Source organism: Ochotona princeps, chromosome 12 (assembly GCF_030435755.1).
Source record: "Ochotona princeps isolate mOchPri1 chromosome 12, mOchPri1.hap1, whole genome shotgun sequence".
NCBI classification, from domain to species: domain Eukaryota; kingdom Metazoa; phylum Chordata; class Mammalia; order Lagomorpha; family Ochotonidae; genus Ochotona; species Ochotona princeps.
Window position 1 is genome coordinate 2,768,423 of NC_080843.1, and position 1,101,401 is coordinate 3,869,823.

The following is a 1,101,401-nucleotide window of genomic DNA, read 5'->3' on the forward strand; positions in this document are numbered from 1 at the left end:
CTGATGGTGGACCCCGCGGAATGGTGATCGGGCATCTGGCCTTCTTTGCTTCCGACTTCCTGCTGACATCAGGCCATAGTCCTACTCCAAATCCACCTACTATTGCACAAGCTTCCGCCACTTACTGACTGGCCCCTCTTTGTTTCTCCATCCTCAGTGCTTAGAACAAATCAGGCATTTCCATCTGAAGTTATCTGAAAAGTAGAGAATTGCTATAAACATAGTATATGTAAACCTTTGCCCATAAAAATGACAGGATACCTCAGTAGATTCCTGTAACAAGATGAAAAAAATACGTAATTTTTATAACATATGCAAGCACACACACAAATTAATTTTAAATAAAGTTCCTCAAACAAGCTCCACAGAGCTTCCAAGATCAGCAAATGTTGCAATGGGGAGGTTTACTGTGTTCCTACTACCCCGAGAGGGCTCAGTTTTTGAGTGACTCTGCCTGCCTTATCCAGCCACTCCTGATGATCAGTGTCCAGGGGCCAGTGTGAGTGACTCGCTTGTCAGCAGGCTGCACTTGCCACCGGGCCCTTTTGGCTTTGGCAGTGTTGTTTTCTCTGTGGCCCTGCTACATCACACTCCACTGCCTGCCATTCATTCACCCAAGCTCTGACGGGCATCCCTCCTCTGAGAGGACCTGTGCCCCTCTCTCACCCAAGCTCTGACGGGCGTCCCTCCTCTGAGAGGACATGCGCCCCTCTCTCACCCAAGCTCTGACGGGCGTCCCTGCTCTGAAAGGACATGCGCCCCTCTGCGTCCTCTTCAAGGCCCTTTCCTTGTCCTTCCGTTGCACTTTTCACTTCATCTGATAAACCTTGATTTACTTGTCTTTTCTCCCCACTCAACACAATTATGCTTGAAAGCAGAGGCTGTGTTTTATATGCCTGTGTGCCATCAGCACTTACTCTAGTCTCTAGCAGCAATATTTGTAGAATTAATGAATTATTTATGAGTGAATAAAATCAAGTAAGAAATAAATGTGACTTGGAAATCTCTAGCTGCTGTGTCTGGGTGTATAATAATAAGATAGGATAAGTGGGTGTAGAACGAAATTTGGATAGGAAAAACTGAATTTGGTTCTGATTGCATTGAATATGAGTAGACATGTAGATGGGTAATACATTTAATAAATATTTATTGAAAAATCTACTGATTATTAGGCACAATGGTATGTAGTAAATGAGGTATTACATTGCCCAGGCAACTCAGCAGATACACAGACAACCAGTTAAGCCAAAATCATTAAAAGAAAAAAAACAGTAAAAATTCAAGAGATAACTGTTAGTGGACGGACACCTTGTAGAACAACCTCATGGAGTAAGTCAGGTGCAATAGCTTCCCTGCATTCAGACTGAAGCCTAGTTATGGCAAGGGCATTCTTACTTAGCTTCCTTCCCTTGACTGACATGGCTGCCCTCACTCCACTTCTGAACACGACTTGCACCGTGAGCCTCCGTCTTCGGAGCCTGGCGCTGTGCCAATCATCAGCATTGTGGTATATCATCAGCTGGTAACTGAGTTCTGAATGCACTTCACCCAGACACTCCAAGCCCAGCCCCACGTTCCTTCGCACCATGGTTTTGTCTCAGGGAAGCCAGGGCTGCACCACTTCTCCCTGCTGGATCACACATCTCCCAAGATTCGGAGCTAGTTGTGTGACATGTGATCCTAAGTCTCTCATGGTGTACAATTGAATTTGCATGTTCTTCCTTTTAAAAATGCTCAGCAGTGGAAAATATCTTTACTCTCTGGAATCCTTAGTGCAATTAGAATTACTATTGGACTTCGAAGCATCAAAAGCACACACACACACACACACACACACACACACACACTCTTAAAGAAAGTTCTGTAAAAGTTTGTGAAAAGAAAATAAAATGCCTATTATTTATAAGCTTGAATTTTAAAGTCACACACCTGTACATTATAAAATGCAAGGGGGTATGAAAAGACATTCATTGCATGCATATTATAAAAAGCTGTGAATTCCAAAATTTTTTTTTCTTTTCTCTGAATAAGCTACTTTTTTCCATTTCATTTTCCACGAACTTATTGAAGCACCTGTTTTCATGCATGCCTGAGAGAAAACAGTGTTTGCTCTAAATTGTGTTCATCTATTTCAGTATCCTGACCTGAAGAGTGTTGTTTAGAAGATCGGTATTTACTGGATGCAGTCTTCTTCGTTTTCCACCTGCCTTTGAAAAATGAAAATGTGATTATTAGAGAACATTATTAGTTGCTGTCTATCAATAATGTAACAGTTTATTTTCTGTAAAACAGGAAATGTTTTAAAATTCATTTCATTCTTCTCTAATACACCTCAAGTTGTGAATTTCCTGTTCAGATTTGTAACTCACATTTTTCTTCACATATATGAAACATTTTTATCTTTTTCTCTTGGAAGAAACCTGCCTTCATCTGTCATGGAGCAAAATTGAGAATTATGGCAGACAACGGTGTTTGTGAAAGAAGAAAGAAGGAGTATTTCCTACAAGTGTCCTTATCTACACTTTTGTTGAGTTAATGAGCAAACTAAGTGGAAAGGTAATGTCTCATTTTCAAAATATGCTATTTCTTACCATTGAAGATTTTATTAAACCACATAATATTCTTGCATTTTGAAGGTTTTATATTAGCTCAGTAATATGGCAGCTACTGCTTGTACATTAGTAATAAAACATTTAAAAGTATCGTGAGCATTTTTAGTCCTCAAATACAAATTCTTATGAGCTTTTCCTTTATTGTAATCTTGGATAAACAACCTACTATCTTGATATCAATTTTACCATTGGTAAAATGTGACAATGTCTGTGTTAGTGGACTGGTGTAAGAATAGAGTGAAGAAATACTTGTGAAAGGGCACATGCTGTGGTTCCACAACTACTTCTTAAAACACCCCTGAAACCTTGTCAGTGCTACACCTGTTAGTGCTGCATAAGTAGCACTTACAGTTCATTACTAAGAATTAATTCAAAGATTGGATATTAATATTTTGGCGTCTTACTTATGCTCCTTAAATGATATGAATTGTTTTGAATTAGTCCTCAGAATTGATGGTTACAAGGATATTTCAAAAAGTTCATGGAAAATGTATTTTACAGAAAAACTACACATAGATTTTATATTTTTTGCATCAAAATATATCTGTTAATTCTATTGAAGGACTCACATTTATATAGAACTGTAGCCGTCAGAGAGGTGGCTCTCGATGCTGGCCTGGGGGTGAAGAATGGTAACTTCTGTGGGTATTTTCCCCAAAGAAGCATCTGAGTGTGTGTGTTCACATGAGGAAATTACTATACTCCCAAAATAGGAGGTCTAGGGTTAGTCTGATCCTGGAGCACTGAGAACCCGTGGAGCCTTCATAATGACACGGTTTTCCAGTCGGGCAGATGTCCTCAGGTGTCTGTGCCCAGCTTCCCCCTTGGTGCATGCTGACCCAGTATTTGGAGGGGCAAGTTGCACTGTCCCAGCCAAGACTAGCTGGACTCAGACTCCTAGCCGACTGCATGCTTCGTACAACAGTAATTCTCTTCTGTTCATGGCCCGAGTAGTCTTACAGACCCAGGGGCCTCTTCTTTCCAGTGTTTCAGTGGTGCTACATGAAGAGGGTATCAGCAGAAAAACGGTTCAGGTATGGGTTTATTTTATTGTTTTGGAGAATTTGTGATATGGTTATAGCTGCAGGGGGAGTGGCACTATGCGACTGGCAATCAGAATTCAACTGTCTTCTGGGTTTCTGAAATTTCAGTCCTCTTACTGTTTTCTCTTCTGATTTTATAAGGTTATGTTTATTGCTTCACATGCAAAGCGAAGAACCAAGTTCCCTTAACTTCCCTCTGCATCCCTTGATGTTCACATGATAACAGGTTCAGGACCCTAATTTGGGGTTTCTCCTCTGGGTGACATGATTTTCTGTATCCCTGGAGCCACTGGATGCCAACCATGTACCCAGCCATTGCTGTAGTTAACAAAAAAGCAGGAAAAAAAAAAACCCAAAGATTTCCTAGTGCTGTTTGAGATCACGATCATGCTCATGTGAGAATAACGTGTATACGGGCTTCAAAATCAGACTAAAACAGCCACATCCAAGGAGTGTATGCAGGTGCACCTGCTGTAGGTCTGAGGAGTGGACCAATGACCTGGAGGAAGAAGGAGTCCCACAGGAAAATGACACATGTTCATATGCAACGTTTTCAAAATGTGTCCAAATGTTCGTGTCACAGAGGATCCGTGCATGAGGTCTAAAAGCGTTCTTCCACTTGCCCCCATAGAAAATTTGTAGATGTTCTTTCTAAACAGTAATTCATAGTTGGAGCCCAGAGGTCTGGAGTGAGGATTGGGTGGGGATTGCCAAACGTGCAAGAGACCCAGTGCTAGTGAGAGCATTGGCATAATTGCCATCCTGGGAAGAATCCACAGCGGCCGCCAGAGGAAGAGAAGGGCCTGGTCTTCCCTTTGCTGGGGAAGCTCCACAAGAGGCTGCCATGCTTCTTGCCTAGCTCTTGTGCAAGACTTGCTGGTGGTGTTTGGATATGCATTTGTCAGCACCTGCTGAAGAGCTGTACTCAAGAGTCAGCTCAAGGATGCTGAGGATGCAGACGGTTGCTATGAAGAGCAGCAGAGCTGTCTTCACCAAGGTTATTTATTTTGAAACCATGTCTTTGAAAGTGACATCTGTGACATTTTCTTATTTCCAACTGTATTTGATATCCACTCAAATTAAAACATCTCTGGGGAAATTTCTTTGAGAATTTTCTTTTTTCTTTCTTTTTAAAGGACAGAGTTACAGAGAGAGAAGGAGAGACAGGGAAATGAGCTCTTCCAAACACTGGTTCACTCCCCAAATGGATGCCATAACCAAAGCTAGGCTGGTTCAAAGCTATGAACAAAGAGCTTCTTCATGGTCTCCCAGGTGGGTGCAGGAGCCCAAAGACTTGGGCCGTCTTCCACGGCTATCCTAGCCAGGTGCCTTCGCGGGGAACTGAATCAAAAATGAGTAGTTGGGGTTCAAACTGGTGTGCCTTTGGGGTGCAGGCACTGCAGGCGAAGGCTTAGCCTGGGATTTGACAGCACTGTCCCTGTAAGCATTTTCTGCACAAACAGTGCAATGCATCATTTAGGTAGGGTGATTAGTAAGTATTTGGAAGCTTTAGAAATGACTTTGATATTTCATTGTAGAAAAGAAAGTGTTATTTTAGGCATCTGAAATAAAACAGATCTTAGCAGTTTCACTGTCAATTTTATTTCTATATAATATACCACAAAAGAATATTTCAAAGACATAACTCAGATGTTTCAAATTATTGCTTATTTAGTAACATAAGTAGGCATTTCCCTAAACTAAAATATCCAGAAATTCGCCTGCCACATGCCTTACTATTTTTATGAATATTGAAATATTAATTTCATCTTATGGTTCTTGTTAGATTGGGGCTATTGTCTCATGCTTTGTGCACTAGCATAACTGATTTTGTGATATGCATGGAATAAGGTTAATTATTCTTTTATGTTACAACACAATTACAGAACAAGGCTCACAATAACATTGTCTTTACATGGCATTTAGAATGGGAATGCTGTAGCTTAGGGTTGAACTGAATATTAACCCAGCTGGGATTGGAAAGCACAATGTGGTTATGTTGTTGTGGCTTAGCTCAAGATGCAAACTCTGAGACTGTACCCAAGTGTAGCAGCACCTGTTTCCCAGCAGCACACGCTTTGTTTCTCAAACACCGGATTGTGGACGCTGTGTCAAGCGGGAACGTGAATCTGAAATGTGTCTAGTACAATATCAGTTTGTGTTTTGATTTGTGTAACGTTGCTGCACTTTCTGGCAGGTCCTCAGCAGCTTGTCAGCAAGCAGCAGCTGCTGTGCTGGGCCTCTCCTGTCAGTGTGAGTGTGTAGTACCTGCACTAGAGCTCTTCTGTGCAGGCTGAGTGCTGTGGCTTTGCAACATTGAAATTCTCCCTTTCTGGAACTTCAGGTTGCACCAGGGGTGACACAGAAGGCAGCTGGGTAGTTGCATGCAGCTGGGGCAAAGGACTTGAGAGAGGAGAAAAGGAGACACGTTAAGCTACATCCACCCTGGTCCACAGAGAGAGGACATTGTCGCTCTCAGCTGCCACCATCTGTTCCAGGAACAAGCAGACATCACCTGTCTGTGAAGGAAAGGCACATTGAGCACCCAACATTGGCAGCTAGGACCCAACTGATGTGCAAGGGACTGGTGAAAGTCAGTAGGCTGCCCTGTGCACCATTTCTAGTCACCAGTTTCAGCAACAAACCCGTTTAGGCTAGCCTTGTGCATTAGCAGGGATCTGCCTACATCGTCGTGGTGACGTGGAAAGCTAAAGAACATTCCCTGGGAATTGCCTCTGCAAAGAGGAAAACAGATAGACAATCTGGAATTTGGAAAGCAGTTTGAAAGCTTGTTCTATCTGTCTATCTATCTATCTATCTATCTATCTATCTATCTATCTATCTATCTATCTCTTGCATATTCCCTTATGTAAGTATCTACCTTATTGACATAGGCCATTCTTTGCAATGAAAAGTGAATATCGCATGCTGAGACACTAATAAGAGAAGATCCATAAAGTTGTTTCGAGAAATAAAATCTACACATTTTCTGAGGCCCAAATTTTATCCTCGGTTAATAGGCCGAAGGACTTTAATACGTAATCTGAAGGACTTTCTCTATGGTAAACATGTACAGCTACTTCTACAATATTTACTCTGTAGTTTAAAGATATCTTAAAGATAATTACAAGGCAATTTTTCCAAACTGTTATAAAATAACTTGTTCTTGCTCTTGTAGTAAATTGGTCAGAATCTCATCCAATATGTTCTGAGTTACAGATGAAGAGACGGAAACCCAAGAATACAAGGAGAAAAACAAAGAAAGGAAGGCATGAAGAATTGAATCTCCTTCTTGGAAAAAAATGGGATAATAAAAATGTTAGTGGTAAGAAAAGAATTGGTTAGTTGGTTATACTGGACAGGTGTGATTGAAGAAGCCCTCTGCTTTAAGCTTTAGGCAGTAAATGTTCCCGAGCCGACATAAGCACCTAGACAGAGTACCAGCACGCCTCTGTGTGGATGTTGCCTTAAGACAGGTAGCCAGAGTCCGGAAATGGAGTTAGTGCCATTCGACAGGAAGAAAAGGAAAGATAAATAGGTCACCCCTTTAAGCTGAGTAATTTTCCAGTTTTTCAAATCAGTTATTGAGAGCCACATAGGCCTGGCTCTGGCTATGGCGCCACCCTCAGTGCTGTTCTGTCCTAAGCACACAGTGGTGCCCCACTGGAGCGCAGTCAGGAACATGGAGGAGGGGGGTTTGTTCTGGGAAGACAAGCCTGCTCAGCGCCTACACCTGCTCCTCCGAATGCCCGAGGGCAGAACCCAGTCTTTGGAATTTCTTCAGGGAAAGGTATAGATAGAAGGAATTGAGTTTAGGTGACATCCCCCATATTCTTTATATAAAAAAAATATTTATTTGAAGGCAGATTTACAGAGAGAGAGGGGAAGATCTTGTATCCACTGGTTTTTCTGCCCAGATGACTGTGAAGGCCAGAGCTGGGCTGGTGAGACGCTAGGAATCAGGAGTTTCCCCACGGTCTTCCACATGGGGAACAGGGCTTGAGAGCTTGGACCATCCGACTCTGCATTTCCAGGCACATTAGCAGGGAGCTAGATGGTAAGTGGAGTGGCTGGAACTTGAGCCAGTGCCCGTATGAGATACCAACATTGACAGCAGCAGCTATACCTGCTATGCCATAACAATAGCCTCTATTTGTTCTTCTTAATTAAACATACTGGACATAAAATTACATACAATGATGGATAGCATTAGATGCTTTGATACATGTAAACATTTTGTAATGCGCAATCTTGGTCAATATGTTTATGTCATCCAACGTTTATGGTAAAAACACTCCGTCCCACATATATAACATACAGTGGAGATACTGAAAATGCTAAACGTTGGGTGCATTCGAGTAGTGAAATTGAGTAGTATTAATTTCCTCCACTTAAAAATTATTTTTCCAAATTTAGCATGATAAAGATGTTTATCTTTTCTTCCTCAGACATTTGATAAGTAGTTATACCACAGAGGTAATATTTTTATTACTAAAAAATATGTAGAATCAATGTGTGTCATGCGACTGAGCGATGTCAGCTTCTCTTGGTAAGTTTCTCTTGGTTAACAATGTTGTATTTACACTTGAACTTCCGTAAATATGATGGTACTCTGGGGAGTATTAAGACTCATGATCTACTGTTGAAGCAGCTGAGAAGAGATGTGCACGTTCTTTAAGTGTAAAGTTTCTGATCATGATTTTTAATCCTCTGATACATATTGAGTCATAAGTTTTATGGAAGACCTGATAGTAAGCTTAATAAAATAAACAATAGGAAAATGTATAATGATAAAAAGAGGAAGCTCACATTTTGCCACTTTTCAAGTATTTTCCCTCTATAGGGTGTATCTGAGAAATGGGTTTAGAGTATTCTTCTTCAGAAAGATATTTGGTTGCTATTTTTTGAAACTGGATGGTTCTGGTTTTCTTGCGCATTTGCTCTATTTCATACACATCTCCTCCTTTACACTCAGAAAAACCCAGTCACTGACTGCTCCCTCCAAAACTAGACACACGTGATTGCCAGAAGCATTGGTTGCCTTAACAGAGCTGCAGAGAGAACAATTCTTGGGAGATCAAAAGGATGTTTCTCTAGCAGAGTAGAAACTCGGGAGTTTGAAATAGGAAATCATCTTTCAATTATCTTATCATTACCAACATTTTAAAAGGAAAGTTTGGTTCAACATTTTAACGAACATTTACTTGTTATTTTAAAAATTATTTCTGTTTGAGTGGCAGACACACGTGGCGAGATGGGGCAGATAGACACACACAGATGCCTTCTGTCTGTTAGTTCTCTCTCAGCTGCCCACAGTAGCTGGGCCTCGGGCTGAAGCCCAGGATCCAGGTCAGCCCTCTGGGTACTGCAGAAGCGAGCAGCTGAGGCCATCAGGGCCCCTTCCAGACCCTTCTATACGGGATCTGTGCGTCTCATGATACCTGCTGCACAAAACTGCCTCCTCCAACATATGGCTTTTAATTTGTTTCAGATGTGATCCACTGGATTCCTCTCTGCATTGCCACCTAAAGTGGTGTATGTATTTCTCCATGTTTCCTGCGTGCAGACCAGCAAGTGCTGCACGAGCTGGAATCCCGACGTCTCTGTAGCTGATTTCTAAGTACCAGTTTTTAAATAATGAAAGTGGAGTAAGTGGGAAGAGGTATAAACCTGCAGTGTGCCCCATTGTTAGGGTGGCTGACACCTGCGTCCCCAGCCAGAAGCTGGTAAGTGAGGGAGGTACTGCGCCCACAGTAGCAGATTCAAGGCTGCAGCACGTCACGTCAGAGCTCCTCAGATGCTGGAGCTCTGACGTCTCTGCTCCTACCAAGGCTCTTAGGTGTGTGTAAATGCCGCTAATATGTATTTCCTGAATTTGGGCAATAAAATCATGCATAACTATTTGCACATGTAAATTCTGTAACAAAATTCATTTAAAGTCTTTTACTTTATCAGGTAAGCTGATGTATGAGCGTAACTATGAATGAGTGGTCTGTATCTCTCTCAAGCAAGAATCTAGAACTAAAATAATTGGTCCGGTACTTGTAAATTCTGTGAGAGAAATGAGTTTAAAATAAAAGCCACTTCTGAAGAGCAAGACTTTCAGGTCTTTTAGGTGATATCTTTATTACTTTTGTGTTAATCATTACTGCATGTAAATTTACTGTTTCAGCTTCATGCCTAACACATCATGGTTAAATATTGCAAATCTAGGTTTCAGTTTAGACATCTTCAGCTGGCTGACACCCTTCAGCTCTCAACAGCTGCAGAAGGGAAACGCCAACACAGAAAAGGCCCAAAGAAGTTACAGAAGCAATTTTTTTTTTTTTTTTTTTTTGCAGTTAGCTTTTCTTGAACAGGCAGTTAGACCAAGAAACCTAAACTAATAATAATAATAAAATCAGAAAGTTCCTTTGGTGATTGAGTTCACTGAATTCCCAGGAACTGAAAGTGCCCCCCCATCTTAAGCTAAGTGTAAGCTTTTTTCTTTCTTTTTCTTTTTGTATTTAATAATGAGAATGATTATAAATACATATAATGTTGATGATCTAGTTTCTGGTTTCTTTTTACTCAATTAGTTGCCTCTAAATGTTGCAAATTAACTTCAATTTATAACTTAAAGTATTCTCTTTCTTAATTGTTTTTTTCCCATACTCAGATATTCTGCTACCCACCAGCCACATGTAACTATGATATCAACTACAAAAAGCAGTGAAATTTTGAAAGTTATAGCTGTATTATAGTAATTATATAAATAATTTTAATAATTATTACACTTCTGCTGCAACTCTGATAATCTAATGTCTAATAAATCCCTTTAAAAAGGTAAATAAATACTAAACAATAAATATCGAGTTTCTGATTTAAATAAATCTCTCTATGATGGGGATCATCTTCATGATATGAAAAGAAAAATATTCCAACTTAGAGGTAAAAATAATCTTCTGGGACTACGGGTAGTTGGTGGTGAAACGTGACTTGTCCTGCCCCGATGCAGTGTGTTTCCTCGGGACGGAAGCGACAGGCGGGTTCCAAAGAAGGCCCCCTCCCGTGAGCAGGTGCCCGGTGTGGATGCGGTCTGGGGAGCTGGAGTCTATGCAGTCTGCATCTCTGTGGGTTCTACAGAAAGCCAGTTTGAGATAGCTGCAGCAGCAGCACTAAGAAAACGCATAAGAATTGCCCAAAATATGGAAATGAGGCAAAAATGTGATGGACACATTCTTTTAATGTTGTCTAGGAAGGAAGACCAAGGAAATGTGAAGAGTTCAATTTACTATTCATTGCAGATTCAAAAATCCTACACTAAGTAAGACTATGTTAGCTTGTGGGTTTTTGTCTGATAATACGCAGAGGGTGTTTCTCTAAAGTTAGTGGGAAGGTTATGTAAATTATTCTTTTGGACATTAATTAGTTTTCAGTTTAACCCAATTATCGCACCTTTTCATTGCCTAATAATTCCTAAGTCTTTTTTATAATTTTAAATTTTATTATTTTATGATGCAGATCTATACGCTCTGGGATTTCTCTTCCTCGCTCCAATCCCCACCCCGACTGATTTCTCCTATATTATTACAATAGTATACTCCTTCATAGAAAGTTCTAAGTCCATCATTCTGCGATTTACATGTATCCTGACATTGCCGGTTCAGACAATGGCAGAGTCTAGCATCCCATTGTCAAGATATATCCAACTGTTCCATTGGGAGTCCATCTTGGATTTGGAAGTAGAGATGCACACTGCATTGTATCTTCACATCTGAATATGATAGTCTCTATTACACAGTTACTGCACATACTCTTAAATGAAAAGTCATAAAACAAAACCAATAACAAAAAGAAAGAAATGTACAACAACATGAAGTTAAATAACATGCTAATGAAGGACCAATATGTCACTGCAGAAATGAAAAAGAAAATCAAGATCCCTCTTGAAGAAAATGATGCTACTGTATGACCAATGAGTCAGCGAAGAAATTAAGAAAAATAGCTGTTTTGAAGAAATGAAAATAAAAACAAAATTATCAAACCTCCTGAGATGTAGCAAAACCAATATTGAAAGGACTGTTGATCTTGTATTTTGCATGAAGATTTCCTTATATCAGAGAGAACTATGGAGTTTCTCCTTTTGGGATTGACTTATTTTGCTGAGCATAATGGTCTCTAGTTGGGGCCATTTGCAAAAGGTGGGATTTCATTCTTTTCAATGGCTGAGTAGGATTCCATGGAGTAGATGTACCGCAGTTTCTTTATCCAGTCCTCTTTGGACAGGCATCGGGGTTGTTTCCATGTCTTTGCTATTGTAGATTGTGCTGCTGTGAATATAGGATTACAGATTCCTTTCTCATGTGCCGGCTTCATTTCCTTTGGAGATATTTCCCAGAAGTGGGATAGCTGGGTTGTATGGCAAGTTAATTTTCAGTACTCTTATGCAGCTATCTCAAACTGACTTTCTGTAGAACCCAAAGAGATGCAGACTGCACAGTCAAGTGACTCCAGCTCCTCAGACCGCATCCATAAAGACTTCAATAGTGATTGTACCAGCCTATCTCCCACCATCAGTGAACGAGGGTACCTTTCTCACCACATCCACGCCAGCTGATGTTGTTAGTAGAGTTCTGAATGTAAACCAGTCTCACTGAATTAGGTATAATTTCAATGTGGTTTTCATTTGCATTTCCCTGACAACTAGGGAGCCTGAGCATTTTTTTCATATGTCTGTTAACTGTTTGAACTTGTTCTTTTGAAAAATGCTCATTTTCTTTGCACATTTCTTCACCAGGTTGTTTTGCTGTTGCTGAGTTTCTAAAGCTCTTTCAAAGTGATTATTTTTCCTAATAATAATTCCTAGTTCTTTTTCTTTTTTTAAGTTTATGTTGAAAAAGCAGAGTTACAGAGAGAAAGGGAGGGATGGACAGAGGTAGAGATCTAAACAGCTTTGATAGCCAGAGCTGGGTAGTCCAAAGTCAGAGCCTAGCTTTATCCTGGTCTCCCACGGGAATGCAGCGGCCCAAGCACTTGGACCATCTGCCATTGCTTTCCCCGACATGTTACCAGGGACATGGATCAAAGTGGAAATAGCAGGACTTGAACCAGGGGCATTTTTCTTTTTTTCTTTTTTTCTTTTCTTTTGTATTTTTCTTTTTAACAATTGGGTCATCGTATCCTCCTAGCTCTAGTCATTGATGAGTTGAACAAGTTTTTTCATATAAACTCAGTTTATGCCACTTTAAAACCTTTTTTAAAAATTACATGTCAGAATTACACTTTAGTGGCAGAATGACAGACTTATGAAGGTTCATGCAGAACTATGCTTGTGATAAGAGAAGGGGAGTTTGTGTGGGAAGGGACGTGTGGGAGCTGTATCATAAAATAAAAAAAACAATCAAGAAGTGCAGGAAGCCTACTGGACTTACCTGACTGAATGATCAGCCGTGCGTTCTTCAGAATGCTTCTTTTGGGATGTTTGATTTCAGGTGTGTCTTTTCATGTACCTGTGGGTGAAGAATGACTCCATTGTGGATCCAAACAGGTGTGATATTCATGGGAGTGGGAACTTGTGTAAGAAGGGCTGTATATCTTGCTAGTTTGTAAATGATAGTATATTACTTTATTCCGTCATCTAACTCTTGATTTTATTATATGAAGTATTAAGTGAATTATTTTGGTGAATAGCTGTACTTACTATGGATGATTGGTTGAATGTTGAGAGTACTACTGGCAGACACCAACAGCCATGTACACAGTCTATTACAATGAGTTTTTGCAGGCAAAGACAGAAAAATACATGGTTTGCCATAAGGTTTTGTTTCTTTAGAATAAGAAATGGTAGAAATAAAGCCAGAAGGAACAGAGTTGAAGAAGGTACACACAAAGAAATATTTGTTTTCATTTGTAAGAACTGTAAGTTATGAGTCTGAAAACGATACTTGTTCTAATTTTTACCCAAACGATCCAGTTATTTATAAGTTTTTTTCTGGTGAGTATTTTGTTAATTTAAAATCTAAATTGAATTTTTCTCTATGAAAACAACCAGCTGAATTTCCAAGTCTTAGAGGTGAGCAACAGAAGTTGTTAATGCTGACGTGATCTTCCTGGGGAGCAGGGATCTTGGATCTTGCCAGAGTAGTTTGTTTAGTGTTGACTTTATTCTGATAGTGATGTAAAAAATGCTACACAATTTCCTCCATTTTAAATAAGTGCAAACACCTTCCCATCATGTATGCAGTCTGTTTCTTTGCTCCTATTCACTGCTGGGTAATACTCATTTTGTTGATTATGCCACCCAGGCTTACTGTTTTACAATTGGAAGGACAGCTAAGTTATTTCCAGTGATTGGTAATTATGAGAAACCCAATGTAAACATTCATGTTTGAGTGATTATGTGAAAATGCTGCTTAACAGTAAGATTTCTGGTTCCTATGCTATTCATTTTCTATTGTTGTCATGGCAAATGAATATGGAGTGGCTTAAATAACACACATCTGTTGCCGTATGGTTCTCCCTGTGTCACAAGTCCGACATGAGACTCTAGGCTGCATCTGTTGGTGGGTGACCCAGGGCAGGAAGTGCTTCCTTGTCTCCCCCAGTTGCTGTGAGTTGAAGGCCTAAGATCCACTTTTCCTTCCTGGCTTAGGGTTGAGAGCCAGCTCTGTACTCTAGAGGAGACACCAGCATCCTTGCGTTGTCGGCACATCACTCTCCCACCAGGTGCAACTTCACAGGACATTGCAAAGCTGGTATCCAAGACAGATTAAGGATTTACATTACGAAATAGATGAGTGTGAGGTACTCCTCAGCGTTCTCCACACATTGCTAATTTTCATAAATTTTAGCCCTTCTAGCTGAAGTATTACAGCTATTTCACTAATTCAATTTCATTTTTACAATTTCCTTAATAGTTAATGATGTTGGGAATCATTTTTTGTGCTTATTTCCCATGTAGAAATTTAATGTGAATTTAAAATGAATCTCTCCATGATTCATTTTCTATTGGATACTTATATACTTAATCTTGAAGTTTATGAGTTTGTTCATATATTCCTGATAACAATTATTTTATCATACACATGATTTTGCAATTTTTTAAAGCATATGGGTTTTTTCTTCATTCTCTGAACAGTACAACAGAAAGAGGAAAACTTTAATTTTGAAGTTCAATTTCCATTTCTTCTTCAGTGAATTCGTTTTGGTTTCATATCTAACAAAGTTTTGGATCCAAAGCCACAGATATTTTCCCCAGTGTTTTCTTTCATGTATCATATAGCGTTAAGCTTTATACTTAGACTTTTGAGTGAATTTTCTCCTGGTAAAAAGTGTTGATTGAAGTTGTTAGACGTCAAACTGTTCTAGTATCACTTACCGAAAAGACATGAAATACATGAACAAGAGAAAATGCTATGAGGATGTGGAGATATTGGTACGCATTTCAACACAGGTGGAAATGAAAAATAGTACTGCCACTGACAGCGATGGTATGGCATCTTTAACCTAGAATTACCTCATGCTACAGCAACTGCATTCCTGAATACTTTCCAAAAGAAAGCAGGAACTCCCGAGAAGATGCGTATGTTCACGTTCATACAACTGTTATCTACTCTAGCCAAAAGATAAAAACCACACAAATGCCCATCAACACACAAATGTATAAAGAAAATGTGTTGCTAATGTCCACTGACATTACAAACAAAACTCTGCCACATTCTGTGGGGTAGAGAAACCTCCAGTACACTATGCTGAGTAAAGTCAGCCAGACATAGCCTTTACATGAGATGTTCAAGATAGTCAAATTCTTGGAAGCAAAGAGTGGGATAGTAGTTACCATGGATTAGGAGAGGAAGGGAATGGGGAGTTAGTATTTTAAAAATACAGAGTTTCAGTTTGAGATGATGAAAGAAACTACGGAATTGAATAGCTTTGCTGGTTTTATAATACTGCAAATGCGCTTAAAGCCACCAAAATGTGCTCTTAAAATTTTTCAGTGTAAGCAATTACACTTTTAAAAGTTATTTTTCTTTTTGTTGCAGTTTGAATTATTTATTGCTAAATTTTCCAGTAGGTGTGTATATGTCATGTGTAGTAACATGTCATACATGCTAATACATATTTCACAAATACACATATAAATCTATTTTGTCTTTAATAAGATGTAATTTATTTTGTGTTTTAGACATTACTCTGTAGAAATTTAGCTTGTTGTGGTTCTTTTTGTACAGTTTCTATCTCCATTTTTGTAGCACCTGAAGTAGATACACAATAAGTGCAAGTATCTTTTAAGTTTTTAGAATTGTCAAAATATTGTATCCTCATGAAGGACGCATATTTTCTGGCTTCCTTGCATACCTGGTGGTTTTTTTGGGGGTATGTATTCCTGTAAATGTTAAAGAGCTATGTTCTGAAACATAGTTGAGTGTCACTTGGACACCGTTTTATCATTCCAGACACTGGCTTGACATCTTCTAAGCAGGCACAGTCCACAGCAGTCTCCAACTGTGAAACAGCAGCTGTTTTCACAGTCCACCCCCACACCCTGCACACCACAGTTTACAGTCTGGCTCGTATGAACAGGCAGTGTCTACCACCCTGGGTAAGCACAGGGCACCACCCACTAATGCCTCTAGTGGCTTCCCTGGCTGCCACGCATTCTCTCAGAGGCATTGGCCCATCAGATGAGCAATCTCTCTGGACGGTGAATTGATTGTTTTGTATATAACATGCACATGGTGATCCCCTGATTTCTCCGTCTTCCATGTGCTGTTGGTGTCTTTCCCTGCATGCCCTGTGATCTGGAGAGCAGAAATGAAGATGTCCCAGGAGTCCCTTTGCTCTTAACGTTAAAGGTAGACCTGGACCTGGAGTGGAAGACTTGATGTCTTCTTTCAAAGCTCTTTAATATATAGTAGAAGAACCACACATTGTCTAGTGAACATTGGAAAATAATGGGACAAATACTTCTAAACAACTCAGAACTACGTCAACACAAATATTCCCCGAAATTGGCCCTATAGGAAACAAACGTTGCAAAGGCAACAGTGACAGGAAATTGTGATGGATATTTTCTGTGTGTCACATCAGTACACCTCTTTAGAATAACCTTGTAGCATAATATAATAATGTTTGTTACTTATGAAGAATATTAATAGATAGCTAAAGAAGTTTCAAGACATCAAGAAGGCTCCAAGAAACTAGAAAGTGGATTTTTTTTCCTAGTAAAACAAAAGATTGTGTCTAGTTTTTTTATTTCAGCTTTTCCTAAAAACACAAAAATCTGAAAATGCACTTTGCAATATTTAACGTCTTGTAAGCTTAGTTGGGGAAAGAGGACATCAGCACCAAGTGAATTAGTGTTTGTACAATGATGCAAATTGATCCGTCATGTCTCTCACCAGGATGTGGTCCTGTTAAAACACTGTAAACCAGAGAGAACAGGATTGTTTAGCATAGATTTTGTCTTTTCTGGAAAGGAGCAACAGTTATGTTTAATTCAAAGACTGGAAACTCTAGTAGTGATCCCAGCTGACATGGGACTTCATTGAATAGTTTCTGGGAAGGTATCACACAGCAGCTAGGAAGCACTTGAGGAGGAATCCCTGGAGTTGAGAGTTGACAGCATCAGAGGCTTGACGCTTAATTGGAGAGGCTGAGGTTTTGTAACAAGAGATAGTTCTTCCAACTGTGTTCATGTTTAAAATCCTCCATACCTTAATACTTGTAAGAAAAGGGAAAGGATTGCATAGACCAGCAAAAGCAAAATACTGAAATGGAAATCTTTTCCTTTAACATGCAAGGAATGTGATACAAACAGAAGCTGGCAGTTTTTGTTTTCTAGATTCTTCTTAAATCCAGTGCTATTTTTTGACAGTTTTTAAAGGCTCTCTTCCTGGCCATGTATGAAAGCGTGACCCTCAAGGGCAGGGAAGTGATGCATTCTATGTCACTGGTTCATTTGTGCAGAGTTGTTTGATCTTGGGAAGTACACAACACATACGCTTTGAATTTGAGATTCATGCTTTGGTTTAATTCAACTTCATTTTTTATTGAAAATTAAATGCAAGAAATACTTGAAATAAAAATTATAGCACTTTTAGATTTGTGTGAAAGTTGCGAAAGTGGTTCACATATAGCAACCCAGTTTTTTTTTGATTATTAAATTTTTTTATTGTATTTTTGTTGACAATATTTACATAGTTAATTACGGTAAAAAAAAAAAAGGTTCGGGGGTATAGGGAAGTGGGTAATAGTATTATGTCCATATTGTTTCCATCATGTATCTGAGGTATAGGGGGGTATTGACGGAGAAGCCCCACCCAGTTTCCCACCCACCCCAAGTCCCGGATGTGGGGCATGCTCTGAGATCCTTGTTCAAATGGTTTTAATAGTTCTCCAGTTGTGAATCGCTGCCAGTTTCACTCGATGAGGTCGTCCACTGATTGACACAGTCCATCATAGAGTCTTCATTTGCCCAGTATTTCGCTGCCAACATATAGCTGAGATGGTTGATTGACTTGCTCTGTCCTCTGTCTTTTCTTGGCTAGGGTTCTGAGTCCTGCAGTTCGATTGGGGAGATCTCCAAAGAAACTTTGAGGTATTCCCAGACCAGATTCTTGTATGTTCTAGCAAGCACAGGGCCCGGCACAGTCCATTGCAACCCAGTTTCATCCATTATCAACTGTGAGCTGCCATTTGTCACCCAGCTTTAATCACTAGGGAAACCTTTCATTAATTCAGTGCATTGGTGATAACCAATATTGACAAGGGTATAACAATTGATTATTAATGGTTAGAATTATAACTTTAATCAGGAATTCAGATGGTTGTTTGAAATATAATTTTACTCAGTACATTCAATAATACTTCTTTGAAATATGAGGTTCTTTTCCCTTTCATAAACCAAAGTCATAGGCATCTTTCTGTATCAAACCCTGAGCCTGAAACTGCATCATACAGCAGGCCGAAGCAACCGGATTACGACAAATCTCTCAAGCATCATAATTCTTTTTCATATTTCTTCCTGCACTTTGGCTGTTTGGACGGTGGGTCAGCTACAATACCATAGTCTTCCCCAAGGGAAAGTGTGAAATAGGAGAAAGAAGAGAAAATATGTATTCACGGGCATGAGATAAAATGTGCAAATTTTACTCCGCTTCCACCCTCAACTCTTTGCCTGGTTCTCTAGGCTAGCGGTAAAAAGAGAGTCCAGGGGCTTCTTAGCCATGTACCAAGTTGCTGGATACGTGAATGAGGGTGAGGAGGCTGAAGAGCTGGGATAGACAAAAAGACTTAAAAGGCCCAGAATGAAGGTTGTGTGTATCTCAGGCTTTGCTTCTAGTCCTGGTGGCTGAAAGATGGACACGGGGACAGAAGCTTGAAGCAGCCTGTAAGAGTGATTTACACCACAATGTTATTTGGAGATTTAGTCCTCATGGTCTCACGTAAATAGGTGATTAGAAATTGATCTACTTAAGATGCTTAGAGGTGTGGACTTGGACAAGGAATTAGAGTATGTTAGATGGTCAAGTGTGTTTAAACTCTTGCGGTTTTATAAGGAGAGAGAGGGAGATTACACATTCTGTCCCTTCCCATGGGATGCCCTGTGCCAGCTGAGGCCTCTGCCAGTGAGAACATCCCCAGGGCTCAAGTCCAAGACCAACAGAATACTTTCATAGCTATAATGTAGAACCATGTGGATTGATAGCATTCTGCAAAACATAAAGGGTCAACGGATCTGTGGACTGCTGTTGAATGATGAATGACCACATCCTGAAGGAAACCTATAGATGTTTTCACAAATGGCAAGCAGATACCATCTTCTCCAGGGCAAGGAACCTCTTGCTCTCCACAGGTGTCCTGTGAGTGTGAGTGTTACCAACTACCACCAGCTTAGATGGAACTCTTGTGGGAGAAAGTGTTACTTGCATTTTAATTAAGATTACATTGACACATTTAACTGTAGAACTACTCTTTTTTTCACTTAATATGCTTAAGTAAAAACTTCCCTGAATGTTTTGTTTACAAATTAAAACTGAGGAATTTTGGTTGTCCCTGGGATTGTCTATATTCAGAACCTGTGTTCTTTAAATGTTCCATGTGTCTAAGTTATCTTTTACCACTTTCAAAGATACAGGATATTTAAAGAAGTGCTTAAATTTATCGTGCAACTGTTTTTAGATGCTAAAATGTTCTGACTGCTAATGTGATTGCTTGCCTTATTTAAATAACAGCTGTGCACTAGTATACCATATCTTCCTTTTGTCTTGCATCTTTTGAGCTACAGCCTAAGGAAATGGCAGTACAGTTGCTTCTGGTATGAGTTATTGATAGAAACAATTATTAGCAGGAAGGCTCAGGAATAAGTTAACCTTCTTTTGAGCCTTCTATGCTTGCAAATATTGAAAGTATCAATGGACTAATACATGCAACAGCCTCCTGGAGCTGTGATCAGGTGTGCGAGGGTGAGCAGTCTACATCAATGAAATACAAACATCTCCCCAGGGTCCTCAAAGTTCACTCTTCTGAAACGGACATTTTTCACTTTCCCTGTAGTTTCCTGTGGGTTATACTGTTGCCAGCACTTAGAGAACTGACCTCCAGCCACAGAAGCACCAGGTAAAAACAGTTGCCAACAGTGAGTTAGCACTTCAGATAGAGCATTGCGGTAAGCTTTGCCATGTGACAGCGTATTTAACCTTCACAACAAGTTGTTAGGTATTTAATGTTTGTTTGTGTCAGCTATGTCCTGTGTGCACTCACAAGGTTTTTGGGTGAGAGATAGATTTCTTACTATCTTAGGTTTAGTGGGAAGCACGCAATTTCACCATGTGTATGTTGCACTTGTGGGCCATTTGAATGAGAATGAGGGCAAATTTCTGAAATATGCTCAGTCTATATATAGTAGTGAAGGAATGGAAAAATGAACTTCTCTTTCTAGTCGTAGGCAATTAGGTAAACCTCTCACCCTCCTCTTCTGAGAGTGTGTTTTGAAGGCATCTGCCTTACATCCTCAGAGTATGAATGGATTTCTCCATGGAAATGGCAAATGGTATCACAGGTTTCATTTCCTCCACTCCAAAATGTAAATAGAAACTCAAGAGTTTGAGACAGGTGAATATTCCCAGGCTCACCCTGTCAGGGCAGTGGCAAATTCACTTCTAAGGCTTCCTTGAGTTGTAGTGTTATCTGCACAGCAAGCTGCAGTTGCACAGAAACATAAACACATAAACACAAACACTCTGAAGTTGGGGAAGTTGCTCAAGTTAACTTGCCCTGGGTCAGTTTTTATGTTTCCAAGACACATAGAATTTTTACCCTAATCTAAATTTAAATTTAAGGCTCAAGATCATAAATATTACAGTGTTTTGCTTAGTTCTTGCTAAATAAATAAAGCAATGTGTATAACACCCATTCCTAGTTACCATAGTTGATTTTAATTTCTTGTATCTTTAAAATTTTTGTCATAATGGATAAGAAAGCAGCTGTATGTTACAGATAGTGTAACATGACAACTTTTTCATTCCCGAGGATGGATCTAGGTTAGGGAGAAAGAAAAATTGATAAGGGAATACAAGGATTGCTAAGTAAAGAAAAATATCAAATGCAAAATCTAATACAACACAATAAAAGCAGAAAATAGTATTTTGTGATTCCTGAACTGAGGCAAATCATTTAACGGATGGAATGATAAGACCAGCCAGTTGCACTGTGTTTCTCATAGATATCCATGATGAACATACCATTCTAAATTTATCTTTTGCTCCTGTATCTAAACTTTTATTCACATATTTGAGATGCAGAAAGAGGGAGAGAGAGACAACAGAGGGGAGACAGAGCTGTCTTCTACTGGTTGACATCCCAAACATCCTTAGCAGCCAAGGGGTTGGCAAGAGGCAGCAGGAGAGGGCCAAATGCTGACCCAACCTGTTTCCTAAAAGCCCTCTTCTCCAGAGAAATATGAAGTATGAGGAAGCAAATAGATGGCAAAAGCAAAGCAAGTGTTACCTCAAAAGGAATTACTGCTTTTACATAGCAATCTTCTGCAAAGATTAATTATATACATTTCACGATGCCTTACGCAACATGCTTCTTCAAAGACTGGCATCTTCCTGCTTTCTAAGGTAGCACTGTTTTCTCGGATCTGAAGTTTGCCATAACAAATGCTTAACTGATGTAAGAGGTGGGAGGTGGGTTCAGGTTCTATGGGACCTGAAGCTTGTGTAACTTGGGCATTCAACTTCAAGGATAGAAATCTACACATCTCGAAACAACACTACAAGGATAGGGGTTTTGGAAGGATCTATGTGAGCAGATCACCATTAAGTTTAAACACATCAACCTTGGCTCAAACAGATACACTTTTTGAGATTACATTTTATTCTAACAGTTTTAAATAATTTTAATAGGGGCCAATGTTATAGTGTAGCAGGTAAACTTGCCTGTTCTGCCACATCCTTTGGGGACACTAGGTTTTGTTCTGGCTGCCCCACTTGGGATCCAGTTCCTTGTTGGTGGCCTGGGAGCAAGTGGCAGAGAATGACCCAAGTGTTCAGACCCCTGAGCCCATGGGGGAGAACCAGATGAAGCTCCTGGCTTCTGGCTTCGGCCTGACCCAGCCCTAGCTGTTGTGGCCATCTAGGGAGTGTACAAGCAAATGATCCATAGTCTTAGGCTATCTTCCATTGCTTTCCCAAGCTATAGTCAGGAGGTTTGATAGCAAGTGGAGCATCCTGGACATGAACTTTTGCCATAGACAGAGACTAAACCTACTATACCTTGAAGGTGATCCCTCAAGATCTTAATAATAATTTTAATAGTGAATTTATAGAGCAAATTTAGAAGTGGCCAGTTTCTCAGGTAAATGGCACATTTCCTAGCTTTGGCGGTGATTTGCATTGTCCTAGGATGCCAAACACTAGAGTTAATGAACTGTAGTCACATTCTACTGTTACAGGAAGACTCTGATTTATCACCTGTGGCTAAGAGCACCAACTAATGGTGATCTGACCATTCTGCCTTGTCATTGCATAAAATGCAGTGCAGCAAAACAAAGTTATGTTACCAATCACATGTATTATGTAACATTTTGCTAAACATTTTCAAAATGTTTTAATAATTAAGATAATGTTTTATTTCATTGTGTTTTTGGATTTCTAATTTTAATGTTTGCTGATTTATTTGAAAGGCGTGGTTACAAACAGAGAAGTAGAGACAAACTTAAATATACTGGTGTACTACCCAAATGGCTGCAATGGCCAGCACTGGCCCAGCGCAAAACCAGGAGTCGGGAACTTCACCTGGTCTTCTACATGAGTGTGGGGCACCAGGCAATTGGTTTGTCTTCCACTGTATTTCCAGGCACATTAGCAGGGAGCTATAATAAAAGTGGTATATCTGGAACTTAGTATCTATAGAGGATGCCGGAGGCTTAGCTTGCTATTCTGCAATGCACACCTTTAGTTTACAAATTTGAGCTTGTTTTTATATTTCTGAATTTTCCTCAATAAGCAAACATTTATTTCATAAATACAAATTGTTTTGTAACAACAATGAAAGGAGAGAGAAATGTCAAATCCACAGACCAAAGCCAACGAAAAAGATGGTTATACCAGTGAAACGCTACAAATAGAACATACAACAACAGTTATTTTTTTAAGGTCTTTCAAAATTTTGCTTGAAGGTCACAATTACAGAGAGAGGGTTAAAGAGATAGACCAAGAGATATTCAATGTGCTGGTTCACTCCATGCCTGGATGTCATGGCCACAACTGCGCCAGTCCAAAGCTGGGAGCAGGAACTTCTCCTGGGTCTTAAGGTGCAGGGTCCCAAGGCTTTGGGCCGTCCTTGACTGCCTTCCCAGGCCACAGCAGGGAGCTGGATGGGAAGAGGAGTGGCCAGGACTAGATACTGGAGCCACAGGCACATGATTAGGCTGCTATGCCAACATGCTGGCCCCACAACAGTTATTTATAATCCTTAAAAAGTTTGCCATAGTGTAGCTTCTGTGTAAGAAAATTCTTGGTAACGTATGTGAAAACAATCACTTCTTGAAGTAAGATAAAACCCAACTGCCCTATTTTTGTTGTGTCTCCTTTGCAGTAATAGTAAGCTTTCTCTCACTGGCAGGAACATTTAAGTTCATTACGTGTTATAAAGGTGGGGGAATCATGTGCTTTCCCCGTGTGCACCCAAACTCTTCTATTCTCCCACAGGAAAGATTTCCGATCATTTGTGTAAACTTGAGAATATCTTTTTTTATGTACCATAAAACCTCATTTCAGGTCTTAAAAAAAATCTGTTACATGAGCTTCTAGCTTATAGGGTGGTTTAATCTGTGAAAAAGTAAAAGCACATAGTATTTTTGTATGAAATGTACTCTAATCAGTAGGGAATTGCCAAGAGGACATGGGAGTGAAGAGACAGAGCTTCAGTAACATGTCATGGTAAACAGTTTTATCTAAAATCCAAACTGTTTGTAAATATTTGCATCTTGGTTTAAAAGGCCCAGATGAAAACTTCTAAAAGGACATATAAACAATCATTTGGGGGCTTGGCAGCGTGGCCTAGTGGCTAAGGTCCTTGCCTTGATCCCATAGGGGCCGCTGGTTCTAATCCTGGCGGCTCCACTTCCTCTCTCTTTCTCTCTCTCTCCTCCTCTCAGTATATCTGACTTTGTAATAAAAATAAAATAAATCTTTAAAAAAAAAAAAAACCTTAAGTAGAAATGTAAGAGATCACAAGTGGTTTTCAAGTACAATGAAACAATCATTTGATTTTAAGACAATGAGAGTAGAATGGAAGAAGATTGTAAAATATTTAATAAATAGTAATAAAAAGACAGACACCTGAGATTTGGAAATGTGCTTCATCTGTTTAAATAAAAGTCTAGCATTATTTAAGATACTTTCTTCCCAATCTGCTTACTAAGAGTATCAAAGTGTGATGTCAATGTTTATTCAGAAAAAATATATAGAAGAATGACACCCATGCATAAAATTTGACACTAACACTTCAACTCATCACAAAGTAAAATATAAATAAACACTAAATATAAAAAGGTAATAATGACAAAGTTCTGTGGTTTTTTCTTGAAGATTAAGTTCTATTTATTCTGTTGATTGATTAGTTGGTCAGTTGGTTGATTGAAAGCAGGGAGAGAAAAATATCTAGCCGCTGGTTCCCTCCTTGAATGCCTCTGACAGCTGGGAGTGTGCTCGGCTGAATGTCAAGGACATTGGCTCATCTAGGCCTTCTGTGTAGGTGGCTGGGACTCCAGGGTCTTGACAGACCCAGGCATGCCTAGGTGGGCTCCAGGCACCCCCAGAGGTATATTAATTGCTGTGCACGCAGAAGGGGTTAAATTCTATAATGTGAAAAATGCTCTTTGAGAATGAAAGCACAAAGGGAAAACACAGATTTCTGGATGATACAATTTTACCGTGTCAACTCAGTTGACTTAGATATTTGGACATTAAAACTAACTAAAGATAAAATTATAGGAAGTTGATGTTCTAAGTCCCAGTTAATTCATGTCAAGGATATGTAATTTATTGTCTCAGAAAATTTAAATACTATTTCCTTTTACCTTCCATTTAGAGTAGCAAATATAAGCAATCAGGAAAACTCATAGAAATATCCCAGCAGTTTGGGGAACAGTGACAGATCACTGCAGTGCAAAACTTGACAAGAGTGAGTTCTCTCTATCTGGGGCCAATGTGCCCTCACTCTTATCCAGAGGTGTCACATCATTTTGTAGAAACAACACAACAGTCTATTTAATAGCATATTTTGTAACATGTACATGCATTCTGACTGAAAATTAGTGTTTAGAATCTCTCCTAGAAAGATTCCAAGTACAAAGTGGCATTTGACAGGCATATGTAGACAACGCTCATTTGTAACACCCAAAGGGAGGTGGAAATGGAAGGGAAATTACAAAGAACTAAAGTGTAACAGAACAAAAGGAAAGGAAAACTCCGTTGCTCTTCAGTAGGAAAATACCCGCCTGTGCTGCCTGAGTTTATGTGTGGCAGAACTGGTGGTCTGCATGCTGTACATGGACTGGTAGTGATGCTGACAAGGAATACAGGTGAAAACATAGAGAACTATGCACGATACAAACTCAGTTTTTGGTAAAGCAAATGACAACTGTGTGCTTTAATTCAACTGCATGCTCAAATATTCGTATATATTCATAGCTGTATGCAAGTTTACCTTGCGGGTTCCTGGGGAGGAGATGTGACCTGAAGAAATAGGGGGACAGTGCTCTCTTTTGGCAACTGACAAAGTTTATTTCCAGGGTCTCAGTTTTTATACATTTCATGAAACAATGGTTCCAACATAACTCAGAATTAGATCATGCCTAAGAACACAGAGACAACAAAGAAGCTAACAAGGTGACTTAGTCAGAGTTATTGTAACAGGGAATAGATAATACTGTCCATCCTTGATTGACTAGACAGAGCACAGATGTCCGCCTGTCTTCAGGGAGAGCATGAAAAACACATCCACGGACTCACTGGGGGCAGGAGCACACTGTGGGGGAGAGGCCTTCCGCCTTCTCTTTCCTGGAACCTCTTCTCAACAAGGTCCCACAGGCCTCCGCTGTCCCAGCTTTCCTACGGGCTGTATTCCAACAGTTGTGTATGCCAATTTACGTATAAATAAGTGGGGCATGGAGAGTGATGGACTGTTTATTTTGTTACCAGGCTGTAGATGTGAAGTTGGACATGGGCAGGTGGGGGAAAGGATGTGCAAGAAGTTAGAAAGACACAGGGCTGGTTGTTTGTGAGCTCATGTATTCTGAATTCATCCAGGTAGATGGGTAAAGGCATTAAAAATTGAAAGAAAATTCAAATCTTCTAAACTCAGGGACCATTTAAATTATCCAGATTTCCTCCAATCAAAAGTTTGATTCAAATTTCATTTTCTAAATGCCCAAATAAGCTCTTTCTTGTAGCACATTACTTAATTGCTTTATTTAGATGTCAGTTCTGCTTTTTCTTGTTTAAATAGGGATTATTCTCAGCACATCTCAGAAAAGCATAACGTTATTCAAGTAACATGATCAGAAGGATTTAAATAATATTGCAGAAAGATTCTAGTAGCAACACACACATCCCAGTCTTCCAATCATTTTAACCAGTAAGTGATTAGCCTGAATCTAGAGAGAAAACAGCTAGACACAGAGGGCATGGCTTCCAGTCACAGTTGCTGGCTTCCCCCATTAAAAGGGAAGGATTTTGTGTGTTTCAACTTTGGTTTGAAGCAGATATGCTTGGGAGCTTTTCCTGACATGATAGAGTGTGGAGTTCCAGAAAACTCTCCTGTGTAGAACAACCAAATGGCTGGGTCAAACATTTGGGAACATCTTTTTCAACCGTAACTAAGAAAATAAATCTTCTGAGTTGCTGAACAAAATAGATGTATGGCTTAGGGAGAGGAAAGAGACCCGTTCTGTCAGTATCTTCCACTGCTAGGGCCCGAACCTTTGTCTCAGTAAGGTTAAGTGGAATGCAGAGTCTGCAGGGTGAGGTCCAGGGTGAGAGAGGACAGCCTGATCAGGCCCTCTCACAGTAAGGGGACCAGTAACAACAAGGTGGCCACACCAACGACAGCGGCACATCCCCCTTACTATTACTGATTGGAACCCTGCAAACTTGTTCACTCGATGACACAGTATGTGGCTCGTGAATGATAGATGAGAAGGCGATTTGAACACAGCTTTTGGAAAACACAGAGAAGGGAATTCCTCTACCCAATAGACCAGTGGTATCCAGGGAAAGGATTAAGAGACAAAGGTCCATTCAGACCAGGCTTTCTAGGGACATGAGTATGGGCCCCTGCTTTCTTTGCATGAGTGAGTTTTGGTTTTGGAATTACCCTAGTCAAGCCCCTCTAGACAATATTGGCCATGGAGGTTCTTACCTACCGGAGAAGTGAAGAACTCCTTCAATCCAGTCATGATGACTTCCTCATGCAGCACTAACGACATCAGCAGCTTTCTGATCAAGGACTCCTCCCGGCAAGGGAGGCTGAGAAGAGGCTGGCCTGACTTTCAGAACTTGTTTCCTTGATCCATTGCACAGAATCGCTTTTCTTTAACATTCACCATATTCTTCTTCCTCTCATGTGCATGGGCTAACCTCTTACCCAGCTGCCTCGCTCTGCAGTAGGCAGTGACACCTTGCTTTTCATTCACTTTTCATGGAGCAAAGAGATCTCAATATTCTAGCCACACCCAACTTCATGTGAGTTTGGATTCTGAGGCAAAAGAGAAGAATCTGTGGACTGCTCCTCCAAGGAAAATGAAAAATCCGACCGAAACACCAAGCGTTCCAGTGTTTATTTGTTCTCACGGTTATTGAAGCTACATAAGTACGATTTCTGTTGGGTATAACTGAACCCAAGTGCAGGTCTCTCAGCATTGCCACAGTTAAAGTTCCAAGGATCAAAAGATTTCAATAAATGCAAGAAAATAAGAGTGCAGCACTTATAAAATCCTTTGTTATCACAATATGTCCTCAGACTTTCAAAACTATGTTAACAATTTACATTTGACTAAAATGTATTACATTTTATTATTTCATTGAAGAAATAAAAACAATTGTCAGCAACTTTACAAAAAAAGAGGATGAGATGATGGGAATGACTACCTACATCTAAGAGAGAAAAGACAGAAGGGAAGAAAGGTAGAACTCTTGGAAAAATAGACATAAAAATGAAGTTAAAAACTGCGGAAATAGTTGTGTATATTAGTATAAATTACTTGTTGATTAGCATAAAATTAGTAAAACTGTGTCAAATAAACTCTGTAGTTTATTTACAATAGAGAAAAAATATAAAAGAAACATTTTGAGCAATACAGGACAAAGGCATTCAGGTGATGAACCGATTTTAAGAGTAACGTGTGGAGAGAATGAGCTAGAGAAACTTCCTAAATTAACTTTTAGCTTCAGCATTGCTTTACAGTTCAACAACAGAAACTTGTGAGTTTGTACAATCGAGTTCTCATCCACCACATACCCATCTTCCCCTATGACTAATGCAGTACTATGATGTGCGTCTCAGTGAGTCACACCCAGCTACCTCTATTTTTATTTTCTCCCAGCCTCTAGTAACTACCATTCTGTGTTCAGAATTTTGTGAGAAAATAGTTGATATTCTAGAATTGATTAAAAAAGCACTGTGTGAACTTCTGTTGTTTCTGTATGACTATTCCTATTTCCAAAAAAATACCCACTTAGTAACTTCAGGCAACATAAGTTTATTATCTTAGTGTTCTGGAGGCTTAAACTCTAAAGTGCATTTCCTAAGCCAAAATGAAGCCTTCCGCGTGCTTTCTGGAGACTTGATGGGGGAGATTTGCCCTTCCTTTGCCAGCTTTTAGGGGCCACCCATGTCCCTGGGTGTTTGGTTCCTTCCTTCATCTCCGTGCCGGTGGCATAGCCTCTTCATCCTCCCTGGGGCGCTGACACCAGGGCTCTGACCCCGGCTGCCTCCTTCCGTTCTTCACTGGAAAGGAGCCTGCATGCAGGTTCAAGTCCTGGGGACTGTGAGCACCGAGAGGCAGCACCCAATGGCTCAGCTGCATGGGTCCCTGTCACCCACCCGTGTAGGAGACCCAGATGGCGTTCCAAGGCTCTTGTCTAGCTATTGTAATGAACGGGGGCGTGAACCAGCCAACTGAAGATCTCTTTCTCTGTCTCTCTCTGTAATCTCTCTTTCCTCTAATCTCTCTTTTCTCTCTTCTTTATCTCGCTATACCTTTCAAGTATATTTAAGAAAATGAAAAATAACATTGGAAAAATACACAAGAGTAGGACTACAGACTTCCGGAAATCTTTGCACAAATGAGGGAAGAATACTAGAAAGATTATATAGCCCAGTTCTCCCAAACATGGAATCAAAGATTGTGTCTAATCATGCATAGATATATCCAAAATTTATGGAAAGAAGAAACATCCAGTCTCAGTATGTTGCCTTATATTAAAACCTGACCAACTACAAAATGGTAACAAAATGTAGGCTAATCAAACACACGTAAGTAAACACTAAACAAAACAATGGCAATTTGAATTCAGATTTAGATTCAGATTATATCAAGCTGAATTCATGAACTATAGAATTGGAATAACTTAAAATACATAGTAGTGTATTAACTGATGTGTCACTTCTATAAATTTAGAAAATGCAATCGATGAAGCTGTTAGGATGAGCAGAAGCAGCTCCTGGTGGAGCTGAGTGCATCAGAGGACAAGGAAATGTACATTGGATCACCAAGCAGCAGGCGAGAACGGTGCTCTCTGCTTCCTGCCTCCGTCTGGCCACAAACAACAGGAGAGCGCTTCACCAGCCCCAATGCTGTCTTTGCCGAGGTCTAACACAAACTTCGATCCAGAAATGTTTCAAATGCCGAGTCTGCGCAGGTCAGACCTGCCATGACGGCAGGTCACACGCATGTGCAATCTGAGGAGCTGCCGCTCTCCGTCCCCCACACCTAATGTGTGAAAGTCCAGTGCTGTGCACCCTAGGGGCATGTCCCTCGTGGGTCACGCTGCCATGTGGAAGTGGTCCCAGGCTGTCTCCCACCAGGAAGCAGTCTCTCTTTGTCTCTGTCTCTCTCTGTCTTTTTCCTCCCACCTCCTATCTTGCTGCTGTCTCCTTCCCAAAGCCTCCTGGCTGAACTTGCCTGATCTGCTCCTGTGTTGGACCAGTGAGCCTTGCCTGGGAGCTCTCCCAGTAAAGCTTGTTTTGAACTGCACTTTATTCTGTATGGATTTTCTGGTTCTGAATCCAAACTAGAACCATATAGTAAAACTCTAGCATATGATAATCATTCATGGATTTTAAACAATGCACTTCTTAAATTGAGGAAGAAATTACAAAATACTGCTTTTTTTTAGTACATTAAAGGTAAAATTCTGAAATGCTTAAAAAAAGAAACAATCAAGCTCTGTTATCATCCCTTCTATTTAACATTGTGCTATGCATCTACTTAATGAGTTAAGATAGGAAAAGCAAAAGTACTGGAGTCGCCAGTTGCCGTCCAACAAGAGCACTATCCCGTGGATTAACTGCTGTACCACAGCAAGTCTCCAGACAGGTTCTTCAATAAAGTTAAATATACGTTACCATCTAACCCACACACATCTGGGCATGCAACCTAGGGCAGAACAACCGTGTGCTCACAGCTTCACACACACACACACGAGCCAACCTGCACAGAAACATTCATAGTAGCTTTATTTATGTTAGCCTTAAGATGGAGAGAGCTCAGCTATCCTTCAGTGGGCGGATGGTTGAACCATGGTGCATGTACTCCATAGAGTACCACTCAGAAACAAAGGGGCTCCTGGAACTCCCAAGAACTGTGGACATTCAGACAGTGATACTGTGACAAAAGCAAACTGCATCACTCTGCTTATATGACACCTTTTTCATGGATTTCAACATTATTTTTTTAATAACATGTAATCTTTGTAAGTTTTGCGGGGGAAGAGTACAATGTTTCAACACGTGTATCCTATGTAAAATGATCAACCCAGGCAATAATGTTCCACTGTGTGGTCTCCTTTTTGTGTTTGGATCTTCCTGGTCTCCCTCCTCCAGTGTGTTCTGCTGCACGTCATGTACCACTGTGAACTCTGCTCACCTACTGAGCTACAACTGACTGCTTTTGATCTAACTGTATGTATAACACTCTACAAAACAATGGAAACAGAGAAGATTCGCAGCTGCCAAGGTTTAGCGAGGTTTATCCAATGGGTAGTTCCGAGTAATACTTGAAAGTGGTTGTAAAAGAACAAAATTTTAAAAATCCACGTATCTTGGTGTTACTTTGCAATTATTTTTCTGGATGCTGCTCCTGGGAGAAATCAGGTCAAGGGTTTAAGGAAGGTCTGTGTATTATTCCTGTCAAATGAATGTGAATTTATAGTGAGTTCGAATTCAAATGTAATTAAGAAAACAAACGCTGTCCACATTTGAAAAAAAAATCTTCTGTGTGGTATGGTCGAAGGCTGATGTTCCGGGATGTGAGGGAATACTACAAACACTAAGAAGACAGGAACTCGGAAGATGGGCAAGGGTATAAACCAGCATTTATAGACATGCATGTTTATGAAAACTAAATCTAAACAAATGGCTATTCCGAAAGGGAAAATAACATAAGGATTCTTATATATTTCATTTCAATTATGTGAAATATTCAGAAATTATAGTATTTTTACATCCACTTGATTAGTAGATTAAAGGAAGTTTTTCAAAAACAGGTATTTGGGAGCTAGACAATAGCATCATGCTCTGTTTCTGCGGTTGTGGGTTGTCATCCAGGTTTTAGTATTTCAGCATTAATGTGTGATTGAAGTTGTTAATTTCTATGACCTGAAAATTCCAGTCAGAGGTAAATTTACCAAAAAAACTGCCATATACACAGCATAGCTCATACTAGAATGTTCTCACTGGTAAAATTGTGCAAATAAAAGAAGAAAACTAAACAATCCAAATGCTTATGAATGTGTTTATCCGGAAAAAAACTAGGTAAAGAACACATAATTTAAGATTAAACATTTAGTAAAATACGAAAGAAAAATGAGGAAATATAAAGTGAAACTGGTGGTTATTTCTGAGAACAGAAAAAGTGACACAGTTTCGGAGAATTGGGCTGCTTCGGGAGCACTGCCAACTTCTCATCTCTATGCTAGGAAGATACACTGTTGCTCTTCTTCAGCCGTGTGTCCACCTGCAGTGTATGCTGTTTGCTGGATATGCTCCAGGTGAAGGCCTGTAAGAAGTTAGCGGGAAATGGAACTAAAAGTGCAGCTTGCTTTGGTGCAAAAGTTTTTGGAAAGCCATGCATAGTTTTCTTCCTGAGACGCCTTCCTCATGAGCTTTCTGAAGCACTCTTGATGTATGGCCACCTCAGAGCTAGGACATAAGCCTTAGAGCCATTTTAGCTGCTCACCTAAGTGACAGAAAGCAGTCTCACCCCCTCGAGGTCCTCTCAAGGCCTGGCGTTGTCTCTTGAACAGCCTTGATCCTGACTGTGCAGGCCTCAGTTCCTGGGGACACGATACTGACGGTGGCTCCCCTCCCAAGCGGATTCCCACACAAGCCTGTTCTGTCTGTGACTTCTGGTTTTACTTCCTGTTTGTCTTACTCTTCCTGCCTTACACATAGGTCTAAAGGTAACATTTCCTACTTCTAAAGGTAAAAACAGTTCATGGAAGAAAATTTCTGTAGTCACGAGAGAAATACTTCTTTTTCCCCTTCCTTGTTCACCGTGCCAATGGCCCTGGGTGATGACACAAAAAATATTAATAAAAATCCAAAAAAAAAAAAAAAACCCCCAAAAAAAACCAACTTCATGGGATCAAGACTGTGTAGATCCCGCCTCTTCCAAACACAGGCACCCCACTTCTCCCTGAGACTCAAAAAAAAAAAAAAAAAAAGAAAAAGAGTCAACTAGAATGTTTACCTTTTCGGTCAGTTCCATTTCCTAAATTTTGTCGAACACCAAGCAGCAGCTGGCTTGGCAGTGGAGTGATGACCTCAAGTCCTCAAGGATTAATTTCCTTCCTGGCCCTGGGCTTAAGAGCAGTTCTGCACAGCTGAACTGGGGGTGGCTGCAGTAGGCAGCCGCTGGCTCCAGACACCACTTCCAAAATAGTCCCGGAGACTTGGTAATCAAACTATTGTTCCCTTCCCAGCACTTGAAGCTTTCTTGTTGCCATTGTGAAAGGAGTTTAATTTAGATGGAAATTTAGCTTTCTGAGACACTTCCCTTACATTGGCCCCTGAATGAAGTCCTTAGAGCAAGACTCTGTAAGCCCCAATCGCCTTCCTTGATACCTCCACCACCTACCTACAGAGATCTGTTCTTTAAGCTCCCGAAATGAAATTCAGTAGTTAGAGGCACAGCTTTGTCAAAATGAAACTTCAAAGATAAGCTTCTGCTCACTTCCAGAATTTAAAGAGAATGGTTTTTAATAGTTTAGTATTCAGCGAGTCAAACACTTAAAACCTTGATTTGCTAGATAGTGAATTGTTTCTCTTTGTCGTAAGGTGAATTTTCCCGTAATTTATGTGGCGTTTTGGTTTTCCTCCTCTGCAGCATCCGACATCAGGTATAATGTGATGTAGATTTCGGGTTTGCCAGGGCTCCGTGCTCTCTGCCAGCTAACAGTGGGGCACGCTATTTGCCTCACCCTTCAGATTCTTGCAGCCTACAGCTTCCCAATGCCCTCCTGCGCACTGTGTGGAGCTAACACAATGTACACGTTTTCAAGGCATTTAACAGCCTGGAACTCCTTTCCTCCCTTCAAAAGTGTAGGTTCTCCTTTAATATTGTTCTTTGAGACTGAAAAGATAGTCACACGTGTGCTCAGGTACAGAACTAACAACCCACACCTCTGTTCTTTCATGATATGGAAACACTCCTGGGCAGATAGACACAGCTTTGCTCATGAAATTCTATTTGCAGGGACTCTGTGAAAGCCAAAATACGGTAAACACTGGAACAGTAACAATAAGCTGGAAAGTCTTCACTAATAAAGATCAGTTTGCTAAATGAAAATACTTTAATCGCCATAAGGAAACACAAAGAGAATGCGTGATAGAAAAACTATTTGCTTACATATAGTCATATTTTTGCTGATAAACCTGGATTGGCATGATGTAATTTCATAGTAGCCCATGTAAATCATTTAATATTGGTCCTTGTTTTATCACTGTCCTAAAGGGTTCCTCCTGTCCAATATTTGACCACTGACTGGTTTAGTCCACCTTTAACAGTGTAGACACATTATTTCTACTCACAAACCTGCAAATGGATTTAACAAGTTTGTTAGCAACTTTTGTGCAAGGACACCGATCTGGGTGTAGACCATTAATGTGGTTATTCAATGATAGTTATGCTTAATAGGCAAGAGACTGTCTTCAGTACTTTAAAACATGAAGGCTTGGAATTTTATCAGTATTTGGAGTAGATAAAACTCTTTTAACAATTATGACATTGAGGGTATTGTCTGAAATGCTAATAATATTGAGAACATATTATAAAAACTGGGACTGTATGTTTGGCGTAGCAGCTGACCACTGGGTGACCGATCCCACATCAGGTGCGTGGTTGGTCTGCTACCCATTCCACCGTCCTGCTCACATGCACTCTGGCATCACTGGGTGATGGCTCCGGTACTTAAGCCTTGGCCGCCAGCGTGGGACACAGATGTTGGTTCCTGACTTCTGGTTTTGACCTGGTCCTGTTGCAGTTGTTGTGAACACTGGAAAAGCAAATCAGGAGATGTTATCTCTCTATTTTATTCTGTCTCTAACTCTCCTTTGGACTGTCAACTAAATAAACTCCACAAACTTAAAAACACTATTTATTTATCTATCTCTGAGACCATTGTGCCATCTGCTGAAGAGGTAAAGAAATGGGCTGGCATTGTGGCATAACAGTAAAAGCCACCCTCTGTGACACTGGCATCCCATGGGAGCCCTGGTTTGAGACCTGGCTGCTCCACTTTCAATCCAGCTCCCTGTTAATTACTTTTAAAACACGTAGCTCTATCGCTCTGCCTAACACTTGAGGACACAGTAGGTAGGCTCCATCTGTGCACCAGACAACAGGCTTTAACCTTGCATCTTCCTTTTTTTCAATTTATTTATTTGAAAATCAGAGTTTCAGATAGAGAAGAGAAGGGAAGAGAAGAGAGGGAAGAGAGGAAGAAAGAGATGTTTGCCCTCGCTGGCTTATTTCCAATGCTCTCAGTGGCCAGGGCTGGACCAGGCTGAGGCCAGGAGCCAGAACCTTCTTCAAGGTCTCCCACGTGTGCCGGAGTCCAGCTCCAGCTGAGTCTGGAACTCGGGAAGGGTGCGTGGATGAGGCGTGAAGAGAGAAAGAAAGGAGACGGACCACCAGATTCCTTGATCGTAGTGAACTAAGCGAGAAAGCTGTCCGCTTTATTTATACAGAAGCAGTACAAAGTTTTTTCTTAGGGGCATATTGACATAGCTTCAGGGGGGCACAATTTACAACTTTTTGAGAAATGATTGAGGAAGGATTCCACATTCCTAGCTTATCTTGACTTGCCAGTCTTCATCTGCTCTCCTCAGGTCTGGGCTATAACCTAGGCACCATCTGTGTCAACCAGACCCCTACCTTGAATTATGTATGAGTTAAAAGGACTGGGGCCTTGGTCTATGGGGATTGGGGTTATTGACATTAGTTGGCCATAGGTCTGTAAGCTCACACAGTTTGTTAACCAAACAAGTAAAGCAAGGGTAAAGACTACGGAAAGAATTGCAGTTAGCAATGAGCTAAGTTACTCTATATAAGTTTCAACTCTACAATGGATGAGTGAGTGTTTCCAAAGACAATTCTACAAATTGTTTCAGTATTAGACAAGGCATTATCCATTCCAACGTTGCAACCAAGAGTTTCTCAGTAGACAACACATCTTATGCAGTAATACACTCCTAATACAATTCTTATTCAACTTATCTATCACTAAATGGGAGAAATACATCAAGAGAGAAAAAACATGAAGATCTAAGACAAAAAGTTTTAAACATTACATTCCTCTACAACTGCAGGCTCTACAACTTCATAAGTGATCAAACAATAATCAAAAATATATCTTTATGATATTAGTGAAATCACACTGTATTTCCTCTAGCTAAAAATTTATGAAAACAACTAAAACAACTACATTTTCTAAAGAATTGCAAGGACAGGCTAACCTTTAAGACCACAGTAACCATATTTTTTGCCTTAGCAGGATAGGCTTCAGGGTTACAGTAGCTAGATTCTTCGTCATAGCAGGATGGCCTTTAGGGTCACAGTAACTATATTCTTTGTCATAGCAGAATGACCTTTAGGGTCACAGTAATAGGATAACTTTTAGGGTTCCTCTTATCAAACCATTCCCCAGAAAGCATGCTAAATATCTGGGCCAGATTTTATGGCAATGGGTAAACAGCACAGACTTAATTATACTCCTGTGTGTAGTTAAAGGCCCACTCACCAGGACATCCTCAGTAACATTAACTCTTAAGCTCATGTTGGTTGTAAAAGCCATCTCACAGGGGCAGACAATGCCTCAATAGATTACAAAATTCTTAGTGGGGTGGTTGAGTGCCCATGCGAAGGGGAGTGAAAACTGCGTCAAGGTGGTCAGAGATGAATCCACTTAGCCCTGCTAAGCAGCTGGTAGCTCCCCGGGCCCTGCCAGTCAGGGAGCTGTTCTCTTCACACCTTCGTGTTATTCATACCTACTGCATGGACTCCATCACACGTGGGTGGCAGAGGCCCAGAAATTTAGGCTTTCTTCTGCTGCTTCTCCCAGGTCATTAGCAAGGAACTGGATTGGAAGTGGAGCACCCAGGATGTGAACTGGTACCCATGTGGGATGCTGACATGGCAGGCTAAGGCTTTACCTGCCATGCCACCATGCTGACACCCCCAGCGTGTTTATGATGTTGGATTTCTAATTTCTGGAATTGGGAGAAATAAAGTCTGTTGTTGATACTGCACAGCTTTTGATACTTTGATAGCCCGAGTCATCTAACACAGAGGGATTGTTAAATACATACCAGATCCCCAAACACTTATGCATGTATTTCTACATAGTATGAGAATATGTGTTGCATTTTCATGTGATCTATTCATCATGCTTTTGCGTTTGTGTTTGCTACTGAAGTGTTTGAAGTCTTTCTTTCCAGGTTCACTCATTGGTGAGGCAGAACAGTGGGATTCTTTGCAGTGAAAATGTTGCAGACAAAATTAAGGCTGCTTCTTGGGCCCCTGCAACTTGATAGGGAAAAACTTACATTTTTTTTTTCCATTAAGCATACTAAGATACTGTGGTGCTCAGGGGCAAAGAAGTCACTAAGTCAATAAGATGGCGACTAACAGTCCAGGTCACTGGTGGGCAAGATGGCGGCCAAGGACAGAGTCCTGGGCTTGAACCAGGGCAGGAGTCACGTAGCTCCAAGGAAATACTGATTGGCCAGGGCCATCTCGCTCACCTATCCCTGGCCTATGGGAGGTGGCTTCCGCAGTCATTCTCCTAGTAATTGGCTCCTAGTTTCTCCCCCCCTGGAATTCCCGAAATTCCTGGCCTGAAGCTCTCCTTACCCTATATAAGAAATTCAATTTCCCCAATAAATCGGAACTGCTTAGACAGAACCCCTGTCTGTCTGTTTGTGTCTCGCGGGCCAGGAGGCTGGGTGGCGGGCAGCAGGCTCATCCCCTCCAGCAACAGGGTACTAAAGGAATCTGTGGGGGAGACCCCGCAAGATACCACCCTGGAACAATACTTACAATTGGGGAAAACCTTGACTTAATGCTGTTGCTCACATAGTCCTAGAATTTGATCTCAAATTTTTGACAAATTACTATACCATGGATTGGTTGCAAACCCCTGAGGAATCAGTGTAAAATGAAAACGATAGCTGGGCAGAGGGAGGCTTGTTCAACCATTGTTAGAAATATGGCGGCAACAGCAGGAGAGACGTCCACCCCCAGGCCCTGTGTGGCTGCCCAGCTCACACCCACAGGGCCACCACTCATCACACTTGACTTCTGTGAAAGCTCAACTAGGAAAGCCCAGGGGAAAAATACAGATTATGTCTTGATGTAACAGAAACTTAAACTTTGGGTGGGCTAGGAGAGGTAGGCTAGCAGGTCAGGTGACAAGTTCTCTGAACCTTCTCAACTCAGCTTTCCAATCGGCCCTGCCATGTCACAGCCTCATCTTGCCAGGTATCAGCCTCATTGCCACGTGCAACAGAGTGGATTGACTGACTTTTGCACATGAAGAACATGACTCTGCTCTTAGCTCTGCATTGACTTAGACATGTCTATATTCTCTTTCCCACTTGAACTGTTGATACAATCTTGACAACTAAGTTGTTTCCATACCATATGGGTCTAACTATTGGCACTAGCTATCATTTAAAAAAAAACCACAGAGCTGTTCGTATGAAGTCAATGGCATAACAGCATCAATTTTTTCCCTTCAAGTTATTCCAAGCATATCAATAGCTAAAGTTAGGGAGTGTATAAAAGTAGATATGAGAGATCTAAAGGTAAGCCTAGTAGCGGTGCTAAACTAATGAGCTACTATGGGAGCTACTATGAAAATGGCAAAGTTAGGTTGTTTGGTCCAAAGAAAAATGGTTGGCACTGTAGGCATTTAGCAAGGAATATGGAATTTTTACCAAGAAGCAATGTCTGAGACTAGGTTCCACTTTCCACTTATCATATAACATAATTACTCCAACATTCACTATGGGATATCTAAGGACAATAAATCGAGCACAATGTCACTAAACAAACATTTTAAAACCCCTTTATTCGACAATTTGAAGTCCTCCACACTGATTAAGCTTCCTTTTGCCTTAAATGGTGTTAGGATTCCTTGTCCTTGGCATGTAATTGCCATTTGGATTCTGAAATTACTTTAAGTCAATCAATAAACATGAAAATACCTACAAAAATGACTAGCAATTACTCTTCTGTTGAACAAGATAGAGAAATTATGGAATATTATCATTAAATCTACCCTCTCCAAAATCAAAATCAAGAACAAGTTTTCTGAAGTATAGTGCCCATCTTTCAAAATATTCAACAGAAATTATCTATCATTATTTGAAGATTTTCACTAGTTTTTAAGTTTCCTTTTGCAATTATATTTTGTCTAAACTTTTTAGCGTGTATCAGCTCAAACTATTGAGATAACATTGACTGATTTCAGAATTCAGCTTAGACAAAAGTATATAAAATGTTGCCCTTATTCTTAAGATGCATGTATTTATTCGAAAGGCAGAGTTTCAGGAAGAGAGGGTTAGATGCTTTCCCAAATGGCTGAAACAGTCCCGGCTGGGCCAGGAGCCTCATGGATGGCCCTGCACTTGGGCCATCTGCTTCTGCTTTTCCAAGGAGTACTAGCCAGGAGCTGGGGCAGAAAGTGACAGCTGGGCCTCAAAGCAGTGCTCATACGGGTTGCTTGCACTAAATGGAGCAGCTCATCCACAGAGCCACAACACTGCCTGGCCTCTGAAATGCTCTCTCTTTCTTCAAACTGGAGACAACATTTTCAGCTTAGATTTCTAAGAAATTAATACAGATGCAATTATATCAGGTATTTAGGGATCACTGGGCTGGTGGAAGCTTAAAGTCTAATTAAAACAGCCTCCTCTGGTTATGATTATAGCGCATGAAGCCTTTGACGTGAAGTCGCTTCCCCTAGAGCATTGCACGAGCCGCTGGTGAAGCAGTGGTATTGCTGACTACATGTGAGTGACGTCTACAGCACACGCCCTCCTTGAGGAAGTGAAGAGAGTAATAACAGAAGGTAGCGTATCCAAGTTCTTCAGTATGATTTAGTCATTTGATTTTCCATGACACAGAAAGATCTTCAAGCATCTTACACTCAAGGTTGTGCGTGAAAACTCAAAAAACAATAAAGGTGAATGTATAATGTTTGAAAAATGCTGGTGAATTCTGAGTAATAAAACACAGCTTCTGGGGTACATCTAGTGTCTCCCCCATGCTGGAGTGCCTGGTTTGATGCCTAGCACGCTGTACTTCCAGCCCAGCTTCCTGCTAGGGCACCAGCCAAGAGGACCCAAGTTCCTGGGGTCCTGCCGCCCCTGTGGGCTCCTAGCTTCTTCCTGGCCTAGCCCGGACGTTGAGGAAAATTTGGACAGCAGATAGAAGACTTCTCTTCACTGTTGTTCCATCTTTGTCACTCTTATAAATGATAATTAAAACTAGTTTTTAAGTTAAATTTTTAAAAGAGGTTCTTTCCTTTCCTTTGAAAGAATTTTTAAATGAGAAGTTTGAAGAATCCCGTGCTCATTTGTCAGAATCCCATAGGGGGATGGTACCAGAGTTGCGGCATAGCCAGTTGGGCTGCTGCTTGCAATGCCAGCATTCTATGTGGCTCTGGCTTGAGTCTCAGCTGCCCCATTTGCAATCCAGCTCCCTGTTAGTACATCTGGGAGCACAGCAGAAGTTAGTCAGGGTCCTAACACCCCTGTCACTCATGCAGGAAACCTGAGTGAGGCTCTTGGCTCCTGGCTCTGTCCAGGTCCAGCCTTGGCTGTTGTGACCATCTGGAGAGTAAATCAGCCAATGGAAGATTCTCTCTCTCTCTCTCTCGTGTGTGTGTGTGCCCCTCTCCTCAACTCTACCTTAAAATAAATAAATAAATCTTGAGAAATATTTTGTTTTTAAAAAAGAATTCCATAGGTGCTGGAGAAGGCAAGTGTTTTCAACATTTCCCCCCAAGAAGGGGTGAGGGAAGCCAAGCACCCCTTTTGCACTGGTACTGTAGAAGAAGGTGTTGTCTCAAGGTTAATGACAAGTAGCCAGGAAGCACAACAAATGTCTTCTGACTCTGTGATTCAAGTTTTCCCATTATCTTCCTGAATTCTCATGAGCGTGATTAAACTCAAGAAGACATGAGTGTGATTGTTTTTTTTTTTAACCCAGCAAAACAGGAAAACAGCCCAGATCAAAATATTAATCAACTGAGTCAATACATGATATACAGATGTGCAAGTGGCGATCCCTCAAAAACTCGGAACAGATGTTAAGTTCTCAGATCGCCGAGACTGAGCATCTTCCTGGCACCTCAAGGGGTGGCTAGGTCACTCCGGTTGCATTTGGGTTATCACTCAGGATCCAGACAGAGGACATTCAAAGGCGCATCAGACTCCTAAAGCTTAGTCTGAGAAGGCACTTGGAAGACTATACCCAAGCCAGAGGTAAGAAGGTGGCATTGATATGAGATAGGCATCTTGATTTGTGGAGGATGTGTCTGTCCTGCTCAGGGACAATTATTCACACAGATATCCTGACATGCACTGGCCACAGTGATAAAATCCAATAAGAAGGGAGAGATGAACAAGGGCAGAGGGACGGAATAAGCCAACATAGGTAAGGAAAGATTGTGTCACCCTGTGCGAGTAAGGACTGGATGTTTCCCCATGTGTGGGAGCCTTGGGCTGGAATCAGAGCCCATGTGTTGAAACTCTAGGCTCTTTTAGCTGTCGAGATACTATCTGTGGAAGAGATGACCAAAGAGGAACCTGGACTTGATGAGTCCAGCTTTGGCTAAGGTGCATCTGCAGAGAAGCAGAGCTGAGAACTCTGGCTGGTAAAGTAGTGACTCAGGTAAGTTGGCCCGGGGGTCAAAACTCCACAATTGACATTGCTCAAAAACAAAGGAAAGAGATACACAGGGCTTGTTCTGTTGTTTTCCTTTAAGTATTATTTCCAAAGACATATATGTATGGCACATTAATTCACTAGGATCATAACCTGCTATTTTTCTCTTTGTATTTTTCCTCCTCTCCTTCATATACATAGCTAGGGCCTTTTGTTGCCCCTTTGCTATATATTACAGAAGTAATACATACTTACAACTAATAAATAATTCAAGACCTAAACTAAGAACAAACTACCATGCACAGAGCAATAATAATCCTAATCTGCATGGCTAGCCTAAAGAAGTCAGCACTTCTACACCAAAACCCACAAAACTCTCTTGAGAGAAGACAAAGGAGATAAAAATAAACAGATACATATCCCGTGTTGGTAGATTGAAAGCTCCAACATTGTTAGCAGCACCTTTCTCTTTAAACTGATACATGGTTTCAATCCAGTAGCCACCTAAACTCCAACACGTTTCTCTCCTCCATCCCCCACCCAAATAAGGAGATGCACAGCACGAAGAAGATCTAACACAGGCTGGAAAAAGACAAAACCAGAGGACTTCCAGTTACCAATTCCACACTGAAGATGAATCCTCAGCTGTCAAGACAGTAAAGACAGACATATGACGAGTGAAACAAAATCGACAGTGTAGAAATAAATATTTATATTTATATATTCAACTTATTTTTGACAAAGGTGTCAAAAATAATCCCTGGGGAAGAAGAGTCTGCTAAACAGATGGTGCCAGAACAATTGGTATGCACATGTAAGAAGATGAACTTAGCCCTGTGTCTCACACCACCCACAGAATTAACTGAAAATGGATCATGCACTTGAGCCAAGTAACAAAGACAATGAAACTTACAGAAAAAAAATATGAGAGAAAAATGTTGAGGCCTTGGGTTAAGGAACAGTTTCTTAAATATGACCCTGTAAACACAGTCCAGAAAGAAGATGAAATTGCACCAAAATTTAAAATTCAAAGTGCTAGCACTGGGGGGCAGGAGGTTGCACTGTGTCCCCTAGTGCTGGCTTCAGTTCCGTCTGCTCCACACCCCCTCCAGCTCGCTGCTAACATGCCTGAGAAGGCAGTGAAGACGGCCGAACTGCTGAGGCCGCTGTGCCCATGTGGAAGAGCAGAGCAAGCTGGTTCCTGGCTTCAGTCTTACCCATATGTAGCTGTGGCGGCCTTTTGAAGAAAGAGCCAGTGAGTGGAGACTGTCTCTGTGTGTGTCTGCCGCCCTCTCTCTGTCTGGGTCCCTTTCTCCCTCTTTCCTTCTCTCTTTCTCTATGTCTTTCTCTCTCCCTCCCTGTCCTCCTCTTCCTGTAACACTGCCTTTCAAATAAAAACATGTTAAAGAAATGGTATTAGAAAAAGAAAACTAATACATTGGGAGAAAATAGTTACAAAAACAAACTAAGAATTTGTTGTCAGAATGTAAGCATAACCAGGTGGAATCCAGCAGCGAAGGCCGTGTTAGCTTCCTGGGTCCAGGACTCATGTGCTCACAGAAGACTCACGCTCTGAAAGGCTCAAGCTCTCGGCATCCTCATATCCTTGACAGTATTTTAGCAGAAGCTCCTCAAATTAGGCGTAAAGAAAGCAGGTGTCTGAGGTAAGGCGGCACTTCACCAGGTTATTTCTATTTGTTTTTTTCCTTGTTAAGAGTCTTCCTTTCTGTGTGCTTAGTTACAAGAATATAAATGAAAAGCTGTGTCATGTTACAGCTGTGCTCAAACAGCCAAACGAATCCATGCAAACTTTTAACTCAGAATTTCCAGTCTGTTCAGCTTCCTGAATTCATTGCAGATGCTGCAGAATATCCTCCAGTGTCTTATTAAAGAAAAAACAAACAGCCCAGGTGGTAGGTGCCACCTGCCCAATTCTGCTGGGCCCTGCAGGGGAGCCACAGGAATCCCAGCCCAACAGCTAGCCTGGCAGGATGAGCAGCAGCTGCCCCCAGGTCCCGCTGCAGGAGTTACTCCACTCACAGTTGACACCTGGTGACAGACAAGAAGGAGGACGAGGTGCCAGACAGGATAAGTGGCACTTATTTTGAAACTGAAATCCATAAATTATGCTATATTAAACACACTTGTGAAGGCGAGCTGGCGTCCGCTTCGAATGACGGCTAGGTTGAGGTTGAGTTGCCTGGAGGCTATCAAAAGCGTTTTGTTAATGAATAAGGTGCATACTGAGGAGCATTTATTTTCTAGGAAGTGTAAATTTATTTTCTGTCAGCTTCGTTTGACACAAGACTGTTTCTCCTTTTTCATTTTTATTTCTTGAAATTCTCATGCAGTTCTTTCTCAGCCCTTCAGAAGGAACCCACAGTTGCAGGACATTTGTGCTCCTTTTGAACACACACAGACACACACCACCACCACCAACAACAACAACACTTGATGAACTGACCTTGGCAACCCATGGGCCAGACTCTTGGATATTCCCTTGCCCACAGGAAACCAAAGTGAGAAGGGTGAGCAATGAATGTGTGGTGGCCACGGCGCCTCATGGGCAGTAGGGCTGCGGCAAAACAGGAGGATGCACCTATCAGTATTTTGCTGCAGCCAAGCAGCCATTCAGTCTTCCTGAAGCTTTCATTTGTGAATGTCAGATTTAATCAACATGCTGCTCTTTTATACTTGCTTATATGCTTTTCAGTAGAGACAAAGGGGAAAACCTGGAATGGAGACTAGACCACAGGCGGTACAGAAGAGAACTGCAGTGAAGGTCAAATGAATGAAAATCCAGGCTTCTGCATTTTGCCACGTGTTTTCTACCATGACAATGCCCTGTTCATGGAATAATTCTATTCATTCTTAGAATCTCACTCAGACGTCATCTTCCTCAATCAGTGACCACAACGGTTTGTTGCACTGTTACCTTGGCTAAACTAATGCTCTTTGCCTATAATAAACAATGTGCTTGTTTTCAAGTTCACCTTCCACTGGGCACAGGGAGAAGCTCATGGAGTTACAGCTATAACCAGTTTAGGAAGCTGTGTTAGTCAAAGACCAGTCAGACTGGGGTGAATGATCTGACCTTTCCGCATCAACATCCAAGACCTTTCACATTAACCAATCCGTAGACTTCACCTTCGTAACAGGGCGTTTATAAGAAGTGTTAGTTGTTAATAATGTGTTTTTGAGACTGGGGTACGTAGAGATTGATATTTCTGTAGATTTGTCCCCTACAACATATCACGTTGTCTTTGGTAGATTTTACTGACTAGTTATGAACAGCTTTGCTAGTGTTTCAGGGCTTCTTCAGCTAAGTGCCGGAAACCTGGCGGCTTAGAACAACACGATCCATTGTGTCCTATCCTAGCACTGGAGCTGGGATATCTGAGCTCAAGATTCCAGCAGGGACATACTCCTCAGGAAATCGGCCTCCCTGAGGGTGACTGCAAACACTCGCCAACACTTGGCTGATGGCTGCCTCATTGCAATCCTAACTTCATGTGTCTTCGTGTCTTCACTGGCCACTATTCCACACCAGCTGGGTTGGTCTGTGGACCCGGTCTGCTTCGTCTGAAAGAACCAACAGCTGCAAGACGCCATCTCCAAATGAACTCACACTCTCGCGTGGCAAGGGCTGTCCGTCCCAGAGAGCACATTCTAACCCGTGCAGACCTGTGTATTCTTCCGAGGTGTTATTTTTCTAAATTCTTACAGAGTAACTTTAACATACATTCTTACAGCAATGGGCATGCAGTATCTTCAAAGAGAAGATGTAAAATATTAATTAAAACCTCCAACTTTCATCATGCTTGCTAATAATGAAGTGTATTATTTTTTTTCTGAGTTTGATGTATCTAAGATTTAACTTATGTACCGTGTATGCTAACAAATGAGATTAATTTAGCATATATATTTTCAATGATTATATATTTTTCTATTTTTTTTAGTAAAGTTCCTTTATTTACTTATTTAGAAATAAATCTAGATTTGCTGATGTTACTAAGAGCAACCTTCAACAATTGGACAACATTCAAACATCAGGTGATAAGAAAAGCATGAAATATTCCATGAGGCATTAATAAAATAAAACTGAATGTTCAAATAGTTAAAACATTTCAACGAATACCAGTTCCTTACTTGGATATTGCATTGTCCTGCCTTTATCATTTAGATATTTAGTTCAGTTTTATTTTACATTTTGCTTATAGTTGCAGTACATTTCCTGTAGCTAATTTCTAAACCAAGACATGACTTTTTAATTTCTATCTTATGAGGCTCTTAGGCATAGTAAATACTAAAATTCAAAAGAGTGCTCACCAACAAGGCAGCTATAGCATCTTTGCTGGAACGACCATGTGACTCATGGTCCGGCAGGCCGTCCTAGGACTGGGGACTCGAGTAAACGGTAAAAGAGAGGCTAGTGTAAGGTGTCGTTCATTTTGTAACAAAGACTAAAAGGAAAACTGCGACAGTCAGCATTCTCCATAGAATATTATATCTACGCAGTTCTGCAGGTTGAACATGGGTAGAATGTGGGCTCATAATTTAAAACTGCAGCAGTCAACTCCAAAGTTGGAAACAGGCATGATAGCCAGTACCTTCTTATTCCTGCTTATGTCTTCTGTGTTGGTGAACTCATTTCCAAGGAAACCAGGCACTCGATGTAAGCATGGTGGAGAGGAATCACCACTGATGATGAATAGCACTTGAATCCTCTGGACAAGGTTTGCACAAAGAAGATGTTTGTCTTTAAGCTGTAATTGGGCCTAACATTCTCTAAGATTTAAATTGAAAAAGCCAGCAATAGTCGTTAGCTTGAAATTGATGGCTAGTGGCTACAATGATAGCTAATACACGTGTTTGACAGGAATTCAGAACCAACACCAAAAAGCTTCATCGCGTCCCGAATGCCTCAGAATGAAAGCAGGTCCTCTTCCATGATGTTATGTTTTATTGCGTGTCAATCTGCTGTTCCAGCCATAGATGGTTGAATAAAAGATAACGCCTACCCAAGTGCAACAGCAGCAAGCAGGATACCCTAGAAAACATGCCTGCAATAGAATGCTCGAGATTGGCCCAATCAAACTCCCAAAAAGACAATTTCCATTTGGAGGAAACAGAACATTTGGTGAGAGCCAGATGAATACAACCAGTTTAAACAAATATGGAGAATAATAGATTCAACATTATGGCAAGACACAAGTTTTGGAAGGAGGAGACACCTTCTGTTGATGCAAAAAAAAACCATGTTTCCTCCACAATGGCCAGATGTTGTGCTTGGAGAAGTGCTATCCTCATTGAGGCCTAGGGGTAGCTCTGTTCTTTTTTTTTTTTTTTTTTAATATTTATTTATTTTTATAGGAAAGGCAGATCTACAGAGAGGAGGAGAGACAGAGATCTTCCTTCCGATGGTTCACTCTCCAAGCGGCCGCAACGGCTGGAGCTGAGCTGATCCAAAGCCAGGAGCCCGCAGCCTCTTCCAGGTCCTCCCACGTGGGTGCAGGGTCCCAAAGCTTTGGGCTGTCCTCGACTGCTTTCTCAGACCACAAGCAGGGAGAGAGATGGGAAGCGGGGATGCCGGGATTAAAACCAGCACCCATATGGGATCCTGGTGCATGCAAGATGAGGACTTTAGCCACTAGGCTAGTGCGCTGAGCCCAGCTCTGTTCTTTTGTTTATTTTTCATGTGATGTTGAAGGCCTCACATCAAAAGTCACTTCAGCACATCTTCATTCTTTGACATTGTGTGATTTAAAGACGAGCTATGCCGTGCTGGGACAGTCACTACACTGCAATGGTAGAGCATACTGCTTTCATGAACAGGATGGGTGAAAGTGTTCTCCTTGTGTTTGTATTTGTCTTTCCAGGATTGTCTTTAAAAGTGCAGAAATATATGGCAGCAAGAAATAGAAGTTTCTGGAAAAAAAAAATTCTGAAAGGAGCACATCCGTTTCCAAATAAATATGACTACAAATGTATTAATAAGTAATTCCAAGAAAAGTAAGTTTTTATATGTATTTGACAAAATTTACTTCAATTTAAAAACTGTATTTCATCAAGAGTATATTGTTTTCGAAAAAAAACATTAAAAAATCTGGCAACATGTTTTCTAAACAGTTTTATATCTAAATAGGGTTTAGTTTCCTATGAAGGTTACAATAATTTAAATAGACATTGAGATTTAGTTAATTCTCATGCCCCAAACATTTGTATATTTTTATTAACATTTACATTTTGTTAACAGTTTATTTCATAATAACTTAGATACACAAAATAAAAATTATGATGTAGTAACACAAAGATTAGACTTTTGTGAATACATTTTTGATTAGATTAGTTGAGCTAACGTCTGTTCCACAGCTGAGGGCTTGTGGAGTCAGGGGACCTGCTGGTTGAGATGAAGAGCGAGGTGAGAGGATTGTCTCCACCTTCCTGCTTGCGCTGGGCGTCAGGGGACAGAGGGTGTGTCACTGCTGGTTGTCAGACTGCAATAGTTCAGCTCCCAACCATTTAATGGGTGATTCCATATTTAAGAAATGTTATCAGTAGAAATATTCAAATTTTGTTAAGTAACTTCATTTTTGTCTTAAGTACGTTCACCCCGAACAATAGTCTTTATCTTTACAATGAAATAATATTGCTTTATTCCATACTAAGGCGTCAACACCCAAATTTAGTATCAAGTGAAATTTGATATTGCTGTAGTAAAAACAACCCCAATTTTCACAGTATAATCTCACTAAGTATTGTTTTGATCCTTGAACTCAGTAGTACTAATTTAAATTCAGGCAAAGCCAACCACCTAAAGGTCTTGTTGAATTTGGAGATTCACACCAATTTACAATGGAGGAGTATTATCCACCTATATTTAATCTAAACCAGGCAACTCTCTTATCTCACATAATAATGATAAGCAAACAGATCTATAAATTGCTTTTTGCTCTTTAGCAATATTAAATCAATTTTAGAATCAATATTGTGCATATCTCCATTATTAAGAATGTGAAGGTTTTTTTTTTTTTTTAAAGAATTACAGAGAGTGGAGAAAAAGCAAGGTCTTCCCCTGTTGGTTCACGTCTGCAAGGGTCAGGGCTGGGCCATGTGGGAGCCAGGTGGGCCACGTGGGAGCCAGGTGGGCCACGTGGGAGCCAGGGTTGGGCCACGTGGGAGCCAGGGCTGGGCCACGTGGGAACCAGGGCTGGGCCACGTGGAAGCCAGGTGGGCCACGTGGGAGCCAGGGCTGGGCCATGTGGGTTGCAGTGTTCCAACCACCTGGACAGTTCTCAGGTGCTTTCCTAGATGCATTGTCAGGGAGCTGGACCAGACATGGAGCAATTGGGACTTGAATAGTCTCCTATAAAGGATGTTGGCATTGCAGCAAGCGGCTCAATCCACCATGCCAGTGCTGGCCCCTGAAATAATGGTAAAGAAAATCTGAACATAACTTAGAAGTCGGGAACACTCCTCAGTTTCCTGACGAGGCCTAGAGTGCACTGGTATGCAAGAGACAGTGAGGTGACTGGGGAGAGAAGAGGCTGCAGGGACACAGGAGTCACACCTGGCAATCCCTGGACCTAATCTGGGGCTTGTGGGACTCAATTTTGTCACCTCTAAAGGCAAAGACATCTTTTCGCTGTTTCCAAAAGTTACTGTGGAAATCAAATGAAATTAACAGGTGTCTAATTTTAACAATTCAAAATTGGGAGGGAATTACATGTTCTAAGATGAAGAAAAGACATATGGAGTACAAATAAGACACTGATGTTCTTTTCAAAGGTACTTTCAGAATTAAGAATATTGGTGATGACATTGAATAAGACATAAATTAAAATGAATAATTAAAACATTGGGTTGCATGAACATTAGTGAGTTTGTATCTGAAACGTCACTGGTTTTTTGACTTTAAACAGCAGGAAAGTCCAGTGTGTTTCAGGAACTCATTTCAGCCGAGTTCCTGGTGCTCATGTTGGGGCTGCACTGTGACACAGGTCAGCAGCTCGTGGAGGAGGACTGTTGTGAAAGTAGGGTTGCTGCCTCTTCCATGTTTGTCTTCAGCCATGATGGTCCATGTGCGTAAAGACAAAATCAGGTTAAAACCAAGGCTGGAACTGTGCCTAATCTTTTCATGTTTAGATTCTTTTTTTTTAAAGATTTATTTATTTTATTACAAAGTCAGATATACAGAGAGGAGGAGAGACAGAGAGGAAGATCTTCCGTCTGATGATTCACTCCCCAAGTGAGCCGCAAGGGGCTGGTGCACGCGATCCAATGCCGGGAACCAGGAACCTCTTCCAGGTCTCCCACGTGGGTGCAGGCTCCCAATGCATTGGGCCGTCCTCAACTGCTTTCCCAGGCCACAAGCAGGGAGCTGGATGGGAAGTGGAGCTGCCGGGATTAGAACCAGCTCCCATATGGGATCCCGGGACGTTCAAGGCGAGGACTTTAGCCGCTAGGCCACGCCGCCGGGCCCTCATGTTTAGATTCTACAGTTTTTCCATTCAAGCAAAAGGTGCGGTGATCACCACGTCCAACTTGGGTAAAGACACAGCCGAGCAGTTGGGGCTGCATAGTTCACTGTCCATGGTATGCTGTGACTGTCAGGAGGCCCCTGCATCTGCTCACAACTGCAGCCACATCGATGGGGCTATAGTTACCAGAAGAAGCAGGTCACGGAGTAGATTCAGAGCTAGCCTTGAGGTTCTGAATGTCAGGGCAGTGCTCTGGTCATAGATTATGAAAACTTGCACAGGGCAGAGCAGGGCATTGAAAAACAAGATCATCTACTGACAGTGCTTGAAACTAGCTACTGAGATCTCTCGTTGTGGCTGGGATCCTGTAAATATTTGTTCTATCTGTACCCAAACTAGACAGCTTGACATTCTTTGGTCTTCTCTCTTCGATTTATGTCTGAAATATGATTTATAACTGTGCCTTTCAGACTTGCTTCCGAAAACACTCTACTAAATTTTGAGGTGTACACACCTCAGAGCTGTTAATTAAAAGTGCCTGCTGATATAAATAAACACATATGCTGCTGATTACCCACACTTTAGGAGGTCAACAGTGGGAACTACTGCGGTGCTTCTGTTAATTGTTGTCCAAAATTTTAACACGAACTGTCTAATGATCTCTAATGCTCTTGGCCATCTGGACTTTGGAGTTCACTTGCCAGTAAATCACCAACCTTCAGAGACAGAGGAAAACAAGTCTTCAAAGAGAAATACATTTTCGGGTGTAACCCAGTCATCTATGTGTATTTCTAGCTGTTAGTTTCTCTACATTTGCTGTGTCAAATCTAATTTAAGTTATCCACCAGATTTAGTTGGATGGTAATGAGTTTGTCCTATCCCAAATTGGATGTGATTGCTTCTTTTACGTAAACAGCAGTAGATGCAGTTGGGACTGGTTCATAATGCATTTTACATGCATGGCACTTAACAAAGAATTCTTATATTTACTAAATATGGATCATAACCCAGCATATTAAATAGTAATACGCTTTGTCCAGTTGCACAGTGAGTCACTTAAGCTGATGACCATGTGCAGAGCTTAATGTTCAGACAGTCTAAGTCACACTTCGGGATTTTTGTCACCCTGTAAGTATTACAACGACACAGTATAAGCTCGCTTTTCATTACGCTGCCCCTTCCAATGTATGTGTTATATAGCATAAATCACAGATTTACTAAAGCTAAAGGATGATAACTGATAGAATGTTTTAGGGAAATCTGGTTTGCTTTTCTCCTTTTCTCAACACAGAGGCAGGTCTGGGCACATGGGAACAGATCTTTCATCTCCAGGTGTTTTTATAGAGATTTTGTCATTCACTGTCAGTTAAAAAAAAAAAAAGAAATAGGAGGGGCCAGATTTGTGCTACTGACATACTGTGAGAAGAGGAGGACAGCTTTCTAAAACTACTCTAAGCCTCATTATGGCTTTTATTTATATTGCCATGGTGGTTAATGACCCTAACCATCTTTTTATGCGTATGTTGGGCCTTTGTATGTCTTTGTTGGAAAAAAATACCTGTACATAAGCTTAGCTTTAGTTAGCAGGACTGTTTTTGTCATTTTTTGGTTTCTTGTCATTCTAATATATTCTACATTTTAATATAGTCTACATATTAATCCCTTGTCAAATATAAATTTTGCAAGAAGTTCCTTTTCATGTTATTGAATATTTTCTTTGCAGTGTAGATTCTTGGCTTAATGTGATCCCATTAGCCCATCTTTGTTTCTGTTTTCTGTGCAGTATCCATCCAGGGAATGTTTCTATCCAAGGAGTTTTTACCGATGTCGAATCTTGGAGTGCTCTTCCTGTTCCTTCTAGTTATTTGATGGTTTCAAGGATCAGGTTTGTATCTTGAGCTCGGGAGTGCTGGCTTGTAGTTCTGCATGTGGAGATCCATTCAATGATAAGATTGTCCCTTCTCCAGAGTGTGGTTTAGCTTATTCTTCAAGGATTAGCTGTTGCAGATATGTGGATTAATTTCTGGGGTTCCTATTCTTTCCATTGGTCTGCATGTGTCAATATCAGGCTCTTTTTTTATGTCAATATCAGGCTTTTTTGGTTATAAGTACCCTGCAGTATGTCTTGAGATGTGCTATTTTAATGCCACCATTTTATTTTGTTGTTGTTGTTTTTAAGATTGCTTTAGCTATTTTAGTCTCTTGCATTTCCATATGATTTTTTGTCTTTTTTCCTTAGATTTGATCTCAGTATCATTGATATTTTGATTGGGATTGCATTGAATCTGTAAACCACTTAGAGCATATGGGTATTTTGACAATAGCAATTCTTCCAATCCATGAATATGGATGATTTTTAAATTTGGGGGGCCTTCTCAAACTTATTTGCTTAATTGTTTTTAATTTTCATTAGACAATTTTTTGAATACTTAGTTAAATTTATCCCAATTTTTAAAAGATTTTCTTATTTTATTGGAAAGGCAGATACACAGAGAGGAGGAGAGACAGAGAGGAAGATCTTCCGTCCGATGATTCACTCCCCAAGTGACCAAAATGGCCGGTGCTGCACCGATCCGAAGCCGGGAACCAGGAACTTCTTTCTAGGTCTCCCACTCAGGTGCAGGGTCCCAAGGCTTTGGGTCGTCCTCGACTGCCTTCCCAGGCCACAAGCAGGGAGCTGGATGTATCCCAAAATTTTAAAATGATTTGTGGCTATTGTGATGGTGCTGATCTTGCAATTTCTGTCTGAGCCAAGCTGTTGTTTCTGTGTGCAAGTCCTTTTGATTTGTGTATGTTAACTTCATACCTTGAAGCTTTAACAGGCTGACTTGTGGTCTAACAGACTGTTGGTTTCAGCCTGTGGTTTCCTGTGTGCATAGCATCGTATCATCTGCAAAGAGGGATGATTGACTTTCTCTTCCCCATCTGTATCTCACGGACTTATTTTTCCTGTCTAATGGCTATCAGAAAAACTTGAATGAAAATAGAAATTGACATAACCAACTCTAGAAAATATGCAAATACTTGGAAAATACATAATATAGTCTTTAGTGAACTTTTGGTCGTATTTGTAGAAGAGAGTTGAGATGACAACACGGCATATGAAATCTTAAGGATAAAGTAAACGCAGTGTTAAGAGGAAAGTTTATAGCAGTCAGTACCTACATCAGGACATTGGAAAGGCATCTAACAGTGCTTTCCAAAAGCAAGAACAGAAAAGCAAGAACAGACTAAACCCACCCAAAATTAGTAGGAGGAAATACGTAAATAAAATTTGAGAATAAACAAAATTAAAATAAAAAAATGTGTAAAAGATCGAAGAAATGAATAATTGTATTTTTAACAAAAAGATTAATAAACCATTGACCCAATTAAGTAAAAAAAATATATAGGAGATGGTTTAAATTTAAAATATCAGAAAAAATTGGGGCCTGAGCAGTGGCATAGCAAGCTAATCCCCAGCCTGTGCTCTGGTCCCGGCTGCTCTGTTTCTGATTTAGCTCCCTGCAGGCAGCCTATTCGGCTAGGTGTTTGCTGTATCTTAAAATGTTTTGCTCATTTCCTCCACTAATCCCATACTTGCTGTTTCATTGGTTATTTTTCAGTGTACTCTTTTTATTTTCCTCTCATTTACTTTATTTCAACAATTGCAGATTTAGTAATTTTCTCCAGTGTGTATCTGGGAGTTACAATATACATTCTGTAATCTGAAATTTACAATAAATTTGTCTGCATTAATACCAACTTAGATCCTGTAATAAATAAGACATCTGCCCCAATATGGCTCCATCCCTTTTTATGATTATTTTCACAAATTATCATCTTGATACAATACATACTTTTAGCATAGATTTATAATTGTTATAGTCACTTAAAATCACTGCTAGAAGATGAATTATTTCTTCATGAAAGGTAAATTGAAATTATAATCACCAGTACATCAACTTATAACTTTATTTGGAAATAAGATTCTTGCTGTTGTAGTCAAATGAGGGTAAACTCATTAGGATTGTTTTTATGTGGTTTGGCTGGTGATTCTATAAGAGGTGAAATGACTATGTGAAGGCGTAGACAGAAAGGTTGAAGGACCGTCCACTACAAGAAAACAAACATCAAAGAAGCTAGGAGGGGGCAAGAACACCTTCCTCAGAAGATTCCAAAGGAATCATCTAGATATTAGGCTGCTACTCTACACAACTGTGAGACAGAATTCCTTCATTTAGTCTGTCTGTATCAGACGTGGTTTTACTTCAACATCTATAGTTCCTGCCTACAATTTGTGAAGTAATTACTCTGAATGCATTCACAACCAAAGACACTTTTATAACACCAAGATTATGTCTTATTCAGAAAAAAAAAAGAGCAGGAGAAATTTGGATTGTATTTCTTCTGGGATCCGAAAAGTCCTGACAACAAAAATAGTATTTCATTCAGGAGTGAAATACAGTAAAAGGTTTAGCAAGGCTGAGGGGCACTGGAGAAGAGTTCTAAATTAGGCCTCTTTGCCAAGGCATGAAAGCATGGCATGAGTTATTCTGGGAAAGATGTGTTCAATATTTCAGGATATTGTTGGTTGGGATGCAGAGAGAATATTGATTGTGGCTCCAGCATTTACAAAGATGAGACATGCTCCATGAAAATGAGAGAATTGGAGGAAAACTGGTGCTTCTGGGGGATAAAAATCTGATTTGTGCCACAGCACAATTCAGACACAGTCTGGACCCTGGTTCACCCCATCCCATGACAGCTGTTGTCTTGACCGATGAAAATGGCAGCTGCTACAATCTGAATGCCCCCACGAAGGCATATGTTGAAATGTAATCCTCAGTGTGAGAGGAAGGAGAGAGAAACCTTCAAATTAAGTGAGTCCATAAGACTGGGACCCTCAGAAGCAGGCCTCCTCACCCAGATGCACATAGAGTATTTAACAGTCCGCTGTGGCCTGCAGAGGACATCTGGCAACATAACATGACTGAAAGGTTCTTCTTTTGTTTGTTTGTTTGTTTGTTTGTTTGTTTTATTAATTTTACTCATTAATTACATTGTGTTGTAATTTCGTAGGAACTGGGATTCTCCCCACACCTCCCTACACCCTCCCCGCATGGTGGGTTCCTCCACCTTGTTGCTTAACCATAGTTCAAGTTCAGTTGAGATTCCCTCTTTGCAAGCATATGCCAAGCATAGAGTCCAACATCTTATAGACTGAAAGGTTCTTAAATACAACCCTCAGAGCATGTTCCACCTTGGGGACCTTGGGATAACACTGGGTGGCTGTTCCCCATCCCAGGTACTGAGGCGGTGGGGAGACAGGTGTGGCTTTTCCTCTTGTCCTCCCTCACTCCTCACCAGATACAGCAAAAAGGAAAGAAGATGTGGAAGTAGTGGTCTCACCCACTTTCCTCTAACCCTTGGCCCTTCCCACTCTAATCAATTGTGGAAAAAATCATCAAAAATAAGATAAATAAAAAAAAAAAGAGTGCCCTAATCCAATAGGACTGGTTATATAGGAAAGATTTTTTTTTAAATCCATTTGCTTAGCTATCCTAGAGGATGAGGATTTAGGTTCCTATAGCTGCAGCCTTTGTTGCTGAGCTAACAGTAATGAAATTCTGGGCAGGAGATGGGTTGGCTCATTTTCTCTTTCTTGAGGCTCTCTGACTTACACAGTGTGATTTCATACTGACTTGCAGGCAAACTGCCACACTCCTGTCGAGTGATTATAATGAAATGATGTTTCGCAAAAATCACGTAAGAAGAGTAACCTCCAGAACAGGTGATAATGAGAGGAAGAAAAAAGAAAAATAAAAGAGGAAAACATAACAAAATATACCACCTTTTATAAAAAGGAAGTAAGTGTGGTAGCTGGGAGGACTAAATCATATTTCAAACATTTGGTTTATTCTGTGGAGGTTTGAACATCTCGAAGGGGAAGTGACATCCCTTTCCACGTGGTAGAATGCTGAGGAGTTCAAGGAAGACACATCTCAGATACTGAGGCCTCGACAAATGACATACAATATAAGGTCTCTTCCTCCCTTGGTTGTACATCATATTTTTCATATTTTTGGAGGTCTTGGTAAAAAAATGATACAAATATATTGAAATGTGTTGCAGCTAGTTATCCGAGTACCTTTCCATTATGATACTGCACAGCATTGATTCTTTACTTTTAATACTGAATTTTAGAAAAAATGATAATGCCTTTCTTCTGAATTGAGTATGTCTTTCTCTATCCTAGAGGATGAGGATTTAGGTTCCTATAGCTGCAGCCTTTGTTGTTGAGCTAACAGTAATGAAACTCTGGGCAGGAGATGCGTTGGCTCATTTTCTGTTTCTTGAGGCTCTCTGACTTACACAGTGTGATTTCATACTGACTTGCAGGACAGAGCAGGCAAAGATTTTTATTTCCTTATACATCCATGTGTTTCTGCATACATAATGACAACTACACTATTTTGCTATATGTGTTTTTATAAAAGCGTTGTAAATTCCAAAATAGCTGCTTTGAATAGTCCAAGCAATAGCCCTCTGAGAAAATATGGCTCAAGAGGCAGTGGAATCAAGCAGAAAATTGAAATGGGACTCAACCTATGCTAATAGCAAGAATCAGTTATAGAATCTAATCACCTGATTATTTCCCCTTCCGCTTTCGTGTATTAAGCATTGGCTGCAGAACTGCCTAATGCTCTTTACATAATAAAGGTTACCCATATTCATGTAGGTGCTCACTAATATTTATCTTTGCATCAATAATCTCCTGCGGGTTTGTGCAGTCCAGTACAAGCGTGAAGACCTGAACACTGAAATCCCTTTGCAAACACGCGGCTGGTGCTCCTCAGCGGCAAATGCATCAAGAGCCTGTGCTTGCTAATTTGCTCCTGCGCTGCATGTTGTACTGGCCCGTCTTCTGCCTGGAGCTGCAAGTGTCCACACGCAGAGCAGAGAGTGCGGCTGTCAACGGAGGCAGACAGCTTGTGCTCATATTTTCTCAGTACATTTCTTGTCATGAAAATGTCTCCTTAGTGACTCACTAAGGTGATGAGCCGATTAAGCCAGAATATTTTTGAGAGAGGTCCCAAATATCAGTTAGAAATGTATACTCTTGGTTAAATCTACATCTCAAGAGTGACTTTCTAAAACACTGTTTTGAGTTTTAGTCACTCCTTCCTCAGACACTCCATCAACCACACCCACCTTTGTTGATACACACGTTATGCTGACTCAAACACCTGTGTCTAAACATCAGGAATGACATCATCCGGAGCCGTAAAGTAGGTTAATAGCAGGTTGATTCATTTAAATGAGTCTTCTATTGCACAGGACAGTCTGAACGCAAACAGGAGGGAGGAACAGCCAGACCTGGGACTGAAGATGCAATTCATTTCTGTGCTAAATGAAGATAGCACAGTTAAAAAATGCTTCAAGAAAACAGTGGGCTAAAATCCCAGTTTTGATGCCTCTTCTCCAGATGAATTTTGGTCAATTTCTAAATTATACTTTTATTTTTTAATTACAAGTTATTTTCTAAAGTATTTAAAACAATTCATAGAGCATTAAGGATTTACCTACCTTCATCTTATGTTAGTATTGTTAGTTATTTTAAAAAGTTTGGAGAGTTCTAGTTCATAGGATATTACGATATTATTACGATATTATTACGTGCAGCTAATTCCCACAACCTGGTTCTTTACCGTGAGCTGAAACACCAGACGCAACGAGGTATCTTAGGAGATTTATTCCAATGAGGCAGGAACAGGGTGGAGGGGAAGGAGGAGGGGAGGGGGGAAGGGAGGTCGGAGGAAGACGGGAGAGCAAAGAAAAGCAAGAGAAAGAAGAGAGAGAGAGAAGAGAGGGGTAAGAGCGGGGTAAGAGCGGGAGGGATAAGAGCCTGGATAAGAGAGGGATAAGAGAGGGATAAGAGAGGGAGGGATAAGAGAGGGAGGGATAAGAGAGGTAAGAGAGGTAAGAGAGCGAGCTGCACCTGGGGGGGCCTTTTGTCTGCCAGGTGTAGGGGGTGGGGATTGGGAGGGATTGAGGCCAGGCCCCCAGGGGATTGGCGCCTGCAGGTGAATGCCTAGGGATGATTGGCAAGTGGGCAGAGTTGGGGAGGGGGCTGGAAGATTGGGGTGGGATTCTCAGGTGGAAAGCCAGGTTACATCTGATTGGTGGATAGCTAGGCCGGCGCGAACTTCCTGAGCTGTGAGGAAGAAGGAATGGCGCCGTCCAGGGAAGGCTATTGGAATAACTCCTTACAAGTATACCTAATATGTATCATTCTTTAATGTTGTTTTTAATATTGCATTATAAATGACATACATCCATGATTAGCAAAATACGGAGTATATAATTAGGAAACTATTTCCATGTATTTTAGATGAATAAATGGAGAGATTGAATAGCATCATTCAAACATCAGTAAGATTATTCCCAAATGGAAGGATAATTTATAAATATACAGGACAATCTCATTAGCTAAGAACATATTAGCTCATACAGGATTATTCAGGAGATGAAAAAGGAACCAAAGAAGTCATTTTTTAAATGATTTTTACCACTCACGGTATTTTTATTATATTTACTTTGGTTTCTAAAACATTTATGTAAGACGTTTGAATGCAGTCAAGCGAAGCAAGGAAGTTTGCATGTAGTTGTTATTTATCAAACTTTGTCATTGTTGATAGGCTCATATATAGGTGGAGAGAAGTCTGTAGCTGTAACATACATGTTTTCCACTTAGTCATAAATCATGCTAGGGCAATTTGCACAAAAATCTGCACATAATAATATAAAGAAAAATAAGTCATGACAGGAACCCCTTGGAGGGATATTCTGTGAATGTTGATATGGTAGCTATATGGAGAGCCTGGAGGTCACCCCAGCCTGCACTTCCTGCCTGGAGGTCAGCCTGGTCTGCACTTCCTGCCTTGGGGTCACTCTGTTCTGCACTTCCTGCCTTGAGGTTACTCCAGCCTGCACTTCCTGCCTTGAGGTCAGCCTGGTCAGCACCAGATGGCTTGAGTTCACCCTGGTCTGCCCCTCTGGCCTTGAGATCACCCCAGCCTGCACTTCCTGCCTTGAGGTCAGCCTGTTCTGCACTTCCTGCCTTGAGGTCACCCCAGCCTGCACTTCCTGCCCTGAGGTCACTCTAGTCTGCACTTCCTGCCTTGAGGTCACTCCAGTCTGCATTTCCTGCTGTGGGTTTACTTGCTGCCTTGAGGTCACCCATTGTGCATTTTTGCAGTAGTACCTCTTGATAATTTGATGACAGCTGTTGCCCCCTCTTCTTTGCAGATGGATCACAGCAGCAGCTGTCCACACTTTAGGTAAACACACTTCCGTGCTGAGTTTCGTGGGCTTCTGAAGATGGGCTGATAGAGTGGTTGTTTTTGTATAACTCCCTTCATACCCTGTTCATTGCTCAAAACTGCTGAGCCCTGAACCTTGTAGCATGAGTACCATTCTCATCAGTCTTAGTAGAGAGTAAATTAACTTCTCTGCTGCTTCTGGTTCCTCGTGGTTCTTACTGTCCTCCACCAAAGTGAGACTTCTTGCTCGTCTTCATATCAGGTTCCCTTCTCCATTCTGATGGGACCTGCACCCTCAGTCCACATGTGGCACCTAAAATTATGGTCTGGTTGTAGATATGCATCTCCTACCTGTTTTATGCCGCTTGTCTGTAACAAAACACTCCCTTCTGTGATTTATGTAGACCCTTACTTCCAGAATCTCCTGTCCTAGTGATTTCCCTTTCTTCATACGAAGAGCTTCCCATGGGGGTGTTCATCCTCAGATCCCGAGGCGCCTGGCCTGCTCATTCTTTGAAAGGTCGAGTGTTTTCTTAATGGCTTAATCCAATGATGACTGAGTCGCATTGAAAGCTAGTCTTAGTGTATGGTGAGAGATGTGGGTCTATCTTTTTGTTTCTGCAGGCTATCAACCAGTTGTCCCAAGAGCATTTATTGAACAGACCTTCCCATTTGCCTGGATTGTCGTTTGTCTTTTTGTCAAAGATTATTTGGCTGTATTTGTGTGGGTTCCCTTCTGGTGTTTCTATTCTGCTCCATTGATCTTCTTCTCTATTTTTTTTGCTGGTACCAGGCTGTTTTGATAACCACTGCCCTATCGTATGTCCAGAGGTCTGGGACTGTGATTCCCCCTGCTAACTTCCTGTTCTTGAGTATGGTTCTAGCTATTCATGTTTTTTTTGTGTTTCCAGATGAACCTTTGAATCATTGTTTCCAGATCTGTGAAGAATGTTTTGGGCAATTTGATTGGGATTGCGTTGAATGTATATATTGCTTTTGGCAGTATAGACATTTTAATGATATTGATTTTACCTATCCAGGAGCATGGGATGTTACTCCATCTTTCGAGATATTGTTCAATTTCTTTTTTAAGCAGTTTGTAGTTTTCTTCAAATAGGTCTCCTACATTTTTGGTTAGGTTTATTCCCAGATACTTCATGCTTTTCTCAGTTATTTTGAATGGTATCTTGCTGGTTAGGTCTTTTTCCATCTTGAATGGGCTGTTCGCATACACTATGGCTGTTGATTTTTGTTCATTAATTTTGTACCCTGCCGCTCTTCCAAACTATCGTATAAGATCTAGCAGTCTCTGTACTGAGTCTCTTGGGTCTTCTATGTAGAGAATCATGTCATCTGCGTATAGTGAAAGCTTGACTTCTTCGTTTCCCATTTGGATTCCTTTGATTTCTTTTTCTTGTCTTATGGCCTCAGCGAGTACCTCTAGGACTATGTTGAACAGCAGCGGAGAAAGCGGACATCCTTGTCTTGTTCCAGATTTCAGTGGGAAGGGTTCCAGTTTTTCTCCATTCAGTATGATGCTGGCGTTGGGTTTTTCATATATTGCTTTGATTATGTTGTGGATTTTTCCATCTATACCTACCTTGGTTAGGGTTTTTAGCAGGAAATTGTGTTGGATTTTGTCAAAAGCTTTTTCTGTGTCTATTGATACTATCATCACTCCACTGCTGGTGGGGCTGCAGGTTGGTACAGCCTCTATGGAAATCAGTATGGAGAACATTCAAACAACTCAAAATCGACATACCATATGATCCAGCAATAGCACTCCTAGGAATATACCCAAAACACCTGTTTTATGAGAAGCCAACATGCACCCCTATGCTCATAGCAGCACAATCAGTAATTGCAAAAACATGGAAGCAACCGAAATGCTCATCAGCAGAAGACTGGATAAGAAAGCTATGGTTCATCTATTCCATGGAATACTACTCAGCTATTAAAAAAAAAAAACAAAATGCAGTTCTTTGTGGCCAAATGGGCCAAACTGGAAACATAATGCTAAGGGAAATGAGCCAATCCCAAAAGGTCAGATACCACATGTTTGCGTTAATTTAAGATGATATGATGTTATGTAAAACATGTTATTTTATGTATATTATGTTATATGGTGTGTATAAACTAAAACTGAATTGACAATGAGGTGATCACAGAAGATGGTTAAGAAATTGCAATTGTTTATAACATATTGGTTACTCAATACTATAACTATTAGATACACACCGAAGTTAATTGCTGCTGATGGTATGTTGGAGCCTTTAATTGATCGGGTTGGTAATCTGATGGTTCTGCCCTCAGACCGGACAGGGTCTCCCCAGGAAGCTGAGGAACTAGACTGGACTATAAGATGTTGGACTCTACGTTTAGTTTATGCTTGCAAAGAGGGAATCTCAACTGTACTTGATCAGTGGATATGCAACAAGGTGGAATATTCCACATGGGGGGAGGGTTTGGGGAGGGGTGGGATGATTCCCTGTTCCAACGAAACTGTATCACATAATACAATGTAATCAATGAATAAAGAAAAATAAAGTTAAAAAAATATATAATATGGAAAAAAAAGAAAGCTAGTCTTAAAATCATGCTATTAACTTGAAAATATTACCTGTTTTTTTCCATTAGAACTACTTTTGAGAAGTTTAATGCTGACATAGTAGAATTCATTTTCTGTATAAGGAATAGTTCCTTCTTCTCTGGTAGCATTGAAAAAGATCTCTCTTTTTTTCTGCTGGCTTAAATTTCATGAAAATATGTCTTGGTGTACTTTGTTTTTGAGTAATTAGAAGACTTTCAGTTTGCCAAAAATGTTTTTTTCTTTCATTTATTGAAATTCATAGATACTATTTCTTGCTTTTAATTTTTTCCTGTTGTCAATACTTCTTTAGGTTAATGCTCATGCCTTCCTTGTGTCCTCGATTTTTCCAAACTTTTTTTTTGCATCCCTAATTCTGTATCTCTTCCTAACTTCTACAGTAATGAATCATGATTTTTTCTCTTTCTTCCTTTCTTTTTTTTTTTTTTTGAGAATCTTACATAGTTGATTAGGATACAAAGGGTCAAGGGCTATGGGAAAGTGGATCAGATCATTGTTTTTACACTAATATCATTTTCCCCCTGTATCTGGGGTCAGGGGAGAAACAAAGGGAGAAGCCCCACCCAGCCTCCCACCCTTCCCAGGTCCCCGATGTGAGGCGTGTTCTGAGGGTCCTGCTCAAGCAGTTTTGATAGTTCAACAGTTCTGAATTGCTGCCAATCTCACCATTCTAAGCATGATAAAATCTATTCAGAATCCACTGGCTGACAAAGTCTCTTCATGGTTGGGGTTCTGAGATCAGCAGTTCAGTTGGAGGGATCTCCAAAGAAACTTCATCTGAGATGATCCCAAACCTGATTCTTGTGTGAGTTTGCCAGTTCAGAGTCTGGCACAGTCCGTTGCTCCAATTTAAATTTTGAATTCACTGATTTGTGTTTTTTAAAGCAAAATTATCTTAAAGAATTTATTCTTTTTTCTTTTTTTATTTTTCTTTTTAATTTATTAATTACATTGTATTATGTGTCACAGTTTCATAGGTACTGGGATTCTCCCCACGCCTCCCCAAACTCTCCCACCATGGTGGATTCCCCCACCTTGTTGCATAACCACAGTTCCAGTTCAGTTGAGATTCCCCCACTGCAAGCATATACCAAACATAGAGTCCAGCATCTTATTGTCCAGTCAAGTTCAACGGCTTCTTAGGTATACCCTCTCAGGTCTGAAGAAAGCTATGGTTCATCTACTGCATGGAATACTACTCAGCTATTAAAAAAAACAAAATGCAGTTCTTTGTGGCCAAATGGGCCAAACTGGAAACCATAATGCTAAGGGAAATGAGCCAATCCCAAAAGGTTAAATACCACATGTTTGCCTTAATTTAAGATGATATGATATTATGTATAACATGTTATGTTATGTATGTTATATGTTGTGTATAAGCTAAAATTGAAATGTCAACGAGGTGGTCACAGAAGGTGGTTAAGAACTCGCATTTACTTTTAACATATTGGTTAGTCATTACTATGTCAATTAATTCCATAATGATGTAAATTTTTGCTGATGGTATGTTGGAGCTTTTAATTATTCTTTTTTCTTAAGGCTTATTTATTTATTTGGAACAGCAGATTTACAAAGAGAAGGAAATACAGGAAAGATTTTCCTTCTGCTGGTTCACTCCCCAAGTGGCCACAATGGCCAAATCTGAGCCTATCCGAAGCCAGGAGTCAGGAGCCAGGAGCTTCTTCCAGATCTCCCATACCAGTGCAGGGTCCCTAGGCTTTGAGCCTTTCTTCCTTTACTGCTTTTCTAGGGCATAAGAAGGTGGTTGGAAGGGAAGTGGAACAGCAGGGACACGAACTGGTGACCACATGGGATCCCAGCAGTTGCAAGGTGAAGATTTAATGACTAGACCATACTGCCAGGCCCTATTTGCTCTTTTTCTTAATTAATTACATTGCATTATGTGACACAGTTTCCTAGGCTCTGGGATTCCCCCACCTCCTCCCCATACCCTTCCTCCATGGTGGATTCCTCCACCTTGTTGCTGTATTACAATTCAGATTCAGTCAAGATTCTTTCATTGCAAGCATATACCAAGCATAGGGTCCAGCATCTTATTGTCCAGATAAGTTCAGCGGTTTCTTGGGGAGACCATCTGTGGTCTGAAGGCAGAGCTGGCAGAATATCATCCCAATCAATTTAAAGCCACAACATAACGTCAACAACAATTTACAAAATTATGGACTTAATTGACATGGTATTGAGTAATCAATATGTTAAAAAAATGCAAGTTCTTAACCACATCCTGTGACTACTTCATTGACATTTCAATTTTAGTTTATAGTCTATTTTCATTTTAGTATTTAGCAGTTTATAGTGTTGAAGCATAATTTTGATGAACTTGGCAGGTTTTAGGATAGTCAAAACTGGCTTATAACTCTAACAAGACATATGTCAACAATTGAGGCACAGAACAGTTTTAGGAGGGGTGTGCAGGAAATTTTCAATACCTTAGTGAGGAGTAACTAATCTTTGTGTTCTACCTAGTATGATATGTATGAGTCCATGCTGACCGTTTCCTGTCTGGTTCTAAGCTTTCCTTGTTGTTTTCTGTCTATTTTAATGTGCGTGTGAGTGTATGTGTGTGTGTGTGTGTTTGGGGGGGGGTGCTCCAGAGCTACCCTGATGGTCATTACAAGAGAGGGCAGGGATCCAAAGTTGGAACTAAGTAAGGACCAGAGAAAGCTCCTCTCCCTAGTCCCGAAGGAAGTTTACTGTTTACTGTTTTTCTGTTTCTGTGGACCGCTCATGGTTCCTAACTGTCGTTCCGATGACCTTGGATCCTGCAAGGAAGGATTTGGGCTTCTTCCATCCCATGTGGTAGATCCAAATGGGGGTGGATGACCTCAGAGTTCTCAGCCTCCAAAGTCACTCCAATTCCCTGTGGTCTCTTTGGCAGTTGGGATGTATAGTTGGTGCCCGTACTATAGTCCTTGGTGAGGATCCGGGAGTCTTCAGGGTTGGGATACAAGCCTCCTCCTGTCCCCCTGCTCCACGCTGGGGTCCCCCCTGCTCTGTGCATATGACCTCCTGTTAAGAGGCTATCAGGATTGCTCTTGATTCCCCCTTATGGTAATGCAGAGTGATGGAGTACTAGGGTTTATCATATACAGATGTGGGGGTACAATGGAACATCCATCCTTGCATCCAGACGAAAGATGGATTCCCAATGAAACTGTTGGACATGTGTAGAATCAATAATTGCAAAAACTTGGAAGCAACCGAAATGCCCATCAACAGAAGACTGGATAAGAAAGGTATGGTTCATTTACTCCATGGACTACTACTCAGCTATTTGAAAAAAAAACAAAACATGAAATGCAGCTCTTTGTGGCCAAATGGGCCCAACTGGAAACCATTATGCTAAGGGAAATGAGCCAATCTCAAAAGGTTGGACATCACATGTTTGCCTTAATTTAAGATGAAATGATGTCAATCCGAAAACCAGTACCTGTAAACTGTAATATTATTTCAACCCCAAACAGTCTGTATCTCATGCAATAAGATATTGTGAAGTAACCAATGAACCAACAATCAATGTCAGACTGCTTATGATCTACATCAGAAAATTGTAAAACCTAACATATTTCTAAGACCCTATGCTACTCAGTAATGGGGTGGGAGAGCAGAGAAAGCCTCCATCTCCTTAGAATGTGTGAGGAAGACATGAAGTATAACCCATCAGGAACATAGCAGGTAACTTATAGCCAGCAGATTCAAATCAGCATTAGACAATACTAAAACTACAAAGACATACAGCGGGAATCAAGAGTGATCCTATTTACTCTTATTATTTGAAAGGCATATTTTCCTGAGAGAGCTGGAAAGAGAAATTGAAAGAGAGATAGGTCTTTTATCTGCTGGTTTACTCACCAAATGACCACTACAGTCATAGCTGAGATGATCCAAAGCCAGGAGGCAATAGCTTCTTCCTGGTCTCCCACACAGGTTTAGGGGCCGACACACTTGGGTCATCCTTTGCTGCTTTCCCAGGCCATGGGCAGACAGCTGAATCAGAAGTGGAGCATCTGTGATATGAACAGCACCCATTCGGGAAGATGAGCCTTTATGGCACTGTGCCAGCCCCTGATTAGTCTTTATATTTATTCTACTCCTCCATTTGCTTATCTGGTCTCAAACATTAATTAAATTATTAGATTAAAAATTAATGTGAGCAATGCAGCGCCATGAGTCTTCTTCTTAATGCTTTTGCTTTGTTGCTCTTCTGGAGAATGTCTAATGAGATTAATTTAAGCACTTCAGTGGGGTGTTTTACCTTTGTTTTGGCCTAGTATAAGTTTGTTTATCATGTTTTATATTTACTAGTGCTCTTGAGGTGGCTGTATGTTTCCCTTGGAGCTTCCGTCACTTCGGCTGGTGGCGTGTACGCTGTGAAGGGTTTTGCTGAATGTTGTGACAATGTATGATCTTTACTGTCAGTTTAGGGGATTTGGAGAAAAGCTGAAGATGGAAAATCTCAGACATTGCCCTCTGTCTTTGCACTCCTCCTCCTTTGTTTCCTGGCCTCTGAGGTGTGGACAGGTGCCTGAGGCCTGCTCCGGCTGACTCTAGAGCTTGCAAAGGATGAGTGGATCGGAGAGACAATGTGAAGAAGAGATAAGAAGGAGAGGCAGAGGAGGTATGGACCATTATGGCATGATGCTCATAATGGACAACTCAGAAAATTTGCCTTCTTTATACACAAATCATCAGAAGCTTTTGCACAATATCCAATTGTTTCATTTTTACTTCATGGTTAAGAGAATACAAAAACAATCCTAAAAATATTATTTTACTTCAAAGAAAACATTTTCAACAAACCATTACTCATTCAAACCTGCAGTCACCGGCTCACGCCAGGAACTCCACGGTTGGCAGCACATGCAGTTACATAGTGACAAGTGGTTTACTTATATTCAAAATCAATTTTTACTAAACACAAACTAACTGATCTAACTGATATTGCTTAAAATATTAAGAGTACAGAATTAAAAGTTCATAAATGAAAGGATTTTATAGAAGCGTACAACATAGATTCTTTGCTAAATATTATAATCAAATCAAGCATAAATTACTGTCACCTTCACCTAGTACTGATTCAATTGTTTTTTGTTCTTAGTGTTAATTTAATTGTTTTTTGTTGTTTTGTTAAAGGGCAGTGAAAGGAATCAAGGCAACTCAGCCTTTCTACAGAGGGCCTTTAAAAGAAGAAACTTCCTTTTATCTTTACAAACTGTTTTCTTTCCCTAAATATAAGTGCCAATATAAGATAGAAGTTTTTATAAACTGTTTTCTTTCCCTAAATATAAGCACCAGTATAAGGTTGAGATTTTAAGCCATTTTGAGGGGGTTCACATTTGTTTCCCTTAGAAGATGCCCCATATACTTTTTGCTTTCTGTGGTGAGAAACTAGAATGCGTCATATCATGTGTCGTAACAGTTCAAGGCACATGGTAAACAAACTTTTCGTCCCTCCAAGATTGCCATCTGTTCCAAGATATTATCAAGTCATTTCTTAAGGAAAACATTAGTTATGTTAGGACAAACTTCAGGACAAAGGTGGGCACATAACAGCATGTTTGGAGACATTGTGGGTTCAATTGTACTATTGTATACTTTTAGCTGTGTATCATAGCCTTACGTCGCTAAAGATGTTTTATGATAACATGATTGATCAATTTGAGGTGTTATACCAGTTACAGGAATCACTTCACATTGGCAGAAAAACAAGAACACCACCCTCAGGAGAATTCTATTTAATATTAGAGAGGTGATTGACTGTCCATATAATGGGGAGAGGCAGCAATGAGGTGACCAGAGGCATTCTGCCAGGCCTTGCCACTCAGCCAGAAACTCCTCGTAGCCTTACTAACCGAGGAGCAGTGCTCATCACACACCCATGCCATCTGACTCAACTGTATGGCTCCCCACAGACAGGGACCTGTGATGCAATCAGTACTCCCTCTCTGCTGGTCTCCCCCCCCCCCCCCCCCCCGAGGGCCACAGTGTCCGCTGCTGCTGACTGCTATGACAACACTGCACCAGGAAAGGAGCCCTCTGTATCCTGCATGCTTCACCCTGTGCCCTGCCATGGTGCTAGTCCTCTCTTCTTCTTGTCTGAAATTTCCCTCTGTGTTTTACATCATCTCAGGGGATCTGCAGATCTCGGGAATTTGCTGAGAAATCATAGTGTGGGAAAGACGCAGCTTCATGTCAGGAAAGGAAGGACTTGCTTCATGTGGATTGATAATAGACAATGCCAGTGGGAGGATTATAAAGGGAGACTTTTGAACAAGATAGGTTGCTTTTCTCCAAATGCTCAAATAAACAGTGCAATGCTTGTTTTATTTTGTTTTTGTTTTCATTTACTTTTATTTACTGGAAAGGCAAAGTTATAAGAAGCAGAAGAAAGAGAGAAAAGAAAGGGGGCGGAGAGAGAGAGAGAGAGAGAGAAATAAAATGAGAGAGAAACTTAATCTGCTGGTTCAATCTCCAAATAAATTTTTTCAAATCTTCTTTCAAATGACTTCTTTCATTTCTCCACCATTGGGCCTGGAACAACAGCTTAATGGCTAGATCTTTGCCTTGAATGGGATCCCATTCGGGTGGCAGTTGTGTCCAGTTCTTCCTCTTTCCACCCCGCTCCCTGCTTGTGGCCTGGGAAAGCAGTTGAGGATGACTCAAAGCCTTGGGACACTACACCCACGTGGGAGACCCAGAAGAAGCTCCTGGCTTCAGTTAGGCTCAGGTCTGGCTATTGAAGCCACCTGGGGAGTGAAGCAGGAGATGGAAGATATTTTTCTGTCTCTCCCTCTCTCTGGAAATCTGCATTTCCAATAAGAACAAATTAATTTCAAAAAACCAAAAACAAGCAAACAAAAACAAAAACAAATCTCCTGCCATGTGTGCAGGGGCCCCACCACTTGCACCGCATTAGGCTGATTTTCAAAGCACATGTGCAGGGAACTGTTTGGGAAGTGGAGCAGCACCGGCCAGAGCACTGGCCCCTCAGTATTGGTTTTTAATTAATCCACAGAGGTCCCATGAGCTGAGAGTAAGTTCCGCAATGACTGGAAGGATGGTGCATTTATAATGGAGCTGTTGCCCTCTGATTTCACAAGCTTGGGTCAGGAGTCCAGCGCTGATGAGGCCAGCACAGCGACTGACAGGAGGCAGCAAGCATGTCAGACGCTGAGGCACTTCTGATCGAAGGACTTGGTTGGTGACCATGGAAACAAGTCTTGCCCCAAACATTGAGGAGAAGACTCACAAGGCTGAGAGGACATGCTGACAAACATGAAATGGCAGCACCTTGATTCTCTAAGTGTGATAGGGAAATCCAGCCCTGGCCTGCGATGGATGTACGATGCTACACCAACACATATGTGTGCACATGTCAGCATGACTGCAGGGCATTCGCCTTGCATCCAAGCATATGCATATGCACGTGCATACACATGTGTGTCTGTGACAATGCAAACACACATGCAGCTGCAAACTGCACACACACATACGGAACACACATGTGGAAATGCTCATGTGTAAACTACAAACACAGGTGCACACCTGCACCTATCCACATATACAGGAGACCAAAGTAAAAATATCACACAGATAACAAAGTGTTGAAGCAATTGCTTATGCCTTAGTGGGACTAAAGGAAAAAATTATTTTATGCAAGGTTTCATGTGGATGTTTTCTTTGAACAGTTTGTACATTTGTTAGTGGAAAAATACTGTTAACAGGAATGATACAAATTGACATGTAATCATTGCTCCAGCTTTTCTACAAGTTGTCAGAAAAAAATGACTGTGACTTTTTCTGTAGTTAATAACCTAAATTTTTCTCCCTTTTTCTTTAGAAAATTCATTTTTTCTTGAAAGTCAGTCATAGTTACAGAGAGAGAGGGAGAGACACAGAGAGACATTCCATAGGCTGGATCATCGCCCAAATAGTTGTGCCTGCTTAAGATGGGTCAATCTACAACCAGGAGAAAGGAGCCTGTTCTGGTCTCCCATGCAGGTGCAAAGTCTAAGGCTTTGGGCCAGCCTCCGCTGCTTTTTCAGGCCATAAACAAAGCTGAATTGAAACTGGAGCAGTCGGGATTCTAACCAGCCAGCTTACAGCTTAACCCGCACCGCCATAGCACCAGTCTCCGTTTTGCTCTTATAAGGCTAATATTCAAAATAAACAATAGTAATTATGTGTATATTATTTTTTGGTAAAGTAAGAAGAGCAGAAAATAGACTGGGCCACGTGACTCCTGGTGAATTCTGACAGTGTCCTGCGTAACACAACTTTGGCTCATTTTTTCTGGTGCTCCAAAGGCCAAGGGAGTAGGTTCTTACATGCTTAGCACCTGGTTGACTGGATTTCACTATAAATACAATCCCACATTCAAAGCAGTTGCTCTCCTGGCATTGGTTGTGCTCAGGGATATGTGCCACTAGATTAACTTAAGCCATGACATGACATTGAACAGTAATAAGAAAGATTGGGCTTACAGACACAGCATGTCATCAACTAGTCAAACAAATCAATACAAATTAGATAATTTAATCGTAATTAATAATTGCTATTGCTGTTATTGTGTCACCGTATATGACACAAACTCTTTTGGATGCTAGATTAGAAGACAATGTCAGACAATGAAAAGCACAGACCCAAGGACGGAGGAGATCATCCACAGGTGCACTAATTGTTCTCCTGAGTGCCCATTACTGCATGGTGCTCAGGACGTGGTGCTGACCCCTATTCATACTGGAGAACATGAGACAAGCCCAACACCCAGCAATCTAGAATAGTAGGTAAAATGGAAATATTTCCTATTACATAAATAAACACATTGTTTCTGTCATAACAGAAGTGATTTGACTTCTAGATACTGGCACACTGCTCTTATAAGGTACATGCATTAAGGTCTTAGATTGCTTGGAGCCAGTCCTTTCCCTACTTTCTACAAAGTTTAGACTCAGACATATATTTGGTTTTTCCAGTTTTATTGAGATGTAGCTGACAAATCATATTTTGTATATTTAAGGTGGGCAATGTGATGATTTGATACATATACACATTATAAAATCATTACTTCAATCAAGTTGACACATCCATCGTCTTGCGTTGCTACCATTTGAAGTTCTGTTTGCATTTGGTGCCGTAATTGGAACATCATGTGGAATGTCTACAGCCCAAATAAAAGTGTTGCACTAAGTCCTGGCTCCATTCCCAGTCCTGGCTCCATTCCCAGTCCTGGCTTCCTGCTAATGTGTACCTGGGAGGCAGCTGGTGGTGGCGCACACACTTGAGTCCCTTCCGTCCGTGTGAGAGGCCTGGACTGAGTTCCTGGCCCCTGGCTTTAGCCGGGAACAGTGTTAGCTCTTGCAGGCATTTGAGGAATTGGTGGATGGAAGATCTGTCTGTCTCTCAAATAAAGAAAATTAGTAAAACAGAATGAAAATCTTGTTAGCAAATTTCCAGTGTATAATACAGCAGTATTAGCTATAGTCAGCATGCCATGCAGGAGCTCTCTGGAAATTGCTCATCTTATAGATACATCTTAAAAATTAAGCTTGATGTTTCTCAGGAAACTTAAACTGCAACAGAGAGGGCCAGGCTCTGCAGCAGAATGATCCTTCATAATCATTTCAATCTGGACCAGGGTGATCAGGCTCTTGTCACCTCATATGTGAGGCTTAGGGAAGGATTGTGGACAGAATCCATGTCTTCTAGATCTGGTCTAGATCCGATCTAGGTCTGGTCCACTCACTCAGACACACTTAACTAGTGCTGATTCACATACCTTCTTTCTGAAAAGTTGCTACAAGGAAGAAAGAAGTGAGCACACACACACCTGGGTTTAAAAAGTTTGGAGACTCCCACTTGGTTGGCTGGAAGAATGAGACAGTTGAGTGAGCTTCTTGGAGGAAGGACAGCGTCAGGTGAGCTATGAGGGAGAACAAGGATGTGGGAGATGTGCGGCCTCTGACAGACATCCTGCTTCAGCACAGGAAGGTCACAAACACGCCCGGCGGTGCGACACCAGGGATGCAAACACCTCTGCCTTACACAGCACCGTCATGCTCATGTAGGGAACGTTCCTTCCATGTCATCACATAATTCAAGATGGAAGTTTATGGATGAGAAATGGATTTTCACAGGTAAAATCAACTTAATACTATAAGTATAAGAAGCAAGTTCTTCCCTATTTCAAAATTGGAACACTTCTTAAAATGGTATTGAATGTTGGCGAAAAATAGAATGTAAATAGAAGCATAAAACATGTAAAATGTATTTATTTGTGATTTTAGACTATCTTCCTTTTTTTCTTTTTTTGTTTTATTCTGAGAAGTGTCTCTTAAAAGGTGTAGTGAAGAGGCATTTCCTGAATCTGTTTACCTGGTGTGAGACTCATTTCAGAACATGAGTGAAGAGAGGACAGAGTTAGGGTACAGAGCTCAACTGTTCTATTTGTTAATATTGTTGCTTTGGTCCCATGAATCCAGTGCAATATCAACAGTGATTAGATAAGGCACGTTGAACAGATGTTAGTGATGAAGCTAAAAGATCTTAAGAATGATATTGAGAGCTGTAGAGAGTAAGAGGGTTCACTAATAGAACCAGCGGTTGTCAGGAATGTTTCCCATACGTGCACCATTTCACGTCTTGGATGTTCCACATCCCATTCAAGTCTCTACTTGTGTCTTGGGAAAAGAATGGAGGTTTGGCTCAAAGCCTTGTGACCCTGCACTCATGTGGGAGACCTGGAAGGCAGCCAGCTTCCTGCATTCACATCATAGCTCAGGTCTGGTTCTTGTGGCCACTTAGAGACTGAACCAGTGGGAGAAAGCTCCTTCTTTACCGCTCCTTTGTGTTAATCTGTCTCTCCACCCCACCAAAATTAATAATACTCTACTTTTAAAAAAGGAAATACTAACGTGTGATCAATACACAAAGCCTATCCTCTTTATATTAGTAAAAATTTTTGAAGAGTTGGGGTGAACTTCAAGGTGGAATGAAACACAAGAGAATGAGCAATGTGCTACAAGGTGACTGTCGGCCTAGCAAATGACTTGGTCCTGGGGATATTCTTAGCCAGTCTGTGTCAGTTTTCTTTTGTCTGTAAACGGAACAGAAGGGCACTGCACAGCAGCTTGTCTGCCTACAGCAGGAGAGGTTTGTGAATTGTTGTGGGAACAATTCCTGACAGCCACTGCTTCTGTTGGTCTGCCAGGATTCTGTCTACTCCAGTCGTCTGTGTCAGACACGCTTTACTCTCAAGCGTGATATTAAAGATGAAGTTGCAAGAGAAAGAGCACTGATGGTGACTATCTCCAGGAGGAAATGAGTAATTAAAATTAATATCAATGCTTACATCATGGAAAGCCATTCTGGAGCATTTCTTCTGCTGAAACGATGAGTTGAAATGGAACAACCATGAAACTTTCACAATCAATGGGTTAAAAACATGTGTCATTTCAGTGCTTATTTATGAAAAGCGTGTGCTGACTCATCCTTTCTTAGTCACAGGACACTCATGGACAAAAAAAAAGCACATGGAGTCTCCTGGTTGGAGCTGAGACCTAACTCAGGGCTCCAGAGGAATTTTGGGAAGTATGGGAAAATTTGGTGAATCTGACAGCAAGAAACATTTTGAGACGTGTTGTCTCTGCAGTAAATGGATAATCAGAATTTAAGGAATCATTACTAGGTGAAATCTGTCCTTTCTTTGCAAATAAGATTGCTCCCTTCTTATGAGATGTATCAAGTTTAAACTATTGCAGAAAAGAAGAATATTTTTAAGCTGTCTTACTTTATTTGTTACTGTTTACACAAAATAAAATTTATAGAAAAATCTTCACTTCTTCCTTGGAATGTTCCTAAAGGATTTTGCAGAATGAGATGTGAGCAGGAAAAAGAGTGAAATGACTTAGGCTCCACGTGGTAGATTCCTGTAAGAGAATGGAAATGCAAGGGGCACACAGACATGTGAGTAAACATATGTGCACCACTGTGTACATTGACAGTCCTAAGGAAATGCCAACTTCATATTTAGAATGAGAAATACATGTTACAGGAGCAGCAGGACTAAGGATCCTGGGAGCGTGTCAAAAATAATAACTACAAAACAAAATACAAACTTCCTGGGATTATGGGAATAAAACATCTTTTAATCTGAAACTACATTTTTTTAAAGAATTTGAAAAATATATAAGGAACGTCCAGACTCCCTAATAAGTTATTACCCGCCTATGGTTACTTTGCCAATTATTATGTATCTGTTTGCTTGAGTACATATTAATAGATTCAAAAGTTAATAGCATATGAATTGCACCATGGATCCTCAAAAAGTTCCTGGAAGACTTGTCTTACAAAAAATACAGGAACTGAAACAACATTTTGTACCAGAATTACTTTTGCTCAATCCATTTTCCATTAACCTTTGCTTATATGCATATAGATATGCATGTGGTTTTCAGAATTTGATTTCCGATGTAAACATGTTAGCATTTAATTATGAAAGTGTGGCTCAAGTTTCATGATTTTCTGTTGGGTGAATGCATCATTTATTTCCCCTTACCTAGACATTGGGATTGTCCCGAAACATTCACTATTAAAAACAAAATGCACGTGCATCCTGAGGCAGAAAATCTAAATTCAACTTTCAAGAGGATGTACTCCAAGTGACCTCATTAACAGTGCAGAACAAGGAGGACTGAACTTCTCTGTGCTGGGCCTTGGTTTGCAAAGGGCAGCAGGAGGCATTATTATTGCTTACTCATGAGTGGGTATAGGAAATCTATTCCCAGGGAAGAACGTGTTGGCTTGGTATTTCACAAAGACACTTGATAACATTATTGTTTACCTTTATTTCACTTTATTCACTGAGATCAGGCAATTTTCTCAGCATTTTGCATTAAAAGAATCTAGTTTCTACCATCATCCTCTGAGATAGGTTTGTCTTGTACCCTTGATTTATAGGTCAAGAAAATCAGCCACAAAAAAATTATGATCACTAAGCAATAAATGGAAGAGACAGTACTGGAGCAGTTTGGAGTTCCATCACGTGAAGATGCTACCCTGTAACGGTGTTCATCTATTGTTGATTAGCCTTTTACACACCAACGATGAATCTGTTCATCAGAGCTTGCGCAAAAATCCTGGATGCAAAAGGCAGTGCAAAAATATTTGCAGATTATCCAGATTCAGAAATGTCCATAGGGGTTGTTTATACAGCCAAGACCTCAGGCTCTAGTGGTGGATGCTGGCGTCTGAGCTGCAGGGCCAACACTGAAGCAAGAAGCACACTGCACTGGCCAGTTCTCCCCACCACCGCCCTTGAGGAAAACTGGGAACCATGGAACATGAGGAAGAGGAAGACAGACCAAGCCCAGCATTCAAACTGGATTCAAGGACTGCATAGGGAACTGGCAGAATGGCTGGGTGTTTGGAACATAGTTCCAGAGTTAAAGAGAGCTCCATGATGACAGAGCACTCCAGATCTGCGTGGAGACATCCCTCAGGACCTGCTGAGAGCCAGCCCTTGCATGCATGGAGCATGGAGTAGACCTTAGAGTGCTGGGCTAAATACTTCCCAGAGCACACGGGAGCACACGGGAGCCCATGGGAGCACATGGGAGCACACAGAAGCACACAGGAGCGCACAGGAGCACACAGCAGCACATGGGAGCACACAGCAGCACATGGGAGCACACGGGAGCACACAGGAGCACACAGCAGCACACAGGAGCACACAGCAGCACATGGGAGCACACAGAAGCACACAGGAGCACACAGAAGCACACAGGAGCGCACAGGAGCACACAGCAGCACATGGGAGCACACAAGAGCACACGGGAACACATGGGAGCACACGGGAACACATGGGAGCACATGGGAGCACACAGCAGCACACGGGAACACACGGGAGCACACAGGAGAAAAGATACTCAGAGGAGGACCTGACAGGGGAAGGCCCCTGATGACCCACTAGGAATGTTAGCAGAAATCCTGGCATAGTTGTCCACACCTTAAGGAAGAGGCGCATTCTCTGGAGTACTGATTACTCCACCCCGATGCCAGAGTGTGCAAGCAGAATGCAGGAGAAATGTAGACATTTTCAGTAGCATTTAAGAAAATCTTCTCATCTAATTGTTTATATAATTTGGGAGGAATAAATATAATTACACACACAGTCAAAAACAGGCATACAAAGTAGTTTATAACCTACGAACGAATGCTTATATATTGAATTCAAGTCCCCAAATTTTGCTGTAAGGAATGTTCAGTCTACACTCACCCAGAGTTTTTAATCTTAAGACAATACAATTCAGATCAAATTCCGAAGATAATAAATTATTCACGGAAATTACATGTAGCTTTTAAACAAATTTCAATGAACCAGTAGTCTCTAATGATGTGGAAAATTGTTGTGTCTTACAGTAAGTAGGGAAATGCTAAGAAAATGTGTGACTGTGATAACGATGCTTAATATAAGTTTATATTTTCACAATGAATACAAATGTGGAAGCTTGTTGGGTGTGTTATTCTACCTAATCATCTGTGTGGCCCAGTGCAGTCACTCTGTGGTTTTTGCTTTCTGCGGTGCATGACTTTTCTGCATTTTCTCTGTATTTTTGTCATTATCAATTTGATCAGTTGGCACTGGGTTTAACCTAGCAGTCAAGATTCTGCTTAGGACTCCTGTGTCCATGTTGGAGTTCCTGAGTTAGATCACCCAGCCCAGCTCCTGGCTCTAACTTCTGCGGCATCAGACAACAAGTGAGAGCAGTGATGGCCCATATATTTGGGACCCAGCCACCCCATGGGAGAGCTGGAATGACCTCCTGACTCCTGGTTTCCTTCTTGGTGCAGACCAGCCATTGTAGGCATTTGGACATGAACTAGCAAAAGGGAGTTATCACTCAAATAAATACTGAAAACATGGTATAAGTAATTTAAAAGCCCATGTAACATTCAGACTTACAACACATTCTTCAGATTATTCTTGACATTCAGTTTATATCTAATGGCCAATAGGTGAACAAAGAAATAAAATTCATTATTCTAAAAAAGTATGTGAATGATGAATGCATTGTTTTTCTCCAAGTCAAGCAACAATATCAATATGCTTAAGTGATACCTCATAGAACTTGCTAACATATTAAAAATAACTTCAAAAACAATAAAATCAGAAATGGAATATAAAATATATGGACAAAAGCTACAACAATCATATTTATCATATCAAGAGACTTGACTGCAACTTGTCCATGAAAAAAAATGACATTCCCAGCAGGAATCAGAAAGTAAAATACAACTGTGTATTTTATGGATGACTCTAAAACAAAATGGGTTAGAACACTCACTTTGATATCAGCCAGGGTTAAATTGAGCTGAAAATCACTGCAGGACACAAAGGAGGGCAAAGTGTATTGATCAAGCACACATTATGCCCCCGAAAACTAAGCTGTGAAAGTCACTGCATGTGATAAAATGTCATCAAGATTCATAAAGCAAACAACAGGCGAAGGGGAGGAGAAACAGAAAAAATGTAGCAGATGGTTTTATTCATACCTGTCTTGTGGCATAGTTTGCAAACAGAACAATGAGAAACAGCACTGAGATCACTTGATGAATAAAAACATCTACTCGAGGAGTAGACACTGGCATAGCCAGCTCATTCTCTACCTATAGTGCCAGCATCCCATATCAGTGCTGGTTCTAATCCTAGCTGTTCCACTTCCAGTCCAGCTCCAGCTCCCTGCTTATGTCCTGGGAAAGCAGCAGAGGACGGCCCAAAGGCTTGGGCCCCTGCACCTGCATGGGAGACCTGGAAGAAGCTCCTGGCTCCTGGCTTTTGACAGGCTCAGCTCCAGCTGTTGTGGCCAGTTGGAGACCTCTCTCTCTCTGCAAAATCTGCCTTTCAAGTAAAAATAAGTACATCTCTTTGAAGTGTCTACTCAGTACCATGATTTCTAGTCCCTGAAACAGAGACCATGCCTTTCAACAAGTGACCAACGCAAGGCCAAGCAGTTAAATGCTGGTCCAAGGGGCTTTCAACATGGCTTGGAGAGATCCCTGGGAGACTGTCCCTTGCTGGTTCTCATTTGCTACGTTCAGGAACTGACTCAGGATTGATGACGCAACCAAAATCCAACAGCGAAGGGCTTCCTCACATCTGGGAGCTGACATGAAGAACTTCTTAAAGCAAACCTGCCCCAAATGGGACATTCTCTTGCTTAGATTACAGATTTGATTACCAGCAGGATTTTTTAAGGCCTAGTATACACTAAATCAGAGACGGGGGAAATTCTTTCCCTTTGAGACTCCAGGCATGCGGTTTTTCACTCAGACATCATCATCTGTAGCATTGCTTCCTCTAGCTGGAAGCTTCAGAGCCAATGAGAAAATATCATTGATCATTTTGCTCCTTCTCATTAGCATGCTGCCACATCTGCAGTTCTTTAGACAGCACACCATGGCAAGGCTGTTCTCGGAGAGCCCCTGCATGCTGCTTCCCTACCGGCTAGTGCCTCCTGGCAACAAAGGGACTATTCACTTTGAAATAGAAGCAAAATGAGACCAAAGGAAATTTCAAGGCAAAAGCTACTAACTTCTTAGCAAAATGCCACAATAATAAATGATGAAAATCTGGAAAATAAAATATCCTGCTAGCTAGAATTTGAATATTATTCTTAGATTTTGGGTCAAAGCTAGAAGCAGTTGGTAGCAGAGAGGAAATACTTTATTGCAGTGTCATCAAAATAATTGTAATGGAATACTTGTATCATATTAGAGTCAAATGCACATGCAATAAAAATGGTTGTCATAATTAATTGCACTGTCACTTAAGGAGTAGTAATGACTCAAACACCCAACACAAGGAGTGAAAAAATAGCAATGAAATACACCTAGATGGATGAGTATAGAAAACAAAAGGGGAGAATCAATAATGGTGAAGACAGAAATCAATGAAACTGTCAAAAGACATATATTTAAGAACTTAATCTGTGAAGAAAATAAACGATACAACCAAGTTCTCCAATGATTTCCTGTTTTTCAAAGAAGAGAGGGTGGAAGGTGAAGTCGTGATTTGAAGCCCTGGCTTAGGTGGAAACAATAACCATACGCACATTCTTGAGGCTTTTGTTCAGAGCTAAGGAAACCATTTCAAGAACATGAATGGTGTTTGTGATTTCCTAGAAAACTGAAAATAGCGAACACTTACCAATGAAAACAGAAATTCTAGACAGATCAATTACCTGAGAAGAGTTGGGGATATTTTTTGTTTAATTGTTTTTTTTTTAACTTATATTTGAAAGGCAGATTTACGGAGAGAAGGAGAGACACAGGAAGAGAGATTTTCCATCCACTGGACCACTGGAAAAATGACTACAATGGCAGGAGGTGAGTCAATCCGAAGGCAGGAGCCAGGAACTTCTGGCAAATCTCCCACACTGGTACAGGGATCCAAGGACCTGAGCCATCCTCAGCTGCTTTTTCAGGCCGTGAGCAGAGAGCTGGATTGGAAGTGGAGCAGCTGGGACTAGAATCAGTCCCCAAATGGTCCAGTCTTCAAGTGGAGGACTATCCTTTGAGCTAATGTACGAGAAAAAAATCAGTTAAATGGGCTGATGAAAGGCAAAAAATTTCCTGTGGACTTTGGTAATTCATTGAAACAACTGGGTTTCTAGCCTTGCAACAAATGAATAGTAATGCAGCAAATGAATAAGTGGAGTGACTTGTTGAAATGGGAAGAGAATTGCAGTATGCATTTGGAGATTTGGGCTATGAAATAGTTTTACTACCCAGTGACTTAATTCTAAATCATTTAAAGATTTTTTCCAGGAGTTTCATTTTGTTCATTAGCACAATTGGAAGACAACTATTAGAGGGAAAGTTGCAGTGTTTGAAAGATATGTAGAGAGTAGCAAATTGAAATATTAAAATCACAGAGTAAAATACAATGTCTTAAGCACCTGTCAGGCTGTGCTGAGATTATCCCCATAGGGATTCCCTGCCTTGAACTATTCAGGCTCTTTTATAGAAAATTTGAGAACTTATCCATAGTATAATTAAGTACTCAAAGAAAATTTGGTGTTTTTTTTTTGTCTTTTCCTATTTGAAACAGGTAATTCTCCCTTATAGCTCCCTTCCTGCTGAGAAACAGAAACATACATTTCGTTTATTTTTAAATTATTATTATTTTATTTTGATGATCTTTACATAGTTGATTAGGGTGCAAAGGGTCAAGGGCTACAGGAAAGTGGGTAAGACCATTGTTTCCACACTCTGTTTTTTCCTTCCTATATCTGGGGGAAGGGGAGAGATAAGGGGAGAAGCCACATCCAACCTCCCAACCATCCCAAAGTTCCTGACTTGGGCATGTTCCAGGGGCAATGCTCAAGTGGTTTTGAAAGCTCAACAGTTCTGAATTACTGCCTATCTTGCCATTCCAAGCATGATGAAATCTCTCCAGAATCTACTGGTAGACATAGTCCTCCCTAGAGTCTCCATTTGCCCAGATTTTCATTGCCAACCCTTGGCTGGGGTAGTTGATCGATTTGTTCTGTCCTCCATCCTCTGCTGTGGTACCAGGTGTCCTCTGCAGGCTCTGATGTACTGCCGTATCGTCTATGTGCACTTGGATATGCTGTCTGCTGTCTGTCTGAGCCACTGAGGAGGCCCAGCTCTGATACATGCACTCCATGGTCAGACCATGGAACTTGCACTTTTCTTCATGGTTGGGGTCTGAGTCCATCAGTTCAGTTGGAAACATACATTTTAAAACTGACATGCTAGGGTCAGTCCCATGAAATAATTCAAACAGTCCTCTGAGGAATTTCTCAGTGATATTAGGGAATGTATCCAGTCTCCAGTGGTCCCTCTTCGTTTCAATAACCCCGAGCCATGGGAGGACCTTAGCCCTGCTGTATAACGAGATCCCAAAGCTCTTCGGGTCTGTGCCCGCCACACAGGATGAATGGGTGACTTAGGAAAATGCCAATCCAGTTTATGGAGGAGACAGCTGCACTGCGCAGCCCAGTTGTTTCATCTCTGCCTGAAGAAAAACACCTCCTGCATGTGCCAGACCCTTGTTAGCTGGAGCTCAGGCTCAGCAGGTCTGAATTGATTCAGTGAAAAGCATCTGTGTAAAGTTGCTTTCAAACAAGGCCACTGGCTGCAGCAGGAAGAGTCCCTGTCGCAGGGTGGAGAACCTGTTCCCTGACCTTTCTCAGAGATTTACAGAGAAAGGTGGCCCCGAGTTTTGCTCCTGGTGCCCTTGCTTGCTAGGGAAGCTGTGTCCCACAGAAGCATCCTCCTGGCACAATGGCAGAGAGTGTGGGACCTGGCCCTGTGTTATGTTTCTGTAAAGCAATCCTTGCCTGCAAGATGCATACCCCACACTGTACAATAAGGGACGTGTGGAGATTGTGTGTGTGCACATGCATGTATGCAGGTGTTGTACCCACACACTGGAGCTGCTACCTCGTAATGCATCATAGTGCATTTCCTCCCAGCTCTGCATCAGCCCTGTTGCACTGAGATTCTGAGTTTGCTCACCTGTTGTGCTGTGGTCCCTGGTAGACCCTGCAAGTGTGGGCTTTGTTTTGTGTTTTTGATTGTGGTTTTGTTTTTTGCCTGGAAAGTGACACAGCACTCAAGTAACTCTTCACAAATTGAGCCCATTGTAGGTGGTTGATTAGGAGCCAGGAGCATAGCACCAGGCACAAGGACCTCAGACTGAACACCACGTTCCTGGGGCATCCTTTCTCCACCGTGGGCAATGCCACACTCCTGTTTACCCATGCTTTACTCCATGTCATGTAATCCCAGCTCCATACACACATGAGAAAAAACAAGCACAGCCACTTCAGCGTGGGTTTATAATCCTGTACCTAACTACTCTGGTGATGTGTTTACCTCCCAGATGTGTCTGGGTTAATTCAATCATGCATTAGCCCGAGGAGCAAATTCTCTTGACAGAAGAACTCTGCAAAGCATCCTGGAGAAACGGGAGGTAGACTGCTTCACAGGCTTTGCCACAAATCACACATTCAAGGAGTGACTTTATTATCCAGCTTCCAGATGCTTCTTGAAGCTAGTTCTTCCTTGGGTTGTTGGTTTTCTGATTATTTGGTCAAAATATTAATTTTTTTTAATCGAACACACACTTAAAAAGAGCAATGTGGTTTCAAAGATGAGGAATGTGTGGTCTCTGTTCTCATGAAGATCCAAGGCCAACTGGAGGAGGTGGTGGTGGCTTGATAAACAGGAAGTGAGTGGTGTAGTGTGGCTAAAGATGGGCTGTGGGCTCATAAAGGTGATAAAGATGGATAAAGATGGATAAAGGTGCCTTCCAGCAGGAAAGCATGCTGAGCTCTCTGCCTCTTACCTCCCTCCTTTCCTTGCTTCTTTTTTCCCCGTTTCTTCTTTGCCACTTTCTCTTTTTGGTACACCCCCAATGCTCCTGCAGGGAGGATGCGTTGGAGGTGTATGGTGAGAACTCTCACATTTCAGCTTCCTCACATGGTGCGGTGGCAACAAAGCCAGGGCATTTCCAAGTATTTGTCTTCGCCAGGCAAGCAGTAAGAACCTTCAGCTGCTTTGTTGCCATGGTGAGTAGTTGAAATGATATTTCTAAGTTGGAGAGGAAAATCTATAAGATGACTGCTACAATGAGGTAAATGTCTGGTCCTAATGCTTGAACGCAGTACAGTTCCAATTCAGGAGTTAACTCCGTAATCTACACACACAGCGTGGAAGTGATAGTGCGTGAGCCCTGGGAGTAAATATTGCTCATTGTTTCTTTGCAAATCCAGTTTTGCAAAGCTAAAAATTGTTGCTTATTTCAAGAGTTTGCCTTAAATATGATTTTTAGGAAAAAAAATCACCTGGTGCAGGATCCTTATCTGGGGATGGAAGATCTGGGTTTAAATCAATCTCAAAGAATCCACAGAAATCCCCAAATGTGCATGGGCTCAGTTTCTTTATCTACTGCACGGATTCATTTAAAAAGACAACATTAATTATTTTTGCCTTTACAGAATTATTTTATGAATAGATAATATGTAAAAAGGGGTAAATAAATAATGTGATGTATCCTTAAAAAGTTTCAAGGCATCCTTTGTGAACTGTAAGGCACCAAACATGAATCATATGTGGCAATCGGCACACAAAAAATGTGTACTTTTGGTCACAACAGTTAGTGTGATACATATTGAATTTAGCTTATCGATGCCCTACATTTTGTACTATTCGTTATACAGTCTATGAGATGCGGTGGCTTTTCATGGGCCTCCAACGCTCTGCTGAGCGCAACTGAGTGTGGATGAGCTGACGCTGGAGGTGAGTTGTGTTATTGCTCCAACACGAGATCCAGTAAGGGAAGTGATTGACATATAAACTACAACAGAAGAGTCATATTTTTTTAATATATATTTTATTATATTATTTATGTATCTGAGGTGAAGGGGGATATTGAGGGAGAATCCCCACCCAGTCTCCCACCCGCCCAAGGTCCCAGATGTGGGGCATGCTGAGATACTTGCTCAAGTGGTCTTAATAGTCCTCCAGTTATGGATCGCTGCCAGTCATATCCCTCCCAGCTCGATTAGGTCATTGAAGAAGCCACTGATTGTCACAGTCCATCATGGAGTCTTCATTTGCCGAGTATTTCGCTGCCCAGCGTTTAGCTGAGGTGGTTGATTGACCTGTTCCGTCCTCCGTCCTCTCCTAGCCAGGGCTCTGAGTCCAGCAGTTCGATTGGGGAGATCACCAAAGAGACTTAGAGGTATTCAGATTCCCGCATGTTCCAGCTAGCACGGGTTCCAGCACAGTCCATCGCCACAATCAGTTGGTGGTTGCAATCGCTGGGCTGGCTCCGTTCTCAGTCCCGACTTGCACTGGAACCAAGGGTGTTGCAGTCCAGCCTGGTTCTGCCCAGCATGCACTCGACGAAGAGTCGTATTTTTAATGCAGGCATGTGAAATGAGAAGAAGAGGTCCCTCTTGTGGGGAGGGGTTCTTGTGAGGAAAGGAGAGGATGGAACCCTCTTGTGGGGAGGGGGCTTAGAGGGCCCTGCTGCCAGAGCAGAGGTGCAGGTGCGGGTGGGACAAGGCACAGAGACAAAGCCCTCCGTGCCTCCTAGCTTCGCCTCAGAGCAGCTGGAGGGTGCAGAACACAGCACACCTGGAGCACCTGCATGCTTTGCACTAAGCCACGGTGTGCAGGAGATTCCCAAGATGCAGGAGAAATGCCATGATTTGCTTGAAAGGAATTCTTGAAGAACAAAAATTCCAGAAAACAAATGAGGAACCATACCCTTTAGCGGGTGGTATAGTTAGAAGCTTAGGTCATAAGATGTTATCCTACAGTCAGTTTGTGCTAGTATCAATTAGGTTGGATCTCCTAATAGCCCAGTGGTGAGGTCTTCAATTGGAATGTAATTAGCTATAGAGAAATTTATGAAAATAAAATTTCATCATTCTTGTTGATTCGACTTAGTGTTGTTCAATGAATTCTCACCGTGGCCTGGAGATGGGGGTAGATATGTAACTCAAAGTATCTTTCCCTGACTTGGAACATCTGCCTAGGAAGATGAGTGAGGTAATTCTTACCTGAAGGGAAAGGGAGGCTTGGATGCTGAAGCTGAGTCCGTTCTAATGAAGACCTGCTCTGTGCCTGCCACTGGGTGTTTCCTGTGATCGTAGCTAATCGCAAAGCAGTTCATGCTTCCTTATAACCCAGACTCACGGAATCCCCATTCTTAACTGTTAGTTTTTTCCTTTTTGACTTAACTGAGAATCTGGAAACATTGAGTTTCTCCCTTAACTGCATCTAGCCCCTTCCTCTACCAGTCGGCAGGTGACAGTGAAGAAACACTCTAAGTGCCAGGCAGAGCCTGACCTCTGCATTTGTGCATGACTCTCCTCTACTCTAGAGTTTGTCTTTCGGATTGGCTCCTGCTCCTCATGTCCCAGACTGGTTACTTGATTTCTGAGGCCAAGCTTTAGGAAAATGCTTTCCTTTCTTTTTCGCTCTCTAGAAAGCTCTGGAGGATACAGCTGCCTGGTGAGAAAAATGGCCATCCTGAGATTGCCCTGCTGCAAGGGAGCCCTGCGTGGACGCGTTGAGATTGAGGGGATGCCAACCGGCCTGGGCTCTGCTGGTAACTGCAGTCTGGAGACTGATCGTGTTGGATAATGGCTCAGCAGATGCCACAGCGTGAAGAACCCAAGTCCCAGGCATGCAGCCCTGCCAGCTCCACAGCTATCTATGGCTACCTGACCTGTGCCAATTAACATGGATGCATGGAACAGAATCAAATCGAACACACTTTGTCAAAAACAAGTTTCTGACTCATGAGCCTAAAAATATACTGTATGTCACTGAACTTGGGTGTCTACACAGGAGGAAATAGAAAGCTTTAAAATTAATCTAGATTGGTCTCAACCAAACCACAGAGAACACTATTGTCAAGGTAGCCAGCAACTTCCGGGAGTGAGAATCTCATTTGCTTTCAGTTCTTCACTGTGGTGATTTCCTGAAATGCTTTTCTTTTAACTTTTTTTTCCCACTTTTTTCTTTATTTTTGACAATCTTAACACAGTTCATTAGGGCACAAAGGTTCAAGGGCTACAGGAAAGGGGGTAAGACTATTATTTCCGCATTTTTTCCCTGTACCTGGGGTAAAAGGGGAGATAAAGGGAGAAGCCCCTCCCAGTCTCCCACCCATCCCAGGTCCCTGACGTGAGGCATGCTCTGAGGGTCTTGCTGAAGTGGTTTTGATAGTTCAGTTCTTTTGACTTCTAAGACACTTTCCTAGTCTCCTCACACACTTCCTGGTGGCCTTCCTAGGTTATTCTACAATGTATTTCTGCATCTGTCTCCCCTTCCTCCCACCCTTCTTTCCTCCTCCCATCTCCTCCTGATAGGTGAATGTGTTGACCTACCCCAAGACTCAATACTTCGAGTTCTCCTTATCGCTATCTTCGCTTCTTTTTGCATCAGAGGGAAAGAGATAGAGACAGACACAGATGCACACACACACACACACACACACACACACACAGGGAGAGAGCACACACACACACACACACACAGGGAGAGAGCACACACACACACACACACACACAGATGCACACACACACACACACACACACACACAAACACAGATGCACACACACACACACACACACACACACACACACCAAGAAGCTGAATGTGGGATCTGGATGACTAGGCTAACTGCCTGACCCTTCCTTCACTTCCAGTTGACCATTCTTATCTCAGTGCAAACGTAACCCATCCCCATTGTCCACAGAATCCACACTTGCACATTCTTAGGAAATTTATTGACACTTCAAAATCAGTACTTAGCTGGTAGCTCTGTGGCTGTTTGGAGCCACGAGCAGAGCATTTGAAAACTCAGCAGCCTCTCCATCTCTAACAAGCAATCAGAAGGATGCAATGAATCCTTTCATACTAGTTATTAATTAGTTAACATTGTCTCATGACACGCCGTCCCATTTGCTTTTTTCTTTCCTTTTAAATGGAATCTTTTAAAAATATTTATTTATTTTCATTGTAAAGGAAGATTTACAGAGAGAAGGAGAAACAGAGAGAAAAATCTTCTGTCCGCTGGTTCACTCCCCAAGTTGACTGCAACGGCCAGAGTTGAGTTGATCCGAAGCCAACAGCAAGGAGCTTCTTCCTGATCTCTCACACCAGTGCAGGGTCCCAAGGCCACAAGCAGGGAGCTGGAAGGGAAGTGGAATAACTGGGACATGAACCAGCACCCCTATGGGATCTTGGAGTATGCAAGCCGAGGATTTAGCCAGTAGGCTACCACACCAGGCCTGCCTTCCCATTTGCTTATCATTATCCTCAATAATTAGAATTTTACTCCTTTTCATTTCCAGTTGCTACCTTTTGTGTCCTAATCAAATGTCCCAGCAAAAGTCATGAAGATGTCACTTTTGTGTGATTTCTCCTAGTAATATCATGTCTCTAAAGTTAACACTTATGTCTATGATTGTCTCAAGTGAATTTTTGAAAGGTTTGGAAGAATAGCCAAAGCTTCTATTTTGACTTGCCAGCTTCTTCAATGACTTGAATTTTTCAAGACTTGTTTGGAAACTGTAGATTCACTTGTGGGAGCAGACATGCTAGAACTGTTGAGTCATCCTCACCAAGAAAACAATAAACTTTACTGTAAGTTTTAGGCTTTTCCTTTTTTCTCCTGTTAGTATTTTGTAATTTTGATTTCAATTTTACTCTTTTTGTCTCTCTATATATGTTCAAATATATTATAACTAGAGTTTTAAGCTTTATCTCCAATTGTTTTTGGCCTCAAATGCAAATTTTTTTACCTTATATATGCCATGATACTGATAAATTCAATAATTTTTAGGTTAAATTTTTTGGCACATAATTTTATAGAAATGTAATGTTTGTAATACCAATTCTTAGCTTTTGAATTTAATTTTTATTTATTTGAAAAGTAAATAAACATTGACAGAGAGATCTCCCACATATTGTCCACTTTCCAAATGTGTAAAGCAGCATAAACTGGACCAGGTCAAAGTTGGGAGTCAAGAACTCAATTCAGGAACCTACTGTGACAGACACCCAGCTGTCTGAGCGTGGTATCTCCCAGGCTGCATAGGATTAGAGAGCTAGAATTGGTAATGGGACCAAGGTTCCTAGCCCGGTACTTCTATGTGGAAGGCAGGTGTGCCAACTCTTCTCTTAACCACTACACCAAATACTCACTGTTTGTTTGTTTTTTTTTAATTTCATACATTAGCTGGGTCTCTTATAATATGCTCAATTAAAGTTATGAGATGGACATCTTTTCTCAAAGATTCACTTAGATTCCTTGAAAGTCAGAGTCACAGAGGGAGAGAGACAGAAAGACAAAGAGAAAGACACTTCACCTCCGCAAATGGCCACAGCAGTCAAGGTTGGACTACTTGGAAGCCAGGAGTTCCCTCCAGGTCTCCATGTGGGTGCAGGGCCCACATTGGCTAGCCCCTGCTGCTTTCCCGCGCCACCAGCAGGGAGCTGGATCTGAAGCAGAGCAGGCTAGAAATGGCAGCTCCACGGAGGATAGGCCTGCTGTGTCATGGCACCATTGGAAGGTGGGCATCTCTGCGCTGTCTGTGAACTTAGATGGAGTGCAGCATAAAACTTTTCATAAATATGCTTGATGTTAATTGTAGAATTTTACAGATTCTAATTGTCAAATTGAGAAAATTTTCTTTTTTAGAAGACTACAAAACTTATATGTATGTACTGATCTTATATAATGCCTTTTATAATATTCAAAATCATCATGTGAGTCTCCTTCACTTTGTTCATTTTTGACTTCTGGATAATGAAACCTTTCATCTTAGAACAAAATTCATTTGATTGTAATTTATTATATTTATGATTATTTCTGTATTCAGTCTTCAATAACTTGATATTTTGAATGCATATTTTTGTTGTCTGAAATACTTCTTTCTGTAGCTGTGTTTATCAAGTTTTGCAAAAAAGATGTGATAAAATCAAAATGATTTAGAAAGCATATCTTTCCCATAACTGGTTTGCAGTACTGGTATGGTTCATTGAGTAAATGACTGGTAGAATTCACTAGAAAAACTACTTGGAGCCTGGCGTTATATCTTGTTTTATCTTACCATTTTTCTGTGTGTATAGGAAGGAAGGCAGGGAGTCCAGTTGCAAGGTTTTTATCCTCTTTATAGTTCAGTTCTTTACATATTCTAACAATGTTTATCTGATCATATCTACTTTAAAGTCACACACAGAATCTTCCACTTCCTGGGTCACTCCCAAATGACCATGATGACCCTGCTGAGCCAGACCGAAGTCAGGTTCCTGGAACTCACTCACACTTGTCGCAGGGCCCTATACTTCCAAGCCATCATCTGCTGCCTTGCAGATGATGTTAGCAGGCAGTTGGGCCAGAACAGAGCCAGAACTCAAATTCTGACACTGAGATAAGAGATGCAGGTGGATCTCTCCCTGTGCCATACATCAGCCCATGAACGCCATATTCCATGAAATGAGGGACCAAGGTACATTTCCTGGCTGAGCTCACGCAGTGCTGAATGTCCTGCAGCATCCTCTCTTGGAGGATGGGTGTGCTGAAGTCCCTCACGCTGACCTGTCAGGAATGCTGCGGCTCTCTTTCTCGCTTTCCTCCTTTTTTTTTTAATTTAAAGGAATTTTTTAATATATTAAATTCTCAGGGTCATAGCAAATACATGCTAATTACTTCAACAGACTGCTCATCAACATTCCTGTCAGTGTGGCTCTTAGATAAAATACTTTCCATCATCTTTTCTTTCCTTCCTCCCACCCTCCCGTCCTCCCTGACCTTATTTCTTTCGAGATAACATATTTTAAATGTATATTAAAGTCAAGAGCTTAATATTTCATTAAATGATCTTCTGCTTGAATTACTACTGCAATTGTTAATAAAGATATGGAATGTTTTATTTCTGTGACAGCTTCTCAAAATATGTTTCAAGAAATTTTCCATTTCATCTAGATTATTTGACTTGTCATGAGTTTGTTGGTCATATTGCCTTGTCTTTGTAAGTGCAGGTTTCGCAGTGCTCTCGTTTTGCTGCTTTGACAGTTATACTGTTTCAGTTCTTGTCTGCTCATCATCCTATTAGTTAAGCAGCCATCTTTTAACTTTCTGCTTAATGTTTAATAAACATTCATTTTCCTTTATTTTCTATTTGTCCCACTTATTTTTAATTTGCTTCTTTACTATCCATTTTATTTTGTATTTGTCTAATAATTTTACAGTCCATTTTGTCCTCTTTTGGCTTTTAAAATAAATTTTCTTACAGTTGCTCTGGGAATAATACTGACCATCCTAATTTATCACAGTCAAACTTGAATTAATATTTCATTTCTCCATGAATAAAGCAAAAATTTCACAATATTGTACTTGATTCCTCCCCTTGTCCTTTTGTTATGTACTTTACTTTATGTGTTATATAATTTATATTTAGCTGGCCAATATCCACTTCGAAAATTGAAAAAATAGTATTCTACATTTACTTACAAAGTGTCCATTTGCATGTTTTTCACATCTTCCAACAAATCTAGTTTCCATCTACAGTCTTTTTATGCAATTTGAAGAAGTTTCCACAGTGATTTTGCTCTTTGGGTCTTCTGAGGACAAATGCTCTTAACTTTTCTCCGTGAAAACGTGTACATTTTCCTCTTTAGAAGCTATATGAATTGGAAATTTATTATTACTTTAAAACATCTGAGACAAGAAACTAAGAAGAGGAGGTTGTAATTTGTTTAAAAATGCATTATTTAATTCAGAGAATTACTGGGGAGTGGGGCAGAGAGAACCAAAAAGAGAGATCTTCCATTCACTGGTTCATTTCCCCATAGACAGTGTGACTGGGTGAGGCTGAAGGCCAGAAGCAGAAGCTTGCTCTGGATCTGCCACACAGATCGGCAGAGGCCCAAACGATAGGGCTGGCTGCCACTGCCTTCCCAAGCACATTAGCAGGCAGTGGAATCAAATGGAGTGTAGTTGGGACGGGAACCAATGAGGAGGAAGCTGGCATTGCCATCCCCCAATGCAGGTCCTGGGAGGGGATGCTCTGCAAACACAGTTTGGGGATTCCAGTCCAAGCCAAGAAAGCTCCGTGACTCTGGTATCTGGCAGAAGCTCACAATGACAGATTACGTGTGGAGGAATGGTCACTAGGCTTGCAAAGACGTACAGACACATGGAAAGCATGCTTGCTGCAAGTAGTCAGTCCACACACAACAACTGCCTTCTGAGGGCAAGTTCCCAGTGATCCAGACCTCCTCCTTGTCTCAGATGCTATATTAAGTTTATTTCCACCATTAATATGTCAACCCTTAATGTAACGGGGTTTCAATATCTGTATGAATTCAAAGACCCAAGTCCTGTTCTCCATAGCAACAGCAACAAAGGAGAGGAAGAGAGAGAGAGAGAGAGAGAGAGAGAGAGAGAGAGAGAGAGAGAGAGAGAGAGAGAGAAAGAGAAGGATCTACCATTATCTGGCACATTCTCTAATGGATGTAACAGCCAGACCTGGCTAGGTCAAAGCCAGGACCCAGGAACTCCTTTCTGGTCTCCCACACAGATGTCAAGGGCCCAGGTGTTTGGATCATCTCCTGCCTTCTCAGACACACTATCAATAAGCCACATTGGAAGTGGAGCAGCCAACTCTCCAATTGGCCTGCTGATAAGGGATGAGTAGGCAGTGGTTTAACATGTTGTGCTACAAGGCCCTTCCCAGTTTCATGATTGTAAATATGCCATTCTGTTAGTTGTTATGTCTGTTGTTTCTTATCTTTTCCTTTTAAACTTAATTTACTTAAATGAAGTCAACAAATTTCACAATATAGATTTAGGAACATGGTAATATTTTCTACCCAATATTCCCTCTTTCCTTAGTTTCTATTATTACTTTTAATTGCTATGTCATACTTTCATTTCATTTCACAATCCCAGGCTTACCATTCCACTGGGTAAAGATTTCAACAAATATTAAACATGAAAAATCCCACTATTTCTCAAGAGTACAGACACAGGCTGTAAGCAATCATCAAACTTCAAGATGCCAATTTTACTCATAAAGTTCGCATTTTTGTTTACTCTGTGTATTCGTTACCACAGATGAAGGAAAACAGGCTATTTGTCTTTGGGGGGCTGGTGTTCCATTGTTTCTTAGTAAAAGTCAGCTGTGCTTTCTATTCCATTTTCTTTGACTATGAGGAGTCTTTTATTTTTCTCTTTAAGATTTTCTCCTTCATTTGCAATCTTTGTTATAACCATGGCATGAATGAACAAAGAAGATTTTCTTGGTGTTTATTCTTCTTGGGTTTGTAGGTTGATATCTCTTCTTGTTTATAAGGAAATTGGGATGGTATTTCAGTACTTCCTCAGTTTTTTCTCCATCTCATTCTCTCTACAGGGTCTGCATGTTCAGCTGTAAGAAGTCTATTGATTTCATACAGATATCTGGTGTTGTGTTTGCTTGTTTCTATTGCATCCTAATGTTTTATTGCTGCAACAGCTCATATTTATCTTTAAGTTTTCTTCTATTTTAGAAAGAGAAAGAGAAAGAGACTCCCTTTCACCTCTCCACTCCCAGACATGTGCAACAACCCTTCGGCTAAGGTCAAGGTGGTCCACATGGCATGGCAGGAGCCATTGCAGTGCAGGACACAGAGCTGCAGGGAACTGGAGTCAGGATCCAGAGGCGGCCTGGATGCACACCCAGAGGAGGGTCTCTAATCTGGGCACCTCGGTATGGATCTATCTGCTCGCTACTTCCCAACTGTGTTCAACATGCTTCTTTACGACCCCTGCTGTTATGACCCTGCTTTACGATCCACTTTCTCCTATGGGATATGAGAACATTTCCTGTCACTTACTGATGATCTTTTAACTGTGTTCTTTGATTTTACTGACTCATAAAGTAGATAGCTAATACAAGCATCCCTTCAAGCAACCCATTTAGAATTGGTCAAGTGACATTCTTGATCAAGCAGCCTATGTAGACTCCCAACAAGTACTGAGTCCAGATTTACCAAATATGATTACAAAGAAAAACCTCTTAAATGATATGTTTGCACACAGACATAACCCTAATGCACTTCTATATTTGTCATGAGAAGCCAAGCATGAGACATTTTGATTGGAATGTCAGAAGACAGTGACTAAAGCAGCTGTTGTACTAAGAGTATCTCCAGGCTCAGGTGTGTGTGGCCTCCATTTCCTTCTAGAACAGCTTTTCCTAGCAATGAGTCAGATTCCATTTGCATGTCTTGAATGTGTGGTGAAGATAAAAATCTCAGTCTATAAATTCAGTCTTGAAAATCTTCATTTTTTCCTATTATTCAACTTCAGTTTTACTTCTGTCTTTATTACCTCAGACATAATAGCCTTACAATTTCACATGGATCTGGGGAATAGCATGCCTCTTAGGGTTCTTGTTTGTTTATTGACCCCTGTGGAAAATCACCTTCCTTGAATCAACGAACAAGGAACCCGTCACTGTAAGAATGGACACAAAGGAAAAGAACAAGATAGGAGAAAGGGAAAAGTCAAATCAGAACACGACGGTGTCACATATGTGAGGAAAACTTCACTACCGAACACTGAGTCATCTTCATTTCAGGAGACACTGAGAGAGAAGTTTTCCTGAACTTCCACTAATTTGCATTTAGAGTTGCTTTTTTTGAATGGGAATAAAACAACTGGTTTATACCACATGCAAAGAGTTGTAAAAAGATAATGGAGACATGTGGTCAGTTACTTCTGATGAATAGTATTATCCTTCAGAAATTTTGCAACCAAAATTTACAGACTGACTTAACAAAAGATTAGCAAGTTTTGGTATAATAAATCTGAGTGTATCATGACAGTGACTGTGATAGAAAAGATGTGAGGGTGCTGGGACTTGACTGTGGGCAGAGAGGAAGACAACAAAAAACTAACAACTTCACATTAGAGGTTAACTGGATTCACTGTGAAGATTTTCAGAGAAAAGTGGACCAAAGTGGAACAGAATTGGTGTCTGTCTTTCAAAGAAATATATACATTTGATCATCTACTATTTGCATTCAAGAAAAATATACATTTACCACTTATGAAGACTTAAGAATGTTACTAATTGATATAAAGGTGAAGTGGGTAAGTGACTTCCTTACAACAGGAAGCTGATCTGTGCCCCCTCAATGACCTGTCAAATAACAGAAGGTTATTAATGCAACATTTAAATCATCACTTGGTATACTCCCATCTCACAGTGAAGTCCCTTCTCTGCTTCTGATCCAATGTCCTGTTAATGCGCACCATGGGAGGAAACAGGCAATGGCTCAAGTCCCTGAGCCTCTGCCAGCTGCTTTTCCAGCTCCTGGCTTCAAGATCTAGTCCCAGCTCTTGAAGCCTTCTGGAGAATAAGTTAGCAAATGAACAATTCTCATTATCTGTCCTCTTTCTGTGTCTACTCCCTCCCACTTTCAAACAATAAAACTAATTCATTAAATGCTTTTTTATTTAAATAAGCTTGAGCATTTTGTTCCATAACACGATATTTTGGATTTCTGGCACATAAATGAGCTATCCGCATCTCTCTGTATATTATGTGAGACCAGAGCCACCCACTTGATCGCCCATCTGGTAGACTAGTAATTGTAGGCAGTGGCTATAACTGCTGCATTACAGCATTGACCTCCTGAATTTCAAGTTTTGGTTATTTATCATCAGGTTCAGGGAATCTTTGCAACTCTGTTTCTGTACTGGCTTTTCTTCTCTCATCTTGGGCTCTGGCTCACATCCTACAGTCCTGTAGAATCTCACGCCTTGTCCTGGGCTCTTCCTTCTCTTCTCTTCAGCCAGGTGTTTTCAGTATTTTGGCTTTTGAAATCACTCATCTGTCCCTTTGCTCTCTCGCTCTGTATGTGTGTGTGAGACAGAGAGAGAGAGAGAGAGAGTCTGAAAATTGTCCTGTGAACTTTCATTTTCACTGTTATATTTAGCCATCCTATAACACCCTTTCTTCCATACAGCCCATTTCTAGTTGAAATGATGTAGCTTCTCTGTATGTTTTTCTCTTTGTCCTTTTATCATCATTACTGACAACTAGCTTTCTGTAAAGCTCAGTAACTTACCCATCCTGCATCTGCCTTCCTCTACTATCTCTTGTGCCTAGGACTATTTAATTCCTTCTCTCTTTTTTGTGCACAGTTAATGGTATGTAACGGCACTTGGGGTAGGTCCTTTCAGAGCCTTTGCTTAGGTAGTCTTGTACAAAAGGCTCTCTTGCATTCCTGCCTTCATTCATTCATGGCCAAAGCACCCCTCATCTCCCATGGACACACTGGGCTCTGGTGGCGGGCTTTATTGGGATTTGGGTGACCATTTTGCTTCTGTTTTATTATCAGGATAGCTATTATTACCAGGGTATTGTTTTTCTGAGGAAAAAAATTGTCTGGAACTTCTGTGAGTTCCCCTTCCCTTGCCTACTTGGATTTTAGACTGGACTGCATTAAGGCGTGAGCCTTTTAATCAAAGGTTTTAGTTACCTCCTATCAGAAGACCAGTATTGTTCATATAGACAATTAAATTCTCCAGGCCTGCTCTGTGTTCCCTGTGCCTTTCAATCAAACTGAATTAATGTTAAAAGCTTGACTCAGGATCTGGTGTGATGGCCTAGCAGCTAAAGTTCCCACCTTGAGCTTGCTGGGATCCCATCTGGGTGCTGGTTCTAATCCTGGAAGCCCCACTTCCTATCCAGCTCCCTGCTTGTGACCCAGGAAAGCAGTCGAGGATGGCCTTTATAAAGCCTTGGGACCCTGCACCTGCATGGTAGACCCAGAGGAAGCTCTAGTTTCCTGGCTTTGGATTGGCTCAGCACCAGCCAATGCAGTCACTTGGGCAGTGAGTCATCAAACAGAAGATCTTCCTCTCTGTCTCTCCTGCCTGTATATCTGACTTTCCAATAATGATAAATCATTTTTAAAAAGCTTGAATCATTTATCATCTGCATTTTATGGAGCAATCATTTCCTTAGGTCTACAGTATAGAGCAAGTTAATTGGTGCCTGAACTAGAAAGAGTTGTAAAGACTTGCAGCCAAAATTCTGATTTTTGAAAGGACAGCACAGAAATCAGTATTTCGCAGCTGATGTTCCTGATTTCAAAATATGGCTCTGTTGATAATCTTTGTGACCCTAAACAACTTACCTAATCTTCCTTTAATTCAATTTATGATCTGCCCAACAGGATACTAACTAAATTTATATACAGAGTTGTGTACAGAGCAAATAGGTTTATACACATTAAAAACCAAGAGGAGTATCTGGTTGGTAGGAATTGAAATTACCTGTGATCCTAGGAGTTGCACATCCAGATACTGTACACAAAGCACCAGGTTTAGGTGTTTCACTGGAGTATGGTGTTGTGCTAAGACATGGGGATCCACTGTTAAAAGCTCAACTCATAAAACCCTGTCATGTAGCACTCAACAGCCTAGGAATCACTCATCTCTGCCTCTTGGTGATATCACATTGGAACATCATAATTATGGCTCTGAAGTTGATGTACAGAAAGACAGCAACTACCTCCCAAAGGCGTTAGGCACATTAGCAGAAAGAATAGTCACTTTTCATTGTCTAGGAGGATAAAATGTATATACTATAAAGTGTCATGGGAAACATAAGTCTTAAAAGTTTATCCATAAATTGATAAGAATTGATTACTGCATATGTAAGTTTTTTTCAGCTAATCTCTTTTCTGGTGATAACAATAGTTTTTCTTTCATTTGCATATCATTCTATTTTGTAAACTCCAAAGAATGTCATCACCTGTTGTTTTCTTTTTTCTTCTTCCAAGATAGTTACTTACAGACTATTTTACAAGAGTCACTTTGAATTATATATTGCAATTATATTGTGTTTCAGAATTCCTAAAATTACCTCTAGAAAGATTCTTTCAGTTTATAGAATAAACTCTACCATTTAAGTGAGACCATTTGTATTCACTGCTATGAGTTCACTGGCAAAGGGGTTGATATCTGAAGGTGGAACCAGGGCAGTGGAAGGTCAAAAAAAAAGACTGCTAGGTGACTGGAATTGTTGCTGCTTGTTTTAGGGTAGTATATCATCTCTTTGCTAAAAAACAATTAGCTGTGAAATACCTGCATGCTTATTAGGAGCAAATTTGGGGGGAATTAAATTGTTAAAACAGCATTGTTCAATTGTTGAACAGCATGAAACAGCATAAAATTGAAATACTTTTTCAAGCATGATATTTTTGAAAAAAGGACAGCCACAGGTAAAGCTGGGCCAACTTGAAACCAGGATCTAGTCGTCCAAGTGCTTGCACAGGTGGCAATGACTTAAGGATTCAAGTCATCACTGCCGATGTTGGGGATGAGCATGAAGCTAGGACCACAAGTGGAGCTGGGACTCAAACCCAGGCACCCAGAGGTGGGATGTGACTGCCTGGAGGGTTGCCTTACGTGTTGTGTCAATTATCTGCACCCAAAGATAAATCTAGGAAGAATGAACCTGAAATGGGACAACACATTCTCCATCCAGCTTCAAGCATGAGAAGGAAAAGTAGATTTCAAGTTTTGAGACCTTCTGTAGAGCCATGGTCTGGATCATTCACAGGTCTAGGAAGGGATAGTGGCACAAAAGGGCAATGGAGAACAATTGCAAGGAGTTCCTAAGAGAGTCAACAGTGTGGCCAACATTGCTACAGCTAGATTGGGGAAAATTGGGGAAGACAAGAGAGTGAGCATCATTTTTGGCCTGAACAAATGAACACCGCAACCTTAGTCTGAACATAGCCAACAAGACTTCCCACTTGACTGATTTTGTATTGCTAAGCGGATTCACCACAAGATGGCCAGACAGGGAAGGCAGGTATAGCTGAGAGTGCAGAGAGGTTTGGACAAGGAACAGGTTGGTCAGAGAGCCAGAAAAGGAGAATCAGTGGGAGAGGTGACCAAAACTCCCTGGAGTCCACTGGACGGAGGCAGGAACCATGCACACAAACAAAAACTGCTGAAACATCCAAGGTTGCAGCCAGAAGCCCAGGAGGGTGAATGCAGATGAGCTCCAGGAAGGCAGCCCAAGACAGAGACAAAAGCCTGGTGAGTTTCAGACCAGTACAGGGAGACTCTAAGCAGGAGCCTCCCCAAAGAGAGACAGTGGGAGGGGAACAAAAAAACATAAGATAAAACACAGGTGACGGAAGGTAAACCTGAGGAGAACTGACCTGCACCTGATTGAATGCATCTCTACCCCCCACCCAGACAGAGGAGGGCATGCCACCGGGGAATGAGCCATTAGAGATGGAGCATCTTGGGATGAACCATCTTGAAGAGGGTCACTGAGTGAGAACTGCATCTGCCAATATCTGAAGAGTCTGTGCCCTAAAACCTTGGTAGATACCGAGACCACATGAGAGGGAGTCACAGGATTCTGGGGTCAGAGTCTGGCTTGGGAAAAACAATGTCCTCCTGTGTGAACACAGGGGAACTCCAGACACATTTACACCTGCTAGCACTGGGACCCAGACACCAAATAACACAGGAGAAGTGCTTGGTTGTGTAAGCCTTGTCCACCACTTGGAGGTCAGTCTGTGTGCACACAATCTGCTGCTTGGAGAAGACAGGTTAGAGAGCAACCCTTCCCAATCAGCAGCCTCTCTGACCCAGGCTCCTCAGAAAACACCAGCAAAGCACCAGGGACTGAAGGCCATAGGGGGCACACACATTACCAACAGGAATGAGAAAGCTCACAGACTGAAAGGCCATGGGGAAGGAAGATAGAAAAACAGGAAGCAACATAAATGAGGAAACCAGTGTTTCCTTCAAGAAGGAACAGATCACATCAAACTTAGAGCTGTGGGATGAACACGGTGAGAATCTCCCAGACACGGAATAAAAAAAAAATCCTAAAACTCTTCAGTGACAATGAGAAATGATGGCAAGAATTCAAGGAGTGTAAAGATTATATTACCACAGAGATAGAATCTATAAAATAGTTCCAAATGAAATACTTGAGCTAAAGAACACACTAGAAAGCCTCAACAATAGAATGAATGCTGCAGAAGAAAGAATACCAGAATTAGAAGATAACCAAAATGAGAACACACAACTAATCAGACACGTGGAAGAGAATCTGAGTAAAGCCAAGGACTCTATCTAAGAAATGAATGACACCATCAAAAAATCATTACAGGAATTCCTAAAGCATGGAAAGAGAGGCAGGATTTCTGGAATTATAAAAGAGAACATCTCAAACACTGGGAAGGTAAGGGTAAGCCAAATACAGAAAGGGCAGAGAACCCCAGACAGGTTTGATCCCAAAAGACCCTCACCCAGACACATCATTGTCCAGCTCCCCTCCGCTGAACACAAAGAAAGAATACTGCACCAAGCATGATAAAGGATGAGTTTAAAAACGTGGGAAAACCATCAGAATCATTGTCTATTTCTCAGCAGAGAACCTTCAAGCAAAAAGAGAATGCAGTAACATTTTTTTCAGATTCTAAAACAGAAAAACTGTCAACCTGGGATAATATATCCAGCAAAGCTCTCATTTGTGTTAGAAAATGAAATAAAATATTTCCACAGTAAAAAGAAGTTAGAAGAATATGCCAACACTAAACCAGCACTAGAAACGCTGCTCAGAAATGTGTTGAAGTCAGAAGGAAAGGGAGTTAATCATAATGAACTATGACAAAGGGGAAGGAACCACATAAGAAACCAAAGTTAAAAAGATCCGAATACACATGCACACACACACACGCACACACATACACACAAGCACACCATGCACAGCCATACACACATACACATACACACAGAGACGTACATGCACACACCTACACATGCACACAATCACACACACACACCAGGACTAATTTGCAACCTATCAATATTAACTGAACACAAATGGCCTAAACTCATCAATTGAAAGACAGATGAACAGAATAGATCAAAAGGCAGGACCCATCTGTTACCTGAAAGAGACACATCCAATCAACAAAGATACAATCTGAGAGTGAAAGCATGGAAAAGAGCATTTCATGCCAATGGAAAAGAACTAGGAGCCAGTGTATCCATGCCACTCTCAGATGATATAAACGTCACCATGAAAAACATTAAAAGTCAGACTGCTTATGATCTACATCAAAGAACTGTAAAACCTAATATACTTTTAATGCCCTATGTTATCCCATAGTGGGGAGGGAGAGCAGAGAAATCTTTCATCTCCCTAGAATGTGTAAGGAAGACATGAAATATAACCTGCCAGGATCATAACTGGTAACTCATAGACAACAGACTAGAATTAGCATTAGACAATAGTTAAACTACAAAGACATATAAGGGGAATTAAGAGCGGTCCTGACAGCCTCTTAACAGGAGGTCATATGCACAGAGCAGGAGGGGACCCCAGAGTGGAGCAGGGGAACAGGAGGAGGCTTTTATCTCAATCCTGAAGACCCACGGATCCTCACCAAGGACCATCAGTATAAGCACCAAGAACTACATCCCAACTACCAAGGAGACGACAGGGAATTGGAGTGCCTTCGGAGGCCAAGAACTCTGAGGTCATCCACTCCCGCTTGGATCCGTCACACGGGATGAAAGAAATCCAAATCCTTCCTCGCAGGATCCAAGAGCATCAGAACAACAGCCAAGAGGCCTGAGCAGTCTGCAGAAACAGAACAGTAAACTTCCTTCGGGACTAGGGAGGAGAGCTTTCTCTGGTCCTTGCTTGTTCCAACTTTGGGTCCCCACCCTCTCTTGTAATGACCATCAGGATCACTCCAGAAACCCCTCAAAACAAACAAACAAACAAACAAAACTCTGGAATAGATAGAGAACAACAAGGAAAGCTTGGAATCAGACAGGAAACGGTCAGCGTGGATTCACTTATACCTTACTAGGTGGGACACAAAGATTGGTTACTCCTCACTAGAGTATTTAGGATTTCTCTGCACACCCCTCCTAAAACTGTTCTGTACTTAAACTGTTGACATATGTCTTGTTAGAGTTTTAAGCCAGTCTAGACTACCCAGAAAAAAAAAAAGAGAAAAAAAGAGCCAAGTTCAGCAACATTATGCTTCAACGCTATATAATGCTAAATACTGTAATAAAAATAGACACAAGACAGCTGAATAGTAATCTATAGCCATTTTAAGGTGTATAGAACCCAGTCGTGTATAAACTAAAATTGAAATGTCAACGTAGGAGTCACAGGATGTGGTAAAGAAGTTGCATTTTTTTTTAACATGTTGGTTACTCAATACTATGTCAATTAATTCCATAACATTATAAATTGTTGCTGATGTTATGTCGAGGCTTTTAATTGATCAGGATGATACTCTGCCGGCTCTACCTTCAGACCAGAGATGGCCTCCCCAACAAGCTGTTGAATTTGTCTGGACAATAAGATGCTGGACTTTATGTTTAATATATGCTTGCAATGAAAGAATCTCAACTGATCTTGAACTGTGGTAATGCAACAAGGTGGAGGAATCCACCATGGTGGAGGGTTTGGGGAGGGACAGAGGGAATCCCAGTACCTGTAAAACTGTGTCACATAATGGAATGTAATTAATAAAAAAAATGAAAGAAAAAGAAAAAGAAAAATATTAAAAGAGATAAAGAATGACACCACATAATGACAAAAGCAGCCATCCACCAAGAAGAAATAGTGATGATACGTTTATACAAACCAAATGCAAGAGCACCTAGCTACCTGAAACGATTATTGATGGGCCTAAGAGGAGACAGAAATGCCAATACAATAATAGTGGGGGATCTCAACATCCAATTAACATCAATAGATTGGCGAGATGAAAATTCAGCCAAGAAGCAACAGTCTCACATAGACAATAGAACGAATGTACTTAATAGATATACACAGAATCTTCCATCTCATGGACACTGAATATACATTCTTTTCAGCTGTACATGGGAGCTTCTCCAGGACCAACCATACAATAGGTCGCAAAACAAGCCTCATCAACTTAAAAAAAATGAAATCATACCATGCATCTTCTCAGACCACCACTGAGTGGAACTAGGCATCAATAAATCAATTACTTTGACTAGACATCAATAAATAAAGGGGATTACAAACACTTGTGTAATCGCACAAACGAAGAGTATAACGGATAGCAGACTACCAGGAATCAAAGAAAATCAACAGAATGCGTCTCTACTAAGGAATGGAGGTGAGCCTTCAGTCAAACTTGTAAATACGACTACACAACAACACATTACAGTCCCTGGCACTGGCCACGCCGACAGTAAAGGGCAAAGAGTTGGAGCCATTGTTCTTTCATCTCAAATTTTAACTGGATGCTCTTTCATGGTGCTCGTTATTATATTGCTGAGGGGTTGTTTTGCTCATCTTCGTAGAGAATGGTTCTTTCTTGTTTAAATTTATATTTTTACTCTGAATTTTATCTTGTCAGATTTCCTGTTCATTCCTAGTGATTCATTAAGGGATCACTCATATGAGACTTTCTGATTGTTGGTAAGCACCTGAGTTTTGTAAATGTCCCTTTTAACACTGTTTTTGTTACATCTCATGAGCATTGATATTCTTGTTTCTATTATTATTACTTCACCAATTCATGAGTCATGCAGTAGCATCAATTTTTACAAGAAGGTTTTTGATTTTCTTTTTTTTCACTTTAGCAACACATAGGTCATTGTGTAGCATGTTGCTTAACTTCATGTTGATGTAAATTTCCTGTTTTTCCCCATGTGCTTTCTGGCTCTGTATTTAAGGGGATGTGTATCAGAAGTGTAGTGGAGACTGACATGTCCAGATGTAGTATCCATCTCTGCATTCAGACCAAAGATGGATGCTTAGTGAAACCGTTGATTATAACTTAACAGTAGGATGCTGAACTCCAGCATTGTCCATGCCTACAATGTTGGAGAACACTTCAATAACAAACAAAATGATGGACTTATGACTGTTCACGCAGGGCTACCCATTTGAATACTAGAAAGGAAATCATGACAAGGGAGGGAACCTGTGGAGGCAGATAGAAAATCCCACGTCCTATGGAACTGTATCAGAATGTATTAATAGTAATAATGACAATTGTATCTAAAAGTTAACCTGGTGTTTTTGTTTGTATTACTATTATGTTAACATGAGAGCTGTGTTTGTAATTATCATGCATTTGTCGTGACCCTGAGAATCTGATACATTGATGAATTAAAGAAAATTTAAAAATCTCTATAAAAAGTATCAGTGAGTAATGATTTCCTCTGAATAAATCTAGAAGGATGGTCAATAAGGTGGGTTAGCCCCCTAGTTTGTGGGGTGGGGAGCGGGTTTAGGGTGGGATGTGGGATATGACTCACCCTGGCTTCCAGGGTTGTTGGCGCAGAGAGTAGGTGCTGGCTACAGGGATAACAGGCAGAAAGGGGCTGGCCAGGCAGATGGCAGAGGCTGTCGGGTATCTTGTTGGACCTCATTGTGACCCTGGACCTTTTCAAGAGGGAGTAATGTGCACATGTGACTGTGAGAGGGCACACAGACAGAGATCTGCTCAGGCTAACCAGAAATGCAGCAGGTGTGAAGAGAAGACTGTGATTCTGAGACACTGTGGAGACCCCTGGAATTTCCTTGGGTATAGATGAGGTACCCTGAGCTAAGTGCTCTTAAGTCTTGATGCAGCTTGTTTTTCAGTGACGGAATTTCATATTCACACAGTAGTGTAATTGTAGCTGTGCTTTGGTTGAAGCCATCACTTAGCACTGAATGGAAAATGAACTCATGTGGTGCCTTGCTTTTAGGGACTGAGACCTGTCCAGAAGAAACTGTGATGATCTTGACAGCACTTTCTCAAAATCAATGGCAGAAGGGAACCTTCTTTGGGGTCCTATTTGGAACATTTTGTGAATTTTGTATTTAAAGAATCGCACATGAAGCACAGATTTCAAGCTTCAGAATGCTATACAAACTCTCTAAAATGACTAAGAAATCATGTGATAATAGGAAGAATAAGAAAGTGGTATTGCATGTAAAGCCCAGAGCATTCTACAGCATAGAATGGCAGCTGGGACAGCCACGCCTCCTCCCCTTCTCCTTCAGGGTAAGCACCTCACGCAGAATCTGCTGGGGAGGGCAAGTGTAAATGGAATGCAGGTTCTGTGGCAATCTTTGTGCAACCACTGGGAACATACCCATAAACCAATTACACCTGTTGACTTTTTAAAAATAATATTTATTTATTTCCATTACAAAGTCGGATATACAGAGAGGAGGAGAGACAGAGAGGAAGATCTTCCGTCCAATGATTCACTCCCCAAGTGAGCTGCAACAGCCGGTGCTGCGCCGATCCAATGCCGGGAACCAGGAACCTCTTCCAGGTCTCCCAAGTGGGTGCAGGGTCCCAAAGCTTTGGGCCGTCCTCGACTGCTTTCCCAGGCCACAAGCCTGGAGCTGGATGGGAAGTGGAGCTCCTGGGATTAGAACTGGCGCCCATATGGGATCCCGGGGCGTTCAAGCCGAGGACTTTAGCCATTAGGCCACGCCGCCGGGCCCACACCTATTGACTTTTGAAAGCTGCCCACTCTGGCCAGTATTGAGACCTGGTCAATAGCTGCCATCAGTTCCTCCAGTAAGTAAAGCAAGGCTCTCTATCCCTCAGACTTTTGGGGTGGTTTCTTTGGAAGTAATGAGTTCATGTGAGCCCTCTTGTCACAAGGCTACAACCAATCTTTGCTAATAAAGCTCACATCAGGCAATTGGAGTTTCTAGGCATGAGGCAGCCATGGGGCAAGTGGGGAGCACCATTCTTTGACTTAGAATACCGTCCAGGCTGGAGAGCTAAGGCAGGGGGCTCTCAAGGACAGTTCTGAACCTGTGTTACCAGATTCTGGAAATGTGTGGGAAACAGTGCCGGAAACAGCAGTGGAGAATCTTGAGTGGGCGTTCAATATGCCACAGGATTTTCAGAGAAGTGACAGGTTTCAGGCAGTCATGCCAGATGCAGGTATAAATGGGAAAGGCTTCCGGGCCTAGCAGGTTGCCCACCATCCCATCCTTCCGTTCAGGGATGATTCACAGTGAACTTGAACGAGCAGCAAATGATAGAGAGATTTGCCAGAATTCTGATGTCACACTTTCTCCATAGAGCACAGAAAGCAGAAAACAGCTCAGGCCTTGCACTAAGTGCTGTGCGGTGATGTTTGGAAAGTCAGATCTGGTTCCAAAAAAACCTACAGTGAAAGCAAAATCATCATTTATTAAATAAAACCTAACTTAAAACCAAAAACCCTTTTGAGGGAAAATGAAAACAAAACAAAACAAAAAAACCAAAACAAAAAAACTTAGCTGTCCATTGTACCTGCCTGTATCTTGCAGGAGGATATATAAATTTAAAAATTTGGGAATTTCCTCATAAAGACTTAAGTGAAAATGATCAGAAGTACCTAAATGAAGTTTAAACACATTATAAAAACCAGCTCTTAATCCTTGTAATTAGCTGAATTTACAAGAGTGACAGGCAGCGTAAACAATAGAAAACAAGACTTGACAGGAATGCTGGTGTTAAAACCCCTAGCTAGGGCTGGTTTCTCAGCCCCAGGTGAAAATCCTGAAGATGGCAGCTGGGATCCGTGGGACTCTTGGCTCAGGGTTCTGACTGACATTGCCTGATGGTTCATTTTTGGTGTGGAGAGCTGTCATAGAAGAGTTGACCTTATTTGAACATGCGGTCTGGCATCTGTGTTTGGGCTACTGACAGTGTGACTGGGTGCCTTGGGCACAAGAGCTCTTCCTCCCAGGTCTGAAGCCTGGGTGTCTTTTCATAGTGCTGGCCTGGTCCGTTTCTGGAGAGGCCTTGCTTTGATGTTGTAGACAGCCCATTTCTCACTGATCTCACGTGTGGCACCTAGAGCATATCCTGGGTGGTCCCTTGCTCAGTGTGGTGCCCCATTGTTGAGGTTCCGCCCTCGTGGTCCAACTGTCTCTTGAGATCTTCACTCAAGCAGTTTCCATGTGAGAATTTAGGAGTACACAAACATTCAGATTATCCCATCATCTAACTCATACAAGACTTCCACAGTAGCAGGATATGCCCTAGAAACAAATACAAACTTTGCAGGAGGCACTTGTGGCTGATTGCTATCTCATACATAATGTGCTAGCACCTGAGCTTCTGCAACACTCCGTAGCCTTGTGGATGCTGTTTTTGTTGGAACTGAGCATCCGTACCGCAGGTTTCAAATGAGCAACATTCTGAGGGGGAAATCACACAAAAAATCGGTATCACTTTTCTAGATCTTCCTTATCACAACTGCTTTGGTACACAATGAGAGGACTTTTCTAAGACAATCTACAGGGAGCCAAACTCATGTCACACATACCTTTTCTTTCCTTTACCATGAGTGTTTGTGTTGTTAATGATTTTCCCATTTCACTAATTTTTTTTGCAAGCAGGAGTTTGCTTTTTAAAAATATGTGCATGGTTATTCATTTTTATTGATTTGAAAGGTAGAGACAGATGGTGAAAAAGATATTCCATTTGCTGTTTCACTCCCCACAGAGCCACAATGATCAGGAATAATTGGGACTGGGTCCAATTTGATGGAAGTCAGAAGTCATGAACTCTTCCTTCAGTGGCAGGGATCCAACTTTTGAAAGCATCACCACCGTCTGTGAGAGCCCACCTTAGCAGGAAGCTGGAGATGGGTGCAGAGGCAGAACTCAAAAGCCCAGCCACTCCAAGAGGAGATGTGCACATTTCCACTGGCATCTTAATCACTAAGCAAATGTCCACCCCCGCTATCTATTTTTATGTGAATTTTTAAAATGCAAAATTAAATAAGTGGATTCAATTTATGAGTCTCTGACTGTCTTACATTTGTATGCTGGCAAATCATAGAGCTTCTCTGTTTCGTTCTGTTCCAGTCAGAACATAAATTTATCCAATTAAAATAGAAAATTCATCAAAAATTCTTCTCACCATCCAATATATTCCAAATCACACTTACAGAAATTCAAAATTAAATTCATATACCATCTGAATTCTCACTCTGATTTGTTCAATCCTTTTTGGCTGTGCCGAGATGATTTTCAATGTCTTTTTGCTTGTGAGGTCTATTTTTAATAATTACAGTTCCCCAAGTTATTTAGAAGTTGAAGTTTCTTAGCAATCTATTCATGGAATATTTGGATGAAATATTTCAAGCCAATTTTGAACAAAATGGAATCAACTTTTCAAGAACACATTTACAAAATAATTCAATAATGCAATTATGTGTTTGAATCAGCTCCATCAACTTGGATTTTGGTATTGTGGAGTAACTACTTGAAGGTTATGATTGGTACTTCTTGCAGGTCAACATGTAATATTAGACTACAGTGCATTCACGTAGCGGCTGGGTAGCTCTGAGTTTTTCTTATCTGTCAACATGCCAATAGGATTGACTTCATCTTCCCCTAATTACTTTTTGTTTTATGGAAAAGGCTGAGTACCTTTTTGCCTCTCTCTTCCTTTCTCTCTCATGCATAGAAAGACACACAAATGCATATGCAAAGAGAGAGAGAGAGATCCTCCATTTACCGCTTACCCCCTGAGTGCCTACAACAGCCAGGGCAGAGCCAGCCCAAAGCCAGGAGCCTGGAACTCCATCTGACTCTCTCATGGGGGTAACAGAGATGCAAACATTTGAGGCATCATCTGCTCTTTCCTAGGGTGCATATCAGCAGGAAGTTGGTTTAGAAGCAGAGTATCTGAAATTCAATTCTGATATGAAGTTCAATTCTGATATGCTCCAAGATGCAGCTTAACTTGCTTGCCCACTTTTTGGCTTCTTATGGAACAGATCGTATTCCTTTATCCTCACCCCTCCACATAAGCTGATAGGAAAAGGACAACACAACGGATACATTCTGATTTCTTTTTGGCTTCTGGATTCCTTACTGTTTTTTTTCTTCCTAAAGAATTCAAAATGCAGCCAGCATCCCATATAGGTGCTGGTTCATGGTTCCGATTGCTGCACTTCGAATCCTGCTCCATGCTTGTGGCCTAGGAAGGCAGTGCAGTGTGGCCCAAAGTCTTGGGACGCTTCAGTCATGTGGGAGACCTAGAGGAGATTCCTGGATTGTCAAGACGAGACATCAACCCCCTGCTGTTTCCAGGTATCAGCCCTTTTAGCTCCTGGTGTCTGAAGTCTGGTAGTGATACCTCCTGCCCCTGGTTCTCCAGCCGTTGCATCTGATCCAATTGCATCTCAGGGGTTTGCAAACCTGCAGATGGCACACCATGAGGATCCCAGACAATTTCTATGATGTGTCCACTCACACAGACCCCTGTGGACCCCACAGACTCTGCTTCACTGGAGAGCCACGCTGGTGGCCCTGGTGGGCCCTGATCTAGAGCTAATGGCGCTGGCTGCCCTCAGAATTCCCAAGTTTAGGGGTTCAGTGGCTTCCCCGGTCTGACTGCACCTGCTCACCTGAGTGTCTTCCTTCTGGGCCATCTGAGACTGCTTCACAGCTGGCCCCTTGTTCTCCCTCGGTGCTCACTTTGCATTTTGTCTTGCTAGTATCACCAAAGTATGAGGGTTGGCTGGTAATCCCAATGTGCTCAAGGCTTACTCTATGGTACTGTTCATAGTCACCCTCTGCCTCTTATGGGCTGTCAGCAGACTGGAGACTGAAAATTATTCAGTTTTGTTTGTAGATCTTAATACCTTCCAGATATCTAAAGTGCAATGTTGAAGCTTCCCTCTGAGAGATGAATACTGGTGGGTACTGCATGGGTTTCTGCAGGATTCACAGGTGGTGAAATATCTTGTTCATGTTTTACTATGTTCAGTCCACAGATACCGATTTCTACTCGGAACTAGGATTCATTCTAAAATTTTTCTTTTCAAATATCCTGTTACCTTGTGTTTTGCAAAAAGAATAGTTGGGATTTTCAAAAGTTACACTGCCAGATCATATCACTGCAATTACTCATGAATTTTAATCACATGATAAAAAGTACAAATTTCTACTCAATGATTCAATTTGACTTCCCAAAGACAGCAACTATTACATTGTTATTTTATATACCTTTTGTATACTTTTTATTTTACATACTTTTATATACTTTTTATGAATGTTAACACATATTGCTGTGGATTGAATTGTGTCACTCCTACTCCATGTGTTAAAGCCACAGTGAGATGAAAATCTTTGGGAGGAAGTAGATGAAGATGATGGTGAAGTGCTCAGGTGGAAGTAGTGTCATTTAACATGAAAGGCCTTCCTCCCTACATAACCCATGAAGAATTTGCAGGAAATCAACTGTCTGATTAGACATCAGCTGGCTCTTCATTCTGGACTTCTTAGCATCCTTTGAGAAAGGATGTTTAAAGACCTCGGTTCGTGGTATTTTGCTATGGTAGCCTGAGTTAACACACACCAGTGCATCTGCCTGCTTAGTCATACGATTCTCTTTAACACACACACACACACACACAACTATTGTAATAGATTTTCACAGGTTACTAAGTGAGAGACTTATATTTACTCAGTACTTAAAATGACTTTGTATAGTGGTTGTATCTACTGTTAATATCATGATGAACTTAATTAGAATGATGTTCCTTATGTATAACCTTTAGGATTGAATTCAATTCACTACATTTATATGATGTAAACATACCCATACATTACATCTTCAAAGTGGAATGTGAATGAGAATTAGCAATATGTGAAAAGAGAATGATTTGTACTGAGCTTCTCTTCAATTTGCATCAAGTTGATCTTTCTATCCTGGTCTTTAGTATGGTCAACTTAAAAGTACAAAGAACAACAATGCTAGATGGAGAGAGACACGCTGAAGGATAAGGATATATCTTTGGGACTGACAAAGCAGGTCTTCGCAATGGGAATTCAGCTACTTTGGTAAGCTATGAGTGTTTTCAAGAAGATTGAAGCAAAAAATAAGTTTTTAAAGGCAAAAATGGGCACAAATCCATCAGAGATTTGGAAACAAGCTTTAGCCACTGTGATTAGTAGGCAGGGCTACATTAGTCTGAGGTTCAACAGCAGTTGCGAAGATGCAGTTAATTCCTGTTTCTGGGTGATGCCATGATTCTGAGTCTTTGTGGGTTACTGTCAGACATGTTATGTCTAAGACTCCTTCCTTCAAAGCAGCTAGTACTTTTCTGAGGCTGAAATAGGTGGTAGCTTTACTTTGATCCTGGCACCTCCACTTTTCATAATCCTTCACACAGTGCTTCTCTCCTCATTGATTCACAACTTTTTTTCTGAAAATATTGATGACCAGCCATCCTGTATGTAGATTTTAGTTATTCCTCATTGCACAATCCAGGTATACAGCCATATACAACCCAGCATTTATTCCCTATTCTTCTGTTGAGAATGCCACCCTTTAACTTTGTGGCAAATGGTCGTCTCTTAATGTTTGTCCTTTGCGAGAACAATGATTAGGAAATGAGGACCGGGTGCTGATCTCTGCAGAGTGGTTCAGCAATGGGGCCTTGTTATAGCAGAGTCAATGAGACACAGAGAAACTTTGGTGCTGGATGAACTTGAGAGATGAGGCAACTCATGCTGTTGTGAGCTTACCATGGTTAGAGCCACAGTGGAAAGTGGAGCTGACACAAACAGAGCCCAGGCAACCCAAGCCAATACCATTGCTTGGCTTTTTAGGTACATTAGCCAAATATCTCCAATGGATATATAATCTCAACTGAAAATAGGGTTTCACATTGACAGTAATTACATCATAAAATGAGACACTGACTTCCCAAAACACAAACTCAATTGAGATAAACCTTGAGGTAGGCAACATTCCAAATTAGAAAATTGGAAATCAAAGTTCCCCAGATGGACATAGATAGTGAGCACATCTTGTGAATACTGAGTTTTAGCATGCAGATTTGGGAGGACAAGTATTAGAAAATAGTATTACTGAATAACACCCCAAACTGGTGGGAGGTATTACTGTAGAACCTCCAAACTGGCTCTGCTCACACAACGTGCAGGAAGCCAATTACTGACATCGGGGTGGTGGAAGAAAGTTGTTTTTTATTGCTAAATGCAGAGCAAGGAGCCGGGCAGTTTTTGCCCAATTTCCAGGCTCCCTGAGGAGTTAAGGGTGAAGGATTTTATAGACAGAATATTGGGGCTGAGAGGTGCATACGTGCAAGGTTCCTAACTCGTCAGCAATGCTGTCATCTTTAGAGAACCTATGTTGTTGATCTGGTTGGGATTATTGGAACGTAGTTACAGGATTTCCTTCCAGACAGGGCTGGCCATTAACACTTTTATCTATTAGAGAAACGAATGATTCCTGGGAATGACTTTCTGAAGTCAGTGAACTGCTTTTGATAAAAGTCAGGCAAGGACCCCTTATGCTAGGGGAAGGGGCTTGGGCCTGGACCAGGCTTTTGTATTACAGGGGCTCAGGTTTCATAAGGAAAAAAATCAGTAAACTATAGTTGACAGAAAGGAAGATCACCCAGATGAGGTTGGATACAACCCAACCAACAAGAGAAAGTGAATCAAATGACTTAGAAACCTCACAGTTGGGAACCCTGTGAGGTCAGAAAGCCCAATTCTTATTCCCAAGACAAAGTTAGAGAGCATCCAGGCAAGACGGACTGATACTCAGCTGCAACTGGACCTGGAAGGATTGGTGTTCTTTGCGTTCTCTGCACCTCCTGGGCCTCTGATGTTAGAGGAGGAGCCAGTTACTGCCATTGTCATTGTGAGGAGCTGTGAGGACTAACTCCAATATCAGCCCTGACCATTGATGACGACCCCCCACCACGATTTTAGACATACTGATGCTTTAAATAACTGTTTCCCTTGGGCTTCAGTTACCTTATGTTTTGGTTTTGGTTTCCATTTTAATCTCTTTAGTTCCATGCAGGTTTTGTTCTCTGACAGCCCTGTCCACCAATCCCTTGCGGCCCTCTATCCCCTGCCCCCGCCTACTGCTGTAACTTCCAATCCCTGCAAGCCTGTACTCTCAATATGCTATAGAAGCACACTCCCTTCCTTTGTCTCACTGGACTCTATGCTTTCCTGGCTCTCTGGTCTCCCTGCCTCTGCTCTCAGTTCTCAGCTCTCCCACTGGCCTCCCTTAGAGCCGTTCCTGTTGCTATGGCATGAAACCCCCTGTTTTCTTCTCTTCTGCTCTCTGCTTTGTCTCCCTTCCCACAGCCATCTTCGGCCCTGCTTTCTCCCACTTCCCCATGGCAGCCTCTCCCACTGGCATAAAACCTTTCCTGTGGCCACCTCTCCCTCTGAAACAAAACCTCTTGTGTAACTCTGTGTCTGGTGCTTGAGTTCGCAGCGTTATTTTGTAGCTGCCATCATGTGACTGGAATGGGGCTTGGTGACCAGAGTAAGGGCGCACTGCCTCACCTCACATTGTGGGTTCAATTTGCCTGGAGACACAGGTTAAAGTGGAAATCTCAGTGTTGTAGGGAATTTGATGCGGAAGATGACAGCAACTTTGATTTTGTCTCATATGAAAGAATTTTCATGCAGACAATTTCAGAGTGCAAGGCAAGATTTATTTGAGAAAGGTCTCCTGTCATAGTGAAAGGAGGGGTTCCAAAAACCCAAGAAAATGGTGGATGTGGTGTCTACTAAATATCATATTGAGGGAGGGAAAAAACAAACACAAATTACAGGAACGGTTATAACCAAAGGCTAGAATTCTAATCCTGCCTTGCCTGTTGGGAACTCAAAGGCTGTCACAGGCTGTGACCCAAGCCTCCTTCCCAGTGCCCTGATTGGCTGGGATCTCAGGCACAACCTTGAGCTTACTCAGGATTAAAATTCAAAGAGATGCAAGTCGGACAGTTTGGTCAAAGATCAATGAGATTTTCTGACTCTTTTGAAATTTCATGGTAAACCTGGTACTTAAGGAGGTAGAATTCACATCCCAGCAGGGGCTCCACCTAGCAGCCCAGCAGCTGTTGTTGTGGTAAAACCAGAATCCTGGGGGAATGCTTCTTGCCAAAGGAGGCAAAAATAGGGAGGAAGCAAGGTTTCATGTTTTCAAAGGAAGATTTCACCAGGAACCAGAGACCCTAACTATCTGCCACTTTACACTAACTCGTGGGTTTGAGCATAGATGTTGAAGAGTAAAGAAGTAAACATTCATGAGCCAGAATAATATAAATTCCTATTTTACCCAGGCACAAAATTTCAGAAACGACCAGAAAAACACCTGCTTGATGATAATACCCTTGCTTACTTGACTATTCTAAGATGTTTAAATATTTGTTTATACTTTTTTTTATCATGTTAGCTCAGGAGTTTATATTCAATTCAATGTTAGGATTTCTCTGGGTAGGTTCAAGAAAACATGTTACCCATTTTCTTGAGCATTTTCATTAATGTGCTTTGAAATCCATGCCCAATAACTTTAACCTGGGACTCCAGCAGATTTGTTTTTCTTCATTTTCTGCTGAAATTTTGCTCTGCTGTCTTTTGAAATGCTAAATTATTTTTTTCTAAAGATGTGTTAATTTATTTACTTGAAAGGCAGAATTCATGGGACAGACAGAGATTTTCCAGCACAAGTTTACTCCTCAAATGGCCACCCGGGTCAGTGTGGGGCCAGGCTGTAGCCAGGAGCTTCATCTGAGTCTCATACTTGGGTTCACAGGACCAAGTACTCAGGTTATCTTCTCCGACTTTTGGAGCATCCAGGACTCCAACAGGCACTCATGTAGGATTCATAGCTTGTGCTGAACACTCTGTGCCACAGCACTGGCCCTGCTATGTATATATATTTAAAGTTATAGTTTACATATGGGTATGAATGTTACAATGGTAATGAGAACCTTGGGGTGGTCCAGGGGAATTTCTTACAGGTTTAGTTTTGTCCCAGATATTCATAAATGTAGATAACAGGGCACCTCAATGTAAACAGGAACTCAACTGCCTCAACTTTGCCTTCACATCCGCTTGGTGAGGTGTGACTCAAACAGCGGCTCAGAAGATTGAAGAGACCCCTACCATTTAAGACCGACCACAGCTTTAATACTTGCTTCCCTTAGGTCTCTGTTCCCTTAAATGTTGGTCGTGGTTTCCCTTAGATTTAAGTTCCCCTAAGTTTCGGTTTCAATTTCATTCCTGTAAAGCCTTCCGCTATTTAGTTTTATGTCCAATTTTGTACCTGACAGCACTATCCACCAATCCCTTGCCTCCATGTCCTTGGTCCCACCTACTGCCGCATCCACCAGTCCCCATGGCCCTGTACGCCAATACCCAACCCTGTGTTCTCTTTCATTTTCTCTCATCTTCTTTTTGTCCCACTGTACATGCTTATAGCCCCCTCATTGCCCTGCTACCCTCCGCCTGCTACTATGGCTCTCTCTGCTCTTTCGGCCCCCTCTGACTGCCTCTTCCATGCTGAATAAAAATTTCCTACGTGGTTCGTTGGCATCTGGAGTCTTGCGTAAATGGCAGAAGTTCCTAGCAGGCATGCCTCTCTCCTCTCCGCTTTGTTCTTTAGTCTGCACGTGGCTGGAGGTCCCGGGTGAAAACTCAGATTCTTAACACAGCCTCTCCTTAGCGAAGCTGCGCCGCCTCATCTGCACAGGCGTCGCAGTTTAGCTTTGGAATCTTGACTTGACAAATTTCTGAGAAGCACAGAATGTTCGCTTTACTCTAGTCTGTCACGGCTGTCACATAATTATATTATATTCAGGTCTCCTTGCTGAAACAAGCCTGTCAACCATGGCAGGGGAAACCTCTCAAACTTTTCCTCCGGGAATGAGTGGTCTCTCCCAAGCCAGCGCTGGGTGCGCGTGGGAACGGCCGGGACTTGTTTGTTCGCTGTGCGTTACCTTGACATACTGCACGTTGCATCACGGCATCGCAGAGAGCTGGGCTTGGGGTCAGATGCGAGGACTCTCAGACCGGAAAGTAGGCTGTATTATTTCCCTGATTAGCCTTTTTCTTTCCTGTGCATCTACTTTCTTCTTGTTTTATGTTATCCAGACCTTGTTTTAGTAATCTCTTCTCAGTCCACGTGGCTTCAGCAAAACTGACTTCAGTCCTGGCTTTCAGAAAATGACACATGTGCCAGACTAACGTTATGTCCCATTGTTTGGCCTCAGGTCGTAGATTAAGACTCCAGAACCAAGCCAGGCTGAGCAATGAGCGAAGCATCTTGAACCTGGGACCTGTAGAGTTCACAATGTGGAGCTGGAGAATGAAGCTCGAGGGGTGGAAGGCAGAACTCAGAACACAGGAAGGCTGCTTGTGTCCTGATATTCAGTGAGCTGCAAGCAGCTGGCAACGAAGCCAGCATCGCAGCATTGTTCTTGGACATTTTGGTGGTAAAAGCTAATAGATTCCTTCCCCGCCCTCAAATTCATTTAAGTGGATTTTCTATGGCTTGTCAGTAAAATGAACCTAATTGAAAAAGGTCGTCAAGTTCAGAGGAAATGAGTGTGTTTAGCTGGGCATGGAGGGGAAGAGGGATGTTTGCTGCCCTGTGTAGCTGAGTCCTCTGCCCCAGTCTTGGCAACCGTCCCATAGTTTGCATTGCAGGTGATCACTCTGAGATTCAGTGTGTGCGGCAGGGGCAGGGGTACCGTGATGGGAGGTGGCTGTAAGTCCTAATGACTAGCTTAGGAGTGAACATGTGACGGAAGACTTCGCAGTCACAGTGAGCCTCTGGACATCTAGAAAGGATGTTGTCATTGCTAAGAGTCTTGAATGCTGGATTCTGAGCAAGGGCAGCTGCCACCAGAATCCTGCCAAGAGAAACCCCTACAAATGAAAAGAGACAACAAGTCAGAAGGAAGAGTGGCGAGTTGGTTGGGAAAATATTCTTTACCTCCAAATTTAGCTAGGAGTAAAAGAAAGTTGCCCCTGGACAGTATAGCTACTAGAGTCAATAAATCCATCCAGTAAGTCTGTTTAGAATCTCTTTGTGTTCTTTTCAATAGGATTGTCTTCCTTTAAAAAAAAAGCTTTACTTGTTATTATTGGAAAGGTAGATTTACAGAGAGAAGGAGATACAGGGAGAAAAATCTATCTGTTGGTTTACTTCTCAAATGGCCATAATGGTAAGAGCTAAACAAATCCAAAACCAGGAGTCAGGAGCTTCTTCCCGGTCTCCCACGTGGGTGCAGGGTCCCAGGCTTTGGACCATCCTATATTGCTTTCCCAGGCCATGAACAGTGAACTGGATGGGAAGTAGAGCAGCCAGGGCATGAAGCAGCACCCAAATGGGATGCTGGCATTTTCAGGCAGAGTTAGCCAATTGAGCCATCGCTGGCCCTCAAGAAGACTGAACTGGTGCTTTACACAGACTGCATCTGGAGGGCTGTGTAGGCAACTTTCACAGAGCATGTGGAAGAGGGGATGTGTCGGGTTTTTTGAATTATGTCTGTACATATATCTACTTCCACCCTGTGGACTGCTGTAAACACAAAAGAAAATGTTGCCCAATAAGAGCATGTAGTCAGGTTAAAAAGAGAAGAAAGCAGCTGTATAAACAAACATAGGCAATATTTCCAGCCACTTGCCAAGGCGAAAGGGCCTTCAACAGGTATTGTTGAACGAAGTGAATGATGCGTGATGGACGTCTATGAAAACCATGAACTCTGCAAATGCGCAGATGAAAGAATGAGTGGATAAAGCCTGTTTCCAGGAGTGTGTGAAGACCTGTCCCCAGACATGCAAGAGGAAAGTCACCTTGAACTGGTCGAGGCTTAGTGATGCATACATTGAAGGAACAAGCAGAGAAGAGCTGGTGGTTAAATTCCAAATACATGCAAAATACATTCAAGACAGGCTCACATTTCTGTTCCTAGAAACGTGTGTGATAACTACTCAACATACATTGGTCAAATGAATTTATGGATGATTAATTGATTGCCTGGAATGGCTGAAGAAAGCAGAGGGGAAAAAGAACCATGTGTACACTGTGATTTGAATGAGTAGAAATGTGCAAAGCAGAATTAATTGATAACTTGCTTATTTTTAAATGATAGCAAATTTACATAATCTTCATTTTTTTGAGATTTGGAAAGTAAAATATATGATTATCTACTAAGCCTGGGATTTCCTAATTAAGATACTGATTAACACACCTGTATCCCACACTACAGTACCTGGGCTCAATGCGTGATTCTTACTCTTGATTCTTGCTCTCTGATTATGCAAACTCTGAGAGGTGGCAGGTCACGGCTCAAACACTCAGGTTGCTATCATGTGGACAGGAGACCTGGACTGAATTCTGAGCCACGGCTGGATTCACTGGCCCAGCTCCAACCGTTGTAGTTACGTTTGGCGTGAGCCAGCAAATAGGAGACATCACTCTTTCTTTCACTATTGCGCCTCTCTTTGTCTCTGCCTTTCCTGCTTGCTGTTTCTTTGTCTTTCAAACACGTAAGAACATTTGTAAAATCTACCCATGTTTCTAAATGGTAAACGTATTTTTATTGCTCAGCCCCGAATGAGGAAGATGAAGACATACACCTAATACATGGGGTTACACGCAGTGTTTTAAGGGCTCTGCTTCATCTGTCAGCTTCGGGGGATATGCAGATGAGCATCAGGCTATGGGTGTGGAGGGTGCCTGCAAACTCCTTCTCTAGGGAATGGATTTATAGCTGGGACTTTGACTCTTACAATTTGTCATGTGCTGTCTCACTTGGTTCATTTTCCTAACAATCATGCTTACGTTGGTTTAGAATTTGGAGCATGGTGGTCCCCCATTTGATTGACAGCAACTCCTACATCCAGTAGGGCCATTCCTGTGGATACCTATAGCCACTGGTTCTCTAGTTACCAAGGAGGAGTTGAAAAAACACAGCGTCCTCAACTTGCCCCTTCCCTTCATGCCAAGTTCTACAGAAGTGGGTCTTTGGGAGAGAGCCAAGGCTTCAACGCCCTCATTTCATTTTCCAGTAAGGAAAGTTTGAAAGTCTCTGAGCTGGAGTATAGGAAAGTACACAAATAGGAAATTCCAGCATTTCCAAATAGTCTATTTAGGCAGAGAAGCTGTAGAGAGACCTTCTATGTCCTCTGGCTTTGGATTTCTGAATTCCATAAGATACACCCAGAATAACAAACCAAAAATCCAACATGACAATAACATGAGTGTGTCTGATTCACAGCAACAATGGGAAGCTAAAGGGAAAATGTGTTATCCAGTGTATTCTGTTAAACTTCTGGATCAATGGATAGAACAAAATAAGGGGTTCATGACATAACATATGTTTGCTGTAGAGATACTGCAAAATGGAAGTAACGGCTTTCAATTTTTTCTTTGTAGAATTTTCTATAGCATTCACACATCTGCTAATGATGCTAATTACGTATGTCCATATAATTGTATACATAAATACTACACATGTTTAGCTTATTTCTCATAAAGTACAGACTGTTGGCTGGTTCATAGTGTGGTTACCAAATAATGTTTTGCGTCAAATATAAAAAAAACAAGTTGGATTTTTAGTAAGAAATTCAGCACGCCAAAGAAAAATTATCAAAATTATATACAAATTAGGTTTTAAAACAACACGTGCCATTTCTATGGAAACCAGTCAGGAATCGGAACTCAGGTTTTTTGGCGCTGCTGACATTCAGTTTTGTGCTACTTTGAACTTAGAGTTAAAAAGTGGTGTGTCCTACTACGCTGCGGAAGGAATCAGGCCATGGGATCCCGCCCTTTTCCTCTTCAAAGTGCACACATCTCTCACACCCGCTTCTCCCACCGACCTCCAAGAACACGCATCCCAATGACATGTCCTTTTGGCTTCTCAAGAAATTTGTTCAAAGCCAGAACACCTGTTAAGGTCCAGCGGCAGGTGCTCTTGGGCAGAGCCCGGGGCCTTGGCAGACAAGAAGGAGAGCGCCCCAGCGCCTGTAGAGGAGCAACATTTCAAGCTACACTGCTGGAAGCCGCGAGTGTGCCCTCTAGTTCGCTAGTTCGGCTGCGCTCCCCGCGCCCCTAGCTTGGCGGGGATGGGGCCAAGAGAGGAGCTCCCAGATACCAAAGGAGGCCGCTGTGTGCCCCAGTTCTGAAGACCCTGCTACATGCCAGTGTTGCCTGTCGCTTCCCCAACACTAAGCGGCACCAGAGACCTGGGCTACAGCGGCGGCGGCGCCTCCCTGGTGGCCCAGCTCGCCTGGGCTGCGGATGTCCTGGGGCAGCGAGCCCACTCACAGGGCTAGGGAACATAGCGGACACAGGACTCAGGAATACTCGCTACCCAAGGCTGCCTCCTCCGTGGTGGAGAGGGCTCACTTGGACCTGGGAAACGATCCGGGGCTCTGGGCAGTGCAAGTGGCCCTGCTTTTTCGTAAGGCTGGATAAGGCCACTTGTCATCCTTGACTTTTCAGCATGCAAGCGGTGACTCGTGTGGCTGGCATACTCTTGCCTGTAGCTGCAAAAATGCAACAAATTCAATGGACATGTAACCGCCACGTGGCTGGATCTGCAGATACACACACACACACACACACACACGTCCTGTGCACTCCATATAATCAGTGCTGGACACAGAGATTGCCTAGGGTTCCGGGGTGCCCGGGCGTATTCGCAGACACCGGGTGTCACGGTCTCGGCCCCCTCCCAGCCTTCCCCTTGGCTTGGCCTCTCTCGCCCCAGGACAGAGGTAGGTTGTCCTCAGATCCCTGCCACCAAAGAAACCTTAAACCTCTAGCCCGCGAGGCGGACTGTTTCCAGAGACCCAGGGCAGCGAGATGCTGCAGAAATCCGCATCCTCCGCCAGGCAGAGTCCTCATTCGGACTTTTTTTGAGAGAGAGAGAGAGAGAGAGAGAGAGAGAGAGAGAGAGAGAGAGAGAGAAAAGAAAAGAAGTGGGGAGGGGGTAGAGGAAGCTAAGAGCAGGCGCCCAGCCCAGACGGCCGGGCGGGGCCCCTGGGCGGCCGCCCCGCGCGTCCTCGCCCTCCTCCCGTGGCCAAGCCGCCACTGCGCCAGGATAGAGCGAGCTCGACGCGGGAGGAGATGACGCAAAAGCCAGCGCTCTCCCCAAAAAAGTGTTTCTCCAGGACGAAGATGGCGGCAACTTAGCCCGGGCACTGAAGATGACTGTGGTCTCGGGAGGCCCAGCCCAGGCGACTCGGCCCCGTCCGCGGGAGGCGGCGTCAGCGGCCGGGGCCCCGGCGCCCGCGGGCAGACCTGCGGCTGCTGGCACGCGGGGCGCGGGGTGGGGCGGAGGGCGCGCGCGGCCCGCGGCGGCTGCCCAGGCTCCGGACGCCGGGAGAGGCAGCGCCGAGTAGGAGCGGGAGGAGGAGGTGGAGGAAGAGGAGGAGGAGGAGGACCGGGCGAAGGAGAGGAAGGAGGAGGGGAGGAGGGGAGGCGCTCCGGTCGCCGTCTGTGGGCAGCGGAGACGCGGCATGCCCCCGGCGGGGGAGAGCGGGCAGAACTCGGCGGGGCCATGGGGACCCGCGCGCTGACGATGCCGGGGTGAGAGCAGCCGCGCCAGCCACACGCTCGCGCCACCATCACCTCCTGCACTCGGCCCCAGCGCGGCCAGCCAAGCGCCGGCCTCCTCGGCCTCTCTCTCCCTCATCCTCGCTCCCTCTCTCTCCTCTCTCTCTCTCTCCTCCGCTCTCTCTGCATTATTGTTTCCCCACTCTACAGAGATGGGGTCGGCTGATGACTAGGTCGGAAGCGAGTCAGATTTTTCTCCAAAGCCTGGTAATATTTATGTAGACGGGGGGGGGGGGGGAGGAGAGAGAAGGAGAGAGAGAGAGAGAGGGGGAGAGAGAGAGAGAGGAGAGATAGGGAGAGAGGGAGAGAGAGAGGGGAGAGAGAGGGAGAGAAGAAACGGGAGGAGGGGATAAGGAAATTAAACCCTTTAAGTCAATGCATATTGTGGTGCCACCGGCAGCGGAGCCCTCACGGTGGAGTCGGCCAGGGCTGTGCGCTCCCAAAATATGACCAGGGGTGCTTGGATGTGTCGGCAGTATGACGACGGCTTAAAAATCTGGTTGGCAGCACCCCGGGAGAACGAGAAACCGTTCATCGATTCCGAGAGGGCTCAGAAATGGCGACTGTCTCTGGCATCTCTCTTGTTTTTCACAGTCCTGCTCTCTGATCACTTGTGGTTCTGCGCCGAGGCCAAACTGACCCGCACCCGGGACAAGGAGCAGCAGCAACAGCAGCAGCAGCAGCAGCAGCAACACCAGCACCAGCACCAACAGCAACAGCAGCAGCAGAGGCAGCGGCAGCGGCAGCAGCGGCAGCGGCAGCAGGAGCCCTCCTGGCCCGCGCTGCTGGCCAGCATGGGGGAGTCCTCGCCGGCCACCCAGGCACACCGACTGCTCTCCGCCTCCTCGTCCCCCACCCTGCCCCCGTCCCCGGGAGACGGCGGCGGCAAGGGCACCCGAGGCAAAAGCAAGCGGAGCAAAGCTCTTTTTCTAGGAAACTCTGCCAAGCCCGTGTGGCGCCTGGAGACTTGCTACCCACAGGGCGCCTCGTCGGGCCAGTGCTTCACCGTGGAGAGCGCGGATGCCGTGTGCGCCAGGAACTGGAGTCGGGGGGTGGCGGCCGCGGGGGAGGAGCAGCAGACCAGGGGCAAGCAGGCAGCTCCGCTCTGGAACTTGTCAGATTTTTACCTTTCGTTTTGTAATTCCTACACACTCTGGGAGTTGTTCTCGGGGCTGTCCAGCCCCAACACTTTGAACTGCAGTCTGGATGTGGTGCTCACGGAAGGCGGCGAGATGACCACCTGCAGACAGTGCGTCGAGGCGTACCAAGACTACGACCACCACGCGCAGGAGAAGTACGAGGAGTTTGAGAGCGTGCTCCACAAGTACTTACAGTCGCAGGAGTACTCGGTGAAGTCCTGCCCAGAAGACTGCAAGGTAGGCACAGTGGCTGACCCCCCCACCCCCGTCTCTCTTGCCTGTCCCTGTTTGCCTCATTGCAGGTGTTTGCAAATCGGGGTTTTCTCTTTGGCTCTGGTTTTGTGACATCAGTGGTGGTGTGCGTGGTTCTAGGGGCTTGACCTGCTGTTACTGTCCATGGTGCCTGGGGCATTGCTGATGCGCTGATGTTTTCCGTTTCCCTGGGAATCCTTGGAGGATCAGGAATGTGCCTGGTTTTCCGGGTGAGGGAGTTGGTGTTCCCCCATTTATCACAGCTGTGCAGTTGCCTGTAACCATGCTACATGGAGTCAGGAATGGCATGTGAGCAAGGCAGGTCAGGAAGACACAGTGGGCTGCCCACTGAGCACCACGGATGGAGGAGTGAGAGTCAGGGAGACTAAAGTGTGTAGTGTGGCACCTGTCTCTGACACAGGAACTCTTGGTGACATCATTAACTTGTTGGAGCAGAGGAACAAGGAGAGTGTTTGTGGTTGTGGAAGAGAAGCAACAACAGCAAAAGTGTGGTTTGGGCTGCTTTGGGAACTCTGGGGGCCTACCTGAGTGGATTTATTCTCCTTAGATTTCTTGACTTCTCGAGTCTGTTTCAGTAATTATTGATGCAAGATTTTGCAGGAGTGGAGTGGAAAATTATGATCAGGTGGCTGGAGATGATAGCAATGTTGTTTTATTTATTGAATACCTTATGTAATTAGCTTGGATTTTCAGCATGCCCTTCAGAACTGCTAAATGACAAATTCATGATGCTATGACGTCAAATTTGCTGAAATATTTGGTAATTTCTATCTGAGCATTTTCTGTTCAGTGGTAAATGACTTGCATATTGCTAAAGGGGAATGGAGCTTTGAATGGGGCACCTGTTCTGCAAAGGGTGTCCCTGTCCATGGTGCTGATATCAGCGCTGCGGAGCTGTGCTTGGGGAGGATGCTACACTGGCTTTTAGTAGGGAAGAAGCAATGAATTGTTATGAGAGTCATTTTGTAGACAGTACACAACACTACTGCTTTATAAAAGAAGTAATACACTTCATTTTTCTCTTTATTTTTTTCTGTTTCCTCAACCCCACACAAAACAGAATACTGCCCGACTTTCTTTGTACTGGGAAACTGCGATGATGCGTAGATAAAGCAAAGTAATTTGTGATGCTTTCATAAGATAACTGGGTTAAGGGATATGTCATTTCTGATTCAAATAGTTCAAGGTTCATATTTCACATTTTATCACTTGTCCTATTGACAATTAAGCTGATTCAAATAGTTTTTTCTCTAAGATTATCCTTTAGGGTCAGAAACTAGATATTTGAAAATGGTCATTCCAAATTATGATGTCAGTTTAGAATTCTACTTTCCTGTATGATTTGATTCTAATCATCCCTTCCTATTTTTCACCGTATCACCGGAGTATTAAACTTAGTTATAGAAATGAATTTCTAGGGTACATATTGTGTAATTTATTTTGACAAAATGTGTTAGATGGAAAATATAGATAAAGAAATTGCTCTTTCTCTTACTGTTACTAATAACATCTAAATATATAGCCCTCATTTTGGCAATGTATGTTTCAGAGTGGGACCTTGCAATAATCTAATTATTTTCTGAATGTGAGGCCTCTACATGTTTTTGAATACTTTCAATTTGTCAAGTTTCATTTTTTGTCAGATAATCTACATGGGCAACAGGCAGCAGTATATTTTCGAATAACCATGTGCAATATATGTCACTCAGAGGTCTAGACTAAAAATGTCATGTTTCCTTTCTACCTGTACTGAGTTGATTCTTAGCTGCACACCATAAAATACAGAATGTACAGTGTAAGTTAACTGCATTTATTTAGTCCTTGAAGCATGACTATGTTTTTGTACAAGATAGGAGTTGCTCACCGTGTATACAAAAGAATATCATGAAAATATTAGCACCTCACTTTTTTCACATAGAAAATTTAACATAGGCATTCACATTTTTTACTTTCACAGCATGAAATTTATTATCTGTGATGTCATGTAGATTGCAATTTTTTTGTTACTCTTGTTTGTCAGTTTAAAACATTTATTTCAAGACAAATGATTTCAAAATTGAAGCTTCATAATTGTGGTGTTAGAATTCCCAGTTGAAGAGTCATAATTAAACTGGTGTACCTGCAAATATAATAAAAACATCGTTTCTTAGTTTGGTGAATAACTTCTGAGTGATTCTCAATAAGCTGCATACGCAGTCATAAGCTCTATGCAAGTCATATTGTATGGCTGAAAATGCTAAGTGTGTGTCTGAGCCTCCTTATGAACACTTTTATTTCAAATGTACCTGCAGTTCTGAGATGATCATTATCGAGTCTTAGTTTGAGAGGAAACTTCTATGCAGAATTTTTCCTCTTCAAGTCAGCTACAAAGTCACAGGCTCTATTAAAAGTAAATGTATTATATTTATGTCATTGTTAATGTAGTCATGAAATAGTTTGTAAATATATCATTTTAACTACTTGTAAAATAGTTTACAAAAGTATCACTAATGCACTATGGTGAGTGGGATTCATATTCTGGATGAGGCATGTTGACGTAGTTATACTTGCATGATTAAATAAATAATGCACTGTTTCTAACTTTTTGTAGTTAGAATGCATAACTTTTCAGTATTATAGTTTCCCTCACTAAAAATTGTCACTTTACATACACATGTGAAATGTAAAATTGGTTACATTTCATTTTGACTTAAACTGTTTTAAGTGACTTTTGGAAAGTTATTCTAACAATTTTAAGATAGACTTACTATATTCTAGTGCCTTGAATTCACTGTGATTGGAAGTCAAATACAGCTTAGATTCACTTTGCAAAAGCCTTTGTTTTGTAACAAATTGTAGAAATTATGTGAGCCCAAGAATGTTTATAATATTCCTGGAAATGTTTTGATTTTTACAAATAAACATCTAGGAAGTAATTTACAGAAGAATGAGAAGCAAGAGCCTTACAGTCAAGCTGTGTTATTACATAAATGAAGAAGCAAAATGATGGCAGCACTTTCCCTCTTTTTGTACAGCTTTATTAAAACCATGCTTCTGTTATACAATAGGAGTGTGAAAACATTGCTCTAAATATTCAAGTTGGCTGGTAATATTAAATGTAAGCTATTGTAATACACAAAATCACAAAGCTTATTATTAACGTGCAATTTTCATGTAAATATTTTCTTTTACATATGCTGTTTTTTGGTTGCTAAGAATTCTTGAAAATATAAAAATGTTGTGTTCAAGCAACACACATTTTTATTTTACAGGCAAACTTTTGTAATTATTTATAGATTTATGTGTTTACTAATCCTTCAAATAATTGGTTAGTCAAAGTGAATTTGAGGTGAGATTCTACGTGTTGCCCCATTTGCTGTTCAGTTATCTAAAATAAATTTGCGTCCTTCTCTTCTCCAGAGTGAACACATCCGCATATTTCTTACTATAGTAATTGAAGCAGGTTATATCACTTGTTTTGACATGCCAGATACCCATGAGAAAAAGCACTGCATGTTTGGTGTCTACTGGTTTAACGATCCCGAGTCCGAGTGTCGTTTTGCAGGTACTGTTCCCATATGTTACCCAGTTTGAGAACACAGAGTTTGACTCACAGGAGGTACAACCTGAGAGTAAATATGCCCTTAAAAAATCTATTGCAGTGTCCTGCTTTGCAGACATATAAATATTTTTGAGAGAAGATAAAATTTCAAAATTATTTCAGTTGAACTTTGAACCTAAACTATTACTTTTCTATTAGATACTATTGTACATAACGTGCTGTTATTTAGAAGTGTGTCGTGTACTTTTGTAAATAGTTTTCATATTCCACTACTTCATTATTTCCACATTATTTTTATAGCTGACTGTTGCTTTACAAAGTCAAGCAGTTCCGATCACTCGGGTGATTGTTTTCATGAGCAGTCGGGCTAGTCAGAGGGTGAAGGACACTACCACACTTGTTCCTGTGACTTCAGTTGACGTTTTCACACTTTGTGTAACTGCTAATTTATCAACTGAGCTTTAGTTTTTATGGTGGAACACTCCAAATTTTGTCTTATTATCGGATGCCTGTTTTGTGTGACCTGAAGAACTGACATTTTGAGTTTAGAATTGTGTCTGGGTGAGCTGAGTAGCTACATAGGATCTGACCACAACTCGAATCATTGCTGTTGGGTGTTGCTTTTGATCACTATGATTTGATGAGATGAATGTGTACAGATAAAAAAGGAATTAAAAAACGTAGAAAAGGAGAACAAGCATTGCTTTCAGTTTCATTCTGCCCTACATACACATTATAATAAGATTTTTTTTCTTTCTAGATTTGACATATAAGAGCAGATCCCTGGGGCCTAGGAAGTGTTAAAACAGTTGAGGCCTAGATATTCCCAGCTCGAGGTTCTGCTTCCCCTGGTGTCACAACACCGTGGGCTTGGGCTGTTTTAGAGGTTTCTGGTTGACTTTATTTCACAGTCCTGGCTGAGAACCACCTGGTTGACAGAGTTAGCACATGTGCAACGACCTTTTAGCTCTTGTAATCTCAGAGCTACATAAAAGTTCCGTTGGATCAAATGATGAGCAGGAAATTCAGACAGATTTTTTGTAAAAGTGATAAATGTCGTTGCTAGAAGACAGAGGAGGACGTATACAAAGTGACCAGACTACATCAGTAGATGAGACGTGATGGGTGGATATATTAGGTGATATTACATGGAGCACCAGAGTGTTGGATGTCTAGAAATGGATTTGTTGACTTTTTAACCAGCCTATGCTACTGATGTTTCCGAAATGGGCCGCACATATGAGCGCTGAAATTGAAGGCTGTTTCCATGAGACAGATGATTTCATTAGTGGAATCTCTACCTTGTTAATTTTCTCCTCAGTTTTTCATATACAATGGTTAAAATTTAGGCTTTTGCAAAGAATGTATGGTTGATTTTACAAAAACACTTACTTTTTCAGTGTATTTCACCCATTCAAGCATATGCTTTCTTCATCTATTCATGTTACTAAAAACAGGTGGTTTTCATTATTCTTCATTTTTATCCACTGTTAGGAGAGACCATGTTTTCTTTTTTACTTACTTTTTCGCAGCTAGAGAAACTAGTTGAATTTCAGATAATGTTTTGAAGAAAGCAATTATGAAGTAGTAGTAAGTTACTCTGAAGACAAATTCAGAAATTAGTTATAATGGAGTCCAATTGTTCTGATTTGAAGTGATTTTATCACTCATGTATTTTTTTTCATTTTTAGCTAAAAACCCCTGTGAAATAATCACATTTTTTGTAAAGAAATTAATTTATTCTGCAAATGAGATGGCTAACGTGTCGTTTGATACTCATTAACACTATGTGCTATGCATTATCCTGGAGTGCACAGGAATATTTAATTCTTGTGAGTTTGAGATCTTAAAAGATAATTGATGGTTGCATTCTCCCTTGGTGGTCTCTTCCTAATTCAGTTGACTATGAATGAGATATTGCATGGATTGTCACACCCGATAAACAAACCTACATAAAAAAATAAAATCTATTAAAAGAACTATTGTTCATAGAAATAGGGTAGCCACGTATGTGCATCATGAATAAATGAAGTTATCAGTTGGATTAAAATCCATGGGAAATTTGCGTGGCCCTCTTCCATCCTGTACAGGAACGACAAGGGATGCTAACAACATTGTGAAATTGCTGGCTTTCAGTCTCGTTACCGTTCACCTTCATCTTATCCTTGAAAGTGTGTCTTCAGACTGTCCCCTGTGTGGGTCCTCTGTTGATACTTGGAGACTGCATTTCCATGGTCTGTACCCAAGGAGAACTCAAAAGTTTGGACTTCTGTTCTTCTTAGCATCCCAACTCACATAAAAAAATGATCAGTCTCTTTTTTTTTTCTGAACTATCTCTGACTTGATTTATTTGAATATAAATTGAACTAAGATGTAAATGAATGAGCTTGACAAGATATTAACTTTGACAGAAAATTACTTGAACCACTCAGAAATTTCCATGCCAAAACAAGTGTTCATAGCAGGTACCAGGCATTAGAGCTTATTTGAAGCAAGAAATTATTGTAATTCACTCAATCCTCAACTCAACCCTGTGAGATAAATATTGTTATAAACTTAACAGATCAGTAAAGCCATGACAGAATTAAATATTGTAAGGTCAAAGGTCTGAGAAATATTTAATATCAGGTACAAGTAATCACTAAAATATTTTGTTTTTCCCTTTTATTATCAGTATTTGCAAGCATCCTTAAGAAACGAGAGATGAGGATAACGCACTTTCCAATATCTATCACGTCAATTTAACAGTTGCTGAAAAATCTTGACATTTACATGTATTTATTTAAAATTCATCATAAAATACATCTTACAAATGAGATTGCACACCAAGAAAATAGAAAGTTGAGAGGTGCGGGTGGTCAAGATGGATGATCTGGCTTCTTGTGGGGAAGAGTCAGGAAGGTGGACGATGATTCTTGGCCCTAACTCATCTGCTCATTTTGCCCAAAGAAAATATCACACATTGGGTGTGGTGTAAACAACAGACATATTTATTTTCTCTCACTTGTGGAAGTTGGAAGTCCATGAGGGAGGTGCTGGTGAATTCCATCTCCCACGAGGGCTCTGCTCCTGGCTCACGTACGGCTGCCTTGCCATGTATCCTGCATAGATTTTGCTCTGGGCACATGTAGTGAGAGGCTTTAGGTGTTTCTGTCTCTTACAAGGATGTTGGTTATTTCAGATTAACCAGATCCTTCTGATCTCACGTAACTTTTAGTAGCTCTTCCTTAGCATTTTTTTCCCCCAAATATGGACACATTGGAGGTTAGAACAATATATAATTTTAGGAGAATATATCCAGGCAATAAAACTGAATAAAGCATATGTCAGTGAGTCTAGGAAGTGTTTCTGGGGAGATGTTGGTGCTCAGTTGTGAAGGGCTATTTAACCCATGCTGGAACATTTGAATTTCATAAATATGTGTTTTTGATCAAAGGATTCACTTTGGGTGATTTGCTTTTCACAAAGATTAGCACTGGATATAGTGGGTATATGTTGGGACGGGGTTTAGTGATGGCAGAGAGATCAATTCAGAAGATCCTATGCCTTTTGGGAATTATAACACAGACCTCTTAAGCAAGCTCTCTGCAATAGAACTTTCTGTGCTTGTGGGAGTGTTTTATGGTTTGTTCTTTCTCGTATTAGCCCTGATCACATGGGCTATGAGAACTTAAAACTGTGGCAAGGATAAATGAGGAACGAGATTTTTTTTTGAAGATTTATTTTATTTTTGTGGGAAAGTCAGAAAGACAAAGAGGAGGAGAGAAAGAGAGAAAGCTCTTCCATCCAATGATTCACTCCCCAAGTGGCCTCAATGGTTAGAGCTGTACCAATCCAGAGCCAGGAGCCTGGAACCTTGTGCCTGTTTCTGGTCTCCCACAGGGGTGCAGGGTCCCAAGGCTTTGGGTTGTCCTTAACTGCTTTCCCAGGCCACAAACAAGGAGCTGGATGTAAAGCAAGGGAGGCTGGGATTAGAACTGGCACCCATATGGGATCCCGATGCCTGCAAGGCGAAGATTTTAGCCACCAGGCTACTGTGCCAGGCCCTGGAACTAGATTTTTAATTTTATTCAATTGTAATGATTCCATTGAGTTCAGCAACTACTTTGTTCTGCAGTAAATTCTAACTGGCTATGTATTTTGGCTTGGAAAGTGAAGAAGAAAAGCCACAGTCAGGAGATTTCCACGTTCAAATTTATAGCATTTGGTAACTTTGTGCAGTGGAAGGTAGGAATCAAAGTTTCTAAAAAGCAAAGCCGTGTGTACGCTGACATACATGGAAAAGTGGAGCAGGTCGAGATTGAGATTGTGAAGAAAATGCAGGGCTGTGAGATAATGATTTGAGGAGCTATCCGGAGATGTGTCCTGTGGGTATGGAGTCTTGGTGTAAGGCTAGCTCTCCACATGTAGATTTAATCTCACAGTTGCTGTGTAGGTGTCCTATGGCTTCACCAAAGCAGATGATATAATGAAAACACCAGGGATCAGACCTGAGGAAGAGCCATGGCAATGGTTTGATGAGGACCGAGGAGAGAGACTGAAATGATACTGAGAACTAGAGTAGGAAGTGGAAAGTGACAGAGACACTGTGATGACCTGAAAGGCCCAAGGAAGCAGACAACCACAGTGTTGTTCAGTACAGAAAGGACACATGTCAGAGTTTGGCGATTGAAGTCCGGCGTCTTTGCAAGAGTAGTTTGATCAAATGCTAAGAGATATGAAAATGTGGTAAATTAAGAACATGTAGGAGTTGAAGGGTAGTCTGGTTCAATCTACCGTATGCCAAGTAGCAGTGAGAAACAATTAGCATAAAAGTTAGGAAGAATTTAAAGGAGTAAGTGTCTTAACGATGAAATAAACTATAGAATATTGTTGTTTGTAGCTTTTGAGCTAAAATGCAGATGGAAGCGTGCAGTTGAGCTCAATAGTGATGATGGCATGAACTACCATGAGGTGACTGGGCTGATTCTCTTTGGGTTTTGGGTTGGCAGAGCTTCTGTCCTATAATGCCACTCTACCTCCGATTACTTTAAACACAAATAAAGAAAAAATAAAATTGTCCACTGGAACATGTGTAAATGAAGTAGAAAACTCATTTTCAGATAACAAAATGATTACTGGTTTTAAATGTGAAATCATTTATGATTACATAGCATATGTTACTGTAAATCATTTTCCTAAAAATGTGCTGTTCTGGGATTGGATAGCGTATTTACTGAAGTAAATATGGCTATTTGAGTTTTCTTGGAAAATATATTTGTTTGACTTAAGTTATTATAGTCAAATTAGATCATAAATGTAGATTATAACTGTTGTAAAACGATGAAAAGAATGATTGTGAAAAGAATGAAATCACCTTTTAAATTTTCAACTTACTAATCATGTGGCATCATATATGTACTCAAAATAGATATTTCAGTACTTCTTCCACGGGAAGGTTGTGGGGCAGAAATCCCCCAGAAATGAATGATGCTCAGTAAATGGTTGCAATTCATTGAGCAATTCAGAATCATCAATAAAGTTGATATAATCCTACTTGAAATCTCATATACATTTTCTGATAAACACCCAATTTTTTAAGTAGATTTTATATTGGTGTGGTGTAATTTTGTTGTTTCTTCTGTGTTGATTTTCTCTCTGGAAAGGTGACTGAATTTAAAAGTTAGCTCAAGATTGGATTCATCCTGTTATATTACTTGACTTAAGCCCCCTGGGGTTTTTGTCAACACCCATTTTGGAAGGGCTTGTGGAGAACCCACCCTGGTGGTCTTCCATCTTTTGTAATTCTAGAGACAGAAATACTCTTGGGCAGTTTCTGGTGATGTAGTGTGTTGGGTGCTAGACAGTCAGGCGCCAACATTTCATTCAGTGGGACATCTTGGTCCTGCAGTTTCTTTTTCTGGATTCTTATGTTTTTACTGCTCCATTATTATTTGCTCTACCTCACATTTACTGAGTGGTTAATAGTTTTATTAGTTGAGGAGGAAGAGAAAGTGGGAGGAGCTTTGGTTTTGGAACTGGAGCCTCCAAACAAGGTAACTCTAGTAACTACCTTGATATAAAAGACTAAGTAGGGTGGGAGAACAGACCATGAACTTTGCTTCAAGAACTGGAATGTGACTCCCCTGAGAAGGAGAAGACATATGAAGACATACAACATGTTCCTTGACCTGATGACAGTCACGTGGAGTGGAATTCTGTCTGGTGAGACTGCAGATTGGTGCCTGTGGGTTTGAGGGAGGAAGCCCTCTGTTTCACAAGAGGAAGAGTGTTCCATGAAAGTTGCTGCTGGTCCTTCAAACAGAAAATGTGTAGGTGGAAGTCAGCAGGGACATATGCACGTGGAGTGGGAACTATCTGCCATAACCCTGGAATGGCCTCTTTCTTATGGGTGGCTGGTTGGATTGAGGGATTTTGCATATTCCATCCGAAGTCATTTGACAGAAGTGTGGCAGCAGAAGTAATCATTTTGTGTAAAAAGCTGATACCTACTGCCAAAAATAAAATTCCATTACATGAAACTTAATTATATTCTTAACCTAACACCTTGATCCTGGTACTTGTACTTTGCCTCTTAAAAACGAAAGAAAAGCCTTATCAACTTCAGGGTTGTATAGTTTTTCCGGTTCATAAGAATGTTCTTATGGCCCACATAGTTCAATAATGAATCAACTATGTGTTTGTCCTGAGAATAGCTGGGAGCTCATCTAGTCTCTGTGTAAGCTTTGTTTTGTTATTGCAGATGTGAAGACAGAATAGTTTTTCATCTCTTCTGGGCACAAACTCATCAGTTATGATTATTAACTTTAAAACAGCCATCTTGAAAATAGTAGGACTCAAAAATATGCTGGGAGAGAAAAGCTGGGTATGTAAGTGCTGTGCAAACGGCAGCTGCATAGTGTTTCTCTTGACCTGCTCATTCTTACATCATCTTTGGTGGAATTCTACTCACCTTGTTCTTTAATAAGCACATTTTCTGATGACCATTTTGATCAGTTGTACTTTACTACTATTATTTTCCATAACAACCCAATGTCACAGTCAAAATCAGTATTCAACACAGGTAGATAAGACTTTTTTTAGAGAAATTCAAACAAGGGTACATATTTTCACATATAAGCAAAGCATGGTCAGCAGTCAATCCCACGGATAGTTGGCTGTTAATCCCTGGTTTTTAGCTATACATTATACTGTTTATGCTGTCACAAGTCTTTACCCACGTGGAGTCCATTTTGCTTTTGCTCTAGATGAAAGAGAAGGGAGGGAGCAGAAAAAATAGAATAAAAAGTGTTTTGGCAATAACAGAAAATGTCAGTCATTTCGGCCATCATTTTGTTGCTGTTGTAGCAGCTTTGCTGTCAGAAATGATCCAGAGCCTAGATATCAGAAAGTCTTCGATTCAAATGGCTATTCCACCAGTTTCTGAAAATGAGGGTTACATCCAAGTGATGGGAAGGGTCCCTGAGGGAAACAACAGAACAAGTGCAGATCAAATGCAGCCTGTGGTGTTTCTGCACTTCAGGCAAGCTGCCCTCCCTGGGCTGTGATTTCTTTATATTCACTGTGACAGCATCTGACTCTTTCTAGCCTGGACAGTGAGCTAGGAGAACACATTGATAAGTTTATTCTTTAATCTCAGTAATTGTTTCCTAATCGAAGTCGTGCCTTTACTAGTCTAAGTCAGCTGCTGGGGAGAGACCTGGGACTTGTTTCCCGTAGAGGCATTTGTTGTTGTTTAAAGCGCTGGTGATAGATTGAAGCTGGAGAGCTAGGTCAGCTGTGAGCCTACCTGGAGAGACACAAATGCTTTGAAAAAGGTCGATCTGAATCTATTGAGGTAATCCGTGCCTCCTATGAGCACTAGACTGGTTGCTATGGACTACGAGGGAGACGTGCATGTGGGCTTTCTTTGGCTGTGGCATCCTGCCAAAGCCTACCTGAGAAAGACCACGTGCAAGTGCCGGTGATTTGCTGCTGGGGCAGCTGCAGGTGTCTGCAGCTCATCTGTGTTGTGGCAGGGAGGGGTGGGGCCTGGCAAATTATGACAAGCTTCTGTTTGTCCTAGCAAGGTTCTCATGTGTATTGAAATTTTAAGTCATTTATGTAAAAAAACCTTTTTCTATGATTTAGGTTTGGCATTTTTAAGCTGCATGGGTATCTTTACATGCAGGCATTCTGAAGATGCCAGTCAACAGCAGGGAATGCCAGTCTGAGTGAAAGAAAAGCCTTGTCTACGTGATCTGGTCTCCTTGATGCCCGGGTAAAGGGTTTGGGCTTTGTCAATGTCATGTGGGCCAGATGCCCAGCCCTCAATCTGGCTTTGTCATCCGGTTAATTGGATCCTTAAGATGATTAAAATGGTGGATCTTGTTTTTAGGTATTTAACCGATCGTGTCTTTAGGTATTTTAAGTGTTGTCCTAATGAGTGAATGGGAGAAGTAAGACGATCGTGTATCCTGTATTTCACACATGGATCCAAGGTGCTGTAGATATGTATTTTGGAAAATACACGCATGGTAAGAGTGTTCACTGTATTTGGTCTTAGAAGAAATTTATCATTTTCAGATCAGTTTATCATGTTCAGAAAACTGAGAAACCCCAATTGTAGCTGTGTCTCAAATGTTTAATTCTACATTTAAGAGTAATTTTAATGTGTTCAATAATTTAAAATGGAGTTTGTGATGTTAAGTTTTTGTGGTTAACATATATATATTTTTTTTAAAGATTTATTCATTTTATTACAGCCAGATATACACAGAGGAGGAGAGACAGAGAGGAAGATCTTCCGTCCGATGATTCACTCCCCAAGTGAGCCGCAACGGGCCGATGCGCGCCGATCCGATGCCGGGAACCTGGAACCTCCTCCGGGTCTCCCACGCGGGTGCAGTGTCCCAAAGCATTGGGCCGTCCTCAACTGCTTTCCCAGGCCACAAGCAGGGAGCTGGATGGGAAGTGGAGCTGCCGGGATTAGAACCGGCGCCCATATGGGATCCCGGGGCTTTTCAAGGCGAGGACTTTAGCCGCTAGACCACGCCGCCGGGCCCTAACATATATTTTTAATAGGAATTATTCATGTTGAACTTTAAATGTTTAAGTGGATTTCTAGGGGTTAGTTTTTGCTACAGATTTTTCTCATAAATGTAAAATTTTTAAAAATTCCCAATTGTAGGAGCTTTGTTACTATTAACTTTTTCAATTCAATTCCCCCCTTTTTTTAAAAAATAAAGCAAACATTTATTAAACTGTAATAAAAACATTTATTTATTTATGTATTTTGCGTCAGATATACAGAGAGGAGGAGAGACAGAGAGGAAGATCTTCTGTCCAATGGCTCACTTCCCGAGTGACTGCAATGGCTGTTGCTGTGCTGATCCGAAGCCAGGAGCCAGCAGCCTCTTCTGGGTCCCCCGTGTGGTGCAGGGTCCCGAGGCTTTGGACTGTCCTCGACTGCTTTCCAAGGCCATGCTGGATGGGAAGCAGGGATGCCGGGATTAGAACCAGTGCCCATATGGGATCCTGGCACATTCAAGGCGAGGACTTTAACCACTAGGCCACTGTGCAGGGCCCTCAATTTTCTTTTTGACACACAAATTAAATAAAACAACTCCCCCAGTAAATTCCAATAACCAAGACAAATATAAATATGCAGAGATTTGAAACACTATTTTGACAACTAACATTTTTGGCTATGCTGGGTCCTTTTTATTTCAGGAACATGGGTGAATGGCTGTTTGGGAAGTGATATTAAATTTTTCATATTGCATGCTAATTAGATGCATATTTAATTTGCTCACAATAACATCTCTAAATAGATAAATACATAAGCTGAGCAGTGTGTAGTTACATTCTGTCACAGCTTGGTAACATTAGTCACGTCAAAACAATATGGCTAAAGATACTTCAGAATGTCCTTTCTATGTCCCTTGGCAAGACTAGAGCAGATGAACTGTTGAAATGCTAACTTATGACACGGCTTAAGCTTAAAAAATCACATCATTATTCAAATATATTAATGTATTTTAATACGCTGACATTTGTAATCCATGCCATAAGATGAGGGAGCTGCATGGATGCTGCAGACAGACCAGGGAAAACACGGGATGGGATTTGAGAAGCCCCCCTTCCTGTCCTTGCCCGCACTCTGCGGCTGCACGAGGGTCTGTTCTGTGGGAGCCTGAGCTGCTCGTTCCTACTGCTTGTTGTCAACACCATGCCAATAGCTGATGTGTTAGTGCGGTAGGTTATTGAAGAGAATGTGCCGAGGGCCTCTTCAGCCGAGATGCTGTCTTCCCCACGCAGCCGGGAGTGAAGGCCGTGGAAGGAGTGGAGGGACCAAGGCTGGCTGGCCGTGGACAGGAGACTTGGGCTTTCTCAGAATGGCCGCTGCGATGCACTGCAGCGGACAGGACAGGGCGCCGTCATGAAGAACCTTTTAAGACTTTAATTTGCGATCGTTTACTCTGGCAACGCATTTTGTCCTTACAATTACAAAGAAAATTTGCAGAGAGACCAACGGATGTTGCTTTTTAAAAATAGATCTCTAGTGGAAGCTGTTCTGGGATAATGTGTGCACTGTTATTGTATAGCAGTAGTAATTTAGGCATCGAGATAAAAGATATCCTACAGTGCACCTATTTTACAAAGGAACAAAAGCCAGGCTCTTCACCATGTGTGACTCACGCATGGATATAGAAAACGTAAGAAATGTATGAACTAACTGCGTGTTCCCTAGCGGAAGGGACAAAGCGACAGGAGGGAAAACCTAGGGAGATATTTGCTTTTCATTTTTCTGGATGTATGATCCTGCATCTGTGAATCCCATCACTTTAAAGCTTTTAGTCTTCTAATATCAACGAAAAAAATTTCCTCTCAGTAACAACATGTCATTTGCAATGTTTTCACTTTAAACCTGTAAATGAAATTAGGTTTTTCTGAGGTTCTTAATGTCAGCACAACACTGCAATTTCTTTCAGTTTGTCCAAGAAAAGTTCATTGTTCCCCATGTGAACCACGGAAGACTCCGAGTCAGATAATTGCAAAATATCGAGTTTAGAAATATGTTATTTAATATCTTTGTTGTGGAATAACAGAGCCTTTTATGTAGGAGACATAACTACAGTATTTATCTTATGTACTTCTTCATGGCTAATTATGGGCTTGAAAAGTGATAAACAACACTGTAATTACTCCGTAGTTTCTAGTGAAGTTGGCTTCCTTAAGCTGGCCACATAAAGATAAAAAATAAATAAAAACAAGTGCTCCTCTGAGAACTGTCCCTGAGAGATGAGTTGTAAATCTAATTTTATTTGTCTTCCAAATTTAGAAGGTGGTAAAGACATTGTTTTTTTGGGTTAGTTTATGAATTTTTTGAACATTCAAAGATACTGTATTGAAATGAAAAGCAATGTACATTACAGGAAAAAAAAAGCAAACAAATCAGAAAGCTAGTTGGCAACATTACTGAAACTTTTTGCTATTTCACTTTGGGGATGAAACTATAGGTTATTCCTTAATTAAAGAGCTCATTTAGATCATTTACTTAGGATGTTCAGAGCAAGAAAGTGGTGTCTGAAAAAATGCCTATACATGAAATAACTGTGTGCATTTAAATGACTCGCGGCGAATGTTTTAAAATATCACCTTTAAATCATGACCCTATGATTTCTCCTGTGGAATGAGTTTTCCCATAAGGTGGGGAAGAAGATGATCATTTCAGTGTGCTTGTGTGTGAAAAATCCCATCGTTCATGTATGTACAAAGACAAATAGAAATAAATGCTGTCAGTGCTTCGGTCATTTGGGGACAGTTTGGTTTAGTCAATAAAGAAAGTGACTGATGCAAATAATTTCTCTGTCTTTGTAAACGGTAATTGTTTGGCCATATTTTCCTTTGACCCAAGCATCAACAGCTATTTTCTTCACTGGTAAGATAATAACCATAAGCCAGGGATGCTGTCGGGCTAATTCAGTTAATGCTATGAAGCAGGTTTGAGAACTGTCCCCCTCTCTCTGCAGAAAAGGAAACACAGGTCAAGTTCATCGTGCTTTGGGCCCAGGTTCATCACGACCTCTGCGTATGGTTTTGTTATTGCTGTCACACAGGTGCACACCTAATTTTCAAAGGTTGCACCATTACCGAAAAGGATGATGGCAGGCACGAAATGCCCCACGCAGCAGCTGAAAGACAGCTGCCAGGAACCTGTGTGGGTAACCTTTCCAAGATGCATCTGTATTATTATTATTATTTATGCATGTGTGAATTTGGAGATATTCTTTTTTAAAAATTTATTTTGAAAGCTAGCGTTACAAACAGAGAAAGTGAGACAGAGAGAGTGAGAAAGGTCAGCTGGTTCACTCCCCAAATGACAGGCCAAGGCCAGGAGCTTCCTCTGTGTCCCACAGCTGGAAAGCAGCAGACAGATCATGAACTGATGCTCACGCAGGATGCCAGCACTGCAAACAGCAGCTTTAGCTGCTCTGCCACAGCTCCAGTGGCTAAGAGAAGAATTACGCCTTCATTTCTGTCCAATTACTAACAAAGGGAAAAAAAATAGATGAGGGCGAGAGGGAAAAGGTGTAAAATGCTTAAGGTGGGAGGTAATTTCAAAATTCTGTGTCAGAGCCTCTGTTCCTTCCGGCTGAGGGGACAGCAGCGTACCCTCCCTTCGACTGGGAGTGTGCTGGTGGCAGAAGCTGCAGGCAGAGAACGGATGGCTTGGACCTCTAGCGCTGTTTGGTAGGACATGGATTCTTAAAGCGCTGAGTGGTCATGGAAGATGTGCAGTTAGCCTAAGACCACCACACTGGGAGGAAACCCAAGCTACCAATAGGAGCCAGTGAAAGCTTCCTCACTGATGGAATCGTTGAAGTCCAGCTTTTGGGTTTGCCCAGGCAGGGCCTGGGGGTGCAGGTGAAGTCTTCAGATGAGTCCAGCACCACTGAAGTCACCCAAACTGGTTTAAACCCTGCAAGAGGCTCACATATTTTAGAAAGGACAATGTTGTGCCATTATGAGATATTTGAGTTCCCAGTCCACAAATCCTAGAGTGCAATAAAATAGTTGTTTTAAGTGCACATTTGAGTGGCTTGTTGTGAGGTATAGTGATCACTTGGGCAGTGTTCAATAATAGTTTGTTCAATGATTCTCCAGGATGTGAGGGGTTCTATTTGAGTGGAACTAATGACATTTAAAATAAAAGAAACCAATATGGGCTCCTGTGTGTGGCCGAGTTACTTCGTGTCTAAATAAGCAGTGCTGGGAAGCGGGTGAGTGAAGCTGTGGTTAGGACATTCCCTTGAGCAATTTCCTTTAGCTTATTAGGTTTTGCGTGCAACTCATCGTGGAAGAACTAGCAGAAATATGAGATTTCCAGGATGGAGCACACCTGAGTTGGCTGTGTGCTCTGCAGTTAGGAGGACCCTGTTGGAAGCAGAGTGTGAACAGTGCCTGAGAACTACAGTTTGTGGGATTGGACGACCTACTGTTTCTGTGTCTTTAACTCTGTTAGAACTATGCTTCACTGTTATCTGTATGTGAGAAACCAAATGGAAATTAACCGTCCTCTCTAAAGGTTTGAAACCTATTCTGACATTTTTAAGGGGGAAAAATAGTTTAAGGCTGTGGTATATGGGAGAATTGCTTGGAATCCTATTTTGTTGTTGTTTTTCCATTAAGAAGTCACAGTGAACTAGAGCTGTTGAAATGGAGGTATTTACTGCGCTTTTCTAACGTGAAGAATTTTCAAGTGGGCAATTAGCTCTTAGAATTTCTGCTGCTGTTTAGGCAGAAGTAGTTACATTTTCAAGTCCAAGTTAGAATTAGCTCTTTGATCATCTACCAAACATTTCTGAATGTTGTAAAGACTGTTGGTGTGGATTTTCACATGTAGTTTGTTTAGAGTGTTTTGGGAAGAACAAATAGCTAATAAGCACAACCGTCACCAAGAAAAGCCAGGTGTGACAGAAGCAGGAGGCGTGACCCCATTGTGGTTCAATGTAGACAGACCAACAGTAAACTACTAAGAAAGAAATGACACGCTTCAGTGTCTGAGTGATTCAGCAAACACCTGAGGATGGAGCCCGTTGTCATTGTCACAAGTCATTCTCAAAATGGAATAGTTTTATATTTAATTACTTTTAAAGTATAAAGTAAAACAGTTTTTGTGTATTTGTGCTGCTTTATAAAAGAATACTATCTAATATTATTTATTGCTATATAATTGATTGACTGAAACTTACACAGTTACAGCAATGCGTGTTTACCCTCTCGCGCTGCCTGTGAGTAGGACTTCTGGGCCAAGCTGTTAGGTGTTTAGGCTACAGTCATGGTTCCAGCCAACTGGGTCTCTGCTGAGGATTCAGTAGGAAAAGGTAGACTCCAATGTTGGTGATTCTGGCAGGATTCCATCCCTCCTTAGGTTGCGGAAGCCAGGGTCTCAGAGCCTCGTGGGGTCTCTGGGCGAGTTGTTTCGTTATCGTCTGTGAAACTGCTCACCATCTGGCGCTTGTGCCTCTAGAGCCAGTAAGGGGGATGGCATCTTAGCGGGGCAGATGTTACGGTCTTATGACTTGTAATTATAAAAACGACATCCTTTACCTTCACTGTAACTTTTTTAAAATTATTTTTCATTGGAAAGTCAGATTTACAGAGAGAAGAGACAGAGACAATGTTCTTCCATCCACTGGTTCACTCCCCAAATGACTGAGCCGATCCAAAGCCAGGAGCCAGGAGCTTCTTCTGGGTCTCCCACATGGGTGCAGAGTCCTAAGGAATTGAGCCGTCCTTCACTTCTCTCTAGGTCACAAGCAGGGAGCTGGATGGAAGGTGGAACAGCTGGGACATGAACTGGGGCCCATATGCGAGCCCGGTGCTTGCAAAGGGAGAACTAGCCCATCGAGCCATTGTGCTGGACCCATACAGGCATATTTTTGAGCACTGGTACAATGGAGAAAAGACAAAACTTAGCCTGCTGTAATTGTAAAATGCCAGTAGTTTGAAAGCAAATTACGACTTTCACTGTGTGGAAGAGATAGAGATATGTGAACCACAACACACTAAAGTTATTCTAATTCTGATAGATGGGAAGTGGTGGGATGCTCTGTATTAAACATGGAAAGCACGATGGAATGACAATGTTTTAAGTTTTGGATTCATACTGTGAGGGACTGATTTGGATCTCTATAAGGAAAAAACGACTATCTTTTGGGTTGTGTGACGTTAGGATCGAGTTCATCACAACCCTGCCTTCAAGAACCAACTGTTATTTTTATCAGGGAGCTGCAAGCTCTAGAGCAGACTGGATATCATGCTGTTTGAGGAGGTGGAAATAGACCCTTACAAATACATCATGAAGGAAGCAAATCTAAGCAGATGCTGTCTAACTGCACCCTCTTGGTATTTCAGGGGAGAATGGAATTAGCATTCTCTCCTCTGCGTTTGAGTCATGTTAAAGTGAGAAAGGAGACATGTGCTCTCTGTCAAGTAAGAAATGTAAAGGAGAATTCTGCTTTCCCTTTGGCTTTAAATGGAATCATTGGGTCCTGGGGAGTTGTAAACTGATGCTTAGGCTTTGTGTATGTTCGCTTATCTTATGTGTAACTGTCAGCCTGGCATTACTATGCTGCAAAAATTCTCTCTAGAACTTTAAATATTACTTATTCTTACACTATGTGTGACACAAATGTTCTGTAAATATCTGCTAAGTGGGTTGATCTGGAAAAATTCAGTATGAACTTCCAGAAACATAAAACGTAGCCTTCGTGGGGTAGCCATGTCAGTTAGTGCTGGACTCCAGGCTGTGCTCCTGAGGCTGTCAGACGGGGTTTGGTTGTGGCCCTTTGCTGTTAGATTGCAAGGTGAGGATCTTGTTTGAATTAAGGAAGGAGAAGTTGCACACATGTATCTCTTCGTTTGAAAGAGTAGTCATCCCACTGTCATACTATCGGAGTTGTTGGATTTCTTCAAATCCAAGCATGAGTCATATAATTGCTGTGTTATGATTAGCTTTACTAAAGGACTGAAGATATTTTAGCGGTTTCTCATGAGTTAAGAGGAGTGTAAAGAGCTGTTCAGTGTGAGAACTGCTGAATATTGAATTAGGTTATAGTTTTTGTTAGGGATTCTTTTAATAAAATTCAGTCCAAAGACAAGACGGTTTGTTCCTTAAAACTCTGTTGAAGGATATTTTCAGAATGACCGACATAATAATGAATTTTCAGATTTTTATTAGTATCCAAAAAAAGTAGCAAAGGAACCCGGCCATCATCGTTTCAGGTCTGGGGCTTATTAAGACCTGAGTTTTCTTTTGCTGATCTTACAAGATTTTCTAATGTACTTCCTGCTTCTCTAGAATTTCTGAGAACTGTATTTATGGAAACATACATCTTGCTGAGCAGAAGACTCTTCTTATTTCTAATGAAAAATATCTGTAAAGAGAACAGTAGGTTAGTCTAGTTGATTCTTATCAAGTATTCTCAGAAGCCTTCAAAAAAGATGATTCTTTAGATATTGAGCAATGAGAGAAAATATTAATGTCAGTAATTTCCTCATTCATATTAGACTTAACTGTGCAGCAAACAGTGGCCAAATATGGGTTAGTTCTTCAGTTCTTGAATGGAAAATGACTTAATAATAAAATGTACTGTTACAATACTTTCTGTAGGAGCAGTATTACTGTTGTCAGGGGCAGGGACTATTTTATAAAATAGGATTTCGGATCATTGTTTAATATCCAGTTTCTGGACAGATATCTTAAATGTGGTTAGGTTTATTTTCAGTTTATCTTTTATTTTGTTTCATCGAAGTTTCTCTGATGATTCCATAGACTTACTTACCTGAGTGTTGGTCAGCTGGTCTCTCTCCTGAGACAGCTGGCCTTCCATGAGCATATTTGATGTTGTAGGATGTACCCAATGGGAAACAAAGCTGAAGCTAGGAATTGAAGCGATGCAACTCATTCGCTAGTGAATTTATGTGCGAGATAAGAGAGACAGAGACAGAGACAGAGGAGAAAGACAGAAATCTCTCATATGCTCTGATTCACATTCTAAAGGACTGCAAAGCCAAACCCAGGAGCCCAGAATTCCACCCCAGTCTCCCACATGAGTGCCAGAGATCCAAGCACATGATTTATCTCATGGTGCTTCCCCAGGTACAGTAACAGGAAGCTGGACTGGAAGCTGGGGAGTCAGAGCTGAACTGGCACCCTGTTACAGGTGCCAGCATCACACGCTGTAGCTCCACCCACTGAGCCATAACACTTGGTCTCGGTTTTGGTTTGTATTTGCTCATACAAGTCAAGGTCATGGGGATCGTGCTAGGATACAATGCCTGATACTATACGTCTACAGGAATGGGGCTAAAGGTGAGAGGCTGTGTATGTTTCCAACATGTTCCTAGGTCATGGCTGTGATGCAGACGCACAGCATGGGCCAAGTTTATGCTGTAAATCCCTGAGGTCTGACAGGGTCCCCATGATGGAACGTGTTTACACTCAACGTATTTTATTTTAGTAGGTATTTGGAATTTACTGTATGACATCTAAAGTTTAAGAATCCATTAGTTGCAAAGTTATTATTTCTGAAATACAGTTTTGAATTTTGTATTATAAGATGAAATCATTGATCAATTAAGCACATCTGCATTGATTTATTGCTGTGTACTGGGATTTCCCTTAGGTGGCTAAATGGCAGTGTGTAACAAGGCTCAGAAATAGTTGTACATTTTCCATTCAGGTCAATTACTGTGGCTCTGGGGGCAGTGGGGGTACTGTGTGAGAGTTTGGAACGATCTCGCAGCTAAACCCGGAAGCCAGCCAGTGTCCATGGGAGCGCAAGTGGGCAGGTGCTACAGAAGGGTCCTGGATTTCTAGCTGCTTGGAGTGTGGTCCACGGTTGAGCAGCGCACTGATGATTGGGGAGCTTGTTAGAAATCGAGACAGACTTGCCCAACTCATCCCAAACTCCTTGCAGCGCTCCCCGAGAAAGGAGGTCTAGGTGGTCCCTGTGGGTGTTACAAAGATCTCTAGGTAACTGGGTGAAGGAGGTGCTGGCATATGTGAAAGAGAACAAGGACATTGAGTAGCTTCTAAGATATCTATTCCATGGGTGGAAACAGCTAAAGAAACGGCAAGGAGCTGGTACTTATAAAGGTAAGTAGGTGAAAGGTTTTTTGAGTTTCTATTGAATTTAGAAAAATTCTATTTTTCGTGTGACTTTTAACTAAAATTATCTACAGTTTATAAATTCTAGGGATAAAGTCACTTGTTTCCTGCGAGCTCTCTTCTGCCTGTGATCACTGGAATTGGGCTTCCCAGGACAGCATCCCCAAACTTGATTGTTCGGGAACAACCTCTGCTCCATGTCTTTGTTAGTCTGTCAGCCCCCTTAGAGAAGAGTGCTCGGGCGCTCTGCCATTGGAGGGGTGTTTTGCTTAGGGATCCTGCCTCGTAATCAATGTCCTGCACCTGGTGTGATAATCCAGTACTGATGACGCCAGCTGAGCAGCTCCCTTCCCTACTAAATATAGTTTTATTTACTTCCAGCAGCCAAGCAAAACAGCCATCCTTCTTGACTGCTTGTTACAAAGGTAGTTACCAGCTTGGAAATATGTGTGTACATGGCACATTTCATAAATCCATCCACTCTATGTGTGCCTTGATTCATAGTTGATACAGTCATGGGTACCGTTTTATTGACTTTATTTGACAGTTTATATTTAAGGCATGATCTATGAAAGGTTGAAGGATTGAACAGAGGATAGAATAGGCATATGATATTGAATAAGATAAATTTAATAAGCTATCAGCAAGTCATTAAGTTTTTGTTTTACATGCTCCTGAGTTTTTACCTGTCAATTCCAGCTACCAGAACATGTTGTCCAATTAATTAATTTAAAACTTCACAGTGAACTATTCTCATCCACTGTTTTTTAAACTTGATTTATTTTGAAAAATACCTTATTGTGATCGAAAGTTAGGGACTTTTTGTTACTTGTGAAATGTTGACTGTTATTATAATTTTGGTGTGCCATTTGGTGTACACTGCCATTTAGCCACCTAAGGGAAATCCCAGTGCACAAGATCAGAAGCGTTATTTATTTAATAATACATCTATCGTTTAAACATCATCTCCATCATTTAAAAAAGAATCATTTCTCATTTAAAAAATTCTTAGGATTGTTGAGTTGTTTGGATAATTCCCTCACGTTTTGGTTGGAGAATATCCCTACAGTTTTTTTAGGTTTAGATTAAGAGATTGTTGCGACTGTACTGTAGGTGAGGGGGCAGTTCCTGCCAGCTTTCCATGTTAACTGAAGTCTTCCGCGTGCGGTTGGAGGATCGTGGGCTCATTGAATATCATTTACCCAGTGTCTGCGCAGACACCAGTCCCATGCTGAACGACAGGTGTGGGATTAGACTGTGATGTCAGGGGAATCGAGGGGCTTCTGACTTGGAGTGGCTTTAGACGACCCCTACTTGTTGCTCGAGGAATACAGCAGTTAAGTATATGAATAAAGCGCAGCTACACAGGAGGCATCAACATCGTTGGGTTATTATTTTTTCTCTATGGATTAAAAAAAAAAGTGGGAAGAAATATCCAGCCACCTATAGGTTTGCTACCTTTTCTGCCTCCAAACTTGTCAGCCCAGAGGTAGTTAATCCTGCCGTGTGAGGCTCCCATGCACCACGTGTTAGTAGGACATTCTGGCCCTGGAGTTCACCCTGTGCAGGTGTTCTGATCACCTCATCTGGCTCGTCCTGTGCTGCTGCCCAGACCCCTGTCTCTGTGCATTTGGATGTTTCTGTCTGCAGGCCTACTGCTGGGATATATTAATTTTATGTACCAAGGATATTACTAATTAAATTAGGACTGTTTCAGGACCCTGTTCAGTAATATTAGCAGTGTCATGAATATATGAGGATCGAATAGCTCTTTCTGTCATGACGCTCTCAGAGCATCTTTTAGATACCTTGTATTCAGCTAGTTATTAACAAAGGAGCTGTGTTTAAAATTTACTGTGCACTAATTTTATCCTCATTAAATCAGCATACATAATTCAACAGGAGTCACTGAGGTGACTGACAGATCTTTTTTGTGTGCCAAAGGAATTTTATTTTTATCACTTATTTATATAAAGTAAACACATTTCACAATACGTATTTAGGGGCACCTTGATGCTTCTAATCCTACCCTCTCTGTTGCCTGTGTTCCCACCCACCCTTCTCCTTCCTTATTTCTATTTATTTATTTATTGTAATATTTTTTATTTGAAAGGCAGGTTTACAAAAATATGTGGGAGAGCGAGTGAGTGGGAGAAAGAGCAGGAGAGCGAGTTATGAGAGAGGTACCTTCTACCTGCTGTTTCCTTCTTCAGATGGCCGTAATGGCTGCAACTGGACAGTCAGACACCAGCAGCTTAGAGCTGCTGCTGGTTCTCCCACAAGGATGCAGGCACACAGCATCTGGGCCACCTTTCACTGATTTCCAAGGCACAAGCTGGGAGATGGATCAGACGTGCAGCAGCTTGGATTTGGACTGACACCCATGTTGGATGCCAGCACTCAAGGTGGGGGCTTGCCCCACCTCCCCACTCCGCAACACTTTACATTTCTTTTTGTACAGTGTCATCTTTCCATTTCACTTTACTATCACAGGCTAACGCTCCATTAGATAAACATTAAAATCTCTGCTATCCCTTGTTTATTTCTAGTTCTTCAGCCAAACAAACTTGCTTTGAGTTTTCAAGCTCACTATCGAAAGTCCCACTTTTACATAACTTGGATCATTCCCCGTCGGGAAGACTTGGTCTGAGATTCCGGGTTTAGCCAGGTAGCACTGTCTGCTTGGTTAGGCCAGTCATGCAGAGACACACAGGCTGCATAGACAGAGCTGCTTCTGTTCTAAAATTGTTATTTTACAGTTTTGTAAAAACTGTACAGTTTTATAGGTATAGGATTCCCTCTCTCCTCTCCCTTTTCTCCCCCTTATTCCCCTCCAACCATTTCCCCCTCAGATTATCACAGCAGTACAGTCTTTTGGTAATGGTTACAGTTTTAACATTCTGCTGTTTAAGTGTATTATGATATTGTAGGTATAGGCAAAGGTAGAAAATACAGTATAAAATTATCAATGTATAGTTAACTATTTCTGTAGGAGCAGTGATACATATTGCACTGTATCTTCACTTCCCAGTATACTAGTCTATTAAACCGCTAATCTGTGAGAAAATATGGATATACTTGTTCGTCTACATATCTGGTTGTTTCGTATTTTACATGAAGGTTGTCTTGTATCATAAAGAACTTACAATATTTGGTTTTTTGTTTTTTTTTTTTTTTTGGAAATGTGAGAGGCAGAGAGAAGCATAGGCAGAGAGCTCCAAGCTTCTGGCTCAGTCCCCAGATGCCCGGTTTCAAACCCAGGGACACTGACCAGGAGGTGTCCAGGGCTTGGGATACATCTGCTTTAACTGAGGAGAATCATGAAGGCTGTCCAGCAGAGGCCACGTGCTCTTATGTCACCAGAACCAGGAGCCTGGCGTGAAGATCCCAAGAGATCCCAACAGAAGATTTGCCCTTAGAGATTGGCCAGAGAGTGCTGAGGAGTGAGTGAGTGCACAAGAAGTTACGAGATGGTGAAGAGCAGGGATTTTGTGCTGAAGTTTCTTGGGGGATTGTTAGCTTAAAACAAGCTGTGTTTGTTTGAGGATGCCCGCTCCATCTTTCATATGCCACGTGTGTTGTTAATCTTTACGCCTGCTCATCTGTGAGACCTGCTGAATTACAAGGGACTCATGCAGTGATAATCTAGGAGACTTTATCACAAATACCACGATCTGTTGAAAAATCTACAAATTTCTATCCTGAATTTTTGTCTGTAATGTACTTTTACACCACATACTGCATTTTAAATGCAAAGGTAATTTTGCATGACAGTAATAGCTGCCGCTTTAGAAACTTGTGAAAGGCACTGCACCAAATTTGCATAACAGATGCATGATTTCTTTCTTGTTTTGCACAATTAATATGATCTGTTTTTATTTTCTTGTTTATGAAACAGGCAGACCTCATTTTTGATACAAGTAATTGTAAAGTGTAGGATTTTATTTTCGTTTTGGCCTCAATGCTCATATTCAAGACTATATAAATTTGGAACGTGTTTATGTATTTTTATTTTGCATACATATTGGTTATTTTTAAAAAAAATTTACTGAATATTTTAAGGAAAAGTCGTTACCTAGTGCTAGTCTTATCATACACATGGAAATAAAAAGACTAAAACATTTAATAAAGCAATGAAACAATTGAAAGGTATCACGTGTGTATGAGACTAGCAGGGTACCTCACCAAGCAATAAAGTAAAAAGCAATATTGAGTATCAACACAAAGGACTGTATTGCTCTTCATGTAACTATTCAGTGATATTTGATCCACCTGTACTGAGATTTATATGTGTGTGGTGGCACACGGTGGCTCGTGCAAGGCATCATTTTGCAAGAACATTTGGGAGTTCAGTGATGCCACACACATGCAGAAAGTACTACCAAGACTAAAGCGAACATGTGCTCAGCTTTCTCCTAACTCACGCATACAATGTGCTTGCCCTTGGCAGTGTGAAAACAGTCTCCAGGAAGTGTGGCACGCAAAACCACAACAAAGCAAAACAAAACCTGAAAACATTTTTTTTCTATAGCGATTCCAGCTATTATTGTACATTTCTCCTGTGAGTTTTGCTTGAGGACCAAGAGCACAGACAGGAGATCCTGTGACCTGAAATACTACATGGTTTGGCAGTCAGGATCACCCTTCATTCCTTCACAACCTTTTATTCCTGTTTTCCCCAGATCTGGCCAGTGGGCAGAGCTGCCTTGTTGTATCAGTTCTGCTGTTTGGTCAGGGGGCACCCTGGGACTTCACTCTGAGCCCCCGCCATGAAAGTAGTTTGGGCGGGGAGGCTGGTATTGTGGTGCAATGGATGAAGTTACCATCACCAGTGACGCCGGCATCCCACATGTGCACCAGCCGTTGTCTTGGCTGCTCCACTTCTGAGCCAGCTCCCTGCTGATTCACCGGAAAAGGCAAAGGGAGATGGACCATGTCCTTGGGCTCTGTAACCATATGGGAGATCCACATGGCATTCCAGGTTTTTGGCATTACCCCAGCCCGATTCAAGCTGTTGTAGCCATTTGTGGAGTGAACCAAAGGATGGAAATCTCTCTGCCACACACAGTCCCATGCACCCTGTCCACCACATGGTACAAAGCTGTATTTCAGGAGTGTAAATGTGTTTTTTTTAAAGTAATTTGGACAGATACATAGATATCCAGATAATGTCTGGCCATCTTGATTCCTCATTGCGTTGTAAAACCTTTAGCATTGCTAACAACTGACTTTGAATATGCGTAAGAGTAATGGGATATCCTAGCATGTTGTATGTGAAAGTATGGTGTATGGGATACCCACAACCCTCACATCTGTTAAAGAAGCAAAAGAGTGGATTGGTGTCTATTAAGTTCTCACAACATCACAGACTGGGCCAGGCTGAGGCCAGGCTCCAGGTACTCACTCTATGTCACGAGCCAACTACTGTGAGTCATCACCACCCCTTCTCAGGGCACACGTTAATAGAAAGCTACAGTGGCATGCTGGGGTCAGGACTTGAAACGGGGTGCTCTGAGGTAGGATGTGGATTTCCTAATCACTATGGTAAATGTCTGCTCCAAGAACCTATCATCTCACAGGACAGACACACATGAAATTGCTTAAAACTGTTTCTTTTCTAAGCATGTTTACTGTGGAGCACTAGGGAAAGTCAAGTTCAATGAGAAGGATTAGGAAAAATCTTCATTGGGAAATAATTTTTAGATAAAACAATAAGATGATTAGGTCCTGATGGAAAAGAAAGAGGGCATTAGTGGTCAATGGAATACCAAGAATGAAATTCTGGAGAAGGAGATTGAGGCATCTTGAGAGCTGAATATTTGTTTGTTTGTCTCCATATGTTAGTTAATCACTTTCCAATAGTCATTCTTTCCTTACTGTTGGCTAATCAAACTCCAAATAAGTCGAACACTTATATTTGACAGTTTGACCAAGTACTAATCAATGAAATCCGTGCCGTAATTCGAATGTGAGTCTCCACCGTGGTGTCTTCAAGGTAAGGAGCATTCTTTGCCCTTGCATCTCTCCTCTTGCCCCCTGGACACAGCTGCCTTTCCCTGTGTCCCTTACACTGGATGGGAAGGCAAGGGCCAAGCCTAAAACTGGCTTAATTTAGTCTGGGGCCCTGATATGTATCTGCACAACATCTTTACATTTTTGAAAAAGATTTGTTCATTTGTTTGTCTATTTTGGAAGACTGAGCAACAGGGAGAGAAGAATATGGACATATAGTTTACGAAGGAGCATAAATGGAAAGAGATTAGATCTTTGGTCTGCTGGCTCGCTCTCCAGATGGCTTCAGCAGTCAGGCATGCACCGGAAAAAGCCAGGCACCAGAGACTCTGTTCAGGCTTTCCACATGGGTGGCAGAGGCCAAAGGGGTTGGTACAGGTGCGAGGTGTGTTAGCAGGAAGCTGGACCAGAAGTAGAGCTGCTGGGAATGAAGCTGGTACGCTGACGTGGTGTTGTAAGCAGCCTAGCTTAACCTGTTGCATCACAATGCCAGCACCTACATTAAAAAAATACATTACAAGTAACCCATTTGCTTCAAACAGCTTTTATTTGGGATTTCATTGTTACAAGACACATTAGCCATGAAATATAATGTCCTGAATATGGTGGTGTTCCCTGAAGTTTATAACTCAAAAGAATTTTTTTTTTGTTTATTTTAAAAATTTTCCTGATTTTCTCTTTAAAAATGTTTATTTGAAAGAGACAGAGAGAAACAAAGAGAACTATGATCCTTTGACTTGGACCCAAAACTGGCTGCAACTCCTAGGACTTGTCCACACTGCAGGCAGGGCCCCAGGAATCCACCCAGGTCTCCCACTGGCATGACAGGCACTCAAGTAAGTGAGCCGTCGCATTGCAAGAAGCTGGCTGGAAGCAGAGCTGGAATGCAAAGCTAGGGACTTCCTGGTGGGCTGGAAGTGTCCCCAGTAGTGTCAGCACTGTACCAGACACCTCATGTTTACACTGTGCAGTTTGCTTAAGCTCACTCTTTCATGTAGTTACATACGCAGGGTTAGCTGTAGGTCTGGCTGTTGCATGGAGTGAATGCATGAATATAGTTAAAAATATAACTGACAGTGACGTCGCCAAAACGCCGTATCAACTGTGTTGCTCTAGCTTCTTCACATATTGACATCTTAGAATGTGTACAGGATCGGTGTGTAGATCTTTATTCAAGCACACTGAATCTTCATGGCATATGTATGCATTTGTAGATGCTTACATTTGTGAATTTCTTATGTATGTGAAACTGAAAGTCATAAATTTAGATGCAGTTGAAATATAATCCACTATACCACTTCAAAACTTTAAAATACCAACTGGATAGAATTGAACTTACATACAAGACATGAAAAATAATGGCCTCTCATAAATTTATTTTTTCACTTTATTCCTCACTTGTAAAATGCAATCCCTTTCTAAGAAATTTTTTAAGATGCCTTATCTGGATTCAGGTCTAACCCATGGTCTATAGTTCATTATGCACCATGTGACAAAAGATGGTTTGTTTGGAGCATGCCCAGGTGCCTCACAATAATAGGTTTTCATTAAACAAAAAAGATGCATTATCTGAAATTTTAACAATGTTCAAGAGACTTTACCTTAAATGTGATCACTTTTGGTTTTATATCATTAACCCAAAGTGTTCAATTCCACTGCTTGCTTGCCTGCTTACTTTCTGGAATTTTTCTTCCTTTTTGATTTCCTTGTTTCTTTTAAGACTTAGTTTATTTTAAAGGTAGAGTTACAGAGAGAAGGAGAGAGAGAGAAAATGGCCTTCCATCCACTGTCTCAGTCCCCAACAGCTAGAGCTGATATGGTCCGAAGTCAGGAGCTTCTTCTGATTCCCTTACACAGGCGCAGGGTCCCAAGGCTTTGGGCCATCCCCGACTGCTTTCCCAGGTCACAAATATAGAGATCAGAAGCGGAGCAGCTGGGGTATGAGCCTGCACCCCCATGGTAAGCTGGCACCACAGGTGGAGGCTTACAGCCTGTTATGTTATGGTGCCACTCCCAGAGTCCACTGCTTTCTTATTATGTTGTCTTGAACAAATTTCTTGAACTCTCTTTCCTGTAATTTTCTTATAAAATGATAGATGATAGAACTTACTTCTGATAGTGAACTTCAGTGTCATCGAAAATGCATGGTGCTCAGTGTCAAAAATACTAGGAAATACCTGATATTCCTTGCAATGGTGACCATTTTGTGATCTGTATGGAGTTCGGCTTCATCTTTGTAAAAAAACAGAAGGTGAAAGCATCTAAAATGCTTTAGGATAGATGATGTCCAGTTATGAGGAAACTGTTTAAGGAACAGCTAAGCATTTCACAAGGTGACTGGCTTGTGAGCAGTGAGATTACTTTCATCCGTGTTACACAGATATGAACCTACGCGTTGAAGTAGCAGGGACAATTAAACACCAACCACTTCACCCAGGTCTCATGACAAACCACATGTATCCCACCTTCCCTCCAGCTCCAGGAGGATGCAAATCATTACCAGCAGAACTCAGCATGGTTGACGTCATCAGGTACTCTGGTCTCTGAGAGGATGAGACTCAGGGTCAGTAGCAGAAGGGGAATCAGAATTCCACAGCCAAAGATACGGGGCTGCGGATTCCCAAGGCAAAGTGCCTACTTAGCTCTCCTGCCTATGAATGCTTTCCTTGCTAGAAATCAGTGATCACCCAGGAAATCGGAGAGGAATTGTTTTCCTGTCCTGACTTTCTTGTTCAGAGCATCTGAACTCTGCTGCCGAGTGATTGAGTAGCTATGCATTGTCCTCCCACTTGCCTAGGAACCTCTCCAATGCGGGTTTTTAAAGCCAAGGGAGCTCAGTAGGGGAAAGACTAGGGTGGAGGTGTGTTTGGCACTGAATTTAAATGACACTTTTGAATCAAACAGATCTGGAAGGCACTTTTCAAATGGTTTTGCCTTCCCTGTTTCTGTTCAGATCTCTTGAATCGGTGATGGAACTTGCATGCGTATTCATGCAACTAAGTGTTCTTCGAAGCAGCCAGCAGGTTTCTGCTAAATGCTTCAGGAGACATGTCCACAGGCCTGTTTTGAATAGGAAAAATAAAGGGATTTCCAAAAGTAGAATGCCGTAAGCAGTTACAGAAGGAAAATACTGCTGCTGACAAGGAAAAGCAAAAATATTCAATTGCATGTGACCTATTTTTGATGGGAAAATGATACAAAATGGGGTTTGTTAAGTCTTCCTGCACGTGTGAATTGCTGTATTCTGTAGAGGCAGGTTCCGCTCTGGCAGCCAGGCAGGGCTGAGATGTATCTCTCAGCAGCCCTGCAGTCGGGGGACGCTGGCTTTGAGCTGCCTTCTGGATGGCAGCGGCCTTGGCGTGGACTCTGGCCGAGGCTTTGGCGGCATGCTCCTCCCCCGGCTGTTACTTGCTCTCCATGGTTAGTGCTGCTCCACATGTTCTGTCAAATGGCAGTCCCAGCCCCTTCTCTGCACCTTCTGAACCCCTGATTAGTATACTTACCAAAGCAAAAAAACAAAACAAAAAAACAACCATTTCAGAAGCATCGTGGGTCTGTCATGAGCTTTGGAATTATGTTTTGAAAACAAAAAATGGGTGTTACTTAATGACGAAGGCTTCCTTGACACATTTTCTCTCAAGGAAAACTCCGTGAAATGATCCAACAGGTTTCCAGGATCTAATGCAGATAATGTATCATTTCTGCTTATCATCTACTTCAGTGTTATGCTAAAAATCTGGGCAGCTCTGTCAAGTCTGCAGTGGATGAGTGAAAAAGCAGGTGCATTGCCCACTGGGGGAGCTGGCAGCTGCAGACACCAGGGCCCTAGAACCTCTGATTGCTTCAGGTCGTGAGTGCCATTCAAGCATTGATCATTCTCTGCAAGTTCAGTTCCTCCCTCTTTCCAGGAGTCGTGGTACTGACACAACATACCCCAGATCCCTCCAGCAGATGAGTGCCAAAGGGGAACTGTAAAGACTCACTTGATGGTGGAAGAGGTGTGAATGATAAGAAATGGGGCAGAGCGCAAAGGCCTCTACTTACTATCAGGAGTGTCCTTGCAGTGAAGTCTTTTTCCTTCAGTAAGTCAAAATTTGACACTTTGAGACTGTTTTCCTTTGGGTTTTGCCTTCTCTGGCACCAGTCTTCCGTATTTCCACATGCTTGTCTGAGATCATGTTTTGGAAGAAGGGTGGCAAGCAGCATTGGCTGACATTGGTGCGGTACCTGGGGAGCTTTGCCGTGGATGAAGCTTTCTGATAGATCTCTGCACTGGGTGGAGGGCAGCTCACCCAGGGCCTCTTGCTCTCCAAGCCAGGTCACGCCTCACACTGAGAGCAAAGTGCTGTTGTAAATTCTTTGAACAAAAAGTAACATTTTTTCTTTTTCTATTTTCACAATTAAACCCAAATTTTATAATCTTAAAATTCCTATGTCATGAGCAAATGGGTTGATACATTTTTTGGTGAGAAATTCTTCTTATCACATTTAAGAAGGAAATTATGCTACATAAATGTTGATGTTCAAATACCCTAATTTGAAGACAACATGCTATTGTAAGTGCTTTTTGTTTGAGACACATAGAATGTAAGGTAGCGTTATGAACGAACTGTTTGCCAAAATCTTATATAAAATTGTCTCTGCATTGAGTGGAAAGCCAGATTAGCACATTTTCTGCTTCCTGGGTCCAGACCCTGCTATTGATTGGCACGTTCTTTGTGGTTTTCTCACCTGTGAGGAAGAGGCGGTCTCACGCTGTGTGAGCCCAGAGCCACAGCAGTGAGTGGCCTCCCTCACGGGACTGCTGTGGTGGAACAGTGTGAGAAGCACACAGCCTGGCACATGATCAGCATCAGAGGGTATAGCTCCTTTAGTCAGTATGTGCATTTTACATACTTCATGTCACTGTGACTTCAGAAATGCTGTGAACAATTAGCGAAGTCCTGATGACCAGTCAGCGTGTACCGGTTGTTGAGCTCCTGTGAACAGCTAACTACGTAGCAATTGTTGCCTATTGTCCCCAGAACAGGTGATGCTGACAGTCCCACTCACAGAATCTCCAGCTTCTCATACTCAGGGCAGAATCCGCTGAGAAAAAGACAGTCCTGAATATAGGCTCATTCCTCTTGTTTCCAGGGCATTGGCTGATGGATTAAAGAGCTCCTGTATGAATTAAGGTTCTTGTGGTAGCTTGTGCAGTAGAGAAAATTAGGAGAGAAAAGCAAGGTGGTCTGACTGTAACAACTGACAGAGGAGAATATTGGTGATGTGTTTAAAATAGGTGAAGGCTTCTAGAATTTGATCTGTCTGTGCGTTAGGCATCTCCATTTTGCGTTCAAACACCTGCTCCTCTGTACTATTGCGACCACCATTTTTTTCTACTCACATAAATGTTTTTAAATATGAATTTAGGTTTTGGAAAGGTGTAGGGAGATAAAGAGGCAGAAGTCTTTTGTGATCTGTCATCTACTGCCTCTGGGGACTCCCCCCGGGTCTCCCAACTGTGCAGTAAGAGACATGCTTAGGGCCATCATCTGCTGCTCCCCACTCCGCCCGGGGAATGGAGCAGGAAGCTGGAAGCTGATGAGCCTGGGCTAGAACTGGTGCTGTTGCTGCAAGCATGACAATGTCTGTCTCAAACAATATTTCCTTCTTTCTTTTAATTGGAAAGCAGGTTTACAGAGAGAAGAGAGCTAGAAAGAGGGTTTCCATCCCATGGTTCACTCCCCAACTGCATGCAATGGCTTAGAGCTGACTCTTTTGGGTCTCCCACATGGGTACAGGGTCCTAAGAACATTGGCCATCCTCCAGTGCTTTCCCATTTTGTAGGCCAGGAGATGGATGGCAAGTGGAGCAGTTAAGACACAAACTGCCATTCATATGGCATGTCAGCACTTGCAGGTGGAGGGTTGAACCGTTGCAGCTGCCCTTCGCTATTTCTAAATAGCCATTTTATACACAAATATGTTCCTACCAAAGCAGTCATAGGAGATGATGTCACCCATCAGGATGTTTTTGCTCACCTATATCATGAAAGGTGACCCAAAGGGAAGAAAGCCAGTGTTTCCTGACTGAGGCGGCACGTGCTTGGCCTCAGAGGCCGTCTTTGTGGCAGGTTGTTCATGCGTTATGCTCCTCGTGTCTCTGTGCCACTCACTGTCGCTGTCAGCCTGGGGTTATTTTGGTGTTCTTGCCTTGATTTCTTAGGTACCTATCTGAAGGAATCATTATGCAGGAAATCAGCATCCCACAGTTAGGAAAGCAACATTACAGATGAATAACGGTGGCGTTCTTGCTTTGATTTCCTAGGAACCTATCTGAGGGATTCATTATTCAGGAAACCAGCATCCCACAGTTCGGAACGCATTGCTGCAGATGAATAATGTTTTGACAGAATTTTCAGAACGGAGTAGCATACTGTATCTTGGCAGAGTTGAAATACCATAATGTATGTGTTCCAGAGGGAGTTATCTTTATCATGCATACAGGAGAGATGCGAATGAAAATTGTTTCTATTTTTCTTATCAAAAATTGGAGAGCAGAGTTGTATTCTAAGCAAATGATCTGGTTGTCTAGGGTACATTTAAACATGAGATACAAAATGGTTTTAATTATGGTAGTTAATTGTTTACCCAGTTATTGCATCATTAATTGCCAACCTTGTTGGACCAGTACCCTGGTGATTGTCTCACAGCTTGCCTGATAAATAGGAGCATGATGCATTGCATTTCCCCACTCTCTCAACATCAATCCTGGTAGCTTTATTGTTTAACATTTAAAAATGCATAGGGAGGGCCCGGCGGCGTGGCCTAGTGGCTAAAGTCCTCGCCTTGAACGCCCCGGGATCCCATATGGGCGCCAGTTCTGATCCCGGCAGCTCCACTTCCCATCCAGCTCCAGGCTTGTGGCCTGGGAAAGCAGTTGAGGACGGCCCAATGCATTGGGACACTGTGCCTGCGTGGAAGACCCGGAAGAGGTTCCGGGTTCCCGGCATCGGATCGACGTGCATCGGCCCTTTGCGGCTCACTTGGGGAGTGAATCATCGGACGGAAGATCTTCCTCTCTGTCTCTCCTCCTCTCTGTATATCTGGCTGTAATAAAAAAAAATGAATAAATCTTTAAAAAATGCCTAGGGAAAAACGAGTCTCATGCCCAACATACCACAAAAAATTTCTAATTTAGTACTAGGTTTAAAATTCTTATTGCGATTGCCATAGTTAATACATTTATGATGACATAAAAATAAAGACTTATTTAAACATGCAAAATAGAGGATGTGTAAGTATTCTTAAGGGGATAGCATGGAATGATAGTTCTAAGGGAAGCACCATGCTATCACTAGATAACAGCTATGTATAAAATAGGAGGCTCAGAAGGCTTGGTTTTTATCATGACATTCAATTGGCTGGGAATCACTTGACCGTGAATGTACTCTTCCTTCTCTGCATGGCTTCTTGTGTCTAAGATGTTACTTTTAAGGTCTTTCTAACTGAAAGTATTAAAAGGGGTGCGGTGATCATTGAGTGTGAGGAAAAATAAATTTTCTAATGGCAGATAAAAATTTAAACATATCTGACCTTCCTAAGAGGGAGTTTTAACATGGCTTAGTTTGTAAGAGCTTGAGTGACGATGTGATCAGGGAAATTGTAATGGCATAATAAAAGATAGAGCAGGACTTATTTCATAAAGAATATGTTGAGTACAGGCAAAGATTCAATTAACACTGGTCTGACAGGAGAGTTTACTTTCTTCCTGGTGTGAGACTATCAGTAGTGGTCGAGCATTCAGCATACATTAATTAAGAATGTAGAATGAGCAAGACACTGCAAGTCACCAACCTCACACGGGTAAAGCTACAAGACCTCATTCTTTCCCTTGACATGATGCAAATACCAGAGATACGGTGGCCAGAGACCTGAATGGATATTTCCCTAAAGAAGGTAGGCAAATGGGCAGCGTCCATATGAAGACGTACCCATCCGCACAGCAAGGAGGTGTCGCAAGGAACCCTTTGGATTGGCTACTATTAAAGTATAGGTAAGAAAGAAGCATCAGAAAGTTGTGGGGAAATTCACATCATTGTGAAATGCTGGTAGAAATGTAATATGTGATAGCCACTGTGGGGTTGCTGCTCTAGAAAAATAGCTGCTATTACCACAGGATCCGGCAATTCCATTTCTGAGCATATACCCAAAAAGAATTGGAAGCATGGCCTGACATCAAGGTTTATTTTATAGTAGCATTATTCACATGAGGTAGGGGTAACCTAGTCATCCGCCAACAGTGGACGGATACACAGCGTGTGGTTGATTCAGCTTGTGGAGCATGGTTCAGCTTTCAGAAGGAAGGAAAATGTGATACATGCTGTAACATACCTGACCATCAGAGACGTTGTACTAAATGGAGATAAACCAGTCATAAATGGACAAATGTTACATGATTCTACTGAAGCTGATGACTGTCCATCTCTGGAGACTTTGGGAACATGTGTTATGGGTGTAGAGCTTCTCTTTGGAAAGATAGAAAAATTCTGAAGATGGATAGTGGCAATATTTTCCTAACCAATGTGATTGTACTGTATACTTAAAAATGGTGAAAGAGTTAATATCATCCTTACATTTGCAAAAAGTTAAAAAAACTAGAAAAATGATAGGAGCACAACATGAGTGAAAAAATAATATTCTAGGGAAAGAAAGAAAGAGAAGAAAAAAGGGACGCCACAAAACATAATGAGAAGTGTGAGAGGAGAAAGAAGGCAGTGGGCACGTGTGTGTCTCAGCAACACAAGAGGGAGCTGGGAGTTTGGTAGAGGTGCTGTCGCCAGTCAGCTGCAACTGCGCAAAACAAGGGCTGCAGAGGCAATTCCTGTAAACCTCAGGGTGGGCAGGGAGAGGCAGGTGACTGCACTGAGGAGGAGGATGCTCGGAAAGGGGCCATACAAGCTGAGCAGGGGTAAGAGAAGGGACTCCTCCAGAAGGCCTTTGAAAAGAAGCATCCTCTAGACCCAGGGCCTGGGTAGGCCCTGGGGGCTGTACTCCTTTCATCTCATGTAATTCTTGAGCTGATTGATTCCTTCTGTACAGCTCTAGACATCTGAGTTTTAAGTTGCATTTGGTTCTTGTCATGGCCTGTGTCAATGTGACTTGCTGCTTTGGGTCCATTTGGATTTGACAGTTTTTGGAGACTGGCGCTGAGGACACAGCTGGAGGCTTTGAGTGGTGTGAGCTTGGTCACTCTCACTGAGGGTTCTCAGTGTCTGAATCAAGGACCATTCTCCTTGCTGTCTTTCTTGCTCTTCACTGATTTGCTGGCACCTTTCTCAGTAAGTTGTCCGGAGATGCTTCCCTGCTCCGCTCTCTGAGACAGCCGCTTCTGTGGCTACCACGTCCAGTCTTGTCCTTGTAGTCAGTGACCGGGGCCATGTCTTCAGTAGGTTTCTGTTGTCTTACTTGAGGTGGGATCCACTTCTGGGAGAATTCCATCTCTCAAACCACTTTTTTTTCCAAGTGCGCAAATTTCCAAAATTACATATTAATTAAAATCTCTGGTTTTCTCCAGAACATGGATACGCTTTGTGAATATCGTCTGCTTGTTGTCTTTGTCAATCCTTTGCATTACGATTTTTAATTTTTTTTTAAAGATTTATTCATTTTTATTACAGCCAGATAGATACAGAGGAGGAGAGACAGAGAGGAAGATCTTCCGTTCGATGATTCACTCCCCAAGTGAACCGCAACGGGCCGATGCGCGCCGATCCGAAGCCGAGAACCCAGAACCTCTTCCGGGTCTCCCACGTGGGTGCAGTGTCCCAATGCATTGGGCCGTCCTCGACTGCTTTCCCAGGCCACAAGCCTGGAGCTGGATGGGAAGTGGAGCTGCCGGGACTAGAACCGGCGCCCATATGGGATCCCGGGGCTCTCAAGGCGAGGACCTTAGCCGCTAGGCCACGCCGCCGGGCCCGATTTTTAATTTTTTTAAAGATTTATTTACTTTCATTGGAAAAGCAGATTTATAGAGAAAATGAGAAACAGAGAGAAAGATCTTTCATCTGCTGATTGACTACCCAATGGCTTCAATGGCTGGAATTGAGCCAGAAATCAGGAACTGGGAGTCAGGAGCCGGGAGATTTTTCTGGGTCTCCCAAGGCTTTTGGCCATCCTACACTATTTCCTAGGTCACAGCAGGGAGCTGCATGGAGGTGGAGCACCTGAGCCACTAGCCAGTGCCTATGTAAGACGCCTGTGCTTGCAGGCAGAGGATTAATCAGTTGAGGTGTCATGCTGGCCCGTGGCCTTGCTGATCATTGAGTTTTGTAGGCTGCATGAAGAGATTCATGTTTAGGACATGATGAGAATCCAATGGATACGTGAGTATCCATCACATGTTGTCGCTACTGGGAAGACTCTTGAAAGTGGAGTGCTGGAGAGTCCCCTGGGAGCACAGGCTGATACTGCTGGGTGCTTGGTGTGGGTCATTCGTTGAGGTAGGTGTCTGGCCCTGAGCGTTTCTGCTGCAGTCCTGCATGGCGGTGAGCATTAGCAGCATGAGAGAAGAGTGCTTCGAAGCAGTGGTGGCTGCCTTCAGCGTGAGAATGCACTGGTGGACAGATGAGGAAACGGAGGCCAAAGCCTGGGGCATCAGTGTTGTTTCAACACTGCGGCACTGTGGAAATGTTGACATTCTTCCCGTCTCTGGTGTAAGTGAGGATGCATACCGAGGAGTCTGTGACACCTGACTCTAATCCACTCTATTTCAGTGTGGAAAGCAATGAATTAGTGACTTCAGTATGCATAGAAATGCAAATTTTACTCGTGGATAGAAGCATAAACTTACTGTTATCAAATGAGCAACTAAGAAGAGCACAGTATATTTTTCTATAAATTTTCTGAAATACCAGCAGTGTTTATATTTGTAGCCAAAACAGCTGTCACTAACACAATTTTAATTAATTGTGATAAAATCAGAAGGAGGCCTTGCACATAATGTGGGTACTACGTGTGTGCTGTGTTGTGAAATCAGTTACAGGCTAGATCTTATGTAACCACTGGAAGAAAACAAATGATTTTGCTTTTTTAAAATTATTTTCTTAAAGGTTTATTTGTTCATTTGTGTTTGGAAGGCAGACTTACAGAGAGAAGGAGACAAAGATATTCCATCTGCTGGCTCACTACCCAGATGGCCACAACGGTCGGAGTTGAGCTGATCTGAAGGCAGGAGCTAGAAGCTTCCTCCAGTTCTTCCATGTGGGTGCAGGGTCCCAAGGCTTTAGGCCGTCCTCCACTGCTTTCCCAGGCCGCAAGCAGGAAGCTGGATGGGAAGTGGAGCTGCGGGATTAGAACTGGTACCCATATGAGATCCTGGTGCGTTCAAAGTGAGGACTTTAGCCACTATGCTATCATGCTGGGCCCACAGGCTGTGGATTTATCCTCTATACCACAACACTGGTCCCATGGTTTTGCTCCTAAAATGTCTTTAATTTCCATAGTGGGGAACTATAGCGGCAGTGCCAGGTTCATCAGAGGTTCTGATAGATAGTTTTCTGAAGTGTGCTTTGTTTTTCCTGGCTTGTTAATGTAGACTCTCCTGTTGGTATTATTCGGGAAACGGGTGCAATGAGAAGCTTATTCGCTGGTGCTGTGTCTTGTGGACTCCTAGCTGCAGTGTGGAACCGATGTGGAGACTGATGTAGAGGTTGTTGCATCTCTGCTGCATTTCATTCTCTCTTCCTCTGAACACCTTGCTCCACTGTGCTGTGAAGAATGCTCCTGGGAATCTCTGTGCACTGCATTCATTGCAGGTTCTTAGGCCGGCCACCTGCTCTAGTTCACCAGGCTGGCTGCACCATTCAGCACAGAAGGAAATGCTGCAAGTGTTTCTAACATTAAGCAAGGGGTGTTTTGTTGAGTCCTGGGCTAAAAGAACAGCACATGTAATCCTATGGCTTAGAGAAGCGTCTTTGTAGAGGCCAAAGCAATGACATGGACCTTGTATCCCAGCCTGTTCTGAAGAGGCATTTTATTTGATTATTTTTACTCTTGTGAAAGCACTGTTCGCATTTTTCCTTTACAATTTTTGGATATGTGGCACTTTTTACAGCTGTCATTCTTTTATTTGTTTCCTCAGGCAGAAATGTGTGTCCTCTGAAGATATCAGTGTCTATTTTCATAAATGCAACGGAGATAGAAAGCATGTTTGCTAGTAGGGATGAGCGTGTGTGTGCATCCAGACACACATTCTGATGGAACCTGGTGTGATTCAAGGCGTGTTCTGAATTTCCCCTGACGTTCATCTCAGGGCAAGAACTCAAACCCGCACAACTCCCTGTAACTTGAAAGTAGATGAGATGGATTGCAAGAAAATGGTTATCCTGCATTGATGACTTGGATGCTGCTGCTGTAGGCAGGGCTCGGGGTGCTGGCAACCCTTCCGTGGTGATTGGATGTGCATTGCGTAGTTGCTGTGGGAACTGCAGATCAGAGCTACATGAAGACGTGTGCACCTGGATGCTACAGCAATTACAAATTTTTGGAATGCCAACAGTGGTGAGGGAAGTCTTCATTCTAATTACTCATAAAAATGCTTCCCAAAAGAAAGATAGGGGTATCTAGTATAATCAGCATACCGTCACCAGCATTTTTAAGATTATGGTGGGTACCAAGTGCACAGATAGGAAACAATACGACAGCTAATTCCCAGGTTTTCTGTTTTATTTGGATTGGTGGTGCTTCTGCATCCGTCGGCACTCGGGAGCATGGCAAGCCACGAGCAGCTGGCAATTCTGACTCAGTGACAGAACCCTTCCTCTGAAGGACGTGGTTTGGTTCACATAAAAATACGAGTATGATAGTCTCAGAAGAGGTTCTATTTTCTTTTCTATACTAAAAGAGATGTTTAACTGTCCTTTCCAAAATTTATCCAACTTCAATTTTCTGACAATTATAACCAATAATGATAATGCTGTTTTTGTTTTGTCAAGTGAGCACTACACTGACAAAGACAGAAACATTTGATGTTTCTCATGTTTATGTATCTTTGGAAAAATCACAGCCTTGACAAGTGGAATCTTTGTTTTCATGTGTTTGTGGATTTGCACAGCCTATATCTGCAAATGAACATAAATGAACTCGATGAATAATACTTAATTGAATGTCAACAAAATGAATTGGTCTGGAGGTAATGTGATGCTTGTTGGTCCACAAAATGGATTTGGGGTGGCTAAATTCTAATAATTCCTCCACGATTTTGGAGGGACACCATTGGGTTTATTTCCTAGGAAGCAGCCTGTTGTCAATTCTCAGGCAGCCCGTTCTGTGTCTCCAGCAAGCATATTCCTGGGTGCTTGAGTGGAATAATCTGAAGAAAGCTGTAATTCAGTAGCAAGGAGTCATGATCCTTCAGGTTGGAGGAACTCAGCGCAAATTGAACAGGAAAGGGAAGAGCAGAGAACAAAGTAACATGAGAATCAGTGTCAGATTGGTGAAAATAGTTATATTGCAATATTTGTGGTTTGAGAAAAATAAATTCAAAGCCAAGTTGCAGACGGTTTGCACCTACAGTTTAACAATCCGAATGTAATAAGTGTAAAATCTGGTGAATTAATGGACTTCCAATGGGTTGCTGCAAGTCTGAAACTTTGTTGAGGTTTCAATGGGACATGGCTCCCAGCCACATGCTCAAAGTCTCAAACTGATGGCGTAATGTGCTAAGAAGGCATGGTGGGAGGATCAGGGTTTGATCTAGTTCTGGTGGAGATAAATGCTGGTCAGTCTTAGAAAATATCACAAGGAGAACCCTTGTGGGGCCCTGTTACTGTCTGCTTCCAGGATGTCCATGTGATCACTCTCAACAAGCACTCCACCACTGTCCTCCTCTGACCTCCCGGCACGGAATGTCTTATCTTCAACTATGAGCCTTTCAAAGTATGAGTATGAATACAAACCATATGCTAACTTACTCTAGTTCTGTAATAGATTTCCAACAGGTATATGGGACCTGTTTTGTAGTAATCAAAGTGCATACCTAGGTTCTCTCTCTCTCTCTCTCTCTCTCATATTCCTCTCCAAGTCTCAGCAAAGTCGAACTGTTTTGTAGGAAATTTTAATTATTCCTGTAATATTGAAATTTATTTCTTTTTCATTATCATCCGCGCTTTGATGATATACATTCAGTACTTAAGTCAAAAGTCATGCTTCGCTAAATGCTTTCTAAATGTAAGATTTGAGAAGTAAGGCTTGATTATGGATTAAGCCAAGTGTTTAAATCAAGGAAACACAGTTCTGGTGGAATGAAGGTCCCTAATTTGCTGTTCATGGGAATGTTAATTTGTAAGAATTACCTGTATCCCATGGTTGTAACACCTCAATTTGCAATAGCTAAGCTAGGGAATCTCCACAAATGCCCATCAACTGATGACAGAATAAAGAAAGTGTGGTGTTCAGACACCACGGAATACCACTCAGTGTGGTGTGCAGACACCACGGAATACCACTCAGTGTGGTGTGCAGACACCGTGGAATACCACTCAGTGTGGTGTGCAGACACCGTGGAATACCACTCAGTGTGGTGTGCAGACACCGTGGAATACCACTCAGTGTGGTGTGCAGACACCGTGGAATACCACTCAGTGTGGTGTGCAGACACCGTGGAATACCACTCAGTGTGGTGTTCAGACACCACGGAATACCACTCAGTGTGGTGTGCAGACACCGTGGAATACCACTCAGTGTGGTGTGCAGACACCGTGGAATACCACTCAGTGTGGTGTTCAGACACCGTGGAATACCACTCAGTGTGGTGTGCAGACACCGTGGAATACCACTCAGTGTGGTGTTCAGACACCGTGGAATACCACTCAGTGTGGTGTGCAGACACTGTGGAATACTACTCAGTCTTAAAGAGAATGGAAGTCTGCTTTGTCAGCAAAATGAATGCAACTGGAGACTATATCACTTAGCGAAATAAGCTAGATTGCAAAGAGAAATACCTCACATGCTTTTTGTTCTAATTTGTGTCAGTTAACATGGAATATAGAGCACAAAAAATTAGTATCTATGAGCAACATCTCAGGATTTGGTCATTTACAGTTCTTATCTAAATTACTGCTGATCATTGTTCTTTCTACATTTTCTAAACTTGCTGAACATTTTATTTAGGATGATTAAGTCTGTGTTCATAAACTAAAAATGAGTTATCACACTATTAAAGTAAAAAACAAGGAATCATGTAGGAAAATATAATTGTATCTGTGAACTAATTTGTAAATGTGTTCTATATCTTAAAAATATAAACATAAAGTAAATATTATACATATAGATTAAAAGCATAGATGGAAGCCTTTTTTCTGATATCATTTTTTATTGAAAAGCATTTCTCCAGATAGGTAGCGTGCTTCTTTAAGATTTGGCTTCAGGAGATCAAATTGTGTAGAAACACACACACAGATTATAGTTGAACAGTCTGTGGTCATACCACCCTGAACGTGCCTACTCTCGTCTAATCTCGCAAGCTGAGTAGGGTTGGGCCTGGTTAGTATTTGGACGGGAAGATATAATTGAACAGCCTTCTAGCAAGACTTTATCCAAAGTAAATTGAACATTTTCGTTCTACAGCTGGAACATTTCTGGAAGGTGGATTTTAGTTTAGCTACCACAAAGTTCAGTAACAACATGTGCTCAACCCAATCTAAGTTTTCATGGCCATAGGATTCTTAGGAAATGAGAGTTGCGTTTCTCATTTGCAAGTTGTGAGTTTAGTACTGCAGTGTTGCCTCCCTTTTGCCAGCTTCTGAAATACTGTTGAAATGGATCTCACAAGTGAAAAATAGCAGTAGTGACAACAGCATGGTAGCTTTTAGATGTGTGGTTGGAGTCTGTGTCCTGGAGTCGTAGGCTGGTGGCAAGCTCTTGGTTGCTTTTCTTCTGCTTTTATGCTTCTGACGCTGGTCACTGAAGTGGCAAAGTCAAGTTCCTAAGAGCACTGGTGCGGAGCCAGCTTGTTTGTGACTACATGACAGTCGGAGTGGCTGGCCCATGCTGCAGCTTTCTCACGATTCCCTGGTTCTTGTCAGAAAGGACAGGCCTACACTCCCACTGCCATCACTTTCCCTAGGATTCCGTGATTACTTCTGCGTTTGTGGATGGGTGCATCTTGCATGTGCCACAAAATGGAGTTGGAAAACAAGTCAGTGGCTGTCTGTATCAGTTACCCCCTTTTTTTCTTTTTTTTAAGATTTATTTTTATCGAAAGTCTGGTATACAGTGAGGAGGAGAGACAGAGAGGAAGATCTTCCATCCAATGGTTCACTCCCCAAGCGGCCGCATTGGCCAGAGCTGTGCCGATCCGAAGCCAGGAACCTGGAGCCTCTTCCAGGTCTCCCATGCGGGTGCAGGGTCCCAAGGCTTTGGGCCATCCTCGACTACTTTCCCAGACCACAAGCAGGGAGCTGGCTGGGAAGCAAGGCTGTTGGGATTAGAACTGGTGCCCGTTTGGGATCCTGTTGTGTTCAAGGCAAGGACTTAAGCCGCTAGGTTACTGTGCCCTGGGCCCTTTGTCAGTTATTTAAATCCCTTAATCTGGGTTAGTTAGCACAGGACAGAATTTCCAGTGAAATATCAGGCTCAACACATCCATGCCTGCTTTTCCACAGTAATTTCTCAGGTCTGAGAAATATTTCCAAGGTGTCTTAATGCTGGAGAATGATCTCCTTCAGCTCTTTCTTTCTCTGTCCAATGATATGTCTCCGAAGGGTAAGGACATTATCAAAGAAGACAGCAAGAAGATAGCTTCACAGGGAATCAGGCTGATCATAGTCTTTCTTTTTTTTCTAATCCAACAAGTACTCCTTGCATGTCAGGGAGCATGGTAGCCAGTAAGGTAAAAGCAGATATGGGCATCGCACAGCTGGTAGGAAAGACAAGCAAGATTCCAGCTCAGTTATTTGGCTGTAGCACCTGTCTCTATAACACAGATCCATGGCACACCTGCATCAAAGAGGGAAGAGAAGACTTCATGGAAGTCTTCTGATGGAGGGTGACTGCCAAGGACTTGCTGGAGAAGAGAGGGTGATCACAGGCTTCCTGAGAGGGGCATAAACTGTGGGTCTAGTGACAGCGTGAGAACAGGGGAGGTCCTGTAATGGGCTCTCAGCCATGACAAGGTGTACCTGCATCCGCAGCAGACCGGGGGCCATGGTGAAGGCATGGTTACTTGTGGAGAAGGAATTGCAGTTCTGGACAGAGCAATTCCTGAAAGAGTTGCTCTGTTTAAGCTTTCACAGCCTCACTGCTCCTGCAAACACCTTACTGAGGCTCCCCAGAGGGAGAGGCAGCCAACTTGGAAAGCTGGATCAATAGTCACATTCCACAGAGTTTTGGTTTAACCAGAGCAATTGAACTGACCTACATAGGCCTTGAGCTCCTCTTTTCGACCCAGGCTGTTTCACTATTCTCTTTATATGCAATGATTTCCATCAACCTATCTATGCTTTCAGAATGCAAATGCAATTTGTCCATTTAACTGTAATGCAAAGTTCATAATACTTTCAATCATATCAGTGATAAAACGTAAAGAACAAAAAAAGTAGTAGGTTCTACAAAGGAGATGAACAATGCAATTCGTGGTTTGTTGACTGCCATGGTCAGACTTCTAGAAGGCTGTGGGGTAACATAGCTGCTGCTGCAACGTTAAGGCAGCTAGTGTCACTGGAGTGTGCCATCGAATCACCTGTCAGAGCACTGCTTTGAACACAAGTTCATGTTCAGGGCATCTTGGGTTGACGGAAGAGCAGCACTCCCATGACTGTACGTTCTGCATTCTCACAGAGATGTGTGGGTGGACACAGGCAGATAGTAAGGCATTTGAGGGTGGAGTTTTCACCTTTGGGAGTTTTCACCTTCCAGTCCTTTCTGGAAGTGTCATCTTGAGGTAGTCAAGGTAAGTGTGATATTAATTTCTAGTATGAGATGGTTGATCACAGCAAAAATTATTCTTTCAAAAAAATTGAGAGCACATCCTATAATTCTCTGTCAAGATCCAATTATAGAATTCCAAGGACAAAGTTAGCTTTTCAGATTTACTACAGAGATGGGAGCATGTTGTCATGTGAACAGTGATCATACCGTTGGGATAGAGTAGAGAAAGGCTTGCCCCGGGTTTATATATGTCGCTGAATGACCCTGTGTGTGGTCTAAGTGAACCTGGAATTGACTGCAAATTGGATAGTGCTATGAGAAATAGTCTGTCCATAACTGCCTTTCAGCCATTTTCAGGAGCTGGGAGGTGCTAGATAAGGGTCAGACATTGCTGTGCTAAGAGGGTAGGAGCTGCTTGGTTTTCATGGCCTTGGTGGTGTCTGTTGGAAACCACCAGTTGGGTTCTATTAGGAAATCCATAGAGTGGAATTGGGCTTTGGGCTCTGATTCTTTGCATTTCATCTTTTGTAGGCGAATGTGGAATATTTGGCTTCTTAAGTGATGCCTGCGGCTCTGCACCTTATTTTGAATTTAACTGTCTTTCTGTATCATAGGGACCTGCAAGGCTCAGACTTTGCGTGTGTTGCCTTGTTATTCTGTGGCTTTCATTGCTGGCTTACATGGTCTGTGGTGTCAGGAAGCAACACATATTAGCTTTCCTCTTGAAGTCAGTTAATGAAAGCAGGATGATACGTTCAAAGGTCTGTCATTTACTCCAGCTCTGTGAGTGGGCCCTGTGAAGAGTCTGGTCTGAAGGACTGTGATTTATCGGGACGTGCTGTGTTTCTGGGTATAACCAATTTTATGGTCATGTCCGGATGCAGCTTCCCAAATCTCCTTTCCTGTTACTATATAGTTTTCCTGCTTCTTCTCCAGTTTTATCCAAGGCATCATTTTCATCTCTGAAGTGGACATTTTGCCACAAGTAGGGAAAATGAAAATTGGAAGAGGGAAGTGGCCTCTGTGCAAAATTTTCTCCATAGTTCTCTCGGAAGCTGTCCACATGACCATGGAGTTAATCATTTAGGAAAAACCTGCTGTGCAGCATATCAGAAGGAAGGAGAACATTTTCATCAGGCAAAAAGTCAGAGAAAATCCTGCAAAAAACTTGAAGAAAATTCAGAGAAAATGACATTTTCCAGGGGGAATAGGATAAAAGATGTTCCTTTATTGTAGAAGTTGCGAAAGGTTGTCCTAAACACTTGATTGTAAACCCGGTTTGGTATAATCCCAGAGTGTTTGTGACCTGTCCCCTGTGGGGCACTCGGGTTCCACAACAGTCCTGCAGATGAGGTGATCATTACCTTTGATAAACAAGCCAGCGAGGCCTGAAGAGAGAAAAACCCTTTCGCTAAATCAGCACGTTCATGAGAGAAGCCTGGAATTCACCAGAGAACATTTGCTCTCAGCAGGCGTAGTTGTTTGTAGCAGGAACTACCCTGAAAGCTGCCGAGTTCACTTAGCATTAATACATTTCTCATTTTATTGCCTTTAGGTAATGTGGTGTGGAAGCAATTATGTCTTTTAATCTATAAGGGTGGCTTTCTTTGAAATTATTAATTGGTTAAAATGGTTATTTTCCTTTCGGTGAAAATTCTCTTGCTTTTGCATGACACCTCAGCACCCGTGGGTCAGCTACTTCTGAAGCATCACACTTTTTTCAGTGCTTTGATTTTTATCAGTCTTTGAAGGATCATTCAGATGTAGGAATAAGAGTCAATAATCTATCACAATTTACATGTTGTGTATAATTTTTTGGATGCACATATCATATGTTAATTGCTGAAAATAATATTTTCCACAATACAAAATATTTTGTTAGACAGTTATAGGTGAACTCTGATATTGGTAAAACCCTTGTCAGCTACTGAATGTTCTATGACTGATTTTACAAACAATCAGTCATGAGGACATTAATAATACAGGGTATTAAATATGCTGTTGTATCTTTGTAGGCATCTTCGCTATTTTAATAAGTATGTAGAAGTTTAGTGCTTAGAGTTCCAGACATAGGAATTAAGAAATAAGATGAGTAAGACAGAAATAGAAAGTAAGATGAATGAACCAAAAAAAAAAAAAAATCCTAACTTTGAAAGTGTTCATACTGCTTTTATTAACAAAGGTGACTTAATTTGTATGAATGATTTGGAGAGAAAACAATTAAAGCATACTCTCCAAATATCATGACTTTTAAATATTTGTTGATTTCAAGCCATGAAAGTCTTTGGGTTAAAAAAAAGCATTACAACATCTTTCTTGTATTGGCATTTGATACATAGAAATTGAAACTCAGACATTTCTGCCTTACTCAACCCTGTCATAATGTCAGCAGGGAGCAGGAAGTGATTTTGTAATAAATTGTGGGAAAGCATATTTAAATCTTTCTCATCTGCTTGGTGTACTGAATCAACCTCACATTAAAATTTTTGCCTTTCTGACAGGCTGTCAAATTTTTATACCATGTTTAATATGTGAGTGATTCATTGGTGTTTAAAACTCATACAGTTATGCATTCTTATCACTTCTAAGTTCTTTGAAATCTTAAGAGATGGACCTGGTATGTTATTAACTTTCCCCAAAATGGATATAATTCAGTTCTTCTTTATGTTTTTACTTTGAGACAATTTCTCTAATTTGATCTAGAATTTTAGCATTTCAGTCTTTGAACAGCTTTATTGGGAGTAAGCGTGATATGCTGTTTTCCTCCAAATTACAAGAGGTAATCAAGCCATATTGTCCATGACTCCATGAAGGCAAAGAGCATCTTTAAAAAAAAGTTGTCAGATACAGGGCCTGGCAAGGTAGCCCCGCAGCTAAAGGCCTCGCTTTGCATGGATGCCAGTTTGTACCCTGGGAGCCCCACTTCCCATCCAGCTCCCTGATTGTGGCTGGGAAAGCAGTCGAGGATGGCCAAAAGCCTTGGGACCCTGCACCCACGTGGGAGACCCAGAAGAAGCTCCTGGCTCCTGGCTTTGGATCAGCTCAGCTCTGGCCGTTGTGGCCACTTGGGAAGTGAACCATTGGATGGGAGATTTTCTGTCTTTATCTCCTTCTTTCTGGAAATCTGTCTTTACAATAAAAATAAGTAAGCCTTAAAAAAAAAAAAGACCTGTTGAATGCAGAATTCAAGGCAACTCTGGTGTTCAAAGTCTTAGAAACATGCCCTCTCCACAAACACATGTGCTTCCCATCCATGGCTTGGCTGTCCAAGTATTTAAACGCTTGATTCAAGATGCTTGTGATCTGAAAGTATGGCCTAAGTACCAAGCTTTCTGAATGCTACCTACTGATTCTCTCTGTGTAATTTTTTTTTTTTTAATTGTAAAGTTAGATGTACAGGGAGGAGGAAAGACAGAGAAGAAGATCTTCCGTCTGATCATTCATTCCCAATGTGACCACAATGGCTGGAACTGCTCCGATCGGAAGCCAGGAGCCCAGAGCCTCTTCTGGGTCTCCCACGTGGGTGCAGGATCCCAAGATTTTGGGCTGTGCTTGACTGCTTTCCAAGGCCACAAGCAGGGAGCTGGATGAGAAGTAGAGCTGCTGGGATTAGAACCAGCGCCCATATGGGATCCTGGTACATGCAATGCAAGGACTTTAGCCACTAGGCTACTGTGCCCTGGGTCCTCCCTGTGTAATTTTACAAAGTTTTATTTAGAACGCTGATTTACCACACAAACGCATTTAAGGACAATCATGTTTTTGCAAGCTTTGTTCTGTAATTCTGGTGTGGTTTTGCCTGGCTTTCCTTTGGTTTGATCCTCTGGCCAGCGGTGTCTGGCTCCGGAATCTGGGCAGGATGAAGCCACACGCAGCCAGCAGGAGCTCCAGCACCAGCAGGAGTGAGCTGCTGCTGACTCTCGAAGAGATATTTGCGAAACATTCCCTGGACTTCCGAGCTGACAGAAAATGCTCTCCTGGTCACAAATTCTCAGTGCTCATTGTACACCACATTCAATAGAACATTACATTTGTTGATTTAATGCTTGGTTTGCACACGTTTCAGGAAGTCTGAAACCATGTGTTACTTTTTTCTTGCGAGGATGGAAGGAGGGGACAGAAAGTGGCAGCTAGACCCTCTGCTTCCAGCCTGGCGCCTCGCATCCATCTCAGGGAGGGTGGAAAACCAGCATGTTTATTTTCTAGTGAGCTAATGGTAAAGTTACTTCAGCCACTCTGTAATACTCTCTGTGCTTTTGCCATGAAGATGGAAGCGACACATGTGCCACTACAAGGCCTAAGGGAGAGGCCTGCATGGCACCTAGGGGAGAGGCCTGCATGGCACCTAGGGGAGAGGCCTGCATGGCACCTAGGGGAGAGGCCTGCATGGCACCTAGGGGAGAGGCCTGCATGGCACCTAGGGGAGCTTAAAACTTGGGGAGGCCACCTGATGTGGTCATTTCATTCTGAATGTCCTACAAGTGAATTCCTGAACACATACGTCAGCTTCCACATGTGTCAGCAGGCTACTGGTGGGGCTACTTAGCCCAGCGCAGGTCTTTCACATGGCAGGTGCCTTGGCCTGACTCAGCCCTCAGGTTCTCCCTTCTAAACCACCAGCCTCAGCTCCCTCGCCTGCCTGAGAGTGCCTAATCCATGGAAAGCCTTAGAAGTCCTTCCTTCCCTCAGCTGCTCCACATGCCCTCAGCTGCTCCACTCCAGTACATCCCAGACCCCCTTTCCCACTCCTGTCCACGGCTCAGGATCACATGGAGTACCTGGGGAGTACCTGGGGGTCAGGATGATGTGTCCCAGTTAAGCATTCCCCACCTTTCCTGTATATTTTTAAAAAGAAAATAAAATAGAATAGGCATCTGTGCTGGCACACTGGTATAGTTATAGGCAATCTGGCATTAACTAGGCCTATCATGTCCACTAGCTATTGGCTGCTTTTCTCCCAGCAGTGTAACACTTGCTGAGTTACAAGGCAACCTAGGTAGTTGCCTACAGCTGGGTTTTCCAATTCTCTTACATGTAATTTGAGAAAAATAAATCAGATCAACTATATCAGGAGCAACATATATATATACAAGGGACTACATGAATTTAAGATAATATGACATGGCTCATTGCAACTGCATTTTGCATTGTAAAGTGTTGGGATTTATCCAGCACATATTTATACATTTTTTTAATGACTGATGGATACAACCTTCAACATGTCCTTATGGTGGAGAATAGGGGAATATTGTATTAGTATACTTCCAAGATGAAACAAATAAATGCTATTTTTAACCGCCCGGTGTATCACGTGCCTAGAATCTGTGAAGTGCTGAGAACAGCGCAGGAACTGGATGGAGATCGCCTTTTTCCTAAGGAGCACTTTAGGGGGGTAAGGCATGTGGACAGGAGCACAGTATACAGCTAGGAGACACAGCAAATGCAGAAAGGAAATGACTTGTGAGTTCCAGGCGCAAGAACTGGGAAGTGGAGAGCAATGAGCAGAGGAAGTCAGCCAGTTCTTAGCCCTGTCTGCTTGACACTAGGGCGGTGCTGTGTGCACAGCTGCTGCTGGAGACATGGGACCACAGCGTGCCATGCAGGAGATGGCTGGGTGAAGGGGCCCAAAATGCAGAGTGGGCCTAGCCTCGGGAGGGACCCAGGTGGGCTCTGCTCTGTGCGTCTGTAGTGCCACGGGCACGGGGGACACTGGTAAGACTGCCAGAGGTTTGCGTGTTTCCTGCTCTGTTGAAAGGGGACTGGAAAAGGACCAGAGGGGAGCACAGTTAGGGGAGGCCCGGACGTGGAGAGTGACTGGGATGCTGGACCCAGAGAAGGGGAAGTCAGGGAAATAACCAGTTTCCACGTTGAGCAAGTCACAGGGATGGGGCCCAAAGGATGGAGCAGTGTTTGTGCTTGGAAAGGGCCCTGAACTACCTCTCAGCTTGGGCACTGCCATCCTGGCCTGTGTACCCTGGTGTGATTATAGGGCTGCTTGGCCCATGAGGAACATGCCATGTGGTTTATTGTGATGTTCAGTCAGTGCTCAGTATATTTTTGGCTTGGGGAGTCATTTTCTTATATTTTAGTGTAATAAAGTTAGAAAAACAAAATGTAGCTCTCATACTTGTATGGTCACCTCTCTGCAATCTTTGAGAGTCCAAAGGGGTGTGCACCATCGAGAGGGGAGCATCCCCTGGGTGGAAAAACGTTCAATGTTACGTGCAACAGAAGGACCACAGAGTGAAACTGTGCCATTTAAATAACACATATTTATAGGAGGAGCTTTTTTTTTAAAAAAAAAAATCAAGTATTTCCTAATTGTTTTTACTCCGAATATCACAGGGTGTTTTAAGGGTTCATAATCCATATTAGACCTGTCAATATTATTCTAAAAATTGATTAGTTGACTGTACAGGCAGGAAGTGCTGTTGAATGGACTAACCTGGGGTGAGGGGGAGGGAGACAGAAGGGGCACGTGCTTTCAAGTGCCAGTTCACTCAGCACCCCCTTGAGCCTTCGTCTGCTGGAAGCTGCCCTGAGGAGCGGCAATGGGGCATGTGCCAGGCACCGTGATTTGGGTGGCTGCACCAAATATCCGACCTGTAGGATACTAATGTTCCCACATAAACCTGTTCTCTGTTTTTGTCACTGAGCGCTTATTGCTGCTTCCTACCCAACTAGAATTCTGAGAGAAAATTGACTGCCTGTGTTAAATTTAGAAATGTAATACCCTGAAATTGGAATAATTTCCTTTTGAATTCATATCAATGTAATTTACAAATTGGATTCGGTCTACTCCAGTTTTCTGGGCTGTTTATTTGCTTTTTCCAATTGATGCGCGTAGCTGATCCACCTTCCCCTCGGAGAGAACAAGGCCTGTCGTTTCATGTCAACCATGGTCAGCTTCCAGCAGAAACAATGCTAAGAGTTAGAAAGCAACTTTGGGCATGAAAAAGTGACTCCAGTGTTGAGATTGTCTAGGCAGTTCCATGTAAAAGATCTTTCAATTTCTAGCCAGATTTTGCTGAGCAAACCTTGACTACCTGACACAACTGTGTTACTGTCGTTGAGTGATTATTAATGTGAAGCAAACCTTCCATCAAGATTTACTCCTCAGATCGTCACAGGCAATAGGTCATTCTCAGTCTCAAAGTCAATTGTTGGAACAGGTTTAATTTGCAGCAATCATGTTGGGGATGGGAGGGGAGGGGAGGGGAGGGGAGGAGGGGAGGGGAGGGGAGGAGGGGAGGGGAGGGGAGGAGGGGAGGGGAGGACAGGAGAGGTGATCTTGTATCTTTTTCAGTTCATTTCCCAGATGGCTGCTGCAATGCCCAGGGCTGGGCCAGGCCAGAGCCAGATACAGGTAGCTTCTTTTGGATCTTCCAAATGAGTGACAGGGATCCATACACTTGCACTGTCTTCTCTGCTCTTCCTAGGGAATTAGCCAAGTGTAGTTTGGGATGTACAACAATTGGGAAGGACACCTGTGCCCATAGGAGATACCAGCATTGCAAGCAACAGCTTTACCTGCTTTGCCACAACGCTGGCCCGCATCCCTTTTTTCTGTCTAGCACATCCAGGACTACTCCGTTTTTTCATTAACTCAGTTCCCTCACTAAGGTTTATTCTGTGTTTTCTGCTTGCTAAGCATTGACTCACTGCCTGTTGGACCTGACTACCAGGAAGTGTTCTGTGCTCTGTGTATACCCTGTGCACCCTTATTCTTTTCGGCAATGGATATCCATGTTGACCATGTGCTTGAACAAATTTCAGACTACTGGTAGGAAAATGAAAAAAAAAAAAGAAAAATGAATATTTAATTTTTCTAAGGTTTATTTTGAAAGTCTACATGCAAGATATTTGGAAATATATATTTTATGAGTAATGTGATTTTGGTACTGTAATTTTTGAAAATGTAAATAGTATATCATAATTTAGATATGGGCTATAAAAGAAAAATAAAAATATTCCTTTTTTGTTATTTTCATTTGAAGCAATAAAATGTATCTCTATATCAGCACTGCACACTGGTTTATAATGTGACAAGTGACTAGTCTTTGCCCAAGTGAACAAAGTAGGGAGAACTGTACACATTGAAACAGGCAACTATAAAAATTATGTCATAAATGACTATTTCCTTTTATATTTGACACAATTGTGTTTGAGAAAAGACACAGCTACACTAATTGCTTTATAATAAAGCTAAGATTTTAAAATTGAGATGTTCACATAAGACAGATTTCAATGCAAGTTTTCATTTAATTGTTTTTTTTCTGGGGTATATTCACATAAACGCTGTGTAGGGTGTAGGAGAGAGAGAGAAACTGGATAATAGATTGCAAAGTACAATCGGACTGGGGTAATGATTTCTAGTGTGCCTAGCTCAGTAGGTGATGTGGTTTGTTATGATGTGTTATTTATTGAGAGGCCCTAAACATACAGAAAAGATCAGAAAATGGAAAGGCAGTTGAAGGTGTTCGACAGGTGAAATGCGTGAGAAGGAGGGAGTATTCAAAGCCAACTCATCCTGCTAGTATTGAGCAGGGTGCGTGATGAGGAGAGGGCACGGGAGGCACTGAGCAGGGTGCGCTCAGTAAGGAGAGGCAGTGGACACGTGTATTGATGCAAATATTCAGGGCCAATTTTAGAGTGAGGCTGGGTGGATGTGGCTCATCCTTGTGAAATGTTTCTGAAATTGCTCTCTTCCAGTGTTAATTAGGATACGAAATTAAATCTGTTCACATCCAGTTGAATGTTATGTCAGCAATACAGGGCACAGAGTTAGTTGGCCTTTGACAGGATTTTAATTTTCTGCAACCAATTTCTAGGAAAAGCTTATGAGGAGGAGACACACTGCTCTCTGTTTTCCGCTGACAGCTGCTGCAGCCCAACCCCAACTGCCTGTGTTATTCTTACTGGCTTTCGCTGGATTTCCTCGAAATCCCTTGTTCTTAAGAACTGTACCCAAGCATTACCTACGATTGCATTATAATTATACCACCCACTTTTGGTAATTGCTCATCTAGTCAAGACCTTTCTTGTAAATATTTTACAACAGATTGACACCATCCTAGTGCAACCATTAATCTACTGTTCTGAAATATCTTGGAGATGTCTTATTGCCACGCTCTGTCTGCCTGGGTATCCAGGGAAGGAATTAGCTGGTGTGTCACAGGAGACTCTTCTAGTGAAATCATCATATCCAACCCTGCAGAATGCCTAGATGTGTACTGGCAGATGACATGGCTGTAGCCTCGAAGCTTCCCTAACAAGCATTTCAACATTATGGCTAGGATAAATATCGTTATATTTTGGTATTGATGTGTGGGAAGTCCATGAAACCTAGTCAGAACAAATGAGTGATCTTTAATGCAACTTAAAGTCTGTAATTGACAGCAAGATAAATTACGCAAGCTATTTGCTTCAAATGTGGCCAAGTATCCGGAATTAGTGTATTAAGGTCATTTATTGTTATAGATATCTGATCTTCTGTTGGCCTTTTTCTTCAAATACCTATATCTTGTTATTTTGCAAAGAAACAGAACATTGAATCCAAGTGATGCTTGGAAGAGTTTAATATTTTCTTTGCAATTTAGAAATTATTTTTAAAGTCATTTAATTTTGCTACATGAATGAAAATTATTGCAGGACTTCTGAATATATGTGAATGCCACTAATAAAATTCAGACAGTTCATGTTTGCTTTCTAGAAATTGTCAGGTTTCAAAATGTATGTTTTCCTCAAACACATATGAATTTATTTGAGTGACAGTTTGCAGAGACAGAGAGACAGCTAGCAAGCTCTTCCATCTGCTGCTTCGCTCTCCATATGGCTCCGGCAATAGGGGCTGGACGTGGCCAAAGCCGGGAACCTCGAACTCCAGCTGGGTCTTCCATTCTGGTGGTAGGCCCTAGTACTTGTGCTGCTACTTCTTTCCCAGGCACGTTAACCTGGAGCTTGATTGGAAGTGGAACAGCTGGATCTGAAACCAGTGTCCATATGAGAATTCCAGCATTGCAAGATGGTAGTTGAACCCACTAAGCCACAGCCCTGTTCCTGAACGTCTAGGATCTTGAACCATCTATGTCACTCATCATAAATTGTATTGTCCTCAGAAGTTAGGCAGTGTGCAGTTTGGATGATTCCTGAGAGAGAACTTCTAACTACATTAGGCTTCCCTTCTTTTATCTTTCTCTTTCCTCTCAGTTCTGCATGTCAGCTATCTAACATGTTAGCTGTGTGCTCTGCAAGTTCAGCTTTATAAATGAAGCAGTAGACACAGCTTGCCTCTTCTGTACAATTCTTGGTTCTTCTCTGCTTCCTGCTTTCTCTTTTTTTTCTTTCCTTTGCCTCCTAAATTTCTCCCTGGTATATTCCTTCTTTTTTAGTCATTGCTTTTCATTTTTTTTTAAATCTTCATATTGGACCCTCAGTCTTGTGTTTTAGCCAACCTAGTTATGGTAGTTACTGATTACAACATTCATTTGGTTGTTCTTTGTCATAAAACATTTAATTTATTCTTTAGCTCTCCTAATAAAAGAGAACAGATTTCAGGTTTTCATCAATATGATATTGAGAAACTAACCATACCTGCCTTCTTCCCTCAATCTCCACTCCATCCTTGCTTTGATTTCTTTTTTTTTTTAACAGTAACATAATTTCAATGTACTTTATAATCACAGGCTTAGTGCACCATTAACCACAATAGTCAATGAATATAAAGTGGAAAGATTGCTTAAACATGCATTAATGTTTGTTTTTGTTTAATAATCAGCTCACAGATTTTTTTCGCTTAAGATTCATTCTGTGGCAAACCAGTCTTTATACGTGTTCCTTGTAAATGTGGATAACGAGTCCCTCTTTGGCCTCCAGCCCTGAGAACTGCGACAGTGGGAGGATGTGAAGATGGTAACACCACAACCACCTCTGGTCGCTCTCACCATCTGCATGTTGTACTATGTGGGGAGAAGGATGATTAAAGGCAGTGTATCCCATGGTCATGGCCCTGAGTTCAGGATTCTTTCATTACTTCTTTTTGAGCTGGGTCACATTCATTTCAGGACCTAGGAAGGCCACGCTGCTGAGTCAGCCCCAGTGGGGAAGCTCTAAATAGAGCATAAGGAGAGGAGGCTACGTCTGCACGTTGCAGTTTGCTAATGATCTAGATCTTGTGTTGGTGTGGGCTTTCATGCGCCAGCAGCATGCCTGTTTATCACTGTGGCCAACATCTGGGATCAGATGTGTAAGGATTAAGCACTGAGTGGAAGCACAGGAGGTGGTTATTGGGAACACAGGCATTGGAGAACAGCAAGCCAATCAGCGCCGGGGCCTTGGGTACAGGAGGCTCTGGGAGAGCTGGTTCCCCTCCAAACCAGTACTAATGTTGGAAACATTTCTATGAAGAGAGATGGAAATTTCCTGACCTACCAGTGCATTAAAATGACATTGGAAACTGGAAGAAAAAGACATGTTTATCTTGGTGCAATTTTTTTGTAGAAGTCTGTGCATGTTCTTTTTAAAGGAATATTTAAAAAGTTCTCAGGAATAATATGCTTTTTATTTGCACTTTTTCATCAACTTTTTGAAATACCCTTGCAGGCTCTAAAAATGTGAGAACATTTGTTTTCTTTCTCTAGTTTGGCAAAAAGATGACTTGCTTCCAGTATCTTGGGAGTAGGTTTTGTTTTGTTTTTCCTTTCTAAAGATGACAGAACTTCTCTGATTGCATCCACGCAGTGCTGGCCAGAATGGTGTATGTTGTCTTAGTCCACAGTGGCACTCACCCTCTTTAGGAAAGAAAACTGTGAATGCATTCCCTATGACTGAGTTTCCGCTGAATATCCTGCTTCTGATCATTTAAAATATGCTATCATGGATTATTTGCCTCTGGAGTATATTTCAAAATTAAAAGGGAAAGAAGCGAGAAACCCAAATAAAAGAAGGAAAGCAGGAAAAAAAATGTGACAAAATTTGTAGGGAGGATGCTGCCATACAATGGTGCATCAGAAGACTGTTAACAGTTGGCAAGTTGCTGCAGTCGTTTCCAGAATCTCTGTCAGATCATTTTAAAAATATTTCAATTCTAAATGTAAAATAGGCTAACTTCTGGTCAACTGCCAACACATTTTTAGTGTACATTTCATCAATTGTGCCCTTTGAAAAATCATTTCACGTGCAAAGGACAAGAACATACACAAAACCAAAATAGTGTGAGTCGGTGACTGCTGATCCCCGCCCCTTGCTGCGGAGTGGGCGGATGCCTAGGCGTCGTATTCCATAAGGACAAACGAGCCTAAATCGTGGGGGAGCCTATGCACCCTTTACTGCACAGCGGCATGTCTGTGTGGCCAAACCCAGCCAACATGCAGTACTCTGTGATGCTGTCTGGGAAGAGTAGATGGGTACAAATTACATTTCATGGTCAGGTTGGAGCGTTTATATTAAAATATATCTCATTAGAGCCAATGAAAAGATTTTTATATGAGGAATAGAGCTATAACCCAAGTACAGTCCATGTGTGTCATTTAACTATAAAATGAACTCTGCAAAATCATTGAAGATCTTCTTGCTTTCATTGTTTTCATCCTCCCTGAATTTAGATATTGGGAAAAAAGTTTGGTGAAATTCACCTGTGAATGTAATATTTGAAAATCAATGCTACTTTGTTTTTTAGGTTTGTTAATTCAACTAAACCATCAATTCCATTGAGACCTGTATGGGGTTTTGAAATATGCCCAGTGCCAGGCTTCATTGAGATAGGTCCAGTGTGAGGCCTGACTCATACATCACAGACACTTAACTAGTACTTAATACTCTTACTTGAAAAAATTTTGAAAACATTGTTGAGAAATGAAAGGTGGTGAGAAATTTGGTACATCAGAAAGTTAATGAGAACATAAAAATAAAGGATATGTTTATTTTGATACAGCCATATTTTTCAAAGTCCCTGAAGTTTTTCCTGTATTCTCTTATTTTTATTATTACACGGAGATTGCACATATTTCAAAGATATAATTCTAAGAAATACCGTATACTTCCCTGCCTTTATCTCCTTTCCTTCCTTCTTTACTGTCCCTCTGTGCCTAATGTTCAACAAGTGAAAATGCAGAAATACACTCAAGGAACACAAACAATAATCAACTCATAAGATGTCAGCTTCGTTCTGACACAATTTGTGTGTATGCATTCTTTATGCAACTCTCTGAGCCTTTTGGTGGGGCTTCATATAAATATAAATGCAGAAGAAGAATAAGAAAAACAGATGCTGACAGATCAGAATAAAAAGGTTAAAGAAATCAGATGAAAGGAAGTGCTACTTTAGAAGGTTTGTGCTGGGCCCAGCGTCGTAGCCTCACGGTTAAAGTTTTCGCCTTGCATGCTTTGGGATTCCATAAGGGTGCTGGTTCTACTCCTGGTGGCCCCGCCTCCTATCCAGCTCTCTGCTTGTGGCCTGGGAAAGCAGTGGAGGACAGCCCAAAGCCTTGGGAACCTGCATCCAGGTGGGAGACCTGGAAGAGCTCCTGGCTCCTGGCTCCTGGCTCCTGGCTTTGGATTGGCTCAGCTCCAGCTGTTGTGGCCACTTGGGGAGTGAATCAGTGGACAGAAGACCTTCCTCTGTCTCTCCTGTCTTTAAATCGGACTTTCCCATAAAAATAAATAAACAAAACTTAACAAAAAGAAGGTCCTTGGTAGATCTGAGTTCTGAACTGAATGTGAGTTCATAAAGCTCACAAGCATCCGTGGAGCATTTCATGTTGCCAAGGGCATGCCTGCTGGTGACTGCCTGAGGAAATCGGGAACATTCACAGCCAGAATGCTTGATGCCTGCGGGAAACGGTAGCATCAGATACCTGCAGAACATGCATGCGTATTATTCCTCCTTGTCTTTCTGCAAGGAATACCTGAGACAAGCTATGTATCAATGGACAAGGTATTTATTTAGATAACAGTTTGTGAAGTTGGAGGTTTGATGTCCAAACGGCATGGCACAGGCTTTGGTTGAGGCGAGGGGTCCGTGACAGATGGTCCAGTGTGCGCAAAGGAAGAAACCTAAGGTGAGCTGGCAAGGCGCAGGAGAAGGGATGACTCTGGACTCTGGATTTTGTACCAACTCTCTCACAAGAGCTGAAGCTGTCACATGGGGACTTTCCTCAGAGACCTAAGGAACTTCCCCCGGTTCACATCCTACAGGTTCCTCTTCCTTCCAAGAGGAACATCCGGGGCCTTTAACAGAAGGACGTTTAGACGTTTAGGGGCGCTTTTCAGCATCATAGCACCATGAGTGAGAGGTTTTATTAGGTCTTTAATTGGAGGTGTATCCCTGAAAGATTTTCTTTTACTTGTGGAGGGAGAATTGCAATTAAAAAAAAAAAATCTAATGGCTTTATAGGGAAGCAATTGGAATGTGAGGTCTATGGGATAGCCCACCCATGGGAGAATGTTTTGCAACCCTTCAAGGCCAAGTCCTGACTGGAGGCATAGGGAACTGACACAGATGTTGGAAACGTGGAGCAAACCAAGCTAGCAGTAACACAGACAGGTTGGTAGAGAATGCCTGGGAGAAGCAAGAGCAAGTTCGGAAAGGAGTATGCTTAGCATGTCTTAGTCATTAGTTCATGTCAAACAAGAGAGACACACTATATGTTAAGCCATCATTCTTTGTTGCCTGTGGTAATTTTTTTCTTGTGGTATTTTTTGTCTACATTTTTCAGGATGTAAAGTGCTGTACAGATTATAGTGTGAGGACAGACGGCAGTGAAATGTAAGGAGTGGTTGGGATCATGAAAGACAAAGCCTTGAGGAGAATGGTTTCCTAGGGAAGAATTGTTGAGCCCTGTTCTGCAAAGAACAAAGGCTGAGTAGTACCAATGAGGTAGTACAAACAGGGTGGACTGGTTTGCTTAGGAAGATTTTTCGTCCTCTGTGTTGACCCTCCTTTGTGTATAAGAGCATGCGATGTCGCCATAGCACTTCTCTTTCCAAGAGAGTGGCTTTTCCTTTTTACATAAGGCAGGTGCCAAGTTTTTCTTTGGTTGTTGCCAGAGAACGAACAAATTAGGTTGACCTAAGTATTACTTGTCTGTGTTTTATTTTATAAAGAACACAATCTTGATTTACAATTATCCTGCTATTCTGCATTAAACTTGCAAATGCATGCTCCAATGCTACCTTAGCTAATTTTTGCCTGTTTTGCTTAATGTGTGTTCTTCTTTCAATTAGTTGTGTTCACAAATGTTGATGGCATTTTTTGTGATGCTCACTTGGCTTCTCTAATTGTTTTGTTTCTGTTCTCATTAGTACACTGTTAATCAATTCGGCAATGGAAAATGAGTGAATCAAAGAGATTTTTCTTGTCTCTGAGGTTAGAAGAACTTTTTTTAGATACCAATTTTTCCTATTAAGAAAATGAAGCTGAACTGGCACAATTTAATTATGGCTGTAGGCATGAATATATTGCACAAGGAATATATAACTTAAGCATAAATAATAATAGCTATCCAGTGCTTCCCATGTCATTCTTACAATATGATTTTAATGTTTATTTAGTTATTATCTACTTGAAGAGCACAATAATATAGGCCATAGGGAAGATAGTAGAGATTTTCATTCACTAATTCACTCCCCAGATGTCTGTAATAACCAGACAGGTCTGAGCTTTGTGGAACCCTGAGAGCCTGGAACTCATTCAGATTATCCTGTGTAGGTGGCAGAGATCCAAACACTGGAGCCATCACTGGCTACCTTCCAGCCTTCATCAGCCAGGGAGCTGGATTGGAAGTTGAGCAACATGGACCTGAACTGGTGTTTTCATGTGGGATACAGCATCCCAGTCTAATCTGTTTAACAGCACCACAGAGCCCATCTCCTCTTAACTCAGCTTCCGAAAATCTGAGGTCACTGCCGTGATGCTGTAATGCAATTGCCAGTGTTTCTAATAACCCGCTGGTAGAAAACAGAGGTCTTGAACCTGCATCCTAAGCTGGATATTTCAATAGCACTTGGGAAAACTGGTGTGTTTTGTTGAATATGAGTAGGGAACTTCGAGGGAGGGAGAATTTTGGAAAAATAGCAACATATTGACATATTTTGTATTCAGCTTTTATGTAACACTTACCACAAAAAAAGGAAACTACATGTTCTCTGAGAAAAGAACAAGAGGCTTTCTTCTATTGTAATGAGCAGGTTCCGCCCTGTGTTTCTTTGCAGATTAGAACTTGAGCAATTAAAATAGCGCTGGGGAAAAACATAGGGGTGACAGCTATTCAGGAGAGGAGGGGTCAGAAGCTCTGAGCAAAAGAGCTATGCTTTAGACTGGAAAGCCAAATGAAGGGCACAGCCAGGGTTGCGTGTGAACAGTAGTTGGTGCTCACTTCCAACGGATAATCTGCAGGTCAATGGAAATTTCTAGACTAAGCATAAATTGTTTGCAAGAATAATTCACTTAACGAGATGTTAAATTGTGATTTCTGGACACACATTAAAACAGTGACGATATTCTCACTGTTTGACATGGCTGAAGTGTTATCCTGCTTAGAAACAGGAGTGAGTAGGATGCGTTAATGGAATCCATATTCACGCTCAGCTTTTTTCCCGTGGTAATTGAAAGCAACTTTCAAAGACTGAAATGAAAAAAGATCTTTTAATGATTCATTGTCAACTCAGAGACTAAAGAAACTATTGAAGTTGAAGTGGGTTTATTTGTGTCTAGATATCAGAATTTATAATAAGTTCTGTAGGTGGGAGAGACTTTATAACCTACATTTGCAGGCGGAATTGATTTGTAATAACTAGATCTGACTCAAATGTATGACACCTTAATGGCAGACACTTGCAAGCTTCGATCAGAGAAAAGTCGTAGTACTAACATTTTTATGTCAACCTATTTCTAACAGAAGTGAAATCAGGTGAGATTGTCCTATGCTTAGTGTCAATAAATCAGTTTGGGAATATTATAAAAATGGATCGGGGAAAGCGCTCAGAATAGCATTTTGCCTGGCAGTTGATAGATCCTTTGATTGGATTAATGCATATACATTGAGTAACACAGAAGGCTTACCTTAGCCTACATGTTAGAATAATTACTATGTCAAAATTAGCTCTAATATTCAGAGTATGTGTTTTTTTTTCCTTTTTACAAAGAGTACTTGTCCAACAGCAGACCTATCCAGATATTTGCATTTCTTCCAGGGTTGTTTCAATGTAATATGAACACTCTAAAAAAGCTTAAGAGCCCCACTACCCCATGGAAAACCAACAGTTTGAGAATCATATTGCAACATTTTTCATTTTTCTCTATTCCTTCCTCTGACTCTTGAATATGAAGCTGGTAAAATCATTGTAAATGCCACGACATTTTTAATTTTTAAATTGTGTCAGATAAAGGACTGGTTTGTTCGTGGTTCTAAGTAGTTGTATGTATAACTGAATATTACACACACACACACACACACACACACACTTAGGATGTAGAAGATGGAGAATGCAATTTCACTTCACAGTGTAGTTGAAAGCATGGGGTGATACTGCTCAAGCCTGCAGTCAACTCGTTTGGCTTCGTCATATCTCACCCTCTTGAGGACATAGTTTTAGGGACATCTGTGTTTCATGTAGATCTGTTCTGGGGAGGGGGTGAACCTGCAATTTTTGTCAAATAAAACCTTCACTGTTTGTCTTCATTTATTCCAGAAAATGACATTGATTTGAAGAAAATTCTGTAACTGCCGTAATTCCATATATATATGATGTTCAAGTAACCCATGTTTTGTTACCTGTGTATCTGTTTTAGAATACAGGTCATCAGAGGCTATAAAGTTCCAACTGTTCATTGCTTTCATAGACGTTGTAGTGCCAATTGAACAGAAGGGTACAACTGTGAGTGAACACAGGAATCTTGGTGCAGTAGAAGAGTTTGGTTCACCCTGTGGCCCAACCAGGGAGGATTGGAGGGCACGTTCCAGACACCCTGAAACACATCAGATTGTCAAACCATTGTCATGATGACAAGCTCTCTAAAATCCCGGTTGGACTTAATGGAATGTTAATGAAATAAAACACTATACTGATAAACTTCTAGCAAGAAGTGCACATTTACATATTCTATACCTATGACCTTTGGAGATGTATTTATCAGAAAGTTAATTTGAAAAGTGTTTCAGCTCCTGGTTAATCTTGAAATTTAGCAAATTTGTGTGGATTATGTGCTTCAAATCCAAGGAGGAGTGAATGGATGAAGAAATGTGTGTTTCTCCCATAGTACAGTATTCAGCCAGGAAAGGATGAGCTCTGTGTCCCAGCAGTAAAATAGCACTGCAGATCAGCATGCTGAGTGACACGAGCCGGGCACAGAAAGGCCAACGTCGCGTGTTCTCTAGCATATGTGCAAGGCAGAATCATGTCAGTCTGATCACACAGTAGTGGTTCCCAGAGCTGAGACTGACAGCTGTGTGAATGATCGTGGTGGAGGGTAGTGAGAGGAGGCTGGAGACTAGGCGCCAAGTCACGGTACGGTGGAAGGAAGAGGCCGTCATGTCCACCGTGGTGGACAACAACGTGATATATACTGTACCAAGAAGTACAACAGAAAGCTGGCGGTTGCAAACACAAAGATGAAGAAACAGAAGTGGTATCTCCTTGATCAGTTAATGCCATGTGCATGTTTTCAAGTATTGCACCATATCTTATAAAAATCAGCAAATTTTAAGAATTTAAACATTCTTAATAAGTTAATTACTCCCTCTTCACACTATAGCATTGTAAGTTCTGATACATTGTATTTCTTTTCATGAATTTACGCAGAAAGAATTTAAAAAGTAAGATGGCCGTAAGGAAAAACAAAGAATAACACTGCCCTTTATTTTTATATGATTCTGCATTAAGACAGAGTTTTAAAGGTAATAATTGCCCGTTAAGTTGTTGGGATAAAAATGTAAGTGTGAAACAATCGCCACACCAAATACGAATCATTGTAGAAGAGGGAGGTGCGTTCGTTGATAGAGACAGGGAAGGCCTATAGAAAACCAAGGTTTTAAGAATCAGAATTACGGTATAGATGCTCCTTCTCGTCTTGCTGTGTCGCTTATCACCATAACTTTTACCTTATTAAAATCCTGTGGTGAATATTTGGTATATGTTGCCAAGCTTCCTGTAATAGGTTTCCATTATTTCACAGTGTCCTTTTCTTATCATATCTTGACAAATATGAATATTAGCCTTTTATTTTTCTGCATTAAATAATGTAAGCAAATAAAATTGCCACATAGATCTTCTTGTTTTAGTTTGCCACCTTTATATGTATGTGTATATGTATGGCTGATTCTATTTTAAAACAAAGTTGGTACTGTTCATGGCTTCGTTAGTGCGCTCTCTGAGAACACCCTGTTTGCCGTATGAGCTTCACACTTTTGCTTGATGGCCTGATGATCTCTTTGTAGAGAAAGCAGCCCCAATATTTTTATACAACATTTGTGTAAATTTGTATTTGTGGGTTTTATTTAGCCTTACATATCATGTAACTGAAAGACCTCTAAAATAAGATGCTGCCTGCAACACATTTTCTGTGCATTTTCCCCAAAACTCTATTTTCTTCAGTACCGTCCCCATATATGGCTGCAAGTTAATGGCCCTTGATTAAGCCCTCATCGTGGGAAGCAGCTGCTGCCTGTATTCAGATGAGTGTGGCTGGAATTGCTGTGCTATTTTCATGCACAGGCAAGAAGCGTTTCTCGCTGTGACTCATATTGTGTTGCTGATAGTGAATTGTGTAGGTGATTCAACGCAGCATTCTTTATCATCATCAAAAAACGCTTTATTCTGTAGAAGATGACCTGTGTGATTATTTATTGAACAGGTATGAATAACTAATACAATGTATTAATGCATTAATATGATTTATAGCCTATAAACAACTCCATCTTAGTTTCCAAAACAAAATTACTCTTTTTATGTAGTAATAATCACTTTTGATGTTTTTTTGGATCCATTGCCCATGTAAAACTCAACATTAGAATTCTGTATGCATTATTCCATTTTTTCTGTTTACTGTTTTGATTGTGTGTTATATTGAATATTTTTAATTTTGGCTTACTGTGTGCTTAAGAGTGCTTAGCATGTGCTTAGCATGTGCTTAGCATGAGCGCTTGCTAAATGTTGGTGGTTACTGTAAATGATGTATGAATATGCTTGGGTGTTACTCCTGATCCACCTTAGTGTCCTACATTGGCCTGAGACTTCTGAGTCTTGTTCATCGTGCATGGTAATTTACCTGTGACTTCACTGAGACAGTATTTTGAATAGGCACTATTGTGCATTGCAAAATGTCACATTCACAGTGCAGAGGTAGAAGTGAGTCCCAGCTCACACACTTTGGCCTTTTAATTGTCATGAACAGACGTGTGGTTTCCTTTGTCCGGATTCACCCAGATGTGGCAACCAATAAATAACTGACTGCCTGTTTTCAGCCCTCCAGGAATGTGAACGAATGATAAACGTTTGCTGTTTGTCAACATCTTGTGGTAGTCTGTGCACGGGGACTAGAGACCCCCAGGAGCATACTCCAACTTTGCCGTTGCTGGACTGCAGGATGCTGGAATAGAATCCTTCAGAGTTTCAATCCTGGTATTTGAAAAATGGAGAGTGGGATGTGGCAGACTCCTTCCCCCGCAGGGTGATTTTGAGACCCTAAAAAGGAAAACAGGGAAGGTAGTTTGGCACAGAGACAGTGCCCTGGTTTGCACACCTCAGCCTCTGTGTGTAGCATTCATCCCTGTAAGGTATAACTAGATGGCCACGAGGCAGACTGAATTGACTGCTACAATTGGTGCCACTAATAATAGACATAAAGTAGGATGCTTACATTTTATTTTCAATCAACACATGAAAACTTTACTTAATGTGAAGTTTTACACTTTTAAGCAATATTTAATGCCCAGTCATGACATACGTATTTTTAAAAAAGAAGTACTTTTTGAAGCAATAGAAGTTTTTAAAGATTATGAGACCAGTTTATTCTTGTATTAAAAATATGCTGTTAGAAATCACAGCCTCTCAAAAATGAAATTCTAGTCAATTCAGGCCAGATCGCTAATTTTATTTTAATTTTCCATCTCTTTCCCTGTCCTTGTGTGTGTGTGTGTGTGTGTGTGTGTGTGTGTGTCTGAACTCAGTCCTGCTGCCTGCCTATCTTTAGTGTCTCGCATCTCTTAGACAAGTTCAGGTGAAGTTGCAGTCTCCTCATTTGGAGCCCCAGGAGCTGTTCAAGCCGACCTTGCACTCTATGTGGGCTCTTGGCAGCCCCTTCTGTGCAATCAGAGAGCCTCTGCAGTGGACAGTTTGTTTCGCTTTCATCTCATTAATGGCCCATTAATTTAAGTAGGCTAACCATGTTTGTTTTTTGCAACAATCCACCTCCATAATTATCGTACATTGTTGAATTTTTCTTTGCAAATTCTCCTTCATTGACTTAACAAGGTCTTCCCATACATGACACCCACAAAAAACCATGTTACCCAAACACATTCATTGATTGACACAATGCTTTAATCATTGTTAATTTCTGAGGTCACGATCCACCCTTGCCTTCTGGAGCTGGTTTTGTGGTGGGAGCTCTGAGTGCATCAGGCAGAGCTGTGTAATAACTCACTGTGTGCAGGCACACGCCAAGTGCTGTGCTGTCACAGATGTAAAATGGGCAATTTAGGGAAAAGCAGAGTGGAAGACACTGCAGGAAGGAGTCTCTCGGTTGATGCAGCAGTGAGGGAGAGTAGACACAGTCTAGGTCATACATGACTGCACTGGAGGATTAAAAATGGAGAACATCTTGATCAGATTGGGGTTTTCCAAGACAGCAATCAGACCCAAGTATAGAGAAAAGATTCATCGTAGCAAGCTTAGAAACCCAGAAAAGTAAAAAGTTATTAGAGTGTTCCAAATGAGAAAAAAAGTGAAAACATACCTGTTCCATGATGGTGGGATAAAGGAAGATAAGCAACAAGGAGGGAGACTTGCAGGAGTGAGCTATGGGAAGGAGGAAGGGTTCTAGAGCTAAGAACGACATGCCAAGCATATCCTCACCCCGATGTTGGTGATGAGTCATGACACTGGGCCAGCTGGGGGAGCAAGCACGAGTTACACTCAGGAATGCATCCAGGACCAACTGATGGCTGTTGAGGTTCAGCAGGTGCACACCTGATTTGGAGGTTAGGGTACACATGTGTGTTAAAGTTTCATGAATCACAACCAGCAGTCTAGGAAATTAACTATATTTCCCCGGGGTGATTAATTAGAAGATCCACATTGCTAATTTAATTAATGCATGACAGCATTTAGAGATGCTTGTTTTTAGTTTCACTTTCAAATCCACAAGGCTGAAGAGATGCAATTCTGAGTGAGGGAACAGGAGTCAGGTAGTTTTGGATCCTTCCCCTGGAACTTACAAGACACAGAAACGCTGGCAATGACTGATTAGTTACTATGAACCACATGACAATAGATGTGGTATCAGTGGTTGTGAAGTTAAAGACTCACAAACTGTTAATCACGAAGAAACAACGTATTTAGGATTCAGCTGGCTTTTGTGAATTTACAGTACCTTTGAGCTTCTAATGAAGTCTCTGTATTTCAATAAACCAATTACACAGATATTCTTAGCTTGTAATTGTGATAATAACATTTTCTGACAAATGCACAAGTTATTGGAAAAAATTTAATACTAGAATTTCAAGCTGTTGAAAATGGCACATGTGATTATGTGTGGATTACTCATCAGCAAAGGAATATTTTCAGTCACTGCTGTGCAAAGACTACTTTAAAAATGATCATTAGTGAGCAATAATAATGGTTTAATATAATAAGCAGTATTAATATTAGATGACCACAAAACATCTAATACCTTCAATATAGATTTTAACTGTAGGTCAGTAGTGAGTACTGACTGGGATGCATAATAACCGTGTAGAATGACTATATTTAGCATTCTAGGGCATCTGCCACTAAGTAGGCGAGCTGAGCTCTCTGGATTTAAGCGTTCTTTCTGAAATGAGTGCAAAGAACTCACCTGTCTCACCAGACCCATCTTGCAGCATCCTCCATCCCTCTGTGGTATTTGGGGCTTAGCCCCTTACATCTCCAAGCTTCACTAAACTCCTGAGCATTTGGGTTGGGCCCTGGGGATCTGCTGTTAATGTGAGAGGGAGAAGCTTAAGGCTGGGTGTCATGCCTTGCTGCCTGCATGTAAGGGTGCCTTGTCTTGCCTGCATCATCAGCCCAAGGCCCTGCTCTTGCCATGGAGGAACATTTCTGTGACCCTGTCTTCTTGGGCCTCTCTCCCGTTGTCTTTTGGGTGTTGGTTTTAGGAACGGCTGAATGCCCAAGACCTCAGGATCCCTTCTGAAACCCTGCAGTAACCCTTTTGGAATCCCTACCACCTGCTCCACATCTCCCTTTGTAAATACAGCCTCCCTCAGTTTATTCCAATTTGAACCCCATCTGTATCCTGTATGCAATCATCTCTAGAATTCTGAGAGGTGTGGTGAATGTACGCTTAGGGATCTACTGCCAGTAAAGTAAGACCATCACTCAATGAGTGTGTGCAGGGGAGCAATTGTTATTGGTACTCTTGGGCATCTCAATGAAACAGTATCTGCATTCAATTTTATGTTAAATACTGGACAGGTCTTCTCTCTGTATAGAGAAGAGTGCCTGATCTACGAGGCTACATATTGAGGTACCAATACTTAGATGTGGCTGTTTTGGTGTCTGTAGGTGACAGCATGGCACAGATGCTGTTTCCATAGCTACCTGCCCTCCGTGGTCTTCCCTCCTTTATTAGGTGCTCAAGATCACAGTCTGAGCTAGAGGCAGGGGCCATGCGCAGTCAGTGGGAGAGCAGTTACCTAGGAAAGTACAGTATTATTGGTGAGGGAAGAAAATAACGTGGATAGACCTGAGCAGCACATGGATTTATCCAAGCATGTCGTTTATAGATGGGAGGTGGAACAAACTCAAGTAAAGTTTATTCAGATGCAGAATGTGGATCAAGTGAGAGCTGGCACTGCATCACTCAGTTTGTCCTTCAGTGAATTCTAATTGTGAAATTTTGAAAGGCTTGTGTGAAGCCCCTGCAACCAGGAAAAAGCAGCACCCTCCTTTGTCTTGTGATGAAAGAATTGGGAGGACATATGGAATTAAAAGTTACACTCATTTTTGCTGGGGTTTTTCTAATAGCAAGAGATACAGAAACAAAATTAAATCTTTGCTTAATAATATTTGCATGGATAATACAATTGATTTTTCTATGAGCAGGAAGTTTTCACTATTATTACAAATAAAATGTGTTCCAAATGCGCTGTGATATTGATGAATACTTGAACTGCTCCTATCCTGGTTCATGCTATATTTTACAATATTGATTAGTTTACTGAACATCTAAAATGTGGTCTGCAATATATTAAATGCCAGAAGTTCAAAGATGAATTAAAATCTGTTGTCCATCCTCTAAGACATCAGACTCTGCCAGTGAAGCCATGGTTGAAGGATTTAAAAGTCAATGCAAGGTTCATGAGAAGTGTTTACATAGTAATAATCAACCTCTCTTATCACTTTTCCGAAACTGAAGCTCCTTCAAGTACATTAGCTCATTTGTTACTTTTATCGCCTCTGAGAAAACACTGTCATTTTTGTCTCTTCCATTTTACGCATCATGAAGCTAAAATTATTGTGTTTTTCTAAGGCAGGGGAATATAGTACTACATGTCAGTGCTGGATATAAGAAAAAGCTTTAAATGAGAGTAAAATGAAGATGTTTAGAAGAATTGGGGTAGAAGAGGTGAAGACTGCAGTGGAGGCGGTGTAATGACGTAGCCTGTAAAGCTGACATGACCCGTGACAGTGGCATTCCATATGTGTGCTGGCGCATGTCCCCACTGCTCTACTTCCCATCCAACTCTGCTAATGTCCCAGTAATAACAACAGAAAATGAGCCAAGTGCGTGAACCCCTGATATCCACGTGCAAGCTTCAGAGGAAGTTCTTGACTTTGGCCTGGCCTAGTTCTTTAAAAGAAATACAGGGAAACTTGTATAGGAGAAGTGAAGGAAGCAAGCAAAGTTAGTTAAAAAGCTGTTCATGTTGGTTAAAGTAAACTTGGCATTGGCTAGCTGCCAGGCATTCTTTTTATTAAAGGACACTGAATTACATAGAACAGTATCAAAGACAAAATGTTTTTAAAAAATGGAAACTACAATGGTAAGCATATTTGGGGAAAATTTTATTGTAAGTATAGTGAATAAAGTAATATCCATACATTTCTTCGGAGGACTGAAGATTGAGATTCGTCCTTTGGTTTCTACAGCACAGGGTGCACAACTTTAAGATTCCTGTGTGGAATGGAACAGCAGTGTTGAGCTGTTAGCATCTGCTTCCTAAGTGGAAGGAAGTCCTCTGAGGTTTGGGAAGAAGATGGTTATAACCAAAGTCACCTCAAAGGCAGCTTGAAATGATGAATTAAAACTTCCAGGTGTATGGAGATCTCAGCTTCATGTATGAAAAATGTCACGCTAGGGTCTCATCCAGGAGGCAGGAGAGTGCAGATAAGCCCGTGGCCTGCTGGGGCTAGGTGCGTGGTAGTCATCAGTGACTGTTTTGCTAAGAAGGAATGTGAGAAGGAAGGGCACCCAGGTGAGGGATGGGTGAGGCTCCTTTGCAGCTCTCAGTGTGAGCAGAAAGGCAGGGGGAGATGGATGTGCTGGGAAAGGCGGGGAGAGATGGATATATTGGGAAAGGTGGGGAGATGGATGCATTGGGAAAGGCAGAGGAGATGGATATATTGGGAAAGGCGGGGAGATGGATGCATTGGGAAAGGCAGGGGAGATGGATATATTGGGAAAGGCGGGGAGATGGATGCATTGGGAAAGGCAGGGGGAGATGGATGCATTGGGAAAGGCAGGGGGAGATGGATGCGTTGGGAAAGGCAGGGGGAGATGAATGCATTGGGAAAGGCGGGGGGAGATGGTTGTGCTGGGAAAGGCAGGGAGATGGATGCATTGGGAAAGGCAGGGGGAGATGGATGCATTGGGAAAGGCAGAGGAGATGGATGCATTGGGAAAGGCAGAGGAGATGGATGCATTGGGAAAGGCAGGGGGAGATGGATGCGTTGGGAAAGGCAGGGGAGATGGATGTGTTGGGAAAGGCAGGGGAGATGGATGTGTTGGGAAAGGCAGGGGAGATGGATGTGTTGGGAAAGGCAGGGGAGATGGATGTGTTGGGAAAGGCAGGGGAGATGGATGTGTTGGGAAAGATGGGGGGAGATGGATGCATTGGGAAAGGCAGGGGAGATGGATGTGTTGGGAAAGGCAGGGGGAGATGGATGCATTGGGAAAGGCAGGGGGAGATGGATGCATTGGGAAAGGCGGGGGGAGATGGATGCATTGGGAAAGGCGGGGAGATGGATGCATTGGGAAAGGCGGGGGGAGATGGATGCATTGGGAAAGGCGGGGGGAGATGGATGCATTGGGAAAGGCGGGGGGAGATGGATGCGTTGGGAAAGGCAGGGGGAGATGGATGCATTGGGAAAGGCGGGGGAGATGGATGCATTGGGAAAGGCGGGGGGAGATGGATGCATTGGGAAAGGCGGGGGGAGATGGATGCATTGGGAAAGTCAGAGGAGATGGATGCATTGGGAAAGGCGGGGGGAGATGGATGCATTGGGAAAGGCAGGGGGAGATGGATGCATTGGGAAAGGCAGGGGGAGATGGATGCATTGGGAAAGGCGGGGGGAGATGGATGCATTGGGAAAGATGGGGGGAGATGGATGCATTGGGAAAGGCGGGGGGAGATGGATGCATTGGGAAAGATGGGGGGAGATGGATGCATTGGGAAAGGCAGGGGAGATGGATGCATTGGGAAAGGCAGGGGGAGATGGATGTGTTGGGAAAGGCAGGGGGAGATGGATGCATTGGGAAAGGCGGGGAGAGATGGATATATTGGGAAAGTCAGAGGAGATGGATGCGTTGTCTGTTTGCCCCATTATTTTGTTTTTGTTTTACCCTTTCAGAAGTTAAAACTGATTATTGTTTGCATTTGCCTCTCTTCTTGTCTGCTGACTTCTTTAACCAACACTGTACATGGGAGAAAAATGAGGCCACCTTTCAGTACAGGACAATGTTACTGTGTCGATATTCCAAAGACAGTAGCACATCCAGCTATAAAGGCCTACTGCTGAAGCAAGCCTTCTACAGCCTTGCTGGCTCGGTGATATCCTAATTGGCCTCAAAAACATTATCCAGGTTCCTTAAGCCTCAGTCGCCTTATCTCTGAACTAGTAAACACCACCTTTTCCACAAATGACATGGTGCAACAGCAGGAAGGAAAGCTGCATTCTGACTTGGAATGAAAAATGTTCATCACCTCTGGGACTTGCGGCTGATCCTGGAAGGGTTGTGCTGTTCTGGAGCATGGACAGCTGAGCTGTGAGCCATTCCTGGGCCTCCTTGAGGGGACACAGGTGCCAGGCTCCCAGAAACTCATCTCCACTGCTCGTTAGAAGCAAGACCCTGTAGAGAACAGTAATGCCACAAACATCATGTCCTATCCTGGGGTCACATGTGAAGTATTTTCTGTTTCATTTCATTGATGAAAAACTTGGGTCCAAAATCATTCACTGATTTCTGAGTGTGAAAACTATGACTACTTTCACAGGGATTTGTCACTTTAATTTGGGATGAAAAGACATAACAAAATCAGGTGTTCATGTTGGATTGGAATCCTGTGGCTGTTGCATGTGGATTCAGTTTTCCCAGTTGATGTAAGCATGCTGAATCTATCAAGAGGAAAGACAAGAGCATCCAGTAGTGTCTGAAAACCACTAGCAATGTCATGCTACAGCGTACAACTTCGGAGCATGGCACTACACGTGTATGTCACACAAACGCTCATTGACCTAAACCAGACTTGAATGTTCTTGAAAGAGATGATTAAAATAAGCAAGCAAAAGTTCATGTGTTCATTAAGTAGGAACTAATCTAGCTCACTATCCGGGAAGTAATAGACATTAGATTAACGATTGATGAATAGAAGTATAACGGGATGACAGTTTAGTAATTAACTTGGTAGTTAATAGTTTAAAACACTTGAAAATTAATCACTGAAGGGTGTAAATGCTTCAGCAGGATTACAAAACCAAAATAAATAACTTTTATCACTTAATTGATCCTATTATTTTTGAATGACGAGGGAATCAAATAAGAGATTTTTAAAAGAGATTATTTTATTTGAAAGACAGATTTCCAGAGAGAAGGAAAGACAGAGGCAGATCTTCCATTCACTGATTCACTACCCAAATGGCCGCAACAGCCAGAGCTAGGTTGACCCTAAGTCAGGAGCCAGCCGCTTCCAGGTCTCCAACGCAGTTGCAGTTTCCAAGAATCTGAGTCATCCTCTGCCACTTTCCCAGTCTAAACCAAAAGGTGGATTGGAAGAAGAGGCGCTGGGACATGTACCGGTGCCCACATAGGATGCTGGCACTGTAGCCCCAAGAAAATTTTTTTTCTGATGAGGCAGATTTGTCTTACTTAACTTGTATAAGCAAGACGAGACCAATAAGTTTAGATTATTTTACTAAATTCATATTTTCTATGCTGCATGATGAAATGATGGCAAGATTATGTCCTAAGTGATTTTTGAAGTCTAACACTATGTCCACTAGAAACAAAGATGGTGTGTTCTATTCAGCATTATTTTTGAGTTTCTTTGTGCTGAATATGATTTGCAGTCCTGACAATGATTTATCATGGGTAGGAAACACGTTTCACATTTTCTAGTACTGTCTTTCTTTCAGCTCTTGTTTCTGATGAGAAAATTGAGAAATAATCCATCAAGCTGTGATGTGGTCAAGCTAAAATATGTCAAAGCTTGTGAATAAAAATGTATCTGAAGTTAAATCACTTCTGTAAATACATGACCACTGTTCTGTTTATCTTAAGATCTGCAAAAATTATAGTTTTGCAAAAATTAAGTAAAATGGAAAGAAGAAAGGAAGGAGGAAAACATGGCTGTCTTAGAGTTATATCTGAAATCCAGGAAGCCTTCTCTCTTTATGTTAAGACAATTTTTAAAAAAATATTCAGAGCTGCATCATTTACTCCATGTTATTAGTGCTTAACTAGTTAGTCTAGATGTTCATTTAATTTTTAATTCAACAAAGGACAAGTAAGATTAAAAACCACTTTCTTCAATCTACTAGTTAATTCAATCTGATTTTGAGAATCAGGATTTTCATATAATGTTGAAAAGTGTTTCTTTCACGTGGGAACCCAAAGTTCTCAGAACTTGTATTGTAACAGGTTCTTAGGTAAGGCCGTGAACCCCAAGCGGACATTGTTTTACCATGTTCTACACAGATATTCATACCAGAATTTCTTCTCTAATTTCACATATTTTAGAAAAGACTGATGTAAAATAAATGCAAAGTTCATTTTATGATGTAACCTGTGCTTATATTTTCCATAAAGGGTTAATAAAGATTGTTGTTTTTTTTTAATGTAATGTTTCTTTTGCCTATCCATCCTGCCCACCTTCCCCATCCGTCTTCTTCCTTTCTTTTTCTTTCTTTTGCCACTAGTTTTTACAATGGCCAATTTTCATTTTTGCATCACAGTCACAAACTCAGCACGCTGTTAGGTAAAGATGTGCAGACGAGCAAGCAGGATAAAGCAAGCCCAACCCAACCCTGCAACACCACCGGACTGTAGGCAGAGGCTGCGGACGGTAGTCCGATCTCAGGATGTCAATCTCACACACATTTTGTTGTACTCTGTGTATTAGCTACCACAGATCAGGGAAAATGTATCTTTGTCTTTTGGGGACGGGCTTATTTCATTATGCATAATAGCTCAAAATGTACTTATAACTCCTCTAAGACTCACTGAACAGTTTTTCACTGAATCTAGCCCAGATAACTCTACCAGATTCTACTAGTTGTGTCAGACTGGGTTTCTTTTTATACTTCAAATACAGAAACTTTGTACTGCAAAACAGTCCAATGAGACAGCTGCTTCAACCTATTTGCTGTAGCTTGAATTACATATAGATGTCACAGACACATTAATAGAGCATGTGACTCAAGAAACATATTTTATCTAGATGTGTATGTCAAAGGGCCACCCATCTGGTTGACAGCTGTTAAACATGTTATGCAGTACTTAGAAGTGTAAGGCTTCTAAAATTCGTTCACATTTTAATTACATGCACTTAAAAATATTAGATTCCAAGTAATTATCATATCCTGTTTAAAACAACAACAACAATAAACCTCTTATGTGAAAATGTCAGAACAATCTAGAAATTGGAATTGGGAAATATTCAGCAAGAAAAACGTTAAAGATTTACTAATTGCAGAGTTTTGTTTAGATTTTTGTAACTGTACTAACCAACACAATTAACACTTGAAACGAAAGATTATATATCATATTATATTTTTAAGTACAATGATGGAGTAGGTAGGTTGTTTTATACCTCTTTGAGAAATCATGCTGGGTGTTTTTTTTTTTTTAGTTTAAACGCAATTTCTCTAGTTCTGTAAAGGAAAATGAAAAGGGTTAAAAAGGTCAAAACTGATTTAGGCCAAAAGAAAGAAGGCAAAAAGAGGTTGGCAGGAAGGAAGAAAACAGTGAAAATGAAAGTCAGTAAGTCCTCTAGAAGGGGAAGGGAGAAAGTAGGGTTAGATGATTACAGATTTAAATGACCAGTCAGTGTCAAAGAGAACAAAGCATCAGATGAACTTCTGCATTGGTCCCCCTGAGATTTCACCCTGGCCATTAGCATGTCTCCCTAATTACAGGAGGCAACTCCCAGAAAAGCTGTTAGTAAAGCCTGCACTTTGGCGAAGCATAATGGATAACAGCTTAAAAGCAATTAAAACGATGTTGGATAAGAGTCTCCGTGCCATATACTTGTGTGGGTACTTGAAGAGTATTTCAAAGTTAGAGCCCAGTTAGACATACCTAGGAAAAAAATATCTTAAGAAGCAGGGTTTTTACTGTGTGTAAATGATATTAATTTGCTAGCAGTTAAAATTCCTAGGTGTGCAAAAACTGTTGTAACATAGGAAGTTATCTACCCCTTATTTTCACTTACAATGAAGACTATACACACCAAACAACAGTGGTGTGACATTTAGGTAGCTGTTTACAGTTATAGAAAACACAAATGAACCTTGCAGTTTGGAATATTTTGAGAGTCTATACTTGTCAAATTATTCAACCCTGATGTTAACCTACAACTGTTTCCGGTCAGCCAGCTAGCTCCTTGGGTGTCCGTACGTAGCCAGCAATGAACTGGGGACTCATGGCATATACTAGTTTCAGAGCAATACTTTCTAGATCGGAACTGTAATGTTTAATCTCTGAAGAAATTATTTCAACTGGCAGTGTGTTGTTTGCCAATTTTATTCTTAGAAATTAATTTTAATAATTAAGCTTCTGTTTCCAAAATCGGTTGCTCTCCCATTTCTTCTGCAGGTTTATGAGATACTAACGATGGAGAGAAGCTCAGAGCAGTGTCAGATTGTCCATCATTGGTCCTAATTAATGTGCTTGGAGATCTCCTGCAAAATCTTGCTTAAGCCATTATATAATATTGATTTATTGTGTCCCTTCATATTATAGTACTTCAATGTATTATCCTTAATTGAAAAAGTAAATTTCAGTTAAAGGCAGACATGTTTATTTTTATTTTTTAGAATAATAGCCTGATATCATAGTAATTAAATAACTTGCCTCAATCATATGCGTCGGAGCCATAAATTTGTAAATAGATTATTATTTGTCTGTTAACTGCTTCCTGTGGACTTGATATGGCTGAGATATGGACTCAAACATTGTCTAATTTTATTCTCCACATAACCTTTTGAGGTTATTATCATTGACAGGAAGTGGAGACGCAAGTGAAGTGTTACAGTTGAAGGCCACCTGACTCTCAGGTGACAGCTCTCAGCTGTGCAGTCGCACAGCTCCAACCCACGGCTCTTCGTGTGCCGTCTTGGCACAGCTCTCAGCTGTACATCACATCACTAACTCATGTTCTCTCGTGTTGGAGCAGTCTCTCCAATTCTGTGTGATCCTTTCTTTTTCAATATGCACCTTCTTTGTTTTTGTCATTCCACCATATAGATATATCTATTGTATAGAAATATGAAAATTCAGCTACCTCTTCAAGTATATTTTAGATCCAGGTATATCATGATATACAAAGTGGAAAAATATTTTATAAACAGGACATGTTGGAAAAATTGTGGACTCAACTCAGAGTGGCATGATAACAGTCCCAGAACTTACAGATACTTTTGAAATGGAGCAACACTCTTGTGATACTGCATAACACCCTATACAGCTAAAAATATTTACCTAACTTTAGGTGCTAAGGCAGGGACCAGTGTGTGCCCTAGAGGTCAAGATGAATCCCTGTCATCATACGTTCTTGGAGTGCTCAGGTTTGAATCCTGATTTCAGGTTCTTCCCATGCGGACTCAGTGATGTCGGCCATGTAGGTGTCTCCCGTCCAACCCTTGAGAAAACCAGGGTTGAGGTTCTAGCTCCTGGCTTTGAGCCAGTCCCAGAATTTGGAGGCATTTGAGGAATAAATCAATAGATGAGAAGTTTCTCTGTCTCTCTTCATTTCAAATAAGTACAAATAAATTAAAATGTAAAAACTAAAGTATTAATGTAGTTAAGGTGTTTCTCGTAAAGAATGCATTTTTATTCCAAGTTACATATAAATATGATCTTGCTGAATCTTTGCAAAACTCCCAGGGCATTTTAGGACACTGGAATTGCATGTAATAACCAGTTCCTGCTGTGGAACACTAATGCTAGGCTGGAGTCCATCTCTGCTGCCCAGTTACACTTGAATGTTCAGTAGGAGGAGGGAGGCAACACTGGTCCTTGGCTTCCTGTTGTCGGCCCCTGGAGGAATGCAGCAGAAAGGGAGATGCCATGGGCATCTAGTCACAGGCACAACGTGACTTTAACTTTGAAACTCTCCATAGATGTTCATTTGTTGTGGATTTCAATCCTGTTAATGTTTTTCTCTTCTTCTGTGCTGAAGTGATATTTACTTTGCTTTGTGTGAGAAACACGCCCTGTGGAGTCCATTCTTGTCTTTGCTACACTTAAGTCTCATTATCTACATATTTTTGCTCTGTTTGACTTTTTTTGTACTCTTTTTTTGCCTCTACCTCTAATTTCTAACTCTTTATTTGGTCTATTACTTGCTTTATTTTAGCATAATACAGAATTATAAATAAATAAGTTCAAATAATGTTTGGACACCACTGTTATTAAAATAAAAAAAAACAACCTCTCATTTACAATTCTCAAAGAAAGGATCTGATGTCATTCATACAGTGGAGGAGGCACATGTTGACTTTCTGGACCCTTCCAAGAGTTTCTGAATAGAAATACACAAAATAATGAGAATGAAATTCCAGCATTTAGAAATGTTTTCGCATTCCATTTATCTTAAAGGAATTTGTCTTGTACTTAATGAAGTAAGTACTTGAAATAATGCCTTAATACAAAATTCTCACTATATTTTTAAGATGGGAGAATGTTTCACTTGTGTTACACGTATACAGACAGAAATCATCTCATTTCCGAAAAGCCCTGCTTTGCACCAAATCCACCAACCTAGCCATATTGTTTAGCACATACCATTTACCCAGCTGACATCTGAGATACAAAAAATCACTCAGGATTTCAGTAAGGGTTGTCTCTTCATCATAATGTTGACATATAGTTTTGCAATTCACTCCGTGTTTTCTTTAAACGTGTATTTATTTAAATGTCAAAGTTGGAGAAACTGTGTGCGAGAGATCTTCCATCCACTGGTTCACTCCTGAAACGCCTGGACCAGGCCATAGCCAGGAGCTTCCTGCTGGTCTCCCATGGAGGTGGCGGGGGCGCCAAGGCTTAGGCTCCTCCTCTGCTTTTCACAGATGGTTAACGAAGAGTTGAGTCAGAAGCTGAGCAGCTGCCATAACAGGCACTGGCACCCACATGCCTTGTTGGTGTTGTGGGCAGAAGCTTTGCTGGCTGCACCACAGTCTGGTTGCTGCAATTATGGCAAAATTTGTCTGGGAAGAAAATGAATTTTTATTGTGTTAATCCTACATAGGTTTTGTGTCTGATTTTAACTGAATTAAAATTGGTTTAGAGAGCTTGTTGTTATGTACTGTGTATATTTTTGCAAGGAAGCTTTTCCAGTGTGTCTACTAAGTTACAATTTGCTTTAGTTCATTGTTGACTAGAAAGAGAATCTCTTTGTTGACTGGGCAACTGGGCATGATATGGATTCTCCCTAAACAAGCCATCCTCAGAGGATTTTTGGGATTCCAATGTGACCCTTGGTGTTAGGGGTTGAACAATAACTTTTTGTGGCCAGGCCTGCACCTGTGCTTGCCAGCGACTTGTGACTCCAAGTGAAGGACAATCATCCCTGCAAAGATTGGCACCTCAGAGGAGCCATTATGGATAAATCTACTGTTCTCCATGCTTTTAATCCTTACAATGAAAAGGGAAAAAAACAATATACAGCTCTTGTCTTCAGAGAGAGAGCAATGTGACATGGACAAAGACGTATTTAAAAACCTACGGTGGGTCATACCTAAAGCACATGATTCTTCATAGACATGCTGTGGACCTCAAGTATTGCTGGGTGCACTCCCAAGGCTCAGTTCCTTTCTCTTTTTTTAAAGATTTATTTTATTTTTATTGGAAAGTCAGATATACAGAGATGAGGAGAAACAGAAAAGAGAGTCTTCTATCCAGTGATTCACTACCCAAGAAGCCGCATTGGCCAGAGCTGTGCCAATCCAAAGTTAGGAGCCAGGAGCCTCTTCCGGGTCTCCCATGCGGGTACAGGGTCCCAAGGCTTTGGTCATCCTTGACTGCTTTCCCAGGCCACAAGCAGGAAGCTGGATGGGAAGTAGAACAGCCAGGGTTAGAACTGGCACCCATATGGGATCCTGACATGTGCAAGGCAAGGACTTTAACCACTAGGCTACTGCTCCAGGCCCCAAGACTGAATTCCTTTTAAAATCCACACAACTTAGGTAATGTTTATGACTTTAAATTTTCATACATTTTGTAGACTTTAAATTGTATTTCAGGACTATTTAGTGAACTTGGTTTTATAACTTATGCAAGCAAGATATCTATTTTATTTTTGAATGAATTGGAGGCCCAAATCCTATCTATTGACTTTATGAGAGGTCCTGGTGCAGTAGCCTAGTGGCTAGTGTCCTTGCTTTGCATGTGACAGGATCCCATATGGGTACCACCTCATATCCCAGCTGCCCCAGTTCCCATCCATCTCCCTGTGTGGCCTGGGAAAGCAGTTGAGGACAACCCAAAGCCTTGGGACCCTGCACCCATGTAGGGGACCGGAGGAAAGCTCCTGGCCACTTGGGAAGTGAACCAGCTGCCAGAAGATCTTTCTCTCTGTCTCTTCTTCTCTCAGTAAATCTGATTCTGCAAAATAAATAAATAAATAAATAAATAAATAAATAAATAAATCTTTAAGAGAAAGAAAACCCACTTTCATTAAAATTTATCCTTAGGAGGGAGGGGTGGGGGGATTCCCAGAGCCTATGAAACTGTCACATAATGCAAAATAATTAATAAAAAAAATTATCCTTAAACACTGTGTATAAAAATTCAAATGCGTGTTTACAAAGACACGATTAAGTAAACACCCCATACGTATATTTGCATTCTTGTGTGCCAGGCTGTGATAACTCAGTAATGGAGGTCAAGAACTCTGATTAGTCCCTCTGCCAGTAATCTGATACTAGCCTTGGAATGTCATTGTTGGATAAATAATTTAAAGAGAAAATTAGAGACCCTTGGACTGGATTCATTACGAACAGTTTCTGATGATGCTCAATGCTTGGAAAATGGTATTTATGGCTTGTTGAACACTTGTGGTGCAGTGAAAAATCTGTAAATTGTAATTACCACAACAAAGCAGAAAAATCAAGAAAGTTGTTAGGTTTTGGTATCTGCGGCTGTGCTGCCTGGGTAGGGTGGTAGGATCCCTGCGATATTCTGAACATAGCAGTGTTTTCTTCCTATTCAGTTGTAACTATCACTCAGAAGAGGGACAAATATATTGTCTTATCATCTCTCTTGGGGTGAGAGCAGCTCTTGGGTTCAGAGAAAACTTAGGAAAGATGCACTAATTTCTTCTGCTGGAAAAGCAAGACTTGGAACGCCTCCATGTATGAAGACATCCCAAGTGATAAGATTAATTCCTTTATAATCAGTATTGACTCTCTCAGCCCAATGGCTGGAAAATTACTAATCGAAGACAGCTGAGTAAATGGCTTGACGGGGAATGATGTAACCGAGTGAAGGACAGACTGTATCCTACTTGGCCAAACTTGAGTGCCATTCAATCCTGGCCCCTCACTGGCTGTGCCACACTGCTTTCTCTGAAGGTGCTGGTCATGGAACTGATGCATACTTTTGGGATAACAGAGACTTTTCATAGTTGGCTGCTATTTCTTAAATGGCTGGTAGCAAAGAATGGCATATTTTGGCTTAATCGCAGCAAGCTTGAGGTGCTGGTTTGAAGAAGTGGAATGTGCCTGGTTTTGTCCTTTGATGATTCTTGCATTAGTGTCTCCCGGAGAAGTCAGAGTCCTTTCGTCAGAATGCTTTTGTAGTTGTTGATACAGGGGTCCATGTGTCATACATTCCTGTGTATCTGTGTGTGCACACATGTACATCATCACTAATCATATGCCTAATTTTGGAAAAGTTCCATGAAATATTTTGAAGAGCACTGGATATAGAAACAATCCAACCTATTGTCTTTCTCCCCAGTAAACTTGGAAGGCCAGTATATTTTAGTTTGAAACACCTCAGTACAAATCCCAGATGTTCTGAAACTACATAATGCGAACCAGTGATTTAGCCTGGAGAAAATAATAACAGGACAACTAAGGAACTATTTTAAGGTCCCAAGTGGACACTATGTAGAGCTTGGCATCTAGTGATGCATAATTTAGCAGAGCCTATTTTTATCCACGGAAGTCTGATTGGGGGACTAGTTCTTGGAGGATGGAAGAGTAGTTTAAGAGAACTTGCACTGTGCTGGTATTTGATGCCGAAATTAAGATGTCGCCTCAGATGCCTGCATCCCGTTTCAGAGTGCCTGGGTTTCTGTTGTGTCTCTGCTTCTAATTCTAGCTTCTTGCTCAGGCCTACCCTGCGAGGCAACAGTTGATGGCCCAAGGAATAGGGGCCTTGCCACCTACGTGGAAGACCTGAGTTGGATCTGGGGAATGAAAACAGCGTTTGGTAGTACTCTGTCTCTTGTTCATTCTACCCCTTTGACCCATCTCTAATAGTCCTTGTTTGGCTAGAAACATATTAGGTCATTTTGATTCTTTCTATTGAATTTTTTAAGTGCTGATGTGATTAGGCTACTGGGATTGGTACACACCATGTTTTAGCTTTCCATTCCAGCCCCACCTTCCTCCACATCACACCTGTTGGCTCGGGCACTCTCCCCATTCCTTGTGAGTTTACTTTCAGATTTTATCTCTGATGCAGACATTTTGAAACACCTTCCAACAGTTTAAGATGGACACCTGCTATATTCCTTCATATAGTGATTTGTGTTTGCAACTATCACAGTAATTAGTTCTTTTTCCCTGGCAGGATGGTAGCATGTTGTAATCAAAATCAGTGGCTACATAAGTAAGGACATTCACTCTGCTCATCGTTGACTTTCTAGCACTGTAGCATGTGATAAATAAGGAATTATTGGCTGATGAAATGGGTCATTGCTCAAAACACCTGTGTTTGAATCTCATTTTGTCACCTATCAGCTGTATGTCCTCAGGTACATAAAAGTAATGATAATGATGATGAGAATATAGAGGAGCTATCATTGACATTTGCAAAGTGCTTGTTATGCTCCAGGCATTTTAAACCTGTGTTTGTATTTATGCATTTGATCTTCATAATGACTCTTTGCAGTAGGTACCGATTAGGCTGCTTGTCAGGTGAGTAAGAGCACAGGGTACGACACGTTTGTCCAGAGTGACACAGTTCATGGCAAGTGGAACCCACGGGAACCAGGGACGGTGGACTGCAGTCAGATCTGAGCATTGCTTGAGGTGTGATGCTGTCTCCCTTTGTGCAATAAAAGGGGTTACAACTATTTCAAAGACAAATAAGGTGCAATGGATATTTTAATCTTTAAAGTCACAAATAACCAGTGACTGTCACTGCTGTCAGGGTCCATGCCGGGTGCCTGGCTTAGTGTTTGCCATGAGCTGGGCGTTCAAAAATTACCAGTGCCCTTCTTCTCTCTGTTCTACTTTCATTAGAACAAGTCAGAGGCAACTAGTTGTGTGAAATAATTAGGTCAGAGAGACATTGCATTGGCCACCAAGAAAATGAATTTTAATCTGTACAAGCTGTAGAAAAATAGCATTCATTTAGGAAGAAAATGGCACCCTAAAATGGAGTACTTTGCTGAGATGAGGATTCAAAAGTGAATTATTTAATGCTTTGAACTTTGAAGACACGTGCAAATAATTCTTGCCATTTTTGTTTCGGAAGTGACCTTGAGAAGAAAGAAGGAAAGTAACAATTTCCATTTTATAAACAGCCCTGAGTGACTTCTGGAGATAAGAATAGTTAGGCCCTAAATAGGAACTAAAAATTATACTTCTGGATGACTTGTCTTGTGAAACTCGAATTCACCACCTGAGTAGGAGCTTTGTGAGTGGAAGGACAGAGTGGGGAGAGTGTCTGGGGCCAGCGGGGGGGGAGTGTTTTGTTTGCTCACCTGCCCTTCTGTTACCCACCCTTTCTCTTTCCCTAAGCAGCATAAAACAACAGCACTTTAAAAATATCTCACAGTTCTGGAGACTAAAACACCAAAATCAAGTTGTTTGTGGTGCCATTTTGACCTGCAGGCCCTGTGGTAGGTTGGGCCGTGGCTCCCTCTTCACTGCGGGAATCCAGTGCTCCTTGGATTGAGGCACCCCTGCAGTCCCACATCTTGGCACCAGGTGTTTGCGGTGTGGGTCACCCGGGGCTTTCTTCTGATAGAAACCCCAGGCTTATTGCAGCAGGCTGTGTTTCCCAACAAGTTTAGAATATCTAACTTCAAGTTTTTGGGTTTGAGAAGCTCAACATGTTTTTCAGGGAACATAGCTCAATGCAAGATAGCAAGTAGCACGAATGATTCAACCCAATTTTTATGATAGAATTTGTCAGTGTTGCTTGTTTGTAACTCTCCTGTGTTGATTTGTTCTTCCAAATAAGAGGTTATTGTTAATCAGTTTGTCCTGAGGATGGCAGAATCACACATTTGATGATAGTTTTATGTAGACGTTTTAAAGTGTTGAAAGTGTTTATACATCTAGTTTGAAAACACATTTCAGTTGAGTCCAGGAATTCATTTAGCAGCTGTTTTGTTTTATTTTGTCACTAAATCTCTTACGTCTTTATCTTAATGCTTTAGAGCAGGTCCATCCAAAACCAAGACTTCAGTTTCATAAGGGGGAAGTATTTGAAGGTGTGTGTGTGTGTGTGTGTGTGTATGCACTCACTAATTTTCTGAGAAATTTCAAATTAAGATGATTTGAAGTTAAGAGTTTCATATCTGTTGACATCTGAAACTCTCTCCATTGTTTATTAAAGAAAGCTAAATCTGCATTTCCCCCCAGATTGCTGGTTCTTCCAGTGTTCCTGCTGTATTATATATTTACTTACCCTGTACACACATCTCCTACCCTTTCTTGCGTCTTAGTGATAGTCTGACATTACTGGAAAGACAGAGTTGGTCACAGCCCATTAACTGGTGCGTAGGTTTCCTCACCACACACCAGTCTGCCTGCCCTCATTATGTCCTCACTCCTTGTTCTAAAGGTTGGAAGTGCTTCTTGCCTTCTCAACAGAAGATGGTTAGGGAAAGGTGGTATGCCTTAACACAAGCTCTGTGCCATGACTACATAGAGCTTTCCTTTACAAAGTATCATTTAGTGAACGTTTATGTGAATGAGTAATTGGACGAGATGTAGCACAGGGCAATTTGTAGCATTTGATATGGACTTGTTATGAGAAACATAGTATAGTACAGCCTCCAAGACCCCATGAAATTGAAGATTTGTGTGATACTATATCTAATTTATTTGTGACAAAATCAGATCCTTAAGGTATTGTGTCTGGCCACGTGGTTATTTTCACAATGCAGGGTCACTGCTGTGCATGTGTTTGGCTGGAAGACAGAGGTCAGCTTCTGGTTCTGAGAGTTAATTGTTGCTTTCACGAAGGACAGGCTCGCCTCTTGCACTGTTATGACTGCCTCTGTCCCATGGCACACTTGTAAAAACTGATCTTCATGGTTTATGGGCCACAAGGAATAAATTAAATGGTGATGAATCCCTGGAGATATTTAGTACTGTAGAGCATGCATGTTTAATAAATGACACAAATTTGAAAACGACAGTTGGTAAGAAGGCAAAGTTGTGGGAAGCACGCTTTGGCCAATATGTGTTTTTACATTAAATATAGGACCTCCATCATGATCTATGAATGTATATTTCATTATATGCATCTGTGTATTCAAGTCTTGTGTGCCTTGCCATTGAATGTGTGATGTGTTGACTGTTTAGCAGTGGTAAAGCTGATTAAAATGCAAGGCTTCTCTCCCTGTTTCTCAAAGTGCAGGCTGCGGAAGAATGGCGTTACTGACACTTGGAGGGGGCGCTCATGAAAAGCAGACTTCAGGGAACATCCTGGACTGCTGAATGAAATATGAAGTTCAATCAGACTCCCTCTTCAGATATTTTGTGTAACAATCAAGTTCAAACATAGATCTCCAGCTCTGTAAAAGGAACATTATGTAAACATTATTTAATGTTTGACTTTTTAATGTGGACATCGTCTTGGTTACACAGTGATGTGGGATTCTTCTTAAGAATGTCTTTTCTTTTGGGTCCTTCTTGTCTGGTATAGATTGTATTCAGGAGACACAGCAACAAAACATTGCAAAAAGCACTAGGCACCAGGAAAGATGGCGCTTTTTGTAGAGTGATCCCTCATTCCTCAGTTATCAAACTGTGTTTTATAGAGACATCTATAGAATTATTACAAGATTGTATGTGCATAAGATGTTGCATAAATGCTTTCTGCATCAGAATTGCCCCTCTGCTTAAATAACGGAAATGCTCAAGAGAACGTTTGTGTCTGAGATGCATACCACAAGCTGACTCTTTGGATCAGCTCTAAGTCTGCTGGAGCTTATGGCTTTCTTGCTTCCTGAATATGCACATGTGTGTCCACACTTGTCCACTCAGCTATCTTGAGAATTAACTGTGAGTGTCTGCACAGTTTGCTGAGTCAGCTTGTGTGTAGTGTGGGAGCTGTGGCAGTTGTTGCACCTGTAAGATGAGAGCAGCCTTTGCCTTCTGAGCCTAGCTCACCTGGCATGGTGAGAATATGAGTTACTGCTGTGTGAACATGCATTGAAATCCTGGCTGTATACTTTGGGTTGGGATAAAGGAAAGAACTGTTTTGGGTGCACTGGTAGTTAACTGAATATTGAATGACATGTGATACTAACTGGTAGAAGCAAACAGGAGTGTCTGAAGTGGAAGTAAGAGTGTGAGTGAAGAGGTGAACATCCAACTTTATGAGATCTGCAGGGAAACACTTGGGCTGGGCCGGCATGTGGAGCCACAGGGGCGTCAGTACACAGCTGGAGGACGGATGGATGTGAAGATAAGAATCCTTCTCTAATTTTTCATAATTTTAATTTAGATTTTGTTTAAACTCATTGAGTACTAAGTTTATTCACGTTTTGAAGGCAGTTTTTTGAAAGCTGGTTTTTTCCCTCATGTTGACTAGAAATGAAAACAAACAAACAAACAAACAAAACCCTAGTAATGTGCCTGCCCAACTCCTGCCCCTTGTGAGAAGTCAGTTTCCTTGCAGGTCTTTGGTTCTGAGTGTGATACTGGTGCCTAGGGTCTTTCTTAATGTAAATAAACTTACCTTCTTCACCACTTCAGGTAGGATACAATTATCGGCTATTCTGCTTTTCCTATTTTCAATTAAAATTTTAAACAACTAAGATCAAATTAAACTTCTGAAATATTACTACTACTGAGCAAATTAACCTTTATTGCGCACATGAAAACATAAATTTTGCTATAAAAGCAGGAAGAAAGAAATCTTGGTTTAAATAATTCCTATTTGACGGTAATCTGATGTTTCTGCCCATGGCAGGGAAACAAATCATGCGTGTTTTCCTCCCCCCGACCCCCAGAGGAAAGCCTGTCTGCAGTCGCAGAGTGGAGTCTGAACGGCCTCCTCGAGAGGGGCCTGTTGCCAATGCTCTTCCGGAGAAGTCCCTTCCGCAGGGAATGCAGCTGCCTCCACTGCGGGCCTCCTGGGGGGTGCTTGGTGCAGCTGCCTCCACTGCGGGCCTCCTGGGGGGTGCTTGGTGCAGCTGCCTCCACTGCGGGCCCTCCTGGGGGGTGCTTGGTGCAGCATTCCCTCAGCAGGCAGGCAGTGGAAAAGCTTGTGTGTTGCTGCTCCTTATCTTGGATGCAGTTAACATTTTGAACCCAATCGTTCAGTGTTATCTTGGTTTCAGTCCAGTATCACATTCTATTGAGAGCTTAAAAAGCCATGATGATACGTGCCTTACTTTCAACGTCAAGTTGTAAAACAAAACAAAGAAAAGCTCCAAAATGGAGTTCTCTCTCTCTCTCTCTCTCTCTCTTTGTTTTCAGACTCATCCTCTGTGGATAAAAGAAAAAATAATATAATCAAAATCAAATAATGTGTGTGAATTGAATCCCAACTCCCTCCATCGGTTGGTCTATAGACTTTCATGTGCTAAACATATCTAATCTTCATGACTATCATCAGCTAAATATTCAAAACGTTAATTTAAGTACCAGAGGAACTCAACATGGCTGATTCAAAAATGATCCCTAATTAGTGAGCATTAATTAATTCCCAGGTCAGTCAACAAATATTTACCGAGAGTTTACATTGTACAAGAATTGTTCTATATAGAATATTCTATAAACACTGGCAATTGAACAGTGAGAGGCACATTGGGATCTGATAATCTTGCCCTATGGAGGATACCAATCAATAAGGAAATACCCAGGGTTAAGCCCAAACAGCGCCAGCATCATGTCAAGACTTGTCTATTGATTATTTTGAGATCTCTTTGCTTTTTATATTATTAAACAAGGTAACTCAGGAGAACCTGCCAGGCAACCATTCACGGATAACCAAAGTCGATTCAAAACTTTCTGTGAAGTCAGCATGTTGACTACCCATGGGTTCAGGGTTTATACCTTGTCATCTTTTAGAGTGACCCAACTAACTGCACCATGTGGCTGTGGAGGAGACACAGGGATGCTGGGAGTGGAGAACTGCAGACTGAACTTGGTGCGAAATTGCAAAGCCCCCGCTGCAGAAACAACACATGCTTCTTCTGTTGCTGAAGAAGTTCACGGAAGGTGTTCCCCACTGGAAGTCAGAACATGAATTGTATTTCATAAGAGACAACAACTATTGTTTGAATTACACTGTTCATTATAAACGGGGAGCAAATCAGAAATAATTCGGTGCAGAATGAAATATGTTTTTATTTGTGTTTGCTTGTATGTGTGTTGGTTTTATCATCTTAATGTGGAGGCACATTTACATTGTGCATGGTTGGACTGGAAAAAAGTCAACAATTCTGCTTTGGTAAGCACAGCTCTCTCCTCAAGCATTGTGTTCATGACTGGATCCTGTTGCACAGCAGATTTGTAGCTATCTGTGTGCAGCAGAAGTGACTGGCACATGGGATATGGATTCTGGGGTATGAGAATGTGTTTTTGGCCATGGTTCTATTGCTGCTGACTCCAGCTTTGAATTTCTTTTCTCCTCAGTCTTAGGTGATGACAGGTTGTGGAATAATGGCACAGTCAACCCAGCAGCTGCCCTCCTAACACTGTTTGGTACAAAACAGATTGTGGTGACTCAGGTGTCCTAAGAGGAAGCCAGGAAGGAGACCAGTGCGTTATTAAACAAGGCCGGTACTGACATTATCAGGCAGCATTCCTTGAAGGCCATACATGCAGCTTTCTGCTCGAACTTGTGTGTCATCCTAGACTTCCCATCTAGCTCAGAAGCCACATCGTCTTACATTTATGAGACTAGAAATAAATCTTGTTGGCCTTAGTTAGTCCAGCCTGTGCCTCAAGGATGGGCGTTTCATCTTTACCCAACATGAGTACTGTGAAATGTTTTCATGCTTGGTAGATGGGCCCGTATTCTCCACCCGTCAGCTTGATTGAAATATAATTGATAAATACAAATTTGCAACATATATTGTGATGTTTAGAAATACCGATAAGTATTATGATCTGATTGACAAAATCTAGTTAACTTATCCTTTGACTTCCGTACATACTCTTTGAGGTGAGAACATTGGTTATGCTAATTTGTAGTAAGTTTCAAGTTTACAGCGTCATATTTACCTGGAATTACTTGCCGTGCACAAGAGCTTCAGAGCACAGATGTCTTGAGCCTCTGAACGTTTTACCCCATTTTCAAGGTGGCCTTTTGACTGTACTGATTGCTTTGTTTGCTGAACAGAAGCTTTCTGTTTGTGTGCACATTCCTCTGTGTTTGATTTTTTCTTTAATTTTTATTTTCTATTTTCAAAAGTCAGGCAGATTTTATGTGTTGAGATGTATTTCATATACACAGAGTTAGGAGCATCTCCCTCAGTTTGCTTTGGCTGGGACATATCCAGCAGCCTTTGCCTGAACTATGATCTTGTGTTTTGTTCTTGTGTTATTTTTTAGTTTTACTGCTTCTGGCCCTGCAGTTAAGTCTGTAATAGTCCAGTTACCTTTGTTTGCATTGGTCATCCAGTGTCCAAGACCGTTTATTGAGAAGACTGTCCTTTTCCCGTTATGTGTTCTTGGAACACGTGAGGGAATCCTGAAATATTCCATTCATTCAAAGTCAATTGAAAGGTCCTTTTCAAACCATTGTCAAACAAAACATTCTTTTTTCCATTAACATTTAGAAAAAGCTTTCAAATTTCGGGCATCTCCAGAAAATAAATGGTTTAGAATACAATTATTTCTTGGTGGCAAAAATTCCTATATGACATAACTGCCACTGAAAATGTTTAACAAATTGAGCTAAAATTATTTAACAAAAATGAACTAAAAATGTTTAGCATTGAACTGATTCCCATAATGTCTTGAAAAAATCTGATTCCTCTAACAGAAAATATGTTTACCTTGGATACAGATTCAGCCATCAATATTTATTGAGTGCCTTTGGGTGAGCCCTGGATCTGTGTGATTGTTATGCCTTGCTGGCTGCAATGAATAATAAATCTTGATGACATGTGTGACAAGAAAAATTCCCTGGTTTTAGCTTTCTTAAACAGCAAAAATAAACATAGAACATCATAAATATTCATTTTGTTTGACAACCCATTAGGAAATGAAAAACAACCAAGAGAGTCTCTGATCTGTGCTGGTAAAAGGCTAATAGCTATTTTTCATAGCATGCTAGCAGAGGCATGCCAGTTACCTAACTGAACAGCCCGTAAGTGTTTATGGAGACTAGGTGCGGGGGCGTCTGTTCCTTGGTTAGCAGCGTGCAGCTGGGATAGGACGGAAGTGAGAGCTGACATTGCCCTGAATTCTTAACTTGTTATCCGATGCTTATTTGCCTGTCACAGGACGTCTGCACTCTTCTGTCACTCCCAATGAACTCAGGGTAACTGTCTATAGATGGGAAGAAAACCTTGTTCGAGAAGTCATTTTCTTAAATCTGTTTTTAGTTGTTGTTAGTACAAAAAAGCACATATTTCATATGTTTTTGCAAAAAAAAAATTCAACGAACTCTGTAGTCACAGTCATATTCATCATCAACCATAATCTTCAACAAGTACAAAGTGGAAAGACCACATGACCACAGGAGTATCAACAAGGTCTACAAGCAGCGTTCAAATCTTAATATGTCCTTTGTGTTCCTGTGCATTTTTTGTATTCTATATTAGTTACTGCTTATCACAGAAAACATATTTGTCTCCTGGGGACTGGCTTATTTCACTAAGCATGGTGGTTTAAGTGGTCTTGTCCCAGTTAAGTTTAAATTTTGTTCAGAATTAAAATCAGTGTTTACAACCTGCAGACTGTCCCCAGCGTGCACTGAACTGTCTCGTGTCTGCTCAATGCCTTTGGTTGAAGTTATTAGAGGTTCCAACCTGTTACAGCTCATGCTGAGTATAAGTGGTATGGAATGAAAAGCCACATGGTACAGACATTTGTTGAAAACTATCAAGCACACACAATGCCATTCAAGGAGAGATGGATGAAATGGATAGATGAGTTGATCCTTAGAGTTAAACCTTAAGGTTTTTAACTGTTAGAGACTTGAAGTTACTTTGGTTCTTAGTTTAAGGTGTGTAATCATGTTAAACCATATCATATGAGACTATAAATAAATTTAAAGAGAGAATTTATGGAATTTCAGTTAAAACACCAGTTTTGCAGAAGCCAAATGTCTCATGTTTGCGTGACTAGAATGTTTTATTTCTGTTGCTGGACCCACCCAGGTGACCAGGTTAGAGTTCAAGGCTGTGCCGAGGTCATCACAGTAGAGAAGGGGTGTACCACATATGAAAAGTGTAAGAAAGAGTTGACTGCGTGGATAGCGAGGGCAGCTGTTGTTCAGCTGTGACATGTCCTGTCTGAAAGCCAATCATGCAGAGAGGCTGGACTGACTTCTGCTAATATCTCATGTTGGCTCCAGAGAAGAGAGTGAACAGCTTCTTGAAGACAGAACACCTTAGGAAGCAAAGATTCTGGCATCAGCATAATTTTAAAAGATTTTATTAATCTTATAAATGCCAAAGACTAAGCTTTGGTGGGAGCAGGAATGAGAAATGTTCTTCTCATTCTGTTGGTTCTTCTATCATTTACACCCTTGTCTTCTGAGAAACTTTGGTTTCCATGTACTCATCTGCCAGCTAAGCAATGAGCAAGCACCAGGCAGTGACTATTAGCCTATTGTCTCAACATTTCTCCTTCAAGAAATCTTTCGTATCAAAGTGCATCCGAACAGCTTTTTAAAAAATATATGGATTTATTTTGTTTGAAAGGTAAATTGATAGAGGAGATATGGAGAGAAAGAGCCTCTGTCTGCTGATTCACTCTTCAAGTGCCCGCAACAGCTGGAGGTGAGCTGATCTGAAGCTAGGATCCAGGAGTGAGGAGCTTCTTCAGGTTTTCCATGTGGATTCAGGGTACCAAGCTTTGGGCTATCCTCTGCTGCTTTCCCAGTCACAAGAAGGGAGCTATAAAGGAAATGGAGCCGCTGGGATACAAACCAGTACCGGTATAGGATCCCGTTGCTTACAGGCAAAGGGTTAGCCAATTGAGCTGTTGCACCAGGCCCATTCCAACAGTTAATTATCCAGGGACTCTGAATTATGCCATTGTAAATTGGACCTGGTGCTGAGTTCATGCAGTTCTATTCCACATAATTCTAAAATACACAGAGGATACTACTGTTTAAACTCAGTTTTTCAAAAATTAGCTTGTAAGCACTCGCAAGTCTTTTGTGTTTTTGTAATTTCTTTTTCTGTGTGTGGTACCATCCTGCTCTCAGTCACTGACGCTGAACTATTCCCCTGTCTTAAGGCTGTCTTCATACATATATACATAAATCCTTCTAGAATTGTTTGAAGCAATATGGATATTGGTATCCATGTAATATGGACACAGAATGAATCCAACTAACACGTCCTTCATGTGCTTCTGTTTTCTTCCTCCCCTCAGGTGAGCTGTCTTCTTAGGCCTGGATTTGGATGCCTTGTGACATGACCGTAGCTCTATACCCTCACGTTTGCATTCACTACCAATGGAAATGCTTTCTCTGTAATGTCTGTTTTTTAAATGAATTAAACACTTCAAAGGATACTTCTTTCATGACGCTTGAGCACAACTTGCTGTGACATTGAATTATTGGATAGAATTTGAGAGTGGAACAAGAAAAGAATGTCTTAGAATCCCCCCATAGGGATTATAGGTTACTTTTTATCCAATTTTCTTTCCCATAGATAAATTAGTGAAACATGAAGTACATCTAGAATATTTGTTTTAAATCTAGGTGGTTCTTTTTGAGTTTTAGAAATATGACAACTATTCTGGATTTAGTGTAGCTGTGTTCTTACATAAAAATAGATCCTGCAGTATTTATTGAAGATATTTTTTGAATTATCATATAATGTGTTCAGTGTGTAAATTCAGTGAATTACTTTATAAAAGACTATATAAAATCAGGATAATTATTCAGTAGATGTTTCCTATTGATGAAAGTATTGATATTAATGTTATCCGCAGATCATGATAAGCTGATCATTTCATGATCATTCTATGCTCTTGCTAATGTTTTTCCTAGGAGAAGCTAAATTAGTTTGAAATGGGTAAAAATTATTCTTTACTCTATTTGTTATTTCAGTAACCGACACTCAGAGAAAGTCTTCATGCTTACATTTCAGAGTTGAACTATGACCAAAACTTGCAGATAAAAGGTCTGAAATGAGTCATCCGTGATATCACAAATGAACCATCTTAATACTGATCTCATTTTGTTATATTGGAAATAAGAACATGCTACCAATATCAAAGAGGAAAATCAAAGTTATGCTTGGCAAAAGTTGGGGTCCACGCAGCTGTGCACCGCAGGAAAGAACACCAAAGTCATTGCCACCTAGCTCTTGAAAAAAAAGGATATTTTAGTCCCCCATCTCTCGTTTTTAGGCCATATACGTAAGTTTCCCTTCTCTTCTTCAATTAGCAGTGCGTATTTTTTTTTTTTGTCCTTCCCGGTCAAGGTTCCAGTAAGATTTCATTTTTCTAATCTCCAAGAAAGCTGGCAGGAATGGGCAGCACATCCTACCCATTTGTCAAACCGTTTTTGGACTGACGTTGTATGCAAAATACTTGTTTGTAACAAGAGTGTGTGAACAAAGTGTGTTCACTGGTATCTAGGACTGAGCTAGGTTACCAATAATGTGATTTGTGGGAAAATATGAATTAAAATCTAAGCTCTCTTGGTTTTCTAATTACATGCATGTTTTGTTTGCTTATCAAATTTCCTTCTTCGGATCTCCAAAGATAAAGAGCATGGAAACAATGTTCTCAATAGATATCTCATAAATAATATCTATTCTGAGTCCAATATTTAGTGTATGAATTTGTTTCTGTTCTTGAATACTGCCATTTCACAGTTATAATTCCAGTGGAAACATGTATAATTTAACATGTGTAAGATAAATGAATGTTAACTTGAGATTTAGAAAAATGTTACTTCTGGGATATAAATTGTACAAAGTATGCGTTAAGTTTTAGTTGCATGAATGCAACGTAAAGTTCGCTTTCTCTACATTCAAATAAATGGCTTATTTTTCCCTTGCACCATCAGGATGGCTTTAGTCCAACAAGGCGCTGGTTTCTCTTTGTCACCATATGCTCCTGGTGATTCAGTGAGGTCCGTGTCAGCAGGTACGAAATTTCATCCGATGTATGACCAAAACCCCTGCAGCCAGATTTGTGGTGAACATGTTCTTTGACTATGAAATTTAATTCATCTCTTTTCCTGGATTAAAATGTAGTGACTGGATCTCTAACTTTATTTTTGTTGGTGACTTCTAAGGTTAAAGGAAGAAAACCCTTGACGATGTACCGTTTTGAATGAAGTGACCGTGTGGTGTTTCATTTTGTTCTGTTGTAGTTGTTGGAGCAGGACTGCTGGTCTCCAGCCTGGCACCTTCTGCCTAGCCTTGTGTTATTCACTCCTCTCTCTGCCTGTTCACACCAGAGATAAGCAATTAGTTCCAAATCTTTGATTCACTCTTTTTTTTTTCATAATTTGTTCACTTAAAGCAGTGACTTAAATGAGTAGAATAGAAAGGCAGCAAGACTAGGTAGACTAGAAGACACCGTGTCGTATCCTGAACACTGGAATGCTAATGAAGCACCTATTCCGAACAGTGGGAGTCTAAAATATACGCAGGTGCAGCGTTCTGTACTGTGGACTTCTGTAGAGAACTAACAGCAGGGACATTTGAAAGAGATTCATAAGTAGGTCTTTAAAACACAGAGGATTGAGAAGGTTCAGTGCTTATTTGTACTGATTTATTTCGGCCTGCTGAATTACAGCATCTTATTTTCTGGGAAACCTACTGACAGCAATAGCAACAGGGGTATAATCACGCTGCATGAGCAACTCCGGTGAAATCCAACAAGGAAACGTCGCATAACCAGGGCAGCACTGCTGTAGGCCACGCGGCGCCCGTCGTTCTAGCATCTTTCAAGGACAGGGCAACCCTGTAGAGGAGTGTGTGTGTGCGTGAATGGATGAACCGAAAGAAAAAGTCATCTTTATCCTTTGACATCATGCTGGGCTGTAAGTGCCACCGTGGTGTCTGCTGGAATTGTCCTGCTCACTGGCGCAGTGAGTCGGTATGGTCTGCTGTAGAAGACAAGGCTAGCACGAAACGGCTTCCATCGAGGTAAAATGAGACGCACAGTGGAAGCAGAGCATACCCAGCGGAGTACAGAACTGTTCCTGAAAAGAGGAGGCGAGACACAATCCCCATTCTTAAACAAGACTGTGCTAATCACTTCACCTAATGGCTGTGATGATGCCATTGTCTTGTAGTTGTCACGCTGTCGTTGGCAGGCATGCAGGGATCACATAGATACTCAACAAGCCCTGGCTGCCTGCGGAAGCATTTGTGAGTGTAGGGAGGCAGGACAGTGAAAGAGCTACGTACTGTGTGCAACGATGTGCAATCAGACGGAGGAGGCTGCGGCTCTATGTGTAAATGTCTCCTACGTGTGTGGTGTGAACATGCTTAGATGAACTTGATTCTGCTTTCCAAGGAACATCGTAAGTTTGCCTTCTTCCTCTTCTCTTGCTTTTCTGCCTCCTTCATCTAAGAGGAAAGGGAAAGTAAACAAACGTGTGTGCAGATGGAGAAATCCAAGGTTAATTGTTGCTGTTTTACGGACGCTTCCTGGAGAAAGAGAACTAGGCAGCCATCCTGAAACCAATAGAAACAAGCTGCCAAAGCCCCTGAATTGGCAGAAAACATTTGGCTGGTCCCTGCAAATTAATTATTCCATCCATCCAAGCATGTTGGAGGCCTGATCACTTGGAATTTGGAAATGTTCATCCGACTGCCACAAAGGCATATTGCCTTCAGGATTGTCTATCATACGCCACTCTGGTTGTCATATGTGAAGTTCAAATTTCGTAAAACCAAAACTTATTATTGCAATCCCCATTCCTTAGGACTCTGGAGATCGTGTGTGGTCTGGGTTACTGTATTCCACCAGGGACCTGAGCAATTGGATCAGGTCCTCATTTAGAGATTCTGGGCTCTCAGCCTACCAGATTTCCTGGTGGACATCTGTATTCATTGTTGGAAGATGGATAGCAGCCTACAGTCGTATTTCTTATTCTCAGGATAGTGTTTTATTCCGTAGACACTCATATGGAGGTTAATGAATCAGACAGCAGCTATCAAACACAGAGAAGAAGATTCATTGTGATGTCTAATCTTTAAGTTGAAATGAACGGGGTACAGGATGCCAGAGAAACCATCATTTTTGGGAAATCTAGCATTGTGTTTTTGATAAAATAGCATATTATCATTGACAGTTCACATCTTAATATGAGCACATTACGTAGTATTTCATCTTCACATTATTCTTATGAGGTGAATATAATCTCTTCTGTTTTATGAATGAGAAAAATGAAGCCCAAAGACATAAGCATCTATCCAAGCCGCTCCCTCACCCCCCACCTCAGGGAGAGTGGAATTCTGAAATGTGTCTTCCCAGTTCCAAATCTGGCTTCCATAATATCCCAGACTGTATCGGAATACACATTTCCAAGCTAAGTACTCTTATAAGGATTCCCTTTTTACGTCCGCTGATGTCACGGGGGAAGTAAATATGTATTTACTTTTCTTCTTGTTATTGGTTCCTTTCGTAGTTTCATCAGAACCCTTTCTTTTCCAAAGCAAAATGATGAGAGTGAATGTCCTATTACCTTACAGCACAACATCCCAGTGTCGGAGCAATAGGGCCGCATGAAATCACACAATGAGATGACTAGTAGGTGACACCAGATTGATGAACTTTGGTTTTGTTGCTTCCCCTTTCTGAGCGGTAGGACACATTGTATCCTAGGAAAAAATTTTGTTGTTATCTCAAAGGATGTGGAAAAAACAAGTTTCATTCATGACCCACATAACTTGCAATTCCACGATGTTTCTATGATATTATTGGGTTATTTAATATATTATAGAGAGTAAGAATTGATCAAAAACTATTTTCTGCTAGCTAATACAAGCACCCCAGTGTTGGGCTGGTACTAGTATATGTCTTTGATTTTCAGAAAGAAGTAGCAAAGTAGCTCATGAAATGAAAAGGTAAACTGTGTTGGTGCAAAATTAAATTCATGCATACTGTTTTATAGTGTGCATTCTGATGAAATTTTTTGAAAACCTTGTAGGTGTTACAGGTGTAAAATATATCACTGTTTTTGATACTTGTTCTCATTTACTGACTTACTTCTAAAATGCTAACAATGGGCATTGACTTCAGCTGGGAACGCAGTTTAGGTCTCCCACATGGGTGCAGGGACCCAATTAAATGAGCCTTCTTTGCTGCTTTTCAGTGCCTGCCTTAGTAGAAAGTTAGTCAGCAACTATAACTGGAGATCGATTCAAGACAGTCTATTACGGGATGCAGGCATGTTACCCAGCGCCTTATGCTCCAAGTTGTGCTCCCAGCCTTGAAATGTATTTTTAAGGATAGATGCAGATGAAATATTACTGAACTGTTGAGATTTTCCGTATCACCAAAATTCTATCACTGTCTGTAGGTTTCAGACAAGAAGATAGAATAACTAAGAGTAAAGATATTCTGAATACATGGGACCATCCTACTTGGGGTTGCACATGACTGTTCAGCTAGTCTGGTGACCAGGTGTGCCTGCAGCAAAATGTTAAATGTTTCATGGAAGACAACAAAAGGAGTCTAGTTTTGCAATGTGCTGCTATCTCCACCAATCCTATGGCCACACCCTAGGTTATTTAGGTTACCAGAGGGCAGACAATATAACAAGGTGAGTAATGGAATAATGCTGCTGGCACAGTTCTATCTTAATAGGAAGAAATGTCAGTTATTTCCAGAGGATTTGAGTGAACATGCTTTAAATCTTGACTTCCCTTCTCTTTTCCAATAGGTTGACATATTTCAGGATGTTCCAGGCTAATGCCTGATATTTGAGCAGTGTATTTGCAAATAATCCAGCCCTCATCCCCCTCCATTACCTCTCTGAACTCTTTAGAAAATAGTTAACTTGGCCACATCAAGTTCCATTTGAGTGAGCCAGCCCAATGCAGAATGCAAACACCTTTATGGTGAAGTACAAGATGAAGGAAGAGGTCAATGTTAAGCACCTGCTGCAAAGGTTACTCTGTATTTACATGTGTTCTCTGAATGTATTACATTGATTACCTGTGTACTGTGGCAACATGTAAGTGAAAGATGAGAGGAAGCTTAAGATGTCATTATTGAATGAAGTAAGTTAGCATAAATCAAAAACCAAAGGCACAAATCCTTTATGGTTCTATATTCCTATACAATTGCTTGCATTACAAAATGTTGCATTGCATAGGGTAAATGACCCAGACATGTGGGTTAGCTGTCATGTGGCAAGCTGTGAGGACAAGGGGATGAGCAGCCAAAACAATAGCAGTGTCGATCGTGTACACAGAGGGCTGTGGGACAGTACTGTGTGCTATGATTATGTAATACAGTGTGAAAAATCCTATTAAAGGAATCCCAAGAGGTGCAGGAGGCTGAGTGAAGTTGCCCAGAGGATGGAGAATTGGTTGAGTCTTGTGAAAAACAAGGATGCTAATATGTGAGGAGTTAAATAATTACTATGGAAAGTGTCAATTCACAGCTGGCATTCCCACACCCCCCTACTTGTCTTCCTTTACAATACAAATTCTGTGATTGCAAATCTAAATGAGGCTGTTGAGAAATCTGTAGGGCCAAGGAAGAGAAAGGTTTCAAAAAAACTTTACAACTGTACTATAGCATTCGTTATTACAAGGATCCTCAAGTAAATTTTCTCAGCTGCCATCCTTGAAGCACATCATTTCTTGAGCTACAACTGAGAGGGAAGTATAACATTATTGCTTCATTAACGTATGGATAAAATTTCCGTAAGGCACACCGGGATATAATTACAATGAATGCTTATGAGAATATAGATGCCGTCCACTCATCTGCATTGAGACCCCTTTCACAGCTTAGCATACTCACAGGTCCCAGGGAGGACCAAGGAAAAAATAATGCTGTGTGATGCTCTAACCAAGCCCATTGCTACCTTTCCTACTTACATTACTTAGACGCCAGTAGACACTCGAGTAGATTGGACCAGAGCTTCCAGGCTTGTCTCCCAAAGTCCATCCAGTGTCAAGTGTATAACTACATTTCCAAGGTAACCACACAGTCTAAGCCAGCTTGGCTCACTTGACATTTTTAGTGAAAGGTGCAAAAGGCCTGATGTTCTAAGGCCAGCTTTTCGTACTATATTTTCGTCTTTTTCAGGAGTGGTGCAGTGTATCCCAGCAAGGACTGACGTTGCTGTATGCACCCAGCACCAGAAAGAGGAAGCAAAAATTGAATTCATGTTTGTGGAATTAGTCCTATGTGTAAATCGTCCTTCAAAGAAAGAAACCACAGAATAGACTGTTGACAGCACTGTTAGATGAAGTTACTGAGTTGTGATTTATTTTTTTGTTTAAATTTAATGAATTAACTTTATTATTCTATGATGTAGTTCCATAGGCTCCAGGACTTCCCTACCCCATCCCCAACCCCCCCCCCCCCCCACTAATTTCTCCTATGTCATCACAACTGTATAGTCCTTCACCATCAGTCCTAAGTCCATCATTCTGGTATTTAAGTGTATCCTGACATTGTAGGGTTGGACAATGGCAGAGAGTCCAGCATGCTATTGTCGAGACACATTCAACTGTTTCACTGGGAGTTCATCTTTGAGCTGGAAGTAGAGATTCGCACTGCATTGTATCTTCAAATCTGTATGTGATTGTCTCTATTTCCGTTATTATACGCCCCTTAAATGAAAAGTCATAAAATAAAATCAGCAACAGGAATAAAAATAGGAAATATACAGCAACATGAAGTTAAATAACATGCTACTAAATGACCAATGTGTCACTGAAGAAATGAAAAAGAAAATCAAAGCAGAAGATGCTGAGCAGTGAGGAAATTAATAAGAAAAACAAAAACTTCTTCTGAATGAATGAAAAGAAAAACAAAAATATTAAATCCCCTGTGATGTAGCAAAAACAGTTTTTTTAAAAAAGGTTTATTTATTTTTATTGGAAAGTCAGCTATAGACAGGAGAGACAGAGAGTAAGATCTTCTGTCTGATAATTCACTCCCCAAGCGGCCCCAATGACTGGAACTACATCGATCTGAAGCCGGGAGCCAGGAGCTTCTTCCCACTGCTCCTTCGACTGCTTTCCCAGGCCACAGGCAGGGTGTCGAATGGGAAGCGGGGTTGCCGGGACACGAACCATCACCCATATGGGATCCTGGTGTGTGCAAGGCAAGGACTTTTAGTTGCTAGGCAACAACACTGGGACCACAAAAATAGTATTGAATGGGTTATTGATCTTGTATTTTGCATGATGTTTGCCTTATATCAGAGACAACATACGGTATTTGTCTTTTTGGGATTGACTGGTTTCATTGAGCAGGGGGAGAAAACAATTCTCGATTTATTCTTTCTTTTATCTAGGTGCAGAAAAAAATCACCATATAGTTATTAACAGGTGATCTATTTGCTTTCATTTCTGACTGATTCTTGAGAGTGGGCCTCTGAATTTTATTGTCGATGAATTTGTGTGGATTGTTTGTGTTTTCAATGAAAATCATCAAGTGGCAAAGTAAGGAGGTAATGGTGCTTCGTATGTGGAAGATACAATAGAGTTGCTCAAGACATTTTACTAGATTAAAAAGAAAGATGGAGATGGGAATTGTGGCACAATAGTTTGAGATGCTTTATGGGATACCTGAATTTCCACCTGGAGTGCTCATTGGAGTCCCAGCTTCTCAGCTTCCACTATAGCTTTCTGCTAATGCTCGAGGAGACAGGAGATGATGGTCTAAGTACGTGGGCCTGAGCCACCCCATGTCACCAGGTGAGTTCCTACTTCCTTTTTAAGCCTGGCCCAGCCCTGGATTTTGTGATCTTTTGAGAGGTAAATTAATCATGGGTGATCTCTCTGCCTTCTTATTTCTCTCTGCTTTTTAAGAAGATGAAAATAGACATTTCACAAGGTGAAAGTCAGTGTGATGCTGCTTATTTCTAGATAATTTTCTGTCTTTATAAGGGACAGTTTAGCATTGTGCAATATACAACATACAGTATGATGCAAACATGAATTTGAGACAAAGCAAATTAAAAGGAAGAATTAATAAAGTGCAATATTCCAGAGTTTGCTAAAAGCAGATATTGAAAGAGAAGAAGCAACTCAGACAGAGCTACTTGGACACTGTAAAAACTATTCTTATATTTACTTGGTCAAAAGATGGTAAAGAAAATGAACCTCATGTCTTCATCTGGAATGTTCCATCAGTTCTTTCTAAGCAGCAGCTTGTCTATGCAAATTAATTTTCTGCTATTTCTTCTATGATAAATGTGCCTTTTCCCATTGAAGTTCTTTTGCTTAAAATTTAATTCTGAACATTTCTTTATAAAAATCAAGCATTTGCATGAAAGTCAGGAAATGTTGATAAACATAACCATATGGAAGATCATGTAGGCTCTTTAGAAGCTTTTTACATGATGGGTAAGAAAAAGTAGGAGTTCTGAGCAAGGGACATCATGTCAGAGATGAATATTCAGAAGCTCATGTTTACCCATGAACTGGGCAGCAGAGCTGCTGCCTTTCCTGTCCCAGGAAGTACAGCTAAGCCGAGGAAAACTCTGAACAAATCACAGCTGATTCCTGGCCTATTTGATTTCACTCTTTGTTTTACTGTTATTTGAAGGGTACAGGCACAGGGAAAGAACAACAAAGAACTTTAATCTGCTGAAATGTTCCCCAGATGCTTGCAAGCCAGGCCTGGACATTACCAAAGGTATATCTCACAAGGTGACAAGGATCTAAGTACTTTTAAAAAAAGATTGCTTTTTGAATTTTTATTTTAAGGGCAGATTTACAGAGAGAAAGAGAGACACAGAGATAAATCTTTCTTCAACTGGTTTGCTCCCTAAATGGCCAAAATGACCAGAGCTGGTCACTCTCATTGGTGTTGGGTCCCAAGGTCTTGATCCATCCTCTGCCGCTTTTCCCCAACTTTAAGCAGGGAGTTGAATCAGAGGAGAGCATTTGGGACACAAACCAGCAGCCATCAGGGATATTGGCACCACAGAAAAATTATTTGGCTACTCCATGCTCCAACCTCCATGTACTTTTTTTTTCCCAATGCGCACATTAGCAGGAAGCTGGAACTGGAAGTAGAGTTGGGCTTGAAACCAGGCACTCTGATATATGGTGCGGATGCAACAATCAGTTACCAAACCTCTGTCCCAGATGCCACCCCTGTTTCTACTTTATCTGAAAGATCCTTCCATGAATCCCAATGGAAAGCTTGGAATGTTGTAATGAAAATCTCACTGAATCAAGCTCTTAAACTGATTCCATTTAATTGTCCACAGCTTCAGGTTGGATATTTTTGTATAATAATCATGAAGTTAACATTCCCTTTCAATTACACAGTGCTTACTTAGATAACCTTGTACAGAGGTTTGAGTAATAGTTTTCTGTCTTTGCAAATTGTATAGTGCAAGTCTATTATATTGAAATTTAAGAGACTGATTTTTTCATGAGTTATTGGACCCTGTTTGTTCTTAAGCTTTGGTTTGCTTCGCTGCCTTGTGTTTCTGGATAACATATAATAAAAATTTGCCTTTTTGGCTAAAAAGATATAAAAAAATCTTGATAATAAATAAGTGAGCTGCATTATTATATATTTTTGTGGTAGAATATGAAATATACTAACATTACTGGTAAATATTGACATACGATATATTTATGTTATATATGAAGGTAATAATAGCCATGCATTATATACAGTACACATGATTATACATTTTCTTAAATATATTGTTATATATCTTTTATGAAAGCATTTAGGTTCTATGTTTTTAAAGCTGTATTTATTTGAAAGTCAGAGTTGTGTAGGGAATGAGGGTTGCAGAAGGGAATAGGGAAGAGAAAGAAGGCGGGAGGGATCTTGTAAACAGGTGTCTGGAACAGCCAGGCTGAGGTCCCAGCCAGAAGTCCTATCCAGGTCTCTTTCTTAGCTGGCAGGGCACAAGCACTTGGAAATTGTCTGCTGTCTTTGTCAGCTACTAGCCAGGAGCTGGATTGGAAACAGAGCAGCTGGTGTATAAATGAGCATCCGTATGGGATGCCAGCATTGCAAGCAGAAGCTTCAGTCTCTATGCCACAAAGCCAGCCAGTTATAAATGTTTATGTGCTAATTTTCTTAGTTTAAAACTATTCACTCAGCCTAGGTAGTTTAATGGGGCTCAGGAGCCTTTACTCCTGGTAGATGCAAAAAACATGAACATAGACATGATGTATGTTTGGTACCTGGCAGTCTAGGCCTACTATCTGATTCAAATTGCTTTTTTCATGACCAACTAGGTCTTAATTGAAATTCTGTGTGTGCTCTGAAATGGCGCTCTCTCTTCCCACATAGAGTTCTTCACAGCCACACAAGCTGGGAAGTAGCAGCAAGATCTTGTTTACTGCGAAGAAAAGACTCTTGTGCTTCTCCTGGGCTGCACAGAGACGTGGCTGGTGATTTTTCCTTCATGTGTGTTCCCAAGTCCATGGGTACGTGGACTCTGATCTCCCATCTGGAGAGAAAAATCAAGCTATAATTAATGGGTGTACTCAATTAGCTTCATCCCAGACAGCAAAGACACTAGCTCCGAACAGTCAATTTTATGGAGGAAAGTTTAATTTGATATAAATGCAAATTAAATGCAATTTCTGTGATTTAAAAATTTTATAAAATGTTGTGTGTGCCTTTCTGTTTCCTGTAACTTAATCACACAAGCATCAGAGCTTATTTAATAAAAGTCAGTCCCAGCCAGAAAAGAAAAGGGATTTTGTAGCTTGTTTGTATCATACAGCTGTGGACATTGAGCCAAAAAACCATGAATAAATTAGTTACAATTTGATAAGAAACATAATAGTGTACTGAATAATCAATACAACCTTCTCTGGCTTGAACACTGAATAGCAAACCTACAGATGTGTCTATGTCTGTGCCCACAGACATACAGTTGGCCTCCATTAATTCTTCCTTTCCTTAATGACAAACATGTTAATATCTAAAATCTGTTGGCATAATATCATTTAAAATAAATCTTGAACATGTGGGAGTTGAGGAGACATGTGATTTAACTTTAGTATTCTTGTCCATGTCTTCTTGGAAGAACACTGTCATCATATTAAAATTCGAATTGATTTTAACATTGTTTTTGAATTTGAAAAGTGAGTGGTGAAGTGCTAAGTGTCAACGGTTCTTATTTTACATACTAATTTGTTAGAAGAAATTTGCATCCCAAACTATCATTTTAAATGATATAGACCACTAGAAAGTGTGTCTGAAATCATATGTGTAAGCCTATGTTGTCTAGCGCTAGTTCTAACCATAGATAGGAAATAAATTTTGTAATTCCACAGTGCTTCTGGCAGCTAGTGGTTATCTAATTCTCAACAAACTACAAGTAACCATGGCAACACTGTGTATGGAAAGAGAGAACATTTGCAGAGTACAATTAGAATAAGGCCAGTCATCATCAACTTCCGAAGAGGATAATACTTGCTTCTACTTAATTGATTGACTAGATAGTGGGGTAAAGAATGCAGGGGAAACATTTAGGAATAGGGTCCATGAAATGATTAAAGATGAATGCTTGAATTCAAGAATGCCCTTCACTTGTCCTGGCTATGGGTGATGTCTCAGTTTTTGTTGCATTTTGAAGTGAGAAAGTTGAAGTGTTCTGTGGGGTTTGAAATGGCAGCAGTCACCATCCTGAATGAACCCACAGTGTACCGCTTTGCTTCAGATGTGACTCTCCTCTGGGCATTCATTAGGTTTTGCTCCCCAGGTTGGCCAGTGGAGCCCAAATTGTGTTCTCCAGCTTAGATAAGTCCTTAATCCAAATTATAGTGCCAGGAATTCTCATGCCCCTTCAGGTCTTGGACACTGAAGCTCGGCAGGCAGAGCCATAAAGAGTGCAGCCGGGCTTCCCCTCATTCCCAGTTACAAGCCAGGATCTCCTCCCATTTTAGAGGCATTGTTTCCCTGGCACCTTCAGGTTGACCTTGGGACACAGCCATGATGCAGATGCCACCGTAGGCTGTGTGGGGAGATCATGTTTCTTAAGGCAGACTCAATGAGTTCCGCACTTCTTCCCTGCCTTTTTCTCTTGCTTCTTTTTCGCCCTCTCTTGGATTTAGGTCATTGTCTGCATGCAATTGCAACAGAATGCCTGTTTCTTTACTTGCTGAATGCTTTTTCTTGGGCTTAGAATGATTTTTTAAAGCTCAAAGGTGGGAGGAAGCCTCAGTGATGACTTTTTAAAATCTGTCACTAGGTAGTGTGTGTGGTTAAACAGAGCACACCAAAGCCGCCTTTGAGAAAGTTTAAAAATACTGCCGCTACGGCAGGGATGCATTATGCTAAGCAGGCATCAGCAGACCCAGATCGCCTGGCCACACTGCAGCTTCCCTCCTGCAGGACGGTGAGGATTGCACATGCTTTGTTTACCATCTCTTGGTGTGAATGGAAGCTGTCTCCGGCACAGGTCCTCCTTGGGGCTGGCTGTTTGGATTCTGCTGCAGAAGCAGGCAGGCGGCATGCATTCTGGGTGTCCAGAACGGGGAAATTCCTTCCCAGGGACTCACAGAGCCTGCCTGCCATTTCCTGCACATGGAGCTTGCCAGCAGGGGCATGGTTTGGATGAGAGTGAGAGGAGTTGGGGATAAAGAGGGATCTAGATCTCATCGTGGAGAACGTGTTCCTGAACAGACAGAACGTGAAATATTTTTATGTGCTGTACGGGAAATGTGGTGCCTCATTGAAAATCAGGAGGTCTTCTGGGCCTGACTTTGCTTCTCCGCACTGCTGGCCTGCCCACTGAGCTTTTGCAGCCCCTGTGTTCTGTAAGGAGTATCATCTCCTTGGCTGGGCTGTGCAGCACAAGCTAGTGCGTTCCTTCATGCTGGTGCTCATGGGAAATGCTGAAGTGACTGGCAGCCAGATTTATCAAGGCCAATATGGGTTGACAGAGTGCCCCTTAAAAACCTCTGTTGTTTACTTGTGTGTTAACTTTGTACCGTTTAGCGTGTAATATGCAAGGCATTCATAATCCTGCCCTTAGTATCCATTTCATAAAACAAAAATGAAAGTTGTGACCATCTTTATATGTAATTTTGTGCCTATTGTGCACCGGTAACAAACCAATGTCAAACTGCTGTGACTCGCACATTCCCGCGTTCACGCTACACCCCTGATATCAGCTGCCTGTCTACACAAGCAGTAACATTCGTTTGACACAAATGGATTCAGAACATGTCTGCTCTTATCTCAGTGTATTCAGATTTGACTGAATACAGACAGAATTTGCTAAATTGTTCTCCCAGTACGGAAAAATTGTATGTATGTGACTTCTGGTATAAAAAGATGTGTTTCCACCTGTGCTTCCTTAGGATGTGGGATTTGTCACACCCCTTAGCCCAGCAAGATTTCCCCCTAAGGTGATCATTAAAAGGTCATGGATTAGAACTGTAATGTAGGCAGTCGGTAATATTTGTGAAAATGACAAACTCTCTCTGGCTTTATACCAAGTTCTTTCCAGGAGTTGAGCTGACTAAAATCTGCTGCACTATTTCAGAGGCTGAATGCAGAGCTCAGAAGTGGAGTTCAGCTGGCATTACTGGACACTTGGTACTCACTAGGTATATGCCGAAAATTGTGGCTATCATACGACTAGGAAGAGTACATGATGAATGCCTTCAAGGAGATTTAATAAGTCAACACGTCATATGCACTTGTGTTGAATGAAAGTTCCACCTGGGAGGCTACAGAGACATAGGAACTGGGAGAAGTCGAGAGCAGGCTGAGGAGCAGGAGACTATTGCTACGGGCAACGTCTCCAAGATCAGAAGAGCAGTCCATTTGGACCAGGGGTGCCCAAGAGCACCTCACTCATTGTGTTTCTTCCTAGTGCTCCCCGTCCTACAGAATCTGCCTGTGTGTACAGTCCATGCTCAGGCTAGGCTGAGCATATTTATCACCCTGAGAGAACTACCTGACCGCCAACACACCTGGCATGTGCTACAGTCACTGCGTGATGGGAAGTCAATAGGTGGAAATGCCTTCTCTTCCTCCCGTAAGGGAAGAAGAGCTGCAAGAATCGATTTTGTGCAGTTGCTGAAAGGACACACTGAGCGGTTTTGCTGCTGCATAAAATGTAGCAAATCTGCTTTCAAGACAAGGTGGAAGAACTAAATCAAAGACATAATGATCCGAAATCCAGAATGGGAATGATCAAAACTGGGATGGGTAGATAAATCATATGCCCAAGGACATGCATACAGAGGAGGCTAATGGGTGAGGATTTATGGTGGGTATGACTGGTTTCTTACCTGGTGAAGTTGCAATTCAGAGATGAGAGGCCAAAGGCAGTTTCATACACAGTGTGAAAGATGAGTAATCAGCCTGGAAGAGGGTTAGGTCAGAATATGAGTGAATTGCTGGCATTCAGCAGTATAGTAGGCTATCAAATTTGAAGATCTGGGAAGGTTACAAACTACTTGGTGTAAAAGCAGAATTGAAGCTACATCATCTTTCATTGTTACATTTTTCTCTGAGTGCCTCAGCAAACAAGGCAAGGCTGAGTTTGAGAATCTTCTGGATTCAGCTTGTCCATCCTTTTCACTTCTTGTTTAGAACTCTGCTCCCTTAGCACCAGACATAACTTCTGACACAATCCCTGAGCTATCCTATGGAACAGCTCACTGATTTCCTGGCTTCTCATCTGCTTTTCAAAGATGGTCCAGCTGAGTGGTTCCCAACCTTTAGTATGCATCAGGATCACCTGGAAGACTAACTGGGTTGCGTTGAAGAGTGGCGTAAGTGAGTTGAAAGTATTGCTTGAAATGGACATCCTCAGTTTGCCCTCACTTTGCTTTTCAGCTTCCCAAAGTTATCTTTGTTCCATGCACTTTACACAGCTAACTGCAAAGTCAGAGAAAGCAGCTAGCATGTCATATCCTTTAGAGTGTTTCCTGGACTTAACTTCCTCTGAAAAATAAAGTTACCAGAAAAACATTAGCATCTGTGAGAAAATTCTGCATGCCAATCTGTGAGTTTTGTTCTAATAACCAACAAAACAAAAACTTGCAAGAAAGTCACTCCGAGAGAATCCAGTGTCGGTATTTGTGCTTGCATGTGGCCAGACACTGGCGAGTGTGGAATGCCAAAGACCAGGAATACACACACGACATGTTATGTAACTATCCCAGACAACAGACTCACTTTTTCCCTTGTATCACAATCCCTCAAGGTCTGTGTGTGTGTGTGTGACGATTCTGAGCTTATGCCATGTGCAACTTGTACAGGAGCATCAAGACAGTCCAACTAGGCTTTGCCTTGCTAAACAGGTGACCGCTTGATTATGCACAAGAGTCGAAATGCTACCAATTTTGGGGGTCCTGAACATGCCCATTTTGGTGCTTGCTATGATAAGGTTGATGGCCTACATGCATAGTACCACTCACTCCTAGAGAACCTGGCTCGTTTTTAGAAAATATTTCATAATATGAAACCCTTAGGCACAAAAACCACAGCTAAAAACTGATGCCATGGACACAGTCCCACGTTTCTTGGAATCTGAAGTAGGAAATAACACAAATTGAGACATCAGACTCATACGATGTAAACCAGAATCGCAATGTAGAACACAAGAGACAAGGAAACACTTCTGTTCAAAGAAGTTGCACAATTCTGTAGCAAAAAATTACTCAGTATAATTTCAGAGATGCTTTCATGTTATGATCAATGGCAGAAAAAGGCCCCCGAGGGACAGCTTTGGACTTTGCTAATTATTAACTGTACACAAATGCATATCAGGATCCATACTTAATGGGACATTTATAATAACATTCTTTAAAGCCAAATTTCTAATGATAGAATGAAATGCTGCAAGAGGTCAGGATTCAGAGTTGCGGAGTGACTTGTCTATGACCTCCCTGGTTAAAACCAAAAAGCAAATAGTCTCATTTCGTGGCTGCCTACCTGCCACCCTGCCTGCCCTCATCCCTTCCTCTCTCTCTCTGCCTGCCTTCTTATTTTTTGCTTTTAAAATATGATTTTATAAAACTTGGGCCCGGCGGCGTGGCCTAGCGGCTAAAGTCCTCGCCTTGAATGCCCTGGGATCCCATATGGGCACCGGTTCTAATCCCGGCAGCTCCACTTCCCATCCAGCTCCCTGCCTGTGGCCTAGGAAAGCAGTCGAGGATGGCCCAAAGCCTTGGGACACTGCACCCGCGTGGGAGACCCGGAAGAGGTTCCAGGTTCCCGGCATCGGATTGGCGCTCACCGGCCCATTGTGGCTCACTTGGGGAGTGAATCATCAGATGGAAGATCTTCCTCTCTGTCTCTCCTCCTCTCTGTATATCCAGCTTTCCAATAAAAATTAAAAAAAAATCTTTAAAAAAAATAAAAAAAACTTTATTTTATACTTTACCAAATTAATGACCAAGAATGTCATTCTGTTACATTTTTAATAATTTGTGGCTTCTTTGAAGTGTACTGTATAATAGGGAAACTGTCAATTTTCATTCAATGGTTATTTACAGCTGTTGTCCATATAATAACTAACCTATCCAGGAGCATGAGATGTTACTCCATCTTTTGAGGTCTTGTTCAATTTCTTTTTTAAGTAGTTTGTAGTTTTCGTCAAATAGGTCTTCTACATTTTTGGTTAGATTTATTCCCAGATACTTCATACTTTTCTCTGTTATTTTGAATGGTATCTTGCTGGTTAGATCTTTTTCCATCTTGGGGCTGTTTGCATACACTATGGCTGTTGATTTTTGTTCATTAATTTTGTACCCTGCCACTCTGCCAAACTCTCGTATAAGTTTTAGCAGTCTCTGTATTGAGTCTCTTGGCTCTTCTATATAAAGAAGCATGTCATCTGCGTATAATGAAAGCTTGACTTCTTCATTTCCCATTTGGATTCCTCTAATTTCTTTTTCTTGTCTTATGGCCTCAGCGAGTACCTCTAGGACTATGTTGAATAGCAGTGGAGAAAGTGGACATCCCTGTCTTGTTCCAGATCTCAGTGGGAAGGGTTCCAGTTTTTCCTCCATTCAGTATAATGCTGGCGTTGGGTTTTTCATATATTGCTTTGATTATGTTGTGGATTTTTCCATCTATGCCTACCTTGGTTAGGGTTTTTAGCAGGAAATTGTGTTGGATTTTGTCAAAAGCTTTTACTGTGTCTATTGATAGTATCATGTGATTCTTGTTTTGCAATTTTTGGATGTGGTGTATCACATTTATGGATTTCCGGATGTTGAACCATCCCTGCATTCCAGGGATGAATCCTACTTGATCCGGATGAATGATCTATCGGATGATTTTTTGAATTCTATTGGCTAGGTTTTGTTGAGGATCTTAGCATCAATGTTCATCAGAGAGATAGGTCTGTAGTTTTCTTTCTCTGTTGGTTCTCTGTCCGGTTTTGGGACTAAGGTGATGTTGGCTTCATAGAATGAGTTTGGAAGGGTTGCTTGTTTTTCTATTGTTTTGAAGAGTTTGTAAAGGATTGGGGTCAGTTCTGTTCGGAATGTTTTGTAGAATTGTGCAGTGAAGCCATCTGGGCCTGGGCTTTTCTTTGTTGGGAGATCTTTAATCACTGATTCAATCTCTGCTTCAGTTATGGGCTTGTTCAGGTCATTTGTTGCCTCTGGGCTAAGTTTTGGCAGGTGGTATAAGGTGGGGCTGCAGGTTGGTACAGCCTCTATGGAAATCAGTATGGAGAACATTCAAACAACTCAAAAGCAACATACCATATGATCCAGCAAAAGCACTCCTAGGAATATATCCAAAACACCTGTTTTATGAGAAACCAACATGCACCCCTATGTTCATAGCAGCACAATCAGTAATTGCAAAAACATGGAAGTAACCAAAATGCCCATCAGCAGAGGATTGGATAAGAAAGCTATGGTTCATCTACTCCATGGAATACTACTCAGCTATTAAAAAAAAAACAAAATGCAGTTCTTTGTGGCCAAATGGGCCAAACTGGAAACCATAATGCTAAGGGAAATGAGCCAATTCCAAAAGGTTAGATACCACATGTTTGCCCTTATTTAAGATGATATGATGATATGTAAAACATGTTATGTTATGTATGTTGTGTTATACGTTGTGTATTAACTAAAATTGAAATGTCAACGAGGAGACCATGGAATGTGATTGAGAAATTGCATTTGTTTTTAACATGTTGGTAAATCAATAATATGTCAATTAATTCCACAACGAAATTAACTGTTGCTGACGGCTTTTTGGAGTTGTTAAGTGATCAGGATGGTACTCTGCTGGTTCTGCCATCGGACCAGACAGGGTTTCCCTAAGAAGCCATTGAACTTGACTGGCCTATAGGATGCTGGAGTCTATGTTTGGTGTATGCTTGCAGGGAGGGAATCTCAACTGAACTTGAGCTGTGGTTATGCAACAAGGTGGAGGAATCCACCATGGGGGGAGGGTTTGGGGAGGGGTGGGGAGAATCCCAGTACCTATGAAACTGTGTCACATAATACAATGTAATAAATGAATAAAAAATAAAGTAAATGGAAAAAAATTAAAAAATAACTAACCTAAGATCTTTTTGCTTTTTACCTATTACATGAATTAACTGCACTGTGCACTACCATGCCAGCATATAGTTCACAAGCCATGAATGTCAGCCTTTGCTGTTATAGGTTGATATCATTATATTTACTGGGAAAAACATGGAAAATTTCATGTGACAGATTAAAGAACAATGTCCAATTACATTGTTTTGCTCGAAGAGAGTAAAAGCCATTTATCTGTACTCATATCCCTCAAAGGATGACCAATAGGCATGGGAGGGTAGAATTAAATCTTAAAAACACAACTCAAAGGACTGCTGCCACAGAAAGCTCAGGGTGTCCTTGCTGTCGTTGTCCTTGCATGTGGACAGGGCCCTAAGCAGCACATCTGGGTCTGGTGCATTCTTTGGGGCTGCCCTGGCATGAAGGCTCTGAGCTCGCCCTTCAGTGTTGGACACATGTGCAGACAGATGGCACCGAGGCATTTGAAGGTGGACGTTTGGCCTCAGTGGCTGTTTTGTTTGTGGGTTAGCAACGTCAACTTCCCTCGTTGATAGCCTATAAGAGAAAGCCTTTTTGATTTAGGAAATCAAACCAGTGCAGCTGTTATGAAGTGACAATATGTAGACTTTGTGCTGAAAACCAGCTCTGTACCTTTTCATGCAAGCTTTTCACACTGTGTGACATTTCCGTGCTTTCATTTTTTTATCCTAGCACATGCCACAGGAAAATTATAAGTGTGGCAGTCTTCCATCTGGTGAGGTGTGGCTTCCTTGAATCAAAACTGGGCTGTGGAAGATGTTTTGTAGTTTAGAGCTCTGTATCCTACATCTTATGGCCTTGTGTTTTCTCTTCTGCCTTTTAATCAAGTCCTGAAAGAAAACCTTTACAATTAATTTCTGTGGCTTTGAAGCCTCCTGCATCATCTGGGAGCTCAACTTTATTCCAAATTTCAGAATTCAGTTTGTGTTTATGGTGCATATCTGACATGTTTTTCCTTGAATGTACGTTGCCTTGGCCTCTATTTTTATCATTGTTGATGCTGTCTATTTGTTTTGGACTCATTATTTTTGTAGATTAGAAACCTTGACAATGTTTCTGTTTATGCCTAGCCAGGGCAGCAGAGAAACATCCAGGATCATGGCTTCTGCAAATGCAGATATAAATGTCATCATTTGCAGTGTGTTTGTTGTCATGCTAAAAATACAAGTGGTTTGAGTAAAAAGCTCAAAAAAGATGTATTTTATTGTTATTCATGGAACTAATTGATGTACTTAGGGTCTTTGTATTTTTTGTTGTAGATATTTAATGTGATTTTAGGTTCTGCATGTGACAATATTTTCTCTTGCTCTGAAAACAAGTCCAAATCATACCATACTGATATGTTCCATTGTCAAGCAGCATCCTCAAGTATTGTTCTCACTAGAAACAGTCTATCATTACTGAGTGCATGTTTCCCATTAACTTGGATCTTAAAAGATCAATAGTTGTAGAAAAAGCACAGCCTTTGATTCAAATCCCGTTCTTGGTTCTGCAGGACATGAAATTTAGAAGTATGTTTGATAATGCTGCTTGAAATTCCTTCTAGATACACAATGGTTTATCACATATTAATATGATATTTCTTCTTTTCACAAAAGCTGCCTCATAAACCTTTAGGGAGCCTAGACATCCCCGAGGTGATAATGAAAGTGGTTGATAACATGCTCGCGGATGCTTCCCTAGATATTTTATGTAACTAAATGCATCCCTCCACAGTGAGCTGAAAAGAATGACATCATGAGTTTGGAGCAGTAGCACAGGAGAGCATGTAATTCAATCCCATAAACATTTATACAGTATCAACTGGATGAAAGTTGCTTGAGTCCACATGAGTAGCAGAATTCTGTGCAATGTGTAACCTCTTTCACTTGTTTACAATGTTGAGAGAGAATGAGGCAAGTAACAATTATAAAATATATCTCTGAGTGCTCAGTAATTGAACATTTCAGAAGGATGAACCACATTATGTGGAAGGATTAAGTTGGAATAAATTAATATTTGAAGCAATATTTTCACATTGAATGACTCATAAGATTCAAAATGCTGTAACAGCTAGGACATTATTTTCTATATAAATCTGGCCAATATAAACAATTCCAAAATGAAGCATTCATGTAGATTAAAAAGTGAATTTACTGAAAGACATGGAGAGATCATCCATCTCTTGATCTACTTCCTGGGTGACTGTAATGGCCAAGGCTGAAGGCTAGGCCAAAGCCAGGTGCCAGGGACTTCCCTAGGTCTCCCAAGTGGGTAGCAGGGACTCAAATATTAGGCTGTCGTCTACCACTTTTCCAAGGCCATTTTCAGGGAGCTGAGTCAGAAGAACAGCAATTGGGCCATGAACCAGTACACATTTGGAATACCAGTGTTTCAGGTGGTGCTTGTAAGGTGGATTCAGGGGGTGGTTCTAGCAAGTGGTTTTTGATTGAGCTATACTGAGGTCACATGGGGAATTTTACTTGATGAAATCAAACTTTGATTATCTATTTGAAAAACTGAATAATTATTTTGATATGGCTTCAATGTAGACACAAATACATATAATTACTCTTAGTCTTTCGTAATCCTGTCTGATATCTGCCTAAAATGTATGTCAGAATCTATATTCTGTATCTGTGATTGAAGCATGTCTTGAACATGATGAAGTGTGTCATGCTGTACTGCTGGTAACTGGCTAAGATCGTCATCATTTAAATGAAATGATTTGTTTTTGTGTGATAAAGAGTTGTTTGGTATATATTCTGGACCACTTAAAAGATGTAACACATTGGTAGAGTTTGGGAAAACCATAAATGTGTTGTGTTGGAGGTCAACTTCCCAAGAGACTAATTAATGTTGACTAATGGGAATCAACTTCCCCAGAGATAATCCACATTTTTTCAAAGAAATCTGATTATTACAGTATCTTCTCAATGCCTATATCAATCAATTTGAAATCAAGACAAATCCCCTTTCAGAGTAACACCTTATAGAAGTGTTACTGACCATATTTTTGGTCAGGTAATGGATATGACTATGTTATAATATCGAGCAAAGGCTGTAACTGCATCTGGAGATGGACTGAGACTGTTCTGAGTTGCAATCACCTTGTCACGGCAGAGACCACATTTCCTGGGAACATGGAAGCTCTGTCAGCACCACGGACAGCACAAGAGAGGCCGAGATATCTGCTGTCGCCTGTCTTCTGTCATATAGTCAGCCAGTTTTTCCCAAACACATGTCTTCATGAATTTTACGTGACTTCCTAATCCAACTCTAACTAGTGCTGAGTCCTTGTGATTAGTGATTGTTGACTGTAAATTGTTTTATTTTCAGTGTTTCATAAAGTGATCATCTTTTACTGAATGTGAAGTGTAAAGAGTGGGATAGGACTATCTACATTTTGGCTTTAACAGGTCAATACTACTTTTGTTTTGGTTGTTCTTTGGCTTTTATTATGCTATCCATTTCATAATATTCCATGGGCTCTGCTTGAATTCATTTCTGGTAAATATAAATGGAAACATATGTTGGTTATTGATAAATACTTTTTTAATTTTGATAGTCAGTATCTTCTCAAATGTTGGGAAAAAGTATGTAAATTAATTGGCTGTGGTTGAATTTATTAGGTCTAATTCATGGTTGAAATAGTTTCAAGTGCAATATACTTATAAATTCGTTGCATAGAGTGCAGTCCATTTTTGGTTCTTTTACAAAAAAAAGAGGAAGAAGAAGAAGAAGAAGAAGAAGAAATAGTGATAACCTTTTTATTAAACCATAAAGAGATTTGACCTGAAATTCTCTGAACTTGTAGCTTCTTTTTAAATGTTGTTTGTATATTAACCCTACACTAGGGGCTTTAGTAAAAGATTCCTGGTTGGCAGCAGTGTGACTTGGTTTTTCTTCCTTCCTTTTAGCACTTACTACTTGTAAGATACCAGCTATGGTCTATTTCCTCAATTGTGCATATTACTTCAGGAGATCTGGTCATGGCATAAAACAAACAGCAGAATAAGGGCCCATCATGCAGAATCATGACCTAGAGAGAAGTAGTGACTTAAATGGTTGAAGACATATGTAATGATCTCTCTTTTGTCTTGCAAGAATGCCTTGATTCCAAATGTAATAGAGGAGACTTTGGCCAATTGGTTTTTGCCCCACTGTAGACCATTTCTTACAAGCATTTATTTTTCATAGCCCTTGAGTCCCTCACCATTATCTTAATTCATACTAATATTTTCTGGATTGGAAATTGAGTCCACATACTTTTTTTCTGAAATCCAGAAAACTTATACATATGTCTACTCAAACAGTTTTTGGAGATAATAATAGTAATTATAATTAATGTGCGTACAAGTAAATTTTTCAAACCTGGGATCACTGTGGGTTTTCTTGTCCTTTTTCTCTAGTTTCAAAACTAGTTAGAGAAAATATAGAGATTCAGCAAGAATTCTTATTTGTAGGCAATATACATTGGCTGAGTTGCTAATATACCAAAAAATAAAATGCACTTAAGACTATAAGTTAGCTAATAGGAACCCCAGGATAGCCAGCTAACCAAGCTTGAAGGACAATGCAATGAGGCATGTAATCTAACTGCAACATATCTACCCTAATAGAGGTGCTACCACCCACATCTCTGGATCGGTGGGTGGTGTTGCCTTTGGAGAACTCTCCTTGGAAAACGTCTCTGTATATTTGGTTTTGCCCGGCATAGCAGTAATTTCATATTATGAGGAGGGAGACCCAAGTCAAATGTGTGTCCCAGTTGTTGTACATCGGATGGGAAAGAGCACTGCTGGTATTTATATTCCAGTTGAGAGAAATGGGTTTTGCAACAGAAAGTGTTTGCAGACAAGAACAGTGCTTTCTGTAATGAAACAACCAAATGTAATGAAAGAGTTCTGGTATACGTAAAGTCTCATAAAATTCATTTATCGCTGATACTAGATACATCATTTTTTCTGATTTGAGAAATTAATTCTCTGGATTATTAGACTTACTTTCTGCTACCTGAACAATCAAATAAAATGCTGTCACATCAGTACCTTTAACCTGAAAACTGGAGAGCCTACTTTCATCCATATATGGGTTAAGCCAGAAAGAAATCGCATGCAGCTACTAATGAGCTTTGGACCATTAAAGAAAATCTCTATGTCCCAATGTTTCAACTCAGAGAATAAAACAATTCAGGTCAAAGGTGGGAGACTATCAGTACATCCAAACCCTGGGTTGGCCTCAGGATAACTCTGATTCTAGCACAGTAGTCCCTCTGTGAGGACTGGGCTTGCACATGCTCCATTGGAAAATTTGTTCTTCTGTTTCTCTGGATGACATTGTTTTGCTCAGGACCAGCCCTACTTTCAATTACCAAATGAAATAGAATGCACTTAATAATAAATTTAAATTTGCATTGAGAACAATTCAAGGGTTTATGCACAAGAATATAATAATGAGCTTTTAAAGGATAAAATTCACCTGAGTGAAATAAATGCAGCTGAGATGGCTAAGTGGAAATCAAAGCCTTATTAGATTTTGCGAAGTACTGCTGGCATCTATTGTGCTGAGCTGTTTGCTTACGCATGCTCCATGACATTTATTCCAAGGAAACAAAAGTACAAGGAAAAGGAAGAAATGTGTAGTGTCTGGGAGGGAGAAAGTGTTCTGGCTGAACATTCTGACCAATGACTGACTTGCCCTTCCTCTGTGGGAGCTGAGCAAGCCATTGTTCAGGCATTTTGTTGACATCTAAGATTAATCCTATTGTTCCAGAATACTGCAGCTTCCAGCTTTCCCTTTCTTTGCAGTTTAGCAGATGTAGATAACGTACCCTTAAGTTGGAGAACTCATCTACCCTTGAGATGTCTAAGATACAGTCCTCCATGTCACTGAAAATGGAACTCCAGTGCCTTGTTGACTTAACCCTTTCAGTTCCTTGAGTGTTAGTATCCATGGTACCACTAAAAGCAGTCATCCCCATTCCCTCTTTCTTTTGTAAAAATGTATAAGTATCAGCTGGAAAAATAACTGAACATTGCTTCTCTTATCACTACAAATCTATTACCAAACAGTCTGAGCTCTCATTGGGAAAAAAACAGCAACAGTAAAAAAAAAAAAAAAAATCTGAGATTTTGGTAGCTTTGCTCACTAAAGTATCTACTTACATTTTCTTCTGTGTAAAGGCATACAAATTTATATTCTGTCCTCAGCCTAAGTTGGTAGTTCATTTAGAATGTTTAGCTTTACACCGCAGCCCAGATTTTGGAATTCATTATACAAATAATTTCATTAATTTCTGTTTTTCTTAGCTAGAATTTTGTGTGGGTTTCATGATGCTTTTATTAAGAGGAAAAATGCTGCATTCTGTAATGATGTATCACAATGTGACCATAATCCAAGGTGCAGCATAACTGTAAATATGAATCTATCACTGTCAGTCTCAAAGCCCTGGTATGGAAACCTGCTACTCACTGCATTAGGTTATATAATCTGCCAGTACTGCAAAGCAAGTACATCCTGTGCACTAAACTCACAGGACTTTTCCAGCCAACCTCAGTACATTGTTTGAATTTGTTTAAGTTCAAGAGACATTTGGAACACCAGAAGCAATGATTAAACACGTACTTGGAGTCTTTGATGGCAAGACCTATCTAAATAACCTTCTTATGGGAGATGATATCACAAACAGGTGAATTGTATAAACTGCATCTGGGTTTCATCATCATTTACTAGCATTTTGAGGTTCTACTTCTTTGTCTCTACAAAGGAGTAGTATTTGTTCTATTATCCTATGTCTGAAATATGTTTCGATGAGAAATAAAAGTAACCACATACTGCACATGATGCAGCTCCGATTCTGAAAGTTGCATAGGCTAGGAGTGATACTTGCATATCAGTCAGACCTACAAGCAGGGACCTAAATAGTTAAGGACCCTTATTTCCCCCTTTCCAATGTATTTCTGAAGTATTTTGAAATAGAGCGATTGACAATCAAGGCATTCTGGTTTAGGGTGCGGCTTAGGAATGAAGCGAAGAATTTATTGTATTTTACATGCCGGCAGGTGGAGTTCCTGGTCCTACTATTTTATGTGAGAATGCCTGTAGCAATGGGCATGACACCCCAAAGTGGAAATATGATATTTCTTTTAGGATGAACCCAATTATATCAAACAAGCATTTAGTGATGCCATAATATAGAAGTCTCTCAATAAACACAACTGTCTGAATATGCTTGCACCATGAGATAAAAGTGGCATACAGTCTAGAATGAATTGTTAGAAAAATTAAAATTCTTGAAATGAAAGAAACAATGAGTGAAATGTAATAATTGAATAATTCTCAGGTAAACTTGGGGAAATTTCACAGAAATGGAAAAAAAAAGATATATTAATACAGTAAAGATTGGTAAATGAGAGAAAATAATCCAGCAAATCTTTGGTAAGACTACTTGGAATTTCAGAAGGGAAAATAAGCATGACTTTTTCTTTTGTTAACATGATATTCTCAAAGAAGGAGTAATTCAGTCGTATAGCTTAGGTTTGGGTAATATGGCTGTTTGGTTTACAAGAAAGTGTAAAATATCCAGGACAATGGATTTGAGCAGATGCCAATAGAGGCATAAATATGGAATTTCACAAGTAGGTATAACACCCAAGCTCAGGCATAATACCAAGGACCACAGATTTCAAAAAGAAAAATTCACATGCAAGTACATCTGGTTGGATTTACATCTGAGCAGCACAGAAGAAAGAGGCACAAAAGAAAGAGCTATGTTATTAAATATTTACCGAACAAAGCATGTTCAGTGGAATTCTATAGCTAGCTAAACTAGCAGCAAGAAAGGGAAGAAAAAATACTGTCAAAAGTGTAGATGTGTCAAACTGTATACCTCCCTTGTAGTTAGAAAACAGTATATGTTACATGTCGTTGAGACAATAGAATAAACCATAAAAATAAAACAATGTGATTTTGGAAACAGGAATTCAGTAGAGAAGAAAATAAAGTTTTCTTGACTGGCCAAAAAAGTTCCATATTTAAGAAACACAAGAACAATAAAATAATTTACAGATTGATGTGTTGGAAAATAATCGGTAAGAATGGCTAGAGCTTTTACAGGTTTAATTTCATGACAATGAAATTAAAGAGGGAGAAATGCAAGGCCTTCGGGCTGAGAAACACAAAATGTGCCTAAAGAAGAATGGCATATTTTGCTATTTTGGTCCAGCAGGAAGCAATGTAAATAGTCATTCGATGTGGTTGGTTGTTTCCTGATCTATTTGCTCCACTTGCTCAAGGAAGCCTACTGGAATGAGCACACAGTAACCCTCCTTGTAGGTGGAATGAAGGAGCACACACTAGCCCTCCTTGTAGAGAGAATGTGCACACACACTGACCCTCTTTTTAGGGAGAATGTACACACATTACCCCTCCTTTTAGATGAAATGAGCACACACTAATACTCATTTTAGATGGAATGAAAACACATGGACATCGTTTTAGTTACACACAGAAAGCAAGAGGGCCCTGTGTGCTTTCTCACGCCCTCCTCCCCTCCCACTACCACAGGATACATTGTTGTGATACATTATTGTTGTGACTGAAGAGGTGATGGCTCTTCTAATGCTTGTTGGATAAAGAATTTCTGGAAGTAGAAAAAAATTCCAAGATACTTCCTAACAGTTAGGTTTTATACTATGGAAGTTTCAATCCTCTCTAACATTGTCTTGCTGTCAAATCCTGCCTGTCAACATAGAGTCCAACCTTCAGCAATGAATTCTCTCTCTGGTTTTTTACATTGGGTGTAATGAAATCTTCATTTGAGGATAATTTAGTAGTTTTTTTTCCCTTGGCTTAAAAGGACACAAATAGTATTCTAAAGCAAGCAGATCCTATTCACATTCCTTCTAGAAATATTCACCATAAATTTTAATCTAATCATTGATCAATATGTCACCTTCTTTACCCCGCAGGGTTTGGGGCACTGTAGTGATTTACATTAAGTAATAGGAGATAATTGTAGATAAAGAAACAGTCTCTGAGAACAGAAAATGATAGCTGTGTCATGGTGACCGCTTCAGAACTGACCCTGGGTGTACCTACAACACAGGACAGGAGGAGAAGCAGCAGAGAACACTTAGAACTCCTATTGGATTTATATCAAGGCATGAGTGCTTTGGAGGGATATGTGGTCATTTAGATGACACGTTCAAGAATGCTCAGTATGGTGCTGGTTTGTCATAGCACAACCTAAATTTGTATCACCCAGATATTGGTTGACAGATTATGCTACATTTTTGTAGTGGAGTGGTGATTACTATTTAAAAAAGTGATGATTTATAAACCGACATGAGGTGATTTCCATAAGAAATTATTTGAAAAACAAGCCAAAAAAAAAAAAAAAACCCGATAAATTCAGATCAGTCTAAACCTCGTTGATACCATCTGTATAACAAAGGATGGGGATAGTATTGACTTGCAAGTGAATTATTCTCTGATAACTGAAAGTTAATCAGTGAACAGGCATGAGGGATGAAAAGAACCACCGCCACCCCATATTTTATAATTTGAGAGTTCAAGTTTGCTGCCATGTGAAACATGGTTTAGAATCAAGTGTTGCTGATGTGTTGAAGACAAATGAAATTATTAGAAGAATAAGGTGCAAAGGAAATCAAGTCTTCAAGTGAAAGTTTGATCCATTTTGTATCCACTTCATTCTTCATTATACAAGAAAAATGAAAAACAAACATGTTTTAAAGAGGCATTAATGTATAATGGCAAGAAATAATATGTGTAAAAGTAAGACAAGACTCTTAGAGGTAGGCACAGGCCAAGGCAAAATAAGCTGTATGAAAACTGTGACAATGTGGAAAAAGAAGAACTATACAAGATATGAAGATAATTATAAAGTAAATAGCATGTACATTACTTAAGGAAAAAAATATTTGCTTTGATTGCACATTTTTGTTCACCAAATACTATTGGCTCTTTTATATATATGTCATCGAATTTAAACGCTGCGTGTTTCCATGAAATATTATTAATTCAGCATTTCTGTGTCAGACCTGCAGACAGGTGATTGCATACATACACATTTGCATACCAGTACTGAAGTTTGGACACGTTTTGCCATTTTGCTGTTACATAGTTGGTGATTGTACCATTATTTAAAATTGAGGGATTTCTCTTTAAGACTTTGATGCTACTCTTTTTTCCTGTTCTTTCTGATTTCTCCTTGAGGTTTCATTGTAAAATGGAATTTAGATCTTCAAATATTCTTCATCAAACTTCTGTCCACCGTGGTGAACATTTGCAAGATAGTACATATTTTGAACTCTAAATTATATGTATCTCTTAAAAGAGCAATTCTTTTGATTCTTACCAAGACTTCTGGACTCAAACATAACCAAGTGAGAAAGGCCTGTGTTAAGATTTGCTAAAAGAGCTAATCTATTTCTTATTTTCAACCATAAAATTGTACTAAATAACAACAACAACAAGAAAATACTAAAGCAGACTGTGTGTTAAAAACTGCATCTTATATTTTTTATAAAGGTGTGTTTTAGTATGTGGCTTCCTAAATACAACCCTACTCATGTATCAGAAGAGTCTTACAAAAATAAATCAAGGACGCCTGCTGTACTTGGGAAACTGCTCCGTAGGAAATCGAGAGTACTACTTTATTTTCTCATTTTCTGTTTACCTGTGGGATTGTCAACCTTGAGTATTGCTAATTATTTCATCTATAAAGCAAACTGAAGTAATATTACTGTATTTAAAATCAAAGTTTTCTTTGGTTTTTGAATAAGCAAAAAGAAATTAAGTTAGGACTTAGTAGAAAGGAAAAGGCAACATTATTTGAGTTTAGAACCATAAATCCACTACTAACATGGAATATTATCAAAAAAACAAAAGAGGAGAGGACTAGCCTTATCTTACGCCAAGGCAGGCATAATCTGTTGTTTGTTTTTATGTCCATGGTTTCTAAGGAGCCAAAGGTATGCTTCAAAAAGCACACTGTTGATCTTACACACTCTACTGTCTAGAATGCTCTTTTCTTCACCTTTAACACATGATTAGTGTCTTTTCTATTTTAATTTCCTTCATTTTAAAAAGGTAACTGTTACTGATTCCTGTGTATAAGTGAAGGAAAAGTAAGTTTGATTATAAGCAATTTCCTCAAAGTTCAGATTAGTTGGGGAACTAGAATCTAACCAGACCCAATTCCAACATAACGCAACAGAAGGTACCAAGCAGAGAAAAAGATGTATTATTAAAATGAAGTTTGATATATATATATATATATAGTGTCGCTTTCTTTTTGTTGTTGTTGTTGTTGAAGAGATCAAGATCGTTTGGGGATAACTGAAACTGATTGAGACTTAGGAAAATCTCAAAATTGGCAAAATGGCTGCATTGCCAATATGAATAAATTGTTAGCAATCTGGTGGTACCTAAATATTGTGTTGGCAAGTTCCAGTCTCTCTTACACAACAGGCCCTCACTGTTCTGATCAAAATAAAACATGTCAGCATTTTCAGGACTCTCTCCCCTTGGCCACAAGTCGTCAGGTTCACATCTGATTTTTGAGTTTCCAAAGAAATGCTTAGAAACTAAAGGCAAATATATTTGCCTTTCTGTAACTGACTGAGTTGTTAACTTAGAAGTCAATAGGAGAAGCAGAGCAAAAGTAAATTCAGAAAACAGGCTGAAGATAAAGGATCCCGCAGAGGAGGCAGTTAATGATAAACTGACAACAGATTTTAATACGGAGGATTGGGGCAGGGAAGTTCAACAGCCAAGCTTACAGAACTTGAGAGGGCGTTTTTGTAACTCAACCTCTGTTTGAAAACTGTCCACACCTGCTTGGAACAAGTGTTGCCGTCTGCTGCAAGCTTGCAAGTGCCTGCGTCAGACCGGGCCTCTCCTCCCAGTTGCCTGTGCTGATGGTGAGGTCCAAGAGGGCAGCTGGAGAGATAGAGTGGTGCTTCAAAACATCACTGCCACCTCTGTGACCTTTATGTCTGTGATTTAATTGCTTTCCTCTTCAGTTCCTCTTCTGAAAAATGAAGGTGATGATTCTCACCTAATGAGTTCTCGCCAGGAACCCATGAGGTAAGTGTGTGGAGGAGGTAGCCCTGCACTTAGAGAAGACCATGGCTGCCTTGCTGAAAGTCACATCGGCATCTCTGAAAGTGGATTTGCTGCTAGTTGATGTACACATCCGTGGCTTTTGTAGGGATGGAGGGGAGAGGGAGCATGAGGTACATTTATGTGCCTGAGATTGGGTGTGTGACAGAAAGCGTTCACTGTGGCCATGACCACCTGGTTTCAGCTCATTCGCTCCTTCACCTTCACGGTAAAAGAAAGAACGATGATTTTCTAAGAGGACTTTAACATACTGACATGCAAACAAAGTGAGTTTTCATCTAGTCGGAACTATAAAATGTTCTAGAAATGCACTTTTCTCTTCTATGAAGTCACAAATTAAGGAAACGGCCACTGCTGTTGTTTTTACCCAGGCGAACAGTGGATTGGTTGGCATCTAGGCCTACAGACCTGCTTTGTAGATGCTGTTCATTTGGCATAGTTAAGAATATATGTCAGATTAATTCTGTTTATAATATATGAATTCCATGATGTTTTCTCAAGGTGTGTTGCAACATCATTACTTATGCGACACAGTTTGTATCCAGCAGAAAGAACAGTTTTAAATGTATTTACTTAGAGGTGAGAGGGGAGACAGACAGAGGCAGACAGAGGTTGATGTACTCTGAACTCCCGTCTGCTGGTTTACTTCCCACAGTCTGCAGTGCCTGGGGCTGGGCCTTGCCAAACTCGGAAGCCAGGAACTCAGTCCAGGTCTCCCTCTTGGGTGTCCGGAGACCTTAGCCATCATCTCAGCCTCCTAGGGCTCACATTCACAGAAACACAGCTTGGCACTAAGCACGTGTTTCCCACCAGGTCAGATATGAACTCAAAGTTTACACCTTTGATTATACTTAAGACCCTCCCGGGGGCGGGGGTGGGGAGAAGTAAGAATCTCAGGGTCTGAGGTTTCTTTAGCAAAATGTCTGAACATTTTCATCCATTAGTAGCTAAATTAAAACACTTTCAAGTGTGCTTTAAGATGGGCCATTTTTTTTAATCAGAAAAAAATCAGTTTAGATTTGATTTTCCAAAAAATTTAGAATGCGAACTAAAAAGGCTGTTTTGCTACAGTGTATATAAACACCATGAATTTTATAATGTGCAGTATACATTAACATCATGAATTTAATAAATCCATCTATTTCTCACATAATATGCCTATTTTTCACACAGTACCAATCTTTGAAAAAAAAATCTAAGCCACTTTTTTTAATGGAGTAACTCAGGTATTCCACATTAATGTTGCTCGAGATTATTATTTACTTTATTGTTATTGTAATCATATTTATTTTTTGAAAATCAGATATACAGGGGGAAAGAGAGACAAAGATCTTCTGTCCACTTATTTGCTCCCTAAGTGGTCACAAAAGCCAGAACTGAGCCGATCCGAAACCAGGAGCCAGGAGCTTCTTCCGGGTCTCCCACATGGGTGCAGAGTCCCATGGTCCCTGGCCACAGCAAGGAGCTAGATGGGAAGCGGAGAAGCCGGGACAGGGACCATTGCCCATATGGGATCACTGAGCATGCAAGGCAAACATTTACCCACTAGGCTATTGCACCAGACCTCATTTTGTTTTCTTAAAAAAGGCAGCAGTCAGACAATCCCTCAAGGATCATGGGAGAACAGTCAGGAAACGGTTAACAGCAAACGGTGATTAATAGGTTTGGCTCCTTAAACGTTATTTGGTGGATTTTTTCTCAAATTTACCCACTTAAATTCTAACTCACAAAGCAGATGTATCAAAAAGGCACAAGTTAAGATTTTTTTATTAATTATATTGCATTATGTGACACAGTTTTATAGGTACTGGGATTCCCCCACCTCTCCAAGCCCTCCCCCCAGGGGGGATTCCTCCACCTTGCTGCATTACCACAGTTCAACATCAGTTGCAATTCTTTCATTGCAAGCATATAGAGTCCAGGATCTTATTGCCCAGACAAATTCAACGGCTTGTTGGGGAGACCATCTCTGGTCTGAAGGTAGAGCCGGCCTAGCACCATCCCTATCAATTAAAAGCCCCGACATAACATTAGCAACAATTTACAACATCGTGGAATTAGTGACATAGTGTTGAGCAACCAACATGCTAGAAAAAAGAAATGCCAGTTCTTTACCACATACTGTGACTCCTTCGCCGACACTTCAACTTTGGTTTATACATGACCGGGTTCTATACGCCTTAAAATGGCCATAGGCTACCACTCAGCTGTCTCATGTCTATTTTCACTATAGTATTACATTTTACATATACTGTTTTTCATATTGACATCATATCATCTTAAATTAAGGGAAACGTGGTATCTAACAAGTTAAGATTTTATATCATAGTTATTAATATAAGAATTTAAGAAAGAAAACAAAGTTATTACAGTTACAGGGAACTATGCCTTGATTGTTTAAATGATGATACGTATACCGTACTTTTGAGATGTGTACTTTTGCACATTTGTTTGTGCAATTTGTGAAAAAGTAATGGGAGCAGGGACATACACCCAAGTTCAAGGCAGGTCCTGGACTGTTTTCAAGTTTGCACGAGTTATCATATTAAGGAGCTCAAAGAAATGAGGACGTTTTCTGTAAAAGTATTTTGTTGTTGTTTTTTTCTCATTCCCACGCACAAGGGTAAATTTGAGAATCTCCAAAGTAGTTGCACTTTAAAAATACCTGTTATGACTCATTGATTTCCTGTGAATTTAACTTAAATCTTCCCATATTATTGTCAGTGTTCCTATTGGTGTATCAACAACAGTTTTCTGAAATTCTTTTTTACCAAGCCCATAGGATCAAGGTAGATTTCTTTGAACTGTCCATCTATTGTCAAGACAGTTTAATTTCTTTTCTCAGAAGCAGCTGCAGAAGTTCAGCTCCATGGGATGATTTGTTTGTTGGAATCTTGTGGGGGAGATGGGGAACCAGTGGTCATGGGTGATAAAGGATGTCGTAAGAACCATTTAAAAGTGTTAATCATGCAGAAGTCACAGCAGTACCTGGGTCATGGAGCGGAGAGAAGGCAAAGCAGACAAAGAAGGGGAACGAAGACTAGCCGAGGGTCTGGAGTTTGCCCGGGGAGGGAGGTGAGGACACCATGGTCAGAGTAGCTGGAACTCTGGGAGCAGCTGCCTGCACTGCGGTGCCTCTCCCTAGGCAGCAGAGATGTGTTCCTGGGGCGTCAACCTGTCTGAACAGCTTTCCTGCCCAGTCCAATGACAGCAGATTTCAGATCGGAGGCCTTTAGTTCTAATCCATGTGTCCTTGTCCTCCATTCCAAGAACCCTCCTTCTGCTCCTCACCACAGCCAGCCTTCCAGCCATTCTGCGTCAGCCTCTCATCTGCCGCACCTTGTGACATTTTCAGTTAGGGAATGCATGGTCTCACCAAGCCCAGGAGCCCTGCTTCTGCCAACGCCTCCGCCCGACCTCTTGGACTTAAAGCACATTCTTCCTGCAGGTGGAATTTCCTTTTCTGGGTCTCTGGCAACAGGTCCAGAATGAAAAAATATGCTTCCTTGGGCACAGCCTGAGGGTTTTTCCCTGGCAAATCTTATGCAGAAAACCAACAGTTTGCACTGTCACTCTAGAAGTGCCATCCATTTTCTGGTTAAACTCTAGAATCAACTGAGTAGAGCTTTGCCGTGAGTGTCCAAGGCATTTCATGCGATTTAAAACCTAGGTTATATTTTTCTGTAGCTGATACATGGTGATTATTTGATACTCATCTAATTTGTCCAGAAGTGTGTTTAATTTAAACTTATTGCTGTTAAGCTGGTCAGTTGTCGTAGATGTTCTAACTATGCCTAAGCCAGAGGTATTTAAACTTGTTAACTCAGGGCATAGGATTGAATTAGCACTGGAAGATGGTGTCAAGCACCTGAACCTGGAGACTTCGGCTCACCTCTGCGGCCGTGAAGAAGGCCATGATTAGGGCTACCCTGAGCTTGACTTCAAGTCATTACCATGTGTCCGTGGCATCAGATTTAAATGAAAATTAGTGAAAAATGTGAGAGATGGCTATCATAACATTGATTGCAGATGAATCAGTCCATTTGCTGCCGTTATTATTAGTAGTAGCATTAGTATTATAAGTAGCAGTAGTAGTGCTGTATGAAGTTGTCATTCTACTTTTGTTATGTCTTATTTCAAAAAATATCAAAAGGCTGTATACCAATGGTGTTTGTAGTAATGTTCTTCTATTAAGGTCATGCACTGTGTTAAATTTCTGGTTTGGGAAGTTGAGATATTCTTCCTTGTGCTGTGGCAGCCCTCATGGATGTGACACGGACCCCTGCTGTCTGTAGCTGATGAGCAGCTGACATAAGGCTGGTGTGACTGGTGACTGGAGCTGGTAATTCTGTTTCACTTTCACTCATTTTAAATAGCATAGGATTGACAGATTTAACAAATACAGGCTCTCCAGCTGAGCTATGACTTTGAACAAATAATGAATCTTATGTCTAGGTATTAGTAAAAGAATAGAATTAAAAGATAATGTGCATTTCCCACGAACAACCTGAAGACCCTGTGGATGTTTTACTGTTGCATGGACACACATCCTTCGTTTGTGTAATGAAGTGGTTGCACTTCCTGAGTGTGTACAATGTGGGGCTGAGTGGTTCCAGGCAGCTCATTTTAAAGCAGGTAAAATTGCCATTCCAATTAAGAAGAATATATAGGGCATCTGTATAATGTTAATCTCATTTTATGGTCCCTATTCTAAAGTGAAAATATATAACTTCTTGATATTATGAGATGATTAAGATTTCAGTAATGCTGAATTGCATCTTATCTATTTTAAAAAACAGGCCAAATAAATCATTTCATAGTTAACCTAAGAAACGTGTGTTTTGAGATATGGACTTTGTGATGGGATCCGTTCAGCTGTCTGTTGTGACACTGGTGCCCTAGTGTCTCAGACTGAGTCTCACCCCAGCCTCCAAGCTGGCTTCCTGCAATTGTGCGCCCATGGAGACAACCAGGGTAATAGCTTAAGCATTGGCATCCCTGCCGCTCAGGGTTTGGTGCCTGGCTTTGGCATGCCCACCCTGAGTGTCGCAGACATCCAGGGAGGGACGCACAGACTGAGGAACAAACCTCGCAGACACCCAGGGAGGGACGCACAGACTGAGGAACAAACCTCGCTTCCTCTCCTCCTTTCACTTCGCTTCTCCCTCCCGCCTTCCTCCCCACTCTGTTTCATTTGTTTCTGTTGTTCTGGCTTTCAAATTAATTAAAATAAATAAGTAAACTTTAAAGAATATGTATGACATTTCCAAATAAGCTAAAATGAAATGTGAAATAACTTATAGGTCCTATAGAGTACTGTGCAGTAATTTTAGGTACTGCAAAGGAGGCAAGCTTTGGATGCAGACTAAGTCAGATTTACACAGCCCAAAAATGTAGTATTATATGTGTTGTGACAGGGGCATAGATTCAAAGCATAGAAATTTGAACTGCCAAGAATTGCTGCTTGCAATAAAGATGGCAGGAAATATGAGAAATAAGAGTAGCAGGAAGGAGAAAATACGTATTTTTATCAGATTTCTCTGCAGAATATCTATTAAATCTTTAGAGAAAATTGAGTGATTATCATGATCAAATTCAATATTATTTGAAGTCTAATAGAGTTTCTGTTCCCACACTATAAAGTGGGTTAAATATTTTTTTCTTGCTAAATTATCGAAACTATTGCTGAAGACAAAGGAAATTCACAAAATCACAGAATAGGCAGGCTGCAACAGAAGAGAGAAATCGAAACAGGAAAATCATAAAAACCAAGGGAAAGTGCGAGTTTCGTAAGCAGTCAAGCCCTGTGAAGGTGTCAGATGGGTTTCTGATGGCAGCGGCGTGCTGGTACTCTTCACCCGTTGCTCACTCTGTTGTCCAGTCAGAGCCCTCATTCCGTTCCTGCTCTAGCCCGAGCCGCTGCTATTCCAGCTGCACTTTTTACAAGGCTGAGAGGTTTGCACTGGTTTCATCGTCACCATCTTAAAGCAGATTTTATACGCACTGCTCAGCGTACATTTTGTAAAAGACATCTTTGCATGTACTCAACTTGTAAGGCACTGTTGGGGTTTAAATCTATCTCCTCATTTAATGCCGTTCCCCTACCTGTTCCGAAACTAAGTTACATGTTGAGCTTCAACAGCACCTTTAATTGCGGATTCTGATTGAAGGATTGAGGTGTATTTGCAGCATAAACGGCCCTACATAGGCCTTCCTCTGCGTTACATGTAGGCAGAAATGGCGTGATTGTCGTCCATAGTCGTGGATAGTGTCAGAAGCTTCTCCTGCAGGTTGATTTTAAAGGGATAATAGGATAACAGACTAGAAGTGTATATATGTATATATATATACACATCACTGTGTTTATTTGGTTTACTGATTTTAACACATAGATTATTGTTTTTTTTACAAAATTTAAGAAAAGAATATTTGTTACTAAATTGGCTGGAAGTGCAGTTTACTTTTAAATTTATAATTTAGAAAAATAAGATTTTGAAACAATGTGGGGCCATTGATGACGCAAAGACATTGTGAAGGGCACAAAATAAAATAAAGTGCAAATAAAAATGTCAGTTCATCTTTCCTCAAAATATAAAGCATTTTGGAAAGTGCTGAAAGAGAAAGTACCCAAAGAGATTGAGAATACAGCCTTGTTTTGACTGACAGGTCCCAGGAGTCTCAGCAGGGAACAGTGTTTGACCAGCGCGGCAGGCAGGGGAGCTCTGACCTATGGATAATGGCATCACCATTGTTGTTACTTATTTTTTTATTATTAACACATATGAAGATTTTTTTCTTACTCTCAGAATGAATACAACGCTAACATACATCCCTGGCAGAACAGTTAAGAGTTTGTGTCCAGTGAATCAGGGAGGGGCCCTTGCTCACCTAGTGACAGTGGAGAGGACACACGAGTAAATGAGGTCGTTGTGTGTTACAAGTCCCTGAGGCTTCTGGGACAGGTAGTGGGGCTGACAATGGACAGCACGAGGCTGAGACTCGCAGGGCATCTGGCTGCATCGAGAGGACAGCCATTCCTGGACACACAGAGAGGAAGAGCTGGAAACACATCGCCTGCGGTGTCCTAGTTCCGATGCCTGTGGGGCATTGGACAACCCATTCCAGATGTTTCCTAATCAGATATGCTCAGCTATAGATGGGCCTTGCTTCCTTAGGGCAGTGTCTGAGGAAGGAAGTATTTTGAAGTTAAGAGAGCGTAGAGACTGATTTAGTATGTTTATATTGCTGTAATAACATGCTTGATGTTGGGCAGTGTAGAAAGGACTTAGGGTTGTTTGGCACACAATTCTGGAGGCAGGCAGTTGTGATCAGCTTTACCATAGTTCATGCACAGATCACTTGACTGTGTCCCACAGCATGGCAGAAAATCACACTGTACTGAGAAGGATTCATGCAGGGAGGTCAGCCTCACTTCAGCCCGGGCTCCCGAAAGCACAGCAGTGGAATCCAGGATAGAGCATCCATATCCTGCCCACTTCGAGGAGCCCCGTTGCATGAAGATCCTCCACTTTGTACCAGGACACTGGAGACAAGATGACAGGACAGCCACCTGGAGAGAAATGGCCAAAACAGGTCACAGGAAAGATTGTATAGAATTATGATGTGCTTTCAAAAGTTTTGCCCTGATAGCACAGGGTTCGTGGATGTATTGCCCCAGGACCTTTTAGAGAGTGAGAGTATGCATCCAATCTTAGGTTCTTTATTTTTTTTCTCTCTCACTTATGTAATAGGCTTTGCATGCATAATTGATTTGGGGTTAGTGTCATTGATCTTTGAATAAATAAGTATTTTTGGACTCCTGATCTAGACAATATTTTATTTTTCAGAGAAAACAGATGATCTAAAAGACCCATTTCCAGTGTGAGAGCCTCTGAGACAGGGACAGAACAGGAGAGTGAGCAAACACTGCAGCTTACACTCAGGATGTGAGCTGCCTGCAGAACTTGAGAGGGAAAACAGACATGAATCAATCATCAGTGGTTTGCCAGTCACTTCATGAATTGCACCATGAATCTCACAGGGACGATTCAGCAAGGTTGACAGCCTTCAGGAGGTCTCAGGGGTTAGGACAGAGACAGTGGAGTAGGCCGGTCCTGTTTGTCGAAGCTTGCTCTTGTATCTCAGGCTCACTGTCTCCGAATGGCAATGGAACTGTACAGAAAGAGGAGCTGTAGAAACACCTGAGGATTCCATGTGCAGCTGAGAGCTGGAGAAGCCTGCCTGTATCCCTGTCACACCTGTCACATTTACAACATACAGCAGAGGTCGCTGGAAGGGAAGAGCGTGTTCTGCAAGTGCAGGCTGGGGGGGAGTGCTGAGGAGGTCCCTGGGCACCAACCATCTCCGCAGGGAATTTTTCCTATTGACACACATGGGAAAGGATCGACCTTCTGGTTTCTAGAGTTGTTTGTGAGCTGGCTGGTAAGAAAATGAAAAATTAACAACTCAATGAAACCTATACATTTTTCACAATATACTGTGGCACAAATGTGCAAGAGGCTACATTATAGAGCAAAAAGATGTCACTCTAAACCCAAATATGTGAACTACTTTAGAAAATCCAGTATAGGGGCCCGGCGGTGTGGCCTAGCGGCTAAAGTCCTCACCTTCAACACCCGGGATCCCATGTGGACGCCGGTTCTAATCCCGGCAGCTCCACTTCCCATCCAGCTCCCTGCTTGTGGCCTGGGAAAGCAGTCGAGGACAGCCCAAAGCCTTGGGACCCTGCACCCGTGTGGGAGACCTGGAGGAGGTTCCTGGTTCCTGGCTTCAGATCAGCGCAGCACCGGCCATTGCGCTCACTTGGGGAGTGAACCATCGGACAGAAAATCTTCCTCTCTGCCTCTCCTCCTCTCTGTATATATGACTTTGTAATAAAAAATACATAAATCTTTAAAACAACAACAACAACAACGACAAAAAAAGAAAATCCAGTATAAACTTCCTCAGGCCATCAGAATCCTGGAGTTGTACTGTTTTACTTTATTTCTTTGTTTGTGTTTGTCTTAATTTTATTAGATTTTATTCTTTATGATATAATCATAGGCCGTGATAAGTTGCTAGAAAAACGTGATAAAACCCGGTAGCAGAATAATTTGCCTTAAAAGCCTTCCAAGCAATATTTTTATTATGTTGGGTTTTTGTGTCTTGCATTTTTTGCTTGATAGCTTATTTTTTAATCTCTAGATATTCTTAGAAAAAATGCTTTTAATCTCTTTGCAATATAACATTATGGAAATTTTCTGTTCAGTAAGACATACCCTTGGTTCTGCAGGTTAATTTTAGTTTTGATTTTTAAATATCATAAATAATATTATTATTTACGCCATTCATCATAGGTACCTGTGCCCAACTCTAATATTCTTGTGATAAAATTTAGGTGGGAATTGCAACAAGGCATTCTTGGCTTTACTAAAACTGTAAGTATTTCTACATTTTCCTTGAGTGTGGTTATATAAATTGTCAAATCATGTCTGCATCCGACTTGGAATTAGAGAAGGTGACTCATGGAAACCACAACTTTGTAGGGAGTCTGACAGGAGGCTGTTTTCTATCCTAGGGATTTTTTTTTAGTGTATTATTACTTTTTCTCTTCCTTTGTTGATTTTTGAGCATATTAATGTTATTTTCAAGTTATAATTATGAATTAATAATAAAATGTTCTATTTTATAGCAGTTTGAAATTATTTATGTAGAAAGTACTTCAAAAAGTTTATGAAAACATGCAGTCAGGGCCTAAGTATATCTGGCACTGTGAAACTGAAATTCGTGTGTAGTTTTTATAACATGCACTGCTACGAGCATTGTGCAGGCCTCTCCTGCATTTGTGTTTGGATGGGTGGCTAGATGCACACCAATGCACATAAAATACAAATATCTCTCCCTTAATACTTCAACTCTAGCTAGAACTGCATTTCTAGAAATACAGATTCTCATAAGACTTCCCTTAAAGAGGTAGTGTCTTGCTTGTGTAGCAATGGGAATCTCTCTGCAGAGGCTTCTGGCAACCTTCAAGGTTGGATCATCTGTGACTTGCAATCACAGATGACTTTCGTCTTCTAAATGACCTATATATTATATTGTCTTCTGCATCTAAATAACACAATCCCTTGATTTTTTTCTTTGCTCATTCTCCTTGGAATGGCTCCAACATCCATGTCAAGTTTTCCCACAAGAGTTCCCAGAATGCTCCTGGCTCCCATGTTCCTCAGCAGGCACTGCGTTCTCCCAAACACACATCTGCTTCTGGTTGAATTAGGACGAGCAGCGTGGTACACAGAGGAGATCATAAAATCTAGAGTGGTCACTGTGTGATTATGGGAGAGGAGGGCTGCATAGTATTGACTCTACTGAGGAGACCTGGATGTTTTCTCAGGGCTTTTACTTAAAAAATGAAATTTCCAGAAGATCTTGGCAACCTTGGAAATAGAGGAGAATGATAAGCCGTAGACCTGTAGCTTCTAAGACTTGGAATTCTATCTGTAGGTGGAAGTTTCCATTAAATTCTCAAGTATTTTGGAAGCAAGCAGACTGTAATTCTTAGTAGGAAAGTGATGCTTTTTTAAGGATTAATTAATTAGTATTTTTATTGGAAAGGCAGATTTGCAGAGAGAAGCTGAGACAGCGAGAAAGACCGTCTGGCTGCTGTGTGTTCCACAATCAGCCGTAACAACCACAGTTGAGTCCATCAGAAGCCAGGATCCAGGAGTCTCTTGCAGAGCTTGTGCGTGCAATAGAGGTTGGAGAAAATGCACCTGCTTTTCTCAATCCTGGCTTCCCTTGGCTGGCTTGCAGTAATGGCATTAGTATTCCTAGGTTCCTGTTGATAGTTGAAACATTCAAAGACCAGGATTGGCCTGAGTTGCTGAAAATATCTTAGGGGCAATAGCAGAAGTAAATCAATGACTCAATCAGAGCTCAATTAAGTCTTGTGTTTTCTATGACAAAATTGACTGATGTGTTTTTATCTAATTTGGGGGGCACCAAATATGCAACAGATAGTTTTTTCAGAAATGATCCTCACAATTAACAGTGCTGAAAATTCAAAGACAAGGGACACATATTCTATTCTGTTTTCAGCTGGGAAGAGGATAGTGGACAAGAACATGCAAAGCCACTTTAAACATAAGGTCAAGAAAGGGGACCCCAGCATTGCCAGTGGAACCATGGGGAGCATTCTTCTGAGGGACAAAATGCAGTTGGTAAGAGCATGGTTGTATTTGCAACAAAGTGAGAAGCTCAAAGTTTGTGCAGTGTGACTTCGTATAATAAGTAGTGGCCATTTGGCATGGTACACACTGTAAGTGAAAGATATAGATGACGTAGAAACATGGAAGGTCCAGGACCTGCTCCGAACTCCATCTTATAGGGTTTGGAGTGAAAGTAAACAAAGTGAGAATAGTCACGGAGAATTGAATCAGAAAGGCAGGGTCCGTGGTATGGGTACTGAGGAGTACAAGCGCTGATCCAAGAATGTGGAAAGAATAATAAAGAATTGAAAGAAAGCTGGCTTAGAGGAAATGTCAATATTGGGAACATGAGTGATGAAAATTAAGTGGCAGCATCAAAGGAAGCGTAAAAAAACAGCCAAGGGGGTCTTAGAGAAACACACTGTATGGACCTGAAAATTCAACAGGTTGAACACCTGCCAGATTTAAAATGAACCATTCAGACAAATGCATTAGGGAAAGATGTTGCGCATCCTACTGCAATGGGAACATTGGATATCCAAATAATGATGGTGCTAGAATCCTCCAGGACATTTCAGTTACGATCCTTTTTCATGTGAATTTGACAAACATTGTGTTATTTTCATCCTTAAGAGCGCCTATCATTGCCATATCTATTCTTATTCTTATTACCTAGAAGAATTAGCATCAAAAACCATAGTCTGATCAAGATGACAGTTTCTATAAACTGTGCAGTGAGTGAATGTATATTTGAAAATGAGAATTATGACATTTAACAAAGAGTCACAAGGAACTACTTAAAAAATAGATTGTGGGTCTAAAAATATATTTATGGGCCTGGCATAATACTCAGAAGATTTTCTGCCTTATGGTGACAGTTGTCACTCTGATTCCCTGGTCACAAGCAAGTTGTCCAAGTTCCTTTCCTATCAGTCCAGCAGAATCCTAATTCTGTAAAGACAGCTGACAATGCTATCCTTGCTAAGGTGGCTTTGGTGGTGAACTGCTCAGCGGTCGTGCAGCTGGCTACAGCCTGTAAACTAGCAATTGGCCTAGGACAGAGACCCTTTTCCTTAAATATGCCATATAGTTTGGACAGATTATTTGATTGTAGGCCACCGGTCATCCAATACTACTCCTTGAAAGGTGAAGGAAGATGAGGATTTTGTATGGACAAAGTGTGATTACTAACTTTGTTGTAGCCTTTGTTTCCATTTATGGAGTCTGTGCTTAGTATTATTTTGCTTTTGGAAGTTTTCTAAGGGCGGACAAAATGCTGTGATCCCATTTATCTTGAGACTTTTGTATGATTAATATTGTAATTTCTGGTTTCTGATATTTCTGAGAAAGGAGCAAGAGATAAAAAAGTTGGAATTTCATGAGATGATGATCGTTTAAACATTTTAACAGGAATCTTGTCTACCCAGAAAAGAAGTCCTCATAGTTGTGTTCCAGGCTTTAGATAGGAACTTACACTTAAATACACAGGGAGCGAGTGAAGACGCAAGAGGAACTGTTTCCAAAGCCGTCTTCCCAATACTTGTTTTTCAATCTTGCTACACATAACATTCTCCTGCTGTTTGAATTGGGAAAGTCATCTCCCTCTTCTATGCTTGTGAACATGACGTTTTACAGTCTTAAGCATATTTGAGTCTTTACTTTTTGTTTCAAAGATTATCTATTTGAAAAGTCGATTTACAGAGGGAGAGACTGGGAAATTTTGCATCTGCTGGTTCACTCTCTCTCTCTCTCTAACCAGGGTTGGGTCAGGACAGGGTGAAGCCAGGATCGAGGAACTTCATCCAGATCTTCCAAATGGTGCAGGAGCCCAAACACTTGGGACATGTTGTCCTAGGCCTTTAAATGGGGGCCTGGGTGGGAAGTGAACACCTGGGATGTGAAATGTGATCCTGCTGATGTTGGCCACTGCTCTTCGCATGATGTTGCCTATACAATGAACCTAACAGATATGAGGTAGAAGAAACAAATAAATGCAGACTATTCTACTAGGCTGGATTTGAAAGTAGGGTATACTTATTAGAATGGACTGAATGAATGGAAAAATTAATTTTTTAACCAGTTGCTGTGCATTTTCTAGGATAGTGTGATGTTTCCGTGCGTGTGTGCAGTGTGTCCTGACTGCAGCAGGGTGTTGAGCATTTCTCCTCCTTTGGGGTTACTGTAGGATTGACAACTTAATGTTTCTTTTTGATTTGTTCATATATCTATTCTGTTATTGTGAGCTATGGAATGGAAATTCATAGGTGTGAAAATACATTGTCAAAAAGACTCATGAGTGGTCCCACAGGACTGGCTGGCAGGATGTATTCAGGTTGAGGTGGAAAAGCACTTGAATGTTAGGTGTGGTTCCCATGGGCAAGAGTAATGCAGCATCGCAGAACAAAGAGTGGCTGCAGGGACTCCTGGAGTTCAACGTTTCACTCTGTTCTGTTTGTAGGTCACATTGAGACCACAGTGCTAAACAGTACAATTGAAGGCAGTATGGAATCCTGAGTTTTTTTAACCTTTCAGCTTGTCACACCAGGACCGAAGGTCAGGCAATGCCAGGCAATAACATTAAGCATTGAGTCCCATGCTGAAACTTGAAGACAAAATTCGGTGATGGTTTTGGGTTGGCTCCTGTTTGGAGGATGCTGTGGTGAGGTTTTCCTGTTGCTGGCTGTTGTGTGGGGAGAACACATGGATGTTCCTATGTCCTCTGACTATCAACTGGCTCAGCTCCAGCACGTGCAATTGATCAAGTGACTGTGTTCCCACCACATTTTCTTCATTCTTTGAAGAAAACAAAAATGATTTTTTTGGTTGATAAACATTGTAGTCTTGAAATAGGAACATGTAACGTGTAAGATCTGCATCTTTTTACTTGATCCTGAGAGATTAACAACAGAATGAGAAAATGTCATTACCAACATTGGCTGTGGGACCCCAAAATCCATTCAACTAACAACAGAAGGATGACGTGAAAGGAAAGAAGAGACAGAAAATGAGACCTAGTAAATGAGAAGTTGAAAAGTGTCTGGAAGATCAAAGCCCTACAGCCAGACACACAGAGAGTGAAGGTGATTGATGTTTGGGTCACCCTTCATAAAGCATTTTCATGTTGATGTTAACAGGTCCAGAATTCTGTAGGTCAGTAATGACCTTGGAGGATGCTTTCCTTGGAGAATGTGAAGTCTCATTGGCTTGTCATATTTTGTTCAGGGCTGTATCTATTGATGGAATTAATCTTCAATATCAATGCCAATGGCTATAGAAAAGACAGTAGAGACTTTTGAAATAATGAAAAAACAGCAATGATTAAGAATCAAAGATTTTGCAAAGGAAATACTTTCTCATTTACTCAAAAATTGGATCAGATATAGCCAACTATCCCAGTGTGGCAAATGGGCTCTGTTGTGATTACTGTCCGCTCTGATAATCACTCTATTGTTTTCTGTGGAAGAGTAATGAGGATAATTCAGACACAACTATAGTTCTATTAAGGCCATATGTCTGTTTTGGGCATCTACTCCATATGACACAAAACATCAGATTGTATGGAGGAGGCCTGAACCAAACTTTACCTGCTAATATTATATGTAATACATCATTTTTCTAAAAGATTAAGGGGTTGGAAGAAACCGGAAAAAGGCATTACTAGATTGAAGTTATAATAACCACATTACTCTTGCTCTTCTGTTTGATCAGGTAATTTGAAACAGTCTTGGGACACTCACTGCTCATGATGTGGATCCTTAGGCTCAGGAATTCCCCCTTCCACTCTCTCCCCACCCCCACCTCACTATTTTCTCCCCTAATATTACAATAGCACACCCCTTCAGCAATAGTCACAAGCCCATCATTCTGCTATTTAAATGTATCATGATACTGTAGGTTCAACAAAGAAAAAGTTATATATAGGACGCTCTGATGGGCCTGTTAGAGGAAAGTAGGCCAGGTAACACAGGTATAACCAGGTACCGGATACAGAAGCGTGTTCCTCTATTCCCTGGGTGAAGTCATGACCATGTGGAGCCTGAGTGTTCAGAAAGACAAGACAAATACCCACATAATTCCAGGCAAGTGTTAGGATTTACACAGACTGCCAAATTGTGCTTCTTTGTTTCTTATTGAATGGGGCAGCTATTTATGTTTTACTATAGCAATCGTTGCTTCTTGAAAAATAGAAGTGCAGAAAATTTCAAGAAATAAAAAGCACATTTCCTATCACAGGAGAATGAACTGTTTACATTTGAAGTGTATCATTCCAACCACAGGATCATCTCTTTGACGTCATGAGAACTTGATTTGATTACTGGAACTATTTCTGCATTCTTTTCATGTAGTTATTCAGCATTATTTCATTATCATAAATTTTCTGGTTTTTTAAATATTAGTATACTTAAATTTCAGTCAAAAGTGGTATTCTGCTTATGTATTTCTGTGTGTGCTGAACAGTAATGTAATTTGTAGATGTGATTTCCATACGAAGTGTTAACCCTCCCTAGTAATGGTGATCAGGCTTTTACTGAGTGACTTCTATGTTTGATAATGGTTCTCCAAGTTTGTTTCCAAACAACTTCAGTCAAACCATGTGATTTTGTTCTTTTTCCAGTGAAATTTCCCTGAAGCATCAAAATTTCTATGAGGTCTACATCAATTTCTAGTTGATCCAGTACTTAATTTTGAGTCACCTATTTTCGTCCTCCATTTGAATGTACTCTTTTTATGTGAAAAATAAAATTCTCTCTATAAATCATTTTTTCTCTGTGATCTCTGTTCTATGTCATGGATTATTTTGTTGCTTTATTTCCTGGGGCCAATAAGCTCACAATAAATAGCACTGTTTTATAGTAACGCCTGCACAAATGTCTCTTTGCTGTTATGATTATTCAGTATAATTTTTAAAAATAACTGCAAAATTTGAGGAAAAGCTAACTTTTTACTAAAATGAATTTCAGTGCTTATTGTCCATTGTTACTATTGAGAAAGAAAATGTAAATCCAGCAGGTTTAATCGCTGACTCCAAGCAATTGCATTAGAAATGGATAGAGCAGGGAATTGATCTTGCATATATTTACCATGAGAATGTTGGAAAGGATGGGAAGAGGCTAGGCACCGGAATGAGGCACCGAGAATATCTTGAGTGACTGTAAACCACAAAACAGCTCCAACATCAGTCTTACTTCTACAAGGTAAAGATTTCCTGCTTCAGAGCATTGAACACACACACACACACACACACACACACACACACACACACACAGCTGGGGTTTCGATCTGTAACTTCAGTTTAAGAAACCTTGCTCCAACCATGAAGACTCCCAGACCTTCACCACAAACTATTAATACGAGCAACAAGGACTATATCCCAACTGCCAAGGAGGCCACAGGGAATTGGATGCCCTCGGAGGCCGAGTACTCTGAGGTCACCCACCCCCAACCGGAGCTTCCACAGGGGATGGAAGAAGTCCAAACACTACAGTGCAGAAACCAACGTCATCGGAAAGACAACCAGAAGCCCTGAGTGGTCTGCAGAAACAGAAGAACAATAAACGTCCTTCCGGACCAGGGAGGAGAGCTTTCTCTGGTCCGAGACTGGCTCCACCTCTGGACCCCCCCTCCCTCGCAATGACCATCGGGATCGCTTCGAAAACCCCTCACAGCAAACAAACAATCATACAAACTAAAAAAAAAAAAAAAACCTAAAATAAATAAACAACAGAAAGTAGAACTTGAAATCTGACAGGAAAGAGCTGGCATGGATTGGCTCATGCCTCGCTGGGTGGGTCACAAAGATTAGTTTTACTCCTCACCATGGTGCTGAGGATTTTCCTGCACACTCCCCCCCCCAAAAAAAAAAAAAAAATGTTCTGCACCTAAAATGTTGACATATATCTTGTTAGAGTTACAAGCCAGTCTGGATTATCCTAAAATCTGCCAAGATCAGCAAAATTTTACTTCAACACAACAACTGGCTAAATACTAAGATGAAATGGACACGAAACAGCTGAATGGTGCCTTATGGCCATTTTAAGGTATAGAGCAGCCGGTCCTGTATATGAACTAAATTGAAATGTCAATGAGCTAATCATAGGTTGTGGCTAGGACTTGTTTTCCTTATTTTTTTTTTTTTCTTTTTAATACACTGGTTACTCAAAACCATGTCAATTCCATAACATTGCAAATTGCTGTTGATGTTATATTGGGACTCTTAATTGACTGTGATGATATTCTGCCAGCTCAAACTTCAGACCAGAAAAGGTCTCCCCAAGAAACTGTTCAACCAATCTGGACAATAAGTAGCTGGACTCTATGCTTGGTATATGTTTGCAATGAAAGAATCTTGATTGAATTTGAACTGTAATACTGCATCAAGGTGGAGGAATCCACCAGGGGGGAGGGGAGGGGGAGGGAGGGGGGGATTCCCAGAGCCTATGAAACTGTCACATAATGCAAAATAATTAACAATAAAAAAAAAAAAAAAAAAAAAAAAAAAAAAGAAACCTTGCTCTGTGGCTGCCATTTCTAGCCCTTATAGTTAAAGTATCAGCAGCCTTGAAGAGTAAGAGAGACTGGGGGCATGTGTTTAGAAGAGGTGATGGAAACAATCAATAGGCTCCCTGGAGAGGAGGATCGTGATGCTGAGGAGTCCCCAGACAGCAACAGCAACAGCAGAGCCGTAACTGGCCACAATCTGAGCACCTGCTTCCATCCATCAGGAGACAAGTTTGACACTTCATGCAGATTAGAGCATGTGACATGTCAGGTTCTAAAGATGATACGCTTGACACTATTTTACATGAGAATGGAAAGGTTAGTAGAAACTGAGTTCTGGTTGATCTCTCTCCACGATCTTAGAGTGGCCTCTGACCTCCCAGTCACTTTTCTGGATGATGAATTTACCAATAAAGTGAGAGCATCTCGCCCATCATAACTCGCACAAGCATTTACATGTTTGTACCTGCGTATTTGAGAGGCTATTTTAGGCATATGGTTATTTAACTACTCACTATATTATATTTTAATTTACCATGCCTGTGTCCATGCAGTCTTCTGTAGGATGGATTTACCTTTATGTACACCAGTAATTTATCCTGAGATTGTCTCCAATGTGCCAGAACTTAAAGTTCATTAAGTCTAAGTAAAAACCAGAGGATTCATTTTCTGACTGAGGTTTTAAATTTGAGAGACTATTTTGCGTTTTTTGTGAATTATTAACAATGATAGGCTGAAGCCAAATAATTCCACACATCATTCTGATCCAGTTGAACATTGCTATCCACACATTCATGACCCAGAGAGGATAATAAAGCTGGGCCGTGCTAGACTGTGGGAAGACACTGAAGCAGAACTCTTAGATGGAATTATTTACTTTGACTTGCATTCTACCCCAAGGCATTTCCATTTCTCCTCTCTGAAAACAAAACAAGTATTGCTTTTTCAGTTTTTGGTTACCTCGTTGAGCATATGCACATGAAGAGAAAACATTGTTGCAAGAAGGGAGACCAATACCCTCTTAAGCTGTTCATCTCTGAGAAATGTGGTTGTGTTGGTAAACCTTTGTGATGAGCTCACCGGGGCTATGCTTGTAAACCTGTTGTAAATAACAGATGTTCAATTGTTCATGCGGCAACTCTGTGCTCCTTCAGGGAATCCAATACTTTGAGCAGGCCCTAGTGACTCATTTATGTGGTATCGAATGAGTTTGCTCAGTTAATGTCGTGTGCTTGTAATCATGTGTTCCTGTTTGTGTTGTTTGAATTAAGGGGATGGGGATTTAAGTAACTATATATAAAGCAATACGAAGTTAGTATTCTGAGTTTCCCATTTCCTAGTTTTCATGCACCATTTTAAACAAAGACCGGTCCCTGTGCACAGGTAACTCAATTCTTTTCCTTTTTTTTTTTTGAAAGATTTATTTTAATAATGTGAAAGATAGTGAAAGACAGGGTGGGGGATATAGAGAAAGATGCAGAGAGAGAGAGAGAGAGAGAGAGAGAGAGAGAACGAGCAGGAGAGAGAAGCAGAGACAAAGAAAGAGATTGTCATGTGCTGTTTCACTCCTCAGAAAAATGGTTGGGGCTTTGCCAGGCCGATGCCAAGTGCCACCAGCACCATGTGGGTCTCCTCTTGGGTAGCAGCCCATCTTGCTTTCCCGGTACGTTCGTAGGAAGCTGGGTCAGAAGCAGAGCAGCAAGAACTGGGCTGCTGCTCTAACATGGGACTCTCCCGTCACGTGTGACCGCTGACTCCACGCTTTCCTGCCAGCCGCTACTGGGACATGGAAGGTAGCTTTTGCTTGCTGGTCATTCCTGGAAAGAAAGTGTTTTCCTATGGAAAATTATGAGTAAGGGAAGCTGTCACTAACATTTCCCAGTTTTTGGAATCTATCCTGAAACTTAGAATCAGATTACTCCTTTTCTTCTTCTCACAGCCAACTTATATTGTTCTTAATATATACACAGATTTTGAATGGTAGTTGATTTGTAAAATTATATATAAATCAAAAATGATTTTAATATGCACATGTAAAAAGCAAAGTGTAAGAGCAAAGATTATTGAGCAAGGGATAATGATTTTAGGTTTTGATGCTGATTCCAAATGCTGCTTTTTAATGTTTTTTTTTTTTAACTCAGGGTATAATTCTAATATTTAGTGCACTATTTATGAACTGTTTGTCTTCCAGCAGCTCATAACATCCTCCAGACTTGTGCTCATTGAATTTCATGTTGTTCCTCTGAGGTGGGTGACGAGCAACAGCTAAATTATAAATGAGACGCTGTTAGATTCAGAATAGCATATTTCATGCACGAAGTCTCCCAGGGCAGAGAGCACATCACACATATCAGAAGTTGAGTAACTCCAAACTTTGGAATTGGCCATTGTAGGAGGTCTAGGATGGGAAAAGAGAAATCCATTTCTGTCCTGAACTCAGAAACACCTACCAGGCAGCGTCACTCAGCAGGAATACGGAAACTCCAATTTGAACTGCGGCCCTTTCTTTCCACCCCCAAAGTAAAACCACAGGCAAAGGCAGTCATTTATGTATTAGATAATAGTATAGCCAATTATCTAGTATTAGGTAATTGTGTAGCTTGGGGTTATAAAACTTGCCAAGAATGAGTGCTTAAGGAGGGTGAGAATGCAGGAAAGTTAGGGTAGGAGCATCAGAAGGGGCAGCGGCTTCCACCAAGAAGACAACTGCAGGGAGCCTGCCTGGATGTGAGGCCTTCCTGAGACACTTGGACTTGAAATGGTAGTTGGTCATCCCTTCCACCTCAATCAAGGAATTAGGTACTTTTTCCCATTCTTCAATCCTTGGATGCTTAATTTTAGAGTAAATGAATAACTTTTTATCTGATGATGTGTTCAGCCATATACAAGGACACTTCTGGAAGTAAACATCTTTAAGATAGAAGTTTAAGTGCGACTCTGATGGATTGTCTTGCTCTGCTCCACATAGTACAAGACTCACCCCGGTTTCCAACATGTCCATGCTGCCCACTGGTCACATAATAGCTGTCTTGGTTATCAGAGTGACTATCTGATCTCTCAATGGTCTCCGCAGGGCGCTGAACTAACCTTGGTGTCCAGAGCCCATGGTCATCTTGGCATACTTCCACACAGCCCAAGGAGGTATGCCGGCTGTCATCATCCAGGGACATCTGGAAGGACTAATTCAAAAATAAATTACTATTTAATTTACCCATGTAGGTTTTCACTTAAACATGAAATTCATCGCTTCTACTTAGAAGCACTTGTTACAAATTCTCATATACTTGTATTTTATTAATTATAAATGGTAATTAACTAGGTATATAGGTAGGTACTCTAAAGAAAATACGTAAAAATTGTCTTCTGATCTGTGTCCTCACAAAAAGAAAGAAAATATTATTCATCTCATAGATTTTTCAAAATTTACAATGCCTCTTGTGAGTTATGGAAGTGTGGTTAGGTTGTTCTTCCTCTGTCATATTTTTATTGACTGCATTTTCCAGAACTGATTTCTCTAGACGTTACACAAATTCTGTTTAATGAATGATAATTGCTGACTTTATAAAAGGAAATTAGAAGAATTAAAATTTAAATATTGGCTTGAGCATTGAAAACTTACCTGTTGAATCAAGAATAATGTAATTTTTCCATACCCTGCCTTCCTAATGCTCTTCAGGGTCTTATAGCAAATCGCCTAATTTAAATCCTCACAGAATTAATGAGGAAACCAAAGCTTATACATTTAAGCTTTAAAAATAAATAAAATAAAAAACAAGTCTTTATCACTGCCATTTAATATGTTGGAGAATTTTTAAAAATAAGAGAAGCCATTACACAGTTCTGGGTTGAGGAGTAGAAAAAGTTTTAGGATATTTGTGTAGAGTTTTTGTTTTTCTTTTAACTATCTTTTTTTTGATAATAGTGCAACAGTATTAAGTGCTAAGCTTAAAATATGTAAAAAAGAAATGTTGCAAAACATATTTATCCCTTGACATCCCTTATTAGCGAAGCATAATTACCTCGATGTGGATTGGGCTGGGGAACCCGTGGTTTTCCCAGCAATGATGGATGACAGGATGTTATCTCAGACTGCGAGATGTGAGGTAATTCAGTTGGCACAGAGCATTTTGTGTCATGCTAACTGGATTAATCCTGGGGCTGGTGTCCTGTCTTGTGTGAGGTTCTCTTTGCCTAATGCTTTTATTTATTAAGAAGTCCTCCATCACACACGTCAGTGCTTTTATTTATTAGGAAGCTGGCCACCGTGCATTGCATATTTGATTTTCTGCAGGGCTGGTTGGAGTGTCCATGTGCAAATGACATCCTTCAGGATATCATTTAGAACAGGTGTGAAAGTAAGCATGAGTCATGGAAGTCCTGTTAACAGAAGAGTATGCTTTTCAGAGTAGTGGGAAACTCTGATGAAGCTGGTTGGGTGAACTTGCTAACACTCATGGAAAGGGGGTTGGGTAGCTAGAGGTAGAGGAGAAAATGCCTGCACTCAAGTCCACACAAAGACACTCAAAAAGTCTTAAGATGAACTCAGGCTTTTGCTGGGAGTTGCTAGAATGTGGTTGCTCTTTCTGCCAAAAAAATTGCTGTCCTGGTGAAATAATTAGTGCTAGATTTGTTTATTTAACTAAACGTAGTGCTTGCAGTTTATTTGGCTGAAATTACACAGTCGTGAAAGCAATTCTCTGACATTTATAACCTTTCCTTTTAATTTCCTCTACATTTTTATTAATATACAGAGAAGAGACTTTATGCATTTCGCGCATACAGCCATACTTGCTTGTTTCCCCCTTCTTCATTCTCTTGTTTTCTTTTACCTCTCAACAATATTGTATTTTGGATTTATAATCATGGGCTCAATGCTCCTCTAAACCAAGAACTCTACAGGTGAATGGAAAATAAAGCCCTGATAGAGAGAACATCCAGTCACATTGTCATGTTCACTTGATAGGCATTGTGTGTGAGGTGTGTGCTGTAAATAATAGTTATGACCAGTGAGAGAAAGCAAATATTTGTCTATCTTCACATGGTTTTTAAATTTAACATTTTAGATGCATTTTAGGTCTGCCCCCAAATGGAGCAGCAGTGCAGAGGTTCTCAGACCCCTGTCTGTCCTCATGGCCATGCTATTCCCAATTGAGTCGTCCCCCAGAGCTGTTGAACCTTTGTTGACCACTGGTTGTCTTCGGTGTGTAACCCTAGTCTAACTCCTCTAGGAATTCTGCTTTGTTGGTTTTTCAGACATACTAATGATACGTATTTCCATTTTATCATTCAGAGTGTTCTTCAGCTCTTAAACATTCTGTGCGTAAAATCCATACTCTAACAGTTTGAGCAATTTAGCAGATATGGGCTAGGCCCATATCTAAAAAAGGAAAAAAAGCTAAGAATGAAACATGTATGTTGGCAGTGAAATGGTTATAAATTACTTGAAGGGGCTGTATTTGCATAAGAAAGAAAGCCTGTTAGTTGGAGGGACAGGTATTATGCAGACGTATGTGCGTTGAGAAGGGTATTCAAGTAGAATACCTAACCAGAGAACAGCACAGAGGAGTGGAGGCGCAGTGGTGTGTGTGTGGATAACTCCAGGTGGCTGTACTTCACCAGAGGACAGCACAGAGAAATGGAGACATGGTGGCATATGTGAGTCACTTCCCAGACCAGGAGCTGCTGGCCTGGTGCACTGGAGCAGGGAAGATGTGAATGAATCACAGTGGATCCTAGGTGTTCTTGCATCTCCAGAAGAAGCAATGAGGCCTATGGACTAACAAGTACCGTAGGGGAATGATGCTCATGTGTTTCTTATAGCAGCATCATCATAGTGCTGTTAAGGACTAGGGAGTGAAGCGTAATGGAAGGCAAGTGGATTGCTGTGATGGTCCTAGCAGAAAATGATGAATGTGGGCCAAGAGCAAAAACCTAAACAGAAATGGAAGGATTGAGGCTAAAACACAACGCTGTAGGAAGAGTCAGAATTGGTGACTTGAACTGAAATTATTTTGAGTGGTTTGGACTGGAAAATGGCACTGGCTTTTCATGTTTTCCTTGATCAATGATAACTGACACACAGAGTACAAAAATGTAATCTATAACATCCCGATTGACTTTGTGGGGTTAGATTATTGTTCACAGTCTTTATGCAGACTTCTGAGGAATAGTACTTTATTTTTTATTTTCTGCTTGTTGTATGATGATAACTTTACCTAATGGAATGTTAAGCCTGTGATTGTGACGTGAAGCAAAAGTGGGCCATTGTAAAAATTAGGAAAGAAAGAAGGAAGGAGGGCAGTAGTTGGGGAATGTGGGCATGTCAGCTGGAAAGCAGTGGGAATTATTTCTCTGTGTGTGTGTATATATATATACACACATATATATACACACATATATATACACACACATATATACACACATACATATGTATCTTTAATGATATATAGAATACATATATATAACGATACATATATTATATATATATATATATTTAATGAGAGAGAGAGAGAGAAAGGAAGGAAGATAGACGTACTATTTTTCCCTCTTCTATCTATCAAACAGCTTTCAAGCTCTCTTTCCAAAGTCCTGGCCAACCTCCTTCGTCTATAATCAATATGTTAGTTGCTATACTATGATGTTCTCCTCTGGCCACTTGCTTCAAGCTCTGCTGGAACGTTTGAGGGTGCTAGTGATGGAGAAGGTATTCTGCTGCCTTTTAAAGAGCTTATGGGTCTCTGAAGCAGAAAAAATACTGTCTTCTGTATGAACACCTTCCATAAAGAATTCATGTTGTTGATTACGGGAAAAATGTGTTCTAACACAGAACTGAAGCGGTTTCATGGCTCTGCTTATTCAACCCGACACACAGTAAACAGTAAACAAAAGAAGCTGCATATCAAGCAGCTGTTTGAGAGGAAAGAAAGTAATGACCACAGAAAGGATTGGAAAACAAGTACTTAGTGGGTGAAACAGCACACAGATGGATAAACAAATAGCACACAGATAAATAAATCAGAATACTTGTACCTTTTGCACCCAGGGCCCAAAAGGCCACTTTCATTTTTTAATTTGTGTGTTTTGGGATCCTCTAGATAGGAGCATTGAGTAAAACCCAAGAACAAAGTGTCTTCAACCCAGAGGATGCATCCGAGGTTCATAGTGGGCTGTGTGTATCTGTTTTGTTAGAGAAAATTTTTAGTTATGTGTTTGTTCCATCCTTGTGGCTTTGTTTTTTGTTTTACTCAGAATGGGTAATTGCTGCTTCTTGGGTTTCAAATGAAAGAATAGATTTTCTGGGGTCCTGTGGGTCTATTCTTCCTGAAGCAATTCCTCCTTATATAGCTGCAGGGAGCAAGGGGTACCAGTGCATAGCATTGAGGTTCAGGCATAAGATATCTGTCAAGTGTGATCTGCAGAATCCCCCAAGGGGAGGGATTGTCAGACTTTTCTCACTACCTTGCCCTAAGATCATCCCTCCCACCCATCTCCACTCAAACACATACACCTGCTATAGAGAAGAAACCTGGGCAGGTGCTACTGCAAGCCTCTCCTGGTAACATGTCTCCCACCTTGACATGCAACAACACACGTGGAGGCTTTGGTCTCATTGTGTTTGGAATAGAAGTTGTATTTTCACTTACTTGAGCATTCTCTATTTCGTTCTTTTAAATGTGTGTAGGAAAGTAGGGATTGGGAAGCCCAAGTCTTAGAACCTTGAAACGCTCTCTAGGGCTCCTCCCAGTTGAGCAGCTGAGGTGTTGTTTGGGGATCTGTGCAGTGGCCCCTGTTGCACATTGCTTCTCTCTGTATATGCGGTAAGAGGTAAGGGCCTGGAACGTACTTGGAAACGGCAGATCTGTGAAAAGAAGTTCAAAGCAGGCGGGCAACAACTGCAACAATAGCAAAATAGAGGTAGTGGATTGTTGACACATTCAGCATTGTTACACATTGATTTTTTAGGATAAGGAGAACAGCATAGTCAGGGATGAATAATGACTTGATTCTACTTATTGATAAGACTAGAGACTGAAATACATGATGCACCAACGTAAAAGTGACCAGATCATTCTTCAGCCACATGATTTTCTCTTTGCACAGGTAGGAAATGTTCAATGAATTGAATTCCTCTACATTTAGTACAAATTGTCACCTACCTATATAAACTAAATAGAAAAGGGAGAACTATTCATGATTGAGATGACATCAAAATATATACTCTGTATATTAACTTTACTCATTTAATTTAACTCCAAGTGGCAAAGAAACCCAGATTTGTTTTTCTTGAAACATCATGCACTTACAGATGCTTAAAATGTCCATTTTTGTTTATTGTGTTCTATTTTTATCACAAAGGACAAGTCATGCACTCATTTTTTTAATAATAGAAAATTCTTAAATTATCTTGTGTCCCACATACCTAATTTACTTTCTCCATCAATGCATCTTTCAACAAGTGCTGTGAATTGATTTGGTAGCAGTTGGACATAAAATAATAAATAATAATTATGGTCTTAACCTCACCAGTTGTTAAGGGTTTAGGCAAAGTACATCTTAAAAAAAATTACATAAAAATTAGTAAATTCTGGGGTACAGAAACATTAGCATTTTTAGTCAATTTTTGTTCAAAGGAAATTTATATACAACCCACCCATCCTTACGTTGATACGACATGAACATTTTTACGGTTTTCCGATAACAACTGCAAATAAGCACATTAGAAAATGCAAAAGAAGATATTGGGGTTCTTAATGTATTTTAACTATTTTAACTGCAATATATTTGCTGACTTTTTGTTTTTAATTTTTTATAGCACGATGTATTTTTCTTTAACACACTGATATCAGATTAATCAATGTTACTATTTATACATGCCACTATTTATTCCATTTTAAATACATTTACCAACTCCAACATCTATTTGCATTGCACTAGCATCCCTCTCATGTCTGTGTGCAAGCAGAAATGGAAATAGGATACCATAGAGTTGCTATATATGTATGCAATAATTTTGCAATTAAAATCTAAGTGATGTAATCTAATGCATACCATGTAATTGAAATACTATTTTAGAACAACATTGCTCTTTTGAGAAGATATTCAAATTGCACAGCATATCTAAATGGGCTTCCATTTATTCAAAACACTGGCAATTACTTACATTTGCCAAGATACTATGTTTTAAAAAGTTTATGATTAGTATTAGAATATTCTGATAAAATAATTTGATAAAAATGTGGTAAAAGGCCATCAAATTTGCTAAAATAATTCTCTTTGATATCAACTATGCTTAAATATTTTTATCATACTGCTGTAACTTCTACAAATTATAAAGGGATCTTTGTCAACATTTATTTTTCATTTGAATGTTAACAAAATTAGTTGTTTTGGTTTTGTTTTGTTTTTTTCATCCTTTTCTATTCTTTTTGCTTTCATTGGTACCACAATTTCTCATGGAGTTCCCAGGCATTTCACTGCTGCATCTTTGTGTTGAAGGAATATTTACAGCAATCAGATTTGATGTGTTTTGTAGCCTGTGTCTTTGTTTTGCTGGTGTGCTCTCTGCTAGACTCCAATGCACGCGTGCACAGTAAGCAGCAGTGGAGGAGCACCCAGTCCATGCCCAGAAGGCTTTGTTTCTCATGTTTCATCCAGAACAGGAACAGCTGAAAAGTCCAGTGGCAAAGAGTGGAAGGATTATGTGGTGTTGGTAGTTTGGTTTGGTCAAGCACTGGTGTGTTGTTTATTGTCTAACATGACTGGTATATTGTATAATGTCTAAGTAAAAAATTGAAATTGATAAGCATTCCTTTTGAGATATAAATTATTCTAATTTTGTAGCTTCTTCAGATTGCTGCCATTTACTGAGTGCTATAATGATGAGACTGGCTGAGTGTTTGGCTGCCTCCACGCAGCTCCAGCAGTTTGATGCCATCTTGCTGAAGCCTGGTGTTCACATCGCATGGGATGTTGTACCTTTTATCGCTACTAGGATAATGGAAATGTCTGCTCTGCTTTCATTCTTCTGCAAAGGGAGAATTGTTTTAATGAGATTGGATTTCCGTTTTAAGATTTATTTATTTTTATTGGAAATTCAGATATACAGAGAGAAGAGAGAAGGAGAGAATGAGAGGAGAATCTTCCATCTGCTGATTCACTTTGCAAGTGGCCACAATGCCCAGAATTGAGCTGATCTGAAACCAGGAGACCGGAGCCTCTTTTGGGTCTCCCACATGAGTGCAGGGGCCCAAAGCTTTGGGCCCTCTCGACTGCTTTCTCAGGCCACAAGCAGGGAGTTGGATGGCAAGCAGGGCCACCGCAATTAGAACCAGTGCCCATATGGGACCCCAGCTCAGGCAAGGCAAGGACTTTGGCTGCTAGGCTAACCATGCTGGGCCCAAGACTGGATTTCATCAAACACGTTTGCTTTGAGAAGTTAGACACACCATCATTGACATCTAGAAAAATCATTACACAATATTCTCAAAGTATAAAGAAAATATGCAGTGACGGGATTTGTTGCTAACACAAAAGCTTCTGATATTTAGGGATTTCCTGGCAGAATTTAAGTTTTCCACTTATAGATGGGTAACTGTGGTGAATATTTCTATAGCAGAAGTGTTGAAACTAAGTACCAGATTCTAGAGCTCCTTTTTCAGTTTCTAGGCTGTATTACTTGAAGAATTTTCTCTTCTTTCTATTTAATTCTGTTAATGATCTTAATGATATTGATGACTCAGAGAAGAGCAGAAATAGATAATCCCTTACCCATTCCATGGTTTGTTTCCTACAGCACCAAGAAAAGATACAGTACCATCGTTCTGTGGAATTATCAGCGGAGGTTAAAAATATAAGTGGACTCAGTGTGCAGGGCTTGAGATTGTTTGAGATATAAACCAAAGCCTCTAGAGACACTCCGATAGTTTGCCATTTTTCCTATCATTGTTCATAGTTATCTTTGCAATAAATGTTTGTTTACTGGAGTTTATTTCCTGGCAAGTCTGAGAAATGCATGGATTATCTCGGTCCTTAGTCTCTAGTGGGTGTACTGTCCTTCCTTGCATGGTCTCTGCTGAAACGTTGTTGGTGGAAGTCAGGCGGGAACAGACAGTGTTTCCCAAAAGCACAGAGGACAAAGCAGGTGAGTCCAGGATGCAGCACTAAGCCATGGAGTTGGGTGATGCTGCAATCACTGATGTGACAGGAGGATAACCTGCTGAAGTAGTTCCAGGGATAAAGGCTTTGTTGGCAAAATAAGGAGGATAATTCATCAGAAGGAGGGCACGCAGAAAAGGAGGACACATGTGGCCTTAGGATTCTTTGTTTTAAACCTAGAAAATAATAAAAATGAAAAAAGTAGATCTTTTTTTTTCTCCTTTAGTATTTTTTTATTATTTTTAATTCATTAATTACATTGTATTATGTGACACAGTTTCATAGGTACTTGGATTCTCCCCACCCCTCCCAAAACCCTCCAACCATGGTGGATTCCTCCACCTTGTTGCATAAAAAAGTAGATCTTTATAAAAATTGTTCTCTCTGCCCTCATGCACTTTAAGAGGTGTGAATACATTCATAAATTTAACAATATGAGCAAAATAGGCCAACATTTTCCTATCTGATACCTAGTTCCTTATTTTTATAATTTTAATCCTTCCTGGCCTATCCCACTCGCTTACAAAGCATTTTTAACCTAAACAAAAGGTCCATCTACCAGATCCACTTGTCTGTCCCCGAGGACAATGAATGTCATGTCATCTTCCTGTTTTCATAGACAAGACTGGTCTTTGTGGCAAATGAGAGTCCCCAGATCTGCAGCTCGCCACCATTATCTCTGGAGCCACAGGGATTCACCTGTAATCTCCTAGCGCAGAGGCAAAAGGTGCATCCAGTAATGGATCCACATCACTGCCCTTTACTTGGTTGGTATTTTGAAGTTTTAAACACAAAATAATTAGGACAGTTGTTGGAAGCTCCAGGAGTAAAAAGGATGAAGGATTTTTCCTTTAATTAGCATAATTCTGGATTGCTAACTGGAAACTTTGCCACAAAGGAACACAAACCTGGAACTTTGATTCTCTACTTGACTTGAGCATCAAATCTTCTACCAAACACAATTTTTCAGCATTAGCTGTGCCTGACATGGGTTGATCTATGGCATAGGTCATTAACAACCACTGTAGTGGTTTCCAAAGTGCACTCAAGTTCCACCTTTGTTGTCACGAATCATAGTTTCAATCAAGTTCTGTATCATCGTAGAAAGACCATGCCACCCATGACTTGATGAAAGGGAAACATTCTTTGGATGGCTGTCAGCAACATCTGTAGTTTTTTGAGCTTTTGCCTTTATAGTGTTGGAATGCCTTAGTAATTAGGTAAGGCAATTCTTCCAACTAATTTTTTTGTACCAGGTGAAATTTTATGTCCTAAAAGAAATCAATGGCTGGAGCCTGTGGCTCCTTTTTCACTTTCTAGGTTCTCCCATCTTAAACTGCACTGGAACATTTGCAACTCATATTCTCTACCTGCCCCATGATTGTATGCCAGGGATAGGAATTAGTGAGACTGAAATTTTGCTCTGGGATTCCTGATACTCACACTCACCCTTGCCAATTCAGATGATTTAGGATTCTTTTTTCTTTTGAAGATTCCTTTATTTTAACGAGAGAGAGAGAGAGAGAGAGAGAGAGAGAGAGAGAGAGAGAGAGAGAAATATGCTATGTCTTGTAGCTACTTCTGAAATGGTTGCAATAGCTAGGGATGGGCCAAGCAGAAACTGGGAGCCATGGCAGCATTTTTGTTTTCTATAAGGATAGTCAGGACCCAACCACTTGGTCCATCTTCTGCTGCTTTCATAGGCACATAACAAGGGAGCTGGATCAGAAATAGAGCAATGGGACTCAAAACAGCTCTTAAATGGGATGGCAGTGTCACAGATAGTGGCCAAGCCTGCTGTACCTTGATGCTGGTGCCAACCTGCAACCTTTAAGTTGCTGAGTTTGGATTTTGAGTTGATGTTGGATTGAAACTTAAAAAGATATTGGGATAGGCTGAACATATTTTATCTACAATGAGGGCAATTTATATACAGTGATCCTGGCATCTAAAGAGGCAAACTTAAAGGATCAAGTAATAGTCAGCGAAAATGACCTTATCCTGATCTCCATAATTTGAGTATGTTAGGTCTTACGAAGCAAGAGACTTTTGGGGTTGAATTGTGTTTATTTTTAAGGGAACCTAAAATATATAATTTTAAACCAGTCTTGCATTTAGTAATCTTCCATTTATAGATTAAAACTTTCATATTTGTTTCAAAGTGCACTTAAGTATTTTAAAAGCCATTAAGCACATAGTGAGCTGTATAACAAAATAACAAAGGCCAGAATAACAAATGTAGCAGTGTAATTATATCAAACTAAGAATCACAGACATGTAAACAGAAAGCAGACTTTCGTCATCTGGGAGCCAGTCACCTCTCTGCACAGCTGAGATGACTGTCACCCCAAAGGCCAAGTCAGGTCCCCAAACAACCAACCCTTCTCACAAAGAAGTATTCGGTGCTACAGCCAGAGGGTGAAGTCACAGCTTCATAAGTGCAACATAGCTTCTGAGTATTATTTTACCCAATGCGTAATACAATTATTTATGGAACTGATCATACCTATATCTATGAAGTTTTTTAAAGTCACATTCAAGTTTATGATCTCACATTCATTACAATGGAAAACTTTCAAGTTTAAAATTAGCCTCTCTGTATCCTTAGAGGGTGATCTTTAGAATCTTGGATGAACATCTGAAGGTTGGATGGGAAGAAGCAGTTATTATTCCCTCCTTTATCCTGCCCAAAAGTTTTACTTCTACTAGGACTCGAAAGCACATTTGCATGAAGCAGTTCTGCAGGAACCTCACATCTGAGCTGACGCTTCCACTGACTGTGGGGATAATTTTGAGAGTCGGGGCAGGGGTGCATATTGGGTACATGTAGGCTTCTTCTCCAGGCAGGAGGCAAGCCAAGTCACATTCATGCTCCAAAGGAAGGTAATACTTGTACCATTCCCTTGAGCAGGTTAGATTTAAAATCCCTGCTTACTAACTTCTACCCATTGAATTTTTCATTATGCAAAGTCTTAATACTTTCATTTGGAGATTATTTATTTCAGGAAATTGCCCACTTTTTCATCCACAAAGTTCCAAGATGTTAAAATACTGATGGAAATTTCAGACACCCATTCAACTGGATAACACATGGTTGAGCTTAGTTATGTGGCATTTGACCCTCACAGAATTCTGGCAAGGTCTATCCCCAGTGCTTTCTGATGCTTGCTCGCTCATTACAAATAAAGAATGCAGACTGGAATGAGCCCTGGTTTAATGTCACATGCTAAATGTAAGTTCCAGGTGACCCCAAGGAGTCCCTTGCTCTGTTCCATGCACTCATATTTTTAGAGGCAATATTTAATTTTCTTTTTTTTCTCATTGCCCTTTTGAAGTAAATAATGGATCTCTGATTCCTTCTCTAAGATGAGATTCCAATTCAGATGGCAGCAATCTGCCAAGAATCAGATTGTACTGGAGAGGACTAAATTATAGCCACTTGGTGGAAAATCCTTGTTGTTCTCTCCCCTTGACCTGTCTCTGAGGCCAGTCTGCTCTTGGCACAGTCAGGTGGGCGACCGCTGCCTTCCTTCATACACAGTTAAGCTGGAGCCAGCTGCGTCAGCTTCACCAGTCAGATGTCATGCCAGTGAATGAAAGGCCAAAAGGAGCGAAAGCTTTGATGTTAGGTTTAACTGGAACCGTAAAAGACTCATTTTCAGAACTGGGAAGGTGGGATTGCGAATCAGCACTATAAAGTCCCTCTGAATTGCAGTTTCTAAGTTAATAATTTATGGACTGATATTGAAGTAGCCTACATAGGATTACATTGTCAGAGGACAAGCTGACTTTTCAGAGATATATCTCTGTGTTCGGTAAGAAAGGTAGAACTACTCTGAGATCCTAAGATTTCTAAGAGGTGGTCTGGAATGTCAAAAGTCACAATATCCTGTACTAATCCATTTGTATTATGCCTTCTCTTTTAAATACCATGTAACACAGCTATGATATCTTTTCCTCTTGTAAACTTATTACTTATGTGAAACATTTACTTGCATACCATTAGTGTTAAATAGAGGCAGATAGACACAGTGTTCCACCAATCTGCCTCATGAAAATATAAGCTATATTAAATAACTCTGTAAATGAGGACCTATGTATAAATGCTTGGCATGAAGACATCTGAATTTTTTAAGTCTAGAAACAGTGCAGTTAAAAGAATTTTTAAAATGAGGCATATAGCTTAGGGAAACTATTTTTTAAAATAAATATTTTTATATATTTTTAAAAGACTTGTACCCAAAATATACAAATATTGCTTCTCATCCTTTTGGCTAAGATCAACCGTGTAATATACAAAAAGCTCTTTAGCTGAGACTTAAAAATATAACAGCCTGAATTTAAAATAGGCAAGGAGTTTAACAGAATCCTTACCAAAGCATATATTCAGGTAGAAATCAGTTGTATGAAAAGACTCACAATATCATATATCTTTGGGGAAATGTAGATTAAAATACGAGCAAGATACCTTTATCTCTTTGTTAATATGGCTGAAATATGCAACCTGACAACATTAAAAGCTGTTAAGAATAAGGAGCACCAGGAACTCTCATTGACAGCAGACAGGAATGCAAAGTGGTGTAACTACTGTAGAAAATGAATTTTTCATTTCTTAACAAAACTGACTTTGCTCTTGTCATATAATCTAGCAATCAACAGAATGAGAGAAAATATTTGTACGGTAAGCAACTGATAGTGGACTAATATGCAAGAATTTAAAAAGTGCTTCAGAAACTTAAAAGCTGCAAAACAAATAACCCTGTCAAGAAATAGGAAAAAGGAAATGAGCAGACATTTTCCAAAAGAACAAATGCAAATAGCTAATAGACATATGAAAAAAATGCTCAGGCTCCCCAGCTGCCAGGGAAATACAAATGAAAACCACATTGGGGTTCCACCTAACTCTAGTGAGACTGGCCTACATTCAGAACTGTACTAACAACACCTGGTGGAGTGGATGTGGGGAAAAGGCACCCTCCTTCACTGTTGCTGGGAGTGTGGGACAGTACCACCACTCTGAAAGTCAGTATGGAGAGAGGAGCAGAATGATAAACTTGTGACTGTGTGTGAAGGGCTATACTTCTGTAATAATGGGGAGAACCCCAGATCCAATGGACCTGTATAATAAAACAATAATGATAAAAAACTAAATTATATTCACTGAAAAATCAAATCTTTTGGTTGACAATATCCACCTTAGTGTCTCCATAGATCCAGACACTTGCTGCAAAGCTTGGCCAAGAGAGCTGCCCATCCTGCTCTGCTTTGCATCATCTGACGAGGTACTCAGTGTTCACTGTTGGCCTAGATGAGCTGCCTGCCAGGTCCTTTGTGTGTATCTGTATATGCTTTCCTAATGCACTGGCAACAGGAACTGAGGAGGTCCAGACCCGATATGTTTACCCCAAAGTCGAATCACCTGTGGTTTTCCCTGTGGCCAGGGTCTAAGTTCAGTGGTCTAGTTGGAGAGACCCCCCAGAAACCTTGCCAGGAATCACTTCAGACTTGTTTCTTGTTTCTTGTGTGCACCAGTAGTTCAAGATCAGGTTTGTTCTGTCAGCTACCTAAGCCAATGTACAAACTGGCAGATGTAACTGCTTAGTCAGATCCACCACCACCATCCCTTCTGTGACGTGAACTGACAGGTGCAGTTCCCAGCTCAGCCTAGACCAGCCTGCCAGTCTTCATGCACACAAGGAGGTGTCATGGCCGAGTCAATCTCCAGTAGCCCTCACCATATCTGCCCCAGCCACAGCCCCAGTTTTTGTGTTTGCCGGCATGGACTGTGGTTTAACCTGGTCCATCCTGCATCCCACCTGCCTTGCTACATACCCATGGGTGTTGTGGCTTAGCTCAGTCTACTCTGCCACTAGACTTGGCCCGCACATATGTTGACAGGTGCTGCTGTTTTGTCCAGCCTCTTTTTCCTTCATTCCTCGCTCACATGCTCATCAGTAGGAGTTGCAGCCCAACAGGGATATACCCACTGTTCTCCTACAAGGCCAGCTCTCAGCCCCAGATCCTGTGCTTTCCAGGAAAGTAGTATATTCTAGCCTCACATGACTTGCACCCAGTCCTGGCTCTTAGCAGCAAATTCTGTGTAAAGCCCAGCTGACTCACACCTATTCTGGCTCTGGTGTGTCAGTGTTGGTTTGTGTACCAGCTGGTACAGTGACCCAGCCCAGCCCGGCCCTCTCCCAGTTCCAATTCACATGCCAGGCAACGAGTGTTACAGCTCTGCCTGGCTCTGTGTGATCCATCCCAAGTTCAAACTCTCAAGTCTATCAGTGGAAGCAGCAGCCTAGCAGGGGAGTCCTTGAAGCTCCCCTATCAGGCCCTCTCCTGCTCCAGGTCTTGTGAGTGCTGGTGGGTGCCACAGACCAGTCTGGAATTGCCCACCTCATCTTGGCATTCACTAGTAGGTGCTGCAACTTTGCCTGATCTACTCTGAGTCCCAGTTCTCACTGGTGGGTACTACAGCCTAGCCCAATCTGGCCAGCATCTAGCCCCAACCCTCATGTGTACTGGTGAGTGTTGTGGTCCAATAGGGCATGGCCTTCACCCTGTCCTGACAATCATACATGCCAATGGGTTCTACAGATTGGCCCCACTCCCGGACTCAGCCTGCATGTATGCTGACAGGTACTGCAGTCTGGCCTTCCCTGGGCTGCCCCCAACTGTGGCTCTGTGCTTACCAGCAGGATCTGTAAACCTAACAGAGTTCACCAAGTTCCTCTATCAGAACCATTCCCAGCAGTGGATTACGGATATGTTGGTGGATGTGTGGCCCAGCCCCTGACACGGTCCGATCCTAGCCTTGGCATATCAGCAGGTGCTTTGATCTAGCCCAGCCTGCCTCAAGAGTGCCCATGGATGCTGCAGCCTGAACCAGCCCAGCCTTAAGTCTAGTTTTAAAAACTAATTTCAAGGTAGGTATGCTTCATGATAACAATATGTAACACATATTCCTCCACTTATAACAAATTTTAATAAGTTCAAACATGAAGAACATAATTTTTAATTTCCCAATCTACACTATTTCTTTTTTTAGGTTGAATCATTTTTAATGTTTTCTTAAATTATTCTTTCTTTTATTTTTTTCTCTCTTTTCTTAATTAATTTTTAAAAATAATCTTACTTAGTTGATTAGGGTACAAAGGGTCAAGGGCTACAGAAAAGTGGGTTATACCATTGTTTCCACACTAATCTCATTTTTCCCCTGTGTCTGGGGTCAGGGGAGAAACAAAGGGAAAAGCCCCACCCAGCCTCCCACCCATCCCAGGTCCCCGATTTGAGGCACGCTCCAAGGTTCCTGCTCAAGCAGTTTTGATAGTTCAACAGTTCTGAATTGCTGCCAATCTTGCCATTCCAATCGCGATGAAACCTATTCAGAATTCACTGGCTGACATAGTCTCTTCATGGTTGGGGTTCTGAGATCAGCAGTTCAGCTGGAGGGATCTCCAAAGAAACTTCATCTGAGATGATCCCAAACCTGATTCTTATGTGTGCTTGCCAGTACAGGGTCTGGCACAGTCCGTCGCCCCAATCAGCTTATGCACATGCTGGTCATTGCAATTGCTGGGTCAGTTCTGTTTCCAACCCTGTCTTCCACTTGAACCAATGGGTGTTGTAGTCCAGCTCGATCCTACCCACTTTATACTTGGTCCTCATGCAAACCAGTGTGAACTGAAGCCTAGTTGGGGTGACTCCACATATCCCCCAACAGACCTGCCCCTACCCTGGTTCCCATGCATGTCAGTATGTACCGCAGACATATTCAGTCTGTCCCACATCCCATTTAGCTCTCGTACTTGTCAATGGGCATTGAAGCCTAGTTCAACCCAAGCAACCTACTACCCAGCCTTCACACATACTGGCAGGTGCCTTTCTGTCTAGCCACCCCTGCCCCTGTCCTGGTTTTCGTGCTCTCCAAGTGGGAGTGGTTACCCATGAGGGAGGTGCCCACTATCTCCCTACTAGGCCTCTCCAACTTCAAGATTATGCACTCTCCAGGTGGTTCTGGGATTTAACTTAGCAGAATTAACCCCAGTGCCAGCCTCTGCCATCTGATGCTGCAGCAAAGTCCAACCAACCCTCACCCACTGTAGTTTTTGCTTGCACCAGTTGGAACAGTCAGCCCAGCCTGGCTTTTCCCTGATCTAGCTCACATGAGGCCCACAGGTATTGTAGCCCTGCCTGGTCTCATCTGCCCCATCCCAACTCATGCTTTCCAATGTGAGTGGTTGTCCAGCAGGGGAGCCCACATTCCGCTGCCAGCTTTGCCTCCTCCCGCCCCCCACCCAGTTCTCACGTGTGCTGTTTGGGTGCTGCAAAGGCTCACCTCACCTTGGCATTCCTTAATGTGCACTGGTATATGTTGCGACCGAAACTGGCCTGACCCACACTCTATGCTGGCGCTCAGATTTGCCTGCAGTTGATGTGAACAGGCTGAGCCTGGTCTGCCCCCCACCTATGCCATAAGTATGATGGTGGGTATCTCCCTCTGGCCTGGTCTGGGTTGCTCCTTATTGTGGTTCTTGCGCTCACCTGTAGGGGTTGTGTCCCAACAGAGTAGTTTCCCAAGCTCCTCCTTCAGAACCTCTCCCTGTGCGAGGTCTTGCGCATACTGGTGGTTCCATGGGCCAACCCTTATTGCTGGTCTTTATGAATTGATTTATTTCTAACAAACTGAACTCTGATATATTAGTAAAGTTCTTAGACCATAGACCTATCTCTGATGTATATTTCTGGTTCATAAAAATGATGTTTCTTTAGATTTATTTGATAATAAAACACAGTTTATCTTAATTATGCTTCTGTAGAAGCCATTCATATGTTCATTGGTAAGCAATCCTTCAATCATTTTCACTAAACACATTATAGAATAAAAATGTAAAGATTTAATGGAATGGACTGGAATTGCACGTGTCAATATGATGAGGTTCTTTTTCAGATAAGCAGATTATTTTATTACCTTAGCTATATGGTAGAAAAGAAACAAAATAAAACGAGTGAGATGCAAAGTTTATAGGGTTGACTGTGTTTCTTGCCTGCTTTCCCAGGCATCTGAATCATAGAATTGCTTTGCATGTTTTTGCCTTCTTTGCCAACATATTTTGGTGACTATTAATATCATCATTTGTAAAGTTACCTTATATATGCGCTAATTTACATTATATTAATCATTATTTATTTAGCCAATGTCTATTAATAAGGCTTTAGAAGATTACCACATTCTAAGTATTAATACAATTACAATAAGAACCTAGATATGTGTCTTTGTTCACATCAGGGATTTTATCTGTAAATTCCTACAAGTGGAATTTCTAAGACAATATGTTCATGAATTTAAATTTTTGATAGATATTGTTAAACCTAAACAAAGATTATGAAAATACATTCCGTTTTATCTAAGTCAAAATTTAGATCACTGTATGATTTTTATTTTACAATGGCAACTCCAACTTCAGCTAACGTTTTCACAAATGAACTGATGAATTTTCACTGACAAAGTCTAGCGCACAATGTCAAAAGATTTATATTCTACTCATGTCCTGATTAAATAAAACTAAATAAGGAACCCCATCAAATTGATTGATACTGTTATTTCATATTAAAATTTCAATACATTATTATGCAAAGTCTATTAAGAGAGGGAAATTCTTTTAAGAAGAAAAATATTTTACTTTGTAGTTAATTACAATGAAATAATCTAGGCTGTTGAGCGGCAAGTCATTGGGAATTTTGCCTGTGGGAAATGTAGTAGGAGTGAAAAGTGATAACAAAAAAAAGTAGGGATAAAAATCTCTTCAAGCAATTTGGTGTAAAAGAATTGCTTCTGTTATGGGAAAGATGAACTTCTCATATGACATTATTTTATTTTACTGTATCACCAGAGTATAGTTTCTGCTCTTATTCTGGAGTGTGGGAAGGTTGTTGCCTGTGTACACCTTTTAAAATTACCTTTTAAATGCTTTGGAAGTCAAGCAGGGAATACTTGCAAAGGAGTTCAGGGTTGAATTTTCCAATATTTTTCAGGCAAAAATAGAATCACTCACCTAGGCGTGGTGAAACTACTAATGGTTGATGAATGAGTCTTCTGAAAATCAGAAAAGTCAGATGAAGCTTAAAGACTGTGAAATTCTGACACAGAAGTGCTAAAGTGATCAAGGTTGAAGTTCTGGAGCAGAGAGTGAGATAATATGTGTGTTGGTCAGACTTGCTGTATTCCATTCTCTGCACTGTCATTTTCTGGTTACTGATACTTGAGAACAGAACAAGAACCCCAGTGAACTCAGCTTGAGAGCAGCAATTCAGGGGTAGGGAAAGCATTAGAGCTTACTGCAAACTCTTCCAAGTGTGAGAAACAAAACTTGGCGCTGAATTTCGCCGATCTATCCAGGAATAAGGAATAAAAACCCCAGAGAAAATACACGAAGAAGCAAGCCCAATGCAGAATCAATATCATATGAGATTGTTTGATTAAGTTGCTTGGGGCAAAATCTGAGAAACCAAGTGTTAAAAAACAGCTGAAAAGGTAAATCATGAAGCCCATCTCCTCACCTCAGAACTTGTAGAGAAGGTGGGGCAGTCTTTCCCATTGTCAAAGGAAGGCAGGAAAAGGAGAAAAACATGATATGAAATGATAAAGACACACAGGTTATGAAGAATAATGTAGTAGGTATTAAACCAAGTATGCCAGTTAAAGAATTTTTAAGCCATAGATATGTAAGAGATGACACCAAGAAGCATGGATTTCAAAACTTGTTTTGTACCCAAACCACTTATTTCTTTAAAAATACTTTTATTTATTAGCACCACGCTCTAACCAATCGAGCTAACCGGTCACACTCAAAATATTTTTATTTATATAAAGTGAACAAGCTGCACATTTTAGAATCCATATTTAGGATTCGAACTACTTCCTATCCCACCCTTCCTCCATCTACATAGGCATGTCTTGTAGAAGAAATAATTGTATATGTGTAAGACAGTCTGATAGTGAATTTTATAATTTTCTTTGTAATAGCTTCAAAAAATGTGTAAGAAAATAATGAAAAATATATCTTCAAGAAAGAAGCAGTTTACTAAATAACTTGGATTGCAGGACTCAATTGACAAAAATCGTCAATTAATTTTTTTCCTACGGAATGAAGTGTAGATTACACGAATTTTAGTTCAAATCTTAGGAGTGTTTGACTTTTGAGACAAGTGGGAAATGACAAGCTCGCTTTAAATTTTTAATAAAAATTCCAAGGGGCAAAAAGACACAGAAACTCTTACGACTTCTGGAAGACTCGTGTTACTAGACATGAGTAATTACCATACAGCTAGAATATAGTATAGGCACTGATTTAGACAAACAGGAAAATGAATTGATGTGGAAGATCAAAACACAGTCTAATGCCGACACAATAACTTGGTTTGCAGCAAATGTTTCATCGAAGTCCTGTAGGGAAAGCATGGCTTTTCTCATAGATCACAGTGGGTCAGCTGAATATCCATTAAAACAAAATTAGTCTTATATCTCAGGGATCATTCTATACCAAAACCAGAAACTGGATATATTGTAAAGCTACAAGGAAGAGGTGAAACAAGGAAAGTTCCAAATTATAACAGAGCAGTCTTCATATTCATTGCATAGGCAAAATAGCTACAGAACATAAACACAAGTAATGTGAAATCAGTGATGGAAAAAATAGGACCGAATGGCAGGTGAAGCAAGCCACCACTTGGGGCTACCGCAATCCTACCTCTCCTCTCAGAAAGCCACGTTCAGGTTGCAGCTCCTCCGCTCCTGCTAATGTGTCTGGGAGCTGTTATTACAAGTACCTGGGTTCCTGTCACCCACTGAGGAGACCTGAATAGGTTTCTGGCTTCAACTTGACCTATGCAGGCATTTGCCAAGTAAACAGGTAAATAAAGAACTCATACGTTCTCTGTTTCAGTCTTTCAACTTCTGAAAATGAGTCTGTTTCCTTATAAAAACCAGCATTGAAAGTTGAAAGTTGATAAGAAAGACATAGTAGAGAACAAATGAATTTCTGCATTTTGCTAACTAATCATGCACTTTTTTTTGGCTACCTTTGGTCTAAATACGTCGTATTTTCAGTTGTGTTTATTTCTTCTGTTCTTCATCACCTGCACAGAAGGAAACTCCATGAAATTAGTGGAAAATGGAAATACAAGTTAAATTTATTTTGGTGTAAAAATTTTTGAAATTCACGAATCAGAAGAGTCTTCAAAAATTCATGAAAATGCATGTTAATAAAGAAGTTGTACATGAATTTAAGCTTTTGTACTCAAAATATCATATTTCAAAATTTATTTGTTCATACATTTGGTATTTATTTGAAATGCAGAGTGCCAGATAGACAAACATACAATATCTGATCCTTTGATTTACTCCCCAAATGGCCAAGAATCCAGGTCTTTGCAAGGTCAAAGCCAGGACTTCCATCCTTGCTCCCCAGTTGGCAGCAGGAGCCCACGCACTTGTACCATCCTTCCAAGGACTTGAGCCAACACTCAATGTGGTTTGCTGGCCTTGTGGCTGGTAGCCCATGCTGCAGTGCCACAACTCCAACCTCAACCTGAAAAAGTTGGTTCTTTTTCAACTTTTTGGATATCCTCATGAACATGGCACTGAATTTGCATTTCCAAACAATATGGCTCAAAAGTTGGATCAGAGAATGCAGTCCTTGTACATCACTGCCTGAGTGCCCAAAGGAGAGAATGAGCATCTCGTCCCATGGAGTAGATGTACCACAATTTGTTTATCTTTTCCTCTGATGATGGAAATCTGGGTTGTTTCTTCACTGTTTATGAACTGCACTGCTATAAATATAGGGTTTTTTTTTTGTAATCAGATTTTATTTTGTTTAGATCTATTCCCAGGAGTAGGAGAATTGGTTATATTGTACATCAGTTTTCAGTTGCCTGGGCAGTCTCCATGCTGTCATCCAAAGCGGCTGCACTGCTTTACACTCCCATCAACACAACCTTTCCCCTCTGCATCCTGGGCAGCAGCTGTTGGTGGATTTCTGTAAATAGTCCATTCTCACTGGAGTTAGGTGGCGCCTCTACATGGTTTTTATTTACATTTCCATAGGGAACCTGATGTAGGTATTTACTGGTCAGTTTGAACATCAGGTTTTGAGATTCCCACTGGTTCTTACATTTCTTTTTCATAGAAATACACTGAAAATGTGGCATCTTAAAAGAAAATAGAATGCAGAACTGCCCATAGGAGAAAAAAATACTAAGAAAAGGGACAACTTGCACGTTCCTGAAGGAGCCTGCCTATTTCATCCTGTGGTTCTGTTGTGGGAATTGCTAATGTGTAGGAATCTCAGGAGAGACCACAGGGATAGGAAAAGCATCAGTGGTAAGCACGGGAAGGAATTATCTGGTCTTCTCAGATCTCATGATGATCAGGATGATTGGTGGACAGATAATCTTCAAAAGGAAGTCAATGCAGATTTTTACAGATTTAAAACAGTGGCACCAATGATTTGGTGGAATGGATGAGTCCTTACACAATAGTTTAAAATTTTTGCCTTCAACTGATACATAAAAATTGTGCATATTGTTGGGATACTATGTGATGTTTTGATACATTGTGTTCTTTGTACAGTGTTCAAATCAGTGTATACATAGTTGGCTCCTAAAATAGTCATATATTTTTTAATGTTTTTAGCTTTATGGTGTATGATTTTCTATGAAGATATCATTCTCCCAGTTGTCACCATTAGGTGTCCCTAACTTTCCCTCTCAGTTGGACTGGCTCCACTTTCCCTAGAATTCCATCACGTATCCTTCCAGGAACTCTCTGCATCCCAGTCTCATCAACCACTGAAATGCTTTCTTCAGATCCATCTCAATCCTGTCCAAGGGCCTTAGTGCTCATCCACCCTCTCTGCTCAAAGGCAAGATTCCTCTCAGGTTTTCCCAGGGATATTCTGGCTCTTCAGAGAGGTCTCCCCCGACTTTGCCACCAGTTATCTCAGCCATCTCCTCACATCTCTGCTGCTATTTCTGCTATATTCACCAAAGCTTGTGTTACTCTCTGAAATTGTGTTGCTCAACACTTGTTTCATTTGATTGTTCCCTGACATTTGTCTCTGCTTATTCCCTCTCCAAGCGTATCAGACTCAGCGTGTCAGGGGCATCTTCTGCCTTGCTGATGGTTGTGCCCAATACTCTGGGTAGTTTCTAGCACATAGAAAGCATTCAGTAAGTATGTGTTGAGTGAAATAGTGTAGGAATAAATGAACACAACTTGCTGTAACTGGCCATGTGGCTAGAGCTGTTTGCTTCCACACAGAAATCCAGTATTTCATTTTTCTAAACAAAACAGGTATTCACTCCTGGGGAAAATTATACCATTTCTATGGGAGGTAGAAGCACTCTGTTGTTTGTGTGAAGTAATATGTTTTTTCAAGGAGATACAGATGTACATTCTATAGCCTGAATGGCTTTTCTGTGGCCTCCCTCATCTTTCGATGAGAGTAATTGTCATTTTCTGATTTTCTGAACATTTCTAAGCTTGAATCTATACCTACTCTCCACCATCCTTATCCTGGAAAAAATGAACATTTTCTCTAGGTCAGTTTACATATTATTTCCTACCACAGGTTCTTTCTCATCTTCTCTATCTGCATAATTCCTTCATAATTTAGCTGACGTAGCACATCATCCAGTAAATTCTTGTGTTTTGACTTTTCTCTCAGTCTCTGTTGCATCACCACAGCTGCTGGGAACTATTTGGTTGTCTAAAATATGCGTACATGCATTATTTTAGCTTTCAAAGAGAGGAAGGGGGAGAAAGAGCAAGACCACCTGTGCAAGGTTTGTCTATATGGAAAGCTGTAAAAATTTATTTTGAACAGTTGCTCAGCATTTGAAATCATATGAATCAATAAGATATATTATATACAAATGGACATCTGAATATGCTTTTCAAATATCATTCCATTTATAAACATAGACTATTTGAAAAAAACCCTACAGAATCAACAGACCTATTATCCTCCTTCTGAAAATATAGGTGTTCTGTATATTGCATGCTAATCATGATTGCATGCACTTGCTAATTTAAAAAAACACACTAATTGTAATCTGTTAATGAAATGTGTGCCCCTTGAAGTTCATGTTCCTTTCTGAGGCTTGTTATAAACGTTTGTGCTTTAATTTCCATTTTTTTCTGGACACTCCTTCTCTGATACAATAATCATATTCCATTTATTTCCTCATTCATTTTAATGTAAATTTATTTTCATTTTTTGAAACTTGTTGATATGTACACATTTATGCATTTATACATGTGTATGAATTTTACTTTTCTTACATGACAGTGCTTCCCAAGTAGCCTTTCAAGTTAGGCTTGGATGGAGTTAGTCACTTCTGTTACTGGGATTGCTGAAGGAGCATGGGTAGCGTTCATCCAGACTAGGGGCAGGGAACATCCAAACTGAAAACCTGATTGTGCCAAGGTCAACAGCAGGAAGGATCCAAAATTCAGTAAATCTAGAGCAGACTGCTTTTTCAAGTTTATAATTTTGTAAGGCCATGAAGAGTGAGTTATAAATATTCAAATGACCTTATCAGAAAAAAGAAGTCCTCATCCTTTGCCTGGAAGGATGAACACATGATAGCAGACGGGTTCCCCAGGCAAAGAAGAGGAAGAGAAGGCAGCAAATGGCCAGTGACATTGGAGAGTGCACATCCATAGGAAATCATCGAGCTTAGAGGACTTTCATGTAGGCGAGCATCCCAGCATGGGAGAGAGGACAGAGGAGGGCAGAAAGGGTCGCGCAGTGGACAGCTGCAGATGCCAACCAGGACAATGGCCACTAGGGACCCTCATTTGCGTCTCTCTCTTCAGGGATCTGAATCCAAAGGCTTATATAGCATGTCATGTAACACTAAAGTAATACAGCATATCAAGTCAGACATGACACATCAATGTGTATGTGTGTGGATAGAAGGAAGACAGACGAGTACATGACATGATATAGCATTTGCTATCAGACTACTTGAAACACTTATTTCCTGTTGTAGACAGTTAACAAGTAACACAAATGTGTGTCAACCACATCACTGTGCAAATGATAACTGTAATTTATTGTTACAAACATATTAACAGAAGTTTCAGAGTATTTTTTTTTTTAACCCAGAATGTGAGAAGAAGGAAGGAAATGAAAACCTGGATGATTTTCTTTATGAGGGCTCTAAGAGTTGCATCTTTTTAAAATCCTTGAAGGGTGAAATCAAAGCAAGTACATACACACACAGTTCACATGACTGAACTGATGATTTCCTAAGTTGCCATGAAACAGGAATCATGCGAAGTATTTGTCATGTGTTTCTTACGTGTACTCTGTATTGGGGTGTGGGTTTGACATCAATCTGATGTCAGTAACAATACGTGGAAGCAAAGAAACAAGTCATTTCAGTTCCTAAGGTCTTGGCAAGTCTGCGAGTGACCAGAGTCAGTGTCATTAGCCTGCAGAGTGACGTTTGAACTGGGTCCTCCTGTGGGTTCTCATTGTTCAAAGCCTTCTCTCTATGCAGAAGCCTCATGGGAATTGCAGCCTGAATTCTGAATATTTTTAGAGTAATTTTCTCCTCTTAACCAACTAAAAATCTTCTCTTCAGTTAACCAAGTGAAAATTAAAACTAAGACATTTCTTAGCTACTGTCTTAAAAGATGATTTTTTTCTCTAGTTGTTTTGCAGATCAGAGAAAACATAACATAGAGAGAATAAAGTACGAAATATAAAATGTTTTTAATTTGTGTGAGTGAAATTGATGTCTTGCGATTTGAAAATTTTTATAGCACTTGTGAATATTGCTTCAACATGTGTATACTTTTTATTTGCATATTCTTCATTTACAGGAGTGTTAATTGTGTGGCTATAAAGTAAATTGAAAGTATGTTATCCCCTCAAATTAATATATATGTATATATATATGCATATTTATATATACGTATATATGAAAGGAGGGATGACAGAGACGGGGAGGGAAGTATTGTTATAACATGTAATATTAGAATCCTATCTATGAAATACATGATACCTGTTTTCTTTATGCTGATAAATAAAACCGAAAAAGCCTGTTTCTCTGTATTGAAGTGTTAGTGTTCAGTTTCTGGTCCTCATTTGTAGAATGAAGAGGCCATACCTACCTGGAAGGGGTAGAGGAAGGCAAACTTCCCAGAACATGCCTGACGCACAGCAGACACCCTACCCTAGCAGGTGCAATGCTTACATAGTACAGCATCCATAAAAGTGCAACAGAAGTTAAAAGAAGTGGTGTTTTGTCAATAGAATATTTTCCATTTATACATTTATGCTCATGGCCTTAAGAAGACTGGGACATTGAGCTCTGTTCCCTGGGCAATTAAAATGTTTACCTTTTCAGGCTAACTGCTGACCTTGCATTACAGGATAGAGACCATTAACATATGTTCTGGGATGGGCATCTGGCTTAGCAGCGAAGATTCCATGTTAGGTGACTGAGCCTTACTAAGGCACCTGTGTTCAGGGTCTGGTTCTGAACTCCAAGTGTTCAGATTTCACAGATGGGTGACAGCATGCTCTCCCTGATTTACTGCACTTACCCTAAAAGTCTTCAGCTCTGCCCATGCTATCATACACTTCATTTTAATGCCTGCGTAATACTTCATTCTGTATGTCTGTCGCACTTTTTGTGCGTTCAGTCATAGACGGACACTTGGGTTGGCATCATACGTTGTCTTCTCAGTGCTCACGACTGTTTGACTAGTATACAGTGAATGCATGGAATGGAACATCAGATTGTGCTCCATAAATATGTGTAACTTCTGTGTAAATCAAAAAGATAGAAAGAAAAGATAATTTAGCTGAAATTACATATTTGTAAAAAAATCCCAGTGTCCTTTTCCAATGATATGGCTTCTTGCCCTAGAACATAATATAATTACTATTTTATAGATAATCACAAATATATTTTAAAGACTTTATTTGTTTATTTACTAGAATAAATGTGCATATTGACAACAGAATTATATATTTATGCCTTTAAAAACTATCATTTTGAAGAATATCATCATATAGTCAATGCCAAACAAATAAAGGGGAATTTTGACTTGATGTTAATATGAATATATCATAAATTTGACAAAAGGCTTGATTATATATTCAGAAGCACTTCTTCTTTATCATACATGGGGATTTGATTCAGCATCGTATTCTATTCAGCAATTCGTAGATCTTGGAATATGACAGGTGGGTAGGAAGGTAGAAATGCAGTTTCTTTCAATGACAAGTTTACGGACTTGTGGAAAGAGTATAAATATGATGTTACTTTTATCAGCAAAGTCAAAGGCATGTCCTAAGAGAGACTTTAACTAGGTAGAAGGCTGGCAAGAAGAATATTCAGCATCTAAGTGTCACAGTTAAATACAGTTCAATATATTTGTCATATTGTTCTTTGAAATGATAATATCCAGATTATTAAAAGTTGCCTCTGTATTTTAACAAATTATTTTCATGTGAAAATACAAGTTTTTAAGGGAATGTATAGTAACTGTGTAATAGAGGCTATTATATCCAGATGTGAGGATACAAAGCACTATGGATCTCTACTTCCAGTTCAAACATAGACTTCTAATGAAACTGTGAAATATTTCTGGACAATAGGATGTCGGACTCTCTGCCATTGTCCATGCCTACAATGTCAGGGTACAGTTAAGTAGCAGAACAATGGACTTACAGTTATGAATAACTATATTATTATGTATGTTATTATAATATAGGGTAAAAAAGTGGTGTGGTAGCTGACTTGGGCAGGGTAAGGGAAATTGCAGAGCCTATGGAACTGTATCATAACATAATAATAAAATAAAAAAGAGAAAAAGTAGATATCCTATTTCATTCAGGTACATTAGATTTTTTTTTCTGTTTGTTACAACTTTCATGTATTAAAACTAAAACCCACATATTATATATTTATCCTTGTGTAAATAAATTTATGGTAGTTTGATTATTAAAAACAGAATAGTTACATGAAGGGGGGTTACTATTGGGAATAATGCATATATGAGTTAAAATACGTACACATTAACAGTCACAAAACCCATTGTTCGGAATTTATTTGGGAGCTGGCAAAGTGGCACAGCAGGTTAAGCCTCCCCTTACGGCATTACATCCCAGATGGTCACCGGTTTAAAACCTTGCGGCTCCGCTTCTGATCCAGCTCATTGTGGCTTCCCTGGGAGAGCAGTGGAGAATGGCCCCTGAGTGGGAGCTGCTAAGAAGCTGCAGGCCCTAGATTCTGATTGTTACGGCTCTGCCCATTGCGGCCGTTTGGGAAGTGACTCGTGGGATGGAAGGTTGATCTCTCTGTGTCTTTCTCCCTGTCTCCCCTCCTTTTTCTCCAAGTTTGCCTTTCAAAGGAAATCAAGCAAATCTTTTTTTTTTTTTCAGAATTAATTTGAACTTGGGATGATCATTTTTTCTCTGCTATGTCTGCACTGTGTTACTTACAGTATCGGTATTTATTTTTTTAACCAGCTTTTTTTTTTAAGACTTATTTTGTTTTTATTGCAAAATCAGATATAAGAGAGGAGAGACAGAGAAGAAGATCTTCCATCCAATGATTCATTCCCCAACGGCCACATCAGCTGGAGTTGCTCCAATCCGAAGACAGGAGCCCAGAACCTCCTCCAGGTCTCCCACGCGGGTGCAGGGTCCCAAAGCTTTGGGCCGTCCTCGACTGCTTTCCCAGGCCACAAGCAGGGAGCTGGATGGGAAGTGGAGCTGCTGGGATTAGAACCGGCACCCATATGGGATCCTGACACGTGCAAGGTGAGGCCTTTAGCCACTAGGCTACTGCGCTGGGCCCTAACCGTCTGTTTTAAACCCCATCTCCATGTCTCTGTCTAAGTTGGAAATAACATCACAAGCTCAGCTGCCCAGCTGCAGGAAAGGGTCAGTGTTTTTTCGTGCTCCGGCGGGAGCCAGGCCAAGGGCTAGCCTCATTAGATTTTTAAGAAAGGGGAGAAGGAGAAGAGCATCGTTATATTCTTAAAATCCTATCTCTGAGCTACACGACATCTGTTTTCTTTAGATTACCAAAAAACAATTTTTTAAATGATATTCCATCTGACATTCCTTGTGAAAACACATTTTGTGTTTGTTATTTTGTTTTATTTTATGACCTTTGCAAAGTGACATTAGCACCCTATACAACTGCTTATTTCCTGAATGAAGTTAGAAAATTGTGACCAGAATCATGCTCAGGATATTATTTAACATTCTGACTGTCTCTCATTTTGAAAGAGCATTGAGAATCACCTCGAGCAAATGAAAAACCATGTTACCTTTTGATATGCAAAATGCTTTGGCAAACTTATTTGAGGTAATTATCTTTTCCATTTGCTGTATAGTGGTGAGCACACTGAAGCCGTACTCCTTTTGACAAGGTGGAACGTGTTTCTTGAAATGTAAGTGGTAAGGTGTTGCTCAGACATGTCTGCAGCCAAGAACCGGAATGCTGTGCACAATGAAAGCCCGCTCACTAATCATGCTGCCAGGGGCCTCGATGGATGCCAAAGCCGTGTGAGTGCATCACCTGACGTCCTCTTAGGAGGAGACGATGAGGTATAAAAACAGCCCATGCATGGGAAAGTGGAAATAGCAGATATAGCATACCCAGGATTCCACCTGGGATTAGTGTATGACCTTAAATCAGCCAAACAGCACTGTCCAGATGCAAAGTGAGGCAGCCAGAAGCGTCAGTTAAATAAGAACACCAGATGAGTGGAGCATGAATCTTGGCTGTCTTGCCTTGCCCCGGGAAGATGTCTAAGTGTTACAAGGGTAGCTTGCCTTCATGGTGGTTTATAAAAACAATCGTTGATAAATAATCAACCATCTGGGAAATGGTTCAGTGAGCCATGGAAGATATAAGTTTGGTTTCTGTGATTACTTGTCCATTTTAAGACTGGTGAGTGAAAAATTTTGAACATTTGTAGATTTTATACATAAATATTTGGTAAATAAAAAGTTACTTCGGTCATTTTTTTTTTCCTTTTTGGCAAACTCAGAGTAGAAGAAATCTTTGAAATTACACTCCTGTGGTCCAGGGGGCTGGTTTTCAGAAAAACCTGGAGCCAATAACTGCCTTCTGGTTTAAGGGGAATTCAGCTATTGAACTCACGCAGGCTTGCTTTTTTTCCTCTGGGAAGTAGAAGGTTCATCATCTATCAGTGGGGGAGGAGAAAATCAAACTAGACTCTTTGGTTGTAGCTGCCTCCCCAGTGTCTTTCCCTAGGTGCTTTTTTCCAAGTCACATTCTGAGAGCTGTCTTGCCTCAAACCTAATGTGGAGGCTTTAAAATATAAGTTTTATAGGAAATTGCACTCCTCGGCTCCCTGGGAAGAATTTGTCCCAGTGGCTGACATTGACACAACTTTCCTGTAGAGAAATGAGTAGGTACCAAGGGACTGCTTCATTAAGGTTTCACTGGCACCTATTAACGGCAGCCTCCTCTTCACCCTCGGCAAATATCACTGAAAAGAATGGCTCTGTTAAATCATGGGCTCCATTACGGGCGTTTCTAATAATAATCATAGGAAGAACAAAGCCTCATGAAGTCTGTTCTTTTTAATGCCACAGGGCCTGATAAATGACTGTGATGGAACCAAGCTGGCACAATGCCTAATTTCTCAAGGTGCTCATTTCCTTTCGCAGGATCTTTGAAAATCACTCTAATTCCTACATCCCAAGGGAAATAATGATATGTTTTCTATATAATTAAAACTTTTCCGAGTTCACTGGAACATAGAGGAGTGACTAAATCAATTGGATTAGTAATATTTCTACAGCGGGTGAAAATCACCTAGGCTTCCATACTTTGATTCACTTTAAATGTGCTATGCCATTTTGAAATTGACTCAACTTTGAGAATTGCTCATTGTATAATATAATGGGAATGAATGAGGCATATTCTATCATGTTGACATTGAGCTCAGCTTTTAAAATTCATCCCTGGAGTATGCAACGAAGAAAAATGAGACAAAAATCACCCTAACTTGCTTGACCACCTTTTTATCATTAAGTTTTTCAGTATTTTTTTTTTTTGCTTTTGAGTTGTAAATCATAATGCAAGGAAAATCTTGGAGTGTGACTTCTTGGACGTGTTTGTGACGCCCCGAAGTGAAAGTACAGTGGCCCCGAAGTGAAAGTACAGTGTAATTGTACAAGATTTTGTTGCATCTCTCACCTCATCGGTTTCTGAAATTCATTAAAAAATCATTGCCAATATTTTCCAATTTCATGTAGTACAGAAGATTAGCAAAGTTTTTTTAAAACAAATAAAAACTTTGTAATCTACAAAGCCAAACTTTTAAAAGACATGTTACTGAGCTGAACAAATATCCCACCTAATCAGTGGACATAGCAATGATTTTCCGCTTTGAATAAGGAGTCTTTGATGTTTCATTCACACCTCAGTTGATGACGTATTTGTCTATGTTCCCAAAGCAGTCCGTCAACTACGATGAAACAATCAATTACAACCATGATTTGGTGTCAGGTACACATGACTTTCCGCTTTACAATAGATCTGGTTGTTGTGTAGCTCAACTAAAATGGCACATCTCTTCTAGAAGTATCTGTGTCTTAGGAAACTGTGATGTTTCCCTTTTTGGGAAATAGTTATATGGTCTCCCAAGAGAAAGGTGAAGAGTAAATGAACATTAAGATTAAATGGTCATTGAAGCTATGAGACCTGATCATTTTTTTCATACATGCCATTTAAAACTTCAATGTTGCAGAAGCATTTTTTAAAGATTTATTTGGTTTTATTGGAAAGTCAGATATATGAAGAGGAGGAGAGACAGAGAGGAAGATCTTCCATCTGCTGGTTCATTCCCCAAATGGCTGCAATGACCTGAGCTGATCTGAAGCCAGGAGCCAGGAGCTTCTTCCAGGTCTCCAGTGCAGGAGCAGGGTGTCAAGGCTTTAGACTGTCTTTGATCCTTTCCTAGGCCACAAGCAGGGAGCTGGATGGGGAGCAGGGCTGCTGGGATTAGAACCGGCGCCCATATGGGATCTTGGCACATGCAAGGTGAGAACTTTAACCTCTAGGATACCATGCCTGGCCATCCAGAGCAATTTTTTTTAGAAATTAGCGGTGTCATAGTATAGCATGAAATATAGAAATCTGAGTGATTTGCAATATTCCTAAGGCCTTTTTCGACATGCCTTGATGTATAATCCTCTCAGCAATCACCTCACAGTAAACACATTCAAACACGGTTATTCATCTCTAGTCTTCCCGCTGTCTCCTGCTAAAGGCAAGGAAGTCAACGTCTTTTTGAGTCGTTAGTATGCTCTCCACTAAGTCCCTTTTATCAGAACATTGAATAACGTTTCATGTATATTTTTGCAAGTTACATTGCCTCTGGCTGGAGATGAAACTAATGCTGTGCCTACATAAAGCTGTAAGGAGAGATAGGTCAGCACCAAATTATCAGTTGCAGGTAAAATTTAATCTTTAACCAGGAAGAAGTGATACTGTGTGGGAGTTATGTGTCTTGCCGTGGAGGTTGCTAATTCCTCAGCTAAATGACTCAGGGACCTCCGTGGGCAATTGGAATCGTGTTCTTGTGGTCAGATACTGCATACTGAGAAAATGCAGCACAGATCCGTGCCCAACAACAGAGATTTGTGACTGTTGGTGGGTTAGCACATTTGAATGTGTTGCTTTTAACCCTGACCTGAGATTCTAACCCAGAATTTATTACCAAGATTTGGAGTATCTTTTTTGTAATCTTGAATTGATTTCCTCTCCCCTTCTGCTTATTGGGAAGAAAGGGGACTGTAACGGACAGATGAGTAAGCAGTGAGACTCCCATGATGCAAAGGGGAATTGAGTGGAAATTAAACACTTAAGGTGATGATCACATAAAGGAACAAGCCCAACTACATCTGGGCTAGATCGGTTTCACTCTTTTTTTTTTTTTTTTTGCAAAAATTTCAGGGAACCCAAGTGTCACTTCATAGGCACTGACATGCTTCTGTATTATAAACATATTAAAAAATTCAAAATGTTTCCTGTACATTAATTATAAAAGACCTCAGAACATGTTAAATTACAGAATGCCCAGAGTCTTGTGCCCAATGTGATATATCATGCCATGAAGAGGCAAATGTGTGTATGTGTGTGTGTGTAAAAATATGGTGGAGGATACAGATTGCCTGCAGGAGTGTAGGAGGGGAGAGGGGTTGGTCTGTACGAAGATTAAGAGTAAGACTTGTGAATCTATAATTTATTAGACCTTTTCATTTCTAAACCCATGGATTTTTAAGCTCATCAAACCCACTGTAAGGAAGTGGCTTTATGTTGACCTTTAAAAGATGCACAGCGTTGCTTTAAGAACCAACAAGCCGCCTGGAAGGAGTATTTCACAGGATGACATCCTGTGGTTTTGTTCAGAACTACAAGCTGGGACATAATACAGAAATTTTTACCAAGAAGCTACATGAACTACATGTTGTAGACTATGAGAATTATTTTAAGCAATTTGGATTTCAAGGGCCTTTAGGGTTCTCTGCTATATTTTTTCACACCCTCCTGACTCTCCGGGTGTGTGTAATAAATATGCATTTATGTTTGTGTAAACCACATAATGCCCTAGCAGAAGCACACTGGATGGACCTCAGAGGTTTGTGAATACGCTCTCACCGCTTTCTTGCAGGTAGCCGCAGAGAATCTATTACCATGCCATAGTTTGCAAACTGAAGAGGACGTTTCCTCAGTCACTGAGTTGTTCTCTGTCAAAGATTTCACCATCCCAAAACATCTTTACAAACTTCAAAATAGTGAGTTAACAGAAACTGGGAAATTGATTTGATATGTCATGTAGCTGTTGGAAGACAACCAATCTAGTCTAAATGAGATAATCTGATGTGCACAGATTTTTGTATACATTTTCATCCATTGTCTTGTTGGAAAGGCTGGTAAATATGCTATTTCCTTTATGCCTGGTCAGTTTCCTTTCTTCTGTCTCCTAAGGAAGCAAATATTGCCAACCCCATTAAATCTATCTTCATGTTGTTTCTTTATGTTACCACTGGATTTGCTTAGTTAATGAATAGGAGCTTATTGATAGTTTTCTGTGTTTTGGCATCTCTGGAGAGAATATGATAGGAATCATAACAGCATCCCCATGCATGCATAATGCTTTCATGTGAAATTCTGCATCACAGAATGAACTGTCCGAAGGAAGGAATAAGGGCACCTGATGACTTGGACATCCATGGAAGTGTGGCATCAGAAATGCAAGTTGTTTCCCAGTGTATTTTTTGCTCAGGAATCATGGCCTCTGGTGGGTCTTCACTATTTCCCAGTGGAGTGACAGACCTGTCTCCCCACTGAGTTTGAGTGTTTGGTAGAGGCAGGTTGGATAGGTGTTCCATTTGGGCACATCTGGGTTGAATGTAGATGGTCCCTAAGGAAGGGGAATACCAAGATGTGGAGTGCCAATTTCACAGCTCTCACAGTGGGGAAGTAGAGCAGGGTTGTTTGAAGGCAGGGTTCCTCAGCAACAGCACAGGTCCAGGAGCTGTTATCGGATATGCCTGCTTTCTAGGTCTGTTTGGATGACTCTTCATTTTCCTTAGTAATGTTACGCCTGTCCTACTTTGCATAAAAGTTTAACAAATATGATCCTCTTATCATTTTGCTTCTTACAGCTCATAGATTCTTGATAGAGGTTAGAAATTTCATCATTATTATTAAAAGATGCAGACTCTTACGTTTTTGTGCTTTTTAACCCATGTGTAATATTAAAACTATTAGGGAATATTTAGCAAATTAAATATATAACAATAAAATGCCTGTGTTGATTTTGAGGTATGTAGTTACTGATTCACAGGCTGTAGCTTGAACACTATAATTTAGAGGAGGGAGAATTTGATGCAGCGTGAGTTTTACAGGAAGAGTGTATCTACAGAGCTGAAACTGTGTAAGACTCACACATTCTCCAGAGCAGGAGGGAGAAATGACAACCTCTTAAGATCGTGAGTGCATCCTTTCCTACTTCAAGTGCTTTCAAGTCGAGCAAGGCATTCTAGAGTTGAAGTCATTGCCTGTTATATTTTAATTCTTAACTAACCAGATATTAAGATATGGACGCTACAGATCCTTGCCTTCTGGAGTGAATGCACACACACAGAAAGAGAAAACAGAGAAAGAGACAGAGAAGGAAAGGTAGGGGTAGAAAGTATATTGTTGTAGAAACAAAGATGATAAGGGTTGCTTCTGTTCCTAAGGGCTAAAGTCTCACTTTGAGCAAACTAAATCTGTCTGGGGAAACCCAGGTGTGTCCATGGGTGGTGGTAACTGGGGTGAGACACCTTGAGTAGAAACAATGGGGCAATTCTCGCTTATGCCCTTCCTATACTGGCAGCTCCAAACTTGTCCATCAGGTGGTCATTTGGGAGTATAACACCATGTAATTGGAAATATATTGAATATTGAGGAGTGTGTATAATTATGATTTTTGATCACATGTTCTCTTGGACTGAATATATGCCAGTGTGCTCTACATGAGCAGATAGTGGGTGGTTGCAGAAATAATGCAGGTAGAAGCATGCTTACAGCAGTGACAAAGTCATGTTTTACAGCAGTGTCAGGAACTTTCCCCCAGCCACTAGGGACTCCATGCATTGCGAAGACATTCCATGGTTGATAAAAGTGGAAAGGAATCTGGCTGGTGAGGAATCTTATCAAAGATCTGTGAATATTCCATTATCAAATGGTGAGACTGCAACTCTTTCTGTTACTCTCAGAATTTATATACACACATACACACACACATTTAAAAATACCTGTCTTAGTGAAACAATAGCACATGATTCCCCACATGGATTCTCTTTCCTAGTGTGCGATATGGGCCGCTCTGTAACTCTGGTCTGACAGCTTTAACTTCCAGGAGTGATTCCCACTGAATGAACCCAACACCATTCTTAGGAAACCGCCTCTTTGGCTTCCCATCATGCACGGGTTGCAATGTGTCCTTTTGGACAGCATGATAAGCTTTCTGGCTAAGCCTTGGCATCTATTATTTTTTTATGTCCTAGAGGAGATGTTTTCTTGGACCAGATTTCAAACATCACAATTAGGGATTATTCAATTTTAAATGCCCTTTAAAAACCAAATGGAAGATGCCAGGAAAATAATGTCCAGTCAGTTGTGCCAGGTTAGTTAATAATGATCACACAAAAGGAAGGACACCTGCTTCTTTCCACCACTAATCTATTTATGATACAGGAAACTTGGCAGAAAAATAGAATGTCCAGGCATTCAAACTCCTGAAATTGGGATGTTGGCCACCCCTGGTGAAAAAAAAAAATAGCTTTGGTTTTGTTGTCTGACTAAACCTTACCATGTAATGTGGTTTTCTGGAGCCTAAATCGTGCGCTGCTGGGATAAGGAGCTTTGTCCCTGGGGTGCTGACCATAAGCTGTGGCCCTCAGCTCCTCTTGCTGGCATGGCCTCACGTAAATCCAGGGCAAACAGCCCAGGACATGAGCTGTTTTGGATTCATGTACTCAGTGATTTTTCCTGAAAATCACACTGAAACAATTAACACTTATCTTTGTAAGTTTGGGTTTTGCCACAGGTTGTTTATTTGACCATCTTCTAATAACAAACACTAAAATGTGCTAAAGACAAGTTTAAAATTTTGAGGCAATCCTCTCTGAGTTTTCTGTCATGAAAATGTATTTCTTCTATGGTGGTTGCTGCTTATCATAATTCAGTAAGGACAAGATTTTGTTGTGAGGCACTGAGACACTTTATGTCGAAAGACGGTCTGTAATTAATGCATTAATGCTCTGTTGTATTTGAAACCATTTTTCCACAACTGTGGGTCACTGTTTTGATCCTTCATTTACATATCTCAACCAGTACCCTGCTGAATGCTTCCAGTTGTGAACAGAAAAATGGAATTCTCACTTCCTAACTTCTCTCAGCAAATACAGATCATTTTAATATGTATCTAGACCAGGAGTTGTTGGTGATATCCTAGACATGTGTTTCCTACATACGATATTCACTAGACACCTGTAAGTATTTAAACAAGTTAAAGCTCAACATTCAAATTTTAAGTTCCACTGCTCATGGCAAGTACTCACAGTCAGATGTGCTTGGTGGTTGATGCAGGGAAGAGCACAAGGCTGGAACAATCAAATTTAACCTGACAAGGAAACTGAAGCTATTTCTTCACTAGAGGAGGGTGATTTCCCAATAATCATCAGCAAAATGTCAATTGCACAGCATTGCACCAGGTGCCACATGGGGAGGGGCTCCCTGAGCAGCAATTCTCAGGACAGAGAAGGAGATGTGAGTCGCCATTTCCCAGTAACACTTCCTTGGTCCATCTCCAAGCTGCAATCCATTTCCTTCCCATCCCATACAGACTAAGCCTCATTTTCCCCACCCCTAGTCCATGTCTAAGTGACATGGCCACCTGATGTTAGTGAAGCTGTAGCATTTCATTCCTATCTCCTTAGTATGTTTTTTCTCTGCTCCCAACATACACAGGAAGCCCCACAGACTGTTCTCCTGGGTGTAGCACTACCCCAGTTACTCCCTGTCTGCATGCACTGCCAGTGTTGAGGTTCAGCCATGGACAGTGTTCTCTGGACAGCTGCAAAGGCATTTGAGGTGCTTCACAGTCAAATTCTTGCCCCATAAAAGTGACGAAAGAGCTTGTCAAGATTCAAACCGTTACGTGTCTTCTGGTTCAATATCATAGATCTGTCTTTGTTCTTATGATAAAATACAAAGCAAGTGTCCCTTGCACCCTAGTATCTTCCCAACACCTAACCTACTGACCGAACACCTATCCACTTGCCATTCTAGTACAATAGCACTCTACTTCCTTTCATTACTTTGCTCCAGCCTTCTTGGTCTCAGCACTTGGGAGTCACAAGGGCCTTTGCCATGGCTGGTTCCTATTAACCTCTTTCCTGCCTTGGAAACATGGACCTTGCATTCTGAATAGCTGGCTCCTTCTAGCTTCTTCTATTCTGGATGGAAACTATCATCTTTCAGAAAGGCTTTTCCTGTCAAAGTCCTCTACACTGTTATATGCTTCATGGCACCTCGTAGTGTGGATTTCCAGATGTTTGTTCTTGTTCAGTGTCGACTGGATGAGAATAGGCCCAGTGTTCACCTTATTTCTTCTGGAGAACATAATTAAAGTATACTGTGGGAATCAACAACTACACACTCAAAAGGTATTTGTCAGGTTAATTATCCGTACCAAGTCCTATGAGAACAGTATAGCCAGATTCTAACAAGGGAGAATGATTTTAAAAATTGCCAGTTACTCAGAGTGGCAAAGAAGGTCACTTTCTTGGACACTTCTAGGGATGCTGAGGAATTTATGAAAAAAATGTAGAAAAGAATTCAGCACTGCAGGAACGAGTAGTTCCTTAGCAGTCTAACTCCTAGACACCTCATTGTTTCCATTTTCATTTGCATGCTGTTTTTTTTTTTTTTTACACAGATTTCCTGCCTCAGATTATGTCCTTAAAAGTTTGTTTTTGTACCTTAGTGTAAGACAGGGTCACGAAGAAGACCGGGAGGTGGCAGTGGGCAGAGAGAGGGAGAGAATACTCTTTTATATAGTGATTTACCCCTCAATTGACCACAACAACCAAGCCTGACCCAAGGGCAGTCTGGCCTCTCCTGTCGGATGACTATACTTGAACCATTAACTGTTGCCTTCCTATTGTTTTAAAATTTCATTTATTTTTATTCAAATATTAACATGGAAAAGGAGAGACAGAGAGAAAAAGATCTTCTTTCCACTGTTAGCTCCCCAGATAGATGTAAGCAACAGTGCTGAACTGATCTGAAACCGGGATCCAAGGACTTCTTCTGGTTCTCCCACACAGGTGCAGGGTCCCATGGCTTTGGGCCGTCCTCTGCTGCTTTCCCCGGCCATAACCAGGGAGCTGGGTGGGAAGTGGAACCCTTTTCCATTTACCATCATTTAATCTCCAAGGATATTAATGTAACGTTAAAAAGGTACAATATCTACATTACTTTTTGATGATTGAATTTCGTGAATCATTGAATGTATCTATCACAAAATGAGCTTGAAGTGTGTGCCCTCACTCATATACAGAGCAAAAGTTTCATTTTGTGTGTATTCTGGCATCTTTGTATTTAAAAACAATTCTTACAAATGATTATTTTTAGTGCTATGTATGGACAAAGACTCATTCTCTAATTGCTTTTCTTATTTTCCACATGTAGTTGTTATGTTTGTATTTTTATCCCTGGGTGGCATTTGACTGCAAATGGTTGTTCCTGAGCAGGTATATTTTTGGACTTGTTTTTCTGACATTGCTCAGAACACTGTGGTGGGGAACGAGCACAGGGCAAACGGGGACTGATTGTCCTTTCACTTCCACCACTGCCCCTTTGGATCCCGAACCACTGGGTGTCTTCTCACGTGCCAGCCTGCCTGGCATTTGTTCTGCAAAGGTGGATGAAATAGCAGCTCCTGACATTTGCTCTGGACTAAAAGAAGGCAGAACTAGGATCTTGTTGTCTGAGTGCAGTCTCTTCAAAACTGTGTTTTCAGAAGATTTCCCTAAATTCTGTTACACAAGCAAGTATCTTTTTTTTTTCAATTTTAACAGTTTAAATGGCTTTGAAGAACATGTTTATGTGCTTTACATATATATACGTCTATATATTTACATGAGTATGTCTTAACATTTACATTGTAATTTTTAAAAGATGTATTTATTTGAAAGTCAAAATTAAACAGTGAAAGCAAGACTCGGGGAGAGAAGGAGAGGACGGGAGAGGAGAGGTGGGGTGAGCAAACAGAGAGAGAGAGAAAATTGCATTTGCTATTTCACTTTTCAAATGGTTGCAGCTGCCGGGGTGGGCCAGGCTGAGCAGCAGTGAAGAGCTCCTTTGAGTTCCTCCAAGTGAGGACAGAAGGTGAGGCACTTGGAACATCCTCCACTGTCTTCCCAGGAGCCTTGGCAGGAAGCAGGATGGTGAGTGGAGCTGAAGGCATGATTACTGGAGTTCGTATGGGACGTCAGAGACACACATGGTGGCTTTTATTGGTTATGCCACAACACATTTTCATTGTGAACATTTTGCTTAAAATGTCATGACATAGAATATAAACAGAACTCTTCTATTGTTCATTGATATTACTCCCCATGCCATTCAAACACACACGTGCAGAACGCCAACATACTACATATATAACATACACATTCAATATACTACGTATATATCAAAACCGGGGGGATAGTAAAAACTAGCTATTACCAAAAAACCTGCTGACATTTACATTCTCATTTTTATATTAAAAACTCATCTTTAAAATTTTATATTATTACAAATACAATGTATTTTTATTCATTATTTTTCTTAATGCTGCCATGGGTTAGGGTTAATGTCTTTTCTTTCCAATTTTAATCAGATTTTAGTATTTCCCACAATGGCCTATAGCTAAAATTTCATCAATGAGAGTGATATATTTGTCCAATTCCATTCTCTGTTTTTTGCTAGTCATCATATTATAAATGAAACAAAGATACTGTAAACAGTACAATTATAGAACAGCCAGAACTATAAATTAATTTGAAGCAGAGGAAACTGATATTTACAGTCTGTCCTCATGGTGAAAAACATAGCAAAATAACATTTGTAGAGAAACTTTCTCTAGGTAGAAGTGTACATCTTGCGCTCGGCTTGGTGACCTAGTAGCTGGGGTCCTCGCTTGAATGCGCCGAGATCCCATGTGGGGGCCAGTTCTAATTTCGGCAGCCCTGCTTCCCGTCCAGCTCCCCGCTTGTGCCCTGGGAAAGCAGTCAAGGACGGCCCAGACCTTGGGATCCTGTGCCCATGTGGGAGACCTGGAGGGGCTTCCTGGCTCCTAGGTTTGGATCGGCGCAGCTCCGGCCATTGCAGTCACTTGGGGAGTGAATCATTGGATGGAGGATCTTCCTCTTTGTCTCTCTTCCTCTCTGTATATCTGACTTTGCAATAAAACTGAATAAATCTTAAAAAAAAAGAAGTTTGTACATCTTGTTGATGCAGACACTGCATCCACATCTTTGTCTACTGCTGCAGCCTAAAAGTCATCCAGACAGATGCCATTTTCCTTTTTAAGGACTTTTTAAATTGCTTAATTATTTACTTAAAATAATTACAGGGAGGGGGAAGACAGAAAGATCTTCCATCTGCTGGTTTGCTCCCCTCATGACGGCAGTGACTGAGCCACTCATCCACATCTCCACGTTGGCAGGAATCAAATACCTGGCCAACATCTGTTGTTTTATTCCCAGGTTATTATCAAGGATTGCAAGTGGAGCAACCGGGACTCATTTTATCCCATGTGTAATGCCAGTGCTTGTTGGAATCAGGCTCACCACCAGCCCCAAATATTGTCTCCCAGTTGGTGTTTCTTGAGACCCTACTAAGTGCTCAAGGCACTTAGGACACATTTTTTCCATAATGGAGACTATGCTTAGCTTTGGATCACAGAGCAGGCTGAAGAAATTGGTCTTTCAGACACTGATGGTGTCTGTTGAGCTTTCAAATAACAAGGCTGGACTTCAACTCAGGCCCTCAGAGACGTGCTTGCAGAGTACATTTCACTGAGCAAATAACACACTTATAAGCAGGGGAGTTCAGATGTCTTGGAAAAAGTTGTAATTTGACAGCAGAATGCACATCTACATTATGAGAAAAACTGCGTCTAAGAACCACATGACTAATGAGCAACATGGAGCGGGTGTGCACATGCTGTCCCTAATGCTGCTTCAGAAGGATGTGACTAACCCGTACTTCATTGCACTGAGAGTGGAGGCAATGGCCTCTTGGCACTGTCTTGCCTGTTTGCTCTCCACTTACAACCTCATTTCATAGACTGCAGGAGCTGCCAGGACACTAGAACAAAGTCCCGCTAAGAACAGAGGTAATGCATGCTGTGTGCGTGGCACTTCTAAGTTTGACATGGAAAGGGAAGTAATTTAGCCAATAAAGATTATAGTTGAGGCCACTCTCCTGTCATATTCCAGCCCTCCTTTACAAACATCCCAGTTGTGAGAAAGGATGGAATGACACTTTTTCTCATGAATGCAAGGCTGTCAATAATGAATCAAGATTAAATTAACCCAGGATAAAATAAAGTAAAATAACCAAGATCTTAAAGTTTCTTTAGAGAAAAGTTCTGAAATTGGTATCACTGGGTAAGAAGCAGGATCACGAAACAGGACAACACAGCAGGTTGGCGAGTTTCCTAGCAACTGCATTTTTCATTCTGATTTGAATCATTTGATACTACCAACTTTATTTTTTTAATGGCATAAACTTAACCACTGTATTACTCAGGATTCTCCTGGGAAATAGAATGCAAAGGGTATTGGCAGAAATGTATGTTCTACTTGAAAGATTCATGGTAGTAGGGAGAAAGACATATTTAAAGGATTCATACATGGTTGATGGATGACAGATCAATCTTTCTTGAATGACAATGACATAAAGATTTGGCTCATGTGGGACGAGGGCAGCCAAGTCTCCAGCTCCAGGTGCATGAAACTGAAGACGAAGAGAGTCAGTGTGTGTTTGAAGTTGGAGTCCAAATGCTTTAGAGTGCAACGGTCTGAACAGACTGGAATCCAGACTAAAGCGTTTAGGCAGGTGTTTCCACAAGCCTAGAGGCCATTCTGATTCACTTCCACTTAGATGAAATAATATTAGCTTCCAAGTGTTCTAATGCAGTTTTACTTTAACACTGCAAGTGAAATTTAAGTCATCTAAAAGCCTGCGGACAAGGCAGGGACAGAGAGCAGCATACAGTTCACTTGTATTATTAATTGCCATTTGCACACAGTTACATATAATGCTCATAAGCAACATATATTATGGCTTCATGTCTATTTAAAATGATAGAATGCTGTTATTATCAATCTCTTCATACTTGAATTAATTTTATTAATTATCTTATTAATACATACACTCTATTTTTAAGCATTTCCATCATGTTCATCCTCATATGTATGATTCCATGTCTTAGCTATTGTGAATTGAGTTGCAAAATCATGGATGTATAAATGATTCTCTGCCATGCTGATTTCATTTGTTTGGGTCAGTTCCCAGGAGTGAGGGGGCTGGGCCTTAAGGTAGATCAACTTAAGAGTTTGGAATAAGCTGCATCCTGTCTTCCAAAACGGTTGTAGTCATTTACATTTCCAACAGCAACAGATTTTGCCTTTGTTAATCATTAAATATTCTTTCCATGTGTCTTGTCAAAAGATGCAATGGAATACAGCATCCATAGGAAGGCAAAGCTTATCGGCTTGAGATGCAGGCGATACATATTTCCAGCAAACTAGGTCATCATGACCATGAGTGCAACGTCCTATTAATCATTGTAGCCTGGACTGCAGAGCACTCATTCTAGGCCTATAGTGTGTGTGTGTGTGTGTGTGTGTGTGTGTGTGTGTGTGCATTTGGGAAGCTCAGAACACATGCAGCTTGCAATGTAAACAAAGGAAGAATGGTGTTCTTTCATGTACTTCAGGAAATCTGTCACATTCCACTGCTGAATGTTGAAATTCAAACAGCCCTAGATTTGAAACCATAATGGACGAGGAATTCAGTGCCACAGCCTGGCAGGGTCCATGTTTGTTTTTGGAATGAAATAACTGCAATAACTGAGGCAATAGGTTTTCTGGTAGAGAATGTTTTAACAAATGTTTTCTTCAACTGACATGTTCCGCCATGTGGATGGACGTCCCCCAGCAGCAGGGACTGCGTCCTAGCTTGTTATGGCTTCAACTCTCTCGTCTAGCTCTCTGTAGTCACACCATATGGAATAGTTTGTCATACATAGATAGATGGAAATTCCCCTCCAAAGTTCCAACTTAGGATTCTTCCTCTCCTAGGAATAGAGTCTTCCTTATTGAAGCAAATAATTTTTTCTGTTAAATATGTCCATAAAATCACTGTGAAAACTAACAGATAACTGTTAGTAAATAACAGACAAAAATGAAAACAAGATGATATTCAATTGTAAGTTCATAAGCTTAGCAATGAATTTGTTGTTAAATCTTAAAAGTAAAAACCTTTCTGATCCTAATTAGTTAGCAGAAAGGCAAGAGGATATTTTTATCTAGTGTCAGAACAGTTGTTTATGACACCCAGTTAATTTGGAATAGGATCCAGCGAATGTACTGTAAATGAGGTTAGTGGCTGAACTATTTTGCTGAAAGAGAGACACACGAAGATGCTAGAATTTTGATAAAAGGAAAACAGAGTATTATTGGATATGGTTGTGTGCATTGATGTTCCTGTCACAGATGGAAGCCATGCTCTCTCAATCATCTTGCTTGCATTGGGAGAAGAGGATTCATTGAGCTCAGCTTCCACTTGGGAATCCAGCATCCAATATCAGTGTGGGTGGTGGAAACCCTAGCTGTGCAGCTTCTGATCCCGCCTCATGCTCATGCATTCTGGAGACAGTCGATGATGCCTTAAGTTCTTGGGCCTCTCCGACCCATTTGGAGACCAATATACATATTCAGGCTCCTGGCTTTGCGTTTGTTCTCTCTCTCTCTCTCTCTCTCTCTCTCTCTCCTCTCTTCCTGTTCCTCCTTTGTCACTCTCACTCTGCCTTTCAAGTAAATGAAAAATCAAATAGTAAACACTGAAAATATATTATAAGAACCAGTTGAATCAGTCTTGGGAAAATAAAAACAAAACGGAAACAACAGCACCACAAGTTAATCGGCCTGAGACCTCTGACAAATTATGAAATGTTCAACTCTCAGTTTTCTCATCTGTGAGCAAACAACCCTGTGTCAACTTTTCATTTACTCAAGTTTGTTTTCAATGAGAAGATGTATGTGGACTACTTAGCACAGGGTCTGCCACATGCTGAGTGCTCAGGAAGGTGGATGTTGTCATCATTGTGGTGTCTTTCGTTATTGTTTTGTGTCTGGCAGGAGACGTAGAAGAGGAATTGCACGTGCGTGACATCCAGGAAGCCAGCTGCGACCACGACAGGGCAGGGCTGTTTCATAGCGCCACCGCTGCTCATTGCTATCAGCTGGAATGTATTTTTTCTGAAATAACTTTTATGCTTTGAACATAAATATCCAAAATCAAAATGCTGGGGAATACTGAGATACCTTGTCTTATTCCACTTCTCATCTCATCCCATTTACATTCCAGCCTTAATGACATTGAATAACTTTGCAATTTGTTTTGCAACATGGTCTTCTAAAAGAATATCAAACATATAAACTAGCACGCATCCTATATTTTTCTGAAATCAGCAATGTTTTGTTCAAATATGTTTTCCAAGAAATGAAAAATCTACTAATTCAGGTTAGAATTGCGCTGATTTGAATATTTCCATTTTCTGAATCTTCTGAAACACCTAATTACACAAATGAGAAAAGAGGCTTCTAAATTTCTTATAAAAAGAGGAAAAACTACTGAATTCTAAATGTGGCTAGAGAAAAATGAGAAAATAATGACTTGAATTACAGCAGAACTATTTCAAATGCAATTTCATAAGTCTCTTAAACAGCAAAAATGTGTATGTTTACATTTTATGTAAGTATTATTGAGTTGCAGTTATGAATATAATCATTTCTGATCTAAAGGTCACTGATTTAGAAATGTTTACAAGGAAAATGTCTTTTTATGCTTATCTATGTCTTTTTTTCTGATGTCTCAGACATATCTCAGCTACCTGAGTCATCTTAGTGTTCAAATACGGTTAGAGGGATGATTGCATCTGGCATGCTTGAAACTGTGAATGACTTTTTCCTCTATAAAAATAAATTCTTTGAATTAAAACACAGACTCCTGCATGTGACTTGCATGTGCCACTTCTCGCTACATTCCTCCCGTGGCAGAGCAGCATAAAGGGATAATTTCTCGGCACAGTCTAGGAGATGCAAGGCGTTGGTGCCAAGCACAACAAAAGCCTGGCATTTCCAAAATGTATAACTGCATTCACAAAATCCGGTAGCTACTTGGAGTCACAAATGGGAAGACAGAAACAAAGCAACAGATACAGATACCCTGAGCTCAAGAGATTTTGATTTTATTTTTTGCTATATTCTCCAGTTTGGTTTTATAGTCACAGTTTTAAGGTAACTCAATAATGTGTTCCTTATTAATCTGATATTCAAAGGAGAGGAATGGCACTTTTATGTGATATTGTTCAAACTCATTTTCTCTTTGATTTTTAATACACCTTGGCATATTGTAAAACATCCAGACACTATTGATCTTATTCTGTGATTCCTCCATAGTTGATGATACTGAAGATTTTAGTAACAACTCATTTGCACATCAGAATGATCAAAAGAGGGGTCGACTTATGGCATGGAGTTCAGACCCGTCTTGAGATGCCAGAGAGCCCAAAGTGATGACCCAGTTCTGCTTCCGGTCTAGCTCCCTGGTGTTGCAGAAATCTGGGAAATGGCTTTAAACAGGTAATGGCTGAATTACTCTGTGCCAGTCACCTATTGGCAAGATACGAGGCGAATTCTAAGCTCCTACCTTTGTTTTGCCCAGTACTGGGTAATGTGGCTATGGGGAGTGTGTGCCAGCAAATGGAAAATGTGTCTCTCCACCTTGCGAATAGATAGTAAATGATTTTTTAAAAGCAAGTATGAAAAGTGCTCCTCATATTTGGCCAGGGTTTTCTTTTATTAACCTGAGAGCCACTTCTTAAGTTTGGGGAATTTAGGGTAGAATGCAGCCATTGTGATATGAACTGAACTATGACTATTTCAAAAAACATAAAACAAATTCCCAAATCTCTATGTTATCTGGGAAATGTCAACAGAAAGTACCTTTTAATTGGAAATAAATTTGCAATACCATTTCTGGAGCATTTATATTTATGGCTAATTACAAAATTGAATGTGTACCATATAAGGACAAATTGATATTCTGGTTAATTTAGCAGTGCCTTATAGAAGGGTTAAGGAATAAGCTTGTTCTCTCCCCATTTTCTTCAAGGGCTCTCTGTGTCTCAAACCTCATGTTACTACGAATGAGTTATGTGACCCACAAACCTTTATTTTTGTCTTTTACCCACCCTACATGTCCCTGGAGGTTGTATGTGTTCATACTATTAGTTTATCTTTCTTTTTTTCCTCAGGTGCATCAGTAAAAAGATAGAAACAGTAGAGCCGAGTCTCAAACTGTCACTCTGATACGGCATGGGGTTATGACAACAAGTGGTGTAACTCATTGCCACAGTACTAGCTCCTTGACAGTGTTTACTGAAGATAGTATCACACGCTGCTCAAGTTACTTCCAGACACACCACAAAACAGTTAATACCCAAAATAATTAAGCTTTCTGCACTTTGCAATAAGGGAAGAACATGTTCTCAGATCTTGGTGGGGAGAAAACCAGGGGAAGTGAATGATGGTAAGGCTGGAGAAACCCACTGTCTCCACTACTTACGCACTAGTGCCACGTGTATACAAATGCACATATGTGTGTATGCATATGAATCAGTTGTATAAGCCACAAGCATTAGGCAGTACATATGCTGCTCTGAGCTGTTTTGTGTATTGGCAGGAAACATCTTGTGATTCTTCTTTTCTAGAGGGTGTTCATGAAACCATGAAATGCAGCCCCATCAGTGTATGCAAAGTAACGTTTTACATTCAGTTCATTTGAAATCTCTAACAACATATCTATAGCAAATGCCATTCTGAAACAAGGGCGATAAGAGCAGCTGAAGACCAGCTATCCCGATTTTGAGAGACATGAAATTAACTTGAAATTTTCTTAAAAAGGCAGGCACAATAATCTTTCCTTAAGATAAATAACATTGATCACAATGCCAATTTCAAAAAAAATGAACAGTAATAAACAGGAAATAAGATTGGCTGTTTCTGTGAGGAGGCACTTGTGTATGTTTAGATTTAACGTGTCATGGTGAATGTCTTGACTAGGTCAAGAGAGACCTTACTATTGCAGGAAACCCACTACCTTGCTCTTGGTAGGGGACTTCTCTCTTAGCCATCCCACTGTTTGACATGAAATAGGGTACATGTAGGTGGTGGGCCATAACATTTGTAATTATCTGGGCAGTGATATGAAAATATCCCCAGTGATCTACATCAAGGGTGTTAGTAGAATCAGCAGAAAGTATGAGACACTGCCATCTGATCATTTGTTCTTACCGTTTGCAATGTCACGTATGAGAGTATGTTCTCATGATGTGCTAGTGTAGATGTGTACAACTAAAAGAAATACTCTTCCTGTGTTGTAAGACTGTGATGGTTTCTAAACAAAGAGGTTGGCCGTTTGCAGTCAGTGGGGCTGAACAAGTTCTGTTCTCCTTTACCATGACTTGAATAACTGTTCCGTGGTGCCTGATCAAGTACCTGGAATGTTTCCTACCTGGGTGTGCATATTGTCAAGATGTGTGCACTTTTAAGAGATTGGGAGTATTGCCAGCACACAATGATTGCCTATATATTGTTTTATTCAAATCATGCAAATCATGTGTTCATTACTCATAAATCATCTCATCAAATATTTATTGAGTGTCTGGTTTCTCAAGCAATAGAATAAAGGAAGCCATATACAGAAAAGAAATGCAGTGCAATTTTAAAGTTTTGCTCTGCGATGCTGACAGGTCTAGAAGCCAACACAGAACAGGAATGTGAAGATGGCGTCAGCTGTAGGCTCCTCTCACCTCAACTCGGATGCAGTGAAGAGAAGGTTTAGTTAGGCTGACAGCTTTGGAGAGCTTGGATGTGAAGGCAGGGAGAAAGAGGAGGAGACTGAGGAAATGCCACGCTTGAACACACAAGCTTAATTTAGGTCTAGGTGCGAGATACTTATCAGTGTCCCAGTGCCTACCACTCACTCTTCCCAATATTGTTGTGAAGATTAAATCTGCTTTAAAAGGTCTTAGTACTGCTTGGGCCATGACAGTGTCTAAACAAATTTAAGTTACCATTTTTGGTGAAATGATAGCAGAGGAAATTCTAATCTGATCTTTGACTGCATAACATTTTTCCTGTGTCTAAGGACATTAGATAATCCTTTTAATGTGGTCCAGAATATTGAGGTGTGTAGTCTCATGCAAATGATAAAGGTGCCCACAGATATCAGTTAGCCTTCTGGCATCCTAATGTTAATACTTCACGAATGACCTGAAAAACAGTGGTTTGGGTGGTGACTTGGCTCTCTCAGAGTCTTAAAATATGATGTTTAAACATTTTGTTTTATGCTTATCATCTTTTAGTTGATGGATTTTATTATAAACTCATTTGTATGGCTATTGAGAGTTTCTGTGACTCAGAAATGATAACCTAAATCCATGGAAAATTACACTTCTTCAGTATTGTTTAATACACACTGTCTTAAACAGCACAGTAAAATTCTACAGTTAAAAACTAACCACAAGTATTGGATGTCATGAGAAATTTTGAGTATTAGTTTCGTTAGCCAAAAATCGGAGTGTCTTCAAACATAACATATATAGCTGAAATATTGTAGAACAGTATGACGTATAACTTTTAAATATTCTTAAGCTTTCTGGATTTATGATCTCAAATGTATTCAGGATATTTGCTTATTGGAAAATTTTAGTGAAGTATGTTTTCTTTTAAGATCTATTTCTTTGAAAGTCAGATTTACAGAGGGAAGGAGAAACAGAAAGATGGTCCATCCACTGGTTCACTCATCAACTGGCTGCAACAGCCAGAGCTGAGCAGATCCAAAGCCAGGAGCCTGCAGCTTCTGTGTCTCCTCTGCAGGCGCAGGATTCCAAGGATTTGGGCCGTCCTCGACTGCTTTCACAGGCTACAAGCAGGGAGCTGGATGGGAAGTGGAGCAGCCGGGATATAAACTGGTGCCTATATGGGGTGCATGCGAGGCAATGAATTTAGCCACTAGGCTATCGTGCTGAACCCTAAGATATGTATTTTATTAAGGAGATATAGCACTGCAGTAATTCTTAAAATTATCCTCTCACATAATTACTACTGTGTTTAAAAGTATGGTATTTGGTGTAGTCTTCAAGTGTTAGCTAAAGATCATCTTTCCATATCTATAAAAGTCATGCACTTGCTTATATTTATTTAAGCTGCTACCAAAATGCTATAAATATTTTTAAATTGCAATTGAACAAACATATAATGGTTATGTAGGCATGGCCAGTGGCTATGTAGGCCAGTGGTTATGTAGGCATGGCCAGACAGATGGCCTGCATATATAGAGAATTTAATTTCTAGTGTAGTCTGTTTATTAAAATTTGCCAGTAATTATAAACAGTGCTAAAAAATCATTCAAGAAAGGTTTTATAAAATCTGTGAGCTATTTGGCTGGATTTAAAAACCTAGGTATGTATATAGTGTCTTACATTCGTTTTCCTTCAAAATCTAACCGGAGGAACCTTGGCCAAGCTGAATCAAGATATCTGACTGGAAAGTGGTACGAGCTGATTATCTGCCCTGCTGGTGCCGGCATCCCATGTGGGTGGGTGCCATTTCTTTTTCCATCTATTCCACTTCCCGTCCAGCTCCCTGCGTATCACCTGGGAAAACAGCAGAGGATGGCCCAAGTCCTTGGGATCCTGCACCCATGTGGTTAACCTGGAAGAAGTTCCTGACTCCTGGCTTTGGAAGGCTCAGCTCTAGCCGTTGCAGCCATTTGGAGAGTGAACCATCAGATGGCAAACTCCTTTCTCTGTCTCTCCTTCTCTCTCTGTAATAAATACCTAAAAATAAAAATAAATACAACTTTAAGCAATATATCTGATGACTTTATCATGGAGTTCAATTATCTTTCCTTTCTTCTTGCAACTAGAACTTTCTGGTTAGGTATGACATACTATCTCAGCACTTACTTTTTTCTTGAAAGTAAGCCATTATATTTAATAGAAATGATAAAAATAATTCATCCTTTATTAATGGCAAGCCATATCTTATGAAATTATTTTGTCTAAGTAGGTATAATAATACTTAACATATTTAAACCATGTGTGTTTAGTAGAAAGACAGAATTGTGGAGAGACGATGGAGAGGTAAAGAGGTCTTTTATCAGCTGATTCACTCCCTACATGGCCACAATGGCAAGTCTCTAGTCAGGAGCTTCTTCTAGGTCTTTCATCTGGGTGCAAGGCCCAGGTACTGGGGACATTCTCCACTTTATTTCAAGGCAGATTGGCAGGAAAATACATTAGAAATTGAGCAGCCAAAACTGGAAACAGCACACATAAAAACTGCCAACCATTTGGTGCTTTGATCCACTGTGCCACAGGGCCAGCTCCAATTTTAAAATATTTTTCAATGAATAATTTTCTCTAAAAGTCTAGTGTGATGGTAGTTACGGCATTTTCAGTATATTCAGAGATTTAGTAGTTTTTGCAAACATTCCGTTTTTTTAATCATCAGAAGCTGCAGCATTTTGATGTGGATGAACAATTCATTGTTTAAGAGATTTTAGCAACTTATTAAATTGTTTTAACTGCATTTAGATAAAAAGCTTAGAAGTAGCTAATATACTTTTATTTGGCATCCCCTAAAATTGCTAAAGTCATTTACAAATACACACCCACACACACTTTGAAAGAATTGAGATTACAGTGCAGCTGATTTCACAGGAATTCTGAACAAAAAACAGAAACTGTCATTTCAGTAAAGTCTTCCATTTCCAACAATAAATATTTGAAATCACCGGGCAAATGTCAGTTAATCTACTTGACTGTACAAAGTGCCAGAGCATTATCATCCATGTTTCAAAGTATCAGAAGTAAAATTCTTTCTATTTGTAACTTGACTATTGAAGAAAAATTCTATTGATTATTGAAGAAAAAAAGTGTAGTTTAATTAAAAAAATATTTTACAATCACCTTCATTGGAGTAAATATTTCTTCATGTTTAACAATCAAGATACTAAGAGTAATCAAGAAGTTTCTTTCCTACTTGGTTTTTTATAATGAAGAAAATTATTACCAAAAACCCATCACTCCATCTGAAAAGTTGAAGACAAATGCCTTACTTTTCTCCATTTTGCTAGGGGGAAGAGACACAAAACCAAGCAAAGCTAAATTTGGTTACGCTTGGCTCATTTAGAAATAAATTCATCCCTGTAATGAAAGTCAAGAGAATGGGTTTGAGTTACTTCTGATGTTGCATCTGGCATTTAATCAACATGTCTGATAATTTAACATTTGCACACTGTCATCCATCCAAAAGATAGTTTCAAATGTGCTTAAATGTCACAACCAGGCTCCAAGAAGTATAATATAATGTTGAATGTTCTGAGTTTATTGTGTTGTGAGGCAGGCATGAGACTTAGTCACTGAAATGAGAATTGTTACTCAAATGCCATTACACTTAGTACAGCAGGGGACAGGAAGATGTTTCCATAAGACTGCCAACCATACTCATGGTCTACTTAATTTCATTTTGTATGCATCTGTTTCTTAGGATTCGAAATTAAACATGACTTTATCATGACATCTATGTGAATATATTTTGGCTTCATCATAAAAATGCTTGGAAACCACTGAAACATAGAATTCTTCTAATAGAAATTCTGATACCATTTTTATCCCACTTCTTTTTTAGAAGACTTATTTTAAAGGTGTATTTTAAAGAGAGAAGGGGAGACATCATCCCTGTGCTGGTTCACTGCTCACGTGGTCTACATGGCCAAAGCTAAGTTGATCTGAATGTGGGAGACAGGCAGGACACTCCCCTAGGTTTCCCACATGGGTGCAGAGGCCCAATGACTTAAGCCATGCTTAGTTGCTTTCCTGTGACCTAAGAGAGCTGGATTTGAAGTGTAGCAGCTAGAAGCAGAACCAGCACTCACGTAGGATGCAGGAGCTAGCAGGTGGTTGGTTTGCTAGCTATGCCGCCAAGTTGACCTCGTTTCTACCCCTTATTAACCCTGCAGGCACTCATTTGGCACAAATATTGGCTGCGTTTGACAGCATGGCTTCTCCCATTCACATTTTCATATGCTATCAGTGTTGCAATAGTCTAATGTCTGGGAGTTAGGAATGCGTAAAATGAAACAAAACTGACAGGGTACGATTATGACGGAATAGGGTAATTTATCAAAATCATTTGGGAAGATTTTTGTGTGTTTTTTAAAAGATTTATGTATTTTTTATTACAAAGTCAGATATGCAGAGACAGAGAGGAAGATCTTCCGTCCGATGGCTCACTCCCCAAGTGAACACAACAGCCACAGCTGTGCTGATCCGAAGCCGGGAACCAGGAACTTCCTCCAGGTCTCCCATAGGGGTGCAGGGTCCCAAAGCTTTGGGCCGTCCCTGACTGCTTTCCCAGGCCACAAGCAGGGAGCTGGATGGGAAGTAGAGCTGCCGGGATTAGAACCGGCGACCATATGGGATCCCGGGGCGTACAAGGCAAGGACTTTAGCCGCTAGGCCACGCCGCCGGGCCCGATTTTTGTGTTCTTTTAATTTACCTCTGGGACATGGCACACACAGGATAAACTGCTTTCAACAGAATTTAAAATAAAAATCTCTTACCGCTCCTGAGAGCCATGGTGAATGTGTAAGCGGGGGTCAATGGTGTTAAGAATGGTTGAGGTTAGTGTATTACCTCTGAGAAGGACCATATCATTTTAAACAACAATCGTTATCGTAAGTGTGTCTTAATGTAGTCAAAATGTACAAGGAATTCAGTTGTTCTGTACAACATTGAAAACAGGGGAATCATATCATTTTCCTAGGTCAAACAGAAAGGGAAATGGCTTATTCATTACATTACTTGCAATTTATAAATCAACCAATTCTTACTCTGATCGCTGGACAAACATGTTCAGCCCATTATACTTACTGCAATAAATGGTATGAAATGCAATAAGTATCCTGAAAGTTGTATTTAAACTTTCCCCCCAAATGCCTTTAACATATTTTTAAAATCAAGAGGTTAATGAACTCCTTTCTGTTTCCTATAAGAAGAAATTATGTAAATAAAAGCCTTGTAAGACAGCTGTTGAATATTATAATTTTCAGGGAATTGTTCCATTTATTTGTAATTTAAAATCATTTGCTCTTACATGACAAATAATGATTAAACATTTTCTAACAATACAATGGTGAGATGTTTTTTCATGGTAAGAATATTTGTCAACACAGAGCTGTGACTGCGGTCACTGCTGTCTCGATGCATCTCCACTGTGTTGTCTGCAAACATAGAAGGAATGTTTAATTCCATTCACACTAAAAAGCTAGGAAAGCTGACCTTGGCAGTGCGTCACACTCCGTTCCTATCCCCTTTCAACGGACATGCCCGTGATCCAAATAGCTAGTCAATGCTTGCACATTGTGCAGCCCCATGACACGTTATCACCTCTACATCAAGAAAACTTCCAAAAATCAGGCATAGATAACATTTTCCTAGAGCGTTTGCTAACTTAACTGGCACCCAAGTACAAATGTCTTATTGTGCTTTCTGAGTGTTTTAATATCTCGCAATTACAGCTTAATTACACATAATGTGGAGAAATTAATAATAAATATGAAACTAAAGAATGACAGATGTATTTTAATAAAGCTTGTTTACTTTTGAGCCAAACACCAACTTTTCTTTATGTATTAAAAAATCTGACAGATCATTTATTCTCAAGTCACAATTACCTGCATATTAGGTAAATTCATTAAATAGAATCTGAAAGCTTCTGTAAGTATGCCTGGCCATCATTGGTTGAATACCATTGTAAAATTACCAAATGTTTTAGAAATTGTTTTCCTATGAGAATTTGTTTAACATAAAGTATTCTAATTGCTGATTGTTAAAAAGTAAGCAAAATTCAGGCACCTGGGACCTGCTTTTGGCTTTTCCTGTGATCTGGAAAAAGTAACACAAATTTTTGATTGTGATAAAAGCAGTATATTTAAATGTATCTTCTTTATTTTTTTTCTACCAATTCTCACTGAGCCAGCACTCATGAAAATGTTAAAAGGAAGAACAAAAAAGGCACAATTTGGATAATTCATAAATTAGCATTTAATTCTTTACTTCCTGGGAATTCATTAGATACACTACCCCTCAAAATTGTGGTCCAAATAAATTTGGCAGTATTATGTTTTCTCTGATCTGAATATTTTAGGCAAATTTTCAATTAAATGGTTTGTAATTAAATTATTTTGGGCAGAATAGTGTTTTAATGTTTGATTAAATCTTCAATCATTTCAGTATTGCCTAAACTGTTTCTTAAATGACCTCAACTGTGACACTGCTGTTAATGAAGACTTGTGCGTTCATGGTGCCATCAAAGATACAGCTTTTGTTTAATTTTCCTGGAAAATATGATTGATATAGTTTTACACACACATTGAATCCCAATGACATGGTGCCAAGTATACTGCACTAAGAAACAAAATTTTGCAGATGTAGAGTTAATTGATGGCAGATCAGAAATGCCTCAAGTAAAATTTACAAATGCTATTCTTTTTTTAAAGATTTATCTATTTTTATTACAAAGTCAGGTATATGGACAGGAGGAGAGACAGAGAGGAAGATCTTCCATCCGATGATTCACTCCCCAAGTGACTGCAATGGCCAGTGCTGTGCTGATCCAAAGCCAAGAGCCAGGAACCTCCCCCAGGTGTCCCACGTGGGTGCAGGGTCCCAAGGCTTGGGCTATCCTCAACTGCTTTCCCAGGGCACAAGCGGGGAGCTGAATGGGAAGTGGGGCTACTGGGATTAGAACCGGCGCCCATATGGGATCCTGGCACGTTCAAGGTGAGGCCTTTAGCTGCTAGGCCATGGCGCTGGGCCCTCTCCTTTCTTTTTTACAAACAATGGGCCTAAATACCAAATGGCCTCCAACAAAACAGCTAAGTGATATATAGATGACTTTATGGTGTTCTCTGCTTAGACCCATGCCACTGTGTCTCGGGTGCCCAGTTATGTGAGGTCTGTCTGCTGTTTCTAAGCATGCTTAAGCTGTAGTGGCTTCCTCGGATCCCCCTTTGGCCTGTATCTGGGACTGTCACCTCATTCTCTCAGGACCCTGCAATTTATCCATGGACAAACCCATGCCAAACTGCATCAAAACACATACTTATCAGAAGCTAAATCCATATGGAAGATCAACATATTTGATAAACTAGTTTGTTATTCTTTGGATTTCCTTTGTAAGCTGATAAACGTGTGTAGATCTGTAATGCCACACATGAGACAGTCTGCTTTTGGAAGCTCTTTCTTGGGTAGTGTAATGAAGTCTCTAAGAATCAAGTCTCCTGGGAGAACAAGCCAGAGAATCCTTGTACGTTGCACAGCCATTCACTTGTTCACACCCTCATCTGCTGAACATCTTTGGTTTTGATTGATCTGAAGACACAGTAGAAATGTTTCAATGTGTTATACTTTGTGGAGTTTCCTGGGTGGTAGGGTTGCACCCACATAAGCAATGTGTATGCAGCTTCTCTTCTACGAAGGACAGTCATAGTGCTGACGGCAACGATGAAGCTACTGTTTGAACGCACTTGGTGCATATACCTCTTCTGTGCCCTTCGACAAAGTGCATGTCACACCGCCAGTTTTCCACCCTTTTCTATCAGGCATAAGGGCGTCCCTGGCTCAGATGTGCTTAACAGACTGCCTGCTTTTCAATCTCAAGCTCACTGCTTCTCTACCCTCCTCTGCCCAGCTGCAGTTAATCCATTTGAGATGAAGATCAGTAGATGGAAGATCTCTTTCTGTTACTCTGTCTTTCAAATAAATGAAATAAATATTGTGCTTTTTTTGTGACACCGTCACTTCTGGGATTCACATTGGTCTAGTTAGACTGCATGTTACAGAAATTTGCTCTCTTACCAATATAGAGTTGATGCAATGATTATGGACCTTATATTTTCAGAAGAAAGTGAGATTAAGACTTCATCACCATTAAGTGACAGAATTGCAAATTCACAGCAACCTTTCTCCAAAGTGCTTTCCCCGGAACACCACAGTTTCATCAGGTGCCTGGGCCAAGAGCTAATTACCTTCATGTTCCCCTGCTTTCCTGCACACCAGCCTTTGAAGCGTAAAAGGACTGGCACTGCTTGGCTTGTCTCTGGTTTTACCTCTAGTTGAGGTCAAAGACATCTTTCAGACCTTCTCTCTCAAATGCTTTGAGGTGGTAACTTTGAACCCCACTTGCAGCATGTGCTAATTCTAATGTTGAAAGTAATTAAGTACATGCTTTGTGTGAGATTTTAGGGAATTGATGTTTTTCCCCAACAAAAATTAATTTTTGAAAACCAGTGATTAAACTCTTTAAATGCCATAATGTGTGTTTATGAGGTTAGAATGTGGTAAAGGCAGAAAGCTGAAAACAAGGAGAGGTAATATTTTGATAAACCGAGGTGTTTATCTTGCTAACTGTTGCCCAAGAGCACAAGGCAGACACTGCTGGGCTCTGAAGTCCCAGCAAGCTCGAGGTCGGCGACACGAGTGGCTGCTGGAGCCATGCTACACGAGCCTCTGCTGAAATGACGAGATGACAGAGTACAGCATCATCCAGGGAATCTTGGCCAATGTTCTACCTTTTTAAAAAAAATAAATGTAAGTAGCAAAGTCTGTAATTTGCCTTTGTGAAATCCCCAGAAAACTGACAATAATTTGTTCCTTGGATGAAACTCTTGGTCTTTTCATGAAGGGGAGTGCTCCTCTTTCTTACAAGGTTTGTACACTCTACTTCACCATATAGCTCTCGCTTGTCTTCCCTACTCATGCTCACCTGGACAAGCTCGTCTGCCCAGTTGAAATTACAGTCTAATAATTTTCCAAAATTACTTTCATCTATGTGTTTTGACTTGAAGGAATATAAAATATTCTCTTTTTTCTACTACATATTCTTTAATTTGTTTTAGCAACTGGGAAGAGTGAGTTTTGAAGCAAAGAGTTGGGTTGAATGCAAAGGTTATTAATAATAATAGATAATGATTTTGTTCAGAGTGCATTGATGCATTAATGAAATGGAAAACTTAAGCCTGTGAAGTTGGGGTATATGTGAATTTTAATCCTGTCACCATTATCTATGTCTCCATAGTCAACAACTTGTCTATCTAGCTCTCCATTTAATTGCCTGCAAAATGAAAACAATCTCTCCCTCCTCAGGCTTCCATGACGATAATTATTCTTAATAATCATCCAAAGGAAACACTAAAGTGGAGATTATAGGCACATAAAAAGTAGTAGCTTAACATTGAATAGCAGTGATACTGATAATATTCAATATAATAGAAAGTGAGGGAAGAAGCAGCTTTTCAAAACAATATGGAGGGTTGAGCTGGGAGGAAGAGCAGAGCGGCCCCAGCCTGTGGCTCAGCTGCAGCAGCACACAGCACACAGAGCAGAACTGCCTGTGAGCAGCTCCAGGAGTCAGTGAGGCTGTCTCCTCACAGCAAGGACAGCAACGGCACAGCTCCATGTACCACCAAGGAAGCCAGGTCACAAGCTAAAGGAACAGGAGCATTTATTAGCATTTCAATCAGATGCATGTTGTTTAATGCACAAGAACCCTTTTGATGTGAAACTTCCTCATAGGAATGACCATTTGAAAGCCCTGTCTGTTGACCACCTGATATATCCATCACTGCCGTTCTGAGTTTTAAGTGAGGAGGTGAAACTGTAGCATGAGCTGTGTGGAAACACAGAATAACACAGGAGTTTGCAAGGCCAATTTACATAAGATTGCAGATCATTTCCTTGGAAGGCTTTGTGACCTTTTAGCCCAACCCATGCCTGTTAACCCTCCTAAATATGCTGGAACCTGTCTAGTTTCTAGTACGTGATACATGTCAGTCTGCATTCTTGAGTTTCTGTGTTATTGAGCTTCTTATCTCTATGTTACATGGATCTGAGTAAATTTATTTATTCCTCTGAGAAATAGGAGAGGGGAGCTAATATATTGGAGAATCTATAGGCTAAGACATGTTTTATAGTAATTTCCCATCAATTAAAACCATGACTTTTATATGCTCTATAAGTGCAGGTACCAGAGACCTTTTGGAATCTAATCTGAGCACCTGAATGAGAATTAGGCCTCATTGGTGTATACTTCCTTAGGAATGATGAAGACTTCTTAAGGTCCCTGTGCTAAGCTTGATAGCTAAAGTCCTCACCTTGCAAGCCCTTGGATCCCATTTGGGTGTCAGTTCATATCCCGGCTGCTCTACTTCCCTACCACCTCCCTGCTTGTGGCCTGGGAAAGCAGTAGAGGATGGCTCAAAGCCTAAGGATCCTGTACCCATGTGGGAGACTGGAAAAAGCTCCTGGTTCCTGGCTTTGGATTTGCTCAGCTCTGGCTGTTGTGGCCAGTTGGGGAGTGAACCACTGGATGGAACATCTTTCTCTGTCTCTCCTCTCTGTAAGTCTGACATTCCAATAAAAATAAATAATTCTTTAGAAATAATTCTTAAGAATGTCTGAAAAAAATTACTCTTTTCAGTCAAAAGTTTGGGGGAAAAATGAAGACAGGAAAGCACCAAGACAGAAAGTGCACCATTGATGGGTCATGAAATTTTCCTGTAGGGAATGACTTAGGGAAACAGTCTTAGAAGGAGGATTAGGACTGTTTTAGAAGGACTATAGTATTGTAATAATATAGAGGAAATCAGTGGGGGCAGGGAGGAGAATGGCTTGGGAGGGGAATCCTTGAGCCTTTAGAATGGTACCATAAAATAAATCCATAAGAATATAGGATGAATCCAAGCTTTTGCACCTCTATACTATGTAAATGCAAACACAGAAATGCTCTCCCTGAATTGTTCGTCCTAGCTGACACATTAAGAGTGCGTGGTCTCTGTGGTGAAGGGGGCAGCTGTCACTTAGTGTATTTCTTTAAGGTCAGTTACCCTGAGGACTCAAACAATCTGCTTATTGTCAAAGGCCCATGCCTGGACGCTGGACATGCACATCACAGTAGCTTTTTAAATGATTATTTTAGTGGATCATGTGTGCTGTATTTTGTTGTCAAGAACCAGACAGCCAAAGGATAGAAATTGTTTACCCTATGTAAATAGAGACCATGGAGGTTTTACAACTTACACTTAATAATATGTAAGTTGATGTAAAGTGAAATATCTTAGGAAAAAAATCTTGTTTGACCGTATGAAAAACACTGACAAAGGCAGGTGTTTGGTGTGACGGTTAAGATGCCTGTCTCCTGTTTCAGACGGTCGGGTTTACTGCTCAGCTCTGGCTCCTGTCCTAGTGAGGGTGTGCCTGGGCGGCAGTGCTGAGGCTCAGGCAGGAGGCCAGGAGCTCCCTGCTAGAGGTCATGCTGAGGAAGGGAGGTGGATGGGGAGTAAACCTGCAAATCAGTTCTCTCACTCTCCCTCTCTCTCTTGCTGTTTCTCTACCACTCACATAAATATTTTTAAATACTTATAAAATTATTGGAAACTCATTTATGAAATATATACATGGATACTACAATATACACCTCTAAAATGACTCTCACAAAGATGTGTGCACATCATACTCATTAAATTTATGAGTTGGATTTATATCATGCACATTAAATTTTACAAATATTGTATATGTCTATCTTATCCATCAAACTCAGAATGTCTGTTTCTTTCCATGTCAATAAAGATGGTGATTCAGCAGAAGAGACTGAGATAAAGAGGGAGGAAATCATAATGAAATAATTCAAGAAATGTTCCTGGAAACGGTGAAAATAGCCCCACTCCAAGATGCATTATTGAGAAATTTCAAGCCATTAGTGGTGAAAAGATGCCTTAAGAGCTTCTAGAAAAGAGAACCAGTAACGAAGCTAAAGCAATCAGGATGGCTTTGGATTTCTCAGCAGCAAAACTCAAGTGAGGAACAGTGCATGAATGTTAGGCTGGCAACTGTGTGTTATAAATGGAAATTTTAAACTGAATAATACACAAGTTTGTTTTTCACTAAGGAACAAAATTATAATTAAAGTGATATTAGATTCCTCTACTCTTAACTACTAAGTTACCAACATGTAAGCTCTGTGTGCTTGCTTACATGTAAAAACATTTGTATAGTTTCGATTTCTAAGTGAAAAATTAAGTGAAACAATTTATACCCAAGAGTGAAAATTGAAAGAAGCTACAGATTGGGGTGCAAAGAACGAGTCCTGCTTCCTGACTCACATTTGGACTCCATGCCACCTGCGGCCATTCCCTTACACTCTCTTGGTCCTGAGTGGTGGCACAGGCTCTTTTGGGCCTGGACTGATAGACTTTCGAACCTGCAATTGCAGCCAATCAGCAGGTGGCATCTTGCTTCTCTCCGTATGCAGGGCCATCGAATAACATTGTAAGCTGTATGAATGAGATATATGGGAACCAATAGAGATCTGAATTGATGTTGCAGTTGAAAATAGATATAGTTTATCTCTGAAGGAATAATTGATAGGATCCCAGAACATATTTGTCAGGATGCATCACTTGGTCAGATTTATTGGAAATGTATTCATTTTTGTCTTACTGCAGCTTTGTCAGCTAGAACCACAATGATCTGACAACTGTGCTTATGGTTTGGGTATCTCTCTCTACATCATTTTCTTACACTACACAAAGTTTATGTGTTGGTTTTTAAATAAATATCATGAATTTTGAAAGCTTCTTCATGACAGGAAGTTTAATACCATATGTCTGTACTTTCCAGAATGTAGTAATCACGGTAAATCCTAAGCATGAAACTCAAAGGTTTGAATCGGATACGGATTGATGTGACTTTTGGTTGCAAAGCTTTGCTTGTTTTGACTTGCCTCCATTTCTGCAGCTCTTAATGATGTTACCTTTTCACATGAAAGCCTGTCGCATGTCACATTCAAGCAACATTGAAATGAACCAGCACAGCAATTATCCAGTCCCTGACACATGCTGTTCTTCAATGGTGGTTAGCCTGTCTTAGCTTAACGGAAATGTTCCCAAAGCACAAACAATGCAAGCAGAAGAGCAGAAATGGCTGTCTTCTTCTGTTCTTCTTGCAAAAAACCATTTCCCAGTCTTGGGTTTTATATCTTGAGCCTTTTTCTTGGCTCTTATCTGGATTTCCAGTGTTTGAACAGTTTCTCCTGGTCTCCAGTTCACTGAGTGCCTCTCCCAGATCTGGTTCAGATTACCACAATGAAGGGAGTGCATCTTCCATGAGCTGCTAACTCTGCCCTTTCTTTTGTTGCAAAACTGCTTTTTCACTGACTTCTCATTTGCCACCAGACTTAGTTCTCGTTCATCAAATCTGGGTACCCCTTTTCCACTATCATAAAAATGCTTAGTTTTAGTTTAGAATGAAGAAAAACATCTTCACATTAAAACATGACTCTCCAGAGATTTAAATTATTTCCACCAAATACAGAAAGAATATAGAATATGTTTAGTGGGCAAATGTTTATTTAGTGACTTGTGTGTGCCAAGCACAGTGCCAGGCTCACCAAATAAAATGATGAGCAAGATTAAGCACTTTCTTTCATAGAACGTGGATTATAAAGGAAGACACAGGAATCAAACATTTAATATTGTGATTTAGAAGTGTGACAAGTGATGCGAAGAAAGTGAAAGAGTGATATGATGCATGCAAGTGGGAAAAAGAGATGACTACATTTTAATTGATGAACCATTCTGGAGAGGTGCATAGGAGGCTGAAAAGGATTCAGTGCACACAGAATTCAGACAGAGGAGTGCAGGCAGGGGCACTTGCTAAAACCTTTGGGTAGGAAGTAGGCAGAAGTGTTAGCAAAAGGAAGGCAGTCTACAAAAGTGTGGAAAGCAAGCAGCAGGCAGGAGGGATATGAGGGCTCTGTCAGGCTCAGTAAAGCGCTGGGCTCTTTTAGAAGGTCGAAGGTCAGGGTCTTTGTCTCCACATGACTCTATCTGCTTTGGGTGAGGGACACCCGCACCCTTGATCTGTATGCGAATGATGTCTAAGATCTCCAAATGGCCCTTGCCAGGAGAAGGACTCCCCACCCCTGAACAATACCTGAAACAAACTAGGCATGCAGGAGAGACTCTGTGAGTATTGCACATGAAAAGGAATACACAAATAGAAACAAAATTGTTGGGCTCTCAACATGAATTCTTACGCAGGGAAGATATCCTTGAAAATGGTTCAGAGCCAAGATAACGACCATTTTTTTTTTGTCATGGGTTGGGAAAAGTACATTTATTGTTGTCTACCTAAGAATAAGATAAAAATTCAGTTAATTATCTGTTATTTCAATTGAAAGAGTTTGTGGATATCCAAAATGCAATACATGTGTTCCCATCTAGAGAATTCAAGTGCTGAATAGACTTATCACATATGGTTAAATATTTATTACATATATACTAAGTATAACACATTTTATAATCTGATATTAAGCACAGATAAAAATAAAATGGGATCCATGTAATAATGAGTCAAAAATCTTGTCAATAGTTAATAGATATGACTTTAATTTATTAAGGATATCAAAACTACTATACTATCATTTATCAAATCTGTTAAGTGAATATGAGAAGAAAGCAAAATAAGTGGATGGCCTCAGACATTCAAATTTTAAGTTCCAGTGACTGCAGAATGAACATCAGCTGAATCAAAGAAAAATTAAAGGTAGTGGAAGCAGGGTGCTTTAACTTCCTTTTGCACTCAGCATTTTAGAACTTGGTGACATCTATTTCAGATACTGTTAAGTGAATAGGTATGTCAGTGTTTTGTCTGCGTCTAAAGGTGAAACATTTGAAGTTGTACTTGATGATGAAATGAGCGTTGATACAGGAAAAGCAAGTGAATATCTTCTAATGAGATATGTGAGACCCAATCTCCGAGGGGGAATTAGAGAAAATACCAAGTAGCCAAACTGGAAGAGGTGTGGGACGATACCACGTTCATGGCTGTACTGGGTCTAGGGTGGGAGAGGGTCAAGGCTGCAGAAAAGGTCAGGGAGAAGAAAGGTGGAAAAATAAATGTGGGGCTGGACATGGCTGCCTAGTGGCTAGAGTCCTTGCCTTGCACGCACCGGGAACCCATACGGGTGCCAATTCTAATCCTGGAGGCTTGCTTCCCATCCAGCTCCCTGCTTGTGGCCTGGGAAAGCGGTGAGGACTGCCCAAAGCCTGGGACCCTGCAACCATGTGGGAGACCAGAAAGAGGCTCCTGGATCCTGGCTTCAGATCACCTCACCCTTGGCCATTGTGGACAGTTGGGGAAAGAAACAGCAGATGGAAGATCTTCCTCTCTATCCCTCCCTCTCTGTATACATGACTTTCTAATAAAAATAAATAAATCCTTAAAAAATGTTCCAGATAAGCTAAGAGTATCTTCAGAGCAGAGACAAGAGCTTCTAGTTTCTTCAACTCACAGAACCGAGAAGCTGAGTGATGAGCAAAACAAGACACGAATTGGAAAGAATTTTGAACATGACAATGCGTCTTCCTGCTCTCAGATTAGTAATTTGGGGGTGCTGCTAATGATGTTTATACTTTGGAGTTTTGCATACTGCTAGTTTTCCTCTCCAAACCCAGTGGCATTTCTTTCTGTGTCTGTAGTCCACAAGCTAGAATACATTTTTCCAGGTCCTCACCTTGAGGAGGGGAGCAGGGACTTAGATGAGACTCGCAAGCACCCTGCTTGAGATCAAACATCCGAGTCTTCACCTCTGCCTCCTGCTTTCATTTGGCACTCCGTGAGCTAACCTCATTCATACCAATGAGAACCATTCCCAAGATGTGGACAGCGTGAGCACAGGAAAATAATTCAGAATCGAGAACATCTTCTTGGAGCCACATTTTCTCCTAACCTGGTGTGCCTTCTGTTTCTTAGAGGAGAGAAAGGAGGTTGCCGTAGGATGAGACATGTTTTTGTCCCCAAAACACTGCCCCTCCTGTGTTCTGTGTTAGGGATGTTGTCCACATTTCATACAACTGTTCATGTAGGCCTGGGTACTATTTACTCTCCCACTACACTTGTCAAAGATGATTTTGATAGAATAGCAATAAATTGTAACATTATCCCAAATGGAAATGAAATAATTTATTTCAGAAGTACTTACAGCTCCAATCCATTAATACTTGCCCCTTCTTCCTTCAGTACCCTTGCCTGTTTTTTTCTTGCTTGTTCTATCCAATTCTATAATATTCAGATCACAAGCCACCTTAGGTCATCTATAAAATTATGCACTCCTTTCCCTCCCCCATTTCAGGCCTATGTGCAGTTTTCCTATGTAATAACCTAATATGTGTGGCCATCAGTTTTTAAAGATTTATGTATTTATTTGTTTGTTTATTTTATTGGAAAGTCAAGTATACGGAGAGGAGGAGAGACAGAGAGAAAGATCTTTCATGCGCTGATTCACTCCCAAAGCAGCCACAACGGCCGGAGCTGAGCCAATCTGGAGCCAGGAGCCTCTTCTGGGACTCCCATATGGGTGCAGGGTTCCAAGGTTCTGGGCTGCCCTCTGCTGCTTTCCCAGGCTACAGACAGGGAGCTGGATGGGAAATGGGGCGGCCGGGATTAGACCTGGTATCCATATGCGATCCAGGTGTGTGCAAGGCGAGGACTTTAGCCAGTAGGCCACTGCACCAGGGCATGGCCATAGATTTTTGCATCTCTTTTGTTTATGCTGTGCTTGCCTTTCTGAGGAGAAAGCAAGATCTAGTCACTCCTGTTCCCATCTTTCCTCTTTAGAGTCCCTGACACAGTGGACTACAAATTTCTCAAAAAAAGTATTTGCAGGAAAACAGAGAAAGAAACTTATCCTCCCCCCCTTGGGGATGATTTAGGAATTTTCAATCTAGGTAGGAAGAATAGATTGCTAATTCAGTGCGTGTTTGAAATAGAACTTGACAGTACATTTAAAATTGGCCTAATAAGAGCTGAGTCTGGGAGATTGCCTTTCATCATTATATAAAAAGATGGAGAGGATGGGAGGTTGCACTCTTATTTCCTGATTTAATAGAACGGAGAACTTAATCAGGTTTGGTCGCATCTCTGTTTTATTTATGGCCATGCCCTGGATCAGAAGTCAGATAATAAATGCTTTCTGACTGCGTACACCTGCTCTCGCACGCACACAGCACCACCTTGCTCTGAACACACATCCATGCCCTTTATGTACACCCCCGAAACATTCCCTATGTCAATCTCAAACTGGATATCAGACAATGGGACTGGTGACACAGATGAGGTGATTACTGCCATGGTTTTCGTAACATTGTAAAATCTGATCTTTCCATAATTTAGCACAGACTGATGGCTAAACGTGACACTCAGATGTCTCCTGGCCAAAGGAAAGAAGGAAATCATCATATATATATATATATATATATATATATATAATGAATTTCCCAGAGGAGAAAGCGCATCCTGTGGCTGATAGAGCAACTGGTTGAGGCTGAGACTCCTGGCACTGTGGTTTTCCCTGTGTCTTGGGCTTCTAGCTTTAGTTTTCCGTGTTGATTTTCACTTCCTGCAAGTATACAAGAGCAAAATGCAGTGTTAAAACTGGCTATTCCTACTGTCAAATTGGACACAAGGAGCTGTGGTCTGGAGAGGTAAAGCAGTCCTGGGCGGGGTCCAGACCCTTGTCATCCTTGACCTGCTAAATCCTGGGTTACTGCTTGCGTTCTTGTGAAGGTGAATCTTCTCAAATGCAAAATGAACGCAATCTATCACATGACCACTGCAAACCCTGGAATCTTAGATTTTGTCCTTTTATCTCCTGATCCTCATGGATTATAAGGTGAGAAATTCACCAAGGTCCTAAGGCTATATTTATTATGTTGCAAAATGCCCATGTTACGCCTGTCTGTTTTCATCTCTGTTGTCTATGTTTGTGGAAAATGGGATTTCACAGTGGGCCTTCTCTGCTCAGGTCCCAAGCCTGCCTTTACTCCCTATAGCATAGAAACACTTCCTGAGGACTGTATCCCTAAGTGAGAGTTCAAGTGTAAGGATAATTACTAGGCCACATTACTGTCATTGAGGCATCAAGAACTCCTAGGGCACCTAACTTAGACTACTCAGTTTTCCCTAGGAGTGCCAAGCTTCCCTTTGTAATTCACAGACAGCATCTCTGCTAGAAAGGCTTTCCCATTGATATGCAGATTGAGAATCATCAAGTCCTTGAGGAGTTTCAAGCTGTAGGATAAGCCTAGGGTCTGTAGCATAATAGCACCACTGAGCCTTTTATGACTGCCACACTTTGATCAGCCACCAACAAGTCACTGGGTTTTAGCAGGGAGCCTCACTTAACATGGAAAATGAGTCAATGGGTGTCTCCAGGAAGTGCTTCTAAGGCAGCAGTATAGGTCTTAGTTCTAAGTAAGTCTTACTATGTTCCCATCGCAAGGTCACTCGTAAAACATATGTGGTTGATTCATTCACAGAAGACTTTGTAGGTGCCAGGCACAGAGCAGTGTTAGCAAAGAGCCTGTGTTCTCACAGAGATTATGTTCGTCTAGGAAGTGAAGGAGGAAAAGGGGGAGAGCAGGCAATGAATAATCAGATATCTGCACTAATAAAGGCATCATCATCATCACAATCAGATGCCGATAAAGGAAAGAACAAAGATGGTATGGGCTGGGTAACTTAACAGCATGGTGAGGTGGTGACATTTCTTCACTCAGCATTATTCAGGATCATGTTTTGATGTAAACAGAAACTCCATAGCACTAACTTCATCAAGACAGGACTTATCTTTTGTGAGTAGAGGACAGATGTAGAAAGTATAAAATCATCAGATGGTTCCATGCTAATCAGTAGGCTCCGTTCTTAATGCCACCTTCTTTCAGGAGAGAGAGATGGCCCAGAATCTCAGTGTGCTCTGAGAGGCCTACCTGGTGTTCACCTGCCGTGCTGTCTGCATGTCGCTGAACACAGCTTAGTCACATTTCCAGCTCTGTTATAGCGGTCTTTTATATGAAAGTATTGAAAATATAAGGCGAGGGATAAATTTGTGGCGGTAAGAAAAGGCAAATTTGAGTCTCATCCTATGAGAGAAATACAACGGAATGCACAAGGTCAGGAGAAAATCCAGGAATATTAGCAGAAGCACACTGGACACGTGTCAGAACGACTTAGTCACCTTATTGCCACAGGAAGCAGGCACTGCTCCAGGAGTTCTTCAGCGGCCTTGATCCTGATCTGGCATCAGACTAGAGCAACCTCAGGCGCAGCACAATGGCTAGGACGGGGAGAGGTCCTGTGAAACAAGAGTCCAGTGTGTGTTGGAAGACGAGCAGGGGGTCGTGGTGGCTGCAGAGCATGCCCAGGTCAATGTGCAGCTGGTGACTCGATCCTTGTAGACCTCATGGTGCTGCCAGGCTGCTGGCATTCCCTGAAAGCTGCCTCTGAGTGGGATGGGGAAGTCACTGGCATGTTTTGAGGAAGGAAATGACATGATGTGACATATGTTTCAGAAGAAAAGTATTTCTTGGGTGAATTATTTCTAAAAAGAGACAAATTAAAATCAAAGTGAATGATGAATTCGGTTCCCAGTCATAGATGTGCCTTTTTATAGTCATCATTTTCAAAAATGCCATGTGTCTTGATAAATGAAGAATTTGTTTGCCAATTAGTTTATTCTGAGTGGAGCTAATGAAACCATCTACCTGCCAAGAATCACTAAGGTTTTGTCTTACTTTGCAGGCTGATGAGTGAGTCTGCCTGCGTCATGGGTGCTGGTGCAGGTTATGATAATCCACGGTCAGAACAAAAGGAAGTGTTTTGCTCAGAAAATAGCACTGGGCCAACCTGATGGCTCAACCTGATGGCTCAACTGGCTAATCCTCTGCCTGTAAGCACAGGCATCCTCTATCTGCGCTGAATCCAGTCCGAACTGCTGCACTTCCAGCTTTCTGTTTATGGTGTGGTAAGCAGCAGAGGATGGGACAAGTCCTTGTGCCCTTGCACCTGCACGGAGACCGAGAGAAAGCTCCTGGCTGCTGGCTTTGGATCTGCTTCGCTGCGGCCACTGTGGCCATTTGGGGAGTTAACCAGCGGAGGGAAGATCTCTCCCTTTCTGTCTCTCCTTCTTTTTGTAAATCTGCCTTTCCAATAAAAATAAAATAAATCTTTAAAAAAAATACAAAAAGAAAATAACACTAACGAGACCATCATGGTTTCTGTGCCCATTCACTGAACACACAAACACACACACACACACACACACACACACGGTCAAGAGGTACCTGCCCACCCAGGGCAATCTAGAAGAAACCACAGCATAGGAAAAGAAAATCTTTCCTAATGGATGTGAAGTGTGCTCCTGTAATTTACTCAAACAAGAGACATTTTGTCTCCCTTTCAAAGATGCTCATTGTATGAAATCCATGAAGAACTTAGACTGAGACCACAATGCCTTCCCACAAGACATGCGGTATTACAACTGAATCCAAGACAGCTGTCTTGCATAAAGGTAACTTGAGTGTACAATTCCGTTACAAATTGTATTCTTAATATGCATTATAAATGTTTTCATGCTGTTTTGGGACATAAGTATAAAATTATATTGTTATTGACACTTGGAACCATGATGTTCCAAAACTGACCCACAAAACTGATTGAAAGTCTTGCTATAGAACCCCTAAATGCGATCCACTTACTCAATGTAAAGAAAGTCAGTCATTCACATTATGGTGGTTGGAAGGAAGCAGGTTTTTATTTGCAAAATGACAAGCAAAGTGCTGGGCACTTACTGTTTGATTCCTGGTCTCCCAGAGGAGGTAAAGGAAAAGATTGTTATAGATTGAAATTGGGTTTGAGAGGTACATGAACTTTATTTAATTAGTCAGTGATATCATATTCTTTTAAAAAAGATTTGTTTATTGTTGTTTGAAAGGCAACTCCAGAGACAGAAAGAGAACCAGAAATTTTCTGTTAGTTCACTCCCAGATGGCCTCAAAGACTGGAGCTGGGTCTGTCCAAAAGCGAAGATATGGAACTGCGTCCAAGTTTCTGACATGGGTGCTGGGGACCACAGCCTGGGACTCTCTTCTGCTGCTTTCCCAGGCACACTGGCAAGGAGCTGTGTCAGAAACAGAGCAGCAAGGACTAGAACTGGCACGTATATGGGATGCCAGCAGAACAATAAAAGACTTAACATGCTACACCATGTTACCGGATGCCATGCTCCTTCACAAGTTGTTATGGTACCATGTTACGATGCTGTGGGCTTCAGTAATTCAAGTGGATTATGTGTAGGTGGTGGTTACCTTCTAACCCAGACTGGAATTACCCTACCTGCATCTGGAAGATTCCTCAATAACCCCCTACCCCTCCTAGATAATATGGGTTAGAGAAGCAAATGACAAATTGAGTCTGGTGATTATAACCTTGCAGAGTCTATCAGACCATTCCCTCAATTCAATAAATTCCCTTCGACGATCACCTTGGCAGCATCACCTTGGCTTAAGGGAGGCAAATGGATGAACGACTGTCCATTGACGCCTTGCTTTTCCCTCAGGGACATTTGTCTAGAGCTTTATTTTCAGTTAAAGACTTTGGAGGCATTGGACAGTCTTTGTAATATACAAAATATGTATTTCCAATTGTGACTGTTAGATTCCAATTGAATCACTTTGTGCTTTTTAAAGTATGTATATGTGTGTGTGTGTATAAGCATGTATATACTTTATATATATGTTTATGTACGTATATGTTTATGTTTATTTGACAGCATTAAAGAGAGGGGGACAAGACAGGAACAAAGATCTTACAACTGGTAGTCCATTCTCCAGTTGGTCACAATGGCCAGGACTAAGCCAAGCTAACCATGGGATCCAGGAGCTAGGATCTTCCTCATGGCCTTGCATGTGTGTGGCAGAGAACCCCAAACTTGGGCCGTCCCGCACCGCCTTTCCCAGGTTATTAGTGGGATGCTGGATTGGAAGTAGCGTTGAAAGAGGCTTAGCACAACAAGCCACAGCACTTACCCTGACAGAGATTTTCTATGCACCATTTCATTCCCCAGATGGCCACAGTGACCAAGGCTGAGCCATGCTGAAGCTAAGAGCTTCATCCAAGTCTCCCACATAGTCAATTTCTGCTGCTTTCTCAGATGCACTAGCAGGGAGCTGGGTTGGAAATGGAACAGTGGAATTGGATCCAACACCCATCGGGGAATGTGCTGTGTGAGAACCCTGGCCCCAGTTCAGTTCCACTCAGACACTAACTACAGAGCCTTGGTGCAGACTTCACACGTTATGAGTTCACTTCACTCAACACTGGCACCATTTCAGACACTAAGCACATGTGTTAAGTTTTCACTTCTGTGTTGGATTGACCAACTATAAGTCATAATTTCTCTGACCCCTTCTTCAAGTTTGATACTTTCGCATAATTCCTGAAAGAACTCTAGGAACATTTTGCTTTCAATTACTAGTTTATTATAATAGATAAAATGTGGGAACAGCCCAGATAAATGAATGGGATTGGAGAAGTAGTGTGGAGCTTCCACTCACTGTCAGGTGCAACATCCTCCTGGTATCACATATGGAAACTCTCCAAGCTGGAAACTCTGAATTCCATTGTTAGAGTTTGTGTGAAGGTCTGATTACCTGCTTCTGATTAGGCAAACAATTGGCCATGGACACTAAGAGCATCTTAGCCCCTCTCTCTCTCTCTCCCCTGGGTCTAAGAGAGCTAGTGTATCACAAGCCTATGCAGTTCCTGAGGATGGACAAAATACAGAGATGGTGGACTCCAGGTACCCTTGCTGCAAAAATGGCAGCTTGTGAGGCAATGCATTTATTAATAAACTAGTGTTCATCATTTTACAGCAAATTTTTTTATTAATTATTTTGCATTATGTGACAGTTTCATAGGCCCTGGGAATCCCCCCACCCCTCCCCCCTAGTGGATTCCTCCACCTTGATGCAGTATTACAGTTCAAATTCAATCAAGATTCTTTCCTTGCAAACATATACCAAGCATAGAGTCCAGCTACTTATTGTCCAGATGGGTTGAACAGTTTCTTGGGGAGACCATTTCTGGTTCGAAGTTAGAGCTTCACAGCAAATATTATGCTTCCAATTATCATGTAGTACATAAAATATTTTTGTAATTTGAAATAAAATTTTGAAGAATAGTAATGCAGAATGTTTACAAACTAGGTGAACTTGTTTGCAAATACATATTTGACATTCATCTTGATTCTAGAATGTATAAGGATTTGTAAAACACAACTTGAAAAAGTGTCCAAATAGAAAATGTGCAAATGATATTCCCAGACACTTCATTGAGGAGGATATGGAGATGGCTAATTAGCACATTAAAAGATTGTCCACATCAACCAGTAGACAGATGCGCATTAAGATGAAAATGAGAAATCACTGCCTGCCTATTAGAGTAACCAAAATTATCAATGGTGGCAACATTAGATAGTGTTGAGGATGTTGGAGACTGGATCACTCCTACATTGCTGGTGGGCAAACGGGCACAGCTGCTCTAATAATAGGTTCATACTTTTTTTCGAAACTAAAGATGAACTCATCCTACCACATAGTAATTGCACTCTTAGAAACTTATCCCAGATAATGAAGACTCATTTGCATGCAAGGCTTCATACATGAATATTCAATCAGTATCTTTTTTTACTGGTACAATGCTGAATATTGTCCATTATCTTTTGATAGATGAATGGGTAAACACCTCGTGTTGTATCCATATTACTGGAAACTCCTTAAGAGCAGAAAAGAACAAATGTTGATACAGAAAACAGCCTGGATGGTCTTCACGGCAATTACATATGGGTGGAAAAGACCAGTCCTTAACAGACGGATAATACAATATTTGATTTCTATAACATTCCGGAACTAACACAATGAGAGAGAAACAGGACAAATTGAGGCGAGGTGAGAGTGAGGGGCTAGGGCCGCCTCTAGGAGAGTTAATTGATTGATTCCTGCATTGTGGTGCTCTGGAGCGCGGGGATCGTTAGCGTTGTTTACACCATGCTGCATACATAATTACTTGGAGCACAGATGAAGCCCAATAGTGTAACAGACACAATCCCACGTCAGAGAATGCAGGTGATGATGTAACCTTTCATTTTTGTGCAAATTTCTTGGTTTTATGTTGTTCCTCAATTGCCAAAAATGATATTTACAGAGTTCCCCTGTCTAGTTCTTTTACAGCATTGTATGTATCTATAATTATTTAACAATAATAACAGAAGTATAAATTCAGCTATCACTTTCTGTAGGATATCAAACCATTCTGTACATTGAACTTCATGTCTGAATAATTACCAACTTTATCAAATCTACATTAAAAAGAAGTCTAAATGTAGTATTAGTGTTAACTATTGTGATAAAATTTTCTACAGATGAAAATGTCTAATGAGTATTTAAATTACAAGGTATTTTAAAAGTACACAGTATGAGTATATACACAAACATGTGTATGATATGTGGGAAAAATAAAACCATGGTTTTATTTTCTTAAACAAAAAAGTATATAGGAGTTTTAAAGCACAGGAATTAATTATACTGTCTGGAACAAGCATTGAGAATGTACATTAAACTATTCAAGATCATTATTTTAGATCATGGAATAAATTTTTTCTCTCTGTCTTCATTTTGTATTTTTTCATATTTGGCATTTGTTTGCCTATTAAAACTTATTAAAACTCAAATACAGACAGACACATTGAAGTCTGACATCAGCCTGTGGACTGAAGTGTTACTGTACATGTCCTATGTACTAATGCATTTATGCCAGGGCGGCGGGCCTGAATAGAGGCTCCACTGGACAGGGCCACCAGGGTCTCCAACTGCAAGACCAGCGGTGCCTAGAAACGTCATCCTCCTCTTTGTTCACGTGACCCTCAGTAAGGTTACATAACAGAGATCATATATATATGAATATGAATATTACACATAGAATAATATTATATATATAAATATACAACATATCACATTATATATAAGAACCTCTCAGATGACATGCCCGCTTGTGAGGAAGAACTGGCAGCACCCACAGACTGAACAGGCAAAAGAAGGCCTGCTGAGAGCAACCCTGCTGACGGCTTAGACGTAAGCACATCTCCCACCTGGCATTCACATAGTCGCTGCTCATTGACATTGATGGAATGACCTGTGCAGTTTGACTGATGACCTAGCTGGGCAGCCTGTTGTGCCACAGACCCAGGCAGTGTTGACACTCCAGAAACTGTCGCTCTGTGGTGATATCTTTCTGACGTCATGAGAACTCAGAGATAGGCTTTTGTGGCTGCTAAGAGCTCATGAGCAATGTCTGTGATGTCTAGCGTTGTGACGCACTCTCCCATCCAATAGCACCTGTTCCACCAAACTCCTTCTCCAGTCTCTCCTTGAACATAAATCTGTGAACATATTTTGTGAGAGAGCATTCATGAAACCCTCCCAATGGGGCTAGAGTTGTGGCATGGCAGATAAAGCAGCTGCTTGGAATGCTGGCACTCCATACAGACTCCAGTTTCTGTCTTGGTTGCTTCAGTTGTGTTGCAGCTCCCTGTTAGCGGCTAGGCAAAGTCAACAGAAGGTGACCCAAGTACCTGGGGCTCTGTGACCCATGTGAAGACCTAGATACAGCTCCTGAAACCTTGCCTCTTCCTGGCCTAGCCCTTGTGACCATATAGGGACTGAACCAGTGGGTAGAAGATCTCTCTGTTTCTCCCTCTCTCTGTAACTCTGACTTTCAAATAAATACATCTTAAAGCAGGTTTTATAGTAATTGTTGACTTTATGTGATGAAAGTTTATCTTCTCAAGCTAGTATTGTGAGGAAAATTTTTGTATTGCTTCACAGGTCACCCTTGTGCAATGCCTCTCAATAAGAGGGCATTTCTGCTCCTCCCTCCCCTGATTTAAGTGGTTTCCAATTCATAGATGTTGGGAATTAAACAACGTATTTTTTAGTTTGCTTTGACAAACAGAATTATCTCTTAATTGAAAGTATATACCCTAGGCCCGGCGGCATGGCCTAGCGGCTTAAGTTCTCGCCTTGTACGCCCCGAGATCCCATATGGGTGCCGGTTCTAATCCCGGCAGCTCCACTTCCCATCCAGCTCCCTGCTTGTGGCCTGGGAAAGCAGTTGAGGACGGCCCAAAGCTTTGGGACCCTGCACCGCGTGGGAGACCTGGAGGAGGTTCCTGGTTTCCGGCTTCGGATTGGCACAGCACCAGCCGTTGTGGTCACTTGGGGAGTGAGCCATCGGATGGGAGATCTTCCTCTCTGTCTCTCCTCTCTGCATATCTGACTTTGTAATAAAAATAAATAAATCTTTAAAAAAAAGAAAGAAAGTATATGCCCTAGCCATATGTTGAGTTACTTTGGGCACTGAGAAAGATTTGTTCTGTTTTAAATATGGTAATGGTTTTATTTGAGATGATACTTAATGTTGTCAGTGAAAGCATTGCAAAATATCCTAGAAAAATTCATGAATTGGTCTGGGGAAAGTTTCAAGAACAACTGGAGTTGGAGGAACTTTTCTTCTGTTAAGAAGTAGAAAGCCCGAAGAGATTTTAAATTAAAGAAAAACAAAACGGGGCATTTTTTGATGCTGATAGACAGATATCTTATTTGCAATGCACATGTGTATAAACATGCCATACAGTTAAATGGTGAGTGCAGCGCGTTCAGCCAGGGCTTAGGATGCCACATTCCTTTTGGAGTACCTGAATCTGATCCAGTATTCCTGCTGATACACTAATGTGTCTGGGAAGGCAGTGGACATGGCTCAAGCATTTGGAGACTGAATCTCTCTCTCTCTTTCTTCCCTTTGTCTATTTCAAACAAGCAAATGAATAACACTTTATGCACACATATGCATGTTATATATATGCATACATAATGTATAATATATAATGTATATATTTGTATATATACGTATATCCACACACATATACACATTATCCTTGCCACAACTGTCTCATTTTACATGCACTCACTTTAATCACAGAATGAATCCATGGTAGATCAAAAGTTAAGGAAGAAATATTTCGTTCCTCGTAACAGTATATCCTATCATGTTTTTGCTTTGGTGTTTTAATAATTTAGAATATTTGTCCATCTTCTCCCGTCTAGAAATCATTTTTCTATTAGTTGACCTCATGTCAAACTGTGGGTTTTTATTTTCCGTGGGCGTTCATGCCCCTTCTCACTGCTGGGCTGTATTTGTGAACCATCTTTAGTCCTGCCTTCACTTACCTCCTGCCATGCTTTGAGTTGCTGATGTCTGTCTCTGTTTTATATAAGTCTAATTCATTATTCTGTTTCAGTCACTTCCTCCTCCATGTATTAATTGATTAGATGATGTATTTCCATGTAATCCATTTTTTCTCAGTATATCCTTCCTGTTTTTCTGTGGCTTATGCTTGATTCAATATAAAATGGAAACTCAGGAAGAATGCCTCTAGCATTAATGGTTGCTCCACTGGGGATGTGAATGGGCAACGAGGGGAAAATTGGACAAGCCGGGCCTCTGAGAGCCCATTGGTTCTGAGTGGATGTGGCTGAGGGCAGAAGGTGGAGAAGACCTGGGGATAAGATGATAACCTGCCATGAAATGTGGGGGTTTCTGCAAAATCCCCCACAACAGCAGGTCCAAGAGGGGACCCATGATGGCTGCTTGGAGATCTCCGTCAAGGTGTTTTTGTAAGATGGTGAAGTATTTGTAAACATTTAATTGCCTTGTATTCTAAAATGGTTATCTGCCTGACATATTCATAATGGGTTAATTTATGGTTTTTATTTGGCCCTGGATGGATCAACTAAACAGAATTAGAATTATACAAGTAAATGTTATTCTAAATCTTCCAGTTGCAGGAAACAGCTTTATAACAAAATTACCTAACAGCTGGTGCCGTCACCAGTGACCAGTGTACTGCTTCCTTTTGGTTCAAAGAGGGACACAGCTGAAGGACACCAGGGCTTTAGAGGAATGAATAAATGAAATGATGCAGTCCAAAGTGCAATACCCTCCTAACAGAATGACTTTGGAATTCATGTCTCTATTTGAAATGTAGCTAAAGAATCAAATTGCCACACAAGTGCTGCGCTGATATTAATGTGCACCCAGGGCATTTGAGAATCATGGTAACCTGATTCTGATCCCAAGTTCTCAGCCACAGCTTGCGACTGTGTCTTCCTGATGAGATCCCACGTGACCCACTTGGTGTTGACAGTTCCTGTGCTGTCCCTTGAGGTACAACAGTCTCTCCTGCCACTGATCTTTGTCAGCACTGATCAATTGGCTTTGACCTGTCCTCAGGTCTGCTTAAGTTGGAGAAACAAGCCAGGGGCAGGTCATTACACCAGCAGCTGAGGGGCTCAGCAAACCATTGTCCATCCAGTTGGCTAGAATCATCTCGAGTCAAGAACTGTGGCTCACTCTTTCTTATTTTTTTCAATATCAACTAATGTTTCTTCAAGTTTGTGTTTGGCTAAATATGTTTCTTAGTCTGATTTGAATTCATGTGTTTCTAAACTCATGAAACATTTTCAGTCCATTAACCTGTTGAAAAGGAGCTTTCCAGAATGAGTCCCCAAATCCTCAGAACTCTGCTCCAAAATTTCACAAGTAGGCTTCAATGGTTTTGAAGAGGATGTGATGGGGAATTAGCCCTGGAAAGTGGCGAGGCTGTGGTTGGCAGTTAACACTTTCTTTGAAATGAAGGTTGAGTGTGTTCCTCACTCCTTTATCACAAGAATGTTGCACAGTGCTGCTTCAGTCTAAGGAAAATACTCAACGTCTCCAGCAACCTTCGTCAACCTGCAATCTTCTGAATGTTCAAACAAGAGGATCCCTTGGTCTTGGAAACAAGTAACATTGTTTCAATATTTCCAAGATGCTGAGCTGCCCATTTGTGCAGCCCAGGAGCATGCATAGAGCAAAGCCATGTACATTAGCCACACATAACAACAGAGTGTTTTCAATGTGAAATGGAAACTTCGGCCTGTTATTTCTATCAGTTATCATCACTGCAGCTGCTGTGGGATGCATATAAAGCAGGGTGAAGACAGAACAAGTACAGAGAGTGCAGAGATGCAATTTCCTATCTTCTAGAACAATCATGTGGCCAGGAACGGGGTGGTAGATAAGGATAGGATACACAGATTACAAACACGCCTCTCACTGCTGTTTCTCTTAGCAAAAAAAAAAAAAGCTGCACAGACGCTGGCATAAGAACTCCTTTGTAACAGCGTGTGTCAGAGAATGACAATGAGGACACAGTCAAGGCCTACACACGTTGACTTCAAGGCTGTGCACCTCTGGAGTGAGTATGACAGCATACACAAGCACACACACACACACACACAGAGCTGCGGGGCCTGCCAGAAACGGTATGCCATGACTAAGATGTCAGGGCAAGGTCGAAGTCGCCAGATCACTCCCTTTAATATTCTGACCATTTTCTTTCCAGCAATTGTAAGACTTTAGAGCATAATTTTACTAAATGTAAATTCAATAAATTACAAAAAGCTGCATTTTGCATAGTATGTATTAATCCAAAATGATAAGACAAGAAAAACTTCCATTTATGTCCACTATTTAGTGATGTGCGTTATTGAGACAAGTTTGAAAACATCAAGGACTGGAATGTCTACTGGTACCTTTGAAGAGTCAATAAGAAAATAGGCCATTGTGTGAATACAAACTTGTCCTGAGTCTTACAATAGCATGTTGCACATGCTTCCCTACAATGGGAGAGGAACAAGCGACCACCAAGGAGAGATGAAGACTAGCGGAAGTTGCACACAGGACAGATGGGAGACTTTATGAGTAATAGGCAAGTGGGTTTCCACATGGTAGCATGTGGGCTAAGCTGATGCTTGTTACCCCAGCACCCCAAATGAGCACCAGGCCAGGTCTCAGCTGCTCCATTTTTATCTAGTTCCAGGGTAATGTGTGCAGGAGGGCAGTGGAAAATGGCTTAAGTCCTTCTGCTCATGCCACTACTTAGAAGAGTCAAACGGAATTCCCAATTCCTGACTTGGCCTGGCCTAGCCTTGGCTATGGCAGCCATTTGGGGAGTAAACCAGCTAAAAGAATGTCTTTCTCTGTCTCCGTCTTGTGACTAAGAACAGGCTATTTAAATGTTTCCAAAGTTTCTCCCTGAGGTTACTTAATAACCGAGGGGAAAAGCATTAATAACAATGGAAATATCAGACATCCTCTTGATGATTCAGGATGACATGCCATTGAGAATAAATACATGGGTGCCTTCAGATTTGATATCCTGAGAAATAAGAGCCACATGTTATTCTGGTGGCGATATAACGTTTTAATCTAGACAGAAGAGGACATCAGATCAAGTAAGGAACCTTCTAAACACAGACTTCACTTTGGTCTTCAAAGTATCAATAACAGCGAAGGACAAGTAAAGTCAAGAACTGTCTCAGCTTGAAAGAGACTGTGCAAACCAAGCACAACATGCCATCCCAGTCTGAATGCCCAATCCAGACCAGGGCGATGTGGCATAGACACTGCTGCGACACTTGTCAGGCTTGCAATATGGAATCTGGGGGATGAAAATATCCTATCCACTTCTGATTTACTGCTGTCTGTAACTCTCCTGTTCGGACATAAGTGGATGCACTTGTTTTAAATAAATAAGAAATGAAATGAATATTAAAAGATAAATGTTAGGAAAATATTAGCAAGGGCATTTAACTATCACAGCACAGGGCTAATGGTGCAGAACAATTGGCAGCACAAAATATTAGACATTTCTATTAGGGTCATGTTACCATTTTATTCCAGAAATGTGTAGTCCTATAGTTAAAAATTTTAATATACAGTACTAGCAGAGAAAAAACTAAAGTGTGTGTGTTGTTAAGAAATGAAAGTTTTCATTATTTGGAAGGGAGAGAAAGAGAATGACAGAGACAGAGAATGCCATCCACTGGGTCAGAAGCATGAGATGGCCAGGGACAGGTCAGGGTGAGTCCGGTAGCCCAATGCTCCCTCCAAGCCTCTTAGGATGGCGGTGGGGACCCAGGAACTTGAGCCATCTACTGGCTCTCTCCTCAGAGGGCCACAGTACTCATGTCTAGTCCAGGCCAATGCAAGAACCTGGTACTCCATCAGAACCACCGATGCGGATCGCAGGTGTCCAAGTATTTGAGCCATCATTTGCCTCCTCCCAAGATGCAAAGCAGGAAGTTGTATCAGAGGCAGAGTAAGTGGAACTGAAAATGGCATTGAGATACTCATGTCCCAAGAGACAGTTCAACTTGCTGTGCCAGCCATGCCAGTCTTTCCAGCCAGCGTTCTTGAAAAAAAAATCTGAACTATTTTGAAATAGAGTCACTGTCAGATCTTTTTTCTATTCTCCAAATATATGTGTTTCAGTTATTTGCTTTTTTTCTTATATGTTCTGAGGCATTAGAGTTCAGAGAAAACATAGCAGACTGGGATTTGGGACCAATCGATTTTATGTCTTAGGGAAAACAGTTCAATTTTTATGCCTGAGGGCTCTGCTGTGTGAAGTATGCTTTTTTCCATCTTAAAAGAACACATTTTTCAGATATATAATTAAAGGCAGAGCAATCATAATCCATTCTCCGGGAAGGCAGAGATTGTGGAGCTGAGAGTCACCCTGGGCTTTGGTGTCTGACCCACAGATGAGTTTTTCTGTGCCCCATGCATTGGCAGCAGGGTTCTCTATAGGTTAGTCCGGAGGTGTGATTTTGGCAGGGATTCGGACCATAGGGTGTCCCATTCCCAAAGTCTAGGTTTCCATATCTTTGGGCAATTTCAAAACGTATATTTTCTGCTATAATCAGCCAAAATCTATTTTTGTTATTTGAAAGTCAGAACTGTCCGGAAAGGAGTTTATTTGTGTGGTCAACAATTAGAGGGGAAAAAAAATTAGTTTGACCAAGGCCCCTGCTTCCAAAATGGGAGGCCCAAATGGAATACCTGGCTTCTGATTTTGACCCAGAGCCTGGTTATCGTTTCTCTCTCTCTCTCTCTCTCTCTCTCTCTCTCTCTCTCACTGGTTTTCAGAAGGAAATGTTGGTTAAATTAGAAAATAATATACCCTTAAGGATGATCACGGCATGAAAATACATATTTAGTAAAATAAACAGTAACAACCAATTAAGGTGCTTGGAGAAACCTAAGAAGGCTGTGAGTCATGAAAAATGAAACATCCCTAGTTAAACTTGAAGCTGAGAGACACGAGCTATGAATTTTCCCAGTGTAAACTGGGGAGAAGACATTTAGACAAGCTACTTGCAGAAATAGTTGAGAGCAAGGCTCACTGTCTCTCAGCACCCACATGCTAACCTTCATCACCGGCACCCAAAGCCTGTAAACATTTTTCACACTTGTCCTAAATTTGTCAAGGCTGTGTACAGTTGTTCCAGCCTGCCCAGTGTGCTTCTGGAGGAGCTGAAGAACTCAATGTACACTCTACTTGTCCAAGTGCTTGTCAGAGCTCCAAAGCACAGAAAACACTGCATCTTGCTTAGTGAATGACTGATGTAAACCACACAAATCAGCAAGCAAAACAAAACAAACTAAACTAGCAGAACAACACTCCTGTTAAGTAGCTAACTTCTTAATGGAAAACTGTTGAAAATCAGAATAACATTTTTGCCATGTTTAAAAGTTTAATAAACTGGTTCTTTTATTTTAAGAAAGGTAAAGTGTTGAATACTGAATGTTAACTAAACACTCCACAGTGTTGCAGCATCAATTGTGTTTGCTCCCTTTACGTTTGTTAGTAAAATTTCTCCCCTTCCTCTCCTTCCTTCTTGTTCCTCTTTTTAAAAAGAGTGATTTGTTTATGTACTTATGCGAAGAACAAAAGAGAGAGAGAGAGATGAGAGATGTCTTCTATCCGTTGGTTCACTCCCCAAGAGCTGGGGCTGGGTCACACTGAAGCCAGGAGGGAAGAGCTCCATCTGGGACTCCCCTCATGGGTAGTAGGGGTCTCAGTACTTAGACCATGTGCTATTGCTGCCTCAGGGGTGTTATTAGGGAGCTGGAATGGGAGCAGGATAGCTGGGACTCAAACTGATACTGAAATGGGATTTCGGTGTCACAGGCAGGAGATTAGTCCGCTGCATCACAGTGCCGGGCTGCTGCTCTTCCTCTTCCTCTTCCTCCTGCTGCTTTTGGTTCTACTCGGTTTTCTGTCATCAATTATTGGCAGCTGAGCAGAGCCCTCTGAAAGAAATGTTGTATAGCATTGGTATTAATTCAGTGTTGTTCAGTAAGGTCTCTTGAAATTTTATATTAGAGAACAATGTGAAAAAAGTTCTAATTAAAAAATCATTCGCAAAGGCTTTTCACATACACCACCACCACCACCATCACTGCCAATAGGTTGGCAGATTCCTGCAGATGAGCAAAGAGAACTTTCAAAGTCCTTTATTTGTGACTTTTCTTTTCTCACTCTATTTATTAACCAGTTGATACACCTCAGCCATCTTATAGGGGTAAGACTATGTTTTCATTCTGTTCAAGCAAAACAAATTTTCCTTAAACATAAAGACAGAATGACAATTTAAGACAATAATGTGCTCCCGTTTTTGAGAATATTGTACATTCTTAGATTAACTGAGTAGAGTTTGCTGAATCAGAAGTTGACAGTAATGAATAGCATGAGTTAAAAGTCACTTTAATTTTTAAGCAAACATTTTAAAATAAATTAAGGCACTTTGTATGATTTAGGCAATTGAAACCTATCATTCTTATCAAGTCATATGAAGAAATGTGCACAAATTATTATAGATAAAATACATTGTTGGATTAATTTTCATTAATCCCTAAATGTGCAAACAGTAGAACTAATTTTGTTCTAATGCTTTTCCTGAGTTTTTTTTTTGGGGGGGGGGGGAGCTTCACAACTGTATCCATGATTGGCATTATTCTTAGGGATGACGCCTGATGAATGATGCGCTCGTCAACAGTAAGGTGATTTTCAGAGTAGAGAAAAGATCATAGTTATGCAAAGTGGATTTGCTTTTCTAGGGAGTTCCCACAACGTGTGGTATTATAATCAAACAATTTTTCCCCTTACAAAGTAAACTGTGAGTGATAATTTGCATGGGGAAATTTGTCTTACTCTGTTCAGCACCTTTTTGTGTCTGGTTAGGTTAGGAAATGACAACATGATTAAGCAGGCTGCTGAATGATCTGCTGGATGAGTTTGTTTGCTACCAACTGGAATAATTAGAGAGTTGCGCTAATCACTCAAATTAAAGTGATTGTTTTGCAGCTCAACCTTGCCTGTTTTACCTGCATTATTTGGAGAACAAGTGAAATTGCTCAATGATCTCCTGCCTGTGTGGTGGAGGCCCCAGGCCCTTCTGCATGATGGGCTGTTTCTCTTCGTCTGTGTTCCCCTGTGAGGGACAGCTGTTGGGCTTTGCCACTGCCTGAAACACCTGTATCCTCCCATGCAGAAGGCCCTGCACTTTTCTCCCTAGCATGCATGTCAACCAGCCAGCTTGTGCGTTCTCCAGAGACGAACACCTTCCTAGTACTTGCAGGAACAGAATATTTATCACTATGCCTCCCTGGCAGCTTGTGGAGGGAGAATGTCATACAGGCACAGTGTAGAGCTACGGCATCCGAGGTGAATGGTGAGTCTCCTAGTAGAGGCTTCCAGAAAGGAAGTGTGTGCTCAAACCCTGAGGTTCAAACTGGGGTATTGGGATGCATGATTTGACAGGGCCATGCCTGTCCTGATCACTCCCATCAGCTCCCAGATCTTGGCTCACATTCAGGCCCTCCCCTGGGCTGCTGCCAGGACACTGGATGGGGATGTCTCGTCCCTGCCAGGGGAGGCCTCCTGTGGTCCTCAAGCTGCAGTCTGTCCTGAATGGTTGCCCTGTGTTTCCTCCATCCTCCCTTGGCTGCAGGCACCTGTGTTCTGTGCAGGACTCATCAGCTCTATGTCTGCCTGCCTTCTCCAGACTAGCAGCAGATGGTCTGAATCGGGATCCTCAAATCTCCCTTTCCATTTTTAAACCTGAAACTTCTGATCCAGCCCAAGGAACTAGACAGACAAACAGATCCACTGCTGTCCTCTCAATTTGTCTACAAAAATCTGAAAACGAAATTTCCAGAAGAGGAAAACCCGGAACTCCACCAGCTGCTGCTTCCCACGCAGCCTGGCTCTGCCTTTCTGGGTGCTCAACTCAAACTCTCTGCAGCCTAAAAAGAAACACTACATGGTGTCAGGTGCTTCCCGTCGTGTCTTCCACGTATGCACACATATGACCATGTGTAGATGAGGAAGCCAAGGCTCTCAGAGAGTGAGCAGCCTCCTTGCCCGTGGGCGACAGCATTGCGGTGGGTGGAGATGCTGCCGGCGACCCTCTGGCTCTGAACTTGAACAACTGATCTATTTCAAGGAAGGTGTGGATTCTGTCGTGTATTTGCTTGGTTAGAGAAGAACTGGTTCTGTGGTTAGGGCTAATGGGGATCGTGAGGACCAGCTGCAGAAAGGGAGGCAGCTCATATCCTGTCCTCCAGGCCTGATGACTGAGTCGTTTTTATTACCTGCTCTAAGTATGTCATGAGTAAGGTGTGCATAGATTGGTGAAGCCCATTGGCTCATTTACATCTTCATAATTGTTTGTTTCTATGAGGTGAGCAAGTTTCATGTAGTTCCTAGGTATAGAACTAAGAACATAACGATATTCTAACGCTGATCTCTTCTCACCCATGTATCCTCTCTCCTTCCCCATTATCTTTATTTCTTCTTTTAATTTTCATGACCAGATTTGTCTATTATATAATCACAAGCTTAACGCTCTGCAGGTAAAGCTAACAACAGGTAGTGAGTAGAAAACCTATTGCTCCTTAAGAGTATACACAATGCCTCTCCAGGGCAGCCAGATTTCGAAATGTCAGTTTTGCTTACGCACGTGTTCTTTTTTGCCATACTCTGTATATTTGTTATTGTAAATCAGGGGAAGCCTATAACATTTATTGTTTTGAGGCTGGCTTATTTCACTGAGTTTGGTAGTTTCTAGTTGCATTGAGTTTGTTGCCAAAGGCAAGATCTGATTCTAGTTGACGGCTGAGCAGTACTCCATAGTACATGTAAGCTACATTTTCTTCATTCAGTCCGTCAGTTGATGGGCATCTGGGCTGATTCCCTGTCTTAGCATTTGCGAACTGAGCTGCAAGGAACATGGGGATACAGATAACACTTTTGTATGCTGATTTCATGTCATTGGGTAAATTGCCAGGAGTGAGATGGCTAGGTCATATGATAGTTATATTTTCAGGTTACAGAGGACTATGTGTACTGCCTTCCATAATGGTTGTATTAGCTTATGTTCCCACCAACAGTGTGTTAGGGTATCTTTTCCCCTACATCCTCATCACTATTCTTGTTTTTTTTTTTTACTTTTATTATTATTAAGATTTTATGATACGTTTCCATAGGCCCTGGGATTTTTCTTACTGCCTCCCCAAGTTTCCTCCCCTCCCCACTGAGTTCCCCTCTGTTATTACTATAGTGTAGTTCTTCATAAGCAGTCATATGTCTATCATCGCAGGCATTTTTTTTTAATTTTTGGATGATGACATATCAGGGAAAAGGTGAAACCTCATTCATATTAATTTAAATGGCTAAATAATTCAGTGAATATTGATTGGTAAGGATTAGTTGATATGACAATTCAGCTAAGGCATTAAGAAATAAAATAAAATCTTTTGAAACATAAAATTTCTTCCAAAAATTTGCGGAAAACATCTGTAGTGAACATAAGTATGCACTGATTTCATGAGAGTTTGGAATCAAAATAAACTTATTCCGTGATTCCATTTTTCCATGTAATTTTTAAGTACTCTTCCATTTCAGATATCTATAACCTATGTATGTTTATGAAGCAGCTACACATTTTGCTCAAAGATCAATTTATGCACATTGAATCTCATGATTCCTTCATGACATTTGTCATATCTATATACTTATATACTTATATACTTATATACTTATATACTTATATATATGACGTAAGTATTAGATTGAAAATGCAGCTGTTTTCTGAGTGCAGTGCAAGCCCAATGCATTGAATATCAGGGCTGTTGGGGCACACTCACATATTTCACCAAGCTGTGAGAGATCAGGGGATGTGATTGTTGAAGATTTTTCAAGGCATGATGACAAATGTGCCACATGAAGTGTGGCAGTTACCATGGAAGTTCTGACATGTTACAGAACAGTTTTCCAGAAGGACGTTGTAAAGCATTCCTAGCTTTCATAAACCAGGAGACACCTCTTTGAACGTTCGGCATGATTTGTATGTCTAACCTTTAACTTTGTTGTGTACATTTTTATTTAATAAATATGCATGCTGAAGATTCGTCCATTTGTATTTACAAAAACTGAGTTTCTAAATCTTACAGCATCACCAACTAGTTTACTTCGTTGATTTACTGCAGAATAATTGGGCATCTGAGGCAAAATTAATATAGTTAGTTATGCTCTTTAAGCTCCATTTAACAATCACACTCTATCTTTAGTATTATATAAGCAGAAATAAACTGGTAAAACATCTATCATGCAGTTCATAAAAATGTGATGCATCCTCATGGAACGTACTGTGAATATGCCAAGATTTAAGTATCGCAAGTCGCCATATCATTCTTTATAGAAAGCTCCAGTTCTGCGTGTTTCTCACTCGGCCTTTCATTAGACGAGCAGCAGATTACGTTGGTTCTTGTTCTGGTGCTTTGAACACTCTACAGTGAATGTGGATAAAATGTAGCATGTGTTGCTGTAGGAACCATTTCCAGCATTCTCAGTGAAAAAGATAGCAAGGAGAAATGATTCCTGCTTGCGTTTCACATCCTTGTCTTATAGAACAACATTTAAAATCTTCGTTTCACCTGGATAAAGAAGGTTCTATTAAATCAAACGCATTTTCCTGATGTAAGTTAATTTTCCACTGCTGCATTTACCCAGTGTGTTAATTTAATGAAATAGCTATGAAGCTTATTCTGTACCTAAATGCCAAGCATGTGGTACGTTTAATTGAGCTGTGGTTACTATTGGCTAACTATGTAACAAAATGGGAGGCAATGTCCTGACCAGGAAAAACAGGATTGACACTAGGTGCAGATTTTTTCTACTATTAATATAATATATAGCTCTCAGAATTTAATTTCTGACTCATTTTAATGTAGTGTGAAGGGATCAACACATTAACTCAAATTTAAAACACATTTTCTTTCAGTGTATTTCTGCAGATGATATGGAATTCTGACCTGCAATTTCTACATTTAGTTGTACTATTTTCATTTCTTAACACTTTAAAGAAGATATTTATTAAGCTTTATTAACATAATTTCATTCCATTTTCTAACCTTCTTGAAAGGAAAACCTTCATAGCTTCTGATCTTTTTTTGTGAAAACTATCACATTTCCCTAAGATTAAAAAATGCAACTCGGGAAGATTAAATTGGTGTGGTTGGTACAATAGATCAGTGCCTTAGAAATGTGTCTATATGAGTAAGTTACGTGGAATAAATACTGCAAGATTTATGGAGTGAAGTCTTTGCGAACAAAAATGTGGTAAGAGATGACTGTGAAACTTTAACGTCAAGGCTGAGAGTTGCATAGTTCATGGCAGGAGAATTAGTTCCACAGTCATATGAATGGATCCTCAGGTTATGATTAGTAAGATGACAACCACTTCAGCTTCACCCATGCCAGTTAATAAAATGCTGATTAAGTAATAGTGTACAACTTAAACAGCGCCTTTGCTCAACAAGGTATGTTGTCCAATCAAATGAAATGAAGCACTAAGTATGCATGCAATTTTCTTCATGAATATGAATTGAATTCTAGGAAAAGCTATATTGTTATGTTCATTTGCTGCCCAAGCATGGTGGTAGACAGGAACAAGAGAGCTCTGTGTGCTTGCCTATTTGTGTCATTTCCAATTTAACCTTCATTTATGTCCTGGATGATGAAGAGTACACAATGCTGACTTGAACAAACAAAAAGCAATGAGATATTGCATAACTGTGACACACATCTAAGTGCAATGCTGCATAAACAAATATTCCAAATAACTAAGAATTTCCAAACATGACATGGCTGATGCACTTCAAAAGTGTGAAAGTTGTGAGAAGCAAGAAAATGAAACTCAGTGTTTCCAAGGATGAGAAGATACATGTCAGGAAGGCGTGTGGGAGGCTGGCTTTGCTTCCAAAGCAGACAGAGGAAAAACAAACACTGCTGTACAGTGTTGAAAGGACCATTGGCAAATTCCAATTAAGTTCTGCAGGCTTGGTGATAACTCTGTGTCAATATTAGTTTTCTGATCTTAATGATTACGCTGTGGTTATGTCAATCCTCCTTAAGGTACATTGGAGTAAAACAGCCTCATATCTGAAACGTAATCTCAAATAGCTCAGGGAATAATCATGTGTACACAACCACATGTACACCCAAAGTAATAAACACTAAATTCTCAACTTTCAGGGAGTGGGATGAGATATATCAGGATTTATGAATTATTTCTAAAAATTTCTGGAAGCGTAATTGATTTTCAAAGTTAAAATAAAACCAGACGTGTTTGTGGGTCTTGGTTCCACACAGCTGGGTGTGGTTCATTTTGCAGTACTGTTATTCCTGTGACGGAACATCAATACTTACTCTGTGACCTTAGAGGCTCTGAATGGCAACCTCTTAAATATGTCACAGTTACTCAGTTTAGTCAGTTTCTTTATACTTTTATCTTTTCTTTAGATATTTGAAAGGAAGTTTTTTTCTTTTTTGAAGATTTGTTCATTTTTATTTGAAAGGCCGACTTAAAGGGAAGGGGAGAGAGAAGAGAGAAAAGTCTTCCATTGCTAGTTCACTTCCCAAATGAACGCAATGGACAGAACTGGGCTGACTCAAAGCCAGGAGCTGGGAGTTTCCTTTAGCTTCCCATGTGTATGTAGGGGCCCATGGAATTGGGCCCAGGTCCTAAGCACGGAGCTGTGAAGACATGAACTGGTGTCCATATGAACTGTCAACACTTGAACACAGAAGGCTGGCTTGTTAAGCCGCCACCATGTCGGCCTCTTTTTATTTTCTTCTAAACTTGCATGAAGGAAATTCATACTCTGCGGCGTCTTTCTGTCACTAGCACTTCTACCTTCACCCTTGATGATTAAATGTAAGAAACTGTGTCACAGCTGGTATATGAGTAAAACTAACATCTATTAATGATATTTAATGTTCATTGAGTGACTTAGCATTTGATGATACTTCATCAATGTTATTGACAAAAGAAATTTAAAATTTTCATGATAGTGTGCACGAAGAACAGAGTCCGTGTGCTTCATCGATGCAGTTTTATGCCTGCCTTCCTCTTACCACCCTGCATTCACTCCTTTCTTCTTGCCTCTTCCCTAGCTCCCTCCCTTCTTCCTTTTCTCCTTAAGTTTTTATAACATCGTTGTAATTTACAGTTTTATAATGTTATTCCGAATATCTGAGGTCAGACACCGTACTGCCGATCCTAGGATCTGGATCCGGGTGCTACATCCTGCACTCACCGTGGATAAACCGCTGGGCTGCTGTGCACTTGACAGTTCTCGCCCAAGACATGTCTCCCACGTTACATTTCTCACCCAGGATCAGGAAAATTCAGGCTTGGATCCCCAAAATGTTGCCAAAATTGCATTTATAATTAAGTTGAAATGTATCTATATGACATACATATTATATATATGTGTGTGTGTTCGTTTATGCATATATACACTCATAAGTACACACACGTACAGTGAATGTTCGTTCTTATCATTCCTCTACAAACTCGCGGGCTATCAGTAGCCAGCCAGCATGGACATCAGTGACAACACACTATCCACTTGGTGCTCTGTACAGTGCGTTAGGGACCAACAGAGGAACAGATGAAGATGGGTACAGGCCTGAAGGGCTGATGGGAACAAGCCTACAGGAGTGTAGGCTTGATGGAAGAGGTGTAAACATCAGACTCACTTACGAAGTGCTAGCAATAGCCAAGAGTCACAATCTCCTTTTCCTGAACAGAGGATTCTCTGTTCTGTAAATATTTACCCTACTGTGGGTCATGTGGGCGCTGCTGTCTGTCTAGACTTTGGAAATATTTTGATTCCCTATTGGTTACACTGGACTTCAGACTGTGAATAGGTTCCAACTATACCACACTGTTACTGTGTTTAATGGCTTGAAATAAAATTATTTGGAGGTGGTTCCCAACAGTTGGGAGGGACGGTGTATAGGGAGATAAACACGAGCCTTTCTCCATTCTAGATCCCCTGTTCAGTAGCTCTAATTGACAAACTATGCCTTGTTAGGAAGCTCAGCTGTGGAATGCTGTGAGTGACAGCTGTCACCTCAAAAAGCTCTGGTGATGTTTGATTGATCTGGTCTCTGAGAAGCACTTTGCTTAGTACGTTCCCGAGGGTAAATGCTCACTAATTATTAGCTATCTTACAGTTCGACAATGATTACACACCTGAATTGGTAGCTTACAGATGGGGTAGATTATAAACTCTTACATTACAAAAGAAATGAAACTCTTAAGTAAGTCCAGCAAGTATTATGAAATGAAGCAGTCTGAGGTTCTAGAACCAAAAATCTAGCTTTTCTGGATTGAATTTCAACAGAACATCAACATTTTAGGAAAAACCCCAGAACTGTGCTTTCACTGCATCTGCTTTGCAAGTTGCATAAAGGCTGTAAACTGGATCACTGCACATGGGAGCTGCTATCTGAAGGCATGGGGGTCAAACCGTGTGCCCTGTGATGTGTTCTGGTGTGTCACCTTTGTCAGCAGCCATTTGGGGGTATGCTTACCAAGGTTCAATACTGACTAAAGCCTCAACAAATATCTTATCATTCTGTATTTTTCACAACATCATCAGGCAGGTGTTTTTAATCACTTTTGCAAATGATCCTCAGGTCACAAGAGAGATCAAACGGGTCTAACTTGACAGCGTTTGAATTTAGAAAACCAGTCCACCAGTGTTCTAAGTGGATGGATCTGCAGAGTCCTTTCTTATACAGCGTAATGGCACCGATTCTACTGAATGGTCAGTGATACTGAGTCTTACAGGAAGAGCCATTAGGATATCATTTGCCACCACCACTGAAGTTTTTACTAAAGGGTAACTTCTTAAAGATTTATTTACTTTTATTGGAAAGTCAGATATACAGGGAAGAGGAGAGAGAGAGAGGAAGATCTTCTGTCCATTGGTTCACTCTCTAAGTGGCTGCAATGGCCAGGGCTGAGCCAATCTGCAGGCAGGAGTCAGGAGTTTCTTCTGAGTTTCCTACATGAGTGCAGGATTTCAAGGCTTTGGGGTGTTCTATGCTGGTTTTCCAAGCCACAACAAGGAGCTGAATGGGAAGTGGGACCTCTGGAACACAAACTGGCTTCCATATGGGATCTTGGCACTTGTGAGGCAAGAACTTTAGGTTATCATGCTGTTGCCAAGGGTAAGTTTATGTCTATGTTTGTTTACAAAATTTTATTGGCCTATATTCTTAATTCAATATTGAGTTCGTTCGAATCATAGTGGGAAATCAAGAGTAAATAGGGGAGTGTGGATGAAGGAAAGAACACAAAATAATTAAACTGGCTTCCTGAGGAGGTATTTTTTGTTCGATTTCATAGGAGTTGAGGCTGTAGCCAGAGCTTTTTTACCCCTTGGAAGTGCAAATGAAAAGGTCAGCCAGCATGGACCATGAATGTTGCAGTGAATGCAGTGTTTCAGAAAGCTGATGCTGATGTAAAATGAGATGATTCAGACCACAGTGTCTGAACAGATCACCCAGGAGGTCGATTAAGAAGAAACAAATGAGGCTTTCTAGGCCAGCCTGTCATGAGAGAGACTCCTGGGCTCTAGCCTGGGGGTCTGTGCTTGCTATCAATGCTTCTGCCTTGAGGACTGCCAGTAGGTGTTTGTGAAAGCAGCTAACTTAAAGTGACAACTTTCCTTCTTGGCTAAGGACAGTCTGCAGGAAAACAGGACAGAGAGGTTGCTATGGGACCCATGGACACCTGGCCCCAGTAGGCGTGGGGTTCTCTGGGACCCATGGCCACCCAGCCCAAGTAGGCGTGGGGTTCTGTGGGTACTGACCACCTTTAGGAGATTGTTGACTGTAAACTTGCTAGAAAGAATGAAGGGCCAGCAGCTCCAAGGTATCTGTGGGGACATCAAAAGATCTAAGAAATGCTGCTGGATCTTTGACCTGGCCATAGGATCACTGCAGGTGGGGAAGCAGTTATTCCTGTCTGGTGAAAAGAGCCTGAGGAAATGCACCATCGCTCATGGCCTTTGCAAAGGAAGAGTCATACCGAAGTGCTGGGCTGGTTCTGGTTTAAGCATGTTAGAATTTGCCAGTGCAAGTCAGATACTGAGAACACTGGTCCCTGTCTTGGCATGAGCACACTGAATGGCTTCCTTGTAGGTCATGAGATCTCTAGGATCCCTTTCACCCCACCTGCCTCCACTCAGTTCTTTGTGTACAGTTTACATCCTCTGGGGTGGCATACAGCAGCCATCAAACCGCTAATCCCCTTGTGGTGAGCCCCTTGTCTCCATCCGGTTGTCTGCTCTGACCCTACTCAGCTTCAGCTTGAAGCTACAGCTCTGCTTCTTCAGAAACTTTCTTGATCTCCTCCTGCTATCCTAAGATGGGCTGAAGCACTCATTTCACTGTTTCACAGTTTACTCACTTCTGAGGGCCGTTGGAACCAAGTGGCTTACAGAAACAGAAATGCATTTTCCCTTATTTCCCAAGGTTGAAGGTCTGAATGCATGACGTTAGAGGCCGTGCCTCCTTTGAATTCTCAGGGTGGAATCTTCATTGCTCTGCCCACCATATGCTGCCACTGCTGCTTCTTTCATGCCTTCGTTTATAGATGTCAGATTCCAGTCTCTCCCTCTGTCAGCAGGCAGCATTGTGCGTATCTTACTTGTAATTTCTTCCTTCTGTGTGCATCTGTGTCTGTTTGCAAAAGGACATCAATTTTATGAAATTCTGCCACAATCCAAGGACCACGTCTTATTTTAATTTTCTCTGTAAAAGTATGTGCCAAGTAAGGTCACGTGTGTAGGTACCAGAGTGTGACTTGCATTAATCATGAGAGAATTCCGCCGTGTGCACTGCTCATGTATCTCTGCTTAAAGTTTTGAGCCAGTCTAATGCACTGGCCTCTGATGTTTATCACGATGACTTCTGCTTCCTTGTATGATGTTTGACACACAGCTGATGTTCAAAATATTTTATAAATGAGCCTGTTTTCTTCTCTGTGTATGTGCAGAACATTTCATAGTCTTTTCTCTTTGAAGGCAAGGGAAACTAAAACTGCCGCACAGAATAGTTGTCAGTTATAGACTCCTCCTTAAATCTAAAACAAAAATAAGAACCTGCTACATGACGGCAGCCCTGGAGCCAGAGGTCTCATAAATCACTGGTGTTCAGCTAAGTTAAACCAGAGCACGGTTTTATAAATGCCAGACTCCTCCAGGTTGGCCAGTGAAAACGGCTTGGGAGAAGCTGAAATTATGACTTTGGAAATTGTTCCTGCTTCTGTTTTGCCTCTGAGACACAATTCAGTTTATTCTAGTGGAAAAGTTTGAGCAAAACTGCTGTTTTTCTTCATTGCGGCTACTCGACTCATCTATTCTCATTCATGGTTAGGATCATTTCAAATACGTCGTCAAAAACTGGAGACATGAAGCACGTTAAAATGTCAAAATGCCATCCTTTCACAGCCAAATGATTTGATGCCGTCACAGTGCTGTTCTCTTTGAATGTTTTAGAGGATGCCTGTGAATATTTGAGGCCACTTGGCTGGAAACGTGTCAGTGTACCTCTTTTATATTAGCAAGTTAGACCATTTAGAACAACTTTTGTACCATAGACCGTTCTACAAGTGGGATGCTATTTAATAGGCTCATGTACCTCAATTTTCTCAAGAATTCTTACAGCTGGATACATTCTGATGTATTGGAGTATGAAAATGCTTTGTTCGATAGACTGAAAGATTGTTTTACAATTGAGCAAGGCAGTTGAAAGAGAAAGTAATCTTCCATGTGTGACCCACTCTCCAGACACCCACAATGGCCTGGGCTAGGCTGGATCAAAGCTGGGGACCAGAAATTCAATCCCTCATGGGGCCAAAAAAATGGCCAACTGAGCGGTCATGGCTGCCACCAGGACTTTGTGGTTAGGAGGCTGGAATCAAGAGCCAGAACTTGAACTCTGGTATGTGACACACTCTCTTTCAGTCATTTACTCATGTGAAAGTGTGAGAGAAAGGGAAAGAGACGAACAACTTCCGCCTGCTAGCTTATCCCCAAAATACGAGGGCTGGGCGGGGCTGAATCCAGGAGTCTGGAAGTTTGTGTGGGTCTCCCACATGAGGGCAATAGCTCAAGTAATAGGCCATCATCTGCTCTCTCTCCGAGGTGTGCATTGATGTGGAGATGGAGTAGAAGCCAAACCTTAACTAGAGAGCCAAGTCCTCTGATATGGATGTGGGCACCCAAGAAGATGTCGCCATGATTTTCCTTGTAAACGGGAACTCTATAGCTTTCCAATAGTTAAGCATTGTTTCCAGCACGAGGCTCCCCCTTTCAAAGCACAGGGATTTGACTTTTAAATTAATATTAAGGTATCCTGTCCAATAGATTCTGCTTAAAATTTAAGTAGTCATGTCTGTGAGGAGGGAGAGCAAGTTGCTGTCTGGTGGGTTAAGGTGCCATCTGCTGTGGCTGCATCCCGTATGTGCAGCAGTTCATGTCCAGACCGCTCAACTTCTGAACCAGCTACCTGACAATGCACTTGGGGAAAGTGGCCAAAGATGACCTAAGCATTTTGGTTCCTGAACCCAAATGGAAGATCCAGATGAAGCCTCTGGCTCCTGTCTGGCCCAGCCCTGTGCTCTGTGGCCTTCTGGGGAATGAACCAGTGGACGAAGCACCTCCATGTCTCTCTGTCTTGGTAACGTTGCCTTAAAGAGAAAAGCAATTTAACTAGCAGTATTTCAACTCCCATGGTTAGATACATCTGGCTGCTTAGAAAGCAGATGTGAGAAGTTTAACAAAAATGTTTGCCAGGGTTGTAAGTGGAATAAGGATCACTATAAATTATAAAGAGAAAAGAAATTCTAATGGTTGAGGGGGCTGTTTTTCTGGACATCCTGAATAAACAGGATCACGACATATGTCACTCGTTGTGTTTGGCTTTATGCTCAGCATAGTTCAAGGCTCACTCCTGTGGTACCTCTCTCAGGGCCTCATTCTCTATGGGTCAGTAAGTTTCTGTTGCGTGGACTCTGCGCTGTCTTTACTCACTCTTCCTTTGATAAGTATTTGGGTTGCATCTGCTTTATGGCTATTGTGAATTGTACTATATGAATATTCATGCTTAAGTTTATACTTGCACATTTGTTTCACATTCTTCTTGATGGGTAAATATGTATGTTTAGGAGCAATCTTGCTGTATCATGATTACTGTGTTCAATATTTAAACATCGTTTGAAATAAAGTTGCTTTCCAGTTGGCTGCAGCCTTTTACAGTTTCACCTGTGGGGTGTGTCACGTGTCCGGGTTTCTCCTGCATCACTGAAAGCTGTACTTACCGACTTTGGTACACGAGTCACCCTGGTGACTGTGAGATGCTATCGCACTAGGCTTATGACACACACATCCTTCATGGCCAGAATTGTCAAATATCTTTTCATATGTTTATTAGACATTTTGATGTATCTGTTGAGCAGGGGTCGTCCACTTAGATCCTGTACAAGGTCCCAAGTCCCCTGTCCCTCACTATTGATTTCCCTTCTAGTAATGCAATGGGTATTCCTTCATAAGTCGATCATTCCACAGCTGGGTAATCTTCAAGATTATCTAGAACCCACATTTTCTTTGAATAATATTATTGCAATTTTATGTTGGGAAACAGCATAGAAATATGATCATACAGTATTATTTATACTCTACAGTATGAACTGTGGTTCGGAAGTTCCTATTTGTACTTAATTAATGTTCTTAAGATTTTGTTCATATCCAAGGCTAATCATCTAAATGGGTCAGAAAAATCAAAGCTGCAGTGAGATCAATGAAAAATAATCAACTATTTTATATGACTCACATCAAAGCATAATGCGTACATACAGAAAACACACACACACAAGTGTAAGCTCTACCAAGGAGATTCACATGCATGTTTATGATTCAATAATAATAGAATTCCAGTTTTTATGAATAATTATGTTTATGTTAATTTATTCTCTTCCTTTTCCAACACTGATAATGTCATGATACATTTATTTGTATCAGAAAGTTAAGCTTGTTACAGTGACATGATTATGCCATTGTAATAACTTGGGAACAAATAGTAAGAAGGGGATTGGAAAGTGAGGAGAGGAAGATTGAGAAGGAGGAATGTTCCCTGACACATGTAAATCTGTGCAGAGGGAAAACAAGAGACATATATATGTATTAAAATATATTGGTGCTTGGAAACATTATTAATGTATTTTGATCAGTTTTCCAATAGTTTATACTGTGTAAATTTGGACTATGTCACGTTAGAAACCTATTTAACATAGTTGTAAGTATTGAAATTTATCTTAGTAAACTTTTAATTAAGTATATACCACTAGAATGAGTACTTCTTTGAGAAATGCTTTAATATCAAGAAAATGTAAAAAAAATGATTTTATTTGTCATGGAAACAAGCAATAGAAGAGTCAGCAGTGGCAGTCCAGCCCTCCCACCCCCAAAAAAGAAAATTACTGAGAATTCTGTATGTAGTCTGTAAGGTTTATCCCGGAACACTTCTCATTGGGGCAATTAACAGGATTTTAAAGGACATGGTGTATTTTAATGTAGACATGTTGGCTTCAGCCTCTGCCTCCATTCACTCTCCTATTTCTCTTCCCTTTTGTTCTTGTCTGAATGCTGGAAACCTTAGCCAGACTAAAACACTTCAAAGGACTTAGTGTCTGATTAAGTGGCTGAGAACTCAGAATATGAAACATTTTTCAATAAATGTTGCCTGGGTAACTATTTGAGAGGAAAGCTTTAAATTGGATCAGGACATTAAATCATCTGTGTTATATACTTAATTATGAAAAATGCTATCTTAAAATGAGGCTAGAAATACATAAATGAATATTCAATGGCCAAATAGACACTTTCTGAGCATCAGTGTAATGAAAAGAAACAAGAGAATAGCAAACCAGTCCTTCACAAAGTGCAAAAGTTTGAAATATCCAAAGTATCATGAGCTTAGAATGCAAATGGGAAAGTGGAAAAACTATTTGCACATACATTATAATTAAATCAAGGAAAGTAGGAGCATGCTGAGAGAAAGATGGAAGAAAATGAACAGAGAGTTCATAAGCAGAAAATGTTCAAATGTTCAACATAGGTTTTAAAAAAATTTAGATGTTGTTTTAAATAAACAGGGGACATTGACTGCATTGTTTCAACAATTGCTCATCCGGAAATCTGAGGAAAGTGTCGGTGCAGACACACGATGTTGAATGGGAGGGTCGTTCATGTTAGAATGCACAGTACTGTCTGCCCCACCAAACATCTTATACACAGAGAGTTATCACTGAAAATACAGTAAAAATCGAGTAGCTTTTTTTTTTTTTTTTTAAAGATTTATTCATTTTATTACAGCCAGATATATACAGAGGAGAGACAGAGAGGAAGATCTTCCGTCCGATGATTCACTCCCCAAGTGAGCCGCAACGGGCCGGTACGCGCCAATCCGATGCCGGGAACCTGGAACCTCTTCCGGGTCTCCCACACGGGTGCAGTGTCCCAAAGCATTGGGCCATCCTCAACTGCTTTCCCAGGCCACAAGCAGGGAGCTGGATGGGAAGTGGAGCTGCCGGGATTAGAACCGGCGCCCATATGGGATCCCGGGGCTTTCAAGGCGAGGACTTTAGCCGCTAGGCCACGCCGCCGGGCCCAAAATCGAGTAGCTTTTTTACATACATGATAATTAAGCTAAATTTTGTGTTATTTCTGAAGTTTTATGTAGCAAATGGGAAAAATAATTCAAAATTCATATATTACTTGCTTATTTATTCTTTCTACATGGTCAGCTGCTTTCCCAGCATGCTTGCTGGGCAGACCCCACTTTGCATATTTAGAATGAAATGCATTGTATGTTTCACGCTGTGATTTTGCAATATCGTTTTGACTTCTGTTTATCTTGTAATGACTGATGAATTGCCCCCAGTAGATATTTTGTGCCATGGCATTTTATGTAGAATGAATCAGTCATATATATAAGTACATATACTGTAAGTATACTGAAATAATCACAATTTGTAGACTAACCTTAAGTTATCTCATAAATAAGACGGCTTTAGCAGATTATATTTCACTCTAAATGAATGGATTTTATTCATTTACTGTGCACTTACTATAAACCAGGATTTTCTTGACTCTGGAGGATACAGTAGTGACGTGAACCAATGCCCACTGGAATGACACAGACACAGAGAAGAGGGTCAATATGCTTTGCCAGCACAACAGCCCCAAACATTTGCACTTTTGGGAAAGTGGATGGTAGTTCTAGTCTAGAAGTAGAGACCTCACTTATTTTAATATATCTGTAAGGCTTACATTCCAATGCAGTAAACTAAGTGCTTTGGAATTATATTTTTAAAAATCTGTTCTTGAAAATTAGAAAAAAATCAAGTAGCCTTGAATTGTCCAGAATTTTGCAATATGAAGCCAAAACCTCTACATTTCATTTCCACCCATGGAAAACACATATGTGTATGCACTCAGATGTGTATAGGAGTCAAAGCTATAATGGATAACTAAAGGTTTGAAACTTTGCCAGTTTTCAGAACTGTCTCCTTTCTCTTAGATCCTTAGAGTTCCTCTGTTCAGATTCCCAGAGACGTGCTCTAAGCCCTTAGCAGACATTGCAAATGGATCACAGTGCAGCCAAGGTAAGTGGAGGGGATGCAGCTGTGCACCCTTCCACAGGCAGCAGCTGTAATGCCCCCAGGGAAAGACCAGTGCCTCATGCTCCACCCACCAGTGATTTTATTTACCAAGGAAGACAATAGAAATATTGTGCTTGAAATTTCACTTCAGTTACTTTGAAAATTCCAAAAGTGTATGCAGCAAATGCTGTCATGTGAACACATCATGGGTGTTTGAATCATGAAGCACGGTGATTTGTGCAACAGTCTCAGGAACTTTAGTGTAAGACCAAAAGGGGGTGTCACTGGATGATATAACTCTACCACTTACTAGACCAACACTTTCCCAGCCTGTCTATGTCAGTGTTCTCTTGACTCATTTTTTTTTTTCTGAGCACAAATGCTCTTTCGTAACTGCAAAGAACCTTCAAAAATCAGTTGTGCTGTCACCGACTGAATGGCACGCAGCAGCGTGACTGCATCTCTCCAAGTCCACAGTGGATATTTTATTCTCCTATCTTGGTCTTTGAATCCCATCAATCATATTGATAACACAACAATGTCAACCACTTTTTTGTTGAGTCTCCTTGCTAAGCAGTGACTTCCCACCGGCTCCTGCCTCACTGATCTTACTTATGGTTAGAATGCAGCTCTGTCCTCCAAGATAGCCAGGTGTTACAAGAGGGCCTTTTCAAATAATGCCAGAGAAGAAGTCCACGTTAAATTCTCTATGCAATCAGTTACTGTTACAAGGACACCCCATTTCTTCTGTTAGGGAATATTCAGATAAGATAAACCAACCAGTCAATAGAAACAGAATTAAGACAGATAAAGGCTCCAGAAGGAGAGAATTCAGTTGCTGCTAGGCAAAGCTTTCAGTGGCTGAGTGATCACACAGGACCTGAATTCAGAGACATTGTTTTATGTAGATAAAAGTTCATGGTCTCTTAAGAGCATGCTTCACTTTTTCAAAATACATGGACACTCATGAAAAATGCAGAGATAAAGTAGCCTTACAATAAAAATGGCAAGAAAATTGATGTTAGAAAAGAAGTTTTAAAAAATCTGGTTCCAGGAAATACATTAAATAAGTGAAATAATGAGCCGTGCCCCAGTGGGATGGTGGAGAGATTGCGTACACAGTGTGAATTTATCTGACAAAGAACTTGTTTTCAGCATATATATGCCATACACAAAATAGCAGTTAAGCCACATTTCCAGCACTCTAATAAACAGTAGGAAGAAAGCGTGTGTAGGAACTTCAACAAAGAGAATAGACAGGGAGCAAGGAAGCACAGCACTGGCTGTGAGCATCCTTAGCCCTTATGGAAAGACCAAGGAAAATATCCCCATGATAGCACAGCGCTTAAAGTACAGACAACTGAAGATATAAAAAAAAACCATCATTTACCACTGTGTACATAGAGCAATGAGATTTCTGAATGTTACTGAAGCAAAATTGTTCAAAACAGAATAAAATATTTGTGCTGCTCTCAAAACAGATTGTCTTTCCACTAGGTACCTGTGATTTGACCCAGAAATCCATAATTTTTTAAAATCATGTAATTAAACACATGAGTGTGCACATACGTACAGAAATTATGTTGATAATGGTTTCAAATCTGGGTTCATCGGCCCAGATTTCTTACAGTGGATGAGTAGATACACATACTGTGCGCATTCATTTGATGGGATATTGCTCACCAAGGAAAAGCGATGAATTGTTGTTACATGCAGTAGCATAAATGAGTATCAAAATATATCCTTAGTAAAAGAAGTCATGCTCCCAAGGTTATGGACAATACTCCTTTGATTCCATTGCTATGAAGCTACTTTTTAAAAAGTTCATTGAAAATGGTATTAAATGATGTTATTCTGATGAAAAGTCATTTTGAAACCCACATGCTTTTAAAAACACATTTTTCATGAACTTTTTGTAGAATCCTGTTAGGTTTGGATTACAAAACATTTTGCAGCCAAGTGAATTTATACCTTAATTTAATTTTCCAAAAACGCTTGAAGTATTCCTGATCCATATTCTGGAAAAGAGAAAGCTATTGAGAAGGAGATGAGATTAATGAGAGGATGAAGAATGAGGGGGTGTCACTTAAAGAGAATTAAAGTGAAGGGGTGGGGGGCGTAGAGGGTCAATTTGCTTTCTGAATGGGGTCATACATGAATATATACATGTTGAAATCTATAGACTTAAAACCACAATATGAATATGACTTTATATGTTGGCTTAAAACACATTTAAGAAATTTGCTCAGTCTCTTAAAATATTCATCAGACATTCTGCAAGTTAACTTCTCCAGAATTATACTTAGGAAACAGAAAGCAGAGGTGAAGGTGTGCAGCTTGGGGGTTGGCATCCTGCTTGGCTTTGATTTCCTTGCTGAGAACGAGCTCCTGCATTGCTGTCTGGCTATGCCTGAGTTCTAGCTTTCAGGCTGCAGCTGCTGGATGGTGGCTCTGGAATTCGTCTGAAAGTGGCAATGTGTAAATAAGATGTGTACAGTAATTCAGCAGAGAGTTAGCATTTCCTTTCTTAACCCAAGGTCTTGAGCTCCTGAAATTGCCAAGGTCAAACAAACTTTTCAGCCTTCTACCCTACTTCTTTTCATCCAAGTTTTCCAATTGAATTATTACCTCTGTACCAAGGGTATTCTAAAATTCAAATGATTAGACTGTAAAGTGCTTTGAGACTTTGGGATTCAGAATGATTCAAGTGCTAATTTTTATTATGTGATATTCTAATTCCCTTTTTAAAATCATCTCATCCACCTTGCCTTCTGCTAAACTCCACTCTGTCACTTTCTTAATAGTTGACTGATCATTCATACTAAACTTGTGTAGATTTTCTTTGTTCTTCCCTTTAAATGTTGATGCTTTGTTAAGATTGTAGGTTGAAGCTACCATTTTTCTTTTTCTTTTGAAAAGCCCAACTAGCTGTTACACATTCTTCTCAAAAAAAAAAAAAATATTGGGGAAATAGCTTCTACATGTAAGCTCTCTTCTGCGGTCTTTTTGTTGAACTCTAAACATACATTTGTAATCAATTGTGTCATCACTACCCGGCTTTTCTGATAACACTTTTTACTTTCTAGATTTCAAAGATCATGCTGTCATTGAGGTTTGGAATAGAAAATTTCATGCAGAAATGGAAACTGGAGAAACTTCTTTAAAAAGATTTACTTATATTTATTGCAAAGGCAGATATACAGAGAGATGGAGAAACAGAGAGGAAGATCTTCCGTCTGTTGATTCATTCCCCAAGTGGCCGCAAAGGCTGGAGCAGAGCCAATCTGAAGCCAGGCGTTTGGAGCTTCTTCTGGGTCTCCCATTGGGGTGCAGGATCTTAAGACTTTGGGATGTGTTTGACTGCTTTCCTATTCTACAAGCAGGGAGCTGGATAGGAAGCAGGGCTGCTGGGATTAGAACCAGCGCCCATATAGGATCCTGGTGAGTTCAAGGTGAGGATTTTAGCTGCTAGGCTACTGCACCAGGCCCAGGAACATTTTCACATTGAGTTTTTGCCACTTTGGGGAATTAAAAAAGACATGTTGTCTTTTTGGGTTGTCAAGGTAAGATTAAGAGAGAACACCATAATCTTGGGCGATGAGTTGAAAGCCTATGTATTCTCATTTGTTAACATGCTTGCTAGAGAGGATAAGCAGAGGATTTTTTCTGGGTGTCTCTGGTACAAGTTGATACAGTCCTTGAGCTTTGCGTCCCAATGCCCAATCTCGTGGCCTACTGAAAACTAAAGTGTTTTAGGCTCACAGTTGGTTTAGTTTTGTTTTCTGTTTGTTTTTACATGTAGATGTAGAACCGTATGTGGAATGTATGTGTGCCCCAGATCAGTCATGTGAATATATGTATATGTATATACGTATACATTGCTGCACATGCATTCATATAGAATATATACACGTACGTATGTGTATATGCATGTATGGGTGAGTACATACAACACTTTAAATGTGAACTCTTTAAATATAATGTTATGTGTTATATTATTTTATGCCACATGTAGTATATATACATATTAACTTGCATGAAAAATCATATATAGCTTGTTGAGCGATACAAATCCAGGAGGGATTTCTTTCTTTCCTTTTTAAAAAAAGATTCCTTTATTTTTATTGGAAAGTCAAATATACAGAGAGAAAGAGAGACAGGAAGATCTTCTGTCCACTGGTTCACCTCCCAAGTGGCCGCTGAGCTGATCCAAAGTCAGGAGCCTCCTCGTGGTGTTCCATGTGGTTACAGGGTCCCAAGGCTTTGGACCATTCTCGACTGCTTTCACAGGCCACAGCATGGAGCTGGATGAGATGTGGGGCTGCTGGGACACAGACCTGCACTCATGTGGGATCCGGCATGTGAAAGGTCCAGGAGGGATTTCTAAGAAAATTCCAACCTGGATGTCTTCTAGTCTACCAACCTGTTTGAAACTCATCACCACCTTGCAGTGATGCCTTGAATTTTTCAACTGTGGAAGGGGTTATTTTTGGAAGGTCGGCAGGAGGTGCTAAGATTGTGTAATACACACAACATTGCTACAGCTGTGCTTCAAGCAGTTTGTTGGGGGAGTCCAGAGGTAGGCAACAGCTTGATTGCTCTTTGGTTGATTTCTGAGTCTCCTGGAGAATTTAGCTGAACCTTCTTGAATATTGGAATATCACTATGTACCCTGTGTTTAAAATGAAATTCCATTTGATGGTAATAGTCTGCCTGCTGTCATGCCTCTATTTTGCCCTCTCTGTAAGACACAGTTTTGTTTGTTTCTCTGCATGACCTAAGCAACCAGGGCTCCTGCTTCATGACCTGTGGTTCTGAATGTGTCCTGTATCCTAGCCTCAGATTGAGTCACGTGTCTCCGTGGGCAAGGCTGGTCACAGTAGCAATGGCCTGCAGGAAACTGAAGTCATCGTGAGAGCCATGGAAGAAAAAAAAGCCGCATACACAAGCCTGTTAAAATATGAAGATGTTTGGCATGCTTTAATTATCAGCAGTGTTGCTGCTGGTACTGTAATTTACAAGACAGGATTATACATTTGATTTTGATATTCAAACTGATTTATCAGTGGGAATTGGTACTCAATCTAATTGATATACCATTTTGTACAGAACTATAATAATAAGAAGAAATTTTGTCAAGAGTTATCCAATTTCTTTTAGCTTTAATTTATTAAGGAAGAAAACTATATAAATTTGCTATTAAGGCATAAATCAAAAAAGTCAGATGCTGTCTCCTTTCAGTGAAGTAACTTCTATGAAGTGATTGTGATTTACAATTTGTTTTCATGTAGTGGAGTGAAAAACCACCCAGATTTTCGCTCAGTTTTCTAGTGCAAATGTAATTCTGATTTTAAAATAGCGATTAGTTGCAGTGGCACATGTTTTGTCAGCACAGGTACATTGCTTTTCATTAGAACCGATAATACAATGCAACCAAGGACTCAGTTTTATCAGCTAAGCAAGGGGACTTCCCTCTGTGCTGTGCTGTTGTAAAATCACTTCTCATAAAACTTCACTTCCATATTCCATTTTTTTAAAGTAATGCCATTGAAACAGTGCATGGATACGTCTTCAAATACTTAATGTGAGCAAAGGTCACTGGATCTGTCTCCATTACAATCAGGAATGCCTATTGGGGTGGAGCACCAGGCTGCGTGAGTCCCAGAGGCCAGGGTCCTTGGTGTGTTGGCTCCTGAAGGCAGGAGTTTACCATTGAGATTGAAAGTCCCTCGCCCATGTGATTTAATGCATGGGGAGGCATTTTGTCTATCAACAATGCTGGTGGGCACTGCCAGCAATCAGTGGGTCAGATGCTCTGCACATGGAGTAGCTGTGCACTAGGGGGAGTCATTCCAGCCAATAACAGAAGCAGCCCTGGGTGTGCAGAGGCTCACACATGGAAAGGGATGGGTGGATGGATGAATGAGCCATTCACAAAGAATTCAATGTAGACATTGATTGGGGTGGCAGCCCAGTGTAAGTCTTCAGTATTACTCGCGCAGCTGCCTTTCACACTACAAGATGGGACGATTTCCTTCTTTCATTTGTGGGTTGGACGACATCTCCCCATTTCTGAGCTCCTCTGCTCTAGGTGTACATCAAGCCTCCCCTTCTCCACTATCACATGCTTCTAATCTTACTTCTTCTTCAGTGTTTGATCTGGGACTCTTCCCTGGGGAAATAGCTGGAATGTACAAATATAAATAGCACAGATAGCTCCGAAATACAACTTCAGTGTTTGTCTGAAGAGTTCAGAATAGAGCATCGTTGTCTGGGCATAAACAAATGATATGATGTAGAATTCACCTGAAGTGCTTACGAGAAGTTACATTTATTTGATCCCTCAAAAGTGAAGCCAAATGTTTGACTAGGGCCAGGAGGAACGAACTTCAATTTCCGATATTTTCCTACTTCAAAACTCACCCCTGAGATGCTTAATTCTGACCCCGATGAGTACAAACTCCGAACGATATTCTGAGTCATTGTTTCTTTTGCTGCTTGAGTTCTAACATTTATCTGCTATTCCGTGTGAGTTAATGCTTGATACAATGACTGTAACCAGTGAAGTACATGTTTGAAATGGCCATTCTCCCACTATAGTTTGAGATGGGCGCCATCTCTAAGTTACCCGGGCAGTGGCTTCAGGATTCACTTGGCCTTCCTCTCCCACTGTGATTTCCCTGGTGACTCACTCTAGTCTTGTTATCTCATGCGGTTCTGCTTCAAATTCAGTATACAAATAAATGACTACAATGCTAAGCTGTTTGCTTTTGATGTTCCCATCTGAAAGATGGAAGCCTACTGCATGCAACCTACATTTATACCTTGATAATCTTTTTAATTCAGCATTTGATAGGGGGATCCATCGGCTGGATGATCGGCCTTCGACCTGGGTACTCATGTGGCACTCAGAGCATCACACGGCACTGTGCTACTGCTTGTTCATTCTAATGCAATCACCTCACACGCCACACATTATGTACTTCAAACTCTTCTGTGTATCTTCAGTCTCTTCCCTACATTATAAGTTCCAGTATATCTATCATTATTTTGGATCTTGAAGTTCAAAGTACAGAAAATTGCCCAGCACACAGTAAGAGCAGTATACCTACATTTCCATATGTTTTATTAAGGCCATTCTCCAGTGATGCATTTTGAATTTCACTTCACTGGTTTCCTTTCGTTTTTAAATTCTATTTTTCCTGTTTTATATAAAAAAGCTCCAATTACTTCAAAGTATATTTGTGTTCAGCAAGATATAATTTATAAATATCAGTGTCCATAGGAACCAACACACACACACACACACACACACACACGCCCTGTTAGAAGTTAAGGAAATAGGAAAGGACAAATTGAAGAATGGCAAGGGGAGTTTTCTGTCACATCCCGTATATACCATCCCCCAGTGCACCTTGACACCATGTGTGTCTCCATCCATGGAAACAGAATTTGGGATACCACTTTGAATCCAACCCACATTATCCAAAGCGCTGACATTTAAAAGCTTCTGAAATCTACTGGGCAGTAAAGAATCCACATCCATGTTTTACTTTGCAAACAAACTTTCCTGTTTATTTGGAACAATATCAGAAAATGCATTCACAGTTGATAAAACCCCCACTATCCGTCAGAATTCACGGGACTGTGGAGCTCAATTGATAGATCAGAAGGTGATTGCACCTAGAGCCTCTATGCATTGATTCAAATCTGCTGACAAGAGAGACCTTAGAATAGTAACTTCAGTCTGATATGTCTTCTCCACACTAGGCACACTATTAGAGGGCTCATTTAATGGCATGCTTAACGGGGTTGCAATGGCAAGCCAGTAGCATGGGCTCTTTGTTTCAGTTAGTTCATGGGCCTTCATTCTGATCCTTATCCTTTTTTAGACTAAGTTTGGGTCCTCAAGCTTGATCTACTCACCATAGATGTTTTTCCTCTATCATTCTGAGAAAGTTGAGTAAAAGCTTCACATTCCTTGTGGATCAAATGTTGCCTCTTTTCTCTTTCAGACCTGTGGGTCGTGCCTAAGAGCTTCAATTCAGAGTGCATATTTTTTCAGTTTATTTTCAGAATCATTGAGTTAGGTCAGCCTAGAAGTATGTCACTTCCTTATCACATTCTACTCAGTCCTGAATTGTCAATTTGCTGTCCTCTTTGTGAGATTTTTCAGTTCCTTTCATGTCACACTCAATGACTGAGATATAATTTTCTTCTAAATCAATGGAGCTTTCCATTCTCTCATCCTCATTCCTTCTTTATGAAAGATGTCTTAATACAGTGAGCACAGCATGGCCATTTCCATTACAGTCTGACTCCAGACAAGGATTGACAGAGAAGCAGCTGTCCAATGACTGAACGGTGTATGGAGTGGTGCAGCTGTGGGACATTTCCTGGTATTCACAGTATCAGCGATGGCATTGCAGCCCTCCTTTGTTAGCAGTAATGACCAACAAGAATGTGGACTCTGAGACTGAATGGATTTGCTTTCAAGGCCAGCATCTGAAGCTGTCTCTCTCTGAGAGTCTCTCCAGTTTATTAATCCAGCTGGCTTTCTCTCTGGTTACATGGGGGATCATGGCAATATCTCCCAGGTGACTGTGGTGAGGACTGAACATGTGAAGTCACATGAAGGACTTAACACGGCGCGAAACACACAGTACATGCAGTATACCACTACTAGACATCCAATATACTGCAATGCTGAATGTCCAGAGGTAAGATATTTTAAATCTCACTGTCATCCAACCAAGTCAGCAAGCAGTGACTACTCAGTTTGGGCAAAGGCTGTGCTTTCTTGATTTCGAATAATTTCTATCATGGTTCTGCTATACTTTTATAGAAAAACTGCATTGGCATCGGACACTTGCATTTATATATATAGAAATGTGTGTGTGCATATATTGTCAATGAGGATATTGTTGCTCAGAGAAGGGAAGTCGTAAGTTTATGCCTTCTGTCACAGCTCCCTCCTACAATTTAGATATGAAAGAAAAGTCTCTTCATATTGATCTAAATCAAAACTGAGCTGTAAATGTGTCCCATTACATTGCTGGATAGCTAGCCTCAAAACCTGGAAAAATTCAGATGTCTCAATGTCCCTATATGGATCAAAAACAAACTAGAAGAGTCTCTTTGGCACAATAACAATCAAGATACCTGGTGTGTAATGATGGCAGTCCCTCCATCGGACATCAATTTTTCTTCTACAACATTTGTAGCAGAAAACTGTTATTTCTCTTCAGTCTCCAGGAATTGGGATGAACTCCTGTACAGAGTGGATTGAGAAAAAGAACAAAAACTTATGAACAGGTGTATTCTACAAATTCAATGGGGAACACCTAAGAAATGAGTGGTTCCCAGAGAAGTAGATTTGAATTTCAGTTTATGTTGTATTTTTAAGCAAGAGCATTAGTTTTGCAAAGAGGTGACACTTCAAAGGAGAAGACTGTGAGTCTTTAGGGGCCACAGCTTTTGGATAAGTAAATAAATGGCAAATAAAGGGCAGTTAAGAAAGCTTGTCCACATGGATCCCCTGGGTGTTATCTGCGGATGCTGAAGCTCTGAGGTTGTCTTCAGTGATTAACCTTTGTTCCCCCTGGCAGAGACGGGCCCAGGACACTTCTTTCTGTTCAGTCTGTGTTCCATCTTTGACTAACTGGAAGGAAGGCAGAATTTTTCTGCATTTGCTTCTTTTTTTATAAGATTTATATATTTTAATTGGAAAGGCAAATATACAGAGAGAAGGAGAGACAGAGAGGAAGACCTTCCCTCCGCTGATTCACTCCCCAAGTGGCTGCAGTGGCTGGAGCTGAGCCCAATCAAAAGTCAGGAGCTTCAGGCTTCTTTTGGGTCTCCCATTCATATGGTTATGTCATTGTGTCTCTTCTGCATGCCTGAAAAAATCCATGTTTCAGCTTTTCAAGGTTCTATTTACATGCCTTGTGTTCTAAGAGCACGAATAATAAACTTTGGGCTATCGTTGATAGAAGATTATGGTTTGAGTCCAGTTTCTGGTAATTAAAATATGCCCTAGAAGGTTATTTAAAATCTGAATTTTATCACAGTAATGCCCTCCAGCTAATGTCGGCAGGGACCACCTGTATTTAAGTTAGATTATTTTTTATTCTGTAAGCCAGGAAGAACAGAGTTAAGGCTAGGGTTAGGGTTAGGGTCTCTCTGTAACAGTGCTAAAGAGGATTTAGAGGAATTGGGCTTACAGTGAGTGGCTTGGAGAGGGCAGTGTGGGGCTTTGCTTTGGACTGGTGTTTGTAAAGAAGGAATACACAGGACAAGGAGCATGATTCCATTTGGGCATCTTGATTTTTTGTAGTTCTCAGGATGGCTGAAGTGAGACTAGAGCTGCCACTGGTAAGAAAGCAGCCATCAGTCTCACGAGCTGGGACAGAGGTGTTTGAGCATCTGTGGTTTGGACTGTGTCCCTGCATCTGTTTTCAGACACAGCTGCAGACTGCCCTCGGTCTGTCACGGGCACCAGTTGGCCTGGTTGCATGCTGACGCTGTACAAGACTTTTGTACTCAACAGCACACTGCCAAGGACTCATGGTCTGTTTTAGGCGAACCTGGGATTTTTTTCTTTTTTAAGAGAAAATCTATCAGTTACAGGATGATAGTAAAGGCCTAAGTCAGAAGGGTTTTAAAAGTATTTAACCTGAAGTCTCAAAAATGGTACAAACTTAATAAAAGATAGCTTTATCATGGGTGTTACCTTTGGCACTTGCACAATATAAAACCACTTGTCTTTTCCTTTGAGAAATAGTGAAATCAGTCCCAGAGACTGCTCAAATGTAGGCCCGTTTCTTTCTTCTCCCAGCACTTTTGGGGGGACAGTTGTTCTGAGTCCTGATATGGAGTAGGCGAAACTGGATTCTCTCCTAGAATTATCTGTAAGGGAGCTCTAAGTGGGAGGAAATCAGTGAAAGGCAAGGTACCCTTTTGTATCATTATCACAAGCCTGTCTGTGCTTTGATTAGGTGCACTGCAGGGTTGTGGATTGTGCAGGAGAACAATGGTGGACTTACCTTTTAGCTAAACCAGTCTTTCTCTTAAGAATGTCAAAGGAGAATCCACTTAAATGCCCTCTCTCCTGAGAGTGATAAAGCAGTCTGTTGAAAGGGTTAAATGATACATCACTGTTAATTTTCTTGCTATTTATTATCCCTCTCTCCATAACTCCAGTATCCAGAGTAACGTTTTGAAAATAAATCAGCAATAACACAGTAAAGAAGACATTGAGGGAAATCTAAAGGGGAAACTCAGAAGTGCTAAATTCTTGAAACGTGAATATTCCATGAACAAAAGGACCCCTTCCTCGCCCACCACCCCACGCCATCATGTGTCAATCAAATGCCTGTATCAGAAATCCTTTCCTAGTGAGATTTTTGTTGTGAGGGTTAGGTTACAGGAAACTCAATGAACTGCCCATTACTTACTGATCAGTTTCTATGTGGTTTATATTTCCTGGAATTAAAAGTATTAATTTAGTTAAACAGAGTAGTTGATTTGACATGGTATTTCAGAGCATCTTATGTGCTTGTGTGTACACACATGTATTTGCATCTAACATTGCAAACAAGTATGTAGACTTAATTCTACTAAATGTAAATATCCAAGCCTATACTAATTGTTTCCCCTGATGGATCTGATTTATATTAGCAGAGCTGGCTGAAAAGCACGTATTTGAACAAATTAGTGCTTGAAGAGAGAACATGATTTAAAAGTTACTTGCATATTGCAAAGATGCAATTGCATTTGTCTCCGAAATAAAATTATATTTTAACAGAAATACAATTTGTAAGTGATCATCTTTTTGTAAAAACAAAGAATTCCTTTTATTTTCTTATGTTTCAGGAGCTTCAGGGGCAGGTACCGGCACTGCGTCAGTTCTGGTGAGGGCAGAGTTGTGTGTCAGATGGAGAGCTCGCATCCAAGGCGAGAAGGCAGGGCAGGGAGGAGTCTGGGTGACTTACCACCAGGGTTCGCTCTGTAAAGTTCTGATGTTAGGTTTGTTCATGGTTAGTAATCTGTAAGAAATAAGAAGTTGGTGAAATCCAAATTACAAGTGCAGAGAGACTTAGGTCATTCTTTTTCGTAGCTTGGCGGCTCTGTGCTAGGTTGTGAGACTTTCCTCCTGTGTGGTGATGGATTCCCTGCCAGCTGTGAGGAGGGGTCACTGCGTTCCGTAACCTGTGATTACCCATAGCCTCAACTGCACTAAACTCTTCATGTGTGATGTGGCTGTTTCACCAAATTGCTCAAAGAAAACCATAGTGAATGTTGAAGGTCATGGTGAAGTCAGAATACCTAAAGAGACATCTCATTATCAACCTGTGAATGCTGGTTTATCCAGCTTGACGTTGTTGGGAAGACTGCAAGGCTTAGTAGAAATTAAGTGACTTGCCCTAGATTCACCCCGGGAGATGACCAAGCTTTTATGCACAAAGTATTTATGTTTTCAATCTTAAAAAAGTGTTTGTTATTTTCATTGTATTTAAGAGACAGAGAGAAAGAGAAAAAGGAGAGATGTGTCTCCAATATGCTGGTTTACACCCCAAATGTTTGCAACAACAGGCAAAGTTGGACCTGGGCAAGGACCAAGGCAGGAGACAGGCCCTCGATCCGGGTCTCCCACGGGGCTGCTGGGGCTCCAGTGCTTGGGTCATCGCAGCTGCTGCCTCCAGAGTGTGCAGAGGCGGAAGCTTGAATCCACTCACACCTCTCGAGTCTCTTTTTAGTATACAAGCTTCCCTGAACTATTTTGTATTATTTATCATTTATTTTAAATGAATGTAGAACACATCATATTATATTAGAGAACTAATATACTAATATAAAACTAATATACAATGCATTTGTATATGTTAAAATACTACCTATTAATGATTTCCTAAGCACTTACTTCCCAAAAGCATTTGTGATTTAAAAATCTCAAAAATCTAAACATTTATTATTATATAAGGTAACATAGCTTTATCATTTTTTTCCAAACATCATAAAGCAAAAATAATAAATATGATGACCTAAATAATACCCTATGAATATTCCCAATCAGAAGTCATGATAGACAAGTTTATAAATAAGACAGAATGACAGAGCAGTATAATTAGTTGCTATAGCTTTCTGTTCCAGAGGCTGATTCATGTTTCTGTAGAAGGTGGGATTTCAGAGGAGGCTGCTTAGCCGCAGTGGACAGTGGGGAGAAGGGTCTGACGTGGGACACAGCGCTGCATTCTGGCAACATCCAGTCCACGTGAGCGCACTTAGTGTGACGCTAACACCAAAGCCGCTTTTCCCTTCTTTCTACTTTGACATTTTGTCTGGCTGTTTTATTGTTTATTGAACAGTGAATTCTAATCATTCCTTATGGCTTTCAATAACCATGCCAGATATAAGTGGAAGGAATTCCAATATCAAAAGAGTGAAATAAAAGGCCTGATCAAAGCAGCTTTACCACACTAGAAAAAGAGACTTCCCCAACATGCATGTATATAACACTATGTATATGTATGTAAACACTATATCTTAACACTTACACACTTACATGGGTGGCTTGACTTCAGCGAAAAAATAACAGTTATATGTAGACACTGACAATCACAGGTGATTATAAACAATCCACCTCATGTGGATGGTTAATTAATGAATTACATCACATATTTTTGTTACATTAGGTACAAGTAAGTATGAAGTAACATTGATTAACAGAGTAAGATTCACATATCTCTAAATCTGACACTATATTATATTAGAGCATGCATATATATCTAACCTTTTGGGATTGGCTCATTTCCCTTAGTATTATGGTCTCTAGTTTGACCCATTTTGCTACAAAGTAATGCATTTCATTTTCTTTTTTAATTGCCAAGCAGTATTCCATAACGTAGATGAACCACAGTTTCTTTATCCAGTCCTCTGTTGATGGGCATTTAGATTGCTTCCAAGTTCTTGCAATTGTTGATTGTGCTGCAATAAACATAGTGCATGTTGGAGAACACTTAGGCAATTAAACATTCACCTGCCATACGACCCAGCAATACCATTTCTAGGAGTATATCCAAAAGACTTGTATGACAACAAATACAGTCTTATGTGTTGTCAAACACAACAGTGGAAGGCCATTGTTTTCTACTGAATCACTGGTCTAGGCTCTAACAAGTAAACCAAACCCAAACAGTCACTTGTGCTAAAAGTCACCTAAATACAGACTTTCCAGATTTGGCAAGGTCCCCAACTGTACTGGCTTCTGTTTGAAACAGTAGATTCTGGTCCACCTGAGTTAGTAAAACAAGGGAGTTTCTTGTACTTTCATACTTACAAGAAAGGACCTTGAAATTATCCGACCAGTAACAGCCTTATGTTTCTATGCCCTTGCTCCACCCTACAACAAACAGTTTTCTGCCACCATCCTGGAAGGGTGGGCTGGGGATGCCATCATCTTTTATAGAATAGAAACTAGTTAAGTTTTGCATTATGAATAAAATTCAGCTACTTCCAAAATTAAGTGCCCAAGTTGGAAATTGGAGACCCACAAACACAATGGCTTATAAATAGCTTTTTGTTGGCTTGGTACAATGGCTCAGTTGGGCTAATCCTCCCCTTGTAAAGTGCCAGGATCCCATTTTTGTGCCAGTTCCTGTCCAAGCTGCTCCACTTCCCATCTAGCTCCCTGCTTATGACCTAGGAAAGAATTCAGGATGGTCTAAAACTTTGGGAACTGCTCCTGTGTGGGACACCCAAAAAAGTTCTTGGCTCTGGCTTGAGATCTGCTCAGCTCTGGCCATTGCAGCCATTGGGGAGTTATCATTAGATGGAATATCTTTTTCTCCATCTCTCCTTCTCTCTGTAAATTTGCCTTTTATACACACAGACACACACACACACACACATATATATGTATATGTATATATATATAGCCCACCCACTTCTGTGTGCTACTTCCTTATGAAGATTTATGGTATTTGCATGGGCCCTGAGGAGCCTTGCTGTCCAGTGCATACCACAACCCCCTTCTCTTTGTGTTCTCCAGTTCGCTCCTTCCCACAGAACAGGCCGTACTGCCGGACGGCCATGACTGCCTCCAATTTCACTCCTCATCTGTGACCTAGCTCAGAAACAGCATATGCTCCCGCCTTCCTTACACGAAAGTCAGCCTTGCTTCCCTAGCTGCCCTCACCTTTCACCTGGACCCTTGCAAAGTCACCTCTGAGCTCCCCACATGCATAGCAACTTGAGGAATCCAGGAGAACCACTATCAGATCATACCATTGACTGGAGCACACATCCGTGCAGTTCTGCACCTCGGACTGAAGTTGACACTTTATTGCTATTGCCCCCATGGCCTGCACCTGCTTACTTCCCACACTTCAGTCCTTGGTTGTAAACCACTCCAACCTCTTGATGCCTCTCACACCAGCCCTACAAGCCCTTTCTCTCTGTGATTCTTCCCAGATGCTTGTACTGTGGGCTTGAAACATGCTTCCACAAATTTGCATTGTGTTACGTTCAACCCCTGCAGAACTCTGTCCCCCTGTGGTCCCCGTCCACCTGAGGTCCCCTGTCCCCCTGCGGTCCCCGTCCACCTGAGGTCCCCTGTCCGCCTGTGGTCCCCGTCCACCTGAGGTCCCCTGTCCACCTGAGGTCCCCGTCCACCTGAGGTCCCCCGCTCAGAGGCCTGACTGCCTGGAATGCATGAATCCCTAGCTCTTGCCTGGGGACTTCTTCTCCTCAGCTCTCACTGCTCCCTGTAATCACATCAAGGCATGCTTGTCTGTGTGTGGGTTTTCCCTGCGAGATCTTTAGTGGCAGAGGCCTTCCTTCTTTAGTTACAGTGCTTAGGACAGGGCATGGCTTGCAGCAGGCATGCACTGAACACGTGCAACTCAAGTCAATGTGGCAGGGAGGGGTCACCTGAGGGCTAAACTTGGCTTTTACAGGGAAAAATCTTATCTCTCCTTGAGGAATGGATAGAACAAAGAGAGATGCCTGAGAGCAAAGCAAAACTGAAAAAAAATTAAACCAAGTTCATATGGAAGGCAATCTTCAATCTTATTGCAAAGACCTTTGGACTTTATCTTCTGAGCAATGTGCAAACCCATCAAGTTGTGTAAAACTAAAGAGTGGTGGGACTCGAGCCGTGATGTCATAAGCTAAGCTTCTGTGCCAAGATCTTGTGCCAGCTGCCCCACTCCAACCCAGTTCCCCCTTAATACACCTAAAAAAGCAAGCAAAGCAATGAAGGATGGCCAAAGTTCTTGGACACCTGCGTGCATGTGGGAGACATGGAAAATATTTCTGGCCCAGTTGGCCCAGTTCCAACCATTGCAGGCATCTTGGTGTGTAAACGAGTGTGAGGAAGATCGTCCTCTCCCATCATCTCTCCTTCTCTCTCTGTAAATCTGCATTTCAAATAGAAATAAAAAAGTGTTTCAGAAAATTGAATAATGGCATATGTAATTAACTTAGATAACAAAGTAACTTCTTTATTAAAAACTTAAACATGAGCAGTAATGGTCAGTGTAAATTCTACTTTGTCTTACCATTTTTTTTTTTTTTTCCATAAAAGCAGGAGTCTCATATGCGCTTAGGGAAGCACAGAGAAGGAAGACTGAATGAAAGAGCTGGCCTGGGAGAATTCCCAGGGAGTAGAACAGGCCAGGGCTTTCCCTGCCTACAGGCTTTCACACTGCTTTATCACTTAAATTTGGGGACAAACAAAATGAGTGTGCTATAGGCCAAGCCTGAGGGTCTAGGCCGGCCTCAGTGTTCTCAGGTTCTCAAATTCACCCACACACTAGGCTACCCAGAAGTCACTGCCGGGAATGCAGCTGGCACAGGTGGAATACAACACAATTATTTTCACAAATGCAGAAGTGAACAAGCTGAGTCTTCGTTTGGACAGATATTTTTAAAAACAAAAGACATACTCATTATATAACACTCTAAGTGCCAATTCAGCTGTATTTTCCCCAATAGTTTAAGAAGCTCAAGTTCACAAAAATAGTAGAACGCCAGATTTAACGATTTGTCTGTTTCCATTTTTTCCTCATTACCTGAAAAATATGTTGGATACCTTGCACTTACAGTCTCAATGGTCATAAGATGCATAATACCACACAAAGATTATAGACAGTAGGGTGTATTTCAAGCTCCAGGAAGGCAGGTGAAAGGACTTTGGGGTCATGGGAGCAGCCAGCACTCGTGGTCACCAGGTACAAGGCCACTTACAGATGGTGGGGAGCAGGTGGGCTCCATGGAAGTAGATTTTCTTCAAAGCCATGTTTTTCACGGCTTGATCATATTAGTTAAATACATTCTGTATAGTGCACCATGCTAAATGAAGAGTAGTGGAGTTCTGTAATTTTGAACTCTTTAAATAAAAATCTCCCACAGGGTACAATTCAGAGAATTATAAAGTCAGATTGCTTGTGTTGGTTGAATCATGGTGACCGAAGGGATGGAGAAAAGATTTTGGAGAGCTCAATGTCTCTTTAAGATGTGTTCTGAAGGGCCCGGCGGCGTGGCCTAGTGGCTAAAGTCCTCGCCTTGAATGCCCCGGGATCCCATATGGGCGCCGGTTCTAATCCCGGCAGCTCCACTTCCCATCGAGCTCCCTGCTTGTGGCCTGGGAAAGCAGTCCCGTACGGCCCAATGCTTTGGGACCCTGCACCCGCGTGGGAGACCTGGAAGAGGTTCCAGGTTCCCGGCATCGGATCGGCGCGCGTCGGCCCGTTGCGGCTCACTTGGGGAGTGAATCATCGGATGGAAGATCTTCCTCTCTGTCTCTTCTCCTCTCTGTATATCTGGCTGTAATAAAATAAATAAAATCTTTAAAAAAAAAAGATGTGTTCTGAAAAACAGATTTTATATCTTTGAAATTTTTTAAAATTGTCCCAATACTTCTGAGGGAAAATTTTGAAGTGTTTTTCTCATGTTCATATTTTCATAATTTTCAGGAGGACCATGTTTTTTGTTGCTTGGGAGTATACCTCCACACCTGACCCCAGGAAGAGGTGCTCCACAGGGAAATCTGGTGAGCTGGCACAGAGAAGCGACCTTGTTTGCTGCTCAGTCACCTGCTGTTTGAGTGTGTCAAAGACTCATCTAATCCATTTCAGTTGGAAGGGATTCTTACAGCCTCCTCCAACCTGGAGCCCCTTCCTCTATCTTTTTTCTGTTTCATTGACACGAAAGCAATGCAATGATCGTCAGAAGTTCTGCTGAATCAGAGAATCAATCGTCCTGTTACATGCCAACGAAGAGATCCACTTGGCAAAAAATCATCCAAGTGATAACCAGGTCTTAGATGAGATGGGATTGGATGTGCTCAGGATGGTATGGTTGGAAAAATAAAAGTTCAAAAGTATGTATCTCCCAGGGTGAAAACACACACACACACATACATATAATACATACATATACGCACATGCATACATAATACACATAATACACACATACACATGCATGCATACACGTAATACACGCATACATACATACACATATACACACATACATACACATATACACATACATACATACACATAATACACACATACACATATACATACACATACACACATACATACATACACACATACATACACACATACACATATACACACATACACGCATACATGCATACATACATACACACACATACACACACATACACACACATGCTTGCTACTCCCTTATACTATGTTGTGCATCCTTTTTAAACCACGCACATTCAACAGAATGCAGAGCTCTGATTCCACCACTGAGAGCTGGAAGAAGTCACACAGCTGTTCTGAAAACTGCTTGAGGACAGTGACGTGGTAAACATCTCCCTAGTATGTTTCACACTGAAAAGAAAGCATCTCTTTAAATGCTTCAACGTGTTGATTCACCTCCAGAGTCTTTGCTGTTTGAGCAGTTTAGGTCTTAGCAGAGATGGGGTGGGATGCAGTGGGAATGAAAGAGGAGAGAGAAGAGGGTTACAGGAAGGTAAGGCTGGGTCGTACAATTGACCGAGCCTCCCAACTCATGTGTGCTAAAAAGACCACCACTGAAATGATCCCCCGCAGTCAGCTCTGCCCTTCTGCTCGTTGGCTGTGTGAGAACAGGGGCACCACAGGAGGATGCAGTGTCCAAGGTGCCGTTTTGAGAGCAGCGAGACCTATCAGTGCGTTGATCATGTACTCTGCTTCCAGAAGTAGGAGAAATGGATTTCTGTTCTTTACATGTTGCCACGTATCACATGTTCTGTTAGAGCAGCACAAAATAAACCAAGAAAGGCACAAAAGGATGTTTTTAAGATGCAATGATTGGGTCTGGTGCAGTAGCCTAATGGCTAAAGTCCTCGCCTTGCAGTCACAGGGGTCCCATATGGGTGCTGGTTCTAATCCCAGTGGTCCCACTTCCCATCCAGCACCCTGCTTGTGGCCTGGGAAAGCAGTGGAGGAGGGCTCAAGGCTTTGGGACCCTGCACCAATGTGGGAAATCCATAGGGGGCTCCGGGCTCCTAGCTTCAGATCGGCTCCCCTCTGGCTATTGTTATCCCTTGGTGAGTGAATCATCGGACGGAAGATCTTCCTCTCTATCTTCCTCTCTGTATATCTGAGTTTCCAATAAAAATAAACGATTTTGAAAAAAAGTGTGATTGTTTACATCAAAACAAAATTGTGGAGTAGTTTTGGCCTCCTGTCCAGTTTAGATTAATGGTCCTAGCACCGTCCAGCCATCCAACACTCTGCTGCTGGCAAGCCCAGTTGTAGCCTTCTTACTGTAAACATAACAACTGATATGGTTGACCTATAAACTGTCTGTGAGCTCTTGTGATGGAATACATAATGTGGATGCTACTTTTATATCTGACCTTTCAACTGGGATGCTAGAATGAGTTTTAAAGATAATGGACTTGCCTTGGAGACACAGGAGGGTTGTCTATTAACATATTTGGAATAACAATAAAAGTACTAGCTGATGCAGGGATATAGGCAAGTCCCAAAGCAGCTGGGAAAGAAAGAAAAGAGAATAAATAGATGCACAGAAGCAGTCTAGAAAGAGAAAGCAAGCTTTACGAGCTTAGCTGTTTGTTCATCTGTTTATGCGTCCGAAGCCCAGACTTTGGAGAGTCCTCCGTCCTGACATTGACGCAGCATAAGCACGTGTTATCTGCACAGTGCACAATCCACGCCTCATCAGGAGCACGTGTTATCTGCACAGTGCACAATCCGCGCCTCGTCAGGAGCACAAGCACGTGTTATCTGCACAGTGCACAATACGCGCCTCGTCAGGAGCACAAGCACGTGTTATCTGCACAGTGCACAATACGCGCCTCATCAGAAGCACGCGTTATCTGCACAGTGCACAATCTGCGCCTCATCAGGAGCACAAGCACGTGTTATCTGCACAGTGCACAATCTGCGCCTCGTCAGGAGCGCGTGAGTGGCGCACCTGTGGAACTGCCAGTCAGAGAGGAGGCTTTCTACTGCCTCTCGGACAGCATGACTTTCCAAAGACTTATCGTACAAGCATCTGGTTTAAGATAGGAATTTAATTGTAATAGTTTGTGAATTCCATGAGTCTATAATTCTCAAAATGGTTGAAGAAAATGGAAAGTGTTTGAGGGATTTCCCTTAAATCATCTTTTGGTGAATTTTGTAATTTGACCTCACATGGTCTCATTGGTTATTATCAAGATAACATTTGTTTCCTAAAATTATTATTATTTTTTAATTTGAAAGGCAGATTTTCAGAGAGAGAAGGAGAGACAGAGGGAGAGGTCTTCCTCTACTGGTTTACTCCCCAAATGGCTACAACAGGCAGAGCTGAGCCAATCCAAAGCCAGAGCCAGGAACTTCTGGGTCTCTCACATAGCTGCAGAAGTCTAAGGCCTTTGATCATCCTGTTTCTCTCACAGGCCATAAGCAGAAAGTTGGATCAGAAGTGGAGCAGCCAGAGCATGAACCAGTGTCCATAATGAATACCGGCACTGCAAGCGGAAGACTAACCTGTTGAGCCATGGTGCTGGCCCAAAAATAACATATTTTAAATGTACATTACAAGCCAAAATTTAGCATTCTGCTTAATACTGAGTTCAACAAGTAGGAAGTGAAAGTATTTAATACACTTAAACCTCAGGCATCATTGTGGCTTTAGCCTTGATTGCATCGAACCTTTTGATTCTTCTGCAGAGTGTGATTGTTAGGAAAGCAGCATAGTTGTGTCTAAATCGGTGTGCTCGATCTGTTACCACATCGCATGCATCCTGATAACATTGAAAGTTATTACCTCCATTCTACTACGCATACATTCTCTGTGAATTTCTGAGTGAGAACTGCTGTATCATAAAAACTTCTAACTAACCCTGAAAGCATGGTTTTCAGCTGAACTATGTGGCAATGGTCAGAAGCAGTGTTTCCTTGAGCTGTGTGTCTTCTTTTGCTTTTTGTCCCCTCCTTGCGGGGACAGCATCCTCTGCTAGGAGCTGCCCTTCTGCAAAATCTTTCCTTAGCACCGGTTGGGTCCTCTCTTCTTATTTCCGCCGTTTTCTTAAAACTGCAGCAGTACATCTTGCCCTCCGATCCTTCATCATTCTCTTCCCACATCTCTTCGCACAAAACTTGCTTACCCTGCCTAAACCACTGCTCAAATTCAACTGACTTTTAGAAATCTGAAGTCATTTGTAATAGTGAGCAGAAAGCAGGGCTTTCTTATTCTTCCCAGCATAAATTGCACCTCTTGTGCCACAGTCCTCCTGAAGCCTTTGCTTCATCATCAGAAATTACGTTGTCAGGGGTCCCATGGTCGAAGGAATCTTTGATGTTCTACATTTTGACACACATTCTCTTCTGGCTGGCAGTCATTTACGAATGATTAGCAGTACTGGCTTCTTCTTTTGAGACAGTGTAAGTCCATCAATTGACATCACTTTTTTCATATAATAGAAGAAATGTTTGCTTGACCTTTCTACATTTTGACAAGTATTGTTTGCTTGACTGTTCCTGTGAGGTGATTCATGCGTTTCTGTCCTCGTTGGACACAACGCATGTATTGCCAGATAGAACTCTTTCCATTCTTGTGTTGTTGACTTCATCAGCATGCATCTAGCAGATCTGCTCATTTGCAATCCAGTTGTTTTGTTGTATTTGATTATCAAATGCAGCAAAAACACATTTACTCACCATTAACTAAGGACCTCCATAGAACAGAGGTGCTGGAAGCAAAGAAGCTGCGTGGGAAGGGCTTTTGACCTCGGGCTGATGGGTTTGTAGGCACACAAACATGGAAAGTGCTCATCCAAGTACTAGAGACCTACATCCAAAGTGTTACAGGAACCCCAAGCATTATTAGTTCTGGCAGTTTTGATTGGAAAAGACTTTTCTGATGGTATATGACATGCAGACCTTAAATCATCACATAAAATCAAACTAAGCAAAGTGTTCACAGAGAGAGGGAGAGACTCATCCCGGGATGACAAGTGAACTTTACTCTTAGAATGACACCTTTGCAGAGTCCACCTCAAATACAGATGTCCCAGAAATGTGAAAACCCTAATTCTACCCAACGCTATGCAATGCATAGTGATACATGCAGTCAACAGTTACAGCTTGAATGAAAATATGAAATGTAGATGTTTATTTGAGATTGTATATTGTACTTTATCAATTACTTCCCTGTTACTTGAAGTCTGTTACTTAAATAAAGCACCAGGAAGAGTAATTAGTGCTATCAATTTTTAGTAATTAAGAGTAGAACTAAATAAGCAAATAATATATATGGTATATATGCAACAATTTTCTTATATGTTTTGGTATTGATGCAGTGATTTATTTTAATTTTTTACTAAACATTGTATTGAATAGTTAAATTTTACATTATACATATGATGTTGTTTTAGGATTTATAAATATATCAGTCTTAGAAAGGAAACCACATGTAAGCAGGACTACTTAAGCATACATTTCGTGTATTTGTAAAAACCATGAGACCAATGACATTGTCTATGTTTCATGTTACAGGAGGACATTTATCATCTTAGTTGTCTTTGCTAAAAAGGCTTTTCCAGAAGGCCCATGGCCCTGGAAATGTCCTTCTCTGCTCTGTTGTGCTGGAATACAGCTGAATGTCCATTTCACGGCAACTTGCAGCCTTCCAGACACTGATTCCCCAAGTCAGTTCAGTGCAATGACATTAAGCTAAATAGCCCCTCAAACAAAGCAGTAGACCATGGCAGTCTTAGTGTCTCACTTGCTTTCAGAAACAATAAGTGTTAGACCTGTATGGCACAGTCTTCATGTTTCCAGTAACAATTCCCCCATCCCCTTTACGGCTCTGGGCATTTGCAAGAATAGCTGATTGTCAGTCATGTCCCTTTGCGCGTTTATGATATATGCTCGAGCCTAAATAGCTGATGTTTTAAAACATTCCAAATTACATTGGATGCGGTCATAATTTGTGCCATTCAAGAAAATACTTTTGAAGTAGAGATACTTTAAATTTGTGAAATCAAAGCTGATTCACAAATGAGCTACAATCTTAGCAAAGACATTGAGAAGGGGCGGGCTTCACCTGTTTGCACTGCATACACATAACATTGGCCAATTCCCATGTGGTTACTTGATCCATTTCTGAGTTCATTGGGGGCAAGCTGTTTTGGAGACAGGGCTGCATGTGGGGTGACTGTCTCCTGGCCTTCCCTCTCATCATCCCTGGGTATCTGCGCTGGGAAAGGACACCCCTGCTCTTCTTCCTCGCCGGATTGAAATGTGATCTTAAAGCAGGTGACTATTTTCATACCCTTTTTACACTGGGCTGCCATAACTATCTTGCCTGCAGAGCCTGTCTCCATGTTACCTGAATTTAGCAGTCTCATAAAGTGCTTTTTCAGGCTTTGAGAAAACTCAAGAGTGAATTAAATCTCATTATGAAAACATTGCCATTGTAGGGAGGCAAGCCCCTCCCACCTCGTTTGAGCAGAGGCGACAACCAGGAATACAGGACATCTAATGCTTTGTTTTGTTTTCCAAGATGAGCAGGATAGGAAGCTTTGTAGTCTGAATAGAATTGGCCAAAATTTTTGTGCTTTTGCTAAATATGCACACAAATGAATAAAATCATTTGTACTAGACAAGATAAAAACAATCAACAGACTTCATTTGATACTTGCTATGATTTTGAAGAAGTCTTTATAGAATTCAAAATGGTAATGTAACTCTACTTCCTGTCACACAAGCTGTAATTCTTAAATCTCAGACGCATGTGGCAGTGTTTTGTTTTGGCTGTGACTGAATACATACCTTCATGTCACAGAAAGTACAACCGGTAAACAGAACCATCTCTGTATGATATAAGAGCCAAAATGACTGTTGTCGCAATTGTGCCTTACATTCAGACATGGAACATCTTAGTTGTAATTCTTAATTCAGGAAATCTAACTTTACACAGTCATTCAACAATTAAGAGAGTGATGCGATTTCTGCTTGTGTGATAAGCTCAAAATTATTCATCAGCCTGTATGTTCAACAAGTATAATGTCTTTTGGGGAGACAAAGATGTTCTAAAATATTTATTTTTGTTTATTTAAATCAGAGTTACAGAGATATCATTCATCAACTGATTTACTTCCCAGGTGGCCTCAGTGACCAACATTGGCCCAGGCTGAAGCCAGGAGCCAGGGGCTTCATTCACGTCACCCATGTGTGTAGCAGTGGCCAAGAGTTTGGGCCATTTTCTGCTTCTTTCCCAGACTTTTAAAATGGAGATGATTTGGAAGTTGAGTACCTGGGACTTGAACCAGCACCTCTATGGATGCTGGTGTTGCAGCAGCACCCTAATATTCTCCAGCACAATGCTGGTGCTGAGAGACCAATCCTTATTGAGTTATTAGGACTTGCCTGCCTTGTGCTGTGCTGTGAGAGTCTCTAAGTCGTATACCCCCAAGTGATGTCCGTCACTGCAGTGTGTTCAGTGTTGCTTATTTGCTCCTAATCCAGTCAATGATACAAGCCTTTCTTCTGTTGAATTTCATTGACAAAGATTGACTCAACCATTCTGATACTGGGGAAATATCTCTTGGAATATGAGAGTCTTCTTAGCCAAAGCATACTTAACCACCGGTACAATTTGTGTCTCATTATTTTTTTGGAAGTGGAAATTGTTGAATTTGAAATAAACATTTCTTGTTTTTGCTTATACTTTTTCTTTCAGCCATGATGTAAGTATTATAACAAGGCGTGAAATATGGAGATTTTCAGTTACTTGTCCTTAGATTATACAAACTTGGCAGAGAAAGATCCATGAGTTTCCAGGAGCTCTTTGTGTGACTTGTTTATGGAATAAATTGAGCAAATCCTACAAACTCCAGGAAAAAGATCAGTGAGCGTTCTAGACTAACTTCCTATATTCCAAATGTTGTCTTTTCTTTCTCTGACTTACTGCCTTCCATGTGTGTTTCTGTTGTTAAGAAAGGTATTTGAGCATGAATAAAGAAATGTGGAAGCTCTAGCCACAGAAGAGGCTTGGTATTGTTCAAAGTAAGCCCAATTTTACAAAGTGTGCCAATCACAGTTGTGGGCCTAGTCAGGGTGACTGGCACATATGAAGTTCAAAACTGAACCCATTGTGAGGAGGAGGATGTTACTCTGGGAGCCACAGATAGAACATGTTCAATGCCAACTGCATTAACTATTTCAGAGGACAGGGGTTGGCAGTTTGCAATTGATCTGGTCAAAGAGCTCAAGAAAGTTATGTGTGTTGGGGGAAAAGTCTGTTCAACCAGCATCTGAAGAAAAAGCAAGAGTTTTTCTCTTTAGGCCAGAATAGACAACTTAGGCAAAACCCAACATCCTCAGCAAAGGCCCTCAGTTGGAAAACGGTATCTTTTTTGAGTAATGGGAAAAAACTAGGGGAATACTGCTATGATGAAGGTGGGCGTGTTGCAAGCTAAAGTTTTGGGAGAGACCTCCCCGCAGAAGAGTTCTGCACAAACCATACTTCACGCAGTGTTTTTGTTTGGCTTTTGCTGTTTTCTATTCCCTCCACTCACATTCTCTACTTTCTGCAGCAGTCTGTGTTTATGCAAGAAGAGCAGCCGTTCCTTGGTGCAAGACAAAGCCATGCTTTTAGAATCATGGGCTCTTATTCATTGAGACTCCAAATCAAACCTGACAACACTACAGCGAACTTAGGGAGCTGGACCCACTGCTTCGAAGACTGTGTGTGATGAGGGTAAAAGGCTCAAGGCAAATTTTACTTTGGATCATTTCTTTTGCAGAATCCTTCTCATTGTACGAATTTTTTTGCTGCTGGCTCATTTTCTGGCCTGTTCATTTCTGTTTCATCTTTGCCCAACAGCACCGAGCCTCAGCTTCAGGAAGGTCTTTTGACTGCTGCAATTTTTATTTTTCTCATGCATAAAGCAGAAATGACAATATATTGGGGCTGTAATCAGGATATCATGATAGCACAAAAGTATAAAGCAAACATTGTGGTTATGAAAGTGCTGGGAACAATTCCAAAGATTACACCACGGCAGATGATCCACTCTTGCATAAAAATCTAGTGATAAATTCTCATCTAGCCGCACTGTTCTTAATAACAGATTGCTCTGTTTTTCATAATTATTCCACATATTAATATTGTTGTGAAGCCAGTGCAACAGCTGTCTTCTTTTGGTCACAGATGTTTTAGCCTCAAAGGAAATTAGATTGTGTTCTTGCTTTTTGAGTTCTCATTGGAGTGGTATTGAAGCTTGAGAATGACAGAAATATTGATTGCTGCCTATCTGTGATGTGCTTTCATTAGGAGAGTCTTATAACTCAATCTTTTCATCATAGCTTATCCCTTTCATCTCTAAGAAAACATCCTGTGTGCAAACAGCAAGGAACTGATTGAAAAGCAAGGAGTGAGCATGAAAAAAAAATGTGTGGAACGGTAAAGGCAGAATTGGGGATAAGATAGCATAACCAGTCAATGGGCACTATAGGGACAACCTCTGCTAGGAGGTGACCTATAGCTCAGGTTTTATAGAATGATACATGTAAGGAACAGCGACCAGGGAAAGCTGGAAGAAGACACAGACAGCAGGAGATCATTGGACCTTAGGCAATCAGTCCAGTACCATTTCCAATGCCATCCGGCCTTTGTGTCAGAGTAAGTTTCAGGCGATGCTGTCAAACTGAGGCTGGCATACGTGGCTGGAGAATACCAGAGTACCTTGGAGTGTACATTTGTGCTCAGACATATTTTAAAAGGACAATAAGCATGATAACATAGTTGTTATGATTAATAATATTTGTTTCCATTTATTAGAATTGTTACATCAATATGAGCTGATTGATGTCATTACTCCTTCACTTGGACTCCGTTTATTGGTCCTTTCCCTGTTCTGTTTTCTTGTTTCCTTTGGTTTGATAATCACTGTGAGAATTAAATATGCAGATATGATGTTCTGTGTTTACTAAAAGCCTGTGAGTGTTATCAGAAGAAAGCATGTGAGGAGTTGGAGCAAACACAGCATCAAGTATGGGATAAGCTAGAGACGGGTGAGACATTTACAACAGCTTTTTGTTCCGTGCTTTTCTTGATGACTTTTCTATAGGCTGTTATTTCTGTCCCTCACAATTGCATCTTTAACCTTTGCAGGAGTAGAAAGACAGTGTTCCCTAATTCAACAAATTGCCTTTTGAGAACTAGGTCTTGAATCTCCTCCCAAGGTAAGCTCATTTCCTACAGAGCTTGACCCCAGCTCCCAATTTTCCTCTGGAGAGCCAGCTGTAGGCCTTCCACAGCGCACACATCTGCAATGGAAGCATGCTGTGTGCCTTGAAAGCCACATCTTTAAGGCTAACACATTGGCTCAGCTGGCTAACCCTTTACCTCCAATTGCCGGTAACTGGTATGGGGTTATTTACCACATTTTATCTTCCAATGTGTTCCATATGGTAAACTTGGAGGCTGAGCCTTCTCACAACTGAGAAATAGTTGGAGGCTGAAGTATTTCAGGCTCAACTTTATGCCTGTAACTGAGCTAGGTTCTAGAGACAAATAGGAAGTAAGTACACAAGTTTGTATGATTTAGGGGAGGAAGAGGAAGAGATATATAAGAGAGTCAAGCAATGTCACAAATCTACAGAAAAATTCTGTTTGGGATGTGGTGACAACACACAGCAGGGACAGTTGTTCTGGTTCTCAGAGCATGATTATCTAGAAACTACTTAAGAGAAGTGGTGGGTGGACATGATGAAGTGATTTGTCAGGTACGTACAGTTGGAGAAACAGAGGAAAGCTCATTAAGAGTCTGTGTGCATGGAAGGTTCTGGATTTCAATTACATTTCAGGCAGAAACACCCAGTGAGATTTTTGAAGTGGTCTTATGGGGATGCAGCTATGTTTCTCTGAGAATAATTACTTATTTGTGCATTTTCTGAATATTACTGATAATTCCCTGAAAATGTGTTTGTCTTGCACATATAGGAATAGAAAAGTGAATGAGATGCAAGCTATGCCTGTTCCCGAGCACTTCATTCCTTTATGTATTTATACCTCCATTGTTGAATATCTGATAGAATATATGATGGGGGGTTACACTAATGAGAAAGAAGGCAGAGTTCTGGTGTTGTGCAACAGAGCACTTCATAGCTCACAGCACAGGAGGAATGACATCATTGCACACGTCTGGAAACGTAGAATGCTGGGAGACATGAAATGAGTGAATGAGATCCGGAGTCTGAGCTTGCTGCTGCTCTGGCTGAATTACCTGTAAAGTGGCAGTTACAGACGGCAGCCATGGAGGGAATGGACACACACACACACAGGACTGCTGTGCGGCCTTCACTCTTGGGAGAATAGCAATTATCCACGAAACCTTCAGTGCGCTTCTGTCAGAGTGGCCCATTTAGTGAATCTGCTGAAACATTAGGTCTTTTTCAGGCCCAATATGAGTTAGCTAGCATTTATGAGTCCAGAAAGTCCTGTGAGGATATAAGGAAAGCAGAGCTTGATTGCCCATCATGTTCCACTGGTCAAGTACTTTGATCACTGGGAATACCCTCAAGACAAATGCTCTGCAAGAATGAACTCTCGCAGAATGATGATCTTAGCTGTGAAAGCCCCCTCTCTGCAGAGTTATGATTCAAACAATAAACACTGCCTTCTGCAACCTATAAAACAACTGTTTTCTGGGGCCCTCATTGGAGCTGTATACAAACATTGGCATCTCCCCTGTGTCTCCTTTCTCCCCATGTTTTCCAGCCACCTATAGTGCCCAGTGCACTGTACTGTCTGCTTGCCCCGGTCACGCTTAGTGATCTAATGCCAGATGAAGTTAAACATAATCGATACAGGAGAAAACGCTCACAACAAATGCTCTTTCAGACCCCTCATGGAGTCAGTAGATCAGTGTCCCACATTTGCACTTTCTTCAGGAATTTCCGGGGACGCTTCACTACTCACTAACCAAGGTTGTTTTCTCTCTCGTTTGCTTTACTGTAGAATATTTCTACAGAATATAGTAGGATTAGTGGAAACATTATGCTAGGTAGGAGGACTTCATTGATATTTTGTTCAGTTGGAGTATCAGTTTTAGCAAATATTTACATTTCATTAGACATTTACAGCTTACTTTATATTTTTCAATTTCTAAATTAAAAAAAATGAAATGATGACTAAGTTCTTAGTAGAAACAGATTTAAGTGTTCTGTTAAGACTCCAAGGATCCATGATGTATGGTAATTTGGAATTTCTTGAAGGTCAAATTTGAATCAAAATACTATAAGGCTAAAATACTAGTGTGATTTGAGTAAGGAGTGGTTTATTCAATGAATGATTTGATTAGTGAGTAGACAGGACTTCCATGGCAGTAGAATCTGAGTGTTGGTAATGAATGGGGTATCAGAGTGCCTGATTGCACACTTTCACCTCTCTGTTAAGTAGCTGAGTTCTCAATCCATTTGCTTCTTAGCATTGGTCTCAGTGTTCCCTAACCATGCTGGTACTCAACAACGCTGTTTTTTTAAAATGCATTTTTATTAATATGTAAAACCTCTTTCTTTCTTTCTTTCTTTCTTTCTTTCTTTCTTTCTTTCTTTCTTTCTTTCTTTCTCTCTCTCTCTCTCTCTCTCTCTCTCTTTCTCTCTCTCTCTCTCTCTTTACTCCTTCCTTCCTTCCTTTCATTTCATTCATTTATTTGAAAGGCAGAGTTCCAACAAGAGAGAGACCTGTACTTGAACATCGTTGGTGGTTGCTTAATCTGTTAAACCAGGGCACTGGCCCCAAGGGTGTTCACCTGTAAAAGTAGAATGAGACATTTTTTCATATGCTTATTTGCCATTTGGGTTTGTTCCTTTGTGAAATGTCTGCCCATTTCCCGTGAGACAGAGTTTCTGAGGCACGATTATCAGAAGAGCCTGGAAGGATGCCAGGAGTTAGATTCGCAAACGGGACCTTGATAGTCAGGCATCTGCAGTAATTAGCAATGCCAGTGCAGGCGCTTTGAACAAGAGGGCCTGGGCAGGAAGAGGGGTGGAGGGTTCCCTTCGCTGAGTTGGACAGGAAGAGGGTGGAGGGTTCCCTTCGCTGAGTTGGACAGCACCTTCTAAGAAAAGCTGGGCCTGACAGCGTAAGGTGTTACTTTGACACTCATAATTCATTTGAATTAAAAAGGGACTTTGATGTGAAGATTCTCTCATTTTCCTGTTTTGTCAGAAGTTTGTATGAAACTCTAGAGACACTTTGGAACTTAAGTTTCATGGAAAATTCTTTTATCACATTTTAGAACCTATATTGCAGGAATTCATTTCTAAAGATCCTGTACATTTATCAAATACAAACATTATTTTTGATATTTAATACAGTTGCATGATAGAGGTTTATAACAGTGACATTTTAGGATGTAATGTTGTAGATCTGAGGTTTTAGTGAATACAAAAAAATTATCCAACAGGCAAATCATGGAATATCTTCCAGGTCTTGATTCATCCAATCAATTCAGCTGTGTGTGTGTTTGTGTGTGTGTGTGTGTGTGTGTGCGTTTTGAGAGAGAGTGCATGTGAGACCTTGTGTGCGTGTGTGCGTGTATGTGTGTGTGTGTAGGCTATTGAGATTTCCCAGAAAAAATTGAATTAAAAGAGGATATGCATTTTCCAGGAACTTTTTGAAAATTCCTCACATATATGGTTAGAAAGTGAAATGAAAGACAAGGATAGCTTCCAATTAATTTTACTTGGGTTTTTCCTTGAATCAATTTTCCTGGCAGCAAAAACCATGAGGGCTTGGTGCATTGCATGCAAATGTGTTTTAAGGTCACATTAAAATGCTTTGTATTCTATAAGGAATTGCCCCCTTTAAGTGCTGTGGTTACTTTCTTAAATTGTATGTTGGCAAACAAATTAATTGATACTAAACTTTGGAATACCTCTCTGCTCATCAGAAGGCAGCTATTTGTTTTTGCTAATTGACCCTGCTGAGCTCTCTGCAGTGGGCCCTTTTATGGGCTCTGATGCACCTCTACCTGTGACCTGCGGACTTGAGGCAAACCTCAACCCTCAACCCCGCCCACCCGCACCCCACCCCCACGGTGTTTGAAGTGAAGTGTACTTATATATCAGAGTTGGTAAAATAGCCCCGGATTGTCTGTGCTGCGTTCAGTACTATCAGGAAGTAATCAAGTTGTTACTCTTGGAAGCATCAACTCACAACATTTTGAATGCAACTGATGAAATGTGAAACCTAGCTTTAAAGGCATAGACAGAGAACAACAAGGAAAGCTTAGAACCAGACAGGAAACGGTCAGCGGGGATGCACTTATACCTCACTGGGTGGGACACAAAGATTAGTTACTCCTAACTGGGGTATGAAAGATTTCTCTGCACACCCCTCCTAAACATGCTCACCTAAACTGTTGACATATATCCTGTTAGAATTATAGAGTTAGACCACCCGAAAAACAGCCAGGTTCAGCAAAATCATACTTCAATGCTATAAACTGCTAAAGACTAAAATTAAAATAGGCATGAGACAGCTGAATAGCAATCTAAGCCATTTTAAGGTGTATAGAATATTGTTGAATGTACACCAAAATTGAAATGTCTATGAAGAAGTCACAGGTTGTGGTTGAGAACCTGCATTTTCCTACTAACATATTGGTTAATCAATACCATGTCAATTAATGACATAATGTTGTAATGAAAGACCCCCGAAGGGTACTTTTAGGGAGGCCCCTCCCAAGGAACAGCGAGACCACTTGTACGGATGCAAACAGCAAGAGGTTTATTCAGATACACAGGTACCTGGGGCGACAAAGTCTCTTGGAAGACTTGCGCGCCTTAGGTTGGAGTCTAGGGGTTTTTATAGGGTAGGGAGGCAAAAAAGCACAGTACAGAAGTGAGATGCATAGTTACAGGATTCTGATAGGCGAAGTCTAATAATAGCTAAGTTGGCGCTGAATTGGCGCTGAGTTGGCGCTGAGTTGGCTCTCTTTCTTAACGTTTCTTCCCTCTTTTGGGGCCAGATGTTAGACCACAAATGTGTGACAAGCGTGTGACAAGCTAGTCCTGACCTCGCCTGCTTTCTTTTCAGAGATCCTGTTATTTTTAGTTAAAGCCTTGCAAAATGGCATTTCTGCTGTTAAAGTTCATGGTTTTTGGTGAGGGTCTTTCAGTAAATTGTTGTAAATATTATGTTGGGACTTTTAATTGATTGGAATGATACTCTGCCGGCTCTACCTTCAGACCAGAGATGGTCTCACCAAGAAACCATTGAACTTACCAGGACAATAAGATGCTGGACTTTATGCCTGGTAAATACCTCCAATGAAAGAATCTCAACTGAATTTGAACTATGGAAATGCAACAAGGTGGAGCAATCCACCGTGGGGGGAGGGTTTTGGGAGAGGCGGGGTAATCCCATGCATAAAAAAATGTATCACATAATGCAATGTAATTAGTTTAAAAAAAAAAGAAATGCAATAAAAATATATGTTAAAAAAAATAAAGGCAGGGTATGTGCATTGTCAGCAACAATAGCTGTTAATCTAACCCATGTTCCTCTTATTTAGGTTGGGTACAAAATGCATATACCTAGTCAATTGGAGATAACCAGAAACTCCAGACTCAGAACCTGTAGCCTTGGTATCAAGTTTCTGTCTGCTGTGTGCTTATTTAGAATATTTTGTTTTTCAGCCATCATCCGTGCTGAATGGCTCTCATCAAACAGATAAGATGTGGCCATGGAGTATTAAATGAAGCTTAAGGAGCCTGGTGACTCAGGGACTATTTTTGAAACTCAGCAATTGATTTTGCTCCTAAAAAGTAATTGTATGAACCCTCAAAGGCTTGCTTTTTGGGATGTCCCCTTTCTTCAAAACTAACCTGTCCACTGAGGCCTGGTTCATTTCCCGAAAGAATTGAATTGCCTGCAAACCTGGATTGCCCTCTGCTCAAGGCACCTGCACAGTGTTCCCACACTATCTGTTCTCACCCCTTCTGTAGCGTCTGTCCACTAAGGATAAAAGGGCTGGGAGTTGTATTTGAACACTGGGTGAAGAATTTGCTCTGTGTCTCTATGTCTGAGTTCCTATGTAGTGCTGATCGAAAAACTCAGCAAAGAGCTTCTCTGAGGAAATAATTTTTGCTCAAGCTCCATTGCTCTCTGACTTCATTGTGTCCATTTCATCGAGCTGAAAGAGCCCATAATTCATCTGAGAATTTCTTCAGCAGTTACCAAAATCAAATCAGGTTTATAATCATCCTTATCTTCATTAGTTATTTTTTGGGGGGCCTCCAAGGGCATCTTTCAAACTTTGGCTTGAAGAGAAAATTTTTACTACACAGAGAAATTCCCAACCCATCACGGTCAACAACTTGAAAACATTGTGTACCGGATCACTTTATAAGAATCAGCATCTTTGGCCCAGCACAATAGCTTAGTGGTTAAAGTCCTTGCCTTGCATGCGTTGGTATCTCACATGGTCGCTGGTTCTAATGCCGGCAGCCCTGCTTCCCATCCAGCTCCCTGCTTGTGGCCTGGGAAAGCAGTGGAGGACAGCTCAAAGCCCTGCGACCCTGCACCCACACTGGAGACCAGAAGAAGCTCCTGGTTTCTGGCTTCAGATTGGCTCAGCTCCAGCCGTTGCGGTCACTTGGGGTGTGAACCATCTGACGGAAGAGCTTCCTCTCTGTCTCTCCTCCTCTCTGTATATTCACCTTTCCAATAAAAATAAATTAATCTTTAAAAAAAGTATCAGCATCTCACTTAAGTGTGTATGGAACCAAGAGAACAGTAACTGATGCATGAATTTAAAAATACAGTTTGAACAATGAACTTTCACTGACAGGGCCCAGCATTTTATCTCATTCTCATGTACCAGTTCTTTTTTGTGTTTTCTCTCAAATTTTGGTGTCCTTCATTTTCTCTCCTGAAAAATTGCTTGTTTCATGTTCCTGGAATATATCAATTTCAAATGACACTTATGGGATGATTTGTCCTAATTTCTGTTTCAAAAAACTATGAAATTCATATTAAACAAGTCAGAAAGCTTCCATATTGATGTGATATTAGGAACTCTGAAAGAACAGCAATGTAGAAATCGGTATTTTCCGGTTGACTTTTTATATGATATGCCTTAATCTTAGGAGTCTACCAGGTTGTTCCTTTCAGTTGAAAAATGTCTATCTTATGCTACCCAAATGCCTCCTTTCTGAGCGCTGTCTCTATGTGCATATGTTTGGTACTGCTGTTCATTCCAACCACATGTTTATTGCCACTTTTTTTTCAAGTTGCAAGGATGCAGGGAACTGCTTGAGTAGCAGAGAGAACATCTATCAACCTTTCCCTGTGTTCATTGATTTTCAGCAATAAGCCTCATTTGCATGCTAGCTCTTTCCAAACCCTTTAGCATTTGTGTTTCCAGGACATTTTCAGAGAAGGCTGAAGACATCACATTTCTGCTTATATCATACAGCACACTTTCGTTAACCATTAGTCATAGAAAACTGTACAAGTATCCCTGTGGGTCGGACCAGGCTTGATGGCGGCTTGTAGATGTGAGAGACGGAAGAGCAGCTGATTCCATGAGCTGTGTGAGGCAGCTGCTGAAAGATTGGCCAAGCCATTCGTATCCAATTTGTCCACTGTCATATGAACTAGGCTAACTATTTCTGTGCTGGCACAAATCCAAAGTCTTGCTCCCCCCCTTTCTGAATGTCTCATTGTTAAAATAAAATGACAATGAATTGACAATGCACAGAGGGATGACAACATCAAAGAAGAAGAATGGTGCCTTGTCCAGAGGTGAGAGCTAGCATTCTGCACATCAAGGGCAGGGGAACAGGAGCCCTCGTTCATGGAGCTCTTGAGGGTAGCCCTGCAAAGGCGGACACCCAGTAGGAAAGCATATATAAGGATGGGTACAGAAACACTCCCTTGTGCTAGACTCAGCTACCAGTAAAACCAGAGAGTGGAGGAGCAGTACCTTGTCCTCTTCTTGGATGTGGGGAGAATGTGAAAGATTCTTCCAGTGTGATGGATATGAAAATGAGAACCACAAGGACAGGAGGGTCTGCAGCATGGAATGGAAATGGAGAGTGAAACAATCTAAATCTGAGGTTCTAATGTATTCATCGTTTTGCTTACTTTTGGAGTCCTCTGCACAAACCAGTTGACATTCTGGTGGTATTTCTGATCTTGTTCCATTTCTTCCCTTTCCTGGTTGAGGGCCAGAAAGTGTCACATGGTCACTGGTTAAAGTTGTATACTTCCATAATGTATGTTTGTTGGCTTAGTGAACAATTGTAAATGCTTACTTTGAAAATTGAGAATATTTGCTGTACACTGAACGTAATCTGAACATGACTTTTCAGGAACCAAGTGGAATTAATATTCCTGTGTCTAAATCAGTGTGGCAGTCATAGAAACGTGTTATGTAAGTTTCAGGTACGTCCAAAACCCTGATGCTGGATGTCATGAGTAACTGGTCAGCATTTGTAGTTGAGAAAGCCAGAGAGCTACACTCATAGAAACCTTGTTCAGTGTAGAAGCACTGATATTCCAGAGGGAGAAATATATCTGACGCAGAAGGAAAAGCCAAAAGAAGCTTCACAGAGAATCATATATTTGAGATTCTCTGTGTAAGAGAATTCATGACTTATCATGAGAGGATAAAAAATGAGGGCATTTTAGGGAAATCAGAAGCAATATTTAGGAGTGTGAAAGACAACACACAGTTCAAATTGTTCAGGCTACAGCTTTAGTCAAAATCTTCTGTTTGTCTATGTGAATTCTTCATGATAACTTTGTTACCAGTATTTTAACACTAAATAGCGAACAACATTAAGTGTTAATATGCTCATAGGACTGGACATAGTAACTAAACTATTTTCTCTTGACCTGTGTTTTCATCTTTGGAAAGGCAAAAAGGTATTTGCTCTCGATTTCCTGCTGTCATTTTTATAGGAAATCTGAGTTTCTCACTTGGGTGCAAGGTTGCAAGGCTTTGGACCACCCGTCTCTGCTTTTCTAGGCCATAAACAGGGAGCTGAACGGAAAGTGGAACAGCCAGAAACAACGAAGTTGGGGACCATTGGACTATTTTAAGTAAGAATCCATAGTTCCAGTTTGTTTTAAAATAAATGTATTTAGGAGGAGTGTCTGGCCTCATCCTTACAGTGCCTGTCTGGCCGTCCTTGAGAGGCTGAGTCCGAATCAGCCCTAGGAATTGCAAGCATTTAGAGAGTGATCCAGGAGCATCTTCTCTCTCTCCTTCCATCTCTCTCTTTCTCTCTGATTTATTAATTGGAAAAGCAGATTTGCATAGAGGAGAGATAGAAAGATCTTCCATCCGCTGGCTCACTCCCCAAGTGGCCGCAACGGCCAGAACTAAGCTGATATGATGCCTGGAGCCAGGAACCTTCTCTGAGTCTCCCACATGGATACAGCATCCCAGGCTTTGGGACACCCTCCATTGCTTTCCCAGGCCACAAACAGGGAACTAAATGGGAAGTGGAGAAGACGGCATATGAATTAGGTGCCCATATAGGATCCCGGAATTTGCAACATGAGGATTTAGCCATTTAGCCATCAGGCCAGGCACTCTCTGTTTTTTTTAGATACATAAAAATGAAAAGATATTCCTATTTTTTAAAATTTTTTTGATAATTACTATGGGATCCAAGATAGGTATACTGATTTATATACTCTAATTACCTGTCACAAATCTATCCTGACTATAAATATGTACCTTATGGCAACCTTATAGATACTTACAACTTTTTCCATTTTCATGACTGTCCAGAGAGGAAACTTGTCTTATTCTATAAACTTGAATGATAACGACTTGAAGCATCATCTATCTGATGCATTATAGGTAAGAAAATATAATTCATAAATGTCTTCTAGCTGTCATGCAAAGGATCTTGAAGTATTCAAAGATTACATGAAATTCAAGCCAAAAATTGTGAATGTGCTCTTAAGTAATATTACCTAATCTCACTGAACAGAAGAATATAGAACGCTTATGATCACCGAAAATTTTAATTACAGAGGACATGTCAAAGTTGCACTGGTAAGGAAGAAAGAAAGAGAGAAAGTGTAACAAGCTAATCCTCTGCCCTGGGCCTCAATCGCATTGGTCTCATTCGTGATCCGACGTGGCTTGACCCAAACCTCAGGGTTAATCTTTGTAATCAGACAGAAATTCCAACCACTGTGTTCATCTGCCCAAGGGGGTGGGTTCTGGTCAGCCCTGCTGGACCCATTGTTTTTTATTTCTTAGAGAGCAGGGCCTGAGTATCTCAGGCCTGCTGGTACCCAGACAACACACCGTGCTTCGTTTTACTGACTTCCCTTGCCTGTTGCTTCTGTGCTTCTCATGGCTTAGCACTCCATGTTCAATCAGTCTTTTGGAAAAGATTGCAAAATGGACATTTGCAACGGAATGAATGAAACTAGAGATCTTTAGCTTAAGTGAAGTAAAGCCAGAAACCAAAAGACAAATATCACATGTTCTGTATCTGACACAGTAGACAAATTGGGGGATGTCATATCACTTGGAATTTAGTAATACATTTCTTCACTGAACCATACCATAGAACTGACAATACACTCTTCTTTCCCACATTAAAAAATATGAAAAGGAAAGGAATAGTGAAGATTCCCGGAGTACTAGTCACACTTTGTTTCTAGTTTGGATGTTGGTTAAGCATGTGTTCAGAGGACAGAAAACTCATTTTTCTGTACTCTTACATTGTGTCTTTAAGGAATACTGTATTTCAGTAAAATAGTTTTTGAAAGACTGGATAGTTGAATATATGCATTTCTGAAACTCTTCACTGAACCTAGCATTTCTTCACGAATGTATAGTGGATGTTTTATATTACCAATGGATCACATGAATATCTTTAAAATTCAGGGACAATGTGTGTACATGCGTGTGTGTGTGTCTGTGTGTGTGTGTGCTTCCTTTGGTTTTAGGGAATCAGGCAAAGTATGAATTTGGCATTTGTTCAAACTTTAGACTCTGTGTTTCCGTGGATTCATAGACACCTTCTAAAAGACTGCTGACAAGTTGCTATTATTGGAGGAAGAAAGGAGCTCAGCATTGATCTTTAACTTGGAACACAGAAAATGACCAACTTCACACAGTTGCGGGTCAACGAAGATAATCTTCCTTGCAAAAGTTCATACACACAGGAAACCCTAGAAAGATACCTGTCAATGTTTGTGTTTGCAAGACAAGGATAGCTGACAGACCTCAGCCTTTTCCTTAACTCAGTCTTGGAGAGGATTGATAAGGGCCAGGGAGACGCACCAACACAACAACCTTGAGTGGAACAGATGCTCATTTGCTTTTGTTTAGGATTTCACAGGCTCTTACAAGCATCATTCAAAAACATACCTTGAAAATTTAGTAAATTCTAGGACTTGCAATGAATAAACAGAAAGTAAAAGAAGCAGATGTAGTTGCTTAAGAACTTTTCTGACCCAGTAAGAATGGAACAATTGCACTGTTCATCCTACTTTTGTGTGCAGTGTGAGGGATTCTCTGAGCATTTCCATATAAATTGTGAAGGCACGCTTTTCAAAGCATTTTCTTAAATCTTACTTCAGCAATTGCACAATGAGAGTAATACTCTTTACAATTGCTTCTTCCAGAGATGACATCAGACGTAAATGTTAATGCAAATCACAGCATAGTTTTACCCTAGTCTTAGGACACCATGTTATCGATAGCCATAATACAAGGGCATTCTCAATCTGTGTTCTTTCTATCACATGAGGAAACTGCAATTCTACCCCCAAATTTGAATAGATCTGATTATTAAATTTCTGCTTATAAAATGTTGTTGATTTATTGTACAGCTGGAGTCTCCTTTATAGCTTCAGTGTTTATTTTGCCGTTAGACATTGCCATGGCCATTTGACAAAACCATCCTCTGATCCCTGGCTTTAGGTGGACAATTACAATTGAGGTGGTACACTCTGGTTGGGCAATCTGTAGTTTAAAGATGGCTGATTCCTCATTTGTGTTTTAAAAGATGTGTCTTCATGTGCTAGCCAAGATGATTTCCAAAAATAATTCTGTGGGAAGCATCCTTGGAGCCATTAACTTCCTCTCTAACACTCACACTCAGATTGCACTGCCAGCAGTCAGAGATGTCCCAGTCACCCTCAGGACTGGTGGGAACCCTCTTTTTTTGCTGTTCAGAGCTCTTTCATGTTTTATAGCTTCTTTTGTAAGCTATACAAAAATTAGCAAGTTAAAAATTCCCCTACCATAGCTTTACTGCACATTGAGTTCCAGGTACAGTTGACTTGGCAGGACCAGACTGGGTGATTTCCTAGCCTTTGTAAGATCGCTAAGCTAGACACTTCCCATCCTTGGAAGAGAATATTCTATGTAGTCTGCACAGAATTTTCAGAGAAAGGCATTTTTAAAAACAATTTTGCCTTGGGAAATACAAGAGAAAAGTAAATGCCACTTAAAAATCCCCTAGCAATTTGTTATTACCAGTCCACGGTTTAAAAATAGATCTCACCATATACAATTACAACATTTGTAAAGTTTTAGAAATGCCATGTTGCCATCTTGTGAAGAAGAGCACTGTTTTGAGATCTCTGGTGAGATTTGCTGGTGCAAAATGCATCTCTTCTTTGCTTAACTACAGGATTCGGCATACCATTCCAAAACTGAATGTGATACCCAGCAACATTCTTTTTAATAGCACAAAAGGCCTAGAGTAAAGTCAGCACATTGGGACAGGGCACCCCTACTCCCAGCACAGTAGAGTACTTTGAATGTCAACTGTTAGCTCATAATATTAGAGGTTAAGTGTCAGACCTCAGAAATTTGGAGATGTGTGTTAAATTAGAAAAATAATTGGATGTTATGTAAAGAGGCACTCACCCCAGTGCTGAGTTTCTGTCTGTGTCGCCTCCGTGCAGGCTTGTCTGAGGGACACACAGCTGTGACCCTTGGGATAAACGTGCAGGTTGTGAAATGCTGGATGTCTGGGCCTCTTGCTTTTTAATTTATCATCTTGTCGCCCTCCCACTCCTGCCTCTTTGCAGTTCAGATGAAAGAGTGAAGTATAAAGGAATATTCATTTCACTTTTTAATTAAACATTTGGTTTGGTTCCAAACTATGAGACTTCAGTTCACATGCACAGAAAGACTATCAGAAAAGCGGCAAACATGGCCTAGGAAGGGTTCTTTTATACACACACAGGAGACTTCCTTTTACTTTTGCAAGAAAAAAGCCAGATTCCAGGCCCAGGTAGCTTGCTTCTCTCTCAGGGTTGAAATGCAAGTATTTGTTGAACTGCATCAGTGAAAACCAGGGCAGTTCACCAGAGCATTAAGAAGCACAGCGTGACGGTGGCTCTGATTTTGCTTTTGTATTCTATCAACCATTTGCTTTGTAGTGTCTGTTCTCTTTCGGGCTTTGGCTGAGAAAGTCTTTCTTATTGCATGTTAATGAAGCAACCATTTTATGCAGTGCTTTTTATGTTTTACTTAAAGCTTATGAGAATTTGCGCTGTATAAGTCCTAGGCTAAGCAGGTAAAGATCCACTTTAAAAGTAGTGTATGCTTATTTTCCACTTGTGTCTCTTGTTTGGTAAACTATTCCGATCTTAATAACCGTATTTTAATTAGGTCCTTTTCTTCTCTCACTGAATTTTATGAGCTCTGTTTATGTTTTTAGTATTGGTACTTTATTAGGTATGAATTTTACAAACATTTCCTTTGAGTTGATAGCTTGTATGTTTTTACTTTCTTGGTAATGTCTTCACAGAGAATTTTCAACTTTAATTATTTCTTCCCTTGTTCTTGTTTGTGATGTTGTATCTAAAAAGTCATCAAAGTGGTTCATTATAGCACATTTACAATATAAACTCTAGAAAAATTTACTTATACGGGAAATTGGGAGTCGGAGAGGGCAAGGTTAGTGGGGACTCACAGAAATTTCCTTCTCTTTCATCTCCATTTTTCTGTAAAACACATACTTCCAAAAAGATAGTCTACTTAACACAAATAATTTATTGAACTATCAAAAAATATTAAATGGACTTTCCCATGACACTAAAATGCTACTGTTACTGCTGAGCTGATTGTTCTGTTTGTTTCGTTAGCATACTATTTGGATTTTTTTAATTTGTGTTTTTCATGACATAGTTCTATAGGCTCAGGGATTTCCCCTTTCACCACCCTTCCCATTTTCCCTATATTATTACAATAGTGTAGTCCGTCAGAATCAGTCACGAGTCTATTCTGCTACTTAAGTGCATCATGGCATTGTAGGTATAGACAATAGCAAAAAGCCCAGCATCTTACTATCAAGATATGTTTCTAACAGTTTTACTGGAAGTCCATCATTGATTTGGGAGTAGTGATGCATACTGCACTGTATCTTCGCTTTCTGATATGCTAGTGTTCACTAAACGATTCTCCTAGACGCTATTCAGACATTTTTAATAGAAGCGTTTAGGAGGTCTGTTGCTTTCAAAGAGGGTTTTTAAGCGCCCAATGTCTGGCTCCTCTCCCTCTGTCCTTCTCTACTTGATTTTACCCAAGATGCACTTCTGGCCCAGGTCAGCAGCCACCTCCCTGTGGGCTTCACCCACCATTCCTCCGTGTACTGTCCGCATTCCCAATTCCTTCACATGTGAAGGCAGCTCACGTTTCCTCCCTTTCATCATGGTGTGCTTTTGCTGCGGCTTCTCTCCCACCACCCCTGCTTCAGAAGGGAAACTGAGCTCAAACATCATGTTGCCAGAAGTTTCCTCTGGTCCCCTTATCCTGGTCGAGTGTCCTTTACCTTTCCTGTCATTATACAACACGTGGTTTCTATTTGACCCAAATCTGAGCTGTTTTTCTGACATTGGACATCTTTGCTTTTGCTTTCCTCATACCACCTGTAGCAATAAGTATCCAGCAGATTTTTTTTACAAACACAAACAGATAAATAAATGCAGAATATTTTTTCTTCTACATTATCTTCTCTGCCTTGATTTTGGGAGCAGTGCAACAATCAAGCTATAGCTCCAACACTGCTACAGTGTTGACCAGCTAAACTACCTACTCTGAACATCATAAAGCATGAACAACACAAAAATCAACAGAAGGTGGACATTTACATTTGCCTTTGGAAGTCTTTTAAAAGTGCCCTCATTTGCACTTGTGCAAGCAAGAAGGTAGCAATAGAGGCTGCGATGAAAATAAATACATAAAACTAAGGAAACATGTCTATGAAATGCTTGTGGATTGGATTTTCTTAAGCAACATTATCTTAGGTTTCTGTTTTCTTCTGTTTTTATAGCAATTAGTCATTTAGCTCAAGGCAATAAGCAAATCATAGTTCCTTCAAAAATGTATATGTTTTCAATTTGTCTCAGTGTATAAAGAAGCAATTGCCATTTTAGCAAATGAAATATTAAGCGTCCTCCAGACTAGAAATGATTAGATTTTTATTCTAGTGCGGACTGTGAGTGAGGGAGTAGAATTCTGCCTGCTTCTCTCCTGCCTGTTTCACATTCTTGGCCTTCAGCAGTGCCTATAGACAGAAATTTACTTAAGCAGCTTTCTCATGATTGGGACAGATGTTGAAGTGTGTTCTCTGGATTTCTGACAATCCCAATCTGTCCTTTCATGACGTCGTCACTTCACATCCAGGTCAAATGGAAACCTGGTTCCAGGCTGGGCCCTCAAGTAGTGGAGGTGATGCTTCGTGAAGCCCATCTCCTGGTGAGTTAAATTCCTCCCCAGTAAAATGGAGTTTTACATTGATTCTTCCCATATTCACCTTCTGTGGGTATCTCTGTCATATCGATGTCATCCAGGAAGCTTTTATTTTACATCCTAGCAAAAACTGTCAGAATGTAAAGTTCCTTAAGTCAGAATTTATTCAACTTGAAAGAGAATGTTAAGTAAGGCTACTGTCCTTCAGATTCTCTTATGCATTGATTCATTCACCCAATGCCTGCAGCAGCCAGAACTGGAGTGTGTTTCTCTGTCACACCGCCTTTTAAATAAACTGCCATTTGGGACCTTAAAACCTCAGAATGCTCTTCTTCTGATGCAGGTTCCTGCTGATGCAACTGGATATCAGCACGTGATCTCTCTCTCTCTCTCTCTCTCTCTCACACACACACACACACACACACTTGTAAATAAAACAATCATTTGACACACAGATAGAAATGTGGCCTGCGGGTCACCCTGGTATTATCCTTGCAACAGGAGAGCAGTTATGCAAGGGAGACTGTGGAGGAGTTCTGTCTAAGAACAGAGAAGACAGCAAGCGAGGGTAAAGAAAACCAGGCAGAGGGACAAGACATGGGTGGATATGGACAAAAGGCTGAGGAGAGAGAGTGGGAGGGCAAGTGGGGAAGACAGAGAGAGCAGGTGAAAGTAAAATGAAACCAGAGAAACCCAGAACATGAAGTTTCACTGAAGGAACTGAATCCCTGCCCTTAAGGAATTTTAAAATGCATCCCCTAGTTCTGGGATACAAGAAAAGACGACAAAGATGTCAACCTGCAGGGTTTGGCCAGGGTGCCTACCTTTGCTCTTCGATGCCACAGTAGCCAGTGGAGTAGTGGCATAAAATGTGTCATTTAGGAAAGGCGAGAGAACAAATGAAAATGCTGGAAAATTGGACAGAGTAAAGTGCATTTTATTATGAAGTTAGAGTGTTGAAAGAACTATGTAATGGAGACTATCATATCTAGCAGCATGTAACTTAACTTCATGACATTGTAAGTTGCTAGTTTTCTTCCTGTTGTTGATTTTGTTTTGTGATTTTCATTTAAGTGGACGTATAATAATTGTGTAATGTAGACTATCATATGTAGATGTGAGGATACAATGCAGTATGCATCTCTACTTCCAGACAAAGATGGACTCCCATTGAAACTGTTTACTGTATCTTGACAATAGGATGCTGGACTCTGCCATTGGCTATGCCCACAGTGATGGACATATGACTGTGTATGGGGGACTGTGCTATGGAAATGATATAGGGGAACTCAGTGAGGAGGGAGGGAATTGGGGAGGGGATAAGGGAAATCCCAGGGCCTATGAAATTGTATCATACAATGATAATAATAAAAAGAAGTAAAAGCAATAAAATATGGGAAAAAGAGAAACTGATTGGAAGCTCAGGAGGTCAACTGACATGGCTCCTGGGAAGGGATGCCATAGAAGCAGCCAGCAGGAGCAACGCAGCTGTGAGGACGAACGTGAGCAGCAGTGGTGGAAGAGGGGCCTGGGAGCGCCCACAGCCCAGGCTCAATGTGCTTCTTAGGGGGCCTGTTTTCGAGATGACCTTGTGCCCTGTTCCTGACCCAACTTGGACAGCTGGCCTCCTTGACTCACACAGTCACAGCTGAGTGACTATGTCTGTTCTGGGTACTGGAACATGGCATGGTCAGGACACTGCCTTTTATCACAAAGATTTAAAGCCATCTCGTCCTGCATAGATACTCCAGACAACAAGGCCATGACTCGGATGGAGATCAGGAAAATTTAGGTGCTTCAGAGCTAGGACAGATGCTCTGCCCAGTGCCCAGGAGTCTAGTTGTCCTGATGGCTCTGATGGGTCGTCCTACCTGGCATCCACATCTTGGTGCTGGCACAGTGTATGTTTTTGTCTGTGGGGCGCATGCATCCCCGGCTTCCGGCACAGAGCCCTGACCTGATCTTGCTCAGAGCCCGAGCTCTGCAGAGCAGGCCAGCGCAGTGGCTCTAATTGCCTCCTCTGGGCTTTCTTTTTGTCTGCAGTGGGACTGCATCCTTTGTGTAAGCACGGCCATTTGAAGCTCAATGTGATTTCCTCTGTTCGTGATTCACATCCCATCTGGCAAAGCCAGGCATTGAGGCCTCATCTCCAGTGCACAAAGTATTGAAAATTGAACTCGTCTTTGGAGAGTTTCACAGCCAATTCTAAGCTGAAGTTCTCTATTAGGTGAATACCCAGTACTGACAACATAAATTTGGGTTTTCCCATCTTCTTGGAAACTTTTTGTCTCTGGATATTAGTCACATTTCATGAGGATGGAAGGACACAGGACCCTATCCCCATGTCCATCTAACTTTCCTCTCTCTTTGCAACCCAGTCCCAACCAAATTAGCTAGGACTTCACCCTGGCCTTGTTAAGGGCCCTTCTCACTCACTAGTTCACTTACCATGCTTGAGGTTGAAATGCTGCTGTCCTGTGCACACTGCAGGATGCAGCCTGAGCCTAACACTCTTCCTAACTCTGGAAAAACCCAGACTTCAGTTTCATGAAGTCCTCCAGATGCCCATGTGCAGCTACCTGTCCAGACCTTGCTGCCCCGGTCTCCCTGCGCTGCAATGTTGGCCACACGGGGTGACTTCCCCCTCCGTGACGGGTGTTCTCGGTTGTCTGTGTTTACTTTGACACCTCTCCTCTCTCTGATGCTTCCAGCACATCTTCTGTGTAAGGCTTCTCTTCTCCCTGTATTCTGACCATTGGTGTTCTCATTCCTTCTGCTGCATCAGCTTTGGACACATCACTGCTGTCCAGAAGTCTAGGGGAAAAGGAACTTCCGGCCTTGAGTTCTTGAGGGAAATGGCAAAAGGGCTGCTATTACCTCTGTTATCTCTGAGATCCCTAGACCTTGTGCATTGCACTCTTCATTCTAATTGCTCAACTCCCAGCTCACCCCTAGAAAAATACTTTGAAGGAAATTTCTAGGCTCAATTTGGTTAACATGCCCCAGAGTATGAATGTGTTACAGCAGGCAGACACTGCTGCTGCCTGCTGACCAGCTGTGGGAATGCAGGCAAAGCACCCACACTCTGTTTTCTGTCACCTTAGGATAGTGTTAAGACAAACCTGACAGGTTGTTTCATTTGAAAGACTGAGAAGAAATGCCCAACAGCTGGTGGAAGCTATGTGAATATCGCCTGTCACTAATAAACACGACCTGGCTATTTGATCTGTATGCGGCACCGCTCTCTCTCCTTACCTGACACCCTCACCACACAGACCCACTTGTACATGCCGTCCTGTGCTGAATCAATGCCACATCTGACCAGGCTTTTGTCTGCCTCTCCTCCTTGATGCCTTGCGCCCTCCACATATGCTGTTACCACCCCCCTTCATTCTTTCTGCTCCCTGTTGCTTCCACTGTCATTAATTTAGGGCAGGCTCCCTTCCCTAGCTCTGATGGACCTGTTGTTGCCCCTCCCCTACACTCCATAAATGCAACTGTTGGGCCTGCACTGCAGGCAGGCGGAGGTTCTGTGGCACAGCTTAGCTCTCTGCAGGGCACCTATTTGGCACAGTTGCATGGCACTGTAGGACAGAAGAGATCCAGAAAGAGCTTGAGAGAAGCAACTGTATTTAAAGGTACATATCGATACATTTTACTTGTTGTTTTAAAAAAAACATTTATTTATTTATTTGAAGCAGTGTTAGGGAGGGAGGGAGAGAGAAAGAGAGAGAAAGAGAGAAAGAAAGAAACCTTCTGTTTATGAAGTCATTATGGCCCTAATGGCCAAGGCTGGTTTAGGCAAAAGCCAGAAACCTTGAACTCATTCTGCGTAGCAGGGGTTTCAAGCACTTGAAATTGCTTTGGCTGCCTTCTCGATCACATTAGCGGGTAGCTGGATCCCAAGTGGAGCCGCCAGAACTCAAACTGTCACTCATAGGGATGCCAGTGTCATAGGTGCTGACTTACCCAGAGAGAACACAGTATTGGCCCCAATTACATATTATTTTAGAACTCTGAAGTGCAGGCATGTTGTGGCACTTCCACACGTTTTCACACTCAATCTCGGGGCCACTTCGGTCATACCGTCCCCCATCTCCCGCCACTGACTAGTTCGTGGACCTTATAGGTGCATATAGTATGATTTCCAAATGTTTGAACGACCCAGCATTGGATTAGAATGCCTAAAGAAAATGTAAGAGTGTAACATATGGGGCTAGCTTCAGCCTGGCTTGGGGGTTAATGTGCCATCTGCTGCCAGTTTGAACCCTGGCTGCTTCATTTCCCACCCAGCTTCCTGCTAATGTGCCTGGGAAAGCAGCAGAACATGGATTAAGTGCTTGGGCACCCATACCCACCTGGAGTGTCAGGAAGAATCTCCTGGCTTCCTGGCTTTAGGCTGGCCTGGCCCTGGCTATTGCAGCCATGTGGGAGGTGAACCAGCAAATGGAAAATGTGTGTGTGTGTGTGTGTGTGTGTGTGTGTCTCCTTATTTCTATAAGTCTGACTTACAAATAAATAAGTAATAACTTTTTAAAAGCGTGTGTAGCATGTGAAAGCTCACCAGTCCTCACAGGATTCTTCCATGTGAACATCACGTACATATTCTGTTTGCCCACTTTCATGAACAAGGTCAACTCAGGGCTAAAGTAAATTGATCTAAGGTGCTAACATATGAAATCATCATTCGAAATGTATTCCATATGAATAAAATTCCTAATACGAGGCTATCTCCTTAGCTTCCAGTGTTAGAAACAGCAGCCCCTGTTAAGCAGTCAAGGAATCTCTTTAGTACATCTTCATTTTGTGGTGAAATTGTTTGCGATCATTGTCACACATACAGTGGGCACAGTTTGGCAGAGATGTGGATTGATGCAGAACGCCAGCCAGAGGCCGAGGGTAATTGATTCTGTGCAGTGAACGACCAAATCCCATGTTGAAGGTAGAGCTCAAACAAGAGTGGGGCAGCCTCCCTGAGTGACAGGAGCTGTGTGTCACCATCAACAGCCGGTGAACAAGGTCCAAGCACGTTCGAGCCTGGGAGCACTGCTCGGAGGTAAGTAGAACGTAGAAAGAGCCCCATCACACTGTGAAAAACATAGACCTTACTCCCCCAGAACCAGGGAGTCTGCAGTGGGAGTCTGTCTGCAAGTGCCCGCAAAGCTGCAGCCCAGTTAAGGCCGCGTGAGAGCTTACGCTCCAGAGGGCCGGCTCAACGCCGCAGGCTCTGCAGCTACAGGGAAGATGGCAGTCACTCGGGCTTTGACACCAGGCTTCAAGTACAGGCTGGGTGGAACTGCCTGTGGCAGCTGCCCCGGGGAATACAGAGCAACAGATACTGTCTGGACTCTGAGATGCTTTGATAGCTCCTTCTACCCTGTGAATCTCAGTTTCCTCCCAGTGGACTGAGAAGGAGAGTTCTACAATGGGGCTTTAAAAAAGAATCAAAAAAATACCATGAGGAATGGATTCCAAATGACACCTTGCTTGTTAGTGATACTCAGTAAAATGGCTCTCATCGCAACTATCACGCATGCAGAATTGTGACTATAGCAGATAGTGTGTGTCACTTGGGGTAAACAACTTGACAAGCCTTGGAATGGTAAGTTGCACTGGGGAGAGCGGATACGGAATTGAGATCCCTAAGATTCTATGTGGCCCAAGGGAGCTGAGTTCAGCAGAGATGGACCAAAGCAGCAGGAAAGTAGAGTGCTATTATTGCTTACTGAGGGGAAAAAATAGCAATGAGGAAATGTATAAAGCAAAAATCTGCAACTTCCTACCTTAGCTGCTGGCCCCTTTGCCTTAAATAGTTTTGCAAGCCAGGAAAGGGAGGTCAGAACATTCGAGACCATGGTAAAGCCTGAATTAACTTTTCCAAAGATCTTTATAGCATCTCATTTGTCAATTAGAAGAATATTTACTTTACTCCTACTGTTTGCCAAGCACTCTGCCAGATACTAAACAGTGGTGAGGAAAAAATAAAAATACTCCTTTTATGAAGTCAAATATGTCTGTTGGCTTAACACTCATTATGTTCCTATGTTAGAGGATTTCAGAATTTCTGTTATATAAATGCTTCTGCACAGCCAGCTTATTCTACAGTTATTTGACACAATGTCCTATTTTTCTTATAAGAAGCATAAACAATAAGCACAACAATTTGCATGAGGGTTTTGCCCTAAATGAAATTCCTCAAAGATTTCTTTATGTCATCATTTAAATTGTAACAATCAAGAAATAAAATGCTAAAGGGAAGTAATACATAAAATATTATCTTTGGGAAAAAATACCACTCAGGAGATTAACCTTAGGAAATAAACCGATAATGAATCACAGCAGTTATTGTAGAACAGTATTCACTGTTGCACTAGGAAAGGTAAGAGGCGACAGGAATCATGTCCATCGATCAGGTTTTGTATCATTGCATGTGGCTGTGAAGAGTCACGCAGATAATGATCACGGGAAATTGTGTGTTAGATTTTCAAAAGCACTGACCCAACTATCATTTACAATAAAATTCCAGTGAAAACAGTTTTGAGTTTATTTGAGAAGCAGAGAAAGAGAGATCTCCTAGAGCTTACCATTCCCAGAAGTTCACACTACCCGGAGCTGAGCAAGGGCTGAAGCGGGGACTCAGAAACTGGACCCCAGTCCCCTGCGGGGGTGTCAGGGCTGCAACTGCTGGATCCAAGGAAATAGAGTGAAGACTGGGGTGCAGCCATCTGACTGCTGGGCTCAGCACCTGCAGTTGACACGGGGCTCAGCCCCATTACTCTGGCTGTTGTGCGACTCTTCTGGAATGAAGTTTGCCACTACAGGAAACTCCAGAGGTGAGGAGTAGCTGAATGGAATCCCGCAGGGGCGAGGTTCGCTGCGGGTCTTGATTGTGGTGATGGTGCCTTGGAGCCTCTCGGGTGACACAAGGGTCAGAACGTGCTCACATATGCTTAGGACTCTGGAAGAAACCGAAGGGTCAGCCCCTGTCCATGTGCAGGTGCTGCCAGCTGCCTGCAGTTATGCAGGACGCGGGAAGATGAGCTCACAGACACACCTGGCCTATTGGATTCACCACTCCCCACTTCCAATGACTATGAAGTTTATAACTTATTATCATTTATAGTAACCGATTTTATAAAAAGTATTTGTGAATAGATGAAATAATATTATAAAATCTATAGTCAAACACTGAGACAATCATTTAAAATGAGTTCATAAATGTAGACCATGAACATTGTATTCTTTTTGTCTTAGAGAATGATTGAGACAAAAAGCAGTCCTGGCACAGCATGGGCATACTCTGAGTAAATGGACAGCAACAGTCCAGCCCGTCCAAACAACAAGGGACCTAGTTATCAGATCAACTTATGCAAGGCTTTTTCTAGATATTATTTTATGTGGTACTGTATTATTGCTGGTTTTTGGCATCATTCAGGTTTTCTGTTTCCAATCACAGAACAGGTGTGCAGTGAGACCTGAGAAAGCCAAGGTGGGTTCTGGTTAGGTGCCATTGAATGTCCCATAGAAAAGCTCATCAAGCCCATGGCATTCGTGGGCAAGAAGCTTGTCACACTAAATGTCAAGTTCCAACTCGCCAATCAATTAGATCTGCTAGAGGGGGGAGAGGGTAAGCCATAGGCTTCCATATCTTGACTTTTTTTCTTCCGAAGTAATCAAAGTCTTTGTTAAAATTCATATTAACTTTGCATTAAATAATACAACTAAGCTAAAAAAGCTTTGCTAAATTCAAGTGCCAAATATCTGTTTTCATACAATAGGTTGACCATTTCCATGATATTGTTTGTATTTTGGTGAGTATTCTATGAGGAAACGCAATCTTATTTTTATTATCAATTTTTATGTTGACCATATCAAAGTACTGAAATATATACAAGAACAACTAGGGGATTATAACTAAGGAGAAATGAAAAAAAATTTGTGTGATTGTTACATATATCGAAAATGAAAAACCTCATGTTGCTAATAAAATTGGAAACTGCAAATTTAAATATAATGCCAGAAGAACTGCTCAAATTATGCTAAGCACATTAAAATCAGCACATTTGGAAACAAATTAAATAACACAATCTAAATATTTCTTCAGGATACTTTCTCATGGGCTTATCAACACACACACCTCCCAGCAACTATTTTTTCAGATCTGTTCACTGACCCCTATTCTGTACTGTCATTGTTCAGTCTCGTATGTGCTGGAAGTCTCTGTTATAGGCACACATTTGCAGAGAGATGACTTCTAAATCTTTACCAAGAGCTAAACACGATTGCAAATCAGTAAAAATTAGTTCAAGAGAAAATTTTCTCTATATCTGAAAGTGCTGAGAAATGGAACTTTTTCTCACAGATATTTAAATTTATACTGTGGTGTGTCCAATGTTGTTGTAGTATTTTTAATTGAACAAATTGTGTAGAGTCTACACTTTAAGACAGCAGGAATCTTGGCTTCCTTGTAAAAATGATCATATTTACCTCTTAAAACTGCTCTTTTACTTTTGTTATTTCACTGTTTTTTATACATTAATTTTTATGGTAAATTTTGAAAAAAATAAAAATAATCTCCTTTGCATTGTACTAGTCTATATTGTTCAATAGCCTTCAATTAAAACTTTCAGTTATCTCAAAATATATTTGCCAATATCTTCTGATTTTCCCCATTTGCCCTATTTTGGTATCAACAGTTTAAATATTGTGGCTTTGAAACCTTTTAGCTTAACCTATTTTTTTTTTCAAATTTCTAATGTGTTTATGTAACTTCTTTGATAAACAAGGTGAAAGGTAAAATGTTTAATATTATTCAGATTGCCTTGGAGAGAAATGGTTGTGAGGAAAGCAAGACAATATCACTACTATTTCAGATAAATGTTTATCAAAAATAACAGTTCTGCTATTCCTTTATCGTGATGCTCTTCCATAATAAGGTGACAGATACTTCCAGAATACCTTTGTTGCTTGTGGTTTTTATTTTTTAATTTTTAAAATGAATCTTTATTTTGTTTGAAAGCCAGGGACAGAGAAAGAGAAAAAGACATAAAGAGTGTTGATCTACTGCTTTGCTCCTGAAATGCCTGTAGCAGTCAGGATCAGTCCTGCGCCGGACTTCAATCCGAGTCTCCCACACGGTGGCCTTGCACTGCGGCAGCTCACGTCTGCATGTGAAATTCCCGCCTCCCATTTGGGGTGCCCATGTACATTCCTGAAGAATCCCAGACTACAGAGTCTCCAAACTCCTTACTACAATATAGGAGAGATGTGAGGCCTGAAAATTTGCAAAGGTAAAGAAATGTATTTAAAGCACACCAGTTAAACTCGTGCTGCAGTTTAAGTTTTTAAAAGCCTGCTATCTACTAGCAATCAGATTCTTAAAACTTAAATATTTTCTAAGAAACATTTATGGCGTTTTCTGAGTGAAAGAAATAAAAACTTCAGAATATTGCCTACTTGAAAGTAACATGTATAAAAGAAACACAACTATGTCAGTTTTACGTTCTGTAGATGTGTAATCTAAAAATCACCACGTGAAAAGCATGGATGCTCCAAGTCAGTATTATTTGTTTCCGTGACTCGGAGTTTTCCTTAAATAATTTATATTGATTATGTGTTCCTCCACTAAACATTCTTTCTTGCATTTTATTTCAGTGACCTCTGCTTGGATGATAACATATTCATCCCAATCCATATTGTCATATACTCACAGACACACACACACACACACACACACACACACACACACGTCCATAGAGCCTATTGGGCCACAAACATATTGTTTGTCAATAGCACATTTTTGAAAAGCCTTCTTGCGTTGTGGTATTTTAAAACTGTCTGTTGGATGATATTCTTCATTTAATCACCAGCCAGAAAAATAGCAGGATATAAATTTCCTTTCTGCAAGAAGCAACCTCCCAGCTAATAACCACTACAACAGTCTCATGTGACATGAAATAAAATACATTTCTTAGCATTATAGGGGCCAAAAGTTGGAGTTTTTCTTGTCATTTTTCTGTAATGTCGACATCAATCCTAAGTTTTGTAGTCATTTTGTAAAGACCTAAATGATTGACAACATAAATACATTCTATCATCTATTTTTCATGGAAAAGATCAGGTGACATTCCCCACCTCCAACTACAGTTTAGAATCTGAAACTCATGGGGCTAAGAAACTGAATTTGTAGGGATTTGTTCCTGAATGAGTCTAATTTTTTTTTCGCATTGATCCGTAGTTGTGCTTCATGAGCTAAAGTAGGTTTGGGAAATGTTACTATTTAAGTGAAGAGGTCTTACTGCCTTATTTTCAAGACTGAAAAAGGAGGAAAGTCTATGGGAGACTTTAGGAGTTCTTCAGTGAAGAGATGCTGGTGGTCCCTCATGAAATGACTGGAGTAACAGGATGAGGAAAGATGACGAGGTGATGATGCGCAGATTCTGTGGAGGCTACTTCAGTAGGATTTAGCAACTGATTGTTCTGGTCCTCCAAGAAATACGAAATAGAATTGGATTTATGTATAAGAACTCTGTAGTGCTGAGAGAAATGGAAAAACTACTTGACACGTAACCTGTGGCTCTTACCTGCTTTCTGCTTTTCAAACCAAATGAGCACAAGCTCATGGTCGCCACGTCTTAGCTTTTGCACAGGTGCAGCTAACGGATCGTGGGTGTGAAAAACTGAACTCAGAAAAACACCTGAATTTATCTTGAGGCCTTTAACAAAGCTTTGCGTTGGTTCCCTCATCTGCTCATGTATATGCCCCTTTCATACTACTGTAGGATTCATGTAGAATGTTCAGACACAGAGTCCACCTGAGAAACTGGGAGCCCTGCCACCTTCAGACCGGACATACACATCTGTGGATATTACTGGATCACATGTTTGACCAATGATCTTTACCTGTGTTTAGTCATAGTTTTTTCTCTTCCAATAAATACTAATGCATACCTTGCAAAGTAGCAGGTGGCAACTCATCTACTTGTTTCTCTGTTATCCGTGTGGGAGATATGCATTGAATTCCTGGATCCTATATTTGGTCTGGTATTTGGTGATGAATCAGCTAACGGATAACCTCTCTGTATGAATCTATTTCTGTTGCCTTGCCTTTCAAATAAGCCAAACAAAAAAAAAAGTGAAAAAGAAAACAAAAATTAGAGTAATTATTTAGTACCTAGATTTTTTTCAATGTTGCCTTCATGGAGTATACACTTTGTTTTAAAAAAGGATTCATCTATTTGAAAGGTAGAGTGACATAGAGAAGGACATCTTCTATACATGGATTTATTCCCCAAGTGACCAGGACAGGCAGGGATGGGCAAGGCAGAGGCAAGGAGCCAACACTCCATCTGGGTCTCCCAAATGGGACGCAGGGATTCAAGCACTTGGGCCATCCTCTGCTGCTTCGCTAGCAGTATTATCAGGGAGATGGCTTGAAACCAGTGTGCCAATATGAGCTGCTGCTATCAAAGCAACAACATACTTAGTCCACTGCACCATGAGGCCAGCCCTAACAACAGGCTCTGATTGCCTCATTCTATGATCACCATGAATTTCAATTACGTGATAGCAATATGTCACCCCACTTTCTACAGTGCTAGAACGTAGGTAATATTTACATATGAAGCCAATGTAAACAAAAGTTACACATGATTAAGTATGTGTGTGCTCACTGAGAAGATGAAGAAACATAGGGATATGAAAGAGTCAAAATTAAGCATAAAAAGAAATGTTAAATGATTTTAAAGAACAATGTGACATTATATTTTGTCATAAGAAAATTACTTAAATATTTGTATATGAAAATTTTATGGCATTTATGATTTTAATCCTAAGTATATTTTATTGTATGACAATTAATACAATTCTTAAAACACCCCCAAATAATCATCTTAAAACATAAAGACAAGGCTTACATTTTGCTGTCAGAAGCCTTGTCTTTATGGCGGAAGCAATGGCTTCAGCAGTGGAGCGGCTAAGTTGTCCCACATTGACTATGAGATAGTAATTTGAAAGTTGAGTGCATTTTAGCTAAGTGGTTGTATAAAACCTCTTTCCCTCAGAGTTTACTGCTAAGGTATGACATCCATGAATTTTAGCACAAACATTAGTACAAATTCCAAAAGTGTAAAAACATATCTTAAAGTGATTGGCAATGACACATCTACAATGCTGCGGTGTGAGGCAGCAGGTACTCTTTCTGGATAAGTCAGGTGTCCATATTATAGCTCACAGCCTAGGGGATATATTTCTTTTTATCACTTTTGATTTTAAAAACAGTTTTGGCAAATATTGTATAAACTATTTTTCAGTTAAGTTTTAAACTTTTATTTTAGGATACCAATAAGTCTTAACTTCAGCTTTTAACTCTGACAAACTAAACTTCTTTTTTTTCAATTTATTTCTTATTAAATTTATTCATTAATTACATTGTGTTGTAATTACATAGAATCTGGGATTCCCCCCCCACCCTCCCCCCATGGTGGGTTCCTCCACCTTGTTGCATAACCATAGTTCAAGTTCAGTTGAGATTCCCTCTTTGCAAGCATACGCCAAGCATGGAGTCCAACTTCTAAATCTACTTGTCTACCAAGTAGAAAGAGGCTTGTTCGGTCCTTCAAACTAGGACATGTAGGACATATCTGAAAGAAATGTGAAAACTGTTTTCTTCAGGGAAATGAATTTATTCTGTCTAGAATACTTGACTTGCCTTATCCTTGGTATTTCTAAAATTCTATGTAATTTACAATATGTACTTAATGATTTTGAAAATACAGTTAGATCTTTCAGAATAAGTTTCAAACATGTAGAAATGTTAAAAACATATATTATCAATCAATATACCAATCACCTATATTATACAATAAACATTTTGTTATATTTGCTTGCCACATACATATTCACTAATTTGTTCTTACATCAATGTATTTTAAAGTATCATTGGTACACTTGCAAATATGTATGTTAAAAAATACCTACATATCAAAAGCAATATTTATTTTACCTTTTTGCTTTCAAAGTAAAATTCACATTAATTAAAATACTGGAAGTGCCTAATGCTTACACTACCACTTTACGAAGTTTGACAAATGGCTATACATACAGGACACAAAGACCACATGAGGTACAATGACACCGAGACATGACAACCTCACGCATGTGTGAACATGAGTAGTACCCCTAACTGTGCTGATAGAGCACAGTGTATACTGCTTGGAAGAGCTCTTTGTATCCTACATCCCGTGGAAATTTTACAAGAATTCTTGAATATAGAATATTCCCTGCATTTGTCGGCTAGGGAATGTGTGTCTTTGAGAGGATAGTTTAGTTCTGTAAGACCTTGAAAGTCAAACAAGCAGCAAAGTAAGGATATAAAGAAAGACTGGTCTGACTCCCAACTCCATGTTTTCTAAGACACCTTCTTGCTGTCTCCATTTCTAGCTCCATCAATGGCTCCACTGCCATGTGGGAGGTCTAGTGATGTGAATTGTACTGTATAAGTGAATTTTTCTTTTTTTTTCAATCTTTTTTTCCTTTTTTTATTGATTACATTGCATTATGTGACAGTTACATAGGCTCTGGGTTCCCCCATCCCCTCCCCACACCCTCCCCCCATGATGGATTCCTCCACCTTTTTGCATTACCACAGTTCAAATTCAGTTGAGATTCTTTCATTGCAAGCATCTACCAAGCATAAAATCCAGCATCTTATTGTCCAGATAAGTTCAACGGTTTCTTGGGGAGACCATTTCTGGTCTGAAGGTAGAGCCGGCAGAGTATCATCCTGATCAATTAAAAGCCCCGACATCACATCAGTAACAATTTATGACGTTATGGAATTAGTTGACATGGTATTGAGTAACCAATATGTTAAAAGAGAAAAAAAAAGAATGCAAGTTCTTAACCACATCCTGTGACTTCTACATTGACATTTCAATTATTAGTTTATATACAACTTCCAAAAGGATAACTTATTCTGTGACTCTAGAATCAATTGATTGAAAAGTGGTGGGGGGGCTGGGCTGGTAAAATAAACAGATCTGCACTGCACGGTCTACTTTTTCAGTTCTGGCTGGTGTAAGATTCATCCTCATAACGATGCGCCTTTGTGAACAGGTGGAGAAAAGATTCCATTTCTCTTTACCTGCTGAGAAAGAAATAAGCAGCCTTGAAGTGTCAGTGATAAACAGCACAGTCACAACTGATGTGAAGTTCATCATATCATAAGTATAAATATTGAAACAGTAGGATTCCTTTGTTTTTTCTGTTTTAGTACACATTGGGGTTATGCAATGTTGAAGCCAGGTTTCTGACTAACGCACTCCTTCCTGCTGCGATACTGCAGCTTCATGTGCAATCGGTCAGCTTGGCTCTTGGTCTGACATTTCTTGATGTTCTATCTCTTACTCCTAGTTCAGTGAATAATTGAATTGGAGCCATTTGCTTGTGGCACATCTACTTCAGTGGTCAGGGTTTGCTCGCTGTGACAGAGAGAGTCCTCCTCAAGGAAGTTCGGGTCGGCTGTGTGAATCTCAACATCAGCCCACAAAGTGTCTGCTTCTGCCTCTTAGGCCATTGCTTTCTAGCTCATTGGCTAGGACAAACACAAAACAGAAAAGTGATCTCTAGAGAGTCATTTCCCCTCTTCTCTCTCTAAGAATTTTGATACCATTCAGTCAATGGCCCTAACACTTTTATAATCACATGAAATGAACTATGTGTAGCTGAAGGAATTGGCAGTGCATGTGTATGACAAAATAAGAACTAGTTATGTCTTTAAATACATACATATATACATATGCATATTGTTTTTATATGATAGCTAGAATTTCAGGGAGAAAGAGAGACAGAGAGAGGGGGAAACCCACCATCTGCTGGTTCCTTCCCCAAATGGCCATAATGGCAAGAGTTGGCCAATCTGAAGCCAAGAGCCAGGTGGTTCTTCCGGGTATCCCATGTGGATTCATGGACCCAAAATTTTGGGCCATTCTCCACTGATTTCCCAGACCATTAGCAGGACACTAGACAGGAAGTGAAACAGCCCATATAAGATGCCGGCACCCAGGCAGAGGTTTAACTTAGTGCAACACGGTGCCATCCTCTAGTTATGTCTTTAATCTCATTCTCCTAATCTGTCGTTCTAGCATCAGACTTATTTGGGACAATATGGCCAGCTCAAAAAATTTCTGTTGATTTTATTCGTATAAGATGTATTTCTTCCAAACATACAGATTTGTTAGTCACTGTTATGTAATTAAACTATGTTCTAATATATTAGTATAAAATAAAATAAAATTAATTTATTCTATTTTTCATTTGTTTAAGTTATTTAACAAAGCAAGTATTTTATGAGGAACTAAGAGTACTAAGATTCATCTTCAGGTGTGGCTGTTTCTGATGAATTATCTTGATTAAAAATGAGGTTAGTGTAGTCATGGTGGAAACAACAAATACTCATCAAAATTTCATGTAAGCATAAAGGTTTATTTTGAGATGAGAATGGATGACGAGAATAGGCTGTAAGGGCAGAGACCCAGGAGCAGGGATAGGATTCAAAGGATTTACAGAGTCTGATAGAATGACTTTAGAGTGCTTTTAAAAGATGACTGTCTCATTCACAGCCCATTCTTTTTACCGTTGCATGAATGAAAAGCAATAAATTTGTCCAAATTTGAAACTGTTGCAATTACTGAATAATTGGAATTGTGAGAAAAATCAAAACGCTACAAGGAGAAAAACTACTCAGGAGCAGACATAGGCGTAACACAAGGTCCCAGGAAGCGGATATCCTCAGCTGACGATTCTGCACTCAGGTGAGCATGGGAGTGTGCATCTGTACTCACTGCTCCTACGTGTGTGAGTGCATGTGAGCGTGGGTATGTGTGTGTACTCACTGCTCCTAGGTGTGTGAGTGCATGTGAGCGTGGGTATGTGTGTGTATGTGTACTCACCACTCCTAGGTGTGTGAGTGCATGTGAGCGTGGGTATGTGTGTGTGTACTCACCACTCCTAGGTGTGTGAGTGCATGTGAGCGTGGGTATGTGTGTGTGTACTCACCACTCCTAGGTGTGTGAGTGCATGTGAGTGTGGGTGTGTGTGTGTACTCACCACTCCTAGGTGTGTGAGTGCATGTGAGTGTGGGTGTGTGTGTGTACTCACCACTCCTAGGTGTGAGTGCATGTGAGCGTGGGTATGTGTGTGTGTACTCACCACTCCTAGGTGTGGGAGTGCATGTGAGCGTGGGTGTGTGTGTGTACTCACCACTCCTAGGTGTGAGTGCATGTGAGCGTGGGTATGTGTGTGTGTACTCACCACTCCTAGGTGTGTGAGTGCATGTGAGCGTGGGTATGTGTGTGTGTACTCACCACTCCTAGGTGTGTGAGTGCATGTGAGCGTGGGTATGTGTGTGTACTCACCACTCCTAGGTGTGTGAGTGCATGTGAGTGTGTGTGTGTGTGTGTACTCACCACTCCTAGGTGTGTGAGTGCATGTGAGTGTGGGTGTGTGTGTGTACTCACCACTCCTAGGTGTGAGTGCATGTGAGCGTGGGTATGTGTGTGTGTACTCACCACTCCTAGGTGTGTGAGTGCATGTGAGCGTGGGTATGTGTGTGTACTCACCGCTCCTAGGTGTGTGAGTGCATGTGAGCGTGGGTATGTGTGTGTGTACTCACCACTCCTAGGTGTGTGAGTGCAAGTGAGCGTGGGTATGTGTGTGTACTCACCACTCCTAGGTGTGTGAGTGCATGTGAGTGTGGGTGTGTGTGTCTGTACTCACCACTCCTAGGTGTGTGAGTGCAGGTATGTGTGTGTGTACTCACCACTCCTAGGTGTGTAAATGCATGTGAGCATGGGTGTGTGTGTACTCACCGTTCCTAGGTGTGTGAGTGCATGTGAGTGTGCGTGGGTGTGTATGTGTACTCACCACTCCTAGGTGTGTGAGTGCATGTGAGCGTGGGTATGTGTACTCACCACTCCTAGGTGTGTGAGTGCATGTGAGCATGGGTGTGTGTACTCACCACTCCTAGGTGTATGAGTGCATGTGAGCGTGGGTGTGTGCGTCTGTACTCACCACTCCTAGGTGTGTAAGTGCAGCTGACACTTTCTTACATGTTTATTTATTCATAGTGTGATACTTGGGGATTGATTTGGGGAGTGGTAACACCTGCCAGGGGCCAGGTCTCCACCAAGGGACTCTAACATTTTTGCAGGGAACTCTGCACATTATTATCCATTGAAAGCTTCAAGGTCATTCCAATATGCAGCCACGACTGAGAAGCTTGACTCTGAAGCCACCAGGAGCTTTGTAATGACACAAGATAATGTCATGAAAACCACATGCAACCAGATTTGGCATGATCTACTACTTTCTCAAGAGGTATTTTAATCACACTAATTTTAGCAATTCATTTTTCTTCTTTTGTAGTTTCTCCAAGGATCCATGTAATTAGTGTCCTTCTAGAAGCATATGAAAAAAGTAATTCATCAAATTGAATGACTCTCTTTAGAGCATTAGGAGCTTAATTCCCTCACAGGTCCCCAGTTAACAAAATCTGGTAGAAAGAAAACAGACATTACACAGAATGCATGAGAGTATTTTGCATATGCGGAGCATCAGTGGGTCAGTTGTATAGTTCAGAAAGAGAAAGTACTGTGTACCTACAGCATTATGGGTGAGCATCCCTCCCTACTGTGTTCAATGAGGACAAAATCTAGGAATCATGACATTTTGCAACGTGAGTAGAGATCTACCATGCGGGTCTCTTTCACAATCTCTTAAGGAGCAAATGTTCCATCGATCAAGTTATGTTATGCATTGTCTCCTAATGGCCAAGATCCCTGAGGAGTTGTCCTCCACATTGGGGCCGTGTGTGCCTTTGTGTGTGCAGGAAGTAGCACAGGCAATGACACCAAATCAAGCATGAACTGGGACATCCTCCGGCAAGGCCAGAGCTCTGCTCCTCCAGGTGCCATGAGAGCCGCCTCAGTCAGTAGCAGAGAAACACAAAAGGAGTTTCACTTGGCCAACAGGAAGAAAATGAAAAGCAGTGTAGGATAGTGATGAAAACAGAGCATGTTCTGGCATACAGCAAATGGGCATTTGATTAGGACTTTTAACAAGCTGGTAACTCGGCTGCTTTGCTCTGACCAGCGCTAGTTACAAGAAATTTCCGTTGTATTTATTGTTATAATCCAGCCTCCTACTATGGCCTAGATTTATAATAACAGTGTTTAAATACAAACACTTTTGCCTGTTGTGCCTCTGAACAGAATCCCTAAATCCAATATGATTTATCAATATTTTCTAGAGAAAATTATGTAGTTGTGAAATGGCCTTATAAAATCCTGTTCCTATAGGGTAGGGATTAGAAAACCCCCACAAAGTTTTTTTTTAAATGAATTGCCTTAATAATACATCAAAAATTCTAATTGTGCTTTTGATAAATGGAATGTCAAATGTTTACACGGATCACCACGTACTTATTCTACGTTTCCTGTGTTTGACTCTTGTGCACTTTCATTCTGTCCTTATCATTTGGTTTCTTACCAGTTTCCAACACCGCAAACTGGAAAGTAATGAAGTCACCATCACCATGAGCAATAGTGAGACAGGGAAGGAAACTAAAGGAACTCCATGTCCTCCCTATGGGTTCTGTCCTCTGATGTGCTGACATGTTAATCAATCAGTGATATTCCAGCGAGTGACAAAGCAAGTCATCCTGTGGGGATTTTTTTTTATCTGATCAGTGTCTTGGGCAGCACATTACAGTGTCTTATTGGTGCCCTCCCTAGAAATAGTGTTACTTTATATTTAGCAAGTAGCCATTATTAATGTATGGAAATATTTAAAGATAAGTATGTTATCTTTAAAATATCTGAATAACCCAGATTACAAGCATTTTAAGACCTGGATATTGACCCCACGAAGCATGTAATCCATAAAAGGATTGTTAATTTAAGTGAAAATTTTATCATATTGTGTCTGATGACTTACCTCCGCCGTTACACAGACGAGTGTTCAAACAGTGAGGAGCAGGGAGGATTGTTATTGGCTGGATTGACAATAATTTGCAGCAAACCATACCTGGATGCAGTTTCTAGCTCTTGGCTTCAATTGAGTCCAGTCCTGCCTGCTGTGGGTGTTGGGGGAAACGGACCAGCAGATAGGAGCTGTCTGTATCTCTAATACATTAATGAATGAATGAATATAAAAGCAATGTAGTTTTACGGAGCTCTCAGATTATAAGTGATAAAAACCCTTGTTTTCTGAGTCTCTGGAATACAGCACCAAAAACGAGCCTCTGCATGTGTATTGCCAGAGATCCATTTCATGCCAGTTCTTTGTGAAAGTAGCATGGACATAGACAAGTTAATTACTACTTCTGAAGCTCAGTTTTCTCATCTCTAAAATGGATATGATCTGTGGTCTCTTTGGACTGTTTCTGGTCTTCATCTCGGTAACACATGAGAAAGGCTTAGATCCTTGCCCATGACCAGCATCGCCTCTGTAGCGCCAGACTGGTGCGTTACGGTTACTGCCACACCCTGCACGGGCTCAGGCCTTCTCTGCTCACAAATCTCTTCATTCCGTTTCAATTATTTCTTCCCTTAGAGATTCAATTTCATCAATGGCTCCATTCAGCCGTAAGCAACCAGACATCTATCTCCACAAATCAGCTTGTTCATCCTGCAAGGCTCACAGAATAGTTTCACGTGAACTAACATTGAGAGCATTGGGCCATGTTGTTCTTTAGGACACTGCATTTGAGTGATAGCCTCCACCTCTTCTTCCATCCATAACTTCCGATTCCGGGAACCAACCACTCAGCCAGCTTATCAAAACCTTCTGTTAGACTCTCTGGAAGAGGAATCTGGGTAACTGGAGCTTTATTATGAAGGAACTGTGGTTTTCTGTGTAGAGTAGCTGCAGTTTTGAGCAAACCTGAAGACGAGTTTGTTTGTATTAGTCCATTTGTTGTTTGTTTGAATTGTGTTAGTTTCTTTCTGTTTGTTCTTTTTGTTACATTTATCTTTTTGCTTTCTACCTTCCTATCTAAAGTAGACAGTTTCAATGATCAGAGGATTTATTATCTAAAGCTGACAATGAACTTCCACTTCCTGAATATTCATTCTATTTCACAACAAACTCATCTACAAGAAGTGAAGTTCAAAGAAATGAATGTTTTTATTCTTTGGGTAGTTTATCTTCTGGAAAACCAAAATTAATGTTATCCTCTATTTCAATTTTGTAAACCATTTCAACTTTTTTTGTTTACCCTAAATTCTTGTTTATTTATTTGAAAGGCAGCGAGTGAGAGACAGAGATGTGTTTCAAATCCACCGGGTCACCATGATAGACCTAAGATGAACATGGTTGAAATTGGCTGTCTCCTGTGAGGCTGGGAGCTGGCACAGGAGTTGTCTCCACTGCTTCCGGGGAGGTACACCCACAGGAAAGCGGAGTCAGGACAACTGAGTTAAAAACCAAGCGCTCCAGGATGAGGCATGGCTGTTCTAAGCAGGATCTTAAACCTTAGATTAGATGCCAACTCCAGCTGTTAAACTCTTGAGCTCAGAAATATTTTGGATGAAATACAGAAAGAACATTAATAAAATGAACAAGAAAATACAATATTAAGGTTTAAGATTATGTTAAAAATCAACAGAGAAAATAAACTAATTGTGGTTATGAAACAGAAGAAAATAATAATGAAAAGAAATTTTCATCTCTTCTTTCATATATTGTAATGTTGTACATTAACATATGCCAATATTAGCATGTTTAGGTTTGCATGTTAATTTTCTACAAATCCACTATAATATTATCCAAAATATTTACTGATATTATTTTGGCTGTGTAATACTTCAGGCATCTGTTTTATGCAATGCAAGGTGACTGATGCTAGTCTTTGTTTTGATAATGATTGTTTTTAAAATGATTGCACTTGATTTTGTTATATCAAGGATCTAAAATCTAAATTAGAGTATGACTGAAGGTATCATGATATCATCAAGCAATTTTTCCTAAGTAAGCTGCTGTGGAGTAAGGAAAGTGGAATATTTAGGGAGAAATATCTGAAAATATTCGTGGAATGTTGGTGATTTGCATATTTAAAGAGTAGTGTTATTTGGTTGGAAGACTTCTAGGTATCTTCAAGCTGCATTGCCACCTCTAGGTCAGAATGTGTGACATAGATTTATAAATGGAAACCAAACTTTCAAAAACATGTGTTTATTTGAAAGGTAAAATGGCACTGAAACACAGGCAGAAAGTGGGGAAGAAGGGAGGGAGGTTGGGGGAGAGAAAGAGAGTGAGCAAGTGAGCTTCCATCCAAATACCCAGGTATGGGCCAGGCCAAATCCAGGCTTCAGGAACTGCATGCTGTCACTCCACTAGGGTGGCCCTTGGGGAACAGAGTCAGCAGAACAGCAGCCTGCACTCTGCCTGGTGTACTGTGAATCCCAAGTTGCCACAAGTCTTACCCTAAAACTACATGTCTTCATTTTTCTTGAAGCACTTGTGATTTAACCATTTATAAGATCTTCATGTCTTTTGCATTTGATCTCTTAAGTGTGGCAGGGAGGGAGAAGTGGGGTATCACTCTTCATACACTAGATGATTTCTGTGGGAAAAAGAAAGCAAATGAATGCAAAGACACACCCCACACTTTATGCAAGGCAGAAAGAGAGAGAGAGAGAGAGAGAGAGAGAGAGAGAGGAAGGAGGACAGAGAGAGAGAGAGACAGACTCTTGCATCTACTGATTTATTCTCTAAGCAGCTGTAACAACCGTCTGTGTCAGACTGAATGCAGGAACTTCTGAATCCCCCATGTGGGAGCAGGGGCCTAACACATGGGCAATCCTCTGCTGCTTCCCAGTGTGCTGGATCGGAAGCGGAGCATCCAGGACCCAAACCACTGCCCATTTGGGATGCTGGTGGTGCAACAGGCAGTTTAACTTACTATGCCACAATGCCTAGCCAATATTTATTATTGATAAAGATGAAAGAACAAATTTTTAGTGGAGAAACCTGGCTGGTCTTTTAGACAGCTAAATGATTACATTCATGTTTTTTATCCTCAGACTTGTAGGAAATAATTACCATTGCCTTTGCTGATCTTAATGATTATAAGAAATTAAAAGCAGCACTACTTCAAAAGGAAGCCCCGTTAGCCAAGCAATTTGTTAACTTGTGCTGTAAGAAAGTGTGTCCGTGATTGGGTCCTCTGATACATAAAAGGGCTACAAATTTTCCTTTGTAAAAAGATGTTTATTTTTAATGCCAACTTTTTTGGAAGTTCGTGTCTGCTTATTTTGACAACATGCATTTTCCACAACATTTTTAAGGATGTTTTAGAAGAAGCACTCTTTCTTACAACTTTCATTTCAGAAATCCAGGAGCTCAATTTACCGGCAAAGAAATCCAGACTAAAGGCATTGTAAACATAAGGAGATGTGCTCTGCTGGCCACTTGAATAACTCACCCTTGGGCAAGCTGCACAAGGCTGTTTTGCAGTAAAGAAATGTTGTGATCAACAATTTGGAGATTTATGTACAGCATGTGGAAGCACAGCAAAGCGTTTGGAAGATTCCCAGAATTAGACATATGTCTTCAGCAGGTTCATATCCCTGACTTGCAACCTTCCCAGACTAGTTTCAAAGCTCCAAATGCTATTAGGACTCTGAGATTTATTCTGGAGCTGGCAATATTTACTATAACAACGTTACAGATTTGCAGTCAAAAGCAACTATGGTAGAGTTTACCAGAAAGCTTAATGTGGGGCTTGTTTGTACATTTATCTCCTGTGCTTTTCCTCTCCTATCCTTTGAGACGAACCTAAAGAAAAAAAAATCTAAAGCATCCGAAGAAATGCATTTTAAGCCTCGACTTGTTTTCCTTTAGAAATAACATGTGGAAAAACATCTTCTTGTTTCGGATGCTCAGCTTCCGCAGCACCTGTTTCTCCCCATCGGGGAAGGATTCTGCCCAGAATTTCCAAGGGCGGGGCCAGGCTCCCTGAGGCGTGGCTGACAGCCTCTGCAGTGCTCCGCCTCCTGCCTCTGGCTCAGCTGCCTGCAGGAGTTGCGCCCTTCTGACATTCAAGACCCTTGGCTCCAAGGAATCCATTCCTTATCTTCCCTAACATTTCCTGAGTGTGCGTGCAAGCCGGGTCTCCTCCTTACTGACATTCTGAAGGGAAGTGCATCCTTGTGGGGCATGCGCACAGGCAAGAGTCCCGCTGCTTTCATTCGGATGGGCAACAACAAAGACCACACAGTGTTTCCTGTATTGCATTCATGTCAGTACTGCACTCTTTTCCAAGATTGCTCTAACAAACCCCTGTGACTGCACTGGCTTGAAACTGTACACTTTATTTTTTAAAGATTTCTTTTTAAATTAAATTTTATTTTTTATTGGAACATCAGATACGTAAAAAGGAGGTGAGACAGAAAGGAGGATCTTCTGTCCACTGATTCACTCCCCAAGTAACCGCAATGGCTGGAGCCAAGACAATCTGAAGCCAGGAGCCCGGATCTCCCTCGGAGTCTCCCACGTGGGTGCAGGGTCCCAAGGCTTTGAGCAGTCGTCGACTGCTCTCCCAGGCCACAAGCAGGGAGCTGGATGGGAAGAGGGGCTGCAGGAATTACAACCAGCACCTGTATGGGCTCTCGGTGTGTGCAAGGCGAAGACTTTAGCCTCTAGGCTACCGCGCAGGGACCTGAAATTGTACACTTACTGGTTTGAGCTCACAGTAAGTAAAACGCTGCTGTGCCTGGGGTTGCATTTGGTTTGGAGGCTCTCAGCAGTGCCCACTTCCTTCTCCACACAGTAGAAACAGCTCTAACATCAGCTCCCTGGTCACTCCTGCTTCTCTCACTGTTAGCAACTCTCATGACTTCATTTAATCCACCTAGGTTATTCAGGTTCATCTTGTCATCTCAAGCCCCTGGACTTACTCACACGTGCAAGGTCCCGTTTCTCTGTAGGAAGCCTTCTCCCGGGTTCTGGGGATACGTGTGCATGCGGTCCTGTGTCACTTACTTGCCTTTGTCGCACAGGGAGGATGACACGAAGTAGGATTTTTGATGTGTGTAAGACAATGTGTCCTTTATTGAATGGATTTAACCAGAAACTCGAAGGAGACACTGTCATTTCTAAAAGTCACATCTACAATCCTCAACTTTGAAAGACACTGCCATTTGTCAGTTGTAATTCCTCCAAGGTCAACATCACAGATACGTGAGCTTCAACGGAATTTTTAACATGGAGGAATATCTGACACTATAAAAGTTCAAACATGTAGCATGCTTTTGTCTTATCAAAGAGTAAGATGGTTATTTTGTTCACTTATTTCCTCATTGAAGGGAAGATATTTTTCACAATACTAGGATAGTAACGTATGAGAAGGTGGACACTAGAGAAACCATCATCGAAAGGACGTAAGTGTGGGTCTAAGACAGTTCAATGATTGCCTTCGAGAGTTTAGCCTCAAAGTTGTAGGACGTAATCTCGCTTGCCCTTGTTAATGTTAAAGATGTTAAAGGTTCTCATTTCCCCAAATAGATTCAGAATTAATCAAATGATAATTTCATATGGAGGTAACAAAAACTATCCATATTGTTTTATTATAAAATCAATACTATAAGAATTAGCTTGTTTATTCCATTTAAGAATATCGCTAATTGGCATCACAATATCATTTGACTGTGCCTCTTTTTTTTCTTAATGACTCATTTCACATACCAAGTTTAGTGACTATTTTGAAATGAATAACCTCACAGGAGCTAAGCCAATATATTAAGATTATAGAACTACTTAATCATTTTATTAGAATTCTGGTCGTTGGATTAGAACGTGCTAACTGTGGTGTTGACCTCTTCGGTGGTGTGAAATCTGCCTTCTTCAAGAGCCAATTCTGTTTTTATAAAGCTCCATTCTGTCTATTCCAGAACATTTATCACTCTGTTTATTCCAGGATTAGTCCCCTAGTGCTATTAACATGAGTCACAGCCTATATGCAGAAAACAGTCTGATTTTAGATACAAGCCAGTATAACAATGTTTTTAATATCAACCATAACTTCACAATGCTTGAAAATTTTAAAAATAATGTACTCTCATTTTTACTTGGTTAAATTATAACTGAGGCATTAATATTAGAGCATGTATTGCTAGTTTAAAAAAAAAACTGGAACCGCAAAATCTAGTTAGCACATACGCAGTTTAATTAATATGTATTTGGGCACCAGACAGAGTCCCCACTACTCCACTTTGAATCCAACTCTCTGTTAATGCAGCTGAAATAGCAGGGGCATGTGGCCCAAGCGCTTGAAAGGTTTACATTCACTTGGGAGCCTCGAAAAATTCTTGGCTCCTGGTTTCAGTCTGGCCCAGACTGGCCTCTGCAGCCGTACAGGAAATGGGCCACAAATAGTTCACATCTCTCTCGATAGTGCTATCTTTCAAAGAAAGAAATATTTTAAAAACGGATTGAGTTATCTATCACCGCCTGGACGTTACCCCAACATGGATTGCATTGTCTATCCCGCCTGGAGGTTACCCCAACATGCAGCAACTGACAGCAATGCAGTTTTAGTATCACAGTGTTACAGGATAGCAATCTAGGCTGTTTTCTTGTTTCTCTGCTTCCATCTGCTTTTACTTCAGAGTTTAGGTACTGCAAGAAAGGTTCATTACACAGTTCATGTGTCTCAGTAGGCTTTCTAATATCATAATTTGGAATTGTAAAACAGACTGAAGTACAAGGTTGCATTGCAAAATAATATGGATATCTTTTTCTGATACTGTATCAGATGATTTTACATGGAAAGTAGAATGCAAACATGGGTTATCTAATTTCTTCTATATTTACAATTCAGAGAAGATAAACTATGGTGAGGTTATATGATAGAATTCTCTGGAGAATCAGAGTAAAGTGACTGATTTGGCAGCAATAATTAAATAATTATCTGGAGTCAATGTATAAGTATTATATATATAGATATTTGAAAATTTCCAGAGCTATTTATATGTTATAATCATCAATATGATATAATACATTAATGATTTTATGTATATATATATATATATTATAGTTTTGGAAATTTCCAAATTTGTTCTTTTTTTTTTTTTTTGAGGATAATGAAATCTGCTTTGTTGTTAGCAAGACTCTTACGATTCCAGTGAAGGAAGACTTGCCAGCCTTCGCCCACTGCGCGTCCGAAATCTGTCTGTCTAGGCACAGCATGTTCTGCTGTTCCAACCGGAGGAGTCTATTTTGCGTGGAATACATCTCTCACATTGGTCCTCATTTTATCGTAAGGAGTCCGGTTGTTTTGAAGTGGACATGAAATTCAACTAGTTTTTCACCATCTCAAAGTGTCTAAGTTCTTTGATTACAGACTTTATTTTTTAACATCATGGTGACTCAACTTTATACCAAGAAAGTCAAGGTAGTCGTTATTTAGGAAGATAGAATATACAATAGACAGAGGATTGCTTTTATATATATATCCTGTTTGAAGAGAAAAATCTGTGTTTCACTTCGACAACCTATGGCAATAGTTTAAAAAATAAATTTATGAAATTTAACTTAAAGTTGTCATTGTATTTACTAAGATGTATTTTAAAGATTTATTTATTTTTATTGGAGAGGCAGATTTACAAAGAAAAGGAGAGACAGAGAGAAAGAACTTCTGCTTGTTGGTTCACTCTTCAAATGGTCCCAAAGACCAGAGATGAGCTGCTCCAGAGCCAGGAGCCAGGACCTGTTTAGGCCTCCCCGGTGAGTGCAGGAGGCCAGGCACTCAGACCATCGTCAGCTGCCTTTCCAGGCCACAAACAAGGAGCTGGATGGGAAACATAGCAGCTGGGAGCTGGGACCCAGACTGGCGCCTTATGAGATGCCAACACAGTGAGGTGGATCTTAGCCTGCTGAACAGCACGCTAATCCCAGTGATATGTCTTACAAAGTTTTGTTTTTATAAAGATTTAGTTACTTTTGTTGGAAAGTCAGATATGCAGAGAGGAGGCAAGACAGGGAGAAATATCTTCTGTCTGATGATTCACTCCCCAAGAGACCGCAACGGCCTGATCTGAGCCATTCTGAAGTCAGGAGCCAGGAGCTTCTTCTGGGTCTTGCATGCAGGTTGGGTGCAGGGTTCCAAGGCTTTGGGCTGTCCTTGACTGCTTTCCTAGGCCACAAGCAGGGAACCGGATTGGAAGTGGGGCTGCCGGGATTAGAACTGGAGCCTATATGGAATCCCAGTGTGTGCAAGGCGAGGACTTCAGCCTGGCCCAGCTCTGGTAATGTTTCTATTGTTTGGAAAACCTTGTTGAGGATTGGGATAAGTTCCTGTTGAGACGTTTGATAGAATTCAGCAGTGAAGGACACTTCCTGGTTGGGAGGGCTTTAATTACCAATTCAATGTCAGTCCATGTTATAGGTCCATTTAGATTGCTAATTGGTTCTTTATTCAGTTTGGTGAATTGCATCTGTCAAAAAAATCTCTCCATCTCTTCTATGTCTTTTGATATGTTCGCATATAGTGGGTTGTAATAGTTGCTAACAATTCTCTGTGTGTCCAAGGGATCTGTTCTGTTTCCTTTTCATCTCGTTTGTGTTTGATGCATATATTCTCCCTCCAATTTTTCATTTGTTGGGTTATTGGGGAGTCTATTTTGTCGATTTTCTCAAACAGTTCTTTGATTCATCGATCTTGTGTATAGTTCTTTTGGTCTCTATTTGGTTTATTTCTTCCCTTATTTTGATTATATCTTTCTTTCTGCTAATCTTGGGATTGCTTTGTTGTTGTTTTTCTAGCTCCTTCAGCTGTGAAGTTAAATTTTTTAAAAAAAATTTATTTCTTTTTACTACTATCATTTTAATGATACAGTTCCATAGGCCCTGGGATTTCCCTTACCCCCTGCTCAGTTTCCTACCCCCTTACTGAGTTCCATATATCATTACTCTAGCATAATTCTTCATACACAGTCATATGTCCATCATTGTGGGCATGGACAATGGCAGAGTCCAGCATCCTATTGTCAAGATACAGTAAACAGTTTCATTGGGAGTCCATCTTTGTCTGGAAGTAGAGGTGCATACTGCATTGTATCCTCACATCCGGGAATGATAGTCACCATTACATGTTTACTAAACATCGCCTTAAATGAAAAACCACAATACAAAACCACAATACAAAACAACAGGAAGAAAACTAGAAATTAACAACACCATGATGTTAAATAACAAGCTACTGGATATGATATTCTCCTTTACACAGTTACTATACCTCCCCTTAAATGAAAAAGCCACAAAACAAAATCAATGAGGGGAAGAAAAAAGAAATTAATAGCACCATGAAATCAAATAACATGCTACTGAATGACTAATGTGTCACTGAAGAAATGAAAATAAAAAATCTTGAAGAAAATGATGCTACTGTATGATCTGAGTTACTGAATAATCTAATCAGAATAAAGAGTGTGTAAGAGATTGAACTAACAACAAAATCAAAATTCATGAGATATAGTTTCCACTGATCTTGTTGGTGAAATATGTCTCCTATAGGAAACATATAGATTAGTTTTGTTTTTAAACCCAGTCTATTAATCTATGTTTGATTGATGAGCTTAAGCCATTTACAATCAGGGTTAATGTGAATGGGTGGTAATTCGGTCCTGTCATTTTAGGAATGGGTTGTTCATTGGTTTAGTTTACTGTTGTTATTTTACTGGGATGTTCTTCACATTTGCCTTTGGTTTTATTGGGTGTTACTCCTCTTCTTTGTCAAGAGAACATCTTGAAGTATCATTTGTAGGGCAGGTTTGGAAGAGGCATATTTTTTTCACTTTTCTTTACTGTGGAAGAGTTTTATTTCATTTTTAAAGACAAAGAAAAGTTTTGCTGGGTATATGTTATCCTGGGCCGACAGTTTTTTGCTTTTAGAATCTGGAATATGTTGCTTCATTCTCTTCTTGCCTATAGAGTTTCCTGTGAGATGTCTCCCACGAGTTTAATTGGCATTCCTTTATGTGTCAACTGATTTTTTCACGTGCACATTTCAGGATCTTTTCCTTATGTTTAATTAAAGAAAGCTTGATTATCATGTGCCTTGGTGAAGATAGCTTTTGGTCAAGCCTGTTGGGAGTTCTGTGTCTTTCCTGGATGTTGTTTCCTAATTCTTTCTCTAGATTAGGGAAAATTTCCCTTATTATTTCATTAAATACATTTGTAAACCCAGCTTCTCTTTCTGCACCTTCTGGGACTCCCATAGCTCTTATATTTTGCATTTTAATACTGTCTTTCAATTTTTGAACTTTTTTTTTCTTTTAGCCTGAGCCAGATCTGCTTACAGATTTTTGTTTGTGACATGCAGAAGGCATTTCAACATGGACTCAGCCATTTCAACTGCTGCAGGGGTCCAAGGATAGGAAGCCACTGACCACACCCCTTCTATTTGCAAACACATAGTGCCAGTCAACATCAGCTCCTGAGCAATTTCTGAAATCAAATGTTAAGGCTGCAATGATAGCAAGAGAGAGCACTTGTTAGCACACAAGATGGTCCATGAAGTGGCCACCCTAGGAAGTGGCAGCTTCATGGATAGCGAAGCAGGGTGATCTTTTACTTTTGGTGTTTTATTTTTTTTTTCTTTTTCAGTTTGGTGATTTAATTTTCACTAACATGATACTTTTAATTTATTGAATGAAAGTGATGGTAGTGTCTGATTCTCAGGAGTTTACATGAGAAAGTGTTTGTGATGTGTTTCTCTTGGTGTAGATGGATGTTCTCTAGGTTGAGAATACTGGGGATCATCAAGCAACTTATCATGTACATGTTCAGGCATTGGCAGCTGATTCCCATCAGTTACTTTGAGTCACAGCTCAAGCAGCTGGGAAAACGAGAAGGGAACACACTTGTAACTCAGGGGTGTGGACCGTATCCATGGTGGCATGGCCTGATTTCCTTAGTGCAATGCAGAAACATGGGGTAACTGGCTCATGCTGCTTTGCTCTTCTCAGTCTGGTACTGCTACACCCACTCCACAGGAGTGGCAAATGTCTTGCAGGCATTGCGCATGCTCACTGTTCTTTCGTTCAGGTGATCTCTGCCTAGAATGACCTCTGCACTCTAGATTCATTGACACAATCCTGTTCTCCTTAAGGGGTGACTTTTTCAAGAAAGTTGGTTCTTAAGCCTATTCCATTTAATGGAGCAGTGTAAGTGTAGGGCTTAAAGCTGTGTGTGTGTGTGTGTGTGTGTGTGTGTGTGTGTGTGTGTGTGTGTATGTGTTGGGAGGAGAGTGGATAGCTATACAACCCTTTCTGTCTAGTACCTTTCTCTCAGTGACACTCAGTGTAGCTGCTGTAAGAGGTCCAGTCTGCCTTCCATGTGGGAGTGAAGGCTGATGGAGGGTCAGCTGAGAGAGGCTTCCAGGCATTACCTCTGTGGTGCATGCGTGACCTATCCTAGCACCTGCCATGCAAGCAAGGTGTAGTTTAGGTACAGCATCCTAATCCACTTCAGCTGCATTAACGTCCTTGAATGTCATTGTTCTTTTATTTCTCGCTAACTCCTATGCATCCCTCACTTGCATTGAGCCCAGCATTGTCTCCTCAGGACAATCTCCTGTCCACACAGAGTATATTGTTCAAGTTACCCTTTTCCATATTTCCCTCTCCTTCTCCTTTTCCTGTCACAGTTTACAACTTTGCATCATTTACGTAGTTAACAGGATTGATTTCTTCCCAAGAAAAATAAGCTGAATGAGTAAGCAGGTGGGTGTTGTGTGGACATTCCCAACATGTAGCTTGATGTCAAAATGTCTGCATCTGTATGTTGAGAAAGTGTCTTCATGATTTTGTTGCTAGGGTCATGGGGTGGCAGAACCTCATGAAGGTTCCCTTAAACTGAACTTGGACCCAGCCAACATTTATTCCACTTGTCCCTGCAACTTTCTTAAATAGTTAAGCTTCAGTTTTTAACTTATTAAATTCTTCTTTATAAATGTGCTCAATTTCATTTCAGGAATGTATCATTTTCTTGGCTTTATGTAGACAGTTGATACATTTTCATGCAAGCAAGATTGAGAAAAGCTAAGTAGGAAGAACTGATATTGAAAATCAGTTGTGATTTCTACATTTGACATAACTACTAGTGTCACAATTTTCTTCCATAATTCATCGCTATGTCAAATTTTATTAAGTCAAACTTTCTGTAAAGCATTCCTCGTTACCAGTTATTCACTGTGCACTATTTTACAATGTGCCTTTCTTCCTTCATGGAAGTAGCCTTTGTGAATTCACAAAGAGAACTGGGCTTGAATCCCAATCTGACACGACTTTGAGGGACTGAAAAGCCCAGAGCTAGAGGAAAGCTGCGTGTGCCGGGGTGTTGTCCATGTGGCAGTGTGAAGCCACTTCCCAGAGCTTCCCACTGGTCCTTGCATGCCTTGCTTCTGCGCAGTGATAACTGCCAGCCCCTGCAGCACCAGGAAGTATTGCAAATTCTTGTAATAGCAACGCAGCTGGAAAATGTCACGCAGAGAGGCAACATCATCCCCATGAAAGTCATAAAATCCAGAAAATCCCTTTTTTGTAATAATTAGAAGATTGGAAGGATGTATTTTCTTAAATACAGGCCAGGTGTTTAGACCATCTTGATGGCCTAAGCGTGGCTGTGTGTCAGCCTCCTCCCTCTCCATCAAGGCCCCCTGTCTCCTGGTGGAGGAATTTGGGAGTTGTATAACATTTGCCTTCCCTGCATCAGTTTTAACTTTAAAGGTGTTCAACTTGTGGTGAAACCATTACAATAATTACTATAATGTTTATTTTTTTCTCTTGGGAGGGTGTTTTTTTTTTTTCACAAAGCTCAGTGTAGATGATCTCTGTTTCACTGGGGCACCCATGGTGTCATAGTGAGGAGCAGGTGAGTCTCCTTTCTCCCTCAGGCCCATTCAGCACCTGCCACTGCTTTTCCCAGGCCATTAGCAGGGAGTTGGGTTGGAAATGGAGCAGCTGAGACACTGATGATTACCGTATGGAATGCTGGTGTCCCAGGTAACCTGTTACCCACTATAAGGCAGGAGCTTCCCTTTCTAGCCTCTGTGACCACTGTGGTGAAAAGGGGGATAACGTGAAACTTGCATCAATTCAGGGAAGTTACCCAGGTACCACTAAGTGAACTGGGGTCATCATCTGCTTCAGATTTATCTTTCCTTGAGTGATTAATATATATATATTTGGGGTGTGTGTTTTTACCTCTAAGTTGTAGATTTTACCAAGTAACTTTTAAGAATCCAGCTTTAGAAGGACAATCTAGCACAGAGTGAAGGGATTTGATTGATTCTGTGTCTCTTAAAAACATCTGAGTAAACACACGCTGGAGATGAGCTTTCCCGGCACAATGATATAGTTACAACCAGTGTCTCGAAGAAAAAGCTGTAAATAAACTTTTAAAAAAGTTTTTATTGATTGCACTTTGATGTTTGAACATCTGGACAGAAATAACTGTTCACATTGATGAATCATGCATCTTTCTTTGTTCAGGTACAGAAAGCAAAAGGTAAATGATGTTGATCATTAACATTTGCTTTCTAAAAAGGTGGACCGTTGTTTTCCCTTTCCTCTTTAATGAGCAAGAGGGTGTTGAGTTTTCTTCTGAGAGGATTTGCCTTCATGCTTGGCATTTATTAAAATGCCTGACCACTGCTTCTTGCTACTTTGTGGAATTGATTCAGCCACTTCCTAAGCTATGAAAAATGCATCCATCTTCAGAGCCCATTTGAAATGTTGAATTATGTATTTTTAAAACCAGATAAACAGAAGGAAGGAGCGGGCTGGAAATCTCATTACTTCAGATGTGCTGCTTAAATTCTAGGCTGGGACATTCTACGGAGAAGCCCTTTAATGAGTGGGATTCCCCAGTTCAGTGTGTGCTCGGCAGGAGCAAGCACATTGATCATGCAGAAGGTCCCAGCCCCATGTAACTGACAAGCAGTGCTGCCCAGCCTTTGCAGGCTAACACTAGACGCTGTGCTGTGCTTTGTGTCCCTGATCTGCTTTGCCACCACCATCCTCTAAGGGATTGTAGCAACAGTGTGACAGGCAAGAACAAAAGAAACTAAGTGAAGATGAGTTCTGACGTTAGGGTGAGATAGGGGCCTCCAAACTCGTGTTCCAAAAAACGGGCTCCAGCAGGTGAGAAGTTCAGACCTACAGCCGTGTCAATGGTGAGGAAACGGTCTTTGCATCAGACATTTCTGACCCCCCGAGATCTGGCCATTATGTTGGAGCAGTAGACTTTGTTAAAGAGGTGGTGGGTTGTCCAGGCACAATGACAGTGATAAATCATAGCTTGTTATGCTTATTAGTGTTAATTTCCTTTACCCTACACTGTTAAATGACCATCTGGTCATTCCCTATCTTCCCTACAAGTTTCTGAAGGCAGATTTGTCACCCCATTTAGCTCTCTAAATGTCAAGGCTGAGGCAGCACTGAGTTCATGGGCGCACAGTCCTCTTTCAGCTCTGCTTTTAAAGCCCCTATCCATACAGCCACCCTGTGAAAGTGTGGCTGAGACAGAAATCGGCTTCTGGCTGGCCATTGTGAAAGTCAAACACGTTCTACAGCTTATGTCTTAGGAACAAATATAGGGGAGCAAAACGCATGTTGATTATCTATTGGGCTGTGGCAAATTATATAGGTTTGGTGTCTGGAAGCTACACTCATGTTCCGTCCCGTAGGGTCTGTGGCTCAAGGGTCCTGGGCACGGCTTAGGTAGAGTCAATTCAAGTCTCTCCAGCAAGCATCCAAAGAGTTGGGTAAGGCAATGAGCCTGATCAGAAAGCTTGATTAGAGAAGGATTTGCTTCCATGCTCTGCGACAAAGGGTTGGATTTGAGCTCTCGCAGTAGGTGGAGGAAAGATGTTGGTCCCCCACTGTTTTGTCTGTAGACTGCACTGTGTTATTGAATATGGGGAGCTCTCTGATGTAGATGATTGCAAAGCTAGCGGCAAGGCTGAAGAGACACCCTCATGATGACACCTTGAAGGGGACAATTCATTGCCCTTGCAGTGTCAGCTCTAACTCAGGACAGATGGATCTATGGAGGGCACAAGGGCCAGAAGGCAGAGTCCTGTTCAGCTTAGAGTCTGGCCCCAATACATTGGGACAGAAAAACATCTTTTTGTAATAAATAAGGATACAATCTGACTATGCAGTCTGATGCTAAAGGAAACAAACAATGTAATTAATCATAAAATAATTAAAAATCAAATTCCCTGGATGCAAAATCTTTCCAGGTTGTCAAGGTGGTTTTAGTTATGGCTCTATCACTGTCCTAAGTGCATGATGTAATTATATATCTGCAGTCACGTACAGTTATGACTGATTGGCAATTACTACAGCAGGGAAGGAAGTTCAACATTGTATTTCAAGTAACAACTCTCTCATTTGGGTGTAGATAATTAACAAATGGTCTGTTTGTTTTACAGATGCAGAATCCATTTTTTCCTTTGACATGGAAATGAGCAACTCTAGAGAAAAGCCTGTCAGACAAAGCCCATTTGAGAAAATAATAATTTGTTTTATTTCCTGTAGTTGTTGTGATCCAGCTATTTCAGATTTGGTTTTAAAAGAGTATAGTTATGAGTGAAGAGCAACAAAAAAATTAATCCTTTGGGCAACCAGGTTTGACTTTAAGTTTCCTTTGTATGAGTGGATGCAATCAGAGTATCCAGGTAATTAAGCTGTCAGTCCCATGCAGTTCTGGAGCTCAATTTAATGTGACTGAATTAATCAGGCATGCAAGTAATTTCACTATAGAAAAGCTGTTACTTGTAGGGTCATGGCTAAACTGGACCAGAGCTGCTATTGAGTGGTAATGGATCAAAGTTGCTTTGTTGAGCTCATCATTACAAAACACTGTAGTCATTCCAAAGAACTAAAAATTAAAGTTTGTTAAATGTTAAGGTCAATAAAAGGCAAGCTAAAATTCAGCTACATTATTTTTTAAACTAAAGTTATAAGAGAAATAATAAAATACACTTTTCAGAAAAATCACAGAGAAGTATGGTAAAATGTGATAGATCATGTAATGTAACTGCCAATGGAGACAACTTTGAGAATGAAAATATCTTAGAGACATGTAATTAAGAATACACATATATTTACCAGTTATTTCATCACATGGATAAACTAAGATATTATTTTAAAAACCTTTAATGGAATTCTTTTCAAACATAAAAACCCCACATATGTATCAAATGAAAACCCTATTACATTTTCTATGAATTATTTGACCATCAAACAGTAACATAAACAGAATAATATTCTTATATAACATTTTCATTAATATTTATCAGTATATTGATCTCATCTTCTCAAAAATACTATACCTGTCTCACTTTGCTGAAGAATGTTTCTTAATTTTTTTTAAAAATTGACTCTAATTTTCACCAATTTTATGTTTTGTATTTTTTTGTTTTACATTCACTACCCTTGAAATTATTGGCTTTCATTTAATTAACTGTGGCCATACAAAGCTATTTTTGTCAGGAAAAATAAATCTTTGCATATGCTGAGATGAAAACTTAGGCTGAATTCTATCAATAGGAGTTATTTTCAGTAGAAGTCTCTATATTTAAGTGTTACATGTTTGTAAATTCAGTGCCTGTCGGAAAAAAAAACAACAATTTTCATGTAATGATTTTCCTTTGTTATTCGTTTGACTATTTCGCAGTTGCCAACACCTCAAAGCTGCAGTCTTCACAGTCTGAGCACAATTCTGGTATAATTTACAAGATTTCCATTTCAGAAACTTTCTTCTAAAATAGTTTTCCTGTGAATTGAGATACTCAATGTTGAAATATCAAAATTAAACACTGAACAAGGTTTGAATTCTTGCCACATTATTTTGCTCCAATTGATTTGTTTTATTCCTTCCTTGCTTTTGGAAAGATAATGTTTTTGATATGTTTTATTTTCTGTGCCTAAAATCTCTAAACATCACTGGAACCCCAAAACCTTAAATGGGTGAATTACTTATCAAATAGTACTTTTATTTTGAATAAATATTTGAAAATATACAAGTTATATTTCCAAAATAAATCTCTTCCATGTAGTTGGGTGTTGAAATATTTCATGAAATAGTGTTCCAAAATATAAAAGATGATGTATAAGTGACTTCACATATTTTTTTTCAAAAAATTATAATTGAAACTCAGTCAAAATAATGTAAAAATACATGAGAATAAATAATGCATGATCATTAGGATGCATTTCCAAAAGCTTTACTTTGGTTTTAACAATTAACAAAATGAAGCCATTTACTGGGATTAGCTGATCTTTTTTAAGTGGGAGCTCTGATGTACCTGTGCTGGCGGCATTCACAGATGGAAACAGGTGCTCTGAATCTTAGCTTCCAGCTTTCTTCACCAAGGAGCCAGGAAGTAGGAACTGGCTGCTCTGCAGCAATACTCCTCCACTGTGGCCCTCAGAGCAGCAGCAACAATGTGAACACTGGCGGAGTGCAGTTTCTCGGGCCTCACCCAGCCTTCTGCCCCTCTGAGCCCTCCACATGCTCCCCATGCATGCTTGGGTGTGCCAGTCAGCGCCAGCAGTCATGCCTCGGGCCAGGCCCTCCTGGCTCACCATTAGGCTCTAAATGCAAGTTAGTCTTCATCGAAGGTAAACATCTAGTGAAAGTAAGTAAACCAGCTCCTACTGGGGAAAACACTGAGCCACTCTACTGAGGAATGTGAGCAAAAGTGTGTGACTAACTAACCGCCGGCAAAATTCCTATGACTACTTTTGTGTGAAGTGAAATATTATTTGACTAGCTTTCCTTTATGAAATAATTATTCATACGTGGTTATAATTGAGGTAGAGATACAAAGTAAATATAGTATTATATGATCATTATGATAGAAAGCAAAATTTTAATTCTGTTGTTAGTTCAGTCATACATTGTGATCTGATCAGGTTTTTAAAAAGAAAATATAGGTTTTTTTTTAAAAAGAACATTGTTATGATTCCAGTTGAAGAATGTTTTTATATAAATAATGCACCTTTGCTACAAAAGCTACACAGAGTGCTATATGTATTGGCCATGTTATTGTTTATTTTCACTTTTGTTTGTTTCAATTTGGTCTTTTATTAAATGCATTTAAAGAAAGAAACAGGACAGATAAACTTGCTGCTAGAAATTAATGGTAGGAATTAGAGTATCCTGTCACTTCTTGACTTTCCTCTTGACAATATTTTCCGTAAGTTTATACTCTTCAGCGGGCTCTGTAGATTTTAAAGTTTTCTCAAAACAGTAAAACCAAGGGCTTGTTGTAAAAAGGGTTTGGTAAGCAAGAGGCTCAGGATTGTGAGTGTGCCCGGCAGGAGCCAAGGCGATTTCAGGTTTGGTATGAGCTGGTGAGGGATCTTTCTCTTTTTAACTAGATTGACTAGTTCCTCTTAAATCCGCCCCCCACCCCCCATCCTCTTCTCTGATGTGTGTTTCATGTGTTGTTTCTGAGCTTTGATTTTAGGGAAGTATTGTACAGTTTGGAAACATTATTGAATGTGACACAACCCTATATTCTGAGTGTTGTGTAGTTCATGTCAAAAATGAATTACAGAAACACACACACACAATCATGTTTATGTAGAAGGCTCAACAATATTCCTCCCTTTTGTGGAGTAGCACAAAATACACACAAGGTTTAGCTTCTGAAGTGTTTGTTCTCATTTCTTGTGACTAACCACATCATTGAGTTTGTTGTTCTTATTGTAAACAAGATGTGTGCCATCTTAACTTCACCAGGGCTGTTACTGAAAAGTTAGCTTGTCGTTACAACCTGTGCTCAGGCCAAGTTTCGAACCCAGAATCTGTCATATGCAATTTGGACATCTTACCCATTAAGCCAAATGCTCATCCCCAAAATAGATTTTTAAAGATGAGGGATGTACTCTTTGTCATAAAGTTTAGAGTAAAAAATACCAAATTCTGTTTTAAAAATATTGAGGGTGGAGTTATTTTTGTACTTCTGGTACAGTATCAGGATAGAGAATGAATAAATAATATCTGTCAAGTTCCTCTGTACAGGATCAGTTATATAACAGTGTATTAACCAGTCCAATTTTAACAGCTCTTTCAAGATGGCCATCATTTATAACCTAAGTCTGTGTGCCAATCCCTTGGTTATTTTTAGGATGTTAGAAATTTCTGTATATTAGAAGACATTATTATTAAACAGCAAATTATTCTTTTCCTTGTTCCCATTGCTTAATAAGGTAGTGCCATGCTGAGGACCCAGGAGCAAAAAGTTGGAACTTAAAATAGTTTCTTCTGCTTGATAAATATAAAGTAAATGAATGAACTCAAGGGCCTTCCTCAGGGGAACTCTTAGAGTTTAAAGTGTAGGAAGCCACCTGTTAGCTTCAGGTGATGTTCAGATATGAACAGAAGCTTCAGCAGAGTGGGGACCATTTTGGACTGAGTAAGCCAAGAATCTCAGGTAATGGCCTGGTTGGTTGCTGCTACACTGCCTCACAGACACACAAGTTCAGCTCAAAGGCATCACGTGGGTGCTATCATTTGCAAAACATGTTGAAGTTCCTGTCTAGGTTTTTTGACATTCTTCAGTACACAGTTTTACCTTCGTGGCAGGAACACACAAAACCATGAAGGTCTCTTGGAGAATCTCCAAGTAACAATCCTTCCTTTTCTCGTCTTTCAAGCCTAGAGAAAGAAAAAGAAACCTAATAGGCAGGGCCAACACTAACCAGAGTTAGCAAGAGAAGTAGGCTTGTGGATGCACTCTGAATGGCATCTGCTTGAAGCACCTCTATTGGGGTGACTGGATGAGGGTGCAGATCCAGTTGAGGGATGCTTATGCTGTGTAAGAGCAGCACAGAGAAGATCGAGGCCCCACATTCTTGGTTATTAGATGTTCCACCTGGAGTAATGGTCCATCCTCCAGATGTGCCCCCAGTGCCCTTTGATTCTGCTGGCTTCTTTCATGACGTTCGGTTATTTCATACATATCTCCATGAATGTCCTGCATGTCCATGCACATATGGACCGATTAATAGCAATCACATCATACTGATAATTTCTTATATTATAAATTATATCGAGAAGTCCATTTGTCATGCATGTACATCCAATCTAGAGAACTTGGAAAGTTAAACAGTTGAGACCTTGGCGAGAAACCCACCTCTATCTGCTTCAGTGGAAAGCGCAAGACACTTTCTGCTCATGTCCTGTGATTTGATAGGCATGGAACTATAGCAGTGCGGTTCTTCCACCAATGCCAATGACCTGCTTCCTTGGGCTGCAGCCAAGTGCCTTGGTTACTGCAACTTGACTCTTACGTGGTCCTCCATGAGAAGCTGGTCTCTGTGATCCCTGGTAGCTACTCACTGCATGGTGACAACTTTTCTGCTGTTGCTCTCTTGGTGGTAGGTGGTAGTGGTATGGTCACAGTAGATGTTTTTAGTATACCAATGGAATATTGATTGTAAAGAGCCTTGGGCATGGTGATCTTGGTAGCATAGTCATGCCTATTAAAGAACCAATATTTAGGAGCTTTCCTAAGTGTAATTTTTTGAACACAGACAGAATTGAAGGAGAAACTGGCTATTGCACAGATATTTTGAAATAGAATATTTCCATTATGGATTCATGTTTCCCCTAATTCACATACTGAAACCCTGTCTCCCAATGTGACCACATTTGGAGGTGGTGTCTGTGGGGAGGCAGTAAAACTTCCTCCCTGTGGCATGTGGAGACACAGCGAGAGGTCAGTGAAACACTGAACTTCGGATATGGACTTCTCAGAACCCTGAGAAGATACATTCTTGTTGTGTGGGCACCAGTGTCTTCTATCTTGCTGTGGTAGCCGAGCTCACAAAGGAAAAAAATTCAACTCCAGTATCTCAGTATGCAAGTAGGATCTTCAACAGTTCTGTGAGATAAAATGAAGTTAGTACATTGGATTTTTTTAAAAAGATTTATTCATTTTATTACAGCCAGATATACACAGAGGAGGAGAGACAGAGAGGAAGATCTTCCGTCCGATGATTCACTCCCCAAGTGAGCCGCAACGGGCTGGTGCGTGCCGATCTGAAGCCAGGAACCTGGAACCTCTTCCGGGTCTTCCACGCGGGTACAGTGTCCCAATGCATTGGGCTGTCCTCAATTGCTTTCCCAGGCCACAAGCAGGGAGCTGGATGGGAAGTGGAGCTGCCGGGATTAGAACCGGCGCCCATATGGGATCCCGGGGCGTTCAAGGCGAGGACTTTAGCCGCTAGGCCACGCCGCCGGGCCCAGTACATTGGATTTTAACGCTATATGATTAGTATCCTTATGAGAAGAGGGGTTAGGATACAGACATGAGTGCGGAGAAGACCTTGTGACAGCTACCTTCAAGTCAAGGTGTGAGTTCTCACAAGAAAGCAACCTTGATTTCACATCTTGATCTCTCATTTCCCCCAAGAACTAGAGAAAGTAAATTTCTGGTTTTTTAAATCACCCTTGTGTAGTACTTTGCTATGTCTGCCCATCAAGCTAATGCCATGCTAGAGAAAAGCACAGATGCTTTGTGAGATAGAGCCAAGATGATAGGTAAGGAAACATCAGCAGGAGGACACCGTGAATCCATGGGAACTAAGCACAAGTACTCAGTGCTGTGGACTTCAAAGCGTCGTTGACGAATATAGGAGCTACTCCAGGGCTGACCAAGTAAACACGAATCATTTGACATCCACCACAGGAGGTAGAGTGTAACCGATGATTCAAGCCGTTCTGTGTTATTAAGAAAATCATTTCAGTTTTCGAAATTAATTTTAACCTGACTGCTGCCGCAATCTAAAAAGCGACTAACATTTACCAAGTAGATTTCTTGTGTAAGAACCAGTCTTCTCTCAGAACATTCACATTCTGTTTTATTTGGGGGGGTGGCAGTGTTGGAGGTGAGGAGAAGGGACAGATTATGTGTCTATTTCTGCATCTCTCCTGGCACCTAGTTTAAAATGAGAAGCAAAAAATAGATTTACTTGAATTGACTATCCACATTGGAATGCCTCGGTTCGTATCACCTGCCACTTTTGCTGCCCATAAGCAAACATAGTTGGAATTTCTTTGTTTTCCTTCCTCTTCAATGCACCTGTTAATTTGGTTTCTCCTCCCATTGCCACTTCCAGGCCACCTTTTTCATGCCAGCAACCATCCAGTGTGACCCAAACATTCTGTTGTCTAATCATCTCACTGCTTTTTTTTTTCCTCCTAGGAATTAGATGCTATGATAACCATATTATGAGAAGAAGCCCTGGTAATGAAATTTCCCTAAAGTATATGTTGTTAACTGCATACTATATTTATGCAGGTTCATTTTTACTGAAAAAGAGACAAAAAGCATGTTGCTGATGAGTTTATACTGTGCAGAATCGTTATGTTTGTGTCTCTGCTGTTTAGATAGGTTGTCAGCACATAGGTTTTAGTTGGCCTCAGTTAATACCATTTACCTTAGCTTAACTAAAATTTCTGCTTTTCACTGTCAAAAATGCCCCAGTTTGAATGATGCAGGGTATGGTTTATGCCACATAGGGTCTACACATTTTGTGACACCAAAATCACAGCCCATTATTTAGTAAGTTGCAATATTTTTTTAAGCACATTAACACTGCCAGAGAAGTCTGGGCTCTGTACAGCTGTTTCCCAATATTATTTTAATAAGAGACTGAACTAATAAAATGGAGGTTACACTTTTAAATTAATACCCTCCCTTGAGCACCCACTGAAATAGCAACTTATTAGACTGAATGCTAATAAGAAAAAGCATGGTCCACCTGACTAAGCTGCTCAGTACAAATTGAAGAATTGGAGTTGGTGTTGACATTCTGCATGTGGCTTTGGTGTTGACACTCTGCGTGTGGCACCCTTCTGGCATTCCTTCCAGGCAGGGCTGTGGTTCCTAGTTTCCCAGCCAGTTCAACACACATTCTCAACCATCAATTGCTACATTGGTCACGTGACAGTTTACTCTGGTTTTAGTCTAATATCTTGAGAGGTACCTCCTCATTTCTTTGTCATTGCAATATTCCAAGCTCTAGCTGCAGAAATATTTAGTGAATCGTCCATTTTGTTGGCTTCTGTGTAAACTGCACATGGAAGGGAATAAGGTTGTGCACTGAACACTCTTGCGCATCACCTTGGCTGAGCTCATTGCCAGCGTCTCAGAGTGTCATCTACTTTATTGCGTGTTGTTTAATCAACAATTGGAGCAGATGTGAATTGGTGCTCACATGGGATGCGGTTTTGCAAGTGGCCACTTCACCTGCTCCTCCTTCTTAACAGAAGTGATGTTTATGATGAACATTTACCCATCTTCCCTAAAGTCAATTCTAATGCTAATAGTTTATAAATACTGTTATATGTTATTGTTCTAATAGATTTTTTATGACTTTCCTTTGCAGTTTATGGACTATGAGTTATCCAATGTTAGCTGGAGTTTCTGGTCTAAAGAAAAGAACTATTTTGAATCTTTCTATATATGATAATGTGTATTATTACCTAATTGGGCCAGCCATTGATTCTTGCAATCTGATGGCAGAGACAACAGATGGCTGCAGTTCTGCCTTTCTGAAGGCTGCGAGTGTGGAATGGACATGTAGTCCGGGCTTGCTCTTGCAAAAGGCTGGCAGCCCCATCACTCTGGTTGCTAGTAGATGCCCCATCTCTCTCTCTGGTCGCTTCAGAGGACAGCCCACCTCCTGTTCTGCCTGCTTTTCATTTGTTTCTTGTTTTGTTTTTAAATAAGAATTCCATCTGTGTTGCATTGGAATCCTGCATTGTAAATTGATTACTTCCGTGAAACTTCTGCCTCAGAGTAGGTTAAGACTCTAACATGCATTTCCACCTATAAAAAGCTGGTTCAAGGTGATGGGCAGGCACCTGGAATGAGGAAGTGAGCCAGTGCTTAGTGCAAAGGAAGCAGCTTGATAGCCTGCTGAATGATGAGGTATTTTTACCCTCCCATGACCTGAATGCCAAGTATTAGAAAACACAGGTACTGCTGCATGAGGTGAGGCAGCAGTGTGCCAGCCCAAACAGCGCCTCATCGGCTGAAACTGAAGCTGCCTTCTGCTGACATTCCCTGTGCCTGGGGGATGCGACATTTCAGGCATTCATGGTCCCCTCAGCTGTAGGAGTGATGGGTGTGAACGCTGAGTGCAGTATCCACTGTATCCATGCATTTCTTCCTTGACAGCCAAGGTTTCTGTTTTTCCTCGCCCTCGGGTAGAGCTTGCTGTCTCAGCCATGGAAGGTTAAGGCCTGGTTGTTTCCAGAGCCACAACATTGTTGGGCTCTGATACTCACATCTCTTCCCTTCCCGCTAAATGTTCTGTGCTTATTGTTCTGTTGACATTTATTTGATAGAGAACACTTCTATAGAAGGCATTCGTCCTAAAATCTGCAGTGTCTCTATCCAGGGCAAGCGTCCCCGCCACACAGAGCTTGTGAGATCCTCTGCCCCCGACCCCAAACACACACCACTTGTAAGATCTCGCATTAAACTATAGAGGCTTGGTTTTGCATGGCACTTGAGCTCTTGTTCATTATGAAACGTTTGCTTTCTCAGCTATATTGGCCCATTTGTCCTCATTTCTAGAGTACTGTGGAAGAGAGAGTGCTAGGACAACGTTGTAGGCACGATGATAGCACAGATGTGCGCACGAGCTAGCTCTCACAGTTTTCAAAATTGTTGAGAATAGAGCTTTTGAAAACCAGAGATATCCATTTTTATTTAAGCTTTTATGTGGGTTCCCTGATCAATGGACATAAAGTATTCTGGGTAATAAAATATACATGATGGCTTTTTTCTTGAGGGAGATCAGAGATGAAGAAAAGCTATTTTGAATGTATTTCCACTGATCTGCATTATGTATGCTTCAGTACTGCCAGGGAGATTCCAGGCCCATTGTGTTGCACCTCTGATCCTCTACTGGAAAGACCAAAGTGTCAGAGCCTCTTTGCTCTGACAGTCATTGAGCCAGAGGGCTGACTGCTGATGGTCTCTGGGCTGCAGTGGGGGGAAGGGAGAGGAAGATAAAGTGTGAAGAAAGGGGCACAGGGGATGATGAAAAAATGCAATTCCTGCGACAATGACAACAGCAGAAGGAAAGGAAAGGACAAAAGCAAGACAAGCAATGGGAAGAAGGTCAATGCAGCTGCGAGGTTTTCAAGGCCAACGATCATACTAAAAAACAACTCTAAAACATTGCAAATGCTTATGCGTGTTAGCCAGTTTTATGCATGATTAGAACACCTGCCTAGCCAGTTGTTAATGCTGTAGGCTTGCACATTTGGCACCTTTTCCCAGAACACACACCTTCAGAATCTGTAATTCTGTCAGTTCAGGGGAAGGTAGCCTTTCCTGACATTGTGGTCATATAAATCACGTCGCAGATCAAAATTGATCTTCGAAATTGCATCTTCACGGGGATTTTCAATTTCCCGAGACAGAGAGATCCCCTGGGCCATCCCCAAGAGTTTGCTTTTATTTAGCAGCCTGCTTTCAACTGCTTGAGATGGCAGTCGACAGGTACATGGTGCACCTCATCAGTGGGTTGACAGAGGCCCCTTAACCACACTGAGATAAGCCATTTCTGGTTTGGGAAACTTCAGCTGCGCAAAACAACATTGTGTTATGATTTTCTAATGTTCTGGATTAAGTATTACTACTTTTTAAAAGATTGAGTTATTTGTCATGAAACTCAGAGTTACAGAGAGAGAGGGAGAGAGAGAGAGAGAGAGAGCTCCTTTCTTCTGGTTCATTCTGCATATGGCCACTGCAGGCAGTGCTGGTCCAGCCTGAAACCAGAAGCCAGGAACATCATCTGGTCTCCTACTCGTTGGCAGGGGTTCACATACTCGGACCATCCTCTGCAGTTTTTCCTAGCTCATTGACAAGGAGTTCATTTGAAAGTAGAGCGGCCAAGATATCACCCAGTGCCCATATGGTGTGTTGGTGCTGTGGGCTGTGGTTTTATCTGCTATGCCACAGCACCTGCGGCTCATTGCAGTATTTTCTATCACTCTGAATGCCAAGTTCAGTAAGTACGCTCCCATTGATAAGACCAAGCATGTACAGGAAGAATAATCTGGTGTTTCATAGCATCGATAAATACTTTACACTCAATTTCAGGTCATTTAAAGGTCGAAGCTCTTTTCTGTTTTCAACTGAATTCAAGCAGCTGAAAGTATCTCGTTTTCACACAGAATCGGGCAGGTATTGCCAATGGGCTGCTCATATCCCAGAAGGGGACTTTTTCTCCAATTGTGTTTCTGGATATAATTAAGAAGCGTCTTCCATTTGACTCAAGTATCATTATGGGGTGAATTTTTTTTAAATAGGCCATGAAATGTAGCTTTCTACAAATGGTGCAAGCTTATACGAATACTTTGAATTGAGATAGATTGCAAACTCCTGAATAAAATAGAATTCTGATCCCCAAATAGTCAAAAATCCTGTTACTTTAAGGAACTTTCAGGGTAATTAATTTCAAAGAACCTGAGGAGATTGTCTTTGCCCTTTATCCCAGACATACTTATGTATGAATTAAGAAATTCCATGTCCACAGAGATGATAAAAAAGAAATGGATAAACAGCTATTTTTAGCTGATTTTAAAAAATAAGATAGTTTTCTTGCTAACTTCAGAAATTTTTGAAATACTAGTAATAGGAAGACTAGGTCACATTTTCTTACCCTGTAATATGTGCCAGAACGTTTGCTACCCACTTGCGTTTGACTGCGTAATGCAATGTGCACAGCCTTGTAAGGTGATTTCGGAGACTGTGAGCTGCTTCCTGCAGATGGAGGGGCAGAGGCGCAGGGAGAATTTGTCTGCTCAGAGTTCTACAGCTGCATGGGGGAGCGCTGCTGTAGTCCCAGGTAGCCTGAAACCCTGTCTTAAGAGTACATTCAGTGGGAAAGGAACTTCTTGCCACATTCTCTCTTATAAAGCAAAACATACTATAAATATGTTTGATTGCTTTTCCTTTTCATGTCACGTGGCTAAATGACACAAAAAGTTAAATATCTTCTTTCGTTGTTGTTGTCAGGTTCTTTGCTTTTCAATATGTTAAGACTCAAAAGAGAAGAAAGTTAACTGAAAAAACCAACATGGGATACTTACAAATAGATTCGTGTCTGATGAGCAAAAGCAGATCTGCTCTGCTTGATTTCTCTTATTTAAATTATAATTTTGTTGCAAATTGCTGTTGATGTTATACTGGGACTCTTAATTGACTGTGATGATATTCTACCAGCTCTAACTTCGGACCAGAAATGGTCTCCCCAAGAAACTGTTCAACCCATCTGGGCAATAAGTAGCTGGACTCTATGCTTGGTATACATTTGCAAGGAAAGAATCTTGATTGAATTTGAACTGTAATACTGCATCAAGGTGGAGGAATCCACCGGGGGGAGGGGCGTGGGGAGGGGTGGGGGGGATTCCCAGAGCCTATGAAACTGTCACATAATGCAAAATAATTAATAAAAAATAATAATAATAAATAAAAAAAAATTATAATTTGTTCATTTCTAATCTGGAAAGAAATGTAATTTTATCTTAGTTGGTGACAACTACATAGATTATAGGTGAATGAAGAAAAAACCCTGGTGAAATTTCTGAAGAGTAACTTCTTTGTGAATATGGTCCTTATTAATGGTGTTAGCATTAATTCTCAGAGTCTTTGAAAAGCAGAATGATAGGGAGATGCCATTTTCTTCACAGAGCATGGGCGTTAAAATCACAGGTATACTTGGTATCATACAGGATGTGCCATTTTAAAATCACATGTTCTTTAAAGATAAACAACACCTATTTGACCTAAGAGAATACATAAAAGGGAATCAAAAAGAGTGAACCGAAACGTGGCGTTCTTCCTAGCAGTCAGCTACAGGCTGGGACCCCTACGTTCCACATGAGATGCCTGGGTTCACGTCCTGGCTCCAGGTCTCCGTTCCGGTTGCTGCCAACACAGAGCCTGGAAGGCAGTCAGTGACTATGCAAGCAGCTGTGTCCTTGACCGCACACGGGGCCAGGACTGAGCTCTGCATCCCAGCTGCCAGGCCCCATTTGTGCCAGGTGTTTGAGGAGTCAGCCAGTGGATGAGAGTCTCTCTCCTTGCCGCTCTTCCTTTTTCCCACTTTCTCTCCCTCTTTTCCCTCTTTTCTATCTCTACATCTCTCTGTCAAAGAATTCGATTTTTTAAAAATATGAACCAAACATTTTACCGTTCAGATAAATAAGTAATCTATAAATTTCAGCTTTGGGGGGGTCTCATGATAGCTAGAATTTTTAAAAAATCAGAAGTGCATTAATATTACAAGTTTGGTATGCAGAATGTAGAAATGACTGAGAGTTATGTAAGTTGAATAAGCCAGTCAAACCCTAATCACTCTTTAGAACACCACCTGATGAAGTTTTAGTTTGCAAATTAAGTGAAAGCACACAATAGGTATTCTTAATAGGCTAAATTTGACTGGCTCAATTGCATGTTGTAAAAGCAAAAACTGTATTTTTAGAAGGAAAGGGTCACAAAATTATTTTGTCCTTTTATTTCAAAAATTGAATGTTAGCAATAATTACATAATTCGCTCAGCTTTTGTTGTTCCTTGCAGACAGACACTTTTTTGACACTAAAGACACATGCTGAAAGGAACTTTCAAATGTAATGAGGTCACAGAAGTTGCAAAATCTACCCCACTCCAATCCTGCAGTGTTTAAACCTTCTGGAACTCTGAGAAGGATTTCTGTGTCCCACTGTGGCCTTTTTGCCTCTCGCTCCTGTACAGCTGTCCCCAGACATCATGTAATCAATTCTTCACACAGTTACAGCTTTGCTCTCCGCTTCACACCTATATGTTTGTTCCCTGAAGAAGAGCTAGCACCAGTCACTTAGCCAAAAGCTGATGAATCACACAAGGGCAAAACAGTTCAGGGAGAAAAAGAATAGATGGAACTCAACACCCAACAACATCGCTCTCTGCTGGTGAGCTGAGAGTTTGTGCAAAGCAGCTGAGTAGTGTCCACTCTATGTGCTGAACACATGAAGACAAGGAAGTACCAAGACGCACCCCAAATGCGACGATATGAAGGCAGGAAGAGAAGTAAAACGATGTGCGATCTTGAATGAGTCCCTGTCATAATTCAGAGCAGGACTATAGACTGTGGATTGCTTGCAGCATTGCACCGAAGTTAACTCTTTGGTTCTGAGAATTCCCGGTTATCTAAGATGTTTGGGTTGGAAGAAACTGAGTTAATGAAGTTGTTTTTGTCATTCTTCTTTAATTTGAAATTATTTTAAAATAAAAAAGTAGATTGGCATGTGCCTTTCTGTAGAACTTTAATGAGTTGTTAATATCACTATTCAACCCATGGCTTTTATTTTAAAGCCATCATTCATTTATCATTCATTCATCATACATATCCCATTGCAAACCCTGGCTGTGCTGACTAGGTTGTAACTTTACAGTACTCTCACACTTGTGCACAGCAAATGTTGTAAACTTGGGAATAGTTCTTTAATATTTCCAATTTCAAATCCACAATCCTCTCCCTTTTGCTGAGAGCATCCAGCTTAAAGGATATTCAAGCAAAAGTCAAGGAAGCAGAACAGTAACTCTGAGTCTAACCTTCCCTAAAGGAAACTTCATTCCTGGTCATAGTGATGAGTTCTTAAAAACTAATTAGGAGTTATAGAAAGTAGAAATATTACTGATTTTAAGTGAATAAGATCCCACACTGTTTGCTTCTGCTGCTGCCTTCGTATCGCCCATCTGGAGTGCCTCTCGGTGTTTGCTTGTCGTCATGAGTACATCCAGAGAACACTACTCAGCAGCTTTGCATAAACTCTCAGCTCACCGGGTACATTTTTTCTCTGTTACCGCAAAATTTCAGTCCATGGGTAATTTACTTCACATGATAGAGACCTTTTTTTTTTTTTTTTTTTTTTTTTTTTTTTTTTTTTTTTTTAGCAATTCTGACTATACCAACTCTGAAATAAGCTAGCTGGTTGTAAATGGAGTGTCGGTGGGGGTGGGAATGAGGTTTTGTGTATCTGGCTAGTGCTGCATTTGGACAGGTTACTGAGGCTACTTGTGGAAGAGAAAACTCTTGAGCAGAGTGGACCTGGGGCACAGGAGGAATAGGTGACCTTAGAAGCCCTGAGAGATGACAGGGCTCTATGACATGGGTGCAGGCCCAACATCATGAAAACCAAGCTCATTTTTATTATTATTAACAGAAGAGAGATACAAAGAGGTAAAATGCTCACCACTAGTGTAGCTTCTGCCTGTGCAAGAGTGAATGGGGAACGGTTCCACCACTTCCTGAGGGGAGCAGTCAGTGGTGACAGTGAAAGTCAACGGGACTTGCAAAGGGAGGAGTGTGGGTGTGACCTCAGGCACACTCATCCACAGAGATGGCCGGACACATGGACACAGCACCGAGCATCGGCCCTGCAAGAACCGAATCCAGGAAAGAGACCGAGAACAGCCGTGCTCAGGCCAGCTCACTCTGCTGTGCGGGGTGACACACAGCGCAGTTCTGCTGCCACAGCGCTGCACAGCACCCAGAGGCCCCGCCGTTCTCCCAGAGCTGGGCCTCGGGAGCCCGCAGACAGTAGGCGGCAAAGGAGCTGACACCCTCTCCTTTTGCTTGACGTTTCCTTCTCCAAGTCCTGCTCCCTCTGTAACAACTTTTTTAAAATTCACACAAACACACATGCTCACAGACATACATATGTACACATATGCATGTACACATGTTTATGTGCATAAAATATGTACATAATTGTGAACACACACAAGACTACATGATATAAAATATACACATGTGTTGGTGCACACATACACACCTATACATATGTGCACATATAACTGTGTGCAATACATACCTGCAGTGTGAGTGCACACACACACACACAGACTTCTTAACATGGACCCGTCCTTCAATCTTTTAACAAAACTCTCTTTTTCTCCAAATGAAATATTTTCTTTGTTTCTGGAAAATATCCCCTCAGAAAACTGACCAGCCTGGATCTCATGAAGCAAACATGGTGAGGAGAGGAGAAGATCTAACGGGGAGGAAATCAGAACAGTGCATCATGGTGGAGGCATCGGATCTGCCCCTGAGGAGCACTCAACACCTGTCTGCCACACAGGTGCACACTCATGTTTTGCATTTCATCGACTTCAGCCTTAAAGTCACATAACTTCTTCCTTTATCCTCAGGGACTTTTGCTAAAGCTGTTTGTTTATATAGCTTTAGCATTTCCTTTTTGTAATCACTGTCACATACGTATTAAAAAAAAGGAAACAAAGCACTCTGGGTATGTTAAAATATGCTAATGGCCAAACCCTGAAGACTCTGGGATTCTCACCAAGGACTATCAGTACGGGCACCAAGGACTACACCCCAACAGCCAAGGAGACCATGGGGAACTGGAGTGCCTTCGGAGGCCGAGAACTCTGAGGTCACCCACCCCCATTTGGGTCTACCACATGGGATGGAAGAAGCCCAAATTCTGCCTTGCAGGATCCAAGGGCATCGGAACGACAACCAGGATCCCTGAGCGGTCCGCAGAAACAGAAGAACAGTAAACTTCCTTTGGGACTAGGGAGGGGAGCTTTCTCTGGTCCTTACTTAGTTCCAACTTTGTATCCCCACCCTCTCTTGCAATGACCATCAGGGGCGCCCCGGAAAAAAAAAATAGAATAGATAGACACAGAAATATAAGGAAAGCTAGAACCAGACAGGAAACGGTCAGTGTGGATCCACATTTACCTTACTAGATAGGACACAGAGATTAGTTATGCCTCGCTAGGGTATTGAAGATTTCTCTGCACACCCCTCCTAAAACTGTTCTGCATCTCAGCTGTTAACAAATGCCTTATTAGATTTATAAGCCAGCTTAGACCATCCTAAAATCTGCCAAGTTCACCAAAATTATGCTTCAACACTATAAACTGCTAAATACTAAAACGAAAATAGACACGAGACAGCTGAATAGTAACCTATAGCCACTTTAAGGTGTATAGCAGCCGGTTCTGTGTATAAGCAAAAAATGAAATGTCAATGAAGTAGTCACAGGATATGGTTAGGAACTTGCATGGTTTTTACATATTGATTATTCAATACCATGTCAATTAATTCCATAATGTTGTAAATTGTTGTTGATGATGTGCTGGGGCTTCAATTGATCGGGATGCTATTCTGCCAGCTCTAACTTGCAGATGGTCTCCCCAAGAAACAGTTGAATTTATCTGGACAATAAGACGCTGGACACTAAGCTTGGTATATGTTTGCAAAGAAATAATCTGGACTTAATTTGATCTGTAATACTACAACAAGGTGGAGGAATCCACAATGAGGGGAGGGCACAGGGAGGGGTTGGGGGAATCCCAGAGCCTATGAAACTGTGTCACATAATGCAACGTAACTAATAAAAAAAAAAAAGAAAGAAAAGCATGGCAAACCCCATGTTGACTGTTAAAGGTTTTGCCTGAAGTGACGGGTGTCTGATTTAAGTCATGTGGCTATACCTGAGATCATGTGGGCAGGAATGTAGAACCGTCCTATGTTGAAGAGCATCAAATAAAGACTAAAAACGGCCTACTTTAAAAACAAACAAAAAACCCCAAAAAATATGCTAATGACCAGAAATACAGATTTTTTTCAGACTATGCAAATTCAATTACAGAATTTATTTTCAGGACAAGTGCTTGGCACGTAGTTAATGTGTTTCTTGGAATGCCTGTATCAAATGGAGTGCCTGGGTTCAAGGACCAACTCTACTTCTTATTCTGGCTTCTTGTCAATGCAAACTCCTTGCCTCCGACATGGGAGACATGGATTGAATTTTTCTTGGTTGGTGCACAACTCTGGTTTTTGCTAGTTAACATAAAAGGACTCCATAATAAAAGCACAGTAATGTCTGAGTCTCTGTGAGAAACAATTTATTTGCCTGCATCTTGACATTTCTGATGTCTACATGTCATGATTTAACAGAAAGACTTTTTAGTCTCAGCCGTAAGTAGAAGTTCCCTGTGATCCACCCTGTCTATCATTCCTCTCTAAATAGAAGCATGTCCTGGAATAGGTGTCTTAGGGTGTGTCATTCGTCTGAGCAGGTGTTGAATAAAGAAGGAATCAGGCAGGGGTGCAGTTAATCAGACAAGGTTCTGAAAGGGGGAGCGGTGAAGACTGGACGAGAATTCTCTGCATGGGTCATGGCTCGGAGGCAAAGCTTAGGGGTGCTGGGTGCTGATGCAGTCCACATGAGCAAGTTGCTCTGGTGTCCGCACCCTTCCTTGGGATGGCACGGACTCCTGACCCAGGCAGTGCGCGTGCCCAGCTCCACTCTCTGGATGCTTTGTATCCTAGTTGCTTTCTGCCAATTTGCTTCTCAGACCACAGGTTCTTAGAGCTTGCTGAGCTTCTGAGATTGAAGAGTGGGAAACATGTGTCAGCAGATTAGCAGTCAGCTTTGTGGAGCCACAGGAATTCGAGACTGCTCTGAGGAACCAACACAGAGTTACTATAGCAATACCAGAACCGAGCCCAGATTGGGGCTAGGCCATTAAATGCCACTGTTACTTGCTGTTGGCCATTTTCTTGGTGATAAGAGAAGCTATAATTAAAGGATGGCTTGCTTCTGTGGTTATTTCTGGGTGATCGCTGAAATTGTTTTTTTGAGCCACATGAGAAATGAAACCTTCCAACTCTTTAAAATCACGGGCAGTTTCCAAGACTGTCTACAAGGAAAAAATATTGTTTTTTGAAAGGGGACTGCTGAATAACCTAGCAAAACCATTCTGTTTTCAACAGAGAGGAGTCACATTAACAATGGTCGTCAGTCCACAGTGTTGATCATTGCCATGTTCAAAATGATTCCGAGGAAACATGCACCCAAATTAATGAGATCTTAATTAATGTATCATTTACAGTGAAGCTGAATTTTCTGTTTGAGAAGAGTCAATACACCATATTTTTGACAGACAGTCAAAGAAATCTAATTAAGGAAACAAAATACATGCTATGCATCTATGCTTTCATTTCCAGAATAATGTTAGATATCTTGCTGGAAGGGAAAGTATGTGACAAATTCTCATGTACACATGGCTGGCAAAAGAAAGACAACCCTCAGGAAGTGAATTCTCAAAGTATGAGTATAGATTGGTATAGGTTGGTTTTCATTTCAAATTACCCAAAGCTCTGAATAAAGTCAGCCCATATATATTTAATGTGAAACTAGGATTACTTTTAAAATTTGGTATGTGTGCATATACAAAGATGCATTTGTATACATGCATATTCATATATACAGATATTTGAATAATTGTCTGTGCACACACATACACATTGTCAATGCTGTTAGGAACAGTGCATGTATAACTGGTATACAGAATTTATTCACCAGCATTAGTGATGTTTCTTGGGGGATTGAACTTTGAAATTCAGGGAGGTATTTCTATTGGGGAAGAACTTCTTGATTTATTTTTGGCAAATGTTGTTCCCATCATCTTAGCTTTGTAGAGAGCATAAAACAAAGGCCATTCTTGTCCTGGAGCCTGCACGTAACTCCAGGACACAGCTGCCAAATGACCTACAGATCCATGAGCACAGAGCAGGGCATGAGAAAGTTGCTAGTGACTCCACTGAACCAAGCCGTGCTCTGCAACAAATCGCCACAAACTCTAGTAGCTGACAACAGCAGTCCTCCGCCTTCATTGCAGGGCTTCTGCGGAGCAGGGCACTAGAGCGGCTAGGGCCCACTGGTCAGGATGAGGACTAGCTCGGGAGGCTGTGAGGAGAAGGGAGCGGTCACGGGCCTCGTTGGAGGCTTCTCCCACCCTCTGTCCCTGTGTCCAGTCCGCCTCTCCCACGGTGAGCTAGGCCTGTCTGGGCCGCCCTGAATCTCTTGCCTGGGAAGCTGTGTGGGATGAGAGGCAGTGTCCTACATCAGTGCCTTCCTCAGCCCTGGCCGCCTTGTTGACTCTCTTTGTTCTTTCCTTCAGAGATTTCTATCACTAAAAAGTAGAACTGTTGAAAGATTTAATGTTAAAGCTTAAGCCAAGGTTCACAGATTCCCATCATTCTATATTCTTCCTTGGTTGGTGATGGACGATAATACGTTGTGTCAGTACAAGAAAACGTGGTTACTAGTAATTAAAACCCAGCATGAGATAATTCTTAAAAACCCTAATTCTTAATGATTTTCTGAAATGATATCTTCTAACATCCATGTTCATAAAAACGGCATTTTTGAAACAAGTGTTTCTAAGAGTTAATTTTTTGGTAAGAAAGAGATGTTAAGAGATGTTCCAATTTGTCATCACTGTTTCGATCAAATACAAAATCTCAAGTGAAATTTTCATGTGTTTAATGGATATGATAATAAAAATGTAGTTTTATTGTTTTTTTTAAGATTTTATTTATTTTTATTGAAAGGCGGAGATACAGAGAGGAGGAGAGACAGAAAGGAATATGTTCCGTCCAATGGTTCACTCCCCAAGTAACCGCAATGGTTGGAACTGAGCCGATCCGAAGCCATGAGTAAGGAGCTCTTCTGGGTCTCCCACGCGGTGCAGGGTCCCAAGGCTTTGGGCCATCCTCAACTGCTTTCCCAGGCCACAAGCATGGAGCTGGATGGGAAGCAGGGCCTCTGGGATTAGAACCGGCGTCCATATGGAATCCCAGGCGTGCAAGGCAAGGAGTTTAACCACTGGGCTATTGCGCCAGCCCTATTATTGTTTTAAAAGATACGTTTATTTTTATTGGAAACTCAAATACGCAGAGAGCAGGAGAGACAGCACAAGATTTTCTGTTCCCTGATTCGCTCCCCAAGGGCCCCAAAAGATGGAGTTCAGCCAATTCAAAGCCAGGAGCCAGGAGCTTCTTCCAGATCTCCCACATGGGTACAGGGTGCCAATACTTTGGACTATCCCCAATCGCTTTCCCAAGTCACACACAAGGAGGTGGATGGGAAGTGGGGCCACCGGGATTAGAACCAGTGTCTACATGGGATGCCAGGGTGTGCAGGGCAAGGACTTGAGCCACTAGGCTATCATAGTGAGCAAAGGAACTCAGTTTTGATGCTAGATCCTTGAAAAATAAGCCACCACAATAGTAGGCATACACACATGAAATTATAGCTCATGGCACTTATTTACAATTACTCAAGTTTAGTCTTTAAGTCAAAATTGTTAAAATTCTTAGTGGGAAAGTTTGTTCCATTCAAGTTAGTTCAATTGGATTTACGTGCATACATCTTTTCTTGTAAAAACAGGTAAAGGTCTAAGTGAGGTATGCATTTGGTTAGAAAGTACATTAGGGAGAATTTTTGAAGAGGTGATTACTATTTTAAGTTGCAAAAGTGTATCTTTTTGCTAAGTCATGTCACAATCAGACATTTCTCATCTCATCAGAATAGGTTATCAGCCCACTTATTTCAAAGCATAAATCAACACAAACTTCAGACCACAAGCACTCGTCATGTTTGCTGCTGTTGAGCTGAAAGCAGGGCACGGCTTCCACTTCTGGCCACAGACTGATAAGTCTCAGCATCTCAGGGTTTCTGCAAGCAATGCCATAATTTAAAAGTGCCTTTTTCATGTGGAAACAGCTTGACAATAGTTACAGCATCCATTTTTGGACCTGCAGTAAAGCCTGGAACATTTATGCATTAAAGTCTGCATAAATCAAATTCAGAGATTGGATCAGCTCTCTCTGTATTGATCTTGGTTGGCATGAACTCGAGTTCCATCAGAAGGGTCTGAGGTGGAGATGTGCTGAGTCAGCCCAGTTGCACGCTTCCCTGACAATAACTCCGCATCCTGCTTACTGAGCTGCTCCCTGCAGAGTGCTGCCTACGGATGACCCAAGGGGGGAGTCATGCTTGCTGCATGGGGACTGCTCCCTGATGACTGGAGCAGAGATGGTGTGCAAGGGAAAGCAGAAGGGGGTAACGCAGCAGAGACATCACCATGTGTGCTCCTATGCTTGTGAGATAACATGAAAAACATGCACATTAGAAGAACCCTGGGGAGGAGGAGTTCAAAAATCAACTACATAATGTAGTAATCTTGACGATCTTTAAGAAGAAAGCACCTCAACTGTGTTTTAGTTCAGGTTATAGGAGGGAAAACCATATTTCCTTTTAAGGAATACAAAGTATGATTTAAAAAACTATTATTATCAAGTCCAACCTATTTTTCATTACTTTTAATACATGGAGATTACTATAGACGAAGTAGACCCCTCTGTCATTCTCACTGGAGTTTCGTTGGCTCTGTCACCTAACAGCCATGCACTTTTCATGAGTGGTCACTTAAAACCTGATGGTCCCCTCAACAAAGAGATGCTACTGTTGCCTTCTGGTGGCCATTTAAAACTGGTCAGAGTTTAAGACGGCAAAAGTGAAAAACTGCCTTTCGTGCTCAGGTGACTTAGCCTGGAAACCTGGGAAGCGCCCTAGGAAATGCCTCTGGGTCCCTTGGTCTGTGCACCCTTCAGTGTTACATCTCTCCTGAGCGACTGCAAGTGTCAGATTATGCCAAGTGAAGGATCTTATAATCATGTTCTTACAATCATGCTAAGTACATGCTGGGGGAGAAAGTGGGTACCTTCCTGCACCCATCTTAAGGCTCATGGCCAACACATGTACACAGGACAGTCTAGCAAGAGAAAAGCACAATGGATTTGCTCCAAGTTTTTGCATGGCACAGGAACCTTCAAAAATGAAGGTCCAGTGATTCTGGGGACGGCATCCATGTTTATATTTGGATTCCACTAGGAATGGACAGCCATGTAGAAATGTAATTAGATGAGAATATGGCCATACTGTGATAGATAAAATGGACCAATATTGTCCCCATCTCTTCAGACTCTTCTGGGCCTCTCTGTGTGGCGTTCCATTCTCCTGGCATGCTACTGGGATGGGGAATCTTCTGATACACTATCAGACAAGGTAGATGAGACATCTTGGGAGCCAACTTGTGCATGCAAAGGCAGGAGTGCCCGTGATGGTAAATGTACATTTTTTGCACATCTAAGAAGTTTTTACAGCCTTGGATAAAAAGGAAAGCATGAAAAAGAAAGACAGAGCCCTTTCCAACATCCCCAGTTTAAAGTACCCAAGCTCAGTGGATTGAAGTACCCTTTTCTGAACCTCAGCAATTACTAAACCATCTCTGAGAATGAGACTCTATAAACTAGACATTCAGTGCATTGATTCAGTTCTTCCACTTGAAGTAATCTGTCCCCAGCTCCATGTGCCTGCTCCAGGTCCCTGTCATTTCCATGTAAGGTTCTGACCTTGGCTCCGTGTGCATGCTTCAGGGTACAATCACTGTTGTTCACTTGTTCTGTTCCCCAATAAGCCTTCATGAGTAGTCAAGAGCATTGGGTGCAAAATCCCAGATCCATTTTTTATTTCTGATCTTTCCAGAATTTCTTGCTATTAAGTTTTCTTTTACATTAATGGAGATTCAGATGAACAGAGAGGGGAACCCAAGCACTGGACAAATTCTCAGAAAACATCTCATTCTTATGGCCACTGTTTGGTTGAGTGGTTATACCTTTGAGAATGAGACCAGGAACCCAAAACACAGAACCTGGGTTCAATACACGCCCTGCTTCTCACTCTGACTTCCTACTAATGTGCACCCTGGGAGGCAACAGTTGTGGCTCAAGTGATTGGGCTCCTGTCACTCAAGTGGAAACCTGAATTGAATTCCTGGCTCTTAGGTTTGATGTAGCCCAGGCCCAACCTTTATAGGCATTTGGAGAGTAAATCAGTGGGCAGACGAAGCTTCTGTCTTATTCGTCTCTCGAACATGCAAAAGTAAACAAAATGTTCTCCATGTACTTTATATGAATCTACTGATATTCATATGATGTTTATGTAATACCTGTGAATCGATGGACTCATTGCAAAGGAATCACACAGAATACAGGTTGATATGACTGGTTTGCGGATGAAGACATCACATCTCAGAGAGTTTAAACGACAACATCAACCTAATGCAGTCCAGCAGTGGGCAACTTAGAGTGCATCCACATGCATTTCCCATGACAGTTGTAGGCATTGCTGAGAGAAAGGCTGGTTGTTAAATATGTTGGAGAATTGCCAAGCTAGATGATTCTTTCGGAGGTTTTCTAACAAGTTTCTCATGGGCTGTTAGCTCTGAATGTTCATGGGTGCTCTGCTAGTACCTCTTTCTATCAACTTGGATTACGGGTTTGTTTCTGAAGAACACATTTTGAAAGCACCGCTCTCTGACCAAAGATTGTTTTCCGACATCTGACCTAGTGAAAGTTCTTTCCTATGTACCCCAACTCTAAGAGATTTTGTTCAGATTCATGTGTCTTTCTTTGAGTATACTTTGTTTATCATGTGAGTTATAACATTTTTGTAATTTCATTATTTATATTTTGCTAAATTTCAAATGTCTGTAAGGTGGTAAATGAGTCAGATAAGTGCATCCTCCAAATCAATTGCAACAGGAGAGTAGAGCCCTGCTTCCCGTCCAAAGTAAAACTTGCATTTCAGTTTCTGTAATTGGGGTTTCACAAATGCCACTCAGGTATTAATTATTACAACAAGCAGTCCATGTCCTTCCATGAAGGTATCTCAACTAGAACTCACAGCCACCACAATATTGCACAGCAGACTGATCCCAAAGAGGTCAACGGCCTTCAGTTCCAGCCACATTATTACAGTGATGTTAGCATTAAAAAGGATTTTGTAAATTCAAAAGATGAAAGAGACAGGAGCCTTATTCTTCCAGAATGCTTCTTTTTCTGCATTCTTTGCTTCTATGATGCTGCAGATGCCCCAGCATGCCTTCCTGAGTTTCACAGCTCCTGGGCAACACTCTGCAAAAACGGAATCCTAAACCTCTCAGGGAATAAATGCAGAGTCACTGCTCAAGTTGCAAGAGATTTTATACGCCACCTCACTAGCTTATTCTCAAATCCTTAGGGGATGTCTGGGTCCATTTGGTTGAATTTTAGTGCAAAAGATATGCTTGCATATTTCTGAAACTGTGATAAAATATTAGTACATGAGTTGCCTCTTCTCCCCTGATCAGTACTGCGAATTTAATTTCTACTATTTCTCCCTGAAGAAAGGCCATCCTGGATTGGGGGGTGAATGACTAATCACATTGATGGCAATTTTTCAACATCTGTTCAACCATTAGAAAATAAATTGCATGTTATGACCTATATAAAATTACAGTCCCCATCATAACTACCAGATTTCAAACAACGTCTCCGTCAGAACAATCTCCTTGTTCTGGTTGATGGACTTCATCATAATCGATGTCTAGGCAGTCTCAGGAAACCTGTTCCCAAGTAGCTCTTCTGCTGTTCTATATAGTGAATTTTTTTTCTGGGAAATTACCTTGAAATTTCTTCCTCAGATTCTTCCCCTGGATTATTAGCCCAGAGAAAGCTCAAGCCCAGAGACTAAGGCTTGAATCTAGATCTCTGTACTCCAGATTTGCATTTTGCTTTTCCAGTATAGTCTTTGCTTATGAAGGCAAACCCTAGCACGGGATCATGAATGAGGAAGAAGCAAGTCATTGCACGCATGGCAAATTAAGTCAGCAAACTCTGAACTTTTTTGTTTACATCTCTGTTATACCTAACCCTCTAGCCCTGAGTAATAGAAACCTGTGTTGATCTGTTTTAACTGTGACCAGAGGATAGTTTGACTGTACAGTGGTCCAGGGTCCCTTGATTTAGGCTCTGCACATCCCAAGATGCCTGCCTGGGTTACAGTATGACAGCCAGGCGTTTGCAAGACAGGACCCTGGAAGCTCAGCTTTCTCTGCTCGTGAAGTCAGAAGCAGGCAGCCTGGGCTTCAGGGAGAGGAGGATGTGTGCCTGGCTGCGAGTGCTGACTCATCCCTGATGCGGAGGACCAGCCAGGCCTTCCGTACAAGCACTTGCAGCCAAAAGAGCCTCCTCCAGACTGTAATTTGGAAAGCAGAAAAGCAAAACTGGGGCTTTTTGCTTCTGTCAAGTTCACAGATATGCACTTTCTGGGCCTCAGGCTAATAGACATTTAGCTCCTGAAAATAGAATTTACATGTTTCAGAAAAATGGTGTTCTAGCTGCCAGCTCTCTGTGGCCATTTCCCCCACCTGCAGAGAAGTTTATGTGGATTTGAATCCATAAAAAATAAAGATTCCTGAGAGCTTGCTTATGTTCAGTTCCTCCTCTGATTTCATAAATGAATGTACTAGACATTTATACTAAGGCCCCAATGACTATGTTCTTATGTTTGCCCCAAGGACATCTTTGGAAATACACTGGAATTAGCACTGTGGGGAAAGCATGTCCAGTGTCATTTGTTGCATTTGAGAATGTCAGAAAGAAGAAATGATCTCAAGAATAAACCATTCTATCAACTATTGTCTAGAAAACTTTCTATACTAAGATTCAATCCAGAGGATCTTTCTATTCTGGATAGTGGGAAAGCCTTTTTGGTAGACTCTCAAGAACATGTATGCAGGAATCCAAACGGAGGTCCATCCTCTGAACGTTCGACCCTGTGAGCAGTGCAGTCATGTTCAGGTGGCAGCTTTGATTGCTGAAACTCATTCATTCACTTGTTAGGTAAGTACCTATGAAGCATATGCTGTGTCTCAGGAGAACAAATGATTTTATTTTAGTGACTTTTTGTATGCGTACACTCTGGGCAATGAAAATTATGGAAGTATTAAAAAGAAATACAAGCATTTATTAAATGTTTCCTGCTTTTAATCACTCGATGATAGAATTATAGTCAATTTTAGTTTTTCAGACTTACTTAAACCCTCTGAATTGGCTTGTGATGAGAATGTTTATTGAGAATCCAGTTGACTAGCATCTAGTAGAAGTGATTATAAACAAGATTTTGAGATCAGATATGGAGAAATCATGAGATTCTGGGATAGAGGCAGTGCATTTGGATGAGCACACTTGAAATGAGATTTTAGGATTTATCTGAGAAGGGATCTAACAGAGTTGTGGCTGAGCTGCTGGGGCATTCAGAGAAGAGCAGCAGACTTGCCTTAGAAGCAATGGCACAGAGACAAGGACTGCAAAAGTTTACAGATAATAATAATAAAAATCATATGCCTACAATCCTATATCAGTTCTCAAACCTAGCAAAGTTCACAAAAAGGGAAGAAAATGTGCACAAACACAGGACTGTGACCCATGGGCATCTTTGATAAGAGGAGTCAACAGCGACAATGTAATGCGCTGAGGACTGGGGTGCATTGCAAATGACGGAGTTAAATTGTGCACAGAGACCTAAGTGTGGAGAGAGGAGCAATGATGGCCAAAACATAGGCCTACACTCTGATTTCTAGAGCTCATGAAAGCTCTATTTGCATAAAAATCAACAATTTTGAAACAAGGAGGTCATCTTGGGTCTCTGGGTTGAGTACTGCACTCAATCACAAGTTTTCTTGGAAGAGATAAAAGGGATGCAGAGAGGAAGGCTATGTAGGCTGCAGCAGAGATCGTAGTGAAGTGGCTACGGGCAAGGGGATGCGAAGAATGGCCGTAGCTCCAAGGATGTGGAGGGAGCAAAGAAAGGCATCTCCCTCAGATATGTGGAGGGCACCCAGGACTGTTGACCTCGCTGCTTTGGTCTCAGTCCTTCAGGATCATTGGAGAGTGAGTTTCTGTTGTTCTCATTCACTGAGCATTTAATAAGTGGAGAAGATTAGTACCAAGAGCACTGTGTGCCCTAAGATGAAGACTTTGGATAGACTTATCCCAGAGGGATGCTCCCTTGCTGTTGTCACAAACCCACAGAAAGGATGAGAACGCTGGGTGTAGTCTCTGTGCAAGGGCTCATGATGAGGCCCATTGGGAGGAACTTATCTCAGTACAGGTACTCGGAATCACATGTTAAATACATATAATCAAAACTCTTCAGCTTATTAGCATGCAGAGATTGTTTTCATCTGCTATTTACCTTCATACCAGGGAGCCACAGCGCTTGGCGTAATGTTTGCAGTAAAGGGCCCGGTGGCGTGGCCTAGCAGCTAAGGTCCTCGCCTTGAATGCCCCAGATCCCATATGGCCGCCGGTTCTAATCCCGGCAGCTCCACTTCCCATCCAGCTCCCCACTTGTGGCCTGGGAAAGCAGTCGAGGACGGCCCAAACCTTTGGGACCCTGCGCCAGGGTGGGAGACCTGGAAGAGGTTCCAGGCTCCTGGCTTCGGATTGGCGCACGTCGGCCCGTTGCGGCTCACCTGGGGAGTGAATCATCAGATGGAAGATCTTCCTCTCTGTCTCTCCTCCTCTCTGTATATCTGACTTTGTAATAAAAATAAATCTTAAAAAAAAATGTTCGCAGTAAAGTCAAACACAGTGATCATTTACATAAGCGCATCAGTTTCTTGTGCTGGAAACTGTTGTACCTGTGTGTTGAAAGCTCCTCCCGATCTGAGCACATTTTTTAGCATGTCTGCATGTTTGTCTAGTACTTTACTGATAGACAGTTATGTTTCTTTTCTCTTAGCCTCAGGGATAGTTTTGAAGTGATACTATATTTTTCTCCATGGAGGATTCTGAATCTGCCAGTGAGACTCTGTCTTAGTAACCATATACACCTCCCTGTGGAGCCCTTCCAGAATACTTGACCTCTGTGGAAAGGGGTGGGAGGGCCTTGCTCCCCCTGCCCACAAGGCACCAGAAAACGCCGGAGGATTTGCGTGTGCCCTGCTTCCATATACAATCAAGCTCGATCTGACATTGTTATTGATCCCTACCCTAATTTGGTTCTCTTCTGTCATCCAAGAGAGATGCTCACCAAATAAGAAACTCATGATCAGTTCATATATCCAAGCAGGAAATGAGGACAAGACTTTGTCCTCCAGCTTCTTGGCCTGAAATAAGAAGTCAGGACAATGTGAATTCTGAGACAATATTCAGGTCAGTCTAATTCAGGCCCAGGCATCAATGCCAACAGTTGATGGGCAAGCTTGGATGAGTGATGTCAGAGGTGCATGGCTCTAAGAGATGGCTTTACTGCCCAGTCAATCATCACAGTTAATTCTTGACTTGTGTTTTTGTAATGGAAACACAGTGTGCAGTGAGAAGAGTTATCTAGAGTGTGCTTGTTTGAATTGATTTCCGAACTCAAGTGCATGTGACTGAAGTGTGATGTTTCTTGCCTTATCTTTCATATTCGCCTCTGTCTTTTCACAATCATTCTTGAATAATGTAGTAGTTGCCCTCAACATTTCTTCTCTTTTTCCCAGAAAATAATTCCCACATGTTAGCTGTTCCTAGACGCACAAAATAAAGACTTAGTTTCCCATGTGAGAGAGTTCCAGCCAGTAGTGTATGCATAGAAGTGCCTTGTGGTATGCAAGAAGTTCAAACATAGGTGCCTGTTTATGCCCTTTCTTCCTCTCAGCGGCTGAAATGCAGAAAGCAGACATTGAGGACAGGGGTCACCAGGTCCCTGTTTTGGGGGACAGGATCAACAAGGGTCCACACTAACAGGAAACTTCAGACCAGTCCTAGATGGCTTAGATGGCTTACAACTAAGTGAAGAAGACGTGAGCTTTAATATTACTTCATTAACTGTAGTCTTGCATTTTCTGTCGACCTCTGCTTAGTTTCTCTTCTAAAGCTAAACTCCATTGGCAGAGTTCAAGGTTTGATACAAATTAGCTGTGTTGATAATCAAAGTGTCATTAAGGAACAAAATAAAGGGAGTTTCTTGCCTCAAATGGACTGAGGCCTTCTGTTGGTTGATGCATGGGTCTAACCCTCATCTCCATATGATGAACTTATTTAAAATGCACTGATGCTTACGGTTTTAGTATAGGAGGTTTTAGCAGTCCTTGCACTGCAGAATTCAGGAAAGGGAAGGATCAGAGGAGCAGGCAAGCAGAGAAGTGATGATTTTCCCTGTGTTCCCCGCAGATGGAGATTAAGCTCTACATTAAAAATATGGCATGGAGGCACTTCGTGCTCCACATTCCCTGAATATGTTTGTCTGGGTTTTGTAGGGACATTTCATTTCAGAGAAATCCTGAAAAATGCGAGTAGTTCCCCAACTCTCCCTCTTAGAGCTCACTGCACATGCCAGGAATGACATCATGCCTCGCAAGTAGAGCCGTGACTTACTTGTATGTTAAGTGCGTGTGTGAGCACGGGGATAACTCCTGTGTCTGTTGTAGCACTAGTTGGGTAGCATACAACACACAGCAAACTGACGCACACAGCCCATTCTAGGTTTAAGAATATTTTTACTCTCTAATTGAATTTGCAGTTTCATTGTATGTTAGCCAGATAGCAAGTTGTTAGATGCTCAGAAAAAGAGTCTGTGAGAACTACTAAAGGCTGACAATGGAAAGCAGTAAGAAAACAAAATCAGGTGTAGTTTTTTTCAGTTATTTGAAGAACCAATGAGGGGGTTTATGAAGTTAGTAACGTTTCTAGTAGTGGAACTCTGTGCTTGGATTTAAACAATCCAGTCAACTCTGATTCAGTCCAAGGGTAAGACTACTCCAACACTTTATCTTCTTTGGTGGTCAACCTCTGTGGGAAGAGGTCGACCTTTCTCCTAAAACCTGTAACCTCAGGCATCGGGGTTGGTTGAAAGCAAAGAAACTTCATACACAGCGTCACATTGCTGATCCCATCTCTTCCTCCACGTGAGGCTGATCTCACGAGAAGTTTCAACTGGGGAAACAGGAGATAAAAGAGAAGCAGAAAGGAACAAGAGGCACGCAGATCTCACTTGTAAGGGTCTTTCCTTGTTGAGAGGGGTTTTCAGATGGGATCAGCAATGTGACGTTGTGTGTGAAGTTTTTTGCCCATCTGCCAAGGGACAGCTTCAGAGCCATGCGAGGGCAGGACCGAACTATGGCTGGTAGTTAAGGCTCTTGGGTAAGAGGAGAGCAGCAAACTACTAGTCCTGGTGTTCCTGGTTTCAGATAAAGAACCTGCTCTTTGTAGGATGTGTTTCTGCAGCTCTGACCTTTATCTTTTCAAACCTGACCTGATTACATTTGTAATAAAAGCATGTCCACCAAAATGTGTATTTGTGAACATTTCTAAGTGAACCTTCTAGCGGTCTTTGCTTGAGGCAAGTATAAAGGGAAAAATACCTTCACATAATTCAAGAATGATGAAAGGTAACTTCGTTTTGTCCCACAGTCAAAATCACATGTTCCCAGGTCAGACTGGCAGCCTCTTGGAAACTGTGACAGATGGCTGTGTCTGATTCCATTTCCATATGTTCTCGAAAGTACAATGAGAACAAAACCAGGGGACCTCATTTTTATGTATGTCTATTTGCCATCTCAGTGGAATGCATAGCCTCAGTGGAAAAAGCTACCCATCAATCAGATTTCAAGGGGAGCAGCTCTCAGAGCCAAAGGGCTGGGAAACCCATGGTGAGATAGCTCTTACAGCAACCCACTTTGAAATAAAATGAAACAGGTGTGTCTGTCAAGATGTCTGGGATATTCCAACCCAAGAAATAGGCCAAATTTATGCATGATATTGAAGGCAGTCTTAGAAGACACAAAACTTTTCAAATTTGTGGTCAGTCTTGTGGTCAGTGTTAAACATAAGCAAGCTCAAAAAAAATACATCAATCTGAACAAATGAAATAGAACAATTTTGCCCAACACCTCTTCCAGGGTAGGCACAGCATCCTCCATAAAATCAACATGCCATTATTTTTAGCAATTTGGAAAGTGCTGTTTATCATCTAGCTGGAATTCCAGGACTTTTGGTTTTACCAAAAATGGGAAATCTAGATGAAATTATTTACTTAAGGATTTAGCATTCACAGCACTGAATGATTTCATCATTCCAGTAGACATTCAGATGTTGTAAATAAGCTCTGTTGCTTTCTGGTTGTTTTTCTTGTCGTTTTAAGTGAGATGTATCTTTGAATTCTGGGGACATCATGGTTTTGTGAAGGAGGATTTAGGATGGATTTGTCTTGCTTCAGTCCTGAGCATAAGCAATACTGAAATCTGTTGTGGATATACCACAGACTAGGGTTGAACACACTCCATCTATGTACCCCTGCAGTCGTGTTCTCCCATGGCAAACCTCTAACAGCGCTCACTGTGCCTGTCTGGGGCGTGGAAGACACACATGCTTCAAAACTTTGCTGATTAGATCCAAACTGTCCTCCATCAACAAGATATGTTGTAGCTATGATCCCTAGAACCTGTGAAAATGATCTAGCCTGAAATAAAGTTTTTGTAGGTAATCAAGATGAATTGAGTAGGACCTATTCTGAGGTGACTTGCATCCTGATTGCCATGTGAGGACAGATACACATAGAGGGGATGTCATGTGACAACAGAGCAAAGTGAAACCATACAGCTGCAAACCAGAGGATGCCAAAGATGTTCAGCTGCCTTAAGAAGCCAGGAGGAGGCCGGCCAAGATCTCTGCAGATCTCAGAGGAAGCACTGCCTTGACAAAGCTTTGCTCTCGGACAGTGATCCTCCAAGGCCGTAGGGTGACACATTTCTGCTGATTTAAGCCATTCTGTGGGGTGGCATGTGTGGTCTCCAGCTTAGAGTGATTTCACTTATGACTTTTTGACTCTACCACTGTGTGGAAGCATGGTTTATCTGGTAGAAACCATTCTTTCGGTTTTGAATTTGGACCGTTTTCTGGGCTAACATTTTGAAATCTCTTCCTCCCTGATGATGCTGGACAGCAAGGTAGCTGCAGCTGCCCTTCAGCACCATAGCTGTGAGAGGACACGTCTCACAACACGCTGTGTGTTGTGTGCTAAGCTGACATGAAGGGTAACAGGTGTAGGAAGTGCATTTTCAGGCTCTGCTGTTCCCAGCTTACATTGGACCTACTGGAATGCATCACTATAGCAAAAATCTGCAATTGGACCCCATTTTCCAACCTATAAGATGGTCTTGTATTTGAGACAGTGTATTCTAGTAATGTGCAACCCCAAAACTGGAACAGCTTAAGGAGGCAAAGACTCATCTGCCTTCTCTAAATGTGGGTGCAGGTCAGCGGTGGTTCTTTCTTGTCAGTTACTCAAGGACCCAGCTCTAAATCATCTCCAAGCAAGAACTTAAAACTTCCTTAGGAAAAGAGAGGATGAAAAACCGTAGTGGTTTTCCCATGGATTTAGCCAAAAAGGTACTTGCTGTTTCAGTCACTTTTCTTGCTGACACTGAATCATGCTGCTTTACCCTGTATCTGAGCGAGAAATGAGTCAAGAAGCCGAGAGCAGAAGGCAGTGCTGAGCATTAGCTCTGTCTGCACATTTGCCAGTTGTGAAAGTTTGTTGGAACTCACGCACAGGGACCTAAATCCTCATGTTTTGTGGTGTTGTGAGAATTACATAAGATCCTGCAGACTCATAAGATCCCTCCTTTTTCACCTTACTCTTGCGTCTTGGCAAAAGCGACGCATGGTGTACCATTCCTCTTTCTGCTCCTTTTCTAAAAGCATACTACCCTTTTAAATGATCTTGTTTACATGAAGTGAACAAATGTCATCTACTTCATAAAACAGATCTAAGAGAACACAATGATTTGGTGTACCACTTCTGAGCTGAGCTTTCTCTTACAGTGCTAATTCTCCAACTCCCTTCTCAGTTCCTCCTCCCCGTTCCTCTTGCCTCATCTTTGTCTTCCGGGTCCCAGATTCTAGATCCTTGCTAACATTTTCTCCCCTGTGGAATTGTCTCCTTTCTGTTACCAAATGCACCATTGCATGTGTATGACTGTAGTCCTTACCTCTCCCTTGAGAAGAAGAGCCAAATTTTCTACCACCTGCTGCTTACAATTTCCTAATTTGACCCAACTTCATAATCACTCCAGTCCCATCTATAGCAGCTGCCAGCAGGAGTCAATGTTTTTAGTAGGGTTGCCTTCAATGCCTCTAGATTCCATCTTCATAACATTCTGTGTTTAGTAGGCTGTTGACCTGGCTATCACATGTATCAATAAGATAGCTACGCTAGGAGAGAAAGTGAATGATAAGCAAAGGATGTAAACTCTTAACGGTTAATCCATTGCTGATCTAAGGAATGAAATATTTGCATGTATATAGGACTAGCTGAAAATTGTGGAACCTGAAGACATTCAAGCCTTCAGATCTAAGTATCAGTGGATGGGATATGGGGGAGGGGAAAATGCATGAAATAATAACATTGAGATGCAATCAAAAATTGAGACTGAAAGAAACTCTACATTAAAAAAAGATACGCTTAATTAACCAGGAATATTCTAGGAGAGAAAAAGAAGAAAAATCCTGGAGAATCAAAGGAGACAAAGACAAGCACAAAATGCTAAAATCTTGAACAAATTCGACCTAATACAACTTTTACATTTTGATTGGAGCAAACTTTGAAATTATGATGTGATTAAAGAAATCTGGATATGTTATGATGGTATTTAATTTCAGGAGTGATGCTGAGGTTATGCTTTTAAAATATATTAAAAATATATATCTCAAGTAAGGTATATAATAATATAACATATAAATATCTATTTATAAATATGGAGAATATACTATAAGGTTATATATAGAAATATGCATACTTACATATAAATCTTAAATCTTATTTATGTAAATAAAAAGTATAGTATAGTATAATAGCTAGTATCAATTTCGAAATTATCCAGACAGAAAATACAATTTTGTGTGAATTGAAGTTGAAGATACTATGTGGGTAATGTTATGTTTGTTATTCTAGTTTCTTTTCTATGTGATTGGATTTTTTCATAACTAAAGATAATATATTGGCTGAACTTGATAGATAACAACTAAGCTTTTACCAATTTTCTCAATGTAAAAGTGTCTCATTAACAGCCCATTCTCACAATGATTTTATTATTTTTTAAAGATTTATTTATTTTTATTGGAAAGGCAAATATACAGAGAGGAGGAGAGATAGAAAGGAAGATCTTCCATCCGATGGTTCACTCCCCAAGTGGCCGCAATGGCTGGAGCTGAGCCAATCTAAAGCCAGGAGCCAGGAGCTCTTCCAGGTCTCCCATGTGAATGCAGGGTCCCAAGGCTTTGGGCTGTCCTCTACTGCTTTACCAGGCCACAAGCAGGGAGCTGGACGGGAAGTGGGGCGGCCGAGATTAGAACCGGAGCCCATATGGGCTCCCGGTGTGTACAAGGCGAGGACTTTAACTACTACGGTATCATGCCAGGGCCAATGATATTATTATTCTAATGGGTTTTGGGAATGGAAGAAAAGAATGAGAAGACAGTTTGAGTCTTGAATTCTGTTAACATCTGAATGTCTCCTTAGTGGAGATGGTGATGAGATTTAAATCTAGTTTGGGCATTAAGATGTCATTGAGTCAGAAATAGGTACCTATTCAAATGTTCTTGAACACTACTCCACTTGATTTCTAGTGTAAATCGTCTATTTCATTGTCTCTTTACTAATGCTAACAGCATTCATCATCAAGGAAGTTATTTCTATTGCCATACCTTTAATACATCTCTATGCATGTTGCTGAAAGTCTTTTCAGTCATATCTATACAATATCATAGCCACTTTTTGTCATCAATGTTAATAATGAGTCTCTCCTTTGTGTTCTTTGGGGGGATGATCCCACACTGAATGAATACAAGTGTAAAGTGACAGGCGCAGAATTGCCTGGCAAGCACAGAACAAGTCACAGCAGAAGTGATTGCAGCTTCTTCTGTGCTGTGATCTAGAACCACAGGCTGGGCTCCATAGACAGAATTTCTAGAACTCCTTAAAGGTATTTGATTTGGCCCCCGCCTAATTAAAATGCCACCTTGGATGCAGCAACAGCATTTCCCCCATTTTTCCTTAGAACAGATAGAAATTACTATAGATGAAATATAAATAACGCAAAGAAGAGGGAAGGGCAGGAGGGAGGAATAAAACAAGGAAGATGAAAGAATGGAAAAAGTAATATTTTAGGGAATACAACTTAGTAATTTGTTTCTATGCCATAGGAGGTCCACCTTTAAAGGGCTGTTTTCATCTTCCATAGAGTGACATCATAGCAGTTATTCAACAGCTCTTAAATGACTAACATATCCAGATGTGAGAACACAATGAAGTATGCATCTCTGCTTCCAGACAAAGATGGACTCCCAATGAAACTGTTCACTATATCTTGACAATAGGATGATGGACTCTCTGCCATTGTCCATGCCCACATGATGGACTTAACTGTATCACTGTACTAATATAGGGGAACCCAGTGGGGAGGTAGGGGATTTAGGGAGGGGGGAAGGGAAATCCCAGAGCATATGGAACTGTATCATAAAATAATAATAAGAAGAAAGGAAAAAAAAAATGATAAATATAACTACCTAATGCATTATTTTTTTTTCAGTGTTGAGAAAAGGAAGGTAAAACTTCCATTAACTCAGAATTTAGGACTTTAGTCGTATGGGCATATAGAATGAATTAAGTAAGAGCGCACAGCCATCAATGTTACTGCAGCAGAAGGGCAAGGAGAGAGACACACACTGTTGCTGTGAGTGTCCTGGAAAAATCCCAACAGGAGAAAAGGAACTGAGCACAAAAGGTGGGGCTGAGTTGACCTGGGAGGAAAGAAAAGGACACATCATAAAAGTGATAGGGCAGTGGGCGCTGTGTCCTGAAGGTATGTGTTTGGGAAGAACTAGACCAACTAAACTCAAATAGGCAGATCCTTCCCTGAGAATAGAGAAGATTCAATCAAAGGGAGACCTGGCAAAATAGTTCAGAATCTTAGGAATGTGTATTTGGGGCTGAAATACTTGTAAAGACCAACATCTCTGCCACCAGTCACTTTATTTTTGTATCCAGTACTAAAGAAATGTGTCAAAAATAGAAACCTATATGTTACCCCCTAACATCAATAATTCAGTGATACTCCCGGTCATGGTTTTCAGTCTTGAAAATTAGCATGGATCCCACATGGGGATGTTGGCGGAATCCACTTGCATAATATATTGTGTTCAGTGATGCAAGGCCCCCATATGGTCGATTTTCTTGTTGATGACAGAAGATTTCAATTTTTTTTTCAGTTATGATACTATGTTTTTTTGAATATTTTAAGAAGACATGCATCTAGGAGTTTGTTTTCTAGGTGTCCTTTAATAATGAGGCTGTATGTTCTAACAGGCCAACTGCCTTTCCAAATCTCTTAAAGTGTGGTACATAACAGCCAATAAATAAGCTTAAAAATGTAGGAGAGGGAGGCCCAATTCTGTGTGCTTTGCAAGTACATGTACTGCGAAGTGTTTCTCATACTGTGTGGTCATTATTCTACCCTCTTGGCAACTTGGGAAACGAAAGCTCAGAAAAGTTAGGTAATTTTGCAAAGCTAACAGGCCACACGAGCAGTGAAACCCGGATCACATGCAAGCTGCCTGCTGCAGACGTGTCCTTGTTCACAGCCACAGTTCATGTCAGAGTCTGCAGTCTGTAACAGATTCGGTCTGTAAATGATGGCACAGCAGAGGACAGCAGCGTGCGTGTGTGTCTGTACACAAAGCAAGCATACCCTGAAAATGCATCTATACAATGATTCTACAAAATCTTCGTGGGGAAATCTGTTTTAAGAGAATGCAGGAGCAGGTATCTGGTGTGATGTTTAACATGCTCCTGTCCCATGGCAGAGTGCTTGGGTTTGACATGCAGCTCTAACTCCTCCTCCACCACAGCCATGCTGGAATCAATGATGGCTCTGACAACAAGTTTCTTTTCCCTCTTATGGGAGACCAGGATTCAGTTGTTGATCCCTGGTTTCAGGCCTAACCCCGGGCTAGTAGCTGATGCATTTGAAGAAAAAAATCAGCAAACAGGAATTCTCTATATACTCCTGTTCTAAAATGAATCATTCTGTATGCATTACAATTTAAAAAGCAAACAATGTATGTGCTCCCTGAATATTTTGAATCCCCCTGGTATGCTCTCACACATGTATATGTGTATGTATATAATATGAATTTGTGCATGCACATATATTCATGATAGTGAGTTTTTGCAAATGTAGGTTTGTGTACACTTTCCAGATAGCAGACAGAAATCATTTTTCCCTAACCTATCTCTGTCCATGCAAATAACACAACATAAGGTGTCTTACATGACCCTGAGAAGCGTCCATGAGCAGTGCTGAGCTCTTTGTTTGAAAACTCCTTGAGACATGATCTGTTAAACTAAGTTCTCTAATTTACACTCACATATTGCTGGATTGCTTTCTGCACAAAAAATATGGAATTCTTTGCCATTACTATCTCCACAGTATGCCTCAGCTCTTTCTGCTAATTGCTTATTTTTTTTTTTTTGTAGGAGAGAATGGAATTCTGCAGAGAAGATATAAGAGCCCCTTGCTTCAAATTCCCCACTTTTCCCTTTTTTCATTAATGTCACTCAAGCTGATCCTCACTACCATAACTAGATCTCAATACCCCCTTGCTCTGAAGACTGATACCATCTTTCTGTCTTTTTGCAAATCATATGTCCCCTAGGGCAGCATCTCTTTCTACATACCATTTGTCTCTTACACTTTTATTGAAGTCCAGTCCACTTCATGTTTGATTCATTTTTTGTTGGATATTCAGTAAGTACTTGTTCCAACAGTGGGATTCCAATACTGAAAATACCCAGGTAAAGCAAAATAGGGGAATTTCGCATTATTGGCATTTGTTATTCATATTGTTCAAAGACTTATTAAATTCTTCCTGAGGAGTTAGGCACTTTGGCCGACACTTGTTAATTTCTCTGCAGAGCATGTTTCTATCCATTCTTGTTAACAAGAGAACTAATCAAGTTGAGTTTCATCCACTTTTGCCTATTGTATAATCAGGGACTTTAAAAGAACCTTGACACCAGTTGTTATTGCAAGTCGTTCCCCCTCTATTGCTTTCTCCCAGGAAGCATTAAAATGTACAATTTACATACTTTATGTTGCCATGTGTGTTCCTGAGCCCTGAGCAACAAATAAGAGCAAGAGATGGACAGCAAATGGTGCCAGGTTGCAAACTAATGTGTTCCAGAAAATGTAGAATATGTTCATTTGTAAATGAAAAGTTAACCAAATTATAATTTTTTTCTTTTAACCAGTTTCAGTTTGCTTGGTCAGTATAGAGTAATCTAAAAGATATAAAATTTAATAAAGAATTTTGAGCTTAGTAGAGGCTTTTTGCGTACCCGAAAAATGAAGGTGAAGTGAAAATCATGTGAATTGAGTAGTCCTTGTTACCATAGAGTAGATTACATTTGTTAGATCTGAAATAGATTAAGATATCCTGAAACATCTATTGTAGATAATGTTTGAGAACTAAATTATAACTGTGAACCAGTACTAAGATTTAATTATTTTCTTTCTTTCTTTCTTTATTATTTTTAATTCATTAATTACATTGTATTATGTGACACAGTTTCATAGGTACTGGGATTCTCCCCACCTCTCCCCAAACCCTCCCACCATGGTGGATTCCTCCACCTTGTTGCATAACCACAGTTCAAGTTCAGTTGAGATTCCCCCATTGCAAGCATCTACCATAGAGTCCAGCATCATATTGGTTACTCATTACTATGTCAATTAATTCCATAATGATGTAAATTTTTGCTGATGGTATGTTGGAGCTTTTAATTGATCGGGATGATACTCTGCTGGCTCTGTCTTCAGACCAGAGAGGGTATACCTAAGAAGCCGTTGAACTTGACTGGACAATAAGATTTAATTATTTTCAGAGCAATGCTTGACTCTACACAGTTGAAATAGTGACAGTCTGAGGTTTCCAACTCCTCTGACCATACCTGGGTTAACAGCGTTGCTTCTTTTGCATGTTTGTTAAGGAATGCAACTCTGGAGTCCCAGGCTTTCAGAAATATAATCAGGAAAGTCTTTATATAAAAATTAGGTAGCCAGTAATCCTAGGTTTGCATCGAAATATTTAGGGACCAGGAACGTTATCATCCAATGGTTTAGTAACATAATTTGCTTGTGGAACAAATGATCTACAAAGTTAAAATCTTTAGGATATATATATATATATATATATATATAAAATCTTTAGGATATATATATCCTAAGGGGTGTGTGGATGTGTATATATATATATATATATATATATACATATACACATATATATATGTGTATATATATATATACACACATATATATACACATATATATGTATATATATATACACATATATATATACACACATATATATATATACACACATATATATATATATATATATATACACACACACACACATATATATATATATATATACACATCCTTTCTCAATTTCCATGACTGTTTCCTACACGGGCAGAAATGGCTGGAATCAAAACTTTGCAGAACCTGTCGTCATTTTGCCAAAGTTAAAATGGATGTTGAGCCTAGTATTTCCAAGCTGACATTACAGACTGTTAGATGTAGACCTTCTCAGATCACCTTGTCACTTAGTTCATTCCCTGCCACACGTTTTTCCCCCTGCTGCTTCAGAAACTCTTTTGCTGTGCTCACTTTGTCTCATAAGACAACATGCTGCAGTCTGAGTTGACAAGCCTAGTTGTACCTGAGCTATTTGTCCCATCCCCAGAGCTTTTTACCCCGCAGAGGCAAGGATACTGGCAAGACTTGAATGTCCTCAGGCAGTGACTATGAAAACAGACATGGGCAACAGCAATAGGATCTGCTCACAAATACTAGTAATGGGGGTAGGTCTTCAGGAGGAAAGGGGTCATGAGAAAAGGAGCTCAAATGTTCCATCTTCAACAGTTTTTTGGAACCAGTTGTCCCTAAGAGAGCATCCCTGTTAGGGATCATCCAACAGTTCCCAGGTTGGTTGCTTTCCAATTATGTTTCTGTCACACCTTTTCTCTTACTCACCCCTCCTTGTGGCTTGGAGACCCCAGAGTTCTCATCTTGACAGAGTTAAGTCTTCTGTTTATTTCACAGGCTGTCACGGAGTCCTCCCAGGGTCCACACTGGCTATCAATGCATCTACACAGCTCATCAAGTAAATACTATCCAAGTGCACTTAGCAATGGCTAGTTGGTTGGGTGAGGAGAATTAAAATTCTGTAGACACAATTTCATCATTCTAAACACCTCTTTTACTTTTACATTAAGTTGTAGCTGAAGAATTACAGCTTTGATGATGGATTTTGATTTTTGTGACATGGAATCTAATTTATGTTTTCAGAATATGGGACTCCTCTGATGTGTGGAACTGCAAGCCTAGGTGTTTAGGAAGCATAATGTTAACCAACCAATGAAAGGCCTTTGGAAATATGACTGTGATTATATTAGATTTTTAGTAAATGTTGCTTCTTACACTCCTTTAAAAATGTAAATTTCCATCAGTTAGCTAATGGATTCACTATTCATGTGTTCCATACTGGAATATCCTTATGCTTCTAGCCCAGTTGTTGTATTTATTAATGCACCAACATCACGAAAAGCTCTCTCTAGCTACCAAAACCTATCACTAGAAATGTTTCCATTTGAAGTCCAATGTAAAGTTGCTATCTCCTAGAACTATTGGTGAGAAGTACTCACCTAATTCAATTTTATACCATTTCAACATCATTTTGCTCTTGCAAGTTCTTTCTCAGCCATGGAGTTGCTTTTGTATGCTAAGGTTATCAATTTATGTTTATTGATTTTGTATCCTGCTATCTTGTCAAACTGTCTTATGACTTCCAACAGTCTATGAACAAGGAAAATTTGACTTCCTCATTTTCCATTTGAATTCCTTTACTTTCTTTTTCTTGCTTAATAGCTCTGGCTAGTACTTGTAGTAGTGCTATGTTGAATAGCAGTGGTCAAAGTGAACATCCTTGTCTGGTTCCAGCCTTCCCTTACTCAGTATGGTGCTGGCATTGGGCTTTTTGCACACTGCTTTGATTGTGTTGTAGAATGTTCCTTCTATGTCTATCTTGCTTAAGGTTTTCAGCATGAGGTGGTGTTGGAAGTTTATCAAATACTTCCTTTGTATCTGTTGAGATGATCACGCAGTTTTTATTCCTCATTATGTTGATATGGAGTATCACATTTATCGATTTATATATGTAGAACCATCCCTGCATGCCAGCAAGGATAAACCCCACTTGGAACAGGTCAGTGATCTGTCTGATATATTGTTGGATCCTGTTAGCTTGTATTTTGTTGAGGATTTTTGCATCCACACCCATCAGGGATATTGGTCTGTAGTTTCCTTTCTCTGTTATGTGTCTTGGTTTTAGTGTTAAGGTGATGTTGGCGTCATAGAATTTGAAAGGATTTCCTTCCCGTCCATTGTTTTGACTAGACAAATCAGAGGCAAGAAGGGTATAGTGGCACCTACCAGAATCATCAGCAGTGCAGGAAGGTGTGGGAGTAACTGGTATTTTAGAGCTCAGAAATGTGCCCATTTTGTTGACTTCTTTAAGCGACTGCAAATGGGCAGAAGTTGATGAGGGCAATTCCTTTGTAGTTGCAACAGACGAGTATCCTTACAACCTGAATGTCACCTAATGTCATCTTGGATCTTGCTAGGAACATAGTTTGGAAAATCCTTAATCCAAATCTGTGGTCCCAGCAAGTCCAAGAAGCAAGACAGCAATCCACATTATTGAACTTTCTGAAAATCATTGCAACAGCCAAATACTCCCCCTCAATATAAAGCATCTATTACAGCAACATGCAGGAAAATAAGCACATCAAAATGATTCTACCTCAAGAGAAAGGTATATAAGGCAAATCACTTAACAGAGACTTTAATGTGTAAATATATTTCTGTTTTTCTCTGCCATGCAGTTGGAAGAGCATGAAACATCAAAGTTGAGTGTTTGCCCCAGAGCCATTTCACTGTTTCGTGCTGTAGAACACTGAGCTAACATTTAATCTCCTCTCAGCTTTGCTCACCGTTGTTAAGTTTCTCATTTATGTTGGAAATAAAGGATACCACCCAGCTTGGCTGTCCAGCCATGCACTATTGTCACAACTTTAGTTGCTTTCCCATAAGGCACAGAAAACATGTCTGTCATGAGCTTTCCCCCGCAGCTTGGTAGTTTTCATACAAAGCTTGTTTTACAGGAATTCAGTTAAAATGTTATTGCATACTTCAGCTTATGGAAATACCTCTGAGTTTTAGTAAGTGAATTTGTTTTGATTTTACAAAATTGTTCTAGAAACCAGAGAATGTAAGCAAAGCGCCATTTGCAAAAGCCAAAGCTCAAAGAGACCAGAGGGTCCCCGGCAGCCAGCGTGCCAGGAGATAAGTAGCTCAGACTTTCTCATCTCCGTCTTGAGCAGACCTCTTACTCTCCACATGAACACCCCTAAGCACTGCCAACTCCGTTTTGTCAACAATGAACAGAACTGCTTTTTTTCTAAGGGTCATGGAGATGACCACAGGGCCAGAGACTTGGTCAATTGGATCTGATTAACTATGTCTCTGACTGGTTCAGGAGAGGAAGCTAGATGGACAAGGAGGGATTTAAAGAATGAAGCCATTTTTTTCCTGTGGAATATCTGAAAATCTGAGGCTGTAACGTAAGAGACAGGCTAATAGTGCTGTTCCCAGGATATGCTGTTTCACAGCTGATTCACAGATGTCCCCTGCTACCAAACTCCCCATGTGCTACTGTTGACAACAATCCACGTCCAGGCCCGCTGGGGTGGCCTGTGTCACACGCACAAAACATATTGCTTTATTATTTAACAAAGTGCAAACAAACCACTCTCTTAATAGATGACAAGGTCTCAGGCTCCCATGACTATTACATAGGAAGGGTTAACATTTTATATTGCTGAGAACTTTAATATGAAAGAAGTGGTAAGGAATCATGGTACTGGTATATTACAGAAATTATTTGTTAATCCTTATCCTTATATTCAAATGTGATACAAGAACATTATCCTAAACATATACAAAAACATTGTTAAATTATTAAATGCCGTCTTCCTCTAAAAAGGTTAGCGCTAGCTGAAATTAAAGAGCTGAATTAATGAGTAAGAAAAAGATTTCTATTGTATAACTTTAAAATTTTCTAAGAGATTTGACACATTTACCCATGTCTGTTCAAGTGTTAACAGAGTAAGCTTACACTTTTAAGGTAATGGAATACTTCTTTTGAAAGCCCAATTACATCATTTATTTAAACTGCATCATTTGATCCACACCATAAGCAGTCTCTTTTTTGAAAAGATTTATTTATTTTGAAAGGCTGAACTACATGGAAAGACCCTGAAAGACAGAGAGAAAGGGGGAAAGAGAGAAAACTTTCATCCGCTGTTTTTTGGCCATGATGACTGGAGATAGGCCGAGCTGACGCCAGGAGCTCCATCCCAGTCCCCCACATCCCAGTTTCACTCATGGATGCCATGGCCCAAGTAAATGGGCCAACCTTCGCTGCCTTTTTCTCGGGCCATCAGCAGGGAGCTGGACTAGAAGTGGAGCAGCCGGGACACAAACTAGTGCCCAGATAGGATGTCAGCTTTACAGGTTGTGGCTTAACTTGATATGCCAATTATATAATACACCAGCACCATCCATCAGCAATCTTATATTAATTTCATCTGAGAAATTCCCTGAATGTTTCATGGACTAATCAATATTGAGAAGTTTTCTACAAAAATGAAATAAATGTAAACATTAGGGCTAGTTTTGGAAGTCACAAAATAACACAGGGATTGGCAGCAGAGGACCAGAGTGTTCTGGCAGGGATGTCTGAGGACGAACATCAGCGGTGCCAGAAGCTCTGCGTGTCACCAGCACTCGTTAGGCTTGGCCATGAGGTGTCACAAGACTGAAGTCTTGCCTGAAGTAGAGGAGCTGCTGACTCTGCGAGCGCTCAGACAGCATTTGCGTCATAGTGACCATGCATTTTAAAACTTTTCGTGGACAAGTGGTAATTAACTCCTGCCATCCTACCACACTCATTGGACATTGTTGAAGTGCAATTTTACATACTGTTATTAGCAAAAGCACAATATTTGCAATCATTTTAGAGGTATGGTTAGTAATTACAATGTCATTTTACTTTAATTTGACTCCATGGAGACGTTTCTATTTGCACTGTATTCTTAAACAACAACTTACAGCCAAGGACAGGCCCGTGGGTTCAGTCAAGCCTTGCATGCTCATGGTTCCTGGACATGGCTAGGATGATGGAAGTTTCAAGTTGATTGGTTGGGGCTGGCTCAGTAGAGCCTGTCTGTAGTGTTTACGCAAACATATTTACACAAAACATGGCTGGGTATGTTGGCTTCCCCAGTGAGGCAGCGAGTGAAAACGTTACCCACTTGTAGTTTCAGCACAAAGATGCTTACTCTCACAGTGAAGGTGGTGCCTTTGACAAGCTGCTTAACAGGCAAGGGTGGCAGAACCTGGGCAGGCAGCACAGGCTGCCCTCAGAAATTATTGGTTCTTCAATATCAGTTTAAGACTTCTCAGAGAGTTGGGTAGCAAAACCAAACAAGAGTGCTTAGTTACAGAGCCACATTATGGCTTTTGTGTACCCCTTCTTCTGTAAGAATTCCAAATTATATTTCATGAAAACATTGATATGAAGATGAGTACAATATAACCTATTTTATTTTAAAAAGTGTTTATTTTAAATAAGTGTTTCTTATTTTAAAAAGAAAAAAGTATGAGCCCCAAATTGAAAATGGCTTCTTTTTTTTTTTTAAAGATTTTTTATTATTATTGGGAAGCCGGATATACAGAGAGGAGGAGAGACAGAGAGGAAGATCTTCCATCCGATGTTTCACTCCCCAAGTGACCACAACGGGCCGGTGCACGCCGATCTGATGCCGGGAACCAGGAACCTCTTCCGGGTCTCCCACGCGGGCGCAGGGTCCCAAAGCTTTGGCCCGTCCTCGACTGCTTTCCCAGGCCACAAGCAGGGAGCTGAATGGGAAGTGGAGCTGCCGGGATTAGAACCGGCGACCATATGGGATCCTGGGGCATTCAAGGCGAGGACCTTAGCCACTAGGCCACGCCACCGGGCCCTGAAAATGGCTTCTTAATGATTCCAAATCTAATCCTAAATGTGAATTTTATTTTTAGAATTATTAGTTCAGAATTTCATCAGTCTGTTATTTAAGTGTGCCCCGACATTGTTGGTACAGACAATGTTGGACAGTCCATCACCCCATTGTCTAGATTTGTCCAAGTTTCATTGGGAGTCCATCTTTGATTTGGAAGTAGGGATGCATATTGCATTCTATCTTCACATCTGGATATGACAGTCTCTATTACACCATCGCTATACATTTCCTTAAATGAGAAGACATGAAACAAAGTCAACAACAGGATGAAATTGAAAAAAAAAATCGGACGAACAAAAATTACAGCACCATGGAGTTGAAAAACCATGCCAGTGAATAAACCAGTGCATGGGTGACAAAATAGAGAACACAAAAAGCTCTTGGGCAGAATGATGCCACCGTGTGATCCATGAGCCAGTGATGAATTTGACAAGAGAAAAGGACTATTAGTAACATGGCGAGCCCCTCCCCTAATTCCTGAAAGGAGAAAAATACAGAGAATTGCAATATCACCATTATTATCACATTATTATAATAAATTAGTTATATATTTAAACAGTATCTCAAATTATCACATAATCTGAGTTAAGCAACATTAACTAAAATGCTTCTTAAATTTTATCGGAGTCCCAATCAGTGCCAGTGTGAATTCAGAGATTTTTATGTTAATATCAGAGAAAAACTACCGGCATTAGGCGTTTTGCCTATGTCCTAATGCAGAATTTATAGCCATCTATTTTCTGCATATTTTATTTTGGCGAAATATTTAAAGATCATTCCACGCCTGACACAGTGGCTCACTGGCTAAATTGCCACCTTGTAAGTGCTGGGATCCCATAGGGCAAGGTCTGTGTCCTGGCTGCCCCACTTCCCGTCCAGCTCCCTGCTTGTGTCCTAGGAAAGCAGTGAAGGATGGCATAAAGCCATGGGATCCTGTACCCGCATGGGAGACCCGGAAGGAGCTCTTGACTTCATATCAGTTCAACTCCAGCCGTTGCAGCCATTTGAGGAGTGCACCAGAGGATGACAATCTTTCTCTCTGTCTCTTCTCTCTGCATATCTACTGCTCCAATACAAATAAATATTTTTTTAAAAAAATGTTAGAAACAGCACTATCAATTTCATTTCCAGTGCAAAATTAATGTATCTTTATTGCTGACCACTTATGCTTTGATTTATTTAAAAAACACTCACTGTGCTCACAATGGTCTCCATCTTCCAGAAACATCAATCCTCATTTAATCTGAACAGCCAGCTGGTGTGGGTCACATCGCATCTCCCAAGGTGGAGGTTGAAATTCTAACTTTCCCAAAACTGTGACTGTGGCTTCCTATGAAAGGGAATCTTGCCAATGAGTTTGTATGGGAGCAGAATGAGCCCTCCATCCAATGGGACCTGTGTCATTATTGGAGAAAGAGAAAAGACACAGAAAGAGGCAAGGCAGCCCAGTCAAGGGCAAGGGAGACAGACACAAGAGGGCTGCTGCAAGCTAGGCAACACCCAAAAACCTGGACTGGAATGGGGCATAGCCTTCCTCTGAGCCCTAACAAAGAACCCCTAGCTGCCTTGATTTCACAACATTGACTGTCGGCTTAAGCTCCAGTTGTAGTGCTTTGCTGGGGAAGACTTAGAATCTCAAACCACATCTTTATCAAGATGATTTTGTCTATTGATTTCTTGGATTGACTATTGGCTCATTGTTCGTTCACTGCTAGTGTATCCAGACAGAACTGATTTCTTATGGTTGTTTTAATATACTCCTTCTTTGCTGAACCTATTTGTTCTAACACTTGTGTTTGTGGAAGTTCTCTAGAATTTTATGGCTAATGTCAATGTATGTCCAAATAGGGATAATTGTACTTTTTTCTTTCCAATTTTCTGAATTTTACATATTTTTCATGCCAGGTTTTTATGGCCAGAACCTTACAGTACAATTCTAAATAAAAATGGCAAGATGGTCACTCTTGGTTATTTTTTTTCCCCCGATCAATACAAGGCAGAAAACGCTTTTTTTTTAACCACTGTATGTGATGTAAGCTGGGAATCTTCGAATATGACATTTATTTGGTATTTTATTCCTTCTTAGTTTGTTAAATTTTTCTTTTGAAATATTTATTTCTTTTTTATTTGAAAAACATATTTACAGAGAGAAACAAAAACCACTGGTCCACTCTTTAAATAGCCACAACTGCCAATTCTGAGTCGCTCCAAAGGCAGGAGCTAAAAGTTTCTCTGTAACCATTGGGACCTAACAAACTTCTTTAGAACACATTTCTGGATGACTGTAGAGGGCACATTCTTCTCCAACACACTTATACCATCTTCCAGGAGTTCTCAACAACATGTTGTGTGATCTATATGTTGCTCTGGGAATAAGCTGGAATTTCTTCTCCCACTGTGTGACTGACATGCTGGGGATTGTTAATGTCTCGGAATATCTTAATGCAACATTTACCTAATTAAAATGTACTTAAGAATATGTTTGTTATCTGACCAATGTGTCAATTTGTGTTTGCCAAAAAAAAATTACTCAACTGTATGGAATTATTTTTAAATTAACTTCTTTAAACAGATTTGTGTGTTTGAAACACAGAATGACACACAGAATCAAAGAGAAAGATAGATCTCTTATCCGTTTTTTTCACTCCGCTGATAGTCACAATAGCTGGGGGCTGGACCAGGCCAAAGCCAGGAAGGAATCTGAAATTCTATCCAGGCCTTCCATGTGGGTGAAAGCGGCCCAAGCACTTGAACCATTGTCCACTGACTTCCCGGCAATGGTCTGGATCAGAAACAGCAGCTGGGAGTTGAATCAACACTTGGTGTGGGATGCTGTACCACAACATTGCTCCCTGGAAATACTTTCTTTTAAATAAGCTTTATGTTGCCTCCATTAGTTTTGATTATAATTATTCTTTTTAAAAGAAAAATGTGTTTTTCCATCAGTATTTATCCTCTATTTTATATTACACTGAATGAACTGTTTTGGCAAACATTGACATGAAGATAAATTATGGTGCAATCCGTAGTAGTTGATAAGCTAGTTATATCACATGAAATAGGTAGAAGTTGTCTGAATTCTCTGTCCACAGAGAAGTGAAATAATATCATCATGGATTATGGTGATGATAGAAGAGCCAAAATGTATACACACATTGTGTGTATATATCCAAATATGTATTGTAATGCATAAATCATGTAATCATGCATATTATGTATGCACCAAATAATACATTGCACACCATTACATGTCCATATATACATGGTAAGCAAACACATACAATATGTACATGCATTACAAACAAAACTTTAAAGAGCATATATGCAATGTACCACAGCATGAGCAGTAGTATTTCTGTCATTCTGCAGATAAGGGATTTCAACAAGTTGCTTAAGATCACAGAGCAGGTGAGAAGCAATGCCAGCTCAGGAAGTCTTACTGTAGATCCTACTGAAAAGCAGCACAATACACTTAACTGCTGGGCTGGTTCACACGAACACACACACACACACACACACACACATAATTTATGCCACTTTACACAAGGGAACTGTGTGTATCATGTGCCCTGTGTTTTACACATGCAAGAAGTGAAAAGCACTGTGACATGGAGCCCTCTCAGCTAAAGGCTTGTAACCAAGGCAGGCTCCTGGGAAGTGCCAGGGGCTGTCAGAAGGCATCAGTTTCTTGTTTATCCATTGGTACAGTCAGGCTTTCTATCCGTAGCACCCAGTGATGGTCAGCAATTGCTGCCATTACCCAACATAATAGTTGGAGGAAAACAAAAGCGGGGGTTCCAGGAAAAAGGAGAACTGGGCAGCAGTAGTGCTTTCTCTGAATGCTGCTGGCCTGAATTCTGTAAACCAGCTGCAGTTCAGCAGAGCCCAGTCTGTCATCCAGATCCCCCTGGGCTGCTGGACAGTAATGCCTGGACCAGCCTGGTGACTCAGGCTGATGGACCTGATGGCTCAGGAGCTTTCTCTCTGCCATTCATAATATTTACTTAAAATAGCATGTTTTTAAAAAATGGGACGCATAAAAAATTAATTAGGAATATAAAGAAAATATACAAAACTGAATATGAAAAATGGGAAAAAAAAAAGAAGAGAGAATAGTACATTGGTGTTGTAACGGTAGCGCCTGAGGACTCACGTGGTGAAAGTCCTGGCCTGGAGTCAGAGAGAGGATAGCAGGTTTCTCTTGTCAGTTATTATGAGACAATTTGGGAACTGTGTTTCTATAGCTTCTAGTCTTGAAACGGAAGCAGAATTATCTGTGAAAAGAAAAAATTATGGAAGGGTTGCATTTTGTCCTTTATAAGTCATGCAATTACGAGAAATGGTGGTGTTCACATCTGGAGTGTACTTGTCAAGAAAAAACAATAGAGATTAAATACCTTTAAAAAGTTCATGGGAAACTGAATCTAAAGGATAACTTTTTTTGGTGAAAAGATATTCTCAGTAAGCTTTTGTAAAGGCTACATATGTAAATATATACATATATGTGTGTAATACAAATATATTTGTGAAGAGTACATGTGTAAATACATATGTATTTCTTAATTGTGTTCCCCTATAAATTTACTTGAATTTATAAAGGATAAAAGTGCATTATCTTCCAAGAAAAATACAAGTCTATTTAGAGATGAGGAACAAATAAATGGCTTAATCTTTGTAAGTTGAGTTTAACTTAATTAACAAAAGTTCATCATTGCTAGGAAGTAAAATATGGAATCTTCCAAGGTATGTTTGTTAGCATCCAGTCTTTGGCTGATGTGTTGTTTTCTTTAAACCCCTCTTACATACGTAGGCTAATGTCTAACTTTTTGCCTTATAGTTCATCTGATGCCTGTAAATATCAGACGTGTAGTTCTCCCAAGCTGACATGTGTGAGCCTCGGTCATGAGGACTGGAAGTCAGTTTCCTTTGTGCATAATTTTTACAAATCTGTGAGGATTTCTAGGCCAGTGGTCATCAAAGGGTGATCCCTGAACAACTGCACCAATTTCATCTGATTTTGTTAAAATGCAGATCTCCAGGCCTCCACTTAAAGAGCCACAAAAAGGCCAAGAATTGGGAAAACTTCCCGGTATCTTGTGTGCACGTTAAAGTGAGAGTAGTTCTGACCAAAGCAGGTGTATATGACTTAAGGACCACCTGGCAGCCTTGCCTTGTTACTTGGAGTATAGGTCTCCAAATGAACAAAAAACAAACAGTAAGAACAAGATAATAAATACAAAACAAAGTGTGAGTGACTTCATTCTAATTTCTAAATGCTTTGTCAACCTAACATGTGACCATTTTATGTCTGTTTTATACCTGCAAATTCTGGTAAGACATGGAACAGATAGGTTAACATTGTGTTGATACCTGCTGGATGATTTCCCTTTTAAATCTCATAAGTTTCTTGAATAGTAACAGTAATCTCAAATAGCACTTAGTTGGTGACAGGGACTGTTGTTTGCAAATATTTCTGTAGAAAATTCTAATAATATACCTGGGAGGTGTTCTTCAGTGTTGTCTTCATTTTACATGAGAAAAAACAAGACCAAGATGACAAGCCATGCATGAGGGTACTCCCAACAGGATAGAACTAAAAGTTAGGTTTGTTTGTAGGTAAGTGTTGAAATCCATGATAGTTTTTCCATAATATGTACTTTCCCTGAGCTTTTTCAAGACATTCTGAATAAATTTCCTTTTTCGCAAAGAATTAAACTTATTTTTACCTCAGTTTTCCACAAACATTTGGAGGTAGCCTTATGTGTGGTAATTATCAAAGCCATTATTCGAAGGCAGGCAGCTTGGTTCCACAGGGGACATTTTATGAAGAACAGTGATTTTGTTGCTGGGTGCGAGCGAGATCACACCAGACATGTCTAAGGTTTTATTAAGGAGTCTTTATTAACCAAGCTTGGTGATAACAGAACATACGAAAGTAACAGACCACAAGTCCAGTCAAAGCAGTACACAGGGACCATGCTCAGGGGATTATCTGTCCTGGATCAGCCAAGAGTCAAGGTGCCAGAGTAACGGAAACACCGGACCAGAAAGAGAGAATGTGAACTCCTGCTTCATGGGCCTTTTAAAGGGGCTTAAGAGGGGAGTGGTTACACAACAATGCAATACCGTCTCCCCTCAGTAGATAGATGAGTCACAGGTGGGCAGGGGTGAATACCTGAGTGTTGTGAGTTAAGGAGTCAATTGGCGCTCATTGGGATGGGCAGGAACAGGAACTGGGCTTGTAGCTAAAAAGACTAATGGGACTCATCTGCGTCCAACATCCTGCCCGAATTAGGACATGGGGGAAGAGCATACAAGGAGAGGTGAAGGAGCAACCGCTGGCTGCACTCCATCACAATTTTATAGTAAGTGCATTCAGGTTATTTTATGAAAAAGGTGAAAGGTTAGCTTATTTCCAAAGGTTATGCAATTGGCATGTTGCAACCCATTCTACTGCACTCCCCAATCTGGGCTCTATCTCCACCTCCAGGTCCCTCACTAATACCAACCATGAACAATGTGCTTTGCCTCTTGTGTAAAGATATTCTACCTCATAGCTATTGTAAGAACTGGGTCAAGTGGTTTATGCAAAGTATTCAGTGCTTAGCACATAGTAAGAGCTTAAATTTAGCAGACTTCATTATTGTGCCCAATAAAGTAAAACGGATTGTGTTGTATTGCATTGAACTTAAGGAGCTGCTATCACCAGGAAGCTTTCCAATTTCAGATATATTAAATATGCAAATTTATAAATAATATAATAGATTGAAGTATGGGATCCTAAACTTAAAAGTTTTCAATCACAGGTGAATATCATATTTTCCCAGCAAATTACAGTCATACATATTTCTTCAATTTACCATTATGTGTTTGACCATGTTGAGGTATATGCCTTTTTCAGCAAATCACAAGGCCTGGATAGTATTTCTTTCTTTTTTTATTAAAGATTTATTTATTTTATTACAAAGCCAGATATACAGAGAGGAGGAGAGACAGAGAGGAAGATCTTCCGTCCGATGATTCACTCCCCAAGTGAGCCGCAGCGGGTCAATGCGCGCCGATCCAATGCTGGGAACCAGGAACCTCTTCCAGGTCTCCCACACGGGTGCAGGGTCCCAATGCATTGGGCCGTCCTCAACTGCTTTCCCAGGCCACAGGCAGGGAGCTGGATGGGAAGTGGAGCTGCAGGGATTAGCACCGGCGCCCATTTGGGATCCCGGGGCATTCAAGGCGAGGACCTTAGCCGCCAGGCCTCGCCGCCGGGCCCCTGGATAGTATTTCATTGCACAAATAATTCAACTGAGGCTTAAAGAATGACGCTCCTCATTTCAGTCCAGCTCCAATGGTAGAGACAAAACAGATGCTCTGTCCAGTCATCCCATGTTGTTGCTTCATGGCACATTGATCACTCCAGGTCCTGGATCCGCTTCTTAATTCTTATCCAAACAAGTTATCAGCTCTCAGGTTATGCATTTTTTTCAGAAAAAAAAAAAACAGCTACAAGAGTGGCCTCAATTAGCTCTCACGACATTAAAATGGTGAAGTGTTGGGCCTGGTGTGAGTGCCCAGGGGACTCTTATAGCTCAGGCTTCGTGGCAGTGAGTGCAAAGGTGACATATTACAGACCGTCAGCAGCTCTTGAAAACTCCTGAGAGACAGCCCTCAGGAATGGCAAAGATAGTCAATAGGTATAAAAGAAACAGAATGACTTAAAAATAAATCTCAAGAGATTATATTTGAAAGCAATATAGATACAGTGAGGGATTGAAGCTGTGAAATATTTACCCAGAAAAGATGGCTCTGCAGCAAAGTAGCTATGGTAAAAGAACTAGTAAGACTGTGAGTGTGGTTTCTGTGCTGCACTTGGGCTTAAGAGCAACACACCCATACCTGCTCGTGAACGCTCTGCCCTGTCAGAACAAACGTCTAAGTGCCCAGATACCTGTATTTCTCAATATGTACCTCATGGGTGCAATGCCCAGAACATTCTGTTATCTACTAATGAATTCTCTTGGTTGATGAAAGGAAACATCTTGTTTTAAAGAAAACGTATTCTTTGGGATACAAACAGAACCACTGTGGCTTATCTCTCATTTTCTTTCTCTTTAGTTGACCGTTATTCAATGGTAGATAATACTAATTGGAAACTGCCACATGAAGAAACATTCTAATCTTCTACCTTGATCCTGTGGTCACCATAAAAGAAGAAATAACTTGGAGACACTTCAAGTCAAGCTTTTTTTTTGACCTCAGTTTATTTTTCTCAAAAGAGTCTTGCTCAAACTAGACTGTTGGACAAAATGTAAACCAATTTAGCAGCAGATTATTTTCCTGCATTGTTTCATGATTTTAAAAAGATCTACTTCTTACCAACAATTTTTATCTCAGCTTTGTGCTATGTAAAGCAAATGGTTGGTACCATGAATATAAGTAAGAAAAAAGGAGGTCTGGTGGGCTGATAATATTAGAGTTTTCCTAACATGTTTTTAAAAGAATTTATTTAATTAACTTATTTTAAGATAGTGGGGAAAGAAGAAAAAGGAGAGAGAAAGCAAGCGAAAGCGAGAGATCTTATCCACTGCTGAGAGAGAGAGAGAGAGAGAGAGAGAGAGAGAGAGAGATCCTAGCCACTGCTTCACACCCTAAATGTTAACAGGGACTAAAGCCAGAAGTCAGACCCAGGCACGTGGATGTGCGGTGCGGGACTCACAACTACCAGATCAAACCGTTAACCATCCTAAGTTATCTTCCCAAAAGGAAGTCAGAAGCCAAAAATTCGGATTGGGCCCCATGTATTCCATGTATCCCATGTAGGAATGCCTGATTCAAGTCCCAGATACTATGCTTCTAATCTAATCATGCCAATGTGGAGGCAGCAAATGACAGCAAAAATTCTTGTGTCCCTTCCACCCTTGAGGGACATCTGGATAGAATTTCAGACTCCTGGCTTCAGTGTGTCCCAGCCCTGGCTGTTGCTGGCATTTGGGACTTAAACCAGTAAAATGGAGATTCCCAAGGTTTTGGGCTGTACTCAACTGCTTTCCCAGGCCACAAGCAAGGAGCAGGATGGGAAGCAGGGCTGCGGGGACACGAACCTGTACCCATACAGGATTCCGACTTGTGCAAGGTGAGGACTTTACCTGCTGAACTACTACATGGACTCCTGTCACTTAACTTTTAAAATCATTCAATAAGTTTAAAAAATCAGAAAAGCAAGGTGACAGAAAAAAAATCATCTCCAGTTAATAGTCATCTGTCTCACAGATTTATGGAATGACTTGAAAGATGCAATTTCTAAAATGAAAGATATTAGAATTAGTCAAAACTAGGAAAGATGCTATTTATAAGCCTGAAAGATGCAATTTATAAGCCTGAAAAAAGAACCATAGTATTTGAAAGTTAGACCTTTAAAGGAAGTACAAGTATTCATACCCTAAGATGTAGCTTGGAAGGAAGCTGGTCCAGGAGCATCCATGTGGAGCAGAAGCGACTGGAAGAACTGGGCATAGCAAGTGCAACGCAGGCATCTGCCGACTCCATTTCCAGCTTCCTATCATGACTGGGACCCACTTACACCAAAATAGTACATTAATCATTGACCAGAAGGAAGGAGACAGGAGTTCATCTTTGCTTGAAGTTCAAAGGCATGGAGCCAATTACATTTCTAAATGGCTATAGATTTTAAGAGAGCCAGGAGGAAGTCACCAACCCACCTCATGACTGGGATTCTAACATTACTTTTAAAGTGGTGGTAAATCAAAAGCAAATGTCCCATTTTAGATAAAAGAAAGGAAAAGGCCTAGGCTCTTGGAGATTTAATAGGAGGCCTTGTGCATGCCTCCCTCGTGGTCTCTCAGGTCAAGACCTAGCTTTATTTGTAGTACACGTGATAACGGGAGAGTCAGGAGGCGCTGTTCCATCACAGTGCCCAGCAGAAGTTGTCAAGTATCACTGAATATACAGGCAAGAGGAAGTTAATGTTCTCGATTAGCCAAGGCTACTAATTTTAGCTTCCAGGAGAGTTATAATGAGATCATGGCCACCCCATAATCTTTGCTTTCTATCTCCAAATCCCTTTTCCAGGCTTCAGACTGGCTCTGGACTGAGCAGACCCTCAAAGTCTCAAGAAACCCTCTTGAGAGCACATTACCCCTTTTTGTCTTTGAGAGAAACTCTCAGAAATCTTGCAGGCAGCAGCACAGGAAAATAAAATAAAATTTAAGAAAACTATCTATGAACCAGTAATCCCCAGTCCAATGAGCCCCACCCACATGCTGCAGGAGTCCAGGGCTCTTGGAACAGTGGCAGAGTGTGTGGACAAGAGCCGAGAGCTGCCAGGTGCTTGGTCTGCATCCTTGTGTTTAGGTTGCTTCATTATTTTCTCTTCAAATAGAAGGAGAATAATTACTTCCAATTTGCATGAAGAGCCACTTTAGGAAGTTTTAAACAACTCCCCAGAACCCCAAATGTAAAGCAACTCTCCATTTCTAGTAGGAATAATCTGGTTATGGATTTTAAATTTAGTTTCCCAAGCTCTCACTTTTCAGGGTTGGAAATCAGCTTTGCACAGGTGACTCCTGAAGGCTTTCGGGATCTTCTGGAATAATGTGTAAATTGGAGATGCAAAGATGTGTTCTAGGAAAGTAGAGTTCATTTGGCAGAGTGCTTGTCAAGAAGGGGTTACAACAAGCCTCATGTACAAAAGGGGAATCCAATTGAGGCATCGAGTCTCAGTAAACAGTGCTTTGGGTTGTGCAGTCTCAACTGTAAGATGAATGCTGGTGGTTGGATTCACCAATAAGGCTTTATTTTCTTTCACAACATGCATACTCTGGGTTTCTCTTTGAGGAAGATATGCTAGGCAATAATGATATTCTTCCATGACAATATTGTAAAGTACTGCCATGTTCCACAGTGATTCGCTGGAAAGTCTGAATGCCTTGAACTTGAACTTCCATCTCATTCAAATATAACAAGAAAATACTTGATTTCCTTTAAAATGTATGTTTCTGGGCCCGGCGGCATGGCCTAGCAGCTAAAGTCCTCGCCTTGAATGCCCCGGGATCCCATATGGGCACCAGTTCTAATCCCGGCAGCTCCACTTCCCATCCAGCTCCCTGCTTGTGGCCTGGGAAAGCAGTTGAGGATGGGCCAAACCTTTGGGACCCTGCACCCACGTGGGAGACCCGGAAGAGGTTCCTGGTTCCCGGCTTCAGATTGGCGCAGCACTGGCCGTTGTGGTCACTTGGGGAGTGAATCATCGGACGGAAGATCTTCCTCTCTGTCTCTCCTCCTCTCTGTATATCTGACTTTGTAATAAAAATAAATGAATCTTTAAAAATGTGTATTTCTAAGTTCACTGGGGCCATTTCTAATATTCCAAACACAATTTCATGAATGAAATAGTGGCATGAACGAGAGGAACACTTTGCTTTTATGTAAGGGAAACTGGAAAGAAAATAAATAGCAATAAAGATATAGCCTTCACCCTGAACTGTTTATCAGTGAGCAATTTTGAAACTTACACGCCACACAGTATGTTGTTGAGTAGCAAGGAAAATACCCATAACCACCGTGGAAACAACCAAGTCTATAAATGGCCAGTATTCTCAGTCCACTCAGGTAAGAGAGGGTGACAGGCATAACTTAGTGAGGCACCATGCACTGTGGCCCTTTTCTGGACACAGTCAAAGCCAGTTGTTTGCTGATGGATCACTGCAAATTCACCTACTTCCCAACATGTACCTTTCAGAATCCAGCCTCAAGGCTCCTTCAGCGGTGAGCCCGAGTGACCCCTGAAATCATCCACAGCAGCCCTCCACCCTCTTGTTCGATTCAGCACACACATAAACGAGTGCACCAGTCTTGCTTACTTGGTTCAGCGATGTTCCTGTGCTCCGTTATAGTGAGTGATTTCCTGTGCATTCTCCAGCTTAGTGCCCAAGCCTGTCTGCCGTCCTTCAGACCCCCAGGCTGTGATGTGCCCTCTGCAGAAAGTGTACATGTGCTCAAGGGCTTCATCTCAGGGATGAATTCTGGTGTTGCGTTCTCACCACGCAACTTTTTTCACTACTGAGTCTGATTTAGTTCTCGTTCATGTGAAATTCTCCATTTGTATTCCTTCTATACAAACATTCTCATCTCCTCTCTAAGCTGTGTGATTCTAGCTGGGAGGGTGGGAGCAGAGTCACAACGGAGCCAATAATGAGTGTTCGTGGATGTGGATTTGTGCTGCTCCTTCAGAAATGTCTGTTTTCAAGGCTAATGCCTAAGAGGCTTAATGTGACTATTGCAAAAGCCAATTCCAGGGTATGTGCCATGTTTAAGAATTTCTCATTTAAATTTCAGTTTTTTGAGTGATTATTTTAAAAATAGACAACAGGCCATGTAATGACTTTCCTTAATGTTAATATTGTAGAATATGTGGGATTTTAATTCTTTTGAAAATACTTCTAAGTATTTTGATTCTTTTCAAAATATATGTAATAACTTCTTCCAATTATTAGTTGAAAGGAAAGTGCTTCATTATCTAAAATATTTATTTTCTGGTTAATAAATATCTAAAGAATACTGTTAAACTCTGATCAAATGCAGAGGGCAGAACCTGGAGAAGCTATTGGGAGAACAGGCATTTTTACCTGGTTCTGTTCCTCATTGACTATACAGACTTCTGTAAAGAACTTAATTTTTCTAAGCCTTGATTGAGAGTGAGTTTCATCTTTGGTCATGTCATCTACAGCTGGCAAGTGTAACCATTTGAACTTGGTAAACATTGATCCAGGCACAAGAAGTTTGCTGTGTCTTCTTAGGGATTTCTGGTATTGTGAGCACAGGTAATTACACAGCTGTTGTTCACACCTAAGTGTATTACATTTAAGAGAAACGTAACAGGAACAGGATAGGGTTTGGTGTTTCTTTAAATGTTAACAAATATGAAATCAATATACTCAAAATTTATTCAGTATTCTTCAATCAAAATTCCCAGATTAGTATTTATTATTGCTTCTCTTTAAATGTGTAATTTCTTACATGTGGACCTCTGGCTAAGGTGGGGTGAGGTTGAGGCATTGAGGAAGATGGGATGGAATGTTTCCCTTTTTCAATTCTTGTGTATCTGCAGGAGTAGCGGAGAAAGGAGAGCAGGGTGCTCTTTGCTGCTCATCAGCACTCAACAATGGAAGTCTGGTATTTGATGACTCCCTAGAGATCCCAGTGTGGAGAAGAATGCTCAAGAATGTTGCTGAAGTAGTTTTGATAGTTCTGAGACATTATCAGTTTCGTTGCTGTGCCGTTGGTAAAACCTTTCCAGTGTCTATTGGTTGACGCAGTCCGTCTTAGTGCATTCGCAGACCTGGACATTTCCAACCTCTTTTGCTTTCCATCCTTTGACAAGGCACTCAATGCCCTCTGCTGGCCTGGATGAGTTGGCTGCACTTTTCTCTGAGTGCATCTGTGCATGCTGTCCACAGCATGGGTATTTGTAACAGAGGCAGCCCAATACCGACACATGAACTCCAAGGTTGGCGTAATTGTCTAGCTAATATTAATAAACACTGGGTTTCTGACATCATGAAGACACTGTGTCCACGTGTTTTCCAGCATCTTTTCCCTTTAGACATCACATAGGCAGAATCTAAAATTCCTCCCCCATCACAGCCTTCTGGCTGTGACCCTGCTGGATTAATGGCATAATGGACAGGCCAGCCGAGCAGCACCTCCACTTGAAATGTTTGCTTGAGATTCTGGTCACTGTAGGTGCTGCACGCAGCCTTCACAGGGGTCTCCGACAGGAGGAACTGAATGTTTTTCCCTGGTTATTGTCTCCATGACCTGAACCGTAGACAACTCAGAAGCAAAATGCCAGTGTCTTGTTCCCAAACTCCTCCCTCCCAAGTCCTGTGGCTTGAAATGGAAAGGGGAGAAAGCAAAAGGCGAAGTTAACTTGGGAGGACAGTTTCTCTCCCTGGAAATTAATTGACAACCCAAGACTCAGCTTTGTGCTTGATTTGTTTTGTTTTGTTTCGTTTTGTTTTGTAAAGCACTTTCCTGTGTCAAGATGTAGCGTTCTGTGCCTGCGGCAATGGCTCAATGGCTAAATTCTTCCCTTGCAAGTGCAAGGATCCCATATGGGCATCAGTTTGTGTTCCATTTATTGCACATTCTGACAAGTGACCTGCTCCAGGATTGGAAAGCAGTAGAGAATGACACAAAGCCTTGGGACCTGGCACCCGCGTGGGAAACCCAGAGAAGCTCCTGGGTTCAGATTGGCTCAGCTCCAGCTGTTGCGGCCATTATATATATAACAGATATATGACATACATAATAAATATAACATGTATAGTATATGTGATTTCATAGATAATATGTAATATAAATATTATATTTATACATTATATATTTATGCATAAGTTTAATATATACTATATAATATATATTTATAGTATATATAATATATTAAAATATTGTGTGATATATGATATGATACATTTATATAATGTTATATGTTATATATATATTTATTTAGGGACTGTCTTCATTCTTGAATCCTGCAAACTTCATGATTCTGACATTTGAGCTTCACTGAGAAGCTCTACCTTATGATAAAACCCAAAGAGATGTACTGGTTAAACATACTGCACCTCTTTTTTATAACCTAGTTATCCTATTTTTGTGAACATATTAGCACACAATGCTTTGCCTAAAACTCTTAATTTTCATCGGATTCATAATTGTTTAAGATTCTTCAAAGTGAATGCATTTTTTGATAGTTTAAAAAGCTGTTGTACAGAAAGTTCCAGGAAATATAACTGCGATTTTATTTTTTTCTCCTTGTGAATGTAGAGGATTTTTTAGTCTGGCTGAGACTTGAAAAGCTATGACTCTTTTAGTTCCTTTGAAAACATGGGATTAGAAAATTGCATTTCCAGGACATATTAAAAATATTTATGAGGCTGTGTGCTGTTCACTCAATGGCACATTCTGTTCTTCCAAACACTGGCTGTTCATAGAAGAAGACAGGAGTGTGAGCAAACCACAGGTTTGTCAAAGCCGTTCCTTGAACAGTCCCACAGTGTTGGACAGAAGGAAAATGGTTTCTGTGTTTCTGATGTTATGTTGAACGTTTGAATTCAATGGACATAGTTAGGACACACGTACAAGTGAACAAATTCTAGTGAATTAGTCTTAAGCTTCTTTATCATGCCAGCACTGAGTGTTCAAATCCAGAAAGAAAAATTACAGGCTTCTAGGAGATGCTGTAGCAGTGAACCCTAAATAGAAGTGTGTGTGTGTGTGTGTGTGTGTGTGTGTGTGTGTTGGGATGGTACTCATGGGGCAGGTAGATGGATGGAAGAAAAAATATTTCAGAAAAAGAAAATCATTTCTAAGCTAAGATCTGACACATGGCAGGATTTCATGGAGGGGTGCCATGTTATCAGGAGACAGTACCAATCAGGGCAAAGATGTATGCGCACTCATTTGTGTCACATCACCAGTGTACCACTTATCTCCTGCTGCAACCTAGAACAGAGGAGATTCTTAGTCATGTGAATGCTGGGGTTGCAACTCCCAATAGGTAAAAAGAAAGAAAAATAATGAAGTGATAAGTCAAATGGAGATGAATTCGTGGTCCAGTGGTCCAAGTCAGCAGAAAGCTTTGGCAGTCTTCATGTTTCATCAACCTGAATTATTCACAAGCCTGAGAGATGACCATATTTAGGACATTCAGTGACATCTGATTAAGTGATAATTATACTGAAAGGCTGATAATAGAAAAGAATGCATTAAAATATGTGGATGACATCCTATTAGAATATAATCCTTTATAGACAGGCTAGGGCAGAGGGCTCTCATTCATACTGTGATGCTTCCCAGAACGATTCCTCTTGAAATGAGCATGGAGAAACAGAGGGGCATCTGGAGGAATGGAACATGCAACACCTCCCCTTGTATAATTCAGCAGGTCAACACGGTGGATAGCCAGGCTAGGTGCAGCATATACCCAATGAGAGATTATACTTAAAGACTTACTTATTTTTATTGGAAAGTCAGATATTCAGAGAGGAAGAGAGACAGAGAGGAAGCATAACAGTCATAACAGTCAGAGCTGAGCCAATCCAAAGCCAGGAGTCAGGAACTTTTGGGTTTCCTATGTGGGTGCAGGGCCCCAAAGCTTGCAGCCATCTTTGGCTGCTTTCTTAGGCCACAAGCAGGGAGCTGGAAAAGAAGCAGGGCCACCAAGACACGAAACGGTGCCCATGTGGAATCCCGGTGCGATGAGGCTTCTAGCTCAATGCTTTCCCCCTTAGGATTACTTTGCAATTCTGGGTCTTTTGTAGTTAATTTCATATGAAGTTTAGGATTTTTCTTTTCTAAATCTGTGAAGAATGCCATTGATAATTTGATAGGAATTGCACTGAATCTGCAGACTGCTTTAGGTAAAACAGATATTTTAATAATGTTTCTTCTAATCTGTGAGCAAGAAATATCTTTCCATTTTTGGCATGTACTTCATGAATTCTTTCATCAATATTTGGTAATTTTTATTGTTAAAATCTTTCACTTTGTCGGTTAAAGTTATTCCTAAATATCAGATTTTGCTTGTACCTATGTTGAATGGGATATTTTTCTTGATTTCTCTTTCAGAGAATTTATTGTTAGCATATAAAAGTGACTGTTTTTTTATTTTTGGTTTGTACACAGAATTCTTTTCTGATGACTTGAGTGCAGTGAAATGACTTGATGAGAAATGAGATTACATTCTTATAAAACACCAGTAATTATGAAATAAAGTACACGTCAAAAGACAGACGTCTACCTTCTGAGTGCTTGCTGTAGTCCATGAAATGTGTGTCAGTACTGCTAAATACGCCTCACTGACTTGTCACAGAGAACAGGTTTAAAAACAGATGTGGAAGTACATGGAAAAATATACATTCTGTAAAATATTCATTTGTATATTCATTGATTTATTTGAAAGAATTACAGAGCGAAGGGGAGTTCCTGTAGCTACTGATTTGCTCTGCAGAAGGTCTCAAGGGCCATGGCTAGGCCTGGTAGAAGCTACGAGACAGGAGCTTCACCTGGGTCCCCTGTGTATCTGGCAAGGGATAGTTGGTTCATGTTCCGCTGCTTTTTCCATGTCATTAGCAGGGAGCTGGATCGCAAGTGCAAAAGCCAGAACATGAACTGGCCCTCAGTTCATGTTCAGCAGGTGTCGGTGGCACTTCACTACACCAAACACAAACTCTTGACGAAGGTATCATATCATTGTATGTTCTGTTTTCAGGATAACAGACCTCATTGAATTATTTTTACTGTTTTATTTATACTTTATGTATGTTATATCATTTTTATTTCTTGTATTAAAATATGTATATTTTGTAATTTATGAGAATGCTTTTAAAATTAGTGCAAGTTGCATGTTGTGGAAAAATGCATGTATAGTTTAAAATCTGTTGTTTCAAATTGTATTTCCTGGAATTTTAAAAGTGTTCTTACATATTTTCAAAAATATGTAAATTGTTAAATATCTTCAAAAGTTTTAGAACATAAAGTATAAAGGATAGGCTAATAAGTGCTTCCATATTTTCCAAGAAGCCAGTGACAATATCTAGAGGGTACTTGATTGAGCAGACTCTGTTCATAAAATAAATGCATTGCAACAGACAGGTTTATAAGTGGTTCAGTTGCTCCCACAAATCAATCATTTCTGAAGGACAAAGTGAACAAATTGTCTCGTCCGAGTCTTGTTAATGTCAAGATAAAGGGACAGGCATTGTCTACAGTGCGTTAAGATGCTTGGGAGGCCAGCATGTGTTAGAGTGCCAGGCCTCCTGGCTAGTGGCAGCTGCAGACACTGGATGAGTGAACTGGCAGAGGGGGGACCTCTCAATCTTTCTCTCTCTGTATACATATACATATATATATATAAAATGAAGACATTTTAAAACATCCAAGTTTGTGGAAGTCTGTATGGTACTAGATACTATACATTTAGTTGTTTGACAATAAGTACTCTAGTAAATTCAGCTTAAGCCCATAATGAAATGTTTTGGCTCATCTGCCACAGACACACACAGCTCATAGCACAACATCCAGCGTGTGAGTCCCTGGTGAAGAAATGGAATGCTGTGATACTTCTCTCTTTCCAGACTTGTGTCTGTTCCTGTGCACAAGTGTCCCAGGCTCTGGGTCTCCATGCCACCACCCTCCCCCTAGACATACAGTGATTTAACCTGTGAAGCCGAGAGTGCGCTACAAGGTCAAGTACTTTGAAAGAGAAGTCAGAGGTGCTGATGTGAAGCTGCCTCTGAGGAGTGTAGGCAAGCACATAAACCAAGAATAAGAAGTCGCAAGGTGAGCTCAAACAGCTCCTGACGGACCAAAAGAAAAACATTTTTTAAATGATACACTTTTTGAGTAAGTCTTTGAAATGTAAAATACTATAATTTAGAAATAGTAGGGAAGTACTTGAGCATATAATACATAAAATAGTATTGTCTAACTCCTCCGTTCTTTCTTTCTTTCTTTCTTTCTCTCTCTCTTTCTTTCTTTCTTTCTTTCTTTCTTTCCTTCCTTCCTTCCTTCCTTCCTTTTTCTCATGTTCTTCTACTACAAAAAACATTTCATAGAAAATGAAGGACACATGTATCTTAATAGTGTCTCAGGGAAGCTTAAGTTGAAAACAACATTTAGGCAATAAGATAAAAATAAAAGACTAGAGAGAGGCAGTACAGCAAGTTTTCCTAAGTTAGTTATTATTTGTCCATTCGGTTTGATTAACACTTACTGCCAGCTGATCTCAGTGCAGACATCATAGCAGGCCCTGAGCTATGAAGGCCTGCCATCTTGTAATCGCATTTGGGAGTAAGTGGGTCATTTGGAGTCATTGAAGTTGGCATCTTAAAAAAAATCTGTCTGGGAATAAATTGAAGGAAGCTAAACCAGAAAAGAACCCAGCTGCTGCTGAAACCACCTGTTCCTACCTCTCCAAAGCTGCGCATCAGTGATATGAAACAAAAATGTAAAAGTGGTACAGATGATCTCAAAATTTTAAAATGGTAATTTGAAGATTAAAAGTCCAACATGCAGCAAAATGTATTAAATATCCTAAAATCAGATTTGATATCCTCAAGCTATTCAATGGATACTGAGCCTTGCAGTAACACATTTTTAAAATTTATTATTATTTTATTTGAAAGACAGAGTTACATAAAGGGGATAGACAGGAAGGTCTTTTATCTGCTTGTTCACTCCTCAAATGGCTGCAAAGGCCAAAACTTAGTGTATTCAAAGCTTGGAGCCAGGAAATTCTTCTAGGTCTGCCACATGGATGCAGGGTCTCAAGGCTTTGAGTCGTCCTCTGCTGCTTTCCCAGGCCATAAGTAGGGAGCTGGATGGTAAGTGGAACATCTGTGACACAAACCAACAACCATATAGGATGCTGAATGCCTACAAATTGAGAATTAGCTTGCTGTGCCATCATGTTGGCCCGACAAAGTCATTCTTTGATGCAACTCTGCAAGATAAATAGAACTTCTATAGCAGAGACATTTGCTATTAGGGCAGTACACTGAATAGAATCCCACTGCAGGGATTCTGGAAGGTGGAGGCAAATGCAAAAACTATTTCCTAACAGGTGTCTTTGCCTCTGAGGACTAGTCTTGTCTATATTAACGAAGCAATAAACCACTTCTTCATGAATGGACAGGTGGCCTACAAACAAAGAGCTCATTTTAATACTAGTTGAAAAGACCAAGTGGCACAATGCAGTAGTTGGAGCACCACGAAATCTTCCTGAGGATTAGTTTATGGAGAACAGAACAGTTTGGCCTCCATTTGAATTCTCTGTAATAAAAAAATAGATCTTTATGATTATGAAATGGAAGGTATGTGCTAGGTCGATTGGGGCACAAGTATATTGAGTCAACTGAAATAACCTTAAGGTCCCAGTGTCAGGAAGGGGCCACTAAAGAGACTGCTGGGGATCACTTAGTCACTGGGGGCGTCTATCCAGAAACCCCAGGGAGCAGGATAGAGGTCAGAAAACTAGACCGTGGATTTCTAAAATTCAAAAAGGAAAGCAAAAAGAAGTAGAGAACAGATAGTATCATGATCTATAGTTGGTTTCCTGCATCGAGTGATCAATCTACAGTTAGTTAAGAAATAGGAGATCATGACTAGAATCTAAAATTAGTGCACTCAGTCTAGTGCAATATATCTTCTGTTTTCAATGACGCAGTTACCAAAGTGCCTTTGGATAAAAGATAAGATATGTAGAGTGATTCACCATACAGTTAGGGGAGTATAGCTGTTTGAAGTTTGTCCTTAACAAGGTTGTTGAAGAGGAAAAGTACCAACCCAGAGAGAAGTCAGAACTTCATGGCATAGACAGAGTAGGTTGGCTAAACCTTATCATGCTCATAACAAATATTTAGCAGAGCTAAATACCACAGAGATCATATCTAGGTGAGAATAGAATCTTGGCACGTAGAAAATTAGGAGACCCAATTACAAGAAGAAGAAAAGTTCTATATGCAATAGAATGACGAGGATTGGAGGTGTGATTGTAATAAGCAAATAACAAATAAGTAAATAGAAATACTAATAAGACATTGGGCCTCAGAGAGGAGAAAAGGTGCAATCCTAGCCTACCTGAGGTGCTCGGACAGAGCTGTTTTCCTCGTTGAAGTTTTAGAATCTTGTTTTCAGTGGGCATATTTGCAGGTGATTAGAGAGAAGTGGCAAGTAGAGTGTCCCCACATTTGAAGCATTTTGAAGATGAGCATTTCTGAGAAGGGGTCATTGAGAGGAGTCTGGACACATATGTTGAGAGAAATCCTGGGCAGAATGTACACAGTCCTGCAGTGCAGGGCTGGAGAGAATGACGGAAATGACGGGAAGGAAAGTTCAGTTCAAGGTAACAGCAGTGCTCTCTGGAAGCGAGGCAGCCTGCTCTCCACAGAGAATGTTGGGGGAATGGGCTGATCCCCAGAAAGACAGCTCGCTGATTCCCGAAACCAGCATTTAAACCCTTGGTGCAGACATACTGAGGCTCTTGGCCTTCAGCTCACCAACACACATTGTCTGTTTCCAGTGGAGTTCAAGATGTTCTTGAAGCAGTGGAAATTGCACAAACTACAGGGAAAATGATTAATACTCATTATCAATCACTTGTAATGTTCTCGTCTTTTGGTCTCGGTATTCAGAAAAACAAAATGGTTTGTTCTGTTCTTTTACCCAGGCTGTTCCTTTCAATTCATTAACTGCTCTGGGAAATGCTACTTTACAGATTTAAAGGTCCACAGTTAGTATGTTTGATATTGCCTGGGAAGTAAGAGGAATACATTGCTAACTGAAATAAAAACACGTCATCTTCTTCATTAAGCATCACCTAGACTTCCTTAATAAACTTTATTATTCTTTATATTTTAAAATCCATTATAAAATGCTGGAAAGCTTTAGCTTCATTGGACTCTTCCAAATTACATGAAGTATTTTTGTAAATACTGGCGTGACATAATATACTTACAGAAGTAATAACTCATGTTGAGATAGTCTTACTAGTGAAAATTCATGGGTTTGCAAACGGAAGAACCCCCGGTGATCACACAGCTGTAATTTTGTTGTAAGATAAAAGCCTGCAAACAGGGAAGATAATGTGAGTAATATTTAATAAATATTGAGTGTGTGTTTGTGTCCCATTACAGTTACTGTCATTGTAATCCAGTGAGTTACAGTGCTTAGCAAATGCTCTTCGAAGTGGAGTTTTTGTTATTGTATGCAAAAAATTGTAAGCATGTTTGAGAGGTAACATTTTTCACTTACATTGTAGTCAAAGGCTTGATTAAGGCATCACTAAGTGAAGAGCTCAATATATGACTATAAAAAGCCAGTGGTTCGGCGGTGACATAGGCGAGGGCTAGACACACGCATAATAAAATGTCTGCTTCACTCATACCGATTTTTGAAGAGTTACAGACCGTTAAACTATACTCACAACATTCTAAACAATTTGAGAAATACTCAAACTATGACAAAATACGAGTTTCTCAGGAAAACTGCTACACGTGGGCATTTCCTTTTGTTCCTGTTTATTTGTGTATTATTTTGGATTCTCCTTGTAGAGAATTTCTGTGATCAGCTTATTTCAGTATGATGTTCTCTAGTTGCAACTATTTTGATGCAAATGATAGCATTTCATTCTGTTTTGTAGCTGGATAGTATCTCTCTCTCTCTCTCTCTCTCTCTCTCTCTCTCTCTCTCTCACACACACACACACACACACACACACACACACACACACACACACCAGCGTGTGCATATCCCCCATCCATTCAGCTGCTGATGGACCCCTTGGTACCCCTTGGTTGATTCCATGTTTGGCTATTGTGAGCAGTACTGCTACAACCTTGGTGGCCTAGGTCTCTATTTGATACAATGTCTTCATGGCTTTTGGATAGATACTGAATAGTGGATCATATGGTAAGTTTAGTTCTAGGGTTTTTTTTTAAAGAAATCTAAATATTATTATCCACAGTGGCTGCACTAATATACGTTGTCAACATTTGTAAGTGGTCCCCTTTCTCCATTTTCTTACAAACATTTGTTACTCTGTGCCTTTTAAACAATAGCATTCTGACAAGAATGAGGTGTGCTTTGCTTTGCATCTCCTTGGTGGCAGTGATGTACAGCATATATTTTTTTTTTGGCCGTTTATGCTTCTTAGGAGAACTGTCCATTAAAGTCCTTTGCTCGTTTGTTAACAGAATTAGCTAAGATTTTTGTTAAATCTTTTGAGTTGATAATGCATTGTGGATAGTGCTTGAACATCTTTTTCCTCTTGGTGATTCCCTCTGCTGAGCAGAGGCTTCAGAGCTTTGCAGAATCCGGTTGTCTAGCTTCATCGCCTGTGCTTTGGGGATCTTATGCGAAGAAGTTACGTCCATGTCAAAGTCTTGAAGTGTTTACCCTCCAATTTCTTCCAGCAAGTCTTTCTTCTTCACAATCTCAAGTCTTAAATTTAGGTCTTTGATCCATCTTTTATATGATGAGATATAGGGAAATAATTTCCTTGTACATATACACATATATCTAGTTTTGCCAGTACCATTTATTAAAGAGATTATCACATTTCTTGTGTATAGTCTGGGTACTTTTGTCCCAAATCAGTTAGCTATGTTATGTGGATTAATTTCTTGTCTTTCTCTCCAATTTCATTGATTTTGTGTCAAGAGAGCTATGATTCTTGCAATCATATATACTTCTGGAGAAGTATAGATATATTTATATGTATAGTGCTGATTATTTTCCATCACAATTTCTCATGGTTTGATAGAACTGTGTTTACATCATTTGACCTCATTTTCTGCCACTAAGTAGTTAAGATGGGGATGGTAAGAAAATATCTTCAAGACTGTAAGATATTCACCTGAAGTTTTGGAACTCCTGACTAGCAATGAGGCAGGTAAGAAAAAAAAAATTGAATGTTCATCTAGTTAAGGTTTGGAGTGATCCGGTGACACAGAGAGATTGAGGGGTGGGAAGAGAGAGAATGACAGTGTAAGTACCAGGGCTCCCTCCTGATGACTCACTCTCCACAACACTGTGGACCACAGTCCAGGTCCACCACATGGCGACAAGAGCCAGGAGCCTGAACCATCGCTGCTGCCTCCAAGGTCAACATGCTACACTAAACTCAGGTGCCAGAGGCAGGATTGACCTCACATGTTCCTATTTGAGAACTGGACACTCTGAGTGATCACTTCACCCTAATTCCAAATGTTTGTCGGAATCATTATTTGGCTTCATTTGGGGTTTTATCTTTTGTGGGTCAAATAAGCCAAATAATTCCAAAGAAAAGGTTAGTGATAAAGTGTTTTGTTGTTGTTGTTGTTGTTTTAACTCCACTGTTTTCAGTTCTGGTGGAGGACTATAATGGTCACATTCTCCTACACCTAGCCAAGGTCTATTTATTTTGTTTGTACACATTTAAAAACTTATCCTTGAGAAGTGTCACATAGTATCAGCAAATCAAAGGCTGAGGATACCCTCTCTTTGAAAATCACTTTAATACCTGTAGTTTTCATACACTGTTTTGCCAAGAGACTTAAAATTTACATTTGGTGCCCAGTTCTCTACGCTCTTTCTAAATGTTTCAACTTGGGTGGGTCGTAAGAGTTTCAAATATAAACTATTTGAATTGACCTATTGGTCTTCTCCATCAGATAAACGGTGATCCTTCCCATCTTGTCATCTCTGTTATAACCAAGCATCATTTTACCAGGCTGAATCCTCTGAGAATGCTGAAGGAGGGCAGAGTGAAGGGGGTGAAATAGGCACAAAACAGCATGGACCACCATAGTTTGTAATTTGAGCTCTGCTTTCGCTCATAGCATAGTCTTGGACAAGTAACTTAAAACTAACAATGCTGCGATTTGCTCTTCTGTGAAATGAAGATGTCTTTTAGAACCTACCTGTGTAGCTAATATGAAAATCTAATGAGTAGTCATTACTATCTGTTATTTTGTGTGAATATTATTTTATATTTATGGAGTTCTAAGAAAAAGGTAGAACATGTGAGCACTTCTCACAGCTAATTAGTCATCAATTTTGAGAAGTATGTTTCTTGAATTTGTCTCATTCCCTGAGTCTTTTGAGTGGAATTTCTCATTGCCGATGTTGCGTCAAGGCGTTGGTCATCTCTTGATGAAGTGTTGCAGTTGTCATGGTGCTAACGCGTCTTCCTTTGTTCTTGCCAGGAGCCCATCCTTTATGCTCCTGGTAGAGTGACCTTCTGAGCTATAAACCCAGTGACAGTGTTCTTTGGTTTGGGGGTCCTTATCAATCCTCCCCATGACTAACCATTTTGTTACCCAAACTCGCTGGTGTTTTTAATGAGTCTGCCCATGACCGGCTAGTCATTCAGTTGTCCAGCTATGTCCATGGGTACTTTCTCCCTCAAATCTTTCAATCAAACAATACTGAGCCATGCCCCATCTCTCGCTTCAGATACTCTGTTAGGACATTAGGACTGTGACAGCTGAACAAACTGTACTTCCTACACGATGTTGTTTCTTCTATGCAAACATAAGGCTGTGTAGGAATATGTGTGTATTATATGTCCCACACATGTGCAAAATTTCCTTTACATTTATAAGCATTTAGCTTCCTTCTACGTAGTGGCTCTGTAAATGATGAATTTCCTTGTGCATAGTCCTTGTTTGCCTATGCAGAAATACCTTTTGGACAAATTATATGGAGAATTATTATGGTGTGAACAAGGAAACTTTTGCACACCTGAGAGGGGACCCACCACCACCGCCCAGGTTAGCCCTCTCCTTTTGCCAGGTGTTGACAGTCTTCTGTGTTTGACCTATGCGACTCTCATTTCCATTTGAAAATCTTACTTTAAAACTACTGTCTTTCACTTCAGATATTTTTAAGGTTTGGAAAAAAAAAGTGATGTCCACGCCAGGATCCACTATAAAGCAAACTGCAGGTTGTGTGTGTGTGTGTGTGTGTGTGTGTGTGTGTGTGCATCTCAATGCCTTAAAGGGTCTCTTAAGACTGAGGCAAATTCTGTGTGAAAATCAACAAATATGAGTCCTAGTCTGTATTTCTTTCAAGCAGGAACTCTGCAGCTGATAACCAAAAAGTTAATTGAGAGTGTATCTTATCAGAGAGCTGTTGTTCTTCAAGAATTCCATAGCATACAAATATTTTTTAATAAAATAAAAGAGAAAAAGCACCCATTTGGCACCGCTGCCCCTTCCTGGCTGGGTTGCTGTGCAGTCTTTGTTCATCGCCTGGTCGGCCTGCCTCACGTGGAAGGGAGCAGCAGAAATGCGCTGAGTCCTCAGTGCCTCTGAACTCATGCTTCTGAAAATTCAAGACTTTTCATTCCCCAGTGTAATTCTTTCCCCCTGCCCTTAATTTGTTAATCTATACTTACTTCCTGGTTCACTTTGAAGGATTTCTGTGACTTATTTGAGCAAAACCTAAGTGTCTTGGTTATTACTTAATTTTGATCCTTGTCCATTGTCTTCAACTATCCTGGATTATTCTTATTGTTCTGTCTGGATAATGCAATTTATCACGTTTTTTTTCCTGTTTTTCACCAACTTATTTTTAACATATTATGGACATGCATATAAGACATGCTACTATTTTGTAAAATAAGCTAATAAATAGTTTTTAAAGAGCCATTATCTTGAGGTCCATGATGAGATGAAATGATGGAGCCAGAAACCTCATCAGAGAGCAACTGTATTGGCTTCTGACGGTAATGGTGGTGGCCTCTGTTAGGGCCCTGTGAAATGCCATGGGTATCACAGTGACCACCAGTGCTCCAGGCTTGCTGGGAGCTGTCCTCACTTCGTCTCCGAGTTCATTAAAGTGTGGTCATGAATAGAACCTGTTCAGTCTGCACACTTACAGCTCTCAGTCCTGGAAAATGCACTTGTATCTTATTTTTTTTAAAGATTTATTCATTTTATTACAGCCAGATATACAAGAGAGGAGGAGAGACAGAGAGGAAGATCTTCCGTCCGATTATTCACTCCCCAAGTGAGCCGCAACGGGCCGGTGAGCGCCGATCCGAAGCCAGGAACCTGGAACCTCTTCCGGGTCTCCCACACAGGTGCAGGGTCCCAATGCATTGGGCCATCCTCAACTGCTTTCCCAGGCCACAAGCAGGGAGCTGGATGGGAAGCAGAGCCGCCAGGATTAGAACCGGCGCCCATATGGGACCCCGGGGCTTTCAAGGCGAGGACTTTAGCCGCTAGGCCACGCCGCCGGGCCCTTATTTTTTTTTTTAATTAAAATCTCTTGATGCCTCTTATCTCTGTTCTCTGCTTTGGAAAGTTAGATTAGTTGAATAGCCATCATTCTCCGCTCCGTTATTGTCTGTTTCATTTCCTTTTTCTTAATTCTGGAGACATTTTCACTTTGTCTTCCTAGCACTTTGCAATTTTCTTTCATTTCAGTTACATTTAAATTTAGGGGAGATCTTTCTTCTCAGATCTATATCCTGGTGCTTGATGCATAGGTCACAAATGATTTTTTTCCTTTTTCTTATAAATATCCATTTTTAGGGATTGGCATTTTGTTCTGCTTCCTGTAATATTACAGTTCCACTAAAGTTTCTCTGTTGGTTATTTTGTTTTTTACTCTCTAAATAGGGAAATTTTCTTGAACATCTTGTGATTAATTGTTACAATTTCTAAAAAGTTAGGAATGAAGGCCCGCAGAGACTGACCAAATTATCTCGTATTGGCAGCTACTGAATTTTGTTGTCTTTTCCAGTTCCCTGTGCAGGTTCTTACAGTAGGACTCGGGCAGGTTGTTTGTTTTTTCCCAATACTTGCTTTTGGCTTTCCTTGTTGATTTTAGGTGTCTCTGAGTTTCTTAAAAGATGTGAGCTGTATTTCTGCTCCTATTTTCTTTTTTCTTAATTTTTAAATTATAGGTTTCTTTGGTATTAAAATTTAAGTTTTAACATTATGCCACATTGATTTCAAATGTATTATCCACATACCATATGTACTATCTTTGCTGAAGAATAAATGATATTATCACAGAGCGAGTGAGTGATGACAATACTCACAATGTGCGGGGAAAGAATATTGTCATTTACGTGGTATGATTCATTGAAGCAATGTTCTTGCTTCTATACCAAATGATGTGACATCTACACGATGTCTGTGTGTTTTATTTGTATGATTTCTAAGTGCAGAAAGCAATTTTACAAATGTCTGAATTTTGCTGTCTTGAAAAAAAGAAGTGTGCTGTTTATCTTAGGTTTTGCTGCTCATTTTGTAGAAAGGTGATTGGTCGTATCTTTATTCATTGTACAGTTCTACAAGCCCATGAATATAGTTTCATCTTAAGAAATCTATCCATTGTCTAATCAGCTAGGCTCTTTCTTTTAAGAGTTATTTATTTTTATTGGAAAGGCAAATATACAGAGAAGAGGAGAGACAGAGAGAAAGATCTTCCATCCGATGGTTCACTCCCCAAGTGGCCACAACAGCTGGAGCTGAGCCAGTCCGAAGCCAGGAGCCAGGAGCTTCATCCGGGTCTCCCACGCGGGTGCAGGGTCCCAAAGCCTTGGACCGTCCTCGACTGCTTTCCCAGGCCACAAGCAGGGAGCTGGATGGGAAGCAGGGCCCTCAAGATTGGAACTGGCACCCATAAAGGCTCCTGGTGAGTACAAGGCAAGGACTTTAACTACTACGCTATTGCCCTGGGCCCATCTAGGGTCTTTACATATAAAACAATAGACTTGTGAACACCTCAGAGACAGATGTTTCGTGAATTAGAAACTTCATAAATTCTGAAATAATATTGTTTTAAGATTTGATGGCTTTCAGATTACAGAAGCAAACATAAACCCTTTTAATTTTTACATAGTTCTTCTGAAATTCGCCAAAAGTTTCCCTTGTGGTCTTTCCTGCGTGAAAATCACATGTATGTTGAAAAGGAGCATGCTCAGGGAACAGATCTTGCTTTGAGTTCTGCGTTTCCTTCATTGATTCTCTGTTCACGTAGATGGAAGTGAAATCCCTTCAAGTAAGAAGACACCAGATCGTTCTGCTGGGGAGCTGGCCACGTGAGCAAGCTCCTGTCTTACAGAGCAAAATGTGTGATGGGATCATTCAGGGTATTTGGTCAGCTCTCAGTCCCTTTATCAGATTGATAACTTGCTTTCTTCCCATAACCACGTTTTCTAATTTTTTAGTCTTTTTTTGCTAGCGTACTTTAGCTATGCTGAACAATGGATGATTTAATTATGCTTCTGATAAGGTGGCTGTTCTATTTGCATAACTCTGTTTACTTAATAAAAACAGAGTTTGTCATTATTATTGTCCTGTGTGCTTTCTTTTCATGCTAGGGAGTAATTCTTTTATTTTAGAACTTACAGAATAAAATTCATGGAGATATTTGGTGTAAAATGTCATGGATGCAAAAGAAAAAAAGTAACATTTTTTTCTGATTGTTTCAGGAAAAATCACACTTAAGTACCCAAAGTATCAAGACATTAAAAGTGCCAGTCATAAAACCAATGCAAAACCTACCCTTCAGTCCCATTCTACCTGTTGCCCAATGAACCAAAGAGCATCAGGAGAACTGACTTCTGGGATGCCCAAGATAATCTCTCAGGAGTGCTCTGGTTTTAAAATGAAGAAATAAAATGGCTATAAATTATCATTCATGCGTAATTCTCACTCCTTTCATACTCAAGGGAAAGACAGAATTGCAAACAAAACATTCATGAAGTTGAGTGTTGAGACCCGTCATATCTAAATCAATTAAATTAAAAACACACTTGAAGGATTTGTCCGGCATCTCAGCTGTATCACATAAACAGCATGCTCTGATGTCTAAAATGCTGCCTGAGACTTGGGTTTGGTAATCAGTTTACGAAAAGGACTAATACTGCCTGGAGAACACGGACTTTGCTATGTTTCAGCATTGTGACCTTGTATTTGAGGCCATTCTTCAGAAGAACTTTTCTTTGCATCTCTTCTTGGGTCAACACCTGACAAGTGGAATTATCTTACCCAAAGTAAGCCCACATTTTACTGAGATACACAATGAACTCTTATGCTCTGGTCAAGGTGGCAGGGTCCTCTACTTAGAATTTCCCTGGGAACGTGGAGAAAGTACAATGAGAGCAGCATGCTGTTTGCTGTTTAGAAGCTGGACTGTTGCTGGTCTTCATTTCAGTGGTCAACAACCCTATATGTTGATGATTATGACATGAAAATGAGAAGAAATGGATAACTTATCTAGCAACCAAATTGTTTAAATTTGTTGTTTCTAGTCTTCTCCGTGTTAGAGAAATCTCCATCCAAGGTTTGCTTTTATTCTGTGTTCTAATGTGAACTCAGCCACCAGCCTTTTTGAAGGAACCACGAAGTTTCAGGTAGATGAGAAAATGTGAAGCTGAGATACTCACTATCGAACTGCTCCCTGGTTGGTTAAGTGGAATTACATCGGCAGAAAAGGCAGGTTTCCGCTACCCAGGTGCTGTTCCGTAAGAAATACATAGGCAGACAAACACATATGCTGCAGAACACCAACACCTTAAACTGAATCAAATAACAAATAAACGCAGCACTTAAGAATTGTAGGCAGGTAAGACAAAAGTTGATCCTGCAGAGGCTGTGTGCTGCCTCTGCTAATTATCAGCCCACTTATCAGCCCATCTGCTGGTAAATACATACTTTTTCATACATGATTGATTTTTAGGAGAGACTTTCCAAAACTTCAGTTGCTGGGTCAGAGGCATTGCTGATTGCTTTCCCAAAGATTGTTCTAAGATCCATACACATTCATATCTGGGATTGCTAGGGTCGTCAAGACCTATCAGGATCCATTTATATATTTGTGTATCTTTTTATAGATAGACATGGAATGCATTATATGATTTAATTGAACATGATTATATCCCAATTATTAGTTAGCTAGGCACTTGTATTTCTTTTGCTCCAAATTATTTTTTCACAATTTTTACTCATTAGCTTTTGGAATCCTTAAGTCTCTTCACTCATAAATTGCAGGAAATTTCCATGTTCTTACTAATATTTCTGTTTTGCTTTTAGAATCTTCATTATGATATCTATGAAAATTAAAGAAGTAAAATGTAAGATGACCTAGGTTCAAAATACATGAAAGTGATTGAGAAATCTAGTGAGATTTTCTGTCTGAAATAATGTAGAAATGCAAAAGCATAAGAAGTATAAATACGGTATTTATTCCCTCAGCACCAGCCATTCTCCTTATGCCTTGGCACCACATGAAGTGTATAAACAACACACCTCATAATGTTAGTGTCTCCTCAGAAGACCATACCACTGATGATGTCATCAATTGCCTCATTGGTTATGCCTTAAACATACCACTTCCACGCATGAACTGCCAACAGCCATAACCACAGCAAGTGTATAGCCGTGCTTACTGGTTACACTAGGAGAATTCAGATTTCTACTTTTTATTGTTGAAATTTGGAGATTTAATAACTTGAGAGACAGAGATACAGAGCTCAGCCCTCTGCTGCTCCAGTAACTGTAGAACAAGGGAGTGTGCTTTGCCTAGATTTAATCAATCCAGAAATCATGTCACACTCCTTGTCACACTTGGGATTGTTCTTCTCTATCTGCTGGCTTTCCTTTGCTTTTAAATAAGTTAATCAGAAAAAAATCAGAGGAAGAATTATTTTGGATATAGTGAAACATCACTGTGAAAAGCATTTTGATGCATACATTTGGAAAATTTCAAGCATACATAATGGAATGTGAACAGAGATGCTACATTGCCACGTACACTTCTCCCGTCTGCAGCAGCTCTCAAGAGTCTGCCTTTTCTGCTTTGCCTTCGCCTCTACATGTTCTCTTATTCCTGCCCAGTTTCATAATGCTTTATGTAGCGTTGAAGCTAACAATTGCATATGGCAAACTGCACACATCTCAACAGTACAAATGCAAGCCACTGGAAACTCCTCCCTTTAAAACACCAGAGATACTCATTCAAGCATATTTTACTCATTAATTCCAAGCCCACCTCCAAACTTGGCTTCTACTATTGCCTTTGTGTTTTTCAACCAAGATTATATTTTCTGTTTTGGAAAACAGTACAGGTTTCTTCACATATGTATATGGCGTCTCTGCATGTGCTTCACCCCGTTTTGTGGTGAGTCAGGCAGTGAGAACACAAGAAATAATGTCATGAGTCCATGATGTCACAAACCATGCGTGTTTCTGTGTGGGAGTCAGCCTCACCAAACTGCGATCTCATGCATGCCAACATCCTCCATGATGAAGCCTAACGAATGAGAAGCAGAGAAGTCTCAAAGACTTGGAGGTTTTGCACTTTAATTTGAGTAGAAAAGGTACTCTTTCGGAAATGAAAGAATATAAATATAAGGATTTCATTTGTCCCCAAATCCCATTACTACATAGACTACCAGCGATTTTGACCTCATCGTATAGCAAAATAACAGATATTCCAAAGTTCTTTCCTACAAGATTGCATAATTTATTGTGTTGTTTTGTTTACTATTACTGAACTAAAGTTACCAAAAGAGAAAAGAAACATTCTTGTGCCACTTTCTGGTCCCTGAAGCCAAACATTGGACTTGATATGGAGACATTATCACGTTTTCTCCCTCAGCCATTATTGGAGATAGGATGTGTTGACATCAGCTAGTGAGTATGTGGCTGTGGTTTGGAGGGGTGGCAGAAACCTGAATGGACATGTTTATTTTATTCATAAAACTGTTATTTTGAACACTGAAAGTTAATCTCAATAGCTTATTGTCTGTGTGTTTGCTGAACAGCCTCGTTGTTTTCCTTCATTTAGTATTCAGAGAAGGATTTCAGTAAGACCTTCAAAGACATCTGTGTTTATTTTCAGGAGCTAGCCTGTATTCATGGTTACCTCATGGTCTTCTGTGCATTGATGGGATACAGAAGGGAAGAATAACAGGTGACGTTTGCATGCGGATGCCGTTTGGACGGACCCTACCCTCTCTCCAGGCACTGATGTTCCTATTAGTGCTGTCTCCTGTACCAGGTTCCCTGGGTTGCAGCGTCTTGTGGATGTACATCTCACACTATTTTCCATAGTCAGGTTTTTCTTCTTCTCCTAAATACAATAATTACTCAAGTTTCTTTACAAGTAGTGGACTCAGATTGAGAAGATAAGAATTCCAGTCTTTGGCTCTCATGTAAACATGGCTAATGACTGACTAAAACCTCTAACGCTGTTTCTTCTCTACAAAATAAGCAATTTTGTATTTGTTTGAGAATTAGGCAGATTGATGTCTCCATCAATGTGGTAACAGCCAACACTCTAAACACTCAAAGCTCTTTAAAACACAAGCACATCTTGGGGCACTGGAGCAACAGGATAGCAGTGATCTAGGGGACCACATCCCATAGGAGCCCCTGCTTGAGTCCTGGCTGGTCCACGTCCGAACCAGCTCCCTGTTAATGTCCCCGGGAAAACATGAAAGATGATCCAAGTGCTTGGGCACTGTCACCTCAATGGGAGCCCCTGATGGATTTCCAGTCTTCTGGTTTTTGCCCTAGCCTTGAGGCCATTTGTGGAGTGAATCAGCAGATGAAAGAATGTAGTCACACTCTGTGTGTGTGTGTGTGTGTGTGTGTGTGTGAGACACTGTGTCTGTGTCCATCTCTCTCTCTGTAAAACTCTATCTTTAAAATAAATAAACAAATAACAGATTTAAAACAAATAATGAATAATTAATGTAAACCACAGTATGCAGTCAGGGTCCTACACTTGCATTCTCTGTGTGTTCCCACAGTATTTCTCTGTTTCCGCAACTCTTTCTCTCATCTCATGGTAGATGATTCTCAGACTTAAACTGGTAGCCTAAATTTAATCTTTGTTCCCCAAATTCACAACTCTATGTTCGTGAGAACCTCGGATTCACTATTTAAGGGCAAAATGTGATGGAACAAGGCAGCATGGGAAGGTGATCATGTAAGGGTAGTAACTGTCTGGTTTCAGAAGAGCACAGCCTCTTTGGGGCGTATCCGCAGTAATAAATATGTTAATTAACCATGTCAGATTTAAAAATTGACAGTTACCCATTCCTGTCTCTCTTGTGTCTCATGGGATAATGATATGGTTTAAAAATATGATCAGAAAAATTCATGACTATGTCTCTCATTATTTGCACATCTTGGAAGAGAAATTAAATTTAGAATAATTGATTTATTTCTTCAAAAAGACTAATCATAGAAATAAAATAGGGAGATAATTGGACCTCATTAGTGAAATTGTAATATTTCGACTGTTAAATCCAATAGTATCTTAAAAAAACTCAGCCTGCTTAAAGGTAGTATTTGCCATCTCACATTGCCTTTTCCCTAAATTGTCTTTTCAGGAGGAAAAAAATAAACTTACAGAGGAGAACAATATGCCTTCAGGCATATCGTCCCTCAAGAAGGAATTAATGCAGCAATGGGTTATATAATTGTGCAGCAGAAATTAGGATCTTGGAAAAAGAAGCAATTGTTCATTAGAATTTATAATGATGAATGTAAGAGATGGTAGCAACGGGCCTGGCGGCATGGCCTAGCAGCTAAAGTCCTCGCCTTGAACGCGCCGGGATCCCATATGGGCGCCAGTTCTAATCCCGGCAGCTCCACTTTCCATCCAGCTCCCTGCTTGTGGCCTGGGAAAGCAGTCGAGGACGGCCCAAAGCTTTGGGACCCTGCACCTGCGTGGGAGACCTGGAAGAGGTTCCTGGTTCCTGGCATCAGATAGGCTCGTACCGGCCCGTTGCGGCTCACTTGGGGAGTGAAACATTGGATGGAAGATCTTCCTCTCTGTCTCTCCTCCTCTCTGTATATCCGGCTTTCCAATAATAATAATAAAAAATCTTAAAAAAAAAAGAGATGGTAGCGAATCCAAAAGAATTATGGATCCTAGGGACCTGGGAAGTCTGATTGGAGCAACTCAGATAGTTTTAACTCTCACTATAGTAGCAAACATCTCAAAGAACAAACAAAAAAAGAATCAAAATAATTTTCCAAATGTCTCAATATTTTATTTATCTTCCTATGAAATTTTAGTAGAAGTATAATATAAGAACTCTATTTAAGACATATCTTTGTGTATGTGTGTGTGTATGACTCAGAGAGATTTTGTTCTTAGCTATAATCATTTGATCTTATCAAGCTTTTCTAGTTTGATGATAAGGATTAGTATCCATTCGCATAAAGAACTCTTTATCATTTAACTATGAGAAGACAAGAATGAGCAAAGAATTGTGTATGCAATTGAAGTCGTGCAGTTGTCCACATGAGAAACAACAGAACAAAAATCTTCTCTCAGTTATTTGGCAAATGCAAATAAAATCATAGTTAGGTAGCACTAATTCATGTCTACCAGGACAGGTAGAATTAAGGGAGAAAAAAACCAGAAGGAAGGAAAGAGAGAGAGAGAGAAGAAAAAAAAGGAAGAGAAAGAAAGAAAAAAAGGAAGGAAAGAATGAAGGAAGGAAGGAAAGAAGGAAGGAAGGAAAGGGAAGAAAAGGAAAGGAAAGAAAAGGAAGGGAGAGGAGAGGAGAGCAGAGGAGAGGAGAGGAGAGATATTTTGGTGCATACCACATGTCTATGCTGTAATATACACTCAACTGTGGTTTTCCAAGAAATCCTCACAAGACTCAATAACATTCTTTGAGCTGGGTAGAGTTATAATGTTGTTTACGATGTGTCCAATTTAATTGTCTCAGTAATAATTCATTAAATCTGTTCCCTGTTTGTCATGTGCTAATAAATATCAAAAGTCAACATTAAAATATAAAAGTAAAATCAGTTGGGCCCGGCGGTGTGGCCTAGCAGCTAAAGTCCTCGCCTTGAAAGCCCCAGGATCCCATATGGGCGCCGGTTCTAATCCCGGCAGCTCCACTTCCCATCCAGCTCCCTGCTTGGGGCCTGGGAAAGCAGGAGAGGACAGCCCAAGGCTTTGGGACCCTGCATCCGCGTGGGAGACCCGGAAGAGGTTCCTGGTTCCCGGCATCGGATTGGCTCGCACTGGCCCGTTGCGGCTCACTTGGGGAGTGAAACATCGGATGGAAGATCTTCCTCTCTCTCTCCTCCTCTCTGTATATCCGGCTTTCCAATAATAATAAAATATTTAAAAAAAAAAAAGTAAAATCAGTTGCTAAAGTAGGCAATGATGCTACAAATGAGCTTAACTCAAATCTGAGTTGTATGTGTCAGGCTGGACCTGCTTCCAAACAGCTGCTCAGACACTGTGTCAGCCGGTATTTCCTCTGCAAGTACCCTCATGAGATTTTTTTCTTTCTTCTTCTTTTGAAAAGATCTATTTATGCATTTGAAAGGCAGAGTAACAAAAAGAAAAGGCGAAAGAGAGAGAGAGAGAACTTCTACCACAGATTCGTTCTTCAAGTGACAGCAATGACTGGGGTGGAGCAAGGCTAAGGCAGGAGCCTGGAACTCCATGTGCCTCGTGTCCTGGCCCATTAGCAAGGAACTGGATTGAAAGCACCTGGGTACTCTGCTTCTGGTCACAGTTCTCTGCTTACAGGCTTCAAACAGAAGCAGAGGATTGTCTAAGTCCTTGCTTGCCTACCACCCACCTGGGAGACAGAGTTGCAGGGTATCCCTGTAGGATGCTGGTGTCACAGGTTGTAAGGTGTCCCTGTAGGATACTGGTGTCACAGGTTGTAGGTATCCCTGTAGGATGCTGGTGCCACAGGTTGCAGCTTAACACAGTGTGTTTTACCAGTGCCATTGTCTTTCTTCTTGTGATATGGACTTTCTAAAATTCAGCCTCTGGGAAATTATTAATTTCCCTTTTTTGCTAAATGGAAGATAAATTTGGTCCTTCCTGTCAATATTCTAAAGTCAAAAATACTTTTCTTTAACTTTTAGAGATAGAATTGCTTTCAGGGTGACCTCATGTAAAGATGAGAAAAATGAGACCCAATATGTAAATTAAGTGGGATACAAACTACTTCATTGGTAAATTGAGGAAAATACCATTTTTTATTGTGAAAGTAGTCATCAAAACATTGAGGCAACATTCATTTTCTGCTTGTCTCATCCTCGACACTGGAGGTGAAAACATTGAGACGCTCTGTGCGGTGGACCCCCCAGAGAGTGAGAGGAGGACTATCTCGGTGTGTCTCCACCTTACTCTTCAGGTACAGTCACAGAAAATTTTAAAAACAAACACTATGGGCCCGGCGTGGCCTAGCGGCTAAAGTCCTCGCCTTGAAAGCCCCGGGATCCCATATGGGCGCCAGTTCTAATCCCGGCAGCTCCACTTCTCATCCAGCTCCCTGCTTGGGGCCTGGGAAAGCAGTTGAGGATGGCCCAATGCTTTGGGACCCTGCACCCGCGTGGGAGACCTGGAGGAGGTTCCTGGTTCCCGGCATCGGATCGGCTCGCACTGGCCCATTGCGGCTCACTTGGGGAGTGAATCATCGGACGGAGGATCTTCCTCTCTGTCTCTCCTCCTCTCTGTACATCTGACTTTGTAATAAAATAAATGAATCTTTAAAAAAAAAAAACAATATAATGGACCAAATGTAAAAATGCCATTGGATGCACTATAGGACCTCTTCAGGCAATGTTTGTTTTTTGTTTTTTGTTTTTTTTGGTTTTTTTTGGCCAGGGAAAATAGTTTATGGTACTGCTGTTACTCTGATAAAATATGCAATTTTTCAGTTAATGCATTGCTTATTAATCTAGATATGGAAATGCATATGAAACTGGAAACATAGCCCTATTGGGAATCATTTGCCAAAAAGAAGAAGAAGAAGAAGAAGGAGGAGGAGGAGGAGGAAAGATTTTGCCTGTTCCCAGTATTTTCTTTAACAAGTTTCAGATATATTTTGGAAAGCATTTCTTTTCAGTTCCTCAGTTTTAGCATTTTGAAAGAATTCAAAGTTTCTTTCAAAATTCACACTGACAGTTTGGAGAACTAATTCTTGAAAGAGCTGAAATCTCCAGTAGTTTCTGTAAGTACTTTTGAGAAACTTTTAGAATAGTGTTTCTTTAAATAACCAGATTTTGGTAGATGAGGGCGAGTTTCATGGTTCTAAAGTTTAGTTTAAAAGTAAAAATCTTAAGTTCAAAACCAGAGGAATCCACTACTTCTGTCTGAAGGCAGGCGATTGTCAGGATCCTCCTCCTCCTCCTCCTTCCCTCTCCTCTTGCCTCCTGTATTGTCAGGTTCATATGAAATGTAAATGTGCTTTTAAAGACTTATTATTTATTTCTATTGGAAAATCAGATATAAAAAGAGGAGGAGAGACAGAGAGAAAGATCTTCCAACCAATGATTCACTCCCAACGCAGCCACAACGGCTAGAAATTGAGCCAATCTGAAGTCAAAAGCCTGGATCCTCTTCTGGGTCTCCCACATGGGTGCAGGGTCCCAAGGCTTTGGGCCATCCTCAACTGATTTCCCAGGTCACAAGAAGGGAGCTGGATGGGAAGCAGGGCTGCCAGGATTAGAAACCAGGACTTTCAACATCTAGGCTACCACTCTGGGCCCACATAAATATATTTCATGATCAGATTTGAGTCCCCTCTTCAAGAAATCTCATTAGGTGTATAAACCTGAGCACTTTAGGTCGCACACATTCTACTCGGCGTGTATGGAGGAAGAGTTATGTACACCTGCACACTGAGGATGTTTGAGTTTGCATCATGTCAGGCATTGTCTTGACTTCTCTAAGCCTCAACATTCACGTATGTAAGATATGAAGGACGTGGGAGCCCACTTCACAGCACTGTTGAGGGCCACTTATCGGAGAGCATTCAGAGGAGGTACTAGCATATGACAGGTACTAAAATAAATGAATTTTTTCATACATTTAGCTATTATTATTGTAAGTAGTTAGTAGCAATTTTGGATACGTTATCCAATAACCAAGCAGATATGAAGGAGTTGGCTCACATTAGTGTAAGCTTGACAATAATGAGTGCAAAGAACATGGTATGGAGTTAATAAAATCACATATCCTGATGGATGAGCCTAAGATCCTGTTGGTCCTCAACGCCTTGTCACTTCTGCAGTGTGGCTCTCCTGTTCCGCTTCCTTCCTTCCCTGTTTCCCTTCACTGGACAGTTTTCAGTGTGGGGTGAGATTGGTTGCTTGAGTTTTAAGGGTGCGCGTCATAGTATTAGTAGCTGCCTGTGAACATGAATGGTTTCCAAAATCATACACTAGGTTGACTACACAGTCCTGGAAATCAAACAAGTTCTCTTGGTTGCTGGGGTTATAACCAGTGTAATCTAGGACACTCCTGATTCCTCTTCAAAACATAAGCTCAGCTTGTTTTCTGTGCTGTCACTTGCCTGTGTGTATCGTAACAGAGGACAGTAAGGCAGTTTTCTCCAAGTCTTTGAGTTCTGTTTGACAGTTTCATCGCACTTTTCAGGCTGGGTTTGGGAACTTGTATTTTTCACAAGAGCCTGAGCAAGTTGTTACTTCTGAGAGACTTAGCCCCTAATACCTACTCACATACGCCCTCACGTGAGGATGACTCAGTAGCAATTATCATGCACTTCTAACAACGAGTTCAATCTTGTCAAAGCTTTTATTGATTTTGTTTCATTTTAAAATGTTTTCTATTTTAATGCTTAATATGCTTCAGCAGAATCAATACAACCTGTAGATAAAATTCTAAAAATACAGTAACAATATCTTCCTCCCTCCATTCCTTTTCTTCAGTTTTTTGAGATCACATGTTTCAGCTTTCTATTACAATAAAAAGACTAAATGCTGCACCAAATAACAAGAATAACACGTAAAAAATGAAAAAGCAAAATGATTGTAGTTTAGTAGGAATCATGACAACAGCTAGAAACAATACTGGAATGGGAAAAAAGACCTAAGTCTTGCATGAATAGCTAAGCCAGAGATCAGTTACACCCTAGTGAGAAATCAAGCCTGGAAGGAGATTGCCTATGGCCTATAGGGTGAAATAACATGACATTTTCCATTTTCAGAGAAAAATCTAAAAGCAGCAAAGCCAGTGCTGTTCTGCAGAGCCATGTCCCTCGTAGGAGCGGAACGGCTATGATGGGCCGTTATGTCTCATTTGGTAAATGTTTTCATTTATTGAATTATGTAAGACACTTAAATGCTTCATAACTATGTTCTATTTGGAAATTAAATCGATTTAGAATGTATACTGTTAAAATGTCTGAAACAGTTAAGATAAACAAAACATTTCATGTGAAAAAAAATACTCTTCTTACCTCAAACAAATCTGCTACCATGATTGCTGGGTTTCAGAAATGGCCTTGAAATCATTTATACTTCAGTGACTAAAAAAATCGACACATTGTGACTCATATGAATGGTCACATTTCTTTAATGCTCTCTTGTCATTGAAACATCTCTCTTCTGCTGAGTGGTGACGAACTCAGGCAGGAAGCAGCTCGTTTCATCTGGCGGTGTCTCTCCGCTGGATGACTACACATGGAGACAGGTGCGCTTCAACGTGCACATTCAGAGTTCTCCCCTAAAAGGGGCAGTCGGCTTGGGACTTTTCCGGTGATTCATCGGCCTCCTTCATCAGTGAATAGTTTCAAAAACGTCCCCAGTATATGTGTGTATGTACACATATATAATATGTCTTAAATGGTTACATACATGTCATAGATATAGTTCCATAGTGTATTACTTATATTCTAAAACAAAAAATGCACAAAAGTAGAATGTATGATATATGTTGACTCTTTCAACAAACATGTTTTGAGGTACTAGTTTATTCCAGCTACTAATTTGAGTCTTGGGGACTCAGTAGCGAACAGGATCAAGTTTGATACTTTGCAGATGTTGTTTGGTAATAGATAAATGAACAATAAATATGCAGATACATAACCCAGCAATAAATATTATTAGGTAGAGGAAAGATGCCATGTATTCATAAGATGGGTATTATTTTAGGTAGTGTATCAGGAATACTTGATAAGGACAGGCATTAGTAATGAAGAGAATGAAAAGTTTAATTTTCATTGTGACAGTGTTAGGTAGGATACTGACTAAAACACCAGAATTTATTGAAGAAGTGTATTTTTTAAATTATCTGTTAATCTTAAATGCGGAATTGCCAGGAGAGATGGAGAGACACAGAGATCTTCCAACCAAAGGTTTACTACCCAGATGGCTGCACCAGCAGGGTTGGTCCAGGCTGAGCCAGGAGCCCCATCCAGGTGTTCCATTTGGGCACTGGGGCCCAAGCACTTGGGCCTTCTTCTCAACTTTCTCATACACATAAGCAGGGAGCTAGATTGGAAGTGGAACAGCTGGGACTGAAACAGCACTGATGCTTAGTGCCTTAAATCCCTGCACCACAAATCCTTTCCGTCAAGAATGCAAATTGCCAAGATGTATTTTACATCCTCTTTTTAATGCATTGGACTCTTTTTAGGTGACTGCTTGTATGATCAAATCCGTTTTTATCTTCACCTTGCCTACACTTACATGATGACTTTATCACTCTCTGAACTGAAGGGTATGGCTACCAAAGAATGAATGCCAGGAATAAGGGGATGTCAGCATTGTCATTTTGTGTTCTGGTCATGTGTATTTCCTTGGAAGAGTAGTCCTGTATTAAATATGCTAGTCAGGTGGGATATGAATTCAAATATTCTAAATAACAGGCATAAGTTAGAATGAATTATATATTACTATCATATGATTTTAGTAAGGGCATATATTTATCAAAGTTATTTATTTTATTTTTCATTATCCAGCATTTATAGGGAAGGACCCAAATAGCAAAAATTAAGCCTTTTGAGGTATCCATGCATCAGTGAAAATAGAAAACTCAAAACACACAAGAGCTTAAAATGATTAATGATAATCTTATGCAGCTGAAAAAATGTCAGCAATCACTTGAATTAGATGCAGATCTCCTATTAGATCATCAGAACTTCATGTAGTGTTATAAATTATCTTCAGAAAGGCTTTGCAGATTCTGAAAGAAATCAGAGTCACAGGTTACGATTTATTGATCTACTCAATGTTTCAGAGAGACCTTAACAAAGCAAAAATGTCAGCTCCTAAGAGAGGAATTGGGAAGCACAGTTAAATGCTAGCCTTGTAGTGCGGGTGATGTTTGTCACTGCTGAATAGGAAAATCTGAAGTTCACAGCATTTGTCAAGTAACTCACAACACAGGGTGAGGCTGGATAGTGTGTGGTGCTGTGTGCGCTGTTGCAAGATACTGACTATTGGCCCAGCGGCGTGGCCTAGCGGCTAAAGTCCTCGCCTTGAACGCCCCAGGATCCCATATGGGCGCCGGTTCTAATCCCGGCAGCTCCACTTCCCATCCAGCTCCCTGCTTGTGGCCTGGAAAAGCAGTCGAGGACGGCCCAAGGCTTTGGGACCCTGTATCCGCATGGGAGACCCAGAAGAGGTTCCAGGTTCCCAGCTTCGGATCAGCGCAGCACCGGCCATTACAGCTCACTTGGGGAGTGAATCATCAGATGGAAGATCTTCCTCTCTGTCTCTCCTCCTCTCTGTATATCCGGCTTTCCAATAATTATAAAAAAATAATAATAATTTAAAAAAAGATACTGACTATGGCCAAGGTAGACCCTGTTTTCATCTGGTTAGTTAGTGGCAGTAGCGGAGATGGAATGAATACAGTGCTTACGGATATCCTATGCTCTGAACAGTTCTGCAGCACATGTCATCTTAGCAATATTGTTCATGTCTTCATCTCTCTCTCTTTCAAATAGATGAATATAAGCAGACATTTTAAAATGAAATTTAAGGCATGATTCTCATGAATACTCAGATTATTCTTTAATGTGAAAGTATTGACTGAGAAGTAGGAACTGTGAATTCCCTTTTCTTGTTTTGTTTTATCTAGGAGGCAGAATCAGAGAGATACAGATCCTCTGTTAGCTCAAGTGCTCACAGTGATCCAGTCTGGGTGAGAGTGAAACTGAGAACCAAAAGCCCAGTCCAGGCGCCCATCTACTGGGGCCACCCTCTGCATTTTGCCAGGCTGCACATGAGCAGGGAGCTTGAATGTAGAGCAGACCAAGGGCTCAAACACTGACACTCGAATGTTGAATGTGGTACCAACCTCTAGGCCAAAACCCACCCACCTTACCTTGTTCTTTAAAAGGAGAATTTTTTAACTGCTGTCTAACAATGCAAAGTTTAATGGCATGAGCAAAATTATTTCACAGTTTCTGTGAGTCACAACTTGAAGAGTAAATTAAATGAATTGTTCAGACTCAGGGTCTGCAGGTCATCCTTTTGAAAATTTGCTAGGAAATACCTCCTACATGCATCACTAATGACTGGCATGGGAGTGGACTTCTTCCAACACACACCAATAGTGTACACTTCCTGGAGTGTACCAGTAGTGTACACTTCCTCACTCCCTGCACCTGGCTTTTTGCATTGCCTGTGGGCCAGAATAGTCCAATATGGCCCTGAAAACCATTCTTCATTAGTTGTTCTGACTGTAGACTGAAGAACGAGACTATGGGTTGAGCACATGAACCCTACTCCTGGAGCAGAAATGAACTGAGACTGAAGATCTAGGAACCAGATTCAGTAGGGGCCAGGATAGGCGGTGCCTACCACATCCGGGATCCCATTAACTACCAGGTTTGCAATTCTACCTCCCCCAGGACCCACTGAAAATTCTCTGTTATAACCCTAAATCGAACCTCACTTAAGTGAAATTATTAGGTAAGTAAAGGACCCGGCATGGAACCTGGCAGACTTCATAGCAAGCACTTGGTAATCGCCAGCGTTGTTCACTCTACCACGTGGCCTGACCAGAGGCTTGCTGGGGTGGAATACTGGTGCTGACGCTGAAAATTTGGACATTCCATAGCTTCACACTAATGAACAACATCCGATGTCCATGGCTCTAGAAAAACTTACAGTCACACTGAGTGCCCACATTCCTCTCATGCAACTGTACCAGCTCTGAGGACAGCAGTCACATGGGGCGAAGATCCCTCTGGGTCAGGGGAGAAAGTGGGGACTGGGCATACCACCGCCTTCCTATACTCAGTCCAGAAAGGTACCTGGTCACTTCCTACATGTCCAGTCCTGTCACTCGCAGCAAGTAAACGCCCTGCAACCTCTTTCTTTCTGCTCTGAAATGTTGTTTTCTCTCTTGTGTCTCATTGCACCTCCCCTGGCTGACATGTGTTGCCCTCATGTCCTACTTATGTCACCTGGGAAAGGAACAGCTCGAAGCTGCAGCTCCTGTGATCCCCATCTTGCTCCTTCCTGCTGTTGAAAGTGCTTCATTATCCCTCCAGCTGTCATGGCATTCCATCTCCAGAGCTCCCCAGGGGCTCATCATTGTCAGCCTCATACCAGAGCTATTTATGTATGTCACCTATGCTACCTGTTCTACCACAAGTCCCTTAAGAGGAGGATTGTGCAAGACTTATTAACTCCCCCAAATGGCCACAAGAGCCAGGCCTAGCCCAGGATACAGCCAGGATCCAGGACTTTCTTCTGGGTCTTCTGCACGGGTACAGGGACCCAAGGACTTTGGCCATCTTCTGTTGCTCTCGGGTACATTGGCAGGAAGCTGGGTTGGAGATGGAATAACCATGACTCCAACCGGTGGACATATGGGACGATAGCACCGAAGACCAAGACTTCGTTTACTAAGTCACACCACAGGCACCAAGAGTGAAATATTTTTTTTAATTTGTTTAGTTCATCTCCAAATTCCCCCAAAGACCCTGTGGTAGCTTACACCAAGCATTCAATAGACAGTTTTGGAATAAATTAAAATATTCACCAATGAGCATATATGGAGAATTTATACCTTGCCACGATATAAAGAGATGAATGTTTTACTGAATACATATGTCTAGGTATTTTATAGATACTAGTAGACTTATTTCTAGAACAATAAAGTCCTGTTATGTCAAGTAGTCGACAGAAAGTCCACAGTGTCTCCCTTCTGATGACATGTTATGAAAGTTTGAGCCTGTCAGAAAAACTGAAGACACTTCTAGTTGCAGGCTTTCATATTGGGCACAGTGAGTGTTCACATTCTCACAGTGTTCTGCAGGAGTACAAAAGACATGCACACAAACAGCTCTTTCCCAAGGGAATTTACCTTCAGTTCCTGCTCAGTTTATCACAGCATGTCTAGAAGTGACAGCTTGTAGCGTTAAGACTCAAGGTGCTTCAGTTTGCTTCAAAACAAGGGCAAGTTACTGGTTTGCACAAATGCTAGGCTAGGAAAGGTTTGCCATGAAACATGAAGGAAGTAAAACTATGTACGGTTCATATTTTGCTTGTGACTTCTGTGAGTATGCTGTGGAAGTTAGTCATTCAACAAATAAATCCATTCATAATTCTTTTGGTGAGCAGTGGTTAAACATGGGGCACTTCTGGGTTTTTGACAGATTCCTAAGAAGCACACTGCTGGTCAAAACCGAGAAGGACATTTATTTATTTTTGTAGCAGTGAACATTTTACAACCATGAATAAAAGAATGGAATACTGTTATTTGTCACAGCTTTGGTATTGATGAAGGACATATGTTAAGTGAAATAAGTCAGATCCAGAAAGGTAAGTTTACTACACACAAAAATAGCTTTACTACATGTGGAAGCTACAGAATAGAGAATAGAATAAAACAGTGGCTCATGGGGCTGGCATGAGAGCAGGATGTGTTAAGTCATAATGAGTCTACCAGAATATAACACAGACAGTGGGATTAGGAAAGTCAAAACATCAGCATCTAGTTCACAACTATATTGAGTATTATCTGGAATCAGAACACCTGCAAAACAACCTAGTCAGTGACTGACTTCCTTTTATGAAATACCCTCAACATCGCCAATGGCTGTGATCAACAAGACCATCTCTGGGACCTACAACCATCAGGGGAATCAATACCCATAACACCATTTTAACTCTTTATCATTTTATGACACATTTTTGGGACATGGATCATGATATGAAAGAGAAATGCATGCAGTTATCAAACCAGCAAGGTTAAAGATGAAGGTATAGTAATACTAAAATAAACCAGGTATGCATGAAGGGATGTCGGGGACCACTACAGGAAGATGATGTGTGACGAGGCATGTGAGTACTTACACAGTGCCTAACATCACACCACTTGATCAAGTAGCTTGTTTATTTGTTTCAAGGTGTGTTGACTGAACCTTGGAGTTTTGAATTATTTTGCTAAACCTCTGTGCTGATGTCTTATGAAATAATGGGTAAGCAAATGCAATAAACTTGTTCATGCCAGGTGGGAGGAGATCAGAGTAGAAGTTAGGCACTCAGAGTAGGAGAAGAGTCCAGACTAGGACGCATGATCACGATTGTGTCTTGTGAGCACTGTTGCTTTGTGAGTACGAGTGACTTCAAGAGACTGTTTTTCCAAGCAATTCTAATGAACCTGACTGCCAAGCCCCAAATTCAGCCACCGATAATGACTTCCTGGCCTGCAGACATCTTAGCACAGCTAAGTCTTGATGAAACAAGAAATGGAAAACTTTTCTTCTGGGTAGTTGAGTCTTCAGAAGAAATTGCCTCTAGTAGACATGAAAGTGTCATACTTTTCTTTCCTGAGAAAAAGAAATGTGATAGCCTCTTATCTAACTGTTAAGGTTACACAGTACTGGCTAAAAACAATTAGAAACTGTTACTTGGTCAGACAATTAAGATGTTTTAGAATAACTATGAGACATGGAGGGAAACATAACATTATAAGAAGTTCAATAAATTGGAAGTGGGCACAGCCCAATCGCCTGGCGGCTGAAATCCTCACCTCGTATAAGCCCGGATCCCATATGGGCACCGGTTCTAACCCCCGCAGCCCCGTTTCCCATCCAGCTTCTTCTGTGGCCTAGGAAAGCAGTAGAGGATAGCCCAAAGCCTGGGGACTCTGCCCCCGTGTGGGAGACCAAGAAGAGGCTTCTGGCTCCTGGCTTCAGATCAGCTCAACTCTGGCCGTTATGGCCACTTGAGGAGTGAATCATTGGATGGAAGATCTTCCTCTCAGTCTCTCCTCCCTTCTGTATATCTGCCTTTCCAATAAAAATAAATAAATCTTTAAAAAATTTAAGCACGTTGGAATTTATGTCAGATACATAGTGTGCATTATTTGCAAAAATCACAAATGTGAAGAAAACAATTAAATTACCAGAAATCTCAAATCATTTTGAAAACTCATAAAAAATTAAAATGTGAATACAACATTCTATATATCGCACAGATGATTTAATAGAAAGATAATTTTTTTAACATGGGGATGTTCCTTGAAGGATTTTCTTTTATTTTTCTCTTTTTTATTAAATATATTTGTTGGGGTAAAAAAAAGCAGATATCAACCTTTTTAATAAAAGAAAAGCTAAAATTTTTGTATTGGTCAAAATAAAAGTACGGCTTTTAAATTTAAATATATTTTCAGGAATATTTTTAAATTTAAATGCCCCTCGTTTGCTTTTTTCCACTCTAAATTATTTGTTTACCTCTTGATGTTTTTGTGGAAAGTTTAATTTCTTTTTATAACCCACACAAAGCTGAAATGTAATGTATTGAGTTTTTTTAAATAATTATCAAAGGTGTGGGATAGAAATATCTCTTCTATAATGGATGGAACCTACAGAAAAGTAGACTTGAAACCCCTTTAACACGACCAAGGAGGAACGTGCATGAGCTTAAGTGCCAAACAGCTCATTTGCCGAGTCTTATCCTTGATTCTGTGCTTGATTCCCCAGCGTCTGCTAGTTCCCGTGTTTGAGATTTTCTGAGAGGAGATTAGGACAACTCCAGGGCAAAGTGAGATAGGTGTTCATTCGCTCTTTGGAGTGTATTTTTCAAAATAATTTATTTGGAAAACATGTCTGGGTAGAAAACATTTCAGAGGCCCAGCTCACCTCTGAGTCCTGGTTTTCATACCTTGCATGGTCCCTCTCCTCAAAGTGAGGGTTGCATTTGTGGCTCATTTCTAGTGAGCAGAATCTCACAGAAGTAAAGGGATCTCACTTATCAGACTAGAAGAGAAAAACGCCGTGTCTGCCGCTGTAGACTGTCCCTGACTTAAGTCTCGCGCTACGGCTGCACTATGTTTAAAACATAAATACAGCGCGTGCAAGGTCTGACATATACCTTTAGTATCCAATTGCTTTATCCTGACATTCAAATTGAATCTGCATTTTAATCCGGAGCCCTAGGCAGGAGATATTTTGAGCTGGAGGTACAGTAAAGTCACACTCCTGACCCACAGAAGTTGTGAGATTTACAAATAAAGGTTTGCTATTTTAAGCTGTGAAATACTGCAATGATTTGTCACACAGAGGTAGATAACTAATATATCACATAATAATTAGATGAAGGTTCCTGCAGACCCTCAAGGTTCACTAAATTGATTGACATGTATTAATTAGTCTCGCAAGTCAGAACTGATGATGGTGCATTTTATTTTGCCTCTCTCTTTAGGACACAAAATAGTCTATTGGTTTGGAAACAAGAGAGGTATAATTTTTCTCTTAAACACTGTTAATTGCAACATGTTCATGTATCATTAGAGACATTTGGGGCAAAATAGACTCTTTTAAAATTTTAATTTTAACGCATTTATTTTATTATTTTGTGATATAGTTCTATAGGGTCTAGGATTTTTCTTGCCCTTCCCCCACAAAATCCTCCCTCCCCAATGATTTCCTCTATATCATTACAATATTATAGTCCTTCATCACCAGTCGTAAGTCCATCATTCTGTTATTCAAGAGTGTCCTGACAAGGTAGATATAGACAGTGGCAGAAAGTCCAGCATCCTATTGTCAAGGTATATTTAATAGTTTTATTGGGAGTCCATAGAAATGAATATCACATTGTATCTTCACATCTGGATGTGATAGTCTCTATTACACAGTTTCCATGCATCCCGTTAAATGAAACAGGAAGAAAAATAGGAAATTCACAACAATATGAAGTTAAATAACAGCTACTGAATGACCCACATGTCACTGAACAAAATGAAAAAGAAAATTAAAAGCCTTGAAGCAAACTACCAGAGACCAGCTCTGGCTGATTCAGAGCTTGCAAAGGATGTGTGGATTGCGAGGCGATAAGAAAAAAAAAAAGATGAGACATGGACCACTACGGCATGATACTCATAATGGACAACTCAGAAAAGTTGCCTTCTTTATTTATACACAAATCATCACAAGCTTTTGCACAACATTCCATTGTTTCATTTTTACTTCATTACAAAAGAATGATTACAAAAACAATCCTAAAAACATTATTATTACTTTACTTCAGAGAAAATATTTTCAGCAAGCTATTACTCATTCAAACCTGCAGTGACCTGGCTGAAGCCAGGAACTCCACGGTTGGCAGCACATGCAGGTACATAGTGACTAGTGGTTTACTTACATCCAAAACCAATTTTCACTAAACACAGATTAGCTAATACTGCATAAGATATCAAGGGTACAGAACTAAAAGAAAAGCTCATAAATGAAATGAATATATAAAAGCATACAACATAGATTATTTATTAAATTCTATAGTCAATCACGCATTAATTACCATCATCTTCACCTAGTGCTGATTTAATTGTTTTTGTTCTTTTGTTAAAGGGCAGTGAGAGGGATCAAGGCAACTCAGCCTTTCTACAAACAGAAGGCCTTTACAAGAAACTTCCCTTTATCTTTATAAACTGTCTTCTTTCCCTAAATATAAATGCCAATGTAAGGTAGAAATTTTAAGCCTTTTTGGGGAGTTTCACATTTATCTCCCTTTAGAAGCTGCCCCATATGCTTTCTGCTTTCCACGGTGAGAAACCAAAATGCATGATTTCATGTGTTGCAACAGTTCAAGGCGCATGGCCAACAAACTCTTTGTACCTCCCTGATTGCCATCTGTTCCAAGATATTATCAAGCCATTTTCTTAAGGAAAATATTACTTATATTAGGGCAAGCTCCAGGACAAAGGTGGACACATATTAGGATGTTTGGAGACATTGTGGGCTCAATTGTACTATTATATGCTTTAGCTGTGTATCATTGCCTTACATTGCTAAAGATGTTTTATCATAATATGATTGATCAGTTTGAGGTGTTACACCAGTTACAGGAATCATTTCGCAATTGCAGAAAAACAACAACACCCTCAGGAGATCCTATGAAACATCAGAGAGGTGATTGAGTGTCCATACAACGGGGTGAGGCAGTAATGAGGTGACCAGAGACATTCGCCCAGGCCTTGCCAAGCAGCCAGAAACTCCTCATGGTCTTGCTAACCAAGGAGCAGTGCTCATCACACACCCATGCCATCCGACCAACTGCATGGCTTCCAGCAGCAAACAACATTATTGTATGACCTATGTGTCACTGAGAAAATTAATAAGAAAAATAACTTTTTTAAAGAAATGAAAATGAAAACATCAAACATCAAATATCAAATATCAAAATCCATTTGATGTAGCAAAGAAACAGCATTGAAAGGAACACTCATAACATCAGGTGCTTGCAAAACAATGAAATCTCTCAAATAAATAATCTAATAGTGTATCTCAAGGATTTATTAAAAAATTAAGAGGAAGCAATCTATGATAAAAATCAGAGCAAAAGCAAATGGAATTGAAACTAAAACACTGCAAATTGCAACGAAAGAGCTATTTTAAAAAAGGTGAACAAAATAAACTTTTAGCCAGATTCGCAAAGAAAAGCAAAAGAGAAAACCAAGTAAAATGAGAAAGAAAATACCCTAAGGAACTATTAAGGTGATCTCTTCTTGCTGAATGGATCCTTTGATCATTCTGGGATGTCTTTCTTCATCTCTTTCGCATTGTTTTGTGATACAGTTGAATTGGCACTGGGCTCTCCCTTTCCCCTTCCCAAGTTTCCTCCACTCTCCACTATTCTCCCCTCCAGTGTTAATGGTTGTCTTTCGTGAATTTTCAATGTTTTAATGTCAAACTCTATTTTACCTGATAGAAGAATAACTATACCAGTTCGTTTTTGCTGTTTTGTTTTATGGATTTTCATTTAAGGATGTACAGTCACTGTGTAATAGAGACTATCATATCCACATGTGAGGGTACAATGCAGCTCTACTTTCAAATCAAAGATGGACTTCCAAGAAAATTGTTAATTATACCATGAAAATAGGATGCTGGGTCTCTGCCATGTCCATACCTACAAGGTCAGGATACACTTAAATAGCAGAAGGATGGGCTTATGGCTGGTTATGAAGGAGTTTCTTTATTATTATAATAATATAGGGAAAATCAATGGCAGGGAAGGAATTTAGGGCGGTGATAATGGAAATTTTAGAGCCTATGGAACTGTATCCTAAAATATTAAAATACTTTTTTTAAAGGAAAACATGGAAACAAAGGATAATACTATTCAGCCTAATTTTGACATGATGCTATAACTCAGATTTACCTGCCCAGGAATGGAAATACTACAATAAATTTAATAACCACAACTGCATAAATAAAAATACATTTTAAAAATAGTAAGATAAGACTTACTTAAAAAGCCATTTCCATTTGTTAATGCTTTTTTTCCATGCAGCAGAGCCCCGGTGGAAGCAGATCTTGTTGTTTTACTAATTAGAATTAACCCTCGGCTTGACTGTAAGTAACGAAGGATTAGGAGTAGTACCGTGGCCAAATAGGAACGTAGAATTCTCTTGGTTAGACGACATGGAAAGAGATGAATCAAACAGGAGAGGCAGCTACATCGCGTCAGAGACCCCAGCCTTCTCCGCATCATTCTCCCCCAGGAGATATCCAAGTCCTCATAAGACGTGTAGTTACACCTGTTATATCCACCTTCAAAACAAGCAGAGGAAGGTAAGGGCAAAGAGGATACAGCTATTTCCTCCAAAGGCATTTTTATCTTCCTGGGTTTTTTGGTTTTATTTTTTTGTTTATTTTGGGGGGTGGTTGTCTGTTTTAACTGGAAAGCACAGACATTCGGTGTAACTAGTTGAGAAGAACTACAGAAGATGTGATTTTTTAAATTGAAGAAAATATTCTTGGTTATTTTGATGACCTCACACATGTTATGTATACAATTGCTTAATTAGCATATCTATCATTATACTTTTAAAAACACTGTAACGAAGGGAAATAAATGTGTCTGAAGCAATGATATATTGAAATAGATAATATTGATGAGGCTCTCTGTGTGTGTGTGTGTGTGTGTGTGTGTGTGTGTGTAAAACACAACTTAGTGTTCAGTAAAATCAGAAAGTCAGTTATGTCCAGGCATTATAGGAAGAAGGCAAGTGGTTAAGCAAGTAATATTTGAATGCAGCAGTGAGTTAATCATAATTACATTAAATTCTAAATTGGTGTAAAGTCAGGGAATACTCCTATTGATAAGAAAAATGAATCCTAGATTAATTGCATTTTATACAGTGGCACTACAGAATTCCAAAGTCTTTCTTTCTAACTCTACATTAGAATGTATCAATAGTTGTGTTATTGCATTACCTTCACACGCCAAAAGGAAAAGGAGAGTGGGGAAGTGCGCTGGGCTCTCGTAAGAACAATGGAGACTTTATGATGGACCATATCAATCGGTGGACGACCTCATTGAGCGAAACTGGCAGCGAATCATAACTGGAGAACTATTAACACCACTCAAGCACATTATCTCAGAGCATGCCCCACATCCGGGACTTGGGGTGGGCGGGAAACCGGGTGGGGCTTCTCCCTCAATATCCCCCTTTACCTCAGATACATGATGGAAACAATATGGACATAATAGTATTACCCACTTCCCTATCCCCCTGAACCTTTTTTTTTTCTTCTTTTTCCTTTAACTGTAATTAACTATGTAAAGATTGTCAACAATGCAATAAAAAAAAAATAGCAAAAAAAAAAAAAAAAGAATACCAAGTCCTCATGAGAGCCTCTCCTTACAACCTCAAGTCCACCTTATCTTCCCCGTGCAGGCTCCCCTATACGATCATCACAGTGAACAGCAAGACTCTCCGTACGAAAACTCTGTGTTCATAACACTGCCACACACGCTGTAATCCTCCGCAATGATTCAGACTCAGCATAGCTCAGGTCTGTGTTAGAGAGGCCTATTGCTGGAATTTGACTTCTGGATGTGTGTGCTGCACCCCGTGACTGTTGCTGCTGTTACTCCACACTTATCATATGGGATGCTCCTGGCCTTTCTCAACAGTGGTCCTCCACTTCTGATCACCTTCACCAAATGCTGCCTGCTGAGGGCTCCCTCTTCCCAGCAACCTCAGGTCTTTGCCCTAGAAGTTCTCTGTCCTAAAATCCAGAACTTCCCATGCATCAGACATCAGTTCCCTGCCTCAGAACGTTTCTGGCCTTCTCTTTGCCAACTGGGTAAAACTCTACACATTTTTTTCACCTTTTCCTTTAGCGGATTCATGTGCTTAAAATATTTGAAAGGCAGAAAGTAAATGGCAGAGAGAAGGCTATCTCCCAGTTATTGATTCACTAACCAGAGTCCCTCAACAGCTGGAATGAGGTCAGGCCAAAGCCAGGATTCCAGAACTCAATCCAGATATCCCATTTGGTGACAGGGACCCCGCATGGAGACATCACACAAATAAAATGTGTGCAGTTGAAAAGTAGCTACCTCTCTAATGTCAGCGACAGCCAGAATCAGAAGAAGGAGCTTGGACTCAAAGCCAGATATTCTGATGGGAATAGTTTTGTAACCCCTTAGCCAACTGTCCTAACCCTTACTCTGACTCTGACCCTGACCCTGATCCCAACTCCAGCCCCAACCGCAACCCTGACCCTAATTCTAACCTTCACACTTAGCCAGCTGCAAAAATGATAGTGTTGAATGAACATTGGTTGAAATATAAACATGATATTTTCATGCAACTGTGGAAATATATAGATTGCTTCTACTTTGAGTTCCACTTAAAACATGAATGTGGCAACATAAAACACATATGGCACATATGAAATCGGTCTTGGAGCAATTGCTTTCTGGAACTATTAATGATCCATTGAAGAAATGTCCAAAAGTTTGAAAAAAGAAAAAGAAATTAAACTTTTAATATTCTGAAAAAAGGTTAATTATTCCTGGAATAGAAATATTAAATTTAAATTTTTATGACCTCACACATCATTATAATTCTTGATTAAATCCTTCGCAATGTGATATGATATGAGGTGTGTCTCTTCCTCATGTAACTAACTCTCCTCACCCTGCAGGTGCCTCGTTCCTCTCATAATTGTTTTAAGACATAGCCAACCGCACACCTGCTCCTGCATCTCTGCGCAAGGCTCCTCTGTGCTCCGTGTAGAGCACGAGAGAATGGAAAAGGAAACGTACGCTAACTCTGCTCCTAAACATGATTCTAGCAAGCATGGGGTGATTTACTGCGTAGAGATTCTCTAACAGAGATAAAAATTAACTCAGGTTTGTAGACACTATAAATCATATAGACTCCAAAGTCTTTCCCAACTCACGCTTACTATGTGTTTCAAGTGTTTCTAATCTCATTAAATAACTTCACTGTCCATCCGCTCACCAGAATATAAATTTATCAATCAATTACTCAGTTGTTTCTTTTTTATAAGATTTAGTTTTATTTATTTGAAAGGCAGAATTAGAAGGGGAAGGAGAGAGAGAGAGAGAGGTCTTCCATCCACTGGTTCATTCACCAAGTGACCAGTAACAATCTGGGCTGGGTAGGAGCCAGAAGCTTCCTCCAGCTCTCAGCCTCTGCCTAACTCTGTCCTGTCATATTGGTACAGGGGCTTAAGCACTTGGGGCATTCTGTACTGCTTTGCCAGATACATTAACAGGGAGCTGAATCGGAAGAGGAGCAACCAGACTTGAACCAGCACTTACATGGGATACCAGTACAGCAGGTCGCAGCTTAACATGTTAAACCACAATGCCGACCCCTAGTATATTTATTTTACTTATTAAATAACTGTCTATTTTCTTCATACAAGTTGACACTAAGCTTAGTTCTATGGTCTCCCTTGAGTGTTAATGCTTCCTCTACCCATCATTTCCTGATGTCTAGTTCAATCTACATACTAAAACCAGGAAGACAGTTGAAAAGCTCTCATCTAACAATATCGCCCTTCTCCGAAATCAAATTGCTATCATAGAAGAATAAAACAAAATGCTTGCCACCATTGCAAGGCTCTGAAAATGCAGCTGTTTCTGTACTCCTGAACTTCCCCTGAGACATTCCTCTTGTTCCTTCTGCTGCATGGAGTCGGGACTTTCCTTAGAAGTGCCTTCTCTCCATGGGGAATCCCTGTCTCAGAGCCTTTGAGAATTTGATCTCTTGTTTGAAATTGAATTTCCTCAGATGCTCCTTCTCCTAAGCGCATGTAACCAGAGTTTTGGAGTTTAGAGTTTCTGTAAGACTGTTTCGTTGTGGCACACTAAAACCAAACTGTTGGTAAGGACCCGCTGCATCGTCACTCCTATTCCCATTGCTCTAGGTTTATTTGTATTCCTTAGTATACATGTGTTTACCTATGTGCAGTTTTATCACATGTGAAATTCTTCATGTGATGCCACTGAAGAAATTTACAACTCTATCAGCACAAGGGTTCCTTATGTTGCTCTGCTACAGCCACGCCCATCTTCTTCCATTTCCTCCTTAACTTTCAGTAACCACTCATCTGTTGTTCAATTCCACCAATATCCTTTTTCATCCATTTGTACTTCTGAAATCACTTTGCATGACTGTAGCTCTAAAGTATTTGCAGCGTTTATTTGGGATCTTGAGTCCCAGCTAGATTATAAGCTCTATATTTGACACTGAGTGTCTAGTGTGTTGCACTAAGTAAATGACTAATAAGCATTCATTGACTGGTTAATGAAGTTTAGGAGCAAGATAAACAGAGCATGAAGAAAGTTGTTTCCAGGAGCTGAGTCATCATAGAGAAACCTAAACTCGTGTCACAGGGAACTGTCTGACTTGTGGGCCTCATTCAGCTCCAGTGTAAAATGAGACACGTACGGATATTAAGTAGCGCTTTCTCGGTAAATGCTCTGGTGTGGAAAACTGGATTGGCTGGATTACAGTGTCACCAACGGCCTGGCCATGCCAGAAGTGTGGCTATCATCATATGGGCAGTCTTCATCTCTCAGAGAGACTTTCACCTGATCAAAACCAACTAGAATTAGAGCACCACTGAGCAACAGGAGTTTGTTAACAATTCACAAAAGGTAATCTTCTTTCACCAGCTTATTATTTTTTTTTAGGAGTTTGAAGTCACACTGTGATGTGCTGTGATTTTAGCTTCCATGATGTAGTTTTCCCATGACAAAATATTTTTTATATTTACAGTATAAATACACAAATATCTGTATGATTGCATGGGTGTCTGCATACAGATGCCTGTGTGCATCTATGTACCTACACAAATACTTACAAGTATTCCACCTTTCACAAAATGAAGCTCCCCCCAAAAACCAAGAGAATGAGAAACACAGAGCAAAAGAACAACAACCCAAGTCAGAAGATGTCAATGCCAACAAAGAAAGCGTGTTATTGGGAATGCGAGGGGCTAAGCAGGATGTCACCTTAAAGTCACCAACTTGGTATCCGATCGTGTAATAAAAGATTTATCTCTTTCCCTTTTGGGGAATACATTAAGAAGATTAAACTTTTATTTAAATGAAAAAATCTAAGTGTGATGATCTGAGTATCTTGTCTCCCTGCCACAGTCAAACCAGGACTAACCTGTGACCAGCATCCACCATGCAGTTCGTATACCACACCACCCAGGTCGAGTCTCTCCCTGTTGCTCGATGGCTTTGCTAACCCCGGGACAGAGGTTACAACACTGGAGAGGACAAATGAGAAAATAGCTAAAGTAACGATTCTTGGTCCCTGGAGAAAGCCCGAATCCTTCCACAGTTATGCCATCCTGTGCACTGACGCTACCCCAAAAATTCCTTTGCTAAGAAAGACTTTAGAAACACTTGAATTGTATAGTCTGCATGCAAATCATTCACTTGTAAAAAAAAAAGTGACTTGGTTTGTAAGATATTCACAAAAGTAGAAAAAGTAGCTCAAATGCATATACCAAAGCAATTGTAATTATTTGTCTGAACAGGTTTTGTTTTAGAAAAAGTAAAACCTATGGCAGACCTTAAACAAATCATTTGAAGCAAATTTTGACATATAGCAGTTGAATTAATGTTCTTCAAGAATACGGAGAACTAAAGAGAGCCAATAGATAGGTTAGTATTAGTAATGGCCAAACTCAGTAACGTGGCTTCATGAAGAACAGAAAAAAAAAATCAACAGGAAAAAAAGACAAGTAATTCAGTATAACGTTGGAAAAACTGTGCAGACAACTTATGGAAGAGTAACACATGATTCAAAAAGAATGAAGAGGTGGCAGGCATTTGGCCTAGCAATTAGCACACTGGTTCAGATATTTGCATCTCACACCGTAGTGCCCAGGCTGGATATTTGGCTTTGCTCCTGGCTCCAGCCACCTGATACCCACAGACCCAGGGCAGCAGTAGCAATGGCTAGTAGCTGGGTCCTTGTCATCCATGTGGGAGATCCAAATGGAGTTCTTGGCCTCCGGCTTTGATCCAACCCAGCCCCAGCTGCTATGGGCACTATTATTGGTGATCAGACAGATGGGAGAGTTCTCTTTCTGCCTCACACATAAATAAACGGAAAAAAAAGTCTAAAAATACGAAAGCATATTTAATCTTACAATGATCAAGAATGTATAGGTGATATGCATATATTTATATATGTGTGTGTGTGTATATATATCCAAAATCAAATCACTTTTTAAAATAAAATAATTGACAAAATTTAAAAGGTGAGTAATATTGAACTTTCATTGCAGTGACCGTGACATTTGCCAAAATGCCTCTCACTTGGCAGGTGAGCTTCATGAAATTTTTTTCATAAAAACATCTGTACATTCAAGAAAAAATTTTGTGAGGATATCTGCCATGACTGTGTTTAAAAGAGTAAAAATTAGACATTATCTAGATGTCAAGCAATCAGGAAGTGGTTTCATAGATCGTGAGGAACACATAATCCACGAAGTCACATTCACCCATGAAACCATGGTGATCAAAAAAGCAAACCAAATAATGGAATGAGGCCAGTGGATCCCATATGTATGTTGAAAACAGTAATTGCAGAAATAGACATAGCTACAGAGCTGCACATGGATGTGAATACATAAAAACATAAGCTCACCGATTTGGTTTGGCCTCATCAGTTAACATGCTGCAACCAATATTAGAGTGCCTGGGTTTAAGCCCCATCCCCAAGGCCAGCTTCCCGCTGTTTGAAACCTGGGAGTCAGCGCTCACAGCCTTGTTTCCCTGTCACCCATGTAGGAGGCCTGGAGTGGGTTCTTGGTCCCTGTCTTGGGTCTGACCCAGACCCATCTGTTGGAGGGTACTGGGGAGTGAACCAGCAGCCAATGGACAAGCTCAGTTTGTTTGCCTCACCCTCAATACCTCCTTTCTAGCCTTCTCTACCTGCAGAACTACCTTTCGAGTAAGTAAAGTAGAATTTTTCCAAAAGCATTGAGAATGTGAACAGACAGTCATTGAACTTGTTCCTGGTAGGGCAGAATAGTGCTGCAGTGCAGGCATCAGGTGAGTGCCATCTATGGGGTGTTCGAATCTGCCACATGTACTCTTTACATTTATTAAATCAAAGCGGATCACAATGTTCTAACAACAACTAGTAAGCTACATTGTTAATGCGAACACATGATTCTCATTAACTATGGCATTGTGGCACATGGCCAGGAGTAGAGATTCTTTCCATGTGTTCCAATCTATAGAGGGGCCTAGAATAGTATCCATGCTAGAGAAAATAGGATGGAGTCTGTGGGACATTGTCAGGTCACTGGAGAACAGCTAAAACTTGCGGTGGTGAGCATGCCCACGACCTCCAGCCAATCAAGATAGCTTCCCCACTAATCAAGTGAAGAGTCGCAGATTCATTTGCTGTTACTTTCTCAGCTGTGACTTGTACTTGTGTTGGCTTTACTTGCTGAATGTTTGTCTCTAGGTAGTAAGAAAACCTCTGCAGATTCTATACACTGAGAAATCTAGAAAACCTAGGGTTGGATGCTGAGTCATGCCACATGGACTCCCTGGGTTCTAAATTGCAACAGATGTGTTTGCACAGCTTTTGAACAAGGAATTTGTTTTGTAATCAACCTAGGAGCATTTTTATGCTGTTCCCTTCTTTTATGTCCCAGGCCTTCAGAGTTATGCTGCACACCTGACCTGCCATACCCAACAACATGGCCTGCACTGTTGTTGTTTCATCCTTTTCTTCCCCTACTTTGTTTTTTTGTGTGTTTATGAGTATGTTTTCTTCAAGCTTGCTTTCTTCATCTAAACTTTCTATGCAACCTAAGTTAGAAGCCAGTTCTCTTGTTGTGACAATTTCTGCATTTTCACATTTATGTGGGACTGTATCAGCAGCCTTTTGCTTTGCAGACATGGATAGAGGCAGGTCTGACCACTTCAGAACATGTGGTGGGGAACAGGTCATTGGCCTCTTCACAGAAGGGTAGGTTGCAGCTGTAGTTTCTGAAGATTAGAGAAAAACCTCATCTCAGTCATTCTCCGAAGCTCTTATTAATGATCTCAGTGATTTCTACTGGAACATGAGATTAAATTCAAGGCAGAAGAAACAGCAAATATGAGAAGAATGATTTTGGAGTCTCATCGGTGTTCAGGATAGTTCTTTCACACACTGGTGGTTTCTCCAAATATTAAACAAATGCAGGTTGAGTCAAGTGTTTCAGATGCCATATGATTAGTTGAATGATCTGTGCTCCTTAGAAGAGCAACCTTGACGATAGTGATGTTTTTATTCACAACCAAATCCTTAACACACTCACCAGGAGTGAGTCTGCATGTGTACACATGACTAAGTCTGCATTTTACTGACATGAAGAATATGCAGTACACATTTGGTGAAAATGCAGACAATACATTCTGTATGGAAACCAGCAGTAGATTATGATGTAACTTTTCTGAAGAAAGAAATAATGCTCTGTGTTGTGAGTTCAAAACTTTGGATTGTAAACTCCACATATGAATGCATAACGTGTACCTTAAATTGCACATAGGAACTCTCAGTACTACGTGTCTTAAATTCCATATGCCAAGTGATTCTCACACCTGCTTTTACTGAATAGTGCCAACTCTTGTACCTGCAGTCAAACTAGGAGTGTGGTTGCACCTGGCAGCTGAGTGCACTTGCGATCTGGATGTTGGCTGGTGCTTTTCTCACACCCCAAGCAAGAAGAAATGATATAGCGAAGATGTGTTCAAACTTGCCTTCTTCCTCAAGGCAACGATAGGAGCAACTTCTTTTCTGAATTGGCTGAAATTTTTTGGATATTGGAGAAGATTCTCTTGCTTGTTGTGCTACTCACAATGTAGCACCGCACACATTAACCACTTCTTAGTTTGGCTTTTTCCATCACTTTAATAAAACTAGACAATGGATAAAGCAATAAATCATACTGGTTCATCTTGCATTCCAACATTTATACTCCAAAGGCTTCCACACAACAGATTTCAATACTCTAGTGTGCCATCACTGAGCACACTGCTGTAACCATATTCAATTCTCTCAGTTACATTCACTCCAGATCAGAGTTTTGAGTATTTATCTTAGTTCCAGTAAATCTATTTACCTGTAAATTTATATAATTATTTTGTTTTTTACAATCACTTTGCCAAATTTCTTTAGATGTACCAGTAGCTGGGGCTGACACAACTGCTTGATTGGCTAAGCCTCTGAACATGTACCCTCACATAATGGTAATTATTGCTGTGATGATAACAAATTTCATCAAGTTTCTAACACTTTGATAATGCTTTCATATGCTAGATGCTAGAATGCACAGCATTCTGCTTCTTTGTTAGAAAGCAGTAAGGGAGAGTGAGTACAAGCCTCAGAGACAGGCAAAATTGAGTTCAAATCCCAGAGCAGATCTGGCTCTTTCTAGGTGTACATAATTAATAACGTGCCCTGAGTGGTTTCCAAACATGAAAGGGTGATATTGTCAGCACTAAGCATTAAATGAGACACGATGTGTTACGCACGTGCTTATCATGAACTAAGAGTTGATGAAAGGCAGTGACTAAATCCCAGCTTCATTCTCTCCAGATGTTTGTACTCACTCATGTAGCACTTACATTGCTTTAGCAATAAATGGATACATGAGCCTCACTCCAACTTCTGAACCTGGTGAGGACCTCAGAGCAAAAGTAATTAAGCATGTGTGGGTCATTCTAAATTAGAGGATGGGAGGCCCGTCCAGCATTTCGGAATCTATCTGTGTCATATCCTCTTCAGTTGTAAACAATTGTGTAATGATTTATGCAACGATTACAACTTATATAATTAGAGGTTGTTTCGGCATTAGGAAATATTAAAACAAAAATGGATGAACAGACATGAAAATGAAAGACATTTCTTGCAGAAAATAAAAGACTAAAAAACCTGAGTTGATGAAGAAGTTAAGGATGGGGGAAGGTCCAAGAGCTGATGTGTGTCCTGTACCTCTACAGAGAAAGCACAGGCTCTGGGTGATTCTCCTCTTCATCCAGCTTTGAGATGGGCATTTCAGGTCTGCAAGTGAAATGCATAGACATTTACCACAAGCCATCTAATCCTCTTCCCCATGAGGTAGGAGTTATGCCTGGGACTCAGGAAATTAAGATTTATTGTTTTCAACCAGTGTTGTGCAATCCTACGTTATTTTATACATAAACTAAAATTAAAAAATCATGAAGCCACCATGATCTTCCTTAGATCTAATGACAGTAACTACTACTGTGTATCTTCCTTGAGTCATCCAGACTCAACTGGGTATTTGGAAACTAAAAGTCAAAATAATAACAATAACCACAAGTATGGTATCTGCCTAATTGAATTATGCAAGACAGAAAAATGATTTCACAAAATTCTAGATGAATTCGAATAATCAAGAACGTAGACATCCAATCAGTGAGAACCAAAAAACTGGAGATAATGTCACAGAGCTTCAGTTCTTGGCTCTCCTCAGGACAAGTCTAACAGGCAGATCCCAAGCATTTGGCAATTCTGAGGACATCTGTGTAAAAGCACCGATGTGGTCGTGACTCAGAAAATCGCTATCCTTCACTTCTGTAATATATTTAAACTCTGGTGTTGGAAGTTTCCCGTCCAAGTCTTTTCTACCTCCCCCGCTCTGTTGTCACTGCCATCCAGATCTAGTGACGGGGACAGCTGTCTGCCACCCGGTCCTGTGTAGTACTGCTACACACCTAAGTTATAGTTCTCACATGCTTTTCGGTGCATCTAAGGCTGAGTACAGGAGCTTTCCACCTAACAACCTGAGTGCAGTTCTGCTCCTGTTCATTCCAGCTGTGTTAGCTAGACAGGTTCATGTTTTCTGCCTTTGTTTTATAAAATAAGGATACAACAATTATTCACTTTTGAGAAAATTTTGAGGATTAACTGAGTTGGAACAAGTGAAATGGTCAAGACTTGTCTGGCTGGTATCCAGTGATATTTATCTTGCTGCTCTCCCACCAACCTGTTTGTTGCTCATCCCTTTACATGAATATATTTTGTGCTTAATCACTTAACTGTCTGTCGCACGTAGGAACAACTTTATCCCTGGAATTCAGTGCCATCATAAACCTTATCTTCTAATGAAATACTCAATAAATAAATCAATCCTGGATACAGAATTGCAGGATGGACAGAAATCAGGTGGGATGGAGGACACCAGGGGCAGATCTTGGAAAGGAGAAAATGGGGTAGAGGGAGGTACAGACAGAAAGGTGCAGGGAGTTCCTGTGGCTGGAAGGGGTGACCAATACAGAGCCGTTGGAGGTCATGTGGTAGAAACAAGCAGGAGTCACTCTAAGGTGTTAGTGCTTAGAACCTGGGTTATGCCGCGTAAGCAAGCATAAGCAATGCCAAGATCACGGAACTGTGAACAGAGGGGGTGAAGACATTCCCTACTGCTTTGTGGAATTCTGGAACCAGCGAAGGGTTCAGGTGGTTTTCTACTGTGATGGTCAAGGGAGCATGGACATCTAGTACTCACCACGTTGCCTGCTGGCGAGAGATGAATGAGCCATCAGCCACTTAGTGGTTCCTTTGATTTATGGGCAAATAGATTTAGAAACAGCCTGCAGGGTATCCAACTTGTTGCTAAGTAAATGTGCTTCAGTGTTGCAACAACAAAGGTATGTGCTGATAAATGATAGCAAGAAAGAATTCTGAAAACATGAAGAGTAAAATCAGACAGGGAAATGGGGTGGATGCATAAGAAGAACCAGATCTTTGCAAATACTAATTCATTCAGTGATGCTTTTTAATAAAAGGCTCAAGTGTGATTTAAATATACACCTCATTACTTCTATTTTACACAACACTTCTTTCAATAAACAAAGTTAAACAATGAAAATATAAAAAGAATTCTGATAATCATTCTAGGATAATCTATTGGGTTCAATGAGGAAAATAAACCAAATGAAACTGAAGTTGCACATTTATAATATAATTTACAATGCTATCAAACATTCATATTCAGAGACAACTCACCATATCATCTCTTATATCAACTATCTGACATGTAGCTATCCACTACTTCAGTATTGGTCTTTGGGCCTGCACTTAATTTTGATTACCTTTAGATACGGATGTTGTTCTGGTGGGTAATGTGAAATGCGGAAGTAATAGTGAACGGAGTATTCCCACACGGTGGCCCTGCCCATGCACACGTGGGCTGGGAAAGAATGACCTGGGTGCCGCGGGCACTCTTCTGCGCACACTCAGACTGCTTCCGCCACCTGGTCCCACAGTGCAGATTTCACCTCTTTGAACAGTCTGGCTTTGAGAATTGCATAATCAAAAAATTCAGATAGTGTCAGGAAATCCAAATTTACGTGTTCTGAACTCCATACTTTAAGTATGCACAATCTGCCTTTCCCAATGAGATGTGGATAAGAAAAGTCCCCCAGGGTCACAGAAGAGTAAACCTACAAATACCCCAATGTTAGCTTAACTGATGTCCGTCACTCCGCTTTGTTTCCTTTGGTGATAACTACACTCTCCTGCCTGCATGAGAGGAGCCTGGGCAGGGCTGGACAGGGCTGGACAGGGCTGGGCAGGGCTGGGCAGGGCTGGGCAGGGCTGGGCAGGGCTGTGAGTGGGAGCACGGAGTCACGATGGGCCTGTATGCCAAGCCAACTCAGCAGCAAACAGAAGCAAAATATTCTGCTCAGCATCCCCAAAATGTGTGACTTTTAAACTGATATCACAGGGAAATTTTTGACTGATGTCATTCTTCCAAGTCTGTGACTTCGTGTTTGATGTTCCAGAGATTTTACTTTCTTGGAATTTCTGAGTTTGCTTGTCACTGAACTGACTCCACGTAATGATTCTCAAATAGGGCATTTGTCCTCAAAGCTTACTTTTAACTGATTTGAGGGGAAAAAATATTCTCCTTCTTTTACTGATCCAACTAGCTAAAAATAGAGAAGTTTTTTTTCTTTGAAGATTTATTTGATTTTATTTGTTTGAAAGGGGGAATAACAAGGAGGCAGACAGAAGCAAAGAGCCATCTTCCATCCACTGGTTCATCTCTGATCTCTATAATAGGCAGAACTAGGTTAGGCTGAATCTTGGAGTCAGGGTCTCCATCCAGGACTCCCGGGTAGGTGGGAGAGGCCCAAAAACATTAGTCATCATTTGCTGATTTGCCAGTGTATTGGCAGGAGCTGGATCAGTACCAGAGTAGCCTGGACTTGCACTGACACCTGTAGGGGATGCTGGAATCTCAAGCAGCTGGCATTGCAAGTGGCAGCTTAACACACTGCACCACAGTGCCAGCAGCTTGTTCACTTTAGAAGAATATGACCATATTATCCATGAGGTGGCAAAGCTGCAGGCATGCCAGGTATTGGCACAAGGAGAGGGAGCAGTGACCAGAGTTCGTTTCCGTGCTGCTCACTGGGGAAGAAAGTTGCTGACCTGATACGCACAAACTGATGAACGATACTATGTTTCCCACCCTTTGTGAAAAATACAGTACAGGAAGTTAGTGAAAATAAAACTGACTGGGCAAATAGTCCATCATGTACATTCATCAAGTTTACTGTGATCACTCCCCAAATTCAGTTCCGAGTAGTTAGTAGTGAAAAATTCATCTCATCGATACCTCTCAACCATTAACTAGGAAGCTTAAAGTAAAAATACCAGTGTCTTGACTCAACCCCCAGTACATCAGTTTTAATTCTTCCGATTAACAGCATAATTTTATTTAAAAATATCCCATAAAACCAGGTGCATATTTGCAATCTAAATTTGAATTTAAAAGGTTCCTGTGACCAGTGGCTTTCACACCTGGTAATAGAGTTCCAGAAAATTAAAAGTAGAAGAATGAGACAGATTTTAGTACCCGTGGTTTTACTGCTTCTGTTCTGACAGTCTTGGCATGTTCCGCTTGTGTGAGAATTGAAATGTATGAACAGATGACTTTCAACGGTTGGCTATAATACTTAAGGGTAAGGCGTAATCCTTAGGGCAACCAAAGCTGCAAGAGCGCGGCTGGGGAATGCCAGGCTGTTGCTTCAGTTCCAACTATGGGGTTCTTGCTTGAGCCAGCAGCTGGATTTGTGCTGTGAAAGGGTTGGCACAGAATTTTCCTTGGAATGTCATTGGATAGTCATTGGAATGTCATTGGATAGTTCCGTGACCGCCTGCTCTGAAGATCTCACACTGTGCCATCTTCATCTCAGAGAGATTAGTAATATTAGCAATGACGGTTGCGTGCTTGCTCAGACATCTTTTCCTCTGAGCCAAATGCAGCTCTCCCTTCCCTGTGTCTGCTGCCTGTTTGCTGTTGTGTCCTTTGCTGTCTCATCTGCTTCTTTGCTTAGCTGCTGCGTTGTGCTAAGTTTGAGCAAAAGTGCCCCCAATGTAACCTCCCCATACGCTGCATTGTCACAACTAATTTATATGCAACCCACTCCGCGCTAGAAATGTCAGACAGATCAAGCCAATGAAGGGTTTTTGTTGTTATTTGTTTCTGCTTCTGTGAATTCAAAATCCCAAAGTCATTTTTTATACCGGTTCCTTTATTTCTACTCTTCTAATCTCATTCCATTGCCATTACTTTTTCTTTCTACACTGAATTAATTAATTTCCATTTAGTCCAAATGGCAGATATTCCCACGTGTTCCTTGAGAAGTAGAGAGCTCTTTCAAGTACATGCGATTCAACAGCACATTTAACTCATGACCTCACTGTATAATATGATTCTGTTCTTACTTGGTATGAAGGTGCTTTCATTTATTCCCTCTAAATCCCTGTCTTACTAAGGACTTAAAAAAAAGTTATTTGCAATTGGAATTTATGAAGGCCAAGTATTGGGCTGTTCTTCTTTTTCTCATTGCTTTGATCACATACAGACATCAGCCGCTGTGTGTGTGTCCATCATCAAGGTCCCCAAGCAGTCATGTCTGTCAGAATGATGTGTCTGTCATCATTCTTTCCAGGAATTTAATTTTCATGAGTGATGTAGGGATGTTTTAAACAGGAGTGAAGTTCTCACCTCTGCCATGGTCCAGGTGCAAGAAGGGAGAGGACTCCTATGTTCAGCATGACACATTTCAGAGTTTGCCAGGTGCAAGAAGGGAGAGGACTCCTATGTTCAGCATGACACATTTCAGAGTTTGCCAGGTACAAGAAGGGAGAGGACTCCTATGTTCAGCATGACACATTTCAGAGTTTGCCAGGTGCAAGAAGGGAGAGGACTCCTATGTTCAGCATGACACATTTCAGAGTTTGCCAGGTACAAGAAGGGAGAGGACTCCTATGTTCAGCATGACACGTTTCAGAGTTTGCCATGGGGCTCCCACCCAACACAGCAGCTTTCATTGCAGCATTTCTGTTTCCTTTTTTCCTCTTTATGTTAATCCAACAAGATAAAAAAAAAAGGCTAACCTAATTAAAAATAAAATTAAATGAGAGGAACTTATTCCCCGGCTAGGAAATGCTCAATTGCAGCTCTTAATAAATTCGTACAGCTGATAAATAAATCCTTACAAAAATATCTTGTGATATGGGCACTAGAGTTTCTTAAGTAGAAGTACTCCAGTGTAAACTATTTTAAATGTGTGAAACAACTGTGACAGAAATATAATTTTTAACCCAGCAAGTTACCATATAATTAGTTCTTTATTATAATTTTGGAAAGTATTGCTTTCCAAATGGAAACATTAAAGCATGATGTTTGGTAATTTATCACAAAGGAAAATCTCCAATCTAAAATATTTCCTAGGGAGAAGATATAAACTATAATTTTCTTTTGTTTAGGTAGTTCTGTTCCGTTTTACTATTTCCAGTGGCAAGAGTCTGCCAAGATCAGTCTGAATGGGAAAGTGCTTAGGGATCCAACCCTTCGGAGCTGTACTGGGAGGGATGGGAGTCTGTAAACACTACTCACCTCTCTCCTGTGAGAATTCTGTGGGACCCCAACCCTCTCCAGAACACAGCAGGGACTTCAGAACGAATACCAGGAATCCAATCATGGCTGCAAAGAGAATTCAGAAGATTTAAAAAAAAAAAGAATTCTCAGCGTTCCTCATGGCAGGCAGCTTTCCACATGGAATATGTTCCCAAGATTCTAATTCTCCCTCCGTGTCACTTTTAAATAAAATTGTAAAAAAAAAAAAGGTTAAAAATCACAAAATGAGGACTTCCTGGCCACTCAAGGTACAATGTGGTAAGATATCTCCATGCTATGAATTGCAAAAGAGTAGGTGAGAGCTGGGCTTTGAAGGGTGAGACAAGCGATTGCCACTGTGCAGAGGACTGACACCGGGAAATCTGTAGCAAAAACTCTGTGCAGCACTCAGTTCATGCCCGAGAGTTACATAAAAACGCTGTCCATGGAGGGTAGTGAAGACAGTCTGAATTTCAGAGAGGTGGAATCTCTTACAGAGAGCCCCGGGGGCGATGTGGTACCAGCAGAGCTGGCCAATCAGGTGGAAGAAAAAGCGGACGGGATGAGATGAGGCTGATCAAGACATGTGTACATGCAAACAAAATGATGATGAATGGCAAAATCACTTCTTGTGTGTAAGTTTTACAAGACATCACGTGTGGGATTTTAACATGGAATTTATTCCATACTTAAAATGTAATGGAAATCAAGTCTTAAAATTCTGATGAATCTATGAGTGTTCATTATAAAGTATTTTTCCCTACAAACAACTCAGCTAAAAATGATTCATTTATAACAGATGTAACTACAGATCTAGTTTTCACATTGGACATTGCATGTTACAGAGCTATACTGAGGGATGGAGTTTTTCCACACAGCCATGTTTGACTCTGTATGCTTTTATCTCTGACTTTGGTATCCAAAAGTAAATAATGACCACCAGCAATTATAACTGGTTCTTTATAAAACCAGTCAGCACATTATAAAGCACAAATGACACTCAGGGGACCAGTGAGTCCCCTGATAAATAACAGGAAAGCTGTCTGCCACCTGCTGGTCATATAGTGGGTTCAGAGGTAACACTTGGTAGATACCAAGGTGAACTCAGTGGGCAAATATCCAATATATGTTTAACTTTATGACAACCATACTTGAAACTAATTTACAGTTTCTTCATGGTCTCCTTATCACTACACAAACACGTCCTGATATACCTGCCTTATAATAATACTAACAGGAAATCAGGGAGATGATTTTCCTCAATGGGAACTTAGTGTCAACTATGTACATAGGACTAGTAGCAAGAGGACAAAGGAGAGGTAAGCCTCAAAAGAAGTGCAATGACTGAAGTCGTGGAAGTTCCTGAAATACTGGCTGTGTTTGATCATGGATGTAAAAGTTTGTCACTCGGAGTGGACAGCAGCTCTGTCATCCTGAGACTGAAGTGGGTGTTCACGTTCTCATGTTTCAGGTGAAGAAGGAGTGTACATCAATGTGATAAAGCTCACGCAGAATGTAAATAAGGAAGAAGAATGACCCGGGTGCCATGCAGCTCTGGGGTGGGCTTTCAGACGGCTGGTTAAAATGCTGACATGCCATTCCACAGTGTCTGAGTTTGATATCGCCCTCCAGTCCAGATTCCAGCATTCTGTTCATGTGCACGGGAAAGTCAATCGTGATGACTGTAATGGGTCCCTGCCAGCCACACAGGGGACATGGGTTGAGCGCCTGGCTCCCAGCCAACGTAATCAAGGAGTTTTAGGGAGTGAGCCAGCAGAGGGGTGCTCTTTCTCCCTGTCCCCACCTCAAGAAATAAACAAATAACAGTGTCATAAAAAAAGATACATAACTCTTGGCAAAGACACACACTACCTATGTTGTGTTTCTTTGCATATAAGACACAGAATTTACAAGAAACACTTTAATACAGAAAATCCCCATAGCAATTGACTTTGACTTTACAAAGCTCCTGACATGGTTCTGTCGCTGTGTTTTGCAGTGTCATTGTAGGGAGTCAATACAAAATTTACTGCAGAATTTGAAATGACTTCCAGTTGAAGGAAAACTTTACAGCTCATTTTGACACGACATAATGGCATGGAGACTTACAAAGTCCTTGACTTGCTTTTTAATTGATGAGTTCAGTGCAAAAGGCAACTCTCAAAGAGTCCTCGAGGCTAGCCTGGTTTTTTTGACTTTGGAGGCATTTGGCTCTGCTTTGTCCAGTATTTTTCCTCAGCGATTTATTAGGGGAGGGAGAGATGAGACGGAAGACAAGTGAACACACCCCGCCTGCTCCACAGCACTTCTTTGGCAAAATCATATACCTCAGAGAATCCACAGCGTGCAAATCCAGTGAGTCTGTGATGCCTAACCATCAGCACTGCTTGCCTGTACACACGCTCTGCTCATCTCATGCCACAGGAAAAGAAGTGGAAATGAAGCTTGGAAGAGAAGGAGAACGGAAAGGGAAGTAGCACGAGACATTGAGGCCTGTCCTGATCCTGCATCTTCAGTCAGAGGCATTCATTGTCTACTTACTTTTTCTAGACATTAGTCACCAAGCTCATTTCACACTCCAGGATGGAAATGCCAGGTGACATGGTCTTGACTGACACCTGTGTCTTAGAGGCTGAGAATCAGAATGTGCAGAGCCAGCATGGACATTCCAGTGAAGGAACCAGTAAGGTTTCCCTTGTGACCATAGATTATCTATTGAATACAGGCTTGAGGACGTATTGGCCTCCACTGCGTGGCCCTCAGGCCAGGAGCTATCTCTGAGATAGTCGATCTGAAGCAGAAGGAAGGGGAGGGGCACAGGGTGCATGGCATCCCAGTACACACAATCGTTTGAAGGAAGGAGACAAACGCAGGGCTGACTCTAAGTGACAGCTCTCTCAGGATATGGTGGAGCACTGCGGAGTGGGCAGGACATGCTCAGGCCTTTCAGCAGAAGGCTCTGTCTAAGCTCCCCCTGCAAGCCTTCTGCCTTCTGTGTGGACATGGATGGTTTGGGGACCAAGAGGCAAATACCGGCTGGACAGAGGGAGGCTTGGCCTGAGCCTGCTGTGCTACCCGCTAGGAGGAACCACTTGGTAAAGGTTTCCTATGACCCTTCAGAGCTTTCATGGATAGACAAGAACATCTGCGTTTGCTAAGCCAGCAAGGGTAGTTGGGGAGATCAACTGTTCAACAAATTGAGTTATTCAGAAGACTGACATAATAGAAATAACCCACTTCGGCTTCACACAGTGACAGAGACCAGAGCCCAAAGCCCTTCTCTGTGATCTCATCTCCACGTTGCCATGAGGAGGATCCTACAAAAACGAGTCATAAATGATGTGCGCATGGCTATCACTTGGAACTGTTTATGAATTCTGTGTTAATTAGCGTGAATCAGTTAATGAAGTAAATGAATTTAAAACATCTCATTCATAACTTGTTCAAATATTCTGTAAGAAAAGTCATTTATCACTGGAAAAAACCCAACCTGCTAATGTATTCTGGAAACTAAGCAAAGAAAATCCCTTGAACCAGAGCTGTCTGGCACATCTTCCCATCCTTGCTCCTAGCTGTGACAGCCTGACAGCACCTGCTGGGCACTCACCTGGAGCAGGGCATGCCAGAGAAAGAGGCAAGAGCATTCCCAGCAGGGGCCTGCCTCACTTGCACCCGCAAGGCCACGCAGTGGGGAGGACACTGGTCTCTCACAGGGATGGAGGAAGGGGAGAAGAAAGCACAGCCCCGAAGTCCTTCATCAAGCCTCCCGTCAGTCACACAGGGCCCTCTCGGGAGACATCTTTATATATTTTTGGAGCAGGAAATGCACAGTAGGAAATGGACCATCAATGTCAATTTGACTCATTTAAAAGTAACGGTGAGTGAGTAAATGTCCTGGGAATCCTAGGGTTTTAAGAACCTGGCGGCTTCTTCAATCAGAAGAGGTATGCCGATTGGCATGCTGCTCCCCAGCATCTCCCGTCTCCAAGCCATCCCATGGAACCTAGGTGCTTTTCAAGAATTGCTTCTTGCACTGCCTCTGCCAGTGTCTGGGGAGCGGCCCTGCATGAGCTGTTCATTCCAAGGGCTGCGAAGCCCTCTCCGCAGTGCCCTGCTAGCCACTCTGTGCCGGGCTTCATGCTGGTGTGCTTCATAAAGCCGATTTCAGCGACCGGGTGAAACGGGTATTTTCCCACTGTGAGTTAGCATAATTAAACGATGTTAACAAGATCCTAGTCACAGAGCCTGAATTTGGACAAGCCTTCCAAACAGCAATATTGCAGACATCTGCTTCCTGCCAGCCACTGTCAGAAGAACTTCGCTTTTATTAATCATTAAATCCACACAACAATGACATAAGGTCATCTTTAACATGTGGGATGAAATAAGGTAGGGATGGTTATGCAACACCCTTGTCAGTAACTAAACAGGGAGCTTAAGAAAATTCATGCTCCTATATTGAAGAGGTATGAAAGCTGGTGAGAATTAGTCAAAGCCCACCTCTCATGCAGTTTGTACTTCCTGTCTGATCAGTTGGAGATGCTGTGACTTCCTGGTGACGGGCTTAGCTGGACTCCAAGCTGATATCGGAAGTGCTGAGAATGACCGTGGCTTTGGATAACTGTGCATTCGGCTGTGCTGATAGCTTATTTCAAGCAGCCATGAAACATCAGAGTTGGAAGACTCTCAAAGCAGCAGGGAAGACATTAATTTTGGTTTGGGGGCAAATTTCGAATGGATTCAACGACATGCTCATCTCCAACGGATGACACTAGATGACAGAGGCCTAGCGACACTACACGCAGGCGTTCCCATCTGGCTCTGAGCGTCAGCCTGAGCTCTGCCTGGGACAATAGCAAAGGTGGGTTAAGGTAGCGTTGGAGCATCGCTAACCTTGGAGGAAACCAGATCATCCTCCTAAGCTTAATCTGCAGCGCTGCTTAGTGGTCACACATGTTCATTTCTCCGGGAGAGGCGTTTTAGTAATCTTTGTCATCTTTTTTCCCATAACAAATAAATGTGTTTGTGTTTTGTGTCTTTCCTGCAAGGATTTCTAACAAGGCTGACATTGTTCATAAACAAATATTCAGATGAAACACATGTAAGATGATTATGTCCTGTATTTAAAGATGAAAGCCTGTAATTCCACATTTACTTCATAATAGATTATCCATTCACACTAACTGAATAAATTTAGGCTAGCTGTTAGATAGCTGATAAAATAATAGGCTACCTTTTGTCTGGAGTGAAACTGAAATGTGAGTAAGAAGATGCATAAAGCATTAGGGAGAGTGGCAGGGGGTGCAAGGAAGAGAAGTACTGCAGTGGGAACCGCACAGCCCAAGAAAGTGGTCCACGTGGGAATTGTCTTCCGGTGGCTTAGCAAGAGAAGAAGGCTGTGGGGAGGATCTATGCGTTCTAGCATCAAGCATATTGCCTGACCTATAATTTACAAGAACAGTCAATTGCTTGATACTTTCTTGTCCCCCACATTGCTCCCTGACTCATCTTGGCTACAATGGAGCCTTTAGTTTGGAATAACATCTTCTGGCCATCAGGTAGCAGGGAGACCCAGGAATGTAACTGACCAATTATACGGGCACAGCGTGATTGGACAATGTACAGACAGGAGGTTCACAGCTCTGGTCCACCAATTTTACATGTAACATTGAGGAACAGCCTGTCACATCTGCCTTCCATTTGGGAACACCAGGCATTTATGAGCTCTTGGGACTCAGCCAGGTGCCTCTAGGTTGTGCTGGGGAGAGGAATTACACTCCTGCTAATCTTTATCTTGCACTGCATCAGAACAGACCAATTTTTAGCAAATGCAGCTACCCCGGTAGCTGTAAAACGGACTCCCACATAGAGAAGATTGAGGCCCCCCGAGAAGCTTGGATGCTGCCCGGGGTTCTCAAATCCCAGGCGTTCCACTTCTGCAGACAGTCTGAGAGTGGAGAGAAAGCTGTGACCTACAAACTCCTGCACAAACTGCAGAGCAACCATGGAGACTTGGGTTTCTGCTAGGCCAGCCCTTCCTGCTCGCTTGAGCAGATGAGACTGGGGACAGCGGCCAGTGAAGGCAGCACACATGAATGCTGCCTGCAAATCGAAATCCAAGCCCTCTTAGGAGAACGCCAGCAGCTGAACTGTGGTGCGTGTTTGTCTTAGACATTTTATCTCTGTGAAATGACTCCATTCTTCATAACAATGCTTATAGGTGAGGAACACAGCTTACACGGCTCCCAAACGCCGAAGACGATTCTAGAAACACAATGTGTTTCACATGGTAGACCCACCAGAATTTCCAATTGTGCAAAAGAGATTATCAATACTTACTATTTGTGATTTCATATAATTCTATCCTCGTTCTTTTTTTTTATAACATTTAGTCCTTTTTTTTTTTTTTGGAAAGTCATATATACAGAGAGGAGGAAGATCTTTCATCCGATGATTCACTCCTCAAGTGGCCACAATGGCCAGAGATGCGCCGATCCGAAGCCAGGAGCCTGGAGCCTCTTCCAGGTCTCCCACACGGGGGCAGGGTCCCAAGGCTTTGGGCCATCCTCCACTGCTTTCCCAGGCCACAATCAGGGAGCTGGACGAGAAGTGGGGCTGCCTGGAATTAGAATCAGCCCCTATGTGGGATCCCACTGTGTGCAATGCAAGAACTATAGCTGCTAGGCTACCATGCTCGGCCCTCTATAGTCGTTCTTACATTAGATTGAAAATATTGTTTTCATCTTGACAGGAAACAAATTGCATTTTATGGAATGGAGTTTTTTAAGCAAAGTATCTCTTCTCCAATTGAATATTTTTACATTACTGTTTAAAGCAGCAGAAAGCTTCCATAGGCTGGAATTGTAAACAAATATGTAGGAATTAATTTTTCTCAATAACTATTTAAATAATAGGAAAATAGAACATTCTTATAATAAATACTATTGGTTTTACAGATTTCTACCAAAATTTATAATGCATCATAAAATCATGATACTGTGGTCAGCTTCTAATTAAGTGAATTATACAGAAGAGGATAATAATTAAAAGTGGATTTATACCTGGCATGGCAGCCTAGCGGCTAAAGTCCTCACATTGAATGCTCTGAGATGCCATGTGGGTGCTGGTCTGTATCCTGGCAGCCCCGCTTCCTATCCAGCCCCCCGCTTGTGGCCTGAGAAGGCAGCTGAGGACAGCCCACAGCATTGGGACCCTGCACCTGCAGGGGAGACCTGGAAGAGGCTCAAGGATCCTGGCTTCGGATTGGCTCAGCTCCAGCCATTGTAGCCACTTGGAAAGTGAATCATCAGTTGGAAGATCTTCCTCTCTGTCTCTCCTCCTCTCTGTATATCTCTATATCTTTATTTTATATCTCTACAAAAATAAAATAAATCTTTAAAGAAAAAATAGATGTGAAGGACTATTTTCAAGCGTCTGCCTTCAGAGTAGGGTACGTGGATATTCATGCGGTGGGAGAGTTTTAGGCACAGGAGGTGAGAGGAAGCTGGCCTGAGAGCTGCATCACTTGTCAGCACTCACGCGCAGGAACATTAGGAATTTCCGTCACTGTGTCTGTCTATAGCGCCAATCAAACTGTAATCACTGAAAATAGCGATGTCAGAAGCCATTCTTCCGGATAACCAAGCTGAAGGCATTTCACATGAGAAAGTCACAGGAGTGGAAGAGCTTAATGTGGTCTTCTCATTTTGGTTGTTGTTGCTGTTGGAGGTGGTGGTGGTGGTTTGTTGTTTTCTTTTGTTTTAGTAGCTCATGCTGAACACGCCGTGGTCACCTGCGGGAAGTCACTTGCCCGCTGCACACTGTAAGACCACTGGAGACGCACAAAGGCTCTGCTCTGCAATGTACTGCTTCTCTCCCATGTGACCGTGCACTGAACACAGGGCTGCCTGGCGGACAGGCCTGAGAAAACAGAGCAGCCCAGCTTCGACCGGCTCTCCTGCCTGTCTGTGATGTGATGTTTATAAAAACAGCATCCTCACTAAAGCAGGGATCCCACAATCCCACCACCTCCAGGGTATGTGCCCTTCGTGGAAGGAAAACCAGCTCGCCATCTCTAAACGCAGTAAAGCTGCGCGGCTGCCCGTTGGAAGGTCTCCCTTTCCATCAGGCTCCAGCGCATCTCCTTTACTTCAAAATATGAAACAGGGCGTTTGGAAGAGCAATCAGCTTATCACCCTAAAAAGAGAACATTAAAAATCCTCACTAACTTGTGCTGGCTCCGTTCAAAATAGAACATTCTTCCTAACCTTTAATTTCTCTAATGAAACTGGAAACTTGGCAACAAGAGTTAGGATGGACTACTGGAAAATTTAAGATTTTTCAGTCATGCATATACTATTATTGCCTTTCTATCCCTCATCGAATTAGCACACTGATATCGCAAATAACAATATAGTAAAGCAATGATAGAATAATCTCATGTGGTGAAACAGGTAAGACTGTTATCCTATTTATAATGGCTTTGGAATACTTTACAAACTATAGATAATTATATGTTTTCCACTGGTTTGAAGAGAAATGAAAATTTTTGGTCGTACATTAACATCATTTTCTTCAAGAAGGTTCTTGATTTTATTTTCCATTTCTTCAGTGACACATTAGTCATTCAGTAGCATGTTATTTAACTTCCTGCTGTTGTTAATTTCTTTTTTTTTCTTCCTGTTGTTTTGTATTGTGGCTTTTCATTTAAGGGGATGTATAGTAACTGTGTAATGGAGACTGTCATATCCAGATGTGAGGATACAATACAATATGCATCTCTTCTTCCAAAGATGGACTCCCAAAGAAACTGTTTACTATATCTTGACAATAGGATGCTGGACTCTCTGCCATTGTCCATGCCCTTAATGATGCATGACTGTGTATGAAGAACTATGCTATCGTAATGGTATAGGGGAACTCAGTGAAGGGGTAGGGAATTGGGAAGGTGATAAGGGCAATCCCAGGGTCTATGGACTGTATCATAAAATGATAACAATAAAAAGAATTTTTAAAAAGTAGATGCCAGATATAGGGAATAATAATCTGAAAGTATCTGGAAGAAAAAGAAAATTTTTGAAAGTGATTTCAAGAAGAAAAGTCTTTTGCATATACAATTGTGATTATCCTGTTCATTTAAAAAAAAAACTCCAGAGTCTTTGGCATTATATCATAAAAAAATAAATTAAAAAAAAAACCCTGCATGGTGAGTTCACCTGGACTTTTAAAACAGAAAGTGTGCCTCTGAAATAGCAAAGTAATTTTGACGAAATCATTCAAGATACAGTGAAATTATGTTTTCATTGGGTACAGAGTTTGGGGCAAAGGTAAAAAGTATGCACAATTGAAGAGTAGATGACTCTGTAATACATTTCCATGATAAAATATTTCCTGAACACAAGGGGGTGTTGCCAGCTTCACTGCTTGGCCTTTCCCATTAAGAAGTGAGCACCGTCCTGTGGCTTTAAGCTATGCCTCTCTACCCTCTCTGGCCTTCAGAGGTAAATGCAGTTGCTCAGGCCCTGGATTCAATTAACTGCTATCTATCCTTGCTCTGCTCTTCTTGCTTGAGCCGTGCTTATGGAACACAGAACAGCACCAGGCAGACATGCCTGCACAACTCTGGAAACAGATCATTTCCCTATGGTGTTGTCCTTCTTGCGCCCCTACGTCCAGGTCGAGGGCGGCTGGGAGTCGCGGGTGGAGGGTCACTCAGGTGTCTGTTTCTGTATCCAAGCAGGTTCTTTCACTCCAGATTTTGTGAAGATAAAAAATGGACTGCGAATTGTTGTGGTGTGTGATTGTACCCTTTGCTAAGTGGTTCGTATTTTCCCATTTGTAACAAACCACAGCTGCTTCTTGTTTAAACCTGTCATCTCCCTCGAGGAGGCTGACCCCTGTGGCTACAAGTGGCTCTGAACATACTCCTGCTGTCCTTTCGGCTTGGGCTCTCTCTGAATCATTGGGTCCCCCCCAACACCACTGCCGCCATCACCCCCCCACACGCACACACACACACACACCTGCATTTCCAAGTTTCTTGCCAGTCCATGCATTCTTTCTGCTACGGAAGCTTGAATTAGGACCAGGGCAGTTCTCTCTACCTGTTCTTAACATTTACATTTCAAGCACAGAATTATAGATGAATCCTTTACAACTGGGCGATTTAAGCTGCTTTCTGTGGAACTAGAAAACTTCTCTTTTAACATCAAATGCTTTCCAAAATGAACTAACGGAGCAGCTCAGAGGAGACAACGGACTCTCAGGCCAGTGGGTGTGGTTGTTATCTTGCTTTAGCACTTACTGTATGTTTGATTTCAGGTACTTACTTATCCTAAGTCTCAGCTCATTTATTCTTAATGAAGAGATTTATGTTGACACTCAGTGCATGGGGCTGTTTGGAATATGGCTTGAGCTCAGCGCAGACACCATAACTGAAAAGGAGTGAGTGCTCCCAAAATACAGGCTCTTGCAATCTTGCTTTATTAAGGTTGCAGCAACTCCGCACAAAATCTCTCTGCCTGGGACTTGAGCTGTCTACGTTAGCTGCACCTGGCCCCAGCAAGAACCTCCGTAATTTCAGCCTGGATCATTGACGACACAGGACACTTCATTAGTATAATGCCATTTCCTAATTTCTCAGTACACAACTATTTTGAACACATCTGTAGGTTTGGTGAAGAAGAACTATTTTTTGAATCCACTCCAAGAGTCAGATACAATGATTTGTGATGAGGGCCGTATGTCCAATTGCCTTCTGGGTCTGTTGGTTGCTCCAGGCAATTTGGCATAAAATTGCAGACATTGAAGGAATCTGTAAGAGGGCATCATCATTTCTCTGGCCTCCCATCTTTGAAATCGCTAATACTTTCCATGACCTTTAAGAGAATATTTAGTGATGGGACCATCTACACCCTGGAACAGACTTTCCACTGGCAAAGAGCCTTACTGATTGGCTGCACTGTTCCCGCACCTTCTGAAGATCCATTTGTGAGCCCTCTAGTCTGGGTGCCAGGCGTCCTGGGAGGAATCAAAGGCATGCCCTTACCTACCTAATTATCCTGGCTGTATTTCCAGCTGCTTACGCAACGATGACTGCAAGGGAGGAAATTGCTGTCATTTGCAGGAGTTGACGTACATACCATCTCTGCATTCTTGCAGACCTTATTTGTGAATGTCTAAGTTTAGATCCAAGGGCTAGATCAAGGCTTGCTTATTTTAAGCACCATAACTTTCATAGTGGTTCCAAAACATCTCTGAAACCCAGCCTTTTGAAGTCTATTAATAGCAAACAAACAAGAAAAGTTAGAACTACTTAAAATGTAATGCATTATTTTCATAAAAGTTGAAACTTCACAGCTTTCCTGCAACCGGAAGGACAGTCTAGTCATCAGTGCGGCTGAGCTTTAAAAGGTATTTAGAGTTTTCCTTTCTCCTTCCACTGTAGCTTCATGCTGTATCTTGTGGAACTGTTTCAAGGCTGCTTTTCAAATGCACAAATCAGCTCACATATGAAAAAGCAGCACTCTCAAGGAAAATGATTATTGGTTGCATAGTTCATACACCTCTCTGTTATTGTCGAAGGACTTGAAGAAAATCAAGCAATGAAAGCCAAATGTTGGTTGATACAGAAGCTGAGAAGCAAGAGCTGATGGGATGCAGATACGTCACTTGCACATCTTCACAGAAACACATTTTACCTGGCATTAACAGAACCCCAGATATTCACAACTATGCATAGCACAGAGAGGAAAAATCTATTGTATGCATCAATAAAAGAACCATGTACTGGAAGGGTTTAATCCCCAGTAAATTACATATATGTTAAGTTTAAGATGATTGATATAGGGAAGACATTTGAGCAACACAGACAAAAATGAACAACTGAGAAAAAGGGGAGGTGTTCCTTGTGTGTGAATTTTTGTATTTGAAGATTCTTGTGTAGTGTGGACAGTCTTAGATCACATGCTATTTCTCAGCTCTCTCTCATGTACTCCCAACTCCATCCTGGGTACATATTTTAATAATATTTCATGTTATTTTATAAAGACTATATCTGACAATTTTGCAATTCAAACTCAACTCTCCTTAGTTGTCTTGTGGTAAATTACAAGTCATTCGGTCAGAGCACCTCGGCTGCTGCTGGCTTTCCAATATCTGTATCACAGAGTCTTCCTTGATGGTGTATTTTTGCTACTGCCTCACTTGGCGTCTTATTTCCTCCCCTACACCCTCTCAGGCTCGTTTTGTGCTTCTTTTCCATTTTCCGTGCTCGTAGCTTTCTTGTATTCTTCATAATTCCTACCAAGCAAGCAGTAACTAGAGTCTTGAAGTTTGTCATTCTTTCACATGTATCTTACATCTTGAAATACAAAAATGTAAATGGGTGAGGATGTGTGGAGGTCAACAGAAGCATGTCAGTGAATACACACACACAAGAAAAGCTAACACACACAAAAAGGTTTTCTACGTGCTGTGAGTAGAACTCATTTTTCTTTCCTGTTAAAATCTAGATTTTTTTGGTGTTGAATGAAATACAGCATATGAAATCACTGTTTTTATCTGACAATCATAATCGCATAATTGCATACCAGGAATTTCCTGTAAGTCAATCTGGTGGAATTAGTAGGCTCATAACTCAATAATAATTTTTACTCAAAATTGTTTTCATCTATAAAGCTAGAAGATTGCATTGCCACCAGAGTGAACACCAGGCTGGTAGCAACTAACATGCTGCTTCACTATAATTCTAATTTTCTTATCTCTCAAGGACAAAACTCATAGGTCAAGGGATTTCTTTAAATTCTCTAAATCTTCCCTCACTGACTGGACAGGGTCCTCTGCTTTACCGTGTTATCCTGGAAGCCTCAGAAGCTTTGTTTAACCAAAGCAGCAAAAGTGATTTTGCTGAAGCAGCCAATGGTAAAGAAACCTGAACCTAGAAAACCCCTACCTGAAAACGAGCTTTCTTGAGCCCAGGGAGACTTTAATTAATGTTAATGGAGAAACATCCTTCAAAACCCAATTAAGCACTTAAATATGTTCTTAATGATCTCTGCTCCCTGAGTCAGGGTATGGAGAGGGGAACTGATTTAACACCAGGGATGGAACATAAATGCTCGTGGTGCGGTTTGCTGCTTTCTCTTGATGAACAAGCTTTCCTCTGGATTTCCCGTCCGCTCCGAATGACCCACGGACTCCTCGCCCTGCTCTCTTGAACTCTGCTCTGAGAAGGATAGCCGCTGAGCCAAAGCGGTCCCTGCTGCATAATAACACTCTATAAAGTACTTGGAAAGTACCAACAGCTTTGGAGAGCCTAATTATGCTGCAGGTGTTGCATGTCCTCCAGTGTGCAAACTGTCTTGCCGCTCTCTCCATCACAGAGCTGACGCAACGAGGAACCCTGTCCTTGGAGAGCCATCTGCCTGAGAGTGCCTCACCACTCTCATGATTGGCACTGAGCTCAGATGAGCACACGTGTCCCATGATGTATCGCCTCATTAAAAATGGTTAAATGAAATTAAGAACTAACATGCTTCCCTGTGTCTAGCACTCCTTCGAAATGCTAGAATGTCCAGATCTAAAATAGAGTGTATAATTTATCTCGGGTATCTCCAGTTGAAATAGTATTATACTTGAAATTATGAGCAAAATGACATGAGAAAACACTAGAACATTCCTATGCCTTCGTTCCTACATCAACTGAGTGCTTGTTGGCCTAAACCCCAGGAAGTAGACGGCTTTTGGACGAGCTCCTCGGGGTAATTAAGGGTAAAATTCTCCTGCAGAGAACCAGAGCATCAGCCGCTCCATCTTTCTCCATGCTTGATGTGGCTCCAACTGGCAATCCAACCAACTCAGAAGGACTGAAGCATTTGGGACATGTGTTTTAGATAAACGTGACAACAATGCATACGGGATGGGTTAGGTTATGGTTTAACTCATTAACTTCTAGACCTCTTGCTTTTGATAGCAGGATTGATTGTTTTCTAATTTCTCTAATTTCAAAACTTTTTATATCAGTGAATCCTTCCTTCTACCTCCTTGAGAAGCAAGATTGCCTAGAAAAAAAATTAAGGGTCTGATTTTGCTGCGTTAGACTGTCAATTTGACAGTAAAGATATCATTTCAGAACAATGAAAGGAGTTACATTGTTAAGTACATCTTATTTTTATTATACATATATTTTCCCAAAAAAAGGTAAGAATAGATTCTCGTAGTTATTAATCTTATTTATGATTTATCATTGCTTCTACCATTAATTATGTAAATTAATACAAAATTCAGATTAACAACCAGTAATTTTTTCAAAATGTGTTGATTTTAGGAGTTGGTGTTGTATACTGCAGATGGATGATACCTCTCTATCTCTCTGTTTTCTCAGGTATTTTAGAGGGAAATATGTTGGCCACATGGGATGCCAACATTGCAAGCAATGGCTTAGGCCATTATGCCACAAGGCCATTCCCAATTGATACTTTTAGCAATGTGTCTTGGCATATGGTCTTAACATAATAGGTACTTCATAAATGCTGAGGGAATAAATAAGTTAGTCAAAAGTGATGTTGCTTCTTGTACTGTTTTATGTTCCACCTGAAGAACTGACATTTTAGTGTCTGGTCTTTGACAACACAAATCATTAGCAAAGTCTCTTGAGATTTGATTATACTTTATGTTTGATGATGCATGCCTAGTTATTTTATCATCTCTAAGATATTATGAGGTTGGTTATATTAACTGAAGCTCTAACAAACAAGGTAAGTGCAAATAAATGCACTTCTCCAACATATCCAAAGCATTTAGTCCTCAAGGAATTTCCATTCAAAGGATTCTTACATCTTCACTATCTATTCATTTTTAAGATTTATTTTCTATTTTATTGGAATGGTATATATACAAAGAGAAGGAGATACAGAGATAAAGATCTTTTATCTGTTGATTCACTCCCCAAGTGGCTGCAACAGCCAGAACTGAGCTGATCCGAAACCAGGAGCCAGGAACCAGGAGTTTCTTCTAGTTTCCCACGTGGGTACAGTAGCCCAAGGTCTTGCGCCTTCCTCTGCAGCTCTTCCAGGCCATTTTCAGGGAACAGGAATGAAACCAGGGCAGCCAGGACAAACACTGGTGCCTGAATGGGTTGCTGAGCCCGCAAGCAAAGGATGAGCTTGCTACGCCTCCACACCAGCCTAGCAACCCCTGTTTCCGTGCTTTTAGGTCTTTCTACTGACACGCATCTTCCCTAGAGTTTCCCACAGTTTCTAATATCGCACTCCCAACCAGGTGTAGATCAAGGTACAGGACGAGACTTGGAGAGCTCTCTACACACACCAAAGAAAAACACTGCCTCAACACCGGCATGTTCAAAGTAAAAATCAAGACTCAGGTGTCAGGAGACAGTATGGGATACACGATGAGTCAGAATTGCAGCAGGTACGGGCATCAAGGTATCTAGGTGGGGATAGTTGTGGGATTCTTGTACCAAAATTACTGGGAAAACGTTGCATGTAGATCATTACCTAAGTGAGATGCACAGTAACTATGTTTAGTGAAAATGGAAGACTTGTAGAGACATACCTGAGATTTGAACTAAGGAAGAAGAGAACTGTTTTCCTGAAGATGAAATAGACAGGCAGAGATGAGTCAGGCATGTCCTCAAAGAACTCCCTCTACTATTCCTGGCAGGTATGGAGTAGTTCCACATATTTCAGCAAGTCTCCTGAAACAGTTGATTAGAAAGATGCCTACATTCAAAGTCAGTTGACACCCATGGACTGCATATCCGGCACATACAAAGCACTTTGTAAACATCATAGATGCCAAACATGCTGATGTGTAAGTGTATGGATTCTGGGTTTGCGTTCTGGCATCTTAGCATAGTTGGGTCACTTCCGCTAGGGACTTAATATTCCTGGGACATCCATGCAAAAGAAGCACTATTCCACCTCAAAGTCTTGCTTAGGGAGTAAACACGCTACTACTTTTGATCCCGTCATCAGCAGACACAGTCCACAGTGTCTGCCAGTGTCAGGGGACATCATCAGCTGCTGTTCTACCTGCTGCATCTGGAGATTTGAACTCACCTGCAACCATCGTCATGGAGGCTGCATCAGTTGGCTGGTGGTTACTATGAAACAGGCCTGAATTATTTCAGGGAACAGGTCTGTAAGACTCAAGCACAGCACCATATGTTTGATTATTCACTTAATTCCATAGAAAATGCAAATCTGTTTCTATTTGTACTATGTTAAAAAGACAGATTAAAAGAGACAATTTCCATCCAGGCATTTACACAGCTTAAAAAGATGGTTTCAAATAGTTGATAAGAAATGTGTGATATAAAATATCATGCATGAATTTCACTTGATTGTACTAAAATAAGCTATTACTATTTCATTTCCCATAATATGTTGAAGTACCTGTAAATAATTACATTATTTTTCTTATATTAGGAAACTGAAAAGAAATTTTCTGACTCAGATTAATTTTAAATCAAGAGAAAATTAAATTTTAAGAAATAAAATCAACGTATATGTTTGCTAGCATAATTTGAAAGATGAGCATTTAGCCTGCCAGTAAGATAGAGGTTAGATTCCCCCAACTCACATCAGAATGTTTGGGTTTAATTTTCTGCTCCAGCTCTGCCTCCAGAGTGAGGTCGCAGTGATGGTTCAGGCATTTGGGTTCCCTCCACCCATGTTTGAAAAATTCAACTCTGAAATATTGGTACAGAAATGTCCTGACAATATGGCTGTAAGTACCAACTATAGGCACGTATCAACAGCATTAATATCTTAGTTCTAGAAGGTACATGACTGTAACATCATCAGATTGCCAGATAATTTTATATGTAGCTTATTATTTCAAATTTTCCAAATGTTACTTGGAAGTAAGGCACTTCCAGGTATGCCTGCCCCATTCCTCCTTCCAAATGGCTCTTGAGGAAGACTGGTTACATTGACCTGGACCCAGCGCAGGAGGAGCCTCCTTGGAAGCCATCTTGCCTTTCTTTCCAGCACTAACAGAGCTTCTGCCGTCTTTGTAACTAGCCTGATGACCTGGCAAGGCGAACTCATACACAAAGGCCTTTCTTCATGCTAGAAGATGTGGTTGCTTACTTACTGTGGGATTAACTCGCACTACCACTATGTAAATATTCTTTTCTGGGTGGACAGTAGAATCACTGTTGGTCTTTAACATCTGTCAAAAATCCCAAACTAAGCTGTATGAACTACTTTCAAAATGTTAATAGAATAATATTAAGATTTTAAGGAAGATTCTGCCTTGGTTTCCTTCCCCCAAATCCCTGAGGATGACCCAGGAATCCCACACAGTGAGAACACGTTGCCCTGTCTCTGTGAAAATCTAGCCACATCCTGTGTCCCCAAAACAAAACTAAGCTCTGTTAGGAAAGATATTCACCACCTGAAGTAGCATTTCAAACATGTCTATCTTTAGCATTTTTCTTTTATTTTTGGCCTTCAAAAACTGCTGCATTGGTGGTCATTTGCAAAGGTCTTCCCAGGGCTTGGTAAGTTAGCCCGTCATCAAGGCTCACAGTTTGAGTTTCTGCTCCATGCAGACTCTCAGGGTCAAGCAAACTGACTCTCACTATCCAAACTGCAAGATATTTCTGTGTAAACTTGACATGTTGTTCATTTCTAGTGAGAGTTTGGCTCAAGGTCAGTTTCTACTATGTGCATGCAGAGGCACTGTGAATGCAAGAGAAAACATTCCAAGCATGTACAGTCTGCAAAGGGAAGCAGAAAGAAGAACGCATGGTGGTTCACTTAAGTTCACATGAGAGCGTGGTGCAGAATCTTCAGAGCAGGTGCAGGGGAGGTTCATAGAGGAGGTCACAGGGGCTGTGGTGGAAGTTCAAGGTACCCTGGGAGCAGGGGTTGCAAAGTACATGGCACACCAGTGACCTACACGTCACTTGTTCTAGCCACAGAGCTTAGAGTGAGGACAGGAAGCAGATGGCAGGACAAGGTCACCGAGTTCTGAGTCTGATAACAACTGTGGACTCTTCCTGTGTGTGTGTGTGTGTGTGTGTGTGTGTACGCACACATGCTGACACTCATGTGTGAGGAGAGGGAGGATATCGAAAGATTCCAAATGAGTTCTGAAATAAATTCCCTTTAAAAGGATTACTCTGGGCGGAGGCCTGAGCGTCTCAAACCTCGGACAGCCATGCTGCCCAGGGTGCTGGGGTGCCCTGCCACGAGTCCAGCCTAGCACAGCCAGGCTTACCACCATGTATGTAAGTACATGGGGTGAGCCGCTCGCGGGTGGCTTCCTGATCTGCCGGAATCCTGGTTTGATGGCCCTCTTTTGGGATTGGGGAGGGGTTGTCCCAGGGCTCTGAGAAGCGGATCTGGACCTCCTCAGTGCGCCATGCAGCTGGAGTGGGGGAGGAGCTCCCGCACGGTTTCCAGATTGCCGGAATCCTGGTTTGATGGCCCTCTTTTAGGAGTGGGAGGGTTGTCCTGGGACTCTGAGAAGCGGATCTGGGCCTCCTCAGCGCGCCATGCGGCTGGAGTTGGGGAGGAGCTAGGAGGATTCGGGCGGAGGCCTGAGCGTCTCAAACCTCGGGCAGCCATGCTGCCCGGGGTGCTCGGGTGCCCTGCCACGAGTCCAGCCTAGCACAGCCAGGCTTACCACCATGTATGTAAGTACATGGGGTGAGCCACTCGCGGGTGGCTAGTGCGCCATTTGGCGCCAGGCTGCGCCTGCTGGCCGCCCGGCCAGGACATTCTGGAATTTGATTCCTTTGATATGCTACAGGAGTCACTCCATGCTGAACCCACAGTTCTCTGAGAATGTGTATTAGTCCTTAAGAGTCTCAATTTCAGTAAATCTTCCTCTGAAGAACCTGTAGTCACTTTATAGTGCAGATTACCAACACCAGTCCCTTCAAAAGCAAAATTCTGGGCTTGTCCAGCAGGATACCCCATTACCTGATAGGAGGAGGGATCAGCAGAGTGGTCACAGAAGGCAAGACTATGACATTGTCTGGCATTTGAGAACCATACTCGGGGCTAGAATGTGTCAGGTATGGGTGGACCAATCCCTGTGCAAACTCTGACCCCACTGGATGGTTTAGAAGGGCCGAAGGAGTCTATGCAGGAGGCATGACAGTCTATGGGGCGCGCTGGGCTAACCCAGAGCAACCTCTGGCATACTTAACACTGGCTGGGAACAAGCCTGGTTGGGGAGCTTGGGGGAGGCCTTGGCTGGGTGGAGGTTACCAGTAAGGGGCGCAGGAACTGGAAGGGGGCTGAGTTCTGGTCGGGTCACAGTTGTACTCCCTTGGCACAAACATGTATTCGGACTTGATGCACCATGCTGGGTTAGACTGCAACACAGTTTGGTGCTCTGGAGGACCAGAGTAGATGTGGGACGGACTCGGCTAGGTTTCAACCCCAACTGAGCCATATATGAGCTATATGTGGGTATGGACAAGCCGTGGCTGGGCTGAAACTCTCAAACAGCAGGGACCAGAATGGGTTGAAGAGCGGTGCTGGCCAAAGGACCTGCTGGTATGCGTGAAACCTGACACCAGGAAGGGGTCTGATGGAGGAATCTGAACAGTTCCTCTGACAGGACACTGACCCTAGAAATAAATGCAGGAAGTATGGAAGTAAACAACCCAGAAGAGGCTTTGGAAAGTGACCCACTGGCATTCATTTGGCTCAGGTTGGGGGCAGACCAGGCTGAGTCGGTTCACATCATCCACTGGCAAATCCGAGTGCTAGAATTGTGAGGGGGCCTGGCCAGGTTTGGTTGCGATAACAACAGTACAAAACACCAAATGCCAAGCTGAAATGGCCTGTGCCAATAGGGAATGCAGCACCCAACCAGCACACCTCCTACTGATTTAGGTGAGGGATGAGTGTGTGATGGGCAGAGCCGGGAAGAGCTGCAATACTCATCGGTTCCAATGGAGGTCGGGGCTCAGAATAGAACCAACCCAGGGATTACAACCACCAGCTGATCGGAGTGATGGACTGTGGCGGGCACTGTGCTTACTAGTAGTGTGTTTAGGAGCCTGGACTGGGAACACCTCAAAGTTTCTTTGGGGATTCCCCTGAACAAAATGGAGGAATCAAAACATTAACCAAGAAAAGATAGAAGATGGAGTAGATCAATCAACCACCTCAGATATATGTTTGCAGCGAAAAACTGGACAAGGGGAAACTCTGAGATGGACTATGTCAATCAGTGGACTCTGCACCAGTCTCATCGTACCTGGATTGTTGCTGATCTAATTGATCGAGGTGATGCTCTGCTGGCTCTGCCCTCAAACCTGAGAGGGCCTCCCTAAGAGGCCGTTGAACTTGACTGGACAAGTGGGATGCTGGACTCTGTATGGTGTGAGCTTTTAATTAGGGAGTCTTGGCAGAACTTGGACTGTGGTTATGCATCGAGGTGGGGGGACTCACCATGGGGGAGGGGTTTGGGGTGAAGAGGGGAGAATCCCAGTACCTATGAAATTGTGTCATGTAATACACTGTAATTAATGAATACATGAATAGAAAAAAATAAAAATAAAATAAAAGGATTACTCTGACTAGGACTAACAAATGAAGGCTGTAAGGTAGGATCCCCCGGCAATGGGCGCTGCAGCAAGCCTGGAGTGGTTTGCAGAGGTCAAGTAGCCAACCTAGATACCAAGTGATTTCACCAAGCATGAAATGGATAGAGAAGAAAGCAGCCATTCAGATTTGCGAATGTTAATGTCTGAGTTCCACCCCCAACTTAGAACCTGCACACCATGAACAGTAAGGTGCATTAGCCCGTGGCAGGTGCTCTGCCAGGCTGTGGCTTACATCAGCAGCGGTCTCGCTCCCACACCCCTAGAACTCAGGCCACTAAAGCATTCAGGCTGACACGGACAGTCTTAATACAATCCACCAACAAATGATACTGCTGTGAAAGAAAGTCAGCCCTTACCAATGTTAGGGAAAGTAAATACAACAATGAATTGGAAGAGGACAACTTCTTTCGTCTAACATTCTTCTTGCTACCCCAAATTGGAAGCCAACATGCTAATCTTTTCAGCAAGTTAGCATAAGGGGTTTCCTCACAAACTTCATGACAAATGGAATTGATTTTGGTTCAAAGCACTGTGACAGTAACATTTCGTAATACATATGCAGGATAAGATCACGGGAATGTGTATTGCAAAAAACTTTGGCATGCATGTCACACGATTTTGCACAGAAATCACATGTAATCTCATTTCCATTAAAACATTATGCGTTTCTTTGCATAACTACAATATGAATTTGTGTCTAGCTTTAAAGTGTAGACTTGAATTTGAAGCAAGGCATCAAATGTAATGCAGAAATAATGAGAACATGACATACTACTAGAAATGTGCAATTCATGGCCATCTTGTGAATGGTTATCATCGAATGGGACACAGGTCCACACAGATGGTCATGCATGATTGCAGTACCATTCCGCCCCCCACGACCTGAGCACTGCAAGGCCAGCAAAGCTGGGCATGGGCTACCCCAGGCTCATCTTTCCTTACACCTGACACATTCCTTTGTAGGGTCCCACAGCTTGATGCCATGTGCCATGAATGTCAGGAAGCCGGTGAAGCTTCTTCTCTCAATTGCTGTTCTCATCAGGAATATGGCAGGGAGGTCATGAGACACAGTGCCCCAGACTGGCATCTTTACCTCACTTTAGCTCTTTTGGGTGCCATCCTCCAACAGGCTGTGGCAGACAAGGGCTTCTGAAACAGAAGAAAATGAGGAGAGGAGGGCCTGGCGGTGTGGCCTTAGCGTCCTCGCCTTGAACGCCCCGGGATCCCATATGGGCGCCGGTTCTAATCCCAGCAGCTCCACTTCCCATCCAGCTCCCTGCTTGTGGCCTGGGAAAGCAGTCGAGGACGGCCCAAAGCCTTGGGACCCTGCACCCGCGTGGGAGACCCGGAAGAGGTTCCAGGTTCCTGGCATCGGAATGGAGCGTAACGGCCCGTTGCGGCTCACTTGGGGAGTGAAACATCGGATGGAAGATCTTCCTCTCTGTCTCTCCTCCTCTCTGTATATCCGGCTTTCCAATAATACTAAAATCTTTAAAAAAAAAAAATGGGGAGAGGACACCAAATCCTCTGGTAGGTGGGGGAAGGGCTCAGGATGGCCACCACACCAAAAGCCAGCAAAGGCTTAAAAAACGCTGTTGACAGGAAGTGACTTGAGGAAACACATTATGAAGGGGCTCCAGAAAGTTCATGGACATTTTGAAGTCAACTTTGGCACTGAAAATATTCAAATCCATATGTATGGGTATATAGAGAATATGTTAGAAATGCAAACACACTCAGTGGTATCTTTTAAATAATACAATATATTATACCAACAATCACATGCAGATCCTTACATCCAGGCCCAGTCCTCGCCTTCCTCCACCACTGTCATCCATGGTCCATCCGAATCCCCACTTTCAAAACAACAAGCACAGTTAGTTGGCCTTCCAGACTCTGAGTCTGGGGGGTCACAGGGACCCTAGGGAATCCAGGGACCCCAGACCCAGACTCTCCCTTACTTTCCTCACTTTCTGAGTCCTCTAAGATGAAGTAGATTACAGCAGTTCCCAAGCAGAGTGCCTTGACAGAGCTGTCATCACCTCTCACCTTAAGGTTTCCCCAACAAGTCTCAGTGTGTCTTGGGAAAAATAAGAAAGGAGAAAATGCATTGGTATCCAACCGTTATGTAGGACTCATGTTCTCATTTAGACAGCTTTGTAATTTAGTCTATCGCTCATCCCACACCAGTTCAGAGTGTCTCTTGACAGGCGATATGGAGTTTTTGCTCAGTCACTCACTGCTCAGAGCAGGGCAAGAGTGTACGTAAACAGGCCATGGGAAATAACCTTTAAGAATATAACTGCCTACTGGAGTAACTTGACTCCCTCATATGGACAGACTCTGCGTGACATAAGTACATGGTTTGCTGTGACCTTCTTATTACAGGGTCTGGGCACAGGCATTTACCTTCCTTCCCCAAATTATTCTTTGCCTGCATACAATCATTTATCCTAGTCAGTAACACGTAGCCAAGCGATTTATCTATTGTTGCTCTGTGCAGGGGAAGCTAAGGATTTCTGACTCCCTGCACTGTAGAGTTCTTAAAGACATTACACTTTGGAGCATTACCTTCACTTTGGCTCATACGATTAGTTAGAAAGTCCTGTCATGCTTTCCCAAATTAATCATTGCGTTCCTCTTAGCTCTGACACCAAAGAAGATCCTTTGCAACCTGCTTCTTAAAAAAAATCCAGAGAATCATTAGAAAGTATCTTGGAACCAATTACCTTCCAAGGCTTGGAATGCTCCTTACGGCATTCTGGCAAAGTGTTCTAAAACCGATTTGAATGTTTCCAGCTGCAGAGAAGTCAGCAACCCTGGTGTTAACTTGTTTTGCTTCTGCAGCTCTTCTGCAGAGGAAGCTGATCTTCCTATTGTAGCAACATTAAGCTATGGGGTCTCCATCTTGCCTTGAATTTCTGTTTCCAAATTTTTGTAAGCTGCTGTCCTCAGTACAGATTTTCTGCTATGCAAAGGTGTGCCAGGCGCCCTGCCTGCACCCCCTCCGACACCCCAGGGCTTCTCTGTTCTTGACCTGAGAGTTTTCCGACTCCTGCTGACTCGGCACCTCACTGTGCACTGACCTTTCCCAAGGTCAGAGACCAGTCTCCTATCTTCCGTGCAAAGCATTTTTGGTCTAGGATGAGATATTTTAGTGGATGTCTTGCATGCATGCAATGCCTCTTTTCTCATAAACATACTCCACAGGGAAAGAAAGACCACAGCAAGATGGAAGCTACCTCATGGCTTTCATCTTTGAAGTTGCAGACAACACATCTCTCTCCTGGTTTTATTTTGCCTCAAGCTCACATCGTTCTCCCTAGTGGCTTTCTGACATCTCTTACACCTGCAATTAAAATGTTGGGATATGTGTAATATTCAAACGAGGCATCTTTATTGTCTATGCAGACACCTGGGAGTTGATCCCAAGACAGAGAAAGTAGGAAGGAGGAAGCAGAAGCTGAGAGTGGCTATTCTCCTGGAAGTCTGTGTTTTCTCCATGGCTAACACCAATGTTCATGAAAAAAAGTGTCATTAACTCAAGCAGCTGAGCAAAGACCTTGCAACGACAATGCAGTCAAAAAAGGACTGAAGGGACGATACTACAAGCAGAGGTGTTGGAGCTGAGGGAGCTGAGTGAGGAGAGCAGATGCCTTCCCAGAGCCCCCAGATAGAATCCCTGGGTTCTGGAGGGAACAGAGGATAGTGCTAGAGAACTGCAGCTCTGCCTGTGCGGTCCAAAAGTTGCCTGATGAGCTGCCGTGTGCTCTCGGGAAACCTTTGTCATCTGAGTGATCACAGGAGAGCCAACTGCAGGCAGGAGCCCGAGAATAGAGCATGATTCGGCCCACTGAAATAAACATACGATTCTGAATCACACAGCGGCACTCGGGATGAACAAAAGTCGTTCTGGACATAAGACAGCTGGTAGCATGCAGACTGTGAGCTTTATAAAAAAACTTAGTGGTGATGGGCTTGGCGGCGTGGCCTAGTGGCTAAGGTCTTCGCCTTGATCCCATATGGCCGCTGGTTCTAATCCCGGCAGCTCCACTTCCTCTCTATCTCTCCTCCTCTCAGTATATCTGACTTTGTAATGAAAATAACATAAATCTTAAAAAAAAAAAAAACTTATTGGCTTCTTCTAGTCCTCATAGAGTTGGTTAGACCCAAGACTCACAAAGGATCCACAGCCCACTGCTGTATCCTAACTGCTGTGTCACATGATGTCATGGAGTCTGTGTCTTTCATTCATGTATGCATCGGGCGTTATTTCACCGCCCTTACGAGACGGAAGCTGCCACTCTGTTTTCTGACAGCAGTGCAGGAGCACCTGCACACAGCACTGCCACACAGCTATTCCCACCACGATCCCACTTGCAATTGAAGGATTCTTGGACTTCTTCAGCTAGGTTAGCCTTTAGATTACAGAGTTCCGAGTTAGAATCGCACACACACAGAGGAGAAAGCAAGGGCTGTCTTCCTTCCGCTGGTTAATGCCCCACATGGAGCTTCTTCCGGGCATCCCGTGTGGACACAGGAGCCCAAGCACTCGAGCTATCCCAAGCTATAATTGGGGAGCTGCTTAACAAGTGGAGCAAGCAAGACAGGCTCTGGTGCCACCATAGCATGCTGGTGCCACAGCCTGAGGATTAGCCTCCCTGGCCACTGTGCCAGTACCTTCTAAGTGCAGCTTTTAATGTAGATTTTTATGTTACAATCAGTCCAAAAAAAATCTTTAAAAATACCATCATGTGTATGTTTTCCAAACAAATTTTATGGCTATGAACAATTGATGACTTAACGAATAGCAATTTCTTTTGGCTGTCCAAAATCATGTCCGTATCTCCCTTTTAATACCTCAAAGCATATTGCTTAGGGTGGAACTGAAGGTTGTAAGTGAAAATTCAACAGACTTCCTGACACAACATGGATGGGGACCAGTGGTTTGCAAGCCTGTATTGGTTTCACACTTCTCCAGAAACTCCCTTGGGATGCCCTTGGTTCTTTAAAAATCATTTTCATATAAAATGAGTCACTACCAAGAACAAAGGATCCTGACGCTCCACTTCTGTTACTACGATTCCTCGCTAGACGTGAAGAACTGACCCACTGTGTCAGCAGGGGAGGTGTTTGTGCTAGCTGAGGCGAGTGTGTGAAGCCCATGAATGCTGGTATTCTTGCTCTTATCCTCAGGGATTTGTCATCTAATGTGTGTATCAGCTCCAAGTTCTTCATTCTGCCAGCTGCAATACCCCCAGCCGATATTTACCTGAACTGTATTGAACACACACAACCTGGCTGCTTGTCTACACTGGGGAGGGTACTGGTGCTTTGTGCTATCTGAATGACTTCCTGTGTTTGTTTGTTTGTTTCATGTTTACCTGCCCAAAGAGCTGCCAAAAACAATGAAATCCTTGAAGCTGCAATCTGCCCTCCATGTATGAAACTTCTCCTAGATGTGGTTCTGCAGCTCAAAGCTCAGAACGACGGTTCTGATGAGTCCCCCCTGGGGCCCCAACCCACACTTGCTGGGTGTTGACTAGAGGAGGCCACTGTCAGGAGGCTCTTCGCCTTTGCGAGCAGCAAGGCTCCCAGCAGCCTGCTGTCCACGCCCAGGCTGGCCCCGCGTCGTGGAGCTCTGTTCGCCACCTAGTGTCCGGAGGGAAAACAGACGCGGGTCTGGGAGCCCCCTTGTCAAGCACACAAAGCAAGGAGGCGCCCTGCCATTTCACTTTAAGTATCTTCAGGCTTTTCACAATGTCAGATCCTTGCTTCAGGTTACTGTTTCTCGAATGCACCAGCATACCTTCTGCATTGTGCCAAGGGCTCACTGTAACCTGGCCCTGGCCTTAGTGCAAGCCCCTGGCATTTGCTGCATTCTTAGCCCTGGCAGCTGGCATCGTGTAAAGACATGGTCTCAAGTGAGAGTTCTCTGGCGATATACTTGCAGCCCCAGCGCCCCTCACACAACAAGCTCTTCACTGGGGGGGCACCACGCCCTCATCACTCCATAATATTAATTCTTCCTTCTTCTCTCTCTCTCTCTTTTTCCTCCAGATTGTCTACAAAGCCTGGCTCTGTTCCCAGTATTTTGAAGTCACACAGTTCAACTGCAGAAAGACGATTCCTTGCAAGCAATACTGTTTGGAGGTCCAGACGCGGTGCCCCTTTATCCTGCCGGACAACGATGAAGTCATCTACGGAGGCCTCTCCAGCTTCATCTGCACAGGTAGAGTGCAGGGCACGGCTTGTCCAGGACGTCCAGTGGTAGGGCTCTCCGATGGGCTGCTTGTTGGCTTTGGTGCTTCTGTCCACAGAGTTAACCTTGACGGTCGGGCTGGTACTTTTCCGTGATTTCGTTAATAATAGACTGGCTGCAGAAGGGTCCAGCTCCCATGCTTCCGTAGCTGTGCTGTGGCTGAGAACACGGCCACCTAGGCTGTGGAAGGGCAGGGCAGAGGGAAATGCCACACTCACTTCTTAGACTGGGAGATTCTGCCTGAATTGTCCTCTGTATGTTACATAAGAACGGAGGATGGGAGCAGGCTGTAGAAAATCAGGCCACTTCTTCAAACGAGTGGCAAGTGTATGTCCCCATATGAGCTTTCTGAGTTGCTCTCTGCTGTTTGAACTCACATGAGAACCAACGGTGTGAAGAAAGGCCTCCAAAGTCATCCAGCTGAGGGAGTGTGCGTGTTGGATGGGACAGATAGGAATCTAGGAACACTGCTTGCTGATTCAGCCTGGGCAAGAGACCCACCACAGCTCTGATTTTCTGTACCTGGCATGCAAGACCTCATGTGAACACAGAGACTTGAGTGGGCATGGGTCTTGATAGACGAAGAGGAGACCCTGAAAGCCTTGTGTTCCGCCAGTGCTGAGTAAGCCTGCCTGCTGCTCTGTGTCCCCTTGCAGTAGGATGCTGGTCCAGGGCACCCTTGCGGGCACGTGTCTTCAGGGATGGTGTGTTGGGTGTTAAGAGTATAATATTGTCCTAAGTGTAGAGGGACATGACGGTCCCCGTCTGCTGCTGGCCTCTAGGACACAGTGATGCATTGAGATGCCCAAGACAAAAACAAATCCCACCACTTGAATCACTTCCACCTGTATTGTTCTGGGTGAGAAGCTGGCCAGAGGCAGTCTCCCCATGAGCTGGACCACTCCTCACACTCCCAGCCATCACTGAAAGCTGAGAAACACAGTTTGGCTTGCACACATTGTCTATGGGAGATCATCTAACCACTGGTAAAATAGGAGCAGCCCAAGACAGAATTCACCAGCAAGAGCCTATTCATTGAGTCTGACTTTCTTAGAGGATTTATCATAAATAAACCTCAAAAGACTGTTAGTTTTTGATTGTGCCATAAAACGTTTTGCAGATGTCATGAGTGCATTCATATGTATATTGCTTTTTTTCTAGAGTAGATCTGTAGTTTTACACACATGCACACACATGAACATGCACACATATTCTCTCTCTCTCATACACACACGGAGGTTGGGGTATCTGCCCTTTTTCTCCATTAGGACTCAGGCTTTGTCTGCATTTGTGGAGCTGACAAACACATTTGGATGTCCACTCTCTGTCTCCATACACATCCGAGACCGACCAACCAGAGGCTGCATTTAATCTCTGCTCAGCACAGCAATGAGCTCCACTTGTGCTGTTGTTGAGATTCAGAACAGTTTCTTCCCAGCTGTGACCATGGCGTTAAGGAAAAGTAAAGGGGAAAGAGCGATTTGCTTTTGAGCCTGGGGAAATGCCAGTTCCGTGAGAGGCTTTCTGAGACCATGTTCACGTGACAGGGGGGTCTCACTGTGCTGCCATCACCGTTAGCTGGTCTTGTGCAAATGTGCAGAATCCATTTGGAGGCCATTTTATCATCTTAAAGAGTGACCTTGGTCTCTGCATCCGCAACTGATAGCCACCGTTTGCAGCTTAAGTTGTGGACATCCCTCAAGAGCAGACTGCTGGACCCAGCCAAGAGATAGGTCCTTCTGTTGCCCTGCTGGCTGCAGCCCTCCCTGCCAGTGAGAGCCCAGAGTGGCTCCCCCTGGGGACAGGTTAGCAGAGAACTAGCCCCAGGAGGAACAGAATGAGACTGTAGAGACCTCAAAGTTTGCTGTGGGCAACCTGCACATGCACAGCCCTGATGCTCAAATGCCGAGATACATGGGGCTCATCTCTCACAGAGGTGTGTGAAGGTCTGAGTCGTTGATGTTCACATAGGCTTGCAGTGACCATGGGCCATGCCAGGTCCCTTTGAGCGTGGTGAGTGAGGTCTGTCTTGTACTCAGAAGGGCTCACTCCAGGATTGAGGCTAACCTATGGCCACCTCACGGCACTGTTCTCCCCTAGCACCCCTCCATCCCAGACCTGCCAGGCTGTGTCTCGGTGAATGACACACAAGGACATTCACAAAGCATGATTTTATTCAAGGGAATTCACCAGGAAGGTCAATCTTGACCTTGCCTCCAGGAATTTCTCCTTTTTCAAAATCTAATATTTTTCCCATCCTGTACACTGAAAATTATAATCACTCCTCTCTGAGAGCCGAAGGAACAGATGGAGTCTCCTTGAAACAAACTGACGGTGGTGTCCCCGCCACTTGAAGTTCATCTCCTCGGCCGCTTCTAGAAGGACACGGACCCCCTCCTTCCGGCTGAGGTGGTTCACAGCTTCTCAGCCTCCACAGAAGTAACCAGCAGGCCCCTTACGAACAACCAAGGGACAGGTGTCATCTGTGAGAGGCGGTCATCGGTGGTGAGGGGTTCCTGGTACCCAGCCTTCTAGGATGTGGCAACTCGAGGGCACACCCTGACATCTTTCCACACCAAGTGTGTCTCAGCCCTTGGAATGGGTGCACCATGGGGAAAGTTCTGGAAGGGTAAACTTTCCCTGCACATCCAGGGGTTGTGATAACAGTTGTTAAATTCTGTTTCACATGGCTTTTCTCCACCAAGGCCGTGCTACTGACCCATGGCTTGGAATTGGAGATGTTACATGTTTGCCTTTGAAGCCTTGGGAGGCAGTGTCTCATTGAGGCAGTCAGAGAGGGATAAACAGAGCCCTGGCAGGATGGCTCAGTGCCCAAATCCTTGCCCTGCATGCCCTGGGATCCCATGTGGGCCCCGGTTCTTGTCCCTGCTGCTCCACTTGCCATCCAGTTTCCTGCTTGTGGTCTGGGAAAGCAGTTGAAGACGGCCCAAAGCCTTGAGAGACCCAAAAGAAGCCCCTGGCTCCTGCTCCTGAATGGCTCCAAAGCAGCTGTTACGGCCATTTGGGGCGTGAAGTAGGGGACAGAAGATCTTTCTCTCAGTCTCTCCTCTCTGTTTATCTGTATTTTCAATTAAGATAAATAAACCCTTCGTTTAGAGAAGAAGAGACATAGCAAAAGGAGGAAGAAATGAGAGCTCTGAGGGCACGTGACCCGCTCCTGGGCTTTGTGGCTGTCTGATGGGTCAGGGCCAAGGCCGCAGCCCTCTTTAGGGTGGTGAAGGAATGACGTTTAGATGCCTCTCGGTTTTTCTGCTAAAGGGACGTTTGCAAACTGACCCAGGGAGTGGATCCAGGCACAAGCGTACTACCCAGCCCGGGTCTCCCCAGGGGAGCCAGGCCAGGGGACAGCAGGGGGACCTCAGCAGCTGCAGCTCCCAGCAGGGCGGACAGGCATTGCCGCAGGAACGCCACCGAAGGCTTCCCCGACCCACTGCTTACCTGCAACTGTGCGCGTGGCTGAGGGTGCCATGGCAACAAGGATCTGGCCATCTCCCGGCTGCTGAGACGCTGGAGATTTGCCGCCGTGTCTTGTACAGGGAAACTAGAGGCTCAACGTCAACGCTGGCCAATAGAGAGGAACCGTATTTTGAGAAATTCTAAATTCCATGGTGACAAGAGTAAGGTGACATTTTCGCCTCTTGGGGAAAGCCCTTGGGCCAGGCTGTTCCTCTGGTGACAAAGGGGTTAGGATGTGATGGAGGTGAGCGCCGCCGCGTGGCCAGGCCGTGCTACTGCGGGTCATCTCCATCAAGGCCCTTAAACCAGCAAGGCCAGATCGCACACCTGCAAAACCCCTCCTGGGTTTGCCGAAGTCCAGCAGCCCCAAGGCAGTCCTGCTGCTTTTCGGCGCTATGTCTGGCCTAATCTAAGACGAGAAATAAAATGAACTATGCCAAGAGGAGCTGAGAAACACTCCTGGAAAATTTGTCAAGACTGGTTTTGAACAGGCCCCAGGAAGCAGCCAGGCTGGGTCAGCATGAGCCCTGAACTCACTGCTCCAGGCCTGCAGCTGCCCCCTGGCCTGCCCCCGTAGCAGCAGGCAGGTGCGCTGGGCAGTATGCATGTAACTGTCTTCTTGATGCCTCCAAGGGAAGGTGTCAGAGACACCTGGAGTTGTCTGTTAGCCTGCAACAACAGGGGCAGCTACTGTTCCTAACAAACACTTCCATTGCTTGCTGGATCTTTCAGAGGGAAGTCCACCCTCTGATCAAGCCAAGCTTGGAAAGGCCTCGGTGCCAGGACAGCCAAGCCAGCTAGTCTGTGCTTACATGAAAGGCGAATTCAAGCATTGGAGAGGTGTTCTGGAACAAGGAAGTGATGGTGTCCCCACCTGAGGGATGTCCCACAGCAGTGACCAGAGCAGTGAGCCAAAGAAAGAATTCAGATGAGCTGTAGGAAGGAAAACTTGGCCAAAGGGATTTCCTGGAATGAATGAAATCTCACTTAAAGTGTTTGATGCCTATGGAGACACAGTGGGAAGCATGTACCCCATTTTGGACCCTTGTGCTTGCTGGGCCACCATCAACAATTCAGTCATTGCCCAGGAATGCAGGCTGTCTGCGTCAGGGTAAGTTCCAGCTGCCACAGTCAGTGTGGCCTTTTCATGGACTTAATCCCACACCTGATGTTGTGGAAATGAGATCAGCCTGTGAGCCCAGGTTCTACATTATAAGTGGAGCAGGTAGCCACCTGCCACCCATCCTGAAGGTAGCCTGTGAGGGTCCTTGTTAGAGGCACAGCTATAGAAAACCAGCTGGGGTGGGGAGATTCAGAAAATAACCCAGCCGCAGCTTTCAGGTTGGGCAATGCAGGTTTAAGTAGATTTAAGTGCTTCTGCAACACACATCCCATTAAAAATGAACAATACAAGCCTTTTATAACCTACACAGTTTTTTTTCTCGTGTAAGACAAAGCTATTGTGTTCACTTTTCTGTAGAAAAGTTTGTGCTGATTGGCTAAGAGGCCAAACAGAATAGTCGGTGGGACATTTTAGGTTGTACCTGCACAGCTACAAATGCAAGAATAGGAGTGCAAAGAGAGCCAAAGTGTCTGAAATGTTTGTGGAAATGTTTGTGGAAACAGTTCCAGACGTAAATGACCTCATTCTAGTGTCCATGTGGATACCATATCATAAGCAATATCATATATATCATTATATAATCATATATGTAGACTTTGCATGATTGTACGAACATGTAGTTTAAATAGAAATATTTCACAAGTAATATAGGTAATTAAAATAGGCAGTCTTTTAGGCTCAAAAACAGAAAAATCAATTTTTAAACATTGCTTTAAAGTCAGTGTTAGAACTCAGGAAGGATTGTTTCCACCTTAGGTCAGTAGGCACTGATGGAAAAGGTACAACCTTCCTTAAAAAAACAGAATATATGAAGCTGCAATGAAACTCCTTTAGGAGCAGTTCACCTGTTACTTCGTTGGCTCACTGTATCACGTTATTAGTTGAAATGCCATTTGGTCTCTTTGGGTTTGCTGCTTCTTTACCGACAGGCCTCTCCTCCACCTCTGGCTCCTCCCCATAAGGATGAAACTCGCAGAAGCTTCCACTGATACCCTTCCTGCACTGAGCACCTCGTTACCAGAGAGGAAAGGAAAGACGTTGGGGTTGACTTGGGGTATTTTCCACAAGTTAGTCTGTTTGTGGGCTGGAGAATTCTAAAGAAATCCAACTTCCTTAGGCAACAATGGAAAAAATATTGCAAAGAAAATGAAAATAATTCCCGTCACAAGTGAAATAATGACCCCATTTAGGGATGGTGCTTTTTCCCCACATCATTGCTTTTTTACACCCAATGTCACACCCAGGGAGAGGTTTTGCCTGTCACCCTTCCCCATCCCTCCTCAGCCACTGCCAAAGCTAGGTCAGAATCAACTAGGCCCTGAACATCTCACATTGCTGTGGTTACACATCCCAGACCACATGTGCCTGTCCCTGGCTTCAGCAGGAGCTCATGTTGCCAGTGACTGTTTCCTGTATTCCCCCAAGTGTCTGGCACAAAATCAGTACTTGAGAAGCAATTAATGATTGGGGAATTGTGGAGGGAAGGAAGCTGTGCAGGCCTCTGCCTTCGAGCCAAAGCAGGAGGATTAGGAATACCCGTCACTCAAACTCATACACCTTCTTCCCAGACAGCAACAAAAACAGGAAGACCATTACTGGTCTCCGAAAACCTTCTTGTCCTCGCACCCCTCTTTCCTGGTATGTGCCAGCTCCTGACGAGTCAAGCTCACAGCACCAGCATGGGGCTCCATTGCCCAGTCCAGCCTCTGAGATCACAACGTAGAATGCCTTAGATACAACATGAGGGCTAAGCCTCAGGAGCGGGTGCTCAGACTGTTATAGAGTGACAGGTGGCGGCTGGCTCCCCACCACCATCATTTATATGCTGTGATCCTAATTCTAACGTCTCAGAATGGGACCTCGTATAGATATGATTTTGTGGGGAGGAAGTCAAGTTAACATGGGATCATTAAAATGGCCCTAACCCAATGATATTCTTATTATTTAGTCATTCAGGACTGGCTTCACAAGACATCTCACACTGTGTGGCTTAACAATCCTGAACTTGTCTGCCAATTCTGCAGGGAGGATGTGCAAAATCAAGGTGTGGGCAGTTCAATTGCTTCTGCAGCTTCTCGCCTGGACCTGTAGGGTGCGTGCTCTTGCTGTATCCACACATGCTCTCTCTCTCTCGGCCTTCAAGAGAGGAGTTCGAAGGGGACATGATCAGAACACTGTACTTACAAGTGCACACACAGACATATAGAGGGAGAAAATCATGGAGTAGATGGGGAGGAAAGCTGGCTGTTCACCAGCCAAGAAGAGAGGCCAGAGACAGACCCTCCTTTGGGGCCCTCAATAGTCACCAGTCCTATCCTTGAACTGTCAGCCCCTTAACGACTTTGTTGTTGAAGCTCCTATTCTGTGGGACTTCATTGTAATGGCCCCAACTGACCTAGAAACTGAGCAGTACCTCACAATTTTGAAATGAAACAGGAGCAGGCAATATCATTTGATTAAAAAATAGAATTCATTCCTTTACTTGATAACAATTATGTGTACTTCAGAAGTTGTAATGAAATCAGGGTATAGGAAGCACAAAATATGAATTAGCAGAGCAGCAAGAGTGGCCAGCCAGAAGGACTTCAGGACTCACAGTCACGTGGCGTGAGTCCTCGGGAGCAGAGAGACTTGCACACGCAGGTTCCACCAAATGTCTCCCATTTGCAATGCTGTGGGTGAGCCGTGTCCAGTGTGTGCTGATTTAATAAGGAAAGATGTTAAGCCTTTTATTTCCAAAAACTGCAGTGAGTTTTCCCTTGGTAAAATCAGACACTGTCTGTACTCTTCGCTCAGAACTCCACTTCAAAATATAAATCTTTGGAAAAGAAAAACATGAGCCAATGGAAACCTACCTAGAGAAACTTTCTATTTCTAGATTTATTTTTCCATTTGGAATTGCTTGCTTTGTCACTTTGAGCCTTGGTATCATAGGTTTTCAAAGAAAATATAGATGGATAGTTTCATTTAACAATTTTACAAAATTCCTGGACAGATTTCAAATTCCCAGTCTTTATAAGAAAAGAGTGATTTTGGTCTCTGTCCATCTTATTTGCTTCCTTCACCAAGAAATAATCATTAATTAATGCAAGCAGAAGGAACATTTCATGTGGATGGTCATTAAGCCTACAGCTCACAGGAGTGGGATGTTTGGTGCTAACAGGTGGATTCCTATTGGTGCTGGACCTACACTGTAGGAGAACTGAGATGTTTGGGACTGGTTCATGGAGAACGGATTCAGTCATAGGTTAGCAATTCCTGCAGCATCATGAGACAAGATGTCTTCAGGGGCTTCAACAGCTGGTATTTCTCTAATACGATAGCTCAACATTTGAATTTAGGAAAGAAGAAATCTTGAACAGATTTAGTCTATTTAGTTTACTTAATCTACTTAATCTTGAGACTAAATAGCTTTCCATAATTCCTACAAAATTCAGCAGTAAAAGCTAACAGAACTAATGTTCTAACATAGCTCTCTACCCTCTTATTTTTAATCTGAAATTTTTAGAAGTTTCATAACTACTTCATAACTATTTCTTACCAGGCATTCTATAGATTGTGACTTATTGAGAGTGGTCTGACTTCTGGGTATTATTCATTACGTCTCTGCTTTTATTTTAAGATGCTTGTTATACTTACTGCACAAGGGGGGCATTTATAAGAATATATGTGGTGAATGTACGCATGTTTAGATTCCTTCTCCTACATATTTCACTATTAAGAAGTGTGGTGGTCCTCGTTCCCCTCACTTTCTCTTTCATTTCATACAGACTATCATAAAGATGTATGAAAGACCCTCTGTTTTCTAGTGCTGGCTTCCCAGGCCACGTCTCGGTGCCTCACGGTTCTATAGAAGTGATGTTGCACACTGACCCTGTTGCTCAGCTGTGTGAGGGGTTTGCAGGCCGCACTCCTTTCTGGACACTTCGGAAGATGAGCTTGCAGTCCTTCAAGGTCTCAGCAGGGGCCTGGTGCTTGCTGTGGTAGTTCCCTGACACGTGTTTCTTGCCAGCTGTCAGCTGATGACAGTTTCCAGCTGTTTGCCTCCTTATCTGCCTTCCTTCATCTTCACAAACAAGATCTCTCCCACTCCTGCCTCTTGTCTCCATTTTAAGAGCACCCGTGATTGGATCTGCCTAATCCTGAATAATATTTTCATTTTCAAGTTGGTCAACAGGCAACCTAATTCCACTGACATCCTTAACTCCATTTTTGCCATCATAAAACATGTACACATTCTGGTGACTGAGGGTTGAACACCTTGGGGGAAGGGATCCTGTTGCCGGTCACATCTGCACAGTACCAGGCGTTGCGCCAGATGCTGGTGAGACCAAGAGAATGAGGGACATGGCTCATGTCCAAAGAAACACATCATCCTCTGTAGCAGCACGCAAGTTGGAGGAAGGCTTTCTGGGGGACCTGCCATCTGAAGTGTTAAGGAGTGTTAGGCAGGAAGAAAACAGCCTGAGAAGTAAGCAGAGTGCTGTTATCACAAACCAACCAGTGAGAATGAGACACAAAGAAATGGTGCTTCCATAAAGCGGCTCCCCCAAACAAAACAATGAGACCCATGGTGAAGTTTTCACGCATACTTTCTGAGCTACATTGTCATGTCTGTCACTCTCCACACTATTGTACATTAATCCTGGCTAATGGTTTTGAGTGCTATGCATATAGGATGAACCGTCTTTATGTCTCCACAATGTGCACTTGAGGAGAAGGTAAGGACACCTTGCAGGTGGCAGACACCCGACTCACAGTGACCTCACTGCAAAAACCCAGAGATAAACACCCGGACGTTGTTCATGCACTAGAGCCTGGATAGATGACTCACAGAGGCACAGATGGATCACACACAGACACACGATGTAGACAGGCAGATGTAAAGATGTGGATCAGCTTGATGTACTTAGAGATGAGACACGGGTGTATGCATCTTCCTCCTCTGTCCAGTCCAAGCTCCAAAAATGATTTGGCGTACTTTCTCCCCACCTCTGAGCTCTGCTTCTCTGTTAGCTTATTTCAGCAGTAGGTTCAGGTGTCAGTTTCTCAGTGTATAAATTGCAGCAGGAGGCAATCCCTTCATTCCTGTAGTGTTCAGCCATCATGGATCAGCTGCACTTGAGTCAGGAAGGGCTCATCCCTGACATTGTAGCGGCTTTTCCCAGAAGGCCATGGAGTGTTTTGTAGACAATGCACTAGGTGCCCACCGGCCTGCATGCTGTTGTCCTGGACCAAGGAGTTTGCGTGAATCTCAGAAATCTGCTCATCTCAGATTGAAAAAAGTCCAGTCCACCTTTATCTTGTGGTTAAAATATTTGTTATTATTGCTTTAACCCATGTAGTTAAGACTCACTGTCTGTTCTCAGTTGTAACACTAACCTCTTTGTAAATCTAACTATCTTGGTCAAATATCCTAAATCTACAGCATCCATTTTGCATTTATAGTTATTATTTTCATGCTAGGAAAGCATGCTAAATTTCAAAACATGAGGAAACAGACATACCAAAGGGAGAATATGAAAACCATGATCTGTCACAAGAAAAGGACACTTTATATCATGAACAGCATTTTGAGTAACTACATATGCTCCCACAGCACGAGCTAGTGTCTGTGTGATAGAGCAATGTGAATTATTTCAAGGTTTTAGTAATCACAGGGTGTTTTGAATATATGTACATAGGCTCACAGACTTTATAATCATGTTGATCCTCACCAGCAAGGTACCATTAACATTTCACTGTTACTCATGGAGTGTTCCATATTATTATTTCCAGTTCCTTAGATATGAATTAAATAACATAACCATTCCTGGTTTCCTTCTTTCTTTCATCCTCTCTTATGCTCATTCTGTATTTTCCATGTTTTTGCTTCTTGTAGGAAACACCAAATCTTTTTTTAAAAATCTGATTTCCTCACTTGTAGTAGAAATATAAGTGTACCAAACACCGGGACTATCCAGAGCCGACCCTCAGCACGTCAGCTTATTGCCCCAGGGAAATGTTTCAAAGCACGCTTTAATTTTTCCTTGTATTGTTTTCATTTTGGCATATCTCTAATTCCGTCAGATATTTTTTAAAATTGTAATCAGCAAAAGAAGATAGCTAAGCTGTTGTAAGCATGACTGTCAATGTCATTTCAGATATTATATGTTCTAGACTTCTCAAGAATGAGTTCTGGGTGTTAAATCCTTTTCAAAAAGAATTCTTTTCTGGTGGCTTATTATATCAGACTGATTCTTTTGACTAATTAGTGAGCATTGTGAGGCTTACCCGTATTGTGTTAAGACTTAAAAAAGTCTTATTTTATCTATTTGAAAATAGAATTACACAGAGAGAGAGAAAGTTTTCCATCTGTTAGTTCACTCCCCAAATGGCCACAATGGCCCACGCTGGGCCAGACCAAAGCCAGGAGCCACATGGGTCCAGGGACTTGGGCCGTCCTCTGCTGCTTTCCCAGGTGTATTAGCAGGAGCTGGATCAGAAGTAGAGCACCCGAGACATGAGCCAGTATGCATATGGAATGCCTGCAACTAGGCAATGGTTTTACTCAGTACATCACAATGCTGGTTCCTTTATGAAAACTTTATAGGTTCTTGTGTTTGAGGAAACGTAAACCAGTAACCCCAAAAGCTAATAATGGGCAAGCAAAAACAGAATAAACCAAGACACTGTTAGGTGAAGTGAATTACAACTAGGTCTCTCTACTTGCACTGTAACAAAGAGAGTGAACAATTAACAATGCTGCCCAAGTCTGCCCATTTGCAGATTGGCACATCAGAATGCAAACTAAATGACTGTTGTGTGACTTGGTGGAAAATGAATCTAAGAGGACTGAATTTGCAAGAAGCTGTGCATTCTGGGGAAAGAGAGCAACCTGAATTGGGCCTGCCTACCACACATCCAGGGCTCAACCTCACTGCCTTGATGATGTCCCTGTAAGAAAGTACTTGCAATTCTTTTTTTTTTTTTTTTGGTAATTGTGTTCTTATTTTTCTTTTAAATATTAATTTTATTTTTATTGGAAAGTCAGATCTACACAAAGAAGGAGAGACAGAGAGAAAAATTTTCTGTCCACTGGTTTATTCCCCAAGTGGCCGCAATGGCGAGCCAGAGCTAAACTGGTCTGAAGCCAGGAGCCAGGAGCTTCTTCTGGGTCTCCCACATGGGTGCAGGGTCTCAAGGCTTTGAGCTGTCTTGACTGCTTTCAAAGGCCACAAGCAGGGAGCAGGATGGGAAGTAGAGCTGCTGCGACATGAAACAGTGCCCATATGGGATCCTGGCAGTTGTAAGGTGAGGATCTAGTCCTTAGACAATTACAGTGGGCCCTATATGAATGTTCTACTACCCATATCAGAAAGCAATCAATTCAATTTGAATCCAAAAAATAAAAGGGGTCAAATCTTCCTAGTTAATATTCAGTTTGCTCCAGATGATCTTAACTGTATAGGATGAGACTTCTTTCTTCTCCTTTCCTGCACTTTTGTAAGAAATCATTGCTTTTGTTTAGAGTATTACCCACCTAGGTTTTAGTATTTGAGTAAACATATTTTGATTCAAACCAGCTGTCTTTAAACCATTTAATATTTCCAGAGCTTGTGAATCAAATCAGGAAAATCAGTCTTCCTGAACTCATTGGAAGTGAAGCATCCTTTGGATGTCAGGGTCCATTTGTGGGGCCTCTGCACGCCTCGGGACCGCTAGCGCTTACCTGCATTTGCTTGAGGGAGCTTGGACACGCAGATGGCTTTGTATGCACCCTGCTAACACGCAAAGTCTGTTTTAAAGAGAAGCAAGAAATGTTGTTCATGCTGGGAACACACTGGCAGATCCAAGCGTTAGCACCCCCAGCTCTTGAGTTATGAGTTGTGCTTTGAAACTGCGCAACCACTGCTTTTCAAGTTCATTCCTTTGCAGAGTTGCATTACCACACAAGTCTAATATTAAAAAAAAAAATCAAAAACAAAAACCAAGCATCAAAACTGAGGCCCATATCCTATACAATGACACTGACGCTGTAAGTGAGCCCGTAGTGACATTTCAGAAAAAAATACAAATAAATCAAAATACAGCACAGTAGATAATGATCTTGACAAGGAATATCAAGTGTGTGTGTGGCTTGTAGTACCATTACATATATAAAAGGGATGCTGATCTGGCAGTGCCCAACAGGTTGCAATAACAACATCCATGAGACAGATTCAACATTCTTTGGTATCCTCTTGTGATATAAATCATGTAGTACATTTCCACTGGAGTTCTTGTGTGCACTTCGCCATCCTCCCTCCTTGGAAGAGCAGTTCAACCCAAAAGTGAAAGCACTTCCCAACAGCAGCTTCTTCCTTCTGATGGAAGAGAAAGTGGCATTGTTCGCTTTGCCCCGGTGATTCTTCCCGTCTACTCGGGAATCCTTTACACCCAGAATTAGTCAGAATAGAGGAGAGGAACGTGAGGCATGCTATCCTAACGTGCTCAGTGCACGCATCTGCACAGAGATGGAAACAGCTGCATTATACAGTCCGACACTCTATCCAGAAACCCCTTCACCAAGAATCTTTAAGGCAGCTCTCAAAAATTTCCTCCAAGATGAGGTAGAGAACTAAATTATTTGTTAAGTGTACATTTTCTTTTTAAATTTTTTTTATTTTTATTGGGAACTCAGATATACAAAGAGGAGGAGAAACAAAGAGGAAGACCTCCCATCGCTGATTTACTCTCCAAGTGGCCACAATGGTCAGCCAGAGCTAAGCCGATCTGAAGCCAGGAGCCCAGAGCTTCCTTTGGGTTCCCATGTGGGTGTAGGGTCCCAAGGTTTTGGGCCATCCTAGACTGCTCTGCTATGCCGCGAGCAGGGAGCTGGATGGGAGGCAGGTCCACTGAGACATGAACCAGTGCCAATATGGGAACCTGGGGTTTCAAGGCGAGGACGTCAGCTGTTAGGCCACTGCTTCAGGCTCTAAGTGTACACAGTCTTTGCCCATTACTGTTTTTTATTTATATTTTCTCAGAATAAATTTTCACAATTAAAGAATTAGTACCACTATTAGAAAAAATACTCATGTTAAGATATTCATATTTAGCAGTGAGTATTAGATTTCACTTAGATCTTATTCCTTCTTTGCTCTTAGTGAAATACTACAAAAGTTGAGGAATATTAGCTGAGGAAATTCTCTGCTTGGAGACATTTCAAATGTCCAATGTATTTTTAAACTTCATGGTCTTAATGAATGGGTACATTCTTTGTATGCTTTCCCTGACATTTTAATATGGGGGTTTTGGTTTTAATGTAATGTCCTTTTCCAGTTTTTATTCGGACTGAGGCACAGTTGGCTTTCCGCAGGACCACGTGTCTTTCTGTAGTGTCAGCGCCATTGTTCTCCCTGTACGTGCATGTGCCGGGGTCAGTGTCAGGCTGCACACATGATCTAAACCCTCCAGTTCACTGTTGCAGTCTCTTAAAGTAGATTTTTTTCTTGATTTCCACTCACTAAATCATTATTATCAATGAGTAGGCAAGTCGATGACCAGGTTTTGAAAATAACAAGAAAATTGGTGGAGCAAAGCTTGCTCTCAGGAACATCAGAAAAATCATACATTATTGAATTACTATTTGGCTGTGCAATGATATAAGCCTAATTTATCATTGCAGAGGTGGCACATGTGTCTCAAAACTGACCTGTTTTTAAATGCATGCCTTACTTCCTAGCTTTTGCTTTTCATTTATAAATATGTGATACACATGTTCAAAGTCTCATGTTTTCTACAGATGATCATTGTAATTAAGAATTTGTTCTAGATTTCTTAGATTAATCTTCCATTTTATATTGTTTTATTGCCCAGCTTTAAAATAACTTCAGAAAATTACAAAATCTGTTCAAGGTTATTTATGATATTCTTTTTATCTTCAGGGAGAAAAGTGGAGAGAGTTTGAGAACGGTTCTGTTTTTGTCCTTCTGTAAATTATTTTTAAGCAAATGCTTGATTACATTTATGTTAGACTAGCATAGTAGTAGATACAAAATAAAGGTATATAAAACTCAGAACATGAATTTTCAAAAACCACTGTCTGCCACAGTGAGTTGGGATTTATATGATGATAAAACACGGTCCTGTGGTGAGCAAATCGTTGCTTTTAAGTCTGAATGGGGCTTCTGGTCCAAGCTGAAGACAGATTTTACCTCCCAGCTGTCTCATTTCCTGTTGAACCAAAAGTGAAAACTATAACGAGACACATTCATAGAATCAAGGAAACCTGATAGTAGTACACTGTAAGAACTGAGCCTTTACAAAAGTATGGAAAAGAAATGGCAGAACGGCTATTGCCAAGCAAAGCCTGACCGGAGCCCTCAGAGAACAGCAGGATGACGCCGAGCAGAGGCAAGCTGTTGTTTCAGGAGGACCCTTTGCTAACTGGGACTTCCATGGGAAACTGCAGAGACCAAGACACAAAACAAGCCAGAAATAACCAGGAGGGTGAAACATTGTCAGCAGACACCTGAGCTGGCAGGTTATCCCTGTTCCTACAAGTTCCTTGGTGGTGCTGACTCAATAAAACCCATCATTCACTTCCCAAAGACATGAAAAGAGCCACTGATATGCCATGAGCAACTTCACAATCTATCTCCTATCAGTGCTGGGAGGGGAGCTGTAATCTGTCTATTGGCTCCCTATTCACTCACTGTAAAGAGAATTCTGCCTTTTGGGCAGACTTGACAGTTGAAAGAGTCAAGAGCAAAATGTCACATAGAAGGGTTAGGGTACATCCAACAGAAGCTTTTTGGAGAAACTAAGACCAAGGTGGAGGTGATGGAAGGAAGGATTGATTATGAAAGCAGTGCTAGAGAGCAAGAAAAACAGTTTGTGGGATGAGGCAGTCAGCAAAAGAAGTTATAATGGAACTCAGGTAAACGCATTTGGGATAGCTTTCAAAGAGCAAAACAAGCCTAGATTCTCAACGAAATGAGAATAACAGTGTGGTAGACAGGAGTCAGAACTGTGGGGTTTTAGGACTATTACATTGCGTGCAAGAAGGACATTGTACATTGAATTAAGATTGCTGACCATCTTGGGTTTTTCAGATGCACCTGGAATAATCACCAAAGTTGCCAGGAGAGTCAGTAAGAAAGATGAGGTCAGAGGAGAGGTATCAGAGTTGGAGGCAAGAGAAGGACTCATTCCTGTTTTTCCAGATTTTCTTAAGAGGAACAAAGGGCAATCAAGCAGCGAGTATAGGTGGCTTCTACAACCAACAGCCAACCAGAGAGTCAGGATATTAGTTTCAATCTGATACAACTGGATCCTGCTAACTTCTTGAATGAGCTTGTGCAAGCAAGGGCAACACCTTGAAACGCAGACAGATGAACCATTCCAATCCTCCAAGAAGTCTGATTTCTACCACAGTGAGGTGTGTGAATGTGTGTGTTGCTTTTTTTTTTTTTTTAGCAGTAGCATGAATAAAATCCTGGTACCAGCTTCCGGTACTAGAAATGGAGAACGACTGTGACAGACACCTATAATGTGGAAGTCGCTTTGACACCAGAATGTGGAGGAAGTTGGTGATGCATAATAGAAAACACTCATGTATACATGGACACATGGGTTGCTACTGAGAGTACAGAAGGAAAGGGAAGCAGTTTAAAGGAAATCAGGGCCATGTACGGTATTAGAAAGCTCAGCAGAACTGTGTCCTGCAATTCTACACAAACTAGAGAGTGTTAAGTCATGACCATAACTGTTCAGTTGAAGACATTCCCTACCATTTAAAGGTGTGGCTTGATGTTATCTTGTTGCTGTTAGAGAAAAGCACAGAAAGAGACCAATTGGACAATAAATATTTACTACAGAAAAACTAGCAGGGATGTGACTATAAACCTTGGTAATCCCTCGAATTCTGACAGGTCAAAGCATGAGGTTCCAAAAAAGCTTTGGAAGAAGCAAAGGAGGCTGTGATCCAGGTGGTAGCTCAGGGAAGGGTGGTGGGTGGAGGAGCCTTTTGTATAACGAGATGAATCCCGGTGACACAAACAAGAGTCAACTACCAACCCAGATTGAAAGGAACAGGGACAGCAGGAAGCAAGGGAAGGCTGTGGGACTCCACAATGTTCACTCACAGGAAACAAGTGATGCAAGGGCCAGTGCCGTGGCGCTCATGTTGGAGCATTGCTTCTGATCCGGTTTCCTGCTGATGCATCTGGAAGAGTGGCAGGTGTAGCTAGATACCAGATGGGCCTCTGGCATCAACCCTGGCTCTTGCGGCCATTTAGGGAGTGACCAGCAGGTAACAGGTATGTCTCACCTATCATGCTTGCTACCTCTCTTCATAATTATAGGATCATCTGTCTTTCAAATAAATAAGTATATATGTATATATACATGCGTGCACACACACATAGTTAACTACCCAAATGCAGACACTTTCTACTTTTCACCAAAAAATGAAGACAAACTGAAGAATAGGCTTGTAATGGGGGTGTGGGGCCAAGAATCCTAAGAGCATCCCCAGTCTAAAAATCGAATGGGATGCATGCAGCTGTATTTCAAACCTGCTTTGGCTAAGTGGAACTGTTTGATCTTCTGTTTCCTCTTTTTTGAAAGCAGGGTGACTGAAATCACTACTCTGTCTCTGTTTTATTATTGTATTTTTAAAAAGATTTATTTATTCTTATTGGAAATGCAGATTTACAGAAAAAGGAGAGCAAAGAAAGGCAGCTTTACAGAAAAAAAAGGAGAGACAAAGACCTTCCTTCCAGTGGTTCACTTTCCAAGTAACTGCAATGGCCAGAGCTGAGCCAATCCAAAGCCAGGAACTAGGGGTTTCTTCCATGTCTCCCACACAGGTGCAGGGTCCCAAGGTTTTGGACAATCCTTGACTGCTTTCCCAGGCCACAAGCAGGGAGCTGGATGGGAAGTAGAGCAGTCAGTATATGAACCAGTATCCATAAGGGATCCTGACGCATGCAAGGCAAGGACTTTAGCCACGAGGCTACTGCACAGGGCCCTGCTATTGTATTTGGGAAACAATTAACTTGCTTTCTGTTTTCACAGGTTAAGATTAATTTATCCTGGAATGTATCATGCCTAACATCATAGCTATTAATTATTATTGAGTTGATGCTTTCCTAGGCAGGGAGTGTTGGGATATTACAATTGGGTCGATTCTCACCTTGACACTAGAATGTAGTTAAACAATGTTTTAAAAATCATTACAAAGCATTATGAATCTCAGATCCTTAAATGATTTTCAATAGGGAAAACTTTCAGTTTTTAAACTAGATGCATACTATGTATCATACACATATATTAACTGGGATTGTCTAGAGTTTGACCCCAGCAGAAGAGAGTAAGCTGAGAAGGACAAATAGGATACTGTTGTTAGTGATAACAGTGAGTTCTGTTCATATTAGAGCATTAGTAATGGCATAGCTCTGTAGCTATATGAATTGGCGATATAGAGATGATGGCATAAAGTAGTTGCAACCTGTAGGAAAAACTATACTAGAGGATTGTGTATCAATTGGAAAGTCATATAAGGGTCTGGCATGATAGTGTAGTGGTTAAAGTCCTCACCTTGAATGCGTCTGGAACCCAAATGGGCACCAATTCTAATTCTGGCGGCTCCATTTCCCATCCAGCTCCCTGCTTGTGGCCTGGGAAAGCAGTCTAGGATGGCCCAAAGCCTTGGGAGCCTACACCCATGTGGGAGACCCAGAAGAGGCTCTTACCTTCAGATTGGCTCAGCTCTGGCCATTGCTACCTCTTGGGGAGTGAACCATTGGATGGAAGATCTTCCTCTCTGTCTATCCTCCCCTCTGTATATCTGCCTCTTCAATAAAAATAAATAAATCTTTAAAAAAAACTGAAAAAAGTCATGTAAAATTTCTATGATAATGTACAAAAAGATGAATCTATTTGGCAGGCAGTGAACTATTTAAGTAGTACTATAATGAAATGGGATTTTTTTAATTTTTCAGCTTTAAATGTTAACACCCAAAAAACACAAAAAAGACATTGGAAAATATAACTATGTTAAGCTTAGCATAAAAATAAAATTGGGAAATTTGAGATAGGGAAAAGCTATAGTGAGACAAATTTATTTCACTTTCTGACTTAAAAATACATGCTCACAAATGGATTAAAAATACATATATAAACATACCTATAACAACACCTATTAGGAAAAACAATATACTTAAAATAAGTGGCAGAATAAAATAGAGGAGTATGTCTGTTCTGTTTTTTCTGCAATGAATGGCCAAAGAAATATGAAAATGGCATATGACCAGGTGGGGCTCATGCACACTGAAGGACAGGGAAACCTCTTCAAGAGGAAGAGAAATTGGAACATATTAGAGCATTCTGTGTTGCATGGTTTGAAGGCAGTTTCATTGGCATATTAAAATAATTCTCTCCAGGCCCAGCATGGTAGCCTAGTAGCTAACTCATCTTGCATGTACCTGGATCCCATATGGGCACCAGCCCTGCTTCCCTTCCAGCTCCTTGCTGTGTCCCAGGAAAACAGTCAAGGGCGATCCAAAGCCTTGGGAACCTGGACCTGCATGGGAGACCCAGGAAGAGGTTCCTAGCTCCTGGCTTCAGATCAGTGCAGCTCTAGCCACTGCAGCCGCTTTGGGAGTGAATCAATGGATAAAAGATCTTCCTCTCTTTCTTTCCTCCTCTCTGTATATCTGACTTTCCAGTAAAACAAAAACAAAAGTGGGGAAAAAAGATTCTCCCCAATCCAGAAAAATTAAAGAAACAGATCACATACCAAATATTCTTGGCTTTTGAGCACCAAGAAAATACTCTGTAAGTTTCCAAAATGAAAAAATTTGTTTGGAAAGAAAATGTAGTTGGCCATGTCCTCTTCCAAAGAGAGTGGATCAGCATGCACAGTGTTTGTTCTAGGGATCCATGTCTGGTACAACGATGGGACGGTCCCCAGGGCAGTGCCTTTGGATCAGAGATCCTGCTCATCCTCTGATGGCATTGACCTGAGACAGCCCAACGCTGAGGTCCCATGGCCTGTGTTACGAAAATTCAACCAAGGTGCCTGTGGAAATAGCAGGGCTTGTAGCAGGAAGTGAGTTGCATGTCTCCACCCAGGAAGGGACCAGTGCCAAGTCTGATCACACCATTGCACCGTTTACTCTTCACATGGCCCCAAAGTTGGCTTACCTTTTATTTCATGAAATAAGAGTGTTAGAAAGGACTGTGCCTATCACCTATGTTGTTTTGTTTGCTTAAAATAGTTCTAGTGTGTTTCTATTCATTCTAGCCAAATAACCCTAAACAAAACAGGAAGGAAATTAAAACGTTAAAAATTACTGGGAGGAGAGACATAAAATGTTAATTTAAAAATAACTAGATTTGAAATTCTTCATTGTAGCAAAAAAGTGATAGAAGATGAGTTGAAGAAAGTTGAGTTTCGCTAATTTATTAATTAATGACCCTCTCTGGTATCTGAAAAATATAATTCAAGCATATCTGATATTTTGAAAAACATTTTAAAAATGTTTATTCATTTTTATGTGGAGGACAGACTCCAAAGAGAAAGAGAGACAGAGAGAAAAAGCTTGCTTCTGCTGCTTAACTCCCCAAATAGCGTCAATGGCTGGAGCTGCGCCGCTCCTAGCCAGGGGTCAGAAGCTCTCTCCAGGGCATCCATGTGGGTGCAGGACGCAAGGCCCTGAGCCAGCAGATGTAAGATTGTTACCTGCTCCTGGTGCCTCTCTGGATCCTCTGCCCTCCCCATAAATACAATAAGTCTTTAAACATAAACAAGCTAAGCATTAGTATGTTTAAGAGCTGCATTCTTTCTATTTTTTCAAGTTAATAGTACAGGGAGAACAGATTCAACATAGTTCACAGATTCAGTTCTAATATAACGTCTTCCTCCCTACGTACTTCTCTTCCTTTTTCAGTTTTTTAGATAAAAATTTTAACTTATGTGGCAGTCAAAAGTTTAATGCTTTCCCAAATAAAGAGTTCAGCAGGTAAAAAGTAAAACTCTAGTTCAGCAGGAATATTCGCAAAGGCTATAAGCAATGTTCAGCTGACAACAAAAACTCTTAGAAATTGAGATACCAGGGCCTGGCACGATAGCGTAGTGGTTAAAGTCCTCACCTTGCATACCTGGGATCCCATATGGATGGCGGTTCTAATCCCGGCGGCCCTGATTCCCATTCAGCTCCCTGCTTGTGGCCGGGGAAAGCAGTTGAGGACACCCCAAAGCCTTCAGACCCTGCACCCACATGGAAGACTGGGAAGAAGCTCCTGGTTCCTGGCTTCAGATTGGCTCAGCTCCAGCCACTGCAGTCAGTTGGGGAAGGAACCATCACACGGAAGATTTTCCTCTCTGTCTCTCCTCCTCTCTGTATATCTGACTTTCAATAAAAATAAATAAATCTTAAAAAAAAAAAAGAAATTGAGATGCCATAGAAAAGAAGGAAACATCCAATATTGCATTACACACTAAACTGTCCCCAACGTTTCAGAAAGAACGGAGAAGAGAGGAAGTGATCAGAAATACAAGAAAAAAAGAAAAGGGTAAGTCCTGGAGGATCTTTAAGGAGAAGAATGTTACACTAGATTTGCAACAGAGGGATCGTAACCTGGATGACATCAGATGCTTAACCAATCAACTAAACATCAAATACAAAAAACCACATTTTTGTGCATTCATTTTTTCGGAAATTTATCCCCATGAACTCTTCTTACTGAAGACGCTGGAAGATGTGGCTCTCCAGAATAAGAAAGCAAGAGGCACCAGGATACCACAAACAGAAGATACAGTCAGGAGAGACAGGGACACCTTCAGTGGATGGTGCTGTGTGGTTACCAAGGTGGTTCCTGTGCCCTAGAAAGAGAGGAACCAGCCCAGATGGCCGGAGCTGTCAGGGGTGTTCTTCAGGAAAATATAATGCAGTGGAAACAAACAGCAACATGTTTTAGGTTGACTTAACAAATTCTTGGAAAATGAAAAGGGGGTTATTACTTGTAAGAAAGTCTGGGTGTTCTAGGAAGACTAGAGTTTACTGACTGCCTGTGCTAAGCATTGTGTGCACAGCATCACGGAAGGAGGAGAGTGAGTGCATTTCATCCATACACATCCTAAGTGTACATTTACAGATAACACCAAAAAATCAAGACAATCGTAAAATATGGCACTTGCAGAGCTGGAGCCAAATACAGAAAGAGCTAGAAGAGGCACAAATATTTTCCATTGAGGAAGAAGAATTTGGGGTGTGGTTGGTGGGGTAGTTTTAATTTTTAAGTAGCCTGTAGAATTGTTTGATCTTTAATATTTATGTGCATGTACAGCTGAATACAGACTGTTGTTGAAAAATGGACAGACAAAAAAAGACACAAAAAAGGACTCATGTTGTCCTCAGTGAATTGCCTTATTCTTTCTGAACCGTTAGTTATAAATCAATAAGCCACTTTGAAAGAATCTATTTAGGTGACATCATTAAACATATTCTAATTATTAACAGTCTAAAATGTCAATCAATAACCTTTTTATCTCTTACAATCTTAGTACATACTCTTTGTTTTAGAAATTAATATGGAAAATATATCCTTCAATGAATGATCAGTGTACCAATGGGATAGCTAATATGAAAAATATATATCATTCAGTAAAAGTGTCGGCGCTGCAGACCTCATTAATTCAGTTTTTTTTCCATATTCTATCTAGGCGAAGGTGAAGTTTACCTTTGAATGCCTAAGAAGAAATGAATATTGTAAGCATCACTATAAGGATATCTCGGTTGTTTGTTTAAAAGAAATTGAAGATTGAAGTGTATATCATTTAGTAGATTTTTTGTAACTAAGCAAGTAGAGAACACTGAGTTTATTCTTATCATTAATGCTAAGTGTTTTTTCATGGTTCAAGTTAACTGACAATGAAATGGGCATTTAGAAAATATTAGTTGTACTTCAAATAAACACATAGCTGCCGTGTTGCAGAGTTAGTCATCCTGCCCTAGCAGTTCAGAAGTGTGAGGACAGGCTTTCCCAGGGAATTCCGCTGGAGCTGAATCCCAGGGATAAAAGAGACCTAGGTCGATCCGTGGATGCAAGACATCCCAGGAAGAAAGAGCAATGTGCCTAGTAGTAGAGTCGTGGATGTTTCTGGAACAACCTGAAGTGTGGTTTTGAGTCTAGAGACAAGAGAAGTATCTTCCTGCCTTTGACAACACTTAGAAGCAGTGGCCTGTTTTTTCAAGTTATCCCTATATGCAGAGCACAGAGAAAGCTTTTCAGTTGAACAATCTCATTTAATCCTATACTTATTCTTCCTTTACCCACATGTTTATGTTGTTCAAGCATGAGAATAATATGACAACATTTATGTAGCGAATTCATTCTAAAATCTGAGACAATGTTTTAGGCACATGAAAAATATTTTTAACACAATAGCTTAAATACTGCTGAAAACATTAATGTAACTCCTGAAAGCATTAACAGAATAAGGCACAAGTTTAAAAAGATTGCTTATAGCCATTTGGGTTATTCTATTCACCCCTTTGCAAGCTTGCAAAATAAGGACTCATTTTTAATAAATGTATCTTCAAAGTAAGAACATTGTGTGTTCTTAGAAGAAGAAGAACAATGGGGGTAGGAGGAGAACAGACACAAAAATAGAGCCAAAAAGAAGAGAAAATGTGGGAGGTATAGTCAGTCACTGAGAGGCAAAGCTGATGGAAGGATTGGAAGAGCAACCAAACTCCTCCATTACAGTCCAGATAGAATGCAGCAGATGGCCGAGTAGGAGAAATATCTAGAAAATAAATGGCGAGGACCGGAGCACCGGTTGAATGCAGGACGTGAGACACTGTGAGACTGACCACTTAGAACGAATAGTACAGCTAATGCATCTTGCATTAGGCGACCACATTCTTGTTAGAGACTAATGATCGTGTGTGCTTGGTCTCCAAGTTGATCCAGAGCCAGAGATTATGTCACGTTCTGGACTCACAATAACCAGAACAGTCAGGCTATGCCTGAAAGGAAGACAAAAGCTTGCACGGAGCAACTTAACGCAACAGGTCTTAGACTGTGATGAATTTTCTTGAAAACACCTGTACTTAGAGAATGTTAGATGTAAGCCTCGCTCTGCAATGACCTTTCCTCTCTCCTTTCTCTAACCTTGGCCTGTCTTCTTCCCTCAGGGCTCTACGAAACCTTCCTAACCAATGATGAACCCGAATGCTGTGACGTCAGGCGAGAGGAGCAATCCCACCACCCACCCAAAGGGACAGGAGAGCCAGGCGACTCCTGCCCTAGGACTTCGCTCACCCTGTCGTCAGCCACGAGACTGTGCAGCGGCCGGCTCAAACTGTGTGTGCTTGTACTGATCCTGCTGCACACAGTGCTCACGGCATCAGCCGTCCAGAACCCCACCGGAGTGAGCTTCCGAGGTCTCCCCTCGCTGGAAGAAAACTCCACCAACGAGGAGTAGGACGGGCACAAGCGCTGGCCAGCAACTGCTGGCCCACCACGGGAAAACTCAGCTGCTGTCCAGTGTCACAGAAACTGGGTGCTTTCGCCCTCGAGTTACTTCTTGCAAGGCCTGTAGGGTTCCAACACAAACAAATCGATGGGCCGGAACCCAAACTTGGACACGAACCCACCGCAGCTTTTTATTGACTGAGAAAGGCTGTCAAGTGACTTTCGATTTCTCACGCCATTTTATACACTGTGTTTTAATGTTTGGAGGTTTTATTTGCTTTCCTTTCGGTTGGGGGTTATTTGTTTGTTTAGTTTTTGCACTTGTTAATACTGGATTTATTTGGGGGGATGGTTTTCTCAGAGGTGAACTCAGTGTTTTCACTGTCTCTATCTCTATATATTTCTAGTCATTGTGTGTGTTCATCAGATAGTTCTGTCTTTATGTCCTGTCGGTTTCTATTAGAGGAATGAATGCTATTACCTCATGGTGTAGCAAAAAAACAACAACAAAAAAATAATAAAATAGACAAAAAGACAAAAAAAAGGAAAACAACAAAAAAGAAACAAAAAAATTCCCCGAGTCTCCCCATCTGCCCTCAAACCAAGGCCCTTGGCAGCCAGCCCTCCGTGAACCTGCCTTTCCTCATCCCCTGAGCAGACAACATCGCTTGCTTCTGTGTGTGTAATCACAGTGAGTGGGTTGCACACCCCCTGAGCCGTCAAGCCACTCTGCCCAAACCCGCAGAGAGCAGAGCCAAGGGGCCTGGCACTAGGTCGTGTTTAGCTGAGCAGAACAAGTGCTCTCCATAACAGGTGGAATCAGGCAGTTCACACCACGATTTACGTTGAAAGCAAAAGAAAAGGAAAGCAAACCATCGTGAGCTGTGTCGCTCCAGTTCCCGTTCCAGTCCTTTCTTGCTAGTCTGTTGGAGAGGAACAACCATGCAATCAAGATGAGGGTGGTGAGGGAGTCCTTGCCATGAGGGTCCAGGTGGGCGTTCATGGTCAACTCAATCCTGTCATAGTTGAGCACTTTTTGGCCATGGTGAAGGCAACCAAGAGTTGGGATGCAATCCCAACTCATTTCTTCCTCCTTTGTCATCAGGGAAGAGGTAGTAGGAGTGCTCCAATATCTGCAGTCTATACAGTATGTACAATTGTATCCCAGTATTTCCCCCATGTAAGGATTAAAATTCCTCCAGGTATAAAGTGTATGCAGTTCTGCATTATCACAGAGGAACAATTTCTGTTTTAAACAAGAAATAGGTCAGCCATTTTTACTAAAATGCAAAAACCTCATCACTCAAACTTGCTCTAGGTAGTTGAGAAAAGCAGAAGTCTAATCACTGTGTGTTTTTTCTGTGTGGGTAGATTTCACCTGCTGAGTGTATATGAATTTGCTTTCTACAAAAGGCTTTTCTGAGTTTACAGTAGAATCAGCGGAAGGAAGAGTTAATAAGGGCTGTTTTTAAAGACAAACAAACAAATAGTTAAAAAAAAAAACCACTTTACATTCCTTCCAATCCTCTAACTATACTTGGGAAGTGCACTTCCAGTGAGTTTGCTGTGTGGCCATGAGATGAAGGAAGTCCATAGAAAATGTCCTCTTAGTGAGCAAAATTTAGTTACTAAATTTATAGCTATGAAATTTCCCCAGGCATTTGTTTTTGTTTAAACAGATTCTATCCTCTGCATCAGACTTAACCCTGCGACATGCGTACAGTATGCATATTTTGTTTTGAATAAAAAAATGTTTTGTTCCAGTCTGTTAAGAATATTCAAAAAGTAATAAAGGTATTGCTTAATAAAATTGCTAGAATTGTTTAGCAGTACATGCACAAATATTTTACTAGATTCTTTGTTTTAATAGTGTTTTGTTGAGACTGAAAATCCTAAAATGGTCTGCGCAAATACAAAAGAAAAACACCAAAATGCAAAATTCTCCCGTTTTTGGTCCTTTGTTTTAAGTTGGTCTTTTCATCAAGTGTAAACACATTCGCCTGTGCACCTGCACACACACGGAGGGTTGATGCATTAATGGACAGATGCACACGGCTTTGCTGGGGATGACAGTGAGTGCGGGAAGAGTGAGTGGGAGAGTGAATGAATGGGCAGCCCAAGAGACGTTGCAACCACGAGTTGCTGAGCGTCTAACAGCTGTAGAAACAAGCAGTGGTGCAGTATGGATTTCAATGGGCTGCAGGCTGAGGGGGTGTGACAAGCTCTTATCCAGCTGAGCTCGGTCAGGGAGTGACCAGGAAAAGCTCTGCTCTGGAAAGTTCACGCTACACACCATGTTTTCTGCACATCTCATAGTTCCTCTGTTAGTGCCACAGGCGTTTCTATCCTCGTGGTCAAATAAGGAAATAATCGTGTATATTCTGCCTACCTCTACTGGTCTAAGAAGTCATCTCTAAAGACTGGGCTAAATCACGGATTCCTTAAAAAACAGTGTTTTGTTTCACTTAATATCTTTCATAACCAATATTGAAGGAAAGATCTTTTCATCACAAAGAAGTCTTCCTAGATCCTGATTACACGTTTTGTTCACAGAGAATTATAGTTGGAGGATAGAAAACATCAACTCCTATGAATTTACATGATCAGTAAGGCCTCAACATATAATTTCAGCAGTTCGATGAAATACAGAACATTTCTTACAAATATGAAACAATAATGTAGAGGAGGAGCATTAGTCCTTTCTTGTCAACAACCTAACCAACAATGGAGTAGTCCACAATTCATGTCTGATTTTTTTTGCCATACTCTTGCCTCCTTCAGGAGAATGATCCCAGTGCCTGGTTTTATATTGCAGGCATTTCACCGGCTTCCCACAGTATTTCCCTTGATTCTGGGGTCAGGAAGATCCAAACTGCAACGGTTCCATTACAAAGTTAAGAAAACAAGTGCCGATACTGAACATTCCACCACATCCATTAATCACTTGTACCAATTTCCCCAGCACACATTTGACCAGGCTTGATGCTGCCACCTGAACATAATGACAACTAAAGACTCTGCTCCTATGTAACCATCTTTTTGTTCTTTATTTCTTTTTAAAAGTTTTATTTATTTTTATTGGAAAGTCAGATTCACAGAGATAAGGAGAAACAGAGAAAGATATTCCATCTGCTGGTTCACTCCCCAAGTGGCTGCAAAGGCCGGAGATGGTCCAATCCAGAGCCAGAAGCCTGGAGCTTCTTCCCAGTCTCCCAAGCAGGTGCAGGGTCCCAAGGCTTTTGGCCATCCTCTACTGATTTCCCAGGCCACAAGCACGAAGCTGAATGGGAAATGGAGTAGCCAGGCTATGAACTGGTGCCCATATGGGATCCCAGTGGATGCAAGGTGAAGATTTAACCACTAGGTTACTACACCAGGCACATTTCTTGTTCTATTTTTCTTGTGGTGGGTCTCGACTGGATAAGGCATTGCATTATTTAACAATTCAGCAAATAAGTAGAAAAATCAAGAAAATATTTGTTTCATAAAAATCAAGAAAATATTTGTTTCATAAATATATGGAACAAAAGTAAATGTGTTTATTATTCTTTTTTTTATTATTTTTTTCCTAAGCCTTTGGGCTATCCTCTACTGCTTCGCAAACAGGGAGCAGGATAGGAAGTGGAGCAGCCAAGACACAAACTGGAGCCCATACGGGATTCCAGTGGATGCAAGGTGAGGATCTAGCCATGAGGCTACCGCACTGGGCCCCCACCTGTACGTTAAAATAAAACATGACGAGCTTATGGCAAAGAGAGAAGAAGGAAGGGGGGAAAAAAGGAAAAAAAGGGAAGGAAGGAAGGAAGGAAGGAAAGAAGGAAGGAAGGAAGGAAGGAAGGAAGGAAGGAAGGAAGGAAGGAAGGGAGGGAAAAGTGTGCCTGAGGCAGGGATCAGAAAGTACAAAGGCAGGTGATTGGGAGGAAGGCAAACGGGTTTTATATTAATGAATGAAATGAATAGAGCATTGTCGCCAGAAGGAAAAAAAAGATGTAGATGGAAAGATGTATGGATGCCAGATCCATGAGCCAAATCTTCGATTAGCAGACGACATTCTGTAACTGAAAAACAGTGTATTTTTCCGTCTGAGATTTTCATTCTCTCTGGGTAATAACTGAAATCCAGCGTTCTTGCTACTAGAAGCTTCGAGTTAGCATCCACATGAGTGGTGCATTTGGTTTTAGCTACAATTGTAGCTAGATATTTGATTTCATTTGCAGGTATGCCTATTTTAGAGTGAAAAAGCAATCTACTATGGCGTATCCTTACAGAAAAATAAAAATTTATAATATATGAGAATGTTTTCAGAAAGTTTGAAAATTTAATTATAGTACACTTATATAATGTAGACATTCTGTATTCCGTATTTTTGGGAGGTGATATGTGTTTCCACAAACATTTTGAAGACTCCTCGCATGCTTTACGAATAATCTTAAAAGCATCCTAGACATCTTAAAGCATCCTAGACATGGCTATGAATGTCTTCTTGTTTGCTATATTACACCCATTTAAAAGCCAGACCTAATTTGATATTGCAAACAGATTTTCAGCACGCCTTGACTAGTGAAGAAATAGCTTTGCAAAAACAGGAATATCCTTTATCACCCAACACTAAATGATTTTTAGAAATAAAGCTGAATATAGTATGGAGACATTGGACAGTAATGACTGCTAGGACTCTAAGTGGGAGATGTTGACAAGTACTAACAGACCCTGCTACAAATTCTTGAAATTCCCCCATATAATGAGAAAACGTGGAAATAATTTTCTCAGCCTTGGGATAAAACTTGAAGTATGAAAAAAAACCATGAACTTAGTTTCTAATCTTTGAGCTATTTCAGGACCATATTTATCTAACAGAAGTCATCGAGATCAACATTGGGAAAAAATGAGCTGCTTGTTTTCTCCTACGCCGTGCAGGTGGGAAGTGCAAGGCTGGAACTCATGCCACCCCTGCTGGCCTGGCACCTGATGGGCTCCCTAGGGGTCAAACATTCTTTGGGTATGAAAGTTATTTTCTCTAAATCCCAAGACATCTATAAAAATCACAATCTTTAAGTTTAAAATGGGTCTAACTGAAAAGCTGTTTTGAGCTTGCTTTCCTCCAATGTGTTCTGCTTCACTGGCTCTGCTGTTTTGCTGCTGGATGTCTGGAAAGCAGCAAAGGGAGCCTAAGCAGATGTCCTGAGTGTGGAACTACTGGGTTAGCTGCTTGACTGCGGTGTTATGGCATCCTGAGATGTATGCACATAGCTTACAAACGGGTCCTTAGTAACAATTATTAGGATGATTTAGTCACAAAGTAAAACAACCTTTTGGCTTCTATGGATTGCTACTGGAAGAATTTATCTGTTAATTACATATTTTTAGAAACAACATGTTTTTAATCTAGCAAACTACGGCTGTGTGCTCAGCACGACTTGAGTTTACATATATTAAGAATTAAAGTGGCATCTAACAACTAAATGTAAACCACTTTTGTTCCTGTACTAGTCCCTCAAAAATGGTGTTTGCTAACAAAACGAAGAAGTCCATGCAAATCAATTGCAAGTACAGGTGTAAGTTAGCATGGGAAATAATGATAAGTCGCAAGTGTAAGTACTTGTAGATGTTTAAAAATATAAACCTTTGATGCTTTTGATTCCTTAAGGGAAAAAGTTACTGTGGCAAATTTAACTTATTTAACATGAATATATATATGTTTATATACATAATATTATATATATATATCTTATATATATAAAATGTTAATTAACACCTCTTTTGTCTTAACATTGTAATTCCCCTAGGAAAAAAAAATCACTGGAAATGACACAAAGCAATGCAGCTTTTGACTAGATGTGAGTGCCTGCCACATCATGAAGTACATGATACACAAGATATTACAGAAAAACTGAATTAGAAATAAATATGATGCAAAAATTTAGAAATCCGTAAATTTGGCAATGCTAATTTTTTATTATCTTGATAAAGACACCCCATCTCTGAATACAGTAACAGGGATCTTGACCAAATTTTGCCATTTTTTGCCAGTCCTCATTTATTATCAATCTATCTGTCTCTCACTTGCCAACAGATTGATTGAATCTATTTGTGTATATGCTGCCCACTTCATGGGGGGAGGGGGGCAAGCTTCTATTTGCTAGGTCGCATTCATGAAGGGGGAGAGGAGGGAGAGAGGTTCTATATGCTGGTTTTGTCCCCAGCTGCCCCAAACAGCTGCAGTTGGCCCAAGCACATACCCCTGGGAACCCAACTCAGTTTTCCATGGGCTTGGTAGGAATCCAGCTACCTGAGCCATTAGAGCCTGCTTCTAATATCCACATGGGCAGAAAGGAAGAGTTGAGGACCAAAACCGATAATAAACCCAAACATTCCCAATTAGGCTATTGGAGTTACACTGCAAGCTCTCCCTGCTCACACTTCCCAAAGCCCCCAGTTACAGCACCGCTTTTGTAAGATTCCAGGTGTCTGAAGGATAAACAATATGAAGGGCATTTGTTTTTGAAATAAGAGTTATGACTTCGGCTCTAATTAATTGCGTGTGTTTATTAAAACAACTGTTCTCTGTCTAGGATTATCACATTAAGTCTAATAAAAGTTCCCTTTAATTTTTTGTCTTGCTTTTCTTTGTTTCTCCTCATGTGGCTGTTATTTTTGCACATCTGCAAGCATTTAATATTTGTATTTGAATTTCCATATTTCCATTATTTTTCATCTATAGATGTGAAAGATCCATTGAAATATGGGAAAAAATGCAGAAATAAAATTTTACTTTTTTTTCTGAATTCACTCAAGTAGTTGCTTTAAGTACATGGAAACCAAGCAAAAGCACCAATGCCAGTCAATTCTGCTAAACTTGAAAAACCGGGAATCTATATAGCTAACTAAAAGCAAGAAAAATGTTTTTTCTATTTTCCAAATTCTAAAATCATTGAAATGAAAACATTAGGCAGGTGCAGATATTGTCGCAAGGTGAATATGCTATCACTACCCTTCTCTTGTTGACATGGCATACCCCCAAATAATTACCTCAGCTTTACTCAAATATTCATATTAGGTCTGATTGCTCTATTGAGCTTAAAAAGTGTTATCCAAGTAACTAGAAATGCCCCTGTGCTATTTAACAATATTTTGTCTTATATTTTCGCTCTATCCATTTTGCTAACGTTGCTTATACAAATCATTTTCCTTGATTCATTGTTACTTTAGCTTTAGTTATATCTATAAAAATAGGTGAAACAGGTAGAAAGGAAGAAAAAATACTTTTTAAAGACCTATTCATTTTTTTAATATTCACTTTGGATTTAATTTTTTTCAATTTCAAGATGTATTTATATTTACTGGAAATTCAGATACATAGAGAGGGGACCAGAGACACATAGGAATACCTTCCATGTACTGATTCACTTTCCAATAATCCACAGCTGTCAGAGTTGAGCTGATTCAAAGCCAGGAGCCAGGAGTTTCTTTCTGTGTTTCCCACGCAGGTGTAGGGTCAGAAAAGTGTGAGTTGTCCTCAACAACTTTTCCAGGCCACAAGCAGAGAGCTGGATGTTAAGTGGGACTACCAGGGCACAAAGCAGTGTCCATATATGATCCCAGTGCATGCAAGGTGAGGGCCAGCCACTAGGCTATCATGCCATGCCGTCAGGTTTGATCTTTTGAAATGATTTCTCTGGGCCTTGGGATGACTCCCTCCACACTTCATAGATGAGTTGAGAAGGGGAAAGTTTAACTTTGTCACCCACGTGGCTTCCTGCCTCTGAGAGCTGTACAGCCATAGAATGTCAGGTGTACATTTGGAGCTGTGTAGTAGAAGCTATTTCCTTGCTGGTTGAGAGACAACCAATGGGAAGTGTCTTACCCACAGGCTCTTGTCCAGAAAAGCAATGCTCAGGAGACACTTAAAAATCTGAGACCCTTCTGAAAAATGTTGCTGTCTGCATTCAAAAGACACGCCATCTCCTGGCTCTCTCCCAAGAAATGCTGTTTGATTCCCTCTGCATTCTACATACACTTGGTGACTTTGCACATAAAACTTCTGTCTGAAGATTATTTCTTGACCTTTCTGATTAGCTCCAAGCAGCTCATTCTTTCCATGGGGATCTGGAAGTCTCTGCTTGACAGATTTCTCCACTGTCCATAGTGCTGATTCTTGCTCCAACTTGAAGATCACATGAGGCTTTGTCATGGGGTACCCCAAGGACAGCAGATTGTTATAGGTCTCAAGCATCACCTCCCTTTTAAGGGTCCGCTGAGTGTTGTCCATTGCCTGCCATTCTTCCTAGGTAAAGTCCACAGCCACATCTTCAAATGACACCAACACCTTAATTCCTGTAGCCTTGACCTTTATCCCCTAACCAACTATGCAACAATCATGAAGGCGTGTTGGTGTTCTCCAGCCTGGGAAGCATGTAGCAGGCTGCGGGGACTACACCCTTCCCAGCTTCTGAGGAGTTGGGTGTCCTCCAGAGGGCTCCTGCGGGGAGGGAGCTCACAGGGCTTTGGCAGCCAACTTTTCATTTTTATTGGAAAGGTAAATTCACAGAGATAAGGAGAGTCAGAGAAATTTTCCATCCACTGGTTCACTTCCCAAATGCCTGCAGTGGCTGCAGCTGAGCTGATCCAAACCAGGAGCCAGGAGCTTCTTCTGTTGGTACAGAATCCCACGGCTTTGGGCTGTCCTCGACTGCTTTCCCAGCCCACAAACAGGGAGCGAGATGGGAATGGGAGCAGCCAGGACACAAAGTGGTGCCCAAATAAAATCTTGAGTTTGCAAGGACAGGATTATCCCATTGAGTCATTGCGCTGGGCCCAAGTATTTTTAATTTTTTATCATGTATATGCAGTAAACAAATTTCAAATCACAGATTTAGGAATATAGCACTACTTCCCCCTGTGCACACACTTGCCCAGATTTCCCACTAAACTTCCTCCCAAGTACAGTAGCGGTGAGCTTCTCTGCTTGGTGTGTAAGAGCAGCAGGCCTTCTCTTTCTGTTTATGTGCACTTAACACCATCCTCCTGGTCTCAATCTGGGAAAAGTCAAGAGTAAGTGATACAGTTTAAAACTCAACTTCACTCTTGATTAATACGCATAAATCAACTTCTAATTGTGAAATATAAATGAGACAGACAACAAAGCTATTTACTGAAGAAGAAACCCTTCTTGAATGCTTTGCTTTTGAAAGTATTGAGAATTGGGGAATTTATAAATAGGACCTTTTTTCAGGTTTAAAGCAGTCAACGTTAGTTGGAATATATTACTATATTGTTCAGGTGCACGGTAATAGGCTTTATCCATTATTCTGGCAAATGTATAATTAAGAAAAGGTACAATCGTGTGGCTTTCAAAGAAGTGGCAACCACATGTCTCTTCCTGTATTCCTGGCCTACAGTTGACATCAAGGTAGCTTAGTGACTGAAATTCATAGAACTACCACTCTCCTGAAGAAAGCGTGTCAAAACAGAGAACACTGAGAAAGTGATAACTGACTTCAGGATGGTCTCACTATAAACCCAACACTCCATCCAGCTCAGCGTCAGCAATGAGCATTTGTGGAAAAGGTTGGAGATTCTTCAGAAGACCCATATAGGACCAAAAAATCCTTGTACTATCATGAAAACTCACTTTTCCAGAAAACATTTTTTCTAGCTGATGTTTTGGTCTGTTTTATCTTTTGGTTTTCAGAAAAGCACATAAGGAAACATAACATTTAAATACTGAGATGCCAGGTTCAACTGAAGCAGAGACCCATGCCAGCTGGCTTAAGCAAGGGCCTCGTGTGCGATGTTCCACTTGGTTGACCAAGTTAGTGAGTAAACTTTCATAAGCAAAAAGAATGAGCATAAAGGCAATTTTTTATATGATAGACCGCCCATGTTTTTAGCCTACCTTTTGAGAATAAGTCAAAACTAAATACCTTTGTCATGTCTATGATGTTTTATGTGCAGAAGCTCAAGATTTCTTGCCTAATGCAATATAAGGGACTATTAGAAACATCTCACACTTATTTGGGGACTCACACATTAAACAAAATCTCATTAGAAAAACAATTTGTATCTTATTTTTATTATAGATAAATTGCTCAGTATTAATGTAGGGCGATCACACTTCCATCAGATGAAACGGACTTCAAGTGAAAAATTATTACAGAACAAAAGGATATCGTGTAATGATAAGCCCTTCAAGTTTCATGAAGTTATAATAATCATAAACATGAGGATACTTCCAAAAATGCAGTTTCCATAAGCTTTTTGAGCATACTTTATGCGCACGGATATGGATGGCAAAATGTTTGCATAAAAACAAAATTACCTTCTAATTCCATTTTCTAGAATCTTTTTGATGAACCCTTCAATGTACACACTTAATATCAAAGGACCCAAATATATAAAGGAAACAGACAAATTTGAAATGAGACATATAAGATAATGACGATGGGTTTCAGTATTATCTTTCAATACTGAATAATGTAATCATACAGAGGTGAATTCAGACTCAAAACATTTGAATACTGTTCACTGACTGAGCCAAACCATGACAACCACATCACAATAAACCACTCATTATTATAAGACATTGTCCTCAGTCTTCTCAGACACTTCTTAAGAGGTCACAATTTCGCCACAAGCAAAGGCCCATTCTCAACCTTCACTTTTCTTGGGTTCCCAGCAACAGCTGCCACAACTGATGCAGGCTTCTCCTAAGACTCCAAGGACATCAGATTGCTCTAATTGCGCTCTTGGGACAAGATCCTGTTTGTCATTTCCTGGCTTTGTCCATTCTTTACCAATGTTAGAGTAGTCCAAGGTCAAATTCCCTCGGAATCATCCTTCCACACAGAGATCATCAGTTCCACGACTTCATACAGACCTTGTGTGTTTGTAGCACACAGGTTTGTACCTTCATTGCTGGCATTTTCTGATGGATAAAAGTTCCTGCTATCTTGCCAAGCCAAGGCATAACAACAGAAACCAAGTCAATTTCCCACTTTCTGACCCACATCATCTTCTCCTGTGATCCTTCTGATCCTGAGATGCTGTGACCCTCCTCCAGGTATCCCCTCACCATCCCCTGACACCTATAATCTATCAACACAGTCTTTCAGCTGTACATGAGGGAAAACACACATGGGGGTGTCCCTGCACTCTGTCAGAGGATTTGAGCCCTGAAGTAGCTCAACACATAATTCCTGATGCTTTTCTTTTAAATCTGGCGGTGCATGACAATGAGCTGAAGGATGGCTAATCCTGTTTGAATTCATTTTCTAACAAAATGGGAAGTCCTATTGCAATAGTCAATGTGTGTGAAATATATTGACTAAAAATTCTTTGGTTTTGAAATAGCACAAAATGAAATAAAAACCATCAGGATTTTTTTTTTTGTCTATTAATGAATTTAACTCACTCATGAAAGTCTAAAAACACCAAGAAAACACGGTCAGTCATTCCTCATTACCTTTGGCCCTTGCCTAGATGTATAATAGCCTAATAGGTCAAAGTTGATTAATACTTACTCATACCGGTACCAAAGAGGCAAAAAGAATGATGTGAAATAATCAATGATCCATGAATACATAAACGTGGACATGTTTGTTAGCCCAAAGGGCCCAGGGCACAGGCAGAAAGGTTCCAGGCGGCGCTAAAAGTTCCCAACGAGAATAGCTGGCCTGGACTAATTCTAATGGAACCAGCCAATCAGAAGACAACACACTTTTACTTCAAGCCTGGTCATCACCACTGCTTAAGAAATGTGCCCCTCGGTCCAGGTGTGACTTCAGCGGCCAACTCCCATGCGGACTGGTGAACTTTGCCCGGGAGCAGACCCCAAGAAAGCCTGGTTTCTAATCAATCCAGTCTCAGTAGGCCGGCTGCTTTGGTGTGGTTTTATCTAACAATGTTTACCTGCTCTGTTCAACAAGTAACCTGATTGAATTAACACTAGCTTAAAATGAAGCGAAGAGCACTTGGCCTTTGTGAATATTGTTTTCTTGTTTCCTATGAAATCTCACAAAATTTTAAGATTATCTAGTAGTAAACATCCAATTTATGTTGTTTCTTTCAAAAATGCTGGTGTTAATAATAGACACAATATCTGCTGTCTTTATATGTATTTTTTTCTGGAATAAAAATGCTTAAGCATGCAAATTAGCCTGGAATTATCTGAGTCAAGCACACTTAGAAAAAGTGCTTTATTGAACATGGACGCTTTTCAAAGTGAAATAATGTACAGTAGATGAAGCTTTAATTCTTTTTCATGAGAACTGCAATTGTTTCTCGGTGATTTAATCTTAGAGTGTCATTCTTACAAATCTTTTTTTTCTTCTGGATTATAGTTATTTGTACACAAGGAGGAGCTCTGTGTTTTTATTCACCATTGCAGATAAGCACTGGGCCTGAACCATGAATACAGTTGCCCAGAAGAGGGTGCTGTGTGATCCAGAAGGGAGTCTTTCGACCATACCTCCAAAGAGAGAAAACAGCAGAGCTATCTAATTTTGGTCATTGTGAGTGTTATTTATTTTTTAAGAAAGAACAATTCCCACACAACAAATTGTTACATGAATAAGTAGGTAATTTTTTGTGAGGTTAGTGAAATAATGCTACAAACTGTGCAATTTCAAAGAACAGAAATTTACTTTCAGGGTTCAAGAGGCTGAAGTTCTGTAATCGGGTGTTGGCAGGTCTGGGCTCCCTCTGAAGCCGCTCTTCGGCTGCCCCTGGCCCCAGCAGTCCTGAGCCGAAGTAGTTGTTCTCCCTGGCCCCGGGTGTGGCCTCGTCTGTGCCTCTCCTCTCCTCGTACTGGTTCAGGGTCTACCTTAATGATTCTGTCCTAATTGACTGCATTTGCAAACACCAACTAAGTCACTTTTACATGTCCTTTTCCTTGGAAATAAACAGGATCTCTAGAGAGGTTAGTGTAGGATTGCTCAGGGCAGAATAGGAGTGGCTTCAAGTCAGAAGCTTCCAGAACATAAGTGGAAGTATTCCAAAGTGGTCAAATTCCAGCTGGATTTAGGTCTTACTTAGTGATTGCACTTTGGCTGGGTCTACAAAGGTGTTGATTAGATAAATGGGAATGTGTTTCTTGTTTGTGGAAGATAAATCTTTTCAGGATAGTATTGGCTCTCAGCACCTGCACCCAGAATGAGAACATAATCTCTAAGAACAAGCTACTGTAAAGAAGGCTGCCAGCTCATTTCAGGAAGTAACTAGGAATGCAGACATCAAGAACAAAGGATCACTTCAAGTTGATTCACATGAGTAAGACATCATCCAAATTAAATTTACCTGGTGGTCAAGAGTGAAAGTGTCCAGTCACTCTACAGACAAACCTCACTAGGAGCTTCTCTTGCAAGAATGGCAGCCTTTGGAAGGGCAATCTGTCCTCAGACTTCCACCTATGTTTAGAAGAGAACACGAGAACCCATACAATATTATTGTGTCTGCACGATTCATGCAAATCATTGTTGACAAGCAGGTCAAAACGACTTGTACTCATTTCCTAATAAAATAATTTGATACCATTTAGAAGGGGTTTATTTGCAGGCATGCTGTGATAAAACTTGAACTCTTAGTTCCCGCGTACATGCATCCAGAGTTATAATCCCTGCCCAGGAGCCATTCATGTGTCTTACATTTCCAAGCCCAAGAGAATCCCAGCATTATAGCCTGTTTCCAATTACTCTATCCTGCAGTTTGTATTTCTGTCCATTGATCTTCCTTGTCATGGATATTTGGCTAACGTGGAAGTCCATGTGTTCAGATTTATGTAAACAGTTGTTCAATGGTAAAGCATTATTTACCAAGTGAAGTTTTCGGTCTGAAACGTGTTAACCACCCTGAGCCATTCCAGATACAAACCATTAGGAGAGGAAGAGACTGCGATTCTGCAAGACACCGGCAATGAGCAGCAGTTGGAAAGTGTCCTCCAGGCGGTAATTTCTTGACTCTCGGCTTTGTTCTCCATGGGCATTTACAGAATAAACCAGAATACAAAAGATGTTTCCCTGCCTCTCTCTATATTCTACCTTTTGAATTTGAAGAAAAGAAAAAATTTTTCCTCTCGGAATGAAAAAAGCCAATCATTTTGTAGGGGAAACATTGGGAAAGGAATGTGTAAATTGTTTGTCCTGAGGTGCACAGCAGACAGTTGGTGCGAGGAGCGCTGTGTGTCAGGAGGACCTGCTGCTTCTGGATCGGTTAGCTTGTAAGCAGAATCCATCACGGCCTTTAGAATCCCTCTTTGGAGTTCCCACCCAGCTCTTCTCCACACACTCAGGTCTATGGAGCAGTCCTGTTGCTGTTGCTGGCTTAGGCACATGCAGTCAGCTGGTTAATTTCTCCTGCAACTCCTTCCAGTCATCATCCAATCTTCTCATCAAATTTGGTACAGCTCGTAAGTTTTCTCTTATCAAGCCCAACAAGACATGGCTGCTAGCAGTCACAAACAACAAACAGGAAGCAATGCACAATGGAAGGCTTAGCACAGCAATTTACAACTGAAAAAAGAACTTCAGGAAAGTGGCAAACAAAAGGAAAACATAGACGTATTATGAAATCATGAAGATTGGTTTGGAATTTGAAGCCAGACCAAAAGAACGACTTTCAAAGTGCTAAATGCATGTAAGAAACATAAGGAAGGTTCTGGAACAAATGAAACCTACGTAAAACATAGTCTCAGTGTCCATGTACAAGGCACTTTCATTCATGCAAAGTCTGTGGCTGTTTCTGAATTGCAGTGACAGCTTTGGATATTATGATGGGGTCCATGTGGCCTGCAAAGCCCACAGCTGAAATGTCTGGATCTTCACAGGAAACATTTGCCAAACTCGGGAAGACAGGCAGCAGGTCATTGTTGTGCTAGACATCTAGGCACAATTCGAATCATTGCGTCTTTGGCCAGTGTATTGAATATTTCAAATATCTTAGTGTCGATGATGAGATCATAACAAGCTTTGCTTCCAAAAGTTTAAGAATTGCCTTATTTTTAAAAATGTTCTAAGCAAACAAAATATTAAAAAAAAAAATCAATGAATAGCTCTGTTTTCCCGGTTCTACCTAGAGAGGCATCAGCTGTCTAAATGCTACAGAGAGTGTTGTTAGCAAATGTTGGCAGCACTGTTTTCCTACTGTAGATGTGAAGTGTTGTGCTGTTGTGTTGTGAGAATGAGAGCCAAAACAAGATGAAATTTGAGCCAAAACGATCACTTTGTTCCAGGTTGCTAGAATCAGAAGGGACACATCTTCAAAGGATGATAAAGAAAATGTATTAAGAGGATATTTTCAAATTTGAAAACTATTGAATGTTATCAGTTGGATTTTTTAACACAGATGCTGCTTTGAAACTTTAATCAACTGTTAATTATCTGTGATAATTGGGAAGAAAAGAAATAGAAATATTGCCAAAGCATGAATAAACCCAATTCCTGAATGTTTGGCTTTGCTATGCATTGTTTTTGGCCAGAGAATCACCTAAGCAATTATGCTTCTTAATATTATAAATGAGATTTCCTGGGTTCTAGTGACTAGCAGCAGAGGGAAGTCATTTAGAAACAGAACAGCTTGAGAAAAGCTGTCTGCATTTTAAAAAAATGGGCCACCCAAGTTTGAGTGGATAATGCCTGGTACTGGCACAGAAACAGAGAAAAAGAATACCAATGGAGTATAATAGAAACACCAGAAGGGAAGCCACACATGCACAGCCATCTAATCTTCAACAAGAAAACAGAAAACAATCCAGGAAAAAGGAGCTTCTCTTCAATACCTGCTGTTGGGACAATCGGGTAACAGCCTACAGAAACAAGAAGCAAGACCTGCTGCTTTTGCCATACATGAAGATCAAATCTAAATGGGTAAAATAGCCAAATCTATACCCAGAAACCATAAAACTTTTGGAAGCAAAAGTTGAAAATATTCTGTAAGATACAGGTGTAGGCAAACACATTCTAGAAAAATCATCAGAAGCAAAGAAAGTCAAGACCAAAATGAACAAACGGGACTGCATTAAGCTAAGAAGCTTCTGCAAAGCAAAGGAAACAATCAACAAAGCAGAAATGCAATCAACAGAATGGAAGAAAATCTTTGCACACTACACAGGAGGCACAGGGCTAATTTCCAGAATACACAAAAAACTTCAGAGCATCCATAACAACAAAGCAAATAAACCAGTCAAGCAAGGGCAAAGGAAATGGGCAGACTCTTTTCAAAGGAACAAATCCAAATGGCTAACAAACATTGGAAAAATTGCTAAAACTCCCTGATATTAAGGGAAATCCAAATAAAGACAACACTGAGGTTGCACTTAACTCCAGTAAGAATGGTCCACATACAGAAAACTACCAACAACACCTGCTGGTGAGGTTGTGGGGAAAAGGAACAAACCCTGCTGCACTGCTGGTGGGACTCCAGGCTGGTGCAACCACTATGGAAGTCGGTATAGGGAAAATGTAAGCAAATGAAAAATCTACTTACCATACGACCCAGCAACACCACGTCTAGGGATGTATTCAAAAGACGTGTTACATGACAAAACAATGTGCACCCCAGTGTTCATTGCAGCACAATCAATAATCGCAAAAACATGGGGCAGCCTACATACCTTCCACAGAAGACTGAATGAAGAGACTGTGGCTCAGCTACTCTATGGAATACTATTCGGCAATAAAAAACTGAAATACAATTGTTTATAGCCAAATGGGTCTAACTGGAGACGATTATATTAAGGGAAATGAGCCAATCCCAAAAGGTCAGATATCATATGTTTGCCCTAATGTAAGGTAATATGATGTCAAATCTAAATGTTTTTTTTTTCTGTGAATTCTACCTTATTGCACTTCCTAATTATTTGTACCTTTTGTAATAAGACCTTGTGATGTAATGCATTAATCAATTACCCGTAAGAGACTGATTGCTTGTAGTCACCTGAGATCAATGTCCCTTTTATCGCTGTTATTGCTGCTGCCCGTAAGTAACGATGATCTAGTCCTTATCGTACTCTCATCAGTGCCACACGGGACAAGCTTGCTTTTATTTCTATGTGCGGTTGCTGGACACTCTTTTTCACCACCCTTTGTTATATATTCATCAACCTCATGTGAATGAAGATTCACTGTTTTTTCTTTTATGTTCTTTTTATTTTCGTCCCTGTGGTGGACTGTACTCAAGGGGATGCATAATGGAAGTGTAACAGAAATTACTACGTTCATAGTTGAAAACAGAGAGAAGTATGTCCTCATGCATGCAGTACAAGGACGGACTCACAGCAATACGAATAATGATCTCCTACATTGTTGGGAGACACCTCAGTGGCAGCATGATGGACTTGTGAAAAATTCAACAAAGATATGCATTGTAAGACTGGAGGGGAGAAGAGCGAGAAGGGGCAAGGGAGAACCCAAAGCTCATTAAACAGTGTCATAAGACAAACAAACAAAAAATTTAAAGGGAAGTGTTGGAGTTCTTATTTTCCACACACAAAGGAGCATCAACTCTGCCCCCAGTGAAACCTTCTGTCCTGCTGGGGAATTCCTTTTGCTGAGAGATGCAAACCTTGCAGCCAAGGTTTTTCCTGTGTCATCAGCACATCTGAATTCTAGACTGATGTTCCACATCTTGTACTGAAGTGGGAACTTGTTTCCAAGTAGTGAATAGATAATGGGACAGCCAAAGTAAGTGCACATAGGAGAAGCCAGTGTGCTGAGTTGGAAACACCTAGTTGTGTTCACTTCAGGGACCACCAGGTGGCTAGAAATGGAAGCCTACCTGTCTGGTCTAGGCCCATTCTCAGGGCAGCTCAGTCCTTTCCCTGGAAGCGAGGTCGTTAATGGCCACCGCCAGTCGGAAACAAAGGCTGCCCACCAGCATATGTGCTGATCCCGTCTGGAGGCGTTCTCTGTTGTGGGCAGTCCTTTCCCTGGCGTGTGTGTCTAAGTGTTGCAGATAGGGTTCTGAAGCTCCTTTCTAGCCAGAGAATAGGAAAATGCTATGCATGAACATGCTTTTTCATACATGATCATGATCAGTTCTATTACAAAATGTTAACAACCTTGTTTTAAAAGGATTTGTTTATTTTTATTGGAAAGGCAGATTTACAAAGACAAGGAGATGTAAGTGGCTGCAATGGCCGGAACTGAGTCAATCTGAAGCCAGAAGCCAGGAGCCTCTTCTGAATCTCCCACACAGGTGCAGGGTCTCATGGCTTTGGACCATCCTCGACTGCTTTTCCAGGCCGCAAGTAGGGAGCTGGATCGGAACTAGAGCAGCTGGGAGACAAACTGGGGCCCATATGGGATCCTGGCGCATGCAAGGTAAGGTTGCAACCGAACCATCATGCTGGGTCCAGTAGTACCCACCTTAAGTTCTTTGTTGCTGTGCTAGCTTTGAAGAAGTCATCTGCCTGTTTCGTCGGGTGCCCCACACAGCAAGGAACTGAAAGTAGTCTCTAAGAGCGGAGGTGATCTCTGGCCAGCTGAGCCATCCCCAGTTCTGTCAACCCAAGAACTGAATTCTCCTCATAATAATAACTTTTCTTCCAATTCAGTCTCAGCTGGCTCAAAAGCAGTCCGCAGCTCCTGACCATTGCCTTCTAAAACCTGAGGTCGGGCTTGCTTGGCACACAGAGACTGGGACAGTGCGGGATTTTCAGCTGTTCACTGTGCAATGTGCTACACAATAACCAACAACTACTACAAGAAGCTGAAACATTTCATCGAAAGGGGCATGAGAATGAAAGGCTTATCGCAGCATTTAGTAGGCTGTTCTGAGAAATATAATTCCGTGGGATTGCCTGGAAGATTCTTCTCAAAGGAGTATGTAGTACTTCAGTACATATAAGCTCTAAGAACTTCTGCAATAGAGATATCTGCTTAATATTGAAAGTTAGTGCATTCCAAATTACTTGGAATAAAGTATTTACTCAAACCATTTGACATGCATTTATATACATAAATGTATTTATTCAAAGCATCTTATCAGGTGATAGTATGCCAAGAGACATTAGTTTTAAGAGACAAGGTGATAATTGCTATTGATGTTATATTGGGACTCTTAATTGACTGGGATGATATTCTACCAGCTCTAGCTTCGGACCAGAAATGGTCTCCCCAAGAAACTGTTCAACCCATCTGGACAATAAGTAGCTGGGCTCTATGCTTGGTATACGTTTGCAAGGAAAGAATCTTGATTGAATTTGAACTGTAATACTGCATCAAGGTGGAGGAATCCACCAGGGGGGAGGGGCGTGGGGAGGGGTGGGGGGATTCCCAGAGCCTATGAAACTGTCACATAATGCAAAATAATTAATAAAAAAAAAAAAGAGACAAGGTGATGAGCTAGTTTGAAGAAGCAGGACCCTCAGTAGGACTTGTTTAGCTGTCATGGCTCATCTGCACGTATATCATCTACAAGGACTGCAGCCAGGATTCCTGTGTTTATTTGGCATAAAGATCTCAAGAGGAAAGATACTGAGAGAGTTATGCACTGTCAATTCAATATATACTCAGAAAATTAAAGAGTTTCCTCAGTGGCTTTAAAAATACCCTAATCCTTAGCCAGTGTACAGAATTGTAAAGACTTCAACCAAAATATGGTGTTATGTAAATTGCCTGTTTAAGGAGTAAAAATTGGATTCACTGTCTTGTCAGATTTTTTATTGAGGACATCAGAAAGGAGTAAAATCTTAATATTTTGGGCCCTGCACAGTAGCCTAGCAGCTAATGTCCTCGCTTTGCACGTGCCCGGATCCCATATGGGTGCCAGTTCTAATCCAGGCAGCCCCGTTTCCCATCCAGCTCCCTGCTTGTGGCCTGGGAAAGCAGTAGAAAATGGCCTAAAGCCTTGGGACCCTGCACCTTCATTGGAGACCTGGAAGAGACTCCTGGCTCCTGGCTTTGGATTTGCTCAGTTCTGTCCATTGTGGCCACTTAGGGAGTGAATCATTGGATGGAAGATCTTCCTCTCTGTCTCTCCTCCTCACTGTATATCCGACTTTTCAATTAAAAAATAAAATAAAATAAATCTTTTTTAAAATCCTAATATTTTGTATGAGTAGGATTGTAAGACTCTTGAAAGCCCAGTGTCTGTTTTATGCCTCTGCTTTTACCACAAGATCCCTCTTGCCTGGGAAAGAAGTGGGGGCTATACTGCTCACACGATCGGTGTAGGAGATAATCATGCTGCTTATCGGAAATTGGAAGTATGCTTCTGCTTATTTTGACACAATTTAAGAAAAGCAATTGTTTCATACACGTTGTATAGTTTTTCTTCTAAGTTAACTGAAAATACTACAGGAAAACTTTTACCTGGGAAGAAAACTTTTACCTGGCAAGAAAAGAAAAAAAACTTTTTAAAAATGATTTTTGAAAGATTTATTTATTTTTATTGGAAAGGCAGATTTACAGAGAAGGAAAAACAGAAGCATTTTCCATCTGCTAGTTCACTCTCCAAGTTACTGCAATTGCTGGAGCTAAGTCAATCTGAAACCAAGAGTCAGGGCTTCTTCTAGGTCTCCCACATGGCTGCAGGACTCCAAGTCGCTGGGTCATTCTCTCACTTTCTCAGGCCTCAAGTAGGGAGCTGGATGGGAAGTGGACCAGCCTGGACTTGAACTAGCATCCACATGAGATCTTAATGCTTGAAGGGAGAGGATTAGTCACAGTGCCATTGTGCTGGGCCCTGTAGGATACCTTTACATTCTTGTCATACAACTATTTCAATTGTGTCTTTATGGGCAGTGGGATCTTGATCAACTTTGTGTTATACATAATGTTCCCGTTTCCCACTACATGCTGATTGGGCCTACTGGTTAAGAAGCAGCAAGTAACCGTGGGAAGTCACATGTGCACCAGAAGGTAGAAGAAGTAACACAAAAAAACTCAGACCCTGTGTGATATGTGTTTCTAGCACTCTAGAGACGTACCATGCTTGGTTTCCTTTCAAAGTGAAGGAAGAATCATGTCCCTTGCACAGAACACCTCTAGGATAAAGGGAAAACATTGTCTTGGACATTGCAGAAGCAACTTGTCCCTTGTATAACATCCCTGCTTCCAAGTACAGATTCAGTTAACTTGTAGTGAGCTGTACTTATACCAAGAAGATATTCAGCAGCTAGGATATACACCAAAAATTCAGCTACTTGATCTTAGGATCCAAGAGGTTCAGGACTGATCATATGTGTAGAAAAGCAGAATGCTCTGGAGGTGCCGAGAGAGGCTATGCCTGAGAGGACAGGGAGTAGAAGCTGAGGAGGTACAGCTTCAGCCTTAGAAAGGCATCTGCCAAAGGGGGTGAATTGTTGCCAGAGACGAGGCACCTGAGAAAGTGGGCCTGGTGGAACAGATGCTGTGTGAGAGAATCTGACACCTAAACTATCCAGTTGGCAGGAGAAAACAGCCAAGATGTGTTAGAAAAACATAGGGAAGGATAGGGAAGAAAAGCATTCATATTGTACAATGCAGCTTATATTTCTTTCATAACATCAAATGGATACTGAATTTCAATTGATAGATTTAAATGATAGGAAAGCACAGATTTAAATTATAGATCTTTACAAATAGAATCTTTATAAAAGTCACTAAATTTTGCCATTTGCATGTCTGTCTGGATTATCAGATTTTTTGTCCAGAACCCTAAAAAATTCAGCCACAGTTATGTCAGCTTACAGAACACATAATCAAAATTTAAGCAATTAAATCTTCAATCTCCTACCCCCCCAAGTCAGATCAATAAAGAATGGTGGAGCAAGAATTTCAACAGTGTCAAGGACCGTCCTCTGCCACTATCGTCTTTCCACAGCTGAAGCAGGGCAGTCTGTGTGCTTGTGGAAATCATGGCAGTGAGCCTAGATTTTACTCCAAGGAAAAAGGAAAGCCATTGAGGAAATACAACATGATCTACAAAGCTGAGAAACAATTCTAATGTGGCAAGTCCATTGTTACGGGCTGATTTGTATGTCTCCCAAGCCATACATTAAAGTCTTAACGCCCAGGATCCCAGAATTTGCTGTATTTGGAGTTGAGCCATTAAAGTCATAATTAAGTTTAAATGACCTTATTACAGTAGGTGAGAGTACACACACAGGGTGACCACGTGAGGACACAAGAAGGACAGCTACTGGCATACCAAAGAAAGAGACTCGAGAAGCCACCAACCTAAGGACACTTTGATCTTCAACTCCCAGGCTTCAAACCTTGGACAACACCTTTGTGTTGTGCACATTACCTGCCTTGCCATGGAAGCCGTAGCTGACTTACTCACCAAGGTAAACCGCATGACTCAGAACAGAGTCTGGGGTTATGGTCTTGAATTCCCTCTTAGATGGTTTGGTTTACGGCTGAGGCCAGGTGTCAGGGGATGAGGTTGGCTGGAGGTGACATTCCTAAGTCCTAAAGCGATCCTGTCAGTTGGGTGTGTTTGTGAGAGAAGAATCATGGAAAACTGCAAGGTTCAGGCATCTGAAAGTAACTGAATGGGGTTGGACATGAACATATCAGGGGCAGGATGTACCAGACGACCAGGAGGCAGAAAGTAGCAAAAAAGGAGCAAGCCCTGGCAAGATGCAGGGTGGCTCGTTGCATGCAGACTGCTTGAGACAAAGATGTAGCGAAAAAGTGAGTCGGGCTGAAGGGAGGAAGGTGGTGGTGTCCCCTTACTGTTGGGTGAATGAAGGACAGGATGTTAGCTTAGGGAATTACAGAGTCTAAGGTTTGCATTCAAAGCGGAGCCACAGTGAGGCTAATTTCATTAGAGTTCACACTGGAGCCCCAGGACTGTGTCAGCATGCTATTTCTGAGTTAAGTGGCTCAAGGAATGTTATAACTTCTTCTTCCATAACATAGGTGTTTGTGATGATAAGGTGTAATTCAAGTGGTTATTTAAAAAAGTAAATTTTGGCATGTCCTTATGAAAAGAACCAATGGAAAAATCAATGCAGTTAAGACTGCAGAAAAGCAGTGTTGACAATCAAACATATCCAAATTGGAACCAGAGCTAATTAAGCTAAGATATAATCTAAATGGAATTTATATGGCATCTCATTAAAAAATACTCAAGAAACACTAAAGTTAAGTTAATCAAGGAATCCCATTAAGCACCATTTTCTAAATAAACTTGTCACAGAGAGTTTCCTTCTACAAAGTCAGCATCACTGTCCCAATAATGATTGCTCTCGTGTTTTGAAGGAGTTCAGAAATCGGTGGGATGATGGCAGGTGCAAGATAAAGCACTAGAGAAGAACAAGACAGCTATTTGTCACCCACTCAGGTCTTTGCTGTCGAAGGAAAAGTCATGTCCAGTCTTAGCAGTAGTTGCTGTGAGGCTCACAGAGCTCTAACCTGTGAACGGCGGTGGAGAAGGTCCCTCACCAAGGCCCATTGAAAAGGCATACTGCGATCATGTACAGATGAACCTCCCAAAATAGTGAGGCCAAAGTATGCATGACTAGAAAATATCACTTTAGTAGCCCCCAAAATAGCCCAAACTGAAGCACAAATGAAATCCTGTTTTTCTGTGATCTTTTCATTTTTATGATCACTTTAATGTGATAAATGGTTTTCAAAAACTGTATCTAAATACGACTAAAATAATCTCTCCTGATGACGATAAAAGCTGCTAACTGAGCTGAAGCACTGGCTTCCCTGGAGGGAGCCACACACTCCTCCTGAGCGGCGCACACGATGTCACGCATCTGGGAAGTGATGAAGACATTGCAGCAGCCTTGGAGACTTGTCCCAGTCGTCCAACCCAGCTGGAGCTCCATGCTATCCTCTGCTGTCAGGAATTTTCTTCTATTTTCCTCAAGAGGTTTCATTGATAAAATCGTTTATTTTCCAGCAGTTTCTGCGACTGGGTCTGTGAGGCAAGGCCACCTCGCATGGTTTCAGCAGTGTTTGTCACTAGAGGCCTTTGTGGTACATTCACAGTTACTGGATCAGTGTGGAAACAGCCTCCCTGGAGAAGGTGCTGCTATGTCCCTCACAGTGGGTTAGCAGCTGTAGCCTGAGGAAGGAAACAAGCAGGTGGCTTTCATCCTTGGGTTACTAAGCCCCAAGACGAACTTGCCGGAAGACGTGTTAGCGTAAGAGTGCTTGTGGGCTTCATAAAGGAACCAAATAAAAGGCAATTGACTTTTATTTGGCAGTAATAACTAGGATACAGCTTACTTTTTTTTGGTATATTGTCCTTATCTGCATGAACCTCATTCAAGAAATAACCCAAATGAACAGTCAAGTGCATCCTTCTGCAAAAAAGAAAAAAAGAGGAAGTTTCCAAAAGACAGAGGAAAACGCAAGCACAAACAGAACCTTGGACAGCTCTTGCCAACCGCCCTTTGCAAAAGCATGAATATAAACCACAGAAAAAGCAAATTTGTGATCCCCCAAGGCCTTAAGCAGGCAATAAATGTAATTTTCTTTTCCAAAGACAAAGATATAAAAAGTAAACTCTGACTTGGAACAGATATCAGTGCTTAAGTGGATTAGAAATCGTAAGCACACATAAATGGGACCTTAACTCAATCTTTGATCTAAGGTTTCATTTTAAAGACAAAATGAAATGGCAGAAATCCCCACATGATTTGTGTTTTGTTGGAGAGTGCGTAGTTGTTGCTGCGGTTTTGGGTTGGGACAAACACAATTACGAGAAAGTTCATCTACACATGTTTAGGCACCTTTTCTGATGTCACAGAATAAAAAAACACAGCCAAATTGGCAAACTTGCAAATTAAGTGTCTACCACTTGCATGTGAAAACTCAATTACCACCTCCAAGAACAAATCTAGGAAGTTGAACAAATGAAGTAAAATGATTTTTCTCCCTCTTGGGACCGTGAAGGGACTAAATGAGAAAACGCATGAAAGTAATCTTTGAAAATGTCATGTTTAAAGCCAGATATCAACAGCCATTAGTGTTTCCTTTGTTTTCCAGCTTATTCATTTGTATGTTGATTTCAAAAGATGAATGTACCACTTTAAGTTGTAAAAAAAAACCTATAGGAAATAAGGTATTAAATCAACGAGATGCAAATATATAAAGGAAAATGTTGGTGGTATGTTAGCATTTTAAAAATAGAATTCTCTCTGCTATCCTTCCCAAAATATGTTATACTGAAACGTATCAGCAGATGGCAGTCTTGTTCCATGTTTTAATTTAAAAATGTTCTTTCTTAAGTTGGATGGAAGAACCATTAAAATTTTTCATTGCAAATCAAAGCATAATTATGAGCTAAAGTCCTCTTCTGCCACCAAGCTCACAGGTCATCACAGTAGGTTCTATAAATGAAAAGAAATTGTTAGTTCTAATTACATGTAAAATTAGTATTGTGTGCTCTGGAAGTACTTGCTTGTTTTTGGTTTACTCATCATCCCTGAATTCAAAAGAACATCACTGACAAAACAGCAAGAAGCTATCAGTATCCTTCAGGGATTACACCCATCATTTACTGAATATCTAATTTGTTCTGCCCATAATTTAAATCACTTCCAATTAAATTACTTTGTGTTGTACTTTGAGTTTCTCACCAAAGATGCTAGAATTTGCCTGCATGAAGACAGCTAATAAAGGAGCAAATTTATCTTTTTGTAAGCTGGGAACACTTTTTATATGTACTTCTAAGCAGTTGATTTTGCCTTGCTCACATCGCTGCACAGACGAGCTCTGTGTTTTTGAACCTTGCTCCTCCAGTCTGTTTTACCTGCACCTGAGGCACACTGGAGATGACACAGGATCACGCAGACAGCATCACGTTCTGGGACTTTGACGCCGCAGAGCTGAAGGCAGACTTCTCAAGCCGAGAATGCATTCAACACTCTGATTCATTTGGGTACTGAAATCTCAACTAAAATAAAAGATGGCGGAGCCCAGAAGAGTGTGTGATTTTCAGGCCGTCTCAAACGAGAGCTTTGTAAGCTGGAACTACTGTCTTTCATTCAGTGAGAAAGCTTGAAGAAGCCAGTAGAGTTCAGTGAGGTGGTCTGTAAGTCCTTTTGCAAATCCAGAATGTTATATAGTTTATGCATGTCTGGAGCACCTGCTGCCTACAAGGACTCTGAGGTCCCCTCAAGCCCTACATCCCACTGTGGTGCCCTGCAAGGGCTCATGTCAGAAGGGTAACCACTGGGCTTTCTTTTTTCTGTCTTCAGAACTCTGACTCCCACTTCCGGGCATTTGGCTGGTTTCGCAATTTTGCAAATGGGAACACGCTACTGCAAGGTAAAGTGCAGGGTGGCCCCACCTCTACTTCATCTTCTTAGATGAGCATGGGTGAACCAGGGTATCAGGCCGAGTCTGAATGTTGGCCAGCAAACTGAAGTCTCTCCATGTGGTGCCCTATGTAATGTCCTGACCATTCTCCAGCAGGGACCTGTATCTGAATGTGCAGCCACTGCCTGAGATGTGCTGATCTGTCCACATCAAGTGATCGCTCTTTCACTGCTTGGTTGAGGCACCAGATCTGAGCCTCCCATCAGCTCAGCCCCTCTGGACACTACACAGCACTTGTTTTCTGCAGCTTGCTACTGGGCAGTGACCTCAAGGATCTTTCTTAGTGCCATTCCTTCCTGGGGCACTTGGCCTTGAGCAGTAAGCAAGATGCTGGAAGGGGCTCTGCAACAAGCATGTGCACACTGAGAGCTTAGTTTGGACCAGCATTGAGCTCAGGCTTTTGAGGGATTACTACACACCAGTTCTCTGAGTGTAGTTTGAGGATTAACTAACAATAAGTATCAGGGACCCTAATCAATGCAACTGACTGGGGAAGTAAGCTTGCTATATCCCACGGCGGCTGGGTTGAACAACAAATGGAGTATTAATGTTAAGGCATTTCTTAGCCAGAATTTATCAGTGCCCAGTTTCACATATACATCTGGGCAAAGCTGCTGGGTAGTGTTTAGCTTAACAATAAAGAGTATGGGTTCTGGCAACACTGCTCACAGAGTATGCACCTGTCCGTGGACAACCTAAGTTACTCAACCTGCTTTGACCTGTGCTTGTGTGTGGAGATAAAGGTAACATTGACCTCATAGGGTTATTGTGAAGATTTCAGGCAGGGTTTGCTGACAAAATACTTAAGAAAACCCTTGAATTATAAGGGGTGAATGATTATTAACCATAATTATTCTACCATCTCTGCAGTGTGAAAAAATAATCCAGGGATAAAACAGTTAATCCTGCCAGTACATTTAAAGTTATCAAATGATCACTCACTCACTGTGTGATCAAGCCCGTTATCAAGTTATGTTCTCCTGGATGCAGAGGAAAGCCTCGTGGCTCTGTCCACTCCACACTCACATGGCTTTGAAGTCATGTTAGTAGCAACATTGGGTTGGGCCAGTTTTTGTGTTCTTAGGAGCACAGTGAGATGGTCCTGGGCACCCTGCTCCCCTTCCGTCAGACTTTGCCTCGGCGCTTCCTGTCACCGATGCAGGCAGGACATCTGGGAATACTCTGGACCTAAGACATTGATTCTTCCTTTTGGAGGGTGCACAGCACAAAATTTCTTAAATATCAACTGTCTACAATTCATAAATATCACTGCTTTTTGACATGTCAATTATTTCCCTTCAGTGTCACGGTCAAACTGGGGTTGGGTGAGTGGTGACGCAAGGGAAATGTTGTATAAGCTGAAACCCAGAACATCATTAACTCCTCCCTCCCCGGGGTTGTGAACAGACAGATACGGGAGGCACCTGTGCCCACATGAAGTCTGTTCTACCACCCCGAACGACATATTGTTAATAGAAATTCCTAGTTAATGCTTAATTTGGTAAAAGCAGAAAGAGAAGTTTTCTTATTAACTAGACTTAAGCAAACTCAATATACTTGAAGGATTAATAATTCCTAATTTTATGATGCATTCATCTGCTGACAGCTGTGCAATAAATTTCCCTCTGATGTTTCCAATACAAGGAGCATTGAGACTTCAGCTTGAAAATGATAAAATAAATTTCTCAGAGAATTTACTAGGTGCTTTTGTCTGCCACTGGCCTACTACATACATTTTACAAGCTTCTAAACATTCTCTTTTTTCTGATTTGCTAATTCTTTAGTAATGCTGAAATTCCTCAATATGAGAAAATTAATGTCAAATGCACATATTACAAACAAGGAGCACGCATGTAGCTGCTGGGTAAATTTATGCTCTTATCTATCAGATTTAAAATGACATTTGTGTGTTATTCCCTGGGCACATAGAAAACATTTCTGAGTAATTGTTTAATGTACAGCTAAAACCCACAGTTATTTCAAGAAGACTTTTCCTAGACAGAATAGCCCTGCTGAGGCAGTAGTTTGCTTCAACCTTTTATGGCTCACACATCCTTCCACGAAGCTTTCTCCCACGGTACTCTAGAGCTAAGATTCAGGAGTTTCTGGGTATGTGTTCTTGTTGTTTGAAGAGATTTGGCTAGGCATTTGTGTCTGCTAATTCCTAAACTGTCCCCGTGACGGGAAGATCCTGAGGATTCTTCAGTCCCCAGGTGTGAGATCTGACATTCAACATGAACAGGTGAGTAGAGGAAGGCAGTTTGGCCAGAGTCTGTCCCTCAGCACCTTTTCTAAAGATTTTAGAAAGCACTGAAAATGTAACAATCAGAGATATTTTCTGGCATGAACAAAAATCTGGAGCAGATGGCATGTATACAAAAGAAGACAACAATGAGTTATAATGTGATTATTTTTAAAAACTAGTGTTATTTACTTCCTGCCAGGTGGGGCAGGGGCTTTACTTACTTTGAGCCCTGAGTAATGACATCTACAATGATGGGAACTCTGCATTTACTATGTCATTTGACATATGTCAATGACCAAACTTCTAAAGAGGTTGCTATGGTCCCATTACAGTAGTACAGAGGAGTGGGATCCAGCAGTGGGGGCGAGGGTGGACATCCCGTCACTTTCTTCCAGCAGGCACCTCGAGTAAGGGGACTTCCTTGAGTAACGGTGGCTCTGTGTTGATTTCTGGCCAATAGAATATGGGCAGAAGTGAAACACACCACTCTCTACGTCTCGTTCTTGCAAATGCCTCCCTGTCCCTTCTCTGGTCCCTCTTACTCAGTGGAGAGGAGCACAGCCTAAGGTAGACTCTACACCATGGGTCATGCAGAGCACCCTGTGGAAGAAGCTTTAATCTCAAAACAATGCACAGAAGAACAGATAATACTGCACGTGCCAAGCCGTGTAGACTTGGAGAGTGTATGTGACCACCCAGCTTATCCTAAGTATATTGGACAATGTTGTGAGGTCAGAGATTAGATGGTTCTGAGGAGGCTAGCCTTTTAACACAAAGTGGTGCTTAGAACAAGTTGTAGGACAAAATGGAAAAACTTTGATATTCTTTCATTGTAAGTAAAAACATTGGTTTAGGTGTTTGGGGACTTCTTGCTAATTATTATATCAACAATTTCCAACTGAACCAATGAAATCTCAGAGATAGACCAAAAAGGATCATTAGTATTCTCATATTATTTCAGCTGTCAAGGTCAGTTAGTGGATTAGTCACCTGAGCAAAAATTTAGATTCTAATTCCAAAGTTTGAGGCCTGAGATTGTCCCCCTGCCCCCTTTTTAAATGTATTTATCTGAAAAGCCGAGTTACAGAGGCAATGAAAAATCTTCCATCTGCTGGATCGCTCTTCAAATGGCCACAAAGACCAGGGCTGGGCCAGCCTGCAACTGATTCTTTATCTATGTCTCCCATGTGAATGCAGAAACCCAAGCACTTGGGCCATCTTCTGCTGATTTCCCAGGCATTCAGCAAGGAGTAAGATTGGATGTGGAGCAGCTGGGACTTCAACCAGGGTCCATTTGGAACACCATTTCTGTGGGTCTTAACATACTGCATCACAGTGCCAGCCCCTGGGACAGTTTCCCTCTAACAGTTACATCTAAGAGATTTTGGACAGATAGTTCAGAATCAACCCCATACATCTGCTGATATAGCCTGGGCTTTTTGAGACCAAATAAGAGACTATAAGCAGAAACTGACACAGATTGAAGAGAACTATCCATGGCTAAGCGGATGTGATTCTATTGGGAAGCGGAACTCATCTTTTTCTAAAATTATTTTTTACTTAAATAATTGAGAAGGATACAAGCCCATGTGGGCCTCTGATTAGGGTGGGGAGGGTCAGGCATGGGAGAAGGTGGGTGGAACAAACATTTCAATAATTTTTTTTCTCCTGTGTCTGCAGGGGAGGCAGGAGAGGTGACTGCTCCTTGCTGTCAGACTCCAGTAGCACCAGGGATGGGAGATGGTCATTTGATGAGGCTTCAGAGGACCCAGTGTGGGGAAGAGTACGCCAAGTGTGTTACTTGAGTGGTTTTGATAGTTCTGAGAAGTTGCTGGTTTCATAGTTTCGGTGCTAAGAAAAGCTTTCCAAGGTCTATTGGCTACCAAAGTCCACCTTAGTGTGGCCACACATTCAGGAACATGCTGCAAAGTTGGCCAGGAGAATTGCTCAACCTATTCTGCTTTCCATCCTCTGACAAGGCGCTCAACATCCTGTCGTGGCCTAGGTGAGCTGGCTGTCACATCCACCCTGTGCAATTGTGTATGCCATCCACTGCACAGACATCAGCAACTGAGACGGCCCGGTCCTGATACATGCACTAGAAGGTCAGACAGCATTTCCTGTGATTTTCTCCCTGCAGCTAGAGTCTGAATCCAGCAGTCTAGCTGAGGACTCTCCCAAGAAGCCTTGTCTGGAACGACCTTATTTTTGACTCTGTGTGGAAGCCAGTACACTTGCACTCACCAGCGAGAGCTGCAGCCCAGCTGGGGCATCCCCGGAGTTCATCTGGCAGGCCTATTCCCAGACCCAGGTCTTGTATGTACTGGCAGTTGTTTCGACCAGGCTGGGCACACCCACTCTGGTCCTAGCTCTCTGCATGCCAGTGGGTACTGTGGCCTAGACTAGTCCAGCCTGTCCCCACATCTGGCCCACATAAACGCTGAGTGCCGCATCCCTGCCTGGCCCGGCCAGCTCCCAGGTCAGGCTCCTGTGCTTCCAGAGGAGCTGTGGACTAGTAGGGAGCTCCCCATGTTGCCCTAGTAGAACTTTTCCCAACCCTAGATCCCACATGTGTCAGGGGTACTGCATGCAGACCCACTCAACCTTCTCTCAGCCCTAGCTATCATAGGTGTCTGGTAGGTTCCTGTCGAGTGAGTGCTGTGGTCCACCCTGGGTCAGCTCTCCATATAAATCAGTGGAAGCTGCTATCTCACAGAGACGAGCTCTTAATTCCCCTACAGAATCTGTCCCCCAGATTTGATTGTTCCATATTCTAGTGGATGAGGTGGCCCACCTCCTGCTTTAACAATTGCAAACAGGTACTGCAGCATAGCCCAGCCAGGTATGCCTCCAGCCCCAGCTTTTCATGGACTCATCTTTGATTCTTTCAGGCTTGTCATACCACGAGAGTCCAAGTAGGTCAAAAAGTGAAAAAAAAAAGGACACAGTTGTATCTCCAGTCCATAGAGTTTCTATTAAATATTGCATGGATCAACGTGTTATAAATAAATTAAGTGGTGTCGCCTGTAAAATACTCACTAGAATTTATTTCTGGAGTCAAGATTCCATTATGAGAGAAGGACATTATTCTTAATAAGCGTGAATTACCTTTGGATATATGCCACAGTAAATGAGGCATCAGAAAACCTAAAATATAAACGTATTCCTTCATCCCTGATCATTCATAAAAAATCTTTGTCAAATGAAGATGGTGGCATTTTTTGTTTGCTGTTAAGCTCAATATCCCTCCGTTCTCTTGCTTTGAGGTGATAGCATGGCGCAGGTTCCATTACTTTCCATCCAGACTTAATCCCTTGCTGTTATGAGAACTGGAAAATGCAATTAAACGCACTTTTGAAACCTTCCCTAGAGTGCTGTTTACAATATTGCCTGCATTAAGCATGCTGCGCGTGGCAATACGGCCACTTTTCCTTGCATCTGGTGGCTTTGTGCAACCGTTTGTAAAATAAAGCATTCACTCAGCAGCTCTAAGAATAAATCCCAGTTTGTTATAAGAGAATGGAGTTTAAATAAACACTCCTGGAGTGAGATTTCAGACCAGAAAGGTGACTAAGCGTGGGCTCTGTTTTGCTCACACGTTGAAACGTGAACAGAAGTTTGGTACCATCAGAACTTAAGATTGTCTTAAAATAGCCAAGCAGGGTCTATTATATACATAAGAAAAATCCATAATGGACACTACCCATTTCTTTCACTGGAAAAGTTTGCTTTTCCTTCTGACTGCAGATCCTGGTAGTTTCTGACAGCCAAGCGTGTTGAGAGTGGCAAGGCTTCAGAGTGAGAACCAGTGTCCTCATTTCTTCCTCAGTGGGTGGCCACAACCAAGGCATCCAGCTTCCTGGAACGCCACGTCCTTATCAGCGTAGGTGTCCTCGGCTGAAGAGTCAGTCAGCACATGTCTACTTGCAGTATCTGTTCTGTCTCTAACTGGATGTGAATTTGATGTGGTAGATATGTTGCAAAATAGTTCTTCTGTGTATTTTCTCAAGTCTAGAACCAAAGTCACCTATGGCCACATGACCGGCCACATGAGCACATCCTTTCAAACATCCCATTTCCCTCACCTAGGTATTGTTCTGTCTTTCTTCCCTATCATTGGTCACATTCCCAGACTTCTGCCATGTTCTAGGAGTTGAGGGAATCACAGCTCCCAAACCCGGGAACCTTCATTCTCTTCCAGCCAGGCCCTATCTTCTCTTCCATTCTCTCACTTTCTCTGTGGATGATGTCTGCAGAATAAAGGGGAGCTGCTACTCCCACCATGCACAGTTCACACAGCTGGGAGGAGCTGAGAGCCCTGACCTTTCACCTCTCCATCCATATCTGCCGCGGTGCCTTCCTATGCCTCTGCTGCCTTCCTTGCCCTCCTGGCCATCACTCTGCTCTGAGCATGCTGTATAAACACAAGATGACTCACGGCCCTCTTCAGTAGCCACGACAAATGTGTTGAGAGCTTTCATGAGTGGAGCTCAGTGATAAGTACCCAGGATCAAAGAGACATCGCAGCACATCCATCCCCTGTGGTGTGTGAGCGTGCTCCACGTCAACAAAGATGCTCAGCCGCACAGTGCAGCACTACCCATGCACTGGTTCTCAGATCCTCCAGGCCACAGGCTGTGCGAAATCCATCTAAACTAGAAATCCGTGCTCTCAGTCACAGGATTCTCTTTGCTCACCACTACTCGTATCTCATGTCTTGTCTGCTCCTCTTCCCTGAACGACTGTGAGCTGAAGTGAGGGGCTAGACGCTGTCCTGTGTGTCTGTTGGTTTGGCTCTCAGCCGACAAGGGAACTGCATGCTCAGAGCACATGATGCAAACGTGGGGATGTCTGACAAGCTCCTCCACGGTGTCCTTCAATGGTCAATCTTACTCCTTTCATTGTTAGTACTTATTAAGTCTGGCTTTTTTCTCTTCACCTTGCCATTAGCTGTAGCCTCCTAGAATACCTCCTGAACCGCAATGCCTTGTGCTTTATTCATAGCAACAGCATTCCTACCCTGGAGATGAAGCAGATAAATAATACAATCAGGGAAACATGTGTACAAAATAAGTCAGTTCATTTAATGTACTTCTATAAATAAACCTCAGGGTGGGGATGGGGGAAGAAGCAGAGAACACAACAAAGTAGGAAACTTGTAGAGATTTCTAGAGAAAATTATTTCAACATAGCCGTGAAGGAAGAGCAGCTTCACGCTGGCACGAAGGCGAAAACGTACGAGTGGGAAGCGGAGTTCTTTGCACACGCCAGGGTTCATTTGTGGTAGGAAGCCTGTAGCGGCTTTGCCGAGGGCAGACAGGCAAGGGTAAGCATGGGAGGGTCAATAGGAAAGACAGCGGCACACTGACCACCTGAAGATGTGCGTTAGAGTTTCAGTCCTCTATGGTGTGAATATATGATTTTAGACAATTGGCTATGAACACAAATTATTCAGACTGGCCTAATTATGTTAGGTGTTAAGATCCACACGGTTTGGGAGTAAAAAGCTTTCAGAAATCAAGTGTTGTATGACTTTGCCATATCACAAAGTGAATCTCTGACCCATGAGTATGGCTATGTGACCCAAGGGAAATGAATAAAGAGTGAGCTGTATGACTAAGCAGACCGTGTACTAACCGAGAACCAGCGGAAGGAGTTTGGTCATTACAATGTGGATTATTGTGGTGGGTACGAGGAAATGGAAGAAGCATTCTGGCATATCAAATGGAACAGCCACTTTTTTGACACTGGTATCCTATACTCAGAGTGTAAGACAAGCCCTAGTGGCTTTACACTTCTGATCCAGTTTCCTGCTAATGCAGCTTGGAAGATAACAGGCGATAACCCAAGTTTTTGGACCCTTGACACCTATGTGGAAGAATCAAATGGAGTTCCTGGCTCCTGGCGCTAAGTCTCGCCTTCTTTTATGCTCTACTTTTTAAATATATAGGTAAATTTTGTAGAAAAAGTAACTGGAAGAACGAAATGTGAGAGACCTCAGAAAGGAACAAGTTTGGAGGATATTTGTGTGGTTACAGAGGCAATATGTGAAACAAGAAAAATCATTAGAAGACAGTTTGCATGTCTGAGTGATAGCAAAAATGATAGTGTCGATATTCATGATAAAGAACTTTGGGATAGGAATAAAACCTGAGGTGCCAAGAAACCAGTTGGATTGGAGTTTGGAGGATATTTGAGTTCAGTGAGGGAGTATTGGCATAGATGATAGGAGTTCAGTATTCAGTTTTGGGTCTAGTAATAGAATGTTGGGGGAGAAACAGCATGAGGAGCACAATTCTGTGGACAGAACATTGTATTCAGAATCGAAGCTGCCCAGTTCAACTCCGTGTGAACACTTGCTAGCTACTTGGGTCATCTTGTGGCTGTTATTTCACATCATAGACATTCATTCTAAAATCACTACATCCTACAGATTAATGTCTTGGAAATTTCAAAATATTTGGATCCCATATTGAATACAGTTTATAATGATATTAGGTTTTATAAAGTCCTCCATGTCAAGGTCATGGGAGAACTTGGATATTATTAGCTTAATTTACTTTATAAGCAATTTTGCTTATAATACTTTATTAAATAACAATTCCCAAGCTTTTATGATTAGCTTTCTAATCACATGAAGTCATCGATCTTACAAGGTCAATTAATTAATATAAAGCATCTGAACTTTTTTCCACCCGTTCTTGTGTACGTTTCTCCTTGCCTGTGAGAAGTACTCAGCTCCCCAGAGAGCTGCGTGACACTTAAAATACCGCAGAGGTTTTCCTTCTGTGCGTCGCCAGCATCATTTGCGGTACATCAGGTGTGAGAATAACCAGCGGTGCCCTGGAGTGTGGTGTGGTGCCGAGGAAGCACCCCTAAACTCAGTGGGATGTGGGATATGACCGTGGCTCTGAGGTCTAAGCTCAGGATTGCCTTTTGCTTGTTAGCCTCCTGCAGGGTCCGAACGATAACACTTACTTGGTAGTCAAAATTTAAAGAGGTGAGACAACCCTTATGCAGCAAAACACCCATGAATTCCCCCATTAGGGTAAATTCCCAGTTGATGCTACCCAAGACACCGTGCTTAATTTAATTTTGGCTTCTTTTTAACTTTCGTTACCTTCAAAAGTCACAAGAGGACACTGATTTTTCTTTAGCTACTAATTTAAAAAAGACACTTTACATAATTAAATACCTTGGAGGAGTTTTATAAATGGCTCATACTATTGCTTAAAAATGTGTCTTGAGTTTATGTTGAAAAGTAGAGTTTATATTTTTACTTTTATCTTTTTATTTTTATCATGGGAAGGCATTTCATGTTTTATATATACTGCTTTAAGAATGTAATGATACCAGTCATTTCCCCTCTCATCTCCCCTCCCTGTTTCTGTCCTCATCCTTCTTTCTTATTTTCAATTTTGACAATAGCATGGCTTCAATTTACTTCATTATCACCAGCTTAATATTCCACTAAGTAAAGAATTCAACAGCTAGTAAGCTGAAAAACCACTATCCTTCAGGTATATGGACAAGGACTGCAAGCAATAATCAAATCTCAAAATGTCCACTTCACTTGTTACATATTTTTATTTCTTAATTCTATTTTCCTATGAACATTTTGAAGCTCATTCTAAGAGAATCTGTAGTATATTTTTTAATGGAGAAGTAGAGAAAGTTCATGAGGTTGACTCTATGGCATATCCAATGGAGACAATCACCTTGCCTTGAGGAGGAAAGAGACATACAGCTCTTCCGTACAACTCTTTCATACTATCTACCCTGCACTAGATGAAGTGTGAGGTATGGGTAAGACAACAGCATGGAAAATGTTAGCTCTCTTCTGCTGATTTTGCCCCAGACAGAACTGTGAGGTGGTCAGTACTTCAGTGGACCCAAATTGCACTCTAATCCAAGGAGGGATTGCATTCTCACTGAGGAATAACAGCACAAGACAAGCAGCTGGAGCTGACATTAACCCCAGACTAAACAAACATGTGGCAGTAGAAGAGCGGGAGTAGTGGAATGTCAGACCTCTCCACTAAAGAATGGACCTGTCCTGGCTCAACGGCTCACCTTGCTGGGATGCTATATGGGCACCAGTTCATGACCTGGCTGCTCCACTTCCCATCCAGCTCCCTGTTTGTGGCCAGGGAAAATAGTAGAGAATGGTCCAAAACCTTGGGATCCAGCACCTGTGTGGGAAACATGATGAAACTTCTGGCTCCTGGCTTCAAATTGCCTCAGCTCCGGCAGTTGCAGCCATTTGGAGTGTGAACCAGCAGACAGATTTTTCTTTCTGTCTTTCCTTATCTTTGTATATCTACAGTAAAAAAGAAATAAATCTTAAAAAAATGTACCTGCAAGTTGCAGATTCTGGAGCTGCTTGAGACTGGAAGCTCAGCTGATAATTTGGCCTTTAAATAACAGTCATCACACGGCTTGCTTGAAGTAGCCCATTTTAGGATCAATGTTCAACTAACTTTTTGCTAAAACTTTTACATTGTCTCTCTGAATGTTAAATTGCTATGAATGCTGAAAGAATGAAAAGCCACCTTAAGTTTGCAACAATGGCTTTATAATTTGGTCATGACTACATGTTAATCAAACATATTGTCAAGTAAATAAAAAAAACTTCCAAGAATTTAAAATGAAATTGTTCAATCTCTATCTTGTGCTATGACATTATGGCTGGAATTTAAACACACGAATTAAAAAACAATTAAAGGCAAAAATTTAAATTCATAATCTTGAAAAAAAGTATTTAAATCTTTAAAAATATTTACAGAGAAAGAGAAGGAAAGGCAGGGAGATTTTCCATCTCCAGGTTCTGTCTCCCAATTGCCACTGACAGGGCTGAGCAGGCAGGAGCCAGAAGCCTGGAATTCCATCGAGGCCTCCCAAGTGGGAGCCATGGGCCAAGTCCTTGGGCCATCATCTACTGCCTTTACAAGCACACTGTCAGTTCTCGTATATCCCCCAAACCTGAAATTATGCTGGGAATATTAACAATTACTAGAAAATTATTTGTATTTATGTTTTATTCACAGAGACAGTACTTCAAAAACTTTGGGAAAAACAATGTTTCGTGCAAATTTTTGCAATGTTCCCTTGGATTTTCTGTAATGTTCATTTTCTATAAGTGTCTTAGAGGCCTCATTTGAATGAAGTTTCATATTGTTTAATTATCTAATTTAACTTTCCCAAAACTTGTTGAAATATCCCTGTGTTCAATGCCTTAGTATTTTCAGTTATTGGGTGTACATTTGCCCTTGTGCTGTGTTCTTCTGGAAAAAGACCTCAGAGGTGGCTATAGGCTAGCTAACGGCCAAATCTGAAAGAGGTCCATGGTGAACAAAACATTTGCTTTAGCTTCACTCTAAAATGTTTGGACCTCCTTAAGCATAGAAGTGGGTCTTGAAATACAGACTGTATCAGTAGAGAATTAAGCCTGCCCACATGAGTAGTGTGGGCTGTAAATACAGTGGAATTCAAATTAAATGAATTATCCTGATTCTTTGAGAAGTATAGAACACAAGAAAAAGATTTAAACAAAAAGCTGCTGCCTTGTCCACAGTTTTAGCTATGTGGGTAACCAGCAGAAATTCAAAGGTAACACATTTAATGAAGATAAAACCCAGAAAACTATCCTAAAAGTTAATTCTAGTACTATTGCATTTAAAATCCTTTAGTCCTCATTTTATCCCTCTCTGCTTTTTCATCACACCCCTGTCATAAATACACCAAGAGAGTGCTTAGTTCTGTAAGCAAGAGCTAAGAAGTCTTCCAAGAAAAGGAAAGGTTTCAGTGGAGTTAAACACAGCTGATTAACTAATGACAACATTAAGGAAGCTCTGCTATAGGTGCAACTAGGATAAAAACAAATATTTTGAAAATAAATAACAAAGAAATTTGGTAAATAGCATTCAGTATGATTACATGGAAATGGACAAAAGCAGCAGGTGTGTGATGCTGAAAGATGGGCTGGGGTGGGTTTTGAAAGGTGTTTGTAGTACTTAATTAGTGAATGTCATTTGATGGGACCAGCACTCATCGTCTATGTGGAGGTCCTCAAAATCCTGCCTTGGTGCATCCTTATATTTTGCCTCATGTTATTTCAGGTAGAGGTTGGGGAGAAGACATAATAATCATATATTACTTTAGTATAATCTGTATAAGAGTGATTATTAGGAATCATTCACTTCAGCCATAAAAGATCATTGAAATGGTGAAAGATCAAGATATATAGTGAGGAGGATTTGTTAAGTATTTTATTTCAATGATGAAAAATACATTATAAATTATGTTTTAGTGATGATGAAATATGCAGTAGCAAATCTAAGTGTTGTATATCACAAGGAGTTTTGTCAAACAGCGTATTTCATTGGGTTCACGTGCAGCTATCAAACATCTCAGATATGGTCATAGTGTTACTGCATAAACTGAATGTTGATTTTTATTATCATTTTGTTAAAGAAACATAAAATCAATTATAATGCAATGAAACAGTGAAATAAATAGTAGTGTGTACACTTTATGCCATAAAGGAAACAGAGTGTCATCAGGTACCAAGCCCAGGGAGGGGAAAGAGAAAGTAAAGGCGTAAAACACTATAAAAGAAGTCTAATGGGTATTCTCTGTTTTCTTCACTTCAAGTTCAGTTTTTCTGGGAATCGATACTGAACTATATCACAGATCATATCCCACTGAGCCAACATTGATTTTTGCTATCAGGTACAGCAAGCTGAAGTAAATGCATTAGGGCTGATTGTTTTCATGAAAACAAAGGGAAGGAAAAAGTTGGTTATGTAGCAATGCCCAGCTCTATGGTGCACCAAGTTGTTGACTAAATGCTCCAAGATGGCAGCACCAATAGCCACTTCCGTTCCACAAACGATTGCTCAATGGTCCATGCTCTGTGCCAGATGCCGTGTGAGTGAGCAGCCTTATCATAATCTTGTAATTATACTCATTTTCAACATCATTTCTGCCTTTGCCAGTCCACCCTACTTAGAGTGATAGCATCAAGAGGATGACCAAGACGGTAGACAAAGGGAGAACAAAGAACCCAGCTGGACTTCGGAACTTCTAGGGAATTAGATTTCCTCACAGCAGTATCCCTTTGGCTAATTGTCCAAAGTGGATGGCATCTGAACATTGTTCTCACTCATATGCATATTCTGAGTCAATAAGAACACATAAAGGTATTAGGAAAATGTGCCAAAATGTGAATGGCAGAGGTTGAAATGGGCATGAGTCAGAGCTTTCTCATGATTAGTCAACACTATGAGACTGAAAATGTTCTAAATAAGTTGGATTTGGGCCTAAGGAACACACCACTTGCATATCTACAGGAGACCCATGCGTGTGATATGGGCCAAGACTGGATTTTTTTCAAGCTCTCTAGCCTGAGAGTGTGAGCACCAGCTGTGAGCTCGTCTGTCAGGAGCGTCATGAGTGACTCTGGTGCTGGCTGACAGTTTTTCTTTATAAAGGTGGAAGAAATTATAACTAGGAATCCCATTTCAGTTCGATTTGCTGTTAGACACAGAGGATGAGAAGTGGTATCAATCCAACGGGTTGTAAAGTACTTTACAAGTCAGTGAATTGGCTGAGCCTGGGTAAGTGTATTGAAGGTTTTAGTGTGAATAGAACACTTCATTGGTCGAGCAAGCAAATAACCTTTTTGTCTTTCTGTATTTCAATATGGGTAGCAGCTCTCACATAGCACTTTTCAAGAAAAAGCAAAAAAAGAGCAAATTTTGCTTTTGTGAAAAGATATATATGTGATCAAAGTTGTAACAAGTTGATTAGCCGTTATTGTTCTCGGATGTGACAGGTGCATCTGGAGAGCTCACAGCAATGACAGACTACCCGAGGATGAGCTGGTTTGCTCCCTATACATCCTACACACAAAATCAGCTGACAGCCCCGGCCAGCCTTGCTCCCAACATTAGGTAACCAAAAGGAAAAGTTTTAAGCATTGCTCAAATTTTAATTCAATTCGAAACAAGAACCAAGGACAAGGTGATTTCCCCATGAGTGAGAAGTTTATGGCTTTTATATTTAGTCATTTTCCCTTACAGGTTTGGTTTGCTGGATGCCCTGGTAAACCTGAGGTCTCCCCCAACTTCAAAGCGTCTCCAGTGTTTTTCTGTCTGTTATAGCTCTCAGCACTTCACAGCCAATCTGCATGGGGCATTCTATTCTGTAAATATTTACATCTGTCTCATTCCTGTCTTCCTATGGGAGTATCAGAAGATTTTGTGCTTTGTATTAACTTAGCAAATGTCTACCTATAAAAGGTGAACAGTAATTTCTAATCTTTTCTTTTACTGCCTGCTTGAAACAGAATTCCCGAAGCCCACAACAGTTATCAAATGGTGAAACTGGGACAGATTTAGTACTGATGAGTGTTATTCTGCCATTTATTCACCTTATAGTTTATTTTATTAGCATCAAGGACAAAGCCAAGAAGATAAAACAAGCTTCCCAGGCGTTAGACCCACAGCGTTCTCTGTGTCTGTTTTTCTGTCTGGAACCAGGCAAAGCACCTTCGTTTACATGCGTGGAAACTAACCATCATGCCACTATTCTCACAACCAGTGGCCTCGATGGGAACCGATATTTTCTCTCAGAAATAACACTGGAGCAATTGATTTCTTCGGTTCTGTTGTGCTGTAAGCATTCTGAACTCAGCCTCGCAGTGAAGCCGGGCTGGGGGACTGCCTCCCGTTGAATGGGCTGAAGCTTTTGTTCTTTTTATCATCTGCACACAGACACCACGGGGTCTCTTCGCTCAAGCATGTTCCTTAAGGCTGAGGTTTTCATTGTGATAACCTAACCATTCAAGCCCTTGCCCTTTAGATAGGCCCTTCAGACTGCTTAATGAAGCAAAGAGCTGGAAAAGGACTTTGTTCTCTCAACGCCTTTTCCACAAAATGAAACCACATTGTTTTATGACACACTGATACAGCGTTTTTATAGGATTCATCTAAAGTAAGTGCATTTTAAGAAGTTCACGTAATGGTTGAGAGAACAAGATAATCAAAGATGCAAGGGAAAATGTTTCTATTATTGAATTTCAAAAATGGAGTATGTAAATGGATATTAAGAAAAGCAACTTTTGCAATTGACAGAAGCAGCAGAGTTTCATACTCTTGGGGGAAAAATCATGATCAGCTTAATGGAAACTCTTTGCTTTTAAATTAAGAAAGCGAAGAAGCAAAATATTATGTGATCACGAATGAAGGATTCCCTTTCAGAGAGGCAAGTGGAATTCCAGTTCAGCAGGTGGATCCGAGGAGCTGTGCTCCCTGGTGAGGAAAGGCTCTTCATAAAGACGAAGTCTTACTATTTCTGAGACAATTTGAAGTGTTCTTAAATGAGGTAACTTCAAAGAATGCTCTTACTAATAAAATATTATAAAATTAATCTTGTGGAGAATCACTAGGCAGTTATAATGTGTTAGGAAGGAGTGTGACTGCAGCGACCTCTCAAAAGGTACACTGGAACAAGCAGATGGATGAAGACTGGACTCCAGCAGCACACACAGAATTCCAAACTCCACCCCCTTTCCCATCCTGCCGTGAAAGCCATGCATCTCAGAGAGGGGGCCCATGGTTTGTCTGCTCCATAGGTGACACAGACAGCTCTCAGGGGACACAGAAGCTGCCCAGACTGGCACCTATAAGACCGTGCTGAGAAAGAGAGAAGTACACTTTAATAGTGCTAAGAGGAACTGGATTCCAGTCTCAGATCTTCCCATACCTGGTCATGCATTTTCAACCATCTGCCATCTATGAAAAGCAAGCTATTGGACAAGACAATCGTGAAAGTCACTTCTAAAGAATCCATGTTTAAAATTCAATGTATCAGTGATTCTGGGATAGTGTCTCAGATTTATAAAAATATATGGACAAAATTGCCATTAATGAGAAAGTGAAAATGTTGGGAAGGTATATGTGTTAATACATTTTCAGGGAATCATGACTATGGGAGAATGTTCAGAGTTGCACACAAAATATGAACATATTGGAGACTAAAAAAGTAAAGCCCTGAGGAGAAAAATATGATCAGGGAGTGCTTTCCAGACACTGGCCTGGGTAATGGGCTAAAATGTGATAACCCAACCCCGTTAACAGAGAGCAAATACACAATTACAGAAAGAGTGAACCAATGGAGTATTCTTCCCCCTTCATAAAGAAAAACATTATTTATGGCAATATGGAGGTACATGGAAGACAAGATGTTTAATGAAATAAACCCAACACCAAGTTAAATACTCCATAAAATCATGTGTATAATCTCTCACCATCAAACTCAAAGAGGTAGAGAGTAGAGTGGTGATTGCCTGCAGTATGAATGGGGTGAGTGAGGTATAAATGGTGCAGGTAAAACAAACTCAAGTAGACGAAGTAGCTATGTTATAGAGCGCTGTTGTACAGTGTTGTGATAGTATGTGCTACGATGAGGGTGACTTCCATATGTTCACGGAAAAAATAAACAATGAAAAATCAACAGTATAAACAATGTATGTCTCAACATAAGCTCCAACAACTCTGAGACTCTGAGGGGAGGACGTGGCTGGTGAATTGTGCCCTGTTAATGCGACCATTTTACGGTATCAACTTTAGACAAGATTTTCAGATTGAAACATGGAACAGTCGGGACTTCCAGGTGAGGTCTCACGGTCTCCCGTCGGCACTCTGACAGAACTGCTGCTGTTTGATAGGAGGACTGAGCTTGAGCACTGTGCTGGAGGAAGAAGATTCTCTGGGGAAGCTGTGGCCGTCCGTCTCAACATGGCTGCCTTACGAGCAGACAGCATCCTCGTTCGCACTCCGGCAAGTCAACAAGCGTGAATCCTAGTGCTTCACAGCAATCTGTCACCGTGGCCTTTGTGCTTGTTGCCTGGCCTGCCTCTGTTTTGAGAGGACCTTCTCTGTCTTCTTCCATTGTGCTTTATCTATAGATCGACCCAGTGCAGCCACGTTTTATCTCTTGTTCCCATTCTCTGAAGGAAGGTTACAGGCTCTGGATATCACTCACATAAAACTTTCCGTGGAAAGCACCACGGAAAAGGAGACAATCCACTTGTAAACTGCTGACTTCTTTGGGATATGTTTCCCATAAACTTTCAAGAAAGTATCAATTATTTCACTATTGGTTTACCCAAACTTCACCATAAATATATTTGTTCTTGTTTCAGTTACTGAATTCATGCTGTTCTGAGAGTGACCCTTCATGAGCTGATGCAAACCTTTTTATAGGATGCATTTTTTATAAACTTTTTAAAAATATATTTATTTATTTTTATTTGAAAGGCAGATTTACAGAAAGAAAGAGAAATGCAGAGACAGCGGTATCTTCCATCTGTTGATTTATTTCCCCAAATGGCCAGAACTAAGCCATGTCCCAGGAGTTTCTTCTTGAGTCTCCCACATGGATGCAGGGTCCCGAGGACTTAAACCATCTTCCAGTGCCTTCCTGGACATGCCCAGCCGGCATCTGGGGAGTGAACCAGCTGATGGAAGATCTCTCTATCTCTAACTTTGCCTTTCAATTAAAATAAATCTGTAACAGCAGTAAAAATCCTGCAGCTGGTTTAGATCCTGCCTGCCCTTGAGAACCACTCAGTGTTCCGTGGCCATTGCTTTATCCCCTTCTCCTGCAGACTGTGTGTTCCCGGTGAGTAGCAGCCAAGGTTGTCTCCTGTGGTCCCAGTACCCTGCCATTCCTAGGATCTGGTGCCTATTGAATGGTCAAGATTTTTAGAATGAACAACAAATAAGTGACTTCTCTAAAGGCATTTGTTCTATGCCATCATTGTGGTGCAGGTGGAGTAAGTAATTACTTAAGGTGTCAGCATCCTTTACGTGTGTCTGTTGGAGTTCCCAGCTGTTCTGCTTCCAATCCATCTCTTCTGCTTATGTGTCTGGGAAAGAAGCAGAGAATGGCCCAAGTATTTGTGCCCTACCACCTACAAATGCAATCCAGATTTGGTTTCTGGCTTCTAGCTTCAGCCTGGTGCAGTCTGGCCAGTGCAGCCAATTGCAGAGTGACCCAGCAGATGAAAGCTTTCTTTCTGTCTCACACTCTCTTATTTTTTCAATAAAATAAAACTTTAAAAGACACACTTATTCTTTTATTTTCTTCCTTGTGAAACAAGGGTATATAAATAAGTAGATCTTAAAGTTTAAATAAATAAGTCATCATGCTGCAGATAATAGACTAATCCTCGTTTTAGCCTCATCATATGCTTCCTGTAACGTTCCCAGAGGCCTCGAGCTACTAATGATGATTGTTTCCATGGTTCTTAACTGAAATGATTTGTCCATTAAGGTGCATGTGTCCTCATGTTACAAAGAGTTATTCTGACCAAAAGGTGAGAGATTGAGAAACTGTGTGACTCATTAAAAAATCTTCTGTGACTTTCAAAGTCCTTCATCAAGTACTTGTTTCTACAAACTAACATATCTAAAATGAATCTTTGATTTTTTTTCATTATGTATCCCTTGCTGATTTAAATAATGTGTAGAACCTTAGTTAAAAGCCCTTCTTCATTGGATACTAAATATTTCTTCTTAGGTTCAAACTGTGGCTTAATGTATTTAGAAGCATACCATATCTAAGCCAGACTTCTTTGATTTCCATTGTAACTCTAGGTAAGGACAGTTTTTTTTTTTAATTCTACAAAGTAAAGAGGATTATAAAAGATAAGGTATCTATAAGTTAGGAAGTCAATGATTCTTTTTTGCAGAACAGGGTTAAAAGTATTTATTTTGGTATAAGCATTTGTTGTTTCTAAACTTTAAATTAACAAGTTATACTTGCACATTCTTCTCCCTTCAAATGTGCAACTTTCCAACACATATACGCAGCATAACCTGGTCAGACTAAGCAACTGCACTTTCCATTTATCTTTATGTTTGCAGCTCAGTTCCTCCATTCCTGTTCTTTGTCAGAAGCCAGCACATCATCATGAGCTCTAGCCACAAAACCCCAGAACATGTTCCGTTTTGGGATCATCATGAAACCGTCCCCATCTCTTCCCACCATCTTTCCCAAGTCCAGTAATGACTTTGTGTCCCTCAGTTCTAATACCCACTGTCACTTGGTGATGTGCAATAGTTTCTCTAAAAATAATACAGCCACGACTTTTGTAAGTTTGACTTTATAGTTTCCTATTTGCATGCCTTTTATTTTTTCTCTTGTCTATTTGTTGCTATCTCTTATCTGTATGTGCTACATGCTGCAGCGCATTACCAAGAGTGGATATCCATTCTCATCTAGTTCCAGATCTCAGGGAAAACGCTTTCACGTCTGTCTTTCCTATATGAGATTGACCATGGGTTTGTCATAGACAGTCTTTATTACATTGGGGTCTATTATTCTTGCATTCCAGTTGTTCAAGGTTTTTCTCAGGAACACATGTTAAATTTTATCAAATAACCTTTGTGTATTGAGATGATTATGATTTTACCCTTTATTCTGTTGACCTGCTGTATTTCATGCTTTCATTTGTATATATCAAACCCTCCCTAAAACCCCAGGATAGCTTGCATAGGGTCAAAATGAATAATTCATTTGGTGTGTTGTTGGATTTAATTTGTCTGTATTTTCTGAGAATTTTTGCAACTGTGTTCTTCAGCAGCATTGGTCTATAGTCATTTTTCTGTTGTATCCTTGCCTGGTTGTGACATCCAGGGGATGCTGGTGCCACAGCATCAATTTGCAAGAGTTCCTTCCCCCTTTCAATGCTTGGATTGTTTAGAATTGGTGTTAATTCTTAAGAGCTAAAATATAATACCTGGACTTTTTTTTGAGACTTACTAAAATTCAGATTTTTTATTTGTTATTAGTTTGTTTGGGTTTTTCATGTCTTCACAGTTTAATTTTGGGAAGTTATAGATTTCTAGAAGTATATTCCTTTCTTCCAGGTTTTCCAATTTATTGGAACATTATTGCTCAGAATTCTTCTTAACAACGTGCTACATTTTTGTTTATTTGTTTTTATTGAACATCAGATATACAGAGAGGAGGAGAGACAGAGAGAAAGATCTTCTGTCCGATGATTTACTCCCCAAGCGGCCCCAACAGCTGCAGGAAAGCCAATCCAAAGCCAGGAGCCCGGAGCCTCATCTGGGTCTCCCACGTGCAGGTGCAGCGTCCCAAGGCTTTGAGCTGTCATCAGTGCTTTCCCAGGCCACAAGCAAGGAGCTGGATGGGAAGCAGGGCCATCGGGATTAGAACCGGCGCCAATATGGGATCCCGGTGTGTATGAGGTGAGGACTTTAGCCACTAGGTTATTGCGCCAGGCCCAACTTGCTGTAGTTCTATACTCTCTGTTACAATTTCTCTTGAATCTTCTCGTTTCGTTAATTAGTATCAATTTAGTCATATTGCCATTGTTTTGACCCCTTTTCATTTAGATGCATTCTTTTCTTAGTTTCTGCTTAGTTTAGTTCTGTTCTAATTTTTCTTGACTGTGGGCATGGCTTATTGTTTTTCTAGTTATTCAAGATGCATTGCTAAGCTGTTATTAGACACATTTCTGACGTTTTTTTAATGTGGATGTTTATTGCTATAAACGTCCTTCTTAGTGTTGCTTTGGCTGTGTCCCATAAGGTTTTTGTATGTTGTATTTCCATTTTCATTAGGTTCAAGGAATTTTTAAATTTTCTCCTTCGGTTTTCTCAATAACTTGCTCCTCATTCAGAAACATGTTATTCAGTCTCCGTATTGTTATAGAATTCTTGGTTTATTTTTCTGCTTATTTTATTCCATTGTCATAAAAGACACATTATTAAGCTTTAATTTTTTTAACTTAGACTTGTTTCTGACCTCATCCCTGCCCTGTCTCTGATAGTCCTGCACATGGTAATGAGAACAGCCAGTTCTTTGCAGCTGCTCTGTGGTCTGCTCTATAAATAACCGCTGGGTGCTTTGGTGTGTTTGCTCTGTTGCTCTGTTGTAGTATAGTTTAACTCTGAGGTTTGTTCATTTTGTTGTCTGCAGGATGTGTTCATTAATAAAAGTGAAGTCTTGAATTTCCCATAATTATCATATTGGAACTTATATTCACTGTGTATTTAATAATGCTTCTTTTATAAAAATAGGTACTCTGGAATTAGGTGTATATATAAATATATAAGATATATATCTTATATATATATACCTTTATAACCATATATTCTGTTGAATTTATTACTTGATCATTATGTGGTGATCAATTTTAGCTTTTCACAGTTGTCAGTCTAGCTACTTCTACTAAATTTTGGTTTTTGTTTGTGTAGCATACCTTGGTCCATCCTCTAACTTTTAGTCTGTGTCATTTCAGAAGATTTTTAACACGTACTTATTTTCCCTGAAAAGAAAGATTTAAAGAGAAAGAAGGAGAAACCGAGGAAGATCTTCCATCTTCTGGCTCATATCCTAAATAGCAGCAATGGCTGGAGCTGGGCTGATCTGAAGCTATGAGTAAAGAGTTTTCCTAGTTCTCCCATGAGGTGTACAGGAGCCTGAGGACATGGGCTAGCTCCTATTGCTTTCCCAGGCCATAAGCAAGGAGCTGAATCCAAAGTGAAGCAGCCAGGTCTCGAACTGGTGCCCCTAAAGGATGCTGATGCGGCAGGCGTGCCTGCCATGCTATCACACCGGCCCGTGTTTGTGTCTGTACTGGTGGAGGGAATGTATTGGTGGTGAGATACATCATTGATTTTTTTCTTATCCATTCGGCTAATTTTATCTTTCAACTGGGTACTTATTCCTTTTACATTTGAGCATATTCATTTGATTTCTGTAACATTTCGTTTTATTTTGGATCATCATTCTCCTGTCACTAGGTTGTTTGCTAAGAGGAGAGTCTCTGCTGTTTATCCTTTAGGCTGAGTTGCGGAGTGCCCTGCACCACCTACACTCCAGTGCTGTTGGACTGGGGTCTCATTTCCTGCTTGGCTCTGTTCCTGTCTGTGCTGCTTTCCCATGCTTCAGGTTCCACTGGTTGGGTGTTGGTGTTGTTGTTTATCTGCTCTCTGAGAAGAGATTGTTTGTTTACTGTTTGTGTTTGCCTTTGTAGATGCCAACGCTATGTCATCTTGGAAGTGATTTTTTTTCTGTCTTCCTCAATGATTGCTTTTTTGTTTTGTTTTGTTTTCCCAAGATGTCTTACTCTGAAGAGAAAACAAGATGGGGACAGTTTGTTCCTTTAATTCCCAGTTTCTGCAGTTTTAAAGTAAGCAAGATGAACGAAGGAGTTTGATGGGCTACAAAGGGTTGCTCCTTGTTTTCTGAGAACTGCTTTCCTGTCTTTCCAGGGCAGACAGTATGCCAGTCACTGATCCAGGTGGGTAGGGGTGCCTGTCACTACAACCACAGACAGGAAGAGCCGAGTGCTGTGAGGTGGCTGTGCTGGGACAGGGCTCCTGCAGGAGACCTTCGCAGAGAGCAGGCAGGTGTCACAGCTCATGACATTATCTTCCTACAGTCACCCTTCTCCTCTGCCCTCCATCAAGATCCTTGGAATGACACAGCGACCTATGAAATAGGTGTAATCTCAATTTATACCCCAGGAAGTGTAGTGGCATAGGTGACATTCAACTCCCAGGGAGCTCTTTCCTCAATCCTGGATTGCAGAGATGTGGTAAAATGTTGGTACTAGTCACTTCACAGCAAGCTGCCGGTACAGGGCAAGTCCGGGCAAAGAGGACGTGACTGGCTGTCTCTAAAACCAGGACATCCAGCCGTAAGGGATTTCATGGGAATACCTGAGAAAGGCTGCAGTTCTCAAATTCCATGCTCAGAGACTGGAACTGTTATTCAGTAAACTTAGAAGTGGATTTGGAGGACTAAATTATACCAATCAAATTTAAAAAGATCACTGTACATCTTAGCCTTCAAGTCATAATAATACAAAGAGAGAGAAAGTTTGATAAAGATCAAAACTTGTACTTACTGGATAGTCTACCTTTCCCAGTTTCAGAAAACTCAAACACAGGTAGCATGAGGACAAAAGTTTAGTAACACGACTTTTTCAAATCACATACAAAGTTATAATCTTAATCTCTAATGGTTTAATATTAAATGTAGAAGATACACTATTTTTCAAAGCAGAATAATACTTCTGTAGTTTGTGAGTTTCATTCTTCTGAGCACAATGTAGATATTCTCTCTGATGCTGACTTTTGCTTAAAAGTCAGCACTCTTTCTCAGAAAATATACTGCTCGTTGTATTTATTTTCCATGATACAGTCTTGTAGGTATAGGGATTCTTTCTTCCTTTCTGTCCCTCCGCTCTCGCCCTCGCCACCCTCTCCCTCTTATTGTTACTATAACATAGTTCTTTGGCTGCAGTCACAGTTCTGACATCTGCTATTCGTGTGTCACTCCTAACCCTTTCACCTCCAGATTTGCTGATTTTGATGGAGATTACTCACTCCCTGTTTTGACATCTGTAGCTAGCTGTTCTCACGATTAGGTAGTGTTCCCTGGATTATTTCCTAAGGATTTAGCTTAGTGGTAATTTCTAGTGTCACAACACTGCAGATACATGTTTGGAAAACTTCCCTGGCATGGGGAAGTTTTTTTTACTGATCTATGTCCCGTGCACTGTCTTCACAGTGCTAAGTAGTGGATAGTACAGGCAAGTAGCAGCATACTCAGAACTGAAGGAATGATCTACGTACAGCCCACCAAATGCTAAATGTAAAACCTAGTTTTTTTGTTTTCTTGGAATTAAGCAGCTTGGCTATATTTTCTGAATCACATAGACACTTTATAAAACTGAAGACACAATAAAGAAGTATTTAAAAATTTTTATGTGAAAGTTATTTTTCATTTACCGAGGATTATTTGTGCTCCATCAGTGATCAACAGGAAGCATAATTTCTGAGAAGTTAGTTTAGAGTCACTGAAAGTTCTCGCCTCTCACAGCACTATCACTGATAATCCTCTGTGAAAACATTCTTCTTTTTCTTCTTCACATCCCTGCGCTTTGAAAACAATCTTCCAAAGGTGCAAAGTACCAGGCTAATGCAGTGAAACCAGCAACATCAAGGAGTGATCCAGGGCCCTCTGCCCGTGGCCTCCATGAAATGTCTTTGAATCTCAAAAGCAATATAGGAGACGGAAGTAGGGGCAGATGGGAGGAGCTCATATTCTGCTCACGGTCACAGCGACTGCCATTAAGCAATACTTCTGAGTTAATTCAATGTGTTAGTTCAACAGCGTTGGAGCTCTGCCGTGTGTCTAAGCATTCTGCCTTTTCACTGGAACAAAGGCTGTGCTGAGTACCAGGTACAGCAGGCCAGGCTCACCCAGAAGCCACACTCAGACATGTCACATCAAGATGACATCCCTACCCATGTGCAGAGGCAGAGTTTCAATGCAGAGGAAGTCTGACTATGCCTGCCTAGGAAGGGCACTTTTGTGCCGCTAAGGACAGTTACAGGACTACTCATCATGGTTTAGCACAACTTTTATTTGAAAGTTGATACAAATCACAATTTGTTGAAGATAAGTGAACTGAATTATGGCACCAGCTGTGGAGTTTTGGATGTGATGGTGAGATGGGATATTAATGAAAGAACATTAACATGGCAGTTGGATAGTATTGAGCGTAGGGTAGGATGACCTATTGCCGTTCTGTGACTTTCTGAAAGTCAATGCCGGTGGTGATCATTTTAGATAAATAAAACCTTCATCGGTCCTAAGAACTTGCACATTATTCTTTCCTAAGAATTATTCAGCCACTACAGCTAACACGTGTGATTTAGTGTCGAGTCTTAACAACACTTCATTCCTCCTCTCTGTCTTCAGTGGCATACCATTAAGTTGTTTTTTTTTTTTTTTTTTTTTTTTTTTTTTATTGTTAATTATTTTGCATTATGTCCTGCTGTAATTCAGCAGTGTGTAATGAATGTCTGGAAACCTAACCATAATAAATAAAATGCATTTGTACTATTCTAATATAAATTTTATGTTTAGGAAAATGCGTTAAAGATCTAGAAATATTGTATTTAAGAGCAATGAAAAGTGACACGGCTGAAACAGGCACTTCAGAATTACTTCTTCTGATACGCAAGCTTCCTTGGTTATTAGTATATCTCACTTCCTCACTGTTTTTGCTTAACAGAAAATACATGTTTAATAAACTTGATTGACATTAAGGCTGACTGGGATATCATGCCAATAAATTTTGAAAAATCAGCTAACAGCAGAGAACTGAAAAATGCAATGTCACTTCATCATTGCAGAAATAAAAATACAATTTCAATTTTTCATAGCGTTTAACCATCCTTTCCTGAACTCAATGAATCTAAAATATGTAGTTTGACAAAAGTAATTAAAGTGTGGACATTTTGAGTTATTTTGATATCTGGAATGAGAGCTTGCCTCATCCATCAAACCTACTTTTTTTTTTAAACTTGAAATGACCTCAAAGTTACTCAGACATAGTAACCTTGAAGATCATTTGATAAAACTCTGATAAACTGCCCTTCTTCCCTTCTGTGAGATTTCCTTGGTGTGTAAAATAGGATCATGGATGCTCAGGACTTTGAGGGTGACCTGTTCTCTGTTCCATAAGGAGCCTTCCTCAGTGGCTGAGGTGGGCAGATCTTACAGACATAATCAAGCAGTTTCCTCGTTGCCATCACTGTAGGCATGTTTCAGGAATTAGAATAAAAAACCACATTGTTATTGAAATGCCTTTCAACTAAGAATAAATATGTTTCTAAAAAGTAGTTAATCAAGTTCTGTGTGCATTAGGCTTGCTTTCCAAGGAAATAGAATTAATAGATTTGACTTACACGGTTACGGATGCTAAGAATTTGAAGGTCTGTAAGCCATAGACTCATGAGAACTGATGAGATTTCCAGTCCCAGTCCAAGTTCAAGTCCAAAGCCAGAAGAATGATGTCATTATCTGGAAGAAGAGCAAGTAAATTGAAAGAAAGCTTTTTAGTCCTTTCATTCTAGTTAGACATTCAGCAAACGGGGTGTCCCGTCCGCCACCCCAACAAGGGGGAGGATATGTTTTTATGTCCATCACATCCAGAAACACCTCTCCAGACAGGTTCAGAAATAATGTTCAACCAACTATTATAGCACCCTATGGCCCTGTCCACTTAACCTGTAAAGCAGCCAGTTCCTATCAGGATGTGTGTCATGCATCAGCATGTCCTCTGGAAGCAGCAGTTCCCAGCTATGGACTCCAGAAGAGCACCTGCAGCTGCTTCCAAGAACTTGTCTGAAATGCAAGTGTTTGACCCCTGCTCCAGATCCACTGGGTTGGAAATCCTTGCAGATCCAGCCGTCTGCATTTTAATAAGTCCTCAGAGTAATTTTGATGCACACTGAAGTTTGAGAACCACAGGTTCTTGTACTGGCACTGCTCAAAATGTGGCTGCGAGCCCCAAGGAATCCCTGAAACTTCTCCGGACTGTGGTAGCACCTGCTTATTTAGTAACACTAAGATGTTGCTTGACTTTCATATAGTGCTAATATTTGCCCCATGAGTAAATAGCACTGCTAATGCCTTGACATGACTCAAGGCACTGACACCAAAGTTCATTAGCAGGCAGTATATTTTTACCAGCTGTAGCATGTAATTTTTGAAAACTGATACATTTTTTAAACATGTGTTTGCCGACACAAAATAATTTTATTACAATTTGACCTTTAAGTGCCTACTTTAAGTTATTCTGTGTGGTGACATGGAAAGTATGGGGACATGTTCTCACTGAAAATCAAAGGCAGATGGATGTGGAAGAAAGAGTTCCAGTAACACAGTTGGAGTTGGGGGTGGAACCAGCAAGTTTCTTCACGGGACAACAATCTTCTTGAAAGACAACCAATGGTAATTCAGATTAGGGCATGTGGCAGGCATTAACTTTGAAAGCCAAAAAGCTGTCATTACAATTAAAACAATTGTTTATATTTGTTGCCAACTGTTGAGTTTCTAGTAAAAATTAGAAACTAAGACACCTGGTGTTTGTCACTAGCAGCTTCACATTTTTCTAACACACAGCTTTCTAATTAGATCAGTGATTAGAATAAAAGATTTGGTTTCTAAAAATTGCATAAAATAGGTGTCAGCCACATAATTTGGCAAGTTACCCATGGATAAAAATGCAAAATGCAAGCTTGACCAATGCTTTGTAAGGTGACAGCATTTGGAAAGTTCAGGAATATGACTTCAGGCTTACCTCTCATATGCCTTTTCAGATATAGTGAATTTATAGAATTCTCTAAAGTATCAAAGAAAAATAAAACACAATAATTATATAGTCAGGCTACTCTAATGCTGTTCTCTTTATGTTAACTGTATGGATTTTTTTCCTCTGTCTTTAACAAAACAATACTTCACAATAGATTGATAGAACAGGCAGGTATGAGAATCCAGCTGTCCCTTATTGAGGCCAATGTCAAGAAGATTCATAAAATATAAAATAAGGTCCTACATCTCAGTGTGTGTTCTACAATAGCTACACATGTTCTTACGTGAACATCACAATTTTATTGTTATTTATAAATCTTTGCTAAATCAGTAACATTTCCCAGCTCCCACAAGCCAGCTCGTTGGGATCTCGGGAAACTGTCTATTTCCCCAGAAGTGTTCCTCTATCAGTGTGACCTGCTAGGGTCTTTCCGATGGTGGAAGCACTTGCTGCCTTTACACTTAGAAGAGTCTGCCATATTAAGGACCAAGCCCCACATCCTCCTTTCTGGGAAGCCTTGCTCTCAAATTCCCCGAAACAACCTGCTCAGATCCTTCTTGAGACTGCTACTGTACTATGTTCCTACTGTCTGTCAGGAAGGACTATACTAACTCTAAGCAGGAAAGTCTTATTAGCAATGGCCTAAGCAGAGCGTGGTCTTTTCCTTCCTTTAGTAAAAGTGAAGAACCTATGGTTCCCAGTTGAGCAGCTCTGTGTGATCATCAGCCGGCACACAAATTGCTTCCTTCTTGAAGAATCTTAGCATTCTATGTTCAGGGTCATCGCTGGTCAGTGGAACTTCTGTCCCTGGTGGTCTGGGGGAGGAGAAAGGCTTGCAAATGTTCTCCCACATGATGTAGAGATGTAAATAGTTGTTTGGAAAACAGAAAAGACAGGAATTGAGAAACACAAAGACATGCACAGAAAAGAGAATTCATTTTGTGTGTACCCATTAGAAGTCACACCAACTAATCACAGGCATTGAGCTCTGGTCTACTTCTGTGTCATTAGCATATACTAGTGAACATGTACATACAGCAGGTGCTCAACACTTGCTGAATAAAAATGTGAATGTGAATAAATAAGGTGGTCACGTATAAAAGGCAAAGAATGCATGGAAGAAATAATGTAAAAACATTCTCATAGAATTTGAAAGCTTGTCCCAGGGATTTTATCAACAGTTTTATTTTAATTAATTAATTGGGGAGACAGAAAGATATTTCCAGAAAGAGCGAGAGCTCCCATTCACTGGTACATTTCCCAATCTTACCAACAGTCCCCACTTAGGATTGAAACCAGGAAACTGGAACTCAGTCAAGGCCTCCTTGTGGGTAGCAATAACTCAACAATTCGAGTCATCTTTGCATGTCAGAAAGCTGGAGTCAAGGATCAGAATTGGGCATCATGCCCAGGTGCTGCGATGAGGAGCAACGGTTTCTTAACTGCTATGCTAAATGCAATAATTTTGTAGGAGATAGGAACTGGGCGTCTACCTTTGGTCCTGACCAATATTTGAATCACATGGCATTTTTTTTTGTATTTCTGTTTCTCAAAATGTCACTATCTTTCAAAAGTTTACCAGTGAATAGTATGCAACTCTAGGCATTCTTCAGAATGAATGTTTTATAACTGCAAAATACTATTATTTTATTTGCTTGCATTGTTTTGAATTAGGCTGTGCAACTTCCCAAGCAATAGCTGTCATTTGAAACTCAAGCCATACTTTCTCAAACATGCACTTCTGGAAAAATAGAGTAGTAACATGTTCTTTCTTTCTTTTTAAAAAAGATTTATTTATTTTCATTGCAAAGTCAGATACACAGAGAGGAGGAGAGAAGAGAGGAAGATGTTCCATCTGATGATTCGCTCCCCAAGTGACCGCAACGGCTGGTGCTGCACCAATCTGAAGTCAGGAACTTCCTCCAGGTCTTCCACACGGGTGCAGCGTCCAAGGCTTTGGGCCATCCTCGACTGCTTTCCCAGGCCACAGGCAGGGAGCTGGATGGGAAATTGAGCCGCCGGGTTTAGAACCAGCATCCATATGAAATCCCAACACGTTGAAGGCGAGGACTTTCGCCACTAGGCTACTGCTCCAGGCCCTTAACATGTTCTTTCTTCAGAGAAAGCCACAGGAAACATGCAGGATTTACTTGCCATTTGCTGTAGAATGCACCCACCAGACCAGGCCAGGATAGCTTCTTGCGGGATGAAGCAGTTTTATGCTCTTTCCTGTTTGCCACAGAGAGCTGCTGTTTTATCGCTTAGATATACAGCACTGCTGTCATGCAAGACACACTGCACTGACACATCATCTCTTAACCCGCACTCACCGTGACTGAAAATCCTTCGTGGAATGAAACTGCTTAAAAAAACTGTAAGGGATGTTCTTCAATTCCACAGTCTTTTGAGCAAATGAAATGCCAACGACTTCTCAGCACTTAGGTCAAGCTTCTGCAAAAAATGCAAAAGACAAGTGCATAGTTCTCACTAATCCTTCTAGCAGGCAGATGGCACCTCATATTATGTTACTACTCAAGATGAAAAATAAAAACAAGGACACCTGCAAGAACGGAGCAGAAGCAAAGCAGAGCTGACGGTCACCTGTCCTAGGCGCCAATGTCTGTTTTGAAAATCCATTAACATGATTCCATTAAGACGCATCTTCTTTTCAAAAGCATAATCACGAATACTTATTTTCACAATCTAATGTCATCACTGTCTCATGCCTTAACCAAATTCTGGAATAAAATCCTAGACTTTGGATACAGACTAGTAAACATTGTCTGATTTGCTTTCAGTTTCCTATGATTCTGTGGAACCTTGCAATAAAAGTTCTGCACCAATATTTTATTGTTTTTGAGAAGATGAAATGCTTGATTCATCACTTCCACATCCCCAGTAATGTTCAGTAAAACACAAGGTAATAGCTAGGTTCAAGGGTCGGTCTAACATCAGGACTTCATTATACGTTGCACAAATCAATGCATAAGTGATGGGGCTGCAGGCGACGATGCCAGAGTGAAAAATATTTGAAACAACCTCCAGTAATGATTGTGCTGTGATTATTTGCATGCAACTGAGTACCAATATTAGTAACAGTTTTGGGGATAATTATAAAGAGGCCATTTTTTCACAGGGGTAAGAGGGAAAGAGTTTTGGCAAAAGAAAGTGCTCGTTTGAATTGCTGCCTGAGTGTCCACATCAAATCCACAGGAAGATTGTGTTACAGCATCCCAGCCAGCAGCTAACCCACACGACAGCTCTGATAAGAGTGGTGAGAAACAGCTTATTTCCATGCATAATTTAAATTAAGAACTGACATAAACCCAAGATAAATGTAATGATCTTTTGTGCAAAAACAGACTCAAGTGGGATGTGCAGGTGCTATGATTCCCTGAAAGCTGGAAGCAAGACTGAAGCCTCCTGTTTGAGCACCTCTGAGTCTGAATACCTGTAACACTTGCTCCTGCTTTCCTCCATTTTCTGGCTTTCATTAATGGTGAAAGCAAGAGGCAGGGCTGCTGGGTGGCCAAGTGCTGTGAACAGGTCATGCCCCCGGCACTGATCTCTAAAACAGAAAGGAAAGCTGAGCTCCACAGACTCCAGTGCCAGGGCCTGGGTCTGTGCTACTCGATCCTGATGCATGCAGGAGAATGAATTATGCCTCACCCTCTTATGTGTACCAGTCTCAGCTTCCTCTGTTCCCTGCACAGCAGGTGAGGGAGACTCTTAAATGGTCTACCCTAATACTCAGGCACAAAGAGATTCTGTATTTCCATGTGTCCTCTGAACTGGCAGCTCATTTCTAGTATTGGCAAATACCCGGTGCCTGCAAATTAGAATAAGGGCATCCACTATTAGCAGCAAGTTTCTTTTAATTGGAATTTATTTGTACTTGAGTCTCTCATTTTGTGAACCCTTGTGATAGATGTACCTTCCTTCAGATAATTACTTGGGATGAGTGAACACCCTAATATTTATTTAGCAACTAAGGCAATGAATTATGAATGAAAGCAAACATTTCCATTGGGCAAGCACTCTAATTAATAAAACCAGTTTACACTGGATTTGTACAAGCAAGAGGCATACCAGGGCTCTGTAGTGATGTTCAAGGTGTTCCTGGAAGCAGAACAAGAAACAGGGAAGAGCTGGCTGGACTTGGAAACAGAGTGTCCCCTGCCTTCCCCTCCGTGAAGGCCTGGACCAGATCAACAAATTTGTTTGAAACAGCTTTTCCTCCTGAGCCGAGTTTCATTTCCTGCATTCTCTGGCAACACAGATTACATCTCTCCCGAACTCTCTTGGGAGAGAAGTATTCTTGAGCTACAAACAAGGCCACTAGACACATACAAATCCATACAATGTGCAAGTATCTCCATGCCTATTGGCTCATGGGACCTACTCATAACCTGTAGGAAATAGAGGGCCGCAAAACCTCCTGCTCTCCAGCGTCGAAGAGGTTAATGTGTAGTCCAACCTGCAGGCTTTAGATCTAGCTCCATACATCAACCTCATCTGTTTTTATCAGAAATGTCCATGGCTTTACTAGTTTAAATATTTGCACTACGACTTCTAGATGCCAAACCCCAACTCACGGTCACTAAATCTTACATGCTTGACTTTTACTCACAGGTGTATCAAATGTCATTTGATGACTACAGGAATTCTAAGGTATTTTGCATCTGCCTGGGTGGAAGACAAGGCACAGCCATGGTTGTAAAATGTGTGAACTCTTGGTGCAATAGGAACATGAATCTATACCAAATTCCCTTGGTGATGTGATTGGGTTTTAGTTTTTAATAAATTATACTGTGTGTGACCGTATCATCCACTGCTTTGATCCAAACTACCCTCATGGAGTTCAAGTGTTGCAATGGCCATTTCACAAATGAGTACAATGAGTACCAGAGTTTTGTTCCCTTACAATAGAAATGGTATGTATTCATCATATCGAGGAAAGTTTCCTGGTTGTTAGTATATATGTCTCACACAATTTATCCCTTAGAGCATGAGCAAGAACTGTGAGTGTAGATGGACTACCACTCCCACGACGGTTTATATCACATGGCAAAGTGGAAGAGATTTTCAAATGTTAAGGTCCCTAATCAGTGAGTTTGAAGTCAGTCAAACAGTAGTTCACAAGAAAAAAAAAAAGTTGATGTTCTCAAAGTTATGAGTGAAATAGTGACTACCAGGGGATGGCAAGAATGTGGAGCAGGAAATGCTGCAGTAATATTCATAGGTCCCGTTACAAGCCACATAATAAAAACCAAAATCCTGATTGAATTTACAAAGCAGCATGTATAGAGAACATGGTACCATGCATGTAGAAATATCTCACGGTTTTAAATTCACAACACAAAAATTCCAAGAAATAACACAGAGAGCTACCATGTACCCGTCATCCCATTTCCCCTATGAGCATCACATGCTGGAATGTGTCACAGCCACTTGCGACACACCCTAGAAGGGAGGCCAGTCATGAAAGCCAGACTCCCATCCAGATAACTGTTGTGTGCTTCCTGGCTCAGCAGAAAACTCTGCTATTCCCACCTGCCTGCTGATTGCAGACCAAACCAACAGGCCAGCTGATCCTGGGCCTTGAACTTGAAGAATCAGGAACCAAATAAACTTCATTGCTTCATTTACAACTTATCAATTGTAGTCATAAAAGTTGAATGACATGGCCAGTGGGTTCACATTGGACCAAGTGATGTCATATCGAACAACCTGGAAAGAGGCCATAGATAATTGATCCTTTTCAAATTGTGGAACTAGGGTCATTCAACTAAGTATGTGCCCTCGTGACAGATAAGCACAAAAGAATATGAAAGCAAGAATCAAGACATTTATCTGTTAAACTAAATCTTACCTTGGACCTCAGTATACAGAAATGAATAATGTTATTCATCATGAGGAACTTACAAGTGGAGACTGGACTGCTAAATTCAGAAACTTGGAGAATTAGCCACATAGGGTAATAAAGTCATTTGCTCATCTTTCAGGTATGATTAGTTTTTCTTAAAACCACCAACAGGATAGTGTTCTGATGCAGTGGGTTAAACTAACAGCATCCCATATGGGCACTGTTTGGGGTCTCATGCTGTGTTTTGATCCAGCTCCCTGCAAATGTGCTTAAGAAAGCAGTGGAAGATGGCTCAAGGCCTTGGGCTCCTGAACCCATGTGAGACATGGCTAGAGTACCATGCTCCTGGCTGGCTTGGCCCATCCCTATCTGTTTTAGTCATTTGGGGAGTAAACAAGAGTACAGAAGTTTTCCCTCCCTATAACTCTGCATTTCAAATAATTGCCTTCCAAAACTAGCAGTACCTGTTTTCTGTATGCTCCCCATAGCTGATGTGAGTGAATAATCATCCCACTCAAGTTCGATACAATTCCTTTTGGGGTCCCATCTACCACTGATACCTGTGGTTTCCTGGTATTACCTCACACAAAATGACCTGATAAGATGACAATGTTACGCTCTGTCAATGGGTAAGAAGGAAGTGGAAGTTACAGACTTCTCTCCCTTGCTACCAAACAAGCTCTCCATTGAGACTGGAAATAACGAATTAATTGAGATTACACCTGGGTGACTGGCAAAATTTTCACAACCCTGATGGTGATCTTATATGAGGATACTCAAACTCACCAAAAATTTTGGTATTTTTTCAGATATTTGATGGTGATGTGAACTATCATGTGCACTGGGAATTCCCAGTTGTTCCTGTTCTGGTGAGATGAAACATCTTGCCTATCCTTTTTTCTCCAAATGTAGACAACCCAGCTGATGTTAGCAGAGGTCAGAAACTTCACAAAGCACTTAAGATAATAATGGTAATAATGGCAGGATCTCCGACTTTGAGAAAAGCTTGGAGCTGCTTACTCTATAAAATGAGGAAATGTTCAGATAGGATTATATACTTTGTCCAATTTCAAAGCTGCCTTTTAACTCAATATTAATATTTTAACACAATTCATGCATGTGCTATCTCAGAGAGGCCTTCTTCTAAAATAAGATTTGATCTAAAGAGATACAGATACTAGGCTTATTGAGAGAAATGATTACCCATTGGGTGTAATCTAATCATGTTTTGATTCAAGTGCAAGCAATGCTGGGCATTGCTCAAGGCCAGACACAGTCCTGGGTTAGGAGATACGGAGATACCTGAGACAGACTTGAGGTTCATGCTGAGGGCAGGCAGATAATAAAAAGCAACACATTAAAGACTCCAGGGTGGGTTCACATACAAAGAGAACAAACAGGGCAGACACAAAAGCAATGAGGGTGGCGGGCAGAGGGTGTACTCGGCAGGTCAGGAAAGTCCTTCCTGAATTGAAGTTATTATAACAGAACTCTGGACATCAAGTGACAGTGAATTATGAGGAATTCTCCAAGTGCTTTGCTGGAGGAGAAAAACTTATCCAGGGCATGGGACAAGCACAGAATACTCCAGAAAGAAGGCCAAAGTGACTACATGAGGGTGAGAGGAAGAAGCTGTGTGTGACGGGATGTGGGAAATTCTGCTATAAGCAAGACCTTAGTGTCTGAGTGCATGGCTGGTAGCAGACGTTGAAATCCTGTTACATACTCACTTGTGGACAGTATAACTCTCGGATGCTAAGCAAGTATTGGTTGAATGACTGAATTAGATGAAGCAGAAAGTAGGCCAAGAGTCTGTTAAGTGTGTTAAGAACAAGATATCTATTAGAAATTCAATGCATAAAATAAGCTATAAAATATACAGAGCACTTCTTATGGACAAAATCTGCTTTCAGCATCTTAAAAACACAGGTGTTTTTTTTTCTCAACTTTGCAATAATGCAAAAGCAGTAGAAATTATGCTTTGGCTATTGAATGTTGATCCTGGGCTGCTGATATGCAGTAAGAAACTCTCACATTGCCCTGCTGTTGGCTGTGAGTGTTTTGAGCAAGTTTGAGGCAGGCTTGGGTCATGTATTAGAAGCATTCTGGCCTACAGTATTTCCAGCTTAGGGGTTTATTTGGGTGCATCCTCTTCCACACTAAGGGCAGGTCCATCCAAGGGTCCTGCATCAGTAAGGAATCTTTCTCCGCCAAGGGTCATTTAGATATTTATGACGTCATTTACAGGCCATTCAAAATGATTCACTTAAAATTAGCCTAAAAAGTTAGCCTGCTATGTATGTAGTGAATTTCAAATTCTGCCTGAAGCAGGGCTAGATCAAATGATTTTCCTCCCTTGTAAGGTAATAACCGATCAGCAGGTGCAGATGTAGCAGCATCCTACTTCCATAACCTTCCAAACATGCAGCAAGGTAGCCACCATTCCCACTAACTGTATTATGGAAGCATCTTACACACATCTCATTTAATCCAGCCACAATTTTATGGGAGCATTTTAGCCACATTTTACACAAGAAAAAAAAGGAAAAGCTCAGACTCATAAAGCTTAAATAACTTGACCAAAGCCAGATGGCTAGCGAACAGCAGGAGCTGGAACTCAAACCCTAGAGTCTTACTCCTGGCAAAGCTAAAGAAAACTAAAATGGTTTATTTTTCAGTGGAAATGAGAGACATTAGGAAGTTTTTTCCAAGACCCCTGGCTTAGATTGGAAATAGGATTGCTCCATGTTTTCCTGGGGTAAAAGCAACATGATCCTTGGAATGGTCCCCAAAATGGAGAATCAAGAAGCTGTCTCAAAGTTCTCAAGTCCCTCCCAACTGGGACAGAAATTTGGGGGTCACTGTAATGTCATGTAAGATGAGGGTTCCCCTCCTGGAAAGCTGTGTAGATCTTTGGCAGCTGCCCCTGCTGTGTGGCTACACCCAGGAGGAAGGCTGTGAGTAGTCTCCCAGTGCTGGTGTTCTCTGGCCTGTCACCAAGGTCGCTGGCCGTTTTTTGCGTTTTGTTTTGTTTCATAGCTGGTGCCTATGAATGGGTGGAGAGATGGGGACTATAGGATAGGAGACCATATCTTCAGTCCAGAGTCATTCTGTTCATGGGCACAGCACATTACCCTCCTGAACAATGGAATCTTTCAGAGATTTTACCTACACATACTTTTTCTCTTTACTCACTTCATATTCAGTCTTTCTCACCCTGCAAAGCTTGAGTGGTTCCATCAGTCCTAAGATGAAAGCTGGTCTGCATGGCATCTAGTTTCTCAAAATCATCTCTCAGTATCTTTCCTTCCTTCACTGCAGCCATAACAAAGAGCCACATTAACAGATCATAATCCTTCAGATGTATGGTGTCTCCCCCATTTTTTAGTTTCTAACTTGAGCTTGTGTTCATTCCTTTAATATAGAAGCAACTGCTGATTTTGCGTTTCCTTCTGTGTATGTGCTACTATTGAATTACGACAGTGCTTTCTAACTTAAGAAGATCCACTTGTGTGTTGAGGTAGCTGCTGGAAAAGTGTTAATGAATCTCTGAGAATACAGTAGTTGAAAAAGGCACAAGTAACTTTACAGCTTGTTAGTAATCATACATGCATAAATTAAAACTGATATTGAAGAAGGATCTTCTATGTTAACCAAAGATAAAATATGATTTTAAAGAGTAAAAACAAAAATAAACAAATAGAAGCTCTCCTCTGACATTCATAGGAGCAGGTCCATGATTATTTCCAGTAAATCCAAACTGAGGTCCCACAGCCTCTGCAAGTCCACATCAGAAAAACAGTATATAAATAAGGCATTTTCATGCAAGGAAGCTCCAAGCCCAACTGTCACTAACCAACGGCATGTGTTTATCATTGTCCAACCACATCTAGAGTATATTCTGGTATACATCCTATAAACCACTTTTTTAATTTTTTTCAAGATTTTACCACTTCCCCAAATAAATAATATGCCCTTATTTACTTCATGACTTCATCCTTAGAGATAAATGTACAAGAATTTCCATCATTAAGGTATTATTATCAACCTTGGGGAGCAAGTGTCCTCTCTGCTCTCAGAAGGCTTCTCTCCCTCATTCCTGCCAGCATTCTAGCCTCAAAGACAGCTGAAAGAAGGAAGACTTGCAATCACTTATCTTCCTAGTAACACTTCGGTGGAAAGGACACTTGGAGTCCTGCTGTTCTGTCTAGATGACACCAAACAGCCCTATTAGCTAATATTGTCACAGAATTAATTGCTCGCACAAGTTAGAACACAGCAGGTACACAGGATATTACAGCATCTTTCCTCGCACAGCCTCCAGGAAGGCAGAAGTTGGAAGGCTGCGTTCCACCTGAATGTCCAGCTCTGATCTGCTCAGTCTGCAGCGCGACTCAGTAACTGATACAATGATTAGGTTGTGGACTGAAAGATAAAGTGTAAGCTGCAATAAAGTGATAAATAATAGGCTCTTCTTCCCTACATTACCTGACTCTAAATCCTCCACATACCAAAAACCTAAACTTATTCCAAAAGCTTTCCCAAGTACATCTTCCCTGATTCCTCCCTTGCATTGTCCTGCCGTTGCATTAGTTCTGCTGCCCTGCACACGCGCCTCTGCGTGCTGCGCTCTTGCGCCTGTGTGTGCATCTTCGCCTCCTAATCAGTTCTGTCAGCACAGAATCACAGTTTCTTGTCGACTGGGGCACCATCTTCCCTTTCTATCAGGTCCAACTCCATGTGCAAAATAATCATTTTCAATTACATTACAAGTCTTGAGACTTGCAGCGTGCAGTTCACACTGCTCAGTTACCAGCCGATGCGCATGCTTCTCCTTCTAGAGCTTCTCCGAGCGCTCACTGGTGCGTCCTTGTGATGCTCCTACCTGTAAGTGAGTCTGCTGCTTCGCAGGGTCGACTAAGGAGTGTTCCTGGTCCAGTATGCTACATTTATTTTAAATTTCTGTATATTAAAATGTCATCATATAATTTTGCTTTTCTTAAAATATACACATTCAACATAGATTACATTATTTTGACCTTTGGCTCACTTTGATGGGACACTTGTTTTAGAATACTCATTTTAAACACACCTGCATCCCACAGTTTCAGTTCTATACAAAACAAAATTGTAAAAACATTAGCAACTATTCATCCAGTTTGTATTCCGCAAGTATTTATGGTTAAAGTTACTCTCATTAAGTATCTCACAATTTTTCACTGATGAGTCTCCATTATGCCAGTTGGCAATGGGTTTCTGTCATTTCAAAATTCTTTTATCTGTCTAATAGCTTTTCCGCTGGGCTTGCTCACTACTTCTATTTATAAATCATTGATGTCTTTTTATTCTTAACATTTCTTGGTCTGCAGTTAGTAGTGTGAGGTTAAATGGTAAATTCAGCTCTTAATTTATTCTAATACGTGGAATCAGTTTCTTAAAGGTCAACCGAAATAGGTGTTCTTGACCTAGTCACTATATTCCTTAGAAACATTAAATAGAATTTCATGTATGTGGATGTCATTTCTTCTAGCTGAGGGATCATTTATTCATCAGATTTCCTGAAGATTTGAGACTTCAAAGGAACAGTGACGGGTCTAGAAACAGGTAATGAAATAAGAGCATAAAAGAGGTGAGCAGATTTTATATAAATATCTCCTTTCCAAATTAACATAAATATGTGTTTTTTCATATAGGGCATAGGGAAATAAGTTTCTCTCAAATGACTTCATCTGGTAATTCGACATATTTTAAGTTGGGGTGAAATCGAATGGGACAAAAGAAGCTAGGATTAAACCATAGATGCCAAAATAAGAAATGTAGACTGAACAACTAGTTCATCTTCTTACTTTAGGACGTTCGTAGCACTCTGAATTCTCAGACATGACACTCACATGCAAGGGCTGAAACTAAAGACATTAATGATCTTCCTCTCAACTGCCTTTCCCCACCAATGTCAAGTCTGATAGTTAACTATAGAAGATGACATCAAACAGATGAGAATACTCTAAGTCCTCAATGAAAACAGCAAAGAGTCACTTGAAATGAACCCTTTCCCAAATCGTTTCACCTTACTGAGACTCAATCACAGTTTATCATAAAGGACAAAATTAAGTTACATGTCCTCCACAGTCTCTTTCAACCCCAAGATACGTAGGTTTCTGTGAAATTATGTCTTCATTATTTTTATATGCAGGGCTAATAGACAATTGCATCTTCCACCTGCAAGGGGATTCTAAGACTCGTTTCTATATTGTGGGACTGGTGCATTGTTCATAACCCAAAGGGACACCCCAGCTCACTCTTGAGATCATCATGAGGTTTACAAAACACACACGTGCGCGTACACATTAGCCCACACTCACAAGCACACACAGTCACATGAGCCTCATTGTGACATACCTCCCCTCCTTGGTTTCCTCACAGTCTATGTGGTCAAAGCCGGTGGGAGCAGGGTGTAGAATCCAGTGTAGTGATTGTAAATGAAGTCATGCACACTGTCCATTTGGGAATCACACCATTCTGGAGCCACCTGACACGACAAGGCATGCACAGGCAGCCTGAGGCCGGTGCTCACCAATCAAGTTAGCAATTACCACACTCGTTTTCTCCTGTCTGTACATGAAGTGATCACAGGAGATATGCGCAGCAAAAAGTGGAAAAGCTTCCTCAGAGACAGAAGTTTTAATTTGAGGGACATCAGATGAACATTTGAGAAAGCATCTCTTTACCCTGTAGTGATGCAAAATAAATGAACACATAAAACAAATGGCTCTCTTTCCTCGTTGCTGCCACTTCCTGCCTAGCCCAGCATTCAGAACGCTAATGCGTGTATTTACCAGACGGCCAGGCCCTACTGTGGCTATGAGAAACAGCAACAAACAGATTTCTATAAGAAAAAAGTAACTATTTCAGTTCCATTTTCCTAACTCTTAGTCATGATATTATGAGGGGATGAAGCGTTGGTTTCTTCTGTAATAGAATAACAGGGAGCGGTGGTTGGGAGCCTGTAAAGGGTTTGAACTTCCCAAGAAAATGGAACTTATTTGGCACAACAAAAGGTGGCATACTTCTCCCCTTCTACCTAAACCAGTCCGCAACTACTCACATCTTTTAACTTCCTTCTGGCTCTGCTCCCGGAAAGGTAAGCTGGGACTAATAGTGTTGGGCATTCAGGAATGCTACAAAAATAAAATACAAATTACTCAATAACTATAAGGGTGTTTAAGATTTACAAATGAGTGTCTCTCGTGGGATAATAATGGGAGTGACTGCAATAAGATCTGGGGACCCCTGAGGAGAAATCACAGCCCTTGCCATATCTCCTGGAGAGTGACACCTGTACCTCAGGCAGACTAGGGAATCATATGCTTGGTTTTCCAACCATAAAAATGAAAGTGTTCTTCCAAACACAATCACCCTCTTCCAGTTTCTACTCTCCATTCATGAGCAGGCTAACGAAGAGTTCTGAGTGGAAACTTAAAGCAACATATTGGCAGAATTGTATTTCTTTTTTAAATGAATTTACTTGAAAGTCAGTTACACTGAGAGAAAGAAATAGTGAGATAAAAATAGAAATCTTCCACTCACTGGATCACTACTCACATGGCTGTGATGGCCAGAGCTAGACCGATCTGAAGCTGGGAGTCAGAAGTTTCCTCAGGACCTCTCATTTGCCTACAGTGGTCCAAGGTCTTGGATCATCATTCACTGCTCCCTCAAACCGTAAACAGAGTTGAATCAGAAGTGGGACAGCCAGGATTCAGACTGGTACCAATATGGGATGCAGTGCCACTGGTAGAGGATTAGCTTGGTGACTATTGCACCGACCCCGACTATTTCTTATCTGTGATTCAACTGTCTTCAGATTTTATCTTTCTCTACCAGAGGTCTTCAGAAAGATCATGCAAACATGTGTATTATTAAAAATACTATTTATGGATTTCAAAAACATTAAGCCAAATAATTTCATACTATTTCTACAATGTGTCTGAACAGAACATAGTTTTTGAATCACCAAGGAGCGTGAGATATCAGTGTGACAAGAGCCTCTCTCAGACAACAAGAATTCTGACAACACTGAAACCAGAAGACACAAAATTTGTGGGTGAAGCTTGAGTTGAAGAAGGACAAATCACTGAGGCTTTGCAAACTATTTGTGGAAACAGTTTCCCAAGAAAAATAAGTTCAGAAATGGATAACTTGGGTTAAGAAGAAATGAGATGGGGCTGGTACTGTGGCTCAGTAAGCTACATCACCACCTGTGATACTGGCATACCATATGACCTCAGGCTCATGTCCTGGATTTTGCTCTGCCTCCAATCCAACTTCTTGAAAATGTGCCTGGGAAAGCAGTACAAGATGCTCCAAGTTCTTTCATCTCTGTAGCCCACATGAGCAATACAGCTGGAGTTCCAGAAGTATGACTTCAGACCCTGGAGTAAGCCAGTGGGTGGCTAATCTCTTTGTCTCTCCACCTTATCATCATTCTTTCAAACAAATAAAATGATTGCTCAAAAACCAACATGAATAGGACAATGCTGGAAATGAAGTTCACTTTGCTAGATGATACTCTCCTATTTTAACAGAAAATACACATCTGAAGGACTTTCTCTAGAGTCTTTTTCCACAGCAGTGCTCCGGCTTATTCCTCCCATCACAGAAATTCATGAGTTTTAAGGGGAAAGCATTAGACAGCCATCTTACAATCCTGATTTGACTTGTTCTTACTCCTTTTTGTCTTAGCAATTCTTTAAAGCCCACCCACCCACTTGCTAGCACTTAATCCTGTAAGAAATGACAGCATTGGCATGGTTGAATCACCAACCCTTCAGTTCTTCAGTGACAGACTAAATGACTTGGGACCATCCCTTACAAATGTGTTCAGAAGGAGTTTATGTTGAGAAAAGCTTATTTTTTTATCTTTATTCTGTTTTGTTGTGAATGCTGACCATTTTGTTTTCCTGGTAACACATTTGTTTCTGTCCGTTCACACCCTACAATAATGGACTGTTACTGGCATCCTGGAATAGTGTGTGGAAGGGGAGTGGTCATCATCGTCTCCGGAAGCATCTCCATCTGCCCTGACCCGCCACATGAGTACTACAGATTTTTTCTTCTGGTCCCCTCAGTGAATTTCTAAGAAGAGTGTGGGTCATCAAGAGAAGAAGAAAGGCTAATTATTTTGTGATCTTATACCAGCTTTGGAGGGTGACATGACAAATTAGTAAACTTTTAAAAACAATTTTTTAACAAAAATTTCCACTTGGGGTCATCATTGTGATGTAGGCATCCCACATGAAACCTTGTTCATCCCCCAGCTGTTTTACCTCCAATCCAGCTACTGTTGGTGGCTTGGATAAAGTAGCAGAAGATAGTTCAAGTGTTTGGTCCCTTGTCACCCATGTAAGAGACCAAAATGAAGTTCTGGCCCGCCACTGCAGCCATCTGGGAAGTGAATCAGCAAGTGGAAGTTCTCACTTTCTCCTTCTCCCACCTCACTGCCCCCTCCCATGATTCCCACTTTCAAACAGATAGATCTTTTAAAAAGTAAATCAACATACTGATTGCTTTAGATTCCACAAGAGTAATTCTTTTTGAAAACCTTGAGACCACTGGGTCCAGCAAGTGTGAACTTAGCATTTGAACTTTCACCTAACACAACACAACTCAGACATTCTCATTAATGTATATAATCATGAATGACTTTTTTATAGTACATAGTGTGTAACCTGAATGTTTTCCTGCCAAGTTCACTGTTTGTCAGTTACTAGTGGCAACTAGAAGTAAAATCTAGGAGAAAAGATAAAGCAATAATTTTACCGAAAGTGATCTTACACAGGGACACACTACTCTTATCCAAGTGAATTTGAATGCCAGAATGTCACACGCCTATCACCCCCTTTCACAACATCAGATAACCACATGCCGAAGAACAGACTCTAACAAAAAGAGTGATGATTAGAACTGTGAAGTCTTCATCCCCACTGAGAAGTGTTAAAATTACAATTATTCTAATACAAGTTTTGACAGTGTAAAAATTCCAAGAAATATAACTTAATGGTGTCCATGTTTTCATGTTCAAAAGCTGGCTTTCTCTGCTGATGTTTTGTTTAGAAATCACTTAAGATGTAGACGCAAGACTGAAGAGGTCCCTCCCTGCACTGCTCTGACCCCAGTGGCTCAGTAATTATCCTTTAGGTAAGGCTGACATACTTCTTTGTGGAATCTTTTAACAATGAGGGTTTTATTTCAAATAAGTAATTGTACATATTTAAAGCAAACAAATTATATATATATATATATATCATCATGTTTTAATCTATATGCGTATAATGGAAAATTTCAAAAGTATCACTTCAGTTTTTTGTTATTATGAGTGCATTAAAAACAATTCTTGAAATATAACCAACACAACATGCTGCAATATGACATATATAGTCTGAGGTAATTAACTGACCTATGTATTTGTGAAATTGACCAATTAAGGTAATGAGCATGTATCTATTCCTGCAGATTTCCCAAGCAGTTTCATAACCCTTGGTCCTCCTCTTCCTTTGTGCTTGTTAACCCTACTTGCTGTGTCAGCTTGGCTGGAGCACGGCACATAGCTCTTTGGTCAAATTTTCAGCTGCGTGTCACTGTGCAGGTGCTATTGGAGAGGTGCACACGTTAACTCAGTGGGTTCTGGTCAAGTTGATTGCTTTCCAAGAAGATTCTGGGCCTTATCTAGTTAGCTGATACCATGAGATTGCCCTCCCCCATGTGAAGGAATTCTGCAGCAGATGATCATGTCCTCAAATCACAGCTCTTCCTATCTCTGGTTTGCAGGTCCCAATCACGTGAACCAATGTTTTTAAAAACTCTTCCACTTCTCTGGACACACACACACACACACACACACACTCCTATACCTGGTTAGCTCTGTTTCTTCAAGCACCCTAACTAATCCACTCCTTAACTCCTATGCCTGTCTCACCCAACCTCCCATATCATTGTGTAGACAATGAGCATGCTGCTTTTCTATCATGATCCATTGCTTTGCATTTTTTAGAACTCTTCTTTTCAAAATAAAGTAATATAGATATACTTGCATTGTCTTGTTTTAAATATTCAACATAATCATTGTGAGATACATCAGTGTGGTTGCATGTATCGATGGTGCATTTCTTAGCTGCCATGTCATGTCATATCAAAGAATACATCCGAGCTACTTGTTTCTCCCCATCCACCCATGGATGAACACTTCTGTTTTTCCTAACTGTGGCTATTACAAATAAATCTATTGGCATGGGTACACAAAGCTTTGCATGGCAATATGCTTCATTCTCTTGGGTAAATGTCAGCAGAGAATGGTTGTGGTTCATATGTAGGTGCCTGATGCTAACAGGCTTTCAAACTGTGCTGTATTCTACTACGCAACTGAAAGGTCAACAGCCCAATTTGTCATTCTCCTATAAACCGTAGCTATGAATTGTGATGTCTTTCATTCTGAAAGTTCAGCTCAGTTTTTTGAGTAGCTATTTATGGCATGTTTTTAAAAGTCTGAGGGACATAAATCTACAGTCTCAGTCCTAAAAAATACACTCATTTTTATTTAAAAGGAGTATTGCTTTCCATGCTTTAACTGCAGCCAATGGAGAATAGAATTAGAATCACATTCAAGAAACAACAGAATGAAAAGCTTTATGTAGGTGTCAAACCCTTAAAGTCTATGTTCCAGCCTAAAAAATGAATGTAGCTGTTTTCTCCCATTATTAAAATGTCTGTCAGTCAATGTAGGACATGGCTTAGCAGAGCCAAACCAGTAGCTGTTGAAAGAAATGCCACGATTTTACCATGGAAATGGAATTGCATGGGCATGTAGCAAATTACCTGGAAACTGACAATTAGACTTACTAAACTATTTCCACAATGCTACTCTTCTAGGTTCTGTTTTTTGTTTTGTTTTGTTTGTTTTGTTTTGAGATTCAGAGTTGCTGGCTTTCATCTACAACGTGGGAGAGCAACAAGTCACGTTTCCACTGAAGCACAGCTCATCATTCAAAATCTCCTTTTGGGGAACCCATTGACCCACAAGCAGAGCAGCATTTGAAAAAACATCATCCTTACTGTATAAGCAAATGTCTTGCTAATCTTTACATCAGAAAGATAATTTCAAAATAAATAAAATAAAACCAATCAGTTTCTGAACCCTGAGGCATCATCAGATAGGCATAGAATCAGTCAGGCTGATAGCCTTAAAACAGCCCCTGCTTTTTCTTACTAATCAAATGAGATCAGAACCCAGTTATCAGTGCAGAAGAGAAGCCAAACTTAATTAGCTTATCCAACAGTGTCATTTCCTAAATCAAAAGCCTACAAAAGGTCAATGAATCTTGCCCTTATCATCTCATTATCTGCTATCACTAACAAGGTATCATTAAAACAAATCCCACTGCAACAGTGATCTTTCCGCTTTGCAGCACTCCCTAGAGTGGGTAGCCTTTGCTACTCACATCAAAAGTGATTGTTTTTTGGAAAACAAAATCTATTCTCCTAACTCCAATTCTGCTATAAAATATAGACCATAAAATTCAGCCATATTGGTAACAACTTCAAACACAGTGATTTAACAGAAACTTTACTGCTGATTTATGCATCTAATCCATTAATATTTAATGAGGACTTGCAATGTGCCAAGTGTTCTGCTAGGTACTGACAACAAACACCCTTTCCTAAATGATGGGCTCCTTCATTCTCTGGCACTGACTGTAGCAGTAGATGAGCTGCGTTTGGAAGTCATATTTAACACATGACATTTGAATAGTGAAGTGTGTAGCGTTATTTTGTGAAACTGTTGAGAGCACAATGCCAAGTCATCTATGAAAGGCCTTGCCTCCCCTGCTGCTTACATTTGAGGAGGGATAAGATGTAAGAAGTAGTTGTCCTTGATGGTGCCCCTAGAAAGGCTGGCTTACATCTCAGCAGCTGGATCAACTGTGAAGAAGGCGAGAGTTCAGAGGGACAGAGTTAAACTGCTAGAGGCTGCAGACTGAGTCAGGCTTCTGGAGGCTAAATGCTTGTGACTTATGGGAGTTCCAGGGTGCCAAAAGGCCATAGGTGAGGGGTACAGCAGGGTACCAGCAAGTCAGATTAAAGGGACAACAGTTGCCAGTTTCTGGCCACAGGTCCCATTGACTAATGATAGCAATTATGACAGTAAAATGGCTGCTTATAACACAGTGACTTTCTTCATGGTAACTAACTAAATCCTCCTAGGAGTGCCAGAAGAAGAATGGCAACCTGTCCCATATAACAGATGTACACTGAAGGGGCAACGGCCTAAAGAAGGTTTGCCCAGGTCACTCACCAAGAAAGAGATGGCTGGAATTTGGGCATAAATGCCATCCTGCTTTCCCAGGGAGATGTCTTCTAGCAAAACGTGCTTTCTGCATCATTTCTCATTTTACGTGATGCATGGATCTTCCTGGATTCCAGGTTTGATGGGAGCTGGAATCATGATGCAGCAGTAAAGCTGCTGCTGCTTTTGACACCTGTGAGTCCCAGCATCTCCACTTCCAATCCAGCTCCCTGCTAATGACCTTGGAAAAGCAATACAAGATGGCCCAATTGCTTGGACTCCTGACACCCGCATGAGAGACCTGGAGGAAACTCCTGGCTTTGACCTAGCCCAGCACTGACAACTGCGACCAACTCCCAAGTCAACAAGCAGATGAGAGATCGCTGTCTCTCCCTCTCTCTGTCATACTCTTTCAAGTAAGTAATTAAATCCTTTAAATGAAGAGGAAAGAAAAAGAAAACAAGGGAAGAAAAGAAAAGAAAAGAAGAAGAGAAGAAAAGGGCTTAATGTTGAATTGACATAGTTACAATGTTGAATTGACATTGGTACATGATCTTCAATGTCAAATTTATCATTTTTGTCAGAAATAAGGAATAACAAGCATTTATAAGAAGGGAAGTGACACTTTACATATAAGTAGCACAGAAAGTAGCAGTTGTGAATTAATTAGTGTTATATGCGCACTGTGCCAGGCATTTGCATAGATTGTGTCATTTACTCCACCCATCCTCCCCTTGGCGTTGTCTTCATCTTCTTTCTTCCCCTACAACACACATACACACACACACACACGTTGCCGCCCTGCAGCGACACTAAAATGATGAGGAATCTCGAGGGCCTGGAAAAACAGGAACCGCCACCGCACCGGCACACATACACCAAACACGCGAACACACACACAAATGAGCGAACGAAAAAAGGGAGGCAAAGGAAAAAGCCGAACGAACAAAAAGGCAAGGCGAACCAGAAAGGTTTGTTGCCGAAAGCAGGCTGCTTATATACAGTTCTCCACCAATCACTTCTCCCCGTGGGTTCACTGGGTGCCATCTGATAGGCCAGCAATCACAGCAGGGCAGGCATTAGCCTATCTCTGTGACTTCCTGTTTGCCTACTGGCAGGACAAATCCCGCCTCCTGGCCCTCGGCAAGCCGCCATCTTGTGACCGCCTAACATACAGGTGGGGTCTGCCGTTCCCCCCTCACACACACACACCTCTTTAGTTAAATAAATCTGGTCTTGTAGGGAGTATAAGCAAGTATTTTTGCAGAGGGAGAATCTGCCCTGTCTCTACTCCTGCCAGGGGCTCACTCCAGCCCCCTGTGAAGAGTGCTTTGGGCAGTACTTGGCTGCACAAGGACCCGTGTATTCACAGCTAACATCAGCTGTGGAAGCCAGATGCCCAGACCTGAGGCGGGGCACTCTCAGAGCCTCTGCGGAGTCCTGCTGATTCTGTCCACACCAGGAGTTTGCTTTCTCCAGCAAGCTTTCCTGACAGCTGGGAGCAATGCCTCATGGATCTTTTCCACTGGAGTCAGTGCCTCAGGAACTGCTCCCCGGATCACCCACAGTAGATAGTCGTGCCAGCTGCCAGCCCCACACGTGAGCTGTGGTTTCTGACTTCATCAGAGGACAAGAACCACAGCCACAGATGGAGTGATAATAGCTTCCACAACAGATGAGCATCTAAGGATCAGTTATTTGCATAAAGTACATTCTATGGGTACTGAAGAATCAGTTATTTGCATAAAGTGCATTCTGTGGACTCTGAGCATTAATTATCGGGCATTATTGTCAATACAATTTCTAATGATCTACTGTCAAGCATGTAGACTGCATATATATATATATATAGATAGATTACTCAGGCCATTTCTAAAATAAGCTGCATAAATTCCAAAGACTTCTCACTCCAGCCCTAAGCTGGGAACTTCTGGATAGCTTTATTTTAGAAGTGCAGGCAACGCCAAAAGAACTAGAATAAGCCATGTGCAAACAATGCACGGTGGCTGCAGAAGCCCCACAGCATTCTTTAGCTTGGGATGATGCAGTTTTGAAGTCATACCTGTTCATTTTCTGTGGCGCATGGACACACTCTCCTGCCACACGACTCAGTGACTGTTAGAAGCCATGAAGGTCCACCACAGATATAACAAACGGAATGGTTAGCAGCAGCTCTGCATGTCAGAATTGTCACCAGTGGCAATACTGCGCACAAGCATTCAATGGGCAACCCAGTTTCAAAGTATGTTTTTAGCGATCATGATCCATTGTGTTTCATTTTTCTCTAAGAAAACATCATTTAACTGAATTAGAGTTCAGTAAGGCATGGCTGCTCATGAAAGCAAATATCCTGGGAGCAGGCATTCGGTCTAGCATTCAAGACTCCAGTAGAGATACTGTGTCCCACACTGGAATACTTAGGTTTGAATCTCAGTTCTTCTCCCAACTCCAACTTCCTGTTAATGCAAACCCTGGGAGGTGATGTTGGTGGTTCAAGAGGCTAAGCCCCTACCACCTATGTGGGAGATCTGGGTTAATTTCCCACGTCTCAGCCTTAGCTAGGTTCAGCTCTGGCTATTGCAGATGTATTTTAGAGTGGATCAATACATGGAAGATCTCTATATCACATTTTCTCTTTATTTCTATTTCTCGAAAGTAAATAAACATGTGCAGTGGATTTTGCTGTTAATAAACCGAGGCAATTAGTTCATTTTACATCTCTCTTTCTCAATCTCAATCTGCATGGGTGTGCGTGTGTGTGTGTGTGTGTGTGTGTGTGTTTCTAGATCACTCATTGAAACAAAGACTTCAGATTGCTGGTTATATATTTTTTCTTTTCTTTAGGAAAACTTCTGTTCAACAATAACTTATAAGAATCTTACCCTCAATGCGGTAGCCTAGTGACTAAAGTCCTCACCTTGCATGCTCTGGGATTGCCATATGGGCGACAGTTCGTATCCTGGCTGCTCCACTTCCCATCCAGCCCTCTGTTTTTGTCCTGGGAAAGCAGTCAAGGCCAGCCCAAAACCTTGGAACCCTGCACATAATGTGGGAGACCCAGAAGAAGTTTCTGGTTCCTGGCTTCAAGTCAACTCAGCTCTGGTCATTGTGGTCACTTGGGGAGTGAATCTTGAGATAGAAGATCTTTCTCTCTTTCTCTCCTTCTCTCTGTAAATCTGACTGCCCAATAAAAAGAAATGAATCTTTTAAAAAAATCTTACACTTGTGTTGGAGGAAATAATTTTCCTGGTAGACAAGAACAAAATGAACACAACAAATTCCACCTTTCATATTTTCAGTAAGGATATTTTTGACCTTCCTCACAATGCTTTGAAGCTTTCCACTAGGTAATATCTAAGAGGTTTAAAAATGTTTTTCATATTTGATACAGAGAAATTAGCCACAAGAAAATTTTCTGAAGTGGAGCATGAAAAGCAGGGCATAAAGTCCCCATTGAGTGGAAGAAACACCCGGATGACGTGGGCAGGCTGCTCCGTTTCTCTGACCTAAGGCTCCTTTCAATCCCAGTCTCATGTTCTGGAACATCAGGCCTTGGGCCAAAACACATGGAACTCTTTGCCACAAATGATCAGATGGAGAACCCCAGTTGGGAAAAAAGAACAATCTTCTTGAAACGCAAACATGAGCAATAATACTCAGAAAGCTGTGAGATAATAAACTACTTTTCAGAATGTCCTTTTTCTAAAGGAAACACCAACTCTCATCCTGCAGCTTTTTCAGTTTCCTCAAAGTTACTCCATAGAATCCATTTGAGAGAACACTACTGGGCTTGTATTTCAGTTTTCTGGAATGTTTGATCAGAATCTGTAAACGTCGTGGTGTGAACTTATGACAAGTGCCTGAATGGCAATGCAAGAATGTTTGGGGATGGAGAAAATCAGTACATATGGGATTGAGTGACAATTTCTTAATGAAAACCTAAAAAAAAGAAGACTCTGAGCCAAAATGTTTAATTACTGCCTAATCTAGACAGTCCAAGCCATCTGTTGGCTGGGATCTTGTCTCCACCTTTGGGGAGTGCATGGTGATTGGCTGATGGAGTGAAAAAGAGCCATCTCCAACTGACATCTGTCATCTGTCAACCACCCCACTGTACTGATGAGCAAATTTGCTATCAGCTGTCAATGGACCATATGGAGTGATGTGTAAATGAGCAGGTGGCAACCACATCATCACTCGGGGTGCAAACAGCTGAACCAACATGCCACATACCAGCCACCTCAGCCTATCCACAGCCTTGTGATTCACTCAGCCAGGAAGAGTTTGGGGGATAGGGGTCATGGTTATGGTGAGAAGCCATCTTCTCTTCATCTTCATTGAAGAGTTGACTGGAACCAGTAAAGAAGCTAATCAGTCAATCAATAAAGGAATATGTGTTAGGGTAAAGGGATAACAAACCTTCAGAGAGCTGCTTTTGTCACAGATGTTAGTGCTGGGTATGTCCTCAGGAGGACAATGTCTTTACTGAAAGCTTAGACAAGATGAACAAGGCATAAGCAAAGCTCTCTCGGCACCTCTTGTGCTGACAAGGGAGATCATTTTGGCATCAAAATCCATAAAATGTGTTGACATACTATGCAAATATGGCTGAGATCTTCACGTTAGCGCCACATGTTCACTTAACACTAGACTTTCTCTATTTCTGTTCTCTGTTGGTTTAAGATTTTATTCAAGAGGCCATATTGTAGAAAAGTGCGTTACATAAGGAGCAACCAAGTAGATGTTAAGCTGGATTGCATGAATAGCATCCAGTTTAAATTAGAAGCTGATAATGAACCAAGGCAGATTTATCATTGTGAGAACTGGAGTCAAGAGCAGGGGTGGGAGCATCTTTCTGTCATGAGGGAATGGATGTGCAGGGCTTTCTTTTCAACTGCCTTTACCTGTAGCCATTGACAAACTAAACTCGGTGGTTTTGCAGTCCTGGCTACCATAGACCAATAAAATAAAAATCACAGGAAGTGGAGCCCACGCATAAGCATCCTTTTAAAATTTTACTGTTTAAATGTACGCTTGAGAGCTAATTGCTTGTATATTCAGTTCAATTGAATTTGGGGCCAAATATCATGAAGTGTGGATCTCCTCTTGAGACAGAGCCTGCCTGAGCAGATGCCAACTGCAGCCATCCGTCTCTGGTGTGTGTTCTGTAGCCTCGCACACCCTGAGGGTGAATAAGGGCCAGCCTGTTCCCTGAAATCCTGTGGCCATCTATTTCATACCCATTGTTCTGTGTGTGAATTCTCTGCATGCACTCTAGCTTGTCCTATGGGAATGAAAACTGCTTTCTAAAGCCTCACTCATATTTGAATTCTACAAGAAAGGGTGCTCAGAACTCCAAATTTCCCAGAAAGACAGATAAGATCCCATGTGATTGCAAGAAAAGTAAAACTTGGAGAACTTCAATAACTGCCTGTCAAACTGCGCTACTAAATCTTATGATGGGCTTTTCTGAAGGCAAAGCTCACATTTGTCTAGTTCAGCCAGGGGCATTTGGCTCCAGCTCCTTTTCATCAAACTCCCATTCAAGTACTGTGAGGAAGACCAGCTCTGCCCAGCTCCATGCGTCTCTCCTCCCGTCTGCTGACCCCAGTTGCCACCACAGCCCCAGCATGCCCCAGTTGGGTTCAATGCCCAAAACACTTCATCAGTTGCCTCTGATGTCTAGGCTTCTCTTGGATTTTACTTCATGCATTCTGATTTTTCAGTTTTGGTTGGTCTATATCTGTGCCTTGTGTTTAACCCATGAAGTAAAGAGGGGCTGATACAGAGTGTTTCATCAGTAAAATAAAAACAACCTGAATCACAGGTTACCCATACCCTGGCTTTTCCTTATTGAATTTTGATGATTTTAGTATGAAATGCTCCACTTTTTGAATGAGATAATATGTACTTGATTTCCTCAACAGTAATGAGACTAACTTCAAGGGAAATAGGGTGAAGTTGATTTTTTAAAAAAGGAAAGAAAAGTAGAAGAAACAGGGACATATTTTAGCATGGGGTGTTCAAGTGCCCCCAGGAATGTCTGAATCACATGTCCAAGCCCAAGGTTAAATTCCTGTTCTACCTGGAAGGCAGCCAGATGGAGCAGGTGCTGGAGCACTGTCATTCGTGTGAAGTACCTGGATACAATTCCAAGGCTCTTGGCTTTGGCCTGGTCATCTGGCAGGTATCTGCAGAGTGAACCACCTGATAGATCTTATCTGCTTCTGTTTCTTTCTCTCTTTCGAAGTAAACTAAAAAAAAAAATAACTTAAAAGTAGAGGAAATAAACAGCTAGGTAAGCTGAGAATCACCTCCCCTCTTACTTCCTAAGTCATTTTGGTTGCTTTCAACATGTTAATTTTCTAAAAATATACTGTCTTTTAGCTTGACATGACATACAAGTGTTCTAAAATTTGGAAAAGTAGAGAATATGCATCCACTATAAATATATTAATTAAAGTATTATATTTAAATACATGCAAATTTATTAGATTAGAAGCTGGAATAAAACTGAAGAGTTTGTTGAACGTAGAGCAATAATTTTGGAGAGGAGGCTCCCTGGGTTCAGTTAGCCACATCTGAGACTGAATTCAATACCCCCTTTCTGACTGCTGACTCGGCCAGTGCACACTGGGGGAGGCCGTGCTGATGGCTCAAGTGATTAGAATCCTGTCACCAACCACACTGGAGATCTCAGGTGAATTTCTGGCTTCTGGCTTCCCCAGCAAGAGGCTCTTGAGCATTTGGAAAGTAAACCAGAAAAATGGGAGCCAGCTCTCTCTCGCTCGCTCGCGCTCTCTCGCTCTCTCGCTCGTTCTCTCTCTCGCTCGCTCTCTCGCTCGCTCTCTCTCTCTCTCTCTCTCGCTCTCTCGCGCTCTCTCTCTCTCGCTCTCGCTCGCTCTCTCTCTCTCTCTCTCTCGCTCTCTCTCTCTCTGCCTCTCAAATAAAATTTTCAAAATTTCCTCTCAATAATAACATAGAGTCTGAACAATCCCCATAAAGTTAAAATTTCCAAAGCCTTGAGAAGGTAGATTATACAAGAAGTGATAAATTACCTTGGAAAAAGAAAACCGTGGTGAAGTAATTATGGCTTGTGGCTATCATAAATCCAAAGCGATTATACTTGAATGGAGACATCCAGCCAACCTTCCTTTTCCTATGAAGTACCGGAATAATGTTTATTTGATTTTATTGTTTTAAAAGGCATTGCTCTTTAGGCTTCATCAATTGCTGAGAAATTACTTCACATTTTCATTTGGAGAATCATGATTTACCTTCGTCTTTTTTTTAACCTCAATTCAAAATTGCCCTTCTTGACAGAAAGAATAATCATTCATTTTGTATGATTTGTTTGCATCCTAAAGACAATTTCACATAGCCCGAGACCTCATGTTCTAACTTGGAATTATTATTCCGATGACAAGTAATAAAGCCAGTTTGAATTCTTTTCTTCTTTCTAGTTCTAAGTTAATTCTGTCTTTTTTCAACTGGCATCTTATTTCTTCCTCAAATTTCCTTTCAAATTTGTTTATTGGTTTTCCTTGTTTAGTGTTTTAAAAAGGTACATGACCCAATAAATTTTCTGTTTATGTTTAAGCACCTGGATTTTGTCCTTATGTTTGAGAGCTAATATGATTTTCTTCATTATCTTTATGGCCTTACTGTTAAAAATTAGATTTTGCTAATGAGAGGCTTCATGTTTCTTTAATACTTGCTTCTATTTTTTTTTTCAAGAAATAGTACAGTTTTATTTGTCTGTGGAGTCCTACAATGTTTGCTACTTTATATCTGTATTTGAGGGTCTTTTCTCTACTTTTATAGAGATTCCGCAAAGTTTCAGTTTGCTGGTATTGCCCTTCCTTTTTTATTGGCAGCAACATTTTTATTATTTTTGCTAAGTAATATAATCAGTACCCTAACTTGAACTAACACTCCATATTTCCTTTTATTTGGCACTAACTGCTCTAGAAAACATAAATATTGGTAAGACCACCCCAGTGTTCTACAGCAAATGAAACAAACAATTACAACTCAGAGCATTTGAGCACGTATCGTCAGTGCCTTGTACTACAAACCGGAGCTGATAGGAAATCTGGAGTAGGAATGATAACTTCCAACTGCAATAGCCGAGAAAGGCGGCCTACAGGAACTACTCTTTCAGTAGAATGCTTAGGAAGTGAAATGGCTAAAGTGAATCCTACCTGGATGGCCATGAAGGGGAGAGAAGAAAGACCATGCAGAAGAACTGGTGGATGGATGATAAGATGCTGTTTGTGGTCCTTTAGCAGACACTGGACTTACTCAGCTGGGATGCAGATGCCTCTAAAAGGCCCTGGTGGGATATTCAGATTCCAAGTCTTTCTTACTGTCGGCAGCAGCCTGATAATGAATCCAGGAGGCACAGGTGAGTCTGATGCCCTGTGTCTTCTCTGAAGGCACCGCCGGTGGCTTCCACCAGGCCCCTTAAGGTTCTGCATTTTTGGAAGCTTGGTCCCCAGTGTGGTTGCTGATGGTGATAGGTGGGGGAACATTTCAGAGGTGGAGCTGGTACGTCACTGGTGGCACCGCCCTGAGAAGGGGGTAAGTAGTTCTCTGAGACCCTAAGATACTTGTGCAGGGAGGAGTTGTTACAGACAGTGAGCCTAACCGTGGGTGGCTCTCTGGCTCAGTGTATCAGCACTGCCTCTCTCCCTCCTGCATGCGCTGTCACATGCCATGTGCCTTGAGGGGATGGAGCCCAGGGGGCCATCCCAGAGCTGGTGCATGCTGTTGGGTTTTTTGTCTCAAGCTGAGACAGTAAACCTCTTGCCTTTACAAAACAAATCTCTGGTATTTTGTGACAGTAATGGAAACCAGGCTCATATGTGAACTCTAAATGGAATTCAGTGGAGTAGATATATTCTAACATGGCAAGTGTGTCAAGTAGAGGCATCTATACATATTGGTGTGTTGTGTATGTATACATATACATTATATGTCACATGGACAGACACACTGAGATTTTTCTCAAGAACTAGGTTTAAAGGTAGAGCTGATTTGTGGAGTGCTGTGTTAGAATCCAGTGGCATAAAGACAAGTTGGATATAATCTGGTAGAAAAGTGACACTGGAAGACTTCAATCTTAGGGAAGAAAGTTATTAAATGTGGTTTATAAATACAAATTTTGTGGGGACTTATAAGGTATATTAAAATGAAAAACAATCTAGGCCAGTAAACTAATAACGATGTTCTTTTTAAAAAAAAATTTAAAAACTGTCTTGGGCCTGGCATGAAGACTCATTTGGCTAATCCTCCCCTTGCCAGCACCAGAATCCCTTATGGATGTTGGTTCTTATCCCAGCAGCTCTGCTACTTTGCTTCTAGTTTCCTGATTGTGGCCTGTGAAGGCAGATGATGACAGCCCATAGCCCTGGGACCCTGCTCTCATGTTGGAGACCCGGAGGAAGCTCCTGGCCCTTGGCTTCAGATCAGCTTAGCTCCGGCCATTGGGGCCATTTGTGGAGTGAACCTACAGATGGAAGATCTTTCTCTGTCTCTCCTTCTCTGCAAATCTGCCTTTCCAGTAAAAATAAACAAGCCTTTTTTTAAAAAAAATTGTCTTAGGAAGTTAAAACTCAGTGAGGATGAAAGAAAGGTAGATTAGGTCATGGGTAGGCATTTGATCTAGCAGTCAGGCTGCTGGCTGGGGTTCCCACAACCCATATTGGAATGTCTGTGTTTGATTCTCTATTCTGCACCCAGTCCTAGCTTTCTGTAGCTGCAGGCTCTTGCAAGCAGCAGGTGATGACCAAGCAGTTGAATTCCTGCCACACACAAGGCAACGCTGGTTTGAGGTCCTAGCTCCTGGCTCCAGTGAGGCCGTTGCAGGCAGCTGGGGAGTGAATCAGCAGATGAAAGCTGAAATACCCTGCTAATCTCTCCTGGTCTCTCATATTGCTTTTTAAGTTAGCAGAAGAGTATATACAAGATGGCACCTGATTAAAGTACCAACAAGAAAAAAAAAGGAAGACACAGAAGAAGTTTAGGTAACGGACATTGACTTATGAAATAAGAGGATAATGATAGCACTCCAAGAAGCAGAAACACACGGTCTGTCAGGTAACCTAATAGCTAGAGTCCTCATATGTGCCTGGGTGCCATTTGGGTGCTGGTTCTAATCCTGGCAGCCCTGCTTCCCATCCAGCTCCCTGAGAAAGGAGCTGAGGAAGTTGTGGCCTGAGAAAGTTGTCAAGGACTGCCTGAAGCTTTGAGACTCTTCATTGCATGGGAGACTTGCAAGAAGCTTTTGGCTCCTGAGTTCAGATCAGCTCAGTTTCGGCCATTGTAGCAACTTGGGGAGTAAATCAACGAAGGAAGATTTTCCTCTCTGTGTCTCCTTCTCTCTGTATTTTTGATATCTGATTTTCCAATTTAAAAAAAATCTTAAAAAAAAAAAAAAGAAGCAGCCAGCAGAAATACAGCGGCGAGACAATACAGCTTGGCACATGTTCAGACCTAATTGCCAAGGCTGTTTCTGCCATTGACAGCTACAGAGACTTCAGCAAGACTGTCCAAAATCTGGGCCTCATTTTGTGCATCTATGAAGTGGGTTTGCAATAGCATATACCTTGAAATCTTCCATTAAATTCCATCATTGCTGCTTGGTTTCCACATTAGAGTTTATGCCATCTCATTGACATCTTTATCCCATTCATGAGCAACACATAAATTCTACTAAATGTAGGCAGTGATGGTAATCTCCAGTGTGCACATGTCGCCTTAGGAAGAGTTATTTTTTAAATACCCCTTGTACTTCCCTTCAAATTTCAGAGCATAAGATCAAATAGATGAATTTTAATATGGATTTCGGTTGTATGTATAAATCATCCTGTCATTTTGGCACTACAGCTGAGCTTCCTCATATTAGCTGGAAGAGATCATGAATAAATTTGCAGCATGCTGCACAAGGGATTATGTGTACATGAAATAATTCTTATTGGCAATTGCTTTTACAATTCACTGCACAGAAAATTTACCATGAGGGCACGGAATCCCATTTCTCACACTAGGATGAAAACTGAGAGCTGCAAACACAAATGTTGAGGGATCACTGCAATTCTCATCACAGTATTTTCTCTGCAGACCTGTTGAGTCACCCAGTTCAGCCCCGTGGGACTGCTTCTATTGCTGCAGATCCTACAGTGGGCATGCGATTTTCTTTAGCTAACACAAGTGTGCCCCTTCGGTCTGCTAAGCAAGATATGTATCCCTTGGGCCCTAGCTCCTGCCAGAAGCTTGACCCTCATTTAGAAGGGTTCTGTGCAGGAGTGAAAACACGGATGCATCTGGGGACTTGGGTCCCATGTCTGTGGCAGGCACAGTCAGTTGACAATGGCACCATTTCATGCTCAGTAGTTACACTTCCTCTCCGTCCTTCTCAACATCATGTTCCAGAAAACCATTAGCAACTGAACAGACGGGGATACAAATCAAAACAGATCTGCCGCTCCCCCTCCGTCCTCCGTTTGTTGATTCTTGCAGCTAGGACCTCTTGACTGCTGTCTGTAGTTGGGTTTGAACCCAGTCTCGGAGGCCAACCTTTTCAGGAAGGACACACTTAATTATAATAGGAATATTTTACCTCAGATACATGAAGGAAACAATGTGGAAGTAACAGTCTTACCCACTTTCCTGTGGCCCTTGACTCTTTTTACCCTGATTAACTATGTAAAGAATGTAAAAAAATGATAAAAATAATAATACTAATAATAAAAATCTCTGCCTTTCTCCCACCAAAGCTCCTCCTGCTCCAAGATGCAGCATCTCAGGTTAAAGAATTGTCTCTGGGGCCCGGCACGATAGCTTAGTGGTTAAGGTCCTTGCCTTGCATGCACCGGGATCCCATATGGGCGCCGGTTCTAATCCGGATGGCCCTGCTTCCCATCCAGCTCCCTACTTGTGGCCTGGGAAAGCAGTCGAGGACGGCCCAAAGCCTTGGGAGCCTGCACCTGCGTGGGAGACCCAGATGAAGCTCCTGGCTCCTGGCTTCAGATTGGCTCAGCTCCAGTCGTTGTGGCCGCTTGGGGAGCGAATCATCGGACGGAAGATTTTTCTCTCTGTCTCTCCTCTCTCTGTATATCCACTTTTCCAATAATAAATAAATCTTTAAAAAAAAATTGTCTTTGGTAAGATTTTCTGCAGAAGCAAAAATTGAAAAGGCAGCTTCCCTGAGAGAGAGTACAGTCATCGTAGTGCTGCGTAATCCCTTCTCCATTTGGGCCAGGAAGTGGCCCTCAAGCGACAGCCTGACCCCCCACAACCATCCCACGGCCGTTGTGGGCTGAGGAGGAGGCCTCTCTGGCTCATCTCTCTCCTCTGCTGAGGAAGAATTAAATCAAATCCCTCTACTAAGTAAGAACTGTTCAATATCTGAAACAGAAAATTGGAATAAAATCTTCACAATTAGTGCTTCATTGAACTCTAAACATGTCATTAAAACCACAGAAATTCCCTATTTCAAACTCTGTGTACTGTACAAATTGTTTTTCAGGATGTCAAAAAAAAGTTCCAATGTGGCCCGATGGCATAGCATGGAAAAGTGGGCAAATTAGTCCACAACACTGCGCACTGTCAATGGCCGACAGAAGGCTACAGGAAGAAACCGCAGCCATGGAGGAGAACTCTGTGCTTTGGCCAGCCCAGCTTTGTAGCAGCCGTGAATGTCTGCTCAGCTGTGTAAATGAAGCATCTCCTACCAGCAAGGCCAGATTTATCTTGTTTGACGCTTGTGAATGGTGTGTCTCCAGTTTCTGGGTAACATAATTTTTTTTGACCATTCATCATTTAAAATTTATGCTTGCATTTCATTCACAACCTTGTTTTGGCATTGCAGGCTACTGAGAATTCATATAAATAACTAGTTTGCAAGATTATTTAAATCAGTATTTTATCATTCATACAAATTTGATTTTAATTCAGCACTGGTTAATGGGCTGTAAAAATAAAGAGTGAGCCAACAACAAAAGGAATATGGTTTCTTGCTCAAGAGAATGCCTTGAGACTGGCTGCTTGATAAGTTGATAATAGTCAAACATTAACTTCCCCCCAAAGATATTTTCATCAGTGCAAACCAGATTGTGAAATATCATTTGTAAAAGCCCACTTCAAATATAGACTTTGAAAGATAAAAACTACAAAATGTATGGAATTGGATGATTTCCTATTTGAACAATGAAATTAAAATTCAGTTGTGTTTTTAAGATGCTAAAGAACATGTTTCTAAAAGAATCCTGATGTTTTTGTGGAATAGACACCTACTTGCTGGAGAGAAATTTTTGATCAGATTAATTGACCATAATAAGCACAACAAAATTTTACATATTTTAAGAACATGATAACCATATTTCCAGTGCTGAGAATTGAATTTTCTGGTTTTTTTTTTTTAAAAAAGGCCATTTTCGGGCCCAGCGGCGTGGTCTAGCGGCTAAAGTCCTCGCCTTGAAAACCCCGGGATCCCATATGGGTGCCAGTTCTAATCCCGGCAGCTCCACTTCCCATCCAGCTCCCTGCTTGTGGCCTGGGAAAGCAGTTGAGGACGGCCCAATGCTTTGGGACACTGCATCCGCGTGGGAGACCCGGAAGAGGTTCCAGGTTCCCGGCATCGGATCGGCGTGCACCGGCCCATTGTGGCTCACTTGGGGAGTGAATCATCGGATGGAAGATCTTCCTCTCTGTCTCTCCTCCTCTGTGTATATCTGGCTGTAACAAAATGAATAAATCTTTAAAAAAAAAAAAGGCCATTTTCTTCCAAAGAATTATAGTCACAAAACAAGTGGGGACCAAAAGGTAGGTATAGTGTGGGCATGGCTCCTTCCTCTAAGAATAAACTCTGCCCTGAGACAGGGGCTCAGGGAGGTTCTCATCAACTCTTCCTTTCTGGAAAGCAAGATTTTAAAATGGGACATAGAAAATGAGAGAAAAGCCACCACCTTATAAATTCTTCTAGCAGCATTGTTTAAGGCACTTTTCAGCTAGAACAGTGCACGCCAGGGTGGCATCTCAGGGAAGATTTTCCAAAGTCCAGAGATGTGAGGACGATGTATTCAGATGTATCTTTCACAGCAAGGTGGAGTGGATGGGTTGGAGTCGAGTGCATGCACTTACAAGTAAAGGTGTTTAGAAAAGGAAACATAGGGCCTGGCTAAATGCTCACCTTGCATGCACCAGGATCCCATATGGGTGCTGTTTGTGCCCCAGATGCTCCACTTCCAACCCAGCTCCCTGCTTGTGGCCTGGGAAAGCAGTCGAGGACAGCCCAAAGCCTTGGGAGCCTGCAACCATGTGGGAGAAACTAAGGAGGCTCCTAGCCCCTTACTCCTGGATTTGGAACAGATCTTTCTTTCTGTATCTACTTCTCTCTGTACCTACCTTTCCAACAAAAATAAACAAAGCTTTTAAAAAAGAAAGTGAAAAATAATTTTGTTGAAACTAAAATTGCACCTTAAAAAATCTTTAGGGATGTAAGTTTAGGGTTTTTTTAAAAAAAAATTTTAAAATAAAAGTTAACAGAAACAGAGAGAATGGGTATTTGGTCCAGCAAGGATGCTTGTACACCACACTGCAGTTTCTGGGTTCAGTTCCCAACTCTAATCCCTGACCTTAGCTTCCTGTTAACACAGACCCTAGGATGCAGTGTGTCTCCTGTGACCCACATGGGGAATCCGATTGCACCATTCCTGGCTCCTGGCTGCAGCCTGGCCATCGCAGACATGGCTGAGGAACCAGAGGTCGGGCATTTTGTCTCTGTGCCTCTTAGAGAAGTAAATACTATAAGTCAGCAGAAACAGAGGCAAAGCTGGTTTGTCTCCATTGCCTAGCAGTGCAGGGTAGGAAGTAAAGGATGAATAGTCACTAATTTATAAAGTGCTCAGTACCCATTTCCTGTTATCATTAAACCTAAGATCTTTGTGATAGATTGTTTTGGTTCAGAGTGATATGGAATTTTTTTCATATGATTGCCATCAGGTATGAAGCAAGAATTCTTGAAAATTCACATGAAACGCTGCACTGAATCAACCCTTCAGTGCTGTGGTATGTGATGGGAATAGTATCTAGAACATTCACTGCTCATGAAGCTCTGAGCTTCTAGACAGGAAACAGAGGAAGAATCTTACCAAAAGAACCTGTGGGACCCTCACCATGAAAAGTTTCCCACCACAGGGGAAACTGAGTTGAGGCCCAACTGAGGAAGGGACATTTTAAACAGGAGACAGCCCTGACTAGAGAAGCTGAGCCTGCCTACAGGCAGACTGGCCCAATGGGTAGAGCTGTGCAAGCTCAACCATGTGACGCAGGTGTCCGTGTGGGGTTACAAGAGCTCGGACATTCTAGCCAAGAGGGAAGGGCCAACAGTGGCAAAGGTAGATGGATTACAAAAAGGGAGTTAAATCATGTGAGTAAATCAAGTAAAAGAGGTTTTGTTTGTTTGTTTTTCATTTTTTTCCTCCCCATTGGAAGAGAATCACAAATACAAAGAAAAAAGCAGAAATAATCCTGTGAGCTTAGATGGAAGGCATCAGATTAAATTCATGTTTTTATGTCCATATGAACAGAAATAATTCACATGCAAATGTGTGTATATAATTCCCTTCTGCCACCTTCATTTAGTTACTTCTGTCACCATATTCTTTTCTAGATCCACTGATGTAAGGAGTTAGGTCAGGTCTCCCGTTGAAATGAGAAAAGGGAGAGTTCTATATTGGCTAATCCGCTGACTGCAAGCACCAGGATGCCATATGGGCACTAGCTCATGTTCTGGCTGCCCCACTTCCCATCCAGCTCCCTGCTTATTGTTTGGGAAAGCAGCACAAGATGCCCCAAGTCCTTGGAACACTGTGTCCACATGGAAACCTGGTAGAACTTCCTGGCTCATGATTTCAGATCAGTTCAGCTCTGGCCACTGTGGATCCATAGGGGAGCAAACCAGCAGATGCAAGATCTTCCTTGCTGTCTCTTCTTCTTCATGTAAATCTTTCTTTCCAATAGAAATAAATAAACCTTTAAAAAAAATCAAGACAAAAATCCCAATCTCACTCTTCTGGTTTTTCAGTTTTATCATAAGAACAAGGAAGTAAAGTCTCTTTAAGAGGGTACAAACTGCTTGTTTCTCCCCAAAAGCTGCCCCGAGCAAGCTCAAAGCGCTGCTCACCTTCCTCTGGGACCTCAGTTTGATCATGAGATTATCAAGAAGGCAAAGATGCCACCTTTCTGAACTTTCAACTTATCATGAGCCTTGAAAGAAGTTGCACACACACCGCTTGGCAGCCTTTGTGTTTCAGCATGATTAAGCTAGACAGGATAACAGCTCTAGCCCTTGGATGAATTTTGTCCCCACACTGATTAGTAGCTACATTTCCAGTTTCGTCCCAAAGCAGTTGTGCTTAAACAATTCCACTTGGACTAGATCTGCAGTGTCCTCATCTCCTGGATACCCCCTCCTCACTGCTGGAGCAGCAAGCTTCTGATTTCAATGCATTTTATTTTGCTCATGGTTTGTTCCAAATGGAAATTCTTTTTTCATTTTAAGACAAGAACCAAGGGGTTCTTCCTTCCTTGTGCCATTTCCCCATAGCATTAAAAGTATCTGAGAGCAGCGTCATAGACCAACAAACATAGTCGGTGGCCAGACTTTGCCTTCCAGCACCTTCCCCAGCATCATTGGATATGCTGGATTCCAAGGCTGGAACAGACAAAATACACAGTAAACCTCCAGCTGATTTTGTGGCAGGAAATAAAGAAATAACCCAGAGAGATTGTGGGAACATGTCAAAACTGGGACCATGTTGAGTCTGGAGCAAATGACAATAACTCATGCATGGGAAGCCACTGAACAAAATGGAAATCTATGAGTGCATATTGAGAAGTATAGACATAGGAATCAGTTGAGAGTGTGATGAGGGTAAGAATTTTACGTACCTCAAATCACTCCATTCCCCATACTTAGTCCCTAAGTAATTATCAATTTCAGAGGGGGCAAATGAAGACTTTTCACAGTAGGGATTTTCATAGACATTCCTTTAACCAGATGATCAAGTTAATTTAACCAATATGGCACGATCTAAAAAACTATGTCCTACCAGAAATGATATAATGTGCATGTAACATGAGTTCTGAAACAATGCTGCCAAATACATACAGAACCTCAATTCAATCACAAAAAAAAAAACAGATCAATCCAAATGAGGGGCCTTCGATAAAATAAATGTGTTGTAATCTTGACAACTTTCAAGATCGCGAGAGTCGAGGAGTGAATAAGGAACTCTTCTGGATTCAGTGAGTGAAAAGCTCATGACAACTAAATTCAGTGCTTGATTCAGAACATTGTCTAGAAAAGGTTATTTTGGGGATGGTTGGAGAGAGCCTGAGAGCAACTTGCTGCTGTTATTTCAGCGATGGATTTCCCATTGGTTGACTTAGATTTCTTTTGTCATTTTATTGAAACGTCTCCACCTTTGTCTTTTGATTTTGTAGGTGCTAATCATTTTCTCTCTGTGTAGCACATCTTTAAGCAACATTTGTAGTGCAGGTCGGGTAGCGATGAAGGCTTTCAGCTTTTGTTCTCTTGGGAGCATTTTATTTTTAAATACAAAGAAAAGCTTTGATGGATGTTATTCTGGGCTGACAATTTTTTTCTTTTAGGATCTGGAATGTGCCACTCCAGTCTCTTCTGGCCTGGAGAGTTTCCTAATAGATAGACAGGTAAATATGTAAATACACATATTCTCATAGATGAACTGTAAAGAGAGGATTGCATACTGCGAAGTGAAGATACACTGTAGTATACTTCTCAGTTCTTAGATGACAGGAGGACTCCTAATGACACTGTTACATATACCCTGACAACAGGACAACACTATCATCTACCATTGTCTGTGCACACAGTGCAATGATACACTAAATAGTAGGATGCTGGACTTGTGACTGTTACCAAAGTACTATATTACTAAAATAATGAGGGAAAAATGGGGCGGGGGCGGGATTACGGAGTGAGGAGTAGAATTCCTTGTGCCTATAGAACCATACCACGAAAAATAATTAAAACAACAAATACATGTAGAAACATTTTAACATTAAGAGTAATAAAGTGAGTTTCTAGTCAATGGGAAAAAAAGAGCCCAAGTGGCCTCTGAATGTGGGCTCGTAGTATAGTATGAGTTTTATTTTTTTTTAATTTTGTTGATTGAATTGTAGTTATGTGGGAGAGCATCCGTGTTTTATGGGTAACACACATGAAAGTACTAAGGCGTACTGAGGCATCCTAGTGGGAACCTGTTCTCAAAACACTCATGGAGGGCCTGGCACCGTGGCCTAGTGTCTAAGGTCCTTGCCTTGAATGTGCCAGGATCCCACATGGGCGCCGGTTCTAATCCTGGCAGCACCACTTCCGATCCAGCTCCCTGCTTGTGGCCTGGGAAAGCAGTTGAGGACGGCCCAAAGCCTTGGGACCCTGCACCCGCGTGGGAGACCTGGAGAAAGTTCTTGGATCCTGGCTTTGGATTGGCCTAGAACCAGCCATTGTGCTCACTTGGGGAGTGAATCATCGGATGAAAGATCTTTCTCTCTGTATATCTGACTTTCCAATAAAAATTAAATAAATCTTTTTTTAAAAGCTCATGGAAAAAGGGATCATTTCAATAACATTGCATTTTATCTGTGCCAACGATGATTTCAAAGTTTAAAAAAAATGACAGAGAACTTGACTTGGAAAAGAGCAACTTCAGTCACTGCAAAGCTTGCACATGCAGCTCTCAAAGCGAGGTTTATTGTCGTCATAAATATGTTGTATAACCTCCCACCCCTACAGTCAGGACAAGGTGTCACTCCGTGTAATTCATGGTGGTCAAGTCTTAGTATTGGTGGCAACTCCAGTGGGAATTCAGATTAAGCTGTGCACTGAACAATTGCAGAATATAGTTACTACATTACATTTGCTGATACCCTACAGTGCTTTACGTAAATTCTGAGACTATAGCAGCTGGCCCCTCTGGTGTTGTCTTTGAGATTTTCAGGCCCCAATCTCCAACCTTTGGGGAATTAAATTCCTTTGGGTCAAACAGTCCTCCCTGCAGAATCTGTCTTTCATTAAGTGCTCTTTCACTGTCCAGTGCTCAAGGCACCAGGGTCGTCCCTCACCCCTTCTGTCCTACTCTATGACTGCAGATGTGGGAATGGTTTCGAAGTCACCAAGCATCTCCTGCCCTCTGACTCCCCCACTGTGACTTCAGTGCTCACAGCAGCTGTCTTGTGATTTCCAGTAATACATTTTCTCCAAGGCTCCAGTCTTTAGTTTTCCATTCCTTGTTTCTTTTCTTTTTTTTTTTTTTTTTTTTTAAGATTTTTATTATTATTGGAAAGCCGGATATACAGAGAGGAGGAGAGACAGAGAGGAAGATCTTCCATCCGATGATTCACTCCCCAAGTGAGCCGCAACGGGCTGGTGCACGCCAATCCGATGCCGGGAACCAGGAACCTCTTCCAGGTCTCCCACGCGGGTGCAGTGTCCCAGTGCATTGGGCCATCCTCGACTGCTTTCCCAGGCCACAAGCAGGGAGCTGGATGGGAAGTGGAGCTGCCGGGATTAGAACCGGCGCCCATATGGGATCCCGGGGCTTTCAAGGCGAGGACTTTAGCCGCTAGGCCACGCCGCCGGGCCCTCCATTCCTTGTTTCTTGAGACCTGTTGGTGATAACATTTTTTCCAACTAAAGCCAACTTCCGGATGTGTCACTCATTATTAAAGCCTGCCTCTACTTTAGTAGGATGCTCCTTAATTGAATTTCCCCCACTTGAGTTGTTAACTGCACAGTCCATTTCTTTCAGAGCCTTGGTCAAATCACTCATCTCAGAGCATCAGCTAAAGCAATGTGACATCAGCTAAAGAAAGCAAAGTAGGAACTGAGGGAAGAGGTCGTGGGAAAGAACACTTTTGTAGAAGATGTGGAACATGGAGAACATACCAAAAAGCAGGAAGGGGATGAGCCAAACACTGCAGTATTACAACAAACTTTTTTCACAGGTAAAAAAAAAAATGGGGAAAGAGGGAAAAAAAAACACTGAGACATTGAAATAAAAGCTAAAGTTTGGCTTGTCCAACACTGGAGGTGGGAGCGAGCATGGGAGGACAGCAGTGGTTTTATTTCAGTGTCAGCTTTGGTGGTGAACAGGTGTTATTAACATGAGTATCCACTCACCACACATTTAAACCAGGGACTTGAAATGATCTCTGAGAAGGTGTTTCTGAAAACTATTCACATTGTGTTGAAAATGTTCTCCAGTTGGGAAAAAAAATCAAGCTACAGAATCTAACTTCTAACCTCTTTTAAAAGATTTCACCATCCTCTTTTTCGCTAGAAAATATTACATAGTGAGAATGGAAAAACTAGTTTCTAACTGTATTTGAAAGTTTTGTGTACATATTCTAGCTTCTACTTGAACTTCTACAAGCAGATTTGCAGTTTCATTTAATACTGAAAATCCAGCCATGTTAAAAAGAAAAAAATGAATATTCTATTGTCTACTGAAACTACCACCTTTTCTTGGTAGTGGGGTGGAAATTTAAAGGTGGCTCTGAGATTTAAAGAGTAAGGTTATGTAACACCAAACAAGAAAAAAAAAATCAACCAGCTACTAGGAATTCATCTTAAACAGTCTTTAAAAATTGCCCTTAAATTGTGTTAAGGTGGGAAAATAAAAGTATATGTGTCAGTACTGATATTTCACATCTTCTCTGATGTGAGGCTATTCTAGAATTACTAACATTTGGAACCAAAAAGTGTGAAATGCTTAAATAAACATCGTTTGGGATACTAATTTGCTGGATGAGTCTCTAGATATTAGTCTTCTCAACCTTGGGCAAGTCGTGCCTGAGTCAGGAAGAAAGGGAAAAAAGGGAGTCGGGAAGGAAGGGAAGGAAAAAAGGAAAAAAGAAGGAAGGAAGGGAATAATTGGAGGAAGGAAGGAAGGAAGGAAGGAAGGAAGGAAGGAAAATGGAAGAAAGGAAAATGGAAGGAAGGAAGGGAAGAAGAATTGGAGGAAGACGGAAGGAAAGCGAGGGAGGGAGAGAAGGAGAGAGGAAGGAAGGGAAGGAAGGAAGGAAGGAAAGAAGGAAGGAAATGAGTGAGGAAAGGAAGGAAGGCAGGAAGGAAGGAGGGGAAGAAGGAAAAAGAAGGAAGGAACGGAAGAAGAATGGGAGGAAGGAAGGAAGGATGGAGGGAGAGAAGGGAAGGAAGGATGGGAGGGAGGAAGGAAGGAAGGAAGGAAAAGAGGGAAAAACAGCTTCTCTGAACACTTAAACATTGTTGTTTCCATAATTATCAACTTCCTCTCTCTGCCTTATTACCAGTATTTCTTTGATGGAAATGATAGGAATCCAGAATGCAGACTAGGGCAAACTAAGTATATATACCATCTAGATAAATGGCACCCAGAGACAGGGATATAATGGCTTCTTGACACTAGTCATCATTATAAGGGAAACTAAAAGGTTCTCTCATTAGAGGACACTAATGTCTGAAGCAGTATACCTTTAAAAACATCTTATTAATACTCACGTAGATATATAATGAAATCATTAAGTGTCAAGAAGTATTAAATATTACATCTCAGAGTACAATTCCCCAAACATGTCTTTATTATGTCTCAGATATTCTGAAATAACCATTGTGTTTACAGTGCAGGATATTAGATATCAAATAGTCAAAATAAAATGGATCTTTTATGCGTTCATTTGAGAGTAATAAACAAACGTCTTAAGACGGATGTGTGTTGAACTTGCAAACTCCTTCAGAGTTGCCTCCTGTAACTAAACAGCAGGTTTGACCCAGATAAAAAATACTGGATGTTATCCCAGCATCTTTACTATCTGACTCTGTGGTGACACAAAGCACCTGTCAGCTGCAACAGGTAGATCCAAAGTATGTCTCTTAAAATTTCAACCAATAAGCTGCTCTGATTAGGCACCACACGTTTAGTAAACCCAGAAGTATCAGATTATTTTTATATATATATTTTTTGTTTTTAATGATTGCATTGCATTATGTGACACAGATTTATAGGCACTGGGATTCCTCCCCGCCCCTCCCCAAACCCTCCCCCCATGGTGGATTCCTCCACCTTGTTGCATTACCACAGTTGAAATTCAGTTGAGATTCTTTCATTGCAAGCATTTACCAGATTATGTTTTTAAACACACAACCTTCTCTGAAAAGTCAACTATACTAAATCTACAACAATCTGTATTTTCTGTAATTTCAAGATTTGTAATCTTTGCCATTCTGCAAAGAAAGTCTTTCATATGACGCGCATTTTCTAAAAAATTAACAATTTTTCTTACATTACACATATTTCTGACACAAACCATGATGTAATCTCAGGGCAGACAACTGAGGTTAGTAAAAGAGAGAGGTTTAATTCAAGCAGTTTTTGCAGCTGAACTGAATTTAGTTTTGTTAATAGATATGTATTGCCTTTTAGGGTTTTGGATTTAGTCAAAGGCATCAAACCAAATGGGAATCAGCCCGTTTACCTCTGGCCAACATTACATCACACTGCCCAAAGGACTGGGCCTTATTCTTCTGGTTCAAACACAAACATCTCTATTTTTCCAGTGTTTTTCATGACCTTCATTTGTCTTGAATTTCAGCCTTTCCTGGCATTGTTCTCACATGCTTGTTTTACCCTTTGCTTGTATTTCCGCTTTATTTTCTATGCCTATGTCCCATTTACACAGAAAACTCTCGCTGCTTATGAGTTGTGAAGTATGATCACTGAGAATAAAGTGAAGCAGACAGGAAGTGCAGAGGTTGGCAGGTTGACTCCCTGCCAGCCCTGAGTTCCACTCCTGTTCTTGCCACTCAGTTCCTTGTCCATCGAGAAACTTGCTCCTTGGGAGAGGATTGAGGGAAGGCGCCAGCAAGATGCCCTAACTTCTTTGAATGGAAAGTCCCTAGGATCCCTGGGACACCTGTCTGGCTTCAGCCCTGGCAGCTGTGGGAGTGTTCCTACAGAAATTTCCGGGGCTTCCCAGAGGAAAACAATTTGGCTGGGCCACCTCATTCACTCAGTAGTCATTTACTGAGTGCCAGCCAGGGGTGTGTTCTAGGTGCTTAGGATGAACCAAGGATCAGCAGGTCCCTGCCTTCAGGTGTGTGACACACCATGGGCAACCAGGAGATGGCATATGCCAAGGCAGGGAAACTCAGGCCAAGTCTAATGGCTACAGGGTCTTCAAGCATGCTGGAACTGAGGGTCATACATTCTCAAGTCTGCCAAAGTGCTTGGCGTGTCATCATCATCTATTTGTGGATGTGAAATTAAAAGCTATGACAAATTGCTTAAATGTTATTCTGAGAAGTACTGTATTCTTGACAAAAATTATGAGAATATGAATATGGTGGGATCCTTTAAGCTTCTAATTTATATTGAAAGGGAGAAAGACCAGATCTTCCATCCACTGGTTTACTTTCCCCTCAGTGAAAGCTAGGATCTTACCACGCCAAGTCCAGGACCCAGAACCTAGAACTCCTACCTGAGCAGCAGTGGTCTACCTACTTGAACCACAGCGTAGTGCCCACCAGGATGCTCACTGGTAGGAAGATGGACTGCCAAGTGGAGCCAAAACTTAATAGAGTTTGCTACAGCTACACATGTGAGATGCAGGGATCTCTACTGGCATCCTAATATCTAGGTCAGAGGTCTGACTCTTGGGCTCTGTATGTGTGTGTGTGTGTGTGTGTGCATGTGTGTGTATGCGTGTGTATTTATGATAAACACGTAAATGATGGAACAAACAAGTCACATAAGAAATTAAAACAAGGCTAATGGGATTAAATTGCATTTATGAGTGATAACCACTGTATGTGCTTATCAAGTAGATGGGGGGTGATGAGATGAAGCAGTGGCAGGTGCCGACACAGGGATGGTCAGCATGTGGGGAGGTGCTCCCCTGTGTACAGCTGGTGGCTTCTCTCACACAGCTCAGGGAACTGAGGCCAGGACAGCTGCCACAACTGCCACAGTGGGTTGTCTTGGAAGAAATTACAATGAGGACAATGGAAGTGGGAAGTAGGAGTAAGGGCTTTTCTGCTGGCTGGTGAAGATGACTTAATCTTCTGTAAGGACCTACTTTTAAATATTATAGCTTTTGACCGAAGCATGCCCTTCAATTATATTTGGGTGGCCATAGTCCATTCTGAGATTAGGGTTATTAACGCGTTCAGTACAGACAACCTTTGGAAGGCTTGTGAAAACTATTATTATTATTATTGCTCACATTTGTTTCTAAAAGTCTAACTGGCATGAGGTTGGTAGCTGTGTCTGCACATGCCAGTTGAGCCCAGGGCATGTTTCATCCTCTTGCACGGAGATTTTAAATTTGTCATGATTCCACTGACCTAGTGTCCTTTCTTTCCCTGGACATCTGCTACATTTAAGGACTTTGCAGTCCGCTTCATACTACTGCTTCCTGTCTTTTCTTACTACTGTAAAGCACTTGACCAGTGTCTAGGACAATCCACATGAGCACAGGTTTTTCCTCCCAGCTTGGAGGTAGGTCAGCCAAAAGTAAAGTAGCATTGTAGAATTAACTAAATTAATCTCATTTTTCAGATTAGGCACAGCAGCAAAGCAAAATCTCCTGCTTAAGACAAATTGCTACTGTTTTAAATTTATATTTTTAGTCAAGTGATTTTTGAAATGCCTTCAGATAAAAATTAATGTGTTAGAAAAGATAGTAAATGTCTTCCCATCTTAGCATTAAAATGATTAAAAGTCACTGGTCTGTTCTTTTGGGGGCCATTTAATTTTTCATTTGAAAAGTTTCTTGCAAGTTTGTAAGGCTTCATGTTTCTCAGTTTCTATTTCCGACGTGTGGATGTTATTTCTATATTTGTTAAAATGTGTCTGCCTTTTGCACATTTCTAAGATGATCTGCAGGTGTGAAGTTTCTGTTCAGATTTCTAAGCAACTTGGTTTTTAAAATCTTATCTTCACATTAGACAGTTTAAGGTGATGAGGACTGATTTATTTTTCAGAGGACCATCTTGATATTTAAAGACGTACTCATTTTAAAAGTAAATTGAGGCTGCTTAAAAGAGACCTTCCTAATAAAATTTTGTTGCTGTTGTACAGGTCATGATTTGAGACCAGGTGGCACGATAAATGTGCCTGGGAATAAAAGAGGATCCTTTATTTTCCAGGCATTTGTAACATTTCTTCCTAGAATACTTCTGGAGCAGGCAGGGATGGGCAAGCATAGACAGGCTTTACACTTAAAATCCATGTGGGGTTTCTCCCAGGTTCAGGTTTAATCAGTGACCCCAGACAGTAAGAACAGCCCTGGTCAAGGTTGGATCCTAGGTGTGAAGGTCATGTGCTTACAACATCAGGCACTAGGGTGGCGACCGCTGACTCTTCCCAGCACTGTCTTCATTTTGCATGAACCGTCGCCTAGGTTCTCCTAACACTGAGCATGTGGTGACAGCTCAGGGCCTAAAATAGTGCTATTTGACCCAGAGAATTTAGATAGCTCTCAATTCTACTAGAAGACCAAGGCACTGGTATACACAAATCTTGACTTCATGCCCAGAATCCTTCATTTAACCCAACTGCTCTACACTGATAAGGTAGAGGCAGAAAGTGCAACAGCAGGGAAAGGACTGGGAGCAAACCATGCAGCTCCACTCACGGACTTTTACCTCCGTGACATCTGCTTCCTGATCGTGAGAAACGGCCTGCCACCAGTGCTCAGGAAAAGGGTCAAGGCTGGAAACCACTGGCAAGCTTCCCTGATCTATTTACGACAGACCAAGAAAGCCACTGGGTGAACTTCACCTCTCATGGGACTTTTGTGTGTGTGTCCATAATTCTGTTTGATGAAGAAAACCTTGTGGTGCTTCCAGGGCTCCCGCCTAAGTTACTGCCATCTGTCCCACCTTCCTTTGGCTTCCCGTGGACATTAGGATACCAGACCCTCAGACTGATGACCGCTGTCCAGACTCAGCACTTCCCTGTATTGCTTCCCAAGGATCAATATGGTGGTTCATTTCATCTGTCCAGTGGGCTAGCCTGTGATACCCAGTTTTCAGTTAGTTATTAATATGAGGAGTTTTACTTTTGGATTAAAAAATCATTTTGGTGAAAATATCTTTGAAATTATCATATATTTTTTACCATCTGATACTATTTCATGTTGATGTAATATTAATAGGAAGAATAGATATAATACAATTAGATATAATTATAGTGAGTTAATTCAATATAATTAGAAGATACAATTTTAAGAATGACATTCTCTTCTTCCTTCCTTTGCATCCCTCCTCCCACTTTTTTTCCCATCTTGCCTTCTTTCTAAAAATAAATCAATAAACTTTAATCAAGTCATATTACCCTTCACAATGTGGGTAGTTCTCATCCAATCAGATGAAAATCTTAGACTGACTACCCTAAGAATGTAATTTGACCTCCAGATGACCTTCAGAATGACACCAACATCAAGGCTTCTCTGGAGACACAGCCTGCACTGTAGACTTTGTATAACTAACTCTATCATCCCTCCCTATCCTTCTTTCTCTACAATCTCACCCACTGCCTACTGCTTTTCCTTCTCTGGAAAATAGTGACCCTTGTCACATACCAAATCATACCAAATCATCCTGAAGCTTAGTGAGGTTTTGTTTGTTTGTTTGTTTGTTGTTTTTTTAATAATGATGCAGTCCTGGGATTGAAAAATACATCAAGAAATACTCAACTGCTTTTGAACAAGTTAATGTTTATTGATGAATCATGTAAGAAGTTCAGAACACATAGCTTTTAGTAAACAGTCCATTTTGCTTGGTCAATGGAATGTCAACAAACCCTTCTAACCAGATGGCTAGGTTTGAAGTTCTTGAATAAATACACTTTTCTTGACTAGAAATCGACTAGGCACTCCATTTTTGAGGACTGTTTTCTGGTTCAATGTTGCTGTGTAAACTATGGAGGAAGACCTCCAGGACTGGGTCAGATCCCAGTTATTCTTAATAAGCCTTCTGTGAAGATGGGCTTTTCTTTTTTTTTTAAAAAACTTTTTTTAAGATTTTTTATTATTACTGGAAAGCCGGATATACAGAGAGGAGGAGAGACAGAGAGGAAGATCTTCCATCCGATGGTTCACTCCCCAAGTGAGCCGCAACGGGCCGGTGCGTGCCGATCCGAAGCCGGGAACCAGGAATCTCTTCCAGGTCTCCCACACAGGTGCAGGGTCCCAAAGGTTTGGGCCGTCCTCGACTGCTTTTCCCAGGCCACAAGCAGGGAGCTGGATGGGAAGTGGAGCTGCCAGGATTAGAACCGGCGCCCATATGGGATCCTGGCGTTCAAGGAGAGGACTTTAGCCGCTAGGCCACGGCGCAGGGCCCAAAGATGGACTTTTCAAGGGTGGAAGAGGGACAGCTGATTAATTGATGGGCATTGATGTTCGACAGCTGATTAGCCTATGGAACTCGATGCATCCTAAGACACATTGTATTCCAGAAGATTGCCATTATTAATTTTTAAAAAAATGTTTTTAATGAAATGAAAATGTCCACCCTCCCCCACTGGATAGTAAGAATTCAAAACAGAACCTTAAAAAAATGTATTTTACCCTTAATCAGAGTCCCAAATTCACCCAATGGAAACAGAATATTTGCTGGAATAGCACACATGGTATCGTGGGGTAATTCTCTATTTGTGAGGCCCCACTTGGGTCTAATGACCATAACTGTTGGGGGTGAGGTGGTTACTTTCTAAATGTGGATATTGATGATGTCAAGCATATGTAAGCAACTGTGATGGACTATTCAGACAGGAACTCATTCTAAATCAAAGATAAGATTTTTGAAACAACCCTTTATGAAATCGAATGTTTTTATTTCATAATTTGATGCTATGATAATTTTAGAAAGATGCCTACTTCAATCACCTGCTACTTCACAAAGTTCATGAATGAATACCCTTTACAGCTTTCCTTTCAGCTACAGATCCCCAGGCACTTTAGACAGGACACTGAGGGTTTTATTATTATTATTATGAGTATCAATATTGTACAGAAGAAACCCACAAAAGGCTTTCACAGAAATTTTTCCCACATCCTCCAAAAACAAATTTCAGATTGATCCCAATATTTGTATGTGGCTTTCTATCTGCCACTCTACCACTTTGTACCTCAGCAACCATCCTCCTCCAAGTTAGCAACTTGTCGCCTTTTATCTTCCTCAATTCCTGTATCCGCAGCTGGGATCTGTTGTAAGCATTTGCAGAATGAACTAGCTTTAGGAGATACTGTCTTTCCACCCATTATGTAAGTTAAATAGACAGACCTGCCTTTAAAATGTGTTAAATTATAAAACCTCTCCATGAACACTTGGGTTACAAGAGAGAGGGATGTAGCCAGAGTCACCTACCAAATGGTATTAACATTCGTGAAGAGAAACTATTGGATGGATGGCTTTGTTAGGTGATATTCCTTAAGCTCAGGAGTCACCTGCTCTGAGCAATCAAACCCTAGCCCATGGCAGTCTGAATCATAACCTCACAAGCAGAAGTCACCTTGAGATTTTCAATTGTAACAGAATGTTGAGAACAGAAGCTGGAAGTAGGCTTGACTGAAATCCAGGAAACAAGCAGAGCATGTTCGATCTGGAATGTTCAGGAAGCAATGAACAATAAAGGTTATGGAATTTTAATATGTTTTCCTCTGTAAACAAAAATATAAATATTGATAAAATATTTGGCTACCATATATTTTTTCAGTCTGCCACTTCTGGGGGAAAATTATGACAAATTATGCCACTCTACATTGGTCTTTGAAAATAACTAGAAGCTTTCCAGCAACTGATTTCTATATCTACCAGAAAGGCTTTTTCCCCTTTCACAATGATAATATTATCATTTTCATCTCCTTCAGAGACTTTTTGTTTTGCTTTGTCAAGAACTTGGACTCTATGACCCTGGGAGAGTTCACAGGATCAGGATCTAGATATGTGTCCACAAGAATGACAACCTAGTCCCCTGGGCTGACGGTCAGCAAGCACTCAAATGCTAGTCTAATACTGTTTACTTTCATGACCTTAATGATCACCCAGGAACTAAATTATCTTTCCTTTGCTTCAGATTGGGAGGCATTTTGCTAGGTTACTTTACTCTGACATTTAAAGCTGATGCTATCTGCCTCTCCATGGGAGCAGCCTGAGCAGTTAGGTCTCATTTTTAAAGAAAGAAAAACTTTGTACTAATATTTCATTTTGTCATCACAGATAACATATCATAAAAGGTTGAAACTTCATAATGTAGTTAAAAAAATATATAGTTCCTAAGGTTGTCCACTTACATAGTGACAAAAGTCACGCAAGCTCTGTTTTGTGCAGTGTTTTTCTTGCTTATATATAAATTTACAAAAACTGTCATATAGATTAGATATTCTAAAACTGATATTGTACAGTTTTTAAACTTTATGCAAATTCAAAATATAGGAAATTAGAATTGATTGTTTCAAATACATTTCTGTAGTCTACATTGTCTGTTTTGCCATACAAAATGGTGTGTTCTTTGCTCGACTACATTTGAATGTGGACAATGGCTCTACCCTCTCTGTGTGACCTCATATCTCTGATCTGGTTCACAGTGAGAAGAATGAAGTAAGGATACCACCTATGGGAAGCAAGAAGCAAAGGAAGAAAAGTGGATCTTTTGCCCTGACCCAGACCGATGAAACTAGGGTTGGGTCTAACTGCAGCCAAATGCACCTGGAAAGAGGGCAAAAAAATTGAAAAATTAGTATTATCTGTGTTCTCTGATGAAGGTTTTAGAGTAACTAGATAAAAGTAGAGAGATAATGGAAGTAGAGGTAAGTCTATGGTGATGAGTAGAATTCGCACTGGAGCGTGCAAGGTTAGAACAAGATGGAGCCCACTCATGGAGGGTTTTAATGTTAGAGTGATTTTCACCCCTCAGAACTGGAGATGGTACTAAAGGGTTTAGGATCTTGGATTTGTCAGGGAGTACAGCATAAATTAGAGGAAAAGAAATAAGAACGAAGGAGTCCATGTAGAAGGCTCTTAGGATACAACTCAATGGACTACGAATATTCTTTTCCTTTTCTTCCAGTCCTTCCTGTGTGTGTCATTACCCAACTCTTGGCCCAATCTTGGCTTCCCTCTTCAGAAAAATACTAGGAAGTGCCTCCCACAGCACCTTGCTGGCTGTGTGTTTATTCTTCTGCCCTGCTAAACTATAAACAATGCAGTTTAATAGTAGAAACCTTGTCTCCTGGTTCCTGAACATCTCAACCTGGCAAAGAGGCTGACTCCAGGAAAGGTGACTGAATCAGCAAATAAACAAATGTATGCAGGAAGGAGATGTCTTGATTCTATTAACATGGAGAATGAAAGCACAAGTGAAACATGGACATGATACACATAGTAACAAGTCATGTGAAAACAGGCCAACAAAGAAAGTGAAAGGTGATTAATGAGCATTTTTTGCCATAAAAGTCAATAAATTCTCATTAAGCCATCCTAGCTACAACATGCATTCAAAAAGTGTGTTACTTGCAATCGCTTCAAAGTTATTGTATGAAACACTTTACAGATGTTCTAAGTCTGCCCAGCAGCCAAGAACCAAACACCAAAAGTGAACAAAGTGTGTTCTTTTATTCTTTGCTTCCACAGGCTCTTGGGGATGTGGCAGAAGCAGCCTGCCCTTCACCATAACTGGTGCTGCTTTACAATTCTGTTTTTTTCTTAATGACAAGCAAGAGCTGATACCTTTTATACAACAAGACTGTGTGGCATGGAGTTATGGATTTTACAGATTGATTTGCTAGTAACTTGTAGGAGCTTAGATATGAAAAGATGATTCGCCAAATGGGCTCCTGTGTCTTCTACCTGTACCAAGGCAGATAAATGCCTAAACACATACATGACCCAAAACGTTGCTCTGCATTCTCCTTTCCTCTCTACTCCACTTAACTGCTGTGATAATATTTCAAAACACCCTCCAACCCTTAAGTTGATTTTTCCAACCCCTTTGGGCTGTAATTGTGGTGTAGGAAACATTACTTTATTTGATAAACTCTTTGCTACAACAAGACAGAAACAGTAAAATTATTGTCTGAAAAATGGAATTGTGCCATTTCACGGTTACGTCCATTGTTCCTGTTTTGGTAAACATGGTTGCTAAGCTCTGTGACCCAAAGACTCAAATTGCAGACTTTTCATTGCCATTTTAATGAATATTATCTTGCAAATTCTCTTGTATTGCACGATTCATGTAGGGCTTTTTAAAATTTTCTTTAGGATTGGGATGCAGTAGAAAAAAGAGTCTCCAAACACATATGAATCATTCTTAAGTGAGAGATGAACTTGGGGAAACACAGAAGGTCAAGCTCAATGCCTCTGAGCCTCACATTGCTAGCACTTGAGCTTATTTTCACTGCAAAGGCAGATTTACAGAGGAGCAGACAGATGTTCCGTCCACTGGCTCACTCCCCAAGTGTGAGCTAATACAAAACCTGGACCCATGAGCTTCTCCCAGGTCACCCATGTGGGTGCAGGGTCCCAAGACTTTGGACCATCCTCTACTACTTTCCCAAGCCATGAGCAGGGAGTTGGATGGTAAGTGGAGCAGCCAGAATATGAACTAGCACCATATGGGATCCTGGCGCATGCAAGGTGAGGATTTAGACACTAGGCTACCACACCGGGCCCTCATGTATTTTGTAGCACTTATTGTACCAGGTCCTTCGATAGGCAGTGGAGTTGGAAGGATAAAATTAAGATTTCTGCAGTAATGTGTTTTGATCTGGTAAACAACTATGGGAAAACCTGCATTATTGTATGAAACCACCTTAGTCTCTTGGCCTTAGCTTTCTGCATTAGAATCTTCAAGTGACAGTCTTAAGCAAAAGTTTCTAGTGAGATTATCACCAATGGTTTCATAAACATGAAGGCTCAGAAGTCACATGATCTTTGGATCAGAGATTTAATTTACTTCTTGTTTCTACCCCTGAACCAATCAAGTTTTCTTCCTAAATACTCCTTTTTTTTTTCAGGCTTTCCCCTCTTTGCAGAAACTTGATCAAAAGGTACAGACTGATTTTTCTAAGGATGCTCTATCTTTTAACACCTCAGTCCCTTAATGAAGACTTTCTGCTTGTCTGACTGTGTGCATTTCTGTAGGTTGCACTTGAGTTTGTCTGATTACCTCATTGTTAAATAGCAAGGGGTAAACCCTTGAGAAAGACAGTGTGGATAACTGTGATTTAGTACCTATTTGCTTTTCTTATATGGAGAGATGAGAACTATTTTGCAAAACTTGCACATCATGAAAGAAATTCAAAAGCATAAATAGGTCTGTATTTTAAAGGAAAAAAATCATAAATACATCTGCTGCTGGGAGAAGATTCTCATTTCTCTTTACATGCCAATTAGCGGTTCACGTCATAACTGAAATATGAGATTTCTCAATTACTGATTAAAAACACACAACGTTCTTATGGCAACAGAAATTCCAACAAAGAAAAGAACAAGCAGTGAGGCTAGGTACAGCAGTGTGGCCTGAATACTCTTTGCTTTGGAACCAGAACCTGCCCAGACAATCTACAGGTTACATTCTCCAGGATGAAGGGCTGCTTCAGGGCCCAGGAAGCGCTTCTCAGTTTGCACTTGGAGGCTGCTTTACTTGGAAGAGTTTTGTCCTAGATTGTACTACTCCAGGCTCTGGCATTCTCACCAAACCCTGTGCCCCTTCTCAGCCTCCTCTGCTGTGTGTACAAGTATTAACGCGGAGAAATCCGGTTCTGCTCACATCACATTCAACCACAGCAGTTTTATACGTTTTGGTCTTTAATTGGGCCTCTGCCAGTGAATGTTCCATTGTAACTTTCACTTCTATCAACATACTTCTAGCTCTCAGCCATCGCAAAGGCAAAAGCTAGCCTTCGGGAACTTCCGTTTATCCTACCGCCCCACCCCGCTGCCATCACAATGGAACTCCTTCCAGAAGGTCTTTCACAGGCTTTTACCTGTTGGAGAAGCGAGTGTCACACTGCTTAACCCTTCATGTTGTGTCCAAAATCACCTTTCCAATTTTTTTCCCAACACCAATGTTTGAACCACTTCTGTCTTGGGGCACACCTTGGCTTTTCTTAGGGCGTTGATTCAGATCTTTTCCCTTGATCACAAACACATAACGAACTTGTTCTTCCTCTCTCTCCTGAACCCACGGCCATCACTGACTCCAGCTGTGCCACTTCCTTTCTGATAAAACTTTGCTAGAACATTCCCCCGCAGGGCCTGATGCACTCACTTATTCTCATTCACATTTGAATTTCCGGACAATCGATTTTCTGACTCATCCATGAGCATGATTGGAACTCGACAGTGTGTTTGTGTCCTGCAGTTTCCCTGCATGCTTCTGAACACACAGTCAATGTTCTTTACTGCTCATGGTTATCCCTTCACATACGCACAATCAGAGCCTCATCCTTCCCGTGGCGAAAGCCCATTTCCATTGGAAGTTTTATGTGAACTATGATTTGTAAATCAATGCCTGCAGAATCTATGCACAGCTTATCTGCCTCTGTAGCCTTCAACACAGCCACAGTCTTCAGAGTGAGGAAGGGAATCTCCAGCCCCTACGTGAAGCTGCCGCCACATCCCTTGCTGAAGCCAGTGTAGTTCTTCAATTCACCGAAGCTCTACACAGACCACTTCTCTGTAGTTAGCGTATGATTGATTTTTCCCCAAAACAAACAACAGTAGATTAGGAAATTAATTAAAAGCAGCCCCAAACATTTTCTCCTTCCCTTGCCTTCACTGACAATGCCTGCTGCACAGATGGAGAGGAGGAGGGGTTTTCCCCCTCCTTTGGGTGTGCAGAGTCTAACAAAGAGTGTGATTAGTGAAGCTGGGGGTTTGCATTGAAAAGGGCCTGTTACGACCTAACTAAAGAATATTAAAAGGAATCCATTGCATTTAATCCTTCAACCTGGTAAACATATATATGAAATGAAAAAATAAAACTGACAGTGTGGAAAACAGGGAGCAACGTGGTGGTGCGAAAGGGTGAGCCGCTGCTTGCAATGTCGTTGTCCCCTCTCGCAGGGCCCGGGAGCCCTGCCCACTCTGCCTCTGTGCCTGCTCTCTGTCACCGGGGCTGGGAAGGCAGTGGATGATGGCCCAAGTTCTATTCCCCTGCCACACCTGTGGGAGGCTGGAACCAATTCTTGGCCTCTGGCCCAGCTCTGGTTTTTGAGGGCAATTGGGAAATGAACAAGAAAAGGGAAGATCCTGTCTCCCCACTTCTGTGATGCTCTGCTCTTCAAACAAACATATCTTCAAAAAAATAGAAACACTGCACTAAGATACAGTCTGAAAAAATGATCTCATAAGGCTACCACACTTGGAGTCCCAAATTTATAATCTCACATGAGATAAATGAGTCCCTAGCACGTTCATGTATTTCTTTGAAGTAGATTTATTCCTGACAAAGCTCACATTGCAAACATTTGTCAATTGAAACGTATTTGAAAATCTGCCAGGGTTCTCCTTCAGGATAGGGAATGTGAAGAAAGATAAGTCTCGTGTAAGTCATTTTGTAACCATTTGTAGAGTGCACTTCAATATCCGCAATAGTACAAACCTGCAGCCACTCGGTGCCATTTAGAACTGCAAAAAGGAAAACTATTTGTTGAGAATGTAAAATTACAAAAACGCATCACTTTAAATGCACCTGGCCCTGGTGGATGCTGGTACATCCTGAATGTAATTTCTACCCCTGTGCCTCTCCCTCCATTCACAGTATGACCTCACTTCCTACTTACTTGACCGCTTCTGATGCAAAATAGTTTAGGATTCAATGAGTAGCTAGCTATCTTTTTTCATCATAGAGTTATGCTTGGTGTCCAGATCTTGCCTTACCTTAAGGATAGAATTCATGAACTAAGCGAAGGGCAATTGGAGGAAAAGAGCTATAGGTAAATCTTCCTTTCAAAATACCATAGATTCTTCCTATAATTCTGATCATATTCATAGTTGAAATTCAGCATATACATAATATAACATATAATTATATATAAATATATATTTTATATATATAATATATATCTCAGGCAAACTGACAGTTAAAGAGAAAAAGACGGAGAGATCGTCCCAGATACTGGTTTGTACCACAAATGCCCACAAGAGCCAAGAGCTGTCTGGGACACACGTAATTTGACTCATCTTCTGTTCCCAGGCACATCAGCAGGCAGTTGGCTCAGAAGTGAAGTTTCTGGGACTTGCCAGCATCCTAAGTGGTGCCTTAGCCACTCATACAATGCCTGGCACTTGTAACAGTTTTACAGACACTTCACACCTGACCTCTGCTCATTGGCCTCAACCTTCCGATGCTTCGCAGACACTACTCCACACCTGCCTATTACCTCCTCCGGCTCCATCTCCAAATCTGCTTCTGTATTTCCTTTACATTTTCCTCAAACTCTCTCCAAAATTTTCCTCTTGGGATATTTTTCCTCATCATTTGGAATTTTCACACTGGCATCTCGTCAAGGATGTGGGACAGTACTTTTCCCACCTCGTTTCAGGACACTCCTGAAGAATCACTGTGTTTCCTCATCTGTTTCACGGTTTCATTTCTCACACACTTTTGAAACCCCAAAACATTAACTGGAGGTGACTCTGAATATTTAAGTCAATAAACGAACAAGCATCTGAGCTCTAAGCCTGTGATGGGTTACATTGTGCAGCCCCTGATGTGCTGGCTCCTATGGGTGAATATTAGCTGCTTCTCACTCTTAAAAGCTTTCATCAAGGATGCCTTCATGCCCTAGTATTAGCAAAGCTGCCACAACATAGCAACCGGTAGACCAAGAAGACCCAAGAGTCCTGCTGTGTGAGTATCGGCCCCGTTAACACATGGAGGTCTTGTTTCTGCTGAGGTTTCTGAAGAACAGCTGGTTTTCTCTGCTTCCTTCCTCAGCCACAGATACATCCAGTCACATCCCCATTCCTGCTGGATAGTTCCCAGGGTACAGCAAGCAATGATAAGAGGTACCCCAATCTGTGTGTCTTTATAGAGCATTCTGCACAGTATCTGGGAATGGCAGGCTGTATTTTTACAGAAATTTAAAAATGTATTCTGTATACCAATGAGGAATAGAAGGTGTTGAAGTTTGTCTTCAACTCCACGTTTAATGATGCGCTGGTGAGAGGGTGAGCCTAGATGTCTGCCTACTCCAGGAAGCAGTTCGGACAGAACCCTGGAAGTGTTTTCACAAAGTAGACTGTTAGAAAACTCTCACTGATGCCCTGAACTCCAAGGCAGACACACCTTGTGACAGAGCTTTGACATCAGCATCAGAAACTGTCTGTCATGAGCCTTGGCCTAGGTACTCCTTAGTGGCTTTGGGAAGCTCCCATCAAACAACATCCAGTGACACATGATGTTTCGTGTAAATTCACAACTGTCACAAACTATTTTCACCCATTTTTAAATGATAGGCCTGTTTACACACCTATAATGAGGGAAGCAATTCCTATATAAGAACTAGAGAATCTTTCAAAGCTAAGTAGTGCCAGTTTTACATCAGAACCCTCTTGTGGGTCAGGGGAAAAAACGTTGATTTCTATGGTTTTTATCAAAAATAATGTCTTTGGAAGAGGATTCTGTCAGAGATGATTGAAACAAGCTTATCAGTGCAGTTATTTAAAAAATCAATAAAAGCATCATAGAGATTCAAATGTGTTATGCCATTTGTATTCACTGATTAAACATGCTAGTTGTGGACAAACACTGTGTTATGGTATAACAATATTTTTATTAAATTAGGAAGCAGATGACTTTTGTGTATGTGTACAAAATTCATGATTGCATCCAAATAAACTTCAATTTTTGATCAAATGTTCTTGGCTCTACCTCAATTCCAAGTTTTGTTGGAGTCTTGGAGGAAACCCTTTGAGGAGTCCCAGTAGAACACACAAAATGTCTGAAAGATACTTAGTACTCCTCTATATTTTTGGAAAAAGTTGACAGTGACAGATAAGGAGTCAACTAATGCTCAAAGTTAGAGTTTGATAACCTAGAATCATATTTTGTAATAAACTGAAACTTTCGGTATTATTTGTTACAGTCCTATTTTAAGCAGATAAATTTATAGTTTGTAAGAAATTGATCTGAGAATGTCACTAAATTTCCAACATCAAAACTGGACATCCCTATAAAAACTTCACAGAATCTTATGTAAATATCTGTTGTTTAAAGGTATCCTATATTGAAGTACATGGGGAAATATTTGGTCTGCTATCTTTAAATGTTAGCATAACAACGCAATTATAAATGAGAATATTATCCACTGAGAGGAAAAATTTTACTGGAGCTCGAATTCTTAACATCTAAAAAAGTCTAATTATTCCCTCAGGATATCATTATAATCTATATATTTATTGACTCTGCCAACTGAGAGGTGCTACAAAAAGTAATGTCCTAGAAGCAAAGCACTCTAAAAGCTGTGACCATGGACTCTAACCTCATTTCTAAGATGAAAAAAAAAAAAGTACTATAAAGAATTGTCTCAGTTTACCACAAGAGCAAGAAACACATACAATGAGGTTCTAACAACAGCTACTAAACAACAACTCAAAACAAAAACAAAAGTCAAGCCATGCCTTGAAGTGGTATGTCAAAGAGACACAGGCACCAATGGAAAAAGCTCCCAGCAGACCATGCAGGAGCAATTTGAACAATATACACTATCAGAAAATACCCCAAGTGTATAAACAAACTTCCAGTCAGGAGTCTATAATAATGTAAAAGAATGAGTGAATGTTTTAGGAACCAATGGAAGAATTCCAAATTCTTTATGAAGATACCTCCAGGAGGTAGAGTGTAATCCCAGGGTCCCCAAGTGATAACTGCGAAGAACGACTTCCTATGACACAGCACAGTGTCAAAAGGGTGAATGAAAAGGATGGTTGTGGTTTATCTGTGGCACCATGGGTTGAACTGCCTGTTGGCGTACCCTCATCCCATATTACAGTGCCTTGTTCAAGTTCCAGATTCTCCATTTCCTAGCCAGCTTCCTATTAATGAGTGTTCTGGGAGATTTCTACTTTAAAATATATAAAATTTAGAAGTGGATTTTAAAACAAAATCATGCATTTAATATTCTCACTTTCACCCTAACCTTGGCCTCGCCCACAGATTAGCCAGAAATTGGTTCCTTCCTCGGCCCACTCAACTGCAAGGTCTCAGGTATAGACTCAGTTCAAAATTACAGATGTGTTTCCATTGACTTTGTATCAGAATGTCCCCCTCCCCCAGGAAACAATATTGAATCTTTTTTTTTAAAGATTAATTTATTTTAGAAGGAAAAGCAGATCAGATTTACAGAGAGGAGACACAGAGAGCAAGACCTCCCACCTGCTGGTTCATGTCCCAGATAGCCACAATAGCTGGGGTTGAGCTGATCCAAAGCCAGAAGCCAGGAGCTTCTTCCAGGTCTCCCACATGGGTACAGGGTCCCAAGGCTTTGGGCCATGCTCTACCTCTTTTCTAGGACGTAAGAAGGAGGCTGGATGGGAAGTGGAGCAGCCGGGATACAAATTGGTGCTTATTCGAGACCCCGCTACTTGTAAGTTGAAGATTTAACCATTGAACCATCACACTGGGTCCCCAATCCTGAATCTTTAAAAATGCCAGAACATGCTGAGATTCTGAGTTGTCAAATACTCAAAATATGGATACTCTTTTTAAAAAATTCAAATCCTGCTTCACAAAAAATAATCAAATTAATAGCCATAAAATGGAGCATTTTCACTGTTTTCAAATTAAAAGTACTACTACATAGTTTTTTAACTACCACATACCTGTGCTAGTCCCTTCCCACTCCATGAAAGCTACTCCTACTGAACCCTTTCTTCACTCTAGCAAAGCACACCCATGATAGGCCAGCAAACCAAAGAAACTGGCATACCTTGCAAATATTTCAAGAAAAGGAATGTTGTATATTTCCCCAGTATCTAAAATGATGAATATTTCAAATATTGCATTCATTTTGAAACCTAAGAATAATCTCATCTGATGTATCTAACCCTTCCTTCTCTAAAGGAAAATATTCTCGTATATGATTTTCCCACATTGAAATATGTAAGTACATTAGCCCATTCTCTTCACAGACACTGCCTTTATGCTTTCATTCAGAGGGATTTCTTTAAAAATTATAAAGGTTTCCATTTATTCCTTGGAAGAATATTTTGACTTTTTAAAATTAATTATTTTTAAAATCGAATTCATCGGGGAAGGGAGAAAGAGAGAGAGTTCTTCCATCTGCTTTCTCCCTCCTCCGGATACCCGCGAGAGCCAGAGCTGTGCCAGGCGGCAGTCAAGACCCTAGAGCACTTGCCCTGTGAAGAGGTCGCAGAAACACACAACCAAGTCTTCCATGTGTATTTTCCTTGCGTTCAATCACTTCCTCATATTAGTTGAAATGTTCAAGCAAACACTACAATTTTAACCTTGACATGACCTAGTAGCATTCATCTGTGTAACTACACAGTGTACCATGCCAGGGAGCAGATTTCAGCAGAATTAAGAACAACTTGGACCAACCTCTTAGAAAAAGAGCTGCCCTGGTGAAGTTGAGGCTAATGAAATGCCCTCACTATAACAGAGATAAACCTGGAGCACCCTGTGCTAAGTAACTGAAGCTGACATCAGACCATGTAGTGCCTGATTCCACTTACAGAGAAGTTTGTAAAGATGAGTCAATGGAAGACAGCACATTCACGATACCGGGGGCTCGAGAAGAGACACAGCGATTGACTAGTATGGACTCACTGAGTATTTTGGAGTGTTGGAAATGTGGTAAATCTGGCTTAAGGTAAATGCTTGCATAACTCATTAAATGTACTAAAATTCATTGCATTATACTTAAAAGGATTGGGGTTTATGAAGTGCAAATTATACCTCAATAAAGCTGTTCTGTTTTAAAAAATGTTTATCAGGATAGCTGTATATGCCAAGATACATTTCTTAACCTGAAAATTTTGACAGGCTCCCTGCCTGTGAGCTAGTTCACCCGAGGCAGCACCAAATTTTACAGGACACAAGTTGTAAATACGTGTGCGCACATGACGGAAAGCGTGCTAAGTGCGACAATGAATGAGCTCCAAGAACCAAAATTACTCGGGTGCATGCAATGACTTTTTCTATCCATGCAGTGTTCCTGTTCTGCCATCCTTTGTTTCAGAAATTAAGAAACAAATAACTCCTTGTATTTCTTCTTTTCATAGCTTAAAGTCAGTAATAAACTAGATGTTTTGTTTCTCTTCATTAACAGGAAGGTCTCCGCTCTTTGTACATGAAAGAACCAAGCACAAACAATAGTTGGAAGTAACTTGGTTATTTCCAACTAAACTTAAGCTCCTAACCTGTAAAAAAACGGCACTGATGCACTAGGAAATCAGTGAAAAAGAAACACAAAAAAAGTCTCAGTTACAAGAACGAGTGCAATTTTCCAGCCTTCGTTTCTGGGCGTAAATGGGAAGCTATTTGAGCATGTGAGACAGGCCATTATTCACTTGCTTGTGCCATTAATGGAAAAGACCAGAAAGGAGCTAGTTAATTTTAAAAAAAGATTTTTTAAAAAGTCCAGTGGAGAGAAATTGAACATATCAACCATGAAATTGTGTTAAGTTGATGATTAAAGCTTCTTAGTTCAAATGTAGATACTGGACACTTAACAAAATGGTGACAAAATAATTAGGAATGAAGGCATATTACACACACATTAACAGTTGAAATGGGTATAGTGGAAAGCTCCCTTCAAGAAAATGCATTTTGAACAGCCCAGAGCAATTATGCCTAGACATATTATTTCATCACTCCAAGTGGATCTGGGAAGAAAGACAGGAGCCTTCTGGTTCTGCCGAGTCCTGAAGAGTACAATCAGAAACAGGAGGGTGGAAGATGAAAGGAGGGATGTAGACAAGGGAGCAGTGCAGAGCGAGGAGGCCAGAGCCCGGCTCTCCCTGTCCCTCACTGGGCTTCTGCTTCCTCATGGCCTTCACCTGCCGCTCTCACGTGTGTCCCGTTAAGATTCATTTCTGTCTATTTGTAAATTTCATCTCCACTCTTTTCCTTCCTCTCTTCTCATCAAAACATTCATTAAAGCAAAAAAAAAAAAAACATGAGAAGCATAAAAAAAAGGTTTAATATCTTTACTGAATTCAAGAGCTGGAGTTGAGGACAGGAGACCAATGTGTCATTTCTTTATCACTCAAATGAGCTCCAACCTTAGGAGAAACAGCAGCGCTGAGGATGGAAACAGCGCACTTTCGTGACAACAGGTACTTCATTACCCTGCTATTGTTCCGTGGCCAAGTGTGCGGGCTGATATTTGTACAGTTTCAGCTGGATAATTGGGTTCTCTTGCTTTGCCACTTTCCCTTGAGAAGCTTAAATTTTTTCCTTTTGTAACTACAATACAAAGATGAGCCAGTGGCCTAGTTTTTAAAAGGTAATTTTTCTAAACAGAACTTACAGTCAGAAGTAAAATGGCCTCAACTTGTGCCATGGTCTCTGTAAAAAGTGTGTTAGAATTGCATTTAAGTGTAAATGAATGAATGTGAAGAAAATATGTGATATTTTATGACATATCAAAGCACTACTCATCAAGTCAGTTTATATGACCGAAACAGTCATTTCACTTCCTAGCACACACCAAACCCTGGTGTGAGCCACGGTCAAAGATTTTGTTTTTATGTATGTTATGCAGATAAGGCAACTGTGGGTTCGTAGTTTTATGGTGGATTATTTATGGAAGTCATTTTTAGACCTGAAAAGATAAAAGACCTCACCATGTGAAAGAGGGAATGAAAGTTCAGAGAAATTAAGTCCCTTGCCCACACCTGTGCTTCTAAGTACAAAAAGTCAAAATTGAAACTCAGAAATTCAGGCAGAGTGCTCAGGCCACTAGACCAAGCCACATTTTTTTTAGCATAGCAGTGACCCAACCAGCAAATAAATGCAAAGCTTTCATACGTGTTTGTATTCTCTTTAAGTAGGTCACAGAATAGGACTCACACCTACAATTTGGGTGGGACTGATGAGGCAGGATGGGAGCTCAGGCCAGCCTTCCGGTTGGGGGAGTCTTCAGGCCAGCCCTCCGGTTGGGGGAGTCTTCAGGCCAGCCTGAAGTCCTACAGTCCCATCATCCCCGTCTTTCTCGGAGCACGTGCTGAGTACAGTTTTCTTTTCATCTCCTCTTCCTCTATTAGCATTAAAACCTGCTTCAAAGAAAGGTGATGTCATTGTGATCCTCTGCACTTCCTGAAAAGGGCAGATTGTTCCGGAGTTCCCCCAGACTTGGAGGCCAGCGGTGAGTATCTGTTCTGAGCCTTTGCCACCATCCTCAGTGAGCGTGGAGAGAAATAACAGATATGTCCACATGCACAAATGAACTCCTTATTTGTTTTCTTGAATGATCTTTGTACAGCAATCGTTTATGTCTGACATGCCTCAGACAAGCACCTATACTGCATCGTTAAAGTTGATTTTTCTAAGAAAATAATTCTATGACCTCCCTCTGGTAGCTTCTGGTGGGTTAGCTAACCTGTTTGTGTCCCAGTTTCCCCTTCTGTAAAAGGAGGCGAACAATGAAACCCACCTCAAAGGCCTGTCATGAGAAGTAAATGAGCTGCCACACAAAGCCCACAGAGCAGTGACTGGTTCAGGGCCAGATGCATGGAACAGCTGTTTACAGCTCTTTACCATTTTCTGCTGGGGAAAAAGGCTGAGGTTGTAAAATGTAAAAATGAGCTGGTCATTTTTTGCAATCATGGTTATTAGAAAAATGATAATGAACAATCTGTCCTGACCATTGGAACCAGACTGCCTTCCCGTCCTGGCTTCAGGCTTTTCATCTTCCTGTTTCAGGATTCAACATCAGGAATGGGAAAACCTGAACTCAACTCTTTCTCTTTCAACCTCAGCATTCTATCTGGGAAGTCTAGAGATTTAGGAAGCCTAGTTTTAAACCAGTGTCCCTTGGAAGTAGTTAACGTTTGTATTTGCTTTTTTTTTTTAATTTTTTTTAGAATGGAAATACATACTCAATGTTTTATTAATATTTAATACATTTATGATGAGACTCAACCCAAAGCAATTTCCAAATCAAATCTGTTCCTCAGTAATTCAATTTGTCAGGACAGAGAACAAAAAGCATTACTAAATCGGTACTTTGAATGAAATTATAATTAATTAGGCATATGAATCCACTAACTAATTTTGGATGAGTAATTAGGCGACTAATTATGTTAAGACAGAACTGTGTGCTTAATGAGATGACCATGGTGAATTCCACCTTTGGAGAATTTGCTGTTATTTGAATATGTTTATGTGTTGGATGACCCAAAACCACCCACTGTACCATGCTGTGGGGAGCTGTGCCTGGAGTGTTTGGAATCACGACCGTTCCACATCTGCAGTCAAGCTCTCTTTCCTCAAGCATCTGCCCTAGGATCATACCTTGCAGGCTTACAGTTACTCCACCTCTTCTCTTCGCACAGGCACACTTGTCCACTACCACCCAAATCCTAATTATTTCTGCTTAAAATTTGTGGTCTCCACAGTGATGGATTAAAAGAGAAAATAAATAACACTGATTGTGCTGTAGATAAATTTTAATTCATCCTGGAGAAATATCTGATATGGCAGCTTCTCCTTTGAAAAGGTGCTGCCTAAAGATCTGCTCAGATCATAAGCACCTTGAAGCATCCGGCAGTTCCGCTCGAGGCACCTGGTTCTAACTAGCACCTCTTTGGCAGAAAGCTGCACACCGGATTTCTGCTCTTAAATTCAAACCAATATTTCATAGCAATTGTGTTGTCAAAATTCGGGTCAGGAAGATGGCAGACGTTAATTTAACCAAAGAAGCCAAAACAAACTCTCTTCACTTTTTTTAAAAATTAAATTGGCAGCTCTACAAAAATTCCAAATAAAACAAAATAAATGCAAGTGGGCTAGCGATAGAGTGGATGAGATATTTTTGAGGTGTATTGGCATCTAAAAGTTGTAGATTCAAAATTCAGACAAATTGAGAGAAAGCCATGGTCTCGGTGTTTCTGAAAATAACATTGTCATTTTGCTTTATTAGAAAAGGCAAGTTGAAAATCACGATGAGCCCAGTTAGTCTGAAAGTGCTTGCCTCTGTTGCTCGTGAGACGAGTCCCCAGAGAAATGGCGTCTACTCCTCTCCGGGGTACTCTGAGGTGAAAAAGAGACTTTAAAAAAAAAAAAAACCTAAGTAAGTATTTAAGAATTACCTATCGCAGTCTTCAAATCAGTCACCAATCACTTCACCAGTGTTTGAAGATTATTAAGCAGAATTACTTGTCTGATCAATATTCTGTCCCCATGTGACCAACCGACTTAAGGTCCTTGTTTGAACAACGTTGTATCCAGGATTGGCCATCTCTGACTGCCCAAGCCAACAGGTGATAATCTTATCTAGTCTGCTGTTTTGATTCTTTGTGCTGACCTTTTCCTGGACTAGGAAAGCTTTGAGGACTGTGGGTGCTCCACCTGAGGAGACTGAAACACTATTGACTTTAGATTATGTCTTTGGAGGCTCTTGCTGAAGGAGCCCTTTGCAGGAAGGATGCAAGCCTCCAGTTCACAGGCAGCAGCTTAATCGTTGCCATGCAACCACTGCACACTCAGACAGCCATGGAACCTCTGTGTTCAGCAGCTTAGTGTACGGGGCTGGGGGGGCGGGGAATAGAGGACCTTCCTCTGCAATAGAAAATCCAGACTCTCTGAATGTCTTCATGTGGACACAGCAGTCAGATTGGGACATTCACACGCAGAAGTGTGAAGACTCTGGTTGCTTTAGCTCATCCCCTTCCTGTGAATGGCTCCCAGGCTGGGCTAACTGCTACTGTTTCCATCGGCTCCTCCCATCTCCAGGTGACATAGCAATGTCTCCATTTGGAATAGCAGACTTACCGGCAAGCTGAAGAGATGAATGGGAAGAGGAGTTCAGAGTAGTCGTGTGGTTTTGTTTCTAGTGTTATAACCTTGATAACTGTGAACCGGCACACTTTCACAAACTTAGAATGTTGTGTCCAATGTGCCTGCGTCTGTAACTCTAGATGAACTCAATATCGACATGGTTTACTTAGAGCAGGCTACTGCTTCCACTCTGCACGACCTTTTGCAAGGCTGGACGTCTGAACATGGTCCTCAAAGCCTCCAATTCAATGAAACTAAAGTTATGAGCTGTTAGTGGAATGCCCTTACATGTGGTGCTCAGGAGAGGACCTTCAGAAATACATTACAAGTAAACTGTGCATAGATTTTTAATTACTGGCATCAAAATAAAGTCATCTTTGGGTTTACTTTTTTTATAAAATCTGTAGAGATTTATTTGAAAGCCGGAAAGAGAGAAAGAGCTTTTGTATCCCCCAGGTTCACATCTTAGATGGTTGCAATGACCAAGGCTGAGACAAGTTTGACACAGGAGCTTTCTTCAGGTCTCCCACATGATTGGCAAGGATGCAAACATTTGGGCCAACTTCGACGGCTTTTTCCAGGCCATTAGCAGGAAACTAGATCAGACGTGGAGCAGCCAGTCACCAACTAGCCCCCATTTGGGATTATTCATCAAGGGTTAATAGTATTAGTGGTTTAGATGTGTGTTACTACATAAATGTTGAATGTGTATTTGCACATGTGTCTGTTTTATATAAGTTGGCCATGTGTGCATGCATATGTATACATCATTGTGTGCTATATTTGCTAAAATGCTTATACTATATGTTTAATTCAAATTGCTATCTTAGATATAAAGCAAAAAAATATTTATTTTGAATTCTTATGCCTGGTTTAACACTTTCTGCATCTGATTTTCTATGTAGATAATTATGATATTCTACTTGGGAATATAATTTACATTGAGGAATATATTTTCCTAGCTTTTAATATAATGCACTACACATTTTGCCAAACTAAATGCATAAGCACATACTTTAAATTGTACTCTTTAACTGGGGTGATTCTATTGTATGACCCACTTACAGCCAGCTGCTGCTTGTTCCTTTGAAGAACTAAGATGCATTTCTATCAGCTATAGGGATTCATGTTTCATTAGTACTTTCTGTACACAGCCTTTCACTATTCAGAATGGGAAAGACGTCATATGTTCTAGTTAAAACAGAATATTAGGTAAGCTATACTTCAGGATGCATTCATACAAGATGTAACCTTCAAGAAAATTAATTGAAAAAGGCCAAGGATATCACTTGCTCTTTTATTGAGCTTTCAAACATAGTTGACTAAGGAAGTCTATTTCTTCAAAAATCATTTAGACTTAGAGTGACTTTGTTGCATTTTATTGCTTTACACTTTGCAAGGATATGATAAAAGACTATTAAGCAAAAAGCAAATTCATTTTGGCAACTTATTAACTAGCCCTAGTTAGACTAACACACATCAAAACAGCTAGGTTATGGGAAAGAGCTACCACAATCCTTTCTTTGTGGTACAAGATCCAGAAGCAGCATTTGTGTCTGGTGTGTGGAGGGTAGGTGTTGAATAGGACTCTGTAGAACAAAAATAAGTTTCTAAAAAAAAAAGGTAGTTGTAACCTATGAATTTAGTTGTTTATCAATTGCCAATGCTAGGCTAACCTTGCAGAAGTTAAAAACAAAATACAACAATGCACAAAAACACAACAGATAAGGTCTCTGGATTCTGCTCCTGGATTCTTTGAGGCCTGAGCAGGCAGAGCATCTGCCATCAGATGCATTAGAAGGTAATTAGTATGATCAGCGCTGTTTGTTTCAACATGCTCTCCTTTGTCCAACATACACACCAGCTGGGATGGCTCTTCCAAGAGGCACGGTTAGAATTGCTTCAAGAGAGCTTGCATGCCCCTTTCCGCAGCTGTGCAGGTGGGAAAGCTGCTGGCTTCCCAGCCACTGAGACTCACACAGCACACGCCGCCAGGGCCCCTGCCCTTCCCAGGGGCGGGGTGAAAAGCAGAGCCAGGAACAAATTTTCGAAGTTGAACTCTTTCCTCACACAGTCAGTTCCATAACCGATAACATCCTGGTGTAGATCTAACATAGTCATTTCAACAAGAATTCTTCAAAGCCCTGGGATGTTGTGTTGTAAGAAGAAAAACGTCCATATATTGTGGTTGCAAAATAGATTACAAATATTAGCCTGAGGGAGGAAGAGCTATATTTATGAAATACATAAAACCTTATAGTAAGAAAAATTAAATGATTTTCAAAGTGACCTCTTATTCATAATTTTTTAAGATTTATTCATTTTTATTGGAAAGACAGATGTACACAGAGGAGAAACAAAGAGAAAGATCTTCCCTCCACTGGTTTACTCCCCAAGTGGCTATAATAGTTGGAGCTGAGCTGATCTGGAGCCAGGAACCAGGACCTTCTTCTGGGTCTCCCACACAAGGGCAGGGTTCCCAGGTTTTGGGCCATCCCCTACTGCATTCCCTGGCCACAAGCAGGGAGCTGGAAGGAAAGTGGAGTAGTTCAGACACCAACTTTAGCTTATATGGAATCCCAGCGCATACAAGACAAGGACTTTAGGCACCAGGCTACCATACCGGGCCCTTATGCATATTTTAAGTCCGTTAAAATGTAAAGACACTGTGCATATTTCAAGTAAATTTTAAATGTATTTTGAAAAAGCCAAACCAATAAGATTATATGAATAAAAACTCATGTTATTTTGCATATACTCAGCCAAAAATTATTAAAAGAATAGTGATAGTGTATGTAGCACAAATGGCACCATTCAATGACATTTCTTTAATTTTGCTCATTTTGGTAATTAAGGAAATCCTGAGGCAAATAATTCCAAATAATTTCTTTTCTCTAGTGGAGTTCATCAAGTGCCCACGGAGTATGCAATGGCAACATAGTTCCTAAGAGACTTCTGTGTTTCCTTTTAGTTAAGCATGTGCTGCTACTCAGTGGCACATTACTTAATCAAGGTGCTACAATTTGTTGTTGACGTTGTTGCTGTTGTTACTTATGCTTTGATTGATGTGGCTCTTATCAAATGATGTCAATCCGAAAAATAGTTAAAAAAATGTTCTAGATATGAGAAAAAAATGTCTTTGGTATTTTGAGATTGCAATAAGCTTGTAAATTGCTTTAAGTATGATGAGTATTTTGATGATATTAATACTTTCAATATATAGGAATTTGATTTTAACAGATAATTTTGTACTATGAATGTTTACTGTTAGTACCAGGTGTGAAATACAGCTTTTTGTTATTGTTATACTTTTGTTTTCAAAAGATTAATTTTTCTGGCTGAAAGTCTTAATTATTTTAGAGGTAATCTGTGACTACTTTGCCTGTGTGTGTTTTTCCTTTCTTCCTGCGTGTTCCATGAGGAAGATATTCTGACTTTGTAGATGAAACATGCTTATGCTTTATTGTACAAGAAGTCTTATGTTTTTAAAGCAAATAAAGGTGTTTTAAAAAAAATTTTAAAAAAAGAAAACTGGCCACTTTGTGAGCTATAACCCACAAGAGTTAAGAGTTCCAGGTAGAAAGAACAGAAAGTACAAAATCCCCAGAGTTGGTAATGTGCCTGGAGTACTAGAAAAACAGTGATAGGCCAGTGTAACTGAACTGGAGTGTGGAGGAGCTGGGAAGTCAGCTGGGAAGAGCGGGAACTCAGCATGCTGGAGATGACCTGAGTCAAAATGGAAAAGCATTATAAGGAATTTTAGAAACTTTTCCTTTTCCTGGACTTAGGATGTTTCAGAATATCCAGCAGAAGGGGACTGGATCTGCCTCAAGCAAAATGACAGCCTCATCAGCTGAGCTTGCTTCTTGAGGTGCAGGGGTGGAAGACGGGAGGCTGGGGAGAAACGGGGTTCACAGGACATCCACCAAGGGGATGGTGACAGATCAGTGTGGTGTCCACACAGGAGGTCGTGCTGTGGTCAGGATTGGCTGATGAAGTGTGAACAGACACAGGCATCAGGGAGGACCTCGGAGTTTTAGAGCTGAGGGGGCATTGCCAGTACTTGAAGGGGAAGCCTCTGGGGCAAGCAGGGCCTGGGAAGGTATCAGAAAGAGGGCGGCCATGGCGCCACACAGATTCTACTTAGTCATTCAGCCTTTCTATTGCTTTTCAGTCATGCTTTTTTATACTGATTTAAATCCGGAAAATGTATGAAATAAGAGCTTTCCTTCAAATAAACCAATATTGCTAGTTTTAGTTATGGTGTATTTCATGGTTAGCAGCTCGGCAGAACACAGAAGTGATAAAACAGAGCACCTGGGATGGGTGGATACAATAAGAAACTGTTGGCAAAGCAGGCTAAGGAGCTTCCATCATGAGTAGGTGACGAGAATTCTCAAAGGAAATGACTGATATTGTTGAAACGGACGGGTGTCTATGTGTGCAAAGCTTTCCTTAACAGGAGATGGTGCAGGAAGTCTTAAAATGACAAAGAGGAGCTATCCTGCCCTCTCCATTCACATCCAAGAACATCTTTGATACCAATTTGAACTGTAGCAACCTAGGCTAAGGTGACTGCCGCATGACAATGAAGAGTTGTCCCCTCAACACCAGGAATATGAGAAGCTTTTTGACTGATACATGGGGCTCTAAAATTAAGACATCATATCTACTTCCTGTGCTAATGTACTCCAAATGATATAAAGTAGCCTTCGTACCAGTTTCAAGACACAATTAAGCATCTCAGTATTGGTCTGTCATTGAGGCGATGTCAGGCTTACCTAAAGTAGTGAACATGCATGACTTCTAAAGGAAATCTTTGCAATATTTGAAGACTACATTCTTTTGAAGATGCAACTGAACCTCTCACTGTGTAGCCTTCAGTTATCAGAACTAATAACTATTATCACTTGTCTCACATCCTCAGGTCTGCTCATTTTCACACCTAAAACATTATTTACCTTCATTTCCAGTTTGACATACCCAGTTCTGTTTATTCCTTAAACTGTTATCGTCTTAATAGGCAATAATTGATTTCTATTCAATTCTTTGCAAATGAGGCTTTTTCTAAATTAAAAATAGAAGATTACAAATTACTGTATGGTTGGGCAAAGGGCCGCCTAAAGCTCATTTGCCATTAAAAAAAAAAAACAAATAACTTTTAGCTGATTAATTGCAAATTGTTGATACCAGCAGCAACTAAACTTTACAAATTTGTATCTCAGGGAACAATGAAGTTGAGGAGGGCTGGAGGTGGAAGGAATGAGTGAATGGAAACTCTGCAAGCCAGGACCATCGAATCCTGCTTCCAAGCCAAAATGGAGCGAGGCTCTGGGTGACCAAAGAGCTGTATTTCACAGTTCTTTCTCACTGTTTGGGTCTCTGTTCTGCCCGTCTCAAGTGGTTGTCACTGCCCTATGCTCTGCTATGCTCAAGGTCTACCATGCTTAGCTGCGTGTTTCTTTAGTGTTATTCTTGCTCACATCTATTCATGACATGGAACAATACGCCCAAATAAGGCTACATGGTTTGGACAGGGCAGCAAACAAGCTCTCCCACAACACTCTTTTTCTTACAAATGTTAAACAATTTGGTTGTCAGGTGAACAATCTACAGTGTGGTCTCTGAAATAAGCCACAAAATGGCAAAGGCTGTTTCTGTCAACATAAATTCGCCACCTGGCTTCTGTCTTCCATCGTCGAATCCAGCCAGAAGGTTTGACGTTGTCTATTTTCTTCTAAGAGCGTAAGAGCTCTCTAGCATCACATCACCAACTTGGATGGCTTTTTCCAGACATCTACCTGTTAAACTAGTCACAATTTGATTCCACTGTGTGTGTTAGGCTAACCCCAGGCTCACAGAAAGCAAGCTCAATCCTTGTGTGAAATTCTAGTGCTCATTATAACCTCACCTACACAATTCTGGAAGCAAGAAAAGGACAGTTGAGTAGAGTTACCTTGTAACATAAAAAAAAGTATAGTTACCTAGTACTTCTTAATATCCAAACGATATGCTTCATGCTTATGGGTTTAACAAAATAATCAGAAAACAATTGAGTGAATGAAACTAAATCCAAAGTTAAACTTAACCCTCTTCTAATATGAGCAAGTACATTGATCCATCTCTCCCAGTATCACTTTAGCAGTAACATGAGGAGTTAATTCATGCTTTGCAAAGCTCATAGCTTAACCAGTCTGTTCTTTTGCCTTAAACAAAACCCATACAAAGTGATGACCATTAATTTTCTGAGGCCCTTTAAGGTCCAGCACAGGATCTCCTGCGAAAGAGCTTGCAGCAGTCATTAGCTGCTTGGCTCGCAGCACAGTCCTAATGCAAATCAATCTGGAGAATAAAGCTACTGTGGCTGGAACTCATTTTAAGATTTGTTTATTTTTATCTGAAAGGCATAAGAGAAAGAGAAACAGAGAGAAAGATCTTCCATCTCTGGTTTTCTCCCAAATGGCTACAACAGTCACAGCTAAGCCAATATGAAGCCAGGAGTCAGGAACTGCTTTCAGGTCTTCCACGTGGTTGCAGGGGCTCAAGGATTTGGGTCGTACTCTGCTGCTTTTCCAAGCCACAAGCAGGGAGCTAGAGTGGAAGTGAAGCAGCCAGGGCACGAACCAGCACCCATATGGGATGCTGGCACTTACAAGCACACAATTAGTTTGCTATGCCACTGCCCATGGGATCCATTTTTCTTTAGGGTTGGTGTTCCAACAGCTCTTCCATCCTTGAGGAGGCTGGTGGATTCCAGGCATCGGGGTTACATGCTCCTTGTCTAGTGCCTCAGCCTCCCTTCACAGCATTCGAGTTCAGAATATACAATGCCCAGACACTGCTGTTAAGCTTGTTCTCCTGTTTCAAGTTCTGAACATGAGAGTAAATTCTTGCTCTGAATGTTTAGCCATGTGTAGTCTGATTGACAACTCTGGGGCACAATGCGCTCAATGACTGGCTTCTCAGAATACCTTGTACTTTCCAGTATCTCTTAGATGTCCCCCTATGTCTGTCTCCTTCCCTGTTTCACTTTGTTGAAGATTCAGTCCAATGAAATTTCTGTAGAAATAACTCATCTACATTTTCACAAGCCCCAGCTCCAGCTGAGTCCCTGCACTTTTTCCCTGTGAGTCACAAAGGCCTCGTGAGCTGAGTGTGGCCAGAGTCGAGCTCCTAATCGCCCCCTCAGTGCTCAGCTGGTAGCATGTTCTTGCACACAATTGCTACATACAGCCCAGAGGGATCTTCTTCCCCATTCCCTGCCCTTGTTGTTTCCAGCCAGCCACCAAAGAGTATGAAATGTGACCTTGTAACCATCTCAGACAAACTTAAATGTGAAGGAAGGAAATTTATAAGACAAATGGGTATCACTTGGAAAGCAAAGCCTATAGGACCCTTGCTTTTCTATCAGAGCAGTGGTTCAAATGCCGGTTGTTATGCTTTGAATCCAGCTTCCTTCTGATGGTTCTGGGAAAGCAGTGACTGATGGCACAGCACTTGGGCCTTTTCACCTGTGGGAAGACCCAGAGAAAGATCTGTGTCTCTGGCCTCAACCTGGAGCAGCCCCAGCCATGGGGGCCATGAGGGGAGTGAACCGGCAGCTAGAAACTTTGTCTCCAACTCCCTGTCACTCTGCCTTTTAAATAAATCTTTAGGGGGAAAAAAGTAAGAAAGCATAGACCACATAACTACCTTAAAAATCCATCAGGCTGAGCCCAACGCAGTAGCCTAACAGCTAAAGTCCTCACCTTGCATAGGATCCCATATGTTTCTAATCCTGGCAGCTCCACTTCCCATCTAGCATCCGGCTTGTGGCCTGGGAAAGCAGTCAAAGACAGCCCAAAACTTTGGGAACCTGCACCCACATGGGAGACCCAGAAGAGGCTCTGGGCTCCTGGCTTCAGATCAGCTTAGCTCCGGCCATTGTGGCCTCTTGGGGAGTGAATCAGTGGATGGCAGATCTTCCTCTCTGTCTCTTCTTTTCTCTGTATATTTGACTTTCCAACAAAAATAAGATAAATCTTTTAAAAATGCATCAAGATTCTCTATTCACTGAAGAATAATAATATGAATAAGGATAAAATATCCTTTGACAGCATATTTTTATTTTTTAATTACTTACAGAAAGTGAGCAAATTTCATATATTTCAAGATACAGATTTAGGAGTATTGTGATTCTTCCTATCCCACCCTGCCTACTGCCTGCTTTTCCCACCCACCATCCTCTTGGCCAGCAGCCTTATTGAGGCTGAGAGAGAAACCATTCTATCAGATTTGAGAATGCATTGACAAATTTGGATTTCTTTAAAAGTATATGAAGAAAAGCCGTGTACACATTTTTGACTCTCTGCAGTTACAATTAGCGTCACGTAAATTGTAGGATTATCACTGCATCCTTCTGAACAACATGAGCTGAAACACAATTCATATCTCACAAGCCCGAATGCAGGAATCGCATGTGGGTTTGCGCTCTTTACTTCTGAGAATTTAACTGGGAAACTAATTTCAAGAACTTCTAACACCTAATCTCACGACAAAAAAAAAGTCATTTCTTTTTTTCTTATAAACATGTTTGTATTTATTCTTGTGCTGTTGCTGAATGCTGTTCTATTGCCATGGATTGGCTGTTTTACAGCACAAATACTTCAATAAGAACTAAAATCAAACCCTTATGTTTACCGGCACATCAAGGGGAAACTTATGGATATTACGGATAATAATAATAACACTATAGGTTTTAAACTCTGTAGTATTGACATTAGAAATCGTGTCATCCTGTGGAACGGAGGCTGCCTTGTGCACCAAAGATCCGTATCCCTGAACTTCATCCTGCAGATTTCAGCAACACTCTCCTCCTGGATGGGAATACCCAAAATGTTCCCAAGCATTGAGAAGCACTGTTCTGCATCCATGCAGGTATGCAGCTGCCATCATGAAAGCAACCATAAGAAGACAGGGAGAGAAACCAACGTCACGCTCAAGGCAGTGTGAGGTCAGAAAATGGGGCATGCGGAGCAGGCAGTCAGTAACGTACCAGAACACCATGTCATGAGAACAATGAGGTTATCCACTGGAACCAGAATTATCAGACAGGTTTCAGTCTTCAGTTAGCTCTTCCACAAGGAGGCAACCAAGAACTCATGCCTTGCTGGCAGCAGGCGTAGAAGACATGTGGGTTCACAGGTAGGTGAATCATTGGTGGAATGTCTTGAGACTACACTTTCAGAATGTCCAAATACTTGCTGGGAAATGCTGAGATTTATTCCAGACAGTAACCTGAGAAGGGCTATTTGGAATGCTTGTAACACAAAGTCATACTGAAAAAATGCCAACACTCAGGCAAGTATCTGAAGACCATGGGTTGGGATGCTATAGGAAATCCTTGGGTTTCATGGGAGTGTGCATGAATGCTGATGGTCCTTCCAGTACACAGAGGAGGAGACTCCTCAAAATGCTCAGAAGAGGAAGGGAGAAGAAGAGAGCTTTCCTGGCCTGCGAGGAGAATCAACAACAACTGCACTTGCTTTGCTAAGCATATGGATGACTGGCCACCTGGCCATCATACCATCTTTTTATAAGAACAGGGTAAATATTGAGCTCCTCAATGTACTCTACAAAGCCTCTACTGAAAAGCAGAGTGTGTTTCTGGCCACATAAACTATTGACCATTCTCTTGTAATACCACCGAATTTATCTTTTCCGGATAGCTTTTGTCTTGGTTTCCCAGTGCATTCTTAACCACACACCTCTGGCTTATCAACGAGAAGCTCACAGAATACACTGCGATAAAATTGAAATTCCTCAATTATGAAGCTGTTCTAATTCAGCTGCTGAAGGGAGACAGTGGAAGGCAAACCTCCAAGATGACCTGCTAGCGTCTGCCACATTTCCTTATTCTCTGAATCAGTCTTGTCACAGAGTCTTCTTATTCACTTCTGTCTCAAGTTTTTGACTTGATTCCCCTGTGATCCGAAAGAGATCTGATGTCAGAGTATCAATGAGCCCCACCACATGACACAATTGCAGAACCTTTGGTGCCTTTACTTAGCAATGACACAGTTTGCATCTGCATTGAGCTGAGGATAACAATTTTTAAAATTCTTTTATTTTAGTCTCATCATTGCTGTGCTATATAATCCCTAATTCTAATTCAGATTCTTTACCGAACAAAATATTAGATCTCCAAATTCAATCATAAATAAAATATCTGGTGTAATAGACCAAAAGTCTTAGATGGCTTTATTATTTATATAATCTTCACTGTCGTTTTCCTCACACCCCATCTCCTTGACTTGTTTGTGAAGGGTTATTTACTTGATGCAGGACTGCTGCTGAATGAAGATAACTTTCAAGTTAAATAAGTAAAGTTCTTCCCCTCACTGCTAATGAGTGTGAATGCTTTCCACCTTCATGTGAGCTCTCTGTCTAGGAGTAAATATTCATACTAAACAAGCTATGACACACATTTTTGTTTTGCTGACACAACTTAGAATGAAATACCAGAAAGCTGATGGCTATGAATACAAGAGCTACACAGATGCCTCTGAACAATATATGAACATGCATGTTGCTCTTTAGTCCCTCAAGTCATCTTGTATCCCCTGCTTTCTTACAAAGATGCACAGATGGAAGTCTGCTTCGCAGGCCTACATGTTCTTGAAAAAGACAGACAGAGGTCTTGTACCTGCAGGTTCATTCCCCAGGTGTCCACAACAGCTCAGGGTTGGTCCAGGATGAAGCCAGGGGTTTAGAATGACAGAGCCCAACTCCTTGAGCCATCTCCCACTACCTTCTGGAGGACACGTTCATATGAAGCTAGAATCAGAAGCAGAGCCTGGACTTAAACCAGGTACTCTAAATGGAATGTTGGCATCCCAAGCAGTGTCTTGACAAACACTTCAAACACTTCATCCTGCTTTTGCAAAGCTCTAGAGATAAACTAGCAGCAAGAGTTAGAGGAAGATCAAATACATAAATGAAATCCAGTTCATCTTATAACCTTAGGTGAGCATAATTGTAAAAGTAAAGGTTTGCCCACAGTCCCCGTAGGCTCACAGGTACAATCAGCACAGCAACGTCACTTTATTGACCGTTTCTCCCTCATGTCACTTTCACATGCCCTTACTCTGGAATTCACTTCCAAGTAGACCAGCCACCCCCACAAAGCTGTGAGTCTCTGAAAACTTCCCAATCAGAGCTTTCCTAAGCCTACAGTAGTTGCTGAAGTAGATCGCCTGTTACACCCAGTGTTTGTGTCACACGCAAGACCTTATCTCAGGCTCTCTTTTCAGATGAATCCAAATTAAACAACTTTTGAATTTCTCTTTGGCTGAATAAACTTTCCAGGATAGAAAAGGCACCAGGCTCTAAAGGCAAGCAATGCAATGCCACGTTGCTGCAGTTGTGTAGGAGAGAGGGCGGTGGGTCCATTGCTACAACCGATGGTCACGTAAGACTACAACATGCCCAAACACTTCAAGGAGGACACGGGGATGTGGAAGCAGGGAACCCCTTCTGAAATGAGTCCACAAAAGGGGCTTAACTGATGCTAATGTTAGCAAATGATTGTGTGGAGGATATAGAAGACAAGGAAAAGCTGATAATCAGAATATGGAATATTCATTTCTGCAAAGCAAGTTACAGAAACCATGCTACAAACCAGGTGTGGCTCTAGGCCCTGGAAACCTGCCCATGAAACAGTGTTTGGAATGAGATTTTTGTCAGATTCTACCATTCTTAACTACAAACGCTTCATTGAATTTCCATTTTTTGTGAATATTTTTACGATGTGAACTATGATTCTTTTTAATTTATTGAATAATTTATCAAAACTTTTGATTTCTAACTTTGTACCCTATTTGTAGATCATTACAAAGCCCCCTACTTCTGGAGTCAATTTTAAGGAATTACTTCAAGATATAGGTTGAATGAAGCAGCAATGATGTGGTTGAGGGGACTGGAAAAGTACAGTCCTCTTGGCAAGCACTTGTACTATAAGCAAAAGTGGTCACGGTCCAAAACTTGCCCTTAAATTTTTGATCCATTCGCCCACCCTTGAAACAGGAGAGAGTGTTAAACATGAGGCCACAGGGAGACTTTCCCAATGATAATCACTCAGGAAATTTTGGACTGTAAGCCTCGCCCGAGTCATTCAAAAGCCAGCTCTGAGACCTTTGTCTGGAAATCTGTTAAGGTGATTGAATCTAAAGTGGAAGTTAAGGTGCAAAGGGGCACAACTGGCTCCCAATTTAATGAAATACACAGCCATCTATGTCTGCTGGGGCAGATTTATTTCCTGCTAAAACATGTATTTCCTGTGTCATAAACACAATTTGAGTACACCTTTTCAAACACCCAGGGAGAGACCAAGGCAACAGGACAAGGTAGCATAATAAAGAGAGCTAAGTTACACTTGAACACTGGTCTCTTCATGAGGTCACATTTCTCAATGCATTCAGCACCTACCCACCGCACCCCCAGCCTGGCACCCAGTCTATTTTTAAGTGATGAACCCAGTTTCTTAACTCAGTAAACTGCCTAGTTAAAATATTCTTCTCATCTGTATTTTTCCTCCTCTGGGGAGCAAAGTATTTCCTGACATCTGTTTTGAATTTGTTTTTCTTTTAATTTCTGTGTATGGCTCTTTTTTCTATGATCTGCACTGAATTGAAAATAGCACATTGGGTTAAAAGGTTTTTTTGCCATTTCTAGAATAATATTGCTTTACAGCTTAGTGAACTCCAAAAAGATGTTGCATTGTCTCCACATATTTTCAGGTACGCTTTGCAATCCAGCCACCTCAGAGTTGGGGGACCGAAGCAAGTCGTGAGTTCCTGAAAGCCTCCCACTACGGATTTCATAGGTCTACAATGATCATTGAAGTAAGACATTAAGACAGAGCTCAGGTGAAACCAACTGTGCCCTCACCTTGATCCTGGACTTGGTCTTCAAAGCTCACATCAAGCTTAGTGGTTTACATCCCCTTTCCTCTGTCACCAGTCTCTAGTATTTTGCTATTTTAGCACAAGTAGACAGAGCTGTGCTGCACATCTTAGAAGCTTTGAAATGCGGTTAAAATTCCTACACTGTGACGGACACCATAAGCTGACCGTACTGAGATATTTTTCTGGGTCTCCCTAAGTTCTGTTAATTCACGCTTAAGGCAAAGACTCTTGCCTCTGCCAAGTGCAATAATGAAATTTGGAGCATGTTTTATCTGTAAAATTCCATAAAATTACAGAATTTTAGAAAAATAAACATAAACAAATTGCCTATAATGCCACCATCTAAAACTGAAACAACTAAAAACTAAAACATAGACAGACTTGGAAAAGTTTGTGTAAAATAAAAGAACTATGCATGGGTTTTTAAGAAGTTTTTGGCCCCCAAATAAGCTTAGCTTTAAATTAATTTTTCCACAAACTGAGGTATTCTTACATGTGTTGCTATAATTACTTCAAGCTATTTTTACAAGGGCATTATGCTTAAACTCAAAGTGATGCATGCATGTGTGGGTATCTGTGTATTATGTGCATACACATGGTGTATATGTTCACGCATGTTGCATATACATATGAGCAGCATACCTAAACACCCGATAAACACAAACTTATGTTAGCATATTTCTTTCTTTCCCCCGGAGTCCGCAAAGCTTTCATTAGCCTATTCCAACTCCAAATCTAAATGAGAGAACAGCTAGAAAGCAGAGAGCTCTTGAGAAGTATTGCTAAAAATTAGAAAATGGATTTCCGGCAATTTGTCTGGGAAATGAAATTCATGTTTCTCTATGGCTTAGCAGCTGGACTTCTCATCTGAATGCCACTCCAGGCAAAGACTGCCATGCAGCTCCTGGGCTGCTACTTAGGACAACACAAAAAGATGTCCCCACATAGTGCTGAGCTGGCCAATTCCATTCCAGCAAGTGTTGATCCCCCAGGGGACATTATGGTTTTCTGTACCGAGATGCCTTTAAAATGCCTACTTGTGAACTACTTCATTTAAGCAGTCAAGCAGAATGCAAATATGAAACATTTCTATTAATAGAGGGAAGCCAATGCCAAATGTAGATAAAAGAGGAAGTACAATGCAGGTATTGTATTCTCATCATGATAGCTAGAACCACAGGGAGAGCTGTGCCAAAAAAAAAAAAAAAGAAAGAAAGAAAATCATTAGCAGGGCAGCTGTGTTTCCCTACAAGATTCCGCTTGCCTTCACTAGCTCCTGGGCTCTGAGGCAGAGGGCTGCTGTGCCATTTCACAGCAATCACCACTGCCCTCCCCGCCCTCACTCTGCTAGCCAGTGTGATGTCCAGAAAAAAAACAGGCAGAAAGCTATTTTTCCTCATTTCTAACAGGAAGTAATCTCTATAAGTGACTGACTAAGCAATCTTCATTCTTGAATTCATATTTGCTAAAGAGGGACTCGCTCTTTATAGAATGGAATATCTAATCTACCCCACAAGTTCAGTTCTCATGATCTTCATGACCTTGGAAAAGAGCACAGGACGAGAAAGCCATTTTGGGATATGATGTCCCTTATTTTTGGATTATTAACTTCTAAAATTACTAAAATAAAAAGTGCAATGTTTCCCAAAAAGAGTCAGCATGTGCTTTGCAAAGTTCAGAATGTGGATTTAGGTGAAATGAAAGCACAAATGATTTTTTAAAATCCTGAGTGTTTTTTCTAATCAAGTTATTATGATTTTTAGTTTTCTTTAAAAAAAGTAGGTAAGAATGTTAGACTTCCCCACAAGTTACTTAACAGCAGTTTCATGAGATTGACCAAGAGGATTGCTCTGCTACTGTTTCTATCCATTCTAAAGACATTGTGGAGTGTCCAGACAGGTGGAGGACGAGGACAGTGAGGATATGGGATCGAAGCATGTGCACAGTTGAAGAAAATGCATGTTCTCTGTGGCTTGGAAAATCTCATTTTAAAGGGACTCACTGATTTACTTCGGGGCTTGGCATGGGGTGTGTGCTGCAGATGGAAGAGCAGTCACACAGCTGTTTAGTATCTGGCCCAGCTCTGGAGTGCTCCCTGCCAGCTGGCCGGCAGCAGCCACAGCTTGCAGGATGAGTAGGCTCCTCCCAGAGGTTATGCAAAAGAAGGAGTAATATTGTTTTACCCCAAATTTCCTTCTAAGCCATCTTGGGTTTAAGCTCAATCTCAAAAACAACAACTTCCCCAGATGGTAACTTCTTATGACACAGAGCATGCTACCTCCAAATCATGAGTAATCATGAATGTGAGGCTACATTTGGACAAGGGCAGGAGGCAGCAGAAACCCTCCCTGCAGCAGGCTGTGAATAACGTATGCAAGGAGAAATGGCCGTGCACAGAATGCCTGGGGAATGTGTGAGTGCTCACTGCATGGTGGGCACCACCAGCACCAACATGAGGCAGCCAGAAATGCTGTTTGCCATGCACGTGCTGAAGATTCAGCGCGAGCACATCCCTCGCTCATTCACTGGCTTGTTTCAAACAAAAGATGGCATTCAGCAGCATTTATGGCAGTAGTTTTTATAAAGAGAATTCTAAATTGAACATGAAACCCAAAGGTGAGTCCCAACACGTCAGCAGACCAAGGGTGTTGCAAGAACAAATGCTACTGGACAGCTAGGGCCACTGGAGAAGAGGTATTACCTGGCAATGATGTCCAGCGAAGTTAGTGGTCAACACGGAGCGCAAAGGTCATAGCACTTTTCAGGACCCAAAGAATCTTCACAGCTTCCTAGGTTTTTGAATGAAGATGAGTACATTTTCTCTGCAGTGGTTGCATGCTTTGGATTTATAAGTTTCTGTTTAAGAATGGTTTATCATTTAACTTTGGGTGCATTGAGGAAGAGAAAATGGTCTGCTCTGTGGACCCTCTGTATGAAGAGCTGTACCACATATCCTCCCTCACACACATCAGCTTCAGATCATTCACCTGCAGCGACCTTTGTTCTGCAGAGCTTACTGATCCCAGCAGTTCTCTGAGGCTGAGATGGGGGAGGGAAAAGATAGAAAAGGTGAAATTGGTGAGGCTCTTGGGCCAGGTTTGTGGTGTTGCCAAGGCATGTTGGTGACTTGGCTTCTGGATGGAAACAGAGGAATGAACACACAAGGACACAAAGTCAGAGGCTCCTAACCAAAATCTCATTTGCTCCCTGGAGCTCACAGCTCAGTTTTATGTCACCGATGCTCCCAAATGCAAAATGCAGGGCAAAATCTAAAAGTCAGGAGTCCAGAAGCAGACTCTCCCAGGCAGTATGGTGGGCAGCAGGGCAGCGAGTACCACACGGTTCAAGGAAGGCAGTTCACACTGCAGAACAGCTCGAAGTTTCTTAGCTTGATACCGCTCAATATCTGATAGTACTTTTATCTTCCCTCAAGTGACAACAAAAAATGATCATAGCAGATGCAGCCCGTGATTGGGAGAAGGTAACATAAACACTGCTTAATTGTTATGGAAAATGGAAGGGAAATTGGGTAGCAAAGCATGGTTAAGATGTATGTGTGTGTGTGTGTGTGTGTGTGTGTGTGTGTGTGTGTGTGTGTATTTGAAAGGGAATGGGAAGAATGGAGATAGATATCTTCCATCTATGGGTTTTCCTCCTAAATACCTGCAACATCCAGGGCCAGGACAAATCAAAGCCAGGATTCCAGGATTCCATTTGCATCTCCCATGTGACTGGCAGGGATGCACTTTGGCTGTCATCTAATGCTTCCCAGGGGCATTAGCAGGAAGCTGGATAAGAAGGTGGTGCTGAGATGAAATTCCCCGTACTCTGATGTGGCATGGACACATCCCAAAAGGTGACTTAACTTGCATGCACCTCAACACCTGTCCCAAGAAGCCATTTTATAATCTGTAGCCACCAGCCACTAGTTGAAGGGAGGGAGAAGCAAATGACATAAATGAACATTGGCTTTTCTAGTAATATCATACTTGTGAAATATTTCAAGTCAGCAATTAGAGAGAAGAGCAATATTACCAAAATAGTATTTTGGGAAGAGACAATATGAAGTAAAAACAAATATTTTGTTATACATACTGCATTTCTGCCTTTCATCTGGGGCCCATGAATGTTACACTTCTCAATACTTTCCTCATCTCTCTGGTTGCCAAGATTATCATAAGTAGAAAGTATTGCTTTAGGAAGTGACAGTATATTAGCTAATAAACACTGTGATTTATTTTCTGCAGTGGTTATAGCTGTGTTCAAAGTGCTATCCAATGAACTGTCACATACTAATTTAGAAATATCTCAACAGGAAAATTTATCTGTGAACCTTGTAGTACCACTATGTTACTGTAAAATCATCTTCTTTTCCTTCTATCAGCAGTAATAGCAACAAAATACCTCACAAATGCTTATAAACACCCAAGGCATATGTTAAGTACCTTCCACGTGCAGAGTACTATGCAATGCAGTCTAGTGGGATAGCGGGCAGTATGGAGGAAGACATTAAGAAGAGTGTGGTTGACTTTGCATTTCAATTGTAGTGAGCTGAATTCTGCTACTGCTTAAAGAGTTTGGCTGTTGGCTGAAGGTGGGTGGTTTTATTGGGGCAAGGAGAGACTGAGTGAGAGAGTAAGGAAAGGAATAAATCCATGAAATCCTTCAAGCTAGAAGGCTTCAGTGAAAAGTAACAAAGACTAAAAATTGCTAGAAGAGAAGTCATTGATCCTCCTGGTTACCTCCTCTGAAAATTGGAAGAAGCAGTCCAAGTATATGATCTGACCAATAAACTCACGAGTTCCCAAAAGCTCACATTTCTAACAACTTGGATACCCTGGTCCTAAAATATTATTTCCTACACAATGGTCAAACTCTCAAGGGTAGTTGGGCCATGTGAAATTTTTATTGCTTTGGTAAATTTGAGGATATGCCAAAAAGTTTTAGCTCATAGGTTAATCCCCTGCCTTTGTAGGCATAATGCTCTACCTGTAGATGGTCAGTAAAGAAAGACACCCCCCAAGTCAAAGCCTGAGCATGAATTGTCATGCTCATGTTCAAGAACAGTGGCTCTAGAAGTAAATCTCCTTTTGAAAGAGACCCTGGGAATATGATTAGAAGCAAAACACAAACACTGTTCAGAACAGCAAGTAGAGTTGTAAGTGATAACCATCACCATGCCAAATTCACCACGCTTTCCAAACTTCTCAATCTTTGAAAAACAGGTGGTGAGTACCAATTGTAGCTAACCACTGTCCACCAAACTCTTTTCATGCACTCACTGGCAACAATTCCCAATTGTGTGCTACGGTGGTAGGAGCATTAAGTAAGGATGTATATGTGTGACTACTGCCACAAGCCTTGCTGCTTGCTCAGCTACTAATTCAGATTAGCACATGGCAATGAGTCCCTTGTGATCCAGTTCTCATCCTGACTTTCCCATACATTTTTTGTGAACATCATAAAGCATTATGACCCATTCACAGGAAAATAAGGACAGATCTTCCAAATGACAGAGCTGGTGGTATTGTCATTCTATAAGGAAACATGCGTTTTTGAAATGAGAGTACCAGCATAAGAACAGCAAACTGTGTTCAAAAATGCCTGAAGCGTCCTTTGAGGCTGAGCACATGTAATAGAAAAGCTAGAGAAGTAACACCATTGTGAAGTTCAGTAAACTACAAACTAAGCAGTAAGTATGGCAAAATAAGCCAGAACAAATGATCCGATTCATAATGTCTTCTCTTTTGTTCAGTTCCACCAGTATGTCTCAGTGGCCATGAGACTTAGCCAAATTCCCAAACCAGGGTGGATGTGTTCACTACTGAGAATACTTAGTGTTCTTCTCAAATCTGTGCCTAAATTATCCATATTGCCTAACTGCATTTCTGTAGTGGCAACACTTTCTCCTTCTAATTGCTTTCACATTTCCTTATAATGCCAGAAAAAAAACTTCACATATTAATGTTCTCTGCAACAATAGGAGTTGCAAAGAGACAATGACAAAGTAGTTGAGAGAAATTTTACAGAATTCTGATTTGGCTAGAGGCAAAATAACTCCTGGGTGGTGGGCTATGGGGAAGAGATCCTCATTACCATGGAGTATCATTCTGCAGCTATTATGATTATTGTCTGAATTTCTCCCATGTTTAAGCATCTTCTTCTCTAACTGGAAGCATCTGGGGTGAGACTTGCTATCTGCTACTTCTGAGATTTGCCTATTTGTTCCAAACTCACTTAAAATTCCTTTATTGCCTTTCATTTTATGAAATTGTTTCCAAGGCTCTAAGGTTCCCCCGACACCTTCCCATACCCTTCCTCCATGGTGGATTACTCCACTTATTGCTGTATTACAGTTCAAATCCAGTCATGCTTCTTTCATTGCAAGCATGCACCAAGCATAGAGTTCAGCATCTTATTGTCCAAATCAATTCAACAGTTTCTTGGGGAGACCATCTTTGATCTAAAAGCAGAGCTGGCAGAATATCGTTCGAACCAATTAAAAACCGTAAGTGATCCTGACAACCTCTTAACAGGAGGTCATACTCATGGAGCAGGGGGATACCCCAGAGTGGAGTGGGTGAACAGGAGGAGGCTTGTATCCCAACCCTGAAAACTCCCAGATCCTCACCAAGGACTAGCAGTACGGGCACCAAGGACTACATCCCAACTGCCAAGGAGAACACGGGCAATTGGAGTGCCTTCGGAGACCAAGAACTCTGAGATCACCCACCACCATCTGGATCTACCACATAGGATGGAAGAAGTCCAAATCCTTCCTTGTAGGATCCAAGGTCATTGAAACAACAGCCAGGAGCCCTGAGCAGTCTGTAGAAACAGAAGAACAGTAAAATTCCTTCAGGACTAGGGAAAGGAGCTCTCTCTGGTCCTTACTTAGTTCCAACTTTGGATCCCCACCCTCTCTCACAATGACCATCAGGGTCACCCCAGAGCCCCCCTAAAAACAAAACAAAAAAAGAACCCAAAAAAATAGAATAGATAGAGAACAACAAGGAAAGCTTAGAACCAGACAGGAAACGGTCAGCGTAGATTCACATATACCTTACTAGTTGGGACACAAAGATTAGTTACTCCTCACTAAGGTATTGAGGATTTCTCTGCACACCCCTCCTAAAACTGTTCTGCACCTAAACTGTTGACATGTCTTGTTAAAGTTATAAGCCAGTCTAGACTACCCCAAAAACAGCCAGGTTCAGCAAAATTATGCTTCAACACTATAAAATGCTAAATGCAAAAATGAAAATAAACAGAAGACAGGTGAATAGTAATGTATAGCCATTTTAAGATGTATAAAACCCGGTTGTATATAAACTAAAATTCAAATGTCAATGAAGAAGTCACAGGATGTGGTTAAGAACTTGCATATTGGTTACTCAATACCATGTCAATTAATTCCATAACATTATAAATTGTTGCTGATGCTATGTTGGGGCTTTTAATTGATCAGGATGATACTCTACCAGCTCTACCTTCAGACCAGAGATGGTCTCCCCAACAAGCCGTTGAACTTATCTGAACAATAAGATGCTGGACTCAGTTCGGGCCTTGAGGTTGGGGACAACTGCAGCTCCCTGCAGTGTGGCGGCTGTGGGGGGTGCCCCTGCTGGGTCGGACCCAATACTGGGGACTCAAGCCAAAGACTCTGCCAGAAGGCAGTGAACGAGTCCTCGGCCTTGGGCGGCCAGAGCACCAGTGGTGCCAGGCCTTGCCTGCTAGCCACCTGATGGTGGACTCTGGGGTTTTTAAGTAGTTGCTGTCTGGGGACACCCATGACTAAGGCCAGTTTTAGTGTAGGTGAGAAGTTAATTTTGGGTGATTCCCAGTGACAGGGTCATGAAAGTTTTGGGCATGCATGGGGACTGAGACCTGGTGGTTTGGAGGGTAGTATCCAGAAGATAATTTGAGTTAGACAGATTCACCAGCCCAGTTAGGAATCCAGAGATGGGCTGTTAGCATAGATCATCACTGATTGGGCCCGGCGCCGTGGCCTAGCGGCTAAAGTCCTTGCCTTGAACACGCCAGGATCCCATATGGGCGCCGGTTCTAATCCCAGCAGCTCCACTTCCCATCCAGCTCCCTGCTTGTGGCCTGGGAAAGCAGTCGAGGACGGCCCAAAGCTTTGGGACCCTGCACCCGCGTGGGAGACCTGGAAGAGGTTCCTGGTTCCCGGCATTGGATCGGTGCGCACCAGCCCATTGCGGCCACTTGGGGAGTGAAACATCGGTTGGAAGATCTTCTTCTCTGTCTCTCCTCCTCTCTGTATATCCGGCTTTCCAATAATAATAAAAATCTAAAAAAAAAAAAGAACATCACTGACCCCACCCACCAGCCTACACCAAAGCTATGGATGGGGGCCTCCATTGGCAGTGTTATGTACCATTACCCGACTGAGTGGTGGAGTGGTGGAGTGGTCACATTTGCCAGGGTCAAGACACTATCCAGCACGTGAGAGAACTTGGTCTGGGGGTAAACCGTGTGGGGTTGTGTGGGCCCAACCCTGTGGAAATACAAGTCCCCCTGATTAGCTCGCAAGCTGGGGTTGCAGTGGACTAAACTAGGTGTGACCATACCACCTACCATTACTCACAGGTAAAGGAACTCACAACAGTCAGGGCAGATCAAGGCAGCAGCACCTGAATGTGCATCCTAAAACAGTATGTGGAGTGGGCCGTGCTGCCACTGGAAGGGGGCAGAACGGGCAGGGCTGAACAAACCTTAACTCACAAGAAACAACAGAAATCAGGTTGGAGCACAGGTCATGCCAAGTAGGTCCTTGCACCTACTGATCTGCGTGAGACAGGGACGCTAAGCCACAGCATCTAAGGGGCCAGGACAAGTGAGGGGCTCTGCCAAACTGAGTCAGAGGAACCACTGGCCTGCACATGATCTAAGGCTGGGAGCTAAGGGGATACCCTAGCTGGGTTGAGTTTCCCACCAAGGAGCGCATGAGCTGGAATTGGGGCTGCGTTCTGATCAGGATATGGTTGTAGTCTCCCTTGGCACAAGTGTGGACTGGGATTGGAAGCACCAAGCCGGGCCAGACTCCAACACCATCTGGTGCTCTGGAGGACCAGGGGAAATGTGTGACAGACTAAGCTAGGTCTCAACCCTTACTGAACCATATGTGAGCTGTATGGGGGTATGGAAGAGCCATGGCTGAGTTGAAACATCCAACAGTAAGAACCAGATTGGGTTGAAGGCCAGTCAGGAATAACCACTGTTTCTACTAGGACAGGAGGTGAACTGAGGAGGGCTGGCTCATGGGCCCACTGGCATGCGTGAAATCTGGCACTGGGAGAGTTTCTGACGGAAGAGCCTGGACAACTTCTCTGGCAGGACACAGTCCCTACAGGTAAGTGCAAGAAGCACAACAGGAAACAGCCCAGAATAGGCAATGGAAATTATCCCACTGGCATACACATGGCATGGGTTGGGGCAGACCAGGCTGAACCTGTTCACATCACCTGCTGGCAAATCCGAGCACCAGAACAGAGTGTGGGTCGAGCCAGGTTCAGTTGCAACACATACCAATACACATTAAGGAATGCCAAGGTGAGATGAGCCGTACCAGATGTGGTTGCAGCGTCCAAACAGCACATGTGATAATCAGGGGAAGGAGGCAAAGTCGACAGGGGAATGTGGGCTCCCCTGCTGGACAACTACTTCCATTGGTAAGCGTGAGTCGGGATGGGGGTAGATCAGACTAGGCAGGACTATAACACCTGTGGGCCTCATATGAGCTAGATAAGGGAAGGGCCACGGTGGGCTGACTGTTCGGACTGGTGCAAGCAAAAATTAGAGTGGGTGAGGGATGGTTGGGCTTAGCCGCAGCATTAGCTGGCAGAGGCTGGCACTGGGACCTAATTCTGTAGAGTAAGACCACAGAACCACCTGGAGAGTACATAATCTGGGAATGGATGTGGCCTAGATGGGAAATAGGGGGCACCTCCCTCGGGGTTACCACTCTCACTGGATAGCACGAAAACCAGGACAGGGGCAGGGGTGGCTGGACAGAAAGGCACCTGCCAGTAGGTGTATGGGCTGGATAGTAAGTTGGTTGGATTGAACTAGGCTTCAATGCCCATTGACATGTGTGAGAGCTAAGTGTGGGACAGACTGGACAGGCCTGCGGTACATACTGGCAAGCATGGGAACCAGGGTAGGGGGCAGAACTGGTGGGGGTTATGGGAAGTCGCCCCAACTAGGCTGCAGCTCCAACTGGTTTGCGTGAGGACCGAGTATGAAGTGGGTAGAATCGAGCTGGACTACAACATCCGTTTGTTCATGAGGAAGACAAGGCTGGAAAGAGAACGGACCCAGAAATTGCAACAACCAACATGTGCATAAGCTGATTGGTGTGACGGACGGTGTTGGACTGTGTACTAGCAAACTCACGCAAAAATCAGGTCTGGGATCATCTCAGATGAAGTTTCTTTGGAGATCCCTCCAACTGAACTGCTGATCTTACAACCCCAACCATGAAGAGACTATGTCAGCCAGTGGACTCTGAATAGGTTTCATTGCGATTGGAACTGCGAGATTGGCATCAATCCAGAACTGATGAACTATCAAAACTGTTTGAGCAGGACCCTCGGAGCACGCCTCCCATTGGGGATCTGTGATGGGTGGGAGGCTGGGTGGGGCTTTTCCCTTTGTTACTCCCCTAACACCAGATACAGGGAAAAGTGATAATATTAGTGTGGAAACAATGGTATTACTCACTTTCACCCTGTAGCCATTGACCCTTTGTACCCTAATCAACTAAGTAAGATTATTAAAAAATAATTTTAAAAAAAGAAAAAATAAACATAAAATTGCAGGAAAAAAAAGATGCTGGACTCTATGCTTGGTATATGCTTGCAACGAAAGAATCTCAACTGAATTTGAGCTGTGGTAATGCAACAAGGTGGAGGAATCCACCATAGGGGGGAGGTTTGGGGAGGGGTGGGGGAATCCCAGTGCCTATAAAACTGTGTCACATAATGCAATGCAATTAATAAAAAAAATGCTGGTCCCAGAAGAATGGAAAGGACAAACCTAGGAAAAAAAGCCATAAGATAACATCAACAACAGTTTACAACAGTATGGAGTTAACGACATGGTACTGAGTGACTGATATGTTAGAAAATGCAAGTTCTTAACCACATCCTACGACTACTTCATTGACATTTCAATTTTAGTTTATATACAACCGGCTTCTATCCACCTTAAAATGGCTATAGATTACTATTCACCTGTCTTCTGTCTATTTTCATTTTTGTATTTAGCATTTTATTGTATTGAAGCATAATTTTTACTGAACTTGGCAGATTTCAGGATAGTACAAACTGGCTTATAACTTTAACAAGGCATATGTCAACAGTTGAGGCACAGAACAGTTTTAGGAGGGGTGTGCAGAGAAATCTTCAATACCCTAGTGAGGAGTAACTTATTTTCGTGTCCTACCTAGTAAGGTATATGTGAGTCCCCACTGACCATTTCCTGTCTGGTTCTCTATCTATTCTATTTTTGGGGGGTTCTTTTTTTGTTTTGTTTTTAGGGGGGCTCTGGGGTGACCCTGATGGTCATTGTGAGAGAGGGTGGGGATCCAAAGTTGGAACTAAGTAAGGACCAGAGAGAGCTCCTCTCCCTAGTCCTGAAGGAATTTTACTGTTCTTCTGTTTCTACAGACTGCTCAGGGCTCCTGGCTGTTGCTTCAATGACACTGGACCCTGCGAGGAGGGATTTGGGCTTCTTCCATCCCATGAATCTCACTTATATTTAATAAAAGCTATATGTAACATAATTTAGCATTCATTTGTTTGTTAGGTATTTATTTTACAACTACTTTGTCAATTCCTATTATCAATCTAGATATTACTGTGTAATTCACGATTCAATTTCTACTCTCATTGAATTTCATTTGACAAAGGGGAAAAGTTAACCAAGTCATCCTAAATGTTAGTGACAAAATATCATCATGAATTCTAGCATGAGTTGAGATGACAATGTGGATAGGATGGTTAAGGAACGTGAAAAGGTAGAAAGAGGATGCATTCCCTGGCACTGAGCAGACTGCTGGGAGAACATGGAAACCACTGCCTGAGACAAGTTGGATCAAGAGAGGTCTCAGATACCAGGACCTCTCACATAGTTTTGTTGTGAGTCAAAAGGGCATGTCAAGAATCTTGATGACTATCTATCCAGTGCTGGGGGAGGCGACTACTTAGAGGTATAATTCTAGAAAATGCTCTGTCATTGATGAAATCTCTCCTGGTGAACAGAAGAATGAAGAATGCAACCCTTGAGCGTATCAGAGAAAATCTCAGAGCGAAGCCTGGGAAGGTGGAGGCAGTCCAGCCATGCAGCATCTTGAGGATCAAGAAAAGCCAGTATTTGAGGAGTATGTCCCATGGACAGCCAGTGCAGAGACCAAGACTAGGAAATGCCGCATGCTAAGCACACAAAGGCCAGTGGTGAAAGACAAGCACTTTCTGTGGGTGGTGGCACGAGGAGCCCAAGGGCAGTGGATCCCAGGAGAAAAGAAGACAGGACTTCTTAAACACTGGGAGTCTTCCTCTTGATTGAGTAGATCAACAAAGAGCTTTCCTTAAACAAATAAATGAGCTGCATACTTGCAAAAAAATTGCTTCTTAGTTTAGGTGTGACTTGAGCAGTTTGATAAATACTGTCTCATTATCAGTGATTCTAGGAGCCAAGTTCCTTCCACAGGGATATTCCAACACACCAGAGGACACTGAAATCCAAAAAGCTGAGGCTTTTCATTTGTGAATTGTAGTTTAGAGCATGATCACTAAAAAATCCTAGAGAGTTGTCATGCCTGTTTTGGAGGAATAATCTGAAACCTTTTCCTCATACGTGAGTAGGAAAACACCCAGGTTAACATTGTGTTTCTTTCAAATTCCATAGCCCTTCATGGGAAGCATTTCTCAACCTGGGAGCTACTCAAATTCATACTCTGTCCCCTATAGTTGTTGAGGTTAGATGGTCACTTTTATAGCATATGCAGAGCTCATGCCAGGGCCCCTGTACCTGGAAAGTATGAAGCACAAAGGGAATTTCATTTTTGCATGTCAATTAAACCAATGCCACTGTGGTTAATATACAAATATGAATGAACTCTCACTACCGATAGCTACCACTAACTTGTGGATACTACTTCTTCAGTGAATGAGAACCACATGGGTGCGTGCCGAAGGGCACTGCAATCAATTTCTGTCTACTGGGAAGGTTCCTTTGCATACGGAAAAAGATGAAAACACAAACTTCACAGTAGAATCTTGACTCATTTAAGAAATTTTAGACCTGATACTGGCTAACTCCGGAAACTCCAACCAAGGCCATTAGAATTGTACATCAGGATGAAACAGAGCCCTCCGTGTGCTCGCCACTGAACGCACCTGGGCAGCACCTTTGCAACACAGATTGCCATCCATCAGCTGCGCTGTGATCAAGGAACCCCCTTCAACACCAGGGTTCTGAAGTCTAATATCCACCAAATGTGCAGCAATTTCCAGCACACTGCCCTCTACAGTTAGGGAATGGACACTGAGTCTTCCTCGGTGACTCCTGGTGACAACCCAGCAGCCTCTGCTTTTCCTCCAAGAGTCCCTTTCCCCAGAGCCACGTTGGGCTCCAGCCTCTTTCAGTAGATCATGGCTGATTTAATATCGTAGCACTTGTAGTACTTGTCTTAATTTTTCAGGGATGATACATGAAAAGTTTAAGGAATAAAGTTCAAACTAGCAATTAACTGAAAGTTTTTACCTCACATTTACATTATTTAAGCTTTAAAATGACCTCAAATCTGACTTACTCTAATAGAAATCATAGTAATTTTAATATAGTCATAGACCATACACATACATCTATTTTCATCAAAAAAGCACTTCAAGACAAGAAAATCAGGGTAGAAATGATCTTTTAATGACACGGTGTATAGTTTCCAGCCGTAGCTGATTTACCTATAGGACCTACTTTAAATTGCTGTTATCTTTGAGTGAAGTTTAACTGGGTGCCCATTATTAATCTGGCAACCAGAAGCGTGCGTGATTCATACCAATCTGTATAATTTAAATAAGGGCAGCTTTTTGTGATTCCTTTCTGGGAATGATGGAAGGACACATCGTCTTTAAGTGAAAACCACTCTTTTTAAAACAATGCCAAACTCTTTCTAGGCAGATCCAGAGATAGTAACTAAATGAGGGCTTCTCGAAGGACCAGCAATGCTAACCTCACCAGAAAACTACAAGGAATGCTAACTCTTACACTCCGTCCAGACCTACGCAATGAGAAACTCGGGAAGCGGCGTGCAGAAATCTGTTTAACAGCACGTTCCTCTTTCCTCCGTTCTGATGCATGTGTAAGCCTTAGAAAGACTTAGGTGGAAAGATTTGGGTGGAAAGACTGTTCTATTTGTGCTAATAACCAAAAACAATCAGAAAATGCCTATGAACTAAATAAGTCACGATGGCTGTTGGCTTTTCATTGTTGTTATCACTGTTTACCATTGTTGTAGATGCAGACAACTTTAGTCCTCTCTTCACCAAACAATGTGGAGATGGTGGGGAGGTGGCAGCAGTGGCAAAGCAAGCCTGAGGTGTGGACACGTGAGTTTGTATTGCTCTTCCCCTAAAGGCTCCCCCTAGATAATTTCCTTAGCACCGAGATTATGGACTGCAGCCTAAAGCTGTTTAATCAAGTCAGTGTTGCAGATAGCAGGGCTGCCCTATCTGAACACTTACTGATCGTTTCTAAGCAGCATCAAGTCATGAAAGTTTTGAAACTGCTGAGTAAAATGCTGAATTTAACGTCTTTTTTTTTTTTTTTGCTTTTTTGCTTTTTAAGAAATCTCTAGATCCAAGAGACAGCACTGTTACAGTGAAGAACTGCCGAAGAGTGAAATTAACCAGTGATTCGTAGCCCTGTGCTAACACATGCCGCTTTTTTTTCCTGCTGTTTTGCCAAAATTGTGTTCGCACAGAATTAGGCATCCATGGGCTCAACATCTATTCTAACAACATTAAATCAGAATTGCACCAGATGATAACCAAAAGATGATTATCAAACCAAGATTAATGACTTTAATGAATTTTTAAATACCTATTTTGGCACTGATGAAGACTCTTTAAGTTAAGAAGCTAACATAAATTAACTTCAATGCTGTTACCCTTGGTAAATAATTCCATTGTGTTTTCTCTTAGATTCTACGTGTACAAAGTATAACTGCTGTTTAGATAAGTTGTAATTGACACCCTTTCTAACACAACATTATATTTTTAGCCAAAGGGATGTGATTATGTTTTATTAAATATTTATAATTTTAATGGACATAAGACAGAAACAAATGTGAATATCTTGTATTTACAATGTATGTATAAATATACTATAGACATATCACATCTGCTGACATTAAAAATGAGATTATAGTCTTTAAATCCTGTTACAGTTCTCTAACCCAAGTTTGTACAATGGCCACCTACCACTGGTCACCGTACATACCAGCCAGCCCCTGAACAGCTCAAGAAAAGGAGTGGGGCAGCAATGTCAGAGCAATCTCTGTGTGGTAATGATGGCAGCCATGCAGAGGGATCATAACTGGAGAAAGACTATTCAGACCAAATGAAAGGCCTTTCCAAAACAGGATGATAAACATTGCCTACCACAATTTGAGTCAATACTCAATTTCCAGAACAAACTCTCAAACTAAAACCCAAAGGATGGCCATTTAGGCATGACAAGTAAGAGAGTGCACCAACTGGATAATGAGAAGTTCTCTTAGAATGTGTTACCTTCTCCAGAAAATAGCCCAGTTTTAACCAGACGCCTGCAAGTCTCATCTGGTCTTTAAGAGTACAGATCCATAAGTAAAACCAGCAGTTACTGAGTCCCACACAGCCAACTGTGCACTGAGTCATTCACACCAAGAGTCATTCAGCTTCCTCTTCATGTGAAATCTAAGTTTAAAGACAGCCAGTTACTATTATACATAAATCAATTCACCTATGCTCAAAAGAAAACATCTCAATTTAGTTATACCTTAGCTTAACATGTATTGTGTTGCAAATACACTCCCCTAACTTTATCCTTCCCCCAAAACCGGTGTTCCTGAGAAATAATTGTCTGAAAAACCCACCAGCATCCTGAAACTGCAAGGCACAGGACTCCATTTCCTTCATCTTGAGCCCTTTTCTCCGTCCTCTACAGAGGAACCTTACAGAGGTCTACAGCATCTTTCTCTCTTATGACTCAGGTCATGTCCAGAGCATTTGCATCCACCTAAGCAGTCACAGACTCCACATTGTTACAGCCCTAGTCAGGACGCAGTTTTGCAGAGAACATTAAGGCAACATATTTTGCTTTGTTTTGTGAAAAGTTCTCATTTTGCAGTGCTGTCACAGAACAAAGCTGAAGAATTATAAACATGGATACTCATGTTGGATTCAGGTTTAAGAAGTTCAGCTGAAAAATTCAGATGGTGCGAATTACTATTTTTTCGTTAGTTGAAAAACAACAACAAAAAAACACACCATATGTTTCGTTGATGATGTAGAGTTCATATAGGTTTTCATAGTTTTATTTTTGTACCCAATGTTCAGACTACGCAGAGTTTGACTAAAAATTCTTGCATTATGAAATTTTCCAATTTTATATTCCTCAGTACATTCTTGATGTGAGTCATTTTATTTTTATTCAAGAGAATAGCTTAAATATGAAGATGGAATCTGAACATCGAATGCCAAGTTGTAAAATATGGTATGAAATGCTGAAACTAAGATATGAAATCATTGCATTAGAGACTTTCAAAGAAAGGGAAAAAACTGCTCAGCTGGGCCTAGCTTCTCTGCACTTCGGTGCCAAGGTATCAGAAAGACGTTGGAAGACACCATCCATGTGTGCGAAGGGCAGCCACATCAGGGAAGAAGATGAAAGCTAAGCAGAGGAGACAGTGGATCTGACAATTCCCAGAACTGCAGGTCTTCTGACCTGAACCAAATTTATATCCCTGAAAACTCTGTTTCTAGTCGACCAAAACCTGACTTAAGCAGTCACTCTACGCAGCTCAACGTTTTGGCCTTCGTTAGGGTCACTGACGGAAGGACAAATATTCTCAGATTTTGTGACTTACTATGGCTCTGAAGTATGTGCTTCCTGCCAGTGTGGCAGTTGTACAAGCATCCGTAATATTCTAAGGGAGAGGCAACAATACCCATGGGAAAGAACAGACTGGGCATTAGGCAAGTAGCAGGCTAGAATTGTTGGGAACGCTTCATTTGAGCCCAAAACTATAGATTGAAGTTAAGAGCAGGAAAGTGAGCTTCAGTATACAGCAAGAGCTGTGTGGAAAAGTAGAGGCTGGCACTGTGTTCAAGGAGGAGACGGCAGCAGCTGGTGAGAGCGAGCAGCATTTCTTTTGACAGTTACTGACCAGAAAGGGACAGGTCTCAAGAAATAAATGGCGACACCCAGACTGCAGTGAAACTGTGGCACCAAAGCGAGGATTTTGGAGGGCCAGTGATGCCTGATGACACCACCCAGCAAGCCAAGCATTCTCCAACATTCACTCCTTTCTATGAAGAGCTTAAAAAACAATTTGAGCCTCTGCTTGAGCACTAACCACCAACCCTCTGTAAAGAACATAGCAATTTTATGCATAGGGTGTGTGTGGATTCTTAAATAAAATTCATTTCTAGGGCAAGTTCAAGATTGATCATACACGTCTGGTTATGCCCTCATATATTTGTCCATCACTGTGCTGCCCACTTGGAGACAGTCAGCAGCCTATGTTTGTTGGACCCATGCTGTGTGTGTGGGAAGATGTTCAACCTGGACTGAGAGTCTTCGCTTCTAACAACTTTCCAGGTGTTGCTAGCACTGATGGCCAGGAGCCACACTGTGAGTACTGAAGTCACAGTTTTCGGGACGAAGCATTCAGTATACTCCTGGTTAAGACAACTGCATCCTACGTCAGAGTCCCTGGGTTCAGTTCCTGAATGTGACTCCCAATCTCAGCTTCCTGCGAATGTATGTGCTGGGAGGCATTGATGGTGGCACCATGGCTGAGTCTCTGCTACTCATTTGGAAGACAGTTCCCAGGTGCGGCTCCAGCCCACACTACTGTAGGCATTTGGCAAATGAACTATTAATGCGAATCTCCAATACAATTTTTTAAATATTTTTGCATTCTATAATCACAAGATATTCTAAATGTGTGCACTAATAATTCCAATATATCAAAAAATATTCATTAAAGCTTCTAATCATGGGTCCGGTGGCGTGGCCTAGCGGCTAAAGTCCTCGCCTTGAACACGCCAGGATCCCATATGGGCGCCGGTTCTAATCCCAGCAGCTCCACTTCCCATCCAGCTCCCTGCTTGTGGCCTGGGAAAGCAGTCGAGGACAGCCCAAAGCTTTGGGACCCTGCACCTGTGTGGAAGACCTGGAAGAGGTTCCTGGTTCCCGGCATCAGATCGGCGTGCACCGGCCTGTTGCAGCTCACTTGGGGAGTGAAACATTGGACGGAAGATCTTCCTCTCTGTCTCTCCTCCTCTCTGTATGGCTTTCCAATAATAATAAATCTAAAAAAAAAACTTCTAATCATAACATTTTAGTGTATTATAATTCAAATATCTTCTAGAAACATCTCATTTAACATATCTTAATTCTCAGAGTTAGTCACTGTCATGTAACATAAAATATGAAAATCATCTATGTGTCATTCAGAATGGTATTTGACATAACTACCTCAAACATATGTCTGTAGAACTGTTTTATGCTTTTTGAATTACAGACAAATAGAATTACACCCCAGTTGCCATGTTATCTTAAACATAAACACTCTAGATACTATGTGTAAATCCAAAGCCTTTGCCTGCACATTAGCAATTGCTATGGATTTTTCCATGCAAATATTTTATGGGGGAAAAATTACATTGCAATAAAAAACATTGCCATTGTAGATTTTTTTTCTCCTTAAATTTTATTTTTCCCAGACAACGTTTCTGAGGATCATGACCCAATATCCAAATATGGGTGAGAATTACAAGTCTTGCTGACAACTGTAATCCAGATCTACACCCTCTACAGTGGGTCAAGAGATCCAGAGTAAGAGTTTAACTTTCCTGACCAATAGGAAATTTAGCCTCCATTCGATTCTCACAAGAAATCAAGTCAACTTGGGGAATCAAGAAATATTAAGGATTACTTTTTCTAACCTTCTTCCCTAGAAAACAAATGATAGATCATTTCCCCTGCTATTTATTCTGTGTGAGCCAAGCAGCTTGGGGAGGGAAGAGACAAGGGATTATGGGAGCAGGTGCTGTGATGCTGTCAGCACAGACTGTGTGGGGCTAAGACACCTCTCCGGAGCAAGGACACACTCCTCGCACAGGGCTGGAAGGAGCTGCGGGTGGTGGGGATTCCAGGCTGCCTGAAGTTCCACCCACCCTGCCTTTCTTCTCTGTTCACGTTAAATGAGATTTCAATATCAGGAGCATAAAAACTCATCCTTGGTTATTTAAACTGTCATAAATCAATTTTAACCTCTTCCCCTAACTGGAACACCTCTAAACTCTGCTAAAGATTAACGGGAAGGGATAAGAATTAACTCTAGTGATATAAAATTGAGGAGAACCAATAAAAGCTTCCAATAAGCATACAAGATTAATGGCACACTAGGAAGATAGCCTCAGGACATAGAGAATTGGATTTCAGAACCTTGTTTGGAAACCAAAACATTTTTTGCAAAGGAAAGCATTCCTCATGCTAGAACCGTGATGTGTCACTTTAGAAGTTTACTGTTCTGTATTTGTGCAACGCCAGGCCCACCGAGCTCTTGTCAGGCCCCGCTTACAGCATGTCCTGATGCCAGAGACTTCCCAGAGGTGAGAAGGTCCAAGGCAGCAATGGGAAGCCCAGGTCAGGAGTGAGGACACTTGTGTGTGCAGCGAAGGCCCCCAGCTAGTGACCACACCCCTATTCTCCAAGGGCTACGTAGCCCCCTCCCTCATTCCTCTCCTGCCCCTTCACCAGGCCTCAGCTTGTGCAGGAATTGTGCTCTGTCTCGCCTCTCTGCCAGTCTGACCTGTGTTGCTCAGTTTCCCCTGAGGCTGTTCATGCTCACTTCCTGGTCAGGTTTAACTGCTTCTCTACTCCCTCACCATTTGCTCTTCCTTCTGGAATCCTGCACTGGCCACCTGAGCAGCATCATGTTGGTCCCCTGCTCTATCTCCATTTACACTTCTCACCCTCATCACACCATCTGCCTAATATCAAATGTTGGTTTTCCTAATTTTTTTTCCTCTTCTCCTTTGCCCTTTTCCTGCCTGACAACTTTCATGCAGCTTTTAGTGGCTTGCTCTGTGCCATTTCTCTGGTATTTCTTCTGTCACAAACTCTCTTGATTTCCAAAATGCAGAGTTTTAAGTTACAATTAGCCTTATTTTCATAGATGTGCTATCGGCCCATGTACAAGCAGCTTGTTGCATTTCCTGAGAGAATTGGGTCCCAAAAGTTCCTCTTTTTGGAATCACACAATCCTTGTCACACATCCAGAATGCTTGAGCCAAACACAGTTCTGTTCTTACAGAAACAGTAAGCTGCTTAGCATCTTCTTCGCTTTCAAGAAGTTTAGCGCTATCAGCTTCCCCATTTCCACTGGCACTGCTTAAGTTCTGGGACCCATAGTCTTCACTCTAATAGTCCATTGATTTTATCTTCTTACTCCGGTTTTTCTCCCTCTCTTCAGCTATCGAGCATTCTGATATTAATATTATCTTATTATCTATATGAAATACACCCAGGATAATATCCCTACTTGTGCTAGAATGGTTTACCATTATCATCTTACACATGAAAGACTGATTGGTGTGGAATGGTGCAGTCTTCAAGATACTGTTTGGGTTGCCTTCATCCCACCTCCAAGTGCCTAGTTCCAGATCCGGCTCCTCTGCTGCTCAGCTAGCTGCATGCTGACATGTGCTATGGAAGGCAGGAGGCAATGGCTGTTACCTGAGCCCGTGCTGACCATGTGGGAGACTCAGGTGGAGTTCCAGGTGGCTAGCATTGGCATGACCAAGCCCTGGCTGTTTCAGGCATTTAGGAAGAAAACAAGACGATGAAAGATCTCCACACATCATTCAGCCTCATAAAGATGAATAAATCTTAAAAACTGAGCAAAATTCCAAAAGTGATATTCAAAATCACTTTGTTGTTGTTGCTAAAGAGTTGTTTGAAAGAGTTAGAGGGGAGGCTGAGAGCAGGAGTTTCATCCATGTTTCCCACATGAGTGTAAGGGCACAAGCATGTTCCTGCTTTCCCAGGTACATTAGCAAGGAACTGGATAGAGGGTGGAGCAGGCAACACTCTAACTGGCAGCCATCTGAGATGCCAGCATTGCAGGCTGCAGCTTTACTGCCATGTCACAATCCAGTCTCCAAAGCTTTCATAATTGAGGTGCAAGTCATCTTTCCAGCCAACAGTGCCATGACCGCTCATGACTTCAATGGTTATTACAAACACAAATGTCAGTGTCGTTGTGGGATTCAGAAATAGTGCATCACCTGAATATTTCCCTGGGCCTCACAGCTGAAGCTGCTTATTTCATAGCTCTGGGCTGGCCTCCAAAACCGAAGATGGGGAAGGAGACACAGTGTGAAGGAAAAATAGTCTTTCAGATTACTTTCCTGAGTGTCTGTGTAGATGATACACACACTCACAACCACCATGAAAGAGGGAAGAATGTTCGTCTGTGCGTGTGTGTTTGCAGTATGTCAGGGTATATCAAAGGGAATCTCAGGCAGCAATACAGTCTAAGCTAAACAATGAAAAATAAATACAAAAAATATAAAAATAACAAAAATATAAAAATATTTTTTAAAATAAATAAATAAATATAACACTGATGTAGAGAGTATATAGCATGTTGACACTTAAAAAATATACTAAGGTGTGTGTTTAGTTTCTTTTCAGTAGCGAGAACATATTCTTCTGGGCAATTAGATCTGAGAGTATTAACTCATCCTTTGGCATTGAATATCTTCCATGTTTTAGACACATACAGAAATTAAGACAGGAGCAGTGCTAACACCCTCTCTCTGTCTGTGGCCTCCACATATCTGTTGATGACATGCTTGGGGCCACAGTCACAGCCATTATCACTCTCTCCATAATACTAGAGAAGCACTCTATTGTGAAACAATCAGATGGCCTTGTAACAAATAAAACATTGTGAAATGATACATTTTTCCCCTGACAGAGTAGCAGACCACGCCATCAAAAGCAAAAACAATACCACACTTATGATTTTGATAATGTCACACAGGTCAAAACATAACACATTATCATTCAAGTTACTTAACAGAAATGTGATCTTTTCTCTATATACTAGGAAAATGTGATTGAGCACCTTATTCTAGTGGGCCATGCCAAAAACATCAGTAGCTCAGTGTCAATTTGGATGTCTCATGAGGATGACTTTGAGACCCATGATTCTCTGTCAGCATATTAGTCATCTACACAGAGGAATAAAGAATCTGATAATCAAATGTTAAGACAGAGCTAAAAGCTAATGTAATAATAAGTTGACTATTGGAATGGGCTATTATGATTTCAATCAAGCTACATTAAGCAGAATTTCTAATACTCTTCAAAATACAGGTATAAAATAAAAATTACCATATCGATTTGGAATGTGATTCTATAAAGTCGCAATGAAATAGAAAGTGGATAAATGCAAGTCTGCATGACCAATGGATGCAGTAAGCACATGTGACTGAGACAGAAGATCAGCATCAAGACCCTGACAAGACTCAGCAGCAGCTGTGATCAACCTTAAACTGCAGAAATAACCAAAAACTTGAAATCAAGGGATACTTCTGGATGTACAATGTAAGCTTCTCCTAATAAACAACTATGCCTGGTGAGGATTATTTGGCACACAACCATTTAACTGGGTCTCTGGACAATGTCCAAATGACCTACAGCAAATGTGGAAATATTTATTCAAGAATAATTGGGGCTGGTGTTGTGGTATAGTGGGAAAAGCCGTTACATGCTGCATTGGCATCCCATATGGGCTCAGTCTGAATCCTGACTGCTCCACCTCAGATCCAGCTCCCTACTACTGTGTCTGAGAAAGCACCAGAAGACAGTCCAATTTCTTGGACTCCTGCATCCATGCGGGAGACCAAAAGCAGCTTTGGCTTCAACCTGGCACAGTCCTGGTTGTTGTGGACATTTGGAAAGTGAACCAGCAAATGAACTGAATCCTCTTTTCTCTTCTAGCTGGCCTCCTGTTGGCTGTGACAGATACTTCCAAGTGGGAGTACATAGGAAGCAGACTGCTTACGTAGACAAAATGGAGAAATGGTTTGGATAGTTCTCCAAAGAAGACATGCATTTCAGAAACACAAGGTATGTTTGGTAGATGCTTGCAGTGGGGGAATCTCAACTGAACTTGAGCTGTGGTTATGCAACAAGGTGGAGGAATCCACCATGGTGGGAGGGTTTGGGTAGGGGTGGGGAGAATCCAAGTACCTATGAAACTGTGTCACATAATACAATGTAATTAATGAATTAAAAACAATAAATAAATAAAAAAGACACAATAACTATTGTTTCCTTTGATAACTATGAACCCAAATGGCAATGCTGAGGATGTGGATAAACTATATAGCTTTTAATCATTATTTCTGGGTATATAAAACTAAGCCACTTGGGAAGTAGTTTGGCAATTTCTAAAATGCTAAGTATACTATAGTATCAAGTATTTCCATTGCTAGCACAAGCGCAAGAAAATGAGAACACTTATCCATAATTTTACATATAACATTTCTAGGAACGCATGTACACAGCTGAAGGATACAACCCATCGACTAAGACAGTACATAGTAAAATGTTGGAAACTCTTATAATAGGCACTAAATAAGTACTGATATGTTATTACAGAGATGAATTTTAAAAATATTCTAAATGAAACCTGCCAGTCACAATACATTGCACGCTGTATGGTTAATTTGTGTGAAATAGTCAAAATAGATAACCCAGCGCATTCAAGGCGAGGATTTTAGCTGCTAGGCCACGCCACCGGGCCCCATCAATAAATGATTTTATGAATATTTCCCATTTTAAAAAGATTGCTTTGATTTTTTTAAGATTTAAATAGATACTATCAAATTGGCCTCACACTTGCCTCACTGGGTTTATGGCAATACAATAATAAAGAAATTCAGGGAACAGATTCTGAATTAATTGGCCATTTGAACTTTGAATGATCATTGCTTTGTGCCTGTTTGGGAACCGTGATTGCTGGATTTAGAGATGGATACAGACAAACTGCTCTACTCTGACAAACCATTCTTCTGAGAAATTGAACTGTTCTTTTTCCACCGGGATAATGACACCTAATCCACAGAGATGTAAAAACTCTATGAAAAAGGCCTCTTTCTGACACTCCAGTCGGCCGGTTGAGGAAGGTTAGCAGTGCTCTTACTGGAAGATAAACGGTTGCCCTGTGGGGCTTTATCTGTCATACTAATCTCAAAAAGCATCTCCTATAAAGGTAGAGTTAAAAAGACTGTCAAGGCAGCCGCACCACTCTGTAAACTAATACCTGGGGCTTAGCACCCGAGCCTTGCACACGTGAAATGTTTAGAATATTTGGAAGAAAGCTTTTCCCTTCACATTAGTCTAAGCATACTCAGTGAACCCAATGTGAGATAATCCAAACCAATTCAGGTTCAACAAAGGTTGGGGAAATATTGTAGTAGACACGAAGCTTTGATGGAGAGCTTCTTTGATCTAAAGATTATAAAATACACAGCTCCTAATCTGACAAATTTTGAGCTGCAAAGCACAATATCTAAACATTCTTCTTTTGTCATAACAGTTTAATCCCTTAAGAATGTGATTTAAACCACAGGGGAGCAAAGGTTACCATGAGATTTGTATGAAAGGGGAAAACTGACTGGGACACCTTGCTGAAAGTATGTGAGGGTCATTACATTTAGAACAAAACGCGGAGCACCGATGGATCTGCCAGGTCACCTTCAGTTCAAGGCATGTCAAATGCCCATTTCTTTTTAATGCAATTGGATAAAAGATGAGACAAATCTCCATCTCTTTCACCCTCTCATCTATGTTTCTTTATCTTCCTCTGTCCTTTTATCTTTACTACTACCCTTCCATTTCTTTGTGCCTTTAATTGCATATCAAACTCTCTTGAAGACACAAAAATGACTGTGGATTCTCAAATCACTACTACACTCCATTAACAATGCTACCGGTCAGTCAGTGCAGTGCTATAGCAGGTAAAGCCACCATTTTCAGTACCAGCATCCCTTATGGGTGTCAGAGTTCCAACTGCTAACTTCCGATCCAGCTCTCCGCTAACGCACCTGGGAAAGCCATGGAGGATGGCCCAAGTGTTTGGGTCCCTACAGCCACATGGAAAACCCAGGCTCCAGGCTTCAGAAAGACTCAGCTCTGGCCACTACGACTATTTCAGAAGGGAACCAGCAGAGGGAAGACATTTTTTCTCCCTCTCCATAACACTATATTTCAAATAAATAAATCGTTAAAATTTATGAAATTGTAGTTGCACTTTTTCTACGCATGTAGATTTTATAAACATGTATATATAAGGAGCTTTCACCATTGTGGCCATCACTGCTGACAAAGTGAACACATCTGTTTCTCAGGTGGATCCAAGTGAAACTTAGGACACCCCCTCCTAAGACAGAAATACATGAAGACAGGTGTGGAAATCCTTATTAGCCTTCTCAATGTATAAAGACTGAGCAATTGTTTAAATACGCCTGATCATGTTGCTGGCCTGCTTGTTCATTGGTCATTAGGGCATGGGATGTAACTGATGCCTTTCCATGTGCAGAATGCTTCTCTGGGAGTTCAGTGGAAGTGGGTTGGAAGGATGTAAACTTTGTAATGGCAGCATACTACGAGTGGCATCGGGTGTTTAATAGTTAAGAGAGCTACAGCTAACCTGATACTCTACTGCAAGAGTAGCTGCAGGAGGGACAGTGACACCAGCAGAGTTTTCTAGCTTCATTCGGTAAATGCAGTTGCCCAGTCCCTCAACACCAGGTGGTTCTGAAACCCTACTTGCATTTTCTTTCTCTCAGAAATGTGGTTGGAGCCTTGCAAAAATTATCCATTCCACATAGGCGGATTTATGTGTATAAATGTCTATATACTTCAGGAAACATCTTTTCCTCAATTAGTTTATAAGCAAACTAACCTGTAAGCTGAGCCTCACAAATCCTACTCCAACATCTATTTTTCAGGAGTAGGTACTATCAGACACAGGGAACTGAAGCTGAGACTCCACAGCTCAGCACTCCGTGGCTGGAACTGTTGTAAATCACGTGCAGGTCACACATCAACATCCTGGCCTCCTAGACGGTCAAAGACCTTCATGGAGTTGGTGCCAACAGATAAATGCAAATCGAAAAACTGTATTGTATCTCATCCCCACAAGTGAACATGCTCATAGCAGGTACCTGGGAGGAGCAACTGAGTTTCTAGCGAAGTGTTGGAAAGAGGGCCCAGCATGGTACTCTAGCGGCTGAAGTCCTCACCTTGCACATACTGGGATCCTATATGGGTGCCGGTTCTAATCGCAGCAACCCCACTTCCCATCAACTCCCTGCCTGTGTCCTGGGAAAGCAACAGAAGATGGCCCAAAGCCTTAGGAACTTGCACCCATGTGGGAAACCTGGAAGAAGCCCCTGGCTCCTGGCTTTAGATCAGCTCCGCTCTGGCTCAGCTTTGGCCATTGCGGCGGCTTGGGGAGTGAATCAGCGGAGGCAAGATCTTCCTCTCTGTCTCTCCTCCTCTCTGTATTATCTGCCTTTCCAATAAAAATAAATAAACCTTAAAAAACAAAAAAGTGTTGGAAAGAACTTAAATTTTTCAGGAGTGAAGGTGGACCACAGGAGTAGGCTGAACTGGTGCAGAGCTGACATGCAGAGCAGAGCTCCCCTTTGTCAGGCAACTAGTGATGGGGTCTCTGGGAGGACACCCAGGACCAGGCCTGCCTTCAACAAGCTCACTGTCCCCTCCTTACCACTAAGCATCATTTCTGTTCATAGCCTCTTTCATTGGGACAACAGAAGGCCTGAGACCCAGCATAAAGAAAATAGGCTTACTTTAGTCATATATTGGAAGCCGGGCATCCAAGATCAGGTAGTCTTATTTTTTCAGCCTTTCCATGAAGCCTTTCAGGTGGATGACATCTGAGGGAAGCCATGAGAGGCATTATCTGGCAAGACTAGAGCACATCTAGGGTCAGGCTTTTTCTGGAGTAATGTCACTCTCACAAGAACCATCCAGGTTCCCTGAGATCAACTTTCATCTCTTCAGAGGGCAGTGCTTGCATGATCTCCCAGGAGGCCCCACCTCTAGGAGGCTGGAGCCTCAGCATCATCACACTGGACCCAACTGTTTCCATCTTTTGGGCACAACCCACAGTAAGCTCTGAGGGACTGACACAACTTTTGCCAAGTGCCTGGATTTCTGTTTCAGCCATGTGGACTTGTCCTGTTTGGTGAAAGTCTTAGTCGCAGTAACAAGTGTCACTCACTTTTCACATTCTCTGTGAGAAGCATTGCAAAATTAGCATATCACTGATTTGATTATAACGTCCTATCTATACAAGAGAAAAACAGAAATCATATCCTAGGGACCCATTCTATCAAAAACTGGTCACTGTTTATGGCACAACCGGATCAGCTCCCACCCTTAAATAGTCACCATTATTCTGTTGATTTTCCAAAACTTCCTGCTTTCTTCTTACTTAAAAACAAAAGAATTTAATAGAGTAAATTTTTTCCAATCTATAAGACTTACAGTGTATTTCATTGTATGTTGAGAACTTGGCTGAATATTCATACTCCCAGAGGACACTCAGGAGGCTCCAGAGGACTTGAAGAGGCCTTATCCACATCTAAAAATGGGGTGAACAATGACCCTGAACTATAGACATCAGCTTATTTTCCTTGCCTGAAAAACTGAAACAAATCATCCAAAAATCAATTTGCAAGCACTGAGGAGCGTGTGTGGTGCTACATAATAACTCAGTGGCTGCTGCTGCGAAGCAATGGCTGTCAAAGTGTTATAATTTCTTCCTCTGATAGCAATAGCCTGGTAAATTAGAGGGCAGAAGTGGCATCGTATTTCTTCACTAACAAAGTTTATTGTCTCTTGTAACATTCCCATATAATCTGAGTAAATATGAACCAGGACCGGAGGTCATAATAAAGTTACAGGCACAGTCATAATTGTGGTGTTTCACTCAAATATTGATCAATCTATAATTACATTTCTATTTTGAAACTTGATAAAGTAAGATTTGAAAGAAGTCCATCAGGCCTCTTATACCATTTAATATATTCAATTTTGATAGTATCTTAAAAAATAGACTAAATGCTTATTAAATGATCCAATGATAATCAAAGAGGTATAATTATCACCTACAGCAACCTTACCAGAATTCTAAACAATGCTCAAAAACGAGCAGACAGAATGGCGTTTAGCAGCATAAGGAGAAGCTGCAAGGATATTTTTCTTGTTGGACAGTAGGAAATGCATAAAATAAAGGACAGTTTTTCTAATTATAAATTTTTAAAAAGAAGATTTAGTATGCAAACTGGAATGCATGTTGATTAATGCATTAATTTATATTTAAGGATAGTTTGTTAAAAGTGTTTGTCGTGGTCAGTGTAGTGGTACAGCAACCTGATCCTTTGCCTGAAGTGCTAATATCTCATTCTGGCATGGGTTTGTGTCCCAGCTGCACCACTTTCAATCCAGCTCCGTGTTAATGGCCTGAGGAAGCAGCAGAGCATGGCCCAAGACCTTGGGCTCATGCATTAACACGGGAGATCTGGAAGAAGTTCCTTGATCTGAGTTTCAGATCAGCCCAGCTCTGGCCATTGTGACCATTTAGAAAATGAACCAGGGGATGGAAGCTCTCTCCCTTTCCCTGTCCTCTCCCTGTAATTCTTAATTTCAAACAAATAGGTATTTTAAATATTAAAATACATATATAAAATGTCTGATAGACAATGACAGAGTTAGCAAGCATGCAGTCTCCAGAAATTTGGGATTAGCCTGTGAGTCCTGTGCAAATAGTGTGGCTCTCTTTCACTCAGCCATATCCTCTGCCCCAGAAACTGTTTTCCCCCAAGCAGGTGTAAGAGTCCATCAGGACAAGATAGCAATGGCCTCATGTCTGGGAGAGGTTGAGAACATAGGCATGCTCTTCAGTACGAACCTAAAGCTTTTGTTAAACTTTAAGAATGATGAGCACAGTTTGAGTGTGACTGCAGTTTTTCAGCCCGTAATCAGTGAGTTCTCCTTGGCTTTTGCATAGCTCTTCATTTTCCCAGTCATTTCTTCTGCAAAGTCTTGCAATGAATTCTGAATTTAAAGCCCTCATTTCTTACCACAATTGGAGGGTAAAAGTTGACGAGAAGCACATAAAAATGGAACAAATGAGTTTTATCATTCTATTAGCACTGGTTTTGATGACTTAAGCCCATTTCCAGAAAGTTGCAATATCTGGAAGAATGTCAGAAACACTGAGAGTTATAAATATGGTTTCCATATAAGAAATAAGACCGAATGGGGCTCTCCAAATCTATTGTCGTACAATTATCTCTGTACATGTCTTCACTGTGGGATAATCTTTGTAACTCTTGAGGGCACATTCTTCTCTCCCAGAGCACGGACAGCAAGTAGGTCTATTTTAACGTTAATGGTCATCATAAATGCCCTTCAAGCTCTCTGCTGTAATGGGTTATTTATTAAACGACACAGCTTGGCTGGTCCTGCCATTATTTGCTCCTGGGAGCAGGGCAGAAGCAGTTGCTAGGTGCTGTCCGTGATCAAAAGACTTCATCCCACACAGATCGCCTCTGTGTCTCACCTTATCTGTAGCCTCATCACATCACGGAACAGAGCTCAAGCGGTCTGATAGAAGGACTGAAGTGACCTTGAGCTTATTGCTTGGAGACTGGCATCCTCTTTTATCTATTAAGGAGGCACTTTTCATCAAAAGCCACATCTTCAACATGTCACTTTGCAATAATGCATAATGGAAGGTTTTCCATATGCTTGAGATAATGAAAAGAACTATAAAAACAAAAACCTACAGGTTAATAGCCTGATGAGTAAGAGTTCACATCATCTTTCTACTCGTTATCTTACAAGATTCTGTCCTTAGACCTTCTCAGGGAACAGCAAGGGGTGCAATCATACAACTGAGTTTAAAATGGAAAGGACACTGGTGTTGAAAACCGAAGTGTACATAATCCAGACTGAAATCAGCCAGAGATGCCATGCTGTCTGTCGCCAAAAGCCAGCCCAGAATCTTGTGTCTTCCTCCTCTTCTGTTAGGACCAGGCTTGAGTTTCTCAGTGACAGCCCACAGAACTATTGTGTAGGTCTTGCCATCCAAAGAGCAAAAACATCTTTTGAGCAAAGCATCAGGATATGAGCCTCATTGGACTCAGATTGAGATTGGTCTCCCACCCGCACTACTTCAGAGGAAGCTTCCATTCCTGCCCCAAAGTTCTGTCAGAAGAGGAATGCAAGTTGTTCAGCCTGCACTCAGAAACCCTTCCTTTGCACGATGTGGGATTTCTGCCAGGCCCTCCTCCAAACCCCGAGACAATTCAATGCTCTCCCCATTTCTCCCTTCCCAACACAGCTACCTCCACTTGAGTGGCACCCACTCCTCCAAGGTTCAAAAGCATCCCATCTGCCACGAGCACTTCCTGTGCACACAGAGGCCAAGGCAGGAGTTTTCTTGGTACTTTTCTGGCACATTTTTTGTTTGTTTGTTTACCTTCACATCCCAAAAGGGATTCAGTTCTTTCACAACTATAGCCAGGCCCTGTGCTTTGGTCTCTACTGTGACTGAGAGAGCAGTCTTTATCTGTTCCTTAAGGGTGGGTGTACTCGTTGTTTTACAGCACCAACTCTCTGCTTTCCAGACCCAGATGCACCCAACTCAGTGGCTTGTGATGGGCCAACTTCACATGTGAATTCCATCAGGAATGACTTCCCATTCCATGACCCATGTTCTTATCTCTTTCCATGAACCCAAACACAAGCTGCTGCTCATTACTTTTCAAGGGCCATGACTGAAATGGTCACTCTGTTCTTTCTCCGTGGATTCTGGTTTTAGCTTTCCTCCCGCTACCACAGTTCCCACAGCCCCATCTGGAATGCGCTTCCTAGTTCTTCTTTCTCATCACACATGGTTTTCTCTTCTTGGCTCTTCCCCGAAGCTACCTCTTCACATCCTTCCTCTGAAATTTTATTCCAAAGTTTCAATACCAATGAATCAAGCCAGGAGGCCAATATTGCTCCCTACGCTGAGTGTTGCTTCCATCTTCCTCCTTCACCCCTAAAATCATCCTATTCCCTGACGTGTCCTGTTGCCCACTCCTGATTGGCTCGCCAGTGACTGAGGAATTAGTTCTAAAGTAAAAACGTTAAACTTCAACCTTGCTTCCACCAGCATCACGAGGTATAATATCCACATGGAATTTCCCACAACGTCACCCTTAGAATGGTATTCATCTCCTTTTCAATCCATTCATTATCACTTACAACCGAAACCAAATAAATGATTCTAATGACCCAGAACTATTTCTCTCCCATCACACTTTCAGCGAGAGACTTAGTGTGTGACCAACAGCCTCCTCACCTGCAAGCCCCCCGCCTCTTGATCCCATTCTACCTTTAAGGCTTCTGTACTCCTCATTCTCCATTTCTCTTCATCTGGTGGACGCTGTTAGCTTCACTGACCCTCCAACAAGTTAATCTTTGCATTAGTCCGTATCCTGTTGCTGTAGCAAAATTCCTGAAGCTATGTAATTCATATAAGGAAAAGAAGTTTATTTTACATGGTTTTAGAGGCTAGAAATCCAAAGTTGGGTGGTCCCATCTGTTTGACTTCTGGTAAAGACCTTTTGGTTGTGGCACAACATGGCAGGCGGTAGGTACAACAGCAGAAACTGGTTTGGAAAAAGATCCTCTGGCCAGACAGGAAGCCTAAAGTATTGAGGATCCACACCATCTCTTTTTATCACCAGCCACTCTCAGGGGAACTAGAGTCTGATGACCACTGCATCAATCCTATCCCAGAGTGGCACTTCCAAGGATCTAATCATTTCCTATTTTGTCTGTCCTCTTCAAGGCTCTACTACCTCCTCACATTGCCACACTGAAAACCGAGTTTCCAACACATAAATGAACTTTCAGGTGACAGAGATCATATCTAAACCACAGGAGTCTCCACAGGCAATTGCCTGGGTGAGCCTCTCCATACGCCCTTCTTCAGGACAATGGCTCCTGAGCAACAAAATGAGGGCATCAGAAGAATGACTCTTCTTTAAAACAACTGTCATTTCTTCAGAACTTTCTTTAAAAGGCGGGTTTCACTGAAAAAAAAACAAGGAATTTTCAAAGACATAGAGATATAGATACTTAGTTAAAGATATGGAGAAGGAGATAGAGAAAGAGAGAGATCTTCTATCCATGGTTTCACTCTCCAAATGACAACAGTGGCCAGAGCAAGGTCAAAGTCAGGAGCATCATCGAGGTCACCATGGAGATTCAAGGAGCTGAGGCAAGCATTATGCTATAGTGCTGGCCCTGGAAGTAATTTTTAAATCTCAGAGTCTCAGAAACACCTATGTGAAGCCCAAGGTTGTACACAGCTCATTTTGAAAACTAGTTTTATACCTTTTGGTTATAATATTTCTAAAATAAAGATAAATGGTACTAGAGTATATTTAGCATAATTCCACTTACATACTCACATAAAATACATATACATACACAATATATTTTGCAAATATAACATTCATTTTCTTGAAAACCAAGAATCAAATGAGAGAAAATGTTTCTGTATTAATACCGCTATGAAGGGAAGTAACTAAAGATTTGAGCCACCTTTCAGTTTTAAAGTTCTGTGAGCTGCACACATCAAAAGATGTGATAAAATGCTCTAAACCAACATGTGCTTTTAAAACGAAATTTTCTCTCCATCAAAAGTTGTTATGAATTGAATTGGGTCCCTGAAAAGTCAAATTGGAAATCCCGACTCTTTGCACCTCTGAATTGGAACTGATTTGGAAGTAAGGTCATGACAGATGAATTTGGTCAGGTTGAGAGGATGATACACTGGTGTCACGATAGGAGGGAAGGAGAGAGAAACTAGTGCGTGAAGGCACAGAGGCAGACACTAGACTGATGCACTCAAAGGAACCCCAAACCCTGAGAGCCACCAGGAGAAACTTGGTAAAGGCAGAATGAGCCACTCTTCACACCAGTAGACTTCAAGACTCTATCCCTTCCAGTTCATAATACTTCACTGGGTTGCTTATGCACAAGCCTGTCCACCTGCTGACCTGATGTCCTTCACCTCATAAAGACAGCGTAAGCAGTGATCTTCCACGGTTAGCATTTCTGGACTCAGATTCAGGAATGAAAGCTAAACTCAAGCACCAAACCATCCCATGTCTGCTTTTAAATATCTGATTGTGATAATCTAACAGGACTTTAGAATGTTTAAGGAAAAAGAAATGAAAAGATTAAAGTTTTCTACAAACTCTTTAATGTGCCCTCATATACCAACTACAAATGGAATGGTAGTGATCCCATTGCTTCTTGTGAGACAGAACACAAACTGTCCCGTATTCTCAATTAGATCCCCCCTCAGTTCGCAGAGATGAAATTAAATAAGCAAGGAATATTTTGCACCAAGAAACTATCAACTTGAGAACTTTCAAAATTAAACACATGACAGATCTGGAGTTAACTCTCTAAGATTAAGTGCACTGGGCTTACTTTAATTTTAAAATTTTGTCCACCTAATCCTCTGGCTGCATTATAGTTCCTCTATAATAGATTCTAGCACTGAGCTACATTCTATCTTAAATCAGAAATAGTCTGAGAGTGAAACCAGACGTCATGAGAGAATTTCAAGGGAAGCATGTGCAATGGAGGCACCCACACAACTGACCCAGAAACATCTCTGAAATTCTTAGAATAGCTGTTTTTGAACTTCGCCAAAAATCTCAATTTCCTGCTGAAAAAAAAAATGAAAACCTCAGCTTGGCCTCCAGATCTTATAATTAGTTTTCAGAGTAAACCTTTTTCTCTTGCTTGAAACTTCTTTCTAGGAAAATTTTGTCCTCTGGTGGAGAGTATTTGATGTGTGACTTGGCCTCTGATACCACATGTGTTCATTGAAGATGTACTTAATGGCCTGTGTACAAAGCATTTTAATTCCAAGATACAAATAAAAAATGAATATGATTCTTACTTTTTTTAAAAAAAGATGTATTTTTTATTAGGAAGTCAGATTTCCAGAGAGAAGGAAAGACAAAAAGAAAGATCTTCCATACTCTGGTTCACTCTCCAAGTGGACACATTGACTGGAGCTGGGCCAATCTGAAGCTTGGAGCCAGGAGCTTCTTCTGGGTCTCCCACGCAGGTGTAGGGTCCCAAGGCTTTAGGCCATTTTCCACTGCTTTCCCAGGCCACAAGAGGGGAGCTAAATGGGAAGTGGAGCAACCAGGACATGAACTGGTGCCCATTTGGGATCCTGGCATATACAAGGTAAAGATTTACATGCTGAGCCATTGTGCCAGGCCCATATGATCCTTATTTTCAAGCTCACTGGTTTTCCAGGCAGCTGATTAACATACTAATAATCATGTGAACAAGTGAATATCAGTTTCTGTGCCAGCCCCAGGAACCCACTCATTGGACCCCTCTCAAGTTTGACCTGTGTGTACCACAGGGTGCTCTGTGCCCATTTAAACCCTTTCTTTAGGTTGTTACTGAAATAACTCCCAGAAATTCAATAATCACATATTTTATTTTCCATGTATGCAATTGTCTCTCTTCTAGCAGCATTGCTTGGCAGCAATGAAAGAGAAAGACAAGTCAATTGAACACTGAGTTGGGAGTCAGTAACATTCATGAGATGATCATTCAAATCAATGATTCTCAGGCGTCACCAGCCATTTCGCTTGCACCATCATCTGAGTGTCTCATGAAAATACAGATTCATCAGTCTGGGCAGGGTTTGATAGTCTAGCGATTTCCCACGCAGGTGTTGTCAGTGTACCTGAACCACACTCGAGGAAGCATGTGGAAGGCATTCGCTTCAGTGTTTATATTCTGACGTTCTCTTAGTGTTCTGGTGATCTGCGGAGGTCAGGCACCAATCTGAGCAGCACTTGGACTGGTCAGGTGTGCTGTGGCAATGGAATTTCAGCACAAGAAAACCCTAGAACATCAAGGCTCCGCACAGAGTAGAGAGGCCACTACATCGTGACTTGAAGCCCAGTCTGTGCGGTCTTCCCATGGCAGCCCTACAGGCTCAGGGATCCAGCTTTGGCAACTCAAACGTGGTGCAACCTGCAGACCAACCACCAAGGAATCCCAGCAGCACCAAGCACCAGCGCCCGATGCCTGATTCAGAAGTGACCATGTCTCTCCTACTCATAGGACGTTTTCTAGAATGCAAGCAATGGCAGCAGGGTTAGGAAATATTGGGGAGCTTGTGGAAATTCATGGAGAAGCACATACTCCTGCCAAAATATGAAACTGTAGTAACGTCTCTCACAATTATGTTCATTTGAGTTATTTTACGGAACAGGGTTCAGAATCACAGGGAGCTTTCACAGAATGGTGCTGACTCATGATGTCGTATCTGTGATGCAGCCTGAGTAACAAGGAGGAAGTCCTGAATATTATACTAATGCTATTTTTACTGTAATTGGCTTCAACCTTCAGTGTTCAATTATAAATAACTAAGAAGTGGAAGAAGTGTCTGTTCCAGGGTGTTCATGTCTACATGTACCCAGGTCAGAATAATTCTAGGAATGTATCATTCAAGTTAACAAAATCAAAGGCAAATTATCAACGTGAACCTGGCTTACTGTGTGCACATTATAACACATTCGTATAAGTCACATATCTTTTTAAATATTTATGCAGGTACTCTTTAATATCCTTTTGTCGTAAAAGTTATTATTCATGTTGTTGAAATCTAGAAAAAACTCAAAATCATGCTTTAAATCCTTGTCATTAACAGTATATAGGCACAGAAAAACATAAGCATATACTTTGTGCTTGTTTTTAGGCCAGATTTTTTATATATTTTATCAAAACACAGGTCCACAAGTATAAGAAAATATAAAATATATATATAGCATGACAAAAATAGATATAGACAAAGTGTTGATATCACAGCTCACACAACACTAATGATATAATTATATACTTAACTATGTATGTAGAAATTTACATTTTAATATTAAATTAATTTAAAGGAATAATATATGTCAATGAACAGCTTTTCTTCATGAAATATTGTTGATTGATTAAATTTACTGAAACAAATTACAAACAAATGTAAACTTCATAAATGAACTGGAAACTACAGGCTAGAGGAATGAACTTGAAAGTGATGTAACTCGCGTACTTGAAAAAGATTAGAGAATATATTGCAAGTTAAGGGGAAAAGTCAAATAAAAGATAGTAGGCAGAAATGTAATTATTCTTTTCTATAAAGTGAAAGATTTTCTATAACTAGAAGATTATTTTTAAAATCTCTGAATATAGTCTCTATTATTAGTAAGCAGAAAATGCAAGTTGAAGCAGTAATAAAATGTCATTTCAATTAAGAATGATCTTCATAGGAAAAGGCAGATTTACATGAGAGAAGGGGAGACAGGAAGATCATTCAATTGGCTGCAATGGCTGAAGTTGAACCAATCTGAAGCCATGATCCAGGAGCTTCCTCTAGGCTCCCCATGCAGGCATAGGGTCCCAAAGCTTTGGGCCATTCTCTGCTAACTTCCCAGGGCATAATCAGAGAGCTGGATAGAAAGCAGAGCAGCCAAGATACAAACCAGTACCCACATAGGACCCTGACTCTTGTATGGGGAGGATTAGCTGACTGAACCATCATGCTGGGCGTCTATCATTCTTTGATCTGACAATGAGGGAAGGAAGCATGGTGCTGTTGGACCTTGTGACAACTCTCTGCAGAGTAACTCAGCAATGGCTAGCGAACATGAAGGCGCCTGCCCTAGCCATAGAAACCCCTTCCCAATATCTACTCTAGGGGATGTTCTCTAGACTAGAATGTCACCCCTGAGGGAACATGCAAATTTATTGGAGCAGTATTAATAATGGGAGAACTAGAAAACAGCAAAACGACTGCCCCTCGGTTGGGATAAATGTATAAATAAATTGGTTTACTTAGGTATTAGAATCCAATGAAGCAAAGTTCAAATGCTCTATATCCGCATGTCTCAACCCCTGCTGACAAGCAAACATGAAGTAGACACTGGAGCAGCAGTGTGGAAGCTGCTGAAGAACATGGATGTACAAGGAAGACAAGCTCACACACAGGAACCATACACAAACCTTCAGCCTCCAGAGAGACAGGCAGCGGATATGGACGGGAGCCCAGCTTAGCTGTGTCCTTTTTCCTTTGAACATAAAAGAGAACTGAAGCCAATACAGAAAAACGCTAACAGCTGTTAGTCCTGGGTGGTCGGTACGCGGATGTCTCATTTTCATTGCTTTCTACATGTTTGAAATATTTAACGTAAAAATGTTTAAATTCAAATTTCCAGGTTTATTTTTTCAATAAAAGGATACTTTTTAATATCTACAAATGGCTCATCTCATTACATTTACTCTTTCAAGATATTTTAATGAATATCATACTAGACATTGTAATGTTCAATTCATTTTTATGTATGATTATTAAAATCCTCTGTGGGAAGGTATTACTTATGTGAAAACTACTGGTCTTGTGTCAGAGTTCATAAGAAATGGAGAAATTTTGGCAAAGAAAATCAACTCTGAGAACAGGCAAAAGACTGGAGGCAGAGAGATCAGACGCAATAGGCACGTGTAGACACTTAGTTCTAGCAAGCTCACAGTAGAGGACAATGTAAAACATCCTTCTGGGATTTTCCAGCTCAAAGAGAGGATGTTGAGGTACAAGGAAATGTAGCACTTTTCAACACAGAAGGCCTCAAGCTGGGACAGGTTGGATTTCCTGTGGATTATTAGAAAACACAACAACGACATGCTGACATGATCACTTGTCACCAGGAGGACCTCGACTTGGAAGCTGTGCGTGGGATGGCTGTCTCCCACGTGCTGGTGCAAATGGCGGACCAGAGTGATCAGTGTGGTGAGCAGAAGTGACGCAATACTGACATGTCTCCTCGTTTCCACCCTCTCCGTGTTCTCCCCATCCCATCACGTCATCCATATTACTAAACATGTATCTCTCAACATTGCCTATTTCACAGAAGCACAAAGATCTTTGATTTTTTTTTTTAAAGATTTATTCATTTTATTACAGCCAGATATACACAGAGGAGGAGAGACAGGGAGGAAGATCTTCCGTCCGATGATTCACTCCCCAAGTGAGCCGCAACGGGCCGATGCGCGCCGATCCGATGCCGGGAACCTGGAACCTCTTCCGGGTCTCCCACGAGGGTGCAGTGTCCCAAAGCATTGGGCCGTCCTCAACTGCTTTCCCAGGCCACAAGCAGGGAGCTGGATGGGAAGTGGAGCTGCCGGGATTAGAACCGGCGCCCATATGGGATCCCGGGGCTTTCAAGGCGAGGACTTTAGCCGCTAGACCACGCCGCCGGGCCCAGATCTTTGATTTTTTAATTGAAGCTCCTTCCTTTAAAATGCATCCCAAGCAGTCCTAACTTATGTTTCTACGGTCTGCTTGCTCACAGATTACAGCCAATTTGTTCTCTGGGTTCTAATCTCCTGTATAAGGTCACCAGAATTCCCTCAGTGTTTTCTTATCTTTGTAACCTAAAAACAGTCTTAATGGAGGGAACAGAGGCAACAGTTCTGGAATGAACAAGACATCCTCCTGAAAGCCAGTTAGTGTGCTATTAAAGGCGACCTTGCACTTGTCTCACCAGGACACCTGAGACCACACATCCCCTCATAATATTTGGGAATGAGAATATCCCATGTCTCTATGCTGATCCCTTGTAGGCCCACCTAGCCGAGTGATTAAGCAAAGGAAGTAATCTTATTTCTCTGTCATACAACAACAGACCAGCTCACAAACAGAACTGTTTGGACCTGATTTTGTGAAATGAGGCAGTGCCTTTGCCTCATTCCTCATTTATAGTTAAGGCACACCAGGCATATGCAGTTACCGTCAAAGAAATGTGATCACCGATCTGAGTAGACCAGCTTATGAACATAAGGGAAAATGATGCTTCCCATGATGGCAAATACCCATAAATCAGGGGGGAGGGCCTTGGTTTCTACCTCTGACTCATCCTTGCTGGTTTCATCCATTTTCAATCCTCCTGATGTTCTATTATTTGTCATGAATGTTCAGAACAGTTTTGCGGATCCCTTGCACAACACATGCTAAGTTAAAGAACAAACTGTATTCTATTATTCTAGCTTTAAGCTTCTCCCCTTACCCTCATGTGGAATATTACTGTGGCCCACTCTTAAGGCATAAGTGTTAGGGGCCAGCTAAAACTTAGACTGAAGGAGTAATAAATTTCCAAGTTTATGTTCTCAAAGGGTTTATTTTTGAGTGCATTTCAAATATGAAATAAAATACTGTACAAATCATTAATCTAAAGTAGGAAAAATAAGCAGTTCATCAGGACGGTTTATAGTTTTAAGTAGAGCTTGCCAGGAAACATAATTGAACCAAGGTCTGTGAGGTGTAGGGGAGCTGACGTGAGGCTGACTGGCAGATGAATACTCTTAGCACAAAGTGAAGTAGGTGCAAAGGTTCTGGGGCAGGACCACCTGGGATGCTAGAGGCCCAACAATGAGAGTGAAGGATCTTCAGACAGTAAGTGCGGGCACATTAGCCTGGGGTATGGTGCAGACCTATAGGACCAGAGAGTCCATTTTAAAGATGTTGCGTTTTGGCTGAAATAAGACACTTTAGGATTTACTAGAGAGAGGCAATTTGAGGTGCCTAAGAACATATTTTACAGATAAAATGCCTGCCATACAGAGCATCAAGCAGGGACACCTATTGGATGCGGTTGAGCCTGAACATGGAGTAAAGACTTGTAAAGTGATCCTCAGAGGTAGGAATAGAATGGCTACCCTCTGAAGGCACATTCTGGTTTTGCTGATGGATTTAATGCAGACTAAGCACAGAAGAAAAGCTGTAATGAACCCAGGGTTCCTATGACCCAAGCAGGCTTTGAGCATAGATTGGTCTTTCACCAACAAGGGGAAATGCAGCAACAGCTGGTACGAGAGCAGTAAGTTCATGTTCAAGACAAGAGAAGCAAGTCTGTGATTCTGGTATGGCAAGGGATACTGTCTTATTTGCATGATATCTTGCAGAGCAAAGTCATGAGGGTCTTTAGCAGGATGGCCCCAGTGGTCTTTTGTACTGGCTCTTTTGTGCCAAGAGTTAAAACGGTTCCTGCATTGCCACATTCACCCCCGATATTTAGTGACTAGCCTCCTGGGACAGCCTTTGGACAGGAAGGACATGTGCACACACATCCCTCTGAAATAGGACTTTTCAAACATAGTATGGTCCAACTCCTTATATTAAGAGAACACTATGCCAATCTACTGATATTAGTAGTGGGGTGTAAATCTACAGAAAGATTCCATGACATCTCTAAATAGATCAGGTCTCCTAACTACAAGAGTTCTGAAGCCACAAGCTGACAAGCTGCACCCCCTGCCTTTCTCACTTCCACCCAGGGCACAGAAGCACATCCCAAAGACATTGCAAAACGTGCCTAGCACTACACGTATGAAGACAGGTTTTACACCTTAACCCATTTAGAATGTTGTTCTACATAAAGTACTCTATCAGTAATCAAGAAAAAGTGGTGTTTTTCAAAATACAATGTAGTTACCTTATTCAGCGTAATAAGGCTGATATTCAGAGCCTCAGAACAGGTGAGAACTGAAAATGTACTTGGATATAGAAAAGTAACTGAAATTTGGTTGACACCAATTTGATGTTCATTTTCAAGAACTTTTTCCACAAGAGAAATGTGAGTTTCAGACTTCCTGTATTTCCGGAACTGTCTGCATCTTCTCAGCCTTGACATTGACCATGCCCTGGTGGCAGTGGGTAACTTCAGGGTAGTCACACTTCCAAGGGCTCCGGTCTTCCTTTTTAAGATAAAGACAGTTCAACCTCAGTGTTTCTCCAATCTTAGTGCACTTTTTAATTATAAATTCTTACTCTAATGAGTTCTCAAAAGGAGTATATATGACTTTTCGAAGTCCTCCAATGAAAGAAATACATATAAAGTTTTTCTGTGTATTAAGAAACTCTATTACCCATATGCATATTTTTGACTTTATGTAAGCATACTTTTGTTGAAAATGTTTTCTTTTCTACTGAGCTGTAGCTACTGAAGCTACTATTAAGACCATGTGCAAATCATGTTATCAAGTGACTCCTGTGAGCTGTAGGTGTGCACCCTCCTAAGTCTAGACCAAGTGCCTACAAGTTGCCCAGTGCTGTTGTGTGCAGAATGCACACTTGCTTGAAGAAAAGAGACACACAGACATGCATTTTATGCATTTTAATACAAACGTGCAGCACAGAATCAGAGGAAAGACCTAGAACAGCTTTCAGAGGTGGGGAAAGTCTGTGCTGCGATTTTCCAGGTAAGATCTCATCCCTCGTCTTACCGCATCCTTGGGGCAGATGGAAGAGTGAATGCAAAGAACAGGGCTAATGAATGTGGCCTCTGACGGGGCACCAGGGCCTTTTGGCACCGGAAGTGGAATGGAATGGAGTAAAGCAGGCAGAAGGTGCCCCCAGCTGAGATGCCACAGAGCTACACAGGCATAGCCAGGCCTCTCCCCTGGGGAGGAGCCCATGAAGAAGTCTCACACAAGCAGCTGGTTTGGGAGCACGGGCTGGTTGAGCCAAGAGCAGTGGCTACAGGCAGCCACTGTGTCCAGGGTCACCAGCGGCCTTTCCCAATCTTGTCCCAACCCATGCTCCTCTCAGAGTGGCCAAGTTTATTTCATCCTTTTCAGAGCATTACCATTTACCAAACAAGACACTGACCCTGACATTGCGCTGCAGCAGGCTAAACTACAGGCTAGAATGCAGGAATCCCATTTTGGAGAGCCAGTTGAGTCCTGGCCCTTCCATTTCTGATCCAGTTCCCTGCAAATGCACATGAGTAGATAATGGCCCAAGTGCTTGGGCCACTACCAGCCACACAGCAGACCTGGATAGAGCTGCAGGCTCATGGCTTCAGTTTGCCTCATCCTTGACTGTTGAGTATCTGGGCAGTGAACCAACTGATGGAAGATCTCCCTTACTCTTTCCGTCTCCCTCTGCTCCACCACCTCTGGTCTTGTACCTTGCCAATAAACACATCTTTAAAGCAAAGCAAGCAAGAAAAAGAAATGAAGCAGAATTGAGCACAAATGCTCTTTTATTCAAATACTCTTTGTGAAAGGTTGGATAACAATTAGCATCTACATGTCTTTAAAATTTCTTGGCAAGACTGAATTGATTTTAGGGGTTAAGTGTTGACATATTTTGTTTCTGTGCTGAGCTGCTCCTTCAGGAACCAGAAAACATTTTCACCTGGCAGATTCTATCAACCATGCATTTTGGCGAAATGAGAAAGCATTATTATGGGGACAATATGAATTTGGGGAAAACAATGAGAAATGAGCACATTAGGCTGCTTCAGAAAAAAAACAGAACAGATAGTATATTTGTTTACATACATTGGGAGAAGCTAAGAAAGGGGGCTGTCATAGTGTCATGGAGACTGGCATGTTCAGAATCTAGAGGTGGTGGGACATCAGGCTGGCACAGAGGGGAAAGCACACAGCAGTCCAAGTGCAAAGGTCATGAAGCAAGAGAACTCCCTTTTACTTTAGGTAGGTCAGGCTTTGTAGCATCCAGGTCTTGGTGTAGACAGCACCTTCACTCCAACTCTGCTGATTGTATGTTTGTAAGGTTGACCTTGTGCAAAAACAAATAATAGCCTGCATAGAAACACCCAGAGTGGGATTTCACCAAAGGTTTTGGTGTTCTGGCACAGCTGACACATAAAATTAACCATCACAAGAAGTATGGGCAAAAGTGAAAACAGACGGGAAGGGTTGAGAGTGGAAAGTGGAACTGTCTCTGGGTGTCACACAGGCCTGCTTGTGTGGGGGCCGTACATGAAGGATGACCAACACCAAGTTGGATATAGGACAATAAAGTGAAACACAGAGCTGGCGTGGTAAAACAGCAGGCTAAGTTACCATGTGCAAGAACGGCATCCCCTATCAAGGCCCAGTCTGAGTCCCAGTTGCTCCACTTCCCATCCAGCTTCCTCCTGATATGCCTAGAAAAGCAAGAAATGCCCCCAAATACTTGGACATCTGTCACCATCTGGATGGAGTCCCTGGGTCCTGCCTTCAACCTGACCCAGCCTCAGTCATGGCAGTCATTTGCGGAGTAAACCAGTAGATGGAAGATCCATCTCTCTCCCTTTCTGTCTCTCTAGGGGAGAAGGGGAGAGTAAGACACCATTTTAGTGTTTTAAACCAACTTGAAGATTAAGGAAAGAGTCAACCTTTTCTCCGACCTCACTCTCAATGATGCTGTAGGATTGCACTACTAGCTAGACGATCTTTCCACAGCTTCCAGAGAATCACGCATGTGGATTTTTAGAATACACTTCCTATGTTAGAACCTGTACAAAATGGCCGGCTTTTGTTTTTACTTGAACAGGGAAAGAACTGCTGTGTGATGCAACTCTGCATGGTCTCCGTGCAGTCCCTGCCTAGACACAGTGTCAGCTGTTGATAGAGCCCATGTGACTCTAAAACACTTTCAGCTATACTTAAAACACTCATCTGAGTCGAAAATTGGATCCTACATTCCTTTACTTTTTATGCTCAGCTTTTCACTTCATCCCCCCTGACTTTCCTTGTCATGCCTCCTGTCAGAATCTGGCCATATCTGAAGCTTGCCCTCCAAACAAAAAGAAGTCTCTTGCAAGTAGAATTCACCTTGTACCATACTCTTAACCTCACTGTGCACTCAGGAGCCCATCAGGACTCAAGTTCTTAATGATGATCGGGTCTTAGTTTGGTTTTGTGGAATCAAGGACCTGACCAGATGAACCCAAAACCCCCATTCTCAGAGTCAAGGGAACAAAGTGGAAAATTCTTAAGGGAGAAACTGGTTGTCTGTATGTAAAAAATCTCCTGGCCTCAGAGAGTCAATTCAGATGGGATGCCTTAAAGCCATGTCTGTGTGAGGTAGGAAAGGCTCTTGGAAACAGGAAGGGATTTGAGATAAGGAGTTGAATGAGGGCACTTTCTCTAACTCCTCCTCTAACAGTCCTTTGCTTATCAAGTTGATGAGGAGGAGAGTCAACCTTCTCAGAGATCAGCACGTTAGGGTCCTCAAGTCTTTTCTTCAAACTCCGGAGTAGATTTCACCTTTCCTCAAGACTATAAGATAGCCAATTAGCAGGAGAGATGAAAGTGAAATTAAAACCATGTAAAGAGCTTTGCACAATGGCCCAAGGGGGGAAAAAAGGCCTGTGAGAATACCGATAACTCCTACACCCATGAAGAATGAGACAGATTCAATTACTTAAATCACATTCTTTCTTAACTGATGAGAAACAGCATTCTGCCAATTTCTACTCAAGACTGCGGCGGGGGGAACTGTCTTAGTGAATATAACTGTTGAAGATTTCTTGACCGAGAAAAAAAGTGTTTGAATAATTCAAACAAAAAGAGCTTTTTGAAAGATGTGTAAAATGCTAGTTCTCTGTGGCTCTCTCCTTATGCTTGCCTGGAAAGCAATGCTGAATGGAACATGGGTGGCAGGGACAGGAACTGAACACACAGTACACTGTGAGAAATGTCAAGAGATGGTTGCCAGCATCCTAGAATCTTCACTTTAGAAACAATTAGGAAAACTGGATAGTTTGCAGTCCTCTTTCATGTCATGTCAGAGTTTATCTAAACTCATTTAAGTGGAATTAAACATGAATTACAGAGATGAAGAACACTTTTTGCTAAGTTCACAAGGATCAAATAGAATGAGTAAATTGCTAACACTGAACCCAGTCATATCTATGAAGTAATATCAAATACTCCTTAGGTGACGGACACAAAGCAGTGAATAAATGACACCACACCTTTCACCTGATTGACCCCCAGAGCTGCACACACACGCAAGGGAATGCAGCTGCCTGGAAGACACTTGCAGTGTTTCCGCACCTGCTTTGTCCAGCCAAGCTGAAAAAGATAGTTCGCGTTGAGTTAGATGAAATAAACAACCATATGATCTTTTTGTTCATTGTCCTCTAGATTTTTAACCCAAGAAAAAGATAGATTCAGTCTATTGTGAGAAAAACAGCACCCATGCTACAAGCAGAACGTACCAATAATGAAGAAACCACAACCAACTTCGAACAACTTTGCCCACTGGTGATCATAGCCACGTAATGTGTTAATTGCCCCTTCCCTCTCTCCTCCTAGTCTTGTGCATCATCAGCCCTTGGCCTTCAACAACGCCAAATAAATAAATAAATAAATAAATAAATAAATAAATAAATAAATAACTCCTAACCCAACCAACAAACAGCAATTGGGAGCACTTCCCCTCGTGAGAGGAAAACTCTCCTCAACCAAGAGCAGAGGGGGTTGTAAAGCAGCATTGCAATTACCTGGCTTCCTCTGCTGTCGCTTCTTGGCACAGATCCACACACCACAAATTCTCTTTCTAAATTCATAGTTGAGTTCCCATTTTCTCATTTTATGTAGTTAGTATTCTTATGGTATTTTAGGGACCCACCAGTTCCTCAATCACTTTCAGAAAAAGAAAAAAAGAGGAAATTGTAATAAAAAGAAGAGATTCTTTAAGGGGACTCATCAATTGAATAGCAAAGACACACAAATTTAAAGACTGACAAAATAATAAAGAGGAAGAAATCCTTAGAAACAGCTGTTTCATCTATGTGTTTTTAAGGTGTTAAACACTGAGTTAGGGAAATGGATTAATCAGTTCAGTGCATTAAACAGTTAAGGCCAAGGCTGTACTTTGGCCAGTTCCAAGCTAAGGGGAGGCCACTGTGAAAACATCTGTAGTCAGCTGGAACAGCATTTCCATCACCACAGGGCAGCTGGGACTCATCCAACCATCTCTTCTAAGACATCAAAAAAAAGAGATGAGCCTAATTGCTTCAGCTTTGGCCAGTTACATAGTTAAGTGCAGAGCTGTTACTGCCAGTGTGTGATGGGAAATGAATGATTTTGCAATGCAGATGAGGAGCAGGCTGCCCCCACGCCTCCCTTTCCTGTCCTTCCTGGGCTTGTAGCACAAAAGAGGACCACACAATCTCCAGCCTTCAGTCCACAGCCTTGTGGCAAATAGCAGGAACTTCTCAACCAGCTGACTGTGGGCTCTGCCTAAGAAACTTGGTTTTCTGAGAAACCTGTGCCTCTCCTGGGGAGAGGAAGCTTCCAGACTAAAGCTGAACAAAATACCAGTACTGAGACAAATCATCTCATGAGTATGAAAGTTTCTGAACTCATATTACCAGACAGAAGTCTACTACTTCGCTGGCCTTCTGTGTTTCATCGTTATCCCGTGTTTTTCTAGCTGTAATTATAGGTATTGCCACCCTATTGCCTCTCTAATAGGTCCCTCCACGATTCCTCCTTCACTCAACAGCCAATTCTGAATGGGTGAATATACGAATTCATGCCTGTTGGCAGGTTATGAAAGAACCCAATTTACTTTATGTCACTGATTTTGTCAAATGTGTTACCCACACACCGCCACTGCCTTTTTTATCTACCTTATAATTGCTGTTTTTGTTCTCTGGGTACTTTCATTTCTATTATAGCCACCTACCAATGTCTCAGAAACTGTTTATTCATGTGCTCACTTCATGCAGAAAGTCTTCCCCTTATCAAAGATAAAATGGAATATATGGAATATAAAAACTTAAATTTCTTGGCTATGAAGATGAAATACATTGTGAAGAATTTGAATGAGGGCTTGGCATGGTAGCCTACTGGCTAAATCCTCACCTTGTACCTGCTGGGATCCATATGGGTACTAGTTCGTGTCCCAACTGCTCCACTTCCCATCCAGCTCCCTGCTTGTATCCTGGGAAGCAGTCGAGGACGGCCCCAAGCCTTCTTGCGCACCTGCATGGAGATCCGAAAGAAGCTCTTGATTCCTCTTTGGATCGGATCAGATCGGCTCAGCTCTGGGCATTTCAGCCACTTGGGGAGTAAACCAGTGGACAGAAGATCTTTCTCCCTGTATCTCCTTCTCTCTGTACAATAAAAAATAATACTTAAAAAAAAAGAATTTGAATGAATCTGGGGACAGGATAGCAATTTTTCTGGCTTATAGAATAAAACACATTTATATATTAACATCTCTAAAGCAGAAGGTACTAGGCCTGCAGATGACTTCAGGTCTCTGAAGCAACCCGCAAGGAGGGTAGAGTCTTTATTTACATATATTTGCAGCTAAAGCATTTTATAAGATTCACATCATTCCAAATGTTTACAAGCCACCAGAGAGGAAAACTAAGTCAATCATCTAATAACAGCATTTTTGCTTGGAGCAAACAAACAAGCCAAGTAGGCACACAGAATTTTGGATCCACCAGGACAATCAGGAGAGGCCAAGGCTTGCAGGCCTCCTGAGATGACCACCCCGCCCCCATCACAGAGGTACCATAAGAGGCCTCACTTAATAGCTTGCTAAGAAATGGGAAAAACATTTTGCAAATGACATACACAAAGCCACAGAAGCTCAGAGTCCTCAGCTAAGAGTAGGGCAAGGATGCCATGGGACTCTAAAGAATGAATGACAATGATGAAGTAGATGACCGCATCCTGCTTGGGGTCATCAAGTCAGTGCAATGCATGCATAGTGCATTAGTTATCTCTCAATCTTTTCATTCAATTTTACTGCATCTTTTTCCAGTTTCTTCAGGAAACCTGAGGATTGTAAGGTAAAGGGAAATTGGAAGAAATATTTTAAAGACTATTAACTTCTTGGTAATCTGATAACATACTTGAACAAAAAAAGAAAAAAAAGAAAAGGAAAAGGAAAAGAAAAGAAAAGGAAAGAAAAGAAAAGAAAAGAAAAGAGAAAAGAGGAGAAAAGAAAAGAAAAGAAAAGAAAAGAAAAGAAAAGAAAAGAAAAGAAAAGAAAAGAAAAGAAAAGAAAAAAGAAGGCATGTTCAGGGAGAATGTTGCCAAAAATGCATGGGCAGCAGGAAGGATGGGGAGGGGAGTGGGAGGGAATGCAGTGATGACAGTCTCCTCTGTGTCTGGAGCGCCTGTGGTCAAAGCAAACCCCACGGCCCCAGGAGGTGGCTCACCTGGAGGGAATCTCCCCAGTAAGATCACTAGCGAAACTGACTGTGAGAGCAAAGGCCCAAGAATGGTAAAAGGCCAACATACACACACTCTCTGGGGGCTGCAGAATCTGATAGAAACATCACTTCCCTTTTTGGCCAAGGTTCCAATGAGCGAGGATTACAGATAGTGGACAGATAGAGAGTGAGATCCTAGTCTTACAGGGAAAAACTGCACTTACAGAAACTCAGTTGAAAGGAAGTACACATATAGTAATAGATAAGCCCATTGATACTAGCCCTATTTCCAATTCAAATTTATTGAATAAATACTGCAAATGAAGGAACTAGTTGGGCTATCTGGCAGGGAATAGATTTACATAGTGTTTTGAAGAAATTGATCTTCAAAAGATCTGAAAATATCAGAAGACGCAGAACAGGAAGGGTTTGAACACACACACACGCGCGTGCGCACACACACACACGGGTTTAATTAAGATGAAAGAGACCAAATAAATGGAGCTTATATCTCTCTTCATGGATTTACCTGTCCGGATCCTGATGCTTTCATGCACAGCTGTTCAAGGACCACCACCAAGCATCCACTGTCTGATGACCCTAGCTCGGGCTTGGGCAGGTGTCACACTTGCATGTTAAGGCGCTGTGACACCACACCTGTTTCTCTAGACCTTCAAATAGAACTAGAACTCAGTTGGCACATTTTCAGTCATAACCCTGTTTGTGACTGGATCCAAACTTTCCCTGGATTAGTCTATAAGAAATGTTTTGAAAGGATATATTCTAGATGAGGAGGAAATGGGATTAGGACATTGCTGGCAGCAATGTGACAGCCTGCTTAACCACAAAGCCGTGACCTAGCAGGCTGTGCCCGTGGGCTTCACATTAGCAATACCTTAGCACATTCTTAAGACATGGCAGCAGATGCAGCAGTATTAATAAAGGTCACTAATGGTGCCAGTCATAATAAGAATCAGAAAATCCTGAGGGCCTATTGACTCAGAGCACTGTGCAATGCCATGGGGTCAGCATTGGACATGAAATGCCTGCAGCTGTACCTGGTCCATCTGCGCTTTGCTGTGTGGCCAGGAGCCCACGAGAGTTGATCGCAGGAATCATGCGAAGAAGCTGGGAGAGAACCCAGGGAGGGTTGTGGTTCTGATAAAATTCAGCAAGTAATTGGTAATGTATGCAATTCTCCTGTAAAGAGGAGTCCATCTTCTTAGCACATCTTAGCAGTGTGCCCGAAGTCTACAGGTTGCAAGTTTCAGTGACATTGATTCAAAGCTTCAGGTCACTGGGTTTACCTTTAGCCTCTCCTAGAGAGAACAGTCATACCTCTGCTCGTCCTTGCAAGACACAGCACTATTCGCCCTCTCTCAACGGGTGACATGAAACGTGTCCCTCAAAGTCTATGTCTAATGCACCTGTTGCAGGCTCGCTGTGCTTTCTGCCCATCATTATCAATTCCAAGAACATAAAACAGTAAGGATAAAAACTTCACATGCTGGGATGAAGGGAATGAGTTAGTAATGTTTGTGTATCAGCTTGTTAAAATGATGAGAGGCTAAAAAATAGCTGGAGGGCAACTACAGCATAAATTGTGATGATAAAAATGCCTGACTCTTAGTGTCCAAATGTCTTAATTATAAGCTTTTGGGTTAAAGCACCAATCATTGTACCCTTTCCAAAATTTTCATTCCATGGAACTCACGTGAAGTCACACTCGGGCACCTTTGCTTACACTTCTCACAATGTGTGTATTTGGTTTCATGAGAACGTCTATGGACATTACGGAAAGAGAACTTAGAGTTCACAGAAAATTGAGGCTCCTCCATGTTGTATTTGTTTTGTTATGTAACAAATATAAAATGCATCTTTGTCTAAGCAAAGCTGAATGAAACACATGAGTTAATGGTGACGCGCATTTCACCACGTTTAGTGAGATCATATTTTTATAAGGCACTGAAAGTATCAAGTGAATGTAACTCGACCTCTGCTGAAGACTGGATCACACACTGGATGAAACAGATATATAAACAGAAAAAATTTCAATTATTCAAAACAGCTGTCATGGAGATTATTACATACAGATATATGAGTGAAAAGGATAGATAAATTGGGCAGGTAGAAGGCAGACAAGTGTGTATTAGGCTAACTGTAGGAAGACATTCAGGAGAATGGGTTAGAAGACTTAGCATTTATCCTGAGCCGTAAGGAAACAAAAACGTTCACCTTGAAAGAATATGAGAAAATGGTTACTACTGAAGAACGGAATAGTGCTGTAAGCATGAACGCAGCAATGACAGATACGCCTCGGACTTAGATTCAGAAATACCCCAGCTGCTAAGTGCTTTAGCATGTTGCCTCACTTAATCTTCAATAACCCAATTAAGTACTGTTTGTCTCACCTTACGAGGACACTTGGAAAGTGTTAACTTGCCCAAGTTCACACAGCTTGTAAGCGGAGCATGAGCATGCCATCAGCTGACCTGCTTTCCAGGGCCCCATCATGTGTCTGATAGACGCGTAGATACACAGCTTGGTCTGATATTAAACCGGACCTGTTTGGAGCCGGGGGACAAGCAGATCCACAGAGCAACTTCAAACAGCTTGTCTCTGTTTTGAGGCAAGGAATTGGGTTTTAGCCAAATTTAGTTGATAGAGAATCATTAAAGAATTTTAAACCATGGGAATAAGTAGGACTTAGAAACATATCTTTGATCAAAGAAGGGTGAGAAATTAGAGAGCAATTGCATTGGAAAAGTCAAGATGACATACGTCAAAAAAAATCCCCTAAAACTCATCAAGTCAATTGGGTCTTCCATGGTGTCTTTAATGAGGACTTGGCAGCTTGGTTGCAGCAGGGAACATACTGATGAGTGTGACATTTGACTCTCAGCTGAGAAGTCTGGGCTGCAAATGGAGTGTTCGTGAAGGTTCACCACCGTGCACACGGAGACCACACGGTAGGAGTCACCGTTGAAGGACAGCCAGTTGGGTCAGCACTTGGAACCCCAGCACCCTGCTAATGTACCTGGGAAAGCCGAAGATGCCCCCCAAGTCCTTGGTGTTTGTCATCTATGTGGGAGACTGAGGCAGAGTCTGCAGCTTCTGGATTCAATCCGTACAGATCTGGCCGTGCAGGTACCCAGAACACACATGCTGTTTGTTGTTCTGCCTTTTAAATAAACACGTAAGTGAAGGTTCTAGAAATTTTCGGTGATGAGAGAAAAGGCTCGTCTTTACTCCCTTTACCTGAATCCCCCCCCCCTTTTTTTAAAGATACTTTACCATTTGCTTGAAAAATAGTGTTAGAGTTGAAATGGCCTCAGCAGCCAAAGTTGGGCCAAGCTAAAGCCAGAAGCCTGGGACTTCATCTGGGCCTCCTGTTTGAGCTCAGGGATACAAGTATTTGGGCCATCTTCCACCGCTTTCCCAGGCATGTACTCAGGGAGTTGAATTCAAAATGGAGCTGCCAGGATGCAAGCTAATACTCATATGGGATACCCTCTTTGCAGCTATGTGTTTAACACATTGCACCACAACAACACACCACCGTTTTGGCTCCCCTGTCTTCCGCGTCTTGCTGTTTGGTCTGAATGCATCATTTTCAAAGTGCTTACATTGAAATCCTAAGCCCATTGTGGCATTGAGAGGTGGTGCCACTGGTAGATGAAGAGGGATTGGGAATAGGATTCAGGCTTTTAAGCGATGCTGCAAAGGGCCCTCCGCCCCCACTCCACCCCTCGGGACACAGAGAAAGGATGGCCCCCATGATCCCAGAGGAGTATCGTCAGCAAACACTGAGCTTGCCAGCACCTCCATCTCAGACTTTCCAGGCTTAAGAACTGTGATAAATGAGTTGCCAAGCCACCCAGCCTGCAGCCTTAATGGACTACTTCAACTCTGAATGGATTTCTTCAACTCTCAGCTTCAATATCCTCGATTATTTCCTGAAGTCAGTGTCCCTCTCTAGCACCCACATTTAGGGTTTTCGTTCTCTTCTCAGCCAGCCTTCTCTGAAGCAAGAAAACAGTCACCCTTCCTCACTACCCCCACCCCCTCTACCTCATGTGTATCACCTTGCTCTGACTCCGGGATGCCCAGACAGAGCTCTGGCCAAAGGCTTATCATCAGAGCATACATCCACATTTCCTTTCACACCTCCCGGGCTCTAGATTTACATTTTAGAATCTTACTTGGCCATTGTCAAGGGAGCTCCCTACTCCTTTGCAAAGTGCTAACATTCTTTCAGCTGTTTCTTGTTACAGTAGCAACCAATCCTAATGCTCTAACTCAGAAATTCTCTTTGGATTCCAGCTCCCCTTTGCTGGTGATGTCCCCTTCTGCGAACTATGCCATTGACTAGGCAGGGGACAAGTCACCTAGAGAAGAGCTCCATCCACTGCCAGTCTGCACTGAGTCTCCCCAGGACCTGACTCGCCTTCCTGGATCCATTCTGCCACAATTCCCAGGGATGTGGTCTTGCAAGCTTGCCTGAGCCCTGTGGGGCTGTAAAAGCTGCTTTCCTCTGTGCTTTAGCAGAAGTACTATAAGCAGCACACATGTGAGTCTGTAAGACAATAGGAAGAGTGAGAACATTGTCCTGTGTGACTGCTTCCTGTGCAATCCACGTAACATATCTGTAGGAAGTTTAACAGATGTTGGCATTAACAGCAGGTTAAGCCATTACCTGAGGTGCCATTATCCCATAAGGGGGACAGTTTGAGTAACAGCTGCTCCACTACCAATTCGGCTTCCCACTAAGATGTCTGGGAAAGCAGTGCAAGACGGCCCAAGTATTTGCACCCCTCCATTCACGTGGGAGACCCAGATAAAGCCCCTAACTTTGGCCTGGCTCAGTCCTAACCACTACAGCCATCTAGGTAATGATCCAGCAGGTGCAAGATCCATATCTTTGTCTAGTCCTGTGTTTCAAACACTTTTTGTTTAAACGACAACTTGGTCTTTTTATTATTATTATTGTATTGTATTGTGGAAAACAGCTTTTTAGGCATAAGGATGCATCGCCCCTCCTCCCTTCTCCGTCACCATTTCCTCCTGCAGCCGTTTTCCGCCACATTGTCACAATAGCACAGTCTCTTAGTGCAAGTTGCAAGCTTAACTTTATGACGTGTAAATTTTTGACATGATATGTACAGACATAAGTAGAAAAACCTAGTATCATATTTTAGAGGTGCATTTGAAAGCTTCGTTGGAATTCTTTTATTCAGGAGTAGAGATACATTTTTAAAATGTGTGTGTGCATATTTTTATATATTTATATGTTTTTATATAGAGAGAATGGATGTCACCTCTCACCCCTATGTTCCCCCAGAAATAGCTGATCAACTCCTGATGGAATTTTCAGAGAAGAGACTGTTCCGTGATAAATGGCTTTCTGAGTCTGGACTCTGCTAAGACTCACTGACACAGCGTCTGTGTTTCCTTATATAATTCCCTTTCTATATTTCTCACGATTTCATTTTGACATGCTCGTCCTCCTTCTCTCTGCCCACCCCTGGCCGTCCCCACTGCTCAGGGTTTGGGGACATCTAGAACCGGAGGCTCCTGACTGCCACCAATCATCTCTCCCTGGACACAGGAAGGGACTTCAGAACACTCATCCTTCAAAACAGCAGCTCGATCTTGGTGCTGAAGGATTCTGAAATCCATGCCTCATGTCTGTCATCACGTGCATGTTTCATAAACTTTCGCAGAGTCCTCACAGGAGATTGCATATTCCTCAGGTTTGTTCCCAGGCAGCACATCCTCGGAGAAGCTTGTTACTATCTCAGCTTCTCTGCCGAACTGGTACCGTTATGTGTTAGGACTAATAGCCTTAGGTATTGGTCCTACAAATTGTCCATCACCCAAGCTAAGAAGGTTACCATATTCCTGCCAGGCACCTCAACAATGAGCACTTTGGGGCCCAGCACAATAGAATCGTGGTTAAAGTCCTCGCCTTGCACGCGCCGGGATCTCATATGATAGCTGGTTCTAATCCCGGCGGCCCCGCTTCCCATCCAGCTCCCTGCTTGTGGCCTGGGAAAGCAGTCGAGGACGGTCCAAAGCTTTGGGACCCTGCACCCACGTGGGAGACCAGGAAGAGGTTCCTGGCTCCTGGCTTCGGATTGGCTCAGATCCAGCTGTTGCAGTCACTTGGAGAGTGAACCATTGGAAGGAAGATCTTCCTCTCTGTTTCTCCTCCTCTCTGTATATCCGCCTTTGTAATAAAAATAAGTAAATATTATTTTTAAATGAACATTTTGGTTGCTCTGTTAATATCCCTCACCCAAGCTTGTTAGTGTCCTCCCCAGCTCACAAATTCAAATCCACCTTCATTCCTGGATGAAATTGCAGCTCTAAATTAAGATTTGGGAGAGTCATCCAGGATCTCCTTCTTATACACTCAGGAGAACAAACAATGACAACTTTTTTCCGTTTTAAAAAATATTTATCTTTATTTTTATTGGAAAGGCAAATTTTACGTAGAGAATGAAAGCTCTCCATCCCCTGGTTCTGTCCCCAAGTAGCCACAATTGTTAGAGCTCAGCTGACCCAAAACTGGGAGCCAGGAACTTCTTCCAGGTCTCCAACATCGGTGCAGGGTCCCAAGGCTTTGGGCCAGCCTATACTGCTTTCCCAGGCTACACGCAGGGATCTGGATGAGAAGTGGAGCAGCAGGGACACGAATCAGTACCCATATGGGAATCCAGTGCTTGGAGGCAGAGGATTAGCCAATCAAGCCATTGTGCTGGGCCAATGACAATTTTCTTTCAATCACTTTGTATGGAAAATTGTGGACAAATACTCCCAGATCTAATTCATATAATCTGTTGATACTGATCGAGATTTATAATAGATCAAGATGGTCTGAAAAAAGAAATATGACAGTGGGTATATTCATTAAAAAAACAAACATTGAAATGCATAATTAACATAGTAACTAATCTACAGGGCTTTCCTGTCTCAACTATTAATCTAACGGAACGTACAGATGATAACATTGACCATTTTGTGGGAGGAATAAACAAAACCCACATACCAGTATGTCACCCCAATGTCGAATCTGCACCAGAGGTAGTCCCACCTCTAACCATTGTGGCCACTTGGGGAGACATCACGACATGGTCTGGCCATCCATTTCCAACCTTCATATTCATTCACTGGGAGAATGCCCTCTGAACGAAAGCCAAATGGTCCAATAGAACAAACATCTGAAGAGCTAAGAAGAGTTCGCCTTTCACCCAAGTGACAGTTCAATGACACAGCCACACTCCAGATTTCCTGCTTTGAAATTAGTGCAGTGCAGGCATATGTGTCTGGAATCCTGGCTTGAGGAACACTTACGCCCTGGCAGGTTCAATATAAGCCTTGGAAGTGACTTGATCAAACCAACCATATGAGGACTACCCATTGCTAAGGCACATGATTGAAACTTGGGTTATATCTGATCACAATCATAAATTCTCTTGTTGGGTTCATCAACTGGTCACCACTTCCAGCATATGGAGTGGCTCCCACGTGCGACAGTTAACTTCGGGATGAGTTTCCTCTGCAGACTCAAGCATTTACGCAATATCCTGTTCCATGGGTAAAGTCTCCAAGAAAGTTTGCATCTTTCTCCTTGTGACAGCTGAAATCATAAACATTCAGTGAAAAGAGAGGCCAAGGATGAGGAGGGGTGTGAGAGAAAGGCCGTGAAGAAGCACCAATAAACCCCCAGCACTGCCTCACACGTGGCACTGGTGTGTGCGGTTGCAGCTGTGGGCTTCATCCTTGGATTACCTACCACGGGAGGTTTTCTAATTGATCACGAGTGCTTGGGGGAGCACGGTCTCAGAATATAAATAATGATCATTTTCAAAGGGTGCTGTTATCTTCCACATTGAGGAGATCCTGCTTTGCAATAAACTGGCCTGAAGAAAGCAAGTTATAATAAGTCAAAAGCAGTTTTTGTGAGTTTGGTGGTCCATTGGTAAGCAAGTGAATAATTGCACTGACCTACATTTTTCCTGTAAAAACAGACCCACATGTGTCAGCTCAATTTGTTGAGTTTAAAATTATTCCAAGCTGAATGTGCAGCGTATGTAGGACAGGTGTCTGTTAAAGCCTAGCTCTCTGGGGTATATGCTAATGCTTGCCTAAAAAGCTTAAGGGAGTTTTGCAGATCAAAATTGAAAAGACAGAGACACCACCCCCTTTGGATTTCTGGTGCATCCCAAGCGCGTCTTGTTTTAGCGGCCCTCAGTTTAGCGTGTCCCGCCTCCCTCCGGGGCAAAAGCTCTTGGTTAACACCAGATGCCATGCCCTCGTCAGAGAGTACGAACCATCGCTGGTACTGTGACCGCCTTAGGAGGCGTCGGGGCGGACCGTGTGATTTCACCAGCTTTGTCACGCCGCTCCCCATTGTCGCCCTTGAGAAGAACATTCCCACAGAGCGGGCCCCAAGGACAATAAACACCGTGCGCAAAAAGCGATGACATAACCCTGGGCGCCGATAAGGGCAGCGATTCCCAGGGCTGGCGGGCAGCCTCACTGGGTCCCTGGAAGGAAGCGTCCGCGCGGGCGGTGACTCGGGCCCTGGTGGCGTCCCGGCACAGAAAGCCCAGAAGTGGGCAGGTCCCTCCTGGCCTCTGTGAAGAGTCAATCTCAGGAAGTCTGATGCCGTGGAACAGTTTCCTGTCCGCTGTGTGGGAAATTTAGCCGAGTGCAAGCGGCCGACAACAATGGGACAATATATTATTAACAAACAGGAAACATAGCATTGGCCGCGGAAATCAATAGCTGGGGTTCATGAGGCATTCATGAGATTGACAAGTGAATAAATTAAACGCACAAGGTTAGGACATTGAAGGAGAAGTTAATTTTGTGTCTGCCCTGGAGCTGCCTTTTTCAGACTCAAAGTTAGACTGCTAATAATAAAATGAACAAAAAGTCCTGGATGGAAGACCCCCGTGGCGGGAAGACCAGAGCCGCTTTCCCAGACTTGCCCACGCTTGCGCAGGCTCCACACACAGCAAGTCCACCGACTCTGCGGCGTGACCAGACTTATTGAAGCATGCTTCTTGCTTTAAATAAACCTGCTTTCTGCAAGCAGCTGTTCATCCCGGAGGTGATGTGGCACTCCAGTCCACGGAAGGAGTGTGCCCAGCCAGAAACCAGTGAAGATGTGTGCGCTTCACCCAGCACAGATCCCAGGGAAAAGCCACAGGAGCTTCCCCAAGCCCCAGAATAATTATCAACACAAAACATAACCAGGGCGCCAGCAGACTTAAGTTATATGAATAGGTATCCGGCCGGCTTCCTTGCCAGAGTAAGCTACTCTTTGTTTTAAAAAAAAAAAAAAAAAAAAAAAAAAAAAAGTTTTCAAAGTTTGGGATTTTTGAAATACTAAACACATGGAAACTCACGGATGAAGCTGACTGCTTCAAGACACCGGATTCTCTCTCTCCTGATTGCTAGCAAAGGCACAGCATTGTGCAGAAGAAGCCACGGGCTGAGGGTTTGCAAACAATTAATTCTAATCCGTGCTTTGCAACTTGTTTTCGCTGTTCCTTTGACAATTAAGCGTGCGTCTACTCTGCCGTTTTCTGAACTTTTCAGTCAGGAGAAAACGTGAGATGCCTCGGTGATTGCTGTTAGCACATGTGACTTGGTATTTAAAATGAATATTGAAAACTAGCATTGTTGCTAATCTATGCAACCCAGCACTAAACTACGTATCTCGCCTGTGGAATCTGTTTTGGTCTCTGATTTTGACCTAAAGCGTTATGTCCATCAGCGTTGCTGATAAAACTTAATATCTGAAAGTTCCTACAACATAGTCTTTAGTAAATAGTAATGACCAGATAAGCCCTACCTTTCTAAGAATGGTCTTAAGCACGTTAAAGCAAAAATGCCAGAAAAACAAACTACTTTTACAAAAATTGCTACTATAGTTCAGAAGTGAGTAACGTTACAGAAACTTAGCATCCTGGAGGTCTGTTTGGTTTTGAGTTTGGTAGCTTCCAAAATTTAGGATTTTTCCAGAATTGGGGCAGAGAAATCTTCACTTACTCATTTAAATCCACCCAACCTCATCCCAATGTCGCCACCAGGAGCGGGCAAGACCCACCTGAGGTGGCCAGCAGAGGGCAGTATGTAACAAGCAAAGCTGTTTGTTTACATAAAGGTAAATCCTATTAGTTCTACCAGACCAAAAAAGAAATTACGATCTTAACATGAAGCAATTTCTGGCCGGAGACACAAAAACTCTAGCAATAAGGTGGTGGGAGCAGCTGCCGTCGTCCTCCGGGAGTGCTGTGTGTGTCAAGGACGTTCCTGAGAAACTCCGACACTTGGCTCCCCTGCTGCATTCCAGGGCAGCCCCTCCGCTCTGTTGCGGTAGCCCGCTCCCACCGAGCGGCAGAGGGGCTGCAGCCCTGGTGCAGCAGAGCGCACACGGGCCTCCCGGGGCCGGCTGCACGCCTGGGCCGCCCCATACCCGTCTTCTTCCGAAGCCTAGGTTTTCACAGCCTGCTCTGTGGACCTGCCATGCCCCACAGCCTTCTCAGAGGCTCCCAAACAGGGCTGCCGTCTCCAGTCTGGCTCTGGGGCCCTCTCCTCTTTGACTGGAATCTGTATCATTGAAACGCGAAGTGCCTCCCCCAGCAGATTCAGGCACAGAGGCACTGGGTCAGCCTGGCCCCAGCGTTCCTGCATTCCCCAGCAGTACGGTAGGGGCTGACTGGTAACCCATTCTTCCCAGACCTACCTGCTTGCTCACTGCCCTAGTCCATGTCTTACTACTCAGTTTTTCACTTTGTCTCTTCCTTAGAAAAGTAATGAGCAAAAAGGATGGCTGAGAAGGTGGTTCGACTAAACAGGAGACAGAAGGCCCATGTGGGGTATGAACCAATCAGCCAAGGCTTGCTGAGTAAAGCATTAGTAAGTTTGGGTGGTGAGTGGGCTTACTTTTAGAAGTGACTGTATTATGAAAAGAGGAAAATGTGATTCTAAGCTGCTGCATCTTCCGCTGCAAGCCACGGGAGCCTCGAGGGCTCAATTCTAAGGTGCTTCCCTCTCAGATATACAAAGTGCTTTGTGCAGTGGAACTCAAGTCTATCCCATGACTTGTTGGTTTATATGACGTAGAACCAACCGCCACATAAGTGTGTCAAATGAGAGAAGAACAAAATTGAGACTTTGTACTTTTAAGAACAGGGTCATAAGGCTATTCAGGTCATTCATGTTTAATGATAACGAATGCTTCATGCGGATCATCTGACTGCTAAGAGGAACACATCTTCACACTTCCTGGTGTCCCACAGTCCACTTCCCACCCAGGTGAGCTTGATTCAGCCACGAGTCGGAAGTGCAAAATTCCCCTGGCTGGTACAGAGTGCACACCTTGTCCCCTGGGCCCACCTGTGTCGGTCTGCTCTTGGCAAGAGGCTCATCTGCGTTCACTCATACCCCATCCTATGTTCCCTATGCTGGTCAGAATCCAGAGGCTTGGGTGCTGCAAATTCCAAGGTAACTTCCACTGATCTCATCCTGCTGGTCCTGGGGGTGGCAGCTGAAGTGCACAGATGTGAGAGTCAGGGGATCCCAGCAGACCCTCTAGCAAGACTTCATCCTTCAAAGTGAGCCCCTCACGCCGAAGGCAGGTTCTTCTCCGCTCCCGCCACGTCATGGTCACGTGATGGGTGCATCTTCGCGTGAAATCCAGCTTCATTCATGATTTGTAGTCACTGGCCATGTGCCTCCCATCCAGGCACACGATGGGAAAAATTTAAGCTTTCTGCACTTTTACTCTTTAGTCAACTGGAAACTTCTCTGGGCTCAAAAGCACTGGCTCCTGCAAACACGATCCAATAACTCCGAGGTGACGGATGTGTTACCAACACCTAGCCTGCACCACTTGCCCCCGGAGACCAGCTCGCTTCCCCATATCAGTAATTCTCAAACTTGAGTGTCTGAGCATTACTGGAGAAACTTGTTGGAAAAGAGATTCCTCCAAACCCTTTCCCTAGCCGTTCAAGTTCGCAAGGGCTTAGAAAGCTGCATTTTAAACAAACAACTTAAGTATTCAGAACAAACACTCTACATTTGGACAAACATTTCCTTAGGAGTTGTTTGTGTCCATGTAGCTTCAGATCCTGTTGCATGCAGTAATCATGACGCCAGTGTGATGTCAGCCTTGGCAGTCCAGTTGATGCCTGTCAGAGCCCCATCCTGCACTGCAGAGCTGTGGAGGCTGCGCTGCAGGCCAGTGTGTCTCCCTCTGCAGCCTTGGCAGAGAAGACACAGGAAGCCCAGTCCAACCTGAAGTCGTTTGTAATCTGAGATTCACATTTATCTCTGCATCTTGCATGTGTATCTGCCAGATGCAGACAGTCCTTTATGAAATCAGTCAGCAGGTTTCTCTAATAATGTCCGTTAGGATCATGTTGGGTCCTAATCCTGCCCTCAGGTGTTACTGATTCTCACATGTGCCATTCCTACACGTGGCTGTCAAATCAGTCCCATTTATGTAAATTCGCAAGATCAAACAGACTTCATGCTTGATCATCCGCAAAGAAAAATCCTGACAGTGTAGCTCACACCAATGCCTGCAAAACTTCCATTTCTATCATACTAACTTCCCTAGTGTCCAAAATGCTTGTTTGTTTTCAGTTGTGGCCTAAGGAAAGCACCCATCTTAGAACTAGAAGGTCAGGGCGCAAGGGCCACTGCTACCATTTATGAGCTCTGTGTCATCAGGCAAGTTAACAAAACCCTCTGATCGTCAATCACCTCACTCTTTAACAGGAGACCTCTTAGGGTCAGGGAAAGGGAATGAGACAACAAAGGTACGAGTCCCAACCCCTGTGCCTAGCTCTCCATTTGGGAGCTTTGTCCAAACTAGCTGTGAACACTTTCTATTCAAGTGAACAGAGAAGAGTGTGGAGGTCAGAGGCCTTCTCTTGGAGTCGGTTAGAGGCGTAAAGAGATAAACCACGGCTGCAGAGAGGGGAAACAGACCCCAGGAATATGACCTGGAGGGAGCTCCTGGGGGGGCCTCCAGCAGGTGGGCGCAGTGCTGTTTGCCTGCTCTCGGAGGCCTGGCCTGAAGGCAAGTGGCAGGTATCACAGATGGAGGAAAACAAGATTGTTGACAGCAAGGTGTGCTTTCACAGAAGATGGTTAGATCCTGCTTAGGTAAGGATTTCTTTCCAGTAAAACCCTAAGAATAGAGGCTGGCAATGTAGTGGAAAGTTCTAGCTCTCAAGTAGGCTTGTGGGTTCCCTGCCTGCTCTTAGGAGAGTGGCTGAGACTGGGCAGTGCTCACAGTGAGGGCCCCCACTCAGTCCACAGCAGGAAATGGAGATGCAAGACTCTCTAAGTCCACGAAAGGGGGTTCCCATAAGTTCCCTGGCCTTTTAGTCTGAGAAGTGAGGAGCAGGCATTTAACCTCTCAATAATGAGGTCAGGGTCAGACCGATGCTGTGCCTCAGAAAGCTGTGAGCATCCCATGTGGGTCCTGGCTGGAAACCCTACGGCTCTACCCCCACCCAGCTCACATCATAGGAAAGCAGTCAAAGACAGCCCAGGCAGCTGGGCACCTGCACCACTGGGGGAGCTCGAGGAAAGTTCCAGACTAGCTGTCGCAATCATGTTGGGAGTGAACCAGCAGTTGGAAAACCTCTCTTTCTTCCTTGATCTGTGTAACTGACTTGCAAATAGATGTGTCTTTAAAAAAGAAAAGCAGGGCCTGGCTCGATAGCTAGTGGCTAAATCCTTGTCTTACATACCTGGAATTTCATATGGGTACCCATTTGTGCTCCGGAAGCTCTGTTTCCCATCCTGTTCCCTCCTTGTGGACTGGGAAAGCAGTAGAAGCTGGTCCAAACCCTTGTGACCCTGCACCTGTGTGGGAGACCCAGAGGAGTTTCTTGGCTCCTGGCTTCGTGCGGATTGGCTCAGTTCTGGACATTGTGGCCTCTTGGGGAGTAAATCAACAGAAGTAAGTTCTTTCTCTCTGTCTCTCCTCTTTGTATATCTGCCTTTCCAGTGACAAATGAATAAAGGAATGAAGGAAGGAAGGAATAAACAATAGATAAATAAATAGATAGATAACTAGGCAAATAAATAAACAAATTTGGAAAGAAAGAAAGAAAAGCGAGGCCAAGTCTCACATCAGAGGACACAGCCTAGATTCCTGACTTCCACTGCGGACTCCAGCTTCCTAGCACAGGCCCTGGGAGGCAGTGGCACGGTTCTAGTACCCAGGTTCCTGACATCCGCGGGAGAGACCTGCATTGTGTTTCCAGGAACCAGTCTCAGCCCCTAGCCACCGTGGGCCTCTGGGGAGTGAGACAGAGACGGGCAGGTCTTCTCTCAATAAATAGGGACGAGATGGCCAAGACAGAACTGTGTGAGTGTAGAGAAACAATACCAAGGAAAACGGGAAAAACTGTGAAAGATCTGAGAAACTGCTACATTGCCTATTGGATGAAAAATTATAGAAGTGATGAAATACCTCGAAAAAAGTCTAAAAACCTGAATGTGGAAGAAACATGAAGCAAAATAAAAAGTCAAGGAGAATCTGAAAGTTCAACATTCAAAAAGTTTTATATATCAAAAACAAGGTTACAAGCGTATGTCAACACTATTCTGCACATGTGAAGGTCATGGATCTTCAGTTCCAAAGAATTCCATGAAAAATATAAGATTTGCCACAAATGGGTTTTTCTACTGAAGTGTAAGGTTTTGAATTCCATCCATAGGGGTAGAAATGGTCCTCTTTAACATAAGCATGAAACCTATCATGTGTCAACAACATGGATGACGGAAAGAGAGGAGAGAGGCCTTTAAAACTCTGGGCAGGGATTTATATTCAAATGATCAAGCTATTTGGACAAATATAATAAATACCTTTCCAAGTATTCAGGATACATAAAATTTACTTCCTATACATTCTAAAAGTGTTTGCAAAAGCATAGGCCATGGGACTAGATCCAAACCCAAAGAAAACAAAATTGTAAGAAAAGGGATTGGACATGTCTAAAGAGAAAGTTGTCCATTATGGAAAAGGCAGGTGATTAGATACTCCCAACTCTGTAAAAATGATCATGGTTCAATTTGGAAACGAATGTTGCAAGTAAATGTTTCTATAAAGCCTGCTATATTTTAAGTACTTCTCTAATTATTTTGTGTGCAACTAACTAGTCTTACAGCTTTATTTCTACCATTCATGTTTTATAGATGAACTATAGGATAGTTTATGAAGCTTGAAGTCTCAAACTGACAGCGTAGCCAAGCTAGAGCTTTAGCCCAGGCAAGGTGGGAGTGCATTTCAACCACCAGGCCAGTTATGCATTGACTCTTAACCACTGACATCATAGTATGAAGCAGGACCTTCAGCAGTTGATGAAGTCATCAAGGTAAGTCCCTGTGGGTGAGGCGAAGGCCCACTGAACAGGATGGCTTGGGGGACCAGGCAGCAGAGGCCAAGCCCCTATAGGCACCCAGGCTTCCAGCACCTCACATTTGGAGCAGAATGTAAACAACAAGTTATAATATCACACACAGACCAAGTCCATCTTCCTAAAGTGAATTCTGCTTTTTTAAGACTTGCAGAGGTAACGATGATGTAGAGAATATGTTCTCAAGAAAACTAAAAATGGTGGAAGTTCAGAAGATAGATGGGTTGGGTACCCTATCTTGTCCAGAGGAAGGGAAGATGCAGTGGGCAGAACTGAAGGTAGGTTGGGTTGTGTGTGAAGGTGTTGAAATCCCCAGATGATGGCAGTTGTTTCTTTGACAAAACAGAAAATGAGGTGTGCTGTGCTGAGCAGAGTAGTAGATGACTGAAGAACTCCAGTGGGACTGGCAAGCAGCATTACAGCTTAATGAGCAGGGATTGCAAGGAGGGCCTTCCTTGACCCCTCTCTGCTACATGACTGTCCAAAAGGACATGCTTCATAAGCACAGGCAGAAAAAGTAGTCAATTGCACATGGGATTTTTTTCAGAGGAGTTAAAAGGAAAATAATAAAGGAGAGGAGGAACAAGGTGACATAGCATTGAAATTGTAAAAATGGATCATCAAGTGCAGCTGAACGAGAATGTGGAAAGCAGAACCTGATGGAGACACACACACACACACACACACACACAGCTATGAAGGTCAAGAGCTGGAAGGCTTGGTAGTTGCAGGACCCCATGGCTAAAATAATTAGGACACAGAAAGTCACAGTTCTAGCAGCCTCTTTGGTGGCGTTCACCACAGCGATGCACCACAAGGTTGCCAGGGACTATGGAGTGTTGCGCTCAAGCAGGGCAGAGAAAAGCCTGGGTGAGAAGGTCAAGGATGGGCAGGTAATGGGAGGGTATGAAAGTTACCCACACATGAGAGTCTTTGGAGGAGAGAAAAGGGCCAAACATGGTGTGCAAATCCATGACATTCAGATAACAGCAATTGTGAGAAAAACAGAGGCCAGTGTGTGATGCCCCAAGCCTCACCAACCAGAATTTATTCTTATTTCTCCATTGGTACAGATGGAGAAGGAGGCATTATGGTGGGAGGACAGCAATGGAAAAACCAGGAAAAAGCCAGTGCCATGGCACCTATTCCCAAAATGCACGAAGCATAAGGACACACATAGCAGCCATTGCTGCCTTGATGAGGTCATAGCAGTAGGATGCTGGAGGCAAGCAGAAAGCAAAGAAACTGAGCACTGGGTGCATATGCCTCACGAAAGGCATAAACCTCACAAGAGGCAGAAGACAGGGGACCAAGGAGTCCACCATGAAGGGCAGTCAGGGCTTCACCTTAGGCACTGCAGACCAGCTGTCGGGGAGAAGCTGCCCTTAGCATTGCCCCTTGCACATTCTGCGCTCCAGGCTTCCCAGTCACAGAACCAGAAGGCTGACTTCCATTCACAGCGTGCTGACTTGGTGTCAAAATACTTTGATGTGGTAGTCGTTCTCCATCACTATACCTGTGAAAATTTTACAGGGGAAAATTGTCACCTAGCTCAAAATTTCAGAGGTCCAAGTCCAAATTCTAGCAGCCTCATTGTGTTGGCTTCTGAATGAGGGTGGCAATGTACAGCGTGAAGAGGGAGGACCACAGCTCTGACTGAGAAGCTGAGGAGGCTCCCCGGCCAACTCCCAGGAGCCTTGAAGACACAGCCATGCCCCAAAGGCCTCCGCTGGGCCCTCTTCCTGAGTGCACTAAACGTCTGTGTGAGTCTGGCACCAGGCTCTTCCAACAACTGCAGTTCATTCATGAGTTTTTGTTACAATCCAAGGTAAATAAGTAATCAGAGGTTAGAGGAAGAACGAACAAACATCTGAGATGGAAAACTAGAAAATCAGAGACTCAAACTTTTCCAGTGAAAAGAAAGGAACTTGCATCAAAATATCAGGAGAAATACGGACTGTCTCAAATGGAGTATTTTAAATGATCACTAAGATCAGGAAAATCAAACCCAACGAACAATCTGCCAAGCTACCATTGCACGTATATGTGAGAGGTGACAGTGTAGGCTCAAGGTATCATTGTTTCAAAGGAACTCTCTGATTTAAATATGGATAGTGACATAATCGTGAAAATAATTGCTTGTTTTAAATATATCTCATAAATAACTCAAAAATGATTCAAAGGTTAGGTCCGAAAACAAAAGGCATCCCAAGAAAGCCGACACGATGAAGGGGTCAATAGATGTTTCTGTGGAGAAGACGTTGATGCGTTGATGTAATGGAACTGTTTTGCCAGCATTATGTCCAAGAAAATTAGCCAACTTCAAATATTAGTATCAGGAAAGCAATCAGGCAACCCAGCAGCAGCCATTGTGGTATTTACAAAGCCCCATAAATATTCCCAAGTGCTGTTAGAATGACAGCGGAGGTGATGAGCACAGGTTATGCTGACAAATAGACCATATTCCAGACACGCAGGGTTGGCTCTAGAATACATCAAAGGACCCCGATGACACTGGAGATGAGCATCTCAGAGCAGCCTAGGTAAATCCCAAGGAAGACAGAGTGCAATTACAGCTAATGGTGAAAGGTGGCTGAGGGCGCAGAGCAGCCCCGCAGGACCGGGGGAAGAACTGAATGCCAGGTCACTGCAGACAACGCAAGGACAGACAGGAAAGAGACTCAAATGATGATGCACAGCAAATCAATTCTGAGCTCCACAATAAGGGAGATAAACTGCCTGAGACAAGATTTACAATTACCAGCAGTGCTAACAACAGATTGTAGAAATTGTCAGGGCTTTATCTTAAGGGAAACAAGGCTTTGTTAGAACACACACACACACACACACACACACACACACACACACACACGAAACCAAATCAGAAAAAGAGGACATCCACAGTTAAGAGCACCTCAACTAACAAAGACACCAAATGTCTGCCATGTGGCCAGCAGGGGAGCACTGGCAATTGAGGTGACCATGATTCACATGAAGCTTGCATGCAGAGAGAGACCCTGAAGACATCTGACAGTTGTGCACCTGCCAAGTGATGCTGTGTGCTATTACGTACACCACATGGTCATAGAACAGGGTAGAATGGGGGGATTTTCCATGATGTTTAATGTGTATCTACCTGACGTGACTTAGAATTTACCAACAGTGATGGCTATGACATATAGAGTACAGTTGTGTCAGCCTGGGAAGGCAGAGCAAGGGGATTTTTCCTTGAATGTTTGGTATTTTTTAAGAAGTTCACAGAAAGTTGAAGGGACGGGGCATTCCAAGAGATAAGGAGACATGAAGAGACACTATGCACACACTCCCCAGTCACTGTTAATTTAAGACAGGGGAAGTCCACAGACATACGAGTGAGGTGGGTGTCCCTGTCCTGGGCTGCTCTGGACCCACTCTGAGGCACTGGCTTTGGAAAGGGGGCCTGGGGCACTCTGAAAGGCAACATCAAAGCTAGCAGGACACACCAGCAGCTGTTTCTGATGCCAGATGTAAAAATGGCAGACTTGCAGTAAGAGTCGATCCCCATGCCTGAAAGGTAAATTAGCATTCACTTCCCCTGCTGGCTACTGAGCTGTCTGTTATCCAGACTGCCCCTCAGAACCAGCCAAGCCCTACTAGGTCTACACTCACCCTCCAGGTGTGGGCTCCTCTTGGGAGCTCAGAAAAAGCAGACACTTCCCACCCCATGTGGTCTTGATCTTGAAACTGAAAATTTGATGTCTATGCCTATGAAACTCACCCTCTCCACACCTACCATGTACTGGAGAGAACCATTTTCCTACAAATTTGCAACACTGAAATTAATCTGACAACCTGTACATAAATTTACTTCCAAGGAAAGCAGCCCGGGTCCCTTCCTGGAAACTCCGCTTCATGTCTCAGGTCTGATCATTGATTTCCCTCCTTCTGAACCTGGTCACAGTACTGCCCTGGGCACAGGGTCACTCCAATGTCCCTCAGACACAGCATCCCCAAAGCAGACTATTTTATCTCCTATATGTCGTGTTCGGCCAGCACCTGACCCGGGGAAGACCAAATCACCACTGCCATAGTTGAAGGAGTCTTCTTGGAAGGGCTGTGTAACCCTGGCAGAGGACATCTGTGGAGGTCACATTGCAACCCAGGCAACAGCTGACTCGAGTGTCCACATCCGCTCAGCAGATGGAAGCTGGCTCCATCACAGTGGCCAGAAGAAGCTCCAACCTGCGGGTGAACCAGCACAGATGGCTGCTCACTAACCTTTTGTGTTTAAAATAGTCAAATAGGGTGAAATGAAATGCTACGCTGAAAATGTAAGTTACTGGCTGCGGAGCAGAGTGGGAGGAGAAGGGTTGAACACACCAGTGAAGACACTACATCCAGTATTGAGGTTTCTGGGTTCGGTTCCCAGCTCTGCTCCCCGTGTTTGCTGCCTGCTAACTCCAACTGTAGGGAACAGGTAATACGCACTGGGGCTCCTGCCACCCACATAGATGGGGTTTGCAGCTCCTGGCTTTGGCCTCCTTCAGCCCCTGTGAGCATTTGTTGATTTAAACTGTGGATGGGAAATTCTGTCTCTTTGACTTTCACATAAGTGTTTAAAACCCTAGTAACTACTTACCATTAAGTGAACTAGTCATTTTTAATTCATGCTTTGGAAACCCTAGTAAACCCATCACCGTTTCTCCCCGTTTTCTCGTGGCACCGCAGGGGTGCGCCCTGCCCAGACCCAGGTGCGTCCTGTGCACCTCAGGCCAGCGGGCCAGCGCGGCATCCGCTCGACCACGGCAGCCACTTGCATGGATTCCATGTGGAGTGTCTCAGTGCCTTCCCCTGTCATTCTGCTCGCTCATCTTCTAGCTCGTATTCTCCACAAAGCACCCACACAGGCAGGAAGCAATTAAGGTAACATGGAGCCAGTCAGCCTTTTATCTCAGCCCCTGGAAGACCCCTCTGCCCGCTGCCTGGGGGTCGGCTTCACTGGCTTTTTTGCTCCTTTCATTTCTTCTTAAGACAACTCCCATTTCACTTTCTTTCCTGATGGGATCTGTTTTGCACACAATAGCTTTTCTTATTCCCTTATCTGCAAAGAGAATAAGTGAAAAGAACTCTTTGCTTTCACTTGTAAGTTTTTCAAACTGAACCTATAGTTTAAAGCATGGAGTTTAAGTGACCTTATCCCAAACATCTGACTTAGCACTTATGTAAATAAATGTTCAACCTCCACTGGCTAAAACAGAGACTTCTTGAAACAAGTTTAGCTGCATTTTTAACATTCTTCCAGCTGACCCATACAGAAAGATGAGAAGCACCCCAGAATCCAGGCGGCCTGAACACTCCTCGCTGCAGGTCCTTGCAGCAAGATTCCGGCAAGAGGTTAGAGCTTTGGCTTTTGTCCTGTCTTGCTTCAACCTTCATGGGATACAGGAGGGAGGAATCAAGGGAGAACAGCATGGCCCACAGGCGACAGGAACTCAGAAGCCGAGTGCTGTCCTAAGCCACTGCTGACCCTGCCACTAGCAGGACGTTTCTGTCAGTTCTTCTGAAAATACTGTCGTCCTAGCTACCCTCTTCTTAGGACCTCCCCTGATTCTACCCAGGACCCACTTTAGCTGCAGAAATTAGGTGAACTGGTTGGTTCTTCTGACCATATATGCCCTCACACTAATGATGTCACACCACTGGGGCCCATTGACCAAGCAGGCCAAAGCAAATGCACCTGCAGAACTCAGACACACCTGTCTCAGTCCTCACTGCCTACTTCCTGCTGTGTCGTTAGGATCCATTGCTTGAGCAGCTTGGGTGTTCTGTAAATGTCCCCCCAAACGCCCACTCTCCTCCACCTCTCCCAGCAAGCCAGAACCAACATCCTCATTGGCTACATTCAAATTATTACTGTGACATAACATTACAAATGTGCCATTGGAGATCAGGAGAACTGAGTTGTTAACTCATTCTTGCTTGTATGTTAGAAACCCATGGAAAACTCAAAGAGCCCATAATACCCCCAAAGACTTGGATCTTATTCACCTACAATGAGTCTTGAGTGTGGACATTACTGGACTATGTCTCTGATTATCCTCCTGTGTGGCCTTCGCTGAAAATACTTATGCAGTCACACACACACACAGCTGTGACACTAGAGCTATGCACTTTGAATCACAGTTTGTTTTTTTTATTTGCAAAACAAGGACTGCAATTCTTGCTTGACAAGGCACTCAGGAAGATTAAAGGTGACATGTATATGGAAGCCCTTTGCAAAATATGCAGTGCTATTTAAAGTTCTTTTATAATAATTACTAATTCACACGCTGCAAGATAACCTATACATTTACTAACTCATGCTTCATTCTTCAATCTATTGCTGTTTTCCCCCTGCAAACCAATACACCAGGAAGGACTTTGTGTCATCTGGCTGTGTGCATCTGTGTTTGGGGTAAAGCAGAGCTTTCCCAGAACCGGAAGGCCTCTCCCACAAGAGCAATTTGGAAAAGCCCGAACTCCTGGGGATCAGAAGGTCAGGATTATGTTTCAGCTTCCTGGGAGGTGGCTTGAAGCCAAGTGTCCAGTTTAGGAAGTAGGAGTTGGGATTAGGAAAGGGTAGTGTGGAGATACAATCCCTTCCGTGAAAGACACGTTGCAGCCACAGATTCAGAGGGGAACCCTTTGATGGGCCCACAGACAAACCACATGGAGTTTGATTGTAGTACCTGCAGTCACGGAACTGATTAGGCTACAGACAGGTAAACCGCAACCTGGCTGGTTGATTGACAAGCCCGTAGCCAATTATGTTGCTTTCTGTATCTCACCTTTGTTTTTCTATAAATGTTGATCAGGTACTCAGAGTTCTTAGAACCTGTTCTTGTTCTACGAGCTGTGCTTTGTTCAAGTCACCTCCTAAATTTAATTGGTTTAAAGAAAATTTTCCCTTAACACTTTCAAATCTGTCCAGGGGTGTCCAGGAGCAATGATCCTGGCCCCATTCCTGTTTACCCTGTAAGGAATAAGCTGGTCTGCAATGTAGCCAGGGTCCTGGGAAACTGAACACTGAGAAATACAGTCCTGGGTGCTTGTGTCCTCTTCCCATATCTCCCCAACCTAGACATTCAAGCAACAGAGCCCATGGCTTCAAGGCCCATATCCTACTTAACTGCAATTATAGAATTCAATTTTCCATAAACTGGGAGGAATCTTGGACCAATCTGAGTTAGATAAAAAAAACTTTGATTAAAAATTCAAAGCCAATATTTATTTGCTTAGCAAAAGCTTAGCAATTGCTGCTATGGATCACACCGCTACTATTCTTGAGACATCCTTCAAAGTCAACAGACTGGGATAGGGACAATATGGACAAAAATAGTAATGATATAAATACTTCTGCCCTCCCCATCAGAAAGGGCAAGACACAGATGAGCCCATGCATCTGAAAGTGAAAATCCATACTGTCATCAGAGTGAATTAGGAAGCTGTGGCTATGACATAGCCAAGACACAGGCATGAGAGTTGGGCAGAATCCAATCCAATAACTTACAAATGGCTGTAAGATGGCAATGGAGGATATTCAGAATAAAATTCAACAGAAAAAAAATGCCTTAGATGATTGCCAACTAAGGATGAAATGGTCTAGGTGAAGTCCGCCGGCTCTGAGCAGTGCCCTTGAATCAGGAGAGCTGCAAGATTCAAATCCAAGTGCCGGGTTGAGACTTACAGCCCTGTGCAACAAAAGACTCTGGAAGAAAGCTCTCCTCATTTCTCCCAGCTTGGAGAAAATTGCCCTGGACATCTATGACTTGGATCTCATTCCGCAATCAAAATCTCTGAACACACAAACTCAGCCTGCTGATGATGTAGCACCATTTGCTTGGGATAGGAAATTGTTTCCATAAAGGATAAAGAAGTGACTATAAATAACCCAGGAAGGTTTAGAGTTAAGTATATTGGTGGCATAAATCAAGTTTGTAGCATGAAGGCTTTTGCATTAAGTTTGGGAATTGTAGCCTGTATATTTGGCATAAAAAGTAATTGCAATATATAAGAGGATTTGACATCCTAAACATGAACATATTAGCATTCAGCTTATAATCCCAAAGTGTAATTGAATGATTGACTTAGTTATTTCACACTGAAAGTAAAAGACAATTTCATTAAATTTCTTAATGGTGCTATACTAGTTAAAACCAGTCATTTCTACAATAAATGCTGAGTTTTGCCTATAAGGCATAGAAATTATCAAACGGGATATAGCTGTACTCCTCTCTAGGCCATGCTACTTGATACCAGCATTCTAAAGTTTGAGACTCAAAAGGGTTAAGAAATATTGTCTAGGCTAATTTCTAACCATAGAAATGAAGAAATTGAGACTTAGAAGCCACATTATTGCTTAAACTGTAGGATAATTCAGGTGCAACATCAGCAGTAAGTTTCATGACCCCCAACCCTCCATTCTAGAACTTTCTCAGTTGTGCTTTTAGTTTTGCTTATTGTTCATGAGAATATTTTCCCCCTGGGACATGCAAGGGTAGAAAGGTTTGTGAAACGTGGAGTTAGAAGATAAGTTTAGTTCAGTTCATGCATAGGAGAATCTCCAGAAAGTTCTCAGACATGCATGCTTTGAAAAAAATGTGCATGGATTTCAAAACTCTGCACCAATCCTTTAAATTCTACTTTCCCATAATCTTTTGATGTGCCCTTCTATTGTTGGTGTTATTTTACTGTAACAGATTGCTTTTGCATTTACAGGATCATCTCTATAGCTGGACATGATCTTATTCCACAGGTGATAATCTTGTATGTAAGGGAGGAAGATAGAAGCCTCCCACCTTTCTCTAACCCCTGTTGCCTAAAACTGCTTTCAAACTTGTGATCTGAACAATGGCTCCCCCAATGCAACATTAGTTACATCAGCATCCAATGTTCTTTGTTCAGCTTCATAATTCTAAGGAATAACTTGCTGTATACAAGACTTCAAGAAGAGCTTGAAAAAAAAAAAAATAATCTTCCCAGTGCCTACCAGAGAGGATCTTGTGTGTAAAAACACCAACTATATCTGCTACAAGCATGAACCAAGATCTTGCTCTGAAGTATTAAGTTACTGACGAGCTCCGTGGCTCAACAGGCTGATCTAGCACTCTGTGGTGCCAGCATCCCATATAGGTGCTAGTTTGTGCCCTGGATGCTCCACTTCCAACCCATGCTTCATGCAGGAAGAGAAGGCAGAATCACAGACAACAAAGCACCCAAACTAAATTTAAGCAAACTAAAATTAAGCAAATGGTGACCAATAGCTTGAGGAAGAACTAGAAAATTCACTAGCCAATAGAGAAAAGGTCTGTGGTGTATTCACAATTGTGTGCAGTAGGCAAACCCAGCAAACCAATCACTAATAGCAAGTTGCCAAAAATCATGCTATTGTTACTCATGTGGGAGATATGGAAGAGGCTCCATCCAGGCTCCTGGTTTTAGATTGGCTCAGCTCCAGCCATTATGGCCACTTGGGGAGTGAACCAGCTGACGAAAGATCTTTCTCCGTCTCTCCTCTCCATAACTCACTCTCCAATAAACAACAAATCTTTTTTTTTAATGCTGTTATCACTAAATTCCAACTAAAAAGATAAAACTGCAAGCTACGTTCAAAGTGAAGTGAAAATCGAGCTTCAAACTCAGTTTACTTTACTCCCATGCGTGGTGTTTCTTGAAGTGGCCGCTTGGGTAGGCTGAGCCACAGTCTGCAGCGGTTTGATGGATGAATGCGGTAGCAAGGGTATTTGCAGATGTGTTGAGAGTCCCTAATCAGCTGATTTAATGTAACCAAAGGCAAAGACATGTTCATGGGCCTGACTACATCAGGTGAGCGTCGACACAGGCTGAAGACTGCGTGCTGTAACGCGGGGGTTTACACCTGCCCGTGATTTTTTTTGCCCCTCCTGCCTGTTAACTGCTCTCAGAATTTTGTTAGCCAGTTCGCTGTCATCTGCCTATCAATCGCTCTGTCAATGTAGCTTTCACTGGTTTTGCTTTTTTGATAGAACTTTCACATAGCGAATCTTTTCATGAAATATGCCTGTGGCGCATTAGTTACTGCATAGGTAAAAACACCAGGGTTACAAAAATGTAGCTTTATTTTACACTCTTCAAACATTAAAAAAATAGTTTCATTTTTCACTATCATAAGTGATATAATCCAGTATTAATTTAGAAGGATGTCACTTCACAAGATCAGCTAGATTTCCAAATGTTTTTAACTGGATTTCAAATGTAAATTCTAAACACAGTAGGTTGCTGAGTCTTAAAAATGAAGGCTTGTTATCTCGGGGTAAGTAAAGTTTTGGAGATTACCAAGGACATTTAGCATAGATTATAAAAGGGTTTTCAACACCTCTGTCTTCAATGCTTTACTTTCTCCATTTGTTCCTTGAAAATCTCATGAATACACACATGAAAAGACATGCCCTAATAGAACGCAGTGAGATGTAAAGCCCTCGTCATTTCTCAAGGAATCTTAGGAATATTGAAAACTTTTGTTGGTTAAATTATAATCAGTGCTGAGCAACACAGTTGGAGTAATAATCATCTCTGTCTGTGGCGAGCAGCTCTTTGTATCTTGGCAGATGTCTTCCACATGTTGCAAGCCCCAGATTCAGAAGTGAGCACCCAAATATTTTAAGTGATGTGTGCAAAAGCAGTTAAATTAATCATACCTTATAACTCCATCCCTAATTAAAATTTCCCAACTAATAATGCCTCAAAGTGTAAAGTTAGAAGAGTTAAATCACAACACATTTACAACATGTAATAATATACAGCCAACAAAAACATACCCTGGTTATCAAGCAGCTGGAAACGGGAATGAAATATTTTAAAAAGCAGTATAAAGTTCCAACATTAATTTTACATTTAAACACATGTAAATGCTTATAATCTGACATATATAGTAAAATATTGATAGAAATACCTAAAATATAAAATAATTATGATATCATGGAATCGTGTGGGGTTTCCCCTATAAATTTCTATTTATTTTCACACCGTTTATCTAAATTACTTACCAAAAATGAAATTAAATGCTCTGTTAAACTCTGGCAATATTTTTTAATTCAAATAGTGAGGAGCTCAAACTGAAGTTCTAGGTTTCATTCGGAGCAGTAACTACATACATTGCTGTAGTGAGCTTTAGAGTTCCTGATAAAAACTTTTCCTGTTCCAGGTCCTCCCAAACAGGTGCTTGATTGGGATTGCATCTGTTGATCCTACAAGATTCTTCTGCGTTGCCCTCCCAGGCCTCCCATGAAGATCATGGAAGTAGATTTATCAGCACTGCCTAGCTGAGCAGGAAGGCAAACCTCTAGTAAGCACTGGAGGTGTACACATGTGGTTGCTGGCAGGGGTTCCGTGGGGTTCACTGCACGAGCCGGCCCTGCTGTCCCCTGTGCACCGCTGTTCTTGACGTAGGCTTCCCTGTAACTGCAGATATCTGACTTCGTTCTTGTCGCTCCATTCTCCTGGTTGCTCTCCTACATACTATAGGTCCCTCTGGGCAGAGTGGTTCTCTGTTTCATCTTAAGTTCTCTTGTAACAAAGTTATTCTTCTGATTCAAGATGGACAGCTGGATGGAAAGAAAATTTAAAAATTCAAAATAAGTGACATTTAAATCAAAATTTCAAAAACTAGGAGCCATCATAACAGCTTAGCCCACCCTCCTCTACTTTTCTCTCATATCTATGCCCCTATGTATGATTTTGGGGGGAAAAAGTGTGATCTTCTAATCTGATTGATACTTCATTTGTCATCCGCAAGCAGAGGAAAGCATGGACCGCGTCCGGCGTTTGCTCCACATTGGTTACTCAAGCAGCCCTAGCTCTGTGAACCACCTAAGCCCTTCATCTCCTAAAACAAACAAACAAACAAACAAATCCTGGGATACACTGCTCCAGTCCCAACACAGACAAAAATGGGCAATAGCTAGAGGGAGAGCCCTTCAGATCTGACTGGGGAGACTTAAATTTTGCCATTCACCAAAAAAGTGGAAGGTTTTCCTCTGCCTACTGGTGACAAATCAAGTATATACACCCAGATCAGATTCCCACATGCGTTAAGTCTTTCAAAGCCATATACACATACAAATGGAATTTAGCTTATCAAGCATAATAGAAAAGAAAGCACCAAACTAATGAAAGATATTTTTAGTGAAAACAAAGACCTCATCATTTATAAATATATAACTGGCACTGTGAAGGAAGTGGTTGTAGGTTTTTGGAATATTGAAAGAATTAAATAATGGTAACTGCAGTAACAAAAATAATGTAAAGTTCTACACCTCTGACAAATTTTCATGTACAAAATTGATGTTTGCTTAAGATTTAAATAAAATTGGAGCTAGCCCAGATCCTGTCAGGGTGATAAACTTGCATGAACTGCCAACTTCTTCTGCAGGAACCAACTCTGGAGATTCCATTGAAGTGAGAAGTTGAAGGGTATGAGAAAATGACATGAACTATTGGCAGCTTTGTGAAAGAGAAGGTGGGAGGTTTTGTGGGAAATGCAGCCTGGAACAGAACTGAGTCAGAAGTGAGACATGGGAGAGGCTGAGGGGAGCTTCTGCATTGCAACATTTGATTTCCTCCTCCAGGGCAGATGGTTGTTGCCTATCATGCTCAAAACTCTCGGAAGGACAGTGAGCATTTGCTGGGCAGGAGCACCACTTGGGAAAGCCATATCACATGTGGAAGTGCCTGGGTTCGGGTTCTATCTCTGCCTCTGATCACTGCTTGCTGCTAATGCACACACGCTCAGAGGCAGCAAGGGCGGCTCGCGTAGCTGATCCCTGCAGTGTACATCAGAGATTCAAGTTCCAGGCTCATGGCTGCAGCCCAGTGGATGTTACAGACATCTGAGAAGTGAATAGGCAGATATTCATCTTGGCCTTTCTCTGTCTTTTAAATAAGTTTATAAAGGAAATTTTTTTAAAAAAGAAGGAACATGATTATTTTGATCAAAAAAAAATCCCAGAAGGAAAAAAAGATGACTTAGAGTGAAGAATCAGATAAACAGCAGACTTCTCCTTCGCAGTGCCAGTGACAAGGAGAAAATGGTACTGATAACAGCGTTTGAAACGAGGATTTTTCCACTTAGTTTTAATCCCAATTGTACATAAGTTCATACATTTTACTACACAAATTAACCTTTAAAAAAGCAACACAAAAAGAAAAAATGAGTTTTGGTTCTATGAGCTTTATTTTTTATAAATACAGCTAAAAATTTTTACTATCACTTTTTGAAAAAGGTAAAACTGAACACCATGGAAAAATCAATGATGGACTCCCAGTGAAACTGAAATCTATCTAGACAACAAGACGTTGGACGCTCTGCCATACCTACAACGTCAAGATATACATAATTGGGAGGAGGACTACACTATTGTAATAATATAGGGGGAAAAGTGAGGGGGAGGAGACTTGGCGAGGAAGGAGAAGAAATTCAGAGCCTATGAAACTGTATCATAAAATTTTTTTTAAAAAGAAAAAAACTGGCTTTTTTTTTCAAAGCGTAAGAGTGTTCAAAAAGTTCATGCAAATATGTGTCATGAAAAGTTATGCAAAATTTTCCATAGCAAAATAAACTTTTATTCCATTTTATCACAAACTTAGTGAACTACTCTTGCAGCTCAAAAACACATAAAACAGATGAAATAATCAATTTAACTACAAAACACCATGAACTCTGTGACTAGATTAAACTTGGTATTCAAGCCACTTTCAGAATTGCAATCCACAAATCAATGTCCAATATGTTAGAGATTTGAATAAAATCAGAAACCATGAAAAATTTTAAATCAAGGGATTAAGAAGATATACCAGACAAGTGTAAGCCAAGGTAATGATTTCAATATTAAAATAAGGTTTCAAATGAAGTATATCAGAGCTGAGATTATATAATAAGTTTCAGAAATTCATTAAGAATGTTTACTGACATAATATTGCTTCATCAGCATATGAGGAGATAGTAAAACTACAGTAAGAAAGATCAAGATCCAAAAAAGTTGATGCTGCTCATAGGGAAAAGAAAAAGGTAAAAAACAAAGTGTTGGTTAACATTATGTTAATGAGGTTGCAGAGGGGAGTATGTAAGCTCATGCATTGCTGATGAGAATGCAAATTTGGTCAATAACTGTAGACAGAAATTTGACTCTGTCTGGAAATGCTGTAGGATGGGCATATGGTGCAGTGGCTATGTCATTGCTGGGCATTCCTGCATTTCAAACTGGAATCCTTGGGTTCCAGTCCCAGCTCTGTTTCTGGTCCAGCTTTCCAGAAATATGCAACCTGCATGGCAGCAAGTGGTGTTTCAAGTACTTGGATCTCTGCCCGTACATGGGAGACCTGGATTGAGATGGAGCATCCTGGCTTGTGCCTGACCCAGCTCTGGCTGTTTCAAGTACCTGGTAGTCAATAAGCACAGGTGAAAGACCTGCTTCTGCTTTCCCCTCCCACTCCTCTCCTCTGCTCTCTCCTCCTCCTTCTGTCTGGGTCTCCACCAATCTCTCTCTCTCTCTCTCTCTCTCTCTCTCTCTCCCTCCCTCCCTCCCTCCCTCCCTCCCTCTCTCTCTCTCTTCCTCTCTCCCCCTCAGTGTCTCAAAGACTAAGAAAAATACAAAAGAATACTTAAGTAGAGTATTTGGGGAGTGTTTAGTTCTAATAGAAAAATATTGGAAATAACCTAATGGTCATAAACAAGAGACCAGTTGGAACACAAGGTGGGATGAATGCAACTTGATATGAAAAGCACTAAAGAGAAATTCTGTCCAATATCACACTGTAGATGGCTATTCATGTGGCTGTGTTACTAAATAAAAGAAGCAAAGTGGAAAACAGCATTCACTATCCACCAGCTTGAGTATAGGATTAGATGATACTTTCATTTTCAAAAGAAACAATCTAAGGATAAATAATTAGGGACTTGAAAGCAAAAGAAAAAAGTAAACTTAATGAACACACAAAGTAAGATAGGCAAGTTAAAATATTATACTGTTAAAAAATCTTATGCATTTTCCAGACTGGAATCTCAGAGCTTAGCCACATGAGCACAGCCAGCACCCCAAACTCTGTCTTTACATTTCAGCTCCTGCTGACAAAATTCAGTTCTGGACACACTGGAGATACTGCAAATGCCAGCTGTGGTGCAGCAAGTGCATAAAATTAGATCTTTCTAGCATGAACTTTTCGCAATGCTGGAGAATAAGGTACTAATCACATACAAACAGAATCTTATCAAAAGGACACAGGAGCTCACCAGTCCCAAGGGAGGGAAACTTCTGCATGGAAGCAAATAACGATGGCAACTGAAGCCTTCAGGGACAAAAGCATTCACAATATCTCACAGAAAACACGCATGTTGGCCACGGGGACAAGCTTCTCAGACAGCAGCCCATGAGTCTGAAAATTGATACAGACAAAATATCAAAAGTTCACCTTAACTTCTTTACCCAACTCCACTTCAGATTAAGCAAGTTAACAGTATCAAGTAATAAATATAGAAAAAATCAAATTATAAAATCACCATTTTAACATTTCATATGAAATGCTAAGGAACAAATTTAGACAATAACTTAAGCTGAGTTTAGCAAAACTGATATTTAACAACAAAAAGAACTCAACAATAATCCAGGTATCTAGAATATAAATATATAATTAATAATTTAATTTGTATTAAAGAGCAAACAATACAGAAATTGTAGAATACTAAAAGAATAAATTGCACCATGCTGAGATGGGTACAACTCAGACAAAAACTGCATGTAGCTCATAATGATTTAGGTGACCAAAAGTCAGAAAATTCATGAACAAAGTATTCAGTTTAAGAAGCTAAAACTAAGAGCAGGTGAACACACATGGGCGAATGTGAAGGGGCCAGGGCAGAAGTTCGGCCCAGGAATTAGGACAGCACACCCCCACTGATGAATGCCCTCCTTCCTCTCCTTGTCTGTCATTTCAGCTTCCTTTCCGGGCACTATACAGTCAGCCGGTGATGGCTCAGGTAACCAGGGTCCTGGCATCGGCACAGGGGCCCCGGACTTTGCTCAGAGCTGCTGTCATCTGCCCAGCTTTCTCCTCCCTACTGTGGAGATGGAATCCTCAGTGGGTAGCTAACCTTCTTGCTCTTTCATTCTGTGTTTCAAAAAATAAAAAATAACAATAAAACCTATGTTTTTAAACAAATGCTGTTTCTGAATATGCAACATATAGCTTATTTCATTAGCTGATACAATATTGATTACAGAATAGATTGATCAGGACAGTGCAAGAAAAAGTGTGATAGATCTATTCTACTTATGATTAGGGAAGTAAATAGAAATTCCAAATCAAATACTAGCTACAAAAACCCAAGCATAAGGAAACAGGAATATAAAGAAATTCTGTAACTTCATAAAGACTATATCCCCAAACTAACAGCAAACACAGTATTCAGTAGAGACATATCAAACCCGTTTCCCTTTACGAACAAAGGAAATGAGCTAAAAGAGCATACTGTCATCTCCAATATTCAAGGAAAGTGGAATGAAGACATAGCCAACAAAATAAGTCAAGCCCAAGAAGCAAGATTCTTATTCATGGAAAGAGGGGAAATCAGCTATTACTAGCTTCATAATATGATGTTTCTATGGAGAAAAACCTTGAACAAAACAAAAAAACACCCTTGTAAAGCAATCTAAGCTACAATAGAACGTACACTAACTACAAGTATAATTTCAAATGTGAATTGAAAGTTAAAGCAGCACCAAAGAGCAGAATGTGGATTTTTACCATATTGCATGCTAAGAACTACTAACGTCGCATTAACAAAACTAGCACAGAAACAAAATGACTCTTGCGTATTGCAACCTGGCACTTAAGGCAGGAGTATCCTAGTTAGGGACTGAGATCTAATTGTTAAATCAATAATGCTGTAACAAACTCAGCTAAATGGCCCTGTCTCCAGCGCATCTTTGGAAGATATAATGGTGAAAGATAAATCTGCAAGGACAATAAAAAAGACCTCTGTGGTTGAGTTGAGAAGTCTTACTTCTATATAATCCCAAAGGAACAAGCCTTAAAGCAGGGATCATGAAAGGTAATATTTTAGGAACTAAGGAATATGAATCACTCTGTGCTGTACGTAGAAAGCAAACACACAAGCCCAATGGACAAAATATACCAAGGCCTGAGAACGACCTTCACATATGCAATAGCCCAACAACACCCTCCAAACTTTTTACGTTTTTTTTTTTTTAAAGATCGAGTAACAGGGAGATAGAGAGGGATCTCCATTTGATGGTTCACTCCCCAAATGACTGCAGAACCCAAAGCCAAAAACCTGAACTCTGCTTGTGTCTCCCAAGGGGGTGGCAGGGGCCCCCCATTACTGTCTCTACAGGTGTTCTACAGAAGCTGAATTGGAAGGCAAGGGAACAGGACTTGAGCCATGCACTCTAATAGAGGATGCCAACATCCATAGGGGTGACTTCCAAACAACGTCACCTCATGCTGCCCCCACACTTGGGTTTGCTAAGTCTCCAGTTCTTTTCACAGATTCTGAAGGCAATGAACTATGCAAATAAAAAGGATCTCTATAGCAATGCCCTGGCTTCAGACAGGAGCCATAAGTATGGGAGCAACCTTACTTCAGATCAGCTGACTGCACATTTGAGAACTCCTCTCAACACTGCCAGGATTGATAGCAAGCTCCCAGAGAGCAGGGTGCTTGTGGTCACAGTAGCCAAAGGAAGAGATGCTCCCTCCCTCCACCCCTACCACCACCCAAGGAGGTGGGTGAGAGGCTGTTTCTTCCCCCAAGGAGGCTTGATCAAGATGTTGTAGCGGCTCAATCTCCCACTGCCTTTGGGGCTCATCTTCATCCTCCAACTCTTCTGCAGGTTGAAGCTTGGACCTTTGTTTCCAACTTCCCCAGTAAGTGGTATTACTGCTCTAAAGCAGAACAGTCTCCTCGTTAGATCACCCACTGGCCAAAGCTCCAGGCAAAGATCCTAACAGGCAACAATCTGATTGGCCCATGGTCCAGAGCAAGGGCAAGGGTTAAGTCTGCACTGCACAATGATGTAGCGCTTTGCAGATGTTAGAAGTTTACTAAGTGATGATGATAGGTCAGGATGGGAAGCCACATATTGGCTTAAACGCTTGTTTACAGATGAAAAATCTTAAATCCCAAGAAATAAATTGACTATTCATTTGTGGTCATGATAGTAAGAGGAACTAAGGCCAGAAAGAGTACATGAAGGTGAGCTACACAGGCCGGATTTATTGAAAGGCGACCTCATACACCCTCATTCATACACCTAAGCCTAAGACTGAGTCACTGCCCAAGCCTTGAAGAAGAATCTGCCCTGCTCCTATCCGTGAGCTTAACCAGGAGTAACAACTAAACATATGAATACATACAAAAGTATTCTTTACAGCCATACAATTCAGAAAGCGATGAAGGAGATTTGGAAAGCATGCTATGCAAAGAAAACAAAGGAATACTTCAATCCACAACGTTCATCTTTCACACTAACACACCTTAACCCCATTCTTACCAATCCCCTGAGTCAAACTTACTCTCAGAATCAAGCGTTGTTGTTGTGTAGGCTGTTTACTAAGTGAGAAGACAAAAGGAAAGAATGTCTTGCGATGATCTAATTGTTAGGCAACTTACTATTTGACATCACAGCTGCTTAAAATGTTTAAGAACATTAAATATTCATTGCAGAGAGAACATAAACACTACTAAACTATCAATAACTTATTCTTACTTTTGCCAACTCTACTTCCCTAGAGTATCACTATGTATAAATAAAATACAAGAATTGGATCAGAGATTTTCCGGAGGTTTTTAAAATCTTGCCCTGTGATGTTTTTCTTTCCTCAGTAATTATAAATTGTTGAAACTGTCATGATTTGATGTAGAGTTAATGATATGGGTGTAAGTAATATCAAAATAATTGTTATATAGAATGTAGCTGTTTTATTTGTTTATATACCTAGTGTGTGGTCATTGTTGTTTTGCAGCAGGCTGAGTTGTCACCTGCAACATCAATATCCCATACAAGGGCTGGTTCATGTCCCTTGGCTGCTGCATTTCCAATGCACTTATTACAGCCAGATATACAGAGAGGAGGAGAGACAGAGAGGAAGATCTTCCGTCCGATGGTTCACTCTCCAAGTGAGTGCAACGGCCGGTGTTTTGCCGAACCAAAGCCAGGAGCCAGGAACCTCCTCCAGGTCTCCCACACAGGTGCAGAATCCCAAAGCATTGGGCCGTCCTCAACTGCTTTCCCAGGCCACAAGCAGGGAGTTGGATGGGAAGTGGAGCTGCTGGGATTAGAACCAGCACCCATATGGGATCCTGGAGCGTTCAAGGCGAGGACTTTAGCCACTAGGCCACACCACCAGGCCCGCCTTTGTCCAACCTTAAAAACATACTTCCTACATATACTTGGGCAAAAAAGAAATCATTCTACACAAGTAACATTTGTCAGAAAAACAATAACCCCCTCCTTGCCCAGTCTAGCTCAAATGCTTGAACAAAAGGAACAAAACTAAGAACAAGACATGAGAAGAAAGGAATATTTTCATAACAATGCTTAGAAACAGAGTCTGGCCAGGAGGCACCTGTAGCTGGGAATGCTGCATTTAAGGGTACAAACGTTTCCTTCTTGAGTCCTAATTTTAAGGCACTTGTAGGCTATAACAATTTTCCTTCCAGGATGAAATTTCAAACATTATGCTTAGGAATGTTGTGGAAGTATAGTATGGTACCATGAAAAGAACCAATTCTTGTTTGTTTCTTGACAGATCATGTAATATGTATAACATATGTTCTAGAAAAGGGACTTGAAATATCAGTTTTAAAACTTTTAAATTCAGTCTGTAAGTCTCAGAACATTTATGACAAATTGAAAAAAAATCCAGTAGGATAAATACAATGTATTTAAAGAACACTTTGGATTCCAAGTCAGTCAGTTGGATTTGATTTCCCTGTGTGTAGCCCATCCTAGCTCCTTTGGGACATGTTAATTTCTTGATTCTCAGTATACACAATGTGGCTCATTCTGCAGCCTGGCACAGTGCAGTTCCTCTAAAGAACACACCCTCCTCAGGTGCAGGAATTCTGAGACCCGTGAAAGTATGTTTGAGGCATCATTTACTAACCCCATTCGAACCCATTGACCTTCATTCTTATTTCATCTTCTTTCTGGTCCTCCTCCTTCAACTCTTTGTAGACCAATCTTCCCCAGCCCCCCGCTTTTGAGCTTGTACTCTCAAGTGCAGAAATGCAGCCCCAGACAGCCTGCAAGAATCTTTAACACTCTCCTGTAGGTTGCTAAAGCTTGACCATAGTCCTGGTGGCTGTGTAGGTGTGGTATCATTTTGCAGTGCATAAATCAGCTACATGCAGTAGTCTTGATTATTCTATCCAATGGAATAATCGAAGCAGTGCCTTTTAGTTTTTCTACACTCTTTTTTTAAACATTTATTTATTTTTGTTGGAAAATCAGATTTACAGAGAGAAGGAGAAACAACGAGAAAGATCTTCCAGCCGCTGGTTCACTCTGCAAGTGGCCACAATGGTCAGAGCTGAGCTAATCCAAAGGCAGGAGCCAGGAGCTTCTTCTGGGTCTCCCACACATGTGTAGGGTCCTAAGGCTTTGGGTTGTCCTCTTCTGTTTTCCCAGGTCACAAACAGGAAGCTGGGAGGGAAGTGGAGCAGCCAAGATATAAAGTGGTACCCTTATGGGATCCCAGTGCATGCAACAGACAATAGCCACTAGGCTATCATGCTGAGCCCTTTTCTACACTGTTTAATTTCCTCAGTAGTATTTGAGTACATAGGAAAATCACAACTGAAACATTAAAAACCTATTGGTTAGAATCAATCATTGGAACTGACGCATGGATATCTAACCCTCAAGGTTGCCCTAAGTCAGCTTGAGGTCTTATCTCTCTCCAAAGTCAGAATCCACCCTGGATAACCAAGTCTTACTTTGGCTCTCGTTGATCTCCCAAATGTTTCATGTATACTGTGTCTTGTCCAAGAAGTTCTTCAGGTCTTTGAAGAATGAAGTTACCTCTTCATGTGATTGGCCCCAGAAGGACTCAATTACCTTCTGATTATTCCATTAAACATTGGGTTGTGGGGCTTCTTCATAGAAACCAAAATTTACACTGTTCATCTCTGTCAAGGGTTAGATTACGATCCGCTAAAAAGGAGGCTGAAATCCTAATTCCAGTACTGCCATCCAAGTCTATTTGAAAATGACCTCTCTGCACATGTGACCAAGTTCCTACGAATCAGTAAATGATCCTAATCCTGTATGTACTGCTCAGAAGAAAATGCAGGAGCAGCTCAGGGAAGACAGCTGTCAGTGAGGAACAGCAGGAGCTGCTGGCCATCTGAGAAGCCAAGAGGAGGCCACAGCTTCTCCCCAGGGATTCAGAGGGTGCACAGCCCCACGGAACGCTTGATTTGCAAGCTACTCATGGCAGACCTACCATAAAGGGACTCTTTAATAGTTTTACCTTCAAACATGGAACACCCAACTCTTTATTAATGCCGCGTTGTTTTCAGCTCCTGCTCACTCACCTTAGCTCTCTTCTGGCTCTTTACAATCCTCCCTGCCCTCATGTCATTCAAATTCCTAAACATTGCTGGGCATCACTCAGTTGTCCACAGCTGTGCTGCCCGCATGCCCACAGACACCTGCCTTTCTTCTGTGTTGCACCCACACTAAGTCCCACATGTAAATTCGTTACCAATGAAGCCATAACAGAACATTTATGATAACTAGTATCTCTCAGGACCTTGTGACATGTCTGGAGGACTGAGAGGGGAAGAGGTGAGTGTAAGATATTTCCTTTTTGTCAACTTAGTAGCCGAGATAAACATGAAGGAAAGAATGGGCGCAGCACCACAGTCTAGGACCGGGATGAGATCCCCCAGTGTCTAGGAGGCCGAAAACTATGCTCATCAAAAGTTATTCCAGAAGCAGGAATCCAAGTTGGACCTGAGATAGTAACAGAAGCAAGCCATTTTCACAGATAAGTTCCTAAAGTAAGGCCATCTCACAGTGCTCTGTAACAGTTGTCTTCAATCTCTTTACCATTTTGTCTTTGAAATTATGTCCTGCAAATTAATCCATTGGGTTAGTGAAGCATTGCCAGGGGCTTGGAACCGCTTGCCTTCTCCCCATGCCCAGGCCCCCAGGATGTTTTCATCTGCTCGTTCCTATACCATTTCTAGTCTTTCCCTCTGACTCAAGCAGCAGCCAGGGGGTACTGGTGTGAGAAGGCCCTACTTCCCCATTTCTGTCTACTTCTGGCAGGAGTCAGGGGTTGAATATGGACACTGGGGCCAGGCATTAGCTCCAATAAGACTCAGCAAGGTAGTAGATGCCCCCTCCTTGTGCTCTGCACACCACAACCTACCCAGCAGGTGACTTGGAGTGATCCAGGCCCTGAAAGCGTTCCAGCATGGTTTCAGTGGAGGTTGGGGCAGTAGGTCCGTGGAATTGGGGGATGGTCCCCCTACCTCGCCAGGAACCTATGAATGAGGTAGCTGGCTGTGGTCAAAGAAGAAAGGAAAGCCTGTATTTTTTTTTTCCGTTCTACTTCCAACAATAATCGGAGGTGAACAACAGAGGTCTTGACCTGAGAGCTGGCATCAGAGAGCTAACAAGAACCTGGAAATACAGAAATACAGGCAGAGGCAAACCATGCAAGACATGTGTACAGAGGCCCTTGTGAGAGTGAGGTCAGATGTGAGTCTGCAGAGAAAGCCTCTCAGACACATCCTTTCTCAATCAACTCCTGAGTAACAGCAGTCATATTTTCTGCTTTCAGGTGTGACTTACTGCCACTATCATTGATCAGGTGCTTCAGTTATGTAAGACTCTGTACACAGGCGGTAGCATAATGGTTCTCTCAGAGGACTGTCACCACAGGCATGTCCATCAGCACTCTCATGCTGTAAGACCCAGGAAATGGCAGAACAGCCTCTGCTTCCAGCAAAGATAACCTACCATCCTCCCCCCAATTTCTGTTAGCTTTTGATTCCTTCTAATAAATATTGTCAAACTTATATGGCTTAAGAAAAGTTAGAGACTGCCAAAATAACTTCTCAGTTCAATACTGAGTCCACACAGTACTTTATCTTTCTATAGATGTCTGAAAGTGTGTGTGTGTGTGTGTGTGTGTGTGTGTGTGTAACACAGGGATGGTCAGGCTACTTGCAGATCATGTGCTGAGCCCAACTCTCTGAAATCAGTCTCAACACGTTAAGAGGTGTTAAAGCTTGCGATTTTGCCTGAAGTGAACAGGGGGATAGACCAAGTCACTAACCTACCCAAATACAAAGACTAGAGGAGGCAACAGACGTTGTTGGCCTGCCCCTGCTGCCCACCTAGCCACAGGGCACATGTGGCTGCTTCCTGTGAGACTGGAAGAAAAAAGCAAACCCAAGGGTAAAGGGGCTGTGCTTGTATTTAAGCTTTGGTTATTCTTGTCCTTGAGACAAAGTTCTAATTGATTCTAGACATTTATTTGGATAGCTATCAACTATGTTCAGCTTTTGAGAAAATAAAACCATCTGTGTAAAACTAAAGAAGCAGGACATTCCTTTATGATGCTACTTCAATAGAGGTTAATGTCCTTTACTAAACCATTTTGCTCTAGCTGGTTTCAGGGAGTGATGTGAGCGTTAGAACGTATCCTCCGTAACGTGGTGAATAAGTGAGGATGTGTCCAGCTCTCCCGACAGCAATGCCAGGTGTATTCTGCTGCTTCTATGCCTGCTCTTATCTCCTGGACGTGCATGGACATCACACTATTGAATTCTTCACTTTTCATACCAATTATTTGAAGATGCATTGCGTGTTCATATTATGGCAATCCTATTAAATAGAACATCTATTTAACCTGGTGAATAGATGCTATTCTTGGAGTCCCTCATTCAGGGGGAAAACTGAATTCACAGACACAAGTGAATAGAAGAGCTAGTATTTATATGCAAGGTTATTTGTATTTAAAGTATGTAATTTATTAAGTTTATCATATGATATAGGCAGAGCCTAAGATTTTTATGTTAAAGAAACAATGTAAGTAGAAAAATATATTCCAACAAATTCTAAACTGTATGTTTTTTTATTCCTTCCAGGGCAGTAAGTCCATAAACTTCAATATTTCTCATTGTTTCCAAATCAGAGTCCTTTTCCCTTGGTGAGCTGTGGCTTTGCTGCAAACCGAAATAACAAAGTGCTTCCCACAGTCCTCTCTCCTTCCACCCTAGAAGCCAACACTATCCCCTTATTAACAGGGAAAAAATCTCACTTGGAAACTTAGATTACAGAAACTCGACGTTATAGTTAAGGAATAGATCAGGTCATTTGGAAAATTTTATGTGAACAAAAAATTTTCACTCAAAATTTGTAGCACAAGTAGCAGCTATAATGCCTTTTGAAATAGAAGCAAACAAAAAGCAGATCCTCACGGACTTACAAAAATGCAAATATTCACTATGGCGTCAACAGGGCTATCAGCAGCAGCTGTCTTCAAGGAAACAGAGCTTTCAAACGTTCCATCTGTAATCTCCCTGTTGGATTTCTGCATGGTATTGAGTAGTAGGCTCCTACGGCTGCCTTGAGTCATTCGTTTTAAACACTGTCTATGGATTACCACCCGAGGGAGGCGAGGTGCATCTTGGTAAGAACAGTAGAACACTTCTGGGCAGGCAGGGTCAGGAAGGAAGACTGTAGAACACTTTAGGTGTGTGCCAGTCATGCCTGCTCTGTGCCTCACGGCACTGCCACAAACTGGTCGTAAAGCTGGAGAGAAGAAAACGACTTCAGCAACCAAGAATGCGGCCTCTGACCTCTGCCCATAATGAAGTCCATCTATCAGTCCTTCAGGGAAGGCTGAGGCTCCAAACACCAAAAGGATCCTCTTTGAAATCCTTCTTCTTTCTCCTTCGCTTCAAGGCATCCCCTTGTGCTTGGCTGACTGGATAATCCAGGACTTTGCAAGGTCCATGTCATTGTGTGCCTGTGAAGAAATCCAACACCAAAGCAAGGGCTCCAGGAAGTGGTCTTAAAGAACCCAGGGTATTTTGTAAACAGACAGCTAGCTTTGGGTTTAATGCAAATACACATTAGGCCCCGACTTGTTTGTGTTTGCTAATGGCAGTCAGGATTTGGGCCAAGGTTTTAGCTGAGCCCTCAATTGAGCTGAAGCTGTTGTTAACATGTACTAATGACTTTATTTTCTTCACTTACAAAGCAATAAACTTTCTTTTTAAGATACTCTTTTTGCTTTGCTGAGCCTGCCTGCCATCTTTAAGGGAGGAAAAAAAGCATGGTTTTGAAAATAGAAATAGTGAAGTGTCGATGGATGGTACCTTAAAATAACTGAGCTTGCTGAGTGGTTCCCAGTACTCATTCTTGGGAAACTTGTGATTATTTATATGACCTTAAAATACTCCACACCATCCTGAGACACAGCAAAGCCTCGACAGTTTTGAGAAAGAACCAAGATTACAATCAATTCTTTTCCTGGCATGTTAAGTTACTTAAGCAGGAAAAACAACAAAGAGATTATGAATGACCTATTTACCCATCTAATAACAGGTGCAGATTGAGTGAGCAAGCTTGGTATTACATGCTTTTATAAATACACACAAACACTTCAAAAAGCTCATGGAAACTAAACAAAAATAAGCTTGATTTTCATGAAGTTTTTGAAGACTGTGGGGTGTCTCTGTGTGTGTGTGTGTGTGTGTGTGTGTGTGATGCAATGTGATGTGATGTAACGTAATGTGATCCCCAGCCCAATGTTTAAAGAGAGTGATATGAAACTTGTGCCTTTGTGGCCATATGCTTCCAACTGTGGCTTTTCAGGAAGTTGTGTACATGCGCAGCAGTGTTGTCATCTCATGATACTAATTCCAAACTATCTGACTTCGCTTTAGGATTGAATTTACTTACCTAAAATCACCTAAAAATTACCTAAAATTTTAAAAAAGTTTTAAATTACCTGAAATGTGTTCTCCTCTGCTTACCGAGGCGGTTGAACCTGGCTCTGTTACAGGGACATTGTGGTACCATCCTATGACCTCTGTTTTCTCCCCAAGTGACATGTGCCCACTGCAGCCGGGGGCTGGTAGAATGGCACACTAGAGCTGGTGTCACCTGCTCTGTTTGAATGGTTTCTCCTAGCCTGAGCTTGCGTGTGTGGCAAGCCTTTACTGGTCAGAGGGGTGCAGCTTCTCCACGTACTTCACATTCCTTCTACGCAAACACAAGATGTTTGTCCAAATACTTCACAAATTATCACCAGGATGAAGTTAGCCCCTGAACTAACAGATATGAACAGATTTGGGCTAAGGTCAGAAAGCATTGATCTAGGAGCTTCTGATCTGGTTGGGTTAGGTTTCTCATAGAAGACTTTGCTTAAAAAGTTGTCTCTGCCTCTGAAGCTCTGGTTTGGGAAAGCCTAATTGCTGCAAATCTTATGTGACCCAGCAAGTAACAGGAAGGCTTGTGGGGGCTGTGCTAAAATACCATGGGAACCAGTATCAAATTCTGAGATTGTGACTTTTGTTTACAATGAGTCTGCATACCAAACACAATTTGAATGATTCTGCAAAAGAAAAAGAACAGAATGAGATTCAGTTGTTTTCCCAGGTTCAATTTCTCAGACTAAATAACCATTTCATTGATTGTGTGACTTCCTAACTATTTATTTTGGCATTGTATAGGCACAATCATGGAGGACCTAAAGAATAGCAAATATTTGCCTTTCAAGTTCAGGGACATTTTTCTGAGGGTATTCTTGTTATGTGCTACATATTATTAAACCTTTCTGAGGAGGCTGACTTTGGAAAGAATTGCCATGGGTTTTACTTCTACTTCACACATTTTTAGCTATTTGTAATCATTACATTTATGCTGTGGACAGAGTTGGACAAGCTAGAGAATGAAGGCAACTGAGAGAGAATTCAGTGTTAAAGACAGTTAATCTTCCCTTCACTGTTGATATTCTTAATCATAATTAATTGTTTCAGCTTATGATTTTCTTCTGTGGACTTTACAGATCAGAAAGCAAAATACTATGATTTTTCACCTATTAGAAAATAGGGAAATGGATTTAAAAATAAGGGGACCAGCACTGCGGTGCAGAGTTAAACTGCCAGTTGTAATACTAGGATCCTATACTTGAGTGGTAGTTCAAATCCTGCCTGTTCCACATTTCCTGTCTGATTCTAAGCTTTCCTTGTTGTTCTCTATCTATTCTAGATTTTCTGTGTGGTTGGTTAATTTTTTGTTTTCAGGGTGTCCGGAGTGACCCTGATGGTCATTGCGAGAGAGGGTGGGGACCCCACGTTGGAACCAAGGGAGGACCAGAGAGAGCTCCCCTCCCCAGTCCCGAAGGAAGTTTACTGTTCTGTTTCTGCAGACTGCTCAGGGCTCCTGGCTGTTGTTCTGATGCCCTTGGATCCTGTGAGGAAGGATTTGGACTTCTTCCATCCCATGTTCCACTCATTTTCAAATTGAAATATAAGCCTTAAAATATTCTTGCAAGTTAACCTAGGGTTGTTATGACAGTCATTGGAAAGCATCAGGCCTTTGCCTCTTTCATTGCCAATAAAGTTTTCTCAAAGGAAAATATCCTTCATGTCACCTTGTGTCATGCCAGCTTTTCTGGCTGGTCTCAACAGCTGGTTGGAGCTCTCCTCCAAGTTGAGCACCTCTTCTCGTGTCCGTAAGCACCATGTCATGCCGTCCTACAGCATGGTGCTCCTCAGACGCCCCTCATTATGCCGTTTAACTTTATAGAGTCTATGGTCAGTGTTTGCGTTGTCAGAGACCAAGAGTCCCTGACACATGGCCAATGACTAAAAGCAAAGGTAATTTTAAAAGATTTACATTAATTTATTTGTATTGGAAAGGCAAATTTACACAGAGAAGGAGAGACAGAGAGAAAAATCTTCGTTCTGCTCATTTACTCCCTAAGTGACCGCAATCTGGAGCTGAGCTGATCCAAAGCCAGGAGCCAGGAGCTTCTTCTGGGTCTTCCACACAGATGCGGTGGTCCCAGGCTTTGGGCCATCATCAACTGCTTTCCCAGCCACAAGCAGGAGCTGGATGGGAAATGGGGCAGCTGGCATATGAACTGGCACCATACAGGATCCAGGTACATGCAAGGCAAGGATTTAGCCACTGAGCCATTGCACTGGGTCTCAAAGGTAATAATTATGCAAAATAAGTTACCTTTCTAGAAAAATTCACCTAGTATCTGATGTAGCTTTCTCCAACTCAGCTTCAGATGCTGCTTACCATACCTGCAACTACAACACAGACAGCAGTGTGCTGTGCTTGCCCGTGAGCTCCGCGACATGTTGGCAAATGCAAGAGACCCGCTTAAAGATAATGGGAAGAAAGGATTGAAAAATATCATGAGGAAATGGCATTCAGGACATAAGGACCCCCAAGTGGTCATTACTTTGTGAAAACATGTATTTTCAAATTATTAATTTAAAAAAAAAAGATGAAAATCAACTCCTTCCATTTTGATCTCTGCTTATCCTCCTATGTTGTGTTTCTCTCTTTACCACCCAAAACATCTGAAGGAAACATGCCCCAAAAAAGGTTAAATATGTCTTTTGTAGCTCCACATTAGAGAGGGGTTTTTTTTCTTTTCCTCCTTTTGTCTATATTTGAGTTAGAATAGCTGCCACCATGGCCAAGCTGATAAGAAAGGAAAGTCGTGTAAAGGCACCAACGTTGAGCAAGAAAGGAAATTACCAAATAGAGAATTTTTATTCACCTAAAGTTAAAGCAGCCTGAAAATAAAGCAGCAAGACCGAGAGTCTCCTTGGGCCCTTGATCAGCTTTACAGACAATAGAGAGACAATCCTAGGGGGGAAACAGAGGATCAGCCAGGAGAACCGGAAGAGCCCTATGCTCCTTTGCCCGCTCAGCTCAAGAACCACTCTTTCAAGTTCAGATTGTTCTCTCATGCTCTGGTACTTTCAAGAGAACCATCCACAAAGTCAAACAATGCATACTTTGATAGGAAATGTTGCCTTTAGATGCATGCAGAAGGTACAGGTTTTGTTTCCAATAGAAGCAGGTGGAGTGGAGGTGGAAAAGCAGGCAGAGGCAGTGAAGGGCACCTTTCTGGAGAACTGGTTGGAGGGTAGGGTGGCCTGGTCAGGGAGTCCCGGAAGCAGCAACCCCTGGGAGGCCTGGAGGGTCCAGAGCAGTTCCCTCCACTCCCAGACTTTGATGAGCTGCATTTCATTTTCCATTCCCCTGTTATATTCTTGACAATAAAATCAAAATGCAGAGAAAGGCATCTGCCTAACCTATGGCCTGCGTGATCTAGAAGGCACACATTTGGCTTTCACCTCTCCTCTGTACCTTTCTCTCTTTTCAAGTGAAAGCTTCATAGATTCCTCCATGGATCATAGATTCCTTTATAATCATAATCGATGGCCTCACAAAAGGATAGGGCTTTTTCTGACAGTAAACTGCCCAAGAATATGCTCTCCACGCCCAGGCTGTATTGGATATGATGGTGAGATCCTTACCTCTTATACTTTCTTATGAACTACACTGAAAACTGCCTGGGCCATGTGTGAGTGGGCACGAACCTTACTTCCATCTTTTCTGGTCGCCTTCACTAAAGTCATCTGGCAAAAGGACCACTGGCTCGTGAAAAGAGAGGTGGCTTCAGATGGCACCAATTAGCAGAAGGAGGTTGTTTCCGAGGCTCCTGGTGGGCCGGGGACTCCATGGTGGTGTGCCTGCTCGGTTTTGCTGAGTGACGAGACAAGACAGGGCAGGAAACAAGAGCTTTCAGAAGGATTTTCCAGCCCCTGTGAAAGGCTTAACTCTCTAAAACCAGCAAGAAAATGTTAAGTTCTATGGACTAATCAGGATAAACAACCAATTAAAGGCTTTCTTGCCAAATGTGAGGCAGCATTTTGCTGAATCCCAGTGTGCCACCAACGGAGGACAGTGCAAAGAAGACATCCCAAGGAAAAGCAGGCTGCAATCCTACAAAGATTAAACAATGGCCAGGCAGACCAGCCACGCCCCTCACGGCACAAAGGCCCGCCTCTCTCTGAGTATTTTCTATTTCAATCCCTTACTTTACATTGTAACATTTACTTTAAGAAATTGGCTCTATGCTATTGGTACTAGTTGATAAGAATTTGTAAAAAGCAACATGAGATAAGCCAGCTCTAGATGACCCGTGGTTGGCAATTTATTCTGACAGCTATCGGCTCACTGTAATAGATAGAACTAATGTGGCAGCTATTGGACTCATCAACTTACTGACAAAAAAGAAATAGGCATCATTGACAGGACATGCTTTGCAAACTCAATCTTAGTGTATTAGCTGACAAAATCATGAGTAAGAAGTAGAGCAAAGCAAGGATAAATGTTGAATAGCTACATTCATGAATGAATTTAAGACACTAACAACCCAGCATTTATAAGAAAGAAAGCTGTGTTTCTATAACGAAATTGCTATTCTTTGAACATGTTATTTGGAAGATTGAAACAGTCATATTTTAAATATACTTTTAAATGATCTTTAATTATATGGCAAAGCATAGCATCATAGCAAACTTGTATTCTGCCCTGGAAATAAAATGCTACTACATCTCTGGTTAAAACTGGAAATAATTCATGCCTATGACCTCAATTTTGCAAAGTATTATTATTTCCATTTTGCCTATAGGGGAGTGCTTTGTAAAAATTCGTTCATAACACAGCAAGTGGCTATGTATTATTGAAACCCAAGTCAGAAGTGGCTTGCCTAAGGCCACTTGTAATAATAGTTCCCAAAAGAAGAAAGATTCAAGAGGGCTAGACTATGAATTTTTAAATTTTATTTGGAGAATATTTATTATAAATTTAAATATATACTCTTGTGATTTAATTAAGATTACCTACCAACATTCAATCAAATTTGGACCACTTTCCAGCCATGAAAATATAGAGTATGGGTTTATGGAAAAAGAGACACATGAGACAAAAATGTGTGTGCCCAAGAATATGTCGACAAATCTGATATTCTAGATGCCATCATAGCTTGAAAGGGAAGGACCAGATCGTGAATGAGTCTGAAGATGAGGGACATTAACTGGGATCAAGAAATCTTCCAATTTTTCATTAGACCTTTACAATCATACCTCACCATTTTAAACGTAGTCTTCTACTCCTCACCCAAAGTCTCCCCGGCCAGTATTCTCTCTCTCACTCTGCGGTGCGAAACTCTGTTCATAATCCCGAGCAACAAACCTACACCAACCCTGTGTTTCCCCTAAACGTGTTACATCACTCTCTTCCAAAATATATCTAAATGTCTCCTCCCTCTGCATTCTCTGTAATAATTGTTCTTTCACCTGCAAGGTTATACCTGGTACTTCCTTGTTGCCAAGTTTGCCATTCTGAATTCCATCTTGTCCAACATCACATGACCCAGGTGGGAGTGAGGGCAGTAGTTGGGAGGTTATGCAGGATGTGAACTGGGCATTTCCACAGGGACACTGAGGAGAGTTACTTCCAGGACTTGAATTGCGTTCCAGTCATTTGTAAAACAGGATCCAGCTCCTTGGGAGTCCATAGACAGCTCTCCTTGATCTGGCTAGCCCTGGACAGCCTCTCTGTTTCTCCTTGGAGGTGACATAGGCGCATGATTTCAGTAAACTTTCCATCCTCAGTGGGGCTCTGCTAACAGGACGCCAGGCCAACAGGAGGAAGCGGAGAGAGCAGTGTCAGGTCACACCACCCCAGACTCCCTCAGTCCAGCTCTGCCTTAACTGAAGACCACCCATCTCAGTAGGCTGTCCACACCACCCAGGACTGTCTTAAATCTGGGGGCTTCGTGCCTGGTGACAGTAGCATCGCCCTGTCCCTAGGCGTCTACGCTGCTTCCGTGGTTGTCCTGGGCTCTGCTCACATCTCCGCATAATCTCTCAGTTACACTGTCTCACTGGACACGCTGGCTTTGGCTGACGTCTGGTCGGGCAGTCCTGCATCTCCAGCATTGACGTGCCATCTTTGCTGACGCTTTCCAACCCCGCTTCCTTCGTAGTTGAGAGCACCTACTTTACATGTTCTGATCCCCTCTAGGCATACTGCATGAATGACATGTCTTCAAGCAACACTAATTCTCCATTTCCACATTTCTCTCACTGTACATCAAGTGTGCATAAATGAACTACCTCTCTCTTGCACAATTCCACTATGAAATCTTGGGATATGTACTTAGAAAGTTGATATTTGGGCCTGGCGCAGTGGCCTAGCGGCTAGAGTTCTTGCCTTGAACACACCAGGATCCCACATGGGAGCTGGTTCTAATCCCTGTGACCCGCTTCCCATCCAGCTCCCTGCTTGTGGCCTGGGAAAGCAGTCGAGGACGGTCCAAGGCCTTGGGACCCTGCATTCATGTGGGATACCTGGAAGAGCTCCTGACTCCTGGCTTTGAATCAGTGCAGTACCAGCCATTGCAGTCACTTGGGGTGTGAATTAACGGATGGAAGATCTTCCTCTCTGTCTCTCCTCCTCTCTGCATATCTGACTTTTCAATAAAAATAAATCTTTTAAAAAAAAGAAGGCTGATGTTCTAATTCCAGGATTTCTCCTTTCTGTGGTCATTTTGAGTAATCTCACAATTAAATCAATTTCCTCTTTGGCACATGGTGTAATAACAGTCCTCTTTCTCCTAAAGTTGATATGATGCTTCGATGAGATAATTCACAGGAATGATTTCTTGATTCAAACTCATGTATTTCTAGCATAATTTTCAGATTTTCTTCTACTTTAAGTTAGTTTTTTTTTCAATATCCTTATGAAATTCATTCTATTTTCTATGATACAGAGATTCCTTAGAAGTTCCTACACGGAGGCCTGCCTTGTGGCCTGGCGTGTGAAATCAACACTTGGGATGCTAGCATCCAATGTTACAACACTCTGTCTGGTTGCAGCTGCCCTGTTTCCACTGTAGCTCCCTGCCTTGTGCACCTAGGAAGGCAACAGAGGATGGCCCGAATACCTGGCCCTGCTGCCTGTGTGGGAACCGGGATGGAGTTGTGGCTCTGGTTTTGGCCTGGTGCGGTCCCAGCCATGGCAACCATTTTGAGAGGGAGCTAGCACGTGGAAGAACAGGTTCAAGACCTCATGCTCTTGAGCTCTCTCTCTGTTTCCCATTCTGCCTTTCAAATAAATAAACAATGATTTGAAAAAGTTCATGGGAAATGGAAATTAATGATAAACTTCTTTTAGTGCAACAATGTTTAGAAATCCACAGATTCACAGAAAGGATCTTCAAAAAGTTTGTGGAAAATGTATGAAATGCAAAAATAAAAATAAAAAAAATCTCCATATGGGTTTTTACATGTTTGGCACCTTAATTTTTTTGGCTTCTTAATTCAATTTTTACACAAACCTTTTGAAGTACTCGCATAGGTACAAAAGGAATTCATGTGTGCAAGTGTTTGGTACAGTGATGAACACGCAGCTTGGTGAGTCCACATCTCACACTGTGGGGACTCGGTAGACAGGACTTCGTCACCTGCCTGTGGGATCCACACTGAGTTCAAGACTCCTGGTTTCAACTTGGCCATCTCTGTGGTGAGCACTGGGAGAATGAATCCAACAATGCACTTCCTCTCTTTCTGTCTGCCTTTCAAAACATTTAAATAGAATAAAACGGAGTTCAGACTTTATCTAATGATGCTTCATCACATTGTTCCATTTTTTGATGCAAAACCATAGATACATGTGTCTGACACATGAGCATTAAAATCTGAGCTGCAAGAAGGCTACAGCTGTAGCCTGCTGTCAGCTAAACTCACCGCTAGCTGCTAGGTTCTGGGGCGTGCTGGCCACCAGCTCAGCACATCCGCTCAGGAGTCTCATCACGATGCCGCATGCAGTCATACTCTGCTAGTCACACATGAGAAAACCAGGAGGAGAGAAGTCATCCACGCGTCAAAACCTTCTGAAGACTCAGCAGAAATATGGATGCTTTCTGGTCTCAACAATCTCCTGAAATGATCATGCTCGACGTGCAAGATACTGTCTTTCGCAGACACTGCCCTACACCCGCTCACACAGTTGAAGGTTCCCTCTGCTGAGAGGGCACCGCTACGATGAGATCTGTGTTGTAAAACCGTAAGCAATGGAACAGTCACTTGAGTAAGTTCTGTGTTTTCCCAGTGTTCTGGAGGGAAGAGCTCAAGTACCACAGCCTCCACCCCACCAGTCCGTCTGCTGGAGTCTGTTGCTGCGGCTTCCACTGGTGCAGGAAATCTGCAGCATGTTCACCTCTGGCTGCTCCTCCTCCATTAAAAATGCAGTAGACACTTCCCTATGGCCTCTATTTGTCTTGAGATTTTTCTTTTCTGTATTTAGAAACTTCAGAAGGAAGGGCTTTGTGATCCCACTGCAAAGAGAGGGTTGACTTCTTTTTGTGTGTGAAAACTTCTTTGCTGTAAAAGAGCTCAGAGCCTTGCCTCTGCCGCTCTAACTGCTCTCCCCTTCTCCTTTGATGATCCCCCGCCACGGGCAGCTTCCCGCCTGCACCTGCTCTGACCGTTCAATTTACTAAAACAAAGGTCACCTAAGGAACACTAACTCCCTTTCACTACACAAGGATTTTGTGTGGTGGCTGCCAGGAGGGGGCAGCGGGAACAAAACCAGGGCAGTCGCTGGCCCCATCCCCGCTGCAGTAGCCGTCAGCACAATCGCGACCAAGGCTGCGAGTGGACACCTGGCCACAGCAACGCAGCCTGGGGCTTCAAAGGGGCTGTGCCTCCACGGGCTCCCAAGCGCCTTGCTGTTTGATTCCCTCCCTTTTGTCCCTCCTTTCAGCTTGCTGCTTTTCACTATAGTCCTTTTCATCTCGCCTCTCTTTTTTCTTTTTTCTTTCTTTTTTTGTGCCTCTTCCTTGTCACTTTATTTTCAAACACAAATAATGTATTGTTAAAACAAGTTTAAGGATTAATAAAAAAATCAGTTAAAGGAAATGAGCCTTTTATGTTCCTCCTGATATTTTTATCAGTGGGAATACAACCCCTGCGCGTCAGTAGTGGCCATGGCATCTGAAACTCCTCAGCAAAATCACGATCTCTCTTTTCACTCGACGTTCTGTGTGAACATTTCCCGTTCCCATACTCTATGACATTGATTGATCATATTAGGTGGATTGTTTAGTATTTGTGCAATATCTGTTCTACCCATAGACCTCTTCCTTTTTCTTATCTCCTTCCTTTTTGGCATGTTCAAAACTCTGCTTTAATTATGTCTCAAAGTTGCATTTGTCACAACAAAAGGTGGTAAAAAATTCTAGTGTAACTTTCACGTAGCTGTGTTTGAAAGTAGATTTCTGCTATCACTGAAGGAAACACAACTTTTTCTACTCATAGACTGTTTATGAATATTTTGAGGAGTCCCCTGTGGCATGTGATCAGCTAAGAGCCCTGAAAAACCATCTAACTTCGGAACTGCCTGAGTGGCCACACACAGATGCCGCTTCTCCCCAGAAACCAGGGCAGCCAGAGGCTGGTCAGGGCTGGCCCTCGTTGTACCCCAGCACAGACACAACAGTTCAGTGCTGTGTCGTGTCCACCACTTTAGAGCTTTGGTGGTTTTCTCTCCACTTTCAGCATACTCATTACAAACCTCAACTCTGCTTTTTCCTGATCTGTGGAAATGCTTCTGTTTCTAATTCTTGGTTGCTTAATTAATGGAGCTGTGTGTGTGTGTGTGTGTGCGCGTGCGAATCGAGGAAGCATGTTTCTACACGTCGCCTGAAAAAACAGTATGGATATACATTTACACATATTTACAACTTGCCTAGAGACAGAAGACAAAGAATACATTAGACTCTGTGATATTCTACTTATTCTCACTTCTTACCACAAAGCAGTGTTTCCTGGGCATCCACATGCCATGCTATGCTGTTTAATTCTATTCTTCAGGTTTGGCTGCTATTGCGCAAAATTCCAGAATACAAGTTGTTGCTTTCTTACGGCAATGAAATCTAAGTCAACGAGATAAAAAGTGATCCTGTAGTTAAAGTCTGCAATCTCTGGTCCATAAAGGAAAATTTTTACAAGGGGTGGAAATGGCCAAAACTGGTGGGAGACATAAAATGTTTTTATCTTGTTCATTTCCCAGCACAGAGGCTCAACTCTGCCATACCGCACTGTGCGATCTCCTACTGCCATAAACCCCAGCGACACACGGAGTCAGGGCTGTTCACTGCCCTAAACCCCAGTGACACACAGAGTCAGGCTCTCCCACTGCCCTAAACCCCAGTGACACACAGAGTCAGGGCTGTTCACTGTCCTAAACCCCAGTGACACACAGAGTCAGGGCTGTTCACTGCCCTGAACCCCAGTGACACACAGAGTCAGGCTCTCCCACTGCCCTGAACCCCAGTGACACACAGAGTCAGGCTGTTCACTGCCCTAAACCCCAGTGACACACAGAGTCAGGGCTGTTCACTGCTGCTGATCCAAGTCAGCTCTCTGACACAAATCCTTCCCGGAAACAAGAGTATGGGCACATGCATCTTCTCATCTAAACATAAAGCGTATCAACATAAACACATTCCTGAGAGAAACAACTAGTAAGATGTCAAAATAGTTTTGTTTCTTTTTTAAAAATGAACTGTTGTTTTATTTTGTTTTCTCATCTTGCAATTCAGGAACTAAGAAAAAGTCTCAGAATCAGCAAGAGGATGATGCTGGGGCAAGGTTAGAAACAGGAAGCTCAAAGCATAAAAGCCCGATCAAGGGAGACCCCAGGACCCTCAAAATCCACCTCCGCAAGGGAAGCCGTTAGATACTTCCAACCAGCCACAGATTCCAGAAAGGTCATGTACCACAATGATACCAGCTCACAACACTGGGATTAAACAAATAAAGGAGCTTGTTCTAGCACTGTTTTGAGACCAGGTGGTGCCAACAGTGGTGGTCCCAGGGCAAGCACACTTTACAAGCTGCATCTGTACTGACCACCGACACTGGGCTTGAACAGCCACCAGCAGCCCTCCAGGAACCCCTCAGACGGCCCTTGCCTGTGCCAGCAGCCAGCAGCACCCTTTGGAATGAGGTGCCTATGTGTGACGGGACCTCTGTGCCTCCACTGAGCTCCTCGACCTACAGCGTAGCAGAAAGTTGTCATGCCCACCTGTACACACACAAGCTGGTGTTGGCTGTGTGAAACCACCCCAGCCCCGCCCTCACGCTTCACAGATGCTTCTAACAGGAAGAGGAGCTGCAGGAGCCAAGCCAGCAGGAAAGTGAGATCTTCCTGGGGAGCAAGACATTCGTGGTGACAGAGCAGTGTAAGGTGGATCAGAGAGAAGGTGCTGGCAATGTGCAAGTTTTATGCAAAAAGCACAGCTGTTCTTCAACTGCAGGGCTCCCTCTGACCTACTTTCCTTTTGACAGAGAAGATGTCTCCTCACAAATTGGTCTTCTAAATGTCTGACCAAGAACCTAATTAGATAATAGATAGATTTAAAAAAGAACAAAACAAAAAATAGATACTCACAGAAGCAATAAGCAATTTTGAAATGCTTAACCAATAGATACAAAACTGATTAATATCCAATTGGGAAACTTGAAGATTAGCCAGTCTCATCCATGAGGGAGAAACCAGCCATATTACCTTGTACTTGCTGTATTTGCTTTGCCTCAGACGGGAATAACTTGTGTTGATATCTTAACTTCAACCTCCAGATTTAAAAAACTACCCAATCAATAAAGGCAATTTAAAAGTGGTCCCCAGAGAGTAAGCTAGACCTACATTGTCGATACCACCGCCACTGGTCACTATGACTATTTTAAATGAAGTACAATTTAAAAGTCAGTTTCTCATTCATGGTTTCAAATGTTTAGCGGTGCTGGCAGCCAGTAACTGCTGCATCGGGTTGGACGAAACCAGAACAACTTTGTGACCACAGACAATCACAGAGAGCGGCCCTCTGCTTGGCGCTGACTCTCCACAGCTCCACTTGAAGGACAGCCAGAAACCCCTGTGGCCCATGTCCAAGTCTTTGATGATTTTTTTTCCCAATGAAACAAAGTAAGCAACATCAATAATTATTTGGAGCGGGGAATGTGCGTGATTAATGGCTAGCATTTATTGAGGGCTAACTCTGAGCTGGGCATTGTATAAGGCAATTTACATATGTTATCTAATTGAGTCCTCACAATAACTCAACTCCACTTATTAGTTGATGACCCAGAGACTAAACAGTGAAATAAATTGCTCAAGATCATACAACTATTGAGGGATTGAGCTAGCATTCAGTCTCACATATGGTACACACAAAAAGCAAAGCTAATACAAAGGCATCAAAGAAATTGGAATATGATGGCAACCTTGGGGACTCGGGGACTAGACCAGAGGAGCCCTGGCTACCTGATGGAGTGTGTCTGGGAGTTTTTCCAAAGAATACTGGTGTGTGGGGTGCAAACTTAGTGGGGAAAACCTACTCTCAGTGTGGGTGGGTACCAACAAGTCAACCAAGGACCCAGATGAAAGATGAACAGGTATAAGTAAGGAGGCTCACATGGCCCTCTGCCTCATCACCTCTCCAGATCAGCAGGTTCTTTCATATCCCTGTGACATCCTAACTAGATTCTTCCACCTGTCTGAGGCCTGTGAGCCTTTGATGTTGATCTAGAGACTGCACCATCAGTTCCCCTGGTTTCAAGGTTTCTGGACTTAGCTGGAATCATGATATGGCATCTCTGATTTTCCAGCTTACAGACACTTGCAAAGGGAGCCTTCAATCTCTGGGATTCTGCGAGGCCACGCCCATGATAAATCTCTCATATAGCCCACTGATGTTGTCTCTGGAGAATCCCGACTATTACATGCGCCCACTCAGGTTGAAATAGACCATTTATCCCAGCACACTAGTGTGACTACTAAAGGAGGAAGTGAGGAGAGTCTGTCCCAGCTGAGCCAGCTCCAGGGTTCACTGTGTCTGATCTCATGTCAGCCCTTATAATCTTGCAGTACCTGCATCACTAAGCCTTCCTGCAGTTAAGCTTTGAATTGCTTCATGGCAGAATCCAAAGAAAGAGCAGTGCCTCACTCAGAACTTTTCAGAAACATATCTCAGATGGAATTCAAACCAGGCCATGCAAAAACCTAACAAATTGATACATGGAGCAAGGAAAAGGAAATCGAGAAAACCTAGGAAGGGAGGCATTCTCTCTGATCTTTCCCTCCTATTACCCTAAAGCCAGCCATAAAACCTAGCAGATACTCCCTTACAGTATGAGTTCATTCTACAAGTCCTCCCTACACCTGGAGGAGGAGCCACAGAAACACCAAGAAGAATCTGAACAAACAGGCTTGCCAAGTTGCCCCGGGTTATGATGGTTAGATCACAGCCTTCGTCCTTCAGTTATCCTTCTGCCTAACTGTCTATCCAACACAGGTTCCCACTCCTCTGTGCGCCTTCACTTCTGAAGGCTCCCATGTAATGTAAAACCCAATAAATAAGCCTATATATTTCCATTGTCAGTCTCTTTTGTTACAGTGATCTATCTCAGTAAATGTACTCAGAATGGGTGAGAAATTTGTTCTCTGCTACATTTTTATATTCTTTTAAAAAAGGAGAGATTCATTAATTTATTTGGAAGATAGATTTATAAGGAGAGAAGAGACAGACAGAGGTCTACTATCTTTTGGTTCACTCCCCAAATGACTGAGCCTTCAGGAGCCAGGGACTTAACCTGGGTCTCCCTTGAGGATGCCAAGGCCCCAATCACTTGGGCCATTTTCATTGCTTTCCTAAGTGCAGTAGCAGAGACCTGGATCAGAAGAGGAGTGGTCAGGAAGGGAGCCAGCACCCATCTGGGATGCTGGCATTACAATGTTACCCCCTTATTTCATTTTAACCAACATGATCTCCTCTAACCACTCCTACATCCTTGACTCCTAAGGTCATGCCTTGTTCTCCCAAGAGGTCCCACAGCAACTTTTAAGAGTCATAGGTAGCTGATTTGGAGGTTGAAAGTGGTGGCTCTTTTCTTCCCAGTAAGCATTACAACGAATTTAAGATTTAACATGCTGTGGAAAGTGAGGCTTGCTAAGGAAATGAGGACCCAAAGAAACAGGGAACGGTGTGTGACTATGTGTGCAGAGATCTGACCTAACGGTTGCAAATGCGCAGTGAGACTTTCTACTGGTACATGGTGGACAACGCTGGCAGGAAGATGTCCTCACCTGCTCTAGGCAAGAAGAGAAAGAGAAATCAGTGACCTGTCTGGGTTTTAGGGCTGACTTTCAGGAAAAAAGATAAGAAGGTAGGAGAGGACTTCACCAGGCTATGAAACTTTAGAGAAAGAATTCAAATTCTTTAAAAGTTTGGTTTCTGTTGGGGAAATATAGAAAATAACAAATACTGTTGCAGAGTTGATTGACAAATTTAATGAGCTAATCTGTGTAACATTCTCTTAGAGCTCCATAAAGGACGTACCATCCATTGTTGCTATTCTGAGAGAAATGATGACTGATTCCATAGTTTTCAGTATTTATATTAAACATCACTTGTTAGCTTCAAAAGCTTTAAGCAATAGAAAATAAAATACAGGTTGATGACAAAAATTATCATTGTTTGCAACTACTTAAATGCATTTTCTCACATAAATGTTCGCCTCTGAAGTGATGCCACATTGGCTATCACAGGGATGTTTAGGAAATGCAACAAAGAATGTGATTAAGCAATGATTCTGTAGGAAAATGGAGCTCAATAATTAACTGACTTTAAAAATACCTGGCTTTTTGAGCATTTTGATTTATTTTTCATTTTCTTTTTATAACAGTGGACAGTTTTGTTTTTTCTGGGATGATAGCGCAGCCCGAAGTGAGTGGAAGAGGCAAAGGGAAGAGAACGAGGCAGCGATCAGATCATCCACAGAGCAAAGCAGGAGAGGAAATGAAACAGGGACACATTCCTGGCAGTGCGAGAGGAGGGGAGGGAGACTTGCCTGGGAGGCGAGGGCCACCGTGCAAGTGCCGTCCTGGACATTCTCTCGCAGAAAGACACACACACAGGAGTTGAGGATTTGCAGGGTCCTTTCTAAAATGAGTCATCTGATGCAACTTGGCTGAAGCACAGACTCCAACCTTTGAAACCTGAGCAGTGCTTGGGGGTGAAATCCTGGCACACTAACCAGCCCCAGGACCTCACCCTGGGCAGATCCTGCTTGCTAAACACCTGGAGTCTGGACATAGCACTCTGCATTCCTGACTGAATGTTCCGCATCAGCCAGTGCTGCCAGGATGGATCCGACACTCTCCCCTTTAAACCCACATATTTTTACATTCTTCTGATGTGAGCAGATCTGTGTGCTAGTGATTTGCAAAACATACCGTGCCGTAGAAATGGCTCTCTGATTAGTTCAGTTACAATCATTGGTTTTGCAGGAAGCGTACGGGAAACATCCTTAGCACTACCTAATCCCCACAGGCATGAATGACATGTAGGAGGATTTTGCAGATAGATATTTAATACACAAATAAGCTTTAGGAGCCATTCAAGTGTGTTCTGAGGACATGGTAGCACTCTTTCTCTCTCCAGAAAGTGAACTCTCATCTTTATATGAGTCTGAAACCAGTTGTTATGAAAATCAAATCCACCATTAGCCATTCACATTGCTTTGTGGCTGTTTATGCTAATACACAGATCTTTCAGGACCCGGAAACATATTTATGGGCAGATGAATTCACTCATCCTAAAGCAAACATTGCAGGCCAGGCAAGCTCCAAAAGGGTATTTGCTGGGATGGTCATAAAGTTTATCCTACTACACTAAGTTGTTGAAAATAAATAACTCCATTATCTGTGACTGTGGCAGAACTGGGCCTTCCCAAGCATCACACTGCTGGTTAAAGGAGCACAGGTAATCTGGTGTTTTAAAAACCTGACATTGCTCAGTGAATATAAAGAAGAAAAGTCCCCATATTGCTTCTGCATGCCATTTCCAAAATAGTGAACAACGACTCATGGAACACATAAACAAATGGCATGAGTTTATCTGACTTTAACAAGAACAGCAGACGGCCTGGGGGACTTCTGCTGAGAGAGGATGTGCCTCCTTAGGACTCCCTCCATGTCAGAGCCTGCACACATCAACCTGGAAGGGAAATAAAAAGAGGAACCGATGGAGAACCATCGTCTTACAGACCCCAAACCAGGAAAGGAGCAGCAAAACTCGTCATGACATCTGCCCATTTTCAATCATGCAGGAAATACGCTTTCTAGTATAATACCATGTCAAAATCAGATGTGTCACCCCTTAAGGATCAAGTTGTTTCCTGGCATTTAACTAACTGTTGAAATAATCATTCAAATATATGTGAATGATGGTAAAAGTAATCTTCATTTTGTTTTTTTTTTTCATTTAATAGGCTTTTCTAGGTACATCTTGACTCCCATATTAAAATGTCTTTCATTTCATCATTTGAAAACATCCCAAGATGATTTCCATTGTCTAAACTCAGGTTAGTCACACATCTGTGTGTCAAACCAACCATGAATGGAAAAAACTCAGGAAGGTAAAAATTATCTGATACTTTGGGCATGCTATGTGGTTAGACCCATGACTTGCTCCTGAATATATCGTACCATGTAACAAGATAACCATTTATGTAACATTTATGCTTTATTAATTTTTAAAAGATTTATCTATTTTAATTAGAAAGGCAGATTTACAGAGAGAAAGAGACACACAAAGAAAGAAATATCTGCTGGTTCACTCCCCAAGTGGCCACAATGGCCAGAGCTGAGTCTATCCAAAGCCAGAAGCCAGAAGCTTCTTCTGGGTCTCCATTGCTGGCGCAGGGTCCCAAGGCTTTGGGCCGTCCTCCACTGCTTTCTCAGGCCGTAAGCCCGAGGCTGATGGGAAGTGGAGCAGCCAGGACATGAACTGGAACCCATATGGATTCCTGGCAGATGCAAGGCAAGGATTTAGCCACTGAGACATTGTGCCGGACCTTATTAAATAGGGATGATTTAAAGTATAGTGCAGGGCCTGACCTTGGGCCACAGTGGGTAAAACCTGTGCCACGATGCTAATGTCCTGTAACAATTCTGATTTAAGCTCTGCTTCCACTCCAGCTCTAATACACGCATGGTAGCTCATGTACTTGGGAGATCCAGATGGAGTCTAGGCTCTGACTGGCTCAGCCAGACACTGGCTTTACAGTCACGTGGGGGAAAACCTGATGCAGCACCTCCCATCACCTACCCTGTCACTCTGCCTTCCACATAAATGTATAAATCTTTGTAATTTACAGGACATTGTGCATACATGATACGCGATTGCTGTACCATTTCTCACATGAGGTTTGAGCACCTGTAATTTTGATATCCTTGAGTGACCTAAGCCCAAATCCCTTCAGATATCAAAGGACTGCAATCCTTCAGTTCAGAAAACATGGTCCCAGATTTTCATGAGCATAAACGGTGCACATGACGGTAATGCATGAACCCAGTGTTTGAATTCAGTTTGCGTACAGCTACAAATGCAAACCATGGATAGAGGGGCAAGTTGTAATGAATTTAGCCTGACATGTTTTGAGAATGTACACTTGAGCAAGCTGTATGGTGTCTGACTCTTGCTTTTCTCCATTACAGGCTGGGTTTATAAAGCCTAACAGTTGTGATAATTAAATGAGGCAATCAATCAAAGAGACAAGCAGTCAATCAAAAGCCATTGAGTATTTACTAGTTACCAAAGACCATTATCTGAAACACCACTGGCAGAAAACACTGTTAATTTTCACTCAACTTCTGTTGAGTCAAGCCGCATGGCCACGCACCACTAACAGCCAACCCAGCCCAGCAAACAATCAGATCTCACGTATTTGGACCAGTCAGTAGTTCCAATTTGTAGAAGAGAAACATGGACAGGTTGCTTTTTATTGCACAAATCAAATAAGGTTTAAAAATTAAAAAATCTCTGACAGTAATAAAAGTAACTAAGAGTAGGCACATGACTTCACAGTACAATTTACAATCACAATTTTGGAAAAAAAAAACCCGTTAATTTCACATCATCTTCTGCAAAGCAGCATATAGGGTTATTACAATGGCTGTAAGAACAAACCAAACACTAAGAATAAGATTGAATTTCAGTAATTCCTAAGGTCATGTTTCTGTATCCATGTGATTTACACGTAAAGTCAGTTTCAAATCATGTTTCTTCCAATAGTGTATAAGAATGAGCAATTATCCTCCAATGCCCAGAATATTGAAACATTAGCAATTGTTGTTTTGCCATTTCCTAAGTATTATTTCTTTTGTGGTGTGCTAATTAGCAGTTAATGTTTGCTTTTAATCATAGCACCACTGCATATTTCTTTCTATTATGTTTATGATTTTTATTAAAAAGTGATTTGTAGGAATTACTATTGAAGATATGAACTTCTGTGGATATAATTGCATATATTTTGCCAATTTTACGGTTTACCTCTAAATTTTCAAAATGCTCTTGGGTATTTTTAAACTTTTGTGCACTATTTGTAGAATAAATTCTGGGATTTGTATCATTCTTAGGAAAGCCTTCTTAGTATCAATTTTACATCTTATAAAGCTACTTTTTTATGACACTTGCAGCTTTGTTAATTTGGATTTTGCTGTTGCCTTTTGGGGTCCAGGCAGGAGTCAGTCTCTGTGACCCATGCTGCTGGGTAGGACTTTACAGTGATGCTGACATCAACAGCCCCGGCATCCATACCCTTCCCCTGCCCCTTGGGGAAGAATGTCAGTCCTCTGTCTTTGGGACTGGCCGATGCTTTGGCCAAAAACATGCAGCGGAAGTGCTGGGTTGTGCCCATCTCAGAAATCCCTGTGTGCTTATGCTTCTGTTTTCTAACCAGTCCTGGCTTAGCCTGTCAGAGGGTGAGCGGTGGGGAGAGAAGAGCCCCATGTTTCTCAGATCAGGGAGATCATGAACCTGTTTACTGCAGGCCAACCTCCAACCTGCAAGAGCATCCATTATCACCGAAGATCCACACATTCGCCAACAATGGCAGATACTCATTCTTTTAGACTGATAAGTTTCTGTTAAACAGTGGTGCCTAAATGACAGATATGCCTGCTCTCCATACAGAACCTTACACTGTCCTGTTAGTTCTAGACAAGTTTCTACAAGCCTTTATTTCAGCATGGTCATTCTGCTGGGAGCTTCTTCAGATACGGGCAGTGTTGATCCAGTGGACAGCAATTTTCTGCATGAGGTGGTCTCATGTTCTTGTGCATCCCCAAATGTTTCTGGGAGGGGCTTCCCCGGAGCTCCTTCTACATGTCAGGTGCTATGCTTTATTCTTTGAGAGACAAAAGACCACCAGGAAACAGTTGCTGGGAAGGCACAGGTTGTCACAGTGCTTCATTTGCTGAATATTTTTGTACGAAGGAAAACGAAAAAGCTTACAGATTGTTCTCTCCTAGGACAAAATGAAAATCACATTTTTGTAACCAGAGGTTATAATCACTTGAGCTCAGGGTGAAAAGGATGTGGTAAGAAATAAAGGCAGAACAAGAAGAGATGGGAGCAAATGAGTACTACCAGTTCATAATGGATAAAGTGGCATTATTATTTAAAATAAGCTATCTTTATTTCTATTTCCTAAATGAAAACAGTATCTGCATATCAAGAGATTTCTGAAATTTGCCCAAATTGCCAAGTAAACAGAAGAATGTGCTTCCGGAAATGAGAGCATTCTGAATGACCCAGAGACCAAACTGCATTTTGTTTCTAAATTCAAATTTATACTCACATCCCTCTTTCCAATGTATGCCGTGATGCCAGGCACTCAACTGTACTGCATCTCATTTACATAGTAATAATTCTTAATAACTTTGAGACATGTTGCGAAGTTTAAATATATAATAAAGCACTTTCAAGCTGTTCCTTGGTAAGTTTGGAGAGGTGAAGAGTACTTCTAATTTAGTAATCATCATCTATCCTGGAAAAAATGTTCCTTACAATGCAGAGACACACTTTCAACCCCGAGACAACCACGGGCGCTTCTGCTTGGGTGAAACGCTAGAGCTGATGTGTGCTTCTGCCTGGGGCAGATGACCCATGTCGTGCTCACTCTCTGTTCAAAACTTCTGTTTATACCCCCACTTCATTTAAATGTTTAATTAGGAAGGAACACTTCCCTGAATCATAATGAAATGCAAGCGCAGATTCTTTGCCACAAAAGAGTCATTTTCCATTCAGTTTATACAAAGTTTTGTTTTGTCCCTGAATGAATCAATATGAAAATTAAGCTGGTTGTCTGAAAGCCTTAAAAAGAAGTATAGCTTTCATAATACAAGAGAGATTAAACGGAATTAAAAATCTCAAAGCATATCCTTTTAGAATAATTGCACGCTACATTCTCGCAAGCCTTAGAGGTGTCTTTCCCAGAGAAGGAAGGCGAACAAAGGCGGTCTCTCGTTCCAACTTAGCTTCCTTAGAAGCTGGAACCTTCTCACAGCTGAAACACAATTTTTCACTTTGAATTGCTTCGCTTGTAATGGGAATATTACAGGACAAAGAAGCAAGCTTGTTCTGATTAGTGATGGAGCACAGGCTTGGAGTCCTGGGAAGTGGGTAGGAGACGGCAGAACAGGAGATGTCAAACTCACGTGTTTCTTGGAATCTGCTCCAAGCATTGCACCGCTTTGGTAGCTGCGCAAGCTGGCGTGAAGTCTTACTCATAGAAACATGCTCAATCCAGGATACTCACGTTGTGTGTCTTTAGTCCACACTGTGTTCTTCCACATTCCAAAGTACATGCGAAAGACACACATGTGCCTTGGGTTCTGCCTGTGGTAAAGACAACGAGAATCTCTCTTTTAGTTCCTTTTATGCTGAACAGGTTACCTGATAGGAAATATAGCAAACCTTCCATTTCATGTTGGCTTGAAATCCTAGTCCAGAAAAGCAATGAGACCTGGAAATCTGTTTTCTGGAGTATTTCTGCTCTTCTGCTAGATGATGCACCACTTGGTGGTCACCCTGGAGTTAAACAAGTCCCTTCTTCTCATTTGAAATGGCATGCATTCAAGTTAGACTGGACATAGGACAGCTCCTGCTTTACCCAAAGTTTTATTCATTTTGGACCTCGTTGCTTGTTTCTGCCATGAATGTATCTAACCCACTCTCTTTGTTCAGAGAAGAACAGATAATTCCAGGGTTTACTGTGTACAAACTGCACCGTATTTAAACAGAGGCAGATGGTATGTTAATTATTGTGGTGTCCAGAAGCTAATATGTATGAATTTGTCCACTAGCATTTAAACAGGGGTGATCTTTACTTCACTAATTACAGGGGAAAGACAATGGAAATGAGCAAAGCCCTGGAAAGGGAAGCAGAGAGCCACCCCCTGCGTTCTTGCCAAACTGGTCCATGTTCAAGTAAGCTAGAGCTGAAGCAGAGCCTGTGCACTTGGCTTCTGCTGGAAAAAAAGCATGTAAACAAGTCGGCAGATATGCACACAGATGATTTTTCTCCTCCATGATGTTGGACAGTCTATTGTTGCGCGTGCTCACATCTGTGCTAGGTAGGCAGTCCCAGCGAATCTCCCATAGCATGCACTGAAGAGTTTATTGGGGACTTTGGTTCTTGCAAGTGTTCTTGAGGAATGAAAGTTTGCTTGGCTGTGGAATACCAGCCAAGGCCCACCCATCTGAGAAAGAGTTGATGGAGTAAGTGCACCTCCCCAGGAAGGAGGCAAGAATGGACATCCTCCCCTCGGTCAGGCCCGCTGACCTCTTACTCAGTGAGGGACAAGGGAGCCTCTTGCTAGCCACTGTGGCCTTCAGAGCGCCTTCCCTGCGCTGCTTCTGGGCAGGACACATGTCACCTGACTGAGGTCCAGAGTGTTGGTCAGCCACCCTGCATGCTAACATGAGAGAGACCAGCAAAGGCTGACAGGCAGAAAGTACACCTTGCCACACACAGAGAGGCCCTCCCCATTTCAGCTGTGTTCCCTCCTCCCTCCAGGTCCTCCTTCCCCCCACCGTCTCCACCAGGGAGAAGGGAGAAGCTGCTCAACTCTTCTGTGGCCCTTCCTGTCTGAACAGATGCTTCCTTTTATATTACAATTACTTCTTACAGAGGGATTTTTAAAAGTCTGTTTCAGACTCTATGGGATAGACATAATCTACCAGCACAGTCCTATGGAAAATGTGTTTCAGAAAGAGAATTGGGGCGCAAAGAAGACAATAACCATAGACAAATCATGTAGTGGAAAACTAAACTGTAGAAAACAAACCTAAAATCATTCTCTGGAACTACCTCCATGTAAGATACATCTTGGGAAATTTCAAAGGGAAAAATGGTGACCTAAGGGGAAAGAGAAGACAGATATTAAGTTCCCAAGAGTTGACAACAGTGACAAAAAGAACAACCCGAACCGCATTGTGCTCCTGTGACATCATGCCCTGAGTCACACACAAGGAATCGCCGTGGTTGTCTTAAAAAGAAAAGCTGTGCAGTTTCATTGAGATCGTAAAAAAAGCACAAGGCAGATTCAAACGGAAAGACTTGCTACAAAACAACTGACTTGAAAGTGTCAAGGTTATGAAAGTTAAAGGAAGACACAGGAATTCAGATATCACAGATATGACAACTCAACACTGTGGGATCATAGAGCCACAAAAGAATCTTCCAGGGGAAAGAGCCAAACTCTGCTCTGTGATGGGAATTTCCTGGTCCCTATCCCTGCACCATCATCAGGCAGGATGCTGACATGCAGAAGGAAATAGGCTTGTATCCCAGTTTTTGCCACCTGCTGTAGGCCTATAATTATCTCAAAAGAATCCCTCATCTTCATGGATCACTGCATATTGAACACTATTCTAACTCATCAGTGTCTTCACTCATATCTAGTCTAATCATTGTAAGGTCTAAAAAGATAAGATCAGTTTACAGATGTGGAAACTGAGGCACAAAGAGGCAAGGTTGCCTATCCCAGGCCATACAGCTAACACGGGCCCAGCTCAGGACGAGGACCCCTCGCTGCTGGCTCCAGAGACCTCTTCAGCTTCCTACACATTTTCTTTCTCTGAATATGGATCAGGATCATGTGCCTTCAGTGTTAAAAGTGGACATGAATGTTCCCACATCACTAGCAGTTAGGAGAAACAGTTGAGATCAAACCTTGCCTCAATTAACAGCAACCCAGGCACTGTCCCTGCTGTCCAGATGTGGCTTTTGGATATCATGATGCTCTCTTGCTGTGTCGCTGAGGGAGGAGGGCAAGCCTGCTTGGGTGTGGCTGAAGCTTGGTGGTTCCCCATGGCATGTGGTAGGCCCTGATTTGTAGCATATGCCTGGTTCCCTGGGGAAACATTCTCTAATGGCTGATATTAAGCTACCAACATGATGTCAGCAAGCTCCGAGAACTGGTGAAAAGGTACGAGTTGGCTCTTGAGCAGGCTCTAGCACCATACTGGATGGTCTTTATAGTACCCACGACACTCTATGAGACAGAGAGTGGAAAGCAGGTGGAAAAATTCCAAGCCCACCTTTTCTCAGCACGTTTGCTTGTACCAGCGTGGAGGGTATGTCGAAAGCTCCTTTCTGTGGAATCAGCCAGATTATGAGCCAAAATGAGAAGCTAAGTCACCAGCTTTGAAGTTGCATTTGTTCTCCCTGCTTATCTTGTGTCCTACGCATGCATGTGTGGAGAGTGGTGAGGCCCTGTCACACACTACAGGCCACAGGCAATTGGGGTCCCTCCAAATGAGTCTTCTGCAGGGAGGAGAGACTCTCATGGAGGTCACAAGATAAAGAATAAAGTAGGTAAATAGGTAAGTGCCTATCTCCTACTGGAGTGAAAACACAGCCACTGAGAGAATACAAGCATAGGTGCTAGAGGAAATTCCAAGTTCACACTGTTTATTTTCCTTTTAAAAATATTAATTAATTTGAAAGTTAGAATGACAGAGAGAGGTAGAGAGAGAGAGAGATTGATCTTCCAATGCTACATTGAAGAGCAGTGGTGAAAGCAAGTATCCTTGTCTAGAAGTTCTCAGTGGAAAACCTTCCAGTCTTTCCCCATTTAGTATGATGCTAGCATTGTTTGGTTTGTTTGTTTCTTTGCTTGTACATTGATTTGATTGCATTGTAGAATGCTCCTTCTATGTCTATCTTGCTTGAAGTTTTTAGCATGAAGTGGTGTTGGATTTTATCAAATGCCTTCTCTGCATCTATTGAGATGATCATATGGTTTTCAGTTTTCAATTTGTTGATGTGAATCACGCCTATTGATGTGTGAAATGTTGAACCATCCCTGCATGCCTGGGATGAATCCCACCCGGTCCTGGTGAATGATCTGCCTGATGTACTGTTGGATCCTATTGGCTAGCTTTTGTTGAAGTTCTTTGTGTCTATATTCATCAGGGAGATTGGTCTCTAGTTCTCTTTTTCTGTTGTGTCTCTATCAGACCTTGATATTAAAGTGATACTGGCTTCATCATAAGAGTTTAGAAGGATTTTCTCCCTTTCTATTGTTTGGAATAGTATGTGGAAAATTGAGTTAATGGAAACATTTGGTAGAATTCTGTGGTGAGGTCATCTGGCCCAAGGTTTTTCTTTGTTGGGAAGGATTTAATTACTAATTCAATCTTAGTCCTTGTTATAGGTCTCTTAAAATGATTAATTGTCTCATGATTAAATTTTGGTAGATTGTATTTGTCCAAAAAGCTACCCATTTCTTCTACGTCTTCTGACTTGTTTGTATATAGTTGCTTGTAATAATTCTTAATAATTCCATGTATGTCCAAGGTATCTGTTGTTATATTTCCTTTTTCGTCTCTTATCCTACCGATTCGTGTCTTCTCCCTCCTTTTTTGGATTAGTTGGGATAGTGGGGAGTCTATTTTGTTGATTTTCTCAAAGAACCAACTCTGATTCATTGCTCTTACGTATAGTTCTTTTTGGCCTCTATATGGATTATTTGCCCCCTCATTCTGGCTATTTTTTCCTGCTGATCTTGGGATTGCTTTACTGTTTTCTAGCTCCTTCAAATGTTTGGTTAGCTCATTTACTTGGTGCTTTTCTAATTTCTTAACATTAGCATTTATTGAGATGAACTTTCCTCTTAACACCATTCTGAGCTTCACTCTCCAGATGACTGCAACAGCCAGGAGTGGGCCATGCCAAAGCCAGGAACCAGGCACTTCATCTGGATTTACCACATGGCATACAGGGGCACAAGCATTTGGACCATTCTCCTCTATTTCCCAAATTAGCAAATAATTGAATTGGAGGTGCTGTAGCTGGGACTCGAACCAGCACCCCTATATGATTTGAGCAAGACTGAGGGCAGCTTAAATCATTTTGCTTAATCATTTTCCTCAGTTGCTCTTAGGCCAGGGGTGCTTTTTCCACCAAAGGTGTGATAGTGACTGTCCTCTGCTCTCAGGGACTCCATTAGGTATAATGAATGCCATGGAACTTAGGGACATGCTGGATGTCATTAATGAAGCAACATAAAGTAGCCACAGGGATTCCCTGGATGAGCACCCAGCCAGGGTGTCAAGTGGGTGTCTACTCCACAGTGATGATGGGAACATGGCTGGTTTAGGCAGCCACATGCTGCAGGGTGTAGGTTGGAGAGGCAACAGAAGGTGGGTAGACTTGGCATTCTGATTGCTGGGAGAAATGAGCAGGTGCCACCCCCTAAAGGCACTGCAAGCTATGTTCTGCTATTTGTACTTCCTCCTAAGAGCAGTAGGAGGCCATTAAAGCACAAAGCACAGGATTAAAGGCAGAGTAGAAATTGCTTGGATTCAGCTATAAGCCCTGCAGTCAAAGCTGCAGACTGGTTAAGCCAGTGTATATTGAGAGCAAATGACAGTAGTGCTTAGGTACACAGTTAACTTTTAGTAGAGGCTGGGCCGGACAAAGAACCAGCATACCCTGTGAAAACCTGACTGTTATTCCAAAGTCCTAACTGGAAGTTTATGTTTCCCACCTGAAAACCTACGGTACTGTTCTCCTCATGAGTCTATGTGCTGCTTTATTAGGTTATGTTTTAGTTTTAAAAGAGAGTCCAGATTTGTAAGGCCTCATTAAGCAATTGCAAAACTACAAATGGAAAGAGATGAATTTACTTAATTCTTCTGGGACACATAAAGTTGAAAACTCCCATATGGGTCCATTTTCCTAGTCAACATGCGTTTTCTAGCATCTGTTATTTCCAGAGTACTAAATCAGGTTCTCGTAAGTCCTAATAGCTTACCCAAATCCGGTGGCAGGAACAGAACACATAAAAAAAAGTGAAAGAAAAGCAGTGCCCCTGAAGGTGGAGTGTAGGCTGGCGCATCCACGGGCCAGACACTGATAGATTTCTCAGAGTCATTCTACACCAGTGCCTGCAAAGAAGGAGGGTAGAGCTGAGCAGAACAGCCCAGGAGTCAGGCTGAGGCACGTAGGCTGGGCCAGAAGAGTAACTGGAGATTTTTACCCACAAGTCCTAGAAAATCTCCCAGAAATTCTCTAGGGATGGAGAGCTTACAACTGCAAAGGGAACTTGAAGAAAAGTCTAACAGATTTGAATTTGACCTTACAGGAAATAGTCTCCTGTGAAGCAAGAATAAACTCATTAAAAATTATACATACAAACAACAAAAATAGATGGGAAACAGTACTGCAGTGTAGAAGCCAGGTCAAGGCTTAAAACTTCCAATACGTAGAAAATGCCTTTAAAAAAATCAAGGTGAATAACATAGCAAAATCATGGCCAAGAACAAAATGCCAGATGTGAAAGTATATAAAGGACCATTTATCTGTTTGAATTTGCTTAAATGTTCCACTTAAAAATCATCAAAAAAGAATGTTTATAAAATTATCAAACCTAGAAGTTTTACAAACAGTCCCCATTTTGACAAGCATGGGGAAAAAAAACACACACTGCTGTTGAGACACACGTTTTCAGGAACAACATTGTAGAAGTAGCCATTGTAAGACTGAGCATGTTACACACTTCATCAATTCTATTGCTGCCAATTATTCAGGTCACTTTGACTATTGTCTGCTCTTTGGAGCTTTCTGGTCAATACTTGCATTTGCTTAGCTGGTGTCTGCTCCATATTCTTGACCTTCCCAGAACCTCAGAATGTGGATTTTTCTGGAAAGACAGTCATTCAGATACAATAGTTAATACCAGAATAGCTTGGGCTCTTGATGCCATGTGGCTGATATCCTTATAAGCAGAGAAAAGATACACACATATACTCACATGAGTGCAAAAGGTTATGAATTTCAGAGACAGAGTAACTGAGGGACATGTCAAGCCAGAGAACAGCAAGAACAGCAAGCAACCTCAGGAAGCAGAAACAAGTAAAGAAAGACTGGAATACGGTGTACGACAGCCAGCACCCGGATTTTGCACTTCAGCATGCAGACAACATATATTCCCGTTGTCTTCAACCACTCAGTTGTGGCACCTTGTCATGGGAGCTCTAGGGAACTGGCGTATCACTCAAACCAAAGAACTTGCTAAATGGTCACCAATGGGATTTGGCCAAGTAACTAGAAGACCTCTGTGAAGTGGAACATGATGAATGGAGCCAAAAGAAAGGGACACATCTCTGTGGGTGTAGATTAAAACACTGCTTGCAATACACTAGGTGGAAATATCTAGTCTGTTACACAAAATTTTATTACAGAGATAAATAATGTATATGAAAAGGCAATAAAAGAAAAGACTCAGATTGTTAATGGCATTGCAAAGGAATACTATTTTCACTACTCGGTAAGTTTCTGTATTATTAAGAATTTTTTGTTTTTCACTGAGAATGCATTAGTTACAAAATTCAAAAGAAATGTTTATGAGATTTCAATTTTAGAGCAAAAATACTATTTTTAAGCACCTTGCTATGAAGCACAGATCAGTAACAAAGTAAAATCATCCGTGTTTTTCCTTTGGACAGTCCATGCTGCATTCTTCAGAATTCTATAGAATTTATTCTTAACTTTGAATCTAAACAAAACTATGGTGACACTTTGCTTCTAATACAGATACTGTTGGAAAGAAAACCTTGAATTAAAAAAATAGCTATGATAAATACACTTGTTCAAGAACCTTCCTCTTGGAGCTGGCTCAGTCACTATATAGGTTAATCTACTTGTTCCACTTCCTATCCAGTTCCCTGCCTATGGTCTGGGAGAGCACTACAGAATAGCTCGTCTCTGTGGACCCCTGCACCCATGTGGGAGACCTGGAGGAGACTCCTGGATGCCGGCTCCATTGGCTCAGCTATGGCTGTGGAGTGAACCAGCGGATGGAAGACCTCTCTGTCTCTGCTTCTCTCTGTAAACCCGCCTTTCCAATAAAAATGAATAAATGTTAGGAAAAAAAAGAACCTACCTCTTCTCCACTGTGAGGTTACCATTTGTTTTTTTTTCAATCTATCCCCCAGTACAGATGCCAGGCTGAATCTAATTCACACCCTCTTCATTGTCTTCCTTCACCAATGAGCTGTGATATAGAATTACAAAATGTCTACGCAAGGCATAAACATCTGGGCGTTTCTCAATAGAGAGCATGTGTTTGTAATCAGCGTGTGGGGCTGACTTAGACTCGAGAAGGCTTCACAAAGTGATTTCCTTCTGGGGATGTTATCTTTTTCTTTCCAAATACTTTCTGTTCTTTCCTAATTCCAGATCTGCAAGTAACACTTTTACCTCCTGAGCTTTGCATTGTATCTTAAGATTTGTATTTTGTCCAGCAGAATTCATAGGAAGGGGGATGGCGACCAGCACCAGTTGCGAGAACAGCACAGGCAAGGCACAACCCCTGGCTCACTCGGTTGGAACTGTGTCAATTTTATTTGTCATGACATTCTGTTCTTTTTTTTTTTTTTTAAAGATTTATTCATTTTAGTACAGCCAGATATACACAGAGGAGGAGAGACAGAGAGGAAGATCTTCCGTCCGATGACTTACTCCCCAAGTGAGCCGCAACGGGCCGATGTACGCCGATCCGAAGCCGGGAACCTGGAACCTCTTCCAGGTCTCCCACGCGGGTGCAGTGTCCCAATGCATTGGGCTGTCCTCGACTGCTTTCCCAGGCCACAGGCAGGGAGCTGGATGGGAAGTGGAGCTGCCGGGATTAGAACCGGCGGCCATATGGGATCCCGGGGCTTTTAAGGCGAGGACTTTAGCCGCTAGGCCACGCCGCTGGGCCCGATATTCTGTTCTTTAACAGCAAGTTGTATGACTTACTTCATTTTGTTTTAGCGGTCAGAGGCTGACAGCCAAAAGTTGTACTCAGCCAGGCCTGGTGCAGTGGCTTAGTGGCTAAAGTCCTCACTTTGAATGCGCCATGATCCCATATGGACACAAGCTCTAACCCCTGCAGCCCCGCTTCCCATCCAGCTCCCTGCTTGTGGTCTGGGAAAGCAGTCAAGGATGGCCCAAAGCCTTGGGACCCTGCACCTGTGTGGGATACGAGGAAGGAACTCCTGGCTCCTGGCTTTGGATTGGTGCAACTCTGACCCTTGTGGTCACTTGGGGAGTGAAACATCAGACGGAAGATCTTCCTCTCCGTTTCTCCTCCTCTCTGTATATCTGACTTTGCAATAAAAATAAAATAAATCTTAAAAAAAATGTTGTACTCAGCCAGTTCTTGAAATTAACATACTTACTTTCTTTTCCACTAAAACCTTGGGTTTTACCTTCATATTTTTGTGACTGATTTATCAGTGTCATTGTGTTAACTGTCACATTTTATTTTCTATTTCTCCATCTTTTTTATTTTTTGCAAGAGGGACTTTTTTTTCCCTTAAAAATTATACTCAAATTTTTTTCAATATAAAGCAACGCAGTTGAAAAGTTGCTGAATTAGAAGCAATTCTAACCAACAGAGCAGCGTATTCTCAATAGCTTGATAGGCTGGGGTGCCAGAAACCCCAAACTTTTCAAACTGTTCTTGACAAAAGCTTTAAATGGGATATGTGCCTTGTGTCTCTGCTGGCTTAGAACATTGCTCCAAGAATCACTTTTTGAGGAAAGTCAGAAGTTCACTGTGTTCCTCCTATGCTTTCTGGATTGTGTATATGATAACTACTTCAATCCTCACAATAAATGCATCCAGTAGCCATTGCTTCTCCTCTTTAGAGATAAAGAAATGGAAACCAGAGGAGGACAGTTGGCACTGCAGATTCCAGAGCTGAGAAATGCGCAAAGAAAATTCAAACTCAAATTTATTTTACTTGAAAGTTTTTACACTTTCTAGTATGTGTTAAAAATCTCCTGAAGTCATTTGCATTTATAAATGTGTTCCACTACATTCTACATGTTCCATAGCCTTCTGTTTTAGGATATGTCCTTTGCTTTACTAGGTAGAAAAGAAAAGGGGCAAAGGTAGGTGCAGGGGTTTATATGAATGCTGAATTTCTTTCTTTTTAAAAACATTGTTTTTTTGGAAAGTCAGATTTACAGAGAGAGGAAGACAGAGAAAGATCTTCCACTTGCTGGTTCACTCCCCCAAGTGGCCATAATGGTTGGACCTGAGCCGATCTAAGCCAGGAGCTTCTTCCTGGTATCCCACACAGGTACAGGGTCCCAAGGCTTTGGGCCAACTCTACTGCTTTCCCAGGCCACAAGCAGAGAGCTGGAAGGAATACAGAGTAACCAGGATATAAACCAGCACCCATATGGGATCCTGGTGCTTGCAAGGCAAGGACTTTAGTCACTAGGCTACCATGAATGCTGAATTTCGAAGGTGAAATAAACTGACAGCACATGGAAAATATGATTCTCAAAGCCTAATATGAATACAATAGTTTAAATCAATCTTAGTATGACATTACATATGCTAATACTAATATCTTTCAGTTGTAGGAAGCTTATATTGTCTATAAATGACAAAATGAAAAGTTTTCAAATGTTATTTTAATCCAGTCAGAATATGAAACTATCAAGTGATAGGCAAGTAAATATCATAAAGATCATATATATAATTACATGTAATTTCTCTTGAATCTCTTGCAAGTCTATTGCACATCAGAACATAGTTTGGAGCATACCAACACATAGGTTTTCCTGTAGTGCACTAACATAGGTGAAGTCTGAATTTTCTGCTTTTGTTGTTGTTTATTACACTGAAGGCACACCTCATCTTCAGGTGTCGTTTTGTTCAGGTCAGTATGGCCGGGCTTCTGCTAACACGTATGTACTCTTTGTTGCTGGGATGCTTAGAAAGCAGAACTCGTAAGAATTCAGAGGATGGAGATACAGAGAACTTGAACATTGCCTTTAGCCTAACGATCTCTGAGAAGCTTGCTATCAAACAATCCAGCAAGGTTGGGTTGTACCTGCTGGTTCCCATGGATGCTGCCCTCCGTCATACTGAGGGCTTCTTGAGCACAGGAGTCATATCTTAACCACCTCTACTTCATCCTCTGTCCAGCAAGGTGCCTGGCCAATGACACAATGAGTGCGTGAAACTAGAAGTGCATCCAGCACACTTGACTTGAAAGTGTAGGTGAATACAGAGCTTCCGAGCTCCTGGAACTACTGTTAGTTCATATAATTGGATCAATCAGTTTCACAGAAGGTCAAGGATGAATGCATTCAGAACTTTCTTCACCATGAGATCATTTATCTGGGCTTAAAGGGTGATTTTTGGAATGCTTAAGGTTCGTGGTTAAAAAATGCACATTGCATTACTCTATTGCCTTTGGTTCTAGCATTTAAGTGAACAACACAATACATGATGGAGAGGTAATGTAAACTTTTTTATAAAGTTCATTTACATATAATAGAGTGACAATGAGGCAGTGATTGATCCATGAAGTAAAATGCAGCTAGGATGAGTTGTCAATTTATTAATTAAACAGTGAAGGGAATCATCCCCTTAGAAATAAGAAGAAAATGAGTCAGTCTTGGGGAATGGAACAGAGCAGAGCTGAGGTCGGTTTTGCCTTTGTATCACCACAAGAATCAAGTCTGACCCCCCATTCAGATACTGTCCTAAGATGTGACTGCAACCGTAGCATTCGATTAACAGTCATCAATTTCTCTACCCTAAAACTAATGGTCGATTTGGATGTTTCATATTATCGCATAGGAACCAAAGTATCCATACACTCAGTGGACAGGGGCTTCTGCATCTGGAGGCAGGGTGGGGATGTGGGGGATGTGGGGGATGGAACCCTGATTGTTGCTGCTCGAGACGTAATAGAACCTAAGCTCTGGGCCACTTAGAGCTTCCACTTATTCCATGTGGTTTGAGTGAAATATCACAGCAATTACAAAACTCGGGATGCCAGATAGAACATTAGGAATGACGCTCGCAAATTGCTTCCATATTTCAGTTCATAGGAGAAGCAAGGCAGAAGTAGAGATGGTTCAAGAAGACAGCCAGGAGCATGCCTGATGCAGGCTGCATGTTCTGCCTATTCACATACATAAATACATTATGCTTCCCATTTGCCCAAGAGAGAAAGTGCAGTGACCAGCAGTGCGAGGACCATCAGGTGGGTGGAAGTGAGCCTTGGATGTCTCTCTGAGGAGTCGGCAATCACATTTTTACTGTTGCACAATTACCTGGTGCTCCTCACTGTGTGAGGAAATATATTTTATTAAAAACATTTCTTTACCTGGAGGTCCTGTCAAGTGACTAATGTAACAGAAAGGAAAGGAACCGAGAGTTCTTTGTGTTCCATAATATAAGCCAGTTATGAAAATGCTGTTTTGTGGTAGTGAGCAAGAGGAAGAAAATGGTTCACCTTGTACCCTTTTCTCCTTCTTCCGTAGACTTTCTTTTACCATCAGGAACTTGCTCAAGGAAATAAATGTTGTACTAAAAATAAGCAATTTGGTTTGTTTAGGTTCTTTTCAAAAATACATGGAGCTTCTTATTTGAAAACTTTATCCTCCAATATGGAAATTGCCTCATCTCATTTTACACAAGGCAGCATTTTATTGGCAGGAGTCAGATAATATAATTTACTCCAATCTGATCCACTGTGTTGCAATAACTGTCATGTGTTCAAATGTTGACCAACTCTTCTGTGGGCCCATTGAAGTATAAGCTTTAAAAACTAACTACATGTTTGCTTCAAAAAGTTTTCACTCTACTTTATAGCTGAGTTCTCAACAGTATCAGTAGAGACCAGGGAAATAAAATATGTTAACATTTTTGGAATGTCCAGGTGTTAGAATAATACAGTAAACTATAACTTCGAATTTTATTGTTTTAATTAACCTTTACTGCTGGTTGTCAAAAGGATAAACACAGAAACATTAAATTGCGTTTTCCAAAGATGGCAAACATTTTAAAATAGTTTACTTTATAAACTGAAAACTGATGACAATTCCTTTCAGTGCCCTTAATCAAACTTCAGACCTGGAAAGACGGATACCTGCAGTCAGCCTGCCATGACCATCACACATAACACGTGTCTGCTCTTTTCAAGCCATCAGCTTCAAGACAATTTTGAACAGATTGCCACCTTGCTTCACGTCAATTGGTTTTTTCTGGTTTGTTATTCTCACTTGCAGAATGAGAGGATCGGACAGGAAGGGCGATCCACAGCCCGCTGCCACTTGCAGTGACAGTGTGCGTGAAGAGCCAGGTCACAGCAGAAGCCAAGCAAGCAGGCTTTCAGGGGATATCACCAAAGAAATGACTGACCCAGCTCCTCTTCGCTGCAAAGCCGGGAGAAGCTGCCGCTCCCCTATGAACTCCCAGCCCACTTCACAGTCTTTCCTTTGTCATCCAGTCTGCCCCCACTGTGTCTACTGTTTTCTTGTCATTCTCCTACGCCACAATGCCGTGATTGCAAATGCTCATGGTTCTTCCTCTGCTGGGAAGCTTCCGTAGGTATCATACCATGAACTGGTTTGTTTCTGGAAGGAATCCACCACACAGGGCTTGCTCACGGCGTGCTAACCACTAACCACCTGTGTTAGCTCAATCCACTGAGCTAGCAAGATCAGAGACAGAAGCTTCCGACATCCTTTTCCCTGTTACATCAACAGTGGAAGAGTAGCTTTACATTGGAAGTTGGGAAACATTAACACAAACTTCCAATAATAATCGGGGAATCCTATGTGCTTAGAAGATGTTTCAACATTTTTGTACTGCTTTTAAAATCTTTTCTGTCCCTTCCCTGTACAGAGTATTGTAGTACATTTTAGTCACAGATTAACCAAAGGGGAGACTTATGGCTGAGCATGTGAGCCATAGCAATGCATATACACAGGCACACACGCATCATGTCAGCATCCTGGGACTATTGTAAAGAACTGGTAGACTTACAATCATTAATGAACTGTGAGGCATTACTTCCCTCACAGCTGAGGAGGCCAGTGAGAAACCAGGCAGTCCTGACTGTTTCGGGCAGCTCTGGGGCAATTCACTTCATGTCCCTTCCTTCTCTTCCTATCCTCCTCTTCTCCCTCTCTCGCTCCCTGTCAGGTAGCTGCAAGCAATTCTTTGCATTCCTTAGAAGACACACACATCCCTTCCTCGTTATGTTGCCTTCTTGTGTCTCTCTGAGTCCTACCTTCTTCATGCGAGGAAAACATTACAATCACCCTAAACCCAAGATGATCTGAAACTTAACTGACTCTACATGCTAAAATTTTATATAGGGTCCCAATCTGAGATTCCCAACGGATGCAAATGCTTAAGGGTCACCATTTAATCAATGTGCATGTAAGTATATGTGCACTAAGTTAGAGTCATATTGCTAATGTGTGAAGAATGAATATTCATCTTTTGTCTTTGTTTCTTTTTAAAGGCATCTTTCTGGCATGGTGGAAGAAAACATCTTTGACAGTAAAATTTGAAGAAAAAGCTTCAGCTATTACATTTTAATGTGTTTGACTTCATGTAATGTTTACCTCTTGCTACACCATTTTCAGAATCTCATTTGCTATATATCAAGTGCAGCTTTAATAAAATGGGTTCAGTGTAAGTGGAAGACTCTGCTCATTGATTAAAGTATAAAACAGTGTATTAGTAAGAAGGCACACTCATCAATTTAAAACACACACCACTATTTGAAGCATATACAAATTCTAAAATTACCTTTAGAATAGTTTAATGTGCTGCTGACCTTTTTTTAAATGTAGAATTTGCATATAAGATAGACGCTCTGCCAAATGCTGTACATACATATTCTGTAGTACCAATAATCCATGCTTTTCTGGGCATTTTAAGAGCAACTTTACACCCTAAAGAATACACAAAAACGTCTGAACAACATGCTTTGGCCATCACAATGCAGGGAGGAAGGTGTTTGTTGCTAGTATCCAGGGTGCAGAGCTCAGCCCTAACTCAGCACCCCACAATGGAGACCCAGATGGCTGGATCCCTCAGTCGTCACCAGGTTAAGGTTTATATTGATGTTATCCCGAAGAATCTGTACAATTCAGCCTTCTCTTCATTCCTTTCATGATCACTGTTGAATCACTGGTTATGAGACAAATATAAACTTCTCCGAAAGACTGCAGCTTGAGCAATCTTCATTTGACCTGACTTTAACTAGCTTTCATTCAGAGGGGAAAAAATAGAGCAAATACACAGGACAGGGCATATACTAATTGTTGTTTTCTTTTTTTTTTTTTTTAAAGATTTATTTTATTTTTATTACAAAGTCAGATATACTGAGAGGAGGAGAGATAGAGAGGAAGTGGAGCTGCCGGGATTAGAACCAGCAGCCATATGGGATCAAGGCAAGGACCTTAGCCACTAGGCCACGTTGCCGAGCCCAAATTGTTGTTTTCAATAATCAGGATACCTGTATGCAGCAGCCAAGCTTTCACCTTGGTCTTCCGAATGTCTCACAGGAAAGCTTTCTAAGGCCACTTATGTGATACAAACGCACAGGTGTAGAGAAGATAGATTCTGCCTAATATTGGTGAAGGATGAAGTCCTCCTTCAATCTCTTCCTCCTCCTCTCTGTTAGGATGATGGTCAACAACTTGAAATCTGGGACCTCAAAATCTCATCAGACTCGGGGTCCACTTCTCCTTCACTTTCTTGTCCAATGGCTTTGATGGCATTTCACATTGGTGACATCATTTGAATAATAGAAACAGTAATAACGGACACAAATATTAGAACTTATGCATTAGAATTCTTTTCATTCTGACCAACTACAGGATGCTGAGTTCTGCTCCTTGTAGACCCTAAAGTGCTTTCATGTGTTTGTGTGTGCACATGTGTGCATAAGGACACTTAATACCTTCCACCAGCCTTGAAAAGCATACAGGTAGAGAATGGAGACTTGGCATTCGTTACTAAGGAAATTGGGACTCACAGCACTAAATCCACCTGTCCCAACCTGCTTGAGCAGGCCAGAATTTTGCTTCCTGATTCCTACTCTGGGTCTTGCACTTGACCCATTACCCCCTAAATATTACTCAGCCAGAAATCTGTGTAATGTAAAGCTGTGATTTATCCATGTCATATCCAAAAGCCTACGTCTGGCCAAAACCTCAGAAGCAATAGACTCAAACAAATTCCTATTTATACTTAGAAATCACTCACTCAACAGAGCCAAGCACTTACAAATATTGGAAGCCAGAATATCTCCATGTAATCTAACCACTATTTGTTTTCCACTTCATCATGCATGTGAGAACTGAGAGGAGGCCTTCAGCATCTTCTCTGATCACTTGTGGGTTACACCTGTGGGTTACACCTTCTCATCAACTTGCCTTGGAGACAGGTATTACTAATTGCACAGTGCTTTGTGTTTCTAGTGTTTCATTTCACTGATTCTCCTTTTCTCCACTCCCTTCAATTTTCAGATTCATGCAGCTTTTAATACTTAACCACTATTCACTTTCAGTCTTTCAATTTGAGATGAGATTGACCAAATTGTTTACTATGGTCTAACTGGTGTGCCTGCATTTGGGCACTGTTTGTTGAGTCATGTGTGGCAACACAGTTGTGCCTACACAATCTACTGAACGCTTGGGAGTCCAGTCTGTGCCAGTTTCCACTGCATGAAGCACAGAGCCAGGAGGCACTGAAATTCCAATCATTGTTAAATTCTAAAGCAACAGGATTCTCTCCAGTTCACCCACAGCCAAACCCATTGTTATCAGGAATCCTCTCCACATGAGAACTGAAAAGAATCATATGACTCAGAGAAAAGATTAGTCTTCAGGAGCCTCTGGGCTTTGCCATTTTTGTCAAGACTGCTCCAGAGAGTGGAAAATCATAAAGTCAAACCTGTTTCTGGACTGAAGCCCACTTCAAAATAGAGTTTATGAACTTTCAAATTACAAGATGGCAGGGTTTCTCAAAATAAGACATGAAACTGGGCTGCGGGAAGCCCACAGGGACCAGTGGCAACTCAAAATAAGGAGCTCAGTAACTTTTAATTGCTTCATTCTCAATTCAAAACAGAGCCCAAGTATCAATATTAAGCCATCGCTCAATTACACACCAATTCACACTTTGATGTGACACCTGAGTCCTCCAAAATTCCTCTTTACCCAGGATTTCTGTCATTTCAGATGAATTTCCCACCTTGTTGCATACAGCATGCTGTGCTTCCTGGCTCTCTCCTTCATCTCTACCTGAGCAGAGAGATTTAAATCAATGTTCGGAGAAAAGCTGGATGTCAAACAAAGCCTGTGTTTCTTATTTTGGGGCAGGCATAGGGTGAGAATCTTGTTCTAAAGGCATGTGAAACTTGTTGGCCAAGAGGAGCACAAAGGTTTTAAAACCCAAAGTCAGAATTCGGATAAAACTACAAAATCAGATCTGTTTAGGAAAAAAAAGAAAAGAAAGGAATGAAGGAAGGTGGTCTGTTCATATATTTAGTTTTCTAACATGGCAATAATAAATTACTGACACCCAGCACTCACTACCTCAGTAGGTAGCAGTCTTCCAAGCTGGTCCACAGAAAGTTTTCATGTGGGTTTCACATCCTTCTGAAGTCTCTGTCTTGAGTCAGAGCATCTGTATTCCCAAAGCAAGGTCAGAGACACAGCTGTGATTCTCACATTGAACCCTGTCTGTATCACCTTCTCTGAACAGCAGCTGCCATGCTGTAAGGAGACTCCAGCAACTGGGAGGTTCACGGGAGCGGGATGGGGTTCTCCCACTGACAAGCACTGAGGAACAGGGGCTCCTTCACCTCTGCAGGAGGAGCCATCATGGCAGTAGAGCCCCCAGTCCCATGTGCCCTCAGCCGCCTGCAGGCGCCCAGGAATACTCAGTCAACACCCTTATGACTCACCGCTGCATGGGAATTGAAGAAAATGAAGTACGTCTCTAAACTATACACAGAAAAATATGTGCTGTGGTGGGCTCTGGATTTATGGGTGGCTGATCTGAGTGCTTTGATTCAGGATTTCTTGCAAGGTTTCAATCACAATGTTGATCAGGGCTGCAGTTACCAAAAAGCCGGTCTGATGGATCTGCTTCCAAGTTGGCCTCTTCCCAAAGTTCACATGCAGCTGCTGGAAGCCTCAGTTCTTGGAGCATCCTTTCCCTGGTTGGTGTGAGTTTCCCCCAGCAGGGATGTTGGCTTCTCCCAGACCGGGTGGTCCACGAAAGGAGTGAAGAAAAAGCTTTGTGACTGTGTTGCTTATCACATGTGCCAACATGACCAAACTGAAGGATACCAAGGTCGAGCTGCAGGTGCCTAGATGAGTGTTTGCAAAGCTAGTGAGCATCAGGTATATAGTAAATATAATATACTACAACACAAAGACAGTTTTCAAAAGCTTCAAGGAAAACAAGTATTATAAAAAAATGTGGATTTAAAACTCTGCATTAAAACAAACACAAAATTTCATCTTCTGCCAACTTTTAAATATAGCTTCCTATATGTATGTCTTCTGCAAGTTTTTTTCAAATTTTTATTATCATTTTATGAAACAGTTGCATAGGCCATGAAATTTCCCTAACCCCAATCCCCCTTTCCACTGAATTCCCCTATATTATTAAAATGGTATAATTCTTCATAAACAGCCATATGTCCATCATTGTGGGCATAGACAATGGCAGACAGTTCAGCATCCTACTAACAAGATATAATTAGAGTTATAAGCCTATTTGGACTATACTAAAATTCGCCAAGTTCAGTAAAAATTATGCTTCAATAATATAAACTGCTTAATATAAAAATGAAAATAGACATGAGACAGCTGAATAGTACCCTATAGCCATTTTAAGATGTATAGAAGCCGGTTGTGTATAAACTAAAATTGAAAAGTCAATGAAGTAGTCACAGGATGTGGTTAAGAACTTGCATTTTCTAACATATTGGTCACTCAATACCATATCAATTAACTCCATAATGTTTATAAATTGTTGTTGATGTTATGTTGTGGCTTTTCATTGGACGGGATGATATTCTGCCAGCTCTGCTTTCAGACCAGGGATGGTCTCCCCAAGAAACAGTTGAATTTATGTGGACAATAAGATGCTAGACTCTATGCATGGAACATGCTTGCAATGAAGGAATCATGACTGGATTTGAACTGTACTACTGCAACAATGTGGAGGAATCCAACATGGGGGAGGGTTTGGAGAGGGCTTGGGGGAATCCCAGTGCTATGAAACTGTCATAAAATGAAATTAAATTAAAAAACCAGTTTCATTACGAATCCAGCTTTGATCTCGAAGTAGAGATGCATACTACATTGTATCCTAACATATGGATATGAACTATCCATGACACAGTTACTATACATCCCCTTAAATGAAAAGCCACAATACAAAATCAACAACAGGAAGAAAAATTAGAAATTTACAATGCCATGAAGTTAAATAATATGCTATTGGATATAAGGGTCTCCATTACACAGTTACTGTGCAACCCCTTACATGAAAAGCCACAATACAAAATCAACAAGAGGAAAAGAAGAAATTAAAAACACAATGAAGTTAAATAAAATGCTACTGAATGACTAATGTGTGACTGAAGAAATGTGAAAGAAAATCAAGAACTTTCTTGAAGAAAATGATGCTACTGCATGATCTATGAGTCAATCAAGAGTTTAATGAGAAGAAAGTGCTTTGAAGAGATGAAGCTAAATTAAAAAACAAACATCAAAATCCGTGAGATACAGTTTCTGCTGATCTTTGTTGGTGAAATGTGTCTCCAGTAGGCAACAAATAGATGGTTTTTTTTTTTTTTTAAATCTAGTCCACTAATCTATGGCATTTGATTGATGAGTTTAAGCCATTTATATTTAGGGTTAATATGAATGCATGGTAATTTGGTTCTGTCATTTTAGCAATGGGTTGTTCATTGATTTAGTTTTCTGTTGTTATTTTACTGGGATGTTCTTCCCGTTTGCCTTTGGTTTTGGTGGGTGCTATTCCTCTTCTCTGTCAAGAGAACATCTTGAAGTATCATTTGTAGGACAGGTCTGGAAAAGGCATATTCCTTCAACTTTCCTTTACCATGGAAGAATTTTATTTCATTTTCAAAGACAAAGGAAAGCTTTGCTGGGTACGTTATCCTGGGCTGACAACTTTTGCTTTTAGAATCGGGAATATGTTGCTCCATTCTCTTCTAGCCTGTAGAGTTTCCTGTGAGAGAATTCCTATGCATTTAATTGCCATTCCTTAAAATGTCAGTTGATTTTTTTCACGTGCACATTAAGGATGTTCAGTTGAAGAGAGCTTGATTATCATGTGTTGTGGTGAAGATTGCTTTTGATCAACACTGTTGGGAGTTCTGTGCCCCTCCTAGATGTTGTTTCCCAATTCTTTCTCTAGATTAGGGAAATTTTCCCTTATTATTTCATTAATTACTCCTTTAAGTCCAGCTTCTCTTTCTACTCTCTATGGGACTCCCATAACTCTTTTTTTTTTTAAAGATTTTATTCATTTTATTACAGCCAGATATACAGAGAGAAGGAGAGACAGAGAGGAAGATCTTCCGTCCGATGATTCACTCCCCAAGTGAGCTGCAACGGGCCGGTGTGCGCCGATCCGAAGCCGGGAACCTGGAACCTCTTCCGGGTCTCCCACACGGGTGCAGTGTCCCAATGCATTGGGCCGTCCTCAACTGCTTTCCCAGGCCACAAGCAGGGAGCTGGATGGGAAGTGGAGCTGCCGGGATTAGAACCGGCGCCCATATGGGATCCCGGGGCTTTCAAGGCGAGGACTTTAGCCGCTAGGCCACGCCGCCGGGCCCATCCCATAACTCTTATATTTGCCTTTCTAGTAGTGAATTTCAATTCTTGAATACTTTTTTAGGGTGGCCTACTTCTGCTTCCAGCTTCTACCTCGTGTCAGAAAATGTCTTCAAATTGTAACATTCTTTCTTCTGCTTCATTCATTTTATTTTGGAGACGCCCCACTGTACTTTTAATTTGCTCCACTGTATTCTTCATTTTTGATATATCAGGTTTCATTTGATTCATTTCTTGTGTGACCTATTCCTTAAATTGCTTGAACTCTTGCAGTATGTACTTCTCATTGTTGACAAGAAGTTTTATAACAAGTGTTTTGAATATTGTATCCCCCATTTTCTCGATGTCTTCCTCAGTTAACTCTGAGGTTGGCAAAGGCTTTTGGTCCTTTGCAGGGGAGTCTTCAGTAATATTCATTGTGCCTTTGTCTCTTCTTTTGCTCTTGATCATTGTACTTCTGGTTAGCAGAGTCTTCTCCTTGGGGCAGGTTTCTAAGCTGTGTCACCCACAGGTCTACAATTTGATTTTACTTCCTGCAGTTGGTACACCGCTCTTTGTTTGCAGTCACTTGTACCACTCTTTTTCAGCAAGTTCAAGATCTGGTATGTTATGTGACACTTCTACCATGATCTCCATAGCCCTAGCTCCTGATTCACCACTCTCCACCTCCTGTGCTATTGCACTGAGGCTGCTCTGTTGTCTGTACAACCTTTCTTCCACTTCCTGCTAGAGCAGTTTCCAGGATTAAGGAGACACCAGGCAACTAATATAACTAGGTTATTGGTGCTGCTGATCTTTTCAGAACCTGTTGACTGTTAGGTCTGATGGCCATAAGGACCTATTTTTCCCTGTAAGATGCCAAACTCACTATTATTTTCCTCTGGGACCAGTGCAATGCATTGAGCTCAGTGAGTCGCTCCCAGCCTAGCGCCTGCACAACTCACTGTTGTCCCTACAGTCTTAAAGCCTTTGCCACACTGTACGAAATGGTGCCCAATGTGCCATTATTAGAGTACTTGATCTGATGGCCATCAGGTCTGAGGGCTACCCAGACCTATCTTGGGTAAAACCTGCAGGATGCCACGTTGTTGCAGCTCACTGAGTCAGCAATGAGTTCACTCCCAGCTCAGTGCATGCATAGTACAGTCTCATAGTAGCCTTTGCCTTTTTAAACAAAATGGCACCTGATTTGTCCCTAGGGGGAAGACTGGGTTGTGAAATCCACCCTGTTACTGCACTGCCCATCTGGGACCCACTGCCCTGTTTCTGCTCTTAGTCAAATCAAACAGAACAGCAGAATAGGCAATTCTTTGTTTGGGTTCACCTCCTAAGCTCCCGGTGAAAGTCCCTTCCCACCTTGTTGGTGGTGGTGTTTCAGCTGCTGGTGTAGCTCACATCACTGTTTACTAATGCCACTGGGTATTGGTCATTGTAACATCACACGGTTGTATCCACTTCTTTTCTGTGTCTGTCAATCTCCAGGTGCCCCTCTGTTGTCATTCTGCCCTCTCCTATTTCCTGCAATGTGTCCTCTCTGTTGCACACTAGCTGTTTCTTCATCTGTTTAAGCATGTCCTTGCCCTATTCTGCCATCTTGATTCTCGTGTTCTGCAAATTTTAAAAACTATTCCCCTGGGTTTAGGAGGCAAAACTCAGCCCTGGTCTCCCCTGTGGGTGGCAAGGATTCATCTCATTGATCCATCACTTGCCGCTTCCCAGGGACTACACAAGGAGCAGAGTGGAGTACCTGCTGGGATTTTAAAATATTTTTTAATTTATTTATTTTTTAATTGGAATGTCAGTTATACAGAGAGGAGGAGAGACAAAGAGGAAGATCTTCCATCTACTAATTCACTCCACAAGCAGCCACAACAGCCACAGCTACACTAGTCTGAAGTCAGGAGCTGGAGCCTCTTCGGGGTCTCCCATGTGGGTGCAAGGTACCAAAGCTTTGGCCCTTCCTCTACTGCTTTGCCGGGCCACAAGCAGGGAGCTGGATGGGAAACGGGGCTGATGGGATGGGATCCCGACACGTGCAAGATGAGGACTTTATCCGCTAGGCTACTGCTATGGGTCCAGTAACTACTAGTTTGAATGTTGTGTTTTAGAATTGCCAAGTCAGTTTCAAGCATTTTTTTTTCTGGTATGTGGTATTTATTTTGAGATAGTCATGCTAGATAATTGGGCAATTTGATACCTGCATGGTGAATTGTTCACATGGGTCAAAAGACAAGAAATTAGAGCTGGCTAACACACGTGAAATAAGTGAAACATGAGATACAACTAAAAACAGAATATGAATTTGGTCAATAACCACTATTTCACCTCAGAACACAATTCAGGTGATGTTCAAGGAGCCGGAAATCACATGGCAAAAGCAACTGAGGAGGCAGCTGTCACGAACACAGAGAAAGCCTGCCGCCTGTTCACAAGGCAGGCGCAGAGAGCGAAGGAAGCCTCACGTGGAGAATGGTCATCTTGACCGCGAGCTGCAAGACCTCAATTGCGGATGAGTTTTCTTTCAAGAGGGGAAGAGGAGTGTTGTTCTAAGGAAAGAAAGATTGAGGAGCAGGAGGGAGGGAGTGGTGAGTACCCTCTTTAGCTTCAAGAGGGCAAGGCCGCAGGAGAAGTGGCACGTGCCTGGGTCAGATGGGGAGAGGGCAGTAGGGATACAGTTGGAGGCAGGGCGATAGGAGACTGGGGTTCTGCTGAGTGAGGGGGGTTTCTGGACCCCCGACAAAGCAGCATGCCTGTGCTGGAGGCAAAGCAACCTGGTTCATGGGCATTGTTACAAACCACCTACCCTCAGTCCAGCATCCTACAAGTGCTTGATTGACCTGGAAGTAAAGCAGCATCTTAGAGACTGGCTGTAAGAAGTTACCACGTCACTATGTGAAAGTTACGAAAAATAAAATGGCATGTTAAACTGTAATGAGGCAAACATTGAAGGAAAAACAGGAAAGAAAGAATGAAGGAGGGTGGAAGCTATCATTATGTCTTGAAAACTGTGTATGAAATCTATTCTCTATATAAATGAATTAAACGTATGTAATTAAAAACATCTGGAATTCCTCAGTGAGGCTTCTTTAAACCTCTTCACTTAGTAATAATAAGTGGAGTAAGAGAACAGTGAAGAATCCTGCCGCACGCTCTCACACACAGCTCGTGAGGAAGCAGCTGCACCTTCAGATTCAAACATGATTGCACAGGATTTTTTCTAAAGATTTATTTATTTCACTTAAAAGAGTTACAGAGAGAGAGAGAGAATCTTCCTTCTGTTTGTTCACTCCCCAAGTGACCGCAATGGCTGGAGATGGGCTGATCAACAGATGAGAGCCAGGAGCTTCTTCCATGTCTCCCAGACGAGTGCAGGAGCCGTAGGCCTTGGTCTGTCCTCTGCTGCTTCCTCAGGCCACAAGCAGCAACTAGATCACAAGTAAAGCAGTCTGGAGTCACAGACGAGGATTAACCTACTATGCCACTGCCCCAGCACCCACAACAGACTTTTTATTTGAAAGGCAGATTTTACAGAGAGAAAAGGAGAGGTAGAGAAGATGTTCCACCCACTGGTTCGCTCCCCAAATGGCAACAGCCAGAGCTGAGCTCTTTCGAAGCTGAAAGCTGGAACTACTTCGTGGTCTCCTATGTGGCCCAAGGTCTTGGGCCATCCTCTGCTGCTTTCCCTGACCATATGCTGGGTCAGAAGTGGAGCAGCTGGGAAACAAACCAGCACCCGCATGGGATGCCAGTGCCACAGGGTGTGGGATACTTGCTGACGCCACCATGCCAGCCTCCAGAGCAGGCTGTTTTTGTAATCTTACATAGCCCTCTCTATAGAAGCTGTTCCCCTTAGTGCCAAATGCCCTGTTAAACCAGAGATCAGCAATACAAAAAGTCAAATTCCCTTGTTTTCTCCAGTGATTTCCATTTTTCTCTCTACCTGGAACCTCGTGGAGCAGGCAGAAAGCCAGCTGCAGGTCTTCCCATGTGCACGGGGGGACAACCTGGGCCATCCTCACAGGAGCATAGTATTCTCAAATTCTGAAACACGGGGTCCATCAAAGGTCAAGGAAAAACTTCCAAGCTTGGCAGAAAGATCAGAAAATGATCTCTAAATAATCACGGAAATTTGATTAGAACTTCAAGTCAGAAACTTCAGCGCAGAGCCCACCCTAAGCCACGTTCTCGAGGTGGTGAAAGAGGCAGGAACAGGACGTTAGCTCAAGGGACAACAAGTGCTGGATTCAAAACACAAATAAAGAATAATAAAAGGTAGTAACTGACAACTTGTAACAGGTGCAGTAGTGTTGGATAAAGTGCGGGCATTCCACATGGGGATCAGTTCATGTCCTGGCTGCGCCACTTCCAATCCAGCTTATAGCCTGGGAAAGCAGCAGACATTGAGCTAAGTTCTTAAGCCTCTTTATCCACATGGGAGACCCTGAAGCAGCCCCTGGCATTAGTCTAGCCCAATCCTAGCTCAGTGTTACCATTTGGGAAGTGAACCAACTGGTAGAAGATTCTCTGTCCCATTCTCTCTCTTTGTCTCTCTCTCACGAGTTTTGTCTTTCAAATATATAAACCTTTAAAAAAAAAGGGATATGATGTAGTCTACTTTGACTCCAAATTAGATGTGCAATTTAGAGAACAGACCTTTTTCTTTTCCATTTCTGTGTTAACACATTCAGGTCAAAGTGTGTAGTGGGAAATAAACTGTAAAATCTAGGAACAAGGCAGAGAAAACAGAATAGAACATGATTTTTATTTTTAAACATCGCCATGCGTGTTTTAAATTGGAATTGTATGCAAATCATTCACATGGTGCTTAAAATGTAATGGAAAACATCCACTCTGCTACATTAGATACGAGTCTAGCCGTCAGCATCAAAACTAAGCCCTTACAATGGGTTAAATGTAAACTTTCAGCCCCCAGGTGTACTGGACACCCACTTCCGTTTCTGAATCCGTTTCACGCACTTCAGAACGCAGTGAACAGGGAGTTGACCAGAATGACAGAGAAAAGAAACCTCCAGCTACCACCAGCCTCACTGCAGGGCCTGGGGATCACCTGGGTGTCAGCTCTCCTAGGTGTGGCCTACAGGTCCAGGGGGCAGGTGACTGAATTCCAGGCCTTAGATCCATGGAAAGGTCCTGGAGCAAGAAAACAGAGATGTGAACCCCAAGGATGACTCAGGCCAGATCAAGATGAAACAAGAGTGAAAGCAGGGGGCCCAGTGTGGTGGCCTAGTGGTTAAAGTCCTCACCTTGAATGAGCCAGGATCCCACATGGACACAAGTTCTAACCCCGGCAGTCTCACTTCCCATCCAGCTCCCTGCTTGTAGCCTGGGAAAGCAGCCGCGGAAGGCCCAAAGCCTTGGGACCCTGCACCGACGTGGGAGACCTGGAAGAAGCTCCTGGCTCCTGGCTTCAGATTGGCTCAGCTCTGACTGTTATGATCACTTGGGGAGTGAATCAACGGATGATGATCTTCCTCTCTGTCTCTCCTCCTCTCTGTAAATCTGACTTTGTAATGAAAAAAACAAAAAATAGTGGGGGCAGGTTTACACCGCGAACGTGCTGGCAACTGGCCAATGGAGAAAGCCAGCACTGAGCGGCAAGCCGGTGCTCGCAGACCCAGGTCCTGCACTAAGACGAGTCACAGGACAGGAGGCGGCCAGCAACCCTGTATCCCTCAATTCATTCTGGAAGCACGAGGCATCCTCTAAGAGCAAAGGACCAAATACGCATCTGAAATGTGACACATGGCTGAAAAACAGAGGAAAGGCAAGGATTCGCAGTCATGTAAAAAAGAGTGATATTCTCCCTTTTACTCATGCCACTCACCATTTAATCTTAGAACAGATAGGAAAACACCCCGAATGCATATTTATCAAGGTGCTTAGGCAGCTTTTCTTAAAATTACTCATTAGGAGCTTCAAGAAAGATGAAACTACCACAAAGGCTTACTGATGTTGGCAGCCACCATTCCAGAAAGCGAGTTTAGGTATAATGATCGCATTTAGAGAGTGACTTCACTCCTACCCTCTCCGTTCTCACTCTGTTCCCTGAACGTTTCAAATCCACCTACCACTTCATGACCTGAGCACAAGCTCCCTCCTCTCACCAGAGCACCAGCTCACGTGCCCTGAAAAGCAATGGAAGATGGCCCCAACGATTTGTGTCCCTGATAAGCCAGCCCCAGTCAACGCAGCGCTTTGGGAGAGTGAACCAGTGGATGGGAGATCTCTCTCTCTGTCTCTCCTTCCATTTCTTTCAGCAACTCTGCCCATCAAACAAATAAATCTCTAAAGAAAAAAAAAAAAACACATACACACACACTGTGTTGTCCAGCCCTCCTACCTCAGCTTGGTAAGGCACAGACGATGACATCAGCCAGCCTAGGAATCTTCCAGAGCAGACAGAAACATGATGAAATGGGAGCTCCCTGTCTGACATAAAGTCTAAATCCCTTCACGGTAAACAGAGTCACATAGTTTCTAACTATTGTGCTTGACACCTTACTGCTCTAGCCCACATGGCTGGGGGAACTCAAGCTTCAGCTTTACTGCGTATTACCTGGGTGCCCATTACATTTCTACAGTAGCTACCTCACTCATAACATGAGGCTAGAAAAAAGTGTTCAGTTTGTGCATTGCTATTTGTTGATAATCAGATTGTTAACATAATTATGATGAGGATGGGAAAAAGCAAAACAGCTGGATTTACACCTGCATGGTGATCTGGAAGGGCTATCCCAGAGACTTGCCAAAGAGAATTAAATGTGTCAATTCACAAGCCAGCACTGGGCAGTGAGGAGTGAACTCTGGACAGAGGTGTGAGGTTGGCAGATCTCAAGGGCAAGTGGAAGAAGCACTAGACAAGAGCCAACATGCTGACCCGACATAAAAATCTGGAAGAAGAAGGAAATGAGAGGGACAAAAGCCAGAAGTTCGCTTGCGCCTAGGAAAGTGCGTTGGAGACTGCCTGGGAAATTCTTCCGACGTTTTCTGAGGTGGGATTGGCGGGGGGACTGCTTTGTGATGGGCTACACGGGCAATTCAAAGAAAGTATGCTTTATAATTTATGCATTTCAATTTGTACAAATCTCACATTAAAAGAATATAAATAAACACAAAATTCTAACTCATGATGTACATGATGGTATTTTAGGAGGAAATTTGCTCGTAACTCTAATTTATTTTGAAATGCATAAAAACATACAACATTGGATTACTATATATGGGAGAATGGAAAGATATGACAAAATTTATTTAAATGTTAGTGGTAAAATCTAGAAGTGAGTATATAAATACCTAAAATTTCCTTCAACTTAAAATTTTTGTAATAAAATGCTGAAGATGTTAGGAAAGAGTTAAAGATGTCAGGCAAGCATATTCATTTAGGATTTTATCTTGCAGAATTATTTCACATTTATAGCTTTCCATAAAAATATGGGTTATATGTTGAACCTAGCAGGTCAGACGCTATGTGCCATATTGGAGAACTTGGGATCGATGCCCAGCTCTGGCTCCTAAGTCCCTCTTCCTGCTGAATACACGCCATGGAAAGCAGTGATGATGACTTCAATAACTGGGTTTCTGCACTCATGTGGGAGACTTGAGTTTCCAAACCTTGGCCTCAGCCTCCAGCCCACCTCCAGCTGTTTTACAAGTGAGTCGGAAGATGGGAGCTCTCTTTGTCTCTCTGCTTCTCAAATTAGTAAATGGATAAAGAAAATAAATATTTGCTTTTCCATAAAAGTAAGCCTAAGCAAGTTTCCTTGAGTCCCTGAAGTTCCATGTTTATCTATTTTATGATAATTATTGACAGATTGACCCTTGACCCACACCGTATTTTTCTTGGCCGTATTTTTCTTCATCGACTATTTTCATAGAACAAAAGTTAAATAAGCCCAGTCTTCGGCAATTCATTTTTATAGCATCATTGATTAGATTTCCCCAAATAATATATTTCTTGCTTCGTACCCTAGAAGGTAATCCCATTAAACATTGTGGTGTAACATTTTAAAGCCTTAGCGTCCCATGGAAAGATTTACGTGGGTCTGAGGCAAGAGCTATTTCTGCCTAATGATCTGTATGTTAAAGCAACAGAAATATAGAAGGTAGGAATAATCAATCTACAAAACGTTATATATCTCCAAAGAGTTGTTTTAGTAATCAAAGATTCCCTGGTGCGCATCATTATACATTACACTGACTCCAGTTAACTAAACAGTCAAAATAGATGTTTCTCTTGAATTTAACATTACCTCTGCCCAGCTGGGATACTAAACCACTTGTGTGGCCCATTCAAATATACAGTCTAATTATCTAATTCAGGCAGTAAATAAAACAGAACATTTGTCTGTGGCCTACAGGGCACTGACTAGACTGGCAAGTTATAGGAGACTGAGACACAGCGCTTCACCTTGAACACTATCCATCAGAGACATTTAAAGAGGTAGGGCCAAAGTCAAGAGACAGATTCTCTTCTGAGGGAACCTTCTGTCTGGCTGCGGGATGTGAGAAAGATACAATGAAGAGAGCCAACAGAAGCCTGCAAGGAAGTTGTTTCAGAGCAGCTTCCCCCTAAGATGCCAGCTGTAACTCACAAATGGAATTTTAGGTTGTACACAATAGTTGGAAGATCAGTCAGCTCCGAGTGAGACTTGAATAGTGATGTGAGAGAAAGGAAAATCAACAAGTATCTCTAACCTTATACAGAAGAAAAGTCAATGTTTATTAAAAAGATTCCTCTCAGGTTCTTGCCATATAGTAGCAAAATTCTGCTAATAGTAGCAAAATCCTCATAGCAATTTTAATAAAGAGGTTACTTTTTCCTTGCCCAGGGTCAATAAAAGAGGTAAGGCGTTGGGGGCTGTTTGGCTGATTCCATGTGAGCACGTAGACAGAGACTGGATTGTCTGATGCTGTAGTACACACCTAGAGTGGAAGCAGGTCTCCAAGTCAGGAACAGGTTGAGTAAAGACATTATGGAACACTGTCCAAGTATTGTTATGCGTGCTGAAACAGCCTGCTGAGTTAGTCAGAAACATTCTCGGGCAAACTTTGATCATTTACTTTAGTAAGATGAAATGGATAGCCACACCCCTCTGTTCTCTTCCCTCCATGGATTAACAATCAACTCATATTTGGGTGCACAAGGTAGCCTGTGCTCTCTTGGTCCAGTATGCATACTGGTCAGTAGTCCTTACTTGGCAGGTGAGGGAATGGGACACAGACACACACACTAGAGGCTATTTCATCAGTGGAGTAGGGTTTATGGCCAGACCCTGCTCACCTCATCCGTACTCAGGCGAGATGGAATGAATTGTCTGGTCCTAAACACATGCACCCTGGGCTCTTGACCTTGTTCATGTCTCTGACCGCAGGCCGAGTTTTCTTTACCTAGTGCATGAGACGGCTTTTCACCAATTTTGCCTTATTTCTTATCCTGCACCTCCCAGAGTAACACAGGGTTCACTTCCTGTCTCAGGTCCTGATGCATCCACTGTGTCTGCTTTGTACAATTTTCTCTTTTCCTGTGTGGAGGATTAGTTTATAGAGAAGTTGTTTTGGTTGGAGACATGCAAAAGGGACAGATTCACTTCCTTCTTCTTTCTTAACAATAGTTAGAGTCTCCTAGATCTCCTTACGTACATACCTGAACAGATACACGCACAGCCACAGGCCTATGTGCAGATTTCTGTATGTAAACATATATTACATGTCTGTTGATAAATGACTAGGATATTTATGTTTCCAAAGGCAAGCAGAGAAACTGTATACTCACTTGTAGTTACAAACCATTTTTCTCTTGTTTTTACTGGCACATATGCACACACGTATGCACATACAAGTACATACATGCTTGTATATATATACACATATATTCATACACACAAGCACAAGGGGACGTCAAGCTGTCCATGGGAAACAACATGTAAAGGGAAATTCTTGTACAAAATATTACAAGCTGTATGCGTATGACTTACTTGCCAGCCACCTTCCCGCGTTCATTGTAAGAGGAGCTTGCCCAGGTGAGGCACGGTAAGCCGCACGCCTGCCCTGGATGATTCTTAGTGCCGCCACTTGGGGCCTGCTGACACATGCTGCAAGGCAAAGGAGCTGGAACCCCAGCCCTTCTTTAAAAGCTTAGATACTATCCATGTTACGCCTTTCTCTATAAAATAAATGCATGTTAGAAATCTAGACTGTAACGTTCTCTACTCGAGTCATAGCATTTTATATTAAATAATTTTGCTAAAACACTTAAATTTTATCTTTAAAATGTCCCAAGAAGACACAAAGCAAATACATACATTTGAAAAACCTTCAGAAAGGAATTGCATAAAAATAATTATGATCTATAATTCAGAGCATTGTTTCTCACAAAGGTAATAAATTAAAAATTCTGCTTTGAGGTTTCTTTATTGTGCAAAATGAGACTGATTGGGTCAAACTGTTCTTCCTACCATTTTTTAATATGCTAGTCAGAAATATTAACAATTCTGAGGAGAGTCAGGGAACGTAGCAAAGTTCAAAGGATCGGGGGTAATGAGGCTACAATTACACATTGGTGATGCTGCCTACCCAGCCATGATTCTTGTGAGACTTTCTTCTAAGAAATAAAAGCTGGAAGGAAAAGTACTGAATATTTAAACTATTTTTAAAATGTAGTCTGAGAATTGAGCAGAAGAAAGGAAAGGCCAGTACAGGACAAACCCACTCTCAGGAATGGGCTTTCAATGATTCTCAAATTCTTTACCACTTGGGCTTTGCCTGCGGGCTGGCATCACATTTGGACATCAGTTTGAGTCCCAGAAGCTCTACTTCAGATCCAGCTCCACTAAATTTAGCATCTGGGAGAGCAGCAGAAAATGACCCAAGTGCTTGGGCCCCCGAATCTGTTTGGGAGAACTGGAAGAAGTATAGGAATATAATGTAATTCTCAAAAGAGAGACCGAGAATTCCTTCTGCTTCATAATTGGGACATGGATAAGTCCACGGAAAGGATCCTGGGACAGTTACATGATAAATAAACACATTGGTTTGTATATTTATAGGAAATATGTGTATGCTAGTACATTATATTTAAATGTAGGTGAGGTCAATTGATATTTGAGGCAGTAATTCAATTAATTAACTATTTTTTAAAGATTTATTTTTTCTTCTTGGAAAGACAGATATACAGAGAGGAGGAGAGACAGAGAGGAAGATCTTCTATCTGTTGATTCACTCCCCAAGTGATCATAACAGTCAGAGCTGAGCCAATCCAAAGCCAGGAGCCAGGAGCTCTTCAGGTCTCCCACGTCGGTGCAGAATCCCAGGGCTTTGGGCCTTCCGTGACTACTTTCCCAGGCCACAAGCACGGAGCTGGATGGGAAGCAGGGCTGCTGAAATTACAAACAGCACCCATATGGGATCCTGTTTTGTACAAAGCGAGGACTTTGGCCGCTGGGCTACCACACCGGGCCCCAATTAATTAAAAAATACGTTCATTTGAAGACAGGGAGAAAATGCTCACAACCATTGTCCATTCTCCAAGCCCGCACAACAGTCATGGTGTCCCACCACCTGCTTCCTACTGAGATGAGCACAGCTGGACCAGGAAGCGGGAACAGAGTCAGCCTCCGATAAAAAACCTGGGCCAATCAGTGTCTTAGCAAACCTGCCCAGTGCCCTCCTCGCTGAGCTGTTCATAAAACTACCAAACTATTTTACTTAAAAGTATGACCAACGTTTACTTTTGACATCAATTATGCTCCACTTATTTCCCTGACTTTATGCTATACTTTTATGCTGAAGAAAACCCCAAATTTTAACTCAATCTCCAACAACACTTTTTTATACCTTTTATGGATTTTGAAAGGTATATTCTTGATAACTATTTTTAGATTCACACACACAATTCAATTTCTTTAAATATTATTTAATTAGGTTGTTTCAATATTGAAAAGGGGCTCATTAAGAATTTTTAACAGGGCCCAGCACTGTAGCCTAAGGGCTAAAGTCCTTGCCTTCCACACAACAGGATCCTGTATGGGTGCCGGATCTAGTTCCGGTGGCCATGCTTCCCATCCAGCTCCCTGCTTGTGGCATGAGAAAGCAGTCAAGGATGGCCTAATGCCTTGGGACCTTGCACCTGTGTGACAGACCTGGAGGAAGTTCCTGGCTCCTGGCTTCAGATCGGCTCAGCTCCAGCTGTTGCAGCCGCATGGGGATTGAATCATTGGACGGAAGATCTTCCGCTCTGTCTCTCCTCCTCTCTGTACATCTGCCTTTCCAGTATAAATAAATAAATAAATAAATAAATAAATAAATAAAATCACTAAGATTTGGATGTGATGCATTTATGCTGTCATTCATAGTAACTAAAAAAATATAAATATGCCAAGTTTCTATGAAATAAAATTTTGTAATTATTTAAAATTAAAAGGTTGGTTAAAAATTTGGGGGAAGCAAAAGCATTCACAATATATTGTTCAACCTTTATTGACTTAAATGATGTAAATATATTTGTACTAAAGATACCAGAAAAGATAAACCTGAGAATATTGGTGATATTTATATCTTGTAAAGCAATGGAAGAATTAAAATGTTTGTAACTATCTTACATTCCAAGGAAATTGGAGTTGTGTTTTGTTGCCTGTAACTATATTTACGCTCTGTTTCCTAATTTATATTTTTGTCTTCTTCAGAGAACATGTATTAAACAGCATGGCTTGGTGGCTTTCCATTGGAGAAGCGGTTCACAGGAATAGTTTTTTCACTTTTTCCTTGGCGCATCTGGCTGCCCCTGTCACCACAGTTTCCCCCTCCTCTCTTTGCCTGCTTCATCCCGCACTGCCTTGTACAGCAAGGTGGAGAAAGACACTAGGCCAGACTCCGACCACGCTTGGCAACGGTGAGAATGCTGTCCGCCCAGTCCTGGTGCCAAGAAGGGCAATGTCTCAGTTTCTCTTCTCGCTTCTCCTCCACCAAGCCCATTCCGTGTGCCTTCGACTCTCCTGCCTTCTCTCTGTGTTCTCATTTTCTCTTGTTTCTGGGTTCCCTCCGTTCCTCCTGAGCCCAGAAAGGGACAGCCTGCAGGGGAGTGATGAATGCCCACCAGTGGGCTTGACTTTTGCGTTTAATTTGTATATATTATTCATTTTTTCCCACATTACTTGAAAAAGCAGAGAAACATCTGCTGGTTCACTCCTCAAATGCCAAAGGCAGAGCCCCTACATTCAGTCTGTATCTCCAACATGACTGTTTCAGGCTCAAGTACTTGAATTAATACCTGCTGCCTCCCAGGTCACGTTAGCAGGGAGCTGGAAGAAGCAGCGGACTTGGGACTCTAACTCAAGTACCCTAAAGTGGGATGTGCACATCCTAACCTGTAGAGAGCAGTGGAAAGGAGTTGTGTGATTTCAGATTAGGCTCTAAAGACCGAATAAGCAGACTCAGCTACAGCAGGATGGCTTCCAAGTCACATTCCTCTCCCCCCTACCTCCCACACCAGAACTGCTGGGTCTTTAACTCCCTCTCATGGATAGGTCCCTGGGATCTAGTTAAGAAATAGGCAATTCCCCAGGCCCTGAGGAAATGCTGTGGATTCATGTAGTTTCACTCCTGCCGCAGGCCTGCCTGTCACAGTACTCCTCTCTGGAAGAGCCTTGGGGTACATTTCATCCATTAGTCAGCATCTGTAAATCCTTAAACATTTTTTAACACAAGCCAATGGCTTGCCCCAAACACTGAATGCTCTTCTTTAAATTATAGTAGCAAAGTCAAAATTCACCTATAAATTCACTTCGCAAATTGGAGAAAAAAATAAGAATCTGTCTTTATTCTTTTCTCTCACTCTCGCTCTCCACTACCTCCCAGAAAGCCACCCAACTCCCACTTGACACCTGCCTCCAGTTGGCATGTCAGAATTGTTTTCAGAGGGAGGAAGTGAAAGCTTAGGCTGCCCACACTACAGGAAGGGAGCAGTGGTTCCTAAACAGAGGAAACCGTGTTAACCTGGGTGGGACCTCAGGTTTCAGTTTTGTTCCTCACAATGGGATAGTGAATCTTCAGCGAGTTTGTATCAGGATAGACCGCACTGCAAATGGAAGTACGGGGCTTGCATGAGGCTGATGAGGTGCCTCAGCTCGTGCCCAGTCATTGATTGGCTGGCAGGTCAGCTACTCAATCAAATCCTGACTTTGCCGAGTACACTCAACATTGATTCTTTGTCATACCACATCTAAAAAAATTAACAATATTGCTCTCGTCCTTCTCTAGAACTTAGCTCACAGTGTTGCGCTCCTTGCTTTTCTGATCAATATCATATTTCTTCTGGGACAAGGTCAGGAGCAACTGCTTTAACTGAAACAACAGTTGGAACTCAGAATGAAATTATTTCTGCCCAGAGGCAGCGTAAGGTTGTGTTTGCTCTCTTCAATCCACTGCCCTGCCAACAAATTTACGTTAATTGCATGTAATATCCCAATCTGTTTCAAAGATTTGGTATGAAGTGAAGAAATAGAGCATATTAAAATAGCTGTCTGTTGACAGACTACGGGGACTTGGTGCATTTGTCTTAAAAATCACAATATTAAAATGGATATGGTTCTTGGATGCTAATATTCTTTTCCATTTGTTTACAACAAAATCAGTCCACAGGCCATTAATTCAATTCTGAAAACTACCATTTCTGACCCCGTATTTGGTACACCCAGCGCGACTCCACTGGCATTTGCTCACATGGCCTCTTTAGCACTTAACATTAATGATTTCTATTGACAAGGTTATTGGATTCAAAATGAATGTTTACATTGAAAGGGGAAACAAGTGTCAAAGATGAAGCCCAAACAGATACTCCAAGCTGGAGGAGCTTACCATGGCTTAACCCTTCTACTGTTGAGTCCCACCTAATGAAAAGCAGAGACAATGGGAGACATGGGGATAGACGTAATGAAGAGAAGCAATACTGGGAGTCTTGGGGATTAATCCAGGCACAATCGAGTTAATCTGGGGAGGGCGGGAGAGGCTTTAAGCTAAGACTTAAAAACTTGTTACTTTTGATCCAGTTGTACCCTATGAATGACTCTATTTGCAAAGAAGATTTGGGATTTTCAAATCAGTGGGGCAGAAGTTGCATCCTTGATTTTTCTTGTTAAACACCCTTGGGTGCTTGTTTCCAGGATCAATGATGCCCAAGACCCTCATGTTCTTCTCAAACACTGAAACAATCAGAGCACACCAGTAGACGCCTGAGCAGACACACAATGGGACCCAAAGCCGCAGAGTTCCTCAGAATCAAGCAGTGTGTTTCACAGCTGCTTCCACAATCAGGACGGAATGGATCACAAATGCATTTTATACCAACCTCTGAAAGGTTTAAGGACAAACATTACAGATGATTAAATATCCACATATGAAATCTGTGCTATAAGACAATCACCTGTTTCTTAATTGCATTTTCAACATTATGACTTCTGACATGCAAAGTCAGAACAATGAAGTTATGTCAAAAAGTGTTCAGTTTAAGTATTTGGTTCTCTGGCAAACATTTGCAATATATCTCTCTAAGCTAAACATAAACTTTCAAAATATGAGCGAAGTCAATTCAGTTAGCATTTTCCCAAGCACAGCTTTGGATGGAGAGCAGAACTGTCAAAATCAAACTACTATCCCCTGGAGCTACCATGTTCACTGAATTTGATATCCTATCTTCAACCCCAACTCCAGCACTCCCAGGTCTGAAGATTTCTGTGGACTAGGCTGGTCCCTGTACCCAGACACCAGGTAACCACAGTGCACCCCTGAATGAGCGGGAAACTTCAAAATAAAACAACTAAGATCAGATCAAGGTATCAACACATCCTCTAAAGGAAGGGTGGATATAAAGGGAGTACATCTCTCTGCCAGAATGTTTCTTAACTGTTCTAAACCCAGCAATTAATTATGATGCAGTGGTATTATCTTTCATATTCCTAATAAAATATTTTATTTTTGCTATTTTTCTAAGTTGAAATCTCAGTGTGTAAGTGCATGACATGAAACAGGAAAAAGCATTCCTACAAAATATGATTAGGTTTATTTAGCACTTCAAAGTTATCACTTAACTCTGTGGTAACAGAAGAGTTATAATAAAAATGAAGTGCTATTTAAAAATGTATCTACTCTTATTGTCTCACAAAATGACACTGAACACAAATATCCATCCTTGAAATGGAGATGTCATTTTTAGATGTTTGTAATGGCCAAAGAAAAGATGTGTTAGTAAGAGACTCCTTTTGAGGCCCATTATTGAGGTCATATTTCACCTGGTTATTTGAGCTGCTATCATTTCTAGAATACTACCTAAAATGTATTTATTTGACTAAGTTAAAATAACTATAATTGATAAAGTCACTGTGGAAAAAAAATGCATTTCTCCTGTGTATGTGCTGCTTAATTCTTAGCTGCTATTGGATAGTTGCCACTTTTAAAAGTAATTTGTAATGCTCTTTGCTCAGTTTCCTTAAAAATTATTCAAAAGTTTCTTAGTAACAGCATTACTAAAATAAACCAAGTGGATCAAAATAAAGAAAGATTTAAACAACAAGCTTAGCAGAGTCTCTTCAGAAGACAGAACAAAGAGCAAAGGTTGCCACTCGCAGGTGCAGGCGCACTACCCTGCGTGGAAGTGAGCCCTTGGGGGGCTGCAGCTCCACGGGTACCCCAAAGGCTGCTGAGCCCCTGTGACTTCAATGAGATCTGTTGGCAGTCAGAAATCGAACAAAATGCCCCATGATGTATGCCATGTGTAGTGTTACATCCTACAAATGTTATGCATGAGTCAACGGCTGGCGTGTCAGTGGTGCACTCCTCCTACATCTCTGTGACTTTAGGAGCAATGCCCATCTGGGGCTGTTTTTGAAAAAGTATGAGATCCATCCAGGCTAACACTACAGAAAGCTAATTTACCATTACAGCTTTTACAATGTGCGAAATCAGAGTTTTTTAAAAAAATAAGTCATGCTTTTCCCCTGCAATCTTCTCACTGCCTCCTTCAATCACATGGGAGTACCCCAACCATACTCCTTCCAAAGCTTTCCCAAACTGCAGGGGTTGTAGAATGGAAATAACAGTGTGTGATATGGTTTGGCCCTTCAGAGTTCTGTGAGTGCTGAAGGGCACGGCTGGGCCGAGAAGGAGGAAACAAGATGGATGGAGGAAAAGGAACCCCTGAGAACCTGGCAGGGAAAGGAGCAGACTTCACAGCTTCCTCCCTCCCCCCAAATAGTAGATAAATAGTCTATACCCCTGGGTTCCTTTCCAGGTTCTCCAGATCTAACTGGGGACATGATCCGGGAGTCCCCTGCCCCCTGCAATTCTTTCTGCATGGTGTTTGCTGTGTGCTGTGGCATTCTGAGATCCGGTACCTCCTGTTAAAAAGCACACATTGACAGGATGTCTGCTGTGCATGTCACATCCTGCTTTTCGCCAGATCTAAGGTGGCAACTCTTCATCATATCTGGAAGCATCTGAGCTGTGTGACTAAGAGGGGGGTTTCAGACCTGTAGTGTCCTGGGGCTAAACCACTGCTTGCAACATAGCATCCCATATCCACTGCCAGTCCAGTAGCAGGATGCTCTGCTTCCAGCCTTGTTCCCAGCTGATGTGACTGCGACAACAGTGGAGGATGGAGCAAGAATGTGCTCCCTGCTCCCCTCATGGGTGGCCTCGGCTTCCACCTGACAGAGACCTGGCTGTAACAGTCATTTTGGAGAGAACCGGTGACTGGAAGACCTATCCCTCTCTCAGGCCTTTTATCTCTGTTCCTTTGCCAGCTTGTTGTTAAAGTAAATAAATAATTTTTTCGAAAAATTCTGTATCTGCCATTTCTAGCTGAGCAAATCAGTTGCCTCTTTCTGCCTTCATGCTCTCATTTGTGAAATGGGCATAAAATAGTACTTCTGAGCACTAAACAGCATGAGACACAGAGTTTAGCTGGGATCATCTCTATTCTATTGATGAGAGAATTAAGACTCAGAAAATGTGAGTGCCAGGTGGTGAGTGGGGAGGCTATGCGTGACACAATTCTGTCTTCACATATAAAATATAAAAACGCATAATTCCCAGAACAAAGGATAGCCACGATACATGAACATCACTGGAGGAAACAAATAGTAGAGAAATCTTTTCCCTCAGTGCACCCACCCAAAGCAAGCTGAGCAGAGACAAACAGAAGCCACAGGGAGGGCAGCCAGTGGCAGCATCAGGGATTGGCACACACTCAGATGCCACTCCCACTTGACAGCAGCCTGGGACCTTCACAGCAGATACCTGTTCAGAGCACAACTTCTTCCCTGGCCCATCCCAATCAACATACACTCCTTCGGCCTGGACCTCCATCTCCAACAGAAATCTGAATCCAAGCCAATATGTTCTCTCTGAGATCAAGCCAACAGCTAGGAACCTGACTCGGGAACAGGTTTGTAAAGTGCACTTTACTTGGCCAGAGTGACTTCACACAGGCATTCCTGATGCAAAGTTAGGCAAAACAAGCCAAGATAAAGTGCTGCTGAAATCATGGTTTGATGACTTGAGGATGCAAACTATGTCTAACTTCTCATCAAATAGCCAGATGACCGAGACAACTAAATCTAAGAAACAGTAATGAAAGCATACTGTAAATGTATGTCTGGTAGAGTACACCTTCCAACCTAACAAGTCTTGTCCTAGGTCTCAAGAGCATTCCCAAGGGATCAGCGTTGTGGAGCAGCAGGTCAAATCACTGCTTTTAATTGGGTGCCAGTTTGACTCTTGACTACTCCAATTCCAGTTCAGCTTCCTTCTAATGGTCTGGGAAAAGCAGTGGAGGATGGCCCAAGCGTCTGAGCCCCTGCACCCACATGAGAGATCTGTGGCTCCAGCTGACCCAACCCTGGCCGTTGTGGCCATGTGGGGAGTGAACCAGCAGATGGAAGATCTTTCTCTACTCTACTCTCTCCCCATTCATTGTAACTCTTTCAAATAAATAAATCCTAAGAAAAAAGAGTAAGTAGTAATAGATAACCCACAGATGTTTGGGTACATTTCAACAAGTTAGGAAAATTTTTTTCCTTATAGCATAATAATCATTATTTGCAAAGTTGTATTTTCCCTTTCAGGTTAGGATACTAAGCAAGAAAAAAGTAATGAGATATTTGTGCCCATTGTTTACCTCACTGGCAAGCTTGAAATTCCTGCCATATTTGAAAGCTGGAGATCTCCTACAGGAGGCTGTAAACATCAGGCTTCAGGGCCCCATTAAAATTCAAAATGTGGAGGTGGTGCTGCAGGTAGCTAACTGGGGTGTCCTCTAACCCCAAAGCCAAAGGTCAGGCTGCCACCTCATTGTGACTTCCATTACAGGATGTTTATTTGCACCTAGGGGTTGGGTTGCTAATGGAGAGGCCAATGGCCTGCAGCAGCCATTTTGCATAATTGTCAATGAATTAGAAGGCCAGCAGGCCTGCCCTGGATTTAGGCTGGTGGATTTGTGATGTTTGTGGCCCTGAAGTATTTGTTTTAAAAGGCAGAAGGGAGGAAGGATTTTATCTGAATATATTATTGAAATTTCAGTCTAATCGTGAGAAAAACATCAGACAAATTCCAACATAGAGCATCCTACAGAACACCTGACTGACTGATCAAAGGGCATCTTAAAATAAGAAAAGTCTCAAGGAAGATGAGCTGGGGAAGACAGCTGACCGTGTATCATTGGGATTGGAATGTGGTTCCAGAAAACACTTTAGGTTAGCTCAGGACATTTTAACGGACTACATCGTTTCATGAAAGCAACATATTAGTGCTCTCTCCTTAGTTGGAATAAATGCACCTGACTGACTGTTGTATGATGCTAACAACAAGAAAAAGTGGGTGTGGGTACATGAGAACTGCTTGCATTATCTTCTCAATTTTTCTATGTGTCTAAAACCTGTCAAACCAAACCTTCAAAACTAAAAAGGTAGCGAAAGACTGTATTATTGAGAGCAAAGTCAGCCACAAGATGAACAACACTCATCGATGTGTGATGAGAGGAATGCCAATTAAGTTCAAGCTGATCGCTCACAGGAAACTCTACGGGACAGAAGAGAACGAAGCAACATATTCCAGATTCTAAAAGCAAAAATTGTTAGCTCAGGAGTAACATATCCAGCAAAGCTTTCTTTTGTCTTTGAAAATGAAATAAAATTCTTCCACAGTAAAGAATAGTTAAAAGAATACACCTCTTCCAGACCTGCCTTACAAAAGATACTTAAAGATGTTCTTTCGACAGAGAAAAAGGAATAGCACCCACCAAAACCAAAGGCAAATGTGAAGAGCATCCCAGTAAAATAGCAACAGAAGACTAAATCAATGATCAGCCCATTGCTAAATGACAGGAACAAATTACCACCTATTTATATTAACCCTGAATATAAATGTCTTAAACTCTTCAATCAAATTCATAGGTTAGTAGACCAGATTAAAAACACAAAACCCATCTATTTGTTGCCTACAGGAGATACATCTCACCAACAAAGATCAGCAGAATCTGTAGCTTATAGATTTTGATATTTTTGTTTTTAGTTTCATTTATTCAAAACACTTTTTCTCATTAAATTTTTCAATGACTCATAGATCATACAGTATCATCATTTTCTTCAAAAAGGTTCTTGACTTTCTTGCTAATTTCTTCAGTGACACATTAGTCATTCAGTAGCATGTTATTTAACTTCATGGCATTGTTAATTTCTTTTTTTTCTTCCTGTTGTTGATTTTGCTTTACGGCTTTTTATTTTAGAGGATGTACAGTAATTGTGTAATGAAGACTATCATATCTGGTAGCATGTTGTTTAACTTCATGGCATTGTAAATTTCTGTTTTTCTTCCTGTTGTTGGTTTTGTTTTGTGGCTTTTCACTTGGGAGGGATTTATGATGACTGTGTAGTAGAGACTGTCATGTCCAGATGTGAGGATATGGTGCAGTGTGCATCTCTACTTCTGGATTGAGGATGGACTCCCAGTGAAACTATTGGATGTGTTTTGACAATGGGATGCTGGACTCTCTACCATTGCCCATGTCTGCAATGATGGACTTAAGACTGTCTATGCGGAACTATGCTGTTGTAATAATATGGGAGAACTCAGTGGGGCAGTGCGGAGGTGGGCAGGATTATTTTGAAATGTTTATTTTGATAAATTGGTACTTAAACTTTGATCAGTTGAACTCATTATGTTGCAACATGAAACAAAAAAGATAGCATTCTTGCAGAAGGAATGACTTTAAGGCAACAGAAAGAAGTGGGCAAGAAATGCCGATACCTCAAAGTTGGCTTCCTTGACTGAGTTGCTGGGGACTACCGTCTCAAGTGTTACTGTGTCATCCTCTGTTGCCAGGGCTCCTTGCAGGAGCAGCTGCCCAGGTCCCCCCAGTCCTTGCAGTTACAGAAACCCAGCTGCTTGTATAAGCAGGTGCCTGTCTTAGGCCCAAGCTCCTACAGCAGAGGAATCCAAGTGCCACATTCCCTCTGAGTCTGGAAACAATCTCTTCTCTCTGCCTGCACCCACAGCCTGCTTCCTGAAGTGCCTCCGGTTCCTCAAGGTCAACATTCCACATGCTCATGTGCTCTTGTGCCAAAGAAAATCAGAACTTGAAGGAGAAATGGCTTCTCTCTTCTACCTTCCTCAGGAGAAATGTCCCAAAGCAATGGCTGCCAATGGGGATCCAGGGGAGGAAAAAATAAGACATAAGACATAAGAAATAAGGGAAAAATAAGACTAAATAATATTCCAACTTCTCTTTTAATGCTCTCTAGGAAAAGATCTTGCCTGATGTTGGCCTAGACCTTGTTCTCAGCTCTCCTGCAATAATGTCTCTGGTTACCTCAATTGACTAGGAACTCGCAGATCAGGAGGTAGGAGTCTAGTCTTTGAACGATTTAAATGCCAGAAATGTGGGATGGTATGTGGGAGCTAGAGTCAGTGACTTCCCAAGGTTTTAGCCCGTAGCTTCATTCACCAGCCTCCTGATGCTCCAGTTTCAGTGTACACAACCTTTCCAAGTGAACAGATGTGTTTTGCATTCATCTTCCAGGAAGGCCAGCACCTTTCTGTACCTGCCCTCCAGCCTCAATATCTTCATCAGCTGGTGCTGAACATGGGCATCACTGGCATGCCTCTCAAAGGGGCTACACTGCCAAGGTCAACTCAGTGCATAGACAAGCACAGCGGTCAGCAAAAGCAACTCACAAGATTGCCCCCAGGCTGTATGGTCTCCTTCTGGAGCTGCCAGACAGAGTGAAGCTGAAGTACCATGCACACAGAGCACAGGTCCCCATTGGCTCCTAGGAAAGGGCACTACAGCAGCCAACCAGAGGGTGGAATGATCTTCAGCCAATGCGCCATATCTCCTCTACTTGGAGCACAGTTTCCAAAGAGGAACTTTTTCTTGCCAAGGATGCAACATCATTTCACCTTCTTGAACACACTGGTGGCTGGCTTGGTCCAGGGGTCCACAGCTCAGAAATTCCGAAGCCATTACTTCAGCAAAGGAGGCACACCATAGTTCTCTGTATAAAAAGTTCCCTTTGTTGAAGTTGAACACACACCTCCCCATTGTCCAGTCCACTCCCAAGGTCAGCATGAATGAATCCATCTGGACCATTTGTATGCGCATTCATGTGTTTAGTTTAGTTCCTGTCATGATTGTTTTGTTTTTGTACCTCATCAAACAGAGCTGTTGTCAAGCCTCACCTGATTCTCACAGCGATTCAAATCACACCTTCTTCTCAACTCTGAGGGAGATCACAGTACTAAGCTGAGCTGGAGTTACTGAGCAATTAGAACCCACTGCGGGGACTTAAATCTGCCAGAGTACACTGGATTCCATCGAGGAAGCCAGCAGTGGGGCTGTCTGCCTTTATTATCCCAGAACAGAGAAGGGCACAAGGCACACACTGATGCAGGTGAATTAAGCAGTGATTCTGTCTCAAGTTGCATCTGCTCTCCCACCGCTGTCCGGTCTGCCAGTCATGTAATATCTGGCCCTTGCCCTGACCTGTCAGTGTACTCATGCTGTAAAAGATTCTGTGTAAAAATATGAGCTTTGTCTCTCAAAATGTTCTTGCAGGGAAGGTATGTGGCCCAGCTGTGTTTCCTTTAGTTTTTTTTTTTTTTTAAGAAAATTAATAATCCTATTTTTTTATTTATTTTTAAAAATTATTTATTATTTTTAATTCATTAATTACATTGTATTAATAGTAGGAAGTGTTCTCACACTCCAAGTAATGATCATGATCATAATAGTCCTCAGAATAGACCATGGGTGCAGAGAAATGACCAAGCAGTGCAGTCTCATGAAGCTGGGGCAGGTCAGAGTCCAGTCAGGCAAGGAGAGGGGCCGCAGAGAATGCCGCTGCCTTTGTCTAGACAGTGAGCCGAAAGTATATGAATCTCTCCCTTTATTTTTCTCTACATTATTTTCCCTTGTTTGAAAAGCAAAGAGATCTCTCAACTGTTGGTTATCTCCATAAATGCATGCTACAGCAAGGGCTGGGCACTCCATCTAGTGTCCCATACAGGGCAGGGGGTGGAGAAAGTGAGAGATTCAAGTACTTGAGCTAGAAGCTGGAGCCTGGAGCAGAGCTGGGACTTGAACTGAGGCCCACTGCCCCTGTGGGATTCAAATATCCCGAGCCCCACCGCATCTCAACTGCTACTCCAAGCACTACCCCCAGCCTTCGCCATGGGTCTTCCCAGAGTTCTGCTAGCAGTGAGTGGAGCAAGATCTTGTTGCATACAGCACATCTATAGATCTATGTTCCTGTGAATGCTAGGCTCGGTGTTATTTGTAGTCCAAGCTCTGAACACAATATTAAATATCTTGTTTTTAAGCCACACAAAGAATAATTAGCACGACTGACCCTCCCCACTTTTCAAAAGGTAATGCGAGATTGTGGGAATGATCCAATCACTAAAAACTAATCCTAACCACTTTTCATCATTTATGAAAATTGACCTTGCAGTATTTCCGGATGATTACCTCTTCCTCTTATCAGAAGCAGAAATGATTTCAAATACTTCTAAAGGAAGGTAAAAGATAAGGGGGTTTTAGAAGTCACAAACGACCAGTCACAAAACAGAATCATTATCTCCTGATGAGAAGTTACACCTAGAAACAGCACAAGACCTAGATCTTTTCACACATCATTTGGCTTTTCTCCGCTCCTCTTTTTTGACGGATGCCTGAGCAAACTCAAGGAGTTAATGGGCAGATAAAAGTGGAAATGGGAAGACACCCCCTCCACCACCACCCCGTCCTGTTAGGACAACTTAAAGACTCTTTCCGGCACCAGTTCCCAGAGCTGCCTCCACAGCCGTTCCCCCTGGGAACTTTTTGTGTTTCATTCATCTTGCTGAAATTGGAAGGAAAGAGGCCAAGAAAAGGCCATATCCTGCTTCATTGACTAAAGCTATCCTGTAAGCAAGTTTAATGGGCTAGATGTTAATACCAGTGACAGTTCTAAGAAAGTTACCAAGGGCCCCCAAGCTCTGAAGGGACCCCCTGCGGCTCTCCTATGCCTTTTCTTCCACCCTCCTTTTCTCTTATCTCTGGAAGCTTCCTTGGCAAAGTAGGGGGGTGGGTTAGGGGGGAGGACAGGAGAGAGGACCCATTAGGAAACAAAACCCAGCAGCTGATAGGAGAGGTCTGGCTAAAAGCCAGATCCAGTTACAGGAGCTTAAATGTGAATGATCAAGGGGGCAGATAGGCACTGGAAGCCCAACTCCCTCTCAGTTTCCAAGCTAAAGTTTTCTTCCATTTGCTCCTACTTAGCCCCTAAAAGGGGACCCTCCTGCTGCACTGGCAGGCCTCGCATGTGCCCAGTGTGGCTTCCGTTAGCATTGCTTCCTTCTGTCCGATCCCCATACGATTGCTCTGAATTCCCCTTCTGAAGCCCAGCAAGCAGTACAGTACAGAATTCTTTCAGCCACCCAGCACAAGACACAAGTTCCTCCAAGCACACCCTAGAGTGTTGCATCTGTTTGTCTTTTGATTCCAGCATCATCTATGACAGTGTTGCATTAGGAGGTACATAGCTGGCTGAAGATTTCAGGGCCCTGCATCCCAGCATTCATCCAAAAAGCAGGACAAGGCCTGCACATGGATTTCCCCAGAAATGCACACACCATGTCGCACAGGCAGATGGCTGGCCACAGCATCAAGTGTCTGGATGCCTACAGGGGTCTTCCCTCTGCTCCCCGCCTCTCCCCGAGACCAGCCATGGCCTTCCTGGGCTCACATGTGCTTCACCCCAGTCTCTGCCTCCATCCAGTCATGATCTTCTCCACTGGGAGAAGCACTGTCTATGAGAAGGATCCTGTGCACAGATACTGGGGGTGGAGTTCCATCTATTTGTTCAGGCAGGACACAGTTCAACCAATGAATGCTGCCGACAGGCCACCTGTCATTTTCCCAAAGGACATTACTTTGATTTCTGGTGGCACAACTAGGAAATGTCATCTTCTGTGCTTGATTTAAATCATACACATTTCAGTTGGTTGTCTGTGCTGCGACCTGATTTCTAAGATGGTTTCTCAAACATCAGCAGTTAGAGTCTCTAAATGGCCATATCCTTGAAATTTCTGGTCCAGTAGCTCACTATATAAATGGCATATTACTTCCAAAATGAGCTAACCCATCACGAAAGCACCTACTATGGGAAAGAAGGTAACCAAGTTTAACACAGCCATGAATGTAGAGCAGTAATGAAAGTGCAGATGACTGCATCAAATACATTCTTGTCAGCTCCCTGTTACCTGTGCAAGAGACACAACTGTCCGTCTCAGTAACTCACCAACTTTCTGAGTTTAAACCAGTGCTCGACCAAGACAGCGGCAGCTTCATCTGAATTTTGTGCTGCTTCTGCCTTCTTGGAGCTGCATCTCTTCATGGGAAGGATTGGTCTCAGAGATGGGCACAACCCAGTATGCCTATGTACAGGTGATGAACCTGCAAGTCATGGCATGCTCAAGCTTGCAGCTCTCTCTAGCTGCAAGATCCCAGGGGACCTTCTGCTGCTTGGCCAAGTGAGAGCCTGGGGATCAATGAGGCTGTTTCTATGTTGCCCTTTGCCTTGGCTTTAGCCTTCAAAGGATTTCTTTGTCTTCTCTTGGAGACAGACTGTGGGGCTGGGTGCCTGGCTTCCAGGACCTGCACACACGCTCTCATCTCCTCCTCTTGCTCCCATGCATTCTTTTCCTGGAGGGAACTTGGAGCTTTATTTTGATCATTCTCCCAAACATTTTGTCTAACCTTCAAATCTTCTAAGTTTCCTTGAAGACTTTGTTTTACAAATGTGTTCCTAAGTCAATGATCTCTGTATCATCAACCTCATTGTGGGTCACTTTTGCCAAGTTCCTGATTGTAATGAAGGGCTTTTGTCCCCGGTTAGATGGACCAGAGCCAGTATGTCTCATGGGTTACTTTGTGCGAAGGAGAATGTAAATGAGCTAAGTCCATCCACGTAAATACTTAGAATTGTGCCTGGAAAGGAAATCACTCTATACTTTTATCTATATCTATCTATCTATCTATCTATCTATCTATCTATCTATCTACAACTTTAATGGAGAGGGTAGGATGAAATAGCAAGAGGGAAAAAACAGTCAATTTACAAATTAACAAATTGCTGCTCATGAAATGATGTAAAAAGTCGTTCTGCATTCAGTAACACAATGATAGTACATGACATGCAGTGGACAGATAAGGACATGGTAAGTGTGCATCTGTCTTAGTGTCAGAATTTGCAGGGAGCCCACAACATGCCCTGACAAAGAGTGTCCCACTGAGAAGGCAACAAAACATTACTTCATCCCAGAAAAAAAAAAAAAAGAGTAGCCATTTCTCCCAAAACTGTGAAGGGAGAAACGATGGCATCATGGAAACCATACTGACATTTTGGAGTGATCGCAGAATTAGCCAATGACAGAGCAGACCTGCATTGTGAACACAATTGGTCCCAGCTGGCTGGGTAAACACAGACAGGAAGCAGCTACTCCTAAATGGGTTTTGTCATTCTGTCACTTCCAGTGGTGTCACATACACTACAATGAAGACTGATGTAGCACATTAAGTGACACTGGTTTCACTGAATTGCAAGATAGCTTTCACAATCAACACTTTGTTAGGAAAGCCACAAGCCCTGTGTGTGAGAATAAATATGGAGTGGAAATGATACAGATAGTGGAGAGCTGGGGTGTCGTGTGTCTAACTCCTTGATAGCTGTCTCAGCCGGATGCAGGGAGGGCCCACTCAATGCTTTTTCTACTTGGCAAGCTGCACGCAACACCTTGGGATGCATTTTCCACAGAGGGTTGGTGCCCAGCTGTTCTTCCTCTGCATGAAAATGAGTAGGAGGTGGGGCAGACAGATGCAGCTAGAATGCAGCAGGGGGATTTAATGTATGTAGAGATGACTTGAACTCAAGGTCAGCACAAATTATTAAACACAGACAGGACCTAGCAAAGGCAACTACAGGGCCTTCTTCATGGATACTAAAACACAAAATCTGAAAAACAAATGTACTTACATGGATGCATCAAACTAGGATAGAATTTAGAATGAACGGAGTGAGCTAGGTGCTCTGCTGCGATATCTTACACCTCCCAGAGTTGCCATCATTGTCACAATCAAAGCACCTCACATGTGGGTCAAACGTTCTACAAATACTGGCAACCTGACTCCAAGTTCAAGTAATTTAACAACTCTTCACAGTTGTTTTCTACACAGGAAATCATTACTGTAAAATAATTTGCTGGGTGTTATTGAATCCATCCATGGAGAAAGTATTTAAAAATTCTACTCTGTCCACTAAATTTAGCAATCTGGACAGTAACTCATAAATAATCCCAAAAGTACTGTTGCAATCAAAAATCTCTACTGTACTTTACTTCCTTTTGTTGTGGTAAGATCTCTGTTAAAACAGAGTTCAGTGCAGTTACTAACATTGTATGAAATGTTAATAAGTTATGGGAAAGCCTGTTGTAAGTTGCATTTTTAAAAGCAGGTTACCTAGTAATAACGTTAACATTTGTGTAAGCCTGTCTTCTAAATTTTCTATAATGAACATGAATAATTTTTATAATTAGAAGTAAAAACTACTAATAAGAAACACAGTGTCTTAATGCTGAGGAGGTTAATAGAGCAGAAACGCACTCAAGAAGCAAGTTGTTTAATTTGCCATAATCTAATTTGAGTCTAATTTGCACTCGTAGGTCCTAAACATCTCTTCTAGCTTAGGCAGAAGCATGTCATGTTTGTGTAGAACTAGGAAAGAGGTGATAACATCTACTGCGTTCCAAATGTCATCTGTCCTCACCAAGCATTTCAGAGGCAGCCTGGCATTTCAGAGTACGACCAGTCACTGGGATGGGAACTTCCTCTGATAAACTTAACGCCACTCTCACCAAATGGTGCCTATGCACCAAGGTCAAGTGTACCCAATATGATAGTAAATACAGCTGAACTTTACTAACGTGGAGTCCAATAACATGGCGTTTTTCAAAGTGTGGACCGAGAATGAGCCAAACTTTGACCTTAGCAAAACATTTCCCCATACTACACTGAACGACAGGGCTAATGTTTAAAATTCATGAAATCTTTTCAAACAGAATACTTTCACATTTATTAAAGGAAGTTCCTTATGGAATACTTTATTGACCCAACTTAAATGATATGGATTTGATAGTAATAAATTGTTTTTCCATTCTAATGTGGCACAGTTTCTTATGTGCATGAATTTACATAAGACCTTCATGTTAGAATCATAGACTGGCCAAACGAGGCTGAAAATCATGTCAGCTACACGTGACTTTTTAAAAGTAGTGAACCTTGGGCCCAGCGGCATGGCCTAGCAGCTAAAGTCCTCACCTTGAAAGCCCCGGGATCCCATATGGCGCCGGTTCTAATCCCGGCAGCTCCACTTCCCATCCAGCTCCCTGCTTGTGGCCTGGGAAAGCAGTAGAGGACGGCCTAATGCATTGGGACACTGCACCCTCGTGGGAGACCAGGAAGAGGTTTCTGGTTCCCAGCTTCGGATCGGTGCGCACCGGCCGTTGCGGCTCACTTGGGGAGTGAATCATCGGACGGAAGATCTTTCTCTCTGTCTCTCCTCTCTGTATATCTGACTTTGTAATAAAATAAATAAATCTTTAAAAAGAAAAAAAGTAGTGAACCTGGAAGGCAAGAGCCTCTGCACTGTGCTCATACTTTTTATGGCAGAAATTCATTTTCAGATTGAAGGCAGGAGCCAAGAACTTCATCTGGGTCTCTAACACTGGCACAGGAGCCCCTTAGCACTTAGAACATCCTCACTGCTTTTCCAGATGTACTAGCAGGGAGCTGAACTGGAAGTGGAGCAGCTGGAACTCAAATTGGTGCCTATACTCAATGCAACGATCATGGGCTGTGCCCAACCCTGTTTATTTTCTTAATTCCCTATTTTATCACCCAGTGAACTCCTGTTACGTCTCAGAATGACTGTCAACCCCAAGAAAACTTCCATGACCCCACAGGATTTACTGTTGCATAGTCTCACTACATATTGTATCTTGCCTTCATTGAACTATAAAAATTACAATTAATTAACTTATTATGCAACTATTTGCCTTACTCCCCTTTGTCTTAATAATCTACAAGTGCCACAAGGCTTGGTCCTGAATTCTTGTTCAACACTGCATACTTAGCTCAAAATCTGGATCTTAGGAGTCTACCTTCAGTGACTGGAAGAAGCAGTTCCCTGTCCCCTTTGCTTCTTGTGCACATTGCATCTTTCATGCCTTCGATACAGTCTTCCTGTAACATTGCACCTAACATTTTCACCTGCAGAAACTCCAGGCATTCTCTAGGACAGTTCTCTCTTCTTCTCCGACTAGGAAGTCTTTGTCATTCCTTTCTGCTGAGGTAAGCCTTCAGAGTTACACTGGCTGACACAGACCATTCTCTGCAAACCTGACAATGATACGAGTGTATGTGTTATCTTGGACATTTGTATTTTCTGACTTCGGTTTTGATAAGCACTCCAATACCCTACAGCTTTGTGTGTGTGCTACCAGCACTTACCACAAGATCTGAGAACTGGTAAAGTCTTCAAAACACACACTTATCAAGGAAATAGTTATTCAAAATTGTTTGGTGCTTAGAAGGTTAATATCATTGGAGAAATTCTCATTGTGGAACACCTCATTCCAACATGACATGAGATTTGAAACAATTTATCATTCTTGCATGTGATCTATGATTTCCAAAAGCTAAAAATGATTTTTTTCCCTAGTCTCTGATTTTAAGTAACTCAAATGGTTGCTCCTAATTCATTTGCTGCTGGTTGATCGGATCTTGCTGGAAAATATGACACATATGTGACCTCCATTGTTAAATGGTCATGGGACTCAAACCAAATAGAAGGAGGTTCAATGGGAGGCATGTGGCTACTCAGCTCAGAAGGAATACTCCATGAACAATAAGCGGGCGTCCTCACCTCCCTCTCACGTTGGAGGTCCAGACCTCTTCCAGAGAGCCTTCCTCGGGATAATGAACGGATCTTTCTAGTGAATAGAGATTTTCTCAAGAAAAAGAGGAACACTAGAATACCCAGATTGCAGCAATGACCAAATAAATCATCTTTTAAGGCATTAGGTCTCCTTTTATTCAAGGTGTTCAAGGAGAAGTGACCAAAATATTTAGCAGGAATGTTGTAGTTTTCAGTCTCTGCAAAGTTGTGCCAATCATCTTTCTGTGCCTGAGAGTCAGAGCTCAAGTGGGAAGGGCTGCAACCACACGCCAGGCCCTGCTGTAAGCATTCTGCACACATTACCTCATTTCTTTGTGACAATAACTGTTCTCACACCCATGAGTCAAGATGAGAAAATTGAATTTGGAAAATTTGCTTTAGTTCCCACAGTTAGTAAGAATTTACTACAAGGAACTCTTTCTTTAGAGCCCAGTCTTGTATTTTCATAATCATATGATAGATTTATGTCTCAAGTGGGAAGGGCCTTCCCCAGAAGAGTGAATTATCAGGTAGGCAATGTGGGATGCTCTCAGGAGGGTATGCTAAGAAATGTCATATACGCAATTGTACAGGCATTTGTGAATGACGAATTTGAACAAAGGCTCAGTAGACTTGCTTATTTTCCCTTGAGCAGAACATAAAACTAAGGTTACTAAGATATTGATTATGGTGTGACCCAGATCGTATTTTGAGAACATGAAAATCATGAATTTTAAGTCACCTTATAAATTAAAACTGCCTGTACCTTGTCCACAAGAAACTCTGAGGCTGGCTGCTCCAGGAAAGAAGTGAGACGTCCTCTCCAGGACCATGCTGTAGAGGTGGCTCTGCCCGCTAGCGGAAGAAAGCAGAGATCCCATGGTGAGGCCCTCACGTTAACGTGGCTAAGGGAAGCAGAAACTGCCAAGCATGCTAAGCCTGGCAGAGACCACAGAACGACTCTTGTTCTTCTGATTGTGGCTTCCTAAACAAGACTGTCCTATAGACTATCACTGCATCAGCTCGAGGGATGAGGGAAGAGCCAACTGTGGCTACCTGGGAATTACTGAGCTTCTCCCTGCCAGTGATACAGAAAGTCAGGAGGTTGCCTCTGGGAGCCAACAGCAGAAAACCCAAGCTGGAGACCAGCAGGAGACTTCCCATAAACTCACAAATGCCCAACGCCAGCAAGAGCAAGGTCGGAGCTATCAGCGAGGCAGGCTGCAAACATTGGCCATACTCAACGCCAGCAGAACCAAGAACTGGAGCCTCTCAGGTGATGTCCCAGGCATGTGCACGACCAGGTCTACACTACATAAGGTTACAGGGAACAACAATGAAAACACAAACCTGGAATTCAGGTCCTTGTCCTCACTGTAGGAAAGTTGATCTCTTTAACCAAATGCTATCTTAGGGAGAAGGATTATGCAGATGATAATAACAAGTATTAATTATAGTTAGGGTTATTAATTAGCTAGGATAAACATAGCATTGTTTTTAAAATTGGAAGCACAGGTCTGAGTAAGAGAGACAAAATAAGCCAAGAAAAAACAATGCTAAACAAAAACATGGTTTACTTTAATTGATAGTTTAAAACCTCTCCATTTGCCACCTAACATTTATCCACAAAGAAACCCGGATCAGAAACATCTAAAAACAGTTAATCATGTGCCTCCATGCATGAGCCGCAGGCAGAACAATGTGTTGAGAGTTAAATGCCCCCTCTAGGTTCTCAATTCAAGGAACAAAGTTGCTCCAAGTATTTCTACATGGGATTTTCACTTATGAAAGCATTTAATTGGACTGGGAGACATTTCCCATTGTTCTATTGAGGCAAATCTAATTGGGGGAGAGAGGAATCCAGGCCCGCATCAATGCCCAGTACTGGCTCTGCTCGCACAGCCTTCCTGACTCATGCTTCACCTTCTGCGGCCCTGTCAGGTCCCTGGGGAGCAGCCTCAAAAGTAAATTTCAGTTGCCGACACATTCTGGCTTTTAACATTTGCCAAATGCACTCTCCCCCAAGAACTCACCAAGTTGCCCAGCCATTTCGTTTAGGATTTATCACTAAATGTCTTTGAGCTCACATTTGGTATTAAAAGTGTGCCGTTGCAATAAAGATAACATTATTCTAATCTTCTAACTAGTGCTTAGGGCTTGCTGCCTCATTTCCAATTAGCATACCACTGAAAAGTCATATCTATGAAATGTAAAAGAAATTTTGAAACATGAATATGGTATAAATGCATTCAAAGTCTATGAAAAGGAAGGTACTTCTTTTTTTAATGGGCAGCCATTTGGCCCAGTAGTTAAGGTGCTGATGGCAAGTCCGCCTCCTGAGTCCAAGTTTGGGTCTCTGTTCTGCTTTGGAGTCTAGCTTCCTACTCATGTGTAGTTTCAGTGCAACCAGTGACGTCACAGCAGTGGGGTCCCTTCACCCACATGGAAAATCTGGGTTGCATTCTTTCCCTAGAGACTCCTGACTATGGCAGGCATTGGAAAGCCAACCAGCAGGTGTGAGCTCTGTCTCTCTCTCCCTTCTGGATCACAAATTAATAATTATTTTTAAAATATCACAAGTGGTACTATAATTTACATGTAATTTACAAAATGTTGAGATAACTAATACAATGCAAAAGAAAGCAATGTGAAATAGATTGTTCAAAATAATCATTTTAATTTAACTTAACTTTAGTCAAAATTGTAATATGGTTGCCCCCAAAAAGGAAAATAAAACCAAACATACCAAATATCTTGACTCATAGTATCTCAACGGCTGCTTGAAGAACTAGAATATTATACTTTGGGAAACACTAATGTATAAAATTATTAGCTAACTAAAATATGGAAGGGAAAGGGATGTTGCTGTGAGCAAGATGGAGACTGGCAAAACTTCACTGTGTCTGGGAAAAAGAAGAAATAGCAATGCGTTAGTTACAGACTCGGTGCACACTGTGCTACAAGCCAATGAAGATGCCTGTCTCACATCCCTCCATGGGACTATTTTCATAATGTAAAAGGCAGAAAAAAATATTATCTAGAGGAACTTGAAATGAATCAAGGCTTTGTAAGGTAGTAGCCAGATCATCCAAACGGACAAATATGTGTTGATTAAATCAGTTAAGATTAAATCTTTGGGTGTTGCTGTAATCTTTAAGCAAACATGGATACCAGAGGAATAAAGGAATGAAGGTAACTTTCAAAAATCATAAATTGGGCTAAATATCAAATCCCCGAATCTCTCAGATTATTGAAATAAGTGTACATAAGGTGAGAAAAGGACTTTGTTCATAAGTTAAATTATATTCCTCTAAGTTCCACCTACAATATGTGAGAAAGATTGTTTTTTTTCAAAAAAAATCTGAAAGCGTCTGTGATGACATAAACAGGAGTAACTTCTCAACCAATGAAATGACATTTCTTAAACTGCATGGACTATCTGCTCTCAGCTAAAGAAACATCTCTCAGTCAGAGCTGAACTGAGCATTGTCCTTTGTTTTTTTGTTTTGTCACTCTCTGAGTAGTTTATCATTGTTTTACTGATCAGTATGTTTGTTTGTAATAGTTTTTTTATTTGTTTTTAGTAGAAAGGAGTTAGACTCTTCTGACCAATAAAAAAAGAAGAAGCAATTTAGGAAGTGTTTGCTCAAGTTTCTTTCCATTGCAAATTTCAGAAATTCCATCTAAAAGAAACTTACTGTCTTGTATAAACTGGAAGGTCCAGGAGTAGAAGGCTCATTCCTAGGTTTTGAATTATGTTACTGGGACTCTGTGTTTCTCCTTCTTTTTGCTTTTCCTCAGGTCGACTTACAGTCTGAGACTGCAACTGCTGTCCTAGGCTAACATTACTCTCACTGTCCACGGCAACAGAGAACTAAGCTCCCCCAAATTACTCCTGTTTCAGTCCCTGACCCTACTTGGTTCCGAGCCCACCCCATCCCCTAGGGCTGAGTAGGGACCCTTTGTTCGCACAGGCTGAGCGCGGAGGGCCGCCTCCATGGCATTAGATGCAGAGAATGAGAGATAAAGCAAATCCCAACTAAAGCACATGGAATGGGGATGCACAAGAAGGGAGGGCTGGAATAACTGCAGGAATGCTGCCCCAGTGTACTTCCCAATCTAAACTCTGTGTTCAGTGTGAATCTCCCAGCTCGGACCTAAACACAGACAAAAGAACACAGACATTTCAGTGTCTGGGATCTGAATCAAAGGCGTCTCCAGTGTGTTACAGTGACAAAAACCAAACAAGCAAACAGAAACAATAACAGGCAATGCTGATATGAAAAAGACAAATATTTAGATACAGATTAGAACATGGGAAGTACCAAATTCTTAGTTTTCAACTATCTGCAAATGATTAATCAGTGTGGCAGTAAGAACCTAAAGAAAGAACTAAGTACTAAGCACTTCTCCAGACAAGAAACCAGCTTAGCAAGAAAACTGAACACAAACTGTCTTAAGGGAGAACAACTAAGATTGTGGGGTATGTGAAGTTTAGGCTAATCCTCCTCGCACAGTGTTGGCCTTCTATACGGGAACTGGTTCAAGTCTCCCCTGCTCCACTTCCAATCCAGCTCCCTGCTTATGGCCTGGGAAAGCAGCAAAGCAAGTCCCAAACCTTTGGGCTCATGCACCCATGTGGGAGACCCAGAAGAAACTACTAGATCCTAGCTTCTGATCATCTCAGCTCTGGCAGTTGAAAGATCTCTCTTTTTCTATAATTCTGATTTACAAGTAAGATAAGTAGTCGGTGGGAGTGAAGGATCATGGGTTTGCACTGAGGATCTAAAGGAGATATCTGAAGATTCATGCCAAGTGCTACAGAAAGACAAGGAAGGAAGAATTGTAAACTGCACAGGAAAATGGTGAGTACTTCTTGTGGTTCATGAGCAAAGGGACTGGTGTAAGGAGGAAGTGACAGGGCAAACATTTAGAGAGGAACTTGCTGAATGAGGTCAAAAATTCAGGGTCATGGGAAGGGGGAAGTAGGATGGAGGAGGAAGGAAAAATTAGACGTTTATTCTTGACTTAGTGTCAAATGTGCAATAACTCTGAGTGACATGGGACCGAGGATGTGGTCATGGAAGAGGATTGCTGAAGTTAAGTGAGAAAACATTAGTTGCCATCAAGTTCTTTGAAGAACTTGAAGTCTAGACTTTGAACTGGACATTGAAGCCGTAGGACAATGAATAGACTCAGAGTAAAAACAAAACAAACAAACAACAACAACAAAAAATATATATATAAACAAATATATATCTATGAAAATATATATATATATATATAAACAAATATATATTTATGAATCTAAAGCCCAGGTGAGGTGAGGACACATCCAAATGTGGTCACTGGTGATAAGACAAGGCATGTGAAGCCACAGCCTTCAAGGTGTGCGGAAAGTGAGCTAATGGGCAGTGCACAATGAGAGTGGGTTTGGTGTCCCAGGGCTTCTCTCATGAGTGCACTCAAAGTCACTGTCTCAAGAAAAAGTAAATTCATTCGACCACTCTGCAGTCAGCACTTAAAATGAATCTTGTGGGGTTCAGATCAAGTTGTGGAGTCAAGCTCCATAGTGCGGCTCTTGGGAAGATTCCTTTGCAGGCTCCTTACAGCCTTTGGGGCTCCTGGTTTCCACACTGATTGTTTGGTAGCCGTCTAATCCCAGTCCTAATGTTCATGTCCTTGGTACCATCCTCGCCTCCTCTTCCATCCATGTGCATCATCGACTCTCCCTCTGCCTCTGGTGACTGCATTCAGGACTCTTCCTGAATCATCACAAGATCCTTCACTTAGTCACAGCAAAGACCTGCTTGGTTCTTGAACCATACAAAGTATATTCACCAGTTCCAGGGGTTGGAACATGGGTAACTTTTAGGGTATCATTGGATGGACACCACCAATGAGAAACGTGGCAGTAAAACTCCTATGAGGAATCAAAATTCGATCAGGCCAGGAGTCTGTGAACTGCCCCTCAGAGGTCAGTGACTGCTTTTCAAACAAAGTTTTATGAGCACACAGGCATGCCAATTTGCTTACCTTCTGTCTACAGCGATGTCTTGGCTACCAGGACCACGCTGGGTGTTGCAGCAACGAGTGAATGATCCGTGATCCCTAGGATAAACCAAGAATGTGTCCAATTACACCAGGTAGACTATAAGGTTTTAATTTACAATTGGCCAGTAGTCATTTTTGGGTAAGCAGTTCAGCAGGAGAGAAAGCTATAAAATATCATTTGATTTATGAGGGAACCTGATAGTGTGGGGTAAACATATTTTATCAAAACAGTGAAGGTTGACTACTAACATGGAGAAGAAAATTCTACGAAATGGTTAGAACACTTTGCAAGTGCATATTGAATACACGCAAACTATATTATGTGCATATTAGTTGGTCAAAAATCAACAGAAATGAGTTGGCCAGAAAAGTGAGTCTCACCAACACTAACGAAGCAGAACAGAGAGACTGGCAAAGGCTGAATGTCAGAGGAGTGAGCACGGCACCAGAGACTTCGAAGGTGGCCATGTCCAGAGCCAAGCCTCTTGCGGGGGGAGCTTCATTCCCGCTCACAGCGGAAAAGGGGTAACGACGATGGCAGATTCCATTTGGATCATACTAACTATCATTTCTCTTGCACAGGTGACTGCCACTCTACTACATTCGCTTGGTCCCTACAGTGTCCTGCTGCAACCAACACTGATCTGTGGTCTCACTCCACCATCTCTGCTCCCTGCTGAGAGCTCAGCTCCCAGGGTTTGCAGAAATGGACCAGAGTTGCATGGCATCCATTTGTGATGAAGTAAGCTGACTTGGTGACAGGATTGGGGTACGCTTGAAGAAGGGCCATGGCTTACGTAAACAATTGAGATTCCCATGGATATTAATTCCTCACAACTAGGGCCTTCCACAGTTTATCTTAAATACAAAGAACGTACAACTTGGGCTGAGTGATCCCAACTCTCAGCCTTTTGCCTTCAGGTCTGACATGTCAGTCTTCATATTTCTTGCCCAAATATCACCCCGACATTGGCTGGCCCCTGCTTTTAGAATCAGCCCACTGAACCAGGAGAACACAGGGAGTGATTTTTCTGTGACTTCCACCTGAACATCTTCCTCCTACCCCCACAGTCACTGAAAATTGCAAGTCTGCTACACTTCAAAGGAAGATGTCACAGAGCCAACCAATTTTGTGTTCACGCGCTGAATGTAGGCGGTGCATAAGGAGCATAGACTTGAGTTCTGAGTGGAGAACAAGAGTGGCAGCCAAGCCACCAACTAACCAACCCAGAGGGTTTGCGAGTGAACACAAAAGCAATCCGCAGCCACAAAGGAGGAGCCATCACAGATGAGCTGAGGATCTGTCATCACACTGTTATGGAGGGCTGGGCCAGTGCAGAAATGTGCTTTTCCTGCACCACCTGTAGTAACAAACATCCAGAGACAGTGGGAGGGGGAAACAGGGGTTGTTTTTCTTAGGTCTGTCTTTGAAATTCATTTTCCCTCCTTAGTAGGGACCTGTCAGTCACACTCCCCAAGTGAGAAAAACGTCCTCTTACTAAAAAACAACAGAAGAAACCAGGGTTGCCACATACCCAAGGTGATGTAAAAACACACTGTGGTGCTTTCTGATTCCATCTGAGAAATTCCACCCTCTGAGAACGCACAGCTCATGGCAGAAGTAGCTACATGAATCATGTCTATTGGAGGGGTGTCTTCTGAGTCAGCCAAGTTCCAATTCTCCCGTTTAAACTGAAGTCTTGTTGAGCCCTGCCCCTGCCAGTATTGCTCCTAAAGCTCTTTTCCTAGACATAGCAGGGAAAGGGACTCACCCCACTGTTACTCCTGTAAAGGAAACACCGCTGGGTCTCCTTTGCTTAGTCCCATGGCCCTAATCCTCCTTCACCACCCCCACCACTTCCCCTTGTATAAGAGAGTCTGAGCTTTGTGAAACTGTTTATTTGAGAGAACCATGGAATATTAGAGTTGGAACTGATTTTTAGACATCATCAGTCTAAATCCATCCTTTTACAGGCAAGATTATTGAGGCTCATAAACATTGAATTTCATCCAAATCCTACACCTACTTAGTGGAAAAGCCAGAAGCAAAACTCGGTCTCTTACCTGCCGGCACAGTGCTCTGTCTGCTGCCTTGGGGTGTTCAAAATTACCTGATGGTCCCAGCCAGGAATATTGAGTCCTGATCTTATTGGAAATACATTGATCGTCATTGTCTTCCCAGGTGGGCCTTTGGACCAGACCTTCCTGGAAAAATACTCCATGATAACATGTGGCCTCGCCTTTTCCTCAACAAGGATTCTTTCTCACCATATGCACTGTAGCCTTGGATGGAAGAGCAGAAACCACAGGTGGGAAAGAGTTCAGACTATTTCGGCTTCTGACAATCTTCTCAAGGGGGAAGGAATCAGGAAATGCAGGGTCTCTCTCAGGCATGACCACAGTGATCCCAGGGATTCTTCCTTTGTCTAACTTCTCATGTTCTTATTATCTTGTCAGGTAATACAGAAAGAAAAATCCTCCATCCTCTGATTCACCCCCAAATGTCCATCCCAGATGGGGCAGGGACAGAAAAGCTAGAGAGGCTCCAGCATGAGCCACTATCTGTTGCCTTGCTCATTAGTAGGTAACTGGATTGGAAACAGAACAGAAGGTAGAGCCTGGTTTCAGGCACTACAATATGGGGTGCATATGGATCCCAAGGAAAAACTTAACTCCCTGAGCGGTAATGTCTGCCCCAATCCTCATTTGATGTCTCATTTATAACAAAAGGCAGGACAGAGTGTTGCTATTCTTCTGTAGTGATTATCCAAGAAAAATTTTAAAATTAGATGCAGGTTCACTTTTTATAAAAAGTAGTGGCACCTGGAAAGCACCCAATAATACATGGGAATAGACAACCAAAAATAGCAAAGGTCAGAGTAGCGCTGAAGGCACAAAGAGGAGCAGCCCTAGACAAAGGAGGTCCAAGACAATAACTATTCATAAGTGAAAATAGAATGTCGGAATGTGAAATGAAGGAGCAACAGAAGCAGTTTTCTTAGGAAAAAGGTAAGTGCTAGCAATAGCACTAACATAGTAGGGCCAGCATCGTGACTCAACAGGTTAATCATCCACCTTCAAGTACCAGCATCCTGTATGGGCACTGGTTCATGTCCTGATTGCTCCATTTCCTTTCCAGCTCCCAGCCTGGGAAAGCAATGGAGGATGGTTCAAGTTCTTGGGACCCTGTACCCACATGGCAGACCCAGAGGCTCCTGGCTCCTGTTTTTTGAACATCTCAGCTCCAGCCAGCCTTTGCAGCCTTTCGGAGTGAGCCCGTGGATGGAAGAATCTCTCTCTCTTTGTCTCTCACTATTTCTGTAAACTTGCCTTGCCAATAAAAACGAAATTAAAAAAAAAAAAAGACTAACATGGTACTATCACTGAAATCAGAGATAAACAAAAGAAAAAAATTCATGCCCAAATAACTAATTCAAATTTGAGAATGCAAATGTAGGGATCATGTTGTTGGTATTATGATAAGGTTAGTGAAAAATAATATGTGGACCTGGCATTGTGGTGTAGCAGATAAGGCTCCTACCTCTGAGGGCATCCCACACGGGTCCTGGCTGCTCCCCGTCTGATTCAGTTCCTTGTCACTGGTGTGGGGAAAACAACGGAAAACAGTCCGAGTGTTTGGGATCCTGCTACCAACATGGGAGACATTGGACCCCCGGCTGAGGCATGGCCTGGTTGTTTCTGCCATGCGGAGAGTGAGGCAGTGGGTGGAATCTCTCCCTATCTCTGTAACTCTTTAAAAAGAAGCTTTAAAAAAAAAAAAACATGCACCATTTGGGTTGCACTGTCACTAAGATGCTAACCTGAGTATGCTATGAAGCTCACCACATGCTTATCTCAGCATTAGATGTAATCACTCACTGCCCACAGAAGAGGAAATCATTAATTCACTGCAGACCAAACCTGGAGCTGGGTGGAAGCTAGAGCCGATGGTGGGGTCAGTATTATGCCTGAGTATCTGGAATGCCAATGCACCTGACCAGTTGGCTAGCAGAAATAAAACAACATATCATGATCAGAACATAACAAAAAGGTATGTTTTACCATAAAATTGTACATGTTTCTATTAGACAACTACAAATAAGAGAAGATGAAAAAAGTATGAGAGGAGAATCAAGATGATAGAATATGGTAAAGATACACTTAAACAGAAGCAGAGAGGGCACATTTCAATGAAATGAAGCAGAGAAGGCACATTCCAATGGCAGAGGGGCATCTGGAGACTGACAAACACGGGAAAGCAGCACAGACAATGCTGTGATGTTGCAGTGACCACATCCCCCAGTGACATTCAGTCAGTAGTGGTCTGAGCTCCACCAGCAGGGGGGCGGGAAGGGGCGTTCACAGGGAGCTCAGCAGGTGAACCCAGGCAAAGAACTACCTGTCTGCCGCTTTGTTTGATTCAACCAGGAGCAAAAACAAAGCAGCAGATCCCAAGTAGGCAGTGTGGGAACCGGATGGATTTCATAGCCCAGACCCCTACCAGAGCTGCATTGAGTGCCATTTTGTGTAGGGAAGCAAGGGCTAAGGAATAGGACCGTGAATGCACTAAGTTGGAATGAACTCATTTCTGGCTCAGTGCATTGCACCAAAGTGGCAGTCTGCAGGATTCACCCAAAATAGTGCTGAGGAATCCCCAGACCTAATGGTTAAGCAGATCCAGAACTCCACTAGTGGCACATCAGGAGGCATTTTGTACAGTGTGGCAAACACTGGAGAGACAACAGTGAACTGCACATGCACTGAGCTTGGAATGAATGCTGAGCAGCTTCCAGAAAGATCAGCAACACAAACAACCTAGTTATTTAGGACACCTTGTGTTTCCCTAATCCTGGACATGCTCAAACCAGAAGTAGGAAAAAGGTTGTACAGACAACAGTGCAGCCACAACTTGGGATCACAGGGGGTGGACAGTGGTGAGCTAGGACCTGGGGCTACAGAGACCATGGCAGAAGTCTAACACAAGAGCTCAGACCTGAAGCTTGCTGGAGGGAATGGCACAAGTGACTCCAAAGAACTGCATACCAACTGCAATAAGTAAAATCGAATTATAGACCAGTGGGTGCTGTGAGGAGAAGAATCTGCTAACCAGAAGTAGAATCACAAAGAGCAAAAGAAGACAGAGGCACAATGAATATTACTGAAGGCTTCCCTGCAAAGGAGCAAAAGCCTTCGCCAACCTCAGAGTTAACTGAGGAATACATTGAGAAAATGGGGGATACAGAATTGAGAAAACTCATTATAAAACATCTTATTAACAATGAGAAGCACACGCAGAACTTAAGGAATATGTCATACAGGAAATGACAACACTGAAACAAAATCAAGCCAAATTATTGGAAAGGAAGGATGCAATAGATAAAACTAAAAATGCAGAGGAAAGTCTTCATAATAGAATAAATGAAGCAGAAGAAAGAATCTCAGAATTGGAAGATATTTCTTGTCATAATGGTGAAACAATCAAAAAGCTGAAAGCAAAGCTGGGGCAAGCTAAAAAAAGTATTCAAGAATTAAGAGACACAATTAAAAGGCCAAATATAAGAATTATGGGAGTTTCAGAAGGCACAGAAAGAGAAGCTGGGTTTAAAATTGTATTCAATGAAATAATAAAGGAAAGCTTCCCTGTTCTGGAGAAAGAATTGGGAAACAGAATACAGGAGGGGAACAGAACTCCCAATAGTGCTGACCAAAAGCAGTCTTTACCACGACACATGATAATCAAGCTCTATTCAATTGAACATAAGGAAAATATCTTTAAATGTGCACATTAAAAAATCAATTGACCTATAGAGGAATGTCAAATAAATTCACAGGAGACCTATCACGGGAACTTCTATTGACCAGAAGAGAATAGAGCAACATATTCTAGATTCTAAAGGCAAAACAGTGTCGGCCCAGGGGTAACATACCCAGCAAAGCTCTCCTTTGTCTTCGAAAATGAGATAAAATTCTTCCACAGTAAAGAAAAGCTAAAAGAATATGCTTCTTCCAGACCTGCCCTACAAATGATACTTAATGATGTTCTTTTGACAAAGAAAAGGAATAACACCCACCAAAACCAAAGGCAAATGGGAATAACATCTTGTAAAATAACAACAGAAAACTAAATTAAACAATGAAGTCATTGCTAAAATGACCTGAACAAATTACCACCTATTCATATTAACTCTGAATGTAAATGGCTTAAACCTATCAATCAAATATCATAGATTAATAGACTGGATTAAAAACACAAAACCCATCTATCTGTTGCCTACAGGACACATCTCACTAAATAAGATCAATGGAAACTGTATCTCATAGATTTTGATGGGTTTTTTGTTTGTTTTTAGTTTCATTTCTTCAAAACAGTATTTTTCTCATTAAATTCTTCACTGTCTCATAGGTCATACAGTAACACCATTTTCTTCAAAAAGATTCTTTATTTTCTTTCACATTTCTTCAGCGACACATCAGTCATTCAGTAGCACGTTATTTAACTTCATGGCATTTTAAGTTTCTTCTTCCTATTGCTGATTTTGTATTGTGGCTTTTCATTTAAGGGGATGTATAGTAACTGTGTAACGGAGACTATCATATCCAGATGTGAGGTTACAAGGCAGTGTCCATCTGTACTTCCAGACAAAGGTGGGCTTACAATGAAACTATTAACTATATCTTGACACTAGGGTGCTGGATTGTCTGCCATTGTCTATGTCCACAATGATGGACTTGTAACTGTTTACCAAGAACTGTACTATTGTGATAATGTAAGAGAACTCAGTGTGGGCAAAGGGATTTCAGCAGCAGGTAAGGGTAACTCCAGAGCCCATGAAACTATATCATAAAATAATAATTACGCAAAAAAGGAAAACAAAACTTTAAAAAGTATGAGATTTTGAAAATAGGGAGAATGAGATATTGTAGAAATAAATATCTCTCAGAGAAATGATCTTGCCTTCCCTGTTTGTTAGGCACAAAGAAAAAATGCAGATAAATAAAGTTCTAACTACAGAACAAGAAATGTTGGAAAGGTCTCAACAGAAAGATTTCCAAAGAACCAAATTCCATTTAAGCTTGTTTTTATATTGGTACCTTTATTTTCAGTTTCTCCTCTAAATGTTATAACTGTTGGAATGGAATTACACACACACACACCCTTACATGTTCACAAGGAGCAGGGCAGGAGGCAACAGAAGACAGGCTACATGACCATAAATGTCACAGCTAGAGCTGAGCAGCTCTATTGATATTTGCAGGGACAAAAAACAGTAACCCCGATTCACCAAGTATCCCTTTGGCCTCCCTGAACAGGGCTCCTTATGCACATGTCATCTTTTTAACAGAGTAAATAATTTCTTTTAAAATATTTTTTTAAAATAAAAGGAGACCAAGGATGGAGATTGCAGTTTTCAGTTCCTAGCACCTCCCTCTGTGGTTAAATGATCTGAGCCTTTGGAAAGAGACATGCCTGCCCCCTGGCAGACAGCAGGCCCAAAGCTCTTCCTCTCCACAAAATGGGCCTTAGAAATCCCAAGCTGAACTCTGACCCAAATCCCATCTGAAATGTGTCACAACTCACACCTTTCACTGATCCACTGTGGGGTCATTCGGAAACACTATGGGCCAGGTGGGTCTCAGAGGGCAGAGGTCACACAGTGGCGCAGGGAGTACTCAGTAGACAGAAGTCACTTAGTGGTCCAGGTGGGACTCAGATGGCAGAGGTCTAAGGGAACATAAGAAACAGAAAAGCCAGCTAGCGCTGTCCTTGTGAGCCATGGAATCCCAAGCAACACATTTTGTCTTGAGCTTCCTCTTCAGGTAAAAGCATGAGGACAACACTCACTTTGCATCTACTCATAAGGGCTGAATGAGCCATGAATGCGCACCTGTAGGCAGCTTGAGGCCTCCTGTCTCAGTGCCTGAATCACGTCCCTCCGCCTCTAGGCAGGCACTCCCCAACCCTGGGTAACATCAGACCCTGCCCCCACCTCTAGGCAGGCACTCCCCAACCCAGGACAACATCAGACCCTGCCCCAACTCTAGACAGGCACTCCCCAACCCTGGGCAGCATCAGACCCTGCCCCCACCTCTAGGCAGGCACTCCCCAACCCTGGGCAGCATCAGACCCTGCCCCCACCTCTAGGCAGGCACTCCCCAACCCAGGACAACATCAGACCCCTGCCCCCACCTCTAGGCAGGCACTCCCCAACCCTGGGCAGCATCAGACCTCTAGGCAGGCACTCCCCAACCCAGGGCAACATCAGATCACGGCCTCCACTTCTAGGCAGGCACTCCCCAACCCTGGGAGGCATCAGACCACTGCCCCCACCTCTAGGCAGGCACTCCCCAACCCTGGGCAGTATCAGACCACTGCCTCCACTTCTAGGCAGGCACTCCCCAACCCTGGGCAGCATCAGACCACTGCCCCCACCCACTCTTCAGTTTCATATTCTCCTGCCCATCCAGCTTTGTCAAATGCTATGAGTAATTGATGATTACTTGTAAACCAGTAAACTGCCTTTGTGCTGTATGTTTCAGCCTTAGCACTTGATTCTGGCTCCTCAAAAACATGCTGCTTCACTTTCCTTCCTGGGAACTACCGAAACCCACTCTCTATCACCTGCACTTGCAGAACTTGCTACACCAACTCCCCCAGAGCCACAGCAGTTCCTCCTTCTCTCCACTTTCTAAAAGCTTCCATAGAAGTGCTTGCTTGGTTCATTGCTGCATCTCTTACAATGGTGTCCTTCCCCAACTTCACTCCCCAGTATCAAGTGTTTTAATGTCATAGGGTTGGAGCCTAATGAAAAGCTATTGAATGAAGGATTTCCTTCTTTCTTTGTTCATTTGCTCCGGCCATTTAGTGACAACCTGTCACGTCTCTAACTCCACTGTCAGTGTTTACCATTCAAGATGAGGCGCATATGGGACATCGCAATAAACATGTCAAGGTTAGTGTATGCAGAACTGAACCTACCAGCTCTTTACCCTCCCCACTTTCCCAACTGAGAATCCAAATCCTTCATCCACCCCGTTCAACCCCTTCTCTGAACGCTCTATTTGGACGATATTTCTGATAGCTACCCTCCCCACCCCCATTTCCAGTGCCACTTGTATTTGCTCTTTATTTAGATTGCTTCCACAATGGTATCTTTGCTTGAAGCTTCCATTATGTGATGGAAACCAGAAAAAAATATGCTGAATGTTTTTTTTTTTTTTTTTATCAATTTGTTGGTGAATTCTGAACAAAAGTTTTACTGAATCTCTCAGGCCATATTCCAATTCCTTAACTGACATCCAAAACCCCAGAACTTAATAACTCGCTTGCACATTTAGAAATATGGCTTTCTGCAAAAGATATCTCTGCATGGATTCTTGCTGTGTTTGAGTCAGCTTCCTTATGTTCCTGGCCATGTGTGCTTCTGGTGTCTTCTTGTTCTGTTCACACAAATCCTGCTCCTTCTTCAAGACCAGCTCAAATTCTCTTGACCATCTATGAAATCTCGTACGCAGGCTGTGTTTTGTCATGTCTTAAGCAGGGTCCTGGAGTTCTAGAGGCCCGCTGAGCGTGTGTCTGGGTAGGGAAAACATCAATATTCCACTTATTAGGAGAAAAAGCAGCAGCTGGAGCTCTGTTTATTGCTCCGACTCTGGCACGCTCTCTTCTAAATCAGAATCTTCACCATGTAAATCAGGGCCACAGGAGTAATTAACTCTCAGCAAGTTGGGTAATTGATCCTCGCTAAGTGGCTAACATGAGTTTCGAATATTTGGTTGAAATGGGTATTGTGTATAAACGGATAACTGTGTGTAGCTAGCTTGCTGTTATTCCTAATGCACTTGGACATACTTAAGGGACTACTGGGCTCCCCACCCTCCTCCTCAACCTGTACAAAACGTGCTGTGTGGAGAGAGATTTGATTTGCGATAAATCATTGGAGGTTGTCAACAAGATGTGCCCTTTTGAAATATGCATTGCTGACCAAGACCAAAACAGAAGCACTGAAGGCTGGTCCGTGGCCACCAGGCTTCAGCCGGGATAGCAGTTCCAGGTCCAGAGAGGCAGGGCACAGCAGAGGACACAGGCCTACCTGCAAGCAGAGCAAAGGCAGGCTCACCAATCAATGGGCATTGGTAACGGTAGGAAGATCTGATCAACAAGTGACTTCACACACTGCCAGGCAGCAGTGTGGCCAGGGACCTGCTTGCATTCAGGACACACCCAGGGCTTCCCAGGCCTCAGGGAATGTTTCTGACCAGGATTCCCCACATTCTGGAAGTGCACTTGATGGTAAACCCATCCTTTTATATAGTTATTTATTTGAAAGGTGGAGTTACAGAGAGAGAGAGAGAGAGAGAGAGAGAGAGAGAGACAGAGGCAGAAACAGAAAGAGAGAGAAAAAGAGAGAGAGAGATCTCCCATCTGATAGTTCACTCCCCAAATAACTGCAATGGTTGGTGGTGAGCCAATCTGAAGCCAAGAGCAAGGAGCTTCTTCTGAGTCTCCCATGTGGGTACAGGGTTCCAAGGGCCTTTGGGCCATTCCTCAATGCTTTTCCAGGCCACAAACAGGGAGCTGGATAAGAGGCAGAGCAGCTGGGACACATGCCAAACGGGATACCATTGCTGCAGGTGGAGGACTGGCCTACTATGCCACCGTACCAACCCCATAACTTTTGTTCTTTAATTATGTGGTTTTTGCCTATTGTAAAGTGACATGGACAATTTAAAAATACATGTCACATGCTCAGAAGTACAAGCTCTAGGTTAACATTCAGGGTGCGGCAGGCATCATCTCTGTGACCTTGGCAAAACTGCCATGATTCTATGCTTCTCTTGTAGCAGCGTAAGGAGAGCGCTGGTGATTACCCAGGAAGATGGTGTCATGAAAGTGAGGATGCTCACAAATGTGCGATCATAGAAAGGCTTCATTACTTGAATTTTCACTCTAGACCTGCTGGACGCCTTGCAGTTCAGATGAGAGGTCAACTCTCACACAGATTTACGAGAAATGCCATATTTAAGAAATATTTTTCCTAATCACCTTAAGAACTCTATCTTTGGGCCTGGTGCAATGACTCAATTGGTTAATCCTCTTCCTGCAAGCACCAGGATCTCATATGGACACAGGTTCATGTCCTGGCTGCTCCGCTTCCCATCCAGCTCCCTGCTTATGGCCTGGGAAAGCAGCAGAGACTGGCCCAAAGCCTTGGGAGCCTGCACCCACATGCATTACCTGATGAAGCCCCTGGCTCCTGCCTAGGGATTGGCTCAGCTCCGGCTATTGCAGCTGCTTGGGGAGTGAAACAACAGATGGAAGATCTCTGTTTCTCCTTCTTGCTGTAAATCTTCCTTTCCAATAATAAATAAATCTTTTAAAAATAAAATAATTTTTTGAAGAAAGAACTCCCTATTCTGTTGGCTTTCTTGTTGAACAATGAATTCCTTGGAGAGGGAGAGGTAACATGGTAGAGCCCTGTAATCATCTGATGTACATTCAAGTGCAGGGGCTCCCCTGCTCTGTTATCACCTGGGAAGGTAACACAACTTTCATGATCTTATTTTCCCTTTCCTCTTGACTAGCTTACATGTATAGTTTTAAAAATTATGGTTAATTGTATTAGATAGCTTTTATTAAAGTGTTCAGTAGTAACATGTAAGGAGGTGTCAAGGGTCACAGTAAGTGAGGTCAAAGGTAGCAGGAGTCGCTTTTCTGGGAGGTTCTGCCTGGGAGGACGCTGGACTCTGCTGCTATTAAATTGATGTCGTTTTTTATGCATGCTGATCACATAAATGTGTGTGAGAGTGTGTTTAAAATTCCATCCTCCTGAACACTAAAAACATGGACCCTTTGCCATAAGAATGTGCTTCCTCAATCAAAGAAGTAAACACGTTTGGATGCCTGAGAAAATCATGTAGGCCTGTGGTAATTTAGAATAAATATCTTCATAGCTCTCTTTCTACTGACTACGGGTTAGCTGAAGACCGTGAACTTAGACTAACACCAGAATTGCGTACATGAAAATGGAGATTAGGCAGTCATTTGTTAAAATAAATACAACCAATGAGAGCAGGGAAGAGTGGGAACTAGGAGACTGACCTACTACGACTAGAACACAGTTTCTGATGCTCCTTGTGGGCGACACATGCCTCTTCCCATGAGGGCAGCTTCAGCAGCTGCGAGGAACTGCCACTCGCTGCCCAGCCACCCTCCCAGCTCAGAGGTTGCTGGTGCCAGGCCCTCAGAAGCACACAAGCGGGGGCTCGTTTCACCTAAGTGTCCAGGACAGCACCCTCACCAAACTCCTTCCTGAGGCCAAAGACCAGATGTAATGCACTCTTAACACCAAAGGAGGGAAAAAAGTGGGTCCACAGCCTCCCACACTGTGGCCATGGGTGAGCTACACTAGAATCAGAATGGCTGTGGGAACTTTGCCCTTGCCTCTGTGCAGTCTCTCCAGCCACCAGCAGTTTGTGGCCACCAGCAGCTTGTGGCCACTGGTTCTGTGGGGCTGACCTACAGAGACATCTCAACGACTAAGATGTACACATTGCTGCCCGGGCACCTGCCTCTGAGCCAGGTTCCCACTGTCTTCCCTTTACTGAGAAGGGCTGGAAGCCCAGGAAAGCTACCAATGCCAAGTCTGTATTGCAGCCAGGATTAGAACCCTGGTTGGATTGTCCCCAAGACCTGAGCTTCTCATTTAAATCAATTTCATCTTATCTGTGAGCCAAAGGATGATAAATGTCCATCTACCCCCATAGACTACACTGCTCCAGAAATAAAATGGTAGCAGCTAAATATGAGAGACAAGCACATAGAAAAGCATTCCATCATTACTCCCATTCACACAGTTCTTTAGATGCTGTCAAAGTGAACAGTCTTTTGGCCTCACATGAATAAATGAGTAATACCAGTTTCTGAAGTAGAAACTATTACATTACTATTTTTTAAATGATCTAACTGTCCACAGTTTGTACAGAGCTCACATCTCCACAGCTGACAATACAGCACAGGGTATTTCCACCCCAGTTTTGGTAATGAAAGCTGCTACATGTTGTAAGTTCGTTCATTAGAAAAATGACTGTGACACACATGAGGATGGCTTCCTGGGGAGCTGGAGAAATGAGATGACCCTGAAGAATTGTCCCCAGTTGAGCGAAGGGACCTGGCCTTTATGAACCAGTCCTTGATGTGATCAGCTCATAGGGAGTGGACACAGCCTTGGACCAGGCAGCCCCTTTCATTAGGGAGTGTAGCTCCCTCATGCTAATGCAGCGAATGACAGACTTGGTGGCCCCTTCCTCAACGAGGTCCTCACCCTCAGCCCTGGAAACTGTCATCCCACTTGGAAGAAAGGGGCCTTGTAGATGTAACACATTAAGGAGGTCAAGATGAGATAAATCTTGGTTGACAGGATGAGCCCTAAAATCATTAACAATTGTCCATATGAAACACAAAGAGGGAGATACGGAAAGGAGAGAGGGTCACAGAAGGACAGAGGAGAGACCTGGGTGATCAGTCACTGGGCAGAGGTTCCTGGGCACTCCAGAGAGGCAGAGGATAAGACGGATTTTCTCCCAGTGCTCAGAGATGGCATGGTCCGTGGGTAGCCAGTTTTGGACTCCTGCCCTTCAGAACTGTGGGAGGATATGTTTCTGTTGTTTCTTTTTCTGTTGTAAATGTTTGTCCTCCCCCAGGAAACCTATATGCTGGGGAATGCTCAGCAACAAGCCCTCCACACCCACAGTGTCCCAGCTTGGGCACCAGTGCCTGGGTCTGAAGAAGACGGTTTGAGACATCTGCCTCAAGAAAATGTGTCCACAAATCATCTCTTTAGTATTTGTCTTTGATCTGGCATACTTTCGTGGAGCACCTGCTGCTGCTAGGTTCAGTGTGAGGCATTGGGCATGTCAGAGAGAACAAAATAGCTCTGCTCCTCCAGGTCAATAGCTATGAAAATAACAACAATGAGAGATACATGGGGAACAACTCCCAGCCAAGGCAGGAATGCAGACAGGGGCTCAGTGAGAGGAATGGGTGAGCCTTGATTCACTCTCAGAGGTTCAGAGTCACCAAGGGGAGGTGTGAGAAGCACAGGAGGTGGGATGGTGGGTCCAGGCCATGCATACAGATGCCAATTACAAAGAGAGGAATGGAGATCTTTGACCTAGAGGAACACTTACATCCCATGTGAGGGCACTTTGGCTCTACTCCCAGCTCTGGTTCCTGACTCCAGGTTCCTGCTAAAGCAGCCCCTTGAAAGCAACTGGCTCAAGTAACTGGGCTCCTGCCAGCCACATGCGAGATCTGGATCAAGGTCTAAGTTCCTGCTTTCAGTTTGGTCCATCCTCTGCCGTGGATACCTCCATCCCTCTCTCTGGTTGGTTGTCTCCCCCAGTCTGTCTGTCTCTCCCTCTTTCTCTGCCTCTCAAACCAGCAAAAATAAAAATAGAAAAGAAGAAGGAAGAGGAGGAAGAAGAAGAAGAAAAGGAGGAGGAAGAGCAGGAAGAGGAAGAGGAGGAGAAGAATGCAATGATGAAGGAACCAGTGGAGATCCATCCCAGGACGCCCATGGCTGAGCCAAGCACCTCCCTGTAGGCTGCTCCAAGTGTGGTCCTAGCCCCTTATCTGAAAGGAAGGCCTGAGACCCACACGAGGTCCTGACATCTTTGAATTCCCATTGTTCACAAACCTTCCCTGTGCGTCTCAGTATTCAAGTTCCACAACTCCAGTTCCCAAAGACCACAGCAGAGCAACAGAACCATGCATGTTCTCATGTTAAACAAGAAAGGGATTTTAAGCTCCCATACTTGGAAACATAGAAAGAGGTGATACATCATCTACATACACGTGGCTATGCTATGTGTACATTCATCTGTATCAAAAAATCACCTCAAGTTGGCCTGTAAATAAGGTGGTGTTGACCTCTGCTAGATTGCAGCCATGAGCAGCTAACACTTGATGGAGCTGTGCTTTCTTCACCATCAGGGTTCCTAGTTCAACCTCTTAGGATGAAAGCATAAAGTGTTCAAACACGGGCAGGACTTGTCCGCCCCTGCATTCCAAGCCCAGCGCCATCTGTGTTGACAATAGCTTGAAGCAAAGATGATCAATTGGCGTTGAAGATCTAAAAGGATTACCAGCAATAAACATCTCCCTTGCCTGGACCACCATGGCAAAAGGCGGCCACCACTCAAAGTTCATCTGGCTGCTGCTTCTGAAGGTAATTGCAGCATCTGTTTCTTTAACTCATTGAAACCAACGCCTGGCTTGCTTACACTGCATGAATAGCAGGCAGCTTGGAGAGCAGAGGGAAAGGGCTTTGGCACAGGCAGCCCAGAGTGCCCCACGGGTCACAAGTGAGACGCAAACAGCTGCCTCTTCAATAGAATCATCAGCGCTTCTCCATGCTCCTTGCACTTGTCTGTAAGCTGCCAAGCAGAGGCTATTGTCAGTTTTTATGCTGTGGGAACTTTGGCCTTAAAAACAAATGAACTAGTTTAACTATTAAGTGTCAATCAAAGCTGCTAAGATTGGCGGTATGTGTTAAAATTTTAATTAGTTGGACTAGGGCTTCTGTTTGGGATTTTTTCCACTTGGTGATCACTCTAGTTTGCTTAATTTACGGCAATCGTGTTCACAAGATTCCACTTACCTTTTGTCACTGGACTTTCTCTTCTTCCTCAATTTTAGGGGGGCATTGGAAAGCCCCTCAGGTCTAGATTTGCTGCTGTCTTTTGGGAGCCCTGAGCATGTACGTTCTGCTACCTGTGGGAACACATGTAGAATATTTACAGATTTTGTGTAAGGAACAGTTGTCAAAGCCTGAGCTAGGCCAGCAATCTTTTTTTTTTAATTCTCCCAGAGTTCTATAACTGACTCACCAATGAACTTAGCTCTCTCCAAAACAGAACCAACAGTTAATGGAAGGAACAGCAAGTGAATTCAGGGAGGATTACAATGCAATTGTTTGCCTGAATGTCTCTCCAAGTGGTTGCTGGAGACAATGGGAAAAGCTTCATGAACGATTCAAAAAAAAAATAGCCCCAAATGTTTAGCTCATCTGAAAGCCCATCTAATATTTCAGCATTTCACAAATAGTGAGAAGTTTCCTTTCCTCAGATGTATTAGGAATGAGAATTATGCAGCCATGAATCTGAGCACAGAAGACAGCTCAGAGCATGCAGCAGGGCCACACTGCGCTTCCACAGGAACTTGATCACCGTCCCAGGCAAGCCCAACTTCCCAGACCCTCACATGAAACTGTCACCTTTTCTTTACATCATCATCATAATCCAGGCAAGGAGAGGGAGATGACAGGAAAGGCAGCATTCATAGTGCTGCCAGGAAAGTGCAGAACTGCCTTTCACAACCTGGCGGAAAGCCGCACACCAGCTGGCCGGGAAATCGGCGCAAGGATGATCTATTTTGGTCTTTACGTTTGCTCTAAACCAAAAAGGATGAAAATTATATCCAGGGTCTGAGAAACCTACAGGATCCAAATAGCAACATCCAGAAAAGCTGTTGCAAATTTGTTTTTCCTGAACTGCAAAGTTCAAAATAAATCTGGCAGTTTGATGTTAGATGACAGACAAGTATGGTGAGAGGGTTTGGAAGCAAGGGGTCGACGATGAAGAGATGAACAGCACCACTGGGAGACAAGGAAGTGTTTACTCCAAAAAGCCTCTAAAGCGCACTTGGTCCTCACCCTCTCACTGCCTCACAGGAACCCAAAACAGCCAGCAACATGGTGATTTCTCACTCCAACCAAACTACACGGCCACCACAAGGGGCCGATTTAACACATAACTGATCACGTAAATTGTTAAAGAATAATGAAATTAGAAAATATTCCTGTGCTAACAGACAGAAGGAAATTGTAATGTTGCATCGCGTTCTAGGAGCCACAGCTCTTAAATGTTACCGAAGGAAAGCTTACGGCTCCTGGCGGTGAGCAGCCGAGACCCGCCTGGCCTAACGTAACACGAGGGGTCGCTGCTTGATGAGGTCACGCACAGCTGGGATTCTCTGCATTTTCCTCCACAATGTGTAGCGTGGACATGTATCTGCTTTTAAATTACATACTACTTTCAAAAATTGCACTGTCTTTTTTTTTTCCTTCTCCTAACAGGAAACCACTGTGCTATTCATCACACAGAGACTTTCTTGTATTAAAACTCAATTTTTCATCCTCTACATTTCAAATGAACAGAATATTAATATAAATGATTACGGTTACATATTAATAAGTAATAGCTTGTGGGTAATTGTTTACTTATTTTTCCCTATTAAGGATGATTTTAATACTTTTGTGACTCGTTAAAGATTAACAGAGAGGTGGAATGAGACAAACCTCCTAACAGACATTGTTAATACAGTTTCATTTTTTACATTGAAGTGGATATGTTAAAAGAAGACATATACACAGGAAGTCAAAATCCAAGAAATGTCAATTGTGTCTCCAAAACTTTTATTCAAAACTGTATGTTAAAGCTATCATAAAAGCGACATGCAGAAGGGAAAAACATAACTTTCCTGTTGAGTGAGTAGTGATTCATTCTGAAAAGCTAAGGGTTTTGTAGGATGCATTTAGTCATAGGTAGGACCTTGTTTCCTGACCCTGACAAACAACAAATGCACAAATACAAACCCAAGTGGCATGGTTATAAAATGCAGACCCAGAAGTTGTCCAGAAGTCACAAGGTTTCTAGGAAGAAACCAGAGTTTCAAAACGTCTATATGAACAACTGTGTTAAAACCTCATCACAGGGGACATGGGCACAGAACACAGCCTCTCTCCAGCTGCCACAGGCAGCCCCTCCCCTGGAACCACAGGCAGCCCCTCCCCTGCACCCTCAGGAAGCCTCTCCCCTGCTCCCTCAGGAAGCCCCTCCCCTGCACCCTCAGGAAGTCCCTCCCCTGGAACCACAGGCAGCCCCTCCCCTGCACCCTCAGGAAGTCCCTCCCCTGCAACCACAGGCAGCCCCTCCCCTGCACCCTCAGGAAGCCTCTCCCCTGCATCCTCAGGAAGCCCCTCCCCTGCAGCCACAGGCAGCCTTACTTGCCCACGCAGGATTTGTTTCCTCATTCCACAACGTTGTTATGAAATGCACCTGCAGCGTGTGCAGGAAAATTCTCTCTTCATTCTGTTAATATCTTAATATAGTAAGCCATTTGTCAGTTATGTTTTAATTACATATGCAATACTAACCTCAATACAGAAAATTCTAACATCAACAGAAAAATACTCTTGTGTGTTCCAAACAATGACATTGTTGGCTATTTCTTCAAATAGTCCACCTTGATTTCCTCCTAATTTTTGTCCTGATACACGCAAATGATTGCTAATACCTTTTCTGCAAATGGATTCCTAACCACATTTCTCTTTAGTTAATACCCTGGTGCAGACAGTCATGAGACCATAAAAATACAATCTTTAATCTTAAGAACTTCCTGTCCAGGAAGGTGTTGGGGCAGACCAAACAGCACCTAGCAGGCAGTATGACTTTTGGTGGCTCCCAGAGTGAATAACCATCCCTTATAAAGAGTCACTTTCTGTTAGGGACATTCTCAAAGTTTGTGCTGTAGAGACAGCCAAATTTCAGTTTGTTTCCCTCAAAAATGAAGCGGCACTTGTTCACAGGGTGTACATTCCAGTGAGCTGGATTTCCTGCCCTAGGTTGGAGAAACACAAGAATTTGGTTAAGATCCTTGCCACTCACACCAAGAACCACCGACAAAACGGGGGGGGGGGGGGGAGGGGCATTCACTTAGACTCAGCTGTGGGTTTTTCTTTTTTTTTTTTTTTAAGATTTATTTATTATTATTGGAAAGCCGGATATACAGAGAGGAGGAGAGACAGAGAGGAAGATCTTCCATCCGATGGTTCACTCCCCAAGTGAGCCGTAACGGGCCGATCCGAAGACGGGAACCTGGAACCTCTTCCAGGTCTCCCACGTGGGTGCAGGGTCCCAATGCCTTGGGCCGTACTTGACTGCTTTCCCAGGCCACAAGCAGGGAGCTGGATGGGAAGTGGAGCTGCCGGGATTAGAACCGGCGCCCATATGGGATCCCGGGGCATTCAAGGCGAGGACTTTAGCCGCTAGGCCACGCCGCCAGGCCCCGCCAGGCCCGCTGTGGGTTTTTCTTACAGCTCAGTGTCCTGAGGCTTTTAGCTGGCAGGCTGTTGCCTCTTGCCTTTGGAAAGCTGTTACAACATCCATCTAGGAATGACTGAAATGGCTCAGCCCCAGGCCCTCCCTGATGGAGTCAGGCTTTTTATCATAGATTTTTAAGCCAATCAGATCAAGAGTTCTCACTTCAGTGTCTCCCCCGAGTCTCTCTCTTTGCCCTTGAGAAAAAGATACTCTCCTGAAAACAATGAGCTGGAAAATGAGAAAATTCACCAATTGGCCTGAAATCCGCATAAATCCGATTTCCAGTTTCTTACCATTCTTGGTTCTGGGTATAAATCCCAACAAACACACCCCTGCAAGCCATGCCTGTTTGTGTTCATGAACCTGCATTGACACATTCAGCTTTTTTCTCCTTAGTGGAAAGAAATAATAGAATTCAGCCAATGGACCAAAGCAGAAAATTATTAGAAATGGATAAATTGATTGCTTTTTCTTGTATCTGTTGGGTGTGAGAAGGGGAGCTATACTCATCTTAATAACATGTAAATGGACATATTTCCATGAATATGTTCAGTTATATTAAAAGAACACTAAGCCTATATTTTTACCATTACATAGAAAAATAATATAAATGTATTTAAAAGTGTGATAAAAGAAGTCATTCATGAGACTAATCTGAAAGTGTTTTATTTATTTTGATATGAAGAAATAGGAAATGAAATCTTACTAATAATACTACATCATACAAATGTCATCATAAATACATTGCATTCTACTAACTGAAAACAGCCCACACAGTTAACCACCGAAAGGTCAGAGTCAGTGTGACTCCTTTATTTTAGATTCCTTAGACTCAAACTCTGACTTTACTGAGAGTTTTATACTGAGTCTAAATTCCTTCATAAGTGGGACACATCCTAAGTCCAGATGCGCTTGGCACACAGCATCGTGGCTGGTCACACAGCACACTGTGGGGCAGTGGTTGCCTCCCCCACTGTTCATGGGGCTGACCAGTGCCTTTAAAACGCCTTTGATGCTAACTTTCAGAAAACTTTCAAGAAAGACTTGACACCAACTTTTTTGCAGACTATCACAAAAAGTTGAGGAGGAAACTTTTTTCAAATTCAATCTGTGAGGACCATCATTAACTTAATTTCAAAACCAGACAAAACACAATAAAAAGATAACTACAGACTGATATTCCTGATGAACAGATACAAAGAAGACCAACAAACTGCATCCAACAGTACATCAACAAAATCTTCCTTTAAGGTGGAGTGAAAGCTATCTCCGAGATGCAATGCTGATTCAACCCAGGCAAATCAGTAAACATGACATAGCCTGTCAAGAAAAAGAAGGATAAGAATATATGATCGTCTCAATAGACGCAAAGGAAACATTTGACAAAACATAGTATCTTTTCAAGATAAAAATCTTTTAAAATTATATACAGAAGGATATGCCTCCACATAGTAGAACTTCTGTATGACAGTCTAACAAGCAACACCACACTGAATGGAGAAAAGCAGGAAGCATTTACATTCAGAGCTGGACTCAGAAGAAAATGTGCACTCTTTCCACTGTTGTCAAATATATTCTGGGAATTTTCTTTGGGGAAGAGAATGACATAAAAAGTATACAAATCATTAAGAGTAACAAACCCTGCTTGCAGGTGACATGTCTCTTTCCTTTGGGAAAGTAAGACTCTACCAAGAGATTATTAGAAACTGACTAAAGAATTTCACATTATTGGGCCCGGTGCAGTGGCCTAGCAACTAAAGCCCTCACCTTGACTGCACCGGGATCCCATAGAGCGTCGGTTCTTATCCCAGTGGCTCTGCTTCCCATCCAGCTCCCTGCTGTGGCCTGGGAAAGCAGTCAAGGATAGCCCAAAGGCTTGGGACCCTACACCCCTATGGGAGACCTGGAGGAAGTTCCTGGCTCCTGGCTTCGGATTGGCTCAGCTCTAACTGTTGCGGTCACTTGGGGAGTGAATCATCAGATGGAAGATCTTCTCTCTCTGTCTCTCCTCCTCTCTGAATATCTGACTTTGCAATAAAAAAAAATAAAATAAATCTTTTTAAAAAAGAACTCAGCATCATTGCAAGATACAAAATCAACACATAAAATTCAGTAGTATGATAATATAAAAATAATGGTCTTGCTGAGAAAGAACTTATAAGATTAACCCCACTGAACAACCACAAAAAATAAATAAATACTTTGTGATAAATTTTAGCAGGATGTGAAATACTTCTTCAATAAGAATTGCAAAACACTAATGATAGAAATAGTAGACACAAAAAGATGAAAAGATCTTCCAGGTCCATAAACTAGAAGCTAATGTTATTAAAATCCCACACTACCCAAAGTAATTTACAGATTTGACCCAATCCTCATCAAAATACCAATGACATTCTTCGCAGAATTAGAAAAACAAATCCTAAAACTCATATGGAAACTCTGTGTTTCTGTTGACTCAGAACAGTCAACAAAATCATCAACAATAAAAGAAAGCTGGAACAATCCCAGAATCACGCTTCAAGACTCGTCAAGACTCGGTGCAGGGCTACTATAACCTGAACTTAGCATGGCACTGACATACAAATAAAATGGCAAACCAATGCAACAAAATCTACACAGCTACAACCAACTGATCTTTGATAAATGTGATTAAAAGCCTCTTCTAGAGACAGTCTCTTCAATAAACCATATTGGGAAAATTGAATTTTCACATGTGAAAGTATGTAGCAAGACCCCTTTCTTATTCTCTACACAGAAAATCAACCAAAACTACAAAACTATAAGACCTGGGCCCGGCGCAGTGGCCTAGCAGCTAAAGTCCTCACCTTGAACGCACTGGGATCTCACATGGGCGCTGGTTCTAATCCCAGCAGCCCCGCTTCCCATCCAGCTCCTTGCTTGTGGCCTGGGAAAGCAGCTGAGGATGGCCCAAAGCCTTGGGACCCTGCACCCACATGGGAGACCTGGAAGAAGTCTCCTGGCTCCTGGCTTCAGATCAGTGCAGCACCAGCCATTGCGGTCACTAGGGGAGTGAATTATCAGACAGAAGATCTTTCTCTCTGTCTCTCCTCCTCTCTGTATGTCTGACTTTTCAATAAAAATAGATAAATCTCTAAAAGAAAAAAAAACTACAAGCCCTGAAACTATAAAACTACAGAACAAAAACAGAGTAAAAGCATTCCGACACATTTGCAGAAGTGACAACTTTTTAACGATCCCCAAAGCACAGGCAAAATTATATTACACCAAGACCCTTCTGCACCACAGCAGGAAGAGACAACCAACAGAACTGGAGAAGATACTTGCAAACAATGCATCTAATAAGAGATTAATATACATAATACATAAGGAGCTCAAGAAATTCAACGCTGAAAAAACAAAGTTAACAACTGCACTTAAGTAATGGGCAAATCATACGAATAAAGATTTTCTGAAAGAAGAAATACAAATGGTCAACAAACATACGAAAAAATGATTAGTATCCCTAACCACCAAAGAAAAACAAATAAAATCCTCAACGAAATATCATGATGCTGCAGTTAGAATGGCTTCCATCCAAAAGTCAAAAATTAATAAATGCTGGCAAGGATTCCAAAAGAAGGAAACCCTAATATACTGTTGGCAAGAACGTAAATTAGACAGTTATTATGGAAAACAGTATGGAGGTTCCTCAAAAAACAGACCGACCATATGACCCTGTGATCCCACTTCTGGGAATATGTCCAAAGGAAATGAAGTCAGCATGACAAAGCATTACCTGCAGACCCATGTTAATTGCAGCTGAATTCACAAGCAAGGATATACAGACTCAGACTTTTCTATCAATGCATACTGTATGAAGAAAACATAGATACACAAAATGGAATATTACTCAACCATAACAAAGAATGAAATCCTGACATTCACACACAAAAAATAATGAAACTGGAGGCCAAAGTATGCTAAGTGAAACAAACCAGACACAATGAGATAAATTCTACATGCTTCCTCTTACGTAAGATGTGTGGATCCCATATTATTTGATACAAAGCTATTTATAATTGTTATTATCAACGAATTACACTCCTTACATAGCATACCTCTCATTCTTCACTTTATGACATTTTGCCATGAATCTTAGTTGCTATTAAGATAGTCATTGGTGCTTTCAAGAAAAATAGTTTGTATATAGTCCTTACACATAAAGCATCATGGTAAAAGGTTAAATTCCATGTGTGTTTACTGAACTCATCTTTATATCTTTCTGTATTACTCAACTATATCAAAATATAAATTTTTAAAAGTAGAAAATAATTTTGAATCACACTGTATGTATAATTATGCATTCTATCCTTTTAATATTCCTGTTACCCCATCTTTTCAATCATTGATGGAAATAAGTTTTCCTCCCTAATATGTCTACCAATGATATAGGTACTAATAAGTACAATGTATGGGTGCTACATAGATTTCAGTACACAGTTGCCAGATCTCATCATAAAAAATAATGATTTAATACCTCTTTAATTATGCTGACCTTAAAAAAATAAAAGTTGTGAAGTAGCTTACCTGCTAACCCTTTTTAAAACAAATGAATAGGGCCTGGCGGCGTGGCCTAGCGGCTAAAGTCCTCACCTAGTAAAGCCCCGGGATCCCACATGGGCGCCGGTTCTAATCCTGGCAGCTCCACTTCCCATCCAGCTCCCTGCTTGTGGCCTGGGAAAGCAGTCGAGGACTGCCCAAGGCATTGGGACCCTGCACCCGCATGGGAGACCCGGAAGAGGTTCTTGGTTCCCGTCTTCGGATTGGCGCGCACCGGCCCGTTGCGGCTCACTTGGGGAGTGAAACATCGGATGGAAGATCTTTCTCTCTGTCTCTCCTCCTCTCTGTATATCTGGCTGTAATAAAATGAATAAATCTTAAAAAAAATAAATAAAACAAATGAATAAGCAAATGCTGACCAGTCTGAAGTTAATATTGCTTTTGGATAATAACTACATAAATGTAAATCTTAAAAAAGGGGGGAAGGAGGACAGAATTCAGGACAGCCACTGAGAGTCATGGATTTCCATTGCTACATGGCCAGTGTGACTCATAAACTGATTCCCTTCTCTGGATGTTCCCTGCTCTGGAAAGTTCTTCCAATGTCTGTCTGCAAGACAGGGCCAGCTCTCACACTGGACATCCAGTGCCACTCCAATTGCTGTTCATGTACTTGCTTGGAGCTCCTCCCCAGCCCCTAGCAAATGGGGAAGCGGGCAAGGGAGGGTACAACAGGGCCACGGTGGCAGAGCTCTGTCACTCATCCAGACCAGCCATGCTCGGGAGCTGCTGGCCACTGTGCTACAACTGCCTTGTGTGCTGCCCCTCTAGGTCTCTTTGAACCAGCACCAGGAGACGCATCATCCTCCAGATGGGTCCGTGAAACCTTTCCACAAACCAGGAGCTGCCCTCTGCACACTGTTCATGATCAAACAGCTGGATGTCATGAGGCTGTCGGGTTCAGGGGCAGCCAAAGTGTTGGGTGTCCAACATCTCATCCACAGTCTTTTAAATTTCAGATACTGGGTTGAAAAATAAAAACACATAGGAAGTGCAAAGGGATGGGAACTTGGTGGCCAAACCTTAGAGCCAAAAGACTGCCCTTGAAGGGAAGCCATCTGAAACCAGGAGCCAGGAGCTTCTTCTGGATCTTCCATCTGGGTTCAGAGGTCCAAGGATTTGGCCAACTTCCACTGATTTCCCAGGCCATCAACAGGGAGCTGGGTGGGAGTGGAGCAGCCAGAACTTGAACCAATGCCTTATGGATTGCAAATGCTACAGGTGTGCAGGTGGAGGCTTAGCAACTCAGCCACTGAACTGGCCTCATAAATCAATTAATCATCAAAAGAAGTACACTAGACACTCCTCATTATTTCCTTTGCCATTCAAACTTCGTTTGTTTCTGCAGCGGCACCCGCAATCTGTTAGTAAATTAAAACAAAATAGATTTTTTTTAAATAATTAGAAGTTAATGCAACTAATGTCTCATCAGAAGTAGCGAGCAAGTATTAAAGGTAACCACAGCATAGAGCAGAGCAGGCTCCCAGGGCATCTCACCTCACATTGCCCAGAGCTGACGCTGGTGCCTTCTTCCTAAGTGCGCAGCCACACAGACTTTAGGAAAAGCCATTTCCACTTCTCTCTGCCCCACTCCCACCACTCCGCATCCTAGAGTGCCTCAAACAATATGAGCTGCTCAAAACTTTCCATTTTGAGCAACTCATGTTTTCTCTTCAATATTTTGAAATATTGTTGTTGTAAACACATCCTTTTTCTCTTCAAATACATTCTATGCATCACCTTTGGCTTCCTAAGCTGGAATGACTTAGTTTGCTCTGATTTTAGACAATTAGGATGGTAACTTGCAGATGTGTGTGTGTGTGTGTGTGTGTGTGTGTGTATGCATATGTACGTATGTGTATATATATATATACACATATGTATCAAATGATGGCATCATTCTATATATACATCACTTTCTAAAATAGGACTTATTTGAGATCCATGGGGGATGAGTGTGCCTTCTTTGTTATCACACAGTGGCCCTCCCAGCTAGCAAGGTGACCTGCTCAGAGTGACAAAGGACCTGATGACTTATTCAAAAGAAACAGGACTCCGAATGCTGTTCCTGCCCAGTGATTCTGACCTGGTATCGTCCTGTCATGATGATAAATTGTATGTATAATGTATAGTGGGAGCAGATGGGAGAGCAGCTTTTTTTTTTTTAACACTTAAATCTGCTTCCTGAACAAAAGCGAAATTGTTTACTTCTCAGTGAATCACAGACTTCTTATAAAGGAAATTTGTTCTATTTCCATTTTAGTAACTAAAACAAATATGCAAGCTGGGGACATCTAGACCTTAACAAGATTAAGATTTGTTCTAAATCATGGCAAATAGAAGGCATTTGCTCATTCGCCTACCAAGTCCTTTGAATGCCTTTTAGATTCCAGGAATACCAGAAAACATGCTGTAATGAGAACTGATATTTTGCTTCTCGTTAAATACTTCATTTGTGAGCAGATAAGCCAGACAGGAAGTCATCGAAGCTCAGGGAAGTTGAAAAGCTGCTTGAAACTACTGCATTTTGGCTTTACTATAACTTGATTGTAAACTCATTAATCTTCACATGTATTAAAAATCATTGCTTCCAAAAGTAAGCCTGTAGATGGGGAAGAACAGTGGAAAACTGGAAATGAACTCCTAAATCTTTTGACCTAGGGTTTTACTTGCAGTTAAATAAAAACTGCTTCAGATTTAAATGTTGATTTATTCCTTTACTATTAATTATTCAGCTGCTGTTAACTCAGCAACTAGTGACTGAACTTTAGGGTATTGTGGAAACTCTTGACCTCAAAAGTCCTCTTGGTTGCAGAATTTTCCAACTCCACTGAAGAATCAAGAGCCCTTTTGTGGGGGAAGTTGAATGGCATTATTCAATTGCCTTGACTAGACACAGACCCCTAGGAAAGCATCCAGTGGAAGAAATGTTCTGTGTATTTCATTCATCACCTCATCCATTCTTTACATCACTCTACAGTGGACAAACCCGTGGTGCAGGTAGGGTGTTGGCCCAGTACTCCACGGATATCATGGCACAGCTGAGACCTGACCTAGGTTTGGATGGCTCTCAGTCTCTGATCTCATTCATGCCACCACTCTGTCTCCCAGGAAAGCGACACAGCGCTGCATCCACCCCGGAGAATACTCTAGATCTCCAATCGCAGCACATGTACACACGTCCACATCAGCCTTGCCAGAGGTTGTTTTTTTTTTTTTTTCAGTGAGTAAGAATTCAAGCACTTCATTTGGGCCAGAACTTGCAAGGAGTAAACATCCCATAATTGAAGGTTCTATAAGGGGCATCTATTCACGTAGCTCCCTGGATTTTCTTACTTACATTTGTGAGTAAGAAAATGCTAGCAAAACCTGAATAAACAGATTGTATTATTTCCACTCTATTGCAGAAGCTCATGACACAGTTTGAAAGTTAAAGTAATGATATTTGGGAGGATGGTATAGAAATCATTGATGAGGAGAATTCTCTCCATCAACAAACCTTTTCTTGGTGCTTTTTCATGCCAGCCCTGTTATCTGACATCTGTTGTTGACCAAAGCTCGGTCTCCACTATCGCAGAAGTGACATTCATTGGACTCAAATAACGACAATAATCAAACAGAAGTTACAACCCTGACAAATCCTTGGAAGGAGAGATGCATGAGGGTAGATAACAATGGGATCTAAGCAGGGAATTATCACATAAAGCCGTGCTCACAATGGTACAGCACAGTGTGTTTTTGTCAGACTCATTGTACGAAGCAAGCTTCATGGGATTCAAAATCAGAGAAGTGTTCAGAAAGTTCACAGGAAGTGTAATTTAAAGATAGTATGTGCCTTCCATGGCCTTTTCAAGGTTCCCGTTTATGTTCATGACTTCGTCCAGTCCTGTTTCCTTTTATCTGATGTCAAGGACCGAACCTAAAATACTCTGAACCTTTATGAAATGTTGTTCGGAAGCTTAAAGCTGAACGTGCTGCTGGACCTTATTACGCTATGATTCACACCTTGTCCAATACTTTTTTAACCTAACTTTGATCTCCACATATCTCAACTGCTCCATTCAACTGCTTTAACATTTACAATGAATAAAATTTTTCTGACTAAATTGATGAGCAAAAATAATAAATAGCTTATTTTTTATTGTAACAGGATTTGTCACTAGATTTTTTTTCTTATAGTGTCACCTTAGTTGAACCTCAATTAACAGCTGCAAATTCCTTTCGTTTTTTAGATTTTGAAAGAGATGCTAATGGGAGAGTAAACATGTTGTAATTATGAAAGGCCAAAAGTCTTAAGTACACGTCAGAAGAAACAAGCAATACTTCCCATAAGCTGCTTTTCTTTTTTTTATTATATATGTCACTTTCAATTCTTGAAATTTATCATACAATTCTGTATAGTCTGGGATTCCCCTCCCCCACTCTACCCCCCGGATTGATTTTTCCCATGATGTCACACTCCTCATTAGGAGCTACAATTCCATCGGTCTGCTATTTAAGTGTGCCCCGACAATACCGGCACAGACAATGTCAGACAGTCCATCATCCCATTGTCTAGATATATCCAACACTATCGTTGGGAGTCCATCTTTTGTTTGGAAGCAGAGATGCATGTTGCATTGTGTCTTCGCTTCTGGATATTGTAGTCTTCATTACTTCATGACTATACATTCCGATTTGCATGATAGATTCCTTATTTTAGAGAAACATGGTATTTCTCTTTTGTGATTGACTTATTTCACTGAGCATGATGGTCTCTAGTTAGGACCATCTTGATACTGCAATGGATAGTGTTTGAATTGTAAAAGCCCATTTGGGGCAGGCATTTGATGCAGTGGTTCGAATGCCATTTGAGATATCCACAACTATGTTCAAATGTCTGGATTTGAATAATGTGTATCTGGGATATTCAGATGCTTGGGTCCCTGCCAAAGTTCCAGCGCTCTGCCTTCAACCTGATCCCTCCATCACTGTTGCAGGCATTTGGGAAATAAACTAGTATATTGATCTTTCACTCTGCATCCTCTGCTTTTCAAATTAAACAAAAATGAAGAGGCAGAAGAGGAAATGAATGAGATGAGAAGGATGAAAGAAACAGCAAGAGGGAAAGAAAAACAAGAAAAAGAAACTGGAAAAAAATGTTTAGAAGTTAGAACCCATTCATTTCTTCATATTTTGGTTTAGCCTCTACAAACTTTGGATTTTCTTAAATAATTATTTTTAACTTTTGCATGCAGATTATATGTATTTATACACAATGTAGGAATTGTGTAATGCTCAAATCAAGATATGTCTGTCTCTTCAATCATTTATTGCTTCTTTATGGAGAAAACATTTCCTTCTTGCTTATGTTTTAGAATAAGCATATGGTGTAGTTTCATTATCTACAGTCACTCTACTAAGTGATAAAGCACCTGTACTACTTATGTCCGTCTAACCCTAACTTAGCACCATGAATTATCTCTTGCCCATTACTCCCTTCCCGTCTCTGGTCAACAGTCACTAAGCTTCCAGTTTCCCCCACAAAATGCAATCTGACCAAAGCACATTGTGTAGAAACACATCGTCCACCTTGCTTCAGCAGTGAGCAAGGAGAGGAGTGAGGCCCAGCGGCCTCTGTGAAGGCCAAGGCAGGCCCACTGATGGATGAGGGATCCCCTGGGACCTGCAGCCACGCCAACACTGTCCACTGACACCTGAGGACATCCACACACCTGACACTGCCTATGCTTAGAAGAGTGTTCCTTTTCACTTTTCACACCTTGACCTTAAAAGATTTGCTGTCCACGTTAAGTGACCTTTTGCTGACTTTACGAAATATGCTGATTAAAGAAAACTCCTTTTTCTAAAGTGGCCAAGATACTTTAAAATATTTGCAGTGCTTGGGAGATATACTTCATTTTGAAACTCAATGTTCCAAGTCAGCAGAATTACAAGCGAATGTTTTCTTTAAATTAAAGGTGTGCCTGTAAAAGTTCAAGGTCCTTTGAAAAGCATCAGGAAGTTTTGGATAGTTGCCTGTGTCTGATTCCTCACTCCTTCTGCCTTGTTAAATCGTATTGTAGCCGGGGAGCTGCCAGATGCACCCACAGTAAGAAGAAGGCACAGCAAGGATGCTGCCTCGTGACAGATTCCAACACAGGTCACACTCAAGTTTTACTGCAAATTATAGCAGAAATATTTTATTTAGGCAAATTACTTCTATTTCAACCAGTTTGTGTTGTGTTACAAGATGGATGACTATTACTCTCATTCTTTCTGTATTGGAGACATGTGAAGGCTCTTTTGAACAATGGACAGATCTTAATAATATAGCTGGGCATGTTAATAACTTACTTATTATTTAGATTGCATGTGTCTTTCTTGATCATGAAAGCTTAAACTATCAAGTAAAATATTCAGTGTTTATTAAACACTAGAAACAAATAAAAAACTAAATTATCTTCAGATTGGAAGTAATTCTGAAGTAGCAATGCCTTTACTGGTATAACCTTCGTACAATTTTTTAAAGCAAAGTTAAGCAAGGAAGCCAAGTGATGCCAGCTGTAATATGGGAGTGGAGTTCTAGGAGTCCTATCCAGCTATCCTTCCTTCCAGTTCCAGTCTTGGTTACCAAAGCCATTTACAGATAGGTTACTGCACTGATGAGTTTTTAGACATGATGCCTCATACATTACCAAAACTGACTTTTTTTTTAACCAAGTGCCTTTTCTCTCCACAAGTTATTTTTGCTTCCAAATGTAGCTATGCTTTACAAGTGGTTACCTATTTTAACAGGGATAAAAGAAGGGCACTGTGATTTTCAGAGGTTGAAATTTCCCTTTCTTCCTCAAACACCACAGCATTTAAACAGATCATCTTTCCATGTCCAAGTCAATAGTGACTTGAAGTCAGGAGAGAGATTTTAAAGTCTGCTGCTGAACGCCCAGCTCTGGAGTGTGGCACAACTAATAAGACTGTTCCAAATGAGCATCTCTTCCATTTGTAAATTTTCTGTAATAACAGCAGGTGCAGCCTGAATTTTTTTCTACTCCTCTGAATTTCTCTCTGGAGCATTACAGTTGTTGGTTGTGTCTCAGGAAATTCAAACTAATTTGATGAGCTATTTTCTTTCTCTACTCTTCAATCTTCATTAATGTGTTTTTAGCATCATAAAAAAAACTGGTAGGTAACGTGAGAGGAAAGAAACAAGTGTTCATGGCAAAGCTTGTGCCAAAAGAATCATTAAGTTTCTCACCCACGGACTCCAGGGGCTATCAGCCAGAAACAGGAATGCCAGGTAAATTTAGCGCAAAAGTGTGTGTGATTGTAATGGAGCAAGAAACATACAATCATTCAAGGCTTCCTTGGGCTTACCGCCAATCAGATGCTTTACCCAGCTAATCTAAGTGAATGAACCTCATCCTAAATGAATGAGGACAGTTGGAAAGAAATCACTCCAACAACAGGAAAAAATAACCTCAGTGCTGGTGAAAGTGAAAAACAGAAACAAAACCAGCTGGGTTGGTGGTCGAGAACAGGCAGTGGAGAAAGCAGCCTGGTGATGTGTAATCACCGACTGGGGACTTGAGGTGAGAACACCTCCAGCGTCTACATGATCAGAGGGCCATTAGCAGCAGCCACTGGGGGTCTGCTAGCAAATAATCTTCCCAAGTGTTGCTTCCCATGTCTATTTGTCAGAATTTCTCACTTTAAACTTTCTAACGTCTTTTGTTTCACATGTTGACAATGCAAATGCATTTTAAACATCAAACTTTTTAAAATAGTAATGACTTTGAGATAATATTTTAAACTTACATTATAGTCAAACTATATATGTATATCCCATTAAATAAATTTGACAAATGAAAAGGAAAAAAAACTATGGTCCAGATGGGAAAATAGGCACGGGCTATATACAATAATCAAAGGAAAAGATGTTCAATATCACTCATATAACTTTTTAAAAAGGCAGACAGTCATTAAAACTATGGTGGTATATACTCCTTATCAATTCGTTTCATAAGTATTTTGAATAGTGCAACAAACACTGTGTGTGCAACAAAACTGATACACTCAGGCCTTTTTTCTTTAAATTTCAGGTCCAATGGGTAAGGGAGAACATACAGTGTTTGTCTTTCTGTGTCTGGCTTTTTTCCACTCAGCATCACGACCTTCGGGTAGAAGCATTTTGCTGCGTGTATGTGTGCGTGCATCACATTTGCTTTAGGCATTCATCCAAGATGGATACCATGGTTGATTCCACGTTCTGGCTATTGCCAACACTGGTGGTATGAACCTTGTGGTATAGTTATCTCTTTAATACAACGTAGGCATGTCTTTTGAGTATATACCTGCTAGTGGGTTTGGCTTTTTAAGAAATGCCCACACTGTTTTCCACAGTGACTGCATCAATTTATATTCGCACCCACAGTGTATAAAGAGTTCACCTCTTCTCACATACCCATCAACATCTGTTGCTCCCTGTCTTAGACAATGGCCGTTCTGGTAGTGGTGAGGTGAATTCTCATTGTGGCCTGATTGGCATTTCCCTGATGGCTACTGTTGTCGAATATTTCTTCACATGTTTCTTGGCCATTCATATTGAGAAATGTCTGTTCAGGTCCTTTGCCATTTTTAACAGCATGGATTCCAATTTTATTTATTGGTTTTCTAGTTTATTGTATGTGATTACAGATGCTTGTCTTAGCATCACTTACAGCAACCTAAGATAAATTTTAAGATTAAATTAAGCAAAGAATATTGTTCCCTAGTAATATTAAAAGTCCTGGCATTTTTCAGCATTTCTATTTTCACGTAAATATAAATGAAAAAGGGATCAACCTTTAGGAATCATACATTGTAAACTAGTAGACAGATAAAATTACTGCCCTTCCTTGAGAATGCCGTGCAGGCTGGAAATTGTTGCCACTGTTAGACTCCTTATCCGCTCACTAGTAAGTTGGCATGCTTTGTACTAAGCATGCGGCTGAGGCAAGCTTCATGTCCATTCCACCACATACTACAAAGTTAGCCATCAATGACTTGGGTGAGCAGTCAGTGACTGTGTCTGAGGGATGGATGTGAAAGGCACACACTTAAAAAGATGAGTAAAAGAATAAACAGCATGATGCATGCAGAGGAAACGACGACAAGACATTTTGTGACGTGAAGGCTCTGTTTGAAGAGAGGAACCCAGAGAGTTGTGCAGATATTCCATACTCCGCTTCTGCACGACCGAGCAGTTAGCCAGCAGCAGGGGCTGGGCCACAGTAGCAGGCACACCTGCCTCTGCCGTGTGCAGGCATCTCCACCAACTGTCCTAGTCCTCTCGCCATGTTTACAACGTTCCTTGAAATGCCATTTCAAGATACGTGGGACCATTTGGTATATGCAGTTTGGGGTGAGGACATATTATCATCTTGCAAATGAGAAATATTTATACTGGCTGGTCAGGGAAGGAGAAGATCTGCCACAAAAGAAGCTGCTAACACTGTAAGCATTTGAGAGTTGGGAGGAATGTATGGAAATAAGCTTGTGGCTTTAGCCAAATAGAAAGATCTGCTGTTCATGACCTTGATCCCCACCGAGATCCTACCGCCCAAGAAATGAGTCCAGTTGGCCTGGATAGCTCAGCTATTTTAAAGAAAAGCTGACAAAAAAAAGTTTTAATTCATCTTCCTAGTGTTCTGCAGGCATTTTGCCAGGCGTGCTTTCAAAGAGAAAATGCAAAAACAAAAATAAGGTGGAAACATCTCCTAAGTGTGACAGTGTGTCTTGAGGAACTGTTGGGAGGTTTTCTTCTGTTTTTTAACTTGCTACTTGCCCTTTGAAGCCATCACGTTTTTCACAACTCTTTCAAGCTGAGCCTATCAAACCTCTCCATCTTTATTCGAGGCTGTCTACATTTAGCTAAGTACATGTTTTTTTTCATCTTGTAACGTTACTATCAATTTAACTCTAAAGTTCAATATCAAATGGAACAGTGGGACGCTCTAAGTAGGATTTGTGAAAATCGAAGTGCAAACATAAACTAAAGATGTGCTTTCTAATGGATTACAAAGAAAAGCCAAGAAACATACTTCAGGGTCAATAGTATGTATTTAGGAAATGTGGCACTTTTATTCTTGAAAAAAAAAACTCAAAAAGACTGTGCATTGGCAAAGTGTGATTATTGTCAGCAATCTTTGTTTTTGATAGCATGTCAGAGGTTGGTTCCTGTTTACTTAACACAAGGAGCACGAGGCTATTGTGAAGGTGGCCATGCCTGTTTACATAACATGCCACAGGATTGTGGAAATGAATTCTGCTTCCTGCCCAAAGGCCGAAAAAGAGAAAGGGGATATGGAGTGTTTGTACACATTAAAATGCTCGCAATAGGTATAGTCAATAAAGCCTTAGGCTAACGATAAATGTCACTTCTGTCTTCCTACCTGCTTTGAGACAGAATCAAATGACTTTTTCTTTGGTCAGCTTACCCTGTGTGTGTATCCTTTCCTCTTCTCCAGATTATCGTTTTCTTTTGCTCTCCTTTTTCTCCAAATGGTTGACATCACTCAACCTTTCAGTCTTAACTGCAAGGCCACCTCTTCTACAAGCTTCTCCTCCGTTTCATGAAGCAGAAGAAAACACTACCTCCTGTGGATCTCCACAATATTTCATAAACACTCATCTGTCGGCAAGTATTATGGAGTGTCAGAAGTAGATGCTTCTTTGTCACATCCCCAAAGGTCTTGTCCTTGACTTGTTCGTCTGACATCACTGGAAATAGCAACTGGCACAAAGTGCTGTTCCACACTCAACTGTCCGGTATGATGGGTGAATGAACCAATGAGTAGGTGCATGAAGCCTTTCCTCTGAACCAGTGCTATTCACTTCACTTCATAACTGGATTATACTACAACCATAAGATTTCCTGGGATTGTTAGGCAGGAAATAGCAATAAACAATCCCAAGCAAAAATGAAGGCCCTTAAAAGATTTTAAAATCTTTTCTAACTTAGGAAGTCTAAGCTTTTATGGTTTGTGTGTATGTGTGTGTGCATACGTGGGGAAGCTTTCCCTTCATTATTTTCTCCAAATGATACATAAGATAGCTGAGTGATAACGGAATTGTGGCACTACTTAAGCATATTTCGTGCTTTCCTGTATGCTTTAACTGCATCTTAGATGCTAGTGAAGCAAATGAGCTCGCTCTGTGGCACAAATAGGCGGCATTGCCAGAGATTGAGTCTTTCCCTCTCTGCCTCTTGTAGCAAGCTTCAAATGCATCTATTCTCCGCTTCTCTGTCCACGCCACCCCACCCCAAGACACCGAATGCCCAGTGATTCATAACAGCTTTCACCTAAGTTCTGGGAGCATTGACTTTGTGTTTACTTTGGTCATATTATTAGCCACATTCTTCAAGACTGTCTACAACTTCGAAGATAAAGCACTTCACTGATGTTCCTTAGTAAGCAGTTTCGGACATTTGTACAGGAAAAGATGACATGACTGAAATAGCATCACTTTAGAGAAAGGAAATTCACTTGCTGGCTGTATTAGTCAGCTTTTCACAACTTCAATGAAAATGTCTGAGAGTAGCTTCTTAGGAAGGAAAAGGTTTATTTATGGCTTACAGTTTAGAAGTTCAGAGGTGGAGATGGAACACTCCCATTGGTTGCAAGTATCTCGGCAACTGGAAGTTGGGGAAGGGGCCGTCATATGCTGGCAGAAACACGGGAAGCAGCTTTGCTTCTTATGGCCAATGCTCTCTAGAGAAGGAACTTCTGAGGTCAAGTCCACATGTCCTAAAGACCTTCTGCCAGGCCCACCTCCCAGAGGTCACATACTACGAATTTGCACTTCAAACATCTGCATCAGGTTAGGGGGGAAATCATGCACCACACAGAACAGAGGTGAATGTTGCAGATTCTACTTGAAGACCAGGAAGATGACTGTCAACACGTTCATGAGCAAAATAGGAATCAGAGGATCACACTGCCTATCTTTTGTGTATCATGCCAGCCACTAGAAGATTTTCATTAGAAAAACAACTATAGTTTCAGCTTTCAAAGTGTTTGTAAACTGTATAAAATATTAGCTAGTGACCAAGACGAATCCAAAAGGAAGTCAATTATATAATACAGGGTTGTGGGACATCTAGTTTTCCAGGCTTAAATTCATTAGCTCAGAGCATTGATTTTTGGACTGATTTTCATCAGACATAAAATTGCTCTAAATCTCAGCTCCTTTTTAAAAAAAAATCTGTAAAATATTCAGGGTTGTTGTGAAGATGAGAAATAAAGTACTGAGCAACAAATCACAACTGCTTTTCCAAGCTGAATGAGATAACACTTGAGTTCATCCTTACAAGATGAGAGCTGGATAACTAAGAATTGGGTTAAGTTCTCATGTCAGCAGTATCCTGAAACAATGCCTGAAAGCCATTCTGCTTATCTCACCCAAAATGCAAATGCTCAAAGATTCACCTACACTGCGTCTCAACCACTTAAAATTCATTTTCCCCCAAAATGAAGCATCACTTGCAATCTATCAGCCAAGTACAGTATATGAAATTCCCTGACCGCTTTCCTGGCTTTAATGGACTAATTACTCTGGCTGAGTTCTAATCCTGGTTTAGTTGCAGTCTCTGTGGGGCTACTCTCTGTAGTTCCTCACTCCAGATGTTAGGAGGATTACCCAATCAATTTGAAACACCTTGTAAAAACATGCTAAGCTTACTGATTCCTTTCTGAATTAGTTCCTGTTCAATCCACATTTTTTCCTGTGATGAGTTTTAAGTGGCATGTATAACTGTGGTACACCAGTCCCCAAGACCCCAACCTTTGCCCAGTCTGTTTGTCTTGCATAAGACTGCAGAAACAGCAAAAACGCAGCCTCTCAATTCTGTTTAAACAAGAGACTCCCTGGGGTAGGATTGGTGAGATGTTCCATGTAGATCAGTTTATATTGTTTCCTTTCCAGTTAGCAATATTTATGGATATGCTGCCAAAATCTCAATATCACACAAGAAAACAATCAAAAATCACAGTGAGAATTAGACTTGCTGTTTTCTGCTGTATCAGTAATCTTGTGTCTAAAGGAGACAGGTTCTCCTACCTCCATCTCGAGGTTTCTCACGAGATGTCAACGTACATGACCGTATCTGTTGGTCCTAGCAGGAGTCCCAGTGAGGACATCAGATAAGCCGGAGCTAATGAGAGCAGTTCTGTTGTATGCAGCATCATCCTGGGACAGTTCCGACAGCCCCAACTAGCCACACTGCGAGCCAGTGTGAAAATGAATTGTGCTCTACCATAAATCAGCTGCACATACCTTAAAGCTAATGTTTCAACTCAAAACAAAGAGTGAGCCTAATACACAAACAAGGGAGGAAGTTTCCCAAACAGGTGCTGCTTGGTACAACTTTCCTGCGCAGATGGATCTGCTTTTAGCTGCCAACTGTCAATGCTCACTCACAGTTCCATTTCTTTTTTAGCTGTAGCTGCTAAGAAGAATGACACAAGTTGGCCACTTTCTAGAAACACTTTTCTTGCAATAAAACTTTGCCAGTATGAGTTGACAAGAATTGCACTAGTTATTGTTCTTGTGAAAGCAAAGACTTAGGAGCAGATGTGGTGATGCTGCAGCTTAAGCTACCACCTGAAATGTTTGCACCCTGTTTGGACACTCGTTGGAGTCCTAGCTGCTCTACTTTGGATCTAGTTCCCTTTTAATGCCTCTGGAGAAGCAGTAGAAAATGACCCAAATTCTTGGGCTCCTGCCACCCATGACAGATGTCCGGATGAAGCTCCCAGCTTCAGGCTGGACCAGCCCTGGCCGGTGTGGCTATGGGAGCTGAGCAGGAGTGACCCCAGTGCCATCCCATAGCCAAGCAGACACTCACCCAAGAATAGCTGGAATGTGGAGTCTGCACAGAAGGTCAATGCCCGCCATGATGATCTATCCACCACCACAGAGGCACCCTGAGAAGCTCCTCATCAAAACAAACCCACGGAGGATACATATTCCTGTGAGCCTCAGGAAGAATTCAAGCCACCTTTTCAAAAGGACTTTTGATAAGTAACCTCTCCCTCCATTCCTTTGTCAGCTACACTCAAATGCCAAAAAAAAAAAAAAAAAAAAAAAAAAAAAAGAAAGAAAGAAAGAAAGAAATTCTAACCAAACCATTAACCAGCTGCTTCTTTTTCAGGGTTAGGGGCCTCTCCCGATCTTCCATTCTTCCCCGACTCACATGAGACTCCCGCCTAGTACACTGCACCCAAACTTAGCTGGGAAAAGCCAATAAGAGAACCACACCCCTTTTCTCTTATAGGTAACGAGAGAGAGATGTGAGGAGTGACTGGAACATTGGCTCTGAAGGTCCCCGCCATTCTGTACTGTTTTAAATATCTGTTTCTGCTAGGTTGGCTTGCTTAAGATTGGCACGTCTTCAGGTTCGAATTTTGTTGTCTACCAATCCACTCTAGCCTTGTATGCCTGCCCTCCAACCAATCCGCTGTAAACTCATGACACCATGACAGCCCTCTCCCCAATCCCTTGCGTCCACTACGCACCTACCAATCCCCTGTAGCTCCAACAATCCTATCCACCAATGACTCATGGCCGTCCTCCCATCCACTTCCTCTTCCTCCTCTCTCCGCCTGCAAGTGCTGGGGCTCTCATGCCTGGCTTTCCCTTGTTCTCCTTCGTCTTGCTGCCTAACCCTTCCTTGCAGCCTCCTCCTGCCACCCTCTTGGCTCCCTTCCCCTCCACTTCCGCTCCCATCCCTTACCCTGCTGGAATGAAGAACCTCCTAGGTACCTCGCTGCCTCTGGTATTTTGGCTTCAATGGTGGCAAATTTATGCTGAAAAGAGGACTTAACTGCGCATAGAGCTAACAGTGGCCATTTGGGGAGTGAGTCAGCAGATGGAAGACTGATATCTCTCTTGCTCTGTCTTCCTGCTAATTCTCTGTTATTTTCCCTTTCAAACAAAATAAAATAATCTATTTGATCTTAAAGTAGCAGTCTATAATCATTTCGTAGGCAGTCTGTACTCTCAAGATGTGGCAGAGCCGTGGTGCCTCACAACATGAAAACACTGCACATCGTCAACAGCCAATACGCAGACTGTTCCTCATTGTTTCTTGGCTATTCTATCCCATAGGTGAGTAAGTCAGTGCTGATGGTGTTATGACTTTATCATTTAGGTTGATTTCCCATAGGCATACAAGATTACTTCAAATGTTCTTGGAAAAAAAGAATTTAAAGATGTTTTATACAAAAAAATTTTTTTGAAATTCATGATTTGTTTTAATAATATACACTTTCCATGACCTTTTGAGACCCTACGTATACATGGATTTCAATTTTATTTGCACCAACACAAATTTATTTTTTAATCCCTTTTCTGACAGCTTTTTGTCATGCAATTAACTTTCAGCAACACACACAAAATGTATCATTCCCCTGATAGTGCTTCATGTCCTAACAGTGGCACACGGTTATAAAATTAGTTGATTTACTAAACTGCTCATGGATACTACAGATGCAGAATTTCAGAAAAACCAAAAGCTTAAAATACTGTTAAGAAAAAATAGATACACTTTTCAGTAAAAGAAACAGTCCTACTCACTGAAGAAAAGAAAAGTTAGGATTGCTGAGGCATTCTACCTCAAACACTGAGCCATGACTCAGTGGTGACATGGATCCCATTGTGTTTTTCACACAGTGGGTGATGGCGTCCTGAGCATGGGAGTCAGTTCCCCAGCACACAGCATCCATGCTCATTGCACTGACCTTGGAACTCCAGAGCTCACACTATACCCACACTGTACAATCTGGATCAAGACTCCTCTTTGAAGTGGATTCAAAGTCAAGTACCTTTTCAGTATTCCTTCCAGCAGAGATGGTGAAGTGAGAGAGTGAGGGGCAAGTGTATAGACCTGTCAGCCACAAAGTACACTTGCCGGGCTGGAGATGGCTGGGGGAAGAAGCACCTGATCAGAAACAGAAGACAACTGTTCTCCCTGGAGGATGATCCTAGATGGGGTAGGCAGGTGGGTCCCCTTGAAACTCTAGGCTGACAGATGCATATCAAAGACACTGAACAAAGGAGGAGAGGGCATTATAACATCTTGTAGCTTATGCACCAGGGAGAATTTGCCCAAAGAGTGAAAGCCAAGTGATTCTGTTGGCTGCTTAATTCTTGTCAGATTTAGTCTATGTTGACTGGTATGGAAAACATACCTTTTACCCATTTTCAACATGTAAAACTTTGTAGCTGTGTTCCTTGTGTCCCAGCGTAGGCACTGGCCATTAATCACTGCTATTTGAAGTTCATCTTTTCTTGACCAGGGAAATGTTTAAAGCAATAAGCAAAGAAGAATGGAAAAAGCCCTGGAGAGAGGGCCGGGGACAGTGAACCCCGTTTTCATTTGCTCAGTAGTTGTTCTTCTAGGCCAGTCCTTTTTTCCTGGGGCTTGGATTGTTCCAGACTCTTTATCTGTTTCACTTATCAAGGAGCAGGAAAAGCTAGTACCTACATCCCCAAGTCAGCTTGCTTCTTTCTGGATACCCCTGGCCTACATGAGATATTTTGGGAAATACAATCAATTTGGAAATTTTTTGAGGACTGTTTGTGAAATTCCACTCATGTAAGTCTTAACTGACACATTGACCAATTTCTGAAAAGCCCTATTTGTATGGACATGACATTTGGAATATATATTGTCCAATCTTTTCTTTGCAAATGACCTGGCCTGGGAAAAATGGACAAATGCCATCTCCCAAACAGTTGCTTTGCACTACCATAGGACACTGAGCCAGCGTCATGGTGTTCTGCCCATCATTTTCACATTGTTTCTAGGTAAATCTGTTCCTTGGGTTTCAGAAACACATGGTCCCCAAGGGAAGACAGAATCAGCTTCCATAAGTGACTTTAGCCATGTCTTTTAAGATCCCTGCATTTCATTAAGGGTGTCCTGGGGAGGCTTGGTGGAGGGTGTATTGAGCTCTCCACCACGTGTTTGCGGAGGGGACAGTGTCTCCGCAGTCAGATGAGGGTTACACAGGCAGAGTTTGTTGGATGTTCCTAAATCAGGACCTATCTGGATTATACTCTGAAAATACCACTTTAGGGAGAGGTGTTGTAATGCATCAGGGTAAGACAGTGCCCACATTGCCAGTATACCAGCTGCTCCAGTTCCAGCCCAGCTCACTGCTCTTATGTCTGGGAAAGCTATGGAACATGGCCCAAATGTTTAGGTCCCTGCCTTTCACCTGGGAGAACAAAATGGAGTTCCTAGGTCATAGTTTTGAGCTAGTGAAGCCCTGGCCAATGCAGTCCTTTGGAGAACGAGCCATAGTATGGAAGATTGATCTCTCTGCCTCTCTCTCTCTCTGCTTTCTTTCTTTCTACCACTCTACCTTTCAAATAAACTCTTTTTAAGACATCATTTAAGCTCTTTGTTGATATATTATCATGGTTGTTCAGGTATTATGTCTTACCTCTGCCACTAAACTATAAGCTTTTTGCATGCAGATGGTTATCTTCAATACACAGTTAGTGGATAACTGGCCTGAGCAGATCTGGATTGTTACTGCTTTTCATCTGAATTTTATTGTTTTGGAGAATGTCATTTGACCTATGCCATTTTAATAAACAAGTAAACATCAGAAGCTTGAACAGTTAGTCTCTTGTCCTTCGCACATGCAAACAAACCAAGCTGTCATCCTGCTGCAAAGCCAACCACAGGATCAGCACACTGGTAGGGCAGCCTCTGGGAGCCTACGGGTCCCCACAGGGAAGTCCTGTCCGCAGGCTGAGGGTGCAGGACGGCTGTGCCTGGGCTGCAGCTGGGCTCCAGATGGCTCCTCTAATCACAGCTATAAGACTTACTGCTGGTGCCCCTCAGCTGGCCTCTGTCACCCTGGCCTGCCATGCTTCCCTTTCTGGCTCTCCAGCTGGCTGTCACAGTCTTCCCTCCAGTCAAGCATGCACTTCTCGTTCCTAAATCGCATTTATCAAAGTCCCGGTGTGTGATGGGCATGCTGGAGAGCCAGGAGGAGCATCCTGGCAGGGTCTCCTTCCAGTAGGGCTGCACCATTGTCATGCAAAATTAAGTTTCAGGCTCACCTTGTAAAATAAAAAACTCCAAAAGCAACTCTGCCTCCTGAATTTCATTGTATTACTGAGGAGAGTTAAAAAGATGTCCAAAAATTTGGGACCTTACGCACAATTTTCAATGATTATTGTTCCTCACTACTAAGCATTTTTAATGTCAATGGAAAAAGATAATCTGACATACCTAAAAATTCTCTAAGCATCACCATAACAGTCTGCAGAACAATTGAACGGAAAACCCTTGGATGGAATAATGCAATCATATCACAAAACTTCCTTCTTGAGTGTTGCTCAGCACATTATAAACTCTAGCTTCTGAAATGTTGTCTTCCTGAAGTTGAAAAATCCACCTTGATTTTGGCACAACCTTGCCCACAAGACAATGAGGATGATACAATTGGAACAGTTAAAGTTTCTACTTCATTGGTGCCCTCCACTGTCCCAGTTGGCTGGTTCCAATTCTTTTCTTTAAGCATCATCCATTTATTTAAAACACCTGTCTCTTTTTGATGACTGACTGTTGAGACTCTCATGGGATTCTTTAATGGTGTTTAAAACACATCAAAAGAAATTTGACATCATGGCTGAAATCCAATCAAAGTAATGGGTATAAGCATGTCTTAATATCAGTCTACACCCCAATCCTAGACACCACATCTCTTGACAGATCCCTTCCCATGAGGTGCAGAGGAGATGGCCAGCTTCTGCAACTGGGAGCTATGGTCATGCAGATTCCGGATTGGCGCCACCAAGGAAAGACAGAATGCACAGTGTAACTAATCACTGATTGGTTGTTGAGTTAGTAGAGACAGATGAAAGACAGAAGATAGGGTCTGGCACAAAGGCTGTGTGGTAAATCCTCTCCTTGCACATGCCAGGATCTCAGATGGGATCCCACATGGGTGCCAGTTGTGTCCTGGCTGTTGCACTTCCATGTTTGTAGCCTGGGAAAACAGTGGATGGTAACCCAAAGCCTTGGAATGCTGCACCCATGTAGGAAACCCGTAAAAAGCTCCTGGCTCCTGGATTTGGATTGGCTCAGCTCCAGCCATTGCGGCCATGTAGGGAATGAGCCAGCAGATGGAAGATCCTTGTCTCTCCTCTCTGTAAATCTGACTTTCCAATAAAAATAAATAAATCAAAAAAAGTAAACAATATAGATGGGTGATGGAGCTAGAAATGAAAAGGAGAGTGAGAGAAAGAGAGAAATGGCAATCAATACAAAGAGAAGTTCCCAGAAATGAGGCCACCAGGACATAGCCAGCAAGAAGACAAGCAACCAGTTGTCTGTGCATCTGGTCAAGAACATTGATGAGGATAAGCGTCAAGCCAGGAAGCACAGGAGAAACAAAGAGCAGGTGGAGATGTCCATTTCCTTCTCGATTTTCAAGTGAGATGCCCTACTGGATATGCGTGGATTCATTCCTACCTCATGGCTAACCCAGAAGGTGTCTTTTTCTGCTCCATTCCTCCTTTTCCTGTTTTGCTTGGGTTTTTTTGTTTGTTTGTTTGTTTGTTTGTTTGTTTTTGCCTGCTACGATATCGCTCCTTTCAAAGGCCCTTCCCCGGGCCTCCATTCTCTGCATCCTTCGTGTTGTGTCTGTTGTACATCATGAAGGGGTTTGTGGGCATTCCCTCACCAGCTGCTTCCCCATCCATTTGGGGTAGCTGACACAACCAGAAGAGCCAACATTGCCCAGAGAGAGGGACCTCATACAGCCACACAAGCACTTCTGCACCAGCTCGTGCCACTCCATCATCTGGCATAGCAGTACCTACCTCTGTTTTAATAGGGGGACGTGGAGAGAGGTGCTGCATGTTTGACCACAAACTGCCCAGATGAAGAGTGCAACGCTGCCTTCCAACAGATAGCAAGCAGGTGCCTTGTTATACCAGAACCAACAAGGGGCCCGTGCTGCCTCAGAAGATTACCAGTCATCCACTCAATACACCTTGTTGGGGGTTGTGCACAGCCCAGGCAAGGGGGAAGCAAATCTGCACACGAGCAAGTGAACGCTAACTGTAGACTTGAATCTTCCCATGTTGTGTTCCAGCCCCAGGGACATCCTTCTTGGGCTGCTGGTGTGAGTGGCCTGGCGCCTAGGGAGAGGGTCAGTGTGGGAGGCAGGAAAAGGGGCCACTTCGGCTGAATCATCCTAATGGGAGGCGACCGAGCTTTCACCAGATGTATGCCTGTGAGACTGACAAGGGAAAGCCTGAGTTTTCGGCCCACTGCCCTGGGTCCCTGACTGAGTGCTGGTAAAAGATGAAGCCTCGTAGTAGCTCCACACTCCCCTTCTTTCCTTCTTTTCTTTTGAAGCACAATGATCATTTCATGAATAAAGACATGCCCTTGAATGACAAAATGAAGTGCACGGTGTCCTGGGGTGGGACCTTCATTATTTGAAGGTCAGTCTGAACCCACCACCATCTCAACTGGCTCCATGGCAGCCTGAAACCAGGGAATCTTTCTTTTTCCTTTCGCATCACTGTTTAAAAGTCATTCTGTAGGATGTGTTTATAAAAGGATGAGACATACTATTAAAACATATTTAAATTGTCAGGAAACGCTGAAACATGTAATATGCTTTATTATGTGTAAGGACGAGTAAGTGGCAGCACTAGAAAATGGAAACATTGAGGATGAACACCTGATGGTGGGCCAGACCTCTGGGCCTGATTTTTCCACTTCAGAGAATGGGCTCCTGCTTTGGCACATCGAAGATAGAAACTGAAAATCAGCAGAAGAAATTTTTAAAAAGGGCAAAAACCCATTTATCTTATAGCCTTGAAAAAGCTTTTGAAAACAACATTCAGTCATTTTAGTAAACCATGATTCCAACCTGCAATTATCATTCAGAACAAAATATGGCAAACATTTATGGGAGTGATTTTTTTCATTAACATCGACTGTTTCCAAGAGAACCAAGAATCCACGATTAAGTCTGGATACTTCCACACACACAGAAGCACTATGATGAAGCCAGGGACTAAACAGCCATCTCTCAACCTGCAAAGAATCCCTTGCAAAATTCATAGAAAACATGGCCAAAGCCAACATGTAAACACTTGAATTAAAGAGATAAGAAGGAATGAATACAGGCAGATCATACAGGCAGAAAAGCGAGATGCGGGGCCATACACGGAAAACCACTTCAGCTACCATAAAACCGATGTAAAAGACACACTATCCAAAGTGCTGAAGCTGAAGAAGCTTTTTCCCAGTAGTATTGCGTGTGATGAGCTAGGGGGAAGCCATAAAAACGCAGTGACCCCCATAAAGCTGTGCATTCACGAAGCGCCTTAGGGAAAGTCACTTCTTGAACAAGGCCCTTTTCTGAATGTTGGTTTCATGGTTGTTTATTTTTGGTGACTCTTCTTTTTTCTTTGTTTTTAAAATTTTATCTTTTAAAATCTCTTGTTAATGTAAACAGAGATTTCATGTATTTCAGTGAATTCTAAGACAATGAAGAGACCTCCCTCCTTCGCCTCATTCCCCCTCCTTCCTTTTTTTTTTTTCTGTTTCACAATAACATAGTTTCTTTTTACTTTATAATCACAGGCTTAATGTGCCACTGACCATAATGTTCAGCAAGTAAAACGTATAAACCTCACTGCTTCAGAATAGTACAGACAACAACCAAACCACAAGATGTCATTTTCACTCATATATGCTGTTTTTAACTATTATTATTATCTATTAGCTACCATGTGTCAGAATGAAAACGTATGACATTTTTCTTTTGGGGATTGGCTCATATTACTAGGCATTATGGTTCCTAGTGTGCAAGTCCATTTTTAAAAAGTAATTCAAATGTGGATAAAATGTGCACACAAAGCTCTTTCAGCATTATATTTATCAGACACAAAAGGAAGCAAAATTAATTCTAAATCAGGTTCAGAATGACAGGCAAAGCGCCACGTCCCATACCCCAGTGCCTGGATCTGACACCTGACTGACTCGCGTCCCCAGCGTCTGGCCAAGGTAGATCGGTGGGAGGCAGCAGATTACAGCTGAAGGAACCATCCTTCGCATCCATGCCAAGACCTGGGAAGAGTTCCCAGCAACTGGCCTCGCCTGATCCAGCCCAGCTGTTGTGACCACTTGTGGAGTGGACCAATGGCTGAAAGCTCTGTTTTTATGCTTCTTCAATAAGCACAAATTTAAAATAAAATGGAGCTGTGATAAAAAATTATGCCTGTGGTTTTAAGGAAAAATTATTTTCAAAATTAATGCTATCATTGGAAAATGTTCATGCAAGAATGTTCTAAGAAAGTAAAATGTAATGTATCATATATAGTATAGCACTAATTGCATAAAACAATCTCCCACAGATTTTTAGGCACCAAATGTATAAATAATGCCTACATATTTAAATAGAAATGCATGAATCTGTATTTTCATGATTATTTTTAAATACATAGAAACTATTTCAAAGCGCTTCCAACATTAGCACTATTCTCTCCATCCAGCCTGCCTCTTAGATTTTCCAGAATATTTTCCTCTTTCTCCAAATCTTCCACAATAAGCCCTTATTGCTATTATATAATCAGCATGATGCATTATGCTCAGACAAGCGACTCGTTTACAGAATGATTTCGCGGTGCTGCTTGGAGACTGCTGCTGGTATTACAGATCCACTTCTTTCACAGATGGTGACCTGGCCTCCTGCTGCTGAGCTGATTAGCATCAGTGGATGGGGCTGGAGCACAGGGTTTGCTGGAGGTAAAGCTCTCATCAACTCCCAGCCCCAAGCACCACCACACCTGACTGCTACCCCACACTGAGACTGCTGCGACCAGGAAGATGGCTCCCAGGGTAGAGACTGATAAAGAGCAGGGAGGCCACAAGTCTATGAAAGCTTTAGAAATGGTTATCTCTGCAGACTTGACTCTGAAGTCAGAGGGGCTGGTTTTGAACCACCACTTACTGGTCGGAGACCCTGGCTAGACATTTAAATCATTCTGGCTCTTGGTTCGAAATCAGAAATGTGTGTGTGTGTGTGTGTGTGTGTGTGTGTGTGTGTGTGTGTGTGTGTGTGTTGGGGTGGAGGGGAGGAGAGGCAAGGCACAAAAGTGTTGAATCGAGTAATTGATGGATGGATGGAGAAGATTGCCTGACAGTAGGAGCTCAATGATACCTTTCTAAGTCATGCTCACCACACAGGATCTCTCAAGTGGGATTTCGCTGATTGTGTACACAAGTCAGGTATAAGACTTGCTAGAGAAATAGATGTTTGGCCCTACCAGCTGCACTGAGAACATGTGTCAACGACAAGCTCCAGGTGGTTATGTGTGTCAAACTTGCTTTAAAAAAAGATTTATTTATTTTTAATGGAAAGTCAGAATCAAAGAAAGAAGGAGAGACAGAAAGATCTTCTGTTCACTGGTTCACTCGCCAAGTGGCCGCAGTGGCTGGAGCTAGCTTATCAGGAGCGAGGAGGCAGGAACTTCTTCCGGGTCTCCCAAGTGGATGCAGGGTCCTAAGGCTTTGGGCCATCTTCTACTGCTTTCCCAGGCTACAAGCAGGGAGCTGGATGGGAAGCAGGGCTGCCAGGACACAAACTGGCACCCATGTGGGATCCCAGAGTGTGCAAGGCAAGGACTTAGCTACCAGGCTGGGCCCTGTGCTAAATTTTAAGACACACCATTCTAAGAGTACTTTGAATAATTTTTGCTTGAGTGTCCTTGAAATAAACAAGTATAAGGGGTGATACTGTTTTATCACAATAACAGACAGTTATTTAAGTACATGTAATTCAGTGATTTTTAGAGAGTCCTGGATGCTGCTGTAATTCAGGTCTGCACTAGCTGAATGCCGCTGGAGTATCTGGTCACCACAGCACCGCACCATTGAGTCTGCTGCTTTCCCGTGTCTGTCAGTCTTCAGGTACCCCTCTGCTGACATTCTGTCCTCTTCTATTTCCTGGAACGTGCCTTCTGTGCTTCACACTGGCTAATGTTTCTCCATCTATTTAAACATGTCCTTGCCCTATTCTGCCATCTTGATTCTTGTACCCTTTCTCTCTTATATAGAGTTTCCTTAAAAACTCACTAACATTTCCCCTATCAAAATTGCATATTAGGAGGCCAAATTTATGTAAGACATTTCCCATAGTGGGTACATCTTCGGAAGAATGTGATTACGTAGTGGATGGGTCCTTGTCCGTGGCTCTACAGGGACAAGCACTGGAGGTTCCTGTTGGTGCCCACTCTGAAAGAGACAGGATGATCACATCTACTTTGGCAGTGATCAGCTTTTTTTTGGCTTGTTTGTAAATGTGTTGATCTATGGCATGGCAACACTTCTCCCAAATTGTAAAATTGCAAGAATTGACTTACTAAATAAATATGGATGAGGAAACTTTTCACTCCTTTTTCGAATTTTGATGAGATTTACACTAGTCAGCTCTTTCCAAACGATGTGGTTTTCTTTCAAGTTCAGTGGTTGGGACTGGCATTGTGGTGTAGTGGGTAAAGCTGCCACCTGTAATGCTGGCATCCCATCTCAGCATCCGTTCACGTCCCAACTGCTCCATTTCTGAATCAACTTCCTGCTAACATGCAGGAAGCAGAATATAAGTCAAGTTTTTGGGCCCCTGCCACACATGATGGAGAATGGAAGAAGTTCCTGGATCCTGGCTTAATCTGACCCTCCCTGGCCATTGCAGCCACCTGGGAAGAAAACCAGCAGATTCTGCGATTCTGTGTATGTGTGTCTGTCTGTCTGTCTGTCTCTCTCTGCCTCTTTTCTTCCCTCCTTCCTCCTCCCTCTTCTTTCTCTGTTTGTAACTCTGTCTTTCCAAATAAATAAATTTTAAATGTATATATAAATTATATATAATAAATATATATTATATATAAATTTTAAATATATGTACATAGAGACATTAAATAAAATGGAGCAACTTGTTGCAATACCAGCATCTCATATGAACATTGGTTTCACTCCTGGCTGTTCTGCTTCCAGTCCAGCTTCCTGCTTATGTGCCTGACAAAGCAGTGGAAGATGGCATAAAAGTGCTGGAGCCCTACCACCCACCCACACTGAGATATGGATGGTATTCCTAGTTTCTGGCTTCAGCCTGGCCTAGCCCTGGCTCCGGCAGTGTTTACGGGAGTGATTCAGATGAAATCTGCACCCTCACCCCTGTGTGTGTGTGTATGTGTGTGTGTGTCCTACTCTCTCTGTAACTCTGCCTTCCAAATAAATAATATTTTAAAACAATACAATATAGTGTCTTACCACTGTTAGCATTCAAATTGTGGTGAACATTAATACTCTAATCAAACTGAGAAAAAATAGTTTTCTTTCTAGCCAACAATATTGCATTCCTCAATTGTTTATCCCTCCTCACCTCAAAAAAATTTAAAGAGAGGAGCTCTCGATAAGGTGAATTGAATCAACGTTTTCAATAAAGGAAGGATAAAGTAAACCTCCTGATTCAACTAATTCTTTTGTCTAATAATAATCTTCCCCAGGAAGGATTCTCAGTTCACTAGTGGCCTTGCCCAGCTCTCTCAGCTGGGAATAGGAAAAGATACACTCCTTCTTGTTCCCAAGGAAGCTAACACACTTTAAGGGGGCAACACAAGCCAATATGCTGCCTCTTCTGATGTCACTTGCTTGCACTCCAACCCTGACGCTGCACTTAGTTGCAAACTTTTGCACACCGCCAACAGACTTTTCATTTTGGAAAAAGAGGCCACAGTCCAGACCTTTGAATTAGATTCTCCCTATGGGTAAAAGGCTAGTGAAGTGTGCTATTGCTCCTTTGCTTTCCTGATGCTGTTGCCTTCATAGCTTTGAATTGTACGAATGCAGGTACCCTTTGCTATGTCAACTCTTCCTACTGCTGCTTCCCTCTTTCCATCTCAAGTACCAAATGGACCTAGACATGTATTCAGAACATCCTTTGCTATCCAAATTCTTGAAATTTGTTTGCTGGAAGTCAACACTGGACCTTTTTGCATCACGTTACTGGATGTCAAGAAGCCTGGGTTGAATTTATGCTCACCATCTTTGATTAGCTAAGAGCTGTTGCGCATGTCAGTGAACCAAGCTGGGCTTCTCATTTAATCCATTTCAACCAAATCTTACCAAATACCTGTGGTTGATCAAACACCTTTCTGGTTCAAGCCAGGGACTTACGCAAGTTTCCATTTGTGTCCAGTGCCACTTGCAATGTGGCCAGTTTGAATGAGCAGTAAATTTTAAGTGTTGTTTTATTTCCCTTAACTCATTTTTGGATTACAAAGAGGATCATTCAGTTATTGGAAAACTTTAAATACATTGTGAATGTGATATAAACAGTTGTCACGTTGAATTTTAGGGGCTATTGACAAGAAAAGTTTGTGCATGTTTAGTACAGGTGCAACTTTATTTTAAATTGTTAAAAATCTGCATGAGATCTTAGGGATCCAGAAGGTCAACTGTACTTGGCTCAATAAAGCATGTTTTCACAATTATTTCGCCATTTTCTTGTTTTGTATTTTTAATGTGACTACTATGGCTTATATATTTCTATTAAAAAGTTCATTTGAGCTGGTTAGATGGAACTAAGCTTTAATACCCATTGACAAGTATGAGAGCCAAATGGGATGTGGGACAGATTGGACTAGTCTGCTATACATACTGGCAACAGGGTAGGGGGCGGGCCTGGTGGGGGTTATTGTGGGTCGCTCCGACTAGGCTGTAGCTCCCACTGGTTTATGTGAGGGCCGAGTATGTGCTGGGCAGAACCAGGCTGGACTGCAACACCCATTGGTTCCAGTGGAAGTCGGGAATGAACACAGAACCAACCCAGCAATTGCAACCACCAGCTGATTGTGGAGATGGACTGTGCCGGGCCCTGTACTTGCTAGAACATACAAGAATCTGGTCTGGTAATAACTCAAAGTTTCTTTGGGGATCTCCCCAATCGAAATGCTGGACTCAGAACCCTAGCCAAGAAAAGACAGAAGAAAGAACAACTCAATCAACCACTTCAGCTATATGTTGGCAGCGAAATACTGGGCAAATGAAGACTCTATAATGCACTGTCAATCAGTAGATTCTTCAACAACCTCACCGAGCTGGGAGTGGTGAAAATGGCAGTGATTCATAACAGGTGAACTATTAAAACCACTTGAGCAAGGATCTCAGAGCATGCCCCACATCCAGGACTTGGAGGGGGGTGGGAAACTGGGTGGGGCTTCTCCCTCAATATCCCCCTTTACCTCAGATACAAGAAGGAAACAATATGGACATAATAGTCTTACCCACCTCCCTATAGCCCTTGAACCTTTTTACCGTAATTAACTATGTAAAGACTGTCAACAATATCATTTTAAAAAAAAAATAAATAAATAAATGAATAAATCCTTGGGAAAAACATAAAGTTCATTTTTGGAACTCCAAACTGAATTCTAAGTAGCACATCTACACTTATCTCTAACTTCTTATGTTCCACTTTTCCTGTCTGGGTTTTTTTTTTTCCCCTACAGAAATCTCTACTGTATTTTCTTTTCAACCCTTCATATCTTGATAATTTTTGGTTTGCCTCCCCCAAAGAAGGCATCAGGTAGTGTAATGCTCTGGTTTCCTCCGCTGCTTTTTCCAAAATATCAAACTTTGATACAGATGGAACGGCACGGTTAGCAATGACACTCTCTGTGCCTGGAACCCACAGAGCAGGTGCTCACAGAGGGTCTCACAGAAAACAGTGAAGATACAAATTCCTGAAGCGCATCCTATTTAGAACTTGAAGGTACTGCTAAGCATTTATTTTTAATATGGCAATCTACCTGAAATTAAAAAGGCATCTAATGACTTTGGAAAAATGTTTTCTAGTTTTTAAGAAATCACAAAGCAAGGATTATTTCATCACTGTGTTAATTACAAAAATATGACATACTATTTTTACTATTAACATACTATTAATTAAATTAACATACTACTAATTACAGTAAACCTAATATTTTACCAAAATATTTTTAATTAAAACGGTGACATCCCAACAGACAAGTAGAGTATTTTTCTCCACCTATGTACATAAAAACAGTGAATAAACAAATTAATTTCTCCCGTGGCAACTACTCCTCAAGATACAAAGGTATGAGCCCCAACTCCCCAATAAACGCATATAACAGTAAAGCAATTTGGAATCAAGCACATCAGTTCCATCTCCAGTTCTCCCCCGGTATGTGCTTTAACGTATGCAAAAGGGACAGAGAATGACTTTCCTGGCCCCTCTGATTGTCATTTATGGCTGACATAACACACGGCAGGAGGACTCCCATTGATGTTTTAATTAGATTGAATCCTCACGCATAATGGTATATGAGTTTTCATATTACTGCTAGAATGCAGAAATAATAGAGCAGTATTCTTTGAAAATTTATGTTGCAATCTTAACTCCCATTACTAAATAGCTTTTGCTTTCATTTGTCTTTTAATGTGATTATTGTAACAGCAATAGCATCGTTTAACAAAGAATGAGCTTGAGTCTCCCTGTGTATGCTCAGGCAGAAGGGACCTCAAAATTCAAATGGAAGAGTACCTGGAAAATAAAATTTATAGCTGTGTGAAGAAAAATATGATTTCTATGCCACAGTATTCACCACTGTGTTTGGCACAAATTAATAGTTAATCAAATGTCAAAACTGTGAGTCCTGTGGCTGGAAGTCCAGGCCAGATCTGCTCGTCCTTAAATGGGCGTCTGCTTTTTCCTTTGCTGTAGGGACTCTTTTGGGGTTCTCTACTCAATACCCCAATACAACACCTACTGTATTTAATAGTTTCTTTTCAGTTGAAATAGAAAAAGATTTTTAAAAAGAATTCAAAAATATGTAGAGTGAGTTAGTAAAAATAAGATGAAATACATCCACAAAGGAGAGGCATTGCTGGGATGGAGGAGAAAGACCTCTGAAATTCACTCTGCCATAAAAGCTATGAGAACATTGACACAGGGATCAAAATGAACATGCTCACATTGGCGAAAATGACCCAGGATTGCAGCCGTCTGAGGAGTACTTATTCCATAAGAGCAGTTGTATCTTGAACTGCAAGCTCTGAGGCACTTTCATTTCTCAGTCTTTGTCCTTTCATTTCCAGCTCTGCATTTGCCTTCCAGCCACAGTAGCTGTAACAATCAGCCCCTCGGGATTCCCTAGACAGTGAAGGAAGGGTTTGGAGTTACCCCAGGCCTAGAGAGCTGCCCTGCTGGATCTGTCCACCAGTTCCATGGGAATCCTGACTTTGAGGGCTTGTTGTTATTTGACATTCAGAGTCAGCCCTCAGCAGTCTCTTCCTCAGGACTTTTTCTAAAAAACAATTACTGGAAATTGCTTAGTGTTATGGCTGACTGAGGCAGAGAAAGAGTGGAGGCAAATGCCAAACTGACGACAAAAATCTGAGGAGTAAAGTGTATGTAGAGTTTGAAAAAAAAATCTGACATATTCCTGGGACTCAAGAGACTGTGTGCACATGCAGAACTGTGTACAGGCTTAGTAAAAGCTTGGAATGGCCTTAAAATTTTATCTCTGGCAGGCCCAGAGACACAGCAAATAAAAGCTACCAGAAATTAGTAATCTTCCCCCTGGTGTGTTCCCACCATGGACACAGGGCCCCAGGTTAATGCTGAGTAATCACTGGTTCAAAGAAATTTCAGTCCATTAATTTCTCAACTATTGGTAAACCTAATTGAGTTAAGACTTCAGTGACCACATACAACAAATAGCATAGACATATTACAGAATTAGTTCAGGAAACTTACAAATGAATGACAACAAACCTTGAGGTGGAGACCAGACCTTCAGCTCTGACACCTTATTAGTCATTACACTAAATGAGAATGGGCTAAACATACCAATCAAAGGCATAGATTGCAAAAAGGAAGCTTTTAAAAAGTGGCACAACCACATGTCATCTTCAAGAGATACACAGCATATGATAAACACAATGACACGAAGCTTGAACTACAGACACACACACACCCAGAAGCAGATGGAACACCTGTTTCAGACTCAATATCCTTACACCTGGCACTAGAGAAGTTGAACATCTTTTTCTTTTGATTGTTGTTTATAGACTTTGCCCATTTTCTTGCTGAACTATGATCTTTTCATTTGTTAAACTATTTAGTGGTGCATTAATCATTGACTATAGCATAATTTTAAAAATACATTGCCTCAAAAATTAAAATATTAAGTTGAAGAAATGATATTAGAGAAAAAAGACAATATCTATAATTATAAAAAGGCCAACACATCAAGAACTAAATGACAAATGTGCATGTATCTAACAAGAGATTGTCCCAAAATATACAAAGTAAGTTAGAATTTTTAAAAAACGAAACATTTTCAACAATAATTTTTAAGACTTCAGTAATGCACAGAAGAAGCAGACAAAAGATCAACAAGGAAACACAAGATTTGAACAGACTGTGAACCCACTAGACTTACGTGTGTAGACTAACGTAGTCAATGGCATAGTAAGTGGAATAATCTCCAGGAAAGGCTATGTGTTAAACCATAAAACAAGTCTCAAGAGATTGAAAAGAACTGAAATTGCACAAAATAGAGTCTCCAGATGTAATGGAATTAAATTAGAAATTGATGACAGAAGAAAATTTTGGGAAATTCACAATTTTAAACTGTATGTTAAAGTTAAACTACACATTCCTTTAAAAAATAATGAAAGGGGCTCGGCAGCGTGGCCTAGTGGCTAAGGTCCTCGCCTTGATCCCATATGGCCGCTGGTTCTAATCTCGGCAGCTCCACTTCCTCTCTATCTCTCCTCCTCTCAGTATATCTGACTTTGTAATAAAAATAAAATAAATCTTTAAAAAAAATAATGAAAGGGGATCCGGCAGCGTGGCCTAGCGGCTAAAGTCCTCGCCTAGAAAGCCCCGGGATCCCATATGGGCGCTGGTTCTAATCCCGGCAGCTCCACTTCCCATCCAGCTCCCTGCTTGTGGCCTGGGAAAGCAGTCGAGGACGGCCCAAAGCCTTGGGACCCTGCACCCGCATGGGAGACCCGGAAGAGGTTCCAGGTTCCCGTCTTCGGATCGGCACAGCATCGGCCCATTGCAGCTCACCTGGGGAGTGAATCATCGGACGGAAGATCTTCCTCTCTGTCTCTCCTCCTCTCTGTATATCTGGCTGTAATAAAATGAATAAATCTTTTAAAAAAGTAATGAAAGGAAGGGAAGGGAAGGAAATTGCACAGCTCTTACAAGAATATATGTAGACTCGAATGAGAATATCACACAGAGGTTAATTTGTTGGTTAGGATGTTCACATCCCACCTAGGGATGCCTGGTTTGAGCTCCAGGTCCTCTGCTTCCAATCCAGCTTCCTGATAGCAAGCACCTTGTGAGGTAGCAGGTGATGGTTCACGTATTTGAGTCCATACTTCTCACAGACTCTGAGCTTCAGCCTGCCCCGGCCCTACCTGTTATAAGCATTTGGTGAGTGAGCCACTAGATGTAAGATATCTGTGTCTTTCACATTAAAAAAAGTAAAAAAAAAAAAATTTAAGGAAACATGCACACGTAAATCTGCATGAAACAGGGTAAGACAAAGTTTTCTTTCTGCAATATAAAACACATACAACAAGAGAATAAAAGATAAATTGGTCCTCATCCAAATTAAACACTGTTACATTTCAAGGGAAGTCATAGAAAACACAAAGAATGGAAGAATATGTCTGAAACTTGCATGTCTGATAGAGTTTCTGAGTCTATATAAACAACATTAAGCATGCAAATACAGCCACTAAAAAATGGCTGGATATATGAACAGACATTTCTCCAGAGAAGATATATAGCCAGTCCACAAGCACACAAAAAACTGCTCAACACCATTAATCATTAGGGATATGCAAATCAAAAGCCACAACGAGTTCCCATTCACACACTAGGATAGTCATAATTCAAAAGATGGACAATGAGAAATGTTGGCAAGGATACAGGAAGACTGGGACTCTAATACCTTCCTGGTGTGGATGTGAAACAGCTCAGTGACTGTGGAGCAGAGCTGGGCACGTCCTCAGAAAGTCAGACATGGAGAGCACAGAATCCACCAGTGTCGCCAGGAAAACTGAACATACATATTCATGCACAAAGAAGTACATGAACACTCCTAGCAGACGGTGGAAACATTCCAAATATATGATGGACAAATAGAACAGAATGTTGTAGAGCCACCCAGGGGATGGTATTTGTCAGAATGGATACATGCAAGAAAAATAGATAAAAGTTTCTCAAAGTTCATATGATAAGTGAAAAGATTCACTCACGGACAGTCATACCATAAATGACTCCACTGCTAAGAAATGTCGCAAGTAGGCCAATGCATACAGATACAGAGTACATTGGCAGTTTCCACAGGTTGAGTAGGGAGAACAATGAGTAGTGACTACAGGGACATTCAACAGGCATTTGGAGTGATGAAAATATTCTGGATAGAGTATAACACTCTGACTTCCACAACACTTCCCGAAATATAAACAAATTAAAATGCTACAAATCAAGATGCAGTGAGTGTGGTATGATGCAAAAACAACGTTACAGGGTTGATAGGATTTTGACAAAAGAACAACAACAAGGCTAACTTAAAAATTAGACAGTCCACTTGGGTAACATGCAGAGCCCTTTGAAAAGCTAGGGCTGCAGAGCTGGCATGGCATGTCAGCAGGTCTTCCATTTGCTGGCTCAATCCCCAACTAATGGCAAAGGCTGGGATTGGGCCAGCCAGGTGAAGCCAGGAGTCAAAGCGTTGAGGTTGCCCTTAAGCATGCAGGGGCCAATGCTTGGACCATCTTTCCCTGGGACACTAAGAGGGAGCTGGATAGAAAGTAGAGCGGCCACAAGTCCATTAAACAAACACACAGATAAATAAATAACAGACAAAAATAATAAAAACATTGACTGTCAGGAGTTCCTGAATGTCCACAGGGAAGTTCCCTCCAGGGGCTTGGAAGAATGAGACCTTTAAGAACATCATCACAAGTCTTTCAGGGTCCTCTGTGCAGGAATTTTAGCTGGATCTAGAATCACAGAAATGTGTAGCCCCAGGAACCTATGACTATCTAGCGTAGTAGTTTCAGTGCATTTCTCTAAGGCCATCGCAGGGAAAGCTGCAGATGCAGCATAGACACACGACTCACATGAGAGAGCATGACCTACATAGTCACCAAGCACAGGTTGCCTTCATGAGAACACACAAAATGGGTTCCAGGTCTAGGGCATAGAAGAGAGGCTGGGCAGGCTCGGGAAGAGAATGATACATGTAGTGGGAGCCAAGACAACTCCTTTCTGTGATGAAGTCATTGAGACCTGGTGTGAGGTTAAGTTGGGCAGTGACGTAACCGCCTCCCACCCCGATGTGTGGGAGCATGACTTACGCACATGTGCATCTCTCACAATGCTTTGCGTGCCTTGATCAGGTTCTGACTCAGCGGCAAATGAATCAGCATTCCGGGATTCTCCCATGGGGACTCCTGGTGTCCAAGAGCAGCCTGCTGCTGGCTCAGCAGTGCCCATCTGGGAGAGCTGGGTCTGCTCTGGCCTTCCCTGTGCATGCAGTACCTGGCAAGCCTCAGGGAGGATTCCTAAGGGCTTGTCTCTCCTCCAGGCTCAGGGAGGAGGCTGGGTGGTTCCCTTTGATGGCAAAAACAGCACACATCCATGGAACTTTCCTCCTAATGGCTTGATAGCAATGCACAACGTCCACAACCTGGCCTTCAATTTTCATTTCTCGGTCAACCACAGAGGCCAACTCAAACTGCTTCTTTCAATGAAACTAACAAACTGACATTTCCAAGGGGTCCTGGCAGCCCCACCTGACCTCACTGGCCCTTCTAACAGTCACTGCATACTTCAGAGCTGAGTGCACAGAACTTAGTCATCATCTTGTTTCATTGAGGAAAAAAAATACATGAATTTATCAGACCAACAAATAATAGTGAGAAAGAGGCTTCTAACCTGGAAGTGAGAGAAACCCTTTGTCAAGACATTTCCCAGTTTTCAATGCCCAATGAAGACATACACAATGGGGAAAACTCAAGTCACCAAAGAGGAGGAAATCTATTTGTATAGTATTGTTTTGCACATTAGATCATGATTCAGAGGAAGTGCTGCGGCCACGGCTTGAATTCTAGGCGTTATAGGATGCAGGCTGTGCCTCCAGATGGCAATTGTGAATAGTGACAACAATGCTACTCCATTGTACTTTGAATCCCTAACCGTTCCAGTGTCCAGAGAAACCACCATTACACCCCTCAAGGGATGTGAGAACATGCCAGCAGCCAAAATGTTAGGGCAGTGCACAGGATTGCACAGCTAATCTTCATTTAATAAACTCGAAGGAGGAAGTTCTCATCCTAACCAAGTCTGGCTGGCTCCTTCTCTGTCAGATATTAAAGCTGTTGAAGGGCTTCTGTTTTCAGGGATTTCTTCTGGCTTATTCACCTAATTTCAGCATTTGTCTGTCTAGAGTTGGCATTAAGGAGCCATATTCCAGGGTGTCTTTCCCAAGGCTGCACCACACAGGGGAAAAACAATGGTTTCGCCAAAGGGATTACTCCTCACATTAGCCGTGACACACTGTATTCTCGTTACCATAGGAATATTTCTGGACCAAGGTATATTACTCACCTCCTCCAAGTGCTTGTCAGTTGTGGCACAGAGATGCAGCCCCGGTGGATGTCATCGTGTGATCAGCAGCCAGCTGCCCCGGCTTGGAGTCTCCTCCAGCAGCAAGGGGCAGAGGTGCCCTGGGGAAGTCTAGTAAGTCCTGTTCTGCTCAGACCCATGGCACTTGAGACTTCTCCACCTTTGACCTTGGCTTCCTCGGGTGTCTCATTTGTTGGCGGCCTTGCTTTCTGTCCCTCTTGAGAACAGCTGCAGGAGTTCCTGTTTGGATTCTTTGCCCTGCCTTGCCTGTCCTGCTCATCTCCCTCTGCCGGACAGAGAGTACCCTTTCTATTTCCAGGGTTGGGAGCTGGGTATTAAGCAATACCTCTAGGAATGGAGAGTCAGACTTGCTTTCTCTGCATGTAGCACCCTCAGAAAGGAACTAGGACAAATCAAAGCAAGCTCCACGTCTTCACAGCAAATGCCTATTCAAATCAGAATCTTGATGACTTTAATTTCTTCCTTAGAGTCTATAGTGGAATCTTAATTTCTTTTATGCGGGGGAAAGTGCATTGCCTCCATTAAGCAAAGCTGCTGAGTGAAGGGGCACAGGAGCATTTGGCAGTCAGAGGACACATAGCCAAGAACTTTGTTTGATGGTGGCAGCTTTCAGCATACATGACTCTGCGCCAGCGAGTAAACGGGCTCCAAACAGGCTCCAAACATAACTCTGTGATGATAGCATAAAGACACCGCCTGGGCCATTAGTTCCCAGAACCTTAGGCTTTTTGCTGTTGTCTTCTAGGTCCATTGGTTAACTTTTTGTTTGATCACTTGTGAAGGATGAATAAGCTTTCATGAATATCACAACCGTTCCAATAATGCAGATGCCAACTGTGTATCATCTTACGAGGAAAGAAATAGACTTTGCCATCATTTTCCATTTTCACAAAAATAAATACTTTTCAGACGACAACAACAAATACTTTCAGTAAATGAGACATCACAGTATTATTTCCTTGAATCATCTATCAGAGGCACAGAGAAATTCTATTTGCCCTTTGAGCTTTCCACACTGCTAAGGGTAAGGGCTTAGTAAAAAATCTAAACGGGGGAATGGGTTCCTGACCTTGCATATTCTGACGTCTTGCTTGTCCCAGATCAGGTGCCTAAGTCACACTGCGTCATTGTGTTTGAAGCCTTATTCTCACTGTCTCTGCTTGGGACAGTACCTGTGACAACAGAGGACAGTGGAGCCGCATCACACAGACGCCTGAGCCCAACCTAGGGCCCCACCCCTCCAGGCCAGAGAACTGACTTGACGGACTGCTCCCCTTAGAAGTGCAGTGTCACCTTGCTGGGCGGAAGAGCATTCAAGATGTGAAGACACTTGACTGTCTGCAGTAACACAGAGAACACAGGAGAAAGAGTGCAGCTCGGGGGACTTTAACTCACATCTTATCTCTGCAACTCACCATATGTGAGACTTCGGGTTAGCCACTTCACCATTTGAACCTCAATTCTGGATTCCTAAAATGGGGCAAAACCCAACTTCAGGGTTAAAGAAGATTTCATATTTAAGCAGATTTTTGTGGAAGACACATTCTGTCAAAGCTGTTTACACTCGATATGAACACAAGGAAATCTTGGATCTACCAGAAATGTTGATGCCCCCTCACTGCATTGTTTTACAGCCCTTCAAAACCAAACCAAACAAAACAGAACCACAGTAGTGCCTCTGAGATATGTCAATACGATTGTCATGAGGTTTCACTTAAATACATTCTCCCTTCCTTGTATTCTTCCAACAAAATCCCCAATTCCTCCTTGTCTGTGCCTCCATGTCCCTGAGACCCGTGGGATCCACTGTTGATGTTGAGGCTGCCCGTTCCACCAGGGGCTCGGACATTATTTAACGCTGGCATTATTTAAAACAAATTTCCAATGTCATAAAGCCTCTCCCTATTGTAAACGTAAATTATATTTAATAACCCTGGGAACGTGTGAGGTTGCCAAATTTGCAGCAAGACAGCCTTGATGACTTCAGTCCGTTCTCAGCCCTTGATTACAAGTTGATTTCCTTTGCCATCAAAAGACAAATTATTTTAGTGAACAATGTTCTTCCTCTAGCAAGAGTGAGGCTGAGTTACTTGGCAAAGGACCTGCTCATCGGCCAGACAGTATAACCAACCACCTAGCCTTGGTGGAACACAGAACTTGGTTGAAGGGCAACACAAAGTAAGGAAAACAGTAGAGAGTCTACGGCTCCCAAAAGTGCGTGTGTTCTGGCAGGGACTGTCTCCCTGCCACGTGGGCTGCAAATTCTCACAAGTATGTGCGTCCTGAGATCATATTTGGGAGTGAGAGCTGCACTTCCTCTACTCTCTGACTCTTCATCCAAGTCACTATATTCTACTCAAAGGACTTGTTCTTTAGTCTGGTGATTGCTCAGGGTCACTTGTCACTTACAACTACCTTTCTGATTTCAGCCTCCCCAACTGAATATTTTTAAAGATTTTGTTTAGTTATTTCAAAGTTACAATGACAGGGGACCCTCTCCCCCATCCCTATCCAATCTTCTGTCTGCTGGTTCACTTCTGGAATGCTTGCAACAGCCAAAGCAAAAACAGGCTAAAGCCAGGAGACTCAAACTCTATCCAGGTATTCCACATGGGTGGACAGGGCTTAAGCACTTGGGCCACGTTCCGGTGCTTTCCCAGGTACGTTAGCAGGGAGCCGGACCAGAAGCCAAGTCATTTGGATGTAGACCCAGTGCTCATATGGGATGTTAGCAGCAATTCAGGCAGAAACTCGATCAATTGTGCACAATGTTGCTCCCCTACTTCTTCTTTTTCTGGAACGGCACCCTTCTGTCTTCCATGTGATCTTACACTGACACACTGTTCGCCTGAGAACTTTTGGCTTCTGTCAACCTCAGGACACTTCCACAGTGAGTTCATCTGAGGTTTCAATTTGTTCAAATTGTCTTCCTTCTTTATTTTACATGTACTGTTAATATTACTAGTGGTTTCTTATTAGCAAACTGGTTCAGCTCCCATTCTCCCAGAAAAGGTGTCTGGGGTGTGTGTGTGTGTGTGTGTGTCTGTCTGTCTGTCTGAGAGAGAGAGAGAGAGAGAGAGAGAGAGAGAGAGAGAGAGAGAGAGAGAGAAACATTGCTATTATCATTTAGCAGCTCTGGGGACCACACACTTTTGCCCCCAGGACTTTTCATGTGGACAATTCTATCCCAAGGAGAAGACATGTGCAACCACATGGACTAGTGCCATTGGTTGCAAGATAGATACATGGATGCATCAGGAAGCTTCTACAGAGTTCTACTATTCTTTATACTGTTACAGCTTTAATGATACGTGATTACTTTATAATTTACTGTTTATAAGTGACATGGTTATTTTTCTACTCAATTATCATTAATAGCCATTTTCTGTGTTGCACTAAACTAAAGTCTCACTGCTTCCCACTTGCTAAACTTTTTATTCAGGGAAATATTAAGCTTTTTACTGTGGTGTAAGTCTAGACTATGCTATGTTAAAAGTTATTTTTAAAAAGACAGAGAAAAGATAGTAGGAAGAGGGAGGAGGGGAATACCATTATGTTCTTAGAAGTTTATCTAATTTGTCAAATATTAATTAAAATAAATAAAAAGGAGGAATCCGGGGCCCGGCAGCATAGCCTAGCGGCTAAAGTCCTCACCTTGAACGCGCCAGGATCCCATATGGGCGCTGGTTCTAATCCCGGCAGCTCCACTTCCCATCCAGCTCCCTGCTTGTGGCCTGGGAAAGCAGTCGAGGACGGCCCAAAGCCTTGGGACCCTGCACCCGCGTGGGAGACCCGGAAGAGGTTCCAGGTTCCCAGCTTCGGATCAGCACAGCACCAGCCGTTGTGGTCACTGTATATCTGAGTTTGTAATAAAGTGAATAAATCTTTTTTTTTAAAAAAAAGGAGGAATCTACAAATCCTATCTCCCCACCCCCCCTGCCCCAAAAAGCCATCCTCAGCCTCTGGACCTTCATCTTTTGGAATCTCTAACCAGCCAGAAGCCAATGTTGATGCCAGTTAGTTGGATTCTCCATTCGCAGCTGCCCTACGGGAATCTCCCTTTGCAAGTTGTCAAAGAACATGCTGCTCTGCTCGCTTAGAGACCCATCTGATATGCACATCCAGTGAGAGCCTTGGCAGATCCCAAGCAATGAATGCTTCCCATGTCTTGCACTGTACTAGAAGACTGCTCCAGGCAATAGATTTAACCCCTTTCAGAAGGGATTTGCAGGCTTTGAAACAGAACACTGCTGGAAACATATTCTGAGGTTAATGGAGCTTTTGTCATTTAACTAATTATCATACAGTGGTTCTGAATATCTGTTAGTGAGCTATAACACAAAAATAAAATATTCTGAGTTGAAAGGGTGTAAAACAGGAACTACTGGTTTCTTACTCTGGGCATCACTTCTTTCCGTGCTTAAAACCTTCATCACATCAGTGTCACCACTGGGCAAACCAGTGAGAGTTTTGTCAGAGCGGATTTGATAGTTCTTTGCTTTTTATGATTATGGAAGATTAACTGTGACAGATACTACAAGAAAAACGAGTTACTTGCTAAAACTTGCTCATGTTTATCTTCATCCTGACATAGCTGAGTGGGTTGCCCAGCAACATCTCTAATCGTCTTCCAGAGAGGGCACTCTGCTGTAGATGTCTTCCCAACCTCAGGTCATTGCTGAACTAGCAAAGATGTCATCCTACACTTGTATATGAGAGAGGCTCAAAGGGATACAAAAAGTAAAGATGAACTATATATACTTCTTTAAAAATACAGGAATGACATTTTTAAGATGTTTTTGCACAAATAGAGAGAGAGAGAGAGAAAAGAGAGAGGGAGAGAAGGATAGAGAAAGAGCACTAAATGTAATCAATTATAGTGATCTTGTATAGGAAGCTGTCATTTCTTTACTCAACATTCAGTTAGGAACTTTCCCCTATAGTATGTAACTTTTTTCAGAAACATAGGTATCATAATTGTATCTAAAATCTCTTTTAGGATTTTCAAAGTGCATGATGGGAGAAAACCAAGAGTAAACCACATACAATGCTAGTGCATAGTAGGTGTGGTTAAAACCATTCTTATTTAAGAAAGAAATACACTCAAACAATGTGGCTTCTATTAAGATGGAAAGGGAGTGGCAAACTCTAGTGGGATTTATTAAAATACCAGAGCTGGGTCCTGGCATTGTAGTAAAACAGGTTTTTGCATCCCAAGTTGGAATATTGGTTCAAGGACCAGCTGCTCTAGTTCCAATCCAGCTTCCTGCTAATGTGACTACGAAGGCAGCAGAAGATGGCCTAAGCATGTGAGACTCTGTCACCCATATGGGAGATACAGAGAGAGCTCCTGGCTCCTGCCTTTTGTGGTCATTTGACATGGTTTAAAGATAAAAGAGTCTCTCTTTGTGTTTCCTGTAAGAACTGCCTTAAAGTTTTTGAAATTCTTTATAGTTATTGTTTCTGAGCTTTGTCTTTAAGTGAGAGAATAATTTTCAAATAGGAGATTCCAGCATAACAAGCTATCTTGGAGGTGGTGGCACTGGCTGGTCAACACCAAGCGCAGCTCTGCCTCCCAACCTGTATGTCTGCCTCATTTTCTCCTTCCCAAGCAGAGTAGAGATTGTCAGCTCCTCTCTCCTTCCCACCCTGAGTGTGCCACCCTCAATTCTGAGATTTCAATCTTTGCCTAGGTTTTAGGCACTTCTAGGAATCACCCAAAATTCAACAACAGTAACCCCTTTGCAAAGGGCACTCCAAGATGCCCTCTGGGCTAGGATTCTCTCTCTCCCCAAACCACATGCAGATTAGGATCTACCACCAGGTGCAATTCCCCTGACTTGGGGAGACTGTGAAGGAATCCTGTAAGCCAAGCTTCTACTACATCATGTTTTCTGGCAAGTGTCTGCTAGTTCTGTGTTAGGGGCATCACCAGGTTTGGATATGTCATTCATGCAGGGGGAGTCTTTGGTATCCCTATTCCACTAGCAGGAAAACTGAGGTCTGACGAGGTTAAATGCCGACAGCTATGCTGCTGGAGAGCACTGGAGGCAACTCTGGAACCCAGCGCTGTCTAACTCCAGGCTGGCACTGTCCTACCTCATAAAATGTTCAGATGTTGAGTCCAAAGAGCTGTCCCTTTGAAAGTCATTTTAGGGTAATTCCCTACATTTTACCCATTTCATTTGCAAATTTTCTGTTATAAATGAAAAATTTATAATACGAAAATTAGATTTCAGGCCTAATCCAAAACTTCTGGGTAGGAAAACCCCTGAAAAGAATTATAACCCAGTGCTAAATGTGTGGTCTCAGCATGGCAGCACAGGAGTGGTTCGCCTTACATCCTTTTGTTTGCTTGTGTGGGCGTGTTTGCAAAATAGTTACTAACTAGTAAAAAAGAAATAAATAAATGAATAAATTAATTAATTAATTAATTCATCACTTCTCACCATTTCTCACACATTTTGCACACACATAAAAATACTGACAAGTTCATTTCCTCTATTTTTAAAAATTTTCCTCTTTAAAAAATTCTCCCATTATCTATTATGAAAAATGCTACTTATGCATATGAAAAGTGAGACATATTATTTTTAAATGAGAAAAACAAGAATTCCCATTGTTTTCTTCCATTTCCTGCTTGTGTCAGAACTGAACACAGTTGAACCAGAGGATATTCTCAGCCAGTTTTTACTGTATTTATGAAGCTCGTAAGTGAGGTCCGGCTGCATCGAAACAATAACAAAGGTCACCTGTTGAACTTGCTGCATGCTGGGCATCTTTCCAGGGCTCTGTGTGTATCTCATTAAGTCATCCAACTAGATAGGCACAAATGGGCGTTTTTATCTCAGAGATGAAGAAAATGAGACCGCGAGATTAGGCATCTCCCATGAGAGGCTGCATTTGCGCCCAGATCACCTGGCCTGCAGGCTGTAGCCCCAAGCCCACAGCCACACTTCTCTGGAGGCACAGTGAGGGAGGCACACACAGGAGAGAACCCGGAAGGCCACTCGGCATGGCTGTGCACCCTGGCCCCAGCAACCCCACCCCACACGGCTGTGACCTCGGGCACCTGGGCTTCCTGCAAAACCAGAGTGTGTCCACTCATGAGAAAGACGTTCCATGCAAGCAAGCACTTCCGAGTTCCAGCATGTTTGGCCCCAGAGCACTGCACAGCTCACTTCCTTTCAGGAGAGAAACAGGCTAAAAAAGAAACTAAGCACAAAGAAAAAGAAACATTTATGTATATATGCATCCTCTCTGCATTTGCTTTTCTTCTAATGCAAGAAGTGATGTTCGATTCAGGGATGGAGTCATTGGTTTAAGCACCAGCATCACTTCCTTGAGCATCCTGACAATGATTTCAACGATGCTCTCACAATGTTCTCTTCCATGGAAAAGAAAGATGAAACACCACAGACCCATTCAACCTGAACAGGAGTACCTATTTTTTTTTTAATAAATCTTCCACACTGGGAAAAAATTCACAATGCTAACCAATTAAATATGAATAGAAACCAAAAGATTTGTGGGCGCTGTGGCCTTGGACATAAGCAAATGCTCTCATAGGCTTTTCTCTGTCTGGCAGCACCAGATTCTGCACTTGGCTGCACGTGTGTCAGGGCCCAGTCACTCACTCATTCACCAGACACACTCAGAGCACCTGGAATACATTTGGGAACAAGTTGAAATGTCAGCCCACAGGAGTTCAAGTTCCATAGAGTGAGCCCGGCAACCAGTAAGCAAACAACAACTGGAGACTAACTCGGGTGAGGACGAATGCTGTGTGATAAAAGGCAAGGGGCAGAAAAGAGAGCTGTGTCGTTCACGGGGGTGGCATGTTACACAGCGAGGGGCTTGGGGAAGTCTCCTGACAGAGGAGACCTGAAGAGAAGAATTTCAAGAGTTATGCATGGCAAGTTCACAGGGAGCTAGGGTCCAAGACACCAGAGCCACACTTCCCGTGCTTTCTGACCCAGCAGCCTTGCAGGCAGAAGAAAACAATTATGGCTGCGAAAGTCTAACCTAAGGCTTCATAAACTGCAGGAGACAGATTTGACTGCCCAGGGGGACATTTGGCAATGTCTGGGGACCTTTTCATGGCCACATGAGGGATGAGTGCTAAATCCCTACAGTGTTTGGAATGGCCCCATAAGGAAGGAGCCACCCAAAATGGCACCTGTTGGACCCTGTTCTCAGGACCCCCTCCTTTCTGTCTCACACCACTATTTATTTTCCCCATGCTCACAGGGCCTATGAGCAAAGAGAGGAGATAGACAAGAGACCCAAACCAAGCTTTTGCCCATGTTTATATGTAGCAAGAGGGACAGGCATAATGAAATTAACCATAAATCCACTGTCTGAATGTACAAGAAGGGATAGTCTACCAAAGGAACTCACAATGATTAGTTAATAATCACCTTAACTTTCTAAAGCCTTTAGCTGCTGCACTAGCGAACACACCAAAACGCAGTACAAATTCCTTACCCGGTTAGAATTGTCTTTAACTCTGTGGTGTGGCCTAACTTGCTTCATGAATCTAACACAACCTCCTCCTTTCCAATTTACATCCCAAAAATTTGGCAGACTTGATATCAACCCAAATGGAGAAAAACCAAATAGCAAAGGAAAAGAAGAGAAGATGCTGTCTCCTGAGGCTAGGAATGAGACAGGGAGTACATCCTGAGAGCTGGGGGGCTCTCAAGGAGACATACTGATGGCTGGAGAGTGTGCTCGGCTGTCCTGGCGAGGTTACATGTGGTGAGAACCAAGTCAATTTGCACAAACAACAGAAGGAGAGATGTAAAGGCTAAAATTCTAGGTTTAATAATGCAACAGGTGGGTGCCTACCGAGTGAAACGGGCTCAGTTCGGTGGCAGAGGTGTCAAGAGTTCGGAGGGATCATGCTGTTTCTTGGGGGGAGGGGCAAGAAAACAGTTTTTATGTTTTCAAAAAGTATAAAAGATCTGTGCAAAAGAGTCTACACTTCACTTCCCATGCCTCCAGGTTCTCTCCATTAAGCCGAGTTAGACACAGCAACTGCACATCTTTTACAACCCACCAGCTATGTTTTTCATCAGGGTTAAGAAGACACAAGCAAACACTGGCTTTCTATTTTCTCAGCCCTGGTCTTACCGTTCTATCATTCAGTCCCATGTCTGCTTACTAGCTGTTTCTCTCCTCTGCCCTGCCGCATTCACTTTCCTCTATGCTCAGTAAGTGACCATCTTAGGAGAGAAACGACAAAGGGAAATGACTCCATCAGGGAATGAAATGAGTTAGGAAAGCTTGCAAGCCTGGAAAGTTGTGTCCAACCACTTGCATCCATGCAAATTAAGGAGCATGTGGCTACTGGCACTCATAGCTCGGCAGAATACAGTGGGAACCACTGTCTTTGCTTGGGAAGCTGGGTAGCAGTGACATTCGTGATGATAGAGATGATGCGTACTTGGAAGTTACATTTCAACCAAATCTGTAGGTAATTATTAAAGACATCAAAAGAAGGAGAAGTCGCATAGTTGACCAACCAAAACAAGTTCTTCTGGTGATATGATAGATGATTTCAAACGCAAAGCTCCTCCCCAGTGCAGTGGGCTATGTATTTATGACTGCATCTGTCTGGTGTCACAGTTCATGAACAGACAGTCCGGGAGGAGAGCACACTGCCCCTGCTTAGTGCGCTGATTATCTGGGCCACTGCAGTCCACACACATATCCACACATAAACAGCGCACCGTGTGGAGACTTCCGAAATCAGCCATCCACCTTGTGTCTATTTACAGCAACTGAAGTGACACAGCACCCAGGACTCTCCAAGACGAAGCTCTGCGTTCAGCTGGGGCTCAGGGCGGGTGCGGTCCTCTACAAGACCTGGTCCCAGCCGTGGGAGGAGTGCGTGAGTGGGTGTGGAAGGCCTGCTGTAGCTGCCACAAACGGCTGGTGAAAGAAAAGCTGATAACAATACAGCTTAGACCTCATGGGAGAGATCCATCTTGCTTCTGACTCACATGCACGAAGCTCCGTTTTTTTGTTTTGTTTTGTTTTTTAAGGGATGCGTGGGAGGTGAACTTGTCAGGGAAAGGGTGAGCCGCAAGCTAACCATCTGGCAGCTGCCACGGCTTCCAGGGGCTCTCCTGTGTGTCCGGGAATCCCTGTGAAGGTTAAAGGAAGTGGGCTGGTGGGCGTAGCTTCAAAGGCAGGGGTGGACAGTGAACTGCCTCTCTTTTCCCATCAGTGTCTAAATTTGTCTCCATTGTTTCTTTTTTTCTCCCTTTTGCTAAAATGGGATTTGGGCCCGGTGAGGGACAACAATATCTTGACAGAGAACTCTGTGCATGGAAGACAGGGTCATCTCCATTGTCTGAACTCCATGTGTAACAGAGATTACTTCTGCAGCAAACAAAAGAACTACGCACCAGAAACGTCCTCGGCCAGTAAACAAGAGAAACGTGACCAGCGTTAGCCGACTGCTTCCTGAGAGGCTTGGAGCCAGTGACAAAGCAGGGCTCCCACCCCACCCCCAGGCGCGCCGGCTGGGGCTGTGAGAAAGGCCCAGCGAAGGAGGCCACTCTCCAGCCTAGCCCACTCCAACCGTGCAGGATTCACCCGAGCCGTGGCAGCGGAAATTTCATCAGCACCGCCTAGTTGCGCTAAAGGGTGCTCCCAGTGCTACTACAATGTACAAGGAGTTCTTCTATCATGACTGGGAGAAATGTGACTCAACATAAAATAGAGTGGAGCATCATCCAATGCATTAAAGGGGATGCCAGACATACTGAAGTCTTGGCGTATAATTCAATAACCTAGATGATACATTGACTGTTGCTTAATATGGCCAGTAACTTGTCATTCCCCCAACAAACATTTCCTTGGGTCTGGCAGTTTGCTAAGAAGCGGAGAAGTAAGCTTTCTCCACACACTTATAATCATGAAGTTTTATGGTTTTAACAATCTTTTGCCTAAAAATGTGAGATTCATAAAAATTTGAAATTTGTGTGCTGGTAATTTATTTCAGAGCTTCACAGACCCTCTAAGAAGGCTTTGGTGATAACAAATTATGAGACATATATAATGTAACTAGCCACAGCTTTGCTGAACTGGATAGGGTCCCCTGATTCTTTTAAGAAAGCCACACATTCAATAACTGCCCTCAGTTTCAAAGCATTTTGAGAAATAAAACATGACCTCCAGAACTCATGGTGACTCAGACACATTGACCGAAACTCCCCAAATGCAGGCGTCGCGACAGCCACCAGCACACGCCAATCTCCCCTCCTGTTTGCTGATACTATCACTCCTGAAAGCAAGCTGCGCCCAAAGAGCCGATGGGAAACTGATAAGTCAACGACGGGAAAGATGTTTATATTCTTCCCTAAAGTGAAAAATCATAAACTTTTTGTTGTTGCTTTTGCTGTTCTTCAGCTCCTTTCATTTAACTTCCCTTGCAACATAATTCGTGAACTCCAACGAGGAGGTTAAAGTCCAACACAGGGGAGAATTGGAGGAAGAAATGAACATGCAAGAACAAAATTTCCCGAGATGTGTCTTCTCTGGAAGCGATCAAGATTCCATAATCAAACCCCGTATCTTCATACCACTAGTCACCTTGCCTGATGCCACGGATGGGAAGTGTTTTATACTCGCAACCCTCGGCCATTTGGCGGTCATTCACGTGCCAGAGATGATACCGTTTCCCTTGACTTGCACAGAGGTATGCTGCAGCTGTCAGTGCAAGGCGCTCGGGAAGCAACGTGCAGCGTTTGGACGGCTGGGCTCTTGGGCATGTGCACAAGGTGTGCAGGGCAGCACTGTCAATGAGGCCGCGATCAAGCAGACATGCTTTGAAAACTGAACAAAGCCTGCAACATTTTACACAGGCCTGGAGAGCTACAGGGTACCTCAGGAAACAAATTTCACTGGTATCATGATATCAGATGGAAGTGGCTTGGGTCGGATGAGGATTAGGGAAGTTGACATCAGATGCTTGAGGCCCTGATATAGTAGCTATTTCCTCCACTTCAACTTCATCCAAGGACTCAGTGAAGCAGGGGCAGAAGGGAGCCATGACACACATAGTTAAACAGAAAACAAGAGGCTTGAGAGACAGTGTCCAATATTCACCTGATCTCAGACCAGTAGATTTTCTTAGAATGGGATCAGTGGATGAAATGATACAGAAAGTCGTTACCCTGTAGTTAGCAAGGCACATTGCATGTACTTCCAACAGCAAGCAATTTAGCCTTTCCTGCGAAGACTTGAGGTGGATGTCGTAGAGTAACCCACTCTGCGCCTTAAAAAGGAGAGGCGGTGAGAGAGAAGACGACTTTCCTCCAAAGAACACAGCTGATAAACGCAACGCAGGGTGTAGACACTTCTAAGGACACACCTTACACTCTAAGAGCCCATGCTTGCACTTGACTAAGTAACTGTAAAATTTTTTTGAAAGTAAAGAAACAAACAAACTATAACGAGGCACTGGATTCATATCTAGAGAGTCTAGATCCCTGCTCTTCACCCCTGACTATAGATAAGAATGCCCTGAAAAACTGAAAAAAAAATATATATACCACTTCCCAACACAGCACAATGGAAACCCAGTGACTGGGGGCGGGTCTGGCACCAGGCCAGCTATTTAAAAGCACTCATGTGTTTCTCATAGGCAGCCCTGTTCAGAATGACCACTTTCACTTGTAAAAGAAAAAGAAAAGACACCGATAGTTTCAAAGAGTGATCTATTGTTTAGTTTCTATCAAACTAACGCTTCTTTTTTAATTTATGATGATAAGATACCCTACATTAAGCTGCATCAGCAAAATTAGCATTTGAGGCCTAATATTTGGCACATTCTTCCCAGAAGTTTTAAAATGTATACATTAAAGCACAATTAAGATTGATTCTAGTTCTCAGAATCTATCTTAGGGAAGTAGACGTGGCCACAAACATCTAGGCTCAAGCATGTCTGTAACAGCATTACTCACAGTGGTGAAATGTTCCCATCAAATGTCAGGTAAGTAGCTAAGTCAGTGAGCGACAGACTAGAAATGAGCATTACACAGTTCCTCTTCGTCGACAGGGACACACATACCCTGTTACGATCTGTGAAAAAAAAAAAGAAACTATGCTCACACATTCCCAGTTGTGTGCATCTATAATTAGAAGACTGGAGGAAATCAGCAAATCATTAACAATAGTTATCCCCAGGTTAACTTTTTTTCTTATAATCTCTCTCATAAATTACAGGGAACTTGGAAGAGAGTATTCCAACTGCTGAGTGAATGCTAACCTGAGAAGGCAAAGCCATTCTGACACCAATTAGCTCATTCTACTGAGCAACATCACCTCATAACCCCAGCTGTGGGGCGTCCCTGCGACACAGACAACCAGAGGTAGTGTCCCCAGGCAGAGGTCCTGGGAAAAACGCACCAGCTGGGCTTCAGTTTGCAGGCCAGTTGTGGAGCTTTGAATGTGTCACTTGGTTTCAAGCCTTTAACTGTTAGAGAAGTAGCCACATGCAGTTATTTTCAAAGGTTGAGAACTGGATCACATTTATAAACAGCTTTTCACGTATTTATGCCCCCTTATAAACGTAACTCAATCAGCACATAGAAACCAGCACTGAATTCTCAAACTGTTCCTTAACTGCATTTGTTGCAAAAAATGTCCACTGTTGAACTCTGAGCTTTTGTGATGCTTCCAACCTTTGTGGGCAGATTATCTGCTGCTCTCAAGGAAGGGACTGGTTCCATTACAGTGTGAAGTCGATCTCTCCAAAAACTCTGCAAGTTCTCAAATTTATACTTTTAACTTACATTCAATATGGGAAACGTCTATCTGATTAAAATAAGATGGTAAATATATCTTATATTACAACCCATATATAATAAAATGCAGGGCTAAACGTAAAAGGGATTTCCAAGAGTTCAATGAAACAGATACAGTAAAAAAACAAACAAAACAAAAACTACTCATGGATTTCAAAAATGTTCTTCACCAAAATAAACTTATCTTTTAACTTTATTGCTATGAATATCTTAAATCCCCCTTTACAAGCATTTATCTATCTATACTACTTCCTGTGTCCCTTTATACACACACACACACACACACACACACACACACACACACTACTTCCTGTGCCCCTTAAACTCAGAATTCTTTCCTTTTTTTCTGTAAATATATATGTAGTCTTTTCTGGGTGGAGCTGAAATTTACCATTTAAAACAATCTTTCCTCCTGAAGCTGCTGTTTCCTGCCGGAGCCTGTCGAGCCAGTAATAATGTCCAATCAAGATTAACAAGAGGTCACTAAACACGACTCACTAGATTGGCTCTAGACAAAATTATTTGCACAATGGGAGCAAAACCCCTCTCCTACAGGAAGCTACAGCAGAGGAAGCACCGAGGGAGAGTTCGACTAAGTCTCCTGCTTTTCTCTGTTTCTTGCCGTGGGAACAAGTGTCACAAGAGGCAGCAAATAGTCATGAGTGAAGAGCCCGGAGGGGAGCGGCTGCCAAGGTGATTGTACCCACTTACATCAAGGCCTCTAGGAGCTGATCTCATTTTAAAACCTGCCTCACTTGTGCAGCTGACAGTAGAGACGCAGGAGGGTGTCCCTCCTTTTGCTGTGCTGTGGCTCCACCCAGTTCCCCTGTGCTCTATCCTGGCCCCGGACCCTGAAAAGGACCCACAAGGTATGACAAAAAGGTGCTAGTGGGCAGTGGTGCAGTCACATGTCAACGTCACTTGAGCAGGAAGTCAAGCTGCCATTCTGTCGCACAGGCTGTGGCTCTTCTTGCTGGAATCAATGAACACAAAGGAAGGCAAGCCAATGCCTACGGGTGGGAGAAGCTTCTGTAACTGGAGCATACAATTGAAACATGCTGAGAGCCATGGCAGCTGGGTAAACCTAACAAGCAACCACCCCCTGAAAGGGGAGCTCTTGGGTTCAAGAGGTTGGGTTGCATATGTGGCTTGTAAGTGGTTTCTAGACTAGCAGACAACAACAACAACAACAACAACAAATCTGGCCACTCAAGTCAGCGTGAGCTTTGCAGTTTGAGCAGCCTGGCAGGGTCTCAGCTTCCCATTATGTGGCATCCTCCCATGTACTGGCTTTAGGTCTTCCTTTGGGGAGAAGCCAAAGAGATCTAAACCCATGTCCCATTTCCAAGGGACTTGCACTGGAAGGACAAGAACATTGGCCATGTCAGCACTGACCACTCGGTGACTTCTACATCCATCACCCCCCCTCACCTCAATCTCAGAGAAATGAAATGCTGCTGACTATCCTACCAAGACCAGTCCCTCTCTGCACACCACAATACAGCAAACCCATTGGCCTTGCTCCCCTCTCAGCCTCTGACTTCCCTCTCTACCCAACCCACACTCTCTAGATGATCTGTGTCCACTGTACTCTAAGAGCATGGATTTCAGTTCTTCCTTTTACAATCAAAATCCTTTCCTAAATCCTAAACTTTCCTCTTCTTACCATCCATTTTCTCCTTTCCCTACAGTTAACCACAGAAAAGGATGCTTAACCACCTGCTTGCCACTGGCCTGGCCTGAAACCCACAGTCTTGGGCAATGTGTTTGCTGCCCCTCTATCAGGACTAAATCTGCTTGTCAAAGCAAATAGAATGAACTCTTTCTGCTGAGTTTGCATGCAGCATTGTACTCAGTGAATTATATGTCTTAACTCCTTAGTTTGGACTCACCATCTGTAGCCTTAAGGTTACAAAAAGTACCCGATGCTTTCATTTGGCTTTTAAATGTATGGTCCAGCAATTCGTTCTCCAGGCTTCTGTCAAGTGATCCAATGCCACTCTTCTTCCCAAACATATACCCAATGCACAGTTGAGATTGTTCAGGGCTCCCTACTATCCAAAAAGATAAATTGCCCTTGTTGCACATTCATCAGTAACTATGCAATGAAGGTGCCATTCTCTGAATGCCAGCACACAGGACAGTCAACAGACATGATCCTTGTCTCCATGAGATGAGCAAATACAGTGCTGAATGGCACAAGTTTGAATTATGATCAGGTCAGGAAGATCAAAGGGAACAGACGCTATTATAGAAACTTTGAAATGAGGAATTTTTCCAGTAGGATGTAGAAACTTCTCTCTGGAGATGTGATGTTAGTGTCAGAGCTGACAAAGGAAATGTGGAGATCCAGAGAAATACTCAGTGAACCTGTGCTCTGGGTGCTCCAGCTGCGTGTCAGTCCCTGGGTTCAGAACAGAGTTTGACATGTCCAAGAGAGGCCCAGATTGTCACAACAGTGAACAAATGAGAGAAAAGGCAAAGAAGCTTACTGATGTATGCAGGGAGAAACCATACTCGGGATTATAGTCTAGATCCAGAACCTTGGATTTTAATACAAAAGGAATATGAAACTCTTAAAGAATTATAAGCAGGAAAGAGACACTGTATAATCTTGGTCTTCCAATAGCTTTTGGCTGTGTAATCACAAATGGAATGCAAAATAAAGAGAAAGCTAAATAAAATTGGAATAGTCTGAAGAAGTAATGAGAAATATGAAAGTGGCAGTGGAATCAGAGGGAAATGGACTGTGAGGGAGAGCGGCAGGCCTGTGAGGGAGGGATCAAGAAGGAAGAGTAGGGGAGCCTGTCAGAGTTGCTCAGTATAGTTGCCACATGAGTAGGGAAGCCATGACTGAGACCGAGACTAAATTTTAAGGCATAAATCCTATATCCAAATCTTACTACAGGATCTTCTGTAGGCTTTGAGATGTTCAGCTGGGACATATTGTTGATAATTAAAACTATGAGTCAGAAGAAAGATCTCTTCTGAAGCGATCTTCAAAAATTTCATGGGAAACTCACATTATGAAAATATTGCACAGATTTCAAAACAAAAATTCTTGTGCCAAAATAAACTAGTCTTTAAACTTCATTTTTCCATGAAATTTTTTGAGTTACAATTTCTAAGTCATCTGTGAATTGTAGTTATGGCCACTGGATAAGTCCTCTAGCAAGAGGGTGGCAGATGAGAAGAGAGTGGTGTTCAGAGGGAAAAATAATCCCACATACCTGAGTGGCAATGAAGCCCGGGAAGGAAACAGAGGAGATGCTAATAAGAAACAAGAAAAAAGGGGAGGACTGTGTGAGATTAACCAAGTGAAACTGTTTCAGGAAGCAGGAATCGTCAAATATATCAATAGGATGAGGATTGGAGATTAATCATTAAAGATGGGAGAAGAGGGAGTGGATTAAGGACATTGGAAAGTGAACAGGTGAATGAGAAAGATCAAGAGTAGACGATTCAGGGAGATGATTTGTAAGTCTAGATAGGAAGCATGCAAATTCTCACAAATAAAGACACCAAGATGAACAGAAAACGTTTTCAACAACAAATAAACAGTAAATCAGTTTTTATTGTCATAACAAGATGTTAGCCAAGTTGTAGTGAGATTGGTGTATTATGTACTCCCTCTTGACATTATAAATTGATAGAATTCCTTAAAAAAATAACTTGGCAATAGATGTAGCAAGAACTTTGACCAAGTAATTGTTTTTAAGGGAATCTTGCCTAAGAAACTAACTTAAATACTTACATGATCCAAGTTGTTTATTCCAGCAACACTTATAACACTAAAGACCTAAGAAAAAATTAACTGCAAATAGTGAAATGATCAAATAAATTATTGTGTATTCACACAAAGAAATATTATGCAAATTTTAACATAAAAGTATCAATGGGAAGTAAATAATGCATACAAATACTTAAATTCTGATTAAAATAGGATAGATCTATACTTCAGAAAAAGAGATTGGAAAGAAACGAATAAAAAGAAATGAATACATGTAGAAGGGAAGTAGGATTATGATGATATGCCCTCTACTCCCTATTTTATCTGTAATGTAGTTTGTATTATTTTTAAAATAAAATATTTTAGTAAGTTGTTGGCAATGTTGTTCTCTGTAGGCTGCATGAATAAAAATTCTATCATGGAAACTATTTTGAATAAAAAAGGATTATTAATATTTATAATGTTCATATTACTATTGTGTCATTTAAAAACATGAAGGCAAAACTATCTTTGCTGACTCACATCTATTTTAAGACCCAAGTTTCTTGATTTATTTCACATATGGATATTGGCTTTTACGAGCACTTGTCTATGTGAGTGAAATCTGTTCTCTTGAGAGTTCTTCATTCTCTGTTTGTCTTGTCATTCCTACTTAGCTGGCTGCCAGTCTCATTACGCTACCTTCCCCAAAATCCTTCGACGTGAACACAGCTGTTACTAAATACATGTAGGAGAATGGGGCCAAGAGCCACCAACCCAACTAAAACCACAGTGCCGGAGCAAGGACTCAGGGCACAGGGAGTCCTTTGCAGTTTCAGTGAAGGATATGCCAGAGCAGACAAGCATCTTTTGCTGATTTGTATTTCAAAAATGATCCCACAAATTGGGTTAAAAATTTTCACCATGTTACAAGGTATTTCAAAAATCTCTGGGAAAACTAGAATAGAAAGATAAGCCTATTTCAAAATCTCTGCAGAGTTTACTCATATCTGTTTCCATTTTTCTTTTAAGATTTCAATATCCCATCCAATATCCAAATCAATCCTCAACTTTAGTTTTGGAGAAAACCATTTTTTACATTTTAAAGTTAATTTAGCCTTGCTCATCTTAACAAGAGATTGAAGATGGGAGAGAAAAAATTCAAGGGAGAAGGCTAAAAGTAATTTTTGTATTTCTTATGTGAATTATTCAACCAGAGAAAAGAAATAGAGGTGTACTAAGATCAGAGTATTGGATGAGGTCATAGGACGGGAACCTACATCCTCATGTCTGACCTCCAAGTATAAGAACAGGTTCCTTCCATGCTCATGTCAAGATACAGCATACTCCTGAAAACTATCTGTGTAACTCTTCTAATCACATAGTCTTGGTAATTTTATTTCAAACTTGATAATTCTTCTTTAAAACACATGTATGTAGCTCTGTTTTATTTTGAAACTCAGAGTTACAGAGAAAGATCTTTTCATCTTCTGGTTCACTCCCCAGATGGCAGCAACTGCTAGCACTGGGCAGAGTTAAACAGAGAGCCAGAAGTTTCAGTCAGATCTCCCCGCAGGATGACAGGAGCCCAAGAAGTTGGGTCATCTCCCACTGCTTTCCCACATAAGCAGGAGCTGGACTGGAAGTGAAGGCACTGGGACATGAACTGTAGGATGCCATGTTATTCACTGTACCACAACATTACAACCCTGGTATGGCAATATTTAAAACATGGTTTCTCCATGAAAACGGGCTTATTCTATGAATAAAACAATCAGCGAAAAAATCGGGTGAAAAATGACATAAATCACATAAAACTACAAATTCATTGTATGAAGTAATTAATCAAAGCATGGCTGAGTTTTAAGAGCTGAGACTTTGATCTGACAAAGAGAAGAAATATAGAGAAACTGGTGGGGTTCACGCCCCAGCCTCAGGACTTAAAATGACTTTTCAAGCTAGTCACAAGCTTAATTACTTCTTTTTTTCCTCGCTGACAGTCCTAAATGAAAATAAATGGACCACATCGAGACAAATCTCGGATGCATGTAGTGGTGAAGAATATACTGTTCCTGATACAGGGATAGCTTGAAACTGGTGGTTAAGTTGATTTCTTCAGTTTCTTTTCAACAGTGAGGGGTGGAGGGAGGAAGAGATGTGCAATGAAGAAAGGAACTGCTAATACCAAGCCAGCAGTCTCTACGGGTCATGTGGGATAGGGAAGAGTTTTTCTTGTCTACTCTCTTCATGCATGGTATGAGGGTTGGAAAGGGAGAGCAGCCGGGGGAAGGAAGTGGAACAGACAAATGCCCTGTGGTTGCTCTGTGTGTGAAACCAATTCTTCCCTAAGTGCAGGTAAACTGTTTTATATTTAGTGACAACAATCGACTGTATTACAAATTAATGAGGGGACAGAGATGGATTAGAAATTGTCTGACCACACATTTGCCATCATTGCAAAAAAAAATCTACTTAAGAATTTGAAGTGCAGAAACAGACGTGCAGCTGTGGACACAGTACACTGGCTGGACCATGACAAGGAGTTCTTGGGAAGACTGGCCCTTAGGTTCCTCAGCCCTTGCTTGAACTCCTAGTCAGCATTCTCACTTTCTCAGCATCCATCATTTAGGGAGCTCTCATGTCACCCAACCTTGTTTTTAAATTCCCAGTTTCCTAGTATTTTCCCAAGACTCACTGTATCTCATTAGACTGAGTTGGAAATTAGGAGCCATTCACTTCAATGGTAAACAGGAAAAGAGCTGCCTCTTCAGAAGCCAGGGCTACTGCCCTACAGTGTTTAAGCTTGCGAAGCAGAGATAAGAAGGTGAATAAATACAGTAATCCAATCTGATCATATTCAAGCAATTCATGAACAAGGCTCAGCAAACAGTTCGAGTGTGTTCAGTCTAAGAAACATCATAATACAGCCTCATATCTGTGACAGTTCGACCATATACAAGCAATTCCTGAACAAGGTTCAACAAACCTTTCAAGAATATTTAATTTGAGAACCAATGTTCTTGCTGCTGATGCCACATTTCCATGGGAACCCCCTACAGGAAGCTACAGTGAAGTGCAGTGCACAATTGCTACTTAATACAGCCATTGAAGGACACAGTGAGAACTTGACAATTCTAAAATCCACCCCCCTCCAGTTTAGCAGAGAGGCCTGTTACTCTTTGGTTTCTCCTTCCTCTCCTCTTCCTCCTACTCCTCTTCCTTTTTCTTTTTCCTCTTCCTCTCCTTCTCCTTCTCATTCTTCTTCCTCTTCTTCTTTTTGTCCTCCTCTGCTTCCTCCTCCTTCTCCTTCTTCAAGACTTTCTTATTTTTATTTGAAAGCCAGAGTTCATAAAGAGAGAGGAGAACTAGAAAAGGAAGGTCTTTTTTGTTTGTTTGTTTTTGTTATTTCACTCCCCAAATGCCCAGAGCTGAACTCATCTAAAAACAGAAGCTAGGAGCTTCTTTTGGGTCTCCCACACAGGTGCAGCATCCCAAGGACTTGGGTCATTCTCTGATGCTTTCCAAGGCCATAAGCAGGGTGTTGGATCAGAAGTGGAGCAGCTGGGACATGAACCAACACCTATACTGGGTTCCAATGCCAAAGGGCAGAGGGTTAGCCTGGAGTGCCAGCATGCTAGCCCCTATTCCTTGTTTCCAGCCCTTTTAGTCGTCAATCACTTGGCCAGAAACAGCAGATGCTGTTCTTCACAGCTTTCTGCAAGTGCATTCTGTATTTACCATCCACCTTCCTCCTTTTACATTCTATTTTCAATTCACTCTGTATATCATTTACCTGGACTTCCCTATAGACACCATTTTCAAACTAGCAGAAACATTGGTAGAGTTGTGCCCTCTGTCTCCTCAACCTTTTCACAACTTCCCAGGCCCCTGCAACACCACTAGTTTTTTTTTTTACAACCTCTATGCTGTTTCTCTGTCTCATTTGTGACAGCACTTCTCTGCCAGCCTCTTAAATGCTGGATTATTGCATAGCCCTGTCCTAAACCCTTTCCCCTTCTCCCTCCACACAGTTTCCAGATGGTCCTGCTTCATTCCAAGAGTTTCAGCCCTGCTGCTGATTACTAATCTAATTCTCTAGCCAAGGAACTCCCCAGGATGAACTCTACATAGCCAATGACCTAATGGACATCTTGACTTGCACGTTTTCCTGACACTCTCAACTCAACACCTCCCAGAAAGAAACTCATTATATTTCAGTGAATGACACAGTCATCGGCCCATCAGCTGTCTCCAGGGGCCAGGGCAGCGTCCCCATTCTTCACTCTTCCTTTCCCTCCCTCTGACCCAATCGATCCACAAGCCATCTTTGTTTTTCCTGGGTGCCTCTCACCTCCAGCTAGGTTCTCTGGATACTCACCGGAGTTCTGAGTGTCCTGACTGCCTTCCCTACTTTCTAGAATTGCCTTTCTGAAACACAGACATGATGTTACCCTAGGTTGCTTCCCAGCCTTGTCTGCACCTCACTATGCAAATCACCTGAAACTCATTAGCAAAGCTCAGTTCCATCTCACTCCTGCCTTCCTCTCTGTCCTCTGCCTGTTACTTCCTTATACCAACTTCCTCTGGTTTACAGGAGACAACCTTCCTACGCCATCCCACTGAATATACACTGGCCTGAGTCACCAGCTCTCCAAAGCCCCAAACAACGCACAGATCCAACCCTTCCATCCTTACTCTAGAAAGTTTTCAAGTACACTCCCAACAACCCACCATCTCTAACTCTGGGATAAACACATAAGCAAGCCATTGTGTCCCACAGGTTGTAAATTCAAAAAAGGTTTTAGCTTTGGTCATGGAAGATGCTAGCCGTGTTTCAGCAATACTTCATTCCAATGTGAACTTCATTTTTGTGTGAGCTTTATTCAAGAGGCAGGGATAATGCTAAGAGTGCAACTTCACAGCCCACTGCCCAAAGGAACCAATGGCAATAAAAGAAGAATGAAAAACAATGAATAAATTATGGCTTCTGGGAATTTACTAAGGGCCACGTGACGAGACTAGCTCTGAAATTAGGCTAAGTGAGCACGGGTCACACAGTGTGGCAGTCTTTGGAAAGGAGGAGATGGTGAATGTGACAGGCCATGACAGGGTCAACAACTCCAACCTATGAGTACAGATAAGCACAGAGAAATGGGAACCAGGCTAGGAGCACCTTCTGTGCTCTCAAAGGGCCGCTTTTTATCCCTAAAGGAAAGTACAGTTGTTGTGAAATTCCAGGACTAAACACCCAAACAGGGGCAGGTGGTGCAAAAATTAGGCAGTGAGCACAGGGAGGCACAAGGGGGAAAATTAGCAAGGTGCCTAGGCGGGCGGGATTACAGAAGAGGAGGGAAAAACTACCTGCAAATGTCAAACACGGCACTGAAACGATCGCTGATATGAAGAAGAAACACATGGTTCCTGTAATCTTACAACAGGACCCTGAAGTCCGGCCGCTGAACACACAGGAACCTGAAAGTACCAGCAAAGGAGTGCTTCCAACACCCCGGGAAAATGACAATGCTGAGAGTGACAGGGTGGCAGCTTCCAGTCCTGCCATGACACAGAACCAGAGACACAGGGAAGACCTGGAAAATGAAGGCTCAGGGAAGTGGAAGGGCAAAGCATGCCTGGGGACGGTGGCAGGGACTAGGCGATGTTTGGGGTGTGGGGGAGGGGGTTCACTTCCTTTACTAAGCTGCTTGTTGCAGAAATCGCACAACCCTGTTGTATGATAAAGACCACGCCGGGTCTTTGAGATCCTTGAGGTGGCTTGTGTGACTTTAAGTCTGGTTTGCTGCAGACAAGTTTCCTGAGTAGCCAGCACCTTCATCTTAGCCAGGGAAACTGTGAAGGCTGTAGTTTTGCATTGTCCAGTAGCACAGTAACAAACAAAAGCTAAAACAAAACAAACAAACAAAAAAACGCTGTCAAAGTCTGGATGATAAGGTGACTACCACAAGGAATGGATTTTGCTTGTAATACTTTTAATTATTCCTTCCCCTCAAAAAAAGTTTCAGGGTGTCTGAAAATCAAGATAAAAGTTTCCTTCACAGAAATGCCCAGAAATCTGTGTGCTTTTTCAGAAACGAAAAGATAGCAGCAGAGTCTGTGTGGAGCTAGAGAGACACTTGTCTTGCCCACTAAGAATAAGACTGAACGAACCCTAAGGAGAGGGAGTAGATAGCATCATGGGAAGGAACTAAATGCTACATCTTCTAACCCAATTGAGTCAATATTTCCTCCCCTCTTCAAAAGAAAAGCTCTTCAGAGAAAGTCCGGCTAGTAGGTTGGCTCTGCTATTTTCAGTCAGACTGCCAGTTAGGTCCAAATGAAAAATGTATTGTTCAAATACTATAAATCGGGAGAGAAATTTGGGGATGGGGTTGATAACCTGACAAGAGAAAATGGATGAGGATCCAAGACAAAGCATTGAGACTTCACAACAGCCTATTCATCATGTCGCCTAGCTGGCCCCATATGGAGCTACAAAAATAGAACAACTCAGAAACAACACATTAAGCTATAGTTCTGGCTCAATCCTCAATTACATGCCTTTTGATTATACAGAAAGCGGTATTCAAATTGCTCCTCAATCCCCTGTTGTGAGTTAAGGATTTCCGGTCAAAAATAGGAAACTTCATTGGGACAGCCGCTTACTCTGCAGTCTGGGCTAGGCACCCTTAGCTCCCTGTAGCTGCTCCCTCCAGCTCAGCTCTCCTATGTGGCTTCACTCTGCCACCATATGAAGGGAGCGCACACAGCACACAGCAGGAAAAAAAGAGGGGGCAGGGGCTGGGCAAAGAAAGGTATCTTGTTTTCCTCTGTGCTTTAAAACAAAGTTTTGTGACACATGCTTACGAAAGCTGTTTTTTCATATGTGTGTCTACATGTGTGTTTAGGATTAAATAAAGGCTTGCAGGAGTAAAATCTAGTATCTTTGTAAACATGTAGAGTATGGCAAATAAATACCATTAAATCCACCTTTCCGGGGCTATGCTTGTGACATAATTTTAAATCTCTGTAACATCAAACAGATCAATAAAGAGCAGCATTGCCTGCAGCTCAGGTGGGTAGGCTGACCTCAAAACCACAAAAAGCCAATCAGAGTTTTCTCCCTGAATTATCTGAGTTGTTAACGGAATTGATCCACCATCTCATATTTTCGGGAAGGAACCAAAGTCAGCTTTGTGGTTCTGACTTTATCCTATAGACTCTTCCTTTGCGTCCTATATAGGAACTGCAAAGACACTCAGAACAAATCAATAACAGTGCCCGACACGCATTTCAAAACACTTTCCTTTCTAATTCATCTTACACAATTCTTTTTTTTTCTTCTCTCACATTCACTTCTTTTTCCTCATTTATATTGAACAGTAAAAATATCTTTCAGAAACCTGAGAACTATCTAATTTCAATATATACTTTAGACCTTTACATTAATGATAAAGTGGGAATAAATAATCTTTTTAGAGAGTTGACTAAAAGAAGAACAGAAAGGCACTAACAAAACAAATGTTTCTGGAAAAGAAGATATACACAGATTTAGAATTTGGGGGATAGAGGAAAGAATGCATTTATGGTGAAGATTTCAGACATTAGGGAGGAATCTGACAAGTGGGATTTGGCAGACGTACTAGGGGCAGTGTTTCTCAGAGTTTAAAGAGGCTCACCAAGGCAGACACTAGGAGGCCGCAGGCAACGGCTCAAGCAGTTGGGTCCCTGTCTCTCAAGGCACTCAATCTTGAATTGAGTTCCTGGTTCCTGGCTCTAGCCTGGCCTGGCCTCGACTGCTACAGTGGGCATCTCGGAAGTAAACCGTTAGGTAGGAGCTTCCTCTGTCTTTCTATCCATCTGCCTCCTAACTAAAACATGTTGTTGTTGTTGTTTTCCTTAAAATGTTTAAGTACCTCCTGAAGGGCAAGTATTTAGTAGAGGAGCACAGCTCCCAAGATGCTGACTTCATAGTCCAAGCCGAGCTTTGCTTCTGTGTTTTTAAGCCTGCCAGTAATGCTGAAACCGCTGACCTGAGTATGGAGTCCTGGTCAACCGCAAGACCTTCTCCAGGATCTACAAGAAATCTGGGATGAAGCACTGCAGACACTCCTCCATCCTAAGATGCTGCCAGGACTGGGAGTGCTGCCCCATGTCCAGCACCCAACACTGGCATTGTGCGTGAGGAGGCACCATCTCCTTCTCCCTCAAGCACTCAAGCAGGGTTCCTGACCACCTGGTGTCAGTTCCCACCGAGGCTCTGCCTCCTACTGCACATTTTGGGAAGTCCTGTGACCTGGGGGAAGAGTAGCTGGTTTTTCCAGCGTCCACCTGCTCCTAAACCCTGGTACTGGCTGTCACTAGGCGATCTCTCCCAAGTCCCAGTTCCTTATTAGTGATAACAATGGTGGTGGTTAACAGCAATAGCATCTCACTGCACAACTTTATTGTGAAGGTCAATGAGGTAATGTAATACCTCCAAGGCTGTGAAACACTCCAGGAATCTTGGTTGTCACAGATTCATGGAAATGTTTTAATGAAGGGTGAACAACAACAAAAATAGAAACTCAAAGCACACAATTACACAAAAAGGGTGTGATAAAAATAAAGTGAAATGATTTAATCAATCAACAAGCATCTGGCTATCTGTGTATTTCCTGTGTGGATAGTAAGAGAAGTCGCAGTCTGAAAAGACAGGGAAGAAAAGCAGGAGGGCCTGGAAACACAGTGTACCCACACTAAAGCTGTCGGGAAGTCAGCTTAGTCAGCCTTCATAGGGCACAACCACCAAGGGTTCTGTGACAGAGCAGCAGCCTCTGAAACCAGGGGAGGTCTGGGAGCAGCCCTTCTCATCCAGGGAGTTTTTTACCCATAGAAGTGCTGTTTCCAGGGGACCCATAAAGAATTGGCTCATTTAGATGTTGTTACTTTTTTTACAGTTTTAACAGCATAATGATGCTTCACACCATATCCTCCTCCTTTATTCCCTTACACCCTACTTTTTTTCTTTTAATTTTTACAATGACATACTTTGAATCTTTAACCATTACGCTATCACGCCAGGCTCCAATACTTTCAATCTTAATACACACACCCCTTGCCTCTGTCACCAACCAATAAAGAATTCAACAAGTAGTAAGTAGAAAAGCCAGTGTTCCTCAAGGGCTATGAAAAATAATCAAATCCTAAGATGTAACTCTTCTTCTAAAATGACATGCTCAATCCCACAAGGTACCCAGACACCCACATAAGATAAATATTGCACTTTATTTTAATGATATCCATCTTTCCTTTAAATCCACCTGCATAACTAGAGCTGGCTGCAGACATGTTGGGTCCCATCTTCATCTCCTTTCCATCTATCAAGTTGGTGCCTCAAATAATTCATTTCATCTGGTTATTACAATAATTATCTCAGAGGGAGATTAAGAGTCTTTTCCAGTGATTTTAGTATACCCGGGAAGCCCCTACTATAAACTGTAGCAGGAATAAAAATGGCACTGATACATTACAAATAAATGAAAACACAGTAGCCAGATATCATTGAATTCCAAATCTTTCCATTACTCTTTTTTTTATTATTATTTTAATGTTTGTAAGAAACGAACTCCTGCTAAAGGTTTTCTTTCTTGAGAGATAACCTATCTATTGGAATAGTAATCCGGGAAGCAAGCTCTTGGTACTTCCTCAGGTTTGCTTCCTTTTCTTCTTTTCCAGTAGATAAAAGTTCTGAGAAAATGTTCTTTAAGGGGCCATTTGCCATGTGCAGAATACAGGAAGGGAGCCAGGCACATGGTGAGACTTGGCTGGTCCAGGAGAAGTGAGTCCTTGAGACTTCTGTGGCAAGTGTGGCTGTGGGATGAGTTTAACAACTTGCTTGGGGTTTCCTGAGAGCCCGGCTCTGCATTTGCACACGCTTCTGCAGAAAGGTTAGCACCCCTGTAAATGCAGCATCTATTAAAAAGATAGCCGCGTTGGTTGCTAGGCAATGGAGGGAGCTTCTCTGGGAGAAAAATCAGTCCTGACAAAAAAATTTTTTACATGAAGACCTTTTAAATATAAACACCTTTGACAGCAGCAATTATTATTCTGAGTTCCTCTGCATCTGAATAAATGGCACAAAAATGATGATATTGTGCACATGCCATGCTACTCTAAGTGTTAAAATAGAAAAGACTTCTGGTTCTTCTCTCCCTCTTGCTCTGGCTCTCTCTCCTCTTTGTTACACTAAAGAGAAAGGAGAAATCTTTTTGCTGTTTCTTTCAGTTGAATTTCTCTGCTTTTTTTTTTTTTTGTAAGATTCCCCATGTAACTGAAAAGTCTCAAAACCAGAGACCAAAGACATGGATTATTGCATTTTTTCCCTTCCAGACCCAAATGCTCCTTTTAAAGGGTGGTGGGAAAGGAGCAGAGGAAGTGCCAGCGAAACAGATAAGAGAGCAACCGACTTCTCCAAATGATGGTTCCGGGTAAGCAGGTGGAAGGCTGTGCTCCTTGGAAGCACCCATCCGTCCAATTTCCTTTCAATAATGTTGGCAATTTTCTTCCTCCTGGGTTGTCTGGAGGCACAGCTGCTTTCTGTGTGCAACCATGTGCTCAGCCTTTGCTAAAAATGACCCTAACCAATACAACGTGAAGCAAGTAATCTACTAGCTGCTTTTAAATTGTGTCGAGGATAAATGAAGCCGCAATCTTCCCTAATTTAGTGTGCCCTGCCTGGTCATTACAGGCCTGAGAAACTCAGAGCTGGGACACACAAAGGCACACTGCAGCCCTGTGCGCAGCTGGCCCTCTCCCTCCCAGGAGGCAGCCACTGTGCGCAACTGGCCCTCCCTGTCCCAGGAGCGCCACTGACGTGTAACCCCAGAGTTCACAAAGACAGCTCCCCGCCCAGTCTCATTTAATTACCATGAGAATGGCCAGCCCAGACTGCAAGCCTATGATTTTACTTGTTGTTGCATACACTGAACAAAGTTTCTCCAGCATTCTGGTTTTTTGGACACTGCTGAGGAATCAGAGCGAGGCATATTTCCTTATCCAAATATTGACCTGAAGCCCTCCGTTTACTTAGCATTTTCCTGTGAAAGGCTTAGTATGGTAATGTCCCCTCACCCCCTTTCACACATTTGTTCTGACACTTGGCTCCAGGAAGCTCTCATTGTTCCAAGCACTGCTTACTGGCCAATGACATTTTTTCACTTTTAGTGACAGACATGGTGTGTTTCCGTTCTTGAAGTTCTCATGAGAGAACTTCCTTGTACTGGAGATGGGAGGCACCAAAAAGGCAACACAGTTTCAGATTCTCCTTTCTGTATTTGTGTGTGTGTGTGTGTGTGTGTGTGTGTGTGTGTGTGTGATGTGTAAAAGCTGTTCTGTCAAAGTCATCGATAAGTCTATCAAGGACTGGAATGCCCAAAAAGAAAGACCCTCCGAATTCCAATTACTTGTGCCAAATCCGGGACACATGAATCTACCAGGGAATTGGGGTCGAGGGATTCCCTGTGTGAAGAAGCCGATGTTGCACCTGCTTCAGGATCAGTGGCTTGCTTGAATGCACAGACCTTTAGGTGTGCCAGAGAACTCAAGTACTAATAACTACTATCTCAAGGGTTGAAAGGTATGCATTTTCTCTCTAGAACCCAATGCATTTATTGCTTGCACTCTTGAAGCAAAAAAAATAAAACACAAATGGAAAAAAAACACAACAACATAATGGCAAAATACAAAATGCCTCTTTAGTAGGCCCTGGACACAGTGTCTGGAGGAGGAGAGCCCTCTTTTGGCATAACTAACAGATCAACCTCTTTTCCTAGTAGGCTCTGGGCCTCCTGGAGCCTGCACGTGAGAGTCCCCTCTGTAGGGAACACTGTTCAAACCTCCCAGGTGGAGGGAACCGTGAAGGAGACTGACCTCAACTCTACAGGAGGCCCATGAAGTTCCTTTTCTTCCTCAAAGACATCACTTCTGGCTTTGGGTGCTGATGTAATGGAAGAAAATAGGTGGAGGTGAAGGCTCAGGTGAAATGCAACTGAGGGCTGCCTCCCAAGGCAGCATCCTGGAAAGACAAGGCAAGGCTCTGTGTGCTCCTAGCAGCAGCAGCAGCAGCCCTAGATGGTGTCCACTTCAGGTCTGCTCAGTGCCTTCGCTGCTCCCAGCCTCTCCCAGCCCAGACTAGCCATACTGCCCTCCAGGATGCAAAGGCCCAAGGCCCAGGGCAGTGCTCCTCTTTGTGTTATATATTGTTTTGCAAGTTATACTCCAGGTATGATTTATTCCTGGTTCATTTCCTGTGACTCAGTTACATAGGATGCAAAATTACGATAATAGTGCTTGTCTCCAGATAATGAAAAAGAGGTTCATATTTCTCATAGCGGGGATGTTATACAAATGCACAGTATCATTATGGCTCAAATCCATGACTAAAGAAATTAAATTTCCTGGAATGCTTTATATCTACCAAGAATGTTTGTAATCCTTCATATTTACTGCTAAACGAGGTGGACTACAAGAAAGAAGATATTTAAAAAGAAGGAATGGACTCAATGGGAAAAAATTAACAAATGGGAAAATTGCAGCCCTGCATTTTGTACTTGCTGAATTAAAAAGGCCTCGGTAAACTTATAACAGGAAACCCTATTTGATTTCTGCAAGGAGAACTTAACCAGCAACAGACTCACAGAGGGTCTTCAAAGGAGAAGTTTCCATACTTGTTTACCTTGGATATGCCGCTGAGAAAGAACATTATGCTTCAGTTTGAAAAGAAATGGTATCATGAACAGTTTACTTGGTTCTGCAAAGAACTAAATGCAAAGTTGGACACGTAGCAAATGGAAGCATTTACTACACCAAAAAAAAAAAAATAAAGTAGAAGAAGAAGAAAAAAAAAGGTACAGAGAAATCCAGGATTTCAAGGTAGGGGGCTAAAAGGGTTACATGTCTTTAGTAATTTCCCAAGTTTAGTTCTTGTTACTGTTTCATAAACATGAGAGTCAAATTCAAACATTTCTTCCTGTATCAAATGTAATTTGTAAACACAACCTATTGGCAATTTTCTATACTGGTTTCCATTTCCCTTTTTTTGTCATAAGGTACCAACTTCCAGTTCTATGAGATCAGAACAGAGAGAAAATCCCCTACCTGTATGGACTCAACCACACGGCATTCCATGGAGAGTTATCTGCATGTGTGGTAACTGCTGTTGCCCCTTGGCTCTCAAACCACTCCATCCAAAACCAGGCATTTCAACTGGAGCCTCCCCCTGTGGATCTGCTGAAGCCATGCCGTCACAAAGCAGACAAGAGTGGACAGAGCGTTGGAGGAGAGATGGGAGCAAAGATCAGTTCGCTTTTTACCTTGCTCTCTTCTCATCTTCCAAGTCTAACCAATTGTTTTCCCACAATTCCATGAGCCATCTCCCAGCGGCTGGCCTCATCCAGCAGCTCCCTCTCTGTCTCAGCATTCTTCGTACCTGGTCAATGGAGGTGCTTACTTCACTCACCCTAATCCCACAAATGCCACAGAACCCTGACTCAAGCAGCTCTTCAGTCTTCCCTCCGGGTGTCTCCTGCCTCTGACCTGCAGACCTGTCACCTCCCTTATCCCTAGGGACTGTCATTGCTCCTGATGCATATGGGCAGATCAGGAGCTTTCTAAGCAAATTTCACCGTTCCATGATGCATTTTCCCAACCACAACAAAGCCCTCTCCTATGAAGTCACAATGAAACAGGCTTGCCTCGGGATTTACTTAGGAGATTTACTCAGGATTACTAGGAAAAATACTCCAAGGCTGGGGATGTAAAGAACAGAAGGTGAAACAACATGTTTTAGCACACTCAACTTGAATTTATATCATTAACCACATTTTGAATTGCTTAGCTATAAAATATTTGAAACCTACGGAACAGTACCCCAAAATTGCAGCACAGTTAGGGATCTCATTTAGAGGATAAATATTTGCATTTTGCAATATTCCCCCCCCCCCATCTTCTAGTTTTAAGAGACTGAATTAGCATTACAAATCAAAGCAATGAGCTCCCTTCTCTTCCTCATTACACTCTCTCCAGAGGAGTCTTGGAATCTCCATAGGGTGGGACATGACTGGGCTTGCTTTTGTTCTTCACCTGAGTGGAAGAAAATACTTGAAATATATTCACCTTTGCACCTGTGTTGCACAGTTTACATTTCCAGGATGCTGTCTTCCTTTATAGCTTGCTTTTATCAGTCAACTGCATTTTCTTTAGCTGACCTTGTACTGTAACATACAGAACTACTAGACATGCATTCTAGTACTCCTCTACAGGAATGTAATTGGATCAGTTTCTGTCTGAATTTCCAATTCCACTAGGGAAGAAAACACATTCTCCTCATCTGCCAACAAGATAAATGTAAACTATGCTTATTTTGTGTCCACCTACAGTGGCTAATGTTGTTGAACAGTTCTTGAATTATTGGTAATTTGAAATTGTTCTTATTGATTTGTAGGAGGGTTTTTTTCTTAAAGTATATTCTGGATATGACTGCTTGCTCTACTCACAAAAGTTACAAATGTCCTCTTCCAGTCTGGTTACACAATTAATAGTAAGGAAAAACAGAGCTTAGGGTAGGGTTACAGTATCAGGTAACTTATAAAAATGTCTGGAAATATATCCTCTTTGGGTAAAGTTTTCTCCTTTTCAGGGATGAGTGTAAGGCTACTTATGTTTATATGAAACATGATATTGTATATACTTCTGAATATTTGCAGAATGTGAGATGTAACCATCTTTAATGTTCAAACCTTGGCATTCTATTTCTGTTTACAAATATTGCTAAAATGAATTTATACAATAAAAAGCAGATGCTAAGCTTGCCAGGTCTGAGTTTGGAACATCAGAAAATGCCAGTAGAACGCATTCCAGTAACTACTTATCTTGGAACTCGTTTCATAAAACAAATACTGGTTTTGGTGACATAATTTGTTCTCTGCCCACGGTACCAGTCAGAGCTCAATGTGAGATAAATGTGTATCTGTGCTTGCCTGTGTGCTTTTGTGTTCATCTTAGACTCCAACTGATGAGTTAAACTTTGAGAAAACTGTTTTTATGGCACCAGTGCAACATTTACCTAATGGAAAAGTAATTTAGTTAAGTCTTAACTCTTTACTTGTTTCCACTAAAATAAACATAGAACAGATTCAGAAAGCCGATGCTGAGCTCAGATTTAGTAGATCTGTGAGCCTGTGGATGGAAGCCTAAAATATTATTTTGAATTAACCCATTAACTCATTTGAGATAATTCTACCCAGATTTTCATCTGTATTTTTCCAACTGATTTATTGTCTGTTTTTCTTTCTCCCAAATAGGAACTCATTTTGTCTCACTCAAGTCATTTTTATTTTTCAGGGTACTTTCCATCCTAATTATTGAGTTATGTATCATGTAGTCCCAATTATAAAGCTTAAAACTAACATATGGCCATCTTAGTAAGTTTGCGTAGTACACACATGCATGGCATTGAAATAACCTTTCTCAGAGATGATGGTTACACTTGTAAATGTTTCTTAGGTATTTCTGGAGACTTCCTACATGAAATTGTATTTTCCCATGTGACTGGAAATATTCCACCCAGGCTCAGCCTAATCAACAGGTGAACCCCTCTCTCAGTCAATTTGAAACAGCAGCAGAACTAAATGACCTTCATTTTACAAAACATCACAGAAAAAGGGGAAGTGAGTCTGAATTGCAGGCTCGAGCATCTTGCACTGGGATCTTGTCTCTTCGACATGGTGGTGCTTATGTTTTAAAGAAGAATTGTCTGTCAAGTAAGCATTGGCTTAAAGCAGAATACAGTAAATGTTGGTTTCTTGTTACTTTAACTGATGTCTTCTGAAATCCAAAGTGGGAGGCCCCCAAGGGTACATAAGCCTGAAGTTGGCCTTTTTCCTCTTCCTTCCTTCATCCATCCTCCCCTTCCTTCCTACTTTCTTCCTTTCTCACCTTCTTTCCTTCTTTTCTTCTTTTCTTCCTTCCTTACTCCCATCACAGGGAGCAGAGCCTATGGATATCTGCCCTAAACTCAGCACACAGGGCAGCATGTGGAACCACCACCAACTTTTCAAACTCTTGTACAAAGGAGAGGTCATACCCATCTGCACACAAATGATAAGCCTGAGTATTCCAGTGAATCAGATGAAGACCTCAAATACCTCTCCAAAAGGCAAAAAGAATCCCAACACTTTCTCAGAGTAATGAGGACAACATATGCTAGTAAGAACAGGCCTGTCAAACTCATTCTTCTGAAGATCCAATTCCATTCCACCAGCTTGCATCAAAGAGTAGTCCAATATAACACGGAGGCTCAGCTCTATAACGCTAGTCCTGGCTCCCTGCTCACGGGCTGAGACAGGCAACAGAGGATGGTACAAGAGCATGAGCTCCAGCCACTCACACGTGTGCATGCGTGTGTACGTGTTTCTAAAATAAATCCACACATGCATATAACTAGTTGACATAGTCAAAGGCACAATATACAATTGGGTAAAGAATTTGTTTCACAGTATTCTTAATCCAATTTAACAAATTATACATGTGTTATGTAATATTATATATGTGAGAGGAAAGGAAAAGAGAGAAATGTCTTCCTAGTTTTGAGTTTTAAATGTTTTCAATAGCTTACTTTCAGTTTAGTTTGTAGTCACAGACTTAATTCTCTTTCAAGTAAAGAATTCAACAAGGGGCCTGGCAGCGTGGCCTAGCAGCTGAAGTCCTCGCCTTGAACGTGCCAGGATCCCATATGGGCGCCGGTTCTAATCCCAGCAGCTCCACTTCCCATCCAGCTCCCTGCTTGTGGCCTAGGAAAGCAGTCGAGGACGGCCCAAAGCCTTGGGACCCTGCACCTGAGTGGGAGACCTGAAAGAGGTTCCAGGTTCCTGGCTTCAATTTGGCGCAGCACCAGCCATTGTGGTCACTTGGGGAGTGAAACATCAGATGAAGATCTTCCTCTCTGTCTCTCCTCCCCTCTGTATATCTGACTTTGTAATAAAATAAATAAATCTTAAAAAAAAAAAAAAAGAATCCAACAAGTAGAAACTAGGAAGACCACTGTTCCTCAAGAGGAGAGACGAGGGCTACAAGCAATGATCAAATCTCAAGATGTCAGCTCCACTCAAACACATCATAATAACACAAATTAAACAAAACACACTATTTGTCTTTTGGGGGCCTGGCTAATTTAACTCCAGTTACATCCATTTTGCTGCAAAAAAAAAAAAAAAAAAAGCAAAATTTCACTCCTTATATGCCATTATGTTTACATACCACATTTTCTTTATCCAGCTTTCAGTACATGGACATCCAAGGTGATTCCATACCTAGCTATTGTAAATTCAGGTGCTGCCATAAACGTCAGGGCAGAGAGAACGCTTTCATATGATGATTTCATATCCATTGGGCACAAACGCAGGAGTGGGCTGGCTGAGGGATCTCCATGCTGTCTTCCACAATGCTTGTACTGGTTTACAACTCTACCAACAGTGTTTTAGAGTACCTTTTTCCTCACATTCTTGTTGGAATTGGTTACTTTTTGACTTCTGGATGACAGACATTGTAAGTGTTATTTTTAATTGCATTTTCCTGATGGCTAGTGAGCCAGCAGTTTTTCATATGTCTGTTGGCCATCTGTATTTCATCCTTGGAAAGATACCTGTTCCTTCCTTTGTCCATTCGTTAACTGGGTTTTTTGTTTTTGTTGAATTTCTTGAGCTCCTTACATATTTTTGTATTAATCTTTTATCAGATGAATAGTTTGCAAATATTTTGTTCCAATCTGTCAGCTGCCTCTTCACCTCGCTGCTGTGCAGAGCTTTATAACTTGGTGTAATCCCATTTGTCTAATACATGTTTTTGCTTTCACTGTCTGTGCTTCTGTGGTCTTATTGAAGAAGTCTTTGCACAGACCAACATCCTGCAGTACTTATCCTGTAATTTTCTCCAGTAAATTGTTAGTTCAAGGTCTTTGGTTTAGATCCTAACTTACTGTGAGTTAATTTTTTTTTCTTTAATATTCATTTATTCATTAATTACATTGCATTACATGACTGGGATTCCCCCCCCTTCACCCCAAACCCTTCCCCCATCATGAATTCCTTCACCTTGATGCATAACCACAGCTCAAGTTCCGTTGAGATTCCCTAATTAAAAGTTTACACCATACAGAGTCCAGCATCCCACTTGTCCAGTTCAAGTTCAACGGCCTCTTAGGGAGGCCCTCTCAGGTTTGTAGGCAGAGCCAGCAGAGCGTCACCTCGATCAATTAGAAGCTCCAACATATCATCAGCAACAGTCCAGGTATGATGAGGCTGGTGCAGAGTCCACTGATTGACATAGTCCATCTTAGGGTTTCCCCTTGTCCAGTTTTCCGCTGCAAGCATAAAGCTGAGGTGGTTGATTCATCTACTCCATTTTCCATCTTTTTTTGATTAATGCTTTGATTCCTCCATTTTGTTCAGGGGAATCCCCCTAAAAAAAACTTTGAGTTAATTTTTTATAAGGGATAAGGTAGTGTTTTGTATTATACATTTGTATGCAGAAATCCAATTTTCCCAATACCATTTGTTGAAATGACTCACTTGTCAAAGATTAGATATGTGGCTTAAATTCTTGGGTTTCAAATTTGTTCTGTTGGTCCACATCAGCTTGGAAAATGGCAAGACACAAATCACACACCAAGTCAGTAGTAAGTGCATGCATCAAACCACGCGTGGCTAAGGAGAACTTACAACATTACTACCATCCATAGTTACCACAAAAATTTTAAACTTGGAATAAATTTAACCAAGGATTTGAACCACCTCTGCAATGAAAGAATACAAAATACTAAGGAAAAAAGTAGAATACACCAAAAAAAAAGTTAAAACCTTCCATGCTGATACAATGGAATGAATATCATCACAATGGCCATACTAGCTAACCCAAAGCAATTCACAGGTTCAGTGTGATCCCAATCTAAATAACAAGAACATTCTTCTAAGATCTAAAAAAAAATTATAAAATTAAATGGAAATACAAGAAGTCCTGAGTAGCTAAAATAATCAAACATTATTAACAGATTAGAACCATCAAAATACCAAATTCTAAGACATATTACAAAGCAATTGTAATCCAAACAGCCTGTCACTGCCACAGAAATAGACACGTGCAGTAATGGGACACATTTACTGTTTTTTTAACAGAGTCATTTACATGATATATCAAGAAGTCATGATATTCATGAATCTGTATTATGCTTTAGTAAGTAGCTTTAAAAAAAGTAACCATAAAAGAATTAGCAAACTATATTATTATTTTCTCAGTCATTTCTTTTGATTAATGTTTAGTTATACAGAACAAAATTCCATTTGAATTCTATGACACCTGATCTTGCTCTAACAAACTCTAATAAAATCTTTTTTTCTTATTTTTCATAACACTTTCAAAGGATTTCTCTGCTAAATCTTCCTGTGTCATACTAATGACTGAGAAAGATTATCCATTCCAAATTGTATTGTGATAAAATTTTGACATGTCCAGTTTCATGGAGGACATATTAAAGAATTTCTGCAAGACAAATTCCCATTAAAGAATGCATATATGTTTCCCATTTTCAAACATAAATAAAGTAACCAATTGGTTATTAGATCTGAAACTATTCTGTCACTTTTTACTTTTATCAAATAACAAATTTTTAAGATTTGAGGGGCCAGTGTAATGGTTCAAATGGATAATCCTCTGCCTGTAGGCAAAAGCATCTCGAATGGGTTCACGTTCTATGGAGCTGTTGAGCTGTTCCACTTTCTGTCCAGCTCCCTGCCAGTGCCCTGGGAAAGTGCTGGAGGATGGCCCAAAGCCTGGAACCCTGTATCTGCACGGGAAATCTGAAGCAGGCTTCTGACTCCTGGCTTTGGAGCAGCTCAACTCTGGCCATTTAGGCAGTGAACTGGAGGATGGGAGATCTTTAAAGAGAGAGAGAGAGAACCTAACCACTTTGATTCTTTTTATAATGAGTCATGACTTTTTTTTAATATTTCAAACCCTTAATTTCATCTTCCTAAAAGTAGGTATAACTCATGGTCCTATGAAAAGTAGGAATGTTTTGAATTTCTATCTAAAGCCCTTGAGAAATGGAATAGCTAAAAATTACTACATCTACTAGCATTTCAGGACACTGGAGGGTAGTTACAAAGAGAAACCAAGATCAGAATTCAAGGTTATGAATGACTTAGTTTTATTCTGAACTGATTCACAATTTTTTAATTAAAGGTTTATCTTTATTTTTATTGGAAAGTCAAATATACAGAGAGAAGGAGAGAAACAGAGGAAGATCATCCATCCAATAATTCACTCCCAAAGCGGCCACAACCGCTAGAGCTGAGTCAATCTGAAGCCAGGAGTCTGAGGCCTCTTCCGGGTCTCCCACATAGGTGCAGGGTCCCAAGGCTTTTGAGCCATCCTTGACTGCTTTCCTAGGCCACAGGCAGGAACCTGGATGGGAAGCAGGGCTGCAAGGATTAGAACCTGCGCCCATGTGGGATCCTGAAGTGTGCAAGGTGAGAACGTTAGCTGCTAGGATACCACGCCAGGCCCCTGATTCACAATTTTAAAGTATTTAGCATTTAACTTTACAGCTTAATTAGCATTAGAGGAAAGAAAAGACATTAGTTTGACATGGTTTTGGTTTTCTCCACCAATGTGGAGACAATGTTGCACATAGCTACATAAACATCAAGGGTTTTAAACATATTTGGAAGAGCCACTTTCTTATTTCAACCATTTCAAATTTTAAGAAGACTTAAGAGTGTGGGCATCTGCAACAACAGTGTTGGTGCAAAAAGCACAAATGGAGAGGACGAGTGACGGAGCAAGTTCTACTTCAGGACTCAATGGCAGGCAGAGGAAGAGAAGCAAAGGAAGGGAAAATTACAGTGATCACATGTTCTGAAGAAATCCACCAGCCCACCTTTTGTACAGGATGTCGGTTGATAGCATCAAAAGATAAAAGTCTCATTTGCCAATCAAATCTCCCAAATAGGAAAACATTTTAAGTAACAGGCAGAATCCAGTTTATAAATGTTCAGATGTGCTCCAGATTATATTCTCAGGAAACCTAAGTTACATGTTCTTCTAATCGAAATCTTAAAAGGAATAATTACTGAAGTGATATTACCTTGAGTTTCCCCAGGCTTTTACTAAACACACAAGATCCTCCTGTGTTACATTTCCACACTTAACTGGATACTTAAGGCTGGCCCAGCTATTTTCTTTTCTGACATCCAAGTTGTCTTAACTACAACAGCTCTCCTTTCTTTTCATATCAAATTCAAATCTGAACAGTCTTCCTTTATTTTCCTACCTCTAACCAAATAACAGTGATGCTGTTTGGTTAAATGGTTGCTAATTACATTATATGAAGAATGGATGAAGAATTTGCGAAATAAAATGATAAGTCTTCAGAACATTGTCAATATAATCAAATATTTGAGATTGTCACGTAAAAGAAACAATCTCAGAAAGTTTGGGATGAATGGATACCAATTTTACAATCCAATTTTTAGATCAAAAGAAGAGGAAAGGTTTGAACAATCCCAACAGGCTAAAGATAAAATGGACCTTCAGATGAAGAATGAAGCAACAATTGGGCACATGGTGTAACGGTTAGGACTCTGAATTCTGCGACTGATCTCAAGGTTCTGTGGGACCTTCACAGATGCTTTGCGGCTAGCATTGTGGGCAGAGGATTGGGCTCCTACCTACAAGGTTAGCATCCCATATGAGAGCATCAGATTGAGTCCTAGCTGCCCCACTTTCCTATCCAATTCCCTGTGAATGCACTTGGGAAAGTAGCTAATGATGGGTCAAATAAACCATCAGATGGAATATGTCTTTTCTCCTTCCTATGTGTGTATTGCTCTGTGTATTACTGTGCCTTGCAAATAGCAAGAAATAGTTTAAAGTCTCTTATTAAAAGAATGAAGGAAAGGTTGTTTATTCACGCAGAAAAACAATTATACACAAATAAATCACTAGGCAGTAGTGTTTCTGACCCTAGAATCTTTGGTTCAGTAGTTTTCTTCGAGTATTTCAACCCACTATTTTGAAGCCAGATTCCTTCCTGCACCCTACCATTTCTTGGATAAGCCAATCTATACAATACTTCTGACTCTTGTTTACTACACCTTAGATCAAACTCTGTTCCAGACTTTCATACTCTCCAAACTACATGATCAAAGAAAATTACTTAATTCAGGTCTACGATTTTCTTCCTACCTCAAAACATGGCTGAAAGGAACAAACTGGATAATTTACATACAGCAATTAGCACAGCTCCTAACTCAGAGTAATCAGTAAATTATGTTTGCTGTTATTAGTCATTATTACTGTATCCTGGTTCCCAAATCACTGTCTCCACCAGGCATCCACACACGAATCAGACCCAGGTTTAGTCAACTCACTCAATCCGTTTGTCTTACTCTTGGGTCTGTGGTCATTTCCAGCTCCCTTGAGTTTGCTCAGAGTAATTTAAATACAGCAGAACTGCAGTACAGTAGCAGAGCTGGGATCCTTGGATAATTGTGTTTGTCTAAAACAGGGGTCTATTAAATTTGTTGTCACTCTGAAACTCTTCAGAGATTCAAACACCCTTGAAACAAAGAGATCAGGACAACTGTGCATAGCCCAATCTTTGGACATGTTTATGTGTAAAGATCAAATCAGAAAGTGGAATAAACACTGAGAGAGCCTTTCCTATTAAAATGAAGAAGAAGAAGAAGAAGAAGAAGAAGAAGAAGAAGAAGAAGAAGAAGACAAATCCAAATTGAAAACATTCCACAAGTTGAGCTGGTGTGTCGAGCATGTTAAGCCATCACCTGCTTTTCGGGCATCCCACATGAGTGCAAGTTCAAGTCTTGATTGCTCCTGGCTAACCCACTCCCAACCTAGTTCCCTGCTAATGTGCCGAGAAAAGCACTGGAACATGACCCAAGTGTTTGGACATCTGCACTCATGTAGAAGACTCAGAGTTGCTTTGGCTTGTGTCAATCCCAGCCAATGAGGCCATCAGGGGGAATGAGCCATTGGATAGAAGATTGTCTCTCTCTCTCTCTCTCTCTCTCTCTCTCTCTCTCTCTCTCCATCTCTATAGATCTGCCTTTTGAATAAAATTCATGTATCCCTTTAAAAATACTCAAACACAAGGAAATGGAAAAATGATTACAACTTAGAGGAATTTGACAAAGCAGGACAACTAAATATGATGTGAGATCCTGCATTGGACCCTGAAACAGAAAAGAGATATATCTGAAGAACTGCTTAAATTCTAATGTGGTCTATAATTCAGATTATCAATCATTGTCTCACTGCTGTGGCCCATGCAGCATATAACACAGAGGAAGCTTGGGAAAGAGTATGGGGAATGCTTTATCATTGGTGCAAATTCTGTGTTAAAATTATTTAATAGGAAACACTTAAAATATAAAGCACGTTTTTAATGGAAACATGTTTAAAGATATATTTAGTTAGTTGAAAGGCAGAATGAGGTGGGGGAGTAGGGAAGGAGGGAGGGAGAGAGACAGAAACAATGTATGTAAGAAAGAGATCTTTCATTTGCTGGTCCACTCCCTCAAATGGCTGCAGTAGCCGGAGTTGAGCTAGTCCAATGCCAGGAATTTTTTCTGCGTCTCCCGCATGGGTTTCAGCAGCCCAAGCACTTGGCCCATCTTCTGCTGTTTTCCCAGGCACACTAGCAGGAAGCTTCATTGGCAAAGGAGCAGCCAAGATTCAAACTGGCATGCATGTGGGATGCCGGTGTTGCAAGTGGTAGCCTTACCACAGTGCCACAACTTCAACCCCAATAGAGATATATTTTAAAAAGCGATTGTATCACAAGCAGTAACTACTCCCAGGAACACCCCAAGACACACAGACACACACATACATTCATCATGAAAATTGGAAATAAACCGATTCTTTTTTATGCAACATCATTTTTTATACATTGAGTTGTATTTCCTTAAATTTTATATGCTGGGGTCCTAACCCTCAGTGAAACTCCATTTAGAGATTAGGTTAGTGGCTAAGGTGAAAAGAGATCTGGGGGGGAGGAGTGGGGTGATTCCCAGTTCCAACGAAACTGTATCACATAATACAATGTAATCAATGAATAAAATAAATAAATAAATAAATAAATAAATAAAAAGAAAAGAGATCTGAGGGTGAAGCCACAATTTTACTTCTGACAGGATGAATGTTCTGATGGCATGGCAAGGATTTTGGTACAATGGTTAAGATGCCACTGGAGATGCTGAAATGCTTAGGTTGAAGTCCTGGCTCCATCCTGATACAGCTTCCTGCTACTGTGCATCCTGGGAAATAGTGGTGGTGGGTCAAGTACTGGGAGCATGACACTCTTGTTGGAGACCCAGAGAGAGTTTCTGGTTTCTGGCCACGGTCTGGCTCAGACCATGTGCCACAGTGGACATTTGGGAAGTGAACAGTGGATGGGAAATATCTCTCTGTATCTCTGATAAAAGAAAATTAGTAAAAATATGAGACAGAAGATCTCTCTTCTGTGTCCTCTCTCTTAACCACAGCCACACCTGCTCTTCTGCATGCATCTGCTTCACTTCCACTTTCCCACCTTGAATTTACACAGCATGGGACCTTCTCCAGAGCTGAGCAGATGCTGGCTATGTGTCTCTGTGTCTCCAGAACTTTGTGCTAAGAGGACATTCTTTATAATCATTCACCCTTAGACTCACCCATCTTGTCTTTGCTTTAACCATTCACATTCTTCGTGTTCAGCTCTGCTCTGAATTCTTCCTGGTGCTGTCCATTGCAAGTTCCCTCTCCTTTGTCAACATTTCATATGCTTGCTGGTTTCATTTTCTTTATCATCTTTGCCCTGTGGTGTCTTGTTCCAGATAATGAGTTGAGTAGCCACTTAGAGACTTAGAGTATAACTTAGAGCTTGGGGGAAGGAGACGAAAATGAAGTTTCAGATCAAATTCAGTTAAAATATTTGCTATGAGAGTCTTTGTTCCAGCCATGTTGGCTTTATGTCTAATCACAATGAAGGTTTAACTTAGAAAAAGCTGACCTCCTCAACTACAGCTTACACCCAGATGCCCAACCCAGTGGACTGATTTGATTGAAAGGGCATGAACAATGCTAGGCCGATCAGCTTTTGTGAAAAAGATATAAAGGGCAAGTCACCTACCCCACAATCTAGTAAAGAGAATGAATTGGCATGATCTAGTAGGCTGGAGAAAACATGGTCTCAGAAACCAGGATAGCTACTGCTTAATATAATCAGCAGCTGTCAGAGCAAAGGCACAGTGCGTAAAGAATAATGAATGTCATGTTAAGCAAATGACTACTTAATAAGAAGAGGAAATGCTGTAACAGAGATATAAACAAACATCCACAAGTCTAAGTAAATACGTTAGACAGCTTGAAGCGGAATTGCTAATATCTTAGCCTTCCCGAATGCCTAGACTTGCCACCTCTACTTTGGTTTCAGCAGGTGGGCGGGAAGAAAGTGGCAAACAATAGGAACATGTATGATCTGCCCTGACTGATGGACTCCCTCTGCCCCTCCTCCTTTTGTCCTCATGCGGCATGCTCCTGACGTCAATGCCTTTCTCTGGTTATCACTTGCATTATCAAATGATGCTTCCATAGAAAATAAAGAGCTCTACAAGCAACCTGAGAGTTTTCCAGAATAGCACTAATCCATTCTCTTTTTCTTAACATCTGTGGTGCTGATTTTTACTTTTCATTTGTGTTCTGGAATGACAGGGGCAGGGAGGCTGGGGAAGAAACTTCCTCCTACCTTATGCTCAGATAGATTTCAGGAAGGTGATTGTAGCTGTAACATTTTTCTTCTTTAGAGGGCACACAACTATCAGTGTTTAAAAAAGAAAGCATGGGTGGGGACGTATTATAGTAAGTGCTTGTTTCATGCTAGGCACCAAACCATGGTAAAAGCCAGGAAGGAGAGGAAATGAAAGGAGTAGATTCTTCTGTAGGTCTTCTCTACCTTGCAAATAGTACCTGTTGGACACATTCCTAAAGAAATTACCCAACTTCCAAAAAGCTCTGTAGTTCCTCACCCGGAAATGAGGCCATGGGTGATAGAGCAAGTCTTCCTGTCCCTTCCAAGAGTTCCAACCACCAGCCTATCCCCATAAGGGCCTCTTCATAGAATTCCAGGGGCTCCCATCAACAGTGAAATGAAATTATAGTTTTTAAAACAGATTTTCTATCTCAAAGGCAGAATTACAAAGAGAAAAAAAGAAAGAGAGAGAGGAAGGGAGGGAGGGAGAGGTGAAGGAAGAAGAGAGGGAGAGACATCTTTCAACCACTGGTTCACTTCCCAGTGTCCTCAGTGGTTATGCTGGACCAGGTCAAAGCTAGGAGCTGGAACTCCATCTGGGTCTCCCATGTGAGTGGCAGGGGCCCAAACATTCAGGCCATCTTTCAGGGCTGTCTTCCCAGGCGCACTAACAGGGAGCTGGATTGGAAAAGCAGTAGACAGGACTGGAATCAGCATTCACATGGGATGCTAGCATGACAGGCAGTGGCTTAACGTGCTGCAGCATAGTACTAATCCTGAAATTACTAGTATGAAACCATGATCTCTCCCAAATATAATTCATTGCAAACACTTTCACCCTTTATCTTTACAGTCCAAACAGTATCACTTTTAAAACCCTCTCACTAATGCAAACTATTTAATTATTTTCCCCAGGATGGTAGGGGGAGAGAACGACGGAGCCACCTCTCACCATGTTTCTTCACTTTTTCTTCTATTCTACAAGAATCTTGTGGTTTTTTCCCTTAAATTAGCCATTATGTGTGTTCCCCTCAAGGCAGCATTCCCCTCTGTATAAGCCACAATATGTCTTTGTCGAAGGGCCACCCACATCAGCCTGTGTTGGGGAAGAAAGAGCGCTCTTGCCACACATACAAACAGGAAGTCTGTTCCGGCTCCCCCACTTTAATCATTTAGTGAAGTATAGTGCCAGAAGTGCCAGAAGTGACAAGACATTTTTTTTTATTCTCACTAGGGACAGAACAATGTTTAATTAGGCATTCAAAAGCAACTGCTAACTTATACAGACCTCATCACAAATGGTTTTTCAACCAGTTCAGTGATCTGAAACACCAATTAGTTTCAATTCACACTTATTATCTGTCGCTCATTAAAGCTTTTAGTTGAAATCAAAATTCCTTCACATTCAAGAAAGTGTTGATATTTTGCTTTGGATAGAAGATGATTTTTCTTGGTCCTTCTGAAAAGGTATCAAGATATTCTTTATGTTTCCTTTTTAACTATATCAGCATGCAGTGTTCCTCTTCCTTAAAGTTTCCTTTGTGGCTACTGTTGTCCTAAGTCCCTCATGGACTCTCAGAACATCTCTCCTGATGCTTCTCACCCTACAGGCATGAGCACCCGCCATCTTCCAAACCCACTCTAATGCCCTCACCCTGATCTCCCTATAATATGTGGACTCCCTGAAAACATTTCCTGTAAGTGAACTTGCCAGCTTGAGGGGTAGTCCTTCTACAAGGGCAAAGGTCCTCACAGTGCATATCTCCTCTTCACTCCAAAACCCAGCTTTAGGATACCAGGAATTACATAGAGAAAGCATGGGAAGAGTAATTGGTCAAGATTCTCCAGAGAAAAAGACAAAGAGATATGCATTGGCATACACTAAACATACATTTACATTGGCAATGACATTGACATAGATAAATGGAAAGAGAGACATCAGCATGAACACATACATGGATACAACCATGAACGTGGATGTGGACACAGATATAGATGTTTACAATAATACTGATTTTAGATCCAGTCTGGTAATGGAACTTTGGGGACTCCCCAGCAAGATTGCAGCTCCCACCGATCAGCAAGAAAGTCGGGGTGGGTGGCAGGCTGCCAGGTTGGGCTACAGCACCCATCAGCATACATGTGGGGTGGGTCTGGGAGTAGACCCACCTGAGCCAACTCAAGCACATGGTGGCACAAATGAGATCCAGAATGGGCTGCAGACCAGACTGCTCTGGGTCACAACATCTGCCAGTTCACACAAGGGCCAGGGCTGGAGGTGGTCAGGCTGGGCTAGGAGGCTGCACGCCACAGCAAAAGCTGGCACTGGGGGCAGGCTAGGTTGAGCCAGGCTGCAGCACCTGCCAGCAAATGTCCAAGATTTGGTGCAAACCATACCAGACTGGCACACACAAGACCCAGGGCTGGGAGCAGGCCTGGTAGCATAAATTGGGTGACTGTCCTGCTGGGCTGCCTGTTCCACTGTTGAGCATGAGAGCTGGGATTGCGGGAAGCCAGTCTGGGCAGAGCTTTAGCACTCATCAGTCAGTTTGTGGGTTGGGTCTGGAGACCGGCCCAAACTGGACTATACTGTTTCATCCTGCTGGCAAGAATGGGGACTGGGTGTGAGTCATGTCAGGATAGAATACAATACCACCTGGCAAACACAAGATCTAGGGTTGGGTATGGGCCTGGTACCAGTACTGTAGGCACTCCCCTGCTAGGCTGTAGCTCACACTGGTGAGCACAAGAGCCAGGGGTCAGGGCTGGTCAGGCTGGACAAGGCAGAACAAGGCAGGACAAGGAAGCATCACTCATCAGTATATGTGTAGTACAGTTCTGGAAGCAAGCCAGGCTGAGCTAAGCTGCAGCACCCATAAGTGTGCATGGCAGCTTGATGGGATTTGAGATGGGCCATGTTAAGCCACAGCACATGTCAGCACACACAAAAACTGGGACTAGGGGCAGGCCAGATTGGGGTTATTTGGAGTTACCTCGATTAGACTGTGTCATTCACTGGTATGCATGAGGAATAAGCCTGTGGCTTGCTGGGCTGGGCTAGCTTGTAGCACCCATTAGTCCATGTGAGATAGTTCTCAGGGCAGAACTGACCAGGCAGTGCATCAGCTAGTGCAGGTGTTGAGCTGAACCTGAGCCTGTAGTGGCTGGCACACACAGGAGTCAAGTCTGAAGTCAACCCAGGAAGGGTCATCTTTGGTCTCAAACCTTGGCCACAGGCAAATCACAATATATGTGATCCGACCTTGGAGCGCATGTATCAGGACTTGCTATCCTTAGTTGCTGATGATGCCTGTGCAATGCACAGCCTGTCCAGATGAACATGGGGGAAATGACAATCAGGTCATCCAGTTCAGCAGAGGACACAGAGTATCTCATCAGAGAATGAAAAGCAGAATAGGTTGGCCAACTCTTCCAGCCAGGCTTCACAGCAAGCATCTAAGTCTATGAATACTTTAAGGTGGATCTGGTCAGCCAACGGACCTTGGAAAAATTGTCTCAACAAAGTTGACAATGTCTCAGAACCATCGAAAGCACTCAAGTAACATCCTTGGAACATTGTTCCCCCACATCAGGGTCTCTAAGACTTCATCAAGTGGCTATTCTCCATTCCTGAGTGTGGATGCACTGCAACAGCAAGCAGTGTCCCCCTCCACTTCCCACCAGTGAACACAGGAGGGAAAGAGAGAGAGAGAGAGAGAACTAAAACATATGTGTCACCCACCTTATTCTATATCTCAGCCCTCCCCATCCTAATCAGAGTCCCTCATGGGTGTGCATTCCTCTCAACTATGTAAACAATATTAACAAAATTTAAAATTTTAATTAAAAATAATAATATAGATTTTGACATGGAAATCTTAGCGACTTGGCTCAACAGACTGTGGTTTGGCAAGTACACAATCTGTAAATCAGATTATCAGGCTGGAAATCAAGGCAAGACTTAGTGTTACTGTCTTGAGTCCCAGTTCCACAAGCAGCAAGCTAGAAATATCGGCAAGGTGTCTGTGCTGCAGTCTTAAAATCCCTTCCTCAAGAAACAGCCTTTTCTCATAAGGTCTACCATTCATTGAATGAGACCCACCCACACCGTGCAAGCTGTTCCGCTTCACTCACATCCTACTTCTTATACAGGAATCACATATTTAAAAAGACCTTCACGGCAATGTCTACACTTACTAGCCCAAGCAACTGAGCACTAGCCTGGCCAAGTTGACACAAAACTTTAAGCATCACAGAAGACAGACGGGGATTTGAGAAAGCTTGTCCACTCTAGGATATTGCTTGAGCCTGGATTCCTTTGTCTGATGCAAGTACCTTAGGATGAATGAATGATGCTAAATACGTGAGGAGCATTTGATGAGTAAAACTGAATTTGCTCTGACTGAATTCCTCCAGCAACTTACAAAACAACACAAATCACTCTTTGAGTAAATCACCTCTACTTTCACATCACTTTCAAGCTAACAACAAATGTTGTCTGGCACTAAGATTTAGATAGATTCTAATTTTTTTTATTTGAGGGGTGGAGCCCTGGTCTTGGAGTTTGTATTCGAATTACAAAGCGAATTCACTGGGTAAGTAAGATCATTCAAAATCGAGCAAGTTTGTGTTGTACAAGAAACATAATCTATTACTGTGCAATGGCAGTATGGCTGCAAAGTGTGAAGAATATTGAAGCAGAAGTGATGTGCCCCCAGCTCTGTAACACGAATCCATCACTTGGCCTCTCTTGACCTCAATTTCCTTTCTAGAAGATACAAAATTTGGACAAAATGACTTTAACGTTCTTTCCAATTTCAAGTTAGAATAGATTAGGATTCATGTTTTCTTCCTAAATGGTTTATATTCATTAAGAAGCATTTGATATGGATAAGTCAAATGTTTTAAGCTTTTAAATGTATTAGTGTAGAAAGGTAATTTGAAAATTCAAGACTAAAAGATTCTATTTTACCACACAGCATCTCACAGAGTGCAATGATTATTTGAGCTACCACGGTGAACTCACAGGTTGTATTTTTATATTATCTCTTCAAACTCTTTGTCTCAAAAGGTCTTATGACTAAATCTTCCTTTAACCAACTTGATATCCACTGTTTTCTTGACAGTATCTAAGGTGTTATTTGTTAGACCTGTTCTTTCTCTAATGTAATGTTTGTCAGTGCAATACCCTACTTTTTAGGAACTAAGGGTCCATGGTATTGCCCTTTTGATCAGTCATACCCTTTGCTCTGTTTTTCATTGCTTGGTCTTTATTTCTAAACCATGAGATTCATTAAGGGATAACATCTGACATGGGATTATTCTAAAGGCAAAATAGTGATCAGCACCTTAGGAAAGGAAAAAGAAATTTCTTAAGTGGATAATAAGAAGGACTAATGAAGAAATATTCCAGGTCCCTCAAACCTTCTTATTCAAATAAATACCTTGAACAGGACACTTCAACATTATGCTCATGGAAAATGAAATCAAAAGTTAAGTTTATTTTGGTGCAAGAAATGGAAAGTCACGTACAAGAGGAGTTTTGAAAACATTTATGGAAAATTCAGATTAGTAAAAAAAGCCATATGTATCTCATATTATTTTTCTTCTCAGTACCATAACGAATTTGCTTTATAATTCCATCTCCCACAAACATTTTGAAATACCCTTGTCCATTTAAAGCACATAAAAGAAAGCTTAAAAACATTTGAGGACCCAACAGAGTAGCCTAGTGGTTAAGCCCTTGCCTTGCACACGCTGGGATCCCATATGAGCACCAGTTCAATCCCAGCTGCTTCACTTCCCATCCAGCTCCCTACGTGGCCTGAGAAAGCAGTTGAGAATGGCCCAAAGGCCACCCACATGGATCAGCTCACCTCTGGCCATTGTGGCCACTTGGGGAATGAATCAACAGAAAAAGCATCTTCCTCTCTGTTTCTGCTCTTCTCTGTATATTTGACTTTCCAATAAAATAAATAAATAACCTTTAAAAGAGATTTGAAAAGGTATATGAAGAAAATAGCTAATAGAACAAATCAGAGCTTTTAATATACAGTTGTAAATACAAACTTATGCTCATACACAACTCACCCTGTCTAGCAATCAGTGAACAAATATAAATAAATTACGTGAGCATCTACTTTATGTCTGGCACTCAGGCAGACCCTGAGAACACAGTGACAAGAGAATATAAATTTGGCCTCATAGAATCTATACCTTTTTGTCTTGCTTCTCAAATATGCCTGAACAAGGGCAAAACATACTTCTTTTTTAAATAAACTAAAATCTCCAGGGAATTGTCTTTGTTTCACTTTTAACATAGAGAAATTACTAAAATATTCACTTACACCCGTTAGTCCACAGCTCATCATTTTCCCCTTTGAAATAAACACATTAAAACACATAGAAGCTGACCACTTCACCCAAGTAGGATGCAGCGTCACTTCTTTGCTAACACAGAACTAAGCTGGACAACAGCATGAGAGAGTCTTTCCAGGCGTCCTGATGACGCCACAGGACTCTCCTTGATGATGCATCCATGATAAGTGCAGGTGTGCATCTAGGCAGCATCCATGTCACCGTGGATCAGCTTGTCTACTGGGGGACAAGCCATCCTAAAACATCAAGCCCAAAGGACAAGGATAGTACCCACAGAATTCAACTTTCGGCCATTTACAAAATCATTCAATGCAGATTTTCTCCCTCTTCTTCATTGCCATAAATACTGGTATCAAAGAGCATTTTGAAAACAAAATAGGAGAATGAAGATGACAGAATAGGGTAAGGACACGTTTAAAAGACAGAGAAATATCAGCCAGTGTGAAGCAGAGAGGGAACATTCGAGGAAACAGGAGAGGACAGAACAACAGCACAGGGGTACCTGAAGGCTGAAAGACACAAGAAAGCAGCGAAAACAGTAATGTGGTGTTGCAGCCACTGATAATCCAGCGGCATTCAGCGAATGGCAATCTGAACTCCACCAGCAGGCACAGCTGGAACTCCACCAGCAACAAGGTGGAAAGGGACATTCACCAGGGGAACTCAGGAGGTGAACTCAAAAAAACTACCCATCCTGCTGGTCTGTTTGATTTGCCCAGGAGCAGAGAGAGAGCAGCAGGTCCTAGACAGGCAGTGCGGGAACAGGGTAGATTTCACAACCCAGTCTGCCTCCTAGAGCCTAATTAGGTGCCATTTGTTTAAAGAGGCAAGGGCTATGGGGTAGAACTGTGCAAGAACAGAGCTGGGAGTGAACTCATTTCTGGCTCAGTGAACTGCAACAATGTGGCATTCTGCAGGTTCCACCCAAAACAGATCTGAATAACCCTCAGACCTGACAGCCAGCAGATCAAGAACTCCAGTAGTGGCAAATTCAGGTGCCATCTCTTACAATGTGGCAAAGCATTTAAGACTTCAGGAGACAACAGTGAGCTGCGCATGCACTGAGCTCAGGAGAACTTACCGAGCTCATTGCATTGCGCTGGTCCCAGAGGAAAATAATACCGACTATGGCATTGTATGGGTCAAAATAGGTCCGTGTGGCACCCAGACCTAATGGCAAACAGGTTCCGGCAAGATCAGCTCCACCAACAACCTAGCTATATAGAACACCTGGTGTCTCCCTAATCCTAGGAACTGCTCCAACTGGAAGTGGGAGAAACATTGTACAGACAATGGTCCAGACTCAGCACAGTGTCACAGCAGGTGGAGAGTGGTGAGCCAGGAGCTGGGGCTACAGAGACCATGGTAGAAATAAAACATAAGAACCCTGACCTGGAACTCACTGGAGGGAGTGGCACAAGTGACTACAAACAAAGAGCGGTGTACCAACTGCAGTAAGTAAAATCGAACTGAAGACCTGTGGGTGACAGAGCTTAGAAACCTGTCCCAAGGAGAGGAATCTATTGACCAGAAGTACAATGACCAACAGCAAAAGAAGAGACAAAGGCACAATGAACATTACTGAAGACTCCCCTGCAAAGGACCAAAAGCCTTTGCCAACCTCAGAGTTAACTGAGGAAGACATCGAGAAAATGGGGGATACAGAATTCAAAACACTTGTTATAAAGCTTCTTGTCAACAACGAGAAGCACATAAAGCAGGCATTCAAGGAATTTAAGGAATATGTCACACTGGAAATGAATCAAATGAAGGCTGATATATCAGGAATAAAGAATACAGTGGAGCAAATTAAAAATACAGTGGAGCGGGCCCGGCAGTGTGGCCTTAGCAGCTGAAGTCCTCGCCTTGAATGCGCCAGGATCCCATATGGGCACTGGTTCTAATCCTGGCAGCTCCACTTCCCATCCAGCTCCCTGCTTGTGGCCTGGGAAAGCAGTCGAGGACAGCCCAGAGTACTGGGACCCTGCACCTGAGTGGGAGACCTGAAAGAGGTTCCAGGTTCCTGGCTTCGGTTCGGCGCAGCACCATCCATTGTGGTCACTTGGGGAGTGAATCATCGGACGGAAGATCTTCCTCTCTGTCTCTCCTCCTCTCTGTATATCTGACTTTGTAATAAAAAATAAGTAAATCTTTAAAACAACAACAACAAAAGAAATTTATAAAGCACTAAAATTAAGTAAGGAGGGGCAGGCTTTTAGTGCAGCCTTAAGATAGTACTTAAGATACTGCATGAGGCACCTGCATCCTATACTGGAGTATTTGGGTTCAAGACCTAGTTCAGCTTCAGTTCCAGCTTTCGGCTCAGGGATTTTGATTTTTTTTAATTTAATTTCATCTCTTCAAAATCTTTTCTTTTTCATTAAATTCTTCAGTGATTCACAGATCACAGAGTAGTATCATTTTCTTCAAGAAGGTTCTTGATTTTCTTTTTCATTTCTTCAGAGACACATGAGTCATCCAATAGCATGTTATTTAACTTCATGGTGTTTTTAATGTCTTTCTTCCTGTTGTTGATTTTGAATTGTGGCCTTTCATTTAAGGGGATGTATAGTAACTGTGTCATGGAGACGATCATATCTAGCAGCATGTTATTTAACTTCATGGCATTGTAAATTTCTATTTTTCTTCCTGTTTTTGATTTTGCATTGTGGCTTTTCATTTAAGGGGATGTATAGTAACTGTGTCATGGAGACTATCATATCTGGATGTGAGGACACATCACAGTATGCATCTCTACTTCCAGACAAAGAGGAAATCCCAATGAAACTGTTTACTGTATCTTGACAATAGGATGCTGGAGTCTCTGCCATTGTCCATGCCCGCAATAATGGACATATGACTGTGCATGAAGAAGCATACTATAGTAATGATATAGGGGAACTCAGTGAGGGGGGAGGGAATTGGGGAGGGGATAAGGGAAATCCCAGGGCCTATGAAACTGTGTCAAAAAGTGAAAATAATAAAAAGAAGCAATTTTTTAAAAAAAATGCTTCTAATAAAATTAAGAGAGAAAAAAGAATAATAAAATAACTGATTCAAACTTTTTATGAACATAGTGTCAAAAAGAGATAAAATCCCAATGAACAAACTGAAACAGGTACTGGATACATACATAAAGGATTTGATAGGAAATGTGACTGGAATTATTGGCTAGCATGAGGCTTCCTGTGACTCAGAATGGCTGACACTGCTTAGGAATCACTGATAAAGCTCCAGATTGCTGACCTTCCTGCTAGAACATGGGGACACAAAGATGACCTTTCCTGATGTTCAGTCACAGCAGTCATAAGCAGTTTAATAAAATGAGACCGACAGCTCATGCCTGGAGGGCTTGGCGGGCTGGGACCCTTCACCCCATCAACCACTTCTGGCTGCTTTGGATCTGCTCGGGCCATCTTGGCTCCGGTGGCCAGAGTGCAAAATCGGTGCAGGGCTCTGCCCACTGGACACCCCCAACAAGCTCCGGGGACTTGCGGGCAATGAATGACTGCCTAGGCACATCCATGGTTAAGGCCACCACACGTGTAGGTGAGGAATGAATCCTGAAGGACATCCAACAACAGGGCCGCTGCACTTGCAGCTAAGTGAGGAGACTAAGACCTGGTGGTTTGGAGGGGAGATTCCAGAAGATATGTATGGGTCAGACTGATTCACCAGCCCACATGGCAGTCCTGAGATGGGATTGTTAGCACAGAGCATCACTGACTGCCACACGCCACCCCACACAAAAGCTATGGCTAGGGGCCTGTCTAGCAGAGATAGATCCCAGGACCTGATTGAGTGTTGAAACAGGGGAAGGTCACATTAAGCAGGGCCATGATACTAACCAGCACGTGAAAGAAACAGGTCTGGAGTAGAATCTGTGGGAGATAAATGGGCCCAACCCTGTGGAAATACAAGTCCCACAGGTTAGCTCAAGAGTTGGGGAGGTGATGGGCTGAACGGAATGTGACCATGGAACTCGCCAACACTCACAGGTGCGTGTGGTGGGCTGGACTTTGCTGCAGCATCAGCTGGCAGATGCTGGCACAGGAGGGAAATTCTGTCAAGTGCAGGCATGGCTAGCCATGTGTTGGTACCCGAGGGCACCAGTTTGGACTGGATAGAGGGGCTGGTTGGAATGAACTGGGCTTCAATGCCCACTGACATGTATGAGAGCCAAATGGGATATGGGACAGACAGGATCAGTCAGTTGTATGTACTGGCAAGCACAGGAACCAGAGTAGGGGGCAGGCCTAGTGGGGGTTATTGTGGGTCGCTCCGACAAGGCTGCAGCTCCCACTGGTTTGCATCAAGGCTGAGTATGTGGTGGGCAGGATTGGGCTAGACTCCAAGACCCATTAATTTGCATAAAATATGGGGTTGGAGACAGAAGTGACCCAGCAATTGCAACTACCACGTGATGGACTGTGCCAGACCGTGTACTGGCAAACACACACAAGAATCAAGTCTGGGATGGACTCAGATGAGATTTCTTTGGCAATTCGCTTCCGACTGAACCATTGGACTCAGAACCCTAACCATGCAGAGAATTGTAGGTTCCATGGTCTCACTGTGTAGTGCATGTGTCAGAGCTGGACCACCTTAGTGGCTCAGAAGGAGCAGTGGGCAGCACATCCAAATACACATGGAGGATATGGCAGTACATTGGAGCCTCCTGAGGATGCCTGGTACCATGGCATAGGACAGAAACAGAACAAATTGATCAATTACTCCAACGAATCTTTTGGCAGTGAATATCTGGGCAGATGGAGACTATAAATTGGACTATAGAAACCAGTGGATTCTGGGCCCGGCAGCGTGGCCTAGCAGCTGAAGTCCTCGCCTTGAATGCGCCGGGATCCCATATGGGCACCGGTTCTAATCCTGACAGCTCCACTTCCCATCCAGCTCCCTGCTTGTGGCCTGGGAAAGCAGTCGAGGATGGCCCAAAGCCTTGGAACCCTGCACCCACATGGGAGAACCTGAAAGAGGTTCCTGGTTCCCAGCTTCGGATCAGCGCAGCACCAGCCATTGTGGTCACTTGGGGAGTGAATCATCGGATGGAAGATCTTCCTCTCTGTCTCTCCTCCTCTCTGTATATCTGACTCTGTAATAAAAGTAAATAAAAATCTTAAAAAAAGAAGAAAAGAAACCAGTGGATTCTGGAGAGATTTCATCATGACTGGAGTGGCAGAACTGACAGCAATTCAGGACGCTTGAACTACCCAAACCTCTTGAGAATGTCATGACGTTCTAAGTTTCTATTTTACTTCCTGTTGTTGATGTTGTATTGTGGCTTTTCATTTAAGGGGATGTGTGGTAACTGTGTAATGGAGACTATCATATCCAGATGTGAGGAGTCAATGCAGTATTCATCTCTACTTCCAGACAAAGATGGACTCCCAATGAAACTGTTGAATATATCTTGACAATGGGATGCGGAACTCTCTGGCATTGTCCTTGTCCACAATGATAGACATACTACTGTTTATGAAGAATTATATTATAGTAATAATATAAGGGAACTCAGTGGGGAGAAGGAAATAGGGAGTTGGGGTAAGGGAAATCCCAAGGCCTATGGAACTATATCATAAAATGATTATAATAATTTTTCAAAATTGCGAACTAAAAAATAAAAGAAACTGATATGTGAACATTTCAACCTCTGTAGGTCAGAAAAACAGCTTGAAAAGATGACTGATTCACTTCTTAATAGTTCCCCTTACAAAAAAATAGGATTATGTTTAAGGTGAATGTTCACTAAAATATTTAACTAGTACACTATTTCTACTACTTTGCAATTTCCCATGGAAAATGGGTAACTCATAATTGGTGTTAATTAGAATAATAAGTGTAACCATATCTTCAAATGTTAATAACAAAATAAACCTAAACTTCAAGAGACTTGATACAGAAGAGTTTTACTGCATGGGAGCTTTTCAGCTAAGAAGATTTCCAAGCATATAATGTGTGAGTTTCTGCTATATCTTCCACAGTCCTGAAATGAGGAGTTGTTTTGTGTACCCAACAGTCCTGCAGCATTATTTAGGCAAGGGTAAAAATGGAAATCATTGACCTCTGCTGGGACTACAACCCTCATTTCCTTATTGTGAAAGTCAGATGAGAATGCTGTTGATCTCTATCTCAAAGATAATTCTAGAAAAACACTTTAAAGATTCTTGATAAGCCTCCCCAAAATTGTACACAAAACTCTAAACATTAGGCAGTTCCCATTTGCAAGAAACCCAAGTTCCTCTTCCCTGTTTCTAATCATAAGCAACCAGGATATAAATAAGGTCCAAAAATAAAATCAACTACAGACTCTACCTAAAAAGGGGAAAAAACGGGCCCGGCGGTGTGGCCTAGCAGTTAAAGTCCTCGCCTTGAACGCCCCAGGATTCCATATGGGCGCCAGTTCTAATCCCGGGAGCTCCACTTCCCATCCAGCTCCCTGCTTGTGGCCTGGGAAAGCAGTCGAGGACGGCCCAATGCATTGGGACCCTGCACTCGCGTGGGAGACCTGGAAGAGGTTCCTGGTCCCGGCATCGGATCGGCACAGCACCACCCGTTGCGGCTCACTTGGGGAGTGAATCATCGGACAGAAGATCTTCCTCTCTGTCTCTACTCCTCTCTCTGTATATCTGACTTTGTAATAAAAATAAATATTAAAAAAGGGGGAAAAACATTATTTTATGATTAAAATATATATTTCTTAGTTTATCACTATATTCTTTGTTCTTTTTTTATTGGTATGGCAAAGACAGAGAGGAGGGAGATACAGGCAGGAGTCTCCTGTCCATTGGTTCACTCCTAAATACACTCAACAGTTAGCACTGGGCTGTGGCTGAAGCTGGGAGTCAGAAATGGGGAACTCAGTCCAGGTCTCCCATGTAGGCAGCAGGCAGTGAGTTATCTGCACCAGCACCTGGTGCCTCCCAGGATATGCATCAACATGTCTATGGAGTTGGTAGCCAGAGCCAGGATTCAAATTTACGTACTCCAACACAGGATGAGAGCATCTTAATGGACAACTGCTGGGTTGAACTCCTATTTCTCTCTGTCTGTCATCTATTCCCACCCACACAAACAGCCAAAGAAAGAACTTTGCTAATACTAATGAATATATCAGCTTTTAGAAAAAATACTCCTGCATTTGTTCAATTCAAATGTACTCACCTCTTTCCCTGCTATTCGCAAAATAGAATACAAGTGAAAACAAAAAGACTGATGACAGTCACTGAAATGATTACTACTCCATACGACAAATTATTTCAGCAAACAGTATCATTCATACATCTATTTAGTGGAACATTTATTTACTACATTTTGTTTCTTTTTTTTTAAAGATTTATTCATTTTATTACAGCCAGATATACAGAGAGGAGGAGAGACAGAGAGGAAGATCTTCCGTCTGATGATTCACTCCCCAAGTGAGCTGCAATGGGCGGTGCTGTGCCGATCCGAAGACGGGAACCAGGAACCTCTTCCGGGTCTCCCATGCGGGTGCAGGGTTCCAAAGCTTTGGGCCGTCCTCGACTGCTTTCCCAGGCCACAAGCAGGGAGCTGGATGGGAAGTGGAGCTCCCGGGATTAGAACCGGCGCCCATATGGGATCCTGGGGCTTTCAAGGCGAGGACTTTAGCCGCTAGGCCACGCTGCCAGGCCCTACATTTTGTTTCAAAAGAATTCCAGGTGGCTTCAATAATTTTAAAGTAGATTCACTTCATTGAAAGGAAATTTTTAGCTGATAGCTAATGGAAACTTGGACAAAATATACCCAAGGGACTTAGAGCAACAAATTGCAAAATATTTCTCATAGCAGAAAGGATTCTCTGTTTGGAAATCAACGGATTCTGGGAATAATTTGGTTTCCTTCACATATCTACAATTACTTTCAACTATGTAATTTCTGACACATGAGATTTCAAAAACCAGTTACTGAAGCAGGTGGCATTACACAATATAGTCAATGGAATCATTGGCCAAAGAGGATACCTGTCTAAAAATAGTCACTCCTATTCTGCCCCAACACACACACATTCTTAGAATGATAGAAAACGCTTCCTTCCCACCTTGTACTTGTTTGGAGGCAGGTATTCAGTGATTTCATAACCCAGTGTCCACTTTGATCCAAGCCCCTAGTCCCTTCATGGCACCCAGTGCCATCACTGTGGACAGCCAGTGTTGTCTCATCTCGTGCACAGAGAGACTAAGAGCAGAAGTGAGATATTTTGTTTTACGCCATCACACACACAGTGAGAAGACAAATGAACCACTGACACAATGTCTTCCATTCTCTTTCCAGGTTAATACATCCATTTCTCTCCATCAAATACCATATCAACAAGGAAGAGACAGTATGACACAAGATATCGAGCTTTCAGAAAATTCAAATATCTCTTTCCAATGATAGACACATATTTTCCCTAATATGTATCTCATATTACTCATGATCGAAGAGCACAAGTAGTATGCTAAACTTTATATTCTCCTCATTGCTAAGTCTTTATGTTACAATAGAGAAGCAAATTTTGCCTTAGAAGCCCAAGACACATTTTCTAAAACACTTACGTATTTTGAAAGAGTGATACCAAGGAAGGAGAAACAGAAGAGAGGAGCTCTTCCAGCTGCTGGTTCACGCAGCTGGCCCATTGCTGGCCCACACAAAAGCCAGGAGCTCCATCTGTTTCCCATATGGGTACAGGGGCCCATATACCTTGGCCATCTTGTATTGATTTTCCCCAGGTTACTTTGGGAGCTGGATTGGAAGTGGAACAGCCAGGACACAAACTAGCACACATACAGGCAGTGGTTTTACCCACTACCCTAAGGAGTTGACTCCCCAAAAATACACTGTTGACACCTGTTTTTCTTTTTCCTTGTCATTCTCACTGCTGCTGAGATTGAAACATGCCACAGGGTTCACCATAATATAAACTTGTGAAATATGAAATTATACCATTGTGCTATAGCACTTTAGAAATAAAAACCTTACCAGCACTTGAGGCAATGGGGTCTATGAGAGGCACACGATGCTTGTCCTAGGTGGCCTTTACATTTGCCAAGCAGTATACATTGAGTGTTCCTTTTACAACTTATGAAAATCCTGCTATTTAGGCATGATGAGCGTAGCAAGCAGCTGGTACAAAATGGAAAAGGAACCAAGTATAAAATGACATCTCTAAGTTGATGACCCAGTTGGAGATGAAGAAGTGATTATAGCAGGAGGCACTTTAAACAGAAGTCAACAGACATGCAAATGAGTTTAAGAGAGAATATGAATACAAGCTGTAGGTCTTCCAATACACTACACCTGTGTTTTCGGAATAACTTGACCATACTGTTTCAAGGAGTAGTTTTCCCATGTAGCATATGGGAAATCTCAAGGGTAATTGAGATCCAACTTCTTGCCCCACGTTTTGTGGCAAATAAGTATCAGAGGCAGAAAGTTTATGAAGATTTCATTGCATACTCTTTTCTAACATGCTGCCTGGAAGTGTGGACTGTAAAGATTACAGCCTACAATGAGGAAAAGCTTCTTAGTAACTTGGATTTGAGGTGGGCCTTGCAGACATGTAAGGTTTCAACATACAAGCTTTAGAGTCAGGGAGGTACAGGTGGAGGGGCATGTGGAACAAGCAGCATGAGGGCTAAGACAGAGGTTCAGCACTAAATACTAAGTGTGTAATTTGCACACCTGATAGAAGCAGGAGGCTTCCAGTGGCCTGATCACAGGTTGCATGCCTCAGTCTTCTACAGGCAACGTCCTCTTGTTAGGCAAACCCTGTTAAGGAGGTGGGCACAGCCCCCGCTCATCTGTGGGTTACAGCTTTCAGTCTCCCGTCAGCCTGCAGAAGTATTCCAATAAGCCAACCACAGGTCCTAGCAAGAATGAAGGGCCACTCTCTTGTTGCTACTCCCCTCTGTCACTACAAAGGCAGCTCTGCAGATGCTGATAACTCACTGTGTTCTTGAGCCTCGGAGAGGCGGAATGGCGTGCAGCAGCATCCTCCTCGTCCTCAGGCCGTGATCCCAAACAGCAAGCAAACTGCTACCCAGTGTCAGGTGTTCTGGGTTCAGCTGCCTAGAGTGAGCTTAGTAAGCCTAGTGTCAAAATCCCACCCTCAGCAAAAGGGTGAGAAGGAGATGAAGCAAGCAACCTCTTTGAGCAGTGTGGCTTTAGAAACCCTCCTCCCTCCCTGTGTCAGTTTCCTGCCCTGCACCAACAGAGGCCTCCACAAGTCCTGCTTTCTTAGGCTGCTAGGAACACCACAGCAGTTGAGTGGTGTCAATGAGGGACATCTTCATTGTGAGTCACTGCCTCCAGTATGTCGCATGTTTTAATATATTTGATCTTTATCACAAAGGTATGAAACAAACAAGTTCAGTGGATCATTATCACTCGTTCCTATCAACGGGGAAACACACAGGGAGCAGTCACACAGATAACAGAGATGCTAAGCCACAAATAGATTCAGGCAGACCACGGCGCACACGGAGAATATGGTGGCCCACCGGGGCCTGCAGAGGACATCTGGTACCACAGCAGAGAATGGGGAACAGAACACAGGGAAAACTATCCCAGCAAACAATGACAGCAAGTATCTGGGCGAATGGAGACTCTAAGGTTGACTGTGTCAGACAATGGACATTGGAAGGGTTTCCTCATCGATAGATCCGTGAGATCAACAGCATTTCAGAACAACTGAATCCACTTGGGTAGAACTCTCAGTGCGTGTACCACATGTGGATCCTGAATTGATATTGATGGCCATTCCCCATCCTCAGGTACTGCAGTGCTTGGGAGGCTGGGTATACCTTCTCCACTTACCTCCACCCTTCCCCCGGAAATGGGAAAAAGAAATAGTAAAGTTTGGAAATAATTATCACACCCACTTTCCCCTAATCCTGGATCCTTCCCACACTGATCAACTATGTAAACATCATCTAAGATATTATAAAAAAATTTAAATCGAGATTCAGGCAGCTGATGCCAGAGTCGACCCTGCCAAGGAGAACACTAATCCAAGGCCACCAACTTGACTCTAGAGTCAAGAACACTGTGCTTACTTTGGGGTACGGCACAGAGCACACTGAATTGTGAATCGTGTTTAATTTTTCTGCAACTGTCATTACGATGCACACCCAGTACTTCCCATTCCCTGCTGAACCTCTCATCTGGTTCCTAAGACAGTGCAGCAGCCCACTCGCATGTGTAGATGCTGTAGTTCACCCCATGTGCAGATGTCTCCGCCAACACCAGTGGAGATGGCACAGCTCATTCACATGGGGATGGCACAGCCTACTCACACGTGGGAATCCAATAGCTTACTCCAAATATGGATGCCTATCATGGGACACGAGCATGAGCAACAGCTTCTTGGCAGGTTCAGGAGCTCCTCACAGTCCTGCTTCTATTCAGCCTCGCTGTATCATGGACCTCATTGACTGTGCTTTCCCTTTGGAGAAATCCTGAATTTTTCTCTCCTGCTCTCTTTTCTAGAGATAGGCAATCTCTAATGTGCCATCTACATTAACACCCTTTTCCCAGGAACTCACACCCAAAGTTCAAGGATTTCCTCCGACATGGTATAAAGTATGTGTTTTCACTTTCAAGTCCTAAATCCAATCCTCAGTTGCTGTCATTATCATCTAATTGTCCTCACAAATCCAATGCATCTAGATTAATCTCCTCATTAACCCCATTCTACTGCACTCACTCTCTCCCCAAGTGGTGCCAGTGCTACTGAATAATGCCAACATTTTCTTAAACTCCAGCTCAAAACACACGAGTAGTGCTCACCTGTAAACCTGATCAGTGTAGCATTTCCAACCTGAGCTCTCCTTTTCTGACACCTGACACGCCCCTGTGGCACATGCTTGTTGCCTCTCACTGTGTCAGGTGTGGGACTGCCACTAGCAGGCTTCCCATTTTCCCCTGCTTTTTTCCACCCACACATTGCAATGTGCTTTATTTTAAGTCAGAATCTCTGCTCTGAACACTTACAGAGGAGTTTAGAGGCCACATTAGCCTTATAGGGCATTTGAAAAGAAAACAGCAGGTAAGGAAATAAAGACAGAATGGATGGGGAACTTCTCCAAGGAAGAAATGCTGACAGCAAGAAGTCAAAGACCAAGCCAGTAGGGAGCTACTTAGGAAGGGCAAGAACCGGGCATTGTGTGAGTAAAGTTGCTGATTTGAATTAAACCTCAAGTTGGAGTCTTTCTTCATTAATAGATTGCAGAGGAGCAGGCTTCAGAGAGAGTAAGAAGGTGTGAGGGAAGAGTGCAGATGTGGGTGGCTGTGGAATGGACTGGGATTTGGGGCATAGGTGGGTGATCATCTTTGGAAATAAGAATGCCGTCGGTCTGGGCACGGGAGCAAGGCAGAAAAGAGCCGAGTGTTGCAGAGGAATTCAGACTGAGAGGAAGCAGACACATGACTGCAGTCACATAACCTCAGGAGTGTTTCCATTTATCTTTTGAAATGATGGGAGCTGTGAGTAGAACTTAGGACTTGAGAAAAGTTGTTGGTTGGGAGAGAATCTTGTTAAGGAACCCAATAAGAAGCGAATGGGAACATTCTGGTAGGCCTCTTGCTGAGCCCTCATAATCAGACTAGACTTTTGAAAGAACTTTGATGGGAAAAAAAAAGTTGAAGAAAAAGGAAAACTACAGCAGGAATTATTCATGACATAAACATGCAGCATACAGCTTCCCACATATTAGGGAAACAGTTGGATTACACATCAGGGTATGGGGACTTCAAACAATCCTATCAGGAAGTGAATGGGACTGGGACAAGGAAATCACTATGACTGCACTCCATAAAATAAAGAAATGAATAAGAGCATAATTTATCACTGGAGAAACAATGTGTGCTGGGCTGATAAAGTAACCGAAGAAAATGTAAGAACGATGTGATATTGTTGGAATGGGGAAGATCATTTTTGTGTACAAAAGTCATGCCACTCTCCAGAAAGCACGGGTCTCTAAGATTAGTAAGAGAAAGTGTCATTTCTGGCACATTTCTGAGTGTAACTCTCGCTACATGGGTGGGTATTATGGTTAAGGGAGTAAAGAATATGTATTGGCACCTTGAGAAAGACCACTACAGCAGTGGCTTGGTGCCTCCGTTGGGCGGATGTGAATACAAACGGAGGGAGTCACAAAATAGAGTCTGTTCCAGGCTTGAATCTTCCTTTCTGAAATGGGGTACGTTAAACTATTTCTCCTAACTGGTAATTAACATTTCACAGAGTCTGCTTCCCTGCCCGTGCTGAGCGGGCTCACTCGGGAACCACAGCAATGTCACCAGCCTCCTTCTTCCCCTCTCCAACAGAGTGGTTTTGTTAAAGAGGTGACCTTCGAGAAAACTGCAAAAGATGCAGTTTCCCACTGGAGCTCTCAGTGTGCCGACCGCTCTCCTCTCCAGATATCCAGCAACCTCCCACATCCTCCTCAGCTCCCTAACCAGGCCGCCCTCTGAGGGCCGATCTATTTACATGAAGCCATGCAAGACAGGACCTTCAATTATCAAGCAGAGTTAGCGAGCCCGTCGTTTGGCGTAGTGCTGACGCCAGTCTCATGGAGGACGCTCGATCCTTCTCACCCTAAGGGCTCAGATTCCCAGCACAGTTTGGCTTCTTAGAGTCATCTTCAATATCCCGTTTCAGGCCCGCCTTGTGGTACAGTGGTACAGCAGGGTAAGCGGGCACTTTGGGAGTGCCTGGTTTCATTCCTGGTTGTTCCACTTCCATTCAACTCCCTAATGCACCTGGGAAAGCAGCAGAAATGGCCCAGTTATTTGGGTCCATACCACCTGCATGGGAGACCTGGATAGCATAGCCTAAGCTGTGTTAGCCATTTGGCAAGTCAGTTAGCACATGGAAGATTCTCTCTCTTTCTCTTAATAAATGTTTCTAAAGAAAAAACATGTCTTATTTTTAACAATAGGCTCTGCAAAACTTCTTCAAGAGTTGATTTTTTAAAATTAGCTATTTTAATGGCAGAGAGACAGAAAAACGTCAGAAAGATACACACAGACAGGGAGAGGCTCCATCCACTAGTTCACTCACCCAATGCCAGCAGAAGCTGTGGCTTCCTGAGGACACAGGAGTGTCAGTAACTCAATCCAAGTCTCCCACCGGGGCAGGAACGCAGCTAACTAAACCATCACCACAGCCTCTCAGGGTGTACGTTAGCAGGAGGCTGGAGGTCAGGAGCAGGAGCGAGGGTTCGAACCCACGCACTACAATTCATGATGTACCCATCGTTAAGTACTAGACTAAATGCCGCCAAGAGTGATTTTGATTTCTGAAAATTGCTAGTGATCATTCTGAACCCATTTGGCTGAGTCAGTTGGAGGGAGGCTTTGCAGGTTGATGGTGAGTTCATGGAAACTCCCTTGTTCTTGAGGATCACGAAACTTGTCAGACATGAAGACTGCTTCCTTCACCACTGTCGCTGTCTTTGTCACAGGTGTCAGAGCAGTGGCCGGAAGGCTGACGAGAACGGTGGTGTTATTCAACTGGGAGTCCACCACCCCTGTCAGCAGAACCCCTGGTGTCCCAGGGAATGGTTGCAGGTGAGGGTCTGGTGCCAAGGGGGCTTCTATAGTTCATGGGCCCTGGGTTTCACTGCTCCTGGGCTGGCCTCGGCGTCTCTGCTGGTACTTGCTGTTGCCCTCGGCCCTGTTCCTATGGGGCCTCAGAAAAGTCGTGGTTCTGCTGCCAACCTTAGGTACTGGGTTGTGAGACAGGAAACATCAGCAAATCCAAGAACTTGGGCCGGCAGCCTATAACCACTGTGTTTTTCACAAGCTAGGGTATGTGGCCACGGGGTTATGCAAACAAACATTGAATAAACATACTTTCAATTTTAGTATTTGAATTACCATGCATCAGAACCACCTAAGGAAGTTTATTTAAAAGCAGAACTGAATACTGCACAGATTGTTGGGCTCCACTTGACTCAGTAGTCAGGCCTCAAAACAAATGTAATCACTTTTAGTTTGTTTGGTTGAAGGAGTCTGACAGAATTCTAGAGCCACTGCACTTGAAATGCAGTTTTTGATGCCTGCAAATGAAGTGATCGGGCCAAGGCCAGTTGGAGACAATTCTGCTCATCCCTTGGTGGCAGGGTTCCCAAGAGCCACCCATCATTTTACATTTCCTCGGAGTTCAATAAGGCACATGTACAAGGCTCTGTGAGCAGCCTCGATGTCCAGAGTAAAGGTTAGCCCTTCTCATCACATAGAACCCCTAAATCCTTGCATACATACAGCCTGCCTCATTCAAACTCATTGACTATTCGATCTTGATAGCAGAAGTTTACATGCCCTCAGTGTCACAAAAAAAGAAGAAGCAACTTTGTCTTTAGAATTAATTTGAAAAAGCTCTCTATTTTTCCAGTTGTACTTTCTTTGGCTGTTTTGCAAACATTTTCCACCCTCAATTTCCAGATATATAGTTCATTGTTAGCTACCACCATTCTTAAAATAAGTGGCAACAATTGAAAAGCAAAGGGTGACAGGCAGACTTCAACTTTAGCTCTAATTTCAAGATATCACTAGCTGTACCTGGAGTCCTGTTGACAAAGATTCTGAAGCTTGCCATTCAATTTAGCATCAAGGGATGCAAAGATTAATTAGTGACGTCTGCCATAGGAAGAAGCATGGGAGGTATTGACACGCTTTTGCCATCACTGACTTTCCAACATACTTGCCACGGATATTTCCACAGGGACCTCTACCTGATACTAAAGGACACGCTCACAGGAAAGGAAGCTGGGCCTTTTGGGAAAGGAGATCATTCTGGAGTCCCTAAAATCCTAGAACACATGCCAGTGTCCAGCGCTCTTCCCAAGATAAAAACACAACTGCCATGTCCATGGCAGAAGCCACAGCAGCTCCTGTTATGCTGACTCATCACTTCAGCTCCTGTGGGGAAAAGGTGTCTTTATGCTGCTTAGTCTGGTCCCTAATAATATCCAAGGTAGTTCCCAAACCCTAAAAGTGGGCTGTAGCAAATTAACACTCCAATGCAAAGTAAACCTAGATGACAGCTTTCAAAGGGGAGAGGAAAGCAGGTTGGGATTTCTCCCCTTCCTCCCCATTCCTCAAAGAACATTTAGTGTCCAGAAACACTTCTGGTCGTGACAGCTGGGGATGAAGGGAGGGTCACTGGCTTCCGATGGCAGAAGACTATCCAACAATACAAAGGATACTCCCCTAACACACACGCACACACAGAGGGAATTTCTGCCCCCAGCATGTAAGCAGTATTGAGGCTAGGAAATGCTGGTGTGAAATTCAGGTCTCCATATCATAATATAATCAACAATCAGTCCATTACTTCGGGATCCCTAAATGGAGAATGTAGTTCTATGTAGGTTCTCCCAGGAAGAGAAAAGGGAACCCAGTTCTTGCCTCTAGCCTGAAGAAAGTGCTCATTCACTTTCTCACGCACTCTCTCTCCACCTGATGTCTTCAGCAAGAGAAACCATACTTGCAAACTCCTCAAGCCCCAGTACTTCTGAAAAGCCAAACAGAGAATGTACATCGCAGGGCTTCTAAAATGAGCATGACACCTGCAGCTCCAGTCAATTCTTTTCAGAGTTGTGCCCTGGAGGGAAGCATTCCCTAGATGCAATGAATCACACTAAACAAAGCTGTCCGTGTGGCCCCTACCTACTCGGAGCCAATGACAACTGTAGAGTTTTGTTTTCTCTCTCTCTCTATCTTCAGGATCAAAATAGCTCAGTGACTTCTGATCACTTTACCTGTGAAAAATGATTCTGCTTAAAAATACTGCAGTCTCAGAGGACAGATTAAATTCTGGTTCGTTTAAGACAACAGGGGGCATAAAAAGATTTGTAGGATTTTTCTCTTTCTTGACCCAGTAATGAGCAAAATCAGCTCCAATGCTAGACTTTTAAGACATTTTAAATTGCACCATTTTACAGTAATAGGTCTGTGGCTTTGCAAGGCAAATGCAAAAGTTACAACCATCAGGCAGATCCCAGAGGGAAGAGTCTAGCCATGGAAGTCCTGGTTTGGGGAAAGTTCATTCCGTCGAATCAAAGGTCCCAATGGAAGCTGGGCTTTTTCAACCCTTCATCCCTCCAAGATGCATAATTGGATCTTATGATGTTAACTGAGAGGGACCTTTGGAGAAAGCAGAAACCAAGATTTTCTTAGATCTTCACAAACATTAAAAACTCAGCTTTCAACTCCAGCCAAATGCCATTACCCTGAGTTCCTTCCAATACATTGTGTAGTCACAAATGCTGTATGTAGCCTTGGTATTACATGTGATCCTGAAAGTTCCAAATTATAAACCGCGACTCCAGGACTTGTAATCCTGGAGACAGACTGTGACTAACACATGGCATGTGATATGTATGTGCTGTAAATGCTGCTAATGATAAGGCTGAGCTGTGTGGGATTTGATCAAAGTCCCTACTGAAAGGTTTGTGAAAGGTGGGATGGGCCAGATGCGGCTATTCCCTCCACGTAGATGGGAAAACTGCCTAAGCAGAAAGGATTATTATACAATTACAAGAGAGCTGTGTGTTTCCTGCTAAAAACCTTTCCTTTTTTTTTTAAGACTATGGGACTATGTTAGGCTCCAAGATATTTCCTTCCCTGGAAAATTCACATCTCATCCCCAAGGAGGATACATCCAACCACTGCTGTGGGCATCTTCCAACAGTAGGTCAGGATTATCTCAAGCAGCGCATTATCACGCCAAGCCCGAACTCTGCCTAGAGCTCTCACTTCTTCCTGAATGCCATTTTTGCAGAGCACAGATTTATCCCGCATTTTTCTCTATCCCTATCATGGTGGTTTTTAAGGGACTATTCCAGCCTCACTTTTGTTTGTTTTTTGCTTGCTTGGTTGGTTTTGGCCTATAGCTCTGTGTGTGTGTGTGTGTGTGTGTGTGTGTGTGTGTGTGTGTTTCTCACTATCCCTTCCCACCAAGCCTTCCTTGGCATATCATCACAAAGCCCTCCTTTTGGTTCTGCTTGATGCCAGGACCAGGTTGCCCTTGGCTCTGATTGTGGCCAATGACAAAGTGGAAGTGTCTTTCCAGACTGGATCATTACACACCTAAAGCATTAAAGAACTCTCAGTGGTGAAAACGGAGTTGAATTTGGCCTTGGAAATTTGGTTTGACGGCTATGGCAGAGAGGCAAAGGCATTCTTGCCGCATGAAAGAATCTGGACAAAATGCTCAGGCAAAAGCGTCAAGGCATTTCTAGCAAATAGTTTGTCTGAGAACCAAGTCAGCCAGCGGAAAGCAAAGGTCAGCAGTATTCTGAACACGTCACTCAAACAGGTTCATTTTTGTTTTGTCCAAATGGCCAGAACAGTTAGTAACATTTTGGGGTCAGACTGGTTGTGTGATCAAAGTGTCTCTGGAAAATTAATTAGATGATGTTATGGGTTGGGGTTGAATTCGGGTGGAAAGAAGTCCAAGAGAAAGGAGGTATTAGTGGTCAGGTGATGAAGGCAGATCTTGGACTGTAAGGGAAGGAGGGAGGAAGGATCAGCCAAACGCAGCAACATGCACAATCCGTTGGATCAGGAGACCAGGGAGGAACAGAGATGGAGGGAAAGGGGAGTTGGAGGTGGTTAAAATGCCTCTGCGACCCTCCAGGTCTGTTCCATCACCTGACTTCCCCAGAATTTGGAGTGTCCCTCTTACTTTCAGTCCACAAACATCACAATGGGATACCTCTGAACACACAACAAAAGAACTTGATGCTTTCTACTCCTGAAAACATCCATCCCTGAGGGCTCAAGCCTGCCCCAATATTCTACTCCTTACACATCTGATCAAATCAATGCAAGCTTTATTTATTTTTAAAGATTTATTTATTGGAAAGTCAGTTATACAGAGAGGAGGAGAGACTGAGAGGAATATCTTCTGCCCAATGATTCACTCTCCAAACAGCCACAATGGCCAGAGCTGCACCGATCCAAAGCCAGGAGCCTGATCTACCAAGTGTGGGTGCAGGGTCACAAAGCCTTGGGCCGTCCTCGACTGCTTTCCCAGGCCACAAGCAGGGAGCTGGATGGGAAGCAGGCTACCAGGATTAGAATGAGCACCCATATGGGATCCTGGTACGTGCAAAGCAAGAACGTTAGCCGCTAGGTTACCATGCTGGGCCCAATACAAGCTTTTTAGCACTTATTTTCCCTCCGTTTTTAAAGGATGCAATCCTCTGTTCCAAAGCAAGAACAAAGTTGTCCCACTTCCTCAACTCTGTATTCAGTCCTTGAAGCAAATTTAATTGACAAAGGAGGAAAATATCTTATTTTGTGGATGTTCTCCCTCTCGTGTCTAGATTATTTGGGTCAGATCAGTTAAACCTGAAGGGGTTTTTTCCTTCATTTAAAAATCAATACAGGAACAATGGAATAGCAAGCTAATCCTCCACCTGTGGCTCCAGCATCCCATATGGGAACCAGTTAGTGTTCTGGCTGCTCCACTTCCCGTAGAGCTCCTTGCTTATGGTCTGGGAAAGCTGCAGACGATGGTCCAACTCCTTGGGCCCTTGTGTTCACATGTGAGACCCAGAAGGTGCTCTTGACCCCTGGTTTTGAACTGGCCCAGCTATAGTTGGGGTCATTTCGCGAGTGAACAAGCAGATGGAAGATCTCTCTGCCTTTCTTTTTTTTTTTTTTTTTTTTTTTTTTTTAATTTTTTTATATAATCCATTTTATTGTATTGTTGTTGACAATCTTTACATAGTTAACTATAGTTGAAGGAAAATCAAGAAAGAGAAGAAAAAAAAAATAAAAAAAAAAGGTTCAGGGGGATAGGGAGGTGGGCAATGCTATTATGTCCATATTGTTTCCATCATGTATCTGAGGTAAAAGGGGATATTGAGGGAGAAGCCCCACCCGGTTTCCCGCCCACCCCAAGTCCCGGATGTGGGGCATGCTCTGAGATATGTGCTCAAGTGGAGTTAATAGTTCTCCAGTTATGAGTCACTGCCAGTTTCGCTCGATGAGGTGGTCCACTGATTGATATGGTCCATCATGAAGTCTCCATTTGTCCCATATTTCGCTGCCAACATGTAGCTGAGATGAATGATTGTCCTATTCTGTCTTCTGTCTTTTCTTGGTTAGAATTCTGAGTCCAGCAGTTCAAGTGGGGAGATCTCCAAAGATACTTTGAGGTATTCCCAGATTAGTTTCTTGTATGTTCTAGCAAGCACAGGGCCCGGCACAGTCCATCACCCCGATCAGCTGGTGGTTGCAATTGCTGTGTTGGTTCTGTTTTCAGTCCCGAGTTGCACTGGAACCAATGGGTGTTGCAGTCCAGTCTGGTTCGGCCCTTACATCAACCAGTGGGAGCTGCAGCCTAGTCGGGGCGACCCACAATAACCCCCACCAAGCCTGCCCCCTACCCTGGTTTGCCAATTTGTGTAGCAGAAGACCAGTCTGTCCCCCATCCCATTTGGCTCTGGTACTTGTCAATGGGTATTAAAGCTTAGTTCTATCTAATCGACTCAACCATCCAGCCCTCACAGATGTTGTTGAGTGCCTCTGTCTAGCCATCCCAGCACCCGTCCTAGTTTTCATGCCCTCCCACGGGAATAGTGACCCAAGAAGGGGGAACCCACTTTTTCCCTCCCAGGTCTCTCTGTCCCGGTTTATGCACTCTTTAGGTGGTCCTGTGATTTGACTCGACAGAATTAGTCCCCAGTGCCAGCTTCTGCCAGCTGATGCTGTGGCCCTGATCTTGTCCACATGCAGCGCACAGGTGTTGTAGCCTTGCTTAGTCGTGTCTGTCTCTATCCCAGCCAACACTCTCCAGTGGGAGTGGTTGTCCAGCAAGGGGACCAGCCCCTTAACCCCCCCGCCAGCTCTGCCCCTCCCTTCCTGGATCTCACGTGTGCTGGATGGGTGCTGCATTCATATCCAGTACAGGCAACCACGCCCTGGCGTTCCGTAATGTGTACTGGTTTTGTCGCAACCAAACCCGGCCCATTCCACACTCTGTTCTGGTGATCGGATTTGCCAGAGGATGACATGAACTGATTCAGCCTGGTCTGCTCCTGACCCATGCCGAATGCATGCCAGTGGGAAACTTTCCATGGCCTATTCTGGGCTGTTTCCAATCATGCTTCTCGCGCTTACCTGCAGGGACTGTGTCCTGCCAGAGGAGTTGCCCAGGCTCCTCCATCAGAACCCCTCCCAATGCCAGATTTTGCGCTTGCCAGGGGGTTCTTGAGCCAACCCTACTCAGTTCACCTCCTGTCCTAGCAGGAACAGTGGCTTTTCCTGGCTGGCTTTCACCCCATTCTGACTCTTGTTGTTGGATGTTTCAGCCCAGCCATGGCTCATCCGTACCCACATACAGCTCACACATGGCTCAGAAGGGGATTGAGACCCAGCCTAGTCAGTCCCACATCTACCCTGTTTCTCCATAACACCAGATGGTGCTGGGATCTGAACCGGCCTGGTGCATCCAATCCCAGCCCATACTAGTGCCTCGGGTGACTGCAACTGTTTCCTAGATAGAACGCAGCCCCCATTCCAGCACATACACCCCTTGGTGGGAACCTCATCCCAGCTGTGGCATCCCAGATTGGGACCGTTCCTAGCCGTAAATCACGCACCTGCACGTGGTTGCTCCGAGGACCATTAGGTGCCAGCCTGCTACACAAGCCGGAGCTTATCTTTTACTTGATAGGTGTTCAAAGCTCAGCATTATTAAGGGATTGGAAGTTCTTCAAAGGAAGAGTTACTGGCATTGGGAATCTTTAGGATTGACTCAGATCCCAGAAACAGTGGGGTCACTCTAGAGCTATCTCAGCAGCGATTCAGATGTCCAATACCCCAGAGCTCCCCGGCTGGGCGGCCAGCAGGCACAGCCTGGCGCCAAATGGCACACTGGCCGCCCGGGCCCAGCCCGCCATGAGCCATGGGCACATGGCGGACTGGGTTCGGGATCCGAGCTAGACGTCCTCTCCCGCAGCCCTCGGCTCGCCTCTGGCAGCCGGAGGTTAAATCCTGCAGGCCCGAGGTTGCGCCCCTCCCCAATCCCGTTCACCCACCACCCAATGAGGGTGTTGGGTGGGTCCCGGACATGCCCAGTCACGGAGGCCTCCCCCCTCGGCGTACTCACCCCAGAAGGAAGCAGGCCGCACCCAGGCATGTCCGGGCCCAGCCCGCCATGAGCCATGGGCACATGGCGGACTGGGTTCGGGATCCGAGCTAGACGTCCTCTCCCGCAGCCCTCGGCTCGCCTCTGGCAGCCGGAGGTTAAATCCTGCAGGCCCGAGGTTGCGCCCCTCCCCAATCCCGTTCACCCACCACCCAATGAGGGTGTTGGGTGGGTCCCGGACATGCCCAGTCACGGAGGCCTCCCCCCTCGGCGTACTCACCCCAGAAGGAAGCAGGCCGCACCCAGGCATGTCCGGGCCCAGCCCGCCATGAGCCATGGGCACATGGCGGACTGGGTTCGGGATCCGAGCTAGACGTCCTCTCCCGCAGCCCTCGCTTTCAAATAGAATTAAATCTTTAAAGATCAGGACTAACAATAATGATCACACAAGCCTGTTCCAAAAATAAGATAGTATAAGGTAGCACAGGCACACAATGGAATGCCTACACGTTTGATTGCTGAAGCCAGGTCTGGGGCCTTGGACGAGAAGGGAGCCCACTGCATAGACTCCACCTCACAGTTCACTGCCTGCCTCTTCTAGATGGTCCAGCAAAGAAAGGCCTTGGAGTTGCCATGACAACCAAGGCAAAGGGAGTTTCTCTACTGTTTCTCCGCCCAGACCAAGGGAGTGGGAGTCTGCAGGCCATGCTCTCAGGATAGGATGATGGTGGCTTAAACACTCTCAGTCAAGATGCCTCTCTATCAGCCCAAACATATAGGTCCAAGCCATTTCCCCTGAAGCAGTGTGCAGTCAGACACGCTACTTCTCTGCTTCTCTGTGGGGCAGTGCTTTCCTACCTTGCTTTGAATACAGATTCTGTTACACTTGGACTTGCTTTCTGGCCTTTTATTTCTATACTATGCTGAGGACAGAACCCACTGAGCTTAACCAGTAACAGCTGTAAAATGAGAGTTCTGTCATAACTGTGACATAGACAACACCCAGAAGTCAACACTGTCAGCGTGACTCTACCTAAGAAGCCCCTGAATTGCATGGACATCCTCTTGCTAGAAAGTTTATTGCATAAAGACACAAACATCATTCTGGCACTTGTTAGAGGCCCCAACTCCACGGGTCACGAACATTCACGTGAATTCAGAATTCTCTTTAGAAACCAATTTATCCTCTAATCCATTTGATAAAGGGGAATTTAAAGAAGTAATATAATTGTTTTAAAACGAATTAGTAATTAGGTATCAAGTTAGTCATAAAAAGTGAAAACTTTGAGTCTATTTTAAAACAATATAAGGCAATTTTGCTGTTTGTTTTTACTAAATGCCGTCTTTCTCAAACCTCAGATCATATCATATACATCATTTTGTAGTACAGGCTGCCCATTTACAAAAAATAGGTATTAACATAAACACAAATCTTTCCCCAGAAATCTGGACTTAAATACAAAAACCAAGACTGCTGGGCAGAGCTTCTGCAGCCACTGAGCTGCGCTCCACCCTCCCCAGCCATGCCAGCTCTAGGGGGGAGGCGGCCTCTAGAGCCCAGAGGCCAGGGCTGCTCATTCCAAGTCAGGGAGTGCGGACAGCAGAACAGTACTTCTACTCATGCCTTTACACAGAAAGCACATGGGGAGCAGTCAGCCAAATTTGTGAGCATCTGTATGTGGCTCCGTGAGGGACTTTCGGTTTGCTGTGAACTTTTAGAGCCCCCAGTCTCAGGAAACACAGTGTCAAACCCAGGCTACCAGAAAGCTTAACTCCTCCTCCATGCTATTGATCTGCCCTAATCTCCAGCTTGTCCACAGTCTAGGTCTACACACACACACACACACACACACACACACGCCAGTGAGCCCCTCCTCAATGTCTCTTCAATCCCTTACACTCAGGAAGCAGGCTTTTAAATTGTATGCTACATTCCTGTGGGCAGCTGATTGACTTCTGAAGAGATGCAGGTGACAATTTGTACCCTTTTTTTTATTACTGCTTAAATTTTGAATTAAAGATTCAGCATTTCAGAGAAACCATGTGGTCCCATTGGCATGTGACGTGAATTTTCATGATTTGGTTGAAATGCTTTCTGTTCAGCAGCTCTGGTCCATTTTCAAGCCCAGAACAGAATCAGCAACAAGTTTCAGAGTAGTCCTGTTCAATCCCGCTCTGCAGACACTGGCTGCCACTGGGATGTCTGGAAGCCAGTTATAGCTTTTCCAGAGAAATGCCATGGCAGAAAGCTTTCTGAAGTTAAATATTCACATTCCAATTAAACATTAGCATTGGATATTCATGAGAAAAATGATGAAATGAGCTAAACAAAGTTCATTTGAGCCAAGAACAAATTTGCAATCAAGACCAGAGAAGTCTCAGAAGACCCTACTCCACAACAAATGCAGTGAACTTTTATGGATGGAAATACACTGAAGGAAAAAACCAAGCAGGAACAAGGAAAAGACGGGAGCACTTGAAACCCAGCTGCCTTGAGAAGAGTTAAAGCACAGGGTGCCTCCAGCCAGCCTGGGGCCTGGGCTTTGTCTCTGCTGACTTCTTGAAGGGTCAAACAAACAACTTGGTTTTGGTCTGGTTGTGTTTTACTTTAGCGTGAGTGACTCCATTTTGGTTAAGTCTATGAGGCCAAGCGCAAGAGCTCAGTACAAATCGCTGGTCTCCTATAAACTTTATTTAATCATGTTTTTCCATTTCTGCACTGGAGAATTGGGAAAACATATTATCCAATTTTGAGGAATAATTACGGCTAACATGTGAGTATAATTTAGTCTTATTTATTTGCATTTCCTACATGCCTGAGATCATGCTTCCTATATAGCTTTATATCCTACTTTTGCTTTGTTTAAAATGAGGACATTAAGCGCTTTTCACAAACATCTTAAAGATATTTTTTATTAGAAAGGCAGATATATAGAGAGGAAGAGAGACAGAGAGGAAGATCTTCCATCCACTGATTCACTCTCCAAGTGGCCGCAATGGCTGGAGCTGAGCCAATGCGAAGGCAGGAACCAGGAGTATAGGGTTCTAAGGCTTTAGGAACCAGGAGTATAGGGTCCTAAGGCTTTGGGCCGTTCTCATCTGCTTTCTCAGGCCACAAGCAGGGAGCTGGATGGGAAGCATGGCCGCTGGGATTAGAACCGGCGCCCATATGGGATCCCGGTGCATTTAAGGCAAGGACTTCAGCCGATAGGCCATCGCACCAGGCCCCACAAACATTTTAACATTTATAGGAAGTTTTTTCATCTGCAGGTACCTGATGTTAATGACCCAAGTTTGTATTTGGGTTATTTCCTAGTTATAACTAACACTGTTAAAAATGTCCCTATACATAAGTCTCTATCTGCAATTCTAAATGTGTCCCTAGGAAGTGCAATGTCACCATCAAAAGACCTTCATCATAGGGAGATGCTTTCTCTCACAATTTAAAATCCAAATGGCTTCTAAGTTTGATAAAATATAGGATTTCCTAATTTAGCAGGAAAATACACAACCCTGATAATGTGAACAGTGCAAACTGAGAACCTAGGACGTAGGTCACAGAGTCCTTGGGAGACCCTAAGGAAACCCAGTGGCCAGCCTAGGATGCAGATCATAGTCCTTGGGGGACCCTAGGGAGACCTGGGCCAGCCTGGGAGACAGACTGTAGTCCTTGGGGGACCCTAGGAGGACCTGGACCAGCCTGGGAGACAGACTGTGGTCCTTGGGGGACCCTAGGGAAACCTGGACCAGCCTGGGAGACAGATTGTAGTCCTTGGGGGACCCTAGGGAGACCTGGACCAGCCTGGGAGACAGACTATAGTCCTTGGGGGATCCTAGGGAGACCTGGGAAGCCTGGGATGCAGACTGTAGTCCTAGGGGGGGCGCCAGGGAGACCTGGACCAGCCTGGGAGAGAGACTGTAGTCCTTGGGGGACCCTAGGGAGACCTGGACCAGCCTGAGAGACAGACTGTAGTCCTTGGGGGACCCTAGGGAGACCTGGACCAGCCTGGGAGACAGACTGTAGTCCTTGGGGGACCCTAGGGAGACCTGGACCAGCGTGGGAGACAGACTGTAGTCCTTGGGGGACCCTAGGGAGACCTGGACCAGCCTGGGAGACAGACTGTGGTCCTTGGGGGGCGCCAGGGAGACCTGGACCAGCCTGGGAGACAGACTGTGGTCCTTGGGGGACCCTAGGGAGACCTGGACCAGCCTGGGAGACAGACTGTAGTCCTTGGGGGACCCTAGGGAGACCTGGACCAGCCTGGGAGACAGACTGTAGTCCTTGGGGGACCCTAGGGAGACCTGGACCAGCCTGGGAGACAGACTGTAGTCCTTGGGGGGCGCCAGGGAGACCTGGACCATCCTGGGAGACAGACTGTAGTCCTTGGGGGATGCTAGAGAGACTCAGCCACCAGGCTGGGATGCAGATTGCAGCAACTAGCCTGCGCTTGGCTCTCCCCATCTGCATGTTCCCATTCTCCTTCTTTGTCAATCTGCTTTACATAATTGTTTACAATTTTCAAAAGCATAAACTCAGAAAAAATGTTTAAATTTGAGCATTTTTGGGTATACAGAAAAGCCTAAAAGTGGCTCTCTGAGGAGATGGACAGAGAAAGGCGGCAGGATGAGACACTTCACTTAAATGCTGTCTTCCTGCAGTGGAAATCCATATATCTTGGTGCTTCTGAACTTTCCATCTAAAGTATAGGAATTATGAACTACATATCAATTGTTTTTCAAATATCAATAACAAAGATCTTCCTGATATGATTATAAGTTTCCTGTTATTTAATGCTTTAAAAGGAATTTTTAAAAAGTATCTATTGTTTTATTCTTAATGAAAAATAGATGCTGAAAAAATTGTCGGCAATTGAAATTATTCATGCTAAAATATACTATTGAATACAATCAGAAAAATATCATCTTCTTTATACTGGAACTTGGAAAATTTTCTAGCCTTTTTACCTGTATACGTATTTTCCACTTCCTAATTTATTATTTGGATGGCAAAGTTTAAGAAACAGAGCTATAGACAGGGATGTTCTTTCTGTTACTTTAGTCTATAAATGTCTGTAACAGCCAGGGCTGGGCTGGGCTGGGCTGGGCCATTTTGAATCCAGAAACTCAAAATTCGATTCAGATCACTAATGAGGGCGACGAAGATGCAATAACTTGAGCCATCAGAGCTGCCTGCCAGCGTACTCACGGGTGTGCTGGAATTGAGCATAGAGTTGAGACTTGAATCCAGTACTCTGATTTGGGATGCTGGTGCCCCCAAGTAACATCTTAATTACTGTACCAAACACTCACCTTAAGTTGTGCAAACTGTATCAGGGGAAATTTGCACCTAACTGAATAAATGACCAAGTCACAACACTCAACTTGTATAACTGGCATAACTTTTATTTTCCTATGTCAGGTGTAGTTGCTGATCTTTATATATGTATTAGCTCCTCCATTTCTTCTTTTTAAAGTTCTTCATATTTTTGCTACTTATTTCCTAATTTTTTATTAATCACATATTAACAATTTGTCTGCAATATTTATTTACTCTTTGGACAGCTTATTTATTATATAATAAAGGGACTGCTTTTGCCTGGTGCAGCATTATCAAGTTCCAAGATTTCCAGGTCTGGAATGGTAGCTTAGTGGCTACAGTCCTCACCTTGCACACCTGGGATCCCATATGCGTGCTAGTTCTAATCCCAGCAGCCCCACTTCCCATCTGGCGCCCTGCTTGTGACCTGGGAAAGCAGTCAAGGATGCCCAAAGCTTTGGGACCTTGCACCCACATGGGAAACCCGAAAGAGGGCTCCTGGTTTCGGATTGATGCAACTCTGGCTGTTATGGCCACTTGAGGACTGAATCAATGGATGGAAGATCTTCCTCCTCTCTGTATATCTGCCTTTCAAACAAAAATAAATAAATCTTTTTTTTTAAAGGAGGGGGAGGAGGATGGGATTATTCCATGCTCCTGAGAACTGCTTTGAAAAAAAGTTACACAATTTTCAACCACATTCATTCATTTACAGACAATTCAATATATTTTTGGCATTCAGCACATACTACTCAGATATATGGTATTTATACGGAATGGACATCTGACTTTAATTCAAGTTCTTACATGAAGCACTTCTCAAAAAGTTACATGATTTATCTCCTAGAATTGCTGTACCAAGTTTGGCACTGTTATCACACAGGTCTGGAGGCAGGGGACCAAATGCACATGTCAGCAAGGTTGTTTCCTTCCGGGAGCTGTTCTGAGCCTGACTTCCAGGGCCTGGGGTCAGCTCCATAGTATCCCTTGCCTAGTAGCTGCATGGCCCCAGTCTCTGCCTCTATCTTCACTCAGCGAACCCCTGTGGGCTTGTTTCTGTGGCCCACTTCCCTTGGTAGAAGGACACCAATCACACTGGACTAAAATTTAACTTCACAGCCCACTTCCAAACAAGGTTATTTCCAGAGGGTTGGCATAGGGCGTAGTGCTTAGGGGAGGAGGGCTTGGTTAGGACTTCAAAATCTCTTGTGGAGGGACACAATTCTTATGATAACAAGCTGGCCTACCCTTGGCTGGATTAGCCATGGTTTTTAGCCCCCTCTAGCTATCCCAAACAAAAAGAAGACCTAAAAAGATACTAGGCAACTCTAAAAATCTCCTAGGACAAAAAAAATCAACCTTGCATACCACACATCTAGTGATAACCTAGGAAAGAATTAGCTAGTAGTAGTGCCGGGTCCTACAAATTCAAATGGGGTCAACAGAGCAGGACATCCCCGCACTCAGGTTAGTGCTCTGCTCTCACTGTCTCCAATGTGGATGATTTCAACTTGGAATATTTGTACTGTTCATGAAGTCTGCACAGAACGTGTGCACAGAGAGGATCAGCAAGACGTGCCTTGTCTGCATTCTAAGTGGCCTCCTTTCTTTATCACATTCTGAATCCTTCAGAACACAGCATCCTAGTGGATACATGAGCTTAGTTGCATAGGGAGACAGAGCAACTAAAACCTATGCATATTTCCATGATGAAAGTCCAGGCCATGCTTTCCATTCCATCTAGAACTAGCTTCCAACAAAGAATTAAGGTCTGGGTAGCTAAGAGACTGTCACACTCCTGGTTCTTAAGTTGCTTCTCTGAATAAAGTCGGTCATTCACACTGAAACATGATGGCCGGGACAGGAAGAGGCAGAGAGGGCAGCCTGCAGTCTCTTACTCATTGCTCTTTTTTTTTCATTTTATGACAGTTTCATAGGCTCTGGGATTCCCCCAACCCCAATCCCAGTTCAATCCCAATACTGAACTAGTAATTCAATATTGAATTCCTCCATATTGTTACAGTAGTACAGATCATAACTCGTCATGATTCCTTCATTGCAGGCACGGACCATGCGGAGAGTCCAGCATCTTATTATCCAGATAGATTCAACAGTTTCACAGGGAGACCATACCTGGTCTGAAAGTAGAGCTGGCAGTATATCACCCCCTCCGATGAGATACCACTACACACTTCAACAACAGGAAGAAACATGAAAATTAACAAAATCATGAAGTAATTAACATGGTTGTGTGACCAATATGTTAGAAAATGCAAGTTTTTAACCACATCTAGTAACTACTTCCTTGACATCTCAATTTTAGTATATACACAACTGGCTGCTATAAACCTAAAAATGGTTATAGGGTACTGTTCAGCTGTCTCGTGTCTATTTTCATTTTTATATTTAGCATCTTATAGAATTCAAGCGTGATTTTTACCGAACTTTGCGAATTTTAGGATAGTCCAAACAGGCTTATAACTCTTAACAAGCCATATGTTAACGATTGAGGAGCAGAACAGTTTTAGGAGGGCTGTGCAGAGAAATCTTCAATACTTTAGTGAGGAGTAACTGATCTTTGTGTCCCACCTAGTAAGGTATATGGTAGTCCAAGCTGACTTTTTCCTGTCTGTTCTAAGCTTTCCTTAAACCAGATAGACAGACAGAGAGCAGTAAGGAAAAGTCATTGCTCTTAAAGACAGAGCGCTTTGGAACAAAGCACACATAAGAAGTGAAACACACACAAAAAAAAAGTGAAACAGAAACAGCTGAATTAGCTTTGTATGTTGTGGCATGAGCAAAATACATATTGTGTACTGAACGACAAATCACATGTTAAAAATCCTAATGTTTACAACTGAAATTGTTGTGTGATATAAAAATAATGCTAGAATTCACACCAATAATTTAATATTTTCATTTACCTTGAAGGTTACTAAGCAGAAAGCTGAAAATCACAGCAAGTTGAGAGAACACAGAGGAAATAAAAAAACTTTTTATTTTAAAACTTCAGCTGTAGTTTTTCTCCTGCATTTTAAACAAGGATCCTACATATTCACTTTTTGGTGGATCTCATAAAGTACATAGCCTGTCAAGTGGGAAAGCCCGACTTCCCAGTAACTGTCCCAACAAAGACATTCCACAGCCAGACACCTGGCACTGAAGACTGAAACTGGCTCACTAGAAATCCCAGCACAGCTGCACTCCTCATAACACTTTACCACACACTCAGTAGCATCTTACATTTTCACTAGCTTATGTTCTGGGGGTTGGCAGTCCAGCCTTGGTCTCCCTGTGTTAAATAGCGTCAGCAGGTACCCAGAGTCCCTTCCAAGAGGTTGCTGTGGACTCTGTTTCTCCTTGTCTTTCCTCAGCCTCCAGAGGCCGCTTGGGCTGCTTAGATTCCGGCCTCTCCATCTCCAAAGCCAGACATTGCAGGTAGAGTTCCTTCCTTCCTCACTGTACCCCTCTGTCTGTCGCTTCTCTCTAGTGAGCCAGGAGAATTCCTGGGATTTGCCAAGGTGAGACAGGACCAATTCTAATAAACCATAGTGGTGACTTCCACGTTAGCATCCGGAAGACTCACTACAGAGCTACAGAAGTCAAGGACATTGATTGCAAAGCAGCATCCATTGAGGTGGTAGAAGAACAGGTTGAAGGCTACCTACCACCTGTTAGCATGCTGCTATTGCCCCCTCAACTGGATTTGCAATTTCCTGCCATACTCTAAATCCAACAATTAACTTTGTTGTCTATTATATCTGAGATAGATTATTCATCTGTTTTGTTAAATACCCATAATAATCATGCCAGACAGAGATTAAGACATTCTGGAAAATCTAAAATTCACATAGAGGTTTTGACTTCTTTTGATCAAAATGCAGTTTTAAAATCTGATTATTATTTATGAGGCTGTTAAATGTGGTTGTTACTTTTATGAAGTTTAAATTGCCATATTTGTGATTTAGACTGAATGCCTCAAACTTAATTAACTTGGCCACGATACAACAAAGGCCATGATCATGTATTAAAAGAAATAAACAAACAAAAAAAAAGGAGAAGAGGGAAAACTTATTCCTATGTCAATAGTAATAGCATTTTTATTCTGCTGATTTCTGAGTAAGCAAAGTACTATGACCAGAGAGTATATATCCACTTTTTAGTTTGTACATAATTTTTAAAGAAACAAAATATTTTCACCTAGAAAAATGCAACAATTTAAAAATAAAATTACTTACAAGTACCTCCACAAAAAATTCTAACTTTCAAACAAACTAGATGTGCCACACACACTAAAAAGTTAAAAGAATAAGTTGTTTTTTAGGGAAGCTGGAGACAGGAGAGAGAGCAAGACAGCTGGATAGCATGGTGAATTTTGTTTGCTGTTCAGTAAACAAACATGGGAAATAAAACATCAGGATTAAGAAAGAGAAGAATGGAAGACAGCCAGTGCAATATCCCCAGGCCACTGGGAATTATAGGAACTGAAATTTATTTATATGTACAGACAGATTCTATTCTGTGGTCCAATCAGCAAGTCATTGAAAATCCGTGAATTATCCTGAGGGAAGAAGAAAGATGCTTTCTCATCCTGTTTCAGTCAAAGCATAGCCTGCTCTCAGCCTTTCTGATATAACTCTGCTGTATGAGGTTAGCAGGACCAGGGCAGGTCGGTCTCTCCAGCCGAGCAGCGTCTTCCGAATGGGCTCCTACCAGATGCTACCTCATTGTCATCTGTCTCAGCTCTTCATCAGCAGTCACAACAGCAAGACCCGAATTAGTGCAGTGACCATGCAGCCTCCTGGGGTCCATGGGAAAGGACAGATCCAACAAGAGAATGGGCTACACAGATTCCAAGCCTCTCCTGCTAGAACGGGCCGTGCTGACGTAATAGGGTACATGTGGGCAAGATCCAGAAATGAAACACCCCATCTGAGTGGACCATTCAGTCAGAATGCCCTGCAGGACTTCTCTGTGGTTGGGATCTTATTTGATTATTTCTTCTTTCAGAATTGACCTTCTCTCAGCTGGGAGACAATGAAAAATCAATACTTTTTCCTTTCCAGGAAACACAGGGACCGTCACTTAAAAGTCAGGCTCTCCAGAAGGCTGTGAGCACTGCACCAGCAGCACAGTGTGGGGACAGACAACGCTCAGCAGGTTCCCCTGCCCACGTCCCTCAGATGGTGTCACCTGGGGAAAACAACAATAAGGCGGGCGGTCTCCTTGTATACACACACCCGCTGCAACAGGCTTTAATTAAGTAGCCCCGAAAACACCATCTCCTGAAGCAGGTCCATGACTTTGATCAGGGCTGGAGTGAAATGTGCTCATTTCCCTCATATTGAGAAGCACTGCTGAGAACAGCTCCTGTAGACAGGAATAAACAGGAGGAAACAGGAGTCCAAAAAAATGCCTTGGGAGGAGATCCTGGTGCCTGCGCACTGCCAGGTAAAGAAACGGCAAAGGACAGGCAGTGACAACGTGGGTCCTCTTTCAAAACACTCCGTTTCTCCCACAAACTTTTCATAAGTACCCTTGTACTGGAGAAAAGTAAGTCATTCTGTACACCCAGATCATAAAACCAAGATCAAGTCAGAGAAGACACGATGACAGGATTTTGGAGCCAGCTAATGTAGATTTGGTTATGGTATAACGGGATGTGATTGAAGCCACAAAGGGAAACCTTACAGAGCTGTGACAGACCTCATCACTTCCTTTTGTGGGCGGGGAGGTCAAACCATGCTGCCGCTGAGCCCCAGGTATGGCGTTCAAATTCACCCCTGTGCATCTCGCCTGCTCTCCTATCCACATAGTCAACCTGAGGACACGACCTAGTCCAATTACTCTCAAGAGCAAGCTCCCTTCTTGCTCTTCGTGTCTGTTTGGGGTTGAATTGGGTCTCCCCAAAAAGATATGTTGAAGTCTTCACCCACCCCTGGCACCTGTGAATGCTACATGCACGGGAAATAGATCAGACATCTTTACAACTTGGAGGCACTTGGGATGAGCATACACTGTAGCAGTACAAGATGTGTAATCCCGTAAGACCAGCATCATTACAAGTTAAGTCGCTTTGGGACAGAACACCCAACTAGGAGAAGGTTGCGTAAAGATATGGACATCTCCATAAGGGATGACACAGACACTGGAGGGATGCAGATGCAAACCAAGCAACTCTCAGAACTGCCCACAAAACTGGAAGCAAGGTCTGGCTCTGCAGGGAGCATCACTTCAGCCCCCTCCCCTCCAGCGCTGGGAGAGCTTATTGAGAGAAGATAGTTTGTGTCCTGTCAGAAGATAGTTTGTTTCAGTGGTTTAAAGCAATTCTAGAACAAAAGGTATGTCTTGAAAGTCTGCTTCAGTTGAAGAAGAGAATTTATAGAGAATCTGTAAGAAGGAGCAGGTCCCCCTACCTTCAAAAAATTCAAATATTGGGGGTCTACCTGCCTTCTGCAAGAGCAGGAGCCTCACACTCTCCCATCCTCTGCTCCATCAGTTCTGAACATCCAACCCAGGTCCTGGGCCTACCCTCACCATGAGAATACAGCCATTTTCACTGGAAGGGAGAAAATCTACTTTCTTTTCTCAGCTCTCCCCACCCAGAGTGGGGTAAAGGTAAACTAAACATTCTAGTAAGCAGTAAAAGTGGGCCAACTCTATGCTCATATAATTCGCAAGAGCATCATAAAGCAGAAGAGTTGGACTCATGTCCTGAAATAGAGACTCAAAGACACTCACTGTTGCTTCTAACCCTTTACCCCCCTCCTGCTCTAGGGAGCAGACTCTGGGGGATTCAAATGGCATGGTGTTAACACACAGACTTACCCCAGAAACACATTTTAGAGTTAGTAAGCCTAGAAAAACGCCAGCACAGAAAATTTGGAAGGCAGAGTCAAGAGAAAAAAAAAAGCTGACTTTTCTAAAAAAAAAAAAAAAAAAAAAAAATATATATATATATATATATATATATATATATATGTATATATAGAAACCAAGGCCAAATCACAAGGATTGTTCTAGAATTCAAAACAGCTTGGGACAAAGTTTCTTTGCCAACAATGGAAAACTCAATAAAGAGGCAAAAACAGAGGAAACTGTAACCAAATGAAAGAAAGAAGGGAGTGAGTGGGAAGAAGGCTGTGCTGATGAAGTGAGGGGGATGCCAAGTGCTCTCCTGGCTGATCCAAATGTGGTGTCTGATGAAATTCTCATGAGAAGCTTCGAGAAATACTACTCAGCTTCATCTCTCAGAGGAGAAAGCAGAGACACAAAGAGTTGAAATGATTTGCCCAAGTCACGCAGCCGCTCATATGTGTTTTTCAAATTCCTACTGGGAATATATTTCCTTTCATCAAACTCCTAATGGAAATGTCCAGAGTTCTCCTTGTGGTTTTGTTTTTCATGATTCCCCAAACAATGCAAGTAGGTTGGAATTTTGGTGTTCTGATTAAAACATATCTGTACATGACATGTACAATCAAGGGATCAAACTAAAGACCATATACATTGGTTTGGATTTTGAATAGAGATGATAGGAAATCAGAGCTGCCCAGCAAAGAAAACACATATACACACATATGCATACTACTTGGTTTTGTCAAAATTTCTTTGTTTAAATGTGAATAAGCCAGGCACCAAGGCAAGAGGGGGAAATCTGCTGAGCAAAAATGACGATTTCTGGTCTGCCTTTAAATCTGGAAATATTTGGCACAAATCTTGAAAACAGTTCAAAGATATTTTCCTACCAGATGAAAGTTAAATACTGGAAGTAAATGTCCTTATTGTGAATACAAACATAGTGCATGAACATAAAAATGTCAGTTTCAAAGAAGACTGTGTTTCTTGTCCAGCTGATATTTCATGGGAAAAGCATGAGCTCAATTCCTGTCTTCAGTTTCACACTAGGCATTGCGTTGGTGTTCCTGTGGCAAAGCTGTGATGCTGCTCTTTAGCTGGTCTGAAAGAGCTTGCTTAATCCAAAGCATGGGTAGAGGATAAGCGCAGGTTGTACATCCTAAGTATCACGCTAGTTCTGCTACTATCTCAGGATGACAGAGCAAAGCTTTTTTAAACCATTATTCTTGAACACGAAACAGAGATATTCTGGAGTTTTTATAAAAGCTGAGACACTTTGTGTGAAGCATCTGCTGTGGTAGGCTACCTCGTAGCCCTCCCAGAAAGATGGATGTTCTTCCATATTTCTGAAGCACTGTAAACGCAAACTTTGCAGGTGTCACCAAATTTAAAATGGTGAGATGAGGTCATCTTGGAATGTCCAGGTCATTGACAGTGACAGCATCTTTGGAAGAGGCAGTAAGGAGAAAGAACATTAAGACAGAGGCAAAAATGGGGGCTGTGCAGCAACAAGCCCAGGCGCTCCTGGGGCCACCAATGGCTGGAGGAGAACGAATAAGTTGTCTGCTCTAACCCTTCTGGGGATGGAGGTGCTGTGGTACCTTAGTCTCAGACTTCAGGCCTTTGGAACATTTAGATGATAAATGTCTGATGCTTGAAGTGACCCTGTATGCCACGGCACTCCTAGCTAAAGAGCACACCTACTACAGGGTAAGCCCTCAGTGGGTATTTATTCTCTCCTTCCCTTCCCCATCTTCTCCAGTTTGAATCAAGCCCTCCTCAATGGAACCAGGAGCCAGAACTCAAGTGGACAACCTTCTCTACTGTGTGAAAGAGATCAACAAGGACACCCGTTATACCCTGTGGCCACCATCTGGAATGAAGGGTTCCTATAGTGTCCTCATTTGTATCTTGGGATAGAAAGGCAGACCATGATTCTAACACAAGTCAGATAGTTCTTCTCCATACAAGTTCAAAGTTCAACCTATACCCTTTCCATGCATCAAATCATTTCAGCTTTGTAACAAGTTGTAGAAATTGCCCAGGTTCACCCAATACTAAAAGATGGAGGATTTGAGCACCTTGCTCACAGTCACAAAGCTAGAGGACTCAAATTCTGGAGTTCAGGCTTTTTGACCACAACACCGGTTTTCTAAGACTGCTATGCTAAGGTCATAAATTAAAGAAAAGAAATTCATTTCTGTTATAGTTCTGGAGACAGATGTCCACAGGGAAAGTGTTGGCTGGTCTAGTTCTTTCCCAGGATTTGAGTAAGAGGTTTGAGTAAGAGGCTTCCCTCCTTAGTTGCAAACAGCAATCAGTTCCCTGTATATCTTCTTTGTGTGTTTTTGTGTGCAAATTCTAACCTGCACAGCTGCCTTTAAACAGACACACACACACACACACACACACACACACACACACACACACACACACCTATTTATTTGAAAAACAGAGAGAGACAGAGAGAAAGATGCTAGATCTTCCATCTGCTGGTTCACTGCCCAAACAGTTACAATATCCAGATTGGGGCCAGACTGAAGCTAAGAGTCTGGAACTCCATCCAGGTCTCTTGAGTAGCTAGTAGAGACCCAAGTACTTGATCCAAGTCCTTGTGCTATTGTCCTAGGCACTTGGACAGAGAGCAGAATTGGAAGTAGAGCTACTAAGACTTGGACTTGTATTCCAACACGGGATGCTGGCATTGCAAGTGGCAACTTAACTCAATGTGCCACAACAGCGGTCCCCAAATTTCCACTTTTTCAAAGGACATCAGTCATACTGGGTTAGAGTCCACACTAAGGACTTCAGTTTGTCTGGATTGCCCTGCTACAGAACCTGAGGGGCCAGAGGTTAGAACTCCAATGTGTGAATCTGGCCTCATACAACTGAACCCTTACTAGCCACTCTACCATTCTGGCTCCTATAAATGAAAAGTCAATGAGAAGGTGGACGACTGCTTTCCCCCATGGGAAGCCAACACTTGCTCCACTGCTGGGCTCTGCTTGAGTTCGTCACAGCCTAAAGGCAATGCAGAGTCATGTCATGGATGTGAGTACAGGCTTGTGGATTCAAATCCCAGCCCTGACACATCTTAGCTGTTTGATGTTGACAGATACCGCATCTTTTGAAAACCTGTTTTCCTCTTTTGCTGAGAAAAATAATCCTTCCATCTCTGGTCAGCCAGGATGAAAAGAGAGCGTCCCAGGAAAACAGAGCCCAGTGGGGCTCCTGCCTGGCTTGGCCTGTCCCTCTCTCAGTCACCTCCCTCATCTTTCCTCCTGACTCACTGTGCTATGTGGCCGTCATCCCTAATGGACCGGTGCCTTTCCCAGCATCCTGAGCCTTCGTTTCATACAGCATTTCTTCATTCAGCCTGCAATTTACCATCAGTTTGAGTTATGAGATTCCCAGGAACCATCCTTGCAGGAGCCCAAGACAGCAGGTCTGGGCAGAGGCAGTACCATCAGGCAGAAGCTCCCCAAATTCCAGAGCCTAGAAAGGCAGAGATAGTTGAGGCTCCACTCAACTTAATGTCTCCATTTAAACAGCAACAAAGTTCAGTTGAACCTCCTGGGCTTCTCATCTGAGCCTCAGAAAATCCTATACTTTTCATTTTCAATTCAGAAAGAGTGTGAGTGGCTTGCCTAGGGCTAGTTGAAATGCTGTGTCCAAGAGCCAGCAACGAAACAAATGCCAGGATGAGTCAGGGGGCCGCAGGGTACACTCAGCTCAGTTCAATTGGCTCCATCAACACTACGGAGCATCAAGTAAAATCATTACCTCCGGTGTCAGAAAACAGGGCACAAAAATAGAGATAGCAATAGCTACTTCCTTCTATTGTGAGCATGCAGAAGAAGGGGGTGCACAGGAGAAACCTGGAGAGGGAACCACCCGTCTGCAAGACCCCAGCGAAAACCTCACAGCCCTGCCCTCCATACAGTGGAGTTAGGGAAAGAAATGGCAGAAATGGAAAGGAAAAATAGAAATAAGGTCCCAGTCAGTCCTTGGTAGGCAGAGAAAAAAAGACAAAGAGGATGTGTAAAGGAAACCATTTTTGCCCCCACTGGCCAGAAGCAGAGCTAAGCTGGATAGGAGAGCAGGGACCAGGTGATTGACAAAGGGCCTGGAACTCTTGTGATACAGAGGAGCCTCATCCCAGGAGGGACAGGAGGAATGTAGGTGTTTCTAACAGAAAAGATGCAAGATTAGATTTTCGTGTGAAGGACAGCTCCCAGCAGAGCCGGTGCCTCGGCCCTTGCTCTGGGTCCTGGTTCTTCTCCCACTCACCTGGAGGCCATGGGAAAACAGAGTCCCAACCCACACCCTCAACTCCCAGTCCAGTAGGTCTTATGGTTGTCTCCAAGAATGCACATATTTGGCTAGTTTACAGCAGCTCTTGCTGCTAGCGCAGGAGCCTTGCTTTCCAAGCCAGCACCACAAATGGTGTTAGTTGTGGAGGTGAGAGGTTCCCCCAGTCCTGCTTCAGGAAGCTGAGGCAGATAGCTCAGCCCAAGCCTAGCCCCATTGGCAGAGATGAGTCTAAGCAGCTTGGAGAGCTGTAGAATACAATGAAGAGGGCAGAGAGCTCAGACTCGTGCTACTCACAGGTGTGGGTGACCAGGTAGAGCAGGTGTGTGCGCTTCGGCAGTGGATGTGTGGGTGATGCCAAAAGCAATTCCTTCTGATGGAGCCCTGTGCCGGCCATTAATTGTACACTTATCGCTGCAATCCATTGCATCAACAGTCATCTCTCCCATGAAATTATAAGCTCCATGAGGGCCAGAATCACAGCTTTTTGGTACAGCTGTTGCTTTCCAGCTCATGATGTTATTTCCAGCACAAAGTACAATGCCTTGGTATAAAGTGCCCTGTCAAACAGCATTTTTCTGAAAGAATAAATGAATGAAACTTGTATGATAAATATGAAAAAAATAAAGTCTTCCGTGCAAAGCTTCATGATTAAAAGATGAGAAAAAAAAATTCTGGCTTTTTTTTTTTAACTCTTTTCCACTAATTTCTTTTCCTGAAATCTGTTGAGAAAACTAGTGAATATTAAATCTGAATTCCCAAATCCTGCCCTACAAAGAAAGCACAGCATTTGCAAACACTTAACATCTTGCCAAAAAAGCATAAGCTGGAGAAAATGGTAGCTATGTGTTATGGAGCATGCAGGGGCTGGGAAGGGGAGAAGGTGTGTGTTTTTGTGTCTGTAAACAAACTGAGGGTTTTAGGCTCTTGCTGGAAGGAGTTATCTTCCAAAACACAAAGACTAACGCTTAAGTCTCTACAAAATTTCTGTGTTGAACCAATGCTCGACTTTGACAGTGTCCTACTGCCAAGTTCAGAAGTTGGAAGTTCCTCTAAGCTCCCAGAACTCAATTCCAGCTTGTGCTGGGCTATTCTTTCCAGCACAGGGATGAAATAGGGCAGCTACTCAGTGAAGCCCTCAACCCCAGTCCGGTTGTGTTGAAGCATGAATCCTCAACGAAGCATTAGCAACGCAGGAAGAAGGACCAGTTTCCACAGTGACACATTTCTGCCTTCAGTCTCACAAAGAAACCAGAAGAGATTATAATCAGCAAAGTTACTGAGGCCCATGGTCCTTCCTCTGCCCACCACCTGACACCTTCTCCACTCTTCAGAAGTGTAGAATGTGAATGGGAAGAAAAATCTGGAAAAACTGCAAAAATTTCTTTCACTCAATGTCATAACAGTGCACCATCAGGCAAATATTCTCAACCATGTTTATTCCTAGCCTGGGACGTTACTGGAACATAAAAGTTAACACAACTTCATAAATGATGGCTGAGTGAATCAGTGAATGACGTGAAAACTTAGTAAGGTCCACATGCTTTTATAAACACTTTACATGGGGTAATTCACGGAAAGCCACCCAAAAAATGACATTTTTGTCAAAATAAATAATAATAATAATAATAATAATAATAATAATAATAATACAAAAAAAGATGGTGTCTGGTGCCTATCTGGCTATGTCCTCTTTGTGATTCCCCAACCCCAGCTGCTTGTGGCCAGGACAGTAACTCCACTCTCTGCAGTCAGAGCCATCCACAGATAGGCTGCACTCTCCTGAAGACAGTAAAATCGCTCCCCCAGTATGGATGACAACAGGCGTAGCTGAGAGGCAGCATCAGGCATCCTGACCCCGCCTAGAGGTGGACACTTGCAGATGCAGGGCTTCCGACCAGCCATCAGCAGCCCTGTTGAGCCCTGTTCAGCTTCCCCACATGGAGTGACTAGGGGTAGAAACCAGCCTATCTCCATTTGTGGGAACCTGGTGAGCACCAAACCTCTGAATGCAGATTTCTCATCTTCCCAGTCCCAGACCACCTCATTGAAAGGAGCCACAGATATTTCCTTCAGGGTGTGTCCCATTCCCCACCCTCCAGGGTCTACCTCAGAGGGCCAGAAGCAAACAATGACAATAACTCACAGAGCAATACTGAAGGCTTATTCAGCCTTAAATAACACCATGTGTGGGAATGAGAAACTGTGCTGTGCCACTGTAATTGTCTTACTTCTCACACAGCAGAGAAAACATCAGGCCACACTCCAATGTCATAGACAAGATCTGCCTCTTTCCCTACCCCTGTTTCAGCACCACCACCCCATCCCAATAAGCAGTTCTTGCCATGGAACCCACCTCACCCACTGCCTTGCCTTGTGCTAGGGACAGGTGAAGCAACACGCTTCTTTGCCCTCTGAATTACAGTTGGATTTAATCAGTAAGCACTCCCCACCGAAACACTGGGGGCGGAAGTGCAGGGTTGGAGACCCCTAGTCCACAACTCTCTCCCGACGGGGAGAGCTGGCTCCCTTCTCTGACCTGAAGGCTGCTGGTCCTGTATGGCGGCCTTCTCCACATGTCTCCCAGGTTCCAGTTACCCCTGCCAACACTGAGCCCAGGAGTAGTAACTTATGTTTCTTAGCCTTGAGTTATTACCGCATCATCGCTTTAAGCTTCCCCAAAGCCCACTAAGGTCTGTGAGAATACAAGGGTGTGTTCAAAACGTCATGTAAGATACAATTACGACAGAATGTACATTTTAGATGAATTTCTCAATTATCTCCCACAGTCACTTTATCATCTTTATAAAAAGATCAATTTCATTTACTTACTTATTTATTTATTTAAAAGGCAGAATTAACAGAGAGAAAGATATAGAGAGATGTTCTATCCACTGGTTCACTTTTCAGTGGCTACAACAGGTAGGATTTGGCTGGCAGAAGCCATGAGCCTATTATTCCATCCAGGTTCTCTCCCACATAGGTGGGACCCAAATTCTTGGGGCATCTGCTGCTGCTTTCCCAGTCACATTAGCAGGGCGCTTGATGGAAAGCGGAGAACCGGCCTTGAACTGGCGCTCACATCAGATGACAATGTCGCAGGCAAAGGCTTAACTCACTGTGCCAAAACACTCCCCTTCTTTTTTCTTCTCTTTATAAAAAGATTTATTTATTTTTATTTGAAAGGCAGATATACAGAGAGGAGGAGAGACAGAGAGAAAGATCTTCCATCCAATGATTCACTCCCCAAGTGACTGCAACAGCGGTTCTGTGCCAATCTGGAGCCAGGAGCCGGGAGCTTCTTTCAGGTCTCCCATGTGGGTGCAGGGTCCCAAGGCTTTGGGCCATCCTTGACTGCTTTCCCAGGCCACAAGCAGGGAGCTGGAAGGGAAGCGGGGCTGCCAGGATTAAAATCAATGCCCATATGGGATATTTGTGCATTCAAGGCGAGGACTGTAGCCACTAGGCCACTGCACCGGGCCCCTTTTTATTATCTTAATTTGAGATGCCGGCTTTGGCCACTTGAGACACTGGCTAAGACGAGCATCTTCCCAGGAACAGAGGTACATGTTTGTAATAGCCGGGTCCCACAGGAACGACTCTGGAAGCTTCGTCAGCTCTGTGGTCTTACTCAAGTTCCGCTGGCTACTGCTCTGACTTCCACTTCTTTCCTGCCTCCCACCGGCACTGTCCTCCTCACACCGCATCTCAGCTTCCATTCTCGGATACTCAAGAAGCATGTCTGAAAGTGAAGAGTACAGGTCCCAGCTCCCATGTGCAAACTGCCTTGGTACGCTGTTCTCCCATGACCTCAATAAGAAACGCTGTGAGAAGGGGAATCTGCAGCGAGCGGCATAGCCTCCACCTTGGGCTTGCTGCTTTGGAGTCTGTTTGACGTATAGTGTCAGCCACAGGCATATATATTTTTTTTCTTTAGAGTAACTTTCCTGTATATGTTATTAAGTGTTTAACCTTAGACTCAGTCTGCATTTTACAATTTTTATGTTTCTCAGATTATTTTAAAGCTCTCCACTTGGAGCAATTTTAAGAGTGGTGTTTTAAGAGGGTTGTTCTTAGCCAGGTAATTGTAATTCTGTCTGTCTTATGGACAACACTTTTGAGATTGAAAAGTTACGCACAATCTTGGGATGACGTCAGGAGAGTGAGACAGATGCCAGAAGGGTCGGGGCCAGGAGACAGGTCCAGGGGAACTTTGATTTTTTTGAAGTTGAGAGGCAGGGAGACACCAGTTCTCTCCCTACCTGCCCACAGTAGCTGGGGTTGGGTCCAAGCCAGCATCCACAAGCTACATCCTCTGCCACAGTGGCGGGAACCCAACCACTTCGGACATCACCACTGTCTCAGGGTAACTGCCTTAGCAGGGAGCTGATCAGGAATTGAGCTGGGCTCAAACCCAGTTACGACGGTGTGGGATGTGGGCAGCCTACTTAATCAGTAGGCTTAAGGCCCAGCCCTGTGCTTCCCATTTGAGTTTCCCATTTGTCTCAAAGGGGCCCAACATCTTGCCAATGAAAGTTGAAAAGGTAGGAGGAAACCCTGAAAGCGCCTCTCTGGCACCAGCCTGTTTCCTCCCACGTGGAAGCCATTTAACGCTGTCTGCATTGGGTCCACATCAGAACCACCTGGAAAGGAATCATCCTGTCAGTGCCATGTCAGCTGGACTGGCCTGGGTACCTGGCTTCAGCACCATGCTGGATGTGTCTGCCAGGGGTGGGCCCAGACGAAACGAGCGTTTGAATCAATGGAGCCAGACAAGCACATGGCCCTCCCCATTGAGGGCAGGAGCCAGCAAATCCACCTGGGCCCTACAACGGGAAATCAACAGAGGGAGAAAGGCTGCCTCATTGTGCCTCTTGCTGCCTACCTGATAGTCTTTCCAGCACCAGCTCAGCCCTCCAGGCTCAGACTGACCTCGGCCATCAGCCCTCCTGGCTCTCCAGCACGCAGACAGCAGAAGTGGAACTCCTTAGCCTCTGCAATCTCATGAGTCAATCCCTCCCACCTAGCTCCTATTGATGTGCTTCTCTGAGGAACCTGACTAAATGGAAGCTAACACAATGTTTCCTCCGTCTCTTTCAAAGGGAGTGAGGCCGCCTGGTTCTCAGGCTGTGCCTGAGCTCCCTTGGACCGAATGGCATTCCTTGGTCCTCCATAGAGGGAGAGCCCACAAGGCCTTCTTCTTTCCTCCTGCCACTTTCTAGCCCCACCCAGAGGAAGAAGGAAGAAGGAGGGGTGGGAAGTTGGAGTCTTGTACTAGGAGAACACAGGGCAAGCGGCTCAGTAGGCAAAATGGGACTGTGTGTGTGTAATAGAGGACGGACATTTCTAGAACAAAAAGGACCTAAATTCAGACTTGGAGTACTGTGCTTCCTGAAATGGACTACTTAAATTCTCTTCCAACTTCTTTTTCTGTAAAGAGAAAACAGAGACAATGTCCACACAGCCAAGTAGAAGTTGACGAGTAAGCAGCAGCATGACCATAGGAAGGTGACAAAAATGATACATGCTATAACAGCACAGTACCATGTCAGTGTGGGTTTCATTTTCAAAAGCCTTTATTCTTTTTATTTCATGAACTTCCTATCATTCAACTAACAAGCATTTGCTGAGGCGCTGAATCTCATCAGAGCATCCTCTGAGGATGCCAGGGGGTCTCCACGGCCGGCTCAAGGGAGGATTTCCTGCTCTCCAGCAGCCACCACAGCTCAAACAGGAGGGGCCAACGCCGGCCAAGGCAAGTCTGATTTGAGGGATGCAGAGGTTCAAACCGCAACCCATGTTCACAGACGACTACATAGAGGCCCATTTGCCTTAAGAAAACTCTAGGGAAAACTGCTGGGCACCTGCAACAGGAGTGCCCTGTTGCAACCTCCATAGTACCCCTGTTAAGTGAGGGGCACTTGTTTTCACTGCACGGAAGGGCAGACCAAGGAACAGAGAAGACAGGAAGCCCCCCAACCCCCGCCTACAAGATGCCCATCCTCCCTCCGTTACCCATGGCTCTTGCTCCCCTTCTGAGAACTCAAGTGCAGTTACGGAATGGAAAATGGGCCTGTTCTTCTCAGGGCTGAGGCGCGGAGCTGGGAACAATGGGTGGAAACGACAGGAAGACAGATTTCAGCCCGATAGCGGCAAGAACTCTGTAACGCAGGAGTTGTTCACAGATGCCGCTGCCTTTCTCGACCAAATTTCCCATCACTGGAAATGCCAGAGCCTTGTTTGGAGGGGGTATTTCGGAGGGCAGAATCTACTAATGAAAGTAAAGATTCCCTAGGTGACTTTCAGGGTTCCTTCCTACACCCCCACCCCAAGTTCATCACCTATGAACAGTTCCTTTCCAAATTCAGAGGACTGAAGGTCACTTCTGCTTTCCTTTCGCATTCTCCACTGAGAATGCATAAAAACTCACCCCCATCCATCCCAGCCCATGCCATAAACTGAAGGGCAGTTAGCTTGGGAATCTCGCCTGGCCATGTCCTGGGCCCTGGCACTCCTGAGGAACACCAGCAGCCCAGCTCCTTCACCCTCACTGCCATCCATTTGGAAACAGTCATTTGATTTCTTACAAAAGCTTGCATGAAACAAAAACTATAAAATAACCCAATCTGCTTTCTTTCTTCTGAAACTCTGGGGAAAAAAAGCCAGCAGAAGTGCTTCCACCATCTCACACGGCTCACATTAGAGTGTGGAACTCTTTTTAATGAAACTATTATTCTGCTACAAGAATGCAATGAAACATCTGAAACCTGAAATTTCCCTTTTTTATCACCTCCTGTAAATTTTTTAAAAAGGTCAAAATGATTTGTTTCAAAATGTGTACAGGAATAACTGGATGGAGTTTTCGCGCCAGCTTTCCATTTGGAACAAAACCTAGAGACTGCTACTTCATAAAACGCTCAAAATCTGAGCACAGAACGAACAGGGCAAAGTCTCATGGCACGTAAGTGCAATCAAAACCCGCTGTCCTGGAAGGAAGCCCTGATTTACCATCTCCTGCCGCGGGGCTCGGCTCAGCCACCTCTTCCAGCGAACAAGGTGTTCACACGTAATTGGCTTTACCTGGATCCCTAATTACTTCTGGAAAAGAAAATGGTGTCCCCATGGACTCCCAGACATGAAAACATTCTGCGGAATTCTGGCCCTTCACAATCATACTCAGCGTTTCTCTCCAAGATGATATACCAGCTGCCTGGATGTTCTCCTGGCAACACAAACCGTGGCTGATCCTCATTACAAACCGAAAACATCTAATCCTTGAGTGCTGAGCAAACGCACTGGAGCGCCGATCAGGGATAAGCAGTTTATTTAAGATGTGATTTGTTATCACAGTCCTGCCAGACAGCCAGATATTAGTCATATTCCCAAGCATGCGGGGATACAAGAAGATGTAACTCTTGCCACGATTTCAGAGTTAATGTTCAACTCACACTTTCCCCAAAGTTGTTCTTGGACTCAGGGAGCAGACAGACCTCCCTTGCAAACCAGGCTCCCGGGTGTGGAGGTCCTGCCTGAAGCATCCATCTCTGTCAATGAATGCACAGCTTCCAGCATTCAGGGCAATAATCCTGCCTACCAGCTGGCTTTGTGAGCAGAAAGCTGTTTCTGTATAAAATTATACAAGTGACTTGCCCCTGGGTCTAGACATAGACTCTTTCCAATAACATCGTCCATCTCCTCTTCCTATCCAAAGGGGAGACGTCTAAGATGGACCTGGAAATTTTGGAATATGAATATGCTAACTTATGTTTCTAAGGGACTTGTGTTTTTTTAAGAGTTCCAATGACCCTGGGAAGCTACCCAGTACTTGCTTTTTTACTAGGTGACAACTGGGCACATTTGCACAATTGCAATGGAATTGCACAGGCAGGGGCAGCATGGTCTCACGTGCCACTGCAGAGGCCAACTCTCACTAGTTGGTGTGGAATCGGATCTCTTGCCCCTTGCTGAAACATCCAATCACACAGATTTATAAAAACATACTAGATAAAATCACAGCTGGGAAAAGACGCAAAGAAAGCCACTAAAAGCAAAGTGAGTTCGATTTCTCTATAGTTGTTCTTTGAGCTCAACAGACTGCTTGCCATGTGCAAAGGGAATTTGCATTTCAGCCAGGCATCTGTTTTGTTCACCAGCTTTTCCTCAACTCCCACCAAGAACAGTTTGCTGTGTATATATGAGCACCATCAAGGCCACAAAGCTCGAGCTTCCCCTGTTCCCACAGCCGTGAAAATTATAAATGGATTGTTTTTCAAACACTGAAACTACATGAAAAGACTCTCTTAAAGAAATGCTACTGGCTTTCCTTCACAGAAACTAATGAAATGGGAGTCCACTGGGGCCAAAGGGTGTATTTTCATGTCTACCAAATAAAACCCATGGACATTGAGGCCACTTGAATGAGGCACAGGATTAAGCATCCAGCCTGATGGAGAAGACACAGCTTTGCTTGTCAGATTCAGTTGGGGACAAGAATATATCCTCTTCCAGACCTAATCACATTGGTGATCAATTACTGTTGCTTCAATGGTAACTGACAATGCAAGGTTGAACAACAAAACGCCTTGCATTCGCATCACCTGGACCAATGTTCTACAACCAGAATGTGTGTCACAACACAAGTGTCCAGGAGCCAGACAGGTGCACTCTGTACTCCACCCCAACTCCCTGGCCCACCTAGGAAGTGACTCCAGTGACTCTATTTACCTTCTTTGGGTCTCAGTTCACCTGCTCAGCACCCAACCCCCCATTATGATGTGGAAGGAATTTAATGTGTTATTGCTTCATACATAAAGTAAGAATCAAGGTCTTTCTTATAACCCATACCTGTACCAGAGCCATTTTAAAATATAAATGTTTAAAAATAGTGTCTGACAATACAGAGCAGCCAGAGTGCTTGAGTTCCTGCCACCCATGTGGTTGGCATGGTGGGGCCCGTGCGGTTGGCATGGTGGGGCCCATGCGGATGGTTCCACCATGTAGAACACCCAGATGGAGTTCCTGGTTCCTGACTTTGGCCAGACCCCTGCCTAGCTGTTGCAGGCAGTTGGGGAATGAATTAGCAGATGAAATCAGTCTCTCTCTCTTCGTCCACCTTCTTCTTTCTGTCTTTCAGACAAAATACATGTTTTAAAGGTTTAAAAATAATATCTGGGGCTCAACAGACTACTCCTCCACCTTCAAACACTGTTATTCCGTATGAGAACTGGTTCATGGCCCAACTGCTCCATTCCCAATCCAGTTCCCTATTGATGGTGTTGTAAAGCAGTGGATGTCTTCTGCCACTGCACCCACATGGAAGACCTGAAAGAGGCGTCGGGCTCCTGATTTCAGATCAGCTCAGCTCCGGCCTTTGAGGACATTTGGGGAATGAACCAGGGAATGAAAGATCCTTCCTTGTCTCTCTTTCTCTCTGTATATCTGGCTTTTTAATAAAAGTAAATAAATATTTTTTTTAAAAAAAATAAGATTCGGGGCCTGGCGCCGTGGCCTAGTGGCTGAAGTCCTCGCCTTGAACGCACCGGGATCCCATATGGGCGCCGGTTCTAATCCCGGCAGCTCCACTTCCCATCCAGCTCCCTGCTTGTGGCCTGGGAAAGCAGTCGAGTACGGCCCAAAGCTTTGGGACCCTGCACTCACGTGGGACACCTGGAGGAGGTTCCAGGTTCCTGGCTTCGGATCGGCGCGTACCGGCCGTTGCGGCTCACTTGGGGAGTGAATCATTAGATGGAAGATCTTCCTCTCTGTCTCTCCTCCTCTGTGTATATCTGGCTGTAATAAAGTGAATAAATCTTTTAAAAAAAAAACAGTTGGATGAAATCAAGTAGGTATTTAAAAACTATGTGACTGGCCAGGAACAAGAATGTCCACCCATGTCCTTGGGTTACTCAAAAAAAAAAAAAAAAAAGATTCAATTTTTATAGTTGCAAATTTCTATCAATCTGTTGTAACCAACAAGAAAGGACAAGCTTCTCACAATTTCTGCCTAGCCTATATGCTGCAGCTAAAAGAAAAGTTTACCTTATCTGAGTAATAAATATTTATCTTCTCTCATTTCACTCTTTTCCACACTGGAGTGCTGGACACTGGACATCCTGTTAACCCACTTCCACAATGGGTGATTTGCCTCGGTGACCGCTAGGGGGAGCTGAAGCTAACAGTAGTGGCCCAGAGCTGCTGAGGAAAGAAACAAGCCAGCAACAGAGGCAAGGTGGGGAGGAGATGTTCAGGGGACAGTAATGGAGTTCTTCCCGCTAGTGACCATGCAGTCGGAGAGCTGTGTGCCTGCTGAAAGCTTCTGTTTTCTGGAGAAGAGGCATTTCCCCTTTCTCACTTGTCGGTGTGTGGTAAGAAGTCACGGGATCCTAATGGCGACTGGGATTTTTAAGGCATTGTCACCTTTGATGTAAAACTAACATCATTGTTTCTGCCGCATTTATTTTGTTCTCCATAATCTCAGTGAGATAGAAGCATGGAGGGGGGAAGCATTCCTGTGCTTGGAGGGGACAACATCACATCCGGTGCTGCACACCCAGCCCCAGTGGCTGAGCTCTGCAGAAACCAGCGTCGCACCTGCATGCTTCAACAGGGCAGGGCTGGGGGGATGGGACCCACGTCTGTTCTCCCACGGGAGACCCAGAAGGCATTCTAGGCCTCTGGATTCCGCCTGGCCCAATACTGGTCTTTGATGCCAACTCTATCTTCCTCCTCCCCCCAACTCTGCCTATCAAACAAATAATTTAAAAATAATAATGAGCCTGCTGAAGCCAGATGGACATTTGCCACTCTGACTCTTAAGCACCAGCACTGCAGCTCGTGGAGCCCTGGGAGGATGGATGGAGGAAGACCAGAACAGTGACTGGCTCAGGAGGCCTGGCCAATCACAGACCACCAAACTGACACACCCCGGGGGGGCAGAAAGCATCCTACCAATCCACACAAGCATCCAGAACTTAGAGGAATTCTGTTTAAAGTCAAATCAGGAAACTGGGTGGGTGGTACAAACGGGTACAAACACAAACCAGCGGACAAGAGGCTGAGGGACTCTGGGCACAGCAGATGGTTAGAGCCAGTGAGTAGACAGTGTCCTCCACAAAGAAATGATCACCCAGGAGGCAAAGCTGAGTGTCTGGGCAGGTCAGTGCTACTGAAAACTGTCTAAGGGGCAGCTGTGGCTGCCGTCGCGCCCTGCTGGATCCCAGGCTAGCAGCTCAAGGTTCAGGGCTTCCTGCCAGGGACTACCCTCAAGCGAAGACAGCTGCCATCCCAGTTCAAGTTCATGGCATCTCCCTAGCAGGGGTGGGTAACCTTTATACGCACCAAGGGCCATTTGGATATTTATAACATCATTCATGGGCCACACAAAATTGTCAAATTAAAAAGGAGCCTGCCGGGGCTGGCACAAGCACCACCTATGATGCTGATGTGCCATGTAGGCACCAGTTTATGTCCCAGCTCCTCCACTTGCTGACCCAGCTCCATGCTAGAGTCCTGAGAAAACAGTGGGAGATGGCCCAAGTCTTTGGGCCCCTGGCACCCGTATGGGAGACCCAGAGAAATCTCGTGATCCCTAGCTTTGGCCAGGCCCAGCCATGGCCATTACAGCCATTGTGCAAAGAACCGGCAGATGAAATATCTCTCGTGTGTGTGTGTGTGTGTGTGTGTGTGTGTCCCTCTCTCTCTTAAATAAATAAATAGTTTAAACCAATTAGTCTACTACAGATTTATTGAATTTTGACTGTCGTACATGATTGCCCTGACACAGCCAGACCCAATGATGGCCCGGGTTTGATATGGCTGTGGGCTGCATGCTCCCCTCCCCTGAGGCCAGGGGCAGCCCCATCTCATGACCAGTGAGTGAGCTGGGAATGCAGTCTCATCCTGGCCTTGGGTAAGACTGTCACTTTCCTCAGTCAAGCTCAACATCTTTTCCAATATTACTTCTTTTACTTCTTTTCCAGACAGGCCACAAAGCATGGATAGCTTCACACAAAGTTTCTCAAGGAAACTCATTTCATCTAGATGGAGCCAGAAGCCAGCAGACAAAATGACTACAACATGGAACTATCCAGCGGGACCCTTCCCTGCTAGCCCTGGGGGCAGGTGAAACTGATCAGCCCTGGCAGGAGCTAGGCCTGCAGACAAACTCAGTAAAAGTGCAGGAGAGGGTGCTCTGTGGGATGCAACCCCCTGGCTATTAGACTTAGAAAAGGTACCAATTACGCAGACAATGGACCCTGTTGGCTGTTGGTGAGTCACTGATGTACTAGAGAAAACAACAGGAGGCTCTGTGCTAGGAGTCACCATTGAAACCCAAGAATGAAAGTTAGAAAGCCTGCTCTGAAACACCCAGAGACTCTTATCTGCATGGGAGGACAGAAAAGGCTGAGTCGAGTACAAGCCCAGGACTCCAGGGTAAGAACAGCTTTCAAATTCACAACCATTCATAGCCAGCATAGCAAATTGTGCTCTGAGTCAGTCAGGGGCCTTGGCAATAAGTGGGGGCTCCGTAACTTGAATGGAGACATCTGAATTGATGCTCTCAAAAAAAAATCTCAGGACCTTGTCCAGGAACTTCAGATCTTGTAGAAGGAGATCTGTCCTGCCTGTGAGATGCCATGCTATGTGTCCCCTGCATGAACACTTGTGGAAGTCCCCAGAGTGACAAGATAGCAGGGGATTTCTAAAGATCTGCTCCTTCCAGACTTCCCCAGGGCAATACCTGGGAGCAAGTGAAGCTAGTTCAAGGTGGGCAGGGGAGGGATGGGAAGGGAGAGTGGTGCTGGGCCTGTGGAGGGAAGGAGCAACAACACTCTCACTGGCCAGCACCCAGACGGTTTGTGGCTCTGGATCGTGAGGGTGGTGAATAGAAGACACGTGGAGTGAGGTCCAAGGAGGCTCATCTAGAGGAGAGCAACCTGCTGTGACAGACGATTTGCCCTCCAGGCCGACAGACTGCCACCCTGCCCGAATGACTCCTGGAGCTCTGGAGAAAATGACAGTCCGAGTCAAGTTAAAGTGCCAGAATTCCTATGACAGGTGATGGGCGAAGCAATAAGACAAACCTAAACCCCTCAACCAGTGTTCTGACCCGGAACCCAGAACCCACAGGAGTGGACAGGTTCTCAGCAGGTGAATGATACAGGAGATGTCAGGCTCTCAGCTTGTGCTCTGTACCTGTTTCCTAGCAGAGGGAGTAGAGAAAGACATCACACCGCTAGTGGACCTCCTCCTACCCTACAGTATATGTCAGTCTGGGCTCTACGAAAGCCAGGCAGATACCAGAGGATAAATGTGGGCTACATCACACCCTAGCAGAATGGGAGCTCCCACAGCATGGATTGCGACACACTTGACACCTTCACCAGAGCACATGAAGAAGGAGCAACAACAGCACACACTTACTTGCATCAGACACAAATGTTCCTGCCTACAATCATCATAATGAGGGACCTGAACCACCAGAGTGTCACCCTGCTCCTCCATGTCAATGACATCATGTGACTCGGGCTCAATAAGCAGGAAGCAACAAGCATACATACTCCTCAGGCACATGCAGTGGGTTCGATGGACCAGGGATCAGCACCATTAGCAAGCTGCTTTGGGAAGCGGCAGTCGGAGAAGTATTAAAGGATAAATTCCGGCCTCTTGCATGACCACTAAGAAAGAAGCCCAGTAAGAGCCTCTTTCTGTTTCTCAATATGGCATGCTTCTTACTTGCAAAGTGCTGTTCCAACCTACTTACTGGATGAGACAAAAACAAAACAAAACAAAAATTTAAAACCAACCAAACAAACAACAAACAATAGCTTGAAGTAGACCTTGGATAAGAAAATGGCTTTGGACCAGGTCTGGCCTGTGGTTTTGGACTATATTACTTGGCAGGCCCTGTGCCAAGTAATCTCTATGGTTGGCTAAAGATAAAAAGTGGAATTCATGACAAACATTAAGACAGCCTATTATATACCCCCAGAGTCCTGGAAAAAAGTCTGTTAGCTGCAGTAGAAAGTATATATTATATCTGAAAGCAAGCGCTTGGTGTGCTACTGGGCTCTGCTAGACACACAGCAGCTGACCACAGTAGCTCAAGCATCATGACCGGATTGTTATCAAGCCATAACCTCCAGCAGCACCAGTCATGACCCACACAAAGATGGAAAGACTTTAAGATCAGTCACGAACAAAGTGAAAGGACACAAGGAATGCAGAAAGCAGCTGGTCCAGACCTGTCAGTCACCCATCATGGCTGCCCTTGCGTCTCACCCTCAGGTCCTTCTCATGTCTCCATGGAGGAGAGCCTTGTAACAACCTGACTGAAGAGGAGATAAGCCAAAAACTGGTTCATGAATGTGTTACTTAGTGTGAGGCAGCTTGGAAAGAGCTTTGGATGAGGCTCCTCCTTGTTCTGTTTTTTATGTTTTTATTTTTTTGAGTTTTTGTTTGTTGGTGGAGAGGGCAGTTTATGCTAAGAATATGTATGGATTCTGGGGCAGTGGTGAATAACTCTACTGGCTGGCCAGGGACCTGTGACAAAGTGCACTGAAAGATTAGAGAGCCAGCTGTCTGGGAGCAAGCATGTGGATGGATGTACAGGAGCGGGTACAGAACCAGAGCGTGCCCATATGACATGCAGACACCCATTAGGCAGCCTTTGTCATAGAAGACACTTTACCACCTCGTAAATGGAATGATTCAGCCAGCTCACTTGGCCATTGCTGCCACTGGGTGCTCCGACCCTGGCACAACTCGACATGGTCAGGGCAGCAGCAGTGCAGCGCTGAAAACTATCCAAGGGTTCGAGTGAGGGGATCCCACTCCAATGCTGACGTAGCTCTTGCTGTTGAATAGTAAAGTTGTCCTGCAATCAAACAATAAACTCGAGCTCCCACTACTGAACCACATCAAGAAAACCAGTTAGTCTTTTTACGGAGATATAGCTCAGTGGTAGCGCATTGGACTGTAATTAGTCTTTTGGTTGTAAGCTGACCAAATGCCTCTCCTCACCCAATAAAAAAAAATAAAACATAATGGCAACGATTGACATATCCTGGGCAGGTTTGCAATCCTTATTTATAGGACTCCTGTCAGTACCAATGAATTCTCAGCTAACGTTTCTTCATGCTGAAGAAACGGTGTCATACCCAAGGAGGCGTGGCAATAAGCACAGACTGCTCATCAGAAGGTGTCAATCTTTTGCAAAGGTTTCCTGGAACTCGAAGTCAGATTCTGGTGTCCAGCTACCACTCTGTGAAGGCAGAGGCTGGGGACTGCTGTGCTGTCCAGGCTGCAACGTACGCTTCGCACGGATCCTTGGGTCCTGGCACCGAGCAGAAGCAGTAGCCATGCTTCTCTTCCTGAAGTGAGCTCCTCAGGAATGTGTGTTGTTCATTCCTGTGTACACTAGGCTGCAGTATGCAGAGGCCTGGTTGACAGCGCAAGAACACTGGCAAGGGTCACACTGGCAGCTGTGCTATGTTTTACCACCAGCGTCAGCCTGGGCACTTTACCATATGACAGGTGGGAAAAGAAGTGACCATAAGACAGGGCAACAGGTCCTGATCAAGCACATCTGCTTTGCAAGACACAGGCAAAGAACATGCATATTGCTTGGGCAGTACACTAAGTACTACCTGTTTTCATGAGCACTTCCTTTTTCTTTAAAAAAATAGTTTTTCTTGGGAAGGCAGAAATACAGAGAAGAGAGGAAACAGAAAGATCTTGCATCCGATGATTCACTCCCCAAGAGGCTGCAACAGCTAGAGCTGAGCTGATCTGAAGCCAGGAGCCAGGAGCCACTTCCAGGTCTCCCACATGTGTGCAGGATCCCAAAGCTTTGTGTCCTTGACTGCTTTCCTAGGCCACAGGTAGGTAACTGGATGGAAACGGGGCAGCTGGAATTAGAACTGAACCCCAAATGGGATCCTGGTGCATGCAAGGCAAGGACTTCAGCCGCTAGGCCACACACCAGTTCCCATGAACATTTCTAAGAAGTATGGCTTTATAGCCTTTGTTCATTCTATATGGTTCTTCACTATTCCTCACGCTGTCCCTTACCAGATGTTTCGTCTGCAAATATCTTCTCACATTCAGGAGGCTCTTTATGCTGTTAATTGTTTCCTTTGCTGTGCAGCATCATTTCAGTTTGCAGTAATTCATTTATCTGTTTTGCTTTTATTGTTTGTGCTTTTTGGCACCTGTTTTAGGGTCTTACATTTAACTGCCTGAGCAATTTTGAGCTCATTTTTTAATATGATGTAAGATAGGAATCCGTTTCCATTATTCTGCTTGTAGCTATTCACTTTTCCAAATGCCCTTCACTGAAGACACTACACCATTCCCAATGTGTCATCTTAGCAACCTTGTTAAAAATTCACTGACTACAAGTGCATGGGCTTTATTTCTGGGCTCCTTATTCTATTCCATTGGCCTGTTTGTGTCCTGATGCTGATTCATGCTATTTTGGTTACGATAGCGCTGTAGAAGATTGCACCATAGCATTGTATATTGCCCCCAGCTTTGTTCTTCAGCTCAAGATAGCTCTGGCTATGTGGGGTCTGTTACGGTTGCATATGCATTCAGGATTATTTTCCTATTTTTGTGGAAAATGCCAGTGGGATCTTCACAGAGATTACACTGACTCTGTAGATTACTTTGAGTAGCCTGTTTTGCAGCATTAAACACATGGCGCCTTCGAACTCATTTCTGTCGCTCCACTCATTTGTGTCATCCAGTTTTCAATGTGCAGGTGCTATTACTTCTTTAGTGAAAGATATTTTGGAGGGTTTAGATATATTAATTGCATGCATTTATAAATCTTTATAAATTTATAAAGTAAATCTCATGAATTTCACAATACAGATTTAGAAGCATAGTGACACCTCCTCTATAGTGACACCATAACGCCTCTGCCCACACTGCTGTCCCCCAATTTTATAATGGCATATTTCCATTTTGCTTTATAATTAAAATAATAACACAATAGATAAATGTATAAAGATTTAGCAAGTTGACAAAAAAGAAAGAAAAACGTCCCACTATTCCGCAGGAATATAGTTCTTGTAAATGAGACTGCTGTCTTGATTTTATTTTGAATAATATGCTGCTACTGTATCAATACTGCTGATTTTTGCATGTTGATTTTGTATCCCATAACTTTAAAGCACTCATGTATTAGTTCTAACAGGTTTTTATGGAGTTTTTATGATTGTGTCCCAGGAAAAAAGACAGATCATTGTTAATGTAGTGGCTACTAACTTTCAGATGAATTTTCAATAGCAGCAATTAATGCCGGAGACAGAAAACGGATGCTGCCAAAAATAACTGTCAAGAGAAAATTGTAGACCAGTGAAAATACCTTTTAAGAACAAGGGCGAAATCAAAACATTTTCTTTTTTTTTTTTTTAAGATTTATTTTATTTCCATTACAAAGTCAGATATACTGAGAGGAGGAGAGATAGAGAGGAAGTGGAGCTGCCGGGATTAGAACCAGCGGCCATATGGGATCAAGGCGAGAACCTTAGCCACTAGGCCACACCGCCGAGCCCAAAACATTTTCACACAAACATTGAGAATTTGCTCCTCGCAGATTCTCATTGTATGCAAGCCTAAAGGCAGAGGAAAGTGATTCAGATGGAACATCTGACATAAAAGAAATGAAGAGTAAACTAGTAATAAGTGAGGAAATCGAAAACTGCCAATACAAGCCAATACCACTAGCAGCTGGAGAGTCGAAGCACTATTGAGATCCTAAGGACTTAAATTTTCCAGATGAAGTATAAAGTTATGCTCATTGTCAGACCTTGGTCATTTTTGTGTATAACCGGACTTCTGAAATTCCACTCTTTTATATTTTAACTGAAGCTTCTGCCATATTTTTATTTAATTAACAAATTAATACCCATATATGGCATGCAAAAGTGTGAAACACTGAGAGAATTATGGAAGATGTTTATAACCTCAGGGTAAGAAGGAATTTTCTAAAACAAGACACACAGACCATCTATCATAAAAGGCAAGATGATAAGCTGAAATATATCAAAATTAAAGACATTTGTCCATCAAAATGTTTCAAAAACAAATAAATGTGACACATACAGAAGCTGAAGGTTTGTACAGTACACACATAAAATACCATCATTATCATAGGACAAAAGTCCATCATTCATCAGAAAACACAAACAAAAAACTAGACCAACTTAGCCATAATTTTACAAAATGCAAAACACGATATTTAGCACAGTACTTGAGATACTGGGTAAGATTATCTGGGTTTGATTCCTCATTGTGGCTCCTAATTACAACTTACTGCCAATGCAGACCTGGGAGGCAACTGTCATAGCTCAAGTGGGACTCTGAGACTGATGTGGGGACCCTGGATCACATTTTTATTTGCCAGCCTTCCCATTGTGGGCTGCGGGCATTGGGAGTGAGCTAGAGGACAGGAATTTCTATCTCTCTCTCTCTCTCTCTCTCTCTCTCTCTCTCTCTCTCTCTCTCTTTGTGTTTTTCTTTGTCTCTGCTTCCCTCTCAAATAAATTAAAAACTAACAAAACAAAGACAATTAACCTTACTATCAATACAGAAAATGCTACTTGGTACCACAGTGAACTAGCATCTCTTGTCTAACAGTTGGAGAAATTAAAACCCTGACAATCTAGGGTTTCAAGAGTGTGGAGTAATGGAACGAGTTAGAGTAAGCTCTGGTCTCAGCCTGTAGTGTTGACATCACCTATGGGTGCCAGTGAGACTCCCAGCTGCTCCGCCTCTGATCCAGCTCCCTCCTTCCGGCTTGGAAATGCAGCAGAGGACGGCCCAGGTACTGGTGCCCCGAGGACATAAACTGGAATTGTGGTTACAGAGATGTACAAGCTGGGAAATGAAGAAAGTAGGGGAATGATTAACAAAATTTAGGCTCGAACTAACACCCACGGGAGCAAGCAGGCATGTGACCTACGTGACCTAGCAGTCTCACGTGGAGGACTTCCAACATGCTGGTTATGTTCTTCTTTACGGACAGATCTAAATATATTTCTGTGTAGCATACATACAATACATATGTATATGTAAACATTTATTTTGAATTATGTGATGCAGCTCACACATCAAAACAATGAAAAGTAACTAGCTTGTAAGAGATGGCAATAAGTGTAGAAAACTTTTCTAGACATCACACTGTGAAACAGAGCAGAGAAATGATGTTACAGCTTCCAGAGAGTGACAGGTCAATAAAAGGTCCTTTCAGAGGCAGAGAACAACACAACCTGTTTAAGTGCCCAGGGGAGTAGGCCAGTGAGGAAGGAGAAATTGACAATGCAAAGCTGACACGCAGGGTAGCTGCAGACATAAAGCTCCAGTGTGGGCAGGGAGGGACGGTGGTGCAGATCCTAGGAGAAGGAACTCACACGCCCTTCAAAAACAGCAGCCATGCCTCGCTCTTGTAAAGCAGAGAAGGGACTGCGTCTGACAAGGGCAGGAGTGGAGAGGCGAGTCAATGTCAGTGCCTAAATGGGGCAACCTGCAGTGTAGAACTCTCAAAGCCCTAACCTGGATGAGCTGGGTTTGGAAATGACAAATAGCAGTTTTCCCAGAATGGATAACGGAGCATCTGTTCCAACTTGTGACAAGGGGAGTGTTTGAGTTGTTTTGTGAACGGTCAGTGAGAATGTATGGCCAGAAAAAAAAGATATGTTTTCAAAGACCATGAAATTTCCCGAAATTGAATACTATTGCTACTGAATAAAAAGTTCCAACAAAAGGTAGATATCAGTCTTCCTCATTCCATGTAAAGACCCTCAAAGGAGAGAAAATGATGAGTGGTCATTTAGAAAGTTAGAAGAGACTGTAGCATTGCAGCTCACTTCTGCTTCATTCCTAGGAAGTTTTAGGAACAATGTGCTGCTTCCATTATATGAGGATCCTGAGCTCTAGACGGTGTTGATTTATATGGACATGAGGGGATGTGGCTTCCCTTTTAGAAACCAAAATATGGTTCTAAGGGCTGACACCTTTAACATGAGGTCAACAGCACATAAATCATGAAAGGCCAGGGAAGGTATACAAATGTCACAGATGAAAGAAGGTGTATGCTGGAACAGGAAAAAACACATTAGTGAAAAATTAGTAAATTTCAAATATAGCCTGAGCTGTAGTGAATTCCACGGTTCCAATCCTGAATTGTTAGGTGTGTGGGGTTTTTTTTTAAGGATCTATTTATTTTTACTAGAAAATCAGATACACGGAAAAGAGGAGAGACAGAGGGGAGGATCTTCCATCTTATGAATCACTCCCCAAGTGACCGCAATGGTCAGAGCTGTGCCAATCCGAAGCCAGGAGCCAGGAACTTCCTCCAGGTCTCCTATGTGTGTGCAGGGTCCCAAGGCTTTGGGCCGTCCTCCACTGCTTTCCCGGCCACAAGCAGGGAGCTGGATGGGAAGCGGGGCCGCCAGGATTAGAACCGGCATCCATATGGGATCCGGGCACATTGAAGGTGAGGACTTTAGTCACGAGGCCAATGCACCCGGCCCTAATAGGTTTTTTTTTTTTTTTTTTTTTTAAAAAGCCAATTTATTTGAAAGGCACAGTTACATACAAACATACACACGCAATGGGTCAGAGGGAGGAGAGCTCTTCCACCCAATGGTTACTCCATAAATGGCTCCAACATCCAGTATTGGACCTGGCTGAAACAAGGAGCCAAGAGCTTCAACCAGATCTCCAAGTGGATGCAAGGACACAGGGAAATGGGTCATTTCCCCCTGCTTTCCCAGGCACATTAGCAGTGAGCAGGATTGTAACTGAAGCCATGAATTTCCTATGGGAAAGCGGTACTGCAGGCAGCAACTTAATTCACTATACCATAATGTCAACTCTGTAAATTACTGGTTTTGAGAAAGGTGCCATGGTTATACAAGACCTCCTTAGGGACAGCTGAGTGAGGGGTATACAGGAACTCCATGTGCCACCCCTGCAATTCTAAATGAAACTGCTAGAACTAATCTGCTGAGGACACTAGCTTGTTCAACAAAGGCGGGGGGGGGGGCAGAATTTGAGCTCTACCAAGTGTTAGATCAGCATCAGCCATATGCAGGAGTAAATGCTGAGTCCATGAAAGGTGAAGATGGATAGAAAACTATGGTTTGGGGTCAGCCATGCCTGCCAAAAACAACAGAATCTTCTCTCTCTTCCTTAGTGAAGATGATTTAGGTAAAATCAACATGCTCACCTTCTCATATAGGACACAGGTTTACATGAACAGACAATAACTTTCCTTAATCACCTGTCTAAGGCCGCACACGTCCAGGCTGCTGGACTAGATAAAGACAAAGGGCTGCCTGAGGAGGGTAAGCTGAGCCTGCCTTGACCTGATGAAGGTAAAAGAGAGGAGGAACATAATGGCATTGGAGGTTAGGCACTGCCAGTGGTGCTAACATCCAGCCGGGAACTGGGTGGTGTCCAGGCCGCCCCACTTCTGTTCCAGACCCCTGCTAATGGCCTGGAAAAAGCAGCACATGATAGCCCAAGTATCTGGGCAACTACAGCAGGAGATGACCTCAGTTTCTGGCCTTCGGCCACTCACACGCCACTACCTCGTTGAAGCTCCCAGCTCTCGGATTCAGCCGTGGCTGAGTCTAGCCATTGTGACAGGCTGGGGAGTGAGTCAGCGGACGGAAGGCTCTCTGTTCTCCTTCTCTCCACTCTGGCTTTCAAATAAGCAAAAAGTCAATAAAAAGGATAAGAAGAAAGAATGAAGCTGCATTTAAATTAAGTATATGGTAATATAGTGAACTTGTAGACAAAATACTGACATACAATAAAAGGCTTAAAGAATTGAAAAGAATTTTAAAAAAAAACATCTTGTAAAAAAGCTATGAGAAGCAATCATGGCAAAGTTCTGACTTCACAGACAGCACATACAAATACCATTACAGCATATACAGCATACTAGTAATATACACAATATATGCAATACATGCAATATTGAAAATATACACTATAAAATGCATAATACACACAGTACACACAACACACAAATAACATACACAGAATACTCACAACACAAACAATATACCTTTCATGCATAAAATTCACACAATACATAGCATACTATATATACATGCCACATGTACCACCCACTCAACATTCACATCACACATACAATATACACAAAGCACAACATACAGAGTACAAAGTAGACACCACCACCAAAACAACACACCACACACACAGTCCACACATCACACATCACACATCAAACATCACACACATAAAATGACATTACAGGCTGGCACTGTAACACAGCAGGTCCCCCGGCCTAGGCAAGTGCTACACTGCTGGAAGAAAAGCAGCCAACAGCTGAAGGGGATTCTGGGCCTGGTTGATGCCAACTCTGTGTTAACTATACAAGTGCACCAGCACAGCTGTCCATTCTATTTTCTTTTCTTTAACTATGCAGGGGAGGGGGCAGAGCGTCCACCATGCCACCGTGGGTGCTTGCCAGCTGGGGTCAAACATTTATCTCACTCACCTTTGCCTGTTTCCCCGGCCCTCTCCATCCTGGTCAGAGTCAGAGGCCCATATGGGTCTGTGGCCTCCCCAACTTCGTGATAAATATTAAAGCATATTTTTAAAACAGGTATAGCAGCTAAATCTGATGCCTGCCATGTCACCATCCCAGACGGGCACGGGTCTTTGTGTTCAACTTCTGATCTAGCTCCCTGAAAAAAAGATGTGGAAAACAGCCAAGTATTTGGACCTCCGCCATCCATGTGGAAAACCAGGAAAAAGCTCCTGGTTTCTGGTCCACCCGTGGGAAGTGAATCAACAGATCAAATCTTTCTCTCTCTCTTCTCCCTCTCCCACCCCTGTGTGTGTATATCTCCGACTCTCCTTATAATTCTCACTTTTAAAATAAATAAATATTTAAAATAATGACTGTATATACCTAATCCCTGGATCTAAAAAAATAATTTACAAAAATTCTTCAAACAGTTCACCGAAAACATACAATGAAAAACTGCATGAATCCTAAAATGTCTTGCACCCAAAGGAACTTATCTTTCACTTCAATTCTGCATGCCTCGTATATGGGAAAGATTATATTTCACTATACCATAACTTTACTCTTCTATCCATGTTGTCTGTGTTGCACATGACACACGCCTGGCCGCAGCCCTCATGCCTTGTCCCACTGAGCCCCGTCCGCTCCAGGGGAGCTGGAGACCTGGCTGCCTAGTGGCTCGGCTCTGCTCACAGACTTTCATCCACTCCTCCTCTTGTCAAACCAACCCAATCCACTTCCTTGCTCCATCCCCAACACTCCACTGGCTCACATCTTGATATTCTCCTAGAAATAGACTCCAGACTCCCCCAACTCAACTAGCTATTATCTCACTCTCTCTTGCCAACTTCTAAAAATGCTCCAATTCAGCACTCACAGGAAATCTCCCGTTCTTTTTAGTTTCGCGTTTATTGTTTAAGCCTTTTGTGTAAACTACTTCACTGTCTTTCTAGTGGAGAGTATGGAAATTGTTAATTACATGTTTCAATCCTTCATGTTTAAACAAAAATCCCCTTAGTAAGTTTTAATTGTGGAAAAATGGCAAAAGGGTCTGAAAAATAGTAATAGTTAAACTTTATTCTGTCTCATCTGCTTTTGAAAGTTTTGCTTTTAATCCGACCCCTAAGTTTTTTAGAATATATGCATACAAAGTCATGCAAAACCACATCCATTTCCACACCCAGCCTCAACCACTGCAGAGACCGAACAAGGAACAGAACATTCAAAATTAAATGATCACACATTTTTTTTTGACAGTAGGAATCCCCAGCATGACATGCAGCCTCTTTAGGTAAAAGTAACAATGTTTTCCCACTGATATAAATTGACTTTAAGCAGGCATGACGTGGCTTCTTACAGCCCCTCACTATCTGGTAGAAGCACCTTTTAGGAAACAAACAAGTAAATACAAGCTATTTCAAAATGAGCTGGAGTCTACTAATCTAAACAAGTCGGGAAATCATAGAGCTAAATGTCCAGAAGGGAGCTGGTTTTGTTCAAGCCTTCAGCTCTCATGCAGGTAAATTTTTAAAGCGATGTTCCCTACCAAGGACCCATCTGTCCCAGGATAAGAAGGTTGTCAGCTTCCTAAGGTTGCTGATGCTCCCACTCTTGCTGGGCTACTCTGTCTTCCTTTACTGCAAAGTTCCACTCCTGCCTACAACAGGAGTGTGTGCCCTATACTTTTTTTTTTTTTGCTGGGTCTCTGGGGCTACTTTCAGTGATAGAGGTGGTATGAGAAGAGATGTAGCAGTAGTTGGTTGCAAGCGGATGGGAAGAAAAACAACAACAAACTTAATTTTTCTTGAAGAGAAAACCGAAGGTAATAAAGGACTTTGAGACTCTTCAACAAAATACAACTTGCCAAGTCCAGCAGGAGGGCTTCGGCAGGCAAGGGTGTGGTCCTTCCTGTCGCTGTGTGAACTGTAGGATCTAGCATACTGCAAAGGGCACACATTTTTCTCACATGAACAAACAATTCTTCAGGAAAAAAAAAAAGCCCAATAAAAGTAAAAGTCCTGTATAGATTCTTTATAATGTTACAAAGCATTTAAAGAGTGAGTTAAGCCAGTCCATACTGACAGGTAACCACGCTAAGATGCAAGGTTAAATCTTCAAGGAATAAACAAGATAATACATTTGAGAAATAGAGAGAAAGAGCCCATAGGAATATGCAACACATAAAACAGATGTTATTTCTGAGAAAGAAAACGGTTAGGAATACTAAATTTTATTCATGTGTTTGAGAATTCTTGTTAAGTGCATATCCAAGTGTTATTGGGTAGATAGAAAAACCAAATATTTTCAATTTCCAACTGATATTTCTATGCTGTATATACTGATGGTAAATTTTCATATTTTTATTCATCTTTTAAATTTTCTGCTCACCTTCCATACGTTTTGCTATTTAAGATTTTTGATTAATTTTCAGTAGTTTCTATTTTTTCCAATTGATCACATATTATTGTCTTTAATGAGTGATATGTCTGCTATGTTTTAAAAGTTTTAGTTTTGGGGTCTGTTGAATGGCCCAGTTGCTAAATCCTGACCTTGCATGTGCCAGGATCCCATATGGGTACTGGTTTGTGTTCCAGCTGCTCCACTTCCCATCCAGCTCTCTGCTTGTGATCTGGGAAAGCAGCTGAGGACAGCCCAAAGCCTTGGGATCCTGCACTCATGTGAGAGACCTGGAACAAGCTCCTGGCTCCTGCCTTGGGATGGCTCAGCTCTGGCTGCTGCAGCCACTTGGGGAGTGAACCAGCAGACGGAAGATCTTTCTGTCTCCCCTTCTCTCTTTAAATCTCCCTTTCCAAGAAAAATTAATAAGTCATTTAAAAAGTTTTCATTTTTTTTTAATCATCTCATCCAAGGTCATCACTACTAAAATTTTTATGGAAAACGCCTCACATAACTAAGGGTGTAACAAGAGAAATACATGACAAAAGCAGAGATACAGATAACTATAAGCAAAATTAAAAGTTAAAAGGGGCAGGCTTTTAGCTTAGTGATTGAGACATTGTTTTAGAAAAATAAAACCATATTTCTTCTGCTCTCCCGACTGTGGCTGGTCTGGTTTGGTTGAATGTGTCCCTAAAGTTTTTGTGCTAGAAATGTAATCCCCCTTGTGACACTGTTGGAGATGGGACATCTAAGATATGATTAACTGGGATGGCACAGGTTACACATTTCAACTGCAGTGCCAGCATCCCATATGGGAAACAGTTCAAGTCCCGGCTGATCCACTTATCCAGCTGCCTACTAATGGCCTGGGAAAATAGCAAGGGGGGTCCAAGTGCTTCAACCCCTGTGTCCACGTCGGAGACATGGAAGATGTTCTAGGCTCCTGGCTTCAGACTGACCCAGCTCCTGTGGTTGCAGTCACTTGGGGAGTGAACCAGCAGATGGGAGACCTCTCTCCACCTCTCCTTCCTTCTCTGCAACTCTGCCTTTCAAATAAAAATAAATAAATCATTAAAAAAAGAGCTTACTTCTTGGCGGAGGGGGGTTGTTACCATACAGGAATGGGTCACTGATAACGGGATGCATTCAGCCCATCCCTGCCCCCTTCCCTGACCTTGTTCTGGCTCCAAAACTGTAGGAATTAAATCAGTTCTTTAATAATCACTCTTTCTTGGGTATTCTGTATACCAATATGAAATAACTCAAGCCACCACTATTAAAAAATTATTTAAGTGGAGGGAAAAGGCATATACTATGTTCAAGAACCTGATGGAATCATCAATACAGACACATATCCCATGAAAGTTATGTGACTGGGAAGACAGGCCAAAGGATTAGTCTGGCTTCTGTTTTCTTCATAGTAACACTCAAAGCTATGGAGCAGTTGACTCAAAAAAAAAAAAAAAAAAAAGCGGATAACCAAACAACAAGAAAACCATGACTGGAGGGTTTTACAGTGCACTGAGTTGACCTTCAAACATAAAGTTTCCAGAGATATTTGAAATTTTCATGAACTCAGGGTCCAGACTCCCATGCCATGCTCTGAGTATGAATTACAGCCAACCAAAACAACAACAAAAATCCTGACTCTATGTTAGCCAGGGAGTTGACACTAAAGGGAAGGAAGTGACCAACGTGGCCAATGATGTAGAGATAACAAAGGGACAAGCCTGGGAATCAGGAGGCAGAGGGAGAGTCAAGCCAGTTGCTGGGGGGTGGTGGGAGAGGCAAAGTACTTAAAGCCAGCACAGTAGTCGTGCAAGTGTTGCCTGACAAGGCTCCTCAGGTGCAAATGCCAAAAACCCATTGTTACTGCTGAGGTCATAGATGAAAGTGAGGGGTTAGGTCCTAATGCCATCTTGCCATCTAAAACATAAGGCCGTACAAAGTATCGATAATATCACAGTTATGTAAGTAGCCAATACAACAAAAACACACGCCTTAAATACAAGAAGTAAGGGAACAGATTACATAATGAAAAACTTCTTAAAACACCCTGAATACTGACACACAGCGTAAAATAATGTCAGAGTGCATACCCAGTATATGCTAATCATTAACTGAAAATCGAGTGAGTCATCTATTAAAAGAGGAAGATCTTCAAATCTGGTTGCGAACACAATGCTCTAGTATGCACAAGACACACCTCACAAAAGTGAGTTAGTTGAGTTGAAAATTAAAAGACAGGTGAAGTACAACTAAGCAGATGCAGCCAAGATCCTGGTACTAAAATCAGACCGAATACAATCGTAGCCCTACACCACAGAATGTAACATAAAGGACACTTTGGAATGCACACAATGTCCCAGCAGCCACATTCACAAAGAGACTGAGGAAACACAGGAAGACACAAGCACAACCCACTGGTAGGAAAAGACTAATTCACCTCTAAGCCAAGGGCAAACCCACAGGACAGAGCAGGTGTTCACCAATGGTTAAAACATGGTGATCTCAATAAAAGGGAATAATCCACTTAGACTTAAGACAGAGGTGAGACCTCCCTGATACAAAGCAGAGCCCAGGTTGAGAAGGAGTATCTGCTGAATTCCTGGCCAAATCGAGTTCTAAGCCTGTCACTGTGACACCAACCGGTATCGTGTTGTTGTGCCGGATTTTGAAATCCCCAGAAAATCATCAAGTCTGAAGTTGGTGCTAAGGCATAAAGGTGGTTTATTCAGGTTAGCCTAGGTCTCCCAGCCCCCTCCCCCAGCCCAGCATGGCTGGCCAGGGGAGGGGCAGCCGCAGCCAAGGCTGCTGCAGGATCCGCAGGGAGAGCAAAAAGACGCGCGAGAGCCCAAGCCCCCCAGTTCTTATACATTTTAGGCTATTAATTATACAGTCATGATTTAGCAGGCTTCTATCGGTGGGTTTGAAGCAAGCAACTTTCAAAAAGTACAAATCAATGAGCTATAGGGCGGTGGGTCTTATCAAACACCAGGGACCTCCTTCCTGAGGAGTGGTCTGCCTAGTGACCTGTCAGGTGTCCTGCCGGGTGTCACATAGACTATCAGGCCTGGAGCTCACACAGCCCCCAGCCAAGCCATTAAGGCAGAATCACAAAAGGCAGAAAACACCTAGGTTCTCCAATGTCATTGTAAAAACTGAAAGAAAAATAAGAAATCCAGAAGAAGGATGGTGGCTGAGGAATCTGGGCAGGAGGCTGGCTAGCGTGGGGAAATACCAATATGCTCCTCAGATTGTACTGTGAAATACATGAAATTTATTCAGTTTTTATAAATAAAATATTTTTAAAAGATTTGTTTATTTTAATTGGAAAGTCAGATCTACAGGGAGAAAGAGATACAGAGAATAAGGTCTTCCATCTGCTGGTTCACTCCCCAAGTAGTTGCAATGGCTGGAGCTGAGCTGACCCAAAACCAAGAGCCAGAAACCTCTTCTGAATCTCCCATGTGGGTACAGAGTCCCGAGGCCTTGGGCCACCCTCAACTGCTTTCCCAGGGCACAGACAGGAATTGGATGGGAAGTGGAGCAGCCGGGACTTGAAAGGTGCCCCTATGGGACCTCAGTCACCAGGCTACCATGCCGGGCCCATAAATAAAATAATCCAATAAAAAAAAATTGAGAAGGGAAATATCACTTACTTTTTAAAAAAGAAACAAGCAAGCAAGTGAAGGATTTAAGCTACTCGCAGAAAACAAAGGTGAGTGGCCCTTAACAGACGAAAAATGTTTTTTCTACCGTAGGAAAAACAGTTACTGTAACTTACAGTGAGATGCACAAATGTGTCAGTAATGCATCTGGCAAAAAAATTGCTGCGTTTTACACTACACTGAGCAGGCGAGGTGGCAGGGAAGACAACTCCCCCACAAGCTGGTCAGAGTGCAAGACAGCCTTGGAGAAGCCAGCTTGGCCGAGCTGCAGCGCTCCCAGGGCTGTCTGTGCAGGAAAACCAGCGGCTCCAGCCCTCACAGGCACAGCAAGAACTTCCTGGGCACAAACAAAGAGAAGGCTGTGCAGCCAAGGGCTGGGAGATGCTGCACATAAAATCCAGATTGTCCACTCAATTTTCAGATCAACAGCACTTTTACAAATGTGAGTACACCCTGTGAGTTCACTATGATCAATGCAATATTCGAGAAAATAAAAAACACTTTTTCAGAAACTTAGATGAATTGGGGATGTTCTGTGCTTTATCTGGCAGTGCTATATATAATTGAAAGTCTAGAATGGCCAAGAAGTTATCAAGCAAAAGGCCTTTTTGATACTTACAGCTTGATTTTTGTGAGACCTTATCATTTAGTAACTGCATTTCTTATTTTGGAAAACATGTTGTTATGCTGAGTGCCTAGTAAATCTAGTCACTTGCTCCCAGAAGTTTCAGAATAATTCTGAAAGCCAGGGGCTTATTCCTCCTCGTGAGTAGGTGTGTCTGTGTAACCTGCTTCTCACGTGTGCCTCCTCCCTCTGTAAATAGTGCAGCCCAGGGCAGCTGCGTGATAACTGAGCTCTGACCCTGCAGGAACAGCTATTGTTCTGTGAGATCTTCACCCACAGTCCTACAGAATTGGGAGAAAACAGCTAGAACGGGGCAACCAATCACCCCTCTACTACAAGATCTACCGAGGCCTTTCCCACAGTTTCCACAAAACCAGGAGAAAGAGAACAAATTCTGTGTTCCTTTTTAATCTGATGTGGAGGAGTTTCATCCAGTGGGTGGTGGTGGCAGTTTCCACTAAAAACCACAATGAGGTCTAACCTCACCCTGATTAGAATGGTGATTGTGGGTTGGAGCTGTGAGTGGTAGGTACAGTCACCACCCACAATGCTGGCAACCGAGATGGGCACTGCCACTCCATTTCCTAACCAGCTCCCTGCCGATTTGCCAGGGAGCACAGCAGATAATGGCCCAAATGCTTGGGCCTCTGCACCTACTGGGAGACCAGAAGAAGTTCTTGGCTGTTGGCTTCAGTACAGCCCCATCCTGACCATTCAGCCATTTCAGGAGTGCACCAAAAAAACTAAGATCTCTCTTGCTGTCTGTTTCTCTCTGTAACTACCTTTCAAATAAATAATAAACCTTGAAAAAAAGTTGTCACACAGAAATAAAAAAATCACAAATGTTGATAAGGATGAAGAGAAAAGGCACCCTAATTTACTGTTGTGGGAATGTGAACTAGCACAGACATTAAGGAAGACACTAGAGAGATTCCTCACTAATGTAAAATAGCTATCCCACTACTGGGAATATATCCAAATCAAAAGAAAAGAGCATATCAGAAGGTTACTAGTACCCCATTTTATCACAACTCAATTCACAATAGCTAATACATGGAATCAACACAGAAGTCTAGATAAAGAAAATGCGTACAGATACTCAGTGGAATAAAGAACGAATCCTATCTTCTGCAATGTGAGTGAAACCATTTGCTGAATGAAGTAAGGCAAACCCAAAAAGACAAATATCACGTGTTTCCTTTGATTTGTAACAGCTAACATATAGATGATCTGAAATTTTTAAGGTGCATGAGTGAAATTTATATCTTAGGATTTGATGATTATTTACGGTTCTTGTCAATATTCCTTCCAAACACAGTCTTTCTCCCTTCTACTTGTTGAATCCTATTTAGTAAAGCATTAAGCCTATAACTATAAAGCAAATTTAAAATGTTATAGTAAAAATTATAAAAAGAAAGGAAGAAGTGAAGGAAGGCTCACTGTATTCCCATTATCTGTGTTTATGAACTACATTAAATCTGTTCTCTAAGCAGTAATAAATAAAAAAAAGAAGAAGAGGAAAAACTTTCCTCTACATTTGTAATTGGAAAAATACAGAGCAAATCCACTCCTACGTGCTCATATCTTGAAACTACAGTAAACAAATGCCATCTTCTTTGCGGGGTTTTTTTGTTTGTTTGTTTGTTTTAACATTTATTTATTTATCTATCTGAAAGGCAGAATTTATACAAAGAGGGAGAGACAGGAAAAGAGCTTCTATCCAATGGTTCACTTCCCAAATGAACACAATAGCTAGAGCTGGACTGGTCCAGATCCAGAAGCCAGGAACTTCTTCTGGGCCTCACACATGGATGACAGGGACCCAAAGACTTGGAACATCTTCCACTGCTTCTAACGGGCTTTTTGCAAGAAACGGGATCAGATGTGGATCAGCCAGGAATCAAACTTGTAACATCTGGGATGCTGGCCTCACAGGTAGAAGTTTTATCTGTTACACTACAACACCAGACTCGCCTCCCTGCAACAGTCATTCGTGCTTTAAAAGCACATTAAGGCAGGTTGTGTTCAGGACAACTGCCATTGGCAGAGGAACCACTGTGACCAGGTTTTGCAGTGAGAGAAGGAATACAGAAAGGAAAGGTGATGACTTATAGTCAATGATAAGGTGAAGTTTAGCAGCTAGAGTTCCAAGAGGAAGTGTCAAGCATATGTAGAATTGTAGCTAAACTGACCTAGCAGGATGTTTGAAGGAGGCAGGCCAGTGTGATGTGACACTGCTGGGGGGATGGTCAAGGACTGGATACCCGTGGTGATCAGATATGCAGAGTAGGAAGTTTGGGTTAAGCTGACCTAGTGGGAGTTTCGCTAAAACTGGCCAATACAGAAAAGAACACAGAAGCCGATTAGTCAGGACCAGTTTGAGAAGTGTTGAGAGGAGGCTGAAGAGTTTGTTCAGTCAGACTGTTCACCAACACCCATACACACAAAATCATAGGGAAGCAAGTGGCTTCCCTGGTTAGCCAATAGGATGTGACACAGCTTCTGCAACAAAGCACATATTCCAAAGCTTCTACATCCATCTCCCGGATCAGTCACATTCAGAACCCTGAGTGGCTAGAGGCAAGGCTGCATGCTGCAGGGAAGCTAAAGCAGCAAGGGCGGGCCACAGAGCTGACAACCTCAGCCAGCACCAAGGCCAGACACAGCGGCGAAGACTCAGTGACCACTGTATCGTGCTCTGTCTTCTGGGCACTCAGCACTGTGGAACATAGAAGGGCCATCACCAGTGTTACCTAGTTCTTGACCCACACAGTTTTTTGAGCATAATTAAACAGTAGTTTTAAACAGCTAAGTTTGAGGGTGATCTATTCTACAGCAGTAGAAAGAGGAAACATGTTTTTTTCCTTCCACTACAGACTTCAGGAAGTAGAGCAAAGAAAAAAAAATTATTCTTAGCCTATTTTATCTTAAGGCAAACTAAAGTCAGAACACTACATTTGATTCTAAGAAAGAAATGAAATAAAACCTGGTTCTGAATTTTAACTTTGTGCAGCACAAAATCTTTGAGGAACAAATGTAAGGCAATCCCAACAGGTTTTTCTATTTCAAATGTCATGAGATTTTCAGAAGATGATAAATACTTCCCTGGCAGTTCAGTTCCCAAGCACACACTAGGCATTAAAGTACAGATACAGTTGAATTATTTTCATCTTTTGGGGCATTTAAAAAAAGATTAACGTATTTTCATTGAAAAGGCAGATACACAGATGGAAGGAGAGACAGAGAAAAAAAATCTTCCATCTGCTGGTTCACTCCCCAAGTGGCCAGAATGGCTGGAATTGAGCTGATCCGAAGCCAGGAACCAGGAGCCTCCTTTGGATTTCCCATGCAGCTGCAGGGCCCCAAGGCTTTGGGGCATGCTCTACTGCTTTCTCAGGTCACAGAGAGCTGGATAGGAAGTGGGGCAGCCAGGATTAGACAGCACCCATACGGGATCCAGGCAAAAGCAAGACAAGTACTTCAGCCACTAGGCTATTGCATCATCTTTTTGTAAAGTTGACTTTTTGTCTAAAGCTTAATCTGAATCACAGCAAGGTGAAATAAGCGCCATTTTGGCTGGAGCGTTCTTTGTGGCCACTGAACTTGCTGGCCATCCATGCAGCCAGGCAGCAGACATAAGAAAGAGAACGAATCAGGACAGCGGATCCAGTCAGCTCCTTCCTCTCCAAGAACCGCTATGCGAGATTACATCCAATGTGGCAGCTTAACGAGAGTGGGGCAGTGTAAGAACTTATGCCGTATAAGATCTGTGAAATTATTTGGTCTGATCCTGCCAAGACAACTGCAGGTGGGGCCCAAAATTCAATCAATCTACAGTAGGCTGATTTTTTTAAGTTTATAATTTTGTGCAACCCACAAATGATATTAAAAATATCCAAACGACCCTTGGCAGAAAAAGATTCCCCACCACTCCCACAGAAATAAGTTGTCTCATGGTTATGGAGGCCAGACTCCCTAGGTCAAGGTGCTGGCACCTGTCCTCACGGGCTGGCCGCCTCTCTCTGCTGTGTCTCCATTCGTCTGCCTCTGAGGAGACCCATCACATTGGCTCAAGGACCCCTTACTCAGATATGACCCCATCTTGATTTGATTAATCTGCAAAGATCTCATTTCTATATAACCTCACATTCACAGGATCCTGGGACAGAAAATTTTAACTCTGCTTCCCAGGGTCCTTGCAGGAACTGAGACAAGGATGAAACCTACATGCTCCAATATGGAATTATGCACTCGAACCGACATCTTAACCTCCAGATAAAACACACCTCCCCAGTACAAATACTTGAATACTGAAAAAAAAAGAATACTTTAATACACATTGGAAAATAAAAATGAGCAAAGAGGGAGAGTTGGAGGAGAGTACACTTCTACGCACACTGGTGTCCTGAACAAAGATGTGATGTAAAAGGCTGTGGTAATAAGAAACAGATGGCAAGGAAGCACAGAGCATGCCTGGCGTTCCTGGTGACACCCGAAGGACTGGATCTGCTGCAGCTCCAAGCGGCTTCCTCGCCTGTCTCAGATGAGCTGGTGGAAAGAATGGGCCCAAGGGAGCACACAGGATTCCCCAGGGAGCCGTGGCAACACGATGCTGCAGTCGCCACCTCCGGAGCCAGAATCCAAGCTTTCCCAGATCTCTAGCCGATTTGGAGCACATTAAAGTCAGGGGAGCACTTAGTGTAGCCCTGCGGGCATAATCATTATCCGATAAATGCTAATCCCCTCTACTCATAAACACCATGAAAGCACTTAAATAAAGCAGCTGAGTTTACACTGAATTTAATAACTATGGACTGGAATGAAAATGAGACAGGAATAAAGTGGGTCATTCCAAAACTAATCCAACCACCAAAAGAAACTGGCTAATAAGCAACAGACCTGCAGTGAGACACTATTTTGAGGACATTTTTTAAATATCTCAGTTTTGCTTCTTGGTATTTTTTTTTCTTTTTTACTTTAAGGCAAGATTGCTGTGATCAAAAAGGAAAAACAGGAAAAATACATCATATACATGTTAAAATTGTGACATCAGAAACAGGTAATCCAGATCTTACTAGGATATGATCATAGGAAATTTAGTATTTAAACACATACACACACATTTTACATAAACTTCTTAAAGAGAAAAAAAAACATGCAAAAAAACCCACACAAAAATAGAAAGACAGGAAGTTGAACAAAGCTGAACAAACTGAACACCAGTGACTTTTCTTAGACCCATCACAGAGCTGAGGTTCCTGAGAGCTGACAGACGGGTGAATATGGAGGTCCTGCCTTCTCTGCTGGGAATTTGTTCCAAGATCTGCAGGGAAGGTGGTCCCAGAACCCTGTAGAGTCCATTGCTTCTCATATATACCATGTTAGTCAACTCCTCCACTGCAATGAACTACCTGATACAAGCTGACTTATTTTGGCTCATGATATTGAACTCTAACATTCCGTCAGAACTCAGTCATGGTGGCTCCTTTCTCATGACCTCTGCCTACCTAATTACCCTAGAGACCCCACATTTTGATTATCATTCACATATCAAAATTTGGGAACTTAACTCCTGAGTTTGTGGTATATTTATTCAAACTGCAGAACATTTACCCGTATGATAGCTTTAGTTACAAATTGGGTACAATTTGTATTACATATTACAGATGGGTAATAATGAATAATAATTATAATACTACTAAAAAACCTGCTGTCATCACTGTTATTGTGCTTTGATGCCATTATGAAGTAGTACAAAGATTACTCAACATTGCAGTACTGTGACAGTCAAATTGACAGCCAAGACAGCAACTAACTAATGGGAAGGTAGCATGTACACCGTGGCTATGCTGGATGAAAGAATGACCCACACTCTGACCAGCTCGTCATGCCACTCAAAATAACATACAACTTGAAACATACAAATCGCTTATTACTGGAATTCCCCACTTATCATTTTCACAGTGAGGTAATTCAGGGGAACCAAAGCTTGAGAAAGTGAAACTACACATGAAGGGCGACTACTGTGAGCAGAATACTAATCAGCTGACCTGAGGCGGAAGCCACTGGAGCCAGTACAGCTAGGAACACCGAAGCACTTCTTACAACATTGCTGGAGGCTGAGGGCTGGCTGGCTCGGACAGCCTTGTGGTCTCAAGCAGGGAGCCCACATTTGCGTGTGCTTTGCCTCCAAGACCCTCATTAGGTTCTCACCGGGAAGAAACAAGAAAAATCCCCTCATGTTTGGCCAGGGGCAGCAGAAAGCAAACATCTAGAAATATACTCGGGGCATTTTTCATATAAAATGCAATCTAGCAAAAGAAAAGACGACCAAATTTTACTCAGTTTGAGGGAAAGGCTATCACCCAACTCCAGGCCGCTCCATCCTGCCTGTCTTACCCTATTGGAAGAGGAAAACAAAACCTGTAGAACATTTGTGAAGGGCACAGCCCTGAGGCACAAGCTCACTAAAGCACTGATAGCTAAACGTAAAATTACAGAATGACTCTGTAGCCCTACACTAAATCAACAAGTCTCCTACCTAAAAATAATAATAATAATAATAAAATAAAATAGGGAATTACAGCTAAAAGAACTATAAGACAGGTAAGACAAAACCAAGGACCTAGAGAACATGGAAGCACCTGACACCTACAGTCACAGCAAACAGTAAACACAGCCTAACTTCTAGCCAGATAAACCACAGAATTCACATTAAAAGCCTAACTACTTCAGTTCCTATTGCCCAACGCAAAATGCATGACTTTTAGCAATAAGTCACGAGTCACACCGTACAGCAAAACAGCAACAACAAAAATCAAGTATTTGAAGTGTCAAAGCAAGTACCAGAAGCAGATTCAAACACAGCAGAAATCTTAGTACTAACATATCAGGAACTCCAAGTGGCCGTGCTTACAAAACTATGAACTCTGGCGAAAAAGGATACAACATGCATGACATACATAGTGATATAAGGAAAAAGATCAATATTCTACGAAAGAATAAAACAAAATCATGTGTGTAAATTGTTGGAGTGAAAATGAAGAGCACCTGTGATGGGCCCATCTGTGGATCAGAGATTGCTGAAGAACAAAATCAGTGAGCCTGAAGATCCGGCAATAGAAACTTTTCAAATGGCAATTTCAAGAGAAAAAAATGGAACAGAATATCCAAGAACTATGGGACAATTACAAAAAAGTATAACATACAACGTGCTACCACCAGCAGAACAAGGAGTGAATAAATGAAGTGGTAACAGTTGAGATTTATGCAGAACTGTTCACAAAAACCAAATCATAAAGAAGCTCAGAGAATACAAAGCAGAATAAGAACCGAAAGACCTACATCTAAGCACATCATATTCAAGTAACTAGAAAGTAAAGATACAGAGAGAATCCTGACAGAAGTACGGGGCTTGCGAAGCAATGACACCTTGCCTACAGAGGAACAGGGGTATTTACTGCCTCATATATCTTGGAAGTGACTCAGCAAACAAGAAGAGTGGCGCTAATGATCCAGTTTCAAAAGAAAAAGCCCACCAACCTAGAATTTTATCTATAAAAAAGGTACATTCTGGGCCTGGCAAGATAGCCTAGTGGCTAAAGTCCTTGCCTTGCACATGCCAGCATCCCATATGTGCGCTGGTTGTAATCCCAGAAGCCCCACTTCCTATCCAGCTCCCTACTTCTGGCCTGGGAAAACAGTGGAGGATGGCCCAAAGCCTTGGGAACCTGTACCCAGGTGGGAGACCTGGAAGATTCTCCGGGTTCCTGGCTTTGGATAGGTTCAGTTTCGGTTGTTGGACAGTGAGTCATTGGATGGAAGATTTTTGTCTCTCCTCCTCTCTGTATATATGACTTTCCAATAAAAACAAACAAATCTTTAAGAAAAGTGCATTCTTTCAAAGTGATAGAGAGATGAAGACTTTGTCACATACACAGCTGCTGAGCAACTCGCTGGCAGCACATCTGCCCTGCAGTGCTGGAAGATGGTCTTAGAAGGGAAGGAAAAGGAGATGGAGCAGACGTCAGAGCTCCATAAAGAGAGGGAGGAGGTCACAGATGTTGATGAGGACACTTAGAGCCCCGTGTGTCACCAGTGTTGGCTTTTACATAAGTCCCATGACAGTTCAAGACAGATCCTGACTTTTGTGTTTCAGAAATGACTAACTTCAAAAATCCTCTTTGGAAAGACCAGTGAGCCTATCAGCAAGCAGGCAGTGTGTGGGTTTGATCTGCAGCTCTGGCTCCTGATCTGTTGATCAGTGAGGTTGAGCACGGCAGGTGGCAGCTCATGGCTGATCATATGAGACCTGGATTGAATTCCTAGCTCTCAACATCAGCCTTGACTTTTGAGAACACTTGGGCAGTTGGTGGATAAAAGTTCTGTCTCTCTGGAACTCAGCACAATGACTCAACTGGCTGATCCTTCTCTTTCAAGTGCCAGGATTCCATATGGAAATCCAGTTTCTGCTTGTGGCCTGGGAAAGCAGTGGAGGATGTCCCAAAGCCTTGGGACCCTGAATCCATGGGAGATCCAGAAGAGTCTCTTGGCTTTGAATTGGCTCAGCCCTGGCTGTTGCAACCACTTGGGGAGTGAACCAACGATGAAAGATCTCTCTTTGTCTCTCGTTCTCTGTAAATCTGCCTTTTCTTCTTCTTCTTATTTTTTAACAAAATAAATCTTAAAAAAAAATCCTGCTCTCACTAATCCTAACTTGTTTCCTGCCTGACGTGGAAACTTTAGCCTCCACTTTGGACAGGCTCCGATCACAGCCTTCCAAGCTCAGCACCCATCTCTGAAAGATCACTTCTGACCTGTGTGCATCCAGTCTCTGCTGGTTCCCAGGAACGGTGTCCTTTCCCCTTTGCCCTCTCTCTCGCAGGCCCTGGAGCTGGTGCTGCCTTGCTCTCCAGGCGTCTAAACAGAAAGGACACAGATCTATGAGTTTGTCACCGCTGGGGACAATCTGTGCGTATTTTGTACAGTCAGAAAATATGTTCTCCACATCCTGGGTAAAGAACTCATTTTGTTTCTTAGATAAAGTATTATACCATTATTGCTATTGTTATTATTACTTCACATAGAGGTATGCTTAAAACTAAACTTGTAGAGTGTGAAAATTTCTACCATTAGTTCTGGATGAGGAATTAGAAGTTCATTTGTCTCAGGGAAAAACGGTTGTATTTTTTTTTTGTTTTTGTTTGTTTGTTTGTGTGTTTTTTGTTTTGTTTTGCAGAAATGAACATTTTGAATTGAATCAGAAGATAGTTTTTAGAAGCTAGATTTCTCCATATTTTATCACCAGAGATGTGAAGAAAGCAGATTACACTGTTGAAATTATATAATATTCCACAATTTTGAATTTTGCCTAAAGTCATTTTAAAAGAATCTGTGTTTTAAGGTTGATGGGGAAGTCAGACACACATTCCATATTTATTTCTCATTAATACTGCTTTTCCGAATGCTTCCTGCATACTTGGTACTAGACCCAAGACAGAATCACAGCAGTGAAAAATCAGATGTGAACCCTCCCTCACGGGGCTCCCTTTCTAGCAAAAGGGAAAGATATTAAATCTCTAATTTAATTTTTTTTTTTTTTTTGCCATGGAGACCGGCAATCTGACATACCAGGTAAAGCCATTAACAAAGAAATGGTATACCCCATAGATGCTGGCTCTAGTCCTAACTGCTCCACTTCCAATCCAGTCCCTCCTAGAATGCCTGGGAAAACAGAGTAAGATAGCTCAAGTGCTCGGGCCCATGATATCTCCATGGGAGACCTGAACGAAACTGCTGACTCCTGGCTTGGGACTGGCCAACCTGGGGCCATTATGATCGTTTCGGGACTGAACCAGCTGATGGAAAACGGATTTCACTCTCTTCAACTTTGCCTTCCAAATAATACAAAAAAAATTAAATTACAAATATGAAAAAGTGCTGCAAAGGAAGCAATCTGACAACATAGTGGGAGTTGGGTAGGATAAGCTGAAATAGGTACATACAATGACTCCCAGAGCTCAGGTAGGATAAGCTGAAATAGGTACATACAATGACTCAGAGAGCTCAGGAAAGGTGAGGGAGATGACACTCTAGCCAAGAGCAGTAATACGATTGGCCCCAGGCAGAATGTGATTTGTGGAAAGGCTAGCATTTCAGTGTCAGGACTCCAACTACTCCTCAGTGTAGACACACACACAAGAGCAAGAAGCCCAGCCTCTCCCATGGGGGATCTGCAATCTGAACAATGACACAATGCTGCAGGAAACATCCCCAGCTTTGAAAATTAGCAAAAAGGATTAAGCACTAGTAACTTAAGAATACGAGAAAAGATATATTCAAGAATTTTTTTACTTTTGAAACTTGCCCTTTAGAATGTTTTAAGGGCCCAGCGCAGTAGCCTAGCAACTAATGTCCTCTCTTTGCATGTGCCGGGATCCCATATGGGCACCATTTATGTCACAGCTGATCCATTCCCCATCCAGCTCCCTCCATGTGGCCCGGGAAAGCAGTAGAGGATGGCCCAAAGCCTTGGGACCCTGCAGCTGCATGAGACACCCGGAAGAGGCTCCTGGCCTCAGACTGGCTAGGCTCTGGCCACTGAGGCCACTTCTTTCTGTAAATGTGATTTTCCAATAAAAACGATAAATCTTAAAAAGACAGATTTTTTTCTGAGTGCTCTATTATTTATATTTGGCAGTCACAATTAACCAAAGGTGAACTGAGCAAACACCTTTACTGGGAGAAGAGAATGGAGGAGTGCTAACTGAAAGCTTAAAAAGATCTAGGGAGGGGCTGCTGTGCTGTGTCCTCAGCACTGTGCGTGGTGCCTGCTACTCTTCTGCACTGTGGTACCAGCATCCCAAATGGGCACTGGTGCATGGCCCAGCTGCTCCTGCTCCGATCCAGATCTCTGCTTATGGCCTGGGAAATCAGTGGAGGACAGCCCAACTCCTTGGACCCCTGCATCCACACGGGAGCCCTGGAAGAAAAGCTGCTGGCTCCTGACATTGAATCAACTCAGCTCTGGTCATTCTGGCCATTTTGGGAGTGAACTAGCAGGTGGAAGACCTTTGCGCTGGTTATTTATGCTGTGAATTGCCTATTTATAGTCTTTGATCATTTTTCTATTGTCTTCTTTTTATCAATAGGAACAATGTAAAAATTTGTAAATAATTGTAACAATTGCAAAATTTGTAAATAATCTCTTCTAGAATCTTGGCTTTTATTTACAGACAACTTATTCATTTACACCAGCACTTTTCTTTTTTTTTTTTTAAAGATTTATTTATTTTATTACAAAGTCAGATATACAGAGAGGAGGAGAGACAGAGAGGAAGAGCTTCCATCCGATGATTCACTCCCCAAGTGAGCACAACAGCCACAGCTGTGCCGATCTGAAGCCGGGAACCAGGAACCTCTTCCGGGTCTCCCACTCAGGTGCAGGGTCCCAGTACTCTGGGCCGTCCTCGACTGCTTTCCCAGGCCACAAGCAGGGAGCTGGATGGGAAGTGGAGCTGCCGGGATTAGAACCAGCACCCATATGGGATCCCGGTGCGTTCAAGGTGAGGACTTTAGCTGCTAGGCCACGGCACCGGGTCCTATACCAGCACTTTTCAAACCATGGCTGGGAGAACCATGTACGGTGCTTGCCTTTAAGGCATACAGGTCCTCCTGAAGGAGGACACAGGACTTTACATTTACAGAAGATCTGTAAGTGGCAGAATCATGGCTTTAGACATCTTTCTGGATGACCACACAAATATTGATATTTTCTACTTTAAACATATTTAGTCCATCTTTGTTTTTTCCCTGCTATAACACAAAGATTCCTATATCTTTTCTTACAATTTTCGGTAGAATATTAAAAATTAGATACATTTTAAGGGTAGCATGTAATATTTCTATACATGTACTATACTATATAATGTCCATTAAAAGAGTTAGACACATTTAATTCCTCAAAACAATTAACATGTTTTAATGGAAAAAGCATTCAAATCTTCTTAAGGAAATACACAGTACATTATCATTTTCTGTATAGGCCCTCTACGCACAGAACACAATAACTTATTACTTCTATCTAACTATAATGTGGTACTGATTATTCAACCATTCCCCAAACCTTCCTCCGCTTTACTTTTCACAGACTCTGGGAACCACCAATATACTATTCACCTTCTGACATTGATGTTTTTCTATCCAATATGAGTGAGATTATATGGTACTTGTTTTTCTGTAATTTGCTTATTTCACTAAGCATAATGATCTCTAATCCCATTCATGTTGTTGCAAATACAAGATTCCATTTTTTTTAAAGATTTATTTTTATTACAAAGTTAGATATACAGAAAGGAGGAGAGACAGAGAGGAAGAGCTTCTGTCCGATGATTCACTCCCCAAGTGAGCCGCAACGGGCCGGTGCGCGCCGATCCGATGCCGGGAACCTGGAACGGGTGCAGGGTCCCAATGCATTGGGCCATCCTCGACTGCTTTCCCAGGCCACAGGCAGGGAGCTGGATGGGAAGTGGAGCTGCCGGGATTAGAACCGGCGCCCATATGGGATCCCAGGGCGTTCAAGGCGAGGACTTCAGCCGCTAGGCCACGCCGCCGGGCCCAAGATTCCATTTTTTTATGGCTGAGTTGTTTCCCACTGACTATGTGTACCCCCATTCTTTTTTAATCCATTCATCAGTTGATTGTTTCCGTTTATTGCCTACTGGAAATAGAGCTGCAATAAATGTGAGAGTTCAGATGCCTCTTCAATAGGTTGAGATCACAAATCCAGGAGTAGGACAGCAGGGTCACATACTGGTTCTCTTTTTACTACTCTGACTACTCTCCATACGGTTTTCCATGCTGGCTTTACTAACTTTTGATCCAACAGTCTTTTATGCACATCTTTGCCAGACTTATCTTTTTAAAAAGATTTACTTATTTGAAAGGCAGAGCAACAGAGTGAGACTGGAAATAGACCGGAAACACAGACATCTTTCATTCACTAATTTACTTCCTAAATGGCTGCAAGTGTCATGACTGGACCAGGTTGAAGCCAGGAGCCACAATCTTCATCTGGATCTCCCACACAGTAGGAGAACCTCGAGAACTTGAACCATCATCTATTTCCCAGGCATATTAGCAGGGGAGCTCCACTGGAAGTGTGATAGGGAGGACTCAAACCAGTACTGTGACTCCTGCTAGGTCATGATGCCTGCCCAGCTTGTAATCTGCTGTCTTCTTTATCAAGGCTGATCTAACTAGAAGGGGTTATTACTCCATTGTAATTTTGGTTTACACTTTCCTGATGATTAGTAACGTTCTGCATCTTTTCATGTACCGACTGGGTATTTGTAAATCTCCTCCCCATTTTTCACTGGATTTTTGTTGTCCTTATTACTATAATTTTGCCAATGAGTTGCTCCGAGTTCCTTATATGATCCGGTTATTAATCCTTTGACAGATGCATACCATGCAAACATTTTCTCTTAATCCATAGCTTGTCTTTTCATTCTGTAGACTGTTCCTTGTGCAAAAACTCTTCAGTGTGGTAAAATTCCACTTATCTACTTTTGCTTTTGTTTCCCATGCTTTAAAGTTCGGATTTAAAAAGAAAAACATTGTTCATTCCAATGTCCTGAAATGTCCCCCTGTTTTGTTACGATAATTTCTAAGTTTCAGGTTTTACATTGAGGCCTTTAATACATTGTGAGCTGATTTTTCTAGATGGTGAGAAATAATTTCATTTTTCTGTATGTGTACATTCATTTTCCCAAGTATCACTTATTAAAAAGACTTTTTCCCCACTGTACAGTCTTAGCAGGTTTGCCAATGATCAATTGGCTATAGGTGAATGGATTTACTTGTAGAGTCTGTATTCTGTCCCACTGCTCTGTGTGTCTGTAGCATGCCAATAAAATTTCAATTACGCTACCTTTGTAATGTACTTGCAAATCACTCAGAGTAGGCATTATGGCACTGCTTTGGGTACCTAAGTCCAGTATCAGCATGTCAACGCAAGTCTCAGGTACTCTGCATTGGGTCCAGCTTCCTGGGAGGTGACAAGGTTTGGCTGAACTACTGCTCCCACCACCAGATGGAATCCCAAGCTCCTGGCTTCAGGCTGACCTGTGTCAGGCAAAGTGACCAGCAACCAGCAGAGGGAAGATTACAAGCATTTATTCTCACTCCCACCTCCCTCTCTCTTCCTCCGCGTTACAAGTAGATGAAAATAAACATTAAGCTTTTCTTTTTTAAGCAGATAGGATGATACCTCCAGCTTTGCTTTCATTTTCTCAAGATTACTTCGGCTATTCTGGGTCTTTTGTGGATGTTTCCACACAGATTTTAGTAATATTTGTCTGCTTCTGTGTAAAATGTCATTGTTATTTTGATATTTACACATGCTAAATCGCACTGGGTGATATGGATATGTTAGTATTGATTCTTCTAATCCCCGAACATGAGCTGTCTTCCGTTGCTTTGTGTCCCCTTCAATTACTTTGCCAGCGGTGCATTCTTGTCATCGTAGAGATCTTTCTTCACTTAAACTTATTCTGAGATCTTTATTATTTATTATGTAGCTACTGGAAATAGAACTGCTTTCTTGATTTTTTTCCTCAGATAATTCTCTTCAGTGTCTAAAAACACCCCCAGTTTTCATATTTCTCATATGTTGATTTTGTATCCTGCAACTTTGTTGATTTAGTTTATCAGTTCTAAAAATGTGTTGATGGGATCTTTGGGGTTTACTGTAAGTTCATATGATTTGGACACAGTAATAATTTCATCTCCTTCCTTCCAATCTAGAGACTTTTTTGTTTCCTTCACCTAAGTTCTCTGGCCACGATGTTCAGTACCATGTTAAATCAAAGAGTTGAAAGTGGGTGTACTCATCTTATTCCAGATCTTACACAGAAAACGCGCAGCTTGAGTCCATTCAGCGTGATGCTAATTGTTGCTTCATTACACACAGCCCTTATTTGTTGAGGTACACTTTTCCACATTTAATTTGTTCAGTTTTTTTATTATAAAAGGATATTGGGCTTTATAAAATGCCCCTCCTGTATCTACTGAGCTGATTATAGTTTTTATTCTCCAATTTGTTAATGTTGTTAATCATTTGTTAGTTTGTGTATACTGAACTTTACTTGCAGCATCCCCTGGTTAACCTCACTTGTTCATCGACTGAGAGTAAGTTTTTGGATGCGCTATTGGGTTGGTTTCTTAGTATCCTAGTAAAGACTTTTTCTCACTGTTCGTCAGAGACATTTGCCTGTAGCTTTCTCTATTTGTGTCCTTACCTACTTCTGGTATCAAGTTGAGGCTACATTTATAAAACTACTTCAAAAGTATTCCCTCTTCTATTATCTTCAATACTTTAAGAAGAATGGCCATTTAATCTTTAAATGTCTGGTAGAATTAAACAGTGAAACCATCTGGTCTGGGCTTTTTTTTTTTTGATGGAAGGCTTATGTAATTGATTCATTCTCTCTACTCATTATTGGCCGATTTAGGTGTACTATTTCTTCAAGGTTTATGTACCCAGGAATTAATTAATTTCTTCCAGACCATCAAATGATATTGCTCATAATAATCTCCAATCATCGTTTGTATTTCTGTGATGGCTATTATGTCTCTCATTTTTAGCACTGATTTTATTTGACTGAATCTTCTATTTTCTCTAATTGTCTAGCTAAGAGTTTCTCAGTTTTGATTACCTGTTCAAAGACCTAGCTCTTCATTTCACTGATTTTTTGGCTATAATTTGTTCATCTCTTTCACTAGTTCATGCTCTTAGGGTTATGATTTGCTTCTTTCTACTAAGTTGGGGTTTGGTTTGTTGTTACTTTAGTAATTCCTTAAAATACAGTAGTGTTGCTTGATATCTTTTTCACATCTTTTTTAATATAAGCATTATAAAATCCCGTTAGTATGTCTTTTCTTTGGCATATTTTCTTTCCTCTTTCATTTGTTTCAGGAAACACTTAAATTTCTCCCTTGATCTATTGGTTGTTCCACGGGGAGGAAGTTTGACTTCCTTGTGTTTATGAAATTGCTACAGTTTTTTTCTTGTTAGTGATTTCTGCTTTCATTGCATTATGATCGCATACTTTAAACTATTTGTTTTTAAAGTTTCTTGAGATTTGTTTTGTGTCCTATCATATGACGCATCCTGGAGGACATTCCATGTGCCACTGGGAAGAATGTGTATTTTACAACTATAGGATAAATGTTATGTAGGTGTCTGTTAGGTCCAACTGACCTAAGGTCCAATTTAATTCTGCTGCTTCTTTGCTTGTCAAGAAGATCTGTCCATTTTTGAAAGTAGAGTGTTAGCATTCCCTACTATTACTGTGTTAGAGTTTATCCATTGTTTTAAGTTTATTGATATTTGCAATTTATATATTGCTGGTCTAAAATTGACTATGTATACAGTTAAAGCTGTTATTTCCTATTGACTTATGTAATCTTCTCATTACATAATGACTTTCCTTGTCTCTTTCTACTGCTTTGCATTTAAAATACATATTATCCGATACAAGTATGAATAATGCTTTCCTTGGTGTTACATGTGTATGAAATATTTAATTCTATCATTTCACTTCTACTTGTGTTCTTAAACACAAAGAGAGTTTCTTGCAAATAGTTGGATCTTTTAAATAACCCATCAGTCTCTTAACTAGAGAATTTAATCCATTTAAATTCAGGATTAACTACTGACAGGAAATTATTGTCACTGATACTTCTTGTCTCACTATAACCCCCCTTGCTTGGTTCTCCCTCTCAAACCATCTTACTTTACGTTTAAGTGATTTCTCTGATGGTGTGCTTTGATATCTTACTCATTGCTTTTGGCGAATCACATAGATTTTTCCTCTGATTACCAGGAAGTTCACAAACACTTATGTTGGTTATAATAAGCTATTTTGGAAAGACAGAAACTCAACATTCACTATTAGGAAAAGAAATAAAAATAAAAGATAAAACAAGTAAAGAATTCTGTACTTTTTATTTTTAAATAGAAGATGTATTTGTTTAACTATTTACCAGAAAGGTAGAATTGGAATGAGAGACAGAGAGAGAGAGAGAGAGAGAGAGATCTATGGATTCACTCCCTATATGGTCACAACAGGAAACCAGAAGTCTGAAATCCCATCCAGGTCTCCACACGCAGGAGCCTAAGCACTAAGGTTATTCTCTGCTGTAATTCCAGGTACGTTATCAGAGAGCTGGATTAGGAGAGCAGCTGAGATGCAACCAAGTGATTATAAGGGATGCCAGCTCTGCAGACAATGGCTTAACCCATCACACCACCATACCAGCACCAAGGAGTCTATCCTTGCACCCCATTCCTCCCTACATTTTAAGTTTTTGATGACCCATTTGATATCTTCCTGTCTCTTAATAATGTAGCTATCATTTTCACTTATTATGCTTCTTATTCTTCATAGTGAAAATACGATTGTTTTATTTCCTGTAATTACATCAAAGAATTCGGAAAAATTTTTAACTGCTCTTACCAGTGAGCTTTCTATGATCTTATCTTTTAATTTTTCAGTGTCCCTGTCAGTTTGTAGACCCTCCTCTAGGTTCTGCACTACAGGTCAAGGTGTCTCGGATATCTGCCTCTCTCCTGCCTATCTAAAGGAAGCTATGCTGGGGGGGTAGAGTATTCTTAGCTGGCAGTTCTTTCCCCTCCAGGACTGTCCAAGTGTCAGCTCACATCCTCCCAGCCCAAAAGGTTTCTTTTGAACAAGTCCACACATGGGCAACTGGGACCCCTTTGTATGGTTTTGGATTATTTTTCTATGGTAGGTTTTAGCATTCGCTTTAATCTCAACCATTAACTTTCTTGAAGCAGACTTGGCAGAATTGAATCTGAGACACATACATTTAAATAATAAGTGTCTTCTTTTTAAAATATTTTTATCTGAAAACCAGATTTACAAGAGAAAAGGACAAAGATAAAGAGAGATTCTATCTGCTGATTCACTCCTCAAATAGCCATAACGATCAGAGCTGGATCAATGCAAAGCTTTAAGAGTTCCATCTGGGTCTCCTGTGTGGGTGCAGAGGCCCAAGGACATGGGCCATCCTCTACCGTTGCTTTCCCAAGGTGTTAGCAGAGAGCTGGACTGGAAGTAGAGCAGACAAGACTCCAAATGGTGCCTATACGGGAAGCCTATGATGCCAGCCTCCACAGCAGTGCCCTTTTAAAGAAGGTCCAAGATTTTGCTCATTCCTTCTACCAGAACACAGTAGGAAGACACCACTGATGAAGCAGAGGATGAGCGGTTAGTAGTCACTGAGTGGGTAATGATCTTTTCTTTAAAGATTTATTTATTTTTATTGCAAAGTCAGATATATACAGAGGAGGAGAGACAGAGAGGAAGATCCTCCATCCAAAGATTCACTCCCCATGTGACTACAACGGCCACAGATGTGCCAATCCAAAGCCAGGAGCCAGTAGCCTCTTTCAGGTCTCTCATGTGGGTGCAGATTTCAAAGGCCTTGGGCCGTCCTCGACTGGTTTCCCAGGCCAGAAGTAGGGAGCTGAATGGAAAGTAGGATTGCCGGGATTAGAACTTGTGCCCATATGGGATCCTAGTGTGTTCAAGGTGAGGACTTTAACTGCTAGGCTACTATGTTGGGCCCCCACATATGACCTTTTTGAGGTCAAAGAAGTGGGTGGCTCCGAGTTCCCTACTAGAAACTGGGGGCTGGTTAGGGTCAGTGCAGTGGTAATGATCACAATGTGAACAGTTAAGAGAGAGAAGCTGGGCTGAGCTTGAACTGAAATACTCCAACTTCTCCTGAGAACCATGCTCTGAGAGTTGCCCTCTAAGACCTTCCCCTCGCCATATTCCAAGTCCCATCACCATCATTACATCAGGTCTCCAGCCTTGATCAGTCAGCATTAACATGAAGACATCAGAGTAGAAACAGCTGCATAAGTTTTGGAATGGGAAATTCTACACAATCCCTAACAATATTCCACTCAGTCCCTGGTATTTTGTCATAACAGCCCAAAGACATTAAGATACAACTCTTCTTTTCCCCCAAGGTCGGTTGGTCGGTCTTTCTTTCTTTCTTTCTTTCTTTCTTCCTTCCTTCCTTAACATTTTATTTATCATTTTTATTTGAAAGGCATATTTATTGACAGAAGGAAAGACAGAGGGAGAGAGATCTTCCATCCACCGGTTCACTCCCCGAATGGCCTCAACAGCCAGAGCTGAGCAGAGCCAATCTGATGCCAGGAACCAGGAGATCCTTCCAGGTCTCCCACATAGACATGGTGATTCAAAGACTTGAGTCATTCTCCACTGTTTTCGCAGGGCCTAGCAGGGGAGCTGAATCATAAGTGGTGCTCATATGATATCTAGTGCCACAGGTGGAGGATTAGCATGCTATGTCCCAATACTAGCCCATTCAAAATTAATGCCACGCATTCTGACAGCCATGTCACCAAGAGCATTAGAGACTCTCATAAAAATTGCACTTATTTTATCACTTCACTTGGGAAAAAAATGGCATATGTTTGATACTAACTATTCATCCAAGAAAAGTTTCCTCTTTATTCTGGGCTTACTATGCCTTTTAGCAAAGGTTTGCCATAAAGGCTTTGTAATTCGTTATAAGTGCATTCCGAAGCATCTAACGTCCAACAGATTCCAGCAGAATCAGCACCACCAATAACCTAGCTATATAGGAAACCTGGTGTCTCCCTAATTCTGGGACCTGCTCTAACCAGAAGTGGGAGAAAGGTTGCAGAGACAGCAGTGCAATCTTATCATGATATCACGGGAGATGGAGAGTGGTGAGCCAGGAGCTGGGGCTACGGAGACCATGGTGGAAATCTAACATAAGAACCCAGATCTGGAACTTGCTGGAAGGAGTGGCACAACTGGCTGCAAACAAAGAGCCATGTACAAACTGCAAT

At 41.8% G+C, this 1,101,401-nt stretch overlaps 1 protein-coding gene across 2 annotated transcripts; it reads left to right on the forward strand.

The window, feature by feature from the left end:
* Positions 1 to 120,083: 120,083 nt before the first annotated feature.
* Positions 120,084 to 607,296, forward strand: NALF1 (NALCN channel auxiliary factor 1). Of its 2 annotated transcripts, XM_036493373.2 has the most exons (4): positions 120,531 to 121,635; positions 582,424 to 582,595; positions 604,921 to 604,966; positions 606,398 to 606,532. In XM_036493373.2, exons 1-3 carry the CDS (start codon positions 120,706 to 120,708, stop codon positions 604,941 to 604,943), a joined length of 1,125 nt encoding a protein of 374 aa, XP_036349266.2. In that variant the 5' UTR covers positions 120,531 to 120,705; the 3' UTR covers positions 604,944 to 604,966; positions 606,398 to 606,532. The 2 variants fall into 2 exon arrangements, with proteins under 2 accessions (XP_004577415.2, XP_036349266.2); XM_004577358.2 differs by lacking the exon at positions 604,921 to 604,966 and having other exon boundaries at positions 120,084 to 121,635; positions 606,398 to 607,296.
* The last annotated feature ends 494,105 nt before the right edge of the window (positions 607,297 to 1,101,401 follow it).

What these genes read in the sequence shown, in the direction of transcription:
- NALF1 (XM_004577358.2), top strand. Translation starts at nt 120,706, where the DNA reads ATGACCAGGGGTGCTTGGATGTGTCGGCAGTATGACGACGGCTTAAAA. An exon ending in CCTGCCCAGAAGACTGCAAG is followed by an intron (nt 121,636 to 582,423) that starts GTAGGCACAGTG and finishes TTTTTCCTCCAG; the next exon opens with ATTGTCTACAAAGCCTGGCT. An exon ending in CTCCAGCTTCATCTGCACAG is followed by an intron (nt 582,596 to 606,397) that starts GTAGAGTGCAGG and finishes TTCTTCCCTCAG; the next exon opens with GGCTCTACGAAACCTTCCTA.